General features: G+C 36.8%; 2 protein-coding genes and 2 pseudogenes across 5 annotated transcripts; 1 reads left to right on the top strand and 3 right to left on the bottom strand.

Annotated features, from left to right (window-relative positions):
- Positions 1 to 151,151: 151,151 nt before the first annotated feature.
- Positions 151,152 to 151,784, bottom strand: LOC136338447 (small ribosomal subunit protein eS6-like; annotated as a pseudogene).
- Positions 151,785 to 185,054: 33,270 nt separating this feature from the next.
- On the bottom strand, positions 185,055 to 186,554 carry RPRM (reprimo, TP53 dependent G2 arrest mediator homolog). Its single transcript, XM_066279901.1, has one exon. The coding sequence runs from the start codon at positions 186,273 to 186,275 to the stop codon at positions 185,946 to 185,948; it is 330 nt and encodes a 109-aa protein (XP_066135998.1). The 5' UTR covers positions 186,276 to 186,554; the 3' UTR covers positions 185,055 to 185,945.
- A 96,387-nt stretch (positions 186,555 to 282,941) lies between these two features.
- LOC136338590 (large ribosomal subunit protein eL22-like) lies at positions 282,942 to 283,611 on the bottom strand (annotated as a pseudogene).
- A 291,412-nt stretch (positions 283,612 to 575,023) lies between these two features.
- Positions 575,024 to 1,148,488, top strand: GALNT13 (polypeptide N-acetylgalactosaminyltransferase 13). Of its 4 annotated transcripts, none has more exons than XM_066279811.1 (15): positions 575,024 to 575,253; positions 607,959 to 608,029; positions 645,140 to 645,385; positions 806,943 to 807,111; positions 903,943 to 904,109; positions 904,744 to 904,951; positions 908,306 to 908,476; positions 929,729 to 929,846; positions 973,571 to 973,751; positions 1,088,732 to 1,088,871; positions 1,101,537 to 1,101,635; positions 1,128,276 to 1,128,410; positions 1,133,212 to 1,133,241; positions 1,138,137 to 1,138,334; positions 1,142,581 to 1,142,641. In XM_066279811.1, exons 3-14 carry the CDS (start codon positions 645,244 to 645,246, stop codon positions 1,138,320 to 1,138,322), a joined length of 1,746 nt encoding a protein of 581 aa, XP_066135908.1. In that variant the 5' UTR covers positions 575,024 to 575,253; positions 607,959 to 608,029; positions 645,140 to 645,243; the 3' UTR covers positions 1,138,323 to 1,138,334; positions 1,142,581 to 1,142,641. The 4 variants fall into 4 exon arrangements, with proteins under 4 accessions (XP_066135908.1, XP_066135907.1, XP_066135909.1 ...); XM_066279810.1 differs by having other exon boundaries at positions 575,024 to 575,363; XM_066279812.1 differs by lacking the exon at positions 1,138,137 to 1,138,334 and having other exon boundaries at positions 575,024 to 575,363; positions 1,142,581 to 1,148,488.
- Positions 1,148,489 to 1,153,433: the final 4,945 nt, after the last annotated feature.

Raw genomic sequence — 1,153,433 nt, 5'->3', positions numbered from 1 at the left:
ACATTCCTTGATGAGTCTTTAAATCTCTCCTTCATTTCACAGGTTGCAGGGACATTCCACAGAGGAATGCACCATAGCAGTTTCATAGCGTGGCAGAGGATGAAGCCAGTCTTATAAGGTAAGAGAGCAGAGAACACTGGCTAAACTCTGCCCTTTAATGGATTTTCACTACTATGTATTCACCCAGCACCTCTGGGACAGAGATGCCCAGTAAAATCACTGTGCTCCAGTTGTCTGACAATATTAGAAATCTTTGACTTTCTACTCCAAGAAATTTAACAGAGGCATTAAATATTTGATCAAATGAATTCTATGTGGTTCCTCTCTAGAAGCCTCTGAATGCATGCTGCATGGCTAAGGAGGAAGTGGGGGTGGGGAGAATTGGCCTCAGCAATACATTTTGGGGCCTGCTGATTTATTTCTGTGTGCTGAAGATTAGCAGATTGTGATGGGAGAATCAAAGGCTCTAGAGGAATTTGAGGAAGAGTTGAACCACTTTATTTTTTAAAAAATTTCTTGTAAGCATAATTCTTGTCTATGATTCTCTTTGGATTAGATCAACTGGACATACTTAGAAATATAAGAGTATTATGATACAGAGCATCTTTAACTTTTAATCCGATAGTGGTGAATATTCTCCTGCATGGTACATTCTTAAACAGCTCCTCTTGTGACAAAGTTGCATCTTGCTATGTTAAATCAGCCTCTGCCTTATGCTGATTTAATAATGGCGTGAAGCCACGATCTTATTAGCTATGATATGGAGCCGCCCCTGACAACTCACCATGATATTATGACTAATTTCTTTTATGTTGCTCACCATGGCTGATAGAGGGCAGTCAGAGACTCAAGACTACAGTAAAACAATCATCCTCTCCTGGTAAGATTGTACCTCCTGTTTAAAATATATATGTACACACCTAGAAATAATTTTGAAAATTAAGAATTAGCATCCTTTTCCTTGGCATGTTTACTGGCCACTCCCATATGCTCTTTAATTTCCCCTTTAACTTTCCCTTAGGAAGGAAAAAATACAGCTCTCAGTCTTCAGGAATTGGATTTGGAAGGGTTTCCCGTAAACATTACTATGCAATCCAGAAGATAAACTATAGATCCTATTAATTTTTTTGAGAAAAACCCCAACTTTCTAAATCTTCTTGCCTGATTTCCTTTAGGTTAAGTCAAATTTCTTTTAGATCTGAACGTGGAAACTTAGGATGCTTTTCTCGCATGTCCTAACCAGTGTTTGACTGGAGATATTGATTCAAGTGCCTCCACTATTTTGCATGTGGGGCCTTTTCCTTTTTCTCCAATCTCTTTAGTTAAAACTGCATGTTAGCTTCCCACCTCCAGGTAATGGAGCCCCTCCCAGGAACGTAGGGCGAGGAGACAGGCTGGACCCGTGCCAGCAGACGCATTAGGGTGCTTCTCCCACCCCAAACCCATTGTCTGAAGTTTTTAAATGAGAATTTTGAAATTTAAACTGAGTGAAAAAAAAATAGAGGCAAATTACTGGTAGGGAAAGCACACATCTTCCTCGGTTTTTCACATCTGTCCTCTTCAGGGAAGAGTTTGCGGATGGCAAAGTGATGTGATTGTGCTGTCCGTGTGGAGCAGGCCTCTCATTTGGACATGATCAAAGTCAGGATTTTTTAAGATGCTGTACTGCATTTGCATCTTATTTTTGAGAGAAAAATATAACAGTTTAATAACAGAACCGATAGGAAGTGTATTTATAGTCAGTGTGGACTGTTAGCATTCTAGCCTAACCATGTACATTAACAATAGGGTAGATAGTCCTTCTGTTTCACAATAGGGTTTCTTAGGTGAACTTGTGCACTAAATGACAAAAACTCAAAAACTGTTTGCTTTTGCCTCTATTATTCTTCTCCATTTGATTTTTTTCTCTTATTGAAAAAAATCACAAAGGTTTCTGGTTATTATTGTTCTTGGACTTACAAATTAAGAATACTTTCCCTAGATGAGGAAGAAAGGACAATTTACCTCCCATGAGCAAGGGAATATTTAACTTAGGGTTAAATTAGATTGATTTCAGCAGTTGTACCTGTGATCTTCGAGGACCTGACTCTCAGTGAAGATCTCTTTGCCTGGCCCATACACCCTGTCATTTTCCATGGTGCTGAGTAGTGGCTCTCAACTGCTGTATAAAGAAACGCCAATACATTCACTGACCCTTGTCAATGCTCAAGAAAGGTGTCAGAATAACATTAACCTTTCATTCCAACTTGAGTGCTTTAAAAAAAAAAAGTAAATTCAAATGCAACACAAATGCATGCTTTGATGCGTTCAGGAGTTAATAGATTTTAGTAAAATAATCTGTAGATATAGGAAGTGATACCTCATTCATTGAATATAATATGTGTTGCAGGGGCATACAACTTAAACCTTAAATTCAAATCTGAACAAATCAAGCCATTTATTTATTTATTTATTTTTGTATTTTTCCAAAGTTATAAGCGGGGAGGCAGTCAGACAGACTCCCGCATGTAGCTGACGGGATCCACCTGGCATGCCCACCAGGGGGCGGTGCTCTGCCCATCTGGGGTTTTGCTCCATTGTGACCTGAGCCATTCTAGTGCCTGAAGCAGAGGCCATGGAGCCATCCTCAGTGCCTGGGGCCAACTTTGCTCCAATGGAGCCTTGGCTGCTGGAGGGGAAGAGAGAGATAGAGAGGAAGGAGAGGGGGGAAGGGTGGAGAAGCAGATGGGTGCTTCTCCTCTGTGCCCTGGCCAGGAATCAAACCCAGGACTTCCACACACCATGCCGACGCTCTACCGCTGAGCCAACTGGCCAGGGCGCAAGCTATTTTAAAACCACAGATTCTCTGATTGTTTCAAAAACCCTGGAGACTGCATAGAGAGTGTTTAATTGTCACTGGCCATGTGGAACCTGATGAAACTGTTTCATTTCTATCATTACCTAAAAAATTCTAATAAAGTGAGTTTGCTTATTTAACATATTGCCTCTTCTCTTGTCCCACCCCCACCACAAGGAAAGTCTATATGACTTAAGCCTACTTGCTTTCTTGAAAGGAAATTCATTCATCTGCACAGTGAATTGTAAATTGGAAAAATGGCAAGTCTCATGGTCTCCAGCTCTCAGTGGTGACTCGTTTTGAGACAGTGGAGATAGGTCTGAGAGGGTTGGTTGGCAGATCCCCAATATGTGAAATGTGGTTCCCTCATTTCATCCTCTTAATGGCTACTCCCAATAGTAGATTATCTTTGTTGGCAGCACCAGCCATCTACTCTCTGCCCAGGAGGCTGACTCTAAACCAATGGCAGCTGGAGGCTCTTCTCAACTTAAATTCTTCCCAGCTTAGTGCCGTAGATAACAGTGACCTCTCGTATGGCTAACGTCAGTTATGTGTCTCCAAAGTAACTGCTTTTAAGCTCTTCCTTTATGACTCCATGGGGCCACCTTCCTCCCTGGACGTGCAGAGCAGTTCTAGGCAGTGCCCAGTCAACACTAATCAGATGTTAGGAACTGGGGCTCTCAGGACATATCTGGACTATAATAAATACAACTTTACTTTTTTGGCCCAGAGAGTTTAAAATTTTTGAATTACTTTACAAGATTTAAAAGTTAGAAAGCTTCACATAAAAAAAACTTTGATTTCCATTGCTCCTTCCTTGAAAAATTGAAAATCCTTGCAACATCAGAAGATGGCACGGTCCTTGCAATGCCACTGCTTTCTTTTTTTTTTTTTTTTTTTTTTTTAATATATAAATAAATTTTTATTTTAATGGGGTGACATCAATAAATCAGGGTACATACATTCAAAGAAAACATTTCCAGGTTATCTTGTCATTTAGTTATGTTGCATACCCATCACCCAAAGAGAGATCGTCCTCTGCCACCCTCCATCCAGTTCTCTCTGTACCCCTCCCCCTCCCCTCCCCCTCTCCCTCCTTCCCTCCCCCCACCCCCCATAGCCACCACACTCCTGTTCATGCCTCTCAGTCTCGCTTTTATGTCCCACTAATGTATGGAATCCTGCAGTTCCTGTTTTTTTCTGATTCGCTTATTTCACTCCGCACAATGCTACCAAGACTCCACCATTCCGCTATAAGTGATCCAATGTCATCATTTCTCCTAGCTGAATAATATACCATGGTGTATATGTGCCCCATCTTCTTCATCTAGTCCTCTATTTTTTTTTTACAGTGATTAAAAGCCTTTAAGCAAACTCTTGGCCAATACAGCAAGAATCCATAAATGAGTAGTGTCCTTAACATGTTCCCCAAGTCCAAGTTGGCCCCCTCACCATGCCAAATCCCTGAAAAATGCAACCCAACCACAGTTCAGTCTGTTTGGAGCTGTCACCGGGAGCAGGAGTCCAGGAACGTTCCCCACAGGAAAAGTCCGTATGGCACTGGAATTGTTGTCACCATTCTATACTTTGCAGCTCATGTCCAAGTCCCAATGACCGCTGCTTCTAGCTGGTAATGATTCAGGTAGACTGGAAAAAGCCATTTGCAGCATGCGTGGATATGGAGCTTCTGTTCTCCTCTGCCTGGAGAGTTGAGACCAGGTTGCTTTTCCCTGGAGCTCTGTGACTGTGGCCTGGTAAAGAGAACCTTGGGATACACTAAGCTGGGTGGCAAAGGTAAATTCATAGTACAAGTTGGCAAAAGGAGGAAAGAGAGCTCTAAATTAAGAGTAGGTCCCAGCCTGAAATATGAGTGGGGCATTGAGGTAGGAGGAATAAAGGAAACACTATATATTAAGCAAAGCAGCAGAAAATAGGACTATCAACACCCACAACAGAGATCTTTGAGGGAAGAATAAAGAACCTGACTATTCAGGCAAAACATAGTTAAGTGGCCCTTGTGCAAATGAGATCAGTTTACCTGCTTCTTGGAAGAAATACCCTAGGCTCGTCCACAGTGTCGTAGATGGGGTCGACGGCCCTGGGCACCTTCAGCCTTCAGTGGCAAACCCCAGCTTTCTGGGCAAGGTTAGGTCATAGGTGGCTGGAGCAGGCCTGGAAGAGACTGAACCCTCCCTTAGAGGAGCGAGGGGGAAGCCCACCTTCCAGTGTCCCTGTTTCCTCACAGTAGAGGTGTGTAAGCCTGGCAGGCTTTAGCTCAATGACCTTCCTTTCCACTATTGAAGCAGGACCCAGATGGCATCCTATGAGACCCCTTTGTGGTGCTGGAGCCTTTAAGGGTGTATCCTAAAAGCTGGTGGTTCCCCCTGATCTCTATTGGGCTTTTTCTGCCTCTAGGTATCTTAAAAGCCATTCTCAGAAGATCTCGCTGAGGGGTTTGAGGATCCCCATCCGCCTATATAAATCTTTTCCATATATCTGGAGCTATTTGGAAAAAAGACAGAACAGTGTTATTAGCTAGATCTAATAAAGAAGGTAGATTTGGTGTCTCCTGTTCATCAGCTTTCAAAAGAAATGTAAATTTTTTTTTTTTAAGTAAAAAGCATGATATGGTAGACCCATCGGAGTCATTGGCCTGGTGTGCAGGATTCCCGGGTTCGATTCCCAGCCAGAGCACACAGGAGAAGCGCCCATCTACCTCTCCACCCCTCCCCCTCTCCCCCCTCCCAGTCCCTCTCCTCCCGCCCACAGCCAAGGCTCCACCGGAGCAAATCCACCCTGGGCACTAAGGATGGCCCCATGGCCTCCGCCCCAGTTGCTAGAATGACTCCGGTTGTAACAGAGCAACATCCCAGATGGGCAGAGCATTCCCCCCGGTAGGCATGCCAGGTGGATCCCAGTCAGGCGCATGCAGGAGTCTGTCTGCTTGCCTCCCCATCCCCATCCTCAGAAATATACAAAAAAATAAATAAATAAAAGAAAAAATACAAAAAAAAAAAAAAAAAAAAAAGGGGGGGGGGCATTCCCTTGTGCTAAAGCACCAGGAAGCATGGAGTGAGCTTGAGTATGTCCTATGAAACATGGAGCTCTATGTTTACATATAAGTCTTTGAAGAAGGAGGAACTGCTGAAATAGTTTGTCAGCATTTGTCCCTAAGACAGCAGTCTTTATAGTGGGAACACCATACGTAAATATTTGCTGTCTGTCTATAGATTAAGGGGGGAATATGGCCAATGCTGAAAAGCCATGATCTTTGTGCCCCTCCCCTCCCCCAACCCCCTCCCTCTCCTCCCCCCACCCTGTAACCCCAACACTGTTGTTCATGTCTCTGAGTCTCATCTTTATGTCCCACCTATGTGTGGAAACATATAGTTCTTAGTTTTTTCTGCTTTACTTCTTTCACTCAGTATAATGTTATCAAGGCCCATCCATGTTGTTGTAAAAGATCCTATGTCATCATTTCTTATGGCTGAGTAGTATTCCATAGTATATATATACCAAAGCTTTTTAATCCACTCATCCTCTGATGGACACTTGGGCTGTTTCCAAATCTTTGCTATTGTGAACAATGCTGCCATAAACATGGGGGTGCATTTCTTCTTTTCAAACAGTGCTATGGTGTTCTTGGGGTATATTCCTAACAGTGGTATAGCTGGGTCAAAAGGCAGTTCGATTTTTAATTTCTTGAGGTATCTCCATACTGTTTTCCACAGTGGCTGCACCAGTCTGCATTCCCACCAGCAGTGCAGGAGGGTTCCCTTTTCTCCACATCCTCGCCAGCACTTATTCTGTGTTGTTTTATTGATGAGCGCCATTCTGACTGGTGTCAGGTGATATCTCATTGTGGTTTTAATTTGCATTTCTCTAATCATTAGTGATGTTGAACATTTTTTCATATGCCTATTGGCCATCTGTGTGTCCTCTTTGGAGAAATGTCTATTCATTTCTTTTGCCCATTTTTGGATTGGATTGTTTGTCTTCCTGGTATTAAGTTTTACAAGTTCTTTATAAATTTTGGTTATTAACCCCTTATCAGACGCTATGTCAAATATATTCTCCCATTGTGTAGTTTGTCTTTTTATTCTGTTCTTATTGTCTTTAGCTGTGCAGAAGCTTTTTAGTTTGATAAAGTCCCATTTGTTTATCCTGTCTTTTATTTCACTTGCCTGTGGAGACAAATCAGCAAATATATTGCTGCGAGAGATATCAGAGAGCTTACTGCCTATGTTTTCTTCTAAAATGCTTATGGTTTCATGGCTTACATTCAAGTCTTTTATCCATTTTGAGTTTATTTTTGTGAGTGGTGTAAGTTGGTGGTCTAGTTTCATTTTTTTGCAGGTAGCTGTCCAGTTTTCCCAACACCATTTGTTGAAGAGGCTGTCTTTACTCCATTGTATTGTCTTACCTCCTTTGTCAAATATCAGTTGTCCATAGAGCTGTGGGTTTATTTCTGAGTTCTCTGTTCTGTTCCATTGATCTATGTGCCTGTTCTTATGCCAGTACCATGCTGTTTTGAGTACAATGGCCTTATAATATAACTTGATATCTGGAAGTGTGATACCTCCCGCTTTTTTCTTCCTTTTCAGGATTGCTGAGGCTATTCGTGTTCTTTTTTGGTTCCATATAAATTTTTGGAATATGTGTTCTATGTCTTTGAAGTAAGTCATTGGTATTTTCATTGGTATTGCATTGAATTTATAAATTGCTTTGGGTAATATAGACATTTTAATGATGTTTATTCTTCCTAACCATGAGCACGGTATATGCCTCCACTTATTCGTATCTTCCCTGATTTCTTTTATCAATGTTTTATAATTTTCTGAGTACAAGTCTTTAATCTCCTTGGTTAGATTTATTCCTAGGTACTTTATTTTTTTGGTTGCAATGGTAAAGGGGATTGATTCCCTGATTTCTCTTTCTGACAGTTCATTATTAGTGTATAAAAATGCCTCTGATTTCTGAGTATTGATTTTATATCCTGCCACCTTGCCAAATTCTTTTATCAGGTCTAGTAGTTTTTTGACTGAAACTTTAGGGTTTTCTATATACAATATCATGTCATCTGCAAATAATGATAGTTTTACTTCTTCTTTTCCAATTTGGATGCCTTTTATTTCTTTTTCTTGTCTGATTGCTGTGGCGAGGACTTCCAGAACTATGTTGAATAAGAGTGGTGAAAGGGGGCAACCCTGCCTTGTTCCTGATCTTAAGGGGATAGCTTTTAATTTTTGCCCATTGAGTATTATGTTGGCTATGGGTTTGTCATAGATGGCCTTTATCATGTTGAGGTATGTTCCCTGTATTCCCACTTTGCTGAGAGTTTTGATCATGAATGGGTGCTGGACTTTATCAAATGCTTTTTCTGCATCTATTGAAATTATCATGTGGTTTTTCTCCTTTCTTTTGTTTATGTGATGAATCACATTGATTGATTTGCGAATATTGTACCAGCCTTGCCTCCCAAGAATAAATCCTACTTGATCATGGTGTATGATTTTTTCCATATATTGCTGGATCCGGTTCGCTAATATTTTATTGAGGATTTTTGCATCTAAGTTCATCAGGGATATTGGCCTATAATTTTCTTTTTTTGTGTTGTCTTTGCCTGGTTTTGGAATCAGAATTATGCTCGCCTCATAAAAGGAGTTTGGAAGTCTTCCTTCCTCTTGAATTTTTTGAAATAGCTTGAGAAGGATAGGAGTTAGTTCTTCTTTGAATATTTGGTAGAATTCACTTGTGAAGCCATCAGGCCCAGGACTTTTCTTTTTTGGGAGTTTTTTGATAGCTGTTTCAATCTCATTTGTTGTAATTGGTCTGTTTAGGTTTTCTGATTCTTCCAGATTGATTTTTGGAAGATTATATGATTCAAGGAATTTGTCCATTTCATCTAGGTTGTCTAGTTTTTTGGCGTACAGTTCTTCATAGTATTTTCTTACAATATTTTGTATTTCTGTTGTGTCAGTTGTTATTTCTCCACTCTCGTTTCTAATTTTATTTATTTGAGTCCTCTCTCTTTTTTTCTTGGTGAGTCTTGTTAAAGGTTCATCGATCTTGTTTACCTTTTCAAAGAACCAGCTCCTGGTTTCATTGATCCTCTGTATTGTTTCTTTAGCCTCTATGTCACTTATTTCTGCTCTGATCTTTATTATTTCCTTCCTTCTACTAGCTCTGGGCTTTACTTGCTGTTCTTTTTCTAGTTCTTTTAGATGCAGGGTTAAGTTGTTAATTTGAGCTTTTTCTAGCTTCTTGAGGTATGCCTGTAATGCTATATACTTCCCTCTCAGGACTGCTTTTGCTGTGTCCCATAAATTTTGAGTTGATGTATGCTCATTATCGTTTGTTTCTAGGAATTTTTTAATTTCTTCTTTGATCTCAATGTTAACCCATTCATTGTTTAATAACGTGCTATTTAGTTTCCAAGTGTTTGAATGTTTTTCAATTTTTCTATTGTGGTTGATTTCTAGTTTAATGCCATTGTGATCAGAGAAAGTGTTCGATATGATTTCAATCTTCTTAAATTTGTTGAGCCCGCTTTTGTGCCCTAACATGTGGTCTATTCTAGAGAATGTCCCATGAGCGCTTGAAAAGAATGTATATTCTGCTCTTTTAGGGTGAAAGGTTCTGAAGATATCTATTAAATCGAGTTCATCTAATATGTCCTTTAAGTCTGCTGTTTCTTTGTTAATTTTCTTTCTTGAGGACCTATCTAATGATGTTAATGGGGTATTGAAATCTCCTACTATTATAGTATTGCTGTTGATCTCGCCCTTTAAGTCTATCAAAGTCTGCTTTATATATTTAGGTGCTCCTATATTAGGTGCGTAGATATTTATAATGGTTATATCTTCCTTTTGTATTGCTCCCTTTATCATTATGTAGTGACCTTCTTTATCTCTAACTATGGTCTTTGTTCTAAAGTCCATTTTGTCTGATATAAGTATTGCTACCCCAGCTTTTTTTTCATTTCCATTTGCGTGAAATATTTTTTTCCATCCTTTTATCTTCAGTCTGTGTGCATCTTTTGATTTAAGGTGTGTCTCTTGTAGACAGCATATGTATGGGTCCTGTTTTCTTATCCACGCAGCTACCCTATGTCTCTTGATCGGATCATTTAATCCATTAACATTTAAGGTTATTACTGATATGTAACTGTTTATTGCCATTTTTTTTCTTTAAAACTGTTTTTCTCTTTTGCTATATTCTTTTTTTCCTTTGATCTGTTTACAACAGGTCCCTTAGCATTTCTTGCAGCCTTGGTTTGGTTGTAGTGAAATCCTTTAGTTTTTTTTTGTCTGTAAAGCTTTTTATTTCTCCTTCAATTTTAAATGATAGCCTTGCTGGATAAAGTAGTCTTGGTTGTAGGTTCTTGTTCTGCATTACTTTGAATATTTCTTGCCATTCCCTTCTGGCCTCAAGTGTTTCTGTTGAGAAGTCAGAAGTCATCCTTATGGGGGCTCCTTTGTAGGTGATTGTCTTTTTTTCTCTAGCAGCTTTTAATATTTTCTCTTTATCATTAAGCTTTGGTAATTTAATTATGATGTGTCTTGGTGTTGGTTTCTTTGGATTTCTCCTTAATGGAGTTCTCTGTGCTTCCTGAACATGTGAAATATTTTCCTGCCTTAATTGGGGGAAGTTTTCCGCTATAATATGTTTGAACAAAGTCTCTATCCCTTGTTCTTTCTCTTCTTCTTCAGGAACCCCTATGATGCGGATGTTATTTCTCTTCATGTTGTCACAGAGCTCTCTTAGAGTTTCCTCAGACTTTTTGAGTCTCTTTTCTTTTTTCTGCTCTGCTTCCGTGCCTTTATTTATTGTGTCCTCTAACTCACTGATTCGATTCTCTGCTTCATCCATCCTGCTTTTAATTCCTTCCATTGTATTCTTTATTTCAGATATTGTATTTGTCATTTCTGTCTGATTCTTTTTTATTATTTCAATGTCCTTTTTTATATTTGTTATCTCTTTATTTAGGTTTTCGTAATGGCCATCTATGGTGGTTCTAATATCTTTGAGCATCCTAACAATCGTTATTTTAAACTCTGCATCTGGTAATTTGGTTATATCTGATTCACTTAGGTCCTTTTCTGGGGATTTCTCTTGGTTTATTTGTGTTGTATTTCTCTGCCTCCGCATTTTCTCTTCACGAGAATGGCTTTGATCACGTGCTCGGGTGCACAAGGGTTGGTGGCCTTGGCCTTTGCCCCGCCCCCGTGTGTGATGTTATGCTCGGTCCTGAGGGCACTGGCGAGCACCTTCGCTCAGCTGCGGGTCTCCGCCTGTTTCCGAGCTTTCACCCTGCCTTTGCAGGATGATCCCACTCAAGGAACAGCTGCTAGCCTTGGCTCTACCACCAGGAAAGGCTGCGTGCCCAAGCTCAGCTTCGTAGCGGAACTCTGCCTCTTCTGGGCTTTTGGCTCCACCCCCGCGGGAGGAGCCTGCTACCAAGTCAGACCGCAAGCCTGGGTTGCACGGGTGGGGCAGGGATGTGCTCCTCTGCCCTTGCTCCGGGGCTGGTTTCTACCCTTTCTGGGTTTCCCGCCCTTCTCCCGGAGGCTGGATTACAGGCTGCCGGCAGCTGAGCTTAGCCTCTTTTGCACGCCCCCTTCTCCCTAGCCGGGCAAGATTGAGCTCACACCTGAGCCCACTGGTGGCCAGCCGGCTTCCGCCCCTGCCAGCAGAACCGCGCTTTTGTCTCCCGCTGCCGCCCGCTCTCCGGTGTGCCCTCAGCCGTGTGGGTGGGGGCGTTGCAGCTCGGACCCTAAGACTCACTACCGTAGACCCGAAAGCTCCCTCCTTCTATGCGACTCTGCTCTGAATGCCGCGGGGGGGGGGCTTGTTTGGCTGCTCTCCTGCTTCCCTTTGCTGGTATTGCTGTTTCCGGGGGAAATATTCACTTCAGCTTTGGGGAGTGACTCGTCCCAGGGGTTAGAGTGGCTATCTCCCAAAAATGTTTCTCCCTATGCCTCCTAGATTGCACTCTCTTCCTGATACTGTGGTTCTCTCCCCTCTCCCTCCGTCTCCAGGAGCCCCGGGTGAGTGTTTGTGAGAGAGATGTTCTGCGTGGTCCCTTTAAGAAGGATCCTGGGTCTGAGAAATCAGACTCTCTCACAAACAGTATCCTGACTTGTTTCAAGCTAAATACTGTCCTTACGCCTCTTCTGGGCTCTGGGGCTGCAGGCTGGGGCTTTGTTCCTGGGGCTCAGGGCCCTTTCCCCTCTGCTAAACTCACTTCCCGCCACGCGAGTCTCTCCCTGCTGCCGTTCGCTCCGAGAAGCTGGGCAGCCCTCTCTGCGTTTCCGCTTTTCCTACCAGTCTCTGGGTGGCTTCTTCAGCATTCCTGGGTTGAAGAGTCCTTTTAGTTTAGTCCAAAGTTGGTTTTTCCAGTTGATAGTTCATAAAATTAGTTTGTAATCCACATTGGTTCTGGGAGGTAGATGCTGGTACGTTCGCCTACTCCAGCGCCATCTTGTCTCTCTCCCCCAATCATCAGTTTTTCATTGCGCGTCGCAACACCTTAGTTGTTCATTGATTGCTCTCCCATATGTGCCTTGACCGCGGGCCTTCAGCAGACCAAGTAACCCCTTGCTGGAGCCAGTGACCTTGGGTTCAAGCTGGTGGGCTTTTCCTCAAACCAGATGAGCCTGCACTCAAGCTGGTGACCACCGCCACTGCTTTCTGGTGGTGAGTGAAACTGCGTCCTCAGGGCAGGTCATCGTCTCTCCAGTTTGTCATGGGTCACACACACACCTTAAGATTACTTCTGAGTTCATTCTACTTATATTAATATTTTTAATTCCTTTAAGTATTCAAATCTATATATGACTTCTACCTACAAGTCAGTCTCTAGAGGCAGTTTATAGGATCTCAAATGGGAGCCTGTGGACCTACTCAGGTCCTTGGACTTACTGTCAGTGGCATATGAATTGATGATGGGAGCTGTCTTAGTTCACTTGGCTGTTATAGCAGAATACAATAAACTGAGTGTTTTATACACACCAGATTTTTTTTGGTCTTAATTTTAGAGGCTAGAAAGCCTAAGATCAAAGCACCCCAGATCCAGTGTCTGATGAGAGCCTGTTTATTCATTGACAGTCATCTTCTCACTGTATCCTCCCAAAGAGCAAGGGAGCTCTTTGTGAACTCTTTTACAAGGGCATTAATCCACCTGCCAAAGGCCCCACCTCCTAATACTATCATATTGAGGGGTGGGTTTCAACATATAAATTTTGGGGAGATGCAAACATTCAACTCATTGTAGGAGCTTATTTATTTTTTTTAATTTAATTCAGTCATTATCTATAAAATTATCTGTATAATGCCTTTAATACTACCCTACTATTCTAAAACAACTTTAATTATTATGAGTCAATATAAAAAAAACAGAGGCCGACTTATAGGTAAATGATATATTTGTATGAAATGAAGTCCAAATATCAGGAAATGCTCTTTGCACAAGGCTTCATAGTAACTTAATCTGAAAGAGGCATGGAGGAAGTGAATTGTCATGAATTGCGGAAAGATTCAAGAGCATCTGTCTTGAAACAGTCACTGTTATCTTTACATCAAAGGCAAAAATTTATGTTCAGCCAAACAGCAGCAACTGTCACATTATATTAATTTGGTTAATCTGAATTGTATTTTTGTAGTTTCTGTTTAATTTAGTTTTATATAGATGTTTAAGAATCGTTACAAAGAGGTATAAAAGAAGCATATACCTTATTTTGTATCTCTATTTTTAAAAAAGACATTCTATTTAAAATATTTTCTTTTTAGAATTTTTTTTAAACATTCTATTTTAAAATAATTTAAGTTATAATTTGGAGGAAAAATAAACGTTTTCCTTTCAAAAGGGTCCATTTAATGCTCAAATTTGAAAAATTCTGCTTTGATGAGGAGCCCACTGCTGACCAACCTGAATTAATAAATAAGGGCCTGACAAGAGTGCGGATAAATGCCAGCTCAGCAGGGGTAGGGGCAGGCTTAATGATCAAAGTGGGGGCTACAGAGCTGAGTTCAGGATCTAGGGCATGTGTACATCATGAAGTTAGGGCGGGGCTGCAGCATCCTAGGCAAACATTCTGACATTACCTGGTATGTGGGGTTCCCCCTTTTGGACTTGTAAGAAGAGTGCTATGCAGCTAGAGTAGTCTGGCTCAAAAAGAGCTGAGATGGCTGAATGGCAACAGTGAGGCTCACAGGTTCATGAGGAGTAATTCTTCAAAGGGGTTCCCCCTTTTGGACTTGTAAGAAGAGTGCTATGCAGCTAGAGTAGTCTGGCTCAAAAAGAGCTGAGATGGCTGAATGGCAACAGTGAGGCTCACAGGTTCATGAGGAGTAATTCTTCAAAGGAACTAGTTTAAAGCTCCAAGAATTGCATTAGGAACCATCTCAATGCAACACCATAGTGTTTCTCGCACATGGGATTTTTCATATATCCTCATCAGAACACAGATCTACTGAGCCTCCTTTACTGAATGTGCCCTCATGCTTCTGAAGGAGGCCCTTCCTGGGTTTTCAGAGGGGAGCACAACAGTGTCTTGAAATCAACCATTGCTCTTTACATCTAATTTTGAAAGGTCACTGAGCCACAGAATAATTTTGACTATCTCATAATTGCCCAAGCCAGGAATATAAAGCTAAATTACAATGATATGAAAAACTGAAATCCATTGCCTGAATCTATTTGAGAACAAAGGACAGTGGGCATGCTGGTAAAATGAATGAAAAATTCTCAACTGGAATGTGGATTTGAGATATCCTGACCAAGTTCGGAAAAGGTGCTTGTCTATGCCACTAACTAAATTCTTCCCCTTTTTCAGTCTTCAGAGCCCCACAATGTAACCTTGCATTATTGAGACAGAATTCTTTAGAAGGAGGCTTAATTAAGCTGGTTAAACTAGAATGTGGATCTTCAAGAATGGAAAAATTTTATTTATTTGCATGATGGTTTTAAAACACCCAGTTTTTGAGATCTAAAATTTAGTTTTGATTGCTGATTGTCAACTCCTGGTGCAAGTAAACAGTAGTCCACATATAGTAATCTGCAGAACTTCTCCTATGAGGTTTCCATGGAAATGTTTCAACCTGTGATACTTTCTGAGCACCTCTTCAGTGTCAGACACATTAGAGCAGGAGAGCATGCTGAGCAAACCGGAACTTTTGTTCCCATGGGCTAAGTCTGAGCCAAAGCATTCGACTCAGTTCCTTTCACATTAGCTCACTTAAGTCTACCATCAACTCAGGTCCTAGATGTTAGAGTTTAGTAATTTGTCTGTTATTCTTCACTAGCAAGTAGTAGAGATAAGATAAAAAATAGGCAGTTTGACTTCAGTGCTCCAACTCTCACCTACTACATGTAGGGTCTACATCCTAGACAGTTTCCTTTGCTTTGGTTCTAAATGCAACTTACCTATATGTTAATATAGTTATATAAATATGTGACTTTAGGTTATACAACTCTATGTTGTAGAAACATATAATCATGATTTTTAAAAAGTAAGCAACTGCAAAATACAAACAAAAAGAAATTAGATTATGTGAGGTGCCTGAGCAGGCAGTGGTGCAGAGGACAGAGCATTGGGCTGGGGCGCAGAGGACCTAGGTTCAAAACCCTGAGGTCACCAGTTTGAGTGTGGGCTCATCTGGTTTGAGCACAGGCTCACCATCTTGAGCATGGGGTTGCTGGCTTAAGCATGGGATCATAGACATGATCCCATGGTCGCTGGCTTGATTACAAATGTTGCTGGCTTAAAGCCCAAGCTTGCTAGGCTTGAGCAAGGGGTCACTCACTCTGCTAGAGCCCCTCTGCCCCCTTCATCAAGGCATATATGAGAAAGCAATCAATGAACAACTAAGGTGCCACAATGAATTAATGCTTCTCATCTCTCTTTCTTCCTGCCTGTCTGTCACTCTCTCTGTCTCTCTCTGTCTCTTTTGCTAAAAAAACAAACAAAAGATTATATGAGGATACGAGGTAAAAATAATAGTGCTAGGTAGAAAGTTTGCTACTTCTTTATTCTTTGTCTGCAATTACCTTTATGGTTTTATTTTTTATTATTTACCTTTTAATTTTTAAAATTTATTTTAGCGAGACAAGGTGGAGAGGGAGGGGGGAAGAGAGAGAGAGAGAGAGAGAACACCAATTTATTGTTCCACTTATGTGTGCATTTATTGGTTGATTCTTTTATGTGCCCTAACCAGGGATTGAACCTGCAACCTTGATGTATCAGGATGATGCTCTAACCAACAGTTATCTGCCTAAGGCTTACCTTTATGGTTTTACTTAGCTTGTCTCCATTATACCTCTTACCTATATTTCCAATTTAACTGGAATCAAAAGAATAGCCTTCAGTGATGGCTGGATTTGTCATCTGCTGATAAGAGTGCCAAGCACTGAAGGTGATACTGATGATGGTCATAGTTATTATAATTAATTATGATAATTAAAAAGTGTCTGAAGATGCATGGATGATGCAAAAATATTTATATGTTACTCAAGATCAAATTTGGGAGTTAAAATGTTCTACTCATGATGGCATCACATGGAGGAGTATATTAAGCTACTGCTACTTTTCAATGACTGTCACAGGAGGGTGAATTTTTCATTTAGTTTTCTCAGCTGAAGAGCAATCAAAGGCCATAGCTGCTGGCCAAATAGTAGTGTGTATGTTTGATGATGTACATATATTTTATATTCTTAATTTTACATATTTAAAATTAAATTTCATACTTTTTGTATTTCAAATCAGTTCCCAAAATAAAAGTCAGAAATTCCATGAAGGTTAGACCAACTCTTTTCCTTTTATAGTTCAGTTTATTTTTGATTATTAACCATAGCAAGCATCTAAGAAGACTCCTTGGGGATGTTCAGCAGGCATATATCTGGTAATTCTCTTAAATGTTAAGATAATTTAAAGCTTTCAATCATGGCTTGCCTGCCATTATTTGAGACTTGGCTCAATGGATCTTTATGTCAGTCTGGAAGAATGCCACACTGAGGACAGGGACTGAGATTGAGGCAGTGATCACCTAGAAATAGCTACTACCTTTCCTCCTGTTCTTGCTGTTTTGCACCATACCATTCTCTAAAAGGCAGAAGGGGACAGATGAGTAACTAAAGAAGGAGATGCTTACAGTGGGAGATTTCTGTAGAGAACTACAGAAGAGAAGAGGCCTGGTGATAAGAACCTGGGACCTCAGCACCAGACGTCAGTTGTAACTACTGCATATTCTGGCTTCTCTAGATACGACAGTGCGGACCAGCTTCCGGCAGCACTACCATCTCCGCATGAACCATTTCAACTGTTATCCCAGACTCGGTACAGCAATCTGTGTTTTGTGTCTTGGATATTTTTCATCAAACCCCTCCCAAGATGTCTACCAAGAGGAAATTGTCTTTGCAAATATTAAACCAGTTGTACTGGTAATGCAGTGTTTTACTTAAACCTGACGAATGTAAAAATCAGAAACAAAATGATGTAGAGATGATACAAGTGGCATAAAATGAACAAAGAAAATTATGATATATAACAATAATGAAAGAATTATGATAAAATATGACTTAAAGATTTTCATAACATCATTTCACAGTACTGTACATATAACCTACTCAATTTATGACCAAATCGTGTTACAACCGGTCTGTTGGAACCAGTTGTGGTTGTAAGTCGAGCACTAGCTGTAAAGACCTTATGTTCCCTACTGCCATACTCTCAACCTCTTACCCATTTCCACTTCTTGTTGACTAAGGCATACATGATACAGAATGCCTCACAAAAGTTGCCTATATCCATCTTTCCAAAGACTGCAGGTGGTAGATTGTGGTCAACCAGGCTTAGCATGGTAGCATTCTCTTCTTTCTATGGTTTCATATTTGATGAATTACAAATTTCTAACTGTAATCATGTCTTTTTTATTTTTAAATTACAAATGCAATATATAAAATACCTGATAGGTATCAACAAATCAAATAATAAGATATTTAAAATCAAGTTCTTTCTAACTTCTGATACTCCTAGCTCAGTCCTCAAAACAGACCATTAGTAATAAGTTGGTGTGTTTTTATTTCTACTTTTTTAATAGAGACACATACAGTTAGCTTAGTATTTTTTTTTATGTTATAAATGACATCATAGTAAATAATTCCTCTACAACTTGCTCTTTATTTAACAATGTCTTGGGGATTACTTCATGTCTCCCTCTCCTGTCTCAATTATATAGCTACATTATTCTTTTTAATGGAGGGAAAGTATTCCTTGTTAAAGTAATACCATGATTTATTAATAAGTGTTTAGTTTGTTCTTGTTATTTTGCCATTACAAATAATATGCTTTTATGTACCTGTGCCAGCATTTCTGTAGGGTAAATTCTAGAAAATAAAACTTAAAGTCAAAGTAGAAACAAATTAAAATTTTTTCATTAATCCTGCAACTTGAAATTGATACATTGAAATTGCCAATGAATCAATTATATTCCTACCAAGAGTTTATAAGAGTATCTACTTTGCCTGCATCATCACCAATATAGGCTATCATTTATCTTTTAAATTTTACCAAAATACTTGGTAACAAATTGTGCTTCACCATTGTTTGAATTTGCATTTCTAATTTTTTTTAATTTGTTCATTTTAGAAAGGAGAGGGAGGGGAGAGAGAGAAAGGAGAGAGAGAAGGGGGAGAGGAGCAGGAAGCATAAACTCCCCTATGTGCCTTGACCAGGCAAGCCCAGGGTTTCGAACCAGCGACCTCAGCATTTCCAGGTCAACGCTTTATCCACAGTGCCATCACAGGTCAGGCCCTGAATTTGCATTTCTAAACTATTCATGAGGTTGAGCATCTTTTCATATTTTTAAATGGCATTTACATATTCTGTTAATTTATTATCCCTATTATTTGCCTGTTTCTATATCAGATTGTGATTTCTTATTAATTGCAAACAGATTTTATATATTATGAATAAAATCTTCCTTTATCTTTAATCAGTCTAGAATTTATTTTTCTGTATGACATCAGGTAATGGCATAGCTAAGTTTTTAAAATGAATAGTCGTTTTTTTCCACACTATATATTAAATAGTCTCTCCTTTTCCAATTATTTTGAAATACCACCTTGTCATAAATAAAATGTCTACTTACATATGGAAAATTTTATTCTGTTTTATTATTTTGTTATTATAGTTCCAAATCTCTAACAGACATACTGTACATTTAATTGTAGTTTCTGATTACTACTTTTCTGTGTGTGTGTGTGTGTGTGTGTGTGTGTGTGTGTGTGTGTAACAGAGACAGAGAGAGGGACAGATAGAGACAGACAGACAGGAAGAGAGAGATGAGAAGCATCAATTCTTCGTTGAGGCACCTTAGTTGTTCATTGATTGCTTTCTCATATGTGCCTTGATGGGGAGGGGGGACTCCAGCAGAGCGAGTGACCCCTTGCTCAAGCCAGTGACCTTGGGCTCAAGCTGGTGAGCCTTGCTCAAACCAAATGAGCCTGTGCTCAAGCTGGCAACTTTGGAGTTTCAAACCTGGGTCCTCTGCTTCCCATCTGACACTCTATCCACTGCATCACCACCTGGTCAGGCTGATGACTACTTTTCTTATGTTTATTTACTGTTTGAATATTTTTTCCTTTATAAGGTTTTTTGTCCATTTTAAAATGGGTTCTTTGACTTTTTATTGCTGATTTGAAGGAGTTATTTGTATATTTGAGATTCAAATCTTTTGTCAGCTATATGTATTGAAATATCTTCTCCCACTCTGTAGCTTAGCTTCTATGCACCTTTTTCAATGAAAAGAAGTTAATTTAATTTAATTTTTAAGGATAAAGCAATCCTTAATTAGATATCTGACAAATTACTAAAACAGAACTGACCAGCTTCAAAACAACTCTATCGTAACAAGTGGAATAGTAGAGAATTATACTTGTCTATACAATCTTAGTGGAATAGAATGTGAATTCAAATGGAAGGTTATCCGAATTGTAAGTCATAACTCCAAAGCAGAACCAACACTTTAGAGCCATTCTTCTTTTATCTGACTACGATGATGGGCATACAATGCAAAGAACAGTTCAAATGCTGTCAAGACATTTACCTGAAACCTATGTGTTCCTAGGGACCAATGTCACTCCATAAAATTTAATTTTTAAATAAATAGATTAAAAAAATGAACTGAAGAAAATATTTTTGTTGTTATTGTTAACCACAGGAGTGGCAATTGTGCCTACTAAACTTATCTTTTATATATTCTCCATCTAAGTCATTCTATGCCTTAAAGCGGGTGAATTATACAATGTTGCCATCCCATTTAGTTAAACAATACTTCAATCACTCCTCACTAATTAAAGATAAATTCCTAAATTTGTCTTTTTTGAACAATGAATACATTATTTTATTTTTAATGTTAAAGTGTTTCTTTTTTGATCATCTTTACCTGTTTCTCTCACTCCTCCTCTCTCTGCCCCTGGAAACTATCAATCTGTTTGTTATCTTTATCTATGTGCTTGTTTATTTTTTTTAATTTATTTTTTCAGTTTCCCCATATAAGAGATCATATGGTATTTGTCTTTCTCTGTATGACTAATTTCATCAAGCATAATAACTCCATCAATATCACAAATGGCAAGATTTTATTTACGGCTGAAAAATATTTTGATGTACATACAGGCTGGGCCAGAAGTTGGTTTACAGCTGTGCATATGGAAAATAATGCAATAATTATATGGGAATTAACACTGTTTTCTCTACTCATAATGGTAAACCTACCATTGCCAAAACCTGTGTATGCCAAAAGTTGTTTTATTAATCTATTCACTCATCAATAGACATTTAGGTAGTTTACATACCTTGAGAATTGTAAATAGTGCCACCAAGGACATGTGATAAATATATCTTTTCAAATTAGTATTTCATTTTCATCACCCAGAAATGGAACTGCTGAATCCTAGTAGTTCTATTTTTAGTCTTTTAAGGAACCTCCATATTGTTTTCCATAGTGGCTGCACCAATTTACATTCCCACCAACAGTGCATAAGGGTTCTCTTCTTGTTCTAACTTTTGACGTTGTAATTATATGTGTCTTGGTGTAAGTCTCCTTCAGTTAGTATTTTTTCTAACTTTCTGGGATTCTTGGATTTGGATGTCTATTTTCTAACCATTCCTAGGTTAGGAAAATTTGTGCCCATATTCCTTTAAATAAAATTTCTACTCTTTACTCTCCCTCTTCTCCTGGAAGCCCTATCATGCAAATACTCTGTTTAATGTTCCATAAGTTCCATTAAGCTATCTTTATTTTATTCTTTTGTATATATGCTGCTTTGATTGGATTTCACTGCCTTTTCTTCTAATTTACTAATCCTTTTATCTGCTCTGTTTAGTTTGCTGTTGAACCCCTCTGTTATATTTTCCAGTTCAGTTATTCTTCAACTTTGTGACTTGTATTTTGTGCGTTCTTTTCCTTTATATGTCTTTGTTGGAGTTCTCACTGTGTTCATCCATTCTTCTCCCCAAATCAGTAAGCCTCCTTATAACTATTGTTTTAATCTCTTCATCAGGTAAATTACTTGTATCTGTTTCATTAAGGTATTTTTCCTGAAGTTTTATCTTATTCTTTTATTTAGAATATATTACTCTATTTTTAAATTTTTCTTGACTCTCTGTATTGGTTTCTATTAAATAGATGAAACAATAACCTCTCCCAGTCTTGAAGGAGTAGCCTCATGCAGAAGATGACACTTATTGTTGGACCCTGTTCTAGCTCTTGATTCTCTCTTGAACTTTTGTGTTTGTCAAGCAACCAAATAGCTCCCAGTTTAAGAATGTGCCAAGAAATCCTTAATTTTAATGGATCCAAGTTAATTTATATTTTCTCTTACTGTTCTTACTTTCTGTATCCTGTTTAAAAAATTGACTGAAAAAAAATCTGTTCTTGCATTGTATGTATGTGTGTGTGTGTGTGTGAGAGAGAGAGAGAGAGAGAGACAGAGACAGAGACAGAGATAGAGAGAGGGACAGATAGGGACAGACAGACAGGAAAGGAGAGTGATGAGAAGCATCAATTCTTTGTTGTGGCACCTTAGTTGTTCACTGATTTCTTTCTCATATGTTCCTTGATGGGGGGCTACAGCAGAGCAAATGATCCCTTGCTCAAAGCCAGTGACCTTGGGCTCAAGCCAGCAACCTTGGGCTTCAAGTCAGTGACCTCGGGTTTTAAGCCAGCAACCTTAGGGCTCAAGTCAGCAATCATGGGATCATATCTATGATCCTATGTTCAAGCCAGTGACCCCGTGCTCAAGCCAGATGAGCCAGTGCTCAAGCTGGTGACCTCAAGGTTTTGAACCTGAGTCCTCTGCATCCCAGTCTGATGCCCTATCCACTGTGCCACCACCTAGTGAGGCTATTCTTGCATTTTTATTTTCCTTTTCTTAGCTTTAAAATTATTTTATTAAAATCACTTAGTATAATTATAATAATGTATGTAATGTATATGCATATACATATGCACACATAAATACAAAAATATTGATACATGCATATGTTTCTAAGCATGTATTCAGACAAAAACAGAGACCTTTGTCTAATTTCAAATAAAAATTATTTGTAAGAAATATGTTGAGATATAATATTTTGTGGAATAACTACTGTATAGCTATTAATAAATGCACATTAAATCATGATGAACATACAAAATAGTGTATATTTTTGAATCATGAGAAAAAAGAACATTTTATAAAATTTAAATTTAATTGCATTACCATCCTGCTTAGATTAGTGAGTAGATATATTTAACATAAGGGAACTCACACTTCTACAATATACAATATACATCTATCCTCCTTGTTATTATAGCCTTTATCTCCCTCTCACTTTTACATTCCTATGTCTATAATCCCACGCTCAAGCCAGCTACCCCATGCTCAAGCTGGTGAGCCCATGCTCAAGCTGGTGAGCCCACGCTCAAGCTAGCAACCTTGGGGTTTCAAACCTGGTTCCTCTACATCCCAGACCAATGTTCTATCCACTGCGCCACCACCTGGTCAGGCTTACTAACAATTTTTAGGCAAAACAATCAATTGCAAATTAGAAAGACCAGGTCTGTGTTTGTGTCTGACTTCATTTATTCATTTAATAATTATCTTAACTGGAGTTCTAATAGACAAAAACAAGATAATTTTGAAGTTAAGAAGGAAGTAATAAAAATAAAAGATATTTCTTTCAAAATAAATTAATTTCTTAAAATTTTTTCATTGAAAACTGAACCTCACAGAAGTTAAAAACCTGCTATTAACCAGTTAGGAAGTGCTGCAGCCACAGTTTTGATCCATAGATGTCTGACTCCGTTTTCATGCTCTGAAACACTTGCTGTATAGCCTCCAAATAGAAGAAACCATGTTGAAATTACACTGTTCTGTAATTGCACTTGTTACTAGTGAGGGCCCGCACAGCAGCTCATGTGCCAAGTTGGGCCCCAGATATGTTCTGTTTGGAAGGCAGTTTACTTCCCTCTCACCTCATTCATCTGCCTGGGCTTGAAGATACCTCAGCTGCGAGCTTTGATATAATGTAGTCTAGAGTTCAAATTATTTTTAAAGTACTGTCTCATATTATTGTATATATTTGCTGTTCAAAATAAAAATCAAAGGTTAACAAGAGATGCAGTGTTATTCCTGTAAGTTTAACTCATGAAGGAACACACTGTAAAGCAGTGAAAAGAGCATCAGCTCTGATACAGATTATCATTTGATTACTTTGGAGAAAGTTTTTAAAACTATCTAAACCTCAGTTTTATCATCTATAAAAACCACCATTTCCACTGGATGTGGTGAAGCTTAATCTAAATTATACAGATAACCCCCCCAACAGAATGTCTGTCATCTAACAGATTCTCAGTATTTTTTTTCTGTTGTTAATGATTGAGGACTAAGTTAACAATGTACAAAGTAATGAAGTCAGTGGATAAGGCAATAAAGATCCCTTCTGCGCTCTCTCCGGATATGATTCTTCCCAGCTTTGTGAATGCAGATTAAAAGTTTAATTAAAGTTGAAGAGTAAGGTCAATATATTCTTGAGCTAAATGGAAAAAGAATCAATGTTTAACTAGATTTTTAATTATAAAAATGAATAGACATTTATGGTTAAAAAAAATTCAAAGAGTAATAGGAATAAAACTGTAAGTCATCTGACTTGAAGCTCCAACATTCCAGAAATAATTACCATTGGTTATGTTCACACTCTTATACTTTTCATGTTCATTTGAAGAACTTTTATTACATATAAATATATAGATATTAGTGTTTATATGTAGCTATTTAACTAAAATAGACTATAAGTATATAAAAATATAAATATAGACATACACACAAAGGAATACTCCATGTACACTGGAGATATATACACATATACATATATACAGATATGTGTATAGTTATGTTAAATATAACTATATATTCCTTATAACATATCTGTAGTACTCCATAATTAAGAATTTTTTGCCTTACTAGGCAGTGACACAGTGGAAAGAGCGTCAGACTGGGATGCAGAGGACCCAGGTTCAAAACCCTGAGGTGCCAGCTTGAGTGTGGGCTCACTAGCTTGAGCGTGGGATCATAGACATGATCCCATGGTTGCTGGCTTGAGCCTAAGGTTGCTGACTTGAACAAGGGGTCACTTGGTCTGCTGTAGCCCCTCAGTCAAGGCACATATGAGAAAGCAATCAATGGACAACTAAAAAGCTGCAATGAAGAATTGATGCTTCTTATCTCTCTCCCTTCCTGTCTGTCTGTCCCTCTCTCTCTCTGTCTCACAAAAAAAATTGTTAGTGATGTTTTAAAATATTATTATTATTATTAGCTGAGAATTTTAGCTAACAGGGTAGGCTAGCTGTGATTTTCATCTAAGCAGGGATGTTTCAAATATCAAAGGGGTCTTACAGCATGACTATTTCACAAGAAAGTATTATTTAATATTTGAGAACCATTTATGATATGTTTCCTCATGGCTATTACATTTTTTAAACTGATTTATTCTCCGATAGGTTATTAAAGAATTTTGTTGGCACTGATTACCAGAATGCTGTCACTGTGCAAGCAGTTACCTCTGAGTACTATTTACTTTATTATACATCATCACCAAACAGTTATTATTAAGTACCTGCTGTGTTAATAGGGTCCAATGCACCATTCCAATTTCCTCACTGTTTCTATTGCACTTCTGTGACATCATGTGGCAGAACTTTTTTCCATGTCCAGGACTCTCTGTAGAATAACAGGGTAAGTAAGACCAAGGCACAATTTTTTAAATTCCTACATATTATGCTCCTCTGTTCCCTAAAAACCTTATCTAGTACCTTGCATGGGGAAGTTTGATAGTTTCTTTCATAAAACTGATGATCAACTTTAGTGCCACAACTTTATATGTAAGAGGAAAGTAATATTAGTTCTATTAGCATTATCCATAGAGCCTCATGTTGCAATTATCTTATAGCTATATAATGATAACAGAATATTTTCTAAATTGTTAGTTATGAAATTTAGAAGATATAAATCTAAAGATTATTTGACATTTCTTTGACCTTTCACTTGTTTATTAGAGATTCTTTAAATGTCTTAGTGAAACACCCCATTTTTTTGGCTTATAAACAATAGAAACTTATGTCTCTCAGTTCTGGAGGCTGAAAGTCCAAGAACAAGGCATCAACAGATTCAGTGTCTGGTGTCTGGTGAAAGTCAGCTTTCTGGCTCATAGATGATCATCTTCTCTGTATCCTCAGTTGGTAGAAGGGGCAAGGAATCTCTCTGAAGCCTCTTTTATGAGGGTACTAGTCCTATTCATGAGAGCTCCACCCTCATGACCTAATCATCTCCCAAGGGCACCACCTCCAAATTTCATCACATTGGGCATTAGGTTTCAACCTGTGAATTCTAGGGAGACACCATTGCTCAATCATAGCACTATTCTTATTAGAAGTTGAACGTTTGTTTAATAGGCATTGTGGAATGGCAGAGGGGAGCACGGAGGGGGGGGGGGAAATGCACAGCTTAGGAGAGAATACAAAGGCATCAGAATCAGGAGATAGGGTTCGTTCCTTATTAACTTGCTCTTTAATCCTGGGTAGGTCACTTAACATGGGTCTCAGTTTCTCCATCCATAAATGAACTGGCTGGGTAAGAAAATCTCTGTGGTTCCTGCCTCTCCCAGATGGAGATGAGCTGTTAGTCCTGAAGGCCACTGCAGCTGTCCCAAAGTGGGAAAGCATGGGGAGAGCCCCAGGCAGGTGTACAGGGCATTTATGGTGAGAGAGGCTTTGCGGAGTTCAGAGCAAAGGAGAGGCAAATTGAATGTAGGACTGAGCTCAGAATTGAAGTTTTCTTGAAATAAGTAGACCTGATTTTGTATATACAGCTTTGTACAGTAATTCTTGCTCACAGGAAATGTGATAATGTCACATAATAGAAAAAATATATGTTGATCTCTGCTTCTGGTTCCTGGCAGAGAGCTCTGAAAATGCTTGTAATTTCCTAAGTGATCAGAGCACTAGGAGCACCTTTGTTCTGATGAAGGACCCTGGCTGGGCTCCTGGACAGGAGCTGGTCACTGGAAAAACCAAGGCGGAATTCAATTTTTGACAAAAACCTTCCTGATTTTGTTTAAAAAAATAAAAATTGGCGTGTGGGGGATCCGGGTTCGATTCCCAGCCAGGGCACATAGGAGAAGCGCCCATTTGCTTCTCCACTCCCGCCCCCCGTCCTTCCTCTCTGTCTCTCTCTTCCCCTCCCGCAGCCAAGGCTCCATTGGAGCAAAGATGCCCGGGCGCTGGGGATGGCTCCTTGGCCTCTGCCCCAGGCGCTAGAGTGGCTCTGGTCACGGCAGAGCGACGCCCCGGAGGGGCAGAGCATCGCCCTCTGGTGGGCAGAGCGTCGCCCCTGGTGGGCGTGCCGGGTGGATCCCGGTCGGGCACATGCGGGAGTCTGTCTGACTGTCTCTCCCCATTTCCAGCTTCAGAAAAAAATACAAAAAATAAATAAAAAATTGATCCCTGAGATTTATTTGATAAAGATTCAAGGATTCGTTAATGTTGACTGTTGCCACCAAACCCAGTCAAAGTTATTAAACAGGCAGTATTGGTAGGAATACTAAAATTAAGATAAAAGATACATAGTTAGGTTGTATTTACAAAATGATGCAGTGTTTGCATCATTTCAGAAAGCAGCCCTGATGCTATTTATTTTATTTTATATTATTTATATAATAAGTTGCACCTTAAGTTTTGGGTTGAAAAAAAAAAGATAATAACATCTATACTGTGAAGAGAGATAGTGTTTAAAGTATCATCTGATCATCTGTCTTCCTTGGAGTCAAGGATGGTGACTTATGTATCGTTTTACTCATAACCTAGGGTTTCATAGTAGCATATGAAACAATAGAAACACAGTTCAAAAGATTTTGTGTGTGAGCATTTCCGTTGCTTTACTCTGGTCAGTGCCCGAGCTCTGCCTCCCTAGAACACAAAATCTGACACCATACTGGCTTGAAGTTTACCCAAATATGATTTTTGTGGACAAGTAAATGAAGTATTAAATCAGTCAAATTTTTATTAAAAAAACTGATTTTCTAAAGTTATGTAGGAAAACACCTACCATTTGACGGAGCTGAATGGTATGTGGTTATGACTTTATATGCAGGTGTAATGCTGTCTACCTAGTTTTTTATCAATAATAACAAACAATTGCCCTGGGAGATATATGAACCAAATTAAAAAGCATTTTGAAAATAGGAAGCTCATTGCCACTACAATAACATAGCTATCTTACCTTTCTTATAGATGCTTGCTTATACTGCTATCCATGTTTTACATCACTGTGATCATACTTCACATATAATTAGTCATTTCTATACTGTCGCAATGATTAGTTTTCTGAAGGATATCGCTATGAGCCAAAGGATATGGACCAATGACTACTGGACTCTCACTGCTAAAATCTTCCCTGGAAAAAGTAATTTGCAAAGGGGTGTTGGTGAGGTCAGAAGCACCCTCTAAATTCTTGTCTGAAAATAGAGGAAAATCTATCTTTATTTTTATTTGAAGAGTGGTACATTTACTAAAAATTATTACATGCTGGGCATCGTGTAAAATGCTGGATATAGCAATCCCTGCCCTTAGGGATATACAGTCTAGTGGAACATCGAGAAGGCATGAAATAGTCGTGGAGATATTCAGGGGACTGTGAGGGACATGGCAGGGGGCCTAGCTGCAAAGATCATCAAGAAGCTCAGCGAGAAAAGCCAGCAAAGAGCTGAGGCTGGAGAAGCAGCAGGGTGAAGGTTTAGAATGATAGTTTTGGAAGATGTTTGGAGAAGGGATTAATAGAGCAAATATGAGAGTAAGAGAAAATTTTAGATGCTACTGTAGTAATCCAAGGGAGAAGAGAGGTAACTTGGATTAAGGCAGATCACAGCAGGAAGGGAGAATTTTTAGAAGATAGAATCCAAAGAAATAACAGAAGTGGAAGAAAAAATTATTTATATGACACCACCAAAAACAAGAAGTATGATTCTCATCAGATATGTGTATGTGTATGTGCATTTATATGTACATATATTTATATATAGTGATAAGCATATTTGTGTTTATTGCCTACATATTTTTTATTTTGTAGCCAACCCTAATTAAAACTTTGAAGTGGAAGAAGTTTGACTTCATCACCATTCACCTTTTTGTTGAGGCTTTCTCCCTCGTTTGGGAACACCATCTCTCTCCCAGGTGCTCAGTATCTTTATTTAGAGTCCTACCCATTTCTATCCAGGTCCTTTACTTCCTGGGCCCTATTATCAAAACCAGCCTTTTTATACTGTAGTGTTCTAGACATGATGGTAGGCAAAATAATGGCTATTCACATCCTAATCCCTAAAACATGCAGGTATGTTACCTTATATGACAAAATGAATTTTGCAGATGTGATTAAGGACCTTGAGATGAGGAGATTGTCTTGGGTTATTTGGATTGGCTCAATAATCAGAAGCATCCTTAAAAGGTGGAAGAGGGAGGCAGAAGAGTGGGAAAAGTAATGAAGATGAAAACAGAACTCAGAGAAAAAATGAGAAGCTATGTGATTGGCTAGGAAGATTTAGGAAGCTATCATGAGCCAAGAAATGTAGGTGGCCTCTATAAGCTAGAGAAGGCGAGGAGATGGATTCTCCCCTAGAGCTTCCAGAAGGAACGCAGCCCTGCCAACGCCTTGATTTTAGACCAGTGAAACTCACTTTGGACTTCTGACTTCCAGAACCATAAAAAAAGTAGCCTGTGTTGTACTAAGACACTAGACTTGTAGTCAGTTGTCACAGTAGCGATAGGAGCTAATATAGAAGTCTATGTGGAAGAAGCACACAGACTTAATGGAGGTGCAGACAACTGACAAAGTTCACCACGGGCTTTTTTCCTCCTTTTGTTTCAACCTCCAAAGAAAGACTTTCAAATATTCCAATTTCAGGAAGAAGTCTGCTGGGGAAGACATTTGGTTTTGGGTGCAGGCAGATGAGTGTGAGCCTATCTGAGGAGAAGGGTCCTGGAGCCCTTCAGCATGCTTGGGCGCCCAGGAGTCAGCTTTCTTCCTCCAAGTCTCACAGAGACTCACCCACTTGGCTGAGTGCAGTGCAAGTTTATGCAATACTTTTGAGTTATAAAACATTTTAAAACTTCCTATGCATATGTGTGTGGGTGCATTTGCATGATGTATGTGTGTGTGCATCTGTATTTTGTCATGAATGTGGATTTATATACTGTGTAGTCTATTTTTACATATTTCAATTTCACTTACCATATTTCCCATGTGTAAGATGTATCCTTTTTCGAAAAACTTGGGGTCTAAAAACTGAGTGCGTCTTATACAGTGGTTGTAGAAGTGTGGCATTTCAAATGCCATAGATGGAGCTGAGGACGAGGCAATAGATGAAGACAGTGATTCGTCATCAGACACAGATGAGGACAAGCTAATGGATGGGAGTTTTGACAGTGATGAGGAATTGTATGAATTTTATGATAAATAAAACTTGAGTTCAATAACTTTATGTAATACATTTTTTTCCCCAAATTCTGGGCCCCAAAATTAAGGTGTGTCTTATACATGGGAGCATCTTATACATGGGGAAATACGGTACTTTTATTTTTACAATTAATATTTTGGATTTTTTGCAATTAATATATTGGCTCAGATAATTATTTCCAAGGTTTGTGCACTCAAATGTCATTGGGGAAAGCCCCAAAGGTCTAAATTCAGGATCCATTTAGAAGAACTGACATGTAGCCTTATCCAAATTCATAAGAGCTTCAATAGGAGAAACTTACATACACAGGCACAGCAGCTGCTTCCTCCCAATGGTGGTGAGCAGGCAAAATCTACACTCCTCTCAGAATGGGGTTCCCTTTTTTATAAAGGAGAACAGCAAAACCACGTGATGGGCAGTCCTGTAGACCGCCAGAAAGAACAAAACATTTGTAGACCGCCAGAAAGAACAAAGCATTTCTAAGTTAAAAGATAACATCAGGCAGTTGTTACACTCTATACATCCATTAAACCTCTTCCTGGGACCTTCTGTTTATCTTTGGGAAACTGCATTGGGCTTTCTGAGCAGCCAGCACAGCGTGAGGCTGCAGAGTCACGGAGAGCATAGCACGGAGAGCACAGCTCTCCCCAGACGCCTCCGCTGCGGGAGCCATGTTGCATCTCTAAAGTGAGTTCCCACCACGTGTCTTCAAATTATGACCTCTCCCAAAAGAGAATTTCCTGCAACTGAATAAACAACAGATGTTGAATGTGAGGGTGCTGGGGGTAGAAGGGGATGTACTCAGAAAGATGAGAGGATGCTTTCTGATGGCTGATGTAACTACGAGATGGAGTAGATGTTCAATGATATGTAAGAAATAAAAGAACTAGAATCTTACTTGACACTTGCATTGTTTTTAAGTTATCAAAAACAGTGTCATTAGCCTAAGAAACATGGCTAAGGCAAACACCAAGGGTCACGGATCCACTTTATTTACTGTCCAGGAGGGAAAAGAAAAGTTTTACCAGGGAATCACACTGGCCTCTAAACCCGTTTTAGGCTCAAAGAACAAAAAACTATCAAAGATATTATTGGGGCAGGAAGAGAAAAGTCATCTTCTAGGAGATTAGGGATTTATAAATTCAAATTTGTGTCTGTAGTTGTTCCTGAAAGCCAGCTCTGGCTCAGGTGAAGCCCACCTCTCTGACCAACTCTCCTACGTAGATGCTCTGCTGTGCTTCTCGGCATCTGAGCCTTCCTGGTGAGGTGCCAGGACTCCCTCAGAAAATATTACTGTAATCCTCTTTGAATTTTTTTTTTTTCCTTTTTCGCATTTCTCTGAAGCTGGAAACGGGGAGAGACAGTCAGACAGTCTCTCGCATGCGCCCGACCGGGATCCACCCGGCACGCCCACCAGGGGGCGATGCTCTGCCCCTCTGGGGCATCGCTTCTGCTGCGACCAGAGTCACTCTAGCGCCTGGGGCAGAGGCCAAGGAGCCATCCTCAGCGCCCAGGCCATCTTTGCTCCAATGGAGCCTTGGCTGCCGGAGGGGAAGAGAGAGACAGAGAGGAAGGAGGGGGAGGTGGAGAAGCAGATGGGCACCTCTCTTGTGTGCCCTGGCTGGGAATCGAACCTTGGACTTCCGCACGCCAGGCTGACACTCTACCACTGAGCCAACTGGCCAGGGCCTCCTCTTTGAATATTTTAAAGGATAAAAAAGCTGGCACTACATCAGGCAGATGTGGTGACATCTTGGAATCAAGTGATCTGCAAACGATTACAGAAGGTGGCCAGACGTGAACATACATGATCTCATTGGAACGTCGGAGCAATATGAGACACCAGTAGAGTAGACAATGCTTCACCCATTTATAGTTTTGGGGAACTATGTGTAAAAGATACTATATATACAATAACTCATTAGATCACAGATTTAGTATGTGGTCAAGCCAAGAGCGTCTGGCACCTTGGTCTGACGCCTTGTCCAAAGTTGAGTCCAGCACACCTTCAACTTGTCTTTCTTAGAGAGTGGTCTGCCAATACACTGAAGCCTGAGAATCAGGAGCACTTTTTTAAAAAAAAATTGATGCCTGGACTCCACCTGAGATATCTGGGGCAATGAATTTGGGACTCCAAGTTTTAAGCAAGTTCCCAGGGAATTCTTTTGCCCACGAAAAGTCTGAGAACTCCTAAGCTTCTGAAAGGGTGATCTGTGGACCAGCAATGGACTAGTATCAGCTGGGAGGTTGTTAGAAATGCAGAATCTCATACCAAACCCCAGATTCACTGGGTCAGACCCTGCGTCAAAAGAGGATTCTCAGAAAGTGACAGACGCAAAGTCTGAGAAGTCCTGGTATAGCCTCAGTGTTAAAAGCTAATAAACGTCTCATTAGATTGAGGAAGATACAATTGGGCTTTAATATATTTGACTTTTAGTGTTCCCTGAATGAAGCCCAAGTCAGCTGTTCTCATCTCGGCATCTGCTACAGGAAGGGGAAAGTCCTGTGTTAGAGGACCTACTCAGTCTGACTGTACTTATCAGACAGGCTTATGGAAAATGCTCCACCATCCAGGCTGCTGAAGCAGTGAAGCCCATCAGATAGGAAAACTCTAGCTATCTTGTTATCTCTGCATGCAGTCTGCTACACAAAACAGAACCCTGAGATAATCCTGATCAGCATTAATCACTGTAACTTGAGGATGGAGAATTTGAGCAAGTGGAAAATTCTGGAAAGGGGAACCCAGGTAGGAATTGAAATTAGCACTAACAGGAGGCGGTGCTTGTATTTCCTGTTTCTGGAGAACTTCTGTTTAAAACTACCATAGTAGATAGATGCCTGTTCACTAACATTAAGAGCTCTGAGGAAAGACTTGTGAAAACTTAACACTCACCTTGCAGAATGGACAAGTTCTTATCCCTTTGGGGAATTTAATATTTGTTTCAGGAAATCCAGGTGTTTTTCCATTTCAGGAAATCCTAGGATTTAATGTTGTTTTAGTAATTAGAAGTTTATGATGGAGAGAAAACACAGTCGCTTTCCTGAACTATTTCTAATACATGATTCAGATATGATAGGTCATCTGGGAAAAGTTATATCAAATCATGTTTGACTCAGTTGGCAAGATGTGTTCCTGGCTGATGCGGAATGAAAGGGTATGATTTAAAAGGTCTATGATTGTTCATAGGAGTTCCTAACAGAGGCTGGGTAAGTTTGACTTTACCTAAAATATTTTGATTCTATAAATAAACCTACATAGAAAGAAACTGGCAAAAATACAAAGCAGAAAGGGAATTGGATGGGAGGGAAGTCAATAAAAAACATTAACTTAGCCTGACCAGGTGGTGGCGCAGTGAATAGAGTGTCAGCCCAGGATGCTGAGGACCCAGGTGCAAAACTCTGAGGTTGCTGGCTTGAGCATGGGATTGTAAACGTGACCTCATGGTCGCTGGCTTGAAGCCTGAGGTCGCTGGCTTGAACCCAACTCACTGGCTCAGCTGGAGCCCCTACACCCATCAAGGCACGTATGAGAAGCAATCAATGAACAACTACCAGTTGATGCATCTCACCTCTCTCCTTTCCTGTCTGTCTGTCCCTGTCTTTCCCTCTCTCTGTCTCTCTTGCTAAAAACAAAAACAAAGAACAGTAATATAAATACCTATGTTAAATTTTTAATTTGAAAATTTCCTACAACTATTGAGCTCTCCAAATCCCAAGAGGACCAAGTGATCATGTATCCCAAAGGATTACATGCTTTTTATTTAATTTCAAGTAACTCAGTGTTTAGAGGTTGTTTTAAATTTAATTTTAAGGGCAAGACTAGAAAATGGGATGCAAGAGGATATATTAAATCTATTTTGAAAAATAAAAGGATTTCTAACAAAGCAACCAGATTCCAGGACAGCATTAGCAAAACCCTTGAAAAGTGAAAGCAGACAGTATTAAACTTTTAAGAGCTTACTTTGAGGGAATGCGGAATTTGTTAATATCACTTTGGTGAGGAGGGAAAGAAGAGACTGTGTTATATTATTTATCTCAGGATCTTTGAAGGAAGCTTTTTTGCTTTTTTTCTCAGATGGTTCATTTTAGTGTTAATGAGCATTAAGCTCATATATCAAAGGGAGAATAATAAACCTTTAAATGTCAACCCAAAGCAGGTCTTTATTTTTCTACTTGCAGCTGTGAGGCAGAGAAGATAATATAAGATATGAAAACCAGAAAAATTACATGAAAATTTATAAAGGCGAACCTGGAAGAGGCATGAAATTACAGAGTAGTTGAGCAAGAGAGGATTTTACCTGTATATTAAGCACACAATGCTGAAGAGAAGAAATACTCCTTTAAAGAATTGACAATGTGGAATTAGAAACTTGCAGTAAAGATTTGGAAATGAAACCCCTTATATTTATCTTTGAAATGACAAATGTGAACATTTACGCACTAACTTCATCATAATCGATAAGGATGAGCTATTGATGGTTTGAAAAGCAAGTTTTCTGTACATGGTACTAAATTAAAAAAGCAAGTAATTACTGTAGGGCTATTCAGGGTGCTACTGAAAGGCTTAAATCATTGTAAAGCAATTGCTGAGGCTAACAACAGTAAATGGACTTCAGAGTTTAGGGCAGAGTAAAATAATTTCTTTTGATGACAGCAAGAGCAGGTCTCTTTGAATGACAGTGTCATAATGTGCCAACTGATAAGCTTGAGTTAAAAGAAATCTTTCAACTGAGTGATTCAACAAGTTCAAGAGAAAGAAAAAACATTTTGATTCAAGAATAAAACACACCTCACCTGACAGTGGTGATAGAGTGGATAGAGCATTGACTTGGGACTCAGAGGTCTCAGGTTTGAAACCCTGAGTTTGATGGTTTAAGTGTAGGCTCATCATCTTGAGTGCAGGGTCATCAATATGATCCCATGATCTCTGGCTTGAGCCTAAGGTCACTGGCTTGAGCCAGGGGTCACTGGTTTACTTGGAGTCCCCAGTCAAGGCATGTACGAGAAGCAATCAATGAACACTAAAGTGACAACTACAAATTGATGCTTCCTATCTCTCTCTCTCTCCCTGTCTTTTTCTCTCTCCCATTCTTACAACAACAACAACAAAAGAATAGAACACATCTGGACATAAAGAAGATCTTAGAGAGGTCTGCTCTAGGCTGGTTCTGAATGTGTAATTTAGAAAAAGTTGGAACATACTCAAACAAATAAGCAAATTATCTCAGAGAATTAAATAATGTGCCTTCTTCCTGACACCAAAATTTTGTTATCACTATTTCTTTTGCTATTGTGGTCATTCTTGGTGTATCTCTACTGTGCTTCTTAAATCTGATTACTTTTTTACTTTCTTCAAGCTTAGATGATCTCTGACTTTAAACTAGAGGATGTAGATGAGTTGACTATGTAAAACCAAGGAGGAACTTTGCAGAGGAGCCATGCAGAGGTTAATGAGCAGTTTGTTATATAACTTGTAGGGAATAGGGGAGCCAGAAATTATTTCATAATTTAGTTTAGGGTAACTGACATGGGGATTACTACTTGGATTTAATGGAAGGTTTCAAAAGAGCTACTTGCTTTTCTTTTCCCCTTTATTTTTTTCTTCCTTCTCTGTTTTCTTTTTAAAGGCTTTACTGAGAAACTTGTGCTGCTTACCTGCAGAACTGTCAGTTGTGACGTCCATCAGTTATGAAGCACATAAAACATCTCCATGCTGCTTTTCCCTTCAGTTTGTTAGTCCCGCCTCTCACACTGACAAAGCCCCTGTTCTCTTAGGCAGCTCAAGGGCCTTACTCTTGCTAACAAAAGATGATCTGATAGCAAATTCACTCTAAGCTATTAATGATTTATTGTGTGGCTCATGCTGTATAGATAAATGTATCTGCAAAGAGGAAAGAGAGCAAACAGGAGGAAGAGGGCAATGCTTAACCAAACCCAAGGAATGGAAATCTTTCAAGCATTTTAAAATTTGCAAGAAGGAGACAATTTGGGACAATTATTAGAGGTTCCCCTAATACTCTTTAAATAATTCTTTTTCTGTGTGAAGATAAAACAACTTCTATTTATGAGGAAGTTCATGTGTATGTTACAGAGAGGTAAGGTCAATACTTGATTAAATTACAGTCATATTTTTATCACAGAATAATTTTTTTTAACAAAGCAGCAGTCTTCTAAGTGGCCCATTTCACTCTCAATCTTCAAAAAAAATTGATTTTAGGTCACAAACATAAGACATCTTTAAAGACAAATGTATTCCCCATCTCATATAAAAATTAATCCAATACAAAGCCAAATAATATAAATTTTAATATACATTTTCATATTTTATGTGATAGAATTTTTTCCTTTACCTTGTATATATAAGGATATATCATATTCTAAAGACTATTGATGGAAAAAAAATTATAGGAAGTTAACATATGTTAAGAACCAGAAAATTGTGTTGGGAATTGATTTTCAATGTTGTTTCAAAGCATAGTAATCTTTCTTTTTTAATTTAGGAAATCTTAATTAGGGTGCTATCAGGAAGCAGCAAACTTGAACTTAGTAACTGAGGGGAATTTGATAAAGAAACCATTCATAGCAGGGTGGGTGGGTACATGGGGAATTCAGCAAAGTAAATGAGATACCAAAGAACCAGCAAAGATGGGCAAGGCAGCAGCCAGAAAGAGGCACGGCTCGGGCAGGACTCCCCGTAGGCCTATGGCCTTCTGTAGTAGAAGCAGCTAACTCATGCTGACTTGGTAGAAGAGAGTTAGAAAAACAAAACCTTAGCCAGTCTTACTCTCTCCCCATCCAGCTATTTACTGTCTCTATTTCACTTGAGCAAAAATCAAAGGAAATCCAAAATACAAGCAAGCCTGTGAACAAAATCAGTACAGATCAGCCCTTTGGGAAACAGAGCTTGGTGAGCAAGGGAGGGTGTAGGTCCAGAGGGCCAAATGGAAGATAGCCGACACAATTTCCCATCATCACATTATCAAATTTCATTTGATCTCTTCCCGTTTTTATACCCAAATTGTTTATTTTCCCAACTTCAAGACTAGTTTTGTAGCTTTTCAGGCATCCGTACACTGATGTTCTCACTAAATTTTCAGACTTTTTTCTTTCCTTCTCATTTTGTCCTTACAATTTCACAAATTTTTTATTGTCTTTCCTCTGACTAACATCATCCCATGATGTTGAGTACAATCATGATTGCTATTCTTGGATTGCACAGCTGTCCTAGAAACCGGGAGGGCTATATTCCATGAAATATGTAATGCTTTCTCAAATTACATTTAGTGAGATATTATACCAAAAAGATAAAGTTGGTTAGTTATTAAGGAACAAGTATGTAGATGAAACATTAATTCAAACAGCTTTCTCCTCTCCAGAATCCTGTGATGGCCAAACTTCACTCAATCTCTCCTCCTTGGAGACATTTTATTTAATTGATAGGAGAAATGCTAGGTCAACATACATCATATGTTGATGAAATTTCAGCAGAGTAGAAAAGAAGAAAATACTTGCCTGGGGACTAACTTTGGAGGGATAACTGGGATAATTATGATAAGATCGTCTGAAATATCTGGAGTATAAAAGAAGTAGGTAGCAGAGCAAAGAGAATTCCTGAGGACTATGTAATTAGAGCCTCATCGTTTGCTTCATACAAGCAAATATTTTGAGATTAAAAAAATTCCTTCTGGTTGCTAACTGTATTCCCTCAAACCATGCCACTAATTTGAATCAGGACAATGTAGAGATTAAATTTACAAAAAGTAGTCTTTTGGAAATTTTTAGTCAGGATTCTAGGTCTTACTTAGGCACATGACCATACTTCATATTCAAATAATCTCCCTATACCAGAGTTTAAAAAGACTATTTATTATAATTGCCAAATTGTTGGAACAATTTTGGAAGGGGTGTTTTGGTAGAAAGGACTATCATGGTAGCCCATGAATTGATGGTAATTAGGATAGTTAAAAAAATCCTGAAGATTGCATTGATTTTAATTACAAACATTTGAAAAAATCAAACATAGGAGAACTCACTAAATTAAGAAAAATATGGTTTAGGAATTAGCCAGTTTGGAATCAGAGAGGAGACGTTATTCTTTGGAGAGCCTGCTGGGTTTAGCACTCAAGTATTGTATGAACTCAGTTACAAAGACTGAGGTCTCTGAGGGGACTTGCTCACTGCCCAGAACGACTGTATTAGGTAGGCTGGCTCACTATTCATAATTATATGCCACAACTCTTAGTGAACATTTGTGAACAAGGTAATATTTTTCTTTGTGTCCAGACCAAAAGAATTCCTATGTTATGCCATCTGCCAAGAGAGAGTTTGAGAAGCAGATACTCAAAAGAATCTAAGTCAACTTCATATGGGAACAATTTTCAGAAATTAGTAAGAATTTAACTGCTTCTCTACTCAGCCTGCAAATTCCATCTATAGGTGAACTCAGTTGAGCTAAGGCAGAAAAAGTTAAACTTATTAATTATCAAAGAACAGGATGAACTTCAAACCTGAGGTGCAATGGCAAATGTGAAAATCCAGAAGTCACTGAAGTAGTCCCCTGTTCCTTGAAAATTGACACTTGAACTGAAATCCCATTGGGTGGGCATAAGAAGATCTCCTGGTCTTCATTGTAGGATGCCCCTCAGCCAGGCTTATGGAAATTAGACCCTCTAATATGCTATCAGCAAAACATAAGCAACATTACTGTGACTTGTGATGTAAGTGGGTTATCTAGTAGCTAAATACTCCCATACAACCTCCCCTCCCCATAACGAAGGCAGAGCCTTGGAGAGGGAAGGATTACGTAAATGCTAGCAGGATCCCCAAACTTTTTACACAGGGGGCCAGTTCACTGTCCCTCAGACCATTGGAGGGCCGCCACATACAGTTCTCCTCTCACTGACCACCAATGAAAGAGGTGCCCCTTCCGGAAGTGCGGCGGGGCCGGATAAATGGCCTCAGGGGGCCGCATGTTGCCCACGGGTAGTAGTTTGGGGACGCCTGTTAGAGCCTCATATTTGTTTCCTGGGAAGCCATCATTTCCCAGCTGGGCAGAAGTGGGGCGGAACACGAAATTATTAACATGGACATAGTCACAGATTTCTCCTTTCCTAATATTAATTTATTATTTTAAATCAGTTTTCCTCCTTCCTTCTTCTCTGGAAGAGGAAGGGTTCTTTCTTAGTGCAATTAATAATAAAAGGATCTTCAGAGGGCTGACGGTAGAAGGCACACTGGGAAAATTGTGGAGGAAGATGTAGTGGAATAGCTGAAAATTGAGAGGTAAAACAGAAGCAGATTTTAAATTAGTGTTTCTGAAGATTACATAATCTCATTTACAGTTTTGGAAAAAATACAATTTTATAATTTTAGGTAATTTAAATTTTTACTCTGATTCAGTCACTTAAAAATACTTTGTTGGGAATTAGCTGGGGATAGTAGGAGAGCAAAAGATCAGCCAAGTCCTGGCTTCAAGGATTTCAACTTGCAGCTCCTCTGTATATTGTGGTTCCTTCTGGTTTACAGATTGTTCATCCTCATCAGTATTCTGTGATGGACCATATAGGCTTTGGGTTTATCCTATTTATAATAGGAACCAAAAAAAAAAAAAAAACACAGGCAAATTTTGTCTTTGGTGACTTGTATCTCATTTTTCTACATATTTCTCTTCGATTTCAGGGCCTCTCTTACCAAACACCTTAAAATTTTTACACTTCGTATTCTGCTCCCTCTTTCTGATCTTAAAATCCTCACACTGTGCTACTTGGGGGTAGCTTCTTAATTTCTTAGGACCTCATAGTTTTTTATTTATAAAATAAGGATTCTAATCATTTGTGAACTCTATTGTGTTGCCAATCAAGATGAAATGAGACAATGAATGAGAAAATGTTTTAGAAATTGTAAAGAGTTGTAAAAATGTAGGAGCAGAATTGTTTACAGCTTGGCCTTAAACGCTGGCTGGACCTAAGGAAGATTCAAAAGTGCCATTCATTCTCTGGCCACCGCCCCTAGAGATCTGATCCACTCGATCTGAGGTCTTGCCATTTGCATATTTTAGAAGCTCCCAGTGTTCCTGTCGGACAGCCAGTGCTGACCAAGTAAACCAGTGGTTTACTTCTGAGACGATTCATTACTTCCTTGTGATGAGTTTTCTATTTCCTTTTGCATTTTAGGTCTCATCATGAATTGTAAAATTAAGGACTTTGTCTTTTAAAGGAATTTTAACTTTCAGGAAGATATTTGCTAGAGTGTCTTCATAGAACTTTTGATACCCCCCATAGGATTTTTTTTTTTAATCTTCCACATATGAGGGCAGACCTTACAATAGTCATAGAAGTCATAATAAGAAAATGAAAAGAATAGATTACCAAATTGGGCACACACTAGGAAGGAGCAATGTGGAGTATTTTAAGCCTCTGAACCATAAACAACAGTAGAATCTGTGATAAGAGCTGCCTTTATGACCCATAGCTCTTTTAGAATATTCTGGTGACACCTTTTCCTCCAATCCCCTTTGCTTCTTGCCCACTCTCCTCAGCGAACACGAAGTGTTACCTGCCTCCTTTGGTCTAGGAAGATACAACAATCCAGCCACTGAAACAACATGATTGGAATTTTGTCATTGCAATCATAAGCAGCTCTGTACTAAAAAGAGGTTAAATGACTTGAGCTTTTTTTCCCTGTCAGATGTGTTTAATGTAAACTACTCATGTGTGATACAATATTTGATAATTTTATATGTAGATATATGTATGTATATATGATGTTTAATTTTAATTAGCAATTGACTTCAAATTTCCAATTTCTTTCTCTAATTACCTGCATACTTTCTTATGTAACACATTTATATTTACACATTCTTTTGGTAAAAACATATTTCCATCTTTTAAACTGAATTTTAAAATGATTGATTATCTTCTTGTCTACCTGATGCTGAAAACAAGTCTGATAATTTCCAGTGGAATTCAGAGCAGTCATTCTAATCATTGCCAGCCATCACCATAACTGTGATTATTGTGCTCTTATCATTTAAAAGCAATATCATAATGATTGTTTTGAAAAATAAAATGAAGTCATTAAGCATTGCAGATTCTGTTTTATTTTCATTGAAAGTAGTAGAAAAGTAATTTATTGGAGAACTATAGTTTTTAAGCATTCATATATGCCTTGACTGAGACAATTTGAAATATAAAATAGGAGTTAACATGTCTGATAAACTAGAAACAAGTATCTGCATTATGAAAATGATTTGTTGAAGGATCTTTGAAAGTTAGCTCTGAAACTGTTAAGCTCAGACATGTGGCTGACCTGGTGAAATGAAACGAGATTCATTTGTAGGAAAACATCATAAGAAAAGTAATTTAAGAAACTTACAGTTAGGTATACAAATTTGTTTGTCATCATACTATGTAGGCTTTGAAAAAAAGCAAATGACCTGAACAGGTAGTCGCACAGTAGATAGAGCATTAGACTGTGACACAGAAGATCCAGGTTCAAAACTCTGAGGTCCCCAGCGTGAGAATGGGCTCATCTGGCTTGAGTGCAGGGTTGCTGGCTTGAGCATGGGATCATAGACATGACTCCATGGTTGCTGGCTTGAACCCAAGGTCATTGGTTTGAGCAAGGGGTCACTCGCTCTGCTATATCCCTCCCACCCCCAGTCAAGGCACATATAAGAAAGCAAACAATAAACAACTAAGGAGACTAAGGAGTGCGATGAAAAATTGATGCTTCTTGTCTCTCTCCCTTCCTGCCTGTTTGTCCCTAGCTGTTCCTCTCTCTGTCTCTGTCAAAAGAAGAAAGAAAGAAAGAAAGAAAGAAAGAAAGAAAGAAAGAAAGAAAGAAAGACCTAAATATCTAACAATTGAACAATAGTAAGATAAATGACATTATACTTCCTGGTTGAATAATTATAAACTTTTTAAAATGAAAATTTAAGAAATCTGAAAACTATATACTTTAAAATGATTAAATAGTAAATTTTATTTTATGTGTATTTCACCACAAGATAAAAATCTTATAGAATATGAAAACAATATTTCTTAGCATATAATGTTAGATAAAAAGCAAAATGGATTATAAATGCAGTATTACTAGAATCATGGCAAATATGTGCAGAGGAAGAAAAACAGAAAATATATATTCAAAAATAAAAAAATCATATTATTTAAGATTATGAATAATTTTTTTTCTATTTAATATTCAATATTTTAAAACATTTTATAAGAAAACAAGCTGTGAAACTGAAAATGCACTTAAATAGTTTGAAACTATGTACAGAATTCAGGGACCCATCTTAAATTATTTTCAACATTGATCCTATCATCTAAATAAATGTGTAAAGGAATTCAGTAATTTACTTTTATTTTTGTACTGTATGTGTCATGCAAGATGTTATTGCAAATAGCCATTTTTAGATACAAACAGAGAACAAAACTAGATATATTAAAATCTGTGTGGGTGAGAGACGAGGTAGTTGTTCAATATCTCATTTGAAAAACAAGACAAAAATAATCATAAAAAAGATGCTGTTAAAACTGATGAAAGCATAAGGGCTATTTTTATTTTCTGTGGCACAGGAATACCTCATCATTCTAACTGCAGAGTTCTGAGGAGTTCTTAATAAAACTTAAACTTATCTTTTAAGCTCTAAAACTAAATAGCAAATAAACACTAACAAATATTTTGATAGGATCCTTTCTGAAATGTATTACACACTTCCCTGCCTTCCTAAATGGTTTCCACTCTATTTAATCTGACCTTTCTGGTTTGACTTACATTGATGGCTCTTCACTGCCAAGCATGGATAATTCTTCTGTTTCCATACTTGCTCTATCTCCTCCCTTGCTATCAAATGTCACTCCTCACACAAATGGCATGAGTCTGCCTCAGTAGAACCACCTCGTACCTCCATTTAAATTTTCTATGTCCAATGTTCTCTTAGGTAACCTCTATAATAAGCTTTTTTGAGCTTTATATATCATATTGTTAATAATGTAAATAAATCATTTGGCACCCTGAGAAGGAAAGGCTTGAGTTTTGGGAAGGTTCTTTTGACAGCCAAGAGGCCATTTTCTTTTCTTTCTTTCTTTCTTTCTTTCTTTTTTTTTTGTTGTTGTTAGAGATAGGGACAGACAGATAGGAAGGGAGAGTGATGAGAAGCATCAATTCTTTGTTGTGGCACCTTCATTGTTCATTGATTGCTTTCTCATGTGTGCCTTGACAGGGGGGCTACAGCAAAGTGAGTGAACACTTGCTCAAGCCAACGACCTTGGGCTCAAGCCAGTGACCTTTGAGCTCAAGCCAGCCACCATGGCGTCATGTCTATAATCCCATGCTCAAGCCAGTGACCTCATGCTCAAGCTGGATGAGCCCATGCTTAAACAGGCGACCTTGGGGTTTTGAACCTGGGTCCTCTGCATTCCAGTTCGAAGCTCTAGCCACTGCATTATCACAGATCATGCAGAGGCTGTGTTCTTTATTCTGAATGTGCAACTAGGCTCTGGAATAGTCAGGCTTCAAGAAATCTAGCTGTCAGATAAATATAAAATCACAGAACTATTGTAATACAGAAGTAGTAGAAAAAGCGGGGGAAATGATGATAAGCAAATTATGTTTTGTCAATTTTTTTAATGGGCAAAAATAGAAGAAATAGTCTAAAAAAACCCCAGAAATTATAAGACTCCTAACTAGGAAGAAGTTCACGTATGGGGTTATGACATGTAGAAGAGGAAGGGAAGAAGAATCTCTTTAAAAATTATTTAACCTTTCATTATTCAACATGTGTGAGACTTTGCCCATTGCCACTGAGTGTGAGTTTTTCTAAATGTCTAGCAATCCATACTAAATGAAAAGGTTAGGAGACAACAAAGGCCCCTCCCCCAAATGAGAGGAAGGGACTAAAAGTTATAGTCTTCAAAAAAACCCTGACACCTCTAATTGTTATATTCTGAAGCCATTATCAGAGATATGCTAGAAGACCTGTCCAAAATCATAAAATATAACAATCCCACCCATGCTGACCAGAATAAAACAGTTATGATTCTGAGACTGAGAACATTTTGTGCTCATGGATTAGAAGTCTTTGTGTTTGGAGTTCCAGAACAAGAGGAGGGAGAGACTGGACAGAACAAATATTTGAAGATATAGTGTCTGAATAGTATGCAAATTTAGTGAAAAAATGTAAGTCTATATCTCAAAACTCAAAGAATCTTAAGTAGAATGAACACAACCACATTTAAGGTTAAAAAAGTCTTAAAAGCAACTAGAATAATGATAATATTCACTGACTTTTAACCAGAAACTATAAGTTATAAGGCAATGGAATGACATCTTTAAAACTGCAGGAAAAAAAAAAGAGCCCTGGCCAGTTGGCTCAGTGGTAGTGTATCAGCCTGGTATGTGGAAGTCCCAGGTTGGATTCTCAGTCAGGGCACATAGGAGAAGTGACCATCTGCTTCTCCACCCCTCCCTTTTCTCTTTCTCTCTCCTCCTCCCACAGTCATGGCTTGAATGGTTCGAGAAAAGTTGGCCCCAGGTGCTGAGGATGGCTCCATGGCCTCAACTCAGGCACTAAAATAGCTCAGTTGCCCAGCAACAAAGCAGCAGCTCCAGATGGGCAGAGCATCGCACCAGTAGAGAGCTTTCCAGGTGGATCCCAGTCTTGGCACATGAAGGAGTCTGTCTCTCTGCCTCCCCCACCTCTCACTTAATATAATAAATTTTTTTTTAAAAAAAGAAAAGAAAAAGAATACTGTCAGTCTAGAAGTCTATATCCAGAAAATACCCTTCAAAAATGTAGGCCAAATTTTCAGATTAACAAAATTGAGAGAATGTGTTATTCGTAGATCTGCACTAAAGGAAATATTAAAGGGGGTTCTGAAGGCTGAAGGAAAATGGTACCAGGTCGAAATTCAGGTCTGCATGAGAAAGAATGGTAAATATGTGAGCCAAAATAAAATATTTTTCCTTATTTTCAAATATCTTTAAAAGACAATGGATTGTTTAAAGAAAAATGACAAAATGCTATTTTGGTACACTTATAAATTATATAGAAGTAAAATCATGATAACAACAGCACAAAGAAGGAGACGGCATAAATGCAGGTATATTATTAGGCAGTTCTAATATCATTCGAAAATTGGCATTATATTAACTCAAAATAAGTTAGGGATGCATATTTTAACTGTAGTTAAATTACTATAACAAAACTAAAAGACAATTGAGAATATATAATGAAATAATAAATAGCAGTGTTCAAAATACAATAATTAATAATTTTCAGAACTAAAGAGAAATAAATCTATAAAGATTTTTATGTAATATTTTATGTATTGATTGATTTATTGATTGATTTTAATTTATTGTGTTTACATAGATTCAAGTGTCCCATTGAATACACCACTGAATACATCGCCTCCACCCCTGTGTTCCCCTCAGCATCCCCCTTCCCCCTTCCCCCAACATCCTCCCCCCTTCTCTCCAGGATTTGCTTTTCTGTTTTCTATAATGCTGTGTTATGTTTATATAATTTTACCAATCTCATTCCCTTCTCTGATCTCATGCTCTCATCCCCTTTCCCTCTGTTGGTTTTCCCTCTGGTCCCTTTGATCCCGCCTGCCTCCATTCTGTTCCTCAGTTCACATAGTTCATTGGATTTTCTCAAATAAGTGAGGTCATATGATATTTTTCTTTCTCTGCCTCACTTAATATAATAGTTTCCAGGTCCATCCATGTTGTCGCAAAAGGTAAGATTTCCTTATTTTTTGTGTCCCTGTAGTATTCCATTGTATATATGTACCACTGCTTTTTAGTCCACTCGTCCCCTGATGGACACTTGGGCTGTTTCCAGATCTTGGTTATTGTAAACAATGCTGCCATATACATGGGGGTGCATTTCTTCTTTTGAATCAGTGATTTGGTGATCTTAGGATATATTCCTAAAGTGGGATTGCTGGGTTAAAAGGCAGTTCCATTTTTAATTTTTTGAGGAATCTCCATACTGTTTTCCACAGAGGCTGCACCAGTCTGCATTCCCACCAGCAGTGCAGGAGGGTTCCCTTTTCTCCACATCCTCACCAGCACTTATTCTGTGTTGTTCTGTTGGTGAGCGCCATTCTAACTGGTGTGAGGTGATATCTCATTGTGGTTTTAATTTGCATTTCTCTAATAGTTAGTGATGTTGAACATTTTTTCATCTGCCTATTGGCCATCTGCATGTCCTCTTTGGAGAAGTGTCTTCATTTCTTTTGCCCATTTTTTGATTGGATTGTTTATCTTCCTGGTGTTGAGTTTTAAGAGTTCTTTATAAATTTTGGTTATTAGCCCCTTATCATACATATTGTCAAATATGTTCTCCCATTGTGTGGTTTGTCTTTTTATTCTGTTCAAATTGTCTTTAGCTGTGCAAAAGCTTTTTAGTTTGATATAGTCCCATTTGTTCATCCTGTCTTTTATTTCACTTGCCCATGGAAATAAATCAGCAAATATATTGTTGCGAGAGATGTCGGAGAGCTTACTGCCTATGTTGTATGCTTATGATTTCATGACTTACATTTAAATGTTTTATCCATTTTGAGTTTATTTTTGTGAATGGTGTAAGTTGGTGGTCTAGTTTCATTTTTTTGCAGGTAGTTGTCCAGTTTTCCCCTTCTTTTAATTATTGATGGACTAAGTAAGCAAACAAAAATTAAAAGCTAGAGAAGACTTGAAATCTCTATCAACTAGCTTGGCTTAATTGACACTCATAGAACACTAAGCCCATACACAGTAGGATACACATTCTTTGTAAGTACACATTATACATTCACTTAGATTTGTCTAAATTAAGTCAAAGGATTAAAAATTGGACATTATAAAAATTTAAAACTTTCAGTGAATGAATAAGATACATTCTAGGAGAAAATAGTATTTGCATTGTATATATCTAAGAACCTCTATCTAGATTACATAAAATACTACTAAAATTCAGTAATAAGAAGCAAAATGCCACCCAAAACAGGCAAAAACTTGAATGACACTTCATAAAGAATGATATACATATGACCAATAAGCACATGAAAAATGCTCAGCATCGTTAATTATCAGGGAAATGCAAATGACACTGCATATAGAGTGGTATAAAATTGGAAAGACTGATAATAACAAGTATTTTTGAAGATAAAGAATAATTGTAACTCTCACATATTGCTAGTGGGAATGTAAAATGGTAGAGCCAGTTTGGAAATTTCTTGTAAATTTAAACTCCTATCCCAACTGTGACTGAGCACACCCTCTCCTAATTTATCCAACAGAAATAAAAATATGTGTCTACAAAAATGCTCATACAAGAATGTTCACAAGGCTTTATTCATAAAATCTCCCAACTGGAAACAATCCAAATACGCACCAGCAGGAGAATGAAGAAACATGAGATAGTACTCAGCAACACAATGAAACAAAGTAATTATCCTAATAGGGCTGCAGAGGTCTGAGTGAGGGGTAGGTGTTGAGGACTGACTTGGTAGTTAGTTTTCACAATAAAAATTATGCTGTAACATGAATATTCATATATGTTTGTGAGTCACATGGGTATTCACATTTGTCAAAATTAATTGAACTACACTCTAAGACTCTGTACATATCTTCATAAATAATAAAAAGAGAAATACTTCTTGGGACAGGATAGGTTATCGATAGACGTACATTTCTATCTTTTCTTCTCTCTAAATATAGTTTTCTTTTTCTCACTTTTAAGAATACACCACAGACAGAATAAAAAATTTAAAACTCTTTGTTGGAAAGATCGTTATATATAACAAACCAAAGAATACCTTAGAAATTCAGCATTAGTGTTGTGCTCCTTTTGAGAACTTATAGTTTTATGCTGCAGAGATTGAAGGTAGGTTTTATTCAATATACTTTATGTTCCCCCAAAATGCCTAGTTATTAAAGAGATGTTTATATGTATTACCCAACACCTGCAGAGGTTTCATAACACACTCCATTGATGTATTTAAATTATTTTCTTTTTTTAGAGAGAGACAGAGAAGAAAGAGAGAGAAAGAGAGAGAGAGAGAGAGCATTAATTTGTTGTTCCATTTAGTTGTGCATTCATTGGTTGCTTCCCATATGTGCCCTGACCAGGGATCGACCTGCAACCTTGGTGTTTTGGGATGATGCTCGAACCAATTGAGCTACCTGGCTAAGACTCTGTATTTTTAAAGTTCCTGGTAGGTAAGCAGAAATGAGAAATATTTAAAAGCTCTATGACTTCCTACCTGATGATTTTAAGTGTAAGGAGAATCTTTAACCAAACAAACTATAATTCTTTAGGGAGAATATTTTATATTTATTTTGCTTTAGGCTGAAATGTTTCCATGGAATTATCCTATTTTTAAAAATAAGTACTGACATTTTGAATTAATCTTCAATATTCTATGATAAATTAATAATTGATAAAATATTCCTTATTAAAACAAATCCTAGAATCTCTGAGGTTTTGGTTCTGCTGAGGGTCTCTCTTGGGGGCATATAGTCCATTGCTATTTCTCTCTTGACTCGAGAGGTCTATTTCACCCCTTCTATTGCTTTCACTTAAATGTGGATAAAACCACCTCCTCTTGATATTTTCCATGCCACTAAGGTAGCCTATAATTTTCAAAAAGATTTTAGTTAACCTAATAATCAACAAAAGAGAAGAAAGATTGGAGATTGCAAGAAATAAAAATAAGTGGCAAAACACAGGTTTTGGAAAACTATTCTTGCTAGTTTGCTCCCATATCTTACCTTATGACACAGAAAAGTTTCCTCAAATACCTCACATTTTTTTCATAATCCTTCCTGGGGTATCTACTTCTTGATCCTTGGTAGGCAAATTTGTGATGGTCTGTGATGTCCCATAAAAGTGTGTAAGTGTAAGGTGTACAATGTATTGATTTAATACACTTATATATTGCAATATGATTCCCACTGTAGCATGAGCTAGTACCTAGATCACATCACTTAATTATCATTTTTTATGATAAGAACATTTAAAGTATACTCCCTAAATAGCTCTGAAGTATATAATATGGTATTGAACATTCATGTTATCATAGACCTAAAAATGAAAGTCAAAACTGTAAAAGTTCTAAAAACAACAACATGTGACAATGGTAATTTTACAAAGTAGGTAGACAAAGATTTATTAGACTGTACACAGTTTCTTCCATTGTAAAATATAGACACAGAAGGTATTTGCATCAATCTCTCATTGTATATAAAAAAATCCATTCTGATACAAAGAATCAGCATTTTTATTTGGAAATCAGATCTTCACCACACTGGGGTTTTTTTTAATTAATTTTTTTTTTATTTTTCAGAAGTGAGAAGTGGGGAGACAGAGAGAGACTCCCACATGCACCCCACCTGGGGTCCACACAGCAAGCACCTTACCAAGGGATACACTGCCTATCTGGGGCTGCTGCTCTGTTGCTCAGCAACCGAGCTATTTTAGCACCTGAGACAAGCCATGGAACCATCCTCAGTACCCAGGGCCAACTTGCTCCAACAAAGACAGAAAGAGAGAGAGACCAACAAGGAAAGGAAGAGAGAGAAAGAAAGACAGAAAAAGAGAGAGAGAGAGAGGAGAGGGGGAGGGGTGGAGAAGCAGATGGTTGCTTCTCCTGTGTGCCCTGACTGGGAATCCAACCCAGGACATCCATATGACCGGCAAATGCTCTACCATTGAACCAATCGGCTAGGGCAAGATCTTCACCATTCTTCACTCATGTTATCTAGGTGGAACCCTGTTCACAAGGACTGTGGATGGACATGTGAAACAGATCTCAGCCAATCAGGGTGCCCCACTGTTCTGTCTATATTGATTTTGTTCAGGAAGGGGTGGGTGATATAAGCCAGAGTAAGTCCTTACCAAAAGATTCCCAGAACAAGAGGTCCTGTATAACAATTCCTTTCTTCTTTTAGCTGGGTTGAACTGTATTTGCCAGGCCCATAAACCCTGGTAGCCATTTTGCAGCCTTGAGGGAAGAGCCCCGTGGAATGAATGAAATAAGATATGGAAGATGTAATTGTGTCTGTTTCCAGCAAGGCCTTATGTCAGCCACCCCCTTGTACTATTCCACTTTTTCTGCTTGAGGCTAGTTCAGATTGGGTTTTCTATGCAACTAAAAGAATTAGCACTGGTACAGGGAATACAATTTATAACACAAAATTAGTCAAATGTACTGCTGTAAGAATATATAGAAAATATTTTGTGATAAGGCTATGTAGTAAAATGTAGAATGGTAGGGTTTTAATCTCTATCATTTATCTGTTATCTTTTATTTAAAATTTTATTTATCAAGTGCTTATTCTTTATCAGGCAATTTGAAGGTAGACAAGACATTTCATCAAATGTATTATTACTTCAGCTATCTAGTGAAGTAGTTTTTATTAACCCATTTCACAAATAAGGGAACTAGGTTTCAGAGAGGTTATATAAAATTTTCCAGGTAACATAACTGGTAAATAACAGTCAGGATTTGATCCCACGTAAGTATAGCTGTAAATATATGCCATTATTTTCATTTGACTTCTCTGAGTAGTTTTCTGTCAATTGTGAACAATAATACTATTTCCTAGCACCCATATACTTCAGCCATACTGTACAGCTAAAGCACACGGTCAACTTATAAAACCACTATGTCATGTTTACATTTGTTATAGCAGATTCAAATGCAGTGTTAATAAGATTGTTTCCATTCTGTATGTGTAGTTTTCCTACTAGAGCTTCAGAAAGATGTCTATAAAAGTCACTGTGAATATAAATTTATCATCTTCTGTATCTGTTACACTCAACTTTAAAAGATTTCTATTGAATTTATTGGGATGACATTGGTTAATAAGATGTACAGCTTTCCAACGCACAATTACACAACAAAGCATCTGTATATTCCATTGTGTGTTCACCACCCCATGTCGAGACTCACTCTATCACCATACTCTACCCTCCCCCATCCCCCCTTCTCTCCTGCAATCCTCCCACTGTTGCCTGTGTCTATAAGTTGTTTTTTATTTTTTGTTCAATCTCTTCACCATTTTCAGCTAGTTTCTCAACCCCCATTTCCTCTGACTGTTGTCAGTCTTTTCTCCATAACTAATGAGGATCGAAGGCCATTGCAATAAAGGAGGAAAAAGTGGCCTTTTTCTTTCAGTATGTAATTGTAGTAATTTTTGTGTTTTAATTTTTAATTCACCTATTAATTCATCGACTCAACAATTCATGTATTTATTCATTCATCCTTTCATTTATTCAGCTCTTCAGTTACTCATCTAGCACTAATATACTCAGCCACCCATTTATTTGTTCATTCATTCATCCACTGACTTAGTGTCAGTCACATAGTCATGACACACAACACTGAGTGCCTAAGCTCTTGCTTCTGGAGATACAGAAGTAAACATGACAGAGAAGGTCATTGTCTTCCAAAGGTACAACTGGTTTTGGCAGTGTTTCTCACCATGTGTGCTGAGAAATAGTACTTCTTTGTCTTATTAGTAAGAATTACATGAAGCACTGGCTTATGGGTTAATTTTGAAGCTATGAAAACTTTCCTTTTAATGTCATTTTCATGGAATGGTACTATCTCTGCATCTCTGACACATTTAAGGATACTGGAAATTTTAAATTTAAATTTGCTGAAGTGAGAGACTAAGAAAAATAAATAAATAATATATAATTACCACTTCCTTCTCATATGAAATAAAGTTTAGTTTTTCTATTTCAGCTGAAAGATGCAGAAAATGACTATAATTAACTTTATTTCAGTTCTCAGTTCTTTTTCTATTTCTAGATAATTTTAATTCTCATAAGAAGGCACAGTTTTATATCTTTTAATCCATTAAACTAAAAGTTTTTCAACCTCCCACCTTATCAAATTAAGCTAAATTTTGGGTTGATATGCTTTGTTTTAGTTGCTGCATATTTATTTGTACTGATGCACTCGACCTTAATATAGCTTATGTTACAGAGTTGATGGTTGCAGTTTATTTTTGAGTGAAAACAAGATATAGGAACTATATGTTCTTAAACATTAATACCAATTTGATCTTTCACACTTGCTGAATCTCAGTATATATTTTTAAAGTGATACTTGTATTTAATGTAAAAAGAAGGATTTATCAGACTTCATCACAAATCAACAATATCCAAATTGCATCAATTTTATACATTTTTGAATTTTTATATCTCCAAGGTCTCACATCCAACTTCTCCCCAAATGAATTGCCAGAGGTGCTATATAGTCTAGAGCAGGGGTAGTCAACCATTTTATACCTACCGCCCACTTTTGTATCTCAGTAGTAAAATTTTCTAACCGCACACCAGTTCCACAGTAATGGTGATTTATAAAATAGGGAAGTAACTTTACTTTATAAAATTTATGAAGCAGAGTTACAGCAAGTTAAAGCATAATATAATAATTATTTACCAAGAACTTTATGTCAGATTTTCGCTAAGTTTGGCAGAATAAATCTTTATAAAATAATTTACTATAGTTAAATCTATCTTTTTATTTATACTTTGGTTGCTCTGCTACTGCCCACCATGAAAGCTGGAATGCCCACTAGTGGGTGGTAGGGACCAGGTTGACTACCACTGGTGTAGACAGTCTAAGCTCTTCAGAATTCTGTTTACCCTGCCTTCATAGAATCATTAATCTTTTAAATGTATTTGTTAAATCATTTTTAGTGTAAGTATACTTTAAAAACATTAACTTTCTTCAAATGACACAAAAGGGTAAAAAAAATGTGAAATTATATCAATTTCATTTTTTTGTTAACCAGTATTGTTTCTTAAGTACCTTTTCCAGAAATTTTATACGTTGATAATATTTTAGCCTGAGTTCCCCAAAAGGGGAGAAAGGAAGAAAGGGAGAATTTATCCAACAGCCTCTATCTTCAAAGGCTGAAACTTTTACCCCCAAAAAACTGTAACTCCCTCAAATTTCAGGTTGAGTGTGATGAGTTTGGGGCAGGATCTCTTGGGGAAACCACACTGCAGGGTATGAAAGACAGCTGGTGTGGAAATGAGGTAAAATACTGTCCAATTCAGCTTCAGCTTCCTTCATGAAAACTTTGCTTTCCCCTCTGATGAGCCATCCTGGAAAAAGAGACAGTGGAGGCTCAAAGTCTGAACTGGTATTTAATGTGCTTTGTATGTATTGGTATGATCTTAATTTTATGTACTAAAAAATGATCAAGTTTTAAGTCATGGCTTATGGCATTATATATTTAAGTGAGAAGAGGCAAGCTAGAGAGACAGAATACTACACGCACCCCAACCGGGATGCACCTGGCAACCCCCATCTGGGGCTGATGCTCGAATCCACTGAGCTATCCTCAGTGCCGGGGAAACAATTCTTGAACCAATCAAGGTACTGGCTGAAGGAGGGGAAGAGTGAGAAATGGGGAGAGGAAGGAGAAGAGAAACAGATGCTTGTTTCTCGTGTGTGTCCTGACCAGGATCGAACCCGGGACATTCACACACCAATGCTCTATCCACTGAGCCAACTGCCAGGGCCTATATCATTATATTTAATAATTTTTGGCAGATATATTTTTACTTCACAGAAATTTCCAACTATCATCCATATTAATTGCCATAAAAATTATAGCCAAGCTTAAGGAAGTTACTCATGGTCAAATAATATTTTTTAAAAATAATAAAAGTCTTCCAAGTACTTTTTACAGCCAAAATTATATTTATTGTGGCATTGGATATATATATTAATAAAATTGTTGTACTTTGAGGGATGCCTCCAAATGTAAGAACCTTAGGTTCAGTGAGAAGCTCAGTGTGGCCTTGAGCTTACAGGGTTGTTTGTGAGCCTAGTATTGACACATTTACTCTGGGTCTTTGTTTGAAAACTTTCCTTTTAAAGGACTCAGATATAATCTTACAAGAAGAAAGCTAGTGGCTAGAAGTTAATGGTATAGCTAACATGCATGCATGCACATATACATACATGAAACACTTAGAAAATATTTCAGGAAAAATGGCAGAAAGATCTGATACATTCAAAATATCAACAAAAAAAGAAATGAGGAAAATAAACCTGCTGACCCCAAGGAAACCTATGTGACTTGTGAAGAGAAATTTTGCTGCATTGAATGGAAAGATGCAGGGGGAAACAGGGATGTCTGCAGTCTCATTTAGAAAAGTCACAATATTGATTGCTGCAGGTCATTGTGTCAGAAACACAGAGAACATTGTTCATCTAAACAGAATCTCTTTATTGGACTGGGAATTGAAGTTATGCTCCCAATGAGGGTCTACATATAGTCCATCAAGATTCACTATATTTGAACCAGTCAGAGGTAATTCAACAACTTTCCTAAATTGTCCCTGAAACTGATGAAGTTGGGGACTTTGCCTTACTGATTTTACTCCATCATTCCCCCTTTATAGTCAAAATTATGAATAATTTTTTGCTACACCAATGGAATCTGAACTAAAATGGTAACCTTAGAAACAAGCCCAAACTTTATGTGGTTTTTCAGAGTTTATTTGCCTTCAGAATGTGAATCCTTTATGCTCTAGTGCTTTGAATTACAGATGAAATCACTTGTTATATTATAGAAATGTAACAGTCTGTCTGAAATAGTTTGATTCCATGTTTTTCTAAAGTCTTCTTGTTTCTTTAAATACAGTGTTCATTTTTCATTGCCTCCTACACATAAGGACTATTGTCTGAGTGATTAAGCTTGCTCTGTGCATGGCAAGTATATGGATTATGTGGATAGGCATAAGAATTTGTGATTAACGTAAGGTAGGTCTGTGTGAGATATCATAATTTGCCAACAGCCTGAGGAATAGAGTTTCTCTAGACTTACAATTTAATTACAATCCGTGGAAAGGTTAAGAAGCGGCCACTTCACCACATCCACAACACTCACTGCACTCTTCCAGCTGCCTCCTTTACCAAATTTAGGAAATGGCTTTGAGAAACATAAGTTCCTTTAGATTTTACTAATGACTATAGTAAGTAATATTTGTTTCAAATCAGAATAATTAGGAGCAGAAAAAAGCAAGGAAAAAATGTACAATTTACAACACTCAGAATCTGTTTTATTCAGGTTACTTAAGAATTGACAGCCCTGGCCGGTTGGCTCAGCGGTAGAGCGTTGGCCTGGCATGTGGGGGACCTGGGTTCGATTCCCGGCCAGGGCACATAGGAGAAGCGCCCATTTGCTTCTCCACCCCCCCTCCTTCCTCTCTGTCTCTCTCTTCCCCTTCTGCAGCCAAGGCTCCATTGGAGCAAAGATGGCCCGGGCGCTGGGGATGGCTCCTTGGCCTCTTCCCCAGGCGCTAGAGTGGCTCTGGTTGTGGCAGAGCCACGCCCCGGAGGGGCAGAGCATCGCCCCCTGGTGCGGGAGTCTGTCTGACTGTCTCTCCCCGTTTTCAGCTTCAGAAAAATACAAAAAAAAAAAAAAAAAGAATTGACAATTGTGTTGCCTGACCAGGCAGTGGCACAGTGGATAGAACGTCGGACTGGGATGCAGAGGACAGAGGTTTGAGACCCTGAGGTCGCCAGCTTCAGTGTGGGCTCATCTGGTTTGAGCAAAGCTCACCAGCTTGGACCCAAGGTCACTGGCTTGAGCAAGGAGTTACTCAGTCTGCTGTAGCCTCCGGGTCAAGGCACATATGAGAAAGCAATCAATGAACAACTAAGGTGTCGCAATGAAAAACTAATGATTGATGCTTCTCATCTCTCTTCGTTCCTGTCTTTCTGTCCCTATCTATCACTCTCTCTGACTCTCTCTCTGTAAAAAAAAAAAAAAAAAAGACTTGACAATTGTCATTCTACTGTCTTATTTATTAGCAATTTCAGTGAATGTCAGCATTGGGTTTTTTTCTGTTTTAGGGATAGCAGTAAGCTTTAAAAATATTTATTTGACACCAATTATAATGAAGACACTAAGCAATCTAATTAATTACTATACTTAATTAAAAGCAAAAACAAAAATTCCCAGTACTGGAAAGTCTACTGCTGGAAGGTAAACTGATCCAATGTATTCAGAATGCAATTTGTTACTCTCAGTCGGAAGCCCCCAAAATGCCCATGTTCTTTGACTCAGTAATTGTACTTTTAGGATTTTAATCTAAGGAAAAAAATTAAGGCTGTCTATATGAGGCAAAATGTAGACAAACGTTAATATATAATATTAATATCTGGCTATTATAAAGCATTTATTATACAATAGGAACTATGATAAATATTTTATTAACACATACAATCATTCTCAAAACAATTCTCTAAGATATTTACTATTATTGCCTCTATTTTATTAGTAAGAAAACATGCTCAGTGAAGTCAATTAACTAATGACTACAGAGCTAATAAGTGATGAAACTGGGATTTAAACCTAAGTTTGTGGAATTCAGGGTCCATAGTTTTCTTACAATTTTGAAAAAAAAATTTTTTAAGTCACTTGCTTTATTTTCTAGGATCTTGTTAAGGCACTTTGGGGAACAAATGTTGGTCCTGTTGTTAATTGAGTCATTAATTGCAATGAAATTCTTTACTTTTTAATGACAAGAATTGTACATATTTAATGTGTACAGGTGATGTTTTGATATATGTATATATACTGTGAAATAATTACCACAAACTAACATATTAATCATTTCTTATAATTACCTTTTCTTTTGCCAGAACATTTGAGATTTATTCTTATAGCAAATTTCAAGTATACAAACATTGTTATATATTGTATATATATATATATTTTTTTTTAAGAGAGAGAGGAGAGAATGAGGAATAAAGAGAAATATCAATTTATTCTACTTATTTATGCATTCATTGGTTGATTTTTTTTGTGGCCTTCATTATTTTTATTTTTTTAATTTAATTTATTTTGTTTACATAGATTCTAGCGTTCCCCCAATTGCATCCCCCCTCCCCCATATTCCCCTCAACATCTCCCTTGTTCCTCTCCCAACAGCTCCCTCCCCCTTTCCCTTCAGGTTTAATTCCATTCCTCAGTTCACATTGTTTCTTGGATTCCTCAAATGAGTGAGGTCATATGATAATTTTCTTTCTTTGCCTGGCTTATTTCAGTTAACATAATAGTTTCCAGGTCCATCCATGTTGTTGAAAAAGGTACGACCCCATACTATTCCAGTGTGTGTGTGTGTGTGTGTGTGTGTGTGTGTGTGTGTGTGTGTATACCACCATTTTTTAATCTACTCGTCCACTGACAGACACTTGGGCTGTTTCTAGATCTTTGCTATTGTAAACAATGCTGCCATAAACATGGGGGTGCATTTCTTTTTTTGAATCAGTGATATGATGTTCTTGGGATATATTCCTAAAAGTGGGATTGCTGGGTCAAAGACAGTTCCATTTTTAATTTTTTGAGGAATCTCCATACTGTTTTCCAAAGTGGCTGCACCAGTCTGCATTCCCACCAGCAGTGCAGGAGGGGAGGGTTCCCCTTTCTCCACATCCTTGCCAGCACTTATTCTGTGTTGTTTTGTTAATGAGCACCATTCTGACTAGTGTGAGGTGATATCTCATTGTGGTTTTAATTTGCACTTCTCTAATGATTAGTGATGTTGAGCATTTTTTCATCTGTCTATTGGCCATCCTCTTTAGAGAAGTGTCTATTCATTTCTTTTGCCCATTTTTGGATTGGATTGTTTGTCTTCCTGGTGTTGAGTTTTAAGAGTTCTTTATAAATTTTGGTAATTAACCCTTTATCAGACATATTATTGAATATGTTCTACCATTGTGTGGGTTATCTTTTTATTCTGTTCATATTGTCTTTAGCTGTACAAAAGCTTTTTAGTTGATATAGTCCCATTTGTTCATCCTGTCTTTTATTTCATTTGCCTGTGGAGATAAATCAGTAGATACATTGCTGTGACAGATGTCCGTGAGTTTACTGCCTATGTTTTTTTCTAAGATGCTTATGGTTTCACAACTCACATTTAAGTCTTTTATCCATATTGAGTTTAATTTTATGATGGGTGTAAGTTGGTGGTCTAGTTTCATTTTTTTTTTGCAGGTAGCTGTCCAATTTTCCGAATACCATTTGTTAAAGAGACTGTCTTTACTCCATTGTATGATCTTACCTCTTTTGTCAAATATCAGTTGTCCATAAAGGTGTGGGTTTATTTCTGGGTTCTCTGTTCCATTGATCTATATGCCTATTCTTATGCCAGTACCAAGCTGGGGTTTTTTCGTTTGTTTCTTTTTTGTATTTTTCTGAAGTTGGAAACAGGGAGGCTGTCAGACAGACTCCCGCATGCTCCTGACCGGGATCCACCCAGCATGCCCACCAGGGGGCGATGCTCTGCCCATCTGGGGCATTGCTCTGTTGCAACCAGAGCCATTTTAGCGCCTGAGGCAGAGGCCATGGAGCCATCCTCAGCGCCCAGGCCAACTTTGCTACAATGGAGCCTTGGCTGCGGGAGGAAAAGAGACAGAGAGGAAGGAGAGGGGGAGGGGTGAAGAACCAGATGGGCACCTCTCCTGTGTGCCCTGGCTGGGAATTGAACCTGGGACTCCTGCACGCCAGGCTGACACTCTACCACTGAGCCAACCAGCCAGGACCAGTACCAAGCTGTTTTGAGTGCAATGATCTTGTAGTATAACTTGATATCAGAAAGTGTGATACCTCCCACTTTATTCTTCTTTTTCAACATTGCTGAGGCTACTGGTGTTCTTTTTTGGTTCCATATAAATTTTTGAAATATGTATTCTATATCTTTGAAGTATGTTATTGGTATTTTAATTGGTATTGCATTGAATTTATAAATTGCTTTGGGTAGTATAGACATTTTGATGATTTTATTCTTCCTAACTGTGAACACAACATATGCTTCATGTGTTTGCATCTTCCTTGATTTCTTTTATCAATGTTTTGTAATTTTTCGAGTACAAGTCTTTAACCACCTTGGTTAAATTTACTCCTAGGTACTTTATTTTTGTTGTTGTTGCAATAGTGAAGAAGACTATTTCCCTAATTTCTCTTTCTGACAGTTCATTGTTGGTGTATAAAAATGCCTCTGTTTGCTGTGTATTAATTTTATACCCTGCCACCTTGCTGAGTTCATTTATCAGGTCCAGTAGTTTTTTGACTGAAGCTTTAGGGTTTTCTATATACAGTATCATATCATCTGCAAATAGTAATAGTTTTACTTCTTCTTTTCTAATTTGGATGCCTTTAATTTCTTCTTCTTGTCTGATTGCTGTAGCTAGGACTTCAAGTACTATCTTGAATAAGAGTGGTGAAAGAGGGCACCACTGCCTTGTTCCTGATCTTAGGGGGATTGCTTTTAATTTTTGCCTATTAATTATGATGTTGTCTGTGGGTTTTTCATAGATGGCCTTTATCATGTTGAGGTATGTTCTCTGTATTCCCACTTTGCTGAGAGTTTTGATCATAAATGGGTGCTGGATTTTATCAAATGCTTTTTCGCAATCTATTGAAATTATCATGTGGTTTTTCTCCTTCCTTTTATTTATGTGATAAATCACATTGATTGATTTGTGAATATTGTACTAGCCTTGCCTCCTGAGAATAAATCCTACTTGATCATGATGTATGATTTTTTTTTATGTATTTCTAGATCCGGTTTGCTAATTTTTTGTTGAGGATTATAGCATCTAAATTCATCAGGGAAATTGGCCTATAATTTTCTTTCTTTGTGTGTCTTTGACTAGTTTTGGAATCAGAATAATGCTCACCTCATAAAAGGAGTTTGGAAGTCTTCCTTCCTCTTGAATTTTTTGCAATAGTATGATAAGGATAGGAGTTAGTTCTTCTTTGAATATTTGGTAGAATTCACCAGTGAAGCCATCTAACCCAGGGCTTTTGTTTGTTGTGAGTTTTTTAATAACTGTTTTGATCTCATTTGTCGTAATCAGTCTGTTTAGCTTTTCTGATTCTTCCAGATTGATTTTTTTAAAGATTACATGTTTCAAGGAATTTGTCCATTTCACCTAAGTTGTTTAATTTTTTGGCATACAGAACTTTATAGTATTTTCTTACAATATTTTGTATTTCTGTTGTTTTAGTTGTTATTTCTTCACTTTCATTTCTAATTTTATTTATTTGAGTCCTCTCTCTTTTTTACTTGGTGAGTCCGGTTAAAGGTTCAACGATCTTGTTTACCCTTTCAAAGAACCAGCTCTTGGTTTCATTGATCCTCTGTATTGTTTCTTTAGCCTCTATGTCATTTATTTCTGCTCTGATCTTTATTATTTCCTTCCTTCTACTACCTCTGGGCTTTACTTGCTGTTCTTTTTCTAGTTCTTTTAAATGCAGGGTTAGGTTGTTTATATGAGATTTTTTAGCTTTTTAAGGTATGTCAATAGTGCTATGAACTTCCCTCTCAGGACTGCTTTTGCTGTCTCCCATAAATTTTGAGTTATTGTATGCTCATTTTCATTTGTTTCCAGGAATTTGTTAATTTCTTCTTTGATCTTATTGTTAACCCATTCATTATTTAATATCATGCTATTTAGTTTCCATGCATTTGTGTATTTTTCAATTTTTCTGTTGTAGTTATTTCTAGTTTCATGCCAGTGTGAGCAGAGAAAATGCTTGATATGATTTCAATCTTCTTAAATTTGTTGAGACCTCTTTTGTGCCCAAATATGTGGTCTATCCTAGATAATGTACCATTAGCACTTGAAAAGAATGTATATTCTGCTGCTTTTGGGTGAAAGATTCTGAAGATATCTATTAAATCCAGTTGATCTAGTGTGTCTTTTAAGTCTGCTGTTTCCTTGTTAATTTTCTTTCTTGAGGATCTATGTAGTGACGTTAGTGGGGTATTGAAGTCCCCTACTATTATAGTATTGCTGTTAATCTCACCCTTTATATTCATCAAAGTATGCTTTATATATTTAGGTGCTCCTATATTAGGTTCATAAATATTTATAATGGTTATATCTTCCTGTGGATTGCTCCCTTTATCATTATGTAGTGACCTTTTTTATCTCTTACTATAGCCTTTGTTTTAAAGTCCATTTTGTCTGATATAAGTATTGCTACCCCAGTTTTTTTTTCATTTCCATTTGCATGAAATATTTTTTTCCATTCTTTTACCTTTAGTCTATGTGTATCTTTTTTTTTTTTTTTTTTTGAGATGTGTCTCTTGTAGAGAGCATATGTATGGGTCTTGTTTTTTTATCCATGCAGCTACCCTATATCTTTTGATTGGATCACTTTATCCATTGACATTAAGGTTATTATTGATAGGTAATTCTTTATTGTTATTTTATTCTTTAAAGCTACCTTCCACTTTTACTATATTGTTTTCCCCCTTTATTCTGTTTACCACAGGCACCTTAACATTTCTTGAAGCATTAGTTTGGTTGTAATCAATTCCTTAAGTTTCTTTTTTTGTTTGTTTGTTTTCTGGGAAGCCTTTTATTTCTCCTTCAATTTTAAACAATAGCTTTGCTCAGATAAAGTAGTCTTGGTTATATATAGGCTCTTGTTCTGCATTACTTTGAATATTTCTTGCCATTCCCTTTGGCCTCAAGTGTTTCTGTTGAGAAGTCAGAAGTCATCCTTATGGGGGCTTCTTTGTAGGAGATAGTCTTTTTTACTCTAGCAGCTTTTAATATTTTCTCTTTATTTCTTAGCTTTGGTATTTTAATTATGATGTGTCTTGGTGTGGATTTCTCTGGGGTTCTCTTTAATGGAATTCTCTGTGATTCTTAAACTTGTGTGACTTTTTTCTGCATCAATTTAGGAAAGTTTTCAGCTATGATTTGATTGAACAAGGTTTCTCTCCCTTGTTCTTTCTCTTCTTCTTCAGGAACCCCTATGATGCGGATGTTATTTCTTTTCATGTTGTCACAGAGCTCTCTTAGAGTTTTCTCAGACTTTTTGAGTCTCTTTTCTTTTTTCTGCTCTGCTTCTGTGCCTTCATTTATCAATTCCTCTAACTCGTTGATTTGATCCTCAGCTTCATCCATCCTGCTTTTAATTCATTCCATTGTGGTCTTCATTTCTGATATTGTATATGTCATTTCTGACTTATTCTTTTTTATTATTTCAATGTCCCTTTTTATATTTGCTATGCATTTATTTAGGTGCCTATTATGTCCATCAGTTGCTGTTCTAAGATCTTTGAGCATCCTAACAATCATTATTTTAAACTCTACATCTGGTAATTTGTTTATATCTGACTCATTTAAGTCCCTTTCTGTGGATTTCTCTTGATTCATTTGGGTTGCATTTACCTGCCTTCCCATTCTGTCTGTCTGAAAATTTTAAATCTATAGAAAAGTTGAAAGCTGAGTACAATGAACCATTCACCTATTCAATCAGATTTGCCAGTTGTTAAATATTTGCTTCATTTGCTCTCTAGAAATAGATAATAGATAAATAGATAGATAGATACATAGATAGACAGAATGATATAGATAAAGATATTCTAAAATATTTCATCATGTATTACAAAAAATGAGAATATTCTTCTGCTTAAACATGTCACTATTTCCAGATAAGATATATATATATATATATTTCTGTATTTTTCTGAAGTTGGAAATGGGGAGGCCGTCAGACAGACTCCCGCATGCGCCCAACCGGGATCCACCTGGCATGCCCACCAGGGGGCGATGCTCTGCCCCTCTGGGGAGTCGCTCTGTTGCAACCAGAGCCATTCTAGCACCTGAGGCAGAGGCCATGGAGCCATCCTCAGCGCCCGGTCCAACTTTGCTCCAATAAAGCCTTAGCTGCGGGAGGGGAAGAGAGAAACAGAGAGAAAGGAGAGGGGGAGGGATGGAGAAGCAGATGGGCACTTCTCCTCTGTGCCCTGGCTGGGAATTGAACCCAGGACTCCTGCAAGCCAGGCCAATGCTCTACCACTGAGCCAACCGGCCAGGACTCAGGTAAGATATTTAACATCAATTAAAAAATACCATGTAACATACCTTCTATATTTAATCTCACATCCCTCCACCATTTTTTTTTCATTTAGTGAGAAAAGGGGTGGCAGAGAGACAGATTCCTGCATGTACCCCAACCAGGATCCACCCAGCAAGCCCACTAAGGGGGATCCTCTGTCCATCTGGGATTGTTGCTCCATTGCTCAGCAACTGAGCCCTTCCTAGTGCCTGAGGTACAAGCCATGGAGCCATCTTTCGCATCTGGGGTCAACTCGCTCCAATCAAACCATGGCTTCAGGAGGGGAAGAGAGAAAGAGAGAGACAGAGAAAAGTGAAAGAGAAAGGAGTGGAGAAACAGGTGGGCACTTCTCCTGTGTTCCTGACCAGAAATCAAACCAGGACATCCATACACTGGGCCAATGCTCTACCACTGAGTCAACTGGCCAGGGTCACATCCTTCCTCTGTTTAAATGGTAAGATTTATATTTTCAATTTCTTAGCTATACTGACTTTTTTGCAGCAATATTATGCTTTGTACAATAACAAAAGGGTGGATTATCTAATTATATTTAAAAAGCTAAAGAAATGATAGGATAGCCATATAATGAATAAAATAAAAGAAATTTCTAAAGCAATTTAATGACATGGGATAATTCTTACAAAATTAGGTAAAGAAGCTTAGATTGGAATTATATTTGAACTCATTTATGCATTTGTTCTTTTCATAATTCTGTGTTTGATGTTTGTAGATGAACTGTATTAGTTGCTAGCTACAAATAGAAATTAGATATGATCACTCTAATTTAGAATTCTTAATAAAGAGAGGCAGAAAATCTTTAAATGAATGCTTAGAGAAAGATGCAGGAAATAAGTAAGGGAATATGGATATACTGGGAGAGAAAGTCTAATCAGCTAAAGGAGACAGAGAAGCTCCCCAAAGGAAGTGTGATATTCATTATTTAAAAATTACAGAGCCCTGACTGGTTGGCTCAGTGGTAGAGCATTGTCTCAGCATATGGAAGTCCTGGGTTTGATTCCTGGTCAGGGCACACAGGAGAAGTGCTCATCTGCTTCTTCACCCTTCCCCTTCTCCTTCCTCGCTATCTCTTCCCCTCCAGCAGCCAAGGCTCCACTGGAGCAAAGTTGGGCCTGGCACTGGGGATGGTTCCAAGGCCTCTGCCTCAGGTGCTAGAATGGCTCCTGTTGCAACAGAGCAATGCCCTATATTGGCAGAGCATTGGCCCCTACAGTCCTTTTCGGGTGGATCCTGGTCGGGTGCATGCGAGAGTTTGTCTTTCTGCTTCCCAGCTTCTCACTTTAGAAAAATACAGCAACAAAAAATGTATTGAAATGATATGCAAGAATGAGCTTAATATCCAATACATTAGAGACTATTTTTAGGTGGTAGAATTATGGGTTCTTCTTATTCTATCTGATTTATTTGTTTTCCAAAATTTTTTTCTTTTTTCATTTTTCTAAAGCTGGAAACAGGGAGAGACAGTCAGACAGACTCCCGCATGTGCCCGACCGGGATCCACCCGGCTCGCCCACCATGGGGTGACGCTCTGCCCACCAGGGGGCGATGCTCTGCCCCTCCGGGGCGTCGCCAAGTTGCGACCAGAGCCACTCTAGCGCCTGAGGCAGAGGCCACAGAGCCATCCCCAGCGCCCGGGCCATCTTTGCTCAAATGGAGCCTTGGCTGCGGGAGGGGAAGAGAGAGACAGAGAGGAAAGCACGGTGGAGGGGTGGAGAAGCAAATGGGCACTTCTCCTGTGTGCCCTGGTCAGGAATCGAACCCAGGTCCTCCGCACACCAGGCCAACGCTCTACCGCTGAGCCATGTTTTCCAAATTTTTAACTACAGACATACACATTCTTTCATAAACAGAAAACATAATTTAAAGAGTTATTATAATTATTATTTAGGATTTACCTAATGTCCATGGTGAGTTCAATTGATGCAACACACAGATAAAACTCTCCTTGATCTTAAAAAATAATAGATAATATTTTTAATAATGAAATAGTATCTATTAAGTTTTACCACCTTCCCTCATTTTCTTTTCTTTTTTTTTCTTTTTTTTATTATATTTATTTATTTATTTTTAGTAGGGTGACATCAGTAAATCAAGATACATATATTCAAAGATAACATGTCCAGGTTATCTTGTCGATCAATTATGTTGCATACCCATCACCTAAAGTCAGATTGTCCTCTGTCACCTTCTACCTAGTTCTCTTTGTGACCCTCCCCCTCCCCCTTCCCTCTCCTTCTCCCCCCTCACCCCGGAACCACCACACTCTTATCAATGTCTCTTGGTCTCACTTTTATGTCCCATCTACGTATGGAATAATGCAGTTCCTGTTTTTTTCTGATTTACTTATTTCACTCTGTATAATGTTGTCAAGATCCCACCATTTTGCTATAAATGATCCGATGACATCATTTCTTATGGCTGAGTAGTATTCCATAGTGTATATGTGCCACATCTTCTTTATCCAGTCGTCTATTGATGGGCTTTTTGGGTGTTACCATGTCCTGGCCACTGTGAACAATGCTGCAATGAACATGGGGCTGCATGTGTCTTTACGAATCAATGTTTCTAAGTTTTGGGGGTATATACCCAGTAGAGGGATTGCTGGGTCATAAGGTAGTTCTATTTTCAGTTTTTTGAGGAACCACCATACTTTCTTCCATAATGCTTGTACTACTTTACATTCCCACCAACAGTGGATGAGGGTTCCTTTTTCTCCACAGCCTCTCCAACATTTGCTATTACCTGTCTTGCTAATAATAGCTAATTGAAAAGCTGTGAGCTGGTATCTCATTGCAGTCTTGATTTGCATTTCTCTAATAACAAAAGAAGATGAGCATCTTTTCATATATCTGTTGGCCATTTGTATTTCTTCCTGGGAGAAGTGTCTGTTCATATCCTCTTCCCATTTTTTTTATTGGATTGTTTGTTTGTTTGTTTGTTGTTGAGTTTTATGAGTTCTTTGTACATTTTGGATATTAGGCCCTTATCTGAGCAGGTGTTTAAAAATATCATTTCCCAATTAGTTGGCTGTCTGTTTATCTTGTTATCAGTTTCTCTTGCTGAGCAAAAACTTCTTAGTCTGATGTAGTCCCATTTATTAATTTTTGCTTTCACTTCTCTTGCCTGTGGAGTCAAATTCATAAAATGCTCTTTAAAGCCCAGGTCCATGAGTTTAGTACCTATGTCTTCTTCTATGTACTTTATTGTTTCAGGTCTTATGTTTAGATCTTTGATCCATTTTGAGTTAATTTTAGTACAGGGGGACAAACTGTAGTCCAGCTTCATTCTTTTGCATGTGGCTTTCCAGTTTTCCCAGCACCATTTGTTGAAGAGGCTTTCTTTTCTCCATTGTATGTTGTTGGCCCCTTTATCAAAAATTATTTGACTATATATATGTGGTTTTATTTCTGGGCTTTTATTCTGTTCCATTGGTCTGAGTGTCTATTTTACTGCCAATACCATCCTGTTTTGATTGTCGTGGCCCTATAATAGAGTTTGAAGTCAGGTATTGTAATGCCCCCAGCTTCATTCCTTTTCTTTAGGACTGCTTTGGCTATTCGGGGCTTTTTATAGTTCCATATAAATCTGATGATTTTTTGCTCTATTTCTTTAAAAAACGTCATTGGAAGTTTGATGGGAATTGCATTAAATTTGTATACTGCTTTGGGTAATATGGCCTTCTTGATTATATTTATTCTACCTAACCAAGAACAAGGAATATTCTTCCATCTCATTATAACTTTTTCGATTTCCCTTAACAATGGCTTATAGTTTTCATTGTATAAGTCCTTTACATTCTTTGTTATGTTTATTCCTAGGTATTATTTTTTTGTTGTTGTTGCAATCGTGAAGGGGATTATTCTTTTGAGTTCATTCTCAAATGTTTCATTGTTGGCCTATAGAAAGGCTATTGACTTCTGTATGTTAATTTTGTATCCTGCAGCCTTACTGTATTGGCTTATTGTTTCTAGTAGTCTTTTTGTGGATTCTTTGCGGTTTTCAATGTTAGGATCATCTGCAAAAAGTGATACCTTTACTTTTTCGATGTTAGGATCATCTGCAAAAAGTGATACCTTTACTTTTTTTTTTCCGATATGGATGCTTTTATTTCTTTGTCTTGTCTGATTGCTCTGGCTAGAACCTCTAGTACCACATTAAATAAGAGTGGAGAGAGTGGACAACCCTGTCTAATTCCTGATTTAAGGGGGAAAGCCTTCAGTTTTGTGTCATTTAGTATGATGTTAGCTGATGGTTTATCATATATGGCCTTTATCATGTTGAGATATTTTCCTTCTATACCCGTTTTGTTGAGAGTCTTAAACATAAAATTGTGTTGTATTTTATCAAAAGCCTTTTCTGCATCTATTGATAATATCATGTGATTCTTGTTCTTTGTTTTGTTGATATGGTGTATTATGATAACCATTTTACGTATGTTGAACCATCCTTGAGATTCTGGGATAAATCACACTTGATCATGATGTAATATTTTTTTAATATGTTGTTGTATTCGATTTGCTAGTATTTTGTTTAGTATTTTAGCATCTGTATTCATTAGAGATATTGGTCTGTAGTTTTCTTTTTTTGTGCCATCCTTGCCTGGTTTTGGTATGAGGGTTATGTTGGCCTCATAAAATGTGTTTGGAAGTATTGCTTCTTCTTCAATTTTTTGGAAGACTTTCTGTAGAATAGGAACCAAGTCTTCTTAGAAGGTTTGATAAAATTTGCTGGTATAGCCGTCTGGGCCTGGACTTTTATTTTTGGGGAGGTTTTTAATGTTTTTTTTCTATTTCTTCTCTACTAATAGGTCTGTTTAGGCTTTCTGCTTCTTCTTGACTCAGTCTAGGAAGGTTGTATTGTTCTAGGAATTTATCCATTTCTTCTAGGTTGTTGAATTTAGTGGCATAAAGTTTTTCATAGTATTCTACAATAATTCTTTGTATATCTATGGTGTCCATAGTGATTTCTCCTCTTTCATTTTGGATTTTGTTTATATGAGTTTTTTCTCTTTTTTCCTTGGTAAGTCTTGCCAGGGGTTTGTCAATTTTGTTTATCTTTTCAAAGAACCAGCGCCTTGTTCTGTTAATTTTTTCTATAGTTTTTCTGTTCTCTATTTCATTTATTTCTGCTCTGACTTTTATTATCTCCTTTCTTCAGCTGGTTTTGGGTTGTCTTTGTTCTTCTTTTTCTAGTTCCTTAAGGTGTGAAGTTAAGTGGTTCACTTGGGCTCTCTCTTGTTTGTTCATATATGCCTGAAGTGATATGAATTTCCCTCTCATCACTGCTTTTGCTGCATTCCATAGATTCTGATATGTCATATTGTCATTTTCATTAGTCTGTATATATCTTTTGATCTCTGCACTTATTTCTTCTTTGACCCATTCATTTTTTAAAAGTATGTTGTTTAGTTTCCACAGTTTTGTGGGATTTTTTTCCTCTTTTTTGCAGTTGAATTCTAGTTTCAAGGCTTTATAATTAGAAAATATGCTTGGAACAACTTTGATTTTTCTGAATTTGCTGATGTTATTTTTGTGGCCCAACATATGGTCAATTCTTGAGAATGATCCATGTACACTGGAGAAAAATGTATACTCAGTCACTTTGGGATGAAATGTCCTGTAGATGTCTATAATATCCAGGTGCTCTAGTGTTTTGTTTAAGGCCACTATATCTTTGTTGATTCTCTGTTTGGATGCCCGATCTAGATCTGTCAGCGTTGTATTGAGGTCTCCAAGTATGATTGTATTTTTGTCAGTTTTTGTTTTAAGGTCAGTAAGTAGCTGTCTTATATATTTTGGTGCTCCTTGGTTTGGTGCATATATATTAAGAACTGTTATGTCTCCTTGATTCAGTGTCCCCTTAGCCATTATGAAATGCTCATTTTTGTCTCTGAGTACTTTTTCTGTCTTGTAGTCAGCATTATCCGATATGAGTATTGCTATGCTTGCTTTTTTTTGGATGTTATTTGCTTGGAGTATTGTTTTCCAGCCTTTCACTTTGAATTTGTTTTTATCCTTGTTACTTAGATGAGTTTCCTGTAGGCAGCATACAGTTGGATTTTCTTTTTTAATCCATTCTGCTACTCTGTGCTTTTTTATTGCTGAGTTTAATCTCTTTACATTTAGTGTAATTATTAGTACTTGTGAGTTCCCTATTGCCATTTTATATATTGTTTTCTCTTAATTTTGTGTCTTGTTTGATCCTTCTCTTTCGTTTTTCTATCTTTTGTTTTTATTTGGTTGTATTCCATACATCTTTGCTCTGTTGCTATCTTTTTTATCTCATGTGCTTCTGTGGTGGTTTTTTCAATGGTGGTTACCTTTAAGTAATGAAAAGGTTTCCTACCCTGTTCATTGTAGTGAACTATTTTGTGAGTACTTTTGCACTCCATTGTCCTTTGCTACTGTCAGTCTCCATCTTCTCCCCCCCCCTTTCTTTTTGTTGTTGTCACAGTTTAAATTTGGTTTTATTGTGTTCTTCTTGGAGCTTTTACTTGTGGCTTTGTTTTTGTTTTTTTGTTCTTTGTATCTGATTGGAGAACCCCCTTTAGTAATTCCTGGAGTGGGTGTTTTCTGATGATAAATTTCCTCATCTTTTCTGTATCTGTGAATGTTTTTATTTCGCCTTCATATTTGAAGGATAGCTTTGATGGGTATAGTATTCGTGTCTGAAAGTTCCTCTCTTTCAGAACTTTAAATATTGGGGTCCACTCTCTTCTAGCCTGTAGAGTTTCTGCTGAGAAATCGGATGATAATCTAATGGGCCTTCCTTTATATGTTGTATTCTTCTTTTTCCTGACTGCCTTTAGAATTTTTTCTTTGCCGTTGGTTTGTGCCAATTTCATTATGATATGCCTTGGAGTAGGTTTGTTGGGGTTAAGAAAACTCGGAGTTCTGTTTGCTTCTTGAACTTGAGGCTTTAGTTCTTTCCACAGGCTTGGGAAGTTCTCATCTATTATTTGTTTGAGTATGTTCTCCATTCCATTTTCTCTCTCTTCTCCCTCTGATATACCTATTATTCTTATGTTATTCTTTTTGATGGAGTCAGATAATTCTTGTAGGAGTATCTCATATTTTTTTAATTTTTGAGTCTCTTTCTTCTTCTCTCTGTTGTGCCTCAAGTTGCTTATCTTCTATTTCACTAACCCTCTCTTCTATCTGACCTGTTCTATTAGCTAAGCTTGTTACTTTGTTTTTCAGCTCGTGAATTGAGTTTTTCATCTCTGTTTGATTTGTTTTTATAGTTTCAATTTCCTCGGAAATATATTCTTTGTGTTCATTGAGTTGTTTTCTGAGCTCTCTAAATTACCTTTCTGTGTTTTCTTGTATATCTCGGAGGATTTTTAGGATTTATATCTTGAATTTTCTGTCATTTAGCTCCAAGGTTTCCAATATATTAAATTTTTTCTCCATAGATTTTTCCTCATCTAGCTGTGTTACCTCTCTTTCTTTTGTATCCATGATATTCGATTTTCTCTTCCTTAATGGCATCTGAGGGTGGTTTTGTTGATAGTATTAATGAGATTTAATAAAGAATAAAAAGTTAAAAAGATAAAAAATCAAAAAGAGTTGTTTTTTTTTAAAAAATAATAATGAAATAAAGAAAAATAAAATAAAATAAAATTTTTAAAAAAAGGAAATTATTCTCCCCCTCCTTTTTTCCTCTCCTCCCCTCTTTCTTGAGAAAATCTTGTGGTGAACTGTGAATTATAACAAACAATGCCTGTAATGGAGGGCCTGAATTGGGGAAAAATAATAAAGGGGCAAAAAAAAAAAGAAAGAAAGAAAAAGGAAGGGGTATGGACCCACAAAAAGCAAATAAGGAAAAAATTTGGGTCAAGAATAAAATGATTTGCTTTTAGGTGTTGGTTGACTAAGAGTTATGATGAGAGGAATAAAAGGGAAACAGAAAAATGGGGGGACAAATTAAAAAATTACTATTGTATTTAGTGGAACAAGAACTAGATAAAATGGAGAGCCATGGATGGGAGCACTGCTAGTGAGTTAAAAAGGTGAAGTAAAAACCCCCCAAAATGCCACAAACATAAGTTTGAGTCCCAGATAAGATAATTTGTTTGTTATTGAGGTTTGAATGAGAGGAGATGTAAAGGAGAAAGGAAGAAACTAATATAGAGGGAGAAAAGAAAGAGAGAGAAAAAAGAGGGAACCACTAAAAGAAGAAAAAGAAAAAAGAGGAGAGAGAGAGTTAAGGGTTTTGGAGTGCAACCCTCATAGAGAGAAAGGAAGAGGAAAGAAAAGATAATGGGAGATGTAACACTTATGGGTAGTGTAGTTCAAGGAGAGGAGAGAGTAAGACTGGCAGAGAGTTAATCGGCCAAATTGGAGGAGGAAAAAAAAATATCAAGAATGAAGATAAGAGAAACAAACGAACAAATATAATAAAATGGGATAGGTTATAAAGTCTGCAGATTATTCTTGATTTTGAGAGGTTATCTTCTTGCTTTTTCTTTTCTCTCCCTCTTCCTGGTCGGTGACTCTGTACCCCGGGTTCTGCCCCTTTGGAACGCTCAGGTAGAGGTTTGTAGTTGATAAGTCTCTATGGCGATGTCATGTATTGTGCTTTAGTCTCGTTGGCAGTCGAGGCTCATTAGCATTTATAGGCTCTGACAGTGAGAGAGTCCATGTTCCTGGAGCATTTCTCCTAGTCTTTCCTTCCTCAATTAGTAGCCTGATAATCCAGCTATGGGGTTGCTGCTGCGTCTGCCTGGATAGTAAGAGGCTCAAAGAGCTGGCAACTCTCCACTCTATTTCCACTCAGAACAGGGCTCTGGGTAAGGCTCAGTTAGTCAGAGCTGCTAGCATAATCAGGCGGGGCTTCCGCCCACTCAAAGACCTCTGGCTCTGCCACTCTGTCCGGTAACACAGGCGGGTGGCCACTCCCAGGGCGCTTGGAGGAAACTCTCGCTCACTATCTGTGCGCACAGACCAGGATATCAGGCCGGCAGTCTCACACTCTGAGTGAAACCCCCAACCACATGGAAAAGTTCCAGCGTTTGAATTAGCTCTCGCTCCGTCCCCGTGCACAGCTTTTGCAAGGCGCTGGGGCGACCTGAGATTCCATTTTGGCCCACACAAAGGCCCCTGACTCTGCCCCTCTGTGCAATAATACGGGCGCACACTGCCGAGGCACTCGGAGGAATCTCTCGCTCACTATTTGCGCACGCAGACCAGGATATCAGGCTGGCCGCGTTTCCTGCTGAGTGAAACCCCCACCAGCACATAAAAGTTCCACCGTTGGAATTAGTTCTCATTCCCTCCCGTGCGCGGCTTTCCCAGAGCACTGGGGCTGCCCGGAGATTCCGCTTTCAGCCCACACAAAGGCCTCTGACTCTGCCTCTCTGTGGGACAACACGGGCTCCCAATCCCAGGGCTTTGGAAGGAATCTCTCGCCCACTATCTGTGCGCACCGACCAGGGGATCGGGGAAAATGGCTGCCCCGCTTGTCTTTCTTTGTCTGGGTTTGGCGCGAGTATTAGCTAGTATTGCCACAGGAACACTTTTTCCTCGGCTTGGATCTCTGTGCCACAGCCTGGTGGGTCATTTGTGCCGCGGGCTGGATCTATTCACCCCCTTTGCCCGCCTCAGTTTCTATATTCACATTTCCCAGAGAAAGCCACCCTGTTTAGGTTAGTGAGGAAGGAGGAGCATTTCTTACTCCCTATTTCCATTAGCCAATTTTTCGCTCAACCATACCTTCGGGTGTATTGCGAAACATCTGGAGGCTCCAAGGATAGGTTTTTCTGTTTCTGGTTGAAGATCTTGTTGAGTTTTGGGGGATATTTATCGGTATCGCTTCCTACCCCGCCATTACTCTGACATCATCTTCTGTATTCTTAAAAACACTTTCATAGAATTATGAAATGTTAGATTATACAGTGCATTGATTCTTTTTTTTACCTGCCTTCAATATTGATTCTTTTTTTATTTAGGCTTTCTCTCTTTGGTTTTTCTCTTGGCATATGTGTAATGTTGTTTTTGCGTAACTGTTAAAATATGTAGTACAAATAGCTCATGTTTAAAATATTGATAGTTGTTGATATGAAATGTTGTTGTGCAAGGAATGGAGTAACTTGGGATATTTGTAAAGTCAAAAATGCCAAAGGCAAATTAGGACTTGAACAGAAAAGCCCAGGTTCAACATGAAGAAGAGACATCTATATTGCTGTCAACTTAGAGGCAAATAAATCAGTTGATGGAGGGAAAAAAAGAAGGAAATTGGAAACTTTAATTTATCTCCCCTCCAGTCACTTTACCACCTACAGTGAGCTTTACTCCTCCCTATATCATTGTAATGTGTTTATTTGATAGAGTCAAATGGCTTCTTTAAAGATAATTTAATTCCTTTTAATTAAGGAAGCCTATTTTAATAGCTAGCACTTTGATACATGTGGTGTTCATGACTCCCAATATATTGAACAACACTGCTCATTAGGAAACTCTTTAAAAAGTCATTTCGTGCAAACAGTATCTTGCGCCTAGCAAATGCAAACCTATTATTCAGGCTCAACATAATTGCAATATTATTCAAAAAGACAAATATTATAAACATCCAAGAAAATTAAGCTTATGTGTATAAGATCGCTGGAAACATTGACTAGACTACATCTTTAAAATGAGCAGTAGACAACACTCACCATTTTAATTTTTCTTGCTTTTATTCAGAATATATGCGCTGGCGAGGACCCAGCATTATTTAGAAGCTAAGAAATCAGTCTCATTGCTTCTGCTCCTGCAAATGGCTTTAGATTTAAACATTTATGTTATTGATGAAAACACAAGTCTAAACTCCAGAGGTTTGAATTAAATTCAATGATATATTCTTTGCTGAGCTATTGTCTCACCCAGACAGGTTAGAGTGCAAGGGAAATGATTTGATTTCATTACTTTGCTGCTGCTGGTGGATGGTGGTTATCACAGATGGTGAAGGTTTCCATCATGGAGCTTTGCAATCGGAGACCCTGAACAAAGGAGCCCGCCCAACCTCCAGGTGGTCATTTCTGGTAATTAATGCCTTGGGGAGAGTTCAGCTAGGTAACAGTATAATAGCCTGATAAACCTGACAAGGAAGCAGCCCTTTTCAAAACAATTATTATTTTTATTATTATTTTATCTTTTCCCTCTAAGTCATATAGCACAGTACACAAGAGATTTGTTTTCTAATCGAGGAGCCAATTAGAAGGGGAGCATTCAGTGCAATTTTTTCTTGTTGATCTTGCTAACAAAACCCAGGTATTCTTTATCTAGAATGTTCAATTTTATTCGTCACTTAATCACTGTTTGGGGTTCCCTAGGAATGGCTTATCCACTTAAGTGCCTAATTTGTTCCTTATATACGATCTATCGGGGCTAATAATTAGTGTGCTGTGAAAAGAAATATTTGCTTAGTGTATTTAACATACTGTAACAGCTTCTTTAGTTGCAAAGAATTAATTGTATTGGAACAGTTTCCAAATAAGAAAACTGTAATGATTGTTATTTCTGAATACCAACTTGGAATTATATGTTAGCTGCTGGAAAGTCTTATGAAATATGAGTAAGGAGAGTTAGGCATTTGTGAAGGGCTGTAAACTAGATCTTTCAGAATGAACCATCCTATGGCAATGACTACCATTAATGGAGAGCTTATTGTGTGTTAGACTCCTAGCAAATATTATCTTACATAACCTTTATGACAAACCAATGAAATCGGTATTATTATCCTTAATTTTTCAGAGAAGAAAACAGATCCTTAAAGAGGTTAAATAATTTGTACAAATTCACAAAACAAGGTAAGGCCTAGGACTAGATCTTAGGTCTTCTCAGCATGATTTACTTCTTTCTCTACACTAGTTATCCTCATACTTTGTGTGCATGGGAATCACATGCAGGGCTTATGACCCAGACTTTTGAACATCACTCCAGAGTTACTTCTAACTTGTCACTCTTGGGTGATGCTGCTCCTTTGGGGACATTTTGAGAGCCAGTGTTTTATAGCATGCTGCCCCTCCTAAGAAGTAAATTTAATTTAGGGAAATAGGCGAATGCATGTCAGTTTTGATAACTTTAAACTGTAAAAAGCTTTTGTTATAATTAATGAATCCCTTAAGGTGTGGGCTACTTTAAACATGGTTAACAATAAGATGTTTTGACTTAAAGAATAGCAGGTATACAAGTATTAATCTACACTATGCACATATCAGATATCAAAGTAAGAACTGATATGGAAGATACAATGATCAATTAGAAATGATACTGAAGGAGAGATATGTTTACAAATTAGTAGCTAGAACACAGAAATATAAGTGTTAAAAACCCATATGGACCCAACATAAACACCAAATTGGGAGATATTAATTCCAACAGGATATTAATTTTACTTTGGGAAAAATAATTCTGAATACTAGGTTTATTTTTCTTAATTTCAGATGTGTTTTATGGCATGCTTCTGTTATACATTTCTGGCTTTAATCACATTATAGGTAAATAAAAATATTTTTTATGAGTTTCATGTGGAAGGTAGCCATTTTCTGACAACTGTAATCTAGCAATAGTGACAATGTCTAAAAAGAAGTCATGTGGGTTTGGCCTGTGAGTTTGCCTTTAGAGTGTCTTTCAAGGGCTGCTGGCCAAGAACTCATGAGCCAAAATGTTGTTATGATTCTGCTGTGAGACAAAGCCTTTCTTGAGGGTCTGGTCCATTCTGAAAGTCTCTGAGATGTTCTCTAGATAGGTAAAGGAGTTCTGTTCTAGAGAAGGAATTACTCTCAGGATTAGATAGAGTATGAAATAACTTCTGGGACTTAACTAGGATTTAAACAAAGACATATCACATTTAAATTCTTCCCCACACAATTATAGAAAGTGGACGTTTTGCTTTTCTGCCCAAATAATTAGCAAATCCTTTTCATTTTTTAACCTCTTTCTTCCGTGCATTTTTTCCGTGCCAATTGTTTTTAGAGATTAGTGGTAACTGAGGATGGAACACTCCCTCCCCCAGGGAGTCTGCTCAGAAGGGAGAACGGAATGCTCACTGTGCTCTCTGTGTGGTCCCCTAGCACAGTGCAGTGACAGTAATTGTTCCCTAATAGGTCCTTCTTTTCCTATTTTTCATACTTTTTGTATTTTACAAATTATTCTTTTTCTCAGAGGAAAAACTCTTTTGAATTTTCTTTAAATGCCATGGTCTTGAAACCATATGCATTTTAATTTCTTATGTTTGACCTTTAAGCAATTATGGGCCAAAATATTCTTAATATAGAGCCTGGATTTTCTGAGCTAGCCTGAATTATAAGCGTGTCTTATACTTATTCTGTTGTCTACATAAGTATATGAACTCAAAGCATGTTTTTGTTAGTATGTTTTATAACTTTTGAAACAAATAATAAATTTTATTAGTCCCCTTATAGTGTACGAGGTTCTATGTTAAACTCTCTATATGCATTTTTTTTAATTTTTACCCTTACTAAAACTCTTTGCTGTATGCCTGAAACTAATACAAAATAATATTGAGTGTAAACTATAATTCAAAAAATAAAAAAATAAACCCAAAACAGATCAAATAAAAAAACTTATGATATTGGTGTTATCGTTCCCATTTTCTAGATGGGGAAACTGAAGCTTACAAAATTCACATAATTTTCACAAGATCATACTGATAGTCAAAGCTGAGTATATCATTTGTACGGCCAAGTACAAAATGAAAATATGGGCCCTGTGTTCAAAAAGTAGAAAAAAACTTTTCCTTTTCTTTTGTAGTCTCTGTTTCAAGCTGTCACAGTGAGTTGTTTTTATTGCTGTTAAATGTTGCTGTCACTTGGATATGAGGAGACTCACATGATACATACAGACTCTAACAGGTGCCCAGAACCTGCTGCTGCAACTTGCTGCACTGGGCATGCAAGCCCAGCCTGACCTCCCCCTGCCAGGCCCCAGCAGGGGCAGAAGGCCACAGAGGTCCCTGGGCAGGGCTGGGACGCGGAGCCTGCGTGGGGCTGGGGGTGCCAGGGGAAGAGGGCAGCCTGAGAACTAACCCCAGGAAAGCAGGACCCTGTGGGGGGCAGGACCGTATCTGGGCCCAGGCTCCGAGCCCGTGACACCTATGCCAGTGTCCCATCAGACTTTGCTTAAGAAATCACAAATTCAGATATAAATACATGAAGAATATCAAGACAGCAGCTGCAAAACATTAAAACCCAAACATGGGACCCTCCTCTGAGCCTTGCCTTCAGAGGGGGAGAGTTCATAAAAAGACTAAAGTTCATGAAACTTCAAAAAGTCACATCCTTCATGAAGCCAGAATTATTAGTAATAAATACAAATGATGGAGCCCAACACAGTTATGTAAGATTTCAAGCTTAATTCCTTTCCGTCCTGTAACTCACATTATTCAGTAGAGAAAACGGGAGCCATACAAATTCATTAAGGAGCAAAAACCACCCACAGAAGGCTTTCACTAATACGTATAAGAGGAGTCCTCAGATAAGTCTGTTGTCGAAGAGACTAATCCCCATCTTTTAGGCAGTCATGCCACTGCAGGCCTTGACTCTTGGTTGTCATTGTGCTTTTGATAAAAAAATATGACCTGCATATTATTATCTATATGAAAGCATGCAATATGAGTTGTGTTACTGCATCATTATTATTGCTTGGAAAAAAGTTTACCAATTACGGTGACCTGGAAATTTTCCTCCACGGCCTATTACCATAATTAATCTTGCTGAAGCAATGTTTAATCTCAACCATGTGATTCTTGGCCTCAGATAGGGGCCACCTTGGGATGTGATTGATGGTCAATGTCCCAGAGAAGTTAGGCTGAAGTCCTCGGTTTGGTGCGGAGACTGACACCCAGTTCAGCCCACTCTGCGGTTATAATTGAATGACAAGTTTCCCTAGTAAGTCTGTGTTGAAATTTCATCTGAGGAAAGAAAAGCAAATTCACCATTGGACCTTCACGTTTCCCATTACCCTTAATAAAACATATTCCACAGTGAGGAGTGACATTTTCAAAGAACAGACCTTTCAACAGATTGTCTCCCTGCCATTGTGCATAGCGGAAGCCTGCCAGGTCACAAAGGGAGAAGCTGGGGAAGTAGATTAATATGTAAACCAACCTAGGTGACTTAAAATGATTCATTCTAAGGCCTACTTTGTGAAATTCATTTCGTTCTGAGAGCAATTGTGCCTAGAAATGAATTTATTATATTCAGAGGTTTCCACCTCCCTTTTCTCTGTAGAAAATGACAGGCTTTGTTCTTCTTGAAATGCTTGTTTGTAACAATGTGGCAAATTAATTCTGTGGAATAAATTTTGAACTAAAGCATGACACAGAAAATTACGGATAGAAAAGAAAACGTATTTTCGAAGAACACGGAGAGTTCCAGATCTCCTGTGGTCTCTAATTTAGAAATGCAATGGGTATGGTCTATTGAGTGTTCTTGGATTTTTAAGGAGCATGTTAAAATTTGTATATGTAAGCCTTGCTTATTCTAACATGATAGACATTAAAACATTCTTAATTATAAACACATCACTGAAGCTAAAAGCACTGGGATATTAATTATTTCCCTGTGCTGAGCACAAGGCAGTCTTCCCTGTCAGATGCGAGCCAGCAGAGCAGAGCTTAGGAGATGGGAGCTGGCCTCCTAAAGATAACGATCTGCAATAGCCTGAAATCCTTCTGGAATCTTCTACTGTGCATTACTCCAATCAATGTAGTTTCTTTATAAACGCTAGAGAATGACAAAACATTATCTTAAAACTGCAAATATTCAGGCCACCGTTACAGACAATGGATAACTATGCTAAGTACATTCCAAACTCCTAGATCCTAACGACATGTCAGGAAGAAACACGGGAGTGGGGAGTTGGGGCCTCAGGAAGCATGCACGTATCTGCTGGCACCTCCCCCAAGGCATCTTCAGAGGATTGTCTCCAGAGGGAAAAGTTCGTAGAGAGACTAAGTTCCACAAACCATGATTTTTTTTTTTAATCTGAATAAAGATGCCTGTGATTAGTCAAGGAGCATAAATGATGCGTTTGATTATGTGATAGGCATCCAAGCTTTGTTGGTACAATGACTGAACTTTATCGTTTCTCTGTTCTATAAGTGCCCGGTATTATTAAGACAATAAATATTTTTACAGGTTTCAAATTAATCCATTGACTAGAAAACTTTACATCATTATGGCTTTAAAAAATATTCAAGGGCTTAGAATTGGTGTCTGTCATTTGTTTTGACTACACAAAAGAGGAAGAATAGTCAGAAGTTAAGTTCTAAATGACAGCTCTTCAAGGTGGTGGCAGATTCCCAGAAATGATGTTAATAATCAAGCTGCATTTCTGAAAAAGCATGCAGAGCTCTTTGCTCTTATTCTGCCACAGTGGAATCACTTCTAAATTTGCCTCACCCCATCCACTAACAAAATGAGGCTTACCTGCCCCATTGCTCTACATAAGGAAAACCCCATAAGCCCTGTCAAAGAAATATGCTATGGATGTAGGGTATTCCTCTCTTTGTCACTTTCTCTGGCTTGAGTTTCATAGAAGTCATCACCCTTTAGCACTGGAGGTGGGTGATTAACCATAGAGTCTAATTAAACATAAAGCACTAAAAAACCCATAAGTAGTTTTTCAGATGATAAGAAATTTAGACACAAAGTATAATTGAAACATGGTGATCTTCTCCAAAAATTTACTGCACCAATTACTTTATAGTGAGATGTACCTTACACACCTGTGCTTCCTTTCCACACTACTTTGGACTGGCTTTCTCTTCCCTGGCCTGACCAGTGTACGGACACTTCCTAGGCATGGGCCTTCCTCTTTCTCTCTGGTGTTTAGCACACACAATCTGGAAGCAATTGAATTTTATGTAACTGTATTATACTCTTTACCCTCTTCTTTGTAGTCACACTTTCATGTTTTAACTGTGCATTTCTTGGCTTTCTTGGTTTAAACCAGAACTGTCTACTACACAACATATTTCTTCAAGGACATGTAACTAAGTATTCTTTAAAGCTACATGTGCCACAGGATAATCATTCATTTATTTAAGCAGCATCAGTTTTTAACTCGTGTTGCCTCGACCATCATTGACCTAGTTGGCAGCAGCAAGCATATCTAGCTTAGAGGGTGCAAGCCTCAAAGTGGGTGTGGAATGGAATCAATGGTAGTGATGATGTCATGCAAATTAAGAAGAAATGGCCTCTGCATATAGCTCACTTTTTAAGTTCCTACTTACATTCTGAAGCAAGAAGAGAAAATCATCTCTGACTTAGATTCCCTAATATAAAGGAGAAAACCTAATCATATGTCTCAGGATAGAAAACATGGCTCAATTCTGCAATCTTCTGCTAAAAATTAACAGAAAAATAAAAATTTCAAATGATTTTTGTGGATTTTGAGGAGTGATAAACTTTACCCTTTTAGGAAAAATTCTTTGGAAAAACTAGATAAACACCACCTAAGATTAATGTCTCTACTAGTTAGAAAGGGGAGAAAAATGTAGTTCACACAAAACAATGTTTAAAATTTTTAGCCTGACCAGGAGGTGGCAAAATGGATAGAGCATCAAGACTGGGACACAGAGGACCCACGTTCGAAACCCTGAGGTCACTGGCTTGAGTTGGACTCATACGGCTTGAGCGCGGGCTCACCAGCTTAAGCACAGGGTCACTGGCTTGAGCACAAAGGTCGCTGGCTTGAAGCCCAAGGTTGCTGGCTTGAGCAAGGGGTCACTTGCTCTGCTGAAGCCCCCCAGTCAAGGCACATATGAGAAAGCAATCAATGAACAACTAAGGTGCTGCAACGAAGAATTGATGCTTTTCATCTCTCTCCCTTCCTGCCTATCTGTCCCTCTCTCTGTCTCTCTCTCTGCCTCTGTCAAAAAAAAAAAAAAAAAAAATAGCTGATGTGAATGACCATACTTATTAGAGCTCATTGAATTAAGTAACATGTGTGTTTTTTTCCTCTCTCATTTTTAACTGATTTGTCTAGAAAACAAGTGATTATAAACTAAATAATAAGGAAAAAACTAACATTGCATATAATTTATTTTAAGGGGAGTAAACATAAAAAATAAAGTCCTAGACCTTTTTTTAATCCTATGGTTTAAAAAAGTTTATTTCTCCTGAAGAGCTAGAGTTTGAGCAAACACCACTCAAGTGATCAGATCTCAAAGTAGTGGGACTGGTTTTTTTTATACCAATTACAAATGTCTCTCCAATTATGAATACTTTGTCAGGGTGAGAGAATGTTAAATTGATTTATTAGTACGCCAACAGCAACTTGGCCTTTTAACTCATAGTGAAACAATACTCCACATTCCAATTAACTGAAGGGCTGGGATTTATTTTTGGAAGAAGAATATGTATGCATTAAGATAACGATAAGATGCAAAAAGGTAGTTTGGAATTGTGGCAAGTGAGAAATCTTATAAGGACTGCTACGTGACCATGGCAGATTCAGAAGCAACTGTAAGAGCCAGTAGTTAGGATTCACTCTTGATAAGATTGGCAAGAACTGGGTTTGTCCACATTTTTTCTGACTCACGTAGATCAAACTGACCCGCTACATTTTGGTCCAGTCGCACTTATCACCTGTGTGTAAGCCTGGTTAATCACAAAGAGTTTCACTCAAGATTTTAACCAGTTCAGTTTGTATTTTATCACAAAAGGTCTAGTTTTCCACACTAGTTTTATAATGCCAAGGATTAAACTTGACATTTCAAGATGCCTAAGATCATTATGTCCTAATGTACATTGACAGGAATAGCTTTTCAGTCTGAGCCATCCTCCTGCCAAGGTGCCTGTGTTGGCACTCATGATAAAGACCAGTGTTTCCACTGCGCGTGGGAGCACAACAAACAGGTTAGCCAGCTACTTTCTGAGCTGTCACGTCCAAGTACCATAGAATGGATTTTTCAATCCTGAATCTATCAAATCAAGAGTATCCTCCAGAGAAGAATGAACTGACACCTTCACATCCAACACAATCACAACATTCAGTAGGAGAGTAAAAGGAAACATTATTGATTTTTTTCATGGATAGTGTGAACATAGGCTAAAAGTTTAGCTAGACTTGTCAGTTAATCTGGACGAAGGTATACTGCAGAAGAACATTTCATCTTAAGAATATTATTAAATCAGAGAAGTCTCGAGCAAAGACAATACAAATGTAAGTCTATGAAATATAGGTACTATATTTTTATGAAGAGAAGACGCTATGGATAAAGAGATGCTAATCTTGTATAATACTCATTTGTATTTTTCTAAGCCTTCATTATAGATTAGGTGCTCACCCATAATCAATGTCTGTATATGTCTATTACTGGACATTTTAACCCTCATTTTTTATTTTCCTTTATTATAACACAGAGTTTTTGAACATAGAAATTTTGGCTTTATCTCTTTGTGAACCCAGTCCATGGTATAATGTCTTATATGAAGTGGTAATTAGAGAGTAAATAAATATATTAATATGAAAACAATGGAGCAAAAACAGGATGGTTTTGTAATGTCATTCTTAATTTCAGTTTCATTGAATGGTTCAGAGTTTGGGTTCCTTAATTAAAGAGCATGTAAACCTGAAGCATTCTTTGCTAACTCTGTGACCTAGGGCAGTTCACTGGACCTCTCTAAGCACTGGTTTCCTGATGTATAACATAAGGGCAATTGTAGTGCCTACAAGGTCTTCATGAGGATCAAATGAGTTCAAAATTTTTCTTCTAAAGTTTTTAGGAGACTACCTGACTCCTAGCAGGTGCTCGATGGATATTAACTATTAACAGGTATCTTTTAAAAACTAAAAATCACAGTATCACTTTTTTTTTTTTGCAATTTATAACTTTGTCTCTATAACATAGCATAAAAGAATAAACTTTGGTGTTTATTCTTGGTTTTGAATTCTACCTTTGCTATTAGCAGCCAGGAGGGTCCTGAAGCCTGCTTCCTTGAGTCTTTTATAGAATAAGAATATTAACATTTAACTCCTCTATTTGTTATAAGAATTGAATAGGCCAATATTTGCAATGTGCCAAGTTAGTAGAATAGCACAATTTATGTCTTTCCATTTAGCTCAGTTATTGCATTAGTTAGCTTTGCAGTGCAGAAATTATATATTTTATTATATCTCTATATAGTAAGTATGTAAATTATATATCAGTCACTCAAAAGAAATTCAAAGAAAAAGTAAATTTGAAGATCATGGATAATAATAGAGTCAAAGATATTCTCCCTACCTGTTCAGGTGTTTTTGTCTTTCTGGTAAAGTTTTTGGGTGGAATAGAAAGTTCACTTTTGTGTCAATGTATTGTTTCTAGCACAGAGAGGCTATATTTGATCGCTTTCCTTTATATTCTAAGGTGTCTTCCTCAGTGAGAAATCAATAAAGAACTTAAGAATGAAACTGGACTACAGTCTGTCCCCCTGTACTAAAATTAACTCACAATGGATCAAAGATCTAAACATAAGACCTGAAACAATTAAGTACATAGAAGAAGACATAGGTACTAAACTCATGGACCTGGGTTTTAAAGAGCATTTTATGAAGTTGACTCAAAAGGCAAGAGAAGTGAAGGCAAAAATTAATGAATGGGACTACATCAGACTAAGAAGTTTTTGCTCAGCAAGAGAAACTGATAACAAAATAAACAGACAGCCAAATAAATGGGAGATGATATTTTCAAACAACAGCTCAGATAAGGGCCTAATATCCAAAATATACAAAGAACTCATAAAACTCAACAACAAACAAACAAACAATCCAATAAAAAAATGGGAAGAGGACATGAACAGACACTTCTTCCAGGAAGAAATACAAATGGCCAACAGATATATGAAAAGATGCTCATCTTCTTTTGTTATTAGAGAAATGCAAATCAAAACGGCAATGAGATACCACCTCACAGCTGTTAGATTAGCTATTATTAACAAGACAGGTAATAGCAAATGTTGGAGAGGCTGTGGAGAAAAAGGAACCCTCATTCACTGTTGGTGGGAATGTAAAGTAGTACAAGCATTATGGAAGAAAGTATGGTGGTTCCTCAAAAAACTGAAAATAGAACTACTTTATGACCCAGCAATCCCTCTACTGGGTATATACTCCAAAAACTCAGAAACATTGATACGTAAAGACACATGGAGCCCCGTGTTCATTGCAGCATTGTTCACAGTGGCCAGGACATGGAAACAACCAAAAAGCCCGTCAATAGATGACTGGATAAAGAAGATGTGGCACATATACACTATGGAATACTACTCAGCCATAAGAAATGATGACATTGGATCATTTACAGCAAAATGGTGGGATCTTGATAACATTATATGAAGTGAAATAAGTAAATCAGAAAAAACCAAGAACTGCATTATTCCATACGTAGGTGGGACATAAAATTGAAACTAAGAGACATTGATAAGAGTGTGGTAGTTACGGGGGGAGGAGGGAGAGGGAGAGGGAAAGGGGGAGGGGGAAAGGCACAAAGAAAACTATATAGATAGAAGGTGATAGAGGACAATCTGACTTTGGGTGATATGTATGCAACATAAGTGAACGACAAGATAACCTAGAGTTCTTATCTTTGAATATAAGTATCCTGATTTATTGATGTCGCCCCATTAAAAATAAAATTATTAAAAATAAATAAATTTAAAAAAAGAACTGTTCATTAATGAGTAATTAATTGGTATTTTATCACCTTGAGCTGCAGAAATGAGAGACTGCTCAATATGTCAAAATACTAACTGGATAAAAGCAAGTAAAATCTTATAATGGTTAAAGCTCAATCTAGTTTTCTTTTCATAAACTATTTTGATATTAATATATGGATCAATTTCCTAGATATAAATAGACTAGTAGTGAGAATGTTTATGGGGTATTCTATCTCACCCCAGAGATTTCAGAATAAGATGACCAGAAACAATTAGGAGCCATAAGCTGTTCTGGCAGTTATTTGTTTTTCTTGAGACATTTGTAAAGCTTGCTATCTAGAAACTTCTATGATACCACTTCTATCAATATTGAAATAGAGGGATGGAAACAGAATATTGAATAATCTGTAGCCACTTCAAGCTTAATTCTCTCTCTTCACTCTCCAGGGTCTATTTCATTGGCCCTATTTGTGTTAATAGTATTAAAAAGACATTGTATATTTGCAAACATATTTGTCAGACTGACACATTTGAAAGTAGAAGATATACATTCTAATTAGTTACATTGTTTGTAGTGATTTTAAGGGGAATTAAATCAGCCATAGCACTAAGTTTACATCATTTTTATACTGTCATGATAAATCCTTGTAGTGAGATATCACTGCATGTCCCACCTTGGGGCATTTAGGAACATATAGCTTGTTTATTATGCACATACAGTCAGAGATTAAGAATTTACATGAATCGAGAAATGAGGTTTTCAAGTGTAAAGGGGAGCATACCCAGTTGCTTGCAGTTCTGCAGGCTACTTGAAAGTCCTGTGCAAAAGGCCTTTAAAAATAGCTCTTACCCATTGCATCTTAACATTTTCCTCTTACCGTGAAATGTGCTGCTTTGTTTTTTAAAAATATGCGCTTTGATGTGATGTTTGAAACATAAAATAATATAAATGTAAATCTGATAAAGATCTTTATAGTGTTGCTCAGATATTTTTACCAGGTGATTCTAAAATGTATCCTTTCTCAAACATCTGGTGATCTTTGGATAACTTTTGAAATCTAAGGGTGAGGCTCTACAAAGCTCCCTGAAACCTCTGTGTTTGAAGACGCTTGTCCATTAGGCGGCTACACGGGCTTACACCTCTGCATTTTGTTGGAGGACATAAATGCCAGTATTTGTTGAACTTATCTCTGGGTTCCTCAATTCTTCTTGTGAAGAACCGTTCAGTTTTATCTGATGGCTAAAATTTCACTTAACCTCTTTATATATATATATTATTATATATATATATATATAATGTCTCAATGTCTGATCCTCACTTTCAATGAACTATTTTCTATGAATCTAGAGCTCCCATAGTTTAATTTCTCCAGGGAAAAACTTGTAGTTTTCCCTGAGGGGAGAAGTAAACATGGTTGGCAGGGAAGCGGAAGAGACCTTGGTTGTAATGCTATTTTGTGTTCACTTTTTTTTTTATTGTGGCTAGCACACAACATAAAAATCTACACTTTTTAACAAAAATTTAAGTGCACAATACATTAGTGATAACTAGAGACACAAGATTGTACACCAGTACCAGATGCCATTTTGTGCTCACTTTAAACTGACTTCCATGCTTTCGACTACAGTTCATCTCCCTCTTGGAAAGTAAATGGTGCTTGCTTCTCAGTGGTAGGATTCGAATAATTCAACAACTGGTTGAACAATTCTCTGCCCTAATGACTGTTTTAAGTATGAAAAAATAATATACTGGAAATAGTTTATTATTCCATGCATTTAATACTTAAGTAAGAACAATAAAAGAGGTACACAAAATTAGATTATTTTGAGTTTTAAAATATTAATGAAAAAATATTAAATAATACCTGACAAAAAAACAATAAAACTGTTATTTAAGATATTTCCATATTTCTTCTTGATTGACACCCTCACTTGCAATCTTTTTAACGTGTGGACTGAATGAACATTATTACTATGCGTGCTTAGAATACACTGTCACGCAAATGAACATTACAAAAGAGTAAGAAATGTAAATTTGTGATTTCCACATTGAGTGTCTGCCCAGGTGCCCACCTTAGGGGAGAACCCTGATTACAAGGTCCATTTTAACAACTTGTTTGCCAAACTGAACGGAAAATTAGTATTGGTTTTGCCGAATCCGTGCAAACTGGCTGAATCCCACCACTGGTGCTTCTATGCTGAGCCTTGTATGGGTTTTCTTTTCTTTTTTTTTAATTTTTTTTATTTATTCATTTTAGAGAAGAGGGGGGGGAGAGAGAGGAGAGAGAGACAGGGGGGAGGAGCTGGAAGCATCAACTCTGTATGGGTTTTCTTTAGTGAATTAGTGTGCTCTCTTATTGGTATCCTCTGCCTGGTTAAGCCATTGAGGCTTAAATGCTCTTTATCCTTCTATATCAATTACCATGACTTTGTCTCTTTTTTTATCTTGCTAATATTTATGAACATTATTCATTGACTGTTGCTTTCTTTTCTGTTGATATCCATTTGCTGTTATTTTAGTGGAGTTCTAAAAGGCAGCAGAAAAAAATGAACATTTTAATTCAAGCCATTAGCGTGTACTAGCTACACAGGGAAGGAAGCAAAATGAGTAAGATATGGAAAGGTCTGCCTACTTCACTGGGAAATTACAGTTCCAGACACCCCAGGGGATCACAGCCTTGCTGGCTAAGGGGATTAGCAACCTCCCCCCATGTAGGGAAGAAGGACCAGTTTTTTAATCTCCCTAGATTGTTCCAGACCCAGATTATGGAGAGAAGAAATAAAAGCAGCCAAAGAGTTTCATCTGCTGGGTGCTTGTGCAAGAGACCAAGATGGCAGCCATAGAGACTTGTCAGTCTAACCTGACAGAAGGATCAGATTGGTTAGTGGGAGGAACCAATAGAAGCCTATAAAAGATTAAGAAGCTGATTGGTTGGTTTGAAGAAAAGCTAGTCTTTCCTAGCTGGAGACATCATTGAACTCAAATTTAACAAAGCAGCTCTTGCTTCTCTTTCTTGGAAACACATGCTTGCGCCCCATTCCTTTGCATTCTTTCCAAGAAGCCATGCAGCTCTAATGGCCTCCTGGCAACAGCACGGACTCCATGCTGGGGCTCCAAATGTTGGCCTCAGCACAGCTCTAGCCTGGACACAACTGAAAAGACCATTCTGGCTAGATGAGGACAGGGACACACTGCATTGAACCATGACACAGAATATTTGGGCTCTGGTATTTGTACTGGGCTTAATGAAGACAAGATTGTACTTTTTCCAGGGTGGGACAAATGGAGATGAGACGATGGGAACCTGTGAGCAGCCTTCTATTTGAACTACATCAAACCTTAGCAAGCCACAATCTTCCATATGTGAGTCCTGTGAAACACTTTCCCTGTGATTCTGCAAAGGACACGGTTTCCACCAGCAACAAAGCCATTCAAATTTTTGTTTGAGGCTGATAAAATTTTCATATGATTATTGATCTTTTTTTTTCTCTTGTGAATTGTCATTTCATACCTTTTGCCTATGTGTGTGTGTGTGTGTGTGTGTGTGTGTGTGTGATTATACATAGGCAATCTTTACTTCCTGGGAAATAAAAATAATTGGAACAAAAAAGAAAATCAGGCCTGTAAAGACACAAATATAATGTTCCTCTAAACTAAGAAAAGTAAAATATATTAATCAAAAATTATTTTAATTATTAAATTCATATTATACACTATAACTGGAGAAAATTGCAAAACTAAGTTTTTATTATTCTTTGAATGAACTATTCAATTTCTATGCTTTTTCAGATGCACTGAGACTCACCTGCCAATCTGCCTCACTTGGTTGTCTTGCTTCTGACATGGCATCCCTTTATACAATTTTGACTGAGACTACATCGACTTTATAAATCAATATGTAGAAAATCTACTTCTTTACAAAATTATATTTTACAAAAAAATGGACATTTGCCATTTTAACCATCTCTCTCTCTCTCTCTCTCTCTCTCTGTCTTTTATTAAATGAGAGGCGGGGAGGCAGAGAAACAGACTCCTACATGTGTCCCAATTGGGGATCCACCTACAGGGTGATGCTCCGTTGCTCAGCAACCTGAGGTGAGGCCATAGAGCCAGCTTCAGCACCTAGGGCCAACTTTGCTCAAACCATTCGAGCCATGGCTGTGGGAGGGGAAGTGAGAGAGAGAGAGAGAGAGAGAGAGAGAGAGAGAGAGAGAGAGAGAGAAATATGAAGCGAGGAGGGGTGGAGAAGCAGATGGTTGCTTCTCCTGTGTGCCCTGACTGGGAATCCAACCTGGGACTTGCATATGCCGGGCCGACACTCTACCACTGAGCAGCTGGCCAGGGTTTTACCACTTTTATGCATCCAGTTTAGTGGTATTGAGAGCATTCACATTGTTGTGCAGTCATCACTATCATCCATCTCCACAACTTTCTTCATCTTCCCAAGCTGAACGCTATTTCCACTCAATAGTCATTCCCCACATTCTCCTTCCTCCCGTCTCTGGCAACCACGATACTGTTTTCAGTCTTTATAGATTTGACCACTCTGAGTAACTCATCTTAGTGAAATCAGACAGTGTTTGTGACTGGTTTATTTCACGTAAGATAATGTTTTCAAGGCTCATGTATGATGTATGTAATATGTGTCTGAATTTCCTAACTTTTTAAGGCTGAATAATATTCCATCGTGTGTGTATTCTGTCTGTCTGTCTGTCAATGGTCCCTTGAGTTGCTTGCTCCTTTTGGCTTTATGAATAATGTTATCATGGATGTGGGTATACGAATAACTGTCTGACACTTAGTTTTAAATATTTTGGAAGTACAATTACTGAATAAAATAATAATTTCATCCATTCACCTTTTTCACCCAGCCCTGCAACTCCCTTCCCCTGTTGGCTATCAGTTTGTTCTATCTCTGAGTCTGTTTCTATTTTGTTTGTTACTTCATTTGTACATTTGATTCCATTTATGAGTGAAATCATACGGTACTTGTCTTTCTCTGACTGGCTTATTCACTTGGCATAATGCTCTTCAGGTTCATCCACGCTGTCACAAAGGGTAAGATTTACTTCATTTTTTACAACCAAGTAGTATTCCCTTGTATAAATATACCACAGATTTTAAACAAAATATTTTTTTTTCATTGATTGATTTTAAACAGAGACACAAACAAAAGCATAAATCTGTTCCTGTATGTGCCCTGACCAGAAGCAAACCAGCAACCTGTGGATACTAGGACAATGTTCTAACCAACTGAGCGATCTGGCCAGGGCATGCACCACAGGCTTCTATTCATTCACTTACTGATTAACACTGGCACTGCTTCTAAATTTAAAAATCAAAAAACAAAACCAAAAATCTCATAGACATAGATAACAGTATGGTGATTACCAGAGGGAAAACGAGATAGGCAAGGGAGAACAGGATACAGGGTGATAAATGGTGATGAGAGGGAACTTGACTTAGGGTGGCAGACACACAGTACAGTGCACAGGTGATGTGTTATAGAATTGTACACCTGTATAATATAATATAATTGATATTATATTAACCAATGTCACCCCAATAAATTTAATAAGAAAAATGTTTTAATGAGTGAAAAAAAGTGATTTTGTAATAATCCTGAGTTAATAATAAATCTATACTTCCACATAAAAAATGGTAATTCTGTTTTTAATATTTTTGAGGAACCACCATTCTATTTTCATAGCAGCTGAATCATTTTACATTCTCATCAGCAGTTTAATCCTAATCTTCACTAATACCCGTTATTTCATACGTTTTTGATACTAGCCATCCTAAAGGATATGAAGTGATAACTCTCTGTGGTTTTAATTTGCATTTTCATAATGCTTATTGATTTTAAGCATCTTTCCATGTACATATTATCAACTTATATATCTTTTTTGGAGAAATGTCTCTTAAAGTCTTTTACTCCCATTTAAATTGAGTTGTTCATCTTCTTGTTTCTGTTGAGTTGTAAGAGGTTACTTTTTTATTTTCTTCTGGATATTACTCCCTTTTCAGACTTATAATTTGCAAATATTTTCTACCATTTTGTGCATTGCCTTTTCATTCTCTTGACAGTGCCTTTTAATGTACAAAAGTTTTAAATTTTGATGTACTTCAATTTATCTGTTTTTTGTTGTTGCTGTCACTTGGGCTTTTTGTGTCATATCCAGGAAATCATTGCCAAATGTAATTTCATATAACTTTTCTGCATGTTTACTGCTGAGTTTTGTAGTTTTAGGTCTTTGATCCACTTTGAGTCAATTTTGGTTCACAATGCAAGGTGAGGCTGCAGCTTTAGTTTTTTCATGACATTATTTCATTATCCCAACACCATTTGTTGAAACATTCATTTGTTTTTGAAAATTCTTTGACAGGACCTTCAAGGATCGCTTCTGTCACATTTTTCGTTTAGAACTTTTAACAATATACAATATAGCTCTTCTACTTTTCTGAATTTTCATTTCTTTTCTCTCTGTGCTTCAAACTGGTATTTTACACAGATTTACTGTATTTCCCCATGTATAAGATGCACCCATTTTTAAAAAATTTGGGGTCTAAAAACTGGGTGCATATTAGACAGTGGCTGTATATTTTTTTACTTGCATTTCCTGCTCTTTCACTCTTGTTTTTGTGCTCATTGTTGAAGACAGTGATTCATCATCAGTCACAGATGAGGACAAGCTAATGGATGGGAGTTTTGACAGTGATGAGGAGTTGTATGAATTTTATGATGAATGAAACTTGAGTTCAGTAACTTTATGTAGTATAGTTGTTTTTTTTTTCAAATTTTGGGCCCCAAAATTAAGATGCGTCTTATACATGGGGAAATACGGTATATTCTAGTTCACAATAATCTTTGTTATGTCCAAGCTAATAAACCATTTATTAAACTCTTAATATTGCCTACTGTATTTTTTAGCATTTATGTCTTGTGGGAATGAACTCTGTGGCCTGACTGCTGGATTTTGGTCATGTTTCACCAATCAGGAGTACTAGCAGATTAAAGTAAGAGAGGAGAGTGAGGGTAGGACTCATACAACCCCGATTTCCTCCCTACCCCTCTGCAGGGTATCTGTGTTCCTGCAGGGCCAGGTCCTACCAGACAGCCTCCTAATGCATACTTCTCTCTCTGAGTCAGGCGGCTGCTCTTCTTCTCTTACCTCATTAGGCTTACATGGGATCATGTGCCCTGCTAGTACCAGTTCCCAGAAAGTGCACAAAAATCTAGTGTTTTTCATATAATCTACACTTCGCTTTGTAAATAATCCTTTTATTCAATAGTCCTCACATCAATTGATTTGGATGCACTATGTTGTTCTACCTGGAATATTGACTATAGTGGATTTTATACATAGAAAATCTTAGTTTTTTTGTTGATATTTTCTTTACTGGTTTCTGGAATTTATCATACTTTAAAAGACTATTTTAATAAAAATATTGTATAAATAATGTATCCCTTGTTTTCTATTATTACTTTTCTGGCTTTAGACTTTACATTCAAATCTATGATCTGCCCAGTATTTCTTATAATATTAGAAATAAAATATTACTCATTTTTTCCTACAATTTTTGTGGCTATTGTTGCTTCTTTATTTTGTTTGGCTTTTAGAATCTGCTTATTAAATTAAAAATATATTTCTGGTATTTTTATTGAGCAAAATAAAATTTATAGATTAATTTAGAGATAAGTGACACCTTTATGAGTACACTTAGTCATGCATTCTTCATTTCATAGTCCATGCAGTATTCTTACCATTTCTTCAGATGTTCATTTTGTACTTCTCATTAGCATTTTGGAGTTTATTTGCAGAGACCTCTTACAATCCCTGCTATGTTAGGCATTTTATCAAAGTTGTTATTGTGAACTGTGTCTTTTTTCATTATAACTTATAGTAGGCTTTTGTTTATACCTATGAAGCCTAATAATATCGTTATGACTATTTTAACTGAATGATCTTTATTTTTGTAATAGTTATACAAGATTTAAATTTTTTTCTTTAACCTGACTCTGATAAGAGAAACATAGAAACATTCAGACTGTGTTCAACAAAATCTTCAAGTAGGACGTGACCCTTAGTTGAGTGTTCAGGTTCAAGTGGGATTTTGATAGTTGTAAGTCAAAATGAAAGGAATATGGAAAGAATATTCTAGATTAAGGAAAGAACATGCAATAGTGGTTAGAAGAGACAAAACACATGCTTTTTGTCTTGAGGACTTACATATCATTCAGTATTATAGGGCAATGGGCTATGAAACAGAGATTTGTGGAACTTGGAGAGGATAAGAAAGGATGAGTTCATTTAGGGCCTTTCAAGGAAAATGGTGAAGATATTTGTTAAGATTAATGGAAGCACCTGACCAGTGGTGGCACAGTGGATAGATCATCAAACTGGGATGTAGAAGACCCAGGTTTGAAACCCCGAGATCGCTGGCTTGAGCACAGGCTCATCTGGCTTGAGCGCGGGCTCACCCGCTTGAACGAGGGGTCACTGGCTTGAGTTTGGGATCACAGATATGACCTCATCGTTGCTGGCTTGAACCCAAAGGTCACTGCCTTGAGCAAGGGTTCACATGCTGTGCTTTAACCCCCGGTCAAGGCACATATGAGAAAAAAATCAATGAACAACTAAGGTGCCACAATGAAGAACTGATGCTTCTCATCTCTCTCCTTCCTGTCTGTCTTCCCCTATCTGTTCCTTTCTCTGCCTCTCTCTCTCTCTGTCCTTATCACAATAAATAAATAAATGAATAAATTAAATAAATAAATAAATAAAATGAAGTAAAAAAGAATAATGGAAAAAATTAAAGGATTTTAGCAGAAGAGCAACTAAAATGATTGCCAACATAGAGAATGAATTTCTGTGGTTAAGATGACTGGTATAAATGTTGCAATAATATGGGAGACAAATACTGTGACATGAATAGAAAAGAATGTGTGGGTCCAAGACATATTAATGAGGTAAAGTCTGCATGAGTGGATGGTAGCTGGCAGAAAAGTAAAGTAAAGGGAGAGGTTAAGGCTCTGGCTGGGGCAGAATGGAGAAGAACAAGATTTGTGAGAGGAAGGGATGAGTTCAGTTTAGGTGAGGTTGCACTTAAGGTGTCTGTGGAATATATGTATATGAAGTTACTAAGTATATCTATGTATTAGATCCACTCAATCATTTATGTATTCAACAGATATTCATTAAATGCCCTGTCCATATCAGACAGTTTCTTCCTGGAAGGAACATACATTAGAATATAACAATCAAGACAGGGTGATATGAACATATTTATAATTTATACATTTTATATACAAAAATAAAGTGATAGTTATGGACTGAATTATGTCCCCCGAAGTTTTGTATGTTGAAGTTCCAACCCTCAGTACCTCAGAATCTAAGTGTATTTGGAGATGAGATCTCTAAATAGATGATTAAGTTAAAATAAAGCCATTAGAATGGGGTTCTAATTCAGTAAGACTGCTGTCCTTATAAGAGGAAGAGACATCAAGTGGCCCTGAACAGAGGGACAACTGTGTTAAGAGGCAGCAAAAAGGGGCCATTTAGAAGCCACGGAGAGAGACCTCAGGGAAGCTAACTCTGCTGGCACCTTGATCTTGGATTTCCAGCCTCTGTACTGGGAGAAAATGCATTTTTGCTGTGTACGCCGGCCAGTATGTGGTATTTTGTTATGGCAGCTCTAGCAAACAAATACAGGTGACTAAAAATTAAAACATGCAGTTATATATATATATATATATATATATATATATATATATGGAGCAAATAAATTAATGATAAAGATCAAGAACTAGACAAAGAAGAGGGATGTCTTCTCCCCCCAAAATTATTAATGAATAATTGACATATAATTGTATACCTTTAAAGAGTACAATATGATGATTTGATATACATATATATTATGGCTGATTACAAAGATCAAGATAATTAACACATTCATCACCTCATATAGTTAACTTTGCATGTGGGGGGGTTAGAATTTTTAAGGACTACTCTAGGCAACTTTGAAGTACACTGTTCACAAAGATTAAGGAATATTTTATCACTTTATATTCATTTAGAAATATCTCCTAGTTTTTGTGAGCAGTATACCATATTTCCCCATGTATAAGATGCTCCCACGTATAAAACACACCTTAATTTTGGGGCCTGAAATTTGAAAAAAAAGCAGAAAATGCAAGCAAAAAAATTTTAACAGCCTGACCAGGTTGTGGTGCAGTGGATAGAGCATCAGAATGGGACACAGAGGACTCAGTTTTGAAACTTTGAGGTAGCCAGCTTGAGTGTATGCTCATCTGGTTTGAGCAAGGCTCATCAGTTTGACCTCAAAGTCACTGGCTTGAGCAAGGGGTCACTCAGTCTGCTGTAACCCACCCCCCAACCCAGTCAAGGCACATATGAGAAAGCAATCAATGAACAACTAAGGTGCCACAATAAAGAATTGATGCTTCTCATCTCTCTCCCTTCCTGCCTGTCTGTCCCTATCTGTCCCTCTCTCTGACTCTCTCTCTGTCTCTATCACACACACAAAAAAGAAAAGTCTGAAACAATGAGCATAAAAACAAGCGTGAAAAAGCAGGAAATGCAAGTAAATAATTTATAACCACTGTATAAGTCACACCAAGTTTTTAGACCCAAATGTTTTGAAAAAGGGTGTGTGTTATGCATTGGGGAAATATAGTATATAATATCATATCATTAACCATAGCAATTTATTTTTTAAGCATTTTCTGGAAAGTAACTATTTAAATTAAAAATTAAATTGGATTTTTTTTCAACAAGGGATATAATTTATTAACAAAATTTTCAAATGTTTTAAATCTTTTTTTTTTTACTTTATTTATTTATTTATTTATATTTTACAAAGACAGTGAGTCAGAGAGAGGAGTAGACAGGGACAGACAGACAGGAATGGAGAGATGAGAAGCATCAATCATCAGGTTTTCGTTGCAACACTTTAGTTGTTCATTGATTGCTTTCTCATATGTGCCTTGACCGCGGGCCTTCAGCAGACCGAGTAACCTCTTGCTGGAGCCAGTGACCTTGGGTTCAAGCTAGTGGGCTTTTGCTCAAACCAGATGAGCCTGCACTCAAGCTGGCGACCTCGGGGTCTCGAATCTGGGTCCTCTGCATCCCAGTCCAATGTTCTATCCACTGCGCCACCGCCTGGTCAGGCAATTTTCAAATGTTTTAGACTTATTATTTTTGCCATTTTCTTTGGTGCCAAATGAAGTTTTAATTATTCTTTAGAATTCCAGAATGACTCAAATCCAGAAAGAAAATATAAAAATTAAAATGTTTCTTATTCTGGGACATGGAGTAATTAGGTTATATGCTTCAGTATGTTGACCTTTCATTTTAATAAGCTACTTTTTGAAACATTATTCTTGATATATTATACAGAGAGGATGTTCTCAGAAGGGTAAATAGCACTTAATACCTTGTCCTTTTTGAGTAAATGTCAGTTCTTCAGGCTTTAACAAATTATTGCTAGAAAATAAACTCATACTTGTGTTTTTGGAACACACAGTTGTGATATCAATATGAAAACAATAGCTATAAAGAGAAAATAAATCTTTTGCAGGCATAATTAACTCAGATTCTTTGAACTGAAAAAAACGGATCAATAATGGACAAGTAGTCAAAGAGGGTAGCTTCTGTAGGCCACTGAAATTTAAAGTACTTTATTCACAATTATTGCCAGTCTTGTAGAGTGTACACAAGTTATCCTACAAAGTTCACCTTTAAATGTTTCCAGAAGCCAAGAGTTAAGCAATACTTTTTCCTACTGGTAAATTCACTTTTTAAGAAATACTACTTAAAAATATTTGAAAAGCATCTGATATCCCCTTTGCGCGATTGAATAATCTGATGATAGATCAGTTGTGAAGGTGCCACAGGCCTCTGTGACTGTCAACCTCCATTCGGGTAACTCCTTAGTTTGGAAGCTTATCCTGGCTTAAACAATCGAAAGAATTTGTTTCTGCACACGCTGAAATGTCCAGAGTGTTGGCAGACTACAGTGTTGGTGGACAGATTAATCATGCCTTTACTCCATCTTTCCGGGATTCTTTTGGCAATTCTTCCTTAGTTTGTTGGCCATGTTCCCTCAAGGACTGAAAAATGTTATAGCAGGTCTCAACCTCACTAAATGAATTGTGGCCAAATAAGACTCACTCTTAGAGGCTGGAGTGGGAATAATTCCCCCAAGTAGCCCAAAGAAAGGAGATTCTGTAACAGACCCTCTATCCTTAGATATAATTATGCACCAATATCTTTTTTATTTTAAATAAAAGTGAGAAAAATTCATTTAAGAAGACTCAGTAGTCCCTGAATTCAATTATCATAATGACCAAATAATTTTTTTTTTTTAGAATAATGCAGACATTATTGTACTAGGGACATATAGTACATCTGGCTCATAAAAAACAAGTGACACTATGATGTAGTATTTTTACTTCTTAGCATCAGTACTACTGTGCTTATTGTGAAAACTGTAAGAGACCACCCTGGCCAGTTAGCTTAGTCAGAACATTGTCCCAAAATGACAGGGTTGCGGGTTCAGTCCCCAGTCAGGGCACACATGGGAAGCAACCAGTGAATTCACTACTAAGTGGAACAACAAATGAATGCTTCCCTTCCCCTACCCCTCTCTCTACCTTCCTCTGTGTCTCTCTAAGAAATCAATCAATAAAAAATTAAACCCTGACTTGATAACTTGGTTAGTTGGAGCATTGTCCAGAAGTACAGAGGTTGCTGGTTTGATCCCCAGTCCAGGGCACATACAGGAAGCTCAATGTTCCTGTCTCTCTCTCCCTGCCTATCTCTTAAAAAAAAAAGAAGTGTAAGAGACTTTTAAAGTGAGCATAGGTTTTTAAAGAAGAACCCACTCGTTAATTTAATGTAGAGATTGGGAAATTAAATATCAATACTTACAAAGCTTTTTTAGAGAAATATGTTTTATTAGGTGCTAATCTAGCTGATCAGGCAGCAATTAGGCCTCTCTGTATTCCAAATAAAGCAGTTAATATGACAACATTTTTTTCATTTACTCTGATTAAGTTTCTCAATTAGGACATGAAGGATATTTAAGATAAATGACCACAGGTTGAAGAAGAAGGTGAAAATCTGATTTAGAGCCAATGTTGTCTTACTTAAACTGTAGCTAAGGCCACAGAGTGGCCTTATATGAGACATAATTTATACTCATGATTAAAATGAGACATAATTTATACTCATGTCTTTTTTTTTTCTTCTGTGAGCAGATTCTCTTTGGCCCACCTTCTTGCACAATCATACTTTGGCTATCTGTTGTGTGTATATTTCAGGTTCATCTGGGTTTTTTTCTCTACTTATAGGTGTAGAATTTGTTAAAATTTCAAGGTGAGAGATCGGGAGTATCTTTCATGCTGCCATTTCTCTGACATCACTCCCTTATGTCTTAATATTTATTACATGGATATAATATAATATCTTTGTGGCAGAGACTTTAATATATATATTTTGACAGAGAGAGAGAGTCGGAGAGAGAGTGACAGACAGGAAGGGAGAAAGATGAGAAGCATCAATTCTTTGTTGCAGCTCCTTAGTTGTTCAGTGATTGCCTTCTCATATGTGCCTTGACCCAGGGGCTACAGCAGACTGAGTGACCCCTTGCTCAAGCCAGTGACCTTGGGCTTCAAGCCAGCGGCCTCTGAGCTCAGGCCAGTGACCATGGGGTCATGTCTATGATCCCATGCTCAAGCCAGTGACCCCTCGCTCAAGCTGGTGAGCTAACGCTCAAGCTGGATGAGCCCGCACTCAAGTCGGTGACCTTGGGGTTTCGAACCTGGGTCCTCCGTGTCCCGGTCTGATGCTCTATATACTGTGCCACACCTGGTCAGGCTAAAAAGACAGTCTTGACATTCAAGGATCCTATGATTCAACATGGAAGGTACTGTATATATATTCATGAATATCAGTCTAAGTCCTTAAAAGAAATATAAATAAAATTCTGGTAGAGAAAGAAGAAACAACAGTATGAATGTCCTGAGAGATGTAGAATGTCTTCCAAAAGGAAGTAGTATTTGACCTGGTGCTTGAAAAAAAAGTGAGGCAAGACTCTTGCCTGCTCCTTGGACAAAGATAGAGTGATGCCACGAAGGAGGACTATATGTGAGCATATATCATATTGTGGGGAGTGATGGTGTAAAGATGTATTATTACCAAATTTACAGTCAGAGGTGTTGAATCTCATGCTAATGAATTTGAAATTTATAGATAATGGAGTATTATTTGAACAATGTACAATGAAGGGATAAAGGATTATATAGAAGAGTGATTCTATAAACTAGTAACTCTTATGACTGCATGAAACATTGAACATTGAGACTTTCCAATTCCCAAAGGAGGTTGGAGGAAAAGCAAGTATCAAGTGGATGCAATAGTCCTAGTGAAAATTTTCATGGTATCATTGGGGTGAAAAGAAAGAGTCAGAATTGAGAGAGATTTAGAAAGTGAGATTAATAAATCTTGATGATGAAAGACGAGGTAAATGTTCAAGTCAGACATACTTGTGCCTGAGGCTGCTAGTTGCCTTTCAATGTTTATTCTCTATTTCTTTTTGAATACCATTGCTCAGAAATTTAGCTGGGCACATTGCCATTCAGCTAAAAGATTGCATTTTAGAGCTTCCATGTTGGGTATCACCATGGGATTAAGTCCAAGCCTATGAGACATAAGTGAGCCTTCTAGAAATTCTCATAAAGAAATATGTCCTTCTTCCACGTCTCCCTTCCAGGTGCTGAACTGAGTGCAGAATGTGTGGCAGCACCACCAACCACCTGTTATATGAAGTGGAAGCCAAGGGCTGCTGCCAATACTGCTCACAGGAGAGGGAAAGCAGGAGCCTGAGTCCCTCACTGCAAGGCAGACCAGGAACACATGCTTCCAACACCTTTCACCTGACACAGAAATAAAACAAAGGTATGATTTTGTCATTTACATTTAAAATTTTTCATGTCACCTACATCTAAACTTATTCCTGACATATGATTTCATATCTGTCATATATATGACATATGATGTCATATCAGTGACATATGATTTCATATCTGAGAAATGATATAGCAGTCAGAGGGAATTCAGTTACATTTTAATAATAAACAATCACCAACTTTCAATGGCTCAAAGCAATAAAGGATCATTTTTCTTCACTATGTCACATGGCCATGTCTAACTTTAAGGGGGTGTAGAAGTGGCATCTTCTTGAGTGCCAAGAAGGCGAATAGAACTAGAAATATTGAATGAACACTGTCAAAATTTACCACAGAATTTGTAAATGATAATGTCATTAATCAGAAAGAGGAAGCAAGAAAAAATAAAGGATGGGGCAAAGATAATGAGTTCAATTATCTTTTGATAATTTAAGATATCTAGTGAGTATCTTGTCCATAGAATTCAGGCTTCTTTGTATGGAAATATGGATTTGGAATCTGAGTGACCTATATATAAGGCTGAGAGATTCATCTATATGCATACAGAATTGAATCAGTGGGTGACAATGAGACTACTGGGGAAGGATTGCAGAGAAGAGGTGTGACAGCATCTTGGAGAGTTACTACAGTTAAGCACGCAAGAGAAGTAAAGTATATTGTGAGAGAATGTGAAGACTGCTGGTCAGAGAGCCAGCAGGAAAGCCAGGATGGAGTAGGGTCACAGAACTCAGAGGAGAATTTTGCAAAGAACTCATGTCAAATTTAAAAAAAAAAACATTTGAGGCCCTGGCCGGTTGGCTCAGCGGTAGAGCGTCGGCCTGGCGTGCGGGGGACCTGGGTTCGATTCCCAGCTAGGGCACATAGGAGAAGCGCCCATTTGCTTCTCCACCCCCCCTCCTTCCTCTCTGTCTCTCTCTTCCCCTCCCGCAGCCAAGGCTCCATTGGAGCAAAGATGGCCTGGGCGCTGGGGATGGCTCCTTGGCCTCTGCCCCAGGCACTAGAGTGGCTCTGGTCGCGGCAGAGCGAAGCCCCGGAGGGGCAGAACATCGCCCCCTGGTGGGCAGAGTGTTGCCCCTGGTGGGCGTGCCGGGTGGATCCCGGTCCGGCGCATGCGGGAGTCTGTCTGACTGTCTCTCCCCGTTTCCAGCTTCAGAAAAATACAAAAAAAAACACAAAACACAAAACATTTGAGAAAGCAAGTTTAGAGCAATGGTAGTGGGCCAAGTAGATTGCAGTGATTTATGAAATAAATGAGGTAAGATTAAACATATGATCTGAAAGTAGCAGTGAAATATTTAGAGAACAACAGAAAAAAAATAGATTAACTAGGATACACTGGAGTCCAATAAACCTTAAAAATATCTAGAGGCCCTGGCCCACTGGCTCAGTGGTAGAGCATCGACTTGGTGTGTAGATGTTCCAGGTTCAATCCCTGGTTAGGGCACACAGGAGAAGCGACCATCTATTTCTTCTCCCCATTCACTCCCCCCCCCCTCTCTCTCACTTTTGCTTCCCCTCCTGTAGCCAGTTGATTTGAGTGCATTGGCCCGGGTGCTGAGGATGGCTCTGTGGAACTTTCACCTCAGGCACTAATAATAGCTCAGTTGTAAGCATCAGCCCCAGATGGGCAGATCATGGGCCCCAGATGGGGGTCGCCAGGTAGATCCTGGACAGGGTACATGCAGGAGTCTGTCTCTCTATCTCCCCTCCTCTCACTTGAAAAAAATATATATATGTGTATACACACACACATCTAGAAAGTTGTGAATTATAAGACAACATTTGTTGAACATTCATTTAAATTTTATAAGCACCCACTTGAAACCAATATTATATGTTGAACAAGCCAATCACCTTGCATTTTTACTGTTATTTATGAGACTTTCGTTGGTATAAACAAAACAGTTACACAAAGGACTTTCTAATAATTTTACCCCAGTGGGATTGCAGTGTGCAGGAAAATAATGCCATAAAGCTAATGCTGTGTGTGTGTGTGCGCGCACACACACACACACACCACCCCAAACTAAAAACTCAATGTAATACAGCAAGTATCCAGAAACAAGCAGTGCCAATTACTAAGACTAAACTTCTTTTGCTATTATTATTTTTATTTAGAAAATTAAATATAACAGAGTGACACTGATCAACAAGTGTACATAGATTTCAGGTAAACATCATTACATCATTTGAATAGTTGATTATGTTATATATCCATCACCCAAAGTCAAATCATTGTCTGTCAACTTATATTTGTCCCTCTTTTATACCCTACTCCCCCTCTTCTCCTTCATTTATATTTCCCCTCCTCCTGGTAACCATGGTGCTCTTATCTATGTCCATGAGTAAGACTGAACTTCTAAACAAACTGAAGTAATTCTTAACATGGCTAATATAAAGAACTCGGTCTATCAAGAATCAATTCCTCCCTGGTCCTGTTCTCTTTTGTATTATCCACCATCTTCAGGACCAAATCATTTTTACTTAGCAGAGAGTAAATTTCCTTATTTCAGTTATTTGTTTCAACTTTCTTATTTTTATTGAGTATATAATTAACATGTAACATTGAGCTCTAAATAATAAATGTGTAAATTAGGAACAAATCTGAAATAAGAGATAATAAATATACTTAAGCTTTTATGTAAGTCCAAATTAAACTTTAATTTTACTCATTATATGACAAAGCTATGCATAAAGTAAGTATGTGTCAGACTGAAAAGTTGATCAATGGTCAGTCAATTAAAACTTGGAAGTATAATGGATTATTGATAAAGAGTAATAGTTACAAACTCAAGGCGAATCAAGTTGACTTTTCTACTTAATAGTATGAAAAATATTCCACTGTTGCAAGCACTAAACAAAATCAATATAGACATATTGCAATTATAGGCATCTTTAAAGAACTAATTTTGAAATTAATTTCTGTAGCTATTCACATTGCAATTTATGTTAGAAACTGGTGAACTTCAACTATCCAGGTTCTCACAGTAGCAGATTCGTAACCTAAACACATTGCCCTGCTCTTAAGAAAAATTGATGTAAATAATTTTATCTTGTAAACATAATGAAGTCTCTGGAAGAAAAAGGTAATACATATTTTGATAGGATAGAAGGAAATTCTAATATCTTCCAAGTGCTTAGTAACAATCATTAAGGAAACCAGTTTCTTAGCATTCACATAGCATGGAGTTCACAATTCAGAGGGTCTATCTAGTTGAGCTTACAAAAATATATAATGATCACACACACAATTCTAAGAAGGTTCGATGCAGACACCTATCAAATATTTTCATTTTGAAATATTTATATTTAATGCAGTAACTGTTAGTTTATTCATTTCCTAAATGAAAAATTCTATTTCATTGGTTGTCAGAGTTTACAAAATTGATTAAAGTTAATTAAATAAAACATAAACTTGAATTAGATTGGGAATTGTTTTATGCCATAAGTCAAAGTGGTACCTGAAAACAACCTAAACAGTATTTTGGTAGGAAAAAGAGTTCATATTGAGGTGGAAGAGAGACAAATATGGTATATTTCCAAGTTTATTACTGGCTTTTTGCAATACCTTCTTTAAGTTACTTGAATGATCTGCTTCTAGTTAATTCACATAAATTGTGATAACACATATACCCTAAGAAGAAAAATATTTTCCGGTTGATTGTTCATTCAGTAAAACCTCCAGTTTACAATTAAGAGATGCCACAGTCTCAGGGAGAAGGGAGCATAACCAAAATACTGTGTGCAGAGCTAATGTGAGCCCAGTGAGTGGCAGAATAATCAAGTGGGTCATAATTCTTTGTATGACGTGAGATACTAAGGCTCATTGGGAATGAGATCTTGAACGTATTTTGATGGGCTATGTGGTTATGGTATTTGAAATAGTATGGTGGATTAAAAGAGTGGTAGTGGGTGAATATTTTTAAAAATTAAGGTAAAATATGCACATGGATACAAAAGTTTTGAATTCTCACAAGGAGAACTTTGCAAAGAAGTTAATTATAAAAGAATTTAGAGAGCAAATACCATTTTTTTCTCTGTTTCTTCACTTATAAATTAACAGGCACATTTTCCTGGAAAAATAAATATTTCAAATTTGATGAATTCTTTTATCTTCTCCCCCCCCCCCCCGGAAATAGTGTTGATTCCTTGTGGTAATTCTCTGTTTACAAGATTCTGTTACTGTGGAACCAGTTGTGTCATTGAACAGATAGGTGATTAATTACTGTGACCAAATAAAATCTGAAGACAACCTATTTCTCTGCAAACTATACTCTTAAGGGCTCTTTTTAGAAAATACTGAAAGCATAGAGCATTTTAAAAAGTACATTTTTCAGCTAATGACAAAATAGGCTATTTTTCTTAGAGAGGATTTTGAGGAGGTAATATCAATGAGTGAAGCCAGCTGTGTGCAGAAGGGTGGGGCTGTGGCCTGCGTAAACTGTAGAGGGCTAAAGGAGACACTACAGCAGCTGATTGTTGCCATCTTGAAATTAAGGTCCAGTCTTGCCAGATCCAACAATTTTTAAAGGCAAGACATAAAGAAACTCTACCAAAAAATCTAAAACACAACAGCCCATCCAAACAAAACACATCTGTACACCCGTTCTAGTAGCCAACAGGATACTGGTTTACAGCCTCTGCTTTGAAGACAGTTTTGTTTCAGATTTTTAAATATATTGGGGAAAAATAAAATTTCTTTATTTTCAAATCAATTTAGAAACTAGTTATACAATTTAGGCAAGGCAATATCCCAGGTATCATGAGATATATATATATATATATATATATATATATATATATATATACATACACACAAAGAAATGAGTAGTGTATAACTACAGGCTTTAAAGAACTTGAGAGGAGTAGTGACCCCATAGATTTCAAATTAATAATATAAAATGGATCACCAGCATGCATTTTCCCCACTTCATTATATATATGTCTATGTGCGTATCTATAAATGACAAATTAATCTATTTAAATTCCACTCTTGTGGAAAAATAAAAATTGAGAGGTATGTTGTATGCTATTATACAAAAGCAAATAGGTACTTCTGTACTGTGACAAAATTTATTGATTCTAGGAATTTATACTTTTGTAAAGAATCAACATCAAAATACTATTCTACCCCTTAAAGGAAGATTCTAAAAAAAATTTTTTTGTACAAAATCCTAAATCTAGTAGTCAGTGTTTCCCTTTTGGTAGATTGTTAGGAGATTTGAATAACTTCTAAGCATGTAGGGAAATATTCTGCTAAATTGATGTGATGGCAAAACAGTGAACTCTAGCACAAGTAAGCAGAAGAAAATTAGTCTTAAACTAGTTGACTTGAAGGGCAATTTTAATTGGGAGTTCATTTGTAAGTCTTTCTCTTTGAAGTTAAGTGTCAGGGAACTGCATTAAAAAGAATGCAGCAATTTTCAGAGAACTAAACACCACTGATACTTCCCTTGTATAGCTTTGAAATGGACATTTCTCCAGTCTGCTGAAAGAGGCACAGTTTCTCCCCTATGAAATTGTCTATTAGATTTCCTTTTTCTTTCTCCAACAAGGACAGTCCTTCCATTTTCTGTGCTAATTGTAGACAGGGATCATTAGAGCTCCAAGTGCCATGAAAACTCGTTGTATGATCCCTTGCTTCCCAATACAACCTACTTCTTTGTTCACTATTGTTCTTTCTCTTTTCTCCCATCACCCCCATCAGTAGCTAACCTCCTGGAGTCTGAACTAAGGTGTCAGTCAGCTCTGTGTTGCTTACAATTCTGCCTTACCTTTGGTCAAAACCCCTCTGAGATTCTTCCTATGAAATAGTGGTAAGAAATATACACCCTGCCAGATTTGCATTGGGATGAAATAAAAAATAATGCCTAATAATATTTTATGGTGCCAGACTCTATTCCCTTCTTTTCCCCTTTCATCCATACTGTTCACTTTATTTTTAATTTTCTGTTTTGCTGTTAAATTTGAGGGGTAATGCTTAGAAGTATCTGAAAGAAAAATTTTGCTTCAGTGTTGGCACAAGATGTTGAAAGGCTTTGATGGACTGTGAAAGGCTCTGTAATTATTCCCACTGCAGAATATAAAGTCTGTAGTATAGCTAGGTATTACTCCATTATTGTGATCTCTCTTGAAAAAAAAAACTATCAGCTAGTAAGTTAATAATTTAGAAGTGCTAACAGGAAAGTCACCTCATACCTAAATAGGCAAAATTGGCTAAAAAAAAAAAAAGGAAAAGATAAAACAAGGGAAAAGAAGATAATAACAAGTTGATAAAGTGTTAATGCACTCCTTTGGACTTTGTGAGAATTAGAAATGAAATGTGAGTGGCAGCTGGAATAGGTGCAGTTTGCTTTATGATAAATGTGGGATCTGGTGGGCTGGGAGGAATAGAGAGGAAGGAATATTCCAGATGGTGAAGGTAAAGGGGAAGCAGGAAGGTGTATGCCTTACCCTGTTTGTTCAAGCTTTCTACCCTCTGCCTGGTAACTGTTAGGTTCATCAACACTGACAAGGCCCAGAGGCCTGGTCAATATGCTCCGTCCACATGCATTTGATGTAATTGCATGGTACTTGGACGCAGTACTTTACCTTCACAAGTATCAGTCACTGGGTCTCTGAGGATCGTGGCCTCCTAACAACTGCTTTCTTTGCCTAACCTCTGAGTACTTGAAGCTATGTTATCCATCCCCACTCAAGCCTGGAATGCTTTAAATAAAATAATAATGATAATAATGTCAAGTAACTAGCTTAGGTTTATGGTATCGAGTAAACTGTGAAAAACAAACTCCAGTCCTTCTGTCCAGAGAACACATCATTGTTGACGATCTAGTCTCTGAAATTACGATTTAGAAAGAAAAAAGAAAAATGAATGTATTAATCATTACCTCATTGCATTTGGCTCTGGCACTTAATTCCAGAGCCTAAAAAATAAAGATATGTATTTGAAAAATAAGAGGTTAAAGTTAATCCGTGAAAGAGTGTCATTTTTTTAGACAATTACAGAATGATGTACACTATAAAAGACCTCCTAGTTATTTTAGTTTCTAAGCAGACTTAAATAATACACAACATTATGTTTATCCCATGATGGTCAACTTAAACAAAAAGACAGAATAGGATTTTGCAGCAAGTGTAATACACAAACATACACAAAAACACATACATGTGTACACATAACTAGATTATGCATGTGTGCTTTTTAAATTTATATCAATGAACACATTTAAAATATGCCCCAGCCCTGGTGGGTGGTGCACAATGAATAGAGCATCTCTTTGTAGTGCTGAGGTTGCTGGTCTGATCCAGAGGGTTGCTGTCTTGATCCTGGGGTGTTGGCTGGTTTCCTAGGGAACCAGCTGGACCCTAGGATTGCTGGTTGTAACCTTGGTTAGGGCATGTATGGGAAACAATCAGTGGCTGTATAACTAAGTGGCACAATAAGCTGATATGCTTTCTCTCTCTCTCTCTCTCTGTTTCTCTGTCTCTCTCCTCCGTCCTCTCAAATCAATGGAAAATAAATTTTAAAAACTAACACATGTCTCTATCCCCCACTCAATGTCCTGGCTGATAAGCTTCTAATTATTGCATTTGTATCAGTGGCTTTGTTTTTATTTTTTTGACAACCTTTGTTATAAAAAAGTTTCATTTTCATTGCTTAATTTATCAATGTATTTTTTCTCCTTAGAAGAATAGATATTAAACATTATATACTTATAATTTATGCACTATTAGCAATCCACTGAATTTATTTGTTGTCTCAGATATCCAGAGTTATTTAAGATGCAGAAAAAATGTTTATTTTTACATATTATATGAATAAGGAGTCATACAACTTTTAAATAGTAGCTAAAGCTGTAATTGTTATATCTTCAAGTCTGCAGATTTTAATTATTTCTTTTATTCTTGTTTACGAAGAAATGAGTTTTTGGGAGTGAGATGGTGTAATTAAAAAGCATGTCATAAAAAGCTCCATATTCTTCTGACTTTAATATTGAGTATTGATAGTGGGATCTAAATTAGTAAAGAAATAAGAAGGCCTGCTATACTATTATTCAAAAAGAGTCATCAGGTAGCCCCTGGGGGGAGATAAATATTTCTAGTACATAAGAACTTCTTCTAATATACAGACATATCATAGTTACTTTGGGAATTGCAGAATGAATGGAAAGAAAGAAGGGAGGGAAGGAGGGAGAAGGGAAGAAGGAAGGAAGGAAGGAAGGAAGGAAGGAAGGAAGGAAGGAAGGAAGGAAGGAAGGAAGGAAGGAAGGAAGGAAAGATGCACGCTAGCCCTTGCTTTGTTATTTCTTAGTTACACTTCCCTGAGTATCATTTTTCACATCTGTAAAATTAGGGGCTGAAATACAACCTCAAAGTTTGCCTGGACTTCACATTCCCTGACTCATTTATTAATCTATATAAATGGAAGCAGCATTTTTACATTTAGTTCTTCAAAGTTCCAGTGGTCATAAAAACTGGTCATTTTTGAGAGGCTATGTGGTGTAGGGGGATAGAGAGAGAACCTGCTGCCTGACTAGGCAGTGGTACAATGGATTGAGCATCAGACTGAGACGTGGAAGACCCAGGTTCAAAACTCCGAGGTCGCCGCCTTGAGTGCGGACTCATGTGGTTTGAGCAAGGCTCACCAGCTTGAGCCCAAGGTCACTGGCTTGAGCAAAGGGGTCACTTGATCTCCTGTGCCACCCTCTCGCCCCCAGTCAAGACACATGTGAGAAAGCAATCAATGAACAACTAAAGTGCCACAATGGAGAACTGATGCTTCTCATCTCTCTCCTTGTCCCTATCTGTCCCTCTCTCTGTCTCTGTCACAAAAGAGATCGTGCCTCAGAGTCGGACATCACTTGGACGAGTTCCTCCAAAGCCTCAGCTTTCTCAGAGGTAAAGCAGGTGAACTCACCCACAGGGTTGTCATGAGCACCAGAGAAAAAGTATTTACCATATTTTTTGCTCCATAAGATGCACTTTTCCCCCTCAAAAGTGGAGGGGAAAATGCCCATGCATCTTATGGAGCAAATCTTCATTTTTTTAGCTGCTGCAGGGCACTGCACTGGTAAACATATGTAGAATGAGCGCCAGTGGGAGTGTAATCATAACTGCCACAGTGGCATGTGGAACCTCAGCATCTGCTGAGTGATCTCCTGGCTCTAGTTTCCACAGCTGCATGCAGCACAGGAGGGTAAGCGAGTGACGTAGTGTGGGCGCATTCACCTGGCATCATGGAGGGCAGACGTGAGAGGCGCGCTGCAGCGGTGAAGCTCTGTGTGAAGTGCTGACATCACTTGCTGCCCTATTAGTACTTGACCAGTTTAGAGCACATATTAGCAAAACCACAAGAAAAGAATTTAAAGAACTGAAAACTCATCCAGCTGTAATTCCTGGGGGTCTTAGCAGCCAGTTGCAACCTCTCAATGTTTCCATCAACAATTTGTTTAAAGCCTTTATGCGAGAGGAGTGGAACAAATGGATGGTTGCTGGTGATCATGATCTGACACCAACTGGACGAATGAAGAGACCCACTATCACTCAAGTTTGTGAATGGGTGAAAACACCATGGCAGTCAGTAAAGAATGAAACTGTGGTACAGTCATTCAAAAAATGTGGCATTAGCAATGCCTTAGATGGCACTGAAGATGGTATCATATATGAAAATAGTGAAGAAAGTGATACCCGTGACTGTGAGCAACTGAGCTTCGTAAATTCTGACACTATTGATGATGAGTTCCTGGGGTTCCCGGACAACTAGAAGAGTATTTGAACATTAAAGTCTCTTCTTATTTGTTAATAACAGTGCTAATGGTTGTTAGTACTGCTGTTGAGTTTACATTGTTGAAATATTATTGTGGTATATTTTATTAAATGTTTTAACACACCATTTGGTTCAGAATTTTTTTTTTTCTTATTTTCCTCCTTAAAACTCTAGTGTGTCTTATGGTCAGATGCATCTTATGGAGCAAAAAAATATGGTACATTGGCTCATTGTCAGGATTTCAAGCATATGGCACATTCTTGACACATGGAAAATCTTTATGAGAACTTCCTGGATCCTCTTAACAGAGGATTAATCCTGAATTCTTTAGCCAGAACATAGATTATTTGGAGTTTAGATTTTGAAGTGACCTTTGCAGTTAGTCCAACCACCTTAAAATACTCATGAAGAAATAGAAACTCCAAGTTTGAGCGACTTGCTAGACCATTCAGTGGTTTAGCTACAAAGCCAGGAGTAGAAGTCTGGCCTCGTAACTCCCCAGTCCAAGGTATTTTTCTTGATACAACTCAAGCCTGGAGATCCAGGATGACTGATTATGACAATGTAGGTTTCTCTGCCTTGTATCTGACACATTTCTCCACCACTATTTACCTTGGGTGTTTTTGCTTTTTAACAGTTGAGGAAGTGCCTGGGGTCTACTTGGAGAGAGTAAAAGTAGGCCCTCACGTAGGGCTACTGGGCATTTCCACAGGGATAGCAGTGGAAAATCTTAGTAAAAAATTGTATTAGAGCCTGACCAAGCAGTGGCGCAGTGGATTGAGTGTCAGACTGGGACGCGGAGGACCCAGGTTTGAAACCCCAAGCTCGCCAGCTTGAATGCGGGCTCATCTGATTTGAGCAAGGCTCACCAGCTTCAGCCCAAGGTTGCTGGCTTGAGCAAGGGGTCACTCGGTCTGCTGTAGCTGCCCGGTCAAGGCACATTTGAGAAAGCGATCAATGAGCAACGAGGTGCTGCAAGGAAGAATTGATGCTTCTCATTTCTCTCCCTTCTTGTCTGTCTGTTCCTATCTATCCCTCTTTCTAACTCTCTCTCTGTCTCTGATTCTATTTGTCTCTGTAAAAAAAAGTGTATTAGAAAAAAATGTGTATTAAGTCTGCAGCAGAATTAGGTCTTTGATAATTGGCTCATATCAATAGAGTTCATCATATGCTTTGAGGGATAGTGAGGGACAGTGGCTCTCCTTGCTGCCTACACAATACATGGAGTTGTGCATATCTGTGTAAGAATGTTCATATAAAGTTGATTCAGACTGTGTCTTTTCTGTTACTAATCTATGTAGTATTTATTTGCAGCCTAGAGAATTGATGAGTTATAGTCCTCTCCTGATATTTGAATTACAGTTGGTATTATACATTTTGAATTTGAATATTCTCATTAGTGATGATTTGTTCAAGTTCGTCTTGATGTGCCCAGATGGAAATTTACATGTAGCACAAGTACCAGCAGGGAGATGGAGCTGGGGAATGGGCAGCCTGAGCTAGAAATTGCTAAGAGGGAAAGGCTCACGTGGGCAGCCCAAGCCTCCATTCACATCTACTGACTCCAAACTGGGGGTTCAGCTCTGAAAAGGTGTAAGGTCTACTACAGCCAATCACATTGTTCACCAATCATGGGAGACCCCTATTACACACATTTTATACTGCAATACCAACAGAAGGAACAAAAACATTAACATCAGCAAGTCTTAAAGGATGAAAGAGGCCCCAAAGGTTTATTGACAGCTTGTAAGATACAGATGTGAGAAAGAGTGTCCTACACAACTTGCCTTGGTTATGATGCAAGGGTTTTAACCAGTACATATTAATAGGACTTTCCACGACAGCACTTGGGAAAGGGTATATTGGAGATGGCCTGAGACCAGGAGCAAAATACCTGGGCTTGTTTACCCTAAGATAATCTTTCTTAAACTCAAATTCTCAGACTCAATTTCTGAATCCATAAATAATTTTTACTTACTTCACAGGTTTAATATATAAGTCAAGATCAACAGTGCTTATAAGAACACATTAGAAATGGTAAAGACCCATAAAAATGTCATAATTTACCCTGCGGTATAACAACATGAGTCATAGAAAACATCTTACCTTCAATAGATAGGCACTGGATAGAGTCCAGATTAGAAAACAGCAATTAATGTTAATATTAGATTTCATTTGTTAATATTGATTATAAAACTATTGCATTATTATGAATATTTTTCCCTCCCAATAACTCCCTGAACCTCTGCCCATTCAATAGTTCCTGCAATCATTTGTTCATCCAATACATATTTTTAAATGCCTGTTATATATCAAGTACTTTTCTAGTTGTACTTGAATTTGTTGTAATAATTTAGGGGGCAAACTTCCCCCACTGGGCTTATGTTTCAGCAGAGAGTTAAAGGTAAGAGAAGATGATAAACATAAAATAAATGTTTTTAAATAATATATAACATATTAGTTCATAACTATTGAAAAGGGGGACATGGAACAAAGTAAGGAAAATTGGGAAACTCAGGATTGGGGCAATTATAAATAAGGTGATCAGAATTGGCTTTATTGAGAAAGTGACATTTGAGTAAAGAATTCAAATTGGTGAGGAAATTTGCCATTCCCGTATCTGCGGGAGAGCATGCAGGCAGGACTAGAGCTTATATAAGAGGGCAGGGTCATGTAAGGACTTGCCGAAGGTTCTAAAGACAGGAGCTTTTATTCCGAGGGAAATGGGGGACTATGGGAGGATTTGGGCACAGATGTGACATGACCTACTTTATAGTTTAACAGTATCACTCAGAGAACTGACCTTAGGCAGACAAGGATGGCAGCAGGTGTAGGAGTTGAGAGGTGAATTCCCGAATGTAGGAGAGAAATAATGGTAGCTCATCCCTTGCTGTGGCGGTGGATACATTTGGAGTAGAGCTATGTGACTGCCCAGTGGACATACTGTCACTTTGGTAACTACTGCATCTTGTATTTTGGGTTCACTTATATCTATGGCTAGCAGCTGAAGTTGACTTTTAAGGTGTATCCTGAGATAAGAGAGAGTATAAGACATTTCTACCAGCAATATTGTAGGTAGATCTTTTTTTTTTTAAGAATAGAATATATCTCTTGTGTATCATTTTGAATTTGAAACATGAAAAAAAGGCTCTGTTAATGAAATCAAGTCTTTTATTGCAAACCCATGATCTCCTCCAAGAGAATAATGACTTTTTAAAATTTATAGTAGACTATAAACTCACTCAATTCAATCTGACACCTGCTGGATAAGAAATTTGAGAGAATTTTTTTTGTTTGTTTTAGTTTTTTTAGCGCTAAATCCTGCCTCTAGGCCTCTTCACTTGCAGATTTTGATGAGCAAAAGGACTGAGTATGTTGCTTTCAGTACATTAATGTTGATATAAAATACAGTTTTTTATTTTAAAACAACTTTGTCATGGAAAATATCATCAATTCCAAATCCTGTGTCTTTCAATTAAATGAGAAAGCTATGATTGTAAACCTACCTTTATCCTTTGAAAGATAGATTTTACATGATAATATCTTAAAACATTAAAACTATAATATATTATATATTCATAATGTATGTTACATTAAAAATATACTATATTTAAATTTTATCATGAAATAACAAAGATTACAGTACTTTTATAAATTTCACAAAAGATCAAATTTATATACATTATATACATTTTTTTCTTTAATTAAGATTTATAAAGCCTTGAGATTATTTAAAAAGCCTTGAGATTTTAAAGTAGTTGAATTTATTATCTTCAAAATTTTCAATAAGGAATTAAACAATGCAGAAACAAAACTTGAGATTTATAAACAAAACTTGTGCTGTGCAGTCATACATTACAGAGCTCCATCTGTCCTTGTGGTTTGATGTGTAACTATGCAAAATCCTCCCCAGTTTCTGACTGGACATTCAATCTTAATTTATTTTTCAGTCCAAAAAACTGACTGAGCAGTCTCAAAATTTTGTTTTATTCAAAAAAATAGGTACATGGTAAAACAAATTTCTCTAGTGTTTTTGGCTGGTTATAATTGGTTTTAGTGATGTTCACCAACTGTTTCTAATTCTCCACCTACCAAACCAATGGTAGCATTATGCTTCCTTACTCCCTTTGAAGTAAAGTATGGCCATGTAATAGATAATTTTATATGTCAATTTAGCTAGGCCTAAGACTCAGTGGTCGGCAAACTCATTAGTCAACAGAGCCAAATATCAACAGTACAACAATTGAAATTTCTTTTGAGAGCCAAATTTTTTATTTTTTATTTATTTATTTTGTATTTTCTGAAGCTGGAAACGGGGAGAGACAGTCAGACAGACTCCCGCATGCACCCGACCGGGACCCACCTGGCACGCCCACCAGGGGCGATGCTCTGCCCACCAGGGGGCGATGCTCTGCCCCTCCGGGCATCGCTCTGCCTCGACCAGAGCCACTCTAGCTCCTCGGGCAGAGGCCAAGGAGCCATCCCCAGTGCCCGGGCCATCTTTGCTCCAATGGAGCCTTGGCTGCGGGAGGGGAAGAGAGAGACAGAGAGGAAGGAGGGGGGGGTGGAGAAGCAAATGGGCGCTTCTCCTGTGTGCCCTGGCCGGGAATCGAACCCGGGTCCCCCGCACGCCAGGCCAATGCTCTACCGCTGAGCCAACCGGCCAGGGCCAAGAGAGCCAAATTTTTTAAACTTAAACTATATAGGTAGGTACATTGTTATTAACATAATTAGGGTACTCCTAAGCTGGCCAAAGAGCTGCAATCAAGGGGCCAAAGAGCCACATGTGGCTCGCGAGCTGCGGTTTACCGACCACTGGCCTAAGTAGTCAGATATTTGGTCAAACACTATTTTTCCAGATGTTCCTGTGAAGGTATTTTTCAAATGAGATTAACATTTAAATTAGTAGACTTCAGTCAGATAGAGTAGATTACCTTCACTAATGTAGCTGGGCCTTGTCCAAATAACTGAAGGTCTTAAGAGAAAAAGGAAACTTCCCAGCGGAAGAGGGAATTCTGCCTTTGGATTCAAGTTACATTAGCTTTTCCCTGTGTGTCCAACCTACTGTGCAGATTTTGGACTTGCTAACCTCCACACTTATGTGATCCAATTCCTTAAATCTCACTTTCCCTCTCTCTCTCTCTCTCTCTCTCTCTCTCTCTCACACACACACACACACACACACACACATGTTCTGTTTTCTGAAGAAAACAGTGGTCCCCAACGTTTTTTGGGCCACGGACCAGTTTAATGTCAGAAATATTTTCACGGACCAGCCTTTAGGGTGGGATGGATAAATGTATCACGTGACCGAGACAAGCGTCAAGAGTGAGTCTTAGATGGATGTAACAGAGGGAATCTGGTCATTTTTTAAAAATAAAACATCGTTCAAACTTAAATATAAATAATACGGAAATAATGTAAGTTATTTATTGTTTCTCTGTGGACCGGTACTGGTCCGCAGCCCGGGGGTTGGGGACCACTGTTTTAGCCAATGAAATGTAAACAAATGATTGTCAGTTTCAAGCATAAGCTTTGAGATCCAGTGCATGATTTGCCACATTCACTTTTTCTAGCCTCCAAAAATGCAAAAGCAAAGAAATCATGCCTTTAGAACACCTTGTGATGAACACAGATAGGGTTTAAGCAAGAACTAAACCTTCATTTTTGTAAGGCTCTATGATTTGGAGATTGTTACTATAATTTATATTTTCCTGGCTGATTTAACGATATCTAAATTTACACTTTAGGGTCAGAATTTTCTTCCCCTCCTAGGTTTTACAATTTTACTTAAAACTATTTTTTAGCCTTGAAATTACAAGAATTTAAATTGGGTTCCTGCAAATACATGAAACTCTTATTTAATTTTGTAGTTGATTCTGAAGAAAACAAACTCAGAAATGTAGAATCAACTAATCCAGGCTTAACAAATGCTAATTAATCCTCACTTCCCGGCTCAAAAAATAGTTTGCCTACTCTACACTCATAGAACGTGATGACTCTCTCTCACGGGGTATTCTCACCTCAGAGAGGCTGACATGTGAGAACCCAAGGACTGTACAAAAAACGTTACAATTGTGGTGATCCTAATATAAGTACCATCATTCTAAATAAGTCTGTCTTTTCAACCCTAAGGAGAAGTTTAAATAATTATCTTTTTTTCCAGAATAGGATGTATAGTGTTCTATTGCTGCATAACAAATCACCACAAATTTAGAGGGTTAAAACAACACAAATTTCTTATCTGACCATTTTTGTGGATCAGGATCCTGGCATGTTTTAGCTGTGTCCCCTGCTCAGGATAGCACCAGGCTGAAAAAAAGTATTGGGCATCTGCGGCCTTATCTGTAGGCTTACCTAGGGAAAAATAAACTTTCAGGATCCCTCGGTTTGTTGGCAGAGTAAATTTCCTTGCAGTTTTATGATGAGGTCCCATTGTCTTGTCAGCTCTGAGCCGCTCCTGGATCCTTGCCACAGGAATTCTTCTTAGTTGCTCTCATTTCCAATCTCTCTCCAGTCTGCTGAGAATAAGGCTCCTGCAATTGAAGGTAATCACAATGATGACTGTCTCATCATCCATCATCATTTTCCATATAACATAATTTAGTCAAGAGACGAACTGCCCCATCACATTCACAAGTCCCATCCTCATTCAAAAGCAGGGATCATACAAGGTGTGGGCACCAGGGAATGAGTATTTGAGGTGTCATCTTAGAATTCTGCCTACCATATGGGGTCAAAATTGTACAGAACAGATAGGAGAAGTTTGGGGTAACGAATCAGGTGACAGTCCTAATTTAGTAATTATGACCCTTTTCACTATATGAATGCATTAGACCTAAATACATTAGACCTTCAGGGGTATCAAGGGGTATCTCATTCAGATACTTTTCCCTCTCTATTTCTTGCTTATTTGTAAAAACTTTGTGGCAGCCCTTTCCTTGTTATTTTAATTAATTTATTTATTTTTACAGAGACAGAGAGAGGGACAGATAGGGACAGACAGACAGTAAAGGAGAGAGATGAGAAGCATCAATTCCTTGTTGTGGCACCTTAGTTGTTCATTGATTGCTTTTTCACATGTGCCTTGACCAGGGGCTCCAGCAGAGTGAGTGGCCCCTTGCTCAAGCCAGTGACTTTTGGGTTTAAGCCAGTGACCATGGGGTCATATCTATGATCTCACACTCAAGCCAGTGACCCTGTACTCAAGCTGGCGACCTTGAGGTTTCGAACCTGGGTCCTCTGCATCCCAGTCTGATACTCTATCCATTGTATCACTGTCTGGTGAGTCTCCTTGTTATTTTTTATTTCTTTACTTATCTTAGCAACACCAGCTCAAGAGTTTCTATATAGAAAAGAATGGACAATACAGTATGGTTGGAGATGTGCTTTTATGGATGTATGGGTGGACAAGCTTGAAACTTTATTATGAAAGGTGTTTTTTTTACTTGAAGGTTGAGAGAACATTATATGTATTAAAAGGGGGTCAGCTGATGAATATTTCATAGAAGAAGTAAGGGAATTGACAAGATCATGTTTGCACTTTAGAATAACTTATTTGGGGCCAGTGAAGAGTGGCTTGGGGTGGGAAAGTATGAACAGGAAGGGAGGTGGTGTCACTGAGCAAAGGGAGATTACTTATAAATTACAACTGACCAGGGCTAGCAAACATTCCCGTGAAAAAGCAGGTAGTAAATACTATAGGTTTTGTGGTCCAGACAGTGTCTTGGTCACAATTATTTACCTCTACTGTTGTAGTGTAAAAAAGAGGTCATGAGTTTCTGTAAACAAACGGTATGTCTGTTTCAATAAAACTTTACTTACAAAATCAGGCAGCAAGCTGGATTTAGACCACTGGTTATCGTTTGCCAACTCCTGTAATGGACCACTACTGCCCTAAAACAATGATGGTGAAGTTGAACAGAAGGTGGAGTCGAGTGGCCTGGTTCTATATGTTTCAAACACTTATTTTGGGCTAGGTGTTCTCCTGGACACAGGAAATTCACAGTGAACAAAACAGGCATGATACAAACATTCTACCAGGTAGTTCACCTATTAGTAAGTAAAGGTTGGGAGGGAAGTATTGATAGAAAATATCTACTTCCATCATAGCTGTAAGGGTTGTGTGAAAAACATGGTATTAATTTGAGAAATCTTCCTAAATTACACATTGACTCTGTTTTTCTAAATCTATAAATATATGTTAAAATGTGTTTTCTGCTCAATGTAATGTCTATAAAATAATCAGCATGTGGAAGGAAATATTTCCATGTGAATGATTTGGAATCTCAGCCAAAACATTAATGTTGCCTCAGGATGAATAATGTGACCACACAGTAAAATTGAACAAAAGACACACAGCAAAGAGTAATAAAATGTATGCTCCTCTGCATAGATATGAAACACGCAGCCGTTCCTCTGGGTCAAGTGGCAGTTTTCATAGATAGGCTGGATGACTTCTCATCCTTTTATAGAATATAGGAAGAGGTTCTCAGTGTATCAGGAACATTAGAGTCCCTCTTTCTTGGTGACTTTGGCCAGGACTTTTTGTTGTCCAGCTGCCCACTCAGGAGAACTATGAGAAAGCTCCTCATAGTGAATTAATGCAAAGAAAGTGTGTGCCCAGCGATGGCAGGTGTTGACTGTGAGTATGATGAGGAAAAATGATGGGAAATAATGAGAAGCTATGACATGGATGGCAGGAGAGTGAATTGGGGTTGGTTTTGTCATCTGCTTTCATCCTGTGAGTCACATTTAGAAAGTAACTATAGCCTTAATAATTGTTTCTTCCATAAGCTTACAGCTAGTTACGTATAAAACATCCAACTAATGGCACTATAATGAGCATCTGCTGAAATGAAAAAATGCCCTTAACATTGTTAGTGTCAGAAAGTAAAAGGCTGTTTCTCATTTCTGGTTGTGGGAATCTTTATTCTTCTTGTGTCTTTTGAGTATATCTTCAAATGAATGCATTTTTCATAAGATATGTTTTCAACCTCAGGAGACATTAAGTATTTTATCATAATTTTATAAGGGGCAAGTTTCAAAGCTCTATGACTTTTTAAAGATTTTTAAAGTTTATTTTATTTTTTTATTTGGAAAGAAAGAGACAAATAGACAGATAGGCAGACATACAGAGAGAGACAGAAAGGGAGAGGGATGTGAAGTATCAACTGGTAGTTGCAGCACTTTAATTGTTTATTGATTACTTTCTCATATGTGCCTTGACGGGGGGGGGGGATTTCCGCTGACTTAGTAATCCCTTGCTCAAGCCAGCGATCTTGGGCTCAAGTGAGCGACCATGGGGTCATGTCTATAATCCCACGCTCAAGCTGGTTGAGCCCACACTCAAGCCGGCAACCTTGGGATTTTGAACCTGGGTCCTCAGCATCTCAGGTTGATGCTCTCACTATCCATTGCACTACCACCTGTTCAGGCTCAAAGGTCTATGACTGAATGCAGAGCATGGCAAGCACCAATAAAAATCTATAAGAGATCTCCATGGCAGCATTTTATGTTACCAGGAGAGCTGGTCTTTTGTGAAAGCCAAATAGGCCACAATTTACATGCTGAAAATTTCATTGTAGAGGAAGTCTAGAGGAAAATTTCTCTCACTCAGTGATTACCCTTAGGCTCCAATATTTTTAATAGGTGCTCCCAGCCTTGCACCCATAATTGGAACTAGGTATGAGAAATTGATGCTTTGCAGTGGATAGAAAAGGAGTGCTTGTGGAGGCAGAGTGGGAAAGACATCACCCAAGTGGGAGGCATTCAGAGTAAAGAGCTAAGGAGGTAAAATCTGCTGCTCTGCTTGTTGTTACTGCTGGTTGGTATCTAGCATTGATACCATCTGCCTCCATCCTAAAAGAACTCCAATCTAGTGAGGTATCTGCTTTGCCACTGTGGGGCTCAGAGAACTGACCTCATCCCACTTCCAGTTATGGGTTCTAATCCATCTGCAGATTTCCGCAATTGCTCTGATTAAAAGACTCACCTGTGGCCCTGGCCGAGTACTTTAGTTGATTAAAGCATTGTCCCAACACACCAAGGTTGTAGAATTGATTTCCAGTCGGAACACATATAGGAATCAACTAATGAATGCATAAATAAGTGGAACAACAAATTGATGTTTCTCTTTCTCTCAAATCAAATAAAAAGAAATAAAATGTTTTAAAAAAGGATTTACTTGAGAATCTTGTTAAACATATAGATTACCAGGATCTTCTATTAAACTTTTGATTTGGTAGGTCTGCATTGTGATAGAAATATATTTTTACCAAACAATGCAAATCTTTGCTGTCATTAGAGAAGTCATTATAAACACTGATTTAGATTCACTGGTGCACAGCAAAACCATGATGTCTTGCAACAGTCCAGGGGTGGGCCTGCTAGTTACATTGGCCCGTTTTTCAATGGGAAAATTTTTAATTTTAAGGTGTTTGACAGAAGATTTTATTTTTTACTGTTTTTTCCTGAACAAAGAGACGTAGCCTCAGTTGTTGGTGGCAGATATCTTACTAAAGTAGGGGTATTTAGCCTTAGGATAAAGCCAATGTGTATTTGTGAGAACAGAAAAAGAAAATGAACCAGAGATCTTAGTAACAAAATGAATCACCAATCAAATAATCCCAAAGCCTGCTATGCCTCTAGATTTTTTTATATGACAATCAATTTCCTCATTTGTTAAGCAAGTTATATTTTCTATTCCTTGCACCCACTTGTAATTTTGTTTCTCCAAAATATATACTTTTGCCATTAGAAAAAGAAAAAATTAAGAGTAGTATTTCTCAATTTACTAGTATTATCAAGTAAAATTATAATAAACTACTAATCCATACCATTTCTCTTTTGTAATAAGTTTAGCTCCGAGGGAAGAATGATTTTTTTTTTTTTGCCATTATGGTATAAACAGCATTTTAGGATCAGTTCCCACAACTTTTGTGTCTTTGATATTAATGACTATGAAAAAATAACTTGTTGGTTAATAAATACATGGAAGTGTGCATATTTGAATTCAGAAAACAAAACTGGTTAAATATCAAAGTAAAAACCATTTCTAGTTTATAGTTTTAAAGATTAGATTTAATTTTCCCATAGAAAACTGAAACAAAATGTTACGTAAAAATATTCACATATATGTGTGGTGCTCATTTTAGCTGTGAAATAGGCTGAGAGCAGAGCCTCTGTTGGCTCTGGAAGAAATAGGTGTCACATTTCCTACAAAATAATCTATATATTTGTGGTTGGGTGGTTGGGTGCTTGCATACTATTAGAGGGCAGAGTTTGTTGTGTGCTTCTCCTCAAATACTATTGTGTATTTAGTAGGTTACACATGAGACTGATAAGTCTCACTGGGGAAAACAAAAGGACTGGAAATCTGACCTCAATGCCCATGAGTTTTATGTACAAAAATACAAGTGTTGGGTGAAAGTGATTGCAGACTATATTCGAATTACAGGAAAGACAATGAAATTTCTACATAGGAATAAGGAGTCTGAACCTTGTGAAGATTGAGAGGCAAAACTTGGGGATTGGAAAGGAATGGTGCTTTGCCATTCCATGTGAAGTGGAGACCAGGGGCTACTGTAGTCAACCTGACTGTATGCGTACACACTAGGGGAATTGATCCATGCATGCATACACATGTATGTTTGTATTCTCAAGCTTTTGTACATATAAGTGACATATAAAACTTTGGGGCCTCCCAGCTTGGCTGAAGGCTCCTTGTCTGAGCGTAGTGCAGAGGAAGTAAGTATTCTCCCTCACTTCGAAAGGACCCACGGGACTGTCTTCAGCAGTAAGATGGTGATAATCTATTTCCCACATGATTATCATTGATGCTATTGTTTTGGAGCCCAAACTCAAGAAGGATACCTAAATTTTTACTTTCCCATTTAGCACTGAGTCCTCTGTTTAGAGACATGGCAGCCCAAGGCAACCTTATGGTGAGGGAAAAGGGATATATACAACTTAATCTCAGTCCTTCCTTTCTATATTCTATCTAAACTCTCCATTGGCCAAAACCAGTGGTGGGATTCAATCAGTTCACACCGATTCGACAGAACTGATACCTAAATTTTTGTTGAGTTTAGAAAACTGGTTGTTAAAATGGCACTTGTAATCCAGGTTCTCTCTAAGGGGGTGCCAGGGCAGCTGCCCAATGTGGAAATCACAAAGTTATATTATCTGCTTTTTTAATGTTCATCTGCACAACAGCGTATTCTAAGTGCCCATAGTAATGATCATTCCATCCACGGGGTGAAAAAAATTTGATGGAACTATGCTTATAATATTTATTTATTCATTTTATAAAACTCATTATATCTTTGATGAAATACTACATTTCAATTCTTTCATGTTTGTTACTTCAGGAAACAAACATATAACATAAAGAGAACAAGTGCCAAACAATGAGGGTGTGTGACAAGCTGTCATTTGTTTCAGCTTTGTGTTATGCCCCAAATTCCCCCAGATAATTCCCCCAGTTTTGTATGAGTGCACTGGTGTTCCCAAAATGGTGAAACCAACGGGAAGCTAGAACACAAGGAACCAACGGAAATATATATTTCAAGGGTTATCTTATTGCCCAATTGCCCATTTCGGAAGCCATGGAAGTATTAAATGCATGAAATAATAAACTACCTTTTGGTATATATATATATATATATATTTTGGTATATATTTTTTATACATAAAATGGTCATTAGGGCAGAGAACCAACTGCTAAATTATTTGAATCCCACCACTAGCAAGAAGTCCAAGAGCACAGGAATCTACTGATACCTTTTATACACGTCAGCCTCCTGGGGCACACAGCAGAGTGGATAAGGCTCCGGGAATTGTAGCGCAGGCATAATATTTAAGCATCTACCTCATTGCCTACAGAATATATTCATAAAACTTTAATTGCTCTCTTTCTTCCTTAGCAGAATCCACATTATATTCTCTCTCTCTTTCTCTCTCATGATTATCACCATCTTACTGCTGAAGACAGTCCCGTGGGTCCTTTCGAAGTGAGGGAGAATACTTACTTCCTCTGCGCTACGCTCAGACAAGGAGCCTCCAGCCAAGCTGGGAGGCCCCAAAGTTTTATATGTCACTTACATGTACAAAAGCTTGAGAATACAAACATACATGTGTATGCATGCATGGATCAATTCCCCTAGTGTGTACGCATACAGTCAGGTTGACTACAGTAGCCCCTGGTCTCCACTTCACATGGAATGGCAAAGCACCATTCCTTTCCAATCCCCAAGTTTTGCCTCTCAATCTTCACAAGGTTCAGACTCCTTATTCCTATGTAGAAATTTCATTGTCTTTCCTGTAATTCGAATATAGTCTGCAATCACTTTCACCTAACACTTGTATTTTTGTACATATATATTTTTGTAGATATAGTATATAGTATATATATCTATAGTATATAGATATAGTACTATATATATCTTTATATATAGATACACAGACAAACACACATATACTCACGCTCCTATTTGGATACTGACTAATTTCTTTTATTGACTACTAGAAAACAAGCTGCATTTTTTTAAGAAAGGAGTGGTATAAGTTTCAATTATATAACTGTCATTGCTGTCTTTATTGAGTCCATTTGAAATAGGACCTCATTCTTTCAGATCCCATGTACTCAAAATAATCCAACTTTAGTTGGAAAATTCAGTGAGCATCATTAGTCTTTAAAGACAAGTACATTAAGACAAATGTTTGCAGGAAAATGTTATTTTTCTGAGCAATTTCATTTTTCTGAGCATTTTGGCTAACACAATGTGTATGTGAGTGAATGCTATTTTATTCACAGTATTAATATAGGCATTTTTGAGAATACTAATCTCATAATTTAACATCTAAACATCACCTTCTACTTATTTAGATTGTTTAAAAACACACTTTTAAAATATATTTGGAACAAATATATACATTCTGTGACTATTCTAAAAATAAATTCATAAGAGAGAGTGGGGAGAAAAAAAGGCAAAAGGCTTTATATTTCTGTTGGAGTAAGTTATATGAGAAAATTAAAACAGCCCCTTACTTCATTATTTTAAAAATGGCACAGTGTCCTTTTTAATTAGATCTGATGAAATAGTGGGCATATGAGTTAGCAATGCTAGCAGGGTAGAAAGATTTTTTGTAATTGATCTCTACAGCTGCCACAGAAATGAAAGGTGAAGTCATGACAAGGACCACTAAATGAAATGCATGCAAGTAATTAAAAAAGAAAAATCCTAGCAATCTAATTGGTCCTGGGTCTGCATTTGTATATAAACAGATGGAATTAGAAATACAAAGACATTGGAATAAAATTTTAAGATTCATAAGCAAGAGATTCAAATTTAACAATCTATTTATTCACTAGCTTTTATAACTTAAAAAAATACTTTTTTCCCCTCCCATCAGGTGATCCTTCTTAACCCTAAAAATATACTCCCACTTTCAAGTTTTGATCAGCATTTGTGGACTATGAAAGGTCACATTGTGGCATTTTCCTCAGACCTACTGTTGATTTCTACAAATGAAAGTATATTTTAAAAATGTTTTAGGCCAGAGGTCGGTAATCTTTTTGGCTGAGAATGCCAAAAGCCATGAACACCACATATTTTAAAATGTAATTCCATGAGAGCCATACAATGACCTGTGTACGTTATGCATTATCCAACAAAAATTTGGTGTTGTCCTGGGGGACAGCTGTGATTGGCTCCAGCCACCCACAACCATGAACATGAATGGTAGGAAATGAATAGATTGTAATACATGAGAATGTTTTATATTTTTAACGTTATTATTTTTTTTTTATTAAAGATTTGTCTGTGAGCCAGATGCAGCCATCAAAAGAGCCACATCTGGCTCGCGAGCCATAGATTCCTGACCCCTGTTTTAGGTTAACCAGGGAACAGAACCATGGCAACGTGAGGGCAATATTCTTCCTTGAGAACAAGGAGGGAGTTTTAAATGAGATCGTTTATTATCATTGCTTGCTGTCCCAGGTAGTAAAAAATTTCAGACATTTTTGGAAAACACTGATGTATTATTTATATAGCCTTGGTTTCTTAATATGTCAACTTTCTATAAAACTAGCTATGGAATAAAAAATTTTTTTGAGTTTAAGATTCAGAAGACATTGGGAAGGATTCTGGCTTTTGAATATATTTTAGATGTTAAAAAAAAAACCAAAGTCTTGCTCATTGGAATGGCCATCCAAGGCGAGGGCCAGAAGTGTGTGATTCCAGCGTTAAAAGGATGCCAATTGGCTGAAGCACAATATCTCCCTGTATCTGGGAGGCTGACTAGTTCACAACCTCTGATTGACAGTCATCCAAGTCTGAGCCAAGATTACCAAGGAGAGCAATAAACTGATGCATTCTATGAAGCCTGACTCTTTGTATTGCAGGCAAAGCAATTTAATGAAAACAGTCCTTAGCTCTGGTTTCATTCAGATGAAACCTTCAATCTGGTTACTTACAAACTATTGTGTTAATCAGTTCCATTTAGGTCAATATAAAAATAGGGGTAGATAATCAGTTTTATCACATAAATTAAAAGTATTACATTCATAAAATTAAAATGATAAGTTTTTATATTTTGGAACTTATGATATAAAAATGTGTACATATAAAATTGAATTACAAAATCAAGAAAAAATAATATTTAGAGAAAGATCCTAGTTTTGCTAATTGTTTTAAATTTTACTGTAAACTACAGATACAAAAATAGAAACATGGCCCTGGCCGGTTGGCTCAGTGGTAGAGCGTCGGCCTGGCGTGCAGAAGTCCCAGTTAGATTCCTGGCCAGGGCACACAGGAGAGACGCCCATCTGCTTCTCCACCCCTCCCCCTCTCCTTCCTCTCTGTCTCTTTCTTCCCCTCCCGCAGCGAGGCTCCATTGGAGCAAAGATGGCCCGGGTGCTGGGGATGGCTCCTTGGCCTCTGCCCCTGGCGCTAGAGTGGCTCTGGTCACAACAGAGCGACGCCCTGGAGGGGCAGAGCGTCGCCCCCTGGTGGGCGTGCGGGGTGGATCCCGGTCGGGCACATGCGGGAGTCTGTCTGACTGTCTCTCCCTATTTCCAGCTTCAGAAAAATACAAAAAAAAAAAAAAAATAGAAACAGCTTAAATGTTGAGAATAGGGAAAACTTTCATATTTAAATTTATTTGTATATTATAATATAAAATATATTTTACAATGGATTAACAGAAATTATTTTTTATAATCATAAAAGAGTTAAATGAATGTTGTTTGCCAGAGAAAGAAAAGAAAATATTCTGCAATAGCAGTACACACAACCTATTTAAGAATGTGTAATCATTCTAGGTAATTATTTAAAGAACATGTGTTATAAATAAACAAGCCTACCAAAAACTCTACTGGAATTAGAGCCTATATTAGAAAAAAGTTTATGAATGTTGCTTATAATTAAAGACAACAGTACAAAAGCATATCCCTGGTTTTGTGGCTTGTGATTCATAAGGAATAATTTTTTATTCAACAATAATAAATACTCCTAAAATTACTTGTTATGTTAAGAAAAAGAACATATACTTTGTACTTCTTGAAAAATATGAAGTCCAAAGCCATGTGTTTCTTTCTGTTTTATGAAAGCAGTCCATTGTGTCTCGTGGGTTCCAGACATCCTAAAATAGAACCAACATAAGAATATTAATAAAGAAAAAGTACTGAGCAAAATAACTTAATTACCACTTGTTGGCTTCTTCTGTCAAAATCACATGAATCTTTATTCCAAGGACACAAAGCCGTATTTCATTATAGCTGCAGATAACTGCTTACATATTTTCTTATAGAACACTTAGAATTTGCCTTATCCATTTGCATGGGTGTTGTTGTTGTTTTGGGTGAAGAGCAGGTGGGATTCGGTTTTCACTTTTTTCTTTCTTTTTTTTTTTTTAGTGAGAGTGACAGACAGGGACAGACAGCAGGAAGAAAGAGAGATGAGAAGCATCAATTCTTCATTGCAGCTCCTTAGTTGTTCATTGATTGCTTTCTCATATGTGCCTTGACCGGGGGACTACAGCAGACTGAGTGACCCTTTGCTCAAGGTAGCAACCTTGGACTCAAGTCGGCAACCCTGAGCTTCAAACCAGTGACCTTTGGAATCCAGCCAGAGACCATGGAGTGATGTCCATGATCCCACACTCAGGCCAGCCACCCTGCATTCAAGCTGATGAGCCCATTTTCAAACTAGATGAGCACTCAAGCCAGTGACCTCGGGCTTTGGAACCTGGGTCCTCTGCATCCCAGGCCAACACTCTATCCACTGTGCCACCACCTGGTCAGGCTGGTTTTAAGTTCTGTTTGTTTGTTTTGTTTTTTGTATATTAAAGGCATTCAACTTTTGTCTGTCAAAGTCACGGCAAATATTTTCCTATACTACTTACCATTTAATTTTGTTTATAGTACTTTTAATATAGAAGTTATTTCTTTTATAAAGGTATATCCGTTGGCCTTTTTCTTTGTAATTTAAGCTGATTTTATCAGTTGATTCAACCACTATTTATCATTGACTCTGTGCCAGGCACTTCTCTATGTGCTATAGATGCAGTAGGAATCCAAAATGACATAAAACCCTGCCCTTGTGAAGCTTATGCTCTTATAACAAGTGACAGACAATAAACAAATAGGCAGATCTAAGTTTTACAAAACTTGAAGCTAAAATAATTTAGAGGCTCTCTTTTTTTTTAATTTTATTATTTTTTTTAATGGGGTGACATCAGTAAATCAGGATACATATATTCAAAGATAACATGTCCAGGTTGTCTTGTCGTTCAATTATGTTGCATACCCATCACCCAAAGTCAGATTGTCCTCTGTCACCTTCTATCTAGTTTTCTTTGTGCCCCTCCCCCTCCCCCTTTCCCTCTCCATAACCACCACACTCTTATCAATGTTAGAGGTTCTCTTTAAGAGACAGAATAGAAAATAAGGTAGAGGCCCTTGCAAGGGACCTGTGCAGGTGGAGGGCTTCTGAGTCTGTCACATTAGAATTAGTGCTATGGAGACAAACTGGGGAGAAGGCTAGGACATGCTAGAACAGAGATCACAGCATCCCATTGGGTGGTCAGAGGAAGCCTGGCTGAGCAGACTGAAGTTAAACAAAGACCCAGAGGAAGGGAGGGAGCATGCCAGGGTTATATTTAGGAGGAGTGTGCCACGAAAAGAAGAAAGCAGAAAATCCCTACAGGGGGAGCCTGCCTGTTTTATTCAAGGACAAAAATGTGTGGAATGGAAAATTATATTTAAGGTAAATACTAAACAAAGAAAGCTGATATCATTATAATAATACCAAATAAAATAGACTTTAAAGCCAAAAGCATTGTTAAGGGAAAAGAGGTTATGACAAAATAATAAAAGGAGTAATTTTCCAGTATGTACTCAGCAACATTGATCCCCATATATATGAGGCAAAAATGGACTGGTTTGCAAAAAAAAAAAAATCAAATCTGTAATTATCATGGTATATTTTGACATACTTCTTTATGTAATATTTAGCTATATCACATAAAAGTGTATGTATATATACACATTATATATAATTAAGGTATATTAATTTCATATATATGTACACATTAAGTATATAAAGTCCATATAAAGCAGTTACAGAGTTGACTTATACAGAGACCTGTACCCAAGAATAGAGGCATAATTTTTCAAACCATTTAAAATTAATAACAAATGACAACAAGTATAGGCATAAAATAAAGCAATCATAGCATGCTTCTTCCTATAATGCAATACAATTTAAAAAATCAGAAAAGCAGCAAAAAATTTTCCATATATTTGGGAATAAAAATATTTATAAGTAGTTTCTATAATTAAATAACTCATGGAATAGGAATACTTTAAGAGATTTTAGTGATGAAAATTATAACCTATTTAGACTTGTATAATAATCAAACACTGTAAGTTAAAATGTAAGGATTTAGCTAAAATCACAATTACAAAGCAAAGCCTTAAATGTATGTATAAAAATGAGGGAAGATTAAATCAATCAGCACAGCTTCCAATTTACACAGACAAATAAAAAACAATAATGAGGTCGTCCAAAGTTAAGTGGAAGGTAAAAAGTAAGGCTAAAACAGTAAGTTTTAAAATAGAACATAAAAAAGCAAATATAGGGCAAACAATCTAAAGTTAATTTTTTTAGAGAATATAATACAATAAACAAATATCTGGCAGAATAACAAGAAGAGAGAAATTTTAATAAAAATTAGAACACAATTACAAAATAACATTTTGCCAATAATTTTTAAAATATAAATTTCTTGGCCCTGGCCGGTTGGCTCAGTGGTAGAGCATCGGCCTAGCGTGCGGAGGACCGGGGTTCGATTCCCGGCCAGGGCACACAGGAGAAGCACCCATTTGCTTCTCCACCCCCCCCTCCTTCCTCTCTGTCTCTCTCTTCCCCTCCCGCAGCCAAGGCTCCATTGGAGCAAAGATGGCCCGGGCGCTGGGGATGGCTCTGTGGCCTCTGCCTCAGGTGCTAGAGTGGCTCTGGTCGCAACATGGCGACGCCCAGGAGGGGCAGAGCATCGCCCCCTGGTGGGCAGAGCGTCGCCCCATGGTGGGCGTGCCGGGTGGATCCCGGTCGGGAGCATGCGGGAGTCTGTCTGACTGTCTCTCCCTGTTTCCAGCTTCAGAAAAATGAAAAGAAAAAAAAAAGATAGAAAAAAATATAAATTTCTCAGAAAAATATAGCTCACAGAAGCTATTTAAGAAGAAACAGAAAATCTGAGTAATCCTAACAAAATTAATGAAATTGAATTAGCAATCAACAATTTAACCAGTGGGAGAATCAACAACAAAAATAATAACAAAATAAAAATAAAAATCACCTAATCAAGCAAAAACAACATGAATCCTTAATATATGTATTTGCAGAATAATTTCACCAATCAATTAAGGATTAGATAATCTCTATTTTATTTGCACTGTACTAAAGAATAGATAAATAAAAAGGTTCCTCAACAATTTTATATTTGGGTATAGTAAATGTAACATTTGCTATAAACATTACATAAAATTACAAAGACAATTAATAAAAGAAGATTTCAGACCATTATCTGTTATAAGCACAGATATTATCAAATATAACAAAGAAAAGTGTACATACATAAGTTATAACAAAAGATAATTAAGAATGTAGGCATAACAATGTTAAAACGTCTGTTAGTGTATTTTATCACAATAAAAAGTAAAAAGTTTTAAAATAACATGATTACTTCAATACTTGCAGAAAAGCTGCAAGTAAACTCATGGCCCATTTATAACATAACTCTTAGTAAATAAGAATTGAAGTGATAGACCCTATTTACTATGTTTAAAAGTAAGCCACCAAATATTACCTACAAAACAGTTCATAATAAAATATCAAAACATTGTCTTTGAAGTCAGTAATAAGATTTCAAGTCTTCTTTGTTCATTATTATACTGGAGTCCCTGCTAAATCAATAAGGTATACAAAATAAATAAACATAGGATTAGAAAGAAATAAATGGTTTTTTGTTTTTGGGTTTTTTTTTTTGTATTTTTCCAAAGCCAGAAATGGGGAGGCAGTCAGACAGACTCCCGCATGCGCCCGACCGGGATCCACCCGGCGCCCACCAGGGGGCGATGCTCTGCCTATCTTGGGGCGTTGCTCTGTCGCAATCAGAACCATTCTAGCACCTGAGGCAGAGGCCACAGAGCCATCCTCAGCACCTGGGCCAACTTTGCTCCAATGGAGCCTTGGCTGCGGGAGAGGAAGAGAGAGACAGAGAAGAAGGAGAGGGGGAGGGGTGGAGAAGCAGATGGGCGCTTCTCCTGTGTGCCCTGGCCGGGAATAGAACCCGGGACTCCTGCACACCAGGCCGACGCTCTACTACTGAGCCAGCCGGCCAGGGCTAACCCATCTTTTTTTTTTTTGTTACAGAGAGAGGGACAGATAGGGACAGACAGACAGGAAGGGAGAGAGATACGAAGAATCAATTTTCTTTTGAGGCACCTTAGCTGTTCATTGATTGCTTTCTCATATGTGCCTTGACTGAGAGGGCTACAGCCGACCGAGTGACCCTTTGTTCAAGCCAGCGACCTTGGGCTCAAGCTAGTGAGCCTTGATCAAACCAGATTGAGCCCACACTCAAGCTGTCGACCTTGGGGATTTGAACCTGGGTATCCGCATCCCAGTCTGATGCTGTATTCACTGCAGCATTGCCTGGTCAGGCGCTGTCATCACTTGTGGATACTACATATGATTATGCATATAGAAGTTCTAGAACAGGTTCAATGAATGATCATTATTTTTTTTAATTGAAGAAATTACTAAATACAAACAATAAGCAATTTTAAAATATAACTAGAAAATATAGCAAATTGTGGCTGCTGAAACATTTAGTAGGTTCCACAGTGTCGCTTAGAATTACACATGAAAACCAAAGTATTGGGTTTCAGTGAGTGTGGAAAGCATGTTTGGATTTGATGCCCATGGGCACATGCATTCAGGAAGAAATAAATGCAAAGAGCAGGACATTGATAAAGGTATAATTCTTATGGAAATAATTATAAAATTCCCACTCATTAAATTTTCTCCATTTTCTTTTCTGCCACACCAAAGAAACAACATACTTGAAATCACATATTAGATATTTGGAAAAATGAGACAGAGTACACATATGCCATTTACATGTAAGGTTTCAGTAAAGCTACATTTGTGAAAAGTGACATAATTATACCTGACAATGAAGGCAATTTAATAAGCTTTACAAATAGTGTAGTAAACCATGGTCTGAAAATTTATATTATATATTATATAAATATAATATAAATATAAACTTTACATAAATATATTATATAAATATTTATATTATAATTGCATGATGAGAAATTATAATCAATCCTTTTTCTATTACATTCTAGTTGAATTTAATAATATGAGATTGGCTTTTTCTTCTGAGTCATTCTGCTTTACTATCTCATCTTCCTTTAGCAGTAATTATTCTAATTGGTCATGGTGTTATAGAAAAAAAAAACTTCTTGGTTCATCTTGATGCCTTAAATTTCTTTAGAATTCACCTGTTTCTTTATTAGGTCACATAAGGTCTAATTCTAAATTAGTTGACTTTATGACTTAATGTTAATCATGAGAATGAAGATGAAATATGAATAATGGCTCAATCATTACATTATTCCATTAAAAAAAAAAAGCTCTATAAACACAGCCAGCTCATATTAGCTCTATCTAGTCTATCTTTGTTGCCATAAATCAACATTGGAGATTTACAGTTTAAGATCATTGTTTTCTAGATTGATTCTTACTCAGTTTCATAACCTTTGTATCTTGAAAATATATAAAACTGAGATATTTAAAGTATAAGACCACAGGGCACAGAAATAAACATGGAGAAAACAAATTTTTACAAATTTTTATTTTGCTAACAATGATAAGTACCAACTATAGATTCAGATTTTATGTTAACAATGTGAGATTCTTCACTAACAGCTCTCCCAAATCCTAGAGCTTTATAGGTAGGAAATTCAGTACTGCAAAGTAAAGCTAAAGTTATTGTTAACATTATTAGTCTTGGTTATTTTTACAGCCCTAAGAGAACTATTAGTAAACAACAGCAACAATAACAACAGAAAACAAACCTGAAGTAGTAATGGTTTTATTTACATGTTCAAGCAGGTTTGATCCATACTATAATCATCAAAGTTATATTTGTTACTAGAATTCTTCCTGTAAACTCGAATCTGGTATCCATTTTGTTTGCATCTTGGGTATTTTACCTGCTTTGTTGGCATGAGCAACCTGAGACAAGCCTGTGCCATTTTATAAGGTTGAAACAAAACTGTGGAGCTGGACAATTCAGAGCAATTAGTCCTCCTATAGTCTGACTGAGCTGATTCAAAATGTTCAAATAGCGTATCCTTATTGTCAGGGATTTTTGACTTTTAGGATAGCAAACACTCTGAAGAAATAAGTCAAAATAAATTTTATTGGAAATTTATATTTTCAAAATTTGCATTTCCTTTGATAACGTTACAGTATTGATCCCTTTGTGGAATTGTAAGGTGTCTCAAGCAGCAAGCTACCGAAATTGGTAAAAATTAAAGTTCACTTTTATAAAACACCAAAAAATGTAAAATATGAATTCATTTGGAAACGCATTTGACTTTAAAGATTTTATTTATTTATTTATTTATTTATTTATTTATTTGTATTTTTCTGAAGCCGGAAACGGGGAGGCAGTCAGACAGACTCCTGCATGTGCCCGACCAGGATCCACCCGGCATGCCCACCAGGGGGCAATGCTCTGCCCATCCGGGGGGTCGCTCTGTTGCGACCAGAGCCACTCTAGCGCCTGGGGCAGAGGCCAAGGAGCCATCCCCAGCGCCCGGGCCATCTTTTGCTCCAATGGTGCCTTGGCTGCGGGAGGGGAAGAGAGAGACAGAGAAGAAGGAGAGGGGGAGGGGGAGGGGTGCAGAAGCAGATGGGTGCCTCCCCTGTGTGCCCTGGCCGGGAATGGAACCCGGGACTCCTTCCTGCACGCCAGGCCGATGCTCTACCACTGAGTCAACCGACCAGGGCCATGACTTTAAAGATTTTGAGTACCAATTCTATAAGTCGGTAATTAGATCTTTAGATGTTACTATCATAAAATTTACAAGATAATTGAGATGATAGAACATATGCACGTAAAAATTTAAAGAATATTCATCCCCTGTGGACTAAATGACCACAAGAATAACAAAGAATAACTCTACTAGTAATATCAGGGCAGAAGATAAGTGGTCACAATGGGTTTAAGAAATGGGCAAATCAAATCTATAGGCTTTTGAGCTGCAGTTTATGGTGAAAAGGGTTTTAAGGTAAACCTCCTGGAAAAAAAGTGCATTGAATAGGGAAAGAACAGTAAGACTCAACAATTAATAAGAAGTTAACTAAGAAGACAAGGTCATGGAAAGGTGAAGGAGAAAGGTGAAGGAGATTATAGTACGGATCAATCTGCTTGACCATGTTGTAAATTAAACTATTACTAGTTCAGGTTGTTTTTTTTTAACAACTAGTTCTCTTTTAACTTTTCATATACTTCTTAGGGCTGTAAAAATAACAGTTAGAGGATACCCTTGGATAAAAAGATACACATTTACTGAAAAAGAAGGGAAAGATGAGAAGTTGGGTTAAAATTTGGATTATTGCCTGATCTGTGGTGTTGCAGTGGCTAGAGCATTGACCTGGAATGCTGAGGTTGCTAGTTCAAAACTCTGGGCAAAGCACATACGAGAAACAACTACGAGTTGATGCTTCCTGCTTCTCCCCACCCCACCTGCCTTTCTCTCTCTCTCCTCTCTCTAAAATCAGTAAATGAAATCTTTTTTTAAAAGTTTGGAATATTTGGAACTTTAAAAAAAATTGCATGCTATGTATTGATTGAATCATAGGAAATATCAGGTATTAGACTATTTTTTACCTATGAAACAGCTAATTCATATGATTCAACCTACCTCCTTATTATTTCCTCCTCCCTACCCTTTATACTGTGCCTTGTTTTTCTAAATAGTTTTTGTTACCATTTTACATATTCTATACTTGTTTATTGCCTCTTCCAAATACCTTACAAGAAATAAGCAGCATTAGTTAAAAACTCTAGAGTAAAATTAATATCAAATGTCAAATATAAAAAGAAAAAATGATACCAGTTCTCTTTATTTACCTGTTTCTAGTACTTATCTAAAGAACTCTAAAAAAAGTTGTGTGCCTTTTTGGTTTTTATGAAATGACTTCATTTTGTTGATGGCAAAATGGCACCAGGTATTAGACAATGAAGTCAGACCAGACCTTGGCTCAGCAACTTTGGTACTTGGGCTCTGGCGAAGAAAGTATTCAGAGTCAAGACTCAAACTATAAGAAAAAGTTTCTTTAGAAAGTCTCAGAAGTAGAAGAAGTAAGCTGTAGAATAAATGGGCTGAGGAAACAAGTTGCAGAAACAGAAGAAGGACCCTTAGAGCTTAGGAGAAAGAGGAAGGCAAGGAAAACTCACCTGGGGGAAAGGTGCACTGTGCTCTGGGGGGATCCCTGGAGAATATTAATCAGTTGTCCAGGTGTGTCCTTTCAGGAGCATGGTTTCTACTGACTGGTCAGTGCCAAGGGGTTATTGGTCAATACAGCTGGTCCTGATGTCAGCAATAGCATTACTGTTCTGGTTTTGCTGCTTTTTTGGACCTGTAACTGAAACACAACTGAAGCTTAGATGTATTTGATGTGGGTCAGAACCTCATTGTCCCAAGGGCTTAAGCTTTAAGGGCTATTCTCCAGCCCCCTTGTTCATTTCCCAACTAAGGGAGTCTAACCTGTATGACCAGCAACATGCCAGCAGAAAAAAGCTAACGGGAGGGTCCCAACCATATGATCAGTGATATGCTAGGAAAGGAAAGGTCACCCTGAGGTTGGAGTCCTTGCTTCCCCAGTCTTGCCTGTCGCTAGGCACCTGGGGCTTTCCACCCTGATGGCTTTCTCTACCTGGCCCATCATCCTTGCTCTGTTCATGTCTGTCTGAGTGCCTATCACAGTTTTATGTGCTCCTTATTTCTTTTGAAACTCAGCAATCTTTTAATGTCATAAAATAATTAGTAAACTTTTAAGTAACACTAAAGTTTAAAACTTTTGTACCCCATATTATTGCTAAAATAATGACATCTTGCATTTATAAGATACATTTCTTCACCAAATGCTTTGACATATTTTGCCCTCACAAATATGTATGCTTGTCAATTTTTTAAACCCAGATTTCTAATATAAAAATGCTAACACACACTTAGTGTTGTATTTTTATGTCATTGTAACAAATGTACATTGTATCTTCAACAGGAGAGTGAAATACAAATAAGTGTAAGAATATGTTCTATTTACAATCAATTTTTACAGGAATTGTTTTGCATGCATTTATACTACGAGAAGAAACTATAACTGGAATTGTGTGAACCATTAGGTTTTCACAGTATGAGATGCCTTGCCTCAACTGTGAGTGGCAAGTTTTGGATTAAACCCATTAAATGTGTAATTATATACAGAGACAGCAATATGGAGTATTAAGTCTTGAGAAAATTTTCACATATTTTAAACCTTTGAGAAAAACAAATAGTCAATTTAAATATGTGTTTTCTGCAGGGAGAAAATTATGTTTAAATATTACAGTTTGCTAAAATGTTATAGCTATTACTTTAAGAAAATAGTCTTTAGTGATAGTGTTTATAATACTGTCTTTTGGCAGCAGTGGGAACAAAAACAACACTAGGTGTTAGACTGGTGGGGTCAGACCAGACATTGGTTCAGCAACCTTGGTACTTGAGTTCTGGCTAAGAAGGAATTCAGAGCCAAGACTCAAAATATAAAAGTCATGGATGTAAAATAAATGGGTTTTAAGGAACAAGTTACAGAGGCCAAAGAAGGGGAGCTTAGGAGAAAGAGAGAAATGTGCCTGGGGGAGAAGCAATGAAAGGCTCAGGCATGCTGTCAAGACAGCGAGTGCACTGAGTCCTCTGACCTCAGGCCTTTACAGGTACTGATTTTACAGGAGGTCTCAGGGGAGGCTCTCAGTAAAATAGTCATCAGCTCTTCAGGTGTGTCCTTTCAGGATTGTGGTCCCCACTGATTGGTTGGCACCAGGGTGTGGGTCCTTAATCATTGAGTCTTGAGGTCAGGCTTGGAATCACTTGTCTGGTTTTGCTGCTTTCCTGGGCCTGGAACTAAAACACAACTGAGGCTTGGCCTATTGTCCTTGCTTTGGTGGCTTTCTGTACCTACCCCATTGTCCTCATTCTGCTTATGTCTGTGTCTAACTGCGAACCACACTATCTGCTGTTGTACCATCATGATTAGACATCCAAATAAATAGCATTTAATACTGTTACAATTGAGCTTCATATATGGGATTCATAAAATTCTAGGGTAATTTTCTTGAGATACTCATGAAAAAGATGATAGGTAGCTGGATGGATAGATAGATAGAAGATACCAAATTTAGCTTATCATTTCAGGAGAGTCCCAGCTCTTGAGTCTTTAAGTATTCATTGACCTCGTATAAGTCTTGCTTCATATATCTGAACATGTCAATAAACTGCTTAGACCCTAAATATAGAAAACTCACCAGAAGATAGTTATATTATTCTTTTTTTTTGCTTGATAACATTTTTTTCCAGTTATATATATGGTAAGATTTCATTCTTTTTTATAGCTGGGTAATATTCCATTATATCTGTACCACCGATTTTTTTAATCTACACCTCTATTGGGTTACTTCCATATCTTGACTATTGTAAATAACACTGCAATGAACATACTGTTGCATGTATCTTTTCAAATTAGTGTTTTGGGTTTCTTTGGATTAATACCCAGAACTAGAATTACTGAGTCTTTCTTTACTTTGTCTGATATAAGTATTGCCATTCCAGCTTTTTGTTTTAATTTTCATGAAATATCTGTTTCTATCTTTTCATATTCAGTCTCTTGTAGATAGCATATTTCTTATTTTCTTATCCATTCAGCTACCCTATGTCTTTTGATAGGAGCATTTAATTTATTTCCATTTAAAGTAATTGTTGATGGATATGTATTTATTGCCATTTTATTATTCATATTTTTAACTTATTTTTTTTCTTCTTAAAGAAGACCCTTTAACATTTCTTATAATACTAACTAGCTAGTGATGAACTCCTTTAGCTTTTTCTTATCTGGGAAGCTCTCTATCTGTCCTTTGATTTTAATGATAGCCTTGCTAGGTAAAATAGTCTTGGTTGTATGTCCTTGCTTTTCATCACTTTAAATATTTTGTGCCAATCCCTTCTGGCCTACAACATTTCTGTTGAGAAATAAGCTAACAGTCTAATGGGAATTCCCTTGTAGGTAGCTAACTGTTTTTCTCTTGATGCTTTTAAGATTCTTTCTTTGTCTTTAATCTTTGGCATTTTAATTATGATGTGTCTTAGTGTGGGCCTCTTTGGGTTCATCTTCTTTGGAATTCTCTGCACTTCTGTACTTCTGTACTTCCCAGGTTTATATGTGTATTTCCTTTTCCAGGTAGGGAAGTTTTCCATTATTTCCTTCCTTCCTTCCTTCCTTCCTTCCTTCCTTCCTTCCTTCCTTCCTTCCTTCCTTCCTTCCTTCCTTCCTTCCTTCCTTCCTTCCTCTTGCTTGTGAGAGGAGGGGAGATAGTGAGACAGACTCCCACATGTGCCCCGACTGGGATCCACCTGGCAACCCCTGTCTGGAGCTGATGCTTGAATCAATTGAGCCATTTTTAGTGCCTGAAGCTGATGCTCTTGGACCAGCCAAGCCATGCTCAAAGCCCAGGGCCAATTCTTGAACCAACTGAGCCACTGGCTGCAGGAAGGGAAGAGGGAAAGAAGGGGGAGTGTGGGGGAGAGAGAAGCAGATGGTCACTTCTCTTGTGTTCCCTGAGCAGAAATTGTACCTGGGGCATCCATAGGCTGGGCCCATGCTCTATCCACTGAGCAAAGTGGCCAAGGCCTCATTATTTTTTCAAATAGGTTCTCATTTTCTTTTTTCTCTCTTCTACTTTCAGCACCCCATAATGTGAATGTTGATATGCTTGATATTTTCCCAGAGGCCTCTTAAACTACCTCTATTTAATTTTTTTTTTTTTTTTTTTTTGCTGTTCTGATTAGGTATTTTCTGCTACCTTATCTGCCAAATTGCTGATTTGATCCTCTGCACATCCCCTAATCTTCTGTTGATTCCTTCTAGTATATTCTTCATTTCAATTATTGTATTTTTCATTTCTGACTGACATTTTTTATGTTTTCTATCTCCATTTTTATGTTCCCTATCTTCTTGTTGAAGTTTTCACTGAGTCGGACTTGTCTTTCCCCAAGTTCATTGCGCACCCTTATAACCAGTGTTTTGAACTCTACATCTGAGAGATTGCTTGTCTCCATTTTGTTTCATTCTTTCTTGGGAGTTTTTTTCTGTTCTTTCATTTGGGACATGTTTCTTTATCCTCTCATTTTGTCTGCCAGCTGCCCTGTGTTTGATTCTATGTATTAGGTAGGACTGTTATGTCTTCTGGTCTTGGTAAGTGACCTTATGTAGTAGGTGTCCTGTGGGGCCCAGTGGTGCAGCCCCCAAAGTCACCTGAGCTGAGTGCTCCAGGTGCACTCCCTGTGTGGGCTGTTTGTACCCCCATGTTGTAGTGAACTTTTATTATTGTTGCCACATCAATGAGAGATATTTGTTCTCAGGCCCATCAACTGCAAGGACTGGCTGAGACTACAGGAGAGGAGATGCTGTACAGTAGCCCACCTGATAGACAGGGCTTGCTACATTGGGGCTTTGGTGCTTGCCGACTTCGCTCCTTGAGCATGTTGGTCATGGTGATGGTGGTTCTCTGGCATGGTCTGAATCGCTCTACTGGGTGCTCCAGCTCTGGGGCCTACTGTAATGTGCTGGCCAAGGTCGACCACTTGCTATACCTGGCCTGGGGCTACCCAGCATGAACTGCAAAGTGACCTGCAGATGGTTGTCACTTGTACTGGACTTGGGGCTGCTAGAGATATGAAGCCTGCTCAGGCCAATGCTGATTGTTTAGTGTTTGTGAACCTTTGAGAGATTTTAGAATAGTCTGCGGCATAAGCCAAGACAGGCATTTGTACAGAAAGGCCACTGGAAGGGGCTTGGGTGGGTCAGCAGGTTGGGGGGTGGGGTCTCATGGAATCAGTAGGGAAGAGTGAATGGTGTTAGCCAGGTTGAAGGAGACTCAGACTTGGTGCTGCCTGAGCCTAGGGTGGGGAGCTTAGCAAAGCAACAAGGTCCTCTTCAGTACTTCTGTCTAGGAGAAAGCTACCTGCGGCTCTTGTCTTGAAAACAAACAATTCAGTTCTTCTCCTGTGTGTCTCTGATGCCTTTTGAGCAGCTACCCAAGTGGTCTAACTCAGAGCAAGTGAGTTTCAGAAAGTTTGTGCAGACCCTTTAAGAGGAATGCCTAGGGTTCCAGCCACCCTCCATCTCACCCAGCCACAATCTCCTCTGGTTGGCACAGCCAGAGTTACGGGGACTGCTTTTCCCAGCACTAGAACCCTGGGCTAGAGATTTTGGTATAGTGCTGGTACTCCTCACTCCTCAGGGGGACCTTCACAGCTGAGATATCCGCTTGAATTTTAACTGTCATATGTGAGTGTGAAACCTGTCTATTCTGTGTCTCTGTCCCTCCGATCAGTCTGGACATGATTTCTTTATACCCTTGGTTCTAGAACTTCTGTTCAGCTACACTTCAGGTGGTTCTCAGTGATGGTTGTTCTGTAGTTTAGTTGTAATTTTGATGTAATCACTGGAGAATGCAAGTACTGCACTTACCTACTCTGGCATCATGACTGGGAGCCCCACAATCGATAGTTATATTATCTTGATATGAGAACCCCCCCCCAATTAATCTACTCAAGCATTCAACACTTTATAAGTAAAATATGCTTATTTAAATCTAAATGCTCACCAGTTGCCATTATATTTTTATGTAAACATTATACCATTGAGGATTATAAAGAGAAACAATATTTAAGTCTTGACACAGAAAGATTCTGTTTTACAAAGACCGTTTTTATTGATGTTAGTTACTTAAGCTAGGCAATTCTATTAAAAAAAATTCTCCTTTTACCCTTCCTTCCTTTTTCTTTTTCTTTTTTTTTTTTTTCAGAGACAGAGAGAGAGTCAGAGAGAGGTATAGACAAGGACAGACAGACAGGAACAGAAAGATGAGAAGCATCAATCATTAGTTTTTCATTGCACATTGCAACACCTTAATTATTCATTGATTGCCTTTTCATATGTGCCTTCACCGCGGGCCTTCAGCAGACCGAGTAACCCTTTGCTTGAGCCAGTGACCTTGGGCTCAAGCTGGTGAGCTTTTGCTCAAACCAGATGAGCCCTCGCTGAAGCTGGCGTCCTTGGGGTCTGGAACCTGGGTCTTCCGCATCCCAGTCCGATGCTCTATCCACTGTGCCACCACCTGGTCAGGCTTCCCTTCCTTTCTCGTTGTAGATCTCAAACAATTGTTTCAGATTTTCTCTGCTGAGCTCACTAGTAATTTGGCTCTGAGGCTTAATGGGTCAGAGGTAAGCACAAGATGTCATGTGTCAAGGTCTTTTAACTAGTGAATGACAGTCTTCACACTGAGTGCAAGTGGTGGCTATTCAGATGAGTGCAGAGACAGAAGCTTGCTTGTGAGGCACTCTCTGCTTGATTGAAATTACATTTGCTCAGAACGTAAAGAAGATGGCAGTTTTTTTGTCCCTTGGTTAAGACCATGTTTTAACCCATTAAAGATGGCACATACATACGTGAGTCATCCTTCCTTCTCCTTTGGAACCTCAAGTCTTTCTTTGCTTTACATAAGAGCTCTACTGAACAGACAAGTAGCATGGTACTAGAACTTATTCCTTAGCTTTCTGTTTCTACCACAGTTATGGGGAAGATATACTTTTTCAGTTCTTTCTTAAGATATTTTAAGGGAGTCACCCATTTCTTTTAAGCATCTATTATATTCCACATATAATAGTATGAAAAACTAACCAGTTGCATGCATGACACTATTGCCTTCTCAACAACCACTGAAGACAGTTGGATTTACAGCCAGAAGATAGTCACATTATATCAAATGAAACTTGCACACTTCATTTATTTCCCCCTCAAGCATTACAACTGGAATAGCTGCTAGGAAGCTTTAAACATATGCCAGACATTTGAACTCTCCAGGAACACTGACTTCCCACCACTTTTTCTTGCATAACATCTTTAAATAATTATTTCTTTTGTTTCTTTTTTAGTCTTCTGGTTTGGGAAATATTAAGGTAACTGAAAATGAAAGAAAAAAATCACAGAAGAATTTACTTGTAATTTTTCTATTTCCGTAAAGTCAACAACCTTGCTTTTGAGTCTGCCAGAGTGGATTCTAACCGAGGTCAATAGTACACTTGTGTGTCATTGAAATTTGTTAGCATTCCTATCTAAAAGCTTCGGGACAATGTTCTGAAGCCTGTGCGAATAACTGAGGTCTCCCAGGATTCTTGGCTTCTATTATCACCAATAGATATTTTTAGGAGCATTTTTGAGAAACTGTTGTAAGCTAGCATCGAATGGTTTAGAACGAATCTGTTTTGTCAGAAGAAGGGGGTTAATTAACTTATAAGCTGCACAAATTAATCTAGACCTGAGTAAGTTCCTGAAAATAGATTAAACTGTAAACACCTATTCAGACAGTATTTGACCAGGAGATAAATTTATTTCTTCAAGGTCCATGACCCTACAAATTGATGGGTAGCATTAGATTAATGCACACTGGGTTTCCAGTTGCAACCATTGCTTGATGAAGCTTGCCCTCCCCGACTGCTTGTGGTCTACCAGATCTTGCTGTCACCTTTCTCTGCACCAGCATCTGCTCATTAGAAACTCTTTGTGGCATTCTGTTTGGATTTGTTTTGTTTGAGGTGGAGTAGGAGAGGATGAATAAGACATGCAATCAATGAAGTTTTCTTTTATAGTTTTATTTTAATCCAACAATGAATCATAGTCTGCTTTGATTTAAAAACAAGACAGAGAATAGCCTTACCCAGATTAATTTTCCTTCTGAAAAATACTAAATGACCATCAGACAGAACGTATTTATCAGAGAGTTTTATAAAGTCCCTCTTGATTTAATGCTCTGCCTATTTTTTAGTAGTGTCTTTTATGATTAGAGAAATTTGTTAAAGGAATGAATGAAAAGACTCACTGTTTATTGTAAAAGAAGAGAAATGGCAAAAAAAAATCTCATCAATGAATTAAGAATTTAAAATATAATTCAACCTTGCTATCATAATTTAAAAAGAATAAAATATGATCTTATGAGGTTCTTATCTATTGCATTCTCTCATAGTTTACATGAAATGGCAATGTGATGATTTAAGGTGTTATTGTTATTTCTTGATTTAATGTCAAATGTAATTTTGTGAACAATCATAAGCAATACCTTTGGTAATGATCCTCACCAAATTAGGTTTGGGCAACCCTTCTCTTATTATTGTATAATTTTATTTGTAGGCTAATTTTCAATTCCTTTTTGTTTTCTTTTTCTTTATAAATTGTCATTTGTTTAGAAATATTTACTATTTCACATAATTTCTAAGTAATATATTCATATTTTAATAATAATTTTGCTTCTTAAGGAGTGAAATATACTCTTTGGAAAAAAAAAGGAAAGTTAGCAAATACCTAGAGAAGCAAGTCAGAGTTTAGTAAAATACAGTTTTTCTTTAATTTTTTAAATTAAAATGACTTTCTGTATACTTTAACAACTTCTTGCTTTCCAGGGAAAAGAGTTTTAGTATGGTTAAATTACAAAATACATTTGAAAAAAAGCAGAAATATGGCTTTATCAGATGTTGATATTTATACTTTTTAAAATAATTTTTGAAATTCTTATGAATTAATAAAAGAAAAAATGATAACTTTGTTTATCATAGTATAACATCTCTTCTACTATGAATAGTAGTAGCTTGAGTCTGTGGCCCAAGTATCAAATTAAATGCTATTTTTATCCCCAATTTTTATTTCAAGTATATCACTTTTGTCCCCAATCAAATTGTAAGTTTAATTCAGAGATGCAACATGTACCTCATTGGATGTCCTATTGCATTAACATGATGCTCAGCAGGTAACAGATTATCAATAAATAATTGGGATTTTAGCTGCAGAGGCTAGGGTAGCACTGAGGAACAGTGAACAGTGGGCCACAGGGGTAGCTGAGCTCTCCTATCTTTGGCCTCCCAAACTGCTGTGCTAGTTAAGGACACTGAAGAGACAGATACCCAGTAAGATAAAAGGAGTCAGGTATTAGCAGTGATTGTTTTCAGATTGTTGCCAGTAAGTATTAGGTGGTCCATGTAGAAAACATGTACTGCAGAATTTTAAAGAGGAAACTCTAGGCCCAAACTGGTGTCACTCCCACTCAACATTCATGATACCAAACCCAGATTCAATACCCCAACTAACTGCAGTTGCAACCTCTCCTGGAACTGTAATCTCAATCAACCAGTCTGAAATTTTCTGGTCAAGCATTAGTAAAGTAATCTGTCACATGGGACCCTTCCATCATAATAGCCCCCCTCCCCAAGAAAGAAGAGGCAACCTGCATGATAAAATTCCTTGTCATTCCTTCCTGTGGATACAAGAATGTCCAAACCTGTAAAAAAAAATTTTAAGAGTTAACTGAAATTTATTTCAGCCAAACTGAGGACACGCCTGAAAGCAAGATATCAAGGGTTTGAGAAAATGTTCCAGAGAATGGCAGTTTTGCAGCTGATTTTACACATTTTAGAATCAAAGGAGGAAACTTCAGGAAGATTACATGAAATCCATTGGTGGTAGATTAAGGAAGCCAGAAAAAAGCAAAGTGGAAAATCTGATTTGATTAAAAGTAAAATAGAGAAATACCTACTTCTTTTACATTGGCAGCTACAGGATAGGTAACACTTACCGTTTACATAAATCAAGGTGGTATGAGAGCAGCAAAATGAGGAGTTTAGGTGGAGGTGGAGGCGCTTAGGCTACACTTTCACCTCCAAGGGGTCTGGAAATGAAGATTACTCTGGCATTTTCAATATGTGTTATGCTAGATGCACATGAACAATGGGCAGGGCTCATTGAAGGGAAAAATTAAATTTTTTCTAAGGCTTGGGTCAGGACTACCTACAATGACCTGTCCAGTTAGAGATTTATGATCTGATCATCCTTACTACCTTACAGCCCCTTTTTCTGTTCTCCCAAAGGAGATCTCTTAGTCTAAAAATAATCCTTTCTTTTCTTTTTCTTTTTTTTTTTTTTAAGTGCAAGTAGGGGAGCTACAGAGACAGGCTCCCACATGTGCCCTAACAGGGATCCACCCGGCAACCCCCATCTGGGGCCGTGCTCACAACCAAGCTATTTTTAGCACCTGAGGTGGAGGCTAGAGGGAGCCATTCTCAGCTCCAGGTCAATGTGCTGCAATCAATCAAACCATGGCTGTGGGAGGAGAAGGGGGAGAGGGAGAGAAGGGGGAGAGGGAGGAGGCAATAAGCAGATGGTCACTTCTCCTGCATTCCCTGACCAGGAATCGAACCTGGGACTTCCATACTCTGGGTCATTGTTCTACTGTTAAGCCAACCAACCAGGGCCAGTCCTTTCTTTTATTTTGTTAATAGCTCCCTTGCCACACTGTTCTTTTATAAAAACCTTTGATTTTGTATAACCCCTCTGAGTTCCCTTCAGGTTACTAGATGGTTGCTGCCTGATTTGCTTAGTAAAGCCATTAGTTCTTCAAATTTACTCAGTTGAATGTTGTTTTTTAAGAAGAGTAAAGTAGAGAGGGGAAAGACATCTATAATTGTAAAACTCTAACATCATTAACATTTGTAGCAGTACAGCTTATTAACATTTATTACATTTTTACCCTATTTGTTCATATAATATTGCTCTGATAGTGTTTTATACTTGTGCTTCAGCATATTATAAATTCTCTTTATAATCATAGCTTTTATTGGTTATATAACAGTCCATTATACCTCTGTATGATGACTTCCTTAAGTAGTCTGTGATATAGTGATTTATCAGAAATACTTATTTCGTCTTCATCCCCATTATTGACACAGAGCTCCTAAAACCTTTGAAATTTCCTAAGTGGTGAAAGCAAGAAAGGTGTCATGTGTTATGGTAATAAGGTGACTTTTGTACCCTACCCAAAGGTTAGGGCTGGTTACCAGTGGAGCCATCCACATGATTAGAAGGTTGAAACTTTCATCCCTGCCCACTGACCACCTGGGAGGGGTGAAGGGGCTGGAGGTTGAATCAATTGCTATTTTTTTGACCAACGACTTAGTCAATTATGACTACATAATGGATCCTCCAGAAAATCCCAAAAGGAGTGCTATAGTATTTCTTTTTCAGAGAACTTCTGGGTTGGTGAACTGCTGGAGATGCAGGGAGAGTAGTGCACATGAACAGGGCATGAAAGCCCTGTGCAATTTCCCCGTACCTTGCCCTATGTGTGTGTATCTTCTGTCTGTTTCTAGTTATGTCCTTTAAGAAAAACTTTGTAATCTAGTGAGTAAGTGGTTTTTACTGAGTTCTGTGAGCTGTTCTAGCAAATTAGTCAAACTTGAGGAGGGGGCCATGGGAACCTCTAATTCATAGCCAGTCAGAAGCAGAAGTAACCACCTGGATTTGGACTGGCATCTGAAGTGGAGCATGGTCTTGTGGGGCTGAGCCCTTTCCCTGTGGAACCTTATGCTGTCTCCAGGTAGGTAATGTCAGAATTAAGTTCTCAGATACCCTGCTGGTATCCAAGGTTTGCTTGTGGGTGTGGGAAAGCCTCCATACACACTTTGGAATTGGGTCTCGGAACCCATTTCACATTCTTCTGCTGTCAAAAGTAGATTGTTTCTAATTTATAATATTATAAATAATGACTTAATGAACACCTTTATGTGTAAAGCTTTTTGAGAATTTTTATTTCCTTAGATTCCCAGAAATGAAATCAATGGATCAAAATTAATGAACTTTATAAGGCTCTTAATATATATTGCCAAGACTTGGGGTATTCATTGAGATCAAAGTTCATTGAGAAGGCACTATGGTCTTGGAAACCCTTCTTAAAGGGCCACTGTACTCTTCATTTGGATTGTTGTTGATTTTCATTAGCCATATACATTTCCTTCTTTGTTATATGCACAGTGTCTGTTAAGTTTAACTTAAAAGTGTCAGAGTTGACCTACACAGTAATGGTAGCTTCCCCTGAGAAGATTTGCAAAGCCAGTGAATTAACCCAGGAAATGAGGTTTGTGCATTCATCTTTGGATTTTGTGTGACTTCCCAGATTTAGGGTACTGATTGGGGTGAAAGACTTACCTCTTGTGCAAATGATGATAGGCTTTGTTATTGTTGTTTGGTACTGTTTAAGCAAGGAATATTGCTTTTCTATATTTGTCAACAGCATCTGTAGCCATGTGAGTGGGTAAGTAATAAGAAGATCTTAAAGCCAACCTATTTTTATGTGTTTTCCAGCTTATTAGAATAGACTCCTATGTTTATTTTATTCCTACAACAGTTTATTTTATTCCTACAACAGTTATGTTGTGTTCTGGACAACAAACATTTCTGGACAAATGTGTGTTGTCCAGAAATAAAATTTCTACAATAGTTCAAAAGTCACAAAAATTCAGGTGTTGGGGTAGGTATTTTTGATGACAAATTAATCATCTTCTGTAGCTAAGAATTTAGTCACAACTATCAAATCTGCCAGGATAAACTGATCTGCCACTATGGTAATTAACAAACAGATATTTCAGCAAGTTATATTAAATCCAGTCCATTCTACTACTTTTTTTTCTCCAAGTTCTATCAAAAATCAGATTAAAATAATACTGAGATAGACTGTATAGGTTAGCACCCTCATATTTGTTCTACCTCCCCTCCTTTTCTGTGTCTCAGGACCTTACTCAGGGTTCTTTGTCCATTGGCATCTAAATAATTTCAGCCAATGTCAGTGTTATGGACTGAATATCATACCTCCCAAATTCATATGTTAAAGCTGTAACTCCCAATTTGATTATATTTAGAGATGGGGCCTCTAAGAAAGTGATTGAGGTGAAATTAAGTTATAAAATTGAGGTCCCAATGTGGGAGGATTCGTGTTCTAATAAGCAAGGGATTACAGAGAGCTCCTTCTTTTTCTCCCTCTCTCTCTCTTTCTTACTTACAATGCTCCCAGGCAAGGTCATGTGAGGATATAACAAGAAGGTGGGTCATTCAGGAAGAGCAATCTCCCCAGAAACCTTGCCTTTGGATATCTAACCTCTAGAACTGTGAGAAAATACATTTCTATTTTAGCCACCCAGTCTATGGCCTTTTGTCCTGACAGCCCAAGCAGACTTACACTGGCCAAAGATTAGAGGGCAGAGAAGTCTGGCTCTTTTTGTCTCTTTCCTTCTGCTTCCTGTGGGTCTCTATCAGTGACTGCTTCTCTGTCACTCCAAATCCCCTCAGGAGACCCTTCACTCTGAGATCCCAGTTCTGATCAAGATATATCACTGTGGTTCCCACCAGACGAATAACATTACCTGCCATTGTCCCTCCGGCCCTAGAAATAGTAATGGCTTCCTACAGTTGCCTTACTTTCCTCTTTTTTTCCTCAGCAATTGCATCATTTGTGAAACAATTATCTTTTTAATTTTTATTAATTTTAATTTATTGTGTTAACATGGATTCAAGTGTCCCACTCAATATAACTCCTTCAGCCCAACCCCCGTGTCCCCATTACACCCCCTTTGCCCTTCTCCCCCTAGGTCCCTCCCTCCTTCCCTCTGGGATTTCCTATCCTGTTATCTGTATCTCTGTGTTACGTATATATAACTTCACTAATCCCTTCACCTTCTCTGATCCCATCCCCTCATCCCCCTTCTCTCTGACACCTGTCCCTCTGCTCCCTGTGACCCCGTCTCTGCCTCTATTCTGTTCTTCATTTTCTACATTAAATCTTTCTGAATTAAAGACCTAGAGTGGCTCCAGTTTTCTTGGATGGAGTTTAATTACTACAGAGGCATTTTACTTATTCTCTCATGGGTTAGAATGAGTTCTTTAGATACTTCATTTCTTTAGGTAATGATTTTTACAGTCTACTTTGACTCAACAAGTAGTAATGTGAAATCTGCTCTTTTTTCCCCCTCATAAATAATAATTTTTTTAAGTGACAGATTCCCACATGTGCCCCAACTTGCATCCTCCCAGCTTCCCCCTGTCTAGGGCTGACACTTGAATCAACCAAGCTATCCTTAGCACCTGAGGCCAATGCTCAGGCCAATCAAGCCACTGGCTGTGAGTGGAGAAGAGAGAGAGAAGGGGGAGAGAGGAGGAGAAGAGAAGTAGATGGTCGCTTCTCATGTGTGCTCTGACCAGAGATAGAATTCAGGATGGTCTATCTATCTATCTATCTGGCATGTATCTATCATGCCAGACTGACCCTCTATCCACTGAGCCAACTGGCCAGGGCCATAAATAACAAATTAAAAGAGCAAAACAGCAAGTTAAAGTTTCTTTTAGCATATTTTAAATTATGGAATTTGTTTTTTATTTTGTTTAATGTTTCTCTCCTCAGTTTTTCTGTTATAAATGTCATTTTGAATTTTAAAAAATGATAGAACCAAAATGATCCAAGATAAAATTTACTCCTAAGAGACTCAGAGAAATCATGAATTAAGACATTGATTTTGTCACTGTGATTGCTTCTCTAAGATATTGATGGTTCTTTAGACAGTGTATTGGCTGATGAGTTTGATTCCCATAGGTAATTGAGTTCTATATCCCTAAGGTTAAGAGGATTTCTTTTTGACGACACGTTAAATTGAGCCCAGAATATTTCTGGATGGAATTTGATTGCAGGTGTCTATTATATCCTGATGAAAGCATATCAGCTCAATCTTCCAAAGAATTTTCTTTTAGAGTGAAGCTGACCTTGTAATATAGTAGCATAGTAATATAGCCTCTCTTCTGTAATGGTAGTCAGTCTCAATCGACTAGGAGAAGCTGATGAGTGTCCACTTAGAAACTTGTCTGAATATCTTCTTCACTTTGATTTCTTTCCTCAGGACCTAGAGTTTTCTGTAGAATATTTCAAGTGAGGACTACAAGGAAACATGATATAAAATCTTAATTAAGCCTGTCTAGTGTCCCACAGAGAGAATTCTCTATAGATTTTAACCATAAATACAGTGTTTGTTTTACATAATTTATTATCATACTTCCCCTATTTATAAAACACTCCTGGGAGATGTGATATGCTTTCTTTGCAATTGTTACATATTTTCAGCCTCATTCAAAATAAATGTATTTAGCAATTAAATATTAATATACCAATATTTTAAATGGAACTATAAAAATAATCTAATTTATAACCTCAGAAACTATATTTTAATCTAAAATTATCAAAATTTATTAACCAATTATGTGCTTATTTATTTATTTATTTATTTTTACCTAATACTAGAATTATAATAGCTTAGACCCAGTAACCTCTTTGAACCTATATGTGATCACCATCCATTGTCACCAAAACCCACTTAGCTTCATTATCTATTAGACTTTATAAACCTATAGAACACTTTTCTCCTCAAACTTGGGAAAAGGGTACCAATTTATCAATGCCTTCATCATCGCGATCATCATCAAATAATACTTATTGCTATCCCCCAAGTATATGACACTGGGCCAGAGAACACTGAATTGCATTCAACTGTCCCTGTTCCTCTTTAGTAAGGGAAATTTGCCCATCTTTTAGGCATTATAGGAAGAGAAGATTAAATATCAGATCCAGATCATGTTTTTGAGCTTCTCCACCACAACCAGCATTTTACAGCAATTCAAGCATATTGTATGTTTTTGTCTAAGCTTGGGAGAACTTTTAATTTTCTACACTGTCAATTTGCAAGGTGGAAAATAGGAAAGAATTTCCCCAGGCACTGTCAGAAGGACTGCTGCTTTCCCTTCTAATTGCTTTTAGAGTTCCGGCCCCAGGAGACTGGGTAGGTGCAAGACACAGGGGATTTGTTCTTGATGGACAGACCCACGTTGCTAGCTGGATGAGGGATTCCTGGGACTAAGTGGAGGATTTCTTTGCCTCCAGGGAATGGTTCTGGAATAGGCCTTGGCTTTCTGACTAAACAAAAACTTGTATTCCCCTTCATATCAGTCAGACTCAGACTTACAGTTGGAAAGAACCTCAGGGCCAACCTCCTAGAAAGCCAGCACCTCTTGTAAAGCTGCTGTAACAGACCCTGGCTGACATATTTTTATGAGAATCTTATAACTGCAGGTTTGCAGTTTCAGCATTGACTGCTCTTTTTGCCAGCTTAGACAGTTCCCCTCCAACTGGTTGCTCTGGCCCAAACAATAAAACACATGGCAAGAAAATTGGCTCAATTTTTCCTGAAATTAAAATGTGTTTTTCTGACCAAATTAAAGAATTAAAAGGGTGATCTTTCTATAATTTAAAAATAAAAACATCTATATGTACCAAAATATATGGATTTTGCCTTAATAAGTGAAATATATGACTATTATATATCAGTACATCATTTCAGGGAAGAATCAGCCTCCTTCTGGCTTGTAAGTACACTGCTAACAACAATTAGGGGATATTTTATTGCTTCATATTCATTTTGAAATATCCCCTAATTCTTGTGAGAAGTATATTTAGCATTCAGTGCATACTAGAACCTTATTCTTCCTTTCTAATTCATCCAGAATCTGACTTTCAATAGTTCCTGGGCCAGGCTACTAATTACTGATACTCTGTTTTCACAGTCTGCTGCAGAACAAACTTGGCAGTGGAGACTTGTTTCTTGAATTTCAGGCAATTATATCTAATTACTTACTGGAAAGCTTGAGTCAGATACTTCATGAACAACTGAAACTTAACCTGTAAAAAACGGAAGCCGTCATTTCCCCTGTTAACACCACTTTCTACTCTGGCATTCCTTAGCTCAGAGGATGTTATCCCACAGAACCGTTGTCCAAAGGAGAAATCTGAGGATTGCCCTAGACTTTCTTTTCCCTGTATATTTAATTTCATATACAGGTAGTCCTCTCTTAAAAACAAATAAACAAACAAACAAATAAAAATCCAAAAAAACATTTAACCAAACCTAAAATGCCCACCTCTCACTGATCTTCCTGTGACTCCCTCCCTCTCTTCTTCCTTCCTTCTTCCTTCCTTCCCTCTCTCCCTCCCTTCCTTCCTTCCCTTCTCTCTCTCTTCTTTCTTTCTTTCTTTCTTTCTTTCTTTCTTTCTTTCTTTCTTTCTTTCTTTCTTTCTTTCTTTCTTTCTTTTTCTTTCTTCTTTCTCTGATCTTACTTATCTGTTACTCTTAGAAAATCTACTTTTGACCAGACTGAGATTTAGCGGTAGAAGCTCTCAGAGAGGACAGCCTATGCTTTCTAGCAATCTGTTTCTGGCATCTTCCTTTGACCGCCTTTATTATTTTGGCAAAAGTTTAGCATATTCTGCAGCCTTTTAAAAATTTTTCCTGTTATGCTGTTTCTTCAGACCAATACACCAACGTTTGTGTTGCAGGATGGAGTGACAAGATGTTGGATCTCGGATCTTACCTTCTTTGTTTAGGGGCTTTCTCACAGCATATTGACAGCCATCATTTTCTCTGGAGAGACTGGAAATTTTGTAGATTCTGTGAGCTCTTTTGGGCCCCAGACCACATGGCACAGGAGGGTCAGTGATTAAAAAAACATCTCTCTCCTCCTTATTTTTTAACAATGATCAAGTTGAGAACAGTGAGATTGGCATCCACAATGCAACCCCAAACAGATTTGCACTTTCTCCAGTACTCTTGATCCTAACAGGAATGCCTCTTACGCAGTAGGAGTCAGACACGGCGACGGGTCAAGTCAACTTGTGTCATGGGGAAAACCTGTCATTCCCACCACTGTTTGGGAACATATAACCTTTACGTTCTTCAACCAGAGAGAGTGTCAGCAACCGTTTCTGTGGCCATATGCTAGAAGTGTCCATTCATCATCCAGGCTGATAAATTCTGGCAGCCGGTGGCTGGGAAAGAGATGCTCCACTGCATCCTGAAGCAGCGCGCCCTCAAGGTGCCATGAAAAAGCCACTCTTTCTTTGTCCTCAGTTTAACATTTATACTTTGGAGAAGCCTTTTCCAGCTTTCCTAAGTGAAAGAAAGGCTTTTCTCTCTGGTAGGTGATTCAGTACTTCATGTCTTGCATACAGAACTTCATTTAAACCTGCTCAAGTGATATAATCTCCTCATGGACTCTAAGTTTCATTTTATAGAGTAATTTCTACACACTATTATATCTGCAACACCTATGTCAGTTCTTGGAAAAAGTAGTTGCTTGGTCAGAGTTTGTTGAATTTGAATAAATGATTGAATGAATTATTTTGCTAATGTTATTTTCCTATAAACAATAAAATGGTCTTTCTTTCACTCACTAACTAAAAAGATCCATGAAGTTTGCTCCAGTTACTCCAGTTAGCATTATCTTTCTTCTTTGAATATCATAAAAATAATAAATGTTATACTATTGCCACTTAACTTATTTTTTGTTTTTCTAAGAGATGTGCCCCTTAAAATCAAAGGTTATAACGCTTATACTTTTGTTGATTTACCTCCTTCATGCTTCACTATGTTCCTTTTTCTTATACCACATCTTGTGTTATAAATAAAATACCGCTAGTTTCAATTTGGTATTAAATAAATACTAATTTATTTGAGGTTTCATGAAATTAATTAAGAAACTAAAAGAGAGAGTGTGAGAGAAACAACTTTAGGAGATTAACATGACTCCCCCTTTGAAATTTTATATGGCACAGACTTTGAGAGTTTGGAAAAGTAGTATGGCAGAACATAAAGAGTGTTGAAAAGAGAGAAATGGAAAAGAACATAACAGACAAATGCCACCAATCAAATTAAGGACAGAAATATGAGAGTGGTATGATAGAAAACTTAAGGAAAATTGATTATTATGGAAAAGGTGTGAAGGAAAGGGAACCCTCGCACACTGCTGGTGGGAATGTAAATTGTTGTAAATGCTATGGAAAACCATATGAAGGTGCCCACCAAACTTAAGAATAGAGCTACCACTTGACATGGTGATTCCTCTTTAAGGTATCTACCTGAAAAAATTAAAAACATTTGTTCATACATGGACAAGAGTGTGGTGGTTACCAGGGGTGGGGGGGGAGGGAGGACATGGGAGGGAGGGAGAGAGTTAGGGGGAGGGGGAGGGGCACAGAGAACTAGATAGAGGGTGACGGAGGACAATCTGACTTTGGGCGAGGGGTTTGCAACATAATTTGATGACAAAATAACCTAGACATGTTTTCTTTGAATATATGTACCCTGATTTATTAATGTCATCCCATTACCATTAATAAAAATTTATTAAAAAAAAATGTAAAACATACACAGCACCATAAAAAAAAAAACAAAAAAAAACATTTGTTCATAAAAATACAGTGGTACCTTGAGATACGAATTTAATTAGTTCTGTAACTGAACTCATAAGTCAGTCAACTCGTATATCAAACTACTGATACTGGACCCATGCACCAATGTGCCAACTAGTGGCAGCTTCCCGAATCATGACTCATATCTCGGAATTTTGCTTGGATCTCGAACAAAAATATGGACTGAGTTGCAGCTCGTATCTTAAAAATTCATATGTTGGTCTGTTTGAATCTCAAGGTACCACTGTATGTGTACCTCTATGTTGACTGAAGCATTATTCACAGTGGCCAAGACATGAAAAAAACTTAAGTGTCTTTTGATGGATGATCACATAAAGACATGGTACATGTGTACCATATATACATATAGCAGGGGTTGGGGACCTTTTTGGCTGAGAGATCCATGAACGCCACATATTTTAAAATGTAACTCCATGAGAGCCATACATCAACCCGTGTATGTTATGCATCATCCAATAAAAATTTGGTCTTGTCCCGGAGGACAGCTGTGATTGGCTCCAGGCACTCACAACCATGAACATAAGCGATAAAAAATGAATGAATTGTAATACATGAGAATGTTTTATATTTTTAACGTTATTATTATTTTTATTAAAGATTTGTCTACGAGCCAGATACAGCCATCAAAAGAGCCACATCTGGCTTGCGAGCCATAGGTTCCCAACCCCTGACACATAGTCATGAAAAGATGATTTTTTTTACCATTTTTGATAACATAGGTGGCCCTTTAGAGTATGCTAATGGAAATAAGTCAGTTATAAAAGGACAAGAACCATATGATTTTACTCATATGTGAGATATAAAACAAAAAGCAACAAATGAACAAACACAAAAACAAACTCATAGAAATAAATAACAGAATTTTGGTTACCAGAGGGGAAAAGAGTAAGAGGAGGAAAAAGAGGGTACAGGGGGTCAAATATATAGTGATGGAAGGAGATTGACTTTATGTGGTAATTACACAATGGAGTATACAGATGCCGTACTATATATTGTACACCTGAAATTTATGTAATGTTATCAACCAATTGTACTCTAATAAACTTGATTTTAAGATGGAATAATTTCTGTTAGTTAAGAAATGGTTCTGATGGCCATTCCATCAAGTATTTCCTGTAGCAATAAACTCTTATGCACTAAGGACATAAGATCAATATAAATATAGTAAAAATTGGCAGAAATACTAAGAGAAACTGAATTACTCAGCAATAATTAAAAAAGTGAATTCTCCATTTTGGACAGCCTGGGTGGAATTAAAGATTATTATGCTAAGTAAAATAAGTCAGACAGAGAAATACAAATATCATATGATTTCACTTATCTATGTAATCTTAAAAAAAAAGAACAAACAAAACAATACAGAAACAGATTCACAGATACAGAGAACAAACTGATGGTTGCTGGAGGGGAGTGCTGTGGGGATGTGGGTGAAAAAGGTGAAGGAGATTAAGAGGTCTAAGCTTCCAGTTATAAAATAAATAAGCCATGGATATGTGTACAACACAGGGAATATGTTCAATAGTATACTGCTCAAAAAAAATTAGATGATATTTCAAAATGAATATAAAATGATAAAAGATCCCCTAATTTTTGTGAGCAGTACAGTGAGAGATGGTTGCTAGCCATATTGTAGGGATCACATCATACGGTATATGAATGTCAAATCACTATATTGTACATCTGAAACTAATATAATTTATCTCATCTATACTTAAATAAATCTATATATAAGATAAAATATATTGATATTTGGACCAATGTTGATACTTTATGGTATTACTATAGATATTTTAAGTAAATAATTTCAAGTAGAGTTAAATTTCTACCCTCTATCACAAATTTGATGTCTTCCAAGTACTTGTTTTTTACTCTTTCATAATTATTTATAAGAGTAGAAACCATATAATATATTTAAATTACCTATATGGTGTACAAATAACAAAATTCAAATTGCTTTTATATCTAATTAACATCATATTTTCAGGATTAGGCCATACTGATAAGTGTGTATAGAGGTCATATTCACTCATTCTCACTGCTGTACAGTATTCCACTGTTTTTTTAAATCCATGTTTAGGTTAGTCCTACATGTAGATTTTAGTTATTTTTTATTAGAGACAACACTGAGAAGATTATTGTACTGATATCTTTGTTTACTTGTGAAAGAATTTCTCTACACATAGAAGTAGATTGAAACTTAACAAATGGCATTATTAATATATTTAATATACATAAAAAGTAAATCTATACCTAAAAGTGAAATTATAAAACTATGGATTACATCTTTTTCAACTTTACTAGATATTTTGAAATTATTCTCTAAAATAGTTGCAACAATTTATACTACCATGAGCAGTTCCCATTTCCTTAAATTCTTAAGTCCAGACTGTCAAAATATTTTTATTTTTGCCAATTTAATGAGCACACAACTATTTAATTTTGCCTTAATTTGCATTTTCCGTTTACCATGCTGTGTTAACTAGTTTTCTTGTGCATTTTTCTTTGTATTTTCTCTTCATGTACTTTTTTTATTTTTATTTATTTTATTTATTTACTTATTTTTAAGTGAGAAGAAGGGAGATAGTGAGAGATTGCTGCATGTGCCCCAACCAGGATCTTCCTGGAAACCCCATCTCAGGCTAATTTTTGAGTACCAAGCTATATTTAGTGCCTGAGGCCAACACAATACAACCAACTGAGCTATCCTCAGCCCCTGGAGTCATACTTGAACCAATTGAACCACTGGCTATGGGAAGGGAAGAGGAAGAGAAGTGAGAGAGGGAGGGGGAAAGAAACAGATGGTCACTTCTCTTATGTGCCCTGACCAAGGAATCAAACCTAGGACTTCGATATGATGGGCCAACACTCTATCCATTGAGCCACTGTCCAGAGCCAGTATTTTCATTATTTTAAATCATATTATTTTTCTTATTTTCATGACGTTTTTAAGATAATTTATATTCTCATTTGTTTGTTTGTTTGTTTGGTTGGGGTTTTTTTTTGCTGTACAGATTGAAAACAACTTCACCTAAATGGTGGTATCTCTTTCATCTTGCATATTTTATTTTTATGTATTAAATACATTGATTAAAAACAGAAAAAGAGGCCCTGGCCAGTTGGCTCAGTGGTAGAGTGTCGACCTGGTGTGCGGGGGACCCAGGTTTGATTCCCGGCCAGGGCACATAGGAGAAGCGCCCATTTGCTTCTCCACCCCCCCCTCCTTCCTCTCTGTCTCTCTCTTCCCCTCCCGCAGCCAAGGCTCCATTGGAGCAAAGATGGCCCGGGCGCTGGGGATGGCTCCTTGGCCTCTGCCCCAGGCGCTAGAGTGGCTCTGGTCGCAGCAGAGCGACGCCCCAGAGGGGCAGAGCATCACCCCCTGGTGGGCAGAGCATCGCCCCTGGTGGGCGTGCCGGGTGGATCCCGGTCGGGCGCATGCGGGAGTCTGTCTGACTGTCTCTCCCCGTTTCCAGCTTCAGAAAAATACAAAAAAAAAAAAACACAGAAAAAGCCTGAAAATACTCTGTGTTCAATTTGAGAAACTATTTTTTAAGCCAAAAAGGAACTATACAAATGATAATAAAGGTCCTGGCCAAGTGGCTCAGTGGTGGAGCATCAGCCTGGCATGTGGATGTCCCAGGTTTGATTCCTAGATTGGGCACAAAGAACTACCCATATGCTTCTCCACTCCTCCTCCTCTCACTGAGGATGGCTCCATTGCCTCCACCTTAGGTGCTAAGAAGAGCTTGGTTGCTAAACAATGGAGCAACGCCTAAGATGGGCAGAGCATTGCTGCTTAGTGGGCTTGCCAGGTGGATCCTGATCAGAGTGCATGAGGGAGTCTGTCTCTCTGCCTTTCTTTCTCTCATTGAATTAAAAAAAAAAAGAATGATAATAAAAACAAAAGCAGAAGTGAATAATAAGTCAGAAATTACAAAACATGCATTATTAATAAGGACAAGAACTACTTCTTTGAAAACACCAGTAAAACTGACAAATGTCTTGAATGTCTGAGAAATAAATGAGATAAAATACAAATGATACCAGAAATAAAAGTAGATAATCAAAGAAATTAAAATAACAGATAAAGAAAGGAAAGCATAGGCAACCTTTTATCCATGTATTTAAGATGATGAACTAAAGGCAGAGTATTCTTCACAAATATAAAGGATAAATTTGACTCAAAAAAGAGAACTCAAATAGATCAATATCCATAGAAGACATAGGAGAAAATAAAAAAAACAAGATATCCTCCATCTCCAAAGGCACTTGACACTAATGGTTTTAGGGTGGGTGAATTTTATCCCAGTCTTCAAGGAAAAAAGAATTATCATGTTATTTAATGCTGCTCTCAAACATGAAAAGAAATATAGTTACTGTCCAAATTCATTCTATGAGTTTAATCTAATCTTGAAAAACTGATTCTAAAGTTCAAATGTAAGCATAAATACTCCAGAATTACCAAGAATATTTGGAAAAAATAATGAATTCTCACTTGCCCTAACACATATCAGAGTATAAGAAATTTAAGTAGTTTGTTATTTTTAAAAAAATAAATATTCATTTGGAAGTATATATGCTAATTATTTCAAATGAGTTGTGAATATAGTATAAGATTTTAAAAGCTATTAGAATAACTTGAAAAAAATTACCATTTTGTTTCACACATGCCTAAAATGGAAGGTTTTCTAACAGAAAATGCAATCATTAAAAAGAAAAAGATAAATGGGTAGGATCTCTCAGAAATATAAAATATTTCTATGGGGAAAACACAAAAGTAATAGACTGTGAGAAAATGTTTCTTATATATATAAAATAACAAAAAGGCACTGGTGCCTGGCTCAGTGGTAGAACATTGTCTGAGCATGTGGAAGTCCCAGGTTCAATTCCCAGTCAGGGCACACAGGAGAAGCACCCATCTGCTTCTTCACCCTTCCCCCTCTCCTTTCTCTCTGTCTCTCTCTTTCCCTCCCGCAGCCAAGGTTCCATTGGAGCAAAGCTTGCCCTAGTGCTGAGGATGGCTCCATGGCCTTTGCCTGGGGCACTAGAATGGCTCCAGTTGCAACAGTGCAACCGCTGCAGATGGGCAGAGCATCGTCCTATGGTGGGCATGCTGGGTGGATCCCGGTCGGGCGCATGTGGGAGTCCTTCTGTCTCCTTGCTTTTCACTTCAGAAAAATACAAATAATAATAATAATAATAATAATAATAATAAATAACAAAAGTTTAAACAAATAAAAAAGTACATTTCAGAAAAAATATACAGGTGTTCAGAAAACACAAACTCTGTCACACTAGAAATATGTGTAATAAAAATTAAGATAGCTGAGCTAAGATTCTTCACCTAAAAATTGGCAAACATTGAAAAAAATATATTCAGTGCAAGCAAGGTTGCAGATAAAAGGGCATCTTCATACTTTCAGTAGGTGTGTAATTGGTAAAAACTTCAGAAGATTTTAAAAGTGCAGATATTTCAACCCAATTATTCTACTTTTAGTTAACTATGCTAAAGAAGTATTTTGAAAATATATACAGAAATATACACAAAGATGTTCACTGCAGTGTTTAAATAGCAATAATTAGAAACAACGTGAGTGTGTGTGTACGTGTGTGCGTGTGTGTATCTGTGTGTGTGTTTAATAAGATATGGCATATCCAGGGATGATAAGTTGATGAATAAACACTAAGAAAAATAAAAAACAACACAACACTGGTGTTGACTACGTAGAATGGATTAATCAGAATGTACACAGACTATAAAAAATTGGTACAAGGATACTTCTGTATAATGGTTTGATTTCAGTCATAGAGACATCATTTTTAGTCAACTACTTTTAAATTTGGGACTGATTTGTAAGAATTACTCTTGAGGGTTTTTCATAATATACCGTTTAAGGGAAATGGGATAACTTGCAGAATTTTATCTATACATTTAAATGATTTCATTTTTGTGGAAAATGAAAGAATAAAAAAATCTACTGTTTAAATGGCAGAGATGTGTTATATATAATATATTTTAATCAATATTTCAAAATATTTAATGAGATTTAATTCATAAATTATATTAATATTTTTAATTTATCAATTGTTTATTGCTCACTGTATTTTCTTTTTTTTATTTTTAATTTTTATTTTTTTGTACTTTTCTGAAGCTGGAAACGGGGAGAGACAGTCAGACAGACTCCCGCATGCGCCCGACCGGGATCCACCCGGCACGCCCACCAGGGGCAATGCTCTGCCCCTCCGGGGCATCGCTCTGCTGTGACCAGAGCCACTATAGCGCCTGGGGCAGAGGCCAAGGAGCCATCCCCAGCGCCCGGGCCATCTTTGCTCCAATGGAGCCTTGGCTGCAGAAGGGAAGAGAGAGACAGAGAGGAAGGAGGGGGTGGGGGTGGAGAAGCAAATGGGCGCTTCTCCTATGTGCCCTGGCCAGGAATCGAACACGGGTCCCCCGCACGCTCTACCGCTGAGCCAACGGGCCAGGGCCACTGTATTTTCTTATATGCCTTAACCCTTCATCTAATCAACTGGGTTTTATTCTTTCCTGACTCACGAAAGGAATGGTATCTCAGAGAAAAGAGAAAAAAGTAGTCAATTTTGAATTTCACAGGTTTAATATGCAGGAAAAAATGGAAAGAACTCGGGACAGGGAGAAGAAAAAATCCTTAAAAAAAACAACAAAAACCCAGATCTTTCATTCACCTTAAAAAAAAAAAAGATTTGGAAGAAGGCTTGATGATGTTAGAAGATACTACTCTGACCACTTTCCTTATCAAAGAGGAAGGAAGGAAGAAGAGGATTAGAGGCTAAGCAGTAAGATTTTGATAGAATTGGTTTGAGAGAAAGAGATGCAGGATCCTACCTGTTAGGCATCCCCAGGCAAAGCCAGGTTAAGACCTGAATAGGGCAATGACAGTTAGAAAGCGGATTTGAAGATCTGAAAGGAGTGAGGACCTAGCCCTCTCCAGAGAAGAAATGGTTGTGCGCTCTGTCTGGGCAGTTGGGTCTGAGTCAACTTCATAAACGCAGGACATACAAGATGTTGCAGGGATGGTGGAGGATTCCTGTATTCCCAAGGACCAATCACAATAATTCTTTCCAGTCCAAAGACAGTATGAACTTAATATTTATACTAAGAGTTATCTGACTTTTAGAAGCTCTACAAGGACCTATATGAACCCACCACTCAGGACCATATTAGACAAGAGTCATCTCAAATGCCATAGTGGAAAGATAACAAAAACACGATGCCACACTGCTCTTCATGAAGCCTTGGAATTTTATGAGCTGGCAGTCATGGGCCCAACTCTAAGGAAGGAGGTGGGATGTGACTGAAGGAAAGAACTGATCCAATAGTACAATATAAAGCTCCTACTATAAGTTAAGCCAGTGATTCTCAAACTTTTTGAAGTCGGGGTGCATTTTAAATCCTACAAATAATTGTAGGCGCACTATATACAAATTTCTGAGAAATATGTTATAATAATTAAGTCAAATAATAAAGAAAAAAATATGAAGTCCAAGCATACTTTTATGGTAATTAAACAAAATAAATATGACAAAATCAAATTTATTCTGACATTAAAAAACATATTTATGTTATACTTTTTGAGTTATACTTTTTAGAATTCATAAAAATAGTGGTTAAAAAATAAAAAAACGACAAAAAAGTTATCTTTTTATATATATAGATACATTCTTAGTAAGATTTAGTAAATTTGGCAGGTCCTGGTGCAAATGTGTTAAGTTTTTTCACTCTTGTATTTATGAGAAACATGAACCTGATGTGTCCTAGCGATTTCTTCAATGTTTGGGCATATATTTGAAAGGTAAACTCTCATTTCCTCATCAATACATTGAAGATTTCACCTCTTTTTACTCTTAATTGTGTTGAGGGTAGAAAATCCTAATTCACATAAATAGGATGTTGAAAATTGTAGTAAAATGTTCAAAGCTTTTATAGATATTGCCACATATTCTTCTTTTATAGAAATCCGAAAGGCTTCAAGAGACAATTCCTTATGTTTAATCATCAATCCACGATCAGTGGATATAGCTGTCAGTTCTTCTTCTGTTAATGTTAAACCAAAATCACTTGAAGCTTTGATGAATGGGTTTCTAATCCAATCATATTGTTCAATGTTAACTGATGAAAAATGCTGTAAATTAAATTCTGCCCATCAGCCTTCAAGTCCTTATTTATACTTAACTTTTGCTCACTTCCAGAATCAGATTCTTCAATACCGTGCTTCTTTTTGAGAAGTTTATCCATTTTATTTGGGTGTATTTATCTAAAAATAATATAATGATGTGTTAATAATAAATATAATGATGATGTGTTAACAAAAAGAGTGGTATTTCTGTAATGAAATAGTATAATAGAGTAACTATTTTTATTTTTATATCTGGGCACATATCGTGAACCAGTGCAGTTAGTAATTCCAGGTCCCGAATGGAAACAGTGTGGAATTAAGAAAATATGGGATTGGGAGGGCCCTGTAATTGCTGCTGGCAAGAACAATGCGTGCCCAAAAACCACATCTTGCTTTATTTATAGGGCAAAGTGAGGCCATTAGCAAATCAATGAGATCTTTGATCATGTTTCCAAGGCAATCCAAGAATTTTACCAAATGCAGAAAACCCCCACCATACATATCATCTTAACTTTACACCAAACAAAGGATAGAAGAAACTTGCCTCCAGTTTTTCCGGGAACATGGTGGGGGGGTAGTGTAAACAATCCAGCACCACAGCTTAACAGCCTTTTGCTGCAACCTAATCAGGCAAGTGAGGTGGGGGGTTGGGCAGACTGTCAGGTTACAGTTCCCCACACCTCTGTCCCCCCAAAATCTAAACTCTAAAAACCCTGTTGGGTTTTTGGTCTCCAACAGGCATATATTTCTCTGGAATACCATAGGGCACACCTGGAAATCTTCTAGGGTGCACCAGTGTGCCCTAGTGCACATTTTGAAAACCATTGAGTTAAGCTATTGGATAAAAAATTACCATTTTTTATAATTGAATTTGTACAGTGAAATTTGTATCTGCCATCAGCTAAATCACTCAACTCTTGCTTTCTTTAAATCCTAAATTCTTACTATTGTAGCCTTCCCCCACCCAAGAGTCTTCAGGGAGCAGATGGAGATTTTCACTTTTTCTTATAGATGTCTATGTTATCAACCTTGTACAGCAACAAGCCCTTCTTTTGTAATTAAAAATAACAAATGAAATAATAATTAACATTCCCCTCATACATATAAAATAGTAAGGTAAAGTAAATCTTAAATTTCCTGTCGAAGTATACATGTTGCCAAGCTATGCATCCCTTTAATCACTGTCTGCAGTAATAATTTATGTTTTATGCATTTAAATTTAAATCAATTGACAAAGTAAAATGGATAAAGTTTTTTTTTTAAATGACTATTTTGAAACTGTTGTTGGACCTGCTTCTTTTCATATGCTACCACTGCTCAGCGATTGAAGCAGCCATTAACTCTGCTTATGCCTGTTAAGGGCTAGAAGCAGTCTTTCAGAATTTTCTTCCTGAGACAGCAGGGCAGAATCAATAGCAGCCTGAGTTCTCTTGAAGATTGATGGAGCATGGCAATGCTTAGGAAAACCATGTGATTTTTTATTAATAACTGAAATAAATCTATGCAACTGGTGTTAGGAACCAAAGTTATTTTATACTCACCTTTCCAATTCCCTAGAATAAAAAAAAATGCAGTCCCAATTAGACTGACAGAGCCACACTTCTGAGCTCCAAAGGGATTTAAAATTCATCACTGTTCAAAAGACATGTCATGCAATGAGAAACTGGAGATTGGCATATTTGTCTATAAATGTGAAAGTGATGGAGCATCTCAGACGATCCTGGCTCATAAACAGGCTAAGCCAGAATATTATTGTATGAAACCATAATTCCTAATCACTGGCACGTAAACAATAGCTGTATCTTTTCACAGGACCCTAGAAAGGATTTCTAGCGATCTTACGGTTCACTATCCTGCCTCACATAAGATTTAATGAAATATTTCTACACAGATTCTTTTTTTACTCTTAAATATCTAGAGAGAAGGAGTTTCTCAAAGAATATAATTTGTAACCCCACCTCCTTCTTGGATTTTCTTCCATGTAAAGTAAACTCTTGATTTAACTCAACTAATGAGAGAGATGAGCGAACCAGTGAGTACAGAATGATAAATGATTTAAAAAGTAATTTAACCTTGCCTTGAAGTGTTGTGGGAGCATTACATAGTGAAGAACAATTAATGTTATCTTAGTAATGATTTTAAGAGCTGACCCACTCCAAATTCAAGTGTGTATTAAAATAGTGGCCATATTTAGTGTTTCTCAAATTCAAGATCAATATAGTATCTTAAATCATCTTGGCCTCTATGTCTGAACACGTACATAGTCTCTGTTGAACACTTTGTTAGTTGCCTAGCCTCTCACTGTATATTCAGATTGAAGAAGCAACAGAAATATATAGTTTACCTGAATAGAGTAGCTCTCAAACTTACATCTATCATTTTTCTTTTGACTCATATTGGTCAGCATCCTATAACGTGTATAACCTACACTTAAAGAATACTGGGATGTTCATAGTAGATCCAGTGAATGGGAAAGGAATAGAGAACAAGTTACCAGAGTTTGGAAGCAAACTCAAGTGTAATTTTGGCTCCAGATGAGAACCAGCAACTGTTCAAATTTCTGGGTCATTGGAATATGGTTAGCTTGACCTGGGTTCTAACTATCTTAAGTACCCCAGACCATGTGCTGTAATTGGTGAGACATAATAATAGTAGTTTCAGAGCAGTATTAGAGGTGGTGGCATCACAGTTCTAGATTGTCCCAGCATAGCTAGAAGTATATCTGAACAAAGTTCCAGTTCCCTGAAGGACAGCAAAGTATGGGCAGGGTATCAGGGTAAGTCCAATTCTGCAGCAGAAGCCAAGGCCAGTAATGTAGGAACACACCAAATACTATTGCAAGATCAGACAGATCCAGAAACTACCATTATACTTAATCAGCTCAGACACTGGGCAGAAATGAGCCTTTGGTTGAGAGCCTCAGGACTGCAGATTCAGTAGAACTGAGAAAATCACCATTTTTTAATGTCAGATGTTTTGGATTCTCTTCCACCTAACCGTGGTACCTCCAGATGCCCAAGAGATATATAGGACATGGAGAAGCCACAAGATTCTTCTAGGAATCATTCCTCTCCCTGATAACAGTTTAAGACCAAATTATCTGTTACATTTATTTATTTACTTACTTAGCAAGCACTACATTGTTGTCTGTGTCCATGAGTGTTGTCTCTCTTTTTTTCTTTTTTGCTCATTTTGTCCATCCATCCCCAGCCGCCCAATCTCCCTTGCTGGACAGCTCTCAGCCTGTTTTTTTTTTTTTACCTATGAGTCTGTCAATGTTTTGCCTGTTAGTTCAATTTCTTTACTATATTCTATATATGAGCTCTTGGTTTGATTCTTTGCACTGTTTTCTAGACTCTATTTCTTCTCTGATTATAATTATTTTCTTCCTTCTACTCACTTTGGGCTTTGTTTCTTGTTCTTTTTCAAGTTCTTTTAAGTGTAAAGTTATATTCTTTATTTGAGATTTTTTTGTGTCTTGAGATAAACCAGTAATGCTATGAATTTCCCTCTCAGGACTGCTTTTACCATGTCCTATAGATTTTGAGTTGCTATGTTCTCAACTTTTTTAAATGTATCTTTTGACATTTTCCTTGATCTCATTGTTAATCCAACTATTGTTTAGTAACATGTTATTTAGCCTACGTGTTTTCGTATTTTTTTAAGTTTTTTTTTTTTGTGTGTGATTGATTTCTAGTTTTGTACCACTAGGGTGAGAGAAGATGCTTGATGTGAGTTTAATCTTCTTAAATTTATTAAGACTTGTTTTGTGCCCTATAAAATGTTCCATGTCCACCTAAAAAGAGTATATATTCTGCTGATTTAGGGTAAAATGCTCTGAAGATATCAATTAAATCCATCTGATCTAGTGTATCATTTAAGGCCACAGTTTCCTTGTTAATTTTTCTCTGGAAAATCTATTCATTGATTTCAATGGGATGTTAAAACCCCCATGACTGCAGTCCTGTCAGTCTCTCTCTTTATGTCAATCAAGATTTGCTTTATATATTTAGGTGCTTCTATACAGAACATACAAACATGTATATTGGGTGTATACATGTTTACAAAGGTTATATTCTTTTGTTGGATTGCTCCCCTTATTATTATATAGTGTTCTTCTTTGTCTCTTACTATATAGTCTTTGTTTTAAAGACTATTTTGTTAGATATAGGTATTGCTACACCAGCTCTTTTTCTTTTTTATTTGCATAAATTTTTTTCATTTCTTTACTATATATATATACACACACACATATATATCATAGATATGTATATATATAGCATATATACACACATATACATCTATATATATAGCATATATATATACAGCATATATATACAGCACATATACATATATATATGCAGCATGTACACACACACAGCATATATATGGGTCTGGTTTTCTTATCCATTTTGCTATTCTATGTCTTTTGATCAGAGCATTTAAGTCATTTATATATTTTTTTTGACAGAGATAGAGCGAGAGTCAGAGAGAGAGATAGATAGAGACAGATAGGAATGGAGAGAGATGAGAAGCATCAATTATCAGTTTTTCGTTGTGGCACTTCAGTTGTTCATTGATTGCTTTCTCAGATGTGCCTTGACCATGGGGCTACAGAAGACTGAGTAACCCCTTGCTTAAGCCAGCAACCTTGGGTCCAAGCTGGTGAGCTTTGCTCAAACCAGATGAGCCTGCGCTCAAGCTGGCGACCTCGAAGTCTCAAACCTGGGTCCTCCGCATCCCAGTCCGACGCTCTATCCTCCGCACCAATGCCTGGTCAGGCTTAAGCCATTTATATTTGAAGTGATTTTTTAAGATATGCACTTATTGCCATTTTATACTTTTAACTGTGTTCCTCTGTTGTTGTCTCCCCCCCTCTTTATCCTCCTCCTCCTCTTTTTTCTACTTCTTAAAGCAAGCCCTTTAACATTTCTTATAATACTGGTTTGGTGGTAACAAACTTCTTTAGCTTTTTCTTGTCTGGAAAGTTCTTTATTTCTTTTTCAGCTTTAAATGATTGCCTTGCTGGGTAAAGAGTCTTGGTTGTAAGTCCTTGCTTTTCATCACTTTAAATATTTCATGTCAGTCCCTTTTGGCCTGAAATATTTCTGTTGAGAAGGGAGCTTCCTTGTAGTAACTAACTGTTTGTCTCTTGCAGCTTTTAAGATTCTCTCTTTGTCTTTCAATTTTGCCATTTTAACTATGCTGTGTCTTGATGTGAACCTCTTTGGGTCCGTCCTGTTTGGGACATTTTGTGCTTCCTGGATTTGTGTGTCTTTTTCCTTCACCAGGTTAGGGAAGATTTTGGTCATTATTTCTTCAAATAGATTCTCAATCTCTTGCTTTGTCTCTTCTCCTCTGGTGCCCTTATGATGTGGATGTTCTTATGCTACGTGGTTTCCTAAAGTTCCCTAACCCATTCTCATTGTTTCAAATTAATTTTTCTTTTTGCTGCTTTAATTGGGTGGTTTTTTTCCTATCTTGTCTTCCAAATTGCTGATTTGATCCATTGCTTTATCTACCCTACTGTATATTTCTTCCAGTGTATTTTTCTTTCATTTCAGACATTCTATTCTTCATTTTAAAAATTTATTTCTTTTCATTTTATTATTTTATTATTATTTTTAATTGAATTTTATTGAGGACACTGGTCAATATAATTATACAGATTTCAGGTGCTCAGTTCTACAACCCATCTCTGTACACCGAATTGCATGTTCCTCCTCCTATCCCCCAAGTCAAGTCTTTGCCAATCACCATTTATTCCCCATACCCTCCTCCACTCTTCTGCCCCCTACCTGGCAATCACCACTCTGTTTTCCGTGTTCATAAATTAATTTTTCTTTTTTTCCCCTGTTTCACTCTATCTACCTCCCTCCCTCAACCAACAGCCCTCCCCCCAACAGCTGTCAGTCTGCTCTCTATGTATGAATCTGTTTCTATTTTGCTTATTAGTTCATTATATTCAACAATGAGTAAAATCATATGGTACTTGTCCTTCTCTCACTAGCTTATTCCACTTAACATAATAATCTCCAAGTCTATCTATGCTTTTGCAAAAGGTAAGATTTCCTTTTTATGGCAGCATAGTTCACTGTGCAAATGTACCCCCACTTTTCTTTTATCTACTCATCTACTAATAGGGACTGTTTCCAGGTCTTGGCTATTCTTCATTTCTGACTCGTCCTTTTTTATGATTTCTTTATTGTTTTTCCTGTTGTTGAGCATCCTTATTACTTTGAACTCTATATTTGATAAATTGCTTGCCTCCATTTCATTTAGTTCTTTTTCTGGACATTTCTCCTGTTCTTTCATTTGGGGCCTGTTTCTCTGTCTCACCATTTTGTTTTACTCTTTGTGTTTGTTTCTATGTAGTAGTTAGATCTGCTATGACTCCTGGTCTTCATAGGGTAGCAATATTTAGTAGCTGACCTGTGAGGTTGAGTGGTGCAGTCTCCTTGATTAACTGAGCTGGGTGCTCCAGAAATGTCCCTTGTGTGGGTTATGTAGGCCCTCCTGTTTTAACTGAGTCTTAATTGCTTTTGGCACATTTGGGAATGGGATTTGCCCTCAGGCTGGCTGCTGTGAGGCTCAACCTTGCCCACAGTGTGTCAAGAGCTGTGTAGTTGCTAAACCACATGAAGAATTTACCTCAGTGGGGCTTGGTGCTTGCCGAGTCTGCCCTTTGGATATGCCACTTGTGAAGCTTATTGTATCCCTTCTCTGATGTTGTCTGAAGCTGGCTGCTGCGTGTGTTTTTCTGGGCCTCTTGGGAGGGACTCTGGTGCAGGCCAATGTCAGACGCTGCCTGTAACTGGCCCTTGGTAACCTGTTTGGAGCTACAGATGATCCATATCTGTTATTTTTAAGTCTAAGTTTATAGATGTTTCGTTGTCATTTCAAAGCATATGCTACTTCGTGTTTTATAAATATAAACTTGGTGAGATGCAGTGGTACCTTGAGATACGAACTTAATTTGTTCTGAGCTCGTAAGTCAGTCAACTCGTATATCAAACTGCCGATACTGGACCCATGCACCAACGCGCAACTAGCGGCAGCTTCCTGAACCATGACTCGTATCGTGGAATTTTGCCCAGATCTCAAACAGAAATACAGACCAAGTCGCAGCCCGTATCTTATAAAAATTTGTATGTTGGTCTGTTCGTATCTCAAGGTACCACTGTATGTACTTTGAAAGACATTCTTTGGAGCTACATTTAATAAGACTTTGGCACTCAGAAAGATAGTGTTCTTGGCAAGATTTCAAAATAAAGTCCACTCTGAGGACAGGGCATGAAATTATATTATAGCAAGGAGTACTGAAGCAAGATCCTAAGATGACAATTTCAATTACAGTGACTTTGGAGAGCAGGACTGTAAGGTCATACAATGCTTTAATTAGGTCAGAACACTGTTTATAATAAGGTACATTTAAGAGTGGTGTCTCCAGAAACATAGAAAGCTTGGGTTATGGTTTCGTGATTTCTCTCTTTTTATTAAAAAATGCAAATCATGATATAATTAAGAAGGCATTTAACCAATGTTAAGTGTATAACATTTTATTAAAATAAATAATAAAAAGCAAATGATCTGTGGAAAAATATTATAAATTTTGCCAAAGCTAGATATTTACATACTGGGAAACCCATAAAGCTCTTATGCCTAGTATCAGAGACAAGCAGCACAGTGGTATGATTCCAATAAGATTGATTTTGAGTTAGGATAACTGGTCTCCTGGCTAGTGAAAATTATTATGTCCTCTCTTTCTGATGAGATGGACAGAATCAATCTGAATTCAGAAAGGTGGTCTTCATGTCTCTAATGTGTCTGTGTCTAGATCTTTGTCATCTAGAATGAAGTCTAGTGTAAAAGATTCCTCTTGTTGGAAAACTATTTTTAAAAATGTTTATGAGGCCTAACACACAAAGCAACTACAGCATTGTGCAAAGATATTTTGGAATTTTGACAGGACACTGGCCAAAACCTCATATCCCTCAGCTCAAGGACTGTCTGCTTTGCAGGGCTGTGCTGATTCTGAAACACAATGCTAGAATTACAGGCTTAGATTCTGTGTATGTTCTCAAGCCTTGAGACATAAAGGTATTAAGTTTTCTTTCCTAGAAACAGTGAAATGGTTCTTATATCTGATTATTTAGTGTGACAGAGACCACATCTTGTGCTGCATTAGAAAGAATGATTTATCCATTAACACCTTTTACTGATATAATGAGGAAACAAAATCCTGTTAAATCCATGAGACTCTGTACCTCAGGGATTTTTTTTTTTTATTTTGGATAAATAGGTGCCCCCAAGCCAGTTTAATTTCCCTTTTGAGGCAGGGAGCTTAATGTAAGAACTAGCTTTTGAATGTAGAGAAGGCTGAGAGGTTATGTCTGTACCTGCCTCAGTAAAATAATCTCAAAGTCATTTTGAGTATAAAAACTTCTGGGCAAACCACTTAGGAGGGTTGTATTTAGAAATGAGATCAGAAAAAAAAAAAGAAATGAGATCAGAAACTTATGACATTTATGGCCAACATATAATAAAAGATGATTTTAGCACAGTGGGAGGTTGTGAGAAGCTGCTGGCATGCAAGTGAGAAAGGACGATTTAGTCTTCATATTGGTACCTCAGGTCTTGCTACGTCTGTCTGGATCCTGTAATAGGCAGGCTTTCTTCAGAGTCCCCGAGCAGGCTGCTGCTTGTTCAGATCAGCCAGCAGTCACCTGCCAGGAGCCCTGTTTTTCCATCCAAAAAGAAAGCATAGAGAACAATGAAAGTGCAAGACTGGAAGGCGTCTCAAAGATCTAGTCATTAGGGCATCTCTTCTGCAATGTCTCTGCTGAACAGCATCCAGAAATAAAGAATTCATTTTCTATGAAGGTAGTTTATGTACAGCTACATTAGAAAAATCTTTCTGGTTAAGAGTTGAACTCTCTTTGTGTATAGAGTCCTCTACTGACTGATACCAGTGTTACTAATTGGATTTATACTAAACATATGTTATCCTTCCTGTTTGTTCCTGTTTGTGAGAGCTACTCAGATATTTGAGCACAGGTATCTGGTTATGCATGAGGCATTTTTTTTTCCTCAATGGTAAACACTGCCAGTTCTTTTGACCATTTTCATCTTAAAATGGTTTTAGAACCCTTGCCAGTATAGTTGCTTTCTTTTGAATACATTGTGTTTGTTTAAAACTTTAAAAAATATGGTATTAGGACCCAAACCACTCTAAGATTGGCATAATTAAACAGAAGAAAGCTGGACTCTTGCCTTCTCATAATATGATTTTTTGCTTCTAACATTGCAGATTACATTCACATCATTTGGGAGGGAATCTTAGAGCTTCTTTTTTAAATTATTTTTTGAAAGGGAGGTAGAGAGATAGAGAGAGAGGGGGGGGGAAGGAAGAAAGAGAAGGAAGGACAGACAGAGAGAAGCATCAGTTGATTGCTCCACTTAGTTGTGCATTGACTGCTTCTCGCATGTGCCTTGACTAGGGATTTGACCGGCGACCTTGGGCTCAAGTTGAGCCCGTGATCCCTTGCTCAAGCCTGAGACCTTGGGCTCAAGCTGGTGACCTCGGATTGTGGATTGTGTCAATGACACTGTGCTCAAGTCAGCAACCTAGGGTTTTGAACCTAAGACCTCAGTGTGCCAGTTTGATGCTCTATCCACTGCACCTCCACCAGTCACACTGTCTAGACCTCCTTAAACAAAAGCTCTATTTTATATTGATGGTCAGTTGATACAACACATTTTCCCATCCTACATTTTCTTTTCTTTTTTTTTTTTCCGAAGTGAGAAGCTGTGGCAGAGGGGTTGGAAGCATATGGACAGACTCTGCATGCGCCTGACTGGGATCCACCCGGCATGTCCACCAGGGGGCGATGCTCGGCCCATCTGGGGCATTGCTCCACTGCAACTGGAGTCATTCTAGCACCTGAGGCAGAGGCCATGGAGCCATCCTCAGCACCCAGGCCATCTTTGCTCCAATGGAGCCTTGGCTGCTGGAGGGGAAGAGTGAAAGAGAGAGAGAGAGAGAGAGAGAGAGAGAGAGAGAGAAAGAGAGAAGGGAGAGGGGAAAGCGTGGAGAAGCAGATGGACGCTTCTCCTATGTGCCCTGACCAGAATCAAACCCGGGACTTCCAAACGCTGGGCTGGTGCTCTACCACTGAGCCTACCAGCCAGGGCTCCCATACTACATTTTCATAGTTGTTTTAGGCACAAATGCAGCACCTTATTATTTTTTTCCAGGTTAAATTTCATCTTGTTAAAATCAGACCATTACTCAAATCTCTAATTTTTTTTGTATCCAGATTTAATCAACAGATTCTCTCTCCGCTCCCCAGTTTCCTCACAAATGTGGATAAAGATTACCTCATAAGATGGTTGTAAACAGTGTGATCCAACATATGGAGAGTGTTTAGATGGAGACAATATATAAGTACTCAATAAAATAAATTATTATCATTTCTGGAAGCAAGTTCAGTTTGTAAAAATGTCTTTTAACTTTAAAGTACATTTACTGGTATCATGTAAATAAGCCCCAATATTTTAGTATAAAATATTTTTGTCAAAACTCCATTGTACAGAGTTTAAATTAAAAACCTTTTAAGCAAAATGATTTTAGATAACACTAGAGGTATTTACAATTATAGACTTCAAAAACAAAAATGTTTTTTTATTCTCTCTATATATTACCAAGTAAGGAGGCTATATATCAATATTTGGACAAGTTGAGACTTACTTTGAATTACCTTCTAAAACTCACATTCTCATCTCCTAAGGCCCTCTGCTACTAGCAAACTCTAAATCTAACAAAATCATAAATTACTTTGCATCTTCTCTATGTGATATCATTACTAAAGCTCTAGGGTTAGATCCAAGTTGTTTATGGCAAAGCACCATGTGTATGAGTAAGTTGAAATTTTCCTTACTATTAATCCATCACCAGAAGAATTAGTAAAATGATATAGTGGAAACTCACTCAGTTGTGATATTCTCATAACTAGGTTCATATCTTAGCACAAGAACATTTTAGCTGTGTGACCTTGGAAAAGTTATTGATCCCTCAGTCCCTCCATTTTTTCATGTATGGCATTGGGGGTAATAATACCTGCTAGAGTTGTAAGGACTTGGAAGTAACCTGTGCAAAATACTAACTATGATAAATACTAGTAGTTACTATCCATCATTCATATGAATGAATGATGATGACAATAATCAACAAGAATTTATTTGATGCTACCAAGTTTTCATGAACATAATTTAAAAATTAGTCATGTAAAAATACAATCCAATTAGAAGATAGTAGTAAAAGGATAATACAGAAAATAGGACCGTAGTTAGTTCATTGTGATTAAGTGCTTTAGAATCAGTGTGGAAGTAAAATTCTCTTAAAATAACACCTTTTCATTTCTTAATTAAAAACATAGGGTAAGGGTCATATAAGCTTATAGAATGGCCTAGTACTCTAACTTATAATTTCATTGACATGTGAGAATTTATAAATTCACTCAACCTTTTTTAAGTGACTGCTACATGACAGATAACCCACACTTGAGGAATACAATGCCCTTGGTGGTTATAAAACCTTTTTCAAAGCATTCATCCAATGTCTAAGCATTCTTTTTGAATCCATAGGATCATAAACTGAAAATATTTTTAAATCAAAAATCATTGAATCATGGAATACTTTTAACATTTTCTTTCTCTATACAGCACATTAAGCATGAAATGAAACAACATCAAATAGCAAAGGTTCATCTGAATAGCTTTTCTTTCCCTCAATAGTCAGTGAAGTCTTTGTTTGCTTTGAAGAATGGAAGTATGATGTTTGGAAATTAAAATACATTTAAAAAATGCAAAGAGTACAGTAAAATTTAATCCCTAAATTATGATATTAAAGGTGTGCAAAAGTAGGTGTGAAATTACTTTAATTTTGAAGTATATACTAAAAGAATCCTTCAGTAAATTCTCCTTAAAATGGAAGAATACATTTTGATTTAAAATTTTAAAATTTTCAATATTACTATTTGGTTCTTTATATATTGTCATTTAAAAGCAATACATTTTTTTTTTAAAAAGCAATACATTTTATATTTACCAGAGTTAATTGCTTTGGCATCCCTGAAAGTTTCAACTTTCTAAATTTTCTAAATTCTAAATAGAAAATTTTAATAAAAGAACATTAAAAACATTTATTATTCATTGAGAAAATGTTAAAACTTGTATATTTAATTTTTAAATCTAAATATGCCTGGACACACCGCTCTCTTCAAATAAACCAGGTTAGTACATGGTTTACTGTTTCATAATAAGAAAATTTTATAAACCACTGTGTAATGAATTATGCCACATTGGTCTAATATTAAGGTGCAAAAAAACTAAACACTAAACACCAACTCAGGAATTTAGAAATCAAAGTGAATTATTTAGAAGACCATTGCTGAGCAAAATCTGGGTAATCAAGCTGTTGGATGTAAAGCAATCTATCAGTCAAGAATTAACTACAAAGTAAACCATATGTCTAGTACAGCCACTTATGGATCTATTGACAATGTTTTTTACTTTTAAGATTAACATTTCCTGGTAAAGAAACAGTCAAAATATAGGAAGGCCATCATTGACAGGAAAAGGCAGAGCTCTTATATTGGTACAAATGTTCCGCAGAGGCCATTATGTGTGCTGCAAACGCAGAGGCCCTCTACTGAGAACACTGTACTTCCCATCCTCAGATTCAAGCTTTCCCAGTTGGAAGCCTGAAGATAGATGAGCAGACCTGTAGTGATGAGCTGTACAAGAAACAAGCTCCTAAACATCAGTCTTTATGGTTGACAGATTCCTCTCTCAACCATACCATCTGCTCCCCCCTCCACTTGTGAATAAGAATGAAAAGGCCCATGAGTACAAGTCTCATATGGAGAAGCAGGTACTTGCAACACAGCTATTCATGATTAGCAAAGTAATTTCGCTAAGTCAAAAGTGTGGAGAAGGCAAAGCAGCTGGAAACTCAAAGAAATGAACAATGACATCTTAGTTTCTATGTGGAAAAGAAAGCTAAGCCAACTCTCTGAGTTAGGATGGGTTTAGATGAAGGACAGTTTAGACACCAAATAAGAAAAGATTTAAAGAAAGGTAACAGAAATATCACACATACTTACTGGGCAGCAGCATTTTCAAGGAAGTTAAGTCTGTAGCAGGGCTCCCCCAAAGTGAGTATATTATATTAAAGATATTTTTTTAACATAAAATGTATCATCATGCTTCCATTCTACAAAGCAAACAAAGGCTTCATTTTACCTTAAAGACATTTTTATGCCTAGCCAGGTCTAAGGAGAGCAGAACAGTTTACAAACAAAAGTGTTAAGTGACTGGTAGAAATTCACATCATCAGGTACAGGTGGTCACAACGCCTGCCCCAGAAATCCAGATTAATGTCTAGGGTGCTGGGAACTGCATCAGCTCAGACACAAAGAATTTTGAAAAAAATTATCAAAGGCTTCTGAACCTTGCTGGAAAAACAGTTGACAGAATAAATAGTTTTAAAAGGAATATTAAATTAAGTCAGCAGAGGAAGGTTCCATTACTGATTCCATCCCTGGCTAACTTTCCCCAAAATGTAGACCTTGGGGGAAAAAAATCAACCTGTCTCGGCTTTGGTTTCATTGAACTAGGTGACAACTGTAGACCATCCAGCAGCTTATTGCTTCTTATGATGATGCATAGAATCTCCTTCTCATGTGAAGACCCATGGCCATGTGGTTAGACCAGGGGTTGGGAACCTATGGCTCTCAAGCCAGATGTGGCTCTTTTGATGGCTGCATCTGGCTCACAGACAAATCTTTAATGAAATAAAATAATAATGTTAAAAATATAAAACATTCTCATGTATTACAATCCATTCATTTCCTACCACTCATGTTCATGGTTGCAGGTGGCTGGAGCCAATCACAGCTGTCCTCCAGGACAACACCAAATTTTTATTGGATAATGCGTAAGGTACACAGGGTCGTTGTGAGGTCAGGAAGTAAACTTCCCTCCTTTTAATCAAGTAGTCAGCTAGCTAATTGCAGAAACCCTTTAGACGAAGAAGATGGCTAAAAAAAAAAAAGACGAGGAGTATCATACTTTTCAGCAGGAATGGATAGAGGAATTCACCTTTGTGGAGAGAGCAGGTTCTGCAGTGTGTCTAATATGCAATGATAAAATTGCATTGATGAAACGGTCAAATATAAAGCGGCACTTCAACACACACCATACTACATTTGCATAGAAATATCCAGCGGGGGACAGCAGGAAGAAAGCATGCCAAGAGCTACTGTGCAGAGTGCAAGCTAGTCAGCAGCAACTCCATGTTTGGATCCAACAAGGTAACTGGAATTCGGCTAGCTTTGCTGGTGCTTTAGCAACTGTGAGAATGGAAAGCCATTCACAGATGAGGAGTATGCCAAAACATTCATGCTTGATTTTGCCAATGAACTTTTTGATGACTTTTCGGATAAAGACAGGATAATCAAATGAATAAAAGACATGCTTCTGTTAGTAAGAACTGTTCACGATCATACCATCATGATGGCAAATCAAATTGAGGCAACACAAGTGAAGGACATAAATGCAGCACCATTCTTTTCTCCTGCTTTGGATGAGTCAACAGACATAAGCCATTTATCCCAGTTCAGCGTGATTGCAAGGTATGTTATCGGTGACACACTATGTGAGGAAAGTCTTGCTGTTTTGCCTATGAAAGAGACAACAAGCGGGGAGGATGTATTCAAGTCTTTCACTGAGTTTGCTAAAGAAAAAAATCTACCAATGGATAAACTTATTTCGGTGTGTACTGATGGTGCTCCGTGCATGGTAGGAACATCGTGAACATGAAAAAAGACCCATCCTAAGATTTCACTGCATCCTACATCAGGAGGTGCTTTGTGCTCAGATGTGTGGTGAGCAGCTTAATGAGGTGAAATCGCTGGTCATTCGGGTAGTCAACTTTATTGTTGCTCGAGCTTTAAATGATCGCCAGTTTAAAACACTGCTGGATGAAGTTGGGAATAATTATCCTGGTCTGCTTCTGCACAGCAATGTGTGTTGGTTGTCAAGAGGGAAGGTGCTCAGCCATTTCGCAGCTTGTCAGAGCAAAATCCGGACTTTTCTTGAAATAAAAAATGTCGAGCATCCTGAGTTAGCTAACACTGAGTGGCTCCTGAAGTTCTACCATCTTGTGGACATGACTGAACATCTGAATCAGCTCACTGTGAAAATGCAAGGCGTTGGAAATACAGTCTTATCCCTGCAACAAGCAGTGTTTGCATTTGAAAACCAGCTGGAACTCTTCATCACCGACATTGAAACAGGTCATTTACTACACTTTGAAAAACTGGGAGAGTTTAAAGATGCATGCACAGCAAGTGACTGCTCAACATCTTGATCTCCAGCAGATAGCAGGTTTCACATTTAATCTCCTGCAGTCATTCAAAGCACACTTTGGAGAATTTTGTGAGTGCACTCATCTTTTTAAGTTCATCACTCATCCACATGAGTGTGCAGTGGACAGTGGCGACCTGAGTTACATCCCCGGTGTATCCATCAGAGATTTTCAGCTATAAGCTGCTGACCTAAAGGCCTCAGACATGAGGGTGAATTAATTCAAGTCACTGAATGAAGATTTGAAAAGACTTGCATGACAGCAAGCAGAGTTGGCGAGCAAACCCAAGTGGGGAGAAATGAAAAAACTTCAACCCGCAAACCAGCTGATTGTCAAAACTTGGAACGCGACCCTGGCTGGTTGGCTCAGTGGTAGAGCATCGGCCTGGTGTGCAGGAGTCCCAGGTTCGATTCCTGGCTGGGGCACACAGGAGAGGCGCCCATCTGCTTCTCCACCCCTCCCCCTCTCCTTCCTCTCTGTCTCTCTCCTCCCCTCCCCGCAGCCGAGGCTCCATTGGAGCAAAGATGGCCTGGGCGCTGAGGATGGCTCTGTGGCCTCTGCCTCAGGTGCTAGAATGGCTCTGGATGCAACAGAGCGACGCCCCAGAGGGGCAGAGCATCGCCCCCTGGTGGGCATGCCGGGTGGATCCCGGTTGGGCGCATGCAGGAGTCTGTCTGACTGCCTCCCCGTTTCCAGCTTCAGAAAAATGCAAAAAAAAAAAAAAAAAATTTAATTAAAAAAAAAACTTGGAACGCGCTTCCTGTCACATACCACACACTACAGCGTGTGAGTATTGCTGTACTGACAATATTTGGCTCTACGTATGCATGTGAGCAGTCTTTCTCACATCTTAAGAACGTTAAGACCAACCTATGATCACGTTTAACGGATGGAAGTCTCAACGCCTGCATGAAGCTTAACCTCACCACATATCAACCAGATTATAAAGCCATCAGCAAAACCATGCAGCACCAGAAGTCGCATTAATGATAAGAAGTACTTTATTCATCATTAGTTAGCAACAGCATAACAATGTTATTAAAAAGAATTCAGACACTTATTGCCTTTAAAAGTGTTGGTCTTACATAAAATGCACAAATTTACTTGTATTTAGTGTTAAACATATTATATGGCTCTCACGGAATTACATTTTAAAATATGTGGTGTTAATGGCTCTCTCAGCCAAAAGGTTTCTTGACCCCTGGGTTAGACTATACTTCTTCTTTTCTTCCTTCTCACCACAGAGGTAGGACTAAGTACACCCTTCTTTGTGCACCTAACTCAATTGCAGAGGTTTGTTAGGGATGGACACGTGATCCAAATTGGGCCACAGTTCACCCAGGAAAAGACAGGCTCTTTCTGCTAGGTTGTTAATGTTAACCTGGTAAGATAAAAGTTTTGGCTTGGGAAATTCTTTTTTCTTTTTTTTTGCTTGTTGTACAGCTGAAGTGCCTGTATTCTTGGACTTATAAGTCACACAAGTCAGTAAATTTAGTTTTCTTTTTAAAATTAGCTTGAACTGGGTTTATGTTGCTTTTATGTAGCCCAAAGAGTCTTAATCAATACAATCCATTCTGGCTTGAACATTTCATGAATTTAGAAGATATTTATGTTACTTGAAACAAAGATATATCATTTTCTTACAAAGCTCATCAGTGTCATCAATGAAATACAGGGGAATGAATTTCACACTTGATCCTTTTGTTAATCACTCAATCAATGACAAGTCATGGTGGTGGAAATGAATAAAATACTTGTCCCTGAGCTGAATTTGTCAAAAAACATAGATAGTTTCAAGAAATTCATTTGGAGACTTTCTTCAGGCTTTCCATAACATGTTCACCTTGAGCTTGAATACGTAATGTACAGCAAGCTTTGTGTATGCTGCCTGAAAAGCCAAATTAAGTTGTTTGAGTAGTTTAGGGCCCCACATTAACTATAACATCGAGTGCTTCACCTGTGAGGAGACAAGTCACAAGTGTGTATCACATACAGCTGGATCTCCAAGGACATACAAAATAAAGTTAGCAAGAGACAAGGATGAAATCATAGAGGACTCTTTTAAATTCCATACTTTGCACTCAACTTCCAAGGTCTAAATTAGTAACTAGTGCAGAGTCATGCCTATGGTGGATACTAAATAATAAATATTTATTGATGATAAAGATAAGAAGATCTGGCAAGGCCTTTTTGATCTTTGAGTATAAGAAAATTGAGCTATCAGGATGCTTGCAATTAGCCCAAGATTCCACAGAGAAGAGAGCAATAGAGAAGGAATTAATGCTTTTCCACATTCCTCTCATATTGTGTAGATTTTCTGCTTGGTAGTTTTTGATCCTTTTATTAAGTCCTCTAAATGTAAAATTTCCTAGTCACTGTTTTTTTGTGTTTTTTTTTTTTTTGTATTTTTCTGAAGCTAGAAACGGGGAGAGACAGACAGACTCCCGCATGGGCCCTACCGGGATCCACCCGGCACGCCCACCAGGGGCGATGCTCTGCCCCTCCAGGGCGTCACTCTGTTGCGACCAGAGCCACTCTAGTGCCTGGGGCAGAGGCCAAGGAGCCATCCCCAGCGCCCAGGCCATCTTTGCTCCAATGGAGCCTCGGCTGCAGGAGGGGAAGAGAGAGACAGAGAGGAAGGAGAGGGGGAGGGGTGGAGAAGCAGATGGGCGCTTCTCCTGTGGGCCCTGGCCGGGAATCGAACCCGGGACTTCTGCACGCCAGGCCGACGCTCTACCACTGAGCCAACCGGCCAGGGCTCCCAGTCACTGTTTTGAGAATTCAAAATCTGTCTGTAAATTTCTAGAGACTTAATTTGCTGGGTTCTTTTTGTTTTCATTGATCATCTTCAAATTTAGGGTCCTCTCTCATTTCTCATAACTCTGTGTTTAAAGATTTTCAAGACTGTACAATATATAATCTTTGACTTTTCTGTCCCTTAGGGTTTTAGCTTCTTTTTCTTTTCAATTCTTAGATGAAGATTGAAACATATATCACAAGATATAGATGTATTGTAAGATTCTAGGCAGCCCATATAAATCACTGAACACTTTGGAACTATTTATTTGTAATGTTTTCTATGAAGTTTCATTGTAAACAAATAAATAGTGTAAAACAAAGAATTGGGGTATATGCGATGCTTCCTTTTAGTCTACAGTCTAATGGATATATTTCAATAGTGTATAATATGGGAAATAGAAGATGTTAGTGTGCACATGCATACCTGCCTTAATCAATACTGTTTAGAATATGAACTGCATGGTCCTCTTCAATTTATAGGAAATAAATAAAGCAAAAGAGACACTTTGGATCCCAGAAGAATTCACTTCCCAAAGCAATTGGACATCTGGAGTTTCAGTCTGATAAAAATCAATGACTCTCTTTCAGGGTAGTATATCTTTAGATATGGGTGAGGGAAGGAGTAATTAATGAAAGAAGAATTGGTGAGACTAAAGAAAACTAGGGAAAAAAAGAAACATTAAAGAGAAAAACTAACATTTCTCCCTGTAAGAAACCATGCCAACATGCAGGCTCTAACATAATTACGTATATATCTTTATATCACTATGAATGCCAGAAAAAATAACAGGAACAACTTATTATTTGATTCGTGTGGGCAGAGCAGATCATATGCCTTCGTTATGTGTGTTTATCTGTGCCTATAAACGCAGGCAAATGAATAGGAATCATATAAATTTTTCAATAATATGTTGTAATGTACCGTGTACACATGGGTGCTCAACAAGCACCATCTGTTTGAAGTGATGAGTTCAGAAAATATTACTATCTAATTGAAATCAGTTTTAAAATGGGGACAGGGCCAAGTTTTGTTGCAGCATTATCACAGATGGCTTGACACTTTATGTATTGATCCTCTGTACCTGCATTTACCCACTCAAAAATATTTCAGCAAGTTACGTGTATTTAGAAATGGAAACTTATCATCCCTTCAAAATATATGTAACTAGTCAAGTAAATGAAAATATGCCTTCTTTATTCTCATTTAGTATATATTTTTATTTGGGTTAAAAGCAAGCCACCATTTACAAGCTTACTAAGGACTAATTTTAAATGCATCTAGTTATCCTTACAATACACCTTGTAGAAGCTCCCTCTGAAATATTTGAATTTCTCAAATATAAGTAATACATTCAGACTATTTTATTATCATCATACATGACTTATGACTTGCTTATAATATTATATATTTTATTTTTTCCTGAACTATACTCTCTAAGAACTTTAAAATCTAAGCTGATGCTATACAATTAATCTTGGACTTTAAACATATTGTTTAAAACAATACAAAGATATCCAGAAAGGAGGACACAGTGAGACTGGCCAAGGAAGTAATTACCCACTGAGCATTTCAATTCAGACATTAGGAAACAATTACCACCGGTGGAGCTGACTTGAACGTATCCTATTTGAACTATTGTGCACATATCTAAATGGGATTTGGCAGGTAGATAAAAGATTTATTGATTCCTGTTTGGGGGATTGCTGTAGACTTACTGCTTCAACAGGCTTTCAAATTAGGTTTGAGTCTTAGAGAACAAACCAAACCCTGGAATCCTTCCCTGGCATTGCAACCCTCCCCCTACCCAATCCCAAGTGACAAGTCTAAGCCTGGGCTAAGGAAGGCTCTAAACTACATGCAGAACAGCTGCTGTGTTGTTGCAGAAGCTCAAAGGGGAAATGCTTTAGGGGAGAAAAATTGGCTGTTAATTATTGTCTTCCAAGTTTTCAAATACACGAGAACTTTTTATAAACAACAGTGCACATTAGTTCGAATATGTGTATACCTACGGGAATCACTTGCTGATTACTTGCTCCCCAGTTCACTGGGCTTTGCTTTCATTGCTTCTCCAGTGAGAACACAGAGATCTGAGATATTTAAGGCTCTGTTTAGATGATGTGTGATCTGTCAGCTTAGCAACTGCTGTTTACCTAGGCCTAGCTAGGTGTCTGAAATTTTGCTTTGATTATTGTAAATAATGTCTTCTGAGTCAAGGAACAATTTGACTTTTGGGGGTGGAAATTTCTACCTGGAGGACCAAGACTGGAATGATAAAACATTTTGAACTTACCTATCGAAGAGATCTAAAAACATTTTAAGAGACAAGGAAATGTTAAACAAATTAATTCAGCAGAATCTTAAAATTTAATGTTTTAGAATCCATCTTCCTCATTTTAAGGATGAGGCTACTGAGGTATTTAAAGACCAGAACCAAATGTTCTTACACTGTGGTCCACTGTGCTTTTCCCTTCCTCACTCAGACTTAGTGTAGGGAGACACAGTAACAAGACTGACCCAGGACCCAATGAGGGGACAGGGTGGCTTGAAAATCAGAAATCAGGCACAGGAACCACCTACCAGGAGCGAGTTTAATCTTAGGCTTAGCACAGTACTGACACTTTTGAACTTTGACTTCCCTCAGGCAGTATCCAAGGTGTCCAGCCCTCAAGTTCTTGATACATTTTTTTTAGAAAATGGGAAGATTCATAACAGCAGTCTTAAGAAAAATACCACTTATCAGCAATTAGCTAAACTACTTATGTGGGCTACTCAATTAGGCTCAGAGGCATCAGTGGCTGTCTGCACAGCCTGTTAGTTACAACCCCTCAAATCCACTTGCTGTGTTCTCATGAAAACCTCTCTCTGCTTCTGGTCTATTTCCAGAAGGGTTTCAGGAAGTATCAGATACCTCCCTATGGGCCATATAAGATCTAGTAAGCTTTTACAGGAAGCCATGTGCTCCCTGTCAGGGTTTCCCACTAATTACTGATGGATTTAAGTGGGGCGGGGGGGGGGGGGGATGATAAAAATCTGCCTGTTTGCCTCTATCCTTCTCAATTCCCAGTCTCTTAAAATTGACCTCATTTTCTTATGCAAAACTCAGGGAGTGGCTATTAAAACTCACTTTCTTTGCAGTGCTTCTGTGGGAAAGGATTGACACTTCATAAACTCTGAGCAGGATTTAAGTTTCATCAGGGAAAAAGTCAAAGGCAGAGTGAAACAGGGAGTGGTATGGGGCCCAAGAAAGTGGTTGCTGCCCGGCCACAGGGAATAGGGAGTGTAAAAAGCTTCTTGTACACATCACCTCATCTATAAAAACCAGAACCACTTGGCGTCTCTCTAAGTAACAAATGGATCTAAAGGCTGCAGAGAAGAGTTGTTGGCAGGAAATGGTCCCTAGGGCTATGATATTTTCAGACTGTGTGCATTTCCCTATAATGCATAGATCGTGGATTACAGGACTGTTTATATACTTTCCTACCTGAGAACTAAATGCTGCAGGTTCTGGTCTGATAATCACAATTTCTTGGGGTAAGAAAATTAATCTGGTTTGTTGAAATAAAAAGAAACTGATTTTTTTGAGGTTTGGGGGGGAGAAAAGGGTATGAAGCATTAAGGATCAAGGATGGAGGAGATATATGGCAGTACAGAGGGAGACAGTAGTAGTAGAGGGAGAGAGTAGCAGAAAGCTTGGGCAGGCCCTCTCTCAGCTTTCAGGACTTCTGCTTTAAATAGAAACCGGTGTTTTCTACAAACAAGTAATAAATAACTAACTGGTAGGTGTGAAACCTTTCTGTGTCTGAAATTCGCTATAAGCATGCACCTTGCACATAGCAGAGCCCAAAGCAAGATGCCTACCAACTCTAGTTGATTTTTTTTTATCCCAAATCAATTTCTACACAGCACTGAATTCACTGGTGGGTTGATAAATTTGTGGGAAAAAGGGACCTTCAGCAGATGCTGCAGCCACAACCCCCCCCCCAAAAAAACCCCAAAAAACCAAAACTGAGTTTAATTTAAATGTGTGTTTTGTCCCAGAGCGAACTGGTTATTCTGCTGTGTTTCTCCCTTTGAAGCATGGAGGACGCAGGTTAACTCTCATTTGCAGAAGTAAACTGCCCTCCACAGCCCATCCTTGACTATGTGTTGAGCCTGCACTCCTCAGGTTCAACACAAACCAACAAAAAAACAAGCAAACACCTACCTGCTGAAGACAGGACTTGACAAACTTCAAAACCCCTTCAATCCCAATACTATTAGCATTCAAAAAATTATTCTTGGCCATAATTACTGGCTAGATTTACTTTGGGAATGAAATAGACACTTAATAGTGGGCAGATGTGAGAGGACAGTCAAACCTTTTATCCCAACTCCTTGCATCACTGACGCTTTTTACACCAGTTGTGCTTTTTCCCAAGTAAATAGGACATGTTATTGCTATTTAATTTTTTAGTCTTGTGTCTGTTCCTGTTACGTCTTTAATTACCATTGCATAGCAGAGGATCCTTTATTTTCTTGAAAATATTTAAGATCCTAACCAAGGCATAAAAATAAACTGCTCAAAACCTCTTGTCAATTTCAAGCCCAAAGCAATTGTATCCTTTGGGTTATTTTCACATTCGCGGTTTTCTCTATTTTCCAACACTGCTCAATTTCTGAGCCCTAACTCCGCCCACGACCATCTGTAGCTCCACTCGGGCCCAACCTTCTCAGCCTGGTTTGTAATCTTTATCTCTTGACATTCATGGACTCGGCCAACAACTCTGAACCTTTCTGCCCTGGCCTAGGGTTGATTATTCTAAATTGAAGAGCTGGCGGGTGTCTTTTTAAATTTCCTTTCCCTAGAAAACTAATAAGGCAAAACAATACATCCCTTATTTTCGTAACAATGGTTTACCCCAGGGAGATCACTATGTACTTTTTAGCAGCTACTTTCCCTCGAATTTAAATTACTTATTAATTTTTTTGAGCAGCATCCCGACGCCGTCTTGCTGACGTCGGTAAGGGCACAGACGCCCTCCCTGAAGGCTGGCCAAGCCCTCTCTTCCTTTCATTAGCGGTGTAACCCCGTGTTCCCGCCGGAGCCCTGCACGGAAGCGTAATCTTCCCACTGGGGCCTCCTGTCGTCTCGCCTGGCTGGAGAGCTGAGCCTAAATGAAATATAAAATATTAACTGCACGAGAAAACAAAGGATGTTGCCTTCGGGTCAGCTCCTGTGCCTGAGTCTTGGCCACGTCTCACTGGCCTCTAGGTCTCTCAGTCTCGTCCCCACCTCGTCCCTCGGTGAGATCCACGAGTGGAATCACAGCTTTCCAAAGCGAATTCCCTGGGCCGACGGCGCCAGTTCCCGTCAGCGGGGAGCGCAGAATGACCAGGAGGCCAGGAACAAAACACTTAAATGTTGCATTTATTAAGGAAACGTTAAACAAGGAGGGAAAGAGTCAAAACGGTGTCACGAACGTCAAGAGCACTTTTGTGGCGTAAATCGTGCAGTCACGAGCTACATACGAGTTCTATTTTGGGTCTTTGCCCGGGACCAGCTGGGACGCCAGCCCTCCCACCAAAAGACCCTGTTGTGAATGCAATAAAAGAAACAATGCACCCCGTTCACATTCTCAGGTTCCCCCTCCCCCACCCCTTTTCCCAAGATGACAAAACTCTTACTCCCAGGCAGGCAAACAGGCCACTAGGGCACAAAAGGTCTTATCAAATATTTATAGTCGGGCAAACACACACAAAAAAACTAAAAACGACCTGTTGTAATCAATCAAAGGTATTTATCGCCTCTCCCGCCAGGGATGGGAGGAGCGGGAGAGAATGGGCGCGAACCCGAACACGGATTTGTGTCCCCATTAGTATTGTTAAGTGGCGTATAAACGAATCACTTTCTAGGACAACCAGGCACTCGGTGCCGCTGGGTCTCTTCCCTGCCCACCCTCTCCAGCTCCCCCAGAGCTTGGCCCACCTGCGGGTGGAGAAGGGCCTTCGCCCCGTCGCTTTCCCCGCATCCTAAGCTAGCTGCAGCTTCCAAAGTTTGCGCCCTAACAGTCCACTGCTTGCCACTTGCTGCTGAGTCCAGAGTTAGGGCGCTCTCCTCCTACAGCCAAGCATGGGGACTTTAAAAGAGCGCTCGAGAAACAGGTCGCTTCATCCCGAAAGGCAGAAGTCGAGAGAAATAATTGACTCCGACAGGTTTGCTTCGCCCAGTCTCGGATAGTGAGGGGGCGCGGCCGGGCTGGCGAAGTGGAAGGTGTGGGGCGGCCGCCGCGGGAGCCCGAGGGCCGGTCAGTAGGGCCCCACGACCACCGCCTCCACTTCCTTAGACGGTCTCCGGTCTTTGACCAGGAAGTTGATCATGCCCTCGGACTTGATGAGGAGGTTGCAGCCGAGGAAGAAGATGCCGAAGACCACGGTGAGCGACAGCACGCACATGACCGCGATCTGCACCACGCGCATGATGTAGAGGCTGCGCTCGTCCGGGCCACCCTCGGCGAAGCCGTCGTCGGTCACCACGGACGCCTGGGTGCAGCAGCGCACCGCGCGCTCCAGCGCCTCGCTACTGTTGGCCAAGAACAGGCCGGCCACATCCGTCTGGTTGCCCAGCGTGGGATTCATCGCTGGAGCGGGAGGGCGCCCGGGGAGGCGCGGGTCCGAGGAGTGGGAAGGCGGTGGCGCGAGAGGAACAGGTGCCGAGCTGAGCACTCACTTGCAGGCTGCTAGCTCTCTCCTTTCCAAAGTCCCCAAGCTGTGAGCTTCGCAGGAGCCTTCAGACTGGCTCCGTAGCCTGCCTGGTGTGCACCGTCCGCTCCGACCCGGGCGGTGCTCCTTCCCGGCGCTCGCTCGACTGGGTGCTGTTGGAACTTGGCGGGGCTGGGCTAGCAGGGACGTGGGAGGTACGGGCGGCGGCGGCGGCGGGGCGGCTGCTCCGAGCGAACAGCGGCCCCTTCCGGCTGCGCTGCCGCCCTGCGCCCGCTGTGGTTGGGCACTGGAGAGGAAAAAGAGCGAACCTCCTCTCCTGGTCTTGCTTTCCTTGCTCCACCTCTTTTCCAATTCCGAAAACTAGTCAGAGGTTACTGTACTTTTCTGGCCTGTTGGATGATTAGAGAATTTCGGGTAGGGGGAAGGTTGCGAGCAGCTGAAAGTTTCCGAAAAACTGGGTCATACCAGTTCTGCGTATTCTTTGCCTCCCGCCCCTCTCACCTCTGCGCGGATGGAAAGTGGCGGGGCATCGCAGATGCCAGATGGTGCTTGCGAACGCTCGAGCAGGCCGCCTGTATCTGAGTCAGACTTCCCTGAGAGGGATTGCTAGTTGGAGTAGGGTTGACCTGGGTGTAGTTATAAAAAACCAATGATTTTAGGAAGAGAGAGAAGGAAGGTGGAGTGGGGGGAGGGAGGGGTAGAAAGAAGAATGGGTCGGAGGAAGAAAAGAAGTGGCGGGAGAAAGGAAGCTACTGTAAAACAGTAAAGCAGATTTTATAGTGATTTTTAAGGAAAAGGAAAGGGGCTTACAGGAAGGAGGTGTTGTTTGTCAGTGGCCTTTGTGTGGAGATGTTTGCCTGGAGCAGGGTCACCTCTCCTGTAAGGGAGGGGAAGGTGGAAGGAGTGACCAGCCACTCTTGAATCTTAATTGCAGATGGGTTTTTGGATGTTCTTCTAATGTTTTTGTCTGTTGGCAGTAAATCAATTGTTTAAGGGAATTACTCATCACATCCATCACCTAGAACACTGGCCAACTGCTGGAAGCCCTCCTCATTTTCCGTAATCTTGATGTATTTCACCTTAGTCATTTTAAACAAAACTACAGATGTCTTAGGGCCCTGATTGAAAAGCTTCATTCAGTTCATTATAATTTTTTTGTCAGTTTTAGCGAAATGTTATAAACCTGTCAGATTGTTTCTTAAACTCTAGAATTTTAAAAATATTTATGCTCTTTCATCCTTCTCTCCCTTCTTTCCTCCCTCCCTCCCATCCTTTTATTATTATTATTATTATTATTATTATTATTACTATTATTTTGACTGTTTAACAGCTGGAAAACTCAAAGCCCAATCTACACTTTTGATAGAATACATTTACTAAATTTCTGTTGTGAAATTACAGCTGTTATATTTTCAACTCTGTTCTCAATTCCATTCTTTTTGCTTGTTAAACCCTCTTATTTTTGTTCCCTCAAACATCATTTTTTCCATGTTCAGAAGTTTTCTTAAATATTTTTGTACTATTTTGTGGACATCATGAAATAGAATGAACTGTCCTTTTTAGTTAAGAGTTTTTAATTTTTGGATGTTGATTGTATATCAGCTTCAATAAGTTTAGATCCTTCTAAAAAGAATTTATTTTTCTTTTGGAAGGATGTTTAGTATCTCAAGACCTAGGCTTCTGGGCCTTGTTCACAATTTACCTGATTTATTGTTCTAATTTCCTATGATTACGGTAGCTCTGTAGAATGCTCCACTCTCAACAATTTTTTGGACATATTTATTATGAATTGATTGGAAAAAAACACTTAAACTTCACTATACAATTAGTCTATCTTAGCTAATATGGGTGATACTTAAAACATAATAGCATCTGAAAAATTATAAAAGAATTTAAGACAATATAAAGCAATATTAAAATGAATGGCAGAGGTAAGCAGTAGATATTTAGAAAAGGAAAAGGTAGAGAGTAGAAGTCAACTCCCAGGGATATTAACTCACACAAGATTTTCTGTTTAATAGAAGCTGGGTGTTGATGAACAGAGAATAGCTTCTTCTTTATGTAACAAAAACAATAAAGTTATAATACGTTAGAAAGATCCAGCATGATAGACTTGGGATATAAAAATTTCCTAAAAATGTTAATTTAATCATTATCAGAATTTGAGTGTGTTTGTTGATGTTAGCAGTACTAGTGTTTTAGTAAACAGTCAGTGCTACAATGATTAACTCTTGGAGTCCAGTGGATGTTTTGTATTACCAAACCTTTAGATTTGGGGAGCACATTCTTTAAAAAAAGTAAGGCAACACTGTGACTTTATCTTCTTTCAGCTTTAACTGCTAACCAAAGACTTGTGAATATGCTGTTCCCATCAGCTAGTTCAGATTTTCCGGAATGTGGTTTTGTTTCCTTTATCTTCTCCCATCCTTCCCTCCACCCCTTACTCTGATTTTGTCTAATATAATTGCTTGGAGTATTTAGATGAAAATTAAACCTAGTAGTACAAAGTTACATCATCACTCACACATTACAGCACCCAAGGGAATTGTGGATGCTAGAGCTTCCCTAAAGAAATTTTTATTTATCTTTCTATTTTGTATTTTGAGTGAACATTATTTTCTTAACATCACAACTGTTATTCGCCCATTTGCTAGGAAAATCTTAAGAGATGTGGAAAAGAATCCTTTAAGAAGGACTGAAATACAAAAACTTAATTTCTAGAAAAATAGATGGTGATGTGGAATAGGTTGACATATTGATAATTCAGTTATATGAAAGGTTTTGACACAGAAAAACTCACTGTTACCTTTCCAGTGATCTCTCCTACTTCATTGTTTGCCTTTCAGAATGTCAAGTGCTCAGCATTTCACAATATATATGTTACACAGGGAAAGAAACACTTGTCTTTTCTTTCCAGGAAATGTATCTATGACACATAATAAATTCTACAAGGATATTCCAGGCTGGTGTTCATACACACCTGTAGTCAGTCGTCATCGGATTTATATTATAGTTTAAATAGTCTTGATGTAGGACCAGAAACTTTTACTATCAAAAGCCTTTTTCCTGGTTCTTTATTTTTATTTTTTGCATGTATTATGAAACTATTAAATTGACATTAAAAAAAATAAAGAGAATATCAGACATAAAAAGATATTTATTATTTTGGGACCTGCTTTTTAAAAAAATAAATTACATTATGTTACATAATGCAAGTAGGAATAAGAGTAAAGCACTCATATTCATTCATAAAAGCAGACTCAGTATCTGGAACACCACACACACACACACACACACACACACACACACTCACACACACACAGCAAAATAGGTTACTGAACCACCAAAATAGGTGCCATGAACTTCAAATATGTAAATTCATATCTTTTTACCCTTAGATAGACCTCTCACATTCTCTCTCAAACCTATGTACTTTTACATTTTATATAGTTTTAATTCTCTTCTTTGTCTGTTTTTCTTGGTGACAGGATACCAGTATCAACATGTGGGTTGGAGAGAAGAAAATGGCAAGAGGTAGGTACCTTTCCTACTTCAAGGAGTAACACCACAAGAGAGAACAAAGTAAACCATTAAACAACACACACAAATTTTCTAAAAGTGTACAGTATTAGTTGGGAGATATTTAATATAGAGACAAACATTCTTAGATAGTTAGGAGTCTAACAAAATATATAAAGGCATGGACTTTGAATCCTGCTGTCTTCATTTACTAGCTTCATTATCTTAGAAAAAAATCCCTTTACCTCTATGTATCTCATTAACTTATCTGTGAAATGGGAATGATGTTTCACAGGATTTTAAAAGGATTGATTTGCTCTCTGAAAATAACTTAGGATAGTATCTAGCACGTAGCAAGATCTCAAGTAAAAATATCTTTCAGTAGCTTCTGAAAAAGCATTAATCTGTATAAATGATTAAAAGAGATAAAAAAAGTTAGAAAATAACCCCTAAAAGTCATTATTTTCTCCAGAGTTTAAAGATAATCACCCTTAAGAATTTAGAATTTTTTCTTCCCTTCTTTTGCTATGCTTATTTTAGCTCAGTCTTGACCATGCAGGAAATACAATGTATACCTTACTTTCCCCCCTTTAATCCAGTTGTAAGGCCAGGAGCCGCCATCGTGGCCATTCACATGCAGGTTCCCATTGGATTCGGGCAGACGATAAAGAAATGGCGGAGTCAGAGGATGGGGGGCCATCCTATTTATTGGTGTCTCAACAAGACAGACAAACCACAAAAGAAGACAAAGGAAAAGCAGAAAACCAGCTCTTCCCATGAAGGGCAAGGGATCAGGGAAGCCCCTGCAATTGTGATAGCAGGAACTGTGTGTCCAAGCTCCTGGTCTGTCCCACTTTATAGTGTAGAAAACCAAAATCCCTTAATCCAATATACAAACAAGGAAGTCTCTGATACAAAGTCACTTATCCAAGGCATAATTGGATTCCTCATGAGAGTGCACCACCCAGATCATACAATCAGTCAAGGGTGTGGGGAAAAGCTTAGTCCCAAAACCAAACCTTAGGCTACAACGACCTGGCCTGCTTATAGCCTGTCCCCCACACCCAATATAAATTACAAGCAAGCAAACATATATATATTTACAAACTTATTTGACCAACACCAGTATTTTCTCATGACATTAAAAATGTATTATATGCACACTTTTGATGAGTGTATAGCACTTTGTTTTGTGAACATACCATTTTTTATTAACAATTGCCCTATAGCTGACCAATCACGTTGCTCTCAAATATTGTTATTGAATCAGTTACATACAAAGAACATTTTTGCTAATAACTCTTTTCTACATTTAGCTTGTACAGGATAAATTTACAAAGTTGCAATTTGTTGGGCAGATAAAATGTATTATGCTCACTTTGTTAAAGATGGAGGCCGTCGCCCAGGTGATATTAATGTGTGTTGAGAATCCTTGTAGCCTGGGGCTTGGTTTTGGGATTAAGCCTTTCCCACCCTTTTTGATGTGGGGCAGTACAATCCAATCATGCCTTGGAAAGTGACTTCTAATACAGAGACTTCCCTATTTTGTATATTGGATTAAGGGTTTTGAATCTACACTATAAAATAGGGGTAGAACGGGAGCTTGGGCTCTTGGTTCCTGAGATCATCATTAGAAGAGAGAGCAGAAGAGAGCAGAGAAAGGCCACGTGGAGGAGGCCAGGAGAAGCAGCCAAGATGGTGGAGTGCTGAGTGAGATGCCAGTTTGTGTAGAGTTTGTATTTGGGATAAGGAAGGAGATGGGGAACAGAGGTGAATAAGTCTGGTGAGCTAGAAACCTTTGATTCTAGGAAACTCAGATAAGTCAGTGGCTTTGTGAGCACTGAATGTGACTGGGTTTTGGAGCCCAGTGTGTATTTTTACTTGCCCGCCGGGTGCAAGCTAGAATGAAAGACTATGGCCCATCAGTTTTTGGCTCCGCTGTTTCTTTACCGACTGTCCGAATCCAATGCGAACCTGCGTGGGCCGGGCTGCTTTGATAGTGGTGGCCCTGGCCATGGCTTCTGGCTTTACACAATTTTTCATGAAAACAATATTATTTTTTAAAAAGCTACACAGCCAAATTGTTTTTAAAAAACATTATACCAATTTCACACCTACTTGAAAAGCATACGCATACCCATTATATCACACTCTGGAGTAGGTATTTTTAACTTTGGCTACACTGTAGAATCACCTAATGAGCTTTAAAATTTTTTGATAATCAAATTGAACCCATAAGGTTTAAATCAGAATTTCTGAGGGTAGAACCCTAGTGTCTGTATTTTTTAGAATTTCCCAGCTAATTCAATAATTCCAGCTTGCTCTAATATCACCTAGGACAGGGATGGGAAAAAAGTGATCTCCACTGCAAGCCAATTGAATCAGAATTTCCTACCTTGCTTCCTGGGTTCATTCCCTGGAATCCGACTTTGGGGGATCTGGGATGCATCTTATAAATTTGACTTTTTAGTTAGCACCTCAGGAAGTGCTGTTCTTGAATACCAAATATTATGATTTTAAAAAATATTATCGACGGGCTTTTAGATGACTGGATAAAGAAGATGTGGCACATATACACCATGGAATACTCCTCAGCCATAAGAAATGATGACATCGGATCATTTACAGCAAAATGGTGGGATCTTGATAACATTATACGAAGTGAAATAAGTAAATCAGAAAAAACCAGGAACTGCATTATTCCATACGTAGGTGGGACTTAAAAGTGAAACTAAGAGACATTGATAAGAGTGTGGTGGTTACAGGAGGGGGGGGGGAAGAGGGAGAGGGGAAGGGGGAGGGGGAGGGGCACAAAGAAAACTAGATAGAAGGTGACAGAGGACAATCTGACTTTGGGTGATGGGTATGCAACATAAGTGAACAACAAGATAACCTGGAGTTGTTATCTTTGAATATATGTATCCTGATTTATTGATGTTGCCCTATTAAAATAAAATTATTTAAAAAAATATTATCATTGTAAGTGATAGGGGAAAATAGTACCTTGTTTGAAGTTGTATATTATCGTTGTGGCAAAGAAAATGTTTCCACATCTGTATTAGAGATCTGTATATCTTACTTTGTACTCTTTATGTTTCAGGTTCAGGTTCTTTGTTTATTTCTCATTTGACATTTTATCATGCACATTGATTTATTGATATATAATAAGACTTCTTTATTAAATATATTAACTGTATGTATGACATATATGTAAATATTTTCTAGTTCATTTGCCTTTCAAATTGGGCTATATTCTTTTGGGTATATGGAATCTGATTACATATGTAAAGGAGTCAACATTTTTATCAGTGTGTAAAGCCAGGAGGCACGGCCAGGGCCACCATCATAGCAGCCCAGCCCATGCAGGTTTGCATTGGATTCGGACAGTCGGTAAAGAAACCATGGAGCCAAAAACTGGTGGGCCATAGCCTTTAATCCTAGCTTGCACAGGCTAGGATTACACTCTGGGCAAGTAAAAATACACTCTGGGCTCCAAAACCCAGTTACACTCAGTGCTCACAAAGCCACTGACTTATCCGAGTTTCCTAGAATCAAAGGTTTCTAGCTCACCAGCCTTATTCTCCTCAGTTCCCCATCTCCTTCCTTATCCCAGATACAAACTCTACACAAACTGGCATCTCACTCAGCACTCCGCCATCTTGGCTGCTTTTCCTGGCCTTCTCCACGTGGCCTCCTCCCGCTGCTGGCTCTATTCTCTCTGCTCTCTCACGCTAACCTCAGGAACCAAGAGAGCAAAATCCCGTTTTGCCCCCACTTTATACTGTAGCTTCACAACCTCTAATCCAATATACAAAGTAGGGAAGTCTCCAACCCAAAGTCACCTTCTGAGGCATGATTGGATTGCACCACCCCACATCAAAAAGGGTAGGAAAGGCTTAATCCCAAAACCAAGCCCCAGGCTACAAGGATTCCGCCTTCCTTTAGCCCACCCCAACACACATTAATATCACCTGGGCGACGGCCTCCTTGTGTTATCTTTAACAAAGTGAGCATAATACATTTTATCTGCCCAACACAGTGATTTCTTTTATTGTTTTTATTTCCTTTTTTAAAAATACTTTTAGGGAGAAAGGACATATTTATTACATCAGAGAGAGTTCTTTCACATGAGACCCGCCTTGGGGACACAGATTCAGACAAGTCTCTAATACAAATGCTTTTGCACACTGTGACCCGGTTCTGCTTTCATGATCTTGCTGAATGTTCCCGTAACATCTGCCCAGGCATCAAACAGGGGTGTGAAATTGTTGCTAATTCATATGAGTTTTTCATTTTGTTTATTTTTATTATCTTTTCTGTTGTATTGAATTTATTAAGGTTATATTGGTTAATAAAATTATGTAGATTTTATGTGTCCAATTCTATAATACATCTTCTGTATATTGTATTGTGTACAATATACCCCAAGTGAAGTCTTTTTCCCTCACCATTTATCTGCCCATTCCCTCTTCTGAGTTTTTCATTCTATAAACTGTCTTGAGTTGCTGTCCTAAAATTAACAGTTTCCCTAATAAAACACAACATCTACATTTTCTATCCAGCATCAGCCCCAGCAGAACAGGCATTGCGAGTTTGCCCCTTCCTCCTCACTAGGTTCCAGGTGTAGGAAAGCCATTCTGAGTCTTTGTTGGGCAGATAAAATGTATTATGCTCACTTTATTAAAGATAACAGAAGGAGGCTGTCACCCAGGTGATATTAATGTGTGTTTGGGTGGGCTAAAGGCAGGCAGAATCCTTTAGCCTGGGGCTTGGTTTTGGGATTAAGCCTTTCCTACCCTTTTTGATGTAGGGCGGTACAATCCTATCATGCCTCAGAGGCTGACTTTGTATTAGAGACTTCCCTGTTTTGTATATTGGATTAAGGGTTTGGATTTCTACACTATAAAATGGGGACGGAATGAGAGTTTGGGCTCTTGGTTCCTGAGGTTAGCATGAGAGAGCAGAGAGAATAGAGCCAGCAGCGGGAGGAGGCCACGTGGAGAAGGCCAGGAAAAGCAGCCAAGATGGCGGAGTACTGAGTGAGATGCCAGTTTGTACAGAGTTTGTATCTGGGATAAGGAAGGAAATGGGGAACTGAGGAGAATAAGGCTGTTGAGCTAGAAACCTTTGATTCTAGGAAACTCGGATAAATCAGTAGCTTTGTGAGCATTGAATGTGACTGGGGTTTTGGAGCCCAGTGTGTATTTTTACTTGCCCGCCGGGTGCAAGCTAGATTAAAGGCTATGGCCCACCAGTTTTTGGCTCCATGGTTTCTTTACCGACTGTCTGAGTCCAATGCGAACCTGCATGGGCCAGGCTGCTCTGATGGTGGCCCTGGCCACGGCTTCTGGCTTTACAGTCTTACATTTTATAGATTATATAGTCATCCACCAGAAGACATTGAGGAATAACCCACCATGGAAACCTTTCCCGTCCATCTTGTAAAGTGCCTGGCTGATCTTGGGAAAGAATGGTGAGCAGTTGATGGCAAGGGCTGATGGTGCATTCACATTGGCAAACATATCTCTGCTCTTATTCTTTTGGTCAGCCACACACCTTAGCACAGAGAAGGAAATAGAATAAATTCCCAGGAAATACAAGGTTAAGCCCACCTTATTAATACATAAAACTCACCTTGATTAAGTGAAATAAGCTAGTCACAGGGGAATAAATACTGTGTGATTTTCATTTATATATAGTATCTAAACTAGTCAAACTCATAGAAGCATAGAATCAATAGTGACTGCCAGAGGCTGAGAGGTGGGGAAACAAGAAGCTGTTGCTCAATAGGTATAAGCTTTCAATTATGCCAGCTGGATAAGTTCCAGGTAGCTGCTGTACAACATAGTGCCTATACTTTTCAGTATGGTATTGTGTACTTCAAAATTTGCTAAGAGGGTATATCTTATGTTAAGTATGCTATCACAAAACAAAAACGAAACAAACACAAAGCCCGATGAAACACAAGGAAACTCTGGGAGTTGTTGAATATGTCTGTTACCTTGATGGTAATGAGAATATCATGGGTATTTACATATGTCTAAATCAGTGGTTCTCAAACTTTTTGAAGTTGGGGCGCATTTAAAATCCTACAAATAATTGTAGGTGCACTATATACAAATTTCTGAGAAATATGTTATAATAAGTCAAATTTTAAAGAAAAAATATAAAGTCCAAGCGTGCTTTTATGGTAAGCAAAATAAATACAACAAAATTAAATTTATTCTGACATTAAAAAACATTTTTATACTACATTTTTTGAGTTATGCTTTTTAGAATTTATAAAAAAAGGGGTTAAAAATAAAAAAAAAGACAAAACATTTATCTTTTTATATACACAGATACATTCTTAGTAAGATTTAGTAAATTCTGCAGGTCCCAGCACGAATATGTTAAGTTTTTCCATTTTTGTATTTATGAGAAACATGAGCCTGATGAGTCCTAATGATTTCTTCAGTGTTTGGCATATATCATATTTGAAAGGCAAACTCTCATTTCCTTGTCAATATATTAAAGAATTCCTCTCTTTTTACTCATAATTGTATTGAGTGCAGAAAACCCCCACCATATGTATCATCTTAACTTTACACCAAACAAAGGGTAAAAGAAACTGACCTCCAGTCTTTCTGGGGAACATGGGGGGTAGTGTAAACAATCCAGCACCACAGCTTAACAGCTTTTTGCAACCTAATCAGGCAAGTGAGGTGGGGGGTTGGGCAGACTGTCAGCTTACAGCCAGTTCCCCACACCTCTATCCCCCAAAAATCTAAACTCCAAAAACCCTGTTTGTTGTTTGGTCCCCAACAGGCACATATTTCCCTGGAATACCACTGGTCTAAATGCACCTAATTGTACACATCAAAAAATGTATTCTTTGTATATCAATTACACCTCAATAAAGCTGTATTATTTTTAAATTTAAAAATAGAGTGAATTTTCTGTCTAAGAGATGGAAAGAAGAGTTTTTCCCAGAATTCCTGCAGAAGGGAAAGTAGGCTGAAGTGTTTTGCAGTGATTAACCTCTGACCCCACACAAAAAAATTACTATCTGGGGCATTGCTACCATCAGCAAAGCTAGTGTGTGCTACACATTTTAGACGATACAGACTGAGGAGGTTGTTTTTTTTTTCATTACTTCTAAACTTAGAAAGTTTACCCTGATTCAGAATTTATTTATATATTATTGTTTTATTTTTAAAAACATTTTAAAATATTTGCATTACTTTACATTAACATAATGGTCTATCTGAAAGATATTTTAATACATTTGCCCCCTAAATAGTCCATTGCCTCTTCCTCTTTTATTTATATACACTCCCTGGATCTCTGACCTGATGCCATCTGGTGACAGTGTTCTTAGTTCTGTGGGAGGAGAGTGGAGCATGTCCTTGTGTTACACAGGTGACCTCTTTGAATCGGAGGTTTCTTTCAGTGCCCAGGTACATAGAATAACACAGTGAGTAGCAGCCACAGTGTTCTCATCTGAAAATACCTTTATACTATTGTTGAAATAAAGGGCCAAGAACAGCATGTAATAACTCACCTCTAAGTTGGATTAAAAATCCTGACCCCTGTGCATGCTGAGAAGTTTTCAGAATGATACATGGTAGACCTGTGGCATCCTTTCTTTAGATGGGCAGCGTAGACAATTTTTGCCTGCATGGAATTTTTGTCATTATTTCATTCTGATTTTCTGTCCACTCTTTAAAGTCTGCAGGATTTAGACTTTAAAGTGAAAAAGACACCAAGCAGTTTAAAGCCGTTAGTCCTACTGATGCATTCCTTTCCATATTGAAGAAACCAGACTTGCATCAGCTTCAAAACGGGCAGAAACAGGTGGCTGGAAGGAGGCATGAAAGATGCAATGTCTCAGCTTTGAATCCATTCATCTAAGGCAGGATTGCACCTTCTGCTTCCATAGGGCAAGTGTATGCTGTTTCCCTTGAATATGTATTTAAAACTACAGGGGAGAAATCATCCTGGAAGCAAAGGAGGAAAACAGAATCTTTCCCAGGGCATGTTCAAGTTAGATTTGTATATTTAAACTCATGAAGATTTATGTCTGCTGCAAATTTGTAGACACAAGAGACAAAAAACAGTGAAGGTCACCCATTTTCAGATAACAAGCAGGAGTGGCAGTGTTTTTTATTTATACACTGATGATATTGACAATAGTTCAACATTTCCTGTATGCACACCTGTGCTTTTGCAGTTGAAAAATCTATCTTTAAAGACTTTTTTAAAAAGTCAAGATGATAGATGTCCACGGGCTAATCACCTACCAACATAGGTCAACCATTTCTTCTTTCCCTTCAAGAATTGTATCTAAATTATTAGTATATTTATTCAAGAAACATTTTACAGACCATTTTATGTATATAATACTAGAAGTGTAGAGCTGGCTATAGACTGAATGTTTGTGTCCCCCCAAATTTATAGTGTTTAATTCAAATCTCCAATGTCCTTCAATATGCTAGAGTTAGGGCCTTTGCAAGGTGATTAGGTCATTAGGGGTCCACTCTCATGAGCGGGATTAGTGTCTTTATAGAAAGAGACCCCAAAGATCTCCCTGCCCCTTCCACCATGTGAAGTTATATGGAGAAAAGGATCATCTATGGACCAGGGAGAGGGCCCTCATGAGACACTGACTCTGTCAGCAACTTGTTCTTGGACTCCAGAAATGTTTGAGAAATAAATGTTTGTTGTTTAAGTCACCCAGTCGATGCTATTTTTGTCGTGGCAGCCTGTTATGGTATTTTTGTTATAAATGGAATTTGTATTTCTGCTTGAAAGCCCTGGGGAGATGATGAAGAGTTTTAAGCAGCAGAACGAATTAAGTCAAATTTGAATTTTATTGATAGAAAGAATCTCTGCAGGTAGTACTAAGAACTATTAAAATAAATGAAACATTCACAGAAAGTATCAAGTCCTATGCTTTGGATATTGAACAGATCACACCAGATGCCTGGCAGCATGGTGATGGGAGCCTGTGCTCCTCGTTTCCGGAGATTCATTTTGTAATTCACTGAAGATGGTGTTTAGCACATAAACATCCGCTTTTGGGTTTCAGTTTCTTCAGTTGTGCTGGACACCTTTGTGATTCCCCAAGATGAACATGACTGAAGTGGCCAGAGAAGGCATTTGCACCCAGTGATCTTCAGTTCTCTCTTGTGAGGATGGCTTTTCTTCTTGTCGTGTGTCTCTGCAGTCATCACGGCATATGCACACCTAGTGAACAGTGACTCTGAGTCCTTCTCTCTTGCCAGGCTGTTCTTTTAGGTACGACTTGCCTCTCTGCAACCCATAGCTTTAATACTATGCTTCAGGTAGAGCTATTGTGATGTTTTGCAAATAAATACTTTTATCAGGCTGCTGGGTGCCCCACTTTCATTTTAATAGTCACCAACCTGCTCCTTGTCCTACTCGGCTAAAGCTGTTGGTGGTTCATGAATCCATCTAGTGGTCTGAATGAAGGCTGGAGCACCTGCCCTGTATTGAATTTCTCTGAAGCTGATGTAGTAGCGCTGTTGAAACTCACCAAACTCTGCATGACGCCTCTGTGATACACCCAAAGCTGTTTTCAATATTGGAAGATTTAGACAATTGAGAACACCAAGGAAAGTAATGAAGCCTCATCCCACTTCTAAAATTATTAATTTCTAAATGTTAAACATCTCTTCATGTCCTCTATTGTCTAAAGATTGTTTGGATAGCACTTAGACATTTAAAGAAACGTTGCTGGGGCTTGCTTACTTGTTCTCAATCTCAGCTTATATTTCATTGTTGCAGGGTATGCTGTCATTAGTAATAACTACCTAGAAGTAAAATTACCTCCAAACTTATTCTTTTCCAGCTTTATTGAGGTATGATTGACAAACAAAAATAGTATACATTTAAGGCAAACAGTGAATGCATATGTACATTGTGAAGTAATTACCACAATCAAGTTAATTAACATATCCATCCCCTCACATAATCACCATTTTGGGGAGGTTGAAAAAATCTACTCTCTTAATAAATTTCAAGTGTTCAATAACATTATGATCTATAGTCACCATGCTGTACATTAGTTCTCCAGAACTTATTAATCTTATAATTGAGAGTTCATACATTTCCTTATCCCCCCAGACTCCTGGTAACCACCCTTTTACCCTCTGTTACTATGAATTTGACTTTTTTTAGATTGCTGTATAAGTGAGATTATGTAGTATTTGTGTTTCTGTCTCGCTTATTTCACTTAATATAATTCCTCCAAATTCATTTTTTTGTTTCAGATGCAAGATTTTCTTCTTTTTTACTCTGAATAATATTTCAGTATGTTTTTATATATCATATTTTCTTTATCTAGTCATCTATTGATAGACATATAGATTGTTTTTATTACTTGACTGTTGTGAATAATGCTTCAATGAACATGTTCTGGGAAATGTACATATGTATTCAGCAGAGAAGAATTCCATGGTGAAATGTTTGAGAAACATTGGGCTATTAAGAAGCCACAAACACATTTTTAATTGCAGAATTTCTCAGTTTCTAATATCTGAATGTGGATTTTAGGTCCCTAAAATTAAAAAACAGTACTTATCATGTCTTTCTTAACACATGATACCATTCTTAATGAGTACTGGTCTCTCACTGAAAAATAGTAGGAAAAGATGGTGCTTAGCTACTTAGAAGGTGAAGATTTAATATTTATGGCTTTTAATATTTTATAACCTGGACTTGTTATCTTTGAATATATGTATCCTGATTTATTGATGTCGCCCCATTAAACAAATAAAATTATTTAATAAAAAATATATTTTATAGATTCAAGAAAAAAATTCATGATCTTATTTTTATTCAAATATAAAAATTGATAGATCTGAAAATACTATCTAAAAAATTAGGCTATTTTTTAGTTTTGAGATAATAACTTTATTTCCTTTGAATATATACACACAAGTGAAAGTGCTTAATCATATGGTAGTTTTATTTTTAAATTTTTAGGAACCTCCATACTATTTTCAATATGATTGTACCAACTTACATTCCTACTAATAGTGTACAAGGGTTCTCTTTTCTCTACATCCTCACCAATACTTGTTATCTTTTGATTTTTTGATAGTAGCTGTCCTAACAAGTATGAGGTGATATTTTATTATGACTTTGCCATAATAAAAGGTGATATTTTATTTGCATTTTCCGGATGATTAGTGATGTTGAGTACATTTTCACATACCTGTCAGTCATTTTTAAGTCTTCTTTGAAAAAAATATCTATTCAGGTTTCTTGCTATTTTTACAAGGTTATTTACTTATTTATTTATTTGCTATTGGGTTGTATGAGTTCCTCGTATATTTTAGATATTAAACCCGAATCAGATATGTGGTTTGTAAATATTTTCTCCCATTCCATAAGCTGTCTTTTAATTTTGTTGATTGTTTCTTTGTTGTGCAGGAACTTTTAAGTTTAATGTAGTCTCTCTTTCTCTCTTTTGTTATTATTGTCTTTTCTTTTTTTTATTTTTTTATTTTTATTTTTATTTTTTTTATTTTAAATAATTTTATTTTTTTAATGGGGTGACATCAATAAATCAGGATACATATATTCAAAGATAACAAGACCAGGGTATCTTGTCGTTCAATTATGATGCATACCCATCACCCAAAGTCAGATTGTCCTCTGTCACCTTCTATCTTGTTTTCTTTGTGCCCCTCCCCCTCCCCCTTTCCCTCTCCCATTCCCCCCTCCCCCCCCGTAACCACCACACTCTTATCAATGTCTCTTAGTTTCACTTTTATGTCCCACCTACGTATGGAATAATGCAGTTCCTGGTTTTTTCTGATTTACTTATTTCGCTTCGTATCATGTTATCTAGATCCCACCATTTTGCTGTAAATGTTCCGATGTCATCATTTCTTATGGCTGAGTAGTATTCCATAGTGTATATGTGCCACATCTTCTTTATCCAGTCATCTATTGACGGGCTTTTGGTTGTTTCCATGTCCTGGCCACTGTGAACAATGCTGCAATGAACATGGGCTGCATGTGTCTTTACGTATCAATGTTTCTGAGTTTTTGGGGTATATACCCAGTAGAGGGATTGCTGGGTCATAAGGTAGTTCTATTTTCAGTTTTTTGAGGAACCACCATACTTTCTTCCATAATGGTTGTACTACTTTACATTCCCACCAACAGTGTATGAGGGTTCCTTTTTCTCCACAGCCTCTCCAACATTTGCTATTACCTGTCTTGCTAATAATAGCTAATCGAACAGGTGTGAGGTGGTATCTCATTGCTGTTTTGATTTGCATTTCTCTAATAGCTAAAGAAGATGAGCATCTTTTCATATATCTGTTGGCCATTTGTATTTCTTCCTGGGAGAAGTGTCTATTCATATCCTCTTCCCATTTTTTTATGGGATTGTTTGTTTGTTTGTTGTTGAGTTTTATGAGTTCTTTGTATATTTTGGATATTAGGCCCTTATCTGAGCTGTTGTTTGAAAATATCATTTCCCATTTAGTTGGCTTTCTGTTTATTTTGTTATCAGTTTCTCTTGCTGAGCAAAAACTTCTTAGTCTGATGTAGTCCCATTCATTAATTTTTGCCTTCACTTCTCTTGCCATTGGAGTCAAATTCATAAAATGCTCTTTAAAACCCAGGTCCATGAGTTGAGTACCTATGTCTTCTTCTATGTACTTAATTGTTTCAGGTCTTATGTTTAGATCTTTGATCCATTTTGAGTTAATTTTAGTACAGGGGGACAAACTGTAGTCCAGTTTCATTCTTTTGCATGTGGCTTTCCAGTTTTCCCAGCACCATTTATTGAAGAGGCTTTCTTTTCTCCATTGTGTGTTGTTGGCCCCTTTATGAAAAATTATTTGACTATATATATGTGGTTTTATTTCTGGACTTTCTATTCTGTTCCATTGGTCTGAGTGTCTATTTTTCTGCCAATACCATGCTGTTTTGATTGTCGTGGCCCTATAATAGAGTTTGAAGTCAGGTATTGTAATGCCCCCAGCTTCATTCTTTTTCTTTAGGATTGCTTTGGCTATTCGGAGTTTTTTATAGTTCCATATAAATCTGATGATTTTTTGCTCTATTTCTTTAAAAAACGTCATTGGAAGTTTGATGGGAATTGCATTGAATTTGTATATTGCTTTGGGTAATATAGCCATCTTGATTATATTTATTCTTCCTAGCCAAGAACAAGGTATATTCTTCCATCTCATTATATCTTTTTCAATTTCCCTTAACAATGGTTTATAGTTTTCATTATATAAGTCCTTTACATTCTTTGTTATGTTTATTCCTAAGTATTTTATTTTTTTTGTTGCAATCGTGAAGGGGATTATTCTTTTGAGTTCCTTCTCAGTTGTTTCATTGTTGGCATATAGAAAGGCTATTGACTTCTGAATGTTAATTTTGTATCCTGCGACCTTACTGTATTGGCTTATTGTTTCTAGTAGTCTTTTTGTGGATTCTTTGGGGTTTTCGATGTATAGGATCATATCATCTGCAAAAAGTGATACCTTTACTTCTTCTTTTCCGATATGGATGCCTTTTATTTCTTTGTCTTGTCTGATTGCTGTGGCGAGAACCTCTAGTACCACATTAAATAAGAGTGGAGAGAGTGGACAACCCTGTCTTGTTCCTGATTTAAGGGGGAAAGCCTTCAGTTTAGTGCCATTTAATATGATGTTAGCTGATGGTTTATCATATATGGCCTTTATCATGTTGAGATATTTTCCTTCTATACCCATTTTGTTGAGAGTCTTAAACATAAAATTGTGTTGTATTTTATCGAAAGCCTTTTCTGTGTCTATTGATAAGATCATGTGGTTTTTGTTCTTTGTTTTGTTGATATGGTGTATTACGTTAACCGTTTTACGTATGTTGAACCATCCTTGAGATTCTGGGATGAATCCCACTTGATCATGATGTATTATTTTTTTAATATGTTGTTGTATTCGATTTGCTAGTATTTTGTTTAGTATTTTAGCATCTGTATTCATTAGAGATATTGGTCTGTAGTTTTCTTTTTTTGTGCCATCCTTGCCTGGTTTTGGTATGAGGGTTATGTTGGCCTCATAAAATGTGTTTGGAAGTATTGCTTCTTCTTCAGTTTTTTGGCAGACTTTGAGTAGAATAGGAACCAAGTCTTCTTTGAATGTTTGATAAAATTCGCTGGTATAGCCGTCAGGGCCTGGACTTTTATTTTTGGGGAGGTTTTTAATGTTTTTTTCTATTTCTTCTCTACTGATAGGTCTGTTTAGGCTTTCTGCTTCTTCTTGACTCAGTCTAGGAAGGTTGTATTTTTCTAGGAATTTATCCATTTCTTCTAGGTTGTTGAATTTAGTGGCATAAAGTTTTTCATAGTATTCTACAATAATTCTTTGTATATCTACGGTGTCCGTGGTGATTTCTCCTCTTTCAGTTTGGATTTTGTTTATATGAGTTCTTTCTCTTTTTTCCTTGGTAAGTCTTGCCAAGGGTTTGTCAATTTTATTGATCTTTTCAAAGAACCAGCTCCTTGTTCTATTAATTTTTTCTATAGTTTTTCTGTTCTCTAATTCATTTATTTCTGCTCTGATTTTTATTATCTCCTTTCTTCGGCTGGTTTTGGGTTGTCTTTGTTCTTCTTTTTCTAGTTCCTTAAGGTGTGAAGTTAAGTGGTTCACTTGGGCTCTCTCTTGTTTGTTCATATATGCCTGAAGTGATATGAACTTCCCTCTTATCACTGCTTTTGCTGCATCCCATAGATTCTGATATGTCGTATTGTCATTTTCATTAGTCTGTATAAATCTTTTGATCTCTGCACTTATTTCTTCTTTGACCCATTCATTTTTTAAAAGTATGTTGTTTAGTTTCCACATTTTTGTGGGATTTTTTTCCTCTTTTTTGCAGTTGAATTCTAGTTTCAAGGCTTTATGATCAGAAAATATGCTTGGTACAACTTCAATTTTTCTGAATTTGCTGATGTTGTTTTTGTGGCCCAACATATGGTCAATTCTTGAGGATGATCCATGTACACTGGAGAAAAATGTATACTCAGTCACTTTGGGATGAAATGTCCTGTAGATGTCTATCATATCCAGGTGCTCTAGTGTTTTGTTTAAGGCCACTATGTCTTTGTTGATTCTCTGTTTGGATGACCGATCTAGAGCTGTCAGCGGTGTATTGAGGTCTCCAAGTATGATTGTATTTTTGTCAGTTTTTGTTTTAAGGTCAATAAGTAGCTGTCTTATATATTTTGGTGCTCCTTGGTTTGGTGCATATATATTAAGAATTGTTATGTCTTCTTGATTCAGTGTCCCCTTAGCCATTATGAAATGGCCATTTTTATCTCTGAGTACTTTTCCTGTCTTGTAGTCAGCATTATCCGATATGAGTATTGCTACACTTGCTTTTTTTTGGATGTTATTTGCTTGGAGTATTGTTTTCCAGCCTTTCACTTTGAATTTGTTTTTATCCTTGTTACTTAGATGAGTTTCCTGTAGGCAGCATATAGTTGGATTTTCTTTTTTAATCCATTCTGCTACTCTGTGCCTTTTTATTGGTGAGTTTAATTCGTTTACATTTAGTGTAATTATTAATACTTGTGAGTTCCCTATTGCCATTTTATATCTTGCTTTCTGTTAGTTTTGTGTCTTGTTTGATCCTTCTCTTTCGTTTTTCTATCTTTTGTTTTTATTTGGTTGTATTCCATACATCTTTCCTCTGTTGCTATCTTTTTTATCTCATGTGCTTCTGTGGTGGTTTTTTCAATGGTGGTTACCTTTGAGTAATGAAAAGGGTTCCTACCCTGTTCATTGTAGCAAACTATTTTGTGAGTACTTTTGCACTCCATCGTCCTTTGCTACTGTTAATCTCCATCTTCTCCCCCTCTTTCTTTTTTGTTGTTGTCACAGTTTAAATTTGGTTTTATTGTGTTCTTTTTGGAGCTTTTACTTGTGGCTCTGTTTTTTTTTTTGTTCTTTGTAGCCAATTTTTCACTCGTCCATACCTTTGGGTGTATTGTGAAGCATCTGGAGGCTCCAAGTATAGGTTTTTCTGTTTCTGGTTGAAGATCTTGTTGAGTTTTGGGGGAGATTTGTCGGTATCGCTTCCTACTCCACCATTACTCTGACGTCATCTTGTCTTTTCTTTTTGTGTCCAATGCAAAATTTAAAATATCATTGTTTAGTCCAATATCAAGGAGCTTATCATCCATGTTTTCTTCTATGGGTTTAACAGTTTCAGGTCTTATGTGAAAGTCTATAATCTATTTTAATAGAATTAAAAATTTTTTTATTAATTTTTCTGAAGGAGACAGAGATTGATTTGTTACTTCACTTATTTATGCATTCATTGGTTGTCTCTTGTATGTGCTCTGACCAGGGATCAAACCCACAACCTTGGCGTGTCAGTATGATACTCTAACCAACTGAGCTACCTACCTGGCCAGGCTCTTCTTTAATCCATTTTGAATTGATTTTTGTGTATGGTAAGATAGAGGCCCATTTTCATTAACAATAGGACACACGATCTAGAAAATACTCTGGTCTGTTTAAGAATTTAAATGAGAAGATAGAAGTATTATAAATCAATAAGATAAAGGATGAGTTATAGAATTAAAGGTGTTAGAAAAATTGGGTTAAATTCAATTAAATTATATTTCTGTTCTATGACATATATAAAAATAAAATCTATTATGTAAATATCTTAATTTCTAGATTAAAATGTAGAGATATTTCTTATAATAAAAGGAATATAAACTGAATAGATAGCATTTAACCACCTTAAAATTAGGGGAAAAAAACTCAGGCATTTTTTTTTTACCATAATACAATGCAACTACTATAAAAGTTAATTAAGAAAATCATTTTACAATCGCGTTGTAGAAAACAGACTAATGTCCCTCCAAAATATGTCTAAATCCTGGTTCCTGGAACCTGAGAATATGTTACCTTACATGGCAGTGGGGAATATTGCAGATGGAACTAAATTTACTAACCTGTTGATCTTAAAATAAGAGATTATCCTGGAATATGTGGGTAGGACTAATGTATGAATAATTACTAGGGTCCTCAAATGTAGAAGAGGAAGGCAGAAGAGGTCAGAGTGATATGACTTGAGAAGAACTCTAATCACAGGTGCTGGCTTTGAAGACAGAGGAAGAGAGACCTGAACAAAAAATGCAGACGGCCTCTGGAAGCTGAAAAGCACAAAGCAGTGACTTTTTACCTGGAGCTTCGAGAAAAGGAAAACAACCCTGCCAATACCTTGATTTTAGCTCAGTGAGGCACATTTTGGATTTAAAAGCCTGAAGATAATAAAAGGGTGTTATCTGAAGCTTGTTGACGTTCATACACACGCATCTGCAGCAGTAGAAAGTGGGGTGAGAGGCAATGGATGGATGATCACCACACCCGGCCATTTGCCTATTTGATTTTACTATTTGATTCCCCAAGTCTCACTAACAGACTCACTTGCAAGATATTCCTTATAGCATTTTCAGGTTTTTGTTTGTTTGTTTGTTTTTAGCTCAGCAATATTACATAAACCATGGTTTCTTCCAAGAAGATGCTTTTTGAACCTTTTTGTTTCAAGAACCTTCTAATAGCACAGAGAAATCAATGCTTAACTCCCAGGAAATCTGGGAGCATAGCTTGAAACTTTGCACATGCAAGTCTTTAAGTTGATTTATGTTTGTTTCAGCTAAGTAATTTATGTGAGTTTTGAACTGTAGTTATAAAATATTTGTTCTCCTATTGAAATGAATTACAAAAAAAATTTAAAACTAAAATTTATCCTAGCCCTTTTAGTTTTTTCAGATCTAGCATTAAAAGCCATAAATATTAAATCTTCACAGTCTAAGCATCCACTGCCATTTCTTCTACTTTTCAGTGAGAGACCAGTACTCCTTAAAATATCATTTGTTAAATAAGACATGTTAAGTACCGTGTTCCCTTTTTAAAACCTACAATCCACATTCAAATATTAGAAACTGAGAAATTCTGCGATTAAAAATGTGCCCGTTAGCTTTTCAATAGCCAAATATTTTTCAAACATTTGACCATGGAATTCTTCTCTGCTGAATACCTATTTATATTTCACAGAACACTAAAGAGAGTTGATAAATGTTGCTCTGAGCTAAAGAAGAATGAGTTACTTCAGATACATTAATTTTTCAAATAAAGATCAACTGTATTTCTTTGGGGGCTGGTGTCTTTGCCTGAATCCTTTATTAACCTCTTCTTCCCACAGTTCTTTGTTTATATCTTCTTTATGTTTAGATCAAATGCAAACATTTCTATATGATATTAGAATTTGAAGAGAGAGTTGATTAAAAGCAAACTGTAATGTTGTTTTGTAATTTAATATATACAAATGTGAGTTAAAAAATATTTATTTTTATCGGTGCAATTGACCAAGTACAAGCCAAGGTGCCTGCTATTTGGGAAATGAACTTTGAGATTATTTTATGCCATGTGCTAATCTTGTCTATAGGCTGGTAAAGAAATAGATCAAATTACAGCCAATATTTCAGGTCATGCAGTGACATCTAGTGTATATAGGAGACAGTATGCTGAATTCTCATAGCCTGACTCTCAAATAATAGAACTGAGCTTTTATTTTTCTAATCTTTTAAAGATTTTGTCTTAAAATTGTAAAATAAAGTAGTGATCATCTTTACTTATATTTAAGAGTTAAAACTAGTTTTCATAAATAATTCAAATATATTAATGCACAAGTAATAAAGAAAATATTTTAAAATTTTTTCTTTAAAATAGTTAAAGAAATTTTGTGAAAAATTAACTGATTAGATGGAATTTCTTGAAAGTATTGTTGTGAATGATTACTTAATTGTTACCATGTAAGTAGGAGGTATTAAATTTCAACATTCACCCTTTAACTCAGTATGTGTGTTCTTAGTTTAGCCAAGAGAGTCGCTAAATCTAACAGTCACTAATTACAACTGTTTCTTCCTCCTTTCAGGGTTACATAACTTGCAAAACTTCGGCTCCTAACGGACTCTCAGGACTGGTAAAGGCCTTATTATTATTATTATTATTTTGGTTCAGCCAATTAAAATCTTTTTCAGGAGAAAGCCCAGCTTCATTTCATTAATTGCAAGGGGTTGAGTGAGGGCAGAGTTCTGCTTGTAATTTTACATGTTTTGTTCAGATACTGGACCAAAATTGAGTTTTAGTGAGACTTATTTCACTATCAAATATATTTGGATCTTATTTTACCCTGCACTATGTTGTTTGATTTTACTTATTTAATGAATGTTTTGGTACCAGTACCAGGATTTATCTTTCAGGAGCAATAGTCCTTTAGGGTGTCAAAGAATTTAGAAAACAGAGTATTTAAATGTAAGCAGAAAATATTGCAGCCCAAGCATGACTCAGAGAATACAAATCTCACAATGATTTGTTTTAAGCCACTTTATTGTAGTATTTTTTTATAGTCTTGTCACAATTTCATTTCCTTTCCCAAATCAAAGAGATACCCCTAATAAAGGGGGAGAGGGAAAGGTTCCTGAGGTAGATATTGTTTCCAAAAGGCTTCTCTGGTCTTCAGTGTTTCATTGCTTACAATAGCACCTCAGGGGCTTTGGTGGGACTCCTGAGCCTCCCAGTTGGGCTCATTTATTGAGCAAGTTGATTCCTGTCTACATCCACAGTATGCTTGAAACCATTTCAGGCTTAGGTAAAAATCCTGTCCTCAAGGGTACAAATATTGATCAACTTATGACCTATGCAACTTACGACCATTCGACTTTATGACCACAATCGCTAGCCATGGCTGCTCCGTGTCTGGCAGAGCAAGCGTTGCTCAGCTGGGCGTACGACAGTGTGGACCAGCTTCCGACAGCACTACCATCTCCGTGAGCACCATTTCAACTGTTATCCCAGACTCGGTACAGCAATTTGTGTTTTGTGTCTTGGATATTTTTCATCAAACCCCTCCCAAGATATCTACCAAGAGGAAATTGTCTTTGCAAATATTAAACCAGTTGTACTGGTAATGCAGGGTTTTACTTCAACCTGACGAATGTAAAAATAAGAAACAAAATGGGGTAGAGATGATACAAATGGCATAAAATGAACAAAGAAAATTATTATATATAACAATAATGAAAGAAAATTATGATAAAATATGACTTAAAGATTTTTATAACATCATTTTACAGTACTGTACATATAGCCTACTCAACTTACTACCAAATCATGTTACGATCAGTCTGTCGGAACCAATTGTGGTCATAAGTCAAGCACTAGCTGTATTGTATTTTTATTTAGGGAGACTGCAAGCAAGCACACGTATAATGGGGAGTCCACAAATACAGATAGAGAGTATAGGTTGAGGAGGTGCTCTTTTATATGGCGTGGCCAGGGAAGACTTTCATGATGAGATGGCATTGCTGTGGTCAGGGGAGATATTTGAGAAAAGAAATGTTCTAGGCTGATGGGATGCCAAGTACAAAAGCAAGTGTGTCCTGGACTGTTTCAGGAACCGTTCAAGACCCGATGTGTTTAGAGCGGAAAGAGTAGAGAGAGAAAGTGGAAGGAGATGAGTTCAGAATGGTAGCTGGTAGTCATATCACAAAGCTTAGGTGATTAATACCATTGTAAGGTTCTAAAGTGGTGTCACAGCATGGTCTACATAACACTGTGAAAGGATTGCTCTCACTGTTGCCTTTGGTGCAGGGTTACCAGCCAGGTCAGTCATGAACTATGGCAATAATGCAGACGAAGAGGGTAAAAGTAATCAGATTCTGGGTGTATTTTGAAACAAAATGGGCTGACAGGAGATGAGATACAAGAACAAGAGAGGAATAAATGATGACTCCAAGATTAGGTTTACCTCTCCGCGTAGGTCTGTGTAACTAGAAAGATGGAATTGCCAGTTTTTGAAATGGGATTGAGTGCAGAATTTGGGGCATGTTAACTTGGGAACCAATATTATACATCCCAAAGTAGACAACAGGGAGGTATATATAGAATTTCAGCATTCAGAGGAAAGTTTAGGGCTGCGGGTCTAAATTTAGAAGACACCAAGTATTGACGGTATTGAAAGCCCTCGGGTTGGCTGACATTACATAGGGAAGGGCAGAGGAGGCTCCAGGTCTGAGACGGAGTCCTGAGACACTTCGTTGTTTACCGCTGGGATGCACATTAGAACTACAAGGGGCACTTTAAATTTTTTTTTTATATATATATATATTTTTTTATTCATTTTAGAGAGGAGAGAGGGCGGGGAGAGAGAGAGAGAGGAGAGACAGGGGGGAGGAGCTGGAAGCATCAACTCCCATATGTGCCTTGACCAGGCAAGCCCAGGGTTTCGAACCGGCGACCTCAGCAATTCCAGGTCGACGCTTTATCCACTGCGCCACCACAGGTCAGGCCCTACAAGGGGCACTTTAATAACACTGCCTGTGCCTGCCACCTCACCCCCCAGATCTGATGTAATTAGTCTACTTGAGGCCTGTGCATCAATGTAAAGTTGAATCTTGAACAACCTGGAGATTAGGGGTGCCAAGCCTGCCACCCCTGGCACTTGAACATCTGAGTATAACTTGTGATTCCTCAGTAGGCCCTTTGCAACCCTGGATTTGATCAATCCAAAATCAAAAACAGCATTTTCCTCCTGTATGGGGGAACCTGTATGTAGGAATGCAAAAATATTAGTTTCAATCCCAGTTTGTTGAATTCTTGGATACCAACCCCCTGGATACAACAAAGGGCCAACTGATTTTATTGGAAAAAAAAATTGCGTGTAAGTAGATTACTGCAGTTCAAAACCCTGTTGTTCCAGGGTCAGCTGTACTCTCTAAGCTCACCAGGTGATTCTATGTGCAGCAGGAATGAGAAGGAGTAGTTTAGAAGCAGCAGGGAGTAGGGTATATCCGCAGAGGAAGAAGGCAGTGTGGTCAGGGAGGTGAGCAGTGAACAGGAGAGCTGTGTAACAGATTTCAACTGGAAAAATGTTTCAAGAAGGAGAGGATGACCAGTCAAATACTGTTGAAAGGAGAGACTCGGCCATTGTATGGATTTGGCAATGTGAAGGGCACTGTTGGACGACAGCAGACTCATCGGAGAGGTAAGGATGATGGCTCTCTCTCTCTCTCTCTCATCTATCTTTTTTGATAGGAGCTATTAAAGTATGTTTGTGTGCTCATGCAAATGACACAGTAGAAAGGAAGAAATTGATGAAGTAGGACAAAAGAGAGATTTCTAAAAGAATGTCCTTGAGTGTGGGGGAGGAGCTGGGATCTGGTATAAAAGTTGAGTGGTTTCTGACTGGAGACCAAGAAAATCATTCACAGGTCATAGGAGAGAAGGCAGTGTGCATGGGGACAGAGTCAGAGGGCTTGCAGGAGACAGTGGAATTTCTTTTCAGATTGTTTTTTGTACTTTTTTAAATTTTTATTCAGTGAGAGGAGGGGAGGCAGAGACAGATTCCTGCATGTGCCCCGACCAGAACCCATCTGGCCAGCCCACTAGGGGGCAATGTTCTGCCCATCTGTGGCCCTTGGTCTTTTGCTAACTCAGCCTTTTTTTTTTTTTTTTTTGTATTTTTCTGAAGCTGGAAACGGGGAGGCAGACAGACTGCCGCATGCGCCGACCGGGATCCACCCAGCATGCCCACCAGGGGGCGATGCTCTGCCCATCCAGGGCATCGCTCTGTTGCGACTAGAGCCATTCTAGTGCATGAGGCAGAGGCCACGGAGCCATCCCCAGCGCCCTGGACATCTTTGCTCCAATGGAGCCTTGGCTGCAGGAGGGAAAGAGAGAGACAGAGAGGAAGGAGAGGGGGAGGGATGGAGAAGCAGATGGGTGCCTCTCCTGTGTGCCCTGGCCAGGAATCGAACCCGGGACTTCCGCACGCCAGGCTGACACTCTACCACTGAGCCAACCAGCCAGGGCCAACTCAGTCATTTTTTAAGCACCTGAGACAGAAGTCATGGAGCCATCATCAGTGCTGAGGGCAATCAAGCCATGGCTGCAGAAGGGGAGAGAGAGAGAGAGAGAGAGAGAGAGAGAGAGAAAGAAAGAGAAAGAGTGAAAGAGAGGAAAGGGAGGGGTAGTGGTGGAAAAGCAGATGGGTGCTTCTCCTGTGTGCCCTGGCCGGAAATCGAACCCAGGACATCCATATGCTGGGCTGATGCTCTACCACTGAACAAACAAGCCAGAGCTGTACTTTTGTTTTAATGAAATAGAAAGCCAGGGAGAAGTGAGTGTTAGATGTTATAATTTAATCCTAGGAGACAAGGAAAGTTAATGGACCAGGACCACATGAGACTAGTGGTCATGAAATGAAATGTATGCCGGTTAGAATTGGCAGAAATTTGCTTCTTTTTCGCTAGACGCTGTGAGCTGTGAAAATATAGGTTCAAAGTAAATGAAGTAAATCAATAAATAAGAGACTTGATTTTTACTAGGGTTGGGGTCTTGCCAGTTGAATAGAACAGAACAAGGAGTTATCTGAGTGAATACAAGAAAGTGTGTATGATTATGAACCCTGTAATCTCACATTGGTAGGAGAGAAGTTAAAAGAGGAAGGAGATTGGGGCAGGAATAGATGGTAAGATAAATCAGGTTCCAATGAAGTTGAAGAGTAACTGAGTCTGGGTACTCGGATTAGTATGCTGGAAAGCTGAGAGGTTGTGGTAAGAGAGATTGCTTGAATACAGAATAATAGAGGAGGTTCAATGATTGCTCATCTCTGGGTCTATGACCTGTGGGTAAGAAGGGCTGAAATATGAAAGGGGCAGGGTTACAGAGGGGTCAGGGATAACTGGACTGGGAGGCCGAGAAGTCAAAAGGAAAGCTGTGCCAGGGGGAGAATTGGAGAGAATGACAGTGACTCAGGTGCCCCGTCTTCAGGGAAGGAAAGGAGGAGGACCTAGACACTGTAGTCCAGTGGTAGTCAACCTGGTCCCTACCGCCCACTAGTGGCCGTTCCAGCTTTCATGGTGGGCGGTAGCGGAGCAACCAAAGTATGAATAAAAAGATAGATTTAACTATAGTAGGTTGTTTTATAAAGATTATTCTGCCAAACTTAGCAAAAATCTGACATAAAATACTTGATAAGTAATTATTATTATATGCTTTAACTTGCTGTAACTCTGCTTTATAAATTTTATAAAGTAAAGTTACTTCCCTACTTTATAAATCACCATTACTGTGGAACCAGTGGGCAGTTAGAAAATTTTACTACTAACAGATACAGAAGTGGGCGGTAGGTATAAAAAGGTTGACTACCCCTGCATGTAGTCGATGGGCACAAAGCAGAGGGGCTTGTGGTGGAGACTGATGTTTTGAGCTTCAAAAGTGGGTTGTTAGGAAAGGAGGATCAATGGTTTGGAAGCAACACTGAGGGGCATGAAGAACAACTACACCACTTTCAGGCACAGTGGCCACAGCCTGGGGAAGAGGAAACAGCGGCCCCTTGAGAGAGCTACAGGCTTTTTACAGCAGATGAGAATAAAGGCAGTATTCGTGCATTCATCAACAGTGGTGATGTATAAGGATGGTGAAGTGTGTAAGCCCCGGAGCCTAATTGTTTATATTCCAGTCACAGCTTCTTTACTAACTTTGTGATATTAATGCCAGTGCTTTGATTTCTCCATTTATAAAATGGGAGAGTAGCAGTATCTGTCTCATAGGATTACTGTGGAGTAAATGAGTTAATACAAGTTAACACCTGGCACATATTAAACAGTATGCTGTCAATAAATCTTAGACATGATGATGATGATGATGATGATGATGATGATTACTCATTTTTAATTTGCCTTTGAGGAGCAAAAAAGATTATTATTGTTATTATTATTAGTATTACTCATTTTAAATTAGCCTTTGGGGAGATGGAAACAGATGCCTGGCGATGACTGAGTGACACTGTTTCCTGTCCAGCTGGGTGTGCTCTAATTATTGGTTGAACATTTGGCCTCCATGTGATGGATATTAGCTTCTATGGCGTCAGGCCTCTGAAATATTAATTAACATTGCTTAACATATGTTATTTGTTAATTTAAAAATTCTAAAATCTTCCGAGAAAAGAAATCCAAAATAAAGAGAACATGTGTCAGATGCCTGAGCCCCAGACACACCATTATTTAACCCATAGGCTGAAATTAATATCCCTTTGAATACATACTGATAGAGATAACTGAATAAATAAATTTCCGTTTTTGTTTTCAGACTCTTTATTCTTTTGAGTTAAGCATATTTCCAGACAATATATTCCTGTTTTTTTTTTCTCCTTCTAATTTGAGAGTTTCTGAATCTTGTTACTTTTACAGATTTAGATTTATCGAAATTGCTGCTCTCCTAGAACTTAATTTTGCCATCCTATTCAGGGAATTTTATTTTCCATAATTCCTTTTCTTTTCTTGCCTTACTTATTTTCTTGAACTAATCAAATTCCTCTGCTTTTCAGGAAGCTACATTTTCAAATTTTATTCATGTAGTGGACATCCCTAAATTATTCAGGCCAAAAACTTGCTTTTTACTTATTAGTCTCTAAAACTTCTCAATATTTATGTCTATCGAAGAAGAAAATAATCTGAGAAAATTTTCACTTCCCTCAGTTTATTTCCTCCTACGCTTGTTTGAAAACCACTTCCCTGAGGAAGGACTGACATGTGACAAGCAGCACATATTTAATGCATTCAACTCAAGGAGTTTAGGGACAAGGTTATGCCCATGATACCATCACCACCACCAAAGCCATAAACACCTGTCACCTCCGTGTGGTTCCTCTCACCTCCTTCATTTCATACCCTCTTCTGTCAGTTTGGTGCCTGCATGTTAGATATGTGTATTTATTTTTTCAACTGGTTAAGATTTGTCTAAACAACAAAACACTTTATTAATTCAATTACTTCTTCCTTTCAATAAGGTTTTCTTTCTCCTAGAGACAATCCTTTCTTTTACAGGAGGACAGTCTCTAAATATTTGAGGTTTTTTTTCCCCACAGAGGATTTTGCTTTGTAAATTACCCAAGGCTTTATATGCCAGAAAATATCTTTATTTCGCTTGTAAGTGAAACTTTAAGTCTATATAAAAAATCTAAGTTTAAAGTTCTTCTCCTTCAAAGCTATAAAGAGAGTGTTCCATTATCTTTACATATACAGTATTGTTATTGATGAATTTGGTATCACTTTCCCTGGTAAGTGATTTTTTTCTTTGTTTTTGGTGTGTATGTTTTATTTATTTAATTTATTTATTTCTTTTTTAACTACTTTTATTGATTTTAATTTATTGTGTTTACATAGATTCCAGTGTTGCCCGAATGCATCCCCCTCCCCCATGTTCCCCTCAACAGCTCCCTTGCCCCCCCCCCATAGAACCCTTCCCTTTTCCCTTCAGGATTATCCCATCCTATCATCCTCTTTCCCTCTGTTCTCTTTCCCTCTGGTCCCTTTGATCCCGCCTCTGTCTCAATTCTGTTCCTCAGTTCACATTGTTTCTTGGATTCCTCAAATGAGTATGGTCATATAATATTTTTATTTTTCTGCCTGGCTTATTTCACTTAACATAATAGTTCCCATGTCCATCCATGTTGTCACAAAAGGTAAGATTTCCTTCTTTTTCATGGCCCCATAGTATTCCATTGTATATATGTACCACAGCTTTTTAATCCACTTGTCCACTGATGGACACTTGGGCTGTTTCCAGATCTTCGCTGTTATGAACAATGCTGCCATAAACATGAGGGTACATTTCTCCTTTTCTAGCAGTGCTATGTTGGTGTGTATGTTTTAATAGACTATATAGTTTAGAGCAATTTTAAGTTCATAGGTTCTAAACTGTAGAAGGTTCAGAAAGTTCCCATATACTCTCTGTCCCCACACATGCATGGCCTCCTCCACTGTCACCATCATCCAAATGATACATAAATAACCCAAAGTTTATAATTTACATTAGGGTTTATTCTAATGTAATATACAGTGATGTATATTCTGGGAGTTTGGACAAATGTATAATAATATGTACGTACTATTACAGTATCATACTGAGTAGATTCACTGCCTCATAAAACCTTTCCTCTCCCCTAATCCCTGGAAACCACTGATCTTTCTACTCTCTTCATAATTTTGCATTTTTCAGGATGTCATGTAGTTGGAATCATGTAGAATGTAGCCTTTTTAGATTGGTTAATTTCACTTAGTAATAAGCATTTAACTTTCCTCCATGTATTTATGTGGCTTGATAGCTAATTTATTTTTGGTACTGAATAATGTTTCATTGGGTGTGCCATAGTCTATCCATTCACCTGCAGAAGAACGGACATCTTGGTTGCTCTAAAGTTTTGGCAATTATTATAAATAAAGTTGCTATACACATCCATGGGGAGGTTTTTACGTAGACATAAGTTTTTAAGTCTTTTGGGTAAATACCAGGGAGTGTGTCTTTGATAGTTTTAAAAATGACTATTATATTTGGTGGTGTTGTGGTGGTGGCAGGGAGTTCGTCATTTGTCCTAGATCCTATTTATGGATGTCCCCAGATTTTCTTGGTCCTTCCCGTCCCTGGTCTTTGGTTACTTGCTTAATGAAGATCCTGGACTGCACTAAGGTAGATAGCTGTCTCACCCTCCTGTGATTAACGCCAGGGCTTCTGTATAGCCTTCATCATGCCAACTGCTATGGCCTCCTTGATCAGGGTTGACCTGACTGGACTCAGGGAAGCTAGGAGTTCTCCCACTCCATTCAAATTCAGGGGAAGTGCAGAAGTGCTCAGAATGCCCTGGAGTCAGCCTGGTGCAGAGTGGGATGGTATGTGGAGAGTAATGTGAACCAGAAGTTCAGGGACGTGAACACCTGGGGAGGCCGACGGTGAACAATGAAAGACAGAAAATGGGAGGCATTGTCAGGTAGATGCTCTTCTCGGAGACACTTGCTTGTCTGGATTATAATAACCGTACCGGAGACCCCACTGAGGTTTATTTGTGAAGCAGTGGTGACTTGGAAACAGACCGCCTTGCGTCCACTCTCCCCCTTTCCTTGGAAACGGACCGCCTTGCGTCCGCTCTCCCCCTTTCCTTGCTTCACCTCCCTTTTCCCTCAGTCTTGCACTCAAATTGCAGTTTCCAAAAAATCTTTAGCCTGTAAGCTTTCCTTCAAGTTTGGTTTTCTAGGGGATATTTATAACATTGCATTAATTCCAATCTGAGGTCTTTTATGTTTATCTAACTCTGGGGAATTCTTTTTTTTTTTTTTTTTTCATTCTTTTTTCAAATAATCCTACTTACTCTTTCTTCTCACTTTGGAATCTTAACAGTGACATATTAGTTTAATCCTCATCAATTTTATCTCATTTTATTCTCCTTCCTTTATCTTCTGCTCATTTCTTTTCGAAGAGTTTTGTCTCTAATTTTTTCAGTTTATTAAATCATTTTTAGGTCTATTACATTTTTTAAACACATCCATTGAGTTCCTTATTTCGATGGCTATTTTTTCCAAGTCCTCTTTCACCAGCTTGCTGTTATCATATATCACGTTTCTCCTTATATCTTGCCCAAAGCTTCCCCATCTCTCTGAAAGCAAATGGTTATTTTATAGTGTTTTCTTTGTTCCATAGCTCTGCTCCTTCTGTTCTGTTTTTTTAAGTTCTGACTTATAGTGTCTGGCCCCCTCATCAGCCTCTTCTTGATAATGACGGGAACTTTGAGGGAGGAACAAAAGCATGAGCCCTGGCTTCCACTGCTTCAGGAAAGTTGTGGGAGAGGGTGGGGTGAGGGTATCTTATGGATGAGGATTTCTAGAGCTAGAGTCCAGGTTCAAACCAGCCCCTTCTTCTCTTCCCCATCCTCCACCACCCCTCATTCCCAAAAAATTTATCAGGGTTTCTGCTTCAATCCTTGGTATTATCCAGGGTCCACCATTCATATTGCAGTTGTGCATAGATTTGGGAAAAGGCCGGGATAAGGAACACTCAGTTGCTTGTTTCACTGTGGGCTCGGCTTCTTCCTCCATGCTATTGACTTCTACTGATCCTGTTGCCTAGCAGTTGCTGTGCTCAGAATGCCATTTTTGATAACTTTTGTCTTTAACTTTTAAGCAGATTTAAGTTGTTAACACATTACTATATTACACTATTAGAGTATTCTGCATCTGACTATACTCTTGCCTTTACTGGTATGTTGTATATTTTCACACATTTTCATGTTACTAATTATAATTTATTCATTTCTGCTTAAAGAAGTCCTTTCATCATTTCTTATAAGGCAGGTCTAGCGGTGATGGACTCTCTTAGCTTTTGTGTTTTAGGGAGAAGTCTTTACTTGCCTTCATTGCTAAAGCATAGCATTGCTGTATACAGTTTCTTCCTTCCTTCCTTCCTTCCTTCCTTCCTTCCTTCCTTCCTTCCTTCCTTCCTTCCTTCCTTCCTTCCTTCCTTCCTTCCTTCCTTCCTTCCTTCCTTCCTTTCTCTTTCTTTCTTTCTCTTTTTTCCTTTCTTTGTCTTTCTTTTCTTTCTTTCTTTCTTTTTTCTTTCTTTGTCTTTCTTTCTCTCTTTCTTTCTTTCTTTTTTTCTTCCTTTCTTCCTTTCTCTCCCTCTCTTTTCCTCCTTCCCTCCCTCCCTCCCTACCTCTCTCCCTTCCTCCTTCCCTCCCTTCCTCCCTTTCTTTCTTTCTTTCTTTCTTTCTTTCTTTCTTTCTTTCTTTCTTTCTTTCTTTCTTCTCTTTCTACTTTGAATGTATTGTCCCTTTCTCTTCTAGACTGCCAAGTGTTCTGCTGAGAAATCTGCTTATAGCCTTATGGAAATTCCCTGGATGACAGTTTTTTCTCTTGCTGCATTTAAAATTCTTCCTCTGTCTTGATTTTAGACTGTTTCATTGTAATTTGAGAAGATCATTTTGGACAGATATTTTGGTGTAACTTATTGTCTTTGTGTAGTTGGATGTCTAAGTTTTTGCCTAGGTTTGGGAAGTCCTTAATTATTATTTCTTTAAATAAGCTCTCTACTCCCTCTCTTCACCTTCTGAGGCTGGTGGCTGGAGCCAGTAGTGTGCATACATTTGGCTGCAGGGACCAACCGTAGGTGCCTATGAAGTGGCAGGGGCTGGCTGCAGACACATGGTGAGGGCAAGGCAGGCAGTGAGGGCTGGGCCAGCACAGACTCGCCTGCAGCTGCAGGAGTCCTGGCCACTGGTGTGCAGTACTGTGGCTGCTGGATCTCACCGAGGATGCATGGCAGTGGAGGTTGGTGAGGGGGTTCGGGCTGGGGGTGTGCTGGTGTAGAGCTTGAGGGGCTAGCTGCAAGTGAGTACAGGGGTGTAGGCCAGTGACAGAAGACAGGGATTAATCCAGGCCCAAAAGCAGCTGCGCGGGGCCTGGCTACTGGTTTGATCTCTGTTGGCTGCACAGCCTCCCCTCAGGCATGTGCACTGCAGACAGGTCAGGCATGGGTGTCAGCTCAGTGGCTTACAAGCACATAGCTGGAGGGGCTAGCTCTGAGTTTGTACGTAGTGATGGGGGCCGGCCAGGTGTGTCTACACTTGCTCTTGTACTCACATACACACAGAGGCCTGGGCTGGCTGTCAATTCAGTTCCCAGGCTCCATTGGGCTGCCGGTGGAACTTAAATTTCTGTTAATTATGCATTTTAAATTGGTTGCATTTATAAGTGATCTCAAGACATACGCTAAGGAGTTAATGGGTGAGCCTATTGGGTCCAAGGCTCCTAGGACCATTAGAGATCCATTTAGCATAACTTTGCATCAAAGTGTTCCTACTTCACACATCTTCACATTCAAATAGGATTCTTTTTATGAATTTAAAAATATATATTTCTCTAAGGTTAAGTAGTTTTATTTGATAACCTATCAGATTGATAACATGTTTATGATGAAATACTGACAGTTGATATTATTAGCAGTGTTAATCAATCAGTCCTGTAGATTTAACAATTTCCTTTGAATTCTTTGCTAATTAAGGACAATTGGCATAGCATGGCAATGCACCAAGTTAAAAGGATCAGAAAAGTTCAAAAGAGAAATTAGAGATAAGAGGATAGTACAAATAGTTCTTAAATCTCCAGTTGGCTACAATGATGGCTTGCAGCGCCACCTGCTGGCAAGAAGTGTTATTTTATTACTGTTTTATGAGTTTGTTGCTGTTTCTGGCTTTTGGTATGTATGGTATCTATATATGTAGGGTTTATACACATAAAATTTCTTCTTCAGTTTACTGAAAAACCAAGTTGTTATACTGCCAGCTCACTCTTGCTATAAATTATTCTGCAATAAGTTCAAATAGGAAACATTTCATGTGACAGAAATTCTAAAACTTCTTTTTTTCTCCTGTCTTGTATTACAGATAGAATATTACTGTCAGAAGCTAAAGTTATGGGAGTTAGAAAATAGAATGACAAGACACTGTCAGACTCTATTACGTTTTATTGCTCTGCATTTGTTTTAGCACTTCGAGTTTAGTATTATTTCCTAGTAGAATCCGACTATCTAGAGTGATCTGGATCTGTCACAAATGATGGGCAACATCACATAGTGTCCTGAATACTTTTGCTTTTTAGAGCATGACTGCTAACTAACAACAGATATGGTAATCTTTAGTCTCTTCCCCCATAGGGCAGCAGATCCTAGATTAAAGGATTAAACATATGATGATGTTAATATGAGCTGGACACCCACCTGTCTTACTAGAAAAAAATATTTACTCATTTAAAAATATGTAGCAACATATTTGAACTATTGTCTATTTTAATTATCTTGATAGGTGTAATGACTTATTTCAGGCAGTAAGGCACTTTAAAAGGAATAGATAGTTGTTGTATATTTTTCTCCAGAGATCATAAAAATAAGACAGACACTAAACAATTCAGGCTGGTTAAGATACTCATTTGCTGGAAGGATTAGCAGCTAAATTTAGTGATCTCACAAGAGTTATATGAAGTTTGTAATTAGCCAAAATTTTCTGATGACTCAAGAACAGAGATATTTTTTCAAGCTTACTTTGGGCTCTCAAAACTTCATGAATTGTTAACTTCAGTGATAATTTAGGGATTTATTCAAAAATGCAGTCTGAAGGAATATAAACTCAGTCTGTCTAAGGGATTCTTCACTTCATTTTTTTTTTTTTTCCTTCTTGGTATAGAAGAAGAGCTCATTAGTGGTACCAGGCATGGGTTTCATCTTGATGCTTGAGCAATAAAATTTAACACTGAATGATTGGCGTAGTTGCATCTCCCATTTTTCTGGTACTGCTACCTACTGTTTCCATTTCTTTCATTAAAGACTCATTTTAAAGACATTTTCTCTTCTATTTTGACAATTTTCAAAAATAATTCAAGAACCCTTCTAGTGACACATTATTATCTTGATGGTAATTTTTAGAATATAATAATCAAATCTAAATAATTCTTTGATCATAGACAAAAGCATACAGACAGAAGAGAGCATGAGAGCTTATGTAAATCACAAGTAGGTTATTTTGTTGATAAATATGAGCTCACTGAAATAATTGAGTAGAATTTGCTTTTAAACTACACATTTTATTAGCATAATTTCATAACACAAACATCATAGCTTCAAATTTTTTCTTTTAGTAAATAACAGATATCAATATAATCCTGTTTTATACTTTTGAATGTGCTTATTTCTTTTAAAGGAAGACAGAGATGTTTAGATAATATATCTAAAACTACCATATAAAGGATACTTATATTTGGTATATGTTGCAGGTATCTCATTGCATAATGCAGCTTATGAAGGAACTCCAAACATTTTTTAAAAGTCTAATTTGGCCTCACCTGTGGTGGCACAGTGGATAAAGCGTCGACCTGGAAATGCTGAGGTCGCCGGTTCGAAACCCTGAGCTTGCCTGGTCAAGGCACATATGGGAGTTGATGCTTCCAGCTCCTACCCCCTTCTCTCTCTCTGTCTCTCTCTCCTCTCTCTCTCTCTCTGTCTCTCTCTTGCCCTCTCTCTCTCCTCTCTAAAAATGAATAAATAAATATAAAATTTAAAAAAAGTCTAATTTATGCAGGAACACTATAAAAATGGATGATAAATACTACTCTTTTTTTTGGTGTTTTATGTGTGTGTGTGTGTGTGTGTGTGTGTGTGTGTGTGAGAGAGAGAGAAAGAAAGAGAGTCAGACAGGGAGAGAGAGATGAGCAGCATCAACTGGTCTTTGTGGCACTTTAATTGTTCATTGATTGTTTTCTGATACCTGCCTTGACTAGGGGACTCACCAAGCCAGTGACTTTTGAGCTCAAGCCAGTGAGCATAGGGTCATGTCTATGATTCCACACTCAAGCTGGAACCCCTCACTCAAGCTGGTGATCCCGAATTCAAGCTGGTGAGCCTGTGCTCAAGCCGGCAACCTTAGGGTCCCAGGCTGGCACTCTACCCACTGTATAACCACCGGTCAGGCACTATATGTTTTCTTAATGGAAAAGTTATATAGCATAAAAAATTAAGTTTCTTACCACCCTTTATATAGTCAAGGTCATAAATTATATCAATTTTTAAACTATACAAAACAGGTATTTGCCCCTCTTTTTTTTTTTTTTTACTATGATAAAAAAAAAAGAGGGGCAAATACCTGTTTGCTATTCATTTATCTAATTAACATATATTGAGTAATAGTACAGAACTCTACATTATCAAATAAATGATGATTTCTACTCTCAGGGCACTTACGTTTTAGTGGGAAGATGCACAGATATATGTCAGAAATTTTAAATAGTGTGATAAAGGTTTTTAGTCCAAAGATATTATATATACTTATAAAATCATGCAAGACAGTTATGAAAGCATGTAAAAATATTAAAATATAAAAAACATTTTACATAAACAATTTATAAATACATGTAACTTATGAAACACTATAATCAAGACTTGGACAGTATCTAGCATCCAGAGTTAATGCATTCAGTTGAAATCTAAACATTTGTCTGGGAAATGACTACACAAATTTCCTTTTTCTTCTGTCTTTATTGCTATGTAATTTACATATGACATTGGAGGTAAATATTGAGCTGCTTTTCAAAGGATGCATAGGATTTGGCAGGCAAAATGGGGGAAAGGACAATCCAATATGAGAAGTCCATGACAGACAATTCCCAGTGGTGTGTACTGCCTCTTGCATTCAAGGAACCATGGGTAGTTTTCTTGGGTTCAGGAGAGGGAGGGGTGAGGTGTCTGGGGCTGTTAGGACATGAAGATCAACATTGAGGTTCACCTTGGAAGCTTTGGGGAATAATTGAAACATTTTTAAGTGGTTTACAACTTGTTTTTTTAAAAATCACCGTGGCAGAAGGAAACCTGTTTAACAGAGTCCAACCATCAAGCAAGAGCCTGAACTAAGACTGTAGCCGGCAATCCGGGCAGGAGGGGCCTTCTTGTCAGACAAAAGCCTTTGGATCCGTTTGTAAGAATCGATTCCCTGCTTCAGTGGGTGACTGTGGGGAAAAGTTATCTTTGCTCTCAGGTGGCTGGTGAATCCTGGTGCCATTGACCATGGGGGGAGTACATCAGGAGGAACAAGTCTCGTGAGAAAGGTTATGACTTTCTCCCCAATGCTGGGGGACGCAGTCGAACATATATATTTTGCATATTTTACACTTCATCAATAAAAATACATACTCAATAAAGTTTTGAGCTTATATCTGTTTATAATGGCCTTACATACTTATATAATTTCATGTGCAATATACAATATAAATAGAAAATTTAAAAATCTGAGATTGAAAATACCCACTGAGAGTTCTGATGTTTTCTTTCCGTGCTCCACTAATTGTCTTGCAAACTGCAATTTCAAAGCCACTGCTTCAAAACAAGTCTCTGGATGAGGTCACCCAGAAATAACTATTGAGTGAAAAAAAAAGAGAGGGTGAAAGTGGCATTGCCCACATTTAAGAATACAGTTAATAACTGAACAGACGGGGAAAAAAACTGAGATGGCTTGGCTAGAGAGGTAAAAACAATCTCAGAGAGAAGACATGACTCTCGTGGCTATTCCACTGATCCACACTTTATTTTCAGTGTGTCCTCTCTGGCAGGCATATTTTAGGGGCTGGAGACTCAGTATAAAATAAGACGTCATTGTCTTTGCCTTAGAGAAGCAAACAGTAAATCAGTGATGATATTAGAGGGTGTGTAGGCCAGGGACCACTGCTGTTGTGGCCATGCACATGCAGGTTCTCACAGAATTCAGACAGCCGGTAAAGAAACAGTGGAGCCAAAAACTGTTGGGCCATTCCTTTATTAAAGTCTTGCACCAGTCAATGAGCAAACAGGCAGGGAAAACACTTCCCTTTCATTCACGGCTCCTAAAGCTCTGATGCATTCTCCGGTTCCATAACCAGAGAATCATCTCCGATTCCTCCTAGAATCAAAGGCCCCCACAAGCCTCAGTAGGGCTCTGTAAAGCCAGTAGCCATGGCCACCATCCCAGCTGCCTGGCCCATGCAGGTTTAGGTTTGCATTTAATTGGAACAGATGGTAAGGAATCAACAGAGCCAAGAACTGGTGAGCCATCCTCTTTATTCCTGCTCACAACCGGCAGGCAAGAAAATACACACAGCAGGAAAACACTTCCCTTTCCATTCAGGGCTTCCAAAGCCACTGACTTTTTCTGGGTTTTTTTCCCCCTAGAATCAGAGGCTCTCACTAGTCTTATTCACCTCTGTTTCCCATCTCCTTCTCCTGCACAAACTGGCTTCTCCTTCAGCATTCCACCATTTTGGCTGGCTCCTCTCCTCCACGTGGTCTTTCTGCCCTGCTACAACATGGTCTCCTCTTCCCTGCAACAACATGGTCACCTTTCTCCCAAAACGGCCTCCTAGCTCCTCCTTTTAAAACTTTTAGGTGGGACAAGCCCCTCCTCCATGACACATTAGCATAACCAAGCCCCTTCCCAAGCATGAAAGGCAATTAGTGCTATCATGTGAGAGCATCATCATGTGAGCAGTGGCCATCTTTAATAAAGTGAGCATAAATTTACAGTTTACAAACTTATCTGCCCAACAGTCCACCCCTTATGCTCACTTTACAATCCACAATATACACCACCAGCTTTCCTGTGCAAGGAAGTTAGGCACATAACACAAATTATAGCAGCACAAATCATAGTTTCAACAATTACAAAGGTACCCTCCACCATGTCTTTCTCTGTGTTTTGCCATTTTGTAAAGCACAAAATGTCCTGGGAGCTTCTCTCCAACCAGATGAAAAGTTTCCTGATACAGGAGGACCACCAGCAGAGCCACCCCCTGCCCCCATCAGGGTATTTCACATTGTCCAAAATCCTTAAGTCCATCCAACAAGGGAGCCAGTGCCCACTCTGGTCATAGTCCAGGAATTAGTCCGCACAGATGGGGCCTCAGCCGTCCCCCTCATCCCTGCCATTCTGGCAGATCTTACATTGTCCCAAGGAGGAGCACGTGGCAATGGTGGTCAGCTTTTCCATCTTTGCTCCAGAGACATCCACCCCTTTGTCCCAAAATCTCAGCAAACCCACCAGCAGCTTAGCAGGCCCTCCCCGTCATTCCAGTGGTCACTCAGCGATGCAAGCCCGGCTCGTGGGCTGTTCGTCTGTCCTCCCACCACTGCTGCCTTTGATCTTCTGGAGTCTTTGGATTGCAACTCTAGCCCGATTCTCCTCATCCTTCGAAAAGGAGCTGGAAACGCCAGCTCCCGCCACCAGGCTCGAGCCCTAGGCCACCACGGCCTTCTGCCCCATGGGCTTTGTGGCCCAGGCCCCGGCCTCCCATCGCTGCTGGCTCTCCACAATGTCCAGGGCAATCTGTGACTCACAAACCCATAGTTCCTTCTCCAGTGGCTGCTCCATTTCCAGGTGAAACTCTCCAACCTGGTCGGCCTCCTTCTCCAGCACTTCCTCCAACTCCAGGGTTGGCATCTCTTTTTCCGCACTTGCTCCAGCTCCTTCCACTGCTCGGTTTGCAGGCCTCCAGTAGCCTCTTCCACAGAGCTCTCAGTTTCCTCACGCATGGCTGTAAAAGTCAGCCAGCCCACAGTCCCCAAAAGGACAGTCATGGGGAACCATAATGGAAGCCAGTTCTCTACCCTAGCGCCCAAGGATGGTGGCGGCTCCATATTGATCTGATCCGAATCCTGCCACAGACTACGCCAAATGTAAGGCCAGTAGCCTGGTCACCACCACAGCTGCCTGGCCCATTTAATTCGGACAGATGGTAAGGAACCAACAGAGCTAAGAACTGGTGAACCATCCTCTTTATTCCTGCTTGCAACTGGCGGGCTAGAACATACACACAGCAGGAAAACAATTCCCTTTCCATTCAGGGCTTCCAAAGCCCCTCAGCTCTGGTTCCCCATCTGCACTCCTTCTTTCTCTCTGCAAAACATGGCTTCTTTCTGCCTCTTCTCCTTCTCTCTCTCTTCAAAACTGGCTTCTTCTTCAGCAGTCTGCATTCTCTCTGCTCTTTCTGCAAAGCTGCCTGGGCCCACAAAGACCCCTCCTACAGCAAACATTAGCAAAACAAAGACCCCTTCCAAGCAGGAATGCAATCTGCAATTTGCAATCAACTGCCCTGCTCTGAGGGCAAGCACCCACAGTGGCTTCCCGGTGCATTTTTAACAAGAGTGAGCAAACTCAGAAAATACAAATTTTACAAACTCATTTGCCCAACAAGGGTGATAGTACTTTAATAAAAAACACACTTTCTACATTCCTAATGTATATTAATTTGTTCATGTGTGTTAGGTAGGTAGAACACTTCACAAAGTTTCTCAGAAGAGGTAGTGGCTGAACTGAGCGGTTTCAAAGTTTTGTTTTTGATGTAGTTGTTGAGCAGGAGGTAGTAGAGAAAGCTTAAAATGTCTGTGACTCCGATGCTATTGGAGAACAAAATTTCCAGTACGTACAAGGAGCCTTCTTTCTTCTGTCCCTTATCCTCATGAATACATGCAAGTACTGGCTCATTTACATTCCTGAAGAGTAATACATTCTTGCAAATTGTTATGGATAACAGTTCTCACATTTAAATGAGAACTTTTAAATACCTTTATTTATAGCAAGAAGGGAAAGAAGTTTCATGGTTCTGCTCCCTGGAGGTGTTCATTAGGGGAAGTTTAATGAAGCAGGAAAACAGGTGCTTTTTATGGGCCTTTTATACAGGGCCGCAGTAGCGCTCTTCCCATACCTTCACCTTCTGACTGGGAACACATGTCATCTGCTGAGCTAACAGCTCACAGCAGGATTCTTGCCTGCAGGCCGCATAAATATTCAGAATTTTATCTTCCTCTGCTTAGCGATTGATCATATGCACAATAGAGTAAGATGAAAAAAGTAAATACAGAAATGTATGATTTCTGGGTGATAAATGTAAAGAATTTAGCTTGGGCACAGTGACATTTAAGAAATACACGCTGAATATGGGGTTGGTGCATGAATTAATGAAACCTCTGCAGATTATCATTAAAGATTTTCTTAAATCCCTTATCCAGGGAAAAATAATTCTAGCTAGTGGCCATCTCTCTCACCCATTTTAAAAGATTGATTGATTTAGAAAAAAACAAAACAAAACAAAAAGAAATAAAAAATTGATTGATTTGAGAGCGAGCGAGCATGAAAGAAGGAAGCCTTTATTTGTTGTTCTACTCAGTTGGGCATTCATTGTTTGCTTCCTACATGTACCCTGACCAACTGGGGATCCAACCCACAACCTTAGTGTTTCTGGACAAGACTCTGTGTGTCCAGGAGGCACGGCCACCATCACAGCCGCCTGGCACATGCAGATTCTCATTCGATTTGGACAGATGGTAATGAAACAACGGAGCCAAGAACTGGTGGGCCATTATCTTTAATCCCAGCTTGCACCCAGCGGGCAAGTAAAAACACACAGTGGGAAAACACTTCCCTTTCCATTCAGGGCTCCTAAAGCCACCGACTTACCCAAGTTTTCCTAGGATCAAAGGTTTTTACCTCATCAGCCTTATTCACCTCTGTTCCCCATCTCCTTCTCTCTGCACAAACTCTTCACAAACTGGCTTCTCCTTCTCCACTCTGACACCTTGGCTGCCTCTCCTCTGCAAATCTGATGACAGGATCTGAGGTAGAATGCCCTCAGGTTGCCTCATTTTATAGTGTAGAAATTAAAGCTTTTAAGCCAATATACCAATAAGGAAGTCTCTGACACAAAGCCACTTATCTGAGGCATAAATGGGATTCCTCATAAGAGTGCATCACCCCACATCATGCAATAGTCAAAGATGTGGGGAAAAGCTTAGTTTTGAGAAGATCTTAGTATTAGAAGGATGTTGAAAAGATCTTAGTATTAAAGGCAGGGGTCCCCAAACTTTATACACAGGGGGCCAGGTCACTGTCCCTCAGACCGTTGGAGGGCCAAACTATAAAAAAAAACCCAACTATGAACAAATCCCTATGCACACTGCACATATCTTATTTTAAAGTAAAGAAACAAAACGGGAACAAATGCAATATTTAAAATAAAGAACAAGTAAATTTAAATCAACAAACTGACCAGTATTTCAATGGGAACTATGGGCCTGCTTTTGGCTAATGAGATGGTCAATGTGCTCCTCTCACTGACCACCAACGAAAGAGGTGCCCTTTCCGGAAGTGCAGCAAGGGGCCAGATAAATGGCCTCAGGGGGCCATAGTTTGGGGATCCCTGATTAAAGGGGTGGGAAAGGCTTAATCTTAAAACTAAGCCTTAGGCTATAATGACTTTGCCAGCTTACAGCCTGTCTCCCACACCCCATGCAAACTATAAGTGAGCAAACATATATCATATTTACAAACTTATTTGACCTACAGACTGAAACCAACTGAGCTAACTGGCCAGTGCTCTCACCCATTGTTTTTTTATCTCTTCCTCTTGCTAACAATGTCTGTGGACACTTAGCACCATTTATAACTATTCTTGATAGGTTGGACATAATATAAACATTGCATGAAACTTTTGTTCATTTTACTTAAGTCGGAAAGTTAATATTTTATTCCCTTGGATATTTGAATAAATGTCAATTTGGTAGTACTGGTTCTTTTAGCATACAGAGTGCAGAATCACTATACTTTGTTCCTAAAACCTCACTTAAAGAAATAACCTGAGGAAGGAAGATTAACAAAAATTATTGTCCAATTTAGATGCAACCCATGATTCACATGAGACTCCTTAATATTTATTTAGAATTAATTGGCTTAGAAACTTTTCTAAACAATTTCCACTAGGATACAAGAATGAAGTGTTCTATATCTGAGAATATAATTCCTGTATAATGGTAGAGCTCAGACCAGAGTAGAGAATGTAGTTGCTCTTTTTTTCTTTTTAGATTTTATTTATTCAATTTTTAGAGAGAGGAGACAGGGAGAGAGAAAGAGAGAGTGAGAGAGAGAAGGGGGAAGAGCAGAAAGCATCAACTTCCATATGTGCCTTGACCAGGCATGCCCGGGGTTTTGAACTGGCAACCTCAGCATTCCAGGTCAATGCTTTTACCCACTGTGCCACTGCAGGTCAGGCTGTAATTACTCTTTTTTTTATTAAATTTTTTATTTTTATTTTATTTATTCATTTTTAGAGAGGAGAGAGAGAGGGAGAGAGAGAGACAGAGAGAGAGAAGGGGGGAGGAGCTGGAAGCATCAACTCCCATATGTGCCTTGACCAGGCAAGCCCAGGGTTTCGAACCAGAGACCTCAGCATTTCCAGGTCAATGCTTTATCCACTGCGCCACCACAGGTCAGGCTGTAATTACTCTTAAATGGTCAGCAATTGCTAACTCTTTTCAAGAAAGGAATAGTATCTCAAATTAATAAGATCAATTGCAAACATTTGAGTTAAGGTAAAACAAAGCTATGACAAAATGTAAAAATGAGGACTATCCATCTCAAATAGCTGATGGGCAAATATTGGTGAGGCGGGAAGAAAAGGGAAGAGGTCTTGGAGTTGGATAATTTAACCTCCCAACAAGAGTCAGTGGTGAGTGAGCACAAAAGCTAGATTATACTTAGATGATGCTTAAGATTATACAGGGTTTGGCAAAAGTAGGTTTAAAGTTGTGAGATCATGAAGCAGAGTTTATTCTTGTATTATTATTTATTAATTATTGTATTTTTTTCCAGATAAACAACTGTAAACCTACTTTTGCCCAACCTTATAGTTTGCCTGTGAAAAAGACACCGGGAAAAGAAAGCCTTACACAAGTTGAATGTGTGTATGTCTATTCCTTATGATTGGTAGTGGCAGTCCGCAGCTGAAGAGGTGGCTCTGTGTCATAAAATCCTAAGGAAGTCAGCTCCTTTGTGCTCCCTATGCTGTCATCCCTGAAGTATGACCCTTGTTCTTGAGCTTCATGATGACATCTGGAGCTCCAGATGTTGGATCTGTGTTCCACATAGCAGAAGAGAAGATAGAAGTGAAGGATGGACATAGATATTGACTCTATTTGCACATGATTAGCCAGGACCTAGCCATACCACACAGTTAGCTGCCACGCTGACTGGAAAGTGCTGCTTGATAACAGGTGTCCTGTGCTCAGCTGAAAGTCAGAGGTTCTATTACTATAGAAGTGGAGAATAGATACTGGAGGCAAACAGCAGTCCGTGCCCAGGCTGTCTCAACAGAAAGGATGTCTTAGTAAGCACAGCTGTTTCACTGTGATGCTTAAGGCCCCATGGATGGCTTCTAGGTTGTGCACTTCTCCACCCCCTGGGACCCCAGACCCCTAGACCCCAGCCAGCCTCCCCTTCTTCATCCCCACCATGACAGTGCTGCAACTCTGCCCTCCAGAGAGAGCTTGGGTATGGATGTTACAAGGGTGGGGGTCATACCCTCACCCCTGGGAAGGGAGACATGGTGGCAGCCATCCCTGCCCTGGCCTGGCCCTGTCACAGTAGCCTTATAGTCAACACTGAGGTTGCAGTGGTTGCGATGGCTTTGGCTGCAGTGGGTTGGAGCAGCAGACATGAAGGAGAGTATACACCCGGTCAGTTTCCTGCTAAGGCAAGGCACGGCACACCAGCCTGGTGCTGGCAGGAAGCAGAGCCCGGCTGTGCTCAGGTCCCAGCACATTAGCCTTGGGATGTGAACTGAGCCCCTTGCATCTGTGAGGGTCTATGCTTGTGCTACAAGTTGACCCCGGGGAGCATTTTCTTCCTGAATCTGGCCTGAGTTTGTCTCTTTTGGACAACTTCAGTCATTGTCAAGGGGATGAGCCACAAAATTAGTCTTGATTTTGGTGATTCCTAATGCAAATTAAATGTTGCATGAATTGCATTTTTAAACGGGCATTTCAGCATATAAAGATGAATGGTAAAATGCGTGGTTAATAATTAAAAATCTTAATATTCTTTACTTAGAATGAAATTAAGTAGCAAATATAACAACACCATGACAAATTGGAAGAGACACTGTTGAAGAAAGGGAAGTGCTTTACATTTTAATGCCTTTCATGGCCTTTCTCCCCAACCCTCCACTTTTTGGAACAGGAAATCTCACGTTTTTATTTTGTCTTGGGTACAACAAATTTTGTCGGTGGTCGAGAAAATGAGTTTTCTTCCTGAAATACAAGAATATCTTGCTTTTGAAGTTTCAGGGCTAATTTGTAAAGTTGCATGTAAAGATTAATGAGAACAGCTACCCTTTGGCTGTTCAGCTGTGCCCTTCCTGTCAGGTGTCAGGCGAGGTTATGTGTTCCCCTGCATCCCATCACTTCCTTAGCCATTCTCCATCCATGGCTTGATAGGATCTCACTCATGTCAATCACACTCATGTGCAGGTCAAGTTTGTTACTAGCATTCGATGCAAAAATAACCTTGTCAAGAAATCAGTGTGTACATTACCTCAGTAACCACAATGTACTTTTCAGTATGTCTGTTGTAGATATATCCTTTTATTATATTCAAAATTACTGGTCTTCAGTGTTTTCCTAAGTATTTTTGAATAATTGCACCCTTCCCTACCTCTCTCTGACTAATGCTGATAGTTTTTGTACATATAAATGGGAAAGACAATTTCTACTCTAAAAGATGAGATTATATAAATGAATTTATTCTCTTTCCTTTTGGCTGTGGCCCACCTACTCAGGATTCTATTTATAATGCTAACTTGGTATGTCGTTTGGTTGCTTAATGGAATGAAGGTGAATAACAAGTGGTCCTACTGTAAAAAAAAAAAGAGAGAGAGAAAAAGCGTGGAAGATGGATGGAGTAGGACGTTTGGTTTCAAGAGTTTTCTGCACTCCTCTTCCCGTGGGTGATGCATGGAGACAGCTGCCAGTGCACGTTGGCCCCCATCACGCTGCACGTTTTCAGGTCTTGCAGAATGCACCAACGTGGTGTGCCCACACTGATGTTTCCTAATAAAACAACAATTAACAAGATACAGTTTTAACCACAAATATAGCTCCTTCAAAGTTGTACTGTGTCAAAATGCTCTGTGATAGGATGGCATTGTGAGGAGTTACTGCTGATGCATAACACTGTATTTCTCGTGTTTCTATTGAAGACAAATACATCAATGCCACAACAAACCAGCCACTAGCATTCCTATGATAGACAAAGTCCAAGGCTGCGAAGTGGGAAGAGAAGTCAATAAAGTTAAAAGTTTCACTCATTTTAATAAATTGTAGGTAGAGTTTAGATGCATAAATTAGTTTGCTTGTGTGACAGATTTTGTGAGGGCTTAGCACAGGTTGGCTACTATTCTACGTACTGGATATTATAGCAGTGACGATAACCAGTTCCTGCCCTCATGAAGCTTTCGTTTTCCTGAAGCAGTAGGACACATGGAACTAGTTATGAAAGTTTAAAAATTATACAGAACAGATCTTGTTTCCCTTCCTTCCTTTTTATTCCTTTTTTTTCCTTCCTTCCTTCCTTCCTTCCTTCCTTCCTTCCTTCCTTCCTTCCTTCCTTCCTTCCTTCTTTCTTTCCTTCCTCTCTTGTGGGAATTCTATTTGCAGAAACAACTGGGCAAGATAGAATAATGATAAGATTGAGCACTAGATTCAGATAAACTGGGGTTTGACTCCTGACTCTCTCTTAAAAGCTTTGACTTTGGGCAAGAAACTTGGGAACTCTGATTTTGATATCCATAAAATAGGGCAAAAGTTGTGACTGCCTTCATGATAAAATGAAAAAAATGTTGAGAAAGCATTCAGTGTAGGACCTGAAGCATAATTGACAGCCAGTAACTGTTCTCTTTATTATTGGTAATATTATTTAATGTCTGTATTCTTATGGGAAAACTTTGATTAGAAGACTGAGTCTCCAGCTTTAAATTCTATAGAAGCTCAGTGAGTTAAACTTGCTTGATTGTACTGCCTCTTAGACATTGTTGTGCATATAGATTTTTGAAGGACTTGTTCAAGTGCAGTTTCTTATTATATATATCTATGGTGGGAACTGATATTCTGCATTTCTAAGAAGCTCACAGGTGTGCTTATACTGTAGCTACTGCTCTGTGGATTATACTTATGTAGTAATGTCTTAAAGTACCTCTTCTGACAATGAGAGAAATAAGAAGACTTGGTGCTAGAGGTCAATATTAAGCAAAGGGCGTGCCTCCAAACAATAGGAGATATTGATAACCTCACTTGATAAGGTATATTAATAACATCAAAGGACAGTAAGAGATAGACATAGATGGCTGGTGACGTATGCAGAAAGTTGAGTTGTTGGAACGGGTATTACTGTCCTCTCACTGCTACCGCTGGAGAATTGTTTTAACTACTTTGCACCACAGTAATTAATTTAAACTTGCTGGAATAAGAACACCCAAGTCCTTTTATTTGGCCTGTTCTACCAGAAACGTGTCAAAATTGTATTTTATTCCCACCTCTGTTTCTATAAGAATGTATAAAACACATTACGATGTCTCAATTAAGCATCCTTATAGTGAGAAATACTGGATATAACAATACATAAAGACTCTACTTCTGATGTGTACTCAAGAGAATTTAAAACATGTATACACAAAAATTTGTACAAAAATATTTCTAACAAAATATTGATAATAATCCCAGAGTAGAAACTACCCAAATGTCCATTAGTTGATGAATGGAAAAACAAAATGAAGCCTATTCATGCAATAGAGTATTATTCAGCCATAGAGGGAAATGAAGTACTGATACATCCTATAATATGAATGAACTTTGAAAATATTTTTGGTATGCCAGATACAAAAGATCACGTTTTGTATGATTTAATTTTTATAAAATATCCAGGAAAAGGAAATCTATAGAAACAGAAAATTGGTTAGTGATTGCCAAGGGCTGTGGAAAAAGGAGAATGTAGAGTGACAGGGTTTCTTTGTGGGTGGTTAAAATCTGGAATAACAGGCCCTGACTGGTTGGCTCAGTGGTAAAGTGTCGGCCTGGCGTGCAGGAGTCCCGGGTTCGATTCCCGGTAGGGCACACAGGAGAAGCGCCTATCTGCCTCTCCACCCCTCCCCCTCTCCTTCCTCTCTGTCTCTCTCTTCCCCTCCTGCAGCCGAGGCTCCATTGGAGCAAAGATGGCCCAGGTGCTGAGGATGGCTCTGTGGCCTCTGCCTCAGGCACTAGAATGACTCTGGATACAACAGAGTGATGCCCCAGAGGGGCAGAGCATCGCCCCCTGGTGGGCATGCCGGGTGGATCCCAGTTAGGCATATGCGGGAGTCTGTCTGACTGCCTCCCCGTTTCCAGCTTCGGAAAAATGCAAAAAAAAAAAAAATCTGGAATAAGATAGTGGTGATGGTAGCACAAACCTGTCAATAGACTAATAATTACTGAATTGCATACCTTAGAATGGTAAATTTATGGTATATGAATTATATATCAATAAAAATGCAAAAAATTAGTGTATATCAAATGTCAGATGCCTCAGCTGCTGAAGACTTAAAGACTTTACCCATATTGTTTAATTGTGATGTAAAGGGCCCAGCTTTAATATAGATCAGTGATAGATTTGAAAATTGGAATAAATTATTTGTGATTCTTCAATTAAAGAGGTAGAGTCTATTTTTCAACTTCTTGAAACTGGGATGGTCTCTTGGCTTGCTTTGTTCAGTTGAATGCAGTAGAAATAATGTGTGAGAGTTCCAAGCCTGGGCTTCAAGAACAACTGTAGATTTCACTTTTGCTTTCTTGGAAAATTATAGGCATGAAACCAAGCTGGAGGCCCAAACACAAGAATGGGCTCAGCAGAAACAAACTTTCCATGTAAAGCCTAGTCCAAGTTGTCTCCCTGTAGAATGTTGAGCAAATAAATGATTATTGTTTTCAAGCATTCATTCTGGGGTTGTTAGTTACATAGCAAGGTCTTGATTGGTGGGATAGCTACCATTTTTTAATGGGACTTTGATGATAACCTCATAAAAATAAGAAAGGCTAACATATCTGGCAATGTCTGTGGAGAGTTTCTTCATATCCTCCTTCCTGTCTCCAATCTTGGATTTTCAAGACCTTCAGAGGTTCTTCTTCTGAATTACTAAAAGCCTGACAGCTAAGAGACCAGGGAAAACTTTAAGAGACTTCATGGGATAGCTCCAAATGGGCACTTAGTCTTGTGCAGAAAGAAGAATCTTAACTGTGAGACCTGGAAGTCATTCGTTTTCTACTACTCCATTTCCTAGAATACCAATTAAGAGCCTCGCCCTACAAGATGCCAGCTAGGACATTTCATCTCCAGCATCAGGGAATGAGCCAAGAATACTGGCTTCCTCCGGAGGCTGGATCAGCTGCCTTTCCATCTAGACAAATAATAGCTGATGCCAACCCAAGAAGACCTAGAAAAAACACAAGTAAAAACTGGAGGCAGACAACACCAAGCCTAGACTCAACCAGCTCTACAAAGAAAACACCCAAACACCCAGACACAATGAGAAGACAAAGAAGTGCAATCCAAATGAAACTCCAAGAGAAACCTTCAGGAGATGAACTGAGTGATACAGAAATAATCAAACTTCTGGATGCAGAGTTTAAAATAATGATTGTAAGGATGCTTAGGGATCTTAGAACAACAATGGATGGTCATCAGAAACACCTAAATAAAGAAATAGCAAGTATAAAAAAGGATATTGAAATATTAAAAAAGAATCAGTCAGATGACAAATACAATATCAGAAATGAAGACCACAATGGAAGGAATTAAAAACAGAATGGATAGAGCTGAGGATCGAATCAGTGACTTGGAGGACAACTGGAATGAAGGCATGAAAGCAGAGAAGAAAAAAGAAAAGAGACTCAAAAGTCTGAGGAAATTCTTAGAGAGCTCTGTGACAACATGAAGAAAAATAACATCTGCATCATAGGGGTTCCTGAAAAAGAAGAGAAAGAACAAGGGATAGAGGCTTTGTTCAATCATATCATAGCTGAAAACTTCCCTAAATTAATGCAAGAGAAACTCTCATAAATTCAAGAAGCACAGAGAACTCCACTAAAAAGAAACCCAAAGAAACCTACACCAAGACACATCATAATTAAAATACCAAAGCTAAGATAAAGAGAAAATATTAAAAGCTGCGAGAAAAAAAAAAGGCTATCACCTACAAAGGAGCCCCCATATGGATGACATCAGACTTCTCAACAGAAACACTTGAAGCCAGAAGGGAATGGCAAGAAATATTCAAAGTAATGCAGAACAAGAACCTAAAAACAAGACTACTTTATCCAGCAAGGCTATCATTTAAAATTGAAGGAGAAATAAAAAGTTTCCCAGGTAAAAACAAACAAACTCAAGGAATTCATTACAACCAAACCAATGCTGCAGGAAATGTTAAGGGGCATGGTGTAAACAGATCAAAGTGGGAAAAGATTATAGCAAAAGAGGAATACAGCTTTAAAGAATAAAATGACAATAAACAACTACATATCAATAATAACCTTAAATGTAAATGGATTAAATGGTCCAATCAAAAGACATAGGGTAGCTGCATTGATAAGAAAACAGGATCCATACATATGCTGTCTACAAGAGATACACCTTAAAACAAAAGATGCACATAGGTTGAAGGTAAAAGGATGGAAAAAAAACATTTCATGCAAATGGAAATTTAAAAAAAGCTGGAGTAGCAATACTTATATAAGACAAAATGGACTTTAAAACAAAGAATATAATAAGAGATAAAGAAGGCCACTACATAATGATAAAGGGAGTAATCCAACAGGAAGATATAACTATTATAAATATCTACGCACCTAATATAGGAGCACCTAAATATATAAAGCAGACTTTGATGGATATAAAGAGCGAGATCAACAGCAACACTATAATAGTAGGGGATTTTAGTACCCCAATAACATCAGTAGATAGATCCTCAAGAAAAAAAATTAACAAACAAACAGCAGACTTAAAGGACACACTAGATCAACTCGATTTAATAGATATCTACAGAACCTTTCACCCTAAAGCAGCAGAATATACATTCTTTTCAAGTGCTCATGGTACATTCTCTAAGATAGACCACATGTTCGGGCACAAAAGTGGTATCAACAAATTTAAGAAGATTGAAATCATATCAAGCACTTTCTCTGATCACAATGGCATGGAACTAGAAATCAACCACAACAGAAAAACTAAAAAACTCTCAAACACATTGAAACTAAATAGCAGGTTGTTAAATAACAAACGGATTAAGAATGAGATCAAAGAAAAAATAAAAAAATTCCTAGAAACGAATGATAATGAGCATACAACAACTCAAAATTTATGGGACACAGCAAAAGCAGTACTGAGAGGGAAGTTCATAGCACTACAGGCACACTTTAAGAAGCTAGAAAAAGGTCAAATAAACAACTTAACCCTGCATCTAAAAGAACTAGAAAAAGAACAGCAAGTAAAGCCTAAATGTAGTAGAAGGAAGGAAATAATAAAGATCAGAGCTGAAATAAATGACATAGAGACTAAAAAAACAATACAGAGGATCAACGAAACTAGGAGATGGTTCTTTGGAAAGGTAAACAAGATTGATGAACCTCTAACTAGACTTACCAAGAAAAAGAGAGAGAGGACTCAAATAAATAAAATTAGAAATGAGAGTGGAGAAATAACAACTGGCACAACAGAAATACAAAGGATTGTAAGAAAATACTATGAAGAACTGTATGCCAAAAAACTAGACTACCTAGATGAAATGGACAAATTCTTTGAAACATACAATCTTCCAAAAATCAATTTGGAAGAATCAGAAAACTTAAACAGACTGATTACAACAAATGAGATAAAAACAGTTATCAAAAAACTCCCCAAAAAGAAAAATCCTGGGCCTGTTGGCTTCACAAGTGAATTCTACCAAATATTCAAAGAAGAACTAACTCCTATCCTTCTCAAGCTATTTCAAAAAATTCAAGAGGAAGGAAGACTTCCAAGCTCCTTTTATGAGACGAGCATAATTCTGAATCCAAAACCAGGCAAAGACAACACAAAGAAAGAAAATTATAGGCTAATATCCCTGAGGAATATAGATGCTAAAATCATCAACAAAATATTAGCAAACCAGATCCAACAATATATGGAAAAAATCATACACCATGATCAAGTGGGATTTATTCTGGGGAGGCAAGGCTGGTACAATATTCTTAAATCTATCAATGTTATTCATCACATAAACAAAAGGAAGGAGAAAAACCACATGATAACTTCAATAGATGCAGAAAAAGCATTTGATAAAATCCAGCACCCATTCATGATCAAAACTCTGAGCAAAGTGGGAATATAGGGAACATATACCTCAATATGATAAAGGCCATCTATGACAAACCCACAGCTAACATCATACTCAATGGGCAAAAATTAAAAGCAATCCCCTTAAGATCAGGAACAAGGCAGGGGTGCCCCCTTTCACCACTCTTATTCAACATAGTCCTAGAAGTCCTAGCCACAGCAATCAAACAAGAAGAAGAAATAAAAGGCATTCAAGTTGGAAAAGAAGAAGTAAAGCTATCATTATTTGCAGATGATATGATATTGTATATAGAAAATCCTAAAGTCTCAGTCAAAAAATTACCGGACCTGATAAATGAATTCAGCAAGGTGGCAGGATATAAAATTAATACTCAGAAATCAGAGGCATTTTTATACACCAACAATGAACAGTCAGAAAGAGAAATTAAGGAAACAATCCCCTTCACTATTACAACCAAAAAAATAAAGTACCTAGGAGTATACTTAACCAAGGAGACTAAAGACTTGTACTCGGAAAATTATAAAACATTGATAAAAGAAATCAAGAAAGATACAAACAAGTGGAAGCATATACCGTGCTCATGGTTAGGAAGAATAAACATCATTAATACATCTATATTACCTAAAGTAATTTATAAATTCAATGCAATACCAATTAAAATACCAATGACATACTTTAAAGATATAGATCACAGATTCCAAAAATTTATATGGAATCAAAAGAGAACACGAATAGCCTCAGCAATCTTAAAAAAGAAGAATAAAGGGGGAGGTATCACACTTCCTGATATCAAGCTATACTACAAGGCCATTGTACTCAAAACAGCCTGGTACAGTCATAAGAGCAGGCACATAGATCAATGGAACAGAACGGAGAACCCAGAAATAAACCCACAGCTCTATGGACAACTGATATTTGACAAAGGAGGTAAGGGCATACAATGGAGTAAAGACAGCCTCTTCAACAAATGGTGTTGGGAAAATTGGACAGCAACCTGCAAAATAATGAAACTAGACCACCAACTTACACCATTCACAAAAATAAACTCAAAATGGATAAAAGACTTAAATGTAAGGCGTGAAACCATAAGCATCTTAGAAGAAAACATAGGCAGTAAGCTCTCCGACATCTCTCGCAGCGATATATTTGCTGATTTATCTCCATGGGCAAGTGAAATAAAAGACAGGATAAACACTTGGGGCTATATCAAACTAAAAAGCTTTTGCACAGCCAAAGACAATGAGAACAGAATAAAAAGACAAACTACACAATGGGAGAACATATTTGACAGTATGTCTGATAAGGGGTTAATAATCAAAATTTATAAAGAACTTGTAAATCTCAACACCAGAAAGACAAACAATCCAATCAAAAAATGGGCAAAAGAAATGAATAGACACTTCTCCAAAGAGGATATACAGATGGCCAATAGGCATATGAAAAAATGCTCAACATCACTAATGATTAGAGAAATGCAAATTAAAAACACAATGAGATATCACCTCACACCGGTCAGAATGGCGCTCATCAACAAAACAACACAGAATAAGTGCTGGCGAGGATGTATAGAAAAGGGAACCCTCCTGCACTGCTGGTGGGAATGCAGACTGGTGCAGCCTCTGTGGAAAACAGTATGGAGATTCCTCAAAAAATTGAAAATCAAACTGCCTTTTGACCCAGCCATCCCACTTTTAGGAATATACCCCAAGGACACCACAGAACGGTTCCAGAAGGAGAAATGCACCCCCATGTTTATAGCAGCATTGTTCACAATAGCGAAGATCTGGAAACAGCCCAAGTGTCTGTCAGAGGATGAGTGGATTAAAAAGCTTTGGTACATATATACTATGGAATACTACTCAGCCATAAGTAATGATGACATCGGATCATTTACAATAACATGGATGGACCTTGATAACATTATACAGAGTGAAATAAGTAAATCAGGAAAAACTAAGAACTATATGAAGCCATGCATAGATGGTACATAAAAATGAGACTCAGAGACATGACAAGAATGTGATGGTAACAGGGAGTGGGGTGGAGGGGTGAGGAGGGGGCGAGGAAGGAGAGGGAGTGGGTGGGGGGAGGGGAGGGGCACAAAGAAAACCAGATAGAAGGTGACAAAGGACGATTTGACTTGAGTGAGGGGTATGCAGCATAATCAAAGGTCAAAATAATCTGGAGATGTTTTCTCAAAACATATGTACCCTGATATTTCAATGTCATTGCATTAAAATTAATAAAAATAAGATTTAAAAAAAAAAGATGCCAGCTAGTTAGCAGCAAAGTGACTTCTTGTTTATTTTCTGGTTTTATTTCTCTATATATTTGCATCTTGACAATGTATAATGGCAGTCTTTTAACTGATTAGTCTCGACTTTTGATTTAACTATTACAATCTGTAGAGCATTATTCAGAAGTCTTTGGGGTATTCAGTAGGTATCACTATAATGCCCATCACTATTGCCATCACTAAAAACAAGTACTTCTGGCCTGACTAGGCAGTGGCGCAGTGGATAAAGCATCAGACTGGGATGCAGAGGACCCAGGTTCAAGACCCTGAGGTCACCAGCTTGAGCGCGGGCTCATCTGGTTTGAGCAAAAGCCCACCAGCTTGAACCCAAGGTCGCTGGCTCCAGCAAGGGGTTACTCTGTCTGCTGAGGGCCCGCAGTCAAGGCACACATGAGAAAGCAATCAATGAACAACTAAGGTGTTGCAACGCGCAATGAAAAACTAATGATTGATGCTTCTCATCTCTCTCCATTCCTGTCTGTCTGTCCCTGTCTATCCCTCTCTCTGACTCACTCTCAGTCTCTGTAAATAAAAAACAAAAAAAAACAAAACTGATTTATTAAAAAAAAAAATCCAACAAAAAAAACAGGTGCTTCTGGAATGCCTAGTACATGTAATAAACCTTATCTACATTCAAACTAGTCTCAAAATACTTCTGTTATTGTTAAGTATCAACTTTATACTATATATATAATTATATTATATATTTTTATATAACAAAATACTGATTAAAAATTAAATTATACAATATATGATCTTTTGTGTCTGGCATACCAAAAATATTTTCAAAGTTCATTCACATTATAGGATGTATCAGTACTTTATTTATATATAATTACTATATATATGTGTGTGTGTGCGTGTGTGTGTGTGTGTGTGTGTGTATATATATATATATATATATATAATTCCCTATCTTCAATGATAATATTATTTTGTCATTGAACATGTAGAGCAATGATTGGTATATAAATGAGTAAATTATCTAATTATTCAATCTATTTAACAAATATTTATTGAGTGACTTGACTACTAGGGTTGATAATTTCTTAGATATTGGGAATATAGCAATGAAGAAAAGGTTCCTGCCTTCATGGAGAATATGTTCTAGTCAGGGATGAATAAAATTTAAATTTGTAAGTTGTGAGATATACCAAGTAGTGATTAAGACTACGGAGAAAAATGAAACTGAAAGGGCCTAGAGAGGGATGTTGGGTGGAATATTACAATTTAAACTGGTGAAACTGAGTTGTGATTCAGGCCCACCAAAACCTTGGCCAGTTCAGTGGACGTCTCTGAAACAAATATAGCTCATCAGAGTTGTTCCACATCAAACCAAAATGCCTTGGCCTGCCTATATACCCATTATGCTTAGTTATTGTACATCAGTGAGGTGGTGACTTTTCACTTAAGGCAGATCCTGAGGGCATGACAACTAGAGGCTGCTTGCTGACCACATTCTTTACATTTGGGCAGAAAGTTCCCCCATTGACAGGGGAACCAGGTGGTACATCTTCATGTTTACCCCAGGAACCAATAGGTCATCTGTGCAGAGGAGTGATGACATATAATTGAGATAAAACAACCGCACTGACTTCAGTGTTGTGAATAGACTGTAAGGAGACAAAAGAAGCATTAAGGTAGAAAAAGGCTGAATGAAGGAGATGGAGTAGAAGAATATTGTAATACAGGTGAATAATTTCTGGGGCTATAGTGTACAGAGTGGTAACTGTAGTTAACAATACTGTCTTGTATACTTAAGAGTGGCTAAAAGACTTAAAAGTTCTCACCCCACCAAAAGAAATAATGTATGTGAAGTGATGGATGTGTTAATATTATTGTAATCATTTTACATTATATACATATATCAGGTCATCACATTGTACGCCATAAACTTATGCAATGTGATATGTCAATGATATCTCAGTAAAGCTGGGGAAAAAATGTTTCTGATAGGTAAAATGAAATGATGATCAAAAATTTATCACTGCATTTAACAACATCATTGTTATTTGTGGACATTGAAAAGAGAAGTTTTAGTGGAATTGTAGGCAAATACCTGGTTAGATGCATTCAAGGAAAAATTAGAGCAGAAGACTATAAGAGTAACAGAACTCTCTGGGGAAATTTACGATAAAGTTTAGAAAAGAAGCAGGGCAATAAATAAAAAAAATCTGGGTCAAAACACTTTTTAAAAATGAGCGAAATTCCAATACCTTCATATGTTGATGAGAAAGATTCAGAAAAGAGGAGCAAATTGAAGATAGAGAAAGAAGAGAAAAGACAATTACAAGAATGATGTTCTTGAGAGGGGAGAAGAGATAGGATTCAATACACATGGGGTAAAAATGCTGACATAGAAGTAGCAAGTATGGCCAGTTCCTCCTTAGTGTTGGGGGGTCATAAGGATTTGTAAACACAGGAGCAGATTGGTGAGCAGTGATAATGGTGGTGGCAGATGGTGAAGATCTAATTCCTTTTATTTTTCCTCTGTGAGATTGAAATCAAGTCAACAGTGAGAATGAGAATGAGAACGAACGATCGATGGGAAGGAGGTGTTGTAGGTTGAGAGAAGCAATGGTATATAAACTGATTTTCTATGTAGTAGAGAAACCATAGTTCAATAACTTTTGGTTTTGGGATATTAAAAGGATAACCAAGAAAAGCAAGGCAGTAGTGACTAGAGAGTAGGATGGTGGGAACTAAGATATAGATGTTATGTTTATGGGTAATAACAAAATCTAGATTGTGATCAGTTGTGTGAAAATGAATGTAAAGTTCTCTGGGAGAAAGCAGGTCAGTGAATGGCTAGACGATTTGCAGGATATTAATTATTAAGCAAGATAATAAGAATATTCCTTGAAGGTATAAAAGTGATTATGGATCTTGTCAAGGAATGAGAATGGGTCATCCTAATGGTAAAGTCTGAATGGATAAAATGAAAAACTGTAAGTTTTAGGAAAGAGAAAATAAAAAGGTTTGGAAATGGCAATGAAGAGCCAGGGTAAGAACTACCCACTTTCAGGATTAAGGGGATGAGAGATGTGAGAATGAAGGCAGTTTATTTGAGAGGGTTTGGGTGGAGCAGGGTTCTTGGGGGAGAGTCAGGCTCCAGACAGGACAAAAGGAGAAGGAGGCTTCCAAGGAGGCTGAGGAAACAGGAGCCTTTGCTATAGATGGACCAAGTCACACCAAGTTTCCCGAATTGGGGGATAAATGACAGTCCTAGGAATGAGGGATGTCCTCTGCATCTTGAGTTTCTTACGGTGTTTGGCATAAACAAGAATGCAGGAATAATGAGATCTAGCTGTTATGTTTTCTAAAAACAAGCTTAAAAATCAAAGTTTTGTGATACAAGAGATAAAAACAAGCTCAAAAATCAAAATTTTGTGAAACATTCAAGTGAAAAGAAAACAGAATTTGGTCAGTTGCCTGGAATGTGGCATTTGGTGCTTGCTACATAGTGAGAAAGCCAATAGTGACAGAAGCTATTTATGTATGCCTTGTGATATAGTTTCTTCTTTTCTTAACTCAGCATTTTTCTGATGCAATTTTTCCCAAAGTATATGTGAAAGGAATGCAGCTGGAGTTTAAACCTGTTCTTTATATTATGAGCCAGACACTGAATTGGATCAAATATTAATATTTAAGAAAAGGACTTTTACTGAAACCAGAAGCTTGGCATGCTGAGTACATGTACATATGTGCATGTGTGGACATACACACATACCACATGAACTATGCATACTCACTGTCTTTGTATACCTTATTGGAGAATCAAAGTACTGTTTTCACTCTATGTTACTTCCTGACTTTATTTTTTTAATTTTAAATTGTTTTTTACTTTTCAATCACAGTTGACATACAATACTGTATTAGTTTCAGGTGTACACTCCAGTGATTAAACATTATATAATTTACTAAATGATCATCCTGATAAATCTCATAACCATCTGATACCATTCAGAGTTATTAGAGTATTATTGACTATATTCCCTATGCTGTACTTTACATCCCCATGACTATTCTGTAATAATCAATTTGTACTTCACCTTTTTCTTTTTTTATTTTAATTTAGAAATTAAACTTAATGCAGTGAAATTGCTCAATAAGAGTACATAGGTTTCAGGTGAACACCTCCATAGCATTTGAACTGTTGATTGTGTTGTGTTCCCATCACCCAAAGTCAACTAATTTTCCATCACTGTATATTTGTCCCCCCTTTCTCTCCTTAACCTCATCCACCTCTCCTGGTAACCACTTCACTTTAATTATGTCCATGAGTCTCAGTGAAATCATATCATTCTTAGCTTTGTCTGATTTGCTTATTTCACTTAGTATAATGTTCTCAAGGTCTATCCATGTTGTCATAAGTGACAGTATATCATCATTTCTTATTGAGTAGTATCTCATTGTATATATGTATCACACCCTCTTTATCCAATCCTCTGTCATGGGACACTTTGGTTGTTTCAATGTCTTGGCCACCATGAATAATGCTGTGATGAACATGGGGGTACGTGTGTCTTTGTGTACCAATGTTTTTGAGGTTTTTTTGGTAGATATTCAGTTAACAGATTGCTGAGTCATGTTGAGGAGAGAGCAAGCCTCCCATCTCCCTTGAGAGGGGAGAAATCAGAAGAATAGAAGGGAAAGGAGCCATCAAGGATAACTGAGTCAGCCAGTTATAAATTAACTACATCCCATAGCTCTCTAAAATGTTGCTTAGAGCCACTTGCAACTCAAAGTGAGAAAAGCAGGATTTGTATGTAGCTATGACCAATAATCTGGAAACCCCTTTCCCCTTGCTGACCCCACCAAAACTCCCTGTCCCCTCATCTTGAGTCCTGGGACACCTTAAACAAAGGAATCATGTGCCCATTGCTTTGATACTGTAAAGGTATATAACCTGTAAGAAAATCTAATTTGGGGAGCTGGTGCTTTGGTGCTACTATCTTCACATGCTCCACTGGCTACTAATAAATTCTCCTTCCTCTATTAATTAAGTTGTCTGAGTGTCTCCTCTGTCAGGGTCATTTTCCTGCAACAATGTGGTAATTCTATTCTCAATAGTTTGAGGAACCACCATACTTTCTTCCATAATGTCTGTGCCAGTTTATATTCCCACCAGCCGTGAATTAGGGTTCCTTTTTCTCCACAACCCATTCAATACTTGTTATTACCTGTGTCTCATTGTAGTTTTGATTTGCATTTCTTTAATAGCTAGCAAAGATATGCATCATTTCATATATCTGTTGGCCATTTGTATGTCTTCTTGGAAGAAGTGTCTGTTCAGGTCCTCTCCCCATTTTTTAATTGGACTGTTTGCTTGGTTGTTGCTCACCTTTGTGAGTTTTTGATATATTTTGGATATCAAACCCTTATCAGAGCTATTGTGTGTGACTATAATCCGCATTTGCTTGGCTGCCTTTTTGTTTGGTTGTCAATTTCTTTGGATATGCAGAAGCTTTTTAGTTTGATATAGTCTCATTCATTTATTGTTCCTTTAATTCCCTTGCCTTTGTGGTCAAATTCATAAATTGTTCTCTATGGCCAATGTCCATGAGTTTAGTACCTATGTTTTCTTCTATGTAATTTATTGTTTCAGATCTTATACTTAGGTCTTTGATACATTTTGAATTAATTTTTGTGCATAGAGACAAACTATAGTCAAGTTTTCTTCCACTGCATGCAGCTTTCCAATTTTCCTATAACCATTTATTGAAGAGGTTTTCTTTTCTTCATTGTGTGTTTTTGGCTCCTTTGTTAAAGATTATTTGTCTATATATATGTTGTTTTTTATCTGGGCTCTCAATTCTATTGCATTGATCTGTATGCCTGTTTTTATGCCAATACCATGCTGTTTTGATTATTGTGGCTCTATAGTATAACTTGAAGTCAGGTAGTGTGATACCCCTAACTTCATTCTTTTTCTCAGATTGCTTTGGCTATTTGGGGTATTTTATAGTTCCATAAATATCTGGTGAACTTTTGTTCTATTATTTTAAAAAATGACATTGGAATTATAATCGGGATTGCGTTAAATATGAATATTGCTTTGGGTAATATGGGCATTTTAACTATAGTATATTGGTTCTCCTGATTCATGAACATGGAATATTTTTCTACTTTATTGTGTCTTTTTAAATTTCTTTTAATAATGCTTTGTAGTTTTCAGTATATAGGTCTTTCATATACTTTGTTAAGTTTATTCCTAGGCATTTTCTTTTATTTTGTTGTAAATGTAAGATAAATTGTTTGTTCAATTCATTTTCTGAAGTTTTGTTGTTGGCTTGTAAGAAAGTAGTAGACTTTTGTATATTGATTTTGTATCATCCGACTACTATGTTTGTTTATTGTTTCTAAGAATTTTTCAGTGTAGTCTTTGAGATTTTTTATATATAGGCTCATGTTATTTGCAAAAAGTGATACCTTTACTTCTTTTTTTTTTTTTAACTTTATTCTTTTAATGGGCGACATCAATAAATCAGGATACATATATTCAAAGATAACAAGTCCAGGTTATCTTGTCTTTCAATTATGTTGCATACCCATTACCCAAAGTCAGATTGTCCTCTGTCACCTTCTATCTAGTTTCCTTTGTGCCCCTCCCCCTCCCCCTTTCCCTCTCCCTTCCCCCCCCCCCTTCGTAACCACCACACTCTTATCAATGTCTCTTAGTTTCACTTTTATGTCCCACCTACGTATGGAATAATGCAGTTCCTGGTTTTTTCTGATTTACTTATTTCACTTCGTATAATGTTATCAAGATCCCACCATTTTGCTGTAAATGATCCGATGTCATCATTTCTTATGGCTGAGTAGTATTCCATAGTGTATATGTGCCACATCTTCTTTATCCAGTCATCTATTGACGGGCTTTTTGGTTGTTTCCATGTCCTGGCCACTGTGAACAATGCTGCAATGAACATGGGCTGCATGTGTCTTTACGTATCAATGTTTCTGAGTTTTTGAGGTATATACCCAGTAGAGGGATCTCTGGGTCATAAGGTAGTTCTATTTTCAGTTTGTTGAGGAACCACCGTACTTTCTTCCATAATGGTTGTACTACTTTACATTCCCACCAACAGTGTATGAGGGTTCCTTTTTCTCCACAGCCTCTCCAACATTTGCTATTACCTGTCTTGTTAATAATAGCTAATCTAACAGGTGTGAGTTGGTATCTCATTGCAGTTTTGATTTGCATTTCTTTAATAACTAAAGAAGATGAGCATCTTTTCATATATCTGTTGGCCATTTATATTTCCTCCTGGGAGAAGTGTCTGTTCATGTCCTCTTCCCAAATTTTATTGGATTGTTTGTTTGTTTGTTGTTGAGTTTTATGAGTTCTTTGTATATTTCGGATATTAGGCCCTTATCTGAGCTGTTGTTTGAAAATATCATTTCCTATTTAGTTGGCTTTCTGTTTATTTTGTTATCAGTTTCCCTTGCTGAGCAAAAACTTCTTAGTCTGATGTAGTCCCATTCATTAATTTTTGCCTTCACTTCTCTTGCCATTGGAGTCAAATTCATAAAATGTTCTTTAAAACCCAGGTCCATGAGTTGAGTACCTATGTCTTTTTCTATGTACTTTATTGTTTCAGGTCTTATGTTTAGATCTTTGATCCATTTTGAGTTAATTTTAGTACAGGGGGACAAACTGTAGACCAGTTTCATTCTTTTGCATGTGGCTTTCCAGTTTTCCCAGCACCATTTATAGAAGAGGCTTTCTTTTCTCCATTGTATGTTCTTGGCCCCTTTATCAAAAATTATTTGACTATATACATGTGGTTTTATTTCTGAACTTTCTATTCTGTTCCATTGGTCTGAGTGTCTACTTTTCCGCCAATACCATGCTGTTTTGATTGTCGTGGCCCTATAATATAGTTTGAAGTCAGGTATTGTAATGCCCCCAGCTTCATTCTTTTTCTTTAGGATCGCTTTGGGTATTCAGGGTTTTTTATAGTTCCATATAAATCTGATGATTTTTTGCTCTATTTCTTTAAAAAATGTCATTGGATTTTGATGGGAATTGCATTAAATTTGTATATTGCTTTGGGTAATATGGCCATCTTGATTATATTTATTCTTCCTAACCAAGAACAAGGAATATTCTTCCATCTCATTATATCTTTTTTGATTTCTCTTAACAATGGTTTATAGTTTTCATTATATAAGTCCTTTACATTCTTTGTTATGTTTATTCCTAAGTATTTTATTTTTTTTGTTGCAATCGTGAAGGGGATTATTCTTTTGAGTTTGTTCTCAGTTGTTTCATTGTTGGCATATAGAAAGGCTATTGACTTCTGTATGTTAATTTTGTATCCTGCGACCTTACTGTATTGGCTTATTGTTTCTAGTAGTCTTTTTGTGGATTCTTTGGGGTTTTCAGTGTATAGGATCATATCATCTGCAAAAAGTGATACCTTTACTTCTTCTTTTCCGATATGGATGCCTTTTATTTCTTTGTCTTGTCTGATTGCTCTGGCTAGAACCTCTAGTACCACATTAAATAAGAGTGGAGAGAGTGGACAACCCTGTCTTGTTCCTGATTTAAGGGGGAAAGCCTTCAGTTTAGTGTCATTTAATATGATGTTAGCTGATGGTTTATCTTATATGGCCTTTATCATGTTGAGATATTTTCCTTCTATACCCATTTTGTTGAGAGTCTTAAACATAAAATTGTGTTGTATTTTATCGAAAGCCTTTTCTGCGTCTATTGATAAGATCATGTGGTTTTTATTCTTTGTTGTGTTGATATGGTGTATTACGTTAACCGTTTTACATATGTTGAACCATCCTTGAGATTCTGGGATGAATCCCACTTGATCATGATGTATTATTTTTTTAATATGTTGTTGTATTTGATTTGCTAGTATTTTGTTTAGTATTTTAGCATCTGTATTCATTAGAGATATTGGTCTGTAGTTTTCTTTTTTTGTGCCATCCTTGCCTGATTTTGGTATGAGGGTTATGTTGGCCTCATAAAATGTGTTTGGAAGTATTGCTTCTTCTTCAATTTTTTGTAAGACTTTCAGTAGAATAAGAACCAAGTCTTTGAATGTTTGATAAAATTCACTGGTATAGCTGTCAGGGCCTGGACTTTTATTTTGGGGAGGTTTTTAATGTTTTTTTCTATTTCTTCTCTACTAATAGGTCTGTTTAGGCTTTCTGCTTCTTCTTGACTGAGTCTAGGAAGGTTGTATTGTTCTAGGAATTTATCTATTTCTTCTAGATTGTTTAATTTAGTGGCATATAGTTTTTCATAGTATTCTACAGTGATTCTTTGTATATCTACGGTGTCCGTGGTGATTTCTCCTCTTCCATTTTGGATTTTGTTTATATGAGTTCTTTCTCTTTTTTCCTTGGTAAGTCTTGTCAAGGGTTTGTCAATTTTGTTGATCTTTCAAAGAACCAGCTCCTTGTTCTATTAATTTTTTCTATAGTTTTTCTGTTCTCTATTTCATTTATTTCTGCTCTGATTTTTATTATTTCCTTTCTTTGGCTGGTTTTGGGTTGTCTTTGTTCTTCTTTTTCTAGTTCCTTAAGGTGGGAAGTTAAGTGGTTCACTTGGGCTCTCTCTTGTTTGTTCATATAGGCCTGAAGTGATATGAACTTCCCTCTTATCACTGCTTTTGCTGCATCCCATAGATTCTGATATGGCGTATTGTCATTTTCATTAGTCTGTATATATCTTTTGATCTCTGCACTTATTTCTTCTTTGACCTATTCATTTTTTTAAAGTATGTTGTTTAGTTTCCACATTTTTATGGGATTTTTTCCTCTTTTTTGCAGTTGAATTCTAGTTTCAAGGCTTTATGATCAGAAAATATGCTTGGTACAACTTCGACTTTTCTGAATATGCTGATGTTGTTTTTGTGGCCCAACATATGGTCAATTCTTGAGAATGATTCATGTGCACTGGAGAAAAATGTATACTCAGTCACTTTGGGATGAAATGTCCTGTAGATGTCTATCATATCCAGGTGCTCTAGTGTTTTGTTTAAGGCCACTATATCTTTGTTGATTCTCTGTTTGGATGACCGATCTAGAGCTGTCAGCGGTGTATTGAGGTCTCCAAGTATGATTGTATTTTTGTCAGTTTTTGTTTTAAGGTCAATAATAGCTGTCTTATATATTTTGGTGCTCCTTGGTTTGGTGCATATATATTAAGAATTGTTATGTCTTCTTGATTCAGTGTCCCCTTAGCCATTATGAAATGGCCATTTTTGTCTCTGAGTACTTTTGTTGTCTTGTAGTCAGCATTATCAGATATGAGTATTGCTACGCCTGCTTTTTTTTGGATGTTATTTGCTTGGAGTATTGTTTTCCAGCCTTTCACTTTGAGTTTGTTTTTATCCTTGTTATTTAGATGAGTTTCCTGTAGGCAGCATACAGTTGGATTTTCTTTTTTAATCTATTCTGCTACTCTGTGTCTTTTTATTGGTGAGTTTAATCCATTTACATTTAGTGTAATTATTGACACTTGTGAGTTCCCTATTGCCATTTTATAGATTGCTTTCTGTTAGTTTTGTGTCTTGTTTGATCCTTCTCTTTCGTTTTTCTATCTTTTGTTTTTATTTGGTTGTATTCCATACATCTTTCCTCTGTTGCTATCTTTTTTATCTCATGTGCTTCTGTGGTGGTTTTTTCAATGGTGGTTACCTTTAAGTAATGAAAAGGTTTCCTACCCTGTTCATTGTAGCGCACTATTTTGTGAGTACTTTTGCACTCCATCGCCCTTTGCTACTGTTAATCTCCATCCTTTCCCCCCTTTCTTTTTGTTGTTGTCACAGTTTCAATTTGGTTTTATTGTGTTCTTCTTGGAGCTTTTACTTGTGGCTCAGTTTTTTTTTTTGTTCTTTGTATCTAATTGGAGAACCCCCTTTAATAATTTCTGGAGTGGGGGTTTTCTGATGATAAATTCCCTCATCTTTTCTGTATCTGTGAATGTTTTTATTTCTCCTTCATATTTGAAGGATAGCTTTGATGGGTATAGTATTTGTGGCTGAGAGTTCCTATCTTTCAGGACTTTAAATATTGGGGTCCACTCTCTTCTAGCTTGTAGAGTTTCTGCTGAGAAATCTGAGATAATCTAATGGGCCTTCCTTTATATGTTATATTCTTCTTTTCCCTGGCTGCCTTGAGAATTTTTTCTTTGCCATTGTTTTGTGCCAATTTCATTATGATGTGCCTTGGAGTAGGTTTGTTGGGGTTAAGAAAACTCGGAGTTCTGTTTGCTTCATGAATTTGAGACTTTAGTTCTTTCCACAGGCTTGGGAAGTTCTCATCTATTATTTTTTTGAATATGTTCTCCATTCCATTTTCTCTCTCTTCTCCCTCTGATATTCCTATTATTCTTATGTTATTCTTTCTGATGGAGTTAGATAATTCTTGTAGGGCTATCTCATTTTTTTAAATTTTTGAGTCTCTTTCTTCTTCTCTCTGTTGTGCGTCAAGTTGCTTGTCTTCTATTTCACTAATCCTCTCTTCTATCTGGCCTGTTCTATTAGCTAAGCTTGTTACCTCCTTTTTCAGCTCGTGAACTGAGTTTTTCATCTCTGTTTGATTTGTTTTTATAGTTTCAATTTCCTTGGACATATATTCTTTGTGTTCATTGAGTTGTTTTCTGAGTTCCCTAAATTGCCTTTCCGTGTTCTCATGTATATCTCTGAGTATTTTTAGAATTTCTATCTTGAATTCTCTTTCATTTAGCTCCAAGGTTTCCAATATATTAAATTTTTTCTCCATAGATTTTTCCTCATCTATCAGTGTTACCTCTCTTTCTTTTGTATCCATGATATTCAATTTTCTCTTCCTTAATGGCATCTGAGGGTGCTTTTGTTGATAGTATTAATGAGATTTAATAAAGAATAAAAAGTTAAATGAAAAATCGAAAAAAGTTGTTTTTTTAAATTCATAATGAAATAAAGAAAAATAAAATAATATAAAAATTAAAAAAAGTTTTTTAAAAAGAAAATTATTCCCCCCCTTCTCTTTTCCTCCCCTCTCCTCTCCCCTCTTTCTTGAGAAAATCTTTTGGTGAACTGTGAATTATATTGTATTTAATAGAACAAACAATGCCTGTAATGGAGGGCCTGAATTGGGGAAAAGTAATAAAGGGGCAAAAATAAAATAAAATAAAATAAAATAAAAAAAATTTAAAAAAGGGGGGGTGTGGACCCACAAAAAGCAAATAATGAAAAAATTTGGATCAAGAATAAAGTGATTTGCGTTTAGGTGTTGGTTGACTAAGAGTTATGATGAGAGGAATAAGAGGGAAACAGGAAAATGGGGGACAAATTAAAAAATTACTATTGTATTTAGTAGAACAAGAGCTTGATAAAATGGAGAGCCAGGGATGGGAGCACTGCTAGTGAATTAAAAAGGTGAAGTAAAACCCCCCCAAAATGCCACAAACATAAGTTTGAGTCCCAGATAAGATAATTTGTTTGTTATTGAGTATTGAATGAGAGGAGATGTAAAGGAGAAAGGAAGAAACTAATATAGAGGGAGAAAAGAAAGAGAGAGAGAGAGAAAAAAAAGAGGGAACCGCTAAAAGAAGAAAGTAGAAAAAAGAGGAGAGAGAGAGAGTTAAGGGTTTTGGAATGCAACCCTCATAGAGAGAAAGGAAGAGGAAAGAAAAGATAATGGGAGATGTGACACTTATGGGTAGTGTAGTTCAAGGAGAGGAGAGAGTAAGACCGGTAGAGAGTTAAATGACCAAATTGGTGGAGGAAAAGAAAAAATCAAGAATGAAGATAAGAGAAACAAACGAACAAATATAATAAAATGGGATAGCTTATAAAGTCTGCGGATTATTCTTGATTTTGAGAGGTTATCTTCTTGCTTTTTCTTTTCTCTCCCTCTTCCTCGTCGGTGACTCTGTACCCCGGGTTCTGCCCCTTTGGCACGCTCAGGTAGAGGTTTGCAGTTGATAAGTCTCTATTGCGATGTCATGTATTGTGCTTTAATCACATTGGCAGTTGAGGCTCATTAGCATTTATAGGTTCCGACAGTGAGAGAGTCCATGTTCCTGGAGCCTCTCTCCTAGTCTTTCCTTCCTCGATTAGTAGCCTGATAATCCAGCTATGGGGTTGCTGCTGCCTCTGCCTGGATAGTAAGAGGCTCAAAGAGCTGGCCACTCCCCACTCTATTCCCACTCAGCACAGGGCTCTGGGTAAGGCTCAGTCAGTTAGAGCTGCTAGCATAATCAGCCGGGGCTTCCGCCCACTCAAAGACCTCTGGCTCTGCCACTCTGTCCGGTAACACAGGCAGGCACCCACTCCTGGGGTGCTTGGAGGAAACTCTCGCTCACTATCTGCACGCGTGCAGACCAGGATGTCAGACCTGAAGTCTCGCCCTCTGAGTGAAACCCCCCACCCGCACTGAAAATTTCCAGCGTTGGAATTGGCTCTCGGTCCTTCCCCGTGTGCAGCTTTTTCAAGGCGCTGGGGCGGCCTGAGATTCCGCTTTCAGCCCACACAAAGGCCCCTGACTCTGCCCCTCTGTGGGATAACACGGGCAGGCAGTGCCGAGGCACTCGGAGGAAACTCTCGCTCACTATCTGCATGCGCAGACCAGGGTATCAGACCAGCAGCGTCACCCTCTGAGTGAAACCCCCTCCCGTACGGAAAAGTTCCTGTGTTGGAATTAGTTCTTGGTCCCTCCTTATGCACGGATCCCTCAGGGCGCTGGGGCGGCCTGGAGATTCCACTTTCGGCCCACACAAAGGCCTCTGACTCTGCCTCTCTGTGGGACAACATGGGCGCACACTCCCAGGGATTTGGAAGGAATCTCTCACCCACTATCTGCACGCGCCAAGCAGGAGATCGGGTAAAATGGCTGCCCTGCTTGTCTTTCTTTGTCTGGGTTTGGTGCGAGTGTTAGCTGTATTGCCCGGGTTGTCACAGGAACAGTTTTTCCTCGGCTTGGATCTCCGTGCCATAGCCTGGTTCAGCCGTTTGTGCCGCGGCCTGGATCTATTCACCCCCTTTGCCCACCTCAGTTTCTATATTCTCAGTTTCCAGTGAAAGCCGCCCTGTTTAGGTTAGTGAGGAAGGTGGAGCATTTCTTACTCCCTATTTCCTTCGGGGTTTGGTTATATATTTAGCCAATTTTTCGCTCGACCATACCTTCGGGTGTATTGCGAAACATCTGGAGGCTCCAAGGATAGGTTTTTCTGTTTCTGGTTGAAGATCTTGTTGAGTTTTGGGGGAGATTTATCGGTATCGCTTCCTACCCCGCCATTACTCTGATGTCATCCACCTTTACTTCTTTTATCCCCCAATATGAGTACCTTTTATTTCTTTCTCTTGCCTGATTGCTCTGGCTCAGAATTCCAGTAGTATGCTGAATAAGAGTGGAGAGAGTGGGCATCCTTGTCTTGTTTCTGATTTTAGCAGAAAAGCTTTCAGATTTTTTACCATTTAATATGATATTGGCTATGCTTTGTCACATATAGCCTTTATTATGTTGAGGTGCTTTCCTTCTATACCCATTTTTGGTGTTTTAAGCATAAATAGATATTGTATCTTATCAAATGCCTTTTCTGCATCTATTAATAGAATCAAACAATTTTTGTCCTTTGTTTTTATTTTGTTTTTGTTTTTTTATATTTTTCAGAAGCTGGAAATGGGGAGAGACAGTCAGACAGACTCCCGCATGTGCCTGACCGGGATCCACCCAGCACGCCCACCAGGGGCGACGCTCTGCCTAAAAGGGGGTGATGCTCTTCCCCTCCGGGGCATCGCTCTGCCGCGACCAGAGCCACTCCAGCGCCTGGGGCAGAGGCCAAGGAGCCATCCCCAGCGCCCGGGCCATCCTTGCTCCAATGGAGCCTTGGCTGCGGGAGGGGAAGAGAGAGACAGAGAGGAAGGAAGGGGAGGGGGTGGAGAAGCAAATGAGTGCTTCTCCTATGTGCCCTGGCCGAGAATCGAACCCGGGTCCCCCACACGCCAGGCCGACGCTCTACCACTGAGCCAACCGGCCAGGGCCTGTCCTTTGTTTTGTTGATGTGGTGTATTAAGTTGGTTGACTTGCATATGTTGAACCATCCTTATGTTCCTGGAATGACTCTGACTTGATCATGATGTATATTTTGTTTCTTTAGAGAGAGGAAAGGAGAGAGATGAAAAGCAACAATTCGTTGTTGTGGTACTTTAGTTGTTCATTGCTTACCTTGACCAGGGTGCTCCAGCAGAGCCAGAGACCCCTTGTTCAAGCCAGCAACCTTGGGCTTCTAGCCAGCTACCTTCAGGCTCAAGCCAGTGACCATAGGGTCATGTCTATGATCCCAAATTCAAGCCAGCTACCCCATGCTCAATCTGGTAAGCCTGCACTTAAGCCGGTGACCTTTAGGTTTCAAACTTGGGTCATCAGCATCCCAGCTCAAAGCTCTATCCACTGTACCACTCTCTGGTCAGACATGATGCATTTCTTTCTTTTCTTTTTTTTTTTTTTTGTATTTTTCCGAAGCTGGAAATGGGGAGAGACAGTCAGGCAGACTCCCGCAAGCGCCCGACCAGGATCCACCCGGCACGCCCACCAGGGGGCGACGCTCTGCCCTCCGGGGCGTTGCTCTGTCATGACCAGAGCCACTCTAGCACCTGGGGCAGAGGCCAAGGAGCCATCCCCAGCGCCCAGGCCATCTTTGCTCCAATGGAGCCTCGCTGCGGGAGGGGAAGAGAGAGACAGAGAGGAAGGAGAGGGGGAGGGGTGGAGAAGCAGATGGGCGCCTCTCCTGTATGCCCTGGCCGGGAATCGAACCCGGGACCTCTGCACACCAGGCCAACGCTCTACCACTGAGACAACCGGCCAGGGCTGATGCATTTCTTTAAGTGTGTTATTGTATTCAATTTGCTAGTATTTTGTTTAGAATTTTTGCATCTATATTCATTAGAGATGTTGTTCTGTAGTTTTCTTTTTTTGTGTTGTCCCTGCCAGGTTTTAGTATCAGGTGTTATGTTGGCCTTACAAAATACATTAGAGAGCATTGCTGCTGCTTCTATTTTTTGGATGACTTTGAGAAGTATAGGTACTAAATCTTTGAATGTTTGGTAGAATTCACCAGTATATCAATCTGGTACTAGACTTTTATTTTGGTGGAGGTTTTTGATAGTTGTTTCTATTTCCTCCCTGCTTATAGTCTATTTAGGTTTTCCACTTCTTTGTGAATCAGTCTAGGAAGATTGTATAGTTCTAGTAACTTATTCATTTCTTCTAGATTTTTGAATTTGGTGTCATATGATCTTTCATAGTATTCTATTATAATCCTTAGTATATCTATGATGTCTGTGGTAATTTCTCTTTCATTTTGGATTTTGTTTATACGAGCTCTTTCTCTTTTGTCTTTAGTGAGTCTAGCCAAGGATTTATCAATTTTATTTATCTTTTCAAAGAAGTAGCTCTTTGTTGTATTAATTTTTTCTATGGTCTTTATGTTCTCTATTTCACTTAATTCTGCTTTAATTTTTACTATTTCCTTTCTTCTGCTGACTTTGGGTGGCTCTTGTTCTTTTATTGTTCTTTAAGATACGATGTTAGGTTGTTTACTTGGGATATTTCTTGTTTCTTGATATAAGCTTGTAATTATATAAACTTTTATCACTGCTTTCTCTGCATCCCAGAAGTTCTGATATGTTGTGTTGTCATTCTCATTTGTTTGTATATATCTTTTGGTCTCTGCTTTTATTTCTTCTTTGACCCAGTCATTTTTTAGAAGTATGTTATTTAATTTCCACATTTTTGTGGGTTTTTTAAATTTCCTTTTTGCAGTTGAATTCTATTTTCAAAGTCTTATGGTCAGAGGATATGTTTGGTATAATTTCAATCTTCTTGAATTTGTTGAGATTAATTTTGTGGTTCAACATATGGTCTGTCTTTGAGAATGTTCTGCCCTTCACGTTTTTCACCAAACCCTCTGGCCCCCCTCCCATTTGACAAACATGAAAACGTTTTCTGTTTCCCTGAGTCTGTTTCTATTCTGCTTGTTTGCTTTTCTTTTACATTGAATTGTTGATAGATATATGTTTATTGCCATTTTGTTTTTAGTCAAGTTCTCCTAGTATACTTATGTGATGTCCTATACCTTTTCAAAATATGAAATTATTGTTTTATTTTTGAAAGTGGGAGAAAGAAATTGTTGTGTGTGTGTGTGTGACTGAGAGATAGAGAGTGAGAAAAAGAGAGTTGAATTAATATCTATCTTCTCAATAGAATATAAGCTCTCTTAGAACAGGTAGAGCTTGATCTGTATCCCCAGGCATAATAAATATCCAAGCATATAGTTGATACTCAGTAATATTTGGTTGAGTAACTGAAAAAAATATAATTAAACTCTGTGGTGACTTTAAAAAAAGACCAATTTGTTTTACAAGGTGTTTCTATAGCTTATATGGGTAGACTGCATCGTATATGGATGATATTTGTTCTCCTGTCTTGATATTTTGAAAATACTATAACAAAATGCCTCAGACTGGGTACCTATAAACAACAGTGATTTCCCACAGTTCTGGAGACTGGGGAGTTTCCAAGACCAAGACTCAAGCAGATTCAATGTCTGGTGATCTGATAAGGTCCTGTTTTCTGGTACTTTTTTCTATGTACTCCCTTGGAAAAAGGGGTGAGGGAGTCCTCTTCAGTTTGTTTGATAAAGGCACTAATGCCATCTATCAGGGCTCCTCCCTCATGACCTAATCCCCTCCCAAATGCCCTACCTCAAAGTACTGTTACATTGGAGATTAGATTTTCAGAATATGAATTTTTGAGGGGATATACTCTTTCAAATGATAGCATCTTCCAAATATATATATTAAATTAAGTGAGAAGTGGGGAGGCAGTAAGACCGAGTCCTGCATGCACCTTGACTGTGATCCACCCCACTACTAGGCGATACTCTACCCATCTGGGGTTGCTGCTCTGTTGCTTGACAACTGAGCTATTTTAGTGCCTGAGGCGAGGCCATGGAGCCATCCTCAGGACCTGGGGTCAACTCACTCGAACCATTCAAGCCATGGCTGCAGACGGGGAAGACAGAGGGGAGAGAGAGAGAGAGAGAGAGGGAGAGAGAGAGATGGAGGAAGAGGGAGGGGGAAGAGGGAAGGAGGAAGGGGAAAGGGGAAAGGGGGAAAAGGGAAGGGGAAGGGTGGAGAAGCAGATGGTCACTTCCTCTGTGTGCCCTGACCAGGAATTAAACCTAGGACTCTCACATGCCGGGCTGACGCTCTACCACTGCACTAACTGGCCAGGGCCCCAAATAGATTTTGCTATCATCTTTATTGTAATTTTATTATTGGGAAACAGATAGTAACAAATAGTAACAATAGTAACAAATATTAAAAACAATGAACACTGATTGTTTGTTACAGGCTCAGCATTAGTCTAAATACTTTACTTGTAGAGCTGAATTTGATTCTCATGACAAACCCATGGGTTAGTTAAGATTATTACTCATTCTACACATGGGGAAACTGAGATGCAAAGTATTAAGAGTCAATAATTGAAAAGTAGGAGTGTTGAACATCTAATCCCAAATAGTTTGGAGCTTAACTGTGCATGCTCTTAACTATTTTATTATAATGTTTTTGAATGATTGTTCTTAAAAACATATTTAATTTTCTTTTAATTTGTAATTCAACCAACTACAGTATTAAAAATAAAGAAGAAAGATGACTGTTATTTAAAACTGTAAGATTATTATTACTATATAATTTATTTGAATACTTATTAATTCAGTTCCTTAAACACAACATAATGACTTTGCCTAAAGCTGGGGAAAATAAATTTATTGTAAAAGCTACTATAACTGATGTTATATGCCACAATACACCAAATGCCTCTATAAATTTTTATTCTAAAGGTTGCATGTAGATGACAATTCTTTGTCATCCTAATATCTTTCTGCAATTATAATGAAAACATTTTTCAGACAAGTGCTTCCACGCATTTTCAATATTTTTTCATTTCTTACTCTCTTTTCATAGATGGTGATGCTTGAAATTCTATAACGACTTTCCAGTTTTCAAAATTAGAACATATAGAAATGAAGAATTATATATGATAGCTTAATGAAACAATTTCTATTATATTCAAAGGTTAGACTAGTCTAATTAGGGGGGAAATGACAGTAAGATACAGTATAAGTTAAAACAAATTTGTGCATCATTTAAGAGTTTGCTTCCCTATTAGACTTATGAACTTTATATCCTTTACACCTCAGAAAAATATCATGTAAAATTTAAAATGAATATTTATAGTACATAAATGATCAGAGTTCAGCTACCATAAGATATGCCTTTAAGCAAATATTATTTTCATAATAATAATTTTATACATTTTTTATGAAGATATAATTTTTTTTTAAGATTTTTGTGCTAACCTTTAGCCCTTCAGCCATTTTCTCAATCCCCTTTGCAGGCTTCCTCTGTCTCTGCCCAAACGTTCAGTTATGTAATGAAATGGCCCAAGACTATCCTATACCCCCTTCCTTCTGAAGCCATGCTATGGAAACTCAAATGCCCTCAAAGCCAGTGGGTACTGCAAATCTGTGAAGAGGCCCTGTAAAAAATAGGGAAAATTGTTGGACTAGAAAATGTATACAATATACAAATATTCTTAAATTCAGGAAAATTTAAGCCATCTGGCTGGTGAACGTCAAACAATCAAGCCTCCCTGTTGGATTGATTGAGCTCCTTGAGGGCCTTGCTCTCTACTCTTTCCCATTAGAAAATCTCATTTATGCCTCTGGCCTCATTTACCATCTGGCTAATGACTCTCAAATATCTAGATCTTTTGTTGAGCTACATAGTTTTATATGCATTTGTGCATCTGATATTTCAAAATGATAGCCTATATTCAACCCAAACATCTTTAAATCTAGTTTTCTTCTAATGTTCCCCATCTCCACAAATTGGTCCTCACTTATTCATCTGCACAAACAGAATATCTAGGGCTTTCCTTGACAACTTCCTCTGCCTTACCATACTTTCCCCCGTCCCACTACCTAAGCTCATACCAAGGCCAGTCACACCTTTTTAACATGTCTCTGTCCTTCTCTTCACCTCCACTGCCACCAACTTTGTTTTGTCTTCTATAATCTCTTGCTTGGACACTTGCAACACCCATTTACAACCTTTCCATCTAGTCAGCATTCTCTACGGTCTGTTCTCCATATTAAAATCAGCGTGATCTTCTTAAAATGTAATTCTACTCTTGTGACTCTTCTGCTTAATATCTTTCAGTGGCTTCCAATTGCTCTTAACATCCAAATTTTTTGACATGGTTTTAGAGTTTTAAAAAGTTTGGCTTTTCTCCTTCTCAGACTACGTCTAGCCTCATCTTCCCTTTGCTCCTTGTTCTGTAGCCTACCTGCCACCTGTAGAAGCACTGGAACTTCTTCCGCCTCTCTGCCTGGGAAGTTTCTGCCATACCATCTTTGCCCAGAGCACTTTTATTCCTTCAAGCCTCAGGTAAGTGTCGTTCCCCAAGAAAGCCTTTTTTGAAACTCCGAGCCTAGAAAAGGACTCCTTTGACATATCCTCATAAAGAAACTTTTGTCTTTCCTCATCACAGTTTGTGATTGTGTTCATACTCAGCACTGTGATTATTTGGTGAAAGCCTGCATCCCTTACTTGCCTCTAGCAGAGCAGAGTTTTTCTGCTTTTGCTCGGAGATTACATGCATCATAAATATTTTTGAGTTGAACAGATGTTTGATAAGTCAACATATAACTAAGGCTCAGTGCAAGCAGTCTTCAGAAAGACAAGAAACACCTAACAAGCCTGTGAGCTCCTCGGGCATTTACTGTTCAGGGCTGCTGTGATTTCCCACTGCTCTGCTTGAGCCCGAGGCGACTCTGTCATATCTCCTCAGCGGGCAGAGTTTGCACAGACCTAACTGGGGCCCACTGAAAATAGAGCCGGCAGCAGCTTATGAAGAGTTGGTCTGTCATTTGTAATACGTCCCCTAGCTACAGCCCACATCTCTTGGAGATGGCATCATAAACATTCGCTGCTCACTTCCTTTCTGTGGTTTCTAACGGTGGTTTGTGTTTGAAGTAGCAAATTGGGTTCTGCTGTCTTCCGCTCCTGAAGGTCCTTCTTAGGTTGACATGTGTAAGTCCACATTTAGGTTTATTAAACTTCCTTCAGGTGATGACCCTCTCCAAATGGGAAAACAATTCTACAGTGGTCCTGTATATGGTTACCTTATGTTAAGGTATATTGGTTGTGGATTTCTCAAATTCTGTGTTATAGCTCTACTAACAAATCATAAACTTTTTCAGGTCAGGTGATTCTCAGTTTTCCAACAGACAAATGTTTTGAACACAGTAGAAATTTCCTAAATTTGGTATCCCAAAAGTCAGGAACAATGGTTAGTTATACCAATAAGATATAGTAGTCTGTCTAGGAAGTTGGATATTTTGGCATATACTCATTTTATTATATTTTGGTGGTGATAAAAATAAATATCAGTAATTGTCAGACCTACAAGTGTTACTTTCTTTTCAAAATTATATTGAGGCATATATCAGGTTATGTTATTTTATCCAAAAATATATGAGCATGCATCCTTAATGAATCAAACATTTATTTTTATAATATGACCAATATTATGACAGCTAACAAAATGAATAATTTCCTAATTCTATTTAATACTTAATTTATGTTAAAATTTTTCTAATTATCTCAGAGATGTCTTTTTGCTATTGGTCTGATTATGGATCCAAGCAAGATACTATATTGCTTTTGATTTTCATACTCTTAAGTATATTTTGTGCTCTAACAATTTCCCCTTTATTCTCTATGCCACAGTTAGCAGGAGAAATTGAGCCCTTTATCCAGTAGAATGTCCAGTAGGCTTTAGTCAATTGCTTTCTTATGTATCATTTATCTTGTCTTGCTATCTCTTGTGCGTCTTATAAAATGGTTCTCATATAGAGATAATTAGATTCAGATTCAATGATGACAACATAGTCTCATAGGTTGTGCTCTGTACATCCTAATGCTTCACATTCGGAGGCACAAAAATGTTTGCTTGTTTCACTTTTAGTTATGCTTACATTTCAGTAGTAACAGCCCAATCCTTCCACTAAAAGTTTCCCATCCACTTTGTACCTAGTAATTTTAAAATCCATTGATTACTCTCCCTGTTTATTATGTAATTAGCATTCAAAATGGTAACTTTCTAATGTAATCATTTTATTTTCATTTATTAGCTATAACTCTAAAGAAGAGCTTACTTTATTTGGCTTTTTTGAAATAAGAAAAATAGGATATATTATTTTTCTCTTAAAATATCAATTAAGTGGGTAAGTTGTATTCAAACAAATTTTCTAGTACCTAACCAGTTTTTAAAATATTATTATTATTATTATTATTATTATTTTAGTGAGAGAGACAGAGAGAGGGACAGATAGGGACAGAGAGTCAGGAAGGGAGATAAATGAAAAGCATCAATTCTTTGTTGTGGCACCTTAGTTGTTCATTGATTGCTTTCTCATATGTGCCTTGATTGGGGGGAGGTGGCTACAGCAGAGCAAGTGACCCCTTGCTCAAACCAGTGACCTTGGGCTCAAGCAACAACCTTTGGGCTCAAGCCAGCTACCATGGGGTCATGTCTATAATCCCATGCTCAAGCCAGAGACCCCGTGCTCAAGCTGGTGAGCTCACGCTCAAGTGGGCAACCTTGGGGTTTTGAACCTGGGTCCTCTGCTTCCCAGTCTGACACTCTATCCACTATGCCACCACCTGGTCAGGCTAAAATATTATTTTAAATATTATTTTCAAAGGTTTATTATATCAGATGTTGTAAGCCAGTACAATCTTTATGTAGGCATACCTCAAGTTATTGTGCTTGGCTTTACTGAGCTTTGTAGATACTGAGATTTTCACAAATTGAAGGCTTGTGGCGATCACTAGTGGAGTGACATCAGAGAAATGGTGCTGTGGGGAGCGATACTGATAAATCTCCCCAAAATTTCAACAAGTTCTTCAACCAGAGACAGAAAAATCTATCCTTGGAGCATCTAGAAGTTCCACACTGAACACGAAGGTATGATTGAGCAAAAAATTAACTAAATGTATAGTCAACCCCGAAGGAAATAAGATGGAGAATGGAACACTCCGCCTTCCTCACTAACCTAAACAAGGGCTGCTTTCACTTGGAACTGAGAGAATAAGAACTAAGGCGAGCAAAGGGTCTGTGAATAGAGCCAGGCTGCGGCACAGATGTCTGAGCCAGGCTGTGGCACAGATGTCCAAGCCAAGGAAAGACTGTGCCTATGGCGACCCATTCAACACAAGCTAACTCCCGCGCCAAACCCAGACAAATATAGGCAAGTGCGGCAGCCATTAGCCCCGATCTCCTAGTCGGCGAGCACAGATAGTGTGCGAGAGGTTCCTCCTAGCGCCCCAAGAGTAGGCACCCGTGTTTCCGGACAGAGGGGCAGAGTCAGAGGCTTTTGTGTGGACTGTAATCAGAGTCTCGGTGCTGCCTCTGCACCTAGAAGCGGCGTGCAGGGAGTGCGCGGAAGCGAAATTTCCTACACCCGAACTTCTCCAGGTGGGCAAGGTGCCTCACCCAGCCATACAAGCTAACAGACCTGGGAAGGATTAACTTAACCCATAGTCTACTCACCTCCCAACTGACCTATGTGACCCTAACTGACAAGATCTCTCTCAGTTCAGCGATCTCAGACAAGAGGCGTGATATTTTTTTGTGTCTCTTGCTATGCTATGCACGTAGGGGTTGGAGCAACTTCTGATTGACAGAGCTTTCATACTAAGGGCTATATGTTAAAAAGAGGGATTTGGCAGCTTGTAGGACCTCTTGTTTTGCAAACAGTGACTAGGGTATCTTCTACCCAGCCAAAACAGGTTAGAAAGTGCCAAAAGCCTGGGGAAAGTGGTCCCACAGAGTGCTGAGGAATTCGGGACACACCTAGAGGCACATAGAAAGGCACCTTGAAAACAATTAGCTCCAAGCCCCACCTGATTATGCTAGCGGCTCTGACTGATTGAGCCTTACCCAGAGCCCTGCGCTGAGTGGGGATAGAGGGGGGATTTTCCAGCTCTTTGAGCCTCTTACTCTCCAGGCAGAGGCAGCAGCAACCCCATAGCTGCATCATCAGGCTGCTAATTCAGGAAGGAAAGACTAGAAGAGAGGCTCTGGGAAAACAGACTTTCTCATTGTGAGAGCCTGCAAATGCTAACGAGCCTCGACTGCCAAGGAGACTGAAGCCTAATATATGACATTGCCATAGAGACTTATCAACTGCAAACCTCTACCTAAGCGTGCAACAGGGGCAGAGCCTGGGGTACAGAGTCACCAACCAGAAAGAAGGAGAGAAAAGAAAAAGCAAGAAGATAACCTCTCAAAATCAAGAAAAATCCACAGACTTTATAACCTTTTCCGTTTTATTTTATTTGTTCGTTTTTCCTTTCATTTTCTTGTCTTGATTATTTTCTTTTTCTTCCACTTTGATCGTTTTATTCTCTGCCAGTCTTACTCTTTTCTATTCTTGAACTACACTACCCATAAGTGTTACATATCCCATTTTCTTTCCTTTCTTTCTATGAGGGTTGCATTCCAAAACCCTTAACTCTCTCTCTCTCTTTTTGTTCTTTTTACTTTTTTCTTCTTTTTGTTTTTTCCTCTTTCTTTTTTTCTCCCTCTATATTAGTTCCTTCTTTTCTCTTTTACTTTTCCTCTTATTCAATCCTCAATCACGAACAAATTATTTTATTTGGGACTCAAATTTTTCTTTGTGGCACTTTGGGTGTGTTTTACTTCACTTTTTGAACTTATTAGCAGTGCTCCCAACCCTGGCTCTCCATTTTATCTAGTTTTTGCTCCACTAAACACAATAGTAATTTTTTTCTTTTTTTCCCATTTCCCTCTTATCCCTCTCATTATATCTATTAGTCAACCATCACTTAAAAGCAAATCATTTTATTCTTGACCCAAATTTTTTTCTTTTATGCATTTCATGGGTTCATACCCCCTTTCTTGCCCCTTTATCACTTCTCCCCAACTCAGACCCTCCATTATAGGTAGTTTTTGTTCTATTTAGCACAATTTAATTCACAGTTCATCACAATTTTTTCTCAAGAAAGAGGAGACAGGAGAGGAGAGGGAAAAAAAGGGAAATAATATTTTTTTACTTTTTATTCTTTTTTCTTTTTGTAGTTTTCTGAAGCTTGAAACAGGGAGGCAGTCAGACAGACTCCCGCATGTGCCTGAACAGGATCCACCTGGCAAGTTTACCAAGGGGCGATGCTCTGCCCATCCGGGGCAATGCTCTGCCCATCCGGGGCGTTGCTCTGTTGTGACCAGAGCCAATCTAGCACTTGAGGCAGAGACCACGGAGCCATCCCCAGCAACCAGCACCTTGGCTGTGGGAGGGGAAGAGAGAGACAGAGAGGAAGGAGAGGGGGAGGAATGGAGAAGCAAATGGGTGCTTCTCCTGTGTGCCCTGGCCAGGAATTGAACCTGAGACTTTGGCACGCCAGGCAACGCTCTACCACTGAGCCAACCAGCCATGGCCTACTTGTTATTCTTTATTAATTCTCATTAGTACTATCAACAAAACCACCCTCAGATGCCATTAAGGAAAAGGAAATCAAATATCATGGATACAAAAGACAGAGAGGTAGCACAGATAGATGAGGAAAAATCTATGGAGAAAAAATTTAATATATTGGAAAACTTGGAGCTAAATGACAAAGAATTTAAAATAGAAATCCTAAAAATACTCAGAGATATACAAGAAAACATAGAAAGGCAATTTAGGGAGCTCAGAAAACAACTCAATGAACACAAAGATTATATTACCAAGGAAATTGAAACTATAAAAACAAATCAAACAGAGATGAAAAATTCAATTCATGAGCTGAAAAACAAGGTAACAAGCTTAGCTAATAGAACAGGCCAGATAGAAGGTAGGATTTGTGAAATAAAAGACAAGCAACTTGAGGCACAACAGAGAGAAGAAGAAAGAGACTAAAAAATTTAAAAAAATGAGAAATTCCCACAGAAATTGTCTGACTCCATCAAAAAGACTAACATAAGAATAATAGGTATATCAGAGGGAGAAGAGAGAGAAAATGGAATGGAGAACAAATTCAAACAAATAATAGATGAGAACTTCCGAAGCCTGTGGAAAGAACTAAAGCCTCAAATTCAAGAAGCAAGCAGAACACCGAGTTTTCTTAATCCCAACAAACCTACTCCAAGGCACATCATAATGAAATTGGCATAAACCAATGACAAAAAAAAAAAAAATTCTCAAGGCAGCCAGAGAAAAGAAGAATACAACATATAAAGGAAGGCCTATTAGATTATCATCGGATTTCTCAACAGAAACTCTACAAGCTAGAAGAGAGTGGACACCAATATTTAAAGTCCTGAAAGAGAGGAACTCTCAGCCACAAATACTATACCCATCAAAGCTATCCTTCAAATATGAAGGAGAAATAAAAACATTCACAGATACAGAAAAGATGAGGGAATTTATCATCAGAAAACCCCCACTCCAGGAATTACTAAAGGGGGTTTTCCAACTAGATACAAAGAACAAAACAAAACCACAAGTAAAAGCTCCACCAAGAACACAATAAAACCAAATTTAAATTGTGACCAAAAAAGGGGGGGGGGAGAGGATGGAGATTAACAGTAGCAAAAGACGATGGCGTGCAGAAGTACTCACAAGATAGTGTACTACAATGAACAGGGTAGAAACCCTATTCATTACTTAATGGTAACCATCCTTGAAAAAACCACCACAGAAGCACATGACTTAAAAAAGATAGCAACAGAGGAAAGAAGTATGGAATACAACAAAACAAAACAAAGGATAGAAAACAAAAGAGGAGAGTAATGGTGGAGTAGGAAGCGATACTGATAAATCTCCCCCAAACCTCAACAAGATCTTCAACCAGAAACAGAAAAACCTATCCTTGGAGCCTCCAGATGTTTCGCAATACACCCAAAGGTATGATCGAGCAAAAAATTGGCTAAATATATAACCAAACCCCGAAGGAAATAGGGAGTAAGAAATGCTCTACCTTCCTCACTAACCTAAACAGGGCGGCTTTCTCTGGTAACTGTGAATATAGAAACTGAGGCGGGCAATGGGGGTGAATAGATCCAGGCCGCGGCACAAATGGCCGAACCAGGCTGTGGCACAGAGATCCAAGCCAAGGAAAAACTGTTCCTGTGACAACCTGGGCAATACAGCTAACACTCACGCCAAACCCAGACATAGAAAGACAAGCGGGGCAGCTATTTTACCTGATCCCCTGGTAGCCACATAGTGGGTGAGAGATTCCTTCCAAAGTCCCCAGAGGGTGCGCCCGTGTTACTCCACAGAGAGACAGAGTCAGAGGCCTTTGTGTGGGCCAAAAGCCTCTGGGCTGCCCCAGCACCCGGGGAGAGCCGCACACGGGGAGGAAGCGAGAGCTAATTCCAACACTGGAACTTTTCAGTGCGGGCGGGAGGTTTCACTCAGAGGGCGAGACTCCGACCTCACATCCTGGTCTGCGCGCACGGAGAGTGGGAAGGAGACTCCTCCCAGCACCTCCAGAGTGGGAGCCCGTGTTGTCCCACGGAGGGGCAGAGTCGGGGGCCTTTGTGTGGGCTGAGGGCAGAGTCCCGGGCTGCCCCAGCGCCTTGAAAGAGCAGCACACGGGGACGAGCGAGAGCCAATTCCAACATTGGAACTTTTCAGTGCGGGCGGGGGGTTTCACTCAGAGGGTGAGACTTCCGGTCTAACATCCTGGTCTGCACACGCAGACCCGCCCGAGTTACCGGACAGAGTGACAGAGCCAGAGGTCATTGAGTAGGCAAAAGCCCCGGCTGATTATGCTAGCAGCTCTGACTGACTGAGCCTTACCCAGAGCCCTGTGTTGAGTGGAAATAAGAGTGGGGAGTTGACCACTCTTTGAGCCTCTTACTATCCAGGCAGAGGCAGCAGCAACCCCATAGTTGGATTCTCAGGCTGCTGGTTGAGGAAGGAAAGACTAGGAGAGAGGCTCCTGGAACACGGACTCTCTCACTGTCGGAGGCTATAAACGCTAATGAGCCTTGACTGCCAATGAGACTGAAGCACAATACATGACATCGCCATAGAGACTTATCAACTGCAAACCTCTACCTGAGCGTGCCAAAGGGGCAGAACCCGGGGTACAGAGTCACCGACGAGGAAGAGGGAGAGAAAAGAAAAAGCAAGAAGATTATTCTCAAAATCAGAATAATCCCCAGACTTTATAACCTATCCCATTTTATTATATTTGTTTGTTTCTCTTATCTTCATCCTTGATTTTTTTTTCTTCATTTTTCTTTTTTTTTTCCTCCTCCAATTTGGTCGTTTAACTCCCTACCGGTCTTACTCTCTCCTCTCCTTGAACTACACTACCCATAAGTGTTACATCTCCCATTTTCTTTCCTCTTCCTTTCTCTCTATGAGGGTTGCACTCCAAAACCCTTAACTCTCTCTCTCTCTCTCTCTCTCCTCTTTTTTCTTTTTTCTTCTTTTAGTGGTTCCCTCTTTTTTTTCTCTCTCTCTCTTCTTTTCTCCCTCTATATTAGTTTCTTCCTTTTTCCTTTACATCTCCTCTCATTCAAACCTCAATAACAAACAAATTATTTTATCTGGGACTCAAACTTATGTTTGTGGCATTTTGGGGTTTTTTTATTTCACCTTTTTAACTCACTAGCAGTGATCCAATCCCTGGCTCTCCATTTTATCAAGCTCTTGTTCCACTAAATACAATAGTAATTTTTTAATTTGTCCCCCCATTTTCCTGTTTCCCTCTTACTCCTCTCATCATAACTCTTAGTCAACCAACACCTAAAAGCAAATCATTTTATTCTTGATCCAAATTTTTTTATTATTTGCTTTTTGTGGGTCCATACCACCACCCCTTTTTTTATTTATTTATTTTTTCTTGCCCCTTTATTACTTTTCCCCAATTCAGGCCCTCCATTACAGGCATTGTTTGTTCCATTAAATACAATATAATTCACAGTTCACCACAAGATTTTCTCAAGAAAGAGGGGAGAGGAGAGGAGAGAAAAAAAGGAGGGGGGGGGATAATTTCCTTTTAAAAAATTTTTATTTTATTTTATTTTTCTTTATTTTATTATTAATTTTTAAAATAAAAACAACTTTTTTCAATTTTTTATTTTTTTAACTTTTTATTTTTTATTAAATCTCATTAATACTATCAACAAAACCACCCTCAGATGCCATTAAGGAAGAGAAAATCGAATATCATGGATACAAAAGAAAGAGAGGTAACACAGATAGAAGAGGAAAAATCTATGGAGAAAAAATTTAATATATTGGAAACCTTGGAGTTAAATGACAGAGAATTCAAGATAGAAATTCTAAAAATACTCAGAGATATACAAGAAAACACAGAAAGGCAATTTAGGGAGCTCAGAAAACAACTCAATGAACACAAAGAATATATGTCCAAGGAAATTGAAACTATAAAAACAAATCAAACAGAGATGAAAAACTCAATTCACGAGCTGAAAAATGAGGTAACAAGCTTGGCTAATAGAACAGGCCTGATAGAAGAGAGGATTAGTGAAATAGAAGACAAGCAACTTGAGGCACAACAGAGAGAGGAAGAAAGAAACTCAAAAATCAAAAAAAATGAGATAGCCCTACAAGAATTATCTGACTCCATCAGAAAGAATAACATAAGAATAATAGGTATATCAGAGGGAGAAGAGAGAGAAAATGGAAAGGAGAACATACTCAAACAAATAATAGATGAGAACTTCCCAAGCCTGTGGAAAGAACTAAAGCCTCAAATTCATGAAGCAAACAGAACACCGAGTTTTCTTAACCCCAAAACACCTATTCCAAGGCACATCATAATGAAATTGGCACAAAACAATGGCAAAGAAAAAATTCTCAAGGCAGCCAGGGAAAAGAAGAATACAACATATAAAGGAAGGCCCATTAGACTATCATCAGATTTCTCAGCAGAAACCCTACAAGCTAGAAGAGAGTGGACCCCAATATTTAAAGTCCTGAAAGAGAGGAACTTTCAGCCACGAATGCTATACCCATCAAAGCTATCCTTCAAATATGAAGGAGATATAAAAACATTCACAGATACAGAAAAGATGAGGGAATTTATCATCAGACCCCCACTCCAGGAATTACTAAAGGGGGTTCTCCAATTAGATACAAAGAACAACAACAAAAAAAGCCACAAGTAAAAGCTCCAAGAAGAACACAATAAAACCAAATTTAAACTGTGACAACAACAAAAAGAAAGGGGGGAGAGGATGGAGATTAACAGTAGCAAAGGACGATGGAGTGCAAAAGTACTCACAAAATAGTGTGCTACAATGAACAGGGTAGGAACCCTTTTCATTACCTAAAGGTAACCACCATTGAAAAAACCACCACAGAAGCACATGAGATAAAAAAGATAGCAACAGAGGAAAGATGTATGGAATACAACCAAATAAAAACAAAAGATAAAAAAATGAAACAGAAGGATCAAACAAGACACAAAACTAACAGAAAGCAATCTATAAAATGGCAATAGGGAACTCACAAGTATCAATAATTACACTAAATGTTAACAGATTAAATTCACCAATAAAAAGACACAGAGTAGCAGAATGGATTAAAAAAGAAAATCCAACTGTATGCTGCCTACAGGAAACCCATCTAAGTAACAAGGATAAAAACAAACTCAAAGTGAAAGGCTGGAAAACAATACTCCAAGCAAATAACATCCAAAAAAAGCAGGCGTAGCAATACTCATATCTGATAATGCTGACTACAAGACAACAAAAGTACTCAGAGACAAAAATGGCCATTTCATAATGGCTAAGGGGACACTGAATCAAGAAGACATAACAATTCTTAATATATATGCACCAAACCAAGGAGCACCAAAATATATAAGACAGCTATTATTGACCTTAAAACAAAAACTGACAAAAATACAATCATACTTGTAGACCTCAATACACCGCTGATGGCTCTAGATCGGTCATCCAAACAGAGAATCAACAAAGATATAGTGGCCTTAAACAAAACACTAGAGCACCTGGATATGATAGACATCTACAGGACATTTCATCCCAAAGTGACAGAGTATACATTTTTCTCTAGTGTACATGGATCATTCTCAAGAATTGACCATATGTTGGGCCACAAAAACAACATCAGCAAATTCAGAAAAATCGAAGTTGTACCAAGCATATTTTCTGATCATAAAGCCTTGAAACTAGAATTCAACTGCAAAAAGGAGGAAAAAAATCCCACAAAAATGTGGAAACTAAACAACATACTTTTAAAAAATGAATGGGTCAAAGAAGAAATAAGTGCAGAGATCAAAAGATATATACAGACTAATGAAAATGACAATACGCCATATCAGAATCTATGGGATGCAGCAAAAGCAGTTATAAGAGGGAAGTTCATATCACTTCAGGCATATATGAACAAACAAGAGACAGCCCAAGTGAATCACTTAACTTCAGACCTTAAGGAACTAGAAAAAGAAGAACAAAAACAACCCAAAACTAGCCGAAGAAAGGAGATAATAAAAATCAGAGCAGAAATAAATGAAATAGAGAACAGTAAAACTATAGAAAAAATGAATAGAACAAAGAGCTGGTTCTTTGAAAAGATCAATAAAATAAACAAACCCTTGGCAAGACTTACCAAGGAAAAAAGAGAAAGAATTCATATAAACAAAATCCAAAATGAAAGAGGAGAAATCACCACGGACACCGTAGATATACAAAAATTATTGTAGAATACTATGAAAAACTTTATGCCACTAAATTCAACAATCTAGCAGAAATGGATAAATTCCTAGAACAATACAACCTTCCTAGACTGAGTCAAGAAGAAGCAGAAAGCCTAAACAGACCTATTAGTAGAGAAGAAATAGAAAAAACCATTAAAAACCTCCCCAAAAATAAAAGTCCAGGACCTGACGGCTATACCAATGAATTTTATCAAACATTCAAAGAAGACTTGGTTCCTATTCTACTCAAAGTCTTCCAAAAAATTGAAGAAGAAGCAATACTTCCAAACACATTTTATAAGGCCAACATAACCCTCATACCAAAATCATGCAAGGATGGCACAAAAAAAGAAAACTACAGACCAATATCTCTAATGAATACAGATGCTAAAATACTAAACAAAATACTAGCAAATCGAATACAACAACATATTAAAAAAATAATACATCACGATCAAGTGGGATTCATCCCAGAATCTCAAGGATGGTTCAACATACGTAAAACATTTAACATAATACACCATATCAACAAAACAAAGAACAAAAACCACATGATCTTATCAATAGACGCAGAAAAGGCTTTCGACAAAATACAACACAATTTTATGTTTAAGACTCTCAACAAAATGGGTATAGAAGGAAAATATCTCAACATGATAAAGGTCATATATGATAAACCATCAGCTAACATCATATTAAATGGCACTAAACTGAAGGCTTTCCCCCTTAAATCAGGAACAAGACAGGGTTGTCCACTCTCTCCACTCTTATTTAATGTGGTACTAGAGGTTCTAGCGGAGCAATCAGACAAGACAAAGAAATAAAAGGCATCCATATCGGAAAAGAAGAAGTAAAGGTATCACTTTTTGCAGATGATATGATCCTATACATTGAAAACCCCAAAGAATCCACAAAAAGACTACTAGAAACAATAAGCCAATACAGTAAGGTCGCAGGATACAAAATTAACATACAGAAGTCAATAGCCTTTCTATATGCCAACAATGAAACAATTGAGAATGAACTCAAAAGAATAATCCCCTTCACAATTGCAACAAAAAAATAAAATACTTAGGAATAAACATAACAAAGAATGTAAAGGACTTATATAATGAAAACTATAAACCATTGTTAAGAGAAATTGAGAAAGATATAATGAGATGGAAGAATATTCCTTGTTCTTGGTTAGGAAAAATAAATATAATCAAGATGGCTATATTACCCAAAGCAATATACAAATTTAATGCAATTCCCATCAAAATTCCAATGACATTTTTTAAAGAAGTAGAGCAAAAAATCATCAGATTTATATGGAACTATAAAAAACCCTGAATAGCCAAAGCAATCCTAAAAAAAAAAAAAAAAAATAAGCTGGGGGCATTACAATACCTGACTTCAAACTCTATTATAGGGCCACGACAATCAAAACAGCATGGTATTGGCAGAAAAATAGACACTCAGACCAATGGAACAGAATAGAAAGTCCAGAAATAAAACCACATATATATAGTCAAATAATTTTTGATAAAGGGGCCAAGAACATACAATGGAGAAAAGAAAGCCTCTTCAATAAATGGTGCTGGGAAAACTGGAAAGCCACATGCAAAAGAATGAAACTGGACTACAGTTTGTCCCCCTGTACTAAAATTAACTCAAAATGGATCAAAGATCTAAACATAAGAGCTGAAACAATAAAGTACATAGAAGAAGACATAGGTACTCAACTCATGGACCTGGGTTTTAAAGAGCATTTTATGAATTTGACTCCAATGGCAAGAGAAGTGAAGGCAAAAATTAATGAATGGGACTACATCAGACTAAGAAGTTTTTGCTCTGCAAGAGAAACTGATAACAAAATAAACAGAAAGCCAACTAAATGGGAAATGATATTTTCAAACAACAGCTCAGATAAGGGCCTAATATCCGAAATATACAAAGAACTCATAAAACTCAACAACAAACAAACAAACAATCCAATAAAATTTGGGAAGAGGACATGAACAGACACTTCTCCCAGGAGGAAGTACAAATAGCCAACAGATATATGAAAAGATGCTCATCTTCTTTAGTTATTAGAGAAATGCAAATCAAAACAGCAATAAGATACCACCTCACACCTGTTAGATTAGCTATTATTAACAAGACAGATAATAGCAAATGTTGGATAGGCTGTGGAGAAAAAGGAACCCTCATACACTGTTGGTGGGAATGTAAAGTAGTACAACCATTATGGAAGAAATTATGGTGGTTCCTCAAAAAACTGAAAATAGAACTACCATATGACCCAGCAATCCCTCTACTGGGTACATACCCCCAAAACTCAGAAACATTGATACGTAAAGACACATGCAGCCCCATGTTCATTGCAGCATTGTTCACAGTGGGCAGGAAATGGAAACAACCAAAAAGCCCGTCAATAGACGACTGGATAAAGAAGATGTGGCACATATACACTATGGAATACTACTCAGCCATAAGAAATGATGACATCAGATCATTTACAGCAAAATGGTGGGATCTTGATAACATTATACGAAGTGAAATAAGTAAATCAGAAAAAACCAGGAACTGCATTATTCCATACGTAGGTGAGACATAAAAGTGAAACTAAGAGACATTGATAAGAGTGTGGTGGTTACAGGGGGAGGGGGGAAAGGGAGAAGGAAAGGGGAGGGGGAGGGGCACAAAGAAAACTAGATAGAAGGTGACAGAGGACAATCTTTCTTTGGGTGATGGGTATGCAACATAATTGAAAGACAAGATAACCTGGACTTGTTGATCTTTGAATATATGTAACCTGATTTATTGATGTCGCCCCATTAAAAAAATAAAATTATAATTAAAAAAAAAGAAGAAAACAAAAGAGAAGAATCAAACAAGATACAAAACTAACAGAAAGCAATTTATAAAATGGCAATAGGGAACCCACAAGAGTCAATAATTATACTAAATGTAAATGGATTAAACTCACCAATAAAAAGGCACAGAGTAGCAGAATGGATTAAAAAAGAAAATCCAACTGTATGCTGTCTACAAGAAACACATCTAAGCAACAAGGATAAAAACAAATTCAAGGTGAAAGGCTGGAAAACAATACTCCAAGCAAATAACATCCAAAAAAAAGCAGGTGTAGCAATACTCATATCTAATAATGCTGACTACTAGACAGCAAAAGTACTCAGAGACAAAAATAGTCATTTCATAATGACTAAGGGGATACTGAATCAAGAAGACATAACAATTCTTAATATATATGCACCAAACCAAGGAGCACCAAAATATATAAGACAGCTACTTATTGACCTTAAAATGAAAACTGACAAAAATAAAATCATACTTGGAGACCTCACTACAACGCTGACAGCTCTAGATCATTCATCCAAACAGACAATCAATAAAGATATATTGGCCTTAAAGAAAACACTAGAGCACCTGGATATGATAGACATCTACAGGACATTTCATCCCAAAGTGACAGAGTATACATTTTTCTCTAGTGTACATGGATCATTCTCAAAATTGACCATATGTTGGGCCACAAAAATAAAATCAGCAAATTCAGAAAAATCAAAATTGTACCAAGCATATTTTCTGAATATAAATCCTTGAAACTAGAATTCAACAGCAAAAAAGAGGAAAAAAACCCCACAAAAATGTGGAAATTAAACAACGTACTTTTAAAAAATGAATAGGTCAAAAAAGAAATAAGCACAGAGATCAAAAGATATATACAGACAAATGAAAATGACAATATAACATATCAAAATCTATAGGATGCAGCAAAAGCAGTGATAAGAGGGAAGTTCATATCACTTCAGGCCTATATGAACAAACAAGAGAGAGCCCAAGAGAACCACTTAACTTCACACCTTAAGGAACTAGAAAAAGAAGAACAAAAACAACCCAAAAACAGCCAAAGAAAGGAGATAATAAAAATCAGAGCAGAGGCCCTGGCCAGTTGGCTCTCTGGTAGATCATCAGCCTGGCGTGCAGGAGTCTCGGGTTTGATTCCCGGCCAGGGCACACAGGAGAAGCACCCATCTGCTTCTCCACTCCTTCCCCTCTCTTTCCTCTCTCTTCCTCTTCTGCAACCAAGGCTCCATTGGAGCAAAGTTTGCCCAGAAGCTGAAGATGGCTCTGTGGCTTCTGCCTCAGGTGCTAGTATAACTCTGGTTGCAACAGAGCGATGCCCCAGATGTGCAGAGCATTGCCCCCTGGTGGACGTGCCGGGTGGAGCCATGGTGGGCGTGCCAGGTGGATCCTGGTAGGGTGCATGCAGGATTCTGTGCGACTGCCTCCCTATTTCCAACTTCAGAAAAATACAGAAAGAAACAACAACAAAAATTCCAAAAAAAAAAAAAAATCAGAGCAGAAATAAATGGAATAGAGAACAGAAAGACTATCGAAAAAATTAATATAACAAGGAGCTGGTTCTTTGAAAAGATCAACAAAATTGACAAACCCTTGGCAAGACTCACCAAGGAAAAGAAAGAAAGGACTCATATAAACAAAATCCAAAATGAAAGAGGAGAAATCACCACGGATATCATAGACATACAAAGAATTATTGTAGAATACTGCAAAAAAACTATATGCCACTAAATTCAATAATCTAGAAGAAATGGATAAATTCCTAGAACAATGCAACCTTCCTAGACTGAGTCAAGAAGAAGCAGAAAGCCTAAACAGACCAATTAGCAGGGAAGAAATAGAAAAAACTATTAAAAACCTCCCCAACAATAAAAGTTCAGGCCCAGAGAAGGTTATACTAGTGAATTCTATCAAACATTCAATGAAGACTTGGTTCCTATTCTACTCAAAGTCTTCCAAAAAATTGAAGAAGAAGCAATACTTCCAAACACATTTTATAAGGCCAACATAACCCTCATACCGAAACCTGGCAAAGATGGCACAAAAAAAGAAAACTACAGACCAATATCTCTAGTGAATACAGATGCTAAAATTCTAAACAAGATACTAGCAAATAGAATACAACAACATTTAAAAAAATAATACATCATGATCAAGTGGGATTCATCCCAGAATCTCAAGGATGGTTCAACATATGTAAAAAGGTTAATGTAATACACCATATCAACAAAACAAAGAACAAAAACCACATGATTTTATCAATAGATTCAGAAAAGGCATTTGATAAAATACAACACAATTTTATGTTTAAGACTCTCAACAAAATGGGTATAGAAGGAAAATATCTCAACATGATAAAGGCCATATATGATAAACCATTAGCTAACATCATATTAAATGGCACATAACTGAAGGTTTTCCCCCTTAAATCAGGAACAAGACAGGGTTGTCCATTCTCTCCCCTCTTATTTAACATGGTGCTAGAGGTTCTAGCCAGGGCAATCAGAGAAGAGAAAGAAATAAAATGCATCCATATCAGAAAAGAAGAAGTAAAGGTATCACTTTTTGCAGATGATATGATCATATACATCAAAAACCCCAAAGAATCTACAAAAAGACTACTAGAAACAATAAGCCAATACAGTAAGATTGCAGGATACAAAAATAATATACAAAATTCCATAGCCTTTCTATATGTCAGCAATGAAACATTAGATAACAAACTCAAAAAAATAATCCCCTTAATGACTGCAACAAAAAAAATAACATACCTAGGAATAAACATAACAAAGAATGTAAAGGACCTATATAATGAAAACTACAAAACATTGTTAAGGTAAATTGAAAAAGATATAATGAGATGGAAAAATATTTCATATTCTTGGATAGGAAGAATAAATATAATCAAAATGGCCATATTACCCAAAGCAATATACAAATTTAATGCAATTCCCATCAAAATACCAATGACATTTTTTAAAGAAGTGGAACAAAAAATCATCAGATTTATATGGAACTATAAAAAAAACCAAATAGCCAAAGCAATCTTAAAGAAAAAGAATGAAGCTGGGGGCATTACAATACCTGACTTCAAAATATATTATAGAGCCATGACAATTAAAACAGCATGGTATTGGCAGAAAAATAGACACTCAGACTAATGGAACAGAATACAAAGTCCAGAAATAAAACCACATATATATTGTCAAATAATTTTTGATAAAGGGACCAACAACACACAATGCAGAAAAGGCATTCGATAAAATACAACACAATTTTATGTTTAAGTCACTCAACAAAATGAGTATAGAAGGAAAATATCTTCTTGGAGAAATGGAAAAAAAAAAACCTCTTCAACAAATGGTGCTGGGAAAACTGGAAAGCTACATGCAAAAGAATGAAACTCGACTACAGTTTGTCCCCTTGTACTAAAATTAATTCAAAATGAATCAAAGACCTAAATATAAGACCTGAAACAATAAAGTACATAGAAAAAGACATAGGCTCTAAACTCATGGATTTTGGTTTTAAAGAGCATTTTATGAATTTGACTCCAAAGGCAAGGGAAGTGAAGGCAAAAATAAATGAATGAGACTACATCAGACTAAGAAGTTTTTTCTCAGCAAGAGAAACTGACAACAAAATAAACAGACAGCCAACTAAATGGGAAATGATATTTTCAAACAACAGCTCAGATAAGGGCCTAATATTCAAAATATACAAAGAACTCATAAAACTCAACAACAAACAAACGAACAATCCAATAAAAAAATGAGAAGAGGACATGAACAGACACTTCTCCCAGGAAGAAATACAAATGGTCAACAGATATATGAAAAGATGCTCATCTTCACTAGTTGAGAAATGCAAATCAAAACTACAATGAGATACCACCTCATACCTGTTAGATTAGCTATTATTAACAAGACAGGTAATAGCAAATGTTGGAGAGGCTGTGGAGAAAAAGGAACCCTCATTCACTGTTGGAGGGAATGTAAAGTAGTACAACCATTATGGAAGAAAGTATGGTGGTACCTCAAAAAACTGAAAGTAGAACTACCTTAGGACCCATCAATCTCTCTACTAGGTATATACCCCCCAAACTCAGAAACATTGATATGTAAAGACACGTGCAGCCCCATGTTCATTGCAGCATTGTTCACAGGGGCCAAGACATGGAAACAACTAAAAAGCCCTTCAATAGAAGACTGGATAAAGAAGATGTGGCACATATACACTATGGAATACTACTCAGCCATAAGAAATGATGACATCGGATCATTTAGAACAAAATGGTGGGATCTTGATAACATTATACGGAGTGAAATAAGTAAATCAGAAAAAACCAAGAACTGTATTATTCCATACATAGGTGGGACATAAAAACGAGACTAAGAGACATGGACAAGAGTGTGATGGTTATGGGGGGGGGGAAGAGGAGAGGGAGTGAGAAGGGAAGGGGGGGGAGGGGCTCAAAGAAAACTAGATAGAAGGTGACAGAGGACAATCTGACTATGGGTGATGGGTATGCAACATAATTAATTGACAAGATAACCTGGACATGTTTTCTTTGAACATATGTACCCTGATTTATTGATGTCACCCCATTAAAATTAATAAAAATTTTAAAAAATGAAGGCTAATGGCACCTCTATGTCTAGAAGTCTATTGCCACCATTTTCCAATACTCTTGATAATGGTTATTTTTTAAATTACATTATATACATTGTTACTTTAGACATAATGATATTGCACATTTAACAGACTGCAGTGTAGTGTAAACATTATCTTTATATTAATATGTACTGGGAAACGAAAACATTTGTGTGACTTGCTTTATTGTGCTGTTTGTTTTATCACGGTAGTCTGGAACTGAACCCACAATATCTCTAGAGTATGCCTGTACTTCTGATGCTCCATCTCATGTAACCTAGACCAGCGGGAATTCCATTAAATTGCCTACTATAATATTTAGGTATGGTTCCTGGGATCATCTTGTATATTTTTCACCATGGACCTGGTATCAACCATTTCTCCAAAGATGTGTTAGTTTCTTTCAGTGAGAAGTAATAATTAGAGACCACAATCTGGACCCAGTAAGCATATGTAGCTAGTGATAAAAAAGATATACATGGAAAAATTATATTATTGGAGAAATTTTTAGTGTATAATATAGATGTTCCATATTCAGGTATACAGTTACAAGTTTTTTAATTGATTTTTTATTTTTTAAAAAATTTTTTATTTTATTTATTCATTTTTTAGAGAGGATAGAGGGAGAGAGAGAGACAGAGAAGGAGAGAGAGGAGAGAGAGACAGAGAGAGAGAGAAGGGGGAGGAGCTGGAAGCATCAACTCCCATATGTGCCTTGATCAGGCAAGCCCAGGGTTTCGAACCAGCGACCTCAGCATTTCTAGGTCGACGCTTTATCCACTGCGCCACCACAGGTCAGGCTAATTGATTTTTAAATATGTAATTATTTATTGTTGGATAGATAAAAAGATAGATATGAATAAAAGTATATTTCCTTCCTAGAATATAAAAAAATTCACCCATGTTTTCCAGTATTTTTATTTTTATTTTGAGATTATTTATTGATTTGGAGTTTATCCCGGTAATCAATATGAAATATTTGTGATTCAGCTGGAGATATGCCCGTTTACTTAGTGTTTACTGAAGGCTTGTTTTTTCCTAATAGTTGTCTTAATATATACACTTAGTCTATTCTTTTATTGATACTGTTTACCACTTTAATTAGGTAACAATAATGAAATTAGCTAGTAATTCCTCTTATTTCCTCCCTTGTCTTCAGAATTTAGATATGATAACCTCTTACACATATTCACATCCTATGAGGCAACGAACTTGCATATTGCATACACTCTTTCTTATCCATTATTTGTTACCTGTATTTTTTTTTTGTCAGAAAACACATTTATACTCTATATGGTCATGATATTCCCATTGATTGGTGTTAGCTTTGCAGTGCCATATATTCAATTTATTTTAGTCATATTTTTACAGTTACGATGCTGGAACTTCCCCTGAACTCATGGTGGGCTTCTTCTCCAATAAATTCTTAGAAACTGATTTTGGAATCAATATATCCTGTGCTCTTGCAAATTTATAAGAGTGTAATTGAAGATCAGTTTGGCTTGATTTAAAATCCTGAGCCTACACTTTTTCCAGACCATATCTCCATTCCCTTATGTTGTGAAGTGTTGCTGTAGATGTCTGTTACAATCCAATTATCTTTTCCTTACACCCGATTTGGTCTCTTTTTCAAGTTTGTTCTAGTTGAACTTTCCTTGCTGTAGACAATATATTTTTTTAAACTAGTTTTTCTAATTCTGTACTTAGTTCTGAAAGCCGTTTTTCAAATTCTCCTCTTATTTTGTCATCTTATTTATTGACATTTTTCTCTCTCTCTCTCTTTTTGGTTTCTAGATTTTATTTAAGAACTCATGCAAAATGTACCAGATAAACAAGTTTTAATCCTCATCTTCCTCCTCTTCATCCTGGTTTATCTGGAAGTAGTGTAATTTGTAACTCTCTTTGCCGTAAGCCACTACACGCAACTAGTCATGTAAATTATTGTTCTTCAAATGTTTTTGGTGAGACATGGTATTTCAAATACCTTTTGGAAAAGGCACTTCAGGGGTGACAGTGATCTTGTTCTTCCTTCTTTCAATGATTACGACCGCTTTGCCGAGATTCCCAGCTTTCCCATTCACTTTGATTCTCTCCTGAAGAAACTGCTCAAAATTGGCAGTATCCATAATTCCATCTTCTACAGCAGTGGTCTTCAACCTTTTTTGGGCCATGGACCAGTTTAATGTCAGAAAATATTTTCACGGACCGGCCTTTAGGGTGGGATGGATAAATGTATCACGTGACCGAGACAAGTGTCAAGAGTGAGTCTTAGACAGATGTAATAGAGGAAATCTGGTCATTTTTAAAAAATAAAACATTGTTCAGACTTAAATATAAATAAAACGGAAACAATGTAAGTTATTTATTCTTTCTCTGTGGACTGGTACCAGTCTACGGCCCAGGAGTTGGGGACCACTGTTCTACAGGATGAGTGCAGTCAAGGATAAACTTCAGAACTTGCTCCCTTTTTTTACCCCCCTTCACCACAAGTTTTTTCATAGGTGCCATGGAGGCAGAAGAGGCAAAAGGGACAAAATTTTCTCTTTTTGATTTATAATTTTAATTATTCACTTTAGATTTCTCTTGATTTACATTTGATCTTTTCCTCTGTTTACATCAGGGGTCCCCAAACTTTTTACACAGGGGGCCAGTTCACTGTCCCTCAGACCATTGGAGGACTGGACTATAAAAAAAACTATGAACAAATCCCTATGCACACTGCGCATATCTTATTTTAAAGTAAAAAAACAAAACGGAAACAAATATAACATTTAAAATAAAGAACAAGTAAATTTAAATCAACAAACTGACCAGTATTTCAATGGGAACTATGCTCCTCTCACTGACCACCAATGAAAGAGGTGCCCCTTCTGGAAGTGCGGTGGAGGCCGGATAAATGGCCTCAGGGGGCCACATGTGGCCCGCGAGCCGTAGTTTGGGGACCCCTGGTACATGCTGTAGTACTGTTCAGTTCTGATTTGTAGTGAGGCTTTACAAACCTTCATGTTTCTGTATTTACATTAAGCTCATTTTTTAAATATCTTTTTATGAGATTTGATTACTATCCATGTGTTACTCACATTAAGTGATATGGATTTTCTTGTCCTTTTAGGAGAATGTGCTTGTGGTGTGAAATGGGTCAGGTAGATTTACTTCATGATAGCTCTCTTCCACTGTAACTGTAAAGTATTAAAAATATAACTTCTTTGTTTATCTATAACTAAAATTCTAAGAACTGAGTCTTTGGTACCTTCCTGCATCTACTGATCAGAATCTAAAACTTCCTTCTCCTTCATTCCTAGTTTTACATTACTAAATTTTCCACCTATCCAAAAAGGTGTTTATAATTCCTTATCTCTGTCCTTTCAACTAGTGCCCTCTGATATTTTCCTTATTTTGAAACTCACCCTCAAGTTGAAGCCAGTGTATTTTTTTTTATTTAGACAATTAAATTTAACGGGTGACATTGGTCAACCAGAGTACATAGATTTAGAGAAAACATCTCCACATCATTTGGACAGTCGATTATGCTGTATACCCATCACCCAAAGTCAAATCATCCTCTGTTACTCTATATTTTGTTTCTCTTATTTAAGCCCTTCCCCCTCCCACCCCCTCCCCCTGGTAACAACTCTACTTTTATCTATGTCCATGAGTCTCAATTTTGTGTTCCACCTATTCTTGTCCAACTTTCATTGAGTATTCTTACATTTGTATGGCTGAGGATTCCAAAAAAAAGAGTTGTCTTCTTTTGCATGTGAATATTTTTGGTGACTTATTGTTTCTGAGTGCTTGGAACTACTAAAACTCCCCTTTTTCTACCCTACACACTGTCTTTGTCCGGTATAGTCTTGCTACTGGTGATGGTGGGGGGTGTCTCACACCACCACCAACTTGGATTCTCAGAAGTTGACAGAAATATTTGTCACTAGATTGTTTTCCATATGTTCATAGATTTTTTTTCCTTTTTACTATCCTGGTATTTATTTGTTTTTATAAAAAGATTGGGGAAATTTAAGAGTATATTAATCTCTTTTTTTACATAGAATCTGCACTTTCAATTCTATATTTCATTCATTTTTACAACCTGATGTGTGATGCTAATACTGAATAATATTCATCTTGGATTTTAAAAGAAATGGAGAAGTAGAAGTATATCTTCATTGTTGTTATAAAGAACAAAATTTTCAGTATAAAGTTTAAACAAAAGAATAATATTCTCATAAGACCCATGCTATTTTTGATAACATAAATATTTTATAAAGTGCTTGTCAATCAAACATGTGAAAATGGTAGATATGACTATTTCAATGACCCTCTCTAGATAAAGTTCAAGTGAAGTCAACATATTAGCAACAGTTTTTTTGTTGTTGTTTTTTTGAGTTAAAAACATGTTTCTAGTTTTTAAAAGTATCTCAATGGAGCCTGCACTAAGGCTGAAGGTCAGCAGTGTGGGTAAATTTTATTAGTGACCTTTGAAAGGAAATTCTTACCAAATTACTATCACATAGTGTGGTAGACACAACCTCAGTTGACTCCCATCAAATCACATCTTTGTGGCAAGACCATTCCCTTGACAGGTTACACTATATTGCAAAGGACATAGAATGGTGCTCCTTTGCTTATGTTGCATTAAGATTCTGTATAAATAAGCAGGATGGAGTCAGAGTCTTTTCTGTTGGCCTTGAAGAAGCAAACAGCTAGGTTGTGATCTGCCTGTGGAGAGGACCACATGACAGGGAGTTAAACAGCCACAAGAAATGTATTCTTCTAATAACCAGAGTGAGCCTGGAGGCAGAATATTACTTAGTTGAGTCTTTAAATAAGAACCTGGGACAGCCTGAGCAGAGGCCCCATCTAAGCTGTCATGACTGGCTCCTGACCCATAGAAGCTGTGAGATAATAGACGTGTGTTATTTTAAGCTGATGAGCTTTTGGTAATTTATCGTGCATCAGCAGAGAATAAATAAATGCAGCATGACAAAGAGGAAAAGTTAAAGGAGGGCAGAAGGGAAAGAAAAGGGGAGAAATGGACACACTGAGGCTGGTTTTTTGACTATGTGAGTGCAGTAAATGCTGGAATCTCTCAAATTCATTGGCTTTTCTCCAAATGTATTAGAAAATGATAATGAATTTTCCAAATTAACATTAACTACTAAGTGGATTATTCTTCTTAGTGGTTGGCAGATTTTTTAGTGTTATATATTTTTGATTCTAGATTATTTTTTAACAAGGTTGAGGGCCTTAAAATTGTGTGTGTGTATATAGATAAGAGCATGCATTTCTATCTATATAATATATAATATATAATATATAATACATATTAATATATAACAATTTATAATACACAAAGTGGAGCAAAAGTAGGCTTACAGTTCACATGGGAAATAATATAGTAATTAATAAATAATAATACAGAATAAACTCTGTTTAGCATAGCATATTCAGAACTATAAATCTACTGTTGTCCTACCCTGTATTATTGCATATAATATATGATGATAACATATTATATTCTATCTCTTGAATGTATCTAAAACATACCTAAGTATACACATGCACACATACACTCACACAAATATACTTCTATAAATACACACAGAGATAATGTAATCTGAAGTTATTTGACATTCAATCACTTTATGGCTTTTAATGAAAATTTCCCTCTCTATGAAGTTTATTAATTATATGAACATATATATTAGCTATATATCAAACATAAATGAATGGAAAATTAAAATTTAAAATAAAGACTGGTAGGTAAAAAAAATGTATAGTGAAATACATACAATTTCATTTGCCTTAAAATGCTTTTAAAGTAGTTATATTTTTGCCTTTTTTACTTCCCTTAATTACATGGTATAAAAGGCAGTAGAATACATCTTTAATAATAAGCTATTTCTTATTATTTTACATAAAATTATTGAATCAACCTGGCAGGAAGAAAAGCATGATAAATATAAACTGTAAAATATTATGATAAGTAATATTTGAAAATAAAATCCTTTATTTGAAAAATGTTTTATTATATGTTGGATCCTGGAGTTCTTATGATAAGTCTTGGTGCCAAATTACAAATACAGTAAGATTGAGATACTATTGAACCCCAAAAGTATTTAAAGACTTTTTAATAACAGGTAAGATAATTATAATATTTTGAAATTGGAAAGTACCCTAAAACTTTTTTATTCTAATCATATTTTACAGGTGAGGAATTGTCAGGATAAGTCACTTATTCAAGACACCATAGTGGCCAAGTGGTCAAAGTAGGACTTGAAACTATGTCCATAGATTTATTTGTACTTCATGGTTCTTCTCATTATTCTACAGTGCTTCTATATCAACCAGTAGATCTCACATATATATTTACACTGGTAGACATTTGTTGAATGTCTTTTCTGTTCAATGTATTGCATCATAAACTCCACGTGGATTTTTTTATTACTTATATTTCAGAGATGAGAAAAATGAAGCTACCTGAATTGATGCAATTTCCCAGTCACATCACGCATAAATAAGGAAATTAGCATCAAACTCTAGTTTGTCTGGCTCTGGAACCAGGTGTGTTCACCACGATTCTAGCAGTCAGCCCTCTGTTCTTCTCTTCATTCCAACAAAGTCAAGGACATACTCTCATTATTTTCATGATCCTTGTGATTTTAGCAAATAAAAGGAATTTTATTCCCTCGAGTATAGAGAACTCCTGATTGAATCTAAGCTACTTCTTTAAATGAGAAAACCAACCAGGGTTAGTGGTGTTTCCACACTCATGTGGTTGGGGGTGAGGATAAGTCAAAGTCCAGGATGACTAAAGCTTGCTCTTCCTAGATGAAGGCAATGATTAATGGATACATATCGACCAATACAATAAGGTAAGGGCAGAATAAGCAAAGAGTGGAGAAAGTGGCCATAATGGTAATATGTATAAAGGAGATTTAAAAGTAACCGATGAATGAGAAATAGTAGTGCACACTCAGCTCTGACAGTTTCTTTCTTTCTTCTTATACTCTTGTTTTTGTCTCTGGACTCTTGTGCTTTTCTCAGCTTTTTCTCTTTTTAGTTCCATTTCAGGGTCTTTATGCATGCCCATGTTGGGCAGGATTTGGTAGACATTGTCAATGATGGAAAATTCCAGGCTGTTTCTTGTCTTGTTGCATCCAGAGCCTGATTGAGTCAAAATTATATACTCTTCCTAATTTCTTCAGCCTTCCCATTGGAGTTGTTGGAAGGGCCAGGTTGATGACTGGGACTCAGAGGTGAAGAAGATCTACTGGGCTGAGAATGCACCTCAGATATGAACAATTCTAGTGAGGCAGCTGCATGATGCCCATCAGGCTTTGGCTACCTGAGACCCTCTTCCCAGGTGAGGTTGATGTAGTTGAAAAAGAAGGCTGGAAACTAGCATTTTGTTGGAAGTCCACACAGGCACACAGAGATTTGGTAAGGAGTGAGTGACAGATGAATGCCCAACCTTGCAGGCAGAGTATTTTTCAGAAAAGCTCGGGAATAAGGCAGTAGTAGTTCCTTGTCCTGGGACACACTGGCTGTCATCACCAAGGAGTCCAATGAGAATCACACAGACTTCAGCCATGGGAAAAACAAAAGAAACATAGTGAGACTTCTGTCTAGAAATGGCTGAAATGTAAGGCAGGGCAATCCTGTATAGATCACTCGAAACAAAAATGAAGTAACAGGAACTGGGTTACCAGGCAGGAATTGCTTAACACAGGTATGGCAAGAGCTGGCTATAAAAGCAAGTTATGTAAAGAAAAGAGCAAGTTATAAAAAACAAACGAACCAATAATGCTAGTCTAGAAAAGTACCAAGAACTACAGGACTAGTTTTTATCAAAATACTGAATTTCTGGGTAGTATTCTTTAAAAATCTCCCTAGATATTTGATTCCAGAATCTATGACAAAGCTCAGCATGTCAGTCGTGGAGCTTGATTAGGATCAGGCCGGGGCATCTGAGGACTGTGCTCTAGTGAAATGCTTTAGCTTCCTCACTGCTTCCAGGAAATTGTTTCCTCTTGCTGTGCTCTGCTGATGTCTGTTTATCAGCTATTTCCATTTCTAACTTTACTTAAGGAAAGGCTCAAGTAATAGATTGGGCCTAAAACTCTAATTTTGGATTTATTCATAAAGGGAAAGTTTGGTTAGCTTTAGACTTCAAATGTTAAACATAGATTAATTTATGTCATGAGGCCAAAGTAACATTATTTGTTTTTTTGGAATCTGTTATTTTGTACATTAAATTTTAAATATTTTATCAGTTTTTATTCACATCAAATATTCTAAAATCTGAAACTTACACACATGACCATCAAGTAGTACTGACTTTTTAGACTGTAATAGAAAGCATGGTTTTGCCCTGGCCAGAGAGCTCAGTTGGTTAGAGCATCATTCAGATACATAAAGGTTGTGGGTTTGATTTCCTACCAGGGTACATACATGATAAGATCAATGTTTCTATATTTCTCTATCTCTCTAAAACCAATAAATAATTTTTTTAAAAGAAAGCATGTTTTTTTTTTTTAAAAAAATTCATATATGTCTGCCACAACAGTGAATTTTTTTTTTTTTTTTGCATTTTTCTGAAGCTGGAAACAGGGAGAGACAGTCAGACAGACTCCCGCATGCGCCCGACCGGGATCCACCCGGCACGCCCACCAGGGGGCGATGCTCTGCCCATCCTGGGCGTCGCCATGTTGCGACCCTCCTGGGTGTTGCCATGTTGTGACCAGAGCCACTCTAGCGCCTGAGGCAGAGGCCACAGAGCCATCCCCAGCGCCCGGGCCATCTTTGCTCCAATGGAGCCTTGGCTGCGGGAGGGGAAGAGAGAGACAGAGAGGAAGGCGCGGCGGAGGGGTGGAGAAGCAAATGGGCGCTTCTCCTGTGTGCCCTGGCCGGGAATCGAACCCGGGTCCTCCGCACGCTAGGCTGACGCTCTACCGCTGAGCCAACCGGCCAGGGCACAACAGTGAATTTTTATATTTTGTTGAATAAAAATACAAGTTCTTAAATAGTAATCATTTTAGGGATGACATTTTTCTACTAATTGAATTGTGATATACATGTCTAACAGTGCACATGTCATAAATGCACATACAGCCCAATAACTTTCCGATGCTAGAGTACACTCCGGTAATTAGCACTGAAAGAAAAAAACCAAAACAATGCCAAATAATACCAGCCCCTAGTCATTACACAGTTCTTCAGTTACCACTATCCTAAATTGTAGCATTGTAGATTAATTAGATGATGGATTAGATTTTTTTTTTTTTTTTTGGTGGGGGAGGTTGTTGTGATATATATGTGTGCATTCATTATCACGTACAGTAATATAGTAATAAAATAGTCTTTATTAATAATTACATTCTTTTGAGTCTAAAATTTTCTGGCCATACATTATTCTTATGTTCAGTTTTAGTGAAAACTGCCAAATAAACAGTGCTTCAGAGTTTGAGTTTTTCTATATCCTTGCCAACAATTTTTTTTGTTATTTTAATTATGCTGGAGCCTGTGTACTGATGTTGTTTTGCGTTTTAACTTTCTTTTCTCTGACAACTGATGAGCTGAGTAACTTTTGTGTGTTTAGTGAATAGTTACATGTACTTTTTAAAAAACTGTTCAAGACTCTTGCATTTTTTGTTTGGTTGCCATTTTTTTTAATTGAAATTCAGTTCTTATGCTATTTGATATGAGTCTTTTGTTGAATATATGTGACATATATGTCTTCTCCTACTCTCTAGGGTTGCTGTTTTATTCTTTACTGTCTCTTTTGATAAATTGGAATAATTTAGCATAGTTAAAATTACCATTATTTTCCTGTCATTGGTGTTTTATTTTTTTGTTTGAGAAGTTACTGTCTACTTTAAGGTTGCAAAGATGTTCTGTTTTTCTTTCAATGTTTGATTGTTTTACTTTCCACATTAAATCCAAAAGCTATTTGGAGTCAATTTTTTTATTTATGTTGATGATGTAGAGGGTCAAGGTCCTTCCCCACCCTCATGTGGATACGGACTGCTCAGCCTGGTTAGTAAGGACACCATCTGTTCCCCACTATACTGCAGTGATATCTTTAACATAACATTTTTAGAGTAATTTTTAAAAGAATAAAGTTCAGACACAAAACTGTTACCTTTCTCATTGATACTCAAACTTCTCTCTGATCTAGCCTAAATTTTAGATTGTAATAAAAAATCTGGTTAGTAATGTATCTTAAAATTTTAGGGCTACATTGTGAAAGCATTGCTAGATTGTTTATTATTTATTTATTTATTTATTTATTTTTATTTATTTATTTATTTATTTATTTACTTTTCCAAAGCTGGAAACAGGGAGGCAGTCAGACAGACTCCCGCGCCCGACTGGGATCCACCCGGCATGCCCACCAGGGGGCGATGCTCTGTCGCGACCAGAGCCACTCTAGCGCCTGGGGCAGAGGCCAAGGAGCCATCCCCAGCGCCCGGGCCATCTTTTACTCCAATGGAGCCTCGGCTGGGTGAGGGGAAGAGAGAGACAGAGAGGAAAGGGGAGGTGGAGAAGCAGATGGGCGCTTCTCCTGTGTGCCCTGGCTGGGAATCAAACCTGAGACTCCTGCATGCCAGGCGGACGCTCTACCACTGAGCCAACCGGCCAGGACCGATTGTTTATCTTTTAGAAGCAAAACGCCCTTTCTCAGACATAGGTAGTCTATGCTTCTTTCATCTGAAGCAGAAGAAATTAATAAATGTGGGAATATCCATATTAGGTCCTTGAAAATACTTTTTTAAAAAAGAAAGAAAAGCTTGCTGTTTTTAGTACCCCTTCCCTCAATTGTCTTTACTGGGTATACAGTCTATATATGATATATATATATATTTTTGCAAAAGATGTTCTTAGTGTAATAGTCTTAGACAAAATTGGATAATTGGCTTTAAGCCATTAACTACTTTATGTACAATATTATTTTTTTCATAAAAGAGTGCATCCTTATAATGGACAAAATATTTTGAAAATAGCCAAAGTATTTTAAAGATAATTATGAAATATTTTGTTCCTATGTCTGAAAATTAATACATAATTGTATTCAACAAATGTATATTGACTGAAGTTTACTTTAAATATCATAATATCAATTCTTTGTGTATATATATATATTTATAATACACATACCTATTCACATATAAGCACATATAAAAGTTTTTTTATTCAAGGAGCTTATAATCAAAATGTATATCTTTGCATACATTTATGTTATTTTATACAAATGCATATTATTTTCTAAAGATTGTGTACTAAATTTTTTTTAATTTTTTAAACTCTAAATTTTTAAAGAAACCTGGCTTTAAAAAAGTGTTGTTTGCACATTTACTACCATGCCAGTATATGTCAGAAGTGAATTTTAATGTCAGTTCTTGAGGTTAAGCCTATAACTGAGGTTATATCTATAACTGAGTTAATAAAACATTTTTGCTATTCTAAGAGATGGTTATAGTTTAATTTTATCTCAAGGAATATAGCATATACAAAATTAATTTTAATCTTGTCTTATTTTACTGTATGGTCTAAAATTTAAATTTATAAGCTGTCATATCAACACTAAGACAACACATTTGGCCCAGAGCCATTGTAATGGCACCCTGGGGCAGCTGATATTGTTAGATTATGAAGTCAAATTACCCAGAGTAAAAGACAGTGCATCACTTTTTAAGTCAAACTTCTTCACTATGCTGCGAATTTAAGAAGTGAAAATTGAAGTGTCTGAAGAAAACGAAATTGGCAGCAACCTTGATTGTGTACCTGTCAGAGCAGAAATAAAGACCTTAAGATTTTGATGGCACAAAACCATTAGCTTGAGCTGTTTAAGCCTAGAAAGAAGACACAGATGAGAACAATAGTGGACTGTAATTTTATCTCAAAGGATGAGAACCATTTTACCCATAGAACCGTAGAGGTCCAGGAACTGCAAATCATCAGAGCAGATGACTGTTGTGTGGCCTAAAGTGACCAGCGGTCAGTAAGCAACATTCTATGGAGTTCATCTCACAAATGCTAAGATTGATCAGATGTGTGAACACACTTGAATTGCTTATGGGATTGTTAGCAGTCGTTTTCAAAGTAAAAGTTACATGGGGGATCATAAAAAGGAAAAAAGCTATAAGCACTTACATGATAGTTTTCATTGATGACATAACTATTAAATCGGACAAAGAATAAAAGTCTTCTTGGTTGGATTTGTTTTCTAGTTAATAAATTCTGCTTATTTCAGGTAACAACTTTAACTTTGCAAAGGGTCTAGTGTCTCCTAGGGTCTCCCAGACATATTAATTTTTATTGAGTGGGGAGCAGGGAAAACTGTAGCTTTCCCAAAGGTTTTAGTTCATAGCATAGGAAAACCTAAAATCCCTGTTATTAGATGATGGATTGTTGTGTCACTCTGTCCAATCTAGGGATTAAGATCTATCCTGGTTGTGGTTGACCCTAGATTTATTGCAAGATTTAGCCACGCCATCAAAGGTCCAGTCGTCTTCTGACTTAAAAAGAGAGAGAGAGAGAGAGAGAGAGAGAGAGAGAAAGAAAGATATAGAAAAAAAAATTAGCACTATATTCTAAGTTTTCATTTGCTAATATAGGCTTCCAAGTCTAGCCTGAAACATATTGCTAAGCCATTAATAGAAGTGAAATCAATCAGATAGAGAAAGTCATATGTCTTTCAGAAGAACATGTTGGGGAAGAAAAATATTACTATTCTAATTATAATGTTATTTTAAATCATGTTTTTATTTTTCATGTATAAAATAACCATATATTAAAACTAATCTGTAAGACATAATACAGAATGATTGAGTATAATTTGAGGCAGAATGAAACAAATGTTTCTCTGTTTATTCCCTGTAAGATTTTACATAATTCATTGGCTTTTCAAGGGAATTGTATCCTACTCACTTTATTTTGATTTCATGAGGTAAAGAAAGCATTCCACCTAGAGCACCCAGGAAAAGCTCCCATGAGTTTTAGTTTAGCTCAAACTTAATTTTTGGTATTATCTCATCTCCTCGGGGAAACAGTGTCACAGTTATATGAAGCACAGAATGGGAGGTGAAATGAACTATTTATGTAAATCCTAATAGTTTTCTGGAGGGAAAGGCATCTTTCACACATTTTAGTCTTTTGTAAGTTACTTTATTCTGTTGAAAATTTCATGGTTATAAAACACTTTCTTGAATAGGCAATTTGAACAAATGGTTTCTAACAGTACAAAAATCTATTTGACCCCCCCCCCCCCCCCGCCATGCTGCTACAAATAAGCCATGCCATCTTGTTTCCAGCTCTTTTTTGCAGGACTGAATGAATAATCAATAGGCCCATCTGACACTCAATTTTAACTTAGGGAATTCAGATATCCAGTTATAATGAAATGAGAAAACCAAGACAATGCAATATGGGAAATAAGGTTTTTGCTGGAAAAAATTGACACTTACGTGGAAAACTTGATGCAGGAGAACAGAAAGGAAATGGAAGAGGCTATAATTTTTAAAAGACAATACAGAAAAGAAGAAAATGAAAAAAATTTTTTTTTTAGTTTTGAGATATAATTGACATACAATATTGTATTAGTTTAAGGTGTACAAAATAATGATTTGATATATGTATATATTTCTAAATGATTACCACAATAAGTTTACTTAATATTCATCACTTCACATAGTTATGATTTTTTCCTTGTAATAAAAACTTTCAAGATCTAGTTTAGAAACTTTCAAATACACAAAACAGTATTATGAACTGTAGTCACCATTCTGTATATTACATTCCAGAACTTATCTTTTTTTTTTTTTTTTGTATTTTTCCGAAGCTAGAAACTGGGAGAGACAGTCAGACAGACTCCCGCATGCGCCCGACACGGATCCACCCGGCACGCCCACCAGGGGGCGATGCTCTGCCCCTCCGGGGGCGTAGCGCTGCCGGGACCAGAGCCACTCTAGCGCTTGGGGCAGAGGCCAGGGAGCCATCCCCAGTGCCCGGGCCATCTTTGCTCCAATGGAGCCTCGGCTGCAGGAGGGGAAGAGAGAGACAGAGAGGAAGGAGAGGGGGAGGGGTGGAGAAGCAAATGGGCGCTTCTCCTATGTGCCCTGGCCGGGAATAGAACCCGGGAACCCTGCACGCCAGGCCGACGCTCTACCACTGAGCAAACCGGCCAGGGCCCAGAACTTATCTTTTAACTGATTTTTGTACCTTGTGACAACGTCCATTCATTCACTCCACCCACATCCCCTGCCTCTGGCAACCACCAATCTGTTTTCTGTTCCTGAGTTTTGTTTTTTAGATATCACATATGAATGAGGTCATAGTCATTTTTTTTCTCTTCAACTTATTTCACTTAGTATAATACCCTCAAAGTTTATCCATGTTATCATACTTGGCAAGATTTCTTCTATTTATGGCTGAATAATATTACATTGTATTAATGTACTACATTTTTTTCCCCTTTCATTTATCCATGGAAATTTAGCTTGTTTCCATGTCTTGGCTTTTGTAAATAATGCTACAATAAATATAGAGGAGCACAAATGTCTTAAAGATAGTGACTTTGTTTTCTTTGGATATGTACTCAGGAGCAAGATTTCCAGATCATATGGTAGTTATATTCTTAATTTTTTGAGTAACCTACATGTTGTTTTTCATAGTTGCTGCACCAAGTTAAATTAACAGTGATAGTGCACACGGTTTCTCTTTCTCTGTTTTTGCCAACATTTGCTATCTTTGTACTTTTGTTGGTAACTATTTTTATAGATGGATAACAATACCCTAGTTTGTTTTTGATTTGCATACCCCTGATGATTAGAAATTTCAGCACCTTTTCATTTATCTCTTCATCATTTGTATGTCTTCTTTGGGATGGGGGTGAAGAGACAGACCGACAGATAAACTAACTAAAAGTTTGTCTATCTTTTCATATAACCAGCTCTTTTTTTTACTGATTTTTTTCTATTGTCTTTTTTTGTTTCTTTCTATTTCATTTATTTTTTGCTATAATATATATTTCCTTCTTTCTACTAACTTTGGGCTTCATTTGTTCTTTTTCTAGTTCTTTAAGGTATAAAGTGAAGTTGATTATATGAACCATGTCTTTTTTCATTATTATTATTATTATTATTTAGTGGGAAAAGTTGGATTGAAAGCTAGAATAATAAAATTAGGTTCAAATTTTCTCTCTGACACTCATTGGCTGTTTTACTTTGAGAAAGTCACTTAACCACTTTGAGCCTTAACTTTTATGTCAGTAAGATAAGGATAATAAAACTGCAATTTATAGGTATTATGGAAAATTTATTTAGTCAATAATTTCCTTAATCAATAAATTTTTCTTGACATGTACTATGTGCTAGGAACTTTTTTTTAAAAGTTTTTTGGACTATATTATGAACATAGCAGAGATCTCTGCCCTTGTGAAGTTTATATTTCAAAAGTATTTTCTGCCCCTGCTCAATAGTAATAGCTATTATCATTAATGTTATAATATATTTAACAAGTGTATTTCTAGTTTTCTTTTTCTTATAGTTGATTTCTAGTTTAATACCATCATAATTGAACTAGGTTCTTGATATGATTTCAGTCTTCTTAAATTTATTAAAGCTTGTTTTTTGTCTTAACGTATTATTTGTCATAGAGAATGTTTCACACATGCTTGAGAAAAATGTATGTACTCTTAGTGTTAGATGGAATGTGTTTTTTGTGACAGAGACAGAGAGAGGCAGAGAGACAGAGAGAGGGACAGATAGGGACAGACAGATAAGAAGGTTGAGAGATGAGAAGCCTCAATTCTTCGTTGTGGCTCCTTAATCTCCTTAGTTGTTCATTGGTTATTTTCTCATATGTGCCTTGACCGGGGGCTACAGCAGAGCGAGTGACCCCTTGGTTAAGCCAGCAACCTTGGGCTCAAACCAGTGACCAGTGGGTCATGTCTATAATCCCATGCTCAAGCTGACAACCTCGGGGTTTCAAACCTGGGTCCTCTGCATCCCAGTTCTATACTCTATCTACTGTGCCACCACCTGGCTAGGTTAGATGGAATGTTTTATAAATACTCTTGAAATAAGAATTTAATTTGTTCTGTAAATGAGCTTGTAAGTCAGTCAATTTGTATATCAAACTGCCGACATTGGACCCTTGCACCAATGCGCCAACTAGCGGCAGCTCCCCAAATCACAACTCGTATCTCGAAATTTCGCTTGGATCTTGAACGAACTGAATCACAGCTCATATCTTAAAAATTCGTATGTTGGTCTGTTTGTATCTCAAGGTACCACTATATCTGTTAAGTCCATCTTGTATAACATATACTTTAAGTCTAGTGTTTTATTATGGATTTATTTTCTGTATGATCTGTCCATCACTGAAAGTGGGATATTGAAGTTTCCTACTCTTATTGTATTGCTTTGTATTTCTCTGTTTAAGTCTGTTAATATTTGCTTTATATATATATATATATATATATATATATATATATATATATAAAATATGGCTGAATAAATATTTACAAATGTCATATCCTCTTGGTAGATTGATCATTTTATCATTATATAACTACCTATTTATTCTCTTAATAGTCTTTGGTTTAAACAGAGTCTATTTAATTTTTTTATAAGTATAGCTACTCCTGCTATCTTTTGGTTTTCATTTGGAGGAATTATCACTTTCCACTGCTAAAATTTCAGTCTGTGTGGGTCTTAAAGTAAAGTGAGTCTCTTCTAGACAGTATAAATATGAGTCTTTTTTTTTACTCATTCAAAAATTCTATATCTTTTGATATACTAGATTTATATTGATTTACTTACCTCCATTACACCATTAGAGTAGTTTGAATTTAACTATGTATTTACCTTTACCTGTAAGATTTATACTTTAACATGTTTCTCTGTTAAAATTAGTATCCTTTCATTTCAGCTTTAAGAAGTTCCTTTGACATTTCCCGTAAGGCCAGTCTAGTGTTGATGAACTTCTTCAGCTCTTGCCTGTCTGGACAACTCTTTATCTCTATTTCAATTCTGAAGGACCGTTTCTCTGAGTAGAGTCTTCTTGGTCAGCAGTTTATTTTTCTTCAGCACTTCAAATATATTGTGTCATTTTCTTATGGTTTGCAAAATTTGTGCTGAGAAATCTACTAATAGTGTTTTAGAGGTTCCATTATATAAAGTTGCTTTTCTCTTGCTGCTTTTCGGTTCTCTCCTTGTCCTGGCAAGATAGCTAGTTGGTTAGAGCATTATCCTGAAATGCAGAGGTTGCTGGTTTAATCTGTGATTAAGGCACATACAGCAACAGCTTGATGTTTCTGTCTCTCTCTCTCCCTTCTTCTCTTGCTGAAATCAATAAGTTAAAATTAAAAAAAAAATTTTTTTTTTTGGTATTTTTCTGAAGCTGGAAACGGGGAGAGATAGTCAGACAGACGCCCACATGCACCCAACCGGGATCCACCCGGCACGCCCACCAGGGGGCGATGCTCTGCCCACCAGGGGGCGATGCTCTGCCCCTCCGGGGTGTCGCTCATTGCGACCAGAGCCACTCTAGTGCCTGGGGCAGAGGCCAAGGAGCCATCCCCAGCGCCCGGGCCATCTTTGCTCCAATGGAACCTCGGCTGCGGGAGGGGAAGAGAGAGATAGAGAGGAAGGAGAGGGGGAGGGTTGGAGAAGCAGATGGGCACTTCTCCTGTATGCCCTGACCGGGAATCGAACCCGGGACTTCCCCATGCCAGGCTGGCGCTCTACCACTGAGCCAACTGGCCAGGGCCTAATAAGTTAAAATTTAAAAAATAAAATAAAATTCTCTCCTTGTCTTTAACTTTTGGCAGTTTAATTATAATGTATTTCACTGTGAAATTTTGGGCTTTTTATTTTTAACTCTGGGCTTCCTGCATCTGGATGTCTGCCCTCCCCCCCCCCCAAGTTGGAGAAGCTTTTAGCCATTATTTCTTTGAATAATCTTTCTGTCCCTTTCTTTTTCTCTTCTTCTATGACCTGTATGTTGTAAATATTGGCTCACTTTATGTTGTCCTTTCAGCTGTCTTCATTCTTTTATCATCCTTTTCTCTTTTTGCTCCAATTACTGGATAAATTCAACTGCCTTGTCTTGCATGCACTAATTGTCTGGCTGCTAGGCTACTTACTGTGCTGTTCAACCCCTCTACTGAATTTTCAGTTAAGTTGCTGTATTCTTCAGCTTTGTAGTTTCTGCTTGATTTATATTCTTATCTTTTCTCTTTGTTGAAATTCTCTCCTTGTTCATAAAGTGTTTTTATGACCTATATGAGCATTTTTATCACCATTATCTTGACCTCTTTATGAAGCAAAACACTTATCTTTTTCAATTAAGGTCTGTTTCTAGAGTTTTATCTTGTTATTTTCTTTGGATCACATTCTTTTCTTTCTTCATTTTTCTTGACTCTTTGTGTTGGTTTATGGTACATTAGATAAAACAGTCACCTCTGCCAGTCTGAGAACGTAACCTCCCATAGCTGCAGCCTTGTCCAAACTCTTAGTTCTCTCTCAAACTTTTGTGATTGTGCAAGCTTCTTTGTTCTTAGTGGCTCCCAGAAGTTGAGGGTATGCCAAGATTTCTCAGTATCTCAGTGGAGAAGAGCTCAGTCAGCAGCTAGATGCTGGATGATGGGATATCAGGCCCTCAGGCAGCAGCTTTTATAGTGTTGAAATAAGTCTGTTTCTGGGAAAGACTGGGAGATAGCCTTTCTTTCTGTCCACTATGTGCAGAGCTTGGGTGCTGTTGGGATGGATGGCCTCAGTGAGTCCTTATGAGCTCACAAAGAGTTGTTTCTTTGTTTTCTATGGTCTTGTGGACCTCATAAATGCAAACATCATTGACTTTCAGATCTAGGTATTCTGGCCTGACAATGGTGCAGTGGATAGAGCATTGACCTGGGATGCTGAGGACCCACGTTTGAAATCCCAAGTGCAGGCTCATCTGGCTTGAGAGCAGGCTCACCAACTTGAGTGCAGGGTCACTGGCTTGAGCATGGGATCATAGACACAACCCCAGGGTCTCTGGCTTGAGCTGAAAAAGGTCACTGGCTTGAGTCTAAGGTCACCAGCTTGAGCAAGTGATCACTGGCTCAGCTGGAATACCCCCCCCCCCAATCAAGGCACATATGAGAAAGCAATCAATGAAAACTAAAGTGCCACAACTAAGAGTTGATGCTTCTCATCTCTTTCCCTTCCTCTTTGTCTGTGTGTGTCTCTCTCTCTTAGAAAAAAAGAAAGAAAGAAAAGGATTAGGTGTTCTGGTGCCTCTCCTTCCCATAGAAATTTAAAAGTTGGGGTATTAGAGGCTGGGTCCAAATCCTTTACTCAGTGACAGCCTGGGAGTTGGGAATTCCCTATCCATTGCATGTTGCTATACCAAGGGTGGGGTTAATGGCAAGACTGTTTCAGTCATTTCTATCCATTTTTTATGTGGGTAATTTCTTGTTCACCCAATGAACATGAACATTTCGACTAGTTTCTAGCTTTCTTCAAAAGGACTTGCTCCACATTTAGCTGTAGATTTGGTGTGCTCATGGGAGGAGGTAAATTCAGGAGCCTGCTGTGTTGCCATTTTGGAGCTGTCAATGTATGGAACTTCTAAACCTATAAGAATTTTTTTTATGAGTTTATTTGAGTCAAACTGTCAACAGTAGCTGGGAACCAAAGTCTCAACGAATTGAAAAAATGCTCTGGAAACTGGCAGTTTTGCCACTTATTTTATACATCAGAATTAAAGGGGAAGATGTTAGGGGTTAAGTGAAATTGATTGGTGATAGATTAGGGAGGGGGGAGAAAGCAAACTGGGGGAGGGAAGAATCTCTGGGAGTGGATAAAAAGTAAGAATGTATATCCTGAAACTTCTTTTACATAAGCAGGTATAAAATAGTTAAATTAATTAATATGATAATAAACAGTGAGGGGGGTTGTTAGTTTCTACTCCAGTGGGATGCCTGCCCTGAGGGGGGCAGGAAAAGAAGATTTACTTTTACATTTTGAAGGCATGTTATCAGGTACACTATTGTTGATGCAAAAGACAACACAGATTTTGCCAAAATGGTGATGAGTAGGCAGACGTGCGAACTTCCACCTCCCAGAACCAAAGTGGATTACAACTTAATTTTAAGATCTGGAAAAACCAACTTTGGACTAAACTAAGAGGAAGCTTTAATGAAGGATCACTAAAGAAGCCACACTGAAACTGGTAAAAACAAAACAAAACAGAAATGCAGAGAGGGCTGCCCAGCTACCTAGAGCAAACGGCAGCCCAGAAACATTTGCGTGGTGGGAAGTGAGTTTAGTGGAGAGGGGAACGTCCTGGGCCCCAGGAACAAAGCCCAGCCTGTAGCCCCAGAGCCTACAAGAGGCATACAGACAGTATTTAGCTGCGAAACAAGCCAGGATACTGTTTGTGAGAAAGAGATTTCTTAGATCCAGGATTCGTCTTAAAGGGTACATGTAGGAAACCTCTTTCATAACTACTCACCCAGGGGTCCAGGGGACAGGAACTGCTGAGAGGGCCAGAGTAGCAGGAAGAGAGTGTAATCTAGGATGCACAGGGAGAAACACTTTGAGGGACAGCCACCCTAAGCCCTGGGCTGAGTCACTCCTTAAATCTAAAGTGAATATTTTTCCTGGAACCACACAGCTGTGGCCAGGGTGTGAGCACAGTCCTGCTGCAGGGGCAGAAGCTGGGGCTGGCTGTGACTGAGGCCGGTGTGAGCACAGTTCCGCCCAGTGAGGGCAGAGGCTGAGGGAAGCTGTGGCAGCAGAAGGGGCATGTGAAAGCAGTCCAACCTGTGGCTGCAGGCCAGGGGAGCAAGAGTGGTCCTACTTGCAGTTCTGCGCACAGGTTCAAGGCAAAAGCCAGGGAACCGGCTAAGACCTGTATTTGTGCAATCCTGCCCAAGGGATGATGGTGGAGGCAGAGGGCTTGTATCCCAAACCTGTGAATGCAGTCCCACCCACGGGGCAGGCAAAAGGCCAGGGCTGGCCAAGAATTGCAGCCCAGGCATGTGAACACAGTCCTGACCATGGACATGAGGTATAAACCACAGCGACCTCTGCAGCAGGCCAGCACTGGCAATGCCTGTGCCTGAAAGCTTGAGGCAGCGGCAGAGGGGTTGGTGGGCCTGCAGACAGATCACACCTAGGGAACACTGAGGCCACATCCATTCGACTCCTGTGGCCACACCCTTCTTATAAACAGACAAAATGGGAAGGCAGAGAAATGCAACCCAAATGAGTCCAGAGAAATTTTTAGAAAAAGGCTTGAATGAGATGGAAATAACCAAATTACTGGATACAGAGTTTAAAATGATTGTTAGGATGTTCAAAAATCTTAGAACAACAATGGATGTACATAATGAGCACCTAAAGAGATAGCAAGTATAAAAAAGGACATTGAAATAATAAAAAAGAATCAGTCATAAATGACAAATACAATATCAGAAATGAAGACCACACTGGAAGGAATTAAAAGCAGATGGATGAAGCTGAGGATAGAATCAGTGAGTTAGAGGACAAGAAAAACAAAAGCACAGAAGCAGAGCAGCAAAAAGAAAAAAGGTTCAAAAAGTCTGAGGAAACTCTAAGAGAGCTCTGTGACAACATGAAGAAAAATAACATCCGCATTATAGGGGTTCCTGAAGGAGAAGAGAAAGAACAAGGGATAGAGAATCTGATTGAAAAAAAATCATAGCTGAAAACTTCCCTAAATTGAGGAAGGAAAAAGTCACATAAGTTCAAGAAGCACAGAGAGTTCCATTAAGGATGAACCCCAAAAGGCCAGCATCAAGACACATCATAATTAAAATATAAAAATTAAGAGATAAAGAAATAATACTAAAAGCTATAAGAGAAAAATCAGTCTATTACCTACAGAGAAGCCCCCATAAAGATGACATCTGACTTCTTAACAGAAACATTACAGGCTAGAAGAGAAAGGCAAAATATATTCAAAATAATGCAAAACAAGAGCCTAAAACCAAGATTTCTTTATCCAGCAAAGGCTATCATTTAAAATTTAAGGAGAAATAAAAAGCTTTCCAGACCAAAAAAAAAAAAAAAAACCCTCAAGGAATTTATTATAATCAAACCAATGCTACAAAAAATGTTAAGGGGCCTGCTATAAAAAGAACAAAAGGGGGAGGTAATCTAGTAAAAGAGGAATGTAGATTTAAAGAATAAAATGGCAATGAACAACTACATATCAATAATAACCTTAAATGTAAATGGATAAAATGATCCAATCAAAGGACATAGGGTAGCTTTGTGGATAAGAAAGTAAGACCCGTACATATGCTGTGTACAAGAGACACACCTCAAAACAAAAGATACAAGTAGACTGAAAGTAAAGGGATGGAAAAAAAATATTTTATGCAAATGGAAATGAAAAATAGCTGAGGTAGCAATACTATATCAGACAAAATGGACTTTAAAATAAAGGCTATAGTAAGGGATAAAGAAGGTCACTACATAATGATAAAGGGAGCAACCAAACAGGAAGATGTAATCATTATAAATATCTATGCACCTAATATAGGAGTACCTAAATATATAAAGCAGATTTTGATGGACATAAAGGGTGAGATCAACAGCAATACTATAATAGTAGGGGATTTTAATACCCCACTAACATCACTAAATAGATCCTCAAGAAAGAAAATTAACAACAGCAGACTTAAAGGACACAATAGATAAACTGGATTTAATATCTTCAGAAATTTTCACTCTAAAGCAGCAGAATATAGATTCTTTTCAAGTGCTCATGGTACATTCTCTAGGATAGACCACATGCTAGGACACAAAATGAGTCTCAACAATTTTAAGAAGATTGAAATCATATCAAGCATCTTCTCTTATCACAATGTCATGAAACTAGAAATAAACTACAATAAAAAAACTGAAAAACACTCAAACACTTGGAAACTAAATAGCACGTTATTAAATAATGAATGGGTTAACAATGAGATCAAGGAAGAAATAAAAAATTTCCTTGAAACAAATAAAAACGAACATACAACAACTTATAATTTATGGGACAAAGCAAAAGCAGTTGTGAGAGGGAAGTACATAGCACTACAGGCATACCTTAAGAAGCTAGAAAAAGCTCAAGTAAACAATTTAACCCTAAATCTAAAAGAACTAGAAAAAGAACAGCAAGTAAAACCCAGAGAAAGTAGACGGAAGGAAATAAGGAAGATCAGAGTGAAAATAAATGACATATAGGCTAAAAAAGCGCCATTCTCACTGGTGTGAGGTGATATCTCATTCTGGTTTTAATTTACTTTTCTCTACTGATTAGTGATGTTGAACATTTTTTCATATGCCTATTGGCCATCTGTATGTCCTCTTTGGAGAAGTGTCTATTCATTTCTTTTGCTCATTTTTTTATTGAATTGTTTTTCTTCCTGGTGTTCAGTTCTACAAGTTCTTTATAAATTTTGGTTATTAACCCCTTATCAGATGTATTGTCAAATATATTCTCCCATTGTGTAGTTTGTCTTTTTATTCTGTTCTTATTGTCTTTGGCTGTGCAGAAGCTTTTCAGTTTGATATAGTCTCATTTGTTTATCCTGTCTTTTATTTCACTTGCCCATGGAGATAAATCAGCAAAAATATTGCTATGAGACATAGCAGAGAGTTTACTGCCTATGTTTTCTTCCAAGATGTTTATGGTTTCATGCCTTACATTTAAGTCTTTTATCCATTTTGAGTTTATTTTTGTGAATGGTGTAAGTCGGTGGTCTAGTTTCATTTTTTTTTGCAGGTGGCTGTCCAATTTTCTGAACACCATTTGTTAAAGAGACTGTCTTTACTCCATTGTATGCTCTTACCTCCGTTGTCAAATATCAGTTGTCCATAAAGGTGTGGGTTTATTTCTGGGTTCTCTGTTCTGTTCCATTGATCTATATGCCTGTTCTTATGCCAGTACCAAGCTGTCATCCTCAGACTCCAAGTTATCCTCATATTCACATCCCTCTGTTTCCAGATCACCCTGATACTCTTCAGACAACGATTTGTCTTCATACGGAAACATTTCTACAAAAAGGTCCCTTATTTTTTACCCTATCTGTCCCATAATCTTTTACTCCCGACTACACTTTCCCCAAAAACTTTCTTTACTCACTGTGCACACTTCACTTTGGAGAGTTCCATCACCTTCCTTCAGTTTTAGTTTCCTTGTACTCAAAACAGCTTGGTACGATGGCCTTCTAGTATAACTTGATATCAGGAAGTGTGATACCCCCCACTTTATTCTTCTTTTTCAGGATTCCTGAGGCTATTCATGTTCTTTTTATGTTCCAAATAAATTTTTGGAATATCTGTTCTATATCTTTGGAGTATGTCATTGGTATTTTAATAGGAACTGCATTGAATTTATAGATTGCTTTGGGTAATATAGACATTTTAATGATGTTTATTCTTCCTATCCATGAACATGGTATATGTTTTCACTTGTTTGTATCTTCCTTGATTTCCTTTAACAATGTTTTATATTTTCCATGTACAAGTCTTTAATCTCTTTGGTTAAATTTACTCCTAGTTACTTTATTTATTTTTTTGCAATAGTGAAGGGGGGATAAAAAATCCGTGGCTATGGCTGCCTTAGCTGCGGGGCCTCCACTGCCCTCAGCTCCTTCCTACATTCAACCCTCTGCTCCTTTGTTCCCTTATTGGGTTTATTCTGAGTCTATAGCTCAATATCTGGGAAATCCCCTCTCCAACAATCTATAGACCAGGCTCAAAATGTAGGGGAAACAATAAATGGCTTTACCCGTTTTCCTGTTGTAGAACGACAGGATGATACAGGGAGACTAGTGTGAGAACATGAACCTGTACCTTTTAGAACTCTGAAAGCTTAAACTTGCTTGTATTCAGTATGGGCCTACTGCCCCTTTTTCACTTGGTTTATCAGATACTTTTAGTGCAAAGGCTCTTCCCCCAAATGACTGGAAGGTGATTGCTCATGCTTATCTCTCTGGGGGTGATTATTTGCTGTGGAAGTTGGACTTTCTTGAGAATGGATAGAAGACTCAAGTATTAGGAAAATATCAGCTTTTCCTGTCATAGTCTGATTTTCTTTAATGTTTTAACTACAATCTTCTGAACTATCATTTTGTTTCTTTTTTATTCTTTGCCTGGAAATTGAGGCAGGGGACCTGTGTTGGATCTGACTATAGAAAATATCCCAGCAGCTGCCAAGAGCAAATTTTCATGGGGAGATTTTGTTTAGTGAAATCCTTCAGTTTCTCTGTCTGAAAATGCCCTTATTAATGTCAGGCAGGCATCTTTCTAATCTGGATGTGCTCTGAAATCCCGGGTTTCTCTCTGGTTTGTCTGGTTCATCTAATTCTTGTTCTTGTTTAGTCTTTGTTTAATGTTGTCTAAAATGTGTTTGTTTTTAAGGCCTGATTTAAGGTTTTTTTGCATGCAAAAATTAGAAATGCTGGCTCTAATATTTAGAAAAAATAAAATGTTTCTAGAACTTGTGAGGAGAGCTCATTTAAATGTAAATAGAATAGAATGTAGATCCTTAAGACTTAATGATTTGTTTAGTGCATTGTGAGGTGTGTTCAGAGTTAGGAGCCAAATAGCAATTTAAGTATTAGGATTAATCAAAGTTATATGTTATACTTGTGTTTTTTGTGCGTAAATTGTCTAGTTTATGTGTAAGGTTGTACTCAGTTAGGCAAAACAAAGGAATTGAGCAAAATTAAGCAGGGCCCTAATAAGTCATTTCAAGAATTTGTCTCATGGATAATTCAGACAGTTAGAAGAATAGTTATAAGGATGCTAATTCTGCTTCTCAGGCCACATCCTGCATAAGGGGCCCCAAGGAAATTGGTGATTTGGCTTCTCTGATTTTGCCAATTGGATTCAAAAAATAGGTCAGGAACGCCCTGAAATGGAACTAACAATACAAGGGTGTAAATTTAAATGACAAAATTTTAGATACTAGAGCTGATGTATCTGTTATTGCTAAGCTACATTGGCCTCCTTCCTGGCCCACTCATGCAGCAGCCACAGAATTACAAGGTATAGGGCAGAGTAAATCCTATCAACAAAGTTCTAGTTTTTTTACAATGGGAAGATAAAGAAGGTCATTCTGGATTTTTCAGCCTATGTGCTCCCTGAATTGCCAGTTAATTTGTGGGTTAGAGATGTTTTGAAAAATATGGGAATGTTACTTGTCAGTCCTAATAGTTTAGTCAGTACTCACATGCTTGATCAGGGATTTTTTTTCCCACTAAGGGGTTAGGAAAAGAACAGTGGGGAATTCTCACCCCCATAGAAGTGGCACCCAATACCAGAAGGCATGGATTAAGATATCAAAATTTAGCATAGGGGCTTTGGTAGTTCCTGCTACCCCAATAATGCATTGTGCAGACCCAATTACTTGGAAATCAGATAATCCTGTATGGGTAGACCAATGGCCCCTTTCTCAGGAGAGACTTAAGGCAGCTGCTCAATTGGTACAAGAGCAGTTACAGCTTGGGCACATTGAACCATCTAATAGTCCATGGAATACACCTTTATTTGTCATTAAAAAGAAATCAGGAAACTGGAGACTATTACAAGATTTGAGAGCAATAAATAAGATTATGGAAATTTCATAGTCTCCAACTATGACTCCCTTCTCCTACTGCCATTCCATGGAATTATCACCTTGTAATTATTGACTTGAAGGATTGCTTTTTTACTATTCCTTTAAACCTGCATGATTGCAAGTGTTTTGCATTCAGTGTTCCTTCATTTAATTTCTAGGCTCCAATGGAGCAATACCAGTGGAGAGTTTTGCCTCACGGTATGGCTAACAATCCTACCTTGTGAAGGCAGCACCCTAAGGCATACGTAATTCATTATATAGATAATATTCTTATCGTTCATCCAGATAAAGACACTGTGTTGACTGTTGCACTCGCTGGGTAAAACAAACACTGGAGACGTTTGGAGAGTTTTAGACAAAGTTTTATGGCCAAGAGAAAAAGAAAAAGAAAAAGAAAAAAAAAACCTGCGCAGGGGTGAGCTCAGGTGGCAGTCACCAGAGTCACACCGAGCGCCTACAGTCTAGGGGTTTTTATAGCGTAGCAAGCAAGCGGTTCATACAGAAGCTGATGTGGCTGTTAGTCATTGGCTAGGGAGGTCGTGCGCAGTTACGGGGGGGGGGGTATTACTCAGTGGAGAATTTCAAACATAAACTTCTGATAAGGGTCTCTGACTCAATGCAGGATGTTGCTGAACTCTTTGTTCTCAGCGTCACAGGGACCTTGTACACTCTTGGCAGCCCCAGCTTGTCAGTACTCCTTGAATCTAACATTGACCATTTTGCAACAGCTAGAATATTCTTTGAAAGAATCAGGACTTTATATAGCTCCTGAAAAGGTACAGGAATCTTTAACTTTTTCTTATTTAGGACAAATTATTGAGGGACAAGAAATTTGCCCACAGAAAATAGAAATCAGGACAGATCATTTGCGAACTTTAAACAATTTCCAGAAACTGTTAGGAGACATTAATTGGCTTAGACCTTCCTTGAAATTAACTACTAGAGAACTGAAGCCACTTTTTGATATTCTTAGAGGCTCGGCTGAACCAGCTTTTCCTCAGCTACTTACAGCTGCAGGACAGCAAGCTTTAAAGCTTGTAGAAAAAGCCTTGCGACAAGCACAACTAAAATGCATAAATCCTGAAGAATCAATTGCCTTACTAATTTGTCCCTCGAGTTACACTCCATCAGGACTATTGTGGCAAGCTTCAGGTCCTATTAAATAGATTCATTTGGCTGTTATTTCTAAAAAAGTTTTATCTCCATATTTTGATCTTGTCACCTCCTTGATTATCAAGGGGTATAGGCAACTCTTACAGCTTACAGGTTTTGAGCCTCAAATTATTGTTGTTTCTTTTTTCAAAGGATCAACAACAATGGCTCTGGGAAACTTCCACTAAATGAAAAATTGCTTTTGCAAATTTTACAGGCCAAATTGATTCTCACTACCCAGCTGATAAAATAGTTCACTTTTAATTAATTACTACATTTGTCTTTCCTAAGACAATTGTTAATGAGCCCATACCTGAAGCACCTATAGTCTTTACTGATGGATCTAACTCAGGAATAGCAAGCTTAAAATTGATGGACAAATTTATACTAAAATAATTCACCTTGAAATCAGCTCAAAGACTAGAATTACATGCCATTATCATGGCTTTTCAGCATTTGCCATATTCCTCCTTTAATCTATATACAAACAGCAAATATTTACTTATGGTTGTTTCCACTATAGAGACTGCCATCTTAGGGACAAATGCTGATGAACTATTTTATCACTTCCTCCTTCTTCAAAGACTTGTACATCAACATAGAGCTCCATGTTTTATAGGACATATTTGAGCTCATTCCATGCTCCCTGGAGCTTTAGCACAAGAGAATGCCCTTGTTGATCAAGCTACCCAAAAGAAAATTATTTGGAGCAACCATGACAGATCAAGCAATTCAGTCTCATACTGTTCATCATCAGAACGCTGCAGCCCTGTGTAAACAGTTTCAACTTTCTCAGGAAGCAGCACGGCAGATTGTTAAATCCTGTCCAAGATATCCTATACTACAATCTATCCCTTCATTTGGAGTTAACCCTCGAGGACTCCTACCAGGACAACTTTGGCAAATGGATGTTAATCATACACCTTCATTTGGCAAACAGTCCTTTGTCCATGTTACAGTGGATACTTATTCTGGATTTATAGTAGCCTCTGCCAGAACAGGAGAGGCTGCTAAGCATGTTATAGCTCATTGTCTGTATGCATTTTCTATTATTGAACTTCTTGATGTGATTAAAACTGACAATACTCCTGCATATGTAGCAAAAGCATTTATTGTATTTTGTAAACCTTTCAAATTACGGGTATTTCTTAAAATCTTTAAAGTCAAGGTATTATTAAAGTGTACCCAGCAAATATTTAAGGTCAATTTAAAAAATATAAAAGGGGGAGTCATATTCTGGAACTCCTGAAAATCTACCTTATCTTTAAAATTTTTCTTTTAAAGGCTGATGAACAGGAGATGCCAAATCCTTTTCTCCTGCAAACCTCTACCCTCTTTTATTTGATCCAGCTAATAACAGTGTTGTGTCTTTTTCCAAATAGCTCCAGATATACAGAAAAGGTTTATATAGGTGGATGGGGATCCTCAAACTTCTCAGCGAGAATTTCTGAGCATGGCTTTTAAGGTACCAAGAGGCAGAAAAAGCCCAATAGAGATCAGGTGAAATACCAGCTCTTAGGATATGCCCTTAAAGGCTCTGGCACCCCAAAAGGGTCTCATAGGAATCCATCTGGGCCTGCTTCAGTAGTGGAAAGAAAAGTCATTGAGCCAAAGCCTGCCAGGCTTACATGCCTTTGCTGTGAGGAAGAAGGGACACTGGAAGGTAGGCTTCCCCCTCGCTCCTCTGAGGGAGGGTTCAGTCTCTTCCAGCCCTGCTCTAGCCACCTGTGACCTAACCTTGCCCAGAATGCTGGGATTTGCCACTGAAGGCTGAAGGTGCCCAGGGCCATCAGCCCCATCTTTGACACCGTGGACGAGCCTAGAGTATTTCTTCCAAGTAGCAGGTAAACTGATCTCATTTACACAAGGACCATTTAACTATGTCTTGCCTGAATATTCAGGTTTTTTTATTCTTCCCTCGAAGATCTCTGGTGTGGGTGTTGATAGTCCTATTTTCTGCTTTGTTTAATATATAGTGTTTCCTTTATTCCTCCTGCCTCAATGCCCCATTCATATATTAGGCTGGGACCTACTCCTAATTTTTAGAGCCTTTTTTCTCCTTTTTGCCAACTTCTATTACGAATTTACTTTTGCCACCCAGCTTAGTGTATCCCAAGGTTCTCCTCACCACCCCATGGCTGTAAAGCTCCAGTATAAGGCCCCCTGGGTTCATCTTTTCAGTTTAAAGAAAACGGAAGCTCCATCTTCATGCATGCTGCGGATGGCTTTTCCAGTCTACCTGGGTCATTACCAACTAGAAGCAGCGGTGTTTGGGACTTGGACACGAACTGCAAAGTATAGAAATGTGACAACAATTCCAGTGCCATGCAGACTTTTCCTGCATGTGGACTTTTCCTGGACTCCTGCTCTGTGACAGCTCCTAATGGACTGAACTGGGGTTGGGTTGTATTTGCAGGGATTTGGAATGATGTTGGTACCAACTTGGACTTGGTGAACATGTTAAGGACATTACTCTTTTATAGATTCTTGTTATATTGGCTAAGAATTTGCTTAAAGGCTTGAATCACTGTAATGTATTAGAATACTTGTTTGGGTATCTGTTAGTATTTGGCTATACTAATTTTGTGTTTGTTCTGTATTTTTTCAGTCTGCCTCCAAATTAGAATCAGGGAAACTAGGAAATCAGATGAGTGCAAATCTCAGCACACAAATTAAAAATAAAAAAGAAAAGGGGAATATGTTATGGACCATAAATGGCTGAAAGCCATTGTAGATTCAGGCTTAGCAAAAGGCTAAGTTCTCCGCCCTCCACCTCCATATTGACTATGATGCTGAGTATTTGCACCCACTTCACTTGCTTCCTGGGTTGCTGGAAGCAATTTACATGCCCTTCCTCTGACTCTTTGTTTGTTTTCAGATGTTGGTAGATTTCACTAATGCATCCTGTTTATGCCTTGGGAGAGTTCCTGTCTTAGCCTTGGATGTGTAACTTTGTATCAAGGACTTCCTTGATTTGCATATGGCTATATAATAAAGCAAACTGGGGCTATTGGGCACTCGGATATTGCCATCGGCATTTTGAAGAGCCCTCCCGGTCCCATTTTTTCTTGATGAGTATGTTTCCTTAATTCCGCACTGTTATTAGGGGCCACGCTGATCCGCGGCAGTTCATGAATGCCCACTGCAGAGACATTTAAATTAGCCTAGAAGTTTCTATGGTCTGAATATTTGTACTCTCCCAAAATTCATATGTTGAAACCTAATCCCCATTTTAATGATGTTTTGAGGCAGGCCTTTAGGAGCTGATTAGATAGTGAGGTCAGAACCCTCATGAATCCAATTAGTGCCCTTATAAAAGAGGCCCCGGGGGGATCTTCTGCCCTTCTGCCATGTGAGAACACAATGAGAAGATGGGTGCTAATGAGGAAGCAGACGTTCACCAGACGCTGGATCTGCCAGTGCCATGAATTTGGACTTGACAGCTTTCAGACTATGAGAAATAAATGTTTGTTGTTTATAAGCCAGCCACCCAGTTTATGGTATTTTTATTATAGCAGCTCAAATGGACTAAGACAAGTCAAGGAAGGCTTCTTGAAGGAAGTATCACTTACACTGAAATCCCAAGAATTAATAAACCTTAATCCATGGAAAAGGGAGAAAGAGATCTGCAGGCTTAGGTATAGATGCTACCTAATGTGTAATGAGAAATCATGGCAATGAAATTGCAATTGTTTATTAATGAAGCACAAGAAATTACTGATGTTTGACCATTTTTTACATAAAATGGCAATTTCAACCTAATACCATGTTTCCCTGAAAATAAGACAGTGTCATATTAATTTTTGCTCCTAAAGACATGCTAGGTCTTATTTTCAGGGGATGTCTTACTTTCCATGAACAAGAATTCATATTTATTGTTTAACAAAAAAAATCAACATTTATTAATATACTGTAGTCATGTTATCACAAACATCAGCATAACCAACCAAACTCTGAATTCCATCAAGAATTTCTGTGACTCTATTTCCATGTACAACAATCTACCCTGTTTCCCCGAAAATAAGATAGTGTCTTATATTAATTTTTGCTCCTAAAGATGCACTAGGTCTTATTTTCAGGGGAGGCCTTATATTTCTAAGCTTGAAAAAAATTGTACTAGGTCTTATTTTCAGGGGATGTCTTATTTTCTTTTCTTTTTTTTTTTTTTGGGTATTTTTCTGAAGCTGGAAACGGGGAGAGACAGTCAGACAGACTCCCGCATGCGCCCGACCAGGATCCACCCGGCACACCCACCAGGGGGCGACGCTCTGCCCACCAGGGAGCGATGCTCTGCCCCTCCGGGGCATCGTTCGGTTGTGACCAGAGCCACTCTAGCGCCTGGGGCAGAGGCCAAGGAGCCATCCCCAGCGCCTGGGCCATCTTTGCTCCAGTGGAGCCTCGCTGCGGGAGACGAAGAGAGAGACAGAGAGGAAGGAGAGGGGGAGGGGTAGAGAAGCAGATGGGCGCTTCTCCTGTGTGCCTTGGCCGGGAATCAAACCCGGGACTTCTGCACGCCAGGCTGACACTCTACCACTGGAATGTCTTATTTTCAAGGAAACAAGGTAGTAATGTAATACATATGGAAGAATTAACATCCACAAAATCACAGTTAGGAAAAACAGTTGCTTTGTTGTTATTTTTAGGCCTCTCAATTACTTGTTCTATCTAGAAGACAGAAACAAGCAAGGTGATTAAGTAATCTTATAAAACCCATGAATGTTATCATATCAAGAATATTTTTTATCATCTGTATTTTTTCTTTCTTAATTAATGACAGAATCAACCAACCAACCAACCTTTAAACTATTCAAGGTGGGCATAGTTCAGATATAAGCAGAAATCCTCTTAACGACCTTGCAAATTTGTAACTACAAAATTCATAGAAGATTTGAACTGTAAGTAGAAAGATAAATGTCTCAATTAGATTAAAAGTCACTCAGAGGACTAGGAGATAGAGTGTATAATCATATAATTAGATAATCCTTTTTCGCCTGTTGTCAAAATAGCATCTTTTTCCTTTTCAAAATTTTAATGATTCTGTTGTTTTTGTTTGGATTCTTTGCCAAGTGCCTCTTGTCGCAACAAAATGTTATTTATTTGTCATCCTTGTGAACAGTCTCTACTTGGTAAAGCGAAGTGGGGGTGTGTGAGGGTAGGGGAGATAGATGGTGGCAGTCTGGTGAGGTAAAGCCTAGAGATTTTAAATTACCTTTTTCCTTCACAGCAAAGATTCCTAGAAAAATTATACTTTCATGACTTAATATACAATGTTCTACAATAATTGTTTACACTAGAATGTAACATAAAATAGAGTTACTGGACTTGAGAAACCATGAACCCATTCTCTTACGCAATAAGAACTCTTCAAGGAGCTTGTAGCCTTTCTATGTCTTTAAACTCGTGTACAGAGTAATGTTCCATGATCCATGAAGATTAAGGTTTCATGAAAGGGTTTAGTTTTCACTAAATAGCTTTCCACAAAATGATGTGATACATATTGACAATAATTGTCATACATCCTCTATACTTGGTAATTATCCATTAATAATAGGCAGTTTATATTAACAAAGGTAAGTAATACTTATTTCATATAGCTAAACCAAGGTTTTAGTTTACTTTCTCATTTTTGTTCTCTGGAATCTAAAAGTCAAATTAATCTGGAAAAAAAATTTTCTTGATGTTTACATTCTCTCTCACACTTCGTTTACTAGATATTAATTCCCATTACAATTATTGTTAAAATCCAATTTTTGCTCTGGCCAGTTAGCTCAGTGGATAGAGTGTTGGCCTGGCATATGGATGTCCCAGGTTTGATTTCTGGTCAGGGCACACAAGGAAAGCAACCATCTGCTTCTTTACCCCTCCCATTTCCCCTTCACCTTCTCTTTCTCTTCCCTTCTTGTAGCCAGTGTCTCGATTGGTTCAAGCATAGCCCTGGGTGCTGAGGATAGCTTGGTTGGTCCAAATGCACCAGCCTCAGGTGCTAAAAATAGCTTGGTTGATTGAGCATCAGCCCCAGACAGGGGTTGCCAGGTGGATCCTGGTCAGGGCTCATGTGGGAGTCTGTTTCACTATCTCTCCTTCTCTCACTTGAAAAAAAAAACCCTGATTTTTGCCATTCACACTCTATTAAACTGTTCTAATGAAGGTTACCAATTACTAAAGGTAATCAATGAAGGTTTAACTAAAAATTCTAGAACTCACTATTAGACTATCCTATCTAATATGTATAGTATTTGCCCTGAGTCACTGTACCTTGCTTTTGAAAACATTTTTCTCTGCTTGACTTCCATGACACTGGTCTCTCCTAAACTTATTTTTATCTTTGACTATTTTCTCATTTTTCTCACTTAAATTACCTCTCTCTTCTCCTTCCCTTCTAAATACTCATATTACAAGAAAAATTGTCAATTATCTATATGTTCCTTTTTGGTGATCTTTTATAATTCAATTACTCTTTATATGCTAACAATTCTAATCCTTTTACCTTCCAAATCTGACTTTTTTTCTGAACTACAGATCTGTATTTTCTATTGGAAAAATCATGCTATAGGTAAAAATATTTGATCAAAATTTATCTCTTTCTCACTAACTGTTTAAGCACAAATTGTAAAAACAATTATTTTATAATCTAGAAGCAATAGAGAATCCTTATTACCCCTTTTACAAATTGCTCTTTCTCTCATTTAGCTAAGAACAAATACCTTCTCAAGTGTGCAAAAACTCAGTTTTAAGCACCCTTGAGTCCTTGAAAAATAAAAACTATTTGAACTACAAACTTAGCCAACCAAAAAGTAAATGAAAATCAGGGTGTTGGGTATGATGAAGCTATAAGAAATAATACTAAAATTCTATCTAAGACTAAGTAATAATGAAAATAAATTTTGGATTCATAAGAAATATAAGTGATATCAATCTAGACAAAATATCAAAAGATTAAATAACATACTGAGAAATGGAGAGTGAATGAGAAAGTGGGAGAAAATATAAAATTATATTTTCCTATATTTATAGTTTTCTATTAAAATTTTTTGAGAGCTGATAAATTAAGAAATAAAGTTTTACTTAAATGATTTGAGCATTGATAATATCTATTAGAAAATTAAGAGTATACTATAAATCTTCTAGGTAATTTGAGGGGAAAAATTATACTCAGAAGACACAATATAGACCATGTTCCAAGTATTATAGAAAAAAAAGATTAAAAATTTAAAACAAAATTATCAAATTCAACCAAGCATATTTGTTTATAACAATAAATGTAAATAAGAGAAATCATCTATTATAGAAAAGGTTCTCAGACTGAATAATAAAACAAACCAAATTATGTTATATTAAAATGATTTACCAGAACTAATATTCCAGGATGACTGAGCAAGATGCTTTAAAAATTTGATAATGTTAATATATTTTCCTGATATTAAAAAAACACTTAAAAACTCTAAATGAAATAAGAATGAAGGAAATTTTTCTACAGTGATTATGTTCAAAGCCAGATGAGATACCTAGAAGCATTTTTATTAAAGTTGGCAATAAAACATGAACCCAATATTACCATCATATTTAACCTAGTTCTAGATGTACTAACATGCAAATGAAATAAGTAGTGTAAATATTTGTTAAAGAATATAAGTATTTTGTAGTTGATAAGACTTTATATATGAGAAACTTAAAAATTAACTTTAATTAAAAAATATATGAGAATTCAGCACAGTGGCTGCTTAAAATTTTAATACACAGGCTGCAGCAAAAGTAGGTCCACCATTGTTCATATGGAAAACATTAATGATAAATAATAATACAAGAATAAATTCTGTGTTTTTGTACTCACAATGGTAGAACTACATTTGCCCCATCATATTAAAATAAGTAATATACAATAATAGCTTTTCATATATATATATATATATATATATATATATACACACAGGTAAGCAAATATTATACAATAGAAGGGGAAAAAAGAGGAAATAGTTTATTTATACTAGTAATAAAAAGGCAAATATTTAGGTTCCAGTTACCCATTGTTACATAACAGAGCACAAAACTTAGTGGTTTAAAACAACATATTTCTTACTCTCTTTGGCAATTGTATGTTTGGGCTTAGCTGGGTGGTTCTTATTCTCATCTAAATAATTGCTTCATAAGTAGCACTTTCTGTAGCCAAATCATTACAACCATAATATAATTGATAGTCTACAACAGTGGTAGTCAACCTGGTCCCTACCGCCCACTAGTGGGCATTCCAGCTTTCATGGTGGGCGGTAGCAGAGCAACCAAAGTGTAAGTAAAAAGATAGATTTAACTATAGTAAGTTGTTTTATAAAGATTTATTCTGCCAAATTTAGTGGAAATCTGACATAAAGTACTTGGTAAGTAATTATTATTATATGCTTTAACTTGCTGTAACTCTGCTTTATAAATTTTATAAAGTAAAGTTATTTCCCTACTTTATAAATCACCATTACTGTGGAACCGGTGGGCGGTTAGAAAATTTTACTACTAACAGAGATACAAAAGTGGGCAGTAGGTACAAAAAGATTGACTACCCCTGGTCTACAATGTGCCAAGCACTGTATCATGTCTCTAACACTGAAAAATCTTACTGAGCCGCTTTGTGTAAGAAAAGTGCTGGTTGCCTTCTTCCTTGTCCTAATGGACCGAAAAGTACCTACAAACTTAGTTAATGGTGGAGCTGGGATTTGAACCCATGGTCATACCTTTTCACTACTACTCTCTGAGGCTTCATGACAGTTTTACCATATTTATTACTACATTTTGAGGAGAAGAAGTAAGATAAAGTTGTGCAAACCCCAGGAGATCTCCAGATAATAACTAGGGGAGGCTTTGAGGATAGCTGGACTGATACAATATGAAATGGGTTTGCATTATTGTCACTCTATTCTTTTTAATTCCTTTATTCTTATAGCTAAGAGAGCATAATTTATACATCTCCTGATTTTATTCTTACTCTAAAAATCACCTGTACACAGGGTCTTGAATAGGACATTTTTTTCTTCCTCTCAGAGCAGCAACTACAGCATCAATACTTTGTCAAGAACTTATGTATTATAAAGATTGCTCCTGGGCATGTCACAAGTCTTAATGAGGTGGTAAACACCTCCTGCCCCCAATATACTACCACCATCCCAATCCCTGTAGGCAGAAAGAACTGGAGAAATTCAGCCCTAGCTATTTAAAAATATGTTTGCCCTTCAGCTAACACCAGAGAAACCAGAAACAGAAAGGCAAGGGGGCAGAGTAGAGGTGTTTGATGTATTTGTTTAGTTTATGCCATAAACTTGCAGCCCCTGTATCTTTTTCCCCATTCCTTCTTGTTTCTCTCTAATAAACTGTGGAGCAAAACATTTTCTTACTTATCGTAAAAAAATAACACTTTATAATTATAATATCAAGTGAAATTTCATTTCTCTCAATCTAATTGAAAAATAAAAATGAATTAATCAGGACCTCTGTTGCAAGTATGGGAAGAGGCAACCCATGTGGACATAAGCAACAGGAAGTATTTATTTGTGTGACTGAATATATAGGTGTGGTCTCAGATTGAGATATGACATGATCCATATATTTATACAACTCTTCTTTTTTAGCTCTTGGCTCTGCTCTCTTGCTTGTGTGCTGTCTCCTTAAACTCTGTGGAATCCTAATATCTCCAGCTTTACATTTTTCCAATCTCACACTCCCCAGTAAGGGAAATTTTCTCAACTGGAATTTACTTATTCCTTTTATTTATTTTTAAGTTAAGTATGGAAGATAGATTCCCACATGTGCCCCAACTGGGATCCACCCGGCAACCCCTGTCTGGGGTCAATGGTCTACCAATCTGGGGCCATGCTCACACCCGAGCTGTTTTGAGCACCTGAGGCAGAGGCTCCATGGAGCCATCCTCAGTACCTGGGGCCAACATGTTTGAATAAATCAAGCTATGGCTGCGGGAGGAGAAAAGGGAGAGAAGGAAGGGGGAAGGGGGAAGGGGGAGAGAAGCAGATGGTCACCTCTCCTGTGTGCCCTGTCCAGGAATTGAATCTGGGACTTCCACATGCCAGGTTGACGCTCTACCACTGAGTTAGCTGTCCAGAGCTGCAACTGGAATTTAAATGTAAGAAATTTTAAATTCTGTTGCCTTAAGATAGTTATTGTTTCAAAACTTTGGATGTATTATTGCACATGAACAATTAACTTTCTTCCTTGGCATCTTGGCATCTTCCTTGGATGTTAATAGGGGGGTACTGTCTTTAGGAGAACTAAGAAAGGAGTCATTGAAATCATTTTCTATGCTGTGATGCAGATGAAGAAACCTAGCTGGAAAAGGCTAAGGGAATTTTAAAAATTCCTGCACTAACTCTAAATGGTTTGAGTGATGACAAATCATCTTCCATGATTTAGTCATTATGTCCAGAAGGATGAAATAAACAGGTTTGTTAAACCTAATTTATAATGTACATAAAAGTCATAGACTGAATGCCTTAAACTACAAAAATTTATTTCTTCCCACTTCTGGAAGCCCAAAGTCTGAGATCTGGATGCCGGCCTCATTGGGTTCTGGTAAGAGCTTTTGTTCTGGCTTGTAGACACTGTCTGTGTTCTCACAAGACACCGAGAGAACTCTCTCTCTCCCTTTCATAAATAAATGGGGACCCTAATCTTATATGTGATTTCTCTATCATGACCTCATCTAAACCAATGGTCTCCCAAAGCTTCCACTTTCAAGTACCATCACAACAGTTTTAGGGGTTCGACATGTGGATTTGGGAAGTACACACTCGATCCATAACAGTCAGAGAAGGAGCAAAATCTACCCTTCACATACAGATTGTGAATCGAGAAATAATGGTTCTGGGAAAGGAAGAAAGTACATTGTTAACCAGAGAAGAAAAAGAAATGTTGGAGGCTGAATACTAACGATTGCAAAATATTATCTGTGATGACTTGAAACGATATAACAAAGTGTAGGAAAAATAAACTATAAAAAGATATAGCTTGCAAAAATGCTGACTGTTTTCCTTGAGGAGATAGGCAGACAATGATATTTTTTTCTTTGACAAATTGCAGTGTTTTTCTTTTCTTTCTCTCTTTCTTTCTTTCTTTTTTTTTTTTTTTTTTTTTTTTTTTTTTTTTTTTTTTTGTTTCAGCATGCCCACATATTTCCTTTCACTTTCACTTCATGTCAGATGCAATTTCTCAAGCTGAACAGGAGTAAACTCTATTCATTTCCACATTGTCACTCCTGTTCAGTTTGGTTATAAATGACATGAAAGCATATTGTACTATAGACCCTCACATGTGTTGTGATGCCAGAAAATGATTCCACAGGAATAAATGCTACAGATATTTAGGTCTTCTATGGCTTTTTAGTCCCACATGAGCACACACAAGATGATTCTTATTCTAAGAAAACAAACAAAGAAAGATTTCACACACAAAAAAAGGAGAAGATGAAATGTAAACTCTAAGAGAATATATACCAAATAATCTTAGACACCTAGGCAAAGAAGACTGAAGATTGCGGCATTATTTCTATATAATCCAAAGGGACTTAACCATGGTGATTCACTTGACTCATTCAGCCATATGTCACAGGTCAATTAAAATGCAAACACTGGAAAATTCTCAAAAGAGCAAATATTTAGTCCCATGTGGATTCTCATCCAAGTATTCATTTACTACTGCATAAATAAAGCACAAACAGGGAAAGGCAAAGAGCAAACTGTGGGGATTTATAGATCAGCAAGTCTCCCTTAAGTTTGCAATTACCCATGCTGGACATGATAGTGACTTGGAACAGTGTGGTAGCTGGGGAGCCAGTGAGAACTGGTCAGTCTCTGGATGTTTTGAGTGGAGAATATTTCAAATATTTGCTATTGCATTAAATGTGGGAGTAAAAAAATAAAAGTCAAGGATAATGCTAATATTTCTCGACCTCAGACACTGAAAGATAGAGTTACCATTCATACAAGCCAAAAAGACTTATAGAGTAGTTTGAGATGAGGAGAACCAGAAGTATTTATTTGGACATGGTAAGTTTGAAATGCCCATTTGACACCAAACAGAGATATTGAGAGGGCAGTTAGATATACAAGTCTGGAATTTAGAGAAGAGTTAGGCCACAGATATTAACTTTAGAGTCATTGGCAGATTGGTTTTAAAGTCACGAAACTAGATGATATCATGAAGGGAATATATATATATATATATATATATATATATATATATATATGTATATAAAGCCAAGATTTAAGAACTGAGCTCTGGGTCATTCCAATGTTTTGTTGTCAGAGATTCAAAGTATAACCAACAAAGGGAAAAAGAAAAGGGAGAAAGAAAGACAGATGAGCAAAAAGAATGACCCAGAGAATATGGAGGAATGGAAAAGAAGTGAAGATTATTTTAAGAGGGAAAGAATAATCACCTGTATTACGTACTGCTGATCTATTATGCTGTGATAGAATCTGACACATATTGTCCCTTTGAATATAATAGATTTACTGAAACTTTGTTAGAAGAATATTAATTTTGAAATGCTTGGTTTTGTGGTCATGCTAAATTGGAAATTCTGACCTGGCTTCCTGTATGATTAATGGAATGCATTTATGAGATGGATTTTGGAAAATGTCTGATTTTGAAAGTAAAACCAAAGTCACTGACCTTTAAAGAGACAAGATGTCTGAGCATTAGTGTTATTAATCAAGATATTTAAGAATGGGTTCAGCTGTTGATGATTATAAGACAGGTCTGAATTCAACACAACTTGATTGTGACAGCTATGAGGTTATTAAGTCTTGTGGAGCTTTAATAACATATATTGATCCCATTCATCTAAAAAACAAAAGTGTTTTTTATAGTCTTCTAGGTTTCTCCCTTAATCTAACTATTTATTTATAAGGACATGCAGCTGCTTATAATAAAGCTGCACTTTACAACTATTGTTGCTGTCAGGTATAATCTTATAATTAAGTTCTGTTCAATGAAACATAAGTACAGTGTGCATCTTCTGGGACATATATTATAAGGAGGAGACATATTTTTTTTCTATCCAGTTAACATAAACACAATAACTGGAGCTAAAGAAGTCATTTGGAACATCATGTAACTATGGAAATTGAAGCCACTTATGACACAGAAAGGGGAAAAAAGCTGGGTCCTGAGGAATTAATGATTCAGAGCTGCCATATGTTGACAGCCTACATCAGGACTAATTGTAATTGAATTAGATTCATTCTGAAATGGATACCCAGACCTCACCATATGTTAGTATATATAATGTGTTTAGAAAATAAATGGTGATTTGACTCAAGGTGATAATAACCCTATTCTTTTCCTATTGATATATATGAGGCCACAATATTCTCTACAGATTAAACATTTTCAAAATTTTATTCATTTTCAGCCTTTTTTAGTAAAAGCTACCATAGGCTATAGTATGAAAATATTTACTCCTCAACTTTTCCTATGTGTATAGAGAAAAGTATGTCCCCCTGTTGCCTTTTCTTGAATCATTACACACCAAATTATATCTTTAGGCTATTTTAATAACAAAAAGCTTCAGGAGAGTTTATACCTGATGAGGAAACAGTTAAACTCCATGTAAAAGAACCTTATACTTAGATCTCAAGAAAGTCGTGTGGTTGGGGTCTTATTTCAACTTCTAGACTTAGATTTAAAACTCTGGATATAGGAAAATTCAAAGGAATCCCATATACATCATCATCTGTTGTATCATTGTTAGGAGAGCTTCCTCTTTCTCACAAAATATCTTTTATGTTTGTTTTTAATAATCTTTCATTGTTAGGGTGGTCATATGTCAGATGAGTTATTCACGATGTAAGGATTGCCGGAAGTTAAGATATTAACCAGGAAAGCACATGGAGAAGCTGTAGAATTCCAAAGACTTTTCCATTCTTTCTGTTATTGTTTCTCCCTGCCAATTTGTGTTATGAATGTCCCTGGGGCCATCATCCTATGTTCATAGGCCTTTGCTTTTATTAAGTGTCATAAATGACAGCTCTATACTCCATACCTTTGATAGGAGTATCAGTGTAACCTGAAAATTCATGGGATATAAATGACACGGTTATTATAGGCATGTAGAACTTTTATGCAAACATAATTTTTACTAACCTCTTGCTTTCTCATATCTGGATGAAATCCTCAGGAAAAAATTTGCAGTTAAGAGTTCACTGTAACCAATGATTTGGTCTTATCCTTTAGTTATTTGGCTTTTGATCATTTTTATCATTAAAGTCTCAGCTGAAACAAATCACCCCTCCTGAGAAAGATGCCTATCTAAATTGATATCCAGCCAACTCAGTTGATAAAATTGGTCATGCTTATTGGTTGGATACTATATATTTAAACTTAATATTTTGAATTGTGTGGCTTCCTTCAGTTATGTAATTTGATATTCTAATTACTCAATGTTAATTATAAATAAATTTTATTATCTTAATCTCTACATAAATACATGAATAAGTATAATTTTTTTATTAAGACATAGATTTCCCATTCCCATAATAGTTTTTCTATTCACATAAGGCGTATTTACTGAATGCCTACCATGTACTAGACCCTCTGCTTACAGAGGCTAAGGAGAAACACGTAGTTCTTATTTTCCTGAAACTTATAGATGAGAGCATGGAAGCAATTTAGTCTAGTTATTCATTTTTATGGGTGAAGAATAGAAGGCCCAGGTAAGTTAATTGACTTTTTTAGGTTCATGCAATTAGAGTCCAAGGCAAGACCTAAAGTCAGGTCTTCTGCACTCTGTCTGCACAGTGTGATTTCTATTTCTACAACATTCTAACTCCTCCTGTCTAACCTGGGTACTTTAAAGCCCAGGAAAAGAATAATTCTCTGCGCTCAGTACATTTTCCTCCATTCTTGAAATTTCAAATAGCTCTTTGACAGCTTTCTTCTGCTCAGTCTGAATCCACCCCCCCCCTTTTTTTCACTCTCAGGTAGCAAATAATAGATAGGCTCAGAGCTGGTAATCACTTCTTGATTGACTCCAGACTGAAATTGAACTCTTTCTTGCTAAGCAAGCTCATCTGTCTTTATGGACAGAGGCTTTTCACTTACCCAAGACCATCATACTTCTCTTAAAATAATCTTGTTTTCTCTTTTATTACCAACTGCTTCAGCATACTGCAGTGAGCTATTAGCACTCAGAAATTTTTTTTCTCTAATTTTAGCTTCTTAAATATAAGGATGTTTTTTGAGAGACTATGGCATAATCAATGAAATTTTCTTTTAGTAGAATATTTTTCCTTGACTGGTCCAGACTGAAACAGTCTAAAATCAATTCCTCTGGAGCCACCTGTCATTTCTTGTCTTCATTTTAGCAATGTGGGTGAATATATGTCAGACTTTAGTTTTACCCAGAGTGAAAAAGAAAGAAAGAGAAAGAAAGAAAGAAAAAAAGAAAAGAAATTGGTTATCAGTTCTTGATCTTGCTTCTACTTTTGTATAAAATAAACTGGCTTCTTTTCATATGTTTAAGTGGAACTGTCTCCAAGAGAGGTTGGTCAGTGTTTTGAGGGTAAGGTAAGCAAATATAATTCCATTTGTGTAGAATTTAGGAAACCCAAGCTGTTCTGAGTTAAACCACTTTGAAAGAAGAAGCTCAGAGGAGAAGAGGGAGCCAAATTTGTACCTATGCTGAGATTTCATGTCGCACCTTATATATCACCAACTTTATGAATTCTGGCACTAGCAAGCCTATGAGTTGCTGTGAGGGTCTTCATGGTTAGAACAATACCGAGGAGGAGGTGGGGGGGGCAGAAGGCTGGGTTTTAAACTATTCAGCTCCGCATGCTTATACTTGTATATCTGTCTGTAGTGCGCAACAGAAGTGAGGGGGTTCCATGCAAGAGCAGTGAGCACCAATCATATCCAAAGCAAGACAAAGTTTAAAAATATCTATCATCAAATACAGCTCTACCTGCAGTCAAAGCCTTGGAAATCTGTAGACATTGTTTCTACAGGTTATTTCTGGCTTCTAGAAGCAGAGACTTGAAGAGAACTCTGCTGCATCAGCTGATGCACCCTAATCTAATATTTTGGAGACCAGCCAATCTTGAACTCTCACGCCCAGATGAATGCCTTTAATCCCTTTCCCATTGTGTAACCTGCCTAGTGACCTTCAGAGTGGTGTGACTACCCACGTGGCCCAGAGTCAAGTGTTCTGTTTCTTCCAAAAGTTGGAGATCTAGTCCCTGCTTACTCCACAGTCCCCTCTCTGCAGAGAGCGAGTGATCCTTTACTCAAGCCAGCAACCTTTGGGCTCAGGCCAGTGACCATGGGGTCATGTTTATGATCCAACGCTCAAGCCAGCAACCCCGCACTCAAGCTAGTGAACCCGCAGTCAAGCCAGATAAGCCCAGGTTCAAGCCAGCGACCTTGAGGTTTCAAACCTGGGTCTTTTGCACCCCAGTTCAACGCTCTATTCACTGTGCCACTGCCTGGTCAGGTCTAGCCATATGGCTCATCATTCCACCCATTGGCTACTTTGTCCTGTACCTGCATCCATCCAAATAGTCTCAGAGGCTGGATAGAAGACTATAATTGTCCACTTGACAGGTTGGCCCCTGCCAGAACCATCAGTATACCAGTCATCCTTGGGAATGGGAGTTTGCCCCTCCTGATAGGGACTGACTTCAGGTTCTGCCTCCTGAGCCCCATCCAGCTGACCTGATTCTAAGGTTGCATAGGTAACTGGACCCAAGTTCTGCCCTCAATGGGCTGGTGCTAAGAGCATAGCATTGTTGCAAGTATGCACCCCACTTGGCCAGAGTGGAGGTTTGGGCAATACCACTACAAGGTTTGGTTGCCCAATCTCTCATGTATCCTGCAATAGGGTAAATGGTCTTGACTATAACTGGTATTATGGTTGTAATATTCTCAGTGGTTAGGAGGGCAGTATACATAGCTGCCAACTGTTTATCCACCAATGAGTAACAAACTTCCAGGCCTTTTCAGAATTGGGACCAAACCCAATAGGTCAGGCACTCTGTCCATTGCCAGAAGCCCCATCTAAACTCCTCAGGGGTTACATGGACATCAAGCTCACAGGGCCTGGCAGGATCAAACACATTCAAGGCCACCTTGACAGCCACAAATGCACCTTATGCCTGTTCAGTCCAATGCCAGCAAACCTCCTTCTGAATAAGGTGATATAAGGGATGCAGTAACTAAACTAAATGAGATATGAATGCTCACCAATACCCCAACAGACCTAGGAATTCCTGTAACTGCTTTACCATAGTGGGCACAAGGTGTGCTTGGATCTTATCTATAACTGCATCAGGGATAACCTTTGTCTTTATTAACCAGACAACTCCCAAGAACTTAACAGATAACCCAGGTCCTTGTAATTTTTCCTCATTGACTGCCCAGCTACATACTTTCATATGAGGTAGCAGGATAGGGACTGCTTGCTCCGATTCTGGAGGAGAGTCACTAGTTAGTATAATATCATTAATATAATGATACATACAAACTGCCTCTGGTTGTTTCCATTTAGCCAGGTCAACAGCCACCAGCCCATGACACAAGGTGGGGCTATGCAAATAGCCCTGGGGTAACACTGTAAAGGTCCATTGCCACCCTTCCCAAGTAAAGGCAAATTGGTCTTAACTCTGCAGCTATATCAATAGAGAAAAAGGCATTGTCCAAGTCTGCCACAAAGTGGTATGTCCCCAACTCATGGCTTAACTGATCTATCAGGTTAGCTGTTGAGGGTACAACAGCATGCAAAGGGGGAACAATTTTATTAAATTCCCTGCAATCCACTGTCATTCACCAGATTCCATCTGGTTTGCGCATAGGTCACAGTGGGGAACTGTAAAGGCTGTGTGCTGGCCGGATGATCCCCACCTTTTCTAGTTTGAGGATTCGAGGACTGTCCCAGTGATTTCTTCATAGCCGCCTGGCACATGGTACTGCTTTGTGCTAGTCACACGCCCAGGAATGGGTAATTGCAAGAGGGAATTTTCTGCATGTCCCACAACACTGCCTTCATAACCTGGACTCGCAGGCAGAACTCCCTGGCTATAGTTTCCAACTAGTCCTTATAAGACATCTACTCCCAAAATATATTCAGAAATAGGGGATACATATACCTTATATGGCTTAGGAGGCAGTCTTCCTATCCCCAATAAGATAGTTATTGGCTTCACTTGAACAGTTTGGCCCCCATAACCGTCAATGGCCACTGGGGTCCCAGCAAACCATTCTGGGTTCCCATAGAGGAGGAACGTTCTGCACCTGTATCCACCAAGGCTAATACCTGTTGTACATTGGAAGGGGACCAGTGGATAGCCAGTTCCATGTGTGGCCTCTGGTCCCAGCTTGTCCCTGTTAGACGGGTCCCTCAGCCTTCCCCCTATTTACACTGGAACAGTGGGTCTTGGGGGGCTCTCCTCTCCCTCAGCTGTCTCCGTCATATAATATTTAACTGTGCCACCTGCGCACCAACCGTTTTATTGGTAGCTGCTGGGGCCATTCATCTCAGCAGCTGGAACCTCTGTCCTGGTTTAAGCTGCTGCCAAAGCTCCAAAAGAACCTTATTAGGCTTGTCATCCAATTTATCCCTATCTGCCCCAGCCACAATCAAATCTACCCACATCAGTGTTCGGGTAACTTTCACAGGCCCATTCCTCTTAATAGTTGAAGGGGCACCATGGGCAGTAGCCCTCACGGCTTTGTGATTCCATGCTATCTCCAGCTCCCTAAAATCTGCTACCATCTGTGTAACCGCATTGATGGGCTGTCCCATATAGGGCCCCAGGATAGCCACTAGTGGCCCAAAAAGGGCTGATGGGGCACTCCAGAGGACAAGATCCCACATCCTGGCCATAAACACTTTCCCGTCTGGTCCACGGGACCCTGGGTTGAAAACAGCATTCTTCATACCTAGTTCCTGAAGGACCTTTACTAACTCACTGTAGCACTGCCACTGACTCACTGCCCCTGGCAAGTCCCCAGCATTCTGCCAGACCATACGAATAGCAGCCATCACCCATTCTAATAGGGTATGGTTTCCTGAGTTGTATGGCAGTTCTGAAGATGCTGCCTCAAGGAGGACTGTGTGGTAATGGTGGCCAATTTCTCCATCTCTGTTCTGGAGAGCATGATGCCATCCACCCCTTTTTCCCATAACCTCAGTAGCCAGACTCCCAGTGGCTCCATGGGTTTCTGCCTGAATTGTACCCCCAACTCCATCAGCTCTGCCTGGGTGTAGGGCCGGACCACAGAGTGCTCCACTGTCTGTAGAGGAGGCTGTGGTTGCCCTTGAGGAACTCTTTGCTGCTGGGATTTTACCTTCTTGGAGACCACTGGCCAGGCTCTGAGTCTGCAGACAGTAGTTGCAGCCTGGACCTCCCCCTTAGAAGAGGAGGAATTGGAAATGCCTGTTCCCACCGGCTCAGAGCCACTCTGCTGGTAGCAATGCAGCTCCGTCTTCCACATTGCTTTGGTTCCTGTGGCTGCTGGCTCTTGGCCTGAAGCTGACTCTCGAGCTCCTGAACCTGCAGTTCTTTCTTCAACAGCCGTCACAGACAACGTTCAGTTTCCAGGACAAACTGCAACTCGAACCCACAATTTCTTCTCCAGAGACCACTCCAGTTCCAGGTGCCGTTAGTGTTCAGCCTGTACCTCACAATGCAACTCTTGAACCTGGTCAGCCTCCCTCTCCAGTGCTGGCTACAGTTCACACTGTCATTGGTCCTCAGCCAGCAGTCTGACTTGCAATTCTTGGATCTGCAGCTCTTTCTCCAGTGACCTTTCCAGCTCATGCCATTGTTACTGCTCACTCCGCAGCTTACCCTGGAGCTTTTGACCTTGGGCTGCCTCTTGCACAGAGCTCTCAGTTTCCTCTTGCAGGGTTGTAAAAAACACCCAGCTGACAGCCCCCAAAAGGACTGCCGTGGGGAACCATATGTTGGAGAGCAGCAACTGTAGCATCTACCGGGTACGAGATCAAATGTCAGAGACTTTCAGGAGTTAAGATGTTACTTTATTGGCCAGTTTAACCTGCGCAGGGGCGAACTCCCGAGATGTCCGGAGACACCGTGCCCACAAGGAGCTGCAAATGGGAGCCACGCCTGGAGCTTACAGCCAAGCCCTTATATATCCTAAGTGAGCAAGCATAGACAGAAGCAGATGTGGCAGTTTAGCTATTGGCTAGGGAGGTCACACGCAGCATAGCAACAGGGGCCGGCATAGCAACAGGGGCCGGTTTTAGCTTAGTGGCGAATTTCAAACCTAAACTTCTGATAAGGGTCTCTGACCTTCTTTGTTCCCAGCCTCACAGGAGCCATATCAGCACTTACTGTTCCTGCAATAGTTACACTCTTTGGCAGCTCCAGTACTCCCTGAATCTAACACAACCACTCCTCTACCCCACTCTTCAAGGGTGTCAGCAGCTCCATACCCATCTGCTCCAAACCCTGCCCACTGTGCCAGATGTAATGCTGGTGGCCGAGGCCAGGCAGTCTCACACTGGATTCGGGCAGACAGTAGAGGACCTGCGGAGCCAGAAAGCATGGGGTCATACCCATTTATTGGAGGCTCGCAAGGACAGGCAAGTAAATGAACAACAAAAGGGAAAGAGCTAATAAACAAAGGAAAATCTGCTATTCACAGTAAGAGCAAGGGAGCAAGGAAAACCGTACTTCACAGTGGCAGGAGAGCGATCTGGGAGAATTGCCACCCAGGGGAAGCACCCATAGCCTTACGTAGGCCGTGCACATGTGCCTCTGCCACGTGCTCATACACTAATCAAGCAAAGTGCTTGCAGCCAGTAAACCCGCAAGCAAGCCTAACACAGCTGCCCCACAGATATCATCTAAATTTTTTAAAAGAACACATTTTTCTAAAAAGTATAAAATTAGACACAGAGCCTATGTTGAATGTATAAACATGCATATAAATATATGTAACTATATATACTTTGAAATAGATAAGGTTCTATTTTTCTGTTTGTTTCTTTTAATTTAACAAACTGAGCTATAAGATATTTTTAGTATACCTGTACAAAGGTGGTGGTGTTTGCTCTAATAAAGCTATCAAATAGTTATTTGTAAGTTTTGTTGCTATAGTTTCTATAGCTTTTTGTTTTCTTTCTAAGTGAGAGGAGAGGAGATAGACAGACTCCTGCATGCACCCAGACTGGGATCTACCTGGCTACCCTCTGTCTTGGGCCGATACTGGAATCAACTGAGCTATCCTCAGCACTTGATGCTGATGCTTGAACCAATCAAGCCACTAGCTGTGAGAGGGGAAGAGAGAAAAGGGGGAGAGAAAGAAAAAAAGGGAGAGGGAGGGGAAGAGAAGCAGATGGTCACTTCTTATGTGTGTCCTGACCAGTGATTAAACCCAGGATATTTGTATGCCAGGCAGACTATCCACTGAGCCAACTGGCCGGGACCTACATAGCTCTTAAATATACCCCAAAATTTCCTTGGAAACATTCATACAAATTTCCATCATAATTTAGAATATTATATTGTAGAGTGAGGACCTGCATATGAAACTGTCAGTGTAGGTAGCTAGATATTAATAAGGGAAGGGAGCAAAGGGAACCAGACATTAAAAAGTCTGATGGTTTCAGTAGGAAATTATAACCTCAGACACCCCAGTGGATCACAGCTTTGCCCTGTCAAGGGGATTAACACTCCTCCCTCCTCCATGTAGGCTGGCTTTTTAATCTTGTCAGGGTACAACCAGTCCATCCACAGACTATCCAGGGAGGAATAGCAGCAGGGGAAATTCCTCTGCTGGGTTCATGCCCAGTAGAAGTCAAGATGAAACAAGGAGAGGTACTTCTACTTTGAGATATCGTAGTAGGAACCAAGATGGTGGCCATAAAGGGCTGTTAGTCTAGGCAAAGGACTGGATTGGCTAAGGGGAAGTTCCAGCATAGACTGCAAATTATAGATTGGGAAGTTGATTGGTTAGTTGAAACAATGCCTAATTCTCCCCAAGTGAGATAGTATATCCAGAATTACCGAAGAGCTGGCGCTATCTTTTCTCATTCTCACTTGGAAACTGGGCTCACTCTGTTCCTTGACACATTCTCCAAGCAGCCATGTGGCCCAAGGAGCCTGCCAGCCCACAGCAGCCTAAGGAACCACTTGAAGGCTGGCAGCCACACACAGGGGACTCCCAAGGACAGGCTCCCTGTGCAGGCCTTAACACAGTGGGGAACACAGACTGCTCTAGCTAGACAAGGACAAAGACTGGACTGGACTCAGCTTGGATATGGATTGAACCAAGGCACAGAATATCTGGTAACTGATCTTTGTATTGGGTCTAATGAAGACTAGGCTAGACTTTTTCTGTGGCAGGTCAAATGGAAATGAGACATTGGGAACCTGGGAGTAGTTTTCTCTTTCGACTTTATTAAACCTTTCCACGCCACAGTCTTCTATATGCAAGTCCTTTGGAATGCCTTCCCTGCGACTCCATAAGAGAACACCATTTTCATTGGCAACAACAAAAAATGCCCCAAGGAGTGTCTTCTAAAAAAAAAGGCTGTCATGAACACTTACTAGAATGTAAAATTTAATGTATTTATCTAATTTTGATCCTTAAAACAAAGTTTTTTCAACTCATATGAGCTCTTGTTCAAATTGAAGATGCTGAGTTCTTCAGTATAAAAATAGCTAGATGTACTTTAAAGCAGTGTTTTTCAACCACTGGGTCACAGACAGGTCCACCAGAAATTTCAGACTGGTCAGCAAAAGATTAACCACCTTTGTGTTGTATAAAGAAGATAGGTTCGATGATCTTAGTCAAATTCACTTATGATCAGGGTGATATCTGCATTAGTGGTTCCTGAAATAATCTTATTTTTACCAGTCCCTAAATGTAAAATGTCTGAAAAACATTGATTTAAGGTATAGCTATTGTTTAAAAGAATAGCCACGCATATTTAGCTAGATTCCTTAAAACTTTCTTTTGTTTGTATCCAGTGTTAAAAAGAAAAAACAATATACTTAAAGGTAGCTTGTTATTTAATGCATTTAATACTTAAATAAGAAGAATAAAAAAGGTACATGAAACTAGATTGTAAGAGTTTTAAAATATTAATAAAAACATATTAACCCTTTGAACAGTGAGTTTTTAAAAAAATAAATAAAGTTAGTTCCAGTTCCAGTTTTATTAACTTAAAATCACGTTTGTTTGGTAACCAATTTATGGAAACAAGAAGAACATATATTTGCCTTTTTTTAATGTTGCCTTACACATTTTTAAAATAAAAATTTTTGTATGGTCATACTCTGGAAGTTCAGGAGGCACAAGGACATACATGAACATTTGTACTACTCAAAAGGTTAAATAATACCTGACAAAAAACAGTAAAACTGTTATTTAAGAGATTTCCATCTTGCTTCTTGATTGGCCTCCTCACTTGCCATCTTTTTCACCTATAGACAGAATGAACATTACTATGGACCCTTAGAATACGCTGTTGTGCAGATGAATGTTAGAAAAGAGTAAGGAATGTAAATTTGTGATTTCCACATTGGGCACTGCCCAGGTGCCCACTTAGAGAGAACTTTGATTACAAATGCCATTTTCACAACCGGTTCACCAAACTCAACAAAAAATTAGGTATCGTGGTTCTGCGTTACTGGTGTGAACCAGCTGAACCCACCACTGGGTGTATCTAATATATATTTTACTTTAAAAATCTTTTCACTCAGTTTCTCATGACCAACTTTCTTTCTGTTTTTGAAGTGGAGAAGCAGCCACTGGGAGGATTAAGGATTTTCTGAAACAAGGACTTTAATTTGAAATGTTTACAGTGGAGTTGTTAGATTCTGAAAGTCTTCTAGAATATTCCATTTTGTAACAACATGGTGCAAGAGGAGGTTTAGGAATTAATAGCAAAGGAATAGCATCTAAAAAACTGTACTTAAGCATGTATTCAATTCTCTAACATATTAAAAGATGTTTTATTTCGCCAAGGACTTAATAAAAGGCATAAGAATAAGATACATTTTTAAATCCCACAGCTTTTCTCTCCTCTATCCTACTCGTGGTGACAAAATGTATTGAACAAAGATTGAGGAAGAAATAAAATTAGGTGGCATTTTCAAAACTGGTAGAATGTTAAAAGGGAGATATTTTGTTGATTTTCCTTTTAAAGACATACATACATATTTGGTTTATTTGCTTCTGAAATTCTAAAATGGTACCTAAATACCCATCACAATGATAGTGTTTTATGATATACAATATATAATATTCCAGAGAGGATTACAGTTGCAATAAAAGTTACTTTAAGCCATGCTGAATTCTGGGTCTTGAGTCAATATCCCTCACTAAGGAAAATGTTTTAGGGTGAAGGGGATGATGATTTTACAAAGAAATATAAATCAGATAAATAATCAGATATACTGTTTATATTTCTTTTTTCTTTTTTTTAATAGTCATGATTTTTAAAAATTATTTTTATTTTTTATTTTATTTATTCATTTCAGAGAGGAGAGACAGAGAGAGAGAGAGAGAGAGAGAGAGAGAAGGGGAGAAGCAGGAAGCATCAACTCCCATATGTGTCTTGACCAGGCAAGCCCAGGGTTTCAAACTCATAACCTCAGCGTTCCAAGTCCAGGCTTTATCCACTGCGCCACCACAGGTCAGGCTCTTTTTTTTTATTATTCAACTGAGAGGAGGGAAGATAGAGAGACAGACTCCCTAAAGCACCCCAACCAGTATCCACCTGGCAACCCCCATCGGAGACCAATGCTTGAATCAAGCAAGCTATCCTCAGCACCTGAGGCCAACGCTTGGATCAATCATCCACTGGATTTGGGAGGAAAAGAGAGAAAGAAGGGGGAGAGAGTGTGGAAAAGAAAGAGTATGTCTTTAAAAGCAACCATCTGCTTTTCATGTGTTCCCTGACCAGGGATCAAACCTAGGACTTCCACACACTGGGAAGATATCCTATCCACTGAGCTAGCTGACCAGGGCCACTGTTTATATTTCTAAAGCTACTCTGCACTATCATTTAGGAGTGTGGTCCACTTTCTGTTCTGCTATCTATTGTGGACTGCTGGGAATTGGATATAAGTCCTAGAGAATATACTCATGTCTCATTATTCATAATGAAGAGTTCTTAATAAATATGACCAAAGTTGGTGAATAAATAAATGGGACTTTTATATAAAATGAGCAATATAGTTTGTAGAACTGAGACCACGTGGGAAACTATCCACACACACACACACAAAAAAAACAAAAAAAGAAGGTTAATTTATTAAAGGAAAGAAAATAAAAGTTTAAGAAAAGAAAATATAACATAAACTAAAACATTGTAAATAAACAAATTGGGTCAAAAACCAAAACCCAACTGTAAGTTGAATATAATAAATGTATTTAAATAAAAGCTTTCAGATACATGGAAATAAAAACTTAAAGTGAAAACCAAGACAAAAATGTCAACAAGTAGAATATATGAATTCTATGAAAATATAAAATGTTGATGTCAAGATCAACCTTTCCAATGAGAGAAAGAGGAAAAGGAACTTTACAATAGGTTACAATCACATTCAGGGTCAAGAACATTTTTTCGATCTAGAAACATAATATTAAAATAAAGGAAAAACTACAGGACATACAAGGAAGTGTGACAAAAGAGAAAGCCCAGAAATGCAAAAATCTGATAAGGAATGCAGTTATGATAAAGGCCACATTTCAATCAGCAGAAGAAGAATTATTATTTGACTTAAACGGTTTTGAGAGAAATGGGTAACCATTTAAAAGTTAAAATTAACTCCCTAAGTTGTACTGTGTATCAAATTAAACCCAAATAGGTTGAAACTTTTATTATATATTTTATTATATATTCACCTGGAGAATATATAATAAAATGGCTATAAAAGTAGTTAAGTATTGTGAGTTCTGAGTGGCTTATCTGTATTAAGTCAAACATAATTGAATCGCCCGAAGTAACACATCTAATATTTGGCTGACTGGGATGTGAATGTAAACAAGCTGGTTCCAGGGCCAAAGGATTTAAAGTATTCTGTGGGTAAAAGAAATAGACAAAAACCCAATATGATCCAGGATAAGGAGTGCATTTTAAGATTAGCATGGAAGATTGCCTTTATATAGAAACCTTGATGGATTTGACTATGTGAAAATTGCAATCCTTTCTGAGTGAAAAAAATAGCAACATGACAAAATCAGAAGCCAACTGAGAAGATAGTTACAATATATATGACAAAAATTAAATATTCTTAGTACATTAGAGGTCTTGCATCAACAAGAAAACAAACCTGAAAAATAGGCAAAGGTCACACAAGAAAATATATAAATGATTAATAATTTTGGTAGTCACAAAATTGTCAATCAATCAATAAAAATGGTTTGGGGAGAGTATTCATTTCCATGGAAAGAAGAGCAATTTACTACTGTTAAAAGAAAAATGGCAGGTTACAGAAACAGTATGATAATTATTCATTAATATTTTTCATGCCATGGCATAGAAAATTAATGCATAATTTTAATTTTATCTCTCCTTATCTTTTTGTAGAAGATCTTTTTTAATTGCAGGATCTTTTTGTAGTGCTGAATGGGAATAATGAGTAATGGGATATTGCACGAGTAAGAGAGAAGCTACATAGAAAGGTCAGGTAATGGTTACTACTGGTTTCCACCTCAAAAATATGCCTCCTCTTTGCCTGGCCTGTGGTGGCACAGTGGATAGAGCATCAACCTGGAATGCTGAGGTTGCTGGTTCAAAACCCTGGGCTTCCTGGGTCTAGGCACATACAACAAGCAAGCAATGAACAACTAAATTGAAGCAGGTATACTTCTTCCCCAACCTCTCTGTAAAATCAACAAATAAAATTCTTAAAAAAAAAATCAACATTTTTCATGTACTAAGTTGATTCCTCTCCAAGCTAATGACATGAGTCTTGATTAGACCAGACCAACCAGTAACAGTTATTCCATTCCCCCTGCCTGTGGCCAGTATGCATGGGTACATGACAGACTTAACCAATGAGACATCAGAATATCAGTGGGTATTTCTGAGAAAATGTCCTTCATTCTTAACAACAGACATGAGTAAGAGGCTTCCTCTTTCTGCCTTTGGACATTTTGGGGTAAGAATGTGTTATTTGGAGTTGTTGCAACCATCTTATTGCCATCAAAGGGGAAAAATGCAGAACAACCAAACTGAAGACCTCACATTGCTGAGCTGCTAAATAGCCACCCTGAACTCACCTGGCCTCTATAGTTCTTATGTAGGAAGATAAATTCCTCATTATGCATGTGACTTTTGTTGGAATACATATTTATTTACTTGTACCAGAAATCATCTCACCTGACACATACAGGGAGATACATATGGACAAAGTTAATTTGTAAGTTGACTAGAAGGAGAAAGAAATAGAATCAGTGCAGGTTTAATATTTTTCTAGAGCATTTGGAAGACACAAAGCAAATAGATTTTTTTAGCAGATAGCATAAGGATTTGACAGAGTATAGAAGCTTTACAAAAAAGCTTTGCTCTGTGCAAATTCAATGTAATTATTCTGCTGTCTATTTTAGAGAGTTCCATAAAGATGTGTATCACTTTTTAAATATTAAGTTTGGTATTTGTCTTTCTGCTGGATATAACACCTTGCAAACAGTGTCACTCAGATAACTCAGCTTTGTTAGGGTTTTATATGAGATATGATGAGAAAGTGTTTTCCTGTGAATAATAAATTGAAATACTTTCTAGGGAGACAGATTCCATGCTCAAATCAGTTTAGGAAAATATATATATTGTTGATTTTTTAGAACTTTAAATTGACCATATTTTAGAAAAAAATAAGAAATAATGATATAAGAAAGGTATTTAACCAAATGTTTTCCAAACTCAGAAATAATTATCACTGAAGGAATTCCAGAAACTATTATCTAAGTAACTTCGAGGAAGGGATGAGGGAGTGAATGAAGGGGTAATTATTTCTTGGGAGTGAGTTGTAAATATTCATTGGTTAGGACCACTCTATAGATGATCAATGCAAAATCAATAATAGCCTTGGCGTGAAGTCCCATCTCATCTTTAAAGACTTTACTTGTAAAAAGGAATTCATACCGTACTTACTTTATAGGATTGTTGTAAGAATGAAATGGATTACTTTGAAGATTAAAAGAAATACTACGTTTAGAAAGCCCTTGGCCCATTATGAATATGCGTTATAATTATTAATAATATGATTACTACTATTATTGTGGTTATCATCACTTCCTGAAGAGAGTAGTGGAAGAATATGGGTTTCTCCTCAGACTGGGAAAGTGGCTTAGCATTCTCTAGCAGAGTGGAAATAATGTCATCAGTCAAGGACGGGGTGCAGCTTCCCACGCTGCGCTGAAGCACAGACACGTGTACTTGAGTGGTGACTGGGTACTAAGGGCTATTTGGACCTTTATTTCCACTTTATTTTTATATTAATTATACAGCTATTTTCTCAAAATAATTTTTGAATTTTTATCTTGGAATCGTTATTAATCCTTGAGTACATTAATTTAGGATGTTAAATGAGAATGAAACTTGCAGGGAGACCTGAACTTTTTGGAAGCAGCTTAGTTAACATCAATTAAAAGTTAGTCTGATAAAATGTGGGTGATAGGTTGGACAATACCATCTTTTATTAAAAGTAGGATCTGACTATAAAGGAAGCCCAACACTGGTGATTACACTGATAACTCTGGTGTTTTGAAAAAAGGTAACATCATTGGAATTCACGTAAAGTGTTCAAGGAAACAAATTTGAAGAACAGCATTTCATGAATAATTAAGTTTTAAATTGTTAATTAATAAACAAATATTACTTATTTATAATTCTCTTCCCCCCCACAAATAAACTGTGGATTTCATAGTTATCAGATAAAGTATAGAATATGTGATTTAAGTTCTATAGAGATCAAAAGGATTTTTGTTGTTGTTTTTAACCAAGATTTTAAGTGATTTTTGACAGGAAAGTGAGTCATATTAATTTATAACTAAGAGGTAAGAATAAAGTTATATTTTAAGATATTCCTGAATTTCCTAAAGTAGTTGCTTGAATCATGAAGCATTAAAATAACTACAAAAACATATCTTATGGCATTTTTTTAGGAATTGACTGAACCTGTCCTTTTATGGTTGAGGTGAGGAAAAGATAATTTGTGTATTTAATTTATGGTCTTGCCAGAGGGTCAAGGCACTGAGATTTTTGGTGTCACAGGCATGCATATTAGATATGGAATTTAACGTTCCATAAATCTTTTTAGAAAAGGAGTCCAGCTGTCTCAGGAAAATCAAACACAATGTCCTTTATAAACCTTGAAGTAGTTATATTCACTATTTATTGTATTTGCCCAGAATTGTACACAAAATAGAAAACAAGGTTCTGATTAATGAAAGTTCCATCTTTGATAGTGTCCAGTGGTCTCATTCTTCACAGGCTTCCACAATGAAGTCATTGGTAAATTATATTCTGCTTTTATCTATATCTCCAGTATTAAAGTTCCATTAAATGGTAGAAAAATAAAAATAGGAATTTTTAGTCTTATATATAAAAGTAACACATATATACATACTTTGGGCTCAGAACGACTTATTGCTAACTAAATAAATGAATGATGTGGCTACCTCAGCTGAAAATAGAAGATCTTAGGGAAGTCCTGTGAGTGCTGTGATAACAAAAATTTTCTGTTTTCTATGTTTAACATGAGCATTGAAGTTATGTGAGATTTCTTTTTCTTAATTCTGATGCTTGGCTACTTAAACATGTGTTCCCCATTGAAATGGGTTCCCATGACAGAAACTAGTTATTCCTATGGTAGATATGCTGTAGTATGAGTGAGTGGTTTGTAATTTCTACAATTTTCTTCACTATAATTATTAGGACCTATTTAAAGATCTACTTCTGACTCCTTTGACACTGGGCAAATTACTTTATAGTCTTCCTCAACCTTGCTTTCTCTCATTGGTGGAATGAGAATACTTAGCTCTACTTACCTCCACAGGAAATGTGTTTTAGTAAAGGTCTTTTAGCTTCCTGTAGAATAAAATTATAGTTTTGGTGGAGTTTGCTGCACTATGGCACTTGACATCAAATCTTCTTTTGAAATATTTATAAATGCTTCTTTCTATATATGTGCTTTCCAAGGACAAATGAAAAGTATGTAGTTTGTTCTGCTACAAAAAAAATTTGACTTTTGTTAACAAATAAACAAACCTAACGGGTTCTTTTCAAGTGATGAAAAATATTTTTAGGCCTTTAAAATAAAGTAAAAATGGCATAATTATACATAGAGAATAAGGCTAAATATAATTATTATGCAAATATATAACCTATATGATAAAGAATAATATGCTTCAGTTTACTGAAAATGTTGTTTACCTTAGAGAATTCATATTAGTTAGAAACATCTGAATTTCTAAGGCATATATAAGGATTTAAAGATCAGAGATAAAATTTTATATACCTGTATCATTGAAAATAAATTTTCTGCTTTTTAATACTTTTACCAATATAATTTTTATTTAGGATCCAGTAAGCCAGTGGTCCCCAACCCCTGGGCCGCAGACCGGTACCGGTCCATGGGCCATTTGGTACTGGTCTGCAGAGAAAAAATAAATAACTTACATTATTTCCGTTTTATTTATATTTAAGTCTGAATGATGTTTTATTTTTAAAAAATGACCAGATTCCCTCTGTTACATTTGTCTAAGACTCACTCTTAACACTTGTCTTGTAAGTTTGACAATTATATTTTAAAATATCACAGTTTTTACACCGGTCACATAATTTTATTTTGTGCATTTATCCGTCCCACCCTAAAGGCCAGTCCGTGAAAATATTTTCGGACATTAACCGGTCCGTGGCCCAAAAACTGTTGGGGACCACTGAAGTAAGCCATTATATTTGTTTTATTTTTTTATTTATTTTTTCTTTTTCTGAAGCTGGAAACGGGGAGAGACAGTCAGACAGACTCCCGCATGTGCCCGACCGGGATCCACCTGGCACACCCTCCAGGGGGCGATGCTCTGCCCACCAGGGGGCGATGCTCTGCCCCTCCGGGGCGTTGCTCTGTTGCGACCAGAGCCACTCTAGCGCCTGGGGCAGAGGCCAAGGAGCCATCCCCAGCGCCCGGGCCATCTTTGCTCCAATGGAGCCTCGCTGCAGGAGGGGAATAGAGAGACAGAGAGGAAGGAGAGGGGAGGGGTGGAGAAGCAGATGGGCGCTTCTCCTGTGTTCCCTGGCCAGGAATCGAACCCGGGACTTCTGCATGCCAGGCCAACACTCTACCACTGAGCCAAGCGGCTAGGGCCCATTATATTTGTTTTATAAATGAGAAATTATAGAAAGTTCTTTAGGGATGATGCACTCCATGGAGCCAATAAACAGATTGTCTTAAATATACTACCTTCCCACCAGTCCTTTGAGAAAGTCATTTAACAATGCTCCTTTCCATTACAGTTCCCAGTCTTTCTGTTTTAATTAAGAAATGCTTTTTCCTTCTCTAGTGAAGATGGTATAGCAAGGTTGGGTGAGGGAGTTGGTTAGGAGAGTGAAAGAGGAAAATGAGATATCTAACTTAATTCAGAGTTTGTGTTGATTATGTGAACACATTATTCCTAAGAATTCCAAAGTTAAATGAAAAATGAAAAGGCTTATTGTGAATTTTAAAAATGTTTTGTGTTTGAGGGCTTTTTTTTTTATGAACCAAAGACTAACTCATTCATGAAAAGTAATCTCAGAAGGAGCCTCCTGCTGCACACACAGCATTTGTCTGAAATCGTATTACTGATATATGTAGTCACTCCCTTCCTTTGGCCTGTTCATCCATTGCCCTGTGACCTGCTGCCTCCCTTTGGTGGAAGAGACTTTCCTGTCTTCATACTTTAGCTAATGGATATAAGCAAATGAGGCATATGTTTTAAAGAGATGTCATTCCAGCCTTTTGCTTTTGCCATCTGTCATGAAAACAGCAAATCCCAGAGCGGGACTGTACCTCCACACTGAGTCCAGGAGTAAGGACTGCCGTGGAGGCAGCAGAGTTGAGCACTGTCACAACAGCCACAGTCAAACCACAGTTTACAGTGATCAGGAAGAAACAAAATGCTTTCTGAGGTAATCCACTGAGCTTTGGGGGTTACTTATTAGCAGAAAAAGTGTCCAACTGAGAAATTCACTGCTAAACTTTGCGGGCTGCTTGAACAAAAATGCCTCATGTATGTGACAAAGATTTTCCTGGACACCTGGAGGAAGGGAAACTGTTTTTGGAACCTTAGAAAGTGTTATAGTGTGGCAAAATATTTTGCAAAAAATTTTTTGAAGTAGGTTGGAAGGCAGTTGATGTGCAATAAAAGTCTGTGAATTTTAGCACAAAGGTTTCGGAACAGTAGGTTACTAGCATTAGTTGTTAGTAGGTGCTTGCAAGAAGGTACCACAAGAAAGCCGAGGTAATGAAAGAACTGGTGTGTTTTAAAATAGGGATGAAAGTATAGGAATCCCAGCAATTGTGGAATTGCAGAACTAGACAAAGGAGCAGTATCTCAATTTAATCAGTAAATTATAAAATTAGCAAAATTAGAGCATCTTTTTTAACTATCTCAGTGTAAATACCAAACACGGTCATGTCATATTCCATGTTAGGTTTCTGGGTGGAGAAAAATAGAAGGTTGAACAAAATGGCAGTGACAATTTCACCAAAATCTGATAGGCTGAGTGTCTCTGGAATTAAGTGAGAAGAGAGATACATTCAAAACAAATTGTAAGGGCAGTGAATGCTTATGGAGCTGACTATATTAAATCAAATTTAGAAAACTACTCTGTTTTTGAGAAACTTGTATTGACGAAAGTAATGAGAACATGGAACAAAGATGACCTAGACTGTTCAAGATGTCAGTAAACCCTGCTCCTCCAACTGTCATCAGCAGCTCCGGAAACAGGCGGAGAGACTGTCCCTTCCTGAGAGAGTTTGAAGCCCAGAGGAGTCACTCAGTCACAATAGTTCTGAAATTAGCGCGAACATTATGAAAACCCCACTGAAATAGGCAATGATTTTGTATTGTGGCTCCTGTTCACTGTTTCCCATGGATTTTAGCTCTATGGTGGAAAGTTCTCTCTTTCCTATTACCCTCCTTGGCTTACATTTGAAGAGTGCAATGGAGAATCTTTAAATATGATTGCTTGGTTCATCTTGGCCTGTACTTTGTCTCTTCCATAAGAACAAAATGTCCTGGGTAGGGATTTCTTCTTCAGCCCTGGTTCCAGAATGAAATGCATTAGAGAACTGCTCAGTTCCAAGGTAGCAGTGGTCTACCTAAGCCTACATGTCACAAGTGGAAATAAATAATGGTTGATGTAAGCTACCCACTGAAATTTTGGCATCTGTTATTCAAAACCGATTAAGGCAGCATTTATCTGTTCTTTTGTTCACAAACGTGTTACTAGTTTCTAACATACTTCCATTTTTCAAATTGGAAAACTTGTTCTAACGGAAAAACATCTTTCAAGGATATGAGACATACACCCTTGTAAGAGATGTGTACCATGGAGATACTATCCCCACCTCTCCACTATAATCACCAACTTTCTAATTCCCATATGGCAAATTGGTTCCCAGATGCAGAGATAGTTTTTACAACTCATTCAGAGAAGAAATATAAACTTACTCATTGGGCACATAGAAGGAAAAAGTGATAAGAGGAAGAACTATGAATGTTATTGTAACAGGAACCCAGAAGTCTGCACACAGCCTTGTGCATCAGTGGTAGTCAACCACCCACAAGTGGGCATTCAGCTTTCATGGTAGGCAGTAGAGGAGCAACCAAAGTATAAATAAAAGATAGATTTAACTATAGAAAGTTGTTTTATAAAGATTTATTCTGCCAAACTTAGCGAAAATCCGACATAAAGTACTTGGTAAGTTATTATGTGCTTCAACTTGCTGTAACTCTGCTTTATAAATTTTATAAAGTAAAGTTAGTCTACTTTATAAATCACCATTAATGTGGAACTGGTGGGTGGTTAGAAAATTTTACTACTAATAGAGATACAAAAGTGAGCGGTAGGTATAAAACGGTTGACTACCCCTGTTGTACATGAAGAGAATCAAGGAACACATTGTAAATGAAAATGAGATATAAATAGAAAACATACTCTTCTGAATATGGGCTTTAAAAGCAAGCAAAATTTTAGGCCCTGACCGGTTTGCTCAGTGGATTGAGTGTTGGCCCGGCGTGAGGACATCCCAGGTTCTATCACTGGTCAGGGCACACATGAGAAGCGACCATCTGCTTCTCTTCCCTTCCCTCTTTCTTTTCTCTGTCTCTTCCTCTCCCACAGCCAGTAGCTTGACTGGTTCGAGTGTCATCCTGAGGGCTGAAGGTAGCTCTGTTGGTGTGAACATTGGCTGGGGGTTGCTGGGTGGATCCTAGTCAGGGTATATGCAACAGTCTGTCTCTATATTTTCCCTTCTCTCACTTAAAAAAAACGAAGCAAGATTTCTGGATGCTATATTATTTAAATAGGGGAGCCTCTGGAATCTAAGGACTCACTGCAGTGAATTTGCTCTGACTATATATTTTTCTCAGTTCAACGCATCTTGTCCCAATAGGAATCTGCCTCCGTCTGCATGGCTGCATGCTTCATGCCTGGCACATAGGAAGTGCTCAATAAATATTTGTGGAATTGAACTGTATTCATGATTAAAACATAAAACATTGCAGTTTTCCAGCATTATTGTTGAAATCCAGTTTTTGTACAGCTTTCAAGCTAAGGATGGTTCTTACATTTTTAAAGAGTTGTAAAAATAGAAAAACACATAGGGTATGTGGTAGAGAAACTATGTGGCTTGCAAACCTAAAATATTTACTATTTGATCTTATACCCAAAATGTTTGCTGACCCCGTGGTCTAAATTCAAAGACTATTTCCTGGACTTAGTCCCAGACATAGGGAATTTATGCAATGACATACGTAATTATATTTCAGGTCGAGGAACAACATAACATTACAAATAGAGAAAGATGCATACGGGAAAAAGTTTCTGGAAATTTATTCTAAATCTTAAGAAGGGACAAAAGGACAAGTGCAGTCTTTTTCTCCTTTACAATTTTTGAGCTTTTTTGTGTGTGAAGATGTAATAATTGCAGATGCTTGAAGCCAACTTGGGACCATGAGAAGACAGCTGAATGATAAAAGCCAACACACTGAGCATTGTAGAGTGCAAAGATGAAGAAAAGCTGGGTCCTTCCATAATGATGTCATTAAATCTCAGAATTTACCAGACCTTAAAGTATCATGATTATTTATCTTTTCATGAATGATAGTATAGATTTTCCCTATTATTTAAGTCAGTTGATTTAAATGTTATAGTCCTTGCATCTGAAACCATTCAAAATGATACTGTAATTGGAATCTGGTTGTACAGTAGAACTAACAGTCAGATATTCTTTGAAATATCTGTCTGGGGTTTCTGAGCTGATTAGTTAAGAAAGGACAGTTAGATAAATGAGCACCTGAGGTATTTAACTCTATCTCAAGAAAGACTTGGCATGACATATTTAATTGTCATGTTATTATACTGAACAAAAAATAATAGTCCCAGTAACATACAAGCCATAGTTTCCAACTAACATAAATGATTATAAAATATAAACAATACTTGGTCCAGTTCACTCTGTAATGATTTTTGGGAAGACAGCCTTTCCACAGTTGCAAAAATGACTTCAATAACCCTCACTTCAGACTAATCTAAGTGACTACTGCTTCTTTACCAATGATATCAGTAGACTAGCTTTAATCCACCACCTCTTGAAATAAAACTTAATAAGATACCCATTGTCCCCTCCTCTGACAGCATCCATGCCAGAACTGGCCCAAGCTTTATTAGTCTCTCTTTGAAATGATCAAGCTCAAATCCAAATTCTATAAGGAGCCTATCATAAGCCCCTAAAATCAGTAATCTCCCGCAGTTTCTCTGGTTTATGTTTTTACTTACTTTAAAAATCATATTCTAAAAAAATTGTTTTTTGTTTACCTTATGACCCAGCAATCCCTCTACTGGGTATATACCCCCAAAACTCAGAAACATTGATACGTAAAGACACATGCAGCCCCATGTTCATCGCAATTGTTCACAGTGGATATTACTGATTTTGGTTAGATATTTTCCTGATGGTCATTTTATTTATTTATTTATTTATTTATTTATAATAACAGACCTACTTTTTAAAGAAGTTTTTAGGTTTACAGAAAAATTGAGCCAAAAGCATATAAAGTTTCCATATATTTTCCCCCAACTCAGTTCCTTATTACCAGAGGCTTACCTTGAAGTGATATATGTGTTACAATTGATGAACCAACATTGATGGACATTATCATTAACTAAAGGTCACAGCTGCACTAGTGTTTACCCTTTTTATTGCACAGTTCTGAACTTTGCCAAATATATGTCATGTATCTACCATTAGAGGACCATACAGAATAGTTTAACTGCCTAAAAATGCCCTGTGTTCTACCTATATATATATCCCCTGTCCCATGCCCTGGAAACCACTGACCTTTTTATTGTCTAAATATTTTGCCCATTCTAAAAGGTCATGCAGTTGCAATCATATAGCGTATACTTTTTTCAGGCTGGCTTTATTTTTTTCACTTAGTAATATTCATTTAGAGATAATGTTCTTTTATGATTTGTTAACATTTTTTTAATAATTTAATTTTTTTAATGGGGTGACATCAATAAATCAGGATACATATATTCAAAGAAAACATGTCCAGGTTATCTCGTCGTTCAATTATGTTGCAAACCCATCACCCAAAGGCAGATTGTCCTCTGTCACCATCTATCTAGTTTTCTTTGTGCCCCTCCCCCTCCCCCTTTCTCTCTCCTCCCTCCCCCCCGTAACCACCACACTCTTATCAATGTCTCTTAGTCTCACTTTTATGTCCCACCTACGTATAGAATAATGCAGTTCCTGTTTTTTTCTGATTTACTTAATTCACTTCGTATAACGTTATCAAGATCCCACCATTTTGCTGTAAATGATCTGATGTCATCATTTCTTATGGCTGAGTAGTATTCCATAGTGTATATGTGCCACATCTTCTTTATCCAGTCATCTATTGACGGGCTTTTTGGTTGTTTCCATGTCCTGGCCACTGTGAACAATGCTGTAATGAACATGGGGCTGCATGTGTCTTTACGTATCAATGTTTCTGAGTTTTTGGGGTATATACCCAGTAAAGAGATTGCTGGGTCATAAGGTAGTTCTATTTTCAGGTTTTTGAGGAACCACCATACTTTATTCCATAATGGTTGTACTACTTTACATTCCCACCAACAGTGAATGAGGGTTCCTTTTTCTCCACAGCCTCTCCAACATTTGCTATTACCTGTCTTATTAATAATAGCTAATCTAACAGGTGTGAGATGGTATCTCATTGCAGTTTTGATTTGCATTTCTCTAATAACTAAAGAAGATGAGCATCTTTTCATATATCTGTTGGCCATTTGTATTTCTTCCTGGGAGAAGTGTCTGTTCATGTCCTCTTCCCATTTTTTTATTGGATTGTTTGTTTGTTTGTTGTTGAGTTTTATGAGTTCTTTGTATATTTTAGATATTAGGCCCTTATCTGAGCAGTTGTTTGAAAATATCATTCCCATTTAGTTGGCTGTCGGTTTATTTTGTTATCAGTTTCTCTTGCTGAGCAAAAACTTCTTAGTCTGATGTAGTCCCATTCATTACTTTTTGCCTTCACTTCTCTTGCCTTTGGAGTCAAATTCATAAAATGCTCTTTAAAACCCAGGTCCATGAGTTGAGTACCTATGTCTTCTTCTATGTACTTTATTGTTTCAGGTCTTATGTTCAGATTGTTGATCCATTTTGAGTTAATTTTAGTACAGGGGGACAAACTGTAGTCCAGTTTCATTCTTTTGCATGTGGCTTTCCAGTTTTCCCAGCACCATTTGTTGAAGAGGTTTACTTTTCTCCATTGTGTATTGTTGGCCCCTTTATCAGAAATATTTAACTATATATATGTGGTTTTATTTCTGGGTTTTCTATTCTGTTCCATTGGTCTGAGTGTCTATTTTTCTGCCAATACCATGCTGTTTTGATTGTTGTGGCCCTATAATATAGTTTGAAGTCAGGTATTGTAATGCCCCCAGCTTCATTCTTTTTCTTTAGGATTGCTTTGGCTATTTGGGGTTTTTTATAGTTTCATATAAATCTGATAATTTTTTGCTCCATTTCTTTAAAAAATGTCATTGGAATTTTGATGGGAATTGCATTAAATTTGTATATTGCTTTGGGTAATATGGCCATCTTGATTATATTTATTCTTCCTAACCAAGAACAAGGAATATTCATCCATCTCATTATATCTTTTTCGATTTCCCTTAATAATGGTTTATAGTTTTCATTATATAAGTCCTTTACATTCTTTGTTATGTTTATTCCTAGGTATTTTTTTGTTGTTGTTGCAATTGTGAAGGGGATTATTCTTTTGAGTTCGTTCTCAAATGTTTCATTGTTGGCATATAGAAAGGCTATTGACTTCTGTATGTTAATTTTGTATCCTGCGACCTTACTGTATTGGCTTATTGTTTCTAGTAGTCTTTTTGTGTATTCTTTGGGGTTTTCAATGTATAGGATCATAGCATCTGTAAAAAGTGATACCTTTACTTCTTCTTTTCCGATATGGATGACTTTTATTTCTTTGTCTTGTCTGATTGCTCTGGCTAGAACCTCTAGTACCACAGTAAATAAGAGTGGAGAGAGTGGACAACCCTGTCTTGTTCCTGATTTAAGAGGGAAAGCCTTCAGTTTTGTGCCATTTAATGTGTTAGCTGATGGTTTATCATATATGCCCTTTATTATGTTGAGACATTTTCCTTCTATACCCATTTTGTTGAGAGTCTTAAACATAAAATTGTGTTGTATTTTATCGAATGCCTTTTCTGCGTCTATTGATAAGATCATGTGGTTTTTGTTCTTCGTTTTGTTGATATGGTATATTACATTAACCGTTTTATGTATGTTGAACCATCCTTGAGATTCTAGGATGAATCCCACTTGATCATGATGTATTTTTTTTAATATGTTGTTGTATTCGACTTGCTAGTATTTTGTTTAGTATTTTAGCATCTGTATTCATTAGAGATATTGGTCTGTAGTTTTCTTTTTTTGTGCCATCCTTGCCTGGTTTCGGTATGAGGGTTATGTTGGCCTCATAAAATGTGTTTGGAAGTATTGCTTCTTCTTCAATTTTTTGGAAGACTTTGAGTAGAATAAGAACCAAGTCTTCTTTGAATATTTGATAAAATTTGCTGGAATAGCCATCTGGGCCTGGACTTTTATTTTTGGGGAGGTTTTTAATGTTTTTTTTCTATTTCTTCTCTACTAATAGGTCTGTTTAGGCTTTCTGCTTCTTTTTGACTCAGTCTAGGAAGGTTGTATTGTTCTAGGAATTTATCCATTTCTTCTAGGTTGTTGAATTTAGTGGCATAAAGTTTTTCATAGTATTCTGCAATAATTGTTTGTATATCTACGATGTCTGTGGTGATTTTTCCTCTTTTATTTTTCATTTTGTTTATATGAGTTCTTTCTCTTTTTTCCTTGGTAAGTCTTGCCAGGGGTTTGTCAATTTTGTTGACCTTTTCAAAGAACCAGCTCCTTGTTCTATTAATTTTTTCTATAGTTTTTCTGTTCTCTAATTCATTTATTTCTGCTCTGATTTTTATTATCTCTTTTCTTCGGCTGGTTTTGGGTTGTCTTTGTTCTTCTTTTTCCAGTTACTTAAGGTGTGAAGTTAAGTGGTTCACTTGGGCTCTCTCTTGTTTGTTCATATATGCCTGAAGTAATATGAATTTCCCTCTTATCACTGCTTTTCTACATCCCACAGATTCTGATATGTCGTATTGTCATTTTCATTTGTCTGTATATATCTTTTGATCTCTGCACTTATTTCTTCTTTGACCCATTCATTTTTTAAAAGTATATTGTTTAGTTTCCACATTTTTGTGGGATTTTTTCCCCTTTTTTGCAGTTGAATTCTAGTTTCAAGGCTTTATGATTAGAAAATATGCTTGGTACAACTTCGATTTTTCTGAATTTGCTGATGTTGTTTTTGTGGCCCAACATATGGTCAATTCTTGAGGATGATCCATGTACACTGGAGGAAAATGTATACTCAGTCACTTTGGGATGAAATGTCCTGTAGATGTCTATCATATCCAGGTGCTCTAGTGTTTTGTTTAAGGCCACTATGTCTTTGTTGATTCTCTGTTTGGATGACCGATCTAGAGCCGTCAGCGGTGTATTGAGGTCTCCAAGTATGATTGTATTTTTGTCAGTTTTTGTTTTAAGATCAATAAGTAGCTGTCTTATATATTTTGGTGCTCCTTGGTTTGGTGCATATATACTAAGAATTGTTATGTCTTCTTGATTCAGTGTCCCCTTAGCCATTATGAAATGGCCATTTTTGTCTCTGAGTACTTTTGTTGTCTTGTAGTCAGCATTATCAGATATGAGTATTGCTACGCCTGCTTTTTTTTGGATGTTATTTGCTTGGATTATTGTTTTCCAGCCTTTCACTTTGAATTTGTTTTTATCCTTGTTACTTAGATGAGTTTCCTGTAGGCAGCATATAGTTGGATTTTCTTTTTTAATCCATTCTGCTACTCTGTGCCTTTTTATTGGTGGGTTTAATCCGTTTACATTTAGTGTAATTATTGACACTTGTGAGTTCCCTATTGCCATTTTATAGATTGCTTTCTGTTAGTTTTGTGTCTTGTTTAATCCTTCTCTTTCGTTTTTCTCCCATCCAAGTACTAAGTACTAACCAGGCCCGGCCCTGCTTAGCTTCCGAGATCAGACGAGATCGTCTCTTTCATTTTTCTATCTTTTGTTTTTATTTGGTTGTATTCCATACATCTTTCCTCTGTTGTTATCTTTCTTAAATCATGTGCTTCTGTGGTGGATTTTTCAATGGTGGTTACCATTAAGTAATGAAAAGGGTTCCTACCCTGTTTATTGTAGTGCACTATCTTGTGAGTACTTTTCCACTCCATCGTTTTTTGCTACTGTTAATCTCCATCCTCTCCCCCGCCTTCCTTTTTGTTGTTGTCACAGTTTAAATTTGGTTTTATTGTGTTCTTTTTGAAGCTTTTACTTTTTTTTTTTTTTGTTCTTTGTATCTGATTGGAGAACCCCCTTTAGTAATTCCTGGAGTGGGGGTTTTCTGATGATAAATTCCCTCATCTTTTCTGTATCTGTGAATGTTTTTATTTCTCCTTCACATTTGAAGGATAACCGTGATGGGTATAGTATTCGTGGCTGAAAGTTCCTCTCTTTCAGGACTTTAAATATTGAGGTCCACTCTCTTCTAGCTTGTAGAGTTTCTGTTGAGAAATTGGATGATAATCTAATAGGCCTTCCTTTATATGTTGTATTCTTCTTTTCCCTGGCTGCCTTGAGAATTCTTTCTTTTCCGTTGGTTTGTGCCAATTTCATAATGATGTGCCTTGGAGTAGGTTTGTTGGGGTTAAGAAAACTCAGTATTCTGTTTGCTTCTTTAATATGAGGCTTTAGTTCTTTCCACAGGCTTGGGAAGTTCTCATCTATTATTTGTTTGAGTATGTTCTCCATTTCATTTTCTCTCTCTTCTCCCTCTGATATACCTATTATTCTTATGTTAGTCTTTTTGATGGAGTCAGATAATTCCTGTAGGGCTATCTCATTTTTTTTTTTTTTTTATTTTTTTTCATTTTTCTGAAGCTGGAAACAGGGAGAGACAGTCAGACAGACTCCCGCATGCCCCCGACCGGGATCCACCAGCACGCCCACCAGGGGCGACACTCTGCCCACCAGGGGGCGACGCTCTGCCCATCCTGGGCGTCGCCATGCTGCAACCGGAGCCACTCTAGCGCCTGAGGCAGAGGCCACAGAGCCATCCCCAGCACCCGGGCCATCCCTGCTCCAATGGAGCCTCGGCTGCGGGAGGGGAAGAGAGAGACAGAGAGGAAAGTGCGGCGGAGGGGTGGAGAAGCAAATGGGTGCTTCTCCTGTGTGCCCTGGCCGGGAATCAAACCCAGGTCCTCCGCACGCTAGGCCGACGCTCTACCGCTGAGCCAACCAGCCAGGGCCTTTTTTTAATTTTTGAGTCTCTTTCTTTTCTCTCTGTTGTGCCTCAAGTTGCTTGTCTTCTATTTTATGAATCCTACCTTCTATCTGGCCTGTTCTATTAGCTAAGCTTGTTACCTCCTTTTTCAGTTCGTGAATTGAGTTTTTCATCTCTGTTTCATTTTTTTTATAGTTTCAATTTCCTTGGAAATATATTCTTTGTGTTCATTGAGTTGTTTTCTGAGCTCCCTAAATTGCCTTTCTGTGTTTTCTTGTATATCTCCGAGTATTTTTAGGATTTCTATTTCTCTTCCTTAATGGCATCTGAGGGTGGTTTTGTTGATAGTATTACTGAGATTTAATAAAGAATAAAAAGTTAAAAAAATAAAAATAAAAAATAGAATAGTTTTTTTTAAAAAAGTTAAAAATTTTAAAAATAATAAAATTAAAAAAGGAAATTATTCCCCCCCTCCTTTTTTCCTCTCCTTTCCTCTCCCCTCTTTCTTGAGAAAATCTTGGGTGAACTGTGAATTATATTGTACTAAGTAGAACAAACAATGCCTGTAATGGAAGGCCTGAGTTGGGGAGAAGTAATAAAGGGGCAAAAAGGGGGCTATGCACCCACAAAAAGCAAAGAAGGAAAAAATTGGGGTCAAGAATAAAATGATTTGCTTTTAGGTGTTGTTGACTAAGAGATATGATGAGAGGAATAAGAAGGAAACAGGAAAATGTGGGGAAAATTTAAAAAATTACTATTGTATTTAGTGGAACAAGAACTAGATAAAATGGAGAGCCAGAGATGGGAGCACTGCTAGTGAATTAAAAAAGTGAAGTAAAAACCCCACAAAATGCCACAAACATAAGTTTGAGTCCCAGATAAGATAATTTGTTCGCTATTGAGGATTGAATGAGAGGAGATGTAAAGGAGAAAGGAAGAAACTAATATAGAGGGAGAAAAGAAAGAGAGAAATGAAAAAAAAGAGGGAACCACTAAAAGAAGAAAAAAGAAAAAAGAGGGAGAGAGAGAGAGTTAAGGGTTTTGGAGTGCAACCCTCATAGAGAGAAAGGAAGAGGAAAGAAAAGATAATGGGAGATGCAACACTTATGGGTAGTGTAGTTCAAGGAGAGGAGAGAGTAAGACTGGCAGAGAATTAAACGACCAAATTGGAGGAGGAAAAAAAAAAATCAAGAATAAAGATAAGAGAAACAAATGAGCAAATATAATAAAATGGGATAGGTTATAAAGTCTGTGGATTATTCTTGATTTTGAGAAGTTATCTTCTTGCTTTTTCTTTTCTCTTCCTCTTCCTGTTCGGTGACTCTGTACCCCGAGTTCTGCCCCTTTGGCATGCTCAGGTAGACGTTTGCAGTTGATAAGTCTCTATGGTGATGTCATATATTGTGCTTCAGTCTCATTGGCAGTCGAGCATCATTAGCATTTGTAGGCTCCGACAGTGAGAGAGTCCGTGTTCCCGAAGCCTCTCTCCTAATCTTTCCTTCCTCAATTAGTAGCCTGATAGTCCAGCTATGGGGTTGCTGCTGCCTCTGCCTGGATAGTAAGAGGCTCAAAGAGCTGGCAACTCCCCACTCTATTCCCACTCAGCACAGGGCTCTGGGTAAGACTCAGTCAGTCAGAGCTGCTTGCATAATCAGGCGGGGCTTCTGCCCACTCAAAGACCTCTGACTCTGCCACTCTGTCCAGTAACATGGGTGGGTGGGCGCCCACTGCCAAGGCACTCGGAGGAATCTCTTGCCCACTCTCCATGTGCGCCGACCAGGATATCAGGCCAGCTGCCTCACACTCCGAGTGAAACCCCTACCCGCACGGAAAAGATCCAGCGTTGGAATTGGCTCTCACTCCCTCCCTGTGCGTGGCTTTTCCAGGGCGCTGGGGCAGCCCGAGATTCCACTTTAGGCCCACACAAAGGCCCCTGACTCTGCCTCTCTGTGGAGTAACACGGGCGCCCACTCCCGGGACTTTCGAAGGAATCTCTCACCCACTATCTGCACGCGCCGACCAGGAGATGGGGCGAATGGCTGCCCCACTTGTCTTTCTTTGTCTGGGTTTGGCGCAAGTGTTAGCTTGTATTGACTGGATTGCCACAGGCACAGTTTTTCCTCGGTTTGGATCTCCATGCCACAGCCTGGTTCAGCCGTTTATGCCGTGGCCTGGATCTATTTACCCCCTTTGCCTGCCTCAGTTTCTATACTGTCAGTTCCCAGTGAAAGCAGCCCTATTTAGGTTAGTGAGGAAGGCGGAGCATTTCTTACTTTCTATTTCCTTTGGGGTTTGATTATATATTTAGCCAATTTTTCACTCGACCATACCTTTGGGTGTATTGCAGAACATCTGGAGGCTCCAAGGATAGATTTTTTTGTTTCTGGTTGAAGATCTTGTTGAGTTTTGGGGGAGATTTATCGGTATCACTTCCTACCGCGCCATTAGTCTGACGTCATTTGTTAACCTTTTTTTTAATCGCTTAACAATATTCTATTGTCTGACTGTACCACAGTTTATTTATTCATTCACCTACTGAGGGACATGTTGGTTGCTTCAAGTTTGAGCAATTATGAATATAGAGGCAGTAAATATTCTTGTGTAAGTATTTGTGTGGACCTATGATTTCAACTTATTTGGGTAAAAACCAAGGATTGGATTGATGAATATTACTATAAGACTGTGTTTAGCTTTGTAAAAACTATCAAACTGTCCTCCAAGGTGGCTCTTACCATTTTGCATTCATTTGCATTTTCATTACCAGTGAATGAGAGTTCCTGTTGCTCCACATCCTTGCCAGCATATGTTGTCTGTGTTCTAAAATTTTGCCATTCTTGTACATGTGGAGTAGTATATATCACTATGTTTTTATTCACTATTTCTGAATGGCATATGATACTGACTGTGCACCTTTTCATGTGCTTATTTGCCTCTGTCTATTATTTTGGTGAGGTATCTGCTCAGTTCCTTTGCCCACTTTTTAATTGGGTTGTTCGTTGTCTTCCTATTGAGTTTTAAGAGTTCTTTGTATGTTTTAGATGAATGGTTTTTATCAGGTATATGCTTTTTACCTGGTGGTCTTTTGTTGTTGGACCTTAATAACAGAAATGAGATATACTTTCTGAAAAAGGCTGATGTCTCAGATGCAGTGAAAATTGAGAAATTAGAACTCGTTGAAAATTAATGGTGAAGGAGGAAGGATGTTTTCCAACATTAAATCATCACAGTAACAAATCTAAAGTATCTAATTATTTCCATATTTCATGGGAGGATAGTTGAAGTTCTTCCTAGGTGTTAACTTTGTGCTTAATGAAACCTCTTATGAGGCTTTTGATTATATTGCTATAGCACTCTCTACATCTATTACAGAATGGCAAGAAAGTCAGCAGGGAATAGAATAGCTGTGTAGATTTGAGAGTGGTCATGCCTTTTGCTTCTCATCAAGCCATTTAATCAAATTTTAAGGAAATTGCTAAATATCCTTTTAATTTCCAACATAGATAAAATAGGAAATATAAGCATTGTCTTCCCCCATAAGGTTGAAATTGTGTACACATTTTAACTCAGGTTTTTTAGATTGCACAGCTGAGAATATACAATCTTCTTCTTAGGAGAAATATAAATGCTCAAGTGAAAGGAAAATGAGAGACATTGTCTCACCAAGTGGTCTTTTTTTATTATACAATTTACTTTCTTTCAGCATTGCAGGTGATAATAAACTTGAGTAAATATCGGGTCTTTTTTCCTTCAAGGTTTTTAAGAATGTTCCAATTATAGAGAGATTAGGAACATATTTGGAGACTTCTTGTTATTTTTAGACACTGTAAAATTACAACCTCTTCCAAGAAATGTTTTCTCTTTGTTTGCTTATCCTACCATATTATCCCCCCACCTCCACTCCCACCCCACTTAGAAACATTAATCATCTGGTGGTTACCTCATGCATTTTCTTAAGAAGTTGGTTCTCTTTCTCATGTTTCTAAGGAGTGTTTAATTAATGGGTCCAGTGGGTAATCTATTTGTAATTATGGCATTCATTGCTTATTTCCAGAATACTCCAATCTTTGTAATACTGATGCTAGAGATCTATGAAAGCCTCCAATATTTCCTCGGCATCCTATATAAACTCCACCTTGAATTTTTTCATAGCAATATATTTTAGTACTTTTTTCTCCAGTATTGTGGTTTTATAAATATCATACTATAATCAATAATGTCTGTGGACAGAACTGTCAATCTCTTTTCTTTTAATAATTGCTAGTGTCTGACTTTTAAATCCTACAGACCCTAAAGATTTAAAAATCTAATTAACTATCTTTTGAGTGCTGTTGACTTAAAGATCATGCTTTTCCATCATCCTGCTGAAAGATGTCAGATGTAATGTAAAATAATTTCCATAACTTTGTGTGGTATATTGATAAATTGTCAGGAAAATACACAGAAGTAATACAGGGACTCAGTAATCTGGAAACACTGGGAAAGTTCTTTAACAAGAGACATACGTAATCTTGAGTTTTATAATTTTACCCAGTAGAAACACATTTGAGCACAAATAAGTAAATAAACACAAATAATTAATCAAACTAGAATTATTACCTATATGTTACCTACCCAGAAGAGCATTTTTGTTGGAAGTAGCATGAATTTTGAAAGTGGTAGAATGTAGTAGCTGTCCATTCCACTCATTCTGTTCATTCATAATACATTGTTGGGGCATTTTTAAAATTGGATATCCACTCCAAGAAGTAAATACAGGAAACCACTACTAGACACTCTTTTATTCAGCCACACATCCTTGGGAAAGTGATGCTTTATGTCATTAACTAATGAGTTGAATTGAATGATTAGAAAACAAAAACAAAGATCTTTATTATGCAAAAATTATACACTAAACACCATGATAAGTTTTTCACATGCATGATCTCATCTTGGTTTTCTGTCACACCTCTGTGAGCAGGCATCTTTAGCTCCAAACTGGCAATGTGAAAATTGAAGTTGAGAGATATTATTAGGTGATAAACCCAACTGATTTGAAAAGTAGAATTTCTAGGAAACATGAAACTGACAGTTAATTTGGAGGAAAGTAGATGCTGAAAGAGAGAAAAAGAACTTTCCAAAAAGAGAGGTAAGACTCTTGAAACAAAACATGTGCTTTATTATTTCCCTTTCTCTAGTTCTTTGAGAGGATATAGTTCTGGGTGTCTGCCCAGTTGAAATTTTTTTTCTGAGAATTTTTACCATAAGAGAGAACAATATCCTTCCACAACGTATTATTTTTCTTCAGGTAGTTTGAAGTGAGTTTCTGGTATTTGTAAACAAATAATCTTATACAGAGATTTTTTCTATAACTTTTTATTTAAAATTTAATAGAAAAAAATTTAAGTCTTCAATATTAAAAGAAACTTGACTGTAAGAAATTTCATGACACTAAAAATAAATAGGGCAAGGAGTTGGAAATGTAGAAATATAAAAATGTATACCAAGCTATTTACTCTATGAAAGAATTCTGCATATTTGAAGGGATATCTTTTACTTCCTTAAAAGTCATTTGTATTTTAAACATGAAAGGGTCTGGTGGTTGGTTCTGAGTCCATGTCTGGTATTTCTGCCCAAGACCCTACTAATTTTATGCTACTGATTAGAAATTTGTGAATATTGTGCATTTGTAGTTTCTGTATAATTTAAGTCAATAAACTTCAGTGTCTTCATAGATTATTTTGTGGTTTTGTTTCTAGTATCATATTTTGGTACACATTTTAGAAAATGGGTTTTTATATTTTAGCAGACAGGGTATAATAAGAAATATAAGAGAAAATGTTTCATTTGAATAACATGTTAAACAAAACCTAAGTGTATAAACATAAGGTGTATATGTGTGTGGTGTGTATGTCTGTGTGTATATTGATGCTTGATTGGGAGAACTGTGAAGAGGAAATACCAAACTCCATGCGTTTCTCTGTCACATATGGTGATTACATATTTAGCATGCTGGGAAGGAAATCAGGCACAAAATATCCCGTATGTAAGAAGATTTTTTTCCTGTCTAAGTCCCTCTATACTCTACTGAATACATACTCATTTTTGTTTAATTCCACACAATCCAAATGTAATCACATTTTGAATGGAAAAAGAGTTTAAACCAGTGTTTTGCAACCTTTTTAAACTTGAGGACTGGTAAAAATAGGAGAATTATTATGAGGATTGCTTGAACATAGTAAATTAGACTAAGATCACTGGGTCTATAATCTTTATACAGCATCAGAGTGGTTAACTCTTTTATGGACTGACACAAAATTTCTAGTAGATGGATCTATGTCCCAGTGGTTGAAAAACTTATCTAGTTATTTCTCTTATATTCTCCTTAGTTCTCTATTGCTATCTCTAATGAACAGAAAAATACACATTTTATAAAATTAAATGTGTCTCAGGAGATCCAAGATGGCAGGATAGCACATGAAAGTTACATTCACCTCCTCCCAGGACCAAACTGGAATTACAACAAAAATATAGAACAATCAACCAGAATAACCAATTGAAGACTAACTGAACAGGAGTCTTATAACCAATGATTTATAGAAAACGCCACATTAAGACTGGTAGGAATGACAGATACATAAAAAAAGCAGACCTAGCTCCTGCTGAAGGCAGCTGAAATTCCAGAGAGTAATCTCAGCTGCAGAGATTACTTCTGAGGAGTGTGGTGTATCAACCCCATGCTGAGTTCCCAGCCCAGACCAGCAGAGCTGGGAAGAGGTGCCTGCATAATGTCTGGCTGTGAAAATCAACTGGGATTCTGCCTGCCAGAGAGATAGGAGTTTGCTAGAGTTATAGTCACTCTCTTAAAAGACTATCACACAAAATCTCATGTATAGCCACTCACCTTGGGCTCCTGTAGAGGGAGGGCAGAGCAGACTCAAGTCATGTGAGGAGATACTGGGGTATGTGGCTCTGGGAACAGAGCTGAAGGGTCAGCAGCCAGCATCTCTGTGCTGAGTCATTCTCCCACACTGCAGTAGCCATATTTATTGTAAGCATCAGCCTGGGGGAATGCAATTGCACACCCCTCTAGATTCCTTGTCTCCTGACCCTGTGGAGCTCATGCCTTGCTGAAGTGTCAGATGCCTGGGATTCATATGTGAAGATCCAGGCAGACTCAGGGACTCTTAGTGACTAAGTTGTGTGTCTCTGGGGTGGGGGCCATTCTTTCAACTTTTCTGTGAGGCTGACTGGAGACTTACCCTTGAGGAAGATTCACTGTCCTCATCCTCCCAACTCCTGATGACACCACCTTGCTGAGCTTTGGCTCCCTGGAGGTTGGGCAGAATCTGGGAAGGACTGAGTTGTGTGGCTCTAGACTGGTAGCCATTTTTTCCTTGAATGCATGATTGCTGCAGAGCCTTTCCTTCACACAGCCAAATCTTAATCTGTTTGCACCGGAAAATCTCCTGACCTCACCCTGACAAATCCCTGAGACCCCAGTGTTTCTGCAGACCCACAAAGTTCTGCAGAATCCAGCAGGGACAGCTAGACTTGGTATACCCTGTGACTTTTGCTGAATGGCTTTAGACCCATTGTTAAAGGAACCATCTGATTTCTATAGCCATTTCCTGCATACCTGAAAGGTTTTAGTTAATCTTCCCTCTCTGCACCTGTATCCATGCTTTGCTAATTTAACCCATGCTCTGCTACTTTGCTTGATGATTAAAGAAACAAATATATAGATGTGGCTGCAGAAATCTGGGCTCTCGGTCGGTCATAGAAGCTGGGAGTCCCCTGTACTCATCTTCTCTTTATGTTGTGTCTTGTGTATGTGTTTTTTTAAAATCCTGCAGCACATTCCTCTTGTGCACACCCATTGCTGAGCTGGTCTCAGCAAGAAACATCTTAGTCTTGAAGGGATTAGCATGAAGTATTCAAAGGGATGCAAAGCAAAGACCTACAACCAAGACTACTTTACTTAGCAGGGCTATTGTTTAAAGCTGAAGGAGAAATGAAAAAGCTTTCCAGAATAGAAAAGCTAAAGGAGTTCATCATCATCAGACCAATATTACAAAAAATGTTAAAGGGTTTTTTTTAATAAGAAAAAGTAGAAGAATGAAAAAAAACCCCTTAGTTGTAAATAATAAAATGGAAATAAACACATACCTATCAATAATAAGTTTAAAATAAATGGCTTAAATGCTTCAATCAAAAGATGTAGGTAGCTGGATAAATAAGAAAACAAGACTTTTATATATGCTGTCTCTAAGAAATCCACTTCAGAACAAAAGATACACACAGACTAAAAGTAAAGAGAAAGAAAAATATATTTCATGCAAATAGAAATGAAAAAAAATCTAGGTTAACAAAACTTGTATCAGACAAAATAGACTTTAAAACAAAGGCTGTAATAAGAGACAAAGAATAATACACAATGATAAAGGGAACAATCCAACAAAAGGATATAATCCTTGTTAACATTTATAAACCCTGCACAGTCGCACCTAAATATATAAAGCAAATCTTGATGTACATAGAGGGATCCACAGTAATACATTTATATTAGGAGATTTTAACATCCCACTGACTTTGATGGATAGATCTTCCAGACAGAAGATCAACAAAAAATCAGTGTTGTTAAACGACACACTATATCAGATGGATTTAATTGATGTCTTCAGAGTATTTCACTCCAAAGCGGCAGAATACACGATCTTTTCAAATGCACATGGAACATTTTCTAAAATAGAATGCATGTTAGGACACAAAACAAGTCTCAATAAAGTTAAGAAGATTAAAATCATACCAAGCATATTCTCTTCAAAATGGTATGAAACTAGAACTTAATCACAAGAAAAAGTAAACTGAAGTGCACACAAAAGCATGGAGACTAAATAATGTGTTACTAAACAATTAATGGTAAACAATGAAATCAAGAAAAAAATTTAAAGATACCTTGTAGCAAATGAAAATAAAACATAACAACCCCAAGTCTATGGAACTCAGCAAAATCATTCTTAGAGGGAATTTAATAAAGTATTACAAGCTGATCTCAAGAACAAAAAGTATTTCAAACAATCTAACTTTACACTTAAAGGAACTAGAAAAAGGACAACAAATAAAGCTCAAAGTGAGAAGAAAGGAAATAATAAACATCAGAGAAGAAATGAAATATACTCTAAAAAAGGTACAAAAGGTCAGTGAGACCAAGAGCTGATTCCTTGGAAAAACAAAAAAGATTGACAAACCTTTAACCAGGCTCATCAAGAAAAAAAGAGAAAGGACTCAAATAAATAAAATCAAAGATGATGAACCATCCTTGAGATTCTGGGATGAATCCCACTTGATCGTGATGTATTATTTTTTTTAATATGTTATATTCAATTTGCTAGTATTTTATTTAGTATTTTAGCATCTGTATTCATTAGAGATATTAGTCTGTAGTTTTCTTTTTTGTGCCGTCCTTGCCAGGTTTCGGTATGAGGGTTATGTTGGCCTCATAAAGTGTGTTTGGAAGTATTGCTTCTTCTTCAACTATTTGGAAGACTTTGAGTAGAATAGGAACCAAGTCTTCTTTGAATGTTTGATAGAATTCACTAGTACAACCGCCTGGGCCTGGACTTTTATTTTTGGGGAGGTTTTTAATAGTTTTTTTCTATTTCTTCCCTGCTAATTATTCTGTTTAGGCTTTCTGCTTCTTTATGACTCAGTCTAGGAAGGTTGTATTGTACTAGGAATTTATCCATTTCTTCTAGATTGTTGAATTTGGTGGCATATAGTTTTTCATAGTATTCTACAATAATTCTTTGTATATCTATGCAAGAGAAGTGAAGGCAAAGATAAATGAATGGAACTTCATCAGACTAAGAAGTTTTTGCTCAGCAAGAGAAACTGACAACAAAATAAACAGATAGCCAACTAAATTGGAACTGATATTTTCAAACAACAGCTCAGATACGGGCCTAATATCCAAAATTTACAAAGAACTCATAAAACTCAACAACAAACAAATAAATAATCCAATAAAAAAAATGGGAAGAGGACATGAACAGACACTTCTCCCAGGAAGAAATACAAATGGCCAACAGATATATGAAAAAATGCTCATCTTCTTTAGTTATTAGAGAAATGCAAATCCAAACTGCAATAAGATACCACCTCACACCTGTTAGATTAGCTATTATCATCAGGACAGGTAATAGCAAGTGTTGGAGAGGCTGTGGAGAAAAAGGAACCCTCATTCACTGTTGGTGGGAATGTAAAGTAGTACAATCATTATGGAATAAAGTATGGTGGTTCCTCAAAAAACTGAAAATAGAACTACCTTATGACCCAGCAATCCCTCTACTGGGTATATACCCCAAAAACTCAGAAACATTGATACGTAAAGACACATGCAGCCCCATGTTCATTGCAGCATTGTTCACAGTGGCCAAGACATGGAAACAACCCAAAAGCCCTTCAATAGAAGACTGGATAAAGAAGATGTGGCACATATACACTATGGAATACTACTCAGCCAAAATAAATGATGACATCGGATCATTTACAACAAAATGGTGGGATCTTGATAACATTATACGAAGTGAATTAAGTAAATCAGAAAAAAACTAAGAACTGCATGAGTTCATACATAGGTAGGACATAAAAATGAGACTAAGAGACATGGACAAGAGTGTGGTGGTTATAGGGGGAGGAGAGGAAGGGAGAGAGGAAGGGGGGGAGGGGCACAAAGAAAACCAGAGAGAAGGTGACAGAGGACAATAAGACTTTGGGTGACGGGTATGCAACATAATTGAATGACAAGATAACCTGGAGATGTTTTCTTTGAACATATATATCCTGATTTATTGATGTCACCCCATTAAAATTAATAAAAATTTATAAAAAAATAGAAAGACAACAAAAAAAGTCAAAGATGAAACAGAAATAACTACTGACTCCACAGACATACAGTGATTGTAAGAAAATATTATGAACAACTATATGGTAATAAATGGGACAATCTGGACAAAGTGGATAAATTCCTAAAAACATACAGTCTCCCTAAACTAAGTCAGGAAAAATCAGAAAATCAGAATAGACAGATTACAACTAATGAGATTGAAGCAGTAATCAAAAACTCCCAACAAACAAAAGTACTAGAGCAGATGGCTTCACTGGTGAATTTTACCAAACAGTCAAAGAACTAACACCTATTTGTCTCAAACTATTCCCAAAAATTCAAGAGGAGGAAAAACTCCCAAACCTCATTTTATAAGGTTGGCATGATCCTGATTCTAAAAGCAGATAAAGACACTGTGAAGAAAAAAAAATTATAAGTTATATCCCTGATGAGTATAGATGTTAAAACAAAGTAAAATTAAATGTCTCTGTAAATAGGTTTAAAAACTCATATTTTCTTTAATAAATTTTAACCCTCTAAAAAACAGATATTTGGCATTCTCTGATGATACCAGTGTATAAAATTTTTGCTGTAGCTTCTTCTAATGGCAACATTTCATGTAAGTCTGTATTTAGCAGGAAATGATACAATATATAGTTACAAATGCTTTATATTTTATGAAGCTTTTTTGTATCCCAATCAAAGACCCTATTAGATAAAGTGAGACATTTCTATTTTTTAAAAAATTTGAGAGACATTAAGGATCTGAGTGGTAAGTGCTTTGCCCAGGGAAACTGTAATGAATAATTGAACTAGGCATAGAACCAGGGCTTTCATCCCTTAGGTCAGGGCTCTTACAGCTTCTCATGGTGCAGCATTTAAACCCTCTGAAATAAGGTGTCCAGTTATTTGTTCCTAAATTTGTAGAAATTTAAGAAACTAAAAATAAGGAGGACAGTGAGAAAACTGAACATGTAAAGGAAAGATAGAGTAGTTGAGAAAGTTCAGCCTGGAGAAGAGAAGGTTAAAAAATGACTTTGTATGTGTCTTTAAATAAAATTTTTCTGTGAGTAGGTGTCCTCCTGTATCTCAGTCAAGGGGATGGGATGAACTACTGTGTCCGATATAAGGTAGCACTAATGGACAAGGGTGCATTAAATTCAAGACTAGGCAACAAAAAGGGTAAACTTACTTTTATACTGAAATAAAGAAAATAAATTTTAGGATCCTTTTTACCTGTATAAATTATATTATAACATTAAGGTTTTTCAAGCTTGTGATATTATTTTTCTGATCATATATCAAATTTATGAATTTATAAAATGTCCAAATCTTATGCATAAATATATCTATATGTGTTAATTCTCTTTGAAGTCCACATCCTATTGCTTCATCCTATTTCAATCGAATAGTCTAACTGGAAGAAAGCTCAAGAGATTGCAATCTATCACATGATGTATAATTAACCAACAATACCTCAGGATAAATCCAAAAGCTCTCTGCTCATGCAGTAGGAATTTCAATTCTGGTTGCCCCTTTTCTGCCTTTTTTCTTGTTTTATTTTTTTCAGTTACTCTTCCCCCATGTCATCACTGATAAGCTCCTCTCTGGATGGCAGGACAGAGCTCAGTAGAACTGAGAATTCAGTATTTCCTAATGTGATTACTTTGTTTAAAAAAATAGCAGAAGGAGAGGGAGGTAAATATCACAACAAACTTGTTGAATTTTCTCGGAGCATTATTTAGAGTCACATTATCAATGAATATTTAAATCTATACATAAGACTTTATGTGCACCTGCCAGTAACTGAGCAGTAAATAAAGTACTGTGGAGAATGGAAACAAAATTTAAAATATGGTCTCTACACATGAGGAGTTTCCAGTAGTAACTATTGATAAAAATAACTTTTTACAATTAGACATTAACTGATGTGATGCAGACTTTCAGTGTTTTAGAAGCTTACAAGAAAACAGGATCAATTGCATCATTCAATAGTATTGAGCACATACTACGTCTATTCATTTATTCATGTATTCAATAAACTTTTATAGAATGCTTATTAAATGTTATGCACAGAGGACAGAGCCATGGATTCCTGCCATCACGGAGCTATAGTTTAAATGAGGGTTGGAGTGAGAAAACATATAATAAATAAATATGTAAATACATAATCAAAATATTAATGAGCATTATGAAGGAAAGACCAGCAAACTAAGGGAGCCAAGGAGGGCCGTGGGACAATGAGGGGAGGTGCCCTTTTATGCAAGTAGCCAGGAAGGTCTCACTGATTCCTTGAAGAAGCTGAAAGGGCGAGTCTTTAGATACCTTGGCAGGCTCATTCCAGGAAGAAGGAGAGCACAGGCAAAGGCTCAGAGATGTTTGGGGTGAATGAAATGCAGTGAATTTGGGTCAGAACAGTGGATCAGAGAAGTAGTGATAAGCAGATCATCTGGGGCCTTTGTAGATCACTGTGGAGCCATCAGCCTGATCTCTGAGATAGGAAATGTTTGGAGGGATTTGAGCAGAGGAGTGATATGTCCTGTCTTACTTGCGACGGGCTGTATGTAGGAGGGCGAACTGGGAAATGAAGCAGGGAGACAGGTAGAGACATGTAAGCAGTTACTGCGATAACCAGGCCAGATAATGTGGTTTCTACTATTTTCAGCAGTGTGAATTAAAGTCATACAGACATACCTCACTTTATTGTGCTTTGCAGATATTACACTTTTTTAACAAATTAAAAGTAAAATCTTCCAGCAGCAAAAAGATTATGACTTGCTGAAGCCTCACATGATGATCAGCATTTTTTTAGCAATAAAATATTTTTAATATGTTTGGAGGAGAGACAAGATGGTGCTGGAGTAGGCGAACGTACCAGCATCTACCTCCCAGAACCAATGTGGATTACAAACTAATTTTATGAACTATCAACTGGAAAAACCAACTTTGGACTAAACTAAAAGGACTCTTCAACCCAGGAATGCTGAAGAAGCCACCCAGAGACTGGTAGGAAAAGCGGAAACGCGGAGAGGGCTGCCCAGCTTCTCGGAGCGAACGGCAGCAGGGAGAGACTCGCGTGGCGGGAAGTGAGTTTAGCAGAGGGGAAAGGGCCCTGAGCCCCAGGAACAAAGCCCCAGCCTGCAGCCCCAGAGCCCAGAAGAAGCATAAGGACAGTATTTAGCTTGAAACAAGTCAGGATACTGTTTGTGAGAGAGTCTGATTTCTCAGACCCAGGATCCTTCTTAAAGGGACCACGCAGAACATCTCTCTCACAAACACTCACCCGGGGCTCCTGGAGACGGAGGGAGAGGGGAGAGAACCACAGTATCAGGAAGAGAGTGCAATCTAGGAGGCATAGGGAGAAACATTTTTGGGAGATAGCCACTCTAACCCCTGGGACGAGTCACTCCCCAAAGCTGAAGTGAATATTTCCCCCGGAAACAGCAATACCAGCAAAGGGAAGCAGGAGAGCAGCCAAACAAGCCCCCCCCGCGGCATTCAGAGCAGAGTCGCATAGAAGGAGGGAGCTTTCGGGTCTATGGTAGTGAGTCTTAGGGTCCGAGCTGCAACGCCCCCACCCACACGGCTGAGGGCGCACCGGAGAGCGGGCGGCAGCAGGAGACAAAAGCGCGGTTCTGCTGGCAGGGGCGGAAGCCGGCTGGCCACCAGTGGGCTCAGGTGTGAGCTCAATCTTGCCCGGCTAGGGAGAAGGGGGCGTGCAAAAGAGGCTAAGCTCAGCTGCCGGCAGCCTGTAATCCAGCCTCCGGGAGAAGGGCGGGAAACCCAGAAAGGGTAGAAACCAGCCCCGGAGCAAGGGCAGAGGAGCACATCCCTGCCCCACCCGTGCAACCCAGGCTTGCGGTCTGACTTGGTAGCAGGCTCCTCCCGCGGGGGTGGAGCCAAAAGCCCAGAAGAGGCAGAGTTCCGCTATGAAGCTGAGCTTGGGCACGCAGCCTTTCCTGGTGGTAGAGCCAAGGCTAGCAGCTGTTCCTTGAGTGGGATCATCCTGCAAAGGCAGGGCGAAAGCTCGGAAACAGGCGGAGACCCACAGCTGAGCAAAGGTGCTCGCCAGTGCCCTCAGGACCGAGCATAACATCACACACGGGGGCGGGGCAAAGGCCAAGGCCACCAACCCTTGTGCACCCGAGCACGTGATCAAAGCCACTCTCGTGAAGAGAAAATGCGGAGGCAGAGAAATACAACACAAATAAACCAAGAGAAATCCCCAGAAAAGGACCTAAGTGAATCAGATATAACCAAATTACCAGATGCAGAGTTTAAAATAACGATTGTTAGGATGCTCAAAGATATTAGAACCACCATAGATGGCCATTATGAAAACCTAAATAAAGAGATAACAAATATAAAAAAGGACATTGAAATAATAAAAAAGAATCAAACAGAAATGACAAATACAATATCTGAAATAAAGAATACAATGGAAGGAATTAAAAGCAGGATGGATGAAGCAGAGAATCGAATCAGTGAGTTAGAGGACACAATAAATAAAGGCACGGAAGCAGAGCAGAAAAAAGAAAAGAGACTCAAAAAGTCTGAGGAAACTCTAAGAGAGCTCTGTGACAACATGAAGAGAAATAACATCCGCATCATAGGGGTTCCTGAAGAAGAAGAGAAAGAACAAGGGATAGAGACTTTGTTCAAACATATTATAGCGGAAAACTTCCCCCAATTAAGGCAGAAAAATATTTCACATGTTCAGGAAGCACAGAGAACTCCATTAAGGAGAAATCCAAAGAAACCAACACCAAGACACATCATAATTAAATTACCAAAGCTTAATGATAAAGAGAAAATATTAAAAGCTGCTAGAGAAAAAAAGACAATCACCTACAAAGGAGCCCCCATAAGGATGACTTCTGACTTCTCAACAGAAACACTTGAGGCCAGAAGGGAATGGCAAGAAATATTCAAAGTAATGCAGAACAAGAACCTACAACCAAGACTACTTTATCCAGCAAGGCTATCATTTAAAATTGAAGGAGAAATAAAAAGCTTTACAGACAAAAAAAAACTAAAGGATTTCACTACAACCAAACCAAGGCTGCAAGAAATGCTAAGGGACCTGTTGTAAACAGATCAAAGGAAAAAAAGAATATAGCAAAAGAGAAAAACAGTTTTAAAGAAAAAAAATGGCAATAAACAGTTACATATCAGTAATAACCTTAAATGTTAATGGATTAAATGATCCGATCAAGAGACATAGGGTAGCTGCGTGGATAAGAAAACAGGACCCATACATATGCTGTCTACAAGAGACACACCTTAAATCAAAAGATGCACACAGACTGAAGATAAAAGGATGGAAAAAAATATTTCACGCAAATGGAAATGAAAAAAAAGCTGGGGTAGCAATACTTATATCAGACAAAATGGACTTTAGAACAAAGACCATAGTTAGAGATAAAGAAGGTCACTACATAATGATAAAGGGAGCAATACAAAAGGAAGATATAACCATTATAAATATCTACGCACCTAATATAGGAGCACCTAAATATATAAAGCAGACTTTGATAGACTTAAAGGGCGAGATCAACAGCAATACTATAATAGTAGGAGATTTCAATACCCCATTAACATCATTAGATAGGTCCTCAAGAAAGAAAATTAACAAAGAAACAGCAGACTTAAAGGACATATTAGATGAACTCGATTTAATAGATATCTTCAGAACCTTTCACCCTAAAAGAGCAGAATATACATTCTTTTCAAGCGCTCATGGGACATTCTCTAGAATAGACCACATGTTAGGGCACAAAAGCGGGCTCAACAAATTTAAGAAGATTGAAATCATATCGAACACTTTCTCTGATCACAATGGCATTAAACTAGAAATCAACCACAATAGAAAAATTGAAAAACATTCAAACACTTGGAAACTAAATAGCACGTTATTAAACAATGAATGGGTTAACATTGAGATCAAAGAAGAAATTAAAAAATTCCTAGAAACAAACGATAATGAGCATACATCAACTCAAAATTTATGGGACACAGCAAAAGCAGTCCTGAGAGGGAAGTATATAGCATTACAGGCATACCTCAAGAAGCTAGAAAAAGCTCAAATTAACAACTTAACCCTGCATCTAAAAGAACTAGAAAAAGAACAGCAAGTAAAGCCCAGAGCTAGTAGAAGGAAGGAAATAATAAAGATCAGAGCAGAAATAAGTGACATAGAGGCTAAAGAAACAATACAGAGGATCAATGAAACCAGGAGCTGGTTCTTTGAAAAGGTAAACAAGATCGATGAACCTTTAACAAGACTCACCAAGAAAAAAAGAGAGAGGACTCAAATAAATAAAATTAGAAACGAGAGTGGAGAAATAACAACTGACACAACAGAAATACAAAATATTGTAAGAAAATACTATGAAGAACTGTACGCCAAAAAACTAGACAACCTAGATGAAATGGACAAATTCCTTGAATCATATAATCTTCCAAAAATCAATCTGGAAGAATCAGAAAACCTAAACAGACCAATTACAACAAATGAGATTGAAACAGCTATCAAAAAACTCCCAAAAAAGAAAAGTCCTGGGCCTGATGGCTTCACAAGTGAATTCTACCAAATATTCAAAGAAGAACTAACTCCTATCCTTCTCAAGCTATTTCAAAAAATTCAAGAGGAAGGAAGACTTCCAAACTCCTTTTATGAGGCGAGCATAATTCTGATTCCAAAACCAGGCAAAGACAACACAAAAAAAGAAAATTATAGGCCAATATCCCTGATGAACTTAGATGCAAAAATCCTCAATAAAATATTAGTGAACCGGATCCAGCAATATATGGAAAAAATCATACACCATGATCAAGTAGGATTTATTCTTGGGAGGCAAGGCTGGTACAATATTCGCAAATCAATCAATGTGATTCATCACATAAACAAAAGAAAGGAGAAAAACCACATGATAATTTCAATAGATGCAGAAAAAGCATTTGATAAAGTCCAGCACCCATTCATGATCAAAACTCTCAGCAAAGTGGGAATACAGGGAACATACCTCAACATGATAAAGGCCATCTATGACAAACCCATAGCCAACATAATACTCAATGGGCAAAAATTAAAAGCTATCCCCTTAAGATCAGGAACAAGGCAGGGTTGCCCCCTTTCACCACTCTTATTCAACATAGTTCTGGAAGTCCTCGCCACAGCAATCAGACAAGAAAAAGAAATAAAAGGCATCCAAATTGGAAAAGAAGAAGTAAAACTATCATTATTTGCAGATGACATGATATTGTATATAGAAAACCCTAAAGTTTCAGTCAAAAAACTACTAGACCTGATAAAAGAATTTGGCAAGGTGGCAGGATATAAAATCAATACTCAGAAATCAGAGGCATTTTTATACACTAATAATGAACTGTCAGAAAGAGAAATCAGGGAATCAATCCCCTTTACCATTGCAACCAAAAAAATAAAGTACCTAGGAATAAATCTAACCAAGGAGATTAAAGACTTGTACTCAGAAAATTATAAAACATTGATAAAAGAAATCAGGGAAGATACGAATAAGTGGAGGCATATACCGTGCTCATGGTTAGGAAGAATAAACATCATTAAAATGTCTATATTACCCAAAGCAATTTATAAATTCAATGCAATACCAATGAAAATACCAATGACTTACTTCAAAGATATAGAACACATATTCCCAAAATTTATATGGAACCAAAAAAGAACACGAATAGCCTCAGCAATCCTGAAAAGGAAGAAAAAAGCGGGAGGTATCACACTTCCAGATATCAAGTTATATTATAAGGCCATTGTACTCAAAACAGCATGGTACTGGCATAAGAACAGGCACATAGATCAATGGAACAGAACAGAGAACTCAGAAATAAACCCACAGCTCTATGGACAACTGATATTTGACAAAGGAGGTAAGACAATACAATGGAGTAAAGACAGCCTCTTCAACAAATGGTGTTGGGAAAACTGGACAGCTACCTGCAAAAAAATGAAACTAGACCACCAACTTACACCACTCACAAAAATAAACTCAAAATGGATAAAAGACTTGAATGTAAGCCATGAAACCATAAGCATTTTAGAAGAAAACATAGGCAGTAAGCTCTCTGACATCTCTCGCAGCAATATATTTGCTGATTTGTCTCCACGGGGAAGTGAAATAAAAGACAGGATAAACAAATGGGACTTTATCAAACTAAAAAGCTTCTGCACAGCTAAAGACAATAAGAACAGAATAAAAAGACAAACTACACAATGGGAGAATATATTTGACATAGCGTCTGATAAGGGGTTAATAACCAAAATTTATAAAGAACTTGTAAAACTTAATACCAGGAAGACAAACAATCCAATCCAAAAATGGGCAAAAGAAATGAATAGACATTTCTCCAAAGAGGACACACAGATGGCCAATAGGCATATGAAAAAATGTTCAACATCATTAATGATTAGAGAAATGCAAATTAAAACCACAATGAGATATCACCTGACACCAGTCAGAATGGCGCTCATCAATAAAACAACACAGAATAAGTGCTGGCGAGGATGTGGAGAAAAGGGAACCCTCCTGCACTGCTGGTGGGAATGCAGACTGGTGCAGCCACTGTGGAAAACAGTATGGAGATACCTCAAGAAATTAAAAATCGAACTGCCTTTTGACCCAGCTATACCACTGTTAGGAATATACCCCAAGAACACCATAGCACTGTTTGAAAAGAAGAAATGCACCCCCATGTTTATGGCAGCATTGTTCACAATAGCAAAGATTTGGAAACAGCCCAAGTGTCCATCAGAGGATGAGTGGATTAAAAAGCTTTGGTATATATATACTATGGAATACTACTCAGCCATAAGAAATGATGACATAGGATCTTTTACAACAACATGGATGGGCCTTGATAACATTATACTGAGTGAAAGAAGTAAATCAGAAAAAACTAAGAACTATATGTTTCCACACATAGGTGGGACATAAAGATGAGACTCAGAGACATGAACAACAGTGTTGGGGTTACAGGGTGGGGGGAGGAGAGGGAGGGGGTTGGGGGAGGGGAGGGGCACAAAGATCATGGCTTTTCAGCATTGGCCATATTCCCCCCTTAATCTATAGACAGACAGCAAATACTTACGTATGGTGTTCCCACTATAAAGACTGCTGTCTTAGGGACAAATGCTGACAAACTATTTCAGCAGTTCCTCCTTCTTCAAAGACTTATATGTAAACATAGAGCTCCATGTTTCATAGGACATACTCAAGCTCACTCCATGCTTCCTGGTGCTTTAGCACAAGGGAATGCCCCCCCCCCTTTTTTTTTTTTTTTTGTATTTTTTCTTTTATTTATTTATTTTTTTGTATATTTCTGAGGATGGGGATGGGGAGGCAAGCAGACAGACTCCTGCATGTGCCTGACTGGGATCCACCTGGCATGCCTACCGGGGGGAATGCTCTGCCCATCTGGGATGTTGCTCTGTTACAACCGGAGTCATTCTAGCAACTGGGGCGGAGGCCATGGGGCCATCCTTAGTGCCCAGGGTGGATTTGCTCCGGTGGAGCCTTGGCTGTGGGCGGGAGGAGAGGGACCGGGAGGGGGGAGAGGGGGAGGGGTGGAGAGGTAGATGGGCGCTTCTCCTGTGTGCTCTGGCTGGGAATCGAACCCGCGAATCCTGCACACCAGGCCAATGACTCCGATGGGTCTACCATATCATGCTTTTTACTTAAAAAAAAAAATTTACATTTCTTTTGAAAGCTGATGAACAGGAGACACCAAATCTACCTTCTTTATTAGATCTAGCTAATAACACTGTTCTGTCTTTTTTCCAAATAGCTCCAGATATATGGAAAAGATTTATATAGGCGGATGGGGATCCTCAAACCCCTCAGCGAGATCTTCTGAGAATGGCTTTTAAGATACCTAGAGGCAGAAAAAGCCCAATAGAGATCAGGGGGAACTACCAGCTTTTAGGATACACCCTTAAAGGCTCCAGCACCACAAAGGGGTCTCATAGGATGCCATCTGGGTCCTGCTTCAATAGTGGAAAGGAAGGTCATTGAGCTAAAGCCTGCCAGGCTTACACACCTCTACTGTGAGGAAACAGGGACACTGGAAGGTGGGCTTCCCCCTCGCTCCTCTAAGGGAGGGTTCAGTCTCTTCCAGGCCTGCTCCAGCCACCTATGACCTAACCTTGCCCAGAATGCTGGGGTTTGCCACTGAAGGCTGAAGGTGCCCAGGGCCGTCGACCCCATCTACGACACTGTGGACGAGCCTAGGGTATTTCTTCCAAGAAGCAGGTAAACTGATCTCATTTGCACAAGGGCCACTTAACTATGTTTTGCCTGAATAGTCAGGTTCTTTATTCTTCCCTCAAAGATCTCTGTTGTGGGTGTTGATAGTCCTATTTTCTGCTGCTTTGCTTAATATATAGTGTTTCCTTTATTCCTCCTACCTCAATGCCCCACTCATATTTCAGGCTGGGACCTACTCTTAATTTAGAGCTCTCTTTCCTCCTTTTGCCAACTTGTATTATGAATTTACCTTTGCCACCCAGCTTAGTGTATCCCAAGGTTCTCTTTACCAGGCCACAGTCACAGAGCTCCAGGGAAAAGCAACCTGGTCTCAACTCTCCAGGCAGAGGAGAACAGAAGCTCCATATCCACGCATGCTGCAAATGGCTTTTTCCAGTCTACCTGAATCATTACCAGCTAGAAGCAGCGGTCATTGGGACTTGGACATGAGCTGCAAAGTATAGAATGGTGACAACAATTCCAGTGCCATACGGACTTTTCCTGTGGGGAACGTTCCTGGACTCCTGCTCCCTGTGACAGCTCCTAACAGACTGAACTGTGGTTGGGTTGCATTTTTCAGGGATTTGGCATGGTGAGGGGGCCAACTTGGACTTGGGGAACATGTTAAGGACACTACTCATTTATGGATTCTTGCTGTATTGGCCAAAAGTTTGCTTAAAGGCTTTTAATCACTGTAAAAAAAATAGAGGACTAGATGAAGAAGATGGGGCACATATACACCATGGTATATTATTCAGCTAGGAGAAATGATGACATTGGATCACTTATAGCGGAATGGTGGAGTCTTGGTAGCATTGTGCGGAGTGAAATAAGCGAATCAGAAAAAAACAGGAACTGCAGGATTCCATACATTAGTGGGACATAAAAGCGAGACTGAGAGGCATGAACAGGAGTGTGGTGGCTATGGGGGGTGGGGGGAGGGAAGGAGGGAGAGGGGGAGGGGAGGGGGAGGGGTACAGAGAGAACTGGATGGAGGGTGGCAGAGGACGATCTCTCTTTGGGTGATGGGTATGCATCATAACTAAATGACAAGATAACCTGGAAATGTTTTCTTTGAATGTATGTACCCTGATTTATTGATGTCACCCCATTAAAATAAAAATTTATTTATATATTAAAAAAATATATATATTTTTAATTGTTATGTACATTTTAGACATAATGCTATTACACACTTAATAGACTACAGTAGAGTGGAAACATAACTTTTACATGCATTATAAAACCAAAAATTAACTTTATTGCAGTGATCTGGAACCAAACCCACAATATCTCTAAGGTTTGCCTGTAGAGCAGTGGTCCCCAACCTTTTTTGGGCCATGGACCGATTTAATGTCAGAAAATATTTTCACGGACCGGCCTTTAGGGTGGGACGGATAAATGTATCACGTGACCGAGACAAGTGTCAAGAGTGAGTCTTAGACGGATGTAACAGAGGGAATCTCATTATTTTTTAGAACATCGTTCAGACTTATAAGTAAATAAAATGGAAATAATGTAAATTATTTATTCTTTCTCTAGTACCAAATGGCCCACGGACCGATACTGGTTCGTGGCCCGGGGGTTGGGGACCACTGCTGTAGAGCATAAAAAAAGTACAAATCAAACTGTTTTTCCAAATTTATTAACCAGTTATTCCTGTTAGTAACCTTCTACTATTATTTATAATATTCTAGTTATAAAATGTACTATAAAATCATTGTATTTATTTAATAACATTTTAAAGGGTTTAATATTTCACTTCAGTCATGCATCAAATTATAATACTTAGGGTTATCTTTTTGGTTAGATTGTTTTCAATAGATTGTTTATTTTGGTGGGAGTACTAAACTAAGTTATATCATCTTCAAGCCTAACCAGGCAGTGGCGCAGTGGATAGAGCATCAGACTGGGATGCGGAGGACCCAGGTTTGAGACCATGAGTTTGCCGCTTGAGTGCGGGCTCATCTGGTTTGAGCAAAGCTCATCAGCTTGGACCCAAGGTCGCTGGCTTGAGCCAGGGGTTACTCAATCTGCTGAAGGCCCATGGTCAAGGCACATATGAGAAAGCAATCAATGAACAACTAAGATATCACAACAAAAAACTGATGATTGATGCTTCTCATCTCTCTCTGTTCCTGTCTGTCCCTATCTATCACTCTCTCTGACTCTCTCTCTGTCTCTGAAAAATAAATAAATAAATAAATAAATAAATAAATAAATTATATCATCTTCATATTATGCTTTAAAGCCTGGATTTTCAAGTCCTCACTCATTTTTATTATTTTTCCAAAAAAAATTGTTTTACTGTTATAGCTAATTTATTTCTGGGCCTTTTGCATATAATAATTTTTAATACATATTTAAATGTTTTTCAAGTTTCTTATTAAATTCAGGTAGTCTAATTTTATGTATGTATCTGTGTATTCAATAAATTGTGCTCATACATATTTTATTATAATCATATGTTTTTTTACAAGAAACATTTAATGTACAATAACATGGAAAAATGTAAAGAAAAGAATAAAAATATATAGAGCAGGCAAATACTACCCAAATAAAATGAAGTAGCTATTTTAATCAGAAAAAATAAATAAGAACAAGTCATTTACTACATACTTATAAAGGTTTTGATTCTCTAGATAGATATAGCAATATTTATTTATTTATCTATTTTAGATTTTTTTTAAACTTATTAATTTTAGGGATAGGAGAGAGAGAAAATGGTGTGGGGAGCAGCAGCTTGTAGTCGCTTCTTGTATTGCTTTGACGGGGCAAGCCCAGGTTTTTGAACTATTGACATCAACATTCCAGGTCGAGGCTTTATTCACTGTGTCACCACAGGTCAGGAAAATCACAGCAACTTTTTAAAAATTTATTTATTTAGAAAATTAATTTCAACAGGGTGACATTGATCAATAAGTGTACATAGATTCCAGACAAACATCACTCCATCATTTGATTAGTCAATTATATTGTATATTACCTAATGTCAAATAATTTTTCATCACCTTATATTTGTCCTTCTATATACCCTTCCCCTCCCTCCTTTCCCCTCCCCTACCTCTCCCTCCTCTGGTAACCACTGCACTCTTATCTATGTCCATGAGTCTCCACTTTGTATCCCACCTATGTGTGAAATCATAGAGTTTTTAGCTTTTTCTGATTTACTTATTTCACTCAGTATAATGTTCTCAAGGTCCATCCATGTTGTCGTGAATGACTCTATGTCATCATTTCTTATGGCTGAGTAGTATTCCATTGTATATATGTACCACATCTTCTTTATCCAATCCTCTATTGAGGGGCATTTTGGTTGTTTCCATGTCTTGGCCACTGTGAATAATGATGTGAAAATATGGGGGTGCATGTGTCTTTGACTTTTGGGGGTAGATACCCAGTAGAAAGATTGCTGGGTCATAAGGTAGTTTAATTAATTATTTGAGGCACCACCATATTTTCTTCCATAATGGGTGTACTAATTTGCATTCCCACAAGCAGTGAATGAAGGTTCCTTTTTCTCCACAGCCTCTTCAATCCTTGTTACTACCTGTCTTGTTGATGATAGCCAATCTGACAGGTGTGAGGTGGTATCTCACTGTAGTTTTGATTTGCATTGATCAAATAGCTAGTGAAGATGAGAAGTTTTTTATATATTTGTTGGCCATTTGTGTGTCTTCTTGGGAGAACTGTCTGTTCATGTCCTCTCCCCATTTCTTAATTGGATCACTTGTTTGTTGCTGAGCTTTATGAGATCTTTGTATATTTTGGATATTAACCTCTTATCAGAGCTGTTGTTTGCAAATATCACCTCCCATTTTGTTGGCTGTCTCTTTGTTTTGTTGCCAGTTTCTTTTGCTATGCAGAAGCTTTGTTGTTTCATATAGTCCCATTTACTTATTTATTTATTTATTTATTTATTTGCCTTTACTTCCCTTGCCTTTGGGGTCAAGTTCATAAATTGTTCTCTGCGGCCAAGGTCCATGAGCTTAGTGCCTATGTTTTCTTTTATGTAATTTATTGTTTCAGATCTTATGTTTAAGTTTTTGATTAATTTTGAGTTGATTTTTGTGCAGGGGAATAAACTGTAGTTGTTTCATTTTTTGCATAACAGCAAGTTTTTAAATTATATGTTCTAATAATGTCTTTAACAACATATAAAACAGAATTTTATAAGACTACAGGGTAGAAAAGACAAACTTACCACATAGGAAAAGATTTACACAGGATTTTCTCATTTATTGATAGATCATTCAACAATTATTGAACAACAACACAGTGACAAGTTTGCCTTAATTGAACCCACAATTAAATCATATTATTTTACTGTGTAACTGAAACTTTTTGAAAAGTCACCCATGCACTAGGTAATAAAGTGATTTTTAACAAATTTAAGTGTAGATGTGATCATGCCAGTTCTCTAATCAAATTTTATATGTGTGTGTGCATCAAAGAAATTAGAAAATGAAAATAAGCATGAATAAATTAGAAAGAAAGATATGTAAAACTTAAAAGCAGCATTTAACAAAATAGAAAACAAATATATGATGAAGTGGCTTTACAAAGAAAAAAGTATTTCTCTGTAAAGGCAAGTAAAATAGAAAAAGCTCTGGTAACACTGATCTGAAAAAAATAGAGAAGGCAAAAATAATCAATGCATTAGAGTTCTTAAAGAGACCGTACTATAAATATAGCAGCAACTAAATTCAATAAAAGAATAGCTAAATAGTTGTACTTTACATCCCTGTGATTATTTTATAACTACCAATCTGTATTTCTTAATATTTTCATCTTTCTTACCCAGTCCACCAACCACCCTTTTCTCTGGCAACAGTCAGTCTCTTTTGTGTATCTATAAGACTGTTTCTGGATTTTTGTCCATTTATATTGCTTTTTAGATTCCACATCTAACTGAAATCATATGGTATTTGCTTTTTTTAAGTCATATGGTATTCTGACTTATTTTACTTATAATATTGTAATAATTATATATGGTGCCAGGTGGGTACTGGAAATATTGAGGAGAACACTTTGTAAAGCATATTATTATCTAATAACTATGCTGTACCAGTCAAACTAATACAAAATAATATTGAATGTCAACTGTAATTTAAAATTTTTGAAGCTCAAAATATAGCTAAATAGCAATAAATATTAAAACAGAATAACTGAAAAAAATTAAAAAAATAATTTAACAAAGCTCACTCTAAATGAAAATGACTCTAAGTAGTTTTATAAAAATTAAATAAATTGAATTTATATTCAACACCTTAGCCCAAAGAAACCACTGGATCTATATACTATCAAATTTTCAAATTACAAGTAATTACAATTTTGTACAAAATTTCAATATCCTAGAAGTATAAAACCCTAAAAATTATTCTAAGATGCTAACATCATATAACAATGGATAGGAAAAAAATAGAGTAGAAATTTTAGTCTAATCTCACTTAGAAATATAGATAAAAACTTTTAAAACTACCAACAAACTGTGTCTAGACTATATCAGAAGATAAATACATTACAATCAATTTGCGTTAATCCTAACAATGCAATTGTGGTTTGATATAACAAAATTATTTAATGTGATTTATCATATTAGCATATCATTTCAGTAGATGGAACAAAACAATAAAATTCATCATTTACCATAAAAGATTTGGCAAACTGTCAATAAAAGAAAACATTTTTCATAAAGAATGCCTAACAAAAAACCAGAACAATTATTATTAACCACCTTCTTTGACATTCTCTGTACTATCAGGAAGAAGGCAAGAAAGTTTCTTTATAACATTTTTTTTCAGGAAACTTTAGCCGGTATGGTGAGACAAGAAAAGAAATAAAACCTGTAAGAACTATAAAGGAAGGGAGACACTGTCATTATTTGTAGATGTTATGATTCTTTAAATATAAAACCCAAATATCTATAAATTATTATAATCAATGGGAAACTTTAGTAAGGAGCTAATATAAGAAAATAAGTAAATCAATTTTATGTTTATACACAGTTAACATAAATATTTTTTAATGCTGAAAGTATCCTATTTAATGATAGATACTTGAGTTTACCAGAACTTACAACTGCCCTTTTGCTGTTTTGCTTGTTTATCTGACCCCACCCTTACTGGATTATTGCCCTTGAAACAGAAAAGTTCTAGGAAGCTGGTCAGCTGCCCCAAGGAGAAGTGTTCCAGGAAGCTGAAATTGTAAAACTACAGAAGGAAGCGTACCAGAACTGCTAACTCAACGTACACTTGCTCAAAGCTCTCCCCTACCCTATAAAATGTTGCCTCAGAGTCTGTTTCGGTGCCCTTCTCCCGGAGAAGTGCGCGGCAGGTCTTTCTCCTCTAATAAAGCCTGTACACCTGGTGTTTGAGTGCCGTCTCATTCTTACATTTAATATGTTCAAAGTATAGAAAATAAACACATTTTGGCCCTGGCTGATTGGCTTGGTGGTAGAGTGTTGGTTGGGCGTGTGGATGTCCCAGGTTCAATTACCAGTCATAGCACACAGGAGAAGCAACCATCTGCTTCCTCACCTGTCCCCCTCTCGCTTATCTATTTCTCTCTCTCTCTCTCTCTCTCTCTCTCTCTCTCTCTCTCCCCCTCTCCTTCTCCAGAAACTGTGGCTTGATTGAAGTGAGTTGGACCTGGGTGCTGAGGATGGCTCCATGGCTTCTGCCTCAGGCACTAAGAAAAGCTTGGTTGGAGCAACAGAGCAATGGCTTTGGCTAGGCAAAGCATCGCCCCCTTGTGGGCATGCTGGGACCAGTTGGGGCACATCCAGGAGTCTCTCTGCCTCCCCTCCTCTCACTGAATTAAAAAAAAAAAGAAAAAGAAAGAAAATAAACACATTCTGAATGGGAATTCCTTAACATTTTTCTCCTTGAACATGAGTGGGTATTCTTTGGCCCTTTCACTGTTGAATTTGATTTTATTAACATTCTCCCCTCATCTCTGATGTGTAGGAGCTGGATAATTATAAGATTAGTTCAGTTATCTCTTAGACTGAGGTGAGTGGGCAGGAAATTGGAGCTATGAGTAGAACAGTGGGAGGATCTCCAGGTTTATTTTATTTTATTTCTTCATGTGATTATTGATACCCAGAACTCAGGGATATTATGTATAATGCACTACTTATCTGGGCCTCCACTCCAGCTATAAGGTATAAGACTCTCCAACATCCGCTCTGCCCACCACTGAATGAGGGCCTACATCTCAACTCACTGGCCATATGCTCAGCCTTACTGATCCTGTAGATTTCTCCTACATTAGACTCCAATGTGGTATGTAAGTGTGTTTTACAAATTAGGCAAAATGTTTAAGTAGTCTACATTCTAAATTGAACCAAGCCAACGATAATACCAGTTTGTCACTATTAAGATTCACATGTTGAGCTTCTTATATTGTTCTTTCTATACATTTCACTTCATGAACAAATGTCAGCACGGGGCAAAATCTGTTAACATGATATCATACATATCCTTTTGCTGTGCTTATATTTCTGTTTTTACTATTTCTATACTACAATAAAATATCTGTCAGGAGGCTGCTAAAAAACTTTATCTGCATATGGCATGTTCCCAGATTCTCACTATTGTGAAAAATTTTCCCCAATTAAACACATGCAGAAGGGTTAACTGTAAAAAGTTAGAGGCGAGGTTACTTCAGATTATATTCCATAAAAATATGGAGGAAAAAAATGTGTGCTTCATGGTGCAATGCACTCTGCTGAGTAGGAGCTGGATGTGGCTTAGTTCAAAGTCCGAGTTACATACTTAATATTAGACATTAAAATTTAATGATCTCTTAAATTTAATATATATTTACCAAACATTTTTTTCTTTTCCAACAGCCTAATTTCATAGTCTTGTAGGAATAATGGTTTGGAGCAGAGTCAATGGGGTTTATTCCCTAGTATACATTTAACAAATTTTAAATAATTTTTTGAATTTTTTTTTCATGAATAGCACTACAATTTCTTCAGTTGTGACAAAATTATGAGATAAAATGGTTTAAAATAGACTATTATGCTTCTTTGGCTTAGAGAAATTTTCAAACTGTTCAAGTACACACTTTTCATTGACATATTAAATCTATCATCATCATCATATATACATACAGAGCTGTTTTCCACTCATTGAGATTTATGGGTTTTGTAAATGAAAATGATCTTGGATTAGAGAAAGCATATTTTGAAAAAAATGTCTCCAGAGGTTTTCCAGACAGCTAGAACAGCTAGGGAAGGTATTTTTATAGGCAGAAGAAATGCTTGTTTCACAATACACTTATCTTCAAAGGTTCCTGGCAAGACTTTCACAGAATCTTAATTTTATGTACTTCTCTCTTGTGCTCTCTTTTATTTCCCACCCAACAAATGACATAGTGAAGAAAAGTTATAGAGTGGCAAGAGAATTGTTGTTATCTCAAGCATCTAAGGAACTTGTGCCCATTCCAGTGTTCTACAAGGCATGCTATTAACATCTTAAATTTGCAGAGAGTATTTTGTACTTTACAAAATGTGTTCACATTTACATGAGCTCACTTGACCCCTGCCTTATGAGGTATGCAGGAAAATCATTATCATTTCTATTTTGTGAGTACAGTAATAGTAAATACGGAGTAGACTGAGGGTATTGTGGAGATAAAATTTGACTCAGAAATTCTGACTCCATGTTTCTTCTATCTTACTGCACACCATGTACTTTAAAATAGTTGTGCACTGTCTGACTACTAAAAATAAAATGTTTTGTCAAGGCTTAAATAAGCCTATATAAGTAATTTCAAGAAAATTTTTACGATCTTTGAAAAATACTAAGGTTTTAATTTTAGATTTTGGAGGCATCTGTGTTTCCAATGAAATTATTATTTACTCCAATAATAAAATACAATGTTCAGTGACTAAGAGAAAAAAAATCTACAAAATAAAAGAGTTTAGAATGCTGGACAAGTATTGAGTTTACAAAGGCTCTTAGCTGAGGAGCTGTGTTTAAACTATTTGAAACACAATGCATATCCTTCTGAGGTTTAAGAATTAGAAGAATACAACTTGGGTGAGGTTGTGAACAATCACTTCTCCCATAACCTAACTTGTACTGCTGATACTGGCTTGACTGATGTCCAGAATAAGAGTATTTATCTGACTGATGTGAGGTAACAAAGGGTTCACGCAAAGCTAATAAAGAGAGAAGAGATGCTGAGATATAGGATGATAAAAGAGGAGTCTGGAGAATTGAGAAGGACCAGTGGTAAGAATCAAATTAATAAGATGCAGTTTGTTTTCAGTATAAGAAAAAGAATTTAATGAAATAAGCAAGGACAAATGGGTGAAAGAAGCCAGGGAGCATACCTGATTATGTGGAAAAGCTGTTGACACTTGTAATGGAGCCATGGTAAGTGAATGAAAAGATCTTTTAATGGCTCAGAGCAGAGCAGACAATCTCTTTCTGACAATCCTGTAATATCCTAGCTGCCATTCTTTCCCTGGGGGAGGTTATCCTGATGCCACCTGCACACAGCTGTTACATAGGCTTTATTATTCTTAAGTTGTCAATCTTCTTGAAATGAGAAGTGTTCTGTATATGGGAAAGACCATCCTGACAGTGGTAGTAATCATTGGGACTGGCCATGGTGCCAGTGAAATACACTATTTTAAATAACGTATCACTATCTTTTTCTTATAGTAACATAACAGCTATGGTCAAGTGTTGAAAGATGGGTATGTAAGAAAGGTAAATTTCTGATAAGATGAGCAAAATAGATAAATGCCATTAGGTTGATAACATCTATTACTTATATTAGGTGGTGATCTTACAGTTTTTATCAAAGGAGAGGACATGGTGCCTGTATATCTTTTATTTGTGTATTTGCTTCTGGTTACCTACATTAACATAACTTTCCAGCACTAGTGACTGTCTTCCTGAGTGAATGATCTGTAAACTCCAGGTATGATGTAGCTGATGCAATTCTAGATGGTAAAAACAATGACTGTCAGAACCAAAGACAGAAACAGCAAAAGTCATCATTTCTAAATCCTTTCATACCTCTTCTTAGTCTAGTCTATTTTAGTCTATACATAAATAACATTTTTGTTGTGTTACATAGGCTATATATAAAATTTTGACTTATTAAAATTTTCACTTTAGTGATATATCTGAGGGTTTAAACAAATATGTTTTGTAATAAACTGCTACACTCAAATAGCTAAAGTCATTGCCAACAGTTGTAAAAAGTATTTTACAATTAGCTTGAACTTGATAATTTTATTAAATAAATACACTCAAATTTATAGGCAGAAGGATCAATCACTATGATTGATAGGTGTTCCTTACACTCTTGCCATTAGTTTAAAAATAAAATGTAAAAATGTCACCTGTTCTTCCAAATGTAATTAGTCCCAAATGGATTTAGAAATCTCTTCTAGTTTCTTTACCTTCTGAAGCAGAAATTCAGATGTCATTCTAAAATTTAAAAACAGCTGTATTTATATTAATATTATGTTGTCAAAGAATTCATGAAAAAGCAATAGAAATTTTATAAAAGAATAAAATATTCATTTCTTTTTTCCTTTAAAAAACTTGGGTGTAGGTATTGATAATAACAATAAGCTCTAGGTTTTATATACATATGACTTTATAGAATAGAAATACATATAATAGAATATAATTTTGAGAGATTATACTTGCAATTGGGTCAGGTAATCAATACATTTGAGGTGCAAATTCATGGAATATTTGTGCTATATGTTGGCTACCCTGGAAGCAGATGCTAAGTAACTATTAGGCTGAAATATGTTTATTAGAAATCAACACATTTGAAGGACAGGAGGGAGAAATAGGACTGAATAGAGAAAAAATTGACTGCTCAGGCTAAACAAAATCTCCGTTAACCCACTAGGGAGCTTTGAAGACAGAATAGCCCTTTAAGGAGTCCCACACTGGGACAAAATGGCTAAACCTTTATAAACTTTTCTCATTTGGTCATCAGATGTGGTTTCCCTGAGGAAGATATGACCTTGGGTGCGGAATTACTGTGAAACAATTTGGCTGTCTTAAAAATTGTGCATGTCTTTAAAAAAAGAGTCCTTATTTTTTAGAACTGTTTATTGAAATATTTATTAATATAATTACATGTTATGTGAGATTAAGATAAAATGGCAAAAATAAGAGCAGCCGCAACTTTGATTTCCATTGACTAAAAATGGGTCATTTTGAGCCATACTACCCCAAAAAAGATAGCTAAGTATCAAAAACACCTAAAATATATCTACATAAGTTTACAACACCATTTTTATACTATCTTATTAGGAGATTGTTTGGGCACCTGCTCATTATTTTGAAGATAAATATATAAAAACAACATCCAGTACTTTTCTGCTTTTCTTATACAAATATATTCAGAGTAACTAAATAATCAAGTAAAAGTTCTTCATAAGAGAATTTAAGGTAATAAACATAGAAAGAGTGATAGGAAATTATTATTTAGCAATGCTTAATAAAATAATGACTTTAAGCAATGATTACTAAGGCATGCTCAAAAATTAGGCACAAGATTGATTGAGAAGCTAATTGATGAATCAATTGAAATAGCTGAACCAACTGTTCAGTCTTGCCAGTTAGACAATTATATATTATATACCTCTTGCTAAATGCATTAAGATGTACATGGCACCTCATATGGTATATTCCTACCAATAATTAAGCCTATGTCTTTTTAAGTCTCTAATTCTGAGTTTATGGAAAATATAGAAGAGAGAGAAACAATAAAAATACTAGAAAAATTTAAATCCCAAAGCAAAAATGTGGAAAATATTTTAAACAGTTTTTCAACAAATAATTGATATAAAAGGAAAGAAAAAATAACTATAATAAAAATTTAAAGATTATAAGACATTAATCAGATGCAATTGCATGGCTTCATTTTCTTTCTTTCTTTTTTTCTTTCTTTGTGTGTGTGTGTGTGTGACAGAGACAGAGAGAGACACAGAGAGGGACAGATAGGGACAGACAGACCGGAAGGGAGAGAGATGAGAAGCATCAATTCTTTGTTGTGGCACCTTAGTTTCTCATTGATTGCTTTCTCATATATGCCTCGACGGGGGTCGGGGGGGGGGCTACAGCAGACCAAGAGACCCCTTGCTCAAGCCAGAGACCTTGAGCTCAAGCTCGTGAGCCTTGCTCAAACCAGGATGAGCCCATGCTCAAGCTGGTGACCTCAGGGTTTTGAACCTGGGTCCTGCACATCCCAGTCCAACGCTCTATCCACTGTGCCATCTCCTGGTTAAGCTGTATGGATTCTTACTTGAACAAATCAACTACATAGAGAAGTTAAATCATTGAATAGCTGTTAAATGATACTAACAAAATATTTTAAAATTCATAGGTTTAATAATGTCACTGTGGTTATGTTAAAAAGATCTTGCTTGTTAGAAATGTATGTGCAACTATATTTCACTTTCATTGAGACATTATACACTGATTCATTAATGAGTGTAATGATATATAGTGGTGGTGAGTAGGGGAGATAAATGAGATCAATAAAATAAAATTGGCAAGAGTTGAAATATGTTGAAAATAAGTTGTAGTTGATAAGTACATAGAAATTTATTATAATGTTTTCTTTTACATGTGGTTGAATATTTCTATAACTTCAAAATATTCAACTATTTGCACGATCATGTAGAAGGCATTTTTATAAAACTAGCTTACGAAAAATGTATAAACGACAGAAAATATGTTGAGTGGCAAATTTGGATTCAAAGGGATCTTGGCACTCCTCATCATAGGCTGAAGTCTACAAGATAAAATTTAATTCAAATAAAAGCTATTACAAGTTTTTAGAATGACGGTAAGCTTAACTACATTTGTGAGAAAGAGTTCACATTCTTTATTTGAAATGAATTACATTGTGTCTCTGATTGAAGATTTTTTTATTGATGCAAAGAAGTAATTTTTGTTCTGTTCTCATTTTGTCATGTTAGCTGAGGTTGCTTAGTTCTGCAATTTTAGTTATATAATTAACAAGCTTGTGTTTTTGCTTTTCTATTATCTTAAATAGAGTATATTGATATAATTTTGCATTGTCTTGATGGCTTATGTCACTATTGCTCATCAAATGTACTTGCTATCATATATTTGACAATCTCTGTGGATTCTTAATTGGGTAGCAGTGTGCTTTACCGTGGCTGGCTCTGCTATTCTTCCTGCCTCCTTAGCTCATTGCTAAGTCCTCACTTCTTAGTATTTCAGTTCTATAATAAGTGTTCAAATAATAAGGCTATTTTACTCTACTTTTCCAAGCCATAGTATGGTTTGAGGGTAGATCTTACTTGAGGGTAATTATATTGGTCATTCTTTGGGAGGGCTCTATTTTTTCTATAGTTTCTCACCCTTCTATAATTTTACTCAGCTAGCTGAGATTGAAAAAATCAAACACCTCATAGAACACTAGGAACAAAGGGACTATTACTGCATATAGTAACCATTTGAACTTTAATACATTTTTTAATTGGTATTAAGTCTCTTAAACTTCAGCTCTTGGCTTGCAAAATCTGAGGGCTGGAGCAATACTTGATGTTTGTTAGTCAAGGTTTTTCAAACTTGAGTCATTAATGTAAAATCCTTCACATTTTTTCTATATAAATACAATTATTTTTACATTTTATTTAATTGAGTAAGTTATTTTACATAAATGTATTGAAATAAAACATTTATATTAGCATCATAATTGTGCCCCCCTTTTTGGCATTTACAATGTAGCTTTGAAATATTTATGAGCAAAGAAATTTTCAATGGTGTGCTACCTAAAATTATATTGCTTATAGCTACTATGAACAATTTTTACTATAGTATATTCATGTGATACCTGATTTTTAGCCACCTCCACAATAGATGTAAATTTCTAATGTCCAAGTTACTTCATTATGCTAGTTCTTCTTCAGCTAACACAGTGTCTAGCCAACATTAAGCACTCAGTAAATGCTTATTAAACATGTCTATTGAATGAATAAACACAATTAACTAGAAATATAGTGACTTAAAATCCATATTATTATCATCTATGTTAAATTTGCAATTTAAGGAATGACATTATTGAAATCACTACCTTTTTCACCAAATTCTCTGAAGGCTGCATTGACTAGAATTGTTATCTTTTCTCTTGAGGAATAGCACAGATTTGGACTGTAGAGTGGACTTATTTATCACATGTAATTCCTCCACTCCCCAAATACTTGAAATATTAAATATTTTTGTGCTCATCAGTTCATAGAATGTAATAGAGGCAGAACACAAAATTTCCTCATTATTGAAATTATTCAATTGACTTTTAACTAAAATATGATTGCATAGGTGCATATTTCCTGTATAAACTAAGTTTTTAGGCCCTGGCCAGTTGGTTCAGTAGATAGACTGTTGGCCCAGCATGCCAATGTCCCGGGTTTGATCCCTGGTCAGGGCATATATGAGAAGTGACCATCTGCTTCTTTTCCCCTCCCTTTCCCCTTTCTCTATCTTCCCCTCTTGCATCCAGTGCCTCTGTTGGTCCAAGCATTGGCCTTCAGCACTAAGAATAGCTCAGCTGATTCAAGCATTGGCCCTAGATGGTGGTTGCCGGGTGTATCCTGGTAAGGGCACATGTGGGAGTCTGGCTCTCCTCTCCTCTCACTTAAAAAAAATTATGTTTTTAAATGTTGATATTCCCTAATATCCATTTTTGAAACTTTAAGAGATTTATAGGGTTTTTTTTCCTGCCTAAATGATGTTAAAATGCTCTGAAAGGAGAGAGAGATTTTTATGATGACCAAAATAGTTCTAAATAATAAACATACAAATTATGGATAGTTATGGATTTGAAAAGTGCTACAGTAAATATCATGGAAAATGGCCCAACTGAAGGAAGAACAGGATGTGCGGAGCCATTTAGAATTATTGGTGTCTTCATGTCTGGGAATAGAGTATTTGTGTGTGTTTGTCCAGGAAGAAACTAAAACCTGACATTTTATAGAAGCAGGGGCAGATAGAATTTGGCAGCTTCTTAACCTTAGTTATTTAATAGAAGAATAAAAATGTCAATGGAATATTTGATAGATTCTCCTTTATCTAATAGGATTCTGTTTGTGACTGAGTGGAAGAAGAACAATGACTGAAAACCAGGTGGTTAGACTAAGGTAGATGCTACAAAGTGAGCAAATGACAGCCAAGAAATATAAACTGTAATTCTAGAGCTATCTAAAAGTAAGTCTTTTAATTTCAGTATTTCATTTAATCTTTAACAGTAAAATGTCTTGCCCACTATATTGAACAAAATAGAAATGGTTAAGTCTCAGTAATGAAACATTTTCTTTTCTTTTCTTTTTTTTATTCATTTTAGAAAGAGAGGAGAGAGAGAAGAGAGGGAGGAGCAGGAAGCATCAACTCCCATATGTGCCTTGACCAGGCAAGCCCAGGGTTTCGAACCGGTGACCTCAGCATTTCCAGGTCGACGCTTTATCCACTGCGCCATCACAGGTCAGGCCTCAGTAATGAAACATTTTAATTGGCTTATGAGTTAAATTTTAAATGTCTTAGTAATAAATAGTCTATTTTAGAACACTGCCAACAGGTTTATTAATTCTACATGTATTTATTTAGTACCTACTCTGTGAAAATGTCCTGCCAGATTCTACAGAATATGAGTAAGATAATTATACAATGTGTGTTCACATTTCAATTATAGCAATAGTCATAATGCATTGTGATTGCTTTCTTCCATGTTTGGCCATCTTTTCTTCTAGTGTGTGTGTGTGTGTGTGTGTGTGTGTGTGTGGTCATAAAGTGAAAAAGTATTCAAACAGGAAAATAATAAAAAGATGTTTGGAAAATACTGCATTTCACTGCTAACTGCCTGAGAACAGAGAACTGTGGGCTACAGTGACTATTTCATCTGTTTCTCCTGAAACCTATACTCTTTTTAGAATGCTATGGACACTCAATGTTTATTGAATTTTAGGCAGGAGAAGAAAGTAAGCATTGCTGTTGGCCTAATGATAAAGTTTCTCTTACTATTGAATCTCCAGGCAAATGGTTCCATTATGCTAAGTGAAATAAACTAGTCAGAGAAAAGACAAGTACCATGATTTCACTCATATGTGAAATCTTTTGAACAAAATGAACTAACAAGCAAAATAGAGACTCATATAGAGAACAGGCTGACAGCTGCCAGGGAGGGTGTGTGCATGTGTGTTGGGTGAGGGACATGGAGAAATTGAGAAAAAAAAGAATAAAAATCTTATGGACACAAACAACAGTATGGTAAATGCCTGGGGTAGGGGGAAGTAGAAGAGGGTGTGGGGGATAAATAGTGATGGACAAGACTTGATTTGGGGGGTAAACACACAAGGTGTACAGAGATGTTCTATAGAACCGGGCACCTGAAACCTGTATAATTATGTTAACTAGAGTCACTCCAATAAAATCAATTTAAAAAATACATATGATTCCATAATCAAAAAGGTTAAATTGTTTTTGTTACAAATGCCATCTAGGTAATTTTAAGGTTACTATTTAGAGAAAATAAATCAGGGGGAAAAAACCCCATGATGATAAAGTATGTTTTTAAATAAATTATTACAGTTTGCTAGGTGATCATGTTAGAGTTAGTGGAGAAACATTGTATGTCAAATCTTGGGTTAAAATTTCTTGAGAAAATGGGCAACAGTCATATTTTTGGAGTAAGTTTAGGAAATGCAATTAAAGCCCTAGGGTACAGATATAATAGGAAGTGTAACTCCAGCTTTAAGAAGGTGGGGGCTTGGTAGTTATAGCAATTGGAAAGAAAACTTAAGAAGGCAATGGCAAGAGCCCAGATCCTCAGATACCTAAGTGACCAAATGATGATGAAGAAAATGGAGGAAAGAAAGGGTGAGTGAATCTTGCAGTGGGGTCACAGGTGGTAGTGAACCTTCCAATAAATCTCCATGAAGTTATTGCCTCTACCTTATTAGACACACAGCATTTTGAGAAAACTTAAAATACATTCCACTCTGTTCAAAGAATGGTGAGTTCTAGAAAATGCACAGTAAAGAGGGGTTTCAAATAGAAAGTTGAGAGTAAAGAATAGAGGATATTATTTTTTAAGCACTGGGGAAGTTAATACATTTTTTAATAGAAGATTTGGAAGATCAGAATTGTGCATTACAACAGTGTCCAGAATAAGCAGAAGAGATAAGAGAATTAGGATTTGTGCAGTAGGAAATTATCATGTAAATCAGTAGACATAATAATTCTTGGTATGTGAAAGGCATGGTACTAAGAATTTAATATGCATTATTTCCATTCCATACCACAACAATTTGATGAATTAGAGAGCAATTTTATTCTCCACTATATAGTTGAATTTAAAGCACAAACTACATGATGTGCTAAGGTCAATGTGCCAGAGATGGGCATGTACAGGAAGAATGTCTCTTTCAGTATAAAGAGACAGCTGTCAGTCACCAAGCCACATTACTACATACATAGTATTCTACATCCAGAATTGTATTTGTTATACATTTTGAAACAAAATAGCTCTGTGAACCAAGTTTTTCAAGTTTAAGTTAACTTCTTTTTAAATCTTCAATTAGTCTCTTATAAAAAACCAATTAGGCATATGGTTCAGACCAACTTGGCAGATTTCACTACAATATAACAAGCCTGGGCTCTTATTATCCTGTGCATGTGTGTCCTTTAGAGTCTTAGATATAGCATCTAGTTGACTTTGGTTATTGATTCCACTTTGCTGCCAACATCTTTGAATTGATGTAGAAAATCCAGGCTGATCTATTAATATACCCAGGCCTATCTTCAGCAGCACAGGCTTGAAGTAAATTTTTAAAGAACATGCTTGCAGGCAACTGTATTTCTAGACCTTTCACATGGTATCATCAGCAATAAAGTTAAAAAAAAATAGACACCAATCTCATTTGATATCTGTCCAGAATGTTCTTACAAAACTTCACTCTATTATTTTATGTGCATTTTTCATTCTTCTATCTAGCCTAATTACCCTCTATTCTTTAAAGTGTTTGAACTTTATGCTTCCCTTTCTTTCATTTTTTAAAATTATTTACTTATTTGAGAGAAAAAGAGAAAGAGAGAGGCATCAATTTTTTGTTCTACTTACATGCATTCATTGGTTGATTCTTGCTTGTGTCTTGACCAGAGATCAAGCCTGCAAACTTGGCATATCAGGATGGTGCTCTAACCAACAAGGATAACCATCCAGGGAACTTTTAATATACTCATTGTTTATCTGAACCTTATTTGTTCTTTCAAAATCAAGATCACATCCCACCTTTGCTGGTGGCCAATGACATAAGCCGTGGAGTTATTTTCCTGCACTTCAATCCCAGCTCTGATTAGAAGTAGCAGTTATTAGACAGAGGATCCAAGATGGAGGTGGAGACACAGCCACCTCCTCCCAGGATTAAACTGAAATTATTACTAAAATATAGATCAACCTGAATAGCCAACTGAAAAATGTTGAATTAATAAATTCAAGCCTGACCAGGTGGTGGTGCAGTGGATAGAGTGTTGGACTGGGACACAGAGAACCCAGGTTCAAAACCAGGAGGTCACTGGCTTGAGTGTGGGATCATAGACATGACCCATGGTCGCTGGCTTGAGCACAAGGTCAATGGCTTGAGCAAGGGGTCACTCGCTATGCTGTAGGCCTCCCCCCACTCGCCTCCTGGTCAAGGCACATATGAGAAAGCAATCCACAAACAATTAAGGTGTCACAACAAAGAATTGGTGCTTTTTATCTCTCTCCCTTCCTGTCTGTCTGTCCCTATATGTCCCTCTCTCTGTCTCTTTCTCTCTGTCACAAATAAATAAATAAATTCAATAATTAAATAAGTAGCATTTACTAGTGTTTCATTTTTGCATCCCTTATGTGAGTAATTGTAATATGTATATATATATTTTTAATTTAGTGGGATGAAAGTGATTAATAAAGTATATAGGTTTTAAGTATACAACTCTATGACACACAATGCAATATAAAGATGATGTATAATTATATTTTTATGTGAACTAAGTCTTAATTCAGTAGCTTTTAGGCATTCTTTCCACCCCCTGTTAGAGCAGGTAGAGCAAGGTCTTGGTCTTAACATTTATTTATATTTCTGAATATCATACATTATTACTTTTATTTTACTGGTATCTTTAAAAGTTACCAAATATTTATTTTATTACTTTTAAATATAATAGTGTATATTGTATTTGTATTGCCAAAAGTTCCAAACTCAAGAAAAGATAGATTAAGAGGTTAGCAAGTCATTTGGGGATCACATGCCTGATATAAAATGAAAAAATACTACACAGTGGCAAATTATTGCAATGTAGGAAATGCTTGTTCAGTATTACAAGATCTTAGAATTTTGTTTTCATGACAATCTAGATATCCTCATTTTTTTGTGAATTTCTTCAGTGTCAAATATTTGCTGAAGCAAGTTGAAACTCCATGCAAGGTAAAATAAACACATCTGTTACTCCATCTATGGGCTTACATGTTTGTGCCTTTTAACATACATGTCTGTCATTTCAGTATAATATTTAAAACACTGTTCTCACAAACACAATCATCACAATCTAATGTATGAATATACACTATGTATTCCTATAGATCAGAATGTAACAGAATAAAAAAGGACCCAGTACTATTACAAAATTTCATTTCATTCATATATATTAAGATTTAACAAACAATTTCCTATTGCACAGAAATGCAGTAGTGATGAGAACTGCAGCCATCAGTTCCAACATGAGCTACTGTACCAGTTATAGAGGTATTAACAGAGACACTTGTCAGGCCATAGTTGCAGCTGCCAGATTCTCTACGTGTAAGAATCAAAAATTTCTGTGAAAACCCAAGGAAGTGTAATCATCATGCGCTGATTATTTTTTCTTTCTGGGTTGAGGTTTCACTTTAATTCAGCTGAATTACATTAAATGTCTGCTTTGAATGAGACCTCATGGTAGATGCTGTGTGGACACAAAAATAAGAAAAATGCCTCAACCTGCAGCTGCACCTCCATTCACATCTTGGCCTCTCTAGATTCTACCTAGTCTCTCAAAGTCCAAATATTCCCCACCTCTTGTAGCCTAGTGGAAGGCCAAGACAAATAATCAAGTAAGAAGAATACAAATGATACCATGGTAAGTTCTTTAAAGGAGAAACCAAAAAATTATCTGGGTGCAAAAACATGGTAGTGTATGAAAATAAAACAGCAAAATCTAATGGAAAATGCCTGCAGTGATTAATAAGAGCTGAAAACAATGATGTTTATATTGGTCATACAACCTCTCTTTGAGGACATGACATTTGAGCAGAGATCTAGTAAAAGATTAAGCAGAGAAGTGACTATCAGGAGCCAGGCAGAGGGCACCAACTTGGCATATTTTATGAGTAGAAAGAAGATAAACAGAACCAGAACCAGAATGATCAAGGACAATAGTAAGGAATGAAGGCAAATTACAACGGGTCCTATCGAATGGTATAATGCAGGGATCAGGAACCTCTGGCTCGCGAGCCAGATGTGGCTCTTTCCCCCCCCCAGATGTGGCTCTTTTGATGGCTGCATCTGGCTTGCAGACAAATCTTTTAATTAAAAAAATAATAACGTTAAAAATATAAAACATTCTCATGTATTACAATCCACTTCCTACCGCTCATGTTCATGGTTGCAGGTGGCTGGAGCCAATCACAGCTGTCCTCTGGGACAACACCAAATTTTAATTGGATGATGCATAATGTACATGGGTTGTTGTATGGCTCTCACAGAATTACATTTTAAAATATGTGGCGTTCATGGCTCTCTCAGCCAGAAAAGGTCCCGACCCCTGGTATAAAGGCTTTGGAAATTATATTAAGTGTAATAGCAGTCATTGAAGAGCTTTGAACAAGGTGCTAATGGTTACCAGAGGGAGGTGATGTGGGAGAGGGAGAAAAGAGGGACAAATATATGGTGCTGAAAATGATTTGACTTTGGGTGATGGGTATACAACGTAATAAATAGTTCAAACGCTATAGAAATGTTTGCCTGAAACCTACATACTCGTATGTATCAATGTCACCCCGTTAAGCTTAATTTTCTAAATAAAATATATAAAAGTGTATATAATTCATATATTTAAAAATCATTTTGGCTTAAGTTGACTGAGTAGATAGCATTCATCTATTAGGATAGAAAAGGTTGGGAGTAGCAACAGGTGTGGAGTGCATTAGCTTTTCTGTGGTAACCAACTCCAAAATGTTTATGGTTTACAAAACAATACCTCACATGTGTAACCTCTCAGTTGCTGCAGTTCAACTTCTGCAGATCTGCTCAGTGCATGTTTTTAACACATAGCCAGGCTGAAGGAGCAGACCCTGTTTGGAACATATTATTCTCAAAGCAGAGAGAAAAGAGCAAGAGGTAGAGCCTGATTCTGAAACTGTTCTGGTGTGGTTTAGTCACATTCACTCCCATTAGCCAAAACAAGTCACATGGCCAAGCATGACAATGGGATGGAGGCAGACTCGGCTATAAGGAGGCAGGTGCTGCAAGTCAAACTGCAACATGTGAGCACATGTAAGCCTTTTACAGAGGAGAAAGTGAATGGCTGAAAGCTGTAATATAATCTACCACAAGAGGTAAAGGGTAGGTTTAAATGGGAAAATAAAAATGGTGTTCATGGGAATACCTTCAGAAGAGTACAGATCTCCAGCATTGGCTTTATGTGACGGAAGGAAGAACTACCTGGAATCTACCCTTGTTTTGCTAAAAAGTTTGTGACTCTGAGCAAGTCACTTAACCTACCTGGACTTTATATTCTTCATTTGTAAAATAAAAAATCTGTACTAGAATCAGGGAAGATTACATTGTCTTTTGAGAGGTCCATATAACCTAATGTTATAATTACTGTATATAAAAATTTATTTTTATGTGATGTTATCTGAATATATAGATTTTCTGGAGAAAGGCTGCTCAGCTGCTCAAAAACCACTGGGACCTAAGAAGGTTAAAAACTAGAGAAAGAAATGATTTCTAAGATTCACAGCCAGTTTTAACTTCTTACATACTTGCTGAGGCACATACTATTTGCAAGTTTAATGAATCATCTTTTTTCAATGAAAACATATTAATTGTAAAAAGAAAAGCAGCACAAAGGAATAATTAGTAGTCTCTAAACAACCCAGTATATAATTGATATTAACTTCCTGATATGAATCCTGTGCTAATTTCCATGAACACGCAAGCATATATGCCAATTATATAATGCATAATTTTAATTTTGCTTACTCTTCACACACACACAGAAAAATAATGCAAACAGATTTGGACCAAACATATTTTCTGCATCTTTTTCCTCTCACACAACTTATTGTAAAGGTCTTTCCAGAATAGTATATACAGATCTAATTTCTCTTCAGTAACTTTATAATAGTTCATGGTATGGATATACTATAATGCTTTTGACAATTCACCTATTTAAGCAAATTCAGATTTTCTTCATAGAATTTTCATTATAAAAATGTTGATATAGCCTGACCAGGTGGTGGCACAGTGGATAGAGCATCAGAATGGGATGCAGAAGACCCAGGTTCGAGACCCCAAGGTCGCCAGCTTGAGCGCGAGCTCATTTGGGTTGAGCAAAAAAAGCTCACCAGCTTGGACCTAAGGTCCCTGAGCAAGGGGTCACTCAGTCTGCTGAAGGTCCACGGTCGGGGCACATATGAGAAAGCAATCAATGAACAACTAAGGTGTCACAACGAGAAATTGATGTTTGATGCTTCTCATCTCTCTCCGTTCCTGTCTGTCTGTCCCTATCTATCCCTCTCTCTGACTCTCTCTCTGTCCCTGTAAAAAAAAAAATGTTGATATGAATATCTTTGCACATAATTTTTTACAGTTACTGCCTTTAATTTTTTTTATGATAGATTCTCCCAAGTGGTATTGCGGTGCCAAGGAGCTATGTACTCTTAATTTTGTTGGAGTAGCGGATGTTTTGATTCATTGCATATGTGTCCCCTCCAGGATTATGACATTCCTGTCCCAACTGGGAATGTTGATGGGCAACTTCTCGAAGCTCAGCTCCACTCTGGTACTTGCCCTTGGCTAGAGACCATTGAGTAACTTAAAGTTTATTGGATTATTATCCAAACTCTATTGGGTTATCAAATGTTTCTCTTTCCTGGGGATATTCGACTAGCTGATGCAGTGGTACAAATGCGTGGTCTTGATGCTCTGACTGGGACAAGTTTAAAGGGCCAGGCTTAGCTCCAGATCTCCCAATATGACTGGCTGGGTCTTTGTTGCAACTGCAACAAAATTAACTTCCCTTTCTGCCCAATTCAATTTCCTTTACTCCCCCACCGATGCTTATATTGAGAGTATCTTCTAATAGGCTCATTAATCCCACTAATCTCCACCTCTGCTCTGCAGGGAACCCAGCCTCTGACAGTGACAGACTGATTTCTGTAATATTGTTTAGATTTCTCTGACAATCAGTAAGTGAAGTTTAACAACATTACTCTGCAGACTTCTTAACAAAGGTTCTGTAGAATGAATCATTTTATCACCCAGATTTTTTTTTTAACAGAGATAGAGCGAGAGTCAGAGAGATGGATAGATAGGGACAGAGAGACAGGAACGGAGAGAGATGAGAAGCAACAATTATTAGTTTTTCATTGCGACACCTTAGTTGTTCATTGATTGCTTTCTCATATGTGCCTTGACCATGGGCCTTCAGCAGACCAAGTAACCCTTCGCTCAAGCCAGCGACCTTGGGTCCAAGCTGGTGAGCCTTGCTCAAACCAGATGAACCCACGCTCAAACTGGTGATCTCGGGGTCTCGAACCTGGGTCCTCTGCATCCCAGTCGACACTCTATCCACTGCACCACCGCCTGGTCAGGCTTATCTCCCAGATTTTCTCAGCAACAATTTAGTCATCTGATTATGAGTCTTCTCTAAAGGAAATCCAGTGCAATGAATGATTTGTTCGCTTTGTCCCGAAAATAATCATCTTCTATAATCAAAGTGCCTTGCTATCGGATATTTATATGAATTTTCTTCCAAGAGCTAAGGGTTCACAACTTACAATAAATGAAGCAAATGTTTATAAAGTATTTACCAAGGCAGAATTTGTGTTTATTAGGTTTACAAAACTAAAAGACAAAGTTTTTATGATTATCCTGATTTTGTGAAGAGCGAGATGTGTAACACTTTGAAACCTTAAATATGATTTCCCAGAGTCAGACTATTAAACAGCGACTTTCCAACAATCCACTCCTGAAGCAGCCTTGACTGGTGCTCCCAGGCTCTCCTGTCAAAGCACAGGCAAAGCTGCCAAGGAGACCGTGAAAGGAAGAGGAAGAAAAAGAACAGGGGCGGGGAGAAGGAACAATAGAAATAATGAAGCAAGAATAGAAATAAACTCCAGGATGGCTTTTCCTGTGAGAAACTGAATAGTGATAATTTTGTCAAAAGATTTGATGTTTCAGTAGACACACCTGATTTGAGAAGCTTCTATAACCTTTAAATTTTGCCTTTAAAAGTACTTATAAAGGAGTGACGTCACGGAAATGGCGCCGTGAGCAGCGCGTCCGACAGATCTCCCCAAAATCACAACAAATTTATCAACTAGAAACAGAAAAATTTATCCTCGGAGCATTCCGGAGTTCCACACAAACTGAAAGCGAAAGGACTGTTATCACTTGAATCTGAGAGACGAGGGTGTGGAGGAAGCTAACTACCGCAGGGACGTTCATTCAAGCCGCGGAGGGAGTGCGCCTGTGGTGAGTCAGCCCACACTTGGAAGCGGCAAGCAGCCGCGGGCGCGCGCCCGGTCTGGTTGCAGAGCGAGCACCGCCCACACTCGGGAGCGGCAAGCAGCCGCGGGCGCACGCCCGGTCTGGTTGCAGAGCGAGCACTGCTAACATTCCCAGCAGCCCGCGCACTGCGAGTGAGAGTCCCCAGCCACCAGTGCCTGGAGCACCCCATTCACGCGCATGCCCTGGGCATTCCACGCGCCCAGAGCACCCTACTGGCCCGCACAGCCAGGGTGCCCCATTATCCTGCGAACGGTGCACCCCAGTGGCCAGCGGCGGGGCGAGCGGGAGAGGCGCCAGGGCGGTCTTCCCTACTTGGGAGATTCTCTCCGTGGGCGGGGCACCTCACCCAGCCATTCAAGCTAACAATCAAGCGTTGGGGGAAGGGCGCGCAGGCAGCCTGAAATACCTTCGGGAGCACAGCTGCGGACCCAATCACTGAAATTAGCTTAACCCATGAAATCTGCACACCCACGGGTTCTAATTGATAAGATCTCTCTCAGTTCAGCGATCCAAGACAAGAGGCGTGATATTTTTTAGTGCCTCTTGCTAAAGGGGCGGGGGCAACTTCTGATTGATAGAGCCTCCATATTCAGGGATAAACGCTAACAAGAGGGACTTGGCAGATAATAAGATCTATACTACACTAGTCGCAAGCAGAGACTAGTGCCTCTTCTTCCCAGCCAAAACAGGCTACAAAGTGTGGAAAGCCTGGGTTGAGTGGTCCAACTGAATGCTAGGCGCTGAACAGTCACCTTGACAACAATTGACTCCCACCCCCGCCTGATTACACTGGAGGCTCTGACTGCCAGAGCCTTTCCCAAAGCCTTGCGCTGAGTGGGAATAAAGTGGGGATTTCCTAGCTCTTTGAGCCTCTTACTCCCCAGGCAGAAGCAGTTGCAGCCTTATAGCTGGATCACCAGGCTGCTAATTCAGGAAGGGGGGACTAGGAGAGAGACTCCAGGAAAGCAAACTCTCTCATCGTTGGACCCTGCAAACGCCAACAAGCCTTGACTACCAGCAAGACTAAAGCCAATTATATGACATTGCCATAGAATCCCATCAACTGCAAATCCCTACCTAAGTGTGACACAGGGGCAGAGCCTGAGGTACAGAGTCACCGACCAGGAAGAGGGAGAGAAAAGAAAAAGGAAGAAGTTAACCTCTCAAAATCAAGAAAAATCCACAGACTTTACAACTTGTTCCACTAATTTTTTTTTTTGTTGTTGTTTGTTTCTTCTATCTTATTGCCTTTATTATTATTATTTCTATTTCCTCCACCTCGGTCCTTCTATTCTCTGCACATCTTATGCTTCCCTTTTCTTGAACTACACTACCCATGAGTGTTACATTTTATTTCTCTTATTCATCCTCACCCTCCTTTAAGGTTATACTCCAAAACACTTAACTCTCACTCTCTCCTCTTTTGTTTTTTTTTCTTTTGCTTTATTTTGTTTTTTTCTCTTCCTTTTTTATTCTTCCTTCGTTTTTCTCTTTTTCTTATTTTTTCCTTTCTATTCATTTTTTCTTTTCTCGTTTTACTTTCCTCCCATTTAATCCTCAATCATGAACAAATTAGTTAATTTGTGACTCAAGGGGGTTTTTTTGGCTTTATTTTTCTTTTTTGCTTTTGTTTTTGTTTTTTTGTTTGTTTGTTTGTTTATTTTTGTGGCATTTTGGGTACTTTTTACGTTGCTTTTTAACTCACTAGCATTCCTCCCAACCCAAGGTCTCCATTGTATTTAGTCTTCGCTCCACTTAATACAACAGATTTTTACTTATTATTTTTATTTTTTTCTTCTTTATTATTCTTTTTTTTCTCCTTTTTTCTGGTTCCCTCTTATCCCTCTCATTATATCTCTTAGTCGACCATCACTTACAAGCAAATCATCTTATGCTTATCTAAGATTTTCTTCCTTTTTTTTTTTTTTTTTTTTTTTTGCATTTAGTAGGTCCCTACTCCCTTATTTTGCCCCTTGAACTCTTCACCCCAAATCAGGCCCTCCATTATAGGCAGTTTTTGTTCCAGTTAGCATAATATAAATTCACAGGTCATCACGATATTTCCCTGAGGAGGGGAGATGAGGGAAAGAGAAGAAAAAAGGGGGAAATAATAAATTATTACTTTTTTTTTTTGTGGGGTGTTTTACCTTTTTTTTTTTTACTTTTTACTCTTTATTAATTCTAACTAGTGCTATTAACACGACCACCCTCAGATGCCAATAAGAAAGAGGAAATCGAATATTATGGATACAAAAGAAAGAGAGGTAACACAAATAGATGTGGAAAAATCTATGGAGAAAAGACTTAACATATTGGAAGCTTTGGAGCTAAATGACAGAGAATTTAAAATAGAAATCTTAAAAATACTCAGAGATATACAAGAAAACACAGAAAGGCAATTTAGAAAGATCAGAAAACAACTCAATGAACACAAAGAATATATTACCAAGGAAATTGAAACTATAAAAACAAATCAAACAGAAATGAAAAACTCAATTCACGAGCTGAAAAATGAGGTAACAAACTTAGCTAACAGAACAGCCCAGATTGAAGATAGGATTAGTGAAATAGAAGACAAGCAACTTGAGGCACAACGGAGAGAAGAAGAAAGAGACTCAAAAATAATAAAAAACGAGAAAGCCCTACAGGAATTGTCTGACTCCATCAGAAAGAATAACATAAGAATAATAGGTATATCAGAGGGAGAAGAGAAAGAAAATGGACTGGAGAATATACTCAAACAAATAATAGACGAGAACTTCCCAAGCCTGTGGAAAGAACTAAAGCCTCAAATTCAAGAAGCAAACAGAACACCGAGTTTTCTTAACCCCAACAAACCCACTCCAAGGCACATCATAATAAAGATGACACAAACCAATGACAAAGAAAAAATTCTCAAGGCAGCCAGGGAAAAGAAGAGTACAACATATAAAGGAAGGCCTATTAGATTATCATCAGATTTCTCAGCAGAAACTCTACAAGCTAGAAGAGAGTGGACCCCAATATTTAAAGCCCTGAAAGAGAGGAACTTTCAGCCAAGAATACTATACCCATCAAAGCTATCCTTCAAGTACGAAGGAGATATAAAAACATTCACAGATACAGAAAAGATGAGAGAATTTATCAGCAGAAAGCCCCCCACTCCAGGAAATACTAAAGGGGGTTTTCCAACCAGATTCAAAGAACAAAAGAAAACAACACCACAAGTAACAGCTCCACCAAGAACACAATAAAACCAAACTTAAACTGTGACAACAAAGGAAAAAAAGGGGGGAGAGGATGGAGATTAACAGTAGCAAGGGACGATGAAGTGCAGAAATACTCATAAGATAGGGTACTACAATGAATATGGTAGGTACCCTTTTCATTACTTAATGGTAACCACCCTTGATAAAACCACCACAAAAACACTTGACTTAAAAAAGGTAGCAACAGAGGAAAGAAGTATGGAACACAAACAAACAAAAACAAATGATAGAAAAACAAAAGAGAAGAATCAAACTAGATACAAAACTAACAGAAAGCAATTTATAAAATGGCAGTAGGGAACCCACAAGTGTCAATAATTACACTAAATGTAAATGGATTAAACTTACCAATAAAAAGACACAGAGTAGCAGAATGGATTAAAAAAGAAAATCCAACTATATGCTGCCTACAAGAAACACATCTAAGCAACAAGGATAAAAACAAATTCAAAGTGAAAGGCTGGAAAACAATACTCCAAGCAAACAACACCCAAAAAAAAGCAGGTGTATCTAATAATGCTGACTACAAGACAGAAAAAGTACTCAGAGACAAAAATGGTCATTTCATAATGATTAAGGGGAAGTTGAATCAAGAAGACATAACAATCCTTAATATATATGCACCAAACCAAGGAGCACCAAAATATATAAGACAGCTACTTATTGACCTTAAAACAAAAACTAACAAAAATACAATCATACTTGGAGACCTCAATACACTGCTGACTGCTCTAGATCGGTCATCCAAACAGAGAATCAATAAAGATATTGTGGCCTTAAACGAAATACTAGAACACCTGGATATGATAGACATCTACAGGACACTTCATCCCAAAGTGACAGAGTATACATTTTTCTCTAGTGTACATGGAACATTCTCAAGAATTGAACATATGTTGGGCCACAAAGACAATATCAGCAAATTTAGAAAAATTGAAATTGTACCAAGCATATTTTCTGATCATAAAGCCTTGAAACTAGAATTCAACTGCAAAAAAGAGGGGGGAAAACCCACAAAAATGTGGAAACTAAACAACATACTTCTAAAAAATGAATGGGTCAAAGAAGAAATAAGCGCAGAGATCAAAAGATATATACAGACAAATGAAAATGAAAATACGACATATCAGAATCTCTGGGATGCAACAAAAGCATTAATAAGAGGAAAGTTCATATCACTTCAGGCCTATATGAACAAACAAGAGAGAGCCGAAGTAAACCACTTAACTTCACACCTTAAGGAACTAGAAAAAGAAGAACAAAGACAACCCAAAACCAGCCGAAGAAAGGAGATAATAAAAATCAGAGCAGAAATAAATGAAATAGAGAACAGAAAAACTATAGAAAAAAATCAATAAAACAAGGAGCTGGTTCTTTGAAAACATCAACAAAATTGAAAAACCCTTGGCAAGACTCACCAAGGAAAAAAGGCAGAGGACTCAAATAAATAAAATCCAAAATAAAAGAGGAGAGATCACCACAGACATCATAGATATACAAAGAATTATTGTAGAATACTATGAAAAATTATATGCCACCAAATACAACAATCTAGAAGAAATGGATAAATTCCTAGAACAATACAACCTTCCTAGACTGAGTCATGAAGAAGCAGAAAGCCTAAACAGACCAATCAGCAGGGAGGAAATAGAAAAAACTATTAAAAACCTACCCAAAATAAAAGTCCAGGCCCAGACGGTTATACTAGTGAATTCTATCAAACATTCAAAGAAGACTTGGTTCCTATTCTACTCAAAGTCTTCCAAAAAATTGAAGAAGAAGCAATACTTCCAAACACATTTTATGAGGCCAACATAACCCTCATACCAAAACCTGGCAAGGATGGCACAAAGAAAGAAAACTACAGACCAATATCTCTAATGAATACAGATGCTAAAATACTAAACAAAATACTGGCAAACCGAATACAACAACATATTAAAAAAATAATACATCATGATCAAGTGGGATTCATCCCAGAATCTCAAGGATGGTTCAACATACGCAAAACGGTTAACGTAATACACCATATCAACAAAACAAAGAACAAATCCACATGATCTTATCAATAGATGCAGAAAAGGCTTTTGATAAAATACAACACAATTTTATGTTTAAGACTCTCAACAAAATGGGTATAGAAGGAAAATATCTCAACATGATAAAGGCCATATATGATAAACCATCAGCCAACATCCTATTAAATGGCATAAAACTGAGGACTTTCTACCTTAAATCAGGAACAAGACAGGGTTGTCCACTCTCTCCACTCTTATTTAACGTGGTGCTAGAAGTTCTGGCCAGAGCAATCAGACAAGACAAAGAAATAAAAGGCATCCATATAGGAAAAGAAGAAGTAAAGATATCACTTTTTGCTGATGATATGATCCTATACATCGAAAACCCGAAGGACTCCACAAAAAGATTATTAGAAACAATAAACCAATACAGTAAGGTCGCAGGATACAAAATTAACATACAAAAGTCCATAGCCTTTCTATATGCCAACAATGAAATATTAGAAAACGAACTCAAAAAAATAATCCCCTTCACGATTGCAACAAAAAAAATAAAATACCTAGGAATAAACATAACAAAGAATGTAAAGGACCTATATAATGAAAATTACAAAGCATTTTAAGGGAAATCGAAAAAGATACAATGAGATGGAAAAATATTCCTTGTTCTTGGATAGGAAGAATAAATATAATCAAGATGGCCATATTACCCAAAGCAATATACAAATTTAATGCAATTCCCATCAAAATTCCTATGAGATTTTTTAAAGAAATGGAACAAAAAATCATCAGATTTATATGGAACTATAAAAAACCCCGAATAGCCAAAACAGTCCTAAGGAAAAAGAATGAAGCTGGGGGCATTACAATACCTGACTTTAAACTATATTATAGGGCCACGATAATCAAAACAGCATGGTATTGGCAGAAAAATAGACACTCAGACCAATGGAACAGAATAGAAAGCCCAGAAATAAAACCACATATATATGGTCAAATAATCTTTGATAAAGGGGCCAACAACACACAATGGAGAAAAGAAAGCCTCTTCAACAAATGGTGTTGGGAAAACTGGAAAGCCACATGCAAAAGAATGAAACTCGACTACAGCCTGTCCCCGTGTACTAAAATTAATTCAAAATGGATCAAAGACCTAAATGTAAGACCTGAAACAATAAAGTACATAGAAGAAGACATAGGTACTAAAATCATGGACCTGGGTTTTAAAGAACATTTTATGAACTTGACTCCAATGGCAAGAGAAGTGAAGGCAAAGATAAATGAATGGGACTACATCAGAATAAAAAGTTTTTGCTCAGCAAGAGAAACTGATATCAAAATAAACAGAAAGCCAACTAAATGGGAAATGATATTTTCAAACAACAGCTCAGATAAGGGCCTAATATCCAAAATTTACAAAGAACTCATAAAACTCAACAACAAACAAACAAACAATCCCATAAAAAAATGGGAAGAGGACATGAACAGACACTTCTCCCAGGAAGAGATACAAATGGCCAACAGATATATGAAAAGATGCTCAGCTTCATTAGTTATTAGAGAAATGCAAATCAAAACTACAATGAGATACCACCTCACCCCTGTTAGATTAGCTATTATCAACAAAACGGGTAATAGCAAATGTTGGAGAGGCTGTGGAGAAAAAGGAACCCTCATTCACTGTTGGTGGGACTGTAAAGTAGTACAACCATTATGGAGGAAAGTATGGTGGTTCCTCAAAAAGCTGCAAATAGAACTACCTTATGACCCAGCAATCCCTCTACTGGGTATATACCCCAAAACCTCAGAAACATTGATATGTAAAGACACATGTAGCCCCATGTTCATTGCAGCACTGTTCACAGTGGCCAAGACATGGAAACAACCAAAAAGCCCTTCAATAGAAGACTGGATAAAGAAGATGTGGCACATATACACTATGGAATACTACTCAGCCATAAGAAATGATGACATCGGAACATTTACAGCAAAATGGTGGGATCTTGATAACATTATAGGGAGTGAAATACGTAAATCAGAATAAAACAAGAACTACATGATTCTATACATTGGTGGAACATAAAAACGAGACTAAGAGACATGGACAAGAGTGTGGTGGTTACCAGGGGTGGGGGGAGGGAGGACATGGGAGGGAGAGAGGGAGGGAGAGAGTTAGGGGGAGGGGGAGGGGCACAGAGAACTAGATAGAGGGTGGCGGAGGACAATCTGACTTTGGGCGAGGGGTATGTAACATAATTTAATGACAAAATAACCTAGACATGTTTTCTTTTAATATATGTACCCTGATTTATTAATGTCATCCCATTACCATTAATAAAATTTTTTTAAAAAAAAATAAAAAATAAAAGTACTTATAAAGATAATAAAAAATAATTGTATCTGAAAACATATAATATATGCTCAGTAAAATTGGAAAAATAACTAGAATGTTATAAAACTAGACTTTTCAAGATTTAAGTGCATAACAGGAGGCCCCAATGGAAAGACTACACTTAAAGTTGATAAGCTTCCTTGTAATGTGCTGACAATAAATCACTGTTTAATTTTAGACATGTCAGCAAAAAAAATGGGAAGAAAATGTTGACTGAGCTTTAACCAACTCTGTGTGTTGGGTAGAAATACTATCGATTGATTTCATTATCTAAAAGTAACTGACATTTTGAGTGTCTGTTTGAAATATGGCTGGGAAAAAAATCTCATCCAATTAAAGAGCCTCTCCCCTCCTCCACCACCAAGAACAATTTTCTGCAGCTCTGAACTGAGGGAGAGAATTTCACTGATGACAATAAAGTAAATGGCAGCAGCTGACAGTAGAGTGTCCCTCCTTTATTGTCCACATCCTGCCCTGCTAATGAGCTCAGCTTCACTCTGGGGAGAGCTGTCTTTTCAGGATAGGGGAAGTTATTCTTTCTCATTGCCAGCTTGCTTCTAATTCTTTCCTGAAGAGAAAGTGTCAGTCATGCTTAATTACATTAAATTAGGTGTGATAGTTTAAAACACCACTGGGTTGTCTTAAAGCTTAACTAAATTACTTGAATTCTCACTTTTTTCCTGAGCTCCAGGCTGAAGTTTTAAGTCATATCTAAGAAGTGTCACTGTAGGGAACTAAATGGCATGTGTGTCCAAGGTCACCTAACTTTATTTTCTGACCACATGGCATAATCACTGTCAAGAGGAATTAAATCCCACCATGTATACAGAGCTCTCCTAGGAGCAAGCCAGAACACCTGAGATCTGGCATGGCTTTTTAGTAGAATTCTGAATTAGACAATGTCATTGATCACACACAAAAGTGCAGTAATAAATATGAAATCTTTATTGATTTAAATTTGACTCATTTGGAATCACTAATCACTCAAACCACAGACTTTATCTTATCTTGAAGAAAAATTGCTAAGGGAAGTAGCACAAAGAAGATTTCACAAAGCAAACTTACCTACAGAAAGAAATATGCTTTCCAAACACGCTTGTGTTTATTTCTGCACTCATTTATGTATGAGTTCATTCAACCTTAGTTCTAAGTCTTCACTGAATGCCTTCCGCAATCATATAGGGATATTCTAGAGTCTAAAATGATTACACTAAGGTAAATGATATATACATTACAGTCTTCAAGAATTCAAAAATCTGGTAATTTAGTTAGAAATTACAGATATTTGTTGTTAGTAAATTGGCTTAAATTAATAGGACATATTTTTTCCAAAGGTTTATTTTTTTTTACTTATTTTTGGGTTTAAAGTTTTGTTCTGCAGAATAAACTTTTGTTTTTAATTTTAAACTGAGCTGATTCACTCTAGCTGATATTCACAATTAATTCCAAAAGTACTATTTACTATTGCTACTGAGTTTAAAAATACAGATAACAAATTCTGAGATAAATTACACTCACCAAAAAATGTGCATATGTATATCTCTCCAGATTTAAATATGCATTAACTTTAAAAGCACTTTTTATAGTACTTGGTACAAAAATACATTTGATTAGTATATGTTGATTTAGCTAATATATCTTTTTGAAAGAAAAAATAGCTATATACATATTGTAGTCAACTAGCTCAACTTAGCTTACAGAATTTTTCTCAATTTATTTTCCATAATAGACTTTCAACTTTCCCAGAATTATCATTTTATCTTATAGTCTAGTCTCTCTGTCCCATTTGGACATGCACCTGAATGACACATAAGTGTTATGTAAGTAGGTCATTGCAACATATAACCTCTATATTATTGGTAAAGATATTTCATCTGAGTGTGGCTTTGTACTACAGAAGTAAAAGTGAAGCCAGTTTTGAACATTATCTGTTTCTTCACAGTTAAAGTGTAAGAGGAAAACCTTAATGTCTAGTATTTTTTAAAATAAAATATTCTTGTATTAGTTCATCAACCTATCGGTCTGCCCATTTGCTCGCTTGTCCGGCTGGACATCCATCCATCCATCCAGGTATTCAGCCTTCCAGCTATCTTTTCTGTCCAAAATTGAACCATCTGTTCAATAAGGGAGCATAAATTTAGAGGCAGAAATACAAGACTGGTTTACTGTAATTTAAAAAATCATACTGTTGGAGTGGAAGAAAAATAACATAAATTAGAACTGTTATAATTGAAGACAGCATGTAGATAAAAGGAGCAATTTGAGGTTAATAAATAACTTTGTGACTCAAGAAAGGGAAAATTTTACCTCTAGAGAAAGGTATTTGGATAGTTTTTTAGGAATCTAAATCACCTTAATAAAATCTTGTGAATGAGTGGAAGAATAAAAAAAAAAATAAATTAGAATCAAAGCTGAATCTAAAAAAATAACATCTTGATAAGAAGAGATACAAATTTAAGATATCCTTGGAGGAGAAAGCAATATAAACACTACTGCTGATACTTTTAAAAGCACAAAGTAATTGGAAAACTGTGTATGGTAAATGAACAGAAACATAGAGAGTATGAAGGGAATCAAAGACCACTATCATAGTGTATAAAAATATGATTCCAAAAAATATAAAATTCCAGGTTCTTTAACATTCTTCCTTCAGAAGTTAGGGTCAATATTCCCTTTCTTTACAGGGCTGGCTTGTGAATGCTTTGACCTGCTCTTAAACAGTGAGATTTCTGATATGCGACTTCCGAAGCTAGATCACTAAAGACCATGCAGTTTCTTCCTAATTCTACTGAGATATTCACTCTGATTAATGCCAACCACCTTGTACAATATGTGACCACATGGAGACTGCTGTGGTGGATGGCAATGAATAGACACTGGAGTTTATAGCCCACCTAACTCCAGGATCAACTGCCAGCCCTATAATTATGCTTTCTTTTTTTTCTAACCAGCCCAAGCAGCTTACTGCCAGCCCTACCAACATCTGACTGCAACCAAGTAAGAATTTGGAAAATTCTCACTTTGCCCACAAATGCTGGGCAAAATAAAATAGTTGTTATTTTATATCACTAAGTTGTGGTGCAGTTTTATAGGACACAGTAGCAACTGTGACAGAAATTTGGTACCAAAAATGAGATACAAACTCAACTCAAATATTGAAGAGGTGAGTAGTTTGGGCTTGTGCTAGCCAATCAACAGGCAAGGAAAAAGTGAACTCTGCTGGCTAGGTTGATTGATCATGCCTTTCTAGGGAAAATTAGGATGCTTTACATAATGGAAGTAAAAAGGAAAATGTATAGAATGGAGAAGATCCCCTGACGGGTCTCTTCTATTATTCTGTTGTAAGATAACAAAAATGCTACAACAACCCAACATAGGCAGCCCTTCTGATGTCCCAGACCTTTATGAAATAAAGACTTGGGTCACCCTAGCTCACACAGAACCAGGATTAGCTGAAGTGCTTATTGGAGGCAAAGATAACAGAATGGGTAACAGAAATAGAAAATTATGAATATCTGTTTAACCACATGATCAATTACAAAAACCAGGATCTGCAATAATATTTCTTTATATTTTTTTGCTATATATGTATAACATGAACTAATTCTCTTCTATCACATCTCCCTATCTAATATAAAATGTGTTAAGTGACTAATGTTATTCTAGTTCTTTTTTGAGATTGTTTTACCTGGTTATCCTTTATTTTTAAGATTTTTTTATTTATTCATTTTAGAGAGGAGACAGAGAAAGAAAGAGAAGGGAGAAAGAAGGGGGAGGAGCAGGAAGCATCAACTCCCATAGGTACCTTGACCAGGCAAGCCCGGAATTTTAAACTGGCAACCTCAGCATTCCAGGTCAACACTTTATCCACTGGGCCACTACAGGTCAATCTACCTAGTTATCCTACTTACAACTTAAATATAGCATGTTCAAAGCCAAATTCAACACCTTCCTTCTTATAAACCTTCTTAGCTGTCTTTTTAAAAACTGCTAATAGTATCACTCTATTTACTGGTATTTCAGACCTCAACAGATCATTTTGATTATGCAAATTATTATGTGCATCCTTTGAATTTGGGATAGGATATGGAAAATTCTCACATGTGCATTCTTTCCTCAGGACCTCCCTACCCCCACACTCCATCCTTTAATCTCATCTCAAATTCGTTTCTTTCATAACTCTTGACTAGACATTCCTTGATAAACTCCCATGTCTGCAAGAACAATTCCACTTAAATACAGTAATTTATTATTCTGAATTTCATAACACACTTTTCCTCTTATGTGGGATTTTTCTTTGGCCCTGGGTTTTATTGTTTTATATATTTAACCCCTGTCTTTCTACTTCCATCTCACAACATTAAGGGTCTAGAGACCATATTTCATCTTCTGTTTAAGAAACACTAAATAATTATTTATTGAATGAATGGATGAGTGATTAATAAATAAATATAAGAAAAGAGAGAGGAAAAAAATAAAAGTTTAAAAATAGAATAAGTAAGGATCCCAAGATAGCAGTGAAATAGGTGGATGTTCCAATTGCCACCTCTTAGGACCAAATTGTATTACAACTTAATTTAAAAAGAATCATCTTGAAAAACCAACTTTGGACTTAACAAAGAGGAGTCTATAACCAAGGACCACAGAAGAAGCCACACTGAGACTGAGAGGAAGGGTGGAGACCTGGAAAGGGCTGCCCTGCTCCCAGGAGTGCGTGGGCATGGAGGGACCCGAGGGACTCTTACTGCGGGGATGGTGCACAAGGACCCTAGACCCAGGCCAGGTGCCCCAGCCTAGAACTTCAGAGCCTAGAAGAGGTACCAAAACAGCATTTGGCAGTAAAAAAGAGCCAAGGTTTCTATCTGCGAGAAAGAGAGCTCTCGGAGATGCAAGCTCTGTCTTAAAGGGCCAGCACAAAAAATGTCATTCATAACCACTTACCCGGGCTCTGGTGGAGGGAGAGCTGAGAGGAATTGAATTGCATGAGGAGAGGGTGAAGTTGGTGACCCAGGGAGAGACACTGAGGGGGACGGCCACCAGAACCCCTGTGCTGAATCATTCTCCAATACTGCAGTCGCCATCTTTCTTGGGTGGAGCATCAGCCTAGGGGAAAGCAACTGCCCCATCCTTGGGAGTCTCTCCTGCCCCACCCTGTGGAGACTAGGTCATTCTGAGAAGTAATCCAGGAAGCAGGGGACCTGTATGTTTTCTCGCATTGAGGCATGAACTTTCCCCCACATGCCTCGAATCTATGACTGATACTTCCACCTCATGAGAAACTCAATTGAAAATGTCTGGACTGTTGGCAAACCACCTCTCTGGGTCTCAGAGGCCACACCTACTAGACTCCTTGGGGCCGCACCCTCCTGAGGTCTGTGAAAAAGTCTGGACAGACTGACACCTGGGGTGAAGCCACACCCACCATTCTTTCTAATCCCTGAATTATCACAGACTCTAGACTCCACCAGAGGTTTTTTTCAGTAGCCAAGCCCAACAAGCAGCTAGCAGACAGAGGCTGTAGGAGGTATCTCAGGGAACCTGGCCCTTTTACAGACCTTCCCCCAGGTCCAGTGGAGGTAAAAGCCAGCCTAGGTGTTTCCTAGGCTTGGGATTTCCATGTGTACCTGGGCCCAACAGAGGCAGCCACAAACTCTGGATTTCTTGTAGCTTCAAGAAGGTTGCTGAGGGCCAGTCACAGGCAGTGTCCTCCACTGTTCTGCACCAGGTTCTCTCCAGGGAGGCCCAGGGCCATCACATTCAGTGGCCAGCTGTGATGATTTAGGACCTAGGAACCCTTGCTAGAGTGGTATCCTAAGGAAGGGCTCCTCTCACCTGGCCCAGCTGAGGCGAGTTCCACTCTCTGTGATCAGCACTGGCACAATGGCTCATGTGCATTGGATAGAGTGGAGCTTCAGTCAGCCAGCCTGGGTGCTGGATATTCTGTCCTGCTGGCCTAGATTCAACAGGTGGAAGGGATAGAGGCTTGTAGCATGGACATTTAAAGTGTAGGTCCCTGTAAGCCTACTATTGGGTCTAGTTGAGGGACTTAGCCACTCTCTGGGGGGGCACAGTCAGCCCCAGGAGAGGACTCTCTCAGTCTTCCTCCCTGAGACCAGGGTCACATCAGCTGTAAGAACTTCTGTAGAGGAGATGATTGGCCCCATTCAATCTGAACCTGCTGCTCATTTTGCTGGGGAGAAATAAAATTTGAGTACCCAGTAGTGTCTGAGAGATTAGGCTCTGGAGTAGGGGACACCTTCCCCATACTGAGTTCCTGACCATGAGACCCCTGAAGTAGGGGTTCCCACTAATGTTGTTCCCAAACTCATCTACCCTAAACCACCAAGCTTGCAACCTGTAGAGGGGTTGGTTGAGTGAGGCCAGTCTGAGCCCACACTACAGTCTTTCTACAGAAGAATCTATGTAAAGACCAGGCAGCTGCAAGGTAAGGTGGAGCAGCTGAAAAGTGGAGGCAAATCTTATGAAGCTTGGGACTTTTATGGAGCTGTTGTCATCTCTAAGCAGAAGGAAGCTGATTCTTATACACAAGTTGGTCACTCCCACACTACCCAGGTGTAAGAAACACAGACACAAACAGCAATCAGAGCAGTAGCTCCAGACAGGTAGCCCACAGCAGGTTACAAACAACAACTGAAACCAACCCAGAAGATCTAGAACCAATACAACCAGTAGTGTGTGACAGACAACACCAACCCTAGATGCAGCTAACTACATAAGCAGCACACTCAAAGGAGAAGTCCAGCAGGCACCAGACAATGTGGAGAATAAATATGCCCAACAGAACAGACACTGCACAGTGTCTAATACACATGATCAAGGTTGACCCTTAGAGTTAGGCAGCCTGGCAGGATAACTACACTTGTGAAAGGACCAACCACATTCAATACTCAAAGAGAACAGGAAGGAAAAACTACCCTCAAGAAGCATTCCTAGAGCAAGGAAATCAGGTGGCCTGGAGGTCAGTACCACTGAGCCAATCTTTCTCATAAAGACACCACAACAAATTTCAAAGTCAAACAGTGCTACCTAATACACAGACAAATGGGAAGACACAGAAATATGACCCAAATGAATTAACAAGAGAAATCTCCAGAAAAAGAACTAAATGTAATGTAAGTAACCAAACTATCAGATGCAGAGTTTAAAATAATGAATTTTAGAATGCTCAAGAATCTTAGAACAACAATGTATGGTCAAAATGAGCACCTAAATACATAGATAGCAAACATCAAAAAGAACATAGAAATAATAAAAAAGAACCAGTCAGAAATTGCAAATACAGTATCAAAAATGAAGACTGCACTAGAAGGAATAAACAGCAGGCTGGATTAAGCAGAAAATTAAATCAGTGATTTAGAGGACAAGATAAACAAAAGCACAGAAGCAGAACAGCAAAAAGAAAATAGGTCAAAAAGACTGAGGAAACTCTAAGAGAACTCTGTGACAATATGAAGAGAAACAACATTCATATCATAGGGGTTCCTGAAGGAGAAGAGAATAAACAAGGGATAGAGAACTTGTTTGAAGAAATCATAGTTGAAAATTTCCCTAAATTGATGAAGAAAAAAGTCACACAAGTTCAAGAAGCACAGAGTCCCATTAAAGAAGACCCAAGTAGTCCTACACCAAGACACATTATATCATAATTAAAATGCCAAAGTTAAGAGACAAAGAAAGAATACTAAAAGCTGCAAGAGAAAAGCAGTTAATTACCTACAGAGGAGCCCCCATAAGGATGACATTGGACTTCTCAACAGAAACATTTCAGGCCAGAAGGGATTGGCAAGAAATATTCAAAGTGATGCAAAACAAGAACCTACAACCAGGACTACTTTATCCTGCAAGGCTATCATTTAAAATGGAAAGAGAAATAAAAAGCTTCCCAGACAAAAAGGACTCAAAGAATTCATTACAATGAAGCCAGCACTGTAAGAAATGTTAAGGGACCTGCTATAAAGAGAGCAAAGGAAAAAGTAAATCAAGAGAAAGAGATTGTAGATTTAAAGAATAAAATGGCAATAAAGAAGTACATATTAATAATAACCTTAAATGTAAATGGATTAAATGTTTCAATAAAAAAACATAAGGTAGGTGCATGGATAAGAAAACAGGACTTGTACATATGCTGTCTACAAGAGACCCACCTCAGAACAAAATATACACATAGACTGAAAGTGAAGGGATGGAAAAAAGTATTTCATGCAAATGGAAATTAAAAGAATGTTGGAGTAGCAATACTTATATATGACAAAATAGCCTTTAAAACAAAGGCTACAATAAGGGATAAAGAAGGTCACTACATAATGATAAAGGGAGCCATCAACAGGAGGATATAACCATTGTAAATATTTATGTGCCTAATATAGGAGCATCTTAATATATAAAGCAGATTTTGATGAACATGAAGGCCAAAATCAACAGCAATATTATAATAGTAGAGTATAATAATTAATACCCCACTAGCATCAATGGATAGATCCTCCGGTCAGAAAGTTAACAAACAGTGGCCTTACACGACATGCTAGATCAACTGGATTTAACTGATATCTTCAGAACCTTTCACCCGGAAACAGAAGAATATACATTCTTTTCAAGTGCTCATGGTGCATTCTTTAAGATAGACCACATGTTAGGACACAAAACAAGTCTCAGTAAATTTAAGAAGATTGAAATTATATCAAACATCTTCTCTGATTATAATGACATGAAAATAAAAATCAACTACAATAGAAAAACTGAAAAACACTTGGAGGCTAAATAGCATGTTGTTAAATAATGAATGGGTGTTGGAAAGATAAGTTTGTAAAGTGTGATTTTTATGTTCACTTTGTTAAAAATGTCCCTGCCCACATGAATGGTGCTGCCAGGTGATACTGCTAATTACCTTCCTGCTTGGGAAAGGGCTTTTTTATGCTAATATGTGCTGGAGGAGGGATTGGTGCACCAAAAAGTTTTAAGGAAAAGGAAGAAAGAAAGGAGAAGAAGGAAGCCATGTTTTTGCAGTTTGTGCAGAGAGTAGAAGAGAGAAGGTGTGCAGTTGGGGAACAGAGGTGAGGGCTCTTGCGAGCTCCACTGAGATTGGTGGGGTGCCTGTGATTTATCACATAAACAAAATGAAGGATAAAAATTACATGATTATATCAATAGATGCAGAAAAGGCATTTGATAAAATCCAGCACCCATTTATGATCAAAACTCTCAGCAAAGTGGAAATACAGGAAACATACCTCAACATAATAAAGATCATCTATGACAAACTGACAGGCAACATCATACTGAGTGGGCAAAAATTTAACTCAATCTTCTTAAGATCAGGAACAAGGCAGGAGTGCCCCTTTTTGCCATTCTTATTCAACATAGTCCTGGAAATCCTAGCCACAGCAATCAGATAAGAAAAAGAAATAAAAGGCATCCAATTGTAAAGGAAGAAGTAAAACAATCATTACTTGATGATGACATGATACTGTACATAGAAAACCCTAAAGTCTCAGTCAACAAAACTACTAAGCCTGATAAATGAATTTGGCAAGGTGGCAGGATATAAAATTAATATTTAGAAATCAGCGGCATATTTATACACCAACAATAAACTGTAAGAAAGAGAAATTAAGGAAACAATCCCCTTCACTATTGCAACAACAAAAAATAATAAAATACCTCAGAGTAAATTTAATCAAGGAGGTAAAAGACTTGTACTTGAAAAATTATAAGACATTGAGAAAAGAAATTAAGGAAGATACAAAGAGGTGGAAACATATACCGTGTTCATGGATAGGAAGAATAAGCATGATTAAAATGTCTATACTACCCAAAATGATCTATAGATTCAATGCAATTCCTATTAAAATGCCAATGGCATACCTCAAAGATATAGAACAAATATTCCAAAAATTTATATGCAACCAAAAAAGAACCCAAATATCCTCAGCAATCTTGAAAATTAAGAATAAAGTAGGAGGTATCACACTTCCTGATATCGAGTAATACTAAAAGGCTGATTTGATAGTAATCAAATCAGCTTGGTACTGGCATAAGAACAAGCATACAGCTCAATGGAACAGAACAGAGAACCCAGAAATAAACCCACACCTTTATGGTCAATTGATATTGACAAAGGAGGTAAGAGTATACAATGGGAAAAGACAGTCTCTTTAAGAAACGGTGTTGGGAAAATTGAACAGGTACATGCAAAAAAAAAAAAAAAAGTGAAACTAGACCACCAACTTACACCATTTACAAAAATAAACTCAAAATGGATAAAAGACTGAAATGTAGGTCATGAAACCATAAACATCTTGGAAGAAAACATAAGCAGTAATCTCTCTGATATCTCTTGTAACAATATTTTTGCCAATAGATCCCCCCTGGCAAGTGAAATAAAGGACAATATAAACTAATGGGAGTATATTGAACTAAAACACTTTTGTACAGCAAAACACACCACTAACAAAATAAAAAGACAACCCACACAGTGAGAGAACATATTGACCAACACATCTGATAAGGGACTAACAATCAAAATTAGTGAAAAACATCTAAAACTCAATGTGGGTGGAGCGCAGAGTGCATTCCTAGCAGCTGTGGCTGATGCAATGCTGTGAGAATACTCCAGCTCCCAGAATCTTCCTGGGCACACCCAGGAAGGAAGCTCCTCCGCTATAAGGAAGTGACAGCACCAACCATGTAGCTCCCTGATCTTTTCAGCCATTGGCTATGAAGGACACGCTGTAACACCCTATTGGCTGAACCTGTGTATATAAGCTAGCTTACTTCCTGAATAAAGTGGATCTGCGTCACTGAACCTGGTCCCCGGAGTCGGGTCTTTGCATCTCTGTTGTCCTCACCCCCGGCAGGACTTGTCCACAACTGGCGCCAATGTCAGGCGGGGACCTAACTGGCATCCAAGGGACGGGTGAGTGACCCTCTGCAATGGGAAACCTTCTCCCCCACTCTCGAGCCCTGCAGGCTCGAGCCCTGCACACCCTATTGCAGAGTAGGTGAGTTAAAGTTTGTGAAAAGGATCCCTGTACTTCCTGGGAGATCCTCTCTGGTTTCAATCCTTGGCTCCCGGACGCACCTCTTTGGGACCTTGATACTTGGGCCCAAGCTTTCCAGAGCGTCCGTTCAGCCGAAGTACATGAGGGACAAACCTTCCTCTCGGCCTCACTCCTGCCTTATTTGCAATACACACCGGCTTGACCTGTGCTCCTTCTGGGGACCCTCCGCTGGTCCCTGGAGTCCTGCAGGCTACTCCTCTTTCAGAGGAGCCCCTACCTCCCTATTCGCCCCCCTCCACTGAAGAGGAAAGAGTTTAGCCTCCAAGTTTGACAAAATCGCGGCTGAGCACGCAGAAGCAAAACCAACTGAATTGCTAGCTGCGCCATCTGCTCTGCCACCGGGAAAAGCAGAAGTCGCTATATCCACATTCCCTTTCGGGGCTCATTGCCCCACCCCAGCCTCTCAGATGCCATTTTCTCCAACACATGTTCCTGCTGCAGCCCCATGGGCCAGCCTATACACCCCCATGAGTCTTTTTTCTTTCTGTCTGTCTTGGATCTCTCGCTCTCTCTCTCTCCCCTGCCCCTCTCTCTGAAATGACGCTGGAAGGACCCAGCCATGGCACAGTGGCAGGGATCACACCCTCTTCTAACATAAGGGAGAGGTTGTGCTTGTATTTTTCAGCCAATTTGGATCCCAGGAACCCCCCAACTTGCTTGACAGGGTTTCTTGGGCACCCACTAAGTGGTTCAGTCTTCACTTGATCAAAGCCACAGCCCTGGCCTCCTCCACATCGACTATGCCTGAGGGGAGGAGGTCCTCAGTGCTCCAGAAGAAGACCTTGCTGCTGGGGTGCATGCGCCATCACCTAGGGGGATGCGGAGGCTTTGGTGGGGCGGGCACAGAGAATTGACCCTGACAGGCCCCCAGGCCCTGGTGCTCTGTTCTTGCTGTGTGTTCTATAGTAACCACTGACTCTCAGACACAGGCGGCGGCACCCCAGGGCTCGAGCCCAGCATTTCATGAGCTGGTGTTTTCAGTTCATCTTTAGAAGATGAGAAGAATTGGGCCAGAGTTGTGATTCACAGACTCCAGAAGGTAAATGGCGGCAGCTGCGGCAGGAGGATGAACCGAAGCCAGGCTTGCATCACCGAGTGGTCGCTGGAACGTCAGGGAGTGCGTGCTAAGCCGCTGGTGAGTTCACTGACATTTTGGGACACAGGGGTGAATGCCATCATGCTCTCCAGAGCAGAGATGGAAATGCTGACTGCTATTGCCACATGCTCCTCTTTGGGACAGTGTAAGACCTGCCAGGATGGCAGAAATGAGGGGGGTGACTGACACCCCATGTGCATGGACTGATTTCCTGGACTATGACCAGAGTAGGCACTGGCTCCTTTGTTGGATGGACTTATGGATTTTGGACAATGTAAAATAGCCTGATGGGGGTGGGAGTGGCTTTGCTAGAGGCCCTTCCCCTGCCCCGGGAAGCTTTACCCATGGCTAGAAAGAAAGCCAAGGACATTTTGTGCTTTTGGCAAAGTGCTCAGAGACTGGTAAAGTGTACCTTTGTAACTGTTGAAATTGTATGATTTGTCATGTTGCTGTAATTTATGTAATGTGCCTTGCAACCATATGCAGTACACAGCCCACGGCAAGCCATCCACTTCATGTTTGGATGCTGGGACCTTTGTGGGAAAGGGGCATGCATGCACCTATGTCTATTTTTTTACAATCAAAATGGAACTGTGTTTAACGGCACCTAGAAGGTCTCTGTAACACAATAGGAGGGAAATGATATCCCGACTGCTAGGAGGAATCCCTCTTTAAGACCCCCATTCTATTTCCTAACTAGTCAAACATTAGAGAAGCTTGCCTCATTGTTTAATCCAGCTAATCTATTAGCATATAGTATAATAGGTATTATAGTTGTTTTAGTTCTACTAGGGTTCTGTTGCATAATGCGTAGTATTCAGAAGCTACAACAACAGCAAGCTGTCAGTCATCAAGTCCAATTGGCCTTAATTAAAAGAGAAGGGGGAGATATGGGTGGAGCACAGAGCGCATTCCTAGCAACTGCGGCTGATGCAATGCTGTGAGAATACTCCAGCTCCCAGAAGCCTCCTGGGCACACCCATGTTTTTGCATCATAAGGAAGTGACTTAGCATCAACCACACAGCTCCCTGATCTTTTCAGACACTGGCTATGAAGGACATGCTGTAACATCCTATTGGCTGAAACCTGTGTATATAAGCTAGCTTACTTCCTGAATAAAGTGGATCTGCATCACTGAACCTGGTCCCCAGAGTCAAGTCTTTGCATCTTCGTCATCCTCACCCCCTGCAGGACTTGTCCACAACTCAACACCAGGAAGGTTAACAATCCAACTAAAAAATGGGCAAAAGAACTGAACAGACACTTCTCCAAAAAGGACACACAGATGGCCAATAGGCAGATGAAAAAATGTTCAGTCACTAATCATTAGAGAAATGCAAATTAAAACCACAATGAGATATCACCTCACACCTGTCAGTATGGCACTCATTAACAAATCAACACATAATAAGTGCTGGTGAGGGTGTGAAAAAAAGGGAACCCTCCTGCACTGCTGGTGGGAATGCAGACTTGTGCAGCCACTGTGTAGATCTGCATGCGGTGTTCTCAAAACATTAAAGATGGAACTGCCTTGTGCTCGCTTAGGCAGCACATACACTAAAGATGGAACTGCCTTTTGACCCAGCAATTCCACTTTTAGGAATATATCCTAAGAATCCCAAAACAGTAATTCAAAAGGAGATGTTGCATAATGTATAGTATTCAGAAGCTACGACAACAGCAAGCTGTCATTCATCAAGTCCAATTGGCCTTAATTAAAAGGAGATATGGGTAGAGTGTAGAGTGCTTTCCTAGCAGCTGCCATGATTATTGCATCATTGTTTGTAATAGCCAAAGTCTGCAAAGAGCCCAAGTGTCCATCAGTGGATGAATGGATTAAAATGCAGTGGTACATATATACAATGGAATACTATGCGGCTGTGACAAAGAAAGAAATCTTACCTTTTGCAATGGCATGGATGGACCTGGAGACTACTATGCTAAGTGAAATAAGCCAGGCAGATAACAAAAAATATCATATGATCTCACTTATATGTGGAATCTAATGAACAAAGTGAACTGAGAAATGGAATAGAGGCAGAGGTGGAGTCACAGGGAGCAGAGGGACAGCTGTCTGAGCGAAAGGGGATGAGCGGACAGGATGTGAGAAGATGAGGGGATTTGTGAAATTATATACTGTATACATAACACAGAGATACAGATAATAGGATAACAAATCCCAGAGGGAAGTGGGGGGGGGTGAGTTAGGGGTAGGAGGACAAGGGAGCTATAATAGGACACATGGTTAGGGGGTGAAGACCTTAAATTGAGTGGGACACTTGAACCTATGTTAACACAATAAATTAAAATTAATAAGAAATATTCACCTTCAAAAAAAAAGTAAAGAACACTGTAGAGTGAGGTGGATAAATGTGTCATGTCATGTGATAAATGAGGAGTGGCGTTGTGGAAAGATAACAGCTGTTTTATCTCTTGTTCTCTATCTACAGTGAAAATAATGCCTATTTCTATTATCCCAAAGGAAATTAAAAGCAAAAAAATCTTTTCACCTTTTACCTGAAGAAAAAAACTGATTAGAAGTTTTAAAAATAGAATGTTGTAAATAACATTTATTAATGTATAAGTATATTTAAAAGGTGGGCAAAAGTGGGTTTACAGTTGTGTGTGCACTGAACAGTTTATTCTTGTACTATTCATTCATTTTTGTACTATTTTCCATATGAACAACTGTAAACCTACTCTTGCCCACCTTGTATATATATATAAGGGTCAGATTAGAATTTGTATAAGAGAATGAAAATATCTATATGATCAATGTGTAAGTGTTCAGAATATATAAATTATGAATTTCCTTCATATAAACTTTGCACAAACATATTTTCACCTTCAAATAATTAAAGAATGCCCATAGCCTGTCTTAAACTTTATCACTTCTGATTTAAACAGGATTAAATACATTTTTGGACTACTTTTTACAGGATCAATAAAAATAGGCATGAGAATTCTAATTGTTTTTAATGAAGTTATTTTTCCTACCTCTCTGCCCATGTGACCCACATTCAGTATGTTCCAAGGCCACCCCCTGATTCTCACTCAAGTCTCTGTAACATTTGCCTATCCTATGTGAGAGTGACTATGTGTTAGTCAAATAACTTTGTAAATATGATGTATATGTTTGCTCGCTTATAGTTTGCATTGGGTGTGTGGGACCGGCTATAAGCTGGCAAGGTCCTCATAGCCTGAGGCTTAGTTTTAAGACTCAGCCTTTTCCACCCTTTTAATACTAAGAGCCTTTCAACATCCTTCTAATACTAAGATCTTCTCAAAACTAAACTTTTCCTCATACCCTTGACTGTTGCATGATGTGGAGTGCTGCACTCTTATGAGAAATCCCATTTATGGCTCAGATAAGTGGCTTTGTATCAGAGAATTCCATATTTGTATACTGGCTTGAAGGCTTTAATTTCTGCACTATAAAATGAAGCATACCAGGGGAGCTCTAGCTTGCTCAGTTCCTGCCATTAGCATAGCAGAGGAGAGGCAGCAAAGATGGCGGAGTGCTGAAGGAGAAGCCAGTTTGTGCAGAGAAGGAGATGGAGAACAGAGGTGAATAAGGCTGGTGAGGTACAAACCTTTGATTCTAGGAAAACTTGGATGAGTCAGTGGCTTTGGGAGCCCTGAATGGAAAGGGAAGTGTATTTCTTGTCCGTTGGGTGCGAGCCACCAGTTCTTGGCTCCATTGTTTCATTACCGTCTGTCTGAATCAAATGCAATCCTGCATGGGCCAGGTGGCTCTGATGGTGGCTGCGGCTACTGGCTTTATGCTACATATAAATAATTGACCATTTTGCTACTTTTAATATCAGTTCACACCATTAAATCAGTGATCAGTGTTACACTGTATATTTGGTATTATCTTGCCAGGAATAGTGGTCAGTGAAGCTACATAGTTTTTTTCTTTTCTACCTTCAAGGACATTGGTCCAGCCCTGCCTCTGACCTTGAGAAGACAGGGTTACATAGACAAGTTAATAAGAAAAAGGCACAGGTACCCCAAATTCCCCAAGGACCTGCACAGTGCAGTAAGTCCTTGCTTAAGTCAGAATACATGCTCCAACCTGTCTGACATTGGTAGTGCCTTTGTAGAGGGGAAATAAGGACCAAGCCTCTGTCCTAGAGAGTTTCTACCTGGCATAAATTGGTAAAATTTCCTTGATAAGTGACACTTTTCAGGGGTTTGAATAAACCAAGTAGATGCTGGGTTCTGGGCTGAAAAGACCTGATTGTGCCATTGGAATACTCCAATGTTAGTCTTGGAGATACTTGGGAGACTACTTCTACTCCTAGGCAGTTTTCTTGCCACCATTACTTTCATCTTCTTTGGAATTTTAATCTACCTATTATTACCACTCTTGAATATTCTCTTCAGTACTGATTACATCCCTTGAGGCTACAAATATTTTCATCTTTTCATTCATCATCATTGAAAAAGACAAAAACAAAACAAAAAACAAAGACAGTATTTTTCTCTTAGTGCTATCATACTGATCTCAATCTCCCTTCAGTGTCCCTCGTCAGGGTAATCATTCATTTTCTCTGTTTCCTCCTTCTGCTCCTCCATCACACACTCTTAGACACTTTGCAATATGTTTTGTGTTCTCAACTTCCTACCAAAAATGCTCTTTTCATCAGTTAGCATAACCTTCCCCACAGTGAAATCTAGTGGCTGTGTGCTGAGATCTCAGCCTCATTCCAAATATGCATATGTAGGAGATAACATACACAAAAGGTTTGGGGCCAGGTTTTCCTTCATGAAAAAGAAGGTCTGGGCTTAGAATGCCACAAAGCATACTGTATTTATACATACTTGCGCTAGTTATTTTCATGCAATCCTCAGTTTCAGGAGGTAATACTTGACACATTCTTCAAGGTGTTACTCCTACGCACCAGGCTTATGGTGTAGACTGCTTGCTTTAGAAACTAAGCATTATTCTGAATGTTCAATGTCAGGACATATACACTGGTATGCACGATACATAGGTGTATAAAAATGTTTGGTTTATAGTTGTAAGTGTATGGAACACTGAGTTTATTCTTGTATTATTGTGTGTGTGTGTGTGTGTGTGTGTGTGTGTGTGACAGAGACAGAGAGAGACAAAGAGAAGGACAGATAGAGACAGACAGGAAGGGAGAGAGATGAGAAGCATCAATTCTTTGTTGTGGCTCCTTAGTTGTTCATTGATTTCTTTCTCATATGTGCCTTGCCTTGAACAGGGGGCTACAGCAGACTAAGTGACCCCTTGCTCAAGCCAGTGACCTTGGGCTCAAGCTGGTGAGCCTTGCTCAAACCAGGTGAGCCCGCGCTCAAGCTAGCGACCTTGGGGTTTCCAACCTGGGTCCTCTGTGTCCCAGTTCAATGCTTTATCCACTGCACTGCCATCTGGTCAGGCTATTCTTGTATTATATAATCAAAATCTGTTTTTCTGTATATGAACAACTGTAAACCTACTTTTGCCACCCCTGTATGCTATTTCTCTGGGGAATTATGTTGAGCTCATCAGAATTTTATATTTTTGGTGGCTTTCCTATAGCCGTCCCATAAACTCTTGTTTATCTCTACCTATTGTGCTTTTCTGTAATTTGTTTAACCATGGAAAGCATAAATATTTTCTGCTTGGAATCTCCAATTTCTTTTCTTTAAATCCCCCTTACTTCTGATTATCCAAATTTCTATAATATCTTAGTAATGTTTACCTCTTATTTTATACTCACGCCCTTGGGCATTTTGTAATTCAGTCATCACATTTATATAGAATCTTACAAAGGTCTTCTCTCTTGAACTTCAGCTCAGATTTCCAACTGTTTACTTGACATATTCACATACATGTGTATCATCAATGCAAACTATGTACACATATCTATCCTAAGAAGACAGTCAAAACACCTGTTCTCACATAAATAAGAATAAAACAAATTGATAATGTATTCCCTACAATTTTATATTCAACATGCAACATTCAATGATTGGATGAAATCCCAAGTGACTTTCTCACAGATAAGTAGATAGTGTATCATATGTTACATATGGCTGAGTTGTTATCTTGAAATATTTAGTAGTTCAAAATTACTTGATGTCTTTATTTTTTTTTAAATAATTTTATTTTTTTAATGGGGTGACATCAATAAATCAGGATACATATATTCAAAGATAACAAGTCCAGGGTATCTTGTCGTTCAATTATGATGCATACCCGTCACCCAAAGTCAGATTGTCCTCTGTCACCTTCTATCTTGTTTTCTTTGTGCCCCTCCCCCTCCCCCTTTCCCTCCCCCATTCCCCCCTCCCCCCCGTAACCACCACACTCTTATCAATGTCTCTTAGTTTCACTTTTATGTCCCACCTACGTATGGAATAATGCAGTTCCTGGTTTTTTCTGATTTACTTATTTCACTTCGTATCATGTTATCAAGATCCCACCATTTTGCTGTAAATGTTCCGATGTCATCATTTCTTATGGCTGAGTAGTATTCCATAGTGTATATGTGCCACATCTTCTTTATCCAGTCATCTATTGACGGGCTTTTTGGTTGTTTCCATGTCCTGGCCACTGTGAACAATGCTGCAATAAACATGGGGCTGCATGTGTCTTTACGTATCAATGTTTCTGAGTTTTGGGGGTATATACCCAGTAGAGGGATTCCTGGGTCATAAGGTAGTTCTATTTTCAGTTTTTTGAGGAACCACCATACTTTCTTCCATAATGGTTGTACTACTTTACATTCCCACCAACAGTGGATGAGGGTTCCTTTTTCTCCACAGCCTCTCCAACATTTGCTATTACCTGTCTTGCTAATAATAGCTAATCGAACAGGTGTGAGGTGGTATCTCATTGCAGTTTTGATTTGCATTTCTCTAACAGCTAAAGAAGATGAGCATCTTTTCATATATCTGTTGGCCATTTGTATTTCTTCCTGGGAGAAGTGTCTGTTCATATCCTCTTCCCATTTTTTTATGGGATTGTTTGTTTGTTTGTTGTTGAGTTTTATGAGTTCTTTGTATATTTTGGATATTAGGCCCTTATCTGAGCTGTTGTTTGAAAATATCATTTCCCATTTAGTTGGCTTTCTGTTTATTTTGTTATCAGTTTCTCTTGCTGAGCAAAAACTTCTTAGTCTGATGTAGTCCCATTCATTAATTTTTGCCTTCACTTCTCTTGCCATTGGAGTCAAATTTATAAAATGCTCTTTAAAACCCAGGTCCATGAGTTGAGTACCTATGTCTTCTTCTATGTACTTAATTGTTTCAGGTCTTATGTTTAGATCTTTGATCCATTTTGAGTTAATTTTTGTACAGGGGGAGAGACTGTAGTCCAGTTTCATTCTTTTGCATGTGGCTTTCCAGTTTTCCCAGCACCATTTATTGAAGAGGCTTTCTTTTCTCCATTGTGTGTTGTTGGCCCCTTTATCAAAAATTATTTGACTATATATATGTGGTTTTATTTCTGGACTTTCTATTCTATTCCATTGGTCTGAGTGTCTATTTTTCTGCCAATACCATGCTGTTTTGATTGTCGTGGCCCTATAATAGAGTTTGAAGTCAGGTATTGTAATGCCCCCAGCTTCATTCATTTTCTTTAGGATTGCTTTGGCTATTCGGGGTTTTTTATAGTTCCATATAAATCTGATGATTTTTTGCTCCATTTCTTTAAAAAACGTCGTTGGAAGTTTGATGGGAATAGCATTGAATTTGTATATTGCTTTGGGTAATATAGCCATCTTGATTATATTTATTCTTCCTAGCCAAGAACAAGGTATATTCTTCCATCTCATTATATCTTTTTCAATTTCCCTTAACAATGGTTTCTAGTTTTCATTATATAAGTCCTTTACATTCTTTGTTATGTTTATTCCTAAGTATTTTATTTTTTTTGTTGCAATCGTGAAGGGGATTATTCTTTTGAGTTCCTTCTCAGTTGTTTCATTGTTGGCATATAGAAAGGCTATTGACTTCTGAATGTTAATTTTGTATCCTGCGACCTTACTGTATTGGCTTATTGTTTCTAGCAGTCTTTCTGTGGATTCTTTGGGGTTTTCGATGTATAGGATCATATCATCTGCAAAAAGTGATACCTTTACTTCTTCTTTTCCGATATGGATGCCTTTTATTTCTTTGTCTTGTCTGATTGCTGTGGCGAGAACCTCTAGTACCACATTAAATAAGAGTGGAGAGAGTGGACAACCCTGTCTTGTTCCTGATTTAAGGGGGAAAGCCTTCAGTTTAGTGCCATTTAACATGATGTTAGCTGATGGTTTATCATATATGGCCTTTATCATGTTGAGATATTTTCCTTCTATACCCATTTTGTTGAGAGTCTTAAACATAAAATTGTGTTGTATTTTATCGAAAGCCTTTTCTGCATCTATTGATAAGATCATGTGGTTTTTGTTCTTTGTTTTGTTGATATGGTATATTACGTTAACCGTTTTACGTATGTTGAACCATCCTTGAGATTCTGGGATGAATCCCATGATGTATTATTTTTTTAATATGTTGTTGTATTCGATTTGCTAGTATTTTGTTTAGTATTTTAGCATCTGTATTCATTAGAGATATTGGTCTGTAGTTTTCTTTTTTTGTGCCATCCTTGCCTGGTTTTGGTATGAGGGTTATGTTGGCCTCATAAAATGTGTTTGGAAGTATTGCTTCTTCTTCAATTTTTTGGAAGACTTTGAGTAGAATAGGAACCAAGTCTTCTTTGAATGTTTGATAAAATTTGCTGGTATAGCCGTCAGGGCCTGGACTTTTATTTTTGGGGAGGTTTTTAATGGTTTTTTCTATTTCTTCTCTACTAATAGGTCTGTTTAGGCTTTCTGCTTCTTCTTGACTCAGTCTAGGAAGGTTGTATTTTTCTAGGAATTTATCCATTTCTTCTAGGTTGTTGAATTTAGTGGAATAAAGTTTTTCATAGTATTCTACAATAATTCTTTGTATATCTACGGTGTCCGTGGTGATTTCTCCTCTTTCATTTTGTATTTTGTTTATATGAGTTCTTTCTCTTTTTTCCTTGGTAAGTCTTGCCAAGGGTTTGTCAATTTTATTGATCTTTTCAAAGAACCAGCTCCTTGTTCTATTAATTTTTTCTATAGTTTTTCTGTTCTCTAATTCATTTATTTCTGCTCTGATTTTTATTATCTCCTTTCTTCGGCTGCTTTTGGGTTGTCTTTGTTCTTTTTCTAGTTCCTTAAGGTGGGAAGTTAAGTGGTTCACTTGGGCTCTCTCTTGTTTGTTCATATATGCCTGAAGTGATATGAACTTCCCTCTTATCACTGCTTTTGCTGCATCCCATAGATTCTGATATGTCGTATTGTCATTTTCATTAGTCTGTATATATCTTTTGATCTCTGCACTTATTTCTTCTTTGACCCATTCATTTTTTAAAAGTATGTTGTTTAGTTTCCACATTTTTGTGGGATTTTTTTCCTCTTTTTTGCAGTTGAATTCTAGTTTCAAGGCTTTATGATCAGAAAATATGCTTGGTACAACTTCAATTTTTCTGAATTTGCTGATGTTGTTTTTGTGGCCCAACATATGGTCAATTCTTGAGAATGATCCATGTACACTGGAGAAAAATGTATACTCAGTCACTTTGGGATGAAATGTCCTGTAGATGTCTATCATATCCAGGTGCTCTAGTGTTTTGTTTAAGGCCACTATGTCTTTGTTGATTCTCTGTTTGGATGACCGATCTAGAGCCGTCAGCGGTGTATTGAGGTCTCCAAGTATGATTGTATTTTTGTCAGTTTTTGTTTTAAGGTCAATAAGTAGCTGTCTTATATATTTTGGTGCTCCTTGGTTTGGTGCATATATATTAAGAATTGTTATGTCTTCTTGATTCAGTGTCCCCTTAGACCTTATGAAATGGCCATTTTTATCTCTGAGTACTTTTTCTGTCTTGTAGTCAGTCAGCATTATCCGATATGAGTATTGCTACACCTGCTTTTTTTTGGATGTTATTTGCTTGGAGTATTGTTTTCCAGCCTTTCACTTTGAATTTGTTTTTATCCTTGTTACTTAGATGAGTTTCCTATAGGCAGCATATAGTTGGATTTTCTTTTTTAATCCATTCTGCTACTCTGTGCCTTTTTATTGGTGAGTTTAATCTGTTTACATTTAGTGTAATTATTGATACTTGTGAGTTCCCTATTGCCATTTTATATCTTGCTTTCTGTTAGTTTTGTGTCTTGTTTGATCCTTCTCTTTCGTTTTTCTATCTTTTGTTTTTATTTGGTTGTATTCCATACATCTTTCCTCTGTTGCTATCTTTTTTATCTCATGTGCTTCTGTGGTGGTTTTTTCAATGGTGCTTACCTTTGAGTAATGAAAAGGGTCCCTACCCTGTTCATTGTAGCAAACTATTTTGTGAGTACTTTTGCACTCTATCATCCTTTGCTACTGTTAATCTCCATCTTCTCCCCCTTTTTCTTTTTGTTGTTGTCACAGTTTAAATTTGGTTTTATTGTGTTCTTCTTGGAGCTTTTACATGTGGCTCTGTTTTTTTTTTGTTCTTTGTATCTGATTGGAGAACCCCCTTTAGTAATTCCTGGAGTGGGGGTTTTCTGATGATAAATTCCCTCATCTTTTCTGTATCTGTGAATGTTTTTATTTCTCCTTCGTATTTGAAGGATAGCTTTGATGGGTATAGTATTCGTGGCTGAAAGTTTCTCTCTTTCAGGACTTTAAATATTGGGGTCCACTCTCTTCTAGCTTGTAGAGTTTCTGCTGAGAAATCTGATGATAATCTAATGGGCCTTCCTTTATATGTTGTATTCTTCTTTTCCCTGGCTGCCTTGAGAATTTTTTCTTTGCTGTTGGTTTGTGTCAATTTCATTATGATATGCCTTGGAGTAGGTTTGTTGGGGTTAAGAAAACTCGGTGTTCTGTTTGCTTCTTGAATTTGAGGCTTTAGTTCTTTCCACAGGCTTGGGAAGTTCTCATCTATTATTTGTTTGAGTATGTTCTCCATTCCATTTTCTCTCTCTTCTCCCTCTGATATACCTATTATTCTTATGTTATTCTTTTTGATGGAGTCAGATAATTCTTGTAGGGCTATCTCATTTTTTTTTAATTTTTGAGTCTCTTTCTTCTTCTCTCTGTTGTGCCTCAAGTTGCTTGTCTTCTATTTCACTAATCCTCTCTTCTATCTGACCTGTTCTATTAGCTAAGCTTGTTACTTCGTTTTTCAGCTCGTTAATTGAGTTTTTCATCTCTGTTTGATTTGTTTTTATAGTTTCAATTTCTTTGGACATATATTCTTTGTGTTCATTGAGTTGTTTTCTGAGCTCCCTAAATTGCCTTTCTGTGTTTTCTTGTATATCTCTGAGTATTTTTAGGATTTCTATCTTGAATTCTCTGTCATTTAGCTCCAAGGTTTCCAATATATTAAATTTTTTCTCCATAGATTTTTCCTCATCTAGCTGTGTTACCTCTCTTTCTTTTGTATCCATGATATTTGATTTTCTCTTCCTTAATGGCATTTGAGGGTGGTTTTGTTGATAGTATTAATGAGATTTAATAAAGAATAAAAAGTTAAAAAAATAAAAAATCAAAAAGAGTTGTTTTTTTTAAAAAAAATTAATAATGAAATAAAGAAAAATAAAATAATAATTTTTAAAAAAAGGAAATTATTCCCCCCTCTCCTCTCCCCTTTTTCTTGAGAAAATCTTGTGGTGAACTGTGAATTATAACAAATAATGCCTGTGATGGAGGTCCTGAATTGGGGAAAAGTAATAAAGGGGCAAAAAAAAAAAAGAAAAAAAAAAAAAGGAAAAGGGGGGCAGTATGGACCTACAAAAAGCAAATAAGGAAAAAATTTGGGTCAAGAATAAAATGATTTGCTTTTAGGTGTTGGTTGTCTAAGAGTTATGATGAGAGGAATAAGAGGAGAACAGAAAAATGGGGGGACAAATTAAAAAAATACTATTGTATTTAGTGGAACAAGAACTAGATAAAATGGAGAGCCAGGTATGGGAGCACTGCTAGTGAGTTAAAAAGGTGAAGTAAAAACCCCCAAAATGCCACAAACATAAGTTTGAGTCCCAGATAAGATAATTTGTTTGTTATTGATGTTTGAATGAGAGGAGATGTAAAGGAGAAAGGAAGAAACTAATATAGAGGGAGAAAAGAAAGAGAGAGAGAGAAAAAAAAGAGGGAACCAGTAAAAGAAGAAAAAAGAAAGGAGAGAGAGAGAGTTAAGGGTTTTGGAGTGCAACCCTCATAGAGAGAAAGGAAGAGGAGAAAAAAGATAATGGGAGATGTAACACTTATGGGTAGTGTAGTTCAAGGAGAGGAGAGAGTAAGACCGGCAGAGAGTTAATCGGCCAAATTGGAGGAGGAAAAAAGTCTCAAGAATGAAGATAAGAGAAACAAACGAACAAATATAATAAAATGGGATAGGTTATAAAGTCTGCAGATTATTCTTGATTTTGAGAGGTTATCTTCTTGTTTTTTCTTTTCTCTCCCTCTTCCTGGTCGGTGACTCTGTACCCCAGGTTCTGCCCCTTTGGCACGCTCAGGTAGAGGTTTGCAGTTGATAAGTCTCTATGGCAATGTCATGTATTGTGCTTTAGTCTCGTTGGGAGTCAAGGCCCATTAGCATTCATAGGCTCCGACAGTGAGAGAGTCCGTGTTCCTGGAGCCTTTCTCCTAGTCTTTCCTTCCTCAATTAGTAGCCTGAGAATCCAGCTATGGGGTTGCTGCTGCCTCTGCCTGGATAGTAAGAGGCTCAAAGAGCTGGCAACTCCCCACTCTATTTCCACTCAGCACAGGGCTCTGGGTAAGGCTCAGTCAGTCAGAGCTGCTAGCATAATCAGGCGGGCTTTCCGCCCACTCAAAGACCTCTGGCTCTGCCACTCTGTCCGGTAACACAGGCGGGCACCCACTTCCGGGGTGCTTGGAGGAAACTCTCATTCACTATCTGCGCGCGCAGACCAGGATATCCGGCCAGTAGTCTCCCGCTCTGAGTGAAACCCCCATTTGCATGGAATTCGCTCTCGCTCCGTCCCCGTGCGCGGCTTTTGCAAGTCGCTGGGGCGGCCCGAGATTCCGCTTTTGCCCACACAAAGGCCCCTGACTCTGCCCCTCTGTGCGACAACACGGGCTCGCACTGCCGAGGCACTCGGAGGAATCGCTCACCACCTATCTGCGCGCGCACACCAGGATATGAGGCCGGCCGCACTTCCCTGAGTGAAACCCTCACCAGCACGGAAAATCTCCACCGTTGGAATTAGTTCTTGCTCCCTCCCGTGCGCGGCTTTCCCAGGGCACTGGGGCTGCCCAGAGATTCTGCTTTCGGCCCACAGAAAGGCCTCTGACCCTGCCTCTCTGTGGGGCAACACGGACACCCACTTCTGGGGCTTAGGAAGAGATCTCTCGCCCACTAACTGCGCGCATGCCGACCAGGAGAATGGGTAAAATGGCTGCCCTGCTTGTCTTTCTTTGTTTGGGTTTGGCGCGAGTGTTAGCTTGTATTGCCCGGCTTGCCACAGGATCAGATTTTCCTCGGCTAGGATCTCCGTGCCACAGCCTGGTTCGGCCCTTTGTGCCGCAGCCTGGATGTATTCACCCCCTTTGCCCGCCTCAGTTTCTATATTCACAGTTACCAGAGAAAGCTGCCCTGTTTAGGTTAGTGAGGAAGGCGGAGCATTTCTTACTCCCTATTTCCTTCAGGATTTGGTTATATATTTAGCCAATTTTTCACTCGACCATACCTTCAGGTGTATTGTGAAGCATCTGGAGGCTCCAAGTATAGGTTTTTCTGTTTCTGGTTGAAGATCTTGTTGAGTTTTGGGGGAGATTTATCGGTATCGCTTCCTACTCCGCCATTACTCTGACGTCATCTCTACTTGATGTCTTTAATAGTGTAAAATGTAATTGGAAATAGTTAAGTCCCACTCTTGGTTCTTAAAAAAACACACTACAAAAAATATTGACATAGCTGAATTGCATGGCATAAGTGTTCTAAGTAGCAGACTCCTGTCTAATTTAATTAGAAATTAAGTGACCAAAAGGGAGAACATGGCTTTCTCTGTGCTGAATCAATTAGAACACATCTAGATTATTATATTTAGTTATGATTTCTACATTTAGAGAGCTTTCACTAATGGGAAGATGAATGTTATGAACAGCAGGTAAATGATTAGGAAAAACAAAAAGAGGGAATACTTAACTTGAACAAGAATCACAAAAACTCCATTAATTGATTTCAGATACCTAAAGGTTTATTTATTTATTTATTGTATTTTTCTTAAGTGAGAAGCAAGGAGGCAGAGAGACAGACTTCTGCATGTACCCAACTGGGATCCACCCAACAAGCCCATTAGGGGGTGATGCTCTGCTCATCTGGGATGTTGCTCTGTTGCAATCGGAGCCATTTTAACACCTGAGGTGAGGCCATGGTGCCATCCTCAGCACCCGGGCCAACTTGCTCCAGTGGAGCCTTGGCTGTAGGAGGGGAAGAGAAAGACAGAGAAAAGGAAGAGTAGGAAGGGTGGAGAAACAGATGGGCGCTTCTCCTTTGTGCCTTGACCTGGAATTGAACCCGAGACATCCACACGCTGAGCTGATGCTCTACCACTGAGCCAACCGGCCAGGGCCATAAAAGGTTTTAATGTAAGTTAGGATGATGTGCAGCATATTAAATAATGCTCAATTTCTGATATCAAGAAAACCAGGAATGAAATCTTGACCAACATTCCATTCTTGTGTGAAACTGGAACAATAGTTTAACTCTCCAACCATTAGTTTCTACAACTTTATTAAGTAATTGGAAGGATTAAAATAAAAACATAGGTGAAGTGTTAGGCACTGTGTCTGATACATAATTAAGTAGTTAATAATTTATAAATTGATTTTTAATTAGTAGACATTAGAAAAGCAAATTTTAGCTTTAAAAGTTATTATTAAAATGTACAGTTTACATGTATACCATCGGAAAGTTTAAGTTTAAAAAGATTTATCTTGATAAAATTCTTTATCTCATCAATATTTTAGTGTTTTTAAAGGGATTGATGAATTAATTATACTATGCAATGTTTAGTGTCTGTTATAATTCTGATCTGCAGTATTAGGATTCTCCAATGTTAGTTTTCCTAGAAACATTTTATTGGAAGGAAGGAGTTGATAAGCATATCAGTAAGAGCAGTGAAAGAAATGCCCTTGGCCATTTGATTCCTCTCAAACTGTACCACTTCTCCAAGGAAGCTTTCTCTGCCTCTGGGCGCAATCTGCTATGTAGGCTTTGAACTAAATGGTAAAAATATATTTTTGCTAGTTTCCATCATTTCTCATCTTTTGAGAGTAATTACTTTTTCTAGAATCTGTATATCCTCAATGGTAAATGTTTTGATATGTCCTGGAAGTTTCTGTATTTTCATTTTAAACCAGTGACAGTAGAAAGAAGCAAATAAATGGACAAAAGTATGAACAAGAAATAATTACCCCTCACATCCAGCTACCACCATCCTTCAGAAACTGAAAGTCAGCACTTAATAAAATCAGCTCGTAGGTGTTTTTGGTGAAATCAGCAGCTCTACTAAAGTCTTATATTAATATTTTTCTTTTCATGATGAAAATGCATATATATATATATTATAGTCAGTGCTATAGTCAAAGCATTTATTTTAAAAGTTTTACATCATTTTACAGATAGCCTTGGAGAAATTGAAATTTGACATAGAAAATACATAAGAAAAAGTGAAATGAAATTTCTGATGACAGTTATGAGTGTGAATTGATATATGTTTTCTTCATGTTGTATTCACATTGCTCATTGTTCCTAGGCTATTTGCAAACAGTTGTCTAGATTATTGTGTCTGTATTATGCCTCTTCTATCATTATGCATGACTTTTATTGTTTCATAGGGGAACATGGAGTATTTTATTTCAACCAAATTCTACAAAAGTAGTAATTAACTTAATTTTTTTTCTGCTTGAGAATCACATCACATTACATATGAAAACACTTAACGAGTATCAGGAAGCCCCATTAAGCATTCAGCCATGCAGAATGGTAACAAGTGGTGTGAAGCATCATTAGAACACACATTTATTTTGGTCTTAATAATTCAAATTATTTGTTCTTGATTGATTTCATTGTTGATGGTGTCAGAAGAAGAAATAGTCAATCCTTCAGAATTTATTTAATTTCTCTCGCACCTTAAAAAAATTTATTTATGTAGTTTGGCATTCTCTCATGTCAGAACACTTCACCTGCATAACAATTAATACTAATTTACTAAACTTTTGATCCTGATGAAGCTTCAATAATTTTCTAGTTCAATAACTTGGGAATTAATGAAAAATGCCAACTCCATCCAAAGCATATTAGCATATATATGATGATTTAGCATATATATATAGAGGAATCTCTCTGTCAGCTTCCAAATATAAGTACTTTTAGATACGGTATTTTCTGAAAGCACAGATTGCCTTAAAAGTTACCAAAAAAGGAGAGTAGAAAAAAGTGACAGTTTTGGTATATTCTTTAGGCATATACTTTCACATTCCAGCTTATGAAAATTTATAGTTACTTTTCAAGATTTCATATTTATAAGGAAACACCAGAGACACGGAAATATTACCCCCAAATGTTGCAAATATGCCCAAGTAACTATCCAGTTGTTTTGTTGCTTTAATCTTAGTAATATCCTCAAATTCTGTTCATGCTATTAATTTAACTTAGAGTAGAGGTCATCAAATTATGACCTATCATTTGTTTTTATTTATTTATTTATTTATACACACACACACACATTATTTTTTTGATTTAAATGAGAGGAGGGGTGACAGAGAGACAGGCTCCTGCATATGACCTGACCCAGAACCACCCAGCGACCCCTGTCTGGGGTCAATGCTCTGCCCATCTAAGGATGATGCTCGCAATTGAGCTATTTTTAGTGCCTGAGGTGGAGGATCCATGGAGCCATCCTTAGTGTTTGGAGCCAACAGCTCAAATCAATCAAGCCATGCCTGCAATAGGGGAAGAGAGAGAGTCACAAAGAGAGTAAGGGGAGGGGAGAAGAAGCAGATGGTCACTTCTCCTAGATGCACTGACTGAAGATCAAACCCTGGACATCCAGACACCAGTTGACACTCTACTACTGAGCCAACTTGCCATGGCCCTACCATATTTTTTTTAATATAAATATAATATTTTAAAATATCACTAACAATTTTTTTGTGTGACAGAGAGAGACAGAGAGAGGGACAGACAGACAGAAAGAGAGATGGAAAGCATCAAGTCTTTGTTGCGGCACCTTAGTTATTCATTAATTGTTTTTTCATATATGCTTTGACTGAGGGGCAAAGCGAGTGACCACTTGCTCAAGCCAGTGACCTTAGGCTCAAGCCAGCAACCATGGGGTCATGTCTATGAACCCACGCTCAAGCCAGCGACCCTGTGCTCAAGCTGGTGAGCCTGCACTCAAGCCAGATGAGCACTGGTGATCTCAGGGTTTCGAACCTGGGTCCTCTGTTTCCCAGTCCTACATTCTATCCACTGTACCACCACCTGGTTAGGCCCTTCCATCTGTTTTGTAAATAACTTTTTTTTTTAAGCATGGAGGTCCAGACAGGGATAGACATACAGGAAGGGAGATGAGAAGTATCAACTCATAGTTGTAGCACCTTAGTTGTTCATTGATTGCTTTCACATACTGTGCCTTGACTAGGGGCTACAGTTGAGCCAGTGACCCCTTGCTCAAGCCAGCAACCTTGGGTTCAAGACAGAATTTGGGGTCATGTCTACGATCCCATGCTTAAGCAGCCAATCTGTGTTCAAGCTGGCAACCTCGGGGTTTGTGAACCTAGGTCCTCAGTGTCCGAAGCCAATGCTCTATCCACTGCACCACCACCCAGTCAGGCTGTAAATAAAGTTTGGAACATAGCTACATTCAGTCATTTATATATTGTCTATAGCTGCTACTATACTATGGTAGCAGAATTGAGTTGTTGCAAGAGACTGTTACAGCCCACAAAGCTTAAAATATTACCTATCTGGCTCTTTCCAGACAAAACTTTGTTTGACCTTATTTTAGAAACTTCTGATTGGAGAAAAATTTTCTAGAACATGAATATCTTGAGGGCCCACCATGCTCTTTCACTTTATAAGATGGCAGATTCCCAATTTCACTAAATATTTTTACTCTCCTCTTAATTTTTAAAATGAGGTTTCTTAGTGAAATTATTATTAAAATATAGTGCACATACCAGAAGGGCTATAAATCTGAATATGAAAGAAAATAAGTTTTGGCAAAAATAAGGAAAAGCAAGAAATCTCATACACTGATGTGAAAATGAGCATGAGCACCCATTAATAGTAGATTGACTAACTAATGTGGAATAATATACAGCAATGGATATTTGATCTAACAATGGAAATTTTCCATTGATCAGCAATAAAAAATAGATCTAACTCCTTACAACAGTATGGATAAATATTTAACAAAAGAAAAAATATACAAAAGAGTACATTGTATATTATTCATTTTATATGGATTATATACACAGGATAATCCAATCCATTTTGTATGGGGGGGAGGATAACAGTTATCTGTGCGGCTGGAAGTGAGTGGAAAGAGCACAGAGGGAGTTTCTGAGGTCCTAGTACTGTTCTGTTTATCTGGCAGCTGGTTATACTGTATTTTGTTTCTGAAAAACTTATTAAGATGTATACTTATGATATAAGCATTGTAGTTTTGTACATTGTAATGTAAAAAAGTAGTGCATCCCTGAAAATATCATAGATCAGTGCCATCTTCAAAGACTTCAAAGACTTCAAGCTACACACATACATACACGCCACACACACACACACACACACACACACACAAATTCATTTAGTGAGTACAGAATACAAATGAGTTTTTGGAGAATGACAGTATACAATGGGGTCTTGATTTAAGTTGTTGCTACTATTTCAGATACAGGTTTTTTTTTTTAATTGGACTAAACCAACTCAGGCTCTGGCCATGGTATGCAGCTATGGGTCTGCCAAAAACTATTTTCTCTATGTTGTTTAGAAATGATCAATTTGCTTTCATCTGGCAGGACAGCAGCACACCTTCGTTGTCTTTTTTCTTTCTTTTTTTTAAAATTTTTTTTATTTTTCTGAAGATAGAAACGAGGAGGCAGTCAGACAGACTCCCGCATGTGCCTGACCGGGATCCACCCGGCATACCCACCAGGGGGCGATGCTCTGTTGCAACCAGAGCCATTCTAGCGCCTGAGGCAGAGGCCACAGAGCTATCCCCAGTGCCCGGGCCAACTTTGCTCCAATAGATCCTTGGCTGCGGGAGGGGAAGAGAGAGAGAGGAAGGAGAAGGGGAGGGGTGGAGAAGCAGATGGGTGCTTCTCCCGTGTGCCCTGGCCGGGAATCAAACCTGGGACTCCTGCATGCCAGGCCGACACTCTACCACTGAGCCAACCGGCCAGGGCCTTGTTGTCTTACCTGTAGATCTTTGTCTTAATCTACTACCCAGAAACCTTGATCAACTTGCCTTTTGACATATATTGGGGCATATGTATGGTTTAAGATATTGATCTTATTTTACTGTTTGAAAATGATAAACAGGTTTCCAAAGTGTTTTTAAAAGATGTAAATGCCAGAGGGTAGAGAAGATTAAGTCTCATGAAAACTTTCTGCTGCTACCTCAGGAAGTTTCTAGAGATCCAATGGCAAGGCTCATGTTAATTATCTTCAAATTAAAGACAGCCTTGCACATTATACTCCCAGTACTGAAAATTTGGTGAGCTTTTATTTATTTATTTATTTTTTAATCAGTTGTATATAGGACATTTGAGTGTGCTCTATAATCAATTTTATATGTAATTGAGCTCATATAGCATTCCAAAATAAGAAAAACTCTGTAAGCAGCTCTGCACTGGAATTTTCTTACCCAGCAGATTCAACAATACTTGAAAGTTTTGTGATTGTCAGCAATGCTGTCAATAATCTCTTGCAAGTCTCAACAGTAGAATGACAACACAGATGCTTTAGATTTTTTAAAGAGTTATTTCTTCTTCAGGTAACTATGCTATTTTTGCTATTTTTGTGAAACAGATTATGTTTACTCTTGGGTCCTAGGAAGTCCAAGAAACCCATTATTAGTAGGTATTAGCCATCTGAGTATGCTATAAAATTAGGCATATATAGTAACCTAATGCATCTTAAATTTAGCTGTGCAGCTTCTAAAGGTACAAAGAAATTGCATGTGTGGGTGACTATAAGATCCCATGCATCTTTGTCTGTTGCTTTGTGTGTTCTCAAACTGTATGTATGACATCAGAAAAATTTCCTAAGACCCATTTGTTAACAGAAGTTTAAAAACTTGTTATGTACAATAATATTAATGAATCTCACAGATATAATAAATGAAGAAAAGCCAGACACAAAAAGGTATGTACTATATTATTTCATTTACATGACTCTTAAGAACAAACAAAACTAACCTATGGTATTAGATGTCAAAACAGTGTTTACCTTTGGGAAAGTATTGATAGGACGGCTGGCACACAACGGAACCCTCTGGGGCATTAGACATAATTTTATTTTATTTTTTTCATAGTTTTCTTGATGTAGGTGAATTGAACATATATGGTAAAATTTAAACACTTAAAATTTGATTTGTTTAAGTAAAATAAACAAATATAATAATGAGAGATGAGAGAAAATTTTCACAAATATGCTCTCAGTTCTATGTAAGGGGATCATCTAAGATGCTATGATTGGACAATAAGTACTAAAACATGCTTTTTTAAAAATAATTAAAGATTGGAACAGTGGTTTAGTTGGTTCTAAGACACACATGGCACAGCAAAGAGTTGTATTAAGAGATACGATTTATCACAGCAAAATGATACAAAGAAACATCAACAAAGATAGAAACCACAGAATCAAGTCCAAAGGAAATGAGACACAAGCGTCCAACAGTCTTGGCCCAGTGGAGTCATACAGGATGCACTTAATTCCTCCAACAGTGAGTTATAACAACAGAGTGAAAAATTGTCTACCAGGAAAGCTCAGAAGAGACTTAGTGGCTAGAGTTTTATTGGGGGATGTCATTTATAAACCTCCTAAATACACAGCAAAATTCCAGATCCCCCCCCCCCAAAAGTGGGTATTCTACATAAACCAGATTGTTTGAACAAACAATTTAGCTCCAGTAAACCATTATTATCAGGGAATGGTGGGAACCTTCCTAAAAATTCAAGTTCCCAGGCACTAGCTGACCAAACTTGCAAGCAGGCTTTTCTAAGGAGAGTAGTCTCTGGCCTAAAAAATTACTGCTTTCTACACAGCAACCAAATATGGGAAGATCCACTCCAGTTTTTTATTTAGTCTACTAAGTAAGAATCATGACCACCTGAACTGATGGATGAAGGGTAAGGACCCAAAACTTGTGGCATAAGATGAGAGATAAAATATCAATTATGGCCCCCTGATCAGTTTCTTTCACAAAGGAAGAAATTAGTAATTGTGGATGTTCTCTTCCCTCCATTATAATAAAGTTATTGTTGATTTAATGTATAGATAACTTTAAATTGTATCTTTATAAATGTGGATTATAACTAAATTGGAAGAGATAATTATCACACAGAAAATTGGACTTGAGGTCTCCTTTTGGAAAGAAAACACATTTTTATTTTACAAGAGTTAATTACATTATGTTAGACAAAAGCCCATGTTTAGCTATTTTTGTTTGCAAGGATAATATAGTTAGAATATGGATGCTGAGTAGCCAAAGTAGAGAAATGTGCTACTCTTTCCCTTGGTAACCTTGTCCCTTTATAGATCTTCCCCTGTTTCGATGGGCTAAAAATTTGGGACCTATATTTCTCAGACTCTCTTTTCTCCAAGGATCTGAATTGTGCCACACTTTTCCAAGGAGATGAACTTTCATGAGTACTGACAGGAAGACAGGAAACTGAAACCATTTTCTGAAAGTAACAACCAAGATTGGTGGGCTCTTGCATTTGTGAGGATTTGTTTACCTGGAGTAACTTGTTCTACACTGTATAAAATCTGTGATTTCAGAGGTAGTTTCCCATAATTCTAATTACTGTAGTAATAGCATTTTTTTTTTCTCAACACCACAGTGGTGGTGGAAAACCTGAAAGTTAGCAGTAGTCTTCTCTGTCTTTTGCTCCTCTAACACTTTCATTGGTAAACACCTAATGCCCTACGTTAAGTTCTTTCTGCTTACAAAGCCTAGCATGATTTCTGCTTTACCTGATTTTTCTGTGTTTTATTTGTTTATAAATTCTGCAATCTTGTGACTTCTCGAGATAAACACAATATTTTCACATTTACCACAGAAAGAGAAAAAAAGACAAGGTCATCCTGTAGGGCTTAGGAAAGATGTGACATCACTTTCATTCTCATTTCATTACCTATACCTAGTCACATGGTCCCAACTGCTGGGATTCTGGGAGGTATGACTTTCCATACACTGAAGAAGGGATGAAGAACTAGAAGTTTATGAGGTTGACATGTGAATATGGGGTGGTAAATTCCAGACAAGGACAAAATTAATTACTGATACCCTGAGGCAAGAAAATATTTGATATATTCAAGAACCAGTGAGGATGGCAGTATGGCCGGAGCTGAGTGACTGAGAGTGACAGCAGTTAACAGGATTAATCAATGGCTTCGATATGGTCTATGAGCAAAAAAAAATGAATCAAAAATGACCTCAATATTTTGGCATGAACAACAGCAAGAACAGAGTTTCTGTTAACTTAAATGGCATGCTTGTCATCAGAAACAATTTGGGAGGATATTAGGAGTTTGATTTTAGACATGTTGAGATGGAAATCCCAAATAGAAAGATTAATATGTGACTCTGATTTTCAGGACTAATATCTATTTTAAAGAGGTACACTTTGAAATCATCAAAATTAAGCAAAATTAAAAAAAAATAAATGCATGAAAACAAGTAGGATTACTTGGAGAGTGAGCCCAGACAAGGAAAAGTAAAAGAGCAGAGACTAAGCCCTAAGATACCTCAACCTTAAGAGGTTTGGGAGATGAAGAGGAACAAGCAAGAGACTGACGAAGCAGAGGCCAGTGAAATTGCAAAACAAATATAGTGTCCGGGAAGCCACTTAGGGGAGATGTTTCATGGAGAGAGTGAATAGATGAGTTAACAGTCTTATAGGGAACCTGAAGATGGCAGCAGAGTAGGCAGACACACAGACTCCCATCTCAAACCATTGAACAGGATTACAAACTAATTTATGAACAATCAGCATGAAAAACCAACTCTGGACTACAAGAACAGCTCTAAAAAAACCAAGGGGCAAAGAAGAAGCCACAATAAGTCAGGTAGGGAGCACCTGAGTCTCCCCTGCTTACAGGAACAGATGGGGGTGAGGCTGAGAGCCCAGAAGGACTCTAACTCCTAGGAAAAAAGCAGAAAATACTGCTCACAGCCACTTGCCTGTTGACCAGGGAATGAGGTGTGTTGAAAGGGCCGGCTTGTCTTCCAAAAAGAAAGGGGAGAGAGAGAGGCAGGTGGTGAGGAGCAGAGGAATGCAGGGGATGACCTGAGAAGCTGTCTCATCCAGTCTGGAGGCAGCCATAGCTAGGGGAGGGGCTGATCCTTCCACAAAACAAAAGACAAAGTGCTTCTGGGTCACAGATCTCCAGACATCTCTCCAGCTCCAATCAGTGCAACAAGACACAGCTGAAAATAAGAAGTGAGGAGGAGAGGCAGTAACTCAGGTCTTCATGGAGATCTGAGATACACCTCCCTCTTCTTTTCTTTCTTTTCTTTTTTTTTTTTTTGTATTTTTCTGAAGCTGGAAACGAGGAGAGACAGTCAGACAGACTCCCGCATGTGCATGACCAGGATCCACCCGGCATGCCCACCAGGGGCGACGCTCTGCCCACCAGGGGGCGATGCTCTGCCCCTCCAGGCCATCGCTGTGCCGTGACCAGAGCCACTCTAGTGCCTGGGGCATAGGCCAAGGAGCCATCCCCAGTGCCCGGGCCATCTTTGCTCCAATGGAGCCTTGGCTGCGGAAGAGGAAGAGAGAGAGAGAGAAAAAGGAGGGGGGTGGAGAAGCAAATGGGCGCTTCTCCTATGTGCCCTAGCTGGGAATCGAACCCAAGTCCCCCGCATGCCAGGCCGACGCTCTACCGCTGAGCCAACCGGCCAGGGCCCACCTCACCCTTCTGAAGCTAAGCAAACACTCTGCCCCCAAAGAGAGTAACTAGAAGAAGAGGCCTTCAGAGTCTCAGATTACAGCCACCACGTTCCTGGATATAGTTTCAAATAAGCCCTTTACTGAGATCAGTAAACAAGACTATCACCTGTTAAGAAAACAAACAAATCAAGACTTCAAAGCGGCCCAAATCCTAAAGTGGATTACAAATAATAGCTGATGCCAACCAAGAAGACCTAGAAATAACAAAATTGAAAACTGGAGGCAGACAACACCAAGTCTAGACTCAATCAGCTCTACAAACAAAACACCCAAACACACAGACATAATGAGAAGACAGAGAGGTGCAATCCAAATGAAACCACAAGGGAAACCTTCAGGAAATGAACTGAGTGATATAGAAATAACCAAACTTCCAGATGCAGAGTTCAAAATAATGATTGTAAGGATGCTTAGGGATCTTAGAACAACAATGGATGGTCATTACGAACACCTAAATAAAGAAATAGCAAGTATAAAAAAGGATATTGAAATATTAAAAGAGAATCGTCGGAGCTGACAAATACAATATCAGAAATGAAGACCACAATGGAAGGAATTAAAAACAGGATGGATGGAGCTGAGGATTGAATCAGTGAGTTGGAGGACAAGTGGAATGAAGGCATGAAAGCAGAGAAGAAAAAAAGAAAAGAGACTTAAAAGTCTGAGAACACTCTTAGAGATCTCTGTTACAATATGAAGAGACATAACAACCGCATCATAAGGTTCCTGAAGAAGAAGAGAAAGAACAAGGGATAGAAACTTTGTTCAATCATATCATAGCTGAAAACTTCCCTAAATTAATGCAGGAGAAACTCTCACAAGTTCAAAAAGCACAGAGAACTCCATTAAAGAGAAGTCCAAAGAAACCTACACCAAGACACATCAAAATTAAAATACCAAAGCTAAGTAATAAAGATAAAATTAAAAGCTGCTAGAGAAAAAAAAGGCTATCACCTACAAAGGAGCCCCCATAAGAATGACATCAGACTTCACAACGGAGAGGCCAGAAGGAAATGGCAAGAAATATTCAAAGTAATGCAGAACGAGAACCTACAACCAAGACTACTTTATGCAGGAAGACTATCATTTTAAATTGAAGGAGAAATTAAAAGCTTCCCAGACAAAAAAAGAAACCTCAAGGAAATTCATTACAACTAAACCAATACTGCAGGAAATGTTAAAGGGCCTGTTGTAAACAGATCAAAGTGGAAAAAGAATATAGCAAAACAGGAATACAGCTTTAAGAATAAAAAGGCAATAAACAACTACATATCAACAATAACCTTAAATGTAAATGGATTAAATGATCCAATCCAAAGACATAGGGTAGCTGTGTGGATAAGAAAACAGGACCCGTACATATACTGTCTACAAGAGACACACCTTAAAACAAAAGATGCACATAGACTGAAGGCAAAAGAATGAAAAAAAATGTTTCATGCAAATGGAAATGAAAAAAAAGCTGGGGTAACAATACTTATATCAGACAAAATGGACTTTAAAACAAAGGCTATAGTAAGAGATAAAGAAGGCCACTACATAATGATAAAGGGAGCAATCCAACAGGAAGATATAACTATTATAAATACCTACGCACCTAATATAGGAGCACCTAAATATATAAAGCAGACTTTGATGAATATAAAGGGTGATATCAACAGCAATACTATGATAGTAGGGGATTTCAATAACACACTAACATCACTAGATAGATCCTCAAAAAAAAATTAACAGAGAAACAGCAGACTTAAAGAAAACACTAGATCAACTCGATTTAATAGATATCTTCAGAACCTTTCACCCTAAGGCAGCAGAATATACTTTCTTTTCAAGTGCTCACTGTATATTCTCTAGGATAGACCACATGTTAGGGCACAAAAGTGGTCTCAACAAATTTTAGAAGATTGAAATCATATCAAGCAGTTTCTCTGATCACAGTGGCATGAAACTAGAAATCAACCACAACAGAAAAACTCAAAAATTCTCAAACACATGGAAACAAAATAGCAGGTTGTTAAATAACAAATAGATTAAGAATGAGATCAAAGAAGAAATAAAAAAATTCCTAGAAACAAATGATAATGAGCATACAACAACTTAAAATTTATGGGACACAGCAAAAGCAGTACTGAGAGGGAAGTTCTTAGCATTACAGGCACACTTTAAGAAGCTAGAAAGCCTGACCTGTGGTGGCGCAGTGGATAAAGCGTTGACCTAGAAATGCTGAGGTTGCCGGTTCGAAACCCTGGGCTTGCCTGGTCAAGGCACATATGGGAGTTGATGCTTCAACCTCCTTCTCCCCCCCTTCTCTCTCTGTCTCTCCTATATCTCCCTGTCTCTCCCTCTCCTCTCTAAAAAAAAATGAATAAATAAAAATTAAAAAAATATATATATATAAAAAAAGAAGCTAGAAAAAGCTCAAATAAACAACTTAACCCTGCATCTAAAAGAACTAAAAAAGAACAGCAAGTAAAGCCCAAATGTAGTAGAAGGAATGAAATAATAAAGATCAGAGCAGAAATAAATGACAGAGAGGCTAAAGAAACAATACAGAGGATCAAAGAAACTAGGAGCTGGTTCTCTGAAAGGTAAACAAGATCGATGAACATTTAACTAGACTCATCAAGAAAAAAAGAGAGAGGACTCAAATAAATAAAATTAGAAATGAGAGTGGAGAAATAACTGATACAACAGAAATACAAAATATTTTAAGAAAATACTATGAAGAACTGTATACCAAAAAACTACACAACGTAGATGAAATGAACAAGTTCCTTGAAACATACAATCTTCCAAAAATCAATCTGGAAGAATCAGAAAACCTAAACAGACCAATTACAACAAATGAGATCAAAACAGTTTTCGAAAACCTCCCAACAAAGAAAAGTCCTAGGCCTGATGCCTTCACAAGTGAATTCTACGAAATATTTAAAGAAGAACTAACTCCTATCCTTCTCAAGCTATTTCAAAAAATTCAAAAGGAAGGAAGACTTCCAAGCTCCTTTTATGAGGCGAGCATAATTCAGAATCCAAAACCAGGCAAAGACAACACAAAGAAAGAAAATTATAGGCAAATATCCCTGAGGAATATAGATGCTAAAATCCTCAACAAAATATTAGCAAACCAGATCCAACAATATATGGAAAAAATCATACACCATAATCAAGTGGGATTTATTCTGGGGAAGCAAGGCTGGTACAATATTTGCAAATCAATCGATGTGATTCATCACATAAACAAACAGAAGGAGAAAAAAACACATAATAATTTCAATAGATGCAGAAAAAGCATTTGATAAAATCCAGCACCCATTCATGATCAAAACTCTCAGCAAAGTGGGAATACAGGGAACATACCTCAACATGATAAAGGCCATCTATGACAAACCCACAGCTAACATCATACTCAATGGGCAAAAATTAAAAGCAATCCCCTTAAGATCAGGAACAAGGCAGGGGTGCCCCCTTTCACCACTCTTATTCAACATAGTCCTGGAAGTCCTAGCCACAGCGATCAGACAAGAAGAAGAAATAAAAGGCATTCAAGTTGGAAAAGAAGAAATAAATCTATCATTATTTGCAGATGATATAATATTGTATATAGAAAACCCTAAAGTCTCAGTCAAAAAACTACTGGACCTGATAAACGAATTCAGCAAAGTGACAGGATATAAAATTAATACTCAGAAATCAGAGGCATTTTTATACACCAGCAATGAGCAGTCAGAAAGAGAAGTTAAGGAAACAATCCCCTTCACTAGTACAACCAAAAAAATAAAGTACCTAGGAGTAAATTTAACCAAGGAGACAGAAGACTTGTATTCAGAAAATTATCAAACATTGATAAAAGAAATCAAGGAAGATACAAACAAGTGGAAGCATATACCGTGCTCATGGTTAGGAAGAATAAACATCATTAAAATGTCTATATTACCCAAAGCAATTTATAAATTCAATGCAATACCAATTAAATTACAAATGACATACTTTAAAGATATAGATCACAGATTCCAAAAATTTATATGGATCCAAAAAAGAACACAAATAGCCTCAGCAATATTAAAACAGAAGAATAAAGTGGGGGTTATCATACTTCCTGATATCAAGTTATACTACAAGGCCATTGTACTCAAAACAGCCTGGTACTGGCATAAGAACAGGCATATAGATCAATGGAACAGAACAGAGAACCCAGAAATAAACCCACAGCTCTATGGACAACTGATATTTGACAAAGGAGGTAAAGAAATACAATGGAGTAAAGATAGCCTCTTTAACAAATGGTGTTGGGAAAATTGGACAGCTACCTGAAAAAAAATGAACCTAGACCACCAACTTACACTATTCACAAAAATAAACTCAAAATAGATAAAAGACTTAAATGTAGGCCGTGAAACCATAAGCATCTTAGAAGAAAACATAGGCAGTAAGCTCTCTGATATCTCTTGCAGCAATATATTTGCTGATTTATGTCTACGGGGAAGTGAAATAAAAGACAGGATAAACAAATGGGACTATATCAAACTAAAAAGATTTTGCACAGCGAAAGACAATGAGAACAGAATAAAAAGACAAACTACACCAATGAAGAATATATTTGACAATACATCTGATAAGGGGTTAATAACCAAAATTAATAAAGAACTTGTAAATCTCATCACCAGGAAGACAAACAATCCAATCCAAATATGGGCAAAAGAAATAAATAGACACTTCTCCAAAGAGGACATACAGATAGCCAATAAGCATATGAAAAAATGCTCAACATCACTAATCATTAGAGAAATGCAAATTAAAACCACAATGAGATATCACCTCACACCAGCCAGAATGGCGCTCATCAACAAAACAACACAGAATAAGTGCTGGCGAGGATGTGGAGAAAAGGGAACCCTCCTGCACTGCTGGTGGGAATGCAGACTGGTGCAGCCTCTGTGGAAAACAGTATGGAGATTCCTCAAAAAATTAAAAATCAAACTGCCTTTTGACCCAGCTATCCCACTTTTAGGAATATACCCTAAGAATACCATAGAACTGTTCCAAAAGGAGAAATGCACCCTCATGTTTATGGCAGCATTGTTCACAATAACAAAGATCTGGAAATAGCCCAAGTGTTCGTCACAGGACAAGTGGTTTAAAAAGCAGTGGTGCATATATATATTATACTATGGAATACTACTCAGCCATAAGAAATGATGACATCAGATCATTTACAATAACATGGATGGACCTTGATAACATTATACGGAGTAAAATAAGTAAATCAGAAAAAAACTAAGAACTATATGAATCCATACATAGATGGGACATAAAAATGAGACTCAGAGATATGGACAAGAATGGGATGATAATGGGGGATGAGTTGGGAGGTGGGGAAGGGGAGAGGAAGGAGAGGGAGGGGTTAGGGTGAGGGGAGGGACACAAAAAAAACCAGATAGAAGGTGATGGAAGACAATTTGACTTTGGGTGAGGGGTATGCAACATAATCAAAGGTCAAAATAATCTGGAGGTGTTTTCTCGGAACATATGTACCCTGATTTATCAATGTCACTGCATTAAAATGAATAAAAATAAGATAAAAAAGAGTCTTATAAATTGTTAACTGCAACAGTGTGAATCATCCTGATAACAGCAGTTTCTATAAAATGGTGTGAATTAAACAGGATGATCTATTTTCCATACTCCTTTGATGCTTTGCAAATGCTTTGCCCTCTTCGTCTTTTTATCTTCATTAAAAAAATTATCTTAATTCTTTTAGGTTACTAACCCTACTCGTTTCTGTATTTCATTATTTCTTAATGGTATAAGTTTCATCTTTAATTTGCTTTATTTTTTTATTCTTATTTTATATTCTTTAGGTTCTTTTCCATTCCTAGAATTTATAAGCTTAATTTGTGTACATTTTGTTTCTGTTTCTATTTTTTTCTAGTACAGACTTTTCATCTTTCCTTTCTTTCTTTTCTTTCCTCAATTTTTCCTTTTCGATCCTTGTTGTCATTCTGCCCACCTTTCTTTCTTAATACTTTTGAAGAGTGGCTTTTCATTTTATTCAGCTTGTTTATAAATATCTCTAGTTAGAATTTCTATTTGCCTAAGTATTGGTGATGAGATAGTGTTTATAATCTGTTTTTTCTTTGACCTTGTCGTCTGGTCTTTATTCATGTTTATACTTGTCAATCTGAACTGATTGTAGAATCAAATTAATTGTGTCCTGCACTGCCTTTAGTGCCAACTACCAGAAGAAAAGTTTGTAGACACAAGTATACATTTTGTTTAGTTGGAGACTATGTCAAACAATGGAGAAGACATGGATTGCACTGCTATGACGTAGCAGTGTAGTGACTTTGCCCCAGTTTCGTCAGACTGAAATGAGGTATTAGATTTGAGTATCTCTAGAGACCATTCCAGATAGAAAATTCTATGTTTCTAATTACTTTAATGTATTCTTGAAATATTAACATAAAATACTCATTTTTTTCCAATTCCAAAAATGTTTCATTACATTTTTCAATATATTAGATCTTAGAAACACCAGGGCATTTCATTCTGGTTAAAAACTTAATATAAAGAGATGTTAATATAATAACAATTAGAGGAAATAACTCACTTTTACATATAAGGTGCTATATTATTCAAAAGCTTTTTCTCAGCACCAAAATATTAAAACACAAATATCACTCCACAGTTTGATTCAGAGAAGACAATTTTTTAGTTCAATTACAAAAATTTATGTTTAAATGTTAAACTATTTGTAGGCAAATTAACTGGGATTTTTAAATTATTTTTTTTACATTATATTTAACAAAAAAGTAGCCATTCACTTGCTGGAGCACCATATTAATTTTATTATAATTTTCAATGCACAGTGAGTGGCATGAGTGTAATTTTCTCATTGAAAACACAATGCACTTCTCTCTCAATATACAAATGCACCTCATTTTTCAGTGCAGAAGCAGAATGTCTCTCTTTTTAAAGCTTTGGAGCTTATTGCAATTATAATGAAATAGGCAAAGTGGCTTTTGTTTGAGTGTGCATGTGACTTTGGAGAACTGTTTTTGAAAGGAATATATTTCCTGCTTCTGAACAGCAGCTACCTCCTTTCTGTGATATGAATACCATCTGAACCAAAGGCTTATTCCCAATCAGATTGCAAATGTGGGCTGAAGTCTTACAGGTAGCTTAATAGAAGCCCAAATATTTTCACACCGGTTAACAACATGAGGAATTTATTGCAGTATGTGAACAGAGCATTTTTCCCTAGTATTTATATTTTTAATGTAATATACAGATCCCAGAGAACTGCCCCCAAATAAGTTCTTAGATGCACTCACATGTCCTATGATAAACACTAACAGTAAAGCTAGAATCATGGGGGGAAATTCAATAATCTCATTTATATTGATCGAGTTAATTTTGAAATAGTCATGTCAACACCTGAACATTGCATACCTCAGCATTCTTTAAAGCAGCCAAGTATATTAGACTGTACTAAAAATTTTACTGTGTGTAGCTTTAGTGGAAAATGTTGATTTGGTGCAGAAATTTGTTCTTGCCCCATATTAACTAACACAGACATTGACAAATAGTAGGATCTGGAAAAGAGCACTGAATTGGGAGTTAAAAGTTGGTTTTGAATTTGACTCCACCCTGACTTGTCTTAGAAGAATCACTTGACTCTTTTCAGTCTCCGTTTTCTTCCTGTAAGGTAAAGATTAACTTCTATCTACCCTAACTAAATCATAAGGTTGTTGATAAGACCCATGGCAGTACTTCCAAGAGATTTTATATAAAAATTTCTGTTCTTTGATGGAGGTACCACTATTTAACAAGATGACAAAGCAATTGCCACTGAAATCAAAGCCCCATAAAACTCAGTGATGTGCAAAAATATCCATTTCTTTCTCATTCATGAATCTACAGTTGGTGTCTGATCTAACTGGGTTCATTGAGGTTCACTTCAAACTAGGGTGCAGGTATGTTACATATTTTCTCATTCTTCTCAAACCAACAGCTAGTTAAAACCTACTATTCTCAAGGGCAAAGGCAAACATACAAGATGATAAGCCCAAACACACTTCAAGCCTTTGATCCTGGCATAATTGCTACCATTACATTGTCTAAGCAAATCATGTGGCTAGTCCAGCATTAACAGGGCCTTGGAAATATCCTCTGCTTCTTGTAGCAGAAACTGTAGAATAACATGGCAAAGTAAATGGATACAGAGGGGAGGAAAGAATTGAAAAGCATTTATAGACTACAATAACAGTCAGATTTTTTTTCTTAACACCTTTTTTCTTCAAATTTTTACATTAAAAATCTATTTAAAATGGAAGCTGTTAAAGTGTTTTTCCCTTCAATTAACTTTTATAAAATATACATGCTTCTTCTCAATGACTATATCATTTACTGCAATTATTTATTTAAATGTATCTCAAAAGTCTACTGTAGTAAATGTAGGACTACTGAAAGAATAATCTTAAAAATTAAAACCCACAACAAAACCTCCTGAAATTTAAACTGTGAGAATAATTTTCATCTAGAGATAAATTATTTAATTTAAATGTAAATGCCTTTATTTTAACATTTAATGACCAAGTGAGATGGACAAAGTGGGCCCAGTCGTCAGTCGTTTTCATTAAATCACGTGTGTGTGTACATAAAAAACCACGATTGGGAACAGATTCAGTTGATTTCATCATGGGTGCAGGTATGTTACATATTTTCTCATTCTGCAACATATATTTCATATCTTTCTAGGAGAATCCCTTTTTGCTCCCTTTCCCATTATTTTTACTGTCCTTATTTTTTATTTCCCTTTAAAAATGTAATCTGTGCTTCAATGTTTGTTCTGTCCTAATATAGCATAAAGGAAAATAGGATGTATAAATATTATAGAATCAAGTTCTTTGGCATCTACTCTTTACTTGGCATTGAATAAACCTACCTAGACTGTATACATGCTTAACTATTTTTGTTATTGTCGAGATACAATTGACATGTCATTGTGTAACTTTAAGATGTACTACGTTGTTGATTTGATGCAATTACATATTACATTAGCTAACATTTATATTATGCCAAATAATTATCATCTCTCTTTTGTGGTGATAGCATTTAAGATCTAGTTCTAGTCTCTTAGCAACTTTGAAGAATGTAATACGGTATTGTTGACTATGATTTCTGTTTTACCTTAGCTATCAGGAACTTATTCATCTTCTAACTGCCAGGTTTTACCCTTTGATTTACATATCTCCACCCTCCCAGCCCCTAGCTTTTCTTAACCATCCCTCTATTCTCTGTTTGTATGAATTAGGCTTTTTAAGATACCACTATAATTGTTATCATATAGTATTTTTCATTCTTCATCTAATCTCATTTATTATATATAATGCCTTCAAATTCCATCTGTGTTGTGGAAAATGGCAGGATTTTTCTTCTTTCTCATATGAATTAATATTCCATGTGTGTGTATAGATACTGCATCTTCTTTGTTCATTCATCTATTTATGGGCACTTAGACTGTTTCCACATCTTGGCTGTTGTATAATGCTGCAAAAACATGAGAGTGCAAATATCTTTTTGGCGTCTTGTTTTTATTTGGGTAGGGTAAGTACCCAGAAGTGGAGTTGCTGGATCATATTGTAGATCTATTTTTAACTTTTTGAGGAACATTCATATAGTTTTCCTAGTGGCTGAACCAGTTTACATTTCCACCAGCTGTGAAGTAGTGTTCCCTTTTCTCTGCATCCTCACCAATGCTTGTTCCTTCTTGTCTTCTTGATGATAGCCATTCTAATAGGTATGAGGAAATAACTCATCATAATTTTAGTTTGCATTTCTTTGATGATGAGTAATATTAAGCTCCTTTTCATGTACCCATTTTCCAATTGTATATCTTCTTTGAAAACAAAATGTCTGTTCAATTGCCCATTTTTAATTAAATTGTTAGAATATTTTTTGTTATTGTTAAATTGTATGAATTCCTCTATATTTTGGATGTTAACTCCTTATTTGATATATAGTTTGCAAATATTTTCTCTCATTCCATAGTTGCTGTTTTCTTATTGTTTCTTTTGCTGTGCAGAGGCTTTTTAGTTTGATGTGGCCCCACTTACTGATTTTTTTTGCTTTTATTGTTCATGCATTTGGTGTCATATTCAAAAAACACTCTCTAGACCTCCTGAATCTTAGTGCTCTTATCCCTAAATTGAGAAAATAAGCTCTAAATTGTAGAATTTAAGAACAAATGTCTTGACTTTCCAACATTCTCATTGATCAAAAGCAAAAGGCCATATGCTTTATCATCCTTTGCATTATTCCTCATAAGCTGAAGAAATCACATTAATCTTTAAGAATCTTCATAATATTATATATAGTTGCCATCAACATCCATATATGGGGAAATACTCACATTTTAATTCACACCTCCAGAATTCTGTTTCCCAGCTTTCGTTGAACATGGATGCAGGCATGTGACCTAAGTTCTACCCATCAGATGAAAGAACACAAGACCTCATTGCATTTGCCAGTGCATCAGAGCCTCCCTTGCCTCTTGACTATGGTGCTACTTTGCTTGAGACAGTTACTTTCAGAGGGAAACCAATTACCTTTAAGCTCCTCCTCCACCACCTCTCATTGCTGAGAGCCAAGCCTATTACTAGAGTCCTATGCCATCCTATTCTGTGTGACTAGTTACAAATTCAAACTTGTAAGAGAGGAGAACATATATGTGAGCAAAACTTGGTTTATATGTGTGAGTATGGAATTCGTGAGTGTTAGAACAGGAGAAACATATGTTTAGATCTAGCCAAGGTTTGTGATTTGAATATAGTGCCAGAGGAGTTCTGGATCGAATATTTGAGCTCAGGCAAATGAGGATTGCTATAATTTCTTTTTGGTTGAGTAGACTGAAAGCTGAATTACCATTGCCTACATTAAATAATGTTAAGATGCCAGAAATTTTTAAGTATTATGAAGAGGAATGAATACATAGATATAGGAAGAATGACAGCATTAGAGTGGATTCAGTATGTTGAAACATTTCCCTACACAACTCACACCCCCAGCACATTCCTGGCTTCCAAAGAAGGAGTTCTGGTTCACTTTTATTTCCACATTTTCAATTTGTATATTTTGCTTAAGGCCCTCTTTAGACAATTTTTTATTTTAAAATGAAAAAAAAGTAACTGTCATTAGAAGAGTGGTGTAAACTAGAGGACAGAGGACTTCCTACAACAATTAGTGTTTGTTTGTTTTCTGTAGAATAAAGAAAATGTCCGGATAATATCAGGATATGAATTTCATAATCTTCACAAGGACCTCAGAGTAGCTTCCCAGACAAATTACAGTGTGTGTGTGTGTGTGTGTGTGTGTCTGTAACTGGCTGTAAAATAAAACTACCATCTATCCCTAACTACTGTACAGCACAGTGACAGTTATTCATTTGATTAAATATCTGTCAAATTAGCTTTATTTTATGTACAAGCAACTCAAAATGTATCATGTCATATAGTCTTTAAATTTATCATCACACCTCATATAGCCTCTGGAAATTCCAAATACATTCAAAATGAAAGTGGGAAAGGAAAATAATATCTTGATATTATTATAAAAGTGTTTTGACCTTTGGAGTCCTTTAAATGACTCAGTGACCTGTAGGAGTTCCTGAACCAGATTTTGAGAACAACTGGTATAAATCATTTTATCTCTTCTGAACCCTAGTACAATTATCATGTGAACTATACACATTAACCTTAAAAAAAAAAGGGAGGAATGTAGATTTTGAATTGTCAGTTAGAGTATAGCTCCCAGAAGGCCAGTCTTTGTTTTATGCTTTTTCTCTACCATACAATATTAGGCATTCAACTACTCAACAACCCAGGTTTATTTATTCCATGTGTAGTTCTCTGATACAATTATCAATTTATCAAAAAAATGATTATCATAGATATTGGGAACTGGGAACTGTTTAAGTGATATTGTTATGATAAATAAACATACCGACCACATTAACAAGCTCATACATTTTATTTGTTATTGCCTTTGTGAGTTTGATTGTTTTTAAGAATCAAGTGGTGTCCGAAAGTACAAATTTTCCAAAGCAATGCCATCCTATGCTGAAGTCTTTTTTTTCCTCTTAATCTGTTCCCTTTTATAATAAAAATCTTGGAAATTAAATTTGATATTATTAAAAAAATAAACAAGAAACACTTGTACCAAGTAAAAAAAAACCTGCCTTTGAAACACTATAGTAAGGCCCCTTTTTTCTGAACTTTGCCATTGGAACTTTGTTGTACAATCACTCAGCTCTAAACTCAGTTCTCAAAACCATTTCCAGTCACTACCAAAGCCAAGTTTTTGAAGGACTCATTTATCAAAATTACTAAGCTCAGGATTCTAAAATGGATTCATAAAAATTGCTATTATAATTTGGCCTAAATCTGTAGCTTTACAACACGCGTAGCATGCATGGGGTTACATTAGTGGGAACATTAACGGAAAATCTGGCCTCAAGTTAGAAACTGATGTCATTGTGAGTAGCCTGAAATAGCTTACACTGTAGTCTTCTCTGGGAGATAATTATAATAAAAACTACCATATACTGTGCAGCTCAATATGATATGCTAGGAACTATGTCCAGTCCTTTATATCTCTCTACTATAATTCATGCCACCTTGTGAAGTAGCTAGCTATCCTATTACCCCTTTCATAGATGAGTAGATGGAAGTTAAGGTAAGTTGAGAATCTTAGCAATGTCATCTAGCTGAAGGGTGGCAGAATCCAGATTTCAGCCCTGATTTGTTTGACATTAACCTATGGGCTTTTGTTTTTTTTTAATAAATGTCCTAGGACAAAGAAGTTGAGTAATTATTTCAATCAAGAGAAATTCAGTTTGCAGTAGCAAATAAACCTAAATTTGGGATGGTGTAATGCAACCAAGGTTTGTAGCTCACTAGTCCTTCATGTCTCTGCTCCATATTTTCCTTACTCAGAAATGCAGGTTAGCAGGGGTCTATCCTTTTGATTACCATTGATTGCTGTGACTGGGAAAGGGGATATGGAGAATTGTGCACTGGCTGTTAAAGACTTCATTTTTATTAGTGTTTTGGGTTTCTTAGCATTTATACCCAGAAGTGGAATTACTGGGTCATAAGGCAGTTAGTTCCATTTCTAATTTTTTGAGGTAACTTCATAATGCTTTCCACAGTGGCTGCACCAATCTACATTCCAGCAATGTATATGAGGGTTCCCTTTTCTCCGCACCCTCCCAATGCCGTGGACCAGCACGGCTAATAACTGTTCAGGTCCTAAGTGAGAATGGTGCAGAATGAAGAAATAAACTCAGAGAGGAAAAGGATGGGATCAGGAGGTCTCTGCACAGCGGATAGCTTGCAAGAGCAAAGCAAAGCCCCCGGTTTGCTTTATTATATATTTCAGAGCCATATGCAAATAAGGAAGTCTCAGATACAAAGTCACACATTTGAGGCATAAACAGGAATTCTCTTAAGGCATAAATAGGAATTCATTTAAGAGGTAAACAGGAATCCCGCCATTATGCATAACTGAAACCAATCAACATCAGAACAAACAAAGAGTAAGAGGAAAGGCATGTAAATTGCCTCTAACAACTTAATCAAACAAGTGGGGATGGTACCAGTAGAAACACTCAGCTTCACCGCCAACATGGAGGTATGGGGAAAAGCTTAGCCTTTAGCAACTTAAGCAAGTGAGGTGGAGGTATGGACAGCAAGGACTCTATAAGCTTACTGCCAGTCCCTCATACCTCTGTCCCCCAAAAATCTAAACTGCAGCTTGCAGTCTCCAACATCCCAATATTTGTTATTTGTTGATTTGTTGATGATAGCCATTCTGACAGGTGTGAGGTAATATCTCATTGTGGCTATAATTTCATTTCTCTGATTATTAGTGACATTGAACATCTTTTAATTTGTCTATTGGCCATCTGTATGTCCTCTTTGGAGAAGTGTCTATTCAGGTCCTTTGCCCAGTTCTTAATGGGATTGTTAGGGTTTTGGGGTTGTTTTTTTTTTGGTGTTTCTTATAAACATTGAATATTGAGCTCTTATTGGATGTATCAGAAAATATGTTCTCCAATTCAGTAAGTTGACTTTTCATTTTGAAAAATAATATGTACCTCCTATGTACATTGAAGCATTGTTTACAATAGCAAAGATTTGGAAGCAGCCCAAGTGCCCATCAGTAGATGAGTAGATTAAAAAAATGTGGTACATTTATTTACACAATGGAATACTCCTCCGCCATAAAAAGAAGAAAGTCTCACCTTTAGTGACAGTGTGGATGGACCTTGAAAGTATTATGCTAAGTAAAATAAGCCCGTTTTTAGAGTAAAACAGGTATTATATTATTTCAAGTATATGTGGAATCTCATGAACAAAATAAACTAACAAATAAAATAGAAACAGACTCATACGTACAGAGAACAGACTGACAGCATCAGAGGGGAAGGGGTTGGGAGTTGGCTGAAAAAGGAAGAGGGGAGTAAGCAAAGAAAAATAACCTCACAGAGATAAACAATAGAGTGGTGATTACTAGAGGGAAAGTGAAGTGAACGGAGGTAGGAGACGGTCAAGGGGAGACAAATGGTGATGGAAGAAGACTTGACTTGAATTGTTTCCACACAATATAGTACACAATTGATATATTATAGAATTGTACACCTGAAACCTATATAATTTTATTAATCAATGTTATCCCAATAAATTCATTAAAAAACTTCATTTTTATTTATATTTTATATGCCAAGGCAAGTGTCCACACCTAACTTCAAGGGGTTGGGGATGGACAGTCATCCTATATACTGTGGAGAAAGAAAACTATAATCAAATGATCTTTTTGAAATTTTGAGTGAAAAGCAATTACCTCTTCAAACATCAGTTCTTTTGATACACTAGAAATAAAGAATAAAATTCTTTGTTGGTTTGTGATTATGTTTGAAATGATAGGCAGTTGTAATATTTTTCTTCTTTAGAAACTTCAGGGGTAAAATAAAATATCTACAAAATTTCATAAGATCTTTAGAAAAATAATTGGCAAATTTATACCTCCAGTTCTTATTAACCAGCATAAAAACATACTTCAATTAGAAATCCAATATTTATATTATTTCAGTGTGAAAGTTATTGTATTGCATATGACATTTGAGGAATTATGGCTTGCCTTTTGAAAGAAACTACCAATTTATTCATTCTTCAAAGAATTCTAAGATCTAATAAATTTATCTTTTTATGTCTCCTTCCTCAACACTTAAGAAAAATCACTAGTCTGTCTCCAGTCTTATCAAAGTCTTATCTGTCTCAGTTCTTATTAAAGCTCAAGAGTCACTATAACAGTATAATGGGACAAGCTTTTCATCAACCAAAAAAAAAAAGCTTGTTAAATTTTTGGAGCTGTAACTATGTTCATTTATTTATTGTAATTAGGGAATAAGCTATTGGTTGAAGAGAATAGGTAGAACATTGTCCTAGCATAGAAAACTTTTGAGCTTTTGGCCTTGTGATTTGTGTTAAAACCTGTTCCTCTTGTTTTCACAATTGTGTGAAAAGACAGAGACTTGCCACCTCATCACATGATTATTTCTAAATGTGTTCACAGGTAACTTCAAGGTTTATATGCAACACTAAGTGGAAATGGTCTTTTAAAAGTGGTACAAAGACTGCTTTAATCATGGCCATCTCTTCTAACATCCCTTATGGCAGTGGTCACCAACCCCCGGGCCGTGGACCGATACCGGTCCGTGGGCTATTTGGTACCTGTCTGCAGAGAAAGAATAAATTACATTATTTCCATTTTATTTATATGATATTTAAGTCTGAATGATGTTTTATTTTTTAAAAATGACCAGATTCCCTCTGTTACATTCATCTAAGACTCACTCTTGATGCTTGTCTCGGTCACGTGATACATTTATCCCTCCCACCCTAAAGGCTGGTCTACGAAAATATTTTCTGACATTAAACCGGTCCATGGCTCCAAAAAGGCTGGGGACCACTGCCTTATGGAAATCATCATCAGTGACAGGTTATTGTTATCTAATTACTGAAGCTAACACCTAAGAGTCAGTCCACACAGAGCCCCCTGTCCTACAGAGCTCAAAACATATATTGGTCCACCAAAGGTAGCTACATCCTGCCCCACAGGAAAATGCCAAAAAAGTAGATTCACTTCAGCCTTTTTGTAAAAAGAGTGTGAGGCTAACAAAATAAGTAGTCTGTGCTGTTGCAACTTGTCCAACTGTATCAAAGCTACTACCTAGGCCAATATATAGATGAGTCACTTCAATATATATTTATGCCACTCTGTTAATGGCATAAATCAAGATTTATGGTGAGTAAAGAATTTAACACTTTGAGTAGTATGAACACTGATGTATGTTCTCATGCCTCCTGACTATCTACAATCAATTTATTTTAAAAATGTGTAAGGCAACATTAAAAAAAAGACAAATGTATGTTCTTCTTGTTCTCATAAATTGGTTATCAAACAAACATGATTTTAAGTTAATAAAACTGTAAATGGACCTAATGTCATTTTTTGAAAAAAAAACTCACTCCTGCAGGTCAGCAAGCATGAAAAAAACCTCACTACTCAAAGGGTTAATTGTATTGATATATAGAGTAAAGGTTAGTTGGTAAAATAACATTATTCCTGGAACTGAGTAAGTATCACTAGCACATATTTTTATCTTTTAGATAAAAGATAGACTATATTTTAACATGTCATTTTATATGAAATGGATGCTACATTTATGGATTTTGCATGGGTAGATTGATTTGAGAGCCAATAAAGCTTAAGCATCTATCACCGTGCTATTGATTCTCCCTTATCCACTCAGGAACACTGTAGGAGGAGCACATTCTATTGTTGGGTTACCTCCACTTTTGTTCATATTCTAATGTCTCTAACATCCCAGTTGGCTGGAGTCAGTTCTTTTCTATTAGTCGCTCTCTGTCTCTTAATCATGTTGTACTCTTCCATAGAGAGGCTATAACCTTCAATGACCATGGCCAACAGAAGCAAAACCAAATAGTAAAAATTGCCATCAACTTGCTGAGTATTCATTCTGTCACCACTTAGATCTCCAACTTTCCTTTTTCTTCTCTTTTTTATTTTTTACTTTTATTTTTTTAATTACATTTATATTCAATATTTAACTTTTCTTCTTTTCAAAATGGTATTTGCTGCCACTTCCATTATCTGGCTAGCAACATCTCTGAGGTTCTTAAAGTGCTTCCTCCTCTCTAGCAATGAATACTGTTCAAGTAACTTGCTCTCTTTTAAGTGATTTCTCCTAATTTGTAGGGCCTCAACCCTTTGTCTTGGGGAAAGTTACTAGGGACAAGGCATATTGAATGATACTACTAGTCCCATTGAATGACAACAGTGTTGTATTTGGACATTATTTCTCCTTGATGATTTGTGTTGAAACTCGTTCCTCTTATATCCTGAACAAACTTCTTAAATCTATCCTATGTCAGGGTTAGTTCTTGCTAATATGGAATACTCCTGCAGGGGTGCAGAGACATAGACACATTTGTTGCCCTTTCCATTTAGAATTGATATTTCCACTGAGGTGGAACACACTTATTACTAAAACCCCCGTTACTTTTTCACCTAGGAGGGCCTCCACATGCAAATGAAAAGTATGGAGGCCTGTTTGATATAACAGAGTTTTCTTTCTTTCTTTTTTTAAAAAATTAAGTGAGAGGCAGGAAGGCCAGGAGGCAGAGAGGAACAGACTCCTGCATGTGCCCTGACCAGGATTCACCCAGCAAGCCCCCTATAAGGCAATTCTCTGCCCATCTGGAGCCACTGCTCCATTGTTCAGCAACTGAACTATTTCAGTGTCTGTGATGAGGCCATGGAGCCATCCTTAGCATCAGGGGCCAACTTGCTTGAACCATTTGAGTCATGGCTGCAGGAGGGAAGAGAGACAAAGAGAGAGAGAGAAGGAGGAAGGGGCAGGGTTAAGAAGCAGATGGTTGTTTCTCCTGTGATCCCTGACAGGAAATCAAACCCAGGACTTCCACAGCCAGGCCAATGCTCTACAGCTGAGCCAACCAGTTGGCCAGGGCCAATATGACAGAGTTTTCAAGGTAAGTTTACAATTATGTAATTAGACAAAACACATTATAAACATATATATGAATATAGTGTTTTTGAATAATGAATGAAGTCCTGCGTGCACTCATTCAACTATTTCACCATATCATTTCAGAATGTTTCATTATTTGGCCATTTTATGGCCAGTAGTTGCTGCTGTCCTGGCTTTGCACATGCAGGTTCTCATTGAACTCGGACAGATAGTAAAGAAACAGTGGAGCCAAAAAATGGTGGGCCATTCCTTTATTAAAGTTTCACACCGGCCAATGAGCAAACACACAGGGAAAACACTTTCCTCTTCATTCATTCAGAGCTCAGAAAGCCCTGAAACATCATCCGGTTCCACAACCAGGAGAATCTTCTCCGGTTTCTCCTAGAAATGTGGTGGCAAAACTATGACACGCGTGTCAGTACTGACATGCGCAGCCATTTTCGATGACGTGTGGCCACATACCAGAGAAGTATGGGGCCGCATGCCGAGAAGGACATTTCATCCTCGGCTCCTGCATGGCCAGGTGCAGTAGCCAAGGATAAAACATTTGCTGTAGTGTAAACACTCTGTGCTGGAGGTCTGTAGGCTAAAACAACAGAACTCGCACACAGGGTGTCTAGTTCTGGGACTTCTGGTCAGGCCATTAGGGGATCTTTGACCTCACTTCCGGCCCGCAGAGCAGGGAGCAGCGGAATGCCGCAGGGGACGAATCTCTGGGGGCCCTTTGATCGCCATTACCAGTAACCACATAACCACAGCAACCATCATCCAATCCACTGTTCTGGGGTGTCGTGGATTTCTAATTGACCATCATTACTGAGATAAGTGAGGGGGAGGCTGGGAGAGGCAAGGCCTGTGCTATGGGTGCCGTTTCCCGCCATTAGAAATAGCGGCAGCCATCTTAATTTACATAAGATGCAACTTGCAGAATTTCAAGACAGCATCTGGGCTCAGGTGTTTGTCGACTTGAGGTCAAAGCTTGAGAATCTGGAAAGGTGCCGCTTGGAGAATCAAGAGGAGTGCCACTACAAACAGGAAATTTGGAGTGCCTGGAACTGATTACCAGACACTTTTAGCACCCTGAAAAATATAGTAATGGCTTTACTCACAATTTTTCCCTCTACGTACTTTTGTGAGACCTTATTCTCAGCATTAAATAATATCAAAACCAACAAAAGAAACAGATTGACAGATGAAGTTAGTAGCACTTGCTTGGGCTTGAATACCAACCTTCAATTTAAGATTTAGCCAATGAAATTCAGCAACAAAAAAGTCACTAATAGGTAGGTTAGTTAAAGAATTCCCCCTCCCCCTCACTTATCTTAGTTCACGGCACCCCACACAAGTTAAACAATATCAAGACCAACAAAAGAAACCGACTGACAGATAACAACAAAGTCACTAAGCAGGTAAGTTAAATAATTAGTTTTTGGTTTATTAAATAGAGTTATATATTACAATTATACATTTTTGTTATTTAAACTATAAATATCATGAAATTATGGTTTTTTTCTTGAAGTGACACACCACTCGAGTTATGCTCGTTTTTTTGGCGAATTTTGACAAACCAAGCTCAAAAGAATGCCCATCACTGTCCTAGAATCAAAGGCCCCACCAGTCTCCATGGAGCTCGTAAAAGCCTTTCACCTCTGGTTCCCCATCTGCAAACATCTCCCTTCTCTGCACAAACTGGCTTTTTCCTCAGCACCCTGCATTCTCTCTGCTCTTTCCCTCCGCAAACCTGGCTTCCTTCTCTTTTCTAAACTTTCTGGCATGAAAACCTCTCCTCCCACAAACATTAGCAAGACAATGGCCCTCTCCAAACAGGAAGATAATTTGCAATTTCACAGATCACATACCTGGCTCTGTCCAGTGCCATTTTTTAACACTAAAAGTGAGCAAACTCAAAAAATACAGATTTTACAAACTCATTTACCCAAAAGCCATATTCAAGAAGATATCATTCTAATGTGCACCTATAGGCTCTGAAAGCCATATTCCTCACTATTCTAATGGTAATGAATACATCATTGCTATAGACCTCTTTTATTTGTTTTGATTGATGAAACCCTAAACAGGTTAGCTTAAGCAATTTGCAATGTTTTAATTAAGGAAAGGGAAACTAGGCACTGGTGCTAAATTAAAAATACTTGGTGTATCCATTTAACCTTCCCAGTCTCAATGGAACAGGTCAAAGTGAAAGTGGCAAAAGGTAACATGTGCTGACACTTTGGATTCTAAGGCTTGTTTATTTCATCCTACTATTTAGGCTGAATCTACATTTCAAGAAACAAACAGGTTAATGTAAGGTATTTTTCCCCACCGAGAAGGAAGGAACGGGGCTCGGAGCCACCAAGTGTGGAATAGTAAAGGCTTTATTCAGTACAGAGCGTTCCTTGGACGAGATTCACTGGCCTGGAAGATGGAGGTCAGAAAAATCGCACATGGAGAGACTGCGCGGGTAAATTTAAAAAGGGGTCCCTCTAGGGAAGTCGGGCTAATATGACGTAGAGAAATCTCACTGGCTGACAGTCGCTTTTTTCCCAAGGACTCCTAGGAAGTTTCTTTTGGTGCGCTTGGCTGTGGGCGGTCCTAGCCAAAGTTCGCGGGCCTAGGTTCCCCACGTGACCATCCCTCATTATCCACCAACCTTACAGTTAATACCACTTAATACTTAGTCCATATCTCCTTTTCATTCACTTCAAGTGTCCCTCATTATACCTTTTCTCAAATGCCAGTGGTAAGGAATATGGCCATAACCTGTTAATTGAGAGCTAATTAAAATTTTAAATGCCATTTGGAAATTTCACATTCTTCATTTCTTTCGTTTATCCAGGAATATAAAATACATGTCTCATTTTCTCTATTATTGTCCAACTTCTGTCCTTCTATTCCATCATGGCTCCCAGTGAACTACCAGCCTGCCAGGCATAGGTGACTCAGGATTTCACATTCATTTTCTTTCAAAAATTCAATTGCTGGGCTCTTGCTCCTCAGTTGTTCATTTCACTGGGATGTATGCAGTTTATTAGTTTAACTGATCTATATATAATCATGGGTATTTTTGTGTGCCTACAATGTGTTAATTGCTACCAATGGCTTTGGCAGTAATTGGAACTGGGAATGAAGTCTAGAACAAACTGTGTTTGGAAATACAGCCCCTCAGAGACAGTGGCTGTTTGCTCTGCAATCCTCCCAGCTCTGTAGCCCCTGGGGGCTTGGGCTGCTTCTGGCCCCTCCACAGCGTATCATCAGCTCTCTCAGCTGTGACTGCTGGACTGCCCTTTCACAGCTTTAAATGGTAGATGCTAATGGTTTTGTAGCCTTGCAGTTCTCCCAGCAGGTTTCGGTGCCTTGTCCTACTTTCAACACAATGTACTTTGAAAACATACATAAATTAAAACTGCAGTTCCATCTCTAGTCTTTGGCATGTGTTACTTGTCAACTTTCCAAAAAGCAAATGGTTGATGTAAGGCATTTCCACAGGCTGGGGTCAGAGTATTTGCTGCTTGTGCTTCCGTACTCTGTCCTAGCCCTTCCGTCTCTAATCCACCCGTTACCCTTTCCTTCCCCTGCATTAGCACTGTCAGTCCTCTTCTCACAGTCATTTTTGGTTTACATTTTAGCTCCCTCTTTTAACCCTCTTTGCTTGGTCTGATTCATGGCTTGGCTCTCAGAGCTGAAAGTGGCTACCATTTCCAGCTGAGGTATTTTTCATTTTATACACATATATGAAAAAGGGCCAGTGGATGGTTTTCATGACAGAGGACTTGGTATTGCATATTCATTTTGTCCTCATATCATTTAAAGGGCAGCAATAAGTGTGTTATTGGCAATAAATGTTTGAGAATTAAGAAGAAATGGGAGGGAGAGGCAAAGAAAACCCTCGGTCTGTTGAGTATCAGCTGGGCTGGTTACTGTCTCACCTATGGCAGGACCTACCACGATATGGAAAGCAGTGAGTGGGAGGCAAAGAGAAAATGAGATGGAATTTAACTGCATAGAGGAGCTTTGGTCTCACTGAATATCTTGGATCTCTAAAGCTCACTCAATGGTAAATGACAGATCCCAGGAAGCCAAGGCAGCAAGTCATGACATTTAATTTTGAAGTTCAGAAATACTGCCTTTTGTCAAACATCTATGAGGAAGAAATAGTCTGTATTGCACACAGCTCAGATTAAAATTTTTAAGTGAGGTGTTGCATTATTGGGCATTGCTCTTGACTGAAGACCTGCTTTGTATAGTGACCAAGTTTAGGAATCATTACAATGACTCCCAGATACCTTTTAATGGCTTACTAATGATTTACTAAATTTTGAATACTATCCCTCTCAACACTAGAAAAGTACTGCAATGTTGAATAAACAGGACTGTGAAATAGTAAAATTATTCTTAACTCTATAGAAAGGGACCTAAAAAAAATAAACAGCTATAAGCTTCTCTGTTACTAAAGCAATCAAATAGAAAAGTCTCCTACTGAAATCATATAATAGCAGGGTAATATTTTCATGTTCTTCTTAAATATACTCTGTTCCTTTTGAGATGAATCCTGAATCCTAATAAAACCATTGATTTTGCCTGACAGTGATGGAGCAGTGGATAGAATGTTGACCTGGGAAGCTGAGGTCCCAAGTTCAAAACCCTGAGGTTGCCAGCTTGAGCACAGACTCATCCAGTTTGAGGGCAAGCTCATTAGCTTGAGCATGGGATCGCATGTGTGAGCATGGGAGTATTTACATGATCCTGTGGTTGTTGGCTTTATTCCAAATATTGCTGGCTTGAAGCCTAAGCTTTCTGGCTTCAGTTTAAGGTCACTGGCTTGAGCAAGGGGTCACGGGCTCAGCTGGCGCCCTCTGGTCAAGGCACTTATGAGAAAGGAATCAATGAACAACTAGTACTGTAACTACAAGTTGATGTTTCTCCTTTTCCTCTCTCTCATAAAGCAAACAAACAACAACAACAAAAAACACATTGACTTCAAATAACATTGACTTGCCTACATCTCACCTGGCATGCTTTGTACCACACACCTTTGTCACTTCATCTGTAGCAATGAAGACTAAGGACTGAGGAGTATTTTAATAACTCTATTCAATATTGCTGGTGAACTTTGGAAGCAATGCAGCTTTCCTGCCTGAGTGGCAATGTTTATTCCCCTGACGTAAAAACATTCCCTGATGTAACACTCGAAATAACAAACATTCTCCTATGTCTTTTCTTTTCTTCTGTTGGCTGTTTGTTGTTTATAATTGCTAGCAATGTTGTCACTTATGGGAAATAAAAGTGCATATTAGCAAGTTCCACTTCCATTCTGCAGGGATTCCTTTCCACTTTAGTATTCTTTTAGACAATAAGTGAAGCAGACGTTCTGCTACCACTATGGCATTTTTAGTAGAGATTTAAGCATCTATAGGAGAAATAACTTCTAAATTATTTCAGGATTCTGATTTATGCATTTATAAGAAGTATACTTTCTCTAGGCCTTACTCCTAAATTGTTTGGATTTTTTTTTCCTGAAAAAATGTTGAGCATGTTCTTTTGCACAGGAGGAACACACCCAAAGAATTATTTAAATATTATCACCTACATTACACAAATTGAGTGCCTCTATTTAATACTTTTGGCTAATTAAAAAAATTTCTACATACAAATTACATAAATTTTAAACCTTTCTGCTCTGGTGGGACATTTTATAGTACAAAAAAGAAAAATAAAGAAGCACAAACGTTTAATATTTCCACAACATACTGAATTTTTAAAGACCAAGACTTTTGTAATGACTGACTGCTCAGCTAATCTAAGAGCAGTCTGGTAACTCTGGTAACTGGCTTACTTTGAGGAAGAATTGAGCAGGTTGTATAGCAACCAAGCAGCCAAAAGTCTTATTTCAGCATCAAGTCAAAACTTTCTCAACATTTACAGCTTGCTCATCAATTATTTAAGCTAGGTTTACTAACAATGTACTCAAACTTAGTAGAGGCAAAAAATAAAAATACTGAAAAATCAGTAAATATTTTACACAAAGCCACAGGATGTCTATAAACTCCTTCCTTTGGTGTTGATTTGGAATCATTTGAAATTTTGAGAACACTGCGCATCTCTCTTTTTCCCTTAACTATAACAATAAGACTCACTTTTATTTTTTGTCAGAAATAATTTTGAAAATAAATGCTGTTTTATTATTATTACTATCACAAAGGAACACTAAATTAACTCTTTAACAAAAACCAGGACATCACATGAGAGTTGAAGAAATGAAACTGTTGATAGTCAAATGCAAAAAAACAAAACCAAAAAAACATAATTAAGACTGATCAAAAGCTAGTACCAGGACACAAAGCAAAAGACTGAAATTTGCCTTTGTTATCCTTAGATAGCTCCCAGTAATTGTCTCCCTGCTAAGAGATATCCTGATGTAAGTTTAAAGTTTCTTTTTGTTGTTGTTTTGATTTTACAAGTTGTTTTTTAAAAATCAGTAAGCTTTTAAACTCCCACAAGCGTGAATTGATGTTTCAGAGTTTGAGGCTCATGAAGGGGTATTTACAGCTGCAAGTCTTCTAGGTGTCCTTCAAAGCATGGTCTAGGCCCTGGCTAGTTGGCTCAGTGGTAGAGCATCAGCCTGGCGTGTGAATGTCTTGGGTTGGATTCCTGGTTAAGGCACACAGGAGAAGTGACCATTTGCTTCTCCAACTTCCTCCCCCTTCTCCTCCTGTAGCCATAGCTCCATGGTTTGAGCAAGTTGCCCCAGGAGCTGAGAATGACTCTGTGATCTCCACCTCAGGCACTAAAAATAGCTTAGTTGTCAAGCAGAGCAATGACCCCAGATGGGCAGACCATCGCTCATGGCCTCCCAGGTGGATCCTGGTCAGGGTGCATGTGGGAGTCTGACTCTCTGCCTCTCCTCCTGTCAATTAAAAAATAAAAAACAAAACCCCCCAACAACAAAACAACAAAGCATGGTCCACAGTAATCTCCATACTCTTATACATCTGTGACATGAAGGGCAGCGAAGTGCTATCAGGACTGGGCATGAGAAGAAATCCTGGGTGAAGGGTTTGTTTTCATTCCTTTATGTCTGTGAATTCTATCTTTCTCATCTATATGTTGTTGATAATAATAATAACTCCTATTCTGACAACCTCCCAGTCTTGTGAGAGGCAGGGTTAAAATACCCTTTGAAAAACAGAAAGCATTATACAGCATGATATGCTGCTACTGAGCAGGACATTTAAAGCATGTATTTAACCATATGTTATCTGACCTGTGGTGGTGCAATGGATAAAGCAATGACCTGGAATGCTGAGGTTCCAATTCAAAGCCTGGACTTTACTGGTCAAAGAACTTAAAAGAAGCAACTATGACGAGTTGATGCTTCTCATTTATCTCCCTTTCTCTCTCTATCTCTCCTCTCTCTAAAAATAAATCAATAAAAAATATTTTTTTTAAAATCTAAAAAATAAATAAACTATATATTTTTACACTAGATGTCTTATTAAACTCTAGGATTCCATGTTTATGTAAGAAGTAATCACGGTGATAAACCTTGAATTCCTGGGAAGGATGGTCTGTTGGTTGTAATTAACTGGGTCAGGCTAACCCCTACTGGATCCCTTCTGTTTTTATTCCATTGAATCTCTGATGATACTGGCAGGGATCCCAGGCCTAGCTCTCTGTCTTTGCTTTTGGTGTTGGTATTGTTAGGATTATTACAACAACCATCCATTCAATCAATAATGTTTTAGAGAAGCCGACAGTGTTTAGCTTGGAAAAGAGAAGAAAGACCTGGATGGTAAGTTGAGATAAATAATATGGCTTGGGTATTAATCTTTTTCTGGATTTTCCAGAGAAATAAAAACTAGTAGTCCATATATATAGATAGATAGATAGATAATAGATGATAGATAGATAAATGATAGCTAGCTAGCTAGCTAGCTAGATAGATAGTAGATAAATAGATAAATATAAAAGGACATTTACTATAGAAATTGCCTCAAAAGGTTATAGAGGCTGAGAACTCCCAATCCTGCTGTATGCCAGCTGGAGAACCCAGAAAGCCTGTGATATAATTTAGTTGAGTAAGGTCTGAGAACTAGGGGGCTGGAATACAAGGAGGGATAGGGACCCAGCTGGTGTAAATCCCAGAGTCCAAAAGCTCCAGACCCAGGAGCTGTAACATCTGAGGACAGGAGAAGGTGGACCTCCCAGCTCAAGAGGGAAGAGAATTAGTTAGCCCTTCCTCTGCCTATTTCTTCTACTTGAGCTCTCAACAGAATTGGATGATTCCTGCACACATTGTTAAGAGGGATCTTCTTTATTCTGTCTACTATTCAAAAGCAAATATCTAAACTTGTCTGGTGACATCCTCATAGACACACCCAGAAATAATGTTTTGCCAGCCATCTGAACATCATTTAGTCCAGTCAAGTTGACACATAAAATTAACCATCACAGATGTTATAAAGTGTTTACATTTCTGTCATATATATATATGACAGAAATATATATATATATATGGAGAGAGAGAGAGAGAGAGAGAGAGAGAGACTGGATTTTTCTATGGTCCCTTTCAATTCATGAGATTCCATGTTCAAGTGACAAAATGCCCTTTTTTTTCTGGGGGCTCCTCTCAAATATGTAATTGATAAAGAGGAGGTATCTGCTTCTGTATTTGTCAGAAGTCCCACTGAAAAAGCTAATGCGGCTAAAATGGAGTTGCTCTGCCTTCCAATTCATAGGTAATGTAACACCATGGGAAGTTTTCAAAAAATAGTTAGGAATAAGCTGACAAAAGTTCAAGGAGACTTTTTTTTTTGGAGGGGGGGAACATTGAGCTTATAAAGTTTCCTACCCCAGTGTCCAAAAATCTGGTCCTGTGCTGCCAGCTGCACAGATGTCACTTTAGAGGAAGATGGATGCCACTGGCAGTTGGTTCCAGCAATGGGATTTGAAACTTTAATTGACACTCCTAATGTGCCAGAAAGTCTCATTGTATAAAAAAGGTGGAGTTTCTTAAGTTTATACTCTACAAAGTATTCACATTATGCTGGATGTTTAAAAAGTCTTTTTCTTCCTTTAGGGTGAATTATAAAACATTCTTTGTATTATCTTTTTGTGTGTATATAGTAATGTTAATAATTTTTAGTATAAAATTTTACTAGGAAATACATAGAGCCTCTATGTTTTAATGATTTTTTTTTTTGCATTTACGTGGAGTTATTCTGTTAAGGATTTTAATTTCCAAATAATAAGTCTTAAAATGAAGACATATGAGAAAGATTTTAAACTATTTCATGTATGTTAGAATTGGTTTTTGTAGTCCTTTACTGGAAACACCTACACAAACACACATACTCACACATATACAGATCACCGTGTACCTGGGCTTTCTATATTCGTTATTCTAAATGATAGCGGGAGCCATTTGCAAAGGTGCAATTAAAGTGATTGATTGGAATGGCAAATCAATGCTGTGTCTAGTAACTCCCATAAACATAACTTGTAGTTTTTTAAAATTGCAAATTTATTTTTGCATGAAGAGTCAATACTTTAGGTTAATTTTTTTAGCCATTCCCTGATGCAGCCATTATTTGAGTGTAATGAAATATGGTTTAGCAAGGCACACTTTAATGAAATTTCTGCAAAATAGATATGATAAAGATGCTCCAACCTAAATGCTGATAGACAGTGAATGCCTAAACTTCTTTCTACCTGTTCTGTTTTCCACATAAGAAATTTCTTTATTTTAAAGATATATACAAATAAAGCACAGCGTTTAGCTCACATCCTCTCTCCCCTTTTGACCCCTGTTGAAGGAATGCATATTAAGTAGCTCTTTTCCTGTTCAAAATGAATATTAGCAACTCAGGGGCCCCAGCTGCTGACCTGAAATCATGCAGTTAGAGCTTCTAAATAGTAATATTGAGACCTATATGACATTAGCTAATTATTGTACAGATTTTAGTTACCGGATATAAATTCTAAAGCTTACTTTTCTCAGATATAATCAAAAAGAGCACAGAGTGATTGGAAACTCATTCATTTCTCTTGAACTTTCTTAAATCCTGTTCTTTTGCCATTATTAACTTGGCCGTGGGTAAACATGCACAGATTTCTAACAGAATAGATTGGTTTCATTTATTTTGAAGTTTGCATAAATGGAATTATAATATATTGTTTCTGCCTTTTTTGCTCAACAATAGGTTTTTGATATTTACTAATAGTTTTGGTCATAGTTGCACATCATTCATTTTCATTGTATATTATTCTTTTATGTGAATAGGCCAAAATTTATTTATTCTATTATTGATGGACATTTGGTAGTTTCTTTTGAGGTGGGGATGGTCACAAATAGTGCTGCTGTGAATATTTAACATGCATTTCTATTATAATTAGAGAAGAGTGGAGTTGCTAGGTAATAGTGTACACATGTTCAGCTTTAATAGATACTCTCAAAGACTCTTATGAAGTGGCTTTACCAGTTTCCACTTGTACCAGCAGTCCATGAGCATTCTAGTTTCTCCACAGCCGAACAGTGGGTACATTCTGTATTTTTTACTTTAGCCCATCTAGTAAGTTTGTAATACTACTATATTGTGGTTTTACCTTTTATTTATTTCTGAATGACTAATGTAGACAAGTACTTTTAGTGTGCAATTAGCATCCAATAAACTAATTTGGATATTTTCTTATTTGGAATGTCTGTAGAAACCATTTCCTCTTTCTTTTCTATAAGATTTTCTGACTTTTTCATATTGATTTATAAGAATTACTTAAGATATTTTGGATATGACTATTCTGTCAGATGTATGTATTATAAATATATTTTCCTTTTGTGGATTGACTCCACTCTCAGTGTTATGAATAAATATAAGTTCTTAATTCTATGTAACCTAATTTATCATTTCTAATTCTATGGTTATTGTTCATTGTGTCATGTTTCAGAAATATTTGCCTATTCAAATACAAAGTTATTGTGCAGTGCTTCTCACTAAGAGCTTTATAGTATCACCTTTCATATTTGGATCTGTTCCCCTTTGGAATCAATTTTTATATAGCTTGGGGAGCTAAGATTTATGTTTTTTCCCAGTGGATTACAGTTGACCTAGTAACATTTATTGAGAAGACTATCCTTCCTCCAGTGTATGGCATCCAGGGTTCCTAGTCAGGGCACACAAGAGAAGAGTAGAAAGACATTGGGATCTTGAATCCTTGAGGAATGAACCAACTAATGTTAACACTACCTACCTCCATAATTCTTCTAATGCTAGGAAAAATAAACCCTTGTTTGATTGAGCCTTGTGTTATTATGAGTAAATGCTTTTCTACTAAACAAAACAAACATCTGGGTATATTATCCACCCTCTTCATCAGTCTTATGTTCATTGACATAGGCTAGACTACCAAGAAACAGGCTGCTCTTTAAGTCATTCTGTAAACTTCAAAATCACAATGTCTGTGTTTGTTTATTCATATACACCTCCTAATACAGTTACTTAAAAGTAAAACATTTCAATTCATATTTGTAGAATGATTTTCCTTAAGCCACAATGATACGATCAGTGGATCCAGCTCCTCCTTTTCCTAATTATCCCTTCTCATATCCAGTACCCACATGCGTACATATTTGAACAATTATGCTGCCATGTTTCACAATGGACTTAACATCATTTAAAAAAACAACTATCTTCTGTATAAAAGGGCTAATTCCAGCAACCTTGCAATTCAGCCCTTTTCAGTGAAGAATTTCAGAAAGAGTGTTATTAAGTCTTAAAAGTAGCTTCCTCTCTGTGGAAGGCATTTGCAGCTGCTATTGAGCAAACGGTTATTGGCAATAACGTGGTGGTCCAAAGCAGAAGCCACTGCAGGCATGTAGTAGCAAAGTGTTCATTTCATAGCAGGCGAACTAGTGGAGGAAAACAGTATACATTAAACCATATAGAGTACCACAGAGCATGAACTTGGGGCCTTTAGAGGATTTTCCAGCACTGTCATTTAAAATCTCTAACTCCATCCCCTATTCAACAGCATTCTCTTTCAGATTGTTGAATTTATCTTAGAGCCATTTTTCCCCCACTTTTCAATGTCTACACTTTCTTTGTTCTCAGGATAACAGTCAGGTTTCTGCATTGTCTTCGACATTCTGGCACACTTCAGGGCCAGAGTGTCTATTTCATTGCTCAGGTAGATGTTTGAGTCACTAAATCTTGTGACTACTTTAAGCTATGTGTGTCGGAAACCATGTTCTTGGCACCTCGGTTAAGTTTACTGGCCTCTGGTGGCCCCACATGCACAAAAAAATGTACTTTTTTGTTTTGTTTTTTGTTTTGTTTTGTACTTAGAGGTCTTCTCCACTACCCTGCAAACCATTTATCAGGAAGAGGTTCTGCTTTTCAGTTTTATAATGTGTTATAATGAACATGCCTTCACACCAACAATTGTTTTCCTTTTCTCAAATGTGGGAGCCCCTGGTGATAGTCTTAACTAAAAAAAGTATAACTGCTAGTGGGAAAACAAAAGATGATCACTTGATTATGACTGTTTTGAATCATTGATTTGTCAAAACACAGCTCTGCCAAGTCTGCTTTCCTGAATTTACAGTAGACAAACAGGTTGGAGTGGACTCTCCAGGGGCATGAACCAGGGCTCAGGGATAGGTTTGCACACGTGAGCAGCTTGCTTAAACCAAGAACTTTTTCAATAGTCGTGCATGCAAATATACTAATATTCTAAAGACTGGTGAGTTTTGTTGGCTGCAAAAGGGATGGGTCCTGCCCAATAACTTGGACTGCTTTTCTTTTTAAACGCATCCCCAGGGCTTACATCTGTATAGCATTCATCCCTCTCTAGTCTGTGACTCTGGATGAATTATACTCTGTGCTACTTTTAAACTCAGAAATTATATTCTGATTAAGCTAATATTGTTTGGCCTAAGTCAGAGTTACACATTTTGGAACATTAGGGTTTTATTGTTTTGTTAGTTTTAAAAAAAGGGTTTTTTTCATACTTTTAGGTATTGTTTTTAGCTGTAAACACCAGCTTTTGAATTTTGGATGGTAAGTTACTACAGGGCCACCTAGGTCTGTCTTTTCATTTGCAACTCCCTGCATACTTTTCTACTAAACAAAACAAACATCTGAGTATATTATCCACCCTCTTCATCAGTCATATGTTCGTTGACATAGGCTAGACTACCAAGAAGCAGGCTGCTCTTTAAGTCATTCTGTAAACTTCAAAATCACAATGTCTGTGTCTGCCTTGCCATAGATTTCCGTCAGTACTGCAGCTCCCTGGCTGCTTGGTGGAGACAGACCACTGCTTGATATCACCTGAAGACCAAAACCTGAGAGTCGAAGCTGCAGGGATTTTTTTCAGTGTGTTCTGTGTTATGTTTGGAACTTCATTTCTGGCGTTTTATTTTCAGAGAATATAATTAATATCTATAGGCATGCTCTCTCTAACTGCTTTTATTTCTGAAAGCAGTTTTTGCTTAATGAAAAATTTAAAATGAAAGAACTTGAATTTGGTCTCTAGAGCTTAATGTTTCTTTAAAAAATGACTTCACGTTGTTGTTCTACAGAGATAATAGACCTTTTCCCCCTAAGCTGTCATACATCAAAAGCGTTAAGTTGTCACATACATAGAATGTTCTGAGTGACACTCCAAATGAGCTGCCTTTTTAAGATCTTACAATATAAAATAGGTAAAATTCATGTTACTGTGGAAAAAAATCTAAATACTGTTGTTGTGGTTTTTAATATTATGATAATGCCAGTAGACCATCTTGATGAGGACAGGCACTGAATTAGTTTCTGCGATAACTATGATGAGAAAGATATTACCGCCATGCATTCCACAGACCTCATTTAGGCCTCACTAGTAGTCCTAACAATGCCCTTCACAAGCTGAACGATCCAATCCAGAGTCTGTTATTACATCTCTGTAGGCTCCTTTGATCTAGAAGAATTGACCAGTTCCTCACTGGGAGCTTTTTTAAAATTACAGGGCAAAAATTTTTGCAGAATCTTCCTCAACCTACTTTGTCTGATGTTTTCCTATGATAAGATTGAGGCCAGCGCCACCAGGTAGCTCAGTTGGTTTGAGTGTCATCCCAATACAACAAGGTTGAAGGTTCTATCCTAGTCAGGGCATATATAAGAATCAACCAATGAATGCATAAGTAAGTGGAATAACAAATCCATGTTTTTTTCTCTCTCTCCCTCTCTTCCTTCCATTTTCTCTCTTCCTGTTTCTCTCTTCCTCTTTCTCTAAAATCAATAAATTTTATTTATTTTTTTTAGAAAATTAAATTTAACAGGGAGACACTGATCAATAAGAGTACATAGGTTTCAAGTATACATCTTTATAGCATTTGAACTGTTGCTTGTGTTGTGTACCCATCACCCAAAGTCAGAAATCACTGGCTGTTACCACATTCTTGTTCCTCTTTACTTCTGTCCTTCCATTCCCCTCCTCCACAATCCCCGCCCCCGGTAACCACTTTTATCTGTGTCCATGAGCCTCAGTTTTATATGCCACCCTTGTGTGAAATCATATAGTTCTTTGCTTTTTCTGATTTACTATTTCACTCAGTATAATGTTCATTTAAAAAATTCAGGTCACACATTTTGGGCAGAAATACTAAAGAAATAATGCTGTGAACATCTTATTGCTTTCTGGCAGATAGTAATGATTTTGATTTGTCCCTTTACTGGTAATATTAACTTTGTTTATTTGATTCAATTTGGTGATTTCCAAGTCTTTACATTTGGAATTAATATGCCATTTGTGGGGAGGTGCTATGAGTTATGAAAATATTACATTCCTTCAAACTTACCCACTAGGTCCATTAGTTGTCTGGTTACCAAATGATGACTTCTCCATTCCCCTATTTTTTTCTCCATTTGTTAGTTGACTTTGTTACAAAGAAAATATTTTTTTCTTCCTTATTCATTTATTCATCCATTCATTTAAATAAGCATGGACTTATGGATTCTCACTCTACTCAATGAGTTTTAATCCACTGCTATAATTATTTATTTTGATGTCCAAATTATCTCAGATTTGGCCAGTGGGTAGTCCTTTAAGATATCTCTTGTGTTCTTTTGACATGCCTTATGAATCTTTAAGATGCTTCAGGTTTACATTGTTCTTTCCTTTCTCCAACCTGGTTGTTCTCAACGTTGATTTATGTTTAGAAGCCTAGATCTAGGAACTTTATGTGTTTATTGCTATTGGGATATTGCTGTTCTCATGCCCTGTCAGTGGACAGAATTTGGGACCATGCATATTTGTTTACATATGTATTCACACCAAAAGCCTCCCATTTTCATATGTATTCCCCTATATCTATCCATCAATTATCTTTCAAACTTTAGTTTAACACTGATAAACCAATGCAATCCAACATTATAGGATTCATTTTATGCCTTACCTTTTCAGTTACCCTTAGTTACTTCTTCTTTCTATGACAATGAAAAATTTCTATCATCTCAAATTTCTCTGAATGCAATTTAGAGCCTGTCACCACTGCCCCTGAGGCTGTGTGCTGCCATGGGGATGTCCTCCACACCACATTTGCTCCCTGAGCTACTCTTATTGCTGCATCCCACTGAAGCCTTCTTCACTCCCACAACCTCTGGCATCCTTTCCTGAGCACTTGTTTTGGCTGTCATCATTGCCAACCCCCCTTCCACCAATGGGAAAGCCCCCTTGAACACTTGGGATATAGTATTCCATGCTGGGTTATTGCCATTATTTCCAGAGACATCATCTTCATTCTGTTCAAGCTCCAGCAGCCACACCAAGGCAGGCATCCTTCCCAGACATGGACTCTTAATAGTTTATGGATTTACTTATGCAGAGAGGAAGGAGGGCAGGAAGGTAGGTAGAAGAGAGACAGAGGAGAGGAAGAGAAAGATTTTAAAGAATCAAGAAAGCATAGAACCACAAGATTTTTAAGAAAGTGTTTTCATATTCTTAATGGTTTATTTTTGGGGAGTGTCTGTGTTTAATTTTTCTACTCTCAATGATATATTTGTTCAAATATGTTGCTTTTTATTGTGCTGTCTATGTATTTGTTGGATGTATTGGGTCTTTTCATTGTTTTGGTGACTTACCGTATAACAGTACCAGTTTTTGGACATTTGCCATGTGAGTCTGAAATTAAAGCACATTTTCTTTTTTCATGTGTAAAGTTGATAAATATATAAAAGATTTTTTATATTTCTTAGGATGTTCAGATTTTATCATTGTCTACTCTATTTTTAAAAACTTAGAAAAATGTATCAAAGTCTTATATAACAATTCTATTCCAATTTAATTTTTCTTTATACTCAAGCAGTTTTGTTTATATATTGTGGCTATATTATTTATATTATATGATTATATTATTTAGCACATAAATATCCACATATATAATACATATAGTTCACTTCTGTTAATTTTATTATCATTATTACTTTCAAGATATTACAAATTGCTTAAAATTATATTGCTGGATTTGATTTGTTAAAATTTTGCTAAATATTTTTGCTTTCATAATCATGAGGGGTATATATGTCATTTTGGGGAGTGATAATGTCTTTGTCAGATTTTTTATTTGTTTGTTTCAGAGATAGAGAGAGAGTCAGAGAGAGGGATAGATAGGGACAAACAGACAGGAACGAGGAGAGATGGAGAAGCATCAATCATTAGTTTTTCGTTGCAACACCTTAGTTGTTCATTGACTGCTTTCTCATATGTGCCTATGACCGTGGGGCTACAGCAGACCAAGTAACCCCCTGCTCGAGCCAGCGACCTCGGGTCCAAGCTGGTGAGCTTTGCTCAAACCAGATGAGCCCGCGCTCAAGGTGGCAACCTTGAGTCTCAAACCTGGGTCTTCCGCATCCCAGTCCGATGCTCTATCCACTGCGTACTGCCTGGTCAGGCGTCTTTGTCAGGTTTTGATAATAGATTTATATTAGTTTTGGTTTTCTAATAGAGTGTGCATATTGTTGATATTTTTCACTTATTAAATGTTTAATAGAACTTACCTGTGAAATCATCTATGTCTGGAGTTTTATTTGTAGAAAGATGTCTTTTTTATAATAAATTCAAAATTCAATTTTGTTAATAGATATAGGAACATTCAAATTTTCTGTTTGATTTTATATCAGTTTTGGTAAATTGTAGTTTATAAAGAATTGTCTGTTTTACCTAAGTTTTCTATTTGTTTGTGATATTCTAAGCTTCTTGAATCTTTCAATTTTTTTCACTACATGTCTGGAGCTATTTTCACATGTTCTTGCTGATTATTTCTCTTTTCTCCCACTGGGTCTCTGATTTTATCTATGCTATGTCTTTTGATATCTCTGCAGGTATTTTTTAAATTAAATTTGTTTCTTTTTATTCATGTTGAATCACTTTTATTAATCTATGTTCAAATTTACTGATTCTTTTCTACTTCCCTTCTGTAATTAAACTCTTCTTGTGAATTTTTAATTTCATTAAGTGAGAGGTGAGGAGGTAGGAAAGCAGAGAGACAAACTGCCGCATGCACACCAACTGGGATCCACCTGGCAAGCCCACTAGGGGGCGATGCTCTACCCACCTGGAGCTGCTGCTCTGTTGCTCAGCAACCAAGCTATTTTAGCACCCGAGGAGAGGCCATGCAGCCATCCTCAGCGCCCAGTGAATTTTTAATTTCAGATGTTATATTTTTATTCCTAGAATTTTCATTATACATATTTTTATTTCTAACTAAAAATCTTATCTCTGTATTTATTGTGAACATATTTTCCTTTAGGCAACAGCTTCTTTTAAATCATTTCTGCTAATTCCCACATTTGGATTATTTAGGCCTTAGACTTTTCTTTCAAAGCTTGTTAAAATTTTTCTAATTATAATATGTTGAATAATTTCAGACTATATCCTAGACATTATGAATGTTTTACTGTGAAGACTTTGGGTTGGGTAACTTTTGTTTTTCAGAGAGAGTTTTGGGTTCAAATTGTCAGAGAGATTATATTGTTTCAGAAGGCTATTAACTTCATTCAATTCAAATTGCAACCATTATCTCTCAGGTGAAAGCTCAAATCTCAGTGGGATTGTTTTTGTGAATGCCCTACATATGCGTGGTTCAGGTTCAGTCAGAGACTGAGCAGAGTTTATGTGCAGAATTGGGCACAACCCCTTTCTGACTTTATTCCAGGATTTCCCTTTCACTTACCAGTGGCTCGCCTCTTACTTGTCAGTTCAGAAAGACTGAATTTTCTACCAGAAGTTTAGCCTTCCTGTATAGTATCTTTGCTTAAATTAAGTTTTAAATGTGGAAACCTTATCCACACTAGAAACAAAAGCCCAGCTTTATTGTATCATCATTTAATGTTGATTAACAGGAATCTGCAGATATTCTATATTTTTTCTATGCATGTAACTAGCTTCTTCTATCTAATTTTCTTTCTTTCTTTCTTTCTTTCTTTCTTTCTTTCTTTCTTTCTTTCTTTCTTTCTTTCTTTTGAGAAAGAGACAGGCAGACAGACAAGAAGGAAGAGAGATGAGAAGCATCAACTCGTAGTTGTGGCATCTTAGTTGTGCCTTGAATGGGGAGGCTCCAGCCAAGCCAGCAACCCCTTGCTCAAGCTAATGACCTTGGGCTCAAGCCAGTGACCATGGGATCATGTCTATGGTCCCACACTCAAGCCGGTGACCCTGCGCTCAGGCTGGTGAGCCTGGCTCAAGCCAGATGAGCCCCTGCTCAAGCCAGATGAGCCCCCCACTCAAGCCAGTGGCCTCGGGGTTTCAAACCTGAGTCCTCAGCATCCCAGGTTGATGCTGTATCCACTGGGCACCACCTGGTCAGGCCTATCTACATTTCTTAAGATTCTTTCTTTAGATTTGAAATTTGTTAACTTCATCACTATGTGTCTAAATATCATATTTTATTATTTTTCTGGATTATAATGAACCATTTCCATCTTTATTCATTCAGTAACATTATCTTGTATTATATAACTAAATATTGAATACTTTTTGTTTGTTTTAATATTTCAGTTTTCTTCAGTCATATCAATCATCCATATGTAAATCTACTTGCATTTTCATATCTATATATAAGTTCCTATCTAATATGTTTTATATTTTGGTATTTTACTTTGTTCTTTGGGAGATTTTTCTTTAATAGTTGTTATATAATTATATATTATATAATTGTATTCAGGGTGTGACAAATGTAGGCTTACAGTTGTGATCATCAAAATGGAGTTTATTCTTGCACTATTTATTAATTATTATATTATTTTCCATGTGAACTGTACCCTACTTTTGTCCCACCCTGTGTATATAATTTTTCTCATTCCTAGAGTTTTTAAATCTCATATTTTGTACAACAGTTTTGCATAAGATCTATGTTTATTTCTTTCATTGCTTGTCTTTCTCACTTCCTAATCCCTAGTTAACAAGGAAGGTGCTTAATACATTTTTGTTGTTGAGTAAAGAATCCAAATTTTAATATAGCTTCTTAATGTTTCTTGCATTTTGTAGTATGAGGCTAAAACCATTGCGTGGTTTCAGTGTTGTGGCTGTATATTCCTTTTCTCTTCTTCTTTTTTTGTTTTTTTTTTCATTTTTCCGAAGCTGGAAACGGGGAGAGACAGTCAGACAGACTCCCGCATGCGCCCGACCGGGATCCACCCAGCATGCCCACCAGGGGGCGATGCTCTGCCCATCTGGGGTGTTGCTCTGTTGCATCCAGAGCCATTCTAGTGCCTGAGGCAGAGGCCACAGAACCATCCCCAGTGCCCGGGCCATCTTTGCTCCAATGGAGCCTTGGCTGCGGGAGGGGAAGAGAGAGACAGAGAGGAAGGAGAGGGGGAGGGATGGAGAAGCAAATGGGCGCCTCTCCTGTGTGCCCTGGCCGGGAATCAAACCCGGGACTCCTGCAAGCCAGGCTGATGCTCTACCGCTGAGCCAACTGACCAGGGTCCGTTTCTTTTTATTTATTTTTATTTCAAGCTCTTTTATAAAAGGAAATTGTGACTCTGCACATATATCATAATTTGCACCCAAAATGGTATTTTTCAGTTTTCCCTAGAGTATCCTAATCTAGATGGTTATCAGTTTAGGTTTGATAAATATTCAGACTTTATTATATTTCTTTATTTAATAATAGATTTATTATGGTTGTTATTTTTGAAAATATCTTCTAGCATGATATTTATTAGCATCCTCCAAGATATAATTACTATAATAAGTGCCCAAATCTTTGTCTCCCATTTACCTTTCTTACCAGAGCACAAAGTAAAGGACATTTCCTGTAGTGATTATTCTTGATTAACATTTGTACTTTAGTAATTTTTTTAGAAGATACTCTCATTCTTTACCACATTTCCAACAGAGAATGATGCTTAAACAGGTTGTTTGAAAAGTATATGACTACAAAAATCTTTTAAGAATCAAAAAGATAAGTTTTAAGATTATATAGATAAATTGGAAGGATCTGGTGTCAATGTTACTTTTCTTCAGTTTCCAGAGTTGATTGAGAGATAAATAGCATTTAAACCTGAAGTGTGAAACATTGTCTTCTGAGGATAATCCTAGAAATAGGTCACATACACAAATAATTTACTATAACCAATTTAATATTAGTTTGAAAAAAGCCAATTATCAAAATAAATATTTTGCCTTATTTAGACCAAAAGGGAAAAATGATCTGTAATAAAAAAAATTATTCAGCTATGTAAAAAATTATGTTAATTTAAATATTTATATGCTGTACTTCACTTTATTAAATGAACAGTTTAAAAGTGACACATCTGGTTGCAATAATTATTTTATAAAGTCAAACAGATTTCAGTTACTTTTGTTTCCTTGTAGTAGAACTTAGTAAGACCAATAACTCACATTTTGTCAGTTTTGTTTATTTAAATTTGATTTTGCTTTTAAATTATATGTTAATAATTGCCTTTAAAACTATTCAAACAAATGTTACATCAAATACCGTCTTGTATTTCTACACATGTTGCCTTTATTGCCTAAGTATGAAGAACATTGTCTTTGTACTTCAACATCTTTTCCTGCTTTTCAGCCATGCCATTTAGAACTCATCAATGAATAGGCCTTTCATTCCAAACCAGTGTCTTCAAAATGCTCCATGTAACTTCTTCAGGGCCCATAGCTGGACCTTCCTTAGCAAAGATATAAAATATGTACTTCAGTGCTCCAGGCTTAATTTCTATTGTCCTTTTATTATCATTTTTAGGTACTGTTTTTTCTCACTTAGCCATTATACCTTTCACCCATCAAACACTCCTGTCACAATCAAACCTATTCTTATTACATTATTGCATATCAAATCAGTCATTTGCCACTTGATTTGAATAATATAACTCAAGGTTTCTTTTATTAAATTAAGTATATTTTCATTTAAGCTTAATGTGGTATAGAATTTATAATGGAATGCTACTCAGCCATAAGCAATGATGACATATTCTAATTTACAACAACATGGATGGACCTTGAGAACATTATACTAAATGAAATAAGTAAATCAGAAAAAGCTAAGAACTATATTATTTCACACATAGGTGGGATATAAAAGTGAAACACATGGACATAGATAAAAGTTAAGTGGTTACTGGGTAGAAGGTTGGGAAAAGGGGAGCAAAGAAGAACAAATATATATCCCACACTGGTATAATATAAACTGAGACTCATGGACATAGATAAAAGTGAAATGGTTAATTGGGGGAGGGGTTATGGGGAGGGAGTAAAGAGACACAAATATACAGTGACAGAAAATGATTTGACTTTGGATGATGGGCACGCAATGCAATCAACATTTTAAATGCTATAGAGATGTTCACCTAAAACCTATGTACTCTTTTTTTTTAATTCTTTTTTTTTTTTTTACAAAGACAGAGAGAGAGTCAGAGAGAGGGATAGACAGGGACAGACAGACAGGAACGGAGAGATGAGAAGCATCAATCATTAGTTTTTTTGTGACACCTTAGTTGTTCATTGATTGCTTTCTCATATGTGCCTTGACCGTGTGCCTTCAGCAGACCGAGTAACCCCTTGCTCAAGCCAGTGACCTTGGGTCCATGCTGGTGAGCTTTTGCTCAAACCAGATGGGCCCACGCTCAAGCTGGCGACCTGGGGTCTTGAAACCTGGGTCCTCAGCATTCCAGATCGACGCTCTATCCACTGCACCACCACCTGGTCAGGCTAAAACCTATGTACTCTTATTGATCAATGTTATGCCATTAAATTTAATTTCAAAGTAAAAAAAATAAAAAGTAAAGAGAAAGTAAAGAAATATGATCTCTCTATTGAAATAATTTAAGGTATTAGGATAAAATAATTTTTCTTTTTTTTTTTTACTATTTTCTTTTGCTTTTCAAGAGAAGAAAGGCACTCAGATTATGCTATTGTAAATAGCATAAAAATTTTACACATCTCAAAAAGCAAACCAGATAAATATAATACAAGACATTGTTTTAATTTAACCTCTCTGGAGAAAGTATTGCTGCTTTCACACTTCAGTGAGAGTATCTAATCAAGTTTGCAAAAGATATAGCACCATAATATGATGCTGAAGAAAACAATAGAGATTTTTATTTGGAGAAGTTCTTGAAGACCTCAAGTGACACAGTAATCATAGTTTAACAAGTATTTGTTCATGATTTGTTTCTTCCCACTGAACTAAATCTTTACCTTATCCCAAAACTTAACATGAATTCACACCTATACACTTTTAAAAATCATACTGGGCCATAAATCTAAATTAAATAATAATCTGATAGCAAATTCTAATAGCAAACCATATACAAACTTAATTATAAATTTGACCCTAATCTTAAATCTCTATAAACCTATCTCTTATTCTAGCCATGAATACTAATAATAATGCATACCTAAATCTAAAAATAATCTAGGACACTCAGAGGCAAGAACACCAAATATACATTTATTTATTTATTTAGTTCGTTAGTTATCTATCTATAATTGATATAATTTATGACAGGTTAATTTATAATTAAGTATACATTGCTGATGGGTAGAATTTAATGTTTAATAAATCTTTGCAGAAAGGATGTTGAAATACTGATGCCTTTTACATTTTGTAGACTAATGTATATTTACAATCTTTTTTTAAGTGAGAGGAGGGGAGATAGTGAAACAAACTCCAGCATGGGTCTCAACTGGGATTGACTCTTCAACCCCATATGAGGCTGATGCTCAATCAACCAAGCTATTTTTTGCACCTGAAGCTGACTTGGTCAGACCAGCTGAACTATCTTCAATGCTTGGGCTGACACTCAAACCAACTGAGCCACTGGCTGCAAGAGGGGAAGAGGGAGAGAAGGAGGAGAGGGAGGGGAAGAGAAGCAGGTGATTGCTTCTCATGTGTGCTCTGACCAGGAATCAAACCTGGGACTTTTATACACTGGGTTAACACATTATCCACTGAGCCACTGGCTAAGGTCTATTTACAATCTTTAAATTATGTGTATAAATAGCTTTTAATGACTGAGGTCACAGTCATAATAAACCTAATAAATTATAAATATGTCTAAATATCTTGAAAATAATAAAAATTCTGAGATACGATTAAACTTGTTACTGAATATCACTGGATAGTGGGCTTATAGATAATTTTTCTCCTCCTCTCATCCAAATTTTCTCTGATATGTATAAATTAATTTCCTAAAAAGAAAAATATATTTAATGAAAGGTGCCATTGCAATTATTCATGAAACTTGAGTGTAAGATATAAATTTGATTATGTCTTAGATAAAGGGAGCTTTAAGTGCTTTTCAGGTGAATGCAAAGTTTACTTGACTTGGCAAATCAATTATTTAGGTAAAAATTTCACACTTATACATTTTCATGATTCTTTATTTTTTATTTTTATTTATTTATTTTTTTTGACAGACAAAAAGAGACAGAGAGAGGGACAGATAGGGATGGACAGGCAGGAAGCAACAGAGATGAGAAGCATCGATTCTTCATTGCAGCTCCTTTAGTCTCCTTAGTTGTTCATTGATTGCTTCCTCATATGTGCCTTGACTGGAGAACTACAGTAGAGCAAGTGACCCCTTGCTCAAGTCAGCGACCTTGGGCTCAAGCCAGTGACCTTTGGCTTCAAGCTAGCGATCATGGGCTCAAGCCAGCGACCATGGGGTCATGTCTAAGATCCCATACTCAAGCCAGCAACCCCATGCTCAAGCTGGTGAACCCGTGCTTAAGCCGGATGAGCCTGCACTCAAGGTGGTGACCTCAGATTTCAAACCTGGGTCCTCTATGTCCCAGTCCAATGCTCTATTCACTGCACCGCTGCCTGGTCAGGCTCCATAATTCTCTAGACAGGAAAGTTCCTACTCCTCCTCCTTTTACTCCTTCACCTTCTCATTCTCATTCTTCTTCTTCATCTTGTAATCTTATCAATGTTAAAATTTTATGAAGAACAAAAAATAACTTCTTGTCCTATACTTCTGATCAAATTCTGCAAATGTAAAAATATCTGAAAATAAAAATATCTGAATCATGTTCCATTTTTGCAGAGGTAGAATTAATTAATCCAAAGGTATTTTACAAAAAGGAGTACTTACTTAATAGGTCAAATAAAAAGTAATGAATTTTTTCTCTTTAGTAAGTAAATAGAGGAGAATGGGCAGGAATAGAGACAGTGAGGAAGAAGTTTCCGTACTCTTTAGAACACTTAATGTGTTACTAAAATAGTGTCATGCAGAGTTATAAAACTGATCATAATGCTTTACTTTTTAAACTTATTTAAGATGTTAATTTGGTTAAAATATATTGATAGAGAAAAAGAATCAAATCTAGTATTACAATAAACATAATGTTATTAAATAAGTATTGATTCCTTAACTCTGGTCATTTTGAAATTTAGTTTTTTAGTGTACTGTGAGAATTAATAAGGAAGTTGCATGGTAGACTACACTGTCTCATTCATATGTTGATATATTCTATTCACTTTTCAGATTTCTATTCAGGGCAAAATTCCAAGTTATTAAATGGAAATCACTCATATTATCGCAGAAACTATTCACTTACTAACAATAACTTACTTTTTCCTGTAAACTTTCTTCATTCTTTCTCACCCATGAGCCTATCCTGGACTAAAATGTCTAATTTCCAAGTAAGATTAAGGACACTATGTCTAACAATTTTTTTCTTTATACATTCAGCTTGTATTATACTACTTATATTTAATTTTATGTTGCTTTAAAGGTACTCTAGAGTTGTTCACTTATCTTTCTAAGACCAAGAATCTTATTATCTTTCTATTTCTTTCCTCAACCACAACATAATGCGCTGGATAATATTAAATGACTAAACTTTATACAATTACAAGAAATCGTCCATATTAGATTTACTCCTCTAAGATTAGTTCGTTATTTTTCCCCTTTTTAACCCACTATGTGCTTGTACCTTTAGTAAAACCCTAGGATTATTCATTAGAAATTTGTTCAGAATACCTTATGAAATCATCCTTCACATGAGAAAGTGACCTCCTAATTGAAACTACAAATCAATGAACAGAAAACAAGAGAAGCAAAAATTTGGTACAGATACAGTTATTAGAATAAGAAAAATCTATTCTGCCTGTTCAAGCACTCTTTTCTACAACACAAAATTTTGACATAGGTGTGAATAGCATTGTGGAAACCAAGTAAAAAAAAAACAAATAATGAAACCTACTGTTTTCAAGTGCACTTTAAGAAAATGGTTGAAGGTAAAATGCTTTTGAAGTTTGTAACCAGAAATTTTAAAAATCGAGGTGCAAAAGGGAGAGAGTTTATTTATCACAGCTGGTTGTATACATTCTCTGCAAACACCTGCATAAAACTGGCATTCCTCCTCTAACTCAGTTTTGAAAAGCTCTAAAAATTTATTTTGAAATGTGTTCATAAGGCCAAAGAGCATCAAGGCTTTGGGTTTCCTCCGTTTATCCTTTTCATAGCTATCCTGTTAGCTTTCTTTAAGGACAAAACATGCTTAGTGCTTCACTGCAGCTATTAAGTTATTATTTTTTTTTGTAGCTCCAAAATGTCAAATTACGCAGAGCATTAACATCCAAGAGACGCTTTCTTTGATTTCTCAGTTGCCTGTATCTTTCATTCCCGATGCTACCTATCCCCAACATTTCTCAACCACGTACCTCTAAAGCACACATTTACTGAAAACATTTGTAAAGTGAATGTTAAAAAAAATGCCTGTCACCTTCCATAAGAATCTTTGCTATTTCTCTGTAGTTTTCAGCCCTGACATTTCAGTAATTGCTTCAACCTTAGTGCAGGCAGGCTTTGTGCCTTCCCTAGATGAAACATTTCCTAGACTTCTTATTTTAGAAGTTCTCCCCTTTGATTACTAAGCACTAAGTTTTTCCTCGGCCCCAGCCAAGGCTGCTTTTAGCCTGTCAACATGTCTGAATCAAGTTTTCCTCGGTGAAAATGGAGTCCCTACAGTGAAAAGTAGTTTCATCATTTCCTGTCTCCTGTTAAGCTCCATCTGGGTGAACTAAATTTACTTGTGAAAATCATTTCTTCTTCTTTTTGGTAATTAGGCTGACTAACATTTTGTAATACTGCAAAGCCACTGGAAAGAGATGTTTATAAGTACATCCAAATATTAGTAGCTTATGTATAGTTTGTTGACAATCAAGATCATTTCAGATTGTAATAAAGCCCTGCAAGGAATTATAGATGCTTGGAGAGGAAATAAGCCAACATTAAAGGAATGAATATGAAGTCACCCCTATTATTTTTGCTCAGTGTACTAGACACTTTGCCGTACTTGAGTATATCCTGTTTGTATGAGAGGTGGTGGCAGGAGGGAGTGGAGAGGACTAGGATGCTGTGCATTTCAAAGAGGACATTGTGGAGTTATAAACTGGCATGGCCTGACCAGGCAGTGGCACAGTGGATAGAGTGTCGGACTGGGATGTGGAGGACCCAGGTTCAAGACCCCGAGGTCGCCAGCTTGAGTGTGGGTTTATCTAGTTTAGCAAAGCTCACCAGCTTGGACCCAAGGTCATTGGCTCGAGCAAGGGGTAACTTGGTCGGCTGTAGCCCCACAATCAAGGCACATATGAGAAAGCAATCAATGAACAACTAAAGTGCCACAACAAAAAACTGATGATTGATACTTCTCATCTCTCTTCATTCCTGTCTGTCTGTCCCTATCTATCCCTCTCTCTGACTCTCTCTGTCTCTGTAAAAAAAATAAAAAATAAAAAACTGGCATGATTTCTAGAGAGATCTAATATAATCGTCTAATAAGTTTGAGGGTAATAAAATGTGAGATCAAGATACCTAAGTAGTAGGCAACTATAAAGGGCATGGCTGCAAAACCTCTAATGGCAATAGTAATTGTTAGAAATTTAAAAACTTTGAAAATCACTTGAACATTTTATTCATACTCTCACTTATTGGGAGTTGCCAATAGTGTTGGCAGGACAGTGTTGTGATTAATACTCCCTTGTGTTTCCCCTCACAGTTTCTTATGATTTATGACCACTTTCATAGGCACTCCACTAAGCATTATGCATTATGCCTCAGGGAAAAGATAGCACCAAAAAAGGAAGAGGAAATAAGAAGTCCATTCCTGGGTTTTGAGTTTCACAAGCAAACAGAAGCATTTAGGCTACAAGAACAAATTTAAAGTATTATGACAAATCTTGGCAGTTTCCCTGCCTCAAACTCTACATCTATTCCTACTCTATACCAGGCAGTTTTCTTGACTTTAAAGAGAAGCAGAATGAGGGGTAGTGGGGACAGAGAAAAGAGCTAAAATGCTAAGCTTAGTGGCTCAATTTATTCACCAAGCTTATGTGCTAAGGTGAGTCCTGAAATTGTTGCATGATAATTCAAGGCTGACCTGGTTTGCAACAGCCTTTCAGAGTTCCTCTTAACCCAAGATCAGTAGGTCTACTCTTGTGTGCTTCAGAGTATCATGGGACTAGTATAAGGACTTAGGCAGTCTGACCTATTTCTTTACTGTTGACATAGGACAGAAAAGGAAAGGATCTCAATATGGCATAAGGTCCAAACTGGGACCACTCAGCACATATTTTGTGGACTGAGTTTCATTTGATGCCCATGAAAACAGATACTGAGATAGAACAGTTATGCCAACCCCAATTTTATGCTATCTAGCCCACCTCTCCACCTGAAATCTCAGGAATTTAGATGTGACTAAATGGTCAAGGGTAGTAACTCTAAAACGGCTTGATTATGAATCCCCAGTCAAGTTAGAAGAGCTCATACTAAAAATAATCAGTATTACAGAAACACAAAGTTATGCTTTCTTCTCTGAGTTAGTGAATGAAGACTACAATACCTTATACCACTTGATTATATAATAACAAGTTAAATCCTTGATGTATATCTAATACAGAGTCATTATTTTGAATTACCTCTAAAACCAGAACAGAAAGACTATCTCAGAACATTCTTAATATCAGAAGAAAAAATAAAGCTACACAATAATTTTCAGAAACATTGAACAATATGTTAGATTCACTGTAAGCAAAGAGAAAATAGCTATATTTTAAATTGGGCAAATATATTAAATTCCCTATAGGTAAAGAAATCAGAAATGTTTTCCTTTGTACTAAATCTCCTACATTTTTCCTCCAACACTTGGGCTATGGAAAATAAAACAACGAAGTATTTTTTGTCATTGTTTTTTATTTCCTCTTTTATCACTGCTTTCTTTTCTTCATTAATTGTTTTTATTTCTCTTTCATTCTTATATATCATCTTTATCTTAGTTCCTGCTCATTCAATTTCTCCATTTTCCTTTTTCCTTCCTATGGTCTCATAAATCAATAGATTAAACATAAAAATACAGCACAGAACAAAACTGATTAAATACAAATTTATTTGTTTTTGGTAAGCTAAAGAACCTTCTTCACTCACAATAATTAAATGGATAATTAAAAAATGAACAGATTGTTTCCAAAAAAGTTAAATGTTCAAAGGAATATGAAAAAATATTTGATCTCACTTATAGTTAAGAAAAGCATAAAGCAAAATATATTTTTCCATATCAGAGTTGCCAACTTTTAAAGTTGCTTAAGTTGTACAGTTAAAATAACTTACAATTTTATGTTTCAATGATACCTCAATAAAGCTGAAAAAAAAGTTGGTGAGACCCAACTATTAAAAAATAGGGCCCTGGCTGGTTGACTGAGAGCATCAGCTCATTGTGCAGACATCCTGGTTTGATTCCCGGTCAGGGCACACATGAGAAATGACTATCTGCTTCTCTCCTGTACCCTCTCCCCCTTCTCTCTCTCTTACCCTCTCTCAGCCAGTGGCTCAATTGGTTTGAGCATTGGCCCCAGGTGCTGAGGATAGTTTGGTTGATTTGAACATCAGCCTCAGATAGGGGTTGCTGGGTGGATCCTGGTTGGAGTGCATGCGGAATCTATTTCCCCAATGCTCACTTAAAAAAGAAGGAAAGAAAGAAAACAAAGGAAGGAAGGAAGGAAGGAAGGAAGGAAGGAAGGAAGGAAGGAAGGAAGGAAGGAAGGAAGGAAGGAGGGAGGGAGGGAGGGAGGGAGGGAGGGAGGGAGGGAGGGAGGGAGGGAGGAAGGAAGGAAGGAAGGAAGGAAGGAAGGAAGGAAGGAAGGAAGGAAGGAAGGAAGGAAGGAAGGAAGGAAGGGAAAGAGGGAGGGAAGGAAGGAGGGAGGAGAGAGAGAGAAAGAAAGAGAGAAAGAGAGAAAGGAAGAAAGAAATAAGATATGTGCAGTGAAATGAGATGTGGAAAACTCTCCATATTTATTACTACAAGAAAAAATAAAGTATTATGTTTTTGCAATATGATACATTTTATGTGAACACAAAGAATGTAGCTATCTATATCTATCTATCTACAATATCTATCTATCTATCTATCTATCTATCTTGATGATTGAATAATAGATATTTATCTATGATTGAATAAATAGAAATCTAAATGAAGATAGATGGAGAATGAAATGCTGATGAAGTTAGATGGTATGTAACAACCTTTTAGAAAGATATAAAAATTGGTAGCAATAGTTAACTGCTGAAAAAGATAAGAGAGCTAGGGTGAAATGGGTCAGGCTTTAATTTTGTGATTTTAGAAACTATTCAAACATTCTTAACATGACTTACTTCTTCTTTTTCCTAACAGAAGAGGTTTTTCTGGGTTCAGATATTACTGAACATTTATTTTTTATGTCTTTATATTAAACCTATTAAAATGTTATTTTAAAAATAAAATTAAAATAAATTTCTACCTCATTTCTCTCATATACTTTTAGGTATAAGTTTTTAAACAGTAGAATATTTAATACAATCTCCTTTGGAGCACTGCTTTCATTAGGATAGCATGAAAAGTCTTTTCGAGTCTTTTAATATAAACCACTTGGTAGATTCTCCCTGTCCTCATTCTGACTTGGAGTTGCCGAGGCACTAAGACCAAATACATGCCTAACACTTGCATAGAATTAATGTTAGCTGAAACTGTCTGATGTACACTAAGACACTGGTAATTGATAAACTTTTATGTATCATTCTTCTAAAAATGTTTATATTTTAAAAACAGAAAATTCACAAATAGCTTACATGTTATGGTAGAATTTCAGCTATGATTTATATGTTTAAAAATATGAGTATATTGGAAGTAATTTGTATTTTTTCCTGAAATGGGGTCACATAAGAATGGCACAGTCTGTTTAGAGGTAACAGAGTCTCGTATCAGTCAGGATAGGATAGGTTCTGCTCTGGTAACAAAATGTGAAAGAAAGTGTCAGTGGCTTAATATAACAAAGCATATCAAATGAGCTCCCTTGATAGTTATTGCAGGAAAGCTTGACCTGAAGAATTGAGCAAAGACAATTGTGTCTATAGACAGAACTGACCCACTTCTCTTCCACTCACATTTTATTAGTTAACAAGGTCATATCGCGGGCCTAACTGCAAGAGGCATGGGATTCTCTACCCATACAGAGAAGAGAACAGGAGGCTGGAGACAGTAGAAATGTCTACTAAAGTGAACTTTTATCTGTCCTACTGAACTCTTTTTCCAAGCATTTGATGAATACTAATAGAAGAAACAGTACAAAATAATATTAAATATCTTTAGTCCAATTCTCTTTGCTAAATAACTCTACCTCTTTTTATTTTTATTACTATTATTTTTAGCGAGAGAGACAAAGACAGACAGGAAGGAAGAGAAATGAGAAGCATCAACTGGTAGTTGCAGCACTTTAGTTGTTCTTTGACTACTACATGCCTTGACCCAAGGGTTCCAGCAAAGCTAAGTGACTCCTTGCTCAACCCAGTGAGCTTGGGCTCAAGCCAGCAACCTTGGACTCAAGTCAATGACCTGAGTCTTCAAGCCAGCAACCATGAAGTTATGTTTATAATCCCATGCTCAAACCGACAACCCCACACTCAAGCCAGCAGCCCTGCTGTCAAGCTGGTGAGCCTGCACTCAAACCAGAGGCCTCAGGGTTTCAAACCTTTGTCCTCAGTGTCCCAGGCCGATGTTCTATTCACTGCATCACCACCTGGTCAGGATAATTCCCCCTCTTTTCAGTCTCTAATATGAACTCTACTTCTAATTTTTTATTTAATTTTCTAAAACTTTTTTTCAGAACTCTTCTTTGAAAGCTAGATGTTAATCTATGTAATGTAGTGAGAACATAGAAAAGAATAGTAGTAGGAAAGCAAATATTCAAGGCAGATCTTAATTCAAATCCCAGCTCCAAAATTGACTAGCTATGTGGTCTTCCTGCTTTTAGCTGGAATTCGGGATGATCTATGAGTAAGGTTTTACAAAGGCCAAAAAAAGTTTGTGAATTCTTAGTCTAGTGCCTAGCACAGAGTTAAGTACTCAGTAAATGAATTGCTTCAGAGATGGGCACTCACATAGGGTAATGGATTTATCCTCATTTTCTCTGTAAAGAATTCTATGTACAGAGGTGAGAAAAGCAAGTTTATTTATGCTATTCATTGAAAGCTTGACTACTCCTGTGAGCCTTTGAAGAGATGATTAGTAGTTAAAGTATTAGAAGTTTGTTGTCTTTTTATTAAAAACTAAGCGAATGCCTCTAATACAATTTTGAAGTTATGGTTTTGGCATAGTTACTATAAAGGCAATTTTGTTCTCAGGTGTTTCTTTCTAAAACACACTGTTAAAGTTTAATTCTTGCAGTGCACGTACTGTATTATTAATATTTGAATTTTAAAACTTCAAATTGAATGTACCATACAATTCAAATAAAGTATCTTTTAACTTCAACTACCATGATATACAAGAAAGGTTTTTAAAAGAGTACATTTATTATTTCAGTATATCCTTATGAGCAGGAATTGCAAAGTTAGTCCCAAATGCTTTGCCATGTTCTGTTTTTATATTATAAAAATAATCCGGAAGGCATAGCTGATCTGTGTATTTCCAGACTCACAATAAAAAAGGTGTAATTTCTCATGAGTGATGGTTTTACTAGAGACTGCAGTTTTCATAAAACATTTGGATTACAACAGCTAAACCGTTTCCAATTTTTCTTAGACATAAATATAATATCCCTACATAGCACAACAAAATTTTTAACTTATTTTTCCTTTTTTTTGTCAGCCCCTGTATTCTCTGAATAAATCAAGACCTGTTTACATTATGTTCACTGTTCGGCTTTTTTCCCATCTAGTTTAACATGTGTAGTGAATGTAATATATTCATTTTCCAAGAAACTTTTCTGTTCTTCTGACACCATGCTAGATTCAGCTAGACACCATCAGAGTCAATGAGAGCTTTGGTCAGTTGCCCTCCTAGCTAAGTCTGATGACCAGAACACATTCTTACAACGTAGCTCACATTTTTTCTCTCCCTTGCCAATGACCCATTGCATAATAGCCCCATATGGCTTATATCTTAAGTCATGCAATCCTTATTAACACAATCTTTTTTTTTGACAGACTTTAAAGATTTACACATTTGAAGCTATCTTTCTGCACACTTGACCTTAACGTAATTCTTCTTAAACCTTACTTTCACCTACTTCTCGAACCACCAAAGTCATTTAAACTATCAGGATGGGCTATTGATCCCCAGTGATGTTCACTGTAATCACAATGAGCAGTCCTTGCTGAGGCTTAACCTCTTATTGCTACAAATCTTACCCAATTTCAAACTCCTGGTTCTATGTTCCCAATTTTAATCATATCTCTAGTCCTTAGGGTTTAGTATAAATCTTGGCTTTTGTTAACATTAAGAACTTCTTACTCTGTCTACATACACTATCTTCTTGATGCTGACAGTCAAGCCTTAATACCAAACACTACATATTACCTTACAGGTACTGATAAGAGAAATACTTTCATGTGGGAGAATTATGGAATGAATCATTAATGTTCCTTTGAGGAAATTTTTTTAATGATATGCCCAAACGATTTTCCACCTAGATTTGAGGACAGCATAAATATTTCCTATTCATTTGTTGCAGTCATTTGAGGCTCTAGCATGTGCCACGCAGTGAATTAGATGCCAACGGTAAAGTGATTGCTAAGAGAGTCATGATTCCTGCTTCCCTAGAGCTTACAGTTTAATAGAGAAGATGGATAACTAAACATGAGATTATAGTACAGGATGATAAAATTTATGATCATTTGTCAGTAAACATATGAAATAGTCAGATTAATACTTTTTTAGATTATTATTTATTCATTTTTAGAAAGAGAGGAGAGAGAGCAAGAGAGACAGAGAGAAGGGGGAAGGAGCAGGAAGCATGAACTCCCATATGTGCCTTGATCAGGCAAGCCCTGGGTTTTGAACTGGTGACCTCAGCATTCCCAGGTTGACACTTTATCCACTATGCCACCACATGTCAGGCAGTCAGATTAATATTTTGAAAGAATAATCATATAACTGAAGTGACAGTGGTGTGAGTATTCCTTGTAGAGCAAACATCATGTGCAAAGGTACTGAGAATTTTTGTTTGCTTCCTGCAAATTGAAATCCTGTTACATAAAATTTTAGAATCATCCCGTGGCCTTAATATTATATTTTTCCACTTTAGAGTGTGGCAGATTGGGTTGAAAACAATCATAGTGTCAGAATATAAAGCTGTCACATTAGCTTTGTCACTGAGCAGGTCCAGGAGTGTGGCATGGATTTCTATTGCCTCATTTTTCTCATCCTCACCCTGCCATCTCATATTGTTACATGAAAATGTACTCACAGACTTTTGGTGTCACAGAATAAGAATGAACATATCTGAAGAGAATTGATTAGTTTTCTTTCTAGTTGAGATGTGCAACATGCCCTGGATGATGCAGCTTTAGTGAGCATGACAGGCAAGAATAAATAAATAGTTATTCTCCGGAGCTTGGGTTCCCTCTCTATTGCTAGGAGAACTCTCTACCATTTGAAAGGAGGCTTTAGATCAGCCAACGTAAAAAGTTAAGTATATTTGATTTTACCAATCTTAGAAGGGATACTCAAGATAAAACACTTTGTTTCCCTAGAAAAACTGCCTTCAACTTTTTAAAAAAAAGGAAGAAGAAAAAAAAACTAGAATCTAAATGGAAGAGAATGTCAGATGTGACATTTTCCTTTGTCCCAGAATAGTCACTAGAAATCAAAGTTGAGACAAATAGGAAACAATTACTCAAATTCTACAGAGAATTGCAAAAAAATTGGGGTTAAACACCAAGTTATACAAATAAAACAACAAAAGTGATAGAGTGCCACTCCCAAGATTAGGTTGCAGAAAAGCTCTGGCTACTGTTTTGCTTACTCTGTTTCACCATTTATCTTGCTAACTGAGGGAAATCACAGGCCATGTTGTGAGCTACTCCAAGGACAGGTCCACACAATAAGAAACTAACATCTATGATTATCAACAGCTGGGAGAACCTGAGACTTGCTGAGTGGGTTGAATTGTATGATCCCCAAATTCATATTTTGGAGTCTTACCCCCCAACCTAGTACCTCAGAATGTGACCATATTTGGAAACAAGGTATTTTCAGAGATAGTTAAATTAAAATGAAGGCATTAGGGTCAGCTCTGATCTACTATGACTAAGGTCTGTAATATAAGAAGAGGAATCTTAGATACAGACATATAAAGGGAATATGATGTGTAGATATAGGGAGAAGAGGGCCAACTACAAGCCGAGGAGCAAAGCCTGGAACAGAGCCATCACTCACAGCCTTTTGAAGGCAACAACCCTTGATCTCGAACATCTAGCCTGCAGAATTGTGAGAAAGTAAAATATGTTGTTTAAGCCTCGCATTCTATGGTACCTTGCTAGGCAGTCCTAGCAAACTAATACTCCTGCCTATCATCATGTGTGTGAACTTGTTAGTAGAACTTTGAGGCCTGTCAACAGCCAATTAAGTGATTTTGGAAGATCCTTCCCCAAACTAAACCTTAAGAAATGATTACAGAAGGACTAGAAGCACTAGAAATAAGTAAATCAGTAAAGAAAATCTAGTATGTGGTGAAAAGTGATGGATATGTTGGATTTAGTTGAAAACTAAAAGTGAATTTTACCAAAGGAGTTATGGATATTGGAGCCTGGAGTTCAAGGGTAAGGCTATTTCACATTGATATAAAAATCTGTCATGAAGACAAATTACATCTCTCATGTAGAAAATACATGATGAGAAAAATCACTATTGTAGGGATAAAATATTAGATCATAGAATTAGAGTGGGAGAGAGGATCCAGCAGAAGATCCCAAGGAGAAGGAAAAATTCCTAAAAGTATGATAGCTGCAAGTGCATCTTGAAACCCAGAAAAGATAACCTAATTTTGAAGTTAATAAAATAAAAGAAAGTTTCGAGATAGATTTCCATTGGGTTTTTTTTTCTCCCTAGATGAGAATATATACCAAAAAATAATTTTGACAACCCTCATTTTCCTCACTTCCCTTCGTTCATCAGTCACCTTCGGTGGCTCCTATTACTGTGAGGGTCCATTTTAGTTACAACCTGGATTTCCAATCCTCCTAACAGTTGCTCCAGGCCAACCCTTATTGTCTCTATCAAGTGTCTGTCATTCTCTCTGGGTGACACTTCTTTTCTGGCTCATTCCATTTCCTTATTACCTCCTCTTATATACAGTTTACTCTTTTTAACTTCATACCTCAAAAATTTAATAGAAGTTAAATTTGAATAGTATGCAATTTATATTTCTTTTGTACATTTCTGTGTTTAAAGTACTTAATAATTTATAAAAAATGAATATTTAGAAGCCATGGGAAATTATACTTAAAAAAATAAAAATTGTTCATAATCTTACTACCTATTGGTGATTGCTATAAAATTTTAGTTCATATCTTTTCAGTTTTTTTCTGTGTATATGTCTATATGTAATTATTTTATTGAGTGTTTTAATTATTTATATTGGGATTACAGTTTATGGCATACTATAATCCACTTTTATCACTTAAAATGTATGATGGAAAGTTTCACAACAGCTTTAAATTTTTTTAGGTATAATTTTTAAGGCATGATTTTTATATGTGATAAACTTTGTATATCCTAGTTTATGTAATCAGTCTACTACTATTTGTCACTAAAATGATTTTCCTGTTTATAGAAATGCTTCTTTGTAAAACACCTTTTAAGAGAAATTTTTAGAAGAGGATAAGCATATTCCTAAGGCATGTGATTTGTATTGTCAAATAGTTCTACAATAATGTTGTATAATCAATATGGGAGAATTAGCATATTTATAATATACCTGCTTCTTAGCCAAAATATAGGAGATCTCTCCACTTAGACTTTGTTCTGAGGTAATTTAAAAAACAAAATTTGCATATGTTCTATGTATTTTTTAAAAATCTATGTTTTTAATATTTTTATCTGAGATAAAATTTTTCTTGCATTTTTTCTGTGCAGTCCAAACCCAAGACATCTAACAGAAACTGAGCACAATATTCAACAATCTCAAACTTATCTTCTTAATCCTTTAATTATACAGTAGAGTGTTTTTCTTTTTTTCTCTCTCTTTTTTTTTTTTTACAGAGACAGAGAGAGTCAGAGAGAGGGATACACAGGGACAGACAGACAGGAACAGAGAGAGATGAGAAACATCAATCATTAGTTTTTCATTGCGACACTTTAGTTGTTCATTGAATACTTTCTCATATGTGCCTTGACCATGGGGCTACAGCAGACCAAGTAACCCCTTGCTCGAGCCAGCGACCTTGGGTCCAAGCTGGTAAGCTTTGCTCAAACCAGATGAGTCCGGGCTTAAGCTGGCGAGCTCGGGGTCCTGAACCTGGGTCCTCTGCATCCCAGTCCAATGCTCTATCCACTGTGCCACCTCTGGTCAGGCAACAGTAGAGTGTTTTTCAACTCACAGTTCTTCAAACGCTATGGTCAAATTATGCCACTTCCTACTGTTTTTTCTGTTTTCTCACTTCTGGAACCAAACTTTATAAAACTGACACCTATTTTGATTGGAAAATACTTTACCAAAGTAGTTGGATAAAGGTGTTGATAGTTTCCTTTGTTTTACAACACAAGTAAATAGCATTCCCATCTTACATGTTTTGTATCAAAGGAAATACAAATCTTTGTATTTAAAGACTAATAACATAGTCTAGCAGGTAAAATGAGAGACAAAGAGCATCTCTTCATATTTCATACCACCACTATCTCATGTAACTTCATAATATACAATTCAAGCAAAATAGAAACACATGTAACTGTGATGGGTGAACACTTTAGAAACTTGGCAGCCACAGGATATAATTTCCCACAGTGTATGTAGATTTTCTCTTGTAAGGAAGTTATCTTATTAATGCTATATATATTAATAGCTCTTACTTTGATCTTTCATCAGAATTTGTAAGAGTTGTCTTTTTTTTTTTTTTTTTTACAATAAAGTGTATGTTTTAGCAGTTATTATCAGAATTGAGCTTCATTTTCACCTGGAAACCAAGAAACAGAGATGGGATGCTCAAATCTTGAAATTAAAAATTATACATCAAAAGGACTTTAATTTGTCTTTCTTAAGATCTAGGTTAATACTTATTTCACTCCGAAATAAGTAAATCAGAAAAAACCAAGAACTGCATGATTCCATACATTGGTGGGACATAAAAATGAGACTAAGAGACATGGACAAGAGTGTGGTGGTTATGGGGGGGGGGGAAGGAGGGAGAGGGGAAAGGGGAGGGGGAGGGGCACAAAGAAAACTAGATAGAAGGTGACAGAGGACAATCTGACTTTGGGTGATGCGTATGCAACATAATTGAATGATAAGATAACCTGGACATGTTTTCTTTGAATATATGTACCCTGATTTATTGATGTCACCCCATTAAAATTAATAAAAATTTATGTATTAAAAAAAGATCTAGGTTAATAAACTTAAATTAACTCTTACTAAAAATTCAAAAAATACAAAATATTTAAAAAATCTTAACATAAATAATTGCCTTAAAATGTCTCTGCCTTCTAAATGTTTTCTCTTTTAGAATTAGTTTATCATTAGCTATTCAGAAAGATCTCTAGCACCACTTGCTCAAAACCAATAGAATATGAAGCTAAACTAGTTATCATGACATAAGTTCTACAAGTATCACAGTGAGAGTCTGTGTATGGCTTTTAGAACTATTTCTTCTGTTTAGGAGCAAACATTCTGGATGTTGTAAATAGACACCATTATTTCTCCACTTACTGATGAGCACTGAAGGATGTGTGTACTTACACCACTTTCTTCTGCGTGGAGGTTAAAAAAATAAATTCTCCAGCCCTGGCCAGATACCTTAGTTGATTAGAGCATTGTTCCTAAAATGCAGAGGTTGCTGGTTCAGTCCCTGGTCAGGGCACATACAGGAACAGATTGATGTTCTTGTCGCCTCCTTTCTCTATTTTTCTCTAAAATCAATAAAATAAACATTAAAAATAAATAAATTATCTAATAACTTAAAAAAATAAATAAGTAATTTAGTACAGCAATCTGCAGCTAAACACAAATATGCTCAACATTTTAAAAACCATTGTGTTAGCTTATTTTTTGGAAAACACTCTGTTAAGTATATTAAGATAATATTATACAAAATCAGTATTTCAGAAAGTTTTGAAGCAGAAATAAGGTAGATTTGAGAAATGATAGATATGGTAAAAAAGATTTAACATTCTTCTGTCTGGCAAAGAAATCTTTCACTTATAGATAAAATAATGCTCTAGTATAGTTCAATTTTGGTCCTTGTCACAGTTTCAAAACATAGGAGGCATTTAAATTAAAAAGAAGGAAAGAAGGAAAGAAAAAAGTTAAGTAGGCCTAGCAAGTTTGGCTTTTATCTTAAGGTGGTGGTAAGTGGCCTAAATTTGTTTATATCTTTCCTCACAGTGTTATTTTGTATTTATTTCTCTTTAAAAGTTGCATGGGTAATATCTTGCTATTGATTCACAATGCATTTATATTATTACAATTTATATACAAAATTATCCTCCTGCATAGGTTGGATAATTGGCTGAAAATTGAGTCAATTGGGGGAAATTATAGTACATTAGCTAATTGTCTAAACGCATTTTTTGACTTGGGTAGAAAATGTACTGTTTACTGACATCAAAGCTGAAGTGATTATTCTCAGTAGAGGAAGCAGTGAAATGAATCACCTGACCTTGGACCTGACACACACCAGCCAATAATCAGAGGAACTACCTGATGACCTCCTGGACCAAACACAAGTGATATATTCAGAAAAACATATTCAGCTAGGCTTCTTTTTTCCTATTTCCTCCATCTTTTAGTGGGCAAAAAGACATTTTAAGAAAACCAATCTTTTGAAGTTTGCTTTAGAGTTCTACATGAAATATGCATAATTTCCTCTTGGATTCTACCCAGTTTAAGGTTATAATTGATTGCTCAGAGAGCAGTCATAGATAGTCACTATTAGAAATGTTTATTTCACATCTTTACTGTTATGTCTTTTTTTTTTTTTGCCAGTTGGTAAAAAGAGCCCTTCCTTGTACTACGTGTTCTTATTCCAGATAAGACAGTGCAAACACTCACTTCAACTTCTTTCTGGCATACTTGTGGCTTTAGTGACGTAAGCATTTCTGTGCAGATGAGTTTATATAGATGAAGTACTTAATAGAGGGAAGAACCCGTTGCAGTATTCAGCATCAGTATAATCCATTTGACTCCTTGCCCATGATCAGGCTTCTGGGATGCCTCAGACTGAGAGAATGTGGGCCAATTATTTTGCAACAGAGAGAAGAGATGGTAGAATGGAGGGCATTTTTTCCCTAATACAATGTATATTTCACACACACACACACACACACACACACACACAAGCAAAGGTTACTTGTGCTGTGAGCCTGCAATATGCGTTTCTTAATAAAACTTATCTATCATAACTCAACCAACTCCAGTGTTCATATTCCACAAGCAATCTAATGACCCTGAAATTGCTCATATTGGAGTAACTCATTTGAAACTTTGGCTTACAAACTGTCATGGCAAATGATATGTTACAAAAATAAAGAGTACAGTTACATATAAGAAATGTTATATTATGAATTTAATACATTAAAATTAAAAAAAAATCCTTGGCAGTGTAAAACATTTGAAATTCAATGTATGTTCCCAAATAAGCATAGAAGATATTGCTATAAAATACATTTTTTTTGGTTTAAATATTCTGTTTCTAATGTAATGAGATATATATTCACAGAAGTTTGTGTAGTATCACAAAAAGATAAAACTAACCTGATTGTCTCTGAGTATTTTCTTTGGTGCCATTAATTTAAAAACAAAACAATAATGACACACTTTTCTCTCTTGCTTACTTAGTTACTCAGTTCTTCCATTATGAATGAAAACTACATTTTATAATTTCAACAAATACATGTAAATCATTATAGAAATAAAATTTATCTTCTCCCACATGTTTGTGCAATGAATTGAAGGCATTATTTCTAAAATTGGTTTCACATGAGTCCCATTTTTCTGACAAATGGAAAGAAATGTTTTAAGCTTTAATTTTTTGTAATCTTTATTCTGAAAGGAAGAGCATTCAATGAGCATTAACATGAAAGCTAGCACTCTGGGCACAATTAATGTCTACCTCATCACCAGACATGAAAGAAAAGTGAATAACAGAGAACAAGTCTGTTAAATGTGCCATAGAACGAAGGCTTTAAAAAAAAAAACAAAAAAACAAACAAAAAAAACAGTAAAAGCATCAAGTAACCGGATTTAATCTGAGAGAGAAAACTGTCCAGAATCACTGCCATTACGGTATGAATCACTATCATGTTTCTATAAGTGGCTAGAAAAAGAATTACTCAGTATATTCTTGGTCTTTTGAAAAATGTTAAATTGTCATCTGACCAAAGGCCCTTTTTGAACCACACTTTGAACTGACAGAACAGCATTCACTTTATACAGATCAACCATCCTAAGAATTAGTCACATTGATTTAACATGTTTAATCTCACAGAATTCCTCCAGGACATTTGCTGTGATACCACTTTCTATTTCACCTCCAGTCAGCATGAGGAGAGATCTGAGTCTTAATGTGTTTCTCTAAACAGCCCATCGGCTACATTGTTTTTGGTCAGTGGAAGCACCTCATGGAAGCATTCAAAAACCCACTTTTGCAAACAAAGGTTAGTATTCCTGTGGCATTCAGTTTCACCGTCAGATAAGAATCTTTGAAATGAAGTAAAGATAAAATCCCGTTAAAGACAAGCATACAAAAATCCTGCTCTTTGAAACACTTTCCCATGTTATTGTGGGCTCCTGTCCATTGAAGTATTCCTATAAGCAGATTAGAACTACAATGATATTTAGTTCAAAGCTAGTTGAAGAAAGTGGAGTAGAGTGTTTTTTATATTCTACTGTATCTTTTTAGAATAATTCTGAAATAATTTCTACCATCACCTCTTACCTGGCTGTTTGCCGTCCTCAGCAGTAAAATTACCTGGAAGGGCCTTGGCCAGTTGTCTCAGTGGTAGAGCGTTGGCAAGCATGTGGATGTCCCGGGTTCAATTCCTGATCAGAACACACAGGAGAAACAACTATCTGCTTCTCTTCCCCTCTCCTTCCCCCTTCTCTCTCTCTTCCTCTCCTACAGCCACAGCTCCATTGGTTCTAGCGCATGGGCCCAGGATGCTAAGGATGGCTTGGTGAAGCCTCCTATTCAGGCACTAAAAATAGTTCAGTTGTGAGCATGGCCCCAAATGGGCAGAGCATTGGCCCCAGACAGGGGTTGCTAGGTGGATCCCCGTCAAGGTGCATGCAGAAGTCTGTCTGTCTCCCCTCCTCTCACTGGATGGGTAAAGTATATTTAATGAGCAAGCGGTGTAACATTCACTTAAAATAAACTTCCAATTAGATTTAGGGGTGTTGTTCCATTTCAATTTACCAGAAGATGGCAGCTGAGAAGGCAGATGCACAGATGCCCAGCACTTACCACTAAACTGGAATACAAATCAATTTAGGAAAAATCAGCATGTAAAACCAACTCTGGACTACAAGAACAGCTCTCAAAAACCAAGGAGCAAAGAAGAAGCCACAACAAACCTGGTAGGGAGTGCCTGAATCTCCCCTGTTTACAGGAACAGAAGGGAGGGGGAGGCTGAGAGCCCAGAGGGGATCGCACCCCGGGGAAAAGAGCAAAAAATACTGCTCACAGCCACTTGCCAGGTGGCCAGGGAGCGAGGTGTTTTGAAAAGACCAGCTTATCTCCCAAGTGGAAAGGACAGAGAGAGGGACAGACTGTGAGGGGCTAGGAATGCAGGAGATGAACTAAAAATGCTGACTCATTTGTGCTGGAGGCGGCCATAGCTGGGGGAGGGACTGACCTTCCACAAAACAGTACTGAATTGCTTCTGGATCAGAGATCTCGGGACATCTCTCCAGCTCCAATCAGCACAACAAGACACAGCTGAAAACAAGAAGTAGGGAGGAGGTGCAGTAACTCAGGTCTCCATGGAGATCTGAGATACACCTCCCTCTACTGAAGCTGAGAAAACACCCTGCCCCCAGAGAGATTAGTTGGCTGAAGAAGCCTTCAAAGTCTCAGGTTACACCCATCCCATTCCTGGATACAGTTTCAAGGAAGCCTCCGGCTGAGATCAATAAACAAGACTATCACCTGTTAACAACAGCTCAGATAAGGGTCTAATATCCAAAATTTACAAAGAACTCATAAAACTCAACAACAAACAAACAAACAATCCAATAAAAAAATGGGAAGAGGACATGAACAGACACTTCTCCCAGGAAGAGATACAAATGTCCAACAGATATATGAAAAGATGCTCAGCTTCATTAGTTATCAGAGAAATGCAAATCAAAACTATAAGGAGATACCACCTCACCCCTGTTAGATTAGCTATTATCAACAAGACAGGTAACAGCAAATGTTGGAGAGGCTATGGAGAAAAAGGAACCCTCATTCACTGTTGGTGGGACTGTAAAGTAGTACAACCATTATGGAGGAAAGTATGGTGGTTCCTCAAAAAACTGAAAATAGAACTACCTTATGACCCAGCAATCCCTCTACTGGGTATATACCCCAAAACCTCAGAAACATTGATATGTAAAGACACATGTAGCCCCATGTTCATTGCAGCACTGTTCACAGTGGCCAAGACATGGAAACAACCAAAAAGCCCTTCAATAGAAGACTGGATAAAGAAGATGTGGCACATATACACTATGGAATACTACTCAGCCATAAGAAATGATGACATCAGATCATTTACAGCAAAATGGTGGGATCTTGATAACATTATAAGGAGTGAAATAAGTAAATCAGAAAAAAACAGGAACTACATGATTCCATACATTGGTGGAACATAAAAACGAGACTAAGAGACATGGACAAGAGTGTGGTGGTTACCAGGGGTGGGGGGAGGGAGGACATAGGAGAGAGGGAGGGAGAGAGTTAGGGGGAGGGGGAGGGGCACAGAGAACTAGATAGAGGGTGGTGGAGCACAATCTGACTTTGGGCGAGGGGTATGCAACATAATTTAATGACAAAATAACCTAGACATGTTTTCTTTGAATATATGTACCCTGATTTATTAATGTTATCCCATGACCATTAATAAAAATTTATTAAAAAAAAAAAAAAGACTATCACCTGTTAAGAAAAAAAACAAATCAAGACTTCAAAGCTGCCGGCCCTGGCCGGTTGGCTCAGTGGTAGAGCGTTGGCCTGGAGTGCAGAAGTCCCGGGTTCGATTCCCAGCCAGGGCACACAGGAGAAGCACCCATTTGCTTCTCCACCCCTCCCCCTCTCCTTCCTCTCTGTCTCTCTCTTCCCCTCTCGCAGCCGAGGCTCCATTGGAGCAAAGATGGCCCGGGCGCTGGGGATGGCTCCTTGGCCTCGGCCCCAGGCGCTAGAGTGGCTCTGGTCGTGGCAGAGCGACGCCCTGGAGGGGCAGAGCATCGCCCCCTGGTGGGCGTGCTGGGTGGATCCCGGTTGGGCGCATGTGGGAGTCTGTCTGACTGTCTCTCCCTGTTTCCAGCTTCAGAAAAATAAAAAAAAAATTAAATCAAATTAAAAAAAATAAAAATACTGTATTAAAAAAAAAGGCTTCAAAGCTGCCCAAATCCAAAAGTGGATTACAAATAATAGCTGATACCAACCCAAGAAGACCTAGAAATAACACAACTGAAAACTGGAGGCAGACAACACCAAGCCTAGACTCAACCAACTCTACAAATAAAACACCCAAACACAATGAGAAGAAAAAAAGTGCAATCCAAATGAAATCACAAGAGATACCTTCAGGAGATGAACTGAGTGATATGGAAATAATCAAACTTCCAGATGCGGAGTTCAAAATAATGATTGTAAGGATGCTTAGCAATCTTAGAACAACAATGGATGGTCACTATGAACACCTAAATAAAGAAATAGCAAGTATAAAAAAGAATCAGTCAGAGATGACAAATACAATATCAGAAATAAAGACCACAATGGAAGAAATTAAAAACAGGATAGATAGAGCTAAGGATCGAATCAGCGAGTTGGAGGACAACTGGAATGAAGGCATGAAAGCAGAGAAGAAAAAAGAGAAGAGACTCAAAAAGTCTGAGGAAACTCTAAGACAGCTCTGTGACAACATGAAGAAAAATAACATCCGCATCATAGGAGTTCCTGAAGAAGAAGAGAAAGAACAAGGGATAGAGGCTTTGTTCAATCATATCATAGCTGAAAATTTCCCTAAATTAATGCAGGAGAAACTCTCACAAGTTCAAGAAGCACAGAGAACTCCATTAAAGAGAAACCCAAAGAAACCTACACCAAGACACATCATAATTAAAATACCAAAGCTAAGCGATAAAGAGAAAAAAAAACTATCAGCTGCAAAGGAGCCCCCATAAGGATGACATCTGACTTCTCAACAGAAACACTTGAGGCCAGAAGGGAATGGCAAGAAATATTCAAAGTAATGCAGAACAAGAGCCTACAACCAAGACTACTTTATCCAGCAAGGCTATCATTTAAAATTGAAGGAGAAATAAAAAGCTTCCCAGACAAAAAACAACTCAAGCAATTCATTACAACCAAACCAATGCTGCAGGAAATGTTAAGGGGCATGGTGTAAACAGATCAAAGTGGGAAAAAAATATAGCAAAAGAGGACTACAGCTTTAAAGAATAAAATGGCAATAAACAACTACATATCAATAATAACCATAAATGTAAATGGATTAAATGATCCAATCAAAAGACATAGGGTAGCTGCATGGATAAGAAAACAGGACCCATGCATATGCTGTCTACAAGAGACACACCTTAGAACAATAGATACACATAGATTGAAGGTAAAAGGATGGAAAAAAACCTTTCATGCAAGTGGAAATGAAAAAAAGCTGGAGTAGCAATACTTATATCAGACAAATTGGACTTTAAAATAAAGGATATAGTAAGAGATAAAAAAAGGCCACTACATAATGATAAAGGGAGTAATACAACAGGATGATATAACTATTATAAATATCTATGCAAGTAATATAGGAGCACCTAAATATATAAAGCAGAGTTTGATGGATTTAAAGGGTGAGATCAACAGCAATACTATAATAGTAGGGGATTTCAATATCCCACTAACATCACTAGATAGATCCTCAAGAAAGAAAATTAAAAAAGAAACAGCAGACTTATTGGACACACTACATCAACTCGATTTAATAGATATCTTCAGAACCTTTCACCCTAAAGCAGCAGAATATACATTCTTTTCAAGTGCTCATGGTACATTCTCTAAGATAGACCACATGTTAGGGCACAAAAGTGCTCTCAACAAATTTAAGAAGATTTAAATCATATCAAACACTTTCTCTATCACAACGGCATAAAACTAAAAATGAACCACAACAGAAAAGCTCAAAAATTCTCAAACACATGGAAACTAAATAGCAGGTTGTTAAATAACAAATGGATTAAAACTGAGATCAAAAAAGAAATAAAAAAATTCCTAGAAACAAATGACAATGAGCATACAACAACTCAAAATTTATGGGACACAGCAAAAGCAGTCCTGAGAGGGAAGTTCATAGCATTACAGGCACACTTTAAGAACCTTGAAAAAGCTCAAATAAACAACTTAACCCTGCATCTAAAAGAACTAGAAAAAGAACAGCAAGTAAAGCCCAAATGTAGTAGAAGGAAGGAAATAATAAAGATCAGAGCAGAAATAAATGACATAGAGGCTAAAGAAACAATACAGAGGATCAATGAAACTAGGAGCTGGTTCTTTGAAAAGGTAAACAAGATCGATGAACCTTTAACTAGACTCACCAAGAAAAAGAGAGAGAGGACTCAAATAAATAAAATTAGAAATGAGAGTGGAGAAATAACAACTGACACAACAGAAATACAAAATATTGTAAGAAAATACTGTGAAGAACTATATGCCAAAAAACTAGACAACCTAGATGAAATGGACAAATTCCTTGAAACATACAATCTTTCAAAAATCAATCTGGAAGAATCAGAAAACCTAAACAGACCGATTACACCAAATGAGATCAAAACAGTTATCAAAAAACTCCCAACAAAGAAAAGTTCAGGGCCTGATGGCTTCACAACTGAATTCTACCAAATATTCAAAGAAGAACTAACTCCTATCCTTCTCAAACTATTTCAAAAAATTCAAGAGGAAGGAAGACTTCCAAGCTCCTTTAATGAGGCAAGCATAATTCTGATTCCAAAACCAGGCAAAGACAACACAAAGAAAGAAAATTATAGGCCAATATCTCTGATGAATATAGATGCTAAAATCCTCAACAAAATATTAGCAAAGCGGATCCAACAATATATGGAAAAAATCATAGACCATGATCAAGTGGGATTTATTCTTGGGAGGCAACCTGGTACAATATTCCCAAATCTATCAATGTGATTCATCACATAAACAAAAAGAAGGAGAAAAACCATATGATAATTTCAATAGATGCAGAAAAAGCATTTGATAAAATCCAGCACCCATTCATGATCAAAACTCTCAGCAAAGTGGGAATACAGGGAACATACCTCAACATGATAAAAGCCATCTATGAGAAACCCACAGCCAACATCATACTCAATGGGTAAAAATTAAAAGCAATCCCCTTAAGATCAGGAACAAGGCAGGGGTGCCCCCTTTCACCACTCTTATTTAACGTAGTCCTGGAAGTCCTAGCTACAGCAATCAGACAAGAAGAAGAAATAAAAGGCATTCAAGTTGGAAAAGGAGAAGTAAAACTATCATTATTTGCAGATGATATGATATTGTATATAGAAAACCCTAGAGTCTCAGTCAAAAAACTACTGGACCTGATAAATGAATTCAGCAAAGTGGCAGGATATAAAATCAATACTCAGAAATCAGAGGCATTTTTATATGCCAACAATGAACAGTCAGAAAGAGAAATTAAGGAAACAACCCCCTTCACAATTACAATCAAAAAAATAAAGTACCTAGGAGTAAACTTAACCAAGGATACTAAAGACTTATACTCGGAAAATTATAAAACATTGATAAAAGAAATCAAGGAAGATACAAACAATTGGAAGCATATATCGTGCTCATGGTTAGGAAGAATAAACATCATTAAAATGTCTATATTACCCAAAGCAATCTATAAATTCAATGCAATACCAATTAAGATACCAATGACATACTTCAAAGATATAGATCACATATTCCAAAAATTTATATGGAATCAAAAAAGAACACGAATAGCCTCAGCAATCTTAAAACAGAAGAATAAAGTGGGAGATATCACACTTCCTGATATCAAGTTATACTACAAGGCCATTGTACTCAATGCAGCCTGGTACTGGCATAAGAACAGGCATATAGATCAATGGAACAGAATAGAGAACCCTGAAATAAACCCACAGCTCTATGGTGAACTGATATTTGACAAAGGAGGTAAGGAAATACAATGGAGTAAAGACAGCCTCTTTAACAAATGGTGTTGGGAAAATTGGACAGCTACCTGCAAAAAAATGAAACTAGATCACCAGCTTACACCACTCACAAAAGTAAACTCAAAATGGATAAAAGACTTAAATGTAGGCCGTGAAACCATAAGAATCTTAGAAGAAAACATAGGCAGTAAGCTCTCCAACATCTCTCGGAGCAATATATTTGCTGATTTATCTCCATGGGCAAGTGAAATAAAAGACAGGATAAACAAATGGAGCTATATCAAACTAAAAAGCTTTTGCACAGCTAAAGACAACAAGAACAAAATAAAAAGACAAACTACACAATGGGAGAATATATTTGACAATACGTCTGATAAGGGGTTAATAACCAAAACTTATAAAGAACTTGTAAATCTCAACACCAGGAAGAAAAACAATCCAATCCAGAAATGGGCAAAAGAAATGAATAGATGCTTCTCCAAAGAGGACTTACAGATGGCCAATAGGCATATGAAAAAATACTCAACATCACTAATCATTAGAGAAATGCAAATTAAAACCATAATGAGATATCATCTCACACCAGCCAGAATGGCGCTCATCAACAAAACAACACAGAATAAGTGCTGGCGAGGATGTAGAGAAAAGGGAACCCTCCTGCACTGCTGGTGGGAATGCAGACTGGTGCAGCCTCTGTGGAAAACAGTATGGAGATTGCTCAAAAAACTAAAAATCGAACTGCCTTTTGACCCAGCTATCCCACTTTTAGGAACATACCCGAAGAACACCATAGAACGGCTCCAAAAGGAGAAATGCACCCCCATGTTTGTGGCAGCATTGTTCACAATAGCGAAGATCTGGAAACAGCCCAAGTGTCCGTCAGAGGACGAGTGGGTAAAAAAGCTTTGATTAAAAAAAAAAAAAAAAAAAAAAAAAAAAAGCTTTGTTACATATATACTATGGAATACTACTCAGCCATAAGAAATGATGACATCAGATCATTTACAATAACATGGATGGACCTTGATAACATTATACAGAGTGAAATAATTAAATCAGAAAAAAAACTAAGAACTATATGAATCCATACATAGATGGGACATAAAAATGAGACTCAGAGACATGAACAAGAATGTGATGGCAACGGGGGTGGAGGGGTGGGGGGAGGGGAGGGACACAAAGAAAACTGGATAGAAAGTAACAGAAGACAATTTGACTTTGGGGGAGGGGTTTACAGCACAATCAAATGTCAAAATAATCTGGAGATGTTTTCTCTCAACATATGTACCCTGATATATCAATGTCACTGCATTAAATTTAATAAATAAATAAAAATAAAAAGATAAACTTCCAATTAAATTTATTTTGAACAAATTTTACTGTGTCCTGTTTATATGTATAATATACTTGGCATAGAACAGTTAGAGGTAAAACAGAATGTGTAGATGAATTATATATATTCTGAGTTCTTTTCTGAGTTTGTTGTTACTGTTTAATTCTCTGTGTTTCATGTGAATTCATCTCCTAAGATAAATGCCAAGGGAGTTCCATGTAACATAAAGGGATGATTCCTTCAACCTGAATTCTAGAACAAAGGAATGTAACAGAACTTCATTGACCTATGACTTATGTGGTACATAAAGTGAGGAAAAAGTGCACAATAAATAATTTAGGTTGTTGTTATCGTAGCATAATCTTGCTTACACTGAATGATGAGGTGATCAACTATTCTCTGTCACTATCAACAAATTTCTCTTTTATTTTCTCTCCCTTTCTCCATATACAGTATATGTATGGGGATATTTTTATTAATTTGTTTTTGCTTATGTATAGTATTAATTGCTTCCTGTCTTCTATTGTGACTTCAAGTACGTTTTCATTTTTTGATGTCTTTCCCTTTTTGCTTCTAATGCCTGCCTACTACCAGATCCCAAGAGGATGTCATTTTTTCATCCTGTTGAGCAGAATGTTCATGACAAGCTAGTTAATTAAGAACTGGCTAGCCTTTATATTGGTATGTAGGAGGAATGGGCTGTGTCATTCACTATGTGAATAATATTTTTGGTAACAATTTCTATGAATGGAAAAATGTCACATGGACTTAAGTTTTCTTAGAGTCTGTGTCTTTAACACCTTCTTAAAACATTAGCATTTATGAATAGAGTAATTGAACTATTACCCTGGAGTTTATTCAGAAAACCCAGACTTAATCAAAAGCTAAAATAACATTGAAAAGAAAACTGAATATTTCTATTGTGGTTTCTCTTTATTAACCAGAATACATATTTTAATGAAAATCACATTGATCTCTTATTTTAGTCTATTTCATTGTTTGTTTTACCATTAGTCACCCTAATATTAGTCACAGGAAATAAATGATGTCATACTATTCAATCACCTTGTTAAAAACCTTAAAATAGAGAAAGAGAGTTCTATATAATCTCCAGGCACTGCTTAGGCTGCTGTGTTTATGAGTCCATCTCATCCTTACAACACTTTTCAGGTTGACAATTCTTAAAACATCATTCGCTATGTATGCCAATTTCAAGAAATATCCCTGCGAATAATACATCCTGAGTTAGTTTTATAACCTAGAGTATTCCTCCTGCAGAGGAGAAATAGCTTCAACGCTCTTTCATATCTGTTCAATCAGTTTTCACAAATTCGTGTTTCTGTGCAGGCCTATTTCATTTAGTCACAGCACTGCAGAAACCAAAAGCTCAGAACACCTCTAAAACTCCTGAATGGAATACAGTCAAACAGAAGCTCAGGCTCATGGCTAAGCAGCCACGCTCAGAAATACCATGAAGTTTGTATTTAAAAATAGGGAGAATATGCACTAGAAATCGTACTGGTTGGCCTAACATACTTAAGGAGAAACTCCTGATTTTGCTGCTTTCTGTATAATATTCACTTTTCTGAGTTTCAGTGCTGCCATCTGTAACAAAGATTAGATTCAATATTCATTATAACCAATTGGAGATTCTTGTTCTGATGATATCCTGTATTCCCCTAAGTCCATGTCTATAGTTTCAGAATGCCCTAGAAGCATAGATTTTTTTTCTTAGGACTAATGATGGACTATTAGCCCAAGCAGTAGCTTATACTTTTCATCTTTCTAAATTATATCTTTCCCCATGTTACAAATCCAGATGAATATGTTTATTGTCTTACTCAGATAACTAACTTTATTATATTAATACTAAGGACTGAATTGTGTTCCTGTAAAATTCTAATATGACAGTATTTGGAAATAGGATTTTTAAGAGGTAATCAACGTTAAATGGAATCACAAGAATGTAAGCATAATTCGATAGAATTGGTGGCTTTATAAAAAGAGAAAGAGATCTCTCTCTTCCTGGCACACAAAGTAGGGGCCATGTGAGCAAACAGTAAGGTGGTGGCCACCAACAACCCAGAAAAAAAGCCTCAGAATGAAAACTTTACTATCAGGGAAATGCAAATCAAAACTACAAAGAGATTCTAGCTCACACTTGTTAGAATGGCTATTATCAACAAGACAGGTAGTAACAAATGTTGGAGCAATTGTAGAGAAAAATAAATCATAATTTACTGCTTGTGGGAATGTAAACTGATATAGCCACTATGGAAAACAGTATGGAGGTTCCTCAAAAAATTAAAAATAGAGTTACCATATGAACCAGCAATCCCTACTTCTGCTTATGTACCTGAAAAAAGTTATTTGCAAAGATAAATGCACCCCTATGTTCAACCAAAGGGTTATTTTGTGTGTGTGTGTGTGTGTGTGTGTGTGTGTGTGTGTGACAGATACAGAGAGAGAGAGAGAGAGAGAGAGAGAGAGAGAGATAGGGACAGACAGGAAGGGAGAGAGATGAGAAGCATCAATTCTTCGTTGCAGCACCTTAGTTGTTCATTGATTGCTTTCTCATATGTGTCTTGACCAAGGGGCTACAGCAGAGCAAGTAACCCCTTGTTCAAGCCAGTGACCCTGAGCTCAATATGGTGATCCTTGCTCAAACCAGATGCGCCCATGCTCAAGCCCGCGACCTCAGAATTTTGAACCTGGGTACTCTGCGTCCCAGTCCGATGCTCTATTCACTGCGCCGCCACCTGTTCAGGCCCAAAGTACTTTTTAATAGATGATTGGCTAAAGAAAATGGGGTACATATATACAATGAAATACTACTTAGCTATAAAAAAAGATGAAATATTGCTATTTGGGACAACATGGATAGAACTTGAGAATATCATGCTATGTGAAATAGGTCTGACAAGATAAGTTAAGGACCATATGATTTCACTCATGTGTAGGATATAAAGCTGAAAGCAACAAGTAAACAAAAAACAAACAAACAAAAACTCATAGATACAGACAACAGTATGGTTGTTATCAGAGGGAAAGAGGGTGGAAGAGTAGTAAAGGGTAAAAGTAGGTCAAATGTATGATAACTAAAGATTATTTGACTTTGAATGATAAATACACAATACAATAAACAGATGATATATTACAAAATTATATACTTAAAACCTGTATAATTTTATTAACCAATGTCACTCCAATAAATTTAATTTTAAAAAAACCTTACATTATGGGCACCTTGATTTCTGGATTTCCTAGCCCCCAGGATTGTAAGAACATAGCTTCTGTTGTTAAAGCCACCCAGTTGACAGTATTTTGCTATGGCAGGCTGAGCTGACTAATTTACGTAATTACCTACTGCCCGACTACCCAACCTACTGAAGCACAAACTGCTAGAGTGAACACATCTGCATTTGTCAAAAGCCTCTTTAGTATCCTTAAAGCAATAGCATGACATAAATAGTAGGAGTAGAATGACTGCAACATGGCAATGGAATAGAAATTAGGTTTAATATGACGATAATTAAGGAGCAGATAAAAATAAGATTCTGCCAACAAAGGGGTATGGATGGGAGGTGACAAGAATTATTCAGAAAAACCTTAAATCTGATAATCCTCCTCTATTCCTTCCTTGAGTTTCAAAATCATACACAAAAAGTCAAACAAACATAAAGAATAGTGATTAGTTAAAAAGGGAAAAGAAAATGAATTTATTTCTGTGTTTAAATCAAATGCTTAAAGTTTTTTTTCTTGCTCTGAAGAAATTCTATAAAAAATGTAACTGATTTTATGTAAAAATGAGTGAAAAGTACATTGTCAAATCTTATACACTCTATTATAATAAATGAGAAAGGAGCAGAATGACATTTATAGAAAATGAAAGCACACCACCAGAAATGTAGGCTTATATAAAATGTGAAAAGTTTTACATTTTATTTTTAAATGATCTGGAAAATATAAAAGATGTTATAAAACAAAAGAATAACTGTATTAAGAATTAGTTAAGCTTAGAATATATGTGACAGAACTTAAAAAAATTAAACATAAAAAAATATTGTTCAATTCCTGGTCAGGGCACAGGCAAGAGCAGCTCGTGTTCCTATTCCTCTCTTTCCCTGACTCACTCTCAAAAAAAGATTAAATGGGGTGACGTAAAAAAAAATGGGATGACGTTAGAGAAATAGCAGCGTGATAAATTCTCCTAATCTCTCCCCTTGAAATTTCAACAAATTTAACAACTAAACACAGAGGGGTAAAAACAAAACAAAACAAAAATAAAACCCTTAAGAGCACCTGAAATTTACACACACCAGACAAAGGTATGACTGGGTGAAAAAGTAGCTAAATATATAAGATGGAGGACGGGGCATTTGTTTTCCGCTCTGGTCTGAGTTAGGGCACTTTTGTTTGGAGCTGGGCAAAGAGGAGAGGCTCAACTAATAGGGATGGAGCAGAGGTTGGTGGGCACCCAAACAAAGGAGAGAACACACTGGCTCCACCTGAGATCACAGACACAGGGCACACACACGGGTGGTGGGATCCACCTAAAATTACCAGCACAGGGCGCCCTCGTGGGCCAGCCCCAGCATCTTTGTATATTCCCAGCAGCGCTAGCTACTCCACCTAGCATCACCAGCAGGGGGACCGAGCGGGACTGAGTGGGCACCCATGGGCACTGGCCAAGGTGCTCTGCCCAAGATTAACAACGCTGGGCACCTGTGTGAGCACCAGAACTTTTGGGTACTGCTGGCTCCACGATCCCTTGCATGGGGTGCATGCAGGGGTGCTAGGCTCCACCTAGCATCACCAGCATGGGGCCCACTGAACGGGCGTGTGCAGGTGGAGGTGCTTTCCCTGAGATTAACAACTCTGGGTACCTGCGTGAGCACCAGCATTTTGGGGCACTCCCAGCTCCACAATCCCCAGCACTGGGCACCTACACGGGCACCAGCATCTTTGGGCATTACTGGCTCAACAATCTCCAGCATCAGGCACGCACATAGGCCAAGACCCTTGGCCCCGAGAATGCCTGGACTGGGCACCTGAACGGCGGCTGCAACCATCTGTGTGCAGTCGAGGGAGCTGGACACACATGTGGCCTGTCCCGGGCTACTAAGCACTGCAAGCGGGAAAAGCCCCTAGAAATTAAAACTGTCGCACTGAGACATGCCAGATAAGCCTGCTGCTTATAGAATTTTGCCTGTTGTATGTAACATAAAGGAACTTGGCACTTGGTCTGTGCCCTGCCCTGCCAGCTCCAGCTGGTGGCTCTGGTTCCTACTGCCTTCTCCAGAACTGTGCTTTGAGGGGGAACCTGGCTGTGCATAGATTCCTTTGCTGCAAGGACAGTAGCTGAGGCGGACACCAGGGCTAAGTCTCCAGGCTGCTAGCTTCAGTGGGAGGGACATGCAGCAAGCCACCTGAAAAACTGAGAATCCCATTACTAGAGCCAGATAATTGCAAAGCCCTAACTAACAAGCCCTGCCTGCCAATGGGACTGAGGCCCAGCCTACGTCATTGCCACAGAGACACACCAGCAGACCTCTGCCCAAGAACTATGCAGTGGCAAAACTTGTAGTATAGTGCCACCTGCCAAAAAAAAGGGAAGAAGCTACCTCTCAAAACCAGGAAAAAAGTTACACCTTTTTAAATGGTTTTTGTCATTTTTAGTTCTTTCCTTTTTTTTTTTTTATTATTTTTCTTCTGAACTACATTATTCACAGTTGTTATATTTTTCATTCTTCTGTTTTGTTAGGGTTTCATTTCAGAAACCTTTAATTCTATTTTTTCCTTTCTTTTTTTCTTTTGCCTTGTTTTGTATTCTATTTTTGTCCATTCTTGCTTTTTATTCTCCCTCTCATTACTTCTCCTTTATCATTTCTTCTTCTTCTTCTTCTTCTTCTTCTTCTTCTTCTTCTTCTTCTTCTTCTTCTCCATTTTTTTTTTGCTCTCATCTGATCATCACTTATCAACAAATTATTATATTTTGGACTCATATTTTTCTTTGTGACATTTTGCTTGTTTTTTACTACATTTTTTCTCTATTTTTTTCATCCTGCCTCAGTTCCTCCACCTTGTTCTTTGTAGTTTTATTCCATTTACCATTATAGAATTTTCATTTTTTCACTGTATTTTTTAAATTTTATTTTCTTTTCTTAATTATCTCTTACTAGTGATATTAATAATACCACTCACAAATTCCATTAAGGAGCCTGACCAGGTGATGGCACAGTGGATAGAACATCGGACTGGGATGCAGAGGACCCAGGTTCGAGACCCCAAGGTTGCCAGCTTAAGCACGGGCTCATCTGGTTTGAGTAAAAGCTCACCAACATGGACCCAAGGTCGCTGGCTTGAGCAAGGGGTTACTCGGTCTGCTGAAGGCCCGCAGTCAGGGCACATATGAGAAAGCAATCAATGAACAACTAAAGTGTCACAATGCACAACGAAAAACTATTGATTGATGCTTCTCATCTCTCCATTCCTGTCTGTCTCTCCATGCCTATCCCTCTCTCTGACTCTCTCTCTCTGTCTCTTTAAAGAAACAAAAAAGGAAAGAAAAAAATTTCATTAAGGAAAAAGAAATAAATATCATGGATACAAAAGACAGAGACGTAGTTCAGATAGATGTTGAAAAATCTCTAGAAAAAAATTTCAATTACATGGAAACCTTGGAGTAAAATGACAGGGAATTCAAAATTGAAGTCCTAAAAATATTCAGTGAAATACGAGAAAGCTCTAAAAGGCAATTTAGTGAGCTCAAAAAACAATTTAATGAACAAAAGGAATACTTCATCAAAGAAATTGAAACTATAGAAAGGAGCCAAACAGAGATGAAAAACTCAATACATGAACTGAAAAATAAGGTGACAAGCTTAGCTAATAGAACAGGCCACATAGAAGAGAAAATTAGTTACATAGAAGACAGGCAACTAGAAATACTACAGAGAGAAGAAGAAAGAGACTCATGAATTTAAAAATGAGAAAGCCCTACAAGAATTGTCTGACTCCATCAGAAAGAGCAATATGAAAATGATGGGTTTATCAGGAGAAGAGAGAGAAAAAGAAATGGAGAACATATTCAAACAAATAATCGATGAGAATTTCCCAAGCCTGTGGAAAGAATTAGAGCCTCATATCCAAGAAGCAAACAGAACACCAAGTTACCTTAACGCAAACAGACCTACTCCAAGGCACATCATAATGAAATCATAACAAATCAATGACAAAGAAAAAATCCTATAGGCAGCCAGGGAAAAGAAGACTACAACATATAAAGGAAGACCCATTAGGTTATCATCAGATTTCTCAGCAGAAACTCTGCAAGCCAGAAGAGAGTAGACCCCAATATTTAAAGTACTGAAAGAGAGGAACTTCCAGCCAAAAATACTATATCCATCAAAGCTTTCCTTCAAATATCAAGGGGAAATGAAAACATTCACAGATATAGAGAAGATGAGATATTTAATCACCAGCAAATCCCCACTTCAGAAAATACTAAAGGGGATTATCTGACCAGATACAAAGAAGAAAACAAAACAAAATCACAAGTAAAAGCTCCAATAAGAGTGCAATAAAAGCAAGAATAATCTATGACAACAAAAACAAAAAAGGAGAGAAGACAAAAATTAACGTTAACAAAGGAGGATGAAGTGTATAAGCACTCATGAGATAATAAACTAAAATGAATATGACATATATTCTTTTAATTACCTAGTGGTAACCACCCCTGAAAATACCACTACTGAAACACATGGCTTAAAAAAAGTAGAAACAGAGAAAAGAAGTATGGAGTATAACCAAACAAAAACAAATGATAGAAAAACAAAAGAGAAGCACCAAATAAGAAATACAGCTATTGGAAAACATTATATAAAATGGCAATAGAAAACCCTCAAGTGTCAATAATTACATTGAACGTAAATGGATTAAACTCACCAATGAAAAGACACAGTAGCAGAATGGATCAAAAAAGAAAATCCAACTGTATGCTGCCTTCAAGAAACACATCTAAGCTACAAGGATAAAAATAGACTCAAAGTGGAATGCTGGAAAATGATTCTCCAAGCAAATAATATCCAAAGAAAAGCAGTTGTAGCCATACTCATATCTAACAATGCTGACTACAAGACAACAAAGGTAATCAGAGACAAAGATGGTCATTTCACAATGATAAAAAGGGACATTGAATCAAGAAGATATACACTTCTTAATATATATACACCAATCCAAGGAACACGGAAGTATATAAGACATCTACTAACAAATCTAAAAATAAAAACTGACAAAAATACAATCATACTTGGAGACCTCAATAAACCACTGACGGCTCTAGATCATTCATCCAAACAGAGAACTAACTAATAAAGAAATATTGACCTTAAACAAAACACTTAGAACAATTGGATATGATAGATATCTTCAGGATATTTCATCCCAAAACATCAGAGTATACATTTTTGTCCAGTGTACATGGTACATTCTCAAGAATTGACCATATGTTGGGACACAAGACTAACATCAACAAATTCAGAAAGACTGAGATTATACCAAGCATATTCTCTGACCATAAAGCATTGAAACTAGAATTCAGCTTCAAAAATAAAGTAAACAAACTCACAAAAATGTGGAAATTAAACAAGATATTTTTAAAAAAATGACTGGGTCAAAGAAGAAATAAAACCAGAGCTCAAAAGATATATTTAGACAATCGAAAATGACAACATAATATATCAGAATCTCTGGGATGCAGCAAAAGCATAAGAGGGAAATTCATATCATTACAGGCTTATATGAACAAACAAGTGAGAGCCCAAGTAAAAAACTTAACATCACATCTTAAGAAACTAGAAAAAGAAGAACAAAGGCAACCCCAAACCAGAAGTAAGGAAATAATAAAAATCAGAGCAGAAATGAATGAAATAGAGAACAGAAAAACAATAGAAAACATCAATAAAACAATGAGCTGATTCTTTGAAAAATCAACAAAATTGACAAACCTTTGGCAAGACTCACTAAAGAAAGAAGAAAAATAACTCATAAACAAAATCTATCATGAAAGAGGAGAAATTACCACAGACATCATAGATATACAAAGGATTATTGTAGAATACCACAAAAAACTATATGCCACCAAATTTAACAATCTAGAAGAAATAGGTACGTTCTTAGAACACTATAATCTCCCTAGACCAAATCATGACAAAGTAGAAAACCTAAACAGACCCATAAGCAGAGAGAAAATAGAAACATCTATCAAAAACCTCCCGAAAAATAAAAGTCGAGGGCCAGATGGCTATACTAGTGAATTCTATCAAACATTCAAAGAAGATTTGGCTCCAATCCTACTCAAAGTCTTCCACAAAATTGAAGAAGAAGCAATACTTCCAACACATTTTATGAGACCAACATAACCGTCATACCAAAACCTGGTAAGGAGAACACAAAAAAAGAAAACTACAGACCAATATCTCTAAAGAATACAGAAGCAAAAATCTTAAATAAAATATTAGCAAATGAAATAAAACCACACATATATGGTCAAATCATCTTTGATAAAGGAGCCAAAAACATACAATAGAGAAAAGAAAGCCTCTTCAATAAATGGTGCTGGGAAAATTGGAAAGCCATGTGCAAAAGAATGAAACTTGACTATTGTTTGACACCCTGTACAAAAATTCTAAATGGATCAAAGACTTAAATATATCATCTGAAACAATAAAATACATAGAAGAAAACAGGTACTAAACTCATGGATGTTGTACCATGGAAAACATTTTATGAATTTGACTCCAAAGGCAAGGGAAGTAAAGGCAAAAATAAATGAATGCAACTACATCAGACTAAGAAGCTTTTGCACAGCAAAAGAAACTGACAACGAAACAAATAGCCAACTAAATGGGAGATGACATTTTTGAACAACAGCTGTGATAAGGGGCTAATATCCAAAATATATAAAGAACACACAAAACTTAACAAACAAGCAAATAATTCAATAAAATATCAAAAGAGGAAATGAACAGATACTTCTCCCAAGAAGAAATACAAATGGCCAATAGATATATGAAAAGATGCTCATCTTCACTAGCTATTAGACAAATGCAAGTCAAAACTACAATGAGATACCACCTCACACCTATTAGATTAGCTATTATTAACATGACAGGAAATAACAAGTGTTGGAGAAGCTGTAGAGAAAAAGGAACCCTCATTCACTGTTGTTGGGAATGTAAAGTAGTACAACCATTATGGAAGAAAGTATGATGGTTCCTCAAAAAATTAAGAATAGAACTACCATATGACCCAGCAATCTCTCTACTGGGTATATACCCCCAAAACTCAAAATCATTGGTACATAAAGACACATGCAGCCCCATGTTCATCGCAGAATATTTCACAGTGGCCAAGACATAGAAACAATCAAAAAACCCTTCAATAGATGATTGGATAAAGAAGATGTGGTACACATATACTATGGGATACTGCTCAGTCATAGAAATGATTACACAGGATCATTTATGACAATGTGAATGGACCTTGATAACATTATAATGAGTGAAATAAGTAAATCAAAAAAAACTAAGAACTGTATGATTCCATACATAGGTGGGACACAAAATTGAGACTCATGGACATAGATAAGTGAGCAGTGGTTACAAAGGGGAGGGGAAGGGAGGAAAGGGAGGAGATGGTAGAAGGGGAGGGGCATAAAGAAAACCAAATGAAGGGTGAAGGAGAATGATTTGACTTTGGGTGATGGGTATACAACATAATCAAATGTGAAAATTATTTGGAGTTGTTTTTTCTAAATCTATGTTCTCTAGTTGACCAATGTCACCCCATTAAAATTAATTGTCTAAATAAAATTATTAAAAAGAAAACATAATTTAGATATTAACACTAGACGAAAACACAAGAATCAACATAATAACATATCAAATATAAATACAGTTTTTCATAGCCATATCTTAGTTCATTTTTCATGGTCTCACTGTATTGAGAATTTTTAATTTTCTCTCACAGATTTTTCACTAGGTTGCAACATTTTTTGGTATATAGGTATTTTTATATATTTATTATATTAGTTATTTTTGTGGCAAAATACGCATTTTCTAACCTAAAAATTTAATATAATGTAAAATATGTTAAAAATATTAATTAAAACATATTAAAAGAGTATTATATTATCATCTTCATCATTAAATTTGTGGTATATTCACTGGTGAGTACCTATATAAAATTTTATATGTTGTTAAAATTATGTAGGTTTAAGAGTGTAGAAAGTGTTTAAGAGCATAGAAGGTGTGTAAAAGAATGTGGGAAAGGTTAACAGTGTGGGAAAGGTTTATAAGAGTGTTGGTAGGGATGGTAAGCCTTAAAATATATATAAATAATAAAATAAATATAAGGTTACTACTTTCCGGATTTTCTCCTATCATGGGGACTTCTGGAACCTAACCCCCGCAATAGATGAGGGACTACTGAATATGTAATTATGTAAAACATGTATAAATTAACATATGAAATATGATATACAATACATGATACATTTGAACATATATTTTGAAATAGAAAAATTAAGAAAAAATTGAAAAATACTCAAACACATGGAAACTAAATAGGATGTTATTAAATAACAAATGGGTTAATTATGAAATCAAAGGAGAAATTAAAAAATTCCTAGAAATGAATGATAATGAACATACAACTCATAATTTATGGGACACAGCAAAAGCAGTCCTGAGAGGGAAGTTCATAGCACTACAGGCATTCCTTAAGAAGCTTGAAAGGGGTTAATAACCAAAATTTATAAAGAACTTGTAAAACTCAACACCAGGAAGACAAACAATCCAATCAAAAAATGGGCACAAGAAATGAATAGACACTTCTCCAAAGAAGACACACAGATGGCCAATAGACAGATGAAAAAATGTGCAACATCATTAATCATTGGAGAAATGCAAATTAAAACCACAATGAGATACCACCTCACACCAGTCAGAATGGCGCTCATTAGCAAAACAGCACATGATAGGTGCTGGCAAGGATGTGGAGAAAGGGGAACCCTCTTGCACTGCTGGTGGGAATGCAGACTGGTGCAGCCACTGTGGAAAACAGTATGGAGATTCCTCAAAAAATTAGAAATGGAACTGTCCTTTGACCCAGCCATCCCACTTATAGGAATACATCCCAAGGACACCATATCACCAACTGAAAAAAAGAAATGCACCCCCACGTTTATGGCAGCATTGTTCACAATAGAGAAGATCTGGAAACAGCCCAAGTGTCCGTCCATGGACAAGTGGATTAAAAAGCAGTGGTACATATATACAATGGAATACTATGGTGCTATGAAAAAGAAGGAAATATTACCTTTTGCCACAATATGGAGGGACCTGGAAACTATTATGTTGAGTGAAATAAGCCAGGCAGAGAAAGAAAAATATCATATAACCTCACTCATTTGGAGAATCCAAGGAATGATGAGAACTGAGGAACGGAATTGAGACAGAGGAGGGACCAAAGGGACCAGAGGAAAAGAACACAGAGGGAAAGGGGATGATAGGATGGGATAAACCTGAAGGGAAGGGGGGAGGGCGCTCCAGGGAGGGGGGTAAGGGAAATGTTGAGGGGAATATGGGGGAGGGGGATGCATTTAGGGTGACCCTAGAATCTATGTAAACACAATAAATTAAATTTAAAAAATAATAAAAATTTAAAAAAGGAAATGGAAAAGGTAAAAAAGATTAAATTAAGTATAGGCAAAGAAGTGCCAACATATAGAAAGTATAGGAATCTCTGAAAAAAAATCAGAACGAGAATATACTAAAACATAACAAATAACTTGTCATCAAACTTTTCAACACTAATGATTTATACCAAGAGAAAATTGAGTGATATATTAAGATACCCAAGAAATTAAAATATGAGCTACAAATTTTACACCTTACAAAACTGATTCTCTTACATAAAGGTCACAAACTACTGTTGATTTATATAAACTTGGGAATATTGTTCCTTTTTCTGAGAAGTCTACTAGAAGACAGTCATTTACAGTCAAAATGACTAAGGGGATATTGACATAAGAAGTAGAGATAAATATTGGACATATTTACTTATAGAATTAATTTTAATGAGAGTTAAAAAGGAGAAAATATATTATGCTCTGAGTGTGAAGTTATACTACAACTATACCAAAAAGGGGAGGGCTATTTGGAAATGATATATGCCAAAATATTTTTTGAGAATTCTCAGTGGTTATGGTGGTAGTAAAATTGTTAGTCTAAAATTTTAGTATGTTTAATTTGTGGTGAAAAGAGTAATTTTGGACTCTTCTAATTCTGTAATCATATACACATACATACACAAACATGTGTATGTATAAAATGTATATATGGTATACATATGTATATAAATGAATATTGTGTGTGTATATATTGTATGTTTTTTTAGTTAACTTTTTTGTGAGCTTACTGTTGCAGATACAATGACTACTCAGAGACCATTGCAATGCACTGAGATACCTGGGGGGGGGGGGACCGCCTCACAATCCCCTATATAAGTTTCAAGAGATTGCCCTGACCCCCAGTTTCTTTGGGTATTCATTGATGCACACAAATAGAAGCAGAGACTAGAATGAAGTAGTCAGGAAGGGGAGCTTCTTTAGAGCAAACAAAAGGGTAAGGGAAGTAACTCACCTTTGAGAGATCTACTATTGATTAACCACAATTGTTATTTCTATCCATTGTGCTGTGTTCAGCACTGTACTGTGTTCAGTACTTTAACAGTGAAACCACTGTGGCTTTTGCCTCAGGGCACTGAGTTGTGTCCCTTTTCAATGTTCTTATTCAGGGCCTCTACAGCTTACCACCTACAAATCAAGAAACAATGATCTCAGGAACAATTAGAATTACTAGCACCTAGCGTTCAGATTGTAGTATTGAAATACCATTTACCATCAAAATACTAGGGCTGCTTGGAAACATAATTGATGGCAGATCTGCGGCAGCAAATGTCCAAGCTAAGCCTAAAACACCTTGTTATATCAATTGATAATGGAACTGTCAAAGATTACTAGGATAATGATAAAAATTATTAGGGTTATGTCAAAAGAAGCCAAGTTAAAGAAGCTCTCATTAGCCAAAAATGGGATAACTGTACTTCAATAAAGATAACAATTGAAATTGATGTAAATGCATCAATTTACTATCTTGAAACAGATATAAACAAAACAAGGATTTATCTTGGCCTACTGAGTAAATAATAGATGAAAAGAGTATCTCTTTATAATAACATTTCAACTAAAAATAAACAATAAATGATATAAGTAGATGATACTAATTTGCAATCCCCAGTGAATTAATGGTTATAGGCATTGAGTATCAACAACTGCCAATATTAGACACAAAAAAGGGGCAATCATCCATCATGTAACACTCTCAGAAGAAATCAATATCGTTATAATCTTATCAAAGTTATTGAACGTGAGTCTGTTTAAACCTCTGGATTTACCTGTCCATTTCTAGAAAATGGGAAGAAAAACATATACATCTTTTAATTGTGTATGAAATCAGCAAATTCCATACTGTTTGAAATGTTATAGGTCAAATGGTTCAGATTCTTAAAATGATAAATTGCAAGTGCAAAAGCATGGAGGTAAAACCTTTCAATTAAAGGGACTGAAAAGTTATACCAAATTAAAAAAAAATAGGCAAAGCTACAATGCTTAGGTATGTACACTTTGGTGATAAAACTATAAGAAATACATAGACTATCATAAAAGTTAACAGTAGTTACTTTGTGGGGAGGAAGAGGGCAGTGATTGGGACTGGGAATATATAGAGATGGCTCACCAAGTTCTTGACTAGGGCAATGGTCCACAAGTGCTCATTATCAGTACTAAATATGCTCAATTCATGCAGTAATAAGACAAAATAAAAAGTGAATTTCTCTTTAACAGCCCCCTTCCTCCTTTCTTACTGTAAGGTATCACTTTTAACACACTAGTGTATAACCACCCAGATATTTTTCTAGCCACTTACATATAAACTAGATAGGTAGATAAGTAGATAGATGATTGATAGATAGATAGATAGATAGATAGATAGATAGATAGATAGATAGATAGAAATACATATTCAGTAATAGCTACAAGTATAAACATATTGAAGTTTTTATGTATTTGCTTCATAGAAACAATCAGCCTGTACATATACATATTACCCATTGACTTCCTTTTCTCATGATGAAAAAATATATCTAAATTACATTTTCTGTTAAGCTCCTTCTTTTGAATGGCTATACAATATTTTTTAGAATGGTCTTATAGTGGCCTGGCTGGATGCCTCAGTGGTAGAGCATCGGCCTAGCATGTGAATGTCCTGAGTTCAATTCCTGGTCAGGACACACAGGAGAAGCGCCCATCTGCTTCTTCACCCCTCCCTCTCTCACTCCCTCTTTCCCTTCTCTGTCTCTTTCTCTCTTCTCCTCTGCCCCTGCAGCGATGGCTCTATTGAAGTGAGTTGGTCCTGGGGGGTTTAGGATAGCTCCATGGCCTCTGCCACAGGCACTAAAAAATGTCTCTGCTTGCAATGGAACAAGGTTCCCAGCTGGGCATAAAATTGCCCCCTATTGGGTTTGCTGGGTGGATCCCAGTCAGGGTGCAAGCGGGAGTCTGTCTCTGCCTTTCCTCTTCTCACTAAATTTAAAAAAAATGGTCTTAAAGTTATTTATTTATTTTAATCATTTAATTAAACATTGTGTAATTATAAAACATATATACATATATGAAAGATATAAAAATAGTGATATAATGAAGACATGTGCTTATATCAACCAGTTTAAAAAATAGTGCAGTAACTTTGAAGTTCTCTGTCAGACAATATCTTAGTCCCTCTTTGGGTTATTTTACAGATCAATTTAGTTATTCTCAAAGTTTTTTGTTCTATGTTCATCATTTTAAGATTTTATTACATTTTTTAAATATGTTATAAATATTTGTCTTAAAATCTCTTTCTAATAATGCTAATATCCACCCTTGAGATCTTGAGATTCTATTTTCTAGTATTCCCATTTATCTATGGTATTCTTGTATTCTTGTTCATTTTGATTTTTTTAAATAATGTGAGTTCATAATTTTTGGATTTTCATTTATAAAAATTTAGTGTGAACCTTGGATTAAATATGAGTGTTTTTTCCTAGTGAAAATTTGCATATAATCTTGATAGATGCCTGGCTAAACTATTAACTTGGAACCATTTTCAAATGAATTCTCCACTGGTGTTTTGAAAGGTTACTGCACAGAGTTGAATTTTCTCACCAGTGGCTCTCTAATGTCTATTGAAGAGTGCATGGAACAAAGTAAAAAGTCAATACAAACAGTCAAAAGAGCTACCTTTAAAACTGTGGTAGCAACTTTAAATGTGAGGTATAGGGATGTGGCTGTGTTTTTGTTCTATGATACTGATAGCTGTCTTGTGTTTTATATTTTATCTCATTTACCATCAAAATACTCTAGAAGGTCAATATTAGCACTATTCTATAGTTATTGCTATAAAAGAGTCTACAGAAATAAGCTAAACTTCTAAAGCTGAAGTTTATGAAATTTAGCTAACTTCTTCCTGCAGCATTCTCAATTTGTGCCTGTGTTTTTCTGCCACGGTGGTGGTGTGGCTCTCTTTATTGTCAGGTCATTTCTCCTTGCTGCTCCTTTTTTTTTTTTTTTTTTTTTTTTTTTTTTTTAAGACAGTCCTTTGGAGTGCTGATTTCATACTAGATCTCCTATTAGTTCTCTTTTTTTCTATGATCTGAAGTTTCCATGGTTCTTTCCTTGATTATCAAATTTCTTGGTACCTAGCTCATTCCCTTTCTAACTTTATGCTTATCATTATTCTGTGTGACTGCACCCTCCATTTTACTGATGTGTCCAATACTTAGTCTCTCAAACATCTCATATACATATAAGCACCCTCCTCTGACCACTGATATGCCCTTTCTAATTCAACTTAGCTTCTTCTCCCCCACCCAGTCCTTTTGCTTCCATTGAAACATCCAATCCTTTGACCTAAACTATTCTTCACTGTCATCTGCCTTATCTTAGTCTCAGTTTTCTCTTTACTCATGCTATCCTCCATGATTAATCACTTTAATCACTCCCTTGCAGAGGCCTTCCGCTCCTTTGCCTTTCTCTAACATTTTCTAAACTTGTCTGGCAAAACACTAAAACTGATTAAGCTCATTGTTCTGCTTGCTCTGTGTATGCACCTGAATCTCTGATCATTACTGAGGAAAAACAGTGCCATGCTGATGGCTTTGCACTTTAAGTGTATAGTCACTGATCATCAGTAGCTAATCAGGAGTGCTAAGTGGGTCAATATTTCCCTGCTACACTTACTTGCCTACCCCTCAAGATGACTGTCTCATATCTCCCCACTCTCACATGCTTTGAACCCTCTCACTTTCTTCATCATGTCGCTAAATTCTATTCTTGCTTTACTTATAAAATAGAAGCCACTAGAAGAGAATAGTCTTGTCTTTTTTTTTTTTGAGAATATGCTTGTCTTTTTTTTTTTTTTTTCATTTTTCCGAAGCTGGAAACCGGGGAGGCAATCCGACAGACTCCCGCATGCGCCTGACCGGGATCCACCCAGCATGCCCACCAGGGGGCGATGCTCTGCCCCTCTGAGGCATTGCTCTGTTGCATCCAGAGCCATTCTAGCGCCTGAGGCAGAGGCCACAGAGCCATCCTCAGCACCCGGGCCATCCCGGAGCCTGGGCTGCGGGAGGGGAAGAGAGAGACAGAGACGAAGGAGAGAGAGAGGGGTGGAGAAGCAAATGGGCACCTCTCCTGTGTGCCCTGGTTGGGAATTGAACCCGGGACTCCTGCACGCCAGGCCGACGCTCTACCACTGAGCCAACCGGCCAGGGCCTATGCTTATCTTTTTATCATCAAAATGTTCAACCTCCATTTATATGCTTTCAACTGCTCATTAAACCAATTAGGGTGCTGTTGCCAACAAGCACAGAATACAGTACTAAAATTGGTTTTTAAATAAGCTTTCTAATATCCCATTAAATAAATCCAGAGATATATGGTTTCAGAAATAGCTAATTCTATCCTTAAAATATTAAAGCTCTGGATGGTTTCTCTAGGATTATAAGGTAGCTGCCACAACTCCAACAACATGTCCTAACACATCTGTAGATAACAGGAGCTTCTCTTTGAATGTCTCTCCTTTTTAATTAAGGAGAAAAAAGCTCCCTAGACTTTTCAATGTACTTTCTTCTCTATCTCATTGAGCATATTTGGATCATATACCCATCCATAAACCAAGTATAATCCAAAAGGTAATATGAGTGGTTAGGCCTACTCCACTTTAGTGGGCCCATTGAGCCTAGGCATATCTTAACACAATTTGGATTATGTTAGAAAGAACAAAGAAGGAAATAGCAGTTTTGGAGACAACCAAAACTATGCACTGCTCCTTTATAATATGCTTTCTCTACTGTTAAAATCTATGGTTTATCTCTGTATCAATAAAAGATTATCCCCTCCACCTAGGCACTTTATCCCATTTCCTTATCCCATTTCCTTTTGCTTGCTCAATGATTTGGTCTCTCGAATAACCCCTATTTCCTTTGTATCAACAATTTCTTCCTTTCTAATCAATTATTCCTATAATATACAAATATAATTTTTTTTCAGAGACAAAAGGTCAGAGAGAGGGATAGATAGAGACAGACAGACAGGAACAGAGAGAGAGATGAGAAGCATCAATCATCAGTTTTTCATTGCAACACCTTAATTGTTCATTGGTTGCTTGCTCATATGTGCCTTGACTGTGGAGCTACAGCAGACCGAGTAACCCCTTGCTCAAGCCAGCGACCTTGGGTCCAAGCTGGTGAGCTTTTGCTCAAACCAGATGAGCCCACGCTCAAGTTGGCACCCTTGGGATCTCGAACCTGAGTCCTCCACATCCCAGTCCAATGCTCTATCCACTGCACCACTGCCTGGTCAGGCCAAATATACTATTTCTTAGCTGAAAAAACATTTGATCAAAGATTCCCTCTAATACATCAGAGAAACAAATATTTTTAAGTGTTAAATATAATTGTTGTCTTCACCTTCTCTTTATTCCATCTTGCTCAGATTGTTATTGGTGGTCTACATTACATTTTAAAATCCTTTTTCTAAGTGGAGTTAATATAATTATTGTAGTTTATTCTCATCACAAGTGCACTGAATGTGATTCCTTACATTGGTTTAAGTTTCTTTTATTGTTTATATTTTTATATTACAATTGCATTCATTTTTTTCAGTTATATTAAGTAGAATGAGGGTAAGATAGATGTAATTGAAGAATAAAGAGGGACTAATGAGGATATGGAGAAAATCAGAAAAATGTTGGAAATGTATAGGAAAGGATGGGGTCAAAGGAAGACCTTTAATACAAGGACAGATATGTCATGGCCACTGGCTTTAGAGAGTGGTGATGTTTTATTAAACTGATGATAACCGAATTCAACAAAAACCGAAGTGTTACTGTACAAAATAGTTATTTTCCAATTTTAATTTTCAAATTGTAGAGTATTTTCAGAAGGACTAAGCAAACTTCATTGTGATGTACCCAACCACTTGGTGAGGTGGGTTAAAAATGAATGATTATCTTTGTTTTTCTACATGTTGATTATACTGATTTGGAGTTGATCATTTAACCTCTCTGTATCCTAACTTAATCAAAAGTAAAATGGGTATAAAGTCCCTTATTAATAAGTCTTTAGTGAGGATTAAATTAACTCAACACTCAGCATATAGCAAGCATGTTTGCATTATTTATTACCATCATTATCATTATTATTATTTTAACATTAAGAAAACTAATATTCATAAAAATTAGAATTACCCAAATGGAGAATATTCAATTCTTGACCAAATATATATATATATATATATATATATATATATATATATATATATATATCTAGGTTTTTTTTTTTAATTTTAATTCAGTAAGCTTCCCACTTTACCATAATGTTAGATTCAGTGGGTATCACTTAACATGTACTTAAACACAAATTTAATTCTAGACAATTTTTTTTCTTTGTTTTTTTTTTTAAATCAATTTTTTTTATTTTATTTATTCATTTTTAGAGAGGAGAGAGAGAGGGAGAGAGAGAGGAGAGAAAGAGACAGAGAGAGAGAAAGGGGGAGGAGCTGGAAGCATCAACTCCCATATGTGCCTTGACCAGGCAAGCCCAGGGTTTTGAACCGGCGACTTCAGCATTTCCAGGTCGACGCTTTATCCACTGCGCCACCACAGGTCAGGCCAATTTTTTTTCTTTGGAAGACTGCTATTTGTCTTCCTCTTGACAATGAGAATTAAAATCCTGATTAACTTTACCCATGTACACTGGCTGCTGAGAAGCTAAATCAAATTTAAAGTGTAATCATAGCAATTATCTGTCTTTATTGCCTTTATCTTCATTGCCTTTATCTATATCTTATTTGTACTCTGTTTTTCTCTAGTAATTACTTTTTACATATATTTTCTTATTAGCTCTCCCTCTGAATTTCTTAGATGAATTACCATTGTTGGGCAAATAAATCTCTGCTATCACCATTGTTGGAAGTTGAAACATAGAGTTGCCCATGTGAGAAGTAGATAAATTGCAAGACAAAGTCTACAATTTCTAGTTTCCACCCTTGTGGCTCTTTATGTAGGGCTCATAAGTGAAACCACCATTTGTTTTCTCTGTCTGTGATGTCTTAATATATGCAGAATGGTTCTTCCAATTGTCAGTTACACAAGCGTCCTTTTGTTTCTCAGGCTCAGCTGCTCTGGGGGACAACAGTCTTTCTTTTGAAGTACTCACATCAGGGTTCTCCCAAATTAACACATTTGCCACAAAGCCTCTACATTTTATCAGTCTTTATCTCTCTTTAAATTAAGATATAATGTGCATACATAGAGTATGTAAAGTACATTATTCTTAATTATATAGTTTAAGAATTGTTTGCTTATGTTATCATCCTTATAACCACCACCCAGATTAAGATAGAGAACATTTTCAGCATTCTTTAATATTCCTTTGTTCCCCTCCTTAAACATATCATCATGACCAAGAGGAAACCACTATTCTCACTTCTATCACCATGGATTAGTTTTACCTCTTCTTGAACTTTCTATAAAATGAAATCCTACACACAGAATGAGCTTACTTGTGTGTCTGGCTTTTCTTTTCACTCAACATGTTTATAAGATTCATCCATTTTTTTATTATGCCTGTATTTGGGCAGTATTTTTGTTCGTTCCTGTAAATGGCTGTATTCTGATAATGAAATAGATTACTCTTTCTTATTTTTATGTTATATTCCATTGTATGACTATTGCTTTTTGTGTGACTATATTATTCTCCTTTTGATGGGCATTTGGGTTGTATCCTTTTCTGTTTGTTATAAATACAACTATTTTGAGTATAAATCCATCTCAGTATTTAGGTAATATAGAAAAGGCAAAATTATAGAAACAAGTAATTTTTGTTCCCTTCACTCCTGATTTTTTGTTGTGAATCTCCTCAATTCTTTCTAAAAATTTGATAAAGATAGAAATTTTTCACAGGAAGGAAGAATAAAACTAAGAAAAAATAGAATAATAGAATAGAATAATAGAAAATTAATGGGATAAGAGGATTTCACTTACTACAGTTAACAATATTTCTCTACACCATTTATTCACAATCGAAAAATAAATAGAAACTTTAGTTTTCTTTACACCCAATTCTTACCTTATTTACTTCACACTCACAATATAATAGGAAAGGTATAGTTAGCTGTGGCCATCCCCTAAAGATTATTTTCCTCCCCAGTGCTAATTTATTTGCCTTTCCCTTTCATATTGCCCCTATTTCTTTGCTTATCAGAAGTAAAGACAAAGGTATCCAGTGCTTTTCTTACTCTGATATTATCTAGAGTGCACTGACAATTTCACTCTATATGTATATATGCTTTCCCTATGCACACAAACTGCTCCTTTTCTTATGTAAATGTGATATACGAATATTCACTTCAAAAGATCCTTCAGGTTTTCTTCATTCTTACTAAATTATTTGAGCCATTTTACTGGCAGTTTTGGTTTTATTTTACTCACTGAGATTACCAATAGTTTAAAATATATTAAAAAATTCAGAATGGTTTTCCGCCTTCATCTCACCTCTTCTCTTTTTATCTATACGCTTCATTATCATCTTTTCACAGGGCTCTTTTTTCTTGTTGAGTTCATTATTGCATTATCATTCTTTACTTAGATTAAAGTCTGTATATGAGTTTTGAATTCTTATCTATTTCCTTTTCAGGGATTCAGAATTAAGTACTATAACGTTCTTTGTTACAAATGAATAGAATAATAATAATGAAGTGGAGGTAGAGAAGAATGAATAAGTGTACAACACTGTTTTTCAGGATTTCCTGGGACTAATGAGTTTGAATATTGATAAAACAAGCTTATTATGGTATAGCACATATATATATTAAGTTATTTTGGATACATTTTAAGTGTTTATAGAATATCAAAAAAAACTACATCTGGATACATGTCCTCAATTTCTTAAATCTTATGTCCAAGCAACTTTGAGTAAATTCTGGAATCAGAAAGTAGATCACTCAGACCAATTTCCCTATGTGAGGTAGCTCAGGCTGCCATAACAAAATACTACAGGCTAGGTGGCTTAACCTTACATGAACGTTTGTGTACGTCCTCGTGCCTCCTGATCATCCAGAGTACGATTGTACAAAAATTTTTATTTTTAAAATGTGTAAGGCAACATTAAAAAAGGTAAATGTATGTTCTTCTTGTTTCCATAAATTGGTTATCAAACAAACATTATTTTAAGTTAATAAAACTGTAACTGGAGCTAATTTCACTTATTGAAAAAAACCTCACTCCCAGGCGTCAGCGAGCATGAAAGAACTCACTACTCAAAGGGTTAAAGGATACAAATTTATTTCTCACAGTTCTGAAGGCTGGGAAATCCAAGATCAAGGTGCCAGGCCTTTCTTTGTTGAGTACATATGCACACACACACACAAAGAGAAAGAAAGAGAGAGAACTCTTCCTCTTCTTGTAAAGCCACTAAATCATAGTGAAGTCCCCATTTTCATGACCTAATTTAACCTAAATTACCTCCCAAAGGCCACATCTTTATACACCATCATCCCCTCCCTTAAAAACAGAGGATGTGGAGGAAATTCCTATAGTATTTGGGTATCAGAAGGAACCTCAGAGGCCATCTGGTCCAACTTTACCTGTCCTGTACATAGGATAGCTTGAATATCACCAGTGACTAAAAAATCTCAATCTGATGCAATGCACATATGGATCATAAACACCTAGTGTTCCAGGTATTCATTGAGGTAGAACAAGTAACCCCATAATTTAAGACCTTTTAACAGTAATAATTTGTTATTTTTCATAATTCTATAAGTGAGAAATTTAGGCAAGAATTAGCAAGGCTGTTCCTCTAATTTGCTTATTGTCAATGGGGTCATTCACTCAGTTGCATTCACTAGCAACAGGGCTGGTTTTGATCATTCAAGAAAGCCTCTGACTTGAACTTTGGTACGCCCCATATCATGTGTCTCTTCCCTTGTGGTATTTCATCCTTCAGGATCTACATAGCCCTTCAACAGGAGGCTAACCCTGTAACTCCTTGTAGCATGGCAGCTGCCTTCCAAGAGTGAAGTTGGAAGATGCCAGGCATCTTAAAGTGTAAATTCAGAAAAGGCAGCTCATCACTTCTTCCATATTTGACTTTATTGAAACAATTTATGAACAATCTAGGTACAAGGGGTGGAGTGGGAAAGAGGAGAAATAACTTCACTTCTTGATTAGATGAGCCACAAAGTCTCATTGCCACAGGCTGCAGGATAGGAGATGTCATTGTAGCCATCTTTGGAAGCTCCCTGCCACATTTAGAATGTAATCAAATCAGCCAGCACCACCTCTTCTCCCACACCTTCTGCCAATCAAAGTTCCTGGCTGTATTTATTCCCATAGTCTTTCCAACAGTTTCAAAAACCTTCTCAGGCATGTGAGCTCTAATCTTGATGTCTAATACTAGCCCAACTGAATTTTTTAAAAAATGTCTTAATAGATTTTATTCTTTAGAGTAGCTTTAGGTTCATAGCAAAATCATGTGGAAGGAACAGATTTTCCGTATGGTCCCTGCCCCTCCCCCACTCATGCATGACCACCTCCATTATCCACATCCTCCATAGTTTACATTAGAGTTCAGTCTCGGCCTTGTACATTCTATGTGTTTGAACAAATAGATACAACGTTTATCTACCATGATACTGTCAAATGGCCCAACTCAATTTGTATTCTTATGAAATATATTTTTCCCATTTTTTAACTGTCTGAGGTAGAAAAATCTCACATTTTAGAGGGAGAATGGGAAGAAGTTGAACAGTGCTCTTTATCTCATGTTGAGACACCTCTACTTGTCAGAAGGATTCTTCACAGGGTGAACTATAATCCAGCTACCCGTGAATATTACTAGTTGTTTCAGTTCTATATATATGCTCTATTTAAGTGCTAAAAAGAGCTAACATGCTTCCACCCAGGCTTCTGCCTGTTCTTTCCTGACTCCTCTCTTCTATCATTGTTTCTAAACCCTTCACTAGCCTGACAATTTTCTTACGTATGGGCTCCATTTGGCTGATATAGCACTTAATGGAAGCACAGTTCATCTGAAGAGTCTGCACAGTGCAAAATAGATAGTGTCATCTATGCTCTAGTCCTGGCCACTATTAATCTGGCCACTGTTCTCTTATATTGAGCTTTTGAGCAAATAAAAGTCTTAGTTTGTGCTCACACATTTTCTTGTCATCTCCCCCTCATTCTAGAGTTAATACACCCATCTGGTTAGTGTGTATAAACTTAGGTGAAATGTCTGGGGCATTTAGGGAAACCATTGTGAATGTATGGTCATCTCACTCCTCTTGGGTAGAGCATAATAACCAAATTAGAAGATTTATATAGATATATACATCTACAAATAAAACTTTTAGATGATAAGGTACTTTTAATACCTCTAAGATTTACTCCTTCATACTCATTACTCTCCAACCATACAAATCTTGAATACTTTTAGGTAGTAGTTATAAATTACTTCAGAGTGGTGACAGTGCAGATGTGGTGGTTAAGTAAAGTCATTAACTCTGCATGTCTTCAAATAAGAATGTTTTCATTTTTGATAATTTTTTGAAAAACATAATGGATCATTTAAAAAATGTCTTCAAACAGTTACTTATAAAATCCTGATGCAAGATTTTGTTATAGGTCTCAACTCTTATTATTGTGTTCTATTAATATGTGCTGAAGGTTTATTCTTTTGTATTAAGAAGTCTTCACACATGAGATTTTTTATTCTAATACCCACTCAAGTTTTAGTATGAAGTTCTAGGATACATTTATTTATTCAGTAAAAATGTCATTTTTTTCTTTCTATAAAATGACTCCATAACAATCCTCTATTTACTTCATTCACTCATTCCGCAAGTATGCTAGATGGAAGGCATAGACCAGTGAGCCAGGCAGGCAAGTTTAATGTTTCTGTGATGTTTACATTCTTATGGAGGAAAATAAATAAGTAAAGGTATATATGTTATAATTTTATTTTTATTTTTTATTTTTATTTTTTTTCATTTTTCTGAAGCTGGAAACAGGGAGAGACAGTCAGACAGACTCCCGCATGCGCCCGACCGGGATCCACCCGGCACGCCCACCATGGGGCGACGCTCTGCCCACCAGGGGGCGATGCTCTGCCCATCCTGGGCGTCGCCATGTTGCGACCAGAGCCACTCTAGCGCCTGAGGCAGAGGCCACAGAGCCATCCCCAGCGCCCGGGCCATTTTTTGCTCCAATGGAGCCTTGGCTGCGGGAGGGGAAGAGAGAGACAGAGAGGAAGGTGCGGCGGAGGGGTGGAGAAGCAAATGGGCGCTTCTCCTGTGTGCCCTGGCCAGGAATCGAACCCGGGTCCTCCGCACGCTAGGCCGACGCTCTACCGCTGAGCCAACCGGCCAGGGCCTATATGTTATAATTTTAGATTTAAGTTTTATAAAGAATAAAACAGGGAATAGAATGAAAAGAATTCAAAGCAAGGGGAGGTGAATTGAAGGAAGAACCTCTGTTAGGCTGTCAGAAAGAGCTCTCTGTCTAAATCTGTGGTGCTGGTATTTGAACAGAGATTGGGCTCCTGGGAAGGAGCCAGTCTGAGGAGATGTGTGGGATTAGCATTCAGGTCAGAGACACAGAATGTACAAAGGCCTGAAGATGGGTCCAATTTTGCATGTTCTAGAAGCAATCTGAAAGTCAGTGCGTGGTAGCAACTGAGGAAGGAGAAGTCAGTGAGGAAGAGCAGCTCATGAAGTCATCTGTATGCCATGGCACACATTGTTCTGCTTTTAGTGTTAAATAGAGTGGAAACCAGCAGACACTGCTGATGCCTCCCTTAGACACATTTCTTTGACCGATTTCTCAGGCTACATAGAAGGCTGCCCATTTTGAGTAAGATCTACAGTGAGAGACAGTTTCGTGGCAAATTTAGATTGCAGTGCAAACACTCTTACTGCTTGTTCTACAAGATATGGCAAATTCTAGAGTTCTAGAAGAATCTGTGGCAAATAATGGCAACATGTAAAGTCTCGGGCAACACCCAATAGATTAGCAATGCAGAGTCTTTGGGTTCTGGAGAAAGATCATACGTTATGCAGATTTCTCTCCTGCCATGGTATTGGGCTCTGGAGGAGTGAGTGCCTGATGACAGACATCAAATGTCTATGCAACCAGAGTTTCCATCATAAACTAGTTGTTGTCACCCACCAAGAACTGTCAAAAACAACAATAATCCAACCTATAAGAGAAGTACTACATTTAGGATCAGCACTAAGTCAATGTCTCAGAACCCAATGACATCTGTTATACCAAGGACTCCATTTAATTGTAATTACTTAAAGATTTTCAAAGGCTGTTTACTAGAGTCATTTGATGAAGAAAAACCTGACCAGATTCAAGGGTGGATTGACTCCCACAAAAATTTATATATGAAGGCTCATAGCTGCATTATTTCTAGTAGCCAAAAAGTAGAAATGACCCAAATGTCATCAACTGATAAGTAGAGAAAAACATGTGCTATATCTATGAATAGAATATTATTTTACCATAAAAAAATTGAGTACAGATACATGCTGAAGCATGGGTAAATCTCAAAAGCAATATGCTAAGAGAAAGAAGCCAGTTACAAAGAACCAACATTGTATGATTCTGTTTATATAAAATGTCAAGAATGGGCAAATCAACAGAAAGCAGATTAGTGATTGCTCAGAGCTGGGAGAGATGGGACATTTGGGGAATGATTGGTAAGTGCTTTCTCTTTGAGGTAATGAAAATGTTCTAAAATAAATTGTGATGATGAAAGCACAATTTTGTGAATATACTGAAAGCCATTGCATTGTACACTTTAAATGGAGAGTTGTATGGTGCATACCTTATATATCAATAAAGCTGTTTTAAAAGAAGATGGATTGACTTGTTATCAGTGCTATATGTTTCAAATGGATAACTGACACACTACAACTCTATATAGTAACAGTCCTGAAAGACAGTGGTAAGGGAGAAATTTTCCCAATTGGCAGAACTTTGAATAGGACTTATCTAGTAAGCAATTTAGAAGGCATAGAGAATTTTTTGAAATTAAGGATATACACAGATTTCTAATCTTGACAATAGTTTGATTGATTGGTCGGGGACCTAGAAGATCCAGAACAATGAGGTCTGGGAAAGGAGCATGTAGATGGATCTATGAGAATGAGCACAAAATGTATGGGTCTTTTGTCTCACCTTAATGACTACCAAGATCTACTAAACTGAGTGATCTGTGGATAGGGTAATTATATGGAGATCAGCCAGCTTCTGCCCTGAACCACTCCATTGCTTGTACAATGAGCTCAAAATGAAGAGGCCCTGGGAGCAAGGATGAAGAAGATACATGGATCAAAGGTGTATAGCTACTATTGTTGCTGAACATCTAATCAGTCTCAGGAAAAAGCTCTGAGGTTCTATTCTTCCAGGAGATTAACAAGCAACTTGAACCAAGTTGATTATATTAGATCTCTTCCACTTGTGGAGGGGTGTCACTTTATGGACATATATTATGGGTATGGGTTACCTTTCATGCCATCAGTATCATAGCTAGCATCACTACTCAAGAAACCATTTGAAATAAACTGATCTTGATTTATCAAGATAGGATTCAGCATAGTACAGCCTTAGACCAAGGAATCCCCCCCCTTTTTTTTCCAAAGGAGGTGTGACAATAGACCTATGACCATGGTAGCCATTGCTCTTGCATTGTACCATATTTTGGAGAAGCTGGTAGATTGATAGAATATTGGGATAGTATAGTAGGCAGAATTCAAAGTGGGTTCCCAAGATTTGCAGCCCTTAGTGTGTATATACTTTTTCCTAGATATTCAAACATTAATCTGGGTTTGTGATTGATGTTACAAATCAGTTGATCTTAAGATAGAGTGATTAATCTAGTTGGATTTAACCACACGGGCCCTTAAACTAGATAATTTTTTTCTGAACAATGACAAAAGAGCAAGTCCAGATTGATTTCATGTACTGTTGCTGGCTTGAAGATGGTAGGGCCCATTTGGCAAGGTATGCAAATGCACTTGAGGAACTGCATGACATTCAACAAGGACTTTACAGGGAATTTCAGTCCTCAAACCATAAGGAACTGAATTCTGCCAATAACTTGAATTGCTCATAGTGGCAAAGTTCTTGATAATGCACCATGTATGGCTTTCTCCCTTTTGCTATCTTATGTGCCCTTATTGGTGTTCCTTAGAATCAACTGTCAAATACATTATTTGTGCTTCAATCCTTATTAAGTTCTGCTTCTGGGAAAATCCAAATTAAGACAAAAACTTTTAGAAATTCTTAAGCCAGAGAATGACATCGTCTAATTAATATTTTAAGTAGCTACTATACCTATTTTAGACAAGTGGGAAGCTGGAAGGGTGAGCAATAATGTAAGCAAGGAAATGGGACAGAAGACTCTTTTAGTCGTACAAGAAAAGAGCTGGAGCTTAGACCCAGGGAGTAGCATTTAATTGGGTTAGAACTGAATAGATTAAGGTAGAGCTGGAGATGGAAAAATGTGTCCAATATTGACATAAATAATTAGATGTGTTCTTGAGAAAATGAGAAGAAGGAAGCTTCTGATGAAGGGTATTAAGGAACTAGGAGAGGGCAGAAGGAGTAAAAATGTATTTATTTATTTCTTGCACTTATTCACTGGTGAACTCTACCTAACCTTTGAAGTTAGTTTTGAGTTGACAGTTAAGTGTGTGAATTTGGAGCTCAGGGGAAAAGTAAAAAAAAAAAAAAATGTTTAGAACAATAACTATATGAATGGCATTTAACTTGTTGCTTAATGAAAAAAATATAATTTTAAAAAGATTTTTAATTCAATTTATTGGTGTGACATGGTTAACATAATTATACAGGTTTCAGGTGCCCCGTTCTATAACACATCTCCGTGCAGTGTATTATAAAAAAAGGGGGGAAGTAAAAAGAAAACAGAACTTTATAGTTGATATTTGGCAAAAGCTGTTTGCTGGAAAACATGCTTATGGCCTATTGAATTTTAAAAAACAAGAAGTTACTATTTAGAGAAGACTAAATCTTTTTATTTTGTTATTAAAAAAGTAATCTCAAGTCTCTTTAAATTTTGTTCTAGGGGAGTAATGAGGGAACCTACTGGCTCTGAAATGGTGTTCAAGGTCTGAGTAATATTCTTATTAAACAGTCCTCTATGAGAAAATAAAAACTATGCCTTAGTAATTGATTTTAAATGGTTTAAAAAAAACATTTTAAGAAGTAACACAATCACCTATCATTTCATAATACTGAAACTATGGTTATTAGTTTTTTGTGTATTAGCTAAAATACAAAATCATTATTATTTTGTATTTTTTTAACATTTTATTATATTTAACATTGCACATCTTGAAAGTTTCCTGAGTTTATCAAGTGTTTATTTACAGAACATGTTTTTAAATCACTACATAATACTTCATCACATGACTATACTATAATTTTCTCATGGTTAGATATCTAGTTTATTTATAGTTTTCTATTATTATAATAGAAAATTGCATTTCATGTACCATTACCAAGGCTTTAATTATACTGCTTTTCATTTCTTTATGTTAGATTCTTAGAAATGAGAAAGTAATTTAAGCTTGTATGGCACCTATTTCTATATTCTTGTATTCTAAGCAAGAAGTACTAATTTATTGCAACAAGCGAAGGGGGAGAACACGTTTCTTATTGCCAGTGTTAGGTATTGCCTTGGCCAGTTTCATACAAAATATAGGAATTTTTAATTTTATCTGCACTTCTCTAATTATTAAAGAGGATTAATTTTCCTTATAGTTTTGCCACTTTTATTTCTTCTTTCTTGTTATTTGCTCAGATATCTTTCTCATTTTTCTAGGGAGAAATGTTTGTATTTATTATTTATTTGTAAATTTGGGGGAAGACTAGAACTGTATCTCTTGCACTGTAAAAATTTGCAAAATTGCCCCAGGTATCAGTATTCCTTTCATTTTTGCATATAATGACCTTGTTTACAGAAGTCATACATTATATGTTGTCAGTGTAACTCTCCCTATAATATTTTCTTTTCTTTACTTGCTTATATAGTCCTTCTATACCTTGGCATCAAGAAAATAATAAGCATTATTTCCTTCTCTTTTGTGTCTTTACTGTATATACTTGAAATTTTAGTCCAACTGAAAATGTATTTGTTTTTAAGTGTGATATATAAGATAAGTATAGCTCAAATTTCTTCTTAGTACCATGTATTAATGAATCATTACAAATATTATATAAAGATGTAAGTCTATTTCTCAACAATTTATTTTATTTTACTAGTTTACACTGCTTTTGTGTTATGATTCAGAGTATTGTTGTTTTTCATGTTCATGATGTAAAACACATTTATTGATGACTGTTGTCTTTTTTTTTTAAATTACTGTGAAACTTTAAAATATTTTTAAATATTTTAAAATCACTATCATTCTACCTCCCATCCATTTATATCTATAAATGTACTTGAGAAAAATGGATGTCTGCTGTTTATTTACTATGCTATTGTCTTTCAGTCCCAACACCACTCTTGTACATCTTGTTTTTTGATGTTAAAAATAGTGCTCTACAAGCCACATTCCCTTTTTGCTAGCGGCTGTGTCTAGTCTGCCACTAGGGAGCGCTAGAGGGAGGCTGCAAAGCAAGAAGAGGACAAGGGACTTGCTGCTTCTTTCTGCTTCTTGTGGCCTCAGGTTGGCTTCTGTTCCCACCAGCATCTCTCTAGCAACATTTCTCCTCCTGGCAGCAGCAATTCATACTTGTAGCTGCAACTGTGTCCATTTTTCAGATTTTTTAACCCTCACAGAATCAGCCTATATTCCCTCAGGGACCTCAGCACCAGTAAACCAGTGCCCCCTCCTCAAAGGTCTGAAGTTCAGCTCTGTCAGGCCTTCTCCTCAAACTTCAAAGTATTAATAAGTCAAACTTCGTCCCTTTGTTTCCTCAGCCCTAGGGGTATTAAATGCGTCTGAAGTGGCTATCTCTGAGATTTTGTAAGTTTTGCATGTTTTGTGCTCTTTGTCTTTACAGTTACCTAGTTAAGAGCTTTATATCTCTTCAATAAAATGGGTTGATTTCTTTTTCTACTGGACTCTAATAACTGGAATATAGTATTGCTTCTCTCTATTATTCAGGGTTCTCCAAAGAACCAGAACCAATAAGTGTGTGTTTCCAAATGATGATGTATAATTATGAAGTCCCAAGATCTTCAGGGTGAGTTGGCAAGCTGAACACCCAGGAGAGCTAATGGGACAGTTGCCATCTAAAGCCAGACAGACTGGAGACTCAGGAAGACCCCACTGTTCCAGTTTAAGTCAATTGTTGTAGAAGGGGAGCATCAGCCTTTTTATTCTATTTACCCCTTCAGCTGATTAGATAAGGCCATCCATATTAAAGAATGCAATCTGCTTTATTTAGTCTATTTAAATGTTATTCTTATTCTAAAATACTTTCCCAAAAATATCCAGAATACTGTTTTCCTCAATGTCTAAGCACCCCATGGCCCAGTTAACATAAAGTTAAACATCACATCCATATTTTTTGGTTTAAATCTTTTAAAAGAATTTTATAGTTATATATCTATTTCTAATATACTTTCTAGTTGCTTATTGCTGAAATAAAGAAAAACATTTTATTTCCTTTTATTTATTTATTTATTTATTTATTTTACAGACACAGAGAGAGAGTCAGAAAGGGGGATATACAGTGACAGACAGACAGGAACAGAGCGATGAGAAGCATCAATCATTAGTTTTTCGTTGTGCATTGCGACACCTTAGTTGTTCATTGATTGCTTTCTCATATGTGCCTTGACCATGGGCCTTCAGCAGACCGAATAACCCCTTGCTCGAGCCAGCAACCTTGGGTCCAAGCTGGCAAGCTTTTTGCTCAAGCCAGATGAGCCCGCGCTCAAACTGGCAACCTCGGGGTCTCGAACCTGGGTCCTCCGCGTCCCAGTCTGACGCTCTATCCACTGCGCCACCGCCTGGTCAGGCTATTTCCATTTTTAAGTAATTATTTTTTTCTGAAGTTAGTGAAAGAAGAGTACTATATATTTGGGGTGAATACTCATTGAGGATGATCTGACAGAGTGTATGTTAAAAGCCTATGCTAGCATAAGTAGAATCTTCTGTTCCATCAATGCTAAAACAACCTACCATCTAGGAGAATGTCTGTATCATAATACACATTCACTGGGAAATGGGGAAGACATGGAGACTAGTAAAGGTTCAATATAACACTATAGGCATTTTTAAAGAAATACTATTTATAGTGAGTTATAAATGTTATTGTGATCTGATCCATGAAGGTATAAAATTTTTTTACTTTTTCAGTAAAGAGTCTTGATAAGTCAATTTTGCCATAATCAAAACAAATTTAAAAAATTAATGGAGTTTTATGGGATTTAAGTTCTTCAGAATTAGGCATGTATTGTGAAAGATCTCTATTTTGATTCAAATACTTATCCAGGGAATGTGATTAGAATAAAATAAACCTTGGGCGTTTAAGTTACAGAAAGACACAGTCGATTGTTAGCTAACAGATTTCAGTGGGAATAAATGTTATTGATGATATTGTGTTGCAGTTCTTCATTTCAGCCAAGGTCAAGTGATCGAATTAAATTAAGCTGAAGCTGACGTTGGGATGGTAGAAAGAAAACCTGCATTAAAAGGGCCACTTTGTAATACATTTTGGGTAGCTAGCTATCTATCTTTAGAAGAGGGACAGGCAAACTTTTTCTGTGAAGTGTCAGATAGTAAATATTGTAGGTTCTTTGGGCCAGACAGTCTCTTCAGTTACTCAGCTCTGACTTTGTGCTGTGAAAGCAGCCAGAAACAATAGTAAACAAACGGGCTTGGCTGTCTTCCAGCAAAACTTTCCTTACAAAAAACAGGAGGCAGGCAGGATTTGGGCCATGGGTTTTAGATCGTCAATCCCTGCTTTGGAAGATTAGAAGCAGAGACTGTAAAATCAGTTTCCCATGGAGAAACATTTTGGGGGAGTTCTGTTTTGGCAGCTCTCAAAATATGGTGATGCTTTGGGGCGCAGTAACGACCATGACCACACGTTCATTCCGTGAGTTCTCCTGAGTGTACTGCTGGGTGGATGCACCCTGCGGGCTTCAGAGGCATGACTCTAACAGGGTCTCTATGATTTCAGAACCAAATCATTGATAAAAGTTGTTGAATCTTCTAAACAAATTCCAGTTTGTTTTCATTATATTAAATTAAATAGGTTCATAAACTGGCCTGCCTGTCCTCACCCTCTTGCAGGAGAAATTGCATCACCTGTAGCTTCTGTTAATTAGGTAGCTTTACAGATACTCCTCAGCTTACAATGAGTTTGTCTTGATAAACCCATCATGAGTTGGATATCATAAATTAATACTGCACTTAATACACCTAACCTATTGAATATCATAGCTTAACCTAACCTACCTTCAAGGTGGTCAGAACACTGACATTAGCCTACAAACCAAATCACCTCACTGCAGCTGCCTAAAACCAGAGAGAGCGAGAAAGTATCATATTGTAGATCACTAGCTCAAAATTCAAAAATGAATACACAGTTTTACTGAATGCTTATCACTGTCACACCATTGTCAAGTTGAAAAATCTTTAGTCAGGAATCATCTGAATTTTCTTTAGTAATGCCACCCTCACCTCCAGGATCAGGACTATATATTATTCAAGGGATGCCCAATCAGAGGCTGGCCACTCTGCTCCAATGTACTTAGTGTGCTGAGGTAGACCAGGGGGTGACACCCGGGAAGGTCCCGGAGGCCAGTCACGTACGTGAGAGACTGAAGGAGGCCAGAGTAACCAGTAGTTCACTTTCTGCTGCATAGAGGCTCTCCTATAAAAATAAGCCATTGCTCAAGGAAAAAAAATAAAAGGCAAAAGAATCTCAGCTTAGTGTGGGACACATTTGGGAGTGGTGACAACCTGTACAGCACAAACTCTGTTTAGGTGGCTATATAGCTAATCAGCTCCAAGTAACTGTTTCCGGGGGCAGGGGGGATGTCTAGTGTTGCCAGAACCTCTGTTTTTTTCCTGAGGGGTTGCAGAAATTAGGATTTGGGGAGTAAAAGTTTCCTAATTTTTAAAATTTGGGAGTTAATTAAAATTTTAAAAATTCTTAAACAGAGTATGTGCTTAAAACTAAATAGATCTGAAGAGTTAAAATGATCTGTGTGCTACAATTTACAACTTCTGAATTATAGAGCGACTTTCTTTTTCGAGAGCTTAAATTTGGAAACATAAAAAGGCATATACTAGATCTGTGTAGGAGCCATAATAAAGGGAAAGAAACCAACAGAAAATGAGGCAAAGTTGGAGCCATGGCAAAGGAAGTCGTCTACCTAGAACACAGTCCATCCCAGTAAATATTTGCTTTTCAAATTGAATAAACACATCTTGAAGTTAAATATTTGAACTACCATAATGCATGAGTAAGCAGAGTAAGTCAATTGGCAGTAAGTCAACTGAGAGAAGAGTAGAAAAGATATGCAAAGAAAAACAGACTCAAAAAAGGAAAAAGATCACTAGTCCATGCGAGAGAAGAGACTGAGAGACTGACCCCTGGAGTTGCCTCTTTTCATGACACCTTTTTGTTCTAGTTCTAGATGTTTTTTTTCTTTCCTTTTAATTTTTATTTATTGATTTCAGTAAGAGAAGGGGGAAAGAGACAGGAACATTGAGCTGTTCCTGCGTGTGCCCTGATTACAGAGGATCGAACCAGCAAAACCGTGAGCCGTCAGGCCAGGGCTCTAGCTCTAGACTTGGGCCACATGTAAGTTTACAAGTCTTCGTACCCTGAGCTAGCTTGAGTGGATTTCTTTTCTTTGTAATTAAAAGAATGTGAACCAAGCACACACCATTATTGCATATATTTGGATGTTATAAAATCAGTGAATACAGGCCATGGTGATTGATCTTACTTGTGGGGTCACCAAAATACTCATATTATGCAATACACAAAATTTTGCAATTCTAAAATATAAGAATTGTTCATCATACAATGTTGTACTATTTTTGTCAGTTAATTTCAGATTCTAAAGTTTGTTACATGTCAATCGCTCTGATGCAATCTTGGGGGCAACTGGTATTTTGAAAAATTAGAAAATAATCTGAGAAAAGAATGTAGTTCTGAAAACATTGTAATTTCATGAAAAGGGTTTTAGTTACATGCTAGACAGAGCTCTGTCTCGACCAGAGCTACTCTAGCGCCTGGGACAGAGGCCAAGGAGCCATCCCCAGCACCCCGGCCATCTTTGCTCCAATGGAACCTTGCTGCAGGAGGGGAAGAGAGAGACAGAGAGGAAAAAGAGGGGGAGGGGTGGAGAAGCAGATGGGCGCTTCTCCTGTGTGCCCTGGCCGGGAATCGAACCCAGGACCTCTGCACGCCAGGCCGACGCTCTACCACTGAGCCAACCGGCCAGGGCTAGACAAAATATTTTTAAAATCACAGTTTCTGGTAAACTGGAATTTTGAGGGTATTTTTTTTCCATTTAAAAATATGTTCTAATTTTTTTAAGTTGAAATTTCTAAGTTTTAACCTTGCTTTCAAAACACATAAATTCTTTGCTAGAATACCATAAGTCTATATTTCATCATAAAAAAGACAGTGAAATTTATCTATCACATATAATTAAATTATTATTTTAGTGCTATCATTTCATGTCATATTAAAATATTATAAATATAAATATTAAGAAGTTATTTTGGGTACCAACAAATCAACTCAGATTTTGATGGATAATGAGGCCACTCTTCCATGTGTTAAAGTGACTCTTTCATTCTAAGGCTGAATATCAGATTAATCTGCACAAAGTAATACATGTCTTTTTTGGCCAGGCTACTTTTAGCAAAAGTAAATTTAGCAAGAGCATTGCATTTTCCTATGTGTTGAATTAAATAAATCAATATCGATTGATCTTTTTCACTGATTGGAAGTTAAGATAAAATCATTTTAAATCCTTTAATCCTAGACTTTCATTTCCAGTTGGCAAAGTATCTAAAAATATCTGGAAAAGATAAGCACCTTTAGTTATGGTGTCAACGCCTGAATACAATGAAAGTAAAATAACACAGGAAGAAATTATTGATGATAAGAGAAGGAAAAAAGATTTATTATAATTTAGTTAAACCATTTCACAATATTTCTGAGCTTAAAATCTATTATCTACTCATAATTTGCAGCTTCATTGGATGCTGAACTTTTCCTGAACTGTTTTGAAGTATACATTTTTATTATTTTTTTTATCATTGACAATATTAGACACAGGGCCTATGTTAAATGGACTCCTTCTGAACCACTAAGGCAGTGGTTCTCAAAGTGTGCACCAGGGTGCACTGGTGCACCCTAGAAGATTTCAAGGTGCTCCCTCTGGTATTTCAGAGAAATATGTGCCTGTTGGGAACCAAAAAACCAACAGGGTTTTTGGAGTTTAGATTTTTGGGGGACAGAGGTGTGGGGAATTGGCTGTAAGCTGACCGTCTGCCCAACCCCCACCTCACTTGCCTGATTAGGTTACAAAAGACTGTTAAGCAGTGGTGCTGGATTGTTTACACTACCCTCCATGTTCCCCAGTAAGACTAAAGGCAAGTTTGTTTGGTGTAAAATTAAGATGATATGTATGGTGGGGGTTTTCTGCACTCAACACAATTAAGAGTAAAAAGAGAGGAATTCTTCAATGTCTTGACGAGGAAATGAGAGTTTGCCTTTCAAATATATGCCCAAACATTGAAGAAATCGCTAGGACACATCAGGCTCATGTTTCTCATTAACACAAGAATGAAAAAACTTAACATATTCGCGCCGGGACCTGCGAATTTACTACATCTTACTAAGAATGTGTGTGTGTGTGTGTGTGTGTGTGTGTGTGTGTGTATATATATATAACTTTTTTGTCATTTTTTTAAAATTTTTAACCCTTTTTTTTTTTACAAATTCCAAAAAGCATAACTCAAAAAATGTAACATAAAAATGTTTTTTAATGTCAGAATAAATTTAATTTTGTCATATTTATTTTGTTTAATTACCATAAAAGCACGTTTGGACTTTATATTTTTTCTTTAATATTTGACTTAATTATTATAACATATTTCTCAGAAATTTGTATATAGTGCGCCTACAATTATTTGTAAGATTTTAAATGTGCCCCGACTTAAAAAAGTTTGAGAACCACTGCACTAAGGCATCATTTGTGTATTCATAAGCAAAAAGACTCACATAATCAAAACAGGGACTAAATAGAAGACTATTCTTAAGCTGGTAAACGTATTGCCAACAATCACGAAAAAGCGATTTTATAACCTGACCAGGCAGTGGCGCAGTGGATAAAGCGTCGGACTGGGATGCGGAAGACCCAGGTTCGAGACCCCGAGGTTGCCAGCTTGAGCGAGGGCTCATCTGGTTTGAGCAAAAAGCTCACCAGCTTGAACCCAAGGTCTCTGGCTCCAGCAAGGGGTTACTTGGTCTGCTGGAGGCCCACGGTCAAGGCACATATGAGAAAGCAATCAATGAACAACTAAGGTGTTGCAACGCACAATGAAAAACTAATGATTGATGCTTCTCATCTCTCTCCGTTCCTGTCTGTCTGTCCCTGCCTATCCCTCTCTCTGACTCACTCTCTGTCTCTGTAAAAAAAAAAAAAAAAAAGCGATTTTATAAACAGCTAAATATGCCACCAGAGGAAGACTAAGTAGTGGGACGAACCTGACATAAAAGACTTCTTTCAAAAAGTGGTGGATTAGAGATGTGGGAAAGGTACTTCCAGCAGGTGACTGTATTTATTTACTCTATTGTCAATTAATGTGGTTGGCACATGGTAACAATTATTTGTTTATTAGTTCATTTTTTTCTTTTTTTAAATATATTTTTAAGACTTTATTTATTTTAGATAGAGAGAGAGGAGGGAGGAGGAGCAGGAAGCACCAACTCCCATGTGTACCTTGACCAATCAAGCCCAGGGTTTTATTTATTTATTTATTTTAGAGGAAAGAGAGAGAGAGAGAGAGAGAGAGAGAGAGAGAGAGAAGGGGGGAGGAGCAGGAAGCTTCAACTCCCATATGTGCCTTGACCGGGCAAGCCCAGGGTTTTGAACCGGCAACTTCAGCATTCCAGGTCAACGTTTTATCCACTGCGCCACCACAGGTCAGGCAAGCCCAGGGTTTTGAATCGGCAACCTCAGCATTCCAGGTCGAAGCTTTATCCATTGTGCCACCATGGGTCAGACCCCATTTTTTTCTATGTAATTTTTCTCCAACGCATTAAAAAACATGTATTACAAATAGAAAAATAAATACACAAATAAACTAACAAATAATGTAATAAAAATTCACTGGCAATAGATTGCAGTGAACTGTTTTGGATACATTGTTTTTCTCAAAATTTTGAAAATGTTTGGTACTCTGTTATTATTATCGTAAAGTATTTATTTACATAGTGTTTGCTTCTCTAATTAAAACTACGTGTTAAAGACAATAGAGATGTATGACTGTACAAGAATAACGGGCCTTGTGAATGTCCTTGGAAATTTGGTGATTTCCCGTAATCTGTGGAATCAGGAACTTTCCAGGCAGCAAAAATCTAATCACCATATTCAGAAGGAGAAAATGTTGGCTAATAAAACGCAAAATTCTGAGCTCTCAGTTAAAGCTATGGTTTCTGTGGGCACCAGAATTGCAAAACAAAAGATGGCACATACAATTGGGTATTTTAAGGAATGCTTACTAAAAGACAGAGCACAGGTATACCACAAGGGATAGTGCAATGCCTTGAGGCTTGTCACAATTGCTTTTAACAGCTATGTGGCGAGGACTGACTGGTAGAAAATATAACTTTAAGCAAGGTATAAAGTCACTTATAGTGACCCTAAAGGGAGGTAGTAGGAGTATTATATATGCTGACCTAACTCACTGCCTTTCACTAATTTCCTGGTAGTGTTGCTCAATGGTCAAGCCGATCAGAAAACTTCCAGGTGATGGCGAAAGATCAGAAGAATGGAGAGTGAAACTGAAGAGGTATTTCAAAGGTATTCAACACACATTTTAATCTATTATTTTTTCAGTCCTTTTTCTGTGTGTAACCCTGGAAAGTTATTCATCCTTTCTAGATGGGATCATTTTCATCTTTTAAATAAGATCCCTTATAATTCTAAACTGTCATGATTCTTTGAAAACAATTTCAGAGTCAGTTTTCTCTAAATATGTAAGATTTTACACTACTTAAAAAATATGATTTAAAGTGTTAAAACCATTTAAAGGCTTGCTCTCAATTATTACTAATTTTTATGTTTTTATGACCCTATTACTTACTCTTATCAATTAATGTAAACTTTAAATACAAAGGCTCAACAGTAAGAACTTTAGCTATTTAATATTATTCTTTCTATAAAAGCATTCTTTTGAAGCACAAACCATTTCTCTTCTCTGATACATTTTGTTTTATAAGTAAAATTTTTCATCACCCTAAAATTATGTTCAACTTAATCTATTCTTTTATAATTTTAAATCTTAGAATTCTAGAATAATCTCACCTATTTTTAAATACTTTTACTTAGCATGATAAAACTTTAAAACTATGAATGAATAATATTGAGTTAGAACTTTGAGTCATATAGCAGATTTTGAGTTAGAACTTATATATATTATTTTATTAAAACTTACACAAATCTCATATTACACAAATATTAGAAGCTAACTTAATAAAAAATCAAACTAAGGAGTAAAGATATTAAATCCTAGGTTAAGTAGGTAGTAAGGGATCAGGTCAAACCAAGATTTGAGCACACATCCATCTCATCTCAAAGCTGAGGCACTTCCTGAGATACACAACATAGTATTTATACTCTCCTTCAAATTTCTCTAATAATTGTTATTATTCAACATGTTTTTTTGTTCTGAGAAAAATCACATGAGCATCTGTGTTATGGTTAGACTTCAGTTTAAAGCAGAACATCTGTAAATACAGAATTATAATGAGGTCCTTGTTTAGCAAGTTGTCTGTGTCTATAGCAATGTGTTTCTGAGATCTAGAAAGTTCAAGTCAACACTCAAAACAAACTATACAAAAGATGGTGTTTACATTTCTGATTTTCACTGTTGACATATTTCCAGCTAAGGGCTTAAGATTATTGATGCAAAAGAAGACAAATGAGGCAAAGTACTGAAATCTTAGGGGATGTGCTTTTCTGAACAAAAGAAAGTACAGTCAGTGTGTGGGATATTTTATTTCCAATAATGGTAAAATATCTTCTTGTGAAACAACTTTATAGTTGAGAAACACTAGGAAAAAATGGGGAAAAACACAAAATCTGACCCATAGTATTAGAGAATGAGCAAGAAAAGAAGTAAATTGAAACAAACCTGTCAGTCTTTATCTCGTTTCCTTTTAAAATTATTTCCAAAAAGAAAAATGCCCCTTTCTGTCATGCACAGCTGAAAGGCCAAAAAGTTGAACAAAAAGAGGCACTTAATGAATAAGATACTGAACAGATTTTTGACAGTCTCAAGATGATGAGACAAATATTGGAGATCAGGGAATATTAAAGAGCAGAGGTCCTGGATAATACTAAGAATGTACATTTAAGAACCTGCAAGTGTCACAACTCAAGAGCAAGGGTGAACTGAAAATATACCAGCTCTCACGAACGACTAAAAACAACTTCAAACAAGCTCAATCCAAAATTGGTTTTGTCATCTTTTCCTACTCTAACTGCCTGCCATAAACAAAATTTGCTGTTTGTTTGTTTAAGAGAAATGATATGGGACAGAACGTCAGTTAATCTTTTTAATATATATACACAAGGACTGGAACATAATTAAAATAAAAACCTCAAGAATGCAAAAAAAAAAGACAAATGACAAAAATATCAAATAAAAAATTATAAAAACAATCTACCAGATAATCCACATATTAGAATAATCTTACATGACTTTAAAATAAGAAATAGATTTCCCAATAAATGATGTTGAATTGATCAACTATCCATGTGGAGTTAATTTTGACTTATACCATTCATAAAAATTAATTTGAATTTCAAAAGTAAATCAGTAATGCTTCTAGAAATTAACATCAGAGAATATATTTATGACCTAGTAGCAAGGAAAGGATTCTTAAACATATTCACTAAACATAAAAATGATTGAGAAAGCTTATAAATCAATAATAAAAAGAAAAATAATCTGATTAAAAATGGCTAAAAGAAAAACAAAATAATGGGCAAAGGACCTGAATAGATATTTCTCCAAAGTACATTATAAATGCCAATAAATGCATGAAAAATTTCAACATCATTAGCTTTCAAATCAAAGCCACAACGAGATACCTCTTAACACCTACTAGGATGGCTATCCTCAAGGATGTGGAGGAACTGTATAGACCTCTTACACTGCTGTTGAAACTAAAATTGTGCAGTTGCTTTGGACAACAGTTTGGCAACTCCTCAAAAAAATGTTCAACATAGAGTTACGGTATGACCTGGCATTTCCATCACTGGGCATAAACACACAAAAATGAGAACATGTGTTCATATAACTTGTAAGTGAATGTTACAGAAGCATTATTTATACTAGCCAAAAGTGTGAAAATGAACTCAACTATTAAATGAATGAATAAAGTGAAACATTTATATAATTGAATATCATTCAGCTTTAAAAAATATAGTGATTCAAGATACATAAATAAATCTTGAAAGCATTATGCTAAATGAAAGAAACCAGACACAAAAAAACACATCTTGTATAATTCCATTTATTTGAAAAGTATATAATAGGCAAATATTATAGAACAGAAAGAAGAGTTGTGGTTGTCTAAGGCTGGTGAGTCCTTACAAGAAGTGAAAAGTCACTGCAAATCAATGTGGGATTTGAGGGGGATGAAATGTTTTAGAATTTGTCATGGTGATGTTTACACAACTCTGTGAGTATATTAAAAACTATTGAGCATGCTACATTTCAAATGGGTAAATTGTAAGAGATCTGAATTATATTTCAAAGCTGTGATTGACAGATATATAGGTAAAAAAAAGAGATAGTAGACATATATGACATAGACATATTAGGTTATTTTAAAATAAGAAACTTCTGTTTATTAGAGAATACCATTAAAAGCATGAAAATCCAAATCCCAGAGTGGAAAAAGATGTTTTTAATACCTGTAATCAAGAAAGATATTATACTTTGAATTTCTTGGATATAATGTAAAAAACAGTCAACAAAAGCAAAAATAGACAAGTGAGACTATATCAAACTTAAACTTTTTGTTTTTCAAAGGACACAATCAGCAGAATATAAAGGCAATATACAGAATGAAAGAAAATATTTGCAAATCATATATCTGGTAAGGGGTTAACATCCATAATAGAAATAACTCTTACTACTTAACAACAAAAAAATAAAATAGCTCAATGAAAATATGGGCTAAGGATTTGAATAGACATTGTTTAAGAGATGATATCATAGAGCCAAATTTTATATAAAAGATGCTCAATTTCACTAATAATCATAACAATGAAAATCAAAACCTCAATGAGATATCACCTCATATCAACTAATATGACTATTAAAAAGCACAGAAAAGAACAATTATTGGTGATATTTTCATAAATACAATGTGAACTGCTGTAATTACAAAATGGTGTAAGATGTATGATCGTTCCTCAAAATATTAAAAATAGAAGTACCATAAGATACAGCACACCTACTTCTGGGTACATATCCAAAATAATTAAAATCGAAGCAATATCTGCACTCCCATTTCATTGTAGCAGTATTCACAATAGCCAAGATATAGAAACAACATAAGCATGAATTGACAGAGGAATGGGTAAAGAAAATGTTATATATATGCATATATACATGCTTACATACATACATTTATGAAATATTATTCAGTCATAACAATAATGATATCTTGCTTTTTGCAACAACATGGATGTAGCTGGATGGTGAAATCAGCCAGACAAAGGAAAGTGTTGCATGATCTCTCTTATATGTGGAATCTAAAAATGTCATACAGCAGAAGCAGAGCAGAATGGTAGTTTGCCAGAGGCTAGAGGGTTTGAAAAATAGGACCATGTTGCTCAAAGGGTAGAAACTTTCAGTTATGCAAGAATAAAAGTTCTGCAGATCTGTTTTGCCTGATGTAAGGAAACATTACTGAACTGTATACTTAAAAATAGTTAAGTGAGAGTGACGTCACGGAAATGGCGCCGTGAGAAGCGCGTCCGACAGCTCTCCCCTAAATCACAACAAATTTATCAACTAGAAACAGAAAAATTTATCCTCGGAGCATTCCGGAGTTCCACACAAACTGAAAGCAAAAGGACTGTTATCACTTGAATCTGAGAGACGAGAGTGTGGAGGAAGCTACCACAGCGACGCTCATTCAAGCCGCCAGGGAGTGCGCCCGCTGTGAGTCAGCCCATATACTTGGGAACCGCAAGCCGCGCGAGCGGCCGACCGCGAGCCGCTGCGAGCCCGCGAACTGCCGCGAACCCCCGCGAACCGCCACCGCGAGCGGCCGCCACGCGCACGCCCGGTCCGGTTGAGCGCTGCTGACGTTCCCAGCGGCCCGCACACTGCGAATGGGGGTCGCCGGCCACCGGTGCCCTGAGCGCCCCATTCGCGCACGTGCCTTGGGCATTCTACGCGCCCAGGGCGCCCTACTGGCCCGCACACCCAGGGGGCTCCATTATCCTGCGCCTGGTGCGGTCCAGCTGCCAGCGGCGGGGCGATCGGGAGAGCCTTGGGAGATTCTCTCCGTGGGCGGGGCACCTCACCCAGCCATTCAAGCTAACAATCAAGCGTTGGGGGAGGGGTGCCCGCAGGCAGCCTAAAATACCTTCGGGAACACAGCTGCGACCCAATCACTGAAATTAGCTTAACCCATAAAATCTGCGCACCCTCGGTTCTAATTGATAAGATCTCTCTCAGTTCAGCGATCCAAGACAAGAGGCGTGATATTTTTTAGTGCCTCTCGCTAAAGGGGCGGGGGCAACTTCTGATTGATAGAGCCTCCATATTCAGGGATAAACGCTAACAAGAAGGACTTGGCAGATAATAAGGTCTATACTACACTAGTCGTAAGCAGAGACTAGTGCCTCTTCTTCCCTGCAAAAACACGCTACAAAGTGTGGAAAACCTGGGTTGAGAGGTCCAACTAAATGATAGGCACTGAACAGTCACCTTGACAACAATTGACTCCCACCCCCGCCTGATTACACTGGAGGCCCTGACTCTCAGAGCCTTTCCCAAAGCCTTGCACTGAGTGGGGATAGAGTAGGGATTTCCCAGCTCTTTGAGCCTCTTACTCCCCAGGCAGAAGCAGTTGCAGCCTTATAGCTGGATCACCAGGCTGCTAATTCAGAAAGGGGGGACTAGGAGAGAGAATCCAGGAAAGCAAACTCTCTCATCGTTGGACCCTGCAAACGCCAACAAGCCTTTACTTCCAGCAAGACTAAAGCCAATTATATGACATTGCCATAGAATCCCATCAACTGCAAATCCCTAACTAAGAGTGACACAGGAGCAGAGCCTGGGGTACAGAGTCACCGACTAGGAAGAGGGAGAGAAAAGAAAAAGGAAGAAGTTAACCTCTCAAAATCAAGAAAAACCCACAGACTTTACAACTTGATCCACTAATTTTTTGTTGTTGTTGTTGTTGTTGTTGCTTGTTTCTTCTATCTTTTTGCCTTTATTTCCTCCACCTCGGTCCTTCTATTCTCTGCCCATCTTATGCTTCCCCTTTCTTGAACTACACTACCCATGAGTGTTGCATTTTATTTTTCTTCTTCATCCTCACCCTCCTTTAAGGTTATACTCCAAAACACTTAACTCTCACTCTCTCCTCTTTTTTTTTTTTTTTTGTCTTGCTTTATTTTGTTTTTTTCTCCTCTTATTTTATTTCTTCCTTCGTTTTTCTCTTTTTCTTATTTTTTCCTTTCTATTCGTTTTTTCTTTTCTCATTTTACTTTCCTCCCATATAATCCTCAATCACGAACAAATTAGTTAATTTGGGACTCAAGGCTTTTTTTTGGTTTTATTTCTCTTTTTTGCTTTTGTTTTTATTTTTATTTTCTCTTGTTTGTTTATTTTTGTGGCATTTTGGGTCCTCCCAACCCAAGGTCTCCATTGTATTTAGTCTTCGCTCCACTTAATACAACAGATTTTTACTTATTATTTTTATTTTTTCTTCTTTATTATTCTTTTTTGGTCCTTTTTTCTGATTCCCTCTTATCCCTCTCATTATATCTCTTAGTTGACCATCACTTACAAGCAAATCATCTTATGCCTGTCTAAGATTTTCTTCCTTTTTTTTTTTTTTTGTATTTAGTAGGTCCCTACTCCCTTTTTTTGCCCCTTGAACTCTTCACCCCAAATCAGGCCCCCCATTATAGGCATGATATTTCCCTGAGGAGGGGAGAGGAGGGAAAGAGAAGAGAGAAAAAAGGGGGAAATAATAAATTATTACTGTTTTTTTTTTGTGGGGTGTTTTACCCTTTTTTTTTTTTTCTTTTTACTCTTTATTAATTCTAATTAGTGCTATCAATAAGACCACCCTCAGATGCCGATAAGAAAGAGGAAATCGAATATTATGGATACAAAAGAAAGAGAGGTAACACAAATAGATGAGGAAAAATCTATGGAGAAAAGACTTAACATATTGGAAGCCTTGGAGCTAAATGACAGAGAATTTAAACTAGAAATCTTAAAAATACTCAGAGATATACAAGAAAACACAGAAAGGCAATATAGGGAGATCAGAAAACAACTCAATAAACACAAAGAATATATTACCAAGGAAATTGAAACTATAAAAACAAATCAAACAGAAATGAAAAACTCAATTCACGAGGTGAAAAACGAGGTAACAAGCTTAGCTAACAGAACAGCCCAGATTGAAGATAGGATTAGTGAAATAGAAGACAAACAACTTGAGGCACAACAGAGAGAAGAAGAAAGAGACTCAAGAATAATAAAAAATGAGAAAGCCCTACAGGAATTGTCTGACTCCATCAGAAAGAATAACATAAGAATAATAGGTATATCAGAGGGAGAAGAGAAAGAAAATGGAATGGAGAATATACTCAAACAAATAATAGACGAGAACTTCCCAAGCCTGTGGAAGGAACTAAAGCCTCAAATTCAAGAAGCAAACAGAACACCAAGTTTTCTTAACCCCAACAAACTCACTCCAAGGCACATCATAATAAAGATGACACAAACCAATGACAAAGAAAAAATTCTCAAGGCAGCCAGGGAAAAGAAGAGTACAACATATAAAGGAAGGCCTATTAGATTATCATCAGATTTCTCAGCAGAAACTCTACAAGCTAGAAGAGAGTGGACCCCAATATTTAAAGCCCTGAAAGAGAGGAACTTTCAGCCAAGAATACTATACCCATCAAAGCTATCCTTCAAGTATGAAGGAGATATAAAAACATTCACAAATACAGAAAAGATGAGAGAATTTATCAACAGAAAGCCCCCACTCCAGGAAATACTAAGGGGGGTTTTCCAACCAGATTCAAAGAACAAAAGAAAACAACACCACAAGTAACAGCTCCACCAAGAACACAATAAAACCAAACTTAAACTGTGACAACAAAGGAAAAAAAGGGGGGAGAGGATGGAGATTAACAGTAGCAAAGGATGATGAAGTGCAGAAATACTTATAAGATAGGGTACTACAATGAATATGGTAGGTACCCTTTTCATTACTTAATGGTAACCACCCTTAAAAAAACCACCACAAAAACACTTGACTTAAAAAAGGTAGCAACAGAGGAAAGAAGTATGGAACACAAACAAACAAAAACAAATGATAGAAAAACAAAAGAGAAGAATCAAACTAGATACAAAACTAACAGAAAGCAATTTATAAAATGGCAGTAGGGAACCCACAAGTGTCAATAATTACACTAAATGTAAATGGATTAAACTTACCAATAAAAAGACACAGAGTAGCAGAATGGATTAAAAAAGAAAATCCAACTATATGCTGCCTACAAGAAACACATCTAAGCAACAAGGATAAAAACAAATTCAAAGTGAAAGGCTGGAAAACAATACTCCAAGCAAACAACACCCAAAAAAAAGCAGGTGTAGCAATACTCATATCTAATAATGCTGACTACAAGACAGAAAAAGTACTCAGAGACAAAAATGGTCATTTCATAATGATTAAGGGGAAGTTGAATCAAGAAGACATAACAATCCTTAATATATATGCACCAAATCAAGGAGCACCAAAATATATAAGACAGCTACTTATTGACCTTAAAACAAAAACTAACAAAAATACAATCATACTTGGAGACCTCAATACACCGCTGATGGCTCTAGATCGGTCATCCAAACAGAGAATCAATAAAGATATAGTGGCCTTAAACGAAATACAAGAACACCTGGATATGATAGACATCTACAGGACACTTCATCCCAAAGCGACAGAGTATACATTTTTCTCTAGGGTACATGGAACATTCTCAAGAATTGAACATATGTTGGGCCACAAAGACAATATCAGCAAATTTAGAAAAATTGAAATTGTACCAAGCATATTTTCTGATCATAAAGCCTTGAAACTAGAATTCAACTGCAAAAAAGAGGGGGAAAAACCCACAAAAATGTGGAAACTAAACAACATACTTCTAAAAAATGAATGGGTCAAAGAAGAAATAAGTGCAGAAATCAAAAGATATATACAGACAAATGAAAATGAAAATACGACATATCAGAATCTCTGGGATGCAGCAAAAGCAGTAATAAGAGGAAAGTTCATATCACTTCAGGCCTATATGAACAAACAAGAGAGAGCCGAAGTAAACCACTTAACTTCACACCTTAAGGAACTAGAAAAAGAAGAACAAAGACAACCCAAAACCAGCCGAAGAAAGGAGATAATAAAAATCAGAGCAGAAATAAATGAAATAGAGAACAGAAAAACTATAGAAAAAATCAATAAAACAAGGAGCTGGTTCTTTGAAAAGATCAACAAAATTGACAAACCCTTGGCAAGACTCACCAAGGAAAAAAGACACAGGACTCAAATAAATAAAATCCAAAATGAAAGAGGAGAGATCACCACAGACATCATAGAAATACAAAGAATTATTGTAGAATACTATGAAAAATTATATGCCACCAAATACAACAACCTAGAAGAAATGGATAAATTCCTAGAACAATAATACAACCTTCCTAGACTGAGTCATGAAGAAGCAGAAAGCCTAAACAGACCAATCAGCAGGGAGGAAATAGAAAAAACTATTAAAAATCTCCCCCAAAATAAAAGTCCAGGCCCAGACGGTTATACTAGTGAATTCTATCAAACATTCAAAGAAGACTTGGTTCCTATTCTACTCAAAGTCTTCCAAAAAATTGAAGAAGAAGCAATACTTCCAAACACATTTTATGAGGCCAACATAACCCTCATACCAAAACCTGGCAAGGATGGCACAAAGAAAGAAAACTACAGACCGATATCTCTAATGAATACAGATGCTAAAATACTAAACAAAATACTGGCAAACCGAATACAACAACATATTAAAAAAATAATACATCATGATCAAGTGGGATTCATCCCAGAATCTCAAGGATGGTTCAACATACGCAAAACGGTTAACGTAATACACCATATCAACAAAACAAAGAACAAAAACCACATGATCTTATCAATAGATGCAGAAAAGGCTTTTGATAAAATACAACACAATTTTATGTTTAAGACTCTCAACAAAATGGGTATAGAAGGAAAATATCTCAACATGATAAAGGCCATATATGATAAGCCATCAGCCAACATCCTATTAAACGGCATAAAACTGAGGACTTTCTACCTTAAATCAGGAACAAGACAGGGTTGTCCACTCTCTCCACTCTTATTCAACGTGGTGCTAGAAGTTCTGGCCAGAGCAATCAGACAAGACAAAGAAATAAAAGGCATCCATATCGGAAAAGAAGAAGTAAAGCTATCACTTTTTGCTGATGATATGATCCTATACATCGAAAACCCGAAGGACTCCACAAAAAGATTATTAGAAACAATAAACCAATACAGTAAGGTCGCAGGATACAAAATTAACATACAAAAGTCCATAGCCTTTCTATATGCCAACAATGAAATATTAGAAAACGAACTCAAAAAAATAATCCCCTTCACGATTGCAACAAAAAAAAATAAAATACCTAGGAATAAACATAACAAAGAACGTAAAGGACCTATATAATGAAAATTACAAAGCATTGTTAAGGGAAATCGAAAAAGATACAATGAGATGGAAAAATATTCCTTGTTCTTGGATAGGAAGAATAAATATAATCAAAATGGCCATATTACCCAAAGCAATATACAAATTTAATGCAATTCCCATCAAAATCCCTATGAGATTTTTTAAAGAAATGGAACAAAAAATCATCAGATTTATATGGAACTATAAAAAACCCCGAATAGCCAAAACAATCCTAAGGAAAAAGAATGAAGCTGGGGGCATTACAATACCTGACTTTAAACTATATTATAGGGCCACGATAATCAAAACAGCATGGTATTGGCAGAAAAATAGACACTCAGACCAATGGAACAGAATAGAAAGCCCAGAAATAAAACCACATATATATGGTCAAATAATCTTTGATAAAGGGGCCAACAACACACAATGGAGAAAAGAAAGCCTCTTCAACAAATGGTGTTGGGAAAACTGGAAAGCCACATGCAAAAGAATGAAACTCGACTACAGCCTGTCCCCGTGTACTAAAATTAATTCAAAATGAATCAAAGACCTAAATATAAGACCTGAAACAATAAAGTACATAGAAGAAGACATAGGTACTAAAATCATGGACCTGGGTTTTAAAGAACATTTTATGAACTTGACTCCAATGGCAAGAGAAGTGAAGGCAAAGATAAATGAATGGGACTACATCAGAATTAAAAGTTTTTGCTCAGCAAGAGAAACTGATATCAAAATAAACAGACAGCCAACTATATGGGAACTGATATTTTTAAACGACAGCTCAGATAAGGGCCTAATATCCAAAATTTACAAAGAACTCATAAAACTCAACAACAAACAAACAAACAATCCAATAAAAAAATGGGAAGAGGACATGAACAGACACTTCTCCCAGGAAGAGATACAAATGGCCAACAGATATATGAAAGGATGCTCAGCTTCATTAGTTATTAGAGAAATACAAATCAAAACTACAATGAGATACCACCTCACTCCTGTTAGATTAGCTATTATCAACAAGACGGGTAATAGCAAATGTTGGAGAGGCTGTGGAGAAAAAGGAACCCTCATTCACTGTTGGTGGGACTGTAAAGTAGTACAACCATTATGGAGGAAAGTATGGTGGTTCCTCAAAAAACTGCAAATAGAACTACCTTATGACCCAGCAATCCCTCTACTGGGTATATACCCCAAAACCTCAGAAACATTGATACGTGAAGACACATGTAGCCCCATGTTCATTGCAGCACTGTTCACAGTGGCCAAGACATGGAAACAACCAAAAAGCCCTTCAATAGAAGACTGGATAAAGAAGATGTGGCACATATACACTATGGAATACTACTCAGCCATAAGAAATGATGACATCAGATCATTTACAGCAAAATGGTGGGATCTTGATAACATTATAAGGAGTGAAATAAGCAAATCAGAGAAAAACAAGAACTACATGATTCCATACATTGGTGGAACATAAAAATGAGACTAAGAGACATGGACAAGAGTGTGGTGGTTACCAAGGGTGGGGGGGGGAGGGAGGACATGGGAGGGAGGGAGGGAGAGAGTTAGGGGGAGGGGGAGGGGCACAGAGAACTAGATAGAGGGTGATGGAGGACAATCTGACTTTGGGCGAGGGGTTTGCAACATAATTTGATGAAAAAATAACCTAGACATGTTTTCTTTGAATATATGTACCCTGATTTATTAATGTCATCCCATTACCATTAATAAAAATTTATTAAAAAAAAAAAAAAAGAAAAGGCTAACCCCCCCCCAAAAAAATAGTTAAGATATTATATTTTATATTATGTGTATTTTACCACAATAAAAATCCTTTAAAAATTAACAGAAAAGAACTAAAAATCAACCATACGACCTAAAATGAAATGGACTTAAGACTTAAATTGACCACAAAAGAGAATGCCTGAATGGTTCACTAAACAGATGAAAAAGTATCCTATCAGTTATCAAGGAAACAAACTAAAATCCAAATGAGATACATCATATCAGAATGCAAAATTTTAAAAAGACTGAAAATTCTTTGCCTGAATGAAAGGTGAAGGGAGACTAGAATTCCCACTTTTCTAAACAGTAGTTTAAATTAATATAATTATTTTTGAACTATTTTAGCAGTTTCTAATAAACCTGATATATTTTATGATCCAGCACTTCTAGGAAGAAGATGTGGTGAGAACGTGTACACCAATGAGTACGTGTACACCAAAAAACAGCATAAGAATTTTCATAACAATATTATTTGTAATATTGAAGTAATACCTAAACATAAAAGATCACAAAATAGAGTTACAAGCATAACTTTGTAAACTTGACAAAGTAAACACATCTTACACCAGTATTATACTAGTAAACATGTAAGGAACAACTGCCAAATGTTTACCAACTCTAAAGGAGATTTATAAATTATAGCATCATATGGAATACTATACTTTAATGAAAATTAATGACCTGCCATGTTTTCAACACATGAATATATTTTATAAACACAAAATTGAGAGAAACAATATACAAAACAGTGTGTATGATTTCTTTATACTAAGTTCAACATTAGGTATTAGAAGTAAGGATGGCCTGGCCTGAGGTGGCACAGTGGATAAAAGCATTGATCTGGAATGCTGAGGTCGCTGGTTCAAAACACTGGGCTTCCCTGGTCAAGGCACATATGGAAGTTGATGCTTCTTGCTCCTCACCCCTTCTCTCTCTCTTTATTTCTATCTCCTCTCTCTCTAAAAATGAATAAATAAAATCTGAAAAAGATTATTTAAAAAAAAGAAGGATAATGTTTACTTATCTGGCAAAGAGGGTAAAATAGAAATTGGAGAAAAACATGATAGAGCTTCTTGAGTTCTAGTGATATGTTGCAACTAGTTGGCATCAGTTTCAAGAATTATTTGTTAAGTTTTTGAATGTTGCAAGCTGGTTGACATCAAGTTGGTAACTTAAAGTTGTCCATGCTGAGAGTATTCATGCCATGGAAGTTGTGTTTTTCAAGGAGTTTTTGTTTTGAGGTGGGGCAGTTGTTCCTTACATGTTTACTAGTATAATACTGGTGTAAGATGTGTTTACTTTGTCAAGTTTACAAAGTTATGCTTGTAACTCTATTTTGTGATCTTTTATGTTTAGGTATTACTTCAAAAGATAATTCATATTTAAAGGAGAAAATAATAGGTCATTGTAATTTCAAATATCCCGATTAGCTCAAATCCCAGGCAAGTGGAGGTCAGCTAAGTAGGCAGCTCTGAGAAAAGCAATCTGGCTGAAATACTATTAAAGCATTGATTTCTTCTCCATTTTGACCATGTAGGTCAGTGGTAGTCAACCTGGTCCCTACTGCCCACTAGTGGGTGTTCCAGCTTTCATGGTGAGCGGTAGCGAAGCAACCAAAGTATAAATAAAAAGATAGATTTAACTATAGTAAGTTGTTTTATAAAGATTTATTGTGCCAAATTTGGCGAAAATCCAACATAAAGTACTTGGTAAGTAATTATTATTATATGCTTTAACTAGCTGTAACTCTGCTTTATAAATTTTATAAAGTAAAGTTACTTCCCTACTTTATAAATCACCATTACTGTGGAACCAGTGGGTGGCTAGAAAATTTTACTGCTAAAAGAGATACAAAAGTGGGCGGTAGGTATAAAAAGGTTGACTACCTCTGATGTAGATCAAAGGTCGTTATCTTTTGCTTTTATAGAAGTGAGACAGGTGATATAAAATAATGAAGATAAGAGTTTGAATATGTATTAATATAGTTATATTCTACACCTTCACACAAAAATGTTTTTTTTTTCTTTAAAAATCACATACTGGCCCTGGCTGGTAGGCTCAGCGGTAGAGCATGGGCCCGGTGTGTGAATGTCCTGGGTTTGATTCCTGGTCAGGGCACACAGGAGAAGCATCCATCTGCTTCTCCACCCCTCTCCCTCTCCTTTCTCTCTATTGTATGTCTCTCTTTCCCTTCCACAGCCAAGGCTCCATTGGAGCAAAATTGGCCTGGGCATTGAGGATGGCTCCATGGCCTGCGCCTCAGGTGCCAGAATGGCTCTGGCCACAATGGAACAATGGCTCAGATGGGAAGAGCATTGCCCCCTGGTGGGCAAGCTGTATGAATCCAGTTTGGGCGCATGCGGGAGTTTGTCTGACTGCCTCCTGGCTTCTAACTTTAGAAAAAGAAAAAGAAAAAAAAAAAAAAGAACAGAAAATCACATACCTCTTCTTGGCATATTCATAATATGATAATTAGGATATTGAGCCCTGGTCTCAGACTTGCCAAGGTTTTACTATAGGCTTTTATTTTAAACTGTATGACCTTGAACAAATTATATAACTCTAACTTATAGTTTTCTCATTATTAACATGAGGAAAGTACTCATAGTCCATTACTTATTCATTCAAAGCAAGTTATGGCATAAGGACCAAATAACAGATATGATTTATTTTATTTTATTTTTTGGTAACAGAGACAGAGAGAGAGACAGAGAGAGGGACAGATAGGGACAGGCAGACAGGAAGGGAGATAGATGAGAAGTATCAATTCTTTGTTATGGCATCTTAGTTGTTCATTGATTGTTTTCTCATATGTGCCTTGGCCAGGGGGCTACAGCAGACCAAGTGACCCCTTGCTCAAGCCTGTAACTTTGGGTTCAAGTTGGCAACCTTGGGGATTTGAACCTCGTTCCTTCACATCCCAGTCCAATGCTGTAGCCACTGCGCCACCTCCTGGTCATGCCAGATAAGATTTTAAAATCAGGCAATATAGCAAGAAGTAAAATATACAAAGATCCATATCTAAAATTGCTTCTATTATAAGAGGGACAAGAAATAAGTGATAAGTAAGTAAAATCTATTTGGTGATAACGATGGAAGTATGGCAACTTTGAAAGGGAGATAGGAGTATCAGTGTATAATATTACATTAAGCGGTTAGTTTCCACTATGAACATGATATTTAAGTTAAAATTTGAATGACATGAGAGAGCAAGATGCAATTGTCTGTGGAAAAGTCATGACAGGCAAAGGGGGTGGGAAATGCCAAGGTCCTGAGGGACAAGAATGCCTCAAGTATATGAGAAATAGCAAGGAGGCCAGTTAGACTGGAGCAGAGTGAAAAAAGATCAGAATGATAGACCACCACAGACTCTGAATTTTACTCTGTGTGAGATGTGGAGGTGTGCATAGTTTTGAGCAGAATAGTAATGTGATCTGACTTGGGTTTAACAGCATCCGTTCAACTGCTCCATTGAGAATAGATTCAAGGAAAGCAGAAATGGAAAAAGAAGGTTATCAAAAATTCCTGTGAGCAATAATAGCTGCTTGGTTCAGTGAAGTAGCTCTATTTTGCATTTAGCAAAGTAGGTTTCATTTTTCTAGATCTAAATTTTAAGTCAAGCCAGATACCAAAAATTTTTAATGAGAAAAATTCTGGTTTTCTAATATGGGATCAATTTCTTTTGTTTTTTAACATGTGAAGACTTGCATGTACAAAATCATATCCACAGAGTTGTTATTAGAATCACTGTGTCACTGTAATACTTCTAACCCTCGTGATCACTGTGTTGCTAGGTCTGTTCTTCATAAACAGACAAGTCTCCAACCAGGTTCTGGCTTGATGTCTCTCCTTACTTATTACATACTTTTTGTCATTGGCTATCACTTTCCTGTACTTCTTGCAATATAACAAGTTATTTGAGAAATATATCCATTATAGAAGAAAAAACAGAAAACTGACTAGTGTTTTTTTTTTAGCACCAAATAGCTATTTTTGACAATGGTTTTCTTTGATATTTATCTCAACATAGGAGAGGTTAATAGTTGACAAAAGAAATAAATAAAACACTGTTCAGTTTTAACATTAGGAGAAAAAAAAACACAACAACATAGAGTGGCTCTAAACCATAGTGTCTATAAAATGCAATTTGTGGAACACTGTCTAAATGTTATTAATATATTTATCTAAATTTCTATTTGAAGTATGTGTATTTATTTTAAAAATCTAGACACCATCACTTCTGTACTTTCTAAAAAGAGAATTTTTAAAAGCCTTGCAATACTATTTAGAATTAATAGAATAACTGGCTTTGAATTCTAATAGTTCTGTAAGATAGCTTATCACAGATATAGTTCATAATTCGTATGTATAAAACTGGTTCTAATTTTCATCGACACTGGTAACAAAAAACTCAATAGTCGAAAGGTAGATGAAAAGTGTGGGGAAAAGGAGTCCTAGATAACTCACCTCTCAGTAATGGGTAAGTAAGTTGCATGCAAATACACAAATTTATACTTTCTTCTGAAACTCTGAAAATTGACATATTGGAATACAAAAGACAAAATATTTTGCTAAAATGTAAGTTATCTTTCATAATGCTTTGTAAATAAAAGTTCTAAATTTGAAAATGTTGGAGTTACTATCATAACTCGTATCAGTTCTTTGAGTTCTGACGAACAGATCATGCTTCTATTTCTGTTCCTTCTTAAGAGCTTCCTGAAGTTTTCACATTTTTGGCAATTGAGGATATCTTTGTTCTTGCCAGAGTTAGCTAAGGAAACTTCAGCCCAAACTAGGAATATGGGATAGAGTTACTTGCTTATTTATTTGGTACTAAATTAGTTGAATTCCATTATGTTCTCCTATATGCAAAGCTTATGGAGGGTACAGCAGATGGTTGTTAACAGGATGATCTTCACAGAGAGGGGCATACATTGTCTGATTAGGAGGCCAATAAAAGTCTGGTCATAAAGAGACCTTCAATAAAAAGCCAGTTTTCTTCTAGTATGCAGGGTTATTGAGGAAAGAAGAATATAGGACTATAGTATGATCCATGCTATTTATTGTGTCCTTACTAGATGGCAGGCACTCAGTCTTCTCTAACAGGGATAATTAAATGATCAATGCAGACAAAGCTCAGGAGCTTTCATTTTACAGGGGAACGTGTGTGCGTGTGTACTTATGGACACTGTATGTACGATGCTTGCACATGTGCACACATACAAATGATAGGGGCAGTATTTAGGTCAAGGTGCCTATTCAAAGTACAAATGTTTATTCTGATTCGAAGTTCTAGTCATTATTTTTAGAGATTTGAGGACGGGAAAGTAGTGAGAGAATTTCTAATATGTTTCCATCCCAAAGAGTGTTGATCACTTTGATTCTTACTCTTAAATTGTCCCCATAATAATAAGCATAAAATCTGTCTAGATTAACCTTAAGCCCCAATTATATTTAAAAATCAACAATAAAATTAAAAATGCAGAAAATTTAGAAACTATCACTTATTGAGTACTTAGTGTATTATTTAGTTCTTAAAACATCTACTATGGAATATAGTGTATCTTTATTTTATCAACAAAGTGACTACTTCTCATAGAGGCACATGTCCAAAGTCACATAGCTGTTAAGTGACAGAACTGGACATTTTGTCCATGTCTATTTTACTTCAAAGTCTACAAACTATTCCTGGCACCTGAGCCTGAGAAGGAAGATGATATGTTGATAAACACGCACACAAACACACACACACAATTTTGTATGGGCTGATGAGAGAATATGAGTGTGATTTTTTATTTACTAATTTCTATGGTTTGCTTGTGATGAAACTGGAAGGAGCACCACTTTTGAAAAGCTGATTCTAGCATAGTTAACTTTTGCTATGCTTTCCTTTCTCTAATGGGTATCTTGAGGCCATGATTCTAGGTTTTATATCAATATTAAAAATCTAACTACTGGCAGCTTCCATAGCTTGCAAATTTGTAGGGAGAATATGATTTTTAGTTGTTAATTTTTAAGCACTTTGAAAATTTTTATCATTGATTATTAAATATCCTTGAACTCAGTGTAACATCTATATGTCACATGGCATTCATAGCCCCATTGTATGTTTAATGAAAAGTAGCTATAAAAAGCTAATTTTTCACAATCAATTATCTTATAGCAATTACACACAAGAATGATAACTCCAGGCATTCATTAATGAAAATAAATCATGCTACAATTCACACACACACACACACACACACATACACACACAACCTTTTATTTCCAGAGAAGCAGCACAAAGATGTAAAATTGATATAACTGAAAGTCTGGAAATAATTTTGAGAATTGTTTTGTATATACCTGGGAAAAGAATACATGTAAATCCTTTAAATTTTCTTTTCTTTACAAAATTGAGTAATTGTTAATATCTTGGAATATAAATTATGCAACATTAAGTCTCATGCTTATGGAATTATTCTTGGTGAATCTACCATTATGCTCTTTGTGGCTATCAAACTTAATTGTTTTTATATGATGCTAATAACCATTCCAAGGTAGCAGTACTTCAAAATATCACTACCTACTCTACTTTTACAAGTCTTCTTTAATTTTTTTATGTTTAGAATCATGGGGCTTTGTTTAAATGTTCCATTATTTTCCTTGTTATTAACAGTCTGCCAAATTTTACTTTTTATAGTTGTTATTGCTATATAATTATAAATCCTTTATACTTATCAAAACTACATATATAATATGTATGTTATATATTTTGTATATATCATAAGTTATGTATTTATGATAATGTAGTTATGCATTCCAGACTAATGAATGAAAAATCCTAAAAACATGTTTTTTTAAATTATTTAAACTGTAGTTTAAAACATGAGCTTCTAATGTTTCAAAATAAAGTGAACTATATTACTTTATTTACTTGTTTCTTTTTTTTTTTTTTTTTGACTTTTCTGAAGCTGGAAACAGGGAGAGACAGTCAGACTCCCGCATGCGCCCGACCGGGATCCACCTGGCACGCCCACCAGGGGCGACGCTCTGCCCACCAGGGGGCGATGCTCTGCCCATCCTGGGCGTCGCCATGTTGCGACCAGAGCCACTCTAGCGCCTGAGGAAGAGGCCACAGAGCCATCCCCAGCGCCCGGGCCATCTTTGCTCCAATGGAGCCTTGGCTGCGGGAGGGGAAGAGAGAGACAGAGAGGAAAGCGCGGCGGAGGGGTGGAGAAGCAAATGGGTGCTTCTCCTGTGTGCCCTGGCCAGGAATCGAACCCGGGTCCTCCGCACGCTAGGCCGACGCTCTACCGCTGAGCCAACCGGCCAGGGCTATTTACTTGTTTCTTAAGTAATGCTACAGTTAATTGTAGTCATCTTGTCTTACTAAGTAATAGTCATTCTTCTGTCATATAATGTTGAGCCCATCACCTACTCACATCAATTTGGCAACACAGATGGATTTAAAGTGAAATATCTCCTTTTTATCTGGACTCTAACCAGATATTTAGATAGGGTCCAAGACCAAAATTTGTGACATTCCACTTAATACTTTCTACTTCTTGTTTTCTGTTAAATCCTGAATAATTTATGAGTTTTCCTCCTTAAAATTACTTGTTCAGTACAGATATATTGTTTAGTACATTGTATAGCAACATAAAAAGTTTTAATTGAATGGGGTAGCTGAAGAAAAATGAGGCTAAGGAAAAAATCGGGCCTGACCTGTGGCAGCACAGTAAATAAGGCATCAATCTGGAATGCTGAGGTCGCCGGTTCAAAACCCTGGGCTTGCCTGGTCAAGGCAAATATGGGAGTTAATGCTTCCTGCTCCTCCACCCCTTCTCTCTCTCTCTCTCTCTAAATGAATAACTAAAATCTTTAAAAAAATAAAAAATATATAATATGATTCTAGGAATCTTTAAATATCAAAAATTTAAAATAGTGGTTGTGACACCTTTCTTTATTCCTTGTCCCTGACTTATTCTAACTCTGTAAGACAATAACTTTTAAATTTTTTCCAGTGGCAGAGTAGAGCATTATGGTAGCTGTTTGTTGGCTAAATAATTTTGCAGTTATTCTATTTGGTATGCTGAAGTTATGAGTAAATTTTTAAACAACTAATTACACTGGAAAATCCTTCATTAAAAAGGGTGATATTTTAAATATAGCTTTAAAATATAATAAACAATAAAGTTTACCTGCTATGTAGTTATTTTTTATAGCATTCATATTCACATTTTTAAGAATTTATTTTTAGGTATGAAAATAGTTTTGCCAATCTAATGGATTATTTATGAGCTTTAATAAACAAGTGAAATATTTTCAACAAGACAATTAAATACATGTAATTTACACATATATTTAATAAATAAATGGCTACTTGTTATATGCTAGGCATTGCCCTTAGGCCTAGAAAGCAGTGACATAGTCGCTGGTTTCCAGGAATTTACCTTCTAAGAAAGGTATGTCTATATGGTATTTACAAGTGTAAAAGTATTGAGGTTGTGGATGTGTAATTGTTTCATGCTTTGAACTCTGATGGCACTTGACACTTCACATTTGAAGAGAGTTTAAATGACAGAAATATTCATTCCCTTAAGTGAATGCCAATGCTTTTCCACATTGTTCTGATTTCCATCTATTTACTTATTTCTGTTTATGAATGCTGAATAGTAGTCTTTTATTCATGTCTGTTTACTTATCCTTGTCGATATATGCTAAATAATAGCATAGTCAGACTGGTGTGACCACATATTTGGTTGGGAGACTCATTTGTTGCTCTCCGTGGTGCTGAAAGATGAGGGAGGACAAAAAATTATCGTTTTCCCTAATGCTTTGACACTACTGCCTGACCAAGAATTCAAAGCAAGGACAGAAAAATTCTAGTGGGAAAAGGGAAGATAAAACAAAGAAAGGTTTACAGGAGAAGTTTAAAACCATTCATTGATTAATGAATGGTTGGACTAATTTATTTATTCAACAAAAGATGACTGTAGAACAGGCATTGTGTTTGGAGTGAAACTAACAACTCCCCCCACTCCCATGGCCACCATGTAAACATATACTTTACTGTGGTGTATTCTGTTGTATATTAGAGGAAACGGATATCAATCACACAAATGTAAAAACAATGTAAATTTTCAACTGTGTTAGATACTAAGGATGCAAATTTTATAGATAATGAGATAAAGTAGAGCAAATATGAGTGTATTGATATAGAGCTTGGTTAAAATTAATACCATTTTCTTCAAATTATTGATTTATTATTATAAAAACAATATATTAAGAAATAAGACCTACTGGATTGTATAAGACCTTCAAATAAAATCTATTAAGAGTATTTCGGTGAAATCATGCCTCTATGATTTCAACATTTTTTTTTACAGAGACAGAGAGAGAGAGAGATAGATAGGGACAGACAGGAATGGAGAGAGATGAGAAGCATCAATTATCAGTCTTTTGTTGCGACACCTTAGTTGTTCATTGATTGCTTTCTCATATGTGCCTTGACCGTGGGCCTTCAGCAGACTGAGTAACCCCTTGCTCAAACCAGTGACCTTGGGTCCAAGCTGGTGAGCTTTGCTCAAACCAGATGGGCCCGTGCTCAAGTTGGCAACCTTGGGGTCTTGAACCTCGGTCCTCTGTATCCCAGTCCGATGCTCCATCCACTGTGCCACTGCCTGGTCAGGCATATGATCTTAACATTTAATAACAGATTTTATATTTGAAATAGTAATATTTGTTGATCATGACATTTTAAATGACATAATGAGCTATTATCTTCAAGGCTGAGAAAATTTGTTTGCACAAGTAGGTGAAAAAGATTTCAAACCTTTACTTTTAGAGCCAAATACTTATATCAGTTGAAATGGTATTTAAAATATATTAGCTCTACTTGTCTTAATAGATATAATTTTGAAATTCTGTGGATATAAATGAGTTTCAAATCTGTTTAAAATTTTTACAAGAAAATTTGAAACAATTATAAAGCTTACATTTGAAGAATGCTCAAGCATTGTTAGAACAGCCAACTTGCAGCTGATGTGGCTAAAAGACAAATAGCAAATAAGAAACATATAGAACAGAATTACTTTATATTTATTTATGTTGCTACAACTTTGGGTCTACTAAAGCTGTGCTCACTAGAAGTTTCTGCCCAACCTCTTTGCTTCCTTATGTCTAATGGGCTACCCTTTGAACTATGTGCAATGTTCCTTTTACCCTAAAAAAAATCTTCAAACTATTTTATGAGCCCTAGTCAGTGGCCTGTAGCTGAATGCTGAAGTAGTTGTCCAGAAGTGGACACTTCCTTATTTTTACCACCTTCAGGAACAATGAAACATATTCTCAGAATATGCCATTCGCCAAAGAGCCTTGCACAGCTTTTTATGACTAGAGACCTGTCTATGGACTCTGACTACTTGAGGTTGCTCTACTTGACCATTACTGATGGGTGAGGTGATCAGTATACCAAGGGATATCTGTAAACATTTTATAGCACACTGGTTGGCAAGCTATTTCAATTTTCTTCTGAGAATTTATTAACACCTGATATAAGCACGAATTTGCTTATTTGTCTAGTGCATACCACACTGAAATGTAGCATTCATGAAATTTGAGTCTTTATCTTTTTGCTTACATTCCCAGGACACAGTGTAAGCACTCAGTACCCCTTCAGTGGATGATGGACTAGGGGGCTCTAAGTTTCATAAGGGCTGTTTGATTTTTCTTTTTATTCAGTCCCAATGCTTAGCTCATTGTAAGTATTAAGAAGGCAAGCAGGGACCAGATTATAAAGAATCTTGTAAGGTTTATTATGGATTTTAGACTATTTCTTAAAAGTGAGAATTCACTAAAGTATTATAACTAGAAATATCATTAGATATTTATATTAGAAAATAAAGTTACTGCTTTCTGTTTCTGTTAATAATGGTATCTTTATTCTCCTATTCACCCAATATTAAACTCTAAAAATTATATAATACCTTTATCTTCTCCTTTATTGTTAATAATTTGCCACAACCAGACATTTTAATTTCAGCAATATGTATGTATGTATGTATGTATGTATATATCTGGATATATCACTCCTCTTTATACCATTTCAATTTGAGCTTTGGTTAATCAGGTCAGTTGTACCTGCTAAACTTATATCCCTGTCGTTAGTATATTCTCCATCTAAGTTGCTCTATGCCTTATAGCTAATTAATGGTACAATGTTGGCCATATAATTTATCTAAACAAATATTTGAATAATTCCTCACTAATTAACTATAAATCCTTAGCTTTATATTTGAAAAAAAGTACAATATAAATTTTTATTAATTTCAACACTCATCTACATAATTTATTGCATTTAATCTTCTTGTGAGATAAGCAAAAATTATTTATTCTCGTTAAAAAAATAAATTCCAGTGTAAAAATGTTGTAAAATTACTACAAGAAAGTCCCATATACTCTTCACCAACATTTATCAGTTGTTAAAAAATTTTCATATTTCCTTCATCATTCTCTCTAGAGATATTTTTAAACCATTGTGAATAAAATGAAGCCACTATGCCCTTTTTATCCTCCCAAATATTTTATTAATCACAATAAAATAATCAAAATTATGATATTTAATGTTGATATAAACCTAAATGCAATTTAACATAAATAAAAGACCTATAGATATTATAGACTTACTTCATATTATACTAATTGTCCTAATAATGTCCTTTATAGATATATGTATTTATTTTTCCATCCCAGTATTCAATTCTGGATCACACATTGCATTGAGTTGTCATGTCTTTTTAATTTTCTCTATTCTGGAAAAGTTCCTCAGACTTTCTTTGACTTTCATCAGACTGATATTTTTGACAAGTACAGAGAAGATACTTTATGGCATTTCCCTCAATTTAAATGTCTTTTGCTTCCTTATAATTACAGTCAATTATGCATAACATTTTTTCCTCTAGAATACTAAATAAATTTTATTGTGTACTTATTAGTGCATTACATCATGAGGCTCATGATATCATCTGGTCCTATTATTGGTGACTTTTATATTGATCATTTGGTTAAGATAATGTTTATCAGATTTATTCACTATAAGAAATTTTTTTATTTTCTAGTAATTACAGAGAACCTATGGTAGATTATAAAAATGGTCTCAAGTGGTTCCCATTTGTGTGTGTATTCCTATTTGTAATATGATTTTTCAGTTTTTCCATTCAAGACGTTGAAAAGATTAATCCACCTTTGAATCTGGGCGTGGCCAGGTAACTTCCTTGGGCTAATGTGACATTGGCAAATGTGTGTGGACAGACCTTGAAAAGTGCTCTAAATTGAGCTTGTACTCCATTGCTGCTTTTTGAAATCCTACAACTATCAAGAAGATAAAGCTAGCCTACCGAAGGATGAGAGATAAAGTTGAACAAAGACAAGCTATCCCAGTTGAGCTCTCCCTCCAATTAGATTACCAACCAGTAGACAAGTGATCGAGGCTATCCTAGATTATTCAGCCTAAACTGAGCCAATCAGAGCAGAAAATCACCCAGATAATCCACAAAACCTTGAGAAATTATAAATTTAGTTTATTGTTTTAGGCCACTGAGTTTTGGGATAATGTGTTTTAAAGCAAAAGCTAATACTGTAATTCCCAGCAAGCTACTTTGAGGTAATAACAATGTCTTGTGGTCACAAATTTAGTTAAATATTACTACAAAGATAGCAAAATGGTATTGCTATTTTTCTTTTCTTTTTTTTTTTTTTTTAGAGATGAAGAACTTAAGGATGGGATATTATATTTTTCAAAGTATATACTTCTACTTAGTGGCTGTGCCATGATTAGAATCCAAATAATTTACTTGCTGGTCCTTAGCTTTTCTCAGTTTGCCATGCAGAGTTGAGCAGCCTGATGCCAGAAATGTAACTTACAAGAAGGAGTGATAGAGAGAAACTGCAGAATCTCCCTGGTGTTAGGAGTGGCACCGTGTCCTGACGCATGCACAGAAAGCACCTCTGGTAAATGCTCCATAATTGATAATGGGAAGAGGTGGCAAGAATGGACAATGTAGGCAGAAATATTAAATAATTATACCTATTTAGATGATAACTGATTCATGAAAAGATATAAGGATAACATCTCTAGAAATTGCCTTTTATGAATATCAGTAATCTCTCTGAAATAATAATTATAATTAATAATGTGTGTACAATATGGCTCATAATATTTTTGAAGTAGTTATTATAGCCACCCCTAGTTTTGCCAAATGAACTAAGAGGTTGACGTGACACTGTGAAAGAAGGAAAACAGCCTTACTTTACTCCCTCTTCCAAACAGGAAAGCTAAGAATGAAGAAAGCCAAGGGCCAAAACTAACCAAGAGGCGAAAGTGAAAAAGGACAAAAGGGGACTTGAGTTCAGCAATCCCAACTTCCTAGAAGAGTCCCTCCCACATGGCAGTGGGGGATAGGTCCCAAGTCTTCTGATGCTAATACTTTCAGTCTTAAGTCTGTGCTTTGTGACAGGCACACACTGTTCTTAAATCCTTACAGATAACTCATTTAGTGCCATGCCTTTCTGCTACACTCCATGTTAACCTTACTTAGAAACGACTGCCCATTAACTTTTGAAATGCAAGCATTCGGGTACTTTGGCTTTCTGTGTTAAAGACATGTTCTCTTCACTGAAAAGAAATGTGAAGATCTACTTTTTACTTGATCTCTTTCTAAAAAATTTAAGAGCACAAGGAAGCGCTTTGCTTTCCCAGTCTCTTACCAACCAGATCGCTAGATCTGGGCACAGTGAAGTGTAATGGACAAGAGGCCAAACTATTCTCTGTCCTTTCTGCTCCAGAGCGCCGAAACCTCAAATTCCCCGCAGCATCTCTCCACTGCAGAGCCGACGGCTGGGGTGCGGTAGCCCGAGCTCACCCGAGGGCAGTCCGGATCCCAGTACATCCTTGCACTGGGCTTTGCTGGCGCAAGCCAGCTTTCCCACCGTGGGGCGCCTGGGCGGCCCGGGTCGCGGGGCGCTCTCGGAGGAAAGGAGCCGACCCCACGGCTGCTTTCCGCGGCTGTGCCTGCCAAGTATCGCGGGACTTGTGCACAGCGCTCGAGCCGCGGCTCCTGGAGCAGCTGGAGCGAGTTCAGCGCGCACCGCCCCAGCCCGGGGAGGAGCAGAGCGGGGAGGGAGGGCTGAGGGCTGGGGTGCTGGTTACGTAAATGATACTAGCCCTGTGAGAGGCCTCCCGGCTGGGTCCGCGGGGAGGGGGAGGGGCCGCACGAGGAGGAGGGGCTGGAGGGAGCGGGCTCGGGGGGGGGGGGCGGGGGCCGGGGGCGAAGTGACCAGGCGGCGGCGGCGGCAGCTCTGCCGAGGTGACAATGTGCTAGGAGCCCTCGCCCGCTTCCTGCGCCTCCTTGGCCTCGGCGCCTGCTCTCGCCGCACTCGCGGAGTCCTCTGGCCCGCGCCGCGCTATGAGGGCGCCTCTCTGGGGCTGGCCGAGGCCGGAGTCCGCTCGCTCTGCTTGCGGGGAAGTGTGACCGGGAGGCGCAGGCGGGAGCCGGGCTGCACGCCGCACTCGCAGCCGGCCCGGGTTCCAGGTGAGCGCAGGCTCGGCGCGCCCGCCGGCTCCTGCCGGGCTGGGTCGGAGGCTGCATTCCATGCGTGGACCGCCTTTCCCTCTTCGCGGGATCCTTGGCCGCGATAGCAGGTCTCCGTCTCTCTTGCTTCCTCTCTTCCCCTCTCTTCCTTGTAATTGTCTGGGGCGAGTCCCTCCTCCCTCTCCGGGCGGCCAGAGTGCCCGGGTGGGCGCCGCAAAGTCCTGCGGCGCGTGGCGCGGCGCGGAGCTCAGCGCCCCGACCGGTCCCGGGCAGGGGCGCGGGCGGACCGGACGCAGCGGCTTTCCGAGTCTCCGAGCGCGGTCTTCCGCCGCTGCAGGTGCGGAGGGAGGACCAAGAGTCGCGGAACTTTGTGCCGCCGTCCGTCCTCTACCCTGTTTTCTCAGGTACTCCGCGGATCTGGGGGCGCTGGCCACCCTCGGCGTCTTGGTGACGCTCGGCCAAGGGGCGGCTCGGCCTTCCCACCGAGGCAACTTTCTCTCAGCAGCTGCGGGCCACTGGCTGCGGTTGCACGAGTGCTTTCACCGCCCTACATCAGGGACGTTCTGGACATCAGGGACGCTCTGGATCTTGGGTGTCTTTCCCGACGGTTGCCTTTCTCCCTTTCTGCCTCCCTTTGCCTCTTTCAATGCTCCTTGCCTTTCATTGTGTCTGTGTGTGTCTCTCTGTCTGACTCAGTTTCTTTCTCTGACTCTCCAGCCCACGGGTCTCCTTGTTTCTTTTTCATTCTCTTTCTCCGTCTTTCTTGGGATGTCTCTGTGTCCCTATTATTCTCTCTTCAGCTTGTCTGCGTCTTGCCGTTATTTTCTCCCTTTCTGCCTTTTGCTGCCTATCTCTAGCTATCTTTCTAATTTGTCCTGCCTCATCCTCCCGAACACTAGCTTCCAGATTCCGAGGCGCCCTGGCCAGGGGAACACACCCTGGCCCACCTTCTGGGCACTTTCGGTTACAGAGACCTCCCTGCTGGGAGCCAGAGGGGCTGCGGGGTGAAAACAGCCTGCAGTTTTCTGGGTTGTGAAGTTGAGGGGCGTAAGGGCCAGCCTCTCCTCCCGGGTTTCGAGGGCGCTGCGCTGCTGCCAGCCCGAGCGCACGGAGGCTGCTGGTTTGGACAGCGAAAGCTGCGGGCGCCTCTACCCTGTTCGTTGGCTAAAATCAGTTGAATTTCCAGGTGGAGAGTCTTTATTTCCAGCCTTTACCGGCAGCCACAACGGAAGAGACAGTGGGCAGGCAAACCCAGAAGCTTAGAGATACGGGGGAAACTAATCTCCAAAGGCTGGGGAGCTTTTGTGAGGCAAAGGTGTTACTAGCGGAGGAGAGGAGTATTGGGGGACTGCCTGCTTTAAACAGCCCTGGCACTCAATCCCTGAGCGGTTTTCTTGGGAGAGATCGCGGTCACTCCTCCTAGAAACACAGCACAGATATTTTACTTGCAGGGCCAAAGACACTTGTCTGCCCCTGGAAATTTCGTGTTTCCTTGGGTCCCTCAAATCGTTGACTTTATAGGAAGGCTGCCTTTGCTCAAGGTTGCTACCCCCTCTTGTGTGTTTGCGTGTGTTTGAGTGTGTGTGTGTGTGTGTGTGTGTGTGTGTTTGCATTCATGCCCTCTAGTGTTAAAGAAATCTGCTGGTTTGAGAATATTGAAAAGTAAGGTCAATCTATTGGTGACTGACTTGGGACCTCTCACCTTCCCTGATTGTTCTTCTTGCCTTTTTTGCCCATCATTTCCTTTCCTCATCTTGACTGTCATATTGCATTACTAATCATTTGCCTGATCTCCTGCAAAATTGGAACCTTAATATTGAAACCTTGTTTGAGTGACTTCAGAGATGTATAGATTTAAAGAATTTTTCATGGGCGAAGGCTGGCTTTGAACAGAAGAAAAGTGCATTTCTCCACACTGTTTGCCACAAACTATGATTTCACATCTTTTTCTTATGCCCCTGCCCATCTTCAGCTCTACTGAGAATTTTCCTTGGCTGCTCCTGCTTGTATAAATAAATGCTTTTTATTTGCTATTTCTGTGATACTAATCTCATTCCAGGGCTTGCAAGGCACCTTGTCTCAGGTCAGGTTTAGAGAGAAAGCAAAGAAAGCTTTTCCAAAGTACAGGACTGTTGGTGTACGTTAATTCTGGATCCCAGAGTCCAGAATGGGACCTACTATGTGTCAAATATGCAGATCCCAGCTCAATATGGCAAAATTAGTAAATAATTAAAACTTATTGATTGATTATCATGCAGCTGATTATAGACTTTAAAGTTATCCAGCTATGCTTATGAGCCTACATACAAGAAGTTGAATTCTGCCTCCTTTTTTCCCCCTGTTTCATTTAGCCTTTTTATGAATGAGAATAGAGGACTAGTAGAAGGGATGTTGAATGAAACATGAGTCCTCTGTGTCTTTTTAGCTTGGTCACTGCTTGAATTTGCCCTTTCTGCAAGTCAACTTGGCTGATGTTCTTTAACAATCATTGCAAAATAGAAGAAATGAATTTAGAGACTGATGATGGCATTTTTCAATCTTACTACCTGAAAGTAAACGAGCACTTGACATCATTTGTAGGTGAATACTTTTGTGTGGTTTTTAAAAAGTGAAAAATTCTCTCTCAAAGAACAAATGTATCAGCTTAAAATATTTGGGGTCTATAGATTGATCTGTAAACTGTATCATTTACCTTTAATAATTTATTGGTTTTCTTACTGCTTTAAATATATATGAAAGGTGTGGTACTACATGGATAGGAGAATTTGCCAAAGTACTTAGAAATGTAATGCCTCTTGATACAATGATCTTGCTGATTTGGTAGTCACCTCTTAAAACAGTTTGAGATTAGCCATAAGTATTATTCAAGATCATGTTGAAGGCAATTTTGCCTTAAAAATATTATTTATAAATCACCTGGTACTCTACCCATTTTTTTTTTGTATTGGAAAATAGTGAAGAGGTAGTAAAAGTGAAATTCTGATGTAGATTGGTTGAGATATGCTCTGATTTCTTACCACTAAGAGTATTGAGATGCATTTAACTTTTTAACTTAATATGCATTAATTTCAGGTTAAACAGTTATGTCAGTGAAATACAATGTTTCCATTTTGCCAACTTGATCTTTAGAAGTGCTAGTTGTAACAGGAACATTGCCTTGTAAGAGATTTTGCAGCTTTTTAAAACTTTGTCATTTTAGGAAGAAGGTGAGAGAACAAGCAGATGAGTGTTTTTACTATTTCTGGTTGGGCAAGTGAAGAGACTATTGATATTTCTGAATAACAAGAAAGGTAAAGGAAATGACTGAGAGTAAAGTATTAGTACAGTCCCAATATAAGTGATAAATAACATTACTGCTTGTGTATGATAACTGTTCCTTGTGCTTTAAGAAAATGCATTTTGTTCTTTAACTAACATGCCTTCTTAGACGTCACATTCTCAAATTGTTTCTTTTGCAGTAAACAACCAATTTTGACTGCCTTTTAATACATCACCTTCTTGGGAATGTGTCACTATCAGTCATAGGAATCTAAAGACATCTTAATAAAATCCAACAAGATCATTATTTTGAAATGGGTGGCCTTATTAAGTAATGGCCTAATTATTAAAAAATTAATTGGACTATTGTTTTAAATCCTTCTACTTTTATCATCAGAATGAATGCATGTGAAATATCCAATCAAAAATTAAGTGTATGTGCTCATATTGTAGCTGTTGATTTATAACAAGATATTTATTTATTTATTTGGCTGGGGGGGGGAGACAGAGAGAGAGAGAGAGAGAGAGAGAGAGAGAGAGGAGGGAGATGAGTAAAGAATCAGTTGCTTCTCTTGTGTGCCCTGACCAGGACTCAAACCTGGTACATCTACTCGCTGGGTGGACACTCTAACCCTGAGCCAATTGGCCAGTGTCTACTAAGACATTTCTTAACTCATTGCCCCTCCCCCACCAATACACTAAGCATATGTTTGAACACGTAAGTCACATTTACAGATTTGACACTGTCTGCTGATGAACCATTTATTTTAACAGATTAGACTCCTGCCATTTAATTAGTTACATGAGTTTTTGAAGAGTCTAGTTTTCCATTGTTAAATTTAGAGAATTCAAAGAAATTTGTGAAAATGAATACACACATTAGTTCAGTTGGAGCATTATAAGAAATTTTTTTGTGAGCAAAATATAAATTAAACAGACCTTATTTATTTTACACTTATTTCCCCTTGATTCAGATTTAGATTTATGTGTATGTTTTCAATGTAGGATATTTATAATAAAATATTTAATAGATTTTATCTTGATTACCAAGAAATAACTAAAGGTGGCTAAAGACATTTTCTTTGTTTAATGTATGTCCTAATGTCCCTTGTTAAGGCATTAGCTAAATTACATTTTTAGCTATGTTTTCCAATTTTATTTTCTTAGTTTGTCTCAAAATTTATTTATTTAAGCTGAAATTCTTAATTTTTATTTTATTTAATTATTATTATTATTTTTTGTATTTTTCTGAAGCTGGAAACGGGGAGACACAGTCAGACAGACTCCCTCATGCGCCTGACCGGGATCCACCTGGCACGCCCACCAGGGGCGATTGATTGATGCTCTGCCCACCAGGGGGCGATGCTCTGCCCCTTCCGGGGCATCGCTCTGCTGCAACCAGAGCCACTCTAGCGCCTGGGGCAGAGGCCAAGGAGCCATCCCCAGCGCCCAGGCCATCTTTGCTCCAATGGAGCCTTGGCTGCGGGAGGGGAAGAGAGAGACAGAGAGGAAGGGAGGGGGGTGGAGAAGCAAATGGGCGCTTCTCCTATGTGCCCTGGCCGGGAATCGAACCCGGTCCCCCGCACGCCAGGCCGACGCTCTACCGCTGAGCCAACCGGCCAGGGCCTGAAATTTTTAATTTTTAAAAGGAACTACTACAGATTATTAAAAGTTGGCTGGGGCCTACCATTCAAAATGTAAGTTAAATTAGGGACACATATCTTTCCATTAAAGGCTCATCTTCACTCAAATGTTCACGTAATTATTATATGAACTATTAGTTTCTCTCCTAATGTTTACCCTACTCTAATTGCTCAACCTGTACAATAGAACTAAAGCAAGATGCAAAATATCAGTTTTCAAAAGTTGTCCCATATTAAGGTTAATCCTCCTAACATAACTTGAGAAGGATATAGAGAAAGTAGTGACAATTTTATCATAGATATGAACATACTTGTGATATTTCCTGTTATGAGAAAAAATTAAACAGATTGTTAAATATTAAGATTTCTTTTGTATTTTTTAGACGTACTTACTGTTAAGATAGATGGCAACTGTCTTTAAGATATAGCATATCAGGGTTTTAACTTGATGTGGAATTAATTGGGAATCTGTTTGATACATTAAAGTACATTGAATTGTCATTTAAGTCCTATTAAGCTCTTGTAGAACATTATAGGGAAGAGTATGATTAAACTGCTGGTTGGCACTTTAGTGAACATAATGCATGAGCTGAGTAGCCACTGTAAACAGAAAGAAGAATTTAAAGCACAACCTACATATTCAAAATCACCCAAATTACACCTTAGAGATATTAGTAAATATCAACTTAATCTTTTGTCTAATATTAATTGCCTTGATACTCCAAGCACATAACCTCTTTGTTGTGAACAAAATGGATTTTGACACATGGGAGGATTATCTTCCTGTAGACCAGAAGCATAATAACTGACTTAATTTCCTCTTGAGTTTTTTATTATATAATTGGTTTTATATGCAGAGGATGAGATTTATATGACTATCAAGACCCTGATGCAATACTAACATTAGTTTTGTTTAGGAAAAATGGGACAAAATACTTGGAAATAAGGAGACATGAAAGCATAGCCTTTTTAATTTATTTATGAGGGAGTTAATATGGTTAATTTAGTTTTAAATTGATAAAATGACTAAAATTTATTGGATGCTTACTTTGTAATTGTACTGTGGGTAAACAAACCTCTGACAGGACTGACCACATTTTATGATTTTATCCTCATAACCATATGAGTAGTAAGTAGTATTACTATCCCATTTTATAAGTGAGGACTCAGTTGCTCAAAATCACCCGGGTATTGTGTTGTAGGGCCAGGGATCACATCAGTTCTTTCTGTCTCTGGGCCAGTGCTCTAGTAGTTCTCAGGCTGACATTTTACTAAGAAATTTTTTTAAAAAAACTGAGTGCCACCCTCCACGGGAACATTTTCTTTTGCGCGGTAAGAATGCTTTACAAAGTCTAGCTATATCACCATCATTTTGTAAAAGAGCGGACATTTTAATACCAACTAAGATGGTGCAGCTGAATCTCAATATGTGGTTCTTAAAATAAATTTAGCTTCCTGTGCATTTTCTACACTGCACTTATTTTTCTAATTTAATAAATAGAGATGAAAATGTCATCACATTATTGGTAATTCATTTCACCACATTCTATAAACTGAATGGGAATCCTTGTTAGCCTAAGCTACCATAACCCCATGCACCCCCATAGCACAGGCCAACATGGGCATATATTCACGACTTAAAGACACATAGGCCCTGTAACTATTCCATTCTCTTTGTAGTTACAGTTCAGGGCAATAAATTTGGACCTAGGAAAGATGCTAGCAATTGCTCTAGCCTCAGTTGACTACTTCAATGTTTGTAGAAAGGATTGCAGGCGTCCCCAAACTACGGCCCGCGGGCCGCATGTGGCCCCCTGAGGCCATTTATGTGGCCCCCCGCCACACTCCCGGAAGGAGCACCTCTTTCATTCGTGGTCAGTGAGAGGAGCACTGTATGTGGCGGCCCTCCAACGGTCTGAGGGACAGTGAACTGGCCCCCTGTGTAAAAAGTTTGGGGACCTCTGGATTAGAGGATTGGAGGTGACTTGTTCCTTCCTGCTAGGTAACCATGAACCACTGTTACTAAGGTAGTGCCGGTCTGTGTCCTGGGACTAGGAATGAGTGCTGGGCAAAAACACAAGGTTCATGTCTCAATTTACTGTTCTGTCCTTTCCCCGAACCAGCGGTCTCAACCTTTAGAGATCAGGTGTTCCTTTCTCTTTTTTGACTTTTTTCTTTGCCTTGGTGAGGACAAACAGTTTTGCTTTAGGTAAGAAAGAAAATTCTAAAGCTAAACTTCTGCTTTTGTAAAACTGATGCTATTAAGTCACAAGTTGCTTTGGACAGTGACTTTTGTGGCCATTGAAGAGGAAAAGAGTGATGGCAGGGTGTGTGAAATGTGGCTAGATTGTTGAATGTCACTGCTGACAGGCCAGTTTGTAAATTGAGATTACCTGAAGAGATTTTTGATTTTTTTTTTCATATAGGTTGTCTGGTCCCATTGATACAGTTTCTCATTTGCCTGGGATAGGCCCACTGAATATATTTTTATAAACATTTCCAGAGAAACTGATCTAGTACGTAATTTTTCAGATTCACTTATTAATTTGTATTTATTTAACAAATGTAGATGTTACTGTGTTCTGGATGCCATTTAGAGTGCTTTATAGATATTGATTCATTTCATCGTAACAACTTCCAAAAGTAGGTTTTTTTAGTGCTGCCACTTTATAGATGAGGAAATTAAGACACACATAAAGGTTAGGTAAGTTGTCCAGAGTAAACTGATAAACAGCAGGGAAAGAAAGGTCTATGCTATTTTGATGAAATGACTATTAAAATGATCTGCTTTGGGACAGAAAGCTCGAAGTAGCAGAATTGAAAAGGGAATTTCAGTTTTTATGTTTCATTTTCTGAGTAAGTTTTACCTGTAAAATTAAAGGAGGAAAACCTAACTTAGACTCTGGAGTTGAAAACAAAAATATTTCCCTTTTAGAAGTCATGTACCAGATTAAGAAAGAAAGTTAATTATGAAAGGGATAGTAGTCTGACCTGTGGTGGCGCAGTGGATAAAGCGTCCACCTGGAAATGCTGAGGTCACTGGTTTGAAACCCTGGGCTTGCCTGGTCAAGGCACATATGGGAGTTGATGCTTCCAGCTCCTCCCCCTTCTCTCTCTCCTCTCTCTGTCTCTCTCTCTCTCCTCTCTAAAAATGAATAAATAAATTAATTTAAAAAAAAGGGATAGTAAACATGGAAAAAACCAGAGTGGTGTTCTTCAAGTGGATTATTGTCTCTGGTTACATGCAGACCCCACGTGCCCCAAAGAAAACCAACCAAACAACAACAACAACAACCAGAAGGAGTTAACATTTAGTGGGGCAGACAGGAAGAAAACATTTTAAGATCCATAAGTAAGATTTCTATATATAGACTTTAATATATCACTAAAATCTATATCTATAACTGTCCGAATCAGAAATACCTTTTTTTTTGTAATATTATGATAAATTTTCTATATTACATTAGGAAGCACATATATCTATGAAAAGATTGGGGAAATCCTACAGAAATTTTTATTTCTCAAGTATTTTATAAGCTTTTTATATGCTAAAATATCTGTAATAATTTGTAATCACTGATAATCTGTAAAGAACCGAATTATCCATCTTTGATGAGATGCATTTTTGCCTTACTCCTGGTCTTTGGTTGATTTTCAGCAACTTTTGGTTACTTAATGTTTTTGTTTAATTTACTAAGTTGGTGTTTTAATTAAACTGTTATTTAACTTTTTAAAAAATAAACATTATTTTATATTGACTATTTGATTAGATTATGTGAATTATTTGAATTAGATGAGTCACTCCACCTGTTAATTTTTTAAATAAAAATCTGCACTTAAAAACAATTCTATTTTTATATTTTGTAATCAAGTGAAGGTTCCTGGGATTACTGGCTAACCTAGTTTCAAGACAGTACACTCTTTTCTCTTTTTCTCACAGCAAGTTCTACCTCTTTTTCCGAATCCTCAAGGCACATATTTCTTGGATTCCTTTGAGAGTTCAATCTCAAATGGAATTATAGAGGGTAGGGCAGAAGTAGGTTTACAGTTTATATGGCAAATAATACAACAATTAATAAATAATAATACAAAAATAAATTGTTTTGTATATTTGCAACTGTAAACCTACTTTTGCCCAAGCTGTAAGTTATTTCTCTTGAAAAATATTAGAAAGCAACCTGTTTCTGATCATGATTCAGATTTTACCCAAAACCTATGGATTTTCAATGTACCTCTCTTTTCTTTAAACTTAAACACTGTGTTTATCATTTCCCAGTACTTTTTTTTTTTTTCTCCCGCATCTTTCCTTGTTCCTCCTCCCTTCCTTTCTTTTGTCTTCATGGTGCTGTCTACTTTAAACTGTCTTCCGTCAGTGGCTTAATAAATCCTCATGTTGCAGTACTGGATTACCTATTAGTTGTCTTGATTCTGTAAAAAAAAAAAAAAAAAAAAAAAAAAAGGTAAATAGAAAAAAGTTTCTGTTTATTTCATCAGTTAGTCTCCGAATGGGTAAAAGGCAGATGCTTTAGCTCTTGCATTTGGGTCATTTAACAGGAGACAGGGGATGCTAAATTCGCATCTCATTACCTTTGTCTTCTTTTAGAATTGTGTGCTTGGGCCCTGTGGTCAGTCCAGTTGGCAGACCCATGGCTCCAAGGGAATGCTGTGTATTTGAGGGGATGCCAGTTCTAGTTGCCAGGCAGTTCTCATATCCCTTCGTCAGATTTTCCTTATAAAACATCCAATATGTGTTTCATTATTAACTCTAGGCTGTTGACTTCATGTCAGAAATTCTTTGTGTTTCTATAGCTAGATCGTAATGAATACTTTTTATAATTTATTTTCTGTGGCTCCTATTCCCTGACTTCAGGATAGTGGTTTCCCTATTTGGTAAACCTAAAGCAGATTTGTCACAGTTTTTAAAGAGTTTTATTTTTGTGCACTAAGTTGAGATGAATCGTAGGTAATTGGATGGTGCAGTTGAATTAACACATTGAATTGCCAGTTAGGAGACACTTCATTTGCTGTAGCAGACAACAATGGGCCCATTTTGCTTTTACAATGCACAAATTCTTATTATCTATATAAAATTCTAATTCAAGTGGGATAACATGTATGCATCATTTCCATTCCTTTTGTAAGGAAAATAACTTCCACAAATATATTTGCAGCTATCTCATTAAACAATTCTGAACTTCAATAAATCTTTTTCTTTTGAGAATCTTAATCAGTTTTTTCCTTCCCCACTAAAAGGACAGCCTATAAAGCATTTCAGAAACAAGAAGTCAGTAGTATTACGTTTACCCTGCATACCTTAAAGATATGTGTAGATGTACAGTTAGCATTTTTTTTTTTACTAGAGACCCTTGTTTAAATCAGTCTGAACATCATTATTGCCTCCATGACTGTGGTCATATACAACACTCATAATTTTGTTCGTTCTTGAGTTTTCTTCATTTTGTGTTTTAATGTTAACTTTTCTAGATCAATGGAATTGCTTTCAAACAGATGAGTATCCATTTTAAGAGGAAGGATTGAGACATATCTTTATCTAAATTTTCTCCTGAATAGGGTAAAATAAAGACATTTTCAGACCTATAAGGAATAAAGAAATGTTCTTCAAACATAACCTGTCATACAAATTTACTTGAGTTCAAACCCAAGGAAAATATAACCAGGAGAAAGACATGGCTTGATAGCTATGCAGCAGTACTAGAGGACGATTCATATCGCTTCGATCAGGAGCAGGGTTAGTATAAAATAATGGAGATCTCTGGCTGGTGGAAGGCATTGGAATAAAATGGGCTCATTATACATTTAGTGTTCAAGAAATAATAATAAAAATTGTGCTTACTGATTTTCAACTTTTAGTATCAATCTTTAGATAAAATGTAGAAGATAATTATGACTATAGAACAGAATGCTGGTATTTTTAAGAATGACAATAATTTCACAGTAAACAGTAGAGGTTGGGAATTAGGTGTGGGGGTTGGAGAAACCAGAAAGAAGGATAGGAATTGTAAGATTAGTGTTTTATAAAATCGGCTAAGAGATAGTAACTCTAGTTTATAAAAGAAACAACAGTGACCATATATTCCTTCAAGTTCAAAAGATAATCAAGAGGAGTAATAATGACTATATTAAGAAGAAGGGTATAGGAATGGGGAATGTGGTAAGTGAGGTAACTTACAAAATATCTAAAATACTTTGGGTCCGTTTGTTTGGTTAAAGTATGCTTTAATCAGATTTTTTAAAAATATGATTTCTTGATTTCTTATGTGGTTATATACTCTCCGTAGTTTCACGGATTCCAGTCACTCTGTTGAATTACCCTGGTCTATAAAGACATTTGAATTAAGACCTCTGCTGCAGAGTGAATGAACAATTAAACAATCAAAGATGATGCTCTTTGGGGAAAGGAACTGATGTTCTTTGGGGAAGGGGACTACACTATATAAAGAAGCAAATATTTGGAACTTTTGTGACTAAACACAGTAGCAGTCATCCCCTACAGTATTTTAAAGATTATGAGGCTAAGAGGAAAGAATTGGATTCTGGGTCTGGCAAAGCCATTAATAAATTCTATAGCATATCATTTAAGTTCTTTGAATCTATCTTATCTTTAAAACGAGGAAACTTGTATGAAAAATACCCTGTATCACTCTATATCCTCGTGTTTATTTATTTTATAAAGACAGGACTATTATTTTCTTTGAAAATGAACTGTGAGTTTTCTAAGTATGATATATATAAAGACTGATTCAGGATTCTTTTCTTATTTTTAATTGTAATTTAATTCACATATAATATTACTTTCAGAACCAGTACAATATAGTGATTAGACGTTTATATACTTTAACAAGTGATCACCATGATAAGTCTGACACTATCTCATACCATAAATATTTATTACAATATTATTGACTATATTCCCTATGCTATGCATTACGTCTACTTGTCTTATTTCATAAGTGGAAGTTTATACTACTTGATTTCATTTTCCTCGCCCTTTAACCCATTCCGCTCCCATCTGGCAACCATCAGTTTGTTCCCTGTGTCTATGAATATATTTATATTTTGTTTGTTTATTTGTGTTTCTACATAAAAGTGAAATCATACCATATCTTACTCAAACTCTGTATTTGACCAATGGTATTAATTGCCTTTTAGCAATGGTCTTTGTTCTTTATCTCTTGATCCTTTTGTTTAACTGAATTGACCACTCAAATCAGAATCATGAAACTTTAGTTTTATTAATCGGTAATAAATCATTTCCCAAATAGGGTTACTGTATTTTAAATTACCCAAGGTCTAATTTTCTTAAAAAATATTTTAAAGCATTACCAAATGATTTTTTAAAAGGTTCTATCTCCATTCATCCTCTGTTTTCCTGGATATATTAAACAATATATTTTAAATGCTGAACAATAATTTAAAATTTTATAGTAGTTTCTAGATAAAGATGATTAATTTTATAGTCCTTTGTGTTGTTAAGTTATACCAGTTACTGTGATTACATGATATGTCTGCAGATTCACAGAAGAATTGATAAAGAATGGCCATTTCAACATTAGACAGATGTGAGGATATTGTCATCATAGATAGAAAGCTGCTCTTAAAAGTTCTCATTGCTTCTTATTGTTTGGGCTAACATTTGAATTTCATAGCTAATCAAGATGTTAGTTATTCCTAATGAATGTAAGAACACAGATGGGTCCCACAAGTGGGGTGTGTGTGTGTATGCTTTAGCATCTTTATTTTTTTTTGAGAGAGAGAAGCATCAACTTGTTCCATGCAGTTGTACATTTATTGGTTGCTTCTCATAGGTGCTCTGACCAGGGCTTGGACTACTGATCTTGAGGTCTAGCCAGTGCCCTCAGCATCGAGCTGGTGACATTGGGATCCAGCTGGCAGTCTCTGTGCTGCAGGATGATGCTCTATACTGCTCTAACAGCCAGGGCTACTTTAGCATCTTTCAACAATTCAGCACACCGCAAGGAAATGTGTAGTAGGAGAGAGGGGTAGAGAGAGAGAGAGAGAGAGAGAGAGAAGAGTGAGGAAGTTTTCTAGTTTTACCTCGTAGCTTGGGATATGTGCAATGCAAAGCTATTGTGGAAAGTTGAGAAAGAAAAATCCTTTTAATTGTTAATGTTAATTTTAATATTTTTATGATATAAAATGATAGCTGATTCTGAATTGAGAAAAACAATTAATAAGGTGTTCTTTAAAGCTATGACTATCTGGTTTCTGTTGACAGGCAGTGATTACAATCTCCTGGGTCACCTCCTTTAACCATTTTCTTCTGAGTAATCTGGGTTTTGGACGGTGACTCCAGAACAGTTAGAGGTCTTCTGTCCTGTATGTCACCTGTTTTGAAGAATCAAGGGTTCATCAAATTTCCTTTCAAGATGAAGTTCTTGACAATTTATTATTAGAACCTTTAGTGTATGAACTATCCCTTGATTCTAAGATTAAAACAAATTCAGGAGCTCAAGTTTGGAGGCGGCAGTGGAACATGGCTGTGTTAAAGACACAAATGTAAGATTGTGGTACTGGTATAAATGAAGTTCAAAAACTCTGACTTCATCCGGTTATTAGCAGAATGACAAAGCGCACTTACATAGCCTCTATGGAATTTAGTTACCTCATCTTTAAAATGGGAGTAGTAATAATAGCATCTAACACTAATACAGCCCAGGTCTCTAAATGGTCATGAGGGTTTCCTTTAGGTGGTTTACATAAGATTAGCTCTTAAGTTCTCACAATACCAAGAACTAGACACTTATTTTCATCCTCCTAATAATACTGACCTCTTTACTAAGCTTGTCATGAGAGTTGAGGTGACAATATATTTATATGTAATGTACTCATTATTGTGCTTGGAACTTAGCAAGTGCTTAACAAACGCTGGCAATTATTAACGCATCTCTCTTCCAGGACACTCTACTGGCATTTGGTTTGATGCGTGCCTAGTAAATCTGGCCTGCTTAACTCATTTTCAGAATAAAATTCTCAGACATGGAAGAGTTATTGTAAAAAGTAGCTGCAAAGTCTGGTCCCAGGAGACAATAAATAAATAGCAATCAGAGGGAGAATTGAAGCCAAGCAAAATAGAAACACCATAAAACCATATTAGTGTAATTTTTAGAAATATCATATAAGAGAGACGAAAAGGTAAATGCATGAAGGGAAGGGTATATCATATCATGATAAGTATTTTATCATAATGGTGTACAAATTGTACATAATGCTTAACACTGAAATGCTACTTTGCAGAAAGTGATCTAGCTTAGAAAAAGGGTAGTAAGCTTCTTCTATACTCTTTAATATTATTTGGAAAATTCCAATGTCTCTGCTGATTTTTGTTAGGTGTTCTTGGATAAATGGAGCCATCTTCCATTTTCCTCTTAATTTTTTGATCAGTTTAGACCATGTTAATTTTTTCTTGGATAATCTGGAGGGAAATTAAAAGGAGAGTGCTTTTTTGTGTCCGTGAATGTGAAAAATAGTAAAAACTTTAAAACATATTGTCATCTTAGCCTTACTCCTGAATGAAAAAAAAATGAAATATTATTTTTTGTTTAGAGACACAGACTTTATTTTTAGTATGTAATATCTAGTTGTGTTTAATGATTTTCTGTTTTTTTCAGATGAATACATAATTTGAAATAATAAATTGTAGTTGATTTTTCATTTAGAAATATTTGAATTCCAATTCTATTTTCTTATCATGTGAGGAAAATATGTTGTTTTGAACATTGATAGTTTGTCAGTTACTTCACAATAATTTGTACAAATGATAATTATACATAAATTAATAAATGGTGGTGGAAACCTAATGATGCATTGTGCTGTTTTTTATTTATTCTGAATCATTTCCAGACTGCTGCACTGTACCAAGATTGTTTAATGTGACAACTTCCTCAACTCCAAAAATATGTTCAGTAATATATAATAGTGATTTTAAAGAATGAAGGGCTAATGTATGTTTTATAAGAGATTATTACATAAAAAGTGGCTTTATAGGTGATTAAATAATGCATATGTTTTATCTGTCTTTAAAAATACCTTACATATTACATGTAATAAAATTATTTAAATAATCCAAACAATTTTCTAGTGCTGCATGAAGTAATATTTGGCCCCTAACTTTCATTTGCTATGTATATATTTCTGTTGACTCTCATCCTGAAGTTGTGTGCCACTTAAATATAAAAGTGATTTAAAAAAAAAAAAAAAGCTTTAACAACTCTACCTGAAGGAATTTTTACCTGAGAAATATCTAAAATGAAGTAACAACTCTTGTTTTGTCTGTGAACCACACATGAGGTTAACCATATTCAGGCAAGGTTACATTAAGTTACAGACGATTGATTTTCTTGTATTATTGCATCTGTCTGCCAAAATATCACACCACCTGTAATGATTTTATAGTGTGATAGTCTATTATAATTAACCTTGTAAGCTTCCTTTGTGAATAGTTTTCATTTTATTTAACAAGTGATTTAAAAGTTAGTAACTCACAGGCCTGACCTGTGGTGGCGCAGTGGATAAAGTGTCGACCTGGAAATGCTGAGGTCGCCGGTTCGAAACCCTGGGCTTGCCTGGTCAAGGCACATATGGGAGTTGATGCTTCTAGCTCCTCCCCCCTGTCTCTCTCTCCTCTCTCTCTCTCTCTCTCCTCTCTAAAATGAATAAATAAAATTAAAAAAAAAAAAGTTAGTAACTCACAAAAAAATATGCATCATCTTTATAAATATAAAACCAAAATATATAAAGATTTAGCAATATGATTGATTTTGCAATACATTTTTTACTAACATTAAATCAAGGATATGTACTGTTTCCTGCCATAGGGTAGGGCTGATGCCCACTGTGTGTGTGTGTGTGAGTGTGTGTGTGTGTGTGTGTGTGTGTGTTTTCTAAAGGGCATCTACTGAAAATTGAGTTATCCAGGGTTCCCTGGATATTTTTAATTGAACTTGTCGGGATGACATTGATTAAATAAAATTATATAAGTTTCAAGTGTACAATTCCAGTCATAAAATTCAGTCATAAAAAGAGGGAAGTCTTACTACTTGGGACGGCGTGGATGGACCTGGAGAGTATTATGCTCAGTGAAACCCCTTGGTATTTTAAGCTCAGACCTGTACTATTTTGTGGTTGGGCATCCTCAAGCTAAATAAGTTACTGTTCTTATTTTATGATCAAATTCATTTCTAACTTTCAGTTGCTTTAGTAACTATAAGGTTTGCTTTGACCTTTTGTTGGACCCAATTAAGTTTTAGTTCAACCTTTTTTAACTTCACTGTCTAAAACCTTACTTTCAATGTAACTTCTACCTTAGGTTTAATTCAGTAGTTTGAGTATTTAGCCAATCTTAAAACTTTTCACGCCTTTACTCACTAACACCTTATAACTACTACATTTGATCATTTTAAAATGATGTTATTTTCTGTCCATTTATTTTTTAAATCATATATGTATTTAGTACTTGCCACGGAAAAATTTGTTACTTTAATCAAGTTGTAATATGTGCATCTGTATTTTACTATAATTTTATAAATACTCATGTGCTTTTAATTAGCCATATGTTTACATCTCATAATAACTTAATATATAAAATTGTGGGCCAATAAAATGTTGCCACATTTTCATACTTTACTAGTGAATGAAATGATTCCTGCTTAAGCAGCCAGCACATATAATTAAGAAGTCTGGCCTGACCAGGTGGTGGCACAGTAGATAGAGCATCAGACTGGGATGCAGAGGACCCAGGTTCGAGACCCTGTGAGGTCACCAGCTTGAGCACGGGCTCATCTGGTTTAAGCAAAGCTCACCAGCTTGGACCCAAGGTCGCTGGCTCGAGCAAGTGCTTACTCGGTCTGCTGAAGGCCCACAGTCAAGGCACATATGAGAAAGCAATCAATGAACAATTAAAGTGTCACAACGAAAAACTGATGATTGATGCTTCTCAACTCTTTCCATTCCCGTCTGTCTGTCCCTATCTATCCCTTTCTCTGACTCTTTTTCTGTCTCTGAAAAAACAGAAGCCTGGCCAGTGGTTTTGGGATCTTAGTTTAAGGTACTATGTAAATGCAAGATCAGGCACCTCCAGCCTTCCTTCAAGGATACACACTAGCGAATGGGTTTTCCCGCAATGGGTTCATGTTCGCCTCCTGCAGCAGGGAGTGATTTTGCAATTCTAACACCCTGGGGATCCACTAGGCATAATCCTCCATTCTGTGTGTCTTGCTCTGCTGCTTGCTTTCTGTCAGGTCTCTGCTTTCTCAACTTCTCATACTATCACAGAGATCATTTTCTCATTCTTGCTTCTGAGGATTATTTCCTCCTTCAGAGATGCAAGTCATCTGTAAAATAGGGCTACAGACTTTCATAAGGCCACACTTTTCTGTTAAGAAAGGGCTCTGTATACCATAAACACATATAAATGTCATCTTTCTATATGAACAGTATTAGAAACTTATGAGTCACAAGCACATTTTACTACATGTTGTCTTGTTGAATTTTTACTTTCACTTCTCTGCTTTTTAACAGACATGTTCATACTGTGGTATTCATGCATTTTATAGGAAAATGTGTTTATTCACTGTGGTGCAAGGGCTTGAAGGACGGTGAGGTTCTTTTGTATCTAGAATTCTGATCTGATGGTATGTTTGGCTGACTGCCATCAAGCAAGTCATTCAGAGGACTTAAGAATTCTGATGTCACACACCCCGTATTAGTCTCTGGGAGAAAATATACACTGCACCCCAATTTTTAACTTTTTCACATGTTCCTTTCTCAATCTAGGTTTGTGCATTCTATTTATTAGAAATTTCATATTTTTCCTTTTTGTCTGCACCAACAAATAGCTCTCCCTCTTCAAGGCCAAACATGTTCACTGGAGTGGCCTAACACCTACACCAACAACATGAAGGAAGGAGGGAAAGAAAAGGAGCTTGTACCCTCACATTTGTGTTGTGCTGTGTCGGGCCTGTGCTTCCTCCCTCTACCCTCTGCAGCACATTGCACCTGGGACTGCTTCGCGGATCTTGGCTTCCAGTGCTGTTAAACTGGAATAGGGAAGAGTTTTCCTTTTCTCTTCCTGTCTCAGGAGTGACATTTGGTCACTGGCATTTATTCTCTGACCTTTGGCTGTGTTTCTCCTTGAAATGGACTAATCAGGAAGTTGTCCCATTTATTGATGCTCATGAAGCATATATTTTGGCCTGTTCCTAGAGTTTAATGAAACCTTTCATCTGTCTTCCTAAATTATAGCTATATTTTCACATGTATCTGTATTTTGTAGATTATGAAGTCCAAGAAGGCAGCTTAACCCAGTTCTTTTTGTGCTGTACCTAGCAAAATGCCATACATGATTAAGTCCTTACTACATTCATTTAATTAGATTCACATGTACAGATAAGTCCCCTGGGCCTTCCAAAGCAGTAGATGCTACTGCGGAAAATGATGCAGTCCAAAAAGGATTTAGGTCAGTCAAATTTTTATCTGCTTTTCCCAGTTGGATAGTTGAATATGTCTTTTCATCATGCTGTATTAATGTCTTCCTTGTGATTTTTTCCTCTCAGATTCCATTGTCAGCTAGTCAAAGGTTGTGCACCTTATATACTTTTTGTCAAGCTCATTGAGTGAAACAGCAATGTCTTTATGATTTTCAGCAGAGTGACCCAAGAGTCCTGCCACCTCTATCATTTATAAAAATTTGTCTGGAACTCCTATGCTTCACAAGGGACATAAGTCACAGAATTTAAGATTGGAAAGGATCTTGAGGGCTGATCCGTCACCCCACCTGCCCTCGGTCATGGTTGTGCCGAGTGTATACCCAATACTGATGTGTTCCTCTATAATACAGCTAGCCCACATTGTGTAGTCTGTTACATACTCCACATTACCAATAGAGGGATCTCTCTAAATACAGTACTGAGCATGTAACTCCTGGTTGTAAACACTGTTGAAAGATCCACAGTTTAATTTTTAAATTCTTGAGCATATCATTGAAGAGCCTTCATAGAAATCTGTCCCAAATAATCTTTGCTGCCTCATATCTCATCTTTTCATTCCATCGGATATTGTATTTATGGGAGTTATTTCTTCATTATCTGGATATGTCAAAAATTTCCATGACTCTGTTTTTTTTTGCTCATACTGATTTTCAGCCTTGAATTATCTCTCTCTTCATTTTAAGAGTCAGCTCTAGTGATACCCTTTTTCAAAGTATTTCCCCACATCTCAAAGGCAGAATGTTTTATTTATTTTTTGTTTCCATAGCACTTTGTTGCTATTGCAGTTCCTAACTTATATCACGTTATCACGATGTTTAGTTGTGTCCTGTCGGCCTCTCATTTTAAATTGTAAACTTTTTCACAATGGAGACATCACATTTTTTTTATTATTTCCCTGAAATCTAACAAAGTCCATAATATAGCTAGTCATTTAATAAATGTCTTGAAAAAGTACTAAATAGTGATTCATTGGGATAAAGACCTATGAAGTGAATGATGTTTATTGAATGAACCTGTGTGATTCTCCTGGTATCTTTTTCTGGAATATGGTGGGTATAAAAGAATATTAGTATATCTATTCCAAAGATAATCACCATAAATTCATCAAAACTGTGGGTTCAAAAGAGTGTACAAAAACCATGTAATTCTAGCCAGCAGCTAGTACTTGAAGCCTCTTTCAGCATTCCTGGACAGTGGACACTCAACTTCTGGAACTCTTCCTTTGCCCTTTTATTAGGGCAACTCTAAAAAAGTCTTATTTTGGCACTTCACAATAAGAGAGCTGGTTTTCTCAACAACAAACAAACAACCAATCCAATAAAAAAATGGGAAGAGGATATGAACAGACACTTCTCCCAGGAAGAAATCCAAATGGCCAACAGATATATGAAAAGATGCTCATCTTCTTTAGCTATTAGAGAAATGCAAATCAAAATGGCAATGAGATACCACCTCACACCTGTTCGATTAGCCATTATTAGCAAGACAGGTAATAGCAAATGTTGGAGAGGCTGTGGAGAAAAAGGAACCCTCATCCACTGTTGGTGGGAATGTAAAGTAGTACAACCATTATGGAAGAAAGTATGGTGGTTCCTCAAAAAACTGAAAATGGAACTACCTTATGACCCAGCAATCCCTCTACTGGGTATATACCCCCAAAACTCAGAAACATTGATACGTAAAGACACATGCAGCCCCATGTTTATTGCAGCATTGTTCACAGTGGCCAGGACATGGAAACACCAAAAATCCCGTCAATAGATGACTGGATAAAGAAGATGTGGCACATATATACTATGGAATACTACTCAGCCATAAGAAATGATGACATCGGAACATTTACAGCAAAATGGTGGGATCTTGATAACATGATACGAAGCGAAATAAGTAAATCAGAAAAAAACAGGAACTGCATTATTCCATATGTAGGTGGGACATAAAAGTGAAACTAAGAGACATTGATAAGAGTGGTGGTTACAGGGGGAAGGGGGAATGGGAGAGGGAAAGGGGGAGGGGGAGGGGCACAAAGAAAACAAGATAGAAGGTGACAGAGGGCAATCTGACTTTGGGTGATGGGTATGCAACATAATTGAATGACAAGATAACCTGGACTTGTTATCTTTGAATATATGTATCCTGATTTATTGATGTCACCCCATTAAAAAAATAAAATTATTAAAAAAAAAAGAGCTGGTTTACCTTGTACTAAGCTTAAATTTGATTCTTGTAACTTTTCTCATTGGTTTTATTGTTCTTAGTTCTGCTTTGGGGGAACATGGGAAACAAATTTAAACTGCTTTTTACATTGACAGTTCTTCACATAGGAACAGCATTCAGGTTTCTGCTCTGTATTCCATATTACATGATGAATGGCTCTCAAGTATACTGTGTTTGTGTAACATGTATATGTTATATGTGCATATGTATATATATCATATCTGTGTTACATACATATCTGTGTTAGTATACATATCAGTAACTAGCCAGAAAAATCGTTGTAAACCATTTTACTTGGGAGTAAGATAATTTTCATAGATAGAGGTAGACACAGAGATAAAAATAGAGTTTGATTACCATGCAAACAACCCACATTTGTGCCAGTATGTGTTCATATATAATTTCAGAAACGTAAGTAAATAAAAGGTGCCAGATTATTGCATTGTTCTTTTAGATTTTAGACTATAGGATGGTCAGATTTTTCTGACTATTTTACTACTATGGAAGAAATTATCCTGAAAATTAGTTACTTAAAATAGCAATTTATTTTAATCTCTGATAGTTCTGGAGGGTTTATCATGATTAGCTTGGAGACCTTCATTTGGTGTCTCTCAGGCAGTTGCCATTAGGTGGTGGCTAGGACAGGAGTAATCTACAGGATGGGTGAACTGAATGTCTAGTATAGTTTCTTTACCCACATGTGTGATGCCTCACTGCTCCTCGACATGCCCTCTCTCTTTTGCAGAGTAGCCTTCACTTTTTACAAGGCAGTGAGGGCTCTACAAATCAGGAAATGGAAGGTGCCAGGCCGGTTTAAGGCTATTCTCGGAACTGGGATGATATTGCTTCCACAATATTATCTTGGTGAGATGAGTCCTAGGGTTTGCTCAGATTCCAGGAAATAAAGACATAGCTTTATCTGTTGACTAGTGAATGTTAGGGTCACAATGCAGAAGAATATGTGGGATGGGAGCTGTTGACCCTATCTTTGGAATGTACAGCCTAGCACACCATATATTTGGGTGGTGCAGTAGAGGATGCAATTCCAATCAACTTTAACTTATTCTCAGAAGCAAATACAAATATAAGTTGAAACAGTGACATCCCATATGAAGAAAGCAGAAATGTTGATCACTCTGGCTATACACTGAACACCATTTCTAAGTGATACATAAGTTTCTTTGTCATGGATTTAATGATTACTTGACCAGCATATCTATTGCCAAATATTAGGGTTCATATATCAAGTCAAACTTAAACTGAAGAACAATTTAAAGAAGTTCAGGGGTCCAATTGAACGTGTGGTGTAAATATGTGATGAACTTTAGGTACAGAATGTGTTAGTGTTATATTATGTCCTTTAGCCTAAAGAAATTGCTGTTTTATTTTTTCCTCACAAAATATGAAGTCTTGATGTTGTTAGTCAAAGCCTGATATGATGGTTTTATAATGTCACCAGGTATCTTGGATCCTTGTGGCTTTCCTAAGACTTATGCACTCAAAACAGCTGCTAGAGTTCCAGCTGTTTGTGCTGGCAAGGGCCAAGGAGTATCCAAGTGCACTTAGCAACTAAGGGAGGACAGAGTAGACATTGGTGTGGGGCCACTGACAGGTTTAGCCACAGCAAAACGGGAATCATATTTTATTAATTTTTGACAATTTCTTGCATAAATATATTCCAGTTTTATCTATACTACTTTCCAGTTCTTTTAATTCTCAAGTTTTGCCTAATTTACAGCTGTTTATTTTATTCTTATTTGTATATTATGTTCCTTTTTGTTTTCTCTGATGTTTAAACTTTTTATTCTGGTTTTTGGATTATAACATATATATGTGTATGTGTATATATATATATATTTGCAACAGATTTGCAAAATTAAGAAAAGTATAAAAATAGAAATTAATATTTTTACATCGTTCAGAGATAATTAACTTTGTTGTATAGTCCTTCAATCTTTCTGAATTTTTTTTTTGCTTTTTGGGTTTTTTTTTTTTTGTATTTTTCTGAAGCTGGAAACAGGGAGGCAGAAAGACTCCCGCATGCGCCCAACGGGTATCCACCCGGCACACCCACCAGGGGGTGATGCTCTGCCCATCCGGGACGTCGCTCTGTTGCAACCAGAGCTACTCTAGCACCTGAGGCAGAGGCCACAAAGCCATCCTTAGCGCCCGGGCCATCTTTGCTCCAATGGAGCCTTGGCTGTGGGAGAGGAAAAGAGAGAGAGGAAGGAGAGGGGGAGGGGTGGAGAAGCAGATGGGTGCCTCTCCTGTGTGCCCTGGCCGGGTATCGAACCTGGGACTTCCACAAGCCAGGCCGATGCTCTATCACTGAGCCAACCGGCCAGGGCCGACAATCTTTCTGAATTTTATCCATAATGTATATATGTAAATATATATGTATATATTTATAACTATTTGCATAAAGGTTACTTTATTCATGTTATTTGAGAAAGAATATTGCTTTAAAATATAGATTGAAAACTTTACATGGAAATAAATGCTATCTGAATCCTGAGTTTTCTGACTACATGACATCATATCAACTGTGCAAATCACAACTTATTTAGTTGGTCCTAATTGTTAGGCACTTCAGTTGCTTTTTAGGATTTACAATTATAAATATTATAAACAACTCTGAACATAAATAATTGCTTGTATCTCTAATTAGTTCTTAGAATAGTTTCATGGAAAGGGAAGGAGTCAAAAGAGAGGGATATGTAAAGGAAAAGGTAAATTTCTACAGAGACTAGAAAATAATGATGTGAAGGATGTAAAATATTCCATGCTTCAGTGTCTGTTTGCTGAGGATGGGGTAAAGTGTGGTAAGTAAAACTTTATCTCAGAGAATGAAGGAATCAATATGTTTTCATTTCTCTTCAGTTAGATAGAAGTACAGTAGGTGATGAAGGAGAAAACACTTTATATAGAGAGCTTGGTGGATATTGGAACACTTTGCCAGCTATAAACATTCAATGAAAAAAAAGGGGGAACAAAGAAATTTCTGGAGAACCCACTTGAGTTAGGAAATGGGTCTCAACTTCTCCCCAACTGAATGGATAAGGAAGAGGGGTAATGAAGCAGTTTCAATTAGGGAATACCACAATGTAGACACTGTCTACTGTGTATACACACTGTTAGAAATCAAGTGTCAGGGGGTCCTGGGTCTTGGTCAAGGCTGTACCTAGGCATTTTATCATAGAGTAGACCAGATATGGAATTATGCACTGGTACAAGTTGTCTAATGGACTTGAGAAGGATTATATTTAAATTGTGTGCAGTATTCAGGAGATTCTGATTTCTCATATCTTCCACTGTTGAAATTATCATAAGATTATTATCAACTCATTTTTAATTTTTTTTTTCTTTATTTTTCTGAAGCTGGAAACAGGGAGAGACAGTCAGACAGACTCCCGCATGCGCCCGACCGGGATCCACCCCCCCCCCCCCCGCACGCCCACGGGGGGGGGGGGGGCTCTGCCCACCAGGGGGCGATGCTCTGCCCATCCTGGGCGTCGCCATGTTGCGACCAGAGCCACTCTAGCGCCTGAGGCAGAGGCCACAGAGCCATCCCCAGCGCTCGGGCCATCTTTGCTCTAATGGAGCCTTGGCTGCGAGAGGGGAAGAGAGAGACAGAGAGGAAAGCGCGGCGGAGGGGTGGAGAAGCAAATGGGCGCTTCTCCTGTGTGCCCTGGCCGGGAATCGAATCCGGGTCCTCCGCACGCTAGGCCAACGCTCTACCGCTGAGCCAACCGGCCAGGGCCTCATTTTTAATTTTTAGTTTAGCAGATATGTATTTCTTTACTTGAACAACTATACACAAAATAGATGGTTTAAATTTTTTGAATGGAAAGGACTTTATGTCATAAGAGATTTTATGAGTCTGCTATCTGTTTTCTGGAAACCACTCAACCAAACCTTTTAAGACCCTGACGGCAGTGGCCAGATGAAAAGGCTCAAGGCTTATTTACAATAGAAAACATGCAAGGGATTTAGCTTACGGTCCTGGAGTCCAAATGAAAACGGGGAGAGTGGATATACTGGTGATGGTTTTAGAAGTTATATATTAATCATTTTGCTTTGATATAAAAAATAGAGAAATCAATAAAAAAGGCAGTTGATTTTCATATACCTCAAAGAGCAAAACAAATGGGAATAACAACCAATGTGACTTTGGGAGAAGTAAGTCACTGTGAGTGAATCAAAATTTATTCTCTGACACAATGACAGGACTTAAGTATGAGGGGAAGAAAAGAGTTCATATATCTTCACTATGCTGTACACCAAAACTAAAAATAATATTGCATATAAACTGTAACTTAAAACTAAAAAAGAAAGAGTTCATATATCTTTACTTCAGCGAGGTTTAGTTTTTGTCTCACACAATATTCTCATGAACCAGTAAAGAAAGTTTAGTTCTGTGTAAAGAGTGGCATAAAGCTTGTTATTTGCCATGGAATCTGTGTCCTGCCAGGGCGGACCGAGTAAAACCCCAGAAGGATTTATTGGGTGCTTATACTGAATGATATTTGTATTACTCTCCACAATTTAAGAATACAAAATATGGGCTTTACAATCTAGGAAAGTTGCTGACTCTGTAGGAATTTGCAAGAATTCAAAGTGAATATAGGAAGCGAGAACAGCAGCTGAAGTAATTTGAAGATCGATGAGAAGCATTGATTAAAATGGCACTTAAAGAGAAAAAGGTAATATCTAGTGTAATGGAGCGTAAATCGTATATCTAGTGCAAAATATGGTAACCTCTAGGCATTCTGACACCTTGTTGGTATGAATTAGAAATGAGACCTGCTATAATTGTTTGGATTATTTAGGGGAATCTTTAATGTTTCTTGCCTTCATTTACATCACCAATCATGTAATAATAATACTTTTAAGTGTTCTCTGTTTTAAGACTGTAATACTTTTTCCATCTATTTGTAGGTACTTTCATTCTGTACGTTCTGCAGAGTAATTGGCTGTTGCTTTGTAAGAAAATGAGGAATTATGTTAATTCCTCCAAAACCAAATAATTACTTTAGTAAAGCTGCTCTGTTTCCATGTAAACAGGTGTTTTTGTTTTTTTTTTTAAATCTCAATGTCAAAGTGTTGGGTAAACTCTTTGAAGAAATTTAAAAAGGTAACTACACTAAATATGTATAATACCAAGATTGTATCAATTTAAGACATGACAGTATGAAAAGAGCCAGGACAAAATTGGGTCACAGATATGCACCAAATACTACATATGTCACCTGAGTGTGGGATTGTTAAAATATGAAATTGCATGTATCTGTATTAATAAAATATAATTTATAAAGTCTTAATTGCCTTATGCTATTTAATCCAGCAATTCCCCTTCTGCATATTGTATCCTAAGGCAGTGCTTTTCAACCAGTATGCTGCAAGAATTTTTAAAATATGCAATATTTGACTGTTTAGTCAGGGGCACTGACCTCTTTTTCTTAGTTTGATTTTCAGATAAAAAATGACAACACTAACACAACAATTGCTGCTGGTATGAATGAATCAAAATTATACTTTTTTTTGGTCAGATTGGCAATATATATATATTTAATGTACTGCTGAATTTTAGTAATTCTTTATAGTATTTTAAATTTTTGAAACAGATAATTGATAACATATAAAAATACAAATTAATAGTGGCCTGTATGGTATAGCAATGAAATTATCTTGCACTATAGTGATAAACATGATATTGTCACAAAAATATTCACAAATAAGTAAAAAGAGGATCTAATTGTAAAATAATTCACACAGTCTTAAATAATAGTCTGAAAATAAACAACTTATACATGAAATATATTGTTTTAGAAATTAAGAATTATATAATTTTAAAACATTTTGTCTGAATTTTTAAAACTTGATATTTTTTATTTAGTAAAACAATTATATAAGAAGAAATCACTTACTTAGACAACCTTTAAAGACAGACAATATTTTTTTCTTTGTTTCTTTTTCTTTAATTGCTGGCTGCTTTAATTTCTCTTGTGAATATCATTTTATTATTTAACTTTACATTGTTGAATTTGCTGAATATGATATTGTCTGTGTGGTTTATTAAAAAACCCAAGGCTAGATTCCACATTTATTTTTATTTTCCTGTATTTTATATATTTAATATGCACATAAAATACATAATTACAGATAAATATATGTCTTTAATTTATATATAGATATTTAGTAATAAGTATATAAATTATATAATACATAAAGTAGAGAATATATATACAATTCTGGATTTGTTGCTATCTTAGTTATCCAAAAACTTTGAGCAATGATTATTATTTATTTTAAAATATTTTTCTTAGGCCCTGGCCGGTTGGCTCAGCAGTAGAGCGTCGGCCTGGCGTGCGGGGGACCTGGGTTCGATTCCCGGCCAGGGCACATAGGAGAAGCGCCCATTTGCTTCTCCATCCCGCCCCCCTCCTTCCTCTCTGTCTCTCTCTTCCCCTCCCGCAGCCAAGGCTCCATTGGAGCAAAGATGGCCTGGGTGCTGGGGATGGCTCCTTGGCCTCTGCCCCAGGCGCTAGAGTGGCTCTGGTCACGGCAGAGCCACGCCCCGGAGGGGCAGAGCATCGCCCCCTGGTGGGCAGAGCATCGCCCCTGGTGTGCATGCCGGGTGGATCCTCGGTCGGGCGCATGCGGGAGTCTGTCTGTCCCCGTTTCCAGCTTCAGAAAAAAAAAAAAAAAAGAAGAAAAAAAAATATTTTTCTTGATTCAAAAACCCTTCACTGATTTAGTTTTGAAAATTTCCCTGTGATTTCAAAATAATGAAAATAAAGCACTGATTTATTTATACCTTTATTCTGTAATTTTATCTTTGGATATAGTTTCAAACATACAAAAAATTTGCAATTATGGTAGTGAAGAATCCTGAATACTCTGACTAGAATCAGTAGTTTGCATTTTCTCTACTTTGCTTTATTATTACTGCTCACTCTCCCTCCTTCTCTCTCTCTCTATATATATTTGTATGTATAATTACATAATTATGTACTTTCAAGGGTGGGAAAAAGTAGGTTTACAGTTATAATTCAAATAAATAATGCAATAATAATACAGGAATAAACTATTTCATGTACTCCCAACTGTAAACCTACTTCTGCCATATATATATGACATTTCCCCCTGAATTATTTTAGAATAATTTGCAGACATCATGCTTCTTGAGTTGAAGTACTCATGTATATTTCCTAAGAATAAGAATGTTGTACTATATAACCACAGTACAATTACGAAAAATGAAAAATTTATTATTAACATATGTAACTCACAGTGCACCTAGAATCACACATGCATTTGGTTGTCGTGTCCTCTAAAATTCCTTTAATCTGGAACAGTTTCTTAGTCTTTAATGACTGAGGTTGAAGAGGTTAGGTCACATATTTTCAGACTTTCCTCAATTTGGGTTTGCCTGAAACTTTCTAACGATTGGTTCAGTTATGCAGTTTGGCATCTACACCACAGAAGTGATGTTGCCCTTCCCAAGTGCGTCATATTTGTCGTGTTATTAATGATGTTGTCTGCCAAGGATCTCTGTGGAAAATTTCTACTTTTCTCTTTGTAATTAGTAGGTGATTTGTGAGAAGATACTTTAAGACAATGGAAATATCTTGTTCATCATCATATTTTCACCCATAAGTGCTGATTCACAGGTGTTTTTGTAACTGAATCAGTTAACCATAATATTTGCCTAATGGTGATGTTCTAACTTCATCAGGACATCTGTATTTTAAGTGGCATTCTGTGCAAAGGAAGTTTTCCCTTCCTTATATACTTTATTTATTTATATTTTAATTGCTATAATCAATTTTAATTCTCTATGAGTATTTTTTTTTCTTTATAATTTTATTTTTTAATGGGGTGACATCAATAAATCAGGATACATATATTCAAAGATAACAACTCCAGGTTATCTTGTCGTTCAATTATGTTGCATACCCACCACCCAAAGTCAGATTGTCCTCTGTCACCTTCTATCTTGTTTTCTTTGTGCCCTTCCCCACCCCCTGTTCCTCTCCCATTCCCCCCTCCCCCCCGTAACCACCACACTCTTATCAATGTCTCTTAGTTTCACTATTATGTCCCACCTACGTATGGAATAATATAGTTCCTGTTTTTTTCTGATTTACTTATTTTGCTTCGTATCATGTTATCAAGATCCCACCATTTTGCTGTAAATGTTCCGATGTCATCATTTCTTATGGCTGAGTAGTATTCCATAGTGTATATGTGCCACATCTTCTTTATCCAGTCATCTATTGACGGGCTTTTTGGTTGTTTCCATGTCCTGGCCACTGTGAACAATGCTGCAATAAACATGGGGCTGCATGTGTCTTTACGTATCAATGTTTCTGAGTTTTGGGGATATATACCCAGTAGAGGGATTGCTGGGTCATAAGGTAGTTCTATTTTCAGTTTTTTGAGGAACCACCATACTTTCTTCCATAATGGTTGTACTACTTTACATTCCCACCAACAGTGTATGAGGGTTCCTTTTTCTCCACAGTCTCTCCAACATTTGCTATTACCTGACTTGCTAATAACAGCTAATCGAACAGGTGTGAGGTGGTATCTCATTGCCGTTTTGATTTGCATTTCTCTAATAGCTAAAGAAGATGAGCATCTTTTCAAATATCTGTTGGCCATTTGTATTTCTTCCTGGGAGAAGTGTCTATTCATATCCTCTTCCCATTTTTTTATTGGATTGTTTGTTTGTTTGTTGTTGAGTTTTATGAGTTCTTTGTATATTTTGGATATTAGGCCCTTATCTGAGCTGTTGTTTGAAAATATCATTTCCCATTTAGTTGGCTTTCTGTTTATTTTGTTATCAGTTTCTCTTGCTGAGCAAAAACTTCTTAGTCTGATGTAGTCCCATTCATTAATTTTTGCCTTCACTTCTCTTGCCATTGGAGTCAAATTCTATGAGTATTCTTTATTTTGATTTTCCAATTGTTCCAGAATTGACTGGTGAGTGCTTTTAAAGTTAAAGCATATGTCCTTTGGACATATCCTCATTTATTTTATATGCCCCAGAAAAATGTTACCTTGAATTTCATACTTACAATTCTCCTTCCTGTGTCCATGTTCTATTATGCCAGGATAGTTTTTCAGTATTTTAATAGTTTCTGTGGACTTTCTGAGAGTAAGTCTTGTGTCACTATTAGAACTTTTTATTATTATTATTATTATTATTATTATCTCTTCCCATCTGCTTCTCCACCCCTCCCCCTCTCCTTCCTCTCTGTCTCTCTCTTCCCCTCCCGCAGCCGAGGCTCCATTGGAGCAAAAGATGGCCCGGGCGCTGGGGATGGCTCCTTGGCCTCTGCCCCAGGCGCTAGAGTAGCTCCGGTCTCGACAGAGCGACGCCCCGGATGGGCAGAGCATCGCCCTCTGGTGGACATGGGGCGCATGCGGGAGTCTGTCTGACTGCCTCCCCGTTTCCAGGTTCAGAAAAATACAAAAAAAAAAATCTTTATTAGAGATAATTTCCTTGATTTGTACCATTCAATTGTGTTTGTAAATTTCTCCATTAGCTTTAAAAATTGTCAAATATGTATTTAGGAAAGTGGAAATTCAAGCCTATGAAAGTTTAAAACGTGTATATATATTAAGATAAGGTAACTAATTAATAACACTTTATGATAAGAATCTAGTGAAATGTACTCATGAGCACTTGCATCAGTTAATAAGCTTTTTGAGCACAGTTGAGGTAAGTCTTCCCTCCAGTTTCATGGCACAGTGTTCTGGTTGTAGTTGGTGTGTAGGGATCAGGAACAAAGCACTCCAGTGTTTCGAAAAGGCAGCATAGAAGACAGCTTGCAAAAGTAGGAAATAGCTGAGTGCAAAAAGTACATCTCATCCAAGAGGAGCAAACATTTCTGTGTTCCCTGGAGGTTGTGAACCCAGCCTAACATAATCTTTGCTCTTCCAAAAAACCTAGAAATGAGGATTCTTATGAGAAATCTTCTACTTTTGAATATTTTAAAAGAACTTTTCAATCCATGATGTGGGATAGACAACCATGTCAGTAAGCCAGATTTGGTTATTAAGCCCCAGTTTGCAACCTCTGCTGGATGCAGTGGAGGGACTAACGGGTTGTAGCGAGAAGTAATTGGGTCAGAAAAGCTGGTTTTGGGCCAAGGATCACCACTTACTAATTGTGTCAAACTGAGGAAGTCACCTTTTAGTGTTAACTTTGATTCTCTTGTCAACTAGGGTGAATATGCTCAAGTACGAAGAAACCTACAGATCTCTGACTGTTACAACTTTATAATTCTATTGAAATTATATATGACTATGAACTTGAATCTTTTATTAAGCTTTGCTTTAAACTTAGAAAAATGAAATTTAAAAAATACGTAGTCTTTTTTTAATTCCTTTATTTACTTTTGACCTTTAACTTTAAACTTGCTAACTATATCTGTAGTTTCCTCTTGTTTGAGAGGCTCTGTGTTGGCCATCCGTAAAATCATTCATTCTTGTGCCAGATAGAGGCCTTGGCAATCCTGTGGGTTTTGTTTTTTTTTTTTTTTGTACACTCCAAGAAGATAAATTAGACATTCAACTCAATGCTTGTTCTGTTTATTTAACTGTTGATTTGATTACAACTGGTTTTGGTGAACACAAAAGCACACTTTCTATATTCATAAACTGTTATTTCTGCTTACTACTGTAAAGAACCAAATCTCTCTGGGCAGAAATTTTGGCAGAAATTTTGTCAGTTGCTGAGAACTTATGTTACTCTACATAAGGGCATTTTATTTGTATTGTCCATAGTGTGTTTGATCTATCTGAAATAACACATTGTACTTTAAAAGGTTATTTTAATTATCACTACGTTGTGTTTTATTCTCTTTCTTTTGAACAATTCTTTTATAAATCAGTATACCCCAAAACATAAAATACCATTTATGTTGAAATAATTTGAGCTTTGAAATTAGTAAGCTCTTGCCAACGCCCCTTCTGTAAAACAAAAGAATTAATAAAATCTGACTAAATAACTTTCTCTTTATGATTACATTGACTTTCTGAAAAAAGAAAATGGATGTTTGTGTATTTTTATGATGCATGCAAGCGGCATTCCTGCATTTTTCTTACTGCATGGTCTGGTTTTTAATTAGAATTGACATGCAATTACAAAGTGAACTGGTACAATTCTTTGGATAAATCAAGCAAAATTCTCTTCTACATCAGAAATCTTCATCTGTGAGGAAAAGTGCATTTTAAAAACTTGAATTATCTTGGCCCTGGCCGGTTGGCTCAGCGGTAGAGCGTCGGCCTAGCGTGCGGAGGACCCGGGTTCAATTCCCGGCCAGGGCACATAGGAGAAGCGCCCATTTGCTTCTCCACCCCTCCGCCACGCTTTCCTCTCTGTCTCTCTCTTCCCCTCCCGCAGCCAAGGCTCCATTGGAGCAAAAGATGGCCCGGGCGCTGGGGATGGCTCTGTGGCCTCTGCCCCAGGCGCTAGAGTGGCTCTGGTCGCAATATGGCGACACCCAGGAGGGTCGCAACATGGCGACGCCCAGGATGGGCAGAGCATCGCCCCCTGGTGGGCAGAGCGTCGCCCCCTGGTGGGCGTGCCGGGTGGATCCCGGTCGGGCGCATGCGGGAGTCTGTCTGACTGTCTCTCCCTGTTTCCAGCTTCAGAAAAATGAAAAACAAAACAAAACAAAAAAAACTTGAATTATCTTAATAACCACCTCAAATCTCCAATTAAATTTACTTATAAACATATCATGCTTTTGGATTTTTTTGTGGTGTTCTGTAATGTTCAGGGGTCATTGTATTTCTTGTGTATAATTCTGGAGCCAATGTACAGACTTCTACCTCTTACTTAAGAGTGTCCTCCTTGACTGATGTTTAGAAGAATTGGGAATATTTTTATTCATCAGCCCATTATACTTTTTAGAATATTGTATATTTTGCAAAACCTTATTTCAGCATGTTAAGTATGTAGTGTCTAAGTGTGTGTTGGTCTCAATTAGTATTTCTGTGACCTTGTCAAATTGCTTATGCTTTTGGATTTTTTTTCTTTTCACAGATGCGTTTTATAAAAGTATTTTGAGGATGAATATTTGCAGATAATTTTGAAATTGCCAAGCACCACATACAGTAAGTAATATGTATTTTTATTTTTTTTCACTCAATTGCATTCATACTGAATGAATTTGGCAGTCATAAAAGAACACATTTCTACTTATAGTTCTTGTTATTTATGAATATTGAGGAAAATGTATGTAAAAAATAATTGTATGAACTATTTGCTAGTCGGAATTAAGTTGTATAATTTCAAGATTTCTAATGACTGATTTTATTATTGTTCTATGTATATAACACACACAATAATATTTTTCACGTTTTATTTAAGATTTTTTTCCTCTGAATTGTAAGTTGAAAATAGTGAAGAAAAAATAGTGTCTTTTAGGCAGTGTTGAAAAGAAAGTTTTAAAAGGGAATAAGGAATTAAGTATTAAGATTTGCTGGTTAGCCCTGGCCAGTTGGCTAAGCGGTAGAATGTCAGCCAGGTGTGTTGAAATCTCGGGTTCAATTCCCAGCCAGGACACACAGCAGAAGTGACCATCTGCTTCTCCACCCCTCCCACCCCCTCTCTTCTCTTCCCACACCTGTGGCTTGAATGATTCTAGGAAGTTGGACCCCAGTGCTGAGGATGGCCACATGACCTTAGCTTGGTGATAAAATAGCTTGGTGGCTGGAACAACGGAGCAGTGACCCCAGATGGGCAGAGCATTGCCCTCTAGAGGGCTTGCTGGGTATATTCTGGTTGGATGCATTTGGGAGTCTGTCAGCCTCCCTGCCTCTCTCTTAAAAGAAAAAAAGACCTGCTGATTATTAAGATTTGCTGTATATTAGGTAGTTTATATGTAGTTACTTTCATTCTTACCCAAATATTTTAAGTTTATTATTTTTGTTTCAATTTTTTTTAAATAAGGAAACTGAGACTCAAGAAATTTTAATACCTTGATCAATATCTATTCAAAGTGATGAATATGGGCTTTGCATACAAGACTTTTGAAAAAAAATTGCCTTCTCCATTAACAGAAAAAGTTAAACAATCTTTATTTAAGAGTTCAAACATATTCTGATTATTTCTTTGGGTTTTTGTTTTGCTTAAACATTTTCCTAAAAATGTTGCAAGATTTTTTGTTTGTCTATCATGTTATTAAATTCATTTCAATTGTTGCTTTACAGTCCTTACTTGAATTGCTTTCAATTAGCTGGAAGTAAATGAAATGTAACCTCCTGAAACAAAGGTTACAAATAACCTCAATTATTGTTTTATAAAACATGTTTAGAATTAGAGTTTTGAAGTTCTTCAAGAGTCTTTTTTCATTCATTAAATACAGGTACACAATTAAATGCTGCCATTTTATTATTTTAGTCCTGGAAGAGACCAGAAAAATCATAAATTTTTGGCCTTGACATGCTCAAATTCTTTGTTTGATGAATTCAGCTGATCTCGAGGATAATTCTAAAACAATTTCCAAAAACAAGGTAGAATCAATGATGGCAGCATTGATATTTGTACATTGTCTTCAAATACAATTGCTTCAAAATGGCATTATAGTAGGTTAAGAATATAGACTCTGGCCTGACCAGGTGGTGGCAACAGTGGATAGAGTGTCAGACTGGGACGCGGAGGACCCAGGTTTGAAACCTTGAGGTCACCAGCTTGAGCGTGGGCTCATCTGGTTTGACCAAAGCTCACCAGCATGAGCCCAAGGTCGCTGGTTTGAGCAAGGGGTTACTTGGTCTGCTGAAGCCCGCCGGTCAAGGCACATATGAGAAAACAATCAGTGAACAACTAAAGTGCCGCAATGAAGAATTGATGCTTCTCATCTCTTTCCTTTCCTGTCTGTCTGTCCCTATCTATCCCTCTCTCTGACTCTTATCTCTGTCAAAAAAAAAAAAAAAGAGCCTGACCAGGTGGTGGCGCAGTGGATACAGCGTCAGACTGGGATGCGGAGGACCCATGTTTGAGACCCTCAGGTCACCAGCTTGAGTGTGGGCTCATCTGGCTTGAGCATAAAGCTCACCAGCTTGGACCCAAGATCGCTGGCTCGAGCAAGGGGTTACTCGGTCTGCTGAAGGCCCATGGTCAAGGCACATATGAGAAAGCAATCAATGAACAACTAAGGTGTCGCAACGAAAAACTGGTGATTGATGCTTCTCATCTCTCTCTGTTCCTGTCTGTCTGTCCCTATCTATCCCTCTGCTTCATAATCATGTCCTAAAAAGTATAAAACAAAAGTATCCAGTGAATATTTTATTGATATGCTCAAAATAAAAACTAAACTTAAGCCTTCTTTATAAACAGAATAGGGTGCTCTTTAGTAGACATTGTTATGTCTTTGAATGATCAATGAAGAAACAAACCATTTTGTCAAACATCAGGTACATATAGGATGTGGCAAAAGTAGGTTTACAGTTGTTTGTATGGAAAATAATGCACTAATTAATAAATAATAATACAAGAAAAAACTGTTTTGAGTACTCACCACTGTAACCAACTTTTGCCGCACCCTTTAAACAGTGTGTAAAACTAGCTTACATATATATACTATTGTGTGTTGAGTATATACCTAGGCTGAAAGTGTTTATTTGCTCTTTGGAGAAAAGAGGGGCAGTTGTGAGGTGCTTATGGAGGCCTAAATATTTATTTTGAAGGAGACAGGGCAAACTTATAAATACAAAGTAAAGAAAACAATGAAATGATTGTCAAATAATTTGGGGGAACAATCTCATCCAATGTTTTATTAAACAATATATGGAAATTGAGGAATGTGGCAAAAACAATATTTATTAAGCATTTACTCTATGCCGTGCACTTCGCATTCAGTGTCTCAGTTAATCTAAGCAGTAACACCATGAAGTAGGTATGTTATTATCTCTGTTTTTCATAGGAGAAAAATGTCGCACAGAAAGTTTAAATGTATCATTCATGTAAGTGAAGCCTCAGCTTGATCCAATTCTAAAGCTTCTTTACTTATCCTCTTAACCTGAGTGTTAGGCACTGCAATTCTATAGCTGATCTAACTTTCTTTAATTTTCATAAAAACACTGCTCCCAAACCTAGAATCATACATACGAATTCTTTAGTAAATAAATAGTTGATGATTTCTTTGCAACTAAAATGAATAACAATTACCTTATATTTAGTGTTGATAAGACCACTCAGCAATCCAAACCTAATTGCCTAATTGCCTTGAAAAATGTTGTTTGAGTAAAGAAAATTAAAAAAATAAAAAAGGCCTTCCCTAAAGTCAGAGACCATATCTTACACTTTTATTAGTCTTACTTTTCAGAATTTGAAGTGACCGACTGTGCCTTTTTCTTGAAGTCCTTCAGCCACTTTATGCAATGCAGAGAAGGTTGCAATGTAGAGTATATCTTAACTTACTCATTCTCTTCCCTATTTATCTTCAGGTGTATCAGCTTCCAGGGACATCTTTTACAACAGTTTGATCACACTGATACTTTAGCTTTTCAACAGTTTGGTGATCTTCTTCCATTTCAGTCATCCATTGATCACAGCCGGTTTCCACATTACTGCTGGAAACAACACATTGGCGACATTTTAGCTGAGGGGTATTTTTAAACTTATTATAAAATATTATTGCTCTAAAAATGAAAAGGTCAAGTCTTTTGAATTCTCACACTACTCTTTGTTTTAAGGCTGAAAAACTAATAGAATGCTTTACCTTTCTGTTTCAAGATTTGGTCTCTGACAGACAAAGCTAGTGATTACATTTTAGTAATTCTAGTTCATTTAATTCAATAGATATTTATCATATGCTCCTATAAGAGGCACTTTGCTAGGAAGTACTAGAGCAAGTGGGAGAGAAAGACAAAAATGACCCTCAAGAAAATTATGTCTCTAATTTGAGGAAATAAAATATGCCCAGGCATAAATAAAGCAAAGGATGGATATGTTATTAGGTTATGGTATCATGAGAGTAGTCCAGAGTAATCAATTAAATTAAGCTGTTTCAGATAATTTGAAAAGATTATATATGTGAAAAAATAAAGCATTAGAGGAGATTTCAGAAAGATGTAATTCTAAACTTCATTGGTTCATAATTTTATCATGGAGGGTTACATTTGCACTAGGCCTTGATGCAGTTGGATATGTTAACAGAGAATCAAGGAAATGGCATCCCCAGGTTCAGAGGTAAAGAGGCATACTTTACATTTAATGAGTAATAAATTAATTAGTTTGGCCACAAAGTAAGTTTCTTTTGTTGGGCTAAAATCAAATAACACTGGAAAATAAAGCTGAAGCTATGTCACAGCACATACTGGTAATCAGAGTAAGAAATTTGAATTTAAATTGGCAGGCAATTAAAAAAAACAGAGTATTTGGCAAAGGTCAATTCTGTGAATAAAACAAAATGTTTCATATTTGAATACTAGTCCGGAGTTGTCTTCAGGATAGATTCCAGATGGAAGACTTGTAGACAAGAAGAACAATTTTAGGAGAAAGTAGCAATATACAAATGAATAGATGAGGGTAAGATGTGAGGTCGTAGCAGTGGGAATGGAGAGGAAGGAATAGATGCAGATGAGATTTTGAAAAAGAATAGGGTTAAAGAGTAATAATAATAAGTAACAGTTCAGTAGCATTTACTATGTACTAGGCTTTGTTTTAAATTATTTACATGTATTATTTAACCTTCAAAAGTCCTGAGAGGGCCCTGGCCTGTTGGCTCAGTGGTAGAGCGTCGGCCTGGCTTGCAGAAGTCCCGGGTTCAATTCCCGGCCAGGGCACACAGGAGAAGTGACCATCCGCTTCTCCACCCCTCCCCCTCTCCTTCCTCTCTGTCTCTCTCTTCCCCTCCCGCAGCCAAGGCTCCATTGGAGCAAAAAGTTGGCCCGGGTGCTGAGGATGGCTCTGTGGCCTCTGTCTCAGGCGCTAGAATGGCTCTGGATGCAACACAGCAACGCCCCAGATGGGCAGAGCATCGCCCCCCGGTGGGCGTGCCGGGTGGATCCTAGTTGGGCGCATGCAGGAGTCTTTCTGATTGCCTCCCCATTTCCAACTTCAGAAAAATACAAAAAAAAAAAAAAAAAAGTCCTGAGAGGTAGACACTAATGTTATCACCATTTGCACAAGATAAAATGGAGGCATCCTTTAGCTAAGTAGATTGTCCCAGGTCAAGTACCTAGAAAATGGTAAGGCAGGTAGTTGAATCCAGTCAGACTCTAGAATTTCTGCTGTTAACCACTGTATATCATTTTTCGAAACCAATAACTGAAATTTCTGGCTTGAATGAACCGGACAATGATGTTATCAATGGTCAGAGAAATAGATCTTTTCCCCAGAGTTTACCCCTTTTTTAAGTTAAATCTTTGGCTGGGAAGAAAAAGTTGACCTTTAGGGAGAAATATCCCTTATGATTAGTGATGAATTTCTTCACTACAATACTTGGCAACAAGAGCAGAGTAATTTATGTTATTTCTCAATAAGTTAGAATAGTAAATATATCATCTCAGTGTGATTTGCCTTCTCTTCCTCGCAGTGCTTAAAATGAAACCAGTTTAGAGTGCTAAATTGAAGATTTAATGTCTTGGGACCATGAAAAACAAATTATTTTAGACTTAGTTTACCTATCAGACTAAACAATAATTTTGATGAGGGAAAATACCAGCATGCAGCATAAAAAGAATTCCTGTTTTTCTACATTGGAGAAGGTCATAATGTGCTGCTTAAGAGCATAGGCTCCAGAACCTTACCCATGCATGGGTCACATCCCCAAATGAGGCCTCTTAATGAGCCATGTGACTTTGCTTCAATTATAGAAGCGCTCTGTGCCTCAGTCTCTTACCTTTGAAATGTGATGGTGATGATACTATGTCTTCTGAATATTGTAAAGGTTAAATGAGATAAAGCACTTAAGTAGCTCCTAACATACAGTAAATTCTCAGTAAAAGTTATGTTCATTGAGCGTTATTTCATCTATCATAATATTTAGTTTATAAAATTTAATTAGAGAACTATTACCATTTTAAGCTTTTTGATTGTGAATTTTTAGGCATCAAGGATACAAAACTATGAATTTTACAAGCAGAGACCCATATAACTATCACACAAATCAGGAAATAGAGCACTTCCTGCTTTCTAGAAAACCTGCTTTTTCTGTCTCTAAATGTTACAGCTCTTCCATCAGTTGCCTGACAGATAGTATTTTTGTGACTTTTGTGGTAATCACTTTCTTGTTTTTTATCATAGTTTAACATTTCATCATGCATCCCTATATACAAAATTTATTCTAGCTTTATTTTTGAATCTATGTACATAATAATCATATAGCATGCATTTCTTTGTGTCTGGTTTTCTCTCCTGAACATATATTTCTGAGTTTCATTAATGTTTTTGGACAGTTTATGAATTTTCATTGCTATAAAAACTACAGAGTTTTATTCCTTGTACTGTATTGTTGAAGGACATTTGAGCTATTTCTGAGTTTGGGCAATTATAACTAATGCTGCCATGAACATTCTTTTAAATATTTCTTGCTGCACAGAATGTGCATTTCTGTTGGTATATGTATTTAGCAATGAAATTACTTGGTTGAATTCTATGTGAATTTTCAATTTTAATGGATACTGCCATACAGTTTTCCAAAGTAGTTATACCAATTACACTCCAATCAGTGGTGTATAAGATTCCCACTATTTTATCCTTACAAATACTTGGAATAATGAATCCTTTTAACTTTAGCTATTCTCATGAAAATATAGTTTACATTTCCCTCTTGAATTAATGTAGTTATGTTATGTGGTTTAATTGCCATATGCATATTATTGTCTGTAAATTGCCTGCCTATTTTTCTGTTGTGTTGATTTTTTAATTATTATTGCGCAGACATTAGTTATATGTAGATTAAGTCCCCCTTTCAATTAAATTTTGCAAATACCTTTTACTGTCTGTGACTTCCTTCTTCAGTTTCTTAATGGCATTTTTGATAAGGAAGAGTTTCCAATTTTAATTATTTTTCTGCCTCTTTACATTTAGACCATTCCACTTACAATTGATTTTTGTGAATGATTTGAAGTAAAAAACAGTTCTATTTTGCTCACAAATACCCAGTTGTTACAGATTCATACTGAAAATTTTCTTTTGCCTACTGCTCTTCATTGCTATTTTTTTTTATCATACATCAAATATTCATATATGTCTGTGTTTTGGGAACTAACTATTCTTTTTTATATAATTTATTGGGCTGACACTGGCTAAAAAAACTATACAGATTTCAGGTATACAGTTCTGCAACACGTCGTCTGTATCCTGTGTTACGTGTTCAACACCCCGCCCAGTCGTCTCCATCTATCACCATTTGTCCCCTATAACCACCTTTACCTCCCCTCACCCCAACCCAGCAATCACACTGTTGTCCGTTTCGATTAGTTATTTCTCTTCTTCTTTATTTTTTGTCTTTTTTTGCTCAATCTCTCCACCCACCTTACCCAGCACCACCCCTGCCCCTGACAGCTGTCAGCCAGCTCTCTATTTATGATTCTGTCTCTATTTTGCCTGTTAGTTCATTTTGTTCATTGGATTCCACCTATGAGTGAAATCATATGGTACTTGTCTTTCTCTGACTGGCTTTTTAATTGGCCTATTAGTCTCTTCTTACTACTTGTGACATTTTAATTATGGTGACTTTTTAATTCTTGATATTTATTAGACCAAGTTCTTCCACCATGTTTTTATTAAAGGCATTTTGACTTTGCCTATTTCAAATGAATTTTAGAATTACTTTCTTAAGTTGGACAAGAAAGCTGTGGTCCTGGCCAGTTGGCTCAGCAGTAGAGCATTGGCCCAGTGTGTGGAAGTCTTGGGTTCGATTCCCAGCCAGGGCACATAGGAGAAGTGCCCATCTGCTTTTCCACCCCTCCCCCTTTCCTTCCTCTCTGTCTCTCTCTTCCCCTCCCTCAGCCAAGGCTCCATTGGAGCAAAGTTGGCCCGGGTGCTGAGGATGGCTCTGTGGCCTCCTCCTCAGGTGCTAAAATTGCTCTGGTTGCAGCAGGGCAACTGCCCAGATGGGTGACCTTCGTTGCCTGGTGGGCATGCCGGGTGGATCCTGGTCAGTTGGGTGCATGCGGGAGTCTGTCTGCTGCCTCCCCACCTTCTCACTTCGTAAAAATACAAAAAAAAAAAAGCTGTAATTTTAGTTGGGATTGAATTTAATTTATTGTTAAATAAATTTTTAAAGAATTGCATAATTACAAAATTGACTTAATTTATGAAAATCATATATATCATATTTAGGTCTTTTAAATTTATCTCAATCATATTTTATGGTTTTCTGCATAGAGGTCTTATACATTGTGGTTAATTTCCTACAATTTTTTTTTTTTTGTGACAGAGAGAGAAAGAGAGGTACAGACAGGTACAGACAGGAAGGGAGAGAGATGAGAAGCATCAACTCTTCCTTGCAGCACCTTAGTTGTTCATTGATTGCTTTCTCACATATGCCCTGACTGGAGGGCTACAGCGGACTGAGTGACACCTTGCTCAAGCCGGTGAACTTGGGCTCAAGCTGGTGAGCCTTGCTCAAACCAGATGAGCCCACGCTCAAGCTGGCGACCTCGGGTTTTGAACCTGGGTCCTTTGCATCCCAGTCTAATGCTCTATCCACTGCGCTGCCACCTGGTCAGGCTCCTACATGTTTTATGCAGTTTAATATATATATTTATATATTTATTTATATAATTTTTTGAGAGAGACAGAAAGAGAGGGATAGACAGGGACAGATAGACAGCAAGGGAGAGAGATGAGAAACATCAACTTGTAGTTGCAGCACCTTAGTTGTTCATTGATTGCTTTCTCATATATGCCTTGACTGGGCATATATCGTCTCCAGCCAAGACGGTGACCCAGTGCTCAAGCCAGATAAGCCCATGCTCAAGTGGGAGACCTTGGGGTTTCGAACCTGGGTCCTCAGCATCCCAGTCTGACACTCTTTCCACTGTGTCACTGCCTGGTCAGGCTATATTATATATTTTTAAAACTTTATTTTCTTATTTAAAAATGTAATTTTCATATTGACTTTGCATGTAGCAAATTGTACATTCACTTAATTTCAATATATTTTTAGTATATATTGCTTTGGATATTTTATAATATATAAAGAACTATGTTGTCTATGATCAAAAATAATTTTTTTTACTGCTTTTCAAACTTTATACTTTTTTTCTCTTTCATACCTTATTGAATTGGCTAGAATGGATTGACACAATGCTGAATGCATGTGGTAAAAATTCTTATCCCCTAATCAAAGGGAACATTTTTACCATTTTACTATTAAGAATGTTTACTTAATAAGAACTATAATTGTTTTGGTAATAACCTATATTAGATTTAGAAATTTCTTTTTATTTTCTGGGATTTATAATTATAACTTGGTTTTGTATATTATTAGATGCTTCTTCTGTGCCTATTGAGATTATAAAACATTTTTTCTTTTGTACTGTGTTAATCTGATGATTTAAATTGATTGATTTTCTTTTCAGATTTCAGATTCCAGCAGCAGAGAGGCTACTTCCCTGTACTTAGTGTGAGATTGAGAATGACACAGGATTTTCTGTATTTACTGTTCCCCCTTCAGCATTTCCCACGCACATGCCCAACAGAGGAAGCCTCTTGTCAGACTGCTGTATCCACAGTGGCGGAGGGCTGTTGCTTGCTATTTGATGCAGTGCCCCCGGTGGGAGCAGGAGGAATCTAGATTCCTTTGCTCCTTAACTTAGACTTGTCCTGTGCCCCTGGGCCTTGGGTGTGTGGCTCTTTCTGTGTTCCTGCCCATTCCATGGCGCCTCGCCCACATGCCTCCTTGACTCTGTGGAGTTCTTGGTGGGAGTGTCCTGTTCTCTTAGTGATAACGGATTTCTGCTCTGCATCGGTGTCAGATTCTGGGCCCACCACAGCGGCCTGCCCCTCCGGCAGGGCCAGATAACTTTTGCTTCTATCTCTTTTGCAGAAATTATGGGTCTTTTCCAGGGCCCTGGGAGTATGAGTTTTTTTTGTCCTAAGAGGCTAAATTTCCTTTTTATTAGAGAACATTTAGGGAATTGGAAAGGATTTTGTACTTTTGCTCACCAAAGTGCTCTCTTTGGTGTCCTGTCCTGCCTGCTGTCTTCCTTCTGAGCAGACAGTTGAAAGGGGGAAAAATAGAGCTAATGAATGAGTGTGCATCCCTTTGTGTGTGATGGACCCCAGGGTGTCTGTACTATTCTGTTGACCCATTCTGGCCCTTAAGTATTTTTTATTTTTTTTTACAATTTTGGCTATTTTCTTCTTACCCACTTTTGTAATGTATACCTGTTCTTCTCATGCTTTGGTGAAGGTGAAATGGTTTATGTCCTGTCTCTCGTCAGTATGGCTATTACCTTTGAGATTTAGTTCCTCTCTTCTCTCTTGGCCTGGCAACCCCAGGTCACTTTTGTTGAACCGCAGGGCTCAACAAAAGTTATTTTGCAGGTTGTCTGGTCTTTTCTTATGGTTAGGATAAGAGCAATATTCTATTGTGGTTTTTGACCTTCTAAATGGGAGAAAAACTGCAAATTCTTTCATATCCATTTCAACTTAACTTTTCAGTTTCCAATGCTGGATGAGTTGTTTTTTGTTTTTTTTCCTTCACAAATTACCTACTATGCATTTGCCAGAGCCTGAAGTCTTGGATTAGTGATACTTTTAGTAATCTTTTAATACAAATATGAGTTGTTGCTGTCACAGTTTTGGGAGGAATTTCAGCCCAATGGAATTGTAGCACCTTGGGTATTAGGGAATCTAGTCACTTCCTGTAAGATTGTTCTACCATTTTAGCCATAAGACTTCATCCTCAAGGGTTTTTCAATGGCTGAGGTGATTACTGGAGGCCAGCCATCATATTTGGTTGTATGCAGCAAGAATGAAAAAAGAAATGCAATGACAAAGGGGAATGACAACAGCTAAGTTAGCCTTCTCTAAAAAAAAGTTCCCTGGAAACTTCACCAGTATTTTCTACCTAACCATTACTACTTTTTGTTGCAAAAGAAGCTGTTACATTTAGTGTTTCAGCAGCACACACAACTGCTCTGAATATCTTCCTCTGGTGGAAGTGAAAGTTAGATATTGTGTAGGCTCTTAGTTTCAGTCACAGAGGAGAAGACTACATTTAGGTTAACCTGATTTCTGGTGCAGGATGGTGTGAGTTAAAATATACAGGTTCTATTAATAACCAGAACAGGGTTCTGATCTCAGCTCTGCAAATTACTAGTGTTGTCACCTTGAGTAAGGTCTTATCCTAACTGCTCTTACTTTTTCAGCTATGAAAGGCTGTGGTAATAACGGCCTCGAAGCATTTTGGTGAATTATAAATATGCTAATATATGCTAAGGGTCTGTCACATAGGAAAGTATCAATAAATGGTTTCTTTTATTGTACCCACATTATGTTAACATAAACTCAGTTCTTTAAGGAGGCAGAGCCTATTCATGCCTAATAATGATAGGGTAGAAAGGCAATTTACCTAGTTTCTCATGGGTAAAGCTTCATCTTTTAGATGGGATTGAATGTCAATTTCTGCCCTTTAAGTTTATTATTTTTATATTTTAAACTATACTGATATATTGATCAAAATTTAGGTTCATAATAGTAGCACTTTATGTAATGGCAAGCACGAAGAAGATAGAATGTGTTCCACTTTGAATTCTGCCATTAGAAGTTATGGAACTAGTGTAAGACATTATAACCCTCTGGACTTCAGTTTTGTCAGCTGACAAATCAGTTAGGTGGACAAGTTGATCTTTGACCCCTATATAACAGCTTCAAAGCTCCTCAATTCTATGCATTTTTATTTGCCTTAGGCAGATTCTCTTGTGTATATTATCTCCTCTGATGCAAGAAATATCCTGAAGACCAGCAAATAAGTGATGAAGACTTCTTTATTTGAATCAGAGTTGAAATTTCATAGGAACTGGTTTTGTTGAAAAGTTTTGCTAGTTCTGAGATGAAATAATAGGCATTAATTGAACAACATAGTGTTGTATGTTAGAAAACTGGCTTTAAGCTCTGGTTGTGAAGTTTGCTGGCTTAGACAGTGTGTCACTTTGAGCAAGTCACTTAATTTCTCTGAGCTTGAGATTTATAAAACTGGCAACATATATCAAGGCCATGATGAGAATCAGATGAAATAAGAACAATGTAAAAGTACTTTTAAAAACTGAACTAGTTCAATTCTAAGCTTTTTATAAGGTCTGTAGGTAAAGTACAGAAAATGCCCAAACTCTCTGGTATCGAGATTGTATGATGATGTTTTACAAATAAAATACAGTGAAATAAAGCTGTTGAGGAACCCTGTTTCAAAGTGTAGTTTAGATTTGGCCAGTCTATTTATCAGCCACAGGAAATTGTCACAAGTGGGGGGTCATCTAGTGCACTTCTCAGAGACTGGACCAGCAAGGCACGCCTGTGGCTTTATGTATGAAGTGTCTCCGTGAGGTAAATTTGCAGGTGTGATCTTTCCCTGCATCTGAGGCATGGCGCTTGTGATCCACTGAGGCAGAAACAAGTAACAAATCACTTGCAGTGTGTGACTGTTAGTGCTGTCTGCTCTCTTCAATCTGCCCACATGAGTTGACAGTTAAGGTTCCTTCTCTGTAAATAGCATGTTATTAGTAAAAGCATGGTTGACACATGGCAAGATAATTTCTATTGTTAAACTAATTAAATGCAACAGCAGTGCTCAGTCTGAGAGAAGATATTCTGTTCTTTGAGAAAAGCCTAGAGATTATTTTTGTCCTCAAAGTGACATATGTCAAGCTTATATAGCCTCTGTTTCTTTACATGTATGTACATTTACTCATCTAGTCACCACCTTTTGAAACTCTTGAATTATGCCATATGTATAGTAAAGTGTGTAAAGTGTACTAATATTAAGTATATGGACTGATAGATATTTACAAAGTTATATAATTATGTTACTATTATCCAAATTAAGATATAGAACACATCTAAACACCCCAATTTTCAAATTTTCCCTTGCACCTCTTCCCCATCAATAACCTTTTGGTTTTTAATATTTTTTATTTTGGATTTAGAATATTAAGCTTCTAAAAAGGTATAAAATATTTCGAAGGGCAATTCCAACCCTTAAAATTTTTCTGAAAGTGTTCATTGTTATAAGAAAAATGAAAAACATCTAAATAATAATGAATAATGCAATGACCTATAATAATAATATTGTAAGTAATAACTTTATTATATAACCAGTGAAATAAAACAATTGAAATGTTTAAACCTCATGAAATTCTGCCCAAATCTCCTACCTATGAACCAAAAAACAGAACCTCTACCCAGGCTGGTGAGTTCTGTATAGGTCATGTTGCCAGGCAACCTCAGTTAGTATCAGAGACACCCAGTTGAGCAGCAGAGAGTCAAACTAGAAGGTATTTTGGAAACAAAAGGCTTCATCAAAAAGAGAAAGAGTGAAGAGGGAGAGAGAGAAAAATAAAAAATGTCAGTTGAGCATTTATCTATGTTAGTAATGACCACAAATAATTTTGTTTTTCTAGCAACATGCAGCTAGCTTACTGCAAAATTCTTTGGGTTTCTGCTTTCTTCACGGTATTTTCCTCCTTTGCTGTGTTTACAGGTATAATGCATCATCATTAATTTTTAGGAGAGGAGGATGTTGCAAATCATTTTTAGCACGTTTAAATCATGCAACTAAGAGTTCATTGAAATTTCAATTATAAAACATTGTGTTTGATTCAGTCATGTTTAAAATAACCTGATTGTTAAATTGATATACTTTGTTAAAAATGGAAAGTGCATAACAAAATACCTACTTTCTGGAGCTAACCCTTTTCTTAGAAGGTAAGGAGGAATAGAGAGGGACACATGCCTACATCCTTCTGGGCTGACATCAGAAGTGCTTATGTTCACCAAGCAAACAGATGACCATTTGGGATGACAATTTCAACTAAGCCCTCTACTCCAAGAATGGAACTATTTGTACTTTTCTAGAGAGATGTCTTCTGTTTCCCACAGTTGTATGAAGCCTTTTCTACTGTCCTATACTCTAACCTTTCTTCCTTTTTACTTATCTTTCTTCTTAACAGATGACACAGAGAAATTGGCATCTGTAAGATATGAACAGAGGAGGTTACTTCTCATTTACCACTATTCATTCTTCTTTTCAGCGCTTCTTGTTCTGTAAGCCAATGCTCTTCATGTATGCTCTGGATCTCATCCCTGTCCATGGTCTATGAGCCCTAACTCAGATGAGTATTTACTTTCTGTTCTAGATCTTCAACCCTCTCCCTCTCTTGATTTCTTCCCTTTGGCATTAAACATGCCCACATACCTTTTTCCTCAAAAACAAAACCACATCTGTGCACAAATCTCTCCTTTATCCTAAGTGCATTTTCAGCTACACAACACTTCTCTGTTTCTAGCAATGTTTCTTAGAATAGTGTATATTCTGTGTCTCAAATCTACATCCTCCATTCACACTCCGACATACTGAGGCTTACTTTTTCCATTTTTCTGAAAAATGGCTTACATCACTAAAGTTATTTCTGGGACTATAATAGAATAAACTTTCTTAATCTCCTAGCACAATTTTGAATCACACCCTCTATTTTAAAGATATTGTTTTTACTGGGATCTGTTACTACACTCTCCCGTTTTCCTCTTCCCCCTCAGACCCCTTACCCAGTCTCATTTGTGGGCTTATTTTTGTTTCAGACTTGTACATTATAAGATTGTTTGTGGTGCCCCTTCTTTTTTTCACATTCAGTCTCACTACAGAAATTTTACCAGTTCCCATGGCTTTAATTAACATTGTTTTGCTGACTCCCTGTTCTTTACTTCTCCTGAAATTCAGTTTCTACACTCGCCTACCTTCTGGTCAGCTCCACCTGTATGTCTCATAGTAGCCTCAAAATTGTCAATGTATACTAGCAAATGTACGAATGCTCCTATTTTTTCTGTTATAAACTTAACTAAAAATAGAGTGGTGGAATCAATGAAGAATAAAATTAAGATAATAAAATCAGTATCCTTAGCAATGATGCTGGCCCTAGAAATCTTAATCTTGAACATGTCTTCGATTTTTATCTAGAACTGCTATATTATAAACCTCATGAGGTTAGCTATCCCAAGCATCTAGTGTGAGACTTGGAGCACTTAGGTACTTTAAAATTATTTGCTGAAGAAGTGAAATAAATAGCTGATATTTGAATGAATCTTGAATGCTTTTATCTCTTTTTGAGTTGTATTAACAAATTCTTTTTCTTGTCATGATATTGATCACAATAATAGCAATGACTAACATGCACTGGGTAGTTACTGTTTAGTGCTAGTTCCTCTGATACTCATTATATGTTCCTAGTTGTTACCATGAATCTATATGTAGGTATAGTTCTTATAGCCATTTTATAGACATGAAACAACTGGGATTAGCTGGGCAAATTAACCTTCATTACCTCTAAATGAAAGGGTGGCAGAGGTGAGAATTGAATCACACTCCAGTACTCCTAATCATGCTATATATTGCTGCATTTTTACAAAAAATAATGCTTTCTCTATTTCTGGCTCTTTGATACAATTGTTCATTGTCCTGATGTTTCTGATATTATTTAGACTTCATTTTCTCAGAACTGGCGAATAGCTACAAGCATGTATTTAGATGTCAGTTACCATTTTGGTTTGGATTGAAATGAAAAAATAGCTTAGAATATTCATTCAGGCTTTAGGTTACAGAAAAGAGACTTATGTAAAATGGTAAATGGGAATTATGGAGAAATGTTGGGGTTTTCTCTATAGAAGGAGATGAGAATACAGAAAAGTTAGGGAAAGAAGGGGAAAATAATTGACACATGAAAAAACCATTAACAAATATATTTTATTTGTTATGCATATATATTTATTTATATGCAGAGCCAACTGCATGTTGAAATGAAAAATAAATAAAATGATTTTTATAATTGAGAAAAAGTTTATGGAGAGGAAATGAGATGAATAAAACAGGAGCATAAGAAATATGATGAAAGGAAATATGATTTAAATATGACCAAATAGAAATATAATTAAACAAAATTAGAGGAGTGGGAATAACCAGGAATTTAAAATGGCATAAAAAAAATCCTGTGCATTAGTAAATATTTTTCATTGATTCTGATTGCTGCCTTTGTACATATCTTTTCCAAAAATGTGAAGCCAAAAGAAAAATAAACCATTGATTGCTGTTCTGCTGTGATGGAGCTGGATGAATGTGAGAAATATGAGAATTTTTATCCTGATTATGTTTTTTCTTTTTGCAGGAACATAATCATACAAGCATTTTCTTTCTCAGTTTGAACACTGTTTTATTCCACAGAAATTAACAGATAATTGATTCTGGAATGGAGTACACCTACTGATTTGTTCTGATGTCAATCAGCAGTTAGAATGTATTTACTAGGCTTCTCAAATGCAAAAGAAAATATTGTAACCATTTAGCCATATAAATAGTGGAGTTTACCTTGGACTAAACAGATGTTATTGATTGTGAAGCTTTATACTTTTGCTGTTTTAACTATAAAACCTTTGGAAAAAATGAGCTGTTTGCTTTTAGTTTTGAACCTTGACTCAAAAATAAACTCTAATAAGAAATACTGTCTATTAATAACTCATGGTTTCTCACTGCTATAATGTAAGCTATAAAGATATTTCAGCTTTTTTTTATTATTTATTTATTTATTTTTGTATTTTTCTGAAGCTGGAAACAGGGAGAGACAGACAGACTCCCGCATGTGCCCGACCGGGATCCACCCGGCACGCCCACCAGGGGCGACGTTCTGCCCACCAGGGGGCGATGCTCTGCCCCTCTGGGGGGTCGCTGTGTTGCGACCAGAGCCACTCTAGCGCCTGGGGCAGAGGCCAAGGAGCCATCCCCAGCGCCCGGGCCATCTTTGCTCCAATGGAGCCTTGGCTGCGGGAGGGGAAGAGAGAGACAGAGAGGAAGGAGGGGGGGATGGAGAAGCAAATGGGTGCTTCTCCTATGTGCCCTGGCCGGGAATTGAACCCGGGTCCCCCGCACGCCAGGCAGACGCTCTACCGCTGAGCCAACCGGCCAGGGCCCATAAAGATATTTCTAGAAAGGAAATTTAACAATTGAGGTAAACTGGAGTAGGGTAATAATAGATTCTTTCCTTGCTCCCCCACAGTCCTCCAACCCCCTACCATATCTATAACTAATTTCTGGTGAACAACTGGAAGAATTTTTTCTAGAAGTTAACTGGCAACTACGCACAAAGTGATCAATGCACATACATCCTTCGACTCAGAGACATAATATTATTTAATTATTGCATTAAAATGATAATTAAGGTCATTTATAATAATATACATAGATTAGACATTTGAAAGCAGACAATAAGATAGAGTATATGAGTTTTATACTACATTGTTTTTTCTTGTCTCTGAGTGAAGAACAGATACTAGGGTGCTTGCTCTTAACAGGGAGATTTTTTTGCCCAGGGTAACAATATTTAAATCTAAACATTTTTGTCAACTCAATAATGATTTTTTCAAAAATTGCAGTATACTATTGATAGGAGATTATGTTTTCTATACCAATGATTACTGCAGTTTTCAGGTATTTTAATTAGCATGACATTTTAATATATATTATATAGAAGAGAAGAATACTTTGGGGTTTGAGTAGGTATGTCTTCAATATATTAAAATGTTCTAATTTTAATCTGTTTAAGCCAAATTTAAAATTTATGTTGTTTTCTATGAACTTAGTTGGGTTTGATGAACTATATAGGCTGCAATAATGAGAGTGATTAGAAGTGAGTGGTCTTCCCCAACTGCAGTGGTCACTTTTAAATACTGATTCTGATGGTTTTATTATTTTTTTTTATTATTTATTCATTTTAGAGAGGAGAGGGAGAGACAGAGAGAGAGAAGGGGGGAGGAGTTGGAAGCATGAACTCCCATATGTGTCTTGACCAGGCAAGCCCAGGGTTTCGAACCGGCAACCTCAGCATTTCCAGGTTGATGCTATATCCCACTGCGCCACCACAGGTCAGGCTGATTCTGATGGTTTTAAAGGGGTCATTTATTTAGAAGAAAGACCACAAATGCTACCAGAAAAAGGTAGATCATGAATCTTGGGTGAAACTCCAGGTATGAAAAGATAGTCACTTTTTTTTAAAGTTATAATAGTATTTGATACATAGGTAAACATAGTTCTTGATGAGCCACATAGATTTTATAATATTGGAGACTGATAAAGAAGATAAATTTGGGGACAGAATACTTAAATTAGGCTTTATTATTTATTTATTTCTCTCAGAGACAGAGTCAGAGAGAGGGAGATATAGGGACAGACAGACAGGAACAGAGAGAGATGAGAAGCATCAATCATTAGTTTTTCGTTGGGACACCTTAGTAGTTCATTGATTGCTTTCTCATATGTGCCTTGACTGCGGGCCTTCAGCAGACCAAGTAACCCCTTGCTTGAGCCAGCGACCTTGGGTCCAAGCTGGTGAGCTTTGCTCAAACCAGATGAGCCCACGCTCAAGCTGGCGACCTCGGGGTCTCGAACCTGGGTCTTCCGCATCCCAGTCAGACGCTCTATCCACTGTGCCACCACCTGGTCAGGCAAATTAGGCTTTATTTTAATTGGAGGTTCTATCCTTTCCTTTCTTATTTACTTAGTTTCATGAATGACTTTTGACAGACGTCTGGGTCTCTTACTTTCTATTTGTTACATTTCATTATAGCTGTGTATGTGCCCATGCATATGTGCAAATATCACAGAACTCAGACTTTACTCCTTATCACTATTATTGGTAGGTTTTTATTAACTCTAAAATAAAACATATTTCTCCATCATTCAGATAACATACCATTTCTGATTAATTTGGAAATTCACAAAAATAGTGAGGGGGATGCAAAAATTACACACTTTTCCATCTATTTTTTCAGTACTTTTATGAGTAATGTAAAATAATATATAGTTGTGATCATAGTGCAAATATCTTGATTTGTTTAATTTCATATTTTTTATATAAGCTTTTCTTATGTTGTTACAAAATTTAATAAGTTTCTAATAGCTGCATAATATACTGTCAGTTAGCTATGTATTTTGAACTCTTTTAAATAAATAATTCTATCATACCATTACCATGCACAGACATTTTTTTTTTTTTTTTTTTTTATTTTTCTGAAGCTGGAAACAGGGAGAGACAGACAGACTCCCGCATGCGCCCGACCGGGATCCACCCGGCGCGCCCACCAGGGGCGATGTTCTGCCCACCAGGGGGCGATGCTCTGCCCCTCCGGGGTGTCGCTCTGCCGCGACCAGAGCCACTCTAGCGCCTGGGGCAGAGGCCAAGGAGCCATCCCCAGCGCCCGGGCCATCTTTGCTCCAATGGAGCCTTGGCTGCGGGAGGGGAAGAGAGAGACAGAGAGGAAGGAGGGGAGGGGGGTGGAGAGGCAAATGGGTGCTTCTCCTGTGTGCCCTGGCCGGGAATTGAACCCGGGTCCCCCGCACACCAGGCGGACGCTCTACCGCTGAGCCAACCGGCCAGGAGATTTCCTTTCTTTATACTATTTCTGTTCTCTATTATTAGAATAAATACTTTATTATATTAGATTGCTTTATATTGATTAACAAGTTATAGTCTTTAGCAATTTCATATGATAAGGTGCTCTGCTAATAAGAACGAATTATAATTCTTTGGGGATATAATAATTTTACTTAATTGTTAATTTGGAGCTAATTCAATATTCTGATTTTTAATTCTTTATTTACATTTTTCTTCTAATTGCCTGTCTTTTAACACACTTAAATTATGATTAATAACTTCACCAGGAAGGTTGCAGAAAAAAAACTGAAGCTGCAAATGAAAGTAATAATTAAATATGTAGCAACCTTAATAATGTGTTTTTTGTATTCAAAAATATTTTTGGGTTAGAGGAATTTGTTAATGTTATTTTAATTAGTTTTAAGAAAGGTATATTTTTCTTCCGTGTATCAATATGCTAAAAAGCAGAAAATCACAGGCCCTGGCTGGTGGCTCAGTGTATAGAGTGTCAGACTGGTATATGGACATTCCATGTTCGATTTCTGGGCAGAGCACACAGGAGATGCCATCATCTGTGTCTCTCCTTCTCCCTCTGCCCTTTCTCACCCTCTTTCCCTCCTGCAGCTATTGGCTCAGTTGGTTTGCGTGTTGGCCCCAGGCCCTAAAGATAGCTTGGTTAGTCTGAGCGTGTCAGCCTCAGGTGCTAAAAATAGCTCATACTGGAGCATCAGTCCCAGATGGGGTTGCCAGGTGGATCCTAGTCAGGGCGCATGTAGGAGTCGGCCTCACTATCTCTCCTCCTCTCAACAAAAAACAAAAAACAAAGCAAAAACAAACAAAAAACCCTCATAAGTTTAAAATATTCAAGCAGGCAAGTAAAATTTTTACATTTGTGTAATAAATGTGTGATAAAGTTTCAGGAAGGAGCTCTAACTCATTCTACATCCAGAGTTTCCTGAAGCCTAGTTACTTTGCATTCCTCTTTTTCATGCTTCTGGAATCCTATTGTACTCGAGAGTTCTGGGTTTTCATTTGACTCTCCTTCACTTTCTATCTCCCATTAATTACCAGCTGAGCAGAGTGACTCTGATGTAATTTTATAAGATAATTTAATACTATTCTCATTATTTTCTATAAATAAACATTTCTGTTTTAGAAAGAAAACCTAGGCAAGAAATAACCACAAAATTTTATACATTTCAAAGAAGGAACACTTGTAATTCATTTCTTATATCTTTTGTCACAAGGAATTCAGAAGCCTCAAGGCCAGGTAGGAAGCTGAGGTTAAGATTTTCTAATGATTAGCTGCCTCAGTGGGAACATTTTTTTTCTTTTTAACCATGTGATTTATGGCAGAAGATGGCCAGCTTGCTGGTAGATGTCTATTGGGAACTGTCTAAATGCTCTGTTGTTGTCTTAAATCTCTAGGTTTTATATCCTGTTGAACATTTTGGATTTTTATTTTCCCTCTTGGTAACTAATAATGAACAAGCTTAAACAACTGGTATGGCATGTTATTAGATGAATACTGAGAAGTCACTAAATACCTTAAAAAATGAATGATGAGCAATTTTTAGATTGTGTGTAGAAAAATTTTATTATATTTTTGAGGGTCATTATTGCTTTTTACAAGCTTTCTTTATGAAGACTTAATTTCATTATGGTTTTTTTTTTTTTTTTTTTTTTGTATTTCTCTGAAGCTGGAAATGGGGAGAGACAGTCAGACAGACTCCCGCATGTGCCCCACCGGGATCCATCTGGCACGCCCACCAGGGGGCAACACTCTGCCCACCAGGGGGCGATGCTCTGCCCCTCTGGGGCGTCGCTCTGTCGTGACCAGAGCCACTCTAGCACCTGGGGCAGAAGCCAAGGAGCCATCCCCAGCGCCCAGACCATCTTTGCTCCAATGGAGCCTTGGCTGTGGGAGGGGAAGAGAGAGAGAGAGGAAGGAGAGGTGGAGGGGTGGAGAAGCAGATGGGCACTTCTCCTGTGTGCCCCGGCCGGGAATCGAACCCGGGACTTCTGCACGCCAGGCTGACGCTCTACCACTGAGCCAACCAGCCAGGGCCAATTTCGTTATGTTTTAATGGTAATTTTTTCTTGTAAAGTCTCATTAACATATATTTTAGGCTTTGACATTTATAGCATCTTCATAGAAAAATGTTCCTATAACCAAACATGACTAAAAAGACCTATGTGTAACAAACTGCCTTGACAAATGGTATCTGCCTTATAAACATTCTCTATGAATCTCCACTCTTTTTTCATCTCTCTATGCCTTATCATTCTGTTTGTTGCTGAATTCCCTCAACATTAATTATTACATATAACTATATGTTAATAAAAGTTATATATCTTGAAATCATTCCTATGTTTCACTTACCTCCTTTCTTATTTCTACCTCAAGGCTCTTGTCTATTTCCCTGTAGGACCCTGAGCCAGAAGGCAGAGATTGTGACTGTGTTTTGCCTTTAGTGCCTAGCACAGTGTTGGCATTTATCTATATAGACAATTGTATCTGTTAGATAAATGACAAGAATACTTTACTTTTTATAACTGAGATCATTTATTGTAAAAGTAATACATGCCTCTATTTAAAATTCAAACCTACAGAAGACTATAAATCAATTCTACTCCTGAGAGATTATCAAGTTTAGGTGACAAATAAAACAACAGTCAGATTATCAGTTGCTGAGGCTGATTCATTCAAGCAGGCAGTAGGATTAATTTTGCCAGGCTCTGGTGCTGGATCTAGGGACAACACAACAGGAATTGAGCCCACCCTTTTCTTTCACCTGGTGGGACACTCTGTTTCCTCCCCATGGGTCAAGATTGTTACTCTCCCTCCACAGCCATGAAATGTGGTGTGTCCCAGCTCAATAAATATAACTTCTTTTTTTTCCTATCATCTTCTGTGACCTAGAACTTTCCTATGGAAAGATTAGATGTGAATGGGACAAGGGCATTTTCACTAAATTTAGAGAAAACTTCTGTGTTGACCCACATAGATAGTTGTAGGGGAGATTCAGTTGTTAGTGTACGCAACCAAGAGTTTGTTATCATCATGGTCTAGGGTCATGTAATTTCAACAGGGGAATCCAGGTATCTGAATCAGATTAAGTTTGGAAACTCAAGGCCCCTCTTGACTGGATTCCCACTGGAGGTATACCAACCAAGCTGTCTTGGACTGACCTTTGGGAGAAAGAAGAATATGCTAGGACTAGGAATGGACAGCATAGAATCCCATTAAAAAAAGTTTTATATATTTTCCTACCCGTTTCATACTGATTATTACTTATTGGGTGGCTAAGCGAAGATGAACTATTTGGGGGTTAGGCCATATTATGTGAACCAAGTGCCTTGCTCTGGTGGTAGACCGGGTGGTAATTAGAAGGTTGTTCAGGTATCTTTTTCAGTCAGTTTCAATACTCAATAAAAGCTTTGAGTTGTATGTAGTATGGAAAATCTGTCTAAAACCTTGGTTGTCATTTCATTTTTGGGTATTGTTTGTGTCAAGAGACACAACATCCTCAGACTCTAGATGGTCTGGAAATAAAAAAACATGACCCAGTTTATTTTCCTGGGCCACAGCGGTGTGGCCAGGAAGGGATGATTGGATTAGAACAGCAATTTCCAACCTTTTTAATCTCATGGCACACAGAAACTAATTACTGAAATTCTGCAGCACACACAAAAATATATTTTTTGTCAATCTGACAAAAAAATATAGGTATAATTTTGATTCATTCACACTGGACCGCCATTGTTCTGTTGGCTATTGTCATTTTTTTAAAATTTGAAAATCTAAGGGAAAAGAAGTCAGTGCCTCTGACTAAATAGGTGCTACATGTCTTAAAAATTCTGGTAGAAGACCAGTTGAAAGTGCCAGATTGGGCAACCGCACTGTGACCTGCGAGCATGCAGGGTGGTGACGGGTTCCCGTAGGGAACAGAGCGTCCTCATACAGAGCTCAGGTGGGAGCCCTGCTCTCACCATAGCCCCTCACCTTCTGCGCCGTATTCACACCAGGGACATGTGACCTTCATTAAGTGTGTTCTGGTGAAAGGATACCTCAACCTTGTCCTTAATCATCTTTTAATCTTAAAATATTTGTGGTCGGGTGTGAGGGGACCAGAGGTATCCGAGGGCGTGGAGAAGGGAACAGCTCCCTGTCAGTGAATACGTTTTGTATTTACTCAGTGGAGAGCGGATATTCACCTGCAGCTCAACCAAATGACTGTCCAGTATTTTCAATTTCATTATAATTGCCAGTGTTTGTTTCATTTTCCTACATTTCAATCAGACCAATGGTTTCTCAGTCCTTTTTGAATTTGTTCATTAAACAAATGTTTAGCGAGCACCTATTTTGTGTCATAAGAAGTTTTTGGTTATCTAAAGAATAGCATGGAGAATAATAGACATAATTCTCTGGGGGGGGGGGAGGGAGACAATAAATAAGCTAACGTGTACCAGTGATACGTTCTCCGAATAAATTACACCAGTATATGGCAAAGACAATGGAACGACTTTAGTTCAGATAAGTTGGTCTGAAAAGAACTCTCTGGGTGAATAAAAGGGGAAGGGCTGTGCCTTTGTGTTACTTAGGGGAACAGGGTCTCAGAGGGAATGTCAGGCATAAACAATCTGGAGCACATTAAGTGAAGGAGATGGAATTAGAAAATGAAATCTGAAGGGCAGTCAAGGCCCAGATTTGGGTTGGTGTTATAGGCCAAGATAGGGATTTGGAACTTACTTTAAATGTGATAGAAAGCCATTGGTCAATAATGAGCAGAACAGAGAAAAAATTTGTTTAAATTTAAATTTTAACAGGATCAACCTGCCTTGTGGAGACTAGATTATTATGGGAATGTATTTTAGAACATAATGAATAGCATATGATTGAGTGATCCCACAACCAGTTACAGTACATAGTCAAGAGATGTGATTACATATATTCATATACAAACTTCCCCATGAATATCCGTAGCCGCATTATTCATGATATCCAAAAACTGGAAACACCCTACAGTGGGCCAACTGATAAATGGATAAATAAAATGTGACATATCTGTACAGTGGAATATTATTTGACAAGCAAAGGAAATTACTGGTAGATGCTACAATGTGGATAAATCTTGAAAACATTATGCTAACTGAAGAAAGACAGTCATAAATGACTGATTCCATTTATATGAAATTTCAGAATTGAAAGTATCTATAGAGACAGAAATAGAATTAGTAGTTACCTAGGGCTAGAGGCATTGGAAAAGCATTGGGAGGTCATAGCAAATGGGAGCTACTTTGTTTTAAAGTAATGAAAGTGTTTAAACCACCACAAGATTGATTGTGGTGATGGATGCACAACTCCGTGACTAGACCACAAGCCATTGCACTGTACAGTTTAAGTGTGTAAATTGTATGGTACATGAATTATATCTCAATACAGCAGGCTTTTTAAAAAGAGGTTAAGGAAGTACATCAAGGTGGTGATGGTGGCTTGGTCTGGAGTAGTAGCAGTGGAATTGATGTGAAGTGGGTCATATCTGAAGGTAGAACCAACAGAATTTGCTGCGAGATAAAATAAGGGATGTAAAAGAGAAGAGCTGCTAGCGGAGTCCCTGGCTTTGTGGCCAAGTTATGTCAAATGCTACTTTGGATTTATGCAAAGTAATGCATGAAAACTGACCATTGGATTTGGCTGTGACCGTATCAAATGAAGTTTCCATATTGTGTCAAGGGCTACAGCCTGTTGAATTTAAGAGAAAATTAGAAGATAAGGATATGGGATGTGTAGATAGTGGTTATACATAATTCTTTACAGAAGTTTTCATTAAAGATGAGCAGAGAGTGGGAGGGATAGCTGAAGAGGGATATGGAGTCAAATTATTTTATATTTTAATTTATTTTATTTATTTTATTTTTCTTCTTTTCCAAGTAAAAAAAAGGGAAGATAGAGAGACAGACTCCCACATGTGTCCTGACAGGGATCCACCCACAACCCTCTTTTGGGGCCAATGCTCTGCCCATCTGGGGCTATGTTCACAACCAAACTATTTTTAGCACCTGAGGAAAGGCTCCATGAGCCATCCTCAGCTCCCAGGGCTGATATGTTTCAACCAATAGAGCCATGGCTGTCGGAGGGGAAGGGAGAGAAAGTAAGAGACGTAGGAGGGGGAGGGATGGAGAAGCAGATGGTTGATTCTCCTGTGTGCCCTGACTGGGAATCCAACTCAGGACATCCACATGCCAGGCTGACACTCGACCACTGAGCCAACCAGCCAGGCCAAATTATTTTATTTTAAGATGATTATTCATATAGCATCTTTGTGTTGATAGCAATGACTTATTTAAAGAAAAACTGGTGCAGAAGAGATAAGTATATCAGTGAAATCCATGAATATACGAGAGTAGAGGGTGATGTACTTCTAAAAGGACAGTTCATTTGTTGTAACAGTTGGACTTGTAGACTTAAGGGTAACAGTAATAGAACCAATAGGTTGATACATTCAACATGGCCATATGAAAGATTCTGTTCTGATTGCTTATTTTCTCTACTCAGTGTAGTAGACAAATAAGTGTGTCCTAGAACAAATTAACCCTGAAACACTGGTGGAGACAAAAAAGGCAAAACCTGAAGCTGCCTTCCTTTGGGCACATGATGAGAAGTCAGGTTCTTTGGAAAAGACAATAATGCTGGGAAAAATAAAAGGTATCAAAAAAGGAAGAAAAGCAAAATGAGATGGATTGATTCCATAAGAGAAGCCATGGACGTGAGTCTGCAGGAGCTGAGCGGGGCTGTTAGGAGAGGAGAACCTTTTCTTTTGGAGGTGGTTTTGACTGCGCAGTACTGCAGAGTGCAGTGAAGCCCTGCAAGTCCACTTGCAGTGTGAGCTCATAGGTTAAAATGAGCACAGGCACTTGGGGGTTTCTCTCCAGCTGTGTTCATCTGTTTGCATGTAGGAATGGAGTATGGGAAAGTTGGGTTTGACTAGCATATTCATTTGCTAGGCTGCCCTAACAAAGTATTATAGACTGGGTGGCTTAAACAACAGAAATTTATTTTCTTAGAGGCGTTCGAAGCCTGAAGTCAGTGTGTTAGCAGAATTGGTTTCATCCTGAGGTCTTCCTCTGTGGCATATCGGTGGCTGCTTCCCTGTCTTCACAGAGTTTCCCCTCTGTGTACCTGTGGCCTAATCACCTCTTATAAGGATACCAGCCATATGACCTCATTTTACCTTAGTTGCCTCTTTAAAGGCCTATCTCCAAATACAGGTACATTCTAAAATCCTGGGAATTAGGGCTTCACATATCTTCACATGTAATTTCTTTTTCGGGGGGGGCAGGGGAGGTACATTTCAGTTCATAACTACTAGTACTGGAGTTTTAAAACTTGAACATATTGGAGTGAGATAGGGCATTTGCAAGAGATATGATATTCTGTTTTCATTTATCTCACTATTTAAGAGGGACAAACAACCATTAAGACCAATTAACATTTAATATATTGGATGGGTACTAGGTACATAGAAGAAAAATAAAATGAGGTAAGGAAATACAGAGTGTGTTATTATTTTATGTAGGTTGATAGGAACTCTCTACATGATTTGACATTTGAGCAGGAGAGTAGGACATAAGAGTAGGAACCATGACTATATCAGTGAACAGAGAAAACAGCATATGAGCATGCCCTGAGACGAGATAGTGATTGGTCTATGTACGGAACAAAGGCGGCCAGAGTCACTGCCATGGGTAAATGGTAGATGAGATCAGAAGTTAGTATTAAGTGGAAGCCTGCTTGCCCTGTGGTGGCGCAGTAGATAAAGCGTTGACTTGGAATGCTGAGGTTGCTGTTTTGAAACCCTGGGCTTGCCCGGTCAAGGAACATATGGGAGTTGATGCTTCCTGTTCCTCCCTCCTTCTCTCTTTCTCTCTCCTTTCTAAAATGAATAAATAAAATCTTTAAAAAATTAAAAAAAGATCTCTTATCTGATGCAGTTTTGCCTATTATTTCTTAGTTAATGGGAAGGCAATAAAATCAAGGTATTATACGATAGGTATATAAACATTTTGTTTTTACCTTAAAAAATGGGGTGAAACTTATACAAAAGTAAATTACACAGATCTTAAGTGTACAGTTCAATGAGTTTTGGCAATCGTTGTATCCTGTGTAACTCCATCAGAAACTGCATCTATTAAACATACTTTTGATTATTAAATATAAAATGTATCTGTAATGCTCACATATTAATATTTAATATATTTGTGATTCAATATGGAGCATATTTATAAATACCAAATATGTTTATGATACTTACCTTGTTCTTCTGATCCCTTGAATCCATACATACTGAACATACATTGCTTCTAGAAGGATTGTTAGACAAATCCTCATTCTTTTTTCTTGTTCTTTCCATGATGTTCATGATCATAACAATATTATTATTACTACTAATAACAGGTATTATACAGTGAGCCCCTTCTGTGTGTCAGACATGTGTTAATTAGCTCAATACTCATTGTAACCTTATAGGGTAACTACTATTCACATTTTGTGAATAGGAAAAGGGAGGCAAAAAATCATTTAAGTAATTTGAATTAAATAATATAATTAATGAGTTTTAGAGCTCAGATTCAAGTGGCATTGTAACTTAAAATATGTAGTTGTAGATCTTAAGGTTGGATGCAAATAGTCAAATTGTATATGATGAGTATTTATAGTTTTCTAAATGAACATGAGCACATGTATAATTTTTGCTCCGTCCCACCACTTTTCCACGTGGGCATTCATTTCACGTCTTTGTCTGCTTCTGTGTCTGGTACTGTATCATTCAGTGTGGTGTGGTTTTTACAGTGGACCCTTAGGTTTAGGGTGAGGGTATAATTTTCCAATTCATCTTCATTTTAGGTCTCCGTCATACCAAGATCAGGATGTCTTCCTGTCAATAAGACCTGTAGCTAATTCAGGGTATTTATTCAGTGCTTACTCACTAGATTTATCAGTCTATAAAGCCAACTCTGAAAACTGTCCAGTCACAGTTTACCAGTTCCTGCATTGCTATTAAAACATTCCCAGTATGCTGGGTGCCTGAAACTTCTGGGAGCATTACCAGCAAGTCTTACACAAGCTTCCAGGAGCCTTTGGCAACCTCAGTACAGCCTCATAAAATAGACTGAATTAATTTGCACCAATTATGCAATTTTCTACAAAGGAAAATATATGACTACAGATAGACGTTGAACATCAACTAAACTAGATTCCTTGGGTAAGGGATAACTCAATTAAAAACAAAAGTATCTTTCTTTACATTTTAATAACATAGTTAACAAACTAAACTTTATCCAGATCTTGTTGTTTTTTTTTTAATAATTGGAATCCATTTTAATAAAGATAGGAAAAATAGTGTATATTTCCAAAGAAAAATGGTATACTATCTCAGAAAATCTGGCTGATATGATTATTTAGTGGGCAGGAAGAAAAGGAAAGGAAGTCTGAATAGCAAGATGGTATGTGATGGGTTTCTAACTTTTGAAGTTTTTCTACCTAGAGAATTTTTTTAATTGACAGATTTTTTTTTTCTTCTTAGAGAAAAAGAAAAGAAGGGAGAGTGAGAGAGAGAGACAGAACATCGATGTATTCCACTTTGTGCCTTGACTGGGGATTGAACTGGCAACCTCTGTGCTGTGGGTTGATGCTCTAACCAACTGAACTATCTGGCCAGGGCTACCTAGAGAAATAATTTTGAAGAGGGAAATAACTGTGTAAGAGGATATTGTAACAATTTAAAAAACGGTTGTATTTTTGAATAGAAGAGCCAATAGCTTATGCAGTGTTGGTCATGCTCCATCCACATGGGCTCGGCAAGTCAGGGATATGACAGAACTTGGACTTGGTTTGAGAGACAGAACGGTGTTTGCAAATAAATAGGGCTTACTGGAATAAGAACATAATACAGATGCTGATTCTCTTAAATAAACCTGAACCACCAACTGTGCTTATGTTGGTGAGTATTAACTGTGTATTTATCCTTCTGCTCAACCAGTTTTGTTCTCATGCAGAGCGTTGGAACACTATAAAAGATTACTCTTTTACAAGTGCCAATAGATAAGGCCCTTGTGAATAATAACATTTAGTATATTTGCAAGGTGTAGATAGAATTAAAAGCTTAAATATAGAAGAAAAGACTATTTCATAAATAACAATTTAAACTGCAACTTATGGTACTTTTATCCCATAAAATACTAAAGCTAGACTTCTCTCAGTGTTTATGTCTTGATGTATAGATCTAGCAGGCTATGAAATTAGAATAATTTAAATAATTCTTGAAGTGGTAATAAGATGCAATTTTCACTATTTATTATAGCTAAAGTTAAAATTAAATTCTCAATAACTTCAACTATTAGGCTCTTAGGAAATTACTTATCTTAGATAATTTAATATTTAATATTAAGTGATTTCAGATTTTTCTATTATAATAATATTTGTAATTTCTTTTAAAAAATGTCCTTATTCCGCTTAAGTAACTATTTTGTGAAGTGGATAGGATGGAAAATATGTTATAATCAAAGAAAATGAAGAACAGAGAGACAAAATGGCTATTTAAAGTCATCTTTTTACTTTTTATTACTGAATGTTTTTAATTTAAACAGATTTAATTATTTTTAAAATTTTTATATTTTTAGAGAAGCCAACCTTTAAGTAACAGATTGTTGAACTCATAAAAAAAGTTTAAAAAATATTTTGGCATTACTTCATCAACAAATTAATTTCAAGGAACAGATTAAAAAGAAATGGAGTGTGAACTCATATATTAAAAGAGTCTTAAGAGACTTATGAACGAACCATAACATATTTAATAGCAACCTGATTCAAACAAACCAAAGGTTAAAAAGTAAACTATGGGGCAATTGGAGACAATTAAAAAACAAGTGGATCTTGAATGACATTAAAAATTACTGTTTGATTGATTTGACTTTGGGTTATGAGCACACAATACAGTATACAGATCATATATCCTAGAAATTTACACTTGAAACCTATATGATCTTATTAACCAATATCAAATTTAATAAAAAATAGTAAAATAAAAAAATAAATGAATGAAGAAATTACTGTTTGATTTTTCTTTAGGTATTGTATTTTGGTTATATTTTTGTGTCTGTATCTTTTAGAGTTTTACACAAAATATTAACAGATGATATGATGTAATGTCTGAGATTTCCTTCAGAATGATCCTGAGTGTGTATAGGAAATAAATGGTTGGCACAGAGTAAAAATGATTGGTTATGTATTGATAAATTTTGAAGCTAGATGACAGGTACATAAGTGCTTTTAATACTGTTCTCTGTATTTTTGTATATATTTAAATTTTTTCCATTATGAAAAGGATGTTTTATTTTTAAAAATCATGTTTGTAAAAGTATAGAGAAATGCTGAAAACATTCTATTTTGACCTTTCAAAGAAAATGTGGCATGGAATGAAATGCTGTCATGCTTTGTTCCCTAAATGCTTTTATTGATGAATTTTATTTAAATATTTTTACAATTTATATTATTGAATTCCCAGTTGGCTAAGTCAACATAGTAAATGGTAGATTATGTTCTTGCCAAGATTTTAAAAGTCTTACTGATTTTATTGATTATATGTTTCTCAAAGATATAGTATTCAGTTTGACAAGTTAGAGAACTCCGATAACATAATAAAAATGTTAGTTCCCTTGTACATATAAATCACTTCTGAGTAGCTACCGTATTGGTGATTTTGAACATGAACTTCTAATAACGGAATGTTACAGTGTCAGATGTTGATTTGGTCAAAAAGGATCCTTTTGACTAGTTCAAGCGAAACACATCCCAAACTGCAACAGCAGGAACAGCACAATCTGTTGTATCTGCAGTGAGGAAAACTTGGAAAGGATTATAAAAGTGACCTGAGAACGGACTTCACAGGGAGATGAAGCACAAAATTAATGCCACGTAAAGTGCAATGTAGGGCAAATTCCTGAGGAGATCACAGGGGACTAGCAGACACCTGTGGGAGCGGGGTCAGGAAAGCTCAGTAAGAAGCAGGATGCCTCGGCCCTGGCCGGTTGGCTCAGCGGTAGAGCGTCGGCCTAGCGTGTGGAGGACCCGGGTTCGATTCCCGGCCAGGGCACATAGGAGAAGCACCCATTTGCTTCTCCACCCCTCCACGGCGCCTTCCTCTCTGTCTCTCTCTTCCTCTCCCGTAGCCAAGGCTCCATTGGAGCAAAGATGGCCCGGGCGCTGGGGATGGCTCTGTGGCCTCTGCCCCAGGTGCTAGAGTGGCTCTGGTCGCAACATGGCGACGCCCAGGATGGGCAGAGCATCGCCCCCTGGTGGGCAGAGCGTCGCCCCATGGTGGGCGTGCCGGGTGGATCCTGGTCGGGCGCATGCGGGAGTCTGTCTGACTGTCTCTCCCTGTTTCCAGCTTCAGAAAAATGCAAAAAAAAAAAAAAAAAAGAAGCAAGATGCCTCATTTGTGGCCTCACCATTGATTTCTTCAAGTTCTACGGACCACTTCGGGTTTAATTTTTTTGCTGAAGATTCTGCATTTTGGAGACTGCTTAAAAGGCAAAGGACTATTTGCCAAGCTGACTTCATCTTGCCCTTCCTCACTTTGATCTCTCTTTCCATAAAGATGAAATGGATTTTCAGGGGACTCACAGGCTGGAGAGAATCCATGAAGGCCTGTGAATTAACCAGGGTCATATTCTTTTGGGTGGTCACTGACCTCCGGTGGAGAGAGGTCATTTCTACATCCAATTCCCTTGTTCTTGACCTTTGTAGTTCCCAGAGAAGAGGTGGGTATCCCAGATTAACAGGAGGGCTGGAAGGAAAGCTTGTATACCCTGTAGATGTGTTGATTTCAATATTCCTAGTTGTGATTCATTTGATAAAAATTCAGAGAAGACACAACAGCTATGGGGTTGAATCCCTTTTACAATATTTTTCAGGGCAATTCCGGGGATAGAGGTAAGCAGTCGGGTGTTGGGCCTGTGGAGCTATTTCTATGGTTACTAGTTGCTGGAGCAGTAATTGCTACCTCAGAGGCCTTATCAGTTCTTGGGGAAGGGGCTTTTGCAATTTCTAAGGTGCAAGGTCCCTTTGTAACTGAAGTGCCCATGAGATCACATAGTTCTCATTTTCTGAAGGAAACATAACCAGAAAAGCAGATCATACATTTTCCATAGCATAATACCTCTTCTTTGGATAGGACTTAGTTCTGCATGTTAAAAGTTCAAAATGATTCTCACTGAGTTAACCAGAAAGTGTTGGCAGGGCTGGCTCTTTCAAGAGGCCTAGGGAAGAATCCATTTCCTGTTTTTTTTTTGTTTTGTTTTGTTTTGTTTTGTATTTTTCTGAAGCTGGAAACGGGGAGAGACAGTCAGACAGACTCCTGCATGCGCCTGACCGGGATCCACCCGGCATGCCCACCAGGGGTGATGTTCTGCCCACCAGGGGGCGATGCTCTGCCCCTCCGGGGCGTCGCTCTGCCGCAACCAGAGCCACTCTAGCACCTGGGGCAGAGGCCAAGGAGCCATCCCCAGGGCCCGGGCCATCTTTGCTCCAATGGAGCCTTGGCTGCGGGAGGGGAAGAGAAAGACAGAGAGGAAGGAGGGGGAGGGGTGGAGAAGCAAATGGGCGCTTCTCCTATGTGCCCTGGCCGGGAATCAAACCCGGGTCCCCCGCACGCCAGGCCGACGCTCTACCGCTGAGCCAACTGGCCAGGGCCCATTTCCTGTTTTTCAGCCAACTCAATCTGCATTCCTTGGTTCATGGCCACATCACACTTTTTTTTCTACAATAAATTGAAAGGACCTATTTTACCAAAGAAAGACAGAAGTTTAGACAGATAGACAGATGATAGATAGATAGAGAGATAGATAGGATTAATTAGGTCCTTATTGTCCTATATAGTATACATAGAACAAATCTATATATGGTATTAATCCTACAGTGTTTTTGAATATCTCTCAATAATTGTTTATGTCTATGCCTTTAAGAATTCTTACTCTGGTTTTTCTAAGACACTATAGACTAACATATATTATTTCTCCTCTAATAGTATTTTTAAAATGTATGCTGTCCACTCTAAAATAGATATCTGTTGTGGATAATTTCTGTGCAGACCAGATGGGGTTTTTAAGGGTTAGTAACCGATGACATATCTCATGTAATTTTTCTCTTTTAAATTGTTATTTAAAAATCTACATTTAAAGGGGTGACATTACCTGATGAGGTAGTGGTACAGTGGATAGAGCATCAGCCTGGGATGTAGAGGACCCAGGTTCGAAACCCCGAGGTGCTGACTTGAGCGTGAGTTCATCCAGCTTGAGCATGTGCTTACCAGCTTGAGCACAGGACTGCTGGCTTGAGTGTTCATAAACATGATCCCATGGTCGTTGATTTGAGCCCAAAGGTCACTGGCTTGAGCCCAAGTTTGCTGGATTAGGCAGTGGGTCACTGGCTCAGCTGGAGCACCCTGGTCAAGGCTCATATGAGAAAGAGATCAATAAATGACTAAGGTGCTGCAACAAAAAATAGATGCTTCTCATCTCTCTCCCTTCCTGTTTGTCTTTATCTGTCCCACTCGCTGTCTCTGTCTCTCTTGCTAAAAAAAATTAATAAGGGAGTGAGTGACATTGATCAATAAGAGTACATAGGTTTCAGGTAAATATTTCTGTAGCATTTGAACTGTTGATTATGTTGTGTACCCATCACCCAAAGTCACATTATTTTTCATCACCTTTGTCCCTTTTTACTCCCTTCCCCCACCTCTTTCCCTATATCTCCCTCCCCCTGATAACCACTTCACTCTTATCTATGTCCATGAGTCTCAGTTTTATATCCTACCTTTGTCTGAAATCATACAGTTTTTAGCTTTTTTTGACTTACTTATTTCATTCAGTATAATGTTCTCAAGATCTATCCATGTTGTAATAAATGGCAATATGTCATCATTTCTTATGGATAAGTAGTATTCTGTTGTCTATATGTACCATATCTTTATCCAATCCTCTATCAAAGGACACTTTGGCTATTTCCATGCCTTGGCCACTGTGAATAATGCTGTGATGAACATTGGGCTGCATGTGTCTTTATGTACCAAAGTTTTCAATTCTTTTGGGTAGATACCCAGTAGAGGGATTCCTAGGTCATATGTTAGTTCTAGTCTTAGTTTTTTGAGGAACCACCATATTTTCTTCCATACCTGTATTAATTTGCATTCCCACCAGCAGTGAATAAAGGTTCCTTTTTCTCCATTGCCTGTCCAACACATGTTATTATCTGTCTTGTTGATAATAGCCAATCTAACAGGTGTGAGGTATCTCACTGTAGTTTTGATTTTCATTTCTCTCTAATAGCATGTTTAATAGCTATTAAAATAGCTAGCATTTTTAATAGACATCATCTAATAGATGAGCATTTTTTCATATATCTGTTGGCCATTTTTATGTCCTCTTGGGAGAATTGTGTTTAGGTCCTTTTCCCATTTTTTAATTGGATTGTTTGTTTGTTGCTGAGCTTTGTGAGTTCTTTATATATTTTGGATATTAACACCTTATCAGAACCGTTGTTTGTAAATATCATCTCCCATTTAGTTGGCTGTCTATTTGTTTTGTTGTCAGTTCCTTTTGATGTACAGAAGCTTCTTAGTCTGATGTAGTCCCCTGCATTTATTTTTGCCTTTACCTTCCTTGCCTTTGGAGTCAAATCCATAAAATGTTCTCTGAGGCCAACACCATGAGTTTAGTACTATGTATTCTTCTATATAATTTTATTGTTTCAGATTTATACTTAGGTCTTTGATCCATTTGAATTTTTGTGCAGAGGGACAAACTATAGTCAACTTTCATTCTTTTACATGTGCCTTTCCAATTTTCCCAGCACCTTTTATTGAAGAGGCTTTTTCTTCTCCATTGTGTGTTTTTGGCTCCTTTGTCAAAGATTACTTCTGCATATAAATATGTAGTTTTATTTCAGGGCTCTTGATTTTGTTCCATTGTTCTTGTATGTCTCTGTATCTGCCGCTACAATGCTAATTCGATAATTGTGACTCTGTAGTATAATTTGAAACCAGATAGTGTGATACCTCCAGCTTTATTCTTTTTTCTCAGGATAGCTTTACCTATTCAGGATTTTTTATGATGCCATCAAAACCTGATGATTTTTGTTCTATTTTTTTTTTAAAAAATGACATTGGGATTTTGATATTTTGATAGAGATTACATTACATTGTATATTGCTTTGAGTAATGTGGCTACTTTAACTATGTCGATTCTCCTAACCCATGAACATGGAATATTTTTCCATTTCAATGCATCATTTTCAGTGTCTTTCAATAAAGTTTTGTAGTTTTCAGTATACAGGTCTTTCACATCCTTTGTTAAGTTTATGCCTAGGTATTTTATATTTTTTGTTGCAATTGTAAAAGGCATTGATTTTTCTTTTCTTTTTTTTGAGTTTATTTTCTGAAATTTTATCACTGGCGTAGAATTTGAGAATATTTTTGTTTTATATGTTAAATGACTTTGCTTCAAGATGGTTACATACATTATCATACTTTGTCATCATAGCATATTTTTAGGTTTGGCATTATTATTCTCATTTTATAAACAAAGAAAACTTCAAAAAACTCCCACAAATATGTAGTAAATAGACCCAATGCTCTCTGTATATAAACATCAAATTTTAGTTATTACAGTATATTGTGTCCAGGATAATTTCTATTTCAACCACACTGGCTCCTTGAAAGTGCTGAAGCAAGGTCAATTCAGAACAATTTGACAGGCAGGTGCTTTATAGAATGTGATGATAGAATTTAAGGAGAAGACAATTCAACTTAAAGAAATTGAATAGGGCCCTGGCCGGTTGGCTCAGCGGTAGAGCGTCGGCCTGGCGTGCGGGGGACCCGGGTTCAATTCCCGGCCAGGGCACATAGGAGAAGTGCCCATTTGCTTCTTCACCCCCCCTCCTTCCTCTCTGTCTCTCTCTTCCCCTCCCGCAGCCAAGGCTCCATTGGAGCAAAGATGGCCCGGGCGCTGGGGATGGCTCCTTGGCCTCTGCCCCAGGCGCTAGAGTGGCTCTGGTAGTGGCAGAGTGACGCACTGGAGGGGCAGAGCATCGCCCCCTGGTGGGCAGAGCATTGCCTTTGCTGGGCTTGCCGGGTGGATCCCAGTCGGGCGCATGCGGGACTCTGTCTGACTGTCTCTCCCCGTTTCCAGCTTCAGGAAAAAAAATACAAAAAAAAAAAAAAAAGAAAGAAATTGAATAGTTGTTAAGGGTCCAGCAGAGTAGTACCATATCTAGAATTAGCTGTTTGAATTTTAGCTACCTGGCTTGCTTAAAACTTTCATTTGTTTAGACTTTTAATTATGAATTTGAAGGTCAAGTGCTGATATATATGGGAACATTAGATAAGTCATTATTTCATATTACATCTTCTTTGTGCAAACCAAAAACCAAACTGTATAGTAATCAAATTTTCTTCCCTTTCTCCCTCCCTCCCTTCCTTCCTTCCCCTCTCTCTCTTTCTCTCTCTCTGTCTCTCTCTCCTTCCATTCCTCCCTCTCTTTCTTCCTCCCTCCCTTCTTTTTTCTTCTTTTTTAATACAGTGGGATGCATTTTGCTTTTATCCTGGAGTTTACCCCAGTGGCTTGGATTTATCACACTAGCATCTGTCTTCGGTCTACTTGTTAACTAGAAATCAAGGAGAGACATGAGGAGGTTTGTTTACTGCAAAGTGGTTCTAGCCACTTCACTGATGTGGGTTCTGGTCGATGTCTTCTTACTCCTCTACTTCAGTGAATGCAACAAATGCGATGACAAGAAGGAGAGATCTCTGCTGCCTGCTCTCAGGGGTAAGTGCTCAGGAAGCAAATGTGACTTTTAGAGAGATGAGAGAATGGGGGTGACTCAGGACAAAACATGACACTTCCAAATAAGGGAGAACATCTTGGCAGACCTGTTAATATACATTTAACTGTGGTAAAGCTACTGTACTTTTCTTGGCCTTGGTATCTTGTTATAAAAAATGAGAAGTGTGAACTAACCTCTAAGGTATCTTCCAATTCTAATAATTCCTCTTCTGTGATTGTATGGAAAGAATAATTCAGTGAACACTCAGACTGAACAGAATTTTAAATATAGGCTTCCAGAAGCAAAAGCCCTTAGAGACTAAACGTATAACTTAAAGAGAAAATCCTACTAAAGTGAGGCTGTAGGAATTGTAATTAAATGGAACTACACATGACACCCCTAAAGACTACCAAAAGTTATAAAACAAACAAGCAAATACTTTTTTAAACAAAACACATGTTAGTGGCTAGATCTGACCTGTGGGCCATCAGATTATTGCCCTGTGTTAACAGAAGATAGATAATTTCAAGTAAAGCATAAAGTCACTTTAACTCAGTATTTACATCTTTCAAGACCAGTTTCAATGAGTAGCAAAGAGTGAATTTCAAAGAAGCACAGTGATATGTGTAAATGGAGATTTATCAAGTGAAGTCATTGACATTCCTTTCCTGCGATTATTTCAAATAATTTCTTCTATGCTTTATGTTGCCTTCTAGATCTATAAAGATATTTTTGAAATATTCCCAGTAAATGAGTGGTTCGAAAGCATTTAGGGGTACTTGAAATTAGTTTTACTCTCATTGAAGTAAACATTCTTTTCTAGTAATCTAGTTTATATTAATTCTCTGCTTAGCAAAAGCTTCCTTCATAAATATGACAAAAGTTAAGCTTTAGTCTTATTTGAAATGTGTGTATCTATAGGAAGAATAAATATAAATTTTTGAACTGAGATTTTCATTTATTTAATGAATATAATCTGTTTTTAATATTAGTTAATTTTGAAGTCAAATATTAATCAATATATGCTAATAAACAGAATTTCATGATACTATGTGGTTGTATGAGGTTTAGGAAAACACAGAAGAGCTTTTCTGAAATATAACTTTTATGAAAAGAGTATTTAGGACATACTGAGTTTGCCTAGAACTGAAATAATGATCTTGCTCAATTGGAGAAATTCTGAGTATATTTCTCTTTTCAAAACAAGTCTGACTTTTTCACTGTAGTTTTTGACTACTTCAAAGATTTGAGAAAAGTGTTCTGAAAGTGACTGAGGACTGAGTTTTGATCCATTGAAGTATTTTTTATGCCTTTATACTAGAACTATCCAAAGAAGAAAACATTACGTGTCTATCAGTTTTTGATAAATGAACATGAGGATTTATATGCTGGTTTTTGGTTACATTCCCAGAATAAATCAACTGTCTCTGCTTCTTTGTTGCTGCTTGGCTGAAAGTGGAAATGTGTTTTGATGGATTACATCAGTTTGGAATGACCAGTTTGTCATTTGTTGAATGGAGACATCTAGATTGGTCCCAAAAAATGTTATAATTTGAGTCAGCAAAATTATGACAGCCTTTTCTATAAGTACCAAAAAGTAGAGTTTGCTGATTTAAGCTCTTAATGATTAGTCTTAAATCTCAAAATGTGAAATGTAATGATGCAAGACAAAAATAGTTATTTGTCCATGTACTTAAGTTGTAAAATTAAGCTATATTCGCTTTATTTTTAAGACTTATTTAATTGTACATTATATTTGTCTTAAATAAAAGTAAAGAAGACTTTAGGGTTTTAGTTATATTTTCTATTTTTACTTATTTCAAAATGTTATTTCATTTAGGATTTTTTGCCATGTATTTAAAATATATTTTATGGGCAGATGATATTGTGCAGATTTTACTTAACTGAAATTTTCATGCTTTAAATTTGCTAAAACATGCTTTTTCACTTTAAAAAAGTTGTCTTTTCAGGACCCATGTGTCTCTATTATTAAAACAAAGGGTTTGGACAAAGTGGTTTCTAAGATCCTGTAGTTCTAAATTTTAAATTTTAAACAATTTTTATGTTCTCAATATTAGCATATACTTCAGAAAATTTTTGAGAAATGTTTATTTACTTATACATCACATCATCAGTTATTTAAGTGCCTATGAAGTCATCATGTTGAACACTTTAAAATTATACAATGTTGTGTACCAGTTATATCTCAATAAAAAATGATTACATGGCCCAATAATGAGCAAAGGAAAAACAAGTAAGTCTGAAGCAAAAGCATAAGGACATCTGAATTCAAAGGTGATGTAACGAGATTACCATGATGCAAAAAGCTCAGGCTTTGTTGAGCAACCTGGCCCTTACCTCCACCCCACTAAACTGTTATGTGACGTTTGGAAAATTCCTTAACAAAATCTTAGTATTCTCGTTTCAAATGAGAACCTTAAAGGCAATAAATACTGCTTCACAAGGTTGCCTCGAGAATTAAATGAGAGAATATACATAAACTCCTCAGTGGAGTAGTGGCTCACAGTAATGTTTTAATCAATACTTGCTGAATGTTGAGAAGGTGACTGAAAGGTCTGAATAAGGCTCCAGCAGGCTCTGCTGTCCCTATTGAATGAGGTCCATCCACAGCAGGGAATAGGGTGGAGCAGTCATTCTAGATGAGGGCCCAAAGGAGACATAACTTTTAAAAACCCCTTGTTAAGTGATTACTATGTTTTTATTTACTATTACTTTTAAATTTTTTATTTATTTATTTTAGAGAAAGAGAGAGAAGGAAGGGAGCAGCAGGAGCATCAACTTCTAGTTGCTTCTTGTATGGCCTTCACTGGGCAAGCCTAAAGACTTGAACTGGTGACATCAGCATTTCAGGTTGACACTATCCATTGTGCCACCACAGGTCGGGCAAGTGCCTACTATATGATCAAACCTGGAGATATTAGGACACTGAGGCCCCTACTGTCTTGTAGCTTATACTCAATAACAAAGTAAAAGTTTCTCTCCCTTTCTTGGGGAGAAATGATGACAAGTATAATGAGGGTATTAAGTATGTGGATTAGGAAGAGGTATGCTCTGAGGAGAGGTAAATAGACCTAGGATGTTAGATACCATTTCACAGGGGCTGTGACATTTAAGTTGAAGTCTAAAATATTAAAGGAGGAAATGCCTAGTTAAAGAAGAAAATAGTAAAATTTTTATGAAATGATAGAGATTACCCAATACCCAGGATACTTCTTAAGGAGAAAAATACAGAGGTCTTATAAAATTAGAGTAATTAAGATTGAATTATTGATACAAAGAGATACAAAGGGTATACAAGTTGCCCAGTGGAGCAGATTAGAGACCCTAGATGTAGACTCACACATGTTTAGAGTATTTAGTATATGACAGAGGAAGCACTACACATCAATGGGCAAAGAAGGCTTATTCAACAAATGGAGCTGAAAACAGATGAAATTAGTATCTACTTCATGCCATAAACCAATATAAACTTTGGCTATATTAATGTAAAAGAAAAAGAAGTATTTAACAGAAAAAAAACACATTAGGCATCTATTAGATCTTGAGTTAAGAAAAAAAAAGTGAAACAGTATACAAAATATTTGACCATAAAAAAATTGATAACTTTGACTTAAGAAGTTACAAACTTTTTTTTTTTTGTATTTTTCCGAAGCGGTAACGGGGAGAGACAGTCAGACAGACTCCCGCATGCGCCCAACCGGGATCCACCCGGCACGCCCACCAGGGGTGATGCTCGGCCCACCAGGGGGCGATGCTCTGCCCCTCCGGGGCGTCGCTTTGTTGCAACCAGAACCACTCTAGCGCCTGGGGCAGAGGCCAAGGAGCCATCCCCAGCGCCCGGGCTATCTGCTCCAGTGGAGCCTCGACTGCGGGAGGGGAAGAGAGAGACAGAGAGGAAGGAGAGGGGGAGGGGTGGAGAAGCAGATGGACGCTTCTCCTGTGAGCCCTGGCCGGGAATCGAACCCGGGACTTCTGCATGCCAGGCTGACGCTCTACCACTGAACCAACCGGCCAGGGCGAGAAGTTACAAACTTTACATGTTAAATAACATGCAACTGAGAGATTATGGTCAAATATATATGAAGAACTTCTATTATTAATAAGATAAGCTCAAATAGTCCAATAGGAAAAAATGGGCAACAAACTTCTTAAGAAAGAGTACTCATACATATAGTAAAGAAAACTTATGAAAAAATATTGAACATCAGTTTTGATCAGGAAACTACAAACCAATGCTACAATTACATATCTATATCCATTCTGTTGGCAAAAATTAAAAGGGTAATAATACAAATTGTTAGAAGTGATGCATCTCCACTATATTCAATATGAAGTTTATAGTAACTTCAGATAGCAGTTTGGCATTATCTTTGAAATCTGACCTTTATATATCACCCATCATGCATAGATATATGCTTAAGAAAATTTTTTCCACATGCACAAATATTTCATAGTACTACTGTTCATAAAATAAAAGCTGAAAATAACTTATTCACCCATCAATGAAAAAGCTGATGAATAAACAGTGGAATGTCAATATAAATAGGGCTTAATATATAGAAGTCAGAATGAATGAACTGCAGTGAGTTGCACCAATATGAATGAATCCTGACCATAGGGTAGTAAGTTAAGTATAAAAATTATGTCCCTGAAAGATTGTATTTAGTATGATACCGTGTGAAAAGCTAAAGTCAACTAAATTTTGCAGATATACATTTTTAGGAATATATCTAGATGCAATAAGATTTCATATGAAGCAAATGAGGCTAATTATGAATATGGTATTTAGAATGTTGACTCATGTGGGGTGAGACAGGAGCATGGGATAAGTGTGAACATTTTGTCTGAATGTGAGTTATTACTTGGGTTATAGATTTGGTTTGATGTGTTTATTATATCATACTGATGACCAAATGAATGAATAAGAGCCACTGAATGGGTTTAAAAGACAGAGCAGACATGATCACATCTGTGTTACAGAAAGATCGCTATGAATTTCATGAGAAGAAGGGATTGAGAAGAGCCAGTCTGTTCAGGAGGCTGGGTAGGAAGCTGTGACAGCATTCCATGAATTCTGTTGAGAAAGTGATGCCTACATAGAGCAGAGCACTGGAGGTTTGGTACAAAAAAAAGTGGATAAAATGACGAGATATTTGAGATATGGGAGCAAGAGAGCTAGATGCTTTACTGACTCTGATGGGTGTAGGAGATGGAAGTGTCAAGGACAGGTCTTGAGTTTCTCAAAAGGCATTACTTGAATCAATTTCCTGAAAGAGACGAGAATGTAGGAAGAGATGAGTTGAGGGTAGACGTTGCATTTATTTTAGACATGTGAAGTTTGAAACATCTGTTAAGCAAACTAATGAAATTGTTCATAGAAAATTGGCTATGATATTAAACTAAAGTGGATTATATTCTTTATTGAATGGAGTATATGGAATATTGAATTTTTGTTGAGTCAATATTATCATTTTATATATTAGTTATTGACTATGCTGTAAAAAGTATTATTTCAAAGACTTCATGGGAGAATGTAGATTTGTTGCGATGTTAAATAGAGACCTATGACTCATTTTCTTTTTCTACATTTTAATTAGTGCTTTTTGGGAACATAAGTACCAGTTAGATGTACATGGTTTTTTTTATGCTGCTCTGGGGCCACCTAGAACCGAAATGCACTGGGGGATATTTCAAACTCTTAACTGGTGTGGAATAACAAGTGGTGCTACACCCTCCCGAAATGGAAGAGTTAGAATGGATATTTGAGTGAATAGGTATTTACAAAGACCAATGCTGCTGCAGGACACCTGCAGACATTTGGGAAATGTGAGGTTGTTTGGCAGGCTTGCAGGAGCGCTCTGCAGTATCAGATCCTACTCCTGACTCCCTCACTAAGGGCCTGTGTCCTCAGGCAAGTTAACTAACCTTTCTGGGCCTTAGTTGCCACCCCAAAAATGAAATGCATGTGAGTCATGGTTTGATAAAGTTTGCTAGTCTCCAAATGAAGGATTATATGTTTCTAGCTATTTTTTTTTTCAGTAAAACTATAGTGAGCTATTTTAGTATCAACTTTTGGTAAGTAGATAATATGTAATCTGATATGAGAATAGATGATATGCAGGTGACATAAAAGGAAGAAGACAGCTTAGAAACTGCAGAAGGGCCTTCTCATCATCACAGAGGACAGAAGGAATAGGAAGTTATATTTAAGAAGGGAAAGAACCTACCTTTCTCTACCTGATTCTGAATCTTAAACATATTACACATACTAGGAAATTAAATTAAATTTTCTCCCCCCCCCAAAAAAAAAATAAGAAATTGCTGCCCTGGCTGATAGCACAGTTGGTTAGAGCATTATCCCAATATGCCAAGGTTGTAGGTTCAATCCCTGGTCAGAACACATACAAGACTCAACCAATTAATGCATAAATAAGTGGAATCACAAATCGATGTCTCTCTCTCTCTCTCTCTCTCTCTCTCTCTCTCCATTCCTCTCTCCAATCAATAAATAAAACTTAGAGAAAGAGATTCCTGTTTATATGTAAACAAAGGTAAGTCTATTAGCCAAAAATAGTAACAATAATTATGTTACCCACTACTTGAATAATTTACAAATGTTCACCAGTTATTTGCCCCCCTCCCCCAGAAATCTGTGAAGTAGGCATTCTTCTTATTTTACATATGAGGAAACTGAGGCAGAATGTATAGATGGGAAATCAGTTCTGTTTCTCTTTTACTCGTACACACAAACACTTCCAACACCAGGCATGTAGGTTTTTCCCACATCAGGCGATTCTCTGAGATATCAGCTAGGTGTCCTACAATTCTGACACCATCCACCAGTGTTAGCATCAGATCCTACAAGTTAAGGGCTCAGTCCCAGAAGACTGCCTTCAGTTCAGTCATCAATTGCAAGTACCAGGTTGTCACCTGTATTTCTGACTGACCACTTGTAAATCATGGTTTCTATGACCTGCTCTTTGGGCTCAATAATTTGCTAGAATATCTCATAGAACTTAGGAAAACACTTATCAGTTTATCCTTTATCATATTATTACTATGAATGAATAACCAGATGAAGCAGTACATAAGATGAGTAGCTTCTGTCCCCATAGAGCTGTGGTATGTCACCATCTTGTTATGTAGATACATTCACCAACCCAGAAGCTCTCTCTGAACCTCATACTTTTGGGATTTTATGGAGGCTTCATCACATAGATACGATGAGTAATTAACTCAATTTTCAACCCGTCTCCCCTTCTTGGAGCTTGAGGAAGTGAGGCTGAAAATTTAAACTTCTAATCATGTCTTGGTTTTTCTGGTGACCAGTCTCATTTGGGAGCTAGCTAGGAGCTCACTAAAAGTTGCTTCATTGTAACAAAAGATGCTCCTGTCACCCAGGAAGTTCCAAGGGATTTATGAGCTCTGTGTCAGGAACCAAGGTGAAGGCAAAATATTAGAACAAAAGATGCTCTGAGTGCTCTTGTCACTCGGGAAATTATAAGAGTTAGAGTAGCTCTGTGTAGGAGCCTGCATAGAGACCGATATACCCATCTTCTGTTATTTCACAGTGAGGTTAAGAAGTGCCCGAATTTCAACAGCCGGTAGACTAGGATTCCCTTAGTATCCTGTGAGTTCAGCAAAGGACTGGGTCATCAATAAGTGCCCATTTGCATTGGAATTATAAGTATCATGCTATCATTCAGACACCAGTATGGAGTATATACTCTGAAACTTGATTTGAGTGTTTTATCTTCCCTCCTGGAGACACCCGAGGCTCTGCCAGGTCTCCCTGGTTAGTAGAACGTTGCAACTCCAGCCAGGAAAGTATTTCCTGGGGTGTATATCTTTTATAAAACACTATTAACTTATCTGGCACTTAAATGTTCTGTAAAGCTATTCTTATCTACCTGTGTTCCTCAAGACTCTCCTACTGCTGCCCTGACTAAGGGCAATCAAGGAAATGAGGGTAACTGCTGACTGCTCATTGCAATTCAGTACCTCCATGCTTCCCTTGGTCTTGCCTGGGAAATGAACTGGTCCCTTCTCATAAATCTCAGGACATAGGTAGCCTCGCTTTCTTGGATTTTTGACAGCGGGGTGTTGTATCAGCCCTTTCTTTTGTTTCTTTCTAAATGATTTCTTTACAACATGAACACCTAGCAAAGTACTCATTTACTAAACAGTAAATGTTGATTTTGTTTGATTAATCTTTGGTGCTTCAGGGGTAAATTGTAGTGTGCAGGTGTGACTGGTAGCTGATGAATTAGGGTGTTAAAGTTGAGACCAAATATTTCTTGTTTTTTAAGCTATATGGCTGCACCTTTTAGAGGGAGGTAGAAAAGTGTGATTGATTAAAATGCGTTGTCAGTATTGGAATTGTCCTGAATAAATTTTGACGACTGCTGCTGGAATTTCCAGATGATAATATTTACAGACATATGAAAAGTGGGGGCACACAGGCACAGTCACCTTGGCTTCAGGGCAGATATTTCCCAGATAATTTTTAATAAAGTTTATAAATAGCGTTCAAATATTAATAGGCCTTATAAAGTTTTGAGCTTTGATATTGCTTGGTCTTTCATACTCTTATTTTAATTTACTCTGAGATCTCTGCCATTCCATACAGATATGTCAATGTCAAAAATAAAAATAAATTGTAATAATGAACAGGAATTAGGTTTAATGTGCTAGGTGCTTTATCACGTAATTTCCATTAATTTCTGAAGTAGCATAGAAGGTAGGTACGATTATTATTGTCATTTACATGTGAGAAACAGACTTAGAAAGGTTAAATTCTCAAGGTCACAAAACGGTTAAGAAGGGAGCAAAGGACTCACAGCCTTTTTGGTCAGACTTTTGAGCCCAGACTTTGAACCAGTATGTTATGATGTGTCCTTGACTCAGGTGTGCTGAGACAATTTTAGGCAGAGTAATCCTACTGATATGCTGTTTATAAAATATTTACACAAATAGGGATATTTCTGGAGGACAAAGAAGGAAGTGGCCACTGACCTTGTGTTAACACATGTTTTATTGTAACTTGGAAGGAAAGCGCTCTGAGGGCTCACCATCCCTTGTTTCAGACTTAAGCAATTTTGCATTTGTAGAATCACTATGGTATACTAATTAATACAGCTTGTAATTTTCCACAGTGGTTTCCTTTGAGGCCTAGCTTCTGAAGTCTTAGCAAGAATAGTTAAATGTCATGAGGAGCAGAAGCACTATTTTTATTTTCAGAACAATTGGTATCATTTTTATTTATTCAATAAAAGTACTGGGGCTTTTGTACTGTAATGAAGTAATGAAGCATACAGAGTTTAATCAAATAGAATATATGTCTTTAAGAATCATACAGTCTAGTGGAGACCTGATCTATACATAAACAGCATGTACATGAATAACTATATTACAAAGTAGAAAGTGGTGGCTGCTATAGGAGAGATACCAAATAAACTACTGTAAGAGACCTTAGAGTATATAAATCATGTAGAAATTGGGAGGGAGTACGTATCAGAAGGAAAGCAAAAGCTATTATGGCCTTTCCTAAAAATAAGGATATAAGAGTTGAGTGAATTGGTTGATTGGAACAGGATGAGACATGCAGGGGATCTCTAGATTTTAGGTTGAAAGTCAGAATAAAAATAGTTTTTAAAGGACATTGAGTGCTGGGGAAAGAAATTTTTACTTTGTTCTCTAGGAAATGGGGAACCATTGAAGGTTTCTGAAAAAGAACAGGGTTTGTTGGTTGTCAGCTCATGTTTAGGAGGAGAAAGCACTGCTGCTTAATAGATGTGCAAGACAATAGCATGAAGACATTTTTTATCTTTGTTTAAATAAAGACTCAGACAGTAAAATTTTATTCATTAATTAAAATCACTTGAATTAGATGGTAACTAAGTGGAATATTAAATCATTTAAATTGATGCACATGGCAAATTAATTGATAGGGACAAGAAAGTTCTCCCTTTTGTAAGATTGAGTTTAGATATTGTTTTAAAAAGTAAGTACTCAGAATTTTAATTAGTATTAAATTAGCTGAGACAATTTATGAACATTTGAATACTTAATTTGTGTCAGAATGGAAGATAAAAGATAAAGAAGACAAGTTCCTGTTTCATGTTTCAAGAGGAGAAAGGAATTTAGAATTATGTGAAAGAAATGTTGAGAGGGAATATGAAATGAGAAAAAATTTCAGTAAGACCATATCTGTCTTTTGAAGGCAAGATCTAATTTTTTGTTCCATAAAGATGAGTTGCTTGAGTAGAGAGTTGGACATAAATCTATTTATGAAATAGTTTACTTATAAAATGGAGATTGACAAAATGATCTCTAACCACTGTCACTAAAGGGCAATATTAAAGCAGAAACAACTGGCAGAAATAGAATTTTTATCAGTTTTTCCCACTTTTGTCCTCAATATCTAGAACAGTATACCTGCTTCCTATTGAGTGCACAATTAGTAATTGCTGAATGAGTGAAGAGGATTGCATGATCAACTTGGCACTTTTCAATTGTTCTCATGATTATGGAGTATCCAGGTTAGATTAATGATTAACAAACATAAAATAACTCAATTATCACGACAAAGGTTTTGTTGGTGTTGTTATTGTTTACACGCATAGTCCAAACTTCTTGTTTTAGCCTTTACTGGCTCATATACTTTTATTTTCAACCCAAGGTGTCAAATTTATAGCCAAGGGACTATCTTTTCTCTTCCGGATTGTGCCGTGTGTTTCATTTAGGTATTGTGTGCTGCAGAGGCATGTAAGATCCCTGTGTATTGACATGTGGTAGTGCTGTCATTGAAGAGAGCTCTGATGCAGCAGGCATATCATGTGGGATATGTGGAATGAATTAATATATAAGGAGCATCTGTGAAAGAGAGGTTGGAGTTTGGCTTAAAGTATGTGATATATTAGACGTTGTAGAATAAATGAAGCAAATACAGAATCGGGGTGGTAGTAAAATTCTATACTATGATGCAGTTAGCTGTGCAAGTAAACTCTATAGAGATGGAAAAGTAAATATAAAACTTCAGGCTGCATTTGGAAGAAAAATTTGTCATGACTGAACCATGAGGTCCCTACCATCACAGATATTTTGAGTTTTTCTGTTTTTAATTTTTGTTTCATATTGAATGATTTGATTCATATATATTTATTTTAATAGTGATGAATTTTTTTTAGTAACTACTTGCTTGTGACATATCTTTCCTTACATTACTGATTTATGATGTTAAAATAACACATAGAACATTTTTATATGTATCAAGGGTTTTATAATCAGGTATTTTGATTTCATTAACTTGTCTCTTAAATTATATTCCAGAGATAAACTATTTTGATTATTAGATTTTATGTTACCTGATGAAACACTTGTCAGGTTGCATGCAGACTGCCCTAGTGTAGAGAATGAGTATAGTTTTTGCCTGGGCTCTGGTACTTCCCGTGTGCCCTGAAACACTGTCTTGATGAGAGGCTTGGTGCACACTCATCTGTTCATAAGCAATATGACTTTTTTTTTTTTAAATCAAGTGAAGGCAGGAAGGCAGGGCGACAGACTTCTGAATGTGCTCCGGCCAGGTCCACCAAGCAACCCCCATCTGGGGCTGATGCTGTGTTGCTTAGCAACTGAGCTATTTTAGTGCCTGAGGGAAGGCCATGGAGCCATCCTCAGTGCTCGAGGCCAACTTGCTCATTCGAGCCATGGCTGCAGGAGAGGATGAAAGAGAGAGAAAGAGGGGGGGGGAGAGAGAGAGAGAGAGAGAGAGAGAGAGAGAGAGAGAGAGAGAGAAGGAGATGGAAGGGTAGAGAAGCAGATGGTCACTTTTCCTGTGTGCCCTGACCAGGAAGCGAACCTGAGACTTACACACACTGGACTGATGCTGTACCACTGAGCCAACCAGCCAGGGCCAGCAATATGACTTTTTAAAAATGATAAATGAATGGAAAACACTGTGTTATTACTGAATCTCACCATATTTCAAATAGAATCAGGCTGTTGAAATGTACTGGAATATTAATTTAAAAATTATAGTTGGCATTACTACTTTATAACCAGAGGCCTTTATGTTTTTGTTTCATGTGTTTTGGAAATACATTTACATGTTTTTTTTTACAGGTCTGTCATACTGTTGTATTGGCTCGGTACAATTACTGAGGATACTGGAGATAAAATAGTATAGTGACAAGATTACTGGTGCTAAAAAAAAAAAAAAGATTACTGGTGCTGTAATTGAAAGATCTAGATTTTATTGTGGCTCTGGCCTTAACTAAAAGTGTGATCTGGGTAGAATCATACTTCTTTCTTTTTCATATTTTAGGATGAAATAGACCATAAATAATGCTTCAGAAATCACAAAATGCTCTAGAAAAAGATACTAATGCTGCCTTAATTTACCTAATGTTAATAGTTTTAAAAACAATTATTCCTGTTGGCAAAAACACTTTAAAAATACCTTTATTAAAGATCACTTAAATTTAATTTGTGATCCCTTCTTTGGAAGATTGTTCCTTCAGTTTACCATGGCACAATATTTATTTAAAAGTGTTTTATTTCAATGTAAAAAATACAAGAAGAGATTTTTAAAAAACCTGTAAGATAACCACACATAGATTATTATAATTAAGTTTTGATTTATTCTTAATATTATTAATAGAGATCTCACATTATTTCATTTTGATATTCTGTTTTAAATCTCTGAATTTATATTTTATTTTTATTTATTTATTCATTTTTTTAGAGGAGGGAGAGAGAGAGAGAGAAGGGGGTGAGGAGCAGGAAGCTTCAACTCCCATATGTACCTTGACCAGGCAAGCCCAGGGTTTTTGAACCAGCAACCTCAGCATTCCAGGTCGATGCTTTATCCACTGTGCCACCACAGGTCAGGCCTGAATTTATATTTTAGACATTTCATTTCCTGCATCAGATATTTATTAATTAATTAATTTATTTATTTACTGAGAGGAGGGGAGATAATGAGACTTCTGCCTGTGGCCTCACTGTGATCCACCTGGCAACCCCTGTCTGGGGCTGATACTTGAATCCGCTGAGCTATTCTCAGTGTCCAGGGCCAATGCTTGATCCAATTGAGCCACTGACTGTGGGAGGGGAAAAAGAAGAGAAGGCAGAGAGGGAGGAGGAGAGAAGCAGATAGTCGCTTCTCATATATCCTCTGACCGGGGATCGAACCCTGGATGTCTGCCTGCCAGGCTGACGCTCTATCCATTGAACCAGCTGGCCAGGGCCCAAATATTTCTTAATACAATTTTATTGGCTATACATTATTCTATCTAATACATTATAATTTGTTTAATATTTCCCTCTGACTTTTGAAAGGCAGATAAAAAATTACAAATCTTTATTAATTCCTCAGTCATGACTGTCCTCATTATTTGCTTCCATGTAGTATTTTCTCCCCCTTTTTTTAATCTATGAGTTGAATTCATTTTATTATTAATGTCCCTATTTGGGGCATACCTAATTCTACTTATCTCATACAAATGAGATATGAACTGGATCTCAAAGGACTGATTCCAGGAGGTAAAAAATTGTTCTCGAAGAAATTGGTTCTCTTGTAGAATGATAGGGTTTGTGTGCATGATTATCAAGATCTTCACCATCATTAGAGCTACCACTTATTGTCTACTAAATGCCAAGACTGACACACGGAGCCCCTTGTGCTATATCATTTAGACTTCAGACGCCTCTATGGAATAGTTAAGAGAGAATTATCTTGACAGAATTTAAAAAATAATTTTTTTATTCATTTTTTTAGAGAGGAGAGGGAGAGACAGAGAGAGAGAGAGAGAGAGAGAGAGAGGAGAGACAGAGAGAGAAGGGGGGGAGGAGTTGAAAGCATCAACTCCCATATGTGCCTTGACCAGGCAAGCCCAGGGTTTTGAACCGGCGACCTCAGCATTTCCAGGTCAACGCTTTATCCACTGCACCACCACAGGTCAGGCTTGACAGAATTTTATATACTCGTTATTTTGAATTATTTCTCTTAAAAGACAAACTACTCCAATTAGGGTTCTTTAAACTATAACTTCACCAAAAATGCTTTTATGAAGTCCACTAATAACTTTCATTTTGCTAAATCCAGTGTACAGCTCTCAACCTTTATCTTACTAGACTATGAAGGACATCTGAAACAGTTTATCATTTATACCTTCTTGTAATACTTTTGTTACTTATCTTAGAGGCTGTCACACTCCTGATTTTTTACCTTATTGACTGATTCTTCTGTCTCCTTTGCAGGTCTCTCTTTTCACCTCTTAAAGTTGAGGAAGTCCACCAAATGAGATTGAATTTATCTGTTCTTTACCTATACTCACTCTTTTAGTGATCTCATCCCATATGATCTCACTGCTTTATATGCCATCTGATAATTTTATACCTTCCAAATTTATATATCTACCTCACACCTTTTCCCTAATTTTTAGACATTACTGACCAAGGCTCACTAGGTAAAGTCTTTTGAAGTCTAAGAGACATCTCAAACTCCCTTATTTCCAAACTGAACTTTTAATATTCTACCAAAGTTTCCCTAACTGCCGTCTTCTCTGTATCAATTACTAGATTGATACGGCTCCCAAAGTCAGGTTTCTTTTCTTTTTTTTTTTTTTTTTTTACAGAGAGTCAGAGAGAGGGATAGACAGGGACAGACAGACAGGAACGGAGAGATGAGAAGCATCAATCATTAGTTTTTTGTTGCGCATTGCAACACCTTAATTATTCATTGATTGCTTTCTCATATGTGCCTTGACCGCGGGCCTTCAGCAGACCGAGTAACCCCTTGCTTGAGCCAGCGACCTTGAGCTCAAGCTGGTGAGCTTTTGCTCAAAGCAGATGAGCCCGCGCTCAAGCTGGTGACCTTGGGGTCTCGAACCTGGGTCTTCCGCATCCCAGTCCAACGCTCTATCCACTGCACCACCGCCCGGTCAGGCTCAAACTCAGGTTTCTTAAGGCAAAAATCTTAGTCATTCTTACTTGTTCTTCTCTCATATTCCATATGAGCAGATCCTATTCATTATTCCTTTCAATTATATTCAGAATTCAGACTTTTCATCAAGACACTGGTCTCCCAGCTTCTACTATCACTCAGCTATAAATTAGTCTAAACAGATCAGTCAAGCTGCTCTGTTTTATTGATCTGTTTTATAAATTTTTTATTTATAAATTTTATCTTTTGATTTTTATTTATTAGAGAGAGAGAGCAAGAGAGAGTTTGATTCATTGTTCCACTTATTTATGCACTAATTGCTTGATTCTTGTATATGCCCTGACCGAGGATCAAACCCAAACCCTGGCATACCCAGACGATGCTAGGCCACTGAACCATCCAGCCAGGGCTCAAATTGTGTTTTTTTTTCAAACTAATGTTAAATCATTTCATTCCTCTGCTCAAACCATTTTGTTGGCTCTTTGTCACTCAGAGTCAAAGTTAAAATCCTTAAACAACCTAACCAAATTCTATACCACAATGTACTGAAATTATCACCAAATTTAAATCTTATTAATTTCCCCTTGTTCATGCCATTACTTCATATTGATTTTTTTTGCTATTCCTCAAATATGCCAGGCATCCTTCCACTTCAGGGCCTTTGCATTTGGTGTTCTTTTGTGTCTAATGTTCTTACTCTAGTTTTCTTTATGTCTTTGTTTTTTCCCTCCCTGTCTCAGACATTCCCTTAATTGTGAGTGATGGGGTGGCCTCCATGACCACAGTATTTGAAAATATGAATTGTTTCTTATCCCTGCACTTCCTGTCATTTCTCTCTGCTTTGTTTTTCCCCACCTCAATTTTTGCCACCTGACTTATTAAATATTTTACTTGTTTAAATTATTTTCTTTTGTTTCCCTCGTTTCTGCCTGTTACTCTATTTAGTTTACTGCTATAGCTCTTGTATCTAGAAGTGTCTCACATATCAGATGTGTGAAAAGAAGGAAGGAATACTGACTGATTACTTAATGCAAAAATGGTGATGGAAGGATTTATAGAGCAATAATTAAACTTTTGTTTCTAAAATAATTTCCCACTGGAGAGAATCATCTCAAGACTATAACTGGAAATCTATACAGAACATAAACAGTGTATAAACATTGATCAATATATAAAGAAAGCATGAAGTTTTCAAAGATAGGTTTTCCACCAGGTGAAAGCATCAATGATTGTTTCTTTTTGCACATACATTTATAAATTAATAAGAATGTGTACATTATTTTATATGCTAATATTTTCACATTTGACATAAATTGGTAAAGTATTTTATAACCACTATAACGAGTTGAGTATCTGAAAACTATTCATGTTTATCTAGAACCTCAGAGTGTGACCTGGTTTGGAAATGGAGTCTTTGCTGATGCAGTCAGTTAAGGTGAGGTCATACTGATGCAGTCAGTTAAGGTGAGGTCATACTGATGCGGTCAGTTACGGTGAGGTCATACTGATGCGGTCAGTTAAGGTGAGGTCATACTGATGCAGTCAGTTAAGGTGAGGTCATACTGATGCAGTCAGTTACGGTGAGGTCATACTGATGCAGTCAGTTAAGGTGAGGTCATACTGATGCAGTCAGTTAAGGTGAGGTCATACTGACTTTGGGTGGACTGTAAATGCAATGACTGGTGTTTTTCTAAGGGAAGGAGTAGAGAGAGACTCACAGGAAGAAGTAGACATGAAAATGGAGGCACAGATTGGAGTTACGTTCTCACAAGCCAAAAGATTCCTTCCAGAAGCTGGAGGAGGCCAGGTTCTTCCCTAGAACCTTTGAAAGGATCATCACTCCAATTGACTTGATCTTGAACTTCCAGGTTCCAGAACTTTGCGAGAATAAATTTCTGTTGTTTTAAGTCACTAAATTTGTAATAGTTTGATGTGATAGTCTTAGGAAACAAATTTAAACACAATCATTAATTTTTTTTAATGATCCACGGTCATAAAAGTATAGGAAGTGTAAAGATATGACATGTTCCAAATCACTAAGTAAATTCAGTCTGGATCTGAAGGTGGTATTTAAGAAATCTTTATTTATGGTTAAAAATACTACCACAAATATACTTCTTTATCTTTTTAACATTAATATAAAATTTATAGTTTTATGAAGATATGAATACATATTTTAGAAAGTAACCTATATTATAAAGAAATTTAAGAAATATTGCTAATATATAAACTTTTACCTACTTAGATAAACAGACTGCTGCAATATTTTTTTTTAATTTTATTGAATTTATTGGGGTGATATTGGTTATTAAGAAAATGATATAGGTTTCGGGTGTACAGTTCTAAACACATCATCTGTATGTTGTGTTGTATGTTTACCACCCCCTAAGTCAAGTCTCCCTCTCCATCACCACTCATTTTCCCTTTCACCCTCCTCCACTCCTCTCCGCCTCCCCTTGCCTCTCGTAATCACCATACTGCTGTCTGTGTCTATGAACTTTTTTTTTAAGTTCTTTCTTCTAGAGACAAAAGGAGCTACAAATGATTTGGGAACTATGTTATAGTATCTTTATAATTCTTTATAGTAGGTAAACAGTAAAATTTACTAGTATGCATCACACAAGATAATCTATGAAGTAGCCTCATTGATACAATTAATTTTGTATAGTATTTTAGAATTGGTACCTATTTGACAAAGAGCAAATGGAAGGAATGATATAAAAGTAGTCATGGAGTTTTAGGGTTGGTAATAGTTTTAGAAATAATCTAGTTTATTTTGAAGTTTTTAGTATTTTCAATCATATAGAATATATATTTCAAATAAAATCATATCAGTAGAAGTTATCAATACATGCAATGTAGAACTCTTATGTGTAATGGAGGAATTATTGGTCCATAGCCTATATATGTTTTCCTAATGCGGAACTGGAAATCTAAGGAGAGTGAATCAATTATCAAGATTAGGCAAATAGTAGAGACCAAACTAAACCTATCAAGAGCCTTGAGGATTCTGACTTAATGCCCTATTTGGAAATTATAGTGACTGTGAAAGGGCCTGAACAATTTGCAACCCTGTTTTTGGTTTCATGAGTTCTATAATGTATCTTTCTAAAATGTATGACTATTCTATCTGCTATACACAATGTCATTAAAAGTTACTGTCTATGCCTGACCAGGCGGTGGCGCAGTGGATAGAGCATCGGACTGGGATGCAGAAGATCCAGGTTTGAAACCCTGAGGTTGCTGGTTTGAGTGTAGGGTCATAGACATGACCTCATGGTTGCTGGCTTGAGCCCAATGGTTGCTGGCTTGAGCCCAGGGTCGCTGGCTTGAGCGAGGGGTCACTCACTCTGCTGTAGCCCTCCCGCCCCCATCAAGGCACATATGAGAAAGCAATCAGTGAACAACTAAGGTGCTGCAATGAAGAACTGATGCTTCTCATCTCTCTCCCTTCCTGTCTGTCCCTATCTGTCCCTCTCTCTGACTCTGTCTCTGTCAAAAAAAAAAAAAAGTTACTGACTACCAAGGAATTTCTCAAATCCATTAACATACTATTTTTTATGTACTTTGGTGTAATACACTTTATAGCTCAGTTACTAGTAATTCACTGAAGATTTTTGCAATTCCTAGCTTAAGATAACTCTGCTCTCCTCTCAGTTAACTTTGTGCTTCATCTGACCTTCTTCCATTACAATCTCTTTATTTTTAGGCTTATGTGTGATTTTGTTGTAATTATTCTAAGGGTATTGTGTATTCAGGATTTAAGATTCATCTGTGACTCAGGGAATCATCTACCAGAGTGTCTTCATAAGTCAGGTATGCAACCAACATTTGGTGACTGAATAAACAATCTAGTTTGAATATTCTTTCCTACGTTTACTTTATAGTGGTTTTTGAAGATCTTTAAATTGTCTGTACTACTCATATGCCCACCAAGTGGAATGAAATGAGCATCACCATATGTAGATGATCTTGTCTTATGACCTGACACAAGATGCCTGGTAGAGTCTGTTGATGGCTGTTATAAACATAGCATGCCCTCAATAAGTATTTGTTGATTGAGTATTTGTAACAGGTCTGCTTCTCAAAGCTGAAGGACAATTTGTTGTTACCAGTGATTTATAGACTTTTAATTTGACTAGTTCCTGAAATTATTTTGCCACTATCCTTTTTTCTTTGAACTATCTTGCTGCCTTGATGTTCTTCTTTCAATCCATCCTCCACACCGTTGGCAGATAAATCTTCCTGGAACACTTATTTGATAATGTTACTTATCTGCTAAGTGCCCTTCAATAACTTCCAATTAACATCAGCTTAAAGTCATAACTCCTTAATCTGGCTCTGGAGGCTGTCTACAGTCAGAACACAGCACAAATTTCAGTCTTAATTTTAAATGCTTTATTAAGCATTTAGTGTATAGTGGTTACTACCTATACTGTAGTGCGAGAGAGAGCTGCATTTAATCCAAGTCTGTCATTTTCTAAATATGTGACATTGGACAATTAATGTACCATTGTAAGCCTCAGTTCCTCATCTTGAAAATAAGAATAATGACCACATCCACTTTTATTTTTTCTGTAATTATCTGTTGAATGCCTACTGTATGTTAGCTACTTTTCTAAGTACATTATTAGTAAACTCAACAGACAAAACTATTGTGGAGCTTGCATGCTGGTTGGGAATACAGACAATAAATAGAATAAATAATAAATAACCTATAGACTGTGTTAAAAGGTATATGAAAGAATTTAGGTAAGAAGTGTGAAAAGTTGGGAAGAGGCCGCAGTGAAGAGGAAGGTTGTGTATCAGTCTTGAAACAACTGAATTATTCTTCCTTCTTTGCTCTTTAGAAATCATAGAGCTACCAGAAGAATTCAGGTTTTAGAGATACAGCTGATTCAAGTTTTCTATTACTTCTTATACTGTCAGAAGATCCTAGGGAATTGGAGTTATGTGCAAGGAAAAAAAGTAGGTTTTGACAATTTAATCTTCTTAAGTCTTTGTAGTTGGAAATAATCTAGTTAAATAAAAGTGAATATTATTTTTTTATGCAAAGAGTGAGAAATTTTCAGAATTCTTAATTAGTATATATAGGTATCACAATTAGAAAGAATAGAAATATTTTATACCATTCCCTGATTTGCATATGACTCTCTTTGTTGTTGTTTTCTTTTATGTTTGTGTATAAATACTCAAATTAGGTAGGAAAAAGAAAGAAGAATTTGAGCAAAGTATTCTGAATCTTAATTTAAGGCAGTATGCATCTTGATGACAGTGCTGGTTTTCTCCTGATTACGGACTTCTTGTGTAATTCCTTGATGATAAGCTAAAACCCTAATTAGTACTGTGCCTTCAAGTCTGTAGGTCATTGGTTTTTAACAATGCTTGCACAATGGGTTCACCCGTAGGGCTTGAAAACAAATGCTTCCCTTTGAACACCAGGTTCCCCTCCCTCTTCTGATATAACTGACCTCTGATAGGTCCTGGGCATTGGTGCTTTATAAAATTCCTCAGTTGATTTAATGTGCATTCTTTACTGACAACCATTGATTGCTATGATTTTGCCCCTCCTCTTTCTCCAACCTTATCTCCTACCATTTCTTCTATAAATTACCTTTCTTTATCGCAGGTCTTTTTTTTAATTCCCCAGATTGAAAGTTATGCTAATCTCAGGACCTTTGCATTTCTACTTTACTTAAAACACTTTCCCCAGATTTATTCATTTAACATTTCAACAAGTATTTATTGATCATCTCCTCTCCCTACTGTGGATACAACTACAAAAAAAAACCCAAAACAACAAATTAAGAAAGCCCTCTAGCCTGGCTGCCTCTCACAATTAAATAATTCAACTTAAATATCAGATTCTGACATACCTTTTCTCATCATTTCAGCTGAAATAGCTACTTCTAAACTGTTTTCTATACCCTTACCTATTTTAATTTATAGCTCTTATCTTATTATATATTCTGGATTTGTCTTATTTTTTATGTGTTGTTGTGTTTCTCACCTCTGCAACATATGTCTTACGAAGATGAAAACTTTATGTTTCGTTTAACATTTAATCCTCACTGCCTAGATTAGTATTGATTATATTCTATAGTATTGGAATATAGCAGGTGCCCCATAATTAATTAATTAATCAACCAACCATATAGTATAACTAAACATGAGCTCTATAGTTTCAAACCTGAACTTTATATACTATGAAGCTATTGTAACATAAGCTTTAGGTTCTAGAGTGATCAGAAATGATTTTCAATTTTTATATTCTTTATAAAGAGGTCTTCTAAAATTAAGTTTTAAACTTCAGAAAACTTGGATGTTTTTTATACCTACACTACATTGTTCCCCAAGCGAATTAGATCTTAATTTATTAGAATAATATTACTTTAATTAAAATTACCTTAGTAAAATAATTCTGCTCTAATAAACAGGTTGTGTTGAAATCATATGAGTTGAGTGAATAAACCATTTGAAACCTATAATAAATATTTGAGGAAATAGCTTATTTTGAAAAACTAGAGTTCATTTTAGCTTTTATTGTAGACATGGGTTTTTTGTTAATCTGCTGTGTTGGGTTATTTAAAATAAGCTACATAGTAAATATATTTAATTCCATACTATTAAGTAATTAATTGCTGTAGAATATTTGATGTTTGCATATTTTTTAGAACTTTTTTTGGTAAAAAATGAAAAACATGAAATTATGTGAATTGGCAATATTCAATGCTTGATTTAAAGTGGTGTAAAATTGGACTTTAAAAATTTAGCTATGTGAATGTATATTTAATATAAATTAGAGCTTTAGTGAGAATAAAATATTGAAGTAATGTCATCTAAAGAATTTTTTTTTTGTATTTTATGAAGTGAGAAGTGGGGAGGCAGAGAGACAGACTCCCGCATGCACCCAACCAGGATCCACCCAGCATGCCCACTAGGGAGCGATGCTCTGCCCATCTGGGGCATTGCTCGGTTGCTACCTGAGCCATTTTAGCATCTGAGGTCCATGAAGCCGTCCTCAGTGCCTGGGCCAACTTTGCTCAAATGGAGCCACAGTTGCGGGAGTGGAAGAGAGAGACAGAGTGAAGTGAGAGGGGGAGGGGTAGAAAAGCAGATGGGTACTTCTCCTGTATGCCCTGACCGGGAATCGAACCTAGGACATCCACACACTGGGCTGACGCTCTGCTATTGAGCCAACTGGTCAGGGCCTAAAGAATTTTCTTTAATGACATGAACCCTGCTTTCTCTAAGAACAGAGGAAAGGCATCATTAACTAACTTGATAAATTATTTATCTTTAAGTTCTTTTAAACATTACTCTTGTCAAGTTGAAGGAATACTTGTTTTCTTTGAGAAAACCTTGAAAGCTAACATTGTACTTGAAATAAAATCTTTAGTAGTAAGCAATTATTCAATGATGTGATTTAAATATCTCTTTCCGTCCATTGTTTCTTCAGAGAACGAGTGCTACTGCCTATTCTTCAAAATCAGTATATTTCTTTCCTGCCTCGTAGATTTGCTCATACTATTTATATGTCGAGGCTCATCTTGCTACTCAGAGTGTGGTCCTTAAATGGGTACCTTAGCACCACCTGGAAGCAGTTTAGAAAAATGAAGAATTTTAGGTTCCACCCAAATCAGCTCAATCAGAAGCAGCATAGTAACAAGATTCCCAGATTACTCATGTGCACATTCAAATTGTAGAAACAAGGTCCAGTTTTTAAACTTAAACCTTTTTTTTTATGATTACACTCATACCTTACCTGAAAGTCCTTCTTGAGCCCTCTAGAGTAATGAAAGGTCTCAAACCTGTGAATTGTTATAATTTTTAAAATCTTACTTTTAATTACTGTTATTTGTGCACAGGCTTCCTCTTTGAGTGTACTAGTCGTGCCTACGTCATCCCCTGTCTGAGATGATTTCATGGATTTTCCAAAACTATTATGTCAGTAATTCCATCCAGGCTTCCCAGAATATTATAAATGGAGTACAACAAACTAGATTTCTCTGAGGTAAAACACAGATTATTTTCTCTAAACTCTCTAATTACTGTTTCATAACTGGCATTGCTGCTTTTCAGTGTCAGACATTTTCTGTCTTCTTTCCATGATAAAATCGGTAGTGAGGAGACCAAAGGTTGAGAGGGCTTCCTACATTTACTCTGTGGCCGAGATCAATGGGGTTATGGTCGGATCATCATCTCTGCTTCCTGTGAGGCAACCTGGGGGTGAATTCTTACTCTGCCACCTTGCTTTGTGTGACCATTGGCAAATATCATATCTTTCTAAATCTTAGTTTCCCCATTTATTGAATAGGGATGATTACAACACAGTAATATACTACCTAATTCATAGTGTTATTGTTAGAATTAAATTATATGTGCAGAGAAAATTGCATAGAAATTAGGATATAATAAACACTCTCCAGTGACCATTATTGATATTATTATCATTTTTTTTTAATTTTAAAAGTAGGTTAGCTTAGCGGAACTATCCAAGGAAAGCTCACACAAAAATTCTAAAATTAAATTATTTAATTTATATTTACCTTAATGAATAACCCCAAATCAATGGTTTTAAACTTTAAGTATCAATATTTTTTATGAATCTGGTCAGTAATTTAGCTAGCCACACTTACTTAAATAATATGTCAGGTTGCTGAGGGTCAGAGGATCAAAAATTAATGTGGCCGAAAGCTTCTTTGCTTTTGAACAGATCAATATCTGTAAGTGAACCAGAGGCACTTACAATTAAATGTCCAGAAATGAATTAAAAATAAATTCACTGTAGTTTGGTGGAGTTAGGTATTGGATATTATAGTCTCTGCCAACACTTAGTTACCTGAACACATATTTCTCTTCTACCATCCTTTCTGTAATGCTTGTTGATTACAATATTGATATACCTGAATGCTTAAGAGGATATTGAAGAGTTGAGCTCTTAGTTCAATAATACCTTTGAAAATATAGATGCTAATAATAATCATTTTTTAGTAGAACTTTTGTACATAACATCATCTGGACAAATAAAATATTTTGTATGATTATTTAATCTCATTAAAGATATAATGAAGCAGAAAAAAAAAAGAAGAGCAATTTCAGAATCTAAAATGAGGCTGACCTGCTCTTTGAGAAGAGACTAAAAAAAATAGTTTTAAATATGGTTTAAATTCTATGAAAAGCAGATGAAAGCTTGGTCATATTCTTCCCCAGATCCCAGATTATCATTTGCTAATTTAGCAGATAAAGACTCCTGAAGCTCTGTGTTGTGCAAGACATTATGCTGTGTGCTGGGATATCAGGTTGAGCCAGGGCCTACAGCCAATAGAAACAGAGTTGTACTTTGATTTACAATTGTGATAAATACTTCCAATCCAAAATAATATGACAGCATGCAAATGGATGACTTGATCTCATCTGTGTGACAGCCCTGGGGCAATGAGGAGCTGAGCCATTGGAGAGACTGAGAGAAATCTAATATTGCTGGAGGACAGAGACCCAGGACACCAGTGGTATGGTGAAATCCCTCGAGATTATATTAAGAGTTTTGCTTTTAATTCTAAAGCAGTAGGACAGGGAGGCCGTGCGGTCATAACTAACTGCTGTGTGAAAAAAATAAATTAGAAAATCAGAAAAGTGGGAAGAAAACCAGAAAAGTGGGAAGTTGTTGCAGTAGCTAAGAAGAAAACTTCCTGGTAGCTCGAACCAGTTTGGTGGCAGTACAGATGGAGAACAGGAAAAGTAGATGACTTTGAGAAAGTAGGAATTAGAAAGAGTAATAGGAATAGTTTAAAAGATGGTTGGGAGCTGTTTGGAGATGAGTGAGACGTGGAATCAAGATGCTTCAGGTTTTCTGCTTGAGCTACTGTATGGGTGATGGTGATCTTTGTTTAAAAAATAAAATTAGTCTTGGATAATGTTGCATTTAAGGTGCACTTGAGAGATTTGTGTAAGAGGAGTGAGTAGGTAGGTGGATAGATGTTTTTGAAGCATAGGAAACTAAAAGGCAACTTTAAAATCTGAAATCTATCATTTTAAGACAAATGAAAGGAAACCCTTTTGTAGTCATCATGTAAACCTAGGAAATTCGTAATCTCTCTCGAATGGGAGCAGTAAGTAGAAGTAGACTTCCAAAGGATTTAGGTGCATGCAGTAGTTTGCAAGCTCTGTTTCTAGGAGCTCTCAGGAGTCGTGAAGGTGCCTCTGAGTGTCTGTGTACTAAGGAGGTGTCTGGGCAGAGGAAGCCAGGCCGTGAACCTCCCTTTCTAGGAAAGGGGCTTTGCTTTTATCTACTATATGTGAGGTTGGTTGGCAATGGGGGAAGGTCACATGAGGAACCACCCTCGCCCATGACCCCCAAAAGAAACGGCCCGGGAGCATTTTGAAAAAAGACAACTGTCAGCCAATGAAATTTCGCCACGACCTATCAACCCACCACCACCCTACCAACGCTATAAATTACCCCCAGCGGGAGAAGCCGCGCGACTTCCCTGGCCCCTGTCTTGTGGACCAGTGAACCTCGCCCAGGAGCGCTCTAAATAAAACTTTTGCTTCTCCACACTTGGTGGCTACTTCCTTCTTTCTTCCTCGGCGGAAAATACCTTACACTATATACTCTGCAATTTCAAATGATATTTTACTTTTAAAAGGATTCATTTTTTTAAGTTAAAAAAATTTACATCCATGGATGCAAACTGTCTGAAACATTATTAAAAAGTAGCGAGGAATGTCATTTCACATCCCAAACACGAGGATGAAGTCATGAAGGGCAACAACTCATACTTATTCCCCAAATTATTTTTATTTTTTGAGGCTAAATATTGGATTAGAAGGACAGTTTGACCTCAGCAAAATTATTTTTAAACTTGGAATATTTTTGAAAGCTAAATTTCAGAAGCAGTAGGGCAAAAGTTGCTTCAGTTTTCAGTGTCGTGTTGTGAGTTTTGCCTCGCCACTTGAGATCAGCTGTACATTGAACCCGATTGTCTCCTTTCAGCCCGGAGACTTTCTCCAGTTGCATGGAAAACACCAGTGGTTCACCTTCAGTATTTTTTGCCTTATGATGAAATACTGTGAGATATATTTTGTTTGGCTACTTTTTCTACAATCTTATTATTAATTTATATTTTATTATTCCATTTATGGTAACATCATTTATAGGATTAGTGAGTAGTCTTGGCCTTTCTCTTGCAATGCAGGACAAATAATTACCACACATAGAATGCCACTTGTAAAGCCAGTAGCCATGGATACCATCACAGTCGCTGGCTCATGCAGGTTTGCATTTGATTTGGACAGACAGTAATGAAACAATGGAGCCAAGAACTGGTGGGCCATCATCTTTATTCTAGCTTGCACTGGCGGGCAAGAAATACACACAGTGGGAAAATATTTCACTTTCCATTTAGGGCTCCCAAAGCCACTGACTCATTTGAGTTTCCTAGAATCAAAGTTTTCTAGAAAACCTCACCAGCCTTATTCACCTCTGTTCCCCCTCTCTTTCTCTGCACAAACTCTGCACAAACTGGCTTCTCCTTCAGCACTCCGCCATCTTGGCTGCTTCCCCTTCACGTGAACATTCTCCACTTTCTCCTCTAATGCTAATCTCAGGAACCGAGAGAGAGAGCAAGCTCCCGGTCTGCCCCATTCTATAGTGTAGAAATCAATACCTTTAATCCAATATACAAACAAGGAAGTCTCTGATACAAAGTCACTTAGGGTGGGAAAGACTTAGTCTTAGAACTAAGCCTTAGGGTATAACAACCCTACCTGCTTACAGCCTGTCCCCCACACCCAATACAAACTATAAGCGAGCAAACATATATATCATATTTACAAACTTATTTGACCACATTCCACCCTTTTGCTCGCTTCACAATCTAAAGCATAGGTAGTCCTGTACAAGGAAATTAGGCACATTACACAAATTACAACATGACAAATCATACAATTTCAACAATTACAAAGGTACATTTCACCAGTCTTTGAGCACTTTGCCAAAAGCGCAAAATGTCCTTGGCCTTCTTTCTAGCCATGGGAAAAGCTTCCCAGGGCAGGGAAGGGCCTCCACCAAAGCCGCTCCCACCCCCACCATGGTATTTCACATTGTCCAAAATCCGTAGGTCCATACAACAAAGGAGCCAGTGCCTACTCCAGTCATAGTCCAGGAATTAGTCCACGCACATGGGGCCTCAGCCACCCCCCTCATTCCTGCTGTCCTTGCAGGTCTTAAACTGTTCCAAGTGGGAGCACGTGCAATGGCAGTTAGCATTTCCATCTCTGCTAAGGAGAGCATGATGGCACTCACCCCTATGTCCCAAAATCACAGACCTACCAGGGGTGTAGTAGATACTCCTTGCTGCTGGGCTCTCATCTTATGGAGACTGCGGATCGCAACTCCAGCCCGAGTCTCCTCATCCTCCAAAGAGGAACTGAAAACACCAGCTCCTGCTGCTGGGCCTGAAACCCAGGCTGTTGCCACCTTCTGCTCCACAGGCCTTGTAGCCCCGACCTCAGCCCCAGCCTCCCACCACTGCTGGCTCTCCACAATGTCCAGGGCAATCTTCAACTCACGAACCTGTGATTCCTTCTCCAGTGGCTGCTCCATTTCCAAGCGAATCTCATGAACCTGGTCGGCCTCCTTCTCCGGTGCTTGCTTCAGCTCCTTCCACTGCTCGATTTGCAGGTCCTGGACAGCCTCTTCCACAGAGCTCTCAGTTTCCTCATGCATGGCTGTAAAAGTCAGCCAGCCTATGGTTCCCAAAAGGACAGCATGGGGAACCATAACAGCAGCCAGTCCTCTACTCCATTGCTCAAAGGTGGTGGTGGCTCCAAACCAATCTGTATCGAATCCTGCCACTGACTATGCCAAATGTAAAGCCAGTGGCCATGGCCATCATCACAGCTGCCTGGCCCATGCAGGTTTGCATTTGATTCAGACAGACAGTAATGAAACAATGGAGCCAAGAACTAGTGGGCCATCATCTTTATCCTAGCTTGCATCCGGCAGGCAAGAAATACACACAGTGGGAAAATACTTCTCTTTCCATTCAGGGCTCCCAAAGCCACTGACTTATTCGAGTTTCCTAGAATCAAAGGTTTCCAGCTCATAGCCTTATTCATCTCTGTTCCCCATCTCCTTCTCTCTGCATAAACTCTGCACAAACTGGCTTCTCCCTCAGCACTCCACCATCTTGGCTGCTTCCCCTCTCTTCCACGTGGCCTTTCTCTGCTCTCTCCTCTAATGCAAATCTCAGGAACCAAGAGAGAGAGCAAGCTCGTGGTCTGCCCCATTTGTAGTGTAGAAATCAAAAGCTTTAATCCAATATACAAACAAGGAAGTCTCTGATACAAAGTCACTTAGGGTAGGAAAGGCTTGGCTTAGTCTTTAAACTAAGCCTTAGGGTATAACGACCCTGCCTGCTTACAGCCTGTCCCCCACACCCAATGCAAACTATAAGCGAGCAAACCTATATATCATATTTACAAACTTATTTGACCAACACCACTCTACTGCAGCAACTGAAAAGGTATGGTTTCAGCTCTCTGATGCTCTTTCAAGCTGACACTCAGCTTCTACAAATGTGTACTGGGAGAAATTGACTTTTTTTTTCTCTTATATTTAATTTAATCCGCAAGAACAAATACAGTTTTAACATTGATCATTTTAGGCCAGTGAAACGTTAGTAATCAATGTGACAGGCTCAGAGTGAAGTTATATTGGGGAATTAAACTTTATGATTCATTTGCAAGGATAAAACGTACTTGCCTCATCTTCGTAAGTAAATACTGACAAATTTATTGAAATATTGATCTGTTTTCTGTGGAAGGATTAAGTGAATTTCAAAACGTGGCGGTTAGAAATTATAAAAAACATTTTCTACTGAGTTACAAATTCTGGGCTGTTTCATTTTAAGAGTCTGTAAATAGGTTGCTGATAACTGCAGATTCTGGTGTAAGTTGTGACCTTCTTCTATCAGCAAGTTTGTATGTTGAAATGAGTATTCCTAAGAAAAAATAGTAACAGGGACAGATTAGTTTCTGCATAGCATCTGCCAGTGTAGATAGCTATTTCCTTTTATAGGTGAGAAGCTTAACTATCTTTAGCAGGTAATATGGAGCCCATTCTGAGATCCACTCTATTTCCCTTAACAAGTAGCTTGAAGAGGCTGTAACTTCTTATTTGACTTTCATGTTGAATGATTAACCAAGCATCATGTTTTCAGTTCATTTTCAGAGTGATTTGTAGAGAATCACATAAATGTAACTATATATAAGAAACCCAGGTAACACTAGTTTTTAATCTGCTTAGAGAAAAGAAAAGGAGTATGTATTAAATGAAAATTTTTGGTATTTTCTGCACCAGGCTGTTGGGAGTATTTGAGGTACTTCCAATACCTATAATTATGAGGCTGAGAGTTTTTGTTAGGGTTTGAAGAGAAAAAAGCAAGAAAATGAAATTTACTTAAATTATTGAAAGGAGAACTATTTCTACCTGGAAATAATTTAGGTGAACATAAGATATATATTATAAAGCTAATATGTCAGTAATATGAAAAAACAATCTTCATATAAAATATTCTATTTATAAACTTCCTAATGTTTTCTCTTATGTAGAGAACAAAATTTGGTATCAACAATGTGTAGAGAAATTTGCTATAGTTTCTTCAGTTTTTATGACTTTTTAAAAGAGAAATGCAAATGTTCCTTTAATCTTTACTGATTCTGAACTGGGATAGAACTCTCAAAGAAGTCTGATATAGGTTATTATAGTAGCTTAGAAAAATATAGTTATATATAGCATTGAAATGTTATTTGAAAATTATATAATTTTAAAGAAGAAAATGGTTTTCTGGTGTGTTTTTTTTCTTTCCTTTTGAAAAAGTATATCTTATGTCCAAACAATTGCACTTCTGGGAATATATGCAAAAAAACTTAAAACACTCATTGGAAAGAATATATGCACTCCCATGTTTATTGAAGACTTATTTACAAGATTTGGAAGCAGCCCAAGTGTTCATCAGTAGATTATAAAAAAGTTATGGTACATTCACACAATGAAATACTACTCAACTGTTAAAAGAAAAAGGAAATCTTACCCTTTGTGACAGCATGGATAGATCTGGAGATAATTATGCTAAGTGAAGTAAGCCACTCAGAGAAAGACAAATACCATATAATTGCTCTTATATTTGGAATCTAATGAACAAAATAAACTAACAAACAAAATAGAAACAGATTCATAGATACAGAGAACAGACTGACAGCTGTCAGATGGGAGGGGTGTTGGGAACTGTGTGGAAAAAGTGAAGGGATTAAGAGAACAAAAAAAGCTTTTAGACACAGACAACAGTTTGGGGAAATGCAGGAGAGGAAATGGAGTAAGGGAGGTAGAGGAGAGTAGAGGCAGGATTGATAGTGATAGAAACTTGGTTTAAGGTGGAGAACACACAGTGCAGTATACAGATAATGTATTGTGGCATTGTGCATCTGAAACCTGTGTAGTTTTATTGACCAATGTCACCCTGATAAAGTCAGTAAGAATAAAAATTTAAAATTTTGAAATTAACAAAATTCAAAAGTATATCAGTATTTTTATTAAAAGTGTTCCCTGGTTTGTTGGCTCAGCAATAGAGCATTGGCCTGGCATATGGAGGTTCTGGGTTCGATTCCTGGCCAGGGCACACAGGAGAAGTGCCCATCTGCTTCATCATCCTTCCCCCTCTTCTTTCACTCTCTCTCTCTCTCCCCCCCCTCCTCCCTGCAGACAAGGCTCCACTGGAACAAAGGTAGACTAGGCGCTGAGGATGGCTCCATGGCCTCTGCCTCAGGCACTAGAATTGCTCCAGCCACAAGGGAGCAACGCCCCAGATGGGCAGAGCATCGCCCCCTGGTGGGCATGCCGGGTGGATCCCAGTCGGGTGCATGCGGGAGTGTCTGACTGCGTCTCCACTTCCAACTTCGGAAAAAAACAAACAAACAAACAAACAAATAAATAAATAAATAAGTTAAGTGTTAATTATTTTAGTGCTCGTATTTATTTATAAACTCTGTTATGCACTGGCAACTATGACTTAGGTTATGCACTTAAAATAATGTGATTTGTATCGCCCATTGTCTTTATTTTTATTTTTGATTGGTTAAAATTATTTGTTAATGTTGGCATGTGACCATACACTGAAGTGTTTAATAGATGGTTTATGTTCGTAGTAATGAAAGATTGAGGCTTTAAATATTCTCTCAAAATGATTTCCAAAAAGAACAAATTAAATGAGATTTCATTTGCATAATAAAATAAGAAAGAATTTAAATATAATTTATTTTATTGCAACTCTTTACGTACTTGCCATTCTGTTTCAATATTTCACACCCATATAGATGTGGCAGTATGGTATAAATGAAACGAACATATTTCATTTTGTGCTCTTTATAATGTGACATACTGCCTTTTTTAAGAAAGATGTTATCACTTTACCTTGTTCCTTTTAGAGAAAATGTGCTTCTTCCTAAAGGAAAAGAAAGATAATGTGAGACTAAAACAGGTCAATGTTTAATGGTATCACAGAACTGCAGTAAATTTTACTGGGTAGCTATGGAAATATCTATTATATTTATTATAGCTATCATCTTTAAAGTTTTATTTTTTTACAGTAAAGTGCTTAAAGAAAATCCATTGAATGCTAATTTTTTTACTAATCATATCTCTATAGCTTTAAAAGTTTAATTAAACACTAATTCTTATACTGTAGTGCTATCAGGGATGATTTCCCATAATACAATGCTTTATTTGAGTCCCTTTGCTTAAGATTTATGTGGAATTTGAAATGAGAAAAAAAAAAAAGAAATAGAGGCTAGGTTTTTGGAAGCCTTAAATTATTTTTGTAATCAACACAATAGTTAACATATAGAGCACACTGTGTGAGCAGTCCAGTCCTAGATACTTAGAAGATTTGGATAGTATAACAAAGAGTGCTATACCACCTCAAGAAGACTTTGATATACTATGGGAAGCCAGAGAAGTTAAGAGTCACATATATATGAAAAACAAGATTTAGAAAATAGGTTCCTATGCCATTAATGTTATTTAAATATTATTTAGATTACATACATTTCAATTTTTTGATTGCCATGAGATGTGTCACGGGCTATTTTTAAACTAAATGCTGAGTTACCCACTAATCATTTTTTATTTAATCATTTTATTGAAGTATAATTTTTAAACAATATTTACCAATTTGAAGAGTGCATTATGATGTTTTTCTTATTTTTTAAATTTTATTTTATTTTACTTTTTATTAGTTTTAATTTACTGTGTTAACATGGATTCAAGTGTCACACTCAATATAACACCCTCAATCCCTAACCACATGTCCCCCATTACATTCCCCTTGCCCCTCTCCCCCAACTCCCTCCCTCCCATCCCTTTGGGAAGTGCTGCCCTGTTATCTGTATCTGTGTGTTATGTATATATAATTTCACTAATCTCTTCACCTTCTCTGATCCCATCCCCTCTTCCCCTTCCCTCTGACACTTGTCCCTCTGGTCCCTGTGACCCTGGCTCTGCCTCTATTCTGTTCCTCAGTTCACTTTGTTCATTAGATTCCACATGTAACTGAGATCATATGATATTTTCCTTTCTCTGCCTGGTTTTTTTCACTTAGAATAATAATCTCCATGTCTATCTATGCCATCACAAAAAGTAAGGTTTCGTTCTTTTTCACATCCACATAGTATTCCATTGTGTATATGTGCCACTGCTTTTTAATTCACTCATCCACTGATGGACACTTGGGCTGTTTGCAAACCTTGGCTTTTGTAAACAATGCTGCAATACATATGGGGGTGGATATCTTCTTTTGAATCAGTGTTTTGGTATTCTTAGGATATATTCCTAAAAGTGGGATGGCTGGTCAAAAGGCAGTTCCAATTTTTTTTTTTGCACTTTTCCGAAGCTGGAAACGGGAGGCAGTCAGACAGACTCCTGTATGTGCCCGACTGGGATCCACCGGGCATGCCCACCAGGGGGCAATGTTCTGCCCATCTTGGGGCGTCACTCTGCTGCAATCAGAGCCATTCTAGCACCTGAGGCAGAGGCCACAGAGCCATCCTCAGCGCCCAGTCCATCTTTGCTCCAATGGAGCCTTGGCTGCGGGAGGGGAAGAGAGAGACAGAGAGGAAGGAGAAGGGGAGGGGTGGAGAAGCAGATGGGCGCTTCTCCTGTGTGCCCTGGCTGGGAATCGAACCCGGGATTCCTGCACACCAGGCTGACGCTCTACCACTGAGCCAACCAGCCAGGGCGGCAGTTCCATTTTTAATTTCTTGAGGAATCTCCATACTGTTTTCCACAGTGGCTGCACCAGTCTGCAATCCTACCAGCAGTGCAGGAGGGTTCCCTTTCTCCACACCCTCTCCAGCACTATTGTGTGTTGATTTGTTAATGAGTGAAATTTTGACAGATGTGAAGTGGTTTCTCATTGTGGTTTTAATTTGCGTTTCTCTGATAATTAGTGACATTGAATATTTTTTCATATGCCTATTGGCCATCTGTATGTCTTCTCTGGAGACCTGTCTATTCAGTTCTAAATTGGATTGTTATTCTTCCTGGCGTTGTAGAAGTTCTTTATAAATTTTGGATATTAACCCCTTATCAGACATATTGGCGAAATGTTCTCCCATTGTGTGGGTTGTCTTTTTATTCTATTAATGGTATCTTTTGCTGTGCAGAAGTTTCTTAGTTTGATATAGTCCTATTTGTTCATACTGTCCTTTATTTCACTTGCCTGTGGAGATAAATCGGCAAAAATGTGGCTGTGAGAGATATCGCAGTTTACTGCTCATGTTTTCTTTCAAGATATTTATAGTTTCACGGCTTATATTTAAGTTTTTTATCCATTTTGAGTTTACTTTTGTGAATGATGTATGTTGATGGTCTAGTTTCATATTTTTGCATGTACCTGTCCAATTTTCCCAACACCATTTATTAAAGGGACTGTATTTATTTCATTGTATGCTTTTACCTCCTTTGTCAAATATCAATTGACCATAAAGGTGTGGGTTTATATCTGGGCTCTCTGTTCTGTTCCATTGTTCTCTATGCTTGTTCTTATGACAATACCAAGCTGTTTTGATCATAGTGGCTTTGTAGTATAATTTGACACCAGGAAGTGTGATACCTCCCACTTTTTTCTTCATTTTCAAGATTGTTGAGGCTATTTGGGTACTTTTTTGGGTCCATATAAATTTTTGGAATATTTGCTCGGTATCTTTGAAGTATGCCACTGGTATTTTAATAGGAATTGCATTGATTTTACAGATTGCTTTTGACAGGGGCCGGGAACCTTTTTGACTAAGAGAGCTATGAACACCACATATTTTAAAATGTAATTCCGTGAGAGCCGTACAACGACCCATGTACGTTACTCATTATCTGATAAAAATTTTGTGTTGTCCTGGAGGACAGCTGTGATTGGCTCCAGCCACCCGCAACCATGAACATGAGTGGTAGGAAATTAATGGATTGTAATACATGAGAATGTTTTATATTTTTAATGTTATTATTATTTTTATTAAAGATTTGTCTGCGAGCCAGATGCAGCCATCAAAAAAGCCACATCTGGCTCGTGAGCCATAGGTTCCTGACCCCTGGCATAGACATTTTAATGATGTTGATTCTTCCTATCCATGAACACGGTATATGCTTCCTTTTGTTTGTATCTTCCTTGATTTATTTTTTCAAAGTTTTATAATTTTCTGAGTTCAAGTGTTTTACCTTCTTGGTTAAATTTATTCCTAGGTATTTTATTTATTTTATTTTATTTTTAGTGCAATAGTGAAGGGGATTGTTTCCTTATTTTCTCTTTCAGACACTTTATTATTGGTGTATAAAAATGTCACCGATTTCTGAATATTAATTTTATATCCTACCATGTCGCGAATTCATTTATCATGTTTAGTAGTTTTTTGACTGAGACTTTAGGGTTTTCTATGTACAGTATGATGTCATCAGCAAAAAAATGATAGTTTTACTTTTTTCCCAATTTGGATGCCTTTTATTTCTTCTTGTTGTCTGATTGTTGTGGCTAGGACTTCCAGAACTATGTTGAATAAGAGTGGTGAAAGGGGGAACCCCTGCCTTGTTCCTGATCTTAAGGGGAATGCTTTTAATTTTTGTTTATTAAGTATGATGTTGGCTGTCAATTTGTCTCAGCAAAGTGGAAACTTTGCTGAGAATTTTGATCATAAATGAGTGCTAGATTTTATCAAATGGTTTTTCTGCATCTCTTGACAAAATCACTTGATTTTTATCTTTCCTTTTGTTTATGTGATGAATCACATTTATTGATTTGCAAATATTGTGTCAGTCTTGCCTCCCTGAAATAAATTCCACTTGATTATGATTTTTTTTGATGTATTGCTGTATTCGGTTTGCTAATATTTTGTTGAGAATTTTAGCATCTATGTTCTTCCAGGATATAGACCTATCATTTTCTCTCTTTGTAGTGTCTTTACCTGGTTTTGGAATGAGGATAATGCTTGCCTCATAAAAGGAGCTTGGACGTCTTCCCTCCTCTTGAAATTTTGGAAATAGTTTGAGAAGGACAGGTGTCAGTTCTTTGAATATTTGATAAAATTTACCTGTGAAGCCATCCGGTCCAGCACTTTTGTTTGCTGGGAGTTTTTTGATAACTGTTTCAATTGCAATTGTTGTAATTGGTCTTTTTAGGTTTTCTGATTCTTCCAGATTTAGGTTTGGAAGATTGTATGTTTCTAGGAATTTATACATTTTGCCTAGGTTGTCCAATTTTTTGACATATAGATCTTCATAGTATTTTCTACAATCCTTGGTATTTTGTGGTGTTAGTTTTTACTTCTCCAGTGTCATTTCTATTTTTATTTACTTGAGTCCTACTCCTTTTTTCTTGGTGAGTCTGTTTAAAGGTTTGTCAGTCTTGTTTACTTTTTCAAAAAACCAGCTCTTGGTTTCATTGATTTTTATTGTTTTTTTTTTTTTATAGCTGTATGTCATTTATTTCTGCTCTGATCTTTATTATTTCCTTCCTTCTATTTCCTCTGGTCTTTATTTGTTGTTCTTTTAGTAGTTCTTTTAGGTTCTGGCTTAGTTTGTTTATTTGAACTGTTTTTTGCTTCTTGAAGTATGCCAGTAGTGCTATGAACTTTTCTCCCAGGACTGCTTTTGCTGTGTCCCATAGATTTTGGGTTGGTGTATGTTTGTTTATTTTCATTTTTTCAAGGAAATTCTTGATTTCTTCCTTGATCTCATTGTTAACCCATTTGTTATTTAATAACATGCTACTTAGCCTCCAACTGTTTGAATGTTTTTCAGTTTTTCTATTGTAGTTGATTTCTAGTTTCATGCCATTGTGATCAGAGAAGATGCTTGATATGATTTCAGTCTTCTTAAATTTATTGAGACTTGTTTTGTGTCTTAACATGTGGTGTATTCTAGAGAATGTACCATAAGCACTTGAAAAGAATGCATATGCTGCTACTTTGGGGTGAAAGGTTCTGAAGATATCAATTAAATCCAGTTGATCTCGTGTGTCATTTTAGGTTGCTGTTTCTTTGTTAATTTCCTGTATGGAGTATCCATTGATGTTAGTGGGGTATTAGAATTTCCTACTATTAGAGTATTCCTGTTGATTTGGCCCTTTATGTCCATTGAAATCTGCTTTATATATAAGTGCTCCTATATTAGATGCATAAATATTTACAATGGTTATATCCTCCTGTTGCATGGCTCCCTTTATCATTATGTAGTAACCTTCTTTATCCCTTACTATAGCATTTGTTTTAAAGTCTATTTTGTCAGATATGAGTATTGCTACCCCAGCTTTATTTTTATTTCCATTTGCATGAAATACTTGTTTCCATTCCTTCACTTTTTATCTGTGTGTATCTTTCATTTTGAAGTGGGTTTCTTGAAGACAACATAAGTATGGGTCCTCTTTTCTTTCTGGGCAGCTACCCTATGTCTTTTGATTGGAGCCTTTAATCCATTTACATTTAAGGTTATTATTGATATGTAGTTGTTTATTGCCATTTTATTCTTTAAATCTACAATCCTCTTTCTCTGGATTTATTTTTTCCTTTGCTCTTTTCACAGCAGGCCTATTAACATTTTTTTTTAGTAGTGGTTTGGTTGTAATGAATTCCTTGGGTCTTATTTTGTGTGGAAAGCTTTTTATTTCTCCTTCAATTTAGCCTTGCTGGATAGAGAAGTCTTGGTTGTAGGCTCTTGTTTTGCATCACTGAATATTTCTTGCCAATCCATTCTGGCCTCAAGTGTTTCTGTTAAGAAGTTCAGATGTCAGCTTTATGGAGGCTCTTCTGTAGGTAATTAGCTGCTTTTCTCTTGCAGCTTTTAGTATTCTTTGTCTCTTAACTTTGGCCTTTTAGTTATGATGTGTTTTGGTGTAGGCCTCCTTGGTATCCACTTTAATGGGACTCTCTGTGTTTCTTGAACTTGTGTGACATTTTTCTTCATCAATTTAGGGAAATTTTCAATTGATTTCTTCAAACAGGCTCTCTATCCCTTTTTTGTTCTCTTGTCCTTCAGACACTCCTATGATGCGGATGTTGTTTCTCTTCATGTTGTCACAGAGGTCTCTTCGAGTTTCCTCAGTCTTTTTGAGCCCATTTTCAATTTGCTGCTCTGCTTCTGTGCTTTTGTTTATCTTGTCCTCTGAATTGCTGATTCGATTCTCTGCTTCATCTAGCCTGTTGTTGATTCCTTCTAGTGCAGTCTTCATTTTTGATACTTATTTGTCATTTCCGACTGGTCCTTTTTTATTATTTCAATGTCCTTTTTTATGCTTGCTATCTCTTTATTAGCTCATTATGTCCATCCATTGTTGTTCTAAGATTCTTGAGCATCTTAAAAATCATTATTTTAACCTCTGCATCTGGTAGTTTGGTTACTTCCATTTCATTTAGTTCTTATTCTGGGGATCTCTCTTATTGATTCATTTGGGTCATATTTCTTTGTCTTCCCATTTGTCTGTGTATGAGGTAGCACTGTTTGACTTTGCAATTTGTTGTGGTGTCTTTATTGGGAAGATGGGCTTAGTGGTGTTGACCCCCTGGCTACCTGATTTCCTTTCTCTAGGAATGCTTCTTGAGGGTAGTATTTCTCTTCTGTTGTATGTGAGTATTGAATGCAGTTGGTCCTTTCATGGGTGCAGTTTTTCCTTCAGGCTGGCTTCCTCTAAAGGTTAAACTTGATCATGTGTATTACACACTGTGCGGTGTCTGTCCTGTTGGATGTATTTATTCTCCAACTTTACACTCTTCTCACGCAACTTTAATCCTCTTAGCTCTCCCTCTGCCAGAGCCCTACATAAATGACTATGAACAAAATTTTCAGCTTGGGCCCTTTAAGATTGAGCCTGCACCTCTGAGAGTTCCACCTCTTTTTCACAGACAGAAATCTGGGTCTTTTAACCTCCACATGCTGTGTGGGCATCTCTTCTAGGTTCTACGACTCTAGGCTGGGGACTCCTGGCCGAGGGCTGAGCACCCACACCTCTCAGAGTGACCCTTCTTACAGTGAGAGTTCCTCCAGACCCTTAGCCTCCACTGGCTCCTGGGAGAGGGGTAACCTTTCTGCATCTCTGCCCTTCCTAACGGTCTCAGCGTGGCTTCTGTGATCCTTGGTTATAGACTCCTCTTTGTTTACTCCAAAGTTGGTTTTTCAAGATGATTGTTCTTAAATTAAGTTGTAATCCATTTTGAGAGGTGGCAGTTGGAATGTCCGATGAACCAACACCATCTTGTAATCTCCTATGAAGTGTTTTGACAAATGTATATACTTGTGTTATCATTATCACAATTCTCTTTATTCACCCCAGCCCTGGAAGTGACTGATTTGGCTTTTTAACTATACATTATTGTCAAACGTCATTGATGCTTTGTTTATTTTCTTTCTTTTTGTTTCTTTTGAATAGTTTTAACCACTATCAGGTTCATTGATTTTATATTCTGCAGTATTATATCTGTTGGTAATTATGTATTATTGTTATTCTTTTCTATTATTTTTTGTCCAATTCTATACGGACTTCTGTAATAAATGCATACTTTTAAAATTTGTAGTATGGAAAAATAATAACATATACCTCATAGGATTAAATGTAATTATCTATGTAAAACCCTTATCAGTAAACAGTAAACTCTCAATCAGTCATAGTGATTAGTCTTTATTAAATGACAATTCTTAGATAACTAAATATCGTCAGTATATCTAGTTCTCAGTTAAGAGCATCACTTTCCTAAGAAAAGTCTCCTTGTTTCCTTGTTAACTCCTTTTCCTTTCAAAGTAAGTTCAAATATGTATTTCTCTTGAAGTCCGTTTGAGAGCACCTGCCCAGACTCCCCTTCTGACCCCCATGTATACACATTATCTTCTCTATTGGTAGTTGAGTTGTGGGAGGAATTCCTTTCCTATTATTTGGTATTCCTCTTTTACTCAGTGTTTAGCTTTGATTTGTTTATGAATTTATTATTTTTTAGACCAAGAGCTCCTGGAAGAAGTGGGTTTTCATCTTATTTGTCATATATTTAGCACCAAACAGAATAACTAGCATAATAATTACTGAGTATTAAAGGGCAGCATACAAAAATATAAATTGTAAAAATGACTATTAACTTTTGTGTATGTAGTTTCCATTTTAGCCCTTTTTTTTCTGAAATGAGAAGTGGGGAGGCAGAGAGACAGACTCCCATACTGGGATCTGCCCAGCATGCCCACTAGGGGTTGGTGTTCTTCCCATCTGGGGCATTGTTCCATTGCAACTGGAGCCATTCTAGCACCTGAGGCAGAGGCCATGGAGCCCGGGCCAACTTTGCTCCAATGGAGCCATGGTTGTGGGAGTGGAAGAAAGAGAGAGAGAGAGAGAGAGAGAGAGAGAGAGAGAGAGGAGAGGTGGAAGGGTGGAGGAGCAGATGGGTGCTTCTCCTTTGTGCCTGGCTGGACTTCTATATGCAAGGCTGATGCTCTACCACTGAGCAAAGCGGCCAGGGCCTCATTTTAGCGCTTTTAATGGACTACGTCAGCTTCATATGTTGATGGCCTTTCTTCTTACTTGTCTCAGAAAACTATAAAAAATGCAGAGTTTAGCTCAATGACTGCTTGATATCACATGAAAACCTATCCTGACTGAATGTCTGCAAAGGACTTCCAGACCTGTTTGCCTGATATTTTTTCTCTGTTTCATTATTTAATAAATGCTCTTCAGCAATCTGGATTTGGTGATGGCGTGCAGTGCTGTGTTTTTATTGGAAATCTTTGGCGGTATTTAGTTTCCCTGGTGTACATTGTTATGTGATCTCAGCACAGTTGTCCAGGTCAGAGCCCTTTTATTGTTCTAAATCTGGCCGTTGGCCAAGTGATTAAGCATTATCTACACGTAAGGTAAAATGACTAGATAGCATTTTCAATGATGAGATACTGCAACACTGAGCAGGTGTCCCTGGGAGCAAGCTTTCTCCTTCTATTTGATTCTGTCCATGAAAGAGAGTATCTCTCTGACTTTTCCTCTTTTTAAATCATTATCTTATATTTACTTTTTTTTTTTTTTTTTGTATTTTTCTGAAGTTGGAAATGGGGAGGCAGTCAGACAGACTCCTGCATGCGCCCGGCTGGGATCCACCCAGCATGCCCACCAGGGGGCGATGCTCTGCTCATCTAGGGCATTGCTCTGTTGCAACCAGAGCCATTCTGGCGCCAAAGGCAGAGGCCATAGAGCCATCCTCAGTGCCCGGGCCAACTTTGCTCCAGTGGAGCCTTGGCTGCAGGAGGGGAAGAGAGAGACAGAGAGGAAGGAGAGGAGGAGGGGTGGAGAAGCAGATGGGTGCTTCTCCTGTGTGCCCTGGCCGGGAATTGAACCCGGGACTCCTGCACACCAGGCCGATGCTTTACCACTGAGCCAACTGGCCAGGGCCACCTTATATTTACTTTTAATAGTAAATAGCTGGCTTCAAAATATCAAATGCTACATGTATTAGTATGAAAGTTTATTTATTCTGAAAGAGTATCAATTAGATACTAGAACATTTTCTTTTTGATATTGGACTTCCAAATCAAAGGAAAATTATGTCATACTCAAAAAAATATATTGATTATTAAAACAAAAGGGAAATATTGTTACTGTTCCAAATGAGATGTTACAGTTTTAGTTATATATAATATATACTAATCAATAAATACTAAGCTTATAAAAATATATTTGATCATATAAAAAGCACCAACCTCCTATAAACATAAGGATTCAGTAATCAGACATGAAAATCACTAATATGAAGACATACTCTTGGCATTCAAATTTTAATTTATGGACATTCACTATTGTAAAGTTGCTTTGGCATTTTTAACCCCTTCACTCCTAAAAAATTTTATCTCAAGTTATCCTAACCACTTGCAGACTAGATTTTCATGTCAGAGTGGAAGACTTAGTGTACTTTTTATTTTATTTTTTTATTTTTTATTTTTTGTATTTTTCTGAAGTTGGAAACAGGGAGGCAGTCAGACAGACTCCCACATGCACCCGACCGGGATCCATCGGCATGCCCACCAGGGGGCGATGCTCTGTTCATCTGGGTGTTGCTCTGTTGCAACCTGAGCCATTCTAGCGCCTGAGGCAGAGGCCACAGAGCCATCCTCAGTGCCCGGGCCAACTTTGCTCCAATGGAGCCTTGGCTGCGGGAGGGGAAGAGAGAGACAGAGAGGAAGGAGGGGGGAGGGGGGTAGAAGCAGATGGGCGCTTCTCCTGTGTGCCTGGCCGGGAATCGAACCTGGGACTCCTGCACGCCAGGCCGACTCTCTACCACTGAGTCAACCAGCCAGGGCTGACTTAGTGTTCTTAACTCATGATTTAAAAAGTAAAATGCCCTCTAATTGTGGAAGTGTGTAAAAAGAGGTCAGCATGTCCAAAGAATTAAGGCCATGTTGAGTTTAGCCAAGTGGATGAAGGGGAGAATTATAAGAGATAACTATGGAAAGTCAGGGGAGAGGCACCTTAATCAGAGTCTTCAAGGTTCTGGTAAACTTTTGATTTTATCTGAAGTACTGTAGGAAGCCACTGAAAAATATTAGCAATAGAGGATGGGCGTGAGAGGGAAATGACATAATTAGATTTACATGGGAAAAATTTGGACTGTTGAACAAATAGTTTGGAGAGTAATAAGATGAAACATGAAGACCAATAATTAGTCTATTGCAGTAATCCAAGAGGAGAGAGGAAGGAGGTTTGAATTTAGGAGGATAATATGGAGGTTACAAGAAGTGCATGGTGTTGATATACATTAATGCATAGAATGAACATGTCTTAATTTTTTAAAAATTATTTTTGGAGATAGAGGAAGGGACAAAGAGGATAAAAACCTCAAAAATTTGTTGTTCCAGTTATTTTGCATTCATTGGTTGATTCTTGTATGTGCCCTGACTGGAGATCTAACTCACAACCTTGGTGTATTGTGACAGTGCTCCAACCATCTGAACTATCTGGTCAGGGTCAACATGTCAATAATAGATTGGATCTGAAAAATAAACTAGTGAGAGGATTCAGGACGAGGTTCAGATCTCTGGCCTAAGCAAGGTATAAGTAAGTGCTGAGGTCATTTAAATGAATTGGATGAACCTGGCGTGAGGGGGATTGTTTCGGAATAAAAGGAAAGGGGGTTCTTGTGAACCCAGACTTTTGTGTTCACTGTTAGATTTGAGAGGTTCATAATTCATCTGAGTGAAGCAATTAAGTAGTGGTTGAAAAATTAGTCTGAATTTAGGGAAGAGGCCCTTTGCTCCTTCTGCCTTGGAAATTTAACAAAAAGCCAGAAAATGATACTTACCTAGGCACTTAAAGTGGATAAATATTATTAGACACAACTTATGTGTTGAAATATGTCACACTTTAATTGGTGAGATTAAATGTATATATACATGTTTAAATGGTCCCAGGATAGAGCCTCTTCTTGTGCTTATTGTAGGAATTCTTCAGGCATAGTAGCTTATTCCAGAGAAAGACATAGGGATGGTACTTTACAGATATTATGCTACAAAAGTAGGTGCTGACAAATGACTTCAAAGATGTAGCTATATAGTTAATCATAAAAACAGGATTTGACTCTTAATTTCTTGGGCATGATACTAAATGGAATGAAACTCACTCTGAGTTTGGAGATAACTGACTTCAAGCCAATGTAAATATATTATTTGCAGAGAATGATGTTATGTAAATCAACATTTGTTTTTCTGATCAACTATGTTACATCTTTGCCAACAAAATTAAATAGAAAGTAGTGGTCAAATAAAAAGAGCTGTAATATTAAGGGCCCTATGGCAAGTAGTAGAGTTGGTATTAAGCTCCTTAAGAACATGGTGGGAAAGAGCACCATGAACTAGGAATTAAAAATATGGGCAATAAAAACACTGTCATTGGTGTCTAAGTTAGCTGACATCATGTGGTTGTGGGAAGCAAAGATGTTAATGACCCTACTGAGTAATATGTGTTCACTCTCACCCTTGAGAAAATCTTAAAAAATTGATAGAATGATGAGGATCTAGAGTCGTAATATGTAGTAAAGGCCACATATTTCTTTTTAAAAAAATCTGAATTATTTATTAATTAATTTTTTTACTGAACTCAGGTGACTAATTGAAATGAAAAGTGCAACTTATGCATAAATCAGGAAATACAGTGTCAAAGAGTAAAGTTTTTGACTCAATCTATTACTGCCAGAGATGATAGTAAAAGGCGTTGATCCCCTCTCCTTGAGAGAGTCATCATGATTGATTTATATTGAACCTTAAAAGATGAGGCAATATATATCAAATTTGGTTAATCCTGTCCATGCTTGCAATAATAGGTAAATGTGTGATTATGGAGTAGCACTTAGATTGGTAAAATATTCTGACCAGTGTATTCGGAACACCTGAATCCTCTCCTAATCACAGTTTCCAGGAATTTTCTAAAGAATTAATGCATAGCCCTGGCCATTTGGCTCAGCAGTAGAGCATCGGCCTGGTGTGCAGGAGTCCCAGGTTCAATTACCGGCCAGGGCACACAGGAGAAGTGCCCATCTGCTTCTCCACCCCACCCCCTCTCCTTCCTCTCTGTCTCTCTCTTCCCCTCCTGCAGCCAAGGCTCCATTGGAGCAAAGATGGCCTGGGCGCTGGGGATGGCTCTGTGGCCTCTGCCTCAGGTGCTAGAATGGCTCTGGATGCAACAGAGCGATGCCCCAGAAGGGCAGAACATCGCCCTCTGGTGGGCATGCCGGGTGGATCCCAGTAGGGCGCATGCGGGAGTCTGTCTGACTGCCTCCCTGTTTCCAGCTTCGGAAAAATGAAAAAAAAAAAAAAAGAATTAATGCACAATAATTCAAAATAAGACAAAGTAATACTTTACAAAGCTGGATTTGTCCCTGTTGAAAACTGCATTATCTGATTTTTTAAAATTTCCGCCTGAATATTCTAGAATCAAAGTATAGTGATAGGTCTACTTCATATATTTCAAGCTTTAAGTATAAGCTTAAGTCTCAAATCCTTCCCCTCTATTGCTTCAAAAGACCACCTCCTTTAGAGCCAGAAGGGAAAAAAGTAAAGAGTAGAGAATATTCAGTCTGCCTGATTACTTATATGCCTTCCTTCAAGGCATCAATTATTAAATATATGTGGCCCAATTGTGATGATGAAAGTAGGCTATTTAAGTTTCCACCTATGGGGTAGTGTGTAAGAAAGCACTCAGATAAAGTGACTAGGACTGCCTTCTGTCTGGAGCTGATTGGTGGAATTTGGATATTTGTAAAGATGTGGAGGGGTGTTCTTGGCAAGGTGGATTGCATGGGGAAAGGTATATGAGTGTGGCAAACCAAAGGTAATTTCAGGGAGAGATGGATATCACAAAGAACTGTTTGTTGAGCATATTCCATATCCATGCTACAAAGTACTGCAGCAGTAAAAAGATGAACATCCCTTTTTCTGCTCTTATATGTCTTAGGAATTTAGTTAGACGTACTAGCTAGGGAAAAATTGATAGAGGTAAGGTTTTAAGACATGTTGATATGATCTCAGAATGCCTGAAGTGTTGGACAAAGGAAAGTCTAGAGATAAACTTGTAGAATACAATGGTATTAGTTTCAGTATGAGGAAGATGATATTTACCTGAAGAGGTAAAATGAAAAAAGGAGAAACAGTATATTGAACTATTCTAATTGAAATGGACAACACATCAGAGTTTAATATTTCTTGATCTAGAGGTGGTGTACTGTTAATAGCGTAAATAGAAGTTATTGAAGGCTTCCAATGAACAGTTTTATATAGTATAAGTATTATTCTATATAATCTATCTATAGGTTAGTGCTTCCCCCTTTGTCCTGTTTTTTAGATATAAGAACAGTAAGGCACACAGAGGTTAACTAACTTGCCCAAGATCACACAATTAGTAAATGGTAGAGGTGGCATTCTGTGAGTTATCTATTGTTTAAGGAAAGTGGAAGAGAAAAAGGTGTAAAAAAGGTGGTAGGTTGTCACACAAGAACTAGAGGAAAATATATTAAAAATAGGGTGCTCTTTGTATTATATTTAGATTTTTCATACTTAATTATATAGATTGCCATTGTTAGAATCCTAAATCTTTGTGGCATAAAGCATGCTTGTGATAAATAAATAAATAATATGTATTTTTAGTTCCTTAGAATAAAATCTTTCCACATTTAATGTAGAAATGAAAATGAGTCACTGGAGGATAATACATTTTAGAAATCCGTATTATAAGGGAATGAGGCTCACTTAATCATATTTAAAAAGTATGTTTCAGAGTCTTGTAAGAGGTTTACATATAGTTTAATGTATGCTCTGTTATTTTGGAAAATAAAACAAAAGAGTAGGCTTGAGAATATGGAATTATGAATAATCCTAGAGCTGTGGTAGAAAAAATTCTAAATGCGTAATCGAATGTGCGCATTTTAAACCATACAGTTTACAAAGAACTAAAAGCATTCTTTTTCAACTTTGAGCTAGTTCAGACTAATATTTTAGAAAATGGTGATAGTTTCTATCTTACCATTTGATGAGTAGACTGAAACATAAAATGGGCTATTAGCTCAGAGTTTAAGTACTTTGTAGGAAGGGACAAACAGTTGAAGCTAGTAAGCTGACTTCCACAAACCACTTTGGGATAGGTGTCCAGGGTTTTGAAGAAACTTGCTTTGGTAACTTTCATATCTCTGGGGATGTGTGTTAAACTGACCTTTGGGAAACAGAGGAAAGAGAAGCAGGGAAGTTTTAATCAAAACCATCCTTGGAGTTAAACTGAGCAAAACCCTTTCTAATCTAAGGTACTCAACCAGAATAAATCATCACCTAGTTATCATAGACACTGAAGCCTAATTGGGATAAGGACACAATAGTTCTTTTGCAATGTTGGGGATAGTGTACAGCTCATTTCAGTGAGCCCTTGGCTGGGGCTGGACTGTGGTGGGACAAAGAATGTGAGACGGGGCTGGCTCTTGACTGAGTTGAAAAGCTGGGGCTGGAAAGGCCTGAGAATAAGCCTGAATAGGAAGGTAGAATGAGGGACCAGGGGTCCAGAGGATCAGTCCAACTCAGATAGATTGTAAGATGCCAGGCTGCACTGGGGGATATAGAGAAATTGTTTCAACTTTAAAACAGCTTAGTTATAAACATTTGCATAACTGTATCGAATCTTTTCCATATTCTTAAATTCATTTATTAAATATTTAAATAATTATTTATTTAAGTTATTTGATTTGCTTATGTCATAAATTTTTTTAAACACATTTTAATGAAAACATTTTATTTTATGTAAAAACTAAACATATCACAACACTCACTGTTGTGTTAGATATATAAATGAACACCAACAGCACCTTCAGTTTGGAACCAGTGAAGAGTTATATGTAAATTAATAAGAACAAGATTTGCTGTTGCTCTCAAGGGGCTTAGAGATAGAAATATTTTTAGTTATTTTACAGCTGACATTTTAGTTTTATTTTAACTGTGTTGAATTCAAAGAATTGTTATCTACCTTTGATGTTCTTTTATATGATATTTTTGTTACTTTTGATAGTTTACTATAGAGTATTCAAATAAAGTATTCAGTTCTCCTGAAATGCTAAAGCATTCATTATGAACCTGACTTCATAAGATGGAGTAAACACAATAAATTGAAAAGAGATTAGTTTCTGACAAACATGGAACTTAAAATAAATATGGGCCAGGTTTTCTCACACATGCTGTGGGCTTATCTCTCAGCATGCTCTATTTGTAGCTACTGTCTCAGTAGGTCCATAGATCAGTACTTAACCTTTGATGGTATCAGCGCCACACAAATTGATCTGCTGTTTCTCAGTTAGCCTTGATCATTGATGGTGGGGGGTGAACAGGTATTAATACTTTCCTATTAGTGAGGAGAATACTTTTTACCTTAGTTGTCTTTCAAATATGTGAACTTGACTGAGAAGATAATAAATCTTTACACACTGCTAATAAGCAAACTACCAAGTGAATGGTGGCTCAGTAATATCAGCATTTTATATTATTGTATTGCTTGTAGTCTCAGGAAAATATTTAATAATTAAAGAGTATATTTAAAGTTAGAAAATATGTAATGACAATTTAGTAATTTTTTTTTCAATTTAGTAATTTTTAATACAGATTTATATAATAGATGGGTTTAGAATTCTATGACTATGAGGAAAGGTGATTATATTCCTACGGTACTTGTCTTTCTCTGACTAGCTTATTTCATTTAGCATAATTATCTCCAGGTCCATCAATGCTGTCAAAAAGGGTAAGATTTCCTTTTTTTTTACGGCCAAGTAGTAATCCATTGTGTAAATGTACACTGCTTTTTTATCTAGTTAGCTACTGCTGGGCACTTGGGCTGTTTCCAGATCTTGACTTTTAGTGAACACTGCAGTGAACATAGGGTTGCGTATATTCTTTCATATAAGTTTTCCAGAATCTTAGCATAAATTTCCAGAAGTGGGATCACTGGGTCATAAGGTAGTTCCATTTTTAATTTTGTGAGGAAACTCTACTGTTTTACCCAGTGGCTGCATAGTGGTCCCATCAACAGTGCATGAGGGTTCCCTTTTTTCTCCATCCTCGCCAGAACTTGGTGTGTGTGGAATTATGGATGATAGCTGTTCTGACAGGTTTGAGGTGATATCTCATTGTGGTTCTAATTTCCATCGTTTTGAATAATGCTCCATAGTAATGTTGAGCATTCTTTTCATATGTCTGTTGGCCATCTATGTGTTCATTTTGAAGTGTTTATTCAGCTCCTTCGCCCATTTTTTATTGTGTTGTCTTCCTGGTGCTGGGTTGTATAAGTTCTTTATATATTTTAGAAATTAACTGCTTATCAAATGTATCATTGACAAATATGTTCCTCCATTTAATGGGTTCTCTTTTTATTTTGTTGGTGTTTTTTTTTTTTTGCTGTGTAAAAGCTTTTTTGTTTGATGTAGTCACATTTGTTTTTTATTTCCCTTGCCTGAAGAGGTATATCAGCAAAAATATTGCTATGAGAAATGTCTGAAATTTTACTGCCTATTGTTTCTTCTAGTATTTTTATGGTTTTGTGACTTACATTTAAGTCTTTAAACCAGTTTGAGTTTATTTATTTTATTTTATTTTTTGTGTGTGAAAGGAGGTGAAGCAGAGACAAACTCCCTCCTGTGCCCTGACTGGGATCCACCTGGCAGGCCCACTAAGGGGCAATGCTCTGCCCATCTGGGGCCCTTGTTCTGTTGCAACCAGAGCCATTTTTTTTTAGTACCTGAGGCAGAGGCCATGGAGCCATCTTCAGTGCTTGGGGCCAACTTGCTCCATCCAGCCATGGCTGCAGGAGGGGAGGAGAAGAGAGAAGTAGATGGAGGGGGGAGGGATGGAGAAGCAGATGGGCATTTCTCCAGTGTGCCCTGACTGAGAATCAAACACAGGGCATCCACATTCTGGGCTAATGCTCTCCCACTGAGCCAACCGGCCAGGGCCCAGTTTGAGTTTATTCTTGTGATGGTGTAAGTTGGAGACCTAGTTTATTTATGGGTGTTTTTTGCATGTACTTATTCAATCATCCTACTCCCATTTATTGAAGAGACTCTCTTTACCCCATTGTATATTCTTGCTTCCTTTGTTGAATATGAATTGACCATAAAGTATGGGGTTTTTCTGTGCTCTCCATGCTGTTCCATTGATCTATATATCTGTTTTGTGCCAACATCATGCTGTTTTGATTACTATGGTCTTGTAATATAGTTTGATATCAGGTAATGTGATACCTCCAACTTTGTTTTTCTTTCTTAGGATTGCTGAGGATATTCAGCGTCTTTTGTGGTCCCATCTACATTTTTGGAATATTTGTTTGTGTATATGAGATATGACATTGGTATTTTCATAGGAATTGCACTGAATCTGTAGATTGCTTTGGGCATATAATTGTTCTTAGTATTTTCTTAAAATCCTTTGTATTTCTGTGGTGTCAGTTGTTACTTCTCTTTCATTTCTGATTTTATTTAGTGAGGTCCTCTCTCCTTTTTTCTTGATGAGTTTGGTGAAAGGTTTATAATCTTGTTTATCTTTTCTGAGAACCTGCTCTTGGCTTCATTTATCTTTTATATATTTTTTAGTCTCTATGCCATTTATTTCTGCTCTGCTCTTAATTTCTAAGAATACTACACATTTTTGAATTTTGTGTTTTTAGTCATGATATAATTGAATTTTAAATTTATGTCATGATTTTTTGGAAATTACTTTAAAATATTGTTTGGTGAAATGGCTAAGTCATATTGATTATTAGAGGAATTAGAAGCAATATTCTTCTATAGTATAGTTTTTTTAATTGATTGATTTTAGAGAGACAAAGAGAGGGATATATATATACACACACACATGCATGCACACGGACACACACGCACATACACAGTTGTGCACTCAGTGGTTACTTCCTATGTGTGCCCTAACTGGTGATTCAACCGGCAACCTTGGTGTTTCAGGAAGTCACTCTAGCCGACTGAGCTAACTGGCCAGGGCCAGTATAGTTTTTGATGTTGAGTACTTATATCATGATATTTATGTGTTGTGAATTTTATTTTCAGGGTCATGGTTTTATTCTATGTGATTCTTGGTATGTTGGAAACTGTGCCTACTATTGTATTTTTAAAAAATCCCTTTTAATTTTCTCACTGCATAATCTGCAAGATTGAAGTGTTAGTATCTTTGATTTATTATCCAGTTTACACTATGACAGAATTTATGGTCCCAAGCCTTATGTGGCAATGAGAAATGACACTGAAGTCTACACTCAGACTAGTGTCGTTCACCCTGTGTCCCAGACGTGTGTCCAATCATGGGTGGGTTTATTATCCCCTTTCTTCTTCATGGGACAGTTTATTGAATAATTCAAACAAGGAAAAAATATAAGAGGAGATTTTCACACATGTACTTTAAAATAAAAAAGTCATAGGGCCATCAAGATGATCTAGATAACTACACTCTAAACTTCAGTGTAGCTAAGAATCACCTGGAGAAGTCTGTATAAAAACGCAGATTCTTAACTCTAATCCCCAGAGACTGTGATTAGAGACCGTGGGTGTAGGATTGTAAGGATGTAAATGGAAGAAAGAAAAGAGGACTCTAATGTTTTCTTTATGCATTTATACTTTTGACTCTCCTTTTTTTTGTGGAAGGGACATTTATGCTTTAATCTCTTGTACACCCTGATATCAACTTTGATCCAGCAGTATAACACACCAGTGCCAAAAGTTATTTCATTTTTTCAGTCTAACAACTAGAGCAGGGGTCAGGAACCTATGGCTCGTGAGCCAGATGTGGCTCTTTTGATGACTGCATCTGGCTCGTGAACAAGTCTTTAATAAAAAAATAATAACGTTAAAAATATAAAACATTCTCATGTATTACAATCCATTCATTTCCTACCACTCATGTTCATGGTTGCGGGTGGCTGGAGCCAATCACAGCTGTCCTCCAGGACAACACCAAATTTTTATTGGATAATGCCTAACGTACATGGGCCGTTGTATGGCTCTCACAGAATTACATTTTAAAATATGTGGTGTTCATGGCTCTTTCAGCCAAAAAGTTTCCTGACCCCTGAACTAGAGCCTCATCCAGACTTAATGCCAGTCAGGAATCCATTTTATATTCAATGAAAAGATGGAACCCTTACATTCTCACTCCTTCCCCATATTTACTCCTCCCTTAGTACTCTCCAATCACACTCATGTTCAACAAATTTTTGTCTTTGTATGTCCAACCTCAGTTTATAATTTACTTTATTACGTTTCATTAGAATCTAATTATAGTTGGTAGGGTCATCCAAAATCTTTCTTCCTCAAGCGACAGGGAATCATGTTTGCTCTCACTCCTTTAGGGATAATTGAGTTAGCCATTATTTTGCAACATAGTGCCATAGTCTTGTCTTATCTGGCCTTAGTGTACCATTACTTGTGTGAATGATTCCTCCCTTTCGGGGTAAATTTTCTTGTGTTTTTCTGCAACTTATTTTTTAATTTTTTTTTCTGAGAATTCCCTCTATATACCTGACTCAAATATAATAATAAAAAATATATCATTTTCTCTGTTGACATATATATAAGAAGAGAAACAAAACAAAACAAGCACATGCTACCTATAGAAAAACATGTATTCGATCTGTTTAGATAAATATACACTTAACAGAGGAAACAAACCCTTATATATGTCAGCGCAAGAAATAAAAAAGGAAAATAATAAGTACTGCATTTCTAGTATCAGAGTTTAAAATACTTCAATTCTTATGCTTCTTTAAGATTTGCTATTGTAACAATATATAAATTATTGTCATTAGAAGAAATAGAATTTAGCCGATTTAAGCAGTTTTCTTTTTTATGTTGTGAGTGAAGAGTATGAGAAAAAAATTAAATTTGTTATTCCTGGTTCTAGAGATGAAGGCACAGCATTACAGATAAATTTTTAAGACAGACCCTTTGTCGTAGTGATTTCCAATGAATAGGTGAGAGACTGATATTTATATCAATAAGAGGTATCTGGTGGACTGTGACTGGTGACATCACCACATCCTCTTGCCTTCACAACTTCACTGTGGTTTCTCAACATTCCTTTAGGAGAAAACACAACTCTCAATGATAAACTTTTCTTATTTCATTGTGAATTTTAAAAACTCTTTCCTTAGTTCCACTTGGAAATATATGTTACCACATTGCCTTCTCCTACACTGGTTACCCTAAGGCTTGGAGGAAATGAACAAAAGCTTAAATTTTACAAAGGCAATTTCTACAAGGAGGATTTTACTTTCAGATAGTTAGAATGTTCCTAATTGCAATCAACACATTCCTCTAATATTTAGCCTGTTAGTGCTGTGCTTTTTTACTCTCCTGCTTGAAAGAGAAACCCTAGGTTCTTGCTTTAAATGTGTAAATATTTTTAGTCCCCCTAATATTTTACATAACAAAGAACAACTAATTTACCATTTCAGTACTGATGTGAAAATGTGTACGTTTTAGGTGCAGCCTCAGAGGTGCCTGCCAAAACTAAAATAATCAGTATATACCGTATTTCCCCCTGTATAAGACACACCTTAATTTTGGGGCCTGAAATTTGAAAAAAATGTATTGCATAAAGTTATTGAACTTAAGTTTTATTCATCATAAAATTCATACAAATCCTCATCACTGTCAAAACTCTCATCCATTAGCTTGTCTTCATCTGTGTCTGATGACAAATACTGTCTTCAACAATGAGCACAAAAAGAAGCGTGAAGAAGCATGGAATGAAAGTAAAAAAAAATCTACAACCACTGTATAAGATGCACCCAGTTTTTAGAACCCAGAGTTTTCGATAAAAAGGTTCATCTTATACACGGGGAAATACGGTACTTGTTCTAGGTAGTTACCAGCAAAGATAGAATAGCAAATTAGGTCATTCTTGGACTTTTCTATTATATGTATAAAATTTTAAGACTTTTTTATTGCCTAAATGCATGAAAATTAAAATGCTATAGTTGATTGGCAAAAGCATTTATATTTCTCTGTCAAACCTGAATAAAACCAGCCCTTTTCTGAAATATGTTAACTTTTCTCTAAGTAAATAACTATTCTTATTATTTTTGAAAGTTATTTTATTTACATCTTGCTATTGCAACCTGACAAGCACATCATAGACTTCACTTGGCTCTTCATAAGAAGGATACTTGGCATTACATTATGGCTGCCTTCAGTCTGACGTGCTGGGACGAGCTTTAGATATAACAGGCATTATCTTCATATTTTAATTATATTTTTAGTACAGGTGGAAATAAGGTGTTTTTTGTTGTTGTTGTTGACACTTGTCATTGTATATTGCTTACTTTTGTGCCTCTAAAGTTTTTTTTAATCAGTGTACCTTTAATATACTTGAATTTTTATATCAATGTAAAGAAGTAATTATGTTAGATTTCAATCTCTTAGTTTGCAACTGAGTAAACTGCTAATCAGATACATTAGTGGATTTAAGACAGTCACATATATAGTAAATAGGAAAACTGGAGTCAAACTCAGGTTATGATGTCCTGTCTGGCGATTGTTACTGTATATCTCTCTAGTTTGTTATAGTGAAATTGGATTTATTTTTAGAGAATCAGATAACTTTGTAGTCAAACAGAAGAGCAAACCGTGTAGTATACAAACATAATTATTTTACTTAGCAATATTTGTTCTGTTGTGTCTCTCTATTTTTATATTTAGATATTCAATGGTCATAGCAACCTGAGAACTGGTTTCTTTTTTGAAAATTTCAGATGGTATATTCCCAGCTATAAATTCATAAACCTAGCAAATATATAATCGAAAAAAATTACATTTTCTTTTATTTATTTTTTTGCTATTATTACATTGTTCTTTATTGTTTGGGGTTTATTTTATTCTATAAACTATCATTCATAGCCTAAGAGAAGGAACTATATTTATAAAATGTAATTATGTTAGGCCCCCTTCAGCAGCATGGACACAGCTGACCGGCCACACTTTACCCATGTGGGCCATCCAGATTCTGTCAGAAGTTTGGAACTGGAATTTATAGATGTTAGTCACTATGGTCACTTGAACTAAGGTAGTATAAACTCAGAATGGAAGAGTTTAATCTTTCTGGTCTGTGTGACTAGCCAAGCAGAGAAGGCCAAACCAGAGTGTGAGAGTTGGAGATGTGGAGATTGTAGATTATACAAGTATGAAGAAGCATGATCAAGAGACTAGGTATCCTCAGAAAAACAGAGATCGAGGTCACAGACATCTTTTTATTCCCTGATTCCAATTCCCAAAATCTTGGCTGTACTCCTTGCTCTTGGTTTCCTTGAGTTCCACCTGTATTGTTTGTTCATTTATTTTAGTTTATTCTTACCTATCTGAGAACCTTGAATAAGATAAATTGAATCAAGCTTTGCCAAACTCCTATTTTATTGTTGTTGTTGTTGTTGTTGTTATTATTATTATTATTATTATTATTGAGAGGCGGGGTGGCAGAGACAGACTCCTGCATGCGCCCAGACTGAGAGACTGTGATCTGCCTGGCGAGCCCCGTACCAGAGGGTGCTCTGCCTGTCTGGGCCACTGCCCCGTTGCTCCTTGCTCAGCAACCAAGCTATTTTTGCACCTTAGGTGAGGCTGTGAAGCCATCCTCAGTGCCTAGGGCCAACTTTGCTCAAACCATTTGAGCCATGGCTGCGGGAGGGGAAGAGAGAGAGAGAGATGTGGGGGGAAGAGTAGAGAAGCCAATGGTCGCTTCTCCTTTCTTTCCTTACTGGGAATTAAACCGGGGACTTCCACATACTGGGCAGATGCTCTACCACTGAGTCAACTGGCCAGGGCCACCAAACTTATATTTTAAAAATCAAATGGGATATTTATATTTTTAAACATCTTGATTCCATTTAAAATTTTGTTTTTCTATAGGAATAATAATTTTCTTGTCATATTTGAAAATGCACATGTTTAAAAAAATTAAATATGATTTTCCTCTAATCCTACCATCTGGAAGTAACTTTTGTTAATGTTTTGATATATTTTCTTGTAATCTTCTGTGTATGATAGCATACACACTCATGCACACACACATTAATTCTTATTGAACTTCAATCAACAATATATATAGTTTTATATTTTAGTATTTTTATTTAAAATGATTTCTGAAGATTGTTTTTATTTACTGTAACATCATTTACTTAATTATTTCCTATTTGTAATTATTTTGTTTTTTAACTTGCAAAACATTAATTTTACCTTATAAGAGGTTTCATTTTACTTATCTCTTCTTTTATTCAACAAGTTGTGTTTATTTTTTTTGTATTTTTCCAAAGTTAGAATCAGGGAGACAGACAGACTCCTGCATGTGCCTGACCAGGATCCACTTGGCATACCCACCAGGGGGCAATGCTCTGCCCTTCTGGGATGTTGCTCCATTGCAGCTGTAGCCTTTCTAGTGCTTGAGGTGGAGGCCATGGAGCCGTCCTCAGCACCCGGGCCAACTTTGCTCCAGTGGAGCCTTGACTGCGGGAGGGGAAGAGAGAGATAGAGAGGAAAGAGAGGGGGAAGGGTGGAGAAGCAGATGGGTGCTTCTCCTGTATGCCGTAACTGGGAATCAAACCCGGGACTTCTACACGCTGGGCCAACGCTCTACTGCTTAGCCCACTGGCCAGGGCCTCAACACATTTTTATTAACTGTCCATTGTGTATTAAACACTTTGATACAGCTAACCAATGAGATATGTTAGCTTACCTTGAGGGGATTAGTGCCTTAATGTGAAAGAGACTAATAAACTAATAAAGTCGTATGTTCATTAAATTTGAGTCTGTTGCTTCTTTGAAGAAAAATGGGTGCAAAAGTTTTTCTTGGGAAGAAATTGGGTCTTAATTTAGTCTTAACATATGAATAAATTCAGAAGAGGATCATACATGTGGAACAACAGTAGATGAATTAAAAAGAGAAGCAGGATACAAATCATGGTAGAGGTAGGCTTGTTTTTTATTATAAACAATGGGTAAAACTAGAATTTTCAAGGTGCATGGGAAGCCTTGGTATGTTTGTATTTCCAATTGATTATATGACAGCAGAAGATGAATTACTCAAGTGTTAAACTTCAAGTGAGAAAGAAACATACAGTAAAAAATCTACCGAAATAGTGCACAGAAGAAATGAGATCCAGTATTACCATATTGGTATTGGAGAGAGATTAAGGTATGCTTTATTAAAAAGATAATTTATGGTATTTAATTATCAGTTGGTTGTCAGAAAGTCAAGAGTAAGGAGAATATCAGATTGTTCTCAATCTTTTGGCTTGTTACTATTACATGAGATATAGAATCCAAGAGGAAGGGCAGGTTTATTGGAGAGGTAATGAGTATTAATTTAGACTCAAGTTTGGTTTAAGTTATCCATTTGTACATCCAGGTATAGATGACCAAGTCATCTAGTACAGTAATCAGCTTGGGAAGATATAAAAAACAATACCTCGGACTGATGATTTAAACCACATAAATTTATTTTCTCACAGTTCTTTATTTTCACACAGTTTCTCACAGTTCTAGAAGTCTGAAATCAGGGTGCCAGGTCAGTCAGATTCTGGTGAGAGCTCTTCTCTTGGCTTGCAGATGGTTGACTTTTCTCTGTATCCTTAATGGTAGAAAGAGAGTGAAAAATTCTTACTTCTTCTTCTTCTTCTAAGGCCACAGCCCTGTCAGATTAGGGCCTAATGATTATGACATAATATACCTTTAATTACCCCCTAAAAACTCTATCTCCAGATCCAGTCACCTTGGAGGTTTGGGCTTCAGCATACAATTTCTGGGGAGACACAGTTTAGTCCATAGAAGCTAGCTATCAATCTGGACCATAATTGACATCTTTAACCGGAGACTTAGTTGAATATGCCTCATCATGAGAATAAATGAATATGCCCAGGTTAAGCATCCAGAATAAAAGGAAAGGGTCAAGAACTTCAACATTTATATTGGTCTCAGAATAAGAGAAAATAGAAAAAGAGGTTGAAAAGTAAAGTTTAGCTGAAGGACGAAGATAGGGCATCTTTGACTGTAAAGAATATAGAGTTTTATATAGAGTGGAAGATTCAACAGTGTCAGTATAAGTTAAATAAAATGAGTCAGAGAATATTTTACCTATTTAAACAAATCTTGAGTTATTGGCAGCATGTAGTATTTACTGGAGACATTCACCAACTCCTCACTTCTTTCTTGTTACTAGTTTCTGTTCAGCTATTTATCCTATATTATGACAACACTAGTTATAATGAACTACGTTAATGGCACTGAATTAGACTTGCCACCTAAATACAAATATTGCTTGATATCTACTCTTCCATACTCAGAAGATTACAATATCAATGTTTGATCTTCATAAAAAAGATACATGGCAGGGATAGATTGTTGAATAAACAGTATAAATATGCAATAGGTGGGATATAAAACTGAGACTCATGGACATAGACAAAAGTGAGGTAGTTACTGGGGGAAAGAGATGGGGGGAGGGGAGTGAAGAGGGACAAATATGTGGTGAAGGATAATGATTTGACTTTAGGTGATGGGCTCAGAACATAACCAACAGTTCAAATGCTATAGAAATGTTTACTTGAAACCTGCGTACTCTTTTTTTATTTTATTAAATGAGAGGTGTTGAGGCAGAGAGACAGACTCCCACATGTGCCCCAACCAGATCCACCTGGCAAGCCCCCTACTGGAGTTTTGCTCTGTCCATCTTGAGCTGCTGTTCTGTTGCTCAGCAACTGAGCTATTTTAGCACCTGAGGCAAGGCCATGGAGCCATCCTCAGCTTCTAGGGCCAACTTTGCTTGAACAATTTGAGCCATGGCTGCGGGAGGGAGGGAGGGAGAGAGAGAGAGAGAGAGAGAGAGAGTGTTTCAGGGAGGATAAGCAAATGGTCTCTTCTCCTGTGTGCCCTGACCTGGAATCAAACCCAGGACTTCCATACGCCAGGGCGATGCTCTGCTGCTGAGCTAACTGGCCAGGGCTGAAACCTGTGTACTCCTATTGATCAGTGTCACCCTATTAAATGGAATTTCAATATAAAAATATATAATTATGGAAAGTGTATCACAAGCAAGTCCCTCTGCAGATACTTAAACATGACAGTTCTCTATTTGGAATCATTTGAATGATATATGAGTTATATAACCCAGAAGACATAAGCTAAGAACTGTTCAAGCATGATATTTTGGGGAGAAATAAAAAAATTTAAGAGTTTTTATTTTTGGAAGGAAAGCTATTGAGACCTACTGTTAAGAAAAGTTAACATTACACTTGTTATGAGAAGAACATTAGAAAAAGTTTTACAAAATCAACTCTGTATAAAATCTAAAACATCATAAAAGAATAAATAAATGATAACTGGGAGTATATCTCTAGCTATTTCCACAGAACCATTTAATGACAAAGGTGTTACCAAATCTTAAATTTAATATTTTGTTGAATTTAAAAACCAAAGAAATTAAACAGAATATTTATTGTAAAAATACATCTCATATGTTATTACATAGCTGTAAATGAGGTGAACATTATATATCTTCTATTTTGGTAAGCTTTGCTTAGGAAAATAAAATAATTTTGATTTTTGCACCAAAAACAAAGTTTGGTTTTCAGATGGCTGCATCTGTACAACATTCTAGTCAAAGGAAGATGGCAAAATTGTAGTTAATGCTGAACCACCTAGCATATGAGGGCATTCGGAACGCTGACAGTGCTATGAGCTGAAGTAGGTTGACATTGTTCTGAACTATATTTTCTGTATTTTAGAAATTATTCCATTGAGGGAAGAACATGAGCTCTATCTGGACATAGTATATTACTGCTTATTATTTTGCTTGTCCTATTTCACTAGAAAAATCAGGAAATAAATTTGATTAGTCTGATAAACTTATTCTTCACAAGGGGATGATGATATCTTTTTTACTTAATAGCCCATAATTTTATTACAGCTTGCAACTTGGTTTTTTGTTTTATGATTTTTATCAGTATATATGTTTAAGCATGACATTTTAGAAAAGTATCCTTATATTTAGGGGGATTATTCCTTCATTTACTCTTCATAAATACATGCTTTTGGAAAATGCAACGTAAGTACCCTTTTCCAATCTTCTAACACCTTAAAAATCTTTCATGAATTCTAATAAATGATAGATAACTTTTTTTGTAATTATTTTAGCCAATTCTTTAGGGTAGTTGAGGCCCTGGCATAATATGTAAATTTTATTTATTACTTAACCTGACATATCTTTATTAGAATTTGCTTTTATTTTAGGCATGGCTATTAGTTCTGCTGCCTTTTAAAAGACATGATCATGCCTTCAAAAATATGCAACGTATGAATTAATAACTCAGCAAGAGACTTCTACTTTCTGTTTTGGATTTAGAAATCTGGAAAGAACCTTACTCTCATCTTTAAAACAACAAAAACCTGGAAAACCTGCCAAATGACAATTTTTCTTGAACATATCAGAGAGATGAGATAATAGGGCAATCAAGTAGCCTGAAACTTAAAAACAGGGTGTGAGCACTTGTTTGCTGGGAACAAGATACCACCAGCTAGTGGTAATGAATGATGCCACTTACATGTGGAATCTGAAAAAGTTAAACTCATTTTTGAAAAATGTTTTATCTTTTGATGCGAAAAATTGAACCAGTGCTTGTTTGATATCTTCTTCATTTTTGAATTTTTGCCCTTCAAAAATTTTGTAAGGACAAAAACAAGTGATAGTCAGAGAGTGCTAAGTCCAGGGAATATGGTGGATGCGACAGACATGCTTCTGTAGCATTTCTTCCTTGTTGAAATTGGTAAAAATTACAGTGGCGTAAATGAACTTTATCAGTAGCCGTGAGTACACTATTGCTTCACACATAAGACTAACGTGAATCAACTTTGTTTTAGTTAATTTGCTACGTCAGTATGTATACATTAAGTGATAAAAATAGAGAGGCACACATGCGCCAAATAAACATGTACTTACATGTCGAAACTTGTTGTGATAGAAATGGACAGAACTTTCCGGTAGACCTTATATCATTGTAATCCCAAATGGAAAAGAAAGGGAAAACAAACCAAAGAAATATTTGAAGATGTAATGGCAAAGAATTTTCAAAAATGAATAAGAAAATTATTGAAAATTTATTTTAAAATCAATGAGAGACATCAAAGCACAGATTAAAGAAGCTCAAAGAATAAATTAATATACATACAAACACACATTCACGCAAATAAATATACAAACTGCTGACCACCAAAGACAAAATAAAAATCTTGAAGCTATACCCAAGAAAAGACAGTAATACATAGCAGACTTCTCATCAAAAACTAATCCAGAAGTCAAAGGGCCAATATTATTAAAATTCTGAAAGAAAACACTGTTAATCCAGAATTCTGTAGCCACTGAAATTCACCACAATGAGGGAGAAGTAAGTGTTTTTTGAAAATCTTAATTGGAGGGAATTCATTGGCAGCAGCAGAACTACTCTATAAGATATATTAAAGGAGTTCTTTAGAGTTATGGAGTATGATACCAGACCAAAACGTGAATATACAAAAAGAAATGAAGGGTCCTGAAATGAAATGAATAAAGATGAAAATATATTTTTTTAAATTAGTCTAAAATATAACTGATTATAAAAAGCAAAAAAGTGGTAACAATGAAATTTATATTGTATGTGTAAAAATAAAATATATAACAAAAATAGCACAAATGGGGGGAGAATTATAAAATAGTATTATAACATTCTTATAGTACTACACATGAAACATAATATTATTTGAGGGTTGATTGATTAAGTAAAGATGTATAATTTAAATCTTATGGTAGACATTAGACATTTTAAAAAAAGCTATATATTATAAGTCAGAGCTAATATGGGATCATAAAATAATAAAAAACAGCATAACAAAGGAAGAAAACAGAAAACTGACAAATTGGTAGATTTTTAAAATCTAACAATGTTAATTAAATGAAACTAAGGAGTGACTAGGTAATAAAATGGAAATCTACAAGAAGCCCACTTTAAATAGGAGGGTATAAATAGACTTAAAGTAAAAGAATGGAGAAAGGTTGATCATGGAAACACTAACCAAAATAAAACTGATGTAGCTATGTATAATATCAGTAGTCTTCAAATTAGGTATTTAAATAGGATTAAAGAGGGATGTTAAATAATGATAAAAAGGTTAGTTTTCCAAGAAGACATAATCACCCTAATTATGTATGTGTCTACTTAACATTGATTCAAAATAGATAAGGCAAAAAGGGATAAAATTGAAAGGATAAGTATACAAACCCATACCTATAATTAAACACTGCAACACTCCTCTGCCAAAAATTAATAAATCAACCTAGAATGAAAATTAATGTGAATAAAGAAGACCTGAGCAACATAATTAACTAATTTGACAGAATTTCATTATGTAACAGTTCAAACAACGATAGCAGAATACATATTCTATTGAAGTACACTTGGAAAATGTACTCTGATAGTTAATTTTTTAGGATATAAAATAAACCTTAATTGATTCAAAAGAATAGAAATTATGGAAAGCATGTTCTCTAAACATACATAATTAAACTAAAAATAAAACATAGAAAGACATCGGGAAATTCCTCAAATATTTGGATATCAAAAACATTTATAATCCACAGAGGAAGTCTCAAGAGGAATTGAAATATTTTTAATATTGAAAATATGAGGTGATAACATTTGTGGGATATAGCTAAAACACTCTTATGGGAAATTTTATGGCATTAGATACTTATATTAAAAAAGAAAAAAGGACACAAATCAGTAACTTAATCTTCCACCTCGAAACACTCTAAAAATGAGCAATTTAAACCTAGGACAAGCAAAAGGCAGAAAATAATAAAGATAAAAGCAGCAATAATGAAATTTAAAACAGAACAGAAAGAAATTAATGAAAGTAAAAGCTGGTCACTGAAAAAAATATAAAAATCATTAAAATTGACAAACCCCTGCCAGATTGACCAAGAAGAAAAAGAAAAAAAAGATGACAGAAATTATAAAAATTGAAATTGAAATGCAGGAAAGAGGTTATATCACTAGAGGCCTCACATTATAAAAAATTTTTAAAATAAACCAATTCATTCAAAGCTATATAATACCAAATTTAACTAATGAGGAAACAGATTTTATGTGCAGTCCTTTTTGGACTTTTTTTTTATAAATAAATTTTTATTTTAATGGGGTGACATCAACAAATCAGGGTACACATATTCAAAGAAAACATCTCCAGGTTATCTTGTCATTTAGTTCTGTTGCATACCCATCCCCCAGAGAGATCGCCCTCCGTCAACCTCTATCCAGTTTTCTCTGTACCCCTCCCCCTCCCCTTCCTCCTCTCCCTCCTTCCCTCCCCCCACCCCACCCCCCCCCGTAGCCACCACACTCCTGTCCATGTCTCTTAGTCTCGCTTCCATGTCCCACCAATGTATGGAATCCTGCAGTTCTTGTCTTTTTCTGATTCGCCTATTTCACTCCGCATAATGTTATCAAGATTCCACCATTCTGCTGTAAGTATTCCGATGTCATCATTTCTTCTAGCTGAATAGTATACCATGGTGTATATGTGCCCCATCTTCTTTATCCAGTCCCCTATTTTTTTTTACAGTGATTTAAAGCCTTTAAGCAAACTTTTGGCCAATACAGCAAGAATCCATAAAAGAGTAGTGTCCTTAACATGTTCACCAAGTCCAAGTTGGCCCCATCACCATGCCAAATCCCTGAAAAATGCAACCCAATCACAGTTCAGTCTGTTAGGAGCTGTCACAGGGAGCAGGAGTCCAGGAAAAGTCCACACAGGAAAAGTCCACCTGGCACTGGAATTGTCACCATTCTATACTTTGCAGTTCATGTCCAGGTCCCAATGACCGCTGCTTCTAGCTGGTAATGATTCAGGTAGATTGGAAAAGCCATTTGCAGCATGCGTGGATATGGAGCTTCTGTTCTCCTCTGCCTGGAGAGTTGAGCCCAGGTTGCTTTTCCCTGGAGGTCTGCGACTGTGGCCTGGTAAAGAGAACCTTGGGATACACTAAGCTGGGTGGCAGAGGTAAATTCATAATACAAGTTGGCAAAAGGGGGAAAGAGAGCTCTAAATTAGGAGTAGGTCCCCCAGCCTGAAATATGAGTGGGACATTGAGGTAGGAGGGATAAAGGAAACACTATATATTAAGCAAAGCAGCAGAAAATAGGACTATCAACACCCACAACAGAGATCTTTGAGGGAAGAATAAAAAACCTGACTATTCAGGCAAAATATAGTTAAGTGGCCCTTGTGCAAATGAGATCAGTTTACCTGCTTCTTGAAAGAAATACCCTAGGCTCGTCCATAGTGTCATAGATGGGGCCGACGGCCCTGGGCACCTTCAGCCTTCAGTGGCTAACCCCAGCTTTCTGGGCAAGGTTAGGTCATAGGTGGCTGGAGCAGGGCTGGAAGAGACTGAACCCTCCCTTAGAGGAGCGAGGGGGAAGCCTACCTTCCAGTGTCCCTGTTTCCTCACAGCAGAGGCATATAAGCCTGGCAGACTTTATTTAGCTCAATGACCTTCCTTTCCACTATTGAAGCAGGACCCAGATGGCATCCTATGAGACCCCTTTGGAGCATTGGAGCCTTTAAGGGTGTATCCTAAAAGCTGGTAGTTCCCCTGATCTCTATTGGGCTTTCTCTGCCTCTAGGTATCTTAAAAGCCATGCTCAGAAGATCTCGCTGAGGGGTTTGAGGATCCCCATCCGCCTATATAAATCTTTTTCATATATCTGGAGCTATTTGGAAAAAGACAAAACAGTGTTATTAGCTGGATCTAATAAAGAAGGTAGTAGTTTGCAGGCGAAAAAGATTTGGTGTCTCCTGTTCATCAGCCTTCAAAAGAAATGTAATTTTTTTTTTTAAGTAAAAGCATGATATGGTAGACCCGTAGGAGTCATTGGCCTGGTGTGCAGGATTCCTGGGTTTGATTCCTGGCCAGAGCACACAGGAGAAGTGCCCATCTACCTCTCCACCCCTCCCCCTCTCCCTCCTCTCCACCTCTCACCTCCCCTCCCGCAGCCAAGGCTCCACCGGAGCAAAGCCACCCCAGGCACTAAGGATGGTCCCATGGCCTCCACCCCAGTTGCCAGAATGGCTCTGGTTGTAACAGAGCAACACTCCAGATGGGCAGAGCATCCCCCCCCCACGTAGGCATGCCAGGTGGATCCCAGTCAGGCGCATGCGGGAATCTGTTCGACTGCCTCCCCATTTCCATCCTCAGAAAAATACAAAAAATAAATAAATAAAAAATACAACAACAACAAGAAAAAAGAAAAGAGGAAAGAAGAAAAAAGGCATTCCCTTGTGTTAAAGCTCCAGGGAGCATGGAGTGAGCTTGAGTATGTCCTATGAAACATAGAGCTCTATGTTGACATATAAGTCTTTGAAGAAGGAGGAACTGCTGAAATAGTTCATTAGCATTTGTCCTTAGACAGTAGTCTTTATAGTGGAAACACCATAAGTATATATTTGCTGTCTGTCTATAGATTAAAGGGGCAATATGGCAAATGCTGAAAAGCCGTGCTCTTTGTGCCCCTCCCCTCCCCCAACCCCTTCCTCTCCTTCCTCCACCCTGTACCCCCAAAACTGTTGTCCATGTCTCTGAGTCTCATCTTTATGTCCCACCTATGTATGGAATCATTTAGTTCTTAGTTTTTTCTGATTTACTTCTTTCGCTCAGTATAATGTTATCAAGGCCCATCCATGTTGTTGTAAAAGATCCTATGTCATCATTTCTTATGGCTGAGTAGTATTCCATAGTATATATATATATACCAAAGCTTTTTAATCCACTCGTCCTCTGACGGACACTTGGGCTGTTTCCAGATCTTTGCTATTGTGAACAATGCTGCCATAAACATGGGGATGCATTTCTTCTTTTCAAATGGTGCTATGGTGTTCTTGGGGTATATTCCTAACAGTGGTATAGCTGGGTCAAAAGGCAGTTTGATTTTTAATTTCTTGAGGAATCTCCATACTGGTTTCCACAGTGGCTGCACCAGTCTGCATTCCCACCAGCAGTGCAAGAGGGTTCCCTTTTCTCCACATCCTCGCCAGCACTTATTCTGTGTTGTTTTATTGATGAGTGCCATTCTGACTGCTGTGAGGTGATATCTCATTGTGGTTTTAATTTGCATTTCTCTAATGATTAGTGATGTTGAACATTTTTTCATATGCCTATTGGCCATCTGTGTGCCCATTTTTGGATTGGATTGTTTGTCTTCCTGGTATTAAGTTTTACAAGTTCTTTATAAATTTTGGTTACTAACCCCTTATCAGACATACTGTCAAATATGTTCTCCCATTGTATAGTTTGTCTTTTTATTCTGTTCTTATTGTCTTTAGCTGTGCAGAACCTTTTTAGTTTGATAAAGTCCCATTTGTTTATCCTGTCTTTTATTTCACTTGCCTGTGGAGACAAATCAACAAATATATTGCTGCGACAGATGTCAGAGAGCTTACTGCCTATGTTTTCTTCTAAAATGCTTATGGTTTCACAGCTTACATTTAAGTCTTTTATCCATTTTGAGTTTATTTTTGTGAGTGGTGCAAGTTGGTGGTCTAGTTTCATTTTTTTGCAGGTAGCTGTCCAATTTTCCCAACACCGTTTGTTGAAGAGGCTGTCTTTACTCCATTGTATTGTCTTACCTCCTTTGTCAAATATCAGTTGTCCATAGAGCTGTGGGTTTATTTCTGGGTTCTCTGTTCTGTTCCATTGATCTATGTGCCTGTTCTTATGCTAGTACCATGCTGTTTTGAGTAAAATGGCCTTATAATATAACTTGATATCCGGAAGTGTGATACCTCCCGCTTTATTCTTCCTTTTCAAGATTGCTGAGGCTATTCGTGTTCTCTTTTGGTTTCATATAAATTTTTGGAATATGTGTGCTATATCTTTGAAGTAAGTCATCGGTATTTTAATCGGTATTGCATTGAATTTATAAATTGCTTTGGGTAATATAGACATTTTAATGATGTTTATTCTTCCTAACCATGAGCATGGTATATGCCTCCACTTATTCGTATCTTCCCTGATTTCCTTTATCAATGTTTTATAATTTTCCAAGTACAAATCTTTAATCTCCTTGGTTAGATTTATTCCTAGGTACTTTATTTTTTTGGTTGCAATGGTAAAGGGAATTGATTCCTTGATTTCTCTTTCTGAAAGTTCATTATTAGTGTATAAAAATGCCTCTGATTTCTGAGCATTGATTTTATATCCTGCCACCTTGCTGAAGTCTTTTATCAGGTCTAGTAGTTTTTTGACTGAGACTTTAGGGTTTTCTATATACAATATCATATCATCTGCAAATAATGATAGTTTTACTTCTTCTTTTCCAATTCGGATGCCTTTTATTTCTTTTTCTTGTCTGATTGCTGTGGCTAGGATTTCCAGAACTATGTTGAATAAGAGTGGTGAAAGGGGGCACCCCTGCCTTGTTCCTGATCTTAAGGGGATTGCTTTTAATTTTTGCCCATTGAGTATGATGTTAGCTGTGGGTTTGTCATAGATGGCCTTTATCATGTTGAGGTATGTTCCCTGTATTCCCACTTTGCTGAGAGTTTTGATCGTGAATGGGTGCTGGACTTTATCAAATGCTTTTTCTGCATCTGTTGAAATTATCATGTGGTTTTTCTCCTTTCTTTTGTTTATATGATGAATCATATTGATTGATTTGCAAATATTGTACCAGCCTTGCCTCCCAAGAATAAATTCCACCTGATCATGGTGTATGAGTTTTTTCATATATTGCTGGATCCGGTTTGCTAATATTTGTTGAGGATTTTTACATCTAAGTTCATCAGGGATATTGGCCTATAATTTTCTTTCTTTGTGTTGTCTTTGCCTGGTTTTGGAATCATAATTATGCTTGCCTCATAAAAGGAGTTTGGAAGTCTTCCTTCCTCTTGAATTTTTTGAAATAGTTTGAGAAGGATAGGAGTTAGTTCTTCTTTGAATATTTGGTAGAATTCACTTGTGAAGCCATCAGGCCCAGGACTTTTCTTTTTTGGGAGTTTTTTGATAGCTGTTTGAATTTCATTTGTTGTAATTGGTCTGTTTAGGTTTTCTGATTCTTCCAGATTGATTTTTGGAAGATTATATGATTCAAGGAATTTGTCCATTTCATCTAGATTGTCTAGTTTTTTGGTGTACAATTCTTCATAGTATTTTCTTACAATATTTTGTATTTCTGTTGTGTCAGTTGTTATTTCTCCACTCTCGTTTCTAGTTTTATTTATTTGAGTCCTCTCTCTTTTTTTCTTGGTGAGTCTCGTTAAAGGTTCATCGATCTTGTTTACCTTTTTAGAGAACCAGCTCCTAGTTTCATTGATCCTCTGTATTGTTTCTTTAGACTCTGTGTCATTTATTTCTACTCTGATCTTTATTATTTCCTTCCTTCTACTCTGGGCTTTATTTGCAGTTCTTTTTCTAGTTCTTTTAGATGCAGGGTTAAGTTGTTTATTTGAGCTTTTTCTAGCTTCTTGAGGCATGCCTGTAATGCTATAAACTTCCCTCTCAGGACTGCTTTTGCTGTGTCCCAAAATTTTTGAGTTGATGTATGCTCATTATCGTTTGTTTCTAGGAATTTTTTAATTTCTTTTTTGATCTCAATGTTAACCCATTCGTTATTCAATAACGTGCTATTTAGTTTCCAAGTATTTGAATGTTTTTAATTTTTCTATTGTGGTTGATTTCTAGGTGAATGCCATTGTGATCAGAGAAAGTGCTTGATATGATTTCAATCTTCTTAAATTTGTTGAGACCGCTTTTGTGCCCTAACATGTGGTCTATTCTAGAGAATGTACCATGAGCGCTTGAAAAGAATGTATATTCTGTTGTTTTAGGGTGAAAGGTTCTGAAAATATCTATTAAATCGAGTTGATCTAATATGTCTTTTAAGTCTGCTGTTTCTTTGTTGATTTTCTTTCTTGAGGATCTATCTAATGATGTTATTGGGGTATTAAAATCCCCTACTATTATAGTATTGCTGTTGATCTCGCCCTTTATGTCCATCAAAGTCTGCTTTATATATTTAGGTGCTCCTATATTAGGTGTGTAGATATTTATAATGGTTATATCTTCCTTTTGGATTGCTCCCTTTATCATTATGTAGTGACCTTGTTTATCTCTAACTATGATCTTGGTTTTAAAGTCCATTTTGTCTGATATAAGTATTGCTACCCCAGCTTTTATTTCATTTCCATTTGCGTGAAATATTTTTTTCCATCCTTTTATCTTCAGTCTGTGTGCATCTTTTGATTTAAGGTGTGTCTCTTGTAGACAGCATATGTATTCGTCCTGTTTTCTTATCCATGCAGCTACCCTATGTCTCTTGATCGGATCATTTAATCCATTAACATTTAAGGTTATTACTGATATGTAATTGTTTATTGCCATTTTTTTTACTTTGAAACTGTATTCCTCTTTTGCTATATTCTTTTTTTCCTTTGATCTGTTTACAACAGGTCCCTTAGCATTTCTTGCAGCCTTGGTTTGGTTGCAGTGAATTCCTTGAGGTTTTTTTTGTCTGTAAAGCTTTTTATTTCTCCTTCAATTTTAAATGATAGCCTTGCTGGATAAAGCAGTCTTGGTTGTAGGTTCTTGTTCTGCATTACTTTGAATATTTCTTGCCATTCCCTTCTGGCTTCAAATGTTTCTATTGAGAAGTCAGAAGTCATCCTTATGGGGGCTCCTTTGTAGGTGATAGTCTTTTTTTCTCTAGCAGCTTTTAATATTTTCTCTTTATCATTTAGCTTTGGTATTTTAATTATGATGTGTCTTGGTGTTGGTTTCTTTGGGTTTCTCCTTAATGGAGTTCTCTGTGCTTCCTGAACATGTGTAATGTTTTCCTGCCATAATTGGGGGAAGTTTTCCGCTATAATATGTTTGAACAAAGTCTCTATCCCTTGTTCTTTCTCTTCTTCTTCAGGAACCCGTATGATGCAGATGTTATTTCTCTTCATGTTGTCACAGAGCTGTCTTAGAGTTTCCTCAGACTTTTTGAGTCTCTTTTCTTTTTTCTGCTCTGCTTCTGTGCCTTTATTTATTGTGTCCTCTAAGTCACTGATTCGATTCTCTGCTTCATCCATCCTGCTTTTAATTCCTTCCATTATATTCTTTATTTCAGATATTGTATTTGCCATTTCTGACTGATTCTTTTTTATTATTTCAATGTCCTTTTTTATATTTGTTATCTCTTTATTTAGGTTTTCGTAATGGCCATCTATGGTTGTTCCGATATCTTTGAGCATCCTAGCAATCGTTATTTTAAACTCTGCATCTGGTAATTTGGTTATATCTGATTCACTTAGGTCCTTTTCTGGGGATTTCTCTTGGTTTATTTCTCTGCCTCCGCATTTTCTCTTCACAGGAGTGGCTGTGATCACGTGCTCGGGTGCATAAGCGTTGGTGGCCTTGGCCTTTGCCCCACCCCTGTGGATGATGTTATGCTCGGTCCTGAGGGCACTGGCGAGCACCTTTGCTCAGCTGTGGGTCTCCACCTGTTTCCGGGCTTTCGCTCTGCCCTTGCAAGAGGAGCCCGCTCGAGGAACAGCTGCTAGCCTTGGCTCTACCGCGGGGCAGGACTGCGTTCCCAAGCTCAGCTCAGTAGCAGAACTCCGCCTCTTCTGGGCTTTTGGCTCCACCCACACGGGAGGAGCCTGCTGCCAAGTCAGACCGCAAGCCTGTGTTGCACAGGCGGGGCAAGGCTGTGCTCCTCTGCCCTTGCTCAGGGGCTGGGCTCCATCCTTTCCAGGGTTCTCACCCTTTTCCCCCAGGCTGGATTACAGGCTGCTGGCAGTTGAGCTTGACCGCTTTTACACACCCCCTTCTCCCAGCCGGGCAAGATTGAGCTCACACCTGAGCCCAGTGGTGGCCACCTGGCTTCCGCCCCTGCCAGCAGAACCGCACTTTTGTCTCCTGCTGCTGCCTGCCCTCTCGCGCGCCCTCAGCCGCGTGGATGGGGACATTGCAGCTCAGGCCCTAAAACTCACTACTGTAGACCCAAAAGCTCCCTCCTTCTATGCGACTCTGCTCTGAATGCTGCGGGGAGCTTGTTTGGCTGCTCTCCTGCTTCCCTTTGCTGGTATTGCTGTTTCCGGGGGAAAATATTCACTTCAGCTTTGGGGAGTGACTCGTCCCAGGGGTTAGGGTGGCTATCTCCCAAAATTCTTCTCCCTGTGCCTCCTAGATTACACTCTCTTCCTGTTACTCTGGTCCTCTCCTCTCTCCCCCCTCCCCGTCCCCAGGAGCCCCGGGTGGATGGTTATGAGGGAGATATTCTGCGCGGTCCCTTTAAGAAGGATCCTGGGTCTGAGAAATCAGACTCTTTCTCAAAAACAGTATCCCGACTTGTTTCCAGCTAAATACTGTCCTTACGCCTCTTCTGGGCTCTGGGGCTGCAGGCTGGGGCTTTGTTCCTGGGGCTCAGGACCCTTCCCCCTCTGTTAAACTCACTTTCTGCCACACGAGTCTCTCCCAGCTGCCGTTCGCTCCGGGGAGCTGGGCAGCCCTCTTCGCGTTTCCCCATTTCCGCTTTTCCTACCAGTCTCTGTGTGGCTTCTTCAGCGTTCCTTGGTTGAAGAGTCCTCTTAGTTTAGTCCCAAGTTGGTTTTTCCACATGATAGTTCATAAAATTAGTTTGTAATCCACTTTGGTTCTGGGAGGTAGATGTTGGTACGTCTGCCTACTCCAGCGCCATCTTGTCTCTCCCCCTTTTTGGACTTTAAAAGCCACTTAACAAGGAAACTTCTAGACTTAGATGGGTTAACTGTTGAATTCTAGTAAACTTAAAAAAATAAAATAATACAAATATTACCCAGTCTTTCAAAAAATAGAAGGAGCACTTTCAATTCACTTTTTGAGGCCTGAATTCATCAAATACCAAAACCAAACATGAACACCACCAAGAAGAAACAAACTACCAACCAATAGACCAATATCTCTCATAAACATAGATGCAAAAATCTTTGACAAAATTTTAGGGAAAAATCCAGCAATATATTAAAAAGATATATAATGAACATGTGAGGTTTTCCAGAGTATCCCAAACTTGTTTGTTTACAAAATTTAAAAATTAAACATTTTGCCATATTAATAGAATAAACAAGGAAATCAATGATTATCTTAAAATATTTAAAAAAAATGCATTTGACAAACTTTAACATTCATTCATGATAAACCTCTCAAAACACTGGAAATTATTTATCTCGAAAAGATATCTAATAAGAAGATAGCATCATGTTTATTGGTAAAAGGCTAATTGCTTTTCCCCTGTGATTAGATACAACATATGTGAAAATACAATTGATTTCTTTTTTTTTTTTTTTCACATTCACCTTATAGTCTGCAGCTTTGTGAAATTCACTTAGTAGTTATAGGAGTTGTTTCAACAGATTGTTCGGATTTTTCAGCATAGAAACCAATATTGCTTGTGAGTAGATCTTAAGGGGAAAGAGAGAGTTCAGAACTAGACCTACAACAATGTTGTCAGTTAATACTCTAAACATTTTGAAGGGACTTCATTAGGGAAAAGTAGTCTTTTCAGTAAATGATACTGGAAACATTTGGACAACTATATGTGAAAAAAAAATTGACCCATATCTGACACTTTATACAAAATTTACTCAAAATTGTGATAGGTCTAAAAGTAAAACATAAAACTATACAACTTCCAGATGAAAACAGGAAAAAAACCTTGGCAACTTTAAAGACAAATAATTCTTAGACATGATACCAAAGTCATAATTCATAAATGAAACCATCATGTAACTTAATACAAAATAAATTTTGGCTTTGTGGAAGACACTATTAAGACAATGAAAAGAGAATTACGGACTTTACAAGGAGAATATGTTTACAAATCACTAAATTGACAAAGATTTTATATTCTGAATATATAAAGAATTCTTACAACTCAATAATAAGAAATACTATCCAGTTTAAACAAATGAATGAAAGATGCACAGACACTTCATGAAAGGTGACAAGTAAAGCCATGAATAGATGTATAGCCTCACTAGTCATAAGGAAATACAATTAAAAAAAATAATGAGATACTACTACACATTTAATTTTGTAATTCAAAAAAAGTAAAAACGGACAGTAATGAATGCTGAGAACGTGGAACAGCTGGAGCTCGCATAAATTGTTGGTTAGAATGCAAAGTTGTACAGTCACTTTGGAAAACAGTTTGTCAGACTCTTACAAAGTTCAACGTACACTTCCATTATAACTCAGCAATTGCCCTGCACTAGGTATATACCAAAAATAAATGAAAATTTATTTTCACACAAAATCTTATCCATAAATATTTTAGTAGCTTTATTCATAATCACCAAAAACAAACAACAAAAAAAGAAACAATCAAGCTGCCCTTCAACAAGTGAAAGGATAAACAGACACTCAGTGGCAGTGGACACTCAGCCTTGAAAAGGAATGAACTATTGTTTTACAAAAAAATTGCAAATAAATCTTAAATAGACTTTGCTAAGTGAGAGACAAACATGAAAGTTTACATACTGTATGGTTCCATTCATGTATTATTTTGGAAGAGGTCAAACAAACAAGTTTTCAAAACAAAATTAGAGTCAACAGGTGAAATTTCTCTGAGTATATTCATTGCTCATCACATCTCCATTCCGATTATTAAATGATTGTTGTGGTGGTGGTGTGTGGTTGCCTGTGTGTGAAATATATTTTTTAGTAGAAAGTACTTTACATTAAAATGTTATTTGGCATAGAAATATATATGAATCTCTGTAGCTTAATTATTTTCATGTGGTGTAATTGTCTATTGAAAATCAAATGAGCACTAGAATCTAAAACTTTCAGTTGTTCCCAGAACTTGGTTTTATAACTGCAAATTGTTTCTTCATTGCTGAACTACAGTGAGTAGTATGAAAATTAGCAAATATCTTGCATGCTATGATTAAATAGTAATTTCTTGAAAGTAGAAAACTATTTCCAAGCACAGTGGTTTAAACTATTAACTGACTTTTTAAAATTTAGACAGTGCCTGACCTGTGGGGGCACAGTGGGTAAAGTGTCAACCTGGAACTCTGAGGTCGCCAGTTTGAAACCCAGCACCTGCCAGGTCAAGGCACGTAGGAGAAACAACTACTATGAGTTGATGCTTCCCACTTCTCCCCACTTCTTGCTTTTCTCTCTCTTTCTCCTCATTCTCTAAAAAGGAAGGAAGGAAGGAAGGAAGGAAGGAAGGAAGGAAGGAAGGAAGGAAGGAAGGAAGGGAGGGAGGGAGGGAGGGAGGGAGGGAGGGAGGGAGGGAGGGAGAGAGGAAAAAGAAAATTTAGACAGTATGTTAGATTCACGAGGGCAAGATGTTCTGACTACTATGTTATTTATTGATGCCTAGGTCAATGATTGGAACATAGGAGATATCTGATAACGTATTTGTTAAGTAATTTCTTTAATAACGTGAATCTATAATAAGAACACATCATTACTGAATATAACAAAACTATTTTTCTAAGGTATGCTATAGCTTAATCTAGAATATATACAACTTGAATATGTTTCAAGATTTTAGAATTATTATACTTCAAATATGGATTACATCCCTTAGTCACAGTTGAGGGAGGGAGGAAGAAAGAATAAATAATTGGCTCTGGCTAGGTGGTTCAGTGGATCAAGTGTCGTCTGGGTGCACCAAGGTCGCAGCTTAGACCCCCAGTCAGGGCACATAGAGAAGCGATCAGTGAGTGCATAGCTATGTGGAACAGCGAGTTGATGCTTCTCTCTCTCTGTCCTTCCCACCCCTTTCTCAATCTCTCTTTCTCTTCCTCTCTCATTTTCTCTTCCAAATTAGTGGAAAAATTACTTTTAAAAAATAAATGATCCTCTTTGAGGTAACAATTTTCCATGCCTAATATTGTAGATACCAAATAAGTCTTTGCTGTTACCTGGTTTTCTATTACATAGTGATTTTTTAATAATATTTTGTTATAATGTTTTTTAATAAATAAACTTACATTTCTATATTAATAAACAACTTTCCTGAAAAAAGGTAGTGTTATGAGGATTCTACTCTGATGAAATTTCAAAAAAGGCTTTGGTCTTACTTATTTGTTCAAAACTATAGTTTAGCAATTCCAAACAGGTTTCCCTGATTTCACAGTCTGAACATTGGAACTTTACTAGCCTGATAAATGATACTGATCCAGATTGGTACTTGAACATAATTACAGCATTTACATGGCTTCTTCTGAATTGTCTTTTGTTCTGAAATTAAATTTCTTCTTTAATCAACATTTTCTCAACCATCTCCATTGAGAACAAGTTTGATTTTTTTGACATAGATGACAAGTGATTCTTACCCTGAATATGGTATGGTTTTCTAGTTCTGTTTTACAGGGTTTTAGTTTCATTTTCTTGCGGCTATCACAAACATTTATGCTTACATTGCTTATGAAGAAACCCATCTCAATGAGAGAAAGTAGGCTCAGGGAAAAACAAAAAACAGAGCAAAGAGAGTGACACTAGTAGCTTTCTTCAGGCAATGGAGACTGAACATAAGATTTCAGGCCTTGGTTTAATGGAATAATTCTCCAAATTCTCAAATTTCTAAATTGGAATGAAGTTTAGATGTGAATATCTTGTTATATGCTCCAAGTTACATTGAAATCAATGAAGTTCTATGAGTCACCAAAGAAATAAAAAAATTCTGCCTAGATAGATGCCTCTTGCAATAAATTTTAAAGGTACTTCAAGTGTGTAAATTCCAAGCACAGTATTCTGTAATGCTAGCCTCCATTTTGGCAAATCAGTAATGGGCATAAATATGCTGCCAGTTAAAACACTAATTAAAATTAACAGTTGAATAAAAGGATATGCTAAAATCATAGTAGTTGGCTAACTGAATTGAAAGGACATAATGTACACCAGGTGGCCTTAAATCTGAAGATTCTTTATTTTTTGTTTAATACCCTGAAATTATTTTTGGTCTGGTATAGGGGTCCATGTCCTCCAAGGGCTTTGATATCACTCCTTAAGGAAGATTTTCATAAACAAATGGAAGTACTTTTCCAACTTTCAAGTCAGTGTTTGGCTTAAAAAATTTTTTTTGTGGTATTTCTCATTGTGTTGTTTAGTAATATGCTGTTTCATAAGTTCAAGAGGATCTGGTGAAGGGACAAGGCTCTTAGATTCTAGGGAAGCCATTTTCAAATGTTGCACTTGCTGTCATGTGATGGGTCTCCAGCAACACCTGAAGGACTCCCTTCTCCTCCTGGCTTCTCTTTCTGATCTCTCTGCTTTCCTGCGCTCTGATTGCTTAGAGACTCGTGTCTGCCTTCACCAGCTGATGCACCAAGCTACCCCACTGAATTTCCTGAAAGAAACCAAGCCACTGGGAGGCTGCCCAGCCACTGACCCAGGAAACCCTCCTGCCAGATGTGCAGTGGACCTGCGACCCTGGCTTAGAAACTCTTTTTGTATTCCTCCCTGTTGTAGTATTTTTAACTTGTCTGTGATAAAAGCTGATTGGTTATTTCTCTTCAAAATAGAAATGTATTGGTTCTGAAGAATTATTTATTAAGAAAAATTAAATTTTTGTCTCTTTTATTGATGCAGTTTGCCAGCTATTAGTGTCCAACTTAAGAAAACTGTTATAGAAACAGTGACATCCTTGAAGGCCTTCTTTAATCATAAAGTGAGAATCTTTCATATTATAGCCCTTAGTTTAAATTTATCTATACTGAAAATAGCAAAATTGATCCCTTGATATACCTGATATATTCTAATTGCCTAAAATATGAACCACAAATTCTGCATTGTGGCTGCCATTATGGTAAATGCTGTTTTAACTTATGCAAAATTTATAGAATGATAACAAAACAAAAGCTTCTCAGAAAATAATTGTTTAACCACAAGGCAGTTTATACATCTCAAACTACATCACTGAAGTGTAAATCACCCTTGACTTATTATTGATTCATCTGATGGACAAATAATGGTAAGAACATACTCAGTTTTAAGATATATTCTTAGTGGCCCATGTGTCCATATGGGTGTGAGTGTGTGTATGGGTGTGTTGCATGCACACATTTATGCATACACACAGTTTATTTTTTAACTCAATGTCTTTTTTTTTTCATTTTCCTTTACAACATTATGTGTTGTTACTATGACCCCTACCACCTAGCAAAATCTGAGTCTAGGAAAATTCGGAAGGATGTTCCATAAACTTGGCTGCACATTGGAAATACTTCTGGAGTTTTAAAATAAATATTTATGCCTTGGCACTTACTCCAAGTATTCTGATTTAAAACTTATTGTATGTAAATTGAATATTAGGATTTAAGAAAATAACCCAATGGTCCTCACATACAGTAAAGTTTGAAAACCACTGCTCTAGAAAACTGCTAAAACAAGTACCTACTATACAAAGATTCTTGTGTATTTTGAAACAAGAAGAAACCATGTTATTAACCTTATATAATGTAAAAATATATTTAAATTATTTCTGTAAGAAATTTAAAGTGATATGATATACCATATGAGTTTTCAAGAAGGGGTATGAATTGAGGTACAACTTGTTCTTGATGAGTGGAGGGAAAGGAGAATTATACCCCTTTTATTTTATTTTATTTTATTTTATTTATTTATTTTTTTAAAAGATGCTCATCTTTTTTTTTTAAATTTTATTTATTCATTTTAGAAAGGAGAGAGAGAAGGAGAGAGAGAGAGAGAGACGGGGGGAGGAGCAGGAAGCATCAACTCCCATATGTGCCTTGACCAGGCAAACCCAGGGTTTCGAACTGGCGACCTCAGCATTTCCAGGTCGACGCTTTATCCACTGCGCCACCACAGGTCAGGCCAAATTATACCCCTTTTAAAAGCAAGGTTTGATCAGTCATTCTACTACATCCCCAAAATTTTGAATTAGCTGAGCTTCTTATGAAACTTACTTTTTTTTTGTATAAAGTACAGATAGTAATGTAGTTATTTTTTTATATTTATTTTTGTGACTGACTAAAAGACAGAGAGAGGGACAGATACGGATAGACAAGAAGGGAGAAAGATGATAAGAACATCAGTTCTTCATTGTGGCACCTTAGTTGTTCATTGACTGCTTTCTCATATGTGCCTTGATGGAGGTGGTGGGGGCTCCAGCAGAGTGAGTGACCCCTTGCTCTGTATTTTGGATCCTAAAAGCCCAGGATATGCATAACAAAAATATGAAAATGCCAAATCATGAAGGTCATTTTGAAGTTCTTTAAATCCTAAGTCAAATATATTTTAATTCAAGGTATTTTTCTGATGCCTTTTGGGCATTGACATTTTGTTACATTGAGTTAGATATAATGTGATTAAGAATTTTTTTTGGGCGGGATCCAGTATAAACTGTTATATAAAGGTATAGGCTCCGAAATCATATTGTTTTGGTTCAAATCTTTGTTCTACATCAGTCAGCTGCACAATCTTAGCAGATTTTATTAAAAAAAAACAAACCCTAGTTCAATAGTATAAAAACCAATACTTTAATTGGAAGCTATCTTTTATTTATTTTTATTTTTTATTTTTTGTGACAGAGACAGAAAGAGACAGAGAGAGGGACAGATAAGGACAGATAGACAGGAAGGGAGAGATGAGAAGCATCAATTCTTTGTTGTGGCACTTCCGTTGTTCATTGATTGCTTTCTCATATGTGCCTTGACCAGAGGGCTACAGCAAACCAAGTGACCCCTTGCTCAAGCCGGCCACCTTGAGCTCAAGCTGGTGAGCCTTGCTCAATCCAGATGAGCCCGTGCTCAAGCTGGCATCCTCGGGGTCTCAAACCTGGTCCTCTGTGTCCCAGTCTGATGCTCTGTCCACTGTGCCACCGCCTGGTCATGCAAAAGATATCTTGCCAAAATATTTTGAGTCTAAGTAGGTCTTAGACTATGAATTTAAAAAGGGAAAATAACATCTAGTTAATATTCTAAATAAACTGCCTAAACAATTGATGAAACATAGTGTTATTTATGTATAAGTTGAACATTCAAATGTAAATATAAATTGATATCACTTAAAAATATCCCCTCCAAATTTTTTTTTCTATTTTGAAGTATCTTTCTTGTTTCACTGAATTGTTTTCTAACAAACAAAATTTTATCTTCAATTATATTAAGAACAAGTAATTTTGTTAAAAAAATTTTTTTATATAAGACTTCATCACAAGGCCCTTGAGGTAAAATTTTTTTTTAAGATTTCACATACAAGTGAGATCATCCAATTTTTGTTTTTCCCTGATTTACCATATTTCCCCATGTACAAGCCTCTTCCATGTATAAAATGCTCCTTAATTTTGGGGCCTGAAATTTGAAAAAATATATTACATAAAGTGAACTCAAGTTTTATTCATCATAAAATTTATACATCTCATCTGAGTGAAAAAGCTAGAAATGAAAATTAAAAAATCTACAATCACTGTATAAGACACACCCAGTTTTTAGACCCCAAATTTTTTGAAATAGGATGTGTCTTATACATGGGAAAATATGGTGCTTTACTTAGCATAAAGCTTTCAAGGTCCATCCATGTTTCACTAATGATGAATTTCCTCATTTTTGCCTTACTATAATAATGTTTTATTGTATATGTGTGTCTATCTATGTATATATAGATAGATAATATGCATATATATTAATGTATATATTATATATATATTTATAATAGATAAGCTATGGAAAAAAACTAAATGGCCACCAAGCGATATATGTATTATAATATGTATATAAAATATTTTATTTTGTATATTATATCTGTGTGTATATATATTTATGTGTGTAAGGTATATTTATATCTATATAATCTATAGCTATAGATATAGATAGATATAGATACAGATATCCTTTTGTGGCCACTTAGGTTGTTTCTATGCCTTGTCTATTATAGATAATGCTTCTATGAGCATGGGGTGCAGATAGCTTTTTAAATTAGTATCTTCATTTCCTTTGTATGTGTTCTCAGAAGTAGAATTGCTGAATTATATAATAGTTCTTTTTTTAATTGTTTGATGATCCTCCATATGTTTTCTATAGTTGCTGTACCAATTTACAATTCTACCGTCAGTGCACAAGGGTTCCCTTTTCTCCATATCTACTTCAGTATTTGTTATCTCTTGTCTTTTTGATGATGGCCATTCTAACAAGTATGAGGTTATATCTCATTGTAATTTTTTTATTATTAATTTTAATGGGGTGACATTGATAAATCAGGGTACATATGTTCAGAGAAAACATCTCTAGGTTATTTTGACATTTGATTATGCTGCATTCCCATCACCCAAAGTCCAATTGTCCTCCATCGTTGTGATTTTTATTTGCATTTTCTTAATGGCTAGTGATATTGATCAGGAACAAGATATGTACGTTCACTCTCTTCACTCCTATTCAACATTATATGGAAATTCTAAATAGAGCAATTAGATAAGAAGAATAAATAAAATTATTAAAATTTCAAAGAAGTAAAATTGTCTCTATTTGAAGATGACATTATTATTATTATTATTATTATTATTTTTATTTATGTTTTACAGAGATAGTAAGTCAGAGAGAGGGACAGACAGGGACAGACAGACAGGAACGGAGAGAGATGAGAAGCATCAATCATTAGTTTTTCGTTGCGTGTTGCAACACCTTAGTTGTTCATTGATTGCTTTCTCATATGTGCCTTGACCGCGGGCCTTCAGCAGATCGAGTAACCCCTTGCTGGAGCCAGTGACCTTGGGTTCAAGCTGGTGGGCTTTTGCTCAAACCAGATGAGCTCACGCTCAAGCTAGCCCTCTCGGGGTTTCGAACCTGGGACCTCTGCATCCCAGTCTGACTCTCTATCCACTGCGCCACCACCTGGTCAGGCTGAAGATGACATTATTTTATGTGTAGAAAATTCTAAAGACTCAACCAAAAAATAGTAAGCACTGATCAATGACGTTAGTAAGTTTCAGGATACAAAATGAATATTCAAAAATCAGTACTATTTCCATACAGTAACAATAGAATTTCTGAAAGAAATAAACAAATTGACCCCCATTTACAATTATATCTATAACAACAAAATAGGTATAATTTTAAGAAGGTGAAAAATCTCTATGCAGAAAGTAAAACATTGATGAAAGAAACTAAGAAAGACACATACAAATATATAGCGGTCCCTCATCTATCATGGGGGTTAGATTCCAGAACCCCCTGCAATAGGCAAAAATCTGCAAAGTATCGACCTCATATTTATTTTATTATTTATATATATTTTAAGGCTTTATTTTGATTTAATATTCTTTTAATATGTTTTAATTAATATTTTTTATATTTTTATTTTATTTCCAATTGTTTAGGCTAGGAAAATGCTTATTTCACCACAAGATAATTTTAAAAATAAATATATAAAAATACCTAAATACTGCAAAATTCCACAATATAGCGAAATATCCGAGATACAAAATTAGATATACAATTTAAAAATCCACGATACAGTGAGACTGCAAAAAAGTGAACTGCTGTATGTCGAGGGACAACTGTAAAGTTAACCTGTTTTTATTTATTTTTTGTATTGAAATGATCAATGTCATTAAAATTATAATATTAGCAAAAAATCATCTATAGAGTTAATGCAGTCCCTATCAGGATTCCAATGGCATCTTCTACAGACGAACCCTGATGCATAAGCAGCTTTTTTGGAGGAGATAATGAATTTAATGTTAGTCATGTTTAATCTGTGGTGACTGTGGGAGATACAGTGAGCAGACGGTAAATGTATTGTCAGGTTCAGCTATGGTATTTTCTATTAGGAAACCATTCCTTGAGAATGGATTGGATATTATCTGGGTTTCAGAAGGTAGGGTGTTTATGGTCAGTACAGGGGAAAGGGAGGACATTCTGGGCTGACTGTTGACATGTTTTTACAACAATGTGGAGACAGGTATTTACTAAAACTCAATGTGCTGGGCCCTGGCCGGTTGGCTCAGCGGTAGAGCGTCGACCTGGCGTGCGGGGGACCCGGGTTCGATTCCCGGCCAGGGCACATAGGAGAAGCGCCCATTTGCTTCTCCACCCCCCTCCCCTCCTTCCTCTCTGTCTCTCTCTTCCCCTCCCGCAGCCAAGGCTCCATTGGAGCAAAGATGGCCCGGGCACTGGGGATGGCTCCTTGGCCTCTGCCCCAGGCGCTAGAGTGGCTCTGGTCGCGGCAGAGCGACGCCCCGGAGGGGCAGAGCATCGCCCCTTGGTGGGCAGAGCGTTGCCCCAGGTGGGCGTGCCGGGTGGATCCCGGTCAGGCGCATGCGGGAGTCTGTCTGACTGTCTCTCCCCGTTTCCAGCTTCAGAAAAATACAAAACAACAACAACAACAAAAAAAACAAAAAACAAACTTAATGTGCTGAATAAAGGGTAATAAGGATGGACCATGACCTGTAGTGAGGCCAAATTATGGAGGGAAGTAATAGAATAATTAAGAGCTGACGTGCTTTTTAATGAAAGAGACTTAGAAAAGAGGAATGTAATCACAAGATGAAAGAGCTTTTTAAGGACAACTAATCAGGTAGATGTGGAAGGGGGAGACTTTATTATAGTCAAACCTGTCAATGTAAGAATGTCCATACCTGCAGAGAATTTTTATAAGAATTTATTTGAGCCAAATCGATGATATTTTGGGGAAGCACTATCTTAAATGCTTAAGAAAATAGCAGTTTTGCCATGTTTTGTTTTTTTTTTTTTGTTTTTTTTTTACACAATTGGGATTAATGAGGAAGATTACATTAAGGTGGGAGAAAGGAAGATACAAGGTAGACGATTTTGTGCTCCTCTGAGGGTGGGTACGTCTGCTAGGGGTCTGGAAAAGAGAATTACTTCTGACATTTCAAAGGTGTGTGAACCTAGATGCATATGATCAATAGACAGGACTTGCTTAAAAAACTTCTACTAAAAAAAGGTACAGGCCTGGGGAATGACTACCAACCATAACCTGTCATGTTAGCTATTTATGGTAAGACCACCCTGTGAGGTTATATTACTTTCAGTTTCGGAATTTACGCCCTTTTTCGGTCCACTAATCCATATGAGTTTTGGCTGCTGTGGTAAGAGGAATATAGAAGCCATGATGTAGAAGATTAGGATAAAGAATGAAATGAAAATTTATGTTTGCATAACATAAGATTGAAAATTGTATTAGTGATTTGTGTACACTTAATGAATATTCTTAATTGTTACCACACTGCTTCCGATTAGCTGTAGTTTCTAAGAAAATCCTCCTCTGTGACCCATGCTTCAGTCATTTTTCCATGTGGTCTTTTCCTTCTCTTCTTTTCTCTCCTCTTCACTGTCATCTTTTTCTCTTTGATTTTGCTGACCTGCTGATTTGGCAGACAGCCCTGGAGGCCAATTGTGTTTCTCCAGGAGTACAGGGGAGAACAACATGTCCTGCAGGCACAGAGAAGCAGGCTTTAATTCTAGTGAAAACAACCGCCTTAGATTCAAGGCCCTGGTTCTGATATTCCTGCAGTTTTAAAAAGGAAAAAAAGCAATAACAAAAAAGAAACCTAACTTAGAGCAGGGAACACCAGATTCTACTTATCTTTTTCTCTCAGTGAAAGGCAAAGGTTCAATATGCTTTTTGACTGTCTTTGCATTTTTGCCATTCAAGTTTTATTTGTTTTTTTTTTTTTCTTTAGAAAATGTGCAGAAAACATTGCAGGACTGTTGGTGAGACTCTAATTGTCATTCCTAGACACAACAGATTTCAAGTTAAGTCTGGCAGGCCATCTCCACTTGTGTTTGTTTAGCACCTGTCATTTTTAGATGTGACATAGTGCTGTTTATTCTCATAACTAATTTATAAATTTTATCTAATCTGACAAACTGCTCTTTTAGTCCACCTTGAGAAAGGTCTGGGCAGGTTTATTCCCATATGTCTTCTTAAGAATTATCCTTGCCATATGTTTGGTATAATTATGTACCCTCAAATTCTAATGTTGAAGTGTCAACCCCCAATTCTTCAGAATGTACAATATTTGGAAATAAGGTCTTTAAAGAGGTGAGTAAGTTAAAGTGAGGCTGTTAGGGTGGGACACTAACCCAGTATGACTGGTGTCCTTAAAAGAAAAAGAGATACCGGGGATATGCACAGAGAGAAACGACCGTGTGAGAACACAGTGAGAAGGCAGTCATCTGCCAGCCTAGGAGACAAGCCTCAGGAGAAACCACCTTGCCAACACCTTGATGTTATTTAGACTTCTAGCCCCTAGAACTGTGAGAAACACATTTCTGATATTTAAGCCACCCAGTCTGTAGTATTTTTGTTATGATAGTTCTAACAAACTAGTACACCATACATTCCAGATAATAAGTTTGTGATTTCCCTGAGTGAGATTTTAGTGGCATATATCTTATCTCTGATGTACTGGAAATATAAGGCATCCTGATGATTTGATGAGCCATTCTCTTACTCTAACTTGCTTTTCCATTTGTAATATGATACCAAAGCTAAGTGCTTTCTGTTCTCATTTTCTTGTTAGTATGATGTGCTTCACTTAGTTGCATTTTTTCTGGACATTTTGAATACATTTGCTGAAGCTGAAATGAGAATCTCAATAATAAATAAATAATGATTTAGTGACATTTGCTGTATGTTTGAACTTTTATTGATCTTCAGGAATGAAATTTTCCAGTAGAGAATAATACACCAGGGATTTCTAAAGACATTATTAAAGAATTATGCTTTTTCAAAACCTTTGTCAGAAAGCAGGTTCTCTGATAAACATGAAGATAATAAAGTGATGTAGACAAGGTATATGATCTGGAGTTAGTAAACTGTGGTTAAAATCCTGGCTCAGCCTCTTGAAATCTGAGCAAGATAATTAATTAAAGCCTCATTTTCCTCATCCATAGAATAAGGATACTAATAGTGGTGCCCAACTTATAGGACTGTGATTGACACTAAGTAAGCTAATTAATAATGCAGTACTTTGTTTATGGTAAATACTCTCTATATCAGAGCTATTATTTTCCTGAATCATATTGATGGCTGGTCTGAAAAAAATAATTTTGGGTTAATATTATTCCTATTGGAACCTTGTTTGTGATATTAATATAAGGCAGATTTTCTCACCCTAGCTTTATTTACATATATTATATTATAATATAAAAAGCAAGAGACACAAGTACCAAATGGATCCAGAATTCAGGATTTACTAGCTATAATGGGTGATAACTATCCTTCTTCATTAAAAAATTACAATTGAACCTGACCAGGCAGTGGCGCAGTGGATAGGGCATCAGACTGGGATGTGGAGGACCCAGGTTTGAAATCCCGATGTTGCCAGCTTGAATTTGGGCTCAACCAGCTTGAGCGCGGGGTCACCAGCTTGAGTGCTGAATTGCTGGCTTGAGCGTGGGATCATAGAAATGACCCCATGGTTGCTGGCTTGAGCCCTAAGGTTGCTGACTTGAAACCCAAGGTTGCTGGCTTGAGCCCCAGATCACTGGCTTGAGCAAGGAATCACTCACTCTACTGTAGCCTTCCAGTCAAAGCACATATGAGAAAGCAATCAATGAACAACGGAAGTGCCACAACAAAGAATTCATGCTTCTCATCTCTCTCCCTTTCTGTCCCTATCTGTCCCTCTCTCTGTCTCTCTGTCTCTGTCTCTGTCACATACACATAAAGAATTACAATTGTAGTAACTTTAAGAGCTTAATGGAGTTTACCACATATTTAGTAGTTACTAATATCAGGTTTTCCTGATAAGAGTAGGTTTGACATAATCCCTCTATTGGCAAGTTAAGAAGCTCGTATAGAATGAGTTGCCCCTTCTTTGCTTATAGTCTGTATATAAACTGAATTCCTACAGTTTTTGTCATTTTGAGAATTTAAATAATTTTTTTGTTTTCATTTGGTTTTATACCTTTTCTCTTTGAACAATACAATACCAGCAAATCTTTCCAAAATGAGAATATAGCTTCATCAAAACATATCTTCCTTCCTCAATTATACAATATTAAGTGTTTATTATTGATTTGGGTGATTTTTGTCAATATGTTATTCAAATATACCATCTCAAATTGATGCAAATTTCTGTTAATCCCACTTCTCCTTTTATTTTGTCTTAGAATCAACATTGAAATCAAGAATAGAGAGAAATAGAAACAAAGGATTTTAAATGAAATAGTAATATTTGCATAACTTTCTTATATGTGACTTTTAAAAAAATTCATAATAGTAAGGGTAATGCAGGTATAATTACTTGAGGTGGGAAAAAGTGAGTCTGGGTGGAACAGCTTTCTTCACAGGTGGCGCAGTAAGCGGCACCAGTGGTATTTGATCCTGGTTCATTTGGCTCCAGAGCCACTGTTCTTATGCTCTTTTGCAGTATCATAGTGTTTGCCTGATAAACTTAGCTCGCCATTGTAGATAAGAAAATGAACCTGGTTTTTTATTTTGATGTGTATGCCTCTTGGTGGAGTCTTTGAAATGCTGATTAAGACAGCCAATAGTTTGGGGAGAATGTTGAAATACTACTCTCACCTATTTGGTTTTACTTATTTTACAAAGCCTTGAGGATTGCTTCTGATGCTGAAAAACAGAGCAGCCGAAATAAGATGGAAATAATATAAAAATCCACATTTTAACTGTTAAGTACCAGATATGATAGAGTGCTTGAAGAGGGAATATATGAATAGATTGCTGATTTCTTTTTGAGGTTTTGTAACATTGGGTGATATATGTATATTACATAAATGATATGTAATAAATATTATGTATACTGTATATGATATATGAAAATATTTACATATTTACAGAGAGGACTGCGTTGTTTTTACAGAAACAGTGAAATATTTTAATACTTAATATTTTTGTTTTTGACATTTTCTACACTCATCATCCTGAATATCAATCAATCTTTACTTCAAAAATACTGCATCCTTATATTGTACTATACTAAAAGTGTATAGCTCCCTATATCAGAGCTGTTATTTTCCTAAATCATATTAATAGCTGGCCTGAAAAATATAATTTTGGGTTATTTTTATTCCTATTGGAATCTTAATGTGATGTTAATTTAAGGCAGGTTTTTTTTTTACCCTTGGCCTTATTAACATATATTATAATATAAAAAGAAAGTACATTATTGAAAAGTTTTAAAAAAATCACACATTGCCAGTTTTGGAAACTAAAGCTGAGTATTTTATGTCTGTCATATAGCACAGACACAATATCTGATTCCCCTTCTGCACTCCTTGAAGACATAGGTCATTGTAAACTCCTGAATAGAATGTGTTCATGGAAACTTTGGGAGCATTGTGTCAGACTGAGGGGTGGTGTTTAGAAATGAGCCAGCAGTACTTCTAAGTCTCAGTAACAATATCTGTCTTATCATCTCATGAATCAGACACTGTCTGAGTGGAAATCAGGAGATAATGCCAAGGAGACATCAAATGTGCAGAATGTTCTGTTCTATCGACCAAAACTTGTTAAATTTCACTCCTGTTTAAATCTCAATTACTGAAAATAGCAGGTGGTGAAAAATTATCTCATTCCTTCTTGAAGTTGAAGCCTTTAACAATTAATTATTAATTAGGGTTTGAAACAAGTTAAAGAATCTATTTCTTTAACTATCTTTTTAAATAGAGTGTACATAGTCATTGGTACAAGTATTAATAGATGAATGGATGCCATTAAGGTGTATAGATACAATATTCTTTCTTTTCTAGGTAATCATAAACTCTACTCCAGAACATGAACTATATGTTAATCATGTAGTTCTCCTATTTAGCAAAATAGTTAATTTAGCGTAATGTTTTTTCCTTAACTTTAAACTTTCAAAAGTCTATTTAGAATGATTTTTATTTGTGAAATACTGTATAGTTCTCAGTGTTTCCACTTGTTAGCAAAATCAAAGTCAGGGTGCAAAAACTACTTTGAAAATATATATATATATATATATATATATATATATATATATATATATATAATTTTTTACTTGTACTCACTTATAATAATACTCCTCTGTTATCTCACCTCCTCAGCCTGGCTGCTTGAAAATCTTCTATAATCACCAATACTCCTTGAATAAAGTCCTAATTCCTAAGCCTTTAGGTTTTAACATCCATGACGGCAGATACTTGTGTGTCTTATTTGTGGCTGACATTGTCATTGCTTGCCCACATGCCTACCTTGCCTACCTTACAGTACATACTTAGGACATATTTGTGAAGGAATAAGTGGTCATAGCAAGGTCCTGTATTGCCTGACAGCAGTCTTTCCCAAGGCTACCTCTCGTAACTAATCTCCACATGTTCCCTGTTTAACCCAACGAGCTTATCTCTCCTGTTCCCTGAACATACCGTCTTCTCCATGCATTTATATGACTGTTCTACCTAAAATGGCTTATTCCATATCTGCATTCTCAATACAGCTTATCATTCTGTCAACCATTATTTAAATGTGCTCTCATTTTATGATTTCTCTAATCTTCTTATTAATTTATTTTTGTCTTCTGAAAACTCCCTCAAAATTTTATTTACATTTCTGTCACTAAACTTATTTCTTTTTTATTTTGAATTACAGTTTCTGACTAGATCTTTTTTCACTTGCTTAAAGTGAATGAGTCTAAGAGGTTAGGAGCGTATTTTAACTCCACAGCAGTACCCAGCATAGAACCTTCAATGTGCTGGCATTCGATAAATGACTGTTGAACAAATGGACACATGGCTTATTTATTCACCTTTAACTACAGAAATGATCTTTCTTTTTTATTTATTCATTTTTTTTAGAGAGGAGAAAGGGGAGGGACAGAGAGAGAGAGAGAGAGAGAGAGAATGAAGGGGGAGGAGCAGGAAGCATCAACTCCCATATGTGCCTTGACCAGGCAAGCCAGGGTTTTGAACTGGCAACCTCAGTATTTCCAGGTTGACACTTTATCCACTGCGCCACCACAGGTCAGGCCAGAAGTGATCTTTTAATGGTCATTTTTCTTTCTAGTTATCTTAAAAACTCCCCACAGTTGATGTTTTGTTAGGAATTCAAAAGAACTTGGCTCTTAAAGGTATCAGAAGAATAGCTATGAGTTGAGATATAGAACAAGAAGGAATTGTTTCTCCCTTGAATTGAGAGGGAAAATATTGACTTCAGTGACTGGCTTCTCAACAGACTGGTTAAATAAATTATTTTCAGAGTCAATGATTTAAAATAAGTATTAACATATGCAAAATACCTTATATGGTACATGGCAATTGCATGTGCAATTAATGCTGCTTTTTCCATATTTTATTATTCTTTCCCTTCACTTTTCTATTTTCTTTTTCCTTCCTCTTGTCCTCTCTTTTAAAAATAGTATTTAGGCCCTGGCCGGTTGGCTCAGCGGTAGAGCGTCGGCCTAGCGTGCGGAGGACCCGGGTTTGATTCCCGGCCAGGGCACACAGGAGAAGCGCCCATTTGCTTCTCCACCCCTCCGCCGCGCTTTCCTCTCTGTCTCTCTCTTCCCCTCCCGCAGCCAAGGCTCCATTGGAGCAGAGATGGCCCGGGCGCTGGGGATGGCTCTGTGGCCTCTGCCTCAGGCGCTAGAGTGGCTCTGGTCGCAACATGGCGATGCCCAGGATGGGCAGAGCATCGCCCCCTGGTGGGCAGAGCGTCGCCCCTGGTGGGCGTGCCGGGTGGATCCCGGTCGGGCGCATGCGGGAGTCTGTCTGACTGTCTCTCCCTGTTTCCAGCTTCAGAAAAATGAAAAATAAAAAAAAAATAAAAATAAAAATAAAAATAGTATTTAAAAATAAATTATAAGTCCTTTTAAACGTATTATTTCTTTTAAAACTGTTATGACATGGATTTTATATTATATCCTTTTAGCCTTTTTCTTTGCATGTCTTTGATTTCCCCTATGCAAAAACTGGGAAAAAATTCTATTTGGTTTACAGTGAATATGATGACAAATGAAGCGATTGTGCCTTAAGATCTTATGATCAAGTATATACATAAAAACTATTTAAAAATTATTGGTTGGCAATATTTAGTTTTGCTGCTACTATCTACCTTCTAAAACCCTTTAGTATGAATTGCTTAAATTAAGAGGCCAGAGATAGACTCACACATATATGGTCAATTAATTTTTAAGAAAAATGTATAAAGAAAATTCAGTCAAAAAAGGATAGCCTTTTCAAAAAAAATTACGTTAGAATAATTGGACATCCATATGCAGAGTAAATATGCATTGATCCATATTTTGCACTCTATATAAAAATTAACTCAGAAATGGATCACAGATCCATTATGTAAAACCTAATACTATAAAATTTCTAGAAGAGAACATAGAGATTTTCTATGACATTGTATTAGGCAAAAATTCTTTTACTACAACTCTTAAAGCACAGGCCATAAAATATTGATAAATTCACCTTCATCAAATGGAAACATCAGCATTTCAAAAGACATTGTTAAGAGAATGAAAATAGAATCAACCTATTTGTAGGGAGAAAAATCTCAAATTGTATACAAAGGGTCCTTGGGTTATGACAGGCTTAATATATGATGTTTCAAGTTTACCACACTCACTCTCATAAAAATATTAAAAAAATTAAGATGTAAGTATTTTACCTTATGCCAATAGCATCGTACTTACAGAGTGTGTGGGCAAGTTTGGTTGCACAGGGTGAGAGAATACATAGTAACATAGTATATATGAGTGAGGGAGTTGGTATCCCCCATTATGCTTACCTAAACCATTTTGGATTGTTAAAAGCAGAGTGTTCAATCTAGCTGTGTTTCAATTTACATTAAAATTCAGATTATGTTACTGTCATAGGAATGGAACTATGTTATAACCTGAGGACCCCCTGTCTCTGTTAAGTTTCTTTTATCCAGATTATATAAAGAATGCTTAAAACTCAATAGTAAAAAACCCCAAACAACCAAGTTATGATAAGTACAAAATATTTGAATATCTTTTCAGCACAAAAGATGTATAGTAACTAAACAAGTGAAAAAGTGAAAATATACTTACCATCTTTAGTCAATTTGAGAATGCAAATTAAAACCACAATGTGATACCACCATATACTTATTAAAATTATTAAAACAATAACAAAACTTGTAATACCATGTAGAACAACTTGAACTCTCTTAAAGCCATACATTGCAAGTGGTAATACAAAATGGCATAGTCCTTTAGAAAAACTGTATAGATATTTCTTATAGGGTAAACATACAGTTGCTATAAACCAGTAATTCTGTTGCTAGTATTTAATCAAGGGAAGTCAAAACTTATGTTTACCCAAGCACCTGTATGCAAATTCTTATAGCAACTCTATTTACAGTTACTGCAAACAACACAAGTGTTATTTATCTGGTAACTGGATAAACTCTGGTATATCCATAAAGTGAGATACTTCTCAACAATTGAAATGAGCTAACTACTGATAAATGCAACAATGTGAATAAATCTCAACTCTATAATGCTGAGAGAGAGAATTTGGACTCACAGGGCTGTAAACTGTATGATTCTTTTTATATGACATTCTGGAAAAAGTATAAGACAGAAAATAGATAAATGGTTGCCAGGGGAAGAGGAGAGGCTATCATTCTCTATGAAAGGGCTCCAAGACATCTGATGGGGTGATGAAATGATTTGATGTCTTGATTATGACTTGATTTTGATGGTAGTTGTATAACTGTGTGTTCCAGAACTGACAGTCTATACATCAAAATGGGGGAGTTTGGGGTGATGGAACTATTTTATATTTTGATATTACTGGTGGTTCCCTGGTCATACTTTACAGAACTGTTCATCAAAAAGAGTGAATTTTACTGAATGTAAATTATACTTTAATTAAAAGAATATTATTATTTCTATAATCATTGGAGAAAGAATCATTTTTGATGTCTTGGGATCAAAATGACCTGAATCAATGTTAGGTTAACCAGTGTTGGCATACCTAATGCCTTATCTGGGTTCTTCTGTGGATGTCGCTACCTCTACTTAGATATCTGAGAGTTGAAGGATTATTGCGGGGTAAGTGTTTTGGGTTTGATTCACAGGAACTGTGACTGGATTAGCCTACATGTGGTATCTTGGCCTTGGATGATCAAAATGACATTTTCTTACAGTTTTTGTGACTTCTCTAGGGAAGAAACAGAGTTGTCTTGCATGGCTTTTTTCTTTATACACAGAAATATTTTTTTTATAACCTCACAAAAAGTACCTATGAATAAATATGAAGATGAAAGAACAATATTTTTTTAAGAGAAAAGATCTCTTGTAAAATCCTGTTGTCTCATAGGCTGAATCACTCAGTGACACTACTTAATTCAAATTGTTTTTATGTGAAACCTAGAGAATTAACCATTGCGACAAACATTTGAAGTTAGTTTTACTATTAAGGAAAATTGAGGCATGTCCAGAAAATTTAAGTAATTGCTATTGGTTCATAGCTAAGTAGTAGTCAGGTCATGTCCTTTAACTCAGGGAGCTTAGGACTTAAGAGCTCAGTTTCTTGTTTTTGTATTTGTATTTTTCCGAAGTGAGAGTGGGGGTGGGGGTGGGGGTGTGTGGGTGGAGAGGCAGGCAGATAGACTCCTGCATGCGCCCCACCAGGATCCACTGACGTGCTCACCAAAGGACGATGCTGTGCCCCTCAATGGAGCCCTGGCTGCAGGAGGGGAAGAAAGAGATAGAGAGAAAGGAGAAGGGGAAGGGTGGAGAAGCAGATGGGCGCTTCTTCTGTGTGCCCTGGCCAGGAATCGAACCTGGGACCCCCACACGGCAGGCCAATGCTCCAACACTGAGCCAACCAGCCAGGTCCATGAGCTCAGTCTTTTGAGTTTGCCTCTGTTCTCATTCTTCTCACCTCCGCCAACCTGCAGGATTGATATCCTTGGGCAAAGTACTTAACTTCTTTGTACCACATTCATGTGTCCCCAAACTATGGGCCTGTGGGTCGCATGTGGCCCCCTGAGGCCATTTATCCGGTCCCCCCCACACTTCCGGAAGGGGCACCTCTTTCATTGGTGGTCAGTGAGAGGAGCACTGTATGTGGCGGCCCTCCAACGGTCTGAGGGACAGTGAACTGGCCCCCTGTGTAAAAAGTTTGGGGACCCCTTCAAGTTGTAATGATAGTTCCTGTCCCTTAAAATTTTCATGAAAGAAAGAACAATGGTTGTTGTAGAATAAGTGCTCAATAAATTTGGCTTGCTTTGTTTTTATTTAAAACAATCTTCTTTCTATAAGGCTACCTTGTCTTCCTGGCAGACACAGGTACCATTTTTACATTGAATTCTTTTTGCATTAGGACATTTAGCTCTGGTGTCAGAAAATGAAATGAATACTTGTAAATAACAGAAAATTTGTAAATGATTTTAAATCATTTGAGGTTTTAAATCCTATTTAAAGAAATAGGATTTAAAGAAATCTATACTTTGGATCCAGGCTGACAATAACTGAAAGGCCAGTGTTGAGAGTCATTTTTGAGGTAAATAGATCTTATTAGCTAAATGATTTCCTCCCCACCTTTTATTTTTCTTTACTTTTTGAGACTTTTCTAAGAAAAATGAGAGTATATTTATTCTTTGTTTTGGGTTATGATTGATACATTTAACAGAATGGATGTGTTTTCCTAGTTTTGTACCTACCAAATTCTTGACTCTTCTATTACTTTCTTGCTTGAAGAACTCTTATTTATTTAATCTTTATTTCATGATATTTATTTCTCCTTTGCTTTTACTTTCTGCATTTGAATAAAATGCATTTTTTCACATGGAACTTCTTTACAAATACATTAATTTTTACTGCTGTATTGTCTGGCTCTGACGTGCCGCCGGGGAAGGTCTCTGTGTGTGACTGCTTCCTCTTTACGATGCAGGTTCAGTTCTTCTTTTGGTTTCTTCTCTTTTGTATTTTTTTTTCTCCCAATATATTTTCGGTGCTATTTTTTTTCTTTTTTTTTCCAGGATGCTTTCTGAACAAGTGTGTTATGAATTTCAAATAATCCTTTTTTATTTTCATGATCTAAGTGACATCCTGTGCCCCAGCCTTTATCTATCTGAGGTACAAAGTGGGAAAGTAATAAAAAGAACATAAACTCCACCGTAGACGTTACTGCTAATTGGTGACTTATTTCGTATTTAACAGATTTACTCATGACCTACAGGGTTGGGCAAAAAGAAGTTTTACAGTTGTTTGTATGGAAAATAATATAGTAGTTAATTAATAATAATACAAGAATAAACTCTGTTTTGCATACTCACAACTGTGAACCTCCTTTTCTGCCACCCTGTATTTTGCATTTTACTTAAGGATCCATGTAAAATAGGAAAAATACTCTTTTGATTTTTAAAGATTAACATATAAAATTTGTGCAGGCATATACATAATGTTGCAGAAATGATATTTTTGTGCACAAATATTCACAAAGATGATCTCCCTCTTTCTGTTTCCCTTCTTGCCAGGCAGGAGTGTGGGTATCTTACTCTTCCGTTTATAACATCCCTTAAAGAATGCATGCTTGTAGCCAACAGAACAACTTCTATGTAGGAGGGAAGGAAAAAAAAACCTAATACATTTTGACAACAAAATTATTGGTAGAAGTTTCTTCACAGGAAGCATTGTGAAGTGGAAGCTAATAAAATATATAAGAAATTAGAAATTATGAGCACACCTGAAAGCAGTCTTTAAATGTTCTGTGTGATTTCAGTGGGTTGCATGACATGTTCAGAGTCTAATTTACATTGACAAAATATGATGTGTCATAGCTTTGTTAAAAGTAAAAAAATTCCTCTGCATATGTATGACAAATTGTTCTCTTCGGGCAAAGGTAAGGAGAGGTTTGATCAAGGATCTAAGTTCTCTGGTTCTGTACTCATAAATCCCATATAATTGTTTTTCTACTCATATATTTTCCCTCATAAGTAGGCATTTTTGTCAAATAATGTTTTATTTTGTTCCTTGCATGTGTAGGTACAGCTGTCACTTTGAAGCAGCAGTTCTGCCTGTGAGAAGGCAAGACACTATCTTTGATAGGCCCACCCACAGCAGGGGACCTTCTCTTGAGCCACTTTCCCAACATGTAGCTTTTCTTTTCTTTTTTTAATTAAACCTATATTGTTCATGAAATTACAATTGTGTACAGATTGAAGTAAATTCAGTGCTTTTATTTTTTTTATGGGAGTGTGATCAGTCCTTAATCCTTAATCTTCTAGTATTTATTATCTGACCACAGTGTTCACAACATTTTAAACTATGTGTGTATATTTTCAGAATAAATATATATAATCAGTATTCAAACATTTAGAGATAAGCACATAATTACAAGATCGCATTGAGCTTCAATTGTAAGAATGGGAGTGACTAACTGGAGGATGTATAGAGGTCCAATTTTAAGGGAAAAAAATAAGACCACATGGATAGGAGAAAGGATGCTGTTAGATGTAATTAGAATAGTCTGAGTAGAGAGAGAAGGTTCACTTTTAAAAATTAGAAATTAACTTTAGAGACAGCACACAGGCTAGCTAGTATTCATGTTCAGAAAGGTACTCTTGTTAAATTTCCAGTTTCAGATTCATTCCCATTAGGAATATTGCATTTTCACGTACTGTCCAGAGACTTATGACCTAACCAGAACAAAGGCAATAAGGCACGACCTAATCGGCATTCTCCAACATTTTTTTTCTTTTTTTAAATTTTTAAATTTTTTAATTTTTTTTATTTTTTACAGAGATGGAGAGAGAGTCAGAGAGAGGGATAGACAGGGACAGGCAGACAGAAACGGAGAGAGATGAGAAGCATCAATCAGTTTTTTCATTGTGCGTCGCAACACCTTAGTTGTTCATTGATTGCTTTCTCATATGTGCCTTGACCGTGGGCCTTCAGACTGAGTGACCCCTTGCTCGAGCCAGCGACATTGGATCCAAGCTGGCGAGCTCGGGGTCTTGAACCTGGGTCCTCTGCATCCCAGTCCGACGCTCTATCCACTGCGCCACCACCTGGTCAGGCGGCATTCTCCAACTTTAATGCATAATGTTATCTGTCTGCTGGGTCAAGAATTTGCTATTCCCTCAGGAAAAGGAAATCAACTGAAATCTAAATCTAAATTTTATTGTTAAATAAACCAATAAGAAGTTTTATATTTGTAGTTACAATTCTGTGATAGGCTTTTTTTTTTTTTTCATGCTGGAATTATTGACTCCCCTTAAAGACAAAAGCTTTGCTAAGGAAAATGTGTTAATCTGATTTTGTCCTATTTCTTAGAATTTTGTATCTTTTTTGTATTGCTACTTGAAATGACAGAAACACTGAGTATTTTTCTAGATAAAAAGAAATTGGAAAACATGTTGACCAAAAGTCAATATAACTCTGTAGAGTTTGACATTCTTGAAATGTATCCTCCAGTTTGTACAAAGAAAAGTAGACAATATATTTTATCTGCCTATAATAATGTAAGTATTACTAGACAGCTAGGTTTATATTGTGCATCATGGAAGTATCTTAGCATCCTTACATTTTTAATCTAAGGCAAAATATTGATCATCCTATCCTAAGATATAGTTAATACGTTAGCTAATCAATTTAACTGTCCTGACAGCATCAGGATCATACATCAAGTACTTTTTTTATAGTACTTAAAAAACCCTTGAGTTTTTGGTTTTTGAACTTGAATTTTCAATGTTTCTTCTTACTAAAATTTATTGAGGGCAGAGCCATTAAATAAATGGAAATTTGAAATCAAAGCTATAGCTGATACTGACAATAAGAACTCAAATTTTGATTAAACTCTTAAATATCTTTGCTGAAGGCATCAAGACTGAGGTCCCCCTGGATTTGTTACACTAATAAATTGTTCATGATGAAGAGTGTTAAAACAATAAAAGTGTTAGCACATCTATATGGCAGTTAAAAATAGTCAATTACCTGTAGTAAAACATTTACATTAGAAAAATTGACAATGTTATGAATTAATTCATTAGTCTTAGATTGAATTTACATGACTCAAAAATTTCTACAGATAGTTGCCTTTTATCTATATGAAACTGATGAAAACATTAAGAAAAAGACAGGAAGGAAACCTAATTCTTTTTCTTAAATTTTGAAACAATTATACTTTGACAGGATGCAAAGAATATAAAGGGAGATTCTGTACACACTCTTATTCCATTTTTTCTTCTTTTATTCATTAAAAATTTATGCACTACTGACTTTAAGTGTTGGAAAACTAAGGGGCACACAATAGACTTTGCCCTGAAATTTCATAATCAATTTTGAAATAGAGACATTAACAGATATCACCCAATTGAATATGTTAAGTTCCATGGTAGAACAAGGAGAAATAGGACCACATAATCCTACTTTGGAGCTGAGTTGGGAGTAGAGAGCAGAAACAAGAGGAAGCAATGACAATAGAAATCATTATGGTTGCATATGGTTGAAATATGTGTACAGAAACATTGAGTCGGATTAACTCAGAAATTAGAAAAATTTTTCTTTTTGATTTAATTATATCATATTATGATGTCAGTATCATTTAGACTTTGTGGTTAATCTGTAGAATAAATATTTATTAGAAAAAATCCTTTTAGAGTACTGTACTTAACAATTTTAGAGGAAGTAAGCACTTATTTGTTGAATATATTATCTCATTAATTCATTCATTAAATATTTATTGAACACATGCTTAGTGCTAGTCATTGAAACTGAGTCACAGAGGCCATAAATAATAAATGTACTATATAAATGATATAGAAAGCTATAAGACAACGACTCTTCTGGAACAAAAAGAAATTAGAAAAGGGAAGGCAGTAGGAAGTGTTGGGATGAGGGACATGTTACAATATTAAATAGGAGGTCTGGGTAGGCCTCATTGAAAAGGTGACATCTGAATAAATATATAAAGTTTGTCTTGTGAATATCTGGGAGTTGAGCATTCCAGACAATGCGAATTGTCTTGTAAAGGTGGCATAATGCCTGCTGCGTTTAAGGAGCGAAAAGGGGGCCAGTTTGGCTAGAGAAGAGGGAATATGTTCGAAATTACTAGGCAATGAGTTTTGGGACGTAATGAGAACAAGATCAGATAGGGACTTTTAAGATCTATAGATTTTGGGTCTTACTTAGAGTGAAAAGAGGAACCATTGCAGAATTTTGAGAAGTGTGACATAGTATATATTCCTTTTTTTTTTTAAGGTGAGAGGAGGGGAGATAGTGAGGCAGACTCCCATATGTGCCCTGGCTGGGATCTCCCCAGTAACCCATCTGGGGCCAATGCTCTAATCAACTGAGCTATCCAAGGCTTGGACCAGTCGAGCCACTGGATATGGGAGGGGAAGAGGAAGAGAAAGGGAGAGGGAGCTGGAGAGAAGCAGATGGTCATTTCTCCTGTGTGCCCTGACCAGAAATCTAACCGGCATATCCATATACTGGCTAATGCTCTGTCTACTGACCCACAGGCCAGGGCCATCTGTATTACTTTCAAAGAGATTATTCTGGCCACTCTGTTAAGAAGAGACTTAGTAGAGGCCAGTTAGAAGAAATACTAACAATTAGAAAGGTATTATATGCGGTTGTGACTAGCATTTAGTAATGGAAGAATTACTATAAAATCTGACTACTCATTGAAAACTAGTAGTTTTTGAGATGTGAGACAAAATTAGTAATCAAGGATAACTCCACAGTTTTGAGACTGAGCAACTGAAAGTTGTGTCATAACTTGAATAAAAGAAAATGTCCCCTTTTATCTAACCCGCTAATATTAATATTCAATGGTAGAATTAAAGTGAATTTGGATATAGAAAATGAACAGAATACTTTGAGATAAATGAAGGAAAGATAAAAACTAGGTAAGATATCCATGGTTTTATATTTAAGTTGCTTTTGTTGAACATGGCTGCAAGGAGAACGATAAAAATGACAATAATTAACAATCTGAGGACTCAATCAGAAATAAAATAGGCCTTATTTTGTTTTTAATGCATTGCTTTTGGTATCCATATAAAATATATATATAGTTTCTATCAACTTGTTTATGCACCATTATGTTAATCTATTTTTGAGACATCTTTTTAAAAAATGTGATGCTTTCTTAACACAATTAAATTGGTTTCATCTATTTTTCATCAGTGAAATGGCCCATGTAGATATTTCAAAATGATTAATTTTTCACATTATTTTGCTGCATTTACTAATAGTTGCATTTTTTTAATAGTTGCATTTTTGCAATATGCAGTTTTCAAAATACTTTTCAGGATTTAAATAAATACATTATATTTTTCATGTTTTATTTGGTTTTCCCATTCGCATTGTATACCAGACAATGTCCCTGTAAGAAATACATCATCACACACTCTAAAAGAGTAACTGGGGAAGGCTTAGTAAAAAATGATATTTACAGAGGTGTTGCCAGGGTTAATGGAGACCAACAAAAGATAGGGAAGCTTGGGGAGTGGGTTCACACGACCAAGATTGCTGTTGCACCCCATAAGCAAAGGGAAGGAGTTTTCTAGTATCCATAGACAGAGTTGTAGTGTGAATTACAGTTGTGTCTGCAGAGAGGGCCATTAAAAAGAAACAGTAAACTTTGGTAGAGGAACAAAGCCTGGAACAAAGCAAGCTTGACCTCATTTGTCTCATACGGGCTGATCCTGCTTGCATTCTTACTGGCTAAACACAGGAGAATAACTTAGGAAAAGGGAGTCAATCAATGCAGTCCATAAAGATCAGCCTACAGGGGAACACAGCAAACTGTAGGATACAGAGGGCACATTTGGAGGAACAAATAGACAAAAACAGCCAATATGAAATTGTTTCGTTAGAGAGGAATTGGTTTATGTTGAGCTCCACAAAGATGTCAAATGTTATAGTGTACACCCTCATAATGCTCCCAAGGAGATGACTTTTTGCAAATAATACCTTCTTCATAGTTTATGTGTATTTTTGAATTTTTATTAGAAAATATTTTTAATTGTTTTTTAACTATTTTTTTCTTTTTTTAATTATTTTTAAATTTATTCATTTTTAGAGAGGAGAGAGAGAGACAGAGAGAGAGAGAGAGAGAGAGAGAGAGAGGAGAGAGAGACAGAGAGAGAGAAGGGGGGAGGAGCTGGAAGCATCAACTCTCATATGTGCCTTGACCAGGCAAGCCCAGGGTTTCGAACCAGCGACCTCAGCATTTCCAGGTTGACACTTTATCCACTGCGCCACCACAGGTCAGGCTAGAAAATATTTTTAAACATACAGAAATGTTACGAAAGTAAGAATATTACAAAGACCACCCATATTATTCTTTAACCTTATTTATCCTTTATAAAGATTTTACTCTTTTGTTTTACTATGGTCTCTGTATCTCTTTCTCTTTCGTCAATCTTATTTTATGCTCTTCTAAGAGGTTGCCCAATCAGTAGGGCCTCCCTTTAGAGACTGCAGTGCATGATAGTGCACCAAGTCTGGTGTGGGGAGGGCAGCTTTCCAAATCCTTGATGCCTGCCTGTAAAAGCTTTTGCATTTGCCGAAGGGTGGGCCTGAAAGATCACAGGATCTTGCCGCAGGATTTAGACCAGGAGCCAGACCCTTCAATTTTTTGTCACAAATTTTAATTTCATGCATTTTTTTTTTACTCATGATTCCATATTAGTTTGAACCTGGTTTTATATTTATTTATTTTTTATTTTTAAAGTGAGAGGTGGGAAGGCAGGGAGGCAGAGAGACAGAGTCCTGCATACACCCCAGCTGGGATTCACCTGGCAAGCCCCATCTGGAGCCGATGCTCTGCCCATCTGAGGCCACTGCTCTGTTGCTCAGCAACCGAGCTTTTCAGTGCCTGAGGTGAGGCCATGTAGCCATCCTCAGCACCCTGGGCCAGTTTGCTCAAACCATTTGAGCCATGGCTGCAGGAGTGTTGGGGGGAGAGAGAGAGAAAGAAGGGGAAGACAGAGGGGTGGAGAAGCATACGGTAACTTCTCCTGTGTGCCCTGACTAGGAATCGGACCTAGGACTTCCACACACCAGGCCAATGCTCTACTACTGAGCCATCTAGCCATGGCCTAGTTTGAGTCTTAATTCTACAAGTGAACATATGGAATGCTCACCATCAGTCAGTCCTGTTAGGACAGTTTTTCCAGTTTGGTCTTGGTCGGAAGAAGCTTCTCCTCTAGTAGATCCCTCAGGTTGAGTACATGTGTGCAGTATTCCCTGAGTCCTTGCACATTTAAGTCTACTTCTCTATACCCTTATAATTGAAAAAAAGGGGCTGATCTGTTTCAAGTATCACACATGAATAACTCACACTTTTATTCTTTACCTTTCTCAAAAAATGGCACTCTACTTGTGCCTCATTTTGTGTTTCTTTTAAAGAAGTCTGATGACATTCTACAATAATAACTCTTGCATTTCCATCTCTTGGTCTGAAGGTCCTAAACATTTTGTCTTTAAACTATTGTGCATTAATTAGCTTTGCTAGATGGTGCCAGAGTTTGTTGTTCAGGATTAACTGAAAAAGTTGATCAGATATTCTTGTATTTTTGGAATTTTTTTTATTATAGTGGTAAATGTTAAAATATTAACTTTCTTTCATTCTTCTTATTGTCTTTCTTATAGTCTTAAAATTACACAGACTTCCTTTGATTGTGTTCCCATTGAAATTCTCTGGTTCTTTTTACTTACTTAAATATATATATAAAATTTTCATTCTCTTGGAGATTTTACTTTTTTTTATACAATGGCCTTTGTTAGATTTTTATTTGAGTCTGTTTTTCCTTGGTAATTTTTTTCTGTAGTCTTTATTTCTGAAATGAGTTATTCTTTTTCTTCTGTTTCTTTCTTGAGTTCTTTCTATTCTACTGTTCCTTTATTTTTGTATTAATCCATTACTGGTATAAGTTTTTTTCATGACCCTAAATATACATTTTATAATATTTAATTCAACTGGCATTGATGCATTATTTCTTTTAGCTTATGTTTGTTAAGACATAGTTTTCATCAACAGAATTGCTTTAGTCACAATTCAGATCTTTTAAAGAGTCATTTTACATTGATATGATCTGCTTCTTTTCTATTTTTATTCATTTATTTTGTCTTCATACATTCATGAATACCTTTTCATGTCACATTTTTCTCTTTTCTGTTAAGTTTTTAAAGAATGATGTTGTTGATGATGTGCAGAAAGGGATGTGCATTGTTGCCTTTTCTTTCTGCAGGAAACAATTTTTGCCTCTTATTCTCTTATTTTCCTTCACTACCTCATTCTAGCCCTCATCTGTGTATCGCATTCTCTCCGGGAAGTAGTGCTTTCTCAAGTCACCCGCATCTGATTCACATACAATCAAGCCTCTTCTTTCTGGCCAGTGTGGTAACCAAACAGATTTTATCTATATATATTATTTTGGAATTTAATGCTGTTGTTTGCCTTTTTTTAGGAGTGATTTGGCCTATATTTCTTTTGTGTCCTCTGTTCTCTTCACTTTTCCCATGGAGTCTTTTATGCCTTTTCTCTTCCATTTTCTACATCTTCCAACTTGTGATATCAGGTGACTGGTAGAAACTCTGCTGACATTTCCTTTTACTTCTTTTTCAAAAGTTGTGGTATTCTTTATATCCTAGTGATGAAGCAATCATAGATTATCTTTGGATTTGTTTACTATTATTGTTGACTTTTTGTTTTTTTGGAAGCAGGTAGGGGAGATTCAGAGTAAGCTGGCCATTAAACTCAGTGGTTTTCCTTTACCTTTATTTTAAAGATCACCAACAATAGTAGCAAACTGAAAAATTTAGTTTAGAATTATTTTGTTTAAATAATTATAGAAAGTTTTATTCTTATAAACATTGATGATAAAATGAGAAATCTGGTTTCCTTTTTTCTTTTTTTTTGTGAGAGAGACAGACAGTGACAGACAGACAGGAAGGGAGAAGAAATCAACTTGTAGTTGCAGCACCTTAGTTGTTTATAAATTGCTTTATTTTACATGCCTTGACTTGGGGGCTACAGCTGAGCCAGTGACCACTTGCTCAAGCCAGTGACCTTTGGCCTCAAACCAGCGATTATGGGGTCATGTCTATGATCCAGTGCTCAAACTGGTGACCCCATGCCAAAGCTGGAGACCCCACGCTCAAACTAGATGGATCTGTGCTCAAGCTGTCAACTTCAAGGTTTTGAACCTGGTTCCTCAGTGTCCCAGGTCTACATTCTATCTACTGTGCCACTGCCTGGTGAAGTGAAAAATCTAGTTTCAAAGCAATTTTGTTTTTCTTTTTTGCTTTCAGATATTTGTGACACAAAACGAATCTGCTACTTAGTAGTGATATAATTGACCATAAAAACATTGAAAAACTATAAACAGTTGACATATTTACTGTTTTTCCTAAAATGACAGGATTATTGTCATCCTACCAGTTCAGTTATATTTTTACATAATTAACCACTTCTTTGAATAATATCATATATTACTTAAAGGTCAGTAATATCTACCTTTAATGACTAACAAAAACTGAACACAAGTTTGGGTAGGATTTTCTCACCTTGATTAAAATAAGAAAATTTTTCAGATAAATTTCTACTGTTGGGTAGAAGGAACTGGATGGCTGCAACCATTGCTCCTACTGAAAGAAGTTGTGGAAAAAATAATAGATATATTACAAATGGCATATTTTTAGAGGTTATCAGTGGCCTGTGAAAACTAGCAGAGTAACTTAATTAAAGTTTCAAATATGGAAGTTTAATTAAAGTTTTAAATAGGGAAGAACCTTACTTCCTATGTGTATCAAATCTTTCTCTTTTTCATTTGAAGTATTTGTCTAATCATGAAATAGGGAGAGTTTGGATTAGATAGAAAGAGTGTAGTGGACGAATGAGATAGCAGAGAGCTTTTGATATCTTCGTGGTGTGACAGATTGGAAATTGAAGAGTACCAAACAGACAGCTCTTCCTAACACTTCCCCCATACATGTGCTGAGTTATAATATATAAAGGAAATTAAGTTATTAGTTAGGAAAGTCAGAATGGAATTTCTCTTCTTATTATGCTGCTTAGGGTTAAACTTCTACTAGAGGGAAGAGCCTGACATCACCATAACATGGATTTTACCCTTTAGACCAGGCATGGCCAACATACGGCCCTCGGAATGAGTTTATGTGGCCCGTGATTAAATTTTTAATATTCTCTGCACGACACACTGTGGAAATGAAATAAGTGGTACTTTTAAATCGTTATACATAAACTACAATATCAAACCATTGTACAACAATGAAAGTTAAAATCTCAGCTACTCAGAAGCAGAAGCATCTTTGATTATTGGAAATCGAGATATTTAAGAAGATAGTGATACGTGGAGAAGAATTCCATGTGTGACTAATCTAGGGTTAACTTCCAATAACTGGTCGAATGGATTCGTTATACTTCTTTATTTTTAAAAAAATTCCATTGTAAAGATTTATTACTTTTATACTCATCTGTGCAATTTTTATAAGCAATTGAATAATGGAAAATATGGAAATTTAAAAAAACTTGCCAAGGAATATTTAGTAATCTTCAGCTCAATTTATATTTGTGAAAAACTTTTTCTTTAATGAATCTAAATAAAAGTACAAGATCAAGATTGAATGATTTACATTTGGAGGCTATGTTAAGAACAGCTACTAGAAATATAGAGCCAGATATTAACAAAATAATAGGTGATGCAAAGTGCCTCAAGATGTCACATTAGTTTTTTTGTTAATTTGTTGTACTAAATTACTTACATTTATTCATAAACAAATTACATAATAAACGAATCGTTTTTGTATTTAACATTTTTTAATTTACTATTTCATCCGGCTCGTGAAAAAAGTTTTCTTTCTAATTTGGCCCAGGGGCAAAAACTGTTGGCCACGCCTGGTCTAGACAGTTAAAAATAAAGACTGGGATGAGTACATGTAAAGCTCCAAATCAGTCTCAGAGAAACTCCTTCCTTAATCTACTACCGAGAGTAAATGCAAACCATTTGGAGAATTATTATGGGAACTTCACCAAACTAACTACAATTATTTGTAGTATCTATATAAACTACTGGTAAAATGTAAAAAGTACTATGCAGGCTAAGAAAATATTACCAATAAGAGAAAAGGCAAGCAATAGAAGCAGAAACACAGGAGCTCTGAACAGAGACCCAGAAGTGACTGTTATAAATATGTCAAGGTAAATAAAAGGAAGAATGGAAAACTTTGACGACAATTTAGAGAATTTTAGCACAAAATTTAAATATACAGAACAAATCAAATGGACATTTTATAACTGGGAAATACAACATGTGAAATTAAAAAAGCATTGGCTGAAGATTAACTGAAATCTAGATGTAGCAGAATACAGAATTAATGAACAGGTCAAGCCAATGGAAAACATACAAAATGAAGCATAAGATTTTAAAAAATGAATACTTGTTTATACATACATGTGTGTGTATTATATATATAAAGAGAGATTTATTGCACAGTCGAAAGAGAATAAAATACAAATGATTTAAATCTCAGAAAGTGAAGAGAAGGACAGAATGGGACAGATGTGATATAGGAAAATAATGCCCGAGACATTTTCAAAATACATTATTCTACAGATTTAAGAAAGTATCAATCCCTAAGCAGTACACACACACACACACACACACACACACACACACACCTCTGCCAATGCCCAGCAGATAAAAATATTTGAAAGTAAAAATAAAAAGAAAATCTTGAAAATAGCCAGAGTATAAAAGACACATTACCTTTACAAGATCAACAATGAGACTGATAACTGACTTTTTCCCATTAAGGTAAAAAATCACGAAATAATGTCTTTAAAGAAAAAAAAGAGAAAGAAAAAAAGTCATCATAGAATTCTATACACAATGGAAATATTCTTCAAAGATTTGTACAACATAAATAATTTTTATGCAGAACTGAATGTCTAGCAATTTTCTTTTTAATTTTTTTTATTTTATTTTTATTTTATTTATTCATTTTTTAGAGAAGAGAGAGAGACAGAGAGAGAGGGAGAGAGAGGAGAGAGAGACAGAGAGAGAGAAGGGGGGAGGAGCTAGAAGCATCAACTCCCATATGTGCCTTGACCAGGCAAGCCCAGGGTTTCGAACCGGCGACCTCAGCATTTCCAGGTCGACGCTTTATCCACTGTGCCACCACAGGTCAGGCGCTGTCTAGCAATTTTTACTGCAAGAAATACTAAAGTTCTTCAGCCTGAAGAAAAATAATTCCATGAAAGCACATACATACAAAAAGAGTAAAAGTATTCTAGATGGTCAACTAGAGATGCAAGTCATTATATAAAAATTACTTGCACTTTTTTAGACTAGTAACAAACAGTTGCAAAGTGAAAATTTTAAAATACTATTTATAAGAGGAGAGAAACATGAAATACCCCAGAGTGAATTTGATAGATGTATAAGACATCTATACTGAAAGCCTTAAAACATTGCTTATGGAATTTAATGAAGAGTTAAATAAATAGAGAATATAATCGATTCATAGACTTATTGCTATTATAACCTATATCCTAATGCTTTTTTATTTTATTAGATAATTCTAATATATGTATGTAAATTAAAAAGACAGCATAACTAGAATAATCTTGCAGAAGAATACATGCTATTAGATTTCAGGACTAATCATAAGTTAGAGAAGTTAACAGAGTATGGTATTAGTGGAAGGATCAATAAGTCAACCAGCAGGAAGGACTATTGAGCATATAAATAGAACAACACATATACATTGGTAAAGAAATGATCTTTTAATGAAAATGATGATTACTTCTTTCCATACATAATAATTAATTTGAAAATGACAATTGACAGAAATATATAGCATTTTTCATTTTGTGTTCCAGGTAACTTGAGCAATTCAAGGTACATATTGGATATTAAATAAATAGTTGATGAAACAGTGACACTTAGCATAAACTCATTACTGAGAAAATTTATTAGAGTGCCTAATTAGGACCAGCAACATGACTTACCCAGACTTTAGTATTCTGGAACTTTCCCTACTGAGGTCTGGAGGTGGATAAATGAGGGCCATTCTTACAGGAGCTTGATATGTGACCCTGCATTTAAACTTGAGGGGAGTCTGCCCGGCATGTGGAAGTCCCAGGTTCGATTCTGGTCAGGGTACACACAAGAATCAATCAACTGCTTCTCCACCTTTCCCCCACCTTTTTCTCTCTCCCTCTCTCTTCCCCTCCTTCAACCATAGCTCGACTGCTACCTGCGAGGTTCTCCCCCAAATACCCCCATAGAGCCTCAACTCAGGCACTAAAAATAGCTAGGTTGCTGAGCGACCAGCAACAGCCCCACATGGGTACAGCATCCTCTGTCCAGAGGGAGCTTTCCCAGTGGATCCCAGTCAGGGTGTATGCTGCAATCTGTCTCTCTGTCTCCCCTCCTCTCACTGAATGAATGAATGAATGAATGAATAAACTTAAGATGAATTACAACTGAGATGGCATGCAAGAATTTGTATCTCTGTTTTATTGATCCAATCACAAAGCAGGGTTCTTTACTTGGTATTAAGTTTGATAGAGTAAAGCTGTTTGCTATTAATAAGGAGATCTTAAAATACTTATGCATTATTTCAAATGGATAATAATGAGTTTTTCTGTAAGTTGTATTTCTGTATTGCATTACCTTTCTAAAATTTCTGAAATCAATCATAGTTAAGGAAGTACTAATATTCCAAAAATGAATTTAAAAAATAAAATTGAATGCTTCAGAAACATTTTCTGATGTATGACTTTTTGTTGTAAGTTGGCACTATTTCTTTATTAATTCATATATCATGGCTTTTCTACTAATATTTAATCCAATTCTAAAAACTTAAAATATCAAACTTATTTTTTATTGGACCTGTTTTGGGAATGGGTGCCATTTGGATGATTAGCTGATAATGAAAATTGTCTAGAATTTCTGGATTTTTAATTTTTATGCCACATGTAAAAAAATTATTTTAGTATTTTTAAACCTAATACAGGATAACATGTCCCTAAAGATTATGAATTAAAGATTAACACTTTTATTACTGAAAGGAAAAATAAATTTGCAGTTTCATCTTTCTGTCCTTGATGATATCATTTTATAATTCCAAGTACCTTAGAACTTGAACTTCTCAATCAATAGTCAATCTTTAATATCCTTAGATTCTGTATTTGTGAATTCACTTACTAAAATATATTTGTTATCCTAAAATCAATACTTGTGGTCCTTTTTTTTTTCTTTTATTTATTCATTTTAGAGAGGAGAGAGAAAGGGAGAGAGAGAGACAGAGAGGGAGAGAGAGACAGAGAGAGAAGGTGGGGAGGAGCTGGAAGCATCAACTCCCACATGTGCCTTGACCAGGCAAACCCAGGGTTTCGAACCGGCGACCTCAGCATTTCCAGGTCGACGCTTTATCCACTGTGCCACCACAGGTCAGGCTGTGGTCCTTTTATAGTCATTCTTGCACATACAAAAAGCAGAAAAATCAGAGTTAACCAGTGCACATGATCCCCGCTGAGACCAAACAAGGTAAAGCTCCGCCTTCTTGTTTCAGTTCTCATGCTGTAAACAACTGTCTACTTGGTAGCAGTCTACTTAGTGCCAGTTTTTTTGTGGGGTCTTTTATTTTTTTGTGCATTTCTGTGTTTTTGTTGGTTCTTTCACTGCTGAAAACGGCCCCCAAGCAAACTGCTGAAGTGCTGTGAAGTGTTCTTAAATTAAAGAAGGCTGTGATGCGCCTTATGGAGAAAATACATCTGTTAGATAATTTTGTTACGGCATGAGTTGCAGTGCTGATGGCCCTGAGTGCAATAGTGATGAATCAACAGTATGGAACATTCAGAAAAAGAAAGAGGAAATTTGTTGATTTGTACATAGGGCTGCTCTGCAAAGTGTTTAACCTCTGTAGTACAGGATGAAGCTATGGAAAAGATGGGAAAGAGGCTAATGTGGATTCAGGAGATGACGAGCAGCAAAAAGCACAGTGAACAACATGCTTGTGAGGTGATAGCCAAAGAAATTTATTGTCATGTTGTCCGGAGTCAGGAAGACCCTTCTTGGCTAGTGTGGGCTGGCTTGCTCATTCCAAAGGGTGATGCAGAAAGAAAACCTTAAACTTGCAGGGTAGACAGCTTCTTCAGTTAGGAGACTGGAAGGTAAATTTTAAAATACCTGGTGAATGTTGTTCAGGAAAAGGGTTGTGAGGAAGAGCATAGTTTCAAGGCTGAAGAGACTGGCCTATTTTATAAAGGACTTTGGCAAATAGCATTGTGGATGACAAACAATGTTGGGACCAGAGGCTCATAGGAACCTAACCCCGTATTTCCCTGAAGAACAGTAATAGTTCATTATTTATTAATCCAGTGTCCATTGCCACTTTACAGAATGTAAGTATTGGGAATAACAAGAGTCAGCTATACCTCATCTACATATGTGTACAGTCATCATCTTTGAACATAAGAGTGTTTTGAAATTGCTGTTCATGTTTATGATGAGAAGCATTAATGTATTTTTCAAAATAAAGAGACAGGAACTAATTGCAACTTTTTCTCTCTCCGTTACATGTATTCAAAACTTGCCTCAGAAACCACAGCCTAGCCCTACAGATCATGACTGTTAGTAGATTTCCAGAGCCCACACTTATACATCCTTGTTTAATGCTCCCTCATTTACCATGGTTAACCTGAGAGAATATGAATGTTTTGCAGAATCAGTAGAACATTGTTGCCTGGTCGTTAAGTCATAGGTGACTGAGGCTACCCATCTGTCTGCCCTTGGGAAATCTTACAGTAGCTGAAAGTGGGGCAGCAGCTTCAGCATTTAGATAAAGGTGAATGATGAGACTACAGTCTACTACCAATTTTATTTTGAAAATTATTCACTGGTTATTGGGAAAAAATAAACAAATTAGATATAGACAGGAGAAACTTCTTCTAAAAGAATAAATAATTTGTGTGACTTGAGGACTTGAATATGGTTGATGTCAGTAATTCTCAAATTACGGTCTGTGGATCTCTGGAAATTCCTGAGTCCTCATCACAGGGTCCATGAGGTCAAATGCTTTTTTTCATAATAGTACTAAGATTTATTGTCTTGTTTGTTTTGTTGAGATTTACATTGATAGAGACAATAAATAGTACGTATTCATGATGAAATGAGAAGTAAGCATAAAGCACTTTCACTTGCCATGGCTACCTAGAATAAAAGATTTTGTACAATTGTTTGAATAGTAACTTGAACTAGCTACTTTTTTCATAGATTATTTTTAACTGAACAAATAGCTGACAAACTATGGGTATTCAAAGTTGGCTATTTAGCAATCATTTTTCATGAAATAAGAAGTGACTTATTCACCTCAATGGAAACAACAACAGTTTTTCATGTCAATGATAAAACTCAAGCTTTAAAGTGAAAATCATTCATCGAGAAACTCATATTCTTCATTATGAGTTTGATAGCTTCCTAATAATTAATTTTCTGAGATCAGTGATGATACAAGCAAATGTGAGTTTTAAAATATTACATATGAAATATATCAACATTTGGAAGATTTGTGCAACTCAGTGAATGAATATTTTCATGTCTGATGTTACAAGTATGGTGTTTTATACAGAGATTAAAAATCCATTCAAAGTACAACACACACAAACAGATTTAACCTAGTCCAGTATGAAATAATTTATCATTGTGACTTCAGTGTCCACATTGCAAGTAACCCTTAAGAAACTGTTACTTGTCCAGTCTTAAAGTAGTATCAAAGCAAAGTATTTACAACTGTCTAAAAATGTTATAAAAATATTATTTCGTTTTTTAATTGAATATATGTTTGCAACAAAACAATGTTACAAAGACAACATTGCAACTGATTGGATTCAAAGGCAGATATGAGAGTAGAGCAGGCATTTTATTAAGCCAGATGTTAAACTATATATTATATGTATTTGGTTTTTTTAAATTTTATTTTATTGTGTGTACATAGATTCTAGTGTGCCCCCGAATGCATCCTTCCTCCCCTGTGTTCCCCACAACATCCCCTCTCCTCCCTCCCTGCCATACCTCCCCACTTTCCCTGCAGGATTTGCTTTTCTGCTCTCTATAATGTTGTATTAAGGTGTATAATATTTTTAATGTAAAAAAATTTCTATTTCTCAGTAGTTTTTAGAAAATATAATTATTTTGGCCAGACAAGGCGGTGGTGCAGTGGATAGAGCGTCAAACTGGGATGCAGATGACTCAGGTTCGAGACTCCGAGGTCGCTAGCTTGAGCACGGGCTCATCTGATTTGAGCAAAGCTCACCAGCTTGGACCCAAGGTCGCTGGCTTGAGCAAGGGGTTACTTGGTCTGCTGTAGCCCCATGGTCAGAGCACAAATGAGAAAGCAATCAATGAACAACTAAAGTTCCACAATGAAGAACTGATGCTTCTCATCTCTCTCCCTTCCCTACTGTCTGTCCCTATCCATCTCTCTCTCTGACTCTCTCTCTGTCTCTGTCAAAAAAAAAAGAAAGAAAATTTAATTATTTTGCATTAAAATATTTTATATCTTAACATGTATCAGGTTTATTATTTTATACTGAAAAATCAATATAATTGTTAAATTGTAGTTTTCATTTGAAATACAGAATTATAGCTAGATATAGCCCTAAATAAAACAAATGCTCTTTGGATTCTTAATCATTCTTAAGAGAGTAAAGGAGTCCTAAGACCAAAATGTTTGGGAGCTGTTATCCTATGTGTTGCAAATATCTTCAATTGTATAAAGTATCATTGTTATCATAAATAAGTTATGCTTAAAAGTAAAAATGGCATGTGACCAGTTGGTAGCATAGCGGATAAAGTGTCATCCTGGTACACTCAGGACCCAGGCTTCAGACCTCGAGGTTGCTATCTTGAATGTGGGCTCATCCAGCTTGAGTGTAGGCTCACCAGCTAAAGCGTTAATATATAGCCATATAGCCCCCTCTTTTTACTAGGCTATACAATATATACCATATACATATATATATGGTGTATATATATATATATATATATAATAATTATACTTTCTAGTCTAGCACAGGTCAATGGCTTGAGCATGGGATCATAGACATCACCCCATGGTGGCAGTCTGGAACCCAGAGGTCCCTGGCTTAAAGTCCAAGTTTGCTGGTGTGAGCTGAAGGTCACTGGCTTGAGCAGGGTTCACTGGCTCAGCTCGAGTCCACCAGTCAAGGCACATACAGGGGTCCTTGGGTTACAAGTCTCGACATACGATCTTTCAAATTTATGATGCTCACTCCCATAAAAACTTTAAAAAATTGAGACGTGTTTCAGTTTATGCCATTTAGCGTCATAGTAACGGACTACGTGGGTGAACTAGCTTGGTTGTGCACAGTAGAAGAATAGGCAGTAATGTAGCTTATGAGTGAGGGAGTTGGCATACACCAGTAAGCTTACCTATGCCATTTTGAACTGTTAAAAGCACAAGTGTTCCATAGGGTGTATTTCAACTTACACCAAAATTCAGTTTACGTCATTGTAGGAACAGAACTGTGTTGTAACCTGAGAATCCCCTGTATGAAAAAGAAATCAATGAACAACTAAAGTACTGCAACTAGGAGCTGATGCTTCTCATCTCTCTCCCTTCCTGTCTGTCTGTCTGTCTCTCTTTTTAAATTATTATTAAGTGAGAGGCATGGAGACAGACTCCTACATGCACCCCAACCAATATCCACCTGGCAAGCCCCTTATGGGTTAATGCTCTACACATCTGGAGCTGTTGCTCCATTGCTCAGCAACTGAGCTATTTTTGCAGGTGAGGTGAGGCCATGGTGTGATCCTCAGCACTTGGTGCCACCTTGCTCGAATGAGTCAGGGCTGTGGGTGGGAGAGAGAGAGAGAGAGAGAGAGAGAGAGAGAGATGGGAGAGGGGGAGGGGTAGAAAGCAGATGGGCGCTTCTCTTGTGTGCCCTGACCAGAGATTGATGCCAGGATTTCCACATGCCAGGCTAATGCTCTGCCACTGAGCCAACCAGGCAGGGCCTCTCTCTCTCTCTCTCTCTCTGTAGGTTCTCTCTCTACATACATACATACATACATATATACATTTTAGGTACCACTAAGTGTTCCTTTAAAACAATTTTAATTTTCTAAATAGAATTTGACTGTATCTATACCATATTTATAATGAAGTTCTATTATTATGAATAGATATATTTTTAATATTTTGCTGTTGTGAATAATATAGAATAGATACTTCAATTATAATTTAGAATACATTCATAATTCCTTACTCAGAAAAATGTTAAAATGATAATTATTTACATGCACCAATAAATTATACTGCAGAAATAGTACAATTACTAACGTAAATCTATTCTAATATTTGCTGTCAGCTGAATACAAGAATAACAATTTTGTTTTCATGTTATTTTTTATTTATTTTTATCACTAATATTAATAAGCTTTACATTGTTTCTTATGACCACAGGCTATTTACATTAAAAACATTGACTATTGAATACTACTTCAAATAATCATTGTCATTTTCACTTATATATACTGCTCACAAAAGTTAGAGGATATATCAAAATACATATGAAGAGATAAAAAAGAAGCATTTTATATTTTTATTAAACAAAATCATCAGAAAAACAAATGGCAAGTCAAAGAAAGTTTAATTATGCAAATGAGATGCAAAACCAACTTTTATTTCATTGATGAAAATGCACTATACAAAATGCTAAAATACTGGAGTATCTGCACATTCTCTGATCTCCTAATTTTTGTAAGCAGTGTAGTATTACTGTGTTCTAGGCACTGTTCTAAATGTTAGGTAGATGATGATAGATAGATAGACATATTCCTGAAAACAACCCTTTGTAATAATGTACTACTGGTTAGGTTAGGGCAAATATGCTGGCATAATGAACAACACCCAAATTTTAGACGTGTACAACAACATTTTATTTCTTGCTCTCAGTGCATGTATATTGGTGACTAACAGCACTTCTGCTCTACCCTGGCTGAAAGATTAGTCCATATTAAGACATCGCCAGTCTCATAACAAAGGAGAAAGAGAGGGCTTAATCACAGAATGACTATTAAAACTTTTCTGCATAACTGGTACTCATCACTTTGTTCACATTTATTTGAGCAAAAGAATTGAAATGACTAAACTTTTCTTAATGGAATGAGGATTTATAATCCTTTTGTAGGCAAGAGCACCACAGTCACAGGATCAGTCATTCTTTCAGTGGGGAAGGAAAAGTATTACCTTCTCATAAGGATTGGTGGCAAATATTTGAAAATGAAAATATAATCTATCACAATAGATACTATCTTTTCTATATTTTCTAGATGAAAAAACTGAGAGACAGAGAGTTTGAATCTTACCCATGCTAAGTGATTTACTAAATTGGGCAGCTGGATGTAAGCCTAAGAACTCTGGTTTCAGAGACTGTGTGTGCCCTATTCCAATAACAGGAAATAAATTACAGTGAGTAAAAATCACCTAGCACCTCATAGTATTTGATAAATATGGCAACTGTATAATTTATTACCCAAGCCTGAACTCTTTTTCTTTGATATATATTAAACAGAATCAGTTTCATGGACTAGTTTTAACCTGGGACTAATTCAATTAAGGGTTTTACAAGTTTAGGTAAGGAATATTAATCTTGTAAACACTTACAGAGGCTTTACTGCAACATACATGGCATAGTAAATATCCAAGTTGGTTTTGCATCTTTGTACTGTAAGTATAGAGTTAAACATTAAGTTAAACTTAATGTTTGTAGTGTTTTCCCAAGATGATCTTTTAAATCTGTTCTAGATTAGTTCACTTTAGCTACCATTTAAAGTAATAAGTATTCTTAAAGGATGACAAATAATAGTCCTAAAGTTTTAATAGCTGAAGTAGAATGAATAATAAAACGCTAAGAATTGACTAGTGTAACAATACAAAGGACCAGTGTTTTCTGACCTGAGATTTTGGAGCTACTATTTTATGTGTTTATTGAAAGAATTTATAAATGCAGCTGAGTACACAAACAAAAAAACATCATAAATTTTAACATTGAAAATTCACATACTGGAAACCCTTAGGGAAGTTTTGGTTTATAAGCTTTTATAAGTTTACCAGACTCATTAATTGTCTTAGTACAGCTTCTTATTTACAAGGTTCTAAGAGATTTTTATGTAACAATCGACATTGGAAAACTTAAAGTGAATCTTAAATTTCATATAGATAACTGATCATAGGATCTGAAATGAGGTAACTCTTTTTTTATCTTATTTTTATTTGAAATGAGGTAACTCTTAAAGAAATACACAATAATAGTAAACAAAAATGTTCTTCATATTACTTATGACCATATTTGTGAGTAAATACCCTTAAATTAAAATAAACACTCTTTTATCCACCAAATGGGGAAAAATAAAAAAGATATATATAGGCAATAAAATCTCTGACATTTCTTGTAACAATATTTTTCTTATGTATCACTTCAGACAATGGAAACAAAAAAAGTAAACAAATGGGATTATATCAAACTAAAAAGTTTTTGTGCAGCAAAGGAAACTATCAACAAAATGAAAAGACAACCCACTGAATGGGAAAACATACTCACCAATAAAGCATCCGATAAAGGCTTAAAATTCAAAATTTATAAATGAACTCATAAAACCCAACACTGAAAATACAAACAATCCAATTAAAAAATAGGCAAAAGACTTGAATAGACACTTCTCCAAAAGAGGACATACAGATGGCCACTAAACATATGAAAAGATTTTTAATGTTGCTAATCATTAGAGAAATGCAAAGTAAAATCACAATAAGGTATCACCTCATACCCGTCAGACTGGCTGTCATCAATAAATCCACAAACAAGTGTTGGCAAGGTTGTGGAGAAAAGTGAAAAATGAGTGGCAACCAGAATGTTTATTGATTAATTTATAATTAGAGAGATAAAAATTTTGAACTTTATGAAATATAATTAAAGAGCTTTGAAGAAGAAATTTTTATGGGGTTCCCAAAACAGCATGATTGTAAATATTTATGGATTAGAATAAAAGGAAGCCCTTCAATCTTGACAGAAAACATTATGCAAGAAGTTTTTCTTAATTGAAATTTTCTTTTTTAATGTTAAGATAACTGAAAAAAGAATACTTTTGAAATACATGTTTTAGGTAATTTATAAATGTGTTATGATTAATACTAGTTTTCTTATTAATATACATCATCAAACAAAAAGTTAAAACAAAGAAAATTTTGAGCCATCTTTAACAATATTGAAAATATTGAGAAAGAATATTGAGCAAAATGAACATCCCATTTCACCCTTCTGTTTGTCTTTACATAGTATTTTTAGGTAATCAGTATATTGAACTTGAATATATTTGGATATAATATACTCACATACTTTGGGATTCTTGCACTGCTGTCTTCCTAAGGTACTTCAGTTAATTCAGTTGAGGGTTTGTTTAAGGGTCACTTCAGTAAATGAGTCGGGAAGGAGGTGAACCGTGGAAACCTTTATCTAGGCAGTGTGGCTGCTTTGCTTACAGTATTTACTAATTCTGAAACTGTTCAGTGGCATGGATTAGAATATAGCTAATGTCATCCAATCATAAAACAAACAAACAAATAAAAAACAAGAAAGAAAAAAAAGAAAGAAAAGAGGAAGAAGAATTAAATATTACTTAAACATTGCCTTTATGACCAAGGTATTGAAGTGGTTCCTTTGGCATTTAATAAAGAAAATTAAGAAAATAGTTAGGTAGCAATAAAAATGGTTATGATATACATGGGGTAGGATGTCAATCTGTAAATAGGATTCAATAATAGACCCAGAAATCAATGGAAAGAAGTTTTAGAATGTTTTCCTGGCCCTGGCCGGTTGGCTCAGTGGTAGAGTGTAGGTCCAATGTGTGAAAGTCACAGGTTCAATTCTCAGCCTGGGAGCACAGGAGAAGCACCCATCTGCTTCTCCACCCTTCCCCCTCTCCTTTCTCTCTATTGCTCTCTTCCTCTCCCACAGCCAGGGTTCCATTGGAGCAAAATTTACCCGGGCGCTGAGGATGGCTCCATGGCCTCTACCTCAGGTGCTAGAATGGCTTCCGTTGCAACAGCAATGGCGCAGATGGGCAGAGCTTTGCCCCCTGGTGGGCATGCTGGGTGGATCCCTGTCTGGCGCATGCGGTAGTCTGTCTCTCTTCCTCTCTGCTTCTCACTTTAAAAAAATTACAAAAAAGAAAAAAAAATGAATGCTTTCCCTTAAGAGTCTTTTAAAAACCTTATTACCCTATAAGGAGGTGGCAAAGAAAGCAACATTTACTTGATTACTAAATAGAAACCCTCTTTAAATCCTTCTGATAGCTTGACCAGGCAGTGGTGCAGTGAGTGTCAGCCTGGAATGCTGAATACACAGGTTTGAAACCCTAAGGTCATCGGCTTGAGCACAGGCTCCCCAGCTTCAGTGCGGGGTCACTGACTTGAGCATGAGAGCATAGATATGACCCCAGGGTTGCTGGCTTCAGCCGAAAGGTTGCTGGCTTGAGCCCAAGGTTGCTGACTTGAGGAAGGGGTCACTGGCTCGGCTACAGTCCCCCAGTCAAGATACATATGAGAAAGCAACCAATGACCAACTAAGGTGCCACAACAAAGAATTGATGCTTCTCATCTCTCTCTTCCCCTGTCTATCCTGTCTCTTCTCCTCACCTGTCTTTTGCACATGTACTAAAAAAGTAAAAAATAAAAGTTTAAAAAAAACATTCTCCTGATATATTAACATTGGTCAAATATCAGAATATTCGGAGCTCACAGCACAATTTCATACTTGCACCTGCATATTAACTTTCTCTTGAATCCTTTGGCTGTTCAAATAATTCTATCAAAGCCTGATGACCTCAGCTATTTTTCCCTATGAGTTAGGACCCTGTGCTAGCTAAAGTATCACTCATCATTTTAGTGTAGAAATTTTGCAGTTCCTTGGGTAAACTCATAGATTCGTGTTCAGAATGCCTAGCCAGGGTGTCACATTTTTGTCTGGGACAGAGGGCATAAAATGTTGGATTTTGAAGAAATTTTAATTTTTGATGTTTTCCATAGTATCTTATTATAAGTCACCCAGCTCTGTGCTGACACAGAAATATTTAGTATTATATTTTGTGTTGCTGTGCATGCAAGATTCTCCTAGACTGATAGACTGAGTTTCGTGTCCTCTCTGTGTGGATGTACCTGGGGAATCCCTGTAATTCATTTGATTTTAACAGAAATTCCAGAGAAGTTAGAAAGGGTGCTGTCATCTTCTGTCTAAGTCTCTTTTTCATTTCTGGATGCTGATCTCTAATCTACCCTAGCACCCCTTCCTTGAGTTTTTCACTTTTATTTTCCTGCTTCCTTTCCACATTTGAAACCACCTCATAGCATACAGATGTTTTCTTGAGATACACGCAGGTATTCTTTTAGCCTACTACCTTCTGCTCTCTGTTTCATGGCTACCTCTGTTCAGGTCTCACCTTAAATGATTGACTTGCATCAGTTTTAATTAAGAAGTGTCCTGTGTCCTCTTACCAGAAAATCCACATCACTGTGCATCATTTTCTTAATAGGGTAGTATCAGTTTTATTTCAGTCCTTGTACAAATGAGTGACAGTAGATCAAGTATTATTGTTCCAAAGATACTCCTACCAAAAACTCAGGTCATGGACCCCAAACATTCTCTAAAATACATTTTTCTGTATTTCAAAGTCAGTACATATCCCTTTACCCCATATTGTATGATTTCTCCCATATGACTGAGTAATTTTCCATAGACATGAATGCTATTAGAGATCCAAATATAGTTTGCTTTGAAGGTGGATCATTGATTTATCTTATTTATGCTTTGATAATACAGCTGGTGTTTAACAGTATGAAGTGGCCCCAACCTTTAATGGACAGCTGTGGTTGAACCACAGTAAAGCAGTGTGCTTGAGCCTCGGGTTTGCTTAGTCTCTAGGCTCTCATTCAAGCAATTTCCTGCCCATACAACCAAAACGCTTTATAAATACAACAGATTTCTCCAGAGAAAGCATAGGTTTTAGTATCTAGATCTGGTTAAAATCTAGAAACCAGTTTACTGTTTCCTATCCAGAATGATTCCCTGGGTGAAAAGGACATTGACGATGGTTTTATGATGTGTTTACTTAATGAATAATCCACTTTGCTTTTTTTTTTTTTTAAAGATTTTCATTATTGATTTTTGGAGGGGGGCAGAGAGAGAGAAAGACAAGGAGAGGGAGAAAGAGGGGGAAGAAGCAGGAACCATCTACTCGTAGTGGTTGCTTCCTGTATGTGCCTTGACTGGGCAAGCCCAGGGATTTGAACTGGTGACCTCAGTGTTCCAGGTCAATGCTTTCTCCACTGCACCACAGCAAGTCACCAGGCTCCTTTGCTTCTTAAAACAATATAACACACATGTGTTTTATTTGCAGATTGTACAAAATGAACCAGAGGTAAAATTACTTCTCTAAGGTTATAAAAAAAGAGATAAAACTAAGCTGACATTTAGTTTGACACTGCATCTTCAAAGTAAAAATTTTCCTCTACTTTGTTTTAGAGCAGTTTTCTATATGATATTCAGAAAAATGCTTCCTTACTTCTTAATTAAGGTTATTGACCAACTGAATTCTTTACAACTCTCACTTTCTGAATAGCAGGGGCACTTGTGTTTTGAGTATACCTTAATATAACTTTATTGTGAAGTATAACAAACAATTCTTTTCCTGAAAGTAAACAATAATAATATCTAGTGATTGGTTTTAAGAAATAAGTGCTGTTTTCCGCTAAGTTAGAGAAAGAACAGGCTTCCTTGAGAGAGTGGCTTTGAAGGAGAACTTGAAAGTTGAAAAGGACATCCTCTGTTCTGATCCATGGATACCTCTATGTGAGACCCACCTTTTTACAAGGAGTTAGTTGTGCCTCTGATATTTCAGCAAGCCTGTGTTTCCTCATCTGATAACCACATCCTGGCTGCCATTTCCCTTTATGCAGCAGGAGCAGCAGTCCTAGTTTAGTCCCTGCAGAAGTGAGGGAGGGAGCAGTCATGATGTGGAAGCAGGGGTGACAATGACAGGCTTTAGAATCAAAAGAAGATGCTAGGGCTGGGCAGTCCTGGAAAATGAATGTTAAATGTCATGAAGAATAACAGCTGTGATGTTTCTAGGGATAGTAGGAAGGGAGAAAGGCCAGATTCTCAGCCTGAAGAATGAAGGGGCAGGTCCCTCTGGTGAGAGCAGAGAGCAGATTGAAGGAGTTGGAGAGAGCGACAGTGTATGCAAATAGGCTGCCTCTGTATATACTTTTCAGTTTTTACTGTAGGAGAAGTTTAGCTTAAACACTGTCTGTTGGTTGCTGTTTTTAGAGTATCAATCAGTAATGGTCCAAAAGTAGTATTTTAATGGTAAATGTCACTTTTTTATTGTAATAGGTTAAAGCATGTTAAAAATCATTTTTATTAACTTTCTTACTTGTACTTTCCTGGCCATTCTCTCTATGGTAGACATATTATGAATTTATCATGGGAAATTTGTTGCTGAAATGGTTAACAAGATTCTTGGTTAATATAGTTTCTACTATATGAATGCTACCTGTGTTTTATAAAACTTAGTTTGATATATCTTGAGTATGAAAGATCTAAATAGATCTTTCAATGTAAATAAATTGTGATTCACAGAACAATATTATAACTCTAACATATGCTGACCAAATTCCAGGATATTAATTTTAAGAAAAGTATAATATAATTCCTAAATTATTTAAATATACTTAAAGAGATTATATTATATTTTAAAACTGCTTACTATAATACTAATGCTTTTACTTGCTTCTGTCATAAATGGTAAAAAACCCATGTTTCATGCCAACTATAACAAGAGGTGTTTGTTTTGCCTAAAATAAGAGGAAAGTTCACTGATCAAGTTCAGATAAAATTTCATGCTATCAGTGCTGCCTCAGGAAAACTCATGTATTAAATAAGATTTTCTTCTTTATTCCCAATGTTAATCTTTTTTTATGCCTCAACATAGACCTATTATTATTAACATTGTATTTGAAATTATTTAGAAATCTTTATATTTAGAGTTATTTACTATAAACATTAATTTTGAACATTCATATCAATTTTCTTGATTTGGAAAGAAATTTCTATATTCTCTGTCATTTTTTCTTTTTCACTAAGGTAATTTAATTGCTTTCAAGTAATTTCAAGGTCATGCTTAGTTATTGGTTTTGTACCTTTATCCCATAGAAGATTTTCTATAATAATCATGGTAGATAATCCAATTCCACACAGTTAATCTATATTTGTATTTTTGCTGAGATGTGTTATTCCCCCTATGTCCCATTCCCCCGCCCCCCAATTCAGGAAATGAAAACATTAGGAGAAGGTGAAATAAAAAAATAGATGTCTGACCTCTGGTGGCGCAGTGGATCAAGCATCGACCTGCAGTGCTGAGGTCACCGGTTCAAAACCCTGGGCTTGCCTGGTCAGGGCACATATGGGAGTTGATGCTTCCTGCTCCTTCCCCCTTTCTCTCTCTCTCTCTCTCTCTCTCTCTCTCTCTCTCTCTCTCTCTCCTTGTCTCTCTTCTCTAAAATGAATGAATAAATAAATGAATAAATAAATAAATAGAAAACACTCTAATAGAATAAAAATGACAATTTGGATCATTTTTTTGAAGTAGAAAAATGTTCTTGATTTTTTTGCTTAGGTTTGAAATAGTGGCACCTGAAAATGTGTATTAGTACTAATTGCTAATTAAAACAAAGTACAATTATGATTTTAATATAATCTGTAAGAGTACTGTATGAATGACTTCGTAAACCATTGTTGTTTTCAGGTGCAGCTTAGCCTCACAAAAGCTCATTGTAAAAATAATTTTATCCATATGCACTATTTGGGGGAGACACAGATGGCTGCTTCAATCAGATGCACTGACTTTATGAGAGACAGAGGGTCTGAGAGTCTGTGTGCTCTAACTGATGAGGGGCACTGGAATGGAGAATCTGATGGCTCCAGGGTTTGCTACCTGCTCCATCATTTTTTTTTTTTTCATTTTTCCTTAGCTGGAAATGGAGAGGCAATCAGACAGACTCCCGCATGCGCCTGACCGGGATCCACCTGGCATGCCCACCAGGGGGCGATGTTCTACCCCTCTGGGGCGTCGCTCTGTTACATCCAGAGCCATTCTAGCGCCTGAGGCAGAGGCCACAGAGCCATCCCCAGCACCCGGGCCATCTTTGCTCCAGTGGAGCCTGGGCTGCAGGAGGGGAAGAGAGAGACAGAGAGGAAGGAGAGGGGGAGGGGTGGAGAAGCAGATGGGTGCTTCTCCTGTGTGCCCTGTCCGGGAATCGAACCCGGGACTCCTGCACGCCAGGCCGAGGCTCTACCGCTGAGCCATCATTTAATTGAAGTAATTTTAGGCAGGTTACCCAAACCCTAAGCCTCAGTTTCTTCTTTGTTCACACAACAGAGCTTCTGTGAGAATTACAAGTGATAAAGTATTTAAATCTTTAGGCATAAATGGGGTTCATCTCCCACCTTTGAATTTAATGTATTGAATAATTTATTTATGAAAATTATATTTTCTTTAGCACTTTGTAACTGAGCTTGTTTGATTTTTACAGTGCTATTAGTAGCACATTTTGGCATACTGTAACTGAGCTTGTCGCCCCTTGTCATTAGTCAACATTTCAGCAAGCATAGAGCAATCCCTCCATAGATGGTTTGTTGTAGTAGCTATAGATATGAGTACTTATGAATTTATAAATATAATCAGTGTTCTACATATTCATCTGCATAAGCTTTTGATTGTATGCATCTTTACTTAGAATACCAATTACTTTTTCACACAAGAACTCTAACTTTCTGGATAGAGGATTTACCTGTGCATTTGTTTTGGTGATACTTTAAAGCATGGGTTTACTTTTAGAAACCCAATGATCAAATTACAACTTGGAAACTAAATATTTATTAAAGTAAGGTATACCTATTTATATTTTTAAAATTTTAAATATAACATAGAGGGACCTAATAGATCGATGCTCTTATGAAAGTACCTTTTTAAAGAAAATACTCACACCTATAGATATAGCATGGTGCACAACTAAAACATCTTTCTGGATGAAAAAAACTACATCTAGCTTGTGATGAAAGAGATGTGATTAGTTCACCATGTGTACTCTCATCATCATTTGTTTTTCATGAGAGGATTTAGTTATTTGTATCAAATGTTTGCAGGTGAAAATTCAGAATCCTGATAAGAAAAAGAAAAAAAAGATAAATTGTTTTCTTCTGAAAGAAAGTGAGCATTTTGAGGATGTGCAGATTTTACACTAAGAAACCTTGGCTGCTTGTCAAAAAATGTTTTCCTAACAAAGTTACATATATCAATGATCCAAAAGCTAATTTTTTAGACTGTAATACACATCAGTGGAACCTTAGATAAGCACTATGTACATGATTTTTTTAAAAGTCTTAATTATTGAATCTAGAAATGTATATTAAAGGCATACGTATATAGAATACATAACACTTATTATATTCTGATTAAACAGAGACCTTTTTTTTGTTTGTTTCAGGGATCTTTTTATCTTTAACATTCACAAGTCTAAGAGTTTGTTCAAGTTTATTTTATTTTATTAAAGACTATGATTTGTTATTATAAATCATTATAAGTGTATTTGTCTAGATTTGATGTTAGTGTGTCTACCACCCCCATTTCCTAACTCTAAACAGTTGAAAGACTTCATTCCTTTAAAGCATGGTTATGTTAGCTTGATCAGTAGTCTTCTAATATGTTTATTTGTGTATTCCCTAAGATAATTGAAATATATTTTTTAAATTTAATAATTTTCAAGTTTGATGAAATTGATCAAAGATGAGACTATACATGCGGTCCATTTTTCTGTGATTTCTCAATATCCCCAGAATAAGGACATGGGGGCGATATTTCTATCAGACCTCTGTGCTAGCGTAGGCTGAACTTCAGAGCAACAGTATAACTATCTGGGAATAAAACTATGAAACTATATTTATATTTTCTCCTTTGTTTATAAAACAAATAAGTCAGAACTAAATCTGTATCCCAAGTTCATATTTGTGATGTACTTTTTAGTATTTTTATAGAAATTATTCATAGCTCATGCTATTTATTGTTTCATTTCCATTAATATTTTTGTTTCAGAGAACTTTATGTGTGATTCTGTAAACTGCCTTTTATCCTTCATGAGTGAAGTAGAAAATAAGTAAATAACTATAAATCGATAACTATAATACAGTACTAGAAGTTTTACTATATTGTGAAAATATATTAAAACAGAGGTGGCCACGGACTGTGTCCTATACAGTATAATTCCTTTTTTCTTTATTTTCTTTTTTTTTGTGGCAAAGACAGAGTCAGAGGGACAGACATATAGGAAGGGAGAGAGATGAGAAACAGTAATTCTTCATTGTGGTTCCTTAGTTGTTCATTGATTGATTTCTCATATGTGCCTTGACCAGGGAACTACAGCAGACCAAGTGACCCCTTGTTCAAGCCAGTGATCTTGGGTTCAAGCCAGTGAGCCTTGCTCAGAGCAGATGAGCCTGCGCTCAAGTTGGCAACCTCGGGGTCTCGAACCTGGGTCCTCCACATCCCAGTCCGCTGCTCTATCCATTGCGCCACCACCTGGTCAGGCTACAGTATAATTCTTTATAATTGCCTTGAATCTCTAATTGATTTTGCAAAAGTAACCCTGGCCTTCATCTCTTCTGTTATATTTTAACAATGTTTTCTCTTGTTTTACCTTTAGTAGATATGAACAAAAAGTTATTCTGTACGTTGATTTTATCTAGATTCAGATACTAATTCCTTTTGATCATTAATCATACTATGACCCCTATATTCTAAATATATGTACATTTTCTAGAAAGGTTTTTTATACAGTTATTCGTTTCTATATACAGTTAAAAAGTAGAGGTAACCATGCTTATTTTACATTAAAATATAAGACCATTTTACAGTAAAATATCAGAACAATTTTGGGAATCATTTTTGCACAAAATTATCAGAGCTGTTTTTGTACTTCAACATTGCGAACTGATTGTGCTATTGCTTTGAAAAATACACAGGGATGAAAAGAGCTCTACAGTCTGATTCAGTTTAATTCAGGCATTTGCAGAGGTAGTTAGAGCTAGTCTTTGAGATCTGTTCTGAATGCAAGAGGATGTTTCTTGACTGTCTCTTTTACCTGGTTCTCTATGGTAAATTACAGCTGGTGTATGTATAGTTCAGCTTCTTACTTTCATAGATCTGCTGTCTCCTCTTAATGCTGCCTCCCCAAATTCCTCTTGTTCTAGAGAATGTTCGCTTTTAGGCTTGATCATCTCCCCACTCTATTCCAAACAAAGTCAGTCCTTGGGGAAACCTTTGAAGCTCTCTGTTCTTATGATCTACCTTTTTCTCTGCAAAGCCTCTGTGCCTCCCTGCTTGGTAGCTGAGGGCAGGGCAGTGGTCTGCTTCTCTTAGTCTAAGGTGACATTCTTCAAGGGTCACTTCAGTTGTTTCCATGTTTGGTACCGTGAATAATGCTGCAATAAGCATAAAGGTGCATAAATATTTGTGAATAAATGTTTTTAAATTTTGGGGGTAGATACTCAGAAGAGGGGTTTTGGGGTCATATGGTCACTCCGTTCCCAGTTTTTTGAGGAAATGCTATACTGTTTCTATAGTGACTGTACAAGTTTACATTCCTACCAGTAGTGAATGAGAGCTCCTTTTTTTTTTTTTGTATTTTTCTGAAGCTGGAAATGGGGAGAGACAGTCAGACAGACTCCTGCATGCGCCCGACCGGGATCCATCCGGCACGCCCACCAGGGGCCACGCTCTGCCCACCAGGGGGCAATGCTTTGCCCCTCCGGGGTGTCGCTCTGCTGCGACCAGAGCCACTCTAGCGCCTGGGGCAGAGGCCAAGGAGCCATCCCCAGCGCCCGGGTCATCTTTGCTCCAATGGAGCCTTGGCTGCGGGAGGGGAAGAGAGAGACAGAGAGGAAGGAGGGGGGGGTGGAGAAGCAAATGGGCGCTTCTCCTATGTGCCCTGGCCGGGAATCGAACCCCGGTCCCCCGCACGCCAGGCCGATGCTCTACCGCTGAGCCAACCGGCCAGGGCGAGAGCTTCTTTTTTTCTGCAAGCTCTCCAGCACTTGTTTTACCTGTCTTGTTGATTATAGGCATTCTAAGTGTGGAATCTCATTTGCACTTTTCTAATAGTGAAACTGAGCATCATTTTACCTATCCGTAGGCGATTTGTATGTCTTCTTGGGAGAAGTGTCTGTTTAGGTCCTCTACTTTTTTTAGTTGGGTTGTTTAAAAAAGATGTGGTTCATTATACGATGGAATACTACTCAGCTATAAGAATAGATGAAATACTGCAATTTGGGACAACATGGATGCATCCTGAGAACATCATGCTAAGTGAAATAAATTAGACAGAAAAAGTCAAGAGCTATATGTTTTCACTCATATATGGTATATAAAATTGAAAGCAACAAATGAACAAACAAACAAACAAATAAAACCTCACAGACTCAGAAAACAGTATGGTGGCTACCAGAGGACAAGGAAGTAGAGGGTAGTGAAGGGTGGAGGGGATCAAATGGATGGTGACGGAAGGAGATCTGACTTTGGGTAGCGAGCACACAATGTAATATACAGGTGATGCATCATAGAATTGTACACGTGAAACATATATAATTTTATTAAGAAATATCACTCCAATAAATATAATAATAAATAAAAAATGACACTTCTGCTTTACAAGCAGGACAGTGGGCAGGGGTGGTACTTTTCAACATTCTTGGTTTTGCACTCCTAGCATAGAACCTTTGCCCTGTGCGTGAGTTGGGGCCAGTGTGACTAGGCTCCATTCCTGACCTACAGGTGTTTCTTTGGCCTGCTGTTCTTGAGGTGTGCCTAGGAGTGGAGGCTAGATAAAAGAGTAATCCTTCAGGCCTCTCAGCCACTGTCTGGAACAGAGTGTCTGCAATACACACCAGGGCGAGAGATGAGAAATGCTAACTGTATGCAAGTTAAAATTTATTTTATCAATGCAAGCCCAAAATATAAGCCCATAAAAATACCAAATTTGATTTACTCATTCTAGCCTTTTGCAAACCTACATTTCCTATCCTACAGAATGTACCTTCAGCAGTTTTCCCAGTCTATTTTAGAGAAGCCCTGTGACTGAGCTTCTTCACAGTCTCAGGCAGCTAGCTGTTCCATAATTCATTTGTTGTTCACAGTCAGAAAACCACTCCAGATATTCAACTCAAATGTCCTAATCTAACATAAATATGATTACATCAGTATCAATTAAATTTTAAAAATCTAAAATGCAACAATAGAAAATGTAATTCACCGTATTGGTTATGGTTTATATATATATATAAACCATATATTATATATATATGAAGAAAACAACGGATGTTCTCATAATATTTTGCATAATTGTTCAGTGTTCTAAATTTAATGAGCCAGAATAACTATAAAATATAGAATTATCAATATTACTAGCAGGAATGCAAAGGGATAATTCAGTAAGAAATTGCTTAAAATATCTTAGATTGCATAGATAATTATGTTACAATGATATGTAATAACTAAACTTTTCTCTGTTTTTCTGATAAAGCTATATTTGAAGGCTAGTGCTCTATTCTAGATATTTGATCAATTCTCTCATACTATTTTTGTTGAGAGAATCTCTTTGAGATGGAAACAATGCCATGTACTCAGAATAACATTTGGGTTTTTTTGTTCGTTTGTTTTTTGTTTTGTTTATTTTTTATTTTTAAAATTAATTTTAATAAGGTGACATTGATAAATCAGGGTACATATGTTCAGAGAAAACATCTCTAGGTTATTTTGACATTTGATTATGCTGCGTTCCTATCACCCAAAGTTCAATTGTCTTCCATCACCTTCTAACTGGTTTTCTTTGTGCCCCTCCTCTCCCCCAACCTTCTCCCTCTCCTCCCCCCCACCCCATAACCCCCACACTCTTGTCCATGTCTCTGAGTCTCATTTTTATGTCCCACCTATGTATGGAATCATACAGTTCTTAGATTTTCCTGATTTACTTATTTCGCTCAGTATAGTATTATCAAGGTCCATCCATGTTGTTGTAAATTACATATTTGTATAGTTTTATTTTTATGTTAGACTGTGATAGTATTATTTTAATATGTATATAATTTCATAACTTTCATAAATATATAAAAATTTTGATTTGTATACATTTTTAATCATTTACTTTTATCACTAATTAGAATGAAGACAAAAGGGCATGCTTTTTTTTTTACTAAGTGAGAGGCAAGGAGACAGAGACAGACACCCACATTTGCTCCAGCTGGGATCTACATGGCAAACCCTTATGGGGCAATGCTCTGCCCATCTGGGACTGTTGTTGTTTGGTTTGGCAACCAAGCCATTTTAGTGCCTGAGATGAAGCCATGGTGCTGTCCTCAGCACCCGGGGCCAACTTGCTCCAATGAGGCATGGCTATGGGAGGAGAGAGAGAGATAGAGAAAATAATAAGGAAGGGTGCGGAAGCAGTTGGTTCTCCTGTGTACCATGACCAGAAATCAACCCTGGACTTCCACACACTGGGTCCATGATCTACTGCTGAGCCTACTGGCCAGGGCAAGACATGCTTATTATATGTAAAAGGTGGTCAACTTGGAGATAATATTGATTATAGTGTCTCAAAAATTCGACTCCAAAATGATATTCACAAGTTGAAAAAATTATTGTTACATATGTATATGCTATATAAAAGAAAAATTATTACCTTTTTATTATTATAGTACCATACATCATACTTTATGATTTTTTTATTAAATATACTTTCAACTAGACTTTCAAATATACTTTTAAATAGAAGAATTGAAGGCCATTATCAAAATTTTCATGTCATTTTTGATACCTTTTGTAACAGATTATTGTATGAAATCACTTAAAAGAATTTAATTCAATTATAAAATGTTAATATACCCTTTCTTCAGAATTATAGTAATTTCAGAAAAATGGCATGTAATGTTTAAACGGAAAAGTTTATTTTTTACTGTATTGAAGTAATTTTAAATATTTATTGAGATATTAATTAATGGCTTAACAACCAAATGACCATTGCAGAGCTCTTTAGTCAATAACTAAATACATTGTTTGGATTACAGAACTGTTTTGAACAAATCAGATATTTAATAGTACCCTGAGTGTTTATTCTAAAAATGTAGATAGGCAGAATTCCTTTCTGGCAACTCTGTGATCACAGGCTGAGTATGGAAAATCTTGCTACCAGTGGAAGCATTTCATGCTTCATGTCTGAAAAAAAATGCTGTAATTTAATCATGCACGGTTGTTCAGATGGCTTTAAGGCTGTGCTTTGACAGTCTAAGTTCCAGCTGTTCAGTTTGTGAGGCCTCCTGTGAAAGACTGTAAATTTCCAGCCAAGTTAACTCCAGTCGTTTCTGATAGATGACATCTATATTCATAGGATTTACTCTACATGCCTCTCTTTAAAACTAATTTGATTCTAAAATAAAATCTAATTAAAATTATTAAGAAAACTTGAGGCAAATATGAAGGTGTTTTTCTGACTAAATGAGAGATGCAAACTGTTAAAATATGGATCTTTTGGAGTTTTAATAGTAACTACCCAACTTGAAATGCATGCTCCTTGTAGGCTTTTTTTCCTGCAATGCTGAATATTTCCTTTCCAGTTAACCTAATTAACTGAAAATTATCATTCCTGGAATTTCACTGACATAGCCAAAGACTTAAAAAATGTACAATTTTTCTTGCTAGATTCCTAAGTTGCTTTAAGAATACCTAGGAATGCTCTTAGGAGCCAGGTAAGAGAAATTTATGGCTACACAGAAACATCCTTTACTCTATAATCAACACTAACGATGGTAACTGATGTGAGGTCCAGTGAACAAGCATCTAAGTTTCAATGGGAAAAGAGGGGTGCAGGTAACTGAAATACTTTTATTTGCATTGAAGGACTTCGTGTAAGAAAACATGACTTGTTTCTGTGCAGTGCCCACGCAAATACTTGTATCTGGATTGTGTATGAGTGCTTGTTCAAAAAATAAGTAGATAATGCTCAGTACATTCATTTGTAAAGTACTGGTAGAAACACTTTTAAATATAAATTCAAGTACTTAAGGGCTCACAAAGATTTCATGTCCTATTAAATAAAATAATACAATCTTACATATATCTCAATATTCTCAATTGTAGAAGAAATAAAGTAATACGAACAAAGAAAATTAGATGTGAAATAGTCAGTAAATGGTGAACATTTCTTTTAAACTGTATTTTTAATAAACTATTTGAGGGTAGAGGATTTCCTTTTATCTTTTCCTTTTGTGTTTTTTTAGTGCTATCTCTAACCAAAATAATAGTGACTGTAGAAATTATTAAAAGAAACTGAAAAACATAATTAATTTTTGTCTATGATAAAGACTTTCCTGTTTTTGATAAAGTAGCCTTGTATAGTAGATGTTCTTTAAAGTGCAGGGGCACACCCTCCCTGATCACCTGAGCGAGCCACTCCTGGATACCCGCAGTGTGGGCTGTTGCAGTGGAGCCTTGATTGCTGTGGGCAGGCCAGTGAAAGGGATTGCCTCCAGGTCAGTCGGCTGTGATGACTGGCTTGGACCACCATGGAGAATCAGTTGTGCTGACCCTACAGAACAGAATCTACTTCCGGGGAGCTCTGGTGCCTGCGGAGTCTGCCCCTTGAGTGTAACACTTGTGAAATGGTTGGGTGGTCCTTTGACATGGTCTGAAGCTATCCAGCAGGTGAGCTGAATCTGATATCTCCCAGGAGGGGTAGGCCCACCTGTATGCTGCCCATTCCCACCTGGCATGAGCTACAAATCTATCTGCAGATAGTTTCTGCTTGCTGGGCTTAGAGTTGCTTGGGAGAGGCCAATTGGTAAACCAAGGCCTGCTTCTGATAGTGCTGGGCCTGGGGCCACTTAATGAGAGGTACAGGGCGTGCTGTGGTCAGGTGCTTCTTCTTTCAGAGATTTTAGGAAAGTCCGAAGCATGAACCAAGGCAAGTCTTGTGTGTGGAAAAGGCAATGGAAAGGGGTTGGGTGAGCCCACTAGTTGGGAGGCATGGGGTGTCAGGGAATCATCAGGGTGGGGCAAAAAGTGTTAACCAGATTCATAGAGTTTCACATGTGGTGCCTGCCTGTTAACTCTGTCAAGAGAGGGTTCAGAAAAGGAACAATGTCCTCTTCTAGCACTTCTGTCTGGGAAAAAGCTGCCCCTGCAGCTCTTTTCTGATGCCAGACAATTCAGTTCCTTCTCATCTATTCCTGGATTTTTTTAAGCATTGCCCCAGTGCTAGGGCTCAGAGGGAGTGAGTCCATGTAAATCTGTGCGTGGGCCCTTTACGAGGAACTGCCTCAGTCTCCAGCAGCCCTCTGTCTCGCTCAGCAGGCATTGCGCTGGTTTTTGCAGCCAGAAGTCATGGGGACTTCCCTTCCTGGCATGGGAACTCTAGGTTTCGAGGCCTAATCTGGTCCTGGGACCCCTCGCTCTTCATTGGAAATATCTGCAGTGGAGATATCTCTCCTGATTTTTATCTGCCAGATGTGGGTGTCAGACCAGCTCTTTCCATATCTCTACCCCCTCCTACCAGTCTCAATGTGGCTTCTTTTTTATATTCTTAGTTGTAGGACTTCTATTCAGCCAGATTTCAGGTGGTTCTGATGATGACTGCTCTGTAGTTTAGTTGTAATTATGTGTTGTGGGAGGATTTGAGTACCACATTTACCTTCACCACCACCTTGACTAGAACCTGTCTAAGCTCTTATGATTAATAGGCACATTAGGATAAAAATATGTAAACATTATTTGCTAGTCCTAATCCTTGCCTTAAAACTTCTATTTTACATAAACTTTCAAAACATATTGGTTGAGAAACAAATATCTCTTCAGATAAAAATTAAGATTTTTAATTTTAATTAGTGTATAATCTCATAATCAATCATTCTTTCTCTGTCTCTTTCTTTCTCCCTTCATCCTTCCCTTTCTCCACTCCCCTGTCTTCCTGTCCTTTCCCTTCCTCTGCTCTCTCCAAATAAATTTCAATATTTAACTTGGCACTGAGTAGTTATATACAATATTTAATTGGAAGACTAACTTCATTTTTGAAGGAAATATTACTCACTTAACATATTCTCCTGATTTAAATGTCATTAACTATTTCTCTCACAGTTAGTTATCTTTTATGCCTTAATCTTTAATATCTTTATTTTCAGAAATCTTAGTCTGATGTTACCTATATACATAAAGCACTTATTTATATGTTGGATTAAAGAGAAAGTATAAACAAAATAATTTTATGTTCCAAGAATTTCAATGCATATCACTATTTTTGTCACTATACAATGTTTCCTATCAGCTAATTTCCCAATACCTATGCCTGTTTCATTGAATCCAGATCAGTTTAAAAGGCTGAACATTTTTTTTGTTTCAATAGAGAAAGTAAACTTTATATATAGAAAATAAATATCTTTATAAGCTCTACCTGATGCATAGTTGACTGATGTGAAAAAGGTTTTCAAAGTGAAAAGTTCTATTGCCAATATCTAGGACTTAATAAATCTAACCTATTGTTCATAAACAGCAAATTAAATGTGCACTGATATTTTTAGTTGGTATGTCTTTTTTGATTCTTATAGCTGTTAACTTATTGTGCAAGTTATATGCACAATATATCCTTAAAGTATTGTTTAGTTATGTAACTATTTCAAAATTATAGGATATGCTAGATTTTATGCTACATTGTTATGTGATGTTAGCAGAGAGAGTTTTATATTAACCATATAACAAATTAAAATATTTTGGTAACTATTTCAATCAAATTGGTTTCTATTGTAACCCTACACATTTTATTGTATATATTTAAAAGATGAATATGCAAAGAGTTGCAAGGGTTTCACTAGAATGCCAGAGGGCTGTGGAAAAAAGAGAGGTCAATACCACCATTTAAAAAAGTTTGATTTAGTATTTACCTTCAATTATTGCCAAAAACAAGCTGATTTTTTTCACTCCACCTCCAATTTACTCTTGTCTTCAAATTTTTTTCATTAGGCACAATTCATATGATCTCTCTTTGAGACAATAAAGATAAACAATAGCTTCCTCTTAATATCTGAGTAGAATGCAATTCTACTTATTCATGGGCTCTCCACCCCAATATACTATTATTTGTTAAACTCAGGAAAGATGTGAGTAACATGGATTACTTATATAATTATTTATAATTTTTATATCTTTATAGGAATGTATTTTTAGGAAATTAAATAATTAATATTTTAGTATTAAATATTAAATAATTAAATTAACAATATTAAGTATTTAAGAAATTAAATAATTAAATATTTTAAAACATACTTGCTTAAATACTTATACTATTAAAAACAATATATTTGATATTATACCTTATGAAAGATTTCAAGATTAAACATGAAACCTTGTAAATTAAATACAAACCACTAATTATGTAGATTAAATTAATTGGTTTTATTTTCTTTAGATTCCATATCTGTAAAACATATTTGATAATGTTTTATCTTTTTATTAGCAAGGTTCTAGATAAGATAATTTCAGGTTTCTTTAAGCTCTGAAACAAGGTATTTTTTTTATATATCAATATATTAGTGTATACATTATAAGAAAGAATCAGGCCCTGGCCAGTTGGCTCAGGCCAGTTGGCTAAGCGGTAGAGCATCGGCCTGGCCTGTGGGGGACCTGGGTTCGATTCCCGGCCAGGGCACATAGGAGAAGCGCCCATTTGCTTCTCCAACCCCCCCCCTCCTTCCTCTCTGTCTCTCTCTTCCCCTCCCGCAGCCAAGGCTCCATTGGAGCAAAGATGGCCCGGGCGCTGGGGATGGCTCCTTGGCCTCTGCCCCAGGTGCTAGAGTGGCTCTGGTTGCGGCAGAGCGAGGCCCCAGAGGGGCAGAGCATCGCCCCCTGGTGGGCAGAGCGTCGCCCCTGGTGGGCGTGCCGGGTGGATCCCAGTCGGGCGCATGCGGGAGTCTGTCTGACTGTCTCTCCCTGTTTCTAGCTACAGAAAAATACAAAAAATACAAAAAAAAAAAGAATCATATGTTCTTTTTTTATTTATTTATTTTTACAGAGACAGAGTGAGAGTCAGAGAGAGGGATAGATAGGGACAGACAGGAACAGAGAGAGATGAGAAGCATCAATCATTAGTATTTCGTTGCGACACCTTAGTTGTTCATTGATTGCTTTCTCATATGTGCTTTGACCGTGGGCCTTCAGCAGACTGAGGAACCCCTTGCTCGAGCCAGCGACCTTGGGTCCAAGCTGGTGAGCCTTGCTCAAACCAGATGAGCCCGCACTCAAGCTGGCGACCTTGGGGTCTCGAACCTGGGTCCTCCGCGTCCCAGTCCGATGCACTATCCACCGTGTAACTGCCTGGTCAGGTGAAAGAATCATATATGTTAAGATACCATTTTTTAAAAATACGTATTTTCATTAGACAAGCAAATTGAAATAGAATTTTATGTCTTGTAGCGGCATTAATGTTGCATAAATAAAATAAGTTCTAGATAATGTTTTCCATCCTTCCAAATCCTATTCCTATTATTAGGTGCCTGAGCACTCCCTTCTGGCTTCTGGCTCTGGAACATAACCAGCAAGCATAATTATTAGGGCAAACAAAACAGATAAATACTCTTGTCATGAATCAGAGTAGTGTATAAGAAGCGTGACATATTTTTAACTGGCTATTGTCGATAGCATTGAATTAGCCTGTGCTAATCTTAGTCTCAGTTAAAAATAAAATATGTCTCAATACTTCCTATCTTTTGTATATACAGAAACTCGGAAACATGTACATATGGAGCTATTTATCATCTATTGCAATATTTTCTCAATTATATGCTTGCTTATCATTTTTATCATAAACAACTATTTCTTTTGCTACCACTGATTAGTTTAAATGCTAAGCTTATTCCTTGTAGTCCAAATACTATGAAATACTTATCGCTTCCAGGATAAGTCCAAAGTTAGTAGCATAGTTATCAAGTCCTTGTGGCAATGACTGTAAAGAATACCAGTAAATAACATCCCTCTTCCCTGGATAGCTTCTAAAAAATTGAAAAATATGAAAAAGATATTAGCAGTTGCAGCACTTTTATTAATGTTAAAAACTAAATTGAAGGACATAGCTTGGTATGGGAACCAAATGACCCTGTTAACTGAATCAGGTAATCAAGCAGACTTACCCAATATGATGCAGGGAAAACATATCCTATATCATCTAAATAAGTAGCAAATTAACCCTTTGAGCAGTGAGTTTTTTTCATGCTCGCTGGCAACCAAGAGTGAGTTTTTTTTCAAAAACTGAAATTAGTTCCAGTTCTAGTTATTTTAAGTTTTATTAACTTAAAATCATGTGTGTTTGATAACCAATTTATGGAAACAAGAACATACATTTGCCATTTTTTTAATGTTGCCTTACACATTTTTAAAATAAATCAATCGTACTCTGGATGGTCAGGAGGCATAAGGACATATATAAACATTTGTACTACTCGAAGGGTTAATAAATAAAAATATTTTAAATAGATTAAAACATATAGCAAATCACATGCTAAGTTTTTTGCAATTGTAAGAAGTCATTGTTTTCACAGGAGAGTTGCCATTTCACACTATTTTTCATTCAAGTTAATGCTAGATTATTGTTTCAGCGAAGTTTTATTGAATGCTTACTCTGCTCAAAGCATTATTGTAGGTTTTATGGGGAAACAGAGACTAGCAATGTCTCAATTCTCCAGTAGTTATTAAACAGGTAAGATAGACGCATAAATAAAAAAATAAGCAATAACACAACATCTCTCAGATGACACTAAACAGAAGAAATGCTATTATAGGTAATGATGTGCAATGTCAAAAAGAAGGAAGAAAAGTTAATTTTCTGTTCAGCAAAAGATCCTTAAGAGAAAAATGTCATAAATAAATTGATTAAGAAAAGGTCTGTTACTGTTTTTATCTTGATAAACCTAACAAGGAAGATAATATACACTGTTCATAAAATAATCAAATTATTGACGGATCTTTTCAGATATTCTGAAATTTGAAACAATTTTTCCATTTTGGTCTTTCTTTAAATAATGCAGTACTCATATTCTTCCTTTCATTTGCTTAATATAATAACTATTTGACATTTGCTTAGAAAAAAAGTGAGCTTTACAAAACCTTATTTTAAAAATATTTATTTATAAGGCACTCTGACAGATAACAAAAGTTGTTTGGGCCAGTTAGAATGTAGACAGTGTGGTCCCATAGACTTCTCTGCAATCATGGGAATGTTTTTAAATTCTCACTGTCCAATACAGTAGCCACTGGCCCCAAGTGAATCTTAAGTTCTGGAAATGTGATTACTGCAACTGCGAGAGTAAATTTCTATTTTATTTTAATTAATTTAAATTATATAGCCACATGTGGCTAGTGGCCACCATATTATACAACACAGCTCTAGAGTGTATTTATAAAAATTAACTAGGGTATATTCTTGTCTAAATAATGAGGCAAGAAAGCTATAAATGACAAACCAAGGCAGAGAATGTTGAAGTCTCTGTGAGTCCCTGAAGACCCCTTCATCCGCCCCTCTCCCCCCTTCAGTGCACAACTAATGTGGTAGCCTGACATTCAAGATTAAAGGAACAAGCAAGCCAGGCAAATAGAAGTAGGAAAAAGTTTTGTATTTAGGAACTGCAAAGTGAAGTCACCTCTATTGGGAGAGTTACACCTAATGAATTTCATAGTTTTCTTATTTCATATATGCACATGTCAAATAAGAAAAATGCAATAATTTATTGCTGAATATATCAACAAAATAAAGTACTATACAATTGGAAATAAATAAATAAATGGAAAGATTACAAATATAAAATATATGGTATTTGCCAATTAACTGAATGAGAGAGCTATGGAGAGATTGGTTCTGACCACAAAGAACCACAAAGAACAATTAATTGGAGGGTATTAACAAAACTGTCAAGGAAAGAGCTTGGTTTAAAATGCAAGATGAATCTTTGTGTTATTGTAGTCATATAATTTACCTGAAGACTATTGTTTTCCTATGTTGGTAATAATTTTTTATCTTTATCATTAAAATTTTTTCTGGTTAAATTGATTACTAACTAGATTGGATATTTTTCTTTTTTTTTATACCTACCATTTTTTATTTTACCTATTTTAAACAATGTAAAATAAAATAATTTTCATAAACAAAAGCATACATTAAACATTCAAATGAGAACTGTGATTCATTGTTATCAGAACAGCAAAATAAATAAATGATCAGTATCAATTGTATACATTAGTAGAACACTATATTCTTAGTTTAATGATGATATACAAAACATTTAGAAGTTCTTTTTACTAAAATGGCTTTAAGAGAAAATTTAACAACAACATTTACTATTGGCCCTATTACATTACATTATAATACTACCTGATTAAATTTTAAATATAAAAATCTTTTTATTTAATAATTATATCTATATAAATTTTATTGACCTAAACATGAAAACCTCTAAACAGCTTTCTGCTTTTGTTTTTTAATCACATCTGACACCAAATCGTTTTTATCAGTTAATAGAACATAATGAAGTGGAAAATAATGTGCTTCTTCCCTTCTGGATTCATTGGCTGGTGTAACAATTAAATTGACAGATTGCCCTGGCCATTTGGCTCAGCAGTAGAGCATTGGCCTGGAGTGTGGAAGTCTTGGCTTCAATTTCTGGTCAAGGCACACATGAGAAGCAAACCACCTGCTTCTCCACTCCTTCCCAACCCTCTCTTTCTTTCTCTCCCACAGCTATGACTTGAATAGTTTGAGTAAGTTGGCCCTGGATACTGAGGATGGCTCCATGGCCTCTCCTCAGACATTGAAATAGCTCCATTGTTAAGCAGTGGAGCAGCAGCCCAGATTGGCAGAGCATCGCTCCTTAGGGGGCTTGCTGGGTAGATTCCTGTTGGGGCACATGTGGGAGTCTTTCTGCCTCCCTACCACTCACCCTTTCACTTAATATAAATAAATTAATTAATTAGTTAATTAACAAGAGAAAAACAAATTAAATTTGGTACATACAGGAGATCATTACAAGTGTGAGTCTCAAAGAGACTGAGGAAGACAGCTTTTATACCTTTTAAACAATAATAGAATAAATATATAAAGAATTTATGAGACAAAGGAGTTTGGGCTGAAGTTACTGTATTAGTGAGGATCTAATAAGGTTTGTTTAAATAGCCTTTGGGCCTTAAATTTCATGATCTCTTCCGCCTGGTACGAGAAGGGTACCTTTTACACAACAGTTGTATTTAGTGGTGGGAGTCAAGTAACTTAACCAGTTCTCTTCCCTGATGACCATTTTATGTATAAAAAGATGCTATACCTAAAAGTAGTTTATTATTTCATGCATTTAATACTTAAATAAGAACAATAAGAGGTATACAAAACTAGATTATGTTATGAGTATTTAAATATTAATGGAAAAATATTAAGTAATACCTGACAAAAAACAATAAAACTATTATTTAAGATACTTCCATCTTGCTTCTTGATTGACATCTTCATTTGCAATTTTTTTCACCTATGGATGGAATGAAAATTACTATGGATGCTTAGAATATGCTGTTGTGCAGATGAAAATTAAAAAAGAGTAAGGAATGTAAATTTGTGATTTCCACATTAGGAATTGTGTCAAGTCCATGTCTAGGTTTATTTTCTTATTTTTGCTTTCCAATATCCAATTTACTAGTACCATTTGTTAAAGTGACTACTCTTTTCAAGATCTTTTGAATGTATTTGTGTAGGTCTATTTATGAGTCTACTATTCTTTCCATTGACTTGTGTGTCCGTTCTTTTGCCTAATACTACAGTGTCTTGCTGACAGGTAGTGTCCTTCTTCCAGTTTTATTATTTTTCTTCAGAATGTGTTATTTATTATTTATTACATAGTTTTCCAGTTATCCTTTTGAAATAATTTTTCAATGTATATGTAATAACTAGCTGAGATTTTGATTGAGGTTATTTTCAATTCATAGACCAAGTTGGGAATAAACAACATTTTACCAATATTGAGTCTTCCAATTCATAAAAATGGTATATCTTCCATTTATTTTCTTGATTTGTTTAATCAGAGTTTTATAGTTTTGCATATATAAGTTCTGTACATCTTGATTTCTAGTTTGAATCCACTGTGATCTGAAAACATACATTGCGTGGTTTTTAGTCTCTAAAATTTTTTTGTCTCAGAATGTGTTCTGTCCTATTGAATCTGCTATGTGAACTTGAGAAAGATGTGTATTCTGCTATTATTAGATGGAGTATTCTATAAACATCAATTTGATCAAGTTGATTCATAGGGCTGTTTACATCATCTATATTCCTACTGTTTTTTTGCCTGACAAATTCCTAAATTATTAAAAGAGGGGTGTTGAAATCTCCAATGATATAGCAGAATTGTTTATTTCTCCAAGCAGTTTTATCAGATTTATACTCAATTATTTTGATGTTCTTTTAAGTATATACATGTTGGAGATTAGTATCTCTGTGTGGAGATTTGTCTACTTTATTATTATGTAACAACCCTCTTTATGCCTGATAATTATTTTTTGTTCTGAAGTTGGCTTTGACTAAAATCAGTTTAGCTGATCCAACTTTTTCTTGACTTCTGTTAGCATGATCTTATTTCTCCTTTAGTTTTAACCTATCTTAGTCTTTATATTTGAGTTTTTTATAGAAATCATAAATTTTTTTAACCTCTAAGACAATCTGATTTACTTAATGTATGTAGTACATTTACATTTAAAATAGTTATTGGTATAAGTGGATTAATACCTGCTATGTTTGTAAATGTTTTCTATTCATTGCAATTGTTCTTGACCCTTTTCCAACCTTTTTGCCTTCTCTTTATATAACTGAAATTTTATATGATTCTATTTATCTTCTCCTATAATATATATTATACTTATTTAAAAATTTTGAGGTTGCTTAGAATTTACAATATGCATTTTAAACCAATGGAGGTATAACTTTACATGAGGCTATACTACTTCACAGAGAGTGCAGGTAAGTTTTAACAGAGTATTATCAATGTCTACATCCTGTGCCTTATGACACTTCTTTCATTCATTTCACTACCTATATGTTATAATTACCCAGTACCTTATTACTATTATTACTTTAGACAAACAGTTATTGGTCAATTAATTTTAAGCAAACTTGGCAGTTAATTTGACAGAGATAGGATAGCCTTTCCCACAAGAGGAGATAAAACAATTGGCTATTCACATGTAGACATAAAAAAATGAACTTGACTCTAAAAACTTATTTATTCAAAATTGATTTGAAATGAATCGTAATGCTATATGTACTAAGTATAACTATACACATCAGCAAGGAAATAGTAGGAGAAAATTCAGTGACACAGGGTAGGTCAAGATTTTGCATGTAGGACACAAATGAACAAGTCATAAAAAAAAGAGACTGATAAACTGAACTTATTAAGAATTTAAATGTCTGTATTTCAAAAGATACTATTAGGGAAAAGAATGCTACAAATTGGCAGAAAACATTTGCAAAACACTTATCTTGTAATGGACTTATTTGATTATGTAATGGACACAATTCCATAATAAGTTGACTAACTACCCAAAAGAAACAAATGAGCAAAATTCTGGACCAGGCACTTTACCAAAGAAGATAATGTATTGGCAAATATGCACATAAATTGATTCTCAACATCAGAGTATTAGGGAAATTCAAATTAGGTCCAAGATAAGAACATACATCTACTGGAATGGCTAAAGCCAACAGAATTAAAAAATCCCATGTTCCAGACACTTCTCCCAGGAAGAAATACAAATGGCCAACAGATATATGAAAAGATGCTCATCTTCTTTAGCTATTAGAGAAATGCAAATCAAAACAGCAATGAGATACCACCTCACACCTGTTCGATTAGCTATTATTAGCAAGACAGGTAATAGCAAATGTTGGAGAGGCTGTGGAGAAAAAGGAACCCTCATACACTGTTGGTGGGAATGTAAAGTAGTACAACCATTATGGAAGAAAGTATGGTGGTTCCTCAAAAAACTGAAAATAGAACTACCTTATGACCCAGCAATCCCTCTACTGGGTATATACCCCCAAAACTCAGAAACATTGATACGTAAAGACACATGCAGCCCCATGTTTATTGCAGCATTGTTCACAGTGGCCAGGACATGGAAACAACCAAAAAGCCCGTCAATAGATGACTGGATAAAGAAGATGTGGCACATATACACTATGGAATACTACTCAGCCATAAGAAATGATGACATCGGAACATTTACAGCAAAATGGTGGGATCTAGATAACATGATACGAAGAGAAATAAGTAAATCAGAAAAAACCAGGAACTGCATTATTCCATACGTAGGTGGGACATAAAAGTGAAACTAAGAGACATTGATAAGAGTGTGGTGGTTACGGGGAGGAGGGGGGAATGGGAGAGGGAAAGGGGGAGGGGGAGGGGCACAAAGAAAACAAGATAGAAGGTGAAAAAAAAAAAATCCCATGTTCCGGCTAAAAGGCAGAGAATCTGGACATCTTATTAATTGCTGATGGAGAGAGAAAAAGATATAGACACTTTGGAAATTATTTAGATAAATTTAACCATATGATTACCATATGTTCCACCAATCTAATTTCTTAATATTTCGCCAAGAGGATATGTCTATTTAATACCCATACACAGATGTTCAGGGCTGCTTTATTTGCAGCACTCAACAATTTAAAATAATCAAATATACATAAACTGATGAAGTATAAAAATTTGTTATAATTTACTGATAAATACTACTTAATAATAAAGAAGGAACAAGTTAATGCGTAGAGGAACATGGCTGAATCTCAGAAAACATCATATAAGTGAACAGAGCCAGACACATAAAACAACACAGAAAATTGAATAGTGTACTATTCTGCTTATGTGTAATTCTAGAAAAGTTAAAATTATAGGAAAGCAAATCAGTTACTGCGGTATCAGGGGCTGGAGGTTTGAGGAGCAGACTGTCTGCAAATGAGTACAATTTATCTGATTTGAAGTCTGGAAAGTCTGTATTTTGTTTTTGGTGGTAATTATATACTATATGCACTTGTCAGAATTAATCTTACTAAGAATAAATTTTATCATGTGTAAATTATATTAGTAGCTGACTTAAAAACATTTAATGGGATAGATAAACATCAAACAAGCCAAACTTTGGCCAGATTATTATAAATTATTATAATAAAGGCCTATTTACTTCACTATCTGTTGCCCTATACAAGTTTTTTTCTCAACAAAAAATTACAAGGCATGTCAAAGCCATTATCAGAACCAGTCTCAGATACGGTTCAGATGTCAGAAGTATCATATATGAAATTTAAAATAATTATGATAATATGTTATAGATTCTAATGGAAAAAGTAGACAAGATGCAGCACCAGATGGATAATTTCAGCAGAGCTATGGAAACTTAAAAAAAAATTAAGGGAAATACTAGAAAATGAGAACAACAGAGATGAGGAATGTATTCAGTGTGCTCATGGCGGACCTTACCAAGGAGAAAAAGAGCATACTGGAAGCTAGGACAGGAGAAATTACCCAAACTGAAATACAAAAGAAAACAATTGGAAAATAAACACCACAGCATTCAAAACTATTGGAATAATTATGAGAGAGAAATAAACATTTTCTCAAACAAAACCTGAGAAATCGAATGTTTGAATACCTGTACTATTAGATATTTTGAAAGAAATTATTTTAAAGAAACATAAAAACATCAGAAATTTGAAGTTACATGCAGATAGAAGGTGTGTCAGAAAGAAAATAAATGATTATCAGACCCTAGCAAAGGGTATGTTTTTATAAATATGGGCCATAAAGGATCGATATAGTAGCTATAGAAACTTCTGAGACCAAAATAATTGGTGATGGAATCATGATTAATTGACATGCAGAGATTCATTGGTCAGCTTCTAGTATGTCAGCCTAGAGAAAGCAATTTTTGTCATGTGGTATTTCTATAAAGTCCTTTCTAGACCTGTGTAGGGAATTGAAGGTAATTATTTCTCTCTTGATGTCCCCCAAAATGCCTCAGTCTAGGGTCACCCTCAAATTTCCCAGATGGAGATCAAGATGATAAATATAGACACTCATATAATATGTCTAAATATTATTTATAAATTAAAAACAATCTTTTAGATACAATATACTTACCCTTTTAAAAAAACTACATTGAAATTAACTTGCACACCTGAAGCTGTATCCCAATAAATTCAACTAAAAAAATTTTTTTAAAGCTACAATGAGATATCACTACATTCCCATTTTTAGACCCAAATCAGAATGAATAACAATGCTTAGTACTGTAAAGAATGTGGAGCAAGTAGAAATCTTGTGCGTTGCTGATAGTAATGTGATTTGGAGAATGGTTTGCAATTTCTCTTAATGTTTATACTTACCATGCAGCTCAGTAATTTTATTTCTAGATATTACTTCAAGAGAAATGACTACTGATAACATTTAACAATATAGATTAATTTAATATGCTGAAGAGAAGTTAGAGACAAAAGGATATGTACTACATCATTCTATTTATACAAATGTTATAAAAACATATCTAAACTATAGTGACAGAAGATATATGATCAAGTCTCAGCATTTGTGTGGGCTTGACTAGAAGAAACAAATGAGCACTTTGGGAATAGTGAATATTCTATTTTGATTGGAGTGGTGGTTAAATCAGTATATATATATTTAAACTTTTATTGACTTGCTTAAATAAAATGACTAATTTATTATATTTAAATAATACCTCAATGAAGTTAGTTTTGAAAAAAATATAATCTCAACTATGAGGGCAAAGAATTAACCTTAAAATTAGTAACATATTTGGGTTTTCTCTCTCACCCCATTTCTTTGAAGATGGGCAGAACTAGAATATTCTTTATTATCCTAAGAAACATTTTATCATCCAAAATGGGCAACCTCAATTATATGTAAGATAGGAAAGCTATATAACTAATAATTACATGGATGTGATAAAAAGAAAAAGGTTAAGACCACCATTTACAGATTTCTAGCACGGAGAAATATGTTCACAGGCTTAGAACATTGGATTTAGAATATGAATCTGGTACATTGATCATTTTGTATTAAATTGACTTTCTAATTCTGATATAAATTTTGCTCTTTCACATTTTTATAGGTCTGTGTTCAACTTACAGTATGTAAATAAAACCACTATCTAAAAAGTCATGTTGTTTTCTACAGAAATAATTATTGAATCATTAAAATTATTTTTTAATGTGGAGCATTTAAATATGTAGATTGGCTATTTTCTTGCAACTCAGAAATGTCATAGCATTAGGGAATAGTGAAATATATATATACACTATGCACTTTTAATAAAATGTATCTCTCACTTGTAGGGAGAATTTAATTATTTTTAACAAATGTGAATTATCTGAATTAAATAAAGTATTTAAAAGGGACATTTTAAATCAGTTACCATGAAATTAAGTTAAAAACTGGAGAGATACTATGCTCTAATTATTATATGATACCTTTACATTGATTTTCAATATACATCATAGTTTCAGCCAGGTCAGAGATCATGAAAGGAGTTTTGGATTGCTATTAAACAGATGAGTAAAGTCACCACATTAAAAGGAATGCCACATAAACCTTTCTGGAGAGGTTTAGGACAGGTATAGTAGATATATTAGTATATATAGCAAAAACTTTGAGGTCAAGCCGCTTGGGTTTGATCAGGGCTTCACTTGTTGCCTGGGCAAGCTTACAAGTTATTTAAATGTTCTCTATTTCTGTGTTTCTCTTTTCATAAAATTGGGGTGGTGATCAATAGTGCCCATTGCGTAGACCTGTTATGCAGGTTTAAAAAGTTAATATATTTAAAATGCTTAAATAGTGCCTAGCACATGAGCACAGCTTAAGTGTTACCTATTTTGTTACTACTTTGATTGAATGTTAATTTTCCATTGAAAATTTCTGGTGGACCTTTTAAGAAAAGACAGAAGAAAATGAAAGCTGTTAATGTGATGAGACAGTACTATGAAATGTATTTTATTAGATATAAGAAATGCTAGGGTAGGATTTTTTCCCTGTAGTTTTCACTGACATATGTCAAAGTATACCAAATAGAGCCTGGCATATAAAAGTCAATAAATGTTTGTTGAATTGAATTGAAATGAATCTGAAGGCACAGTTTTATCATGTCCAACACTTATAAGAGTTAAATATTCAGTTATGTGGGAATAATTTTAACTAAACATCCAATATACATAAAAACAGAATTTGAAACTGTTTCATGAAATATTACCCAATATTGAAAAAGGAAAACTGCATAAATTAAATAACTTGCAAATAGGAAAAAAGACTAAAGTATCTTGATATGTCATTGGTACTTGACGGGACAAAGAGAAGGTGACAATAATTCACATTAGATGAGGAAAAAAAAGAAAGAAATGGTAGAACACTAAGAAGAAATATTATTAATTAATGAATTCCTTAGTTATACCAAATATGGAAATATATCACACTGAACCTTACATAGTTAAACTTGACACAGTTTGGTTCCATCTTTGCCACTCTCTTTTTTCTCATTTGCATAGTTAAAAGATGACCAATAAAAACAAGATTACCTAAATAATTACAGTGAAAACTAAACTTTACAACTCAGCTTTGGTCCTCCACTTATAGCTTGCTTTAAAGTCATACGAACACCTTTTCATAAGAGCAGAAGCCTTCACATAATGATTCCAGATTCTATAATACATCAAAGAGAGACAATGAGCCTTCTTCAGCATCTCAAGCTAGGGATCTCTGACTATTTTTTAATGAGCAGAACATTACAACGGTGAATAGGCAAGTCAATAACAACCTGCTACTGCCGTGATTCTGTTAAATAGAGTATGATGCTTGATGTGTAAAGGAATGTTACTGCATTTCTCTACCTTTTCTATTTTCCTATCAACCTATTTTTCTTGAGACATATATTTTAACTTTTAACATTATTGTAAATTAATGGTAAGATTATGGATATAAATATTCATCACTGATTTGCAAGCTAAACTCAACTTTATTTTGTAACCCCATTAGCTAAGGTAGAGAGTGATACACTGGCTCTAAATAACTCTTTTTAAAACACTTTTGTGCATTTAAACAAAACATCTAAATTTCCAATCTTGAAATGCTATCAGTCTAAAATTTTATAAGATATGCAGGTATCTGGGTTTTGATTAATGTAAATCAATATGGCCCAAAACATGCAATGCATATATCTGTCCAGATTAAGTCTTTTTATTTTTATTTTTCTGAAGCTAGAAACGGGGAGAGACAGTCAGACAGACTCCCGCATGGGCCCAACGGGGATCCACCAGGCACGCCCACCAGGGGGCGCGTCGCTCTGTTGCGACCAGAGCCCCTCTAGCGCCTGGGGCAGAGGCCAAGGAGCCATCCCCAGCGCCCCTTGGCTGTGGGAGGGGAAGAGAGAGACAGAGAGGAAGGAGAGAGGGAGGGGTGGAGAAGCAGATGGGTGCTTCTCCTGTGTGCCCTGACGGGGAATCGAACCCGGGACCTCTGCATGCCAGGCCGACGCTCTACCACCGAGCCAACCAGCCAGGGCAAGATTAAGTCTTTTTATCTATAGTTGGTCTGGCATTTGAGAATACATAAACTAGCACAGTACATAGGGAGAAAGAGGCCAAAGTGAAGAAACAGAGCAGACAGGAAAGAATAGCTAAGGGATAGGGACATGTATTTGCTGTGCTGGAATGGAAGAATAACTAAAATTTGATCAGGAAAAGTCCAGTTCTAAAAGAACACTCATCATTTTGCTGCAGTTAAGCCAAAAAAACCTAATTTTGAAATCAATTACTTATTTTTACTTCTGTGTATGATAAAAAATAAAAGCAACATAATACACATTGGTTCAGTAATGCAGATGAATAAATATTAAATAACTGAAAATATAATAGTATGATGCATATTAAATTAGTTGCTTCCCAGTAGCATGATAAAGAGTTATTAAGCATAAATTGCAATGGAATTATTGTAAGATGACATGAAGCCCTAGTATAAGAGATTTTAAAGTGGTTTTTTAAAGTGACTCTTACTACTTATTCATATAGAATATTAGATCTCTTACTAAACATTGGAAGGCAACTATGAAAATATAAGCTGCTTTTTTCTTCATGTTAAAATAAATTCATGGGGAAAATTCCACACAGGATTATACATATATACAGTTACCTTGAAAATCAAATCTGAGTGCAGAATCTTCAAAAATAATTTTAGCCTCACAGCTTTAGAGGAGTACAGAATTTAAACTAACAATGCATATACAGGATTGTCAAAAGTATACTTACAGTTGTGAGTATGTGAAACAGTTTATTCTTGTTTTATTATTTATTAATAATTGTATTTTTGTACTTCAACTGTAAACCTACTTTTGTCCATTGTCTAATGAAAATTAAACACTTCTATACATAGTTATGTAAAGGTGAGAATGAACTCATCAAACATTAAAAGAAAAAAGTACTAATAAGGATATTTCAAAAATTACCACCAAAAATATGTGTATATAGTATAATTTTTTTCAAATATAAGCACATATATGTGCATATACATACATATATATGAATTACTTATTACAGTGTAGTGGAATTTTAAAGATGTTAAGAGGATACTATAAAAGAAGAAGGAGGAGGTTGTTGCTATTCTTCAGGCTTAGAACACTATCTGTTATTTTACATTGGTTCACTCATTTAATCTGTAATTTGTCTAGGTGAGCAAGCACCCATAGTATGCCTTTGACCTTATGATGTAACCAAAATTAACTTAAAACAAAAAGAAAGGTTGAGATAATAAAAGCTAGGTTGTATATGACAATATTTTATAGAGATCATAAAATTTTAAGAAAGAGCTTGTCACTTAAACATGTACTTTACTGGTGGTTTAAGCATTCTATTGATTTTTATGACAGTATTCATATTTTATTCTATATTTGTATTTTAGAATTATGCTATTTCTTTGGTACAGAAAATAAATGCTTATTAAATCAGTATTGACTTAGGCCTCACACTTCAAATGGTTTTGTTCCCAAAGTGTTTGGATACTTTATATAGGGCAAAGGTAGTATATGATGGATTTATAAAATTTTAATGGCATATTTGCATTAGTCATCACATCCAAATCTTGTGACTATTAAGTAAAGTTATCCTTTATTATAGCATATTATTTATATCTTGGTTGTTTTTATTATTATTAACAAACAGAAAAGACACAGACCCAGTGGAAAACTCAAAATTCAGTATAAATTAATGTAAGAATAAGATTTAAATAACTGTGAGTAAATACAAAGATCAGCAGCTGGATTATAAAGGTGGACATTAAAATGTTGGTATGCCCCAAACATGAACATAAGGGATGGCGGTATGAGGCAGGTAGTTATTATATGTGATTGCTGAGGTTAGCTTTTAGTTTGGGTAGAACATTAGGAATTCTTTTTTTTTCCACCAGAAATTTTCTCCATGAAAAAATTATTATCACAATGTTATATTTTATATTTTGTGTTATGGTGCTTCTTGAAGCAAATGTACATCAGTTTATTTTGATAGCCTGAAATTATTGCTGGAGCTTCTGAAAAAGATCTGATTTAAAAATCAAATAACCATTTAGGTAATAGGACATCTGAGTCCATTATGTGACAGCTAAATTGAAGAATCAATATGAATTCATTTTTGTTAATTTACATGAAATATGTGAGCTTACTTTTTGGTTTACATCTGATCCTTTTAAAATGTAAACCCTACAAGCCGTCATTAGTCTCATGTTTTCAGCATCATAGACCGGCAAAGCACTATTCCAAGGGATACATGCTGATTAATATTTAAAATAAAAGAAGCAAATTGTACATTCACAATTCAGCTTTTTTGTGTGTGTTCACCATTTCCTTTCTCCAGTTTTTTGTGTGTGTTCACCATTTCCTTTCTCCATCTTTTTATTTCGCTCTAACCCCACTCATCACCCTATGTGAGAATACACACATGTATGAGACCTTATAGACTTCATTGCATCAAGTGTGACAATGTGATTCTCAAGAAAGGCAGTAAAGCACACCCACCATTCAAACCTAATCCATATTTTTTTCCCTAGGAAATCCTGTCTAGTATTTTTTTCATTTTCTTGATATTGTGCCATTATTGAAAAGTAGTAAGAATGTCAGCCCCATGCCCAGCACAAAGAAGTATCAAAATGAAAATAGTACTTACATTCAACCATCATTGTTGAATGATGATAAGTCAACTTTTCACAACAGCAAAATATCTTGAAATAAGTAAAGAAACTTATTTTAAGTTTCTTGAAATCTGTCACTTTATCTACAGTGATTTCCAAAATGTGCCATATCCACCATAAGGATGCATAAGATACTTCCCTGGGTTGGAAAAAGAAAATATTCGATTTTCAGCATTTTTTTTACCTTACTTTAAATTTTCTATTTTTGGTTTGCTATAATATCTATATAAATCATCTGAATAAATTATTACAGATACATGCTTATATATTTAAAAAATTTTTTACCTATAAAATTAAATTTAATGGGCTAGCATTGATTAGTGAGCGTACAAAGGTTTTAGGTAAACATTTCTATAGCATTAGAACTGTTGATTGTGTTATGTGACCATTACCCAAAGTCAAATAATTTTCCCTCACCATATACTTGCCCCTCTTTGATCCCCATCCTATAACAGCCCTACCCTCTCCCCCTTGCCCTGGAAACCAGTTCACTTTTATCTATGTCCATAAGTCTTGGTTTTATATCCCACCTATGTGTGAAATTATATAGTTCTTAACTTTTTCTGATTTACTTATTTCACTTAGTATAATGTTCTTTTTTTATGACAGACAGAGAGAGTAAGAGAGAGGGACAGATAGGGACAGACAGACAGGAAGGGAGAGAGATGAGAAGTAACAGTTCTTCACTGCAGCTCCTTTAGTCTCCTTAGTTGTTCAATGATTGCTTTCTCTTATGTGCCTTGACCTACAGCAGATCGAGTGACCCCTTGCTCAAGCCAGCGACTTTGGGTTCAAGCTGGTGAGCCTTGCTCAAACCAGATGAGCCCACGCTTAAGCTGATAACCTTGGGGTCTCGAACCTGGGTCCTTGCGTCCCAGTCTGACGCTCTCTCCACTGCGCCACAGCTGGGTCAGGCAGTATGATGTTTTTAAGATTCATCAATGTTGTTGTAAATGGCAATATGTCATCATTTCTTAAGACTGAGTAGTATTCTGTTGTATATATATGTACCATATCTTTATCCATTTCTCTGTCGAAAGACACTTTGGTTGTTTTCATTTTTTACTGATTTAAGACCATGACAAAAAAAAAGGAAATTTAGACCTTTAAGAAAGTATATTAGAGAATTAAAGTAGAATTCAATCCAGAGAAAATGATGAGTAGTTAACTGCTGAAGTGCTTTAACTGTAAATTTTGTCTTTAAGCGGGAAATCCACTACAGTTCCCATATACCTTTCTAAATTCTTTTATCAGCAGGAAACATGCCACGTTTCAACCAAGTAGCCAAGGAGAATATAATGCAAGGGTTATTTACAAAGGAGTCAAGAGAGCTTAGAAAAAGCAAGAAGGGGTAGTAGTTTACTGGGGCTGGTCATCAGGTGTTAACTCATTACTACACCTGCCCTTAAATGGAATAGGAGGAAGCAGTTATGTATGTCTATGGAAAGGAACACCTGACAGAGACTGTAGCCTTTGGTTTGGGGACAGAGCCAGTTTGTGACTACAGCCTAAGGAAGAGCTAAGAGAGTGAACATCTTGACTATCCAAACTTTTATTGGTTTCTTCTTTTGGCCAAATCCAGTCAGAAGCCATTGGAGAAATTCCAGTTGTAGTTCATAAAGGTCAGCCTCCTGGGGAATAGTTTAAGAAAGATAAAGAGTGGAGTGTGGATCTGAGGGAACAAATTGAAATTTCCCTGCATTCCACTCCTCTTTCTACTCCTTTCCAGATGAAAAAAATGTCTCCTGGCCCTGGCCAGTTGGCTCAGTGGTAGAGTGTCGGCCTGGCGTGCAGAAGTCCCGGGTTCGATTCCCGGCCAGGACACACAGGAGAAGCGCCCATCTGCTTCTCCACCCCTCCCCCTCTCCTTCCTCTCTGTCTCTCTCTTCCCCTCCTGCAGCCGAGGCTCCACTGGAGCAAGGATGGCCTCTGCCCCAGGCGCTAGAGTGGCTCTGGTCGCAACAGAGCAATGCCACAGAGGGCAGAGCATCGCCCCCTGGTGGGCGTGCCAGGTGGATCCCTGTCCTGTCAGGTGCATGCGGGAGTCTGACTGTCTCTTCCCGTTTCCAGCTTCAGAAAAAAAAATGTCTCCCTAATACAAGGGATAACAAATCCCATTATTGCTATATCCTGTGAATTAATGTCAGTTTAGTCATATTCCCAAACAAAATCTAAAATGGTAGCAAACTTTAATATTCTTTATATGAAGTATTTAAACAAAAGTAGGGAAAGGGATTCATAAGTAATGTAAATTATAGCTGCCATAGTTTCATGACTTCTGTGGCTGCTCATGAGGACTTAGATGATAATTTCCTTTCCTTTCTTTTTTTTTCTTTTCTTTCCTTTTTTTAAAATTAAGACAGACTCCCATATGCACCCCAACCAGGATCTACGTAGGAAGCCCCCTATGCAGCAATACTTTGCCCATCTGAGGAGTTGCTCTGGTGCTCCACAACTGAGCTATTTTTATTTTCCGAGGCAGAGGTCATGGAGCCAACCTCAGTGCCAGGGGTCTACCCAACTGAGCCAATCAAGCCATGAATTGTGGAGGTGGAGAGAAGGAGGAAAAAAGAGGGGGTGGGAAGGATGCAGAAGCAGATGGGTCACTTCTTCTGTGTGCCTTGATCAGGAATTGAGCCTAGGACATCCACACACTGGGCCAATGCGCTACCACTGAGCTATCCAGCCAGGGCCTTTTTTTTTTTTTTTTTTTTTTTTTTTTTTTTAGCTAAACTCATGCAATGTGTAGCCTATGCTCTGGCAGTAACTAGTCTGTATAGTATTCTTTACCTGGTGCTGCATGATCCTGTGGTAGATGCCTTTGATTAGTTAGCTTTTATTGGATTGGCTCATTGTTCTGTTGTCCAGCCTATTTCAGAAGTGAGGTACTCCAGAAAAAATCTTCAAGTTCCAGATATGGCTCATTTCATTGTATGGCAGTGGGATAATTTCCTGTAGGTAAATAACACCAATCACTTCAACCATTATTTGGTCCCTTTCTCTACCAGTATATTCAACAGCTTAAGGAGCTCATATTGGCCAGAGTGCAGACTCAGTTTCCAATTTAACAAAGCCATGATTATGTTCTCTAGTTGGAAGAACTTCTCACAAGGAAAATAGTACCCTTCTACTCACAGAGTCTGAGGTGAGAGACAGAAAGCAACTATTGCTTCAGTGAGTTATTTTCTGACAGATTTCATTCTTATTTCCTTTTGTGATTCCTAAACCTGTGCATTCTATCTACAGGAGATAGGATATCACACTTTGGATACGGGTATATAACATCCTGGGGGATGACATCCCAAATCTATACATTGTATCCCAAATTTTGCTCCTGCAGTCTTGAGCAGATTATTCTATTGTATCAGGTCAGCTATTCTCAGATGGTGAGGATGTGAGACCAGGGGTATTTTGGGTGAGCACAACGTCATATTTCTTTTGCCATGAATTATTTTCCTTTTTTCTAAGGTCAGATTTTGTCAAAATTCAAGAAAAATAAGGATTTTATAAGTCTACAAATGGTGGTGCTGGCAGAATTGTAGCCAGAGAACACAAATTCCAGATATCTCTCTCTTCCTGTAAGAAGACATTTTTCCTCACAATGATGAAAGTGGTCTAATAAAATCAACCTCACACCAGTTAGTCAACAATGATGCCATGTGAATGGCTTTGGGTTCTCTTCTGTTATTAGAAGGTTGCATAGCCATAACTACAGTGTGTCCGTCAAGTCATGGTGCACTTTTGACCTGTCATAGGAAAGCAACAGAAGACAATAGAAATGTGAAATCTGCACCAAATAAAAGGAAAACTCTCCCAGTTTCATACCTATTCAGTGCAGTTTGATGTGGGCTCACGCACAGATTTTTTAGGGCTCCTTAGGTAGCTATCCCGTATAGCCTCTACAGACTCATCACTGACTGATGGCCTACCAGAACAGGGGTTCTCCACCAAACTGCTGGTTTCCTTCAACTGCTTATCCCACTGAGTAATGTGGTGGCTCTTCGTTATAAACATGCTTGCACTTTGGTCACAGATTCTAATTTAGCGAGCCACAGAACACACTGAACTTTCCTCTGTACCGTCCACATCTCAACTGGCATGGCCGTGGGCTGCTCCACTGTATACATGGTGTCACATCATCATCTGCATATGCGCACATGCTGCCACATCATCCTACAGAAACTGGGAGGGTTTTCCTTTTATTTGGTACAGATTTCACATTTCTATCGTCTTCTGTTGCTTTCCTGTGATGGGTCAAAAGTGCACCATGACTTTACGGACACACTGTATATTAACTGTGGTGCAAGTTCATGTCAAATATATGCATAGTCTTCATATTAGTTATCCTGACCTTTAGTACATTTTCCTCCATTGAATACCTGGAAAAAGATTTACTGAAAAAAAGAGACTTGTTGACAGTTATAGGAAGGATAATTTTGTCCATCTGAGTGTTTGGAGGTTTCTCTGCAGGGGAAGCCCTTCCTGGAAGATTATATTGAACATTAATATCCACTTCTGCATCTATTTTGAGGAGACCACTTATACACTTCTCTCATCAGACTTACTGTTATTAATTTTTTATTCTTGTTCCTTTAAATCTCTCACCTGCTCCCCAAACTGTTAGCTACTGCTCATGGAGTTGTGTAGGTCCCTACCTCAAGTCCTTTCTCTGTTCATACATTATTCAAGTTGCCTCTCTGAAGTCTGCCTTGTAGGTAGGGATCTTATCTCACCTACTGATTCTCAGGACCACCCCTGAGTAGAGCTGTAAAGTAGCAGCTTCCAGCAGGTCTAGTGTTGAGAGTAGAATCCTATTTAATCTAGACTTGAACTGTTTCTTACTTCATTAACCAGTCATAGGACGTTCCCCTGACAGTAACACTGAGTGAGAAAGTCATCCCTCAGTAACCCCACAGAGAGGGAACTAAGGAAATAAATACTTCAACTTCATTAATCTTCTGTCTCCTAACACATCTCAGTAGCTTCCCAACCAAAAATCAGAAGGGAGGGGAGCCTGGTTGATGTGAACATAAAAGTTAGCAACCTATGGGGACTGGAAGGCTTAAAAAAAATAAAGGATTGCTGGTTCATATGGTAGTTCTATTCTTAATTTTTTGAGGAACCACCATACTTTCTTCCATAATGGTAGCACTAATTTACATTTTCAAGAACATTGAATGGAGGTTCCTTTTTCTCTACAGCCTCTTCAGCATATGTTATTATAAGTTTTGTTTAGAATAGCTAATCTAATAGGTGTGAGGTGGTATCTCATTGTAGTTTTGATTTGTATTTCTTGAATAGTTAGCAATGATATACACACAAAACTTGAAAACACTGGTACATAAAGACACATGCACCTCCATGTTCATCACAGCATTGGTCACGGTGGCCAAGACATGGAAACAGCCAAAATGTCCTTCAGTAGAGGATTGGATAAAGAAGATGTGGTACATATATACTATGGAATACTACTCAGCCATAGAAATGATGACATAGTATCATTTACAACAGGGATGGACCTTGATAACATTATACTGAGTGAAATAAATAAATCAGAGAAAGCTAAGAACTGTATGATTCCATACATAGGTGGGGCACAAAGTTGAGACCCATGGACATAGACAGGGGTGCAGTGGTTACCAGGGAGGAAGGAGGAGTAGAGAGGGAGGGGGATGGGGGAAGAGGAGGGGCTAAAGAGAAACAAAATATAGGGTGACAGAAAAGGATTTGACTTTGGGTGATGGGTATACAGCATAATCAACTATCCAAATGATGTGGAGATGTTTTTTCTGAATCTATGTATTTTGCCCAGTGTCACCCTGTTAAATTTAATTGTCGAAAGAATGAAAGAGAGGGAGAGAAAGAAAAAAAAAAGAAAGAAAGAAAGAAAGAAAAAAGAAAGAAAGAAAAAAAAGAAAGGAAGGAAGAAAAGGACATTCAGCACAACTATCATTAACAAAGCCTCATAATCCAGCAGTAGATTTAATTACATGACTTAAAATACTTCAGGGTATTTGACATGATTCATTTTTCTGCTTGTACTTAATTCAGAATTATTTTATAATTGTTAATTGCAGATTTTGCGAAGGGGGTTTTTACTTTTCAGACATGGAATCATAACAACCAAGAAATAGTTGCATCACATTTTCTGTGACTAATATTAGTTAACAAATTAGATATTTTTTGCTGCTTTATAATAAATAAAATATTCTAGTCAAAAATTATTTTTAAAATGTTTCTACTTCCATAATTAGATGTACATTCAATGAATGCAGTATTTTATATATTTTTTTTGGTCAAAAGATTTTTATTTTTTTCAGAATTGATGAATCATATCTGGGATGATATATCAAGTGCTGAGTTTATTATTGTGTATCTTAGGAACAATTTCTAATGAATGTAGGTTTATGTAAGGGACTTCTTTAAAATGGCCATTGTTTCACTTTGATGTCCCCTTACAAAGGGCTTCTGAAAGCATCTTCAAGTCATACTGATGTTTTTCTTTCCAAAGAATTCATGGGCTTTTGTTTTGTTTATTTTGTTTTTTGGTAATGTATGCAGAAGTAGGGGGGATGGAGAGATTTCCTCTTCAAAGCTGAAACTAAGGCTGTCACTGGAGGAATTGCAAGTTGAGGATTACTATATTTAAATTCTTTTAATGAGGAAGCTCATTCTTAATAGAGAAGGAAATATGTACATATTTTATCATGATTTTATTACCTTTATAAGTAAATACTTTATAAGTTGGGTCAGTTGTTTCCAGAAAGCATTGATAACACTAACACAAGGCAGACAACCTCTTACTGTATATAAGGTTAATATTGGCTTTAATAGATGCATAAATGTTCTGTAAGGATGCCTGTGAAAGAAAAGTGAAAACTTATATTAATACAAGGATTTGCTTTTTCCTAAAATGAACCAAGGACTTTGCTACATGTGCTTGCTTATCTACTAATTGTTTTCCCTCCCTCCCTCCCTCCCTCCACATTTCCTTCCTTCCTTCCTTCCTTCCTTCCTTCCTTCCTTCCTTCCTTCCTTCCTTCCTTCCTTCCTTCCTTCCTTCCTTCCTTCCTTCCTTCCTCCCTCCCTCCCTCCCTCCCTCCCTCCCTCCCTCTCTCCTTCCTTTCTTCATTCCCCTCCTTCCCTCCTTCCCTCCCCTATTTACAGGGCAGAAACACTAGAGGGGCGGGGTGCAGCAGAGCAAGCACCTGAGTGCTGGCCAGGGGGTGCCCTGCTTGCCACCTTCCCCACCTTTCCCAGAGGCCTCTCTACATAGCTGAGGTTCTCCAGGGGGAACAGGCTGCCCACAGGATGCTGGCCAGGATGAAATCAGGACGCACCTCAAGGTGTCTGTGATGTCCCAGCCACAGGGCAGAGGCGTGCACACACCCTCCTTGTCCTCATCTGTCCTGCAGGCCACAGGGCTCCCACAGGGCTTCCCTCCCACGTGCGGTTCACAGTGGACAATGTTCAGACTCACACGGGGCTGTCTTAGGCCTGTACCTGTACTTGTCCTAATTGTTTTCTTATCTGTAAATTGGAACAGATTTTGTTGGGAAATTTTCCTAAGGACTAACCACAATTCTTTATTTGTCTTCTTCTACCTGCTTGTCATCTTATGTACATTAAGACATTAAGAAACTTTTCTTCCTTCAGGGATTCCACCCAACATTGATCTCTCTTTTTTTTTAAATGCTTCCAGCATCCACTAACTTTATTTTATAACTGTCTCTATAAAAGCCAGGTTATATCCATTTTCACTGAAACCAGGCTTTTGATTAATGTGAGGCTAAAATCTATTAGGTAATGTTGAGCTGATTTAGAAAACACAGATAATGCTGAAGAATGTAAAAGCCCTAAATCTAACAAGTCACTGCTGCTCTTCATTGGTGACATAGTCATCATACACGTCATTAACTATTTTCTTAATGGAAATGAGTTTATTTTGTAACATTGTTTCATGACCCCTTTTCCCACTTAGGTTATATGAACATCTACATTTTCATTGCTCAATTTTAATTGCTGCATTGTTTTCTTTGTATAGATACCACAGTATATAATATTTAGCATATGTATATATAGAAAGAGATAATATATATATTTATATATATACTATTTGCCTGCATGTACAAACATAATACTTTAATCATCAATGCATATAAAACTGTAGGCATATTTATATTTCTTGGAATATATTTTTAAAAATAATTCTTGAATCATAAATTATAAGCTATGTTTTATTATCTTATATAGAATATTATAGGTGTGATATGGGCATTTAACATTTTCTTTAAACAACACTGTGTAGTTATTTAAATATTTTATAGAAGAGTTTATGGGTAATAAGGGCAAAGTAATTTGTCCGTGATTGTAAGGCTGATAACTGCCGATATTTAGGCAGCCATACTTTGTATTATTATTGAGAATCATTTGTAATAGTTATACAAACTATTATTTTTTTTAGAAGTTAAAACATTGGGAATTGAAAAGAAGTTAATCACATGCTCACTTTATTTAAATGTTTTCTTTTAACTATCTGCTTAGCATCCGATTTGTGATCTCATTAAAATCCCCTAAACCCACAGTTCCCATACATTTTTATTGTGTGCCATTATCAGTAAACATTTTTGAGCTTGTACTGATGTATATATATTATATTTACTTATGATGTAGCTACATATTATTTTCAACCCAAATATTAAATTCTAGTGAGGACTAATATTTAATATAAAAATATGAAGTAGAGGTTGACTTCTTTTTTGAATACTACAAGCAATAATTTTATGCACCTCTGAGTTGAGAAAAAGCTCTATTTGAATTATTCTATTCATCAGTCTTTTGATGGAAGAACTAGATTATCTCAAGTTTCCTTCTATTCTTTTTATTTTATTCGCTGATTGAATGAACAGTGCCAGGCACTTGGCTGAGTCAAAGTTGAGGCAGAATGTATTGGTGAGTCCTCATAGATTAATGGGGAAAGAGCAAAGCACTCTGAAATTATAATCAAGAGAGTCATTCATTCTCTCATGTAAATTATGCAGTGTGTACACAGCAGTCACTCCTTACCCCAAAAAGAAATATTTTAAGACCCCTAGTGGATGCCTGAAACAGCAATAATACCAAAACCTATATATAGTTTTTCCTGTACATACATACTGTTATTAAAGCTTAATTTATGAATTATGCAAAATAAAATGGTAGCAATAAAACCAATAAGAGAGCAATTATAATACTATAATATACTATTAGGTCTTGTGAATATGGTCTCTTTCTAAATATCTTATTGTACTGTCCTCACCCTTCTTAGTCTTGTGACTAGATGAGATGATACAGTACCTAAATATGGGATGAAGTGAAGTCCTCAAAATGGCACACAATTTAAAATTTACAATTCACTTATTTCTAGAAGTTTCTATTTAATGTTATTGGTTCACAGTTGACCACAGATAAGTTAAACTGAAGAAGGTGAAAATGGATGAAGGGGGACTGCTGTACCTGATCAGCTAATGACACACCCCCAAGTGTCACTCAGACACCCGTGTTACTGTCTTCTTGTGCTGTCTCTGATGTTTTCAGTAGCTTCAAAGGTTGACATTGCAAGGGCAAGAATATGGTAAATCACAATGGGAAGTTGTTATGGACATGGCCTGGAATTGGATCATATCATCAGTTATGAGACCACACTTAACTGCAAGGGAGACTGGACAACACTTCATAGCTGTGTGCCCAGGAAGAAGAGAAACTGGGATAGTCCAATAGTTAGACTTTCCGCCATAACAAATGCAATTGAAAGGCATAGTAAACACTAGAGATAGGCAGTAGTTGATATAATGTGGCATACTGTTTGACAACACACTTTTTAAATAAGTAAAATGAGTACAGTCTAAAATAATGGTAAAATGTATAGTATAGTAAATACATAAACTAGTAACAGTTGTTTATGATCATTATCAAGTATTATGTACTGAACATGATTGTATGTAAGTACTGTAATTTTAAGCAACAGTTAGTTAGCTTATACTACCTCACCATAAACTTGTGAGTGATGTGTTGCTTTATGACCTTAGGATGACTGTGACATCATTAGGCAATAGGAATGTTTCAGTTTTATCAACACCATTTGGGACCAGTGTCATATATGTCAGTGATTTTCAACCGCCAGTCTGCAGTTGATATTATAATCTTCATACAACCTCAGGGTGGTTTACTCTTTTGCAGACTGACACTGGCCCACAGACTGGCAATTGAAAACCACGGATAACATATGGTCCATCATTGATTGAAATTTCATTAGGTGACTCATGACTTTAATGTCATTTAATAGTCAGATTAATTATTTAACATTTTTTATGATTTCACCATATAATTAGGAAGAAGATAACTTACTGCATAGTATATTAATCTATTTTTGTAGTCCAAACCAGCTTTGGATTTGGGATATTTTTGTTTGTATTTAAATCAATAATCAAGATGTCTCTATTACATTTGCCTACTAGAGTAGAAAATTCGTGCACATACTTTAATGACAGTTCTTTTTGTTTTTTTACTTTGTGGGGAGAAAATGGTATTTTATGGATATGTAGGTTTTTTTTTTCTTTAAACTATGTAGAAGAAACTTAAAGGGATTTGCAGATATATATAAGTATAGGTGTTCCTATATATGCAACATACCATTGTCAATAGATAGTATTATATAGTCTGATTATGTTCCTTACTTCAGAATTAGAAGACTCTTGAGAGAATGCTAGAAATATTTTTTAACACTTTCTTTAGAAACAAAACTTAAAAGAAACCCTAGAAATGGACAGTATCTTAATACCTATCTAAGTCCAAGTTCTCACCCACAGCACAGATTCATCCAAAGCCAGCTCCAACAACTCCATTTTATTTTAGGAACAATAAGCTTACAGTATCCCAAGGGATCATGTTACTGTTAGAATTTTATTTCTTAAGTTGAGCAAAATATGCTGTTTCATAAAATTCCTGCCATCATGTCTATTTTGCTTCTTCAAGTGAATAAGACTCTTTATAAACTTTAAGGGATAACTTTTAAAATAGTTTGATATGGACATATATATCTTTTTTACTTTAAGTATTTCCAGTTCTTATATATAAGAGGATTTCCAGGCTAATACCCTCTCCAGATACTCATATATGAAGATCCTTAGAGGTGCCCATTCTCTTTTAAAATTTGACTCATGCCATTCCAAAGTCAGAATAGCCTTCCCCATAGAATAATCAACTGGAAAGTCAACTGTATATTAGTACTAGTAATTCCATTTTTTAAAAATTTTTATTTATTGATTTTTGGAGAGAGGGAAGGAGAGAGAGAGAGAGAAACATTGGTTTGTTTCACTCATTTATGCATGCATTGGTTGATTTTTATATGTGCCCTGATTGGGCATTGAACTTACAACCTTGGCATATTATAATGATGCTAAATTAGCTGGCCAAAGTGGTAATTATAACGATGTTTTATAATTATAAAGGTCAAGAGGGAGACTTTTATTGTTTTATTCTAGTTTTGACTATATTATGTTAGTACAGAATTTGTATTTTATGAAATATTATGATATTATTTTCATATACATTATATTCTTTAAGTTCCTACAGTATTTAAGGTAATCTGGGTTTAAAGTTTCCCTCTAAAGTATTGGAAATAAAATTCTATTAGGCTAACATGTTAAGAGTTATCCTTTAGAAAGATACTGGAAGAGTCAGGACCAGAAACACATTTCTTTCACTTTAACTTAATATCATTGTGAAGAATAAGTTAAGGGTACATTAGGAGTGTCTAGAACCTTGTTTTATTATTATATGTTAACATACATGGAGACATGTGTGTGCACCTCCCAGCACACAGACATATATTGAAACAGATATTTTATAGGTAATAAGGATGTTAGTGAAGTGACTACTCGGAGGAAATTGTAAGAACATTAGCCTGTGTATTGAATCCTGAGCTCTCTCTCTGGTTTTTTTGGTTTGTTTGTTTGTTTTGTTTTGTTTTTGAGAGAGACAGAGAGAGTGTCAGAGACAGGGACAGATAAGGACAGACAGACAGGAAGGGAGAGAGATGAGAAGCACCAGTTCTTCATTGCGCACCTTAGTTGTTCATTGATTGCTTTCTCATATGTGCTTTGACCCGGGGGCTACAGCAGAGCGAGTGACAATTTGCTCAAGCCAGTGACCTTGGGCTTCAAGCCAGAGTTCTTTGGGCTCAAGCCAGCAACCATGGGTCATGGCTATGATCCTACACTCAAGCTGGCAACCCTGCGCTCAAGCTGGTGAGTCCACGCTCAAGTTGGTAAGCCCACGCTTAAGCCAGTGACCTTGAGGTTTTGAACCTGGGTCCTCCCTATCCTAGTCCAATGCTGTATCCACTGCACCACTGCCTGGTCAGGCTGACCTTTCTTAATAAACAGTCAAGCCAAGGTATTGGTGTGAAGTCCCAGTTATGTAGTACATAGTCTCCAAATGTACCTTGACCTTTGAAATTATATGTCACTACCATGAAAATTCTTTTTACTTATGCTTTGACAAAGAAATCACATTGGTTATGGAGATAAAGGATTATCAACCTTTCCTGCTTTTACAAGGATATAATGGCCATAAGTATGTGAAATCTCAAAACAATTAATTGATGTAAAAAAGAACTAATCTTGGTTCTGTCTTCAAAAGTTTTATTTTGCACAATTTTATCTGCCCAGTGTTCAACTTTATCTTATCTAACAAGTATGTTAAAAAATATTTCAGAGGGAAGTTTTACTTTTGGTAGTTTGTATTATATGATTATTAAGACTTAATGGTTAGCAAGGTCATGTTATATGTCTAGACTTGAAAGGAAACATGTAACATTGAGTTAATGAATTAAAATAGGTTGTTTAGTATAGTGTATGGTTTGTAAATAAACGGTAAATATTTGATGGATATATTATTAAGCCAGTATACAAATAATACACTTTAGAGTCAAATTCAACATATGGGCATATTTATTTAGTTTATTATCTGTGTTTTTATGTTTGTGTGTTTTATAGCTGTTATTTCAAGAAACCAAGAAGGGCCAGGAGAAATGGGAAAGGCTGTGCTGATTCCTAAAGATGACCAGGAGAAAATGAAAGAACTGTTTAAAATCAATCAGTTTAACCTTATGGCCAGTGATTTGATTGCCCTTAACAGAAGTCTGCCGGATGTAAGATTAGAAGGGTGAGTTTATGTGTGTTATGTAATCTTATATATTTCAGAATATCTCAGACCTTCTGTTAACTCAGATCACTTATGTTCTAGAAGTGTGTGGTTCTGAATAACTGTGCCATAGTCAGAAAGTACTGTGCATGCATATGATAAGAAATGTGAACTGTTTTCTTCTTTAGCAGAGCAAAATATGTTATGTGAAAAAAAAAATTGCAAAGCACACAGCCTAAAAGGTTTTTCTTTATGAGATTTTTTTTCTTTTCTTTTTCTTTACTTTATCTTCTGTAGAATAAACATGCTCTTTAATAGATTATTTTCTTGCCATCATACAAAGCTCTTACACTTTGATTTGAAAAACTATATGCTTTGCTATTCTAACATAAAAGTAGCTAATTGCCTGTGTGATTCTTTGACCCTTTAAAAGTATTTATTATGGGTTTCAGAAATTTATGCTGCCATTTATAATTTGAATGCCCAGTTATTTGCCATGGAGGAAATAATCACGTGGAAATAATAACATTGCATGGAAAACTAAGTTGAAAAATTCAATGTGTATGTGATTAACTGTAAGCCATGCTTTACTTTAGATAGTTGAGCATATTTTTAATGGATGTCATAAAATTACATATTTATTTGTAGTATTGTTATTCTAGTATATAGCTCTTAAAAAGCAAACTCTTGGAAGTGAGAAAGATTTGCTTTGAGATTTTAAAAATTTCCACATTTACGGCTGTTTTCCAGAATACACTTCTATGTAAATAGAAGTTTTTCTTTTAGCATGTAATGACTTTTTCTATATACAACAAAATTATGATTACTGTAAATAAAATTTACCACATATAATTGGTTATATTACATTAGTGGTATTCAATATTATTATGTCAACATCATAATACTGAATCTGTTTTTTTTTCTTCCTTTTTGAATTACTTGAAATAAGCCCAATGTAGAGTAACTAAAACCTTATGGAGATAGTAAGCTGAGTTATAAAAAGGTTCATTTGGTAGCCAAATAACAGGTTTGTACAATCTTGTATGCTTTGGAATGTCTCTCTCAACAAAACCAGAAATAACTATAATTATGGATGTTTTTGGTCCCCAGAAAGTGGTTAAAACATCAAATATTACATTTGTGCTTTCCAAATGGCTAAATGACTTTAGGTCATTTTATCCATATTTGTATGTTTTTGTTTACATATATAGAAATACTGCATTTTAAAAAGCACCAAAAGCATATTCTTCTGATTAATTTGTGTATTTCATATGTTGAGTTTTTAATGTTATAATGTTGCACTTATTACTTTGTTTTTTACACAATATTGTAATAAAAATGGTTAAATGTGATAATTAGGCATTCAGGAAAACCATGTAAGTGCTAGTTCAAATTTTTTAAAAAATCTTTATTATCAACTATTGGAACATAAATAAATTAAATTTTATGTCAGATCTGGGGTGATTAAGGTAAGAATAATTTTAGTATACAGTCAATACTTTTTTAAAAAATAATATCTTCATTGAAAATATTTGTGACCAGTGCTATATCTTCTTATTTGAATCACTTATATTAAGTATTTGAATAATTAAGCCTTAAACTGTGGAATGATTCAGCAATGTAAAAATTAAGGATTCAAATTGCTTAGTATTAAAAAGTTTACGAAATTTCATGCTTACTTTGGATAACATGGCTTAAAGTTTGAGATTTTACAAATAATCTGTGAAATAATGTTAGTGAAATAAATTGTTTCCCATTTCATTTTTATATCACGCCACATATATACTATCATTTAAGATATATATATATATATAAATACACACACACACATATGTATTATTCAAATTTCCTAGACAAATCATAAAGTGTGTGTGAGGTTCACTGGGGACATTTGCAGGTCATCTTGAGTAACTCAGTTGTGTGACTGCCTTAGAACAAATGTTGAAAACCATACTATGAATTAGATATTCAAATTATTATTTACAAGAAGTCAAAATCTATTAATACTCATTTTATGAAGGAAACTTTTATTTTCAATTTTGGTGTTAGTTTGTTTAATTTTTGAAGAGTTAGATCTTAAAAAAATGGGGATACGCTAAGATAGCTTTAATAATGACTGATCTAAATTGTATGCAATATAAAAAGATTAAATTCACAATTAATTAGTTTAAAAAAGCTTTAGTGGAAAACTTGAATTGATATTTATTTAGAAAATATCCACACTGCTCAGTGAATTTATTCAAATATCTCAGCATTATACTAGATATACCCTCAATTGGCTCAATTGAATGCAGAAAATTGTCCATTACTTTAATGTTGTATTTGCCTTTTGTATCAGTCTCCAAATATTTGATGTTTTCAGAGGAATAAATATAAACAAATAGATTATGTTTTTATAGAGAAGAGACTAGATGAAAGTGTTTTTACTTGGAGGCAATTGTGATGAGATATCAGGAGAAATTGAAGTTAATTTCTGAAATGTCCATCCCTAGAGATGCCTGAGTACTTAGTATATTAATCTACTTGTTCACTTTATTTAATTTATTAATATTTATAATTCATTTACATATAATCTTTAATTCTTTGAGGTACATGAAATAATTGTGTCACAAATAGTCATGGTAGTTGGATATGTTAAGTGCAATCGAACCTGAAGGTCTTGTTACCTGTCATACTTTCTTAAAGGCCCTCATTGTCTGAGATTCTTGTTGAAGTCTATATATATGTATAAATTAAATTCCAGCCAGATGTAACCAATCTTCTCTCTCTTTTACCCATCCTCCATAAATTTTAAAAAAATTGCAATGTCCTAAAAATTTGATTCAAATCTTTGAGAAAAACATTATCCACCTTGGTGACAGAAGAAGACTTGACATTGGTTAGTGAACACATAATGTAATATACAGATAATATATTACAGAATTATATACTTGAAGCCTATATAATTTTACTATTTAGTGTAACTCCAATAAATTCAATAAAATATTTTTAAAACAATTTTAGGAAAGCATTATTAACCTGATGTGTTGATACATCAGCATTAGGGATTGTTATAATTTTCCTCATTAATTATGGGTCTAAGTTTTATAAATTTATATATTTTCAATTTAAGAATAGAATCTACTTTCAGAAAGTATATATAATTTTGTTTAGTTTTTAAAATAAGATTTTTGTGTTACTAGAAAGAGAAATGAGAATTACCAAACCAAAGAAACCTATTAAAAGATATTAAACACATTATTTTTGAGCACCTAATATGATAATATGTGCTAAGTACTATTCTATGTGCTAGGGATATAGCAGTAAACAACATTAAGTTCTTGCTTCATTGAACTTTGAACAAATTAAAGGATGAGGAAAAGTAAAAGAGAATAGAACAGTGAGCAAAAGCCTTTTTGAGAAACGTACATATAAGTAAATTGAGTGACTCTTAAGCACCTAAACATGATAATTTATTTTTACTAATACACAGAGTTGTTAAATAATTACATTTATATAAAATTATAATTATATAAAAGCAACAGTAAACAATGAGTAAATGCATAGCTGCATGCATGCATGTTTGTGTGTGTGCGTGTGCGTGTTTGTACTATTTTTTTGAAAACAGTGCTTAAATTTTATTTCCATGAAAGTCAGCAAAAATCACATTTTGGTTAAGTAAGGTTTTGGTAGCCAATTTATCCCATGCTCTGTGCTTTCCTGGAAGTAGAGAAAAGGGTATGCCTATGATCATAATCGGTAAGGTGGGTCCATGGCTCTCTTCCATTAATTACAAAATAAATAAAGAAAACAAAAAGCCAACTTTGGAGGTTTTTTAAGTAATTTTGGGGAAAATCTCTACACATGGAACCAAAACACACAGATCTAATATCTATAGCTTACTATTGGGTCTTGGATGAGTAATTTCTTTTTTTTCTTTTCTTTTTTTTTTTTTTTTGGTATCAGAGACAGAGTGAGAGACAGAGAGAGGGACAGATAGCAACAGACAGACAGGAAGGGAGAGAGATGAGAAGCATCAGCTCTTCATTGTGGCTCCTTAATCTCAATTGTTCATTGATTGCTTTCTCATATGTGCATTGACTGGGGGGCTGCAACAGAGAGAGTGACCCCTTGCTTAAGCCAGTGACCTTTGGGCTCAAGCCAGCGACCATGTGGTCATGTCTACGATCCCATGCTGAAGCCAGTGACCCTGCATTCAAGCTGGTGAGCCCACTCTCAGGCCAGATGAGCCCACGCTCAAGCTGGTGACCTCGGGGTTTTGAACCTGAGTCCTTCGTTTCCCAGTCTGACTCTCTATCCACTGTGCCACCACCTAGTCAGACAGTAATTAATTTTCTAAGCTTTAGATTCAGTTCACTGATTAAATGAAATAATCAGTGAATCAACCAATCAACAGGTCTTTGTCTCTTACCTAATACAGGCTCAGCTTTGAGAATAACTATAAATGGATATATCAGACACTGTCTATGAGGATATAAGAAATGTATTTACCTAAACAAATAACTACAGTATTGGATGAACACAGCAATGATTGCAAAAATGACAATGAAAGATTAGGATTGTGCTGAGTTACTAGTGAAATTTTTATAATTATTATAATTATTCTGTGAATTTTCTCATGCCTTAGGCTCCTTTTTATACTAAGCATGCTTTTTAACTAACTTTTTAAACACTCAGCTTCTCCATTTACTCTGCATTCTTTTTGAATAAGAAATTATAAGTAATTATTGGGTGTATGTTTATTTTTTTAAAGCTGTGGGAATTAAAAATTAAAGCAAAATGTTAAGGTTCTTTAGCATTTATTTGTGTTCAGACATTTAATAGCACTACAAATTCTGTTGTTGAGTTATTTGAAGGTTATAATGCAGCTGGCATCTAAATGTATTTAATCAGGGAAAATAAGAAAATAAGAAATTAATTTTAGCTGTTTATATTGTAGACCAAATAAGTATTTCTTACGTATGCAAATTGATAAACAGAAAAGCACTAGCCATCTTGCATTATTAGTGGAAGAAGAGCAGCAGCATACAAATTCTGATATGTTTCCCTTAAAAACAAAGTTTATTTACTACATAAAATGGAAACAAACCATTGTATATATTTTTCTGTGCTCAATTTCATAAATGTACCTGTTTATGTGGATTGCCTTCCTCATGAATTAAAATGTGATAAATGTAACTGATTGCACAAAGGAGAAATAGAAAATGAGAATATTAATTGGATTTTTGATCTCTGTTCCACATCTTTTCTTTTTAATTTAAGAATTACTACAACTTTTATATGCTGACATAAATTTTGCCTGTAAAGATAATTTTTATAATACTTTGATTTATGGAATATGCTCATGTGTGGAATTAATTTCACCACCCAAATTGAAAGTGGTGAGTAAAATATATGTATATGTGTGTTTATATATGCATATAAATATATATATATACATGTATATTTGAAGATGATAGGGATGATAGCTATGATTATTATTATTTTGGCAATAATACTGCTATACTATAATTTTTCTTTCAAATAAAAAAATTGAGTAAAACATTACTTGGTATGCTCTCAGGGACATGTTCATACACTCTGTGGTCAGGATAAATGTTGCATAACTTCATTTACACTATTACTTTAATTTTTTAACATTGTAACAAATATTCAAATTATAACAAGTATCATCTGAACAGTTTTAACCATATGGTTTATTAGTGTTAAATATGAAGGGATCAGAATATACCAGCCCCAAATATACCACTTTGGCATAAAGATGATTTGAACTGAAGGCAGTAGAGAAAAAACAGTTCTCTTCTCTCCCTATGTGCGTATAAGCAAGGCATAAATTTACCTGGTGAGGTGTCTCTCTTTCTTGAACCAGGGAGGGAAGAGCACTGGTTGTTCCCTTTATCACTAGACATACGTATGGTGCTGAGAGGACTCTGCCTAATCTACACCTTACTAAATAACTCTTATCTTCTGTTAGTTTTCCTATATATTTGTTTTCCCACATTTTACTACCCATAGAAGCCCAGACACCTTTTCTGTATTGTCTCTTCTCTACATTTTATCACTGTAATTAAAATGATATCCAAGCACTGAAGATTAACCACTTCTTTGAGTCTTCTTTGTCTTCTTTTATTTTCTCTGAAGGTCTTCATATACATAAAAACCAAAATATATATATATATATTTTTTATTTTTTATTTTTTAATTTTTTTTATTTATTTTTAGAGAGGAGAGAGAGGGAGAGAGAGAGAGAGAGAGACAGAGAGAGAGAAGGGGGGAGGAGCTGGAAGCGTCAACTCCCATATGTGCCTTGACCAGGTAAGCCCAGGGTTTCAAACCAGCGACCTCAGCATTTCCAGGTCGACAATTTATCCACTGCGCCACCACAGGTCAGGCCAAAATATATTTTTTAATTAATTTTTTTTTCTTTTCTTTTCCAAGTGTGAGGAGGGGAAGATTGACAGACAGATTCCTGCATGCGCCTGGACTAGGATCCACCAGGCAACCCCATTCTGGGGCCTATGCTCTGCCCATTTTAGGCCACACTCACAACTGGGCTATTTTTAGCACCTGAAGTGGAAGCTCCATAGAGTCATCCTCAGGGCCCAGGATATGTGCTCCAACCAGTTGAGCCATGGCTGTGGGAGGAGAAGAGAGAGAGAGAAGGGCAGAGAGGGGTGGAGAAGCAGATAGTTGCTTCTCCTATGTGTCCTGACCAGGAATCAAACCTAGGACATTCACATGCTGGGCCGATGCTCTACCACTGAGCCAATAAGCCAGGGCCCCAAAATATTAACATCAAATAAAATCTATATGCCTTCTCTCCTGTTACCCTTTTTTTGACAGTTAAATTTGTAGGCTCCAAGTACAAAACCCACGAGAGTAGAGGAAAGGTTTTGCCTTTTCCCATACAAGTATATTAACATCATTGTATATAACCAATCTTCAGAATTCTTTTCAAATTGCAAAACTGAAACTCTAAGCCTGTTAATAACTCCACATTGCTTCCTATCTCTAGTCTCTGACAATTAACATTCTAATTTCTGTCTTTGAGTATGACGACTGTTAGTAGGTTATAGAAGTGGAAAAATACAGTGTTGCGTATTTGTGACTGGCTTAGTATAATGTTCTCAAGGTTCATCCATGTTGTAGCATATGTCATAACATTCCATTATTTGTACACATCACTTTTGTTTATAGCTTCATCCACTGAAGAACACTTGGGCTCTTTCATCTTTTGGTTACTGAGAATAATACTAGTATCAACATGTACTTACAAATATCTCTTTGAGACCCTATTTTCAATTGTTTTGAATATATATTTAGAAGTGAAATTGCTGGATCATATGCTAATTCTATTTTTAATTTTTTGAGGAAGTACCATGCTGTTTTTCACAGAGGCTATACCATTTTACATTCCAGTGCACAAGGGTTTCAACTTATGCATATATTTGTCAACACTTTTTATTTTCTGTTTATTTTTTTTATGGTAGCTTTCTGAATGGTGTGAGGTGGTAGCTTTGATTTGCATGATTAGTGATCTTGAACATCTTTTTATTTGCATTTAGACAATTTGTATATCTTTTTTATATAAATATCAAATTAAGCTCTTTGGCTATGCTTTAATTGAGTTCTCTTGTTCTTGTTGAATTATAGTTCTTTATATATATATTCTGGATACCATCCTTTTATCAAATATTTGGTATGCAAATACTTTCTCCCATTCTGTAAGTTGATTTTAAGTCACTTTGTAGATTTTGTCTTTTAATTAAAAACAAGTTTTTAATTTTGATATAGTCCAGTTTATTTATTTTTACCATTTTTACCTGTCCTTCTGGTGTCATATACAAGAAATTATCACCAAATCTAATGTCATGAAGCTTTTCTCTTATATTTTCTTCTTAAAGTTTTATAGATTTTCTCCTATGTTTAGGTCATTGTTTTATTTTGAGTTTATTTTTGTATGATCCAAGGTAAGGAAGGGTCCAACTTCATTTTTTTTATGTGGCTATTAGTTTTACAAACAACATTTATCAAAAAGACATGTTCTCATTGTATAGTCTTGACACCTTTAACGGAAATCATGTGATTGTATATTTAAGGGTTTTTTTAATGGGAACTATATTCTATTTAATTGGTCTTATATGTTTTTATGCCAATACCAGACTGTTTTGATTATTGTATCTTTGTAATAAGTTTTGAAATCAGGAAGTGTGACTTCCACCTTTGTTCTTTGAACTTTTTAAAATGGTAGGCACTTTCTTTCCAGAACAGCAGTTAAAGCTTTCAGCAGTCATTGATAGCCTCATCTTTTCATAAAACAAATACTTCACTATTTTAATATTTGTACTTACCAAGATTAATTTTGTACCCATGAAAAATTAAGAGACACAGTTCTTCATTACAGATCATTATGCATGTAAGACAGAAAGAAAGTACTAAAATATTTTAGTACATGAAAGTGGGAGTTTAGAAGAACTATTGTGAGAGACAAAGTAAAGGAAAAGATTTATAAGAGGGTATATTTGAAGCTAGGCTTTATTGTGTGGTTGTGTATGAAACCAAGCTTAGACAAAAAGGAGATAATTTTCTGTGCAGGAAGGAAAGTGTATAGAGGAACAAACAGTATGGTTAGAGCAGAGCCAATGAAACTACTTGTCAAGAACATGGAATATAGTTAACATCAGTATGCACCCTGGCTATTATTTCACTTGTACTCTTAAGGGTCTGTATAGTCAAGTTGACCAATTATATTTTTTTCCTTTGTTTTTCAAACTCTAATTGAGAAAGCATAGAATTTAGTCTTATTTTATAAATCTACTATGGTACTCATATTTTTGTTTACATAATTATTACTTCAGTTATTTTAGACTCAAGGGGTTTTATATATACCAACCATTGTGGAAATGAATGTTTTATAATATTTCTATCTTTTTCTTTACCATATTTGATTCCATGTAATTTGGAACAGAAATGTTTATTTTTAAAATTATCAGTGAACATCAGAGCTTATATCAATAAAATGTGATAGATCTAGTTTTTAAAATACAAAAAAATATTGTGAAAAATAGAGAAAGCAATTATTCAATGTGGAAATTTTGTATAATTGAGGAATAAAGAAAGGTTATATTGTTTAGACATAAAGTATAGGAGGCCTTGAGAGGAGATAGTCCAGCTATAATGGAAAGTTTCTATAAGTAGACATTTTGAGTCATAGGCCTTAAGGCTGGTGAAGAATCTTAAAATGCTTTTGCCTTTGTTTAGACATGTTACAAAAGGCAGGTGTTGGAGGTGTTGGAGCAGAATACGCACACAGTTAGGAGGTGTTGGAGCAGAAATATGCCATGAAGGAAATTATATTTATAAAGAGACATGCCTGCAGTTTTATATAGCAGACATTATAAAAAACAAAACAAAACAGAAGCCCAAATTTACTAGGATTCCCTATTGGCTATTAGCTTCACATAGATATTATTAGATAAGAAATTATCTAGGATAGTTTCCTTAGAAATATAAAGCAAAGAGTAGTAATAAATTAAAGTGAAGGGAAAAGATAAACACCAAATTCAGGATAGCTTCAGGAGGGTTGGACATGTGATTTAATTTCCAATTGTATCTGTTTCTGTGGGTATGTCTCTGTGTGTAAGTATATTTGTGTTTTAAGGCTGAAGCAAAAAAAGAGGAGGAAAAGGTCCTATAAGTAGAAATGATCTCAAGAATAGGTGATTGGTAGTATTGCTATTTTATACACACACATATTCACGCACACACATACACTGTGTGTGTGTTACATGCCATTGAGTTGGCTCCAACTCTGGGTGACCCTATGAATGGGTGAAGTCCACAATGATCATTCCTTACCAGCTCTTCTCAGCTCCTGTAGACTCATGCTTATGGCTTCTTTTATGGAATCAATCCGTATTTTATCTTGTCTTTTCCTGCTGCCTTCTATTTTTCCTAGCATTAAATAGCAAACAAAAACATCCTGGCTTTTATGATGTGCCCAAAGTCATTTTGTCTCCAATGATATTCAGGCTCACTTACTCTAGGACCTACTTGTTTGTCATTCTGATAGTCGAGAGTATACACAGAATTCTCTTCAGAGTATACACAGAATTCTCTTCCAGTACCTTATTTCAAGTGAATCAATTGATTTTTTATCATATTAATATTATCCACTGTTCAACCTTTTGCATTTGTACATCCATTTTGGGCATACAAGGCTGTGGATGATCTTATCCTTGGTTTCTGATGACACATTTTTGTTCTTGATCTTTCCTAACTGTTCCATTACTGCCCTTTCAAGTCAGTCTTCTCTTGATTTTTTGGTTGCAGTGTCCATTTGAATTGCTGACAGAACCCAGGTTCAGCAAAATTTTTAACAATTTCAGTTTCTTCTATGTAAGTGTTAAAGTGTTTTTCTTTAGTCCTGATTTTGTCTTGCAGATGTTCAAATGCAGTCCTACTTTGACACTGTCTTCTTTCATTTTCATCAGAAGTTGTTTCAAATCATTGTTACTTTCTGCCAGTAAGGTGCTGTCATCTGTATATCTTAAGTTATTGATATTTCTTCCACCAATTTTTACCTCACCTTCCAGTGTTTTATATGATATGTTTTGCCTACAGATTAAACAAGTAGGAAGATAAAATGCATCCTTGTCTGACATCTTTGCCTACAAAAACCATTCTGTGTCCATATTCTGTCCTGACAGTGGCTTCCTGTCCACAATACCAGTTAAGCATCAGGAAAATCAAGTGCTGAGGCATGCCCATTTTTTTTTCAGAGCAACCAATAGCTTTCTATGATTTACACAGTCAAAGGATTATTATCAGTAAATAGAGACTGTCCTAAAATTCTTTAGACCACTCCAATAGCCAATGAATTCTTGTAGTTAGATCTCCATTGCATCTTATTTCCTGGACCTAACTTCAACATCTCATTTCTAGCTCCATATACACTAGAATCCTTTGTTGCATCACCTTGAGCATCACTCTGTTTGTGTGGGGAATTAGAGTGATGGTCTTGTAGTTATTGCACTCCTCGGTATCTCCTTTCTATTTTTTTATTTTGTGACAGAGAAAGAGAGAGGGACAGATAGGGACAGACAGACAGGAAGGGAGAGAGATGAGAAACATCAATTCTTTGTTGCAGCTCCTTAGTTGTTTACTGATTACTTTCTCATATGTGCCTTGACTGGGAGCTACAGCAGAGTGAGTTACCCCTTGCTCAAGCCAATGACCCTGGGTTCAAGTCAGCGACCATGGAGTCATGTCTATGATTCCATGCTCAAGCCAATGACCCAACCTGCTTTCAAGCTGATGAGTCCGTGCTCAAGCCAAATGAGCCCACACTCAAACCGGCAACCTCGGGTTCCAAACCTGGGTCCTCTGTGTCCCAATCTGACACTCTATCCACTGCCACTCTTACCTCCTGGTAAGGCTGGCATCTCCTTTCTTAAAGACTGGGATACTATGTCCAACATTTCTAGTATGGAGGTCATAGTCTTGTTTTCCATATTTGTTCTGGAAGAGATCTCTTGTTTTTGTTTGTGTGTGCATATGTGTGTGTTCTCCACTATTTTCTTACATTGGCTATTGTAATAGTTCTTTTTGTCTCTATGTGATAGTTATTGAAAATCTACATTCAGGATTCTAACTCTGCTTTTGTCACATTTAACTTCTGCCTCTCACCATTTAGCAATTTTTAGTTTATTTTGTCATATATCTCAAATTTTCCTTTCTTTTTACTTCTGATATCATCTTTTGGCATTATTTCCTAATATTTTTAGTTTCAGTTCACAGGTTTTCTGGTTCTTGTCCAGTTAAGTTTAACAATGCAAGTCTGTTTTTTTTTTTAATTTTTTTTTAATTCACTTTTAGAGAGGAGAGAGAGAGGGAGAGAGAGACAGAGAGGTAGAGAGAGGAGAGAGAGACAGAGAGAGAGAGAAGGGGGAGGAGCTGGAAGCATCAACTCCCATATGTGCCTTGACCAGGCAAGCCCAGGGTTTCGAACCGGTGACCTCAGCATTTCCAGGTCGACACTTTATCCACTGTGCCACCACAGGTCAGGCCGCAAGTCTGTTTTTATGTGACCTCTAAGTCCATCAGGATTGTCATTTATATTATGTTTGGACACTATGATTCTTTCAGTTATCTTCTTCAACTTTACTCTAATGTTTGATATTAACAGTTTCATGATCAGTGCCATAATCTGCTCCTGGTCTCATTTGGCAGAGTGAGTATAGCTGCTCCATTCCCTGCTTCCAACTATTGATACATAGCCTATTTGATTTCTATACTGGCCTTCTGGTGATGTCCATGCATACAGTATTCTGTTTGGTTGTTTGAAACATGTGTTTACTATGGAGAACTATTTGGCTTTGAAGAAATCCATGAACTGATCTCCTGCTTTATTCCTGACCTCTTAGTCCAAATTTTCTGATGACATTTGATTCTGCTTTATTTCCTATTTTTGTGTTCCAGTCAACTATAATTACCAACATGTATTGTTTTGGTGTGTGATAAGTTTCTTCTTCTATACTTGCACAAAAACCCTCAATTTTTTCTTCTTTAGCCTCTGTAGTTCAAGAATAGACTTCAATGATGGTTATGTTAACAAATTTCTCTAAAAGTCTGATAGATATTATTCAGTCTCACCTGGGCACTGTAGTCCCTGTCTGTTGGTGTCACATCTCGCTTCATTATTTAATCACATTGTTTCCTCTGAGATTTTCATTTCCAGAGTGGAACACCTTGTAGTTGTCAGACTGTAAGTGTCCCATCTGAGTCCATTTTAGCTCACTAACACCAAGTACAATATCTAGGCATTCCATTTCTTGCTTTATGATTTCCAGTTTGGCTTGAGTCATGATTCTCATGTTTCATGTTCCACTTTAATGAGTTGTGCAGCATTGACCTTTGTGCACATCAGCTGCTAATTGTCTTTCTGGCTTTGGTCTAGTTACATCTTTAGCAACAGTGGTATTTGTACTTGTTCTCTGCTCTTTCCCAGTAACTGAGTGCTTTCCAACCTGGGAGTCTCCTCACAGCACTCGTTCATGTTTCATTTTGGGCTGTTCCTTGAGAGTTTTCAGATAAAACAAAAGAAGGAACAAAGAGAATAAGAAAAGAAGATGCAATGGTGGTTTACCATTCCCTCTTGCTGCTAATTGAGTGGATCCAAACCCCAGGTGCTTGGGTCTGTGGTGTCACAACATCAAACATCTGCAAAATGTAAGTGCCCCTGCAGTTACTCACACACAGGAACATAATTAAGTGCACTTTCTATATGGGTAGTGAAATTGCTTCCACACTTGTGCACAGTAGATAAATCTAAATTTTGTAGACATTATTGTTATCCTTATAGGCAAAAATTTTGCCAGCATATGAAAGTTTTAGGATATCTCAAATTAAGAAGAAAAAATGTGGAACAGAGATCAGAAATCCAATTAATATTCTCATTTCATATTTCTTTGTGAAATTAATGCTGCATTTATTTGGACATTGGTAGCATAATTGGGGAAAATGTAATTTTTAAAAACGTGATTCTACCTGACCTGTGGTGGCACAGTGGATAAAGCGTTGACCTGGAACATGGAGGTCACCGGTTCAAAACCCTGGGCTTGCCTGGTCAACATATGGAAGTTGAAGCTTCTTGCTCCTCCCTCTTCTCTCTCTCTCTTATTCTCTTTCTTTCTCTTCTCTCTCTAAAATGAATGAATAAAATCTTAAAAAATGTGATTCTAATATTTCTAAAATTGGCCCTTGGAAGTAGACTCTGTGGTTAAAGTGTGTAGTTTTTTTTTCCTTACCATACAGAAGAAATCTAATTTAAAAAGTAAAGATGGTTTCTTAACATCTGCAATTTGATTCAACCTAAGAAAGCTTATAGTTTTACTATTCCTAGAAAAAATCTTATGGGAAAGGAATATTTGACTTCTGTATAAAATTCTTCCTCACTCTTTTTTCCATGGACAGATGTTTTCTGTACACATATCAGTGCCTTAAGAGGAGGTTAAATTGTTCTAATGTAATTTACAATGTTATTGTGCTGAGGAAGAATTTGATTTCATAGTTAATGTAGCTTAATCCATGACAGTAAGACACAGATTTATTGACATGGGAGATGCTGGAATATGTCTAAAAATTCTCATTGTATATTGTAATTAATATTCCATGACCTTGCATAATGTCCTCTAGAAGTAATTATCTGAATTATAATTGCTTTATAAGTGAGAAAATTTGTTTTGGTCTTAGATTCTTATTTTTAATATCTTAATATTGCTATGTAATTTTGTCACTTTACATATATTACAAATAATGTCAAAAATAAATAAATTTTATTAAGTACATTCTAAGTCTATCTTGAAATATATGGAATATATGAATGGTTATAATTTTAGAATAGACATATATATGTAAAAGTCTGTTTTTTACTATGCATTTCTCTATAGCATTAATGTGTCTTGCTTTATTTTTCCCCTCAGTAAAGGCATTATTCTGTTCCTTTTATGTCTTTTTCTTTTTAAGTAATGATTGCATAGATAAGACAGAGACATTTTTACTAAAAGGTCATACAGAGATGTCTGGCTATACTTTATGAGAAGGTTATTATTTTAAGATGATGTTATATGAAATTTGAATGGCAAGATCAAGTATAAAATAATTATTTTATCATTATAATATGTAAGATAAAGTTAAATTTTACAATATAAGTTAATAAGTAAAAATCAATTTCATAAACCCTTACCTTAGGGTCTCCTTTTTGTGAGAAATATAAAAGCAATTATAGCACACAGTTCCTATCTTTAATGACCGTACATAATACAGCAATTAGGAAAATATTTTTATCCCATGAATTAATATACATAAATTAAAAATTTTGTAATAGTAAATGTAGCTAATAGCATTTGTTGAACTTACTTTGGAGTGAGCATTGCATTAAATAGTTCACCTGTATTATTTCATGAGATTCTCAAAAAAAATATCCCGTGTTTTGTTGTATTTGTCTTATGAATGAGGAAAAATATTCAAGAGGTTAAGGAACTTCACTAAAGGTATGCAGCTAATATTTGAATCCAGACAGTATAACTCCCAGTATGTGCTGTGAGCCATTACAGAACATCAATGAATGTAACAGAGGAAAAGAATGTAATAAGAGAGTTATGTTACTAAAAGCTTTATAGAACACTTGAACCATGGGTTAGCCCTTGAATAATTATGTGGGGCATAGGGGTATAAGGGAGAACACAGAGATTTCAAATGGGAGAAAAAAGATGAGGAGATGCATAATGTGGTATGATTAATTGCCTGTTGAAGAGACTGATGTAATATAATAGTGAGCTTATTTTGAGGATTGCTCATGTAGTTATTCTGTTATGCTGACTCATACAGTCATGATTCCTATCCTCAAGGAGGACCTTATTGTTGACCATCAATTGTATGACCTTTCTCTTATCCTCACTTCCACTTTATCAGTTACTATTTCATAATTTGCACACTTCATTCACACCTCCAATATGTTCTTTTTAATCCGTACTGTCAACTATGATCTTACTTTCTATTTTGAGAAAAAGAAAAGCAAGAGATAAAAATCTCCACTTGTCCCAGTCCCACTATCGCATTTACCCCTTTACTTTCATTTGTACCTTCATACTCCACTTTCCCCCCTATTACTATGAATGCATTGCCCATACTCTAATCACAACCAGCTCATCTAATGCACACCAGATACCATCCCCTCTTAATTACTCAGACACAGTGTTCTAACAATTCTGCCTCCCTGTTCAGTCATCAATTCTGTTTTCTCTTGGGTTTTACTAACAGTATGCAAATATATTGTTTATTCTCCCTTAAAATCAAACGTACAAACACCTCTCCTTTCGGATTCATAAACAACACCTCTCCTTACAGATACATCCATTTCTCTTCTCTTTTTGTTCAAACCTTTAGGAAAGAATTGGCTAGACTCCCTGTCTTGAACAACATCCCACCTCCATTTTATCTTAAATCCACTTCAGTTACCTTTAATCCCCACAAAACTGTTCTTGCCAAAGTCACTAATGATCCCTAAATTGCTCAATTTATTTGTTTAATTTTATTTAGAAAATTCAATTTACTGGGGTGACATTGATCAGTAAGAATACAGAGGTTTCAGGTAAATATTTCTATAGTATTTGAACTCTTGATTGTGTTGTGTGCCCATCAACCAGTGTCATATCATTTTCCATTACTGTATATTTGTCCCTCTTGACTCCCTTCATCTCCTTCTCCTAAACCCTCCCTCTAGTATCACTTCAGTTTTATCTAGGTTCATGAGTCTCAGTTTTATATTCCACCTGTGTGTGAAATTACCTAGTTTTTAGCATTTTCTGATTTATTTATTTCACTTAGTTTAATGTTTTCAAGGTCCACCCATGTCATCAGTTCTAATGGCTGAGTAGTATTCCATTGTATATATGTACCACATCTTCTTTATCCAATCCTTTATTGAGGGACACTTTAGTTTTTTCCATGTCTTGGCTGCTGTGAATAATGCTTCAATGAACATGGGGATGCATGTGTCTTTATGTACCAATGTTTTCAAGTTTTTTGGGTAGATACCCAGTAGAGGGATTGCTGGGTTATATGGTAATTCTATTCTTATTTTTTTTGAGGAACCATCATACTTTTTATCATAATACCTGTATCAGTTTACATTCCCACCAGCCGCAAATGAGGGTTCCTTTTTCTCCACAGCCTCTCCAACACTTGTTATTACCTGTCTTGTTGATAACAGCCAATCTAACAGGCGTGAGGTGGTATCTCATTGTAGTTTTGATTTGCTTTTCTCTAATAGCTAGTGAAAATGAGTATCTTTTCATAAATCTGTTGGCCATTTATATATTTTATTGGGAGAAGTGTCTGTTCAGGTGCTCTTTCCATTTTTTAACTGGATTGTTTGCTTGTTTATTGCTGAGTTTTGAGAGTTCTTTGTATATTTTGGATATTAACCCCTAATCAGAACTGTTGTTTATAATATCACCTGTTTGGTTGACTGCCTTTTTGTTTTATTGTAGGTTTCTTTTGCTGTGTAGAAACATTTTAGTTAGTCCCATTCATTTATTGTTGCCTTTACTTTCCTTGCCTTTAGAGTCACATTCATAAATTGTTCTCTATGGCCAAGGTCCGAGAGTTTAATACCTATGTTTTATTCTATGTAATTTATTGTTTCAGATATTATATTTAGGTCTTTCATCCATTTTGAATTAATATTTGTACAGGGGAACAAAGTGTAGTCAAATTTCATTCTTTTGCATTGGCCTTCCAATTTTCTCAGCACCATTTATTGATAAATTTAATAGGCAATTCTCAGTTCTTGTATTTCTTGAGCTATCTGTATAATTTGATACAGTTGATTTGTATCTCTTTTTTGAAACTAATTTTTCACTTGACTTTCAAGTCACTATGTTGTCCTAATTTTCTTGTAGCACTATGGCCCATTTCTTCTCTTTGTTATTTGTTAGAGTAATTTCTTCTCCCTAACTTTGAAATATTGGTAAGTCCCAAGCATAAGTCCTTGGAACTGGTCAATTTTCTGTCAGCACTCTATCTTGGTAATTTCAAATAGTCTCTTTATTTTAAATATTATCTCAATCTTTAGTCTAGACTTTTCCCCTAATATTCAGAAGTGATTAACCACAGGGTTCTTGATATTTCCATTTGACTGTCTAATACTTATGTGAATCTTAACATGTTTAAAACTCAGCACTTGATAGTATTCATAAAACCTCTTTTTTTCATGGAGTTTATCACCTTAGGAAATAGAAGCTCCATTTTTCCAGTTGCTTGTACCAAACCATGAATGCTCATCTGAACTCTCTTTTTCTCTTGAAACTCACATTTGACATCAGTAAATTCAAAATATTAGCTATTCTCATCTCCACTGCTATTATCTTATTCCAAGCAACCAATATCTTTCACATGAGTTACTGTAGTCACCTCTTAAATAGTAAGTTTCATTTTTTTACTCTTCCTTTGGCACCTACAGTTTCTGATCAACAGAACAGAGTGATCCCATTAGACTATAGGTCAGTTTGAGCTACTACTTTTCTTAAACCTCTTCAGTGCTTTGCATTTCCTTTAGTGTAAAAGCCAAAGTCCTTGTAATCTCCTATAAAAATCTGCATGATATGTCTTTCTATTTCTTCTCTCATATTGTTAGTGCTCACCCACTTTCTCATGCAGTTCCAAGAACACACCAAGAATATGACCACTTCAGGGCTTTTGAAGTTTCTATTCCCTCTTCCTGGGATGTTTATTCCCAGAATATCCACATGGTTTGTTCCCTTCCCTTCACCGTCTTTACTCAAATGTCACCCCCTTTCTGAGGTTTTCCCTGACCACATTATATAAAATTACAACCACTCATGACACTTTCTATCTCTGCATTACTTCTCTCCTCTATCCTACCGACTACCTAAAAAAAGAGTGTATTTTACTTATCTTCTTTGTTGTCTGCTTCCTCCCCTAGAACATAAATTCATTTAATGAGAAATAGTTCTATATTTTATTCTCTGTTATATCCCCAGCTCTTAGAAGAGATTCTACTGTATGGTAGATACTGAAATATTTGTTGAGTGCACTTAAAAATTAATGAATGATAAGTTATATTCTGATAGTATATAGAGAATGTGACAGACAGAAAACTTGATTTTGTATTCAAAAGAAAGCTGTTACAGGTTTTCAGAGGGATACTGACATGATGAAAGAAGTGTAGATATGTGTTAAGCTTAGTTAGAATTTTTGTTATCTTTTTTCCCCCAGCCAGACAGTCTAGCCTGGAGCAGAATAAGGAAAGGGGAAATTGGAAATAGTTTAATATTCGAAGTTATTATAGTATGCTCTGTAAAAGATCAGAGCCAAATTGAAGTAGTTGGAATTTAGCGATGCCTAAGAGAGAACTAACAAATACTTAAATTTATCATGGGAGGTCTATTTTTTAGCTTTCATTTATTGAGAAACAATGGTGCAACTCACTATGTTAGGTGTTATAAATTCTCAACCTTTAGTTCTGCTCTCCAATACTCAAATTAGGGTTAAAAAATAAGTGGCATTTTTCTCATTTTTTAATGAAGGAACCAGAGGTAAAAAACACTTGGGGAGTAGTGGGCAGATGAACTATTAGAAATGACTTTTTCTCAAAATTTTTTGTAAACTTTTTACCAGATCTCCGTTTCCAGGCTTTGGATGACTAATCTGCAATATTCTGGCCCTTTTAAGATAGTAGATTCATTTTCAAAGAGTAGTTTTTGGCTAATATCATATGGTCATCACATTCTCCAACATGGCTGCATCCATGTTTTCATTCTTATTGAGTGACATTTTGGGGGCTTCTTCACTGTACAATTGCCAACAGGGACTAAAGACTTCTAGCCAACTTTTTTTTTAGCCTCTACACAAAGTTCCTGCTTCAGGCAGTTTTAACCACCCAAGCATTTGCTTCTGGGTCCCCCTGCTACAGTAGACAGCTCTACAGCACAACCCATTCAGAGGACTTGAGTCCACCTACCTTCTATCATGTCCAGTTTCCTTTAGAAACTCATGGTGCCATGCCGCACAAAAAAGTGCAAATATGTTTCTCTCCTCCTCCACCCCCGCCATCACACCAACACCTTACAGATGTTAACTTGCAAAGAATGAGATGCTGATCTGACTTAAAAAAAAAAGTCACAGTTTCTAAGAATGAATACATTGAAATCTCATATTTGGCTTGGTAAGTGAGAAATATTTTTCTACCTTGCCCTAGAGGTAGGAAATACCACTGTATACCCAATGCCTTTGATTTTCCTTACTTCATTCAACTCCTCTTCAAATTCCTATTCTTTCTTCATAGAAGACAGAGGTGGGTAACAGAGTCACAGTCACAGTGTCATGTCTTCTACCTTTCTAGTAGTGTCTTTTAGAACTTGGATTACCATACACTAGCTGGACTCAGATTTGACACTTGCTGAAATTACAAGAAAAAAGATTTTTTTTTATCTCATCTTATATATCCAAATTTACACACAGAGAGTACACACGTTGTAAAGCCAGAATTTGTACAAGCTCTCTGACTCGTAGTTGCACTTTTCCTGTGAGGTCCCTGTGTGTTATTTGAGTTTGTTGAAAGGTTGAAGGATGCTGAAATATCTTTAGAGTGGTAAGGCGATTATGGCAAGAAGATTGAGAACATAAAAGGAAGCATAAATATCTGTGAAATGCCACAATATTTCTTGTTTAATGAATGTAAAGCTGAAATCCAATGACTATACTTTTAATGAGTATTCAAGTAGAATGGATATGTCTGCATTTAGGGCATCTAGCAATTCATGTCGAATGGTGATGATTGAAATGGACCTTGGAGTAAAAGGGAAGAGAAATGTGAGTCCTACAGTGGTATCATTTTAGCGATTCCAAAACTGGTATGCATTGTGCTGGGAGTAGGGACAAGCAGGGACAACAGGAGTGACTAAGTGGGTGGCTGAGACAGGTGGTATTGATTTCAAATAAAAAAAAAACCCCAGAAGGTAGTGGATAAATAATGATGAGAGTAGCATTGGGAGGTAAGGAAAAATAGGGCAATTTCATTCCAGTAATTCAGGTGGTATAGGATGAGATAAGACCTTTAAATGTTTATTGCCTTTGACAGTGAAAATTATGCAACAGCAAATAGGCTCTTGCCAAGAGGATCAGGTTCTAAGAAAAGATAAGGCTGAGCAACATAACAAGTGTAAATTTTTTGAAAATTTTTTTTGTGGTTTTTCATCCTAAAATAAATATTCTATATCAGGAACAAACAAACAAACAAACAAACATAAAACTGGAGTTGAGTGAGAAAAATTTTCAAACCTGGAATTTAAGTAACAAAGAAATTTTTACCGATGGAAGAAACGCCAATGTGTACATATGTGGAAATGTCGATTTCTCTGTTAAATTTCTGTGTCATGTTACAATTTCAAAATAACATAATAACTTTTAGAAAGATGTCTAAAAGATTCAGTGTCTTTCATAAATTCAGATAGCTGAGATTCAATTCAGTTATGAGTGTTGTTTTTTTTTGTTGTTTTTTTACAGAGACAGAGAAAGAGTCAGAGAATGGGATGGATAGAGACAATAGACAGGAATGAAGAGAGATGAGAAGCATCAATTCTTGTTGAGACACCTTAGTTGTTCATTGATTGCTTTCTCATATGTGCCTTGACCGTGGGGCTATAGCAGACCGAGTGACCCCTTGCTCGAGCCAGCGACCTTGGGTCCAAGCTGGTGAGCTTTGCTCAAACCAGATGAGCCCGCACTCAAGCTGGCGACCTCGGGGTCTCGAGCCTGAGTCCTCGGCATCCCAGTCAAACACTCTATCACTCTATCCACTGCACCACCACCTGGTCAGGCAGTTGTGAGTGTTTTTAATGGAAGTGAATTGCTTCAACTGTGTGCTTTATAGACTAAACCAAGGGCTAGAGAACAAGAGGCTGATGGACTGAGGTATACATGGAATGCACATGTTTCAGTAATAGCCTGGCTGTGGCAGATCCTTTCTGGGAGAACTTGGCTGGGGCTACATTTTCATATTTATTTTTTATGATATAGGGGATAGACAAAGATAGGATCTTCCTGATAAAGAGTATATATTTATTTTCCTATTTGTGCATTGAATAATTTGTGTCTTACCAAGAACATGGCTAGAAAGTGATATAAAGTTCAGTAATTCAAAGTTCCTATTCTCTCTATGCTTAAAAATATAAACCAAAAAAATATATGTTGGCTGACTATTAGTTTCACCTTGATGAAATAGTAGTGATAGAAGTGTTCATTTGGTGCCACCTTTAAATATTGAATCGATTTTACACTGTCCTTGTTATGTTTATAGTGACCCTAATATGCAATTACTGTGATTCCTGCTGTGACTCATATTTCTTACTTACATATTTTATTGCATTTCTTTTTTTTTAATTTAATGGGGTAATATTAATCAATCAGGATACATAGGTTCAGAGAAAACATCTCCAGGTTATTTTGACATTTGATTGTGTTGCATATCCATCACCCAAAGTCATAGAGTCTTCTGTCACCTTCTATCTGGTTTTCTTTGTGCCCCTCCCTTCCCCCCACACCCTCCCTTCTCCTCCCCACCCTCCTTAACCACCACACTCCAGTTCATGTCCCTGAGTCTCATTTTCTTGTATTGTACAAAAAAAAATCATCATCATCACTTGCAGTGGTTAGCTGAGTTTTCCAAAATCATTAGTTAAAAGAGACAAAACTATGTCTCAACCCACATTTATTAAATGTATGAGTATTCTGCTATTTACCTCACCATTTCTGTCCACTTAACACATAGGCTGTGGTGGCTCTGTGACCATGGGCTGTATTCCATTTGATATACAGTAGGTGGGGATTGTGCATTCTTTGGTACAGTTGTCCATTTTATACTTAATATCAGGTAACTTGTGTTCTTTTGATTTTTTTCATTTTTGCTGCAACTTTTTAAAGTTTATATACATATATTTTAGAGCAGCAGTAGGTTTATAGAAAACTTAAGAGTAAGGAACAGAGATTTCCCATATATTCATTCCCAGCCCCCAAATATGCATAGTCTCCCCATTTCCTACACCTCCCATTAACAGTCATTCCCACTGATGAACCTGCATTGACATGTCATAATCACCCAAAGTCCAGGCTTAATCACCCAAAGTCCAGGTCTCACCCTTGCTTTTGTAAATTCTGTGGGTTTTGATAAATATATATTCATCATTATAATATCATGCTCTGTATAATATTATATACTCTGTACATATACATACTCTATATGTATACTGCCCTAAAAAGGTGCTTCCTCTATTCATCTCTCCCTCCCCAATTCCCACTCTCGCCAACCTATAATCATTTTACTCTCTCCATAGCTTTCCTTCCTCCACTTTGTAATATGTGTTTAAGTTCTCTCTCTGTCTTTTCATGGCTTAATAGCTCCTTTATTTTAGTACTGAATAATATTCTATTGTCTGGATGTTCTAAAGTTTATTTATCCATTCACCTACTGAAGGGCATTTTAGTTGCTTCCAAGTTTTGACGACTGTAAATAAAACTGCTATAAAGCATTTATGTGCAAGTTTTTGTGTGGACATATTGTTTAGTTTAGAATTATGTCCACATAGTAACAACATGTAAGGTATCATAGGCACAGGAATAGTAATTACAAGTGAATTTTCTGAGGAACAAGATCATGCAACTGGAAGTTAGTAAAAATGATGGCAGTTAAATAGAGGCAAATAGAAATATCTATACATTTTTTTTTAGATGAGAAGAGGGGAGACAGGGAGGTGGACTCCTGCATGCTCGCTCACTGGGATCCACCCAGCAAATGAATCTGGGGCCAATGCTAGAATCAACAGAGCTATTCTCAGCTCCCAGGGACAATGCTTGAACCAGTTGAGCCATGGCTGCAGAAGGGGGAGAGAGAAGGTGAGGGGGAAGGGTAGAAAAGTGGATGATCTCTTCTCCTGACTGGGAATTGAACCTAGGACATTCACTAGCTGGGCTAGTGCTCTACCACTGATCTAACTGGCCAGGGCTGAAATATCTATTTTAAACTGGGATTTTAAAAAAAGTAAGGTATTTTTGTGCAAGAATTTGGAAATTATTAATTGATATCTCTAACTAGTTTATTTAGGTTAATCATTTACACTCCATAGATCTTTTTTTATTTATAAAATAAAAGTATTTACCTTGATGTTATCCAACATCTCTTCCAGCTCTAAGATTTCTTCTTAAAATGAGGATTTTTATCAAGCTGTAGCCTCTGTGTAATGAAGAGCACCAGACCACTTGACATGCCAGATAACTCAAGGAATTTTATATCATTCTGAATTATAGATGCTGGGGTATTTATAAACTTTCTAGCAGAAAACAATGCAGATATAGTATAGGCATTATAGAAAATTATTTTAATGTTTCAATAAACAAGGCAGAAAAAAGTAGAAGGAGCTTACAATCCAGAAATTCATAGTATTTTAAGGCACATTTGGTAATAATTGTAGATACCCATAAAATGGTCCAAAATGATACTTTTGTATGATAAATATCTTAACTATAACTGAAATATGCATAGAGCATGTATAACATTGTATTTCTGTGTTATATTAATTGTGTCTGAGCTTTGGAGTTAAAGTTTAAATATGTATACATAAAATATTTTTATGATTTTAAAACCTAAACTTTTTTTTAAGATTTTTATTTACTAATTTTTAGACAGGGGAAGAGAAAGAGAGGTGGGAGGAGAAGCGGGAAGCATCAAATTATAGTAGTTGCTTCCTGCATATACCTTGACTGGGCAAGCCTAGGATTTCAAACTGGCAACTTCAGCATTCCAGGTCAGTGCATTATCTACTGCGCCACCACAGATCAGGCAAACTAAAATTATTTTTAACAAAAGGTAATAGAGGCTTGAAGTACCTACCATTCAATGGAAAGGGATGTTAAGTTCATTAAAACATACAAAAAACTAAATGTGGCTTTCAGGAAAACAAAATATAAAGTTCAAGGTTCAGAAGAAGAAACTTTCTTGACTGAAGACCTATTATTTTAGTTAAAATAATAATATAATTTACATATGCAAAAGGTTTATATAATTTTAATATTGAAAAGTTATTCATAAGACGCAAAAGAAGGCCCATGATGTACTTGCTAATACTTTATTATATCAACAAAACTAAAAAAACAACAACGATCTTTAGAAAGGATGAAATATTGAGTTGAGTCTAATCATTTTAAGATATGATTGAAAATACTGTGAATAAATCCTTATTTACATTTTAGTGTTTGAGGTTTTTTATAATTCTTCAATTTTTATGTATATTTAGAATTGTTGGAATTTAGCTTTTTAGGATAAGATGTACCATAGGTTTCTAACTTTGTATAGTAAGAAAAGTTAGTGGATATTCAGGACCGTTCTGCTAGGTAAAGAAGCAGTCTAAAAGGAACATCCCTGGGGCATGAATTGTCATTTTTTGCTGGAGAAAGGGAAATGAAAGCAAGATCAAAACTGCAATGAGATACCACCCCACACCTGTTAGATTAGCTATTATTAACAAGACAGGTAATAGCAAATGTTGGAGAGGCTGTGGAGAGAAAGGAACCCTCATCCACTGTTGGTGGGAATGTAAAGTAGTACAACCACTATGGAAGAAAGTATGGTGGTTCCTCAAGAAGTTAAAAATAGAGCTACCATATGACCCAGCAATCCCTCTACTGCAGTGATTTTCAACCTTTTTTGAGCTGTGGCACATTTTTTACATTTACAAAATCCTGGGGCACACCACCTACCAAAATGACACAAAATGACACTCTAACACAGTACATATTATATATATAGTTAATAATATAGTTTCTAAATGTATTTATACTCACTTAGTGTGAAACCTGGGCCTGTTTCGATGAACACAAAAGGGATAGCCTGGCAGGAATGGTAGAAAGACACACACGAAGCTCTTCCTCAACTGTTCTCAATCTCTCTCTGTTTTTAGTTTTTATTGCAGTCAAGCTTGAGAAGCTCAGCTCACATAGATATGTGGTTGAAAATGGGAGCAATGTCAAAATAGCCTTGTTAGCCAGAATGGGGAACTCCTTGGCAACAGATAACCAAAAACTATCCAAAGGAAGATCAGCAGACTTTAGCTTTAAAGTTAGATAACATTGTGATGCATTGTATATCACCCTTTGCGGGGGCCTCTTTTAAAAAGAAAAAGGTCAAATATCTATATACACCATCAGGATAGACATAACCAGCTGAGGCTGAGGCTTCATCTAGTGATGGCAACATTTACCTCCAGTCATGACCAGGATTAGAAATCGGGACCATGGGGAGGAGTAGTAGCTTCAACTACTCACCATGGCCACACAATGACAAGGGCGTGGCAGCCCGAGCAGGGACCTTCCTGGGTGTGGATGAGAGGTGGCCTACTATTGGTTCATCGCTAGTGGTCGGATGAATCCTAGAAGTGATTGGTCAGTGAGCGTTCCCTGTGCCTCCACTCTTCCTGTTGCTGATAGCTGGATGGATTGTGAGGGGAATGTTTATGTTCGGATGGAGGCAGCTGGCGGCAGACCAGATAAATAGCCTCCCCGGGCCGTATCTGGCATGCGGGCCGTAGTTTGGGGACCCATGTTTAATTTCCAACGGCACACCTGACCATGTCTCACGGCACACTAGTGTGCCACGGCACACTGGTTGAAAAACACTGCTTTACTGGGTATATACCCCCAAAACTCAAAAACATTGGTACATAAAGACACATGCCGCCCCATGTTCATTGCAGCATTATTCACAGTAGTCAAGACATGGAAACAATCAGAAGCTCTTTGATAGATGATTGGATAATGAAGATGTGGTACATATAATATATACTATGGAATACTACTCAGCCATAAGAAATGATAACATCAGATCATTTACAACAACATGGATGGATCTTGATAACATTATACAGAGTGAAATAAGTAAATCAGAAGAAACTAAGAACTATATGATTTCACACATAGGTGGGACATAAAAATGAGATTCAGAAACATGGACAAGAGTGTGGTGGTTACAGGGGGAGGGGGTGGGGGAAGAAAGGAGGGGCACAAAGAAAACCAGATAGAAGGTGACGGAAGACAATTTGACTTTGGGTGAGGGGTATGCAACATACTCAAATGTCAAAATAACCTGGAGATGTTTTCTCTGAACATATGCACCCTGATTTATCAATGTCACCCCATTAAAATTAATAAAAAAGAAAGCAAGATCAGAGTTCCAAGCTCAGAAGAAAATTACACAAAGAGAAAGGCCTTTAGAGGAACTGATAAGAAAGGATAGCATTGGGCCAAACTCCACAGGTGACAGAAGATTGTCAATTGATTATGATCTCAACAGAGTATTGGACAGAACCTCTTTTTGCTTGAGATCTTGGGCATAAGCAGCTGTTATTTCAAGCTCTTTGTGAGAAGTTTGCATGTCATGATCTAAGTGTGGTATCCAGTCAGTTTCTCTTGAAGTCTCACAGCTTAAATAAAATATCTTTCTATTTGTTCCAAAAGACAGGTCAGAGGAACTCCACTAACTAGTTCACTAAATAAATATTTTTTAGAGCCTAGAAGTGCCAGGAACTGGGCCAGATCCTGTGATTCAATTGAGTAGACATGGTGCCTGCCATGGTGGTATTTAAATTCTAGCTGAGGAAAAGAGGAAAGGACACAAGAAACACTCTGTATATTAGAGAACTTCGCATGATCTGTTAGTCTGTTTCTGCATCACACACATATGGCACTTTAAAAAATTGTATTCTAAAGCTGATAGAAGAATTTTAGTACTAATTAAGCTTTGGGTGATTAAACAACTTTTTTGGAATTAGTTTAAATGTCTGAAACAACTTAATTTTAAAAAGGCAGCCTCTTCTTTGAGCTTTTGAAGGGGATAACAACAGTAAACTTTTCCTTCTCGTTCAAAACAAAGCAAAAGGCTTTTCCCTTTTCCTTTTACTTTCATTCCCCTTTTCTTCTTAAATATTTGAGTCCAAAAGCTATCAGGTGGGATTGAGGCCGGTGGCCATCGTCAACCAATCAGAGCATCAGAGCCCATGCCGGGCAGAGGGGCGTCCATGTGCGACACAGGTGTCAGAGCCCGTAGAGTACAAGGAGGCCCCCACATGAGCATCAGAGCCCAGACAGGGTGAGCGACAGTCCCTGTAGAAATGTGGATTTGCATGTGTGTCAGAACTTGCACAAGTCTTGAATGGCAGTTCCATGGGAAGTGGCCTGGCATGGTGTATCCGAACCCGAATACCTTGAGGAAGGGGTCCTCCGAGGATGGCTTCTCAGCACAGGACATTAGAGCCTGAGTGAGATGAAGATGATTTCAAAAGTGGCTGAGCCAGTCTGTGGTTGCAAACCAAGTCAGGTGTGCAGGGCCTCAGTGCATGGGAGAGCATTTAGCATGAGGCTCTGGGTGAGCAGGTTGTCCATGTAGGAGCTGGACCAGGGAGGGATGTTGGGACCTAAGTAGGGTGAGGAGGGCTGCTGGCTGGCAGGGTAGTCCAGAGCTACATGTTAGAGCACAGGGACGGGGGAAGCTGGCCACGTAGGGCTAGAGCTGGGCCATGTGCTGAGTGCCAGAGCTCATTTTCATGAGGAAGATGACTGAGGTGATGCACACAGTGGGTTGATCAAATAAGTCAGGCTCCTTACTGCCACAAAAGGGAGTTAAAAACATGGGAAGAAAAAAACTAGAATTAACCCTGTGGTATTAGAATGAAATTAGGGATATTAATGCTTCTATCTATCTATCTATCTATCTATCTATCTATCTATCTATCATCTATCTATCATTTGTCTGTCTCTATCAACATATCTATCAATCAAACTACAATTTAAAAGGTCAGTGTGCATGTACATGTACTTGTGTTTGGGTATGAGTGCATACAAATACACAGATACACACATGCACATTTTGATACTCAGCTGATAACACTGGACATGAAGTCGAGACGAGCTGGCTAGGTTCAGCACAACCTGAGCTGAGCTGTGATACTGTGTGAGTGGGATGGGGTTGACTCTGCCTGATACTCTATGAACTTGTCCTCAGTTTCACTTGCCTCACACTATTTCTCTATAACTTGAAACCTAATATGTATAATAATTACATTGTAAATTTGTAGGCTTTCAATCTATAAAATGGTTACATGTACTCCGTCTCAGTTGAACAGGAATTGGCACATCAGGTGATCATCGCATTTTGCAGATGGCAAATAAAAAATTGGGAGAGGTTAATTCACTTGGCCCGGACCATGCAATTAATAATTGGAAAAGGCAGGCAGGATACAAACCTAGCTTTCTTGACTCAAAAGTGTCTGTCTATTTTGCACATTGTGAGGTCCTTGACTTTAAAATAGAAGCTCCTGGATGTCTTATTAAGGCAGCATCAGTGAAGTATGAACACATAAGTGCTAAACTGTTTCTCAGCTTCACAGCTTGTTTTTATCAGCTATTTCAAGATTATTCCACTAGAGAGTTTTGTACTTCTGGCCTGCTGTGAGTCACTAATGATAAAATCCATTTGTGGAAATGGTGGTAAATTGGGGGTTATGATAACTCTGTTATGAGATTTCTGTTCATTATTTGCCATACTGTTACTTTTTTATATAATAAATATGCTATTTGTGGTCAATGCAAGAATGAAATACACATACACACACAATGTCATGCTAATCAAGTAAGTTTTAATTTTACTTGTCCACAAGTTTGAACATCAAACATGAACCTGGACTCTAGAAAAACTGAGTTTTAATTAACTTTACCAAATAAAAAGGGTTTTTGAGGGTCAATTTCAAATGACCATTCCCATTAGAAATGTTCTTTAAACTTAAATTATATAGACATAATTTAATTGCAATATTTACCATGTATGATTTTTCTTATCTTGCCTTTGGAAAGAGGATTTATGAAGCATTGAAATTGTGTAGTGTCAGTATCTACGCTGATAGGTCAGATGGTTTAAGAGTAGTTTCAGCTCGACAGTGCCTCAGTGTTTGCAAACTTTGTGAAATTCAGTATTCAAGCTAGGGGTGTGTGGAAGGGCACAGTTGCAGCCACAGTCTGAACAAGGCTAAGCAGTCCTAACCTAGGGCACCAAGGCTATGGGGCCAAGCTGAATGTAGACACCAATCTGTAGGGTGTAGAGGCAAAACAGGCTGAGGAACAAGGGAAAGATGGGGTTTAAGAGATATTATTAAATAAGAAATTGGCCTTGACCTGTGTATCAGTGAATAGAGCATTTACCCAGCATATAGATATCATGGGTTCGATCCCCAGTCAGGACACACAGGAGAAGCACCCATTTGATTCTCTCTCCCTCCTGCTCCCCCTCCTCTCCTCTTTCCCTACCACAGCCACTGACTTGATTGTTTTGAGCATGGCCCTGGCCACTGAGCATAGCTCAATTGGTCTGAGCATATCTGCTTCAGGTGCTAAAAATAGCTCAGTTGATTCAAGCATCAGCCCTACATGGGGCAGGGGTGGAGGTTGCCAGGTGGATCTCAGATCCTGGTCACGGGGCATGTGGGAGTCTGCCTCTCTATATCCCTTCTTCTCGCCTAAAATAAATAAATAAATAAATTTATGGAGACAAATCTCAAGATTTTCTAAGCATCCACACATTTCCACGAGCATGTTGGAAAGTATTTAATGGAATTGATATAAATAAAGCTTAAAAAACAAACATTATCTTATCTGAAATAACCTTTTCTAATAGAAGGAAAGAGTGATGGACAATGGGGGAGAGCAAAGGGGCTAAAATGGGGGTGAAAAGAGACTTGACGGGGGGTGGAGGGTGCACAGTGCCATGTGTAGATGGTACTACATTGAGTTGTACACTTGAAACCTGTATGGTTTGGCAAACCATGCCTCCCAATAAATTAAAAGTAAATTATATAAAAATAATAAAATAAAATTATTTCTAGTCAAAGGAAGTTTTTAAGCAAAAGTAGTAAGAGTATTTAACGTTTACTAGATAATTTACTTGAATGTATAACCAGTATATCTTTTCTTCTGTGTGAGCAGATGTAGGAAACTTGACTTTTTCTTTATTAACTTTTTGGATATAGCATTGAGATATAAAGCTGAAGTTGTTTGGAAATTCCAAGCAATTGTGAAAGTGGAACTTTTGATTTTGTTTTCGCTATCTCTCATTTTTATTGTGATTACAATGAGTCAAAATTTTTTGACTGCATATATATTAAGAGGATATTTTTTTAGTCTTGGGGAAATAAGGGCATTCTTCTTGTGAGCAAAACTATATTGCTTCTCATATGCTTGATTTAAAAGTCTTTGCATATTAAAAAGAGAAATATAAATTCTTATGAATACTACAGCTGATATGAGATTATAATAAACATTATCTCTTTTTTCTGAGCAAACCATATATAGTATTTTCTATTATTTTGTTAGTTTAATTAGTGAAGTTGTGAATGCAAGTCTCCCAGTGTATGAAAAGGATCAGTGAGCTAAACAGCTGCATAATCTGACCAAATAAGTACATACTGCTGTTAGAAACTTAACTAATTACTTGAAAAATTTTAATTTTAGTTTTCTCACTTTTTGGTTTTCTCACAGCTTAGTTTATGCAGTAAATATATCACTGTGTGATATAGCTAATCTGTTTATTTCAGGTGTTCTAATCAATACTGTGGTCAACTCTATAGAGATCCACATTGATCACATAACATGACATTTTCAACATACTAAGTTTCATTCAGAAAGATCTGTGTCTCTCTATTTTCTGAATAATCATATTTCCAATTATAGATACTGAATATGGGAGACATTTATCAAAGAGCGGAACTGAAAACTATTCTGGATGGAATAATTCAAGCCAATGTTTTCCTTAGTGCTAATTTGTAACAAGAAGGACATTTTTAGCAAGTTCTGCAAGGGTTCTTAAACTTCAGTGCCGTGGGCTATTTGGGCAATCTGGTTAAACCTAAGGATCCTTTCTTAAAATGGACAAAATATGAAGAAAGTAAAAAAATGACCCAATTATATTGAAAGATAGTCACCAAAATATTTTAAAATAAACTTATAATGAATAATGTGTACTGCAATACCTTGAGGTACTTCTGCTAACCACCAAAACTTCAAAATTGCAATGAACATAGAAGATAACCCCAGATACCTACAATTGTGATGTGATGATGGAAGTATCTATGATTAATGTTAGTGTCAAAGTACCACCAAGTACTGCAATATTTTCATGGTTTTCTGCCTACATTTGTATTTAAAATAACTGCTGTTTCTCATTTAGAAATGAATGTTCATTCATTTAGAAATGAATGAACTATATGTATTTTCCCCATCCAAGACCTGAATCCCTGATTTCTAGCTTTGGCCTCGTTTTTGGGAAGCAGATACCAGGATAAGAAACCCTGTGACAATGATTCCTCTGAGAGGTAAAAATGATCATGACAGCCTTGGTCAGAGCTGCTAAGATTATATGCACATACACAGGCACATGCACACACACATGAAGGAGAAAAGAAGAACATTTCCTATTTTGCATTAGAACTTTTATTTCGTTATGGAAATATGTGCCTCTTGTAAATCAGCATGATCTAGAATATTTTTGTTCAAGTATATAGTTATATAATTCAAGGAACATATAATTGAATTAATACATGCTCGTTTTAAGAAAACCTGGTGTCAACAGAATGAAAAAGCAGTAACGTTGGTTTAGAAGTGTTTTGAATAATGGTATGGGTTCTGTTATATAGAACAAGAAAGGGGAAACAATCTTGATGGAAATGGACCTTTATTCTGTAGTGTTGCTGTTATAGTTATTTTTCTATTCATATTTTCTTAAAAATGTGGGTGTTGAAAAATAATTTCTATTATATGTTAGTTTACATGTCAACTAAAACAAAAGAAATAATTTTTCATGAGAATACTTTCAGTGACTTAGTTTTATCCCCAAACACCTCTTAGGCCAAAGTTATAGTTTGGATGATCTAAATTAGTGTTACTTAAATTTTGGGCCAGAGCCCAGCAGCGTCTGCACTGCCTGGGAACCATTAAGTATGCACATTTATGAGCCCCCTCCTGATCTGCTGAGGTGTAATTTTGGGGAGTATGAGCAAGGGATACATCTTTTAACTGACACAGACAATAGTGAACAACAGTAACAATGACCTGAATTAGTTGCCAATATTTAAACACTGAAAAACTTCACATTATAATAATCTAGAATTGTCATCTCATGGAAAAAAAAAGAAAAGTCAATTTTCTGTGGTACATCTAGACAATAAGGTGTTATGCAATGATAACAAGAATGAGCTCTCAAGCCACAAAAAGACACAGAGGAATGTCAAATGCCTATTGTTTAGAGGAAAAAAAAGACAGTCCAAAAGGCTGCATATTATATAATTCCAACTATATGACATTCTGGCAAAGGCAGAACTATAAAAACAGTAAAAAAAAAAATGAGTGGATGCCAGGGGTTAGGAGCTGGGAAAAGAGAGAGGAAAAGATGAGCACAAAGGATGTTTAGGTTAGTGAAACTACTCTGTATAATGCTATAATGATGGATACCGATCATTTTATATTTATGTTGATCCACAGGATGTACAACATCAAGACTTAACCCTAAAGTAAACTATGGACTTTAGTTAATAATTATGTATTGTCTCTGTAGTTGTAACAAATGTTCCGCACTAATGTAAGATATTAATAATTAGGGAAACTGTGTGGTGAGGGGGTGGCGTGTAGCAAGGAAGAGGGTATAAGGCAACCCTATGTCTTATGCTAATTTTTTCTGTAAATCTAAAACTGCTACAGAAAAGTCAAGTCTATTTAATTTATATGGGGACACCAGACCAAAAATGTTTTGCCAACAGTGTGCTAGATTTTTAGTATAATAATTTTCTACCATGAGTAGTAGCCACTCATTTGAAGAACCAAGACACATCAGTTTGCCTTAATATCCAACTTGCCATTTTAGGAATTTGATGTATATGCTCCAAAACCCACAAATAATTATTCAAATAATCCAGAAATAAGTTTTTAAGAGCCTATATGTCATTAAATTCAATCCATAAATGAAATTCTTTGCTCTTGTATATGCTCAGTGAAAGGGCTAATGCTACCGTGTCTTTTCCATTCCTGTGCCTAGCTGTGGGCGTTGCTCAGATGATCCAAGTACAGTGCTGAGTGCTTTGCATATTCTAGCTCATTCACTCCTCGGTTCACATCTATGAGATAGGTGCTGAGGGATGGAAGCAACTTCCTTGAGTTTATATAAGCGCTAAACTATGGAGGAGCTAGCACTTATCTACTGGCAGCGCTGGAACTCAGAATCACCAGCCCATACCAAAATGTCTCTGACTACTTTGCATTTGACAGATTTGACAGGAGTTTTTCAAAGGAGAAATGAATATAGAGTGAAGAAGCAATGTCTAAAACATGGGAACTGCAAAGTGAGAAAATAACTCAAAATGTTGCATACCGTTTCTCTCCCTCTCCCTGCATATCCAGATAGTCACAATGTCCTTAATTCTATCAATTACATATTCCTCAAGTCTCTCTCCATTCTTACAGTCACACTGTCCTCATCATTTGCTGCTGGAGGGTTTGCAGTAGCTTCTTAATTTATCTCCCTGTCACCAGCTTTGCGGTCAACTTCCTTCCACATTCAGCCAGCTCCAGTTTCTTTCACAAGTCTGCTAGAATTATCTTCCAAATGCAAATATGGTCATATGGCTCCCTTGCTAGCATCTTTTACTGACATTCTAGGCTAAATGCCTTGGCATCATTTAAAACTCCTTCAGACAGCCTTTCTAAGTTCATCTGCAGCCACTGCCCCAAAGATGCCTGAGGATCCAGACATAACAGAATCAACTTGGAGTTTTTAGAGTGCTCAGTTTTCTCTTACTGACAGACCCTTTTACCGTGTCATTCCCTTGTTTGCCAAGTCCCTTCCTTGCCAAGTCCACCTGACAACCACCCACTCATCCTTCATAACCCAACAAATCATCTACGTCCTCTGAACATGTTCTAATACCTTCCATCTCCCAATTCTATCCCAGGTATTTTAAGAACTCACAGTTTATACCTTATTGATAGCATATATAACACAGTTTATTGTGAAACCTTTTTACACATCTGTTTGCATCCTTTAGAGTGCAAGTCAGACATTGTCATTTCCTGGCATATAGTAATATTCAGTAAATGCACAGTGAGCGGACAGATCCATGAATAAATGGGTTGATGAATCTGCACGTGTAACAGAAATGTTATTCCTCAGCCAGATTACATCACAATTATGAAAAGGGAAATTGGTGGTAAGTTGCACAGGTGATTTAACTTTTTGTAGATTTTCTCATAGTCATTAAAAAATTTTAAGTACGCATAACGTTTACCAAAGAGAGAGGGTGGGAAAAATTTATGTAAAATATGGAAGATAATTCCCGAAAAAAAAATGATGCTTTTCAGAGTTGTAGAACTGAGTATCAAAGGACTTTGCTAGTATTTATTGTTAAATAAAAGATCTTGGATTTGTTTTTTTATTCTGAAATAGGCCATGAAGACATACTAAATGCTGATTTTCAATGGCTGTTCCTTTCTACTTAAGGAGGCTTCAGCCAGAATTCCATATCCAGGCAAAAGCAGCTTTTCAAGAAAGGACATTAAAGTGTGACTGTTTTTGTTTTGGGACCCTCATTCATGATGAAAATCTTGAAGAGGATTTTCAGCTAATTCTGATATAATTCTATTTGTTAACTTGACTGCATCTCCAATTAGATATTTTGGGAGGCCGATGTTTTTAGACACACAGTTCTCTATAACTGACTTAGAGTGCATTTTATTATGTGCTTGATTTGAAAACAAATTTCACAGTAAAATTTACAGAACTATGCTGCGTAGTTTGTAGTGCAATTCACATACTCAGCATGAATACTGATGTATGAAGGTGTCATCAAGTTGTTTAATCCGACCCAAATGCATGCAATACAGATGGCCTTGAAGGCATCAGTGCATGAAAAATAATTTGTGACATCTGTAGCCTTCTCATAATCACTTCAGAGTATTGTGCTTTTTGCTCAGTGACTATTTTAAGCTGTTTAAAAATACATAATACATACAGACTCATAGCAACATGAAAATTGTTTTCCTGAACATTAAATTAAAAAGCTGGGTGTATATAATTATTGTTCTTTAGTTTTCTATAACTTTAACAGAACTAGAATGTTAAATATATTTTGGAAGTTCATTTTTCTTTCCTTGTTTCTTTGTGATTCTTTTTCTCAGTTTAACAAACTATTTTTAAAAAATCACTGTAATTATTGCTTTTGAATATCTACATTTATAATTTCTTAATGAAAGGACATTTTTAGAATTATATGTATTTGTTGAGGCAAATAGATCTTTTTCTGATTGTAACTATATTAAATGTATTTGGAAATTTTTCAAAAATATATTACCTTATAATAAAGAATAAAGAGATCACCACTGAGAAGAAGCATACCTAAAATTTTTCTGTTCATTCTTCCAAATGCTTTTTCAAACTAATATCCTTATACAGATATCTCTCTCTGTATATATAACTAGATAATCCATCTATGTAGTACTTAGGCAGATTTTATTGATACTTTTTCAATCTGGTCCGTGTTCAATAGCATGACTATCTTTCAATATCAATAACTGTAGATCATTATAAGCATGAAAATATGTTAATAAAACAAATGTACAATGGATCTACTCTTTTGTATTTAGTTCATCTTTTTTTGTTCTATAATGAGTACTTTTTATGTTTTGTAGACCATATTGATAATTAAGCATTTAATAGGATAAATTTTAGAACTAAGATTAGAATATAGAGTAAATTAACAAGATATGTATTCCTGGAAAGAAAAATACTTTATCGTTGAAGATAAAATACTCTGTCTTTATTATAAATAGGCATTTAATATTGATTTATGACATTTCTCCCTTACATTAGCATTTTCCTCTTGGTATTTACTCTAGTAAAATAAGGTGTTAGGTTTTATTAGTTGACTTAAAATGGATATGTGCTTCTCCCAAAAGAATCATTAAAATTTAAAGAAAAAGCAATGCCATTTTACTTTATTGAAACCAGTGAGTTTGATAAACATTCTCAACATGAGATACAGCTTTTTAAAATTTAACTATAAAACACATTTTTTCAGTTCTTTAAATATAGGTACTGGCTTTTTAAAGTACAAATAGAAACAATTTATTTTCTTATTTGATCCAGGATTACTGTAAATTACAGTTGCATGTCTCTTGGAGATTGTTAACAATGATTTTTCTTATCTTATAAAATGAATTACAAATAAATACTTAATATTAACAGTATTTTACCATTTTAGTCATTTCTTCAAATTCTAAGCTAATATTATAAATGTCAAAGTCCACTAATTATTATATTTTTAAGAACATTTTAAGACTTTCTCTTTTATTTTCTTCTTTCTCTTTTATAGAGAGAGGAGGGGAGGCAGAGAAACAAAGTCCTGCATGTCCCCCAACAGGGATCCACCTGGCAAGCCCACTAAGGGGCAATGCTATGCCCATCTGGGGCCGTTGCTCTGTTGCTCAGCAACTGAGTGATTTTTTTTTTTTTAGTGCCTGTGGCAGAGGCCACAGAGTCATCTTCAGTGTCCGAGAACAACTCGCTGGAACCAATGGAGCCATGGCTGTAGAAGGGGAAGAAAGAGAGAAGGGTGTAGGGAGGGGTGGAGAAGCAGATGGGTGCTTCTCCTGTGTGCCCTGGCCAGGAATCAAACCTGGGGCTTCCACACGCCGGACCAACCCTCCACCACCGTGCCAACTGGCCAGGGTGAAACAGAGGCTTATTATAGAGGTAAAATAAATGTCCCAAGCTTACAGAGATAGTCAATTCAGAAACACAGTTTCAAACTCAGGCTGTCTGTATCCCGAAGTTATGCCAATCATTTAACTACTAAACTCATTCCATGACAATGTGTTGTATCTTTCATGCATCTCTAATTGCACAAATTGCAAAACACAGATTACTACTGTTTTTTGTGTGTGAATATGCTGGAAGTATGTCTAAATGTTTGAAAGTTACCAACCTACCCTATATACATGATCAGAATTAATCTGAGACTCAAAAAGCTGCTTTTTTATTTTTTGTGATGTTGATTTTATTCTGGGTTCATTAAGGATTCTTCTCTCCCACTATCAAACTATCAATGTGGATAATACACCAATAATCCTCAACCTTAAATCTTAAAAATTAGCGAAAAACCAAAAATTATATATATATATATGTATATGTATACACACACATATATTTGTATATACATATATTAAGTAAACTTACATTAGAAATAACACAAAAATGTATATTTATATATATATTTATTGATTCAGTTTAAATAACAGTAATATTACTATATGTTAAATAAAATATTTTTATGAAAAGTAACTTTATTTTAAAAATTTAGAAATTTACATGAGTATATTAATCTCTTTAATGTCTGTCTTAGAAACTGTTCAAGTCTTATATCTGCTTGTGCATTCAATCTGTTGGAAATGTTGCTTTGGTTTTGACATATAAAGAATATTAGATATCACAGAGATGTATAGTTTAAAACAGGGGTCTCAAACTTGCGGCCCGCGGGCCGCATGCGGCCCGCCAAACAATTTTGTGCGGCCCGCAGACTAATCCACGAAGTTCAAAATATTTTGGATAAAATTAAGTAAGCCTAGGGGCCTACTTGTATTTTTCATTTCTCTAGCATCCTAGCTAGATATTAGCTTAGTTAACAGCAGTTGTGATGCGAACTACAGTTTCTGGTCGTTTTGTGACACTGAGTAAACTGCATGTATGATTGTGCTTGTTGTACTGATTTTTTTTTGTTTTCAACTGCGTGAGAAAAGTGTTGCGTAACAGTTGCCTTTTGTAGACCTAGTGCAGCCCGCCGAACAGCTGTGATCTTGCTCTGCGGCCCACATGCTGAGTTGAGTTTGAGACCCCTGGTTTAAAATAATGAAATGTATTTTAATAGTCCCTTAAGATAATTATGAATAATTTCTTTAATACTATAGGAAAACTCAGCAATGGTAGTTTCTTAATGGTTACATGCAGGCCCTGGCCAGTGGCTCAGTGAATAGAGTGTCCGTCTGGTATATGGACATCCCGGGTTCAATTACTGATCAGGCATACAGGAGAAACAACCATCTACTTCTCTCCTCCCTTTTCCCTTTTTCTCCCTCCTTACCTCCCACAGCCAGTGGCTTGATTGGTTGAGCATCAGCCCCAGGCACTGAGGATAGCTTAGTTGATCCAAGAGTGTCAGCCTTAGGTGCTAAAAATAACTCAGTTGATTATTGGCCCCAGACCGGAGTTTCCAGGTGGATCCCAGTGAAGGTGCCTGTAGGAGTCTGCTGCACTATTTCCCCTCCTCTCACCTAAACAAACAAACAAAAAAATTACCTGCAATGCAGATTCTGAAGTCATAGCAATGAATTTTATATATGATACTGGTGTGACAGACATAAGAGTTCAGAACTGGGTGGAGACTTGAACAACCAAGTGAGATCACACTTAGAATTAATAACTGAGGATGGGGGAAAGAAGTACAACTAATTTATAGAATATACTGAATACATTAAAATGGAGTTTTGTTTATATTACACTTAAGAATAAAATAAAAAAGGATTTCTATTTCTGTGGCTTTTTTATTGGGGTGCTTTTGACTATAAATAACAAACACTAGTCATAGTAGCTCACCAAAAAGATTCCAATAATGTACATTCTTTTCTATTAGTGTCCCATATTTATTTTACAGAATAATTAAGCCAAGGAGAGAGTAGTGACACAACTGAGAATTAGGGATCTTTCTCTGTTCCCCATTTCTGTTCTCTCTGCATTAGCTTCATTTTATCACACTCTTATACATCTTTCCATGAATAGTAGAAAACAATGCCTTACAATTTTCATCCAATAGTAACTTGACTTCCCTGAACACACGTGCAAAAATCAGAAGGAACGGTCTATTGGCTTCCCTTCGGTCGGATGAACACTCTTGACCACACAGGTTAATGACCAAGAACTAAGAGTCATGGCAGGCAGTCCCCACTTGGGGATTGAGCTGGTGATATTCCCCAAATAAAATGTATTTTCCCTGAAGAAGTTGAGTGGCTACTAGGAGATAAAATGAAGGTGTGTATTGCAGGGATTCATTGTTATAAGATTTTAAAAATTAAGTCCATTAAAAGTTATTTTAAATTACAGCTAAAAAAATATATATCCATGTTAAGAAAAATAAAATCTATTACCAGGCTGATTGCCAGCTGGGAAACAAAACACAAAAAGATGTTATGATTATGAGCCCAGCTGAAGCCTTGCATGTAAGTTAATTAGTATTTATTAATGTTACAGCTGAAAAAGATAAGCTTATTAATCTCTGAACAGCAAAGAACATTTGATAAAGAGCAGACTATTTCTAAATTAGATTGCTGAATGTTTCATTTGTACTTGTAGATAACAAATAGAGTAAAATATGACTTTTCTTATTTGTCTTCACTTACATATTATGTTGGAAACAAAAATTATCATAATAAAGAAAAGGTATATTTTATTTTATTCTTAAAATACATAGCATTGTCTCATGCCCAAAATTTGTTTTATTTTTCTGCACCATTCCTTAGCTTTAAAATATTTCTGAAGTGTCTGGTTTGTCCACTTACTAACTGTAATCTTGAACCAATTATTTACTGTGTGCCTTGATTTCTTAATCTCAGAAACATATTTAATAATCCTACCTCATAAGAAAAAAAGTTTTGAAGGAGGTAATATACCGGAAACATTTTGAATTGAGATAAAATGTTTTTCTTACATAATTGTACTTTCTGACCTTTCTGACAATAGCATATGGAGGGAGTATGGAGACATTCTCAGTGATAAAGAGAACATAAAAAACTAAAAAGTGGGTTAAAAATGAGAACTTAATTAGAAAAAAAATTGAGTTGAAATGCTAATAATAAGAGTGATGTCAACTTCCATCTCAATAAATAATAGATGGCTGGCCACATTGTACTCTGCCACCCTCTCCTACTACGGTGAGAGGTGGGGGAATGTTTCACTGACACATAAAGCTGTTTTACCAGCCTCAGTAAAAATTGCCTCACCTCACAAGAAGAAAAAATAGAGAAAAACTCACATTTCTCTACCTGTAATAATGCTGCTCATGGTTTTCTACAATTGGATTGAGCATATGAAATGCAAGTGCTTATGAAAACCACAAAAATGTGAAAATAAAAGCTTTCTACATCGAAGTGTCCTACCATATAAGACACCTTATTTTGTTCTTTTCTTGCGTTTCTTTCCACTGTCTTGTTCTCGATAAAATGTCATCAAATGCTCCTTCAGGCTTGCTTACAGCAGGTCCCATGATGTTAGAGGACTGTAACTCAATTTTCTGATTTAATAGTGCAGGGCTATTCAGGCATGAAATTACCTCCTTCATGTAGAGCAATCCCCTCTGCTTGGTAAGTCAAGGCTCAAAAGCTTGATGTCTACTGTGATTACAGCTGTTGACCCAACCAATTGTGCTGGAGTCAGAGTTAAGCTTTTCTCTATACTCCATTGCAGAATAAATGTCTCTTCAGACTGTGGAAAATAGGTATATGGCTCTTCTTAGAATCTCAGCACTATGAAATAAACATGCTGTGTTAAAAAGAACCCAATATGGTTATAGCACAGATGGGAAGTGTTGTGTTTTTTAAATTGACTATAAAATGATTTTATAAATATAAACATGTTACTCTTAATAAGAATTCTACCAGGTTTAAAAATTATAGAGAAGGTAAAGCCTTTAGCTTTGTTTCTGACCATCCACTATGCAGGAAATAATCAATTTGTTATATTTCTCATCAGTTTAAACAATCTAAGATTATGCTGTTGTTTTGAATTGCAGCCTCTGAGGTCTGAAAATGGTAATAGTCTACAGAACTGTCCAGTAGTACTCTAATTTATACAAATGTGAGCCATGCATGCAATTTAATTTTTTTTCAGGTTTCACTTTTTAAAAAAGTAAAAAGAAATAGTTGAATCTAATTTTAGTAGTCTATATTTTAACTTTTTTTTTCTTTTTTTTTTTTACAGGGACAGAGAGAGTCAGATAGAGGGATAGATAGGGACAGACAGACAGGAACGGAGAGAGATGAGAAGCATCAATCATCAGTTTTTCGTTGCGACACCGTAGTTGCTCATTGATTGCTTTCTCATATGTGCCATGACCGCGGGCCTTCAGCAGACCGAGTAACCCCTTGCTCGAGCCAGTGACCTTGGGTCCATGCTAGTGAGCTTTTTTGCTCAAGCCAGATGAGCCCACGCTCAAGCTGACTATCCTGGGGTCTCAAACCTGGGTCCTTCCGCATCCCAGTCCGACGCTCTATCCACTGCGCCACTACCTGTTCAGGCTATATTTTAATTTACCCAATATATCAAATATACGATCATTTTAATGCTTAATCAATAAAAATATGTTCGATGAGGTATTTTATATTCTTTTTATACTCTGTTCAAAGTCTGGGATATTACATTTACAGCACATCTCAATTGGGAGTTGCCATATATTTTAATTACTCAGTAGCCACATGCTACTGTCAACCGTTAGTGCTGGTCTACCAACCTAACATCCCAAAACAATCTGAACTCAAGGGTGTGTGGGACCCTTTAATAAGTGACAAACAGTGGAGTTGTGAAATGGTTTAAAGCACTGGACAAGGGCACTTGTGTTAGGCTTTGTCAATATGCTAAGGCTATAAAGGATACATTTTCTTGTACATACTATGGCTGCAACAACAAATATTCATGCACACACACACACATCACTAACTTTCCTGGCTCTCTGATTTATCTTAAACAAATTATGGATTTAACAAATTATAGATTTTTTTTTTAGATTTTAAATGCTTAAAAAAGACTTTCAGAAGAAAAGATAGATGTGGGAAGGCTGTAGTTGGAAGTAAGAAAAGTCATTTTTAGGTGAAATTTAGGGGAGAGTGACACATAGAGTTTGAAGAGCTCCAGGTACAGGAAGAGAACTGCAGAAAGATAACATTGTTATGTGATGCAAATGTAATCACCTTAGGTTATCCATTTTAGTGCCTATGGTAAAAATTGAAATTACATTTCAATTCTTGAATTGATGGTTTTGGAAAGTAACATGATACCTAGATGGGCATGAACGGGGTAGGTTTGGGTTATGTTTATGTTCAAAAGGGTTAAGTAACTAATGATATAGCTTTATTTTTTTAACATTTATTATGCTTGTCACTGGTAATGTAGTGTGTACAACTTCATATTTCACAATATTAAATAAAAATAAATTGTTTTGCTTTTGTTCTTGTGTGTGAGCAAACATAACATACACTTTACATTTATCTCTATAAAATTTGCTTTCTCAATACTCTTATAGTCAGAAATTATTTCCATTTTTATAGAGGTTTCTATTCAGTATTGTCCATTGGTTTATGTTAAATTCGTAAAATTTTAGAAATAGTTTTTAAAGTATTTTAATGACAAGACTTAGAAGATTAGAAGTTTTCTAAGCAAATTTTTAGTTTTATGGTTGTTGTTTTTTTTTTACTTACAGTTTAGGAATAGTTGAAGAAAATGTGCAAATACCTTTGTTGCCAAAAGCTCATTTCACTATTTTAGAAACGCTTAACTTAAAAGTTTGCATTAATAATTCTTATTAACTCACATTCATAACAAAAGTTGAAATTTGATGATTTTTAAAAATTAGCTTTAAGTTCCATTTTTTTACTAAAAGAGCTATTGACAGACATTAAATAAAATAGTTAAAGAGTATACATCACAAATGCATTAAAATATTTTGGTAAAAAATTTGTATTGTGTGTGTACGTGTGTTTCTGAACAAAGAAAATATGTGCATATTTTTGCTTCAGATCAGGGTAAGAAAACAGATATGTCTCACTATTTCTGAACGACAGGAAATAATTTTATTTGAAAATACCTGTAAAAATTTATAATTGTTGTGCACATAAAACTTAGATGGTCCTAATATTTCTAGCTGCTTTATTTTTCACTATTACTGAATAGAACCCATAGACTCTGTCTGGAGGGCATCTCCTGAATTAGGACAGCTATCTTTGGGGAAGAGTAGGTGTTCTTTCTCAGGGCTGACCAGGCTGCATAGGTAATTATTTCCTGAAGAACCATGACCAGGACTAAATACCATTTGAGTGTTACAAGGTTTTCTACTCGTGCCTCTGGGAGCCTGTGTTTCCCCCGCTGCGGGCCGTGATCAGTCACAGTCCCGAACTTGATCGGGTCTGCAGAAGCACCTGCTCTGTGCCCGGAAGCTCCTGCTGTAGCTCTGCACACAATTCCCCTTGGCCTTAGAGGTGATAATTAATGATAATATTTCTCATCTAATTTACCTTCACTAATTGCTTGAGAATGAAAGTCAAAAGTCTGCTTTGCTTTGTAGTATTTACAATCAATAGGTGGCCTCTGGAGCCAGACTTCCTAGGTTTCCATCTCAGTTCTACCTCATCCTAGCTGTGCTGCTCTGGGTGGGTTTCTTAACCTCCTGTGCTTTAATTTCCTCATCTGTGAAATGGAATAATCGTAGCAGCCTACCTTTTAGGGTAACTATGAGGATTAGATGACTTAAGGGTCAAAAGGGTTAATTCATGTGAAATATATTGAAACGTGCTTGGCATTTGGTAAGCACCAATTAGTCTCAGTTAAAATTGTCAGGAGAATATCTTCTCACAGCAGTGGTTCTAGATTGCACATCAGAACCATCCAAAATATTGTTTTAAAATCCCCATATCTGAATCTCAACCTAAACTGACTAAATTTAGCATTTTGAGAGGTAATTGCCATCATGTGCTCTTCTTTTAAACAGTTTTACAATTGTTTCTGCTCTCTAGTCAAAATATGCAATTGACTGCTGTAAGAAGATACTACCCATATAATTGATGTCATGTTTTGAATAGCTGCAAACTAATCATACACTAACAGTAACCATGGTGTGTTTCATTGACTCTGGGCGCTTATCCAGTATCAGTATTTATGTGTAGATCTTAAATGAGAATATGAGGCTAATTTTTTCTATGCCATAGACATGCAGAGTTGAAAAGAGGAATGAAGGGATCAAAGTTTATTTATGAAAATAAAATGTACAAAAAGAGAGAAAGCAATAATTCTGTCAAGTTCTTTAGAGTGGACAGTCATTTCCCGAGGAATCAGTGGTAAACTGATTGGGTGTATTTGAACCTGATGGGACATCTGAATGTCTTTGCATCTTAGATTTCACTAAGATTTTCATTTCCACCCCTCCTTTTAGAGAACCCCTGCATGCTACTTAGGATAAACTTTTCAGTTTATTTCTGGTATTTTGTTAGTTAAGATGTATTCAAGGCTCTTTGGGAGTCAAATACTGTTCTGTGGGCTTCCCATAACTTTATCACAGCGATGCAATGAACTAGAAACTATTATCACCATTTTATATATAAAGGACCTGTGGTCAAAGAGAATATACAATTTGGCCCAAACCACACAATTTATAAATCATACAGCCAGGATTTTAAGCATTTTAATCTTAAAGAGTCAAGTCCAGAACCCCATTCTTGAAACTACTACTTAGTGCTACTGCCCCCACTCACACGATTCTTCAGTTAGATCTATTTGAGAATAAGTACACTCCTTTATATAGGCCAGGGGTCCCCAAACTTTTTACACAGGGGGCCAGTTCACTGTCCCTCAGACTGTTGGAGGGCCGGACTATAAAAAAAACTATGAACAAATCCCTATGCACACTGCACATATCTTATTTTAAAGTAAAAAAACAAAACGGGAACAAATACAATATTTAAAATAAAGAACAAGTAAATTTAAATCAACAAACTGACCAGTATTTCAATGGGAACTATGCTCCTCTTACTGACCACCAATGAAAGAAGTGCTCCTTCTGGAAGTGTGGCGGGGGCCAGATAAATGGCCTCAGGGGGCCGCATGCGGCCGCGGGGTGGGCCGTAGTTTGGGGACCCCTGATATAGGATATTGTTTCTGGGACACAGATATACTCTTACGTAGGGATTCCTTTTTCTCTCCTGACTTTTCTCTTCAGCAACCAGATTGGGCCACTACTAGACCTTCTTAGTTGTAATTGCTTTCCTTAGCATTTCAAGTTAGAATGCTATTGAGAATAGGTCATTTCCTTCTAAAACTTACCATGGGAGAAATGTAACCATTTCTCTTTCAAGATTCTTTTCTTTAAACAGTTTTAAATAATTCATATCAATAATGTACTCAACCAGGTAAAACAGAGAATTCCTAAAAAAATCATAATTCTCATAAGTTTTAAAGACTGTTGCTCACTTCAGAGGTTTCAGATAAAATACTTTACCTAAAATTCAACTTTAATCATATCATCCTGATCTTTTCTGCCCCTAAGCACTTGTCAAATTTTCAATACCTCAGTCTGACAGATTTTTTAATTTAACTTTTCTTTGTTTAGTGCTCAAGGATATAGCTCATAGCTTCTTAGTGATAATTAAACAAGAAATTTAAAAGTCACAGCTATGGGTCTTAAATGAATTATTGTGTCTTACCTTTTAGACCAGTGGTTAGTTATATGTGCAAACCAAATCTGTATAACTAAGCTCCTACAATGAAATGATTCTGTCACTGGAATACATCCTTTCCACCCCCCCTCCCCCCAACCTCCTTCATGATAACAGACCCGGCTTCACTCTGAAAGTAGTGCTACTCATACATATTTATAGGCCTAAAAATTGGGTGATATTGACTTGACCAGGCCAGAAGTTGAATGTGTGAAGTCCATTCTCCTCCCCTTATTAATTTCATCAGGCCTGACCCTGTGAGTCAGTTTGAACCAATGTGACTATAGGAGTCCAAAAATAGTTTTTCTCTCACATTCTGAGTTTTTCTGACTGGACTAATAGTCAAATTAACATGAGACAGATGAATGGGAAAAAATGTTAAAAAATTGTTATAGATGTGCGTGTAGGCAAGCCATACGATGTGAGACGTGAGGACATATTGACTAGTAGAGGTCCATCTGCCAATATTGAGCTACAGGAGAAAGAGGGGGGTTGTGGTTTGGGACTTCCAAGGGCAGGAAGGCAATTCACATGGAAATGGGAAGTCAAATATTTGGTAGGTAAATGTCTGCTGGGCCATCTTTTAACAATTTGATCAAACGGGCCTTGCTTTCTAAGTTCCTCTTTTTGTATCATCTACTAGTTTATAAAGTATAGTTATCTATGATGATATCTCCCTCCCCCAGAGCAAATCCTTTTATCTAAATTCCTTTTAGGCAGTTAAGAGAAAGGTCAAAGATATTTTCTGAGTCTTTTCTTAAAAATAACCAGCTTAAAATAGTATCCCAAAGAGTCATAGTTTGTGGTGGCAAATTTTTCCCCCCTTCAGGGCATTGCAAATATTTGCTGGTGTCTTCTGAGCAGTGTTTCCTATCAGTACTAGGGGAAATATATTCTCTTTTTATTTGGACATTAAGATATGAGATTATAAAGTTTGGGATTACTGCTGCTATTTCTGATAGAAAGAGAAAGGGCAGGTTTTGGAAGAAGATGATACTCAGAAAAAAATTCTTCAGTGACATTGTGAGGATTCACATGGAATCATGTGAATCAGGGAACTCTGAGCTTTTCAAATCCTTTTCATGCTTAAGGCTGTGTTGCCTGAAATTTTGATTAAATGGAAATAAAAAATTCTCATAATACTTTAAGAGAGAAAGACTTGACTTGGAAGGTTGAACATAGATGTGTTGTAAAATTGGGCACTTGAAACCTGTATAATTGTTAACCAGTGTCACCCCAATAAATTCAACCAAAAATAAAATTTAAGAGTTCTTTTCTGAGTTATAAACCTTTACAGTAGTTGTTTTTTTAATTATTTTTTTTATTTTTTATTTTATTTTATTTTATTTTATTTTTTGTATTTTTCTCCCTTCCAAGTACTAACCAGGCCCGACCCTGCTTAGCTTCCGAGATCAGACGAGATTGGGCGCGTTCAGGGTGCTATGGCCGTAGACTTTTTGTATTTTTCTGAAGCTGGAAACGGGGAGAGGCAGTCAGACAGACTTCCGCATGCGCCCGACCAGGATCCACCCAGCACGCCCACCGGGGGCGATGCTCTGCCCCTCCGGGGCGTCGCTCTGTTGCGACCAGAGCCACTCTAGCGCCTGGGGCAGAGGCCAAGGAGCCATCCCCAGCGCCCGGGCCATCTTTGCTCCAGTGGAGCTTTGGCTGCGGGAGGGGAAGAGAGAGACAGAGAGGAAGGAGAGGGGGAGGGGTGGAGAAGCAGATGGGCGCTTCTCCTGTGTGCCCTGGCCGGGAATTGAACCCGGGACTCCTGCACGCCAGGCCAATGCTCTACCACTGAGCCAACCGGCCAGGGCCTTTTTAATTATTTTTTAAATTTAGTCGTGTTAGTCACATCAAAGATACAGGAAAGTGAATTCCTCAGCTACTTATAGAGTCAGAAGTAAAATAAAGACATAAAAAATTAATCTATAATAAGCCTCAATTTCTGTATAATTTAAAGGTTTTTATTTAAGCAACATGATAACGTATATTTTAAAATGATGTTAGTACTAATAGGATGCTAATGCCTCTTCATATTGATTAGCTTATTTTTAATTATATAAATAATCATGTTTATGAATAAAGCCATGTTTGAATAGTCACATGGTAATTATAGATATGGACTTTTAGAATAAAAGTTATTATTTTTTTATACTCTTTGTATTCCAATTCCTAAGAATTAAGTTCTCTTAAAATCATTATTTCATAAACTTTCTTGGAATGCCTTTTGGCATTCTATTTTCTAAGTGGTCATTCAGCCAATATTTAAATCTCCTGAGCTCTAATTTTGATTGCTTCTGTGGTCGGCTTCCTACATCAAATCATGAATCATTCAGTTGCTATCCCTTCTCTTGGTGCTATATAGAAATTCTGTTTACACATGAAAGCTCTCTAGAAATTTAAAGATATTCTTTATAACTTTCCTCTCCAATTTCTAACATCTTCAGGATAAATTCCCTAAACATATTCAAGTTATTTGATTATTTTTTAACATGTTAAAAATACAAGGAGGTTTACCCTTGAAGATGTCACTACCATTTTGGAACAGGAAATTGGAGTGAGGAAGCTACTGAAATATTATAACTTCCTCCACTTTTATGGAGTGACAGTTTGAGTTCTAAGAGATATCTCTTTGCATATAGTCTTTTCAGCTGAGATGATAAAACATGATATAAATCTTGACAGTATAAAAGCATAAGTAAAATGACAATAACAAATTAGAAAATGGGAGCAGGGAGAGGTGAAGGGTTGAAGAATCAATATGCTCATCTTAAAAACTAGAAAATCAAGATATGCATCTGTAGTTGGAGTAATAAGAAATAGAGGTTTAGAGATGATATTTACAAATACATAAATACAACTAATAGAGTAATTGACAGTGGTATTATAACTATATTAGGAAGAGAAGTATGATATAAGTGAACTAAATATTAAGCTAACATAGTAGAACGTCAGTGGCTAATGCTAAATAACCCAATAAAAATGAGCATATATGTTCACATTTATGAAAACAATAGTTTATTGTTTGCAGCTCTGGAGAAGTAACAAAAGGTTTCCAACTTGACGCATCTGATGATCTGGACTCCCTCAGAGCTGGGAAGCTAATCAGATTATGGCTTTTAGCTATAAGTTTCTCTGTATTTTTTAACCATTTGCATATATTGCTTTTATTTTAAAAATAATCATTCTGTTAGGTTCAGAAAAAATGATTCTGTTCTGCCATGAATGTCTCTTTTAAATTTTTTATATCTTAATAGTTTACTCTTCATAAAATATATAGTATACCTATTATAGGAATTACTGTAAAAATAGAATGCAAGAGGAAAGAAGAACTGTTTTTACTCTAAGAATAAAATAAATTGGAATAATTTTTTAAGTTTAGAATATTTGAAATATACTAAGTAGAATTCAGTCTTCATTTTAGAGAAATTTTAAATGGCATTATGCTTTCTCTATAATCAAACACAAGCATAGAGTGGGCACATTAAACATCAGGAAGCTGGAGATTTAGTCACACCCTTCTTTGCTTCATCCAATATCACAGTGGTTTCATAAATTTGATTTTTTACTTTTCTGCAATTTATTTGTAAGACAAAGTAGTTAATGAGAGGATTTTACAGTAATTAACAATGGAAGCTATACATGGTATGTCTGAGTATAGTAAGTTTTGCTTATGTATATACTAGAATATTTTATTAGTGCAAAAATAATCAGTCTTATAATTTTGTCATAAAATTTGATTAGGGACCTAAAACTAGAAATTGTAATACTATTATAGTGCAGAGACTCGGCACTTTTTTTAAATCTAATTTTGGAATGTGTCTCTTTTGGATACCAGAGACAGATTTTTTTTTTTTTTTTTTACCCTGGGTAAGAAATCTTTTATCTGAACTCAGTTTTGAATTTTCTAAGACTTATAATAATCAAGGCCTGGATGGGAAGCATAATACATTATTCAGATATGCATTATGGCCTTGATCTTATAATTGTGTAGAAAGAATCCCAGAGATACACAGTTGCCATATTCCACATAGACTATGCAGAAATTGTATCTTCAACTTATGTAAAATTATTTCCACCGCAAGACATTTATTTGGTGGGAGTAGCAAAGAAGGATTAACCCAAAGAAACTTAAATATTAAGGCATTAAATTTCTATAAATTGTTATCTCTGTAAGCTTTTATTTTAGGAATAAAAATATGTTGAACAGTGAATATAGAATTAGGTCCTGTCTTTTCATCTTGAAATCGGTTCTCTAGGTATTAATTAAATTTATGCACGAAACACACTTATTCTTACCTACTTCACTTTCAAGTAATAGCTCTTTCTGCTTTAACTATGGAGGTGAGAGTAGTAAGGAAAGGATCCCACTAAAGATATGAATATGAGGTCTGGTGAGTGTGGTAGAAGGGTGGGGGATGCCACTACACTTCTTTTAAATGCATTTTTCCGGAAAGATTGTACTATAAAATTTAGCTAATGTATATGATGATGCTGTTCCTCTTTTTAGTTATATTGTGAGCTAAAGAGCCTTTAGAACCTAGAAAATTTAACATCCTACATAATTTTGTTTTTCTAAGAAAATACAACCTAATTTTACAATAACATAGTGAACTTTAAAAGAGATCTTTTGAAACATTATCAGTTCTTATACTTGAGGTCAGTGTGTGTGTGTGTGTGCGCGCGCGCACGCACGCATGCACATGCTGTCATATTGATTATTATATATGTAAATTATATGCTTTGTATCAGTTTGTGAGTATTATCAAGTTCAGCTGGCTAACTGAAGGAATCACGGTCAGCCTATGACGAGGTGCCATGGGTATTCATAATGTAATCTGAATGACTGCACTGTGCTGAAATTAAAATATCCATAGTTAATCAAGACAATAGAAAAAGTCTTGCATGAATGTATATTGATGACACTGGGAAAATAATTTTCTCTAGATGCACTTTGAAATCCTGGCATATCTTAGAAGCTTTGTCTGATTTGTGGCTGTTGCTTTCTCGACAGAAATTCAATTTAGGAAGGAAGCCGGGAGACCAGTGCATCTGTTACCTGCTTTGTGAAGCAAGGCACTGAAAACTGTCCCACACCTATTAGCAATCATGACGAGACGACATTAGTGATGATGGCACGCGTGTATATCATCACTCTCTAACTTTATTTAGAGCGACATGGGATTAGGCCCCTCGAATCACTATTCCAAATGGGCTTAGATAATTTTTTCTCTGAAACATCCAGAAACTATCAAAGTCATAGACCATAAAATGCTGTTCTTTAGATTGTACTTTTAGAAGCATCTTTTGTTGTCTGCTCCTTTCACACGCTCCCTTTATTATCATTTGGGTTGTGATAACGGTAAGAGTAAATTCTAAATGTTTTCTGCCATAAGCTTGTGTTTTTGAGACTTCTTTGCTTTTCACTACAGAATTGGCATCTGTTTGAACTGATATGTCCAAAAAAAATTGATTTGTCTGGGAAGTGCCTTTTCTTCACCTAAGTTCTTGTTCAGTCAGAGTGACTTGTGTTGATAGATACTGGTGCCATCTGTGATCCATCCTTGACATCTCAAAGTCTCAGAGTCAGCTAACTTGATTGTTGCTCTTTATAGTTTATCTCTTGACAATTACATCTCACAACTAAGTTGCATTGAAGAAGATAACCTTCTGGCATTTATAGTATTTACACTGTTTAGTATTAAAATATTTAATTCAATCAAAATACTTTTATAAAACACCTACTGTATGTCTGGCTGCAGGAAAGGCTGCTCTGTGTCTAGCAGGGAAGACAGATAACTGTTTGATTGTTTGATGGAAGAATAATGCAGATATGTATGAAATGTTAGTGGTGCATCTGTAGTGAAGAAAAGGAAAGCTTTGCCATTCATGGGAAGGGGCTAATTCAAGACAGTCAGGAAACCCCAGTAAGGTAATATTTGAGCTAAACATTGAAGGATGTATGTATTTTAATTTTATATAGTAATCACTGTATGTTCCCTGATTAAAGATCACTTTTTCAGAAAACATATAGTCTCTGAATATAGTCCTTGAGGACATATTTCTGCTTATGAATTAGTATAAACATGAATGAAGGTAGAATTTATTTTTTAATACAGATGATGATTATTACCATGAGTATTCTCTTTCTTCAAGCATGGTCCAGGAAGCTCAGAGTGACTTAAGACCATATAGTAAGTTGAAGTTATTAGCCTGGGAAAATTCAGGCTATTTCTTGGCTATCTGCTGGGAAATACTAAGGTCTTTGTCTCTGATGAAAATTTTATAAACTGAAATATTTACTAATCTTTCCATAATTCTATCCATTTTTCACCACTATTATATATACACACACATAAAAAAGCTTTATGTATATAGTATACAATAGATATAATAATATGTATAGTAAATATATAGATATTTATTATATATTATATTTCTCTCTATATATTTGTTTCTGTTTAAAGTATACTCAAAGTGCCCTCTTGCTGCTCTGTGGATTGTGAGCGGGAGACAGGCAACAATGGAAACAGTAATTGCAATGATATAGGATGGCAGCCTAGAAGTCAGAGAGGAGTGGGGGAGAGTCTAATCTCTTTTCATATTCCAAATGGCTAAAACCATATTTCTTGGTACTTCAAAACATATGTCAGTAATCCCATTTAAACACCATAGGTTGGCCTGACCTGTGGTGGCGCAGTGGATAAAGCGTCGACCTGGAAATGCTGAGGTCGCCGGTTCGAAACCCTGGGCTTGCCTGGTTAAGGCACATATGGGAGTTGATGCTTCCAGCTCCTCCCCCCTGTCTCTCTCTCTCTCTCTCTCTCTCTCTCTCTCTCCCTCTCTCTCCTCTCTAAAATGAATAAATAAAAAAATAAAAATAAACACGCCCTTAAAAAAAAAACACTGTAAGTTGTTTCAACGAAAATGTTTATCAGGTTCACCAAGGGAAATTTATTATAAACACGTAGAATTCTAAGCCTAACATTGGATGTTTTTCTGTAGTAGGTCTGGAAAGAAAAATAAAATAAGGACTTTTAGTATGTAATTTGAGTGATTCTGACTCAGTCAATGATATGGGTCCTGGAAACCAGTGATGTCGGTTTTGTACCCCAGCTAGCAGAAATACACATTTCTCACTTTCTCCAGTCTGTGCTTTTGTTCTTTAGCTATAACTGACCCCCAAGCAAAAAGTCTCCCAGAACGTACAATTTACTGTAACCAGTTGGAGTTGGAAGGTACACTATAATGAAATTCATCATCGGTACTCGTAAGCAGTCAGCCACTTTTGCCTTGAGCATCACTGCCAGAAGAGGATGGGAGAACACACGGGAGTGCTTTACATTCCTCCTGTTCACTCCCAGTTCTGTTTTCACATTAAACATCTGGATGATTAATAACTTATTAATATTCTGCAATAGGAAGCTCTCAACTTATCAAGGTTGAAAGCCTTACTGCCAAGCTATCAGGATTGGTATTCCCAGTTGTAACTGAAATGTCTTTTCAATGATATGTCTGATGTCACACTTTATATATATTTATACATGTGCTTGAAAGGCAATTTTCCTCTTGCTACTGAACCTCCTTCTAGTCTTATAATTCCTTTCAAAGTCATTCACACTAGAAGCCCGGAGGCTTGCCATGACTCCTGGTTCTCAGGGGACCCCCTTCCTCTGTTCCTCCTCCAGTCTTCCCTATAGAGTGTGTGAAACTTTCTATAGAAACTTTCGCCCAGTGCTTTCGAAGAAACTGCTGAACTCTTTCTGGATACTTTTATTTGTACACCACATCAACTTACTCTCCAACTATCTCAAACACTCACCAGCTCCACAACATATCCTAAACAGCTGATGGTCATCCAATAGGATTAATGACATATATTTGGAAGTGCTAATGAATATGGTTTTAGCCATTAAGAATATCGAAAGAGATTAGACTCTCATTCACTCTTCTCGGACTCGTAGGCTGCCATCCTACGTCACTGCGATTACCTATGTTCATTGTTGCCTATGTCCCACTCACTATCCACCGAGCAGCAAGAAGGGAATTTGTAGAAAATAAGAATGATACTGTCACTATCTCAGTAGTGACTCTTCATTAGATTCCGATTGCAATCAATAAAATGTGAGAACCTTACTTTACTTACTGGGTTATCATTAACTGGCTTCTGCCCACATTCTCACAAGCCCATTTCATCCAGGCACACAGACCGTAATTCTTTTCTTTGAACATCTCAAGCTCATTCTTTCTGGGCCACTGCCCTTTGCTCTCCTCTGAGGCACTTGACTCCCAACTGACACCTCATTAGTCAACTCTAAATTCAAACATTAGCCACCTCCAATTGCCCTTCTCTAATCAGCCTAACTATAGTGTAACCATTCCATTCTCTCCTGCAATACTTCAGCAATTTAATTGTTCATGGACTTCAGTATTTTAAATTGTATTTGATTTAATTAAATTTTGTTCCCATAAAATGTAAAATTTTGTCTGTCTTATTATTATCATATTCCTCACCCTGGAAAAATGATTTTTACATTATTTATAAATATTAATTGAATAAATATAGTAATATAATTGAATTCTTGACTTGACTTCCTTTTTTTCCATTCTAAAATTCCCTGAATTTTTAAGTCTTTAATATGTTTTTTTCTTAAAAATTCCAATTACCATTTTCTAACAATTATTCTCTTTCCAGTTTTGATCTCACCGCAATCCATTTTCCATGAATTAAATCCTTCACAAAGTTAAAACTTTAAACCAATAAGATGATGTACTTTTACAGTTCCCTAAATCTAGAAGGTAAAGTTAAAAATTCTGAGAAAGGCCTAAAGGTATTTTGTAGTTTAGTCTTCATTTTTATTTCTACCTTAATTTTCTGCTCCTTTCCCCTTGTGAATCCTTCTATGCAACATGTTATGAATACCCTTGGACATCCCACATTATTGTCTGATCTGTGCCTTTTGCCATGCTAGTACATTATTCCTATGGAGAGCCACCTCACGTCAGATCTCTCCTCTTCATAGGCAGTCAGTGGCTTGCGCCAGTCTCTATAGTAGCATTTATTATGCCATATGGAATAATTATTTATATTATATATGTCTGCATATATTTCATATATGCAAATTGAATGAGGGATGGGTCAATGACTGGATGGAAGGAAAATAGTGTTCTACTAATCTATAATCATCAGCCCTGGCCGGTTGGCCTCAGTGGTAGAGCATCTCCTAGCATGTGGATGTCCTAGATTCAATTCTCTGTCAGGGCACACAGGAAAAGCGGCCACCCTGCTTCTCCACCCCAACCCCCCCTCTCTCTCTCTTTGTTTTTTGTTTTCTATCTTTCTCCGTCTCTCCCCCTCCCAAACCATAGCTCAATTATTTCCAGTGAGTTGGCCAGCGGCGCGGAGGATGGCTCCATGGCCTCCACCTCAGGCTCTAAAAAAACAGCTCCGGTTGCTGAGCAGTGAAGCAAGGCCCCAGATGGGCATAGAGAACATCATTCCTTAGTGGGATTGCTGGGTGAATCCTCATCGGGCGCTCCGATGTGGGAGTCTGTGTCTCTGCCTCCCCTCTCTCACTAAAAAAGAAAAGGACAAAAGAAAAAAATTTATAATTATCATGTGAACTGGAGTCTTTCAATATAAATCATCTGAGTGTTGCCGTGACACAAGACTTTCAACATGTTAAGGACTTAACACTATTTGTTAAATGAATGTACAAAATAATTTAGCACTTATTAGTGGATAAAATAGTAGTATTCTCATACGTTTGTCTAAAGAATAATTGTCTTCCCTTTAGAAAGTATAGTTTTTCTGTGTTTCACACCTGCATCTTCTAATATAGTAGTTAGTAGCTACCTGAGGCTATACAACACTTGGAATGCTGCTAATCCAAACTGAGATGTGTGTAAGAATAAAATACATATGTAGACTTCATAAGGAAAAAAAAGTTTAAATTACCCAGGTAATAATTTAAATGAATTGCATATTGAAATGTTAATAATTTGGATATATTGAGTATTATAAGATATATAATTAAAATTAATTTACCTGTTTCTTTTTGCTTCTTTGATGTGGCAACTAGAACATTAGAAGTTTCACATACAGTTTGTGTTTTATTACAACTGTTGTTGTCTAATTTCTGATATGTTTATTATTTGTCAAGAGCAGTCATGTCTAACTCACACAGTATTTATGCCGGTGATGCTACTCTCTTCCTAGGAGCTGCTCCTGTTATCACTTCTTTTTTATTTTCAGGATAAAATAGAATGTACCTGAATGTCATATAGCTTTTTGTTTGTATCTCTTCTATATCAGTAATCCTCCGAAGGCCAAAAAATTAGGTGAATAATTCCTTTTTAACCTCCATGGCCTGAAAATATTTGAGCTGTTTTCAAAATTCTGGAATATGCCCAACTTTAGTATCAGAAAAAATATATTTATTTAAATTTTTTTTATATTTTATTTAGCTTTATTTTAATGCCATATTTTATTTTTTTATGTATAACTCTGCCTTACAGTCTTTGAAATATTTGTAATTTTTATATTGACTATTTATTTACTGTACAGCAAGTTCTGTAATTGAAAACTTGCATATAATTTTTTTCATGTGTGGTTCTAAAGAAGTTTGCTTATTCAGGCACAGATAACCTGCTAAACATCCCAGGTTTAGGATCATATTTGTCTAAGGCAATGAGAGAAAGGGGATTTTGAAGTTAAGCAGTAAGTCTAAGGTCAAGAACACAGGGGCTATTTCACCATGCAGAATCACTCGAAGGGATTTATATCTAATACGATGTCCTATTTTAGGCTGTATTCTCTCTAACCTAGATGGCTTCAACATATTCTGCTATTTTCTTTTTCTCCAGTATCATCTCCAACAAATCCATTCTCCACACAAGTACCAGAGAGATTATTAAATAATTATAATCTAAAAATATCACTTTCCTAAGTAAGAGCCTCCATTAATCATTAACTCTGAGCCCGTTAAGTGCAGAGATGAATTCTAAACCTCTTAGTAGGGCATACATGTGCAACTGAAATTCTGGCTGCCTCTAACACTATGTCTTGCCACTCTGTATTTTCTAGCAACACCAATTATGTCTTCCTCTTTCTCATCTTCATACCCTTCTCCTCCTTTTGCCTTTATTGAATCCTTTTGTTACCATCCTCTTTTTTAAAATTATTTTTATTTATTCATTCATTTTAGAGAAGAGAGACAGAGAAAGAAGGGGGGAGGAGCAGGAAGCATCAACTCCCATATGTGCCTTAACCAGGCAAGCCCAGGGTTTTGAACCAGTGACCTTAGTGTTGCAGGTTGACGCTTGATCCACTGCACCACCACAGGTCAGGCAGCCATCCTCTTAATAACCAGTTGATTTATCTATCATTTTAGTACCGTTTTATTATGAATCTTTCATTATGAATCATCCCACTAGTCTGTTCTATGAAGCTGAGATTTCACCTTATTATTTTCCTCATCAGAAAACTGAGAGTGACACATTACTTTCTTTGTAGGAAACTTAAGCTAATGCATGTGCCTGGCTAGTAATCTATATTCATGAAGTGTTAGTTTATTGTGATTATTATTGTCATTGTAATTATCAAAATAGTAGAAGTCTGTTTATTATATTGGAGACACATTGTAGGCACTCAGTATATGTGTGTAGACTGAATAAAGAACAGGTAATCAACTACATTGAGGAACCCAGAAATAAAAAATAAGGAGAGAACTGAATTGAAATATGAAGGACAAAACTGAAAAAAGAATGCAGGAGGCCAGAAATTTTCAGCTGAAACTAGCAATGTTTATACCCTGCCCTGAACCTTGATCATTCAATTTGTCCCCTGAGAAGTCATTTTTCACATAGTCAGCATAAGTTCCCACAGAGACCTTAGTAAGTATCAGGTGATGTTGGATAGGACTGAGGGAACGTATGATGTAGTGCTGAAATAGGACTTATTGTACCCTCTACAGCCGGGAAGTCAACCTTTTTATACCTACCGCCCACTTCTGTATCTCTGTTAGTAGTAAAATTTTCTAACCGCCCACCAGTTCCACAGTAATGGTGATTTATAAGTAGGGAAGTGACTTTACTTTATAAAATTTATAAAGCAGAGTTACAGCAAGTTAAAGCATATAATAATAATTATTTACCAAGTAATTTATGTTGGATTTTCACTATTTGGCAGAGTAAATCTTTATAAAACAACTTACTATAGTTAAATCTATCTTTTTATTTATACTTTGGTTGCTCCACTACCGCCCACCATGAGAGCTGGAATGCCCACTAGTAGGCGGTAGGGACCAGGTTGACTACCACTGATCTACAGCAATATCTCTACAGCAATAGACTTACTTTCTACAATTCTTTACTACTAATTTAGATCTTTTCTACTTACACAATAAATGGATAGCGTATTTCTTTTAGCAACCAGAATGTTAGCAACAATCTCTTTTATATTTTCTGTATTATTGTAGATACAATGATCAAGTCACTTTTAACTTTTCTGAATTCCTGATCAAAGAGTCAGAATCTCCCCCTCTGTTTGGGTATAACAACAAAAACTGGAAAAACTGTGATTTTCTTAAAAAAAAAAAGATGAAAGTAAAAGGGTCTATAAAAGTTCAGGAAAAAAAAGAATTTAATAAATAGACATAAATGATGTTTCCTACTGGATAAACTGAGGATACCCATATTCTTCATAAAAGTCGATTTAATTAAATTTCAGGATACATGGAGTTTTGTAGTTATGTTGTTGTTGACCTATTTTTAGGTCACAAACCTCAGTGGATTCTTTTCTCTCAAGCAAAATGCAAATAAATTTAAACATTTTTCATGTAATTTTAGGGAATCAGACCCAAGGGATGGATCTTACTTAAGTCAATAACTTCTGACTAAATCTGTATGGTAAATTAGGATTCCTGTTACTGAATTGAACTTGGTTTTCATTATCTCCTGCTAAAGATCTTTTCTTCTAAGTCCTAACACTTTTGTTACTGCTTTAGTACTTGATGTTTGTTTCTATCATTTACATAATGCTGATGCTAATCTCCAAACTTTTGTTAGAAAGCTTGTTTCCAGTAAAAACTTTAGAAAAAATAGCTGATGTTTCAAAAGTTATGTTACATGCCCAGTACATTATTTGGGCATTATCTCAGAGACATCAGACATCATTGAATGTTTCCTGTATTTCAATCATGTGTGTTTATATTTTCCTAGTGACAAAATCAGTGAATTTAAACTTCTTGAAGGATGATTTTCTATCAACTTTTCATTTAAGATTTTACACTAGAACAAAATACATTCTTTCTGTATTTTAAATTTTTGTTGTGTTCGTGTAAAAAATTTAGGTCCTTGAAATTCCTTAAATATTTGAATCATTGAACATTGCTGTAGTGCTCATTATTTTTCCTTTTTTTTTTGTATTTTCCCCATATTTGTGATATTTTAGTTACTGAAAAATGTCTCCAATATTTGGTGATAGGTATAAAGTTCATTTTAAATTATAACATTTTATGAATTTATTTTTTTATTGAACATATGTGCCCAGCAAGTTGCTAGATGCTTGGAGTACAAAGGGGTTGTTCTGGGTTGAGTTCTGCTCCAGGGAGGTCTATAGTTTAGAACAGGGGTCCCCAAACTTTTTACACAGGGGGCCAGTTCACTGTCCCTCAGACTATTGGAGGGCTGGACTATAAAAAAACTATGAACAAATCCCTATACACACTGCACATATCTTATTTTAAAGTAAAAAAAAACAAAACTGGAACAAATACAATATTTAAAATAAAGAACAAGTAAATTTAAATCAACAAACTGACCAGTATTTCAATGGGAACTATGGGCCTGCTTTTGGCTAATAAGATGGTCAATGTCCGGTTCCATATTTGTCACTGCTAGCCGTAACAAGTGATATGACGCGCTTTGTAAAGCCAGGAGGCACGGCCAGGGCCACCATCACAGCCGCCTGGCCCATGCAGGTTCGCATTGGATTCGGACAGTCGGTAAAGAAACAGCGGAGCCAAAAACTGATGGGCCATAGTCTTTAATCTAGCTTGCACCTGGCGGGCAAGTAAAAATACACACTGGGCTCCAAAACCCAGTCACATTCAGTGCTCACAAAGCTACTGATTTATCCGAGTTTCCTAGAATCAAAGGTTTCTAGCTCACCAGCCTTATTCTCCTCAGTTCCCCGTCTCCTTCCTTATCCCAGATACAAACTCTGTACAAACTGGCATCTCACTCAGCACTCCGCCATCTTGGCTGCTTTTCCTGGCCTTCTCCACGTGGCCTCCTCCCGCTGCTGGCTCTATTCTCTCTGCTCTCTCATGCTAACCTCAGGAACCAAGAGCCACAAACTCCCGCTCTGTTCCCATTTTATAGTGTAGAAATCCAAACCCTTAATCCAATATACATAATAGGGAAGTCTCTAATACAAAGTCACTTCTCTGAGGCATGATAGGATTGTACCACCTCACACCAAAAAGGGTGGGACAGGCTTAATCCCAAAACCAAGCCTCAGGCTACGTCGATTCTCAACACACATTAATATCACCTGGGCAACGGCCTCTTTAACAAAGTGAGCATAATACATTTTATCTGCCCAACACGCTTCCGGAGCTGTGACGCGTGAGTCCTGCGTCACTGGAAGTAGTACTGTATGTGAGTGGTGCCGCCACATACAGGACTCCAGGAGCACAGGATGCGGATGACCACTAATGAAAGAGGTGCCCCTTCCGGGAGTGTGGCGGGGACCGGATAAATGGCCTCAGGGGGCCGCATGCGGCCCGCGGGCCATAGTTTGGGGACCCCTGGTTTAGAAGATAGATAATAAATGATTAAGTCACATAATGAACCTACAATTATATTTGTGATAAGCAAAATGAAAGAAAAGACAGGATACTGTGATAAAGGATAATTTGTGAAAGGGCTCGCTTCTTTGAGAAATATATATTTGGAGTAAAATATATTTATGACATTTGTTCATATATATATTAACAGTAAAATGACTAACATCTGGCCTAATGAAATGGAGAATATGATTTTCATCAAAGAGAAAAACATGCTTTGAACTGGAATGATCTCAGCACATGTAGGTTCTAAATGGAGGTCAATGTGCTTACATATATAAGCTATTGGGAAAATACGAGACAATGTGATTTGAGAGGCAAGTTTCATATTATGCAAGGTCTTGATGGTCATGCTAAGGAATTTTTATTTCACTTCAATGTAATAAGGGCCATTTCATATTTTCATACTGGGAAATTATATGATATACACAATTTTATTTTCAAAATATTGTTTTGAATGGTTTATAAAAACAATGGTTTGAAATGGGGCAAATATGGCAGCAGGGAAACCATTTAGGAGGCTGTTTTTCTAACACTGCTGAAGAAAATATGGTGATTTGAACTAAGAAGTTACAGTGCTGATAGGAGAAGACAAATTCAACTTATTTTTAGGAAGTAGAGTTGACAAAACGAAGGTGGAGGGCGGCATTAGAAATGACTCCTAGGTTTCTACTTTAAATAACTTAATGGATATAGGTAGCATTTATAGAGATGCTGAAAACTAGAAGAGCGTCAGGATTGATAGTCCAATTTTGGATATGTTAATTTGAGATGTCTGTGAGACATTCAAGGAATATATCAAGTTAATAGCCTGGAGAAGAGATTAGGTCTTGATATAGAAATGCATGAGTCATCATTGTATAAATGGTATTTAAAGCCATGGTCCTAGATGAGATTTCCTGAGGTGAAAATGTGAAAGGAGCAGAGAAGAGGATTTAGAGATAGCATGGAGGACATTTAGAGGCTAAAGGAAGGCAATTTAGAAAAGAAAACTGAACCAGAGAGAAAGAGAGAGAGAGAGAGAGAGAGAGAGAAGGTCTAGAAAGCCAGGAGAGAGGAGTAGTTGTCTGAGAGACCACCCGAGGTGAGGACTGTAGAATGTCCACTGACTTTGGAAAAATGCATGTCATTAGTGGTTCTCTCCAAAGTAATTTTGCTAAGATATTAAAAGTCAGACTGAACTGAGTTTTTTAAAAAAAATGAGAAGTGAGGCCCTGGCTGATTAGCTCAGTCAGTTAAGAGCATCGTCCTAAAATGACAAAGTTGTGGGTTCTATCCCAGGTCAGAGCACACAAGAAGCAACCAATGAATGCACGACTGAGTGGAACAATGAATAAATGCTTTCCTTCCCCCTCCTCTCTGTCCCTTCCTCTATCTCTAAAAAAATAAAACAACAACAACAAAAAAAATAAGCCCTGGCCAAATAGCTTGTTGGTTGAAACTTCATTGCAGAGCACGGAGGTTGCTGGTTCAATTGCCTGCTCAGAGCACATAAAGGAGCAGCTGCTCGATGTTCCCATCTCTCTCTCTCTCTCTCTCTCTCTCTCTCTCTCTCAAAAAGAGAGAGAAGTAAATTGGACACAGTGAATATAGGCAGTTTTCAAGAATCTTTGCCCCCAAAAGTGTGCAAAATATTTGAAAGAGAGTTAGCATTTTGTAGATAGGAAATAAAGCAGGCCTTTTAAACATGTTCTTGTTTATTCCCCTCCCCATCTTTTATTTTTTTGTCAGTAGATACTAGTAGAGAATGTTTAAATGACTAGAAAAATAACCCATTAGAGTAGATAGAAGCAGATTTTAAATGAAGGTGATATAATCTTTTCAGTGTAATACACTGATGAATGTGAATTATGCATATTCCTTTCCATATTTTTTCACTTAGATATATACTTTTTATTAATCACAATAGTAGAAATGTAATAGGATAAATATCAAAATAGTCTGTGGTCTTCTAATGTACAGAAAGTTTAATACAGTACTCATTTGGAATTTGAAATCAAAGGACTGAGCTAGTAATTAAATATTTCTTTGGTTTTAAAAGGAAGAATGGTTACATTTGCTATAAAGGTGAAAAAGTATGAATTAGGTGTAAAGAAAATTAGTTTTCTTTATGATGCGATTAAGCTGAGTTTTAAAGTAAATGCTATGGACATATTTAGCAGAAAGCAGATTTTGGATATAAATTTATAAACTATTCATGAAGTCAGATTCAAATTATTAAGACCTATCTAGCAAAAACTAGACTAGGATATAGAAAAAAACATTGGGCATGGTATGGGCAATGAGGTGTATAAGTGGTTTTGGAGAATGAGGAGGAGAGCAACAGGAGAATTATGCTTAGCAGGGGGTGGAAAGGGAGAGTAGACACAAAACAGGAAGAGAGAATTTGGTTGTTGGTATACCGATAAGAAATACTGGCCGAAATCAAACCTGGGGAGCTCTTTTTCTGACAGAGGCAGTAGAAAATCATGTTTCTATAACAGGACAGATCATCTGTACAAAACAAGACAGATGAGTTCAAAATATTTCTTAGTGTTTATTTTATACTTACCTAAAATTATTCACACGTTCAAATTTGTTCCTTATAATTTGAGAAGAGTTAGAGTAATAATCATTCTCAAGTAGCTCACTTCTTCCCAGCTGTTCTGTTTCTCAATACTTTTTTCTATTTTCACTACACAAACTTTTCTGTTTTCTCATTCATTTAAACAATATTTTTTTAAGTGGGAGCAGGGGAGGCAGTGAGTCAGAGAGGCAGACTCTGAATGTGCCCCAACCAGGATCGTCCCGGCAAGCCCAATAGGGGGCAGTGCTCTACCCATCTGGGTCCACTGCTCCATTGCTCTGAACAGAGCTATTTCAGCGCCTGAGGTGAGGCCATGGAGCCATCCTCAGTACCGTGGGCCAAATTGCTCAAACCATTCAAGCCATGGCTCTGGGAGGGCAAGATAGAAAAGGAGGGTGCGGTAGAGAAGCAGATAGTCACTTCCCCTGTGTGCTCTGACTGGAATGGAACTGGGGACTTCCCCACGCCAAGATGGCACTACTGCTGGGCCAACCTGCTGGGGCCAGTTAAACAATTTTTACTTCCACTTGTCCAGTTCTGTTTTGAGGCCTACCTGTGTACTGGAATATTTCACTGACAGCATTACATAATTTTGTAATTCCACTTATGAATTTACAATAGCATGTTTTTTCCTCAGTGACTGGCTTGACAATTCAGGTTATTCATTAAGACAATGCACTAGCAATTTTTTTTTTCTTCCCTCTCTTGTACAAAAATTAACCAGTTCTTCATCAAATGCCATCCAGTTTTTGCCCTTGTCCTAAACTTGTCTTGAATCCAGCCTAATGTTCCATAGTTTAAGCTGTCATAATTTATTATATGTATACTCTGGTTGTGGTGCTATTGTTTTTGCCCCTCATCCTCAATCCCATTTTATTAAAATAGCTGTATATCAGTTCTTAATTTGGGGAGGCATCTTCTTCCTGCTCTCAGTCTATGTGGTTGAAATGGAACTGCGGCCAGCTTCCTACCTTGTAGGCTGGGCTCGAGATGGGTGTTCCATTAGGCACAGCCTGCTACCCTCACCACAATGTTAGATTCAGGAATGGCACATGACCTGACTAAAGACAACTATGAGAGCACTCACTAGACTTCACTTTGGTCTTTTTGGGGAGAATTATTGCTGAGCTGGGTATATAAAAATGTCAGAAGTTTCTGGTGGCTAATTGTACGACCATGTGTGGAGAGATAAGTCCACATAAAGGAATATCTAACCTAGATGGAGGAGAGGGTTGCGATTTTCAGCAGATTCCTTGACCACCATGGAGAGGAGAGGGACTGGTGATTGAATTTGGTCAATTCTGTAGTCAGTCAGGCCTATCTCATGAAGCCGCCATGAACAACGAACAGAGGGCGTGGAGAGTTTCTAGGTTGGTGACAAATGGGAATGTAGAGCGGGGCCACTGTGTAAGGAACGCCGTGCCTTGCCCTGTGCACTCTTTCAAAATTATATTCTTAAACAATCAGTCAGCCATCCAGTAGGTAAACTGTTTTTCTGAGTTCTGTGAGTTGCTCTAGTAAATGAAGCAAACCTGAGGAGGGGGTATAGGGCCCTCTAATTTATAGTAAATCAGTCTAGCACAGGTTAACAACATGGGCTTTCAGCCGGCGTCTGAAGTGCAGCGTAAGCAGGGTTGTGGAGCTGAGCCCTTGACCTGCAGGCCTGACTTTACACCGGTAGATAGTGTTGGAATCTAATTAAATTGTAAGACACCTGCCGTGTCCCAGAATCGCTTGATGTGTATAAACTTCCCTACACTTAGTGATCAGAAGTGACAAAAGTAAAGTAGACTATTAAGAGTAGAGGAGACTGAAGGAGTGTTTTTCCTTCATAATTTGGTATTTAGGACTAGATTCAGAGTATATTACCATTATGACTTGTGGCAGCTGAAGTGTGACTAAAGGATTTTATTCTTAAAGACTAAAAACCTTTTTATATTGCACAGTAGAACACTGGGGAGCCATTTCCCTATGTATTTCCATTGTTTTCCACATATAAAGGTTGGCTGGCATTTAAATACTTGTATTCAATAAAATTCAGGAAGTTAGTGAAATAGAGTAGTAGCCCCAGTCCACATGAAGCTGAAACATCTTGAACTGTGGCTGGGCCTAATTGTGATAATCTGCATGTGTAAAATAAACTCTGACTTTCGAAACATTGTAAAAAAGGAATGCAAAATACCTCCATAATTTTTATATTATATGTCAAAATGATAATATTTAGTGTACTCTACATTAAATATAATATTAAAACTAAAAAGAAAAATTAATGACAATATAGTTGTTTTATAGATTCTATTTCCTCCATAGGAACCAAATTTGTTGTTAATTATATTTCTAATTATTGATATAAATTTTGAATTTGCAATGTAAATGATTTATATTTTTAAAAATCCTCTAAATACTACACTTCTGTTTATTAAAATGAACTTAAACCAGGATGGTCCAAAATATTACAATAAGATTTCAATTTCTTTGTTTTTAATTTACAGTAATTTAGTATAGGTAGAAATTTCTCTTTTCATCGATTATTATAAAAGTTATTGCTTATACTTATTAAGAAGAAAATGTAATATAACTCATGTTCCCTTCTTTGAAATTTCTTATAATGACAGTTATTTCAAAAACCTTATACATTTTTTATTTTTCTTTTTTTTTTTTATTAACTTACTCAAGTTGCTTCTGTCTTCCTAAAGGACTTAAATTTTATATTATTTAGGGTTTAAAAAAAGACCCTTAGCCCTGGCCGGTTGGCTCAGTGGTAGAGCGTCGGCCTGGCGTGCAGAAGTCCCGGGTTCGATTCCCGGCCAGGGCACACAGGAGAAACACCCATCTGTTTCTCCACCCCTCCCCCTCTTCTTCCTCTCTATCTCTCTCTTCCCCTCCCGCAGCAAGGCTCCATTGGAGCAAAGATGGCCCCGGGCGCTGGGGATGGCTCTGTGGCCTCTGCCTCAGGTGCTGGAGTGGCTCTGGTCGCAACATGGCGACGCCCAGGATGGGCAGAGCGTCGCCCCCTGGTGGGCGTGCCGGGTGGATCCCGGTCAGGCGCATACGGGAGTCTGTCTGACTGTCTCTCCCCGTTTCCAGCTTCAGAAAAATACAAAAAAAAAAAAAAAAAGACCCTTGTCATTTGCCTTACCTCTTGAGAACTCTTTAAAGAGCATGATAAATAACAGATGAAGTTTAAACTTCAGTTTCCAGTGATGAAATTCTTTCTGTTTAGTACATAACTCACATTTAATTTCTTAGTTTGAAAGATAAGATTGAGCAAAGTACTATTTCTGGAGGGGATTACATCTGACAGTACATTTAGAAACCAGTCTAGTGTGTTTGAAAGGAAAAAACATAGTTGTGTAAAATAGTGGGAAGAAAGGTTATCAACATTTTCAAGTTTACATTTTAATTTTATGTGTCATATTTTCTATTCTAATTTATATACCTCTTGAATTCAATAGTATGTTCTATTCTAATTTATATACCTCTTGAATTCAATAGTATTGAAAGCTATTATACACATGTTCTAGCAGTTGTTAGACTCATGAACTGTGTAAACCTTGCTGACACTGATGATTCCCTTTGTGTACAAAGCTTCAAAACATCTACCAAGAAAATTTCTTGCTGAGGAACTAGCATTCCAGTAATATCAGAAGTATGCAATGTTAAGATTAAAATAATTTTTTCCTTCATTATCCTAAGAGAAAAGTATGCTTGTGACTAATAAAAAAAAAGAACAACAGTAAATTAAAACTAGAAGTATTTAAAAATAAAGAAAAAAAAGCCCCCAAATATAAGCCCTTATAAGAAAAACATTTTAAGATGTTTCAGAGGCATTTATGGGAACAGAATTTGTGTGTACTTAATTACCTCTGGACTTCATGGACAGTATATAAAATTGCCCAAAAGAAATCCTTGCTGAGCAGGAGGAGTCTAGGAGGCATATCTTGCAGGGAAATACTAGGAAGACCTACTAAAATAAGGAATAGTCAACAAGGACACAGCACAGAGCCATGGGGGCATTTTACAGCAGATATGGATCAGATATCAGATTTTAGAACATAAAAACAATACAAATTTGACAAAAAGAAGTGGACAATAAGGAAAAATGCATAAATAGGTCAGTGAACCCAAGCAAAAAATGCTCTTTCTGCCTGACCAGGCGGTGGCGCAGTGGATAGAGCATCGAACTGGGATGCGGAAGACCTAGGTTTGAGACCCCGAGGTCACCAGCTTGAGCGCGGGCTCATCTGGTTTGAGCAAAGCTCACCAGCTTGGACCCAAGGTCGCTGGCTCAAGCAAGGGGTTACTCGGTCTGCTGAAGGCCCATGGTCAAGTCACATATGAGAAGCAATCAATGAACAACTCAGGTGTTGCAATGCGCAATAAAAACTAATGATTGATGCTTCTCATCTCTTCGTTCCTGTCTGTCTGTCCCTGTCTATCCCTCTCTGTAAAAAAATAAAAATTAAAAAAAAAAATTTAAAAAAAAAAAGCTCTTTCATTACTGGAATCTTCATAGTCAGCCTGGGCTGAATCCTGACGTTCACCAAGATTATATTTACTCAGTTTACTCGAAAGCTGTGAACAGGTAATTCCCTAGATTTCCTAGTGTTAGCCATAAACAGAAAATGACAGTAACTATATATATATATATATATATATATTTTTTTTTTTCTTTTGTATTTTTTCAAAGTTAGATACAGGGAGGCAGTCAGACAGACTCCCACATGCACCAGACCTGGATCCACTCAGCATGCCCACCAGGGGGCGATGCTCTGCCTATCAGGTGGCATTGCTCCATTGCTGCCGGAGCCTTTCTAGTGCCTGAGGCAGAGGCCATGAAGCCATCCTCAGCGCCTGGGCCAACTTTGCTTCAATGGAGCCTTGGCTGAAGGAGGGGAAGAGAGAGATAGAGAGGAAAGAGAGGGGGAAGGGTTGCTTCAATGGAGCCTTGGCTGCAGGAGGGGAAGAGAGAGGTAGAGAAGAAGGAGAGGGGGAGGGGTGGAGAAGCAGATAGGCGCTTCTCCTGTGTGTGCTGACTAGGAATTGAACCCGGGATTTCCACATGCTGGGCCAATGCTCTACCACTGAGCCAACCAGCCAGGGCCAGTAACTACATTTCTTTCTTCATTCTTCAAACTTTCCTTCCCTATGACTCTTTTTCAGCCTTAAACACCCCTACATTATTTCTATCCTATAGACAAGCAGGTAAACAAACCTACATACAAGAACTGTGCCCTCCCTTGACTTTAGATTCTCCTCCAAATATTGTACTATTTTTCACTTTTTCTTAACAAAGTTCTAGAAAAAGTCATCACTGGCTGTCTTTACTTGTTTACCTCTAATTTATTACTCCACACAGTGTAATCTGATGCCTGACCCCAAGACTGGCTATTGACATTTCTTCTCACTGAGGACACAGAGGTCCTCTGTACTGGGACATCCAGCAGAGAGTTTTTATTTCTTCTCCAAGTCTTATTGACTACACTTTCCTTGAAATAATCACTTCATCTTTTTTTTTTTTTTTTTTTTTTTGTATTTTTCTGAAGCTGGAAATGGGGAGAGACAGTCAGACAGACTCCTGCATGCACCCGACCGGGATCCACCCGGCACGCCCACCAGGGGCAACGCTCTGCCCACCAGGAGGGGGCGATGCTCTGCCCCTCCGGGGCGTCGCTCTGCTGTGACCAGAGCCACTCTAGCGCCTGGGGCAGAGGCCAAGGAGCCATCCCCAGTTCCCAGGCCATCTTTGCTCCAATGGAGCCTTGGCTGCGGGAGGGGAAGAGAGAGACAGAGAGGAAGGAGGGGGGGTGGGGAAGCAAATGGGCGCTTCTCCTATGTGCCTTGGCCGGGAATCGAACCCGGGTCCCCCCACACGCAAGGCCGATGCTCTACCGCTGAGCCAACCGGCCAGCGCCAAAATCACTTCATCTTAATGCTTATCTAAATGATCTCAATGTTGTTTTCAAGACTGTTTCATGAGTTCTTTTACCTGTCACATCTTAAACATCAGTATACATTTCTTTTATTATTTATTTGTTTGTTTATTTTTTTTATATATTTTTCTGAAATGAGAAGTGGGGAGGCAGAGAGACAGACTCCGCATGTGCCCAAGCAGGATCCACCTGGCATGCCCACTAGGGGGCGATGCTCTGAGCATCTGAGGCATTGCTCCATTGCAACCAGAGCCATTCTAGTGCTTGAGGTGGAGGCCGTGGAGTTGTCCTCAGTGCCCAAACCAACTTTGCTCCAATGAAGCCTTGGCTGTGGGAGGGGAAGAGAGAGAGAGAGGAAGGAGAGGGTGAAGGATGGAGAAGCAGATGGGTGCTTCTCCTGTGTGCTCTGGCCGGGAATCGAACCCAGGACTTTCACTCACTGGAGTGATGCTCTACCACTGAGCCAATCGGCCAGGGCTATCTTTTTTTCTTTTAGCAAGAGAGACAGGGTGAGAGAGACAGAGAGACAGACAGACAGGAAGGGAGAAATATGAGAAGTATTAACTTGTAGTTGTGGTACTTTAGTTGTTCATTGATCGCTTTCTCAGTGTGCCTTGATGAGGGAGTGGGGCTTCAGCAGAGCCAGTGAGTCCTTGCTCACACCAGAGACATTGAGCTGAAGCCAGCAACACTGGGCTTCAATCTAGTGACTTTTGGGCACAAGCCAGCAACCATGGGGTCGTGTCTATGCTCACATGCTCAAGGTGGTGAGCCCGTCCTCAAGCCAGATGAGCCTGTGCTCTAGCCGGCAGCCTCAGAGTTTTGAACTTGGGTCCTCAGCACCCCAGGTCTACATTGTATCCAGTATGCCCCACCTGATCAGGTTGTATTCATTCTTGACATATATTTTTTCATTCATAATTACTAATTTTGTGAACTATTGTCTGTTCATGGTTTCGCATTATCTGCTTAACATTTGACAACTCAGTAAGTACAATGTGAAACATTTTATCTTTTGAAATACATATCTTTTTGTGTCTATCAAAGTCAACATTGAACTTAAAATGAGGCATGATCTCTCTTTTTGCCCTTCTCATAACAGGTTCTCTTAGGGTATTTCTCATCTCTGTTAGTGACACTGAAGGCATCTCAGATTCCTCCCTATCTTTCTGAACACAACAAAACTAACCACCCACACTCAAATATTTCTTCAGTGTATTTTTGATTTTTAATCTGCTTAATATTTTAAAACTTACTTTAATAATTACAGTACGTATGATGGTAATAATAACTAACATTTACTGAGTGCTCTGGGCTGCAGGTGCTGCACCAAGTGCTCTGCATGGGTCAGTTCACTTGATCCTCCCAACATCCTTACGAGAGCATTATTGTAGGTAACTGGTTCCATTTCAAAGAAGATAGCATTAAGACAGACAATGATTTGCACTTTACCAAATTCCCATCCCAGGTAAATGATTGATATTTTGGTGCCAAAACCTGCTTCTTCATCTCCTTACCCGTCTTCATCTTTGCAATCTTATGACTTTGCCAGACTAAATCTAGATCTAAATCTTTCTACCAATATATTTTTTTAGGCAATACCATTTTGGAATCTACATTAGTAGTACACAACTAACATGACACAAGTTCCATTTTATTAGTTTAAATTATCCTACAAATAAGCCACTTCAGTTTCTACTGACAGTGAAGTCACACCTCATCAGCCCAGTCCTCCTTCCAGCTGAGCTGTCTTCAGATGGCCACAGCTTTGGTGCCTTTTGAGAAATGGAACAGTCATAGTGTCAACACAGCTTGTGGTCCATGGCCCTGAACAGGTCATGTTCAGACCTGTTCCCTGCTGAGGTAGAAGAATTCGATTCTCCACCTGGAAAGTGAGGATTCCTAGCAGAGCTTGTGGTTTGCTGAAAACTTAGCACTATCCCCTTCAGTCTGTGTGCACATATGACCTTTAGATGTCCACACACTGAGACAAGAAAATTCTCAGCATGCAGCAAGCTAAGTTCTAATACATGAGGAATGAGAAAGCATCTCATGTCTGTCATACTCAACCTCCAGGGCAGATCCATAGGTGTGGGGCTTGAATCTTAAACCAGTTCCATGTCTTCATTAAGAGAAGTAATCAACATTGTGAATATAAAATTAGATACACTATGCTGAGTGAGCTGATGCTTGAGCTTCTTTATGATACATATGCCTCCAATCCACTTCATTAAGTGTCAGAATCATGTTTACTTACCAGTTCCCCCAAGAGTGGAGGTTCCCATATGTTCTTAGTATAAATGTTATCCATCAGCCATAAATGAAAAGTTTGAATATATAGTTAAAAACTTGAGATAATTTGTAGAGATTACAAAGTAGAATAAGAAACCTAAAATAAATATTAAGATCAGTAAAAATCTAGGAGCTCAAAAAACTGAGAGACTAGTTACTTGATGATGTCCCAAAGAAAGTAATTACCTGCCTTCCCATATTTATATTCTCTCAGCAATTCTAAAATCATTTTCTTCTAGATCTCAAGCTCCTAACTTAATTTCTGTTCATTTTTTTACCCCAGTTCTTAAAAAATACATATGCATATATGTACATATAGTTCTGAAGAATCAAATGTTATTTTAATACTATAACGTTGTGATAGAGGTTCTTAAAATGTTGATCTTATAAAATTCTACACTTGAATATCTTATTATGAATTCTATATTTTCAGTGTTAATGACAATAATAAAGCAACTTCTAATATTAGTAGTGAAGAGTGAATCATCCTCATTGCTGTGTTCATAGTCAGTATCTCTTTTAATTAGAATTCTTAGGAGAATAACTCCTTGACCTAGTATTTACTTAACTGAACTGTATTGTTTTGTAGATAGGTACTTCTTTTGATTGTTGGCTTCAGTTTGACTTTGTTCCCTAAAATTGGAATCTGTAATGTACCATTTGACATCTGAGGAGGAGCGACCTTTTAGTATGTAATAATTTGACAATCACAACTGCCATAATTTCTCCTTGGAGAATGAAAAGCAATTTTACTAGTAGTTTTCAGTAGTAGGTTCCAGTGATAACTCATTTCTTCCTGCAACATGTAGAAAATGACTTAGATTTCAGAAACTAACTCTATTCACTACTTTTGAAACCTTTCTTCTGACATGGAAACAGTCTCTTTTAGACACAAAGATTGACATTAACATGGAATTTGTTCTTTTCCCGGAGTAAAAAAACATCTCTTGTTTTTCTCATTACAGAAAGGGATATGTTACTTTTTATTAGTGTTTGAGGTGGAGCACACAATGGTCTCTCCTCTTTCCCAAGAGGCTGCATTCCTGTGGTTCTCCAAAAGATACTCTCCTCAACAATCCTTCATCACAGTCTGTGTTTCCTCTATAGTTGTCTCAATTCAAGTTTTGTTTGTTATATGTGGAAACATTTAAAATACCACGTGTGGCCCTGGCCGGTTGGCTCAGTGGTAGAGCGTCGGCCTGGAGTATAGAAGTCCTGGGTTTGATTCCCGGCTAGGGCACACAGGAGAAGCGCCCATCTGCTTCTCCACCCCTCCCCCTCTCTCTTCCCCTCCTACAGCCAAGGCTCCATTGGAGCGAAGATGGCTCGGACACTGGGGATGGCTCCTTGGCCTCTGCCTCAGGCGCTAGAGTGGCTCTGATCGTGACAGAGCGAAGCCCCGAGGGGCAGAGCATTGCCCCCTGGTGGATCCCGGTTGGGTGCATGCAGAAGTCTGTCTGACTGTCTCTCCCTGTTTCCAGCTTCAGAAAAATACAAAAAAAAAAAAATTAAAAAAAATACCATGTGTGACTGTCTTTACATAGCATTGCAGGATCACTGCCATTTTAATATTTTTTCTTCACTATTATTCTCTTCATACCTTTATTTTATTCTTGACTGCTTCCTTTGTAAAATTTACAGGTTTATCCCACTCTTTCTAGAAAATAATGCATTATTATCTCTAAATCCTATGTAGGAAAACTTAGTGAAGTCAAATCTTTAATTTAGATACAATTTAAATCCCTAATACAATGCTATCATAAATTCTACAATGAGCTATATAAATGATTGGTCGTGAGAAAGGCTTTTGAAATATTTCACAGCTTTTCTCATTAGTACCATGTTGTCTCAATGAAACTGAATATTGAAATATCAAAGATAAAAACCATGAAAGCCAACATCATTAAAGATAAAGAAGTTTTAATAATTAAAAAAAACAAAAGGATAGACTATATAAAAATGAAAAAAATACCTTATATTTATATTAATCCCTAAAATGATTTTTAATAAAACAATGCATGACCTGGCCTGTTCTTTTTGTTTTGATTTGTTGTTCTATGCTTCATAAGAGATGAAATGTGTAAAGCATTTGTATTTGTGGGAAACTCTCCCCTGATAGTTCTTGAACATACTGAAAAGGCAAGGTCACTCAGGGAGTTCATTGACCTAGAATCTGGTCACAGCAAAGCTGCCAGATGTTTCTAAAACTTTTGTGAGGTTATTTTCTCTGTCTGTGATACAATTTCTCCATTCATAAAATCAAAGGTGTTACATGGCCTGTAAGGCACCTTTCTTGTCTGTGATTCTGTGAATCCTGTAATAAATACAATGCAAAACAAGGGAATGGAAAATATACACACCACAACTTTGTTCATGGTGGCAAGAGCAGGCTTTCTTAAGGGTCTTCATTCCCTAGGATGCCCCAGACCCAGTGTCACTCATTGCCCCCTCCTCTTTGTCAACTCCCACCTCTCCTTCCCAAATTATGGCACAGAGTGTCTCTGTGGACATAATTCTACAGAAAGGAAATTGGGTTAACTATCTAGGGCAGGGGTCAGGAAACTTTTTGGCTGAGAGAGCCATGAACGCCACATATTTTATTTATTTATTTATTTTGTATTTTTCTGAAGCTGGAAACAGGGAGGCAGTCAGACAGAGTCCTGCATGTGCCTGACTAGGATCCACCCGGCACGCCCACCAGGGGGTAATGCTCTGCCCATGCGGGGCGTCACTCTGTTGCGACCAGAGCCAGTCTAGCGCCTGAGGCAGAGGCCATGGAGCCATACCCAGCGCCCAGGCCAACTTTGCTCCAATGGAGCCTCGGCTGCGGGAGGGGAAGAGAGAGACAGAGAGGAAGGAGAGGGGGAGGGGTGGAGAAGCAAATGGGCGCTTCTCCTGTGTGCCCTGGCCAGGAATCGAACCCGGGACTTCCGCACGCCAGGCCGACACTCTACCATTGAGCCAACCTGCCAGGGCCAACGCCACATATTTTAAAATGTAATTCCATGAGAGCCATACAACAACCCGTGTACGTTAGGCATTATCCAACAAAAATTTGGTGTTGTCCCTGAGGACAGCTGTGATTGGCTCCAGCCACCTGCAACCATGAACATGAGCAGTAGGAAATGAATGGATTGTAATACATGAGAATGTTTTCTATTTTTAACGTTATTATTTTTATTATTAAAGTTTTGTCTGCTAGCCAGATGCAGCCAGCAAAAGAGCCACATCTGGCTCGCAAGCCATAGGTTCCCGACCCCTGATCTAGGGAATAAATTACAATGCTGGTACCAGGAGTCCAAGTCATCTGGAAGCTGCTGAAACGGCTTGCAGTGAGAAAATAGATGCTAACTCTCCCCAAGGTGGTTATCTCTCAGGAAAAGCAGTTAAGAAAAAGACTTGCTACACATATGTTGTCCCTGACATATGTTTCAGCAAGTATAAGTACATGGAGTAGGTTGGATTAGTAAGAGAGTAAAGTGAAATGGTAGAAGATGTGGGTGTGAATAGGAGAGGGGCAAACAGTTCTTTTTTTTTAAATTTTACTTTATTCCAACAAGGTTTAAGGACAGAGAGTAAGTTGATTAAATAAATCATAAAGAAGACTAAGAAGTTTTTCCAAGTCCAGAGCTTGAATATATTTCTATTTTTTTAATCAAAAATTGTAGTATTGGTCAGTTTATTTAAAGATAAGGTATAGGTTTTCTTTAGCATATAAAACTTAGAAAAAATGCATATTTAAGGATTTAATTATCTTTAAGTATTTAATCAGGTGGTATTAAATCTTAAATATGATTTAAAAGAGGAAACCCATTATGCTGATATTTAAATTATTTTCAGGTTTTTTAAATACAGAGCTGATTTTTAAAAGATTTTGTTTTAGTAATAGTTAATTCTTAGACGGGCCGGGAAGAATACAGTAGCATTTGTAGATGGAGGTCTTACTGTCATTGGAGACTTTTATAGTAGGGGGCAAGACTTTTTTTTCTGTTTCTGTTTTAGTGAGAGAGGAAGGAGAAAGAGAGGAACATAGATTTGTTCTTGTATGTGCCCTCACCAGGGATTGAATTTGCAACCTCTGTGCTTTGGAATGATGCGCTCACTAACTGAGCTATCTGGCCAGGGACACATATGGAATTTTTGAAAAAGAAATAAACACATAACTTATTTTAGGCAGTTCAATGCAGTAGATATCAGCAGTATGCAAAGGCTGGCTGCTGGACAGATACCAATCTATTTGGCAGTAATTATATTTAATATTTTTTTCACTGTGTAATATAGATGGATAGCTGGTTTGCTTTGCTGGAATTTATTACTTTATTTCTAATAAATCATTTGGAAATTATCTTATTACTGGTAAAAGTATTTATCACCCAGGATTCTCATTCTTTGATAGTAATGACTGCTCTTAACTAATATTATATTGGCATTAAGAATAAATACATTTTACATTTTGATATTGCTTGCAGTCACTGAAGGATGATTTTTATGTTAAATTTAGCAGTAACTGTTGAGACTCAGGGCATTCATGAGTGTTCATAATAGGAAGGGAGGAGCTGATATATAGAGATTGCATTGATCAGTTATTCATTAATATTTAAAAAATTCTCCAGAATAAGGTTGCTCTTTAAATTTTTAAATATAAAGAGAAGATTACACTTTTTTTCTTTTTTTTTCTTTTGTATTTTTCTGAAGCTGGAAACGGGGAGAGACAGTCAGACAGACTCCCGCATGCGCCCGACCGGGATCCACCCGGCACGCCCACCAGGGGCGACGCTCTGCCCACCAGGGGGCGACGCTCTGCCCCACCAGAGCCACTCTAGCGCCTGGGGCAGAGGCCAAGGAGCCATCCCCAGCGCCCGGCCATCTTTTGCTCCAATGGAGCCTTGGCTGCGGGAGGGGAAGAGAGAGACAGAGAGGAATGAGGTGGGGGAGGTGGAGAAGCAAATGGGTGCCTCTCCTATGTGCCCTGGCCGGGAATCGAACCCGGGTCCCCCGCACGCCAGGCCAACGCTCTACCGCTGAGCCAACCAGCCAGGGCCAAGATTACACTTTTTTATTGTGTGTGTGTGTGTGTGTGTGTGTGTGTAAAGAAAGACAGAATGAAATAGCATACAAAAGAGCACATACTATATGATATAATGGCAAAATAATTGTATGGTTAAAAAGAGCTGATAGTGGTTGATCTCAGGAAAAAACTTACTGGAAAATACATTTTTTTTAGTTTTGATAAATTTTTATATATTGATAGACATTTAGACTATACAGGTGTAGGTGTGTGCACTTATCAAAGCTTAGGAAATGTACACTTAAGATTTGTACATCTCATTGTATTTAAGTTTTATATTAAAAGAAAGAAAAAAACTGATTTAAAATCAAACTCTAGTTGGTAAGCATGATGCAAAATATAACAGGGAGTGTGCTGATATTTTAAATGCATTAAACTATGATGGATAGAGGGCCTCATATGAGGAATAAACATGCCAGGATAACTGGGAAAGCAAAGACAAGAGCTGCACTAGAGAACTCATCCTGCCAGACATTAAACGTAGCCCTGTAATTAAATAGTGTGATAGTGGAGCATTGAGAAAGAGACAAGTGGAATAAACAGAACTATAATAATAAATATAGGAATAAATGGAAATTTAATATGTGATGAAAGTAACATCTCTAGTCACTGTCCTAGTGCTAGTAAGTAAGGATAGGATAACTGGACAGTTATTGGAGACAGATGTAATTGTATCCACACCTCACCTCACACAAAAGAATAAGTACCACATCAATAAGAAATCTAAATTAAAAAAAAAAAAGCTGAATTCCTCTATAAGCTGGGCAAGAGGAAATGGTGTCTATTTGCAATTCTAAAGCACATGCAATAAAAGAAAATATAGATACATTTGAATACGTGCAATAAAAAAATTTAACGTGATAAAATGGAACTAAAACAAAATACAAATATCAATCTGATAATATTGAAAGATATCACAAATAAAGGGCTGTATCACTATGGTATTAAGATGTTTGTGGAATTAAGGGACAGAACACACAAAAAAATTAAAAAGCAAAGAAACAAAAATCTTCGATACAAAAATGGGCAAAAACCTAGAAACACACACACACACACACATATAACATTGACTTTTAAACATATTAAGAAGTAAAAGATGTTTGACTTCATTCCTCATTAGAAAAATGTAAGTTAAAACTACTTTGACAAGTCTTTATCAGACTGGTGATAATTTAAAAGTCTGATATCACATTTGTTTGCAAGTCTATGGGAAAACAAACTGTCAAACATTGATGATTGGAATGTAAATTGGTACAAATATTTTGTGTGATATGTGTCAATATTGAATAAGATTGTATGATCATTTACCTTTGAATGAACAATTCTAATCCTAGATAGTTACCCTGAGAAAACACAGCCTTATATATAAAAAAATACATACACTATATGCATATTAAAGGCAGTAATCATCAATGAATCATATAACTAAGTTAAATTTTTATTAAAAATAGAAAAAAAAATTAAAATCTCAGGTTTTTGCCTCACATGGTACTTATTTAATTACATAGGGAAATATAGTGTACATTGGAGAAATTTGGCAGACTGCACCCCACTTAAGTGATCAACATTAATATCACTAATGGCCCAAATCAGTGTCATGTGCCTCCTGCTATAACCACTAGAAATGATATAATAGCACTTCAGTTGTATTCTTGCCAAAAAAGGGTTACCTGATGATGTGGAAACATCCCACAAATCTACCCAAAATGATGTGCCAGTTGTTGCCATTGACAGCAGTCTGTACTCAATGGAAATGAATGTGGAGAGAAAAAAATTATTTTTATTAAGTGGGTGTGGAAAACAGAAGAGGAATTTATGATGCATACAGTCTTTTAACTATTACTTAATGCAGCAGTAATTAAACCTTGCTATTACTATTTGTTATTTTTAAATTTTATTTCAGTAGGTAATGCAACTTGGTTTCTGTGCTTTAATTTCTTCACTTATTTTACAAATGAGACTCTGATCTTAATTGTGTTCTTATTCATGGATTTAAAATATTTATATGTATATATACAACTCACAAAAATTAAGGATATTTCAAAATGAATACAAAGTGATAAAATATACCCTAAATTATGTACTATAATATATATACATATTATATATGTGTGTGTGTGTATATACACACATAATATATGGTATTTAAGTTTTGTACCATAGGAACAAAGTTTAATTGTTCCCTGTTGACTTTCTTTGGTGTCAAAAAGCCATAATACTCAATTTCAGAATATTATTGAGTATAACATATTGATGTATTAATATATATAATATGTATATAATATTTTTAGAAAAAATAGTTATAGATGGATATGCATATAGATAGTGCTTTATAGTAAACAAAACTAGAAATAAATAAAAACACTGCACCAAAGGGAAGACGATAAATTCTCTAAAGCCCACATATTTTACTTCGTACAGATAGACTCTCTACATTAATCTCATTCCAATAAAGTGCAATGACCTGCCTAATTTTTTTGCCTTATTATTTTATCCTCAATTCTTAATCTAAAGATGAAGTTGTACCTCTAGAACTAGAACTAATCTTTATGGTCATGATAAGTAAGGGGTTTCTAGGCTTAAGGCATCTCTGTAGATTTGTCCAGTGTATGTGCAGCACAAAGACATCCAGATGAAGCATTGAATGGGTGCATTCTGCGTATAACTTTTACTCGGAAAAATTATTTATAACAATTATCTCTGCATAATTATCTCAGAGCTTTGTTTGATCAGTTGAACTTTCTTTTATCTGTAACTCCATCTTCCTTCAAGAATTTGAAGTTTATAACCAACATATTATTTAGTATGTATATAAATTTTCATGTATTTGATAAGTACAGTAGTCCCTGTTATCCATGAGATATATCATCCAGAACCTTCCGTGGATGCTTGAAACCACTGTGTTTTGTTGTTGTTTTTCCTATGCATACATACAAAGGAAGCACTTTATGGCTTCTATTTGGCATATCCCAATTGCTAGCACCACTACTCTTGTGCTCTGTGGCCATTATTAACTAAAATAAGAGTTCCTGAACACAAGCACTATAATACATTCAATTTCATAACCGAAAGGGCTACTAAGTTACTAACAAGCAGGGAGCATATACAACATGGATAAGCTGGACACAGGGATGGGGCAGAATGAGCTGGATGGTGAGAGATTTCATCACAACACAAAACTTGTGAATTGTTTATTTCTTAAATTGTCCCTTTAATTTTTTCAGGCAGTGGTTGACCAGGGGTAGCTGAAACCACAAAAAGGGATATTGTGGTTAGGGGAGACCTACTGTAAATAAATATTTTATAGTCAAAGATTTCTACAGCTAGAAAGTCTTATTATAATATTAAGAACAAAGAGATCCTTTTAGGTCTTCTTGAAAACAGTAACTACAGTATAACAGGGAATATTTTATGCACTTTAGAATGACACATTTATCTCCATGTGTTGAATTACTTAATCTATTTATGTGAGAAGGAAATAGAAATAAATATATAAAACATACTAAAGTTTAAGAAAGTGAACATTTAAATATCCCTGAGGAAAATTTGGTTTTATAGAGGAAGGTGACTTAAGCCCTACCTTGAACAATATGTGTTTTATTCAGAGAATAAAGTATTTCTAATGCAAGGAATTCAGAGATAGAGCTAAATATATGTGATAGAGCTATTTCCTACAGAAACTTTGAGATGTTTAATATTGCTGAAGAGATAAATGCCTACTGAGAGGATAAGACAGCATGAGTAGGGTTGAGCTATATAGGAGGAGCTTTAGCTTTCGGCAATGAAAAGCCATTGAAAACTTTTGAATTAAGGAGTGGTTGTTTGATTCTTCATTGAGGCCTCCAATGAGGAAGATCTGCCTTGGGGATCAAGAATATTCTACAAGCCTGGCCAGGCGGTAACACGGAGTGTTGGACTGGGACGCAGTGGTTCCAGGTTCGAAAGCCCGAGGTTGCCAGCTTGAGTGCAGGCTCATCTGGTTTGAGCAAGGCTCACCAGCTTGGACCCAAGGTTGCTGGCTTGAGCAAGGGGTCACTCGGTCTGCTGTAGCCCCCCCAGTCAAGATACATATGAGAAAGCAATCAATAAACAACTAAGGTGCCGCAAAGAAGAACTGATGCTTCTCATCTCTCTCCCTTCCTGTTTGTGTCCCTATCTGCCCCTCTCCCTGTTTCTCTCTGTCTCTGTCACACAAAAAAATAAAGAAAGAAAGAATATTCTACAAATGCACCATATTGACTCCGTGTAAAAACTTAAAGAAGAGATGAGGGTTATGAAAAGGATACAGTAGCAAGGAAGGATAAGAAAGGTACTGAGGTAAGAATCATCAGGATTTGGTGACTCATGATTTTGAAATCACCATCATAATGTTAAGCATCAAAGTTTCTGGCTTTGAACCTGGGTGGATGGTAGCTTCCTTATCTAAGAGAGGTAAAAATTGAGGCTCAAGCTGGTCCACTAACTTGGATACTCATCAATGTAGGTAGAAGTAAAGCCAGGTCCAGATTTTAAGACTATTGATATAAAATTGTGTTATTTCTTACTAACAAATATAAGAATTTAAATGTACAAATGGCAGTGTTAGCAGAGATGGACCAGTCTGGAAGTAGATTTTTGCAGTGTCACGAGAAAAGAGTTTCAGGGACAGTCATGAAGGATAAATTTAAGTGAGTGGAGGGATTTATAGTATGTTGATTATAGCCAGGGACAGTGCAATAAAGGAAAGGTTTAAGATGGACGAAGCAAGATTACAACAATGGGAGTAAGTCTAGACTGGGCTTCCTACACTCAGGAAGGAAAGTAATTGAGGCAAAAGGAGAGTCTTTAAAGTGCACTGCACCTTTGATTGAGAGTCTCATGGGGACTCTTAGGGTTTAAGAGAAAACAAAGCAAAATATGTCCCGAGAGAAAGAGGTGGGTGTTGATCCAAGGAAGACATGCAAGGCACAGATGCCCCTGAAAAGTCTGCCTCATCCACGACCAGGTGGCTCAGCTCTATCTCACTGTTGAAGTTCAGCCTCCAGGGTCACAGGACCACACTTGTCCCTACAAAGCCTAGGAGGAGGGCCAGGGCCCAGAACTGCCAAGTCATTACTGTGGCATTTGATTCCTGTAGTCTAGCGTAGTCTTGGTTCCTGTCTAGCCCATGATCAATGCTGTGCTTCAGAGACTCATGATTGCTAAATAAACAGGCCTTTATTAAATTTCCCTGTATTTTGGGGGGTTGAGGAAGGGGTGAACTTTTTTCCAAACTATCCAGTCTCTGCCTTGTCTTTTCCAGGGCTTGCATCCTGACCCCATCTGGTCTTTTCCCAAATTTTTTCCAAGGTAGTTTCCTCCTATTTACGGTCACCATCTTGGCTTTTCCTGCACATGCACCCAGTGAAAGGACTTCCCCATGGGCCAGCTTCTCCTTCTCCCTGGGGTGACTGCAAATCTGCCACTTCCTACTTAGTGAGGCTTAATGTCTGATTCCATTTGTTCTCTTCCTTTGTTAATACCTACCTATCTACCTACTATAACAGTGGTAGTGAGTAATTCTGTTGCAAAATCACTTTCATTACAGGTATCACATTCAAAAAGCACATTTATTTTAGAGAACTGATTGTTAAGTACTTTCAGTAGCATGAGAGAGTCGTATTCGGCAGTCACAGAAACAACCTCAAAAACCATGTTCCCAAACAACAAAGGCCACAGCACTTACTTGATTGGCATCCTTTTTTTTTTTTCTTTCAGCTACAGAGTTGAATGATATACTTCATTTTTAAAATTCAGGAGAGTTCTTCACCATTAAAAATAATATAAAATTTGCTTGTACAAAACTTATTTCTATGTCTTAAAAAAGACTGTTTATTAACTATTGACATCATGGAAATAATTCCAATGGGATTATATGATTGACATTTATTTGGTGGAAATTACATCTATGGTGTATTATTTTTTTTAATAAAAACCAGATGTCAGTTGAGTGTATCCAGTCTGTTAAAGTCAAGATGAGGTCAGTTTAAAACCCAAAGGAATTATATGTGAAAATCCAGAAATCTTCCTAAGATTTATTCAACTCTTCCAGTGGATTTAGGATTTTGTAATTGCTTTTGTCACTGCTTTCTTCATTCCTCACTCAGCAATCTATATACTAAACTTGTCTTTTTTCTAAGATTAGAAACATAGTATGTGACCACCAATGCAGTGCATTTTATGAGTAGGCCAAATGTAATGAATAATGGGAGAGGAGGGGAGGTTGCCTTACGTTGTAGTCACACATGAACTTTAGACATAACTCATCTTTAAAGTATCTTCCATTTAACACAACGCTAAGGAAAGTCCAGGAACTGCTTTAGATGCTCAGCATTTTACTTGCTCATCACTTTTGCAGGGCCAGGGGCCACCTTCATCGCCGCCATCCACATGCAGGTTCTCATTGAATCTGGACAGACAGTAAAGAAAAAGTGGAACCAAAAAATGGTGGGCTGGCCATTCCTTTATTAAAGTCTCGCACCAGCCAATGAGCAAACAGGCAGGGAAAACACTTCCCTTTCACTCAGGGCTCCCAAAGCAACTGACGCATTCTCTAGTTCCACAACCAGGAGAATCGTCTCTGGTTCCTCCTAGAATCAAAGGCCCCCACAAATCTCAGTAGGGCTCCCAAGGCCCCTCAGCTCTGGTTCACCATCTGCACACCTTCTCGTTCCCTGCCAACAACTGGCTTTTTCTTCAGCACTCTGCATTTTTTCTCTGCAAAACTACCTGGGCCCACAAAGACCCCCTCCTCTATCAAACATTAGCAAAACAATAGCCCTTCCCAAGTAGGAAGGTAATTTGCAGTTTCACAGACTACATTTATCTGGTGCTGCCCAGTGCCTTTTTTTTTTTTTTTTTTTGTACTTTTCTGAAGCTGGAAACCGGAAGGTAGTCAGACAGACTCCCGCATGCTCCCTACTGGGATCCGCCCGGCATGCCCACCAGGGGGCGATGCTCTGCCCAACCAGGGCTTAGCTCTGTTGCGACCAGAGCCATTCTAGGGCCTGAGGCAGAGGCCACGGAGCCATCCCCAGTGCCTGGGCCATCTTTTGCTCCAATAGAACCTTGGCTGTGGGAGGGGAAGAGAGAGACAGAGAGGAAGGAGAGGGGGAGGGGTGGAGAAGCAAATGGGTGCTTCTCCTGTGTCCCCTGGCCGGGAATCGAACCCAGGACTTCTGCATGCCAGGCTGATGCTCTACCACTGAGCCAACCGGCCAGGGCCATTTTTTTTAACTATAAGAGAGAGCAAATTCAAAAAATACAAATTTTACAAACTCATATGCCCAACAACTTCTTATTCCCGTTTTACTCCTTTCTTGTTTCTCACCTCCTGGCCCTATCCTGCTATAGCAAAGTAAAGGCTTCCTTTGTCTCATTCAAAGCTGTTAGCTTTTCATTGTTTCCTGGGACTGCATGTCTTCAGATTCCCGCTTGCTTTCCCAAGTTGCTCATGTAGGAATCCTCCATAATAAAGGCCATCTCTTCCATAAGTGGCAAGAACCTTATCCTATTAGGTAGAGCAACAGCTTTTAAAACCTAGCCCCATCACTTAAATGCAAGTGACTTAACTGATCTGAATAGCAAGATTTTTACTTATCGAAAGGGAGTAATAATATAATAAATCTGTAAGGAATATTTTAAGGAATGTCAACTGCTTAATCCTCAAAAAACTAGCAAAATAACCATCGCCTTGACATACAGCTTTAATGCTCTTGAAAAGAGGAGGCTATTTATAGAAATCGGTGGTCTGGGTTAAAGTGGTTTATGACTGATTTTTCAATATAGAAATCTTATTGGGATTGGTCAAGTATGTGATATAATAATTTAGGATTGGTGGACATAAGAGGAGAGAGTCTTTAGGTCAGTTGATAAGCAGTTTGTTTAGTTAAGATATATATTCTTTTGAGAAGAAAGCTGTTAGCCTGCATGAGCAACCTGCTTTCTTTAGAAGAAGGTTGTTTGAGCAATTTATTTATTGTTTGAATAACTTTATTTTCTGGAAATTTACTTAAAGCATGCATTGAAGCTATTTATAAATTTACAGATTTATAATCCTGAGACAATCTTGGTAGTTGCAGGAGGTTTCACTTTTCAAGGTGAAATCAGATTTAAACTAAAAAGTGGGCACTCATGCCGCCTGTCACCACCCAGCCAATTAAGTCCAGACAGAGATTGAATCTTTACCGGCGCTTGATTCAGATGGCTGGTGATCTGAGAGAACGGTGGACTTAACAGCTTATCTCAAACCTGCCTTTTGTTAATAAAAAGTACAAGGCAGGTAAGTAGTGTGTAATTCAAACTGTTAATTATTCCTGGAGTCAGGGTTCAGGGAAGAAGATTTATTGCTGTTTAGGCTCCTGGAGACAAGGTTCACTCAGGTGAAAGCTAAAATTTTAAATTCAAGAGTTCCCCTATCAGCCCTGGCCAGGTTGCTCAGCTGGTGGGAGTGCTATCCCACAGAGCAAGGCTTGCCGGTTTGATCCCTGGTCAGGGCACATACAGGAACAAATCAATGTTCCCCCCCTCTCTCTAAAATCAATAAACACATTCTTAAAAAATATTTTAACAAAGTTTCCCTATCATTCCCATTCCCTACTGTTTGTTTTAAGTATTTTATTTCTATAAGATTAGTTTTATATGGAAATAATTATTTTGCTGTTGATCATGTATCTCAGCACTAGAAAGTTTCTTGAGGGTTTAGGAATATTCTACATAAGGGGCATATTGTATGCAACAATAAGCTACAATACTGAAAAAGATAAAAAGAATAAAAACAACAAATGCCCTTTTAAGACCAGCCATATTCAGCAGCTAGGAGGTTACCATGACTGCATTACAAATAGAGTTTAAAATATATTTAGTGGGGCTAAAAGATGCAAATCACTGTTACCATCAGGTACAAGAGAGAGTTCTGTGGAGCTCGGGTGGTGCGGGGCTTCTGAGGCATAAACACTGTCAGTCTCCCTAGAGAGCATGGTCCCTCATAACTGTTTGCTGGAAGTGTTAGAAACTGTCCTGCCGGCAATTTGACACGATGAAAGGCAAAAGATACATTAGTGGTGGTGCTGTAATTCATCTCCACATCTGCTGAAAGCATAAAACAGTTTTAGTACAGTTGACAAAAGAAGAGCCTTCTGGGCTGCTCTCTGGCCCCCTTGTCCATTCCCCTGCTAAGGGGGTTTAACCTGCATGATCAGTGATGTGATATGCTGGTGAAGGAAAGGTTGGTTACCCTGGGGCAAAACTCTTGTCTTCCCAGTTTTGCCCACTGCTAGATGCCAGGGGCTTACAGCCCTGATGACCCTCTGTGCATGTCCTGTAGTCCTTTCTCTGCTCATGTCTGTCTAACTTCCTACTAACAAGATGACCTATATAAAATATATAGTATAATATCTGCTACATAATTAAGAGTCAATAAATGCTTGAAACTTAGTACTAACTTTGTTAGTGTGATGTTTCTTAAATCAAGGCTTGACTGTTGGTGGAGATGGCCTAATTTGGCTGAGAAATGAAAGATTAGATAATAATCCACAGGGAATGGTGCGCCGTCCCAGCTGTGGTTAATAGGAGGAAGGACAATTGGGTAGATAGCTCATGGATATTCAAGAGCAGACAAGAAGCAGACTTCTCAGCAGGCAACGGAACACGGCCCTCTGAGTTCTTCCAGCAGAAAATAATAAACAGAGATTAAGGTAAATTAGAGGAAGATTTAATAGCAGGCAGCCACAGCCAGCCAGAGAAATTTTAGATTAGGGCAATACATGATTTAGAAGGACTAAAAGGGAAAGAAGAGGACCTTTATTCCATATTCCTACACTGGACAAACAAATAAAGCAGTACCAGAGCCAGATAGTCTCAACACCAATTGTGTTATTGAATGACATTGGAAGTGAGGAGTACAGTGGAAGCTTGGCCACAGGGACACAGAAACTGAGGATAAAAGGTAAATTATTAGAACATGGCAATGGTCAGAATCCTATCAGAAGCAAGACTGATCCAAATAATATATAGACTTTGTTCTATTTTATATACTGCTTTATAAAATAAGAATAGTATAGTAATGAATGACATGTATATAATTCCTTTCTAATTTCATTTGTTTACCTCAAAAGTCATGTAAAATAGATATGGCAGCAATGTTACCCCAATTTTAGGTAATGACAAAGCTGAACCTTAAAAATGTTTGATCACAGATCCTCAATGGCACAACTGGGAGGCAGACATAGGTTTGCAAAGAGAATGTTTGCTCCAATATCTCCACAATGGAATGATATTACTTGGGTTTGGTGAGAATATGTTATTGTAGAATAACTTGTAGTCCCACTTTCTTTTACTCATCCTCTTTCTGATTCTCCTTTATTTGCTTTAGAAGATTGAATAACAAAACCAAATGAAGATAAGAAAAAAAAATGTGGGAACTTTGGTGTTTCTACACATCTGGTTCAGATAATAGCAAAGCAGAGTTATGACTGGGAAGTTGATCTGATAACTCATAAAATACCCTGACTGATTATGAAGTTTATATTGCTCAGCCTCTTATTAAATATATTTTGTTACATGAAGAATGCTAAATTCTGGACAGGCAGATTTAAATAAGATGAATCTTCCTTCTTCTTTTAAATAATTCCTTAGTCTATTGGATTAGATATATTTATTATGAAAGAGTATAATATGGTTAAAAAGACTGAGGCGCCTGACCTGTGGTGGCGCAGTGGATAAAGCGTCGACCTGGAAATGCTGAGGTCGCCGGTTTGAAACCCTGGGCTTGCCTGGTCAAGGCACATATGGAAGTTGATGCTTCCAGCTCCTCCCCCCTTCTCTCTGTCTCTCCTCTCTCTCCCTCTCTGTCTTTTTCTCTCCCTCTCTCTCTTTCCTCTCTAAAAATGAATAAATTAAAAAAAAAAAAAAAGACTGAGGCATATCTGAGATATAAGACCAGGGAAAGAGGCAGAATAATAGTTCGTTATGGGATTAGGAAAGGGTAGGGAAAGAAATTTCCTGGCTTCTGTTTCTCTTTCCTTAAGTTTGTCAGTCTCCCTCTGAGGTCCTTATGGCATATTTTAAACAGAAGCCAACAAGCAAGGGAGTCTTGAAAGCACATCAATAAGCCAATAACTCTCCCAAACCACCGATCCAAATATGTGGAAAAAAACAGAAGGAGCAGGGAGTGACTCTAATAACAAATAGGCCAAGGATGACTACAGGGTTTACCTGGATTTTAAAATAAAAGTATTTGGGGAAGAGAGATAAAAACCTGATTTAAAAAAAAATTTTAATTAATGAAGTCATTATGAATTATAGGAACTTACTTTTTAAAGTTTTAATGAAATGTAAATAGGAATCAAGATGTAAAAACCCAAGCAAAATGAAGTGCTTCATTTTATTGAGACCCCAAGCTGTTTAATGATTATGAAAGACCTACTTTCCTGTGGCCCGAGTCTTCTTTGCATGGACGCACTGGGAAAATGGGGAAAGTTCTCTCTGTGAATATGAATGTTAATGATTTGGAAACATAGAAACCACATGTAATTCTGCAACATTCAGTGCAATTCCCATAGCTCTTAAAAATAAGAAGGCTATAGAGGACTTGTAAGTCTTTATTTTTAATTACTGTTATTCATCTTCTTTGATTGAGGCAGCAAAAGGTACCCACTGACTCACTGAATAACGATCGAACAAGTTATGCAAACTACAGTGTTGACAGCCTTTGTTTGTAGTTCTAAATGGATTGTATCTGACTAAACCACTGTGTAATTATGGACCCTTTGTGATTTCACATTTTCATCTTATCATCAATTTTTCTTTCTTTGATGTGGCATGTTATATTCAGTAGCAGACCTGAAAATATCAATATGGTTTTGAAAAGGATAAAATCAGATTGTAACAGTCTGTGTTCCCATAATGTGTGCATACCCAAGGGGAAAGATGGTAAACATGTACAGTCTATCATTGTATTTCCATGTTCCGGACATTGGAAACGAGATCCTACCCCATGTTTTCTCCAAAGCAGAATGGGTGGATTTCTTTCTCATATGTTTATAATTAAACAGCTGATATAGAAAAGACTGGATTGACATTAGTGTAAATATGACAGAAGAGATTGTAAATGAAGTGGAGAAGACTTTCCAAATCCAAGGTTTACAGTTCCAGGAAATAGTGACTTATTAATTTTATCTGCTATAAACATAAAAGAAGATATTAACCTTAAGCATATTATTTGAAAATGTTAATGTAAGCATAACTATATTATTTATACATGTTTATAATTATCTCTCTCTATATATATATATTCATAAATATAAATGTTTCTGTTGAATAACTTTTGATAGCTGTTCTTAACTTTGGCTGTTCATTCAAATCCTCAAGGATTTGAAGTGAAAATATATTTCCTTTTAATTCTGTAATAATATATTTGTGATTCTTCTTTTTTTTTTTTTTTTGTATTTTTCCAAAGTTAGAAGGGGAGAGGCAGACAGACTCCCGCATGTGCCTGACAGGGATCCACCCAGCATGCCCACTAGGAGGCAATGCTTCGCCCATCTCCCCAAGGGAGATATTTTTTCAAATCCCTCTACACATGACCACACCCCAGACATCAAATAAGAATCTCTCTTGCTGAGCTGTCTACACATCAACAATTTTTTTTTTCAAGCTTATGGGATGATTCCAATTGCAGCCAAGTAAGAGTCACAAATGGCCCTGGCCAATCGGCTCAGTGGTAGAACATTGGTGTGGCATGTGGGAGTCCCTGGTTCGATTCCTGGTCAGGGCACACAGAAGTGCCCATCTGCTTCTCTACCCTTCCCCCTTTCCTTTATTTCTATCTCTTTCCCTCCCACAGCCAAGGCTCCATTGGAGCAAAGTTGGCCTGGGCACTGAGGATGGCTCCATGGCCTCCACCCTCAGACACTAGAATGGCTCTGGCTGCAACGGAGCAACGCCCCAGATGGGCAAAGCATTGCCTCCTAGTGGGCATGCTGGGTGGATCCCTGTCAGGCACATGTGGGAGTCTGTCTGCCTCTCCCCTTCTAACTTTGGAAAAATACAAAAAAAAAAAAGAATCACAGATATATTATTACAGAATTAAAAGGAAATATACTTTCACTTCAAATATGATAGATTTAGCATGTCAAAATATAGTTTAAATATGAAATATTGCTTTGATAATGCTTATACTTTTAGTAGAATACCAGATTTCAGGAATTTAATTGAACTAGAAGGAATCAAATACTCTTCAAATTTATGAAAATTTCTATTGTAGTCTGCCACTTTTACTCTCAAAGGTAATTACATATACATTGCACTCTCACAATAATGTTAATTTTTCCAATCTCATTTAGATGTTTACATTAGAAAAAATGGTATGTTCATAAAATAGATTGTCAGAACAGTATTTGGTGTCTGTACGTACATAATTTTAATGAAAGTTGTTTTTGGTTTTTGGGGGGTTTTTTGCTTAGTTTTAATGAAATGATCCTTAGGGAAATTATTTTTCTATTTGATTAAAGATATATATGAGTGTATGAGTAAAACATACTTTTGAGCAATTTAAATGTTTTTTTCGTAAATATTCCCAACACCAGTAATATGTAAAATATTTGATATAGCATATAATATGGGGAAGAAATCATTATGTTAATATTATTAAATAATACTTTATTATTACTATTACTTTATTACTCAGATTATGGATCTAGCTCTATGATTTGAGACTTTTATTTTGTGAAATCAAGACTTGAATTAGGCCCTGGCTGGTTGGCTCAGCGGTAGAGCGTCGGCCTGGTGTGCGGGGGACCCGGGTTCGATTCCCGGCCAGGGCACATAGGGGAAGCGCCCATTTGCTTCTCCACCACCCCCTCCTTCCTCTCTGTCTCTCTCTTCCCCTCCCGCAGCCAAGGCTCCATTGGAGCAAAGATGGCCCTGGCGCTGGGGATGGCTCCTTGGCCTCTGCCCCAGGTGCTAGAGTGGCTCTGGTCGTGGCAGAGCAATGCCCCGGAGGGGCAGAGCATCGCCCCCTGGTGGGCGTGCCGGGTAGATCCCGGTCGGGCGCATGCGGGAGTCTGTCTGACTGTCTCTCCCCGTTTCCAGCTTCGGAAAAATACAAAAAAAAAAAAAGAAAAAAAATGACTTGAATTAGCTTTGAAAGTGCTTTTCAATTCCAGCATTTGGAGATTCTGAGCTTTCCTTTACAGACCAAGTAATGTCTAACACCCACTCCAGATTATCTACTTCAGTTCTACAATGTAAAAGATACAAAAGCTGAGGTGGACAGTTCCGAGATTATTCTCGTCATATTACAGAGAAGAAGTTGTTTGCTATCTATCGGGGGGAAGAGAGGATTACAGAAGTCCAATATATGTTAATATTACCCCCACCTCCATCATATGGGTTTCTTTTGTTTGTTTATTTGTTTTTGTTTATTTATAATTATGTATAGAAAATTAAGGAGTTATAAACCCTACCAGTTTAGAAACTAAAGGTTGTTTTGTTTTTTTAAAAAAAACTAAACTAAAGGACACTGTAAGTGCTTTTTATGACTAAACAAAAATTATTGCGTTCACCTGTTCTAAGATATGCACTTTTTATATTATATATGTCTGAAATCAGGACGTGTTTTACAGTGAAAGGGTAGTTACAGTCATTGTCCACCAGCTGGCAGTTGTGGAGGCAATGTTTTCTGAACTTATGGGAATGTGGCCATGGCTATTCATGTAGTCGTGCTTCGACTAAGTTATGTGTGCTGATTATACTGTATGTGTGGAGTTTAATTGCCATCCACATTTCTCAAAGTGATTACCATAAGATTCAGTTGGAACAAAGAGTCTGAAAAAGGCAAGGTGGCCACGGCAAGAATTTAATTTCATACGATAGAGCAAATATTTATTGTTGGAGCAATAACAATAATTCCATATTTTTTTTCTAGTCAACAACTGACTGATTTATATAAGCTTGCTTCTTATCATGTCAACCAGAGGTCGGCAGCATGGATATCATTTTATCAAGATCCCCCACATAATCCCTTCCCACTCCACAGTGGAAACACTTTACAGTACCAAAAACAATGCCCAAAAGAAAATGAAGCCATTTTATAGTTTGTTACAGAGATATGTACTAATTATGTCTCATATGTTAAGCAAAAAAACCCAAAAAACCATAAAGCAGGAGAAAACCCCGTACAACAGATGAAAGATACTAGTGACATTGAGTGCCTTTTCATGTGTCTGTTGGCCACTTATATGTCCCTTGAAAAATGGCCTGACCTGTTGTGATGCAGTGGGATAAAGCATCGACCTAGAACTCTGAGGTCGCCGGTTCGAAACCTTGGGCTTGCCTGGTCAAGACACATATGGGAGTTGATGCTTCCTGCTCCCCCCCCTTCTCTCTCTCCCTCTCTCTTTCACTCCTCTCTCTCTAAAAATCAATAAATTAAATATTAAAAAAAATTAAAAACGGAACTTGATGCAACGATCCCACTATAAGAAATATATCTAGAGAAACCAGAAACACTAATTCTAAAGAATATATACATTCCAGTGTTTACTGCAGCATTGTTTACATTATCCAAGATCTGGAAATAGCACAAGTGCCCCTCAATAGACGAGTGGATCAAAAAGCTGTGATACATTTACTCAATGAACTATGACTGGGCTATAAAAAAATTTAAAATAAAGAAAGAAGGAATTCTTACCCTTTTCTCAGCATGGATGGTACTGGAGAGTATTATGCTAAGTGAAATAAGCCAGTCAGAGAAAGACAAGTACCATATGACTTCACTCATACTTAGAATCTAATGAACAAAATAGTTCAACAAACAAAATAGAAACAGAAGCACAGATACATAGAACAGATTGACAACAATCAGAGGCAACGGGGTTGGGTGGCCAGAGGAAAAAAGGTGAAGGATTAAGCAAAAATGACAGAGTATGTGGATATATAGTGTGTCCGTGAAGTCATGGTACACTTTTGACCAGTCACAGGAGAGCAACAAAAGACAGTAGAAATGTGAAATCTGCACCAAAGAAAAGGAAAACTCTCCCAGTTTCATACCTATTCAGTGCAGTTTGATGTGGGCTCATGCACAGATTTTTTAGGGTTCCTTAGGTAGCTCTCCCGTATAGCCTCTACAGACTCATCACTGACTGATGGCCTACCAGAATGGGGTTTCTCCACCAAACTGCCGGTTTCCTTCAATTGCTTATTCCACCGAGTAATGTTATTCCTATGTGGTGGCACTTTGTTATAAACATGCCAATATTCACATTGCACTTTGATCACGGATTCCAATTTAGTGAGCCACAGAACACACTGAACTTTCCTCTGTACCGTCTACATCTCGACTGGCATGGCTGTGGGCTGCTCCACTGTATACACCAGGGGTCCCCAAACTACGGCCCGCGGGCCACATGTGGCCCCCTGAGGCCATTTATCCAGCCCCGCCGCACTTCCGGAAGGGGCACCACCATCTCATTAGCCAAAAGCAGGCCCATAGTTCCCATTGAAATACTGGTCAGTCTGTTGATTTAAATTTACTTGTTCTTTATTTTAAATATTGTATTTGTTCCCGTTTTGTTTTTTTACTTTAAAATAAGATATGTGCAGTGTGCATAGGGATTTTTTCATAGTTTTTTTATAGTCTGGCCCTCCAACGGTCTGAGGGACAGTGAACTGGCCCCCTGTGTAAAAAGTTTGGGGACCCCTGGTATACATGGTGTTACATCATCATCTGTGCATGCGCACATGCTGCCACATCATCCTACAGAAACTGGGAGGGTTTTCCTTTTATTTGGTGCAGATTTCACATTTCTATCATCTTTTGTTGCTTTTCTGTGACTGGTCAAAAGTGCGCCATGACTTTACGGACACACTGTATATATTTATGACACATAGACACAGATAACATCACAGTGATAGCCAGAGGGGAGGAGGTGGAAGTAGGCAAAGGGGGATTACGGGGAATGAACAGAGACTACTTTAGGCAGTGAATGCACAATGTGGTATGTAGGTAATGTCTTATTGAGTCATTCACTTGAAACTTGTGTGGTTTTACTAACCAGTGTTACCCCATTAAATTTAATTTAAGAAAAAGAATACATGAAAGAAACTTAAAAGCAGCAAGAAACTGGTGTGACTGATTGACAAACAAGCATGACAATATTGATAGAAATCTATGTCCAAATAAGTTTAAAAGCTTCTCTATAAGCTTTAGTTAAGTATTAAGTAGAGTCTAGTGATAAGAAAGCATTATACCAGTTTATTTGACAACTTTTTTTTTTAATTCTCATGGTACCTAAAATCATGATGTCTCACCATAGGTGAAACAATAGCTTTGTTTCTGAAGAAATAAAGAAGACAGGCAATAATACCAGACCACAAAGCTATCGGAAACAATGAATATCTTAACTCTTGGTACATACATCATTGCATTTGAGGTACTAGATAAACTGACAGGAAATGACTGATTTGTATATCTTAAGAAACATTATATAAGTGATTTTATTATTATATAATGTTTTCTTTCCTAAATAACTTTTTACATAGAAAAAAGAGGATACATTAATAAAAATATTAGCCACATATTATTTTCATGCTACATTAAATAATGACATTGTGTAAAGATTCTCTAAATAAACAGAATAGCTTCATTAATAGTAAATTAAGTCTGTATAACTTTGTCACATATTATGAATACAAAATAACATTAGTGAGTGAATATTTTTAACCACACAAAATAGAGCATGATAGAAATAGTTTAAGAAGGTAGATCTAAGTGTTTGCTTTTATTTTGATATTTTAAATGACTTACCAAATTAATACCTCATTCATATTTTCTTTGTTTTGATTTAGTTTAACATACAAAAATTTGATTTAAAGTTTATCACTTTATTCCAAATGATACTGAGTAACATTTATAGACAGTTATCCTTGGGCTAAAACTGGTAGTTGTTGACTGTTAAGACTGCTTTCAGCCTGTTTTTCTAGTTTTACTTCTTTATTGATTATGTTGATTGTTATTATTCTTACCATACTTTTTCCTTAGCATGCTGAAAGTGATGGGGTGTTTTGATGAGGCTGAAGCATTGAGAGTTGAGGGCATTCATGGAGAGAACCTTTGTGGCTTACCAGAATGGCTTTCTAAATTCATAGTGCTGAGCTCGCTGCCTGGAGTTACAAGTCAAACGATGATGAAGCGCATAGAAAGCCCTTGAATCTCGCCAGCAGAATGGGAAGAGATGACAGGGAGTCGAACTACCATTCCACCCTTCATTTTTGTTTTCCTATATGCACAATATCTTATATATTGTGGGTGCTTAGTAAATGTTTTCAAATAAATATATGCTGAAGAAAAGTTGTAGTTCAGGTATATGTACATTCTTACTTGGTTATATTGCAGAAGACTTCACTGAGCAGGTGACATTTTAGACTACTTTAAAAGATGATTAAAATTGCCATGGCTGGATAGCTTAGTTGGTTAGAGCATTGTCCCAAAGCACAGAGATTACCAGTTCAATCCACGGTCAGGGTACGTACAGGAACAGATCGATGTTCCTGTCTTTCTCTCTCTATCTATCTCAATCTCTTCTTCTCTTTCTAAAATCAATAAATAAATATTTTAAAAATAAAATATGATTAAAATCTCAATAGGCATACATCAGTATTTGTTTTATTATATGCCTTTTTCTCCCACATTTTATTGGATTTTTCTCCTTCACCCGCTAATGAGACTGATTATAATGATACTTGTTTTTGTGTCATGTATTAGGTAGTTCATAAGTGTCAGGGAATATTAGGTTCATTTTATTTTATGGAATGATTTTAATTTGCTAGGTCTTCTGAATATTTTACATGAAAAGATAACCTTAGGTGAATAAACTTCAATTTCTGCTATGAATGATACCCAGTGGCATTTTAAAAAAATATTCCACAATCACGATGATTTAAAATTACATGACAGCAATGTCTGATTGTTGACAAATTGACAGGAGTAAGGACCACTTCAGATCACTACCAGAGCAGTGTGCATATTATTTATCCAAATGTGCCTTTTTGGATTCATTACTTGTAAAGTAAAATCTGGGCTGCTTTGGATTCATACAAAGTTAATTTTTTTTTCTCGAGACATCAAGTTCTAACAGTAATGACAATTATGGTTCAGCTCCTTATTAATCAGTGTGCTCCCGGGACCAGCAGCATCTGAATTACCTGGAAGCTTTTTTATAAATGCAGAATCTCAGGCTATAACCCAGACCTGTTGAGTCAGAATCTGTTTTAACAAATCCCTTGATAATTCCTTATGCCCATTAAAATTTGAGAAATGTTGATGGCCTACCTAGTTTTTTTCCTGATCTCCAGTTTGATTATATAGTATGACCTAAGAAGTGCAAAATACATACTGGTTCCTAAACTTTTCAAAGTAAACATGGTTTTTTAGCATTCGCAAACAGAATGGAAAGCATGCACATTGAGATTTTAGAATAGAAAAATAATCACAGTTTCACATGCTTCTAGATTCTGTGGAGGTATGGCTTCTGATGTTCTTATGACTTTTTGAGTTATACAATAATTCTTTAATAAATGAAGAATAAAATTATATCCACTAAACAAATTCATCTGTCCCCGTTATACCTAGTCTTCTATTGACAGTCACAGAATGTTGTTTTAGCTTTCTCAGACTTGCAGAACGCATGCGGCTTGGTTCTCTGCTGGAGTTAAAATGAAATATTAGTAATTATGCGTATTTAATTCTCAAGATGCCAACTGATTACTCACAGCATTTATAAAAAAGGAAAATTATTGTACGTATGCATAAAATGTTTCTTTAATAAGGACTTTTCAAGTCTAAAATGGTGCTATTACGGATATTTTTTATTAGAGTGATCAGAATTAAAAAGTGAATTATTTATTAACATATCTTTCTTCTTTTCCCTTTTCCAGATGCAAGACAAAGGTCTACCCTGATGAACTTCCAAACACAAGTGTAGTCATTGTGTTTCATAATGAAGCTTGGAGCACTCTCCTTCGAACTGTTTACAGTGTTATAAATCGGTCCCCACACTATTTACTTTCTGAGGTCATCTTGGTAGATGATGCCAGTGAAAGAGGTATAAATATTTTTCTCATATTTTTTTTTAAATTAGGAAACTTTATTATGGTCAAAAACAGCTGGGAAATGATCTGTATTTTCCTTACAATTATGCAAACCCTGAAACCACCCATCATCATCAGGGCATTTGCATCAATGTATCTAGGCAATGCCTACTCTAGAAACAAGTAACTAATTATTGCAGTTTTTCTCATGATTCCATTTGGTTCCTTCTAACCCAGGAAATCAGCCAACATTCAAAAGGGTTCCTTTTTCTCCCCAACTCAACTCCTTGTATGATTGAGCATTTATCTGACTTTATGGCTACTTGTCTTTGTTTTGTCTTTTAGTTCAGGTAAATGCAAACTAACTTATAATTAAGGAGACTGTGTTTGCCAGTGTGGCCCAGTGTGTCAGCCTGGTATGTTAACTTCCTATTTTATCCTTATCTTGCCAGCCCAGTGACAGGCTATAGTGAACTCTATAGCAACACACTGATGAAGTCTGTATTTTTATGTCACCTTCTGCAAAAAAATGTTGACAGGAGATTGCCCTCATTTCTGTGTGTTGAATTTCCATCTGAGTAGTAGTGTCTCTGCTACATCTTAAAACAATTTCAAAACTTTCTTATAAATTCTCATTGCACGTTACAGATTTTCTCAAGTTGACGTTAGAGAATTATGTGAAAAATTTAGAAGTGCCCGTAAAAATTATCAGAATGGAAGAGCGCTCCGGGTTGATACGGGCCCGCCTTCGAGGAGCAGCTGCTTCCACAGGGCAGGTCATCACCTTCCTGGATGCTCACTGTGAGTGTACCTTAGGGTGGCTGGAGCCCTTGCTGGCGAGAATAAAGGAAGACAGGTAAGAACTCATGAACTCGTGTGGTGTAGCTGTCTGGGTTGTGACTGAACCTGTCAGGACGGTTTTGGCTTTCCATCAAAACTTCTCTCCCAGGCTGCTATATTCTGGTTTGTTTCCTAGCTTTTAAAAAAGCTGTTCCTACCCTTCTTACTTAATAAAGACATTGGCTTTTTAGTGCTGAATATGAATATTTTATTAAGAAATAGTCAAACAGTCCAAACAGGAAACATGTTGAATATGCATTTTTTTAGATAATGGAAATCAGTCTAATTTGAAATAGTACAATTTTGTAAAATGTATTTTCAAAGCACCTTATTGTATCTTCATAACCACACTGTGAGGCAGTTAATGTTGAGATTCATACCTGTACCTTGTAATAGGGAGGAACACATAAATTAAGTACTATAGTTTGCTCTAGTTACCGGAAGTGATGGGAGCAATCAGTTCTCCCCATTCCCAGACCAGTCTTCTTTCTACAAGGTCACTGTTCTTATTCAAGGTCTTGTTCAAAACTGCATTGAGGATCTTAAAAATAACACACATAATCCTACATTCTACTCATAACAATTTAAAAACACAGCATAGCTATAAAGAATGTTTAATTGTTTAAACAATATTGCCACTTTGTGTATAAAAATAGTGAAATCTATAAAACTGAATAACATATTATAGAAATCAAGAACCTTTGTACTTGCAATTCTGTCTGATGATGAGGCTATGAGGTATGAGCTTTCTGTGAAGATATAAACATCGGTGATGAATGAGTGTAATTCCCAAGCACTTAAGGGAGACAACTACGTTGAATACTGTCTGATATAATAACATATCATTACATAACACCTTGCTTGCAAAGTCGTTTCACCTACAGTAGGAAGGTCTTTCTAGAATTGAAGTTTTTAATTAAGCATCCAAGACAGGGGCTGCGTACCGTGAGCTAGTCCAGCTCTATCACATAAATGGCAAGATTTGGTACTTGCCACAAAGATGGATGGAGGCTGTCAGTATAATGAATGATAGCAGTTGAATAAAGCAGTAGGAACCTTTTAGTCAACTGAGTGTAGTACACAGCTAATAACATTTTTCCGCTCTGTATATTGTACAGCACCCACAGGAGGGTAAAACTGGCAAAATAAAATGAACTTGGAACATCTTAAATACATTTCCTGGCAACATTTCATACAGTATGCTGCTTTTGTGTTTCATATTCAACTTAGTGATTTTTTAATATAATATAATATTGTTTCAATATGGTCATGCATAGATCATTTACTTTTTAATCTATCAATGTATTTAAATTGTTTTTGTATGTAAAGAATTCTAATGTCTTGTCCTAATTGTAAGTTCTAAAGTTACTATGACTAGATAATAAAGTCCTCTTCAAAGTTATTAGATCTAATTTCATCTCCCTACAAATTAAATTATTACATTTAAAAAAGAAAGGGAGCAAGATATTGATTTTTTAGGGACTAGTGTCACCAAGACACTTTTTCAAAGGTAAATGAACTTTACTGATTTCAGAGAACTCTGGGCTTTAATTAATTGTGTGGAATATAAAACCCAATTGAAGAGAAGTGTTGGAGATACTAATGTTACAAAACCAGAATAAATAATGGACAACGTTTCTCTCTCTCCACATATACGGGTAATTCAATAAGTGAAATAAACCAGGCAGAAAAAGACAAATATCATAGGATCTCAGGTATATGTGGAATCCAATGAACAAAGTGAACCAAGGAATGGAATAGAGGCAGAGGCGGGGTCACAGGGAACAGAGGGACAGGTGTCAGAGGGATGAGGAATGAGGGGATAAGATCAGAGAAGGTGAAAGGATTAGTGAAATTATATATACAGAACACAGAGATACAGATAACAGGACAGCAAATCCCAGAGGGAAGTGGGGAGGGAGTTAGGTGGAGGGGGACAAAAAGGGTGCAATGGGAGATATGGGTGTGGGGTTGAGGGTGTTATACTGAGTGGGATACTTGAATCCATGTTAACATAATAAATTAAAATTAATAAAAGTTAAAAAAATATATATCCAATAAAAAAGCATATTTGTATATTTGCCTTCTACCAAATATGGAAAATAAGCTCTGCTCTTCAAAATTAGCTACAACCAAGACAGACTTGGGTAGACCTGTGGAGATAATACAAGATTGATCTTAAAATAAAACATACAAGCTGGGAGTAAGAGACAACTTGAGAAGGCACAGCATGGATAACACAAGTACCAAATGATTTCCCATGGTAATTCATTTCCTACCCTTATAAAGCCACTATCAAAAACCTCAAATCTCACCTGACCAGGCGGTGGTGCAGTGGATAGAGCGTCAGACAGGGATGCAGAGGACCCAGGGTCGAGACCCCGAGGTCGCCAGCTTGAGCATGGGCTCATCTGGTTTGAGCAAGGCTCACCAGCTTGAGCCCAAGGTTGCTGGCTCAAGCAAGCATGGAGTCACTCAGTTTGCTGGAGCCACCTGGTCAAGGCATGTATGAGAAAGCAATCAATGAACAACTAAGGAGCTGCAAGGAAGAATTGATATTTCTCGTCTCTCTCCCTTCTTGTCTGTCTGTCCCTCTCTGACTCTCTTTGTCTCTGTCACAAAAAAATAAAAATAAAAAAGAACCTCAAACCTCCTGACTCTGTCTCTTACTTTAAGAATAGATGAGATGAGTCAGGTGATAAACACCAGAAACTGAAATTATCTTTCTCTATCTTAAAATATGTAGATTTTTACTATAAACTGTTATGTCTAGGACAATTCACTTAGAAATTGTCATGACCCTAATACCTTTCATATAAAAGATTAAATTATACTGGTGATCACTATTTTTATTGTTATTTCTGTTTGTTGATTTTGCTTGTTTTTCATAATACGCATTTTCTCCGTAAAGCTTTTCTGAGAACTCTCTCTTTAAAATAACCCCTCTGAGATTCAAACTACCAGATATAATTTACAATCATCCATTCCTCTTTACTCCCTGTATGCTATTGCTTTTCTATAACAGAAATAGCTAAAAGGATGCTTAATACCAAAGTAGCTCTACTAATCATGCTGTAGGTGGAGGTTTTTTGAAAAGCAGACATGTTCATCCTGCTGAGTTAGTACTTAGAATGCATTTGAAAATCAGCTGGAAGATCAGTTACTTTATTTCATTAGATTATACATGGTAGCATAAAATTGGCTGTAAGGAAGATGTAGTAAAAGGAAATAATTCCATAGATTAAAAAGGATAAAATAACAATAGAAGCATAATACTGTCATAAAATAATTAAATTTCAACATAATAGCTATATTGATATGTAACATTAAATTATCATTTATATATAAACCGGTTTTACTTTTTCTTCAGGAAAACTGTTGTATGTCCCATCATTGATGTGATTAGTGATGATACCTTTGAATATATGGCTGGTTCAGACATGACTTACGGGGGTTTTAACTGGAAACTGAATTTTCGTTGGTATCCTGTTCCCCAGAGAGAAATGGATAGGAGGAAAGGAGACAGAACATTACCTGTCAGGTACGTAGACCCTATCTCTCAAAGATAGCATGTGTATTCCTGTAATAATTAAAAAGTATTATAAATTTGTGTTCTCATTTTTAAGTCTTCAAAATTCATATACACGTATGTGTTATCACCTTTAATATGGTCAACAAGGAATCAATGGCTGTATTATATGTAGTTTAAAGTAGGACAGGCAAATTTAAGTATTGGCAGTAGTGCCAAATTTCTTTTGAAAATTTGTGCATTCTTATATTTAAAATATATTTATTGTAAGTTTTCTATGTGACAGAAATGTGCTATCCTGCCCAATTCAGGTGGCTATATATATTTTATCTAAATATATGCTTTATAGTAGAGGTACACTCAAAATTAAAATAACCAAATATGTTCTGGTAAATATTCTAAATTTACCAATCTTAATGAGCTGTTTTCCTGACAAATACAAAAAAAAGATCCATTTGAAAAATTTTAATATATTAACAATTATGAAGGATTTAGTGTTTATTCCAAATTATTGAAAATTGCTACTTAATTTGAAATATTTGTTCACAAAATATGGTGGCCTTAACATAAAATGAGAAATATTTTATGCATCTTTAGTTGTCTAGGTAAGCATTTTCCACTTTATTAACATAAAATTATTACCTTCTTACTTTAACGTATTATTGTGTCCTTCTTACCTGAAACTAAAATTTGATTTCCTGAATAATACTTTGGGAGAAGTTCACTAGTTCAGCTCTTTAAAAAGATTGATTTGGCAAGTAATCATTTAGTTGGAATAATAGAGAAATACCCTAACATTCTAAAACAATATATATAGCCCCTTATCTGAACAAGAATGTTTCCTAAATTAATGAGGGAATGATGTATTCATTGGCAAGGTTAATTTATAATGAATTAATTAAAACTAACCCTAAGCCCATGCTAATGGAGTAAACAGCTTTAATTGTTATTGAACAATTCAATATTGGGACTGCTAACCATCCACAGGGGGTATTGCTTCATCAAAGAGAAAAATAAAATGTGGCTACAAACTATTGCATAAAGGTGTGAAATTACTATGTCAGTATTTAAAGTGAAATTGAGCAGTCTTGAAATTTTGCTGTAATCTTCACATTTACCAAGTTTTATTAATCCTTGCTTTTACCAATTTCAGGAAATACAGTATCTCATGTTACAGTTTATTAAAAATCCTATTTTCTCACATTATCTGATTTTTCAATTTCAGATACTAAGTGAAAACAATCAAAATATTAGAATAATACACTAAAATATAGATAACACATTTTTTTCATTTGAAAAAGAAGTCTTAAAGAGTTTTGTACTCATTTCTTAAAAACATTGGCAAAAATAATGCTTCATTTAACTTTTTTTAGTTCTTATTTTCTTAACTTTAATATTTATGTATTTTATTTTAATTTTTTAAATATTTTTAAATTAAAGTTTATATTTATTATTATTTTGTATTAGCTTCAGATGTACAGCCTATTGATTAAACAATCATACTTTACAAAGTGTTCCTCCTGATATTTCCAGTACCCAACTGGCACCACACATAGTTATTACAATATTATCATCTATATTTTCTATCCTGTACTTTACATCCCTGAGACTGTTCTGTAACTACCAATCTGTACTTAATCCTCTTACATTTCTCACCCATCCCCCAACCCTCCTCCCCTCTGCCAACCATCAGTGGTTTCTGTATCTACGAGTCTCTTTCTGTCTTGTTTCTTTATTTTGTTCTTTAGACTTCACATATAAGTGAAATATGGTATTTGTCTTTCTCTGACTGACTTATTTCACATAGCATGATACCCTTAGGTCCATCCATGCTGTCCCAAATGGTAACATTTTGTTCCTTTTTATGGCCATTTATTATTCATACTTTTTAAATATTTTTTCTTCTTCTTTTTAAAGAAGGCCCTTAACATTTATTGTAATACTGGTTTGGTGGTGATTAACACCTTTAGCATTTTCTTTCTTTTTTAAAATTTATTTTATTTTATTTAATTTATTGGGGTGATATTGGTTAATAAGATTACATAGGTTTCAAGTATACATTGCTAGGTTACATGAGCTATATATTGTATCCTGTACCCACCACTCAAAGTCTAACCATTTTCCATCATCATATATTGCCCCCCTTAGCCCTTTACTATACCTATACTTCCATTCCTCTGGTAACTACCATACAGTTATTGTGTCTGTGAGTTTCAGTTTTATATCCTACATATGAGTGAAATCACATGGTTCTTAGCTTTTTCTGAATGACTTATTTTGCTTAGCATAATATTCTCAAGGTCCATCCATGTTGCAAATGGCAGGATTTGATCTTTTTTTTACAGCAGAGTAGCATTTGATAGTATACATATACCATATCTTCTTTATTCAGTCCTCTATTAAATGACACTTGGGTTGTCTCCACATCTGGGCCATCCTAAATAATGCTACAGTGATCATAAAGGTACATACATTTTTGCAACTAAATGTTTTTTAGTTTCTCAGATAGCATCCCTGAAGATTAATTGCTGGGTCGTGTGGTAACTCTATTCATAATTTTTTGAGGAACTACCATACTATTATCTCTAGAGGCTGTACCAGTTTATATTCTCACCAACAGTGAGTGAAAGTTTCTTTTTTTTCTACAGCCTCTCCAACATTTGTTTTTACCCATCTTGTTGGTAATAGACATTCTAACATGTGAGTTAGTATCTCATTGTAGTTTGATTTGCAGTTCTGTAATAGCTAGTGAAGTTGAGGATCTTTTTAGATATCTGTTGGCCATTTGTATGTCTTCTTGAGAGTAGTGTCTGTTTAGGTCCTCTGACCATTTTCTTTAATTGGATTGTTTGTTTGGTGTTGAGTAATATGAGTTCTTTACTTATTTTGGATATTAACCCCTTGTTGGAGCTTTTGTTTGCAAATAGAATCAATCTTGTATTTGATTTGTTACCTTTTTAAATTGCTGTTGGTTTTTTTGCTATGCAGAAACATTTTATTTTTATATAGTCCCATTCATTTATTTCTGCCTTTACTTCCCTTGCATTTAGGGTCAAGTTTATAAAATGTTTTTTAAGGTCAAGTTTTGTGACCCTGACCAGTTACTTAGTGGTAGACCATTGGCTCAGTGTGTAGATGTCCCGGGTCCAATTCCTGGACAGGACACACAGGAGAAATGGCCATCTGCTTCTCCACTCCTCCCCCTGTGCCTCCCCCCCTCTCTCCCTCTCTCTCTCTATCTCTCTCTATCTCTATCTCTTTCCCTCCTGTAGCCATGGCTTGGTTGACCTCAGGTGTTAAGGATAGCTCAATGGCCTCTGCCTCAGGTGCCAGTAAGGGCTTGGTTGCTGAGCAACGGAGCAACACCTCAGATGGGCAAAGCATCACCCACTAGTGGGTTTGCTGGATAGATCCCAGTCAGGATGCATGTGGGATTTTGTCTCTCTGCCTCCCCTCCTCTCACTGAATTAAAAAACAACAACAAAAAAAAGATCAAGGTTTATAAGTTCAGTACCTATATTTTCTTCTGTGTAATTTTTTTTCAAATCTTATGTTTTGAACTTAGATCCATTTTAATTCTTTCTATACATGAGGACAAACTTTAATCTAGTTTTATTCTTTTTCATATAACTTGTCAAATTTTCCCAGCACCACTTATTAAAGGGGTTTTCTTCATTGTTTGTTTTTGGCTCCTGTAACAAAAATCATTTTCTCATATGCATGTGGTTTTATTTCTGGGCTCTCGACTCTATTCCATTGGTCTGTGTGTCTTTTTACTGCTAATACCATGCTGCTTTGATTATCATTGCTATATAGTTTAATTTAAAGTCAGATAGTGTGTCTGACCAGGCAGTGGCGCAGTGGATAGAGCATTGGGATGCGGAGGACCCAGGTTCGAGACCCCGAGGTTGTCAGCTTGAGCGTGAGCTTATCTGGTTTGAGCAAAGCTCACCAGCTTGAACCCAAGGTTGCTGTCTTGAGCAAGAGGTCACTTGATCTGCTGAAGTCCCACGGTCAAGGCACATATGAGAAAGCAATCAATGAACAACTAAGGTGTCGCAACAAAAACTGATGATTGATGCTTCTCATCTCTCTCCGTTTCTGTCTGTCTGTCCCTATCTATCCCTCTCTCTGACTCTCTCTCTCTGTCTCTGTAAAAAAAAAAAAAAAAAAAAGAAGAAAATAAAGTCCGATAATGTGATATTTCTGGCTTTATTCTGTTTTCTCAGGATTCCTTTTGCTGTTCACGGTCTTTTGTGGACCCATGCAAATCTGATGACTTTTTTGTTATATTCCTTTAAAAATAATATTGAGATATTGAGGAGAATTTCATTAAATCTGTGTAATACGTTAGGTAAGATGTCATTTTAACAATGGTGATTCTTCCAATCTATGAACATGGAATATCTTTTTATTTTATTGTGTCTTTTAAATTTTTTTTAATAATGCTTTGCAGCTTTCAGTAGATAGGTCCTTTACATTCTTTGTTAAACTTATTCCTAGGTATTTTTAATTTTTTATTGCAAGTGAAAAAGAAATTTTCTTTAAAATTTCTTTTTCTGAAGTATCATTAGCATATAAATATGCAGTGGATTTTTGTATATTAATTTTGCATCCTGAAACTGTATTGTATTTATTTATTATTTCTAATAGTTATTTGGTGAAGTCTTTAGAATTTTTATATACAAACTTGTGTCTTTTGAAAAAATTGACACTTTTTGTTCATTCCCAATTTGGATACCTTTTATTTCTTTCTCTTGCCCAGCTTCTCTGGTTAGGACCTCCAGACTGTTTTGATTAAGAATGGTGAGAGTGGCCATCCTTGTCTTGTTTCTGATTTTAGAGGAAATGCCTTTCATCATTGAGTATGATATTAGCTGAAGATTTTTCATATATGGTTTTTATTATGTTGAATTTTTCTTCTATACCCATTTTATTGAGTGTTTTAATCATAAATAGATGTTGTATCTTTTTCTGTATCTAATGATAAAATTGTAGGATTTTTATATTTTATTTTGTTAATGCAGTGTATGACATGGATAAAGTTGCATATGCTGAGCCATCTCTGTGTTCCTAGAATTAATACCACTTGATTGTAATGTATTATTTTTTAATGTATTGTCATATTTGATTTGTTAGTATTTTGCCTAACAAATAGTAACTTACCTGTTTCTTCTAGGTTTTTTAATCTAATGGCATATAGTCTTTCATAGTATTATAGTATGATTCTTTGTATTTCTGTGATGTCTATGGTAACTCTTTCATTCCAATTTTTGTTTCTGTTTCTTTTTCTTTAGTGAGTCTAGCCAAGGATTTGTCAATTTTATTAACCTTTTCAAACAACCAGGTCTTTTTTTGTCCTAATTCTTTGTATAGCTTTTTTGTTCCTTCTTTCCTTCATTTCAACTCTGTCAACCAGTGGACCTTTGTGGTACTCCTCCTGTACCTCTACCCAATCCTGGGATTACTCATAGAATGTTCCCTTCATTCAAAGGAAAAGTTCTTCTGTAGTACCAGTTCTAGGGTTTGCAGATAATGTGCTCTGCAACCTGACACAAATGAGAAGGGGAGGCTAAGAGAAAGTTCCATGGCTTTGTTTCTCTGTCTGAAATGTAGGTTGCCAGAAAACTGTGGCAACACTTCTGTGCTTGGTCCCTGCCAAGGGCACTGGACTCAGCACAGCTCATACTGCTCACCCCCATGGAATGTTCAATGAATCTCTTCACTCCTCTTAGCTGAAGGAAGTGCCAGCCACAACTTGTGGCTACCCTCTCTGGCTGAGACCTGCCGTGAGCTTCTGGGTGCAGGGCTGCAACCATGGTGCTTTGAGCTAGTCTCCCTTCTGGTTTGCTCCCACTTGCCCATCTTTACACATTGCAATGCATGCATCTCTCTGGTGTGTTTATGCATTGATCAGGGAATTCTTTGTAGAATTCTAGTTATTCAAATTGTTAAAACTTCAAAAGGAGAAAGCAAGGGGATCTTTAAAAGGAGAAAGCAAGGGGATCTCTTGCGCTACCATTCCTCTGATGTCACTCTCTTATAACTTTTTCTTGTTAGTAAAGCTCGTTACCTATCCTTTGATTCTCAATGATAACTTTTCTGGGTAGAGTAATCTTGGTTGTAGGTACTTGCTTTTCATCACTTTGAATATTTTTTTTTTTAACAAGAACAGAGAGAGAGTCAGAGAGAGGGATAGATAGGGACAGACAGACAGGAACGGAGAGAGATGAGAAGCATCAATCATCAGTTTTTTGTTGTGACACCTTAGTTGTTCATTGATTGCTTTCTCATATGTGCCTTGACCAAGTAACCCCTTGCTCGAGACAGCAACCTTGCGTCCAAGCTGGTGAGTGCTTTGTTCAAGCCAGATGAACCCGTGCTCAAGCTGACGACCTCAGGGTCTCGACCCTGGGTCCACTGCATCCCTGTTCGATGCTCTATCCACTGAGCCCCCGCCTTGTCAGGCTGAATATTTCTTGTTATTTGCTCTGGCCTGCAAAGTTTCTATTCAGAAATTAGCTGACAGTCTTAAGGGAGCTCCTTGTAGGTAACTCACTGCTTTTCTCTTTCTGCTTTTAAGTTTCTTTCTCTGTCTTTAACCTTTGGCATTTTAATTATGATGTGTCCTGGTTTGTGCCTCTTTGGGTTTGTCTTGTTTAGAAATCTCTGTACTCTCTGGACTTGTATGTCTATTTCCTTTACCAGGTTAGGGAAGTCTTTTGTCATTTTTTTTCAAATAGATTTGCACTTTCTTCTTCTCTCTCTTTTTCTTCTGGCATTCCCATGATGTGAATGTTTTTATGCTTGAAGTTTTCCCAGAGACTTCTTATACTATTCTCATTCTTTTTCTTTGCTTTTATTTCTGAATTTCTGATTGGGTGTTTTCTTCTTCCTTATATTCCAAATTGCTGATTTACTTTTCAGATTCATCCATTCTACTGTTGATTCCCTATATTTTGTTTTGTTTCAGTTAGTGTATTTTTCATTTCTGTTTGGTTATTTTTTATGGTGTCCATGACCTTTTTTAAACTGTTGATGTTCTCACTAAGTTCCTTGAGACTCCTTATAACCATTATTTTGAAGTATGTAGTAGTTGGCTTGCCTCTGTTTCATTTAATTCATTTTTTGGAGATTTTTTCTGTTCTTTTATTTGGGACCAATTTCTTTGTCTCCTTATTTTGGCTGTTTCCTTGTGTTTGTTTCTATATAATAAGAAGAGAGCCCTGGCCGGTTGACTCAGTGGTAGAGCATCGGCCTGGCGTGCAGGAGTCCCAGGTTCGATTCCCAGCCAGGGCACACAGGAGAAGCACCCATCTGCTTCTCCACCCTTCCCCCTCTCCTTCCTCTCTGTCTCTCTCTTCCCCTCCTGCAGCCAAGGCTCCATTGGAGCAAAGTTGGCCCGAGTGCTGAGGATGGCCTCTACCTCAGGCGCTAGAATGGCTCTGGTTGCAACAGAGCAGCACCCCAGATGGGCAGAGTGTCACCCCCTGGTGGTCATGCCGGGTGGATCTCAGTCGGGCACATGCAGGAGTCTGTCTGACTGCTTTCCCGTTTCCAACTTCAGAAAAATACAAAAAAAAAAAAAAAAAGCAGAGACAGTCCATCTTTCAGTCTTTGTAAAGTGACCTTTAGTAGTAGGTATCCTGTAGGACCCAAGGGTGGAGCCTTCCCAGTCACCCAAGCAGGGCTCTCCATGTGTGCCCTGTATGTGGACTGTGTGCACTCCCTTGTGTCATTGAGTCTTGATTGCTGTTGGCACATCACCTGGAGAAATTAACCCTCAGTTCAATTGGCTTAGAGTACAGCCTCCAACTGCATCAGAGGAGCTGCTGTTTAGGAGCTGACCCTACAGAGCAGGGCTTGCTCCAGTAGGGCTTTGGTGCCCAGTGAGTCTACCTCCTAAGTGTGTTGCTCATGGAGGTAGTAGGCTTGTAATCCAGCATGATCTGAAGCTTTCCACCAGATGCACTAGCTCTGGTGCCTCCTTGGAGGTGCAGGGTCAGCCACCACCTGTGCCCTGTTGGGGGTCACCTTGCAGGAGCTATAGAGTGATCTTCTGATTACTGCTACCTGCTACTTGTGCTGGACTTGCTGAGGCTCAGGGGAAACTAAGATGTGAACCAGAGTCAGCTCCTGCTAATGCTGAGCCTAGGGCTATTAGAGTACAGGGCACACTGAGACCAGATGCTGCTTATTTCAGAGATTTTAGGAAAGTCCAGAGTATGAGCCAAGTCAAGTCTTTTGTATGGAAAAGCTACTGCAAAAAGGTTTGGTTGGGTCACAAGTGAGGTCGGGTGGAGTTTCAGGGAATCAACAGGGTCTGGCTATCAGTGTTAGGTTGATGGTTTTTCAGATACGGTGCCCACCCACTGGATCTGTGAGGAAGGACTCAACAGAGGAATAGTGTCCTCTGGTAGCACATCTGTCTGGGAGAAAGCTGCCCCTCTAGCCTTTGCCCTGAAGTCAGTCTGTTAAGTTTCTCCCTGTATGTCCCTGGCACCTTTCAAGCTTCTATCCCGGGGCTGGAGCTTAGAACTTGTAAGTCTGAATCTCAGTAAGCTGTACATGGGCCCTTGAAGAGGAACTGCCTGGGATTCCAGAACCCTCCATGTCCCTCAGCCACAATCCCTGCTGGCTTTTATAGCCAGCAGTTATAGCGACTGTTTGTCCAGGCACAGGAACCTTGGGCTGAGAGTTCTGAAAGGGGCTGAGATACCTCGCTCCATAGGGAATACCAGTGTAGTTGAGATACCTCCCCTAATTTTTAACCACCACATGTGGTTGTGGGACCAGCCCCTTCTCTGTCTCCGCCTCTCCTACCAGTCTTGATGTGGCTTCTTCTGTGTATCCTTACCTAGAGAACTTATGTTCAGCTACATCTCAGGCAGTTATGAATGATGGTTGTTCTGAAATATTGTTGCAATTTGGATGGGGTTATGGGAGGTTCCAAGTACCACATTCACCTATGCCACCATTCTGACTAGAACCTCACTTTATTTTCTCACAGAGTGAAAAGGTAGATAATAAAGGGTAGCCAACATTCATAGTAATTTATTGATCTCATTCGTGAAAGTGAAGATCTAGATAGAAATCTGACCTTATCTCTCGTCTTTCATTATTGAAAATATAACATGAAATAGCCAACTAGTTATATTTATGTAGTTTTCTCGTAGTAACACAGAGAGCTGATAAAAATCTATGTTTTATTTGTGTCCCTTAGTAACTACACAGTATTTCACTTTCTAAATTGCTGAGGGAGCTGGAGCAAGAGAAAGAGAAACTTATCTTTGCTGATGTTTCTAGTTATTTATGGAAAAAGGTTAATTAATTCACAGGCTATGTTGTAACAGCCTGCAGGTGATTTTCATCAGTGTAGCTATCATGTGAACTTTCTTTGTACTTGTAATCTATTACTTGAAGATGTGAAGGTTTTTCTCACATTTGTACAAACAGATTAATCATTCTGGGTGTTGAAGACATTTTTTTTTCCTTGTTGATTAACAGAATTCTAAATAGCTAAAGTGATTAAAATGAGGTTGGAATTTTAGTTTTCTTAGTGGAATGCTTCATTTAAAATGTCAGTTAAGACAGAACTTCCTAGTGACTATAATTGGCTAGTTTAGTCATCACTTAGAATAAAATCATGAGTCTGTATACATAGAGAACTTTAAACTTGTGACCTAACCTTAGTTATACCACATTTAAAGTATATTTTATAATTGTTATTATTATTATTTTATAGTCAACCTCTAGGCTTTTATATTTAATTTTGATAATAAATGGAGTTTGTGAAATACTTGGTATTTGTGAAGAAGTTACGAGTATAGAGTAATAGCACACACAATCCCTGGTATTTAGTTTTCTTTAGTCAGTACACTCCCCTTAATATTTCAGTAGTCAAATTATTTGAGTTTTCAGGAATATCTTAATTATATATGCAACAGTAGAGTAATCAAATTGTTAAACCAGAGGTCATAGACCAGGACTTCGCATGTCATATATGCTCTTTAGGCAAATTTTACTTAGCATACTTCATGTTTTAAACTTTAATTATTATCATCATTTAAAAAATGAGATGTTTAAAATGAAAATCAGGATTTCTAGCTGTTCTTGAGAAGTCAGAAGGTCTTGCTTTTATGGTCCACTGCTCCTAACTGGCACCATAAGGTGGGGTTGAGTAGAAGCTACCCTTATAGTAGTAGCACGAATGTTTAGTGCAATCCCCACAATTCCTTTTTTGTGTTCATGAGGATCAGTTGCTACTTTGTCATCATTGTTATACTTCAGAAAATATTTGTATCTGTTTCCCAATCAAAGGTTAGAAATAGGCTTACTGCAACTAATCACTCCACATATTGATTTTATTTATCTGATTATAATCTTTAATTTGTGACCTTTGACTAATAGGATACTGCCTGGGAAATAGCTGAGTTTTCTTTTTTTCTTTTTTTTTTTTTTTTTCTTCTGAAGCTGGAAACGGGGAGAGACAGACAGACTCCCGCATGTGCCCGACCGGGATCCACCCGGCACGCCCACCAGGGGCGACGCTCTGCCCACCAGGGGGCGATGCTCTGCCCCTCCGGGGCGTCGCTCTGCGGCGACCAGAGCCACTCCAGCGCCTGGGACAGAGGCCAAGGAGCCACCCCAGCGCCCGGGCCATCCTTGCTCCAACGGAGCCTTGGCTGCAGGAGGGGAAGAGAGAGACAGAGAGGAAGGAGGGGGTGGGGGGTGGAGAAGCAAATGGGCACTTCTTCTGCGCGCCCTGGCCGGGAATCGAACCCGGGTCCCCCGCACACCAGGCCGACGCTCTACCGCTGAGCCAACCGGCCAGGGCCAATAGCTGAGTTTTAAAGCATTAAACAAGTTAGCCTTGCATGAGTATGCACATACATAACCAAATGGAATAGCAATTAGTAGCATAAATTATCTGGTAGTGCAGGTAATATCCCTGCCAAGTCATTTAATTAATTCAGGAGCTGTTTTATGCATTTTTTTCTAATACATATAACTTTTGAGTTGATTAGTTCAGGCTATTGAAATGAATTTGATTCCATATGCAAATACAAGTTGTGCACCGGGGTAAATTCTGCCCATAGAGAGATAAATAAGGCATTCACTGCTGTAAGTTGCTTGCTGTCTGAGATGGGCTATATTGTATACTAGACAAGGGAAGGAGGTCAACATATGTGGTCAGAGTGTGGATACACAGGAGTTAAACTATATCAATTGGTATAATTGTGTGTGCTTCTGGAAAAGAATCCACTTTTGATTTTATTTATTGCATTAGTCTCTTAATTATGCCCTATAAGTAACCCTCAATAGTTATACAGATAATAGTTTCTACTTAATTTTTTAATTATTAAAATAGACATTTTATTCAAAACTTACAGGTTATTCATTAATTCTTTTCTTTACCATTTATTTTTTTATAGACTCTTTTGCATTTATTTATTTATTTATTTATTATAAATATTCTTAATATGACTTCTTTCATTTTTACTTGGAGTATCATGTTCAGTATCTTCCTAAAGTAAAACAAAAGAGTTTTATAATTTCTTGTAGTTCTTGCTGTAGTAATAAGTCAAACATAGATGCAGTTATGACTTTTTATTTCTGACACATTTCACTTACTTTGATATTCCTTTTTAGTAACATTTGTCTGATCTCATACCTTTATTTTTCTTTCAAAGAATTAGGAATTTATAAAGAAGATCAAATAAATAACACTATTAGTAACAGCTCAGATGACAATCCTTGTGTCTTTTGAAAAACTCATATAAATAGTATATTATTGAAGAAGCTTAAAGCTAGCTTTGGAGAATCTGGGTTTTATTTAAAGCTCCTCCAATTGAGAAATTATCTAGTCTTCTCAACTATTAAATGGAAAATTATTCTTACTCCCTTGCTTAACTCATGAAGTGATACAAAACGTTAACTGAGAAATGTATTTGAAAGGAGATATTTTAAACTTAATTTTGATTTTAAATATTGCATTGCATAATAACTATGATAAATATCTAAAACATAATGAAGCAGAACACTAATAGGCTATTTCTTTTAATATTGTTATATTTATTTTCTGATAACATTTCTCTACAATTTAACACTTGATGTATCCTGAGGATTTTCCTATGACATTAATTTTTTTTTTACAAATGAAAATTTTAATAGCTGCTAATATCTCAAATATTTACTTAGCTTTTCATGGCCAATTATTTTTGGCCATTATGTCTTCTTATCTACAGTTCTTTCAAATGATGTGGTCTCTTTAGATAAGCAGACAATATGGAATTTGTTTTAATATTGATACTTTCTGCCAATTTATTCTCTTCAATTTGTGCTTCCTCTCGTAATTGTAATAAATGAAAAATACTTATTTTATTCTGTAAAATGTTATAAAATGTAAAGAAATGTTTCTTACTTAGTAGCAACTAATAATGTGGTTCTTAACTTTTAACTCAGATATTCTCTATTAGGTTTCTCTCAGTCCAATATATACTGCTCACAAAAATTAGGGGATATTTCAAAATGAATATAAAGTGATTAAAAAAAGTAAGCATTTTATTTTTTTTATTAGACAAGAACATTGGAAAAGCAAATGACAAGTCAAAAAATGTTCAATTATGCAGATGAGGTGCAAAACCAACTTTTATTTTATTGGTGAAAATGCACTATACAAAAGGCTGAAAGTACTGTCTGCACATTCTCTCATCCCCTAATTTTTGTGAGCAGTGTACTTTTAAATTGGAAGAGAGAAGCACAGGTAAATTCTCTCAAATCCTGTGAGACACTTCTTTACAATAGGAGATACTAAGGCAACAGTGCTGTGGAAAGGTCAAGGTCGTGAGGAGAACAAAAACTTCAATATAAATAGTTGAACTTTGGAATGTTCAAGTGTTCTACATTCTTACTAATTCATGTTAAATCCTAATATATGTTGAATTTGAGAGAAAAACAATCCCACTTGGAATCTTTGAATTTATATTCTTTTGAGGAAAATAGTGTTTATATTATATTAATTTCTAGTGTTTTAGGGAATAATTCACAAGATTTTTCTAGAAATATGTTGAGATAAGAACCAAACAGGGCTGCCTGACTAGGCAGTAGCACAGTGGATAGAGCATTGAACTGGGTTGCAGAGGACCCAGGTTCAAAATCCTGAGATCTCCAGCTTGAGCACGGGCTCATCTGGTTTGAGCAAGGCTCACCACCTTGGACCCAAAGTCGCTGGTTTGAGCAAGGGGTTACTCGGTCTGCTGAAGGCCCGCAGTCAAAGCACATATGAGAGAGCAATTAATGAACAACTAAGGTGCTGCAATGAAGAATTGATGCTTCTCATCTCTCTGCCTTCCTGTCTGTCTGTCCTCCTATCTGTCCCTTTCTCTGTCTCTGTTACCAAAAAAGAAACAAACCCCAAACAAACAAAACAAAACAAATAAACAAAAAAACCCGGGTAATATAGAAAGCTTTCAAGGTAATAAATTAATTATTATATTAATATATGGAATCACTTTTTACAATATCCAAAATATTATAAAATATCAGATTTCAGGCCCTGGCCGGTTGGCTCAGCGGTAGAGCATCGGCCTAGCGTGCGGAGGACCCGGGTTCGATTCCCGGCCAGGGCACACAGGAGAAGCGCCCATTTGCTTCTCCACCCCTCCGCGCGCCTTCCTCTCTGTCTCTCTCTTCCCCTCCCGCAGCCAAGGCTCCATTGGAGCAAAGATGGCCCGGACGCTGGGGATGGCTCTGTGGCCTCTGCCTCAGGCGCTAGAGTGGCTCTGGTCGCAACATGGCGACGCCCAGGATGGGCAGAGCATCGCCCCCTGGTGGGCAGAGCGTTGCCCCTGGTGGGCGTGCCGGGTGGATCCCGGTCGGGCGCATGCGGGAGTCTGTCTGACTGTCTCTCCCTGTTTCCAGCTTCAGAAAAATGCAAAAAGTATATATATATATCAGATTTCAACTAGCTTGCTTATTTTAACTCATCCTTTACAGTGAAATTAAAAGGATAAGTAACAACTTGTACCAACTACTATGCATCCTCTTGGAAGCTAAGGGTTTTAACAGGTTGTAAAGATTATTAAAAAAGGGATTAAAAAATGACTATGCCTTTTTGGGGAATATAAATTTTTAAGAACATACCAGGAGTTTGATTTCAGTGCTTGTTGATAAACTAGTTCTTTGGCAGACAAATAAGGCGTTTGCCCATACTAAGCAAAACTTGAATTTTTTTTCTTATCCTTTAATAGCTCTGAAAACTATTTATGTTCCATAGATCCCACAGGATTTGAATAAGTTTCTTGCTTAGAGCTTAAGCCAGCATAAACTCTTATGGTTTCTATTTTACATTAAATTTCATCTTTTTACTCAAATATATTAATATGTTCAGATGCGTCTCTTGGTGTGCAATAACCACCAAACTTCCCACCTGTTTCTCTGTAAATCCTTTAATCACATTCAGCATTTGATTATTCTTCACTCTAATAAAAGAGTTGTTGTGCCTTTGTTTCTCTTCTACTTTTTATATTTGGGTATAGTGGACCGATTAAGGAAAGAAGAAGAGAGGCTCATGTTTCTATAACTGCAGTGGTTTAACCAAATGAAGTCATTATATGTTATGATATGAAAAATCATATTCTATGAATACTTTAGCTATTTATGCCTCATATTTGTATAAATTATAAAATATTTATGTTTATCATTTCTCTTTATTGTTCTTTATACTATATGAGAAATGTTATTAACACAGATGTAAACACTAACAGTCTACATATTGTGATATTTGACCAATGCAAATAACAGCCTAAAACTGAGCTATAGTTTTCCAAATCTTTCTTAGATTTTTTTCTTCAGACTCTTTGCTTATTTGCCAAGTAAGATTAAATAGAATCCTGATAGAGCAAAGGAAAAAATAGTGAGAAGAAATGATATTTCAATAACTGAAAGAAATTGCTTTGAAGAGCTGTGCTAAAACTCACACTCAAACATGGTTCATACATTTAGAACTGGAAATCAGGAAAACTGAATTTCTAGTTAACTACCTCAAGTCCTTCTCTGTATAAATTAAAGAATAAATTGAAAGATTACTGATTGGTAGATGGAAGGAAGGAAGGAAGGAAGGAAGGAAGGAAGGAAGGAAGGAAGGAAGGAAGGAAAGGAGGGAGGGCGGGAAGGAGGGAGGGAAAGAAAGTCAATTTTTTTTTAATTGATCCACTAACTACTTGGGAGTCCTTGAACAAGTTGTTTAAACACACTGGCTAAATTTAGTTGACCAAATCTGCAGGGTTCTGTAGCTCTAAAATATTATACTCCTATTAAAAATTAATTATATTTTGAAAACAAAAAAAAATAAAGCTGATAATAATCTTGGCAAACATGGATGTTTTCTCCTTTTTTAGTAAAAATAATATTTTAAACATGTAGTACTTACTTTGTGTTGGTACTATTCTAAGAGTGTTACATGCATTCACACATACATCCTCATTTTAGATATGATGAAATTGAGACAAAGAGTTGAAGTGGCTTGCTGAAATGAAAGTCACTCTATGGAGATGGGTTTTGAACCCCATCAGTATCTGTCTAGAAACTAAGTCCATACTCCTCTTAGAGTCTTCTTACTGTGAATCTGCTTTTCACACACATGGTGGTTATCCCAATATGAAATATGTCATTGTCTCAAAGGAAATATAGGCATTGCATTTATCATTATTTAATAATCAAATCTAGTCTATCATAATTTCTTTTGATTTTCTAACTTCTGGTGAACAGATTAAGTATGTTTTTATATCAGATGCTTACTTTTTGGAGTGCTTTAATATGCTACATTCTTACAAAGCTTTATATCTTTAATCTAACGTACTATCACACTGAATCCCTGAAACCTTTTAAAAAGAAGGCAAAAATTCTGGAATCAGTGAAGACAACTTTGTTACTCATTAATTTAGCATATATGAGCATAATGTTTTGTTATAATTTCAGAAATAAAATTACAGGTAATTTGAACATTTTAATATAGATTTTTTTATGTAGCCATGAAATAACATTGCTCATTTAGAAATTTTATTTATTCAATAAAGACTATTAATAGTCGAATACTATTAAACTAATATATTGACAATACTTACAAAAGTGGTGAAATGTATATAGACTTTAAAAATAATACTCAATAAGCAGTGACCAGTGCCTTGCAGGACAGACACAGGATGCTGCTATACAAGAAGGAGAAAGGGGAAGATTACGTCCAGGTCGCAGGGAAGAGGGTTTACTAAGCGCAGTCTGCATGGATATATAATCTTTGCAAGGTACTAAGTATAGAGCAGGTTTGAACATATAAAGGGCGTTTACGAAGGAAAATGCAAGTGACAAATGGACTTGAACATACATATCAAGGTGAGAAAGTGTGAAACACTTACTAGTAGCAGCTAACCACTCTAAATATGAGAAAGTAGTTCAAAGGAATGAAGGAGCTCAGAGGCTGACTCCAGATTTCTGGTTCCAGGATAAGAGGTTGAAATATATTCCTTAAAATAGGTTTTTGAACATCTGGTTAACGTTTTTAGAGGATTTTGATTTAGAGAAATTAATCTGGCCATAGTTTATAGAATAAATTTTGGAAGCAGCAGACTACAAGCAAGAGGATTCCATTAACGCACAGTTAGAAATAAGAGGACTAAGACTGTAGAGTGACCGTGATAACAGAGAACACAAATATGAGTCAACAATGCTTTGAAAAAAGTGGAAGTATTTGGGAAATGATTGAATGAGGCACAAAAAAGAAAGGTGCTGAGAGGCGCTTTCATCGTTTTGTATTACAGCTCTGGAAGGAAACAGAGATACGGAAACCGTGACACATTCTCAGTTCTGTGTCAAACACACTGAGCAGACTCAGGATTGTTTAAAGAAAACATCTAGGCCCTGGCCGGTTGGCTCAGCGGTAGAGCGTCGGCCTGGTGTGCGGGGGACCCGGGTTCGATTCCCCGCCAGGGCACATAGGAGAAGCGCCCATTTGCTTCTCCATCCCGCCCCCCTCCTTCCTCTCTGTCTCTCTTTTCCCCTCCCGCAGCCAAGGCTCCATTGGAGCAAAGATGGCCCGGGCGCTGGGGATGGCTCCTTGGCCTCTGCCCCAGGCGCTAGAGTGGCTCTGGTCGCAGCAGAGCGAAGCCCGGGAGGGGCAGAGCATCGCCCCTGGTGGGCGTGCCGGGTGGATCCCGGTCGGGCGCATGTCTGACTGTCTCTCCCCGTTTCTAGCTTCAGAAAAAAAAAAAAAAAAAAAAAAAAGAAAACATTTAGTGAGCAATTTAAAAAGCACTGAATGCAGAGGGAAGGGATGAAAAAAGAAACACAGATTATGAGTCAAACTCATAGAAGGGACAATTAGAGGCATATGACCGATGAGCTTATACAGATAGAGAAAGGTGCTACTGAGAGACCCTAGGACTAGGTAGAACTACATTTTGGGACAAAAGAAGATAATAATAATAATAATATGATTATTATTATTATTTTATTAAATGAGAGGCAGGGAGGCAGAGAGACAGACTCCCACATGTGCCCAGACTGACTGGGATCCACCAGGCAAGTCCCCTATGGGGAGATGCTCTGCCCATCTGGTGATGCTCCATTATTAGGCAACCCAGATATTTCAGTGCCTGAGACAGGGCCATGGCCTTGGAGCCATACTCAGCGCTTGGGGCCAAATTGCTTGAGCCACTCCAGTCATGGCCACAGGAGGGCAGGAGAGAGGGGGTGGGGAGTAGGAAAGGAGTGGAGAAGCAGATGGTTGCTTCTCCTCCGTGCCTTGACCTGAAATCGAACCTGAGACTTCCACATGCCAGACCGAAGCTCTGCTGCTGAGCCATCCTGCCAGGGTCAAAAGAAGATAATTATTAGGTGAACATTTGTAGAAAACAATATAAATTATATATTGTACTCATGTCACAGTAGTGAAACTAAGAACTTGACTAAGATCTGACAACTAGCAAGGGGAAGGCAGAGAAAGGGACATCAATAAGAATCATTAAATGAATAGTCTAGTTGGGAGAAGGAAAAATCTAGAGTGGTGCAATGGTAGTCTGAGAAAAAAGAACTTCTGACAAGGAAGTTGAATTGTGTTAAATCTTTTCAAAGGAAGACGTTCAGGAACGGCTATTGAAGTTCACAATCAATGAGGCTCTTTCAAAAAGAAGTTATTGTAGAGGTGGGAGCAAGATCCAGATTCTAGTTAGAAAGTCAAGAGGAGTTGAGGGAGTAAGTGCAAAGTCTTTTCAATAAGGTTACCAGTGAAGGGAATAGAAAATATATGTCCCTACTTGGAATGAAGAATAGGATGGCATGAAGGTATATTTTGATCTATCTAGTATAAAACTTAATTGAACTGTTTCATAAGCTCAAGGGGACAATCTAGAAGTCAAAGGCATAAAGTATAAAGGTAATATTTAATAAGTAGCTGAAAGGGTAGTCAGAATAAGAGCCAGCTGAAGGCACAAATATAAATGCTAGCCCATAATGGGAGGAGAGGAGATTATCTTTCCTTTGAGACAGAGGTAGGAAGAGTTCATAAGAAGATCTATCTATCTATCTATCTATCTATCATCTATTTATCTATTGAGAGAGAGTCTGAGGTGGAGAGTGAAGAAGTTCAGATTTTATACATTGACTCTATCTTAGTTTTTTGAGAAGAGTCCCAAATATTTGGAAAAGATTCAGTTTAAATGAGATAGGTGAGCAAATACATATAGATAAAAGGATTGTTAGCAGTTTGTGTACTAAGCAGAGAATGAGTAAAATGGACTCCAGTATGACTAGTTGACCTCATTGTACTTCTTCAATAATTCTGTGAGCTTAGCAGCAGAAATAGATGAGGAAAAGTGTAATTTTACCTATGCACTGATATTGACAAAAAGAGAATGTGTTTTATAAGGCAAGGAAAGAACCTAGGGTGCTAGACTAGTTTTTCCTTGACCTTATTAACTCCTTATTGTGTGCTGGGAACTGTGCTAAGCACTGTTGTTCTATTAATTTATCTTCACCTACCTACTGTGTGGTAGATCATGTTCATAGCCATTGAGCTGTTTATCCCCTTCCCCAAATCATTGAATTAGTTGCTTGATTTGATACTGTATAAACACAATCTTAAAAAGCATGTAATCTCAGTTAATTTAACTATAATTGAGGTTTTTAATTTTCTAGGCACCCTGAACACTTTTGGTCCACACAGGCATATGTAAACTGTTCATTAGGGATATTACAGAACAGTTGACTTAGAACAGAGCATGTTGCATAATGCTGGCTTTGCCCATAGTTATCACATAAGGAAAGGTCCCTGGACTATTTGTGAGAGCTGACATTGAAAGACAAAAAAATTCTCGTTTAGGAGTACATTTCCTGAGAAATACAGTATTTTTTTAAGAAGTTGTAATTTGATTTTTGTTACTTTTAAAGCATACGTGAAATTTATTTGAGTCATTCTGTGGTTAAATATGTAATTTATTGTAGCCATTTATGATACATTTTTCACCTATTTATAGAAATTATGACGAAAATATAAGATGAAAATCAATACGTGTATTTAACTTTATTAGTAAATAGGTAAGTAGATAGGCATTTGAACTGATCATTAAAAATGCATCACTTAACATTTTAAGCACTTAGTTGCATTATGATAGGATAATTGCAGCAGTTTTTGTTCTTCATTTCATTAAATAGGCTATCCAGCACTGTAATACCTTATATAGTTATTGCCATAGAGATCCAAAACCCCAATCAGGTGAGGGTTGTGGCTACCATAATTACCATCTGTTTTGCTTTGTTAATGTTTCTCATTATAACTCAGAAGGTCAATGAGACTGTTCCTGACAGGAACCCAGCAAGACTAGAAGTAATAAAACAGCTCTGAGACTAAGTGAGCCTATACTCCTCCAACTGATGGACAGATAATTACCTGATATAAAACAGTGAGGGCACTGGGAGGAATCAGGAACTTTGCAATATGGTAGCCATTCAAGTACAATATTATTGTATGTTTTTAATTGAAATACGCTTTTCAGTTAGGAGACATGAGCATATCCTGCGGCAGAAGAGGATATAATTTCAAGAAAAGCAAAACATCTTTTTTTTTTTTAATCTATTTCAGACTTCTTGGATGAGCATTCCAAATCTAAGTTACTAGATCAGTGTTTCTCATCTTTAAGAGCACATTACAATCACCTGGGAACTTTATACAATACCAAAAGTCTGGCTCAACTTCCTGTTAATCAAAACTGAATCTGTGGAGAGTGGTACCCAGGCATGAAAGGGCATTTTTAAAACTTCCTCGGGTGCTAACGTGCCAAGAAGGTTGAAAAGCACTGTACTGCAATAATCATTGCCAGTGTAGACATGTCTAGTTGTGATCAATTAGAATTTTCTTTTCTAGTTTCAATTTCTACTTATTGTATAGGAATACTTGTATAGGTCACATATCAACATTGCTGTAAAGATCTTTTACAATTAATTAATTAACAATTTTAATACTAAACATTGGACTCCTTAGTTCCTATAAAGTAATTCTGAATGTGAGAACCAAAGGCATTTATTTCTAAGAAAAAGTTTTAGCATCTGTGCCATATTTACTTTAAAACCTCTGAATAGCAAATGGGATTATGTTTATTCAGTGTTATATACTTAATTGTATCATTTTAATTAGATGAAGAGAAGAATAAGTGATTAGATGTAAAGCTCTGATGTTGAAAAACACTTTTGTAATTCTTATTAGATACCGATTGTCTATACACATTTTATAGCATTTAATATTTTTCATATTTAAACAAGCTATAGATCTTTTCATAGAAAAAAAAAAGCACTTCCACAGGTTTCTAGAGTTCACATTAAAACACTCTATAATTAGATGACAAAAGATCATAACTGGTAATTTCTCTTAAAGGGTAGTACTGAACTGAGAGCACTAACTTTGCTTTGCCTTTAAGAAGGAATGTAGATGTCCCCATGATCAGTGCACGGGTCCTCCCAGGTGTCTGTATGATCACCTGTTAGGGAAAGAGGCTACTCAAAATTTAGTTTTACAGAATATATGATAAAATGCTATTTACTATTTTTAAAACCTCTTACACCTCAGCTTTATGTTTCCAGTTTGAGATTTTTAAGTACTATTATTTTTAATTTAAAAATGTCTCAAAAATATTTGCTACAGTCTCATTAAACTCCACACATTGTTTTCAAAAGCTATTCTTTTCTTTTTGTTTTGTTTTGTTTTTTTTCAACTAGGACCCCTACTATGGCTGGTGGCCTATTTTCTATTGACAGAAACTACTTTGAAGAGATAGGAACTTACGATGCAGGAATGGATATCTGGGGTGGAGAGAATCTTGAAATGTCTTTTAGGGTAATTGCATTTTACTTTATTTTTTGACTCTGAACATACTATGCTGTTGCATGCACCTTTAGAGCTAGTAATTTACTGTCAAATATTTTATGTGAAGTGATGCAAAATACTGATCAGTTGGTCATTTTAATAACCATTTAGAAGATTTGTTAGAGTCTTTCGCATGCAATCTTTACTCTTAAATGGGAAATTATGGGTGATTTTTAAGTTTTCAGAAATAATTATTTTACTCATAGGGCAAAGACAGTAGGTCTTTCAGTGTTTGAAATAAAGAAGGGTTTTATTTTTCAATAAAGCATTACCCTATAAAATTAGTTTATATTTTTAAACTGAAACTTGGAAGTGTTTAAGTTATTTGAATTTTCCCTTACTGCCTGAGGTTATTCTCAAATAATTTTAAGAATAATCCATGCTGAAAGGAATTCTGGATAATTTTGTATATAGAGTGACTATTTTTGCAATCATAAACATAGTTTGATGAATCAGTTTAAGTAATGCAAATTCATGTATTAAATGACCTTCCAGGTAAATAAAAAGGATTTATCCTTCAGATATATTATGTTAGGAAGCATATACATAATATTAACATTTTGTTATATTCATAAATTTAAAATACAGACACATACATGTGCTTTCATACTAACTACTAAGTGCTAAAATGCTGTTTTTTTCTTCAAACCATGTATATCATTATTTTTAGGTGGAATAAGTTAATAACACTTGTTTTTCCTTTCTAGAATTTAACATGAAATATTCAAAACACTTTGCCAAAATTATAAATGCAATGAATTTTTAGAGTTTAGATACATTTATCTATTTTATATATATATATGTATGTATATATATGTATATGCATATATATGTATATATGTATATATATCTACAAACTTTAGAAAGGAAACTTTGTTTTTCACTAATGAAATATAAATATATCTAATATTCTTTAAGAAAAGTCCAAGATTGAAGATAATTACTTTTAATTTATATAATGGAGAATTTAATGGATTTTGCATAATCTGAATTATTTTAGGGACATTATAATGGCCTAGTTATACAATTTTTTGCTTATAAACTTCTCTTATAGTCAAATGTCTGAAAACATCATTAGTTAATGGAATTTTATTCTCCCATATTTGCTTATATACTTATAGTCTGATGCAACTTGCCCTACAAGACTTAATATCATACACAAGCGTGTCTTCTTGCATCAGGCACATGATACATCTTTGAATATCATTTAGTAACATTTAGGGACCCAACATTTTTAATTGGTGTGCTTCAGAAAATGTGAAAAGTAAGAGATGGCAATTAAAAAAAGGGAAGAACAAAAGAGAAAGAGGAAGGAGGAAAGAAAGGTAAAAGGAAGGAATGAAGGAAAAAAGGAAGGAAAGAAGGAAGAAAGGAAATTCAAAAACTTAAAAACAGTTTGCTCAGAACCTTAGATAAAATGATGACAGTATTTACACACTTATTAACCAATATTTCTTGGATGCTACACTGGAATACATAAGGCAAAAAAAATCAGCATAGCAATATTGCTATTATCTGTGATCCTACTGTCCACATATTTTTCCTTCTTTCCTTAAACTTTTATTCACCTCGTTTCTACTTGCCTATTAAGCTTAATTCGCTGCCAGTGAAATCCCATTACTTTCAATACATACGTAGCTCCCATATTGGATGGATGCTCTTCATCTGACTGAAAAATGTGTTAAGGGAGTAATTTAGGAAATAATATGATAAAATAGATGAAAGTGATCAGAAAATGCAACAGAGGTATAAAAGTATCAAAAAGGAGGATTTGAGAATATGAAATTTGAAAATTTAATAATATTTGATGCATATACCAGGGGGACAGAGTGAATACAACTAATGGCCCTCAGTATAATCAGATCACTGGAAAATGATACAGGAAGTTTACTGTGATTGGTTGCTTCAGATTATTAAGAAATAAAGTATACATGCCCTGGCCAGTTGGCTTAGTGGTAGGGGGATGGCCTGGCATGTAGATGTCCTGAGTTTGATTCGCGATCAGGGCAAACAGGAGAAGCAACCACCTGCTTCTCTGCCCCTCCCCCTCTCCCTTCGCTCTCTCTGTCTTTCTCCCCTCCTCCCGAAGCCATGGCTCAGTTGGTGCTAGTTGGCCCCAGAAAACTGATGATAGCTCCATGGCCTCACTTCAGACACTAAAATAGCCTGGTTACTAAACAACAGAGCGATGGGCAGACCATCACCCCATAGGGGGCTTGCTGGATGGATCTCAGTGGGGGCACCTTCTGAAGTCTATATCTCTCTGCCTCCCTGCTTCTCATATAAGAAAAAAAAAGGATAGTATACATAAGTGACTGCTTTTTAGTTGTTTTAAAACATATCATTGACTTTAGTTTTCATTTGACTTCAAAAGAAACAACCTATATATTTTGCTTTTATATTAGACTCTTTATTCAGGTTTACTTTCTATGATATGGATATAACTGTTTGCTTCATAACTAGTACCTAGCTAAGGAAGATGATAAGAGAAAGTACTGAAACAGTATTTTAACAGAAGAATGAGAATCCCCCTTTAGACTAGTTTCATGAAAAGATGTGTGACTTGATGAAATAAGACTATGTTAAGGATTTACAGTCAGAAGACCTGAGACCAATATCCAGCTCAATTATAGAGCAAACACATTTTGAGCTTGTAGTACATTCCTTACACTTTCTAGATGATGAGGCCACAAAAATGAATATAGCACGATGCTTTTACTCTAAAAAAAACACTACATTTCTAGGTAGGAGATACATAGGTTTTATTGACAATGAAATGTGATTTAAAAAAATAAATTTATGTTTAACATTTGTCTTTGTCATATAGGCAAATGACTTCACCTTAGTTGTGTAAAGGAGATTGTAACCATAGTGACGTTGTTGTTTTATAGTTCTGGTTGATGTAGGTGTGAGGGTAAGTAGAAAACATAGAAATATTATTTGCTTGCAAAATACTAGGATTCTGGCTGGCCATGAAGTGGAGTTTAAGCCAATCTAAAGATGTGCATTTACAGACTTATTTATAATGGTATCACTTGATCTTTGATGCTCAGAGCATTGTATGTACTAACAGATAATGAAAATTATAGGCCTCCCAAGAGAGAAGCATCCAGTCTCTTACAACAGTATGTTTGAACACAGTTTTAATAGGGTTGAATAATTTCCTGAAGTCTCAGAATGAAAAATTTTGGCATAAAATAATAGTGACTTCTATTTTTAGAATTATTAAGTGGAATAATTGAGAATTGAAATCTAGCATTCCGAGACCATGTGCTATGCTGCTAATGACCACACCAGTCCCTCCTCATTAAGGTTCATCCCTGCACAACATGTCAGTCCTAACAACTGATGGTGCTGTTGGGAGAGAAAGGAAAAGCTAACATGCAAATGTGATCTTCCTACACACTTCTGATATGGGTGCCTCATCCAGTGATCTTATCTTCCTCTTACAGGCATTAATCACTTCTGGGATGCAATATATATCCAGGAACAGTGAAAACATGTACAGGCAGATCCTGATTGTCCATAAAACTTAGTCTAAGATATTAGTCTCTACTCCATTCTATAACGGTCATCTACATAATATAAATCCAAAAAACACTAGCTAAACACAACTGTTGATTTATATGACATATATTTATTGACTTCTCATTCAATTGATAAATGGGATACAGTGAACAGAACAGACAAAAGTGTATCCTTATGGAACTTATATTTTAGAGAAGAAGACAGACAAATAAGGAAATTAAAATACTGTATTAATATATTAGTGATAAATGTTAAAGAGAAAAAGTAAAGGGAGAGAAATGTGAAATGGTAGATGATTGATAGGAGTTGAAATTTTAGACAGGAGAAACTCAGAAATGAATATCTATATAAAATAAATGATGGCACAATTAACCCAGAATAATATAAATTTACCACCAAAAGTATCATCTACCTTTAAGTAAGATCTTTGATGTCAGGATAAATACCACCCAACAAGCATTGCCACCAAAAGTCCTTGACTTTTCTTTTTTTAATTTTAATTTTGTGAGAGGAGGGGAGGCAGAGACGACTCCTGCATGCACCTGATCAGGATTCACCCAGCAAGCCCACTAAGAGGTGATGCTCTGCCCATCTGGGGCCCTTGCTCCATTGCAACCAGAGCCATTTTTTAGCACCTGAGGTGAAGCTATGGAGCCATCCGGAGCGCCAGGGGCCACCTTGCTACAATTGAGCTATGCTACAGGAGGAGAGAAGAGAGAGAGAGAGAAGCAAGAGGGGGAGGGGTGGAGAAGAAGATGGGTGCTTCTCCTGTGTGCCCTAACAGGGAAGTGAACCCAGGACATCCACATGTGAGGCCAATGCTACACCACTGCAGTAACCAGCCAGGGTAGTCCTTGACTTTCATGAACAATATTTACAAGAGCACACAAGATTCTGTTCATTTTAAAGTGAGATAATCTGTTACTGTTGAACCAGTTGAAATCATGGGGGGAAAAGAGAAGGTAACAAGGAATTCAGAGGAGTATCCCACTGCCATGATTATAGACTAACAGTTACAAGCATGATTTGAAGTCAGGCAACCTGGGTTCAAGTCCCAGTTCTGGCACTCGTTAGCTGTGTGAGTTGGATGAAATAGTACATCTCCTAAACTGTAGTTTCTTCATATCTACAGAGGAAAGATTGTAGCACTTTCTTGATATGCTTTCAGGGATGATTAAATGAGATTGTGTATATAGTGTTGAGCACCCCCACTGACCAACATGAAGTGTGTGATAAACGGCAGCATTATGTTAGGGGTTATAAGCTACACAACTTTGAGTAAGTCATGACATTTCTGAGCTTCACTTAATGAAACCTTGCCCTTAACAACCAGGCCTTGATTGTAGATAATCAATGAAGAGGATATACATGCAAAATCTCTGTAAAGCAAGAATATTCAATAATGATTTAAAGTTCTATTGTTCTAATTGTTAATCAAGATGTGGTTCTAAACTCTTCTGCCAGAAAAGAGATTAAATTTTAGAAAAGAACACTTTCTGTTTTGACTGCTTCAGCATCTTGTGAGATGACTACTGACATCTTAAAATGCTAAAGTATAAAATGTTTACCTAATCTCCTAGTCAATTTTGATAAAATAATTGATTATTTTTAAAGTATCACTTAGACTTTGCGCAACAGTTACTGGATTTACACACACACACACACACACACGTATCAATAAAAAATAGACATAGTATGTTAAATGAATTTCAAGTCATTGGAGAGCAGGTCATCAAGGACAGTAGCCTCTGAGAGAAGAGACACAAACAATGAGAGCTCTACAATTGCCTCAGCTTACTGCCTTGAGAAACTGTCTAGGCTTCAGAAAGAGAAGGGCGAACCTGGGGATAACTCCATTGCATTCATTGAATTGTGAAGTTGGAAGTGAGTGTCTGGGAAGATCAGGCTACTAGAGATTGACTGACGGACAAAATACTAGAGTGAAGAAAGCACAGACAGACTCAGTGAATATTGAGTACTGGTCAGCACCTGTGTGTAAGAGAATGACACTAGTCAAGGAAAGATCCATCAGAAAGAGGTGTCATTGCCCCTCACTGATGACCAGCAATAGTGCCTGTACTCTCCAGCCAGACTGATTCATGGGGCATGGGATAGAGTAAATATTGGGAAACTATATAATAAACTTCTAAATAACCCATGGATCAAAGAAGTCAAAAGTGAAATTCGTATTTTGAATTGAATAAAAATGAAAACACAGTTTCAAAGTTTCTGATTCTTCTAAAGCAATACTTAGGGGAAATTTATAGCACTAAACATCTATACCAGAAAGAACAAAGATCTGAAATCAGTGAATTCAGTTTCCACCACCAGAAACTATATGAAAAAGGAGGAGAGTAAACCTAAAATATGTAAGAGAAAGAAATAATAAAGATCAAAGCAGAAATGATAAAATATAAAAGAGAAAAAGTTTAGATAAAAGCAATAAAACCAAAAGCTGTTTCCCTGAGATCTGTAAAATTTATAAATTTCTAACCAAACTTAATTGGAAAGAGCAGACACAAATCACCAGTCTTGGGAATTAGAAATGTGACGTTGTTGTGGATGCTATAGAAATTAAAGAATTATAAGGTAATTGTATTATTAGCATTGCCAATAAACTTGAAAACTTTGATAAAATAGACAACTTCCTTAAAAGACAAGCTACGAAAACCTACAAGAAGAAATATATTACATCAACCAAATAGTACTGGTAAACTTGTAGTTTAATAAAATACTTTTCATAAAGGAAAACCCCTTTGCCAGATGACTTCACTGGTAGATACTACCAAGAGTTTTGAGTAGAAATAAGAATTCTACACAAACCTCCTGAATATTGAAGAGGAGATAATACCTCCCAATTCATTCCATGAGGTTAGCGTTACTCAAGTAGTAAAACTTGACAGACAATAAGAGAATAGAAAACCACAAGCCAATATCCCTCATGAACATAGATATAAAAATTCTAAATAAAACTTTAACAAACCAATCTGTTCAGTACATAAAATGAAAATAAATCATGACTAAGTGAGATTTACCCCAGGAATGGAAGGCTGACTTAACATTCAAAAACTAATCAATGTAATTCACCATGTTAACAAACCAAAAAAGAAAAATTGAAGGATCATCTGAATAGAGGCAAGAAAAGCATTTGAAAAAAATTCAATTCTATTCTGATTAAAAAAATTAAAAGAGCCTGACCTGTGGTGGCACAGTGGATAAAGTGTCGACCTGGAACGCTGAGGTCACTGGTTCAAAACCCTGCATGTTTCTGGTCTAAGGCACATATGGGAGTTGAAGCTTCCTGCTCCTCCCCCCTTTCTCTCTCTATCTCTCTCACTCTCTCTCTCTCTCTTCTCTCTAAAATGAATTTAAAAAATAACATAAAAAAACTAAAAGGACAAAAGCAACATAAAAGCCCAGAGCAACCAAATTATATCAGGGAACTTCCTCAACCTATAGAGAGCTTGTACAAACAGCCTACGTTATATTTACTGTTAAGTGACTAAATGTTTTCTACTTAAGATCAGGAAAAGATAAGGATGCTGGCTTACCACTTCTACTTAATGTTATAGTGGAGGTTTTAGGCAGTGCAATAGGGTAAGAAGAATAAACATAAGCTATTTGTATTATAAAGAAGAAAGTAACAGTCATTCCAGATAACATGATTATCAAAAAAACTCAACAGAATTTATTTTAAAAGTTACTAAAATAAAGAGTTGATCTATCCAGTTTGCAAGATATGAGAATAATATACAAAAATCAATTATATTCCTACATATAAACAGCAAACAATAAAAATCAAAATATAAACATTTAAAATAGAATAAAAATATGAAACAGTTTTAAATCTAAGATTCTTACTTTGAATATTACAATATATTGCATCTAAATAAGTGGAGAGCTATATATACTTAATATTTAGAAAATCCAATATGATATTCTTAAGATGCCAAGTTTTCTCATGTTATATATATTAATCTATATGATTCAGTGTGATACTAATTAAAACCAGAGCAACCCTTTTTTTATTTAGAAAATTATCAAGGTGATTCCAAAATCCATCTGAAAATGCAGCAGATATAGAATAACCAAAAAAGCTTTGATAAAGAAAAATGTTAGAGAACTAACAGTAGATGATTGCAAAATGTATTATAAGTTTATAATAAATAAGATTCTGTGCTATTGGCATAAAGACAAACAATTAAACAAAATTGAAAATCTGGAAATATATAATATATGGAAAACTGAGTTCATGAAATATGCAAGACATATTCAGTGAAGAAAGGATAATATTTGTAATAGTAGTGGAACAACTGGATATCCATTTGTACAAAATTATCTTAAATATAAACCTTACACAATATTAAAAGATAATTAAAAATATAAAACCTAAAATTATAGTATTGTAACAGAGAAAAACTCTTCCAACCCATAAAAGTAAAAACTGATAAAATAGACTTTATCAAAATGGAAAATTATTACTTTTCAAAACCACTGGTGAGAAATTGAAAAGACAAGTCAATGGCAGGAAGAAACTGTTCACAAACAATATATGTATCTGGTAGTGGACTGGTATTCAGAAAAAAACCCTCAAAAAAACCAAACTCTCAGAACTAAGAAAAGAATCAGCCAAATAATAAAGGCTCAAAGATTTCAATAGATACTTCTTTAAGAGAGGCATACAGATGACAAATAAGCACAAGAGAAAATAATTAATATTAGCAAAATAAAATTAAAACTATGAGATAACCCTGTATATCTATTAGAAAGACTAAAATTGAAAAGGCCTATGCTGGTGAGTGTGTAAAAGAACTTCATGTAAAGTAAAGGTGGGAATGTGGAAGGTACCAAAAAGCTGCAAACAGTTTTACAATTTCTTAAGCAATTCCAGGTATTTACTCAAGGGAAAGAAAAACGTATGTCCATGTAAAAAGATATACACGAATGTTCATAGCAGTTTTATTGGCAATAGTCAGAAGCCAGAAACAATCCAAATGTCTATCAAAAGATGAATGGATAAACGATGGTTTGTTGATTCATAGAATACTACAATTCAAAAAAAGAAAGAAAAGAGAGACAAGATGGCGCTGGAGTAGGCGAACGTACCAGCATCTACCTCCCAGAACCAATGTGGATTACAAACTAATTTTATGAACTATCAACTGGAAAAACCAACTTTGGACTAAACTAAAAAGACTCTTCAACCCAGGAACGCTGAAGAAGCCACCCAGAGACTGGTAGGAAAAGCGGAAATGCGGAGAGGGCTGCCCAGCTTCTCGGAGCGAACGGCAGCAGGGAGAGACTCGCGTGGCGGGAAGTGAGTTTAGCAGAGGGGAAAGGGCCCTGAGCCCCAGGAACAAAGCCCCAGCCTGCAGCCCCAGAGCCCAGAAGAAGCATAAGGACAGTATTTAGCTTGAAACAAGTCAGGATATTGTTTGTGAGAGAGTCTGATTTCTCAGACCCAGGATCCTTCTTAAAGGGACCACGCAGAACATCTCTCTCACAAACTCTCACCCGGGGCTCCTGGAGACGGAGGGAGAGGGGAGAGAACCACAGTATCAGGAAGAGAGTGCAATCTAGGAGGCATAGGGAGAAACATTTTTGGGAGATAGCCACTCTAACCCCTGGGACGAGTCACTCCCCAAAGCTGAAGTGAATATTTCCCCCGGAAACAGCAATACCAGCAAAGGGAAGCAGGAGAGCAGCCAAACAAGCCCCCCGCGGCATTCAGAGCAGAGTCGCATAGAAGGAGGGAGCTTTCGGGTCTACGGTAGTGAGTCTTAGGGTCCGAGCTGCAACGCCCCCACCCACACGGCTGAGGGCACACCGGAGAGCGGGCGGCAGCGGGAGACAAAAGCGCGGTCCTGCTGGCAGGGGCGGAAGCCGGCTGGCCACCAGTGGGCTCAGGTGTGAGCTCAATCTTGCCCGGCTAGGGAGAAGGGGGCGTGCAAAAGCAGCTAAGCTCAGCTGCCGGCAGCCTGTAATCCAGCCTCCGGGAGAAGGGCGGGAAACCCAGAAAGGGTAGAAACCAGCCCCGGAGCAAGGGCAGAGGAGCACATCCCTGCCCCACCCGTGCAACCCAGGCTTGCGGTCTGACTTGGTAGCAGGCTACTCCCGCGGGGGTGGAGCCAAAAGCCCAGAAGAGGCAGAGTTCCGCTACGAAGCGGAGCTTGGGCACGCAGCCTTTCCTGGTGGTAGAGCCAAGGCTAGCAGCTGTTCCTTGAGTGGGATCATCCTGCAAAGGCAGGGCGAAAGATCGGAAACAGGCGGAGACCCGCAGCTGAGCAAAGGTGCTCACCAGTGCCCTCAGGACCGAGCATAACATCACACACGGGGGCGGGGCAAAGGCCAAGGCCACCAACCCTTGTGCACCCGAGCACGTGATCAAAGCCACTCTCGTGAAGAGAAAATGCGGAGGCAGAGAAATACAACACAAATAAACCAAGAGAAATCCCCAGAAAAGGACCTAAGTGAATCAGATATAACCAAATTACCAGATGCAGAGTTTAAAATAACGATTGTTAGGATGCTCAAAGATATTAGAACCACCATAGATGGCCATTACGAAAACCTAAATAAAGAGATAACAAATATAAAAAAGGACATTGAAATAATAAAAAAGAATCAGACAGAAATGACAAATACAATATCTGAAATAAAGAATACAATGGAAGGAATTAAAAGCAGGATGGATGAAGCAGAGATTCGAATCAGTGAGTTAGAGGACACAATAAATAAAGGCACGGAAGCAGAGCAGAAAAAAGAAAAGAGACTCAAAAAGTCTGAGGAAACTCTAAGAGAGCTCTGTGACAACATGAAGAGAAATAACATCCGCATCATAGGGGTTCCTGAAGAAGAAGAGAAAGAACAAGGGATAGAGACTTTGTTCAAACATATTATAGCGGAAAACTTCCCCCAATTAAGGCAGGAAAATATTTCACATGTTCAGGAAGCACAGAGAACTCCATTAAGGAGAAATCCAAAGAAACCAACACCAAGACACATCATAATTAAATTACCAAAGCTTAATGATAAAGAGAAAATATTAAAAGCTGCTAGAGAAAAAAAGACAATCACCTACAAAGGAGCCCCCATAAGGATGACTTCTGACTTCTCAACAGAAACACTTGAGGCCAGAAGGGAATGGCAAGAAATATTCAAAGTAATGCAGAACAAGAACCTACAACCAAGACTACTTTATCCAGCAAGGCTATCATTTAAAATTGAAGGAGAAATAAAAAGCTTTACAGACAAAAAAAAACTAAAGGATTTCACTACAACCAAACCAAGGCTGCAAGAAATGCTAAGGGACCTGTTGTAAACAGATCAAAGGAAAAAAAGAATATAGCAAAAGAGAAAAACAGTTTTAAAGAAAAAAAATGGCAATAAACAGTTACATATCAGTAATAACCTTAAATGTTAATGGATTAAATGATCCGATCAAGAGACATAGGGTAACTGCGTGGATAAGAAAACAGGACCCATACATATGCTGTCTACAAGAGACACACCTTAAATCAAAAGATGCACACAGACTGAAGATAAAAGGATGGAAAAAAATATTTCACGCAAATGGAAATGAAAAAAAAGCTGGGGTAGCGATACTTATATCAGACAAAATGGACTTTAGAACAAAGACCATAGTTAGAGATAAAGAAGGTCACTACATAATGATAAAGGGAGCAATACAAAAGGAAGATATAACCATTATAAATATCTACGCACCTAATATAGGAGCACCTAAATATATAAAGCAGACTTTGATAGACTTAAAGGGCGAGATCAACAGCAATACTATAATAGTAGGAGATTTCAATACCCCATTAACATCATTAGATAGGTCCTCAAGAAAGAAAATTAACAAAGAAACAGCAGACTTAAAGGACATATTAGATGAACTCGATTTAATAGATATCTTCAGAACCTTTCACCCTAAAAGAGCAGAATATACATTCTTTTCAAGCGCTCATGGGACATTCTCTAGAATAGACCACATGTTAGGGCACAAAAGCGGGCTCAACAAATTTAAGAAGATTGAAATCATATCGAACACTTTCTCCGATCACAATGGCATTAAACTAGAAATCAACCACAATAGAAAAATTGAAAAACATTCAAACACTTGGAAACTAAATAGCACGTTATTAAACAATGAATGGGTTAACATTGAGATCAAAGAAGAAATTAAAAAATTCCTAGAAACAAACGATAATGAGCATACATCAACTCAAAATTTATGGGACACAGCAAAAGCAGTCCTGAGAGGGAAGTATATAGCATTACAGGCATACCTCAAGAAGCTAGAAAAAGCTCAAATTAACAACTTAACCCTGCATCTAAAAGAACTAGAAAAAGAACAGCAAGTAAAGCCCAGAGCTAGTAGAAGGAAGGAAATAATAAAGATCAGAGCAGAAATAAGTGACATAGAGGCTAAAGAAACAATACAGAGGATCAATGAAACCAGGAGCTGGTTCTTTGAAAAGGTAAACAAGATCGATGAACCTTTAACAAGACTCACCAAGAAAAAAAGAGAGAGGACTCAAATAAATAAAATTAGAAACGAGAGTGGAGAAATAACAACTGACACAACAGAAATACAAAATATTGTAAGAAAATACTATGAAGAACTGTACGCCAAAAAACTAGACAACCTAGATGAAATGGACAAATTCCTTGAATCATATAATCTTCCAAAAATCAATCTGGAAGAATCAGAAAACCTAAACAGACCAATTACAACAAATGAGATTGAAACAGCTATCAAAAAACTCCCAAAAAAGAAAAGTCCTGGGCCTGATGGCTTCACAAGTGAATTCTACCAAATATTCAAAGAAGAACTAACTCCTATCCTTCTCAAGCTATTTCAAAAAATTCAAGAGGAAGGAAGACTTCCAAACTCCTTTTATGAGGCGAGCATAATTCTGATTCCAAAACCAGGCAAAGACAACACAAAAAAAGAAAATTATAGGCCAATATCCCTGATGAACTTAGATGCAAAAATCCTCAATAAAATATTAGCGAACCGGATCCAGCAATATATGGAAAAAATCATACACCATGATCAAGTAGGATTTATTCTTGGGAGGCAAGGCTGGTACAATATTCGCAAATCAATCAATGTGATTCATCACATAAACAAAAGAAAGGAGAAAAACCACATGATAATTTCAATAGATGCAGAAAAAGCATTTGATAAAGTCCAGCACCCATTCATGATCAAAACTCTCAGCAAAGTGGGAATACAGGGAACATACCTCAGCATGATAAAGGCCATCTATGACAAACCCATAGCCAACATAATACTCAATGGGCAAAAATTAAAAGCTATCCCCTTAAGATCAGGAACAAGGCAGGGTTGCCCCCTTTCACCACTCTTATTCAACATAGTTCTGGAAGTCCTCGCCACAGCAATCAGACAAGCAAAAGAAATAAAAGGCATCCAAATTGGAAAAGAAGAAGTAAAACTATCATTATTTGCAGATGACATGATATTGTATATAGAAAACCCTAAAGTTTCAGTCAAAAAACTACTAGACCTGATAAAAGAATTTGGCAAGGTGGCAGGATATAAAATCAATACTCAGAAATCAGAGGCATTTTTATACACTAATAATGAACTGTCAGAAAGAGAAATCAGGGAATCAATCCCCTTTACCATTGCAACCAAAAAAATAAAGTACCTAGGAATAAATCTAACCAAGGAGATTAAAGACTTGTACTCAGAAAATTATAAAACATTGATAAAAGAAATCAGGGAAGATACGAATAAGTGGAGGCATATACCGTGCTCATGGTTAGGAAGAATAAACATCATTAAAATGTCTATATTACCCAAAGCAATTTATAAATTCAATGCAATACCAATGAAAATACCAATGACTTACTTCAAAGATATAGAACACATATTCCAAAAATTTATATGGAACCAAAAAAGAACACGAATAGCCTCAGCAATCCTGAAAAGGAAGAAAAAAGCAGGAGGTATCACACTTCCAGATATCAAGTTATATTATAAGGCCATTGTACTCAAAACAGCATGGTACTGGCATAAGAACAGGCACATAGATCAATGGAACAGAACAGAGAACTCAGAAATAAACCCACAGCTCTATGGACAACTGATATTTGACAAAGGAGGTAAGACAATACAATGGAGTAAAGACAGCCTCTTCAACAAATGGTGTTGGGAAAACTGGACAGCTACCTGCAAAAAAATGAAACTAGACCACCAACTTACACCACTCACAAAAATAAACTCAAAATGGATAAAAGACTTGAATGTAAGCCATGAAACCATAAGCATTTTAGAAGAAAACATAGGCAGTAAGCTCTCTGACATCTCTCGCAGCAATATATTTGCTGATTTGTCTCCACAGGCAAGTGAAATAAAAGACAGGATAAACAAATGGGACTTTATCAAACTAAAAAGCTTCTGCACAGCTAAAGACAATAAGAACAGAATAAAAAGACAAACTACACAATGGGAGAATATATTTGACATAGCGTCTGATAAGGGGTTAATAACCAAAATTTATAAAGAACTTGTAAAACTTAATACCAGGAAGACAAACAATCCAATCCAAAAATGGGCAAAAGAAATGAATAGACATTTCTCCAAAGAGGACACACAGATGGCCAATAGGCATATGAAAAAATGTTCAACATCATTAATGATTAGAGAAATGCAAATTAAAACCACAATGAGATATCACCTCACACCAGTCAGAATGGCGCTCATCAATAAAACAACACAGAATAAGTGCTGGCGAGGATGTGGAGAAAAGGGAACCCTCCTGCACTGCTGGTGGGAATGCAGACTGGTGCAGCCACTGTGGAAAACAGTATGGAGATACCTCAAGAAATTAAAAATCGAACTGCCTTTTGACCCAGCTATACCACTGTTAGGAATATACCCCAAGAACACCATAGCACTGTTTGAAAAGAAGAAATGCACCCCCATGTTTATGGCAGCATTGTTCACAATAGCAAAGATTTGGAAACAGCCCAAGTGTCCATCAGAGGATGAGTGGATTAAAAAGCTTTGGTATATATATACTATGGAATACTACTCAGCCATAAGAAATGATGACATAGGATCTTTTACAACAACATGGATGGGCCTTGATAACATTATACTGAGTGAAAGAAGTAAATCAGAAAAAACTAAGAACTATATGTTTCCACACATAGGTGGGACATAAAGATGAGACTCAGAGACATGAACAACAGTGTTGGGGTTACAGGGTGGGGGGAGGAGAGGGAGGGGGTTGGGGGAGGGGAGGGGCACAAAGATCATGGCTTTTCAGCATTGGCCATATTCCCCCCTTAATCTATAGACAGACAGCAAATATTTACATATGGTGTTCCCACTATGAAGACTGCTATCTTAGGGACAAATGCTGACAAACTATTTCAGCAGTTCCTCCTTCTTCAAAGACTTATATGTAAACATAGAGCTCCATGTTTCATAGGACATACTCAAGCTCACTCCATGCTTCCTGGTGCTTTAGCACAAGGGAATGCCCCCCCCCCTTTTTTTTTTTTTTTTTTGTATTTTTTCTTTTATTTATTTATTTTTTGTATATTTCTGAGGATGGGGATGGGGAGGCAAGCAGACAGACTCCTGCATGCGCCTGACTGGGATCCACCTGGCATGCCTACCGGGGGGAATGCTCTGCCCATCTGGGATGTTGCTCTGTTACAACCGGAGTCATTCTAGCAACTGGGGCGGAGGCCATGGGGCCATCCTTAGTGCCCAGGGTGGATTTGCTCCGGTGGAGCCTTGGCTGTGGGCGGGAGGAGAGGGACCGGGAGGGGGGAGAGGGGGAGGGGTGGAGAGGTAGATGGGCGCTTCTCCTGTGTGCTCTGGCTGGGAATCGAACCCGGGAATCCTGCACACCAGGCCAATGACTCCAATGGGTCTACCATATCATGCTTTTTACTTAAAAAAAAAAATTTACATTTCTTTTGAAAGCTGATGAACAGGAGACACCAAATCTACCTTCTTTATTAGATCTAGCTAATAACACTGTTCTGTCTTTTTTCCAAATAGCTCCAGATATATGGAAAAGATTTATATAGGCGGATGGGGATCCTCAAACCCCTCAGCGAGATCTTCTGAGAATGGCTTTTAAGATACCTAGAGGCAGAAAAAGCCCAATAGAGATCAGGGGGAACTACCAGCTTTTAGGATACACCCTTAAAGGCTCCAGCACCACAAAGGGGTCTCATAGGATGCCATCTGGGTCCTGCTTCAATAGTGGAAAGGAAGGTCATTGAGCTAAAGCCTGCCAGGCTTACACACCTCTGCTGTGAGGAAACAGGGACACTGGAAGGTGGGCTTCCCCCTCGCTCCTCTAAGGGAGGGTTCAGTCTCTTCCAGGCCTGCTCCAGCCACCTATGACCTAACCTTGCCCAGAATGCTGGGGTTTGCCACTGAAAGCTGAAGGTGCCCAGGGCCGTCGACCCCATCTACGACACTGTGGACGAGCCTAGGGTATTTCTTCCAAGAAGCAGGTAAACTGATCTCATTTGCACAAGGGCCACTTAACTATGTTTTGCCTGAATAGTCAGGTTCTTTATTCTTCCCTCAAAGATCTCTGTTGTGGGTGTTGATAGTCCTATTTTCTGCTGCTTTGCTTAATATATAGTGTTTCCTTTATTCCTCCTACCTCAACGCCCCACTCATATTTCAGGCTGGGACCTACTCTTAATTTAGAGCTCTCTTTCCTCCTTTTGCCAACTTGTATTATGAATTTACCTTTGCCACCCAGCTTAGTGTATCCCAAGGTTCTCTTTACCAGGCCACAGTCACAGAGCTCCAGGGAAAAGCAACCTGGTCTCAACTCTCCAGGCAGAGGAGAACAGAAGCTCCATATCCACGCATGCTGCAAATGGCTTTTTCCAGTCTACCTGAATCATTACCAGCTAGAAGCAGCGGTCATTGGGACTTGGACATGAGCTGCAAAGTATAGAATGGTGACAACAATTCCAGTGCCATACGGACTTTTCCTGTGGGGAACGTTCCTGGACTCCTGCTCCCTGTGACAGCTCCTAACAGACTGAACTGTGGTTGGGTTGCATTTTTCAGGGATTTGGCATGGTGAGGGGGCCAACTTGGACTTGGGGAACATGTTAAGGACACTACTCATTTATGGATTCTTGCTGTATTGGCCAAGAGTTTGCTTAAAGGCTTTTAATCACTGTAAAAAATAAAAAAAAATAAAAAAAAAAAAAAATAAAAAAAAATAAAAAAAAAAAAAAAAAAAAAAAAAAAAAAAAGAAAGAAAAAAATGAATTACTGATAAACTCTGAAATCTTGTGAATTTTTAAATAATTACACTGAATTAAACAAGACAAACAAACTGTATGAGTAAATTGACATAAAATTTTAGTTAAATGTAAACTAATATATAAGAGACAAAAAGCAGATAAGTTGTCTCTGGGCAGTGGTTAGGAGACAATTGGAAGGAGGGATTCCAGGAGAGAAATGAAAACTCTGGGGAATAATGTACATATTTATAAATTTGACTGTGGTGATAACCTCACACGTTTTACATAACCCAAAACATATCAAATAACCCAATTTAAATATGTGCAATTTTATGTATGTTAATTATATTTCAGTAAGCTGTTAAAGTTTTAAAGAACGTGTGCACACACACATGAGCAGGCATCCTACAAAGAGACGCAAATGAAGGACAAATGTAATTGTTGGTATCATTAACTGCAGACATGTATACTTTAGTTCAAATCCTCACTATTAGCCAATTTATTTTTAAAAACCCTACTGCTTTGATTCTAACAACCTACCTCTCAAGGCGACTACTTTCTGAAGTTTTTAATAAACTATACTATACTGTAGAAATATTAATTTTATTATTAACATTACCCTTAAAAATTAGAGGCTGTTTTGTCAATAACAAATATTTTAATTGACAGGATTGAATTTACTTTAAATGATCTAATTTTCTTTGTTTTTAAAACACAATGAAAACAACAGTTTATTTATCTGAAGGATCTAAGTGAAATGTCCTATGATGTGAAATCCATATATTTCCAAATTGCACAAGCAATAAAGTAAAAAAAAAAAATGAAAGCTGACATTATAAATAATGGAAAAATGAAAGGCAGACATTTTTATTGAACACAATAGTCTGGTAAATGAGGCAAAAAAGTTTGTAGACTTTTGGGGATTGTAGTATTCAGGATTGTGAAAATATTAAAAGAAAGTAAAGAATTTTCTAGAAATGTCCACACAACTTGAACTTGGCAAGTGAAAATGTCAATCATAGTAATTTGTTAGAGAAATAAATCTAGACAAAAGTTTTGATATTAATCTTATTTTATTTATTTTAGAGAGAGACAGAAACAGACAGGGACAGACAAATAGGAAGGGAGAGAGATGAGAAGCATCAGTTCTTGAGGCAGCTTAATTGCTAATTGATTGCTTTCTCATATGTGCCTTCTCTGAGACCTTGGGCTTAAGCCAGAGACCATGGGATCATGTCTATAATCCCAAACTCAAGCCTGAGGCTCTGCACTCAAGCTGGTGAGCCCATGCTCAAGCTGGTGACCTCAGGGTTCCAAACCTGGTTCCTAGTGTCTCAGGCCAGTGCTCTATCCATTGTGCCACTGCCTGGTCAGGTGATATTTCTTTCAGAACTCTGTTTTTTATTTTTTTTAAACCTTAACTCGTGTAAATTAATAATGAATTATCTGTCTGTGTTTAAAACTTCACTCTTTTTGTTTTATATGGTTTGGTAATGAAACCAGACTTTAATAGAAAAATTGCAGTTAAGTAAATTTAAACTAAGTTCATGCTATCCACAATTTTGGTGGAAATGGTTTCATGGAACACTTCTTTAAGTATGATAAAACACTCTTACTGTTAACACAGAGATTTATTAGCCTCTTTTTCCCCAGATTTATTGAGGTATAATTGACAAGTAAATATTTTGTATATTTGAGGTTTATAATGAGATGATATATCATTACCACAATCAAGCTAATTCCCACATTCACCTCACAGTCACTGTGTGTGTGTGTGTGTGTGTGTGAGAGAGAGAGAGAGAGAGAGAGAGTGCGTGTGTGTGTGTGTGTGTGTGGTGAGAATGCTTAAGGCCTACTCAGCAAATTTCAAGAACAGGTGTACCGTGTTTTATTGTGCTTTGCTTTACTGCACTTCACTCTTTGCACTTTGCTGATATTGCCTTTTTTACAAATTGAAAGTGTGGCAATTCTGCATAGGGCATGTCTGTTGGCACCATTTTCCCCATCAGGCCCAAATGATAGTTAGCATTTTTTAGCAGTAAAGTATTTTTTTAATTAAGGTATGTACATTGTTTTTTAGACACAATACTATTGCATACTTAATTGAATACAATATAGTATAAACATCTTTGTATGCATTGGAAAGCCAAATAATTCATGTGACTCAATTTATTGTGGAGGTCTGAGACTGAACCGTGATATCATTGAGGCATGCCTGTATTTCACACAATATTATTAATATTAACTATAGTCACCATTCTTGCGTTAGATCTGAGAACTTCATCGTATAACTAACTGAAAGTGTGTACCATTATTGGCTTCTTTTAAAAAAAAATTCCAATAGATCATGTTTATGTAGCCTCCATAAAGAATATAAACCAATATTAATAAAACTGTCCAGCACACTTATTTGCATCTTCTTTAATTTATTTCTTAGAATTTTCTTATTACAGGTCTTTTACATCTCTAGTTAAATTTATTCCTAAGTATTTTATTCTTCTGGAAGCAATTCTGATTGATATTGTTTTTGGTTTCCCTTTCTAATAGATCATAATTGGTGTATAAAAACTCAACTGATTTCTTCTTTTTTATTTTATATCCTGCTACTTTACTGAATTAACATAACAGTTCTAGTAGCTTTTTGGGGGACTCTTTAGGGTTCTCTATATACAGTATTATAACATCTACAAATAGTGACAGTTTTAGTTTTCTCTTCTAATTTGGATGCCTTGTATTTCTTCTTGTTGTCTGATTGCTGTGGCTAGGACTTCCAATACTCTATTGCATGATTTTCAACCTTTTTTGAGCCGCGGCACATTTTTTACATTTACAAAATCCTGGGGCACACCACCTACCAAAATGACACAAAATGACACTCTAACTGTTAGAATTTATTTAAAGTTTAAATAAATTACATTTACTAAAAAAAAGTTAAATAAAAAAGGATAACCCCCTCATATATACAGTCCCATGTAACATCCCTCATATATACAGTCCCACGTAACATCCCCTTATAAATACAGTCCCACGTAACATCCCCTCATATACAGTCCCATGTAACCCCTCATATATATAGTCCCATGTATCCCCTCATATATAAAGTCCTGCTAATAGATACTGGAGCTTTCATCAAGGTTGTGGGTTCAAATCAATTTGGCAAATTCTCTATATAGAGACGGGACAAAATCAATTTTAGAAAATGTTGGGTACTTGTGTAACATCATAAGTCCTCAGAGCATCTCTACTGTCAGATTGAGAAGTTTGCTTTCTAGGTAAGGATTCTGATAAATACTAGAGTTCTCCCTGAGGTTGTGGGTTCAAATCCCCTGGTCAGCTGGGTGCAGGGGCCTTGGTTCTCTCTGTTTTAATGGTGTATATAGAGATTTGAGCTCTTTAAGAAGATGACCCTTCAGGAGGCCATATACAATATAGATAACATTGTGATGCATTGTATATCACTCTCTGTGGGGGGCCTCTTTTAAAAAGAAAAAGGTCAAATATCTATATACACCATCAGGATAGACATAACCAGCTGAGGTTGAGGCTTCATCTAGTGGTGGCAACATTTACCTCCAGTCCTGACCAGGATTAGAAATCGGGACTATGGGGACGAGTAGCAGCTTCAACTACTTGCCGCGGCCACACAATGACAAGTGCGCCGGCAGCCCGAGCGGGGATCTTCCTGGGTGAGGATGAGAGGCGGCCTACTATTGGTTCACCGCTAGTGGTCGGGATGAATCCTAGAAGGTGATTGGTCAGTGAGCGGTCCCTGTGCCTCCACTCTTCCTGTTGCTGATAGCTGGAGGGATTGTGAGGGGAATGTTTATGTTCCGATGGAGGCGTCTGGCGGCTGGCGGCTGGCCGTATCCCGCACGCAGGCCGTAGTTTGGGGACCCATGTTTAATTTCCCCACGGCACATCTGACCATATCTCACGGCACACTAGTTGAAAAACACTGCTCTATTGAATAAGAGTGGTGATAGCCAATATACCTCTCTTGCTCCTGATCTTAAGGGAAATGCTTGTACCTTTTACCAATTAAATATGATGTTAGCTGTGGGTTTCTTATATTTGGCCTTTATGCATGGAGGTATGTTCCCTCTATTTCAACTTTGCTGAGAGTTTTAACATAAATGGGTGCTGGATTAATCAAATAATTTTTCTGTATCTATTGATATATTAATGTAATTTTTATTTGTTATTTTGTTAAAGTGGTATATCACATTTGTTGATTTGCAGATATACCAACCTTGCATCTGTGGAGTAAACCCCATTTGATCATTGTGTGTGACCATCTTATTATACCGCTGGATTTTGTTTTCTAATAGTTTGCTGAGGATTTTAGAATCTATGTTCAGCAGGGATATTAGCCTATTATTTTCTTTCGTGGTAGTGTCTTTATCTGGTTTGGGAGTTAGGATAATGTTGGCCTTGTAAAATGAGCTTGGGAGTCTTCCCTCCTCTTGAATTTTTTTGAATAGCTTGAGGATAGAAGTTAATTTTTCTTTGAATTTTTGTTATAATTTCCCTGTGAAACCATCCAATCTGAAACTTTTATTCGCTGGGAGTTTTTTTGATTACTGCTTCAGTTTCACTGGGTGTAATCTGTCTTTTCAGAGTCTCTGATTCCTCCTGATTCAGTTTTGGAAGATTGCATGTTTCTAGGAATTTATCCCTCATCAGATTGTCCAATTTGTTGGTATATAGTTGTTTGTAATATTTTCTTACAATGTTTTGTGTTTCTTTGGTAGTGTCTATTGTTATTACTCTTTCATTTCTATTTTATTTATTTGGTTCCTCTCTTTTTTCTTGAGTGTGGTTAAAGGTTTGTCAATCTTATTTATCTTTTCAAGAACCAGCTCTTGGTTTAATAGATCTTTTGTATTATTTTTTAGTCTCTATTTCATTTATTTCTGCCCTTATCTTTATTATTCTCTTTCTTCTAATCATTTTGGGATTTGTTTTCTTTCTTTTTCAAGGTCTTTAAATGTAAGTTTAGATTGTTTGAGATGTTTCTTGTGGTAAATCTGTAATGCTATAAATTTTCTTCTTGGGACTGCTTTCACTATGTCCTATAGCTTTTGGGTTGTTGTGTTCTCCTTTTTATTTGTTTCAAGGTATCTTTTGATTTATTCCTTGATCCCATTATTAGTCTATTCATTGTTTAGTAACTTGTTATTTAGCCTCATGTCTTTGTGTGCAATCCGTTGGTGATTGATTTCTAGTTTCACACCATTATGGTCAGAGAAGATGCTTGATATGATTTCACACTTCTTAAATTTATTGACACTTGATTGGTGTCCTACTATGTGGTCTATCCTAGACAGTGTTCCATATGCACTTGAAAAAGAATATATATTCTGCTGCTTTGGGAGTGAAATGCTCTGGAGATATCAAATCCAGGTATCTACTGTTTTGTTTAAGGTTGCTTTTTTCTTCTTGATTTTCTCTCTGGAAGATCTATCCATTGATGTCAATTGGAGTGTTAAAATCACCTACAATGACTGACTATATTGCTGTCACTCTCTCCCTTTATGTCCATAAAAATTTACTTTACATAATTAGGTGCTCTAAATTGGGTGCAAAAATATTTACAAGAGTTATATCTGACCTGTGGTGGTGCAGTGGATAAAGTGTCAACCTGGAAATGCTGAGGTCGCTGGTTCGAAACCCTGGGCTTGCCTGGTCAAGGCACATATGGGAGTTGATGCTTCCAGCTCCCCCCCCTCTGTCTCTCCTCTCTCTGTCTCTGTCTCTCTCTCTCTCTGTCTCTCCCTCTCCTCTCTAAAAAATGAATAAATAAAAAAGTTATATCTTATTTCTGTATTGCTCCTTTTATCATTATGCAGTATCCTTTCTTGTCTTATGACAGCCTTTGTTTTAAAGTTGCTTTTGTCATATGTAAATATTCCTATCCTAGCTTTTTTTTTAAAAAAAAATTCTGTTTGCATGAAGTTTCTTTTTCCTTCCCTTCACTTTTAGTCTGTGTGCATCTCTTGTTCTGCGATGGGTCTGTTGTAAACAGCATACCTATGGGTCTTGTTTTCTTATTCATTCAGCTATCCTACATCTTTTAATTGAACATTTAAGAAATTTACTTTTAAAGTGTTTATTGATAGGTATGTATTTATACTTTTAACTATGTTTCTCTGGTTTTGTTTCTAAAGAAGTCGCTTTAACATTCATTGTAACACTGATTTGGTGGTAACAAACTCCTTTAGCTTTATGTTGTCTGGGAAGCTCTTAATTTCTCCTTCAATTTTAAACTATAGTCTTGATGGGTAAAGTAGTCTTGGTTGTAGGTGCTTGCTTTTCATCTCTTTGTAAATTTCATGCCTGTCTCTTCTGGTCTGAAATGATTCTGTTGGGAAACAAGCTGACAGCCTTACGGGGTCTCCCTTATAGGTAACTAACTGCTTTTGTCTTGCTCCTTTTCTATTTTTAAACTTTGCCATTTTAATTATCCAGTGTTTTGATATGGGCCTCTATTGGGTCAGTCTTGTTTGGGACTCTGCTCTTCTTGGGCTTGTATGTCTTTTTTCCATCACCAGAGTTTAGAGAAATTTTTGGTCATTATTTCTCCTAGTAGATTCTCAATCTCTTGCTCTCTCTCTTCTCCTTCTGGCACTTCTCTGTTATGGATGTTGTTATGTTTCATGTTTTCCCAAAGGTTCCTTAAACTCTCATTCCTTTCAATTCTTTTTTTCTTTTTTATGCTCTGATAGGGTAGTTTTTCAACTTTGTCTTCCAAATCACTCATTTGATCTTTTTCTTCATCCAACCTACTGTTTATTCCTTCCAGTATATTCTTGATGTCAGATACTAAAGATTTCATTTGTGACTGGTTTCTTTTTATGATTTCTATGTCCCTTTTTATGATTGTATCTCTTTGTTAAAGTTCTCACTTTGTTCTTTGAGCATCCATATAATCATTACTTTAAACTCTAAATCTGATTAATTGCTCATCTCCATTTCAGTTAGCTCCTTTTCTTTATTTTTTCCTGTTTTGTGATTTGGGGTCTGTATCTTTATCTCTTCATTTTGGCTGCCCCTTTGTGTTTGTTTCATGTAGTAGATAGATTGCTATGATCCCTGTCTTCATAAGGGTGTCCTTATGTAGTACGTGTTCTGTTGGGTCCAGTGTTGCAGACTCCTTGGTTACCTGAGCTATATGCTGCTCTAGGAATGTCCTATGTGTAGGTTATGAGGACCTTCTTGTTGTAATTGAGTCTTTATAGCTATCAGCCCATTTGTTGTGGTATTGACTCTCAGGCTGCTGATAGTGAGGCTCTGTTTCGACCAATGAATGCAAATTGCTTTGCAGGTGTTGACTAAAGGAAGCAGAATTTGCCTCAGCTGGGTTTGGTGTCTGATGAGCTATCCCTTTGGATATCCTGCTGTGATATCCTGCTGTGATGTTTTCTGAAGTTGGCCACTGGGTGTGTTGGGTCTCTGCAGAATGTAAATATATAGAATATTTATCAGCCTGCACATATTCTCAACTAATGCCTAACCTATTCTGGCTACTCTTTATCTATCTATCTATCTATCTATCTATCTATCTATCTATCTATCATCTATATCTATCATCTATCTAAATTTATATTTATGTGAGTCTAAGTGAATGTGAACAATTTTTATGAAAACTCAGAATGTATGTTTCTAGTAGTATTTAGCAAAAAAGATATACCATGGCAATAAATATATGAATTTTAAAAGTTTACAGAGGCCCTGGATGGTTGACTCTGTGAATAGAGCATTTGCCTGGCATGTGGACATCCTGGGTTCAATTCCTGGTCAGGGCACAGAGGAGAAGTGAACATTTGCTTCTCTTACCCTCACTCTCCCCCTTATCATCCTCTTCTCCTCCTGCAGCCAGTGGCTCAATTGGTTTGAGTGTTGGCTCTGGTCACTGAGGATAACCTGTTAGTCTGAGCATAGGCCTCAGGTGCTAAAAATAGCTTAAATAGCTTGGTTTATTTGAGCATCAGTCTCAGACAAAGGTTGCCAGGTAGATCCTAGTCAGGGCACATGTGGGAGTCTATCTCACTATCTCTCCTCCTTTCACTTAAAAAAATGTTTACAGCATAAGTGGTCTCTATTGCAAATAAGCATTGATGATACTCACTGGATGTCCCAAAAGAGTTGGAACTCATATAATTTAGAGTATTAGGAAATTATGAAACCCTGGAAGTTGGATAGGAATTAAATGCATAGAAGGGAAGAATAGAATGAAAATGTAAAATATAAATTTCATTTTCTTTAACATATAATGCAGAGGTGAATGGTATTGTTACAGGATTTATTCAGAAATATACATTAGAAATAAATTTTATTGGGACATCACTCTAAGTTTTGTTATGCTTTTTTTTTTATTAAACCATTGAATGGGAATAAAATACATGAAAGAAGAGTATGATTTCTGAACTATGACTAAAAACATTTTTGATGTTGCTCTTTAACAAATACAGGTATATTTCAAACATACTCAGCAGAATTTCCCTGTTTATAGCAATAGGCCAAGTATACCTTATTTTTTAGTGAGTTTCAATACATTTAGAAACCAAGAATTATTAATAGAATTAAAACATTTAAAATGTCAGCTTTGGGAGACACATTTCAATCTGTGACTGTTTTCTGATCATATGATAATGTACAACTACATTAACCTTAATCTTATGATCCTTCTCATCCTAGGTATATAGGACCTCAATTTAACTGTTTGAAATCAATGCAATAAAAAGCCACATGAAATTAAGTGTGCTCAAAATTATTGCACAGAAAAGTATGACATCTTCTGTCATGGCCAAATTTTACTAAAGCCTCCCATCAAGGGTACTTAATCATAAAAATATGGCCCTGAGAATTAAGGCAATTATCTAATTTATTTACATTTAAAATGTGCCTAAAATATTCTTTGGATTTGTTTCTTTTCTATTTTATAGGTAAAGATGTAGTGTCTTGAATTGACTTTGAACTATTTACTTTACAAACTAAATTCCACATTTTTCTTTATGGAAATGGGAGGTTAAATAACTTTAAAAAATATTTCTAGTTTATGCCTGACCAGGTGATGGCACAGTGAACTGGGTGTCAGACTGGGAAGCAGAGGACCCAGGTTTGAAACCCCAAGGTCACTGGCTTGAGTGCGGGCTCATCTGGCTTGAGCATGGGTTTGCTAGCTTAAGCATGGGATCATAGAAATGACCCCATGGTCACTGGCTTGAGCCCAATGGTTACTGTCTTGAAGCTCAAGGTTGCTGGCTTGAGCAAGGGGTCACTTGCTCTACTGCAGCCCCCTGGTCAAGGCACATGTGAAAAAGCAATCAATGAACAACTAAGGAGCCAAAACAAAGAATTGATGCTTCTCATCTCTCTCCCTTTCTGTTTGTCTGTCCCTGTCTATCCCTCTCACTGTCTCTCTCTGTCTTTGTCACAAATTAAAATTTTAAAAATCATTTATATATACCATGTTTGATTAAATGAGATGAACCTGCCATTAAATTGAAATAAAGTTTGCAAAAATTTAATTCAACGAATTTACTAATTAATTTAAAAATATTTGTTAGTAGTTGGGTATAAGAAGGTAGACAACAGTCCAAGATAGATGACAGCTTCTGGTCTCATGAGGTTATGTTATTGGGAGATGATAGACAATAAATGAGTAAACAAGAGAGTTAGTCTGTTAATTTCAGATAAAGGCAAGTGCTTTGAAGAAAATAAAATGAGAGTTGGGGTACTGCATTGCCTCAAAATGATCAGAGAAGATCTCTAAGAAAGCATTTTAGCTGAGTTCAAAATGACAAGAAGAATCCAGCTGTGCAAGATTTTGTAGGGGAAATATTCAAGATGGAGCATCATACATGATAGAATAAATGCAAAAAGCCTTGTGCAACAATGAAACTATGAGCTGAACCCTCTCACTCTACATCTGTATGATCACAAATATCCTAAAGCTTTTGATGGGGGGAAAATTCTTATTCAAGAACTAAAATATCAATTATTCTGTAATATAATATTTGGCTGATTGACTTATTTAGAGAACAGTTAATATACATCTACTCTGTATCAAGCACTGGGCTAGGAACTAGAGATGTAGAAATAAAACAGTCCAGGCTATGCTCTCTAGGAGGTTATTTTTTGATGAGACTTTATGTTTGAACACTTCACAGAATTCTTTTACAAATATTATCATAATAGACCTGGCATTTTGTCCCAGAAATATATATTTTTTTTATCTTTACTCCATTCTGGAATGTTTGTATTATACTTCAGATTACCTCTGTGTAGCAGCCAGATGTCAACCTCCCCTCGTTTTAGCCATCAATCAGTATAAATATATACATACCTAGACCTGAACTAGACACTGTGAATGGTATATATACAAGATATGGTTCTTGACTTCAGTCTTTTTGGAAAGTAAAATATGGTCTAGGCATCATTTGTAGGGGCAGATATAAAGTACATTGCATTCAAAATAGGAAAAGATTTTTGTGGTCTAGTATAGTTAGGGAAGAAATGATAAATTTAAAGTGGGAAGGTTTCATGAACAGCAGAACAGGGGTTACGAATAGCTGATCTCTTAGTTTACAATCTGTACGCCCCTGGTTCTCCTTTGTGCTTTGAGCCACACCTCAGTTCAGGCTAGACTATTTGATTAACCCCTCCCAATTTTATTTTCCCTCTATAAAATTATATGAAGTATCACTAAACAATTAAACCTATTTTACAAAAGCAGGATTCAAATGATAGCTAATAAAAAACTCAAGTAATTGAACTCAAGTAATATTTTATATATCATATTTGATGTCTTAATGATTTCCAGGATAAAAGTACAAAAGTGTTGTTTCTATAGATGTGCATTCAGTTAGGAAACCTTTTGCACCTTGATAGCCAAAATTAATGCATTCAAAACCAAATTCATATACTTTTTGTTAAAGAGCAAAATTTAAATCTCTATGGTAACTACTGCAATAAAGCTATGATTATACTGTCACACTTACTGATGTCTATCTTAAGTACTTGACTACCAATCGTGTCACTGCTGTTGTAGTGAACCAGATATGTAGTTTAAAAAGGAAACCAATTATGAGATTTATTTAAATAAGGCTGAGTGATTTCAACAATAACAGCTTTGATATACTAAGGGTGATCCTTTTGAAGATGTGAGACAATGTTAAGGGAAGACTTTTATCTATTTGATCAGAATTGAGTATTTGGTACCAATAACACTGGATTTAAGTATCATTAAAAAGATAGTTGTAGGCCCTGGCCGGTTGGCTCAGCGGTAGAGCGTCAGCCTGGCATGCGGGGGACCCGGGTTCGATTCCCAGCCAGGGCACATAGGAGAGGCGCCCATTTGCTTCTCCACCCCCTCCTCCTTCCTCTCTGTCTCTCTCTTCCCCTCCCGCAGCCAAGGCTCCATTGGAGCAAAGATGGCCTGGGAGCTGGGGATGGCTCCTTGGCCTCTGCCCCAGGCGCTAGAGTGGCTCTGGTCACGGCAGAGCGATGCCCCAGAGGGGCAGAGCATCGCCTCCTGGTGGGCAGAGCTTCGCCCCTGGTGGGCGTGCCGGGTGGATCCCGGTCGGGCGCATGCGGGAGTCTGTCTGACTGTCTCTCCCTGTTTCCAGCTTCAGAAAAAAAAAATAAAATAAAAAATAAAGATAGTTGTAGATTTTTAATAGATTTCTAAAACTATCTTTAAAAGAATAAATTCAACTTAACTGTTTTCACTACATATGCAAATTATTTCAACTTGATGAATTACAAATTTTTTAAATATTTAATTACTAAAACTAGCCACTGGTTTATACTGTAAATATGCTAAAGTTGAAATAAAAAATTTGATATAGAATTATTAGCCCTTCTCTATTGCCACAATGGTATGCCTAAATACTAAAATATGTTTCTGCATGCACTGCGCCATCGTCAGAAACTTGGCTTCATCTTCTAACCATTTCATTACTTCATAGTTCAGCAATATGAGATCTCAATCTCATAATTTTTTAAATTGGTCAACCAATTTTTTAATTTCTGTTTTTTAATTCGGTATTCTCATTGATTAACCAACTTTACACTCTGTGTTTTTAACTGTTCTAACAAAGCTATTTTAGTTTGAGCAATCATAACTTCTGGAACTCTTGAATTAAGTTAAGACAGAGTGTTGGTCCAGCATATGGACATCTCGGTTTGATTCTGGATCAGGGCACATAGAAGAAGCCACCATCTGCTTCTCCCCATTCCCCTTCTCTCCCTCTTCCTCTCCTGCAGCCACTGGCTCAATTGTTTTGAATGTGGTCCCAAGTGCTGAGGATTGCTTGATTGGAGTGCATCAGCCTCAGGCACTGAGGATAGCTCAGTACTCAAGCATTGGCCCCTGCTGGGGTTACTGGGTAGATCCCAGTCAGGTGCATGCAGAAATCTGTCTCACTACCTCTTCTCACCCAAAAGAAAAAAAAAGATAAGAATCTATAAATAAACAGTGTAAGGGCAAAATGTTCCCACTAGTCCTGTAATGATATATTTGAATAGTAATTAGGCCTGATGAAAGACTCGGGCCTCTCGATCACTTCTCTGACCCTGTAGGAGAAGAGCTCAGAGTTTTCTTTTCAGTTTGGGGGAACAGAATGCAAACTCTTGGCTCTTTAAGGTCATGGAAAGTTGAAGATGTACCTGAGGAAGTTGAAAATATGTTGCAGAGTTGAAGCAAAGTATAGGGAAGGTGATAAATTTGATAGTTAGCTTTTTGAATTTAATATTAAATGAGCATATAAGAATAGATGAGTTTGCCAGGAAAGAAAATAGAGCAGAATAGCAAGTCATGTCCTTAGGTAGCACCTACATTTAGGGGTGGGAGAAAAAAAGAGAAAGGAAATGCTAAATCAAAGCTGTCAGTTCAGAACAAATATATGTCACAAATCTTAGAAAGTTATGGTGATCGTCAACAGTGTCAAATGCTGCAGAGAAGAAAGGAAGTAAGAATAATGAAAGTTCCTAAAAAGCTTTGTGAGCAGTTTTAGATGATAGAATGAAGATATTAAAATATAAGATGTTAAGAAAATTGGACTTCGAAGATTTTCAGAGAGAAGAAAAATGTTTACAGAAGCTTCCCAGCAAGTAAGAAAGAAAGCACATAGTAACTTTAAAGGGTCAATATGACTAATTAGTTTTGTTACTTTGTTTTATCATACAGAATAAAATAAAATATAAGCTGATAAGGATTCAAAAACTTAGGTGATATTGAAAGAGGAGGAACAGTTGATGAGGTAAATACCAGCAGCTGTTGAAAGAATATTATAGAGATAATAAAGTACAAATGTATAACACTTTTTAGTTTACAGTGCAATTTTGGGCTTTCTTCATTAGGTCTTTACCAGAACACTGTGATTGAGTTGTTGTTACTGTCTTATTCTATAACTAACAGTTTCGAGTCCCCAAGAAACTAAGTGATGTGGCTAGAAATTGGCAGGATTGAACCTCAAACCCACATCCTCTGTTCCCAGTCTCATAATCCTCTATTCAGGATCCCAGGGACAGGATTTAACTTTGGAGAGAAGAGTTGAGTCTCCTAAAATGAAAAGAAGAAACTAAGGCATATGAGATGTTTCGAGGAGGGAATGAATAGAAAGTCAGGTCAGCGGTTCTTGAACTCAAGGAAAGTGGAAGGCAAAAAAGATTATCTACAGAGGGGATGGGAATGGTATTGGGGCTTGATAAAAGCAGGGCATTTGGGATTAAACATCGCTTCATCAGCAAGTATTTGAAGGAGCATTGATGTTCTCTCTTAAACAACTTTTAAAAGTTACCAGAATGACATCTTGCAATTCTTATGAAATAGAGATAAGGATATTATCTTCACTGTGCTTTAAGCATCATATTTAAAAAAATAAAATTTGCACCGGGCTTTCCTCATTTGTGACTGATATGTGAGCAAAGTAAAGTGTTAAATGTGCTATTCCATGGTTATTTCTTTATTCTTCTTCTAAAGTATAATGTAGCTTGCATTGGTGACTACCAATTTATTTTTAAAAAATCAAAGACTGTCAAAGAAGAGGATTACCTTCCCTCACAGTGGGTTTTGTGGGTATTTATAATGAGTGCTTGATGTGACACTAATATAGATATTTTTATTTATCTCACTAAACATTTTACAGCAAAAAAAAAAATGAAAAAAGAAAAAGAAGAAGAGTCCAGTAGCATGATTTTGGGAAGGAATCATAGTTTTCTACTGATGGCGTTATAGCTTTACATGTACTCCCTAGAGAAAGTATTTCTCTGAAACAAAACTTACAGCTTCTTATAAAAATATCTTGGGTCCTTGAAAAGAAACAAAATGTCTCTACCTGATTTAAAAAACGGAAAGGGAAACTATGTCTATGAAAGAATTACCTTTGGAGGTAGTGCCTCTTAAAACAGGCTTTCTTTTAAGCATGAGACTACTCTTCAATTGTCAGTTGCAAACTGATGCCTGGGCTTAAATGAGTTCATTTCTAGTATTCACAACTGGCCTGGCCTGTGAGCTACTTAAAGATAGAGAGCCAAGTTTTATTATTCTTTCTCTATTCCCCAGAGCCCAGCATGGTGCTTGACACTAAGTCAATGGCAAGTATGTAGTTGCTGAATAGATGCCAGCCAAGGCTTGAGGGAAAATGCTAGAGAGTGGAGAGGTCATTCCCTCTCAAGTGTGCCATGGTATCTTACCTTCAAAAGGCATTTGACCACTTCACAAGTTACACAGGAAATTTTATTTAAAGTAAAATGCTATAGCTGCAGTAGGGAGAGGTGGACAGTTTACAAATGGAAAATTGAGCAACTGAAGGATAACTCTTGCTGAGTTACCAGGTTTTCTTTCCCTGTTCAATCCAAGTTCTTTCTAAGTATCTGGCATCCATAAAAGAACAGGAAATTCTGTACACACTGCAGTTAGATACTCAGGTGGTCTATTGATATTCAAAGGGGACTGTTCTGGCCTGAATTCTAGGGCAGCCTCACTCAGCTGTCATGAGCTGCTCTGTGGCCAGAAGCAGCAGATATTACTGATACCTGACAGGCAGTCAGATCTTCAGACATGGGAGGGAACCAATGTCAAATGCAAAATATGTGACCCAGATATAATTTTTAAGTCATATATCCTTTCAATCCATTTTTCAAAAATTTCATCTACCATATATTGATACAATTCTTTCACAGTTAAGCTTTATTTGTCGGATTAACTGTATAATGAGGAAAGCACAAATTTTAAAAAATTCTACTTTGTCTTGGTTAATATTCCTCGAGAATGCAATGAAAACACTACCAAAACTTCCAGTATTTGTCACACTTTAAGATTATTGATTAAGAAAGGTAAAAAAAATATGACTGTCTCACAATTATTTGTTCTTTTTTTAATAAAATATCTGCTTGAAACAATCTATGCTAATAAAAAAAGCAATACTTCTTTTGTAAATACAAAAAGCTAGACACTAATTTTCTTAAGCAGAACTACCTTATATTATGTAGGATTTTCAATATCCGGTAAACAGCTTCTTCATTTCTTGTCTGCTGTATTTGTTCATGTCATTTAAACAGATGGGAGAATTGTCATAACACAAAGAGGACTGTGTGTTGCTGTTATTTAAAGGAGAATTGAGAATTTCTTCAATATAGTAGTCCTAATAAAATGCAGTATAACGACAGGTAACAATTATCCTGATACTGGGTAAGAAAGTGGACATAACGAGTGGTAATTCTCAAAGTCAGAAAGCTCCAAGGTGAAGAAAGTTGTTGAGAGGCAAAAAGTGATAGTAGAGTGTGTACACTGATGTGGATATTGATCATGTCTGCACTCTGCATTTTAACAGCTGTAAATGGGGTTTTGTGTTTGAGAGGAGAGGGTAACAAGATTAGGCAGACCCCACCTGTGACCACTGGCACCTCACTATACCTCTGATGCACACTGGATCACACACATTCTGCCTCAGTTACACTTCCAAACAGTCTCCTGCTTACTGCCACACCTAGTATAAGCACATCTTTTCTTGTTTCTGCTCGTTTTTGTTCCTTTTACTCCCCTCAGCCCTCCAACTCCGAAAGGACTTACCAGTTCTTTGGCAAAGGAGAAAGTAGGCTAAGTTGGGAGACTTTCCTTAAAGAAAATTATTTCAGGATTAATCTGTTAAGTTCTCTTGAAAATTAATATATTGAATATATAGCCTGACCAGGTAGTGCTGCAGTGGATAGAGCATCAACCTGGGATGCTGAGGACCCAATTTCAAAACCTTGAGGTCACCAGTTTGAGCACAGGCTCACCAGTTTTAGTGCATGGTTTGCTGGCTTGAGCATGGGATCACAGACATGACCCCATGGTCACTGGCTTGAGTTCAAAGATCACTGGCTTGTAGCCCAAAGTCACTGGCTTAAGACCAAGATTACTGGCTTGAGCAAAGGGTCACTGGCTGGTTGGAGTTCCCTGGTCAAGGTGCATATGAGAAAACAATCAGTGAACAACTAAGGTGCCACAACTATGAGCTGATGTTTCTTATCTCTCTCCCTTTCTGTCTGTCTGTCCCTGTTTCTCTTTCACTTTCACAAAAAGAGAGAAAAGGAAGGAAGGAAGGAAGGAAGGAAGGAAGGAAGGAAGGAAGGAAGGAAGGAAGGAAGGAAGGAAGGAAAGAAGGAAGGAGGGAAGGAGGGAGGGAGGAAAGAGAGAAAGAAAGAAAGAAAGAAAGAAAGAAAGAAAGAAAGAAAGAAAGAAAGAAAGAAAAGAAAGAAAAAGTAAAGAAAGAAAAAGTAAAGAAAGAGAAAGAAAGGGAAAATAAAATTGATATATATAAGGTTATTTTTCAATTTGGGGCTTTCAGAAGATTCATTTCTAAGTTAAAGGGGAAAGTACTTGATAACTGGCTATTTTAGAAGCAAATTAAAGGGACATATGAAATGGTAGAGATTCAACTCAGAATTTGTCTACATTTAATATCAATGTGAAAATAAAATATTCAAATTATTCTAATATATGGCTATTTCTTGATAAACTATCTTGTGGACAAAAGTTCTTTGTGGTTTGCATTTTTTATAACCTTTGTGACCTTTCTAAAATAGGGCAACTCTCAAATCCGAGTGGAAAAATACATATTGATTGCTTCATTATAAGTTTTTACAATATCATCTCTCATACTTCTTGTTCAGAGAGTGGTATTTGTGCCGTGTGCTTCTAGTACAACTAACTTAAAATCAGCTTCCCTGAGTAGGAAAATGTTGATTGAAATTTTGGATGCATATAACTTTTTCAATTAATGTTTTGTATTTCTTTGGCTAAATACCCAGAAATGGATTGTTGGGTTGTAAGGCAGTTCTTATTTTTAATTTTTTTAAGGACCCTCTATACTGTTTTTCTACAGTGGCTGCATCAATTTGCAATCCCACCAACTGTTCATGAGGGTTCCCTTTTCTCCACATCCTTGCCAATACTTGTTTGTTGATTTATTGTTTATAGTCATCCTGACAGGTGTGAGGTGATTTCTCATTGTGATTTTAATTTGCATTTATTTGATGATTAATGACATTGAATATCTTTCCATATGTCTATTGGCCATCTGTTTGTCCTCTTTGGAGAAGTGTCTGTTTAGGTCTTCTGCCCATTTTTAATTAGATTGTTTGTTTAGAAGATATGATAACAATGGAATATACTCAACAATAAAAAAAAAATGAAATTTAGCCTGACCAGGTGGTGGCACAGTGGATAGCGCATCAGACCGGGACATGGAGGACCGAGGTTCGAAACCCTGAGGTCACTGGCTTGAGTGCAGGCTCATCCAGCTTGAGCATGGGCTCACCCAGCTTGAGCACAGGGTCACTGGCTTGAACATAGGATCATAGACTTGATCCTTTGGTTGTTGGCTTGAGCCCAAAGATCACTGGCTTGAGCAAGGGAACTCTCACTCTGCTGTAGCCCCCCAATCAATGCACATATGAGAACACAATCAATGAGCAACTAAGGAGCTGTAACAAAGAATTGATGCTTCTTGTCTATCTCCCTTACTGTCTGTCCCTATCTGTTACTCTCTCTCTTTGTCCCTGTCAAAAAAAAAAAAAGAAAATCTTCCCATTTGCAAGAACATGGATGAACCTAGAGGGTATTATGCTAAGTGAAATTAGTTGGATAGAGAAAGACATACCATATGATTTTACATATACACACACAAAAAAACAAACAAAACAGAAATAGACTCAAAGATACAGAAAATAAACTAATGGTTGCCAGATAGGAAAGGGCTGGGGTACTGGGTGAAAAATGTGAAGGGATTAAGAAGTATAAATTAGCAGTTACAGAATAGTCATGGGAATATAAAGTACAGCAGGGGGAATAGAGTCAATAATATTGTAATAACAATGTATGCTGTCAGGTAGGTACTAGAATTATTGGAAGGGAGATCATTTCATAAAACATCCAAATGTCTGACCACTATGCTGTACACATTAAACTAATAATAAAATAGTATTGAATGTCAACTGTAATTGAAAATTTTTTAAAAAACATTTTCTAGAGAACTTTATCACTTCAATCTAAAAATATGATCTCTAAAACTGGTCATTTATTCTACATAGAGAAATTATTTGAATCCTAGAAATCTGAAAGAAAACTTAGCCACTCTCCATTTCATTTCCTTTTATATAGGAATTGGCTGAGAAGTCTCAACATTAAGAGACTTTTTCCAAATTCTATCAGTTTTTGTTTATTTCAAATCGAGAATCTAGCTTTCCAATTTCAAATCAGATACTTTCTTTCTTTTTTTACACAAACAATAATTCTTCTTTTCAAAAGTATCCAATTATCAAGAACTGGATGGATTTTCAGGGGTGTTGAATCCATGATCACTGATGACTCAGGGGAACACTTGAGGGTCATAGCAGTTTGATGTATGAGTCTTCATCTTGAGATGTTATGATATCAGAATATGATTCCAGCTCTAGAGACCTCTTCAGATCACATAAATCTTCCCAATTATACTTTGAAGTGAAAACTAGGCCAAGAGTCAAACAAATTAAAGAAGACTCTCCCCAATCAAAACAATTATGAGAAATAACTAATAGGGTTCATGTCAAGAATGAATGGAAAATTCCTACTGCAGCCCTTATCCCTGCCCCTTTTGAATAATAACTTTCATGCTTTTTGTCTTTGTGTCAACCTATTAAGGATCATCGTTCCCTCAGGACCTCAATGAAGACTCTTTTAGACTGTGTTTCAATTATAAGAATTAAAGACTTTTTATCAGTCTCCTTATGTGTCTATTAACAAAGTGGAGAATTAAAGTGCTGACAGCGATTATTTGAAATAAACAATGAATATAGAAAGAGTAGTTTGAAAATTAACTCTTCTATATCTTGTTTCAGTTTTTCTTTGTCAGAACTATGAAAATGACAGCTTTTGTTCCTAATTCTATTTTATGAGACACCTTTTGTACATACCATGTGATTTTCCAGATTTTGCTATATCAATATGAATGGCTCAATCAGTCAATCATTATATGTTAAGCACCAGTACGAGCTAAAGGTTTTTCAAACTTTGAAAACATTGACTTCATGTTATATAGAAGTTCTGATATTTTTCACTTGATGTGAATTATACCAATTTCATAAAGTGAAGTTTAACTTTCATGTGATAATGAAAATCAGTTCCATAAAAGTAAAACATGTGATGCTTCCTCTTGAAGAGTTAACAAAGTGGTTAGAAAGATTATATAAGTATACACACAAATATTTCACGAGTTGACAAACTGTATAGATCTGAGCTAAATAGGGTGAGGTGGTACAGAGGTAAGTGTAAATGCTATCAGTCAGTGAAAACTGAGATTAGTGGAAGCTAGCAGAGTTAAGAACTGTTTACTGGAAGAGATGTATGTGAGTTGGGTCTTATAGGGAGAGCATTAGATACAGGGAAAACACATATACTAATTCTTAGTTTTAATTCCCCAAATTATGTCATTATTACATTACTCTCTATTTCCATTGTCAGTACTCTGGTTGAAGTTATTATCATCTCTTTCCTAGATTATTACAATAACCCCTTAATAAATCTCCTATTTGCTCCATTCCAATTCATTTTTCACATAAAGGTTCAGTGTGTTTATAAGCGTTCAATTGCCTTCACCCTCACAACAACCTTGTCGGGTAGATCCTTCTAATCTCACATTATTACCTAAAAACTGAAGCACAGGAAGATGCAGTAAACGAGCTCACCCTGCTAACATGTGGTAGAGCTAGGATATGATCTTAGGGACTAGAGCCTACGTACTCAGTGTACTGTTGTTTTTATTAAGACTATAATAAACAAAGACTTTTTGCCAGCAATAGTACGTGTATGGGAAAAGGGAGTGGAGGGGATAAAGATTAGTTTAAAAACAAGCAACTGCACAACAGCTGTAAAATTAGAAACGATAGTAGCACTAGAACTGAGATTGTAAAGTTGAAGTTTCTGAAGTTTCTGAACCTTAATTAAAATGTCACTTAATGCAGGTGCCACACACACAAAAAAAACCTGAAAGATTAATGTATGTAGTTGATTGTCTTCTAGCTGGGAGAAAAAAATCAAGGAGATAATCAAATGAGCAATGGGCATTTTATATTTTGATTAATTACTTTCTCTATCATCAAAATACTCTCATAAAAAATACCTGATATCCAGGAACAGACACTAGCTTCAATCCTCTGTGGATAAGAAGGCAATTTGTATTTTATGCATGGTTAAATTTACTTGAGAAAGATATGATACGCAAATATTAATCTGCTAGAAGCCTAGAAAATCACAATCAGATATGCTCACAAACACAAAATAACTTGGACATCATGTTTTATTAAGTGTTTACTGTTTGTTCAGACACTATAAATAATTTCAGAGAACAAAATGTAGTATTCTAACTGGAAACTAACTGGCTATTTTTTTAAACTCCTTACATTACCTAACTTCCTAGACACTGCTATTGTAATACCCAAAAAGGTAAAACTGATCAATATTTAATAAAATATTTCAAAGAAGCAAGAATAAGCTGATAATCTACAGATGTTTCCCTGAACAACAACAGTAAAAGATAAGTAATATACAATTGAGTTCTTACCATATGAAATGTCAAGCACAGTGCTTGATGCAAACAATCTCACTGTGGTCTTGGGAAGTGATGATTATTGTTATCCCTGTTTTCCAATGGGAAAATTAAGACATTGCAAGCTTAAATAATTTTCACAAGTATACGTAGTAGGTGACAGAGTCACTAGAAAATTTTCTATTTGCTTATCTCCAAGCCCAAGTTCTTAATGACTGTGTCATATTCTTTCTTGTTTTTTTTCTTCCCTTCATTTTTTCATCCTTCCAAAACATTTATAGAAAATACACTGAGGGAAATTATCATGATAATCGTGGGGGACTCCACTCATTTTGAATACTTTTCACTTTAATATTTAACTATATTGTTTTCTGGGGACTGTATCTACCTAGTACACACTAACTACCTGGTCAATATTTGATCAATTTCATGCTTTGTTTTTATGTTAACTGGGTTTTATAATGATCACATCACTCTAATTAATGCACAGTGTTATACATTCCTACCTTGATCTTTTCATTTCCATGCAAATTTGGGAGGAGAGACTTTACCTAGGAAACCCCATATGAATGTTTATCCACACATTCTGGGAGCACAGATGGCAATGAGGGAATCGCTCGCTGTTCCGGGGGTCAGCAGACTATGCCTCACAAGCAAAAACACAGGCCAGTATTCAGTTATGGAACAGTAACCTCCACCTCTATTATCTCTCCCAAATGTGTTTAAGAACGGCCTCCATCTGTGAGAATCAGAATCAGTGACAGGTTTTTCTTCTGTCTTGTGAATCAACAACCATTACTACATTATGCGTGCACATGTACACGCAAAATCATATTGCAAGTTAGAAGGATAACCAAAAAACAGCACTTTCGTATATCCTCACCATTGCCTATTGAGAAGGAAATTAGTGAAACCATGGGAACCCTACTTTTAAAAAAATTTTAACTAGAGACCATTCTCTTTTCTGTGTGCATGTTTAGGGCATAGAATATATAAGCCTACAAAAGAGTGGGGAGCTAAGAAGTGGGAAAATAGAAATAAAGTGCCCTCGGTTATACAACCTCAGTGTTAATCCATATTTGCAAAAAAGGCACAGTGGTAACCCTGAGGACAGCTGTCAATCACTAATGTATATGCAACAAGGTTCTATTGTATAGTATGAATTTAGTGGGGTACAAACTTAAAATGGCTTTATTTTTTTCTCCAATCATTGTTTCATGCTCTGAAAGGCATTTCTTTCTAATTTTGATGTCATTTGGGACAGATTCTGTAGATTTCTGGTCACTTTTAGTTATTAAAAATACTAGTAATGTTCTGTTTAAATCTTTGATTTCATAAGCAATACATAGCTCCCATTCTCTCCTCTCCAAAGGCCCATGCTGATAGAGTGTTGGAAAGGCTCTCTGGGTTGCCAGACTCCCAGTGTATACAGTAGTATCAAATAAGAGGGCTGGAGAGTGGCAGGTCTTAACTGAAAGCATGTTTAATGATGGCTGCCTATTATTGTCTCAATGTGGTTCCACTTGCTATTTGATGCCTCCATCCATATAACAGTATTCTAAACAAAATTTCATTGCTTAGATTCTATACAAGGATATGCTATATTGATAGTCCCACAGCCCCCCCTTTTATTCTCTTCCATAGTCCTCCTCTATGGAGTTGAAGAACCACTAAAGCCCTATCCACTTGTCTCCAAAGACCACTCCCTCCCAGAGTCACTGCATCACCGGACCTGTCAATTCTGCTGGAACCAGCTGTCCAATAAACCCCAACCCACCTAGGAGTCTCTAGATCAGAAGAGGCTCCATTTTTCTAGGGTCATGTTCTTCCACACACTTGAGGCTTTCCCACATCCTCACTCACCACCTGTACTGTATTTGGATGGCAGCAGCATGGGAAAAATGCTGATTTTACTGCTCAAAAATATCCTGCATGCCAGCCTTTCCTTCATTTACCTAGTTTCCGCACATGAATTGGGTGAAGGAAGAAATAAACTCTTCATTAATGCCTAATCCATAGAAGAGGAGGAAAAGTTTCAACACCAACACTGCATTCCTGGCAACCAAAAGAACATCTTCAATTTTCTCTTAGGCATAGCATATTATATGTGATGTCTTCTGAATTTGGAAACCCTTGCAGAACGACCTGGTCATAGTACAAATACCAGAGTACTTTCCTTAATCAAAATTTTTTTTTTACAGAGAGATCGTGTGAGATTGGCTTAATGGTTACTTTCAAAAGACATTAAAAATTAAGATTATATTATTTAGCAATGTCATTTGTCATAAGCCATCAATCATTTCTAATGTTTACTTGTGCTGTGACCTCCAAAGTACTTTGTCAATCTATTAAACTGTTCTGTCTGGTTTGATAATAAAAATGTTTCTATAAAAATTTCAATGTAAATACTTCTAAAATATCTCTGTTTAAATCTTAGCATTCTACAAGGGATGCTTTTTTTATGTTAATCTCAGTGCTTAATTGTACCAGTCAACCAACATACAGTGACAGCTATAGTGGAAGAGCACTAGGCGTGGCTCTGGGACGACAACAATGACTAGACCTCTCCACTGCCCTTTAGAGTCTGCATTCTAGTTGGGGGAAAGTGCATAGCCAAACAAACTTGTAAATAAATTGTAGATTATAGTGAGCAACAAAGGAAATAAACAGAATGTATTATGACAGAAAATCACTGGGGTGGGCACTTTAAATATGGCAATTAGGGAAGATCTCTCTGATGAGGTGATGTTCTAGCTGAGATGAGAAATTTGGAAAGAGGCAGTCAGGTGACAGGCAGACAGAATTGTATTCCAAATATAGTGAAAGCAGTGTTGCAGCTTTGGTTTGTGAAAGAGTATATGATTTGTTATTCTAAGCAATGACAGAAGACCAAAATTACCAGTGTTGATTGACAGAGGGAGAGAATCATTTAGGGTCTTTGAGGCTCTGCTAAAGGATTTTGTTTATATTCACAGTGCAGTGAGAAACCACTGAAGAATTTAGGCAGGGAAGTAAAACAAAATTATTAAATTTTTTAAACATCACTCTGGACCCTGACTGGGTGACCCAGGTGGTTACAACATTGTCCTGATGTGTCAACGTTGTGGGTTTAATCCCTGGTCGGAGCACATACAGGAGTCTACCAGTGAACGCGTGAATGGATAGAGCAGTGGGTTGATCACTCTCTCTCTTTCTCTCTCTCACACATACACTGTTTTTTCCTCTTTTTCACTCTCCCTTCCTCTCTCTAAAATAAAAACAAAAACTTAAAGACCGCTCTGATTTTTCAGTACACAACAAATCATAGGTGAGCAACAGTGAAAGCAGAAAGACAATTAAGAGTCCATTGCAACTGACAGACAAGAGATGCTGGGGATTAGGACAAAACAGTGACGCCGGCGACAAAGATGACATACTGAGAATTATTTTACAGATAGAACCACCAGGATTTGTTGATAGATGGGATATAAGTAGTGAAATTAACGAAGAAAGCAATGACCTTTAGGGCTTAGGGGGGTGTTCTGGTATTTTTGTTTGTTTGGGTTGACCACCTTTGTGAATAGTGGTACCATTTTTTGATGATTTAAAAATAAAGACTGAAAGAAAATAAGACCTGTGAGACGAGACGGGGATGCATCAACAACTCCACTTCAGACATGTTTCTGTAGATGAATCTGCAAGAGAAAGTATTTTTAAAGTACCAAGTAGATATTTAGATTCACAAGTCTGGATCCCATAGAAGAGTTCTTGGCTGAGGTGTCACTGTTGAGTTTGTGATTATTCAGATCATATATAACATAGTGAGAACAAATAAGACCACCTAAAGAATGAACGAAGAGCAGTGAAGACCAACATTTAAATAGACATTTAGAGTTAAAATATATAAACAGGGAAGTCGTAGGATGGGAAGCCTGAGAATCCAGAGAGGAGTCTGCTGTATATTCATCAAGGAAAATTTGCCATTTTCACCATGGCAGTTCTGGGGAAGCCACAGAGATATAGAGCAGTTCACAATGATAGAAAAGTGGATAAAAATGGTGGAAGTGAAACAACCTATATCAATACATATTTTATGTTAATTTATTGTTGGGGGAAACAAAAAAAGAGATACTAAATGGAAATGTGGACCATGTGGACAAAGGAATGGAGTTTTTGTTGTGGTTAGCAGTTTTTTGTTTATCACTTTTTTACCTATTTGAAAGATCAGAGATTTTAGGTCATATGATGTATAGATAGATATAATCTAAGAATGAGGGAAACAGTTGATGTTTCAGGAGAAGGCCCATAGGACAAGCAAACCACTGAAGACTTTAAGTCAGATTTAAGGGATATGATCTAACCTGACAAGTTTAATTTGCCTTTGCTGGGAGAAGGATCAACTCCCTCCATTTCAATAGTAAAGGAGAATATAAAAATATGTATGTAATTACAAGGTTTATAGTTTTCAAGCTAGAAAAGAGAGGAAGTTACCAATTAATTAGCACTTTAATTTTTTAAGAATGAGCTATCCTGTATTTTAAGGGGAATGTTGAATTCCATTTTTCTTTGATATCACTCCATCATGTGAATGTTGTATTGCAAGATCTTTTCTGTTAGATTTACAATGTTTAGACAGTTAGAAAATGATAAAGGATAGATTGTATACATAATACACAAAACACTGTTGATGAATATATCTTGTTATTTAGCATCTAGAAAAAATGAATGTCCATATTGCTACCAAGCCCAATAGCAGCCCTCTTCTAAGAGGAATATTACTTAAGGAACCAATTAGAGGAAATGTTTTCCTTAAAGATAAGCAACTCTCCTTGCAATAAGAACAATGTTAGCTATAGTATAAGACCAGGTCTTTCTAATTACAATCACTATGACTCTATTTATTGGGATAAAAACTGTAGCACATCTGTATTATATCATATGCATGAAATAAATATGTGAGTATGTATAGTATTTGTAATATAAATCATACTTATATAATACATCTCTATATCTATGTAATATGTATATAGGTAGATATAATATCTATATAAAACACACATTCTATTAGTATAACTTATGGCTGTTCAATGTAATTTTATAGAAATAAATGTTTTGTGGGTACTTTACTTAATATGTAGCCTCAACTTCACAGTAAATCTAGGATAACAAGAAATATATCATATATACCTTCCAAGTGTTTATAATTTTAAAGGTTAGTAAATAATTGCTTACAGTACAGTATAATCAGTTCTTCATAAAAACATGTTTAAAACACAAAACTCATACAATATTAAATATAAATACTAAAAAGAAATTATCTTGGAGATGAGCTTTGAGGGGTGTGTAAATGGTTAGAAGATATAAAGGAGTCATATCATATTTTAATAAGAATAATCACATATCCAAAAGCTTACAATACAGTAGATATGGGCAACTGGAAGTTAATGGTTATTTAATTACAAATGGATAACAGGTTGATTTTTCTCCAAATCAAATTTAGTTATTGACCATGCATCTAATGCACAAATTCATTTATGCAGAGCAAATTTTGGATACAAAATATCTCTTAGACAGCAATTAATTTAACTACTAAAAACTGGAAATTAGGTAGTGTAATAAAGGCACATCTTATTTCCATAGTTTTAATGCTATACTGTATACATATATAAAATTTTTTCAAACTAGAATCCTTTGCCAAACCTAAATATATTGTGTTCATTTGATGTTTGCTTGAACTAATAAGATATGAAGGTTTGGCTTTAGTTACTATCAGATGCTTTTATGACAAAATTACTACATTATGTACAATGATTTTTATAGAACAATTGCTCTTTCCCCCAGATTTGGCAATGTGGAGGTTCACTAGAGATTGTAACTTGCTCCCATGTGGGTCATGTTTTTCGGAAGGCAACTCCATACACTTTTCCGGGTGGCACTGGTCATGTCATCAACAAGAATAACAGGAGACTGGCAGAAGTTTGGATGGATGAATTTAAAGATTTCTTCTATATTATATCCCCAGGTAAACAATTCTGACATTTTTCTTTCTCTGCAGGAGAAAATAATTTTAAACATGCTGAATATGTGTTTCATTATTGTTGGTATTCTACTAGTTTAAATAAAATGTTATCACCATAATGTTGCAGAAAATAGTATTTGAGGAAGTTGTACTGTAGAGTTAATTTTCACCTAAAACGAAAAACACTACACTGATCTCAAATGCCTAAGTATTTTTTATTCTCTGTTTCTTTTTTGGTATAAGCACTGTGCTGGAAAAATGGAACAAGCTGTACTCAGAGATCCAAATTTAATGAACACGTATCAGGTCAATTTAAGAAAAAAAAATTGTTTAATAATGGGCATCTTTTTTAAAAAAATAAAAAAGGGCATCTTTACTTCCTTATTTCACAAATAAAACTGAGTTGATAAGAAATTTTGATAATGTTTAAGCGGAGATATCTTCAATTGCTTTATTTTCTTAAACAGTTGACTAGAAAAAGATGAAATTGTCTACAAAAACAAGATTGAAAATTATGCTGATATTTTTATATTTTTAAAGAATATTTAATAACAGTGAATTACTTATCAACACATCTGTGAAAAAGCTTGATATGGACAATGAAATGATATGCTACTTTCATTACAGAGAAAAATAAACATGGAAATGGAAGTAAATGTGGGCTAACACTTGGGAATGGGATTATGAATCATTTTATTCTTTTCCTTTTAATTCTATTTTCTTTCTAAAGCATTATATTTCAGCATTTCTTTAAATGAATTTAAAAATAACATTAATTTTAGCAAAGTAATAAACATTTACAAAGAATTTAAGTCGTTAAAAAAGAAAAAAAGTAAGAAAGCCTTGTGAGAAAATTCCATTACCGGGTTGTGTGATTATAAGTGATTTCATTCTTTATAATATTCTAGACTTTCTCCAACCATCCTATTACTTATTTAAAAAATGACTCTGAGGCATTACATATTTTTGAAGGAAAAAAAAATCAAACATTTTGAGAAGATACAATCATGAAGAAGACACGGGTTGCCTTCAAGTTCTCAAGTCTAGACAGAGTCCAAAGCATAAAGTACTATAACAGAAATTCAACTACATTTATAAAATAAACTTTAATGTTCTATTTTGATAGTTTCTGTATAGGCCTTATGGTCATCAATATCATTATTCTGTAACCCATAAAAGCAACAAAAATCTATGCCCACATTTTCTTTTCTGTTATAATCTATTACATGGCTTAGAATGGCCTGTTTAGTTTCTAACTGGCATACTCTGATTTTGGAAAGTTTGTACGAGGCTGTAAAATTTTTTTTACATGAAGCCGGGAATGAGCAATGTGAACTTTCTTATTAAGATCCAGCATTACTCCATGGATAAGAAAAATGAGAGCACTGCATGTATAAATGTGTCATAAAGAAAGGGCTTCTTTTCACACATTTTCAAGCCTTTTTTGTGTAAAGCTTCTATTGCAGGCACTCTATTTCATGCCTAGATGTCTTTCCCTTTTCAGTGGAAAGCCAGTCCAGATGTTCACAGAGATGAGTTCGGCAAGAGCACATAAAATTCGCAACAAGGCAGTGGCATTTCTACAACCTTTTCATTTTCTTTTGATGATACTTTCTGAATTCATATCATTACTTGTAGAAATATGTAAGCTCAAATATAAAGAAAGAAGCAATGGAATAAACATATTATCTTGATCATATACTACTTACATTTAGGACTATCAGTAATTAAAACAATTATAACCATATGCATTATATTCACTCATAATGAGTATTATTTATAAAAAAAGTGATGTTTTAGTATTTTCTATAATTTCCCATTGAGTGAAAAAGGCACATAAACTGTGGAACCATTTCTGAAAGGTGGAAAACAATGTTGGCTATCTGGAACTAATGACACCTTATTACTCAACAGAGACTGTTAAGTATATTCTAGGAAGTGCAGTGGTTTTTTTGGGAGGTTTTTTTTTTTTTTTTGGTTTTTTTAATTTATTTATTCATTTTAGAGAGGAGAGGGAGAGACAGAGAGAGATAGAGGAGAGACAGAGAGAGAGAAGGGGGGGAGGAGCTGGAAGCATCAACTCCCATATGTGCCTTGACCTGGCAAGCCCAGGGTTTCGAACCGGTGACCTCAGCATTTCCAGGTTGACGCTTTATCCACTGTGCCACCACAGGTCAGGCCATGTTTTTTTGTTTTGTTTTATTTTTCTGAAGTGAGAAGTAGGGAGGCAGAGAAACAGACTATCGCTTGTGCCCAACTGGGATCCACCTGGCAAGCCCACTAGGGGGCAATGCTCTGCCCATCTGGGGCATTGCTCCATTGCAACCAGAGCTATTCTAATGCCAGAGGCAGAGGCCATGGAGCCATCCTCAGCTCCTGGGCCAACTTTGCTCTAATGGAGTCTTGGCTGCAGGAGGGGAAGAGAAAAATACAGAGAAAGGAGAGAGGGAAGGATGGAGAGGCAGATGGGCACCTCTCCTGTGTGCGCTGGCTGAGAATCAAACCTGGAACTTCCACACTCCGGGTTGATGCTCTACCACTGAGGAAACCGGCCAGATCTAGAAAGTGCAGTTTTTACATTACAACAAATATCATTAGGAAATTTATTATTCTTAAGAAATGGGCTCATTTATATCCAGAAAAGTACTTTGGAAAGCAGAGATAGGATATTTGGGGAATATGCTGAAAATATCTAGGAATTTCCTAAGAGGCATTTATGCTTCGGTATGTCTCAGACATAGCATGGTTGTGCATGGAAACTGCCTGCTGTATCATGAGCAGAGAGAGGACCAAAAACATGAAACATTAAATTGCTTCTCAGTGTAAAAGGAAGAGAAGTAGGCTGAAAACTAGAGTAGGATGCCTAAAAACAATTCTAGCCCTGTGCGTTTTCACATCATCCAAAACACATACACTGGGTTCTATTAAAGCAGCCAGGAATTGTCATGTGAATGCTGCCTAGCGTGGATAACTATTTTTGTCATTACTGAGGCTTTCGGTTACTCTTAACATCAGATTTCTTTGCTATTGTCTAGAATTATTGGATTTCCATTTTTCATCTCAGTGGGTAACAAGTAAGTTTATAGAGAGGAAAGGGGTTATGAGGGGGAGATTAAAGGCATACGCGCATGCACATTTATACTGAGAATATGTTTTATTATTTTAATGATAAACACACAGACATTTATGAAGAATGCTAAAAACTTTATATTGAATTCTGTTTCATTTTCCTGAACCACCTTGATGTTCTGGCTAAGAAAATTATGTTAATCTCTTGAAGCACCTCCATGTAGCTGTTAATTTGCCCTAAATATTTGGACAAATAGGAAGAGAATCCTATTTTTTATACCCAGACTTTTATACTAAATCTGATTCTTCACTTTTGCAGTTATTAAAAATGTGATTTTTAAGTAATTTTTTTGTGAATTGAATTCTGACAACATTGCTTCCTTCCAGGACGCTCTCTGAAATACACACTTTCTTGTTTGGCTTCAGGGATGGTTCTGCTCTGTCTCAGACAGGATGTTCCTCCTCTCTGGAAAGTACATTATTTCCTGTAGTTTCAATACCATAGCCAATCCATCATTACTCTATATCATATGGTTTCATTTTTATTTTTATTATTATTATCTGTAACGCCAGTGGTCAGGGCTGCCACCATCACAGCAGCCCGGCCCATGCAGGTTCGCATTGGATTCGGACAGTCGGTAAAGAAACAATGGAGCCAAAAACTGATGGGCCATAGTCTTTAATTCTAGCTTGCACCCAGCGGGCAAGTAAAAAATACACACTGGGCTCCAAAACCCACTCACATTCAGTGCTCACAAAGCCACTGACTTATCCGAGTTTCCTAGAATCAAAGGTTTCTAGCTCACCAGACTTATTTACCTCTGTTCCCCATCTCCTTCCTTCTCCCTGCATAAACTGCACAAACTGGCTTCTCACTCAACACTCCACCACCCCAGCTGCCTCTCCTGGCCTACTCCACGTGGCCTTTCTCTGCTCTCTGCTGTGATCTCTCTGCTCTCTCATGCTAATCATTCCAGGAACCAAGAGAGCAAGCTCCCGTTCTGCCCCCACTTTATATTGTAGCTTCACAACCTCTAATCCAATATACAAAATAGGGAAGTCTCTAATACAAAATCACTTCTCTGAGGCATGATTGGATTGTACTGCCCCACATCAAAAAGGGTGGGAAAGGCTTAATCCCAAAACCGAGCCCCAGGCTACAAGGATTCTACCTGCCCCCAACACACATTAATATCACCTGGGCAACAGCCTCCACCTGGGCAGCGTTATCTTTTACAAAGTGAGCATAATACATTTGATCTGCCCAACATTATCTCTATATCTAAAGTAGTTTAGAGACCTGTGTTCTTAATGGTTAGTAACTTTCCTGTCTGTATAGTCCTTGAAAAATATATGAAGGCTGAATAATTAGAAGAATGAATGAATGACTAAATGAACAAATTCTAAAAAGGAGACACTTTTATTTTTTCTTTTCTAATGAATTCTCCATTGACCTCTGATCTATAGCAGGGAATATTTGCACAAGAATTGCAGCAAATCAGAAGCATTTGTCTCACCTCTGTGATTGAACTTCTGGTTAAGAACCCAGTGACAAAAGAAAGTTGAAGGGTATTCTTTGGGTATCTGGAATATTCTTCCTGAGTTTGCTATCAGATAAGAAGATTCCCTTGGTTTATGCAAGTGCTTAGGGTTTTAAGATTCCACCATAGTCATAGGCATACACAGTAATATAATCTTATCTTCCAGGGAAAATATGAAGTAACAGGTACAATTTAGGCAGATAATAATATCCTGTAATAGAGTAGCATAATATAAGAGCCTCTAAATTTAAAATAAGATTACTTTTCCACAGAAGGATTTTTATTTTTATAAGGCCCCCCTTAATTCAATGCTAAAATAGGATATATAAAAAATGCAAATGTGCATTATTTTTATCTAATTAAAAAAATATTTACTATCTATTCTAATTGTGTTGGCTTGTGCTCATTAGCCATTGGTAATATTTATAAAGTTGGCAGTGTCTCATTATGCCTCCTAAATCGCACTATGAATAAGAGTAGAAATACTTTGAAATAGTGATGAAGAGTACATTTTTAACCTTTGTTTAATTTGATTTTTGGTTATCTTTATAAGAAAGCAAATACTATAGCATTATAGATTTTTAAAGCCCTGTAGGCTCATAAAGCCTGAGGCAGATTTTACTAATTGAGCTGTTCCAGTTTGAGCCAATCCAATTGTTTTAGCAAAAGCCTTTGAAATAATGTGATGTAAGAAGACACCACTCTTAACAGAACAGCCTACTATAAATGGCAACATTCTTTTCCTGTTGGTCACAGGTAAAAAGCTTAAGAACTTTGAGTGGATTCACAATACCCATATATTTGAAATGCTGGTTGTTCTATAAACACATATTGATTTTCTTTCTTTGAGGAGGTAGATTTCTAAATGTGTATCAATTGATATAGTAATTAGAAGCAGCTGTTCTTATAACCTCCAGTTGTTCTTCCTTTTCTTAATGGACAGCTTGTGCTGTTGTTTTGAGCAGAAACAAATTGATAATAGAATTTAAAGACTCCCAAAACACACCTTTAAAGAGTATTTATGTGTAACTGGGAAAATAGCATATTTTCTTTTGGCAATATTGTAGTATTTTGATCTGTATTCCAAGTAAACAGAAAACACACATTTCGAGAAGGATCCTTGAACTTGTTTTGAAGGTTAACCATCTATTAACCTTTTAAACATGCTTTAGAAAATGAGCTCGTTACAGGAAGCCTTTGTTCGCAGCATCTTTGGATACTTATTAATGTAAAAGGCTGATATTCATTTCTGTCTATTGAAAAATGTATCTATAAATACAAAAGTTTTCAGCATGTGATTTTTTAAACCTACAATATTTAATAACGTACTCTTTGACTGTAGAGCCTAATTTTTTTTATAAGTCATAGAAATGTGGTTTCAGGAGGATTTAATAAGCACAGGATTTGGTGTTTCCAGTAAAATGAGTAGCATGGATTTTTTTAAAATAAATCATGGATACCAGTTTTTGCTTGGGCTAACAAATTCATCTGAAAAGAATGCAGCACTTCTGAAAGTTAAATACATTTGTACCATTGAATTTTAAATTTTTATTATTGAATAAATGCTTTGTCAATAGCACAAACCATGTGCTGAATGAATTAATACAATATTATGAGGAGAAAATTCTAAATCATTTTAATATATTGTGATGCTGGTTGAGGCCAGGCAGGTGCACATTGGATTGGGGCAGACAGTAGAGGAACTGCGAAGCCGGAGAGCATCAGGCCGTTCTCAAAATGGCCCCTTACAGTGGAGGGCAAGCAATCCACAACAAAGGAGAGTACCTGTATGTAGTCTTAGCTAGGACACACACACACACACACACACACACACACCCAAAGGAAAGTACCTAGTCTTAGCTAGGCTACACACACACACACACACACACACACACACACACACACACGGCTTTCTGCCACGTGCTCACGCACTAAGTATGCAAAGCGCTTGCAGCCAGGAAGTCAGTGAGGAAGCCTAACCACAGCTGTTTTCCCCACATATGCTATATTGTAAAAACATGTAATATCTGTATGATACATTGAAATGTTAAATGTTGCTTTGGACAGACAACTGCTTTTCCTGCTATAGTGAATCAAACACTTGAATTCTTTAATTCCTTATGACATTGAAGGGAGAACAGCTGTTGTTGGGCTGGCTCATTTGTTGTTTGGCTGCAACAAGTTTGCATGATTAGTGCCTGAGCATGTGGCAGAGCCACATGTGTGTAGCCGCTGTAAGATTACTGGTACTTTTCCCTCCGTGCAGATCGCTGGTCTGCCGGGGAGAGGAGCAGTTTTCCTGATTGATCACTTGCTGCCCTGAGAAGAGGTTTTCCCTGCCTGTTTGCTTGCCTGACTTCTGCCAGAATCCAGTGATGATTGGGATAGCCCCACACCTGTTGGCTCCGTGGTTCTTCTGTGGTCTACCCGAATCCAATCTGAACCTGCCTGGCCATGACCACTGGCATTACATCTGGTGCCGTGAGCAGGGTTCAGTTTAGACCAGTATGGAACCAGCATTACAGACATTGTGTCAATTTTTATCATTAGTATTTTTTATTGCTATTTATTTGTATTTTATATGTGTGATATGTATTTGCTCTATGCCAAGTAATGCCAAGTGGGGGGGGATACAAACACCAATAAGATCTTGCCTTTGTTTTTTAAAAGTAAACTGTATACATCATCACAATTAATTAGTGTAAATGAAAAGATTGAGTGCTCAGTACATGGGGAGTACACTGTAAAAAATTTAAAGTGGTATTTAATATGAACTGCCTATGTTTTCCTTGATTCCTGCTTCTCACTCATGAACTTCAAAATCGAATGAATCTCCAAGTCCTTTCTATTCTACCTGCTAAGTCCTCTCAAATTCAGTCAGTTATCCTTATTTTCAGACTTTTCCCACTTCCAGATAGTCTCCTGGTTATCCTGATGGTCCTTCCTGCTTACAACCCTGCCCACATTTCACCCCCCCCCCCCCTTATGGAGCTGTGGGAAAACCTCCCTACAGGAAAATCTCATTTGATCTCTCACTGACTTAACAACATTTTAATTATTTCACACGAAGTCAAAAGTCCCTGTGATCTGGTCCTTGTCTAGTTTTTCAGCCTTTTCTCCTATACTTTCAGCCGTAGCATTTCACATACCAAAGCTCAATCCTGTTCTGTTTATAGGTTTTCACATATGTCTACATCAGTATGATAAGTTAATGAATGCTGCCACTTCTGAATAAAATACCATCATCATCCACCTGCATTAATTATTCATATTCAAGTTTGATATAATTTCCCCAAGAACTCCAAAGCCTTCTTGGATTTCTCCTACTATAAAATGTACACAATTTTAAAGTATTCCTTTCTTTCACTAATCAATATGAATGCTATGACAATGTGTTTTTTAAAATTTATTTGTTGGATTTCGATTTTAGAGTTCACTGTACTCAAATCTATTTTTTTCTTAATTTATTACATATGATGGAGGCAAATAAAATAAGTTTCAATCACCATCAATGTCCCCCTTCCTTAAAATAACCTTCCATTATCACTTGATGTATGTCCTTCAAATTCTTCTCTTAAGTATTTGCATACATAGACTGACAGATACACATATGTATGTAAGTAGATTATATAACAGGTATGGTTTAGATTTCCTTTCTTTTAACTTCATGTGTGCTGTGTTGTATATGTAATTCACATAGGTTTATATAATTCCACTTTACAGCTAAATAGTATTACATTGTACAGATGTATCAAAAAATTATTTACCCATACTAATATTACAAGCATTAATCAGGTTTTAGTTGCTACCATTATAAGAATTACAGAAACATTCTTGTAAATCTTAGTAAACCTCAGAGGATATTTCTAAAGAATGGTAGCATTAAGAAAGAGAGCTTTGGTGGCAGACTGCATGAATTAATTCAAATCCTGACTCCATGTAACCACTTTGTACTTACTTACCCTCTCTATACTGAGTCTCATTACTGTGAAATGGGAATTACAATAATAGGGCATTCTACCTAATATTTTTTGAGACTTAAATTAAAAATTATATATAAGGCACTTATAACAATGACTGGCAAATATTAAACACTCATTTAGTGCTAGATATTTTTGTTATTATTAGCTATATATATTTATAGAAGTAGATTTATTAGATCAATAGACATTCAAAAATATATTATGGTAGATATTTTCAATACTTCTGTCTAAAAACTAACCATTATCACTCCTAGTAACAGTGCTTGAGCACTTCTAGTATACTGTCAATGCTCTAGATCAGGGGTCCCCAAACTTTTTACACAGGGGGCCAGTTCACTGTCCCTCAAACCATTGGAGGACCACCACAAGAGTGCTCCTCTCACTGACCACCAATGAAAGAGGTGCTCCTTTCGGAAGTGCAGTGGGGGCGGATAAATGGCCTCAGGGGGCCGCATGCGGCCTGCAGGCGTAGTTTGGGGACGCCTGCTAGATTATCTATCTATACCTTTTATTTTTGCATATCAATACATGTGTGCATATATGCATATGTTTATTTATATTTGCATATACATCCTGTTTTGTTTATCACATTAATACCAGGCATGCACATCTTTTTTGCCATTTTTTATCTGAATTTCTTCCTTTCATTCATATCTTTTGTTCATTTTACTCTTGAATACTTTTGCCCTTTTTTTGCTTATCCATAGATATTTCTGTATTCTGGGAATTAATTTTTTGTCTATTATGTACATTGCAAGGGTTTCCTTCCAGAGTATTACACATATTTTAACTCAACTGATATACAAAAAGATATATTTTTAAAGAATTTAATTGTTGAAGTAAACTCTGTCAGTCTCAGCCTTTATGGCTCTTTGGCTTATTTTTTTGTTAAAAGTCTTTCCCATGCCTAGCATATTTTAGGTGCCCCAGAAATATTTGGTGACTGATTTGGATTTCAGATGAATAAAATGCATGAGATTTTTTTTTTTTATTTTGAGTAGTTAGTGTTTTTTCTAGGCAAAAAAAGAAAAAAAAAAGCATGAGCCCTGGCCGGTTGGCTCAGTGGTAGAGTGTCAGCCTGGTGTGCAGGAGTCCCGGGTTCGATTCCCGACCAGGGCACACAGGAGAAGCGCCCATCTGCTTCTCCACCCCTCCCCCTCTCCTTCCTCTCTGTCTCTCTCTTCCTCTCCTGCAGCCAAGGTTCCATTGGAGCAAAGTTGGCCCGGGCGCTGAGAATGGCTCTATGGCCTCTGCCTCAGGCTTAAAATGGCTCTGGTTGCAACAGAGCAACTCCCCAGATGGGCAGAGCATCGCCCCCTGGTGGGCATGCCGGGTGGATCCCCGTCAGGTGCATGCGGGAGTCTGTCTGAATGCCTCCCCGTTTCCAACTTCAGAAAAAAAAAAAAAAAAGCATGAGCACAATGCTAAAACAAGACACCAGTAACTCTCCTTATGGGAAAGTATTGTTATCCTTATCTATGGAGCATAAATAAAAGTGTCAGCTATATCAGTTAAGTTTTCAATAAATCAGTCCTGGCTGATTAGCTCAGTGGTAGAGCATCAGCCTGTCATGTGGATGTCCCATATTTGATTCTTGGTCAGGGCACACAGGAGAAGCAACTATCTACTACTTTTCCACCCTTCTGCCTTCTGTCTCTCTCTCTCTCTCTTCCTCTCCTACAGCCATGGCTTGATTGGTTCGAGCCAGTTTGCCTCTGTGCTGAGGGTGGCTCCAAGCCTTCACCTCAGGTGCTAAAAAAAAAAAAAATGACTTGGTTGCTGAGCAACAGAGCAATGGCCCCAGATAGGCAGAGCATAGCCCCTTAGTAGGCTTGCCAGGTGGATCCCGGTCGGGCACATGTGGGAATCTCTCTCTCTGCCTCCCCTCCTGTCACTATAAAAAAAATTTATTTTCAATAAATCTATTAATGTGATTATATTACTTCCCATTACCGAAATCCTTTTTTTTTAATATCATGGGTATATATGCTCCATAAAGTTGATAAGTAGATTGTATCAGTAATATTTATTGAATGTTACAAAAATAATTGAATCTGAACAGTAAGGGTGGTCATCGTATCTTCAGAATATTTGAATAGCAATTTAGCAGCTATTTCAGATAAAACCCTTAACTAATATTAAATCTGGGTAGTTTTAAAGTATTTCTGAAGTGAACAAATATAACAAATTCTTGTATAGATTTATTTACAGATTAATCACAACCTTCTAGGGTTTTTATACTAAAATTACTGATACATCTAGTTTTTGCTTCTCCCTCAAACAAAGCATATGAAGCTCTAGTCTAATCACTTTGTGTGTATGTACAACTAGTGCAATATTCTGAAATTTCAAGTAATACATTCTATTGCAATTGGACTGGATTGGTCGTGATTAACTTTTATTTTTTCAAGGCTGTTTAATCAAAGTAAGAAATTTCACTGTTTTTCAAATTGGTGCAATAATCAAGAACACTTGTGTAAGGTGCATGGATTTTTACTGTCAAGAGTTGGCTGAGTTTTTGTCTGATGCAAGGGTATTAAATATGAAACAAATGTGACATGTACTTACAGAAGCTTTATCATACCTACTTTTATTTTGTCAGTTTTTCTTTAGTGTCTCATTTCATTCTTTAATTTAGCATAACAAAAACTGAACACCTTTAAAATTAATATAATGACATGAAATTTTAATTCTAACTATTATCTGAATCTAATGGGTCACTCTGACCCATGCAGCACTCAGGTGTGTAATGTGATTGATGCTCAGGTAGTAACACGTGATTGCAGATTTCTTACTTTCAATACTCCTCAGGCCAAGTCTGTGGCTTTAGGTGTTCTGGTGAGTCGTCTTTGCCTAGATTTCTGTTATACTTATCTTTTAGCAGTTTTCAATAAAATATGAGTTAAGTTCTAGAATTATTTAGTTACAAATGCTCCCAGGAAGGTGAACAAAATCCAGGATAACTTTTACAGAATTAGAAAACCCAAACTTTTCTAGATCTATTAATGATGAGGTGTATTAAAGTTCCCAGTTGTGTTAAACCAAGGCTCTTTAAAATGGTCCCTTGCAAAACCCAAACAAAACTAACTTCCACATCCTATCAGTAATTAAGTTTAATGAGAGATTACTTCAGCATTCTAATCATTCACATTCCCTTGAGACTAGTTATCCTTTAGCTTAGTAAACACAAATTACCTCAAGGTAAAAACTCTATTTTTTTTTTGTATTTTTCTGAAGCTGGAAACGGGGAGAGACAGTCAGACTCCCGTATGCGCCCGACCGGGATCCACCCGGCAGGCCCACCAGGGGCGATGCTCTGCCCACCAGGGGGCGTCGCTCTGCTGTGACCAGAGCCACTCTAGTGCCTGGGGCAGACGCCAAGGAGCCATCCCCAGCGCCCGGGCCATCTTTGCTCCAATGGAGCCTCGGCTGCGGGAGGGGAAGAGAGAGACAGAGAGGAAGGAGGTGGGGGGTGGAGAAGCAAATGGGCGCTTCTCCTATGTGCCCTGGCCGGGAATCGAACCCGGGTCCCCGCACGCCAGGCCGACGCTCTACTGCTGAGCCAACTGGCCAGGGCCAAAATACTCTATTTTCATGACTTATCTTTCTTTATCCAATAGTGTTATAAATCAAAGAGACTTAGAGCAAGTCCTTGTTAGGAAAGACTCTATATAGGCCAGGCTAAAAAGGTGCACCAGGGAGACAGGATGAGGGCTTTGCAAAGGGAAGAGAAACAATTTCTGCAAAGTAGAATGCTTATTTAACAATTAGGCTTCTTCCATAATTTTATCAGAAGCAGCATAATATGCAGTAGTTACTATTTGTGTGGAATTGTCAATTCTTAAAAGTAGATGGTTGCCATATTTATTGATAACTGTCTGCAAACTGCCTAGTGTGAAGTGCTGTTAGACCATGTGCACTAATACAGATTCATTAACATACAGGCAGTGAGATAATACTAATTCTATACTGATGTCTGGAAATTTTCATGTTTAAATTGTGAGAGACATGACCTAAAATTAATAGATTATAATATAAGTAGATTTAAGTGACAAAATAATTATATCTTTGGTTAGTTGGGCTTAGCAAGTAAATATTAAATCAAATTAATGGCAATTTGAATTGAGGTATATTCTAAATATATAGGAACACTGATAAAATGTATCAGTTAACTCTTTCTAATTTATACAGTTAAAAAATAAGATAAATGAAGATAGTGATGGTGTTTTTATTACTGAAAGTTATTTTGTCAGAATTGTCAGTACTAAATGAGCTTCATTATGACATCATTTTAATTCTTTAAACTTTTTTGTGATATAAACTTAATGTATTCTTGGTGCAAAGTCTCTGAACAAAATTTGAAAACTGATCAGTCAGGGATTTTGTACAACTTAATAGTTTAGAGAATTTTATAATTTCAACATAACCATGTTTTCAATAAAAAAATTATTTTGGAATGAAATATAACTGTATTTAACTAGCTTTCACGCTAGGAAGGAATGGGGACTTGTCTAGGAAATAAGGTACGAGGAGGGGACAGTGTTGACCAACCTTCTCCACTTTCACTCTCCATAGGTTTTTAATTATCATTTTTGGGACACTTGAGCTGCCCTAGGCATGAACCAGAGGGGCTGACGAAGGCTCTTTCCTTCTATTTTTTGGATGTCATCCCATTCTGGTACAAAAGGCCAGACAGATCTCTCTGCACAAACCTACATCATTCAAGATTCAGAATTTGATTGTGAATTCCACCCTAGGGACAGCAGATTGAAAATATGTTTTCTTTTCTAGTAAGAGTTAATTGATATTCTCATTTTGTACTTTCTTCTTGTGTTTATGGGCCTCACCCTGGACAAACCTCAAAAAAAAAAAAAAAAAAAAAAAGAAAGAAACAAGTGAGAAAGACAGTAAGTAGAAAACCATCTCATGTTAGAAAATATGTTAGCATCTAGCATCATAAACGTGCTTCTATTGTGAGTTTCCAAGCAAATTGAAGATAAGAGGGAATGCCAGGATCTCAATTTAGACATTATAAGAAAAGACAGAGATGAGTGGAGGTGAAAGAGGAGAAAGAGTCCCTGGGGTTATAACCCAGGAGTCAGCCTGGCTACACTGTGATTAAGGGCACTAAATCTGGATGAAGAAACTTAGAACAATAGTAGTTGTCCCCCACAGATGGCACTTGGGTCATGATACCCGCTGTGGTCTTTCTTCCTTTCTCCTACCCCAGGATTCTTGCCAAGTGGCTCCTATTATCCCATACCTGCTTCCAATTTCTTTCATTCTACCATCTTTAAAGATTTTCATATTAGTTGAATATAACCAACAACAATGATTTATTCTCATCCTGTTGTATTCTCCCTATAATAAAACATTAACAGAGAAAATATTTTAACTTTTTTGTATCAAATACATACACATGTATTAATACAGAAGTGAAATCTTAATCCAGTACTATGTAACCTGGGACGAGTTATGTAACGTCTTTAAGCCTCAGTTTTGGCATCTTTTTTTAAAATTGATTTTAATTTATTGTGTTTACATAGATTCTAGTGTTTCCCCGAATGCATCCCCCTCCCTTGTATTCCCTCAACATCTCCTTTGTCCCCCTCCTCAGAGCACCCTACCCCTTCCTTTCAGGTTAGTTTTTGCATCTTAATAGTGGGAATTAGAATAATACTTGTCTCGAGATCATTTTTGACTTTTTGAGATTCTCAATTATCTCACTTATCCTTTATTTGTGAGGATTGATGAAAAAAAGTGAAATAAATTGGAACTTTATTTGAGACATACTAAGGACTTGAAAAGTTATAAATAATAATAAATATCTAAATAAAATAGTATAAAGAACCAGTAGTCAAGATGTATGTAGGTATTCTTTTTCTTAGAAAAGTCATTATTTAAATTATTAATAAATAACAAAAATGTGAAAAAAAATTAGTTGCATAATAAAAATGACTTTTATACTAAAATATACTTCTGGCTTTCTTTGAGTAGATCTTTCTTTCTTTCTTTCTTTCTTTCTTTCTTTCTTTCTTTCTTTCTTTCTTTCTTTCTTTCTTTTCTTCTTCTTTCTTTTCTTCAGTGAGAGGAAGAGAGAGAGACAGACTCCCGCATGCGCCTAACCGGGATCTACCTGGTAACCCCAGTCTGGGGCCCATGCTGGAACCAACCAAGCTATCATCAGCACCTGGGGCTGATGCTCAAACCAATCAAGCCGCTGGCTACAGGAGGGGAAAATAGAGTGGAGAGGAGAGGCATATGATCACTTCTTCTGTGTGCCCTGACCAGCAATCAAACCCAAGACGTCCTCACACTGGGCTGATGTTCAATCCACTGAGCAACTGGCCAGGGCTGAAACAATTTTTTTTAACTAGGGGCACATATCATAACCTACTTCAAAAATCTAGGCCCTGACTGGTTGGCTCAGTGGTAGTGTCAGCCCATTGTATGGATGTCCTGGGTTTGATTCCCAGTCAGGGCCCACAGGAGACGTGACTATCTGCTTCTCCACTCCTCCCTCTCTTTCTTCTCTCTCCCTCTCTTTCTTCTCTCTCCCTCTCCCTCTCCCTCTCTTTTCTCTCTCTTCCCCTCCTGCAGCCATGGCTCGATTGGACCAAGTTGGTCCTGAGCGCTAAGGATGGCTCCATGGCCTCCACCTCAGATGCTAACAAGAGCTTGGTTGCTAAGCAACAGAGCAGAGATGGGCAGAGTATCACCGCCTAGTGGGCTTGCCAGATGGATCCCTGTCAGAGCACATGCAGGAGTCTGTCTCTCTGCCTCCCCTCCTCTCAATTAAAAAAAACAAAATTAATGAAGCATACAAAGCTATTCCAATATACATATACACACATATATAGAACTTTCTTCATACCGATTTAGAATTCATGAAAACTTTGGTTCCCATTTTTGAAATTCACAAGAGGACAAGACCCCAGAATTAGTACTCTAGCTTTTTATTTGTTCTTGTGATGAATATTTAAAATTTACCCTCTTAATTTTTATGTATATTGTACAGCAGTCTTAACTAGAGCTACATTATATCCCCAGTACTTATTCATCTTGCACGTAGAAGTTTGTATCTTCTGACCTGCTTTCTTCTATTTTCCCTCCCTTACCTCCGTCCTCTAGTAAGCACATACCTTATCTTACCACTTTTTCTATGAGTTTGGGTAGTTTTTATTAGATTCCACATATAAATAAACAGTATTTGTTCTTCTCTGTCTGGCTTACTTCACTTAGCATAATGCCCTCAAGTCCCACCGGTGTTGTAGCAAACAGCAAGATTTCCTCAATTTTAATGGCTGAATAATTTTTCATTATTAATGTATATACCCACTTTTGCAACCAGCCATTCATCAATGGGCATGTGGATTGTTCTTATATTGTAGATATTGAGAAAAATGATGCTGTGAAAGTGAGAATGCAGATATCTTTTTGATTTAGTGTTTTTATTTTCAGTTTGTTCGCCGTCTCAACTTTTAAAGTTTTTATGAGAGTGAGCATCATGAACTCAAAATATATCGAGACTGTCATAACCCAAGGACCCTCTATATTTTATTTTTTATCTTCTCTTTATACACAAATATTAGGGTTTTAACATCCATTCATGGTTCTAAGTATACATTTCCATGCTGTATAGTACTTAATGATGGCAATCAGTTGCACTTTAGCTATTCACCCTCTCTGTGATGGTTACTCAAAGCAGCTCTAATTCCCTGACACCATTAACTAATCAGTTTCTGATTATTTGATTAATAAATAATATCAAATATTTACTGTATACTGGACACTCTACATACTATCACACATGTTCTTATGGACTTATATAAGGATAGAGGGGAGTGGTTTATGCCCAGGGTCAAAATTTCTGGGTCATAGAATTTTGTGAGATGATTTTGCAGAATCACAGCAAGTATCTTCTAGATGCCTATTAACTTTGTCTATGTTTATCCCCCCATTAAGCAGGATTATTTTATTTTAAATGTTTTCTTAAATTTTGAATATGTAATACACTCACATAATTTAAAAATAAAAACTAGATGCCCTGGCTGGTGGCTCCGTGGACAGAGTGTCGGCCCAGTGTATGGACATCCCCTGTTGGATTCCTGGTCATTACACACAGAAGAAGCAACAATCTGCTTTTCCTAATCTCCCTCTCAACCTTCTCTCCCTCCTTTTCTCCTGCAGCCAGTGCCTCGATAGGTTTAAGCATAGCCTAGGAGCTGAGGATAGATCTGTTGAGGTGTATCAGCTTCAGCCACTAGAAATAGCCCTATACTTGAGAATTGGCCATAGATGAGGTTGCTGGGTGGATCCTAGTTGGGGCACAGGTGAGAGTCTGCCTACTATTTCCTCTCTTCTCACCTATAAATAAATAAATAATAAAAATGTAAACACAATATAAAGAGGTCACTATGGAGAAATCTTGATTCAATCCCATTTTCATCTATTCCATTCCTCTTCCATATTTTCTAATAATTTCTCCTGTATCTTTCCAATGACAAATGTTAGATTTCAATGTTATTAAATTCATTGATGTTTTTCCCTTTTGGTTTATGCTTTTGAAGTTTTTTCAAGAAAATATTTTCTAGTACTTTTCTAGTTACTGTTTCTTTTAATATTTTGGTTCTTTTTCATTGTATTATTATGAGATATTTTATTGCCTTAAATATTCTAAATTATGTCTTGTTTTTACTAACTTTGAAATCATATGCAAAGGATACAACTTGGTTATATTTTTAATAGAATCTAATCTTTGTCCTCTGGAGGTAACTGAGTAGTACAGCGAATGAAGATTTTTGTTTTTATATTGTGCTATATTTAAAGGATGCAATTTGAGAAGCTTTCGCAATGACATGGCAAATGATACATGCTTTTTTTTTTCTGAAGTGAGAAATAGGGAGGCAGAGAGACAGATTCCCACATATGCCCAGCTGGGATCCACCCTGCAAGCCCACTAGGGGGCAATGCTTTTCCCATCTCAGCATTGCTCTATTGCAACCAGAGCCATTCTAATGCCTGAGGCAGAGGCCACAGAGCCATCCTCAGCACCCGGGCCAACTTTGCTCCAATGGAGCTTTGGCTGCAGGAGGGAAAAAGAGAGATAGAGAAAACAGAGAGGGGGAAGGATGAAGAAGCAGATAGGTGCTTCTCCTGTGTGCCCTGACCTGGAATCAAACCTGGGACATCCACAAGCCAGGCCAGCATTCTACTACTGAGCCAGCTGGCAAAGGCTGATATCTACATCTTTTATGCAGCTCTGATCTATGGAGATAAAGTAGATTGATTTACATGAAAGAACCTGCAATCTTCCTAGAGAGAAGGAATCAATCCTCTGCCGAGTTCCACCTTTAGGGGTTAAACTAGGGTGGCCACAAGAAATAAAGTAGATTGCAGAGAAGGTAGGCAGGACCAGTGAGGCAAGCCTGACCCTGAATCAGACAAGGTAGATGTGGACACAGTTGTTCTGCTACACGGAGAAAAGATGAGACCACCAAGTGTAACTGACAGCTCCTGGGGCTGGCTGTTTTTCACAGTAGTGTGGTCACTTTGGACTGGCAAATGGGACAACTAGATAGGAGTCCTTCAGCCCTACCATAGTGCTCTGGACATGGTCTCCAGAGGTAGCATGTGCTTTCCAATGAAGATACTCAACCTTCTTTATGAGCTGTGTCACACTGTTAAATGTATTTGCCTCATTTTCATTTCAGCCACTATTTTTCCCTGAGTCCTGAATCTGGTGGCACAGTTCCACTATATTCGGAACCTCCAACACTTCATTCACCTCTACAGGCCAAAACTGGGCATTCTAGCTTTCTGTGGAAGTGGCTCGGTCAGGAAACCAAAAGTGCTTTCTACTAGTAAGCCTGGGCCAACTTGAATAGCAACAGCCTCGTCCCTGAACCTATGTCTGAAAAATTAATGAGCAAGGTGCATCTCACAGGGCAGTAAGGTACCACTATGGAGTTCATGGCCATCCCAGAAGAGAAAATTTTGCTCCTTCCCTCAATGTGAGACACTTATTCCAGGCCAATATGAAGTACTGGTCTATGGTACTTTTAGTTTAGCAGTCAGAACTAAGATAGCACTGTATCAAAAATCTGCATTTAAAAAGACCTCTGGTGACTCTTGGTCATGATAAAGTTTGAGACATTCAGTCTCATTTCCCTCTTCTTCTTGGCCTTGTTTCCTCTGGCCCCTATAATACGTAGATTATGGGTGGGGTTTTTTTGTTTGTTTGTTTGTTTTGTTTATTTTTCTTTCTAGAGAGAGAGGAACAGACAGACAGGAAGGGAGAGAGATAAGAAGTATCAATTAATTCTTCATTGTGACACCTTATATGTTCATTGATTGCTTTCTCATATGTGCCTTGATGAAGGGGGGCTCCAGCTGAGCCAGTGACCTCAGGTCACTAATCGAGCAGGTTGAGAAGAGAGAGAGAGAAGGAAGAGAGGTAGAGAAGTAGAGAAGCAGATGGTCACTTCTCCTGTGTGCCCTGACTGGGAATCAGACCTGGGAAATCTAAATTGCTCAAGCCAGCAATCTTGGGCTCAAACCAGTGACCATAGGGTCATGTCTATGATCCCACACTCAAGTCAGTGACCCCATGCTCAAGCTGGTGAGCCCAATCTGGATAAGCTCATGCTCTGCATCCCAGGCCGATGCTCTATCTACTGCTCCACTGCCTGGTCAGGCACACTCAGGATTTTTCAACATTGAATCTTTTAATTCTAAGTCACTAAGGTTAGTAATATGATTATCCATGCAGGAAGGGATTTCAGCCAACAACAATAATAATAATACAAAACCCCCTAATAAATTTGAATGTCAAATTAGTAACCAGAATTCTACATGACCTCTGCATCAAAGGAATTAGATTGGTACTAGTACCTCCAAGTCAGGTACTTAAATTCAGTTGAATATATAAAGGTAAATGGAGTGAAGCCTGGAAGAGGATAGATCTTACTACAAATGACACCAGGGTTTAAACTTTACCATCTAGAAACTGTGACTTACATTTTTAGTACTCGAATTAGGTAGCCCCATATTAAACATACTTAAATTTTTGCTTTAACTTAAAAAATTTTTTTTTATTATAATGAGAGGAGGGAAGGAAGAGAGACAGACTTCCACATGCACCCTGACTAGGATCCACCAGGCAAACCCACTAGGGGCGATGCTCTGCCTATCTGGGGCCTTTGCTCCATTGCTCAGCAATGGAGCCATTTTTTTAGCATTTGAGGCAGAGGCGAGGGAGCCATCCTCAGCATCCAAGGCCAACTTGCTTGAACTAATCAAGCCATGGCTGCAGGTTGAGAAGAGAGAGAGAGAAGGAAGAGAGGTAGAGAAGTAGAGAAGCAGATGGTCACTTCTCCTGTGTGCCCTGACTGGGAATCAGACCTGGGACATCCACATGCTGGGCCGATGCTCTACCACTGAGCCAACCGGCCTGGCTGATTTAACTTTATGTGATTTATTTTATTTTATTTTTTGTGTATGACAGAGACAGAGAGAGACAGCAAGAGGGACAGATAGGGACAGACAGGAAGGGAGAGAGATGAGAAGCATCAATTCTTTGTTGCAGCACATTAGTTGTTTATTGATTGCCTTCTCATCTGTGCCTTGACGGGGGGGGGGGGGGCTACAGCAGACTGATTGACCCCTTGCGCAAGCCAGCAACCATGGGCTCAAGCTGGTGAGCCTTGCTCAAACCAGATGAGCCTGTGCTCAAGCCTGTGACCTCGGGGTCTTGAACCAGGGTTCTCCAAATCCCAGTCTGACACTATCCACTGAGCCACTGTCTGGTCAGACTGTACTTTATTTTTAAAACTAGCTTCTCTTCAAATTATTTATAATTAAGTGTATATCACTTTTTTGTTGTTGTTTTTCTCTTTCAAATGGTATATGAATATTTTAGTCATACACAGATATCTGTGAGTAACTCATTCTCTAATCTCATGGTTCTCCCAGTGTGGTCTCAACAAGCCAAATGAATGTTACCTGAGAACTTAACTATGCTGAGGACAGGGCCAGGAATTGTATTTAATAAGGCTCGAGGTGATTCCAATGGACATTGAAGCTGAGAACCACTATTATAGTTTCTTTCCGGTCAGTGTGCTCCAAGGACCAGGGGCATTGTCATCATCCAGGCTTACTAGTTTGCAGTTTCAGGCCTCATTTGAGGCAAACTATCATGGATTAAATTTATATGTCCCTCTCAAAATTCATATTTTGAAATCCTAACTTGCTATGTTATGGTATTAAGAGGAGAGGCCTTTGGTGGATGATAGAGGTCATGAGGGTAGATCCCTCAGTACTGAGATTAGTGCCTTTATAAAAAGGAACCTGAGAGCTTTCTCACTATCTTTTTTGTCACATGAAGGTACAATGAGAAGTGCCCTGTCTACAACCTGGAAGAGGGTTTTCACCAGAACTGAACCATACTGGCACCCTCATTTTGGCTTTCTATCCTCCATGACTATAACAAATAAATTTCTGTTGTTTACAAGCCAGCCTTTCCCATCTCCTCTAGTCTGTGGTACTTTGCTATAGCTCAAACTAAAACACTATGGTAATACAGAATGTACATTTTAACAAGATCTCTGATGATTCTTGGGCATGCCAAAGTTTGAAAAACAGTGAAGTCTAATAAATATCATTCAGTCTCACTTTTATCTCTTCTGGTTTTACTCTGCTGTTTCCTTCTGGCTCCTGCCATAGATGCAAAGGTTTTCCAATGAGGACTTAATTCTAAAATTCAAATCACTAAGCTTTATAATATGATTACTCCATTTATAAAGGAATTCAACCCTCATCAAAAAAAAAAAATTACAGGACTTCCTGTTAAAATTGAATGTCAGATAAATGACAATATTTTAATGTATGTCCCATGTAATATTTGATTCTTTGGATATATTCATTCTAAGAAATTATTAATTGTTTGATTATCTGAGATTACAATTTAACTGGACATCCTGTATTTTATTTGTTACATTTGGCAACTCTACACATAGATCAAAATTCTCCCGTGGTAGAACTAGGAATTTCTGCCGGCATCAATATGAATATTTACTAGAACAGCCATATCTTTTTACATTACAATTTTTCAGGGTCCTTTTTTATGTTTTTTTTTTTGGTTGGTTTTAGAAACTGAAGCTAAAGTTTTGGCCTCTACTCTCTACTAAGCTGGCATATTATGCCTTTTCATACCTACCAAAGATATAATTGACTATCCCCTTATTATCTCAAATGAGAACTGGCTTTGAGATACAGAACACCCTATCGAATACTTGTCAAAGGAAATATTTAAAGTTAACTATTAAAAAGAAAAATAAACATTTTGGGTGGCAAATATTTGCCAAAATACAAAACTCAGGAGCAACTAATCTCTGTAGTAGGCTAAATAGTTCAGGTGCTGAGGACATAGTTTGCAGCTAAATCATTCTAGCTTGTTCATCAGGAGTCCAATTTGCTTCAAATTTGATACTCTCTCTGCTGGATCACGCTAAAAGTTCCTCTAGTCTTAGAGGATAACAGGTAACACCTGCTTTTATTGGATTTTTTTCTTTTAGGTTAAAATGGTCTCTGCTATAATCATTGTTGGGGATTTGCAGTGGGATATAGGTTCAGTGCTGAGGAAAGGGAGCAAAGACATTTCCTAAATAAATCCCTTATTGTTCATCCTTATTGGCTCAATTACTTATTGGGTTCAACTCCATGAGCAGAAGAAATACACATTCATTTGGATGAGAGTAGTGGATGAACACATGCTCTAAATTTCAATAATATGTCACAAAGTCTCTCCCTGCTCACCAGGTTTCCAAAACTTAAATAAGTGACCTTAATCAGTGATATTATTACTGCAATTTAAACTCTACTGCAGGAGTACTGTTCATGTATAATTTGCAGTTTCTACCAAAAGTCTCATAGAAGATAATTTAAGGGATATGCTGCTAAAAATACACAAGGCTGTACACTTAACGTCTATTTTGGGATTAAATCAGAACTTCACAGAGCTGTCAATTTGATCATATTTCTTTGGGTAGAATTGCCTTTCCTGAATTTTTTATATTTTGCCTTCAAATTTTATCAATTGTCATAAAATATATAGTCCCATGCACTTTGATTCTTATCTTTTTATTTTACTTACCTCATTTTTCTTTTATAGTACATTTACATTATATTCATAGTAATTTATATTATCTTTATATTAGGAATGTGGTATTACAATTTTTGTTTATTATTAAAACCAATATTTGTGTGATAAAGGGCAGTTAAAAATAACATAAAATAAACATACTTGTACCCAACATGATTTAAAAACTAGGTACCAATTATACTTTAAAAGCACCTGCAAGCCTCTTCTTAATTGCATCATCTTAACCATCCTGCTGCTAGAATTGAATGCTGTCCTAAATTTTGTGATAAATATTCTATTGTTTCCTTTTCTTACTGTTGTTTTTGTTTTCTCTTGGTTTTGTTTGTTTACCACAATCTGTTTATTTGCTTGTTTCTTGATCTTTTATATAACTGCAATTATTTTGTATGTCTACCATAACGTGGATCAAAAATTCACACTCTATTTTCATCCTCCTTTTTACCTTAGGTTCAACTGTGTTTTCCAGTATAGCTCACATGAAGTTATACAGGTTCAAATAACAAAATGAACTATGACCTAAATTTAAACAATATAACCTTCCCCTCCAATAAGTTCCTACTCTGTTTTAAATCCCCCTCTTTGTAATAATGTAAATTCAAAGTAATTACAGTACAAATATTTTTCTCTAATAATTTATTTCCCTGTCTCAGCTAGAAGGGTGACAAGGACAAAAGATAATATGACAAGAAGAGAATTGGGGTAATTAATATGCCTAGACAGTTTGCTTCTCAACATAATCAGCTTTACAAGGACTTAAAAACTTACAGCTCATCATAAATATTGCCTTTATAACACTATTTGTTTTCCTTATAAAAATGCAATCCATTTTTTACAGGGAGAAACAGTAAGGAAAAAAATGCATGCAGAATAAAACTAATCAAAGAACTGACTATACAGAAAACAAATAAAATGCAAGCTTTGAAAATACAGAGAAAAGTATGTGGTCTATATGATAAGATTATCTCTTGATATAATCTAGGGTACAAGAGCTCTTAAGTAATTGTAAATTTTTAGTACTTAGCAATTTTTAGTACTTAAAATATTTTTATTATTCAAAAATATTCTCTTTATTGAAAATCATGCCTTTAGAATTGTAATGAAAATAAATTTCTAGAAAGTTAGCTTAGATAAAAATAAGGACATAATCTACTTTTAACCAAGTAATGTTTATGTATTATTTATGTGTTCTGAATGAGACCTGTCTTTATCAACAAATATATTTTAATGTGTATGCATCTGTCCCTGAGTAGTGAGAGGTAATTTGGAATACCTTTAATTATTTTCTCCACAAATATCTACCTCATAGAATAAGGTGATAGCTGCTTCTTGTGACAGAAATAGAGAAGAGTAAATGCGCCATTTCTGAAAGACACAAGCGCTCAGGAGGCAAATGCCCCAGACGGTCTTCATTAAGGAAGAAATTCCTGTGATGGGTTTGCACCATTTAAACAGCAACTACGTATTGTCTCTGTGATCTACTTCTGGCTTGAATGCGGTTGCAGTGGGTTGCATAATTGATTTTATCTTATGAAAAATGTTTGAAGTGATTACCTCTAGGACTCAGCATTCCGAATACCATGCTTCTTACACTTAGCTAGCAGTCCAGACACATTTAGCCTCTGTGTCCTTACACACTGCTATTTCAGACCAGAATACTCTTATCCTTTATTCATCTGAAAAATGTTTTCAAGATTCTCTTCAACTATCGGCTTTTTCTGAATTTCTTTTCATGTCACTTTATCTGAAGCCCTATGACTGCATTTGTAACTATGAGCTTTTATTTCCATCTTTAGCTCAATGGGGATCTCCTCAAGGGCAGAGACTTTCTTCATTTATCCCAGATCTTTGCCCAGTACCTGGCCCAAATGTCCTCTATATTTGCATAGGAAAGTGGTGAATGAATGAATTAAAGTAGTGTTTATTCAATCATATTTGAACATTATGAATTTATAATTTAGCCCTGGCCAGTTGACTCAGTGGTAGAGTGTTGGCCCGGCTTGTGGAAGTTCCAGGTTTAATTCCCAGTCAGAGCACCCAGGAGAAGTAACCGTCTGCTTTTCCCCCCATTCGTCTCCCATCTCTCTCTCTCTCTTTTCCTGCTGCAGCTATGGCTCGAATGGTTTGAGCACAATTGGCCCTGGGTACTGAGGATGGCTCTATAGCCTCACCTCAGGCGCTAAAATAGCTCAGTTGCCAAGCAACAGAGCAGCAGCGCAGACAGGCAGAGTGTCCCCTGGTAGGGGACTTGCAGGGTGGATCCTGGTCAGGGAACATGTGGGAGTCTGTCTCTGCTTCCCTTCCTCTCACTTGATAAAAAAAAATTATAATTTATGTCTAATCATCCGATATTGCCCAGAATGTAAATTGCCTCAGGCATTATGACCTATGAGAAAAGCTAAAGGGATTGGTGGTATTAAAGAAGATAAAGCAGAAGAAAAAAAAAAAAATTTAAGTTATCCTTAAGTGTTTGTGAATATGAATATTGTGTAAGAGATTACTATTTTCTATCTCCGCTGAATCTAGAATGATGAACATCAACCCTGACTTTGTAGCCAAATGGTTACAAAACTTCTCTAGTTTTGAATCTTAATGAATCTCCATAACTCATCTGTAAAATGGGTATAATAAATTCTGCCCTAGCTTCTCCATAGAAATACAGAATGTGGTCTATAAAATGCACAGCTTGCAAATGAGATAACTCTATTTTTTAAGTAATATGTTTTACAGGAGTCACCTTTCTAGATGCTGCAAGTTCAAACAAGTTGAGGGGCCTCTATCATAATACAGCTACATTTTCTAGTCACTCACCGGGCAACAGAGAGATCAGCAGAATGTGAACGTGTCTTTCAGCAGTCTGGGGTGGTTTCCCTGTGCTCAAACAACAGCTGCAGCCAATGAGTCTCCTCTCCCAGAACCAAATTTATGGTATTAACACCTAAAAAACAAAATATAAGCAGTCTTATAAATACAGAGAACAGACTGACAGCTGTCAGAGGGGAGAGGGTTGCGGGCTGGGTAGAAAAGGTGAAGGGATTAAACAAACAAAAAACCCTCAAAGACACAGACAACTGTAGGTAATTACCAGAATGAGAGAGGCGTGGAGGGAGGTAGAAAAGGATAAAATGGGTTAAATTGTGATAGAAAGAGACTAGACATGGATGGTGAACACACAATCTAATATACAGATGATATATAATACAATGCACAGCTAAAACCTATATAATTTCATTGAACAATGTTACTCAAATAAATTCAATTAAAAATAAACTTTAAAAAATTCTATGGCATTTTCAGGAATTGCTATGTTCTAAAAAGTGTAATGTTTATTATATTGTGCTATGTAAATTATTTTTTCAATACAGTATGAATGATGTAAATATTTAAAACCAAATGTCTTTATGCAGTCTGAATGATTTCCATCATAAAAATGAAAAATAAATAAAATAGGCAAATTTATGAAATTACATATATTAATTCAAGCCTAAAGACAAATGCTGAAAATGTATCAGATTTCTTATCACAAAATGAAAGGTGTGAAAAGTAAGAAATTTATATTCTCGTATGTGTTTTCTGTCATTTAAACTTCTTGTTGTGGGAAAATAAAACACACATAGGTGTGCATAGGTGTGTGCTGCCTCCTCATGGAAGTTTTCTGACATCTCATAATCTCTTTTCTAATTCTTCCCAAGCAGAGCTAAATCCTCCATTATCAGTGCTTCCTTAGAATTGCCCAAAACTTTGTTCTAAGATGTAATTGATTTGGAATGATCTAAGTCTGCTCCCCCCCCCCCCAAACAAGGACATTTTAGGACTCCTGTCTTGGCCTTCGGTATGACCTGCCTAGCCCCACACCAGAGAGTCTAGATCACCTTGGGAGACACTGACTCTTGATTAATGATGGAGTTTTCAACTTTTTCTAGACCCCTTAGGATTAAGTATGCTCTGAAAGAGGCCAGGAAAAAAGAGAGCTTGACTACATGGCAGAGAATAGAGCTGTTTGGGAAAAGAAAAAAACCACATGGCTGTATTTTTCAGAAGCCTTGATAGTAATGGAAAGCTATTTTGAGTTCGTACTGAGCAAATGAGGGTTTTTCACTTATTGAAGTGATGGTCTCTATACACATGGATACATTTATGGGATGAACATAGGAAAGAGAGCTACTTCAACAAAGGGTCATTATAAAAAATGGACCTAGCAGTCTGTTATTAAACTTAATATCCTTGGTGTTTGGCACTGTAAGGATCAGCTACAAAATAAATAGGAATGTGCTTGTGAGAGAGGAATGGGTTTATCTGTACAGAAAGAAGAAAAATCCCCCATCTCTGAAAGTAGAAGGGGAAAAAATGAAACATAAAAGGAACATTTTGCCTCTGGGACAATGATACTGTTTTATACTTAGGATAGGACTGAGAAGCTTAAAGCCCTAAGTGGAAGGGAAATTAGGTAGTTCCATTCATTTGGTAATCTATGTTTTTTTATAAGTGAAGGCAGAAGAAAAATCTGAAGATAATGGTGAAAATGAATTTAAAATATTTGAGATTAGCTTGAAGAATCATATTTTCAATGTCAGTGGAATAAAAACATCTTATTCTCTGTTATGGCAAAGAAAGTCATGTGGAATTTTCTGGATTTCATTTGTAAGGAGGTAGAATGGAATGTTTAAGCATTCTATGAAAGAAAAATGTCCATGAGGAAACATAACAATGAGACTTCAAAAGCAATGTAAATGAATGGCAATGTGATTGGCAGCTCCAACATAATGAACTCAGCTGTTTGTGAAGCTCTGCAGGTTACTACAATTGTAGATAAAGGCCTTTCTTATATTATCGTCCTCCATTAGTATACAAGCAAAGACACTAGATTAATTTCCTATGTTGAAACCAAAGGCTGCTTTCAAATGAACCATCAGCTGCCACTTGCAGATTTCATAGGAAGACATCTCACTTTTTTTCCTTTAATAGGAAGAAGTATTCATCATTTTAATTTGTCTAACAGGAGGGATAGGTTGCTAATTAATTGCCTTTACAATAGCAAGAACTTTACATTTGTGATTCTAATCATTTCTGAGCATTGGTATTTTGAAATATTTTTTGGCATTTCTTTTTTAGTTAGGCAGAAATATAAAAAATTAATTGCTATTGTAAGGTATTTCCCCACTGAGGATGAAGGAAGGGCATAGCCATGAAATGTGGAATAGCAAAAGCTTTATTTAGTAGAGCGCTTCCCAGATGACGTTCTCTGGTCTGCGAGATGGGGGCCAGAGAAGTTGCATGGGGGGATCTGCGTGGGGGTAATTTATAGGGTCATTAGGGTGGTCGAGTTGATATGATGTGGTGAAATTTAATTGGCTGACAGACGGTCGTTCTTTTTCAAAGGACTTCTGGGAAGTTTCTTTTGGCGCACATGAGTATGGGCAGTTCCAGCCAAAGTTCCCTGGGGCCTGGTTCTTCATGTGACCTTCTCCCATTGCCAACCGACCTCACAGCTATTCCAAATGAATTCAGAATTGATATTATAATATGAAGTAACAGGAGAAAGTAGGATAGTATTATAGAAAACATATGACTACACAATTGAAGATTTACAAATTTATTTGTATTCCTCAATGACTTTGGTTCAACCAATTCCAAGTACTAAACGTGTTTGGTTTTTGGTGACAGAGAGAGAAACAGAGAGAGGGACAGGTAGGGATAGACATGAAGGGAGAGAAATGAGAAGCATCAATTCTTCCTTGCGGCTCCTTAGTTGTTCACTGATTACTTTCTCATATGTGCCTTGATGGAGCGGTGAGGTGGGGGGGCTCCATCAGAGCTAGTGCACACTTTCTCAAGCCAATGACCTTGGGCTCAAGCCAGCGACCTTGGGCTTAAAGCCAGTGACCTTTGGGCTTAAGCCAGTGACCATGGGGTCATGTCTATGCACAAGTCATGACCCTGTGCTCAAGCTGGAGAGACTGTGTTCAAGCCACATGAGCCCACACTCCAGCTGGTGACCTCATGGTTTGAACCTGGGTCCTCTGCATCCAAATCCAATGCTATATCCACTGATCCACTGCCTGGTCAGGCTAAACATCATTGTTTTGAACCTGATAATGTGTTGTATTTCCTACTTTCAAACTATAAAGCTTGTATATCTTTTCTTTCCTGCAGAACTAGATCAACTGGCTAAAGAATAACTTTAATCATTCAACCACTTTTTAAATCTTTTTAACAAGTCATACTTCCTTTGTCATAAAATGAATGTCTGGTCTGTACAGAAAAAATAGTTATAAAAGATTTTCTTAAAAAGCAATAAGAAACAACTGTAACTCCAATACCAGTGATAATCACTGTGGACATTTTTGTATATATTCTTCTAATTTCTACAAAGAGAGGAAAATAAGGAAGAAAAAATTTATTTATTATATACTTTGAACATTTCCCATTCAGAAATTATATTTACACTTTATTATGACTGCATTATGTTATATTATATGGATTAAATCCTAATTACTGGGATTCTAGCTAATTTAAAATGTTACAGAATTAAATGGTCATTAAATACTTTGGAATTAAATCTTTTCCTATCTTTAGAATAAATCATTAGTAGTTAAAATATTAGAATAAATAGCAAAATAAAAAATCAAGTTGTTTTTATGATCTGATAACTTTATTTCTCCTAGCTAGGTGTTTAAAATCTACATTTAAATTAGTGTCTGTTCTTTAAGAATCTACTTGGCCCTTAAATTTTTTAGAACACCTTAGGAATTCTGAGATGAATAATTTATAGATAATGGCTATAAAAGAGCATATGTCTATCAGGACAAGTGACAAACAAGTAATAATACCAAGAGGCCGGACAGCGTGAACAGTGGATTGGAGAAGGAGCCGAGTGCCGCTTGCATATAAAACTATCAAACAAACCGGAAGTCTAATTGGTTAAATGGTTTCCTGCTATGTTTGGGATCAAAAGAACTGACCGTGAGTGGTGACTGAAATAGTGGTAAAAATATTTTAAATAAGAGATCAGTTTATGAGGTCAAGAGCCATGAATTTTCTGATCTTCTTTTAAAAGTGGCCCTCACCTTGCCAATCCAAAGAGCATCAGGAAAACCAGGAAGGATTGTCAACCCAGGCAATTACAGACTGTGCACGTTGGTGATGGATAATTGCTGTATTTTAATCAAGGATATTTTTGGCTCCTAGCTTATTAGTGAGACCACAGATATCAACTTTAAAGTTTAAATCAATTGGATTTATCTCACTTTTGAAACTCTCCTAATTATAGGATAATACATATATTTACTGTAGAAACTCTTTAAAAGAAGAGTCGATGGAAGAAAATTGATTTAAAGGTGAAATTTGGGGAGAAGGAAAAGAAGAATAAGTGAAAATTTTAGCTATGTTTTTAATATATTATCTTTTTTGTAATATTTTATTTTTTAAAAGCTATCTGAAGCTAATATGGTAAATTGTTTGTCTCTGTTATACCCAAACTATGACTATACTGTTAAATTGTTCTATCTTTTAATATTTAAAAATCTAAAATAAAACATTTAAAATCACCCTTAAACTCACCACATAGTGAAATCTATTCATCATCTTAGTGATTAGTATTCCAGCCTTTGTTATACGAATAACCAAATAGATGTTTTGTTATAATTGTGGAACTATAATTTTTTTATATAATTTTATTTTTTTAATGGGGCGACATCAATAAATCAGGATACATATATTCAAAGATAACAAGTCCAGGTTATTCAATTATATTGCATACCCATCACCCAAAGTCAGATTGTACTCTGTCACCTTCCATCTAGTTTTCTTTGTGCCCCTCCCCCTCCCCCTTTCCCTCTCCCTTTCCCCCTCCCCCCCCATAACCACCACACTCTTATCAATGTCTCTTAGTTTCACTTTTATGTCCCACCTACATATGGAATAATGCAGTTCCTGGTTTTTTCTGATTTACTTATTTCTCTTCCTATCATGTTATCAAGATCCCACCATTTTGCTGTAAATGATCCGATGTCATCATTTCTTGTGACTGAGTAGTATTCCATAGTGTATATGTGCCACATCTTCTTTATCCAGTCATCTATTGACGGGCTTTTTGGTTGTTTCCATGTCCTGGCCACTGTGAACAATGCTGCAATAAACATGGGGCTGCATGTGTCTTTACGTATCAATGTTTCTGAGGTTATGGGGTATATACCCAGTAGAGGGATTGCTGGGTCATAAGGTAGTTCTATTTGCAGTTTTTTGAGGAACCACCATACTTTCTTCCATAATGGTTGTACTACTTTACATTCCCACCAACAGTGGATGAGGGTTCCTTTTTCTCCACAGCCTATCCAACATTTGCTATTACCTGTCTTGCTAATAATAGCTAATTGAACAGGTGTGAGGTGGTATCTCATTGCAGTTTTGATTTGCATTTCTCTAATAGCTAAAGAAGATGAGCATCTTTTCATATATCTGTTGGCCATTTGTATTTCTTCCTGGGAGAAGTGTCTGTTCATATCCTCTTCCCATTTTTTTATTGGATTGTTTGTTTGTTGTTGAGTTTTATGAGTTCTTTGTATATTTTGGATATTAGGCCCTTATCTGAGCTGTTGTTTGAAAATATCATTTCCCATTTAGTTGGCTTTCTGTTTATTTTGTTATCAGTTTCTCTTGCTGAGCAAAAACTTCTTAGTCTGATGTAGTCCCATTCATTAATTTTTGCCTTCACTTCTCTTGCCTGTGGAGTCAAATTCATAACATGCTCTTTAAAACCCAGGTCCATGAGTTGAGTACCTATGTCTTCTTCTACGTACTTAATTGTTTCAGGTCTTATGTTTAGATCTTTGATCCATTTTGAATTAATTTTAGTACAGGGGGACAAACTGTAGTCCAGTTTCATTCTTTTGCATGTGGCTTTCTAGTTTTCCCAGCACCATTTATTGAAGAGGCTTTCTTTTCTCCATTGTGTGTTGTTGGCCCCTTTATCAAAAATTATTTGACTATATATATGTGGTTTTATTTCTGGACTTTCTATTCTGTTCCATTGGTCTGAGTGTCTATTTTTCTGCCAATACCATGCTGTTTTGATTGTCGTGGCCCTATAATATAGTTTGAAGTCAGGTATTGTAATGCCCCCAGCTTCATTCTTTTTCTTTAGGATTGCTTTGGCTATTCGGGGTTTTTATAGTTCCATATAAATCTGATGGTTTTTTGCTCTATTTCTTTAAAAAAAAGTCATTGAAAGTTTGATGGGAATTGCATTAAATTTGTATATTGCTTTGGGTAATATAGCCATCTTGATTATATTTATTCTTCCTAACCAAGAACAAGGTATATTCTTCCATCTCATTATATCTTTTTCGATTTCCCTTAACAATGGTTTATAGTTTTCGTTATATAAGTCCTTTACATTCTTTGTTATGTTTATTCCTAAGTATTTTATTTTTTTTTTGTTACAATCGTGAAGGGGATTATTCTTTTGAGTTCATTCTCAATTGTTTCATTGTTGGCATATAGAAAGGCTATTGACTTCTGTATGTTAATTTTGTATCCTGCAACCTTACTGTATTGGCTTATTGTTTCTAGTAGTCTTTTTGTGGATTCTTTGGGGTTTTCAATGTGTAGGATCATATCATCTGCAAAAAGTGATACCTTTACTTCTTCTTTTCTGATATGGATGCCTTTTATTTCTTTGTCTTGTCTGATTGCTCTGGCTAGAACCTCTAGTACCACATTAAATAAGAGTGGAGAGAGTGGACAACCCTGTCTTGTTCCTGATTTAAGGGGGAAAGCCTTCAGTTTAGTGCCATTTAATATGATGTTAGCTGATGGTTTATCATATATGGCCTTTAGCATGTTGAGATATTTTCCTTCTATACCCATTTTGTTGAGAGTCTTAAACATAAAATTGTGTTGTATTTTATCAAAAGCCTTTTCTGCATCTATTGATAAGATCATGTGGTTTTTGTTCTTTGTTGTGTTGATATGGTGTATTACGTTAACCGTTTTACGTATGTTGAACCATCCTTGAGATTCTGGGATGAATCCCACTTGATCATGATGTATTATTTTTTTAATATGTTGTTGTATTCGAGTTGCTAGTATTTTGTTTAGTATTTTAGCATCTGTATTCATTAGAGATATTGGTCTGTAGTTTTCTTTCTTTGTGCCATCCTTGCCTGGTTTTGGTATGAGGGTTATGTTGGCCTCATAAAATGTGTTTGGAAGTATTGCTTCTTCTTCAATTTTTTGGAAGACTTTCAGTAGAATAGGAACCAAGTCTTCTTTGAATGTTTGATAAAATTCGCTGGTATAGCCATCAGGGCCTGGACTTTTATTTTTGGGGAGGTTTTTAATGGTTTTTTCTATTTCTTCTCTACTAATAGGTCTATTTAGGCTTTCTGCTTCTTCTTGACTCAGTCTAGGAAGGTTGTATTGTTCTAGGAATTTATCCATTTCTTCTAGGTTGTTGAATTTAGTGGCATAAAGTTTTTCATAGTATTCTACAATAATTCTTTGTATATCTACGGTGTCCGTGGTGATTTCTCCTCTTTCATTTTGGATTTTGTTTATATGAGTTCTTTCTCTTTTTTCCTTGGTAAGTCTTGCGAAGGGTTTGTCAATTTTGTTGATCTTTTCAAAGAACCAGCTCCTTGTTCTATTAATGTTTTCTATAGTTTTTCTGTTCTCTAATTCATTTATTTCTGCTCTGATTTTTATTATCTCCTTTCTTCGGCTGGTTTTGGTTTTTTTTTGTTCTTCTTTTTCTAGTTCCTTAAGGTGTGAAGTTAAGTGGTTCACTTGGGCTCTCTCTTGTTTGTTCATATAGGCCTGAAGTGATATGAACTTCCCTCTTATCACTGCTTTTGCTGCATCCCATAGATTCTGATATGTCGTATTGTCTTTTTCATTAGTCTGTATATATCTTTTGATCTCTGCACTTATTTCTTCTTTGACCCATTCATTTTTTAAAAGTATGTTGTTTAGTTTCCACATTTTTGTGGGATTTTTTTCCTCTTTTTTGCAGTTGAATTCTAGTTTCAAGGCTTTATGATCAGAAAATATGCTTGGTACAACTTCAATTTTTCTGAATTTGCTGATGTTGTTTTTGTGGCCCAACATATGGTCAATTCTTGAGAATGATCCATGTACAGTGGAGAAAAATGTATACTCAGCCACTTTGGGATGAAATGTCCTGTAGATGTCTATCATATCCAGGTGCTCTAGTGTTTTGTTTAAGGCCAGTATATCTTTGTTGATTCTCTGTTTGGATGACCGATCTAGAGCCGTCAGCGGTGTATTGAGGTCTCCAAGTATGATTGTATTTTTGTCAGTTTTTGTTTTAAGGTCAATAAGTAGCTGTCTTATATATTTTGGTGCTCCTTGGTTTGGTGCATATATATTAAGAATTCTTATGTCTTCTTGATTCAGTGTCCCCTTAGCCAGTATGAAATGGCCATTTTTGTCTCTGAGTACTTTTGCTGTCTTGTAGTCAGCATTATCAGATATGAGTATTGCTACACCTGCTTTTTTTTGGATGTTATTTGCTTGGAGTATTGTTTTCCAGCCTTTCACTTTGAATTTGTTTTTATCCTTGTTACTTAGATGAGTTTCCTGTAGGCAGCATATAGTTGGATTTTCTTTTTTAATCCATTCTGCTACTCTGTGCCTTTTTATTGGTGAGTTTAATCCATTTACATTTAGTGTAAGTATTGACTTGTGAGTTCCCTATTGCCATTTTTTATCTTGCTTTCTGTTAGTTTTGTGTCTTCTGTGATCCTTTCTTTCGTGTTTCTATCTTTTGTTTTTATTTGGTTGTATTCCATACATCTTTCCTCTGTTGCTATCTTTTTTATTTCATGTGCTTCTGTGGTGGTTTTTTCAATAGTGATTACCTTTAAGTAATGAAAAGGGTTCCTACCGTGTTCATTGTAGCGAACTATTTTGTGAGTACTTTTGCACTCCATCGTCCTTTGCTACTGTTAATCTCCATCTTCTCCCCCCCCCCTTCTTTTTGTTGTTGTCACAGTTTAAATTTGGTTTTATTGTGTTCTTCTTGGAGCTTTTACTTGTGGCTTTGGTTTTTTTTGTTCTTTGTATTTGATTGGAGAACCCCCTTTAGAAATTCCAGGAGTGGGGGTTTTCTGATGATAAATTCCCTCATCTTTTCTGTATCTGTGAATGTTTTTATTTCTCCTTCATATTTGAAGGATAGCTTTGATGGGTATAGTATTTGTGGCTGAAAGTTTCTCTCTTTCAGGACTTCAAATATTGGGGTCCACTCTCTTCTAGCTTGTAGAGTTTCTGCTGAGAAATCTGATGATAATCTAATGGGCCTTCCTTTATATGTTGTATTCTTCTTTTCCCTGGCTGCCTTGAGAATTTTTTCTTTGCTGTTGGTTTGTGCCAATTTCATTATGATGTGCCTTGGAGTAGGTTTGTTGGGGTTAAGAAAACTCGGAGTTCTGTTTGCTTCTTGAACTTGAGGCTTTAGTTCTTTCCACAGGCTTGGGAAGTTCTCATCTATTATTTGTTTGAGTATGTTCTCCATTCCATTTTCTCTCTCTTCTCCCTCTGATATACCTATTATTCTTATATTATTCTTTTTGATGGAGTCAGATAATTCTTGTAGGGCTATCTCATTTTTTTTTTAATTTTTGAGTCTCTTTCTTCTTCTCTCTGTTGTGCCTCAAGTTGCTTGTCTTCTATTTCACTAATCCTCTCTTCTATCTGACCTGTTCTATTAGTTAAGCTTGTTACTTCGTTTTTCAGCTCGTGAATTGAGTTTTTCATCTCTGTTTGATTTGTTTTTATAGTTTCAATTTCCTTGGACATATATTCTTTGTGTTCATTAAGTTGTTTTCTGAGCTCCCTAAATTGCCTCTCTGTGTTTTCTTGTATATCGGAGGATTTTTAGGATTTCTATCTTGAATTCTCTGTCATTTAGCTCCAAGGTTTCCAATATATTAAATTTTTTCTCCATAGATTTTTCCTCATCTAGCTGTGTTACCTCTCTTTCTTTTCTATCCATGATATTCAATTTTCTCTTCCTTAATGGCATCTGAGGATGGTTTTCTTGATAGTATTGAGATTTAATAAAGAATAAAAAGTTAAAAAATAAAAAATAGAAAAGAGTTGTTTTTTTTTAAAAAAATTAACAATGAAATAAAGAAAAATAAAATAAAATGAAAATTAAAAAAAAAGGAAATTATTCCCCACCTCCTTTTTTCCTCTCCTCTCCTCTACCCTATTTCTTGAGAAAATCTTGTGATGAACTGTAAATTATAACAAACAATGCCTGTAATGGAAGGCCTGAATTGGGGAAAAGTAATAAAGGGGCAAAAAAAAAAAAAAAAAGAAAAAAGAAGGGGGTATGGACCCAGAAAAAGCAAATAAGGAAAAATTTTGGGTCAAGAATTAAATGATTTGCTTTTAGGTGTTGGTTGACTAAGAGTTATGATGAGAGGAATAAGAGGGAAAGAGAAAAATGGGGGGAGAAATTAAAAAATTACTATTGTATTTAGTGGAACAAGAACTAGATAAAATTGAGAGCCAAGGATGGGAGCACTGCTAGTGAGTTAAAAAGGTGAAGTAAAAACCTCTCAAAATGCCACAAACATAAGTTTGAGTCCCAGATAAGATAATTTGTTTGTTATTGAGGTTTGAATGAGAGGAGATGTAAAGGAGAAAGGAAGAAACTAATATAGAGGAAGAAAAGAAAGAGAGAGAGAGAAAAAAAGAGGGAACCACTAAAAGAAGAAGAAAGAAAAAAGAGGAGAGAGAGAGAGAGAGTTTTGGGTTTTGGAGTGCAACCCTCATAGAGAGAAAGAAAGAGGAAAGAAAAGATAATGGGAGATGTAACACTTATGGATAGTGTAGTTCAAGGAGAGAAGAGAGTAAGACCAGGAGAGAGTTAATCGGCCAAATTGGAGGAGGAAAAAAAATATCAAGAATGAAGATAAGAGAAACAAATGAGCAAATATAATAAAATGGGATAGGTTATAAAGTCTGCAGATTATTCTTGATTTTGAGAGGTTATCTTCTTGCTTTTTCTTTTCTCTCCCTCTTCCTGATCGGTGACTCTGTACCCCGGGTTCTGCCCCTTTGGCACGCTCAGGTAGAGGTTTGCAGTTGATAAGTCTCTATGGCGATGTCATGTACTGTGCTTTAGTCTCATTGGCAGTCGAGGCTCATTAGCATTTATAGGCTCCGCCAGTGAGAGAGTCCATGTTCCTGGAGCCTTTCTCCTAGTCTTTCCTTCCTCAATTAGTAGCCTGATAATCCAGCTATGGGGTTGCTGCTGCCTCTGCCTGGATAGTAAGAGGCTCAAAGAGCTGGCAACTCCCCACTCTATTTCCACTCAGCACAGGGCTCTGGGTAAGGCTCAGTCAGTCAGAGCTGCTAGCATAATCAGGTGGGCTTTCCGCCCACTCAAAGACCTCTGGCTCTGCCACTCTGTCCGGTAACACAGGCGGGCGCCCACTCCCGGGGCGCTTGGAGGAATCTCTTTCTCACTATCTGTGCGCGCAGACCAGGATATCTGGCCGGCAGTCTCACGCTCTGAGTGAAACCCCCAACCGCATGGAAAAGTTCCAGCGTTGGAATTGGCTCTTGCTCTGTCCCCATGTGCGGCTTTTGCAAGGCGCTGGGGCGGCCCGAGATTCCGCTTTGGCCCACACAAAGGCCCCTGACTCTGCCCCTTGTGCGATAACACGGGTGCGCACTGCTGAGGCATTCGGAGGAATCTCTTGCTATCTGCGCATGCAGACCAGGATATCAGACTGGCCACGTTTCCCTCTGAGTGAAACCCCCACCAGCACGGAAAAGTTCCACCGTTGGAATTAGTTCTCGCTCCCTCCTGTGTACGGCTTTATCAAGGCACTGAGGCTGCCCAGAGATTCTGCTTTTAGCCCACACAAAGGCCTCTGACTCTGCCTCTCTGTGGGGTAACACGGGCACCCACTCCCGGGGCTTTGGAAAAAATCTCTCGCCCACTATCTGCGCACGCTGACCAGGAGATCGGGTAAAATGGCTGCCCCGCTTGTCTTTCTTTGTCTGGGTTTGTCGCGCGTGTTAGCTTGTATTGCCCGGGTTGCCACAGGAACAGTTTTTCCTCGGCTTGGATCTCCATGCCACAGCCTGGTTCGGCTGTTTGTGCCGCGGCCTGGATCTATTCACCCCCTTTGCCTGCCTCAGTTTCTATATTCACAGATCCCAGAGAAAGCCGCCCTGTTTAGGTTAGTGAGGAAGGCGGAGCATTTCTTACTCCCTAATTCCTTCGGGGTTTGGTTATATATTTAGCCAATTTTTTGCTCGACCATACCTTCGGGTGTATTGCAAAACATCTGCAGGCTCCAAGGATAGGTTTTTCTGTTTCTGGTTGAAGATCTTGTTGAGTTTGGGGGAGATTTATCGGTATCGCTTCCTACCCCGCCATTACTCTGACGTCATCTGTGGAACTATAGTTTTTAACATTTTTTTGAGCAAGGTATTATACATTTCCATGTAAGAGATAATACATATTATAGATTAATACATATCATTCACTATCTACTCCATTAGATAGCTGTAGGTTTTTCGGCACAAGTTGAGTTCATTGTTACAAATTTGGTTTACTGTTCACCAAATTGCACTTAGAGTGACCATTTTAAAAATCTTGCCAACTTCATAGGTGAACATCTCTCATTGCTTTCATATGAAGTCACTTTCTCTTATGGAGTTACATGTCTTTTGGCAGCAGTTTGAATGGAAACATTTTTGCACAGAAATTCTATTTTAAGGGTACCTGGGATTTATTTTAATCAGTTATGATAACAGGAGGACATAAAAATGAATGTCATTAAGGACAATGTTTGTTATTTTCACAGATGTGTTGAAACAGAAGGCATGGCCTGCTATACAGGGGCCACTCATGGAAGGCTCAGGGTCAATCAGGAGGCAGAGAGAGTGAGGTAAAAGTCCACAAGAGCCCCTGTAGTGGTTTTCATGGGAAGGAACAGGCAGGGCAGGGTGAACAGGGCTACAATTGACTAATTTTAATATTGTCATCAGGTTCTTGTATATAGGCGCTCTCCCTAATAGTCTGGTACCTGGCCTTAGGGTGATTAGAGCAAATGTGTGATGGCCCGGGATGTGAGAGCCCTACATAAGAGATACTTGGGGGTGCGGGCTCTCAGTGTTTTGGTTTGCATTTGACAGGCATGGTCTTTGGTAGATTGTTTACTGTCTCTAGCAGTTAACTAACCTGGAAGAATCAGTCTATCGAGTATCAGCAAGATTCCAGATAGCAAAGCATCAGAATACAGAAAATAAAAAGTCTGGTTAATACAAATCAGTATTAAATATGATGTCTTTAAAAAGTGACCAGATGAAAAGAGGTCAGAGGGCAGGAGGATGATAGGATGGATAAACTTGAAGGGAAGGGGAGAGGGGGACAAGGGAGATGTTGAGGGCAATACGGGGGGGGTTGCATTTGGGGCAACACTAGAATCTATGTAAACGCAATAATTTAAAATCAATAAAAAAAAAATGACCAGGTGTATATAATGCACTTAAGGGTAAGGGAATGGGACCAAAGATAAGATGGTTGTAAAAATGTTCATTTATTAGGCAACTATTTCTGAGTACTTGTTACATCTTAGGCATTCAGTCACAGGCAAAACCAGACGCAGACCCTACTTTCACTTAACTTACCCTCTGAACTTCATTTTCAAACACATTATGTTAATGTAACTTTCTCATAGTTAATATTAATACAACATGTTTCAAATCCAAGGTTAACTAACATGGAGTTCGTACAGTTTTCATATTTTATACCTTCTATATATGATGGCTACTCTAGTCTTTCAGACTTTTCTTACTCTTTAACAGAGATAATATGTTGTGTGGTTTGTTGGTAATTATGACCAACAAATTGGAGGAACTTCAGATAATTGACAAACTTTCTTTGCAATGACTCAATAAAATTAAACATACATTTTAGGCTAGTGTTAAAATATTCTTATGTAATTCAGTACTTATCATCTTCCATTAAGTCAAGAAGTTTTTTGGCCAGATAGGATGCTTGAAATAAATTCATTATTTGGAATGAAAATACAGTTTTCCCTTCTAGTATAGGTGTTCTTGCAGACATGTTTGAATGGAAATAATCAAAATAAGAATTAACATCTACTGTGAGGTATTAGGTGTTCAGTTCACACACACACAAATGGATATTCATGCCTGACCAGGCAGTGGCGCAGTGGATAAAGCGTTGGACTGGGATGCGGAGGACCCAGGTTCGAGATCCCAAGGTCACCAGCTTGAGCGCAGGCTTACCTGGTCTAAGCAAAGCTCACCAGCTTGGACCCAAGGTTGCTGGCTCGAGCATGGGTTACTTGGTCTGCCTTAGCCCCATGGTCAAGGCACATATGAGAAAGCAATCAATAAACAACTAAGGTGTCACAATAAAAAACTGATGATTGATGCTTCTCATCTCTCTTCGTTCCTGTCTGTCTGTCCCTATCTATCCCTCTCTCTGACTCTCTCTGTCTCTGTAAAAAAAAAACACAAAACAACAACAACAAAAATAAACATGAATATTCACTTCAGTGACAATGGATATTAAATGATTAGGTTTTACCAGTATTGATTTAAATTCTGATTTCCAAGCAATGATTTAAACTTCTTTTAATAGTGAAAACTCTGATCATCAGTTTTAGTTCCTGAGCCTTCTCTTTCAGTGTACACCAGAGCTTCTTAGATTGGTGGCTTATTTTCCAGTTGATAGAAGGGATCTTTACATTCAATCTACTAGAAGTTAATTGTTAGTTAAAATATACTTTCAGTTGCAATCTATGACTTATGAACATATATTTTTTGTTGGTTTATCACAGGAATATTTTGCAGGAACATTTGATATTACACAAAGTGATTTTTAAAATGGGTATCCTATTTCGATCTTCAAGTGATAGAGAGTGAATAAATTGGAATGCTGTATGTGATTTTGAAGTACTAGAATCTGTTGTTCTAAACCAGCCAGCATAGTATTGTGTTGTTCGCATTGTCTATCTCCATTGCTGCAACTTTCTAACTTGATTAGGAAGACAAGGTTTCCTCACAACCCATCTTTGGCTTGTGACTCTACAAATCCTCCTTGAACCCCAGCATCCTTTTTATCTTTCCTCATTTACATAATACACATATATTCTTCAATGCAGTACATGAAATTATTTGGCTCTTAATGCCACTTGACCCTTTAAAGTCATTCTTTAATGAGTTTAATAAAATGTTTTTAATTTCTTTTATTTTTTATGTTACTTGATATACTATATAAATATTGATGGTAAAATTAAGTTTTTCTTTCAAGATTCCTCTTCATTTTCTTCTTTCATAGTTAGATAAAAATCACTATGCCAACACCTGAATTTAGATTCAAAACTAGTTCTTTAGTTTGACCAAGTAGTGGTACAGTGGATAGAGCATCATCCTAGGACACTGAGGACCCAGGTTCAAAACCATAGAGTCACTGGCTTGTGCACAAGCTCACCTGCTTGACCTTGGGGTCACCAGTTGAGTGTGGGATTATCTACATGATCCCATAGTCACTGACTTGAGTCTAAAGGTTGCTCATTTGGGCCTAAGTCACTGGCTTGAGCAAGGGGTCACTGGCTTGGTTGGAACCCCCTGGTCAAGTCCCATATGAGAAGCAATAAAGGAATAACTAAAGTGACATAACTATGAGTTGATGTTTGTTATCTCTTCCCTTCCTGATATCTGTGCCCGTCTATCTGTCTGTCTCTCTTTCATTCTTGTTCACATGCACACTAGCAAAAAATAAACAAAAAAATCCAGTCCTTCACTTAATTCAGATTACAGAGTTCATGGGACAAAAGTAAATATGTGACTGTATTGACTCTATTGCATATTAGAAATTATTAGTAGAAAAATATATAATAACCTCTATTGTAATGATCTCATTGAATAGCATTTAATAGATTAGAACTTTCCCTAATTCATACAGATATAAAATGAAGTGTAGAAGACTATAACCCAAATTTGTGTCTCTTGATCTACAGAATATTCTACTTTTCTTTTCATTTTAATAAGAAATCAAGGCATGCACACACACACAGATACACACACACACAAAATGATTGCTTACAATCCCAGCACCAAAAGTTGTTCAATTATTCAACAAATACTTTTTTAAATTTCTACTCTACTATAGAGAACTCCAGTGAAGGAAGCAGATAAAAATATGTGCTCTCATGGAAATTGCATTCTAGCAGGGTCATTGAAACAGATAAGTGCAGTGTTTATCAAATGGTGACATTGTGATGAAAAAAATTAAAGCAGAGAAGTGATGGGATTATAGGTGTGGGATTTAGTATGAAATTAATCAGTAATCAGGGAATACCTCATTGATAAAATAACATTTGAACAAAATGCTATGTTATAAGGATTTGGTATAGTATTCAAGACAGGTGTGACCATCATGCTTAAAGTACAGCAAGGAGGCCAGCAAAGTGAGTAACAGCAAGAGTTGAAGAAGATGAGGTCAAACCATTTGTGGGAGGAAATAAGAAATATAAGTGAATCATGTAGGATACATCAAGGACTCTGGCATTTTCTCTGAGTGAAATAAAGACATCAGAAGGTTTTGAACACAGTAGTGACATGTTTAACTTAGATTGTAACAGGTAACACTAAATCTATATTAAGAATAAACTAGATGTCCGTGGGTGGGGAGAATAGCGGGGCCAGTTGAGAGTGTAGTGCAATAATTCAAGCAAACGATAATAAAGGCAACAGTAGAGATGGAATGACATGATTATATTCCAAATTTATTTTGAAGATAGAACCAAGAGTTATTTGCAGGTGAAGTGGATATGTGTTGTAAGAGAAAGAAAAGAATCAAAGATTACTTTTTTTTTGGCCTGAACTAATAGAAGAATCACCTTAAATTAGGATAGAAAGACTATGAAAGAAAAAAGCTTTAGAATGGAAGATTATGAATTTAGTTTGGATGTGTTAACTTTGAAATGAACTTTAGATATCTAGGTGCAAATGTTTAGTTGAGTTTTTGAAATATGTGTCTAAGATTCAGGAATAAAGGTCAGGCAGAGATGTAAATTTAGTAGCCATCAACTTGGAAATGATTTTCAGGTCAGAACACTCGAGTAGTTCACTAGGAGGGTAGGTATAGTGAAAAGAAAATCTAATAAGGGTTGAGCATTCAGGCAATTAAAAGACACTAATGATAAAAGTTAATTCACTTCTCAAATGATAGTTGAGTAATATATTAACTCAGCACATAAGGAAAAGAAAAGTGCATAGTAAATATTACTCTTGAAAATTCCCTAAATAACAGATAAATTTAAGTACCCATGGTATACATGGCTTGGTTTGTATCAGAGTTTGGCAAAGTACAGCCATGGGACAAATCTAGCCTTCTGTCTGTTTTGTGATTGTTGTTGTTGTTTTATGGCCTGTGAGCTAAGAATGTTTTCTACCTTTCTAAATGACTGCAAAATAATCAAAAGAAGAATAATATTTTATGACACATGAAAATTCTAAGAATTCATTTTCAGTGTACATAAATAGTTTTATCACAACATAGACATGTAGGGCTTGTTTAGTGCTAAAGTAGCAGAACTGAGTAGTAGCCACAGGAACTATGTCCCACAAAACCTAAAATATTTATTATCTGGCCCTTTACAGAAAAATTTGCCAACTCCTGGTTTATAGAATTCTATGCAGTTGTTTATATGTACAGTAAAGTACATTGTACAATTAAGACAGTTCTTTAGGGGTTTTAATTTTAAAAATATAAAATTTTTTTATGGAGCACACAATTTGCTTGAGTTAAGCTCACTGTACTTACTACCGTGCCCTGAGCATCTGCTCCATTTCCTCTCAGAGAAAATACCAGAGACTGGGAGAATATTTAGAGATTTAGAGGAAGGTAAGTGAAATGAGTTTTTAAAAAATACAACATTTAAAAAACTATTACCTGCATCAAAAGTTAGAATGTCTGTTTTGGGTTGTTTTTTTTTTTGGGGGGGGGGGAATTGAGTGATATAAGCCTATACATACATTTACTCATTCATATATTCATTTTAAAAAATGGTTTTAATATTTACTTTCCTGGGATTTGGAGAGATAAAATAGTAAATGACACATTTCTTGACTCCAAGATAATTTCAAACCAGTGAGCAGATAAACAGGCAACTTTATGATGGAGGTACAAATAGGATATGCTCTAATGGGCCTGATATATTAGAATACCAGAGCTTTCATTTAAAAAAAAGAGAGAGTGTATTTAGGTATTTATTCTGTCAAACATCTTTCTGAATTGAATGTACCTTACATATGATGAGGTTCTGTAAGTCCTAGGTTGTCTTGAATATGTTGTCTTAAATCATGCCTGTACTTTGTGTATAGTGAAACAATAGTTATTGGTCTAATTAGAAAAAGACAAGAGAATGCTCCTGGGGATTTTTATTGCATGAAATAATAGATTATGAAAATATTTTGGAAAAAAAATATGAGCTATTTAAACTTGGGAAGGTAGTTATATCTAATTGCACCCCCCAAAAGAACATTTTTTTTTTTAATTTTTTTTATTTTTTTTATTTTTTCATTTTTCTGAAGCTGGAAACAGGGAGAGACAGTCAGACAGACTCCCGCATGCGCCCGACCAGGATCCACCCGGCACGCCCACCAGGGGGCGACGCTCTGCCCACCAGGGGGCGATGCTCTGCCCATCCTGGGCGTCGCCATGTTGCGACCCTCCTGGGTGTTGCCATGTTGCGACCAGAGCCACTCTAGCGCCTGGGGCAGAGGCCACAGAGCCATCCCCAGTGCCCGGGCCATCTTTTGCTCCAATGGATCCTTGGCTGCGGGAGGGGAAGAGAGAGACAGAGAGGAAGGCGCGGCGGAGGGGTGGAGAAGCAAATGGGCGGAGAAGCAAATGGGCGCTTCTCCTGTGTGCCCTGGCCGGGAATCAAACCCGGGTCCTCCGCATGCTAGGCCGACGCTCTACCGCTGAGCCAACCGGCCAGGGCAACATTTTTAATTTTAAGAAGATGTGATTCTGTCACTTTTCTATTTATAGACAGTATTTCAGTGTTTTGAGTGGCACCTTAGTGTCTTGAAAATAGGATTACAGCTCTAAATATGCACTATTTTCTCTCCCTTTTGTGAGCTGTCTGACCCATTATTTAATACAATGTTTCTAGGAAGGGTTTTATGCATCCTGTCTCTATGATTTTATAAATTCATTATCAGACAGTGGCATTAACCTTTGATCTAAATTTTTCTGCTTTTAAAGCACAGAAGACTTTGTTTCCAAACTGTATAATCACATGGTATAACTTAACAAAATTTAAAGCAAATTAACGCATACAAATAGCTCACAAATAGGAGTTCTCTCTTGTTGACTGGCCTCACAAAGACTTTTTACACACTATTATGTTGTTGTTACTGTCATCCTTTCATCTTCCAACTAAAATAACATTCTGACAGTGTCAAAGGACATCTGAAATTTTTCTGCAGAAAACAGCCCTAAGCAGAGAGCAGTGCTTTCACAAAGGAATAAAATAAAACTGGCAGAGATGTTAGCTTGACACCACAGGGAAAAATTGTTAGAATGGATGTATATACAAATCCATTATCCCATTTAATCTTCACAAAAACCACTTTTGGTAGGCATTATTGTCCTCATTTTTCATATGAAGAACGCAGCTCAGAATAGTTGAGTAGTATGCCTTTAGCTACATAATTAAAACATGATGAAGGTAGAGCCAAACCCAGGTCATTTTATTCCATGTTTTCTTCACTTTCAGTAGTACAGACTTGTAAAACCACCACCCAAACAGAAAATTCAAGTACTCTTATTTCTAGGGCATTCTTGTGCCATTGTCATTAATCATTATGTACACAGACAAGGATTAGTGAATGCAGTAGCTGGAGAGAATTTTAGGAAGGTATATTTTGATGACAGATGGAAGAATTTTGATAACAGATGGGTAGGATAAATGGCTTAGCAAGACTCAACTAGGATTGTGTGGTGGACTCAAGGGCCATGAGAGGATATATTAAGGGTTCCAAGCATACTGTGGTTAAAAATAATGGCAAAATATATAGAGAGGCTCAGAACAATATGTACATACACTCTACAACTTTGCTCCAAATTGAAAAAAAACTTCAGATCCGCTGTTTGGGGAATTAAGTCAGGTAGGGTAGGATTTCTCATGAGCAGCCTTCATATACCTCCTGAGATAGAGTTCTTTAAAGATACTTTATTTTTATTTTTTGTGGTTTTTTTTTTTTTTTTGGTTTTCTGCTCCATTTCTGGTGATATATTTTTTTAATTTTATTCAGATAATTAATTTTAACGGTGACATTATCAATTATAGTACATATATTCAGAGAAAGCAAAACATCTCCAGATCATTTGACACTTGATAATGTTGTATACCCATCACTCAAAGTCAAATCATCCTCCATCACCTTTTATTTGGTTTCCATTATACCCCTCCCCTCCCCCAACCTTCTCCTCACTCTTCCTTCCCCTGGTAACTACTGAACTCTTGTCCATGTCCATGAGTCTCAATTTTGTGTCCCACCTATGTATGGAATCATACAGTTCTTCGTTTTTTCTGATTTACTTATTTCACTCAGTATGTTATTAGGGTCCATCCATGTTGTCATAAATGATACTATGTCATCATTTCTTATGGCTGAGTAGTATTCCATAGTGTATATGTACCACATCTTCTTTATCCAATCATCTAATGAAGGGCTTTTTGGTTGTTTCCATGTCTTGGCCACTGTGAACAATGCTGCAATGAACATGGGGCTGCATGTGTTTTTACGTACCAATGTTTTTGAGTTTTGGGGTATATACCCAGTAGAGGGATTGTTGGGTCATATGGTATCTCTATTTTTCATTTTTTGAGGAACCAGCATACTTTCTTCCATAATGGTTGCACTATTTTACATTTCTACCAAACCAACAGTGAATGAGGGTTCCTTTTTTCTCCACAGCCTCCCAACACTTGTTATTACCTCTCTTGTTGATAATAGCTAATCTAACAGGTGTGAGATGGTATCTCTTTGTAGTTTTGATTTGCATTTCTCTAATAGCTAGTGAAGATGAGCATCTTTTCATATATCTGTTGGCCATTTGTATTTCTTCCTGGGAGAAATGTCTGTTCATGTCCTCTTGCCACTTTTTTATTGGATTGTTTGCTTGTTTGTTGTTGAGTTTTGTGAGTTCTTTATATATTTTGGATATTAGGTCCTTATCTGTGCTGTTCTTCAAAAATACTATCTCCCATTTAGTTGGCTGTCTGTTGGTTTTGTTGTCAGTTTCTTTTGTTGTGCAAAAGTTTCTTAGTCTGATGTAGTCCCATTCATTTACCTGTGCATTCATTTCCCTTGCCTTTGGAGTCAAATTCATAAAATATTCTTTAAAATCAAGGTCCATGAGTTTAATACCTACATTTTCTTCTATGTAATTTATTGTTTCAAGTCTTATATTTAGGTCTTTGATCCATTTTGAATTAATTTTAATACAAGGGGACAAACTGTAGTCGAGTTTCATTCTTTTGCATGTGGCTCTCCAGTTTTTCCAGCATCATATATTAAAGAGACTTGCTTTTCTCTACTGTGTGTTGTTGGCCCCTTTATCAAAGATGATTTGACCATATATATGTGGTTTTATTTCTGGGCTCTCAATTCTGTTCCATTGGTCTGAGTGTCTATTTTTCTGCCAATACCATGCTGTTTTGATTATTGTGGCTCTATAATATAATATGGAGTCAGGTATTGCAATATCCCAGCTTTGTTCTTTTTCCTTAGAATTACTTTGGCTATCCAGGGATTTTTATGGTTTCTTAACTGATGATTTTTTGTTCCATTTCTTTAAAAAATGACATTGGAATTTTGATGGGAATTGCATTAAATTTGTATATTGCTTTGGGTAATATGGTCATTTTGACTATATTTATTCTTCCTATCCAAGAACAAGGAATATTTTTTCCATTTCATTATATCTTTTTTGATTTCTCTTAACAATGTTTTGTATTTTTCATTATATAGGTCTTTTACATTCTTTGTTATGTTTATTCCTAGGTATTTTATTTTTTTGTTGCAACTGTAAAAGGGATTATTATTATTTTTTTTTAGTTTGTTTTCTGATGTTTCATTGTTGGCATATAGGAAGGCAATAGAATTCTGAATATCAATTTTGTATCTTGCAACCTTACTGTATTGGTTTATTGTTTCTAATAGTCTTTTTGTGGAGTCTTTGGGTTTTTGATGTACAGGATCATATCATCTGCAAAAATTGAAACCTTTACTTCTTCTTTCCCAATATGAATGCCTTTCATTTCTTTCTTCTGTCTGAATGCTCTGGCTAGAACTTCCAGCACTATGTTGATTAAGAGTGGAGAGAGTGGACAACCTTGTCTTATTCCTGATTTTAGGGGAAATGTCCTCAGTTTTATGACATTTAATATGATGTTAGCTGATGCTTTGTCATAATTGGCCTGTATTATGTTGAGATATTTTCCTTCTATACCCAATTTGTAAAGTGTTTTAAACATTAAATGATGTTGTATTTTATTGAATGCCTTTTTTGCATCTATTGATAAGATCATATGGTTTTTGTTCTTTGTTTTGTTGATATGGTATATTTCATTAACTGTTTATGTGTGTTGAAACATCCTTGTGATTCTGGGATGAATCCCACTTGATCACAATGAACTATTTTTTTAATGTGTTGTTGTGTTCGATTTGCTAGTATTTTGTTTAATATTTTAGCATCTGTATTAATTAGAGATATTGGTCTGTAGTTTTCTTTTTTTGTGTGTTGTCCTTTCCAGGTTTTGGTATGAGGGTTATGTTGGCCTCATAAAATGTGTTTGGCAGTATTTCTTTTTGTTTAATTTTTTGGAAGACATTGAATAGATTAGGAACCAAGTCTTTGAATATTTGATAGAATTCACTAGTATAGCCTTCTGGCCCTGGACTTTTATTTTTGGGGAGGTTATTAATAGTTGTTTCTATTTCCTTCCTGCTTAAGGGTCTGTTCAGGATTTCTGCTTCTTTATGAAAGAAGGAATCTTCCTATCAGTCTAGGAAGATTGTATTGTTTTAGGAATTTATCCATTTCTTCTATATTATTAAATTTGTTGGCATATAGTTTTTCATAGTATTCTACAATAATTCTTTGTATATCTGTGATATCTGTGGTGATTTCTCCTCTTTCATTTTGGATTTTATTAATATGAATACTTTCTCTTTTTTCCTTGTTGAGTCTTGCTAAGGGTTTGTCTGTTTTGTTGATCTTTTCAAAGAACCAGCTCCTTGTTTTATTAATTTTTTCTATAGTTTTCTGTTCTATATTTAATTTATTTCAGCTCTGATTTTTATTATGTCCTTTCTTCTGCTGGTTTTGGGTTGTCTTTGTTCTTCTTTTTCTAGTTTCTTAAGATGTGAAGTTAAGTGGTTTACTTGGGCTCTCTCTTGTTTGTTCATATAGGCCTGAAGTGATATGAACTTCCCTCTTATTACTGCTTTTGCTGCATCCCAGAGATTCTGATATGTTGTATTGTTATTTTTGTTCGCCTGTATGTATCTTTTGATCTCTATGCTTATTTCTTCTTTGACTCACTCATTTAAAAGTATGTTGTTTAGTTTCTACATTTTTGTGGGTTTGTTTACCTCTTTTTTGCAGTTGAATTCTAGCTTCAAGGCTTTATGATCAGAAAATATGCTTGGTATCATTTCAATCTTTCTGAATTTGTTGATGTTATTTTTGTGGCCTGGCATATGGTCACTTCTTGAGAATGTTCCATGTACACTAGAGAAAAATATATATTCTGGCACTTTGGAATGAATGGCCTATAGATGTCTATCATATCCAATTGTTCTTATATTTCATTTAAAGCCAATTCTTTATTGATTTTCTGTTTGGATTAACGATCTAGAGCCATCAGCAGTATATTGAGGTCTCCAAGTATGATTGTATTTTTGTCGGTTTTCGTTTTTAGGTCAGTCATTAGCTGTCTTATATATTTTGGTGCTCCTTGGTTTGGTACATATATATTAAGAAGTGTTATGTCTTCTTGATTCAATGCCCCCTTTATCATTATGAAATGACCATTTTTGTCTCTGATTACCTTTGCTGTCTTGTAGTCAGCATTGTTAGATATGAGTATTGATACACCTGCTTTTTTTTGGATGTGATTTTCTTGGAGTATTGTTTTCCAACCTTTCACTTTGAATTTGTCTTTATCTTTGTAGCTTAGATGTGTTTCTTGTAGGCAGCATACAGTTGGATTTTCTTTTTTAATCCATTCTGCTACTCTGTGTCTTTTTATTGGTGAGTTCAATCCATATACGTTTAGTGTAATTATTGACATTTGAGGGTTTTCTATTGCCATTTTATATATTGCTTTCTGATAGTTTTGTATTTTGTTTGGTTCTTCTCTTTTATTTTTCTATCATTTGTTTTTGTTTGATTGTTTTCCATACTTCTTTTCTCGGTTATTTCTTTTTTAAAGCCATGTACTTCTGTGTTGTTTTTTTTTGAGGGATGGTTACCATTAAGTAATGGAAAGCATACATATCATGTTCATTGTAGTACATTACCTCATGAGTGCTTCTGCACTCCATCCTCCTTTGCTACTATTAATCTTTGTCCTCTCCCCTTTTTTGTTTGTTTGTCACAGATTAATCTTGTTTTTATTGCAATCTTGATGGAGCTTTTACTTGAAGTTTTGTTTTGTTTTGTTCTTTGTGTCTGGTTGAAAAAACCCCTTTAGTATTTCCTGAAATGGGGGTTTTCTTATGATAAATTTCCTCATCTTTTCTATACCTGTGAGTGTTATTTCCCCTTCTTAACTACAAAGATACTTTAAATAAACATATACTTTACTCCTAATTGTCTTTTTGATTAATGAGTGATTCTTTGAAATTTTACTATTCTTTCCTGACACCATAGTATATGGGAAATGCATAAATTATCTCCAAACACCTGGAGAATGAGACATTTGAACAACTCCACAGAAATAACTGAAGCTCTCCAAATGGATCATAATTTTTTGTGTTCCCTTAGTTGAGGGTATTTTCCCCCCACAAAGATGTAGACAGACTCTATGAAATTTATTGCTCAATAGAATATCCCGAAATGATAAAAATGAGTTCTATAATTTTGCACTATTCAGTATGGTAGCTGCTATTTTTAAGTGCCTATTGAGTACTTGAAATGTACCCACAATAATTAAGGAACAACTTTTCTAATTTTATTTAATTTAAATTTAATTATGTGGACAGCACAGTTTGACCCAAAAGCACAGCCCTAAAATCAAATCACTATTTTAGACCTGCTGAAAAATATTAGAGTGACACAAACTCCCAATAATTATGGAAGTTCATTCTCTCTGGGATTGCCACTAACTACAATGGAGATCCTTAGAGATAACTTATAACTATAAATGGTCTCAAGTACAAATGCCTGTCTCTATTGTACGTGATTTGAGTAAGCATTTCCTGACAATGTACTTTCACTGCAGTCTCACTCCTTTAGCAAATAGTAAAATATTTTTATCTCAATTTTCACAAAAGAGCAATGGCTAAAAATACTTCATTTGTGTGTGTTTGCTCTCTCTGTATCTACCTCATCCTCTGTCCAAAATCTCTGTTATAGTCTGCAGAAAAATTGTATTATCATCAAAGCTCATATATTACTTTTCTTTACATCCAGGCTGGCATAGGAGAAAGTAGAGAACCATTAGTCAGGAGGCTCAAGTTCAAGTCCTATATGAGCTCTTGCCAGCCTTCCTAGGTAGCTTAGGGAAGGAAGTCACTTAACTTCTTTCAGTCTCACTATTTTTATCATTAAAAGTGAAGTAATATATATTTTACAGAATCATTGAAGGGATTAGATGAGAAAAATATATATGACAGTGCTTTCCAAAAAAATAAATAAAATTTTAGGAAAATGTCAAAAATTATAATTACTTTATCACTCATCTATCATTTCTTTCACAGACATAGCCCTTTTCTCATTTCTAAAGCTGCATCCCTAATACATTCACTGCAGACATTATACTTTCAACCTACTTTTAAATATTACACTGCATATATTTTCTGATGGTTAGATCCTCTCTTATACACTGATCAAGATCCATGCAATTTAGTTTCCAGAAATATTCTCAGAAGAGATTTAATATGTAATTGTTATAATAGCAATGAACTGTGGATTCCATGAGTCTCACTGTAGTAAGAAAATATTTGTCAACTACTTCAAACCTGTTAATTTAATGTCTACTATATTATATAAAAATTATAGATTTTTGCAGGTTAATGAAAATTTATTGCAAGCAAGTGAGAGTTTTATTAAGCATCCTCACCAGCAGAAATTATTAATTTAAATTTTAAAGTAATAGGTGATTCAGCATATCCCAATACTTTAGTTTGTATTCTTGGATTTAATAAACATTCTGAATGTTTTGTTTTATTTTTTTTTAGTAATTACAGTTCTTCTTTTGTCATCTTTCTTTGCTTTCCCCTCTAATTTATTAGGGTTTTTGTATAGTAATTATGATTTCATGTGAGCACATACTAGGTAAAGGATAACCTTTGACCTCTCATGTTATAAATATTACATTTTATTCAAAATGCCATTTTCTTATTTTGGTAATATATTTTGGGAATATCACTTTTTAAATTTTTATATATTCAAATATGCCATTGTTTTTTGTCACTTTTTTATCTTTCTCAACTTTGTAAATTATACATCTTCCAGTGATTTGGCCCATTAATTATCATAAAATTTGGTCTCTCCACACCAATCAGTCACCTATATATTTTATTTATTCTTAACCTTGTCTCTGCTTATAATATTAAAGCCAGAATATTTAAGACCGTAATGTTAGACAAGAATCACAGAAGAGTAAAGTTAGGTCTTTCTGCCCAGCAAAATGACAAAGATTATAGCCATAGACTTTCATTGAAGGCAAAAGGAACAGTACTACAACTGGCACTTCACATACGTGGCCTGATTTCATGTTCACTATGACTCTCAAGAGTAGATGTTATTCTTATTTACAGAGGAAGCAACTGAGCCTATGGCTAAGTAAAGTGCTAAAAATCTTACATCTAGAAGAAGTTGGCTTCCTAAACCAGATCCAGCTAGCTCAAAGTCACTAGGCTCTTCACCAGACTTATATTTCTAAGTCCACTTATGTATGGCCAGTAGCCGCAGCCACCATCACAGCCACCTGGCCCGTACAAGTTCACATTAGATTCGGACAGACAGTAATGAAATAATGGAGCCAAGAACTGGTGGGCTATTACCTTTAATCCTAGCTCGTACCGGGCAAGCGAGAAATACACACAGTGGGAAAACACTTCCCTTTCCATTCAGGGCTCCCAAAGCCACTGACTCATCTAGGTATTCCTAGAATCAAAGGTTTGTACCTCACCAGCCTTATTCACCTCTGTTCCTCATCTCCTTCTCTCTGCACAAACTGGCTTCTCCTTCAGCACTCTGCCATCTTGGCTGCCTCTCTCTTGCAATGCTAATTTCAGGATTCTTCATAAGAGTGCACCACCCCACATCATGCAACAGTCAAGGATGTGGGGAAAAGCTGTGTTGAGATCTTAGTATTAAAAGGGTAGGGGGAAAAAAAGGTGGGAAAGGCTTAGTCTTGAAACTAAGCCTTAGGCTGTAAGGACCTTGCCTGTTTACAGCCTGTCCCCCTCGCCCAATGCAAACTATAAGCGAGCAAACATATATATCATATTTGCAAACTTATTTGACCCACAACTTACCAGAACTTTCCTTTTTTATCAGATACATTCATGTAAATAATAATAATTCAAAAATAATTAATGATCAGACCTTCTTAGGAAGCAGGTGGGCACCCTCCTCAGCAGGTTATGCTTTACCTTATTAGTTATTGACCACAGGCTACAGAGTTATCAAATCAAATGTTAAAGAGAGGCTTGTGACCAGCGGTGAGATTCAGCTGGTGCACACCAGTTAGGCAGAACTGATACCTAATTTTTTTGTTGAGTTTGGCGAACCATTTAAAAAGGCACTTGTAATCAGGGTTCTCTCTAACATGGGCACCTGGGCAGCCGCCCAGAGTGGAAATCACAAATTTACATTCCTTACTCTTTTTTAACATTCATCTTTGCAACAGTGTATTCTAAGTGCCCATAGTAATATTCAATCTGTCTGTAGGTGAAAAAAATTGCAAGTGAGGATGCTAACAAGAAGCAAGATGGAAATATCTTAAATAACAGTTTTATTGGTTTTTGACAGGTATTATATAATATTTTTTTCATTAATATTTGAAAACTCTTTCTTATAACCTAGTTTTGTATGCCTCTTTTATTGTTCTTATTTAAGTATTAATTGCTTGATATAATAAACTACCTTTTGGTATGTATTTTTTTATACTTAAAAATGGTCATTAGGGCAGAGAATCGGATGTTAAATTATTTTGATTCCACCACTGCTTGTAACCTTGGTTGTTCCTAACTGCTGGCCCATAAACAGTTTATAAGTCCTGCTTCAGATTGCCCTACTGTCTCAAACTTTAAACAACTTCCAGGGCATTTGAGAGTGAAAAACACCAACTCTCATGAATTGCTGCCCAAATAGTACTTTGTTTTAGCACATTTGTTTTGATTAGGTACTCTTAATATATTCGTTGCTAAATTAATAGTGTTGGTAATGCTTAATAGTTTTACAATGTTAAAATATGCTTGCTTTGTTTGTTTTAAGGGTACATTTTTAGGCAGAATTTACAGCCAAAAGGAAAAAAAAAAACAAACATCCACACAACTGTTAGGTTTCCTAGCATGTCCTAGAGTTCCTTTGAAAAACAGAACATTTCCTCTTTACAGGAGCTTTGACCTTGAAGTCTTTCATATTCATAACAAAGCCATGGAGTCTGTTTCATGATTAGGCCTGGCCTGTCTCTGATGTTCTGTGAGTTGCTTCCCAACTGTGTGTCTCAGCAGGGAATCTCTTTGAGGAAGTCCCAATGCCATTTTATGCTAGACAGTAGGAAAGCCTTCAGAAAGCCGTCCCTGATGCTTTTATTCTGCACAGTCTTGGAAAGGCACTTGAATATCTGGCTCTCTGGAGTCTGCACCTTATTCAAAGGTGAGCATTAAGGATAAATGAGCATAGTCAGAATCAAACAGAGCTTTTCCAGAACTTTTTAAAGGGTCATAGAAATGAAAAGACTAGTGAATCCCTTCTAATAATTCTGCCTTTCTTTATTTTTGACTAGATTTATAGAAATGAATACTGTGATTTCATGATTCTCTCTGTTGCTGATTTATTAAAATACTTTACAGATCAAGTGATTTGAAATTACCATCATATTTGAAAATATGATAACAACTTATATTTGTTCCGTTAATCAAATGCAATTCTAGAGAATACCATGAATATCCTAAAGACTATTCACATGGGCAATCATCAGTAAGCAGGTTTATGTAATCCAGGAAGAGGGCTATAAATTAGGAATCAAAGGATCTCCATCTCATTATTATCATCATCCCTGGCTGGAAAGCTTGGTTGGTTAGAGCATCGTCCAAAGTGCACAGGTTGCTGGTTCAATCCGGGTCAGAGCACATGCAGAAACAGATGTTCTTATCTCTCTCTTTCTTTCTCTCTCTCAAATCAATAGAATAACCATTTTAAACAGTGTTTTAATTATCATCATCAATAATTAGACATAAATAAGGGAATGTGGCAGTCAATTACTATATTAAAATTTCCTAACCATGAAATGTAAATAAAACAATCTTATCTTCTTACAGAAACGTTTCAAGAATGATCTTAGTTCCATGAAAAATAATTTAAAAACACTTTTAGTGAAAGGGACTGCTGTCCAGGATTTTTTCCTCCTTGGCCAAACCATAGAGGTACATGATAAACATTTTCATTTATAAATATTTTCCATATTTCAAACCATATTTCAAAATGGTTTTTGTATAAAATCAAATTATTCATGCACAACACTGCTGTTAGATCCACCATTAAAACAATCACAAGTCATTTCTCAGGATGTGGTTGACTATGGATTAATTTACTGTGAAATCATTTTAACTGAGAGAGACCTGGGGACTGATGTAAATCCAAACCCTCAGGTGACACAGGTGCACAGGAAGAGTCCAGAAAGGAAGGAGGTGGGCATATTTAGAAGCCAAAACAAGGAAGATGTCCAACCTATAAAATAGATTTAATATCCTGAATCTATGGGTATCAATAATTATTATAATAGGTGGCTATCCAGGCCAACTGGCAAAATAAAATGGATCTGATGTTAAGTGACATTGTCTTGCATGCGATTGAAAGAATGGCACTGCTGGGTTAGAAGCAGAAGGAGGGCTGTGCCAGTCATGTCTGCTGGAATTATAAGGGTTTTGCTATTAGACTGTGTGCATATAAGAAACAGAGGTCAGTTCTCTTAGGTGTTGGTAAGAGCAAGACAGAGACTCAATGTCCTAGAGCCTGTGGGAAACAAGGACGCAGACTAAAGCAGGAGCACCTATCTCAACAGCAGCATCAATTCAGAGTCAGAATAGCAGTAAGGGTGACTTTTACATATTCACTTCTTCATCCAAAAAGTATTCATTGATTTCCTACTATGTGCAAATGAATATACTAGTTTTAGGAATGTAGAAGTAAAAGACACAACCGCCTTCATATGCCCATATTCAAGTTAGGAGATGCGGGTAAACAGATCGGAAGTAGCATTGTGTGTTTGGGGCGACAGGGCAGCAGGGACCAGGCACAGTCTTACCAGAAAACTTGACCCTTGAACTGTTTTAAGTGATAGGTAGAAACTAATAGTTCCACTTCAAGAAGAATATTTAAGACAGAGGAAGTCTGTGTATGTGTGTGTGTATAATATATATTACATATATATATATATTTAAAGCCTAGTTTACTGGAGAAGAGTAAAGAGTTTATTACTGAAGATTAAAATATGTATATGGGAATGTGGATGGAGCAGAAGTGGAAAGGTGGGAATGTAGCATTTAAAGCAAAAGGGAAAGGAGGTTTCTTGAAAGTTCATGAATGTCACAATGAAGAGCTCCAGTCTTTATTACGAAGAACAGAAAGGTGTTGAGGGACTTTTAGCCATAAGAATGTCTGCACAATTTAGTTCTAATTCAGTCTAAGCATTAATGGCAAGACCATGGAATATCTTTTAGAAATGGTGTTATAAACATGATTTTTTTCCATTGTGAAAGATCTCAGATTCAATACAGCTGATAAAAGTTCATTTAAAAACATGAGTTAGCATTATAATCTTGTGTGTGTGTGTGTGTGTGTGTGTTTCTGAAGTGAGAAGCAGGGAGGCAGAGAGACAGACTCCCACATGCACCCAACCAGGATCCATCCAGAATGCCCACTAGAGTGCGATGCTCTGCCCATCTAGGGCGTTGCTCTGTTGCAACTGGAGCTATTCTAGTGCCTGAGGCAGAGGCCATGGAGCCATCCTCAGTGCCTGGGCCAACTCTGCTCCAATGGAGCCTTGGCTGAAGGACAGGAAGAGAGAGATTGAGAGAGGGGAGAGGGGGAAGGGTGGAGAAGCAGATGAGTGCTTCTCCTGTGTGCCCTGACTGGGAATCAAACCCGGGATATCCACACGCTAGACACACACTCTACCACTGAGCCAACTGGCCATAGCCAGCATTATAATCTTTTTGCATCTTGTATTATAATCTTACATCTTGTAGAAGATTGCAGTTGTGAGCTTCCAGAATTGAAGTGGAAAAAAATTCAATAAAGACCAGAACTCTGTTTTATGAAATCACTTACTTAGTCAGTAGTGCACAAATAAATCTCTTATAAGATCGTATGGATCCCTGAATCACTATCAGAAGAAAAAGTATAAGTTCTGAACACTTTGACCAATAAAACAAGTAGTTTTACATAATCATATAAAAAGGAAAAATGAAATACACATACTAATCCACCATCAATTATAAAAATTTTACCACAGCATTTATTTTTCTTTGAAACAAAATACTTTCTAAATGCACCATCTCTTAGGAAATCTAATTATTTCATGCGAAGATTTTCTACATTTCAGTTCCATAAGGAAAATTTTTTCTCCTACTTTTTCAGTGTTGTTCAATGATAATAATACAAAAATGGCTTACATATTGTTTCAATTCAGAGAGTGTATTCAAACGTAACTTGTCTGAAATCTTCATAACAGGTCATACAATTAATATCATTATCCTTTTGAATAAATGAATAGATTGAAGCTCATAGGGAGCAGTATCACTGTACCTGCCTCAGCTCCTTTTCTCTAAGTCAGCCTGCCTCATGTGTGCTCTAATAACCAGTAACGGGAACCATGGATGGACCACTGCAATTGCTACTCACCACTCTCACAACCCGCCCCTGTTCTGAGCCAGTTTCTGTCTAACTTCATGCCAAGTTTGGTGTCTCTAAAACTTTGTCTTTGATGCTGGGGTAGATAAAATAGGTACTTACTTTCATACATCTTCTGAAAAGGAAAATGTGTAGCCTTCTAATCAACAAATAAATGCTACTATTTATTAAGGTGGTTGTTAACATCATTATACACAGTTCTGAATGTTATCCATATGTCATCTCATTTAAGGCTCCTAACCAACCCATGAGGTGGGTGTTTTTACTTTTCTCAGTTTACAAATGAGAAATCTGAGGCTCAAAGAGGTGAAAAAACTTCCTAAAGTCTTCCACATGGGAAGTGGTAGTGCAAAGCCGGAATTGAATTCAAGCTAGTCTGACTCATGGCTAATTTATCCTTGTCAACACTGCATTCCCCCCACTCTTCCATGGCCATTGCTACAGGAAATGATGCCCCATCCTATCTATTTAAATTCCTTCTACCCAGGTCTCCCCTTCGTGCTAAAGCTTACTCAGCTTCCCCTCGCTCTCTGAGAAATCAGAAGTCCAGTACAGAGACTAACTGGGAGCATCTCCCCTGGGCAGCATCTGGGTAGTCTAACTGGCTGTATCTTACTAATCATGGTGTTTTGGTGACCTGGCAGCTATATTCTGAGTATGAATGACAATTACTCAGGAGTGGAACACTGGCCTTTTTCTTTGATGATTGGGTACTATTCTTGTAAAAAGTCATAGGATGATCATTTTACTATTTTTCCACAATAAAGATGGTAAAATAAAGTTCAAAGTGTTGAAGTCTCTTGACAAAAGTTGCACAAGAAGTAAATGGCTGAGTTGTTCAAAACTGGGTCAGCATAATGTAAGACTCATGATCTTGCATCAGGCTTATTGTATTCAAATGAAATAGTGGTTGGTGATAGAGGACATTAACATAACGACCCCTGTATAGTTAGCATTCAATAAACCTGTTATTATAATTCTTAACCCTAGCTATTCAGACCAGATCTCTCTTCTGTACTCCAGCTCCTTCATATCTGGGTTCCTCTACTTGAATGCTAGTGTTTCTCTTCCTAAGCCTTCCCATCTCTTTCCATGAGACTAATTGTCTACCTCTCAGAATCTATAATAGACCATAATCCTTTCCAGACAGCAATTGGACTCAGTTGAAATTAATAATCATATAATTCCTATCTAGTAAGGACTGTTTTTGAATTTATTAATGACATTTAAGCCTTTGTTACCACACACCTGCCAGGAGAATAAGGTACCCCAGGCCTATACCCACACCCAGTCTATGTCTTGCCTCTGTCCAAGCTCGGGTTTATTACTGCAGGTAGATATATTTCTAGTGTGCTAAGTACTTTCAGATTTGCCAAGAATCTCATTTGATTCTTGCAATAAATCATTTAAAGAATTCTAACAAGTCAGATGAAGAAATGGAGGTTTGCCTTTTTAAAAATAATATTTAGTTGAGCCATATGAAATTTCTGATATCTGAACTTTTTTGACCTACACAACCTATATATATATATATATAATATAAATCAAACTAAACTTTCTTAAAGGTGCCGGATATCAGTTCTTTTCTTGAATTAAATAGTCTTTGTACTTGAAGTGCAGCAGCACAGATATGTGTAGACGTCACACTCTATTTTGACGTTATGGTATTTGCCACACTGAAACGAGAGAAACCATCGTTAAGCTTTCCTTTTTGGCATAAAGCATGGGAATCCAAAGGGCAGGCGCTGTCTTGACAGCCTCAACTAGCACAACATGAAACTTTCCTCAGCTTATTGCTTCTCTTTGAGAATTCATAAAGCTAAATTTCTAGTCCTGCTTGGAAGTTACCTAGGTGTTCTTACCTAGTCTCGATCCATTCTTCTTCAGGTATGTGCTCAATATGAGGAGGACTGGTAACTATTTGTGCAGACCTATAAAATATAATATTAACCAATATATCCTTCATAGCACAATGACTGACACATAGTAGCTACTTAATAGAGCTACATTAACTGAATTAATATACAAATTAACTAAAATAATTTATTATTCAGGTACTACTTAGTTGGTACTGTATCAGCATTAAACTCTCATTATGTAAAATAGTTTTATATCTACTGTTAAAAGAAGGAATCTGAAAGTAAATGATTTCTGAACTCTATTCTAAAATATCTTCTTATATGAAATTAGCTAAATCACATTGCCTAAAACATTAATTTTCTCAAAATAACTAAAATAGCATACATCAGTGAGATATTGTACTTTGGGCACTTTACTTAAAAGTGTTTACATGTTTTTACTAATTTATTTTATAAGCACTTTTTAGCATCACTCATAAATATTTTGAGAGTCTCAAAAGTTTTTTCTATAAAAACAAATAATAATTATGATTACATTTTAATTAAGATCAAAGCTTACTTTTAACAGAAAGCAAAAGGTAGTTTGTGAATACTTTTTCACTGAAGTTGTGATTCAAAATGCATGGAAAAGTATTAGAAATATACTGTTCATTCCTTAGTTTACAGAAGCAACTGGGTGCCTCTAACCTCCTCCTAATGATGCCATTGCAGAATTCAAATAATATTCCAAAATCTTGTTGCTGAGTGTGGTGTTTGATGAGGAAAAAAAAAATATTTTTTCATTATCAAACCAACTTTAATGAACAATAGTACTGTCAATATGTTCTCCATGTTCGAGCTAAAAAACCTTAAGTAAATTTGGTTTATGGAGATATAAATCATAATTTTTTAAATGTCTTAGCAGTAATATTATTTTTCTTTTACTTTCTCTATGGATAAAATAGTATATTTCTTCCTCAATATTTTATGAAAAATTTTAAACATAAAACAAAGTTGACAGAACTTTACAGAGAACAACTATATACCCAACTACCTATATTCTGCTAATACTTTGCTATAAAATGTGGCTTTTAATGTATTTCTAAGAAAATTGCAGATATCAGTTCCCTTTTTATAAATACATTAACTTAGTACTTTATGTAATTACTGTTTCATTATTGAATACCTATTGAATACTTGAATACTTAAATAGTACCAGCTAACGTCAATAGTGGTTAAAATTTTTTTGAGGTGAAATTTACATACAATGACATTTCAGTATCTTAATTACATATTTCTGAGTTTTGACAAATTAATACAACTATGTAAAGCAGGACTTCATTCAAAATACAGTGGTCCCTACTTATTCTCCTGGAATACATTCCAAGACTTCCAGTGGATACAGACAGTACCAAACCTTATATATACTGTACTATGTTTTATCCTATACATAAATACCCGTGATAAAGTTTAATTTATAAATTAGGTACAGTAAGAGATTAACAACAATAACTGAAAATAAAATAGAACAATTATAACATTATTAAATAAAGGTTATGTGAATGTGGTCTCCTTCTCCCAGCGAACTAGCATGAATTTCTTTTTCCTTCTCCACAATTTGACAGCTAGAAGATTTGTTCTTACCATAGATTTTAGCAGCCTTGGCATACAATGTTTTCTTTCCTTATTAAGTCAAGAACTTTCATCTTTATCCTTAAAGGAAGCGTTTTACTGCTTCTTTCAGGCCTCTTTTTTTCTGCAAATTTTTTTCTTTAGATTATCTGTGATATTGCAGGCATCCATGGTCTATTTCTATTGCTAAGTAGAATGCCATTGTACAAATATTCTCACGTTGTTTATTCATTCTTCTATTAATGGGTGCTAGGGTAACTTCTAGTTCTGTTTGATTTGTTTTGGCTATCATAAATCAAAATGCTATGAGCATTCATAAATAAGTATTTTTGTGAACATCTGCGTTCATATAATTTGCATAAATATTTAGAAGTAGAATTTTGAGTCACAGGATAAGTGCATATTTAGTTTTATGAGAATACTCAGACATTTCACAATTCCAACGACAATGTATGAAACATGGTTGCCCATATATTCACAGAGATTAGATGTCATCAGTCTCCTTTTTTTTTTAATTTTAATTGATTTTTCAAGAGAGAGGGGAAGAGACAGAGAGAGAGAAGCATGGATGTGTTGTTCCACTTATTTACACGTTCATTGGTTGGTTCTTGTATGTGCCCTGACCAGGGATCAAACCTGCAATGTTTGCATGTCAGGATGATGCTCTAACCAACTGAACTACCTGACCAGGGCCAAACTTCTTAAGTTTTATTATTCTGGGGTATGTATGATGCTATCTTATTGTGCTTTTAATTTTTATTTCCCTGTTGAGTAATGATGTTGAGTACTTCTTTGTATGCTTAATTGGCATTTGAATATCTTTATTTGAAATACCTCTGTTCAAATATTTTTCAGTTTTTCATAGCCAAGTTATTTTTTCATATTATTGGTTTGTAGGAGGACTTTGTCTTGTCTATCAGTACTTTGTCAGATATGTCTTGCAAATATTTTCTATCTGAAGTTTCCCTTTGTTAATTTTTTACTAATGTCTTTTGATAAGCCAAATTTTTTTAAATTTTAAGGAAGCCTAATTTATCAATGGTTATTTTATAATGTCCTACGACAACTTTTCCTACCCTCATATCACAGGGTTTTTCTTATGTTTAGTTCTAAAAGCTTTATTGGCTTAGCTTTTATAATGAAGTCTGTGATCAATCTTAAATTATTTTGTCTGTGTAGTACAAGTTAAGGGTTGAGTGTTTTGTTTTGTTTGGCCTATGCAGTTAGATATTTCAGCACCACATTTGTGCTAAAACTATTTTTATATTCTCATTTTGTTGTTTTGGCACTTTTGTAAAAATCAGATTTGTTTAAATGTATGTCTATTTCTGGATTCTTCATTTTGTTTCACTGATATGTGTCTTTTCGTTTGCCTACATCATGCTGCCTTGATCAAAGTAGATTTGCAAGTCTTGAAATCAGGTAGTATAAATCTTCTAAACTGGGTCTTTTTAAAGATTTTCTTGTGTAATGTAGATCTTATCTTTTAATGGACAATTTAAAGATAATATTTGGCTATTTTACACTGTTGGAAGGTACACCAGGGCAAAGAATATTCACATTTTATCAATATTATTATTATTATTATTATTTTTGTATTTTTCTGAAGCTGGAAACGGGTAGAGACAGTCAGACAGACTCCTGCATGCGCCCGACCGGGATCCACCCAGCATGCCCACCAGGGGCTACGCTCTGCCCACCAGGGAGCGATGCTCTGCCCCTCCAGGGCGTCGCTCTTTTGCGATCAGAGCCACTCTACACTAGCGCCTGGGGCAGAGGCCAAGGAGCCATCCCCAGCGCCTGGGCCATCTTTGCTCCAATGGAGCCTTGGCTGCGGGAGGGGAAGAGAAAGACAGAGAGGAAGGAGAGGGGGAGGGGTAGAGAAGCAGATGGGCGCTTCTCCTGTGTGCCCTGGCTGGAATAGAACCCAGGACCTCTGAGCGCCAGGCCGACGCTCTACCACTGAGCCAACCGGCCAGGGCTATCAATATTATTTTAAGATAACTTTGTTTTTATTTTCTTAAGTGCCTATATACCTAAAGTTTTAACTAGAGTTGTAACATTAATGGATTTATCATCTTAGAAAAAGGTGATATTTCAAATATATTTCCCTGGAAGGTAGGGATTCCTTTAAAATCCCTAATAAGATACATTTATATTATTTAAACAATAAAGTTAAAATACATTTTAATTATTTAAACATAATTTAAAGTAATAAAATACATGAAACTTTTCAGAGGTTGAAAAAACATGATTTCTGTTTAAGAATGGGTACAAGAGACTTCTGCTTACATAAATGTAATACCAGTTCCTGAAATGTTCATGTGTTTCTGGGATATTTCTTATTTAGTGCTTCAGTCTGGTAGTTTCTAAAGTGCCTAGTAATTGTCTATGGACTTAATCTATTGTCTTTATTCGTTATTTTCACTATTCAGCCTAAAAGAAGATGCCATGTGGTCATTTTTTTTTCAATTGAATTTATTAGGTGACACTAATTAACATAATTATACAGGTTTCAGGTTCCCAGCTCCATAACACATCTCTGTACACCACACTGTGTGTTCATCCCCGCCTCCAAGACAAGTCTTCGTCCATCACCCTTGTTTCCCGCCCATACCTTTCTCCACCTCTTCCCCTTCCGGTAATCACCACGCTGTTGTTCCTGTCCAAGTTTTGTTCTGTTTTCTGTCCTTTTTCTTCCTTGCTGTATTCATCCACCTCCCTCATCCAGCCCCCCCCCCCAGCAGCTGTCAGCCTACTCTGTGTGTATGAGTCTGTTTTTATTTTGCTTGTGAGTTCATTTTGTTCGCCAGATTCCAATATGAATGAAACCACATACTCTTAATGAAACTGACTATAAACAAGTTTCTCAGCGAGACTTGTTTAATTCCAGGCACCTGATAGGTATTTAAGATATGTTCATAAATACTATTGATGAGGACCCAAATTCCTTGAACTTTCATCATTTCTGTGGATATTGAGAGGTTGAATCTCCACTATTATTTGAGCTAATGTGATTATTGTCTCACTTTAGGTAAAGGTAATCCTTCCTGGCCCAGTTGCTCAGTTATTTAAAGTATCCTCCCAGTACACCAAGTTTGTGGGTTTGCTTCCCTGTCGGGATACATTCAAGAATGCAAAAATAAGTAGAACTACAAATCCATGTCTCTCTCTCTCTCCCTCTCTCCCTCTCTCTCTCTCTCTCTCCCCCTCTCTCTCTCTCTCACAAACACACACACACACACACACACACACTTTCCATCCTCCTTTTTCAGAAATAAATAAATAAAAATTAGTTTTTAAAAAAGGAAATATATTTCATATTTTGGTGGTTGATATCTCAGAATGTATATTACATATTACAGTGCAATATGACTTTTAAAGTCATATACGTGAAATCATATATATGAAATAAAAACATAAAACATATATAAGCTATAATAAATGTTTATTACAAAACTATGAAAAGTAAGTTTTTCATTTTTATTTTTGGTGATACACTTGACTAGTACCCCCACAGTTTATTTATAAATGTAATAATAAAATTGCACAGCATCCACAAGACTTTTAGTTTGAGAGCCTGCATTAAATGAGTACTTTCCTCAAGTGAAATTATTGACTTAATAATGTTCTAGAACTTTAAACATGATGTTCTGAAGTCAAATTGTTTTTGATAACACTGGGCGGTCACATCTTCCTCTCACTATTAGTGTACCAAAGAGGGAATTTAACATTTTCTTAGTTGGGAGAGTCCTCAAGCTGGGCATTCTGTCTTTCTTCCTGCCAGTATCTTTAAGTGCCATTTGTTCTTATTGAGAACAGAATTTCTTGTTTGTCATCAAGTTCTCCTTGAAATGAAAATGGTTTCAAGCATCTCAATTTGAATTAATTTAGGTCTGATATTGTTCCCTAAATCTCTACTAAACACAATCTTTAATGATTTCTCTTAGATCACTATTCTATTGCTATTTTGAGCAAAGACTCTCAGAACTGGATTAAAACCTGTTTGCTTTATTTTCAACAGAATTATCTACAGATTTTTCTATTAGCTTTCTGCCATTAGTCAAGTTAACTACTATTAAACAGATTTTGCTTGCACTCTTTGGAGAAAAGGCACTTGAAGAAATTTGTCTCTGGTGTATTATTCTAATTTTCTAAACTGGACCCTAAATTTCTGTGTTTTTACTTAACAGTCTAAGAATTGCCAGTTTTCAATTTGCTCAGATTGGATTTTAGTTATGAGAAATCTAGACCCATGGAAAAAGTGCTTTTTAATCTGTTCTTGAAATCAATATGGCAATAAAGCAACACATGAGAAATGAATTATTTTGAAAATACTTTATAAAGGTTGATATTATGGAGTATTCTAACTCACTTCATATTTAAGTGAGGTATTTTATCATTTGCTTTAAATTATTCTATTCTCAATTTAAATGTCCAATATATTCTACTTTAGATCAATATTTCCCAAACCTGTCATTAATTTACCTGTTCCATTATTTTTGTCATGTCCTAATGTATATTTACTTTTTTTAAAAATTGATTTTAAATCTCACAATGTAATAGAGCCTTAAACTATAAAATTATAGGTTGATGGATGTATGGCCAGTAGCCACAGCCACCATCACAGCTGCCTGGCCCGTGCATTTTTGAATTTGATTCGGACAGATGGTAATGAAACAACGGAGCCAAGAACTGATGGGTCATTAGCTTTAATCCTAGCTTGCACCCAGCGGGCAAGAAATACACACAGTGGAAAAACACTTCCCTTTCCATTCAGGCCTCCCAAAGCCATTGACTCATCCAAGTTTCCTAGAATCAAAGGTTTCTACCTCACCAGACTTATTCACCTCTGTTCCCCATCTCCTTCTCTCTGAACAAATTCTGCATAAACTGGCTTCTCCTTCAGCACTCCGCCATCTTGGCTGCTTCTCCTCTCCTCCACGTGGCCTTTCTGTGCTCTCTTCCAGCATGGGCTCCTCTGCCCCATTTTATAGTGTAGAAATTAAAACCTTTAGTCCAATATACAAACAAGGAAGTCTCTGATACAAAGTCACTTATCTGAGGCATAATAGGATTCCTCATGAGAGTGCACCACCCCACATCATGCAACAATCAAGGGTGTGGGGAAAAGTGTAGTTTTGAAAAGATCTTAGTATTAAAAGGGTGGGAAAACTTAGTCTTAAAATTAAGCCTTAGACCAGCGGTTCTCAACCTGTGGGTCGCGACCCCGGTGGGGGTCAAACGACCAAAACACAGGGGTTGTCTAGCCATCAGAAAATACATATTTTATTTAAAAATGTATTGTGTAATAAATATGTATTTTCCGATGGCTTTAGGTGACCCCTGTGTTTTGGTCGTTCGACCCCCGCCGGGGTCACGACCCACAGGTTGAGAACCGCTGCCTTAGACTATAATGACCCTGTCTGCTTACAGCCTGTCCCCCACACCCAATGCAAACTATAAGCAAGAAAACATATATATCATATTTGCAAACTTATTTGACCAACATCGATTTAATATATACTCAGCTATACATTTAGATATAAATTTTATGTATATACCACTTATAAATCACCATGTTTTCCACTAGTGGTACAAATATCTTACTTTAAAAAAAGCTTTGTTGTTCCTGACCCGTAGTGGTGCAGTGGATAAAGGATCAACCTGGAACACTCAGGGCACCAGTTCAAACCCCTGGGCTTGCCCAGTCACAGCACATACAGAAAGCACTACTATTAGTTGATGCTTCCTGCTTCTTCCCTTCTCCCCATTTTCTCTCTCTCCTTCTCTTTCTCTCTTTCCCTGAAAATCAATAAGTAAAATCTAAAAAATAAAAATAAAGAAAGAAGAAAGAGAGAGAGAGAGAGAGAGAAAGAAAGAAAAGAAAAAAGGACAGAAAGAAAGAAAAGCAAGCTTTGGTTTAGAGGTCCTGAAGAGGAACATAGAACAGGAACAGAGTCCTGAGGCAAAAGCCACAGCGGTGTCACTGATGGAAAGTACTGAACGCAGTACAGTGCTGAACACAGCACAACAGGATAGAGTTAGCAATTTTGGTGAATCAGTAGGTGGGGTAAATACCTCAGAAGTGAGCCACTTCCCTTACCCTTGTGTCTGCTCTAAAGAAGTTCCCCTTCCTGATTTGCTCATTCTCATCTCTGCTTCTATTTGTGTGCATCAATAAATACTGTAGGGACTGGGAGTCCGTGTGGTCTCATGAAGCCTGTATGGGAAATTGTGAGGTGGCCTCCCCTCAGTCCCTCGGTGCACTCCTTCTGGTGTCTGAGTAGTTATTGTCTCCATGACACTTTTGTTGTCTTATATGATCTATAATAATATGGATATTTGACAATACCTGTTTTTTATTAACATGTAGGTTGATTGAAAAGAAATAAAGGTATGGACACTCAGGCAGTAGGTTGAAAAGAACATCTCCACATTAAAAGTATAGACTCACTAAGATCCCTCCTGGCATTTAACTTTCTAAGAAAGTCAGATGCTAGCATTCTTGGATGATGATTTATTTTTGGCAATGTATTTTCTAAATTATATTATTACTATTTTTGTTTTGTTTTTAAATAAGCTATGTGAGCTGTTGAAGGCTTAATAGAATTGTCTGGCTTGGGATTCTATGTGTATTTGTTTGTCACTTGACTACATATTCAATGTAAGAAATAAAGTGTTTCTTATATTTAACGAATGCAATTATTTTTTCTCCTTTTTCCATTGATTTGAGAGAGAGAGAAAAAAAAAGATGAAGGGATGAGGGAGGGAGGAAAGGAAAAAAGCATCAACTCCTTGTTTCACTTAGTTCTCTTTTTAGTTACATACAGTACTTATTGATTGCTTCTCCTATGTGTCCTGACCAGGGATCGAACCTATGACCTCAGTGTGCCAGGAGGATGCTTTATCCACTGAGCCACTCTACCAGGACCAGGAATGCAAATTCTTTAGTGAGTTGAGATTACTCAAAACAGGAGGCAATCATGAGACATTGTGCTTGATGGGGAACAGCTGGAGAAAGACTTGACTTTGATATTCCCTATAACATTTGACAAGCTAAATAAATACTCTGGTTTTCGATGTTCTCACCTGTAGCAAAGCCATACCTATTAGACTTGCCATGAGGGTATTGGTCAAGGGATAGCTGATCATTCAGTAGTTTGATCAGAACACTCTAACACCCTAATATTTGTCACATTTTACTTTCAACTGAAGGAATGGCATGGGTTAATAAAAATGATTGGCCTTTTATGTTTCCTTATAGAGAATAAAAAAATGATACTATGCAGCTTTGTTATGTTCAAATGGACATTATAAAATAGATGACAGGTTAAATGACTAAATAAAACAAAAAATATTTTAACTTTTCTCCTTTATTTAAATGTAGTATTTATTCTTTCGTCCTCTACTAAGGGTCTACCTTACTCATCTCAGCAAATTTTTAGTGTATCTGAGCTTTAAGTGGACTATGCCCTTACAGACTGTGAATATCTCTGTAGAAAGTGATTGTTTTTGCATATTGCTTATGCAGTACTTGACTTCTTAAAATCATCTTCTGATTTGCTTTGTCCTGACATGAATTACTTGGTGCTCTAAATATATACATTAAAAGCAAGAAAGTTGCTCTTCCAAGTAGCAAGCTCTGTTACCATGGAAAAGTGTTCCAATTATCTTTGATAGGATTTTTCTGGCCTGTTATTTATTTTACTGCATTGCTTATCTTATAAAAATATGTCATTCTTTTCATGAGGTTATTTATTTTAGGTGAATTTTGGTATTTCCAAAATTATTTTTTCCTATTCCTTATTATGTGAACTCAGAGTTGGTTATACTTTACTAAATGCTTTGGTTAAATATCAGCAAATTAAGAAATTCTTTATCATTTTAAGCTAATTCTATACACATCCATATAATCATGCTTGCTTTTCTGCACAATAATGACATATATTAAAATAATATCAAAGTTCAAAATCATTTCATTTAACATTTCCATAACATAGAGTAACTTATTCCAAATAATGGGAAAGTACTGCAAGTAAGAATCATATAGGCACTGTTCTGATTTTGTTTACTAGTTTGCTTTTTTTTTTCTTTTCAGCATTAAAAAAAGTAAAACCATTTTTCAAAATATATCTTTAATTGTTGATTTGATTCACCAATTTGCATGGTCTGTGAACAGGGCGCTTGACCATTTTCTTTCCTCATTTCAACTTTTATGCATCTAACTTTACTACTTAGATATTTGTCAAGTGCTATCTCCAGCTATTGTAGTCTACAAGCGGCTACAATGAAAGAAATGTGTAGCCTGCATTCATGCTACTATGAATTTTTTTTAACTCACTGAAACTCACTAAAAATAGACCCTATTTTTGGCCATTTTTTTACTTCAATCTGCATTCCTTGCCTGAATAACTATAATAAAACAGGACAGAACAAATTTTGATGGGCAGTTTCATCACAGCCCATCTGTTCAGTTATGCTGTGCAGCAAGAACCCAGGCTTATCTGTCCTGCTGCTTGTATGTCTGCCTTCCTAAAGTGTGGGGAATCAGAATAACAAGGTATTTCACTTACTGCTATTTTTACTGCTGTGTTTTGATTTCCCTTTCACATCCTTCACAGTGGAGCTAAAGCAACATTCAGGTAGCTAAGTGGTACCAGAGATGAGAATTCAAATGGAGTTGGAACTAGGCCAAGTATCTTATTCAAGGTGGTCCTGATGACAGAACATTAATGGGACTGGTCTAAGCTATAATCCACTAAGGAGAACTGAGATGCGAATACTAGAGAGACCAACTATATACTCCCAAGTCAAACGACAGAAGGATAATAAAAGTGGGAATTCAGAGCCAATACTGAGCAGGTGGGCAGAGACCAGATCAGCACAGAAGCTGATGATAATCTGACGAAGAGGATTGCTGCTTAGAACCATGGTGCTACTGTTTACCAACTGGAGGGTTCCCAAGATTAAGAGATCATCAAAAGGGTGACAACTGCCTCAGTATTTGAGGACTAAACTAGGCAGAGGAGAGACATAGAGCCTTCTTATTTTCCTGGTGGAATTCCTCAAATTGTCTGCTTCATTTGAAAGACTTTATAAAGAAAGACAATCAGCTTGTGATTCATGGGTCACTTGTTCTTCCTCCAGTATGATCTTGCACATTTTATTATACTTTATTTGAATGTAAACACAATTACTGAACAGTAAATAATGATTTTCCTTACCCATTGATTACTTAACGCATGTTGATGCTAGAGATGCATTGATTTGTTCAAGCCCAACTTAAAATGCAGCAGATGGATATGTAAAAGTTTACTCAAAATCAATGAGAATTAGATTGCTGCTCCCTAGTAAAATATATTATAACTTAGAATGGCTGTTTTCTTAAATATAATGTGATACAGTGCTGTCTAAGGCAACCTGTTAAGGTGGACTGACTGAAAATGTAGCCCTTAATCTCAAAAATAAACATTTAAAAGAAACTTATGATATAATGAGCATAGATACAAGTATCATATGAAGGGACCAGATTGTTTCTCTGAATATATATTTAATGAATTTTGAAAATCTTTGAAAAAATGCTTGGCAGTAAATCTTGTCAAAAAGAAAGCCGATCATGTTCATTTGAGTTATACAGCATTACAGTGACTGCTTTTCTTCCTACACTGGGTGTTTGCAAATACTCACATACACATATGTTATGGTAGTTTAATCAATGCAGTGTTCTGAATACAAGAGTGGTGACAAGATGACTTCTGTTGCAGGAGAATCATTATCATTTCTGTCCTTGTTTACTGCTCTTGCTTACAATGTAAAGAAAATGACATATACAGTTTATTGGCTCTCTAATAACTTAATGTTATTCTTTCCTTTCATCAAAAACAGTCCAACAACTCACCTCCCAGAATATTTATGAGTAGGCAATTCTTTGTCCCAACTTCTTCCTTAGCTAGATTGGGAGGTGTAGAAAGGCCAAGAAGGAGAGGAAGGTGTCAGAAAAGGTTCTACAGACTGGGTTTTCTCCCAGAATAGCGTGCTTCTTTGGAAGAAAAACAAGACATATTCTAAAATGGCTTTATTTCTCCTGGAAATGCTCATCAGATGGGTTACACTTACAATCTAACGTTTATTTTTAGTGATAATAATGCAACAGTGTACCTCAGTATGCATAAATGTCCCCCACAAAAGTCTGTTCTTATAAGTGAGAAAACTCAATAAACCTTGGAGTATGCACTTTGCACAAAGTAGTACACTGTGCACTAGGGATACGAAGAAGCATTAAGCAGAGATCCTGCTTTCAAGGATCTCACGGTTTGGTGGGGGACAGCGATAACTACCAGGCAGTATGCAACCTTTGCGAATACAATGCTCCAAGAACTCATAGGAGGGAGGGTGAGATTAATCTGCCCTAGGAGGGCTGTGGCATTTACTGCTGTACCCTGAAGATAAATTGTACTTTGAAGTTTTGGGATAGCAGAATGAAGATCAGATTGGGAGAAATGCTGAGGAATTTTATAAAATAAGAGAAATTGAAATGCAATTCATAATTTGGAAGGGTAGGTTGTATAAAGTAATTGGAACATGGAGTGATTGGTGGAGAAAGACTAAAACCTAAAGAAACATTTTACTTATTTATGTCTGATTATTTAATTTGAGAGAGTTTGTTAAGAAGATTATTATTAACACCACTGAGTATAACAAAGAATGGGCATAATTATAAATGAATAGATGTAACAATGTATTTTATACAGTGTTACATATATATAATATTTTCTACAGTGTATATACTTATATAGCATAAACATGCCTTTCAAGGTCAGTGTATATGTAACCTAAATTAGATTATATCAATAGTTCCAATGCTGACACTGGCCGGATATTTATTTTGGCTTAATTTACTAATCATTTTAGAATGCAACTAGATGGTCTCTAATATTTCTTTCAGCTATAACTTCCTTTTGAATGAACATATAGTTTTGTGGTTCAAAGCAGAATATTTGATTTAGGATATCTTGAGTTCAAATCCTCTAATGCTTACTAGTCATGTAAACTGTTTTTATTTTGCTATAACAAAGAGTACTCTAATCCTCAGCTTGCCCTTGTATAAAATAAGATTAAAAAGAGTGCCTGCCTTCAGATTATATGTAAAGTACTCTTTCTGTCACATATTGAATCCTTAAAAGATGCTACCTGTTATTATTATGATACTATGTTAATTAACAAAATAATAATATTCAGTTTCTTGGCCTTTGAATCTGGAAAACAAGCCTTGTCATCAACATTACTCACTTTAGCTTTGGACAGTGACTACTCATGTTTGAATTTTAGTTCTTGATGTCCAAGGTCTTCATAATTTAGCTCTGGTACAGCCCTAAGGCCTGATTTATTTATTTTTTAATTATTTTTATTTTATTTATTCATTTCGGAGAAGAGAGAGAGAGAGAGAGAGAGTAGGTAGGGAGGAGCAGGAAGCATCAACTCCCATATGTACCTTGACCAGGCAAGCCCAGGGTTTCAAACCAGCGACCTCAGCATTCCAGGTCAAGGCTTTATCCACTGTGCCACCACAGGTCAGGCTATTTTTTAAAAACCAATTAGACCTCTTATTTAAGGTAACTTTCTCCTGACTGCCAAACTTGATTTAGTATGTTCACAGTTCTGGGTAAGATGTGCCACCACTACTGAGCCAGTTACATGGAATTGATACTAATGGGGCTATCACTTCAGAAATAGGAAACAGGATTAAAGTAAGAGTAAGGCTATATAAAGAATTGGGTGACCATATTATTTTCACAGAAACATAGACAATAAGAATTGAAAAGGTCCTTAGAATTTTCCATTCTAACAAACATCATGGAAAAGTATAAAAAAATGACCGCAAGTTCTTTACCTTCCCTGAACAAGTGTGTCTAGTTTTTCACATCTTGAATCTGGTCTGGCCTCATATGTCACTTTTATGGCATAAGTGACAGAGAATAAGTTCTGAATCTAAGACTAAAAGAGACTTACCCCTATGCTTCAACTCTCCCTCTTAGAAAAGAGTAGACATTCCCAGTGGGAAAACAATAATAGCCTATTGGGAGTGAGAAACCATGTAGAAAGGTTCCATTTCATTCCAGACTCATCAGCCAGAGTCACCATAAACTAGCCAGCACCCACCAACCCAGCAGTTCTTTGCAAGTACAAGAGGAAACATGAGCCAAAAATGAAAAAAAAAAAAAAAGAAAAGATAATGAAAAGCTCTGCTGAACCCATGCCAATTGCTGACCTGCAGAACTGAGGTTAATAACTGGTTATTAGCACTAGGTCTGAAGTGGTTCATTCTGTAACAAAAGCCAACTACCACACTTGCATGAAATATCCTCTGCAAGGGGCCAACTAACTTTTGCGTTAAAGAAGTGATTCTATAGATATTTTTTATCCACATATTCATTTTCCTGACTTAGGAGACTCTATAGGCTGAAGAAGTAGCTTAAGTCCTTTAAAATATTAAACACATTAATTGAGTTTTCACTGTAACAGATTTAAATCACAAGTAAATTTGTGGTTTGTTTTTGAGGTACCAAATTCCATTACACAGTTGGTTTTTTTTTATGTGTGTGTATGTGTGTGTGTTTTCTTTGTTTTGTTTTGTTTTGTTTTTACATTACACAGCTCTTAAAGCATCATGGTGCAGGCCCTGGCCGGTTAACTCAGATGGCTAAGAGCATCCTCTAGTGACAAGGCTGCCCATTCAATCTCCAAAGTACACACGGGAGGCAACCAAGGAATGCATGACTGAGTGGAACAGCAGATGAGTGGTTCCCTTCTCCCTGCCCTCTCTCTTCCTTTCTCTCTCTGTCTGTCTAAAAATCAATAAAAATTAAGCCCTGTTGGTTGGACCTGGAGTGCAGAGGTTGCCGGTTCAATTCTTTGGTCAGGTCACATATAGGAGCAGTTCAATGTTCCTGTCTCTCTCTCCCTGCCTCTCACCAAAAAAAAAAAAAAAAAAAAAAAAAAAGAAGCATCATTGTGCAGTATTCATTTTGATTTCTGATTTACTTTAGTCCAGTAAAATTTACTGGGCTTAAAAGCACCAATGCTTCTTTTTTTTCCCTTCTTTTTTCACCCAATTACTGATTTCTGGGATTTGCTAAAGGTTTCTGAATCCAGTTTTTATTTTTCTAACTCGCTCTAGCATTGTAATACCTTAATGTGAGAAAAACCCAATAGACTTGTTAAGCCAGACGTGTGACTGTCCAAGCAGCTCACCCCAGCTTGAATCATTAGTCTTCTACCATCCCTGTCTTCCCATTATGGCTTACAGGTTCTCAAACTGTGGCTTGCCTCTAGTCTTTTCAAAGCGGCACTCTGAATTATGTCTACAGCATTTGTTTTATCTTTTTTGAGTAAATGTCTTGATCATGTATTCTTTGGATTCCTGTGATGGATCTAGGGAGAATTCTGCCACCATAGTTACCTCTATCAATCCTTCAGCTAATTGCATGACCTGTTGTTAAAAATATAATTTTATTGCAATCACTGTTCTGTTCAGTCTGACACATCACAGTAATGAAAGAAAATTAAACCACACTCCCAAATAGTGGGAAAAAAAAAGCAAAAAGCAGCATGATGGAATAAAATGGTTATGTTTATAGCTTGAAATTTTAATGTGGGCAAATTCTTTGTTTTCAGGGAGTTTTTATGTGAATCTCTGTTAGAATAAATATAAAGGATAAAGACTAGAGTTAAATAGAAAAGTTGAATTGACTCCCCAGACCTGTGCTTTCCACATCATGTTTATGCAATTGTGTTTTTAAGTTAATGTCTTTATTCATCTGAAAATATCACCCAAGTGTTTTATCCCATCTACAAAGGAGTCACATTCAAGCACTGCTCAGTGGGTTGGCATGAAAGTTTTAATCCCTTTATAGCTATCAGATGGAACTAGCTGGGGAAGTCTGAAGAACAAAACAGTCTCAATCATTTATGTTTCAATAATTATTTTTTGATATAAAGAGCATTTAAAATCCACTATCTTTGAGCTGCATAATGCATAGCTAAAAATCACACCTGTTTTGTATTGAATAGAATACAATGAAAAATATCTTATATTGATCAAACAGAAAAGAGTTACTGTTGTCTATCGTTATAGCATTCAAATTGTATCAGAATACCTGTTTGTAATCAAGCAAAATTGCATTGAGATGCAGATAATTTACAACTCTTAGGGAAATAATATGGAAAGATAATTTCTAATTTGATCCCATGAAGTTAAAATAAAAACTAAATTTTTAATTCACCTCATTCTGAGACCATAATAATGCAACCTTTTGTTGACAAAAAGACATTACTTAACTTTAAAAGCATTAACATATTACTCAACATTACTTATCCTTGAAATATCAGAAAAAATTGGCAATTATGGAGCAGTGGCCTTAGAGGTTCAGGGGAGAACATATCATTTACAGGGAATTCCATCAAAACTGATAGTGGTGTGATAATAATTAGAAAGTACAGCCCTGGCCAGTTTGCTCAGTGGAGAGAGTGTCGTCCTGTGTGTGGATGTCCCAGGTTTGATCCCTGGTCAGGGCACACACGAGAAGCCACCATTTGCTTTTCTCTCCATCCCCCTTCCCCTTTTCTCCCTCTTCCTTTCTCATAGCCAGTGGCTCAGCTGATTCAAGCATTGGCCCGACAGGGATAGCCAGGCCCCAGATCCCAGCTGGGTTGAATGTTGGAGTCTATCTCTCTACCTCCCCTCCTCTCATTTAAAAAAAAGGAAAAAAAATAGAAAGTACAGCAAATTAATATTATCAGAAAGACTAGGTGGGCCCAGATAAATCAGATTTTACTTAAAATGTTGTGCTTTCTAATCCTGTGTTTAAGAATTAAATTTTAATTCATTTTTGTGACTGTTAAGTATTGTTATTCTGCCTTTTATATGCATTTTCATTTTTATATTTTCTGAAAAAAAAACCCTGCTAGTTTAGTACCTCCTATATAATATAATTCAATACCCTTGCTTTACAGATGAGAAATAGAATCCCATTTATTGGAGTGATTTTCCATTCTGCTCTAATGCTTCTTTCTTTTGAATGGGTAAAATCATTAACTTCATTGAGGCTCCATTTATCCATTTATCTATTCACTAAACACCTTTACCAAGTCTTTATTACATTAGGCTCTGGGGATATAAGAATAGATGTGTTATTCCTTTAATCAATTGTTGAATATAAATATATATTCTTTATACAAATTTTTCCTAACTGTAACCTTAAATTTAAACAAACCAGAAAAACACAAGTATACTATCATTTAGGATAGAAGAAAAATATAAAATGAGAGTGTATAAACTCCCAAGATTTAAAAAAGAGTGAATAAAAAAATTGAAACTATTTTAGAAAATGCTTCCATTTATATTATACAAAGTTCCTTCAGTCTCACTTGTGTAATACAGTGATTTATACCAAAATTGCTCAAAAGGCTAAATTTTCTCAATAAAGTTAAGATTCAGTTTGTAAAAAGTGTGTATCTGTTTCATGAAGGAATGTGGGCTGCTGTAACAAGATCATCCTATAAATGAACTGAGTTCACCACTGAAACAAGGAGATGCTTCTCCACTGATTTTATTTAGAGCAAGTAGAAACAGCCATTGGCTGAGGCTTCCACTACTTCCATTTTTTTTCCTGTTAGATATTCAGTAAATATAATTAGATTGATTGACTAAGTCTTACTTAATGCATAGAAGGAACTCTCCCTATAATAGGAAATCCCCTTTGTAACCAAATCTTCTGAAGGATGTCCCCAATGGGAAGAGTAATAAGTATTTCCCTCCAGAGGAAACTGCACTTATGTCAGCATAGTGAAGAGACCTAGACTCAGGTCCATTAAAGTTAATGCTATTGACAGTCAGCAAATGTTTTTATCTTTTCCACCAGAGAACTTGAGCAATAAATATTGTTGGTGAACACTAAAACCTGTTGAGTTGATTCTATAATTAATCTTAATTAATAATGCATTAAATATTTTCTTGATTGTGCATACATCATTGAACTTTGGCCTATGACAAAGCCATTATGAAGAATTTAATGGCAAATCATAGTCAAAGTTATTCTTTAGTTTTTATTTTTCTTACCTCTCAAAAATATCCCATTTACTAAAAATAGACTAATCTGATTTTATTATTTAAAATAAATGTTACATTGCTGCATTCTGTGAAAAAATGTTTTCAAAATTATCTGTCTGAAATATATAGTTTAGAAAATATACATACTTTAATGTATATTTATAATAGTACATATAGTACAATAGTAAGTGTACATAAAATATATACATATTAGTATGTGTATGTCTTTCTGTGAATATATTAGTGTTTAACAACTGATTTATTTATTTATATGAGAAAAAGAGAGAGAGATCATTTAATTGTGAACACCATGCATGTCTGTCATACATGCATAGCTTCAGACATAAATTATGCCAGGTTCACCTACTAAAGAGAAGAAAGTGATGGTCATAAGCAGGACCTGCTAGGAAGACTGGATAAACCAACAGACATCTTCTTTCTTTTGGACTAATGAAATATCAAATGCAATGAGTTAAACTCTTAAAGTAAATGTAAATCTACTCCAAATCAGCATTAATTTTCAAAATGTGTAATATAATGCTAGGACTTCTGAGCAGTTTTAATCAGTGGAAATTATCATGTGAAAATCAAGGTGATCTCTTAAGGGACTAGGCAGGAATTGACACACAGTGGGAGAGAGACCCTCTCTGTGAGGTGGATAGAGACTGGGTGGAGCTGAACAATGACTGGTGCGGGAAAAGAGGTCACCAGGAGGGGAAAAGAAGGAGAGAAAAGCTATTCAGAAAAAGCAAGTCAAGTTTGAGGTCAGATGGTTAAAATGAGTCAATTATAAGTGTCAATAAAGGTGCAGGAACCCCAATAAACAGTCATAGATTAAAGGTGAGCATATGGGGACAGATTGGACTGGATTATGACTGATGTATATCAAAAAATACCATGGACTCATTTCCCTATGCCTAATTAGATACTATGAAAAGAAGGAATCATTCTACTTTTTATTTTGATTTATTTAGATGTCATAAGCATTTATTTAGATATTCTTAAACTGCCCATAACCAAATAATATTATATAATAAAGCCCAAAGTTTACTTGGTCTGTGACAAAATAGAATTTATTAACTATATCTTTGAAGGAATTAAAATACTATAGAATTGTTAAGAGCACAAGTCAGAAACATCTGCTTATAGATCCAGACTGCATCAATTACTCACCTTCAATTTCTTCAAATATAAAATGAAGAAAGTAATTTTTCTTTCTAAGTTTTTAAAGAAAAATTAATTAGTATATATAAGGACATTTTACTCTGGAGCTTGCAACATAGAAAAATTCCAGTTAGTGGTTGTTACTGTTGCTGTTCATTGTGGTGTAACCTTCTGAGTTAGGCCAAGGTTTTCAAGATTACTATTAAAATACAATTTAGGATTAAGTAAAGGAAAATTGAGTCCTAAAAGAACAGGAGGAAAAAATGTGTTGTAAATTAAAGAGAAACATATGCAAATAACGATAGAGTATGAAGACAATAAATTGAAATTTTGGTTATGGCGTAGAAATAGAATTTTCTATAAGCAATGTATTAATAGAAAGTTCCTGGCTATAAGTTAGTAGAGGTATAACTCGTGAATGAAGAGATAAAACACAAGTGATACAAAGCTAAGCAATTCATTCTACTAACTGGCAGGGAACAGAAGAGGTAAAGATGTTAAGAACCTTCCTATATGCAGGAAAAGAGAAGATCAACATATCACCCTCCACTCCTCACCCCCCAACATACCTCCATTCTCGATTTGGTCCCTGGAAATAGAAAAATAACTCCCAGAAAAGAAAGAAAAACTAAGAGGAGGGAAGGATAATGATTGTAGACAAGGGGTCTAGAAATGGGTTAGAAAATATGAAATATAATTTTGTTAGCCATTAATTACATGGTTATTTATGTCTGCAAATGAGCAGTCAGAGGACATTTTTAATCACCCTAGTTGGTATTACCAGAAAACTGTGAAAGAAGGCAGTTTACTCTTTGAAACCAAAGGCATGCATTGGTTTTGTTTTTTTAAACCTATATACCATTTACTTGTTTCTAATTTCAAGAATAAAGAGTAACATGGACTTGGCTGTTTTCCTAGTCAGATATTTTGGAAAACAACACATTTTTCAGTTTCTGCTGCAAGCTTGAATAGAGATTTGGGGCAGGTCTTATTATAAAACAATATAGAAACTATAATTTTTATCTAAATGAAAAATAAGGCTATTTTCTCAAATTAGTGTTTTGGTTTCTTCTGATATATTCCCAGAAGTAGAATTGCTAGTCATAAGTCATTTCTATTTCTGATCTTCTGAGGAAACTCTATACCTTTTCCCACACTGACTGCACCAATCTGCATTCCCACCAACAGCTCACAAGGGTTTTATTTTTTACTAGCTTGCCAACACTTGTTTGCTCATTTATTGATGATAGCCATTCTGGCAGGCATGAGGTGATATCTTATTGTGGTTTTAATTTTCATTTCCCTGATGATTAGTAACATTATGTATCTTTTCATATGTCTATTGGCCATCTGTATGTCCTCTCTAAAGAAGTGTTTAGTCAGGTCATTTGCCCATTTTTTAATTAGATAATTGGATTGTTTGTTTTCTTGGTGTTGAGTTGTATATTTTCTTTATAAATTTTTGATATTAACTCATCATATATGTCATTGGAGAATATGTTGTCTCATTCAGTGGGTTGGCTTTTCATAAGTTAAATATAAAATACAGTATGATTTCACTTATACATGGAATCTAATGAACAAAATAAAATAACAAAATATAAAGAAACTCATAGATACAGAGAATAGACTGACAGCTGTCAGAGGGGGAGTGCCTTGGGCAGCTGAGTGTAACGGGTAAAGGGATTAAGCAAAAAGAAAGGACACCAGTATGGTGATTATCAGTGGAAATGGGGGATAAGGTGACATGGAAAATGGCAAAGCGGATTAGTTGATGGTAGAAGAAGACTTGACTCTGGGTACAGTGTGCAGATAATGTGTTATAGATAGGAAAAGCTAGGTTTTAGCAAAGAATGAATTTTGATACCTGAAACCTGTATGGTTTTATTAACCAATCAATGTCAACCCAATAAATTAAATTAAAAAAATAAAGCTAGATTTTTATGACCTTGTCAATTTCTCTATTGATAAAGCAAAAGTGGGAAGGGTAGAGATGATTTAGAAACATTTTCAATAACAAGCATAGACAAAAATTGTCCAAAAGTAGAATACTTATAGAACAAAAGCAGTTAAAATAAAAATATTTGTTATGGGAAATAGGAATACTGGGTGGGAAGGGGAGGGAATTCAAGAGTAAAGTATAATGATTTAGAATAATAAAGACTTTTGGCAGTATTTTCTGAGATGTGATTGAATAAAAATGTGTAGTAGTAGTATGTAAAGAGTCAATAGTCCAGTAATACAGATAGGAAAAGCTAGGTTTTAGCAAAGAATGAATTTTGATACATGTAGGTATTTTTTCCCCTCCAAATAAATTATTTGTATGTCTCCAATTAACTTTTATTAAATAAAATCCAATGGATAGTACATTGGATAAAATACATGAAAAAATCTCTGACTGATTATAAAAGGCAATCTCACAGATTTGCTAACACAGCTTATTATTATTTCTTCATAATAAGAAATCTACAGGAATTTTCCCCCTGATATTCTTACTATGACCTTGTCCCCATAGGAGATTAGCAAATGCAAAGGCTAGTATTGCTCAAAGCTGCCCACAACAGAGAAATTCCTACCAACGTTGAGATACTAGCAAAGCCCGCTCTGGGATAGTGGCTCACCAGAGGCGACTAATCTTTCTTTTAAAGAATCATGAATGCCACTTATATGGGATGAAGATAACTCTTTTATAGAGGATAGTAAGATATCACGCTAAGAATACCTTGTTGTATTTTATTGGTTGGGTTAAAATCTATTTTGTTGTATCTGGAGGAATTGGTCAATTGGAGGCAGAAAATTGGATTGAGACAGCCTTGTGTAGAGCTTAAAATCCAGAGCTCTGGAGACAGACTTGTCATCTTTGAGTTGTTTCTGCCATTGCCTTATTGTTGGGAAGCTCATGGTTAGTTGATTTTTCTGAGCTTTAGTTTTCTCCTTACTAAATTAAGGATAATATTTGCATCATACAGTTATGGGAACAGGGCCTGAGAGAGGGAAAACATTCAATAACTGCTGAATAGTGTAATTTTACCTAGTAAAACTTTTCAGAAATTTATCTACCAATTTATGTGACTAGTAAAAGATGGTGGCAACAAGATACTATGGAGGTAACATTTATTTTAACTCCCTTCAAAGGTCAGATCTTGCTTGGTTTATACCACAATGCATCAAGTGAATGTTCTATTGTGTTCTCAATTGTAGAGTATCTGGTGAAATTGTTAAGAAGCCACCAAGCTGTGTTTTGTTTATTTTTTTAGGATTGTACCTAATTTGCCTAAGACAAAGTTTCATGGGGGGAGCTCTAAAAGCCTGAGACAGAATTTCTTTTAGATTCCATTATGTCTAGTTGTATCTGAAAAGGAGAGGCAGCACAGCACTGGTGAGAGAGCACAAAATTTTCTTTTTTTTTTTTTTTTTTTCACATTCTCTAATTTATTGGCATAGAGTGGTTCATAGAGAGGGAACAAGCTTTTTAAACAGACTGGGCTAAATCGCTCTCACATGTAACTCGTTAAGGTTCACATATATGCACTTCAGTTTTCTTAAATAACATGAAATCACAATCCATATGTGCCTGGGTTCTGTGAAAATTAAGAAACACATATGCAATGTCTATGCAAACTTTTTGTGCAGTCAGTGCCAGCTCTCAGAAAGGAAAGAAATTCAAAACCTCTAATAATCTTTGTATATGGCCAATACTGTGTCGATACTTTACTTAGCTCTTTCAAGCCGCTTGACTATTTCTCAGACCATGGAATTTGTCTCCTTTTGCAGAAGTCCTTTGGGCTTTATTAAATTTTCTCATGAGTTCTCATTAGTAGTATGTATTAAGCTACTAATGTGTGCTTAGCACTGTTCTAAATGCTAGAGGAACCACAGCGAACAGGGCAGATGCAGTCCCAGCTATCTTAAGAGTTTAAATTTATTAAAGTAGGTAAAAAATTTGGCCCTGGCCAGTTGGCTCAGCGGTAGAGTGTCGGCCTGGCATGCGGGGAAACCGGTTCGATTCCCCGCCAGGGCACATAGGAGAAGCGCCTATTTGCTTCTCCACCCCCACCCCCTCCTTCCTCTCTGTTTCTCTCCTCCCCTCCCGCAGCCAAGGCTCCATTGGAGCAAAGATGGCCCGGGCGCGCTGGGGATGGCTCCTTGGCCTCTGCCCCAGGCGCCACAGCGACGCCCCGGAGGGGCAGAGCATTGCCCCCTGGTGGGCAGAGCGTCGCCCCTGGTGGGCGTGCCGGATGGATCCCGGTCGGGCGCATGCGGGAGTCTGTCTGACTGTCTCTCCCCGTTTCCAGCTTCAGAAAAATACAAAAAAAATTTATAATAAAATAAAGAGGACAATTTCAAAAACAAAATGCTAAGAATAAAATAAAACTGGGTAATAGCAATGAGAGGAGTTAGCTGTTTTAGATTGAATGGTGTAGGAAGGTCGTGAAAGTGGCATTTGAACCAATGAATAGGTACAAGCACGTAGCCATCTGGGAGAGAATGTTCAGAGTAGAAGACATAGTACAAAACTGTAATATGAGCGTTAGCTTTATATTTCTGAGAAAAGGAAAGAACACCTGTATTACTCTTCTCAGTTGGCTATACAGAAACTGTAGACTGTTAACAACAGATGGTGGCTTAAACACCAGAGATTAATTTTCTAACAAGTCTAGAGGATACATAGTCCAAGATAGAGGATTCAGGAGGATAGGTTTCATTCTGAGGTCTCTTCTCTTGGCTTGTAGGTGACCTCTTCATTATGGGTGTGCTGAATGCTCTCTCTCTCTGCCTCCCCTCTCTTTCTTTCTTCCTCTTCCTCCTCCCTTCTTCTTCTTATAAAGCCACCAATCCTGTTGGATTAGGATGCACCTCATGACCTCACTGAACTTGATTACATCCTGAAGACCGTGTCTTTGGATAGGGTCACATTGGGGGTTAGGGTTGGATTGGGATGGGGTGTACATCAGTCTAATAGCCAGTAAAGCGTATTAAGCGAAGACAGAGATTGAAACAAGATCTAGGTGGAAAGGTAGAGATGACTAGGCAGGGTGTTCTACACTATCTAGGAGTTTGATTTTATTCTAAATGATGGGAACTCATTGGAGGGTTTGTAAAGAATATTAAAATCAGACATACAATTTTGAAAAATTATTATAGTAGATCTGTGAAATATTGACTGTAAAGAGGAAAATGTAGCCCTGGCCAGACAGCTCAGTTGGTTAGGGCATCATTCCAATATGCAAAGGTTTCTGTTTTTGTCCCTGGTTAGGGCACATACAGAAACAGATCAATGTTTCTGTCTCTCTCTCTTCCTTCCTTTCTCTATAAAATCAGTGTTTTTTAAAGAGAAAAAAGAAATTCAAGAAAACTAGTTTGAAGGGTACTTTATTGTCAAAAGATAACTGATGGTATCTTTGGGATTGGATACATGACGTGTACAAGTATATGTCATAGAGGTAGTGTTAACAGGGTTTGCTAATAGATTGGATGGAGGAGAGTGGTAGGAGAAATCGAAGTAAAAATCTAAGTTTTAGATATGAGCTAGTGGGTGGTTAGAAGTACCATTTTCCGAGGAAGATTGGAGGAAGAACCATTTCAGGTTGGGTAGGACAGAATTTTGTTTTGGACTTGAGGTATTAAATAGGCAGTTGGATTTATAAATCTTGAGTTGTCAGGATCAGGGTTAAAGCTACCTGAATAGATGGTGTTTAAATCCATTGGTCTAAATGAGATTAGTTCTGCAGAAAGTTTAAATGAAAAGAAAAAGCACCTCAGAATCCAACCTCAGAGCATAACAACATGTAGAAGGCAAGCAAAAGAGGAGACACCAAAGAAAATCTCAGGTGGCTGAGAGACAGAGGAAAACCAGAAGAGTGTGGTATCCAGGAAACCAAGAAAAGATGAGTTAGCAGGAAAGGAATTCACGTGTGGATTGCTGCTGAGAAGGTAAAATGAAGACAAAAAGCGACTATTGTAGATGATAACATGGAAGTGATTGGTGACTTTGCTTAGTAGAGTTTCAATGGAGAAGTGTTGATGGAAGGCATCTTGGAATAGATTGAAGACAGAATGGGAGCTGTGGAATTGAAAACAGAACATAGACCAGTGTTTTTCAACCCTAGATTCATCTTAGAATCATCTATGGAACTTTGGAAATTACCAATGTCTAATAGCAGGGCGGTCTAACCTCAAGTCAATTAAATCAGAGCCTCTGAGAGGGAGGAAGTCGAGAGAGGATCTTGGAAGGATTCTTGTAGCTTGGAGTATTTTGAATTCACCAGGTAATTTTAATATGCTGCCAGCATTGAGAATAACTTTTATTGAAAAATGTTTCCAGAAGTTATTTTGTGTGTGTGAAAGAGTAGAAAGATGACCATGTGGCAAGAAAAGTATTTGTTGTTTTCTTAGTTTTGACTATATATATTTTTTATTGGAAATAAAAAATATTTATGTGTTCATAAGAAGGAGTGAGTATGGAGGGAGAAGTTGAGGATAACGATATACAATAGTGCAAGGAAAGTCCTCAAGGAGGCCAGAGGGGACGGAAACTGTGTAATTTTAAGTGTTTTATATTCTGTTAGCAAGAGGAGACATTTTTATTTTCCTCCACTGGAGTAATTCATTTTGTGTGCTATAGTCTGATTCTGAGTAGGAAACAAGTCCTTAGGTTAAAACAAACAAAAAAAGTATTTTAAAAAATAATTTAAAAAATTCTGTTTTTTTTTATTATTGTTAATAATTTAAAAAGGCAGTTCTTACACATGTCAGTGCTTTGATTAAATCTTAAATTTCCATAGAAATGTTCGTCTTTGACAGTCATTGATATTAAGAGTGTGGATAAAGATGTGACATAACTACTCTCCTGTCCCATATTTAGTTAAATAAGAATGAACAATTTATTCAATACAGAGCTTTTGAAAGTTTAAGAGCACAAGCTTACTTAAGCACTTATATCTGACATAGACAAATACATAAGCAAAAATGGTATGGCATAAAATCATATTTTAAAAGTTATGTAACATATTAGAAAGGAAGAGATGCTTTCATCTAGATTAAGGGATATAAGAGGATACTTTTTGGTACATGGTTCAGACATCTTTGTAAAGATTCTAGAGCTTAATCATTTTCTAAAGAACAATAAGCCTTTTCATTAGATCATAAAGTACTTGGATTTACACACAATGGATGGTTTAATCCAGAAACTTCCAAGAGTAATCAAATTTAATGAAATTTGTCACACTTATTTGAAATCTGTCTGATTAGAGAGGAGAATAGAATTTGCTCAGACTAATAACCCTAAAGGTTTCAAGATTTTAGGATGTGGAAAAATTTACCATTCCCTCGTTTGCTGGCTTTATTTGTGTGGTTGTAAATGTTCCCTAGCAACTGGAGGCAACAGAAAATAGATTTTTGGTCCCTAGAGCCCTATTAAGAAATATATTTATAGGTTATTACAAAATTCATGCAAATATCCATGCACAACTGTATGTATCACAATGTCATTTGTAATATTTTTCAGGAATAACGTGACAATTGATAATAGGGGACTGAGTAACTAAATACTAGTACATCTATTAGATTATCATGGAGCTATCCAAATATTTACAAAGTGTTGTTCATTAGCACATTGCTTAGTGTAGAACCAGGAGCTGCTGTCCTGGCCATGTAGGTTCCAATTCGATTCAGGCAAATGGTAAAGGAACTGTGAAGCCAGAAAATGATGAGCTGTTCTGTTTATTAAAGTCTCATAATGGCAGATGAGCTCCCAAGTTCCTCGGCATTCTGGACTCACCCAGACTCACAAGTCCCCACCAGCCTGAGCAGGGCTCAGCCAAACAGGGCTGGCCAAAATCTCTAGGCTCCCAAACCCCTCAACACTCCCTTTCTGTCTCCTCTCTCTCTCTCTCTCTCTCTCTCTCTCTCTCTCTCTCTCTCTGGATTCTCCAGCCAAACAGGCTGAGGGAAAAAACCTTTTCTCCAGCAAACAATAGCAAACAATTGCTCTTCCCAAGCAAGAAAGCAATCTGCAATTTTCAATATGCAGCCCAGAGGGCAAGAAACCGCAGCCTTCCATAGACTATACATACATGGTGCTGCTTCAATATAGGCAGGCAAAATTAAAAAACATTTGTTTACCCACCCAACATTCCACCCCTTTTGCTTGCTTCACAATCTACACCAAAGGTATCCCTATGCAAAGAATGAGGTACATTATATAAACAAACATACTATAGCAACTGCACAAGTTATACAATTGCAACAACTACAGAGATGCCCTTCACAATGTGTCCCTGAGCACTCTGCCCAAGGCACAAACTGAAGGGAGGCCCATCTTTAGTCCCCTGCACCACTGTAGGTGGGAGGGCCTCAGGGCTGTGTCCATGGAAACCTTAAAGTGACCTTGATGCATCTCTCCAACTGGATGAAAAGCTTCCCTGTGCAGGAGGGCCTTCACCAGACGTGCCCCCTATCAGGGTCTCTCATACTGTTTAAAGGCTGCATGTCCATCCAACAAGAGAGCCAGTGCCCCTCTCTGGTTGCAGTCCAAGAGTCAGTCCATGACAGACAGCTCAGCTGTCTGTGCAAATCACCAAGGTAAAGAAAGGTCCATTACAGGCAACTAGGTCCACATAGGTGCTCAGGCCTCCCCACTCATCCCTACCGTCATGGCAGCTCTGAAGACGCTGCCCCAAGGAGGAGCACATGGCAACAGTGGCCAACCTCTCCACCTCTGCTCCAGAGAGCATGATGCCATCCACCCCTATGCCTCACAATCGCAGCTAGCCTACCAGGGGCTGTGTAGGTACTCTTTGCTGCTGGGCTTTTACCTTCTGGATGACCACTGGCCAAGCTCTGGGTGTGCAGATGGCATAGTCAGTCCAACACTTAGGAAGCAATGTAAAATGTAAAATATAAAAATGCAAAATACAGTATGTTTTCAGATAGGTGAAAAAATACATAGAACTAAACATTTTTAAAAAATTGATAAAATGTTACTCTTGCTTATTTCTGAGTACTGGGATTGTATAATTATTGCTTTCTTCCTCTTTTTGTGTATATTTGAAACTTTCCCCAGTGAATGTATCATTTCTCTATATTAAAAAAAAAGAATCATGCCTTTTTGGTGAACTCAAATCATTAGAATGTTATAAAGTCGAGTTACTTTTTTTTCTTTTTCAATACAATATGTTAAAATAAGTTAAAAATGACCTTCGTCTTTCATTTAATCAATATATATCCATTCTTTTTGTGTGTGTGTGACAGAGACAGAGAGAGACAGAGAGAGGGACAAATAGGGACGGACAGACAGGAAGGGAGAGAGATGAGAAGCATCAGTTATTTCTTGCGGCACCTTAGTTGTTCATTGATTGCTTTCTCATATGTGCCTTGGTGGGGGGGGCTACAGCAGAGCGAGTGACCCCTTGCTCAAGCCAGAGTCTTTGGGCTCAAGCTGGTTAGTTAGCCTTGCTCAAACCAAATGAGTATGCGCTCAAGCTGGTGACCTCGGGGTTTCAAACCTGGGTCCTCCCTGTCCCAATCCGACACTCTATCCACTGCGCCACTGCCTGGTCAGGCTAATCAATATTTTTTAAAGGAAATATCTAGGAACTGAGACAAGATAAAATTGAATTTCGCTTTTAAAAAGTCAAAACATTTTACTAAGTATTTTAATGCCAAAGTCAATTTACATCATGAAAACATAATGAAAAATGAATAATGTGCAAAAGGAATTCCTTGGTTTATAATAAAGCTTCAGCACTTACAATTTATTACCAGTTGCTGATGCTGAGATGCAGACATCTGGCATAATATATGTGGAAACACTAATTAAAAAAGGAAAGAAATGAACTTAGCTGTTTTGGTAATTAAACTAAATACAGAAATAATGTGATAAAATCCAAGTTTTACTATTTTGTCTGTCCTCGCAATTTAAACTGAAACTAGAATCTCAATGACCCCAGGATTTGTCTGCTCCTTTCCTTTTTGTTTGTGTTTGTTCATGCCTCTATAATTCAAAATATTGCACCTGCGTTTTTCTTGCTTGACTCTGGGGCAGAATAGAAATTGGAGCTGTTTCTGCAAGATGACACCCTCCATTTTGCAAATCAGAGTATTATTTAATTGCATTGCCATAAGCTATTTAGATATGTGGTGAATTTCCAGTAGTTAGTAAACAAAACCAAAGTATTTCATACACATCTCTGCTTGTTGAACAAATAATACTTACATGCTATATATTAATCTAGACAAGTTGTTGAAACTGTTGTCTTCTAAGTCTCAATTAAGTATATTGCCTTTTGGTCCTTAAACGCATATGTGAGATTGTTAAATGAATTTTCAGTGAAACATGAGATAATGACTCTTGTTTAGTGCAAAGCAAACTGATGAGCAGTTAAGAGCCCTTGCCAAAGATAAGGCTCTAAATTCAAGCTTAATTATGCTTCAAAACTGAGTAACAGAAAGCGGGTTGGAGAACCATTTACTAATTGTGATGAAGTTCATTGAAAAGTAGATATGTTGTTTTCAAGAACCCAGCTACACTTGCAGAGGTTGCCATTGTACATAATTGCTTCATTGGTGCAACCTGTAAACACATGAAAAAGCACCATTCAACCGCCCTCTTTAGAATTAAAGAAAAGTGTGGTTTTTCTGCCAATCTTAATTCCACATTAAGGTATGAACCGACAGAAATACTCAGCTTACATTGTACAATGAAATGTACAGGGTTTTTTTTTTTTAAAACTACTCCAATTTTAAATATCTTTCAGATTCAGAAAGCTAAATAATCAATCTAATAGACTAAAAATGATTTAATTCATCTTAGTGATTAAATCTATCATTTAGACTGCAGTTCATTCATTCCCTGTACAGTCAAGAGGAAAGACATTCTATGGCTATTCTCAGAGATAATACTCAGGACACTGGTGAGAAAGCAGAGGTGATCACCCTAAGAGAGGACAATAGAGGCCATGCCCAGAGACAAAGAGAAGAATATCCAGTCCCTGCGCTGGGGCCGCACCCCTCAGGAGAAGTCGCGGGCCACTCTCCTCTGCTTACCTCAGGAGAACCTAATTCAGAACGTCCTCTCATTCATCTGAGAATTGCTCCAAAAGAACTGTAGTGTAAGAAAACAGACATAATTACTGACCTAAGGAATTTCTCACTGCGAAAGGTCAGTGAGAACGTGGACACTAATACAGGAAGACAAACTGCAGCCACCACGGGCCTGGCTTCAGGAAGCAATCTATTTATTTGTTCTTCCCTGTCTCTTTCACCTCATGGGGACCAAAACAACTTGACTTTGATCATGTAATTTTCAAACCGCTTATGAAACAAGTCAATTGTCTTTCTTATTTGCTCTTAGGAACAAGTGGTGGTTTTTTTGTTTGTTTGTTTTTCCCCCAGCTATTTCCACATACTCTTTCATCAGGAATAGCAAATGCAACCATGTTTTTTAAACAGTTTGAATGTTAAAAGGGAAAGGCTTCCATCTACTGGATCCTTTGAGTAATAAAGCCTATGACAGTCCACATTAGATTTTCTTTGGGTGTTAGCAATACATACCTGGCCTGTCTACTTAAAGGTTTCATAATTCTTTTAAGTTGTGTTTTCTGTCAGCTATCTAGTCATTAATGACCACATTCAGATTTTACAAAATATAAACCCCATTTCTGTCACACAAGGGAGTAAAGAGGAATATATAATTTTCCTTTCTTTTCACTTGAAAAAAGTGAAATGGAGCAGTTAAATACTCATCAAAAAGGTTCTACTTAAAGAAAATCTATAATAAAAATAACATTACCTGGACTATGAAGATAGTTAAAAGAATTAGGATATTTTGTTTAATTTATATACATAAATGCCTCACTTTTAATTTTCTAAAAATTGTCTTATTTTTTTATGAGCAAATCTCTTCTTCATTTAAATACCTCTATTTTGAATTCAGCTAATGCTACCTAATGACATAGCTTTTTGCTTTTATATTACATTAGAGTAAGATAATAGCAGGACTCTTTAAAGGGACATACTTTAAAATATACTATAGTGTGTGTGTGTGTGTGTTACAGTATTTTATGCAATATATTTTCCATAATCTTCTCTGAGTCAGTATAAAGTGGTACAAACCATTCTTACCCCAGCAGAATTGAATTTTTAAAAAAGATTGTAAAAATTTAAGGCTTTATTAAAAAAAATCAGCGTTGTGACTATAGTTACTAATACTGAAGTGTATATTTGAAAGTTGCTAAGAGTAAATCTTAAAGGTTCTCATTACAAAGAAAAATGTAACTGTGTGGAGATGAGTGTTTACTAGACTTACTATAGCAATCATTTTGAGATATATACAAATATTAAGCCATTGTGGTGTGCACCTGAAACTAATATGCTACATGTCAGTTATATCTCAATAAAAAAAGGTTTTTTAAAAACCAACAGGAGTGGGAATTAATGCACTAGAAGGGAAAAGTCAGAGTCGAGTGGTGAGTTATCTAGCTAAGGCTTATTTTTTTCATTTTTAATTGATTTTATTGAGGTGACACTAGTTAACATAATTATACAGGTTTCAGGTGCCCAGTTCTAGAACACATCTCTGTGCAGCGTATTGTGTGTTTACTCCCAACCTCAAGTCAATTTCTTAGGTAAGGCTTTCTAAAAGGGAAACTTAATGGGGTGGGGAAGCCTGGTTTCTTATCTCATTGTGTAGCCAGCAGTGGTTGTGTTTGAAATGCATGCCTAAACCATCAAAGTTTAATGTCAAGTACTTACACTGGAACCTAAAAAGCGAATTGTCCGGCACTTACACTACAGTTTAGCTCTGTCCCTCAATGAGACTGAACAGTAGTGCCAACTTCTGATTTTTTTTTTACCATTATGGATAGAGAACGTGCTTGATATGATTTAAATTTTGTTAAATTTATTGAGAGATGTTTTGTGTCCTAACATGGTCTATCCTAGAAAATGTTCCACGTGCACTTAAAAAAAAATGTATGTTCTGCTCCTTTGGGATGAAATGCTCTTAGATACAGAGATCAACTGACAGCTGTTAGAGGGGAGCGGAGTGGGGGAACTGGGTGAAAAAGGTGAAGGGATTAGGCAAAAGAAAACCTCATAGGCACAGGCAACAGCATGGTGATTATAAGAGGGAAAGAGAGAGTGGGAGAAGTAGAAGAGGGTAAAGAGAACAAACTGGTGGAAGGAGACTCAACTTTGGGTGGTAAACAAACAATGCAGTGTACAGATGATGTCTTATAGAATGGGGCACCTGAAACCTATATAACTTTATTAACCAATGTCACCACAGTATATTCAATAAACATTTTAGAAAATAAAAAATAAAGATATATTTCATGTAAAAAAAAAATAAAAGTAAAGAGTCATGTCAAGTTAATGCCAGGGGATGCCTTCAACCTGTAGCGGAAAGTACTATCTTTATTCTCCTATGGGTTTGTCTTCCCTACCTGCACTACTTCTTTTAGTACCATTAACAGTGGGATTACAGACTCATTCCACAACATGGGTTCTCACATACAATCACCTTGGACCAAAGGAACCACTTCACACTGAAGGAGGTTTGACAATGGGTACATCATCATGGGGTCCATTGATTTTATAAATAACTAAAGCACCCCAGAAGTTGTCAGCCTGAAAGAATATTGGAATGACTTCTGAGAGGCTCAGCTAAGGCACCAGCTGGAACATCCCATGGTGTTTGGGCATTCTTCTATAAGATGTAGTTTTGAACGAAAAGCAGTTATATGGTGTAATGTCCCGGTAGCAAGAGCACATAGTCCAGAAATCCAAGAGTAGAAGATTGACACTTATCACCACTCCTAAGAACTTAATTGGGGATTTAACGCATATGTTTCCACAATTTTCAGGTTTATTATGTGTGAAGTTGCGGACCCCTGAGAAACGATAAGGGTTCCACATAACCCAAGCTACAACTATAGCCTAGTTAGTTTGTATACACATTAGCTAGTCCAGCAACAAAGAAAACATTTACTCTCCTGATGTGAGTACTGACCTTGGTTATCAAGAAAAACTAGAGATGCTGATACATAAAGGAACAAGGTGAGAGTGTCTGGAACTCAGGAAATATGCTGCCGTGCTTCTTGGTGTTTCCATGTCTGCTGATAGCAGCAGCCAGCTCTGTCTGCCGATGACAGAGGAGCAAAGCAACCTGGAGCTTGGATCCCTCAGCAATCAAGATCTTGATCCTGTTTGTTACAGGGGAGCATTAAGACCTTGATTCTTATCTTTTTTGAGAGAAAGAATTCAATCAAGAGACAAAATACAGCAAGTAAAGGAAGAATTTATTGGCCATACAGAAAAAAAGTTAGGGGAAAGGGGACCTCGGAGACAGGTTCAGGGGGTGAGCCCGGGACAAGCTGCCGCTGCCCACTGCTCCCCTGGTTGCAAGTCTTGTGGGGTCCCTCAGAGCCTAGGAGAAAGAGAGGGGCAAGGAATACACGCCTGGGGGAAGACAAGGAAAGGAGGGGGAAGGGAAAGGCACAGGTGGGCTTCTGGAAGGGGGAGCACACTGGGACCTCTGTCCTAGGGTTTTAAGGGTGGGGATTTTAGGGGAGATCCCTGGGGAGGATCTTAATAGAATACTCACCAGGTTTCCAGGTGTGTTCTTTTGGGGTGGCGGGCTCCACTGATTGTTCAGTGCTGAGGTGGGAGTCATTAGTCAATGCAGCTGGACCTGAGGTCAGCCATGGCTTTTCTTTGTCTGTTTTGCTGCTTTTCTGGGTCTGGAGCTGAAACACAACTGAGGCCTAGATGTTATCTCTAGGGGTTAATGCTTAAACGCTATTCCCTGGCTTTCTTGTTTGTTCCTCTTCTGAGGGGGTCTAAAACCACATCACTAGTCATATGCCAGGGGAGGGAGGTCAGGGGAGGATTCGAATTCCATGACCAGCGATATGAAATCAGGGGGTCTAAACCACATGGTCAGCTAAGGGAGGAAAGGGCACCCTGCAGGGGTGGGATGAAATTGTGCCCATTGCTAGGCACCTGGGGCTTTTTGCCCTAATGGTCCTCTGAGTCTAACTGCCTAGCACAGTCCCTCTAAAGAAGGTGACTTAGAGGAGCAGAAAATTCAGTGAGAATGAGAAAAATCCAACAGATGGACGGTAAAAGAAGGAGGTGACAGAAAACAAAATAAATTCAGTTAATAAAATATAGATGTACATGCAGCATAACTTTTAGGTGTCTATGTTGTACTGAACTCTCTTGAATTCTTAATCCCAGTTTATCTCCAAATTATACTGAATATCTTTTACACTGAGTAAAAATAAACAAGAAATGACAGGTTAAGGTCCATTATAATTATGGACATTATCTGGCAAATAAGACAAAAATTTTAAATTATGAGTATTTTTTTTCTTCAAGCTTCTATATATCTAAAACAGTATTATCTGTGGGTTTTCCATGGTCCCATAAGGCCAGATTAAAGAAATAAGGGAGAAAAATCTTTAGATTTGTCTCTTAAGCTATAACAAATATATAAGGATTCCCAGATGATTTCTCTATGGCTTTAATTAATTCCTACCTTTACACAGTTGTGAATATATAATTTCACACTGAGAATATAAATCTTGCTAAGCAAAATTCTGTTAGAGTTGCTATAAACCTCATTTATAATGTTCTTAGCTTCAAAACTTGGAAAAAAGTAGAATATAAAAGTATCTACTCAGTTAAGATATAGCCTTATAATTGTACCTGAAGAATTTTCTAAAATAGAACTTTCGAAGACAGTGAAATGATTTGCTGAGAACAGGTAATATAAATAGTTTACATTTAAATGTATATTAGCTTGGTGAGTATATGCAGCAAATACTAAACTATAAATGATGATGTGATAGCAATCATCTTTAGCAAGGACTTATTTTAGTCTTGTGATTTCTGCTTTTTGAGTTGTCTCAGTTCTATCCATTGTCTTTTGTGTGTGTGTGTGTGTGTGTGTGTGTGACCAACCTTTTTTTACATATCTATGAACCATGCTGATTGATACTGGGAATTTTTTGTTTTATTTTCGCAACAGAAAGTTTCTTGACACATATATCTAGAGAGAGAGAGAGAGAGAGAGAGAGAGAGAGAGAGAGAGAAAGAGAGAGAGAGAGAGAAAGAGAGAGAGAGAGAAGCTGTTTCTTTGTTCTTGTTCTGCTAAAAAATCAAGCCCAGATCTTTTAAATTTAGCAACAAAAGAATCATTCTGTGACCCATTAACCTTACATTATTTAAAGGCAACTTTACAAAGGAAATAAAAATGAAAAGTTATGTAGACATAATCTGATTTAAGTGAATGAATAAACTATTACTTTTAACAGACATTTATTGATTACTTAATATATGCCAGGCATTCTTCTAGGTTCTGGGGATCAAGAAGTACATGAAACAGACAAATATACTTGTCATGTTATGGAGCTTACTTTGTAGCATGAAAACAGACAATGAATAAGATAATTAGTGTGTTTGATTATAATAGTAGCTAAGGAAATTAGTAGGTTAAGAAAAGGACACTGGGCAGAACAGTCATGCCACTTTAGATAGGGTAGTCAGGAAAGGACTCACAGAGAGATGAGTACTGGCACTGTGGTCTACCAGCAGAACAAAGCTCAGAGCTTTGTGAGGACACGCCAGCCTGTTGATGATACACTCTCTTTTATCTGACTTACGTCTTTGTGACTATGTTCCTGTTACCTCCATCACCTGGTACTTAAACCTAAGTAGACCAAATTTCAAACCCATGAGTCATTTCACCTCCCATTTCCTGTCCACAGAAGGCACTACTTCCCAGTAAAAGAATCCCATCTCTACATGCCACACTTAAATTGAACTCCAAGAAGTTCCAGGGATCATAGCAGAAGATAGTTCTGCTACACTACATCTACTCAACGTTAGATTAAAAATGGGTCATTTATCAGAAACTAAACCTCCCTGGTTGACTATCTTGCGAATGATCTGAGATGCACAGCTTTGTGCCTCTTACCTTGAGGTAACATGGCAGTGTATAATATTTTATGTCAGAGAGAATGACTTCTTCTTGAACTTCCTTCCAATAAGAAAATGCTGAATTCTAGAAATCTTGCTTCAAAGCCATCATTCAACATCTCTATTTTAGGTGCCTAATCTTATATAGTTTACATATATATTATATAAGAATTGCATGTTATTTTGTCTAAAACATTGCAGAGGGAAGACTGGTTGCAACAATTTCTTCCATTACAAAGCTATGTATTATGAATTGTGTATTACAAAGTCAAAGATAGTTTTCCTTGGATCAACTCTGAAGTGCACCATTTTGTCATAATGCTTTTCTATGGCTTGCAAAATTAAGAATCTTCTCTCTGTACTTAAACTTTGATAAGTTGTGGCTTTAAAATATGGTTAAAGCCCTGACTCAGGAAAATTTTTTGTTTTATTCTGTAAAGTAAAATCATAATAACAGCAGTAATTTTAGAGCACATATAATATGTGGGCGGAACTACATAATGAATGCTTAATAAATAATATGTAGCTCTTTTAAAGCAGAAAACAAAATTACATCAGGAACATTTTTCTTTAAAGGCCACCTAATTTTATGTCATTAGTCTATATCAGCAGAACAGTTGAAAAATTCATATTTGAATATAATAAAACATGTCATATTGGCTTAGGATAACAATATCTTCTAATAAGCCAATTATTCAAACTGCCATGTAGCTTTCTTTCCTTATTTAAGAAAGCCTTAAATTGGATTAGATTTTTAAAAAAGATTTTATTTATTCATTTTAGAAAAGAGAGAGAGAGGGGGCGGGTGGGGGAGCAGGAAGCATCGACTCCCATATGTGCCTTGACTAGGCAAGCCCAGGGTTTTAAATCAGCAACCTCAGCATTCCAGGTTGACATTTTATCCACTGCACCACCACAAGTCAGGCTAAATTGGATTTTTACTAACAATATTTGATCAAATATTCTTATTCTTTAGTTAGTGTTATAATTAATATCTTTAATTGTAGAAACCTTGTTTATGAAGCTATGAGTGAAAGTTAAAATATTGACTTAGTAAATAAAATATTTTATTCTTTTCTCTATTAACATTGTCTAGTATTCTCACACATATTCAGTCCTTTAGAAGTCTATTTGAATCTCATATTGTTTAACTAAAAGAAAATTTGAAACCTTAATTACCTAGAAACTACATAAAATATCACAGCATACTGATATGTTAATAATTACTGAATATTAAGTCCCATAGTATAAATTTTGAAACATCATTGGTTTATTGTCAAGCAAAAATCTTTAACTTTTTTTTCCTTTCCTTTCTTCTTCCCTTTATTCAGTGAGAGGAGGGGAGGCAGAGAGAGAGACTCCTGCATGCACCACGACTGGGATCCATGCAGCAAGCCCACTAGGGTGTGATGCTCTGCCCATCTGGGATGTTGCTCTGTTGCTTAGCAACTGAGCTCTTCTTAGTGCCTGAGGTGGAGGCCATGGAATCACCCTTAGCACCTGGGGCCAACTTGCTCCAATTGGGCCATGGTTGCAGGAAGGGATGAGAGAGAGAGAAAGAGAAAGAGAAGTGAGAGAGGAAGGGGTAGAGAAGCAGATGGGCACTTCTCCTATCTGCCCTGACTGTTATCAAACCCAGGACATCCAAACACTGGGTCGACACTCTACCATTGAGCCAACCACCCAGGGCAGAAATCTGTAATTATATTCTATAATAACCACACAAGTTTAATCTTCTTAAAATTTGTGATGAGTTCTATAATACCATCTTGCAAAGTACCTTTTAATTCAGTAAACACTGGTCATTGGGCAAGAAGAAAAAAGATACAAGATTAAGGACTACATAACAAAGATTAAAGGGATTAAGATTGGTGAGCCCCATGAAAATAAAAATAAAACACTGTCTTAATGATAATTACCTGAAGTAGCCAATATCTTAATCCATGACTAAAATTATGTAAATTGCTTTTATTTTTTCTTATCTAGCAAAAAGAAATGTAATTAAACTTAAATTTTTTCTAATTGTATTTAAAAATTCACATAATGGAATAAATAAGACTGTAATATGATACAGATTATAAAATAGTTTACTGTAAAGTTTATATAATTGAGCAAATAGCTTTAGAATTTTTCTGACATGACAATAGTTAACATTTTCAGGTTCTCATTTTATGCCAGGGTACTTTGCAAGCTTTATCTCACTTATTTCCTCACAATAATTCAATGAAGTAGGTACAATTATTATTTTCTGCTGTGGTTTTCAGGAGTGGGGTACTTGATCCAAGGTCATATGGGTAGTGTATGCTGGATCTAGAATTTATAATCGGATGGATCATTCATATATGAAATACTGAAGTCAATCGTCTAATTCTCCATTTCACCACAGTTTTCAGGCTAATGTTTTTTAGTCTACTATTATATTTTAGAGAAGAAGGTGGTAGAATATCTTTGTGTATTCATAAATAGTTACATGTTAATATTTCCAGATGTTTAACTTTTAAAAATACTTTTAAAATCCATATATTAAGAAATAAATGATTATCTAAATAATTTTATAATATTTTCCTCAGAATTTTTTTTCTTAGTTTACTTGGAAATTTTATTAGATGGTAAAGGACAATGCTATTTGATTCAAAAATAAGACATTTTAAGTACAATCTGAAATGACACAAAGGAGCAATACAGGGCAGGCAAAAATTGGTTCACAGCTATTCCTATGGAAAATAATACAATAATTAATAATAATAGAATAAACTCTGGTTTGCATACTCACAAAAGTAAACGTATTTTTGCCCAACACTGTCTATTAATTATCTACAGATGCATAAAATATATAGTGCAGTTTCAGTTTTTGTTGATAATCCATCTAAAAACAATTGGCAAAATCCAAAACCAATGAAAACTGAGGCAATTATTTCCATATGAATCAATGTAAGGCCAATTAATTCGTTCTAGATACTCCAAAATACATACCAAAAACACATTTTATAGAGAATAAATGTAGTGTTTAATACTAAAAACAATAAGAAATTAATATAAAATGAATATAACAGACTAATGTAAAGAATAAGTGAGCATTTAACATGGCGTTTACTTTTCTGAAGACTCTTAGCATGTGGAAGACAGCGAGGCGGGGAGAGAGAGGTGCAGATACTCCATACGCAGTAATCACTACATGTAATTGTAGTACTAGCACTTGTAATCAATAAAAAAGCACAAAAACACTGGACAGCAATGGAATTGTTTGGCTAGATGCACGGGGTGATGTTCACACAACTAGAAACAATGTCACACTGAGCAGATGAACGCGTGGGTCACCCTTTGTTTTCACAAAATTAGCAGTGAGGTCACGTGGGCTCACCAACGAAATCCGAGGCAACCGACAAAAACCGAGACACACACATACACACACACACACACTCATGCATAACACAGTTTGACCAGGTGGTGGAGCAGTGGACAGAGCATTGGACTGGGATCCAGAGGACCCAGGTTCAAGACACTGAGGTTGCCAGCTTGCGTGTGCAGTTGCTGGCTTGAGCATGAGATTATAGACATGACCCCATGGTCACTGGCTTGAGCCCAAAGGTCTCTGGCTTGAAGCCCAAGGTTGCTGGCTTGAGCTCAAGGTTGCTGGCTTGAGCAAGGGGTCACTCACTCTGCTGTAGCCTCCCGGTCAAGACACATATGAGAAAGCAATCAATGAACAACTAAGAAGCTGCAAAAAAGAATTGATGCTTCTCATTTCTCTCCCTTCCTGTCTGTCTGTTCCTATCTATCCCTCCCTCTGTTTCTATCTGTGGCTCTGTCAGAAAAAAAACAAAAACCACAAACTTAGTGGCTTAACTTAAAGCATACATCTATTTTCTCACAATTTCTGTGAGTCAGGAATCCAAGCAAGGTCTAACTGGGTCCTCTGCTGCAGTCTTTGACACAGCACAATCTATGTCCACCGGAACTGCAGTTTCATCTCAAGGGCTGACTGGGAAAGGGTCTTCCTTCAAGTTCACAGGATTGTTAAACTTTAGTTTCTTACAGACTGTCAAACTGAAAGCTTCAGTTCCTTGTTGGCTGTAGACCAGCAGTGTATTGCCATGTGGGCCTCTCCATAAGGCAGCTTACAAGATGGCAGCTTAATTTACCAAAGCCAATAAGAGAATCTGCTAGCAAGATGTAAGTTACAATTTTAATGTAACATTATCATGATAGTGATGTCTCTTCACATTTGTCATATTCTCTTGGTAAAAAGCAAGTCACAGGTCCCACCAATGCTCAAAGAAAAGGAACCACACAAGGGCATGAATGCCAGGAAATAGGGATAATTAGGACCATCTTAGATATGTCTGCCACAGAAAATAATGCAGAAAGAGAGAAGTGAATAATTTGATAATAGCCAAAGAAAAACCACCTTTATATCAATGTTTATAAATGATGAAATCAGATGGCATTTCCTGTGAAGCCCACCCAGTTCACTCTCCATCTCATTTCATCCACCTTCGATTACCATTTCAGCTCAATGTTCTCTTCCTTAGAGAATCTTCCCTGACCTGCCCCTACCTAACCACCAGTGAATCAGTTGCCTATTGTATGCTTTCATGCCTTGAACATCTGTCAAATACATTTGTAATTTTTATTTGTGTTGCTAATTTGATTACTAATTAAGCAATGAGGGAAGAAACTCTGTGTAGTTTTTGTTCAATATTTTACCACTATCACTTAGTAAAGTATATGACATGGGGAGTGTAAGGCCAATAGCCTGGGCTGTCACAGCTGCCTGGCTCATCCAGGTTGCCATTTCGGATAGACAGTTATGAAAACAATGGAACTAAGAACTGGTCGGCCATATCTTTTATTCTAGTTCACACCTGGCAGGTGAGTAAGCACAAACACACTGGGCTCCAAAACCCACTCAGCACTTACAAAGCTATTGACACATCCAGGTTTTCCTAGAATCAAAGGCCCCCACTAGCTCAGCCACCTCTTTTTCCCCATCTGCATGCCTCCATCTTGGCTGCCTGCCTCCTCTGCAACAATGTGGTCTCTGCCAAAATGGCCTCCTAGCTCCTCCTTCACAAATTTTTTAAAAACTACCTGGGCCCACACAGACCCCTCCTCCAGCACACATTAGCGTAACCAAGCCCCTTCCCAAGCAGCTGTATGACGAGGCAGCAGCGTCACATCAGCTGCAGCCATTTTTAACAATAAAAGTGAGCAAACCCCCAAAATACAGATTTTATAAACTCATTTGCCCAACAGGGAAAACATGAAAATATGTTAAATGAAGGAACAGATGTTAAGGGCACTGAACTGAAAGTCAAGAGACCTAGATTCCAGGGCAAACTCTTCCCTGTCAACTGTGCTACTTCATTCCAGTCCAGTCAGCTTTCTGAGTGTAAAAGTTTTCATCTATGAAAGGTCAGTTTCAACTCAAACAGTTACAATTTTTATGCCGTTTTGTAATTTTATACAGTTATTACTCAGTAAGTTTTTACTGCACTGAAAATAACTACCTCCTTGATATTTTAACCAGCAGTTTTGAGGTTTTAACCATTTCCGACAGGCAAAGTTGGAGGATAGGTGAAATAATGGGAGAAGCTTAAATCAATGCTTACAGGATTATTTATATTTTTAGAAATGCTCCTGATAGTCTTCAGAGTTTGTACATTTGGATTCCGTCGCTAAGGTATGATTTGAAATGCTTTCCTTTTTCCCAGACAAATCAAAACCTCACTAGAAAACAAAAAACCTACATTACATCCATGCTATGCCTTTCAAAATGTTGACATTCTGCCTGCCCTTCAGTGGCCCAGTCCCCTTTGTGGACCCAGAGGGTTTGTATTGTAGTATCATATTGTAGCATAGTCTTAGATCAGTGACATCCTGAGAAAAATACAAAGCTCTATAAAAAAAGAGAGGCATGTTAGAATTCTTTGTGTAATAGAACACTAGACTATTATGTAGAAGGATACTTTAGCATCACAATAGTATGGCTGACATACTTGGCCTGCTTTCATCATGACTGAATGTTGACCTTATTTAGTAACCACTGAGAAATTCTCATACCATGCAGTGTTGTCTGGTTTGTGAACTGTATCTTATGCCTGTAATAAATAAATTTTGCTTTGTTTTCAGTATCAAGTCTTTGACATGACTAGTGCTAGAAGAAGATAAATGCTTCATGGAAAACCCAGGAGCATATGTTATTCTACCATTCCCCCAAATCATAAGTCAAATTCATGCTTATTGAAATTTTTGTCATTGGTTGTTCCATGGTAACAGTGCACAGTGTCCCGAGGATAACTAATGGCTCTCCTATAGCTTTTTTACAGCTCCCTCATTTATAATAGTTCAGGACAGAGGGGCAAATTGGTTGACAATAGAGGCTGAGAATATTTTTACAATTTTTCTTTCAAAATAGAAGTCAATGTGTTCTCCTAGAACAGTCTTTTTTAAATCTGAATTTCTGCTGTTCATAGTAATGTATCATCTTAACTAAAAGACCATGATTATGGGATTTGTGTGTTTCTTGTGTGGCATTAGTGTCGAGATCACTACAGTACACAACTGTGGAGGGGGATATGGCAGGTGCAGATGTGTGGAGTTTCACCTCATTTTAATAGTATTTGGGTTTAGAAAATGCTTGTGTTGAAACATTAAATGACACCTGTAGTGGTGCAATTCTGAAGTTTTGGAAGTAATATATGGAATGCATATCACTGAAAGGCCATTTGGGCAAAGTTAAGTTGTTGACTTACCATTCAACATATCTGGTATACAATAGAAGTGAATGGGCTCAAAAAATAACTAGCCCAACCTTCCATAAGGGGTGATGTGCCCCTTGAAGTACATACCCATATTAAAACAACAACAAACATAATAGGTAACTTTTAGTGAGCATTTAATATGTACCGTGCACTGTTTAAGTGGTGTTTTGCATTTTAATTCATTTGATCATCACAATAACACTCTGAGTAAGGTGCTATTATTATGCCCATTTAATAGAAGAAAGAACTGAGTCCTTAAGAGGTTACATAAATTGCCCAATATCACATTTGGTACATGGCAGAGCAGAATTCAAACCCAGGGAGTTTGAACTAGTAATCTTTAAGGAAACGGGTGTGTTCTTAATCTCCTTTAATCATATATACAGTACATCTATTCAGAACTCTTTTCCTTTGTTATATAAATTTAAAAAAACTTTATATAGAAGTCATTCCTGTTGAAAAAAATTATATATCCTACCTTGATCTTTTGTTAGCTCAGATACTCAAGAATTGACTGTGTGCACTTAGTATTTCTTTGGAGTGCATTAACATGTCCCCTAATATAAAATCAGATATCACTTGAGTTAATAAGATGTGACACCCAATTCTCACTTGTCTTCTTGGGTCATATTGTTTTTTTTTATATCCTAATAATGCATAATTCAAAAAAATAATTAGACTACCTTATTTGCTTTGCAACAAGAATGCTGACTAAATACAGACTAGGAAAACACACTTTTAAATATAATATTAAAATTATTTTTGTTAATTATGTTCTTTCTTAATAAGGCCAAATAACACATTGGAGCCAAATTTTACATAAACTTTGTCTCTATTCTGTTATATAAAGAATAATATAAAAATACAAGTAAGTTTAACATACTTGTCATAATTATAAAGTAGTAATTCTAAACCCGGAAAGCAAATATATAGATGTTTTTCCTACACAAGAGGAAGAATGAGAGGGAAAAAAATAAGAGGAAAGAGAGAGCATGTACCATGTAGTCGTATAACTAATATTTAAGTAATGTCTATTAGTTTCAGATTCTATTCTAGGAATGGAACAGAAATATACATGTCAACAAATGGATATATTTGAATTTACTACCATTGTCTTGGTTTAATAAAAATCTTACAGTGGGAACTTACTAGTGAAAAAATTTGAAAGCATCTAGATTTTATTTCCCACAAAATATGTTTCTCAAATGGGATTAATTTATGTCTTGTGCATGATAATATTTTTGCTTATATATGGAAAACACATTAAAGTTGTGTTTCTCATTGGTTACAATGGAGAGCTGCTGTCTCAAATTTTTGGAAAAGGAAAATAAATTTGAGAAATATTTGCTTTAGATATTCAAAATACACTTTAGCACAGTAAAAATTCTGAGGAGTACTATAGTAAAATATCTATTAAATTTGTTTAACTCATTGTTTCCATTAAAATAAGATCAGATAATAAATGTTAAAGCAATTTTTTATCTATTTTAAGTTACCATCAATTTAAAGATCACCATTTTATTATACACCACAAAGAAAAAGTGTCCAATTAAATTATAATGTAAGACTCTTTTTCACTTAGAATTATTTTGTCCCCGCCAACTGAGGGTCATCGTTTCCAATTCACACCAACAGGAGTCCTCCATTTGAGCTGTGGTAAAAGTGGAGAGTGACTTTATTCAGGAGCAGCAGCTATGAGGTGCCCTGAGTAAGGGAACCTTGCTGCTATGGCTTTGGTATCACAGCTTTAGTGTTGTAACTAAGGTCTAGCAAGACAGCTCTGCTCTGGTGTTGTTGCTCCAGCCAGAGAAACAACCTTGAATAATAACAAAATTGCACTTCTTGAGCCAGAGGGGAGCTGACTTATGTATAGAAAAGTTTCCATCCATGGTCCTTGATTGGTCAGTCCTCATGCAAATGAGGACTCCAAATTCTCACAGTTTTATTGGTCCAAAAGGGACTGTCCTGATTGGTTGGAGTGAAACCACTCTGATTGGTCAATGAAGATGCTAATAAGGATGTAGCTGTGCAGCTCCAATTGGATGGGGATGGTCTCAATCCTTTTGGTTGAAATAGAGTTCCAGGAACTCCTTTATGAGGGTTGGCTCAGAAGGCAAGAACACAGTGCAAATAAACATTTCAGTTTGGAAAGCAGACAGTTTAGTGCAGGCTTTTTCTAAAACACAGCTTGCCTGTTTAGCAATGGCTGCTGGGCTCTGTTTAAAAATATAAGCCCAGTTAGCCCTTTTCAACAGATACATTGATTCTCAGGGTTAACATATTAAGGAACTGTTTTAGATATAAACTAATTCAGACACAGTTTTTTGATACTGTATCATTCTTATGCATACATTTTTTTCAAAATAAGCAAAATAGATTGATCAAGTCCCTTCACATTTTGAGGCCAACTTTTTGAATCACTTTTAACTGCAGATTTATTGATGTGTATGTATTTTCCATCTACTGTCATTCCCAATGCCCTCAAGATCATTGATGATGTAGGCTTCTTTAGAACTTTATTATCTCTGGGATTTCTTCCAGATCCCTGAAACCATTTTGCAAAGTTTAATCTTGGTACTTTCTTGATTTTACCAAAAGTATTAAAGGAAAATTTTCAGACAGTTATCAGGATATGTTTAAATATTCATTGGTTTAAATGCCCATTAATTAATTACTGAAATTACAATTGGCTAGTTATTCCACAAACAGAAAAACAAGTTTTTATATACTCAAGTAGTGACAACCAGAATACTGTTGTCTTCTCCCAGGGGCAACTGTACAATGTCATTAATTATAAAATATATCACTATTTCAGAGATGGTATAATAACATAATATTTTATAGCACTGAAGAAACTTATATCTAGGATCCTGCAGAACTAGTGAGTAATTAGACACAATTTGTGAAGCACTATATGGACATAATTTGGTCAGTCAGTTGCACACTAGAATCTTCTGACTTGTATTTAATAGTCATATCAGTAGAAAAGCTCCCAATTATGTCATTAGGGATCATTTATTTCTATGAATTAATGTTCATTCAGAACCTTGGGTCACATTGATCTTTCAGGACAGTGAGAATTTCTTAAGTGGGTTCTTTTCTTCATGGAATGATAATTACCATGTTTTGTACCACCATACAGGGAAATACATCTTTATATAGGTTTATCAAAGTTTCTCCAGTTTTCCACTCTAATTCTAGGAGAGGGCACAAGATCATAGACCTTGATATTAGATGGGTGTAAGTGACTTCTTATCCTCGTCCTGTTATTTTCTAAGTAAGCTTGAGCATGTTAACCATTTAATGTCTCAGTTCTTTCATCCTCAAAACAAATTAAAAACAACAATAAACAGAGATATTTTAGAGTCTTCATGAAAAGGTATATACAAAGGTGTTTATTGTGGAATTAAAAACATGAAGTTCTTAAAATAATGTTATATTAGTTGTTATAGTACTTCTGGGACCTAACCATGCCATACCATGCCATGGGTAGATGGATGACTGTCCTTTTCCAAAAATTGTTTGAGATGGCTTTATAAATTCTAAATTCATATGATACTAAATAGAATAAAAAGGTATACCTTTTCAGCTATAAAGTTAGTAGTATTTGTAAGAAAAATAAATCAATTGCTAGGAGAAAGAAACTTTTATTATTTTTGAGTTCATAACAGAATTGTTCCTCAGAGTTCCCATTAAAAACAAAACAAAACAAAGCAAAATTATGTGATGAACTTCCCAAAGATCTCAGCATTTTCACAATGCTGGTACAATAAGTTTGAGTAACTTTTATTTTTTTACCCTTAATAAGAACTAATATCATAATGCATATTCTTATTTAGATTTCACAGGGGACAGATTAATGTCATCTAAAAATACAGGTCTATATTAAATTATGTTGATCCTGGATAAAATTTAGATTATAAAAGTGGATGGCCTACAGATGTTTCAAGCAATAAGATAAATTAAAGAACTGGTTAACTGAAACAAAATCAAGTGAATAATTTAAAATATATATAGAGTATATGTACAAAAAATAAGAAAAGACAAAAGGCAGATGATTTGAGATACTCTAAAAGAAATTATACATGATTAGTAAGTTAAATGAAAAAATTTTGAAGTCAAAAGTTTTAAAAATGGAAGAAGATATAATGACATTTTTTAAAAATATGTTAAGATAGTATCATATGAAAAGTACAAAGTTCAAAGGAAACAATTTTTAGCACTTTTGTATTGTTAAAAGCACCAAAAATTAAATGTTTGCAACATCTATGCCCATTATCCTTATATCAAGAGTGCCTAAACATCAAAAAGTAAACACTTCAATGGAAAACTGGGAAAAAGGAAAGAATAAGCTATTTATAAAAGAGGAAATGGCAAAGCCAATAGGAGAATTATCATCACTAGTAATTAATTTCAAATAATAATGAGATACAATTTATCTCTACAAGACAAAAAGTGGTAAATTAAAGAATAAATTAAAATAGTCTTCTAAAAGGGAAATTAGCTTCTTAACATTGCTAGAAGGTATGTAAATTTGACATACATTTCTAGGGAGCAGACAAGTAATAGATTTATGTTATTAATTTATTTTTAAATTTAGAGAAAGGAAGATAGAGAGAGAGAGACATTGATCTGCTGTTTCACTTAAATTTATTTGTTCATTGGTTGATTCTTTTATGTGCCCTCACCAGGAATCAAACCTACAACCTTGGTGAATCAAGACAACACTATAAATAAATATATGTCTTTAAAAGTCTTGAAATTAGTATATAATTTCTCAAAATGCATTGCTCCTAATAATTATTTTAATGAAATAATCAGAAGCATAATAAACCCTATATGGTGGGCTCAGTGGATGAAGTGTTGGCCCAGTGTATGGATTCAATTCCCAATCAGGGCACACAAGAGAGGCTACCATCTGCTTCACTCCCTCTCTTGCCTTTCTTTCTCTCTTCCCTTTCTGCAGCCAGTGGCTCAGTTGGTTCGAGTGTTAGCCCTGGTACCACCCTGTGCACTGGGGATAGCTTATTTGGTCTAAGCATTGGGTATCAGACACTAAGAATGGGTCAGTTGATTCAAGTATCGGCCCCAGGCCAGGGTTGCCAGGTGGATCCTGGTTGGGATCCATACAGGAGTCTGTCTCACTATCTCCCCTTCTCTCACTTAAAAAAGAAAGAAAAAGCATAATAAAGAAAGGTATAAAGATGTTCACTAATTTTGAAGTCTAAAATGAGAAACAACTTGAATGTCCAACTATTGGGAACTGATTAAATAAGTTATTACCAACTTGTAAAATGGAATGCCACATCAGCATTAAAACCAAATTTACAGAAGAGTTGAATTGACCTGAAAAGTCTGTACGACATACCGTTTTGGGAATAAAGCAAGTTACTAGTGCACATTACAGTATAAATCATTTTTTTGGAAGAGAAGTTGTATCTATATAATTATATAGAGAGTAGATAAAAAGAAGTCTAGAAAAGTTATTACCATCTTGTAAATATAACTGTATTACAGGTGACTTTTATTTTACCTGCATATTTAAGTGTCTTAAAATTTTCTGCAATGAACACATAATTCTCAAATAACTATAAGATGTTTTTAAAAGATAAATATATAAATTATATATAAAATTTCCCTTATCACTGGGGGATATAAAGCAGAAAACAAAAAACAAAAGTCACAAGGTAGATCGGTAGTAGATTCATTGGCTCAATACCTCATTTTGCATTTTCTATAAAATACGTGGATTAGGGAGTATGTGATTATATACTCTGGCTGCTCTAGCTTCTGAAGATTGATAAACATTTGAATATCCTTCCTTGGATTATTTTCCCTATGGATTGTGGATTTTATAATTGATTTGCTTCAACTGATATTAAACTGACTTTTATTTTAAAAGGAAATTGCACAAGTTCATTTTTCTTATTTCCCATATCTCGTTCATCTGGGACCAAGAAGTTCAATATGAGATTTTTTATTGTTAAATTGAACTGAAGTTTGAGGAAATTCCCTGGAAAATTTAGTCTCAAGACCTGCACAAACTTTTGACTATGGAGATCAGACAGGCTTAAATAATTGAGAAATTGCCTATTTGCTTCTTCAATGTGACATACATATGATCTTTATACAATTCATTATATTATTCTTATACCATTAAAATAAAATTGCAACCATAATAGTAAATGCTATATTCAACAGATAATCACTATGTATTATTAGCTGGCATAGGCCATCAGCATGTTAATGTAGTTTTTCCCAGTGATTTCTTAATGAGTGATTATGAGCCTGAGCAATTTTTATGCATATTAAGAATGGGTAAAAATGTAAAAGATGGACTAAAAGAGTAGTTTTGAATAATAAAAAGTATTCTAAGTATTTGCTAAACTTCTGACACAATATATTCTTTATATACTCTAGAACCCTGGTTAGGACACTGTGGTTCATGAACCACATGCGGCTCTTTGGCCTCTTGAGTTTGACTCTTCCACAAAATACCACATGTGGGTGCTACCTCGATAAGGAATGTATCTACCTAGATAGTTTAAGTTTACAAAATTTGGCTCTCAAAAGAAGTTTCAATAGTTGTACTGTTGATATTTGGCTCTGTTGACTAATGAGTTTGTCGACCACTGCTCTAGAACATAATAATCTCTAGTTGGCTTAAAAACGGTTTCCCTTTTTATTATTACTTTTAGGAGAAAGGAATGCTGATTCTTATTCATAATGCTCTTGATGACAAGTATTCAAAGTAAATAACAAAATAAAGAGATAAATTCTCTCATAGTTAATTTTGAAAATATCACAAGAATATTTTTAGCTGAAAGTATATATACTGGTCCACTAAAATACATGAATATATTATTAATATGATATCACTGTATATAAAAATAAACATTTATAATTAGCTGCATAGTTGTAATTGTGGTTAAGGAAAATAGATGTTTAAGTACTCACTTTTATTTATTTTAGTTAGCAAATAAGAGTGTACTGTTTTTATTTTTCTCAACTTTTTTGTTTCATTTATTTTTACTTTGTTATAATAATAGTACAATACATTGTTTTATATTTTTATTAAATTTTTTATATTCTTATAAGACAAAATTGGCTCAATATGTGATTTATATTTTGTCAATTGGATAAATATACCATTGATTTACTTAAGTATTCCCTACTGAAGGAATTTAATTTCCCCTTTTCTTCAAGCTAACTGCAGTACATATTCTTTGGCATGAAACTTTAAGCTTTAGCCTATAATCAGGCTATTCTGTAATCAGGTACTTTGATAATAGGGGAACCAGAACTATTTGGCTTATTAGACCTCTATTAGGGCAAAACTTCACTGAAGTTATTATGACATTCAACCTATTATTTATTTAAAAATGTAAAACTTGAATGTTCTAGATATATAAATTTAATACTACCATGAAGTAGATTTTAAAATGATGAATAAAGGACAGGTCATTTGATAAAGCATAACAACTCATAAGTGTTATCATTTACCTCTTAAACAAGCCTGCAAACTTGTAGTTAATTAAAATGGGTTTTTTTCCTAATTCATAATGCATCTTTATCTTATTATCAAAGCCTTCCCATGTTTATGCAAATACCATTGAAAGATTTACCTTAAAACCTTACAATTCTTTAAGTTGCCTTTTAAAAAATAATATGTAAAAATATATTGAGTCCTACTGCAATCTTCCTATGTCACCCTAGTTTGTTTTTGTCATAGCATGTATCATCTTTTAATGTGTTATCTTCCTTCACTAGAATGTAAAGTCCATAGAGGAAGATACTTTATTTGTTCTGTTCACTGAGGTATCCCAAGAGCCTAGAAACTGCTTTATATATAGTTGGAATAAAATAAATAAGCATCTGTTATTTTGCTTATTTTGGCTTCTGTTCTCTTTCTCTTTTTCTCTTTCTCTTTCCATCTGTTTATCTTATTCCTTAGCCTCTGCTCTCTCTTTTTCTTTTTCTCTCTCTATCTGTTTATTTTACACCTATATTGACATCACTATCATAGGAATCCTCTGTATGGTAGTCCCAGAAGCTCCGGGTTTAAATAATCTATATAGCAAGCAATTCCAAAGGAAACAGTGTCAACTCCAACTAGGAAATTCTCAGTACACATCTATTAGGCTGGTTTTCTCACATACCCATTCCTGAGCCAATCCTTATGATAGACTGAGTATAAGGTTGAAAAATACAATGCTCTGATGGTTTTTTGTGTTACTCAGAATTTGGCCTGAACAATAGCAGCATCTCTTGGGAGCTGTTGGATATGCAGACTCTTAGGCCTCAATTCAAACCAACAAAATCAGAATCTAAATTTTAACAAGATTCCCTCTTAATATGCCTTTAGTCTGTACCCCCAGTTGGAGCTGGGAAGGTGGGTAAGAGAACAGAGCCTTCAAACTACCAAACTGGAAGTGGGGGAGGGATGATTGTCTAAAGAAAATGCCAATACTCTTAGCATAAGGCAGAATGGATGTTGAGCACAGAAACAACAGATACCCAATACAATGTGCAATATGTACTTAGCAATTATTATATACCAGGCACTGCATTATGGCCTTCTGAGACATTATTTAGTATTCACAACATCTCATAAGATATTATTAGATAGCATACCTAAGGCTTCAAGAGATTAAATAATTTATCCAAAGTTTTTGGTATGAAGTAATTAAGCAGATTAATCTATAATATATCAAGTAGTAATATGTGCCCTGCAGAACAATTAAGCAGAACAGAGGAATATAGCCTGACTCAGGATGATGCGATGGAGGGATCAATTCAGATAGGAAAGTAAGGGAGAATCTGAGAAAGCGAAGTTTGAGCAGAAACTTGTGGGATGTGAAGGACAGCTCATGTAAGACCCAGGGTAATATTCCAGACAGGAAAAAGGATGAGTACAAAGCCATGAACTGGGAATGATCTTGGCATGTCAGAAGAAAAGAAAAGAAACAATAACAACAACAAGCCAGTTGGCTGCAATGAAGTGAATATAGATTATTAATTCAGAGAGATAGCCAAGAATCAGTTCATGAAGGATATCAAGCAATGATTAAGATATTGTCAATTCTTAGCACAATAGAAAACCACTTGAAGCTTTAGAGCAAGGGATAGACATGATTTTATTTATATTTAACATATATTGACTAAGGGACCTGGCTGGGTTGCTCAGTAGATAGCGCGTTGTCCCAGTATGCCGAGGTCACAAGTTCGATCTCTGGTCAGCGTACATACAAGAAGCAACGAGTGAGTGCATAACTATGTGGAACAATGAGTTGGTGCTTCTCTCTGTGTGTCTCTTTCTCCCCCTTCCCTTCTCTTTTTCTTTCCCCCTCTTTCTCCCTTCCTCCTTTTTCTCTCTCAAATCAATGGGAAAAAATTTTTAAAGTAAAATATCAGCATTATTGTCTAGGAACCAGCAATGCCGACTAAGGGATAGATGAAGAAATGTTAGATGTCAGGGGAACTAGTTATAAGGCTATTGCAGTGCTAGTCTAGGTAAGAGATGAGAGAGGGTGGGACCAGGATGGTATAGAGGATGGTAGGGTGGGGGACTGGGGTATATTGTGAATGTAGAGCCAATAGAAATTGCTAATAAATTGAATATGTGTATGCGAGATGAGAATTACTCCTGTTTTGTCCTGAGGGAATGGGTGGATATTGTGTTAGTTACTGAAATGGAGAACTGTGGAGATGGAGCAGGTTGGAAAATCAAGAGGACTGTCTTAGATTTGTCAAATCTGAGATGCCTATTAGAGATCCCAGTGGAATTATTGGGTAACAATTAGATAAAATGCTTTAGAGACGTTTGGAGCTAAAAGTTTGGGAAAAAAAGCCAATGGCACTTTAAGCCATAGATCTGAATAATCTCATTCAGTCTCTACTTCACAGTCACTCAGTGACACAGTCCAACAAAGGCTCCATCTTGTAGCTACACCACTGGGTACAAGGCCTGATCAATACCTCTACTGGAGGAAAGAGAGCTGGAGGGTCTGATAACTGATCTTCTGTCTTTAAAACAAGAAGTGACAGATGTCCCTTTCCTCCACAGTTCATTGGCCAGTAGCCATCAGATGTTCCTAAGTGCAAGGGCCTGACAAATGTTGAGGACTTTGAGGAATGCTTGGAGAACACTGCTGTTCCTAATACAATATTTTTACTTCTAAATAGGAAAATATAGATATAGTAGTACCTTGAGATACGAACAGACCAACGTATGAATTTTTTTTAAGATATGAGCTGTGACTTGGTCCATATTTTTGTTCGAGATCCGAGCAAAATTCTGAGATACGAGTCGTGATTTAGGAAGCTGACACTAGTTGGCACGTTGGCACATGGGTCCAATATCAGCAGTTTGATATACGAGTTGACTGACTTATGAGCTCGGTTACAGAACAAATTAAATTCATATCTCAAGGTGCCACTGCAGTGGTACCTTGACACACGAGCTTAATTCGTTTCAAGGCCGAGTTCATGACTCAATTTGCTCGCGTGTCAAATTGAATTTCCCCATTTAAATTAATGGGAATGCAATTAATTTGTTCCAGCCCCAAAAACCAAATGAATTTTTTGTTTTATATGCTTTTAAATAAGAAAATGTACTTTATAAATAACAAATACATATATATATACATATATATATATACATACATACATAATAAGATAGAATTTAAAGAAATAAACTGGCTTATAAAGTGTATTTACCTTCAAGGTCAAGTGAAGATGCTGGTGGAGGGGGAAGAGACATTAGCATAACAATGGCCCTTCCCAAGCAGGAAGGTAATCAGCAATTTTACAGACAGTTGCCCAGTGCCATTTTTAACAATAAAAGTGAGCAAACTCATAAAATATAAATTTTACAAAGTCATTTGCCCAACAATCATCATTTTCTTCACTGACTTTTGGCTTTTTCACTACACTTTCCTCATTTTCACTTAGAGGCCATTTCAACAAAAACCTTTCCATGGAAGTTTGTTCCTTCCTCCCTTTCAGAATATTTGGCAGGCCATCTAGTAGAGGGTGGCGGAATCTTGTGATTCAAATATCTGCTCATGACTTAAAGCAAAAAATCCTGCAAGTGACTGTTCCTCTCTCAAATTGCTTGTGATTTAAAGTGCTCGTGTCAAGGTACCACTGTATAAACATCACCAGAAAGCTTTCTAAGAACACTAAGGCATTAAATTTTTTAAAACAAAAATTCTGAAGAGACAGTGGAGGGAGAATCAAGTTCGCTACAAGAGTGGTCCTGGTTTTGAGTATAGTAACATAAATAATGGCATTAGTTGCAGACACTTTAAACAACTGTTTCTTATTTAACAGATGATTGATGAGTTTTGCTACTTGGTTGGAATGGAACATAGTAAATACTGGGCCATTTATTTTGTGCTGAAGGCTACTTGCTTACTGGTATTAAAGAAAGATGTTAAATAAAGACCTTTCAAAATAACTTCAGAAATAATTGCAATTTGTCAGTTACCTGGTCATTTTGGTCAAATGCAATTTTTAATATTGATAATGAGCAACTCATTTCACTGTATCTTTTTATATAAAAATTAGTAGCATTATCGCCTTTATTTCTCAACTAGAAAGTATTCTCTTATGATCTTCAATACAAATATTTATATATATATTCTGTTATGATGTGAAGTAAAACTAAGCCATTTGTTTATGTTAGTTTTTTATGCTTGTTTATTTACTAACTTATCCAAGGATTTCAGGTGGCTTATAATAACTAATAAAATAAAATAAGATCAATCAATAAAAGAAAAGTCAGGTCTATGAAAAGCCTAGATAGACTAAAAGTTCAAGAAGATGAAGGGAAAGTTAGAACATTCAAATGCCATACATTGTTGAGGATTATATTTATATAGTAAATTTCTCATGAAATCTACAGGTGGTGAATAACAGACACTGTAGGGAACATATGAGCATTAACAAAAGTATAGGAGCTACTGAAATTTTTATTAAGAGAAACAACTGCATTATTATACAGCTCAGTCAAATTTCGATTATGAGATGCTAAATTAATACCAATTTACACTTAGTTGATTATTCAATAAGAAGTATAAGTACTTGGTGATAAATATTTGCATTTGAAAAGTCACAACCAATGGGCAAACTATTTTTATATCAAGTTAGTGTACTAATTGGATGTCAGTAAGAAATTCAGTGTAGTAGCAGCTGCATATGCAATTGAATTTGATGGAATTATAATTATAGAGAAAAAAACGGATCACAAAGTAAACAGAGTGAAACATTGCTAAAACAAAAATAGCACACACTGATTTGTGTTTCTCTGAAAAATTCCAGGTGTTGTCAAAGTGGATTATGGAGACGTGTCTGTCAGAAAAGCACTCAGAGAAAATCTGGAGTGTAAGCCCTTTTCCTGGTACCTTGAAAACATTTACCCGGACTCCCAGATCCCGAGACGTTATTACTCACTTGGTGAGGTATGAATTATTTATTTTGGTTGTTATAAATATATTTTGAAAATGGAACAGTTTTTAAGGGTATTAAAATAGATGTTTTAAATGACTTCTTATATATTACAAGGACCATAAAGATCTTAATCATTGGGATTTGTTAAAGTATGCAAATAGCTTAAGACTGAATAAATATTATTTTCTCATTTCTTTACCAACAGCTCTGAAACTTTTAGTCCTGTGGACTTTGTATTCTTTTTTTAAAATTTAATTTAATTTTTCACTTAACTTATTGGATTGATTAATAAATTATATATGATTCGAGTGGACCTTATACTCTTAAAATTCATTGTAAACCCCAAAGATCTTTTGTTTATGTGGGTTATAACTAGTAATATTTACTATATTGAAACTAAACTTGATAACCTTAAGCCCTATTTATTAATTCACTAAAGTAATAAAATAATTTATTACATGTTAATAAGGAATGCTTTTGAAAAATAATATATTTTCCAAAGCAAAATAAAAAGGTAAGAAAATTAGCATCATTAATATCTTTATAGATTACATTAATGTCTGGCCTAATAAAAGGTAGCTGTATCATTAATCTCTGTTTTGGTATTCAACCTACTGTAATGTCACACACTATGTAGTCTCTGGAAGTTTCATTGTACGTTCATGAGAAGTGAGATTGAAAACTGCAGGTAATATCTGAGTATTACTATTAAAATCATATTGACTTTGTGGACCAATTGAGAGCCATTCTGTTTCAAAATATATATTATCTTTAGAAATGCACAGTAAGCTTCATCATACTAAATTAATTCAGAAACTTAAAATAAGAATTATTCCCTTATGAATTATATGTTTCTTATTGGTAATTTCTACCTTAATGGGAATTAGGTTTGGGAATTAAAACTAATTTAATATTGGTTGTTACTAAAGCATTTCAACAGAAATCATATAATGCATTTAAAAAATAATTATTAATTTTGTTCTTCAGTTGAAATTGCCATTTTTGTAGGTCATAATATTAAGATATCTGAAAATTTATAGTTGAGCTAATACTTTTTTTGGTTCATTTTTCAAAAACAATTTGTAACATTCTCCATTCTGTAACTTTAATATTTATATATAAACATAATTTACTTATGATTAACAGAAGATAATTGAAGAAAAAAATATCAAACCAAATGGATCCATAGCTGAATTGTTATGATAGGCTGTTTTTCTGTGCCCTATCCATGCACTATTTGGTTGGCAAATCGCCACTTCCTCATTAGCCATAGGAATATCTCCCTATAGAATCTTTCAGTTACAGATATATAACCTTAATGTGAATAATATAGTGCCAAGATTTTTGTGTAATATAATGCTGAAGGTATGACTTTCTCTGTGTGATTTTAGCCACTTATTTGTCTTGCGACTCAGGCTTTTATTCTTTTTTCTTTTTTTTTGGTTTGTTTTTTTATGGGGATTGTTGTTGCCGTTGTGCTAGCCCCCATGTCACAGGGGTTTATTTATTCAACAATAAAATATATGAGAGTACTTTTTAAACTTGAACAGTGTTTGTATGCAAGTTATTATAATTTAATTCTATTGGAGATCCCCAATAAAATAGCTAATACTTTCATATCTTGTACTGAAAGTTTGTTTGAACAATCATGAATCCACCTGTATCCTTAGAAAAAGTGAGTTTTGTTTTTGTTTTTGTAGTATAATATTTCTCCCGTTTGTAGTCAATAGACCTAGCTGATGAGTAAACATTGATCTCTTTTTCTTTTTTTTTTCTTTTTGTTAAGTGAAAGGTGGGGAGGCAGAGAGACAGACTCCAGCATGCACCCCAACTGGGATCCACCTAGCAAGCCCCCTATGGGTGGATGCTCTGCCCATCTGAAGCTGCTGCTCTGTTGCTCAGCAACGGAGTTATTTTAGCATCTGAGGTGAGGCTATGGAGCCATCTTTAGGACCTGGGGCCCATTTGCTTGAATCGAGCCATGGCTGTGGGATATGAAGAGAGAGAGAGAGAGAGAGAGAGAGGGAGAAAGAGAGAGTGAGAGAGAGAGAGAGAGAGAGAGAGAGAGAGAAAGAGAGAGAAAGGGGGAGGGGTAGAGAAGCAGATGGTTGCTTCTCCTGTGTGCCCTGACCGGGAATCCACCTGGGACTTACACACGCAGAGCCGATGCTATACTGCTGAGCCTACCAGCCAGGGCCGATCACTTTTTCCGAAAGAGATGTGACCAGGGTATATAACAAGACAAATGTGAGTGAGTATAAAGGGCTTTTTGGAAATTCTCTGCGGCCACTCAGGTGACTCCTGAGACAGACACAGGGCACTGAAATGGAACCTAGATGTTTACTTCCGTGTAAATCCACTTTTACACTTTCCTGCACTACATCAAGAAAATCTAATTAATTGACTTGCTGAAAAAGTAAAAATAGAGTATGCTGTGGGCAAATTTTTTGTATAACCTACTGATTTTGAGTTACCTATCTTCTGTAATGGATCAGGTGGCATATTTTAATTTATAAAAATAGTTTGATAAGCTCTCAAAAAGAGATATTGTGCCTTTCTGGATTTTTAAAACATATCCAGAAGAAACAGTATGTTGTGTTGAAAAAAGCCCAGGTCTTGGATGCAAGCAGAGGAGAGTTTAAATTCTGACTTCACACTTCACAATTTGAGTAGCACTAGGTATCCTCTCTGGTCCCTGTCAGCAGCATGAAGATAATGATATAGACTTATAGTGATGACTGAAGATGCAGAACTTCTAGCACTACTAGAAGTAGTAGCAACACCAGTATAGTTATTGTAATTATTATTGCTACCATTTATTGATTTCTTACTATGTCGAATGTTATTCTAGATGCTTTATTTCAATTATATCATTTAAAAATCACAACTACATGATGGGTTTTGTTATTATCAGCCATTTAATATGGAAACTGACATATAGAAAATTTATGTGATTGACCTATGGGTCATAGAACTAGCCAACTGTTGAAATCAAGATTTAAACCAGGAATTTACTCTGACACTAAAGCTCATATTTTCTTATAACTGGAAAGAGAAAATAGATTATATTATTATATTTTATTTATTCACAATGCTTTTATTAAGTAAGGGTGTAAGCTGGAACCTGTATTATCTGCTAAGAATGCAAAGTCAAATAAAGAAAGAACTTTATTCTTAAGCCATTGTACTGGGTGGGGGCACAGCAAGAGAGAATCAAGAAACTCAGTAGAAATAAAAGATGTCCTACATGAGGTATACAGGCATTCTATGAACTGCTGTTCCAATACCAAACAAATTAAAAATCCATAAGATACAGTAAGTTTTGAACTTTTGGGATATTCATGTACTGTAATTTCCCACTTTAAAATCAGTCTAAATGAGACACAATTCAGCAACTGTTTCCATGGAAACAAAGAACAAATTCACCAAACACTACTTCCCGATTCAATTTTGCATAGTCACATAAAACATTATTTAAGAAGGACAGTTTGATAATGAGTTTGGGAAGACTGTAAATGGACCAACGGTTACTTAAGTTTTTTATTTCTTACTGCCTGTCATTACATTTAAAGAATGTATAAAACTTTTTTCCTTTTTTATGGAGGTACTAGCTATTAAATAGTCTCAAAGTGATAGCATATGTCCAAACTAATTTTCAAGAGAACAGAATTATTTCATTTCAGTGTATTGTAGTCATATGTACTCTTCACTTAATTTCAAATGAAATATTGTTATGATTTAACAACTTATACCTTCGTTAAGTTTTGCTATTTCTCAAAGCCTATACATTTAATATTGCAGTTTACTGCCGAATATCATTTCCCTGATAATTTTAACTGTCCTAGCTAATACTATAAGATAGACACAAATACAGTATTCAGTTTTGCATTCTATATCGCCACCAAAATAATCAGCAGTAGAATTATTGATGTCAGGTGGTTATATCTTAATATCTATACATTTTCATTTTACTCAGGTAATTGAAATATTACTTTACCCAGCTCATGAATTTTGTGCAGTTTCCAATGGGAACTTAAAAGCTGTGCAATTGCTTTGAACTAATACCTTTAAGTAGCTTAATGAAGCATATGTTTCTCTTAGATTCAGTAAGTAGATCATAATGGAATAAGAAAGTCAAGCTCTTTGCAGCATTAAATTCCCTCTTAAGTAGCCCTTTAGTATAACAGGTCCTGATCTTGTAAATATAAAGGCTAATCCAGGTTTAAGTTTTTAAAATGGCATTCTAACACAGTAATCGTTCACCCCAAATTGGCCTTTTACAGGCCAGCATTTTGGTACAAAAAAAATGTACTGTGAGCAGTATGGAACAGAGGTATATCAGCCAGCAAGAGGAAGGAGAAGAGGATTTCTGGAGCCAAGTGACTTAACTCTTAGGACTTAAATTTTGCAGTTGTTTTGTTGCTTTGACAATGTTTAGACATTAGTCTATGCATTTTATATTACCTACTTGATCTCAGAAATTCTTTTTCCTCTTGTATTCTTTAATTATAGCTACTAGTTAAGGTGTTACCTATCACATATTGGTACTGTATCCTTACATATCGTTAAAGAGCAAATTCAAGTTACTAAAAATAGGTATCTATGGAGCTGCTAGGCTACAGGGATTCAGGGTATAATCAGTTACTGCCAACTGCAGAAGCTAAAATGCTTATAATTTTATCCTCTCTGTTGGTAATCAGGAGATCAGTCTATTTATAGATTCACAGTCTTCTTAACCCTTAATAGGATAACCAGTAAGAAAGCCTCATTTTAGATGACTTATACAAATGGGAGCGTTCTCTCTGCTCTGCTTGTGATTATATTTCCAAAACTCTTTGATACACAAGTAGCTAATTTTCATGCCAAGATAACTGAATATTGCACATATAAAAACAGAATATGTTACTCTTTATTAGATGTTGTCCTTAACGTATGTTGGGCTAGCTGACTCACCTGTGAATAAAATAAGTGACTTTATTACCTGAATATATTTTTAATTCACATTGTTGATAATTAGGCTAGAAGTAATTCTGTTACTCAAATATGTATGTTCACATATAACTGCAACAAACTATATGCAGGTTAGGCATATACTGAATTCTTCTAGGATTCATGTTGTTTGTTTGTTTTTATTATTTAACAAAATGAAATTGTTTAATTTTATATATATTTTTTTTGAGAAATGGGTTTAAGATATCACAAATTCAGGATTTTTAAATTTCACAGTTATTAATCAAGGTATTCTAAACCAGACAGCTTGGGTTTGTTAAACATAGGTTTTGCACACATTTTTCTGATTTATTCACAATTTGGTAAAGAGAAAAGACTGTATAGTTAAATGTATATTCACTAGAGCAATTTATAATAAGGGGTCATTAATATTTATCTCTGGAATTTACTGCAAATGTGCCTATCTCTTTTACAAAATAAAGAGAAACCAAAGAGAATGAGAAGCATAATATGAAATTGAAAGATAGGCAAGTGTTAGAGTAATTAAAGCAAAATAAACTAGTTTAAGTTTAGACTCATCTTTGGCATGGGTTTTACCTATTAGTTTTGAAACATAAAGGTTTGCATGGTGGAAGTGAGTATATGCCTCTTTTTAAGAATTCGAGTTCTCATTGTTGCTTGCTTTAAAATCCAGCAGAGGGAGCAAAAGCTGATGAGTAGAAGCATTTAGAACAAGGCTTGCTAACATAAAGAGTAAATCAAACGACTTTCCCTGATCTCAGAACTGCCAGTGTGCTATCCTTAACACTGATGCAAGTCATAGAACAGAACCTGTAAGCGTTTCTAACAGATGTTCTTCAGCGGTTGGTTGCCTAGATTTTTTCTTAATGGAATAACCAAGCAATTCGTTTTGTTAATTAGCTGTGACAAGATTAGGGTCTTTCTTGAAATTTTACTTCTTGCCTTAAACAATATTCTTTTACTAGAAAGGTTTTGATTTTAAAATCACACATAATTATTCTCAACCTGATCATGACATTCTAAAGATGAGATATATAGTTTGAACTTTCTTGTGTATGTCAATATCCTGTAATTTGCATCAAGATGTTCTTTTTGAGCATTGTCAGTATGCACTAGTGACCACTTTTTATATTTTGAAGAAAATATAGCAAATTCCCATAGTGTTGGGCTCACTAATTTGGGAGCAATCTGATATAAGCAACCTGCCTTTTGGGAATGCATGGTTTTCTTTTTTAATCTGGACATCATAGGCGTCGTGCCATAAACTTTTCAGATATTGCCTGTATCCTGATGATGTGTTCCTTCTGTATTCTAAGATGGACATTGATACCCCTGTCCTTGGCACTCTGTGCCCCACCTTGTTTGTATCTAATGTCATCCTGGCCATTGCCAGAAATCATTTACATGACCTCAGCTCTACAGTGTGGCACTTGACATGAAGAAAACCTTACTTCTGTTCTTCTTAACATGGTCCCCAGAGCTGATCCTTGCTAGCTTTTAAATGTCTTGTTCCATACGTCTTCACTACTTTCTGGATTTTCTGTTATTACCTTTATTTCTGGTCAACTAAAACTCGATCCTCCCCTGCTCCTTCCAGGCCTCCTTTCAGATGAATTCTGCCTGCCTTTCTCGATGTCACCATTGGGCAATTTCCAAACCCATTACAATAACTTCAAATTTCTGATTTGGCAAATACTTAACTTCATTGTAGCTTAATGTTTTCATTTGTAAAGTAGACATAATAAATTGGTTATAAATATTAAATTAGCTATTATACAGAAGTACATGGACTAGCATGTGGCACATACAATTACAGTGGTCCCTCGTCAATCACAGGGGTTAGGTTCTAGAACCCCAGGATAGGTGAAAATCCACGAAGTAGCGACATTATATTTATTTCATTATTTATATATTTTTAAGGCTTTATAAACCCTCCCCACACTCTTATAAACCTTTCCCACACTTACTTTGCTTATTTTACCACAAAAATAATTAAAATAATAAATATATAAAAATACCTATATACTGCAAAATCCTGCGATATAGCAAAAAATCCGTGATACAAAATTAAATATATACAATTTAAAAATCCACAATACAGTGAGACCATGAAAAGTAAACTGTGATATGGTGAGGGGCAGCTATACATACTTGCTAGTCATTATTGCAGGAGTGGTGGTATTGGTGGTGGTGGTGGTCTCCCCTGACTCATTTTGACAGCTGTCCTAAACCGCTGACTTTGGTCTGTTCCTAGAGGCCCAGATCCCATGTCCATCCAGCCTCGCCAGCCTTGACTTGAGTTCCTATATTGTATCCTCTGAGCATCTGCTACATCGTAAGGGGCAAGTAATATTCCTTGTCTAGAAACTACCAAAGCACTCTGTAGAAAGTTAGAACATGTCAAAAATCTAACAGGCTTCTTTTCTTGCAGTCCCCAAAATGAGTCTAGTATTGAATTCTGGGAAAATAGTGGTGGCAGAACATAGTGTTGGAATGTCCTTGAATTTCCCCATGAAAACGAAGGATCATGCAGGATGGCAAACCCAAAAATCGATGGACAGTGTTGAGAAAAAAATTAGGTGGCAGGGTATTCTCATAAAACCCAAATATGAGCTGTCAAATTAATGACCATATGACACTACAATCTTTGCAGCAGGAAGCAAAGGGAAGCAATGAGTTGTCCGATGGACTGAGATCAGGATAACAGCCAAGTTACTAATAAATACTCATGAGAGAAACTGATTCCAGGCAATTTGATAATAGTTAAAACTAGGAGGGGTGTTTTTATACATTCCAATTTCTAAGTCAGTGAAAAGTCTCCTTTCTAATGTCTGAGGGGTCTGAACACTGTGACCTGTGAGTTCTTAAAACTCACTATCTGAAGCTTCTTCACAGGAGAAATTTGAAAGACTAAAACTCAATTGAGGAGGTAGGGACAGTAGAGACAAAGGAAATGGAAGGTCCAGATAAAAATAGAAAAGATGAACAGAGTTAGGAGATCTCAAAAAATAAAAGAGAATTTTTTTTTAGCTCTTCAAAAAGTACAAGAACAGGAGATCCAGACTTGTGAAGTTAGAAATGGTCTCCTGTGTAAACATTTCCTGTCGAAGACAGCAGGAAACATTTACCCTTAAGCATTCCCACTGAGTAGTAAAGGAATTGGCTTTGCTATGAAAATATCCTTTCCTTTCTACCAGGACTCAGTGTTAAATGATGTACAAAATGGATAGGCTTCCAGCTAGCAAGTACCACATTGTGTTCTCCTGATAGAAGAGGTTTCAGTACTAATTATATAAAATATATATATTCAAATCATCTGGGAGCTTTAAACTGTATCCTTGTCCTACTTTGTTCTATTTGGATAAGAATCTGTGGAGGTGAGGCCAATCAGAATATTCTAAAAGCTTTCCATGTGAATGTGTTGGGCAGCCCAGATGGGAACCACTGAAAAAGAAGTTACTTCAAAGGTAAAAGTAATTGTAATGTCACCATTTAACATCAAGTGACAATATGCCTTCTTTCCTCCAGAATGATAGTTGCCAAACTTGGCTGCATAATAAAATCACCTAAGGAGATCTTTAAAACACCTGATGGCTAGGTTATGCCCTGTACAAATTAAAGGGGAGAATTGGCTTCATGCAAAAAAAAGGGGAAGGTATGACTATAATAAGAATAAAAACTATAAAGAGTAGAATCATATCTCTACAAGCAGTGCAAACACAGCAAAATATTTATTATGCCCATTAGGCAGAGGGAAAATGTATCCTAAAATTTCAAAACAAGATAAAAGAACTTTTATAATGATAAAATATAGAAAAGAACATTATAAATCATATTTAGAAAAGCCTCAGAAATGAGGGCGTAAAATGAAGGAAAGAATTAAAAATTAAAGAATAGCCTGACCGGGCGGTGGTGCAGTGGATAGAGCGTCGGACTGGGATGCGGAAGACCCAGGTTCGAGACCCCAAGGTTGCCAGCTTGAGCGAGGGCTCATCTGGTTTGAGCAAAAGCTCACCAGCTTGAGCCCAAGGTTGCTGGCTCCAGCAAGGGGTTACTCGGTCTGCTGAAGGCCCGCGGTCAAGGCACGTATGAGAAGGCAATCAATGAACAATTAAGGTGTTGCAATTCGCAACGAAAAACTAATGATTGATGCTTTTCATCTCTCCGTTCCTGCCTGTCTGTCCCTGTCTATCCCTTTCTGACTCTCTCTCTCTCTGCCTCTATAAAAAAAATAAAATAAAAAATAAATAAATAAAACAGTTTAGAAATGAAGGCTAAACTTAAAGAATACAGGAGTCAATAACCACTGGAGGAAATGCCATTAGCATTTTAGAGGGGACAAGGAGGATTATTTTTGCTCTAACCAGATGAGCCTGTGCTCAAGCTGGTGATCTCGGGGTCTCAAACCTGAGTCCTCTGCATCCCAGACCAACGCTTTAACCACTGCGGCACCACCTGGTCAGGCGGAGGATTATTTTTAAATGAAAAATAAATGACAAAACTATTCAGTATAAAGTGATGTATACAGAAAATAAGCAACAAGGTTCAGATAATAGAATTTTCTAATTACAAAAATAAAAGCAATTAAACAAAATTAATATTAATAACCATAATTCAAAAAAACTTTGTTGAAAGTAAAATTGAGACTACAGGTTGAAAAGGAACCCTACATACCTGAAGAGTGATCCAGAATGAATATTAGGATGTACTGTGGTAACTATATTTGACTTTAAAAAAAGGGAAAAAGTCAGTTTGGCTTTCAGGCAAATAAACATTTGTAAGAATAAGGGTATGAAAACCAGATTATTATCAGACTTTTTGAAAACAGCTATTTATGCTGGTAGTAGACAGAATAATATTCTAAGGAGACGATAAAACATTGTGAGCCAAGGATTTCATATCTACCTAACTAATTTTTAAATATAAAGGCCACAGATATATTTTGGCAATGTATACAAAAACTCAGAATATTGTTCCCAGTAAATGGAAACATCATTTACCCATTTGCTAAGTCAAAACCTTGGAATGCTTTTTGATGTCTTTTGTTTTTTCTCTCATAGCTGATACTCAATTTAATGACACGTCTTAGTTGTTTCACCTTAAAAAATATGCCAAATTGGACCAATTTTGATCTATCCACTTCCATTATGACCCTGCCATTCCCTGTGACTCTCGTCCCTTGCTGGCGTGATGGCAGTAGTGCCTTACGTGGTTCCCTGCTCCCACTCTTGCCTCTGTCGAATCTGTTCTCCACATAGCAGCCAGAATGAGCTATTAATATGTCACCCTTATGCTAAAGAACCATTGGTTTCTACATTATGTAGTCTCTAATCTTCCTCCCCTTGCTCACTGTCCCGTGGCTACACTGTTATTCTATTTTTCTCAGTTTTCTCAGCTGCAGGGAGCATCCATTTGCTGTTCCCCCAGTCTGAAATGCTCTTCCACAGATGCAAATATGCCTGCTCTCTCACTTTAGTAGTTGTCTTTTTAAGTAGCATTTCCTCAAAGTGGACTTTCCTGGACCCCTATATAAAATAGTACCCCTATCATTACTTTCTCTCCCTTTACTGTACTTTATATTTCTGTGTAGGACTTGCTAATCTTCTGACATATTACAGATGTATTTATGTATTACACTCTTCCCTTCTAAAACAGATGCTCCATGATGAAAAGAACTGTGTTTATTTTATTCACTCAGTGAATGTATAGGATTACATTATTTTATACTTTTTATGATAATAAATAAAAATAACTTTATTGTTTCTTGAGGAATGTGCCTTTTATGAAAAGTTAACAAGAAAAGTCTGATGTGAGGGATTTAAAAATGATTCAACATAGGCAGACCAATTTACTACATCATCTATCAGTTATTACCTTCTCCAATCATGTGCAGCTGCAGGTTCCGAAATCTTTAGCCTCCAGTGCCTGAACCAAGTTGTATCAAATTGAGAGTACATTTTAGCCCTAAACTCAGACATAATTTTACTTCATGAAGCTTGTATCCTTTCCCTCTGATATTCACACTGTGTTCTGTCCTGTCTAGTGTGTTGCTGCTCAGATTTCTTGATAACATAATCTATAATCTTGCTGTAAATCTCAACCCATTAGAACAGAGTTTGAGCCCTGCTGGGTTGGCTCAGCAGTAGAGTGTCAGCCTGGCATGTGGATGTCCTGGGTTGGATTCCTGGTCAGAGCACACAGGAGAAGCAACCATCTGCTTCTTCAGCCCTTCCCCCCTTCTTTTCTCTCTCTCTCTCTCTCTCTCTCCCTCTCTCTCTCTCTCTCTCTCTCTTGAGTTGGCCCTGAGCACTAAGGATGGCTCCATGGTCTCTGCCTCAGGAGCTATGAAGAGCTTGATTGCTGAGCAATGGAACAATGCCCCAGATGGGCAGAGCATTGCCCCCTAGTGGGCTTTCCAGGTGGATCCTGGTTGGGGTGCATGCGGGAGTCTGGATCTCTGCCTCCCCTCCTCTCACTGAGTAAAAAGAAAAGAAAAGAATAGAGCTTGACAACTCTGCTCAGCTTTCTCCAATCCTTATTAAGTGTAACTTTCAATCCCCACTGTTCTCAATTGCCAGTTGGGGCCTTAATACAAGTCATATAATTTTTCTCAATTCTGGGAATTATTACTTGATCATAGAGTTTTGCACCATACAGAAAAAGTGAATTGTGTAAGCCTAATCAATATTCTATATAAGTTTTTAATCTTATTTATTTTCCAACATTAATAAATATGTATCTAAAGCGTAGATAACATAACTAAGTAGACAAACCAAGTAATGTATGAATGAACAGTAAAGTAGGCATGTCCTACTAAAACTACTTTTCAAAAGTATAGTGGAAAAATGTAATAAATAAATATTTGAGATTGAGACAAAGGAAAAATTAAAAACATTCCATATATTAGAAAGGTTTTTCTTCTCCTTTTTTGCATTCACTGGTACATGATTTAGTAATTACGGCATTTTTAAACTCAATAAATGGCTGTTGTAATTATATTTGGCTCAAATATGTATTAACTCTATTTTAATTATGAGACTAATGCAGTGTTTGATTATAAACCAAGAATTTTATGTTTGCAGTTAACTATTTAATCTTCCTTTGAGGAATTTTTAATGTGAAACTACCATTTAGCCTTGTAATAGGTTTTCTTAGAGTCAAGTGCTTTCCATCAATTTTGGCATTAGGAATAAAATAAAAGATGCATGAAAAGGTTTTAGTTACAGCAATAAACAATGTAATTAATCTTTATTAATATATAAAATGAAACATGTAGTAATGAAGCAATCTATAAAACCTTAAATTTGAATATTTAACCAATTATTTTCTCTTCCTTTGCTTATGGTACTGTAGAAGTTTCAAGAATAGACTATGGTTCTTTGAGTGGAATTTGGAAACTGTCCTAATTTTAAAAGGATTTTGGGAAGAGTTCCTAATTTGTAACATGTAGATGTTTCCTTTTTCTCTGACAGTATGCTGTAAACAAGTGGTGCCTCTTGATTAGATGTTAATGAAAATGCCAGTGCTGTTCAAATTTAATTCATTAGATCTGAGCATGAACACAGAAAGAATAAACACATATTTAAAGCAATATGTTTTTCTCAGAGAAATTTCTTTACAAACATGTATAATTTTGTTATCAATGTACAATTTGGTGGTATCAGAAATATTTTATGCCTTATGTTTTTGTCTGTGTTTCTTTCAGATAAGAAATGTTGAGACTAATCAATGTTTAGACAACATGGGCCGCAAGGAAAATGAAAAAGTGGGCATATTTAACTGTCATGGCATGGGAGGAAATCAGGTAATCTCTCCTTTTTCTTATCAGCTTCATATTTGGGGGAATACACTGTTGTGAAAACTATCAAGTTAGACTTTGGCTTACAAGACAATAATGATAAAGACTTAATTTATCAAATAAGTGGGCATTCAAATTAAGATCTAATTAGGCTATTTTTTTATCCCAGGTTTTAAAAGAGAGCCTTATAGAATTCAATTAAAAAGGGCAACACTTTCAGTGAGCTCATAGTTAATGAGGACAGCCAAATACTTTAGACCCATCTCATTTTTTTTTTAAATAATTTTATTTTTTTAATGGGGTGACATCAATAAATCAGGATACATATATTCAAAGATAACAAGTCCAGGGTATCTTGTCGTTCAATCATGTTGCATACCCATCACCCAAAGTCAGATTGTCCTCCGTCACCCTCTATCTTGTTCTCTCTGTGCCCCTCCCCCTCCCCCTTTCCCTCTCCCATTCCCCCCTCCCCCCCGTAACCACCACACCCTTATCAATGTCTCTCAGTTTCACTTTTATGTCCCACCTACGTATGGAATAATGCAGTTCCTGGTTTTTTCTGATTTACTTATTTCGCTTCGTATCATGTTATCAAGATCCCACCATTTTGCTGTAAATGTTCCGATGTCATCATTTCTTATGGCTGAGTAGTATTCCATAGTGTATATGTGCCACATCTTCTTTATCCAGTCATCTATTGACGGGCTTTTTGGTTGTTTCCATGTCCTGGCCACTGTGAACAATGCTGCAATAAACATGGGGCTGCATGTGTCTTTACGTATCAATGTTTCTGAGTTTTTGTAGACCCATCTCATTTTACTATGTATCTATATAATCTATTAGATAGATAGATAGATAGAGAAATCTATCTATCTGTAATATAGATTATCTCTGGTGAAAAGATTTAACTGGAATATAGATTATCTCTGGTGAAAAGATTTAACTGAAAAGTTCTTAATTACTTTTTACCCTACATTTTTTGTATATATGTCCTACTTTCATAATTAAACAAAAATAGTGAAAAATGAACTGCTGAGAATAAAAGAACATATTTTATAGCATTAGTCTGGCCTGGGTAACTTATGATAGGTTACATAATAATTTGAGCTTTAATATTTTATCTATAAAATAGATAAAAGATTTTTCCCATTTTTTTCTCTAAAGATTAGTTAAATTTATAAAATGATACTCAGTACTTATTGTTCCATTGGCATTATTTTCTTTACTTATTTTTTAAATTTATGTTCTTAATTATTTTTCTTTGTACTTCTATAAGAAAAAAACAAAATGTTCATTTAGTGACTAATGCCGGAGGCAAAATAAATGCACATTTCTCTGACATTGTTAAGCTTAATAAAATAAACCACCTCTCCTATTGTTTTAACAAACATATATCAATATTATGAAAAAATTAACACATTATATAAAACCCTGTTATGATATATATTTTGTTAGAACTCAATATTTCTAGGATGATTAATAATAGAGCCATGTATAGATTTTAGACTTACTTGAAAAATGAACAGATTTTAGGATTTTATTCTCACAGCTACCTTTCTTTTTTTTTTTTTCCTATTCTTTTATGTTACCATGGATGCAGCATCTATTTTTATGGTTGTTTAGTTTTGAATTTTTAAAGGTAGCCTCAATTCATATAAGTATTCCAATTTCTTTCTCCTGTTTTTACATAAAAGTCAATACAAGTGTTATTATTGTTTTTTAATATTTCCACTCAGTTACATTTCTAAAAGAAGGTTTTTTTATATTTGTTGACAATTTTACCTTAACCATTTCTCTGTGCACAGGAGTTTTAATAGTTTTTTTCTTTCTTTCTTTCTTTCTTTCTTTCTTTCTTTCTTTCTTTCTTTCTTTCTTTTTTTCTTTCTTTCTTCCTTCCTTCCTTCCTTCCTTCCTTCCTTCCTTCCTTCCTTCCTTCCTTCCTTCCTTCCTTCTTTCTCTCTTTCTTCCTCCCTTCCTTCCTTCCTTCCTTCCTTCCTTCCTTCCTTCCTTCCTTCCTCCCTCCCTCCCTCCCTCCCTCCCTCCCTCCCTCTCTCCCTCCCTCCCTTTCTTCCTTCTTTCCTTCCTTTTCTTTTATCTTTTTCTTTCTTTCTTTCTTTCTCTTTCATTTTATTTAATCAATTTCTTATTGTTTAACACACAGTGCCATTTATTATAGACAATGCTCATTAATACCTTTGTAGCTAAATTCTGAGCATCCATATTAACTTCTTCAGAAATAATGTCTAGAAGCAAATTTGATAGATCAAACGTCATGCAACAGTATAAGTCTTTTAGTATATGATGACAAGTTTGTCGCTTTTAATGTTTTACCAATTTAATAGGACTAATAGCTAAAATAGCAAGAGGCACTGTTATAAATATTTAACATGTGGCCCTGGCCGGTTGGCTCAGTGGTAGAGCATCGGCCTGGCGTGCGGAAGTCCCGGGGTTCGATTCCCAGCCAGGGCACACAGGAGAAGTGCCCATCTGCTTCTCCACTCCTCCCCCTCTCTTTCCTCTCTGTCTCTCTCTTCCCCTCCCGCAGCCAAGGCTCCATTGGAGGAAAGATGGCCCGGGGGCTGGTAATGGCTCCATGGCCTCTGCCTCAGGCACTAGAGTGGCTCTGGTCGCAACAGAGCGACACCCTAGATGGGCAGAGCATCGCCCCCTGGTGGACATGCCGGGTGGATCCCGGTCGGGCGCATGCGGGAGTCTGTCTGACTGCCTCCCCATTTCCAACTAAAGAAAAATACAAAAAAAAAAAATATTTAACATGCTTTACCCACTTTGAATCTCACAACAATCTATGAAGTACATACATAGTATTATTATCCTGATTTTGCTCTAAGTCTAATAGAAACCCTAAGAGATTAGTAAAATGACTAAGGTGGTAAAGCCAGTTTGAACCTAAATCCAACCAACTCTATGCTAAATTTGTATTCATTGTATTGGCTTTGGTTCCCAGCCATACTCCCCGGGATCGTGATCACAGTGGCCAACCCTAACTGGGAATTGAATTTTCTTTCCCTTTTTTGCCAATTTGTTATGGGAGAAACATTTTATTTTATTTTAAATCATGTTTCTAACATTATCAATGCACTTAAGTATTTTTAAAATTGGCATGAGTACTTTGTGAATTTCTTAGTTCTGTTTTTGCTTATGTTTTCATTGGGGGTTAACAGGACTTTTTTTCCCTCTCTGCTTATAAAAACACTTTATTAATAAGTAAGATTATTACTTACTGTGATATTGTAGATGGTTTTCTGACCTAACATTTTGCTTGTAGCGTGTTTTCATATACAGACTTTTAAACAATTTGTGTATTCCCATTATTGCTTGCCTTTATGTTTTCTTTTTTTTTTTTTGGATGTAGAAATACCATTTTTAATGAGATGCTTTTAAATGACATTTATACTACCTTAGAGGAGCCAATATCAAAATTGGGAAATAGGTCTTAGTTCCTTTGGGCATAAATCACAGTAACTCAAATACTGACACTAATTTCTATTGCAAATTTATATGAAATATACTTGGGTACAAATTAGATTTATTTAATATTAAGCATCAGTATAAAATTTTTAAAAATTCAATGGTGAGTATTTCCCTTTGAATTGCAACACACCTTTAATCCAAAAGAGGGGAGAAAAAGCGACCCCATACATATTATATTCATTCCTTCCAAAGATAAAATATATAAAGTGATGGAAAAATACTCACATTTTGGCAAATGCATTTATAATGTTTCACTTTCTCCCTGGAGCCACTCATTTGAAGAGAGCTAGAAAACACATGGAAACATTCCATGTCATTTATTGCAGTTAATGATTCAGAGCCATTTTTCAAGGTAGCAAGCCTTTAGAGAAGCTTATGCTAACCATTTATTAAAACCCTTTGTCTGCTAAGATAAAGAAGATATCATTAGATCTTATCTGTTCTTTCATACAAATATCTGCTACTCCTCTAAAATGTGATTAGTTATACTTAAGAGGAATCTAACATTATGACAGGTATATTACAAATTTTTGAGAGTAGATAGGTACTTTCCTTATTACAGACCCTCCTAGAGAAAGCGTAATTATTTTAGTAATGCATTCTAATGTACTTCCAGATTGTAGTGAATGCATGCATTCATTCAACACATATGTATTCATTTTAAAGTTTGCATTTTTATAAGTACTATAATTACTTAGAAACCATTTCTACACTAATTCTGTCCCATTTTAGTAGCCCATGTAATGGAATTAAAACCCACCAGGGATTTCACAGAGTAAATTTGCAAGTGAAATGAAATGGCCTGTGAGTAAAGAATGAACATATACCATTCATTAAATGTTTAAATGAGCTGGATACATGAAAGCTAGAAGAGAGCAGTATTATTATAACTTCCATAGAAATAAGAATTATTTTAAGAGCCTTTCAATCTCATTGATGCTTCATTGGGAGAACAACTCTGCTCTTTGACTGGCTTATGCTCCTACAAGAAGAGTAGAGTATACTGAGAATGAAATGGTAATTTGGCTCAATCAGTTATTCAACAAAGTCTCATTATCCTAGTTTAGTATAGACACTCTTAGATGATGTTAGTATATGATGGTAGCAGGAGAATATATCCAAAAACACTTTACATTGTCCCAGTTTTTCCAGGGATCATAAGGTCTCTGAGCATCTCCAAGTCCATCAATCCTAGAGTTAGTTTCGTTCTAAGTAAGACTCAACAGGGCCTGCTATTATACGATCAGTCCTGGGTTAACAATACCTTTTGGGAACATGTACAAGCCTGTGAGTCTATTACTTATTTTTCTAAATAATCGATCTCTAATTTACCTCTAAGGAAGCTACAAAGTCATACAAATTCCTGAGCTTCCACCCATTGTTTCAAACTGACTAATACACATTACAAATTCCTGAGCTTCCACCCATTGTTTCAAACTGACTAATACACATTTATATTTGAATGAGCAAGTGTAGCCTCAAACTCAGTACAGCTATAATTACATCTTTTATTCAAAGCCTTTTTTCCCCCTCAAATCTGTCTATTCATCCATCTTTTACACTTCCCTCTCCTATTTTTCAGTGCTCTCCCCAAACTAGATACTGAGCTCTGTGAATTCTTTCTATGTGTCATTTTTATCTAATCTTTTCTTTCATTAATTATTATACTTTCTCAATCCAGGCTTTGATTGCTTCAATAGTTTGCTTACTACAATAGTTTTCAATATATATAGTTTCCCCATAGCTCCAACTTATTCCTATCTTCACTTTACTTACATTCCACAATGAAGTGAGGACTCCTTTCAACATATCACTCTCAACTAGAAAAGCAAACAAAAAACGTTTTAACATTCCTGGTTTTTACAGGAAAAATTAACATTCTTTGCTAATCAAAGTTCTACATAATCTAACCACTTCCTATCTTTGTAATTTTATCTTCTATTGCTCACCTATACAAATTCTCAACTCCATCAACTCTACTAGTATAGTCTGATTAGACCTTTAATAATTTTATTATGATCTGTTTGCTTTTCATTGTATTTTTCTTATACCAACTTGATATGACCTTTCTCCACTTTTTTAACTATATAAATCTAGTTTACATAGTTTATCTAATTTTAATTCAAAACTCAATTCTCTTCATATAGTGTATTTTTTCTGCTTTTTAATCTACATTGATATTTCCTTCTTCTGAATTCATAATACCTAATTTTTTTATTTTTTAACTTGTATATAATATCTCAATATTTCTATTACTCTTTAGCCCATATATTGTTAATTATGGATATTTATTCATCATATCTTTAGAAATAAATTGTAAACTCTTCTCAAAAACAGTAGTTATTCTTTTCCTTTTTGAACCCCTTACAGCAATAATTGCTTATTATAAAAATGGGTGAATAAAAAAGTTTATACAAAAATATCAATGTTACTTTAAAATCTGCTGTTATTACAGAAATAGTTTTAACATTTCAACCACATAAAGGAAAATCTTCCAGGAGAATGAAATTGTTGCTATGGAAATGCCTAGTTTGGAACTATAGTAGGTTGAAAAATGACCCCCAAAGATATTTTCCTGAATTATCTGTTTGGCCCTAAAGGCAACCACATGTATCCTTATAAGCAGAGAGAGATTTGACACACATAGAATAAGAAAAAGCTATGTGACCACAGAGGCAAAGAAGCGATGTGGCCACAAGTGAGGGAATGTAGGCAGTTGCCATGCACCTTAGCATAGAAGAGGCAAGGAAAAGGTTCTCCCCTAGAGCCTCCTGAGGAAATGCTGACCTTAATTTCAACCCAATGAAACTGATTTTGGATTTCTGGCCTCCAGCACTATGAGTGAATACATTTCCATTGCCAAAAGCCACCACATTTGTGATAATTTGTTTCAGTGGCTGCCAGAAATTAAAATAGGAGCTCACAAAAGAAACTCCAGAAATAGCATAACTTAGTATTTGTAAGCAATCCACCTCTTTGGAAAAGAGGTCTAACAAACTAAACCTTCCTCAGTATTATAAAAATATATTATTACATCTTGATATTTCTAGAAATGAAGTGGTAGCTAAAAAGAATGGCTTTAAATTACACTGATTCTACAGAATGTTTTACTAATGAAAAATTTGTTTAAGGAGATTTAATTTTATTTTAACATTTTGTATTGTCTTTTCTACTTCAGTGTAATTGTTATAGTAAATAAAATTATCAATAAGATCTAAATCTATATTAACAAAAATTAAAAAATGGCCTGGCTGGTTGGCTCAGTGGTAGAGCGTCGGCCTGGTGTGCAGAAGTCCCAGGTTCGATTCCCAGCCAGGGCACACAGGAGAGGCGCCCATCTGCTTCTCCACCACTCCCCCTCTCCTTCCTCTCTGTCTCTCTCTTCCCCTCCCGCAGCCAAGGCTCCATTGGAGTAAAGATGGCCCGGGCACTGGGGATGGCTCCTTGGTCTCTGCCCCAGGTGCTAGAGTGGCTCTGGTCGCGACAGAGCGACTCCCTGGAGGGGCAGAGCATCGCCCCCTGGTGGGCAGAGCGTCGCCCCCTGGTGGGCGTGCCGGGTGGATCCCGGTCGGGTGCATGCGGGAGTCTGTCTGTCTATCCCTGTTTCCAGCTTCAGAAAAATACAAAAAAAAAAAAAAATTAAAAAATAACTTAAAGTGAATTTTTAAAATATTAAATGATAATGGACTCTAATTAATATTTAATACATTCTGCAAAGGAGTTCTAAAAATTGTTGTAATTGTGTTTTCAAATTTTAATTCCAGCACTGAGCAAACAATCACAAATAACATTTTCTTAGTTTAAATAAATTGCATTATTACTTACTTAAAAGAAACTTCTGCCATGCTTGAGGTTGATTAAAATTTGCAGTAATTTAAAGTTATGATCTGACTCTGCCTAGTTTTACCTAACCAGAATGTTTCCTAGCACAAATCCATTGTGTTCAACCCTTTACTTTCCCTGGTGAAAGTTATGCAGATAGTGATATTTATTTTTTCATAATGTTCCCTAGAAATTGAGCCTGATTCTTAGATTTATTTTTTCTCTAACTGTTGTACAGGCTAATTTTATGTATTTCTGCATAATGATTATTAACTTCACATATGACATATTATTCAAAAGCTATGAAAAAATTGTCAATGTAAGTCAACCTAGAGACCACTTTTACTATTTTACTGTAAAGTTCTTCAAATTAATTCCTTGAAATCTTACATCCACTTTAATAAGTGACAACTTTGGCTCTGAGCTTGTTAGCTGTAAATATAATATTGGTTATATGATTCATTGTGTCAAAATGTAAAAACAAACTGGCTTCAAAAAAAGTTAAATTACTCCTAGTGTTGAAATGATAAATATTTCTACTTTGGCCTGACCAGGCGGTGGCACAATGGGTAAAGTGTCAGCCTGGGATGCTGAGGATCCAGGTTCGAAACCCCGAGGTCACCTGCTTGAGCGCAGGCTCACCAGCTTGAATGTGAGGTCGCTGGCTTGAGCATGGGATCATAGACATGACCCCATGGTCACTGGTTTGAACCCAAAGGTTGCTGTCTTGAAGCCCAAACTTGCTGGTTTGAGGAAGGAGCCATTGGCTCGGCTACAGCCCCCATATGAGAAAGCAATCAATGAACAACTAAGGCGCCACAACGAAGAATTCATGCTTCTCATCTCTCTCCCTTCCTGTCTATCTGACCTGTCTGTCTGTCTCTCTTTCTCTCTCTCTTTCTCTTTCTTTCCCCCGTGTGTGTGTACACGCACACACACAAAAATTCTACTGTGATTTCTGAGAAAGAAACAGTATATGGAAAAGGAGCTATGAGAGCGACAAGGAGGGATACCAGACTGAACTTGGAGGGGATGAAAGTCTCTTAAGAAGGCATTTTAGGAAATGATGATACCAATGTATGTCAATGCTCATAGTAGGATAAAAATATGTATAATATTGATTAATTAATTATAATGTATCATTATATCAACCCATGCTCTTAAGAATTGAAAATTAAATTTCCAGCCTGACCAGGAGGTGGCGCAGTGGATAGAGCTTTGGACTGGGATGTGGAGAACCCAGGTTCGAAACCCTGAGGTCTCTGGCTTGAGTATGGCCTCATCTGGTTTGATCAAAGCTCACCAGCTTGGACCCAAAGTCACTATCTTGAGCAATGGGTCAATCGGTCTGCTGTAGCCCCTTGGTCTGGGCACATATGAGAAAAGAATCAATGAACAACTAAGGTGCCTCAACAAGAATTGATGCTTCTCATTTCTCTCCCTTCCTGTCTGTCCCTATCTGTCCCTCTCTCTGTCTTTCTCTCCGTCACACGCAAAAAAAAAAAAATAATAATAATAATAATTAAATTAAATTAAATTTCCATTAGGCTCAAACTTTAAAATACTTTAAGCACTCTGAGTAAATTCACATAAATTTTATGTCACTTAATTAATGAGAGTCCCAGAATTTTTTGGAAGAAACTTCCCTTAAAAAGTAAAATATCACACATTCTCATAAAGCAGAAAGTTTCATATTATCCTAGTTTGGTAAAACCCCAACACACACTCATAAATGTACACGGAAGCACGTACACCTCTCTTATCTCACACCACCAATAGAACTATTCTTATTGAAAGAAGCAGGCTGTTTACTAAAAAATCTACTACAAAATGTTTTGCTACCTGCAGCATTAATCTGCTCCTTCAGCCACCCAGTGAATCCCCTCTGACACTTCCGTTAGTTAGAAATGGGTTCCAAGCTTTCTGCTAATTTTATCAAGATATAGGCTTATTTTAATTAACTATATATTTAGTCCCAGTAGAACTTTTCTGTTCTTTTCAATCTGCTGAACCTCATTCCTTTCTTCCCTTTATCTTAAAGTGCTTTTCTCTTGTCTTATACGTAATTCTTCACATTGCAGGACAGAGAGGGAGCTCTGGTCACTTCCTCTTCTTTAAGGACACTAATGTCATGAGGGACCCACAGTCAGGGCCTCATCTAAACCTGTTTACTTCTCAAAGACCCTACCTCCAAATACATCACATTGGCATTTAGGGTTTAACATTTGGGTACAGGGTGGGGCACAAACATTCTGTCACAGTGGTGGCCTTAGTAAATGAAGTTCTTTGTTCTTTCTGGCCCTCAGTGTCCAATGCCCATCAGTTTTAGTGTTCTTAATCTCTTTTGTTAAAGAGGAAAGAACAGGAACTCCAAATGATTTGTGAAATCTTTGGGCCAGAGACAGGAAAAATTAATTTTCAAAGCTTGGCTTTAGAAAAAAAATTTAGAAAACAAGTATTTTTAGAAAATGTCTCAGAAGAGTGTGACAATTTTGAGCAACCTGCTAGGCAACCAAAAGCTAATAATTAAAAAAACACACAAAAAAACCCTTCATTAATCAAGAACGTATTGAACACCATACATGTACCCAGTAATTTATAGACACCAACAGGAATATAAAAATATACTTATAACTGAAATTCCTTTTTCGTGTATAAGGAAGTTGGTTAAGACTCATGCTGTTTGTTACATGACATAGAGTCCTTCCCTTGGGTTTCTTTAAGAGAATTTCATACTGTACTGGGTATTATGAAGAGTTGCTTTTCTCCTGAGTAAAATGTTTTTTTTTTCTTCCCTACAAAATACATAGTCCATAGGGAAAGAGAAATTAATAATATTCTATTGATAATTATTCATATTAGCTTCAATCTTAGATTACATTATCAATGTTTATGTGAATTTTTTTCTTGTTTCTTACCTATTCTATATAATATATATATATATATTTTATTATTATTATTATTTTATTACAGAAACAGAGAGAGAGTCAGAGAGAGGGATAGATAGGGACAGACAGACAGGAACGAAGAGAGATGAGAAGCATCAATCATCAGTTTTTTGTTGCGACACCTTAGTTGTTCATTGATTCCTTTCTTATATGTGCCTTGACTGCGGGCCTTCAGCGGAGAGAGTAACCCCTTGCTCGAGCCAGCGACCTTGGGTCCAAGCTGATGAGCTTTTTGCTCAAGCCATATGAGCCCACGCTCAGGCTGGCGACCTCGGGGTCTCAAACCTGGGTCCTCCGCATCCCAGTCCAACGCTCTATCCACTGCGCCACTGCCTGGTCAGGCGTATATATATTTATGTTATATATTTAAAACTGTAAATCGGCCCTGGCCGGTTGGCTCAGCGGTAGAGCATCGGCCTAGCGTGAGGAGGACCCGGGTTCGATTCCCAGCCAGGGCACAAAGGAGAAGCGCCCATTTGCTTCTCCACCCCTCCGCCACGCCTTCCTCTCTGTCTCTCTCTTCCCCTCCCGCAGCCAAGGCTCCATTGGAGCAAAAATGGCCCGGGCGCTGGGGATGGCTCTGTGGCCTCTGCCTCAGGCGCTAGAGTGGCTCTGGTCGCAACATGGCGATGCCCAGGATGGGCAGAGCATCGCCCCCTGATGGGCAGAGCGTCGCCCCATGGCGGGCGTGTAGGGTGGATCCCGGTCGGGCGCATGCGGGAGTCTGTCTGACTGTATCTCCCTGTTTCCACCTTCAGAAAAATGCAAAAAAAACAAACAAAAAAAAACAAACTGTAAATCCACTTTCACTCTTTTACGAGATGAAATATAAATAAGTATATAGGAATGGAATACTTATATTCAATCTCAATGAGAATATGCAACAATAATTCTTTTTTTAAAAAATTTTTCCATTGATTTGAGAGAGAGAGAGAGAAGCATCTTGTTCCCTTTAGTTGTGTAGTCATTGGTTGTTTCTCATACATGCCCTGACAGGAGGTCAAACTCGCAACCTCTGGTGCCGGGTCAAGTCTTTGTCCACTGAACAACCTGGCCAGGGCCAAAACAATAATTCTTGAAAAAAAGAATAAATATACTGCTATATAGGAGATATTCGCACAAAAACAAATTCTGATAGGGACAGGCAAGGTTCTAAAAGGCTTCACAAAAATGACAGCAAGCACAGGAGAATGGAGCATGCGGAGGACAGTGAAGATACAGCCCCAAATGGAGTGGCAGGCCTGGACCAGGGAGAGTAGGAAATTAAGTTTTATAAGTAGAAGAGCTAAGATAATAATAGAATGTAAATGTCAAGCAAGGGAATTTTGATTGAGGGAACAAAAGGAGCAAAGAACTTTCAGACTGCAAACATTGTCAAAGGATAGTATGTAGCCTATTTCTAATACAACCTCATGAAACTACTTGGACATTCACCTTTGTTATTAAAAAAATGGCATGGTGCATGAATACGGGCAAAATGAAAGGGCTTTTTATTCCTGTTATTTAGTGCCCAAGTATAATTTCACCACAAGCAGGGACAGAGCTATAGCACTATTTTTCAGTTGATTTCTTTTATTCTTTTATCAAAGGACTTGATCCAATACGGAGCCAGAGCTACATGTGGTATGTACAGAGTCATACCTTTCCATTAAGTGAAAAAAGCCTGCTTCAGTAAGTTGCCATGGAAACAGCCTGGCATCCATTCTAATTTCTAATAAAGAATCTCGGTCTTCTAATGAAAACCTATCAGATAAACATATTTCTACTTCAACTCTTCAGTTGCTAACTTTCTAAATATATTTTGGGATTTTTTTTTTAATTTAAAAGAAGTTAAATATGTGCACCTGGCTAGAATATGCAGAGCTTGGTGTGTTTTGCTTTTGTTTTAATAAGTACTTTTGTTTTTTTCAAATAAAAAAACAAATAAAACAATTCCTAAAAATTCAGAGGTGCATTTTATGGCCACTGTAGTAACATCAAGGAATGAAAAGTGGTCTGTAAAGGTCAAAATTGCCAGTGATCATTCAACCCATGCCCTACGAAACTGCTGAGAGAAACTACCACCTCCAGGGTATAGCAATGGTCACATCATAATCCATCTCATAAAGAGATCTTTTCTTCGTTCATTGAGTGAAACAAGTGGCCCATGAGCTGATTTTTTACTATGGGAATCTTAACAAATATTAAATCTAATATATGGCCCGGGCTGGTTTGCACCGTGGATAGAGCATCAGCCTGGCGTGAGGATGTCCCAGGTTTGTCCGCCAGTCAGGGCACACATGAGAAGTGACCATCTGCTTCTCTTTCTCTCCCTCTCCCCCTTCTATCTCACTCTTCTCCTCCCATAGTCAGTGGCTCAATTGGTCCAAGTATCAGCCCCAGGGACTGAGGATAGCTTGGTTGATGCAAGCATCAGCCCCGGATGAGGGTTGCCAAGTGGATTCCGGAGGGGCACATGCAGGAGTCTGTCTCTCTATCTCCTCTCCTCTCATTTAAAAATAAAAGGAAGGAAAGGAGGGAGGGAGGGGGGAGGGAGGTGGGGAGGGAGGGAAAGAAAAGGAGGAAAGAAAGCAAAGACATGATGTTCAATTTTAGACTGAAGTTAAAACATGTTAAAATTGGCCTGACCTGTGGCGCAGTGGATAAAGCATCGACCTGGAATGCTGAGGTCTCCGGTTCAAAACCCTGGGCTTGCCTGGTCAAGGCACATATGGGAGTTGATGCTTCCTGCTCCTCCCCCTGTTCTCTCTCTATCTCTCCCTCTCTCTCTTTCTCCCCCCTCTCTCTAATAAAAATGAATAAATAAAATCTAAAAAAGTAAATAAATACAAAATTTAAAAAAATGTTAAAATTGATCTCTGAGATCTGTACACAAGAATTCCAAGTAATTTATGATGCCCCTTCCAGAAGATGGAATTTATCTTTCCTTCCCACCTGGTATGTGGGCTGTGCTTATTGACTTGCTTCCAAAGAGTAGACCATGGAAGGGGGTTGCAGTAACTACCGTGAAGAAAAATGGCAAGTGCAGCATTGTGAGTCTGCTCTGTGAGTCGTGTCGATACCATGCACCCTGCATGTGATTGATGAGAATTGCACGTCACTTTTGTGCTGTTCCTCTTAAAAACCTATAACCCCAATCTAACTAGATAAGTTAGGTAAGTATTAGACAAACCCAGACCAAGGGACATTACTCAACTACTACTCCTCAAAATTGTCAAAGTCATCAGAAAGAGGAAAGTCTGAACATCCGTCAGCAGGTTAAGGAGATATGACAAGCAAATGCAATGTGGTCGTCTGAATTAGATCCTGGGAAAAAAAATGAGCATGGGATCATATGGAATTTTAGGGAAAAATTAGTAAAATCTGAACAGTTTGAAGTTTAATTTTTTTTAAAATCACTGGGAAGGAAAAAGCTAATATGAAAAAGAATATACAAAAAGTGTGTGAAAAGGGATGGTATTTGGGGCCTAAAAAAGCACTGTTCAAAGGCAGGATCTTCTACTTTCAAAATGAGTGCCTTTGGGGAAGTTATTTAACCTTTTCAAACCTCATACTTCTCTTTTATAACAGAGGAATAATAATGCTTACCTTGAAATGTTCTTGAAGAAATGTATAGTATATGATATGTGATATATCATATTTAATATACATTATATTTCAAAGAACTGCTATCTTAAACATACAGCAGGTGCTCCCAAAATGTTATTAATTTATTTCCTTCCACTTGCTCCCAGCCCAGCATCCAAAGGCCTCTGTCCCTTTGCCTGATGGTTTTTACTGCCAGAGGCTACTTTGTCTGTGTGGTCACATCTGGGGAATGACACAGATTTTACTCCCCAGAAGCATACCTCAAGCAGAAGCTGAGGGCCAGTGGTGTATAATTATTCCAGCTTCCTCTCCCGTGGAGGGGACTGAATCTATGGTGCTGGTTCTACACTGGTTGCCACATACCCCCAGCAGGATTAAGTTCTAGTTATTCACAGTGTTATTCCTTATTCATGTACCCTGTATTTTCTGCTTTCCCTTTCTTATTCCTTTACTGATCTGTCCTGGGATCACTACCTGATGAACTACTTGTACTTGAAAATATCTCATCCCTGGCCGGTGGCTCAGTGATAGAGCACTGGGCCGGTGTGTGGATGTCCTGAGTTTGATTCTTGGTCAGGGCACACAAGAGAAGCAACCATTTGCTTCTTCATTCCTCCCTGTCCCCTTCTCTCTCTCTCTCTCTCTCTCTCTCTCTCTCTCTCTTTCTCTTTCTCTCCCACAGCCATGGCTATTGGTTTGGGTACATTGGCCCCAAGTGCTGAGGGTGGCTCCATGGAGTCTCCACCTCAAGCACTAAAAATAGACTGGTTGTGAGCATGGTCCAAGATGGGCAGAGCATATGGGGTTTGCCAGGTAGATCCCGGTTGGGGAGCATGCAGGAGTCTGTCTCTCTGTCTCTCTTCCTCTTACTTGGAAAAAGAAGAAAAAACGATAATAATTAAAAAAAAAGAAGAAGAAAGAGCTGTACCTGACACAAAATAAGCATATCTTTGTGCCATCTAGGACATTATGATGTACTTTGAGACATATATATGTAATTACTTTTGTCTAATATATGCCACATACAGGAGTTTTAGGAAGTGTCTAAGGACATAAGTAGAAACCTTTTAAAATATGAAATATTACAAAAATACCATTAAAACATATTAAAAATAATGGGCCTGACCAGGCAGTGGCACAGTGGATAGAGTATCTAACTGGGATGTGGAGGACCCAGGTTCGAGACCCCGAGGTTGCCAGCTTGAGCGCAGGCTCATCTGGTCTAAGCAAAGCTCACCAGCTTGGACCCAAGGTCACTGGCTTCAGCAAGAGGTTACTCGGTCTATTGAAGGCCCACGGTCAAGGCACATATGAGAAAGCAATCAATAAACAACTAAGGTGTCGCAATGGATAACTGATGATTGATGCTTCTCATCTCTCTTCGTTCCTGTATGTCTGTCCCTATCTATCCTTCTCTCTGTCTCTGTAAAATAAATAAATAAATAATAATAATGGTACAAAGTTAATTTGCACATAACAAAGCAAACACTAACAGAAATAAAATACTTTATATAGACGTCATGTGAATGGCACATATTATTGCTGCTCTATTTTACATTTACAAACATAAATCAGCCAGAACCTCAAAGACCATATGTCTTGCTGTTCCATGGTACTAATCAGTGAGTTAATGAGGAGGGGAAAGTGTGTATTAAATGGCCCATGGCTAGGCCCTGGCCGGCTGGCTCACCGGTAGAGCGTCAGCCTGGCGTGCGGGGGACCCGGGTTCGATTCCCAGCCAGGGCACATAGGAGAAGCGCCCATTTGCTTCTCCACCCCTCCCCCTCTCCTTCCTCTCTGTCTCTCTCTTCCCCTCCTGCAGCGAGGCTCCATTGGAGCGAAGATGGCCCGGGCGCTGGGGATGGCTCCTTGGCCTCTGCCCCAGGCGCTAGAGTGGCTCTGGTCGTGGCAGAGCGATGCCCCAGAGGGGCAGAGCATCGCCCCCTGGTGGGCAGAGCGTCGCCCCTGGTGGGCGTGCCGGGTGGATCCCGGTCGGGCGCATGTGGGAGTCTGTCTGACTGTCTCTCCCCGTTTCCAGCTTCAGAAAAAAATAAAAGAAAAAAGAAAAAGAAATGGCCCATGGCTAAAGGGCATGAATAAAGAATATCCCATTCAAGAACTCACTTTTCTTCCTATGAAATTTATATGTATAAGGGCTAATATGTAAGGAATGATGTGCTCATATGCTCAAGGAAAAAACATAACAGTACCAGCAAGAAAGAAAATTTGTTACATAAAATCCTTAGTATGAACATACAGAAAATAGAGTTCAAGGCATGCTGGAATACTGGAAGAAGCTCTTACAAATATGTTGGCACTCAATTAGATGCTTTATGTGTCACACTCAAAGTTTCATAAAGGGCCTACATAGTTTGGAAAAAGCCTACAACATTCAACTTGCTCAAGAGTAGCAGCTGAATAAATAAACAGATGATTGGATGAATAAATAAATGAGAGAGGCATAGCATAGGAGAAGGTGTCCCACAGGATGAGAAGTCCAGTTTTTGCATGAATATCCTTTTTCCTGATGTTCAATGTGTTAATTTTCTATTGTCAGCAAATAAGTACAAATTCAGTGGCTTAATACAACACAAGAGTATTATCTCACAGTTCTGTAGGCTGGAAATTCAGGCACAGCATAGCTGAGATCCCTACTCAGGGTCTCACACAGCCGAAATCACGGTATTGGCTGGAGCTATGATTTCACTGGATCCTCTTCCAAGCTTTCTGGTTATTGCCAATTTCAGTTCCTTGCAGTAGGAAGACTATGGCCCCATCTTATGGGGTTTCTTTGTGGGGTTTTTTCCTGGCTTTCAGTCAGTGGTTGCTTTCAGCAAGGAGGGGCTGTCCTCAGTTCCCTGCCATGTGGCCCTCTCCTAAACACGGCCATATGCATCTGGAAGGCCGGTAGGAAAATCTCTCTCCTCAGTTGGCTAATAGAACTTCTTATAGAGAATAATGTTATCATGGAGTGACTTTGTTGTCATAGTTAAAGTCTCACCCACACTCAAAGGAAGCATGTTTATATAAGGCTTGTACACCCAACAGAAAGTTAGGGTCATCTGAGAATTCTACCACAGTCCACATCAAATAGCTAACAGGGTATCTTTTGAAAGGGATTCTGATTGGGCTTAAATTTGTATTCAATACTACAATACTAAACTATAAGAATCTGGAGCATAATGTTTATATATTAGATTTCTTGAATGGTCGATTTTCTTTAAAAACCTTCGAAGCAGAGAAACTATTAAACATATATGACCTTTAACATCAGTAGTGTTTAAAATGGGAAGATTTAACAATAAAGTAGAAAGAAAACATAAACATCAATCACATTTTGCTATTGTATTAGTGCATCCCACTTACTGTATTACTTCACTTTCTTACTCTGTTTCCCACAAAATGGATGAGAGTATTCCAAAGACAAATTGTTTTCATTTCAATTCAGTAAGTGAAATTATTGGGTACACACATTTTTCCTAGAATTGTTTTCATAGGTGCTAAAAAAAATATCCTTAGCATTGTTATTGGGACAGCAAAGCTTAAAAGTAAAACAAATGAGACAGAATGTAGTAAATGTAGATTATATGTCTAGATTTTGCCCAGACAGTGACTAATACTGAAATGTTACCTGGGGCAACTACTGTGTTTAGAGTTTATGAATTATCTCATTCAATTTCCAAAATAGTTCAGGAAACAAAGGCTTTGTCCCTTTTCCCAGAGAAGGAAGCCAAGATTTTGACAAAGCTTCACAGTAACTTTGTTCTGAAGAGCGTTAGAGGGAAGTCTCAGAGCCAGGTCGGTGTCATTTTCCAAAGCATGTTGTTTTAGTGCTATCCTTCCTCCAATTAACACACAAATGATGCAGTACCTACAACACAATGCAAATAAGCTATATCTAGGTAAGAGTCATTACAGAGTGATACATGGAGAAAGTGAAGAATATGCTGAGATTAAAGAGGGGGGTAATCATTTCCTGAGCAAAGCAGAATAAAAAGTATAGTCCCGGGAATGTGATCAGCACATACCAGGTTGAGGACTGAAGAATGAGATGACTGCTGAGCACAAATGAAGAAATAGCAAATTGTTGCAAATACTATAGTTATGCTGATGTAAAAGGGGAAAGAGTTGACACGTCATAGATGATGTCGGAACCAGATGGAAATATTGAACTTGAGATTCACACCCACATCCTGTTGTTAATAACAGTTTTAGATCATTAAAGGATGGTGTGACATACAGTAAGAAGGAGCATTTTGAAAAGTAAATCACTTTGCTGAAGTTCTAATTATTGTTGCTAAATATTTTTTCTTGTCATTTCAATACAAATTTTCCTGGGCTATTTTTACCAAAAGAGGGAATAAAAAAACCAGTATATTTTTATTTTCTTATAATGTATCTCTCTGGATTGTTGTTAACACATTTCTCAAATTGGTCACGCTTCAAATAGCAGTGTTATCCCCACAGGGTTCAAGGCTCCAAAATGACTAAATGATGGGCGTGTACGGGGCATGTACGGGGCACTATCGTCAAGTAAAGAATAGCGACAATGAGTTTGGGGTCCAGAGAGACCTGTCACTAAGCAGCACTGGCAAATTGGGTGAATCATGTCAATTAGTTGGCTTTGGTTTCTTCATATAGATGGTGAGGCAGTTTGCATAAAATGACAAGAGTCCCTTAAAACTGAGCTTTTATAGAAAATATTGTCCTGAGGCACTAAACAGGAAAATAATTTTATAAATGAATATCTAAATCTAGGGAAATCACAACCTGTATAACAATGTTAATAAAATACATATGTGAACCTTTTAAGTACACTCACAGGTTATAAATAAATATAATTTAAATATATAAAAATTATATATATTTTTCATGTGTAAAATATGTCTTCATCTAAGGAAAAAAGAAGAAATCCTGTGGCAAGATGGACTCAGCAGAGGGCATTTCACTTCTGAGCCCCTTGCTGAAGGCAGCTTGGTCCAGGCTCTAATAACAATGCAGTGAAGTGCTTTGAAACTGGCACTGCTTGAACAATTGATATTTATCTGCAACTTTTCAAGGGTAAAGATGAAAGTGTTTTAAAGAAGTAACTTACATTATCAGAATTTTAAGCATGATGAAACCTTTAAAAGAATATATGCACAGAGGCTTTCGTTGTGTGAAAAACAGCATTGACTCCACGCAGAATATTTTAGAAGATCATTCTCATAGATATTTAAATGCAGTCTTCATTGTATATATTTAAGGAATTATAAAATTCCTTTCGTACTTACCAAAATGAAAAGTCCAGAACAAACCAGATGCATGTGTAGAATAATGATAATGCTTATCTTGTCTTTAAAAAATATATTAAGATTGAAAGGAATTGAGATCAGAGTGTTGGAAATCATTGCTAAACTCATTCAAGTATATAAATTAAGAGACAGAAGTTAATTTGATCTCTACGAGTATGCATAAAAGCAGATAAATCACTTAGTCCCCTGGTCAGCAAACTGCGGCTCACGAGCCACATGCAGCTCTTTGGCCCCTTGAGTGTGGCTCTTCCACAAAGTACCACGTGCAGGCGCTACCTCAATAAGGAATGTACCTACCTATCTAGTTTAAGTTTACAAAATTTGGCTCTCAAAAGAAAATTCAATAGTTGTACTGTTGATATTTGGCTCTGTTGACTAATGAGTTTGCCAACCACTGAAAGAATCACTGTATGGAAATATATTTAAATAGAAATATTATTATTAAAATTATTGTACCAATGCTTTTGTAAAGTATAACTGGATGTTATAATTTTCAACCCAGACACCAAGATACAGTAGTAATGAAATCTAAAATCAGACTTTCCTATATGCAGAATTTAAAATGACAATTTGAAAAACTGATTCTTTGAAGTTTAGATCCCTCACCCTGCATAAGGAATAAAAGGAGCTGTATTCATTTCCTAGGGCTGTCTGAACAAACTGCCACATGCTGGATGGTTTAAAACAACAGAAATCTATCATCTCACAGTTTTTTGAGGCTGCAAGTCAAAAATCAAGCTGTCAGAGAGGCATAATTTTCCTGAAACCTGTAAGGGGAATCATTCCTTGCTTCTTCTTGCTTCTGCTATTTGCCAGCAGTCCCCAGGGCTTGTAGGGGTGCTGTTAATTCGACATCTATCTCCCGAGTCACAGGGCCATTTTCTCTTCATATGTCTCTGTCTTCTTACAAGGACACCAGTCATTTTGATTAAGGGCCTGCCCTACTCCAACATGACCTCGCAGTGACTTAACTAATTACATCTACAATGACCCTATTTCCAAATATGTTCACGTTCTGAGGTACTGAGGTTTAGTGTTTTTACATACCTTTTGCAGGGATACAATTCAGCCCATAACAGGAGGCGTCAGAAGGTGGAGAACGCTGTAGGGTTTTCTCTGTGGGGAGAAGCTGCTCTCTCTCTGGAGGGGTGGGGCTGGGATTCTCGTCTCCAGTGACAAGGCTCAGAAGAGGAGGGCTCAAGGCAGGAGCAGCTTCATGGGTCTGCAACCCATGCAGTTGAACAGGGCCTTGTAGTCTTTAAAGTCTTAATAATTTTTTTTTGTTTTTATTGAGTTTATTAGGGTGACACTGCTTAACAAAATTATACAGGTTTCAGGTGCACAATTCTGTAACACATCATCTGTACACTATATTGTGTGTTCGCCTCCCCCAGTCAAGTCTCTTTGCTCCACCATTTATCCCCCTTTCCCTCTTCCGCCCCACCTCCTCCCCAGCAATCACCACGTTATTGTTCCTGTCCATGAATTTTTTTTTCTTTTTTTCCTTTTTGCTCAATCCCTCCACCCTCCCCTCCCATTCTGCCCACCTCCCTGACAGCTGTCAGCCTGTTCTCTGGTCACGCATTTTCATTTTGTATTGGAGCCTGCAAATTATATAGGACACCATTTTGAAAGCTTGCTATGTGCTTCTTACGCCTGCGGAGTTTGGCGGGTTGCAACCTGCCTCGCACATGGTAAAGATGGTCCATGCAACTGAATTGCAGCGACTGCCTTGCCATAGTTCTTGCCTCTCTGAGTTGTGAAGTCATAAGAAGGGGTTCACTTATAAAATATACATTGTTGTCTCAGCATTGCAGTGGAAGGTACATAGTGATGGGAACCTCTGAAGGACCACAAACACTCAGGAGAGGGCGCATTAAATCTCTGCCAGGCCAGAGAACAGGAAGGAGCTATAAAGAGACAGTTCAGGTAAGACTTCTCCTATACATTTACCACCCTGGAAGAATCCAAAACTGATTCAGCAGCCTGGGGAATCTGGGAGTGGACAAGGGAGGTAAGGATGAACAAAACCTTAAGACTATGAATACAGAAGTCAATGCTGCACTATTCTACTATAAGCTTCCAACCCAAAGCAGTCTAATTTAGAGAAGGGGAGAAAACCTGCTATTATATTTCATTCAAGTTTCAATTGGTAATATTTTGCAGACCATTCAAATTTCTAAACTGAACCCCAGAGGACATAGATGAGTAAGCATAAAATTATACACACTAGTTTTCATCCAGGTCTGGAGGGAATGATGTATTATCTCTCTTGATACATTTTAAAGGGTTAATAGATATTATGGGCTGAATTGTGCTTCCCTAAAAATAAAAAAAAATGCTGTGTTGAAGCTGTAATCTCAGTGCCTCAAAATGTGACTATATTCAGAGATAGGGTCTTTAAAGATGTAATGAATATAAAATGAGATCATGATAAGGAGACTTAATCCAATAGGACTGCTGTCCTTATAAGAAGTGATTGGGCACCGACGAAAGACCATGTGAGATACATGGAGAAGACGGCCATGTATAAGCCAAGCAGAGAGGTCTAGAGAAGAAACTAGTCCAGCTGATATCTTGATCTTGGATTTCTACTCTCTATTACCCTGATAAAATAGAAGTCTATTGATTAAGCCAGCCAATCTGTGGTACTTTGGAATGGCAGCCCATTCAAACTAATACAATAGGAGACAAAATAAAAACGAGTTATTACAGAGATCAAAAAATCTTGGAAGGCCTGATAAATAAAGAATCCACAAAATGGAACAAAAACCCATCACTTCTTGTATAGTAGCTGAATATTAAATAATTGAATAAAAATTGCCTTCTTGCCTGACCAGGTGGTGGCGCAGTGGATAGAGCGAAACCCTGAGGTCACAGGCTTGAGTACAGGCTCATCTGGCTTGAGCAAAAAGCTCACCAGGTTGGACCCAAGGTCTCTGGCTTGAGCAAGGGGTTATTCGGTCTGCTGAAGGCCCGCGGTCAAGGCACATATGAGAAAGCAATCAATGAACAGCTAAGGTGTCACAACGAAAAACTGATAATTGATGCTTCTCATCTCTCTCCATTACTGTCTGTCTGTCCCTATCTATCGCTCTCTCTGACTCTCTCTCTGTCCCTGTAAAAAAAAAAAAATGCCTTCTTAGTGGTTGTTTATAGAGTTAGCTTGACCAACAGACTACAAGGGAAGATATGTAAAGTTAGATAGCTCATAGTTATATATATATATATATATAGTTATATATATAGTTATATATATATAGTTATATATATATATAGTTATATATATATCTAAAGAAATATGAAGATTAGGTATAAAACAATTTTCAAAGCACTATAAACTGTTGTATCCATACAGCACACAAAAAGATTTATACTTATTTTGCAATACTGTAAGTTGATATACATTCATAGTAATATAAATTTAATTGCATGATGTAAAAAAATGCAAATTTATGTAATGTATTATATATGAATCATATCACACATGGTTTCTAACACAGTAGCTGTTCAATTAATGTTAACTCCCTCCTTATTCCTCTTTTATAATCGATAGATGAACACAGAAATTGATTATTTTACTGTTCTTGTAGTCAACTTAGCATAAAGTGATCAGACTTTGGCTGACCTATGGTGGCACAGTGAATAAAGCATCAACCTGGAATGCTGAGGTTGCTGGTTTAATATCCCACACTTGCGTGGTCAAGGCACATATGAGGAACGACTTGCTCCTCCCATACCTCTAAAAAAATCAATAAATAAAATCTTTAAAAAAATGATCAGAGTTTGATTTAATTAATTGTCAGATCCAATCTGGTTTTAAATCAACTGCAAATAAATTCTAAATCTAATATTTGTATAACTCAATTCTAGTTTAGTTAGAAGTATTGGTAACCAATGATAAAGTAATTTGAGTGTTAACTAGAAAGAGAAATAGTTTCCAATTTTTGTAAAAGAATATATAATCAGACTACACTAATGAAAGAATCAATCTCATAAAATCAGCAACATATATGGTATAGTTTAAAGTAACGTGTTGCTTATATGCTCAGCTTGAAATATTTTATCTTACTTTGTGATCAGGAATAAAACTTCTAACTATAGCAGAAAAAATGCTTGGACAGGTATGCTACTAAGAACTGAGAGGATCTAGCTGGAATTTTGACACAAGGAACAGACAGTAGCCATAGGGAACAGCTGCTTCCTAGGAAAACTAAAAAGAGAGGTGAGGTTGTCCCTGGAGTCACCAGGAACTCACAACTGGTGAATCTAAAGGGTGACAATCTGTGGAGGTGGTGCCTTGCCAAAAGTGTCAGGAAAGCCTGTCATCAGGCATTAAAGCCCCACCTCGAGACTTGGGGGGGCCAAGAGATAGGCACAGACTAGCAAGAGCAAAGCTGCTCAGCCCCGTCCTAAACGCTTTGGATACAGAGCATCTTATCAAGGCAGGGATCCATGTATGAGGCCACAATTTAGGATTAGTTCCAAGACTGGAAAAGTAGCACAGAATATCAATTACTGAATGCTTCAGTGTGCCTGGGTCTCTAGAGTATTTACATATAATATTTCATTGCAGTCTGTCCCAAAGTGGAATTAATGAACTTCCTACAGTAAGAGATATGAAAAAGCACAAAAAAGAAAAGTATGGGTAAAAAAGATATAAAAGATAAGTGAAATCAAACTTAATAGTTCTCATATAAAATAAAAAGGATATGTACATACTGACATGCACTTTTTATTATTTTATAGACTAAAAAACATCCTAGAAACACACATATAAATGAGAGTCTCAGGTACAAAAAAACATAGTAATCCTGATTTTATACTAATTACAGAAAATAATAAATGCGTTATCTCAGATAGTTTTCAAAAAATAAGTACCCGTGAGCCAAGCATTTTATCATCAGTTTAAATTTGTTTTCAAGTGGAAAAGGCAAAAAAAGATAATATATATATACAGAGACAGGCTCAAAAATATTTAAAAATTATAAATTCTTTGGATGTGAATTACTTGTCTACTAATTGACTAAGAAATGAATCAAAATTGGGAATTTAGGAACAAATAATGTGGTAGACTGCTCTCTAGAACTTTCAACATGTGAAATTTCCAAACTATCATAGAAACCTGAGGAAAATTATTGCTCATGCCATGACTATACCCAGCATACAAAAGTCAGTGGCAATCTTGGCCAGTTAGCTCAGCTGTTGAGTGTTGTTCCGAAACAACAAGGTTGTGAGTTCGATCCCCATTAGGGCACACAAGAGAAGCAACCAGTGAATGCACAACTAAGTGGAACAACAAACGAATGCTTCCCTTCTCCTTCCCCTTCCCCTCTCCCTCCCTTCCTGTCTCTGTCTCAACCAATAAATCATCAACCAATAAATAAAATACTAAGACCTGGCAAGATATGGTTGGAGTGTAGCTCTGAAGTGCAAAGGTTGCTGGTTTGATCTCCAGTCAAGGCACATAGAGGAAAAGATCGATATTCCTGTATCTCCCTGCCTCTCTCTAAAAAAAAAGTCAATGGCAGCTGTGGATGCTTTGTTGCTTATTTATATTAGTATCTGTATACCACTAAAAGAAAATAGACTGATTGAGAAAACTATTCTTGACATTGAAATAACCCTATAATGGGCAAAGAAAATTTACTTCCCTCAGATTCAAGTTTACTTCGTTACTTAATTAAATACTTTTGTTCAGTATTACCCTCTTATCCATGGAGGATGTTTCAAGGCCCCCACAGGGTGCCTGAAACCATGTATAGTATGGAAACTTATGTATACTGTTTCTTTCCTATTCATGCATACATAGGATAAAGTTTAATTTATAAATTAAGCACAGTAAGAGATTAACATCACTAATTAATAAGAGTAATTATAAAAATAAAATTAGAGTTATCTGAATGCAAACAAAGTGATACAGTGACGGTGATATGATAGCGGAGAGGCTAGGTGACTAAGGGACAGGGAGTGTGTCCAGCGTGGATGTACTGGACAAAGGGAGGATTCCCATCCCTGGCAAGATGAAGCCGGGCGGCATGAGGCTTCATCATCCTACTCATAATAGCACAGCGCTTAAAACTTATGACTTGTTTATTTCTGGAATTTTCCATTTAATACTTTCTGATGGTAGTTGATCTCAGGTAACTGAAACCACAGAAAGCAAAACCATAGATGAAGGACACTATTGTAATTCTATTCTTAAAAACTATTAACCTGTTTGGGAAGGATACAAATACTTCTCTTTGATGGGTGTTTCTTTCACTATTATTTTGATTACTTGTATTTTCCATTAAAAATATGTTAAAAGTAGGACATTTTTCCACTGAATTTCATGCCATGAAGTCATTTTATATAGCTCAATTAAAGGCACTTCACTTACTTCTGAAGTTTTTATTGTTGAGATGAATGTATAACCTTTGTGAAGAATTTCCTTTTAAGATGTGGGCTTAAGAGGTTTCTTGTGCTCCATCACTGACTTTGCGTGTTCTCTTACGACCTCTTGTGATTTTCAGAGAATCCCTGAGTAGCAGTACTGTAACAGCAATCTTTTCAAGGCTAACTTGTTCAGCTTAAAGACTAGGGCTCCAGAGTTTATAAGTGATTTGCAGGGCTGACTTCTTCCAGTTTTATAAGATTGCTTTGGGAACAGAAGACCCTGAGATCACCTTTCTCATTGTACTCCCTCTTGAGATTTCAAGGGAAAAAAAAATAGATACCCACAGAATACTGAACCACGGTTATCAGAGCTAATGAAAGAACACAACTTTCATAATTATGTAGTTAAGAAATCTCATGAAACTTTAATAATCAATGTTATAAATAAATTATTTGTACCAAGAACAAATGCAGAGTTTATATAGTTTTTGTATGAATTAGCTAACAATAAATCTACAATCCACCCTGACACTGCTTGAATATTTCGATAATTATAGTCAAGCCCAGCCAAAACCATATGAGAAAGATAAAGCATAGAACCTACCTTTAGTGATATCTCTGGAGAAGATAATTCTACAACCTTCATAGACCCACTGGCAATATTTAATAAAATTTACATGATGTACTTATGTTATGGAAAGAAAGATTTAAACTTCTTTATGCAAAACCTTGCCTCTAAAGTAAGGAATTGGTCATATGGTGATGGAACTAAAACTGCCCTTTATTGAGCTCTATGCAACTTGCAAACTTTATTTTACTGAACCTGTTGTGAGCTTTATAATATGGCAGGTATAATGCAGGAGATTTTTCTCTGGCAAATAATAAGCATTTCATAATTTAGTTGTTAAATTGAAGCTTCACGAAAACCTTATAAAACAGATGTCACTGTCCCTATTTTGCAGTTGAAGGAAACAACTCGGAGAAATAAACTAGTGTTCTCAAGGTTACACTGCAGAGATCATTTAAAAAGTTTAACTAACAGGAAAGCTTCCACAGATAAACCTGCTATACTGTGATTGTTTCTAAGATATTATTTTATTAGCTGATTTTTATATTTTCAGGTGTTTTCTTATACTGCTGACAAAGAAATCCGAACCGATGACTTGTGCTTGGATGTTTCTAGACTCAGTGGACCTGTAATCATGTTAAAATGCCACCATATGAGAGGAAATCAGTTATGGGAATATGATGCTGAGGTATAGTATTTCTTTAATTGACTTATTTTTAATATTTTGCCTTATTTATATACAGTATTTTAAATACGTTTAGACCCTAAGTTATTTTTTCTGCATTGGAAGAACTGCACTTTCAAGCACGCATGCTCATATCAGGTGATATTTATGATGGTGTGTTGTATAAATGAGTTTTTGCCAAATTAGTCCATAAATATAAAATATGAAAGAGAAACATAAATTCATTTTTATGTGTTTAACATTTGTTATCATAGGCACCTGCTCAAAATAAATTAGGCCAAGGGCATGCCACGCTTACCTGAAAGGCATGTTTGCAGATGCACCTACAGCACATCAACAATATTTTCATATTTTAAATTTTTCACTGTTGGAAATTATGATATTTATGCTTCTCGCCATAAAGGGAAAAGAAAAAAGCTGACAAGTTTACCATGAACATTCATTATAACAGTAAACACTTTTCAATATTCAATAAACTAATTAGGTGCATAATCCGCTAGGCAGCATCTTTTCAATATAGCACATATTTCTGAGAGAAGAGAGGGAGAAAATCTTGTTGGGAATTTATAGCCGGGCATTGTGTAAAAACCAAATCAGCCACCAGATGGAGCTAATGAAAAGGAAATATCTTCCTCTGCATAAGGAAGCTGTCTCGAAACAGCTTCATTTCTTTGATTCCTCTTGGCTTAACAAAATGAACTGGCCGTCCATGTTACATTGTCCACACTATTAAATGGTTGATGACTTATTTAAGATAAGACATAAACTCCATTCTTACATGATAAATAATACAATATTGGTATATGAATTCCACACAGTGTTGTGTTGTATGAAAGCTTAAAATACTCTGCAAGAGTTACATTTTAAAAAGCAACCTACAGAGCTGTTGGTATTATTGAATTCTAATAAGGTCTTCCTGTTTAAAACTTTTAAATGTCATTTGAATGTGCATGATGTTGTAATTTCTTAAGTGGAATATCAGGAAAACTTACTGAATTCTTACCCGATTTGAGACTAGTTACATAGGGTTAAAATTTGGCCCTAAAAGTTATATAAGATTGCCAAGTTCTTCAGATACAACATCTTCTGGGACATAATTAAGGCAAACACCACGAATCCTTCCTGTGTCGCACCAGTGAGTTCTACTCAAGACTCCTTTGTCCTCTCGGTTCCTCATTCACCTTCTTCATCTGATCACTATTATTGCTCTCTTCTCTATCCTCATTACCACCCTTTCTATTAAGACTACAGAAGACATTTCCTCTAATGATGCCTCTGAGTAAATCTGAACCTTTCTTTACTCAGTTCCCTATCTCTTCTGTGAGGATGTACAGAAAAAGGAGAAATCTTGAAAGAAATATTTTTAAAATAAAACTTTTTGTTGTTGCTCTTTAGTTTTCACCAGGACTTTTTATTGAGCATGTGCTAAAATAAAGAAAGCTAGCATATTTTTATAAGGAAAGGAGAAAGAGTATACGTATTTTTATAAGATGGAGCATTGTTAAATTACGATTTTTAAACTTCTCTATAAACTTTGAGGGGATAATGGCTTTTATAATCATAACTCAAATTCCTTCATTTCTGAAATAACTATTGCTGATAATTAAGCAAATGTTTTTATTTATATTTTTTGTCAGTGAGTAGAAAGATTATTGAATACTAAGGGATTTTGAAAGAAAAGTGAAAAAAAATTGACAGCCTCACCTAAGTTAAATAAATAGTTATTGTAAGTAAATTTACTATTTTGGATGAGTAGGAGTTATCTATTGCAGTATTTTTAGATTATTGGAATATTTTGTATCATGTAAATTCTGTTTCTACCACCAATACAAATAAAGCTTATGGTATTGTTGTATGGGAACAGCAAGAAACAGATGTTTTGCCACATGATTAAGTGGCCAAATTAAGGAGTCTCTCTTTCAAAGCCAGCGGCCACAGGGAGGAGACCTAAGTCATTTCAAATCAATGCGGCCCCGAGCACAGTTTAGGGCTAGCTTTTAAGGACAAAATTACATACTGATTGGGGAATGGGGAGGAGTAGAAGCAAGCAGTAAAACAAAGCAGTGAAACAAGTTCTCTTACAATGTTTATCTATAAGATTAATTCAGGGAGAAACATTCCGGGAACATCTGCAACCTTGCTGAATTATCCAAGGCCACAGCCTGGGAAACCAGCCTCAAGGCCCGGGGTAGGGAGGGTTTTTTTTAGGAAAAAGTAAGTTCTGCTAAAAATCTCTTTGTTTTAGAGAAAGTAAGTTCTGCCAAAAATTACTCATGCTAAGAGCCTTTCTTTTTGATATTTCGGTATGTCATAAATATTGAGAAATGTTTAGTTTTAAATAAACTATCTGTTCATCTTACTAATTAAGTAACAGTTTAATTTGCTGTCTTACATGTTTAGGTTTTCAAAATTAAATTGTGATGTTCAACTTGTTTAAAAATAAAAATTTTAAATCATAATATAATTTTTTTGCCAAAGTTTTAAATGTAGATATCATTATTACAGAGAAGTCACCAGAAAACAAAGTAATTCTAGGAATGATGTATTACTTCTCTAGAAATTTCAATTTTGAAATAAAAGACTGATATTGCTTGTGAAGAAAAGTCAGGAAATGACTTCTTAAATAAAATTAAAATATACTATTTATCTTTTATGATTATCTCTTCTTTTAAATTTTAGGTTTAGGGTTACTATAGTCTATGGAATAGTCCCAATCTTTATGACCCAAAGTGTGATTCTAGGACTAGTAACATCACCTGGGAACTTGTTAAAAATCAGGAATCTGAGTTATCACCCTGGAGGCACTGAGTCTGAGCCTGCACTTCCACAGAATCCCCAACGCCTTCACAGTCATATTCAAGTCTGAAAATTGACAGGTCTAGTCAGTAGCCAAACATCCACTTATCTTCCTTTGGTTTTTTATACACTGTTGAAAAATATCATAAAGTTAGGAAAGGACATAAATACGCTTTGGAAAATGGCGTCCAGGAGAGATGGAAGAGGAGAGGGGAGCAGAGGAGGAGAGGCATAGAAACTGGAAAGAGAAGTAACTGCCAAGCAGCCCCAGTCTTCTCATATTTCAACCAGTGAAAAGGAGACAAATGCTGCTTGCCACTTCTTTAATTTATCCTTTATTGATATCAAGGGCAAAATTATTCTTCTTTGAGAAACTTCTGCGATGGTGCAGTTTCAAAGCAGAATACAACTCGGTGGAGTTCACAGAATTATAGAGCTGAAACTTACCTCAAAGTTCTCTTCTTTGAGCATTATGAGGAGGACGCCAAAGCACAAAGATCACATGGCCAGGGGCAGAGGCAGGATTTCGGTCCTAGTAAAGTATTCAAAGAAAGCTAGTTATCAGTACAATTGTGAATCTCACAGTGTGAACAGCCGAAATATTCCATCACCTAATCTGGAGTCCTTTCGATTTTAGAAAAAGCAAGTTATAAATAGGAACAGATATTTGGGAATAGCCAGAGAAAAATTGAAACAGTGTTTATAAAACCTCCAAACAGAGTCTATCGGCTCTGGTTTGTTAACTTCTTAGATGGGTGGGAGGAGGGGAAGAGAGGGGATCAAGTTTACTGAGTGTATATAATTTCATCTGTTTTCTTATACAATTCTAACAATTGTCCTGTAAGATAATAATATCTTATTTGAATTCCTCACATTAGTAAATGTAACTATAGAGTACTTAAAAGCCTTCTGTGGATTTATATACTCCAGGTTCCTAGCACTTGATCGAGCAACCTTTTCACTATATTACATTCCTTTGGAGGTCATTGAAAAACTAAAAACAATTAGATGCTTTTAAATGAGGATAATCTGATAAACTAAATGTACAGTATTATCTAAAGAAATAATAGATCTTTCTAATGATGTTCTGAAATAAGTATTGTTTATTTAGACAAACAGGCAGGGATAAAACTACTTTGTCAGAAGGATGTTAATTACTTACAGACTTTAGCTATCCCTATTCATAATACAATTAGTATCTAAGCGCTTCTACTTTTATTTGAATTAAATAAAGCATATGTTGGTAATAAATACATGTCTTTGGTCAACATTGATTTAAAATATAGTGTCCTACTTCCTTAGTGAAATATTTCTGAAATAAGACAAACATGAATTTAATTCAGTATCGCCTATTACTGGCCAATTGTGTTTAATTTTGGGGCAACTGAGCATCATTAGCAAATCTGCATAATCCACACCTGACCTAGAATCTCATGAATAAATAACCTGAACGATTTGGTGCTATGAAAGCCCATTGACTCAGAGTTAAGACAGAAAGGATGGAAAAACAAACTATTCCTACATTTCATCTCACTGAAACATTTCAAAAATTATTTTTATAAAGGTCTATCATTCATCCTTTCTATTGTATTCAGGTTTTCTTATATTGTATTTGAACATTGTAATTGTGCTCCAGTCTATTTGAAATTTACATTTTCCTGCAATAAGTGCACATAATCACAGTTCTCTTTGAACATCCAGGCAGCTACTACATACAGTGTGACAGTCTAATTTTAGAACAGAACACTTATGCTCAACAAACACTATGCAACAAAATAAAAAAGGGAGCAAAATATGATGCTAAAAATAAATCTTGTTTTTCATGTGATTGAGCAAGTTGACTGAGAAAATATATTGTTATGAATTCAATATCCATTTGTATCAAATGTTGCAGTCATAATGCAAGGAATTTTTTTCAGTAGATAAGATGTGTTGGATTGGTATTTACTGAAATCACAGAAGCTAATTCGTAGAATTTACTTAATACCTCTTTTATTTACCTTATCAGAAAGCAGGTAAATGGGAATATAATTTCAAGGTAAGTGAGCTATTAACTGGCAACCCAACCATTTCCTTGTGTAGCATTCCTAATAAAAACAGTTGTTTGATTTGCTTTTTGAATGCTGTCTATAGCATACAAGTATTACCTTTCCGTATTCCCTTTGACCTATAGCTGTCATTTCTTAAAATCAATTAGTGAATAGGAATTTTTAGTTTAATATTGCAATTTTAATTCTTTCTTATTAAACATTTATATTTGTTTATTAAAATACTCATTCTGTTCTAAAAAATGCACCAATTACTTTGTCAAGAGATTATGTTTAACATTTTGAATAACTATTATATTAAATTTAAATAATTGTTATTCTATATTGAATAATAGAAGAAATCTTACTGTATTTTCAATAATAATATAAAATTAAATATCTGTAACAGTCTAAATTTATCTTATTTTGTTTATCCTTATGTATAATAAAACTCATTGAGGTATTCATTTTAAACTTTTAGTATGGCATCTTTTTAACTGAGACCTGTATGATTGGTTCTTCAATTAACCATGAAGTCACTTCTATTTATTTGTTCATTAAAATTTCAAAACTTTTATTTAGTGCTTTTTAATACAAAAGTATGTCTAATTTTATAATTTATGGTTCTTATTTTGTCACTTAACTTGATTATAGCTTAGCCTGATTATAGCTGGTTTTTGGTAGTAATTGTATCTTAGAAAGGGTAGATTTAGGTATACTTCATGATACAGCTTGTCTTAGATAGAAAACATACAAATATGTTTAAAGGCAGGAAATACTCATTTTTTTTCTTAGGCATTTTTAAATGGTGTGAGTAAAATTTTGTTAATCTCAGAAAATACTAATTTTTTCTACTTCAGAGGAGAACAGTTAGGTAGTGCTATGATATAAACAAAACCAATACTAGTTTAGAGTTCATATTACCTTATTTTCTAAATAAAGCCATAGGAAAAGATATTTGGTATGCTGCATGTCAGCCTGTATATGGCCTTGCCTTCAAAACTGGGTTAACATGCCCTGGCCGGTTGGCTCAGCGGTAGAGCGTCGGCCTAGCGTGCGGAGGACCCGGGTTCGATTCCCGGCCAGGGCACACAGGAGAAGCGCCCATTTGCTTCTCCACCCCTCCGCCGCGCTTTCCTCTCTGTCTCTCTCTGTCTCTCTCTTCCCCTCCCGCAGCCAAGGCTCCATTGGAGCAAAGATGTCCCGGGCGCTGGGGATGGCTCTGTGGCCTCTGCCTCAGGCGCTAGAGTGGCTCTGGTCGCAACATGGCGACGCCCAGGATGGGCAGAGCATCGCCCCCTGGTGGGCAGAGCGTCGCCCCTGGTGGGCGTGCGGGGTGGATCCCGGTCGGGCGCATGCGGGAGTCTGTCTGACTGTCTCTCCCTGTTTCCAGCTTCAGAAAAATGAAAAAAAAAAAAAAAAAAACTGGGTTAACATGACAGAGTCTTATAAAGCTGAGTCTTCTATAGTTGTTAGAGGCATTTGCAGCAAATATGACAAAGAGCAATTTGAAGGAAAAAAGTGTCTACCTAGTGTAAAAATATGCAAGTTCTTGCATAAACAGCAGAGGAGAAATATAAATAGTCAATAAAAATGAAAAAAAAAAAGTAACAAAGACATATACATAAAGATTATTTTATGTATGTTTTTTTCTTTCTTTTTATATTCAGTGAGAGGAGGGGATGCAGAGACACACTCCCATATGCCCCCCAGCAGGGATGCTCCCAGCAACCCCAGTCTGGGGCTGATGCTCTGCCCATCTGGGGCCATGCTCATGACTGAGTTATTTTTAGCATCTGAAGTGAGGCAATGGAGCCATCCTCAGCACCCAGGGCAAACTCACTCCAGTTGAGCCATAGCTGCAGGAGAGGAGGAGGAGAGAGTAAGAAGTGCGAGGGGGAGGGGTGGAGAAGCAGGTGGGCGCTTCTTCTGTTTGCCCTGACCAGATCGAACCCGGGACAGCCACATGCAGAGCCGACACTCTACCATGGAGCCAACTGGCCATGTTCTTTAATTTATTTCTTTATGTATACTGTCTATCTGTCAAGAAATGTTTTTAATTTTTTTACTGATTTGAGAGGAGGGAAAGAAGAGAGACAAATAGAAAAGCATCAACTTGTTGTTTCACTTAGTTCCTTTTAGTTATGTATTCATTGATTGCTTCTCATATGTGTGCATGACCTCTGGTGTGCCAGGTTGAGGTTTTGTCTACTGAGCCACCCAGCCAGGACAAGAAATGTTTTTAATGGCAACACACAATATTGGAGTTACTGGAGTAGATGCAGTAAAGCTGACACCTATACACTATTCTGGCCTATAACAAGCACAAGAAATATTAGCTACTACTGTTATTATTACAAAATAACTATTATAGATATTTTTAAAACTTTTCTAATAAGTATTAAAATGTTCATACCTTTGATATGATTTCACTTCTAAGAATTCTTTTTAAAGAAATGATTATAAATACTCAGAGAGATGTTCAAAGATGTTTATCACATCATTCTTTGCAATAGCTCTGAATTGGATAGAGTTTGCCCCCAAATGAAAAAATTAAATGACTTTTGGCAAATCTACATTGTAGGAATAGATTATTTCTTATATTTTAGATTAATTTAATAATTTCACAATATAAATTAAAAGGTAATTAATTAGATGACCTTTAATATATACACTTGCATAATATAAGTGATAAAAATACTAGAAAACAAAATAATTGGTATCTCTTCTAGGCAAAAATACTCAAATAAAATTAACTAAGCTATTTTTCAAACATGAAAACAATAAATATTTTGGTGGGTTTTTTAAACTAAGAACCAATTTTTATCTCAATGGGGTTGTTTGATATTTCTAATTTTTCTTAAAAGTACCTGGAGTGAGTGTACTTTAAATTTTTTTATGATCATTCATGAGATAAATATTTTGGGCAAAATATTCCAAATATATTTTTTATGGAAATTTTTATACTATATTCAAGTTCTGGAATTACAATTTCTGAGCATAAGTAAAATCAAGAAAAATCTTATTTTTGTTTCAATCCAAGGAAAAATTCATAATTTTTTTTTAATGGCACATGAAGTTCATAACCACTAACACTGGAGTCTTAACATGAAATTTCCCAAGGAAAGTTTATTGCAAAATGAAAAATCACTGAGGGTAGAAGATAATTGAGCCTAGAAATTTTAAACGTTATAGGTAGGAAAGTTTAGCTTTAAAAAAAAAACAAAAATACTGGTTTTTTAACAAATCAAACAAATACTGAACAGTGTTATTTTATAAATAAAATTTATTATATGTGATAATGTTAACATTTCTATCTTTATAGATTTTTTACCTACCATTTTACTATACAAAGTCAGTCCTCAAAATGGAAACTCCAATGATTTGTGTCCATTAACCTGTCCAAGATTGTAGCTAATTTTATCAAAATTTGTTTTCTGTATTAACCTTTCCCTAAGTGGTTTAATCAACAAATTTACATGCCTGACCAGGCGGTGGTACAGTGGATAGAGTGTTGGACTGGGACGCAGAGGACCCAGGTTTGAAACTCTGAGGTCACTGGCTTGACCATTGGCTCATCTGGTTTGAGAACAGCTTACCAGCTTGAACCCAAGGTCACTGCAAGGGGTTACTCACTCTGCTGTAGCCCCCTGGTCAAGGCACATATGAGAAAGCAATCAATGAACAACTAAGATGCCACAACAAAGAACTGATGCTTCTCATCTCTCTCCCTTCCTGTCTGTCTTCCCTATCTTTCCCTCTCTCTGTCTCTCTCTCCGTCTCTGTCACACACACAAAAAAAAATACAGAGTGCCTTCTCTATGCAGGCACTGGGCTTGGTGATGTACGTAGTCATGTCCCTGGCCTTCCTGGAGCTATGCTCCTTCTGAAGAAATAGTTGGAAAAGAAGAAATAATTACAAATTGGGTTTGGAGAATGAAGTCAAATTAATAACCCAAATAGAGTTGATCTTTTTCTTTCTTTATTAACTTCCTCATTGACATTTAGATCAATGTGGCAATATATATGTGGAACACGTTTTTTGTTTTTGTTTTTTTGTATTTTTCTGAAGTGAGAAGCGGGGAGGCAGAAAGACAGACTCCCACATGAGCCTGACTGAGATCCACTCGGCTAGCCCATTAGGGGGTGATGCTCTGCCGATCTGGGGCATTGCTCTGCTGCAACTGGAGCCATTCTAGTGCCTGAGGGGGAGGCCAAGGAGCCATCCTTAGTGCCCAGGCCAACTTTGCTCTAATGGAGCCTTGGCTGTGGGAAGGGAAGAGAGAAATAGAGAGAAAGGATAGGGGGAAGGGTGGAGAAGCAGATGGGCACTTCTCCTGCGTGCCCTGGCTGGGAATCAAACCCGGGATGACCACATGCTGGGCCAATACTCTACCACTGAGCCAACCTGCCAGGGCCTATGTGTGGAACACTTTTAACATCACCACGTTAGTCCTATGAAAACATAGTTGAAATAAAGTTATCTCCTAGATTTTCCCCTGACATCCATTCAAGTTTAGCTCAAAGGAATGAGGAGACCAAATACCAGGATTCAAAACTCTTATGTACTAGACAACAATTTTAAATAACCATACTCACAAAATAATGCATGTAGCATTAAAAAGAATTACTAGAATATGAATATAACCTTTACTAACCAAATTTTTCATCATTTGATCTTAGGCTCTTCTGTGTATTGTCAGTCCTGTCTTCATTTACTCCTGCCAAATACACTTGATAGTGAAGCCACCTAAACGCATGTGGCTCATAGCTTCATGAATGCAATTATTGTGACGTGTGCCTTCCATTCTTATCCAGTAGAAATTGTATGTTGTCAAGAATGATTGATTTATTACTGCCTTTGAACTTGATTTTGTCATTATTCATTATTTTCTTTGTCAAACAGACCCACACTCTTCTTCACATAATCACCCAGTCCTGTCTCTCTGTAAGAACAGTAGCTGATGGCTCGCAACAGCCCACTGTGGAAATATGTAATGATAGCCCTTTGCAAAAATGGCTACTAATAAACTATACAAGAGTGGAAGTTTTTAGAAATATTTTTGGGAATCCTACTGATTACATTCTCTAATAATATTTGGAGGTTTGTGTTGCACATTCTGTTAATATTAGTTTAGTATTTTTGTTATCTTTTGTTATTGAAATTGAGAAACTTTAAAATGTGGTTACATAAAATTTATATGTGCTTTTTCTCCAGAGTTATTTTTCAGTCTTTTACCTCTTAGCTGCTCATTAATTTTTTTGTTCGTTTGATTGTTTGTTTTGTATTTTTCTGAAGCTGGAAACGGGGAGGCAGTCAGACAGACTCCTGCATGCGCCCGACCGGGATCCACATGGCATGCCCACCAGGGAGCGATGCTCTGCCCATCCAGGGCGTTGCTCTGTTGCGACCAGAGCCACTCTAGCGCCTGAGGCAAAGGCCATAGAGCCATCCCCAGTGCCCGGGCTATCTTTGCTCCAATGGAGCCTCGGCTGCGGGAGGGGAAGAGAGACAGAGAGGAAGGAGAGGGGGAGGGGTGGAGGAGCAGATGGGTGCTTCTCCTGTGTGCTCTGACCGGGAATCGAACCCAGGACCTCCGCACGCCAGGTCGATGCTCTACCACTGAGCCAACCGGCCAGGGCCAGCTGCTCATTAATTTGGGTGTGCATATGTTAAGTAGTGTTTCATCTGTAATTAATTTATAGGTATGTTCCAGGTTTTTTTTATTTCAAATACATATGCATAGATATAATTGATGATTGTAATACAGTGTATTAGCTCTTTTTTTAGGCTAACTACAGCCATGTCTATATGACAATAGATTTTACATTAGAGCTAAAAAAAGGAAAATCGGTAAGAAAATTAACAGCCAAAATGGATTTCTTTTGGAAAACTTAAATTAATTTTGTTAATTTAAATTTATGTATTTTGGTTGTGTGCAAATAGACGTATCCTTTCTGAAATTTATTACTTTAAGCTAAAACTTCAAGCAAATGAATTATTGAAGACTAAGATGATTGAATTATAATTAAAGCTTTTTAAAAATTGTACTTTTTATCTTACACTTGTATGATTTGTGAATATTTTCTCAGTAAGCAATAAAATGAATCATTATTCAGTTTAAGTTAAAAAAAACTGGTATGGAATTCTTATAAAGAGTGCAATTAGAACTAGTTCTTGATCTTAAGGTGTTTATTGTCCTATAAATAAAGTATATTACATTTTCCAATACCTTGCTTGAGAACACATGGGAAGTTGACGTTAGGGAGGTTTTCTGATTCAGATGAACCAAGTGAAGGTTGTTAGTAGAGAACACAAAGAGTTTGAAATGCTATGACAAGGTTGGCAAGGGAGGTCTGGAGAAGAGAAGGGAGAAGTGGTGTTGTTTAAATTAGAACTGTATTTCAGACAAGGGAATTCCAAACATGTGTTGGAAAGTTGGAGAAGTCTGGATCTTTTATACAAGGACAACTGTGTATAGGGCAATTTACATATATTATGTTAGTTTTCAAAGCAACTTTACTCGGTAGGTACAATGCCCAACAGAGTGTCTTCTCACACTTAACTAAACACTTAGTCTCCCAGGTCAGGGCAGAAACCACAGCTTGCTTCTCTAAGCAGAATTCGCCTCACTTCCCACAGCAGTTTATTCTGTCTTAGGGCAGCTGGGTTTTCCACAGGTTATAGCCCTGCACAAGGGGATGGAAACCACATCAGGTGGGCATGGAAAAAACCTGGCTTAGTCCCCTTAGGCCTCACAGGTGACAATATCTCTGTAACAATTCCATGGGCAGATCTTCAAGTAAGTCAATGGAACATGCAAAACTCCAAGTCTTTGCACTTAGAGAAGCCCTCAGTTTGGCTTCCTATCAGGTATTTATAATAAAGTTGATTAGAACCAGACACATCTTAATCATTTTTACCATAATTAATGTTGCCTAGAAACATCGTCACCATCTTACTCTTATTATTAGGTTGCCAAAGGGTCAGAGGTAGATAGTTGACTGAAGGTCAAAATTTGTAAGAAGAAAATGAAAGGTCATTTTTAAGTATTAGTAGGGTTAACTCAGCATTTTCTGACAAAGAATTTGAATGCTCAAAAGCATTGCTAACTTGCCCAAGTTTTCATGGCCAGTAAGTGGGGAGTGGAAGGAATTTGTACTTATGGCTGTCTGACCATAAAATGTCTGCTGTTTCTACAGCATAAGATTAAAAACGAGAGAGTTATGGTTAGTTGGTTGTTACCTTCACAGTTGTGGCTTTTCACTACTAATGAATTCTTTCAAAGAAAATATGTATACATTTTTAGAAAATATAACATTCACTGATATTTTAAAAGTATCTTTATGTAGTTGACAAAACATATTCAATTTGATCCTTAAAGTCATAAACATTTTTTTCTTAAAAAGGATTGAATAGAAGCAAGCAAGGGTAAGTAGCTTTTTTGGAAAAGGACATAGATACACAAAGAATCTCAGGTATGTAACAAAAATGAAGAATATTTTGTGGATTTAAACTAGAGCTTTCTAGAAAAATTGCTTTTGTTTTGTTTTGAATTCTTTTTCAAGTTGGCGGTTGGTTCATAAAAGCCGATGACATAATTTTTGGCATCGTAAGCAAAAATCAACTAACTTCTTGCCTGTTTTGGCCTTTTTTTTCTCCATGTTTTAGTATAAATAGCTTCTTTCTGTGTATTGAAAGAGCAACAACAAAGGCTTCAGTCTTGAAATCTTCTTCACATCTGACAACCTTCCTCTTTTAATTTCCTGCTTGTTGTCTTCTAAGCGCCTCCCACCACAAGCCTATTTCCATTCCATCCCTTTCAGGACAGTGCAGTCCCAGGTGTGCAGACCAAATCCAAACAGATGACACCGTCTAGGCAGTGCTTCTCCACCATTTCTATTGTATTCTTCTTGCATTTTTTTATCCAACTTTCAGTTGTAATATCTTGAGCCAAAAAAAAGTCTATCTTTAATTTTGATGAATTGAAACAAAAATACATGACTTTTTGTTCTGTATTTTCAAGATATAGTTTCAGATCATCTCCATGGCATTCAAACACTTCAAACCAAAACATTGGTTGGCAAGCTTTTTATATAATATGGTTTTAGGCATTGCCCATGAAACTGAGCAAAACTGTACATAATTAGTATGCATATATTAATGTAAAGCATGTGGACTTAAAATATATATCTGTAAAATTCAAAATATATCATTTCAAAATGTAAATGTGAACTCAAATGCCAGGATGTGTAATGACTAATCAAAATAATATAATTTTTGTTTTTTTGTTTTTTTGTTTTTCAGAGACAGCGAGAGAGTCAGAGAGAGGGATAGATAGGGGCAGACAGACAGGAATGGAGAGAGATGAGAAGCATCAATCATCAGTTTTTTGTTGCAACACCTTAGTTGTTCATTGATTGCTTTCTCATATGTGCCTTGACTGCGGGCCTTCAGCAAACCGAGTAATCCCTTGTTCAAGCCAGTGACCTTGGGTCCAAGCTGGTGAGCTTTTGCTCAAACCAGATGAGCTTGTGCTCAAACTGGTGACCCGGGGTCTCGAAACTGGGTCATCCACATCCCAGTCCGATGCTCTATCAACTGCGCCACTGCCTGGTCAGGCAAAATAATGTAATTTTTGGAATTCCATTTTATCATTGGGTACTGAAATGGTGCTTATTAATGATTATTGTTATTATGAAGAAAATAAAATATAGATATCAATTTTAAAAGATATGACCATCACATCCCTGTTTTTATTTGATACTGGTTTTGTAAAGATTCTTAGAAATGCAAACCAAATTATGGTGAGCATACGATCAAGTAAGATAGATCTTTTTTATGATAATCATTGTCCTACAATGAATTTCTCAATCACAAATACTGTGGCCTGTGTAGTATTTAGAAATAGGAGCATCTCTAGCAGTATATTTCATTTGGGTCACAACTGACATCTCTTAGCATATTTACCAAATGGTTACTGAATAACACATGCTTAAAAAAACTAAAATTTTATGAAAACTTGTTAATGTTTATAGCCCTTGACTAAACTCAGAGCTCACAAATGGGCTTTTTGCAAAGCAGCTTGAATTCTTGGCAATGCATAAAACATGTCAGCCAATTTCTTTAACCATCTGCAAATAAAGGTATATTAGACTATGATGAAACCATAACAGTGAAAGTTGTATAAAAATTAATTCAGAACCACCTGTGCACAGTTCTTTTTACAAACATATTATAGTGTTTATACCAAAAAAAAAATCATAAAGGTTTTTTTAAAGAGCAGATTTAATCTGATGAGCTAGTGAAGTTAAAATATGTTGCACTGATTGATGGTTATCTTTTACAGAAACTCACCTTGAGACATGTTAACAGTAACCAGTGTCTTGATGAACCTTCTGAAGAAGACAAAATGGTGCCAACCATGCAGGACTGTAGTGGAAGCAGATCCCAACAATGGCTTCTAAGGAACATGACTTTGGGAGCGTGAAGAGCATTTCCCCAAGCCATTGAAGAGTCTACACTTTTGTTTTTCCATTATTTCAATTAAGAAAAAAAAATAACTTTGCTGAATTGAAAGTTTTAAAATCCTTTTGGTATTCTAAAACAGTTGTTTATAATTTATTTTTAGGAGTGTTTGCTTATTTCCCTACAAAAAATTTGTATCTTATCAAAAAGCACATAAAAATATAAATCACAGCAAACTGTTATTAAACATCTGAAAAACTTAAGAAAAATACAAAATGTTTGCTTTAAAAAAGTTTTTATTGCCCTCATGTCACAAGATTAGTAAGAGGGGGGTTTATTTTTTATTTTCATAGTGATTGAAAGAGAGACGATGTAAATGCCTTATAAAATATCTTTATTATGAAATAGTATCATTTTATAAACTCACTCTGTTTCTACTGGACCTTCATGGAAAGATGTTGAATTTCTATGTCAACAGTAGGCCATGCATTAAATTATTTCTGAGCAATGAATTCATTATATAAAATAAGTTCCAAGTTTTGTACCTGAAACAAAAATTAAGTTGGATATTGGCTTGCAGAGTTTTTATAAAAGCATCATATTTAAACAAAAAAAAGAGAATTTGAAAATTTAATTTAAAGAACATGAAATTAAAAGAAACAAACTAGGGGTTGAAGGAAGCAAAAAGTAAAAAATTAATGAAAGAAAAATGAATGAGGCTACATTGCAAAATTGAATCATTTAAAAAGATTCTGTTTAGGTTTCAATCAGTCCTAACACAGGCTGAGTTAAACAATCCTACTGCTTCCAGAGTTGATATTGAAAACTTAATTCTTAACCACTGTCTTTGTCTCACATAAATCAAACAGTCCCTTTTCTCTTCACTTTTGAGACTGTGACTTGGCTCTTATTAGGTACAAAATTATAGGTAAATGGGGGAGAGTATTAGCTATAACTTTTAATTTTCCTGCATTTAAAGATTTTAGGTCACTATTATCATTTTAATTTCATGTTTAAAAAGAAAAATGTATTGCTATCAGAAATTCATTACTATGCTAGAATATCTAAAGTTTTCACCAGCAGGGGAAAGAACTCAGTACACATCTATGAAACTTTTATTTTAATTAAACTGCTAAATATCATTAGCCATTAATTATGGCTCAAGGAGCACAGTCATAATTAATCTAGCTTCACATGTTCTTTTTCCATCTTAAAACCCTTGTGTTCAAAATACATGATCAGAAGACACAAAAAAAGAAGAAAACTGTTTATCAGTGAGAATTGAGCTAATAACTTTTAGTTTTCAACACTTAAAATACTTTTAAAGTTGCTCTACGTATGTATTTTATTTATTAATTAATACACAGCAGCTAAGTGAAATGTGAGGGAAGAAATATAGAAAACATCCTCTAGAATGTCTTTGGCTTTCATCTTTTCTTAAAAAGCTCTGTTTGTTGAGTTATAAGCAATCTCTCTTTCTCTCTTTCTCTCTCTTTCTCTCTTTTTCTCTCTTTCTCTCTCACACACAGCACTGTTTTATAATGAAAAGGAAGATAAATAAAGTTTTCTATAATTTTTCCCAGCTAGAACTACTTCCTTTTTATACTGGTGGAATTCTAAGAAAGAATTCTACACCTGGAGCATTTCAGGTTAACATCTTAAAGTGTAGACATCCCTCTCCTCTAGGTCTTTGCAAATCTCTTTAAAAAATAAGAAAAAGTTTGAGTGTGAAGCTTTTTCTTTGGATGAGAATTCATTGTTTACAGCAAATTTATAAAGAAGCTGTGACACCCTAGAGCTAACAAACCACTGCCTTAAATTGATAGTTCATCTCGCAAGTCAACTCAGACCTCTTTATACCTTTTCTTCTTATCTTGACTAAATTTTGGTAAAATGTCCCTGCACATTTGTCCTTAAACTTAAAAAGCTGAAACACTCATGGACTCTATAATACAATCTGTTCCATGTATAGATTTGTCAATCAAAATGCTATGTTATCTAGAGAAAATGGTCTGTGATGAACATTTTTAAAAAATGGTTACTCTATCAAAACTGAATTTGACACATTTCAGTAGCATTTTAAATATTTGAAAATTCATTATGGTAATAATAAAAACACAACAAAGAAGAAAATTGCATGAGTTTCATGCCAAAGAAAAATTTTTAAAGAATTCTCAGATGGTATGAGCATATGCTATTAGAGTGTCTAACAATCAAAAAAAAGACATAAAGTATTATAAAACACCAAAAACTAGAAAACAATGACTAGTTCAATTTTCTTTTCAAAAACATTTATTATATTCATTGCAGAAAATTAAAATCATGATTGTATTACCAATGTATTCATCTTATACTGTATTATCTTTGGAGCTAGACTAATAGACATTTCAAATGACTTTAAACTTCCTTTTCTAAGGTCACCCCCATTGCAGTTAATGCCAACTCCAGTCTTCCAGATGCTCAGATCAAAAACCTAAAGTCAGTTTGGACTTGTCCCTTTCTCTCTCAACTTTCATCTAATCCATCAGCAATTATCTCGATTCTAAACCAACTACTTACCATCACATCTTCTGTGTCACACTACCTGTAACCTTTTTAACTGCAATATGCTTATAATTGGGTTCCCTAATTTCCCAATTCTTGCTCCGAACTAAGCTTTTCTCAGTACAACAGCCATAGAGGTTCCGTTAAGCATAAATTTGGTTGTATCAGTTCTCTGCACACAACCTTCCAATGACTTCTCATGTCTCTCCAAATTTCTTATCCTCTTTTTTTTTCTTGTCCTGACTAAATTTTGGTAAAATCTCCCTGCACGTTTGTCATTAAACTTAAAAAGCTGAAACACTCATGGACTTTCTTACAGTGATCTTCATAATTCTTCCTGAATGACAACTGTTGGCGCACGCGTTGTCACACACAATTTCTGATTCCTTACTACACATTGGCTGCCAAGCAATTCTCTATCTTAGGGTTTTGAGCTGTTTTCCCCACAGAGCTTTCTCACTCACTTGCTTTAGATTTTTACCCAAATTTTATCTCATCAATAAGGCAAACCCTTCTCCCTCCTGCCCTCTCTATCTCCCATATGTTTTCTGACAAACTATAAATTTAATTTTTTATTTTCAGTCTACCTTTTCACTTCCTCATACCCAACATCACTATCACACGCCCTAGAATATAAGCCCCAGAAAGGCCAGTATGTCATCAATTTTTTTTACTGTGTTATTCCCACTATCTAGTAGAGGAGTTCTTGTCACATAATGTCTTCTTCAAATATTTTTTAATTAACTTAAAAAAGTGTGTGTAAGTTGCTAAGTGATACTGTATGATTTTTTGCACAATATTTTAAATTTTAAAATAAAGTCTAGTATTAAGACAGTATGTACATATTTGTTTCCAAATAATAATTTTCTTGTTAGTATTTTTCAAGTTAAAGTATGGGTTATATTTGTTCTCTATAATAGAATATCTGCTTTATGGAAATTAAATATATGACATTTTAAAAATATGCTGCTATATTATATAAGTTGATTCATTAAGATAAAATAATTTTTTGGCTATATATAATGCCCACCTGATAGCATAAATAAGATTTTTCCTTTTAGAGAGAAAACGTGTCATTTTCTTAAAAATCATATGCATTTTTATGATTTCACAGGAGCTAAATTTATTTTCTGAGTGCAAGTCTATGAACAATTGTAGAAACTTAAAAAAAAATTCCAGATGATTTATTCTTAGTTTCTCTGTTTATAGGTAATAAGACTAAAACCCAGATATGTAATTTGGTTTGCCCTATGATTATGTAGCTATAAACGCTGGTGTCAGGACTCATCCTGTTAATATAACCTAATAATGTCTTCAATTGCAAAGCACTCAAAAGTATAATAGAAAGGGCACAATCATGAAAAAATGTCTTTATTAAGCATTTTATAATAAGTACATTTATTCTTTATAGATATTTTAACTTCTTAGGTCACTGGATCAATCCCCCGGTCAGGGCACATATGGGAACAGCTCAATGTTCCTGTCTCTCTGTCTCTCTCTCCCTGCCTCTCTCTTTAAAAAATGATAATAATTTAACTTCTTTAAAGATAATATCTAGGTAATTAACTTCATAAATTTATCTTTTCTCTACCTGTCATACTTAAAGAAACTTAGTTCTATAAAATACTACCATAGACAATAAATGAAGTCCTGAGGCAAAAAATAAAGAAATTAACAGGAAACAGCCTGATTACACAACATTCTAGCATTATTGGGCAAACAGTCTTTCAGAGAAGCAAAGCCTCTTCAGCAGTCAACAAGGGAACATTTCCTCCCTTCACTTCCATTTCCTTATGATTATGTTCAAGTTAAAAGCTTGACCTATAGCTTGCATTGAGAATTAGACCATCTGTTGCTGTGAACATTGGGTAGGTTGTAGGTTATTCGGCTTAAAAGACTACAAGGTAATCAGAGATTTCTAGGCTTCCCAATAAAGCTCTCTGGACTCTATTAAATACAACCTATAAATTAAATTTTTCCATGTTACTTAGAAACAGCTTAATAAGTAAGAGAAATAGTGAAGAGAAAGAAAATAACGCTAACAATAAAACAACAGGAAATGCTTTTATTTTTTGTGTGTGAGAGGTTGACAGTATTGTACGAATTGGTTTAATAAACCTCAATATATTGCCTACCCCTACACTGTTTTCATCACTTGAGAAATGTTGATCTTATCTAATCACAACGTGTTACTTGCATCACATTTAAAGATGCTACATCTAGTCTCAAAGGAGGCAAGACTTGTATATATCCCTAAGTTATAAAGAATGCTAACTGAACAAATATGAAAAATTTAAGAAATTCAGGATCTTAAAGGATGTGTCATCATCTACAAGTTGTCTTTCTGCATAAGTGATATCTGCAAATCTTGAATATATTTCCAATTCAGTTGGGCAGCAAAAATTTGACTGAATATTAGGGCAACTTGTGTTTCAGGATTTAGCTGCTACCTACCACTTTTCTCCATTTTTCTCCAATATGTCAAAATATGGAATAAAGAATAGCAGTCACTCTTCTGTACAGCACAGGAACGACTCTGGTGTGACTACATCATGTTCAAACTGCAAGTAAATATAAGCTATTATGTGAATTTAAGGTGTTGAGTAAACACCAGGAATGTGTTTTAAGTAGTTTGTGTAAATTTGTGTCTAAATTTTGCTTGGTATTGTTCAATAAATTTTAAAGGCAGTTTTCATTGTATTTGTTTAAGAAACCATGTGAAATACTAGTGATGCAGGGAAGCTTTAAAGATCACATCTATGATATTCATTTCATCCTTAAATGAACTCACCCTCTTTTCTGTTTTTAGCTAGGGAGAACAAATCTCTTAATATTCTGTTTTTAATGAATTAGAATGAGGATAGAATATTAGATGATTAAGGCTAATCTATAATAGTTAATAATTGAGATTTTCATTTTGCATTTAATTTGATGTAAAAATGGACATAAGCTGTTGCTTGGTTTCAGTTGTACTTTCAGCTAAAAATAGTACAAGCAGAAAACAGAGGACTTGATATTATTTTTTGGAGTGTTTGGGGTTTGTTTTTGTTTTTTTTTTGGTTCAGTGCAGCCACAAATAAAATAAAATTTCAAAAATGTTTTAGATATATGCTTGACACATAGTTCTTTAACATTTATGAAGTAGATTGTGCATCAGGAATTATATATTTTAAATATTATAATCATTACTAAATGGTATAATTGTTCTTTTGCTATAAATTTAAATATTTATACATTTTTGTAGAATTAAAATATACAAATTTAGTTTTTCTTTGCTATATGTGGTCTTTTAAAAAATTGTTATCATTCCAAACATAATTTCAATATTTTATGCTTATGTTCTATTTTGTAGATTAAATAAATAATTAAGTGCCTATGGATATCTCTTAGCAGTAAGTAAATACTCTGATCCCTGTGCAATTTTGATATCAAAAAATATAAAATAGAAACATTAAAATGTGAACAATTCTAAATACTTTAGTATTTATTTTATTCTCAAATTTGATTTTTTTTATATTTCAGTTTTATAAATATGACTTAAAATAGAAAAGTTAAGTGTTTAATGTTATATAATGAACAGAATTTCTCAGAATACGGAATCAATTCCTTGGTTCTGGTACTGCAATCCCAGAAGACAGTCTGTTGGGGTTAGGAAGGGAAGATGGAGATTCCCTCACTGCACAGAGCAGGGACTCCCCAGCATCAACCCCGCAGTCCTATTCACGCACAGAACCAACGGAGAGAATAGTAAAAAATCAGGTCACTTTGCTTGCTAAGTAAAAAGAAAGAAGTCAGCATAGAGGAGGGAGAGAAGAAAGGAAGTTCTAATATTATTTAGTTTAATAATTTTTTTCTGAGAAAATTCATTTACAATATTCTATTCTGTATGCATGATTCAGAAGCTCATTGATTTGTAAATATGAATACCTCATTGGCTTTTCCAAACTTTCACTGTAACTGTCAGTAAGAGTAAAGGATGTTGTCTAGATTTTATGTCTTACACCCAGAAAGCCCCTCCTTGGATCTCTGTAACCATGTGAGATTCGCTCCAGGTTGCACCTACTTTCTTACTGCTAGTTCTAGTCACTCTTGACCTGGAGCACAGCCTTGCATTTCAAGTGTTGACTAGGTTAACCTAATAAAGCAGCTCTGCCTACCTCAGATCTTGGTAGGCCTATAACTTACCCTGTTTACTTTTCTTCAGCACCTAGTAGAAAAAAATATGTGAAATATCTTGCTCAACAATAGTACTCTCATGATACCTACTCAGCCGCTGAGCCATTTGGCGGCTTCTCTGCTAACTCACCTTGTTCTGACTTAATGATTATTTTCTCACCTGACAGAGGGTATTGATTACCAATTTCAGCTTCTACTGTCAGAAAGAGCATTGACTAAATGTCTGCTGACAAATCCCTTCACCAATTTTGTGGAGCGGAAACCTAGATAAACATGCAAACATCTGTTTCACAGTTTTTTCTATAAATGAGAGATATAAACTTTATGCAGTAAGCACTGTTCATCTACCATGTGACCACTTTTATAAGGCAAAGCCTAAGAGATCAACACTGTCTGAACAATTGAGGTCAGAATTGAAAATAGCCTTCACAAGGTTCATGGCACCTGTGTTTTCTCTTCATGGGTTCATAGCTTGATTTCTTTGTGTGCATTTGCAACTCTTTGGCCTTACAGGATGACATGGAGTTAAGCTGCATATATAAAAGCATTTCAAAATTCTTCCTCTAATTATATGGATCAACGTGAATGATGAATTCATTTTTCTCACATATTCGGGTTTTCCTGGGCAGATTTAGAAACATTAGACTCAGCAGATTAGATTTCCTCCTTTAGATTAATTTACTTTGTTGGTCTTCTCCTACCTCACTAGTCATTTGATTTTGATTTCCTTTCTAGACTGTCCTTCTTTCTCCCATCTCTGAATATTGGAGTGTCCCATGGTGCAATCCTTATTCATCTTCTCTATCTTACACATTCTTTTAGTGATCTCATCCAGAACCTTCGATTTTCATACTGCCTGGATCCTGCTCACTAACAGATGTATTTTCCCAGCTAAGAACTCTTAAGTGTACCTGCCTACCTGACATCTCCGCTTGGATGACTAATAGGAATATCAGACTTAGTATGTCCAAGACTGACCGCCTTACCTTAATTTACAAGTCTGTTCGATCCAAATCGATTTTCCATCTCTGTTGATGGTAACTCCATTTTTCCACTGGCTCAATCCAAATATCTTATTGCTCTTGACCCCCCTTTCTCCATTAGAAGGTCATATTGATTTTATCTTCACAATATTTCCTGAATTTGACCACTTCTTAACACCTCCATTGCTACCAGTGTGGTCTAAGTCACCATCTGAATTAGTTTTAATCTTGCCTCCTCCACAGTCCATTATCAACAGAGAACCAAACTGATGCTATGAAATAGAACCCAGATACATTGATCTTCTGCTCAAAACTCTCCAAGAGATTCCTGTTTTGCACAGAGCAAAAGACTATTTCCTTACAAGAGCCCTGCATGATCTGACCCCTGTTAACTTCCTGATTGCCTTCCCTGCAATGCTTACCTTCGTTCATTTTATTCCAATCACTCTCCTTGCTATTTCCTTGAACAAGCAAGGCATGCTCTTGGTTTAGGGCATCTGCCAGAAATGCTTGTTCCTAGATATCAACAGGCTAACTCTTTCACCTTGATTACAACTTACATTCTCAGTGAGACCCCTAATCCACCTTTTTAAAAAATACAGTAGCCTACCTCTGTCCTCAAGATGTACCAGTCCATAACTCTTCTCCATATTTTTGTTCCATAGCATTTATCCCCTGCTAAGATATTATCAAATTTACTTATTGTTTTTAATGCATGCTCACTTACTTTCTCTTTATCCTCCACCCTTAACAAGCACCTACTACTTAATTACAAAATACATAAAAGCAAGGATGTTATTTCATTGTGATAATGCATGTATTTAGAGTGATGCCTGGCACATACAAGGTATCCAATAAATATATTTGACGGTAAAATGAATTGGAGTGAAAGGGAGGAAAACAGAGAAAGACTTTAAGATATTCCTTGATCTCTTTGTGTTAATATGTTTTATTTCCTCTTTACTTTTTAAATGTCCTCCTTCTAAAAGAATACACTGTCTTCCTTTATTGCAAAAGTACAAATTTTTAAAGGAATGGATGTATTTGGAACTTGAGGCAACTCCATAATTGTAACAAACTATAGAAATGATCTCTAAAAGTATAGTCTTACACCTCCATAATTGTATGAGTATTAGAGTAATTAAATTTGATATGACCTAGATGGTCATTTTCCTTTAATAGAAGCATGATATTTTGTGATAGGATAATGGACTGTTAGGATGACAAGGCAGATCAACCCCTGAATCATTAAATAACATTTGCTATCACTAACTTTACTTGTAGAAATTTATTGAAATTTCTCTCTAAGGATGTAACAGTTAAAGAAACTATATAGTGTAAATTTATACATTCCAAATTTAAAAAATACTTGAAATTAATAAAGAACTGTGTTCTTTATTAAGATCACCACTTATGTGTATAAATTTCTGGAGCTGGGTAGGCAGGTGGGCTTTTCCTTCTTAATGTTTCTCAAATCTTTGACATTTTCTTCTCTTCCACCCATTATGGAGAGACATGGGAAGCTCTAACCACTATATCACTTCTGGCAAGAGGTGAAGGTGCAGGTCCTCGTCAGTTGCACTACAGGGACAGATGCTGAAGACCTAATGACATTTGCTTCCAACTAACAGAAGAAATCTCTTTCAATACCAGTCAAGCAACAGAAGAGCTATTCTAGCTCAGATAACCACTGGGGTCAGTTTTGTTTACCTTGGAATAGATCCTGACCTTTTCATTCTATAATTAGAGTGTAGTGGGAAGAGTATAGATTTTGAAGCCAGGTGGCTTATGTTGCAATGTCATGTGGGTCATGTACTAGCTGAGCTGGCAAGACTCCTCCAGTCCTTATCAGCTAATGTGCCCACCTAGGGCATACCTCAAAGGGCACTTGGGAGGGTGGCAATTCAGGTAACTATTTAGCCTCTTGAACAAGATATAAGCCACACAAGGGCAATTTTATAACCGAGTCTGGCAGATTCACTGTTGATTCCTCCATCTCAAAGAATAGCTGACACAAAGGATGCTTTGAATGGGTAAGAAATATCCAGGCATTTTGTGTTTATCTTTGCCCCTTCCTTCTCATGTACAAAAAATCGGCTGCTGTTTTGTATCACAATCAGACTGAAATCCCTGAAGTAACTACATTCTGGAACTTAAAAACTTTATGTAAGAAGCCCTGGCCGGTTGGCTCAGCGGTAGAGTGTCGGCCTGGCGTGCGGGGGACCCGGGTTCGAGTCCCGGCCAGGGCACATAGGAGAAGCGTCCATTTGCTTCTCCACCCCCCCTCCTTCCTCTCTGTCTCTCTCTTCCCCTCCCGCAGCCAAAGCTCCATTGGAGCAAAGATGGCCCGGGCGCTGGGGATGGCTCCTTGGCCTCTGCCCCAGGCGCTAGAGTGGCTCTGGTAGCGGCAGAGCATCGCCCCCTGGTGGGCAGAGAATCGCCCCTGGTGGGCGTGCCTGGTGGATCCCGGTTGGGCGCATGCGGGAGTCTGACTGTTTCTCCCCGTTTCCAGCTTCAGAAAAATACAAAAAAAAAAAAAACTTTATGTAAGAAGATCTTCATATCAGCTTCTCTAAAATACAATTCCTTTCATTTGCAAAAACAAGCCCAGAATGCCAACTTCTTTGGCCATCCCTCAGTAGCCATATTGAAATGAAAAACTCAATTTTTATAAGCACTACTAACCCTCAATTCTGAGTTTTACAGGTAAATATTTCTAAAGGTTTTGTAATTCTACTCGAGTTATTGCTTTGTTTTCCAAAAGACAGAATTAGCATCAAAGTTCAAATATATGTGTACCTATTCTGAGTCATTATGTATATTACTTATTACTTCTGACTTTAAGAATTGAAGTTATATATGATATTGAACTTAAAAATATTAATCACTGTCAAAAAGTGAAAATGAGTCCATTTCTTTACTTCATAATGACTTTTTAGCATACTTTTAAATTATCTTTTAATTTTTAACCCTTTTACATAGAAAATCACTAAATCAGAAACATTTGCCAACAGGTGAATAATGCATCTTA

Source organism: Saccopteryx bilineata, chromosome 5, assembly GCF_036850765.1.
Source record: "Saccopteryx bilineata isolate mSacBil1 chromosome 5, mSacBil1_pri_phased_curated, whole genome shotgun sequence".
Classification (NCBI taxonomy): Eukaryota; Metazoa; Chordata; class Mammalia; order Chiroptera; family Emballonuridae; genus Saccopteryx; species Saccopteryx bilineata.
The sequence above is the reverse complement of the archived record's forward strand: the minus strand, read 5'-3'. Positions and strand labels throughout refer to the sequence as shown.

Bases quoted from the DNA above. Each gene is read 5' to 3' on its own strand.
- RPRM (XM_066279901.1), bottom strand. From the start codon at position 186,275: ATGAATCCCACGCTGGGCAACCAGACGGATGTGGCCGGCCTGTTCTTG.
- GALNT13 (XM_066279811.1), top strand. From the start codon at position 645,244: ATGAGGAGGTTTGTTTACTGCAAAGTGGTTCTAGCCACTTCACTGATG. The intron at 807,112-903,942 runs GTGAGTTTATGT...TCCCTTTTCCAG, and splicing joins CCGGATGTAAGATTAGAAGG to ATGCAAGACAAAGGTCTACC. The intron at 1,133,242-1,138,136 runs GTAAGTGAGCTA...TTTGTCAAACAG, and splicing joins AATGGGAATATAATTTCAAG to ACCCACACTCTTCTTCACAT.